Raw genomic sequence first — 1,144,960 nt, 5'->3', positions numbered from 1 at the left:
TTCCCTGGTGAGGAACTAGAGTTAGACATCATTCAATAGTGGCCCTTGTGGATAAGTATGGTTAGAGTTGCTAGAGGAAGTTGTTGTTAGGAATTTTTATTTATTTTTTTATTTAGAATAGGTAATATTACATTCACATGGTATGAAATACAAGAGGCACAAAAGAGTATACAGTGAATAGTCATTTTTCTTCTAACCCTGTCCCTTGGCCAACTATTTCTCCTGCCCAGAGACAGCCACTGTTTTGGTGTCTGGGTTTCCCTACTCTTCTGTAAACAGCACTCTCTCCCTCTCTCTCTCTCTCTCCCTCCCTCTCTCTCTCTCTCTCTCTCTTTCTCTCTCTCTCTCCCTCCCTCCCTCCTCCTTCCTTCCTTTTCATAAATAGTAGCCAATTTTACATACTTTTCCATGCTCTATTTTTTCATTTACAACATAAATTCAAGAATTCCAATATACAGAGAAGAGTTTCATTTGTTTTTTAAAATTGTGGACTGTAACACAAAAAAACTAAAGTACATAAAACACAAGTGTACAGTACAATAACTTACTGTAAAGCAAGCACCCATGTATTCACCACTCAGGCTACAAAAAATCATTGCCAAAAGTCTACATGTGTTCCCTGCCGATCACCACCCCCTTCACAGAGGTAACCACCATTTATACAAGCATCCTTAAAATACTTTAGTTTTGCCCTTTTGCCTCTTTTTAAACTTTACTGTAAATGAATTTATGTCGGTTTTTTTTCTTTGAAATTTGCTTTTTTTCTCAATATTATGCTTCTTAAGATCCATCTGTGTTATTCCACGGAGTTCTAGTTCACTCATTTTCACTTATCCATTCTACTGCTGATGGATATTTGGGTGTTTCCAATTTTTTAATATTTTGAATAATGCTGCTGCTTGACCATCCTTGTATATATGCTGTAGTGCACATACATATGAGTATGTATAGGAATTACATACTGGTTATGCATATTTTTAACTTTCCAAAATAAACCACAGTTATATTCCAAAGTATTATACTAACTTTTACTTGACACAGTGTATAGAAGTTTCTCTTCTGCTACATCCTCATTATCATGTACTTCGCTAGTACATCTAGTTTTTGCTGGTCTGGTGGGTGTGTACTGTATCTCACTGTCATTTTAATTTGCATTCTTTGATTATTAATGAAGTTGGGCACCTTTTCTCCTGTTCATTCACATTTGCTTTTCTTCCTCTGTATGGTGTTCATTTTTTCTTTTGTGTAGCCTTTTTTTTTTTTAACTCACACTGGATATGAGTTTTATTCTTTTTATATATTGCAAATAACTTCTTCTACTCTGTGGCTTGCCTTTTTGCTTTCTTAATGATGTGTTTTGATGAAAAGATATTCTGAATTTTAACATATCAAATGTTATCAACCTTTTCCCTTATGGGTTTTTTTTTTTTCTTTTCCTGCGGTACGTGGGCCTCTCACTGTTGTGGCCTCTCCCGTTGCGGAGCACAGTCTCCGGACGCGCAGCCTCAGCGGCCATGGCTCACGGGCCCAGCCGCTCCGCGGCATGTGGGATCTTCCCAGACCGGGGCACGAACCCGTGTCCCCTGCATCGGCAGGTGGACTCTCAACCACTGTGCCACCAGGGAAGCCCCTATGGGTTTGTTTTGATGGTTATTTATTTGGGGGGAGTAGGTAATCATGTTATCTAATTTCCATACAAGCATTTTAAACTGAGTGCTCAAAATTCTTTTTGAAAATTTAAAAAAAAAAAAAAACCGCAGGAGGGAGATAGATAGAAGGATGTGGAACTCACCTCCTCCCACAAATACATCAGAAATACATCTATATGTGGAACAATTCTCACAGAATACCTACTGAATGTTGACAGAAGATCTCATACAAACAAAACTTCAAGACAGATTACCATGTAATAAAGTAGGATGAAAGGGGGAAAAAAAAGGAATTGGTAGGGGACCCACATCCCTGGGAGGGAGCTGTGAAAGAGGAAAATATCCCAGGAACACCCTTCAACAGCTGAGATAACAGCCAGGATACATAGGGAGCTTCAGAGGCTCAGAGGAGAGTGCAACAGCAGGATTGTGGCAGGCAGAACAGAGCAAGACCAGCACAGAGAGTCCTGGCCACCTCCCAGCACTCCCCAGACCAAAATGCATGTCTGCTGGTGTGTGTGAGCTGGCTACTGAAATTTGGGCTTCAGGGGACAGACTTGGGGAGGGGATTGGGGTTGGCTCCATGAAGACAGCCTGAGGGGGCTGGAGTGTGGTCTGAGCAGCAACCACAGGTGTACACAGGACTGGCCCTGGTCCACCATAGAAGCCCCATTGTTAACACAAGCATGAAGGGAGGGACACTGCCCTGCCATAGCAGCCTCATTCTCAGCATGCTCACAGTGGGCATGGCTCCACCTCTACAAACTCTAGGAGTGTGCAAGCAACAGTGGGTTGTCCACATGCAGAGGCAGAGCTGAAATCTGAGCCAATCTCCAGGGGCTGCATGACTTAGAAAGAAGGGCTGAAATCTGAGCCATGTATCAGCAACTGTGTGATCCACAGATTTATGCCACCAGTGGCAGCTTTGTGAACTCAGTGCCTGCTGGACATCCAAGTGGATTACTGGTGCTCCCATAACTGGGGTGGGTCCAGGGATAGCAGTTGCAGTCTTTGTGGGTGGGCACATGCAGAGGCAGAGCTGGGGACCGGACTGATTCTATAGCTTCCATGACAGGTATAAGTGCACAGCTGTGGTGGTCCCGATGCCTAACTTCTGCAAATCTGCACTGATGAATCTGCACTGGTGGCTTTGTGAGCACAGTGCCTGAAGAACATCCAGGCCAATCACCTGCATTGCCATGGTTGATGTGGGGCTGAGGGCAGTGTCAAAAACCATGTACTTTGTGAGCCCGCACAATGGGTGACAGACACCACAGAGCGCACAGAGTGCACTTCCTAGTGGACAGTTCCTAAGGAGGAACACTCAGTGGCGTCTCTCCAGGCAAAAGTGCTCCAGTACCACCTACCTCACACTGCAGCTGAGAAACAGATATGGGATCGTCTGCTCCAACAACTGGGGAGCAGACCCTACCCCTAACAAGGCTGTGACAACCACAGACAAAGAGGAGGCCCCACTCAACATCCAGTGCAGTCTCTGTTCACCACAACACCAATCACACAACCTATCAAAGGGATAAAGAGCAGCACACACTGAGGAAAGATATGGCAGGAATTCATACTAAAAATAACTCTCACACCAAAAATATTAGACTCATGCTTGCTACACAGGGATGCTCCCACATAAAAACAGCCTTTCAAGAACACAGTAGATAACTGTTTCTCCTAAATTCATAGAGAAACATAAGTAAAATGAAGAAGTAGAGGAACCACTATCAGTTAAACAATCAAGAGAATTCCCCTGAAAGAACAAACAATGAAACAGAACTCTCCAGTCTATTAGATCCTGAGTTCAAAAAAGAGGTAATAGAAATACTGAAGGAATTAAGAAAGGCTATCAATAGAAATGCAGATCACTGTAAAAAAGAACTAGAAACTATAAAGAGAAGACAATTAAAATTAGACAATTCATTTGCCAAAATGAAAGCTGCACTAAAGGCAATAAATACAAAACTAAATAATGCAGAAGAATGAATAAATGATCTGCAAGATAAAAAAATAGAAAATATGCAATAAGAACAGAAGACACAAAAACATATAAAAAAAAATGAAAGCACTATACGAGACCCATGGGATAATATAAAGTGTCCCAATCTACACATAATAGGGATCCCAGAAGGAGAAGAAAGAGAAGGGATTAAAACTGCATTTGAATAACTTATGGCTGAAAACTTCCCAAACTTAAAGAAGGAAACAGATATCCAGATACAGAAAGCACACAGGGTCCCAAACAAGATGAACCCAAACAGACCTACACCAAGATACATTGTAATTAAAATGGCAAAAGTCAAAGATAAAGAGAGGATTCTAAAGGCAGCAAGAGAAAAACAAAGAGTTAATTACAAGAGAAGCTTCATAAGGCTATCAGCTGATTTCTCTACAGAAAGTTTGCAGGCCAGAAAGGAATAGCAAGATATATTCAAAACACTGAAAGGGAAACACTTGCAACATAGGATACTCTAACCAGCAAGATTATCATTTAGAATAGAAGAGATAAAAATTTCCAAATAAGCAAAAACTAAAAGAATACAGCAATACTAAACCTATCCTAAAAGAAATATTGAAAGTTCTTCTCTAAATAGAAAAGAAGCAAGAAACTACAGGAAAGAGAAAATCACAATTGGAATGTAAATCACTCAAATAAGCCAGTACACAGATTAAAAAAAAAAAAAAAAAGCAAAAAATTTCTTATGAAAGAGTGGATAACTAGAATGAACAGCAAAAGGATAAACATGAAGATGTCAAAGGGGACATCAAAATCATCAAATATGGGGGATGGGGGGCTAAGAAAATGTAGATTTTTTTTTTTTTAATTTTTTGTGGTACGCGGGCCACTCACTGTTGTGGCCTCTCCCATTGTGGAGCACAGGCTCTGGATGCACAGGCTCAGCAGCCATGGCTCACGGGCCTAGCCTCTCCGCAGCACGTGGGATCTTCCCAGACTGGGGCACAAACCCACATCACCTGCATCGGCAGGTGGACTCTCAACCACTTCATCACAAGCAAAGCCCAGATTTATTTTTTAGAATGTGTTTGAGGCTATATGACTACCAGTCTAAAGCAAGTAGATATAGTAATGGGTTACCATACTTGAAAAACAGGATAACTACAAATCAAAAGCATACAATAGATTTACAGAAACCAAAAAGCAGAGAACACAGTCATAATGCAAAAGAAATCCATCAAACCACAAAAGGAAAAAGAAAAATAAAGGAAGAAATAAAAAATACAAAATCAACTGGAAAATAAGGTTTAAAAAGGGAAGAAATACATATCTAATCAAATTTACCTTAAATGTTAAAGGATTAAATGCTCCAATCAAAAAACAGAATGGCAGATTGGATAATAAAACAACAGCCTAAAACTTGCTGTCCTTATGGCGAATGACACACAGGTTGAAAGTGAGGGGATGGAAAAAGATATTTCATGAAATGGAAATGACAAGAAAGTGGGGGTAGCAAAAGTCATGTCAGACAAAATAGACTTTAAAACAAAGGACATAAAGAAAGATAAAGAATGACACTACATAATGATAAAGGGATCAATAAGAGGCTATTACACTCATTAGCATATATGCAGCCAACATAGGAACACCTAAGTATGTAAAACAAATACTAAGAGACATAAAGGGAGAAATTGAATGGAATATTATCATATTAGGAGATTTTACACCCCACTAACATCAGTGGACAGATCTTCATGACAAAATCAGTAAGGCAACAGAGATCCTAAATGACACAATAGAACAGTTAGACTCGATATTTTCAGGACATTACATGCAAAAGAGCCCAGAGACTCCATTTTGTGAGAGCACCAAAATCACAACTAACTGCTGAACAATCAACAACAGGAAGATACTGGAACTTACCAAAAAAGACACCCACATCCAAAGACAAAGGAGAAGCTGCAATGAGACAGTAGGAGGGGTGCAACCACAATAAAATCAAATCCCATAACCACTGGGTGGGTGACTCACAAACTGGAGAACAATTGTACCACAGAAGTCCACCCACTGGAGTGAAGGTTCTGAGCCCCACATCAGGCTTCCCAACCTGGGGGTCCAGCAACAGGAGGAGGAATTCCCAGAAAATTGGACTTTGAAGGCTAGCGGGATTTGATTGCAGGACTTCGACAGGACTGGGGAAAACAGAGACTCCATGCTTGGAGGGCACACACAAGGCAGTGTGTGCATGAGGCCCCAAGGGAAAGGAGCAGTGACCCCATAGGAGACTGAACGACACCTACCTGCTAGTGTTGGAGGGTCTCCTGCAGAGGTGGGGGTTGGCTGTGGCTCACTGAAAGGACAAGGACAGTGGCAGCAGAAATTCTGGGAAATACTCCTTGGCATGAACCCTTCTGGAGTCCACTATTAGCCACACCAAAGAGCCTGTAGCCTCCAGTGTTGGGTCAACTCAGGCCAAACAACCAACAGGGAGGGAACCTAGACCCACCCATCAGCAGGCAAGTGGATTAAAGATTTACTGAGCTCTGCCCACCAGAGCAACAGCCAGCTATACCCACCACCAGGCCCTCCCATCAGGAAGCTTGCACAAGCCTCTTAGATAGCCTCATCCACCAGAGGGCAAACAGCAGAAGCAAGAAGAACTATAATTCTGCAGCCTGTGGAATGAAAATCACATTCACAGAAAGATAGACAAAATGAAAAGGCAGAGGACTATGTACCAGATGAAGCAATAAGATAAAACCCCAGAAAAACAGCTAAATAAAGTGGAGATAGGCAACTTTCCAGAAAAAGAATTCAGAATAATGATAATGAAGATGATCCAGTAACTTGGAAAAAGAATGGAGGCAAATATTGAGAAGATGCAACAAATGTTTAACAAATACTTAGAAGAATTAAACAACAAATAAACAGAGATGAACAACACAGTAACTGAAATGAAAAATACACTAGAAGGAATCAATAGCAGAACAACTGAGGCAGAAGAATGGATAAGTGACCTGGAAAAGAGAATGGAGGGAAATCAATGCCATGGAACAGAATAAAGAAAAAAGAATGAAAAGAAATAAAGACAGCCTAAGAAACCTCTGATATAACATTAAATGCAGCAACATTCACATCATAGGGGTCCCAAAAGGAGAAGACAGACAAAAAGGACCCAAGAAAATATTGGAAGAGATTATAGTTGAAAATGTCCCTAACATGGGAAAGGAAATATCCACCAAAGTCCAGAAAGTGCAGAGAGTTCCAGGCAGGAAAAACCCAAGGAGAAACATGCCAAGACACATAGCAATCAAATTGACAAACATTAAGACAAAGAAAAATTATTAAAAGCAACAAGGGAAAAACAACAAATAACATACAAGGGAACTCGCATAAGGTTAACAGCTGATTTCTCAGCAGAAACTCTACAAACCAGAAGGGAGTGGCATGATATATTTAAAATGATGAAAAGGAAGAATCTACAACCAAGATTACTGCACCCAACAAGGATCTCATTCAGATTCGATAGAGAAATCAAAAGCTTTACAGACAAGCAAAAGCTAAGAGAATTCAGCACCACCAAATCAGCTTTACAACAAATGCTAAAGGAACTTCTCTAAGTGGGGAACACAAGAGTAGAAAATGACCTACAAAAACAAACTCAAAACAATTAAGGAAAAGGTAATATGAACATACATATCAATAATTACCTTAAACATGAATGGATTAAGTGCTCCAACCAAAAGACACAGGCTGGCTGAATGGATACAAAAACAACACCCATATATATGCTGCCTACAATAGACCCACTTCAGATCTACGGACACATTCAGACTGAAACTGAGGGGATGGAAAAAGATATTCCATGCAAATGCAAGTCAAAAGAAAGCTGGAGTAGCAATAGTCATATCAGATAAGATAGACTTTAAAATAAAGAATGTTACAAGACAAAGGAAGGACCCTACATAATGATCAAGGGATAAATCCAAGAAGAAGATATAACAATTGTAAATATCTATGCACCCAAAATGGGAGCACCTCAGTACATAAGGCAAATACTAACAGCCATAAAAGGGGAAATAGACAGTAGCACATTCATAGTAGGGGACTTTAACACCCCACTTTCACCAATGGACAGATCATCCGAAATGAAAATAAATAAGGAAACACAAGCTTTAAATGATACATTAAACAAGATGGACTTAATTGATATTTATAGGACAGTCCATCCAAAAACAACAGAATACACATTATTCTCAAGTACTCATGGAACATTCTCCAGGATAGATCATATCTTGGGTCACAAATCAAGCCTTGGTAAATTTAAGAAAATTGAAATTGTATCAAGTATCTTTTCTGAACAAAATGCTATGAGACTATATATCAATTACAGGAAAAGATCTGTGAAAAATACAAACACATGGAGGCTAAACAATACACTACTCAATAACGAAGTGGTCACTGAAGAAATCAAAGAGGAAATCAAAAAATACCTAGAAACAAATGACAATGGAGACACGACAACCCAAAACCTATGGGATGCAGCAAAAGCAGTTCTAAGAGTGAAGTTTATAGCAATACAATCCTAACCTAAGAAACAGGAAACATCTCGAATAAACAACCTAACCTTGCACATAAAGCAATTAGAGAAAGAAGAACAAAAAACCCCCAAAGTTAGCAGAAGGAAAGAAATCATAAAGATCAGATCAGAAATAAATGAAAAAGAAATGATAGCAAAGATCAATAAAACTAAAAGGTGGTTCTTTGAGAAGATAAACAAAATTGATAAACCATTAGCCAGACTCATCAAGAAAAAAAGGGAGGAGACTCAAATCAATAGAATTAGAAATGAAAAAGGAGAAGTAACAACTGACACTGCAGAAATACAAAAGATCATGAGAGATTACTACAAGCAACTCTATGCCAAAAAAATGGACAACCTGGAAGAAATGGACAAATTCTTAGAAATGCACAACCTGCTAAGACTGAATCAGGAGGAAATAGAAAATATGAACAGACCAATCACAAGCACTGAAATTGAAACTGTGATTAAAAATCTTCCAACAAACAAAAGCCCAGGACCAGATGGCTTCACAGGTGAATTCTACCAAATATTTAGAGAAGAGCTAACACCTATCCTTCTCAAACTCTTCCAAAACATAGCAGAGGGAGGAACACTCCCACACTCATTCTACGAGGCCACCATCACCTTGATACCAAAAGCAGACAAGGCTGTCACAAACAAAGAAAACTACAGGCCAATATCACTGATGAACATAGGTGCAAAAATCCTCAACAAAATACTAGCAAACAGATTCCAACAGCACATTAAAAGGATCATACACCATGATCAAGTGGGGTTTATTCCAGGAATGCAAGGATTCGTCAATATATGCAAATCAATCAACGTGATACACCATATTAACAAATTGAAGGAGAAAAACCATATGATCATCTCAATAGATGCAGAGAAAGCATTCGACAAAATTCAACACCCATTTATGATAAAAACCCTCCAGAAAGTAGGCATAGGGGGAACTCTCCTCAACATAATAAAGGCCATATATGACAAACCCACAGCCAACATCGTCCTCAATGGTGAAAAACTGAAAGCATTTCCACTAAGATCAGGAACAAGACAAGGTTGTCCACTCTCACCACTCTTATTCAACATAGTTTTGGAAGTTTTAGCCACAGCAATCAGAGAAGAAAAGGAGATAAAAGGAATCCAAATCGGAAAAGAAGAAGTAAAGCTGTCACTGTTTGCAGATGACATGATGCTATACATAGAGAATCCTAAAGATGCTACCAGAAAACTACTAGAGCTAATCAATGAATTTGGTAAAGTAGCAGGATACAACATTAATGCACAGAAATCTCTGACATTCCTATACACTAATGATGAAAAATCTGAAAGTGAAATTAAGCAAACACTCCCAATTACCACTGCAACAAAAAGAATAAAATATCTAAGAATAAACCTACCTAAGGAGACAAAAGACCTGTATGCAGAAAATTATAAGACACTGATGAAAGAAATTAAAAATGATACAAATAGATGGAGAGATATACCATGTTCTTGGATTGGAAGAATCAACATTGTGAAAATGACTCTACTACCCAAAGCAATCTACAAATTCAATGCAATCCCTATCAAACTACCACTGGCATTTTTCACAGAACTAGAACTAAAAATTTCACAATATGTGGGAAACACAAAAGACCCCGAATAGCCACAGCAATCTTGAGAACGAAAAATGGAGCTGGAGGAATCAGGCTCCCTGACTTCAGACTATACTGCAAAGCTACAGTAATCAAGACAGTATGGTACTGGCACAAAAACAGAAAGATAGATCAATGGAACAGGATAGAAAGCCCAGAGATAAACCCATGCACATATGGTCACCTTACCTTTGATAAAGGAGGCAGGAATGTACAGTGGAGAAAGGACAGCCTCTTCAATAAGTGGTGCTGGGAAAACTGGACAGGGACATGTAAAAGTATGAGATTAGATCACTCCCTAACACCATAATAAATAATAATAAATAATAATAATAAATAATAATCTCAAAATGGATTAAAGACCTAAATGTAAGGCCAGAAACTATCAAACTCTTAGAGGAAAACATAGGCAGAACACTGTATAAATCACAGCAACATCCTTTTTGACCCACCTCCTAGAGAAATGGAAATAAAGACAAAAATAAACACATGGGACCTAATGAAACCTCAAAGCTTTTGCACAGCAAAGGAAACCATAAACAAGACCAAAAGACATCCCTCAGAATGGGAGAAAATATTTGCAAATGAAGCAACTGACAAAGGATTAATCTCCAAAGTTTATAAGCAGCTCATGCAGCTCAATAACAAAAAAACAAACAACCCAATCCAAAAATGGGCAGAAGACCTAAATAGACATTTCTCCACAGAAGATATACAGACTGCCAACAAACACATGAAAGAATGCTCAACATTATTAATCATTAGAGAAATGCAAATCAAAACTACAATGAGATATCATCGCACACCAGTCAAAATGGCCATCATCAAAAAATCTAGAAACAATAAATGCTGGAGAGGGTGTGGAGAAAAGGGAGCACTCTTGCACTGTTGGTGGGAATGTGAATTGGTACAGCCACTATGGAGAACAGTATGGAGGTTCCTTAAAAAAGTACAAATTGAACTACCATATGACCCAGCAATCCCACTACTGGGCATATACCCTGAGAAAACCATAATTCAAAAAGAGTCATGTACCAAAATGTTCATTGCAGCTCTATTTACAATAGCCAGGAGATGGAAACAACCTAAGTGTCCACCATCGGATGAATGGATAAAGAAGATGTGGCACATATATATCATGGAATATTACTCAGCCATAAAAAGAAACGAAATTGAGGTATTTGTAATGATGTGGATAGACCTAGAGTCTGTCATACAGAGTGAAGTAAGTCAGAAAGAGAAAGACAAATACCATATGCTAACACATATATATGGAATTTAAGGGAAAAAAATATCATGAAGAACCTAGGGGTAAGACAGGAATAAAGACACAGACCTACTAGAGAATGGACTTGAGGATATGGGGAGGGGGAAGGGTAAGCTGTGAGAAAGTGAGAGAGAGGCATGGGCATGTATATACTACCAAACGTAAAATAGATAGCTAGTGGGAAGCAGCTGCATAGCACAGGGAGATCAGCTCGGTGCTTTGTGACCACCTAGAGGGGTGGGAGGGAGACGAAAGAGGGAAAAGATGTGGGAACATATGTATATGTATAACTGATTCACTTTGTTATAAAGCAGAAACTAACACACCATTGTAAACAATTATACTCCAATAAAGATGTAAAAAAAAAGAATGGCTATCATTAAAAATTTACAAATAATAAATTCTGGAGATGGTATGGAGAAAATGGAACTCTCCTACACTGTTGGTGGGAATGTAAATTGCTGCAGCCACTATGGAAGACAGTATGGAGGTTCCTCAAAAAACTACAGTTGTCATATGATCCAGCAATCCCACTCCTGGGTATATATCCAGAGAAAACCATAGTTCAAAAAGATACATGCACCCTGATGTTTATAGCAGCACTATTTACAATATCCAAGACATGGAAGCAACCTAAATGTCCATCAACAGATGAATGGATATATATATATATATATATATATATATATATATATATATATATATATATATAGTATTCCGCCATAAAAAAAATGAACAATGCCATTTGCAGCAACATGAATGGACCTGAGATTATCATATTAAGTGAAGTAAGTCAGAAAGAGAAAGACAAATACCATATGATATCACTTATATGTGAGATCTAAAATATGATACAAATGAACTTACTTATAAAACAGAAACAGACTCAGAGACATAGAAAACAAACTTATGGTTACCAAAGGGGAAAGGGGGTGGGGGAGGGATAAATTAGGAGTTTGGGATTAGCAGGTACGAACTACTATACAACAAGTTGCTACTGTATAGCACAGGGAACTATATTCAATATCCTGTAATAAACAGTAAAGGAAAAGAATATGAACAATAATATATATGTATAACTGAATCACTTTGCTGTACAACAGAAATTAACACTATGTTGTAAATGAATTATACTTCAATAAAAAAAGAAATGATGACTTAAAAAAAGAAAAAGAGCTGCAGTAGTTCGGAGCTTCAGATATCAGTATATTGCCTTAGAGAGTATTTCTGCTTCTGCCTAGTGCCCGTGGGTGATTTCCCACTCATTCGGTGTGTAGAATTAGCGAGGTCTGTCTGTTTCTGAAATAGTTGTTCCTTTGATGTCTCTATGTCCCTTACGAGACTAAACTAGTTATCTTCAACTATTTGCTCTCTTTCAGCCTAGGAGTTTTTTTCCACAACACATGATGTGCCCATTTTGAACGTTATTCATCTGAAAGACAAATTCTTATGGAAGTACTCATTGGCAGATCAGTCACAAATAAGATAGCCTGAAGTTTACATATAATTCTCTGCTTGTAACTGTAAAATTTACCTTCTACTCAAAAAGCACATCTGATAGTACATTATTACCTGAGTAACATTCTGACTGCTTTAATTATTTTAAAAAATCATTTAAAAATTTTCAAAACCTAACTCTTATGTATGACATATTGTTGACCCACTTCACAAATGATCTAGTTAAAACAATGTTTTATAACATTGAGATTAACTATGAGGATGCTGATAACTGTTATTCCATGATGTTTCTAGATAATTAATGAGGTGGATCAAACAACTTTCCAGGTCTGAGCCAAAGAAACACGCATCAAGCAAGTAGATAAGAGATTAATAATGAATCATGTGGTTCTATGCAGCCTATAAACAACATGCTACTGGACTGCTAGGCAATGATCATTATAACTTTGGTAGCAAGTCCCAGCTCTTGTCTCAGTTCACTCTCAGTAGAACAAGTAAAATTACTTTGTATTATTGTCTCCCAGGAATTTCCCCAGTCCCTGTAACAGGGAGAGTCAGTATTACTTGACTGTTTCTCCAGTTAGGTGACAATTTTCATGTCTCATCTTAGCTTTTCCTTTTTTTCTCTTTTTGACAATACAAAACTAAATGAAATTTGAATTGTAAAGTAGCTACATTTCATAACACCTGAATAATGTGGATTTGATGTTCTTTGGGTTGGAGGAGGACGAAAGAGATAACTTTTTGCTTGAGGTTGGGCAGGAGAAAACAGATCTGAGTAGAGTAACATAGTCAATAACTTTATAAATTGAAGGATGGCATGAGGGCCTTGGGTGTCTGATAAGAGAAAGGGCATCAAAACCTTGAACAAAGTTTAACTATTACAAAGCTACAATTTCGACCACAGCTACTTGTCTTTCTATTCTTCCTAAATGTCAGGTAGAAAGAGTTGCCTCAGAGGGGCTTCAGGAAACTTAAAGATGACCACACCCTTTTTCTATGGAAGGTTTTCTTGAGGGAAAGAAGGAATTAATGAATTTGTTTTCCTCCTCCTCTGAGCCTGAAGAATGTGAGGCTGTGGGACAAGTTAGGGATTTATGAGGTAACTGTTGTGTCAGGAGCAGCAGCATTTCATCCTCCTTGGGATTTGATTATTTGTTAATCCCTAAATCAGGTCCTTCTCCAACAGAATGACTCCAAGTGGAGCATACTTTACAGTATGCTTTACTTTACAGAAGACACTGAATGTTTCCACTTTTCTCTACATATATTTATGTTTAAAAAATCTGCATTGTTGGGAACAATAAAAGTTTATAAAATATTAAAATTTAGAAGAGATTAATTAATACAATATTTGTTCTGTTGTTTTCATCATTGTTATACTGTTGAAGCTGAGATGAACTCAGCTTGCTCAATAATTATTTATTCATTTCACCAGGTCTTTGGCACTTACAGCTCTGTGTCTTCTGTCTTTGCAGGGCTGGCTCTGCGTGTTTAGGTCTGAAAAGAAAAAATGTGTAGTGGATAAATAGGAAAGGAAATAAATATTAAAATAAATTAAGAATGGACCTTATACTCTATAATGTGCCATAAAGTTAGGAGTGTGGTTAACTTAACCCTCTCTACTTGAGGTCAACTAAAAAAATTTTTTTTAACAGAAGAAAAAGGAAAGATCATCTAAGACTGAGCCCTGAGACACTTCCTCATCTTCAAGTGCGGAGCTAGAAAAGAATAGCATGAAGGACTAGCTAATTAGATAAGGGAAGAGGGAGACATTCAATACTGCAAAGATCAGGAAAGAGATATTCCCAAATGGAAGGAGTGTCAATTGCATCACTGCTGCTGAAAATATCAGACACTGTCCATTGGATTTGCAACTTGACGGTCATTGGTGAACTTGACAAAAGCAGTATCAGTGGAGTGATGTGAACTGAAGGCAGTCTCTAGTAAACTGAAGAGAGAATGAGAGGTGAAGTGTAGATGGTGAGCAAATATGCCCTAGAAATGGAGAGGTAGTTGAAGTGGGATGCAAGTTGAGGCAGTTTTGTTTGGTTTTGCTTTTAAACATAGGAGATAATACAGCAAGTTTGCAGTATTAGTTTATGGCAGTGGTCCAATAAAGATAAATAAACTGATGATGTAGGAAGAAGAGTGGAAAATTAAAGGTGCAACGTCCTTGATGGGGTGTGGAATCCAGCACATTAGTAGATTTTTTTTTATTCTTTATTTTTCTTAGGGAATGGAGAGAGAGTTGCTTATTTATTTATTTATTTATTTATTTATTTTTGGTTGTTAATTTTAGTGTTTTTCAAAGTTACTGTACATCCACATAGTTTTAAAAATCAAAAAATTCTACAAGATAGCCAACATAAACGGTCATCATCCCCTTTATCTCTCTGCCATTTGTCCCTGCACAGAACCATCACTCCCAACTCCAGGGTATATATATCCATATCTCTAAATAACATGTAATATTATGACTTCTTGGTTGTTTTAGTTTCTGGTTTTAGGTATTAGATCATGACTTCCTATCATTGAAGGTGAGGATTAATGTTTTTCACCAACTTTTCTTTTCTCCCAGCACCTATACTCTTTCCATTTCTCTATTTCTCTATTAGTATTGTTACATCAAAAGTTTGGTTAGACTGATATTTAACATTTAATTTATTATAACTATGGCTTGTCAAATTTAATAATGATTATGTTTACTTTCCTGAAAATAGAACTATTTTTATTTCTCAATTTAAAAATGGTATTTTCTTTCTTTGCTGAATTTTCAAGGACATTATAAATTTAATCTCCAAAATCTCCCCCAGTTATCTAAATCTCTTATGAATACATTCAAGGGTTTTAGATAGTTTATATTCTTGAAGAAATAGCTCCTGGATGCTCTAATTTGCTTCAATCTGGGATGGTTGCTCTCTGTGTTAAGTGCAAGCTGTCATATCCTCATCTAGGGATTTTAAATATCTATCAGATGTGTTGGAGACTCTACTTCTTGAAGCCCATGCCTTCCCCCTTCTTGGTTTACTCCCTACTTTTGGTGAAGCCCTTTCTGCAAGGATTTTCTGAAAAAGAGTAAATGGTAAGTAAGTTTTTTGAGACCTTGTCTGTGTGAAAATATTTTTATTCCATCCTCACATTTGATTTGGCTAGGTATAGAATATTAAGTTGGAAATGATTTTCCTTCAACAATTTGAAGACATCAGTCAGCTATTCTCTAATTTCCAATGTTGCTGTTGAGAAGTCATGAAGATTCCTAATCCTTCAATTGTGACTTATTTTTCTCTCCAGAAGCTCTTCTCTCTGCTCCCAGTATTGTTACATTTATTGATGACATGACGGATTCTGGCCTGTGTTCCCCATTGTTCTGGCACTAGTGGACTTTGTTAAACTAATTAAACAAGGCGACCATTAGACCTAAGTTGCTCTAATGCTTTTGTGGCCTATATAAGCAAACCAAAACCTAAGCCTAAGAAAGTAAAACCTAAGAATAACCAATCACAAACAGCCAACTGGCTTTAAGCTATAGCTAATCAGGTAATTTCCTTTGCTTCTGCACTTTCTCTATGTAAGTCTTTGTCCTGGCTTCTACCGGCAGATTGCTCCTAACCACTTCTGGTTTGATGCTGCCCTGTTACAATCGAGTTTTTCTCAAATAAACAAAATTTTTAACCTGCCTCCACTTCTAACAGCTTACTCTGAAAACTCATTTCTGCTAGTTCTAAAATATTTTCTTGAATTTGTTTAATAGTTTCTTCCCCTTTGTTTTCCAACATTATTCAGATGTTGGACATACTGAACTGTTCCTCTAATTAACTTCTCTCTCACATTTTCCTTCTCTTTGAATATTTGCTCTAATTTCTGTAGACTTTTACAGCCATATATTCCAACCTTTCTACTAAATTTTTTCTAAGAAATACCCTAGTAATCTCCCAGGTTGGGAGGTATCTTAAATTAGAATCTTGAGAGTTTTTATTTATTATACATTATTACATATAGTCCTCTATTATTATTATAGGATAATGAGAATATTTTAACTGATAAGCATAGAAACTTACTATAAATTTTGTCAACAAGGTGTTTAGATTTAGAACAAAGGAAAGAGAAAACCACTGCATTGTTCATTTGGCCTTCATGGCAGGACATCAAGTTCCATAACTTGAACAGAAAGCAAAGTCAAAGAGAAACACAAACAAACCATGCAAATATCAACAAGAATAAAGCAGGTCAATATTGTCATCAGACAAAGTTCAAGGTAAAAAAAGAAAAAAAGAATTAAAAAACCATGCACACAAATCTCTAAGCAAAATTAAAACATAGTTTGCATAGATAAAAGCTTGCATCCTAAAATGAAGATGTATAGTGTCAACTATTAATTTAAAGGCACTTACATTACATTTTCATTATTAAGTAACAAAAATAAATTAACTAAGTCAATGTTTCCCAAATTTCAGTCATTTGTATAGCACCTTAACAATATACTTAAAGTTTTGTTTCAACTTATGTACATTTTATTTATATAAAAATGTAACATTATACTGCTGCTGGAGAGGGGAAATCAGGTTCATTGATAAATAGAAGGGAAACATACAAATAAATTCTAAATTGTAGCTGAATTCTTCACCTTTGGATGAACTTTAGCCAAAGGCTTTCGCTCCCTTTTTACAAGATATATTAGCAAGTGTTGGAGAAGTGTAAAATAAACATTTGCTCATACACCTAAAAGACTCTTTCTTACTAAATAGAGATCGAAAATGGGATAATGGCCAATGTTACTTAATGTTGCATTCCTGGGCCATGTACAGGTAGCAATATTGGTTTATATCACACCCTTGCAGAAACTCTGAACTAGACTTAAGTCAGGAAGTTGTGGCAAAAAAAAAAAAGGAAATACAAAATAAACCAAAAGAAAATAGGAAGAAATTAATAATCAAAAAAGCACTTTCAAAATAACAGGGAAAAAAAGGAGTTGATATATATTGAGCCATTATTTGATCTCTAGAAAACACAAATTGTCATGGGAAATGGGAAATGAAGTGGGCCCCTTCCCTGACAAACTCCTTGAAATGGCTACCTTTTCTCTACTTTGAGAAGTAGGCTCACCAGAAGTCACAGGAAATTAATAAGGTGAGAAAGATGGGTCCAAGAGGGCTAGAGCAACTAGTTGCAACTTTTAAAAATTAATTTTGTAAGTTCTATAAAGCCAGTGTGCAATATCCCCAGAAATTAAGAGGAACAGCAAACAAGGTAGAGCTGGTTCATTGGGCTTAGTGACACAGTGTGCCAACCCAGTAAAAGGCAACCAAATACCCCTGGGATAAATTGTAAACAGGGTTCCAGTGAGCAGGGAGCTACACATATGACTCCTTATGTAAATAATAAATGTAAATTGGTCTTGCTCTTCCTGAAGTAGGCAGAGACTTTGAATGGAAATGAAAATGAAGAATAAATGTAAAGTACTCCTCTCTTAGTAACACAGTACAACTATAACCACATTAGCAACCTTAAGTCTAGTCTGAATTTAAACCTAAGCAAATCCCTTGAGAGTGGCAGTCAAAGTCAGCTGAAATTCTGAAAATGGGGCATAATGCTATGAATGTTGAATAAGAGATTTAATTTATAATCTAAGTTTTATACCATTTAATATTTCTGTTGCAGAAAGCTAAGAAAGAATACTGAAGAAAAGAACAAGAGCTAAAATATATGGGAAGAGAAGGTTGCTAAAGTCTTCTGGGAAAGTTCTTTCTCATTTTTGGGGGATTGTTTCTGGAGAGACCCTCTTTCACTGAAAGTTATTACATGCAGATTCAAGGTTTGGAATTGCTGTAGCCATCTTGTCAAAATCTGAAGATGAAGCCTACACAAAGAAAAGGGCAGAATGAAGATAACATAAGAGAGATAAAACTACAACAGTGAGATCATCTAGTCTGGAAACTGTTCTATCTGTGGATTTGTAACCAAGCAAGACCCTATGTGACCTTCCTGGGACAGAAGCGCTACCAATGTCCTCCACCTGCCTCTTGTTTTAGAAAAGCTTTAGTGTCCCAGGCTCCCCTGAGTTGCAAAAGTCTGGCTCAAGAATTAATGATTGAAAGAATGTGAACATGTAGTAACAAAAAATAGCAGTTGAGACAGGAGAACTGGTAACAATTTGAACAATAAGTCAGGCATATAGAAGAATCTTTAGTTCTTCTCTGAAGGATATAGATAGCAGTATCTGATGCACATTCCTGAGTTGTTTTACAGATACTAAAACCACCACCAGATGGAAGAAGCTAATGGCATGATGACCATGAGCATGTAGCTCCCAGACATGCTGGAGCCTGAGGATTGATAATGTTAATCCCTGTGACACCACCCTGTTACCTCACCATCAATCAATCAGGGAATTGTGCATGAGCTGATCATGGACAATTCTCTGTGACTCCTCTCCCTCATCTCCCCTTTAAAACGCCTTCCCTGAAACCCATCAGGGAGTTCGGGGGTTTTGAGCATTAGCTGCCCATATTCCTTGCTTGCTTGGTGCCTGCAATAAATGCTGCACTTCCCTTCACCACAACCCGTTGTCAGTAGATTGGCTTTACTGTGCACAGGCAAGCAGACCCAAGTCCAGTTGGGTAACAGTTTTAGTTATGTGAGTCCATCTGGGCTGGATATGCAAGACGGCTCACTCACATGGCTGAGAATTGATGCTGGGTGCCAGCTGTGAGCTCAGCTAAGCTGTTGACTAGAATGCCTGCCTGTGGCCTCTCCAGCACAACTATCTTAGGGAAGTCAAACTTTTTACATGGTGGCTGACTTAGCACAGGGTAAATGTCTCAAAAGACTCACGGGGAAGTAGCACAGCCTTTTCTGACCTATTTTCAGCAGCACTCAGATTCTATTTGTTATCAGTGAGTCATAAGACCAGCCTAAATTAAAGGGGAAGATACTATTTAGACTCAACTGTGAAAAAGTCACACTGTAGAAAAGCAGATGGGATGAGAGATATTGCTGTTGGAAAATAAATTTTGCCACACCCAGTTATTTATTTTTTTTAATTATTTTTAATCATTCTGCAGTGCCAAGCTCCATTTCCTGAGAAATATTAATAATGATACAAAAAACAAATCCCACTATGTGGCTGCAAAATAGTTAAGATTGTGGGTTAGTTGGATGATACTGGGCATCAATTTTCTCTTCTATAAATAGGAATAATGATAGGACCTACCTATAGGGTTGTTCTCAGTGTTAAAAGAATTAATACATATAAGTGCTAGAAAATTTTCTAGATCATAACACGTATCAATAGGTGATAATTAAAAGGGATTAAAACAGCCCACTTATAAAACATCTGTCAGTTAACATTTTAAGTTAAAATGTATGGTGGAAACAGAAGATACATTCAAAATAAAATGAAACAGAATTATCTAAAATAAAATGAGAAACATACATCAGGCAAATAATAGCCACTATAAAACTGGCATAGCAAACAATATTTAAAAGAATTTAAAATAACAAGTAACAGAAATAAAGAGTGATGTTCCCAATGAAGAGAGACTACCTATAAAAAAAATCATTGGAGCATTGTATATAATAGCAAAAAATTACTCTTCATTAAAAACTGTATAAATAAAAAGTTTTACATTCATTCAATGAAATACTGTTAAGTTAAAAGATTATTAAGAAAATGTCATAAATAAAATGTGCTAAATTCATGTGATGGAATACTATTAAGTAAAAAAATCATGGCTAGATGTTAAAAACAGAATCCAGTTATAGAACAGTAAGACTGTAAATTTTTAAAAACCGTTGTTTGCATACCAGTATGCAAACCAAAAAATACACTGAATATTATAGTAAAATAATGACAGTTTCTGGGAAGATGGGGAAGAAAATGCCACTCCATTATTAGTAATTTATTTTATTTTACAAAGGGTATGAAGCAAATATATCAAAATGCTAGCTTTTCCTAGGAAATGAGAGTAATTATTAGTAAGTGCTTGTTTCTGTAGTTTTCTGTCAAACTGATGACAACGCTAACAATACTACCTTCACACTAAACTTTGGTGTGCTGTCTTCTTATTTAGTGTTGTCTGTCTTTTAATGGTGGAAAGCATAACCATATGGGATGGACGGTTCATTGTTTTCTAAAACCATTCCACTGTCTTTTACTCTCAATTTCTTTTATTCTGACCTTCTAACTTCTAAATAAATCTTGGTTTGTTTGACAGAGGGAGGAGATACTGAGATACAAAGAGGTGAGGGGGTGGTTCTGGAATGTTTAGATGGTAGTTCAACTATTATGCTCCTTCATTTAAATTTTCAAATTTTAAATATATACGAGTCAAGTTCATAAGCCACAAAATAACAAACAGTGTTACCAAGACGTTTTACAGAGACTAACTCTAAGAAGCTTGGCTGTGCAGGTTCTGGACTTTTGACTTCTGGACATCATCCAATGGTTCTCTTTCTTGATTAACTGTCATCTGGTTTCAAGCAGTTCAAAGAAGAAACGAGAGAAAAAATTGTGGTTTCTATGCAATTTTATATCTGTTCCTGCTTTCCTATCATCATCTATAAAAACAACATGCCTTTAATCTGAAAACATATGTTATCAATGCAAAAGACTTGGAGAACCTGTATGCAAAAAATTAAAATTCCGAAATCACCTATGATTATGGACATCTTCCCCATCACCTTTAAAAATAGAGTTCTTAGAGTACCTACTGAGAAAGGAAACTGTACAGACCTCAAAACAACAAGTTAAACGAACTGAGTAATTAGTGTTGGCTTTTTATGGATAATTATGATTTCATTCTCTATACTTTGTTTTCTAAAATTTCTGTACGTAAGAGGTAATCTGGAACAGATGAAAAAAGAGCAAATAGAACTTGTAATGTTTACATGGTAGATAAATGAATAAGTAGATTCTCCTCTCTAGGCTACGCCACCAACCAAATACTGACTCGTTAGCTAATACCTCTCTGTTAGGCACAGTAACACAGTAAAACCAAACCAAACCAAATAAACACTGGTTCAAGGACACCACGAACCCCCTTTCCCATCATTCGTTTCCCAGGAATCCCAGGGTTCTACAGTGAGGAAGTTAAGCCCGCCCCTCACACTTCACTGGCCATTGGCCACTGGTCCCGCCCCACAAGCTCGGCTTTAAAGCCGTTGATTGGATATGAGTGAGGAGCGTGGAGGGGACGGGCTCTGACAGCCGGTGCGGAGGCGTGGCCATAGCCCCCGGAAGTTCTACCGGGGCCGCCGCGCTATGGATCGCGCGCTACGGCTTCTCGCGCGTTCGCGTTTCCTCTCGCGCGCTCCAGCTTCCGACCCCCGCCCTGGCCCCGGCCCGGCTGGCACGGCAGTCCTACTGCTTCGGCCCCCGAACGTCGTTCGAATGGTGAGGTCGTGCCGCCCAACCGCTGTGGCCGCCCCGCGGTGACCTTCAGGCCTCCCGCCTGTCGGCCCTAAGGTCCCGATACTGGGCTGCGTGTTGGAACTTCGCTGCCGGCCGGGGGCGCCTCCTCCGCCGGGGGAGCGCCCGGGAGGGGCGGCAGCTGTTGGCGAGAACCTCCCCGACCCCGCCCCAGCCGCGCTCACTGCTTCGCCCCTGCCCGCGGCGGCTGCCCTCGGAACGGTGCTGGGGTGGACGGTGTGAAGAGGGGGCGGCGCCGGGATGGGACGGTGTCCGGAGGGGGCTGCTCCGCCCCTGCCTCTGGTGGGCCCAGCTGGATCCAGCCCCTGTGAGCTAGGTTCTGGGGTCACAGCTCTGCAGGGAACTGTTCTTAGGCCTCCAGGCGGGGTTGAAAGTTCTTGTGAACCTAAGAGATTTTACTTTTCATGAAATTGGCCGTTTAGTTTGTTAGGCTGGTTTTCCCCCGCTTAACTATTGTATAAACCCTGAAATGTGAAACAGGGGCAGAGTGTCCTGAAGTACGTTGGAGGAAATTGCATGGACCATAACATAACTACAGCTGAATCAGCACTTTTTATTGAGAAAGACCTGCAAGGAACTTAAAGGTCCAATTTCAGGTTATGATACCCTGACTTACATGAGCCCTTTTGCTCTTTCGAGTGTCACCTTCGGTAATTTGGGCTTCAACAGGCATTAAATACGTATGCTCACATGTGTATTATCAGGAAAAGTTTGAGAAATAAATACTAGTTTAGGAAGACTTACATTCTGCACTGTTCACTGCTGTGTAATATGAGCTTTCATTCAGCGAGATGTGATTTCAGACCCTAGTCTGCTACTCAGAGTTGGGATCTGGAGCAGGTAATATTTGTCCTCAGCGTCTGCCGGTAAAACGAAAATAATTACAGATACTCAACAAGATTGCCCCTGTGAAAGTACTTTGAGTTTGGGATATGGTGAGTGCTTATTAAATGAATGCTTCCATCTAAGGTATTTCAAAGGCCCAAGACATTTTTCTGGGCTATAAACTGTAAGATAATTTGATGACATCACTGTACTTGAAACTGCGAAATCAGGGATGCTTTATATTTCTGCAACTCCCTGCTTGAATAATTTTAGTGCACTTTAGAGCCTTTTAAAAATTTGTTTTTCACTTAATTAGTGTTTTGTAAAAGGGAATAGAAGGCTGGAGAACTGACTCTATCCCAATGTCAATGTCAAAAAAATAGCCTTGCGTTGCTTTTAATGTTGTAATGTTAGCTAACATCAGATGAGGATAGCTTTTTTTATATAATCCTAAATCTTTTGCCCTCTAATCTTCTCAGCTCCAAAATCTCTCAGTTGATTTTATTAAAAGTTTTTCTTGTTGCTAGTGTTAAGAAATAAACTATATTCAATAGCCTGTGACAAACCATAATGTAGAAGAATATGAAAAAGAATATATATGTATAACTGAGTCACTTTGCTGTATAGAAGAAGTTAACACAATATTATAAATCAACTATACTTCAATAAAATTTTTTTAACAAAACAAAGAAATTCACATAACCGTAAATGCCCGAAGTTACCTTTTATCTCAATTAAGAACACAAAGAAGTTCATCCAACAGGAAGATTACATTGAATGCTCCCTGTGTGTAAAACAGTCACTATGGGCACAGAGTTTAGAGACTACTGAGGCATATTAAATAAGCAAAGAAGTCATGCACAGTTAATAACACTGTGATGCCGAGGAGAAAAAGTACAGTGAGAGTGAGAATATATAATGGAGACCTGCTGTGATACTGCCTTGGTAGCATGGTGGACAAGGAAGTCCTACATTTTTTAAAGTTACTTTATTTTATGATCTTCAGGATGGCTATAAAGTCTGGAAACATAGATAATATTCTGTGTTACAATGCAATATCAATAAATCATTTATTACATATTTGTCAATATTTCAAGACTTGGTGGTCACCCTGTATTTTAAGAACAGAAAGACTTTTTTTTTTTTTTTTTTTTTTTTGCGGTACGCGGGCCTCTCACTGTTGTGACCCCTTCCACCGCGGAGCACAGGCTCCGGACGCCCAGGTCCAACGGCCACGGTTCACGGGCCCAGCCGCTCCGCGGCACGTGGGGATCCCCCCGGACCGGGGCACGAACCTGCGTCCCCTGCACTGGCAGGCAGACGCCCAACCACTGCGCCACCAGGGAAGCCCCAGAAAGACTTTTTATAAAGTCTATTTAAAGAAACTGAAAGCCCAAACACAATGAAGTCAAATTTTGGATTTTTATCTCTTGAGATAGTCTTTTTGCCTAGGAAGTGATTTGGATTTTCTTGAACACTGAAATATTCTTTTAAACCACCTTAGGATAAGAATCTGAAAGGCATTTTGTATTTTCTTTAGGAGATACCATGGTTTAGTTAATGGTTATCTTACACATGCGTGGGGATATACTATAGGCCTGAGGCCTATATTTTTTTGGCTGGCCTTTCTGATTTAGACTGGCATGCAAATTTGGAGACCACCTCATCAATTCTTGAGGTTACGAGAGTTAGTGGTTGGTAATAGCACTTGGTATTTCTAGGGCTAAATAGCAATCATACTGCAGTGAACACTGGACACATTATTCGTTCATGCTTCTCCTGGAGGGGAAGTGATTGTGAATAAACATGCATCTCCCAGGACATCAGGAAATTGCACATTTGTGCCTGCCCCATGCCTAGCTGGTTAAACTCTTTAAACTTCTCCCAGAAATTCTGCTCTCCGAATTACGGGTTATAAAGACATGGTTTTCAAAAAAAACTAGTTTTTTATAACAATGGATTATATTATATGAATTAAAAACATATTTAATAGATACCATCATGACCTCATTTTTCATCAAAAGCACTGATAATTTTCTCATTAATTTAGGTGAGCAGCCCTCCTCTTCTTGCCCAAGCCACTGGGAAGAGGTGACATACATTATAATGTGGGAAGGTTTTGAAAATCATACATATGTTTTTAAGACTTCAGGTGGACTCATTAGTGGGTGGAGAAAACAATGTAGTGGGAAGTTAACAGCATTGGTTTTTTTGGTTTTTGGTTTCTTGACAGAATAGCATAGAATAGAAAATAGGAGTACAGGACAGATTTTTTCACGGAATTTTTGTTTCAGGTTTGTGTGCATATACATGTGTGTTTATGTACAATATAAAGGTTTTTTCTTCTGTAGGTCATTGGGAAGAACGTTTGAAGAGATTTGGCAGTTACCTGTTTCATTGTGCCTCTATCTGTGTATATATGCTTGTCTAACAGACACCCAACCATAGGCATTGCCTCCACTGACAGAGCCTGGAGCCTTTCAGAGTATTTTACAGCATTGCTTCAGTTTCTGATCTGCAGATTTGTGCAACCTATATATTTCCTGGGTTAAATAAAGGGAGAACTTTCTGGTTTTTTGGAATACTTTATTAGCTAGCTAAGCTGCTACAATGTTTGTTGTTGGAAATTTGGGATGTTTATTTTTATTACTGTAAGGACAAGAAGTATATTTTTTGAAGTGTTTACTGAGATTGTGATTTCAGCCACAATTGACATCTGCCATTTTTTAATGGTCAGTGTCAAGATCTAGAATTTGATGTAGGCTGTTGTTTCTTGAGTTAGAATTTAAATTTTTCTAAAGTTTAATCTGAAGAACATAGGTAAAATTTATTCATTTAAATCTTTCCAAAATACTTTGGATATGAGTTTTATCATAGCAACCTGTTATTTAAGTGACAACATTATTCCTGTTTTATGATGAAAATTTAATAATTTTGAACACAAAAAATGATGCTGTAAATTTAAGGAATCGAACTTGATTTCACAAATGACTGATGGAAACCAATCTCCTTTCTTTGGAGCCAGTAACTATTTGCTGTCTTATAACAAGGTGATGGAGAGGAAGAAGAACCTAGCTCATGTGTCCAGTGCCACCGTTGTCATTGCTAATGTTATTGCACCAAAGTATATTTTAACATACAAGGATATTTACTTAGGATATTTAAAACAAAGATCATTATGCAAAAATTTTTTGTGTGTATTTGAGATATAAAACCCCAGCTGTAAGTTGGCATACAGTGGTGTCAGTGTAAGCACACTCTATTAGAGAAAAATCTAACTGTACATCTTCAGATCCTACAGGGTAGTGGTTGTTGTGGGCCAGTCTGGAGTTACTTCCTCCATTTCTTGGTTTATGGAAGTGATAAAAAAGGGAATCCAAACAGCTTTTAGAATACGAAAGTCCAGGGTTTGAGTGTCTCAGGCCCTCCCTCTTGCTATCTGGGTGATCTGCTGAGATTATTTAATCTTGTGTAGCCTCAGTGTCTCCTTCTTTAACATGGGGATGATGATAGTAAAATCTCCTAGGGTGGTTGTGAAATTCAAATAAGGTGATACCTAAAAAGTGTTTGCTACATAGCACAGTAAATGATTATTTTTATTGGCTTCTCCTTATTGGCTTAGACCAGTCCTTTGCAGACTTTTTTTTTCCATTTTTATTGAAATGTAATTGACATACAGCACTGTATAAGCTTAAGGTGTACAGCATAATGATTTGACTCACGTACATCATGAAGTGATTGACACAATAAGTTTAGTAAACATGCATGATATCATATAGAAAATTAAAGAAATAGAAAAAATTTTTCTTTGTGATGAGAACTAGGATTTACTCTTTTAACAACTTTCATATATAACATACAGCAGTGTTAATTATATTTATAATGTTGTACATTACATCCCTAGATCTTATTTATCTTGTAACTGGGAGTTTGTAACTCTTGACTGCCTTCATCCAATTCCACCTACCCCCACCCTCTGCTTCTGGTAACCACAAATCTGATCTCTTTTTCTATGAGTTTGTTTGCTTGCTTGTTTGTTTTTGAAGTATAATTGACCTACAACACTATGTTAATTCCTGTTAAACAACATAGTGATTTTTAAAAGTTTTTTTTTTTTTTTTTTTTTTGCTGTACGCGGGCCTCTCACTGCCGCGGCCTCTCCCGTTGCGGAGCACAGGCTCCGGACACACAGGCTCCGCGGCCATGGCTCGCGGGCCCAGCCGCCGCGCGGCATGTGGGATCTTCCGGGATAGGGGCACGAACCCGTGTCCCCTGCATCGGCAGGCGGACTCTCAACCACTGCGCCACCAGGGAAGCCCTATTTATTTATTGAAGTATAGTTGGTGTACAATATTATATAAATTACAGGTGTACAGTATAGTGACTCACAATTTTTTAAAGTTATGCTCTGTTTGTAGTTATTATAAAATATTGGCTATGTTCCCTGTTTTGTAAAATATAGCCTTGTACCTTATTTTACACATAATCGTTTGTACCTCTTAATTCCCTACCCCGTATTGCCCCTTCCCTCTGCCCACTGGTAACTACTAGTTTGTTCTCTGTATCTGTGAGTCTCTTTCTTTTCTTTCTTTTATATTTACTCATTTGTTGTATTTTTTAGATTCCACATATAAGTGATATTTGTCTTTCTCTGTCTGATTTATTTCATTTAGCATAATACCCTCCAAGTCCATCCATGGTATTGTAAATGGCAAAATTTCATTCTTTTTTACAGCTGAATAGTTTTCCATTGTGTATATAACCATATCTTTATCCATTCATCTGTTGATGGACACTAAGGTTGCTTCTGTATCTTGGCAATTGTAAATAATACTGCTATGAACATTGGTGTGCATGTATCTTTTTGAATTAGTGTTTTTGTTTTTTTCAGGTTTATACCCAGGAGTGGTATTGCTGGGTAATATGGTAGTTCTATTTTTAGTTATTTGAGAAACCTCTTTTCTACAATGGCTGCACCAATTTACATTCCCACCAACAGTACATGAGGGTTCCCTTTTCTCCTCATCTTTACCAAAACTTGTTATTTGTTGTCTTTTTGATAGTAGCCATTCTCACAGGTGTGAGATGATAGCTCTTTGTGGTTTGGATTTGCATTTCTCTGTTGATTAGTGATGTTGAGATCTTTTCATGTGCCTATTGGCCATCTGTATGTCTCCCTGGAAAAATGTCTATCTGGGTCCTCTACCCATTTTTTTAATTGGGTTGTTTGTTCTTTTGATGTTGAGTTATATGAGTTCTTTCTATATTTTGGATATTAACCCCTTATCAGATATATTGTTTGCAAATATATTCTTCCATTCAGTAGATGGTCTTTTTGTTTTGTTGATAGTTTCCTTCACTGTGCAAAAGCTTTTTACTTTGATGCAGATGTAGTCCCGTTTATATTTGCTTTTGTGTCTTGTTTCCCTTGCCCAAGGAGTCATATACTAAAAAATTTTACCAAGACCCATGTCAAAGAACTTATTGCCTATGTTTTCTTCTGGAAGTTTTACGTAAGTTTTGGGTATTACATTTAAGTCTTTAATCCATTTTTTAATTTATTTTTGTGCATGGTGTGAGAGAGTAGTCCAGTTGGATTTTTTGCATGTAGCTGTCCAGTTTTTCCAGCACCATTTATTGAAGAGGCTGTCTTTTCCCCATTGTATATTTTGCCTCCTTTGTCATGGATTAATTGCCCATATAAGTGTGGGTTCATTTCTGATCTCTATTCTGTTTCATTGACCTATATGTCTGTTTTTGTGCCAGTACCATACTGTTTTGATTACTATAGCTTTGTAGTATAGTCTGAAATCAGGGAACATTATACCCCCAGCTTTGATCTTCTTTCTCAAGATTGTTTCAGCTGTTCAGGGTCTATTATGTTTCCATATGAATTTTAAAATTATTTTTCTAGTTCTGTGGAAAATGCCATTGGTATTTTGATGGGGATTGCATTGAATCTGTAGATTGCCTTGGGTAGTATCAGCATTTTAAAATTATTAATTCTTCCAATCCATGTCTGTGTCATCTTCAGTTTCTTTCATCAGCGTCTTATAGTTTTTTGAGTACAGATCTTTTACCTCCTTAGTTAGATTTATTCCTAGGTATTTTATTCTTTCTTTATGAGATTGTACATGGGATTGTTTCCTTTTTCTCTTTCTAGTAGTTCATTGTTAGTGTATAGAAATGCAACAGATTTCTGTATATTAATTTTGTACCCTGCAACTTTACCAAATTCATTGATGAGCTCTAATAGTATTTTGGTGGTGTCCTTAGATTTTTTATGTATAGTATCACGTCCTCTGCAAACAGTGACAGTTTTACTTCTTCCTTTCCCACTTGGATTCCTTTTGTTTTTCTTGTCTGATTGCTGTGGCTAGGACTTCCAATACTATCTTGATTAAATGTGATGACAGTGGGCATCCTTGTCTTGTTCCTGATCTTAGAGGGAATGCTTTCAGCTTTTCACTGTTGAGTATAATGTTAGCTGTGGGTTTGTGATATACTGCCTTTATTGTGTTGAGGTATGTTCACCCTATACCCACTTTGTTGAGAATTTTTATCATAAATGGGTATTGAGTTTTGTCAGAAGCTTTTTCTGTATCTGTCGAGATGACTCTATGATTTTTATTTTTCAGTTTGTTAATGTGGTATATCACATTGACTGATGTGTGGATATTGAACCATCCTTGTATCCCTGCAATAAATCCTACTTGATCATGGTGTATGGTCCTTTTAATGTGTTATTGAATTTGGTTTGCTATGATTTTGTCAAGGATTTTTGCATCTGTGTTCATGAGAGAGATTGGCCTGTAATTTTCTTTTTTTGTGCTTTGTCTGGTTTTGGTGTCTGGGTGATGCTGGCCTTGTAGAACGAGTTCAAAAGCGTTCCTCTGCAGTTTTTTTGTAAAGGTTTGAGAAGGATAGTTGCTACTCTTCTCTAAATGTTTGGTAGAATTTTTCCTGTGAAGCCTGGATTTTCATTTGTTGTTGTTGTTGTTAATTATTGATTTAATTTCATTACAGGTAATTGGTCTGTTCATATTTTCTATTTTTTCCTGGTTCAGTCTTGGGAGATAGTACATTTTAAGGAATTTGTCCATTTCTTAATGGCCATTTTATTGGTATATAATTGTTGGTAGTAATCTCTCATGTTTCTTTGTATTTCTGTGGTGTGAGTTGTAACTTCCTTTTCATTTCTGATTTTATTGATTTGAGCCCTCTCTCTTTTTCCTTTGAGTCTGGCTAAAGGTTTATCAATTTTGTTTACCTTGCAAAGCACCAGTTCTTAGTTTCATTTATCTTTCATAATTTTTTGTCTCTATTTTATTTACTTCTGCTCTGATCTTTATGATTTCTTTCCATCTATTGACTTTTGGGTTTTGTTCTTTTTCAGGTTCCTTTAGGTGTAAGGTTAGGTTGATTTTTTATTTTTCTTGTTTCCTGAGGTAGGTGTGTATTGCTATAAACTTCCCTCTTAGAACTGCTTTTCCTCTGTCCCATAAATTTGGCATCATTGTGTTTTCATTTCCATTTGTCTCTAGGTATTCTTTTATTTCATTAATGATCCATTGGTTATTCAACTGCATATTGTTTATCCTTCATGTGTTTGTGTTTTTTGCAATTTTTTTCTTGTCATTGATTTCTAGACTCATGGCATTGTGGTCAGAAAAGATGCTTGATATGATACCAGTTTTCTTATATTTACTAAGACTTGTTTTGTGGCCTAGCTTGTGATCTGCCCTGGAGAATGTTCCATGTGCACTTGTAAAGAATGTGTATTCTGCTGCTTTTGGATGGAATGTTCTATATAGAGCTATTAAGTCCATTTGGTCTAATGTGTCATTTAAGGCCAGTGTTTCCCTGTTAATTTTTTGTCTGGATGATCTGTCCCTTGATGTAAGTAGAGTGTTAAAATCCCCTACTATTATTGTGTTACTGTCATTTTCTCCCTTTGTGTTTGTTAATATTTGCTTTATATTTGTAGGTGATTCTGTGTTGGGTACATACATATTTACAATTGTTATATCTGCTTAGATTTATCCCATGATCATTATGTAATAGGCTTCTTTGTTTGTTGTTACAGTCTTCATTATAAAATCTATTTGTCTAATGTAAGTATTACTACCATGGCTTTCTTTTCATTTCCATTTGCATAGAGTACCTTTTTTCATCCTGTCACTTTTAGTCTGTGTGTGTCTCAGGGTCTGAAGTGAGTCTCTTGTAGGCAGTATATATATGAGTCTTGTTTTCATAACCATTCAGCCACTCTATATCTTTTGATTGGGGCATTTAGGCCATTTACATTTAAAGTAATTCTTGATAGATATGCACTTATTGCCATTTTGTCCTTTGTTTGGGGGTTGTTTTTATAGTTCTTTTTTGTTCCTTTTTTCTTACTTTGCTCTCTTCTCTTGTTATTTGATGAGTGTCTTTAATATTACATTTGGATTCCTTTCTCTTTTTTGTGTATCGATTATTGATTTTGGTTTGTGGTTACCATGTGGCTTATATATTGCAGTGTGTGTGTGTGTATGTGTGTGTGTGTATGTATGTATAATTATTTTCAGCTCCTGATCTTTTAAGTGCAAAAGCACTTTAAGAACCCTGCATTTTTATTCCCCCCCCACAGTTCTTCTGTTTCTGACATTGTATTTTACATCTTTTTGTCTTGTGTGCCCCTTAACTTCTTATTGTGGATATAGACAACTTTACTGGTTTTGTGTTTCAGCCTTCCTACTAGCTTTGTACATGACTGATTTACTACCTTTACTATATTTAGCCTTACCAATGAGACTTTTTTTCATAATTTTCATACATCTAGTTGTGGCCTTTTTCTCTTAGAGAAACCCATTTAAAGGTGGTTTGGTAGTGCTGAACTCTTAGCTTTTTCTTGTCTGTAAAACTTTTGATCAGTCAATTTAAATTGTAATGAAAGCCTTGGTTGTTGGAGTCTTCTGATTTAGGTTTCTCCCTTTCACCACTTTAAATATATCATGCACTCCTTTCAGGCCTGCAGAGTTTCTGCTGAAAACTCTGCTGAAATCCTTATGTTAAGTACAATTACCTTGTACTTAACTTGTTGCTTTTCCCTTGCTGCTTTTAGTATTCTCTCTTTATCTTTAATTTTTGCCATTAATTGAAGTGTGTCTTGGTGTGGTCCTCTTTGGGTTGATCATGTTTGGAACTCTCTGTGCTTCCCAGACCTGGATGTCTGTTCCTTTTCCCAGGTTAGGGACATTTTCAGCTATTATGTCGTCAGATATGTTCTCTGCCCCTTTCTCTCTGTCTTCTCCTTCTATGGCTCCTATAATGTGAATGCCAGTACACTTGATGTTGTCTCTGAGGTCTCTTAAACTGTCCATGTTTCTTTTCATCCTTTTTTCTTTTTTCTGTTCAATTTCAGTAATTTCCACTATTCTTTCAGCCCACTGAACTGTTCCTCTCTATGATCTAATCTACTGTTGATTCCTTCTAGTATACTTTTATTTCAGTTGTTGTATTCTTTAGCTCTCTTTGGTTGTTGGCTCAGGAGGTCTTAAGGCAACTGGCCTGCTGGTGGGTGGAGCTGTGTCCCTGCGCTAATAAGCTGAATTCCAAACTGGTGCTTTCAAGAACTAATGTCCTTGTGGTAGAACAAGCTCCCATTAGTGGCTGCCCCCAGTGTGTAGGTTCCCAGTGTGAGCTCCAGTTGCCTCCTACCTCTCCGGGAGGCTCTCCAAGATCAGCAGGTATTCTGACCCAGGTTCCTTTCAAATTACTGCTTCTTCCCTGGGTCCCAGAGTGTGTGAAATTTTGTGTGCACCCTTTAAGAGTGGAGTTTCTATTTCCCACAGCCCTCTGGCCAAAAATGAGCCCTGCTAGCCTCCAAAGCCAAACTTTCAAGGGGCTCTTCTTCGCCATGCTGGGGAGCCTGACATGGGGCCTGGACCCCTCGCTTCTTGGGGAGAACCTCAGCAATTGTAATAATCCTCCAGTTTGTGGGTCACCACTCCTCGGGGGTGGGGGGCGGTGGTAATAGGTTTTGACTTTATTGTGTCTTCCTCCCTCCTACCTATTTTGCCATGGTTCCTTTATATCTTTAGTTGTAGAAGGTCTTTTCTGCTAATTTTCCAGCCTTACTCATCAGTCATTGCTCTGTAAATGATTGTAGTGTTGGTGTGCCCATGAGAGGAGATGAGCTCAGAGTCTTCCTACTCTGCCATCTTGGCCACTCCCCTCCTCTGCAGACTTTTAGGCATAGAAAAAAAATGTACCTCATTGGTTATACGCCTATATTTCTAACTAGGTACAAGGATATTTTTCTTTTCATGCAATCTAAAAGGCTTTGTAATATATAAAGGGTTTTTTAAAAATCTTTCTAGTCCCAGGGGATAACTACAAAATTAATTTTTTCTTATTCAGAGGACTGTTTACTAAAGTAAGGTTACTTGGCTGGGTGTTTTTAAATCTTTTGAATCATCTGACCATGTTTATTTTATAATTAATGCAAGATGAACATTAATTAAAGTTCTGAGTATCTCTCTGATACTCTTAATCTCTTTAATGTAAAGTATCATATGTAAACTCCAGATGTGTATTTCTTTTTTAATTAGTGTAAGTTGATGTACTTAGTAGAGTCCTAGGTTCTCCATAAAAGAGATTTGGGGTCATGGGTTCTTATCCTGGGAAGTGGATTGGTTTCAAGATATAAACTCCTTAAAATCATATGTAAGATTTTACATATATGTATTTATGTTCATTCTTCTAGAGAGAAGATCCATAGTTTTCCTCATATTCTCAAAAGGTTCCAACACCCTGAAAAGGTTAAGAACCGATCTAGCCCATGTCCCTTTGTCTGTACATTTACTGTAACTTATAGATGAGAAAAGCTGACTTGCTGAAGATGACACAGCTGCCAGATGGTGGGCTGTCTCACTGCAAAGCCTGGACTGTTTTGTATGGCACTAAGCTATCTCTCATGCATAATATTTGTAGACCACAGTTAAGCTTTGTTTAGATATGTAATTATAATATATATATATATATATATATATATATATATATATATATATATATATATATATATATATATATATATATATATATAATGTATAATACTTTCAAGTTTTAAAGTATCATTCTTAGGTTATTTTCAAAAGTTCCCAGTAAAGTAAGCATTAACCTAAGTACATCAAAGCTTGACCAATAATAGGCATACTCCAGAATTGGAAAAGATTATTTTTTTTATTTATCATTGGCACAGTGTATGAATTCTACAATCTGTCTTTAACACGTATATTAATAAATTTGTGTGACAAAAATTTCTCAAGAAAAAAGCTGGAAGCAGGGGGAGTAGAATGAGAATCAAAATGGAATTTTTTTGTCTTTTTGGTACTTATTAAGGTTTCTTTACCTGTACATGATGTATCGTTTATGAGATGTTATTGTTCTTGATACTTGGTTTCTTTTCAAGCTATAACAGTGTCTTGTCTTTATCTTTAGGCAAGCCAAAATTCTTTTCGGATAGAATATGATACCTTTGGTGAACTCAAGGTCCCAAATGATAAGTATTATGGCGCCCAGACTGTGAGATCAACAATGAACTTTAAGATTGGAGGGGTGACAGAACGCATGCCAGTAAGTGGCTTTTGTGGAAATGTTGACTTATTTTGGATGAACTAGGCATTATTCAGTGAGTCACCTTACCTTATAAATAAGTATTTTACAGAGTTAAAATGTAGTTATTAGAGAACTGGCTTTGTAAATAATAAGATGTTTCTCTCTCAGTAAAGTGTCAAAGAACTTTTTGAAGTTTAGTATACTACTATCTTGACCTATGACTGAGTATTTTGGATTTTTGATAGAACTAAGTGATTTGTTTTTCATTCTTGTTTGGACTGTTCGTATTTTTACTAGAATTTTGCAGTTTGTAAGCATTTTTAATTTTGATACTTAATTTTTAGCTGATTTTTTAAAATGATTTAAAAGAAAACCAATTTTTCTTTAATATTATACTTTATCTATCTTGGCTTCAGTTTGTAGAAAAGTATACACAAATTCATAAAAATACTATTTGTCATGATGTCTGGCATATAATAGGTAATATATAAGTATTTGTTCATTGCTACATGAATGATTTAATGATAAGAAAACTTTTCCCATATTTTATTAAATCCTTAGATTAGAACTGATCCTTAGTTAGAACTGATGTGTACTACTAGTCTGCCAATTAAAGTTGTGACATGTCACTGATTGTAAGATGCATCTTGATTTCAGGGATGTTAAAGTGTGAAAAGAATTGATGGAATATATTACATATCCTACTGGAGCCCAACTAGGGTAAGAAAAATAGTCAGTGTAGGAATTCAGGATAGGCTAGCAAGCCTAGCAGTAGCCAGGCTTCATCTGGTGAGATACTGTTTAACATTTATCTTCTAAATATACTTTTTATCTTACAATAGTTTTAACTTCTGGATTTTAGCTAATTACTAAGGCTTCAAGACTGAATCTTGACAGGTTCATACAATTTCCCAAGAGGCAGCTGAATCTTCTTAGAAGAATCTCTCTGTTATTGCCACCCACATCCAGTTTAATGGTGAGGTAAACATAGGGTCAGACTACATGGCTGGGAGACAGAGGGTAGCAGATCCTAAAGTATTCTCATATAGTTCAACTCCTGGGATTAAAGAGATCAGTCTTAACCAGTATTGACTGGAATAAGCATGGCTCATGTTTTGAATTTCCTGCTTCAACCAGCAAGGTGTGTGGTTCTGGGAGTGTCTGATTGCTGCCGCTGCTGCTGTCCCAGAGATAGAGAAGTTGTTTGGATTTGGACAGGTGTCTGTGAAACATGGATACGTGGGTTATCGATTTTTTTCACATTTGGCTTCATCTGGATTAATTTCCTGAACTATGTTAAATATAAAGCAGACTATGTGCCTTGAACTAAGTAGTATGATTAAACCCAACCCTTTGTACCTCAGGTCCATAGGAAAATAAAACCAAAAAAAGAATATGAACTGCTATGTGAGTAAATGAAGGATAGTGAGACCCTTCTTTCATCTCCAATGATACATTTACTATTTTGTTTTAATAGGGTCCAGCGAAACTCTCTGCTGTGACCTTTGTTCATTTTCATGAGTCCACAAGCACTGTGGGGTCAGTCACTCCATTCTAGTAGTCTGAGTTGATTGGCATTTGGTTGTGACTTTGGCTTGGTTGTGACTTTGGCAGTGGTTTAACCCACTGCAGTGTTCCTGTAGAAAATTAAATTCCCATTTGTTTTCATGTGTAAAGTTTTAAAGCTTCTAATCTTTTGTGCTGTATATCTCCATTTCATTTGGGTAAAACATTTGTAATGTTTTAATTTTAATTTCTTAAAATTCAAAGTAAAAATGTTTTGTTTTTATTTCCTTTTGTTTGCCCTTCATTTTATCCTCTGTGTGACCCAGGTTCAGTGTGTCTTACTCATTACTTTTTGTTGTTTTTCCACTTTTATTTTCCTCTAAGGACTATAGCTTCTCTTTTACAAATTTATCACTCTTCCTCACCCTTCCTTTCTTCCTTCTTTCTCATTCAAACCTGGTATGGTATCTAAATCACAGTCTATATTACTAACTTTGACAAGAACACATAATTTATTTATCTTGTGGAAACCAGGTATTTCATTGAAACCTCATCAGAATTTACTCAATTTATCCTTTTAAATTTTATTAAGTGCTTTGGAGTAGAAAGTGAAAAGATCTGCAAACTAAAAGGGTTTGATATGTGGTTATATATATCAGAAGCTATCACCTTTAAGTCTATAGAACTCTGGGTTTTTTTGTTTTTTGTTTTTTTTGCGGTATGCGGGCCTCCCACTGTTTTGGCCCCTCCTGTTGCGGAGCACAGGCTCCAGACGCGCAGGCTCAGCGGCCATGGCTCACAGGCCCAGCCGCTCTGCAGCATGTGGGATATTCCCAGACCGGGGCACGAACCTGTGTCCCCTGCATCGGCAGGTGGACTCTCAACCATTGTGCCACCAGGGAAGCCCGAACTCTGGGTTTTTAAAAAAATTATTCTGCGAGAAATGTCCAGTGACTTATTGAGTGTCAAGGCTTCACTGACTAGCAAAAATATCATGTTTTTTGGCTTTGGGATGAAATGATACCCATTCAGTAACTGGGTATTTCATACTAATTAGCAGTTAAATATATTATTTCTTTTTATTATTTATTTGTTTATTTAGTTGAGGTATAATTTACATATAAAATTAGTTTCAGGTATACAGCATAATGATTCGATATTTGAATACATTGCAGAATGATCACCACGGTAAGTCTAGTTACTAGTTACATGTCTAGTAACATCCATCACTATACGTAGTTACAAGAAAATGTTTTTTCTTGTGATGAGGACTTTTAAAATCTCTTTGCAACTTTCAAATTGCAATACAGTATTATTAACTATAGTTACCATGCAATACATTACATCCCCATGATTTATTTATTTTATAACTGGAAATTTGTACCTCTTGACCTCCTTTATACATTTTGTCCACCCCCTGCCCACCACCAGTTTGTTCTGTCTATGAGCTTGGTTTTCTGATTGTTGTTTGTTTTGTTTTTTAAATTCTACATATAAGTGGGATCATGTGGTATTTGTGTTTACCTGTTTGGCTTATTTCACTTGGCGTAATGCCCTCAAGGTCCATCCATGTTGTCACAAATGACAAGATTTCATTCTTTTTTATGGCCAATTAATATTCCATTGTATTTTTTACCACATCTTCTTTATCCATTCATTCATTGATGGATACAGGTTATTTCCATATCATGGCTATTGTAAATAATGCTGCTATGAACATGGGGATGCATATATCTTTTCGAATTAGTGTTTTCATTTTCAAGTAAATACCCAGTAGTGGAATTGCTGGATCAGACAGTAGACGTACTTCCATGTTTTGAGGAACCTCCATACTGTTTTCCAAAGTGGCTGCACCAATTTACATTCCTCCCAACAACGTACAAGATTTCCCTTTTCTCCACATCCTCGCAAACACTTATTTGTTGTCTTCTTTTTTTTTTTTTAATTTTGGGGATAGGAGTTTATTAATTAATTTATTTATTTTTGCTGTGTTGGGTCTTCGTTTCTGTGTGAGGGCTTTCTCTAGCTGTGGCAAGCAGGGGCCGCTCTTCATCGCGGTGCACAGGCCTCTCACTATTGCGGCCTCTCGTGTTGCGGAGCACAGGCTCCAGACTCGCAGGCTCAGTAGTTGTGGCTCACGGGCCTAGTTGCTCAGCGGCATGTGGGATCCTCCCAGACCAGGGCTCGAACCCGTGTCCCCTGCATCGGCAGGCGGACTCCCAACGACTGCGCCACCAGGGAAGCCCCTGTTGTCTTTTTGATAATAGCCATTCTAACAGGTGTAAGGTGGTATCTCGTGGTTTTGATTTGCATTTTTCTGGTGATTATTGATGTTGAGCATCATTTCATGTATCTGTCGGCCATCTGTATATCTTCTTTGGAAAAATGTCTGTTCTCATCATCTGCCCATTTTTTAATCAGTTTGGTTTTTGCTACTGGGTAGTATGAGTTCTTTATATATTTTGAATGTTAACCCCTTATCAGATATATGATTTGCAAATATTTTCATTTAGTAGGTTGCATTTTCTTTTCTTTTTTTTTTTTTTTTAAGGCAGCAGACTCTTTATTTGATGTGGTTTTAAAATACATTAAAATCAAGTCCCTGGCTGTTCTGTATACCAAAACGAGACCAAAAAGTTGTCAGCACACCTTCAAACAAATCTGGGCGGCCAGTTTGGGCCATAAGGGAAGGAGTTACAGGGACAGCACCCCTCCCTCAGGCAGGTGCCTGGCTGTCCCTGGGGTGACCTCCTCTGTGCTGTGCAAGGTGAGAGGGCTAGAGCACCAACTCAGCAGGCCTCACCCTCCCCCATAGACACTAGGGCAGCTCCACTGGCCTTCTGGTCAGCCTTCTACAGGCTTCTACACCCACCATGATGGGGGTGGAGGAGGGGAAATAACCATCTTTACAGACATAACATTCTCTTACAGAAAGTGCCTGAGCTCAGCGCATGGTCCAAAAACCTCACCGAAAACAAATTTTTAAAAGTACTGCTGACACCTTGTAGAATCTGGTGTACACAAAGCTCTCAGCTGGACAAGACCCTGAACGCAAATTGTCAGCAGAGCCTCACCTGCTTTGGTCTCCTGCAGGAAAAGCTAGCAATCTAAGAAACCAATACACAACTCTTGGTCCTAAAACTGGGGTATAAGACCTGCTCCAGTGAGGAAGGAACTGACCTTCACTCATGGATAGGCCACCTCTCATCTGGCCCAGGACCCTGGCTGGTGTGGGCAGCACCCAGGAACCTGGGCTGAATTTGGAAAGCAGAGCAGCTGTAGTGGTTAATAAGATTTGGTCAGTGGAGAGGAAGAAGAAGGGGATCCCCATCCATAGCCTGGCCTGGATGCCTAGAGACAGATGGCTGGAGGTGAGAGCAGAGGTTGTACCCTGCACAGCTGGGGCCACCTTGCTCACTGTAGCTCCACAGCAGCTAGACTTGGTTTCTGAGCATTGCTGTCCTGTGCGGCTGTGATTTCCCACACCACACTGGACTCCAACAGTCCCCTCCCTGCCAACATTAGGACTTTAAGAGATAACTGAAGTGGGGCAGGCAATCATGTTGGCTACTGCAAGCCTTCCTGCTGGGGACAGGCAGAAACTTATGCCTCTTCCCCGTGCTTCGTTAGCCCAGCAAACCCTGTATGGGATTGGCAGCTCTTATGTTCCTCAGCAGAGTAGAGTAGTATTCCCTCAGCCAGGGATGGCAAATGGGTCTCAGCACTTATACAGGCTGCTGGGGGAATCTTGAGAAATGAGAATATATACCAGGGATTTAGCAGGAAATACTCTGAAGCAGATTAGTGGTACCTACCATGGGGGAAGAGGGGAAGTGATGTGCCATTCATTTGCCATCTCTGGTCTAAGTCCTAACATAATTCAGGAGTACTCTTCATGAACTTAATTATCTGAAGGATTTAAGTTAAAGGCTGAAAGAGTAGGCTATTTGTGTAAGATAATGAATCGACTTCAAGGAAATACAGGAAGAAGGAAAAACTCAAGCATCCGATTCATCTTGGTCTGTGGCTCCCTCAGCTACACTGAAGCTGAGCCCCAGATGGAGATGGAGTTACAGTACCCCAAGCCCAGTGTAGCCCTGCTTCCTGACCCAAGACTCATTATGCTGTTCCAGAACATTGTTCTTTACAAAGATTGGCTAATACTCTGGCAAGTTTGCAGTTAGCAGGACTTTCACAGTATAGGGTATCATGTATAAGGGGTGGGAGTGGGGGTAGAGAAGGAATAGACATAACTGTCTGCAGCCATTTTTGTGGATTTCTGGGGCTTAGTCAATGGCTGAGTCTCATTCTTATCCATAAGCTGTCAGACAAGAGCTGGGGGCTCCCACATAAGAAGAAGTAACATGTCAAGGAGGACATAGCTCTTATTACTTGGGCAACAGGATCAGAGCAAATCTCAAAAGATTGTACACTGCAGGTATGGGTGTAGGAAGCAGAAACAAACTCATAAAGCCAAGGGGACAGTTGGGCCCAGGGCCCAGCAACTGCTGCATGGAGATAGTGGTGATGACATCAGCAGTGGCCTCCCAAGGTTAAAATCACAGGTAAGCTTGTGGCAAAGCCATCAGAAGCCCTTTCCTTTTTCTTACTCCAAACAATCTGATTTCATCAAGCAGGAAACCTCAGCACCAACATGGCAAAGGTACCAGGTGAGGTGCTGAAGGGGGTGGAGCACTAGAGGCCAGGAACCCAGGCACCACCCCTAAAACACCCCTTCTTTCTCAGAAGGTCCTCAAGACAAACACTGTCACGTGCAAAACAAAAACAAAGGAAACAAAACAAAACCCAAAAACCTTTAGAAAGAATCCTTTGGGTGATCTCTTGTCAATCATTTGTGCAGGCTAGAGAGGCAGCTGTGAACGATAGGGCTACTGCGAAACGTCATTGGCATGGTCCTGGCACTGCCAGAGGGCAGAGGAAGTGGTGCCTGAGGGGCTCCCTAACAGCACATCATCCCACACAGAACATTCTGCAGGTCCCTTGTCCTAGGCAGGGAAGCAGTTTCATCGCTGTCTTTGAGCGCCCAATCAGCACTGCCTGGCAACCCCTTTTCTAGGTCAAGAGAAGCAAAGGAGCTTCCAGGGGAGCTAGGAGAGCCAGAGCTGCCCAAGTCCTGCTAACAGGAGAAACACAGTCAAGGCCTGGGTGTGTCACCTGTCGTGAGCCCTGAAGGGCAGGGAGGGAGGGACTGAGCCTCAAATCAGGCAGCAAAACGCTCAAGTCGCTTGTCCTGCCAGCATACTGTGACAGCAGCCACAGATGACAGCTCCACTTTAAGACTCTTCAGCTCACAGAAGAGCCACTGACTTCATGTGTACACACCCCCACCTCCAAGGCAAGCCCATTTTACACTTACAGATATAAGTGTATGAGGCCTTGCCCATATGCCATATGTAAGTAAAATTGACCCACAAAATCCAAAACTGCAGAATCAGACGCCAGCCAGGTCAGAGCACGCTGGGCCTCAGCGGTGAGAGCCTTGCACAGGCCAGGCCTGGCTGGGCTGCTCACTCCCTTCCCAGCATGCCCCTGGTGCAGGCTCCCTCAGCAGTGGAGGAGGTAGGCTCCTGAAGCCCCGTTTGGCCTGATCCTTTCGTGCTCGGTGCTTCAGGGCAGCAAGGAGCTTCTGTGGCCCTTGGGGAGCTAGGTGCTTGGAACCTGGGCCCCTCAGCATCCTGCTCCTTGGAGGAATTGGCAGCCTCTGGCCTTCATGCAGGGCTGCTGTCAGTGAGGGGGCCCTGGCATCCAGCACTCAGGTCCTGCACCCTCCAGCTTCTGCATTTTCATTTTTTTGACGTTTGCTTTGCTGTGAAGAGGCTTTCTAGTTTGATGTAGTCCCATTTGATTATTTTTGCTTTTGTTGCTTTTTCTTTTGGAGTCCTCCAGAAAATCATTGCCAAGACTGATGTCAAGGAGCTTACTGCCTATGTTTTCTTCTAGGAGTTTTATGGTTTCAGATCTTAATGTTCAAGTCTTTAATCCATTTTGAGTTCATTTTTATGTATGGTGTAAGTTAGTGGTCCAGTTTCATTCTTTTGCATGTGGCCAGTTTTCCCAGCACCATTTTGCTACCTTTATTTTATTTGCTACTTTTACTTTTTCCTAAAGAGAAGGAAAAATTATAATGTAGCACGGGATCCAGTGAGGGGAAATAATGGTGTAGGCTGGTGAAATGATTATCATTTGTTTTTAAATATATGAAATAAAAACATATACATTATAATGTCTTATAATAAATAGGACGAATGGTATATTATATATGTGTGAATGTGTGTATATGTGTGTGTGAGGCATACGTTATATCTATGAAAAGTCATTGTATTTGCTTTTGTTTGGTTCCCTAAACAAATAGATAAATGATGATTCTTGGTTTTTATATATCTATTTTTAATCTTTCTCTATATCCTAAACATTTTAGGGTCATAATGTTACTTAAGTTATTGTTTTATGTACCTGCATAAGATAGTAATCTTAAACTTTTATGCTTTTTTTTTGTACCTGCATTTTTTTTGTACCTGCATAAGATAGTAATCTTAAATTTTTGTACCTGTATAAGATAGTAATCTTAAACTTTCATGCTTAACTACAATTGCAAATTTGAGATATTTTTCTGATTAACTCTAGATCCCAGTTATTAAAGCATTTGGCATCTTGAAGCGAGCAGCTGCTGAAGTAAACCAGGATTATGGTCTTGATCCAAAGATTGCTAATGCAATAATGAAGGCAGCAGACGAGGTAAGAGGTGATAAGTGTGTTTACTTAATGGCATCAGACCCATATTAACTGCTGGATAATGATAAGTGCCGGCATGAGGAAAGGGGCACTGTGAATTCTTGAGTTAATGAGTTTCAACATAGGATGATAGCATTATTATTTGGTGAGGATATTAATATGGTGCTTAAAATATTGTGGCAAATTTTCTGGATGATTTTATACCTTTTATTTTTAATTTACTTTTCCTTTTAATTTATATAGTTTAAAGAAAACTTTTTGAAGAGATACTCTTTGAACTTATATATTTGATTTCTTGTTTTATGTATAGATGATTCCTTTTAAAGCTAGTTGGTTATTTGATAATATGTGTGGAGAATGTAATTTCACTATTTCACTAATAACATAATTAATTGCTTATGCAATTAAAGATAAGCAGTCAGAGATAACAGTTTAAAAGCTCTGAGGGCTTCCCTGGTGGCGCAGTGGTTGAGAGTCCGCCTGCCGATGCAGGGGACACGGGTTTGTGCCCTGGTCTGGGAAGATCCCACATGCCGCGGAGCGGCTGGGCCCGTGAGCCATGGCCGTTGAGCCTGCGTGTCCGGAGCCTGTGCTCTGCAACGGGAGAGTCCACAACAGTGAGAGGCCCATGTAACGCAAAAAATAAAAATAAAAAAAATAATAAAAAAAAATAAAAGCTCTGAATATAATGTTGTTCATTGCAGTACTATTTATTATAACAGCTGCTTATGTAAGTTATATTGTGAAGCCATAGAAATTTAGTTTTTTAAAGAATGTCATAGAACAAAGCCTACCATATAAGAATTGGGGAGGAAAGATTGTAAAATGCATGTATTTTATGATCCTAATTTTGTTTTGAAAAAATGAACAGAAAAACATGTTTTTCTACATCTACATATATACTCCCATTGCTGGAAGTAGAGACGAAGGAGATGCCAAAATGCTAATCATCTTTATTTCTGAGGGTAGAACTATGATGACTATTATACTTTTCTTAGTTCTCAGAATTTTTTACACTGATCACCTGTTATTTTTATACAACTAGGAAAAAAGTTTTACTTTAAAGTGAATCAGTTGTTTAAGGTAATAGATTTCTAAAGTGCATGCTGATTTTTTTTAAGCTAAAATCATTCCAGAAGGTGAAGTTAAGCACCCACTCTCTTAGAAAGCTTATAATCCAAAAACTAACAAATTAACTAAAAGTACAAAAATATGACAAAAATAAGGACAAATCTGGACCATTTTTATGTCTCTGCTTGGAGGTTGCTACTCATAGGACATGTGTGGGATACAGTAGCTATTAGTGAACTCACACTGTTAAGTCACTCGTTCATTATCATGCTGACCCTGGCTGTAACATCTTGGATATTCCTGCTGAGTACCAACAGTAAATTTATCTAGAGGCTTAACACATTTGCCAGCCTTAATGGGTGGGTGGGTCTGTCTGTATATTATTAGAGGGCAGTTGAGAAATAGGAGAAAGATATCTTTGATTCAGTTTTCATTTGGAATCAGTGAAATTGTTATACCATTCACAATAGATAATCTTTCACCTTTTAAAGTAACAGTGGTTAGACTGCAGGAGCTTCAATTTGCTGGACAACCACAAACTATTTGGCACCATCAATAGCATATGAAAAAAATGAATACCTTTAAAATAGTACTATAAATAGTACCAACTTAATCATATTTGATTTAAATAGATAAATGAATATTTCTTATTTTTTAAAATTCATTTTGTAACATTTTGCTCTGCAGGTAGCTGAAGGTAAATTAAATGATCATTTTCCTCTCGTGGTATGGCAGACTGGATCAGGAACCCAGACAAATATGAATGTAAATGAAGTCATTAGCAATAGAGCAATTGAAATGCTAGGAGGTGAACTTGGCAGCAAGAAACCCGTGCATCCCAACGATCATGTTAATAAAAGCCAGGTCGGTATACGATCTCTTCTTTTCTTTGTTATAAATTGAAAAGAATCCTGAGATTTTCCTTGTAAAACAGGCATTAACTTTTTTTTTTAAATGAGTTTCTTTTTTCTTTTTAAATTTATTTATTTATTTATTTTTGGCTGCATTGGGTCTTCGTTACTGTGCTTGGGCTTCTCATTGCAGTGGCTTCTCTTGTTGCAGAGCACGGCTCTAGCGCGTGAAGGCTTCAGTAGTTGTGGCTTGCGGGCTCTAGAGCGCAGTCTCAGTAGTTGTGGCGCACGGGCTTAGTTGCTCTGCGGCATGTGGGATCTTCCCAGACCAGGACTCGAACCTGTGTCCCCTGCATTGGCTGGAGGATTCTTAACCGCTGCACCACCAGGGAAGCCCCAGGCATTAACTTTTGACAGGGAATGTTCATTCTGCTTATATTCTTTAATGGAAAGGACTTCTTTTATGTTCTCCTTATTTCTTTTAGGAATCTTGAGTCTATGTCTTAAATTTTCATAAAAAGCACCTTTAGGGAAAAAAATCACTTTTAGGACACCTGAATTTAGTATATATGCATATTTTCGCTGTTTGATTTATTTTTTAAAAACTCTTTCTTTTGAAATATAAAATTATGTATAAGAATTGCAAAAATATTTCAGAGTTCCTGTATACCCTTCACCCACCTACCCTTAATATTAAATATTTTACATAACCCTGGTACATTTATCACACTAAGAAATTAACATTGGTACAATACTCTTAATTAAACAGGCTTTATTAGGATTTCCCTAGTTTTCTATTCATCTCCTTTTTCTCTTAACCAGGATCCAGTCCACGCTCCACATTGTATTTAGTCATCATATCCCCTTAGCCTCCTCTAATCTGTGAGAGCTTGTCTTTTGTCTTTGTGGCTTTTGAAAGCAGTGGCCAGGTATTTTATAGAATGTCCCTCAATATGGGTTTGTCTGTTGTTTTCTCATGATTAGACTGAGACTGGATTTTTGGAAAGACTGTTATAGAAATGAAGGGCTCTTCTTGCATCGTATCAGGGGTACATGATAGCAACATGACTTGGTACTGGTGATGTTAACTTGAATCACTTGGTTAAGATGGTGTCTCCCTGGTTTCTCCATCTTCTATTCTCTATTTGGTAGAAGTAAGCCACTGTGTCCAGCCTGTACTCCAGCTACTACACTTAAGCTCCACTTCCTAAAGGGATGAGTATCAAGAAATTTTTGGACATGTGTTAAGATCACCACAGAATTAATAGAGAACTTTGAGGCTATGCAAATAGCCTCTTTCTCCTTAAACTTTTGCCTATTAATTTTAACATTCATCAGTGGATCTTGCCAATAACAACTACATTAGTGTTTCAGTAGTGATTTTCTGTTTCCCTCATTCTTTCCACATTTATTAATTGAAATTTTTCTGTAAGGAATACTGTCTTCTCTCTCCCCTGACATTTATTTATTTAATCATTTATGTATATCAGTATGAATTCATTAATATTTTTTTCTTAAGGTTATAATCCAATATTTTTGATATTTATATTGCTACTCATATTGTTGCCACAGAGCCATAGCTTGTTGGCTCCTGTGTCCTTAGGACATGCCACCATCCTTTTTTTTTTTTAAGGCACTGATTAATTTTTTGCACTATAAGATGCTCCAGGCTTCTCATCTTGTATTTTTCCTGCCCCAGCCCTCATAAGCGCTCATTTTTCCAAAGAGCTCTTGGAGGATCTTATCACTTATTGGGAAGTGATATTTAGAAACCACGATCTGGGTTCTGAGTATAATTTAATATATTTTTAAGTAGTGAGGAAGTTTTTTCACATAAATCCATTGTATGAAGGATTTTGCAAACCCAAGGCTTGCCTTTAAATATGAGTTGACATATCTTTTACATATACTGAAGTCTGAAATCTACTTTAGAATAATCTAGTGCGTATGGTCAGATGGAGGAGTGAGATGGAGTTATAGATGAAACAAGATTGGCTATATGCTAATTGTTTGAATTCAGGTGGTAGATACATGAGTGTTCATTATACCATTCATCCTACTTTTGTAAGTAGTTCGATAATGTCCATAATACAAAGTTTAACAAATGAGTAATGAATATATTTTTTAAAATAGCATCGTAGGGCTTCCCTGGTGGTGCAGTGGTTGAGCGTCCACCTGCCAATGCAGGGGACAAGGGTTCGTGCCCCGGTCTGGGAAGATCCCACATGCCACGGAGTGGCTGGGCCCGTGAGCCATGGCCGCTGAGCCTGCGCGTCCGGAGCCTGTGCTCCGCAACGGGAGAGGCCACAACAGTGAGAGGCCTGCGTACCACAAAAAAAAAAAAAAAAAAAAAAATAGCATCGTAATTTAAAAGTATGGGTTTACAGTTGAGGAAAGAGCATGGAGTTTAGACTACCTGGTCAGGTCCCAGTTCTGCCAACCGTAAATATTTTGGCAAGTCACATAATTTCTTTGAAAGTTCAGCTTTTATATTTTTAAAGTGGTGAACTACCTCACAGAATTTTCCTCAAGTTTAGTAAAGGAAGAAGTGTTTTTGAAAGACTGTATGTGCTATTTAACTGTAAGATATTTTATTATTGCTATGCTTACATACATTTGCTAGTTGTACTTCTCTGTGTCTTGCTGTCATTTCTTAGCAGGCAGATATAGTAACATATAATACATTCATTGTAGGTGGTATATGTAATACAGTCCTAAATACCTTCCACAAAGGAAATCAGCTTGCTTCTTATTTGATCCTAAGTGACTTGCCACAGGTAAATGTAATTGAGTACTAAATATGCCAAGTTTTGAGTAGTCATTTAGTGAGATTTTTAATTGAGGCATTCAAGTTTGGTTTATTTTTGCCTCTGATTTAACATTTTATATTTCTTTTGAAAATTTTCCAACAGAGCTCAAATGATACTTTTCCCACAGCAATGCATATTGCTGCTGCAATAGAAGTTCATGAAGTACTGCTACCAGGACTACAGAAGCTACATGATGCCCTTGATGCAAAATCCAAAGAATTTGCCCAGATCATCAAAATTGGGCGTACTCATACACAGGATGCTGTTCCACTTACTCTTGGGCAGGTATATTGCGTGCGATTAGTTTTGGTTCAATTGCGGGCTTGGTACAAATGGCCAGCATATTACCCTCTAAATCACACTGGTTTAAAAGGCCTAATTTATAACAATTCAGTTCAGTGACAGATGATTCTGCATTAACCAGTCAGTAGTTTTTATTGGTATCCACTCAGAAGAGCAGAGCATACTGGCTATGAGCCAGACTCCACATCAGTCTACTTGAGTTCAAATCTTAGCTTTGCTATGTGCAAACTATTGGACCTTAGGAAAATTATTTAGCCTTTCTGTGCATCAGTTTTCTGAGCTGTAGAATGAGGAAGATATCTCTTTCATAGGATAGTTATGAGTTTCAAATAAGCTGATTCATATAGAGTGCTTAGAACCATCCCTGACACATTATAAGCACATGTTGGTGTTAGCTGTCATTATCATCTTCATCAGTATCATTATCATAATTTCTTCCTTTGTCTCTCTTACTCAAAATTAGTAAGTTCTTTAAAATTTAATTTTAAAATGATTAAATGGGGCATATCTTACTCTTTACAATTGTTTTGGCCACATGTAAAAGAGGTATTTCTTTTCCAAAAATCCAGAAAGTATTTTTATGTTTCTTTATTGATACTTTAAAGAATGCCTAATAGTATACATTGCAAAGGAAAAACAAGGAACAGTTTTTGTCTCAGTAAGTTCACTCCAGTTTGGGAGGTAGGACATATGCAAATTCTATATCAAGTATCAAAGGATAGGTATCCAATAACAGTATTTTTGTAGAAATTCAGATGAGGGAGAGAGTTTGGCTGCTGGTTATTTGGAAAGATTTCATTTGTAGTTTTGTTCGGATGACAGCAAACACTGAAAAAAAAACTTGATCATTTACCTTAACTTTATCATGGAAGGAATGAGGAAAACTGGAAGTGATTAATTGACATACAGATGATATGACTAAATTGAGCTTGCTAAATTAAGTTGTTTCTTAGGATGTATCTTATTTCTCTTTACATCATTGGCTCTTAGTACCATGCATAATTTCTAAGGAGATACAGTATATGTTTTTGAAACTTTTGAGTATCCCTCTGGATACTCCTTTTTTGTGTGTGTTACATGTAGGAAAACCATTATATGCTGAAGTCTGGTTGGGCCATTTACTCAACCTCCTATGTGAAATCATCATTCTTCGTATTATGACAAAGTTTTTTTTTTCTCTTTGATTTTATCTTATCAGAAGCTTTTATACTTGCTTTTATTGTTATTGTCTTTTGAGATTTTTGACAAAGTGCAGTTTTTTTCCTCAATAAAAATACATTCCTGAAGTGAATCCAGCTGGTGTATATGTAAGTGGTGTTAGATCAGATGGATCAGGTCTACCTGAAAGGAGTTGTATCTTCTAAAACATTTTCTTTAGAGCAGTGTGAAATCCTAGTACTAATCAAAAGTATTCATGATTTTTCAGTGTTTTTAGGCAGGGAAAAAAAGATTTAGGGTAACCCTATATCCCGGCTTGCTCAGTTGAGTTCCAGCTTATACCTTCTGTCCCTGCATAATTCTTGATAAGGCCCTTGCTATGTTCTAAACATGATGAATTCTGTGGTTACTTTACTTAAAGGATGTTATACTTTGGGAACCAGTGTGACATTAATAGCAGAATTAAAATGCATCTTGAAGTTACAGTCTTAACTCTAACCTGTTACCTTCTTGTGCTGTTCAGTGAGTCACATAGCTTCTTAAGTCCCTGTAAAACATCCTCAACTTCCATGTCAGGTTTTTTAGCTGAAATTGTATGGAGGATATTTCTATGTTTGCATTTTTCTTGAGGGGATTCAGTTTTTTGCTTTCTCAGAGTTGTTTGAAATACACCAAAAAATAAATAATTTACAAATAAACCAGTAATTTAATCTAGTAAAGTTTTTTTTTTAATTTCCTGTGTTGTTTTTCTTTGCTTTCTATGGAAAGACTAGTTTATAAATAGGCCACATGTTATCAGTGGCATTGTCTACCTGATAGGTTTATAAATTCTCTTTCTCTCCTATACTTTGTTTATCATATGAATTAAATAATACAGTTACCACTTGAGTAGCTTCTAATTTTGTACCTGAAATGTGTTTTTTAAAAACTTGAATTTAATGTAGTTAGAGTAACTTGTATGCCATTAGAAAATTATATATTCTCACCTTAATTTCTTTTGCATTTCAGGAATTTAGTGGTTATGTTCAACAAGTGAAATATGCAACAACAAGAATAAAAGGTGCCATGCCAAGAATCTACGAGCTCGCAGCTGGGGGCACTGCTGTCGGTACTGGTTTAAATACTAGAATTGGCTTTGCAGAAAAGGTTGCCGCAAAAGTGGCTGCACTCACAGGTAAGTGATAACACGGTTTATTACTCATTTCCATTATACTAGTCTGTATTTTTCTGGGTGTTTCTGCTTTGAATTCTTACAAAATTAAAGTTAGAAATAATATTTTCCCATCAAACATGTACTTTGTATCTATCTTAGAAGTTGTAATGTTAACCTTTTGCTTTTTTAAAGTTTTCCATCTGTAAGTTCATACAGCATGTAATTATTAAAATCTGTCAGTGCTAATTTGCTTACTATCTGGTAGTATTCAATTATTTTCCATTTAAAGCTGTTTTGAATACTCATTTTCAAAGCAGGAGGAATCAACTGATGGTTGAGAAATTCATTTGAATGACAAATATGTTAGAGATTGACAGGCTTAATTTCTTTTTTTCCTATGGCATGATGTGACATTTCTTTGAATTAATGACCTTTTTGAATTCTCTTTCCTTTAGTAGAGTACTGTGCTCTTGATAATGATAACTGTTATTAGAGCTATTATCTCCAGAAAACTCTTATTAAGATGCAGATATTACCAGAGAGTTAGGGTACAGATAATTATACAATGCTCATTATTGCTTACTAGCAGAGATTTTTTTAAATCAAATTTTAATCAAGAAGAACTGTATTATGGTGTTTAGAATATGTAGATTTTTTAAATTTTGAACATGGGAGAGATTGAGAATGTCTAACTCATTCTGGCTCCCTAATCTCTCAGAGGACCTTGTGGGTCCTGGCTAGAGAAGAGAATAGAACACCTAAAATGGGGGAAAAATTGTACTAGGAAAGGAGTGTGGAATAAAGCAGAGTGAATTTTACCTACTTTTCCTCTTTACTCAAGCGTAGTCAGGCATCATACACAGGTGTTTGCAGTAGGATAATATTTTTTATTTCAATATTTTATATTTCTTTCAACATTTATTGTACTTGTTCTTTTTATCTTTTAAGTGTGCTAGTATCATCAGATTTTCTACCCCTTTAGGACTTCTTGAAGAAATGTAGACAAAGCTTGAGTCTTAAGCATTTTTTTCTGAAGTAAAATTTTTATTCTGTTCTTTTTTTGCTTTTCATATGCTGGCACTTTCTGTTTAACTTGCTCACATTAGAAAAATGTATAATTTTACCTGTTAGCTCATACAGGTTATTATTTTTTCTTCAGGCTTGCCTTTCGTCACAGCTCCAAATAAATTTGAAGCTTTGGCTGCTCATGATGCTTTGGTTGAACTCAGTGGAGCCATGAACACTGCCGCTTGCAGTCTGATGAAGATTGCAAATGATATTCGTTTTCTGGGTTCTGGTCCTCGCTCAGGTCTGGGAGAACTGATTTTGCCTGAAAATGAACCAGGAAGCAGTATCATGCCAGGTAATCACATAGTTGGTAAATGTTAGAACTGGAACTTGACTAGAACCCAGGCATTCTCATCTACAAAGCATATCTGCTTTTGTTTAACGTGATCTCAAAGTGGATAGGGACATGTGTGGTGCACTTGTTTCACAATGTCTTTGTGGGCTACTTTTGATCAGGACTTCTGGGGACATCCCCCAACAATATAGGAGAAAAGAATTTTAGTTAGCAGCATGTATTTTGATTTCCACCTTAGAAAATATGTAATAGTTTTCTATCTTTCACAATCCAAAGCAAGTAGAATTCTAGAACAGGCTGTTAAAGTGATCTGCATGGGATGAATAAAGATGAATTATATCAAATGCCTCTTATTTCATTTTTTGCTTTAGGTTTTGGCCAGTTAGGTAAGGGAGGCTCCACAGATATGTCTTACTTTATTTAATGAAGTTTGATTTCCTTCTTTTCTTGATGTCTGGATTCCAGTAAGTCATTTGGTGGACTCACTTGATATTCATGGAATCCAGTGGAGAAGTGTGGGCAGTACTGTTAGATGAATGTAGCTGGGTGAACAGTGACATTTAAGGAGTGCCTAATGAGTTGACTTCAGACTGGAGGGATATCTTGGCAGCAAGCTGAAGGGCTGTGCCCTTTCACCACTTTACTGGTGACTGAGGGTGAAGGTAGAGAATATGTGTTGATCATATTAGCAGATAAAGTTGAAATAGCAGTACATCAAATGACAGTCTAGATTCATAAAGGACTCTGTAGTTGGACTAAAACTGACAAGAGTGAAAAAGAAAGACCTGACTATAGATTCTTTTAGATCTAGGCATGTGTAGAATGAGAAAAGATCTGATTTTAAAGTATGTCATGTTGAAAAATGACATGAGTTCAGTTGATTGCAAATTCAAGGTGATTACCTAAAAAAGAGAAATGCAGAGTTACAGATAAGGAACTAATCTTCCCACTGCGCTGCTTTTTACTTGTCAGAGGAATCAGGGATGTTTGGTTCAAACTTGAGCTTGTCAGAGGAGTGTTACAGGGTGGTAGGGTTCTGGAAGCTCAAATAGGAAAATTCCAGCTTAACATCAGTTTCCTCTGGGAAGCCTCCCAGATGTTGGTGAGGTGCTTCTTTTATAAGTATTCCCATAGCAGTCTGCATTTCTCTGTATTGACCCCTTATCTATTATAACTGCCAGTTCTCTCTCCCTCACCTCTGAGTTCTATGAGGGCAGGGGCTGCATCCTTCTTCCTCACTGTTGTATATTCAGTGCCTGGCTCCATAAATATTTCTAGAGTGCATGTAAGCCATGAAGGTGAAAAGAGCTATATTTACTGTGTAGTTGTAGGTACTCTACTTATTAGCCATTGCATGATTCAGAGTTTCTGGCTACATGGTTTGTTTCATTAAACAGCACTGATGGTTGGGACATTGCTTTATTATATGTCTTTATTTAATGAAGTTAGTTTTCCTTCTTCTCTTGGTTATTTGATATAAAACCTAATCTTAAACTCATATTTGAAGCCACAAGTGTGTTTGATGTGATATCTCTCTTTGGTGGTTTTCTTGAAGGCAAGGTGAACCCCACCCAGTGTGAGGCAGTGACCATGGTTGCAGCCCAGGTCATGGGCAATCATGTCGCCATTACCATTGGAGGCAGCAATGGACATTTTGAGTTGAATGTTTTCAAGCCCTTGATGGTAAGCTTTAAATTTGATTTTTAATGTCTTTAACCAAAAGCTAGTTGTCTTGGTTTCTGTCTTTCATTAAGGTTTCTTACAGTTCTTTAGGTACTTGGATAATATACCTAGCATTTGGAAGTTAAACATATGTTAATGTTAGAGGACTAATCCTGTATATTTAATTAGGTAACTTTTAGCTTAAGTAATTGGTGGTTTGCTTTTTATAATAGGAAGAAAAATTCTGGAAGTAGGGTATAGGTTTCTTTCTTTTCCCTCGCCACTGGGGATGCCAATTGCTAGAAATAAGTTCCAGTCTCCTCAGTTAAAAAAAAGAAACTCTCCTTCCAGCCTGTCTCCTTCTCATGCTGCTGCTTTCTTCCTCTCTCTGAATTCAGCCTTTTTAAAGAAATACCCACTCTCACTCTCATTTGCACTGAAGTCTGGCTTCCACCCCTGCACTTATGTTTGAATTGTTCTTGTAACACTTGTGACCTCTTGAGTCCAACAGACATGCCACGGCTCTTAACTAACATCTGACCTTGACTTGTTGCTCTTTGAAACACTCTTTGTCCTTGGTTTCTTCAGCACTTTCTCTCCAGTTCTCTTCCCTTGCTCAAGACTTTCTTCCATTGGTTTTACTCTTCCACATACCTTGAAAACATTGTGTCCACTCAATCTATTCTTTTTCCTTCATCTTTATGAAGACAGAACAAAATGGCATCATCTTTTATCCACTTTCCCCAACTTCAGATAATGGAAGTATTATCATTTACAATCCTTTATTTGTGTGAAGTGTTATATCTAAGTATATATTAGAGGCTTATTTCCAGTTTGTGTCTGGTGTAAAGTCTGATTTTAATTTGATAAGAATATGCAAATAACAAATATTAAGTGTATTGTTTCGGTGTATTCATCAAATATTTATTGAGTACTAGTCTGTGTCAGGCACTGTACTCGTTGCTAGTGATAGAACAATGAACAAGACAGATTTTTTTTTTCTTGCCCTTATGGAGTGTACATTGTGGTGGAAAATAGAAAGAAGACAGAGCAAAGCGCAACTCAGACCGATAAGCTTTTTTTTTTTAATTAATTAATTTATTTATTTTTGGCTGCATTGGGTCTTCATTGCTGTGCATGGGCTTTCGCTAGTTGTGGCGAGCGGGGGCTGCTCTTCATTGTGGAGTGCAGGCTCTAGGTGTGCGGGCTTCAGTAATTGTGGCACGTAGGCTTAGTAGTTGTGGCTTGCAGGCTCAGTAGTTGTGGTGCACGGGCTTAATTGCTCCACGGCATGTGGGATCTTCCCGGGCCAGGGCTTGAACCCATGTTCCCTGCGTTGGCAGGCGGATTCTTAACCACTACTCCACCAGGGAAGCCCCAGACCCATAGGCTTTTGCTATCAGGTCAAATTCCAAACAGTTAATACCAGCTGCCTGGCAAATATATGTGCATAACAATAAGTGTCTTGCCAATTTTTTTTAAACAAAGGTCTGTTTTGTTTTTAATAGAAAATAAGTCAGGATGATCAACATTTGCCATATAATAAAGTGATTAGTATCAAATTAAACCTTGAAGTTCTGTGTCTTCTACTAGAGTCCATTGTTGGGAGTCTGGTTTTCAATTCCTGGGATTTTAGACCAGAGAGATTAGGATGTGGATATATATCTTAATATATATTGGAAATGTTACCAAAAAGAAAAAAACTGCTAAAACAAACTAATTGACTTTATACTGTTTTAAAATACTGTGTGAAAGGTTATTTTCAAGGGATTATGGAATATTTGTTTTGTTAAGCATAAAAAACGTGATGATCATTAAGAACTGAGAAGCCCTGATTGCACTGATTGCCTCAGGCTCACGCTGAACTTTTTTTTTTTAATTTAATTTTATTTATTTTTTTCTACAGCAGGTTCTTGTTAGTCATCCATTTTATACACATCAGTGTATACATGTCAATCCCAATCTCCCAATTCATCACACCACCACCAGCCCCTGCTGCTTTGCCCCCTTGATGTCCATACGTTTGGTCTCTACATCTGTGTCTCTATTTCTGCTCTGCAAACCGGTTCATCTGTACCATTTTTCTAGATTCCTCATATATGCGTTAATACATGATATTTGTTTTTCCCTTTCTGACTTACTTCACTCTGTAAGACATCTCTAGATTCATCCACATCTCTACAAATGACCCAATTTCAGTCCTTTTTATGGCTGAGTAATATTCCATTGTATATATATACCACCTCTTCTTTATCCATTTGTCTGTCGATGGGCATTTAGGTTGCTTCCATGACCTGGCTATTGTAAATAGTGCTGCAATGAATATTGTGGTGCATATGTCTTTTTGAATTATGGTTTTCTCAGGGTATATGCCCAGTAGTGGGATTACTGGGTCATATGGTAATTCTATTTTTAGTTTTTTAAGGACCCTCCATACTGTTCTCCATAGTGGCTGTATCAATTTACATTCCCACCAACAGTGCAAGAAGGTTCCCTTTGCTCGACACCGTCTCCAGGATTTGTTGTTTGTAGATTTTCTGATGATGCCCATTCTGACTGGTGTGAGGTGATACCTCATTGTAGTTTGACTTGCATTTCTCTAATAATTAGTGATGTTGAGCAGCTTTTCATGTGCTTCTTGGCCATCTGTATGTATTCTTTGGAGAAATGTCTATTTAGGTCTTCTGCCCATTTTTTGATTGGGTTGTTTTTTTAATATTGAGCTGCATGAGCTGTTTATATATTTGGGAGATTAATCCTTTGTCTGTTGATTCGTTTGCAAATATTTTTTCCCATTCTGAGGGTTGTCTTTTCGTCTTGTTTATGGTTTCCTTTGCTGTGCAAAAGCTGTTAAGTTTCATTAGGTCCCATTTGTTTATTTTTGTTTTTATTTCCATTACTCTAGGAGGTGGATCAAAAAAGATCTTGCTGTGATTTATGTCAAAGAGTGTTCTTCCTATGTTTTCCTCTAAGAGTTTTATAGTGTCCGGTCTTACATTTAGGTCTCTAATCCATATTGAGTTTATTTTTGTGTATGGTGTTAGGGAGTGTTCTAATTTCATTCTTTTACATGTAGCTGTCCAGTTTTCCCAGCACCACTTATTGAAGAGACTGTCTTTTCTCCATTGTATATCCTTGCCTCCTTTTTCATAGATTAGTTGACCATAGGTGCGTGGGTTTATCTCTGGGCTTTCTATCCTGTTCCATTGATCTGTATTTCTGTTTTTGTGCCACTACCATATTGTCTTTATTACTGTAGCTTTGTCATATAGCCTGAAGTCAGGGAGTCTGATTCCTCCAGCTCCTTTTTATTCCCTCAAGACTGCTTTGGCTATTCGGGGTCTTTTGTGTCTCCATACAAATTTTTAAGATTTTTTGTTCTAGTTCTGTAAAAAATGCCATTGGTAATTTGATAGGGATTGCATTGAATCTGTAGATTGCTTTGGGTAGTATACTCATTTTCACAATATTGATTCTTCCAATCCAAGAACATGGTATATCTCTCCATCTGTTGGTATCATCTTTAATTTCTTTCAACAGTGTCTTACAGTTTTCTGCATACAGGTCTTTTGTGTCCCTAGGTCGGTTTATTCCTACATATTTTACTCTTTTTGTTGCAATGGTAAATGGGAGTGTTTCCTTAATTTCTGTTTCAGGTTTTTCATCATTAGTGTATAGGAATGCAAGAGATTTCCATGCATTAATTTTGTATCCTGCAACTTTACCAAATTCATTGATTAGCTCTAGTAGTTTTCTGGTGGCATCTTTAGGATTCTCTATGTGTAGTATCATGTGAACTTCAAACAGTGACAGTTTTACTTCTTCTTTTCCAATTTGTATTACTTTTATTTCTTTTTCTTCTCTGATTGCTGTGGCTAGGACTTCCAAAACTGTGCTGAATAATAGTGGCGAGAGTGGACATCCTTGTCTTGCTCCTGATCTTAGAGGAAATGCTTTCAGTTTTTTACCATTGAGAATGATGTTTGCTGTGGGTTTGTCATATATGGCCTTTATTATGTTAAGGTAGGTTCCCTCTATGCCCACATTCTGTAGAGTTTTTATCATAAATGGGTGTTGAATTTTGTCAAAAGCTTTTTCTGCATCTATTGAGATGATCATATGGTTTTTCTCCTTCAATTTGTTAATATGGTGTATCACATTGATTGATTTGCATATATTGAAGAATCCTTGCATCCCTGGGATAAATCCCACTTGATCATGGTGTATGATCCTTTTAATGTGTTGTTGGATTCTGTTTGCTAGTATTTTGTTGAGGATTTTTGCATCTATATTCATCAGTGATATTGGTCTGTAATTTTCTTATTTTGTAGTATCTTTGTCTGGTTCTGGTATCAGGGTGATGGTGGCCTCATAGAATGAGTTTGGGAGTTTTCCTTCCTCTACAATTTTTTGGAAGAGTTTGAGAAAGATGGGTGTTAGCTCTTCTCTGAATGTTTAATAGAATTCACCTGTGAAGCCATGTGGTCCTGGACTTTTGTTTGTTGGAAGATTTTTAATCACAGTTTCAATTTCATTACTTGTGATTGGTCTGTTCATATTTTCTATTTCTTCCTGGTTCAGTCTTGGAAGGTTATACCTTTCTAACGGTTTGTCCATTTCTTCCAGGTTGTCCATTATATTGGCATATAGTTGTTTGTAGTAATCTCTTATAATCCTTTGTATTTCTGCAGTATCAGTTGTGATTTCTCCTTTTTCATTTCTGATTTTATTGATTTGAGTCCTCTCCCTCTTGATGAGTCTTGCTAATGGTTTATCAATTTTGTTTATCTTCTCAAAGAAGCAGCTTTTAGTTTTATTGATCCTTGCTATTATTTTCTTTGTTTCTATTTCATTTATTTCTGATCTGATCTTTCTGATTTCTTCCTTCTGCTAATTTTGGGTTTGATTGTTCTTTCTCTAGTTCCTTTAAGTGTAACGTTAGATTGTTTGAGATTTTTCTTGTTTCTTGAGGTAGGCTTGTATAGCTATAAACTTCCCTCTTAGAACTGCTTTTGCTGCATCCCATACATTTTGGATCGTCATGTTTTCATTGTCATTTGTCTCTAGGTATTTTTTATTTCCTCTTTGATTTCTTCAGTGATCTCTTGGTTATTTAGTAACGTATTGTTGAGCCTCCATGTGTTTGTGCTTTTTATGTTTTTTTCCCTGTAATTGATTTCTAATCTCATAGCATTGGGGCCAGAAAAGATGCTTGATATGATTTCAATTTTCTTAACTTTACTGAGGCTGGATTTGTGACCCAAGATGTGATCTATCCTGGAGAATGTTCTGTGCACACTTGAGAAGAAATTGTAATCTGCTGTTTTTGGATGGAATGTCCTATAAATTTGAATTAAATCTATCTGGTCTATTGTGTCATTTAAAGGTTCTGTTTCCTTATTAATTTTCTGTTTGGATGATCTGTCCGTTGGTGTAAGTGAGGTGTTAAAGTCCTCCACTATTATTGTGTTACTGTTGATTTCCTCTTTTATAGCTGTTAGCATTTGCCTTATGTATTGAGGTGCTCCTACATTGGGTGCATACATATTTATAATTGTTATATCTTTTTGGATTGATCCCTTTATTATTATGTAGGGTCCTTCCTTGTCTCTTGTAACATTCTTTATTTTAAAGTCTATTTTATCTGATATGAGTATTGCTACTCTAGCTTTCTTTTGATTTCCATTTGCATGGAATATCTTTTTCCATCCCCTCACTTTCAGTCTGAATGTGTCCCTAGGTCTGAAGTGGGTCTCTTGTAGACAGCATATATATGGGTCTTGTTTTTTGTATCCATTCACCAAGCCTGTGTCTTTTGGTTGGAGCATTTAATCCATTCATGTTTAAGGTAATTATCAATATGTATGTTCCTATGACCATTTTCTTAATTGTTTTGGGTTTGTTTTGTAGGTCCTTTTCTTCTCTTGTGTTTCCCACTTAGAGAAGTTCCTTTAGCATTTGTTGTAGAGCTGGCTTGGTGGTGCTGAATTCTCAGCTTTTGCTTGTCTGTAAAGCTTTTTTTTTTTTTTTTTGGCGGTATGTGGGCCTCTCACTGTTGTGGCCTCTCCCGTTGCGGAGCACAGGCTCCGGACGCGCAGGTCCAGCGGCCATGGCTCACGGGCCCAGCCGCTCCACGGCACGTGGGATCCTCCCGGACCAGGGCACGAACCCGCATCCCCCGCATCAGCAGGTGGACTCCCAACCACTGCGCCACCAGGGAAGCCCCTGTAAAGCTTTTGATTTCTCTATCGAATCTGAATGAGATCCTTTCTGGGTAGAGTAATTTTGGTTGTAGGTTTTTCCCTTTCATCACTTTAAGTATATCATGAAACTCCCTTCTGGCTTGTAAAGTTTTTGCTGAGAAATCAGCTGTTAACTTTATGGGATTTCCCTTTTATGTTACTTGTCATTTTTCCCTTGTTGCTCTCAATAATTTTTCTTGGTCTTTAATTTTTGCCAGTTTGATTACTATGTGTCTCAGTGTGTTTCTCCTTGGGTTTATCCTGTATGGGACTCTCTGCACTTCCTGGACTTGGGTGGCTATTTCCTTTCCCATGTTAGGGAAGCTTTCGACTATAATCTCTTCAAATATTTTCTCTGGTCCTTTCTCTCTTCTCCTTCTGGGACTTCTATGATGCGAATATTGTTGCGTTTAATGTTTTCCCAGAGGTCTCTTAGTCTGTCTTCATTTATTTTCATTCGTTTTTCTTTATTCTGTTCTGCAGCAATGAATTCCACCATTCTGTCTTCCAGGTCACTTATCCATTCTTCTCCCTCAGTTATTCTGCTATTGATTCCTTCTAGTATACTTTTCATTTCAGTTATTGTGTTGTTCATCTCTGTTTGTTTGTTCTTTAACTTTTCTAGATCCTTGTTAAACATTTCTTTCATCTTCTCGATCTTTGCCTCCATTCTTTTTCCAAGTTCCTGGATCATCTTCACTAACATTATTCTGAATTCTTTTTCTGGAAAGTTGTGCATCTCCACTTCATTTAGTTGTTTTTCTGGGGTTTTATCTTGTTCCTTCATCTGGTACATAGCCCTCTGCCTTTTCATCTTGTCTATCTTTCTGTGAATGTGGTATTTGTTCCACAGGCTGCAGGATTGTAGTTCTTCTTGCTTATGTTGTTTGCCCTCTGTTGGATGAGGGTAACTAAGAGGCTTGTGCAAGTTTCCTGATGGGAGGGACTGGTGGTGGATAGAGCTGGCTGTTGCTTTGGTGGGGAGAGCTCAGTAAAACTTTATTCCACTTGCCTGCTGATGGTTGGGGCTGGGTTCCCTCCTTGTTGGTTGTTTGGCCTGAGGTGACCCAACACTTGAGCCTACCCAGGCTCTTTGGTGGGGCTAATGTTAGACTTTGGGAGGGCTCACTCCAAGGAGTACTTCCCAGACTTTCTGCTGCCAGTGTCCTTGTCCTCACGGTGACACACAGCCACCCCCCGCCTCTGAAGGGGTCCCTCCAGCACTAGCAGGTAGGTCTGGTTCAGTCTCCTATGGGGTCACTGCTCCTTCCCCTGGGTCCCGATGAGCACACTACTTTGTGTGTGCTCTCCAAGAGTAGAGTCTCTGTTTCCACCAGTCCTGTCGAAGTCCTGCAATCAAATCCCACTAGCCTTCAAAGTCTGATTCTCTAGGAATTCCTTCTCCTGTTGCCAGACCCCAAGATTGGGAAGCCTGATGTGGGGCTCAGAACCTTCACTTCAGTGGGTGGACTTCTGTGGTGTAAGTGTTCTCTGGTTTGCGAGTCACCCACTCAGCAGTTATGGGATTTGATTTTATTGTGATTGCACCCCTCCTCCTGTCTCACTGTGGCTTCTCCTTTGTCTTTGGATGTGGGGTATCTTTTTTGGTGAGTTCCAGTGTCTTCCTGTCAATGACTATTCGGCAGTTAGTTGTGATTCTGGTGTTCTTGCAAGAGGGATTGAGAGCACGTCCTTCTACTCCACCATCTTGAACCAATCTCCTCACGCTGAACTTTCTAACCTCTGCATCTTTGTTACTCTTCCTTCTACATAGAAGATTATTTTTCCATCTCTGGCTATTTAAGTGCTTTCCATCAAATAAAACTTTATCAACTCTTACAACTGGAATTTATTTCTCTCTCTATGCTCTTTAACATTTCATACCTGTATTTTATAACACCACAGACTATCTTGTGTTTTATTTATTTGTATTTATGCCTTTTTACCTCTTAAAAGGGCACTTCGGTTCCCTCAGATGTTTATAATTTCTTTCATATTTGTTTTCTTGGGTATGATGCCTTACAGGTTGTAGGAGTGCTATATGTTAATTATATTACATACTCATTTATAAATTGCAAATAATGTGTTATTGGACAAAGAAACAAGTTAGGCTTAATAAATTTGTCTCTCTCTCCTAGATTAAAAATGTATTACACTCAGCCAGACTGTTGGGGGATGCATCAGTTTCCTTCACAGAACACTGTGTGGTGGGAATCCAGGCCAACACAGAAAGGATCAACAAGCTAATGAATGAGTCTCTAATGTTGGTGACAGCTCTTAATCCTCATATAGGTATGTGTTTAAAGAATAATAGTGTCATTTTGAATACAATTAAAAGCTGAAAAATTTTTAAGAGACTACTGGATCAATGTTTGTGAACAACAGATGTCTTTTGGACAATCTCTTAAGACATTTCAAATTGTGTTGAAAGATGCTATATATATTTATAACCTTTATGGTATCATATTTCTTTCAAAATCTTGATTGATTATGCTTCATTTTATTTGAAATGTGCTAAGTTCAGAAGCAGAACTTTAAACTTATTTTAATCTTAATGGAATTCAGATACTGTGGGACACTAAATTCAGATACTAAGTGTCCTCTCAGTTTTTAATGTCACTAGGTGGCACTGGCTGATTAACAACACTGAATGAATTCATTTTTCTACCTTCTCTAGATGCTATACTATACTTTGTTTTTGTTGTTTTATTCAACTCAGAAATGGAGTAAATTAAAAGAAAAAGGGTTACGTATGCATTGCTTATAGGGAAAGGGGGAAATACAAATACTTTGTCTAAAACCATGGCTTTTGTGTTGCAAGCCTTTTCCAGATTTATAAATATTTCATTATGTAGATTAAAAAATGTTAGCTTGGATTGTAGATTGACTAGTGATCCCCATTAAATACACTGTTTTAAGTCATGGATTTTGAGGCGTTCATTGCATTGTTATAATGTGTTAAAAGCCTTTTCCCACCTTCTCCTTACTGCTGAGCTGAGGTTATTAACATATTCTTTGATTTTCTACATTAGAACAAGTTATGATGCAGTTATTTGGTGTGATATGATTACTGTTTTAAAACAGTCTTACTTCAATAATCCTGAACTTTCAAGGCTGATTTTATATTCTTGGCTTCATGTCAAGCTGTAATTTCAGTCTTATAAAGTTAAATCTCATATAACTGCTTCAGGTAGCTTGAGCCCAATATGCTATCTGCTCTTTGAAATAGTATTAAGATTGACAGTAATACTGGGTTCTTTTGAAATAATTGTACATCAGCATTCAACTGGAGAGATATACAGAGGAACCCAAAGGCTCATGTGAGAAATGTTTCATCACATATATACTTCAGAATTTGTTACAAAAACATTTAGAGATACTCCTAAAGCAGAATGATTGATGTCTTTCTTAGAGTCAATTTAATGTGAGGTAAAGGCCGTACAAGGATAAGTGGGCAAACCACACCTTACTGGTTGACAGAGCATGAGCCTTACAGCTCCACATCATGGGTTCTGTTTGTGCTCATGTGTAACAGACTGATTGGTAATCATGTTTTGTGGGGCTTGAAGAAGAGAACTGAAAGGGTTAGCATAACGCATAGACTTTAATGTCATTATTAACATAAAAGTACAGAATATCTAATATTAACCCCAAAGGTTTGACATGAGAATTCTTTCTCTCAAAGTTAGTCTGACCAGTAAATGCCCTTTTCAACATGCTTAACATTCACAAATTAATTTCATTATTAACTATGTCCATAATATGTTTATAGGTAGATTAATTGCATACTACACATAACATCTTGTAGGTGGTTGATAATTGCACATGACACATAACATGTTGCTTGGTCAATAATCATATTGCCTCAGCAGGCTTCTTTCTTCTCTCTGGTCATAGTCCTCTAATCCTGGGTTGTTTTTGTTTTTTTGTTTTTTTCTCTTTCACTGGTTTCATTTTTGTTTTTTCCCTTCTTTCTGGTTTTTGCCTTCTTTTTCTGTTGTTGTTACATTAAATCGAGATAACTTGCAGAATTACCCTGCCCCTATCTTTATTAATTTTAAAAGCAAGTAACTTTGAAGTAAACAGTAGACCTGTGATCTCTTGCACAAGTATATATTTATACTAAAACTTCCCAACTTGTACCCTTGTAATGTCTGGAAAGAGGCCAGGGCATGGAGTGCTGAACCAGAGAGAGATGTTAGAAGCAGCCCTGAAGGCTCATGTCTCAGAGCCCTGCCAGCTCTTCCCTCATTGTGAGAGGACTCTCCTCTCTTTTCCCTCTTAGAGCCCTTTACCATAGTTCCTGGTTGTGCAGTCCTGTATGTTCTGTAGTGCTGCAGCATTGAGCTTGTTAATGCTTTGTTAGAAAGATAATTTTTCTGGTGAAGCATGCTATTGAAACAGCACATTTTTACTAGTCAGATGTATACTTTTATCTCTTGGTGCCATGTATGTGTGTGTGTGTGTGGTTGTGTGTGCGTGTTTGTGTATGTGTATACATATATATCAAGAGAGAGAGATGCGTCTATGTGTATATATTTTCCCCCTTACGAAAATATCTGGGTTAGTGGGCAATTTTAATTTAGGGACAAATCTTGTAGAAAGGGAAGTATGTATTACTTCAGAAAAGTAAAGGTTTTAGTCCATATAAGAAATGACAACTATCAAGGTAATCCACTGCTAAATATTTTTAAGATTAAAAAATGTTTACTTAAGAAATCAGTAGCATTAAGTAAATAATAACGATTACCTTTTGCTTTAGAAAACCAAGTTTCACTATTAACTCCTACATCGCCTTTTAATTTTTTCTTTAGGGTATGACAAAGCAGCCAAGATTGCTAAGACCGCACACAAAAATGGATCGACCTTAAAGGCAACTGCTATAGAACTTGGCTATCTCACAGCAGAGCAGTTTGATGAGTGGGTGAAACCTAAGGACATGCTGGGTCCAAAGTGATTTAAATAAATTCATAATAAAAATGATTGTCATATAAAATAAAAAGTGAAACAGACTCCTTATATTTCTTAAACAAAAATGGATAAATGTGAAAGGAAACTGCTATTGAACTTGACTGTCTCTAGCAGAGCAGTTTGGTCAGTGTATAAAACGCCTGGACATGCTAGGTCCAAAATGAATTTTAAAAGTGTAAAATAAAATAATTAAATTGTATAAAATCAAAAGGAAAACAGACTTATTTTTCTTTTATGTTAATTGACTTGTATTATATAGTTGAATCTGTGATTTTTGTGTATGGGTGTTTACCATTTCAAATGTTTTATAAGAGCCATATCAGCTTTTAAAGAGTTGTAATTTTGGGGGGTGGTTTTTGTTTTTAAAAAATCCCCCTATAGTAAAAAAGTACTTGTTAGCTCATTCCCAAGTTAGGTCTTCAGACATCTTTTATTTTCCTGTGATTTGGGAGCATAAGCTGACCAAGCATTTGCCCTCCTAAGTGGGGTTGTGAGTGTTTGTATGTGTGTACGTGTCATGCACACATGCATGCATATATATGGAATATATATATGTACACATATATAAGGAAATAGGATAGATTAACAAAATTAAGACATATATATCTTATGTGCTGATTACAGAGACACACACACCTCCTGACCTTATTTAAATTATCCTAGGAAGACTGGAAAGACTGAGTTAAGAATTATAGGACATGGATTAAAAAGGATAAGGGGGGCAAGCCGGAAGCTTGGAAAGAAAGAGAGGGTGTCATGGGAGTGAGTCTTGCCCATCATCTCTCTGTGCACCAGTGCCAGGATTTTTCAGCAGGAGTTCATTTGAAACAACCTCAGGGAATTAGCAGTTCTAGGGAGATCCAGCTTAAGTTGATTTAAACCTGGAACTGAAGGCTTTGTTTAAAATAGACCCAACCTCAATTATGTAGGGAGTTGGAACAATTTGGTTTGTTCTTTTTTCCCCTCCCACATGTATAATAAATAACAGGATTATGAAGAGAGTGATTCCCACTAGCTAAAGCATCTCATCTGTAAGTAGTGCTCTATCAAGTATGTTTAAAAAAAAAAAAAAAGAATACTTACTCCTGATATTTATTCTTGGAAAATTAGGCTCATTAACACCAACTCTGCTGTGGTATTTAGAAAATAGCATATATAACATTTAAAAAAATAATTAAAATTCTAATATAATGTTCTATGTCAATTGTACCTCAATTTTTAAAAGTTGTAGAAGTATTGTGATGAAAAATGAAATTATATTCTTACAACTAATCTCTTAAGCCTGAGTGGGTATTCTTTTTTTATTGTACAAGGGATTTCAAACCTTTTAATGGAGCCCATAGGATCTACTTTTAGCCCATGCAGTATTGTTTTTGGCAGTGTTTTTCACATGGTGATGATGTGATGCTTGTGCAGTTTGATTTACTGTAGCCCATTTTGTTTAAAAAAATTTTTTTTTTGGAAAAAGTCATAAAACAAAATCAGATTGTGCCTGGAACTCAACAACCAAACTGGCAACTGTTCTATAGTTGTGGAATTGAATGATGTTTTTGCCTTAGCAGGCATCCTTAATCTAAACAAGCTGTCATTGGAGGGCTCAACTAGAAACATAACCACTTACGTAATAAAGATAATAGCAGATCAGGTTTGTAGCCTCAAACAGTCTTTGCACAGCTCTCTGCTATATCCTAGCATATTATGAGCCATCATTGAATCCTTCGAGCTGACAATCATCTTTGTGTGATGTTCGTGAAGTAAAACACTGGGCTTTATGGTGAAATCCTACATAAGGGTTTTAGGATTCCCTGTGAGAGGGTTGTACTGAAAATCAACTTCAGTTTTTGTACACTGAGGACACTGTTGTCTCATGGGACATTTGGCAATGTCCAGAGACAGTTTTGGTAGCACTGAGGAAGGAGTGCTACTGGCATCTAGTGGGTGAAAGAGATGTTACTGAACATCCTGTAATGCACAGGACAACCCCCAACAACAAAGGATTGTCCACCCCCACATATCAATAGTGGTGAGACAGAAACTTAAACCCCAAAGCTATTATCTCTGGAAATGCTCACTGTTTAGTTAGGCTTCACTGCTTGCTTGTGTGTATTTATATCCTGGCATTGCAGAGACTTTATTAATTGAAACCATGAGGTATCTTAGATGTGAGCATGAACAGAAAAGTGTTAATGAAATATTAAGTGATCCCAGTGCTCATGCCTTGGAATGACCTACTCCCAGCAGGGTATCCAAGGATTTGTGCTGGATAAACATAATGGGGGTGAGGGGCGGTCAAGTACTTGCAAAAACGCCAAGAAAAATATGTTTTAAGATGGAGACAAAGACAATCCATTGATCCTTATTAGCAAACATGTAGAATGCCAAGGGGCTTACTTGAGCAAACACATTTCAGAGGAGGAAAGTCATGGGACTTACGAACAGATCAGTCTGGAACTACACCAAACTTGACACACAGACGCAGCAGGGAAGTTCATAGCCACGGGCTAAATTTACTCATGTAACTGTTTCATTTGGTTGACAGAAAAAGTATATATTCACAAAAATTTATGAGAATATTTCATACTCAAGTATATTTTAAAGATCATATGCTTGAATATTGCTGTTATATCTCTTCAACTGTCCTATCGGTCTATAACTACAGCAGCAAGAAATCTTGGAGAGACAAATTTAATGTTTTTTTAAAAAGATATTTAAAAGACAAGATTAAAACTGGTAAGCTAAAATGAATTAGTTTTTTTTTAAGCAAATTCACTAAATTGGCCATTTAGCAACTAGCTTTTGAGCAACTAACCTAGAGCTGCTTCCATCTGCAAGCTGGGTGAGATGAAAGAAGCTGCTGATCATTGTCTGCCATCTGTGATGTCAAGAAGCAGAGCATCAAGATCACAGAACAACTGTGTGAAGCCAGGCAGATGAGGACATTGTCATGGTATCTTCAGATTACCCTGGAGATACCTGCTGACACTTTACCCTGCTCTTCAGGGCTTTCCACAAAAGACGTAACTATGGCTACCCAGCCACAGGCCAGGATGCTGAGTACCAAAGGAGCTCATTAAAATCTATTGGCTGTATTAGCATCAAACATATTCATTCATAAGCCTATGGAATCTGGGATTGAGAAGACCTCTGTCCCTAGGATTAAGGGGTGGGAGATAATGAAATATGTTTCCTATATAAAACACCATACTCTAATAGACAATACTCCTCTCTAGGAACTTGTGGTCTGGGACTTCCCTGGCAGTCCAATGGTTAAGAATTCACCTTCCAACGCAGGGGGTGCGAGTTTGATACCTGGTCAGGGAGCAAAGATTCCACAGGGCTCGCAGCCAAAAAGCAAAACAGAAGCAATATTGTAACAAATTCAATAAAGACTTTAAAAATGGTCCACATTTTAAAAAATCTTTAAAAAACAAAACTTGTGGTCAAGTGTGCATAATTTTGCCTCAATCAGGTGAGAAAGGGGTTTAGAATGAAGAGTTTTTGATGAAAGCTACACATTGTCATCAGTAACTTGGGGCTAATTGTCATATCAAGACATTTAAACAAAGGTGAAATTTGAAGCTGTAAAAGAGAATGGCCAAGGAAAAGGCAAAAGGAAAATGAGAGGCAACCACTGAACGAGATAGATGTGGTCATGGAGGTTAAATTGGAGTGGTTCAGTCTAGATGCTAAGGCAGGAGAAGGGGGAAGCTGGTAAATCCAGTGGAGTTCAATTTCACCTCAGCTGCTTACTAGTCATGTTCCTGGCCACCACTTTATGTCTATAAACCCATTTCCTTGTCCCTAAAATGGAGTTATTGATAACATATTTCATACTTACAAAGTACCAAGCACAGTCCCTGCCTCAATTAGCTTTCTCGGTTTCCTTCCCTGAAGAGAATGGACAAAATTCCTAAATGTTAAAACAGATTTTAAAAGGTAAAATTGGATTAGCCATTTTTTCCTTCAAGAAGACTGTTCAGCCATATAATTTATCATCCAAACTGGAACACTTTGTGTTCCAGGACAAAAGGAGATGCTAAACTAATTTAAATTGTATAATTTTTAAAAAATTTATTGACCAAAAAATTGTTTTTATCATATTGGTAGACCTATAAATAGTGCTACTCAAAAGTTAATTTTAAAAACATTTTTCTCCAAAATACTAAAAACACATGTATGAGTATGTGTGTACATTAAAAGGCAAAAATTTTAAACGATTATCTGAACATTAAAAATTAGAGAAGCAGGGCTTCCCTGGTGGCGCAGTGGTTGGGAGTCCGCCTGCCGATGCAGGGGACACAGGTTCGTGCCCCGGTCCGGGAAGATCCCACATGCCGCGGAGCGGCTGGGCCCGTGAGCCATGGCTGCTGAGCCTGCGCGTCCGGAGCCTGTGCTCCGCAACAGGAGAGGCCACGGCAATGAGAGGCCCGCGTACCGCAAAAAAAAAAAAAAAAAAATTAGAGAAGCAGAGTGACATCAACATCATGACTGGGTGAGACACTCTCTTTATCTCTCCCCTTCAATCTACAACCAGTAAAACATTAACAGCTCAACAAATGTTCCTCTGCCCAACACAATGGGCCACAGGAGAATTCCACATATCTGTACATCTAAAGGTGGCTAAACTGGAACACATAGAGGAGGTGGAACTGGAGGAATAGCAGAGGTGGTGCCTGCAATTGGGGCCCTCTGATTGCAGCAGCTGAGCTTACAGCCCCAGAAAACCTGGTAGCAGCAGGGGAGGCTGCACACACAACTGTGGCCTCCCAGCCACAGCAGTGCCCACAGTCACAGATAACTTGGCAGCAGTGGAAGCAAAACCTGTGCTCCCATCCCTCCAACCGAGAGGCACCCGAGAATCTGGTACCCCGCTCCCTGACCACACCAGTGCAGCCCATGAACCTGACAACACTGGACATGGCAGAAGTGCCCACAACCCAGGCACCCCCTAACCTTCGACTCCTCCCTGTGGTGGTGGAGCCTGTGACTCAGGAAATCCCAGATGCGACATAAGTGCCCACCATCCTGGTACCCCAGGCAGAGATGCCAGAGACAACAGCAGCAGCAAGGCACAAGTGACCCTGGAGCACAAGCAAGGACAATGAGGGCACTGAGCATCAACTGGCAAAGGCAGTGCGTGGAAACTGCTGGTTCTCAAATATAACTAGAAGTAGTTCAAGCAAGAGAAACCAAAAACTTGTGCTATAGCACCACCTTCTGGAAAACAAAAGAAAGGCCTCTAATTTCTAACCTGTTGAATCCTTAGACTCAAGTTTTAAAAAGCTTTGTGTGAAGAGGGTGTTCACTACTTCAAATGTGCCAGAGCGGGGCGGGGAGGGGGGCCAAGATGGCGGAGGAGTAGGAGGACATGGAGCTCATCTCTCCCCACAGATGCATCCTGGTGGCGCAGTGGTTGAGAGTCCGCCTGCCGATGCAGGGGACGCGGGTTCGTGCCCCGGTCCGGGAAGATCCCACATGCCGCGGAGCGGCTAGGCCCGTGAGCCATGGCCGCTGAGCCTGCGCGTCCGGAGCCTGTGCTCTGCAACGGGAGAGGCCACAACAGTGAGAGGCCCGCGTACCGCAAAAAAAAAAAAAGTGGAACAGTTCTCACACAGCACTGGATGAACACTAGCAGAGGACCTCAGACACCTAAAAGGACAAGAAATATCCCCGCATAACTGGGTAGGATGAGAGAAAGAGGGAGAAAGAGGAGAGGAAGTGGGACGGGAACCGCAGCCCTTTGGGGGGCAGCAAAAGGAAAGGAGAGGTTCCTGCATCCGGGGAGACCCCTCACCGGCGGGGAGATCAGATGGGACAGAAGGGGAGCTTTGGGGGGCTCTTGCAAGACAGTGCACCACCAGGTCTGTGGCCGGACAGAATGAAACCTACACAGACAGTCCGTGCCCCAGCCTGAGATGTGTGTCCCCAGTGCAGACGGGGGCTGGGTGCTGGAACGAGGGGTTTGGGGAGCAAGCCCAGGGAGAGGACTGCTCTTGGTTGCGAGGAGACAGCCTGAGGGGATAGGAGTGAGGAAATCCGCAACCAGATAGTGTGGAAGAAACCCGACTGCCATGGAAGTAAAGCGCCATCGTTAAGTGACACGCCAGGGGCAGAGTTGCCATTACAGCCTTTCTCCCCATGCACTGGCCCCTGCCTCCTTGGCCACTAGAAGGGGCCCCCACGAGGGCGGCTCTCTCGCGCCTGTGACCTGGCACTAGGAAGGGCCCCTGCTGGGGCCTCTCTCTCACACCCACAACTGGGTGCTAGGAAGGGCTCCTGCTGAGGACAACTCTCTCATGCCAGTGGCCACTGGCTCCACCACACACCTGTCACCACCAGGGCTCCAGCGACCCCAGCCGCCATGGTGCCTCTGCACCCCCTCCTCACCGGGGTGGACTCCTGTGCTCCAGGGCAGCCTCAGGAGCAAACCCCTGTGGGTGACCCACACGTGGAGGTGGGACTGAAAATACAGCTGAGCCCCAGGGACCATGCAACTAAGGAAGAAAGCTTGAAATCTCTCCTCACAGCTGCACAAACTGCAAATTAGCACCTGTTCCACCGGCCTTGTAAACTCAGCACCTACAGAACACCTAAACAGACAACAAGTGCTCTTGCAGCCAAGACAGGCTTAGCTTTAGCAGCTATAGACTTTGTGAGCACATACATATGGAAGTTGGGCCAGGCTAGAGTTGAAGCTTCCCCATAGCATGCACAGCAGGTCCAGATCCATGATTACTGCAATCCTGGGACCTGACTTAGGTGGATCTATGCTGGTGGACTGGTGAAAACATCTGAGAGACACCAGGGTCAATTGCTGGCATACCCATAGTTAAGGTGAGGCCTAGAGCAGTGCCAACAACAGTGTAATCTGAGAGCTCACACAACGGGTGAAAGGTGACGCAACAGAGCACAGCCACAGGTGAACAGGTCCAGAGAAGGAATACTCAGTGGCTTCCCTCCCAGTGGGGGTGCTCCAATCCCACCTACCTCACACTGCAGATCAGATACACAGCTAAGAAACAGATCTGGGGGCATCTACTCCAACAAATAAGGAACAGAAGGAACAGATCCTACCTCTGACAGGGCAGTAACAACCACAGAGCAAAGGGGAGGCCCTGCTCAATATCCAGTGCAGGCTCTGGTCACCACATCAGTCACACCTCCTATAAAGGAGATAATGGCCAGCATACACTGAGGAAAGAGGTGGCAGACGACTATGGTAAAAACAACCCTCACACCAAAAACGATTAAACCCAAACAGGCTACACAGGGAAGTTTCAACATAAAATAGCCCTCCAAGACAGTCTGAGGGTCTGCCATTGGGCAGAAGAGCCCCCAGAGCATTTAGCCTTGAAGGCCATCAGGGCTTGAGTACATGAGCTCCACAGGGCAGGAGAAACAGAGACTCCACTCTTGGAGGGCACACACAAGGTCTCACGTGCACTGGGATCTGGCACAAAGCAATAGTGCCATAGGAACCTGGGCTACACTTACCTAGGGGTCTTAAAGTGTCTCCTGGGAATGCAAAGGTCGACTATTGCTCACTGTGAGCGCAAGGACATTGGTAGCAGAAGTCCCAAGGAATATTGATCAGAGTAAGATCTCCCAGAGGCCCACACTTCTCCACCAAGACCTGGCCCCACCCAACAAACTGCAGGCTCCAGAGCTGGAATGCCTCAGTCCAGACAACCACGAAGATAGGAACACAGGCCCACCCATCAGATGACAGGCTGCCTAAAGTGATACTGAGCTCACAGCCACCTCAAAACACACCCTTTGACATGGCCCTGCCCAACAGAGGGACAAGACCCAGCTCCACCCAAGAGAGGGCAGGCACCAGTCCCTCCCACTGGGAGCCTGCACAAGCCCTGGACCAACCTCACCTACCAGGGGACAGACACCAGAAGCAAGAGGAATTATGATCCTGCAACCTGTGGAAAGGAGACCACAAACACAGAAAGTTAGACAAAATGAGATGACAGAGAAATATGTTGTAAATGAAGAAACAAGATAAAAACCCACAAGAACAACTAAATGAAGAAGAGATAGACAATCTACCTGAAAAAGAATTCAGAGTAATGATAGTAAAGATGATCCAAAATCTCAGAAAAAGAGTGGAGGCACAGATGGAGAAGATACAACAAATGTTTAACAAGGACCTAGAAGATTTAAAGAACAAACAAATAGAGATGAACAACACAATAACTGAAATCCCTACACTAGAAGGGATCAATAGCAGAATAACTGAGGCAGAAAAAGGAATAAGTGAGCTGGAAGACAGAGTGGTGCAAATCACTGCCACAACAGAATAAAGAAAAGGAAATGAAAAGAAATGAGGAGAGTCTCAGAGAATTTGGGACAATATTAAATGCACCAACATTTGCATTATAGGGGTCCCCAAAGGAGAAGAGAAAGAGAAAGGGCCTGAGAAAATATTTGAAGATATTATAGCCAAAACCTTTCCCAACATGAGAAAAGAAACATTCACTCAAGTCCAGAAAGTGCAGAGAATCCAATGCAGGATGAACCCAAGGAGGAACACACCGAGACTCATATTAATCAAACTGACAAAAATTAAAAACAAAGGACAAAATAGTAAAAGCAACAAGGGAAAAGCAACAAATAGCATACAAGGGAATCCCCATAAGGTTATAAGCTGATTTTTCAGCAGGACAGAAGGGAGTGGCACAATATATTTCAAGTGATGAAATGGAAAAATGTACAACCAAGAATACTCTACCCAGCAAGTCTCTCATTCAGATTCGAAGGAGAAACTGAAAGATTTACAGAGAAGCAAAAGCTAAAAGAATGCGACACCACCAAACCAGATTTACAACAAATGTTAAAAGAACTTCTCTAGGTGGGAAAGAGACCAGCAATGTAAAACAACATTGTACATATATAGACTGCTAAATCAAAACCTCATGGGAAATGCAAACCCAAAAACTACAATAGATACACACAAAGAAAGAAAAAGCAACCCAAACACACAACTCAAGATGGTCATTAAACCACAAGAGAAGAGAACAAAAGAGGAAGGGAAGAAAAAAGACCTACAAAAACAAACACAAAACAATTAAGGAAATGGCAGTAAGAACACGCATATTGATAATTACCTTAAATGTAAATGGTTTGCTCCAACCAAAAGACACGGACTGGCTGAATGGATACAAAAACAAGACCCGTATATATGCTGCCTACAAGACACCCACTTCAGACCTAGGGACACATACAGACTGAAAGTGAGAGGATGGAAAAATATATTCTATGCAAATGAAAATCAAAAGAAAGCTGGAGTAACAATTCTCATATCAGACAAAATAGACTTTAAAATAAAGACTGTTACAAGAGACAAGGAAGGACACTACATAATGATCAAGGGATCAATCCAAGAAGAAGATATAACAATTGAAAATATATATGCACCCAGCATAGGAGCAGCTCAATATATGAGGCAAATGCTAACAGCCATAAAAGGGGAAATTGACAGCAACACAATAATAGTGGGGGACTTTAATACACCACTTACACCAATGGACAGATCATCCAGACAGAAAGTTAATAAGGAAACAAATCCTTAAATGACACATTAGACCAGATAGACTAAACTGATATCTATAAGACATTCCATCCAAAAGCAGCAGAATACACTTTCTTCTCAAGTGCACACAGAATATTCTCCAGGATAGATCACATCATGGCCCACAAATCAAGCCTCTGTAAACTTAAGAAAATTGAAATCATATCAAGCATCTTTTCCAAGCACAAAGCTATGAGATTAGAAATAAATTGCAGCATTATTTACAATAGCTAAGCTATGGAAACAACTTATGTGTCCATCAACAAATGAATGGATATAAAAGGAGTAATACATAAATATACAATTAAATATTACTCAGCATAAACAAAGATGAAATCTTGCCATTTACATCAACATGGATGGACCTTGAAGGTTAATACTCAGTGAATGCTTCACTAATGCTAAGTGAAATAAGTCAGAGAGAGAAAGACAAATACTGTGTGATTTCCATCATCTGTTGAATATTAAAAAATAATAATAAATAAAATAAATGAGCAAACCAAACCAAACTAAAACAAACATGTAGATACAGAGAACACATTAGAGGTAGCCAGAGAGGAAGGGTCAGGGGAAGGGTGAAATGGTGATGGATGGAAACTAAATTTTTGGTGAACATGCTGTACAGTATACAGAAGTAGAATTATAAAGTTGCATACATGAAACATATAATATTATAAACCAATGTTACTTCAATAACAAATTTTTAAAATAACAGAAGCAGAACTATTATTGGTGGTACATATTAAAGTAATTTGATCAGTGTATTATTATGTCTCTAATAAAGCATCACTTGTGTTTTCTAAAGAATGTATGTTTTTCCAATAAGGTCTTATTATTTTGAATTATTTCACAAAATTGGCTATAATCTTTTTTTTTTTTTTTTTAGCAGTACGCGGGCCTCTCACTGTTGTGGCCTCTCCCATTGCAGAGCACAGGCTCCGGACGCGCAGGCTCAGTGGCCATGGCTCACGGGCCCAGCCACTCTGCGGCATGTGGGATCTTCCTGGACTGGGGCACGAACCTGTGTCCCCTGCATCGGCAGACGGACTCTCAACCACTGCGCCACCAGGGAAGCCTGGCTATAATCTTTAAAGCTCCATTTGTGGTGAATGATTATAAATCTTTTACATTTTCAACTGACTCTTTGTAGACTACAATATTTTTAATTGAGCAACTAGTCACTCTACAGCTGCTGATGTACCTGATAAGCTCAGAGCAAATTCTAAATGAAAGATACTTTAAGTACTATTTTTTGTTTGTTTTGTTTTTCTTTTTTTTAACATCTTTAATGGAGTATAATTGTTTTACAATGGTGTGTTAGTTTCTGCTTTATAACAAAGTGAATCAGTTATGCATATACATATATGCCCATATCTCTTCCCTCTTGCGTCTCCCTCACTCCCACCCTCCCTATCCCACCCATCTAGGTGGTCACAAAGCACCGAGCTGATCTCCCTGTGCTATGCAGCTGCTTCCCACTAGCTATCTATTTTACGTTTGGTACTGTATATATGTCCATGCCACTCTCTCACTTTGTCCCAGCTTACCCTTCCCCCTCCCCATATCCTCAAGTCCATTCTCTAGTAAGTCTGCGTCTTTATTCCCATCTTGCCCCTAGGTTCTTCATGACCATTTCTTTTTTGTTTTTTAGATTCCATATATATGTGTTAACATACGGTATTTGTTTTTCTCTTTCTGACTTACTTCACTCTGTATGACAGACTCTAGGTCCATCCACCTCAATACAAATAACTCAATTTCATTTCTTTTTATAGCTGAGTAATATTCCATTGTATATATGTGCTACATCTTCTTTATCCATTCATCTGTTGAGGGACACTTAGGTTGTTTCCTAGTCCTGGCTATTGTAAATAGAGCTGCAGTGAACATTGTGGTACATGACTCTTTTTGAATTATGGTTTTCTCAGGGTATATGCCCAGTAGTGAGATTGCTGGGTCGTGTGGTAGTTCTATTTTTAGTTTTTTAAGGAACCTCCCTACTCTTCTCCATAGTGGCTGTATCAGTATACATTCCCACCAACAGTGCAAGAGGGTTCCCTTTTCTCCACACTCTCTCCAGCATTTATTGTTTGTAGATTTTTTGATGATGACCATTCTGAGCGGTGTGAGATGATATCTCATTGTAGTTTGGATTTGCATTTCTTTAATGATTAATGATGTTGAACATTCTTTCATGTGTTTGTTGGCAATCTGTATATCTTCTTTGGAGAAATGCCTATTTAGGTCTTCTGCCCATTTTTGGATTGGGTTGTTTATCTTCTCAAAGTACCAGCTTTTAGTTTTATTGATCTTTGCTATCATTTCCTTCATTTCTTTTTCATTTATATCTAATCTGATCCTTATGATATCTTTCCTTCTGCTACCTTTGGCGTTTTTTTCTTCTTTCTCTAATTGCTTCAGGTGTAAGGTTAGGTTGTTTATTTGAGATGTTTCTTGTTTCTAAAGGTAGGATTGGATTGCTATAAACTTCCCCCTTAGAACTGCTTTTGCTGCATCCCATAGGTTTTGGGTCGTCGTGATTTCATTGTCATTTGTTTCTAGGAATTTTTTGATTTCCTCTTTGATTTCTTCAGTGATCTCTTGGTTATTAAGTAGTGTGTTGTTTAGCATCCATGTGCTAGTATTTTTTAAAGATTTTTTTCCTGTAATTGATATCTAATCTCATAGTGTTGTGGTTGGAAAAGATACTTGATATGATTTCAACTTTCTTAAATTTACCAAGGCTTGATTTGTGACCCAAGATATGATCTATCCTGGAGAATGTTCCATGAGCACTTGAGAAGAAAGTGTATTCTGCTGTTTTTAGATGGAATGTCATATAAATATCAATTAAGTCCATCTTGTTTAATGTATCATTTACAGCTTGTATTTCCTTATTTATTTTCATTTTGGATATCTGTCCATTGGTGAAAGTGGGGTGTTAAAGTCCTCTACCATGATTGTATTACTGTTGATTTCCCCTTTTATGGCTGTTAGTATTTGCCTTATGTTTTGAGGTACTCCTATGTTGGGTGCATAAATATTTACAATTGTTATATCTTCTTCTTGGATTGATCCCTTGATCATTAGGTAGTGTCCTTCTTTATCTCTTGTAATAGTCTTTGTTTTAAAGTCTATTTTGTCTGATATGAGAATTGCTACTCCAGCTTTCTTTTGATTTCCTTTTGCATGGAATATCTTTTTCCATCCTCTCACTTTCAGTCTGTATGTGTCCCTAGGTCTGAAGTGGGTCTCTTGTAGACAGGATATATACAGGTCTTGTTTTTGTATCCATTCAGCCAGCCGATGTCTTTTTGTTGGAGCATTTAATTCATTTACATTTAAGGTAATTATCAATATGTATATTCCTATTACCATTTTCTTAATTTTTTTGTGTTTCTTATTATAGATCTTTTCCTTCTCTTGTGTTTCCTGCCTAGAGAAGTTCCTTTAGCATTTGTTGTAAAGCTGGTTTGGTGGTGCTGAAGTCTCTTAGCTTTTTCTTGTCTGTAAAGTTTTTGATTTCTCCATCAAATCTGAATGAGATCCTTGCTGGGTAGAGTAATCTTGGTTGTAGGTTTTCCCCCTTCATCACTTTAAATATGTCCTGCCACTCCCTTCTGGCTTTCACAGGTTTCTGCTAAAAGATCACCTGTTAGTCTTATGGGGATTCCCTTGTATCTTATTTCTTGTTTTTCCCTTGCTCCTTTTATTACTTTTTCTTTGTATTTAATTTTTGATAGTTTGATTAACATGTGTCTTTGCATGTTTCTCCTTGAATTTATCCTGTATGGGACTCTCTGTGCTTCCTGGACTTGATTAACTATTTCCTTTCCCATATTAAGGAAGTTTTCAGCTATAATCTCTTTAAATATTTTCTCAGTCCCTTTCTTTTTCTCTTTTTCTTCTGGGACTCCTATAATTCAAATGTTGGTGTGTTTAATGTTGTCCCAGAGGTCTCTGAGACTGTCCTCAATTCTTTTTTCTTTATTCTGCTCTGAGGTAGTTATTTCCACTATTTTATCTTCCAGGTCACTTATGCGTCCTTCTGCCTCAGTTATTCTGCTATTGATCCATTCTAGAGAATTTTTAATTTCATTTATGGTGTTGTTCATCACTTTATTTGCTCTTTAGTTTTTCTTGGCCCTTGTTAAATGTTTCTTGTATTTTCTCCATTCTATTTCCAACATTGTGGATCATGTTTACTCTCATTATTCTGAATTATTTTTCAGGTAGACTGCCTATTTCCTCTTCATTGGTTTGGCCTGGTGGGTTTTTACATTGCTCCTTCATCTGCTGTGTGTTTCTCGCTCTTCTCATTTTGCTTAACTTACTGTGTTTGTGGTCTCCTTTTTGCAGGCTGCAGGTTTGTAGTTCCCATTGTTTTTGGTGTCTGCCCCCAGTGGCTAAGGTTGGTTCAATGGATTGTGTAGGCTTCTTGGTGGAGGGGACTAGTGCCTGTGTTCTGATGGATGAGGCTGGATCTTGTCTTTCTCTTAGCAGGTCCACATCTGGTGGTGTGTTTTGGGGTGTCTGTGGACTTATTATGATTTTAGGCAACCTCTGTGCTAATGGATGGGGTTTTGTTCCTGTCTTGCTAGTTGTTTGGCATAGGGTGTCCAGCACTATAGCTTGCTGCTCATTGAGTGGAACTGGGTCTTGACATTGAGATGGAGATCTCTGGGAGATTTTTGCCATTTGATATTACGTGGAGCTGGGAGTTTTCTTGTGCACCAGTGTCCTGAAGTTGGCTCTCCCACCTCAGAGGCACAGCACTGACTCTTGGCTGCAGCAGCAAGAGCCTTTCATCCACATGGCTCAGAATAAAAGGGAGAAAAGAAAGAGAAAGAAAGAAAGAAAGAAAGAAAAGAAAAGAAAGTTATAAAAATAAAGAATAATTATTTTTAAAATATTTTAAGTAATAAAAAAAAGAAAGAAAGAAGAGAGCAACCAAACCAAAAAAACAAATCCACCAATGATAACAAGTGTTAAAAACTATACTAAAAAAAAAAAAAAAAAAAAACGGAGACAGGACCCTAGAACAAATGGTAAAAGCAAAGCTATACAGACAAAAGCACACACAGAAGCATACACACACACACTCACAAAAAGAGAAAAAGGGGGGAAAAAAATATATATATATATATCGTTGCTCCCAATGTCCACCTCCTTAATTTGGGATGATTCGTTGTCTGTTCAAGTATTCCACAGATGCAGGGTACATCAAATTGATTGTGGAGATTTAATCCACTGCCCCTGATGCTTCTGGGAGAGATTTCCCTTTGTCTTCTTTGTTAGCACAGCTCCCGGGGTTCAGCTTTGGATTGGCCCCGCCTCTGCATGTAGGTCTCCTGAGGGCAGCTGTTCTTCGCTCAGACAGGATGGGGTTAAAGGAGCAGCTGATTCGGGGGCTCTGGCTCACTCAGGCCAGGGGGCGGAGGGGTGCAGATGCGGGGTGAGCCTGCAGCTGCAGAGGCTGGCGTGACGTTGCACCAGCCTGAGGCGCACTGTGCGTTCTCCTGTGGAAGTTGTCCCTGGATCAGGGGACCCTGGCAGTGGTGGGCTGCACAGTCTCCCAGGAGGGAAGGTGTGGACAGTGACCTGTGCTTGCACACAGGCTTCTTGTGCAGCAGCAGCTTTAGTGTCTCATGCCCGTCTCTGGGATCCATGCTGATAACCACAGCTCATGCCTGTCTCTGGAGCTCCTTTAAGCTGTGCTCTTAATCCCCTCTCCTAGCGCACCAGGAAACAAAGAGGTAAGAAAAAGTCTCTTGCCTCTTTGGCAGCTCCAGACCTTTTCCCGGACTCCCTCCCGGCTAGCTGTGGTGCACTAGCCCCCTTCAGGCTGTGTTCACGCCACCAACCCCACTCCTCTCCCTGGGATCCGACGTCCGAAACCCGAGCCTCAGCTCCCAGACCCTGCCCGCCCCAGTGGGTGAGCAGACAATCCTCTCGGGCTGGTGAGTGCTGGTTGGCAGCGATCCTCCATGCAGGAATCTCTCCGCTTTGCCCTCTGCACCCCTGTTGCTGCGCTCTTCTCCGTGGCTCTGAAGCTTCCCCCCTTCACCACCTACAGTCTCCGCCTGCAAAGGGCCTTCCTAGTGTGTGGAAACCTTTCCTCCTTCACGGCTCCCTCCCACTGGTGCAGGTCCCGTCCCTATTCTTTTGTCTCTGTTTATTCTTTTTTCTTTTGCCCTACCCAGGTACGTGGGGGAGTTTCTTGCCTTTTGGGGGATCTGAGGTCTTCTGCCTGCATTCAGTATGTGTTCTGTAGGAGTTGTTCCACATGTACATGTATTTCTGATATATTTGTGGGGAGGAAGGTGATCTCCACGTCTTACTCTTCCCCCATCTTGAAGCTCCTTCTGCGCCACCCTAGTCTCAAAGCCTTTCAGTACTAGTGTGTGTGTGTGTGTGTGTGTGTGTGTGTTGACATGTGTGAATATTTTAACCCAGTATTGTCTTTTTGCCTTTACTCAGACTAACTTCATTTCACAAATATTTTTTAAAAACAAAACTTGTCAGATAAGTTGTTTTCGTTTATGATTTGTTTGCCATATTTAGATGCCATAAAATTAAAGGATTTCTCATTCATTCTATTCCAATATAGAATATAAATTTGCATAATTAAAAAGAGGAATTTCATCAAAAGTTGAGATATTCCAAGTTAAATCATGCATGATTTGAACTTCATTATTTAATTTGTTTAGTTCTCTTGTTTTTGTTGGGATAAATTTCAGTGTGTTTCTGTTTGCAAGTTTTGTTTTCAAGCTTTGTATTTCAAATTTAATAACTAAAAACCTGAAATTGTTGTCTCCATCAAATACATTGATCCAAGGTTTCCAACTCTATTAGTTTCCTGTGACCACTATAAAAAATTACTGCACATTTGGTGGCCTAAAACACAAATTTATTCTCACAGTTCTGGAAACCAAAAGTCTGAAATCTGTTTCACTGGGCCAAAATCAAAGTGCCAGCAGGACTATGTCCCCTCTAGAGACTCTAGGGGAGAACCTCCCTTGCCTCTTTCAGCTTCTGATGGCCGCCAGTAGTCCTTGGCCTATGGCTTCATCATTCCACTCTCCAATCCCACGGTCACATTGCCTCCTCCTCTGCTGTCTGTGTCAAATTTCCCTCTGTCTCTCTTATAAGAAAAAAAGTACATATGACTGTATATAGGGTCCCCCTGGATAATCCAGGGCAAGCTGACCATCTCAAGATCCTCAACTTAATCATAAAGTCCTTTTTTGCCATATAAAGTAACATTCACAAGTTCTAGGTATTAGAACCTAGATATCATTGGCAGTCATAATTTAGCCTATTCTACCAAATAATACTGAACAGAATGCCATCAGAATTATAAGATGCATTCACAAAATACTCAGTTCTACTGTAGGACACACAGGGTGATTTATGAACTAATTCTTTAAAAGCTGGAGGAAAAGTGTGTACCACCAACTAAAATTATTTTGTTTTTAATGTCAGCTTCATCACAAAATTTTTTGACTCAGTTACTCTGAAGCTGTATATAAAATATTTATAATTTTTGACAAGGACATCTTCTATTTCAATTGGGAAAATATCACAGCTTGCTTGAATTGGGTTTGGACCACAACCAGTTCCAAGTATACTTTTGCTCCTCACACTTCTGAACAAAAACATTGTTTTTACCACAACACTGTGCTCAACCAAAATAAGTATCCATATTCCTGCAAAATCAAATAACTTTCTTCAATGTTGAAATTTTTAGTAGCATTTACAATAATATTCATGGTACTATTTCACCTCCAACACCGCAGCAAAAAGAACTTCCAATCATTATTGGAAAGAACTAACTTTCTGTTTGAAACAACTGATAACTGATATAAAGATGGTATCATTTACATTAATGAACCCAACATTGTGGATTCACTATTTTTTTATTTTTTTTGTAGAACAGTTTTAGGTTCACAGCAAAATTGAGAGGAAGGTACAGAGATTCTCCATGAACTACCTTCATACATGCACAGCCTCCCTCACTATCAACATCCCCTACCAGATGCTGTGTTTGTTACTATTGATGAATCTACACTGACACATTACACAGTCAAAGCTCCTGGTTTACATCATAGTCTTGGTGTTATACATTCTATGGGTTTGGGCAAATGCGTAGTGACAGATATTGTGCCTTCACATTTTGTATGTACTCAAGAAAACTTACAAGCAGAAACAAATGAAATTCATTTAGTAGAATAGTCATTGGACCTAAATGAAAAAGACATGCTTCACAGAGTGATATGTAAATGCATATTCTGCAGCTGCCTTTTTTTTTTTTTTTTTGCAGTACGTGGGTCTCTCACTGTTGTGGCCTCTCCCACTGTGGAGCACAGGCTCTGGACGCATAGGTTCAGTGGCCATGTCTCATGGGCCCAGCGGCTCCATGGCATATGAGATCTTCCCAGACAGGGGCACGAACCCGTGTCCCCTGTATCAGCAGGTGGACTCTCAACCACTGCACCACCAGGGAAGCCCAGCAGCTACATATTTTAAATTGTCACCTTTGAGCACTGTCTCTTAAAGTAACTATTAAGTTTTGAAATAGATGCTAAAGTCTCTTCAGCAGATTTGCACCTTCTGGTTTTCACATGGATGAAACGTGGATGTTAAATGTGGACAAAAATTTGTGGCAAGTTTCATGTTCATCCTTAATTTTCCTTGGTAAATGAAAGTCAGTACTTAAATTTTTTTATTAAAATGCACTTTTTGAGTTTATTACTTCTGAAGAGGCTTACTAACAATCAAAAGTATTACCAAATAATAAAACAAATAAATAATTGTAGGTTTGTGCTGTACAATAAATATCAAAACCATTGTGACAAGAAACTCTCAACCCCTATTTTCTATACATGTTTCAAATAGACCATATTAGTTTCCTACTGCTGCTGTAACAAATTACCACAAACTTAGTGGCTTAAAACCACACAAATTTATTCCTCTATAATTTTGAATCTCAGAAGTCCAAAATCAGTCTCACATTTCTGCAGGACTGGTTCCTTCTGGGGGGCCCTAAGGAAGCACCTGTTGCCTTGCCTTTTCCAGCTTCAGAGGCTGCCTTGCATTTCTTGGCTCACTGGCTCTTCCTCCCAATGCTCCATGTCTTGCTTCTGTCCTCACATTTTCTACTACTCATTCTGGCAGGAATGACTACACCAAACACACCTTCCCTCCACCACTGAGTATTTTAAATTATTATTACAACACTGTCGTGAACTACTGCATACTCTAAATTTTGGCCACTCTTTTACTTTTTTTCTTAGATAAAGCAGTGGGGGAGAATTTGGAGGCAAAAGGGCATGAACTTTTAGATATATACAGTTGATTTTTATTATTTGTGGCAGTTATGTTCTACAAAAGTCACAGCAAAGACTGATTTAGTGAATACTAAAGCACCGCTCCCATGAGAAATAGAAAGTTTGGATCTCACAAGCCTCTGGGCAACATATTTTCATCAACTAATCAATATATAACCTTGTTTTATGTGTGTTTCTGTTTTAAAATCTCTTATTTAATGTATATAAGTTTGATTCATATATATATGAATATATGTATATATACATATGAATATATATGTGTATCTATGGTTGATTCATTAACATTGAACTCATGCCAACAGCACTGTAACTCATGCCTGAACCAAGCTTATCTCATGTACATGCTTTCTCAGGAAGCCAACTCACAGCCTTCTTGTGCTTGGGAATACTGGACAGCACTGCATTTGCGGGCCATTTTAAACAGCAAAGTGACCAACAAAAAACACAAAAATGAGAAAAACATAGCACTAACTAGACCAACAAAAGGACACTTGTTTACAGAATGAGAGCTAAAACAAGAAGGCCAAGCTTACCTTGTTTGAACTCAGCTAGGACCAAGTGTGTCAAACAACCCAAATTTTTCACCACTCTGCATATGTTCACAAATGGACCACAAAAGCACTATCAGTATTAATTTGGGGTTACAAATAAATTTTAGTGAGTAGGTGAACTAGCAATTATGGAATCTGTAAATAATTAAGATTGACTGTATTACAAAACACTTTTCTAGAAAAGTTGTACAAACTTTTACAACTAGTAATAATTGTATGGGGATACTCTTTCAGCAAACAATGAGGGTTTTGATTTCAAAAAATTGCTCAACTAACAGTTTCTTTTTTTGAAGATACCTCATAGTTTAGTTTAAATTTCTTCTGTTACTACTGTAGTCAATTTTTTAACCCATTTATTAATTTGGTTTTTGTTCCTGAACTTTGTTAATTTTTCTAATGGGTTTTAGTGTTTTTGTATCAATTTGAATGAGATTTGTATGTATCTAGTTTATCAAGCCTTGATATAATGATATAAATATTTTTTCCAGTTTTTCTGTTTGCCTTATAGCTGAATTTGTAGTATATTTTGACATGCAGGGATTTTGCATTTTTTATGGAACACTCAAATCTGTCAACTTTTCCCTTTGGCTATTTCAAGATATTTGGAAGCAAAAGAAAGAGACAGGGGTATAATTTGAGGGACAAGGAGAATCCAGGGAAGTTTTATTCCAGTGTCTTTCTCTTCTTCTTTCTCTCCTTCTCTCTTGCCCTCCCTCCCTCCTTTTCTCCCTCCCTCTCTCCCTCCATTCCTTCCTTTCTTCCTTCCTTCCCTCCTTCCTTTCTTTCTTTTTTTTTAAATGCTGAAACTTAAACTTTTTTTGGACATAGAATTAGATTTGAAAAGACACCAAAGATACAAGAGAAAAAGTGTTGGATGGAGTAAAGTCCCAGAAGAAACAAAAATGAATGTCATGGATAGTTTAGATTTGGCAAGGAATAGGACAGAGTTTATATTTTAAACTGGGGATATGGAAGTGAGAATCAATTAAGGAGACCCAAGGAAAGGGATTTTATTCTTTTCTGGAGTCTCTATTCTTCAGAGGGCCTGGCACATGGTTGGTGGGTGCTCAACAAATCCTTCAGGGGTTGAAGGTTTAATGTGTAGCCGGGTTATAATCAAGGACTCTCTCCTAAACCACATTTATAAAAAGATTGCAGCTTTATTGGGGTATAACACATTTTTTCTGTACTACAATGAGTCTTTTGTTTCTTTGAATACCATGCCTGCCAAGTAAATATTTGAAAGAGTATTTTATTGACTGAAGCAATACAATAGATGGGTGCATCCTTAGCTCATTGAGATGAAAAGTCTCAATCATTATCCCATAAAATTTTCTTTAGAAACCAAGAAGGAAAGGAAAAGACTGCTCAATAGCAGATGGATAACTGCCTTTCCAGTCAAAAAACTTCACTTACAGGACTTTACTACTGTACTGAAGACTGAATTGCTGAGAAAACCATCACCCAGAATTCTGTGGATCAAGCCAGATTGATATATCACATCAACCAGGTCCTGTACAGTGTGCAAGGAGGATGGCAAAGGCTAGTTTAAATAAAACGTGTATGTCCTTGCAATTGTCAAACCAACCAGAAAAGATGATGAAAATAGTCACTTCCTCACAACAGTAGCAAAAGATGTGTTAATTTTCATTTTAATTTAAGCTATTCCTAATGTATTTCACAGTTTTTACAAGGTGAGAAGTGCTTTGCACTTTGTCTTTTTTTTAAATCATTAATCATGAAAATTATCAGTATAACTTATGAATTTTGATTTTGGATTATGTATCTATATATGGTTCTATTTGATGTATGAATAAACACACAAAACAGAACTACGGATTTAGATTTATACTCTGTAGTTATTTTTTTGGGGGGGATGGACTTTAAACTGACCACTTTTTTTTTTAATTGAAATATATTTGATTTACTATATTGTGTTAGTTTCAGGTGTAAGAAAGGTGATTCATTTATATATATATTTTTCAGATTATTTTGCATTATAGGTTATGATAAGATATTGAATATAGTTCCCTTTGCTATACAGCAAATCCTTGTTGCTTATCTATTTTTATGTGTAATAGTTTATATCTGTTAATCCCATACTCCTAATTTATCTGCTCCTCTCCCTTTCCCCTTTGTTAACCATAAGTTTGTTTTCTATGTCTGGGGGTCTGTTTCTGTTTTGTATTATTTTTAGATTCCACATATAAATGACATCATATAATATTTGTCTTTCTCTGTCTTACTTCACTTAGTATAATATTCTTTAGGTCCATCTCTGTTGCTACAATGGCAATATTTCATTCTTTATGGCTAATATTCCATTATATGTATTTATATGCCATATTATATATATATGCCACGTCTTCTTAAACCAGTCATCTGTTGATGGGCATTTGGGTTGTTTCCATGTCTTGGCTATTGTAAATAGTGCTGCTGTGAACATTGGGGTGCATGTGTCTTTTCAAATTAGAATTTTCATCTTTTCTGGACATATACACAGGAGTGGGATTGCTGGGTCATATGGTAGTTTTATTTTTAGTTTTTTTAAGCAACATACCTACTGTTTTCCACAGTGACTGCACCAATTTACTTTCCCACCAACAGTGTAGGAGAGTTCCCTTTTCTCCACACCCTCTCTAACATTTATTATTTATAGACATTTTGCTGATAGCCTCTCTGACCCATGTGAGGTGATACTTCATTGTGGTTTTGATTTGCATTTCTCTAATTAGTGATGTTGAATATCTTTTCATGTGCCTATTGACAATCTGTTATGTCTTCTTTGGAGAAGTGTCTATTTAGGTCTGCCCATTTTTTGATTGGGTTGTTTTTTCGATATTGAATTGTATGTGTCGTTTGTATATTTTGGATACTAATTCCTTGTCAGTCACACTTTTGCAAATATTTTATCCCATTCAGTAGATCTTGTTTTTGTTTTTGTTGATGGTTTCCTTTGCTGTGCAAAAGGTTTTAAGTCCCATTTGTTTATTTTTGCGTTTACTTCTTTTGCCTTGGGAGACTGATCTAAGAAAATATTGCTGTGATTTACATCAGAGAATGTTATACTTATGTTCACTTCTAGGAGTTTTATGGTGTCATGTCTTATATCTAGGTCTTTAAGCCATTTTGAGTTTATTTGTGAATATGATGTGAGGGAGTGTTCTAACTTCATTGATTTACATGCAGCTGTCCAGCTTTCCCAACACCACTTGTTAAAGAGACGGTCTTTTCTCCATTGTATATTCTTGCCTCCTTTGTCACAGATTGATTGCCCATATAAGTGTGGGTTTATTTCTGGGCTCTCTATTCTGTTCCATTGATCTATATGTCTGTTTTTGTGCCAATACCACACTCTTTCGATTACTGTATCTTTGTAGTATTGTCTGAAGTCTGGGAGGATTATGTCTCCAGCTTTGTTCTTTTTCCTCAGGATTGCTTTGGCAATTCTGGGTCTTTTCTGTTTCCATATAAATTTTAGAATTATTTGTTCTAGTTCTGTGAAAAATGTCATGGGTATTTTGATAGGGATTTCATTAAATCTATAAATTGCTGTTGGTAGTATGGCCATTACAATCCAAAAGCATGGGTTATCTTTCCATTTCTTTGAACTATCTTCAGTTTCCTTTATCAAAGTTTTATAGTTCTCAGCATATAGGTTTTTCACTTCATTGGTTAAGTTTATTTCTAGGTATTTTATTTTTTGACTCAATTTTAAACAGGAGTTTTTTTTACATTCTCTTTCTGATATTTCATTATTAGTGTAAAGAAATGGATTTCTGTATGTTAATCTTGTATTCTGCTACATTGCTGAATTCATTTATTAGTTTTAATAGTTTCTTTGTGGAGATTTTAGGGGTCTCTATATAGAGTATCATTAAACTAACCACATTTTTTATACCAAAATAATCTTAAATGAAATAGGATGAATTTCCATTCTACTGGGATGAGATGATAATAAACTAAACTCTGATTTTAATTATCTTTTGGTCATGTTTATACTTATATTTATTTAGATTCAATTTGTTTAGCATATTTCTGCCTCATTTTCTATTACACTGTTTCTAGGAATAAATTATGGTATATTTGCAAAAATGTAATTTTTGACTATAGTATTTATCTTGTATATCAAATTACAGATGTATTTGAGCAAAAAGCAACTGTAAGTGATTCTCACCCCAGTTGGTAGTGGGAGGTAGGGGGGTGGCACATTAGAATCTTCGGGGAAGTTTAAAAAATAAATCAATGTCTTACTCCATCCTCATGAATTAAATCAGTTTCTGAGGGAGGGTCCCAGGCATTGCCATTTGTATAGAAAGCTTCCCAGGTGATTTTTATGTCTAGCCAGGATTGATAACCACCAACCTATATAACACAATGGTATATTTTTCCATATATAAATAATCAATTCACTACATCCCAGATAAAATATAGTCATTTTTAGTTTGTCTAATGAATGTACATTGTGCAGTTCTTGTTATGACGGTGTTTAAATCATCCGGGTAGGATTTCACATTATCAATTACTTATGTTATTTTAAATTCTCTAGTTATTTCTCCTTTATTTCCTTGAAGTCTTAAAGGGCCTTAATTATATGGGAGAAATTTTTCATTGCCATTTTATTTTAATAATCAAGCATTTTTCAAAAGTAATTTTTTCTGTATTACTAACAGCATTTTGGAGAGAATAGTAAAGTCACAGTTTCTTGGAATATTGTGATACTTTCCCAAAATAAAAATTCCCCCTGCCCACCACCCCCCCACACACGTAGCACATATTGTCTACTGCTATTCTTATTTTAATATAAGCAATATGTGACTTTATATTTTCATAATTGTTAGATGTAATTTTATTGAGATTCCTCACTGCCCATTTCAATACTCCCCAATCATAAATGAACATGTATTCCAAAAAATCATCGTAACTTTATGAATACAATAAGTATATCACATAACATTTTCTCATTCTATATAACTCTACTTGTCATAGGATAGTAATAGTCAAACCTGAGCTGAAGACCAAGGTATTTGTGTCTAGTTTGAGGTGCTTAAGTCATGGAATTTCTCTATTTCTCAATTATTTAAACTGAAAAAATTGGATCAAAATCTTCACATCATCTAATTTTTCCAGCTGTTTGAATGGCATCCTAGTGTCTTCCTCACTGACTACCCACTATTTTTATTTTACCTTATTTTATTGAGCTATTCATTTAGAACTATTTTAGACTTACAAAAAAGTTGAAAAAATAATACAAAAAGTTCCTTTAGGGCTCTCATCCTCCTTCCCCTAATATTATCATCTTACATAGTAGTACAATGATCAAGAAGAGAAAATAAGCATTCATACGGTATTATTAACTAAACTATAACTTTCCTCTCAAATTTCAGCAATTTTTCCACTATTATCCCTTCTCTGTTCCAGGATTCTATCTGATGTCCCAAACTACACTTAGTTGTTACTTCCCTTTAGTTGTTTCCAGTCTTTAACAGTTTCTCAGTCTTTCCTTATCTTTTATGACCTTGACGCTTTTAAAGTGTATTGACTAGTTAAATAATAGAGTATTCCTCTATTTGTATTCCTCTGATATTTTCTGATTTGGGGGATGAAATTATACAATTTTAACAAGAGTAATAAAGAATGATATGGTGTTCTTCTCAGTAACATCATATCAAGAGTTTCATGGTGTCTTTACTTATTTTTTTAACATCTTTATTGGAGTATAATTACTTTACAATGATGTGTTTGTTTCTGCTTTATAACAAAGTGAATTAACTATATATATACATATACCCCCATATCTCCTCCCTCTTGCATCTCCCTCCCACCCTCCCTATCCCACCCATCTAGGTGGTCACAAAGCACTGAGCTGATCTCCCTGTACTATGCAGATGCTTCCCACTAGCTACCTATTTTATATTTCGTAGCATATATATGTCAGTGCCAGCCTACCTTTACTTCATCCCAGCTTACCTTTCCCCTCCCCATGTCCTCAAGTCCATTCGCTATGTCTGCGTCTTTATTCCTGTCCTGCTCCTAGGTTCCCCAGAAGGTTTTTTTTTTTTTAGATGCCATATATATGTGTTAGCATACGGTATTTGTTTTTCTCTTTCTGACTTACTTCACTCTATATGACAGACTCTATGTCTATCTGCCTCACTACAAATAACTCAATTTCGTTTCTGTTTATGGCTGAGTAATATTACATTCTATATATGTGTCAATTCTTCTTTATCTATTCATTTGTCAATGGACACTTAGATTGCTTCCAGGTCCTGGCTATTTATTGTAAATAGAGCTGCAATGAACATTGTGGTACATGACTCTTTTTGAATGATGGTTCTCGCAGGGTATATGCCCAGTAGTGGATTGCTGGGTCGTATGGTAATTCTATTTTTACTTTTTAAAGAACGTCCATACTGTTCTCCACAGTGGCTGAATCAATATACATTCCCGCCAACAGTGCCACAAGGTACCCTTTTCTCCACACCCTCTCCAGCATTTATTGTTTGCAGATTTTTTTTTTTTTTTTTTTTTTTTTTTTTTTTTTTTTTGCTGTACGCGGGCCTCTCACTGCTGTGGCCTCTCCCGTTGCGGAGCACAGGCTCCGGACACACAGGCTCCGCGGCCATGGCTCGCGGGCCCAGCCGCTGCGCGGCATGTGGGATCTTCCGGGATAGGGGCACGAACCCGTGTCCCCTGCATCGGCAGGCGGACTCTCAACCACTGCGCCACCAGGGAAGCCCGTTTGCAGATTTTTTGATGATGGTCATTCTGAATGGTGTGAGGTGATACCTCATTGTGGTTTTGATTTGCATTTCTCTAATGATTAGTAATGTTGAGCATCTTTTCATGTGTTTGCTGGCACTCTGTATATCTTCTTTGGAGAAATGTCTATTTAGGTCTTCTTCCTATTTTTGGATTGAGTTGTTTGTTTTTATGATATTGAGCTGCATGAGTTGTTTGTAAATTTTGGAGATTAATCCTTTGTCAGTTGCTTCATTTGCAAATATTTTCATCACTCTGAGGGTTGTCTATTCATCTTGTTTATGGTTTCCTTCACTGTGCAAAAGCTTTTAAGTTTCACTAGGTCCCATTTGTTTATTTTTGTTCTTATTTCCATATCTCTAGGAGGTGGGTCTAAAATGGTCTTGCTGTGATTTATGTCATAGAGTGCTCTGCCTATGTTTTCCCCTAAGAATTTTATAGTGTCTAGTCTTACATTTAGGTATTTAATGATTTTTGAGTTTATTTTTGTGTATGGTGTTAGGGAGTGTTCTAATTTCATTCTTTTACATGGAGCTGTCCAGTTTTCCAAGCACCACTTATTGAAGAGGCTGTCTTTCCTCCACTGTATATCCTTACCTCTTTATCAAAAACAAGGTGACCATATGGGTGTGGGTTTATCTCTGGGCTTTCTATCTTGTTCCATTCATCTATATTTCTGCTTTTGTGCCAGTATCATACTGTCTTGATGACTGTAGCATTGTAGTATAGTCTGAAGTCAGGGAGTCTGATTCCTCCAGCTCCTTTTTATTCCCTCAAGACTGCTTTGGCTATTCGGGGTCTTTTGTGTCTCCATACAAATTTTTAAGATTTTTTGTTCTAGTTCTGTAAAAAATGCCAGTGGTAGTTTGATAGGGATTGCACTGAATCTGTAGATTGCTTTGGGTAGTAGAGTCATTTTCACAATGTTGATTCTTCCAATCCAAGAACATGGTATTGCCTTTAATTTCTTTCATCGGTGTCTTATAATTTTCTGCATACAGGTCTTTTTTCTCCTTAGGTAGGTTTATTCCTAGATATATTATTCTTTTTGTTGCAATGGTAAATGGGAGTGTTTTCTTAATTTCACTTTCAGATTTTTCATCATTAATGTATAGGAATGCAAGAGATTTCCGTGCATTAATTTTGTATCCTGCTACATTACCAAATTCATTGATTAGCTCTAGTCATTTTCTGTTGGCATCTTTAGGATTCTCTATGTATAGTATCATGTCATCTGCAAACAGTGACAGATATACTTCTTTTCCGATTTGGATTCCTTTTATTTCTTTTTCTTCTCTGATTGCTGTGGCTGAAACTTCCAAAACTATGTTGGATAATAATGGTGAGAGTGGGCTACCTTGTCTTGTTCCTGATCTTAGTGGAAATCATTTCAGTTTTTCACCATCGAGGACAATGTTGGCTGTGGGTTTGTTATATATGGCCTTTATTAGGTTGAGGTAAGTTTCCTCTATGCCTACTTTCTGGAGGGTTTTTATCATAAATGGGTGTTGAATTTTGTCAAAAACTTTCTCTGCATCTATTGAGATGATCATATGGTTTTTCTCCTTCAATTTGTTAATATGGTGTATCACACTGATTGACTTGCCTATATTGAAGGATCCTTACATTCCTGGAGTAAACCCCACTTGATCAAGGTGTATGATCTTTTTAATGTACTTTTGGATTCTGTTTGCTAATATTTTGTAGAGGATTTTTGCATCTATGTTCATCAGTGCTATAGGCCTGTGGTTTTCTTTCTTGTGTCATCTTTGTCTGGTTTTGGTACCAGGGTGATGGTGGACTCATAGAATGAATTTGGGAGTTTTCCTCCCTCTGCTATATTTTGGAAGAGTTTGAGAAGAATAAGTGTTAGCTCTTCTCTAAATGTTTGAGAGAATTCACCTGTGAAGCCATGTGGTCCTGCACTTTTGTTTGTTGGAAGGTTTTTAATCACAGTCTCAATTTAAGTGCTTGTGATTAGTGTGTTTATATTTTCTATTTCTTCCTGGTTCAGTCCCGGAAGGTTGTGCTTTTGTTAGAATTTGTCCATGTCTTCCATGTTGTCCATTCTATTGGCATATATTTGTTTGCTGTAATCTCTCATGATCCTTTGTATTTCTGCAGTGTCAATTGTTACTTCTCCTTTTTCATTTCTAATTCTATTGATTTGAGTCTCCTCCCTTTTTTTCTTGATTAGTCTGGCTAATGGTTTATCAATTTTGTTTATCTTCTCAAAGAAACAGTTTTTTTGTTTGTTTGCTTTTTGGGGTTTAAATTTTTTTTAATTTATTTATTTTTGGCTGTGTTGAGTCTTTGTTTCTGTGTGAGGGCTTTCTCTAGTTGCGGCGAGTGGGGGCCACTCTTCATCGCGGTGTGCGGGCCTCTCACTATCACAGCCTCTCTTGTTGTGGAGCACAAGCTCCAGACACGCAGGCTCAGTAGTTGTGGCTCATGGACCTAGTTGCTACATGGCATGTGGGATCTTCCCAGACCAAGGGTCAAACCTGTATCCCCTGCATTGGCCGGCAGATTCTCAACCACTGCACCACCAGGGAAGCCCAAGAACCAGTTTTTAGTTTTATTCATATTTGTTATTGTTTCCTTCATCTCCTTTTCATTTATTTCTGATCTGATCTTTATGATTTCTTTCTTTCTCCTAACTTTGGAGGGTTTTTGTTCTTTCTCTAATTGCTTTAGGTGTAAGATTTGGTTGTTTATTTGAGATGTTTCTTGTTTCTTGAGGTAGGATTGTATTGCTATAAACTTCCCTCTTAGAACTGTTTTTGCTCCATCCCATAGGTTTTGGGTCATCATGTTTTCATTGTCATATGTTTCTAGGTATTTTTTGATTTCCACTTTGATTTCTTCAGTGATCTCTTGGTTATTTAGTAGTGTATTGTTTAGCCTTCGTGTGTTTGTAATTTTTACAGATTGTTTCCTGTAAGTGATATCTAGTCTTATAGCATTGTGGTCAGAAAAGATACCTGATGCAATTTCAATTTTCTTAAATTTACCAAGGCTTGATTGGTGGCCCACAATATGATGTATCCTGGAGAATGTTCCATGAGCACTTGAGAAGAAAGGGTATTTTGTTGTTTTGGGATGGAATGTCCTACAAATATCAATGAAGTCCATCTTGTTTAATGTATCATTTAAAGCTTGTGTTTCCTTTTTATTTTCATTTTGGATGATCTGTCCATTAGTAAAGTGTGGTGTTAAACTCCTTTACTATGATTGTGTTACTGTCGATTTCCCCTTTTATGGCTGTTAGCATTTGCCTTATGCATTGAGATGCCCCTATGTTGGGTGCATAAATATTTACAATTGTTATATCTTCTTCTTGAATTGATTTCTTGATCATATTTAGTGTCCTTCTTTGCCTCTTGCAATAGTCTTTATTTTAAAGTCTATTTTGTCTGATATGAGAATTGCTACCCCAGCCTTTTTTTGATTTCTGTTTGCATGGAGTATCTTTTTCCTTCCCCTCACTTTCATTCTGTATGTTTCCCTAGGTCTGAAGTGGGTTTTTTGTAGACAGCATATATATGGGTCTTGTTTTTGTATCCATTCAGCCAGTCTATGTATTTTGTTGAGAGCCTTTAATCCATTTACATTTAAGGTAATTATTAATATGTATGTTCCTATTACCATGTTCTTAATTGTTTTGAGTTTTTATTGTAGGTCTTTTCCTTCTCTTGTGTTTCCTGCCTAGAGAAGTTCCTTTAGCTTTTGTTGTGAAGCTGCTTTGGTGGTGCTGAATTCTCTTAGCTTTTGCTTGTCTGTAAATGTTTTAATTTCTCCATTGAATCTGAATGAGATCCTTGCTCGGTAGAGTAATCTTGGCTGTATGTTTTTCCCTTTCATAGCTTTAAATATGTCGTGCCACTCCTTTCTGGCTTGCAGAATTTCTGCTGAAAGATCAGCTGTTAACCTTATGGGGATTTCCTTGTATGTTATTTGTTGCTTTTTCCTTGCTGCTTTTAATATTTTGTGTGTGTGTTTAATTTTTGATAGTTTTATTCATATGTGTCTTGGCATGTTTCTCCTTGGATTTATCCTGTATGGGACTCTCTACACTTCCTGGACTTGATTGACTATTTCCTTTCCCATATCAGGGAATTTTTCAACTATAATCTCTTCAAATATTTTCTCAGTCTCTTTCTTTTTCTCTTCTTCCTCTGGGACTCCTAAAATTTGAATGTTGGCACATTTAATATTGTCCCAGAGGTCTCTGAGACTCTCCTCAATTATTTTCATTCTTTTTTCTTTATTCTGCACTGCTGTAGTTATTACCACTATTTTATCTTCCAGGTCACTTATCCATTCTTCTGCCTCAGTTATTCTGCTATTGATTATTTTTAAAGGATTTTAAATTTCATTTATTTTGTTGTTCATCATTGTTTCTTTACTCTTTAGTTCTTCTAGGTCCTTGTTACACGTTTCTTGTATTTTCTCCATTCTACTTCCTAGATTTTGGAACATCTTTACTATCATTACTCTGAATTCTTTCCCAGGTCTACTGCTTATTTCCTCTTCATGTGTTTCTTCTGGTGGTTTTTTTATCTTGTTCCGTTATCTGCTGTGTATTTCTCTGTCTGCTCATTTTGCTTAACTTACTGTGTTTGTGGTCTCCTTTTTGCAGGCTGCATGTTCGTAGTTCCCATTGTTTTTGGTGTCTGTCTCCCGTGGCTAACGTTGGTTCAGTGAGTTGTGTGGGCTTCCTGGTGGAGGGGACTGGTGCTTAATATCTGCTTGATAAGGCTCGATCTTGTCCTTCTGGTGGGCAGGACTACATCTGTTGGTGTGCTTTGGGGTGTCTGTGACCTTATTATGATTTTAGGCAGCCTCCCTGCTAATAGGTGGGGTTGTGTTCCCGTCTTGCTAGTTGTGTGGCATAGGGTGTCCAGCACTGTAGCTTGCTGGTCTTTGAGTGTAGCTAGGCCTTAGCATTGAGATGGAGATCTCTGGGACAGCTTTTGCCATTTGGTATTATGTGGAGCCAGGAGGTCTTTGGTGAATCAATGTCCTAAACTTGGCTCTCCCACCTCAGAGACCTGACACCCAACCAGAGCACCAACACCCTGTCAGCCACACAGCTCAGAAGAAAAAGGAGAAAAACAGAAAGAAAGAAAGAAAGAAAGAAAGAAAAAAAGAAAATAAAGTTATTAAAATAAAAAAAATTATTAAAAGTAAAAAAATTGAAAAGTAACAAAAAAGAAAGAAAGAAGAGAGCAACTTAACAAAAAGCAAACCCACCAAAACAACCAGTGCTAAAAACTATAATTAAAAAAAAATCAGGCAGCCAGAACACTAGTGCTAATTGTAAAAGCAAATCTATACAGACAAAATGACAAAGAAGCATACACATACACACTCACAAAAAGAGAAAAACTATATATATATATATATATATATATATATATATATATATATATATATATATATATATATATATATAAATAAAGAAAGATAGCAACCAAATCAATAAACAAATCTACTACTGGTAATAAACTCTAACTACTAAACTAAGATAAACATAAAACCAAAAACAAATTAGATGCAGAAAGCAAACCCCAAGTCTACAGTTGCTCCTAAAGTCCACTGCCTCAATTTTGGGATGATTCATTGTCTATTCAGGTATTCCAGAGATGCTTGGTACATCAAGTTGATTGTAGAGATTTAATCCACTGCTCCTGAGGCTGCTGGGAGAAATTTCCCTTTCTCTTCTTGGTCCACACAGCTCCTGGGGTTCAGCTTTGGATTTGGCCCTGCCTCTGTGTGTATGTTGCAGGAAGGCATCTGTTCTTCACTCAGACAGGACAGGGTTAAAGTAGCAGCTGATTAGGGGTCTCTGGCTCACTCAGGCCTGGGGGAGGGAGTGGTACGGAATGCACGGGGAGCCTGAGGCGGCAGAGGCCGCTTTGATGTTGCAACAGCCTGAGGTATGCTGTGTGTTCTCCCAGAGAAGTTGTCCCTGGAACACGGTATCCTGGCAGTGGTGGGTTGCACAGGGTCCTGGGAGGTGAGGTGTGGATAATGACCTGTGCTTGCACACAGGCTTCTTGGTGGCTGCAGCAGCAGCCTTAGCATTTCATGCCCGACTCTGGTGTCTGCGTTGATAGCCGCAGCTTGTGCCGGTCTCTGGAGCTCGGTTAGGCAGTGCTCTGAATCCCCTCTCCTCGGGAATCCTGAAACAATGGTCTCTTGCCTCTTAGGCAGTTCTAGACTTTTTCCCGGACTCCCTCCCGGCTAGCTGTGGTGCACTAGTCCCCTTCAGGCTGTGTTCAAGCATCCAACCCCAGTCCTCTCCCTGGGATCTGACCTCTAAAGCAGGAACTTCAGCTCCAGTTCCTGACTTCCCCGGTGGGTGAGCAGACAAGCCTCTTGGGCTGGTGACTGCTGGTCGGCACCAACCTTCTGTGCAGGAATCTCTCTGCTTTGCCCTTTGCACCCCTATTGCTGCGCTCTCCTCCATGGCTCTGAAGCTTCTCCTCCAACCGCCATCCGCCGTCTTTGCCAGTGAAGGGACTTCCTAATGTGTGGCAACTTTTCCTCCCTCACAGCTCCCTCCCTGCATTTCAGGTCCTGTCCCTATTCTTTTGTCTCTGTTTTTTCCTTTTTCTTCTGCCCTACCCACATACATGGGGAGTTTCTTGCCTTTTGGGAAGTCTGAGGTCTTCTGCCAGCATTCAGTAGGTGTTCTGTAGGAGTTGTTCCACATGTACATGTATTTCTGAAGTATTTGTCGGGAGGAAGGTGGTCTCCACGTCTTACTCCTCTACCATCTTGAAGGTCTCTGTGTTTACCTTATTACCAATGTTGTTTACCTTGATGTCTTGGTTAAGCTTTTGCCTTCCATGTTTCTCTAATGTAAAGTTACTATCTCTCCCTTTGTAGTTAATAAATATCTCAAGGAAGTATGTTGAAAGTATGCAAGTCCTGTTTCTCTCACGAATTTTTGCATCCGTGGGTAGATCTTTCCTGCATCAATTATTATTGTGGTATTTGCTTAATAGTGGTGATTCTCTTTTTTCTTTTCTTTCCTTAAAGAAGAGCTGTTCTTTTCATCATTTATTACTTATTTTATTATTTATTTATATCAGTATGAAACTATGGAAAATTATTTTTATCCTCTATGTTAAAACCAGTACAAACATTATTAATTTTGTGACTCAATTTGCTCTAAATTTGGCTATTCAGGTTAGGCTGCCCCTTATGTTCTTTTGACAAGCCCTCTTATTTCAAGTGCATTTTAACTTTCCTGGTAATAAAAGATTTTCATCATTTGTAACTACATGATCTCCAAACATTTCTATGATGATCTTACATGTGCAAAGTGTTCACTTTGAAGTAGAAAACTGATGAGTTAATGTGACTGGTAATTATCTTCTCCATTAATTATTTCATTTTTATGTTATAACCAACATAATTGTAAAATTGAGAATTGCCTGCACCTCAGTGATACCAATGTCACATAATGTGGGTAGACGAGTATTACCAAATACCACACATAAATGAAAAATAATAAACTGAAATCACATCTAACTTAAAAAATTGTTTGTTGATGTTCATACCTCCAAATGAACCTAAGTATACTTCAGATTATTGTAGGGGTTTCAATGGATTTGGGGGTTGGTCAAGGTAAGGCATGACCATAAGATGGAAGTAGTACACCCAAACTTTATTGGGTGACACTTTGATAGATGTGAATGAGGGCAAAATCTCTCATAGTATTTGACCTCCTCAAGTCTAAAGATTAGGGGGTCATCACTCAGAAGGGTAGGAAGGCAAGGGAACTCTTAGGGTAGAGGGGCATCAGAGATGGGATTTATGTGGACACAAGAGTGAAGTCACCCAGCAGCATGGTGGGAGACTTTCAGTGAGAGAGTGCCAAAAGGAAGCAGCAGCTTGGGGTCTTTATGGCCTGGATCTTGTCCTATCTATAGTTAGCATATGTTGGGTGCAGTTTTTCATGAGGTACACAAAACAGGCAAGCTCTAATGATTAAAAATCTGCTTTTTTGGACCATGTTTAAAATAGCTGGATGTGTAAAAATTTGTTTGTCTCTGGTAGGCTTTTGAGCTAAGAGGTCTTTGAAGCAGTGAAGAAATAAATAAGCTAGGGTCCATTACAAAGAAGACATCTTTGGCTCATTTATAAAATAAACATAAAGTTGTACCACACTTTTCTCATGCCGCATCAACTCTCAGTGCCATGAATATAATGAATGATTATTGAGGGTGAGCTGGAGGGCTAAGCCATTGTCAATCAGCTGACAGAAGAGGAGGGTGAGCAATGGATAACAGTTTGTGCCTAGAGATAAAATATTCAATACCAGACAGAAAAAGACCAATTGGACTCAACGTCTAATACCATACTAACACTTTGGGGGAAGACATAGGAATAAAGTGAGTTCATACATATAAAAATTAATGAAGTAAAGGACAAAGAGGGTGCTAGCTGGATGACTCTTGTCAGCATACTTTATGCAGCAAGAACGTTATTAGCATGGGACTGTTGAAATATCAATAGCAATAGTTTAAAACCTGCATTATAGCTCTGTCTCTCTGGTGGGAGAAAATGGTATGCATTCAATGAGAAGCTGAAGATGGCTTGCGATTCCTGATTATCTACTTACCACATATCCAAGGGGCCCTTGGGAAGAATTTGAAGTGACTTCTGTGGTAGAGTGGACAATTCTGGACTTAGATGCCAAAGTCCTCTCCAGATCTTGACATTGCTACTTGCTTGTCCTGATACCCTAAGTAGAGGACTTAGCTTTGTAAAACCAACTTTCTTTGCAAAACAGGAGTAGAACTTTCTAACTCACATGGTTGTTGTTTTTGCTGCCATAAGTCCCAGAATGTAACTACTATCAAGGATGACCTTCTAAACCTTGTCTGGCCTGTGGTGACAGAGTACGTGGTTGCCATAACAGACATTATTCAAATGGTCTGGAAACAGTCCCTCTCAATGCTGGCTTGAAGACCCACTACATTATAGGGCTCCATGAATATAGTGACCATGTGTATTTTGTCTACCTCTGAATATCCAACATCTTACACAGTACTTGACACATAGTAAGTACTTCATAAATATTTGTTGATCAAATAAAGACATTATTCAAACTCCTTCTTTGAGAAAACCTTGACTCTAGGCAAAAATTCCTGATAAACCAAACGTTATTAAATCATTAACATTGGCTTAATCAATCAAATTAACTTCAGCCATGTAGTAATATCCTTGGGGAATGGAACATAGTTTTGATAAATGAGGTCTAGACCGTGGGATATTATTGAGTAAGGAAGGTAAAACTATGGTGTTGGGGCAGGTGGTTGCTGAGCAGTAGGGAGCTAGAGGAAGTTAAATGCATTGAAAGAGGAACACTCAAAATTAAGAAAAGGTTTCCAAAAACAGACACTTAAAGCAATTGTGAAAAACTTCCTGGGAATAAGTTCTGAGCCTATACAAATTTAAATGAGTTTGAGTCTCTATCTTACTGGGGATAAGACATTATGGAATTAATCATATCTTGAATATGGTTAGTATTTCCTAGAAGAAATCAGAAAGGGATAGACACCCATTTTTGCTGGTCCCACAACCCAGTTATCTCTGAAGTATAGATCTCATAAGGCCAATATGCACAGAGAGAACCACAGGAAAATGAGGACAGAGGAGAGGGAGTAGGAGAAGAGAAGTGACAGGAGTATGGATTGAGTGAAGGAAGGAAGAAGCAGGGAAAAATAAGGGCTAGAAAGGAAAAAATGAGACGCTAACAGTCTGAGAGCTGCCTGCCATTAGTTACCTGAGCTGTGTTTCAGAGTTCCTGCTCTACTCAACCATTTCTTGGCATAGGCCAGAGCCCTCAGATAACTTTTTTCTTTTTTCTATCATTCTCACCCACAATCTCAACTACAATTGCTTTTGAAAGGTATTCATCTGCTTCTCAAATTTTGTTCCTACAGAAAGAAGTCTTTAGACTCTGAGTACTATTGTGTATCTCAGCCACCAAAAAGAACATTCATGGAGAGTAATTGGGCAAGTTGAGGGTATAAACCCCAGAAGAAACAATGTGTTTTGACCAGAAAAATTGGTTGGCAAATGTTAAGGTTTTTATGAGTAATCATGATGATTTTTAAAGTAATTATAATTTATTCTGTACTTTGTCACAGTTGTTTTGATTTGTGGCTTTTATCAGTGTATAAATTTGTTTTGTTGTCCTTATTTTTAGGAAGATATTCACAGCATTGAAATATTTCAAATGCCAATGATGTTAGATTTCTTGAATATTTTCCCTTTCTAGTGCCTGATGAGTCATTGGACTATCATTCTGTCCCAAGAACATTATGGTGACACCAGTCTTAGTCATAAATCTATTACCATTGTGGAGGTGGGGTGGTAGGATATGGGAAGAAATCTACACAATGAGAAGAATCTGTTTTAATCTTAAAGTTGGAGTTATTACCCACATTTTAAAAGCACATTTATTTTAAAGTAGATTTCCAAGCCTACAATTGCTCAGCTAGCTGCCCTATTATCATGCTATCACCAGCTGCATGAAGCCTTGGGTTTCAGAGGTATACCGTTTGGATGCTATAGTTCATAATTCAATTTTCTTTTCACCAGCATGATGAATGGGGTTTGGGCAGATAATCCTACAGAAAGACTACATTCAATTACTAAATAGAATGTAAGCCATGATGTGTGCTGTTATATCACCTAAGCATAAAGCTGGAACACACCTACAGATTATCTGCTTCAGTTCCTTATTAAGTATGAAACTCATAGTAACAAAGCTCTGATAAACTTTCATACAGAGGAGATGAACACCAAATGTTGGTTGATTAGCAAAACATGGCATACTGTTGAAAAATCTAAACAGAAGAGCTGTTTTCAAACATGATAGATAGATCAAATAGTTCTGTAAGAATTAAAACTGACAGCTTCCCTAGTTATAACACATCAAAATACAGCACACTATTGAGCCTTTCAGGTTTTGAGGGGGAAATGAATGCCTTTAGTTTCATTTTATAACCAAGAAATATGTGTAAAACTAAACTTTACCTCATCCCTGACCTCCATCCACATCTACAGGTATGACAGCAGGAGGGAGAAGATATATGTTCTATACGGGTTCAGTTTTCTCCATAAAATAGAAGGTTGACCTTCCCAACTTCATATCTCCAGATTGGTTAGGTCAGATCTCTGGGGAAACATTAATTCTGAAATAATCTTATTTTGGATACTATTTTGTTGTAACATTTTAGGAAGTGGATTAAGAAGTATGGTCTCTGTTCTTCAGGAATTGATTTACTTTGGTTTTTCTATTTCATCATAATTAACTAACACTTTAAATAGCTAAAGAGTTTTAGAAACAAAATAAGTTCCCATAGAAGCTCCATTAAAAATACTGTTAATCTTATTTTACATAAATTGCATACAAAGAGATTGAAAAAGATGCCCAAACACGGGATATCTAGAAAGAATGGACCCTTTGATCCAGTTAAACAATTTGTTCTGACAATCAGAACTAATGTTTAATTGTTTTTCAAGAAATTGACCAAACCTGCAAATTGTTTTGGCCTTTTGTAAATACAATGATGATATATAAAATGAGACTTTCTAACTGCTTATCTGTATGTACTTCTGTAATTCCTTCCTTTGTGTAAATTGATTGTTGAATGAGTGAAAATTATTTTACTTGGTTCTGACTATTAACCAATAGTCAAACTTTCACTATTCATCAAAGTTGGAAGGAGGAAAATTATTTATCTGACTTTAGCGACTTAACATTATAAGAAGTTTTTTGGTGCTTAAAAAATCTTATCAAAACCAACATATTTTATGTGGATAGAACTGAAATGTATTGTCTTACTTAGAGGTTATTTTTATTTTTATTGCTAATGGAAATTTCTGATTCTGATGAAAATTACTTACACTTTTTTATTTGTAAATTATTTAAATCCTTTTACTTGAGAATTATGTAAAATGTTTCATTTTGAAAAATTTTTAAAGTAAAATATACAAAGAACTCTTAAAATTTAACAATAAACAAAACAACCCAATTAAAAAGTGGGCAAAGGATCTGAGCAGACACCTTAACAAAGAGGATATACAAATGGAAAATGAGTATATGAAAAGATGCTTAACATCATACATCATTGTCATTAGGTAATTGCAATTACAACAATGATGCCATACCATTACCACCTATTAGAATGGTGAAAATCCCAAACGCTGACAACACCAAATACAATTGAGGATGTGGAGTACCAGGAACTCTCATTCATTGCTGGTGGGAATGCAAAATGGTACAGCCACTTTGGAAGGCAATTTGACAGTTTCTTACAAATCTAAACATACACTTACCATAAAACCAGCAATTGCTCTGTTTGATGTTTATACAAATGAGTTGAAAACTTATGTCCACACAAAAACATGCACTACTTTACTCATAGTTTCCAAAAATTAGAAACAAAATTTCTCTCAGTGAGTGAATGAACAAACTCTGGTATATCCATACAGTGGAATACTATTCGGTGATAAAAAGAAGTGACATATCAAGCCATGACAAGACATGGAAGAAACTTAAATCCATTTTTAGTGAAAGGTGATAAATGAAAGTGAAAGAAGCTAGTCTAAAAAGACTACATACCTTATGAATTCAACTATATGACATTCTGGAAAAGATAAAACTATGGAGGAAGTAAAAAAAATTAGTGGTTACAAGCGGTAACAAGCATTTTTAGAGCAGTGAAACTACTCTGTGTGAAAATGTAATGATATATACATGACATTATGCATTTGTCAAAACCTGCAGAACTATACAACACAATTAATAAACCCTAATGCAAAATATGGATTTCAGTTTACAATAATGCATCAATATTGGTTTATCAATTGTAACAAGTATACTTTCTGCTCAATTAATTAAAAATATGCAAAAGTGTACAGAATATAAATGGATTTTTACAAAACAAATACTATAGAATCACCAACTATAGAATAAGCTTACCATAGAGGACTTACAATAGACTAAGCAACTAACTAAACTAGTCGAAGCTATTGAGTGTGGCACTATGCTTGGTTTTCATCTGAGAAGTAAGAGTAGAATATACTACCTTGATGAGCTTCCAGTTTGGAGGAAACACCAGGGATTTATATTACCATATTTTAATAATTCTAAGATGCTTAAAAAAAGTTTTAGAGATGTATCTCTAAAACTGGATGCATTTTACAATTGTTGGCATTTTATAATTGGTTAACTTTTTTTTCTTAGTGATACATAAAATTTATGAGATCTTGTAATTCAATAAAATATGGTAGCTGCTCCTTTGTAGTCTCTTAACTTACTTTCTCTCTAAATTTAAAGAAAGCTAATTCAAAGTTCTAAGAGAGCAGGTTCTAGTATGTCCATTAATTTTTCTGATCCCTGGTTTCATCATCTATAAAATGGTAGAAGTTAAAAGATCCTTAAGTTTCCTGCTAGCTCAACATTTGAATCTAGGTCACTTTGTAGTAAGGCAGGAGATACATGGGCTCCAGGCTAGACATTTACAACTGCTTCCTGTTTATATTTCTTGAGGCAGGAAATAGAGGGACTCCAGGTTAGACATTTACAGCCAGGCCTCTCTTTACACTTCCAGATAAAAATAACAATAGGAACAAAGTAAATAGCTGGCCTTTGTCTCCAGTGGACATGCTAAGGTAACGGTAATGGCAGGGGCAGAAAGGGACTAAACCCTGCTTGGGTAAAAGATCAAGAGGTCACATATTTCAATCCTTGGGGTCAGGGAGACCTTGACTGCACATGCACAGAAAGACTCCTCAGAGGTCAAAAAGGAAGCGTCCTGAGTCAAAGAACAAAGCAAGACAATTGATGAGAGGAAAAGAAAGATTCAGAAGACTACCCCCTTATAAATGACTTAAACTTCCCAGAGGCATGACTTTTGTCTGAGTTCACTGTGTGTCTGTCAGCATGTACTCTGCTTTTGAAATAAATACCTTAGACTTTCTACCTTCTATCTCCTTGTCAAAAAAATTTTTTTTCAAGGCAGACAAGAACTGAGGCCCAGACTTTAGCCACTGACTCTCGTGGTCTAGTGGCTAGGATTTGGCATTCTCACTGCTGCAACCAGGGTTTAACCCCAGTCTTGCTTCCAGTGGCTGCTCACTGCTGTCATTCCGAAACCAGTAGAAGAGGACAGTCAAATTGCAAGGTAATACAAATGAAATTGAATTGTTCTTCTCTCCCTGTGAAGCACCTGGGTTGTTTCCAAATAGAAAATGCAGCTTAGTAATAGTTGTGAACAAGAAATATCTTAGCCAAGCTTAGTGAGGAAATAGCAGCAGAATCACAGGACTTGGAGTATGTGATCACACATTTTATATATTTGGCACCACCTTGGACTTTCATATGAATAAAAATGAAGAAGATTTTAGTTTTTGAAAATAAAATGTTTCAGATTTGATTTGCCTCTGAATTATACTTAGAAGTAAGGGGAAATTAGCTAAATCTATAAGACACCCTCCAACTCTCCATCTGTCTGCTCACCCCATGCATTCCCAACATCTTTCTGTACTCCTAGCCCACCACCAGTGCCACCGAGTATTGTTCCCGTGACCACTTCTCCAGGCATCTCCCAAGGCTCTACTTTCTGCATATAAGCCTATACTCTGCAATGTACCTTCACTACATAAGGCCACTCTAGATTGTGGACTCTATCCTTCCAAACATTTCCCAGCAAGTCTGTGAATAATACTCCAAATATCTTAGCTAATATCAAAAGCTAGGGAGCCTCTTTTAGGTTGATTATGAAACTGTGGATTTTATGTATATTATAGTTGTGATTTGTAAGCAAATTAACAAACCCAGAAAAGCTGCTAATATCTGCTACTTGCCTGCATGAACATGGTGTTAATAACATAATTATATGTTAATGATAATGTTTTATTATGGTAATGAACTATTGTTCTTTCAACTTAACCCCACAGTGACATTAGTTTAGCCTTTAGTCTTGCTTAAATCTATTAATTAAATGGTCAGAGGTATCTGTGCAAATCTACCACTTCACTCACCACTGAAACCTGACAGCTGTTTATGTGACACAGAACTGCTGATCACTTCCTTGAGAATCTGTCTCCTGACAGTTCTGGTAAGAAAGTAAGATGAGTAATGTAATGAATAGACATCAGAAGGGAAAGTTTAAGGCAATTAACATTAAATCATTTCCGTTTTGCTGAATTGCCCACATAAAATGTGATAGAAAAATTAATACATGATTTTAAATACAGGAGACATGAAATCCTACTATTTGCTTTTTAATCAGAACTTGAGATTAGATATACAAATTTGTCTTCTTCTTCAGCTTATTGATATTTATTATTTTCATACATCTCATATTTATTGGTATCTTGGTTTTTGGAGGATAATAAATATTGAGAAAAGCCATTATTTCTCTTTTCACATTTCCCAACCTCCCTTCACAGTTTAAGTGGAATAAAAAAATGATCTCTCACTTCTCCCTAATTTTCCTTCTTTCTTCTTCATCACCTAGTTTATATCAATAATTACTTCCTAGATTTGGATAATTATAAAGATTGTGATATTTGTGAGTTCACACAATCAAAATTGATTTGATAACAGCATTCAATAAAGAAGCTGACCAGTAGAGGGAGTCAACATGGCAGTGTGGGAAGACATGGAGTTAGCATCTCCTCACAACTAGGGCACCTGCCAGCCACTGATGGGGAACTCTGACACCCAAGGAGATGGAAGGAACCCCAAAGTGAATTGGTGGCTTGTGGGATCTTGGTTCATGAGCCCAGGGTCAGCCTGAAGCTCCTGCGGTGAGAGCTCTGAGTTCAAACCACTGGAATAACAGAGAACCTCAGACCCTAGGGAATATTCATCAGAGTGAGGTCTCACGGAATTCCTCATCTCAGCACCAAGACCCAGCTCTACCCAATAGCCTACAAAGCCCAGTGTTGGAAGCCTGAGGCCAAAAAACCAGTGAGACAGGAACACAATCCCAATCATAAAAAAAAAGAGAGATGGCAAAAAAAAGTCACAGATGAAGGAACAAGGTAAAAACCTACAAGACCAAATAAATGAAGAGGAAATAGGCAGTCTACCTAAAAAAGAATTCAGAGTAATGATATTAAAGATGATCCAGAATCTCAGAAATAGAATGGAGGCACTGATTGGGAAAATACAAGAAATGTTTAACAAAGATCTAGAAGAACAAAAGAACAAACAAACAGAAATGGAAAACAAAATAACTGAAATGAAAAATACACTAGAAGTTATCAATAACAGAATAATGGAAGCAGAAGAACGAATAAGTGAGCTGGAAGACAAAATGGTGGAAATAACTGCTGAGGAGCAGAATAAAGAAAAAAGAATGAAAAGAATTGAAGACAATCTCAGAGATCCCTGGGACAAGACTAAACACACCAACATTCGAATTATAGGGGTCCCAGAGGAAGAGAAAAAGAAAGGGTCTGAGAAAACATTTGAAGAGATAGGAGGAAGGAGAAGAAGAATACTCAAATCCAGGAAATGCAGAGAGTCCCATACAGTATACACCCTATGAAAAACACACCAAGACACATATTAAACCAACTAACAAAAATTAAATTCTAAGAAAAATATTAAAAGCAGCAACAGAAAAACAAAAAATAACATACAAAAGCATCCTCATAAGGTTATCAGCTGATTTTCAGTGGAAACTCTGCAGGCCAGAACGGAGTGGCAGGATATACTTAAATTGATGAAAGAGAAAAACCTATAACCAAGACTACTCTACCCAACAAGGATCTCATTCAGATTCGATGGAAAAGTCAAAAGTTTTTCAGACAAGCAAAAGCTAAGAGAATTCACCACCACCAAACCACCTTTACAACAAATGTTAAGAAACTTCTTAAGGTGGGAAACACAAGAGAACAAAAAGACTCACAAAAACAAACCCAAAACAATTAAGAAAATGGTAATAGGAACACACATATTGATAATACCTTGAATATAAATGGATTAAATGCCCCAACCAAAAGACACAGGCAGGCTGAATGGATGCAAAAAGAAGACCCATATATATGTTGTCTACAAGAGACCCATTTCAGACCTAGGGACACATACAGACTGAAAGTAAGGGGATGGAAAAAGATATTCCATGCAAATGGAAATCAAAAGAAAGCTAGAGTAGCAGTACTCGTATCAGATAAAATAGACTTTAAAATAAAGACTGTTACATGATAAAAGGAGGGAGACTACATAATGATCAAAGGATCAATCCAAGAAGAAGATATAACAATTATAAATGCATATGCACCCAACATAGGAACACCTCAATACGTAAGTCAAATGGTAACAGATGGTAACCATGAAAGGAAAAATCGACAGTAACACAATAATACTAGGGGACTTTAACACCCCACTTACACCAATAGACAGATCATCCAAACAGAAAATAAATAAGGAAACACAAGCTTTAAATGACACAATAGACCAGATAGATCTAATTGATATTTATAGAACATTCCACCCAAAAGTGGCAGAATACACTTCCTTCTCAAGTGCACATGGAACATTCTCCAGGATAGATTACATTTTGGGTCACAAATCACGCCTCAGAAAATTTAAGAAAATTGAAATCATATCAAGCATCTTTTCTGAACATGATGCTATGAGATTGGAAATCAATTACAGGAAAAAAAACTGTAAAATACACAAATACATAGAGGCTAAACAGTGCACTGCTAAATAACCAAGAGATCATTGAAGAAATCAAAGAAGAAATTTAAAGAATACATAGAAACAAATGACAATGAAAACACAATGACCCAAAACCTATGGAATGCAGCAAAAACAGTTCTAAGAGGGAATTTTATAGCAATACAATCTCACCTCAAGAAACAAGAAAAATCTCAAATAAACAATCTAACCCTACACTTAAAACAAGTAGAGAAAGAAGGACAAAGAAAACCCAAATTCAGTAGAAGGAAAGAAATCATAAAGATCAGAGAAGAAATAAATGAAATAGAAACAAAGAAAACAACAGCAAAGATCAATAAAGCTAAAAGCTGGTTCTTTGAGAAGATAGACAAAACTGATAAACTCTTAGCCAGACTCACCAAGAAAAAAAGGGAGAAGACTCAAATCAGAATTCGAAATGAAAAAGAAGAAATCACAACAGACAGTGCAGAAATACAAAGGATTATAAGAGACTCCTACAAATAATGATATGCCAATAAAATGGACAACCACGAAGAAATGGACAAATTCTTGGAAAGGTACAATTTTCTAAAACTGAACTAGGAAGTATTAGAAAATATAAACAGACCTATCACAGGTAATGAAATTGAAACCGTAATTAAAAATCTTCCAATAAACAAAAGTCCAGGACCAGATGGCTTCACAGGTGAATTCTATCAGACATTTAGAGAAGAGCCAACACCCATCCTTCTCAAAGTCTTCCAAAAAATCGCAGAGGGAGAAACACTCCCAAATTCATTCTATGAAGCCACCATCATCCTGATACCAAAACCAGAAAAACATATCACAAGAAAAGAAAATTATAGACCAATATCACAGATGAACATAGATGCAAAAATCCTGAACAAAATACTAGTAAACAGAATCCAACAGCGCATTAAGAGGATCATACAGCATGATCAAGTGGGATTTATCCCAGGGATGCAAGGATTCTTCAATATATGCAAATCAATCAATATGATACACCACATGAACAATTTAAGGAATAAAAACCATATGATCATCTCAGTAGATGCAGAAAAAGCTTTTGACAAAATTCAACACCATTTATGATAAAAACTCTCCAGAAAGTGGGCATAGAGAGAATCCACCTCAACATAATAAAGGCCATATATGACAAACCCACAGCAAGCATCATACTCAATGGTGAAAGAAATGAAAGCATTTACTCTAAGATAAGGAACAAGACAAAGATGTCCACTCTCACCACTCTTATTCAACATAGTTTTGGAAGCCCTAGCCATGGCAATCAGAGAAGAAAAAGAAATAAAATAATACAAATTGGAAAAGAATTAAAACTGTCACTGTTTGCCAATGACATGATACTATACACAGAAAATCCTAAGGATGCCACCAGAAAACTAATCAATGAATTTGGTAAGGTTGCAGGATATAAAATTAATGCACAGAAATCTCTGGCATTCCTATACACCAACAACAAAAAATCAGAAAGAGAAATTAAGGAAACACTCCTATTTACCACTGCAACAAAAAGGATAAAATACCTAGGAATAAACCTGCCTAAGGAGGCAAAAGACATGTACTCAGAAAACTATAAAATACTGATGAAAGAAATCAAAGATGACATAAACAGATGAAATATACCATGTTCTTGGATCAGAAGAATCAATATTGTGAAAATGACTATACTACCCAAAGCAATCTGCAGATTCAGTGCAATCCCTATCAAACTACCAATGGCATTCTTCACAGAAATAGAACAAAAAAATTTACAATTCATATGGAAACACAAAATACCCTAAATAGCCAATGCAATTTTGAGAAAGCAAAATGGAGTTGGAGAAATAAGGCTCCCAGACTTCAAACTATACAACAAAGTTCCAGTAATCAAGACAGTATGTTACTGGCACAAAAACAGAAATATAGATCAGTGGTACAGGATAGAATGCCCAGAGGTAAACCCACGCACATCTGGGCACTTAATTTATGACAAAAGAGGCAAGAACATACACATGGAGAAAAAACAACCTCTTCAATAAGTGGTGCTGGCAAGACTGGACAGCCACATGTAAAAGAATGAAATTAGAACACTACCTAACACCATACACAAAAATAAACTCAAAATGAATTAAAGACTTGAGTGTAAGACCAGACACTATAAAACTCTTAGAGAAAAACTTAGGAAAAACACTCTTTGACATAAACCACAGCAAGATCTTTTTTGACCCACCCCCTAAAGTAATGGAAATAAAAATAAAAATAAACAAATGAGACTTAATTAAACTTAAAAGCTTTTGCACACCTAAGGAAACCATAAGACAAAAAGACAACCCTCAGAATGGGAGAAAATATTTGCAAATGAAACAACAGGTAAAGGATTAATCTCCAAAATAATACAAACAGCTCATGGAGCTTAATATCAAAAAACAAACAATCCAGTTAAAAAGTGGGTAGAAGAACTAAATAGATGTTTCACCAAGAAGACATACAGATGGCCAAGAGGCACATGAAAAGATGCTCAACATCACTAATTATTAGAGAAATGAAAATCAATACTACAATGAGATATCACCTCAGGCCAGTCAGAATGGCCTTTATCAAAAAATATAGAAACAATAAATGCTGGAAAGGGTGTGGTGAAAAGGGAACCCTCTTGCACTTTTGAGGGGAATGTAAATTGATAAAACCACTATGGAAAACTGTATGGAGGTTCCTTAAAAAACTAAAAATAGAACTACCATATGACCCAGCTATCCCACTACTGGGCATATACCCTGAGAAAAGCATAATTCAAAAAGAGACTTGTACAATGTTCATTGCAGCACTATTTACAATAACCAGGACATGGAACCAACCTAAAGGTCCACTGACAGGTGAATGGATAAAGAAGATGTGACACATATATACAATGGAATATTACTCAGCCATGAAAAGGAACGAAATTGAGTTATTTGTAGTGAAGTAGATGGACCTAGAGTCTGTCATACAGAGTGAAGTAAGTCAGAAAGAGAAAAACAAATACCATATACTAATGCATATATATGGAATCTAAAAAAATAAATGGTACTGATGAACCTAGTTGCAGGGCAGGAATAAATAGGTAGACATAGAAAATGGACTTGAGGACATGGGGTGGGAGGGCAAAGCTGGACAAAGTGAGAGTAGCACTGACATATATACACTACTGAATGTAAAATAGTTCACTGGTGGGAAGCAGCAACATAGCACAGGGAGATCAGCTCGGTTCTTTGTGATGACCTATAGGGTCATGGGAGGGAAGCTCAAGAGGTAGGGGACATGGGGACATGTGTATGCATATGGCTGATTCACTTTGTTGTGCAACAGAAACTAACACAGTGTTGTGAAGCAATTGTACTCCAATAAAATTTTATTTAAAAAAATATATGAATAAATAAATAAGCTGACCATCTAGTAAGCTGGCTACAAGAACTGTTTCTCAGGCTTTTCCTAGCATGCTTGTTACTAAGTAAAGTACAAAGAAAATGCTTTTGAGCAAGATGGTGGCATGAGAAAAAGGCATTTTTATTCTTGCTCCCAAATTCCTATTTAAATGAACAGTACAATATACAAATATATTTTTAAATAACTAAAAACTAGACATGAATATTATCCATACATTAGAGGAAGTGAATACAAAACCCTAGAAGAGCTCTTCTGACAAGCTATAAATTTCAAGAACTGAAGCAAAAATAGACCCTGGAGCTATAACTCCCACCTGCCTTTCCCACCAATAGGATTTGTATTCCACTAGTAAACTCATAGGTCCCTGTGTTCATTCTTGTTTCAGTCTAGAAAATAGAGAACTAGAGTTCAGCTAAGGTTTGCTCTTTACTCTTGTGAGACTGAGGAGAAAAGTGGCTGGAGACTTCTCTCTAGTGAACTGACAGTATTGGTGGCATAGATGAATATACATCAAGTGAAAATCTATGATTTATGTTCTATCTCCATGCCCCAGACTTATAGATCATGACAGTGGTTTATAACGGTAAACTTTTCTTTAAAATGTGTGGACTGAGATCAAAGTTATTCAACCTATTTCTTGCTTGCCTCAAAAGTTCACCATGAGAGGACTTCCCTGGTAACAAGTGGTTAAGAATCCATCCACCTGCCAATGCAGGGAACATGGGTTTGATCACTGGTCTGGGAAGATCCCACATGCCACAGAGCAACTAAGCCCATGCACCACAACTACTGAGCCTGCAATCTAGAGCCTGTGAGCCACAACTACTGAGCCTACGTACCACAGTTACTGAAACCTGCATGCCCTAGAGCCCATGTGCCACAACTACTGAGCCTGCATGCTGCAACTACTGGAGCCCACATGCCTAGAGCCCATGCTCTGCAACAAGAGAGGCCACCAGAATGAGAAGCCAGCACACCCCAATGAAGAGTAGCCCTCACTCACTGCAACTAGAGAAAGCCCCACACAGCAACAAAGACCCAACACAGCCAAAAGAAAGAAAGAAAGAAAGAAAGAAAGGAGAAATCTCTGTTAAAAAAAAAAAGTTCACTATGAGATGAGTTAACTGAAATATTGTAGGATGTATGAAAATATACTGCAGTACACATAAAATGGATCACTCAAAAACAATTACTTCTATTGCCTTCTTCAGAAATGGATTTTCTGCCTGATTGAGAAGGAAATTCTAACTTCTAGAAAAATCATTAGTCCATTGTATACATATGATTTTATAATAGGTATTTGTGAAGTGAAGACAATTTTAGGACAGAAAGATTATATAGAGATGAAAAATATATTTTTTGAAAACAAAAAGATGGTTAGGTGAGGACATAGGGAAAGTAAAAGTTACTAATTAATAATTATAAATGAAAGGATGGTTGGGAGAAATCAAAAGTTAGTCTTTTACTCCCTGATGTAAGAATTAGAGAAAACTATAGAACATTTGAGAGGAAGGTAATTTTCCAAACACAGTCCGTACAGCAGAATAGGAAAAAGCAAGAAGAGAATGGATATAGAAAGAAGGAAAGAAAGAAAGAAAGAAAGAAAGAAATTTGATGTGAGTTAAACATATCAATATGTCTGACAATGTAAATGGATTAAATTCCCTTATTAAAGTGAAAAACTTTCAGATTGGTTTAAAACAAAAACAAAACAACACCAAATCCCATAATATATTGTTGGGGCCCAGAGTAGGCCACACCAAAATGTGACTCAATGTCATATTGAGTATTCTGAATTAAACTTACTTAAGAAGTGGCCAATGCAATGGGGACACTCTGAGTCTCCTTTCTGTTTCCCTGTAAAGCATGAAATAAATTTCCCAAGTGAAAGATGCACTCCTTGCATCTGGAGGTAGAAGGGAATGTTTATCACTAAAGATATGAAGTTCACACTCAGAAGACTGTATAAACAAAACTTGTTACTTCGTTAAGTTACTACCCCAAGTCCAAACTCTGCTTAGATTCTTCACTAACTGAGCACCCAGAACCTAAGTTTCTTTGTCCTATCAATTCCTCACAAATTTATTGTTTCTTTATCTAAAAAGTATAAAAGCTGCCTGCTTTGGCCACTTCTGAGGTCCTATTTCTATGGGACCTCCAGGTACATGTATTAAAATTTATTTCTGGAGTCAAGATGGCAGAATAGGAGGATGTGGAGTTCACTTCTCCTCACAAGTAGATCAAGAATACATCTATAAATGAAACAAATCTCACAGAGCACCTACAGAACATTAGCGGAGGACCTTAAACACCTAAAAGTACAAGAAAAATCTCCATGCAACTGGGTAAGACTAAAGAAAGAAAAAAAGAAAAGAGGAAATGGGAAGGGACCAGCACCCCTGGCAGGGAGCTGAAAGAGAGGAGAGTTTCCCACACTCAGAGAAGCCCCCTCACAGCAGGGGACTCAGCTAGGACAGAGAGGGAACTTCAAGGTATCAAAGAGCAATGCAACAACTGGTCAGTGGAAGGCAGGACAGAGTAAGATCTGTGTGCATGGTCCACGCTGCAGCCCTGCACACCCCAGCCTGAGTTGTGTGTGTCCTGGTGTGGAGGGGATCTGGGTGCTGGAAAGTGGGGTTTGGAGACTGGACCCAGGGAGTGGGCAGCTGTTGGCTGTAAAGAGACAGCCTGAAGGGTCGGGAGTAAGGAATTCCATGACCAGGAAAGTCTGTGGAAGAAGCCTGGGCCACCATAGAAGCAAGGCACCATTGTTGAGTAGTGTGCAAGGGGTGGGGCTGCCATTGCACCCCCCTTCTCTACCTGCTGTCCCCTGCCTCTGCGGGCACTGGGAGGAGTGCCCATCTGAGCAGGCTCACCCACCCCTCAAGCCAAGGACTCCCCGACCAGCACAGGCTCCGGGGACCCACACACCACACCTGCCAAAGCCTCCTTGGGAGTCAGCTCTGGGCACCCCAGCCTAAGACGGGTGTCCACCAATGCTGGTGGGAGCTGTGTGTTAAAGTATGGGGTTAGGAGAGCAGACTTGGGGAGAGGACTGCTGTTGGCTCTGCAGAGATGACCTGAATGGATGGGAGTGAGGAGCTCCGCTACCAGGAATGCTCCTGGACTAAGCAGGTTCTGCCTTGGAAATGAGGCACCATAGTTGAATGGCATGCAAAGGGCAGGGCCACCACAATGGACTCTCTCCACACATTCCAGTCCCTGCCTCCGCAGGCAGTGGGAGGAACTCCCACCAGAGTGAGCATGCCCTAATCCATCACAGTTTCCTGCCAGCCCCTACCTCCGCAGGCTCTAGAGGGGGATCTCATCAGAGCGAGCATGTGAGCCCCAGTCATGGCCACCTTATCCCTCTCCTGCCTGAGTAAGAAATCTTGCCATCTCCCCCTCTTGCCTCAGTGAGGAACAGATGACTGAGGGTGGCCCACACACAGAGGTGGAGCCAAAACCAAAGTTGAGCCCCCGGGACTGTGGGACTAAGGAAGAGGAACTGAAATCTCTCTGTGGAGCTGCACAAGCCACAGATCAAACCCCTATGACAGGCTTGGAAACCCTGCATCTGTGGAATATCTGAATGGACAAAAAGTGCTCCCACAACTGAGACCAGTCTAGCTTTACCAGCTGTGGAATTTGGGGGCAAGAACATGTGGGAACTGGGCCAGGTCAGAGTCTGAGCTGCCCCCGCAGTGCCCAGAGTGGGTACAAGAGACCTACCCAGAGGTCTTGGAGGGCCTCCTGGGGAAGTGGGGGTTGGCTGTGGCTCACAGTAGCTGCAAGCACACTGATAGTGGAGACCCCAGGAAAATTTTGTTTTGTTTTGTTTTGTGGTCATTTTATTTTTTTATTTTTCAAATTTTTAAAACTTTTAATTTTTTTTGAAACTTTTAAATATATTTTTTATTTTTCTACTTTTATTTTACTTTTTTGATTGTCCATTTATTTTGTTTGTTTGTTTTTGTTTCTTTTTGGTTTTTTGATTTTGTTTTTTTAATTTTTTTCTGATTTTATCTTTTTTTGGTCATTTTTGTGTATTTGTTTTTTGTTTTCTTTGCTTTTTTTACTTTGCTTTCTGTTTTTGCTTTGTTTTTTTATTTGTTGTCTTTTTCTTCTTTGTTTTGGTTTTTGGGTTCTTTTGTTTGGTTGGTTTCTTGTTTCTTCTCATAGTGTTTGTTTCTTTAGTTGGTTTTTTGCTTGTTTTTGTTTTTGTTTGGTTTTGTTTTTATTACTTGTCTTGGGTTTTGTTTGTTTTCTTTTCTTTTTTGTTGTTTCTTGTTAGCTTTTCTTTTTGTTATTTGTCTTGGATTTTGGTTGACTGTTTATTTTCTTTTCCTTTTGTTTCTGTTTGGTTTTGTTTGTTTGGTTTTGTTTTTATTACTTGTCTTGGGTTTTGTTTGACTGTGTCTTTTCATTTTCTTTTGTTTTGTTGTTTTTATTTTTGTTATTTTTCTTCGTTTTTTTTTCACTGTTTTCCTGTCTTTTTTTTTTTTTTTTGGCTGCACCACGTGGCTTGCAGGGTCTTGGTCCACCGGCCAGGGGTCAGGCCTGTGCCCACAGTGGGGGGAAGCACTGAATTCAGTATGCTGGACCACCAGAGAATTCCTGGCTTGAAGGAATATTAATCAGTGTAATCTCACCTGGAGGTTCCCATCTCAGCACCAAGACCCAGCTCCACCCAACTGCCTGCAAGTTTCTGTGCTGGATGCCTCAGGCCAAACAACCAGCAAGACAGGAACACATCCCCAACCATCAACAGAAAGGCTGCTTAAAGTTGTACTAAGCTCACAGACACCCCAAAACACACCACCTGACACAGCCCTGCCCATCAGAGGGACAAGACTCAGCTCCACCCACCAGAGCACAAGCACCAGTCCCTCCAAACAGGAAGCCTACACAAGTGCTTGGACCAACATCACCCAATAGGAGCAGAAGCAAGAGGAACTACGACCCTACACCCTCTGGAAAGGAGACCATAAACACAGTAAGTTAGACAAAATGAGATGACAGAGATATATGTTGCAGATGAAAGAGGAAGATAAAAACTCACAAGACCAAATACATGAAGAGGAAATAGGCAATCTACCTGAAAAAGAATTCAGATATGATCCAAGATCTCAGAAATAGAATGGAGGCACCGATTGAGAAGATACAAGAAATATTTAACAAGGACCTAGAAGAACTAAAGAACAAATAAACAGTGATGAACAACACAATAACTGAAATGAAAAATACACTAGAAGGAATCAATAGCAGAATAACTGAGGCAGAAGAACGAATAAGTGGGCCAGAAGATAGAATGGTGGAAATAACTGCCATGGAGACAAATAAAGAAAAGAGAATGGAAAGAATGAGGACAGTTTCAGAGACTTCTGGGACAATGTTAAATGCACCAACATTCGAATTATAGGGGTCTCAGAAGAAGAAGAGACAGAGAAAGGGACTGAGAAAATACTTGCAGAGACTATAGTTGAAAATTTCCATAACATGGGAAAGGAAATAGTCACCCAAGCCCAGGAAGCACAGAGAGTCCCATACTGGATAAACACAAGGAGAAATATGCTGAAACACATATTAATCCAACTAACAAAAATTAAAGACAAAGAAAAAATAGTAAAAGCAGCAAGAGAAAAACAACAAATAACATACAGGGGAATCCCCATAAGGTTATCAGCTGGTTTTTCAACAGAAACTCTGCAGACCAGAAGGTAGTGGCAGGATATATTTAAAGTTATGAAAGGGAAAAACCTACAACAAAGATTACTCTACCCAGCAAGGATCTCATTCAGATTCGATGGAGAAATTAAAACCTTTACAGAGAAGCAAAAGTTAAGAGAATTCAGCACCACCAAACCAGCTTTACAACAAATGCTAAAGGAATTTCTCTAGGTGGGAAACACAAGAGAAGAAAAAGACTTACAAAAACAAACCCAAAACAATTAAGAAAATGGCAATAGGAATATACATATTGATAATTACCTTAAATGTAAATGGATTAAATGCTCCAACCAAAAGACACAGACTGGATGAATGGATACAAAAACAAAAGCCATATATACACTGTCTACAAGAGACCCACTTCAGACCTAGGGACACAAACAAATGGAAAGTGAGAGGATGGGAAAAGATATTCTATGAAAATGGAAATCAAAAGAAAACTGGAGTAGCAATTCTCATATCAGATAAATGGACTCTAAAATAAAGACTGTTACAAGAGACAAGGAAGGCCACTACATAATGATCAAGGGATCAGTCCAAGAAGAAAACATAACAATTGTAAATATATATGCATCCAACATAAGATCACCTCAAATATAAGGAAAATGCTAACAGCCATAAAATGGGAAATTGACAATAACACAAGAGTAGTGGGGAATTTTAACACCCCACTTATACCAATGGAGAGATCATCCAGACAGAAAATTAATAAGGAAACACAAGCCTTAAATAGCACATTAGACCAATAGACTTAATTGATATTTATTGGAAATACAACCCAAAGGCAGCAGAATACATTTTCTTCTCAAGTGCAGACAGAACATTCTCCAGGACAGATCACATCTTGGGTCAAAAATCCAGCCTTGGTAAATTTAAGAAAATTGATATCATAACAAGCATCTTTTCCAACCACAATGCTATGAGATTAGAAAACAATTACAGGGGGAAAAAAACCTGTAAAAACACAAACACATGGAGGCTAAACAATGCATTACTAAATTATCAAGGATAACTGAAGAAATCAAAGAGGAAATCAGAAAATTCCTAGAGATAAATGACAATGAAAACACAACAGTCCAAAATGTATGGGACACAGCAAAAGCAGTTCTGAGAGGGAAGTTTATAGCAATAAAATCCTAAAATCAAGAAACAAGAAAAATCTCAAATAAACAACCTATTCTTATACCTAAAGCAACTAGGGAAAGAAAAACAAACAAAACCCAAAGTTAGTGGAAGGAAAGAAATCATAAACATCAGAGCAGAAATAAATGAAATAGAGACAAAAAAATAGCAAAGATCAATGAAACTAAATCCTGATTCTCTGAGAAAAACAAAATTGTTAAACATTTAGCCAGATTCATCAAGTAAAAAAGGGAGAGGACTCAAATCAATAAAATTAGAAATGAAAAAGGAGAAATACAAAGGACTATAAGAGATTACTATAAGCAACTATAAGCCAATAAATTGGATGACCTAGAAGAAATGGACAAATTCTTATAAAGATAAAACCTTCCGAGACTGAACCAGGAAGAAATAGAAAATATGAACTGACAAATCACAAGTACTGAAATTAAAACTGTGATTAAAAATCTTCCAACAAACAAAAGTCCAGGACCAGATGGCTTCACAGGTGAATTCTATCAAAAATTTAGAGAAGAGTTAATACCTATCCTTCTCAAACTCTTCCAAAAAATTTCAGAGGAAGGAACACTCCCAAGCTCATTCTATGAGGCCTCCATCACCCTGATACCAAAACCAGACAAAGATATCACAAAAAAAGAAAATTACAGGCCAATATCACTGATGGACATAGACAGAAAAATCCTCAACAAAATACTCACAAACCAAATCAACAACACATTAAAAGGATCATACACCTTGACCAAGTGGGATTTATCCCAGGGATGCAAGGATTCTTCAATATGTGCAAATCAATCAATGTGATACACCACATTAACAAACTGAAGAATAAAAACCGTCTGATCATCTCAATAGATGCAGAAAAAGCTTTTGACAAAGTTCAACACCGATTTATGATAAAAACTCTCTAGAAAGTAGGCTTAGAGCATACCTACCTCAACATAATAAAGGCCATATATGACAAACCTACAACTAACACCATACTCAATGGTGAAAACCTGAAAGGATTTCCTCTAAGATCAGGACAAAACAAGGATGTCCACTCTCTCCACTTTTATTAAACATAGTTTTGGAAGTCCTAGCCATGGCAGTCAGAGAAGAAAAAGAAATAAAAGGAATACAAATTGGAAAAGAAGAAGTAAAACTGTCACTGTTTGCAAATGACATGATACTATACCTAAAAAATCCTAAACATGCTACCGGAAGACTAGTAGAACTCATCAGTGAATTTGGTAAAGTTGCAGGAGACAAAATTAATACACAGAAATCCCTTGCATGCCTATACACTAACAATGAAAGACTGGAAAGAGAGATTAAGGAAACAATCCCATTTACCATCACATCAAAAAGAATAAAATACCTAGGAATAAACTTACCTAAGGAGGCAAAAGACCTGTACTCAGAAAACTATAAGATACTGATGAAAGAAATCAAAAATGACACAAACAGATAGAGAGATATACCATGTTCTTGGATTGGAAGAATCAATATTGTGAAAATAACTATACTACTCAAAGCAATCTACAGATTCAATGCAATCCCTATCAAATTACCAAGAGCATTTTCACAGAACTAGAACAAAAAAATTTTACAATTCATATGGAAACAAAAAAGACCCTGGATAATTAAAGCAATCTTGAGAAAGAAGAACAGAGCGGGAGGAATCAGACTCCCTGACTTCAGACTATACTACAAAGCTACAGCAATGAAAACAGGATGTTACTGGCAGAAAAACAAGAATATAGATCAATGGAACAAGATAGGAAGTTCAGAGAGAAACCCTTGCACATATGGTCACCTAATCTATGACAAAGGAGGCAAGAATATACAATGGAGAGAAAACTGGACAGCTACATGTAAAAGAATGAAATCAGAACACTCCTTAACACCATATATAAAAATAAACTCAAAATGGATTAAAGGCCTAAATGTAAGGCTGGATACTATAAAACTCTTACAGGAAAACACAGGCAGAACACATTGACATAAATCACAGCAAAATCTTTTTCAGCCCACCACCTACATTAATGAAAATAAAAACAAAAATAAACAAATGGGACCTAATTAAACTTAAAAGCCTTTGCACAGCAAAGGAAACCATAAACAAAACAAAATGACAACCCTCGGAAGGGGAGAAAATATTTGCAAATGAAGCAACTGACAAAGGATTAATCTCCAAAATATACAAACAGCTCATGCAGCTCAATATCAAAATAACAAACAACCTCATCAAAAAATGGGAAGACTTAAATAGACATTTCTCCAAAGAAGACATACAGATGACCAACAAACACATGAAAAGATGTTCAACATCACTAATTATTAGAGAAATGCAAATCAAAACTACAATGAGGTATCACTTCACACCAGTCAAAATGGCCATCATCAAAAAATCTACAAACAATAAATGCTAGAGAGGGTGTGGAGAAAAGGGAACCCTTTTTTGCTCTTGGTGGGAATGTAAATTGGTACAGCCATTATGGAGAACAGTATGGAGGTTCCTTAAAAAACTAAAAATAGAGCTACCATATGACCCAGCAATCCCACTCCGAGGCATATATCTGGAGAAAACCATAATTCGAAAGGATCTATGCACCCCGATGTTCACTGCAGCACTATTTACAATAGCCAGGACATGGAAGCATCCTAAATGTCCATCAACAGAGGAATGGATAAAGAAGATGTGGTACATATATACAGTGGATTATTACTCAGCCATAAAGAGGAAGGAAATATTGCCATTTGCAGAGATGTGGATGGACCTAGAGATTGTCATACAGAGTGAAGTAAGTCAGAAAGAGAAAAACAAATGTTGTATATCATTTATGTGTGGAATCCAGAAAAATGGTAGAGGTGAACTTATTTGCAAAGCAGAAATAGAGTCACAGATGTAGAGAACAAACTTATGGTTACCAAGGGGGGAAAAGGGAAATGGGGAGATTGGGACTGACATATATATATACTACTATGTATAAAATAGATAACTAATGAGAACCTACTGTATAGCACAGAGAACTCTACTCCATGCTCTGTGGTGACTAAATGGGAAGGAAATCTAACAAAGAGTGGATATATGTATATGTATGACTGACTCACTCTGCTGTACAGCAAGAAACTAATGCAACATTGTAAAGCAACTATACTCCAATAAAAATTAATTTAAAAAATAAAATAAAATAAATTATTTCTTTTTCTCCTGTTAATCTGTCTTGTGTCAATTGTATGGTTAGTTCAGCCACAAGAACTCAAGAGGGGTAGAGGGGGAAACTTCCCCCTCCCCAACAGTATAATTTACAAGGAATATACCTAAAATAAGGAAAATGAACTGTTAAAAATAAAGAGGTGCAAAGATTTATTAGATAAACACAAAATATAGGAAAGCAAGTGCATTGATATTAATAAGCATGTGTTCAATTCATTATATTCTTATTCACTCATTTTCCTTTTTACGTACCTTGTATGTGCCAGCTAGGCAATTTCCTAGGCACTGAGCATATAACTGAGTAAAACAAAGTTCATGTCATACTTGAGCTTGCTTTGTAGGGGGGACAAAAACTAAACAAATAATTACATAATATAAAGTCAAATAATGGTAAATGCTATACAGGAACTAAAGCAAGGTAAAAGGAGACAGTGAGGGAAGCAGCATTTTAGAAGGGAAGGCTTCTCTGAGGAAATGACATTTGTTCCAGGACCTGAATGAAATGAAGAAGAGCCATGTAGTAGTTATTTGGGGATACTTCAGTGATCTAGAACAGCATGGTCCATGAAATGTTTGTTTCCGGTTGACAGTAAGATAAGGAGAATACCCCAGAATGTAAACCAACTACATCATGGAACACTGTTCAGTCCTGCTATTTTTCTTTCATATTGCAAGACATTTTTGATGAAGAAAGCAGTTTGTCAATTTGCACTCTGGCTCATTATCTCTGGCTTTTTATCTTCTTGCACTTTGAGTAACCCTGCTAGACAGAGGGAACAAAGGACAAAGGCCCGAGGCAAAAAGATAATTAGCACATTAGGCCAAGTAGACAGATTGAGTAGACACAGCTAAATAAGTATATTTAGCATAAATACACTAAATAGTTAAATAATTATTTGACTTAAATGGTTGTCTTAATTATTATTATTATTATTATTTTTGCGTTACGCGGGCCTCTCACTGTTGTGGCCTCTCCCGCTGCGGAGCACAGGCTCCGGATGTGCATGCTCAGCGGCCATGGCTCAAGGGCCCAGCCGCTCCGCGGCATGTGGGATCTTCCCGGACCGGAGCACGAACCCGTGTCCCCTGCATCGGCAGGTGGACTCTCAACCACTGCGCCACCAGGGAAGCCCTGTCTTAATTATTTAAATTAATAATATTCCTTTCATAGATATCAACATCCAAGATCTGTAAAGATCTCTCTCTTGAACTCACAATTTGTATCAACATATAAAATTTTCAACTAGGACTATCCATTTTATGTGTAATAAGCATTAAAACACAGCATGCTCCAAACTCAAGTCCCGATTCCAGTCCCTCTTATCTTGCCTTCTCAAACCATAGTCATCACCACCTTGGTTCAATCCACCATCTTCTAATGTAGATATATTTGCAATAGATTTCTAGATGCCCTCTATGCTTCTATCATTGCCCTCTCTCCAGCCTATTCTCCACTTAGAATCCAGAGTAGTTCTTTTAAAATATTAGTGAAATCATCTCAGGGTCTTTGCTTGTTAGCCCTTTTTGTCATTTCTCTTAGGTCTATTTGTATCTATGAAATTTTATCTGACTACCATAGATACAATTTCAAGTCATCCCCAAGCCAGGACATCCTCTCACTTACCTAGCTTTATCTCCAAAACACTGCATATCAGTTGATGTTTGTTTTTTCTTATCTGTCTCTCAACCACTCCCCCAACAGCTTTATGACACAAGAGAAGTTTGTTGCCTTTATTTTATCTGTAACACCAGAATGAGCTATATATGTAAATATATATATATATATATATATATTTGTTTACTAGATGAATACAAGAAAAGACATATTTAAAAGAAAAGACTAGGGGTAGAACAGAAAGTGTAGCTTTCTCCTGTCAAATAAAAAATAGATCTGGAAAAACTATTTATAAGGATCATTGCAATAGGGGTAGAGAGACAATTGCAATGGAGCTGGGGGACAACAGTGGGAGGATGTCTGTTGCATTAGGGAGAAAACATAACATCTACAAGTGTCTCAAAGGTCAGGAAGAAAAGGTTTTTTCTCTTATAGGGAGGAGTAATGAAGTTTAGAGAGAATTGGGTATGCAGGAATGGGATAAGTAAGTGATGTGAACAGACACTTTGAGCAGGAAAGGGCCTTTAAGGGGAAGATAGTCTGCATTTTAGTGCTTGCTTAAGCTTACTTAAGCTTATGGGGGAGCCAAGGTTCAGCCACGTGGGGGAAGGAAAGAAACCTGATAAAGTTTAAATGAGTTAAGTTAGTGAACAATTTTCCAGATTGGTCAGTGGGGACCAACCATTCAGCTAAGCATTCATGAGACAGAGAATCAGAACATGGAGGACTTTTGTCTGCCTCGTCTGAGTCAATGGGGACAGGGGGCCCTCCACAGCCAACCATCTCCTGAAACACAAAAGGTGGAGGATTTCTTGCACGTCACTGTTTTCCAGGAGCACTGAGCTCAGGTAAAGTTCCATATCGTTAACCCATAGGTGTTTGGTGCACTAACTTCATGACTGTAGAATGGCAGCTGTGGTGCCATCACTCAGCCACCCCTCTTCTACCACAATGTGGTGCAGGACTTAGGGAGGTGATTGGTCTCCATCTGCCATCCAGCTCACTGACTCTTGAATCTCACTTTGCCACTTTTCCTTTGGATAATTGAAAGAAATTAAAAGGTGATTCAATGGGGAAAGTCAGAATATATATCTTATTTTATTCATTGCTCTGCCAACCAACGTGATATGGTATTACTAGAGCTAAAACAGCAATGATTTCAGTTATAAACTGTTAACTATCCCCCCAAAAAAGTTGGAATTAAGTTGCTTATGTTTCCTTCCTTTTAAACAGCTTGCTCATGGAGCCAGCCCTGTTTCCTAGACCTATTTTGGCACTGACTCCCAGGATTCTGTAGATCTTATTAAATACACAAATTTGTGTTTTCTAAAGCACTGTTTTATATGAACAAAGCACCTCAAGTTCTTACCCTTAGTTTTAAAGGATAAGAACTTTGAGGAATACTAGGGCCTTATTGGTCTTAGCTGGAAAATGCTAACACTTGAAGGATGGACATAGCAGAATGGCTTTAGAGAGGCCACACCCTGTCACCTAATTAATGCCCAAATTCTCTGTTTATAGAGAAAAATCTCATGGTACGAGTCCTATGAGCAACTTCTCCCAGGCTTCCCTGTGATAATTCCAAGATATGAAGAAAAGTCAGATGTCCCATAAAAGAACGATTAAATTGATATGGTCTCAGACTCCAGCACTTGAAAAGAACTGTTTTTCAACAAGCAGTAAAAAATAGTACCTTACACTTGTCTGGAATTTATACTTTACAAAGTGCCTTTAAATATACCATACCATTAAATTTCACAACAATTTGGCAAGAAAGAAATTATCTCCATTTTGTTGATGAGTAATAAGAGCTATTATCTATTTCACATTCATTTCTTGCCAGGCACCATGCTAAGTGCTCATTTAATCCTCACAACAATCTTATGACATGAGTGCTATTATTATCCTCATAATACACAGATTGAAAGTTAGGCTCAGAAAAATTAAGGAAATTGGCTACGGTCAGGCAACTAATAAGTGGCAGAATGGAGATTTTCCCTTTTTGAAACTCCATATTTGAAAACTCCCCTTTTGAACTCCCATGTTTTCCTGACTCACTGTACTCTAAACCAGTGGCCTTCATGCTATTTTGGCCACATAACTTTAAAAGTAGGTACTAATGTACTACAATGTGCATTAAAAACACACCCAAAATAGCCATTTAAAAAGAGACTGTGGGGGGCTTCCCTGGTGGCACAGTGGTTGAGAGTCCACCTGCCAATGCAGGGGACACGGGTTCGTGCCCCGGTCCGGGAAGATCCCACATGCCGTGGAGCGGCTGGGCCCTTGAGACATGGCCGCTGAACCTGCGCGTCCGGAGCCTGTGCTCCGCAACGGGAGAGGCCACAACAGTGAGAGGCCCACGTACCGCAAAAAAAAAAAAAAAAAAAAAAAAAGAGACTGTGGGGCTTCCCTGGTGGCGCAGTGGTTGAGAGTCCGCCTGCTGATGCAGGAGACATGGGTTCGTGCCCCGGTCCGAGAAGATCCCACATGCCGTGGAGCGGCTGGGCCCCTGCGCCATGGCCACTGAGCCTGCGCGTCCGGAGCCTGTGCTCCGCAACACGAGAGGCCACAACAGTGAGAGGCCCGCGTATCAAAAAAAAAAAAAGAGAGACTGTGATAAAAATACATGCAAATAGAAGTTCTAATAGTTTCTCCTCACACCCTCATAGAATATCTTGTACACCTCATGAGCCAAATCTTGATTAGTCCACTCTTCCAGATAATTACTCTATATGGACTGTGTGGATGAGGTAACTAAGGCCCATTGTGTCTTGGTAAGTTGCCCATCACACAATCAGTAAAAGATTTATTAGAGTCTCAACTCCGATCTTCAAACTCCACATCCTCTCCCAGCCATCCACTGCCTCTTCATCTGCCTCTGACCATGGTATTCTGTGCTGTGTGCTCAGGTGGAAGCCTACGGTTGCCCCCCACCCCCACAGACACAAAGACCTACCTGTCTGAGAGGGACATCCTGCTTAGACTCTACGAAGAATGAGAGACATTAATACTCTAACTATTGTAGTTGCTTGAATGAATCAGGCCCAAGTCCACTTCAAGCCCAGCTTCTCTTGATGGAGAACATCTGCTTTCACTGAATAATTGCTAACCTCTCCCCACTACTTAGATGCCATGGAGGGCTACCTGTTTAGCATGCTTCAACAGAGATTTATTTGGGGGGGCAGGTGATGGGGAGTAGCGCTTGTATTTGACTGACTGTACTCTTATTTGGAGGCTGACCACTCCCCAGTTTAGTATTCATCACTTTACTTGAGTGCTTTTTGCTAACTTCCAATGATTCTGTGAGTTCATTTTAATATGAACAATACACACTGTTGCTCTAGACATTTACACATCCAAAACAATGTAACTGTGCTAACTTTGCAGGGGTCCTCAGTACACAAGATTTGTTTTGTCAGAGCCCTCAGTGCCAGATGCCCAGAGTGGATCAGTCCCTGGATGTGGGATGAGATGGAGTGAAAAGCCTGGGGTCATTTCTTTCCCAGAGGGCATATGAGCCTAAATAAGCTATGCCTTGTCAACAAGTATCCTGGACAAGAGTCTCCAGGGACCACTGCGCAAACACAGGAGCAGGACTGTGAATTCTGAAGGTCAGGACTCTGGAAAGCCACTGAGGAGTGCAATTGCTTTATCAAGCTTCTCATTCCAAGGACTCCAATCCTTTACCTCTAAGAGTCACTTAAGAACTTCCCAGCTCTAGCCGTTTGTTTTTTAAAGACAGTCCACTCTCACCAAATTATAGCACAAGGCAGATGTAACAGAAATATCAGAGTGATAATAAAATGTCCCCCCAACCACCTATCTAAAATAGTACCCATCCTCTGTGCTTTATTTGTCCTTCAACTGTGCCCCCGATATTATATCTTCTTATGCTTCTGTGCTCTGTGGTCCCCAACAGGAATGCAACAGCCTTGACACAGTGCCCTGGTCTGGCCATCTGCTATTGTGTCCCCAGTTCACAGAACCCTTCTTGGACCATTAACTGTTAGTTGATTTAATGAATAAACAGAAGAATGAACAAACAGGTGTATATATTGCTCTGTAAATATCTTGTGCAGAGGCTAATTCTATTAGATTCTTACCAAGGAAGAGCTGTTATATTTAAGGAAACCAAAGATTGCCTTTCACAAGCCAGAGCTCCTGTATTTGTGATCCTCCATTCACTTGAGGATGTTAATTTGCATATCCACAAAGCCATGTGGACCCTTTGCTAGAGTTGTCTGATCGAATTCATAGAATGACCTTCACATGTTTCAGATGTCAAGGCTTCCTAAGGGGAGTGAATTTTATCCAGATGATAGGGTGTTCTGCACCCTAGAGTCCCACGTTTCCCTAACAGTCCCTCAGGAAAATGTCTTTCCATCATGTTTTTTTAAAAATTTTTATTGGGGTATAGTTGATTTACAATGTTGTGTTAGTTTCAGGTATACAGCAAAGTGAATCAGTTATTCATATACATATATCCACTCTTTTTGAGATTCTTTTCCCATATAGGCCATTACAGAGTATTGAGTAGCGTTCCCTGGGCTATACGGTAGGTGCTTATTAGTTATCTAATTTAAACAAACATTTTAAAGCCAAGAAATAAAGAGTTTCTTTGTTTAAGAAACAAAAGTGTTTTCTTTTGCTACCACTTTGTGAAGCTTTCTGGGTTGGGAGAAGATTCTGTTTTTACTTATATTTCCCCAACAACTTTTGCTTTTATCTCCTATGGCTACTTCACTGATTTTCCTTTTCCTTACTCAAATTCTTTGAAGAATGACTATTATTTGTCAGGTCTCCTTTTGGAGCACGGTGGTCAACCTATGAACTGGCTGCCAATGAGTAAAGTGCCTACCCCTAGTCCAATCTGTAAGGCCAGGGGTGAAGCTGAATCCTCTGTCCTATGTATGTGCTGAGGTCTGCTCCATGGTAGAGGTTGTGCTTGGGGGTATCTTCTCTTAGTGGCTATGTGCCAGCAAATATTTTTGACATGTACACTGCTTACTGTCTTATCACCTGAAACTTTCAAATTGGCAATTGGAAGTTAAACCTCAGACAGTTACCCAGTTTCTCACACAGAAAAAAGTCCAATTCAGCTCTAGAACACCAGAGTCTACTCATAACCTTGGGAAGTCATCTTGTAACTTAAGGCACTGGAGGCAGAAAGAGACTGTGGGGAATGGGGGGCTGAACATAAGCCTATTTGGAAAAGTTATTCAGCAAGCATATTGTTCTGGTGGTGAGAGTAACAATTTCCACAGGAAAGAGGAACGTTGAGTATAATATTCACAAGGAAAGAAAAGAAGTGGATTAAGGTAGAGAAAAGAATAGAAAGTGGGAGGAGACACCACGTACAATATGGAGACAAAACATGAAGACCTGAGCTCAGATGAGAAATGGAGCAAGAGCAGAAGAGAGGTTCCTACACTTTCCACAGTGCAGTGGGAGGAAGGAGCTTTTGCCAAAGTCAGATCACCTGCAGTGATTTTAAGTACTATGGATGCCGATAAGACTTTAAATAGGATCATGTTTCTTTAGCAGAAAATCCTGCTATTCTTTCCTTTGATGACACAAATTCGGGGTTGTTTGTCTCCATTGCACAGCTATGACCACTGGCCTCTGTGAAATCTCCCTTTCCCTCTGGAAAACATCATGCAGTTTCATAAAATTACTTTTGTCTTCAGGATGGAGATTTAGTAGTTCTCCACACAGTTGGGAAAGTATCCCTTTTGGAGTATGGAAAGTCTTGATTACCCCTTCCAAATTAGATTTTTTCCTCCTCTGTGGAACTTTTAATCAGTACAGGTTTGCCAGGAGTAAGGCAGTATATCCAGAAAGTGAAACAACTCCAGGCTTTGCAGACTGCAGTTTCCCAGGGCATAGCATTTCTTACTTCATCCTTATGAAGAAAAATGGTGGAGGAAGAAAACACATATTGAGACTATGTTCCTTGCTCTATGTGAGGTGCATCATATGATATGACTTCGTTGTGTACCAGTAACACTCTTATGATATAGATAACGTTTCAGAAAGGTTACGTGACTCTCAAAGAGACTGAGTAATTTGCCCAAGGACTACTGTACATGAAGTGCTGGGACATGGATTTTAGTCCAGCTCTGACTCCAAATGTTTGCTCTTTGTAGTATAGCTACATCATTAGCTCCGATTAGGCCTGGGCTAAAAACAAGGCTGAAATGATGCTAAATTCGGGAGATTAATGCAATTGAACCACCCCTTTGCCATGTACACGGACTGATACAAATCTTACAAAGCTCTTCCCCTTACCTAGTACAAGACCCTCAGCTCTAATTTTGCTCCTCTATTGGAGACACTACTTTTTTAAATTCCCCTGGATGTGTTTCGTCTCTCAATTTTCCTTCCTTCTTTATTTTTTCCCTCCCTCCTCTTTCTTTTTTCTTTCTTTCTTTCCTTCTTTCTTTTCTTTCTTTCTTTCCTCCATCTCCTCTTCCTTTCTTCTTTCCTTCCTTCTTTTTCTCTTCTTCTTTTTCTTCCCTTTCTTTCTTCCTTCCTTCCTCCCTCCCTCCCTCTCTTTCTATTTTCTCCTTTCTTTCCTTCTTTCTTTTTTCTTTCTTTCTTTTTCTTTCTTTCTTTCTCTTTCTTTCTTTCTTTCTTTCTTTCTTTCTTTCTTTCTTTCTTTCTTTCTTTCTTTCTTCTTTCTTTCTTTCTATCTTTCTTTCTTTCTTCTCCCCTCTGTAGCCTTTTCCATTACTAAAGCAAATGAGTGAGATTTATTGCCCTAGTGAAAGGCAACACATATAGCCCAAGTCCATAATGTAGGAAAGAGGAAGGTAGTGACTGGGGTGTTCTTCCCAGACAGGAAAAAGTAGAAGCTCTTCCTGGGTTATAGGGCAGGAGAAAAGGGGATTCAGAGGAAATGATTCAAGGGTTATGATCCCTCAGTAACCCAGAACCTCCAGTCCTCAGGAATTATACCCCAAACTGATGATGGTAGGAGCCAGAAAAAAGGAATGGGGCCATTTTGACAAAGCTGAGGGTTTTCCATAAAATCCTATGTGCGCTTATGCCTGTGGGAAAATACTGGGAAAGCAAGATGTTTTGGAGGAAAGAGGCATCATGGATAAGAAATTGAAATAGTTGTTAGACAAGAAATAGTTTTTACCATAAAATAATAGTTATCCTGTTCTGGCAAGTTCCAGGTTTTTCTCATTATCTGCCATCAGTTGGGACAGAGCCTCCAGATTTGGATGAGAAAAATTACAGAAAGTAGAAAAGTCTGCATTGGTAGTACATCCCTTGTTTGTAATTGTATTAATTCTGGACAATGCTATGCTTCCAAAACCCATTCCTTGGATTGTTAGTGGCTCCTCTCAAAATACAAAGGGACTGTCTAGGAGACATTTCATGTCCAGCCATGCTAACCTTCCACACCTTGGTATGAATTCGGTTATTGTGGCTCATCTCAATGACCTGAAGAGACCTACAAGGACCCAGAGAAACTGATATCATGGGACCATGTTCCACAAGTAAGTGTCTGATGAAAGGGCAGACCAAGGAAAGACACTATTGTGTGGAAACTTAATTCAAAAGCTAAAAAATGAACAGCTGGGCCTAAGGTATTTGGGTAAGGCTGGACAGTGGAGATGAAAAGGCAGGCCAGGGGCGCTGGCAAGACAATCTTCTCCTTAGCTCAGGATGTGTAGTGAAAGTGTGGCCTTAGGGCTCAGACAGATCTGACATTGGGTCCTCCCTGGTCACTTACTCCCCAGTGCCTTTGGGCAAACTCATCTGTATAAGGGGTGAGTATAAATTTAGGGGATTTAAGGTGCTGTGAGAATTAAAGAAGAATGTTTGTCAGATGCCCAACATTGTGCCTGTCATGTGGTTGGTACCTGTCAATTTTAAAGTCTAAACGCAAGGACCAATCTGATTTGCTCTGGAGGTTTCCCTGAGAAGATGGCTACTAAGAAGTGACTGGAAATGAAAAATATGCTCTGGACATGGTGGCTCAGAATCATGTGGAAGCATGTGTGGTAGTTTATGCATCTCTTCATGAGGGTCTGAGTACTCTGGATGAGAGCCCTGTTTAAGCACCTCCTGTTAACTGACTTGGTGGTCTGGAAAACCAAACAGAAACAACACCTGTCCCCTAAAAACCCCCAAACCTCATTTTCTTTTGGAGTAGTTTTCTTTGTACCTTTCTGTGAGGATGACTTGATTTGTGGCTTTCCTAACCAACTTACCTATGGCTTTGCCAGACTGTCCTACCTATTAAGTTAGAACGAAGAGCTTTACAGATGTCAGCCCAGGGAATCTGGTTTTGGGGTTCTGCAGGTGCTGGCAACACTAATGGGGAGAAAAGAGGGCTGGCACTCCTTTTGTGAGAATGTATGTTACTCCCTTATCAGGATCCTGTGTGCTACCACTTCTTATTTCCTGTTTAAAGTGAAAGATATTGGGAAGCATATAAATCAGAATGGGGGTGTAGACCTCTGAGTCTATGAGAAATGGTGATTTGAGGATTCCTCCTGTGTGTATATAACCCGAATATGCCCGGCTCTCCTTGCATTTATACTTGCCCTTGTCCTTTCCAGTACCTGACTTACATGAAGTTTTAACAGTTGTCCCATCTTGACTGCCCACCTCTCAAGCCCACTCCCTAATTCTCAATGTGGTCAAGGTATTGGACATGCTTTATTGAAGTTTGATGGAGGAACATGAAGAAGGATACTGAACAAAATATTTCACTTCTGGCTTTACCTAAAGTTGCTCTCCATATGGCAGTGGCCACATCTCTCTCTTTTGATCACTCCCTTGTCTTACTATTAACTTCCCACTTAGTCACTATAGACCATAAACTCCACACAATTTTTCCTCTCCTCTACTTCAAGTTCCCCAAATGATGTATCGGTCTACAAAAGAAGACCTCTAGCCTGTCTTAGCTTATCCAATCAAGTGTATTTTCTATTTTGTATTTATAATATTTATGTAAACTTTTTTGGTAATTAATCATAATTAAATTTAAAAGGAGAAAATAGGCAGCTATGAAAAAAATCCAAACCAGTATAAAAGTCTGGAAAAGTCTATTGTTTACTTTAGAAAAATTCTTGGAAAAATCAAAGCTCTTCTGAGTGACAAAAGCAGTTCTATAAAGGGACCATTTCTCAGTGAAGGATCAGAGCTGAAGATTTCTAGGACTGGGTCTTGGGATGAAACTATCCAAGTGAGGAGAAGCCTAAACCTAAGGCTAAAGCATGCATACCTTTTTAACTTCCAAGACTGTCTTAGTCAGCTGGGGCTCCTCTAACAAAGTACCACAGACTGGGTGGCTTATAAACAACAGAAATTTACTTCTTACAGCTCTGGAGGCTGGAAGTCTGAGATCAGGGTGATAACATGGTCTGGTTCTGGAGAGAGCACTCTTCCAGGCTGCAGACTGCCAGCTTCTCTCTGTGACCTCACAGGGAGGACAGCAGAGAGGAGAAGCAAGCTCTTTGGAGATAATTGTAAGGGCACTAATAGCATTGATTAGAGTGGAGTCCCCATTACTTCTTCTAATCCTAATCACTTTCCAAAGGCCCCACCTCCTCATACCATCACGTTGGAGGTAGGGTTTCACAGATGAGTTTTGGAGGGACACAAACATTTAGTCCATAACAAAGACTGAGATGCAAAAGTGTCACATTTGTTATTTCTCCAGAGCATTTTCTTCAACATGGGAGACGTGCCAAGCCTGGAGATGGCAGCCTTACCTGGAGATACCTAAAAGCTTATGCCCCACCCCCACCTAGGGAAAGCCTGCAGTCACTGACTGAGACAGAGATGTTGGGGAATAGAAGATTGGCACTGCTGCTTCAAGTCAGGACACCACTGCTGCCATTCATGCTCCTGAGCTCCATGAGGGACCAGATGAAGCTGTGTCTTTGCTTAGCTTCTTCCTCTGCCCACTCCAGTGTCTCTAACTTATTTTTAAACATCCTTATTGGAGTATAATTGCTTTACAATGTTGTGTTATTTTCTGGTGTGTAACAAAGTGAATCAGCTATATGTATACGTATATCCCAATATCCCTGCCCACTTGCGTCTCCCTCCAACCCTCCCTATCCCACCCCTCTAGATGGTCACAAAGCACTGAGCTTATCTCCCTGTGCTATGCAGCTGCTTCCCACTAGTTATCTATTTTACATTAGGTAGTGTATATATGTCAATGCTACTCCTTCACTTCGTTGCAATTTACCCTTCCCCCTCCTGGTGTCCTCAAGTCCATGCTCTACGTCTGTGTCTTTATTCCTGTCCTGCCCCTAGGTTTTTAAGAACCATTTCTCTCTCTCTTTTTTTTTTTTAGATTCCATATATATGTGTTAGCATACAGTATTTGTTTTTTCTTTCTCAATTACTTCACTCTGTATGACAGACTCTATGTCCATCCACATCACTAAAAATAACTCAATTTCATTTCTTTTAATGGCTGAATAATATTCCATTGTGTATATGTGCCACATCTTCTTTATCCATTCATCTGTTGATGGACACTTAGGTTGCTTCCAAGTCCTGGCTATTGTAAATAGTGCTGCCATGAACATTGTGGTACATGACTCTATTTGAATTATGGTTTTCTCAGGGTATATGCCCAGTAGTGGGATTGCTGGGTCATATGGTAGTTCTATTTTTAGTTTTTTAAGGAACCTCCATATTGTTCTCCATAGTGGTTGTATCAGTTTACATTCCCAACAACAGTGTAGGAGGGTTCTGTTTTCTCCACACCCTCTCCAGCATTTATTGTTTATAGATGTTTTAGTGATGGCCATTCTGACTGGTGTGAGGTGATACCTCATTGCAGTTTTGATTTTCATTTCTCTAATGATTAGTGATGTTGAGCATCCTTTCATGTGTTTGTTGGCAATCTGTATAACTTCTTTGGAGAAATGTCTTTTTAGGTCATCCACCCATTTTTGGGTAGGTTGTTTGTTGTTTTGATATTGAGCTGCATGAGCTGCTTGTATATTTTGAAGATTAATCCTTTGTAAGTTGCTTCGTTTGAAAATATTTTCTCCCATTCTGAGTTGTCTTTTCATCTTGTTTATGGTTTCCTTTGCTGCACAAAAGGTCTTAAGTTTAATTAGGTCTCATTTGTTTCTTTCCTTTTTATTTCCATTTCTCTAGGAGGTGGGTCAAAAAGGATCTTGCTGTGATTTATGTCATAGAGTGTTCTGTCTATGTTTTCCTCTGAGAGTTTTATAGTGTCTGGCCTTACATTCAGGTCTTTAATGCATTTTGAGTTTATTTTTGTGTATGGTGTTAGGGAATGTTCTAATTTCATTCTTTTACATGGAGCTGTCCAGTTTTCCCAGCACCACTTATTGAAGAGGCTGTCTTTTCTCCATTGTATAGTCTTGCCTTCTTTATCAAAAATAAGGTGAACGTATGTGCGTGGGTTTATCTCTGTGCTTTCTATCCTGTTCCATTGACCTATATTCTGTTTTTGTGCCAGTACCATACTGTCTTGATGACTGTAGCTTTGTAGTATAGTCTGAAGTCAGGGAGCCTTAGTCCTCCAACTCCGTTTTTCTTTCTTAAGATTGCTTTGGCTATTCAGGGTCTTTTGTGTTTCCATACAAATTGTGAAATTTTTGTTCTATTTCTGTGAAAAATGCCATTGGTAGTTTGATAGGGATTGCATTGAATCTGTAGATTGCTTTGCATAGTATAGTCATTTTCACAATGTTGATTCTTCCAATCCAAGATCATAGTGTATCTCAACATCTGTTTGTATCACCTTTAATTTTTTCATCACCATCTTATAATTTTCTGCATACAGGTCTTTTGTCTCCTTAGGTAGGTTTATTCCTAGGTGTTTTATTCTTTTTGTTACAATGGTAAATGGGAGTGTTTCCTTAATTTCTCTTTCAGATTTTTCATCAGTAGTGTATAGGAATGCAAGAGATTTTGGTGTATTAATTTTGTATCCTGCTAGTTTACCAAATTCATTAATTAGCTCTAGTAGTTTTCTGGTAGCATCTTTAGCATTCTCTGTGCATAGTGTCTTGTCACCTGCAAACAGCGACAGTTTTTGTTCTTCTTTTCCAGTTTGGATTCCTTTTATTTCTTTTTCTTCTCTGATTGCTCTGGCTAAAACTTCCAAAACTATGCTGAATAATAGTGGTGAGATTCGGCAACCTTGTCTTGTTCCTGATCTTAGAGGAAATGGTTTCAATATTTCACCATTGAGAATGATGTTCACTGTGGGTTTGTCATATATGACCCTTATTAGGTTGAGGTAGGTTCCCTCTATGTCTACTTTCTGGAGAGTTTTTATCATAAATGAATATATGAATTTTGTCAAAAGTTATTTTCTGCATCTATTGAGATTATCGTATGGTTTTTCTCCTCAATTTGTTAATATGGTGTATCACATTGATTAGTTTGCATATATTGAAGAATCCTTGCATTCCTGGGATGAACCTGATTTGATCATGGTGTACAATCCTTTTAATGTGTCGTTGTATTCTGTTTGCTAGTATTTTGTTGAGCATTTTTGAATCCATGTTCATCAGTGATACTGGTCTGTAGTTGGTTTTTTGATTTTTATTTTCCCTGAAATCTTTCTCTGGTTTTGGTATTAGGGTGATGGTGGTCTTGTAGAATGAGTTTGGGAGTGTTCCTCCCTCTGCTATATTTTGGAAGAGTTTGAGAAGAATAAGTGTTACCTCTTCTCTAAATGTTTGATAGAATTCTCCTGCCAGTCCAATTGCTCTTGGGCTTTTGTTTGTTTGAAGATTTTTAATCACAGTCTCAATTTCAGTGATTGTGATTGGTCTGTTTATATTTTCTATTTCTTCCTGGTTCAGTCTTGGAAGGTTGTGCTTTTCTAAGAATTTGTCCATTTCTTCGTGGTTGTCCATTTTACTGGCATATAGTTGTGTGTAGTTATCTCTCATGATCCTTTGTATTTCTGCAGTGTCAGTTGTTACTTCTCCTGTTTCATTTCTAATTCTATTGATTTGAGTCTTCTCCCTTTTTTTCTTGATGAGTCTGGCTAATGGTTTATCAATTTTGTTTATCTTCTCAAAGAAACAGCTTTTAGTTTTATTGATCTTTGCTATTGTTTCCTTCATTTCTTTTTCATTGTTTCTGATCTGATCTTCATGATTTCTTTCCTTCTGTTAACTTAAGGGATTTTTTTGTTCTTCTTTCTGTAATTGTTTTAGGTGTAAGGTTAGTTTGTTTATTTGAGATGTTTCTTGTTTCTTGAGTTAGGATTGTATTGCTATAAACTTCCCTCTTAGAACTCCTTTTGCTTCATTCCATAGGTTTTGGGTCATCATGTTTTCACTGTCATTTGTTTTTAGGTATTTTTTTATTTCCTCTGATTTCTTCAGTGTTATCTTGTTTATTTAGTAACGTATTTTTTAGCCTCCATATGTTTGTGTTTTTTACAATTTTTTCCGGTAATTGATATCTAGTCTCATAACGTTGTGGTCTGATAAGATACTTGATATGACTTGAATTTTCTTAAATTTACCAAGGCTTGATTTCTGACCCAAGATATGGTCTATCCAGGAGAATTTCTCATGAGCACTTGAGAAACAAGTGTATTTTGTTGTTTTTGGATGGAATGTCCTATAAATATCAATTAAGTCCATCTTGTCTAATATATCATTTAAAGCTTGTTTTTCCTTATTTATTTTCATTCTGGATGAACTGTCCATTGGTGAAAATGAGGTGTTAAAATCCCCTACTATTATTGTATTACTGTCGATTTCCCCTTTTATGGCTGTTAGCATTTGCCTTATGTATTGAGTTGCTCCTATGTTGGATGCATATATATTTACAATTGTAATATCTTCTGGATTAATCCCTTGATCATTAGGTATTGTCCTTCTTTGTCTCTTATAATAGTCTTTATTTTAAAGTCTATTTTTCTGATGTGAGTATTGTTACTCCAGCTTTCTTTTGATTTCCATTTACATGGAATATCTTCTTCCATTCCTTTACTTTCAGTCTGTATGTGTCACTGAGTCTGAACTGGGTGTCTTGTAGACAACATGTATATATGTCTTCTTTTTGTATCCATTCAGCCAGTCTGTGTCTTTTGGTTGGAGCATTTACATTTAAGGTAATTATCGATATGTATGTTCCTATTACCATCTTCTTAATTGTTTTGGGTTTGTTTTTGTAGGTCTTTTCCTTCTCTTGTGTTTCCTGCCTAGAGAAGTCCTTTAGCATTTGTTGTAAAGCTAATTTGGTGGTGAATTCTCTTAACTTTTGCTTGTCTGTAGAGGTTTTAATTTCTCCATAGAATCTGAATGAGATCCTTGCTGAATAGAGTAATCTTGGCTGTAGGTTTTTCCCTTTCATGACTTTAAATACGTTCTGCCACCCACTTCTGGCTTGCAGAGTTTCTGCTGAAAGATCAGCTGTTAACCTTATGGGGATTCCTTTGTATGTTATTCGTTGCTTTTCCCTTGCTGCTTTTAATATTTTTTCTTTGTATTTATTTTTTGATAGTTTGATTAATATGTATCTTGTCATGTTTCTCCTTGGATTTATCCATTATGGAACTCTCTGCACTTCCTGGATTTGATTGACTATTTCCTTTCCTATATTAAGGAAATTTTCAACTATAATTTCTTCAAGTATTTTCTCAGTCCCTGTCTTTTTCTCCTCTTCTGAGACCTCTATAATTCAAATATTGGTGCATTTAATGTTGTCCCAGAAACCTCTGAGACTGTCCCCAATTCTTTTCATTCTTTTTCCTTTATTCTGTTCTGCAGTAGTTTTTCCACTGTTTTATCGTCCAGGTCACTTATCCATTCTTCTGCCTCAGTTTTTCTGCTATTGATTGCTTCTAGAGAATTTTTAATTTCATTTATTGTGTTGTTCATTGTTGTTTGTTTGCTCTTTAGTTCTTCTAGTTCCTCGTTAAACGTTTCTTTTATTTTTTCTATTCTATTTCCAAGATTTTGGATCATCTTTACTCTCATTACTCTGAATTCTTTTTCAGGTAGACTGCCTATTTCCTCTTCATTTGTTTGGTTTAGTGGGTTTTTACATTGCTCCTTCATCTGCTGCATATTTTTCTGTCTTATTTTGTTAAATTACTGTGTTTGGGGTCTCCTTTTCCCAGGCTGCAGGTTCGTATTTCCCATTGTTTTTGGTGTCTGCCCCAAATGGGTAAGCTTGGTTCAGTGGGTTTTGTAGGCTTCCTTGTGGAGGGGACTGGTGCCTGTGTTCTGGAGGATGAGGCTGGATCTTGTCTTTCTGGTGGAAGGACCATGTCCATTGATGGTTTTGAGGTGTCTGTGACCTTATTATGATTTTAGGCAGCCTCTCTGCTAATGGGTGGGGTTGTGTTCCTGTCTTGCTAGTTGTTTGGGATGGGGTGTCCAGCACTGGAGCTTGCTGGATGTTGAGTGGAGCTGGGTCTTAGCATTAAGACAGAGATCTCTGAGAGAGCTCTCGCTGACTGATATTACATGGGGCTGGGAGGTCTCTGGTAGTTCAATGTCCTGAACTCGGCTCTCCCACTTTGGAGGTCAGGCCTGACACCAGGCCAAAGCACCAAGACCCTGTCAGTCTCATGGCTCTGAAGAAAAGAGAAAAAGGAAAGAAAAAGTTAATTAATTAATTTTTAAAAATCATTATTAAAATATAAAAATAAATAAAATAAGAGAGCAACCAAACCAATAAACAAATCCACTAATGGTAACTAGCGCTAAAAACTCAACTAGACAAATATAAAAATCAGAAACAAATCGGTCACAGACAAACAAACCCCAAGTCTACCATTGCTCCCAAAGTCCACTGCCTCAATTTTCGGATGCTTCATTGTCTATTCAGGTATTCCACAGGTGCAGGTTACCTCACTTTGGTTGTGGGGATTTAATCCACTGCTCCTGTGGCTGCACAGAGAAATTTCCCTTTCTCTTCTTAGTTCACACACCTCCTGGGTTCAGCTTTGGTTTTGGTCCCACCTCTGTGTGTAGGTCGCCCTCAGGCATCTGTTCCTGCTCAGACAGGAGAGGGTTAAAGCAGCGGCTGATTAGGGTGCTTTGGCTCACTCAGGCAGGGGGGAGGGAGGGGTACCATTGTCATAATTGGAATGTGAGGGAAGCTTGCAGTGGCAGAGGCCGCTGTGACATTGCAACAGCCTTAGGAGTGCCGTGTCTTCTCCCAGGGAAGTTGTCCCTAGATCACAGGACCATTGTAGTGGTGGGATGAACAGGCTCCCGGGGGGGTGGGGGGTTGGATAGTGATCTGTGCTTGCACACAGGATTCTTGGTGGCAGCAGCAGCGTTAGAATTTCATGCCCATCTCTGGGGTCTGAGCTGATAGCCACAGCTCATGCCCATCTCTGGAGCTTGCTTAGGCAGTGTTCTGCCTTCTGTGGGCACATGGGGAAGAAATCCCCTCTCCCTGCACACCCCAAAACAATGGTCCCTTGCCTCTCCTGCAGGTTCAGACTTTTTCCTGGACTCCTTCCTGGCTAGCTGTGGTGCACTAGCCCCCTCAGCTTGTCTTCACACTGCCAACCCCAGTCCTCTCCCTGTGGTCTGACCTCCGAAGCCCAAACCTCAACTCCCAGGCCCCACCCGCCCTGGCAGGTGAGCAGACAAGCCTCTCAGGCTGGTGAGTGCCGGTGGGCACTGATCGTCTGTGCGGGAAACTGTCCACTTTGCCCTCTGCACCCCTGTTGCTGTGCTGTCCTGTGTGGCTCTGAAGATTTACCCCCACCCACCCCCATCTCTGCCACTTAAGGGGCTTCCTAGTGTGTGGAAACTTTTCCTCCTTCACAGCTCCCTCCCAGAAGTGCAGGTCTTGTCCCTGTTCTTTTGTCTCTGTTTTTTCTTTTTTGTTTTGCCCTACTCAGGAACGTGGGGATTTTCTTGCCTTTTGGGCAGTCTGACGTTTTCTGCCAGCGTTCAGTAGGTGTTCTGTAGGAGTTGTTCCACATGTAGATGTATTTTTGATGTATTTGTGGGGAGGAAGGTGATCTCCATGTCTTACTCCTCTGCTATCTTGAAGATTCCCCCCCCCTTCATTTTTTTTTAACAGGCTCTTTCTTTCTTTCTTTCTTTTTACAGGCTCCTTTTGAGAGCACTCCCACAAAAAATCACTGTGCAAGACTCACCTTCTGAGACTTCTGGGAGACCCAAATAAGACATTTGCCATGGTGTAAGTAGGGTGATGGAGTGGTCTGCTGGGCAGTTCATGGCTGGTCAGTGATATCACAACATCCAAGCCTCTGTGTAGCTGTGGTTTCATCATCATCTTAATGGCTATATGTGATAGATTACAAAAATGACCACCACTTTCCCCTCTCACTTCAAGCAGTGAAATCTCTTTGCCTAATCCTTGAATCTGTTTGGCCATGTGGTTTGTTTTGGTTAACAGGATATTAGCAAACCTGATGCAAAGACTAGAAAAGTATATGCACATTAGGCTTGTTAGTTTGCTGTCCTTGGATCCCTGGACTACTATGTGAGTGAGCCCAGACTAACCTGCTTGGTGATGAAATGCCTGTGTCTCAGTTACCCACATTTTCCCAGAAGCAAAGCTGCCTACCTAACCAGAATTGTACCTTACATACATGAGTGAGCCCAGCTGAGATCAGCAGTAGAACGACACAACCCAAATTGCTGACCCACAGAATCATAAACTAAATAAATGCTTATTATTTTAAACCACTAAAGTTTGTTTATTTTATAGCAAATACTAACTGATACAGTGTCATAAACTATGATGGCTCATATTTATTTATACATTTTTGCTGTTTTAGGCTCAAATCGCAGCCCTACAAATGCATATGGCATGATATATGCATATAAAAATATAAAGACACAAATATATATGTTGCAAAAATATCTTTTTAAATTAATGACTTTCTTGAAATTCAGACAGGTAAATGTTGTAGTTATCAGTAATTTACATTTTGGGTAGGGAATTTATACAGTATTATGAAGGAAAAGATTCTTAACATTTATTGAGTGCCTTCCATGTGTTGGGAGCTTTCATATTTTATATCTCATTAATCCTCACAATTACATGGTTAATGCACTGTATTTATTTTTACAAGAGAAAAAAACCCCTAATGCTCAGAGAGGGAAAGTAACTTGCCCATGGTGAGTTGGTTAGCAGATGGATTTGAAGATTAGTTTTCCTGACTTCAAAGATGCTATAATCAGGGAATTCCCTGAGGGTCCAGTGGTTAGGACTTCACACTTTCTCTGCCGAGAGCCCAGATTTGATCCCTGGCCAGGCAGCTAAGATCTCGCAAGCCATGTGGTTCAGCCAAAAAAAAAAAAAAAGATGCTATAATCAGGTACCTCCTGCAAGCCTGGGAATTTTCTTTAAGTGGTTATTTGGAATTGGAAATGCAGGGCTTCTCATTGCAATATGTATCTTTCATAACAGTGTAGGTATAACTGGGTGAATCTGTGGACCCTATTTACCACCCTTTCAATGTTGGCCTCCATGGCTTATATATAGCTCAGATTTGCAAGAAATTTTCAAGCAATTGTTATTTCCATGTTTCAGTTTAGAACAGAATTTCCCAATTTTCAGAGTAGGAGATACACCTCTAAACTTAAAAATAAACCCTTCCAGTCATCTGTCATCTAAAACATCTCCTCAGGCATAATATATATTTTATATTCAATACAAATGTTTATTATGCACTTTTATGTGTCAGTCTTTGCCCTAGGCTCTGGAGAGGCAAGAAAGAGTAAAACATAATCCATTCTCTCAAGAAGCTCAAATTCTAGTGAAGGCAAAAAATACACACATAATTACAAAACAATCTAGTAAATGAAATGCAGGAGTGCTACATTGCACACATAAGTGAGTCTGGGGGCTGGAGAGGTGGAGTGGTCAGGGTGAATTTCTTTTTTTTTTTTTTTTTTTTTTTTTGCTGTACGCGGGCCTCTCACTGCTGTGGCCTCTCCCGCTGCGGAGCACAGGCTCCGGACACACAGGCTCCGCGGCCATGGCTCGCGGGCCCAGCCTCTGCGCGGCATGCGGGATCCTCCAGGACAGGGGCACGAACCCGTGTCCCCTGCATCGGCAGGCGGACTCCCAACCACTGCGCCACCAGGGAAGCCCCAGGGTGAATTTCTTAAAGGTGAATTTCTTTATCTAAGTCTCAGAGGAGTCCACATGGCTAGGAGTGGGAGTGGGTAGGTACATTATTAGTTAAGGGGATAGTAACTGCTGGAATGAATAAACCCCCAAATTTCAGTAGCCTAATACAATAAAGGTTAGTTTCTTATTCATGTTTCGGTCTAATGCAGATGTTCCTGTTGGGGGTGGGTGTGGGTGTGGATGTGGATGGGGCTCAGTCCCTAAAGTCATTCAGGGATCGAGGTTGAGAAGCTCTGACATTTTCAACACACAACCTCTGATATCTCATTGGCATCCAGAAGAGAGAAAAGACAGAGTGTAGAAGGCACTTTTGCATCTTATCCACTTCAATATACTTCAGTTCTATAAATACTACATTGGTCTACATTCATGGACTAGTCACATGGCCCAGCCAAAAGGACCAGTACTTTGTTTTGTTAACTGCTGTGTTCCCTGCACTGGGAGCAGTCCCTAACACATATTAAGGGCGCAACAATAATTCTTGGATTTTTTTGTGATTGAATGAATCTTTCTTTATAGCATCCAGCGCACAGTGCCATTTCATGTATATTTGTAGAAATAAAATGCAGTTTCCCATCCTCCTGTTTTCCCTAAATTAAACATAGTCAAAATGTAGTGAAAAACCTAAGACATCAGAGTATGTGGACTTCTTAGTAATGAACCTAAGTGCTGTGACAAGTTGGCAAAATTCTAGGAAATATTTGTTCGTTGGGCATCAAAGAGGTACCATATCTCTCTAGTCAGACTCTCTCTTAGCTGGAGATTTTTTTCCTTCTTCCCTCCTTCTCTCCCTTTCTTCCATTTCCACAGGCATGAGCATATTCCACAGTGCTGCTGTCCCATATGCTTGGGGGAATACAGAGATTTATTAGACATACTTTTGCTTTGCAAAAGAAGCCCAGACACATCACCAAGAACAAGAATACAAGGAAAATAGTGACAAGCACCACATTAGAACCATTTATAGAACTGCTCCCTTCCCTGTTCTCTGAGGCCAGGGAGGGGCTGGTTCAGAATACCTCCTATCATCTAGATGGTTCTAGGATATCAGCTTTACCTTTTCCCTATCTGGAGACTCCGGTACACCTAACATTCAGATGCCATCTCCCACTTCCTAGTTCTAGTGAGAGGAAAGTGGAGAAAAGATGACTGGGTGAAAACCTTCTACTGTCAAAGCCATAATTTTCATGTTAAACATCTGATGTCTCCCAAGAGAACGTTCTTGTCATACATATGTGCCTGAAAGTGATTCTTCCCATGAAGAATCTTCTGGTTGCCAGGCCCAAGGATTAGAATTACACATGTCAGAAGGACAGTTTTTACCCTCTTTAAGAAGTAAGTTAACTAAAATGCATATAAATAGCTATTCCCACAGATGCAGCTGAGTTTGGAGGACACCCTAACCAGCAGAAGTTAGTGATTTTTTTATGCAATCAGGAGAATTAGCTTTAAAAAACACTGCTTCCCAGTGAGACATTTATCAGCCAGTACATCAAGTCAAGCTCCAAGTTCTCAAACACCTTATATTAAATGGATCATGAGGTTCCTCAGTAGCTTGAGGAATATGATGACTTTGTAGCCCCAGGGATTCATACTCTGTTACAAATGTTACATGGCCCACTGATAATTCCCAAGGGCAGCAGGCTTAATGCCAAGTTAATGTCATTAGAGGAAGAATCAAAGATCCTCACCACATTTCTTCTTCATGAAGAAAATTTCAGTAATGAGGCAATAAGGACATAAAATACTGTGTCTTGTTGGGATATCAGCTAAATGGTTGTTTATGTTTTCAATTTCAAAAAAAATGTCAAGAAGAATATGGAACATTCTCAGTTCTGGTCCTATCACCAACATCTACATTGTGTGCATTTTACCAGATTTTCTAATTTCCAGCTGATGACCTCACCAACTCCAGCCCTTTCTTACTCTTCCAACTGGTTGTTTGACTTCTATTTTTATGATTTTGTTTTATTAACTACATAAGCCAAATTATTGGTGTCAATCATGAAAAGTCATCTAAATGAAATTTATTTCCTTTAATATTTACAAGGAAGAAAACCAGTACCCTGTGTAGACAGAAATGGATCTAGTTCCCTGAAAACTGATACCTAAGAACCTAAAATGGTCAGTCTGGAGATCATGGGAAAACAGCAATTGCTCTGTCAAGAAAGCCAACCTGCCTTCTGCAGACCTATTAGGCAAAAGCAATAAGATCTATTAATATCTTTAATCTTTGGCTTTACGTTACTCTTAGATCATTCTTCCTTGAACTTGTTTTTAGGTCATAATCAAATCCAGGATTCTGTTGAGGTGGCCCTGAAAGGTCCTTAATGAATAGTCTATAAAGTATATATTTCATTAGGATTAGAAAGTAAAGCTATATTTTAAGAACAAGTATAAGTAATGGCAAACATCCAGAATCATTCATTTATTAAAATAACACTTCATTTCAAAGTTATGTGATGATTCAGAGGCCTGAATCTGAATTACCATTCTGCCACTTACTAGCTATCTGACATCGGACATCTCTCTTAACCATTTTGAACTTCATTCAGTTGCTGATGTTTAAAGTGAAGATAATAATGTTTTATCATCTGACATCAAAGTTTTTTTATGATAAAAATTTTTGAAAATGCCACTTGAGCTATAAAAGTTATAAACAATTATTAAAATAATCCAACAAGTAGGCCTCACATATTGTTGCTTATGGGTAAGTACTTTCTGCTTTGCATTTAAAAAAATACCTAAAGCCAGATAAAATGAACCAGAAGACCTTTTTTTTCCTATTATTTTTAGCTCGGGAGGTGAATTGAGATGGAGGAAAACTACCTTAGAGCTTTTAGATTAGTGAACAACTGCATACTGTGTGAAATGGGTTTGGGCTAAACTTAAATTAATACTACTACTAGACGTAGGGGTTTTTTTAGATTCCACATGTAAGTATTTGCCTTTCTTTATCTGACTACTTTCACTTAGAATAATGCTCTCTAGATTTATCCATGTTATTGTAGATGGCAGAACTTCCTTTGGTTTTTTATGGCTGAACAATATTCTATTGTTTATTTATATAATATTCCATTGTTTATATAAATATTCCATTGTTTAAAATCTATCCACCCATGGAAGGACATTTAGGTTTTTTCCATATCTTGGTTATTATGAAAAATGTTGTAATGAACATGTGTATGCAGATATCTCTTTGAGATACTGATTTCAATTTCTTTGGATATATACCCAGAAGTAGGATTGCTGGATCATAAGGTAGTTCAATTTTTAAATTTTTGAGGAACCCCTATACAGTTTTCCATAATGGTGATGTAAGCCAAAGGCACAAATTTCTAGTTATGAGAATAAGTAGTGAGGATCTAATGTACAACACGATAACTATAGTTAATAATATGGTGTTGTATAACAAAGTTGTTGAGAACAGATCTTGAACAATCTCAGCACAAGAAGAAAAAGACTTAAGTATGTGAGGTGATAGATGTGCTAATTATTTTGATCTTGGTAAACATTCTACAATGTATATGTATATTACAAGTTGTGCACTTTAAATATATACAATTATATTTGACAATCATTCCTCAATAAAGTTATTTTGAAAATAATACTAGACAGAATAAGTGATTTGAAGAAAATATCCTGCCTCTTTATTAAAAGCTCGGACAAGAATTTTCATAGACTCATAGTGTCAGGGAATACAGATCCTTGGTTCTACTATCTTTAAAGTTATGAGGGCAAATCACTGTCATTCACTAAGTTGAAGGATCTTAAAGTTAATTTCTAAATCCCTACAGGAGACCAATACAACTGATTTTCTAAAAAATAAGAAGAGTAGACTTTGGTATATAATAATCTAAATGATGAATTTCACTAACTTTTAGTCACTGAGGTGACTAGTTTTGGGCTACCAGATATCTGACTTCAGTAAGAATATGAATTTGGTTGATCATAGATCAGGCTCTTGATAAAATAGAATAAACAGAAGATACAAGCCCTTTAAAAGAAAATGTTTAATCCCAAATACCAATTCTACAACTGTACATTTCCTCTGCTGTAAAGGTGAGAGTTGAGGGACTATAGAAACAAATGCTAACATGGGAAGAATCTTTGATGTATTTTAAGTTTGGGTTAGTGCTGAGTCGTATTTTGACACTTGGAGGAGAATGTGATAGTGAACACTTCCTATGGCTTCTCTCATTTTGGAGCCAAGAACTTCATCAGCAACTTCTAATGTATGAATGACAATTGATGATTAGTTTTCTATGTGGCAGACATATCTTGATTGATCCCGGAAGAAAATATCCTCTTAACATTTTGGGAATTTGTTGAAGCATTGTATTTCATTTTAACCCATGTCAAATCATAAAAAAATAGATATTTTCATGGCAGCTCCTTTCTTTTAAATGCAACAAAAACTTTTATTAGAACATTGAAATTATTTCATTTAATCCTTGCAAAAACTCTGTGATGTTTCACATTTATTAGCTCCCAACTCTCATTGAAAGATGTGAAAACTGAGGCTCAGAAATTACAAGAGAACAGTCAAAGCATTTATTGTTATATATTTGTAAGAGGAAGTTAACAAGTACCCAAGTACATGCAAGTAGTGAGCTGGCCCTGTCTGGATATATGTACAAGTGTAAGCTTCAAAAACATATATGCAAATAACAATAGAATTCAAAAATCCATGAAGCAAAAATTTTAAAGATTAAAAGGAGAAGTATACAATTTAACAATAATAGTTGGAGACTTGAATATTCCACTCTCAATAATTGAAAGAGTGCAGAAAAACAGCAGAGTCACTAAACTTGAACAAAACTGTCAACCAACTTGTACTAATCAATATTTATAGAATACTTCAAATGATAGCAGAATATACAGGTTTTTCAGAAGCACATGCAACATTATTCAGAATAGATCATATGCCAGGTCATAAAACAAACTTCAATAGATTTTAAAGGATTAGGATCATGTAAAGTATGTAAATTAGAAATTAACAGTAGGATGAAATTTGGGAAATCCTCAAATATTTGGATATTAAAAAAACACACTTTTAAATAACCCATTGGTTGAAGAAAAATTCACAAGGGTAGTTATGAAATATTTAAACTGAAGGTAAACATTTATGACCATGAGTGGCCATAAAATGGTACAACTACTTTGGAAAACAGTTTGGTCATTTCTTAAAAAGTTAAATGTAATCTTACCATATGACCAAGCAATTCACTCTAGGTGTTTAGAAGAGAAATAAAAGCATATGCCCATAAAAAGACTTATACATGAATTTTTATACAGCCACTATTCATAATAGTTCCAAAATGGAAACAAATCAAATGTACATAATAGATGAACCTCAAAAATATTATGCTAAGTGAGAAAAGCCAGATGTCACATACTACATATTATATGATTCCATCAATATAAAATGTCTAGAAAAGGCAAATCTACAAAGAAGAAACCAGATCAGTGTTTGCTTAGGTCTGAGTTGGAAGGGAGATTGACTCCAAATGAACACAAGGGAACTTTTGGGAGGTGAGAGAAATGTTCTCAAACTAGTTTTGTGTAACAGTGCACAACTTTATAAATTTACTAAAAATCATTGTAGTGCGCAGTATGATGGGTGAATTTATGCTATGTAAATTATATCTCAATGAAGCTGTGAAAAATCATAAGCAGCAAGGAGTAATTGTTGGACAAGTAGAGATGAAAGAAGATTGGCAATGTGTTTACAATTGATGAAGTTAGTTGATTCATAATGGGGGCTCATTATACTATTTCTTCTACTTTTATATATGCCTGTATATTTTTAAATAAAAAGTATTTTGAAAGTTAATATTAAATCAAAATTAACAAAACAAACACTTGGTTTCCCACTCCTCTGTTGCCTAAAGTATATCTGTCTCTTTTAAACAGTATCAATCCGGGACTTCCCTGGTGGTCCAGTGGTAAAGAATCCACCTTCCAATGCAGGGGACACAGGTTTGATCCCTGGTCAGGGAACTAAGATCCCACATGCCACAGAGCAACTAAGCCCATGTGCCACAACTACTGAGCTAGCATGCCTCAAGGAGAGAGCCAGTGTGCTGCAACTACAGAGCCCATGCACTCTGGAGTCCATGCGCCACAACTAGAGAGAGAAAATCCGCATGCACAACTAGAGAGAAACCCATGCACCACAATGAAGAGCCTGCAACACAATGAAAGATCCCATATGCTGCAACTAAGACCCAATGCAGCCAAATAAATAAATAAATAAATAAATAAATAAATAAATATATATATATATATATATATATATATATATATATATAAAGAACAGTGTCAATCTTCAAGTGTCTCACCAGAGAATTAAACCACAAATTAACTTAAGCCAATTCAATTTAACAAATTTTGATTGTACATCAGTTATATGCAGGATTTCGTGTTGATGCTTATGGCATTATTTTTTTTTCTCCCCGCCAGTTCCTGATTGATTGAAGCAGATAGTCATGTCATTGTTTTTAAATTTGGTATTTTCTGTTCCTTTTCACTGAATTTTTATTATTGTCAAGAGTATGAACTTAGAAACATTCTGTTCTATATCTCTTCCTAGATCGCCTTCCTTTCCCATATTTTATCTATAGATAATAGAGGTTTCTTATAGATAATGGAGTTTTTACCCTCATAATTCAAAACATGTAATCATTGAAGCAAAACACTTTGCAATGTGGTAAGATAATTAGGTTTTGGAAAAAGTAATTTACCCCCTCAGATGACGTCCAGCAGAGACAGTAATTCAATGCCATGCTCCGAGTGACAACAAGGTCTCACTTTGTAAAACTGATTTACTTCATATAGAGATGAAATAGGTGAATTCCTCCCATCAAAGGGTAATGTACTCAACTGAAGTAGCCAGTCCATAATTCTACCTTTACCTATTTGAAAAATAGGTATATATATTTATTGAAAAATCTTGGAAGGAAGAAAGAGAATGAAGAACAGTTTTAGAATGTTTTTCATTCCCTGCTTCCCCTTAAAACAGAATCACCTATAATGGGACATTTGAGATATTGCATTCACAGACCTTATTAAGATATTTATTTGGGGGCAATTGTTAGAGCCAAAGGAAGATTGATGTCCCTAGGTATGATCAGGCCCTGAACTGTCTTAACTTCTAGAATTTGGGTACAATGTCAGGAAAGTCAACACAAATTAAACAGACTAACTCTGCATAGAGGTAACTTTGTGTAGCAAACATAAGAGATAAGATTATGGAAGGTTTCAAAAGCTCATCAAAGACATGGAAGAATGTCTAAAATATTTATCAAAAAAAATCTCAGGTTTTCTGAAATCTCCACACCTGTTATTGGGCCTGTAAAAAGCAGGAGCTCAGTAAAAAAGAACTGAACTGAATGTTATTTATCAGCACTGACAATGACTAATGTAAGATAAATTGTAAAACTATTAATGATGTTATGCCTCAAGTGGTAACAATATATATGTATTGTGGTATATATACTCAAGGACAAAGAAAATTAAAAATATATGTATACTCTATAACATTATATATATAATCATATATAAAGTATGAACACATATATATATACTCTTTTAATTTTAATTTTTTTAATGTGTATATATTGTGACTAAGAAAAAAAGACACCATCTCTGAGAGATACAAGAATTTCTGTCACTACAAAAGGTGACTACAAAATAAAATAGGAAAAAATGTTCAGATTACACCACAATCTAAAGGAAATGTTTTTACTGTTTCAGCCATCTGATTATTTACTCTGTCTGGAAACACTTTCCAACTTGAAAGGCATCAGGCAGCAAATACAAGTATCTTGGCCCTTGAAAAAATAGCTTCCAGTGGAAACTGGAATTTTGTTTTGTAAATCAGTGTTTAGTCTTAATGTAGCTAGTATTAATTGTGTGACCTTCAGAAAATCAATTTACTTTTCTGGGTTTCAGTTTCTTCACTTATACAATATAACATGAGATTAGGTGAGCATTTCCCCAATTGTCTCCCTCAGAATGGAACTCCTAGAAAAGTGCTCAATCTGCTAAAACAACTGGACATCCTCATTTATTGACTTGCCATTTATTGTTCATTGAGTCGATGAGCATTGGTTAAAATGTATTCTATTTTTTTAAACATATTTTCACTTTAATTTTCCTTCTGACTTCAGAGTATGAAGTACTACTCCCTCCGACCTGAGGAAGGGGAATGGTATTCCCCAGTACTGCCTCTTTCTCCAATTTCCTGAAGGTGAAAGCCTTCTTTAGAAATGTCAGATGAGTATCAGTGAAGACAGATCCCCAGACTGTCAAAAAACATTGCTGTCCATTCTGTGCAGGACTTTCTAAAGAATTTGTGGCATCACACATCCTTATACATCCAGGTCTCTCAATCTAGCTGCAGGACATGGCCATTTGCAATGACTTCACTGAGTCCATATTCCCTATAGACATTTTCAACCTTCTTATTTATTTTTTTTAATTGAAGTATAGTTGATTTGACATGTTGTGTTTAATTTCTGCTGTACAGCAAAGTGACTCAGTTACACATATATATACTCTTTTTCATATTCTTCTCCATTATGATCTATCACAGGACATTGAATATAGTTCCCTGTGCTATACAGTAGGACCTTGTTGTTTATCCATCCTGTTAACATATATAATAGTTTGCATCTGCTAATCCCAAATTTGCACTCCTTCCCTCACCCACCCCCCACCCTTGGCAACCACAAGTCTGTTCTCTATCTCTGTAAGTCTGTTTTTGTCTCTAGATATGTTTATTTGTGTCATATTTTAGATTCCACATATATGTGATATCATATTGTATTTGTCTTTCTCTTTCTGACTTACTTCACTTAGTATGATAATCTCTAAGCTTATCCATGTTGCTGCAAACAGCATTATCTTATTCTTTTTAATGGTTGAGTAGTATTCTGATGTATACATGTACCACATCTTCTCTATCCATTCATCTGTCGATGGACATTTAGATTGCTTCCATGTCTTGGCTATTGTGAATAGTGCTGTATAGCAGTTTTGAATTATAGTTTTTGAAATATACTTGAATTATAGTTTTGAATTTTTTGAATTATAGTTTTTCTGAATTATAGTTTTGTCTGGGTATATGCCTAGGAGTGCGATTGCTGGATCCTATGACAACTCTATTTTTACTTTTTTGAGGAACCTCCATAATGTTTTCCATACTGGCTGCACCAACTTACATTCCCATCAACAGTGTAGGAGGGTTCCGTTTTCTCCACACCATCTCCAGCATTTGTTATTTGTAAACATTTTAATGATGACTGGTGTGAGGTGATACCTCATTGTAGTTTTGATTTGCATTTCCCTAACAATTAGCAATTATGAGAATCTTTTCATGGGCCTATTGGCTATCTGTATGTCTTTTTTGGAGAAACGTCTATTCAACTTTCGTATTCTTGACCTCTTTACCTCTCTCATCCCTTGGCTTAGCACATGGTCTGTGACTGTTTTGCTTTGCTGTGACAGGTTTTTTGGCTCTGCATGGCCAGCACTTTCAACTACAATTTTGTCCACATTTGGTCTCCAGTTCCTTCCACCGCAGTCACGGGTAAGATGTGATCTTGTCTATCTTCATTCTCAGTATCCCCATTGTCCAGGCCCTCCATTAAAGAAGGACTAGAAAAGATCTGAAAGCTGACTTTTCACCATTCTCCCAATCTCCTGCACAATTGCTTATGATGGGAGGTTTGGGGACACACTGTATCTCTGCAAATGCCTTAGATTTTTCTTTTTGCCCCCTACCATGTGGGTTCTCCTCTGAAGTTAGAGGGAGAAAAATGGAGAAACTCACATTTACCATGTGCCTCCTGCACCAGGAACTGTGCTAGTTGTTCACTTAATATGTACATCACTGCCATTTCACAAAGGGGATAACTAAAGTTCACAGAAATTTACTTAACTTTTCCATAGCTGGTAAAGGGCAGAATTATGATTTGGTCCCTATGCCTTTTTCTTTCCTCTCCATATCAGTGCCTCACTTGAACATCTATTTATGGACATATAGCCCAATTTCTAAAGAATCAGATATAATGAAATTTGAGTTTCACATTATTTTTCCAATATCACTTAATAAATGGAGGAATATTGAACATATTCCTCCATTTATTCAAACAACATTTATTGAATAAGTTCCATATCAGGCACTGTTTTAAGCATTTGGGATACATCAATGAAATAAAATGACAAAAATTCTTGCTTCTTGTACAATTCACATTCTAGAGGGTCAGGGATAGAAAATAAGCAATAAGCACAATAATAAATAAGTAAATTATGTAGTATATTCAAAAGTGTAAATAAACAGGAGAAAAGAAATAGAACAAGATAAGGGGAATCACACAGTATGTGGTTTAGAGGGAGGTTTACATTTTGAAATGGAGTGGTGATTGAGAAGATGACATTTGAGCTAAGACTTGAAGGAGTCAAGAGAGCAACTGGGTGGTAGAAGACTTTCCAAAGGCTCTGATGTGACTGAAGCAGAGTGAGCAGTATTGGGAGTCAGGGAAAGGGGAAGGAAGGAGAGGAATACAGAGACTCTTGCACACAAAGGATTTTGGAAGGTCTTTTCTTTTAACTTTTTTGAAATAGGGACCCATTAAGGGTGTTTGAGTAAAAAACTGATTGATTAAGTTTAAAAGAGTGCTGTGTTGAGAATAGACTGAGATAGCTTAAATGTCTAATTTATCATTGTGCATTTACTACGTCTCATGTAGGTTAAGACTGGACCTTAACAAGATCAAAATCATGGCAAATGTTCATTTCACTAGACTAAGATAAGCAGCTGAGAAGATGTGGCTGTAGTCAAGCCTAGAATGTTAACTGCAATGGAGTATAGGAAACATGGGGGCAAGTAATAACCAGAAAAGGAAAGTGTGGTCTCTGATTTAAGAATCTCGATTTATAACCCCAGGCTTACTTCCAGGTTGGATCGCTTTGATGTTCATCTTTCTTTCCTCCATTTTGTGAAAAGATTTCAGTTTCATAAATTGAATTTTCCCTGAAAGATCCTATTTTCAGTTATACATAAAACTTTAAATTTCAATGTATGTGACAAAGAAAACACAAGACTTTGGGCATAATTCTTTTTTTTTCTTGTATTTTTTGAGCATATGCCAGTAGCTACATGAAATTCTTTTAATAACTGTTAATTGATTCTTTTATATTCTCTGTTTTTCCTCCTTTTTTACCTACATAGTTCCCATAAAGAATCCAAGACAAGGGACTTCCTTGGTGGCACAGGGATTAAGAATACACCTGCCAATGCAGGGGACACGGGTTTGAGCCCTGGTGTGGGAATATCCCACATGCCGCGGAGAAACTAAGCCCGTGTGCCACAACTACTGAGCCTGCTCTAGAGCCCACGAGCCACAACTACTGAGCCTGCATGCCACAACTACTGAAGCCTGCATGCCTAGAGCCTGTGCTGTTCAACAAGAGAAGCCACCACAATGAGAATCCTTCACACCACACTGAAGAATAGCCCCCGCTTGCCTCACCTACAGAAAAACCTGCACGCAGCAATGAAGACCCAACACAGCCAAAAATTAATTAATTAATTAATTAATTAATTAAAAAAGAATCCAAGACAAGATGAATAGAAGAGCTTTCCAAATAAATGTGAGAATCTTCTCTCTCATCCTCTTTTGTTTTTATGAGTTCTTTCTTCCCCAACTTAGAATTTAGAATGTGAAACAAATGTTTCTACTCTCAAATGGCAATTTGTATTTCTTTGATACTCTTTTCCCTCTCGTCTGAAACATGAATCATATTTATATGTATTAAATATAAGTTAAAAAACATTTACCAAGCACCATTTAAATTCAAAGCACCAGTAAACCTCCAAGACTTCAGAAAATACTACAAAGCTATAGTAATCAAAACAGCATGGTTCTGGCACAAAAACAAACATATGGATCAAGCAAAGAATAGAGATTCTAGAAATAAACTCATGCAACTATGGTCAATTATTCTTCGACAAAGGAGGCAAGAATATACAATGGGAGAAAGACAGTCTCTTCAGCAAGTGGTATTGGGAAAGTTGGACAGCTGCATATAAATCAATGAAGTTGGAACACACCCTCACACTATAGACAAAAATAAACTCAAAATGGCTTAAAGACTTAAATATAAGACATGACAACATAAAATTCCTAGAAGATAACATAGGCAAAACATTCTCAGACATAAATGGTACCAGTGTTTTCTTAGGTCAGTCTCCAAAGGCAATAGAAATAAAATTTAAAAATAAATGGGACCTAATCAAACTTACAGCCTTTTACACAGCAAAGGAAACCTTAAGCAAAATGAAAAGACAACCTACAGAATGAGAGAAAATATTTGCCAATGATGCAACCAACAAGGGCTTAATTTCCAAAATATACAAACAGCTCATACAACTCAACAACAAAAAACAAACAACCCAATCAAAACATGGTCAGAAGGCCTAAATAGACATTTCTCCAAAGAAAACATACAGATGGAAAATAGGCACATGAAAAGATGCTCAACATCACTAATTATTAGAGAAATACAAATCAAAACTACAATGAGGTACCACTTCACACCAGTCAGAATGGCCATCATTAAAGTCTACAAGTAACAAATGCTGGAGAAGGTGTGGAGAAACGGAACCCTCCTACGCTGTTGATGGGAATGTAAATTGGTGCAGCCAGTATGGAAAACAGTATGGAGGTTCCTTAGAAAACTAAAAATCAAATTATGATATGATCCAGCAATTCACTCCTGGGCATATATCCAGACAAAACTATAATTCAAAAAGATACATGCACACCTATGTTCATAGCAGCACTATTCACAATAGCCAAGACATGGAAGCAACCTAACTGTCCATTAACAGACAGATGGATAAAGAAGATGTGGTGCATATATATAATGGAATACTACTCAGCCATAAAAAAGAACGAAATAATGACATTTGCAGCAACATGGAGGCAACTAGAGATTATACTAAGTGAAGTAAGTCAGAAAGAGAAAAAGACAAATACCATATGACATCACTTATATATGGAATCTAAAATATGACACAAATGAACCTATCTATGATGCAGAAACAGACTCACAGACATAGAGAACAGACTTGTGGTTGCCAAGGGGGAGGGAGGGTCAGGGAGAGATGGATTGAGAGTTTGGAGTTAATAGGTGCAAACTATTACATATAGAATGGATGGACAACAAGGTCCTACTCTATAGCACAGGGAACTATATTCAATGTCCTGGGGTAAACCATAATGGAAAGGTATACAAAAAAGAAGAAAAATTCAAAGTACCAGGCTGGAAATTGAAATATGAACATGGACAGGCAAACACTCTGAGCTGAAGGAGCTCAAAAGCTAGTGGCTTTCATTCCAGTGGGAACTTTGTTATGGGACCATTATTAAAAGCATCATCTAATATTTCTGCATGGCTATGCAGAATTAAATGATTGTGACTGAGGCCAAGAACAACACTCCTGCCTGCACTATTATTAAGGAATGGGTCACATGAGATGTTAGAAATTCTTGCTAGCCACATTATAGCCCAGTCAACTTACACTCTTGGTGACTTTCTCTGCTCATTCTGGTCTTGTAAAATCACTATTGGGATTCAGAGTTGCAGGAGTACCTTATATATTTGAAAGATTTGTAAATAAATCCAGTATGCACAGATCTAGATTTAAACAATAGGTCTATTACTGATTATTCATTTTACCAAAAGATTCATAACTAATTCCTTTAAGAGGCAAGCTCCTCTTATGTATTTAAAACTTTGATAAAATCCATTAAATATTCACAGTTGACATATTACTCTTTAGGGGTACAAGTATTAAATATATAGAGAGGTATAGTTGTACCTTGGCAGCAGTAATAACTCCTATTAATTCTGTGAAGTGAAAAGATAACAGTATGGGAACTGGAGATTCCCTGAAGACAAAAATCTGTATCACAGAAACTTAAGGCAGTTACTTACACCAAAGGGAGAAAGGGAAGGAAGGAGGGAGGGAGGAATTCATTTGTTATTTCCTCAAGGACAGACCAAGTAGAAGAAAAAGGAGATGTACTTTTCCGGTTCCCTACTAAAAAAGGGAAAGCTTTTAGATGATATTTTATTTTTTAAATGGCTTTTATATTTTCTGTTTGTGTTCATGTTGTGTATGTATATTTTAAAAACTCATAGTTTGGGTAAATATCACTATGTAATATATATTGTACTACTATATTCTATCTATCACATTTACCAGATCTATCTATCATCTATCTATCTCTATCATCTACCTACCTATCTATCACCTATTTATATAGCCATCTATCCTTCTACTCATCCAGCATAAAAATCTCTGTTCAAGATAACTACATTTTACAAGAAAATCTTTCCATTTCTAATTCTAGCCCACTCTGGAATCTAGAGTGATAAAAAATAGTTTCAAGAGGGAAAGATTATTGTGAGACTTTTCCTCTCTTTAATATATCACATTTCAGGGCATTCAACAAATCAAATGACAAAGTAGTCATTGCTACCTTAGAAGCTATGGAGAATAACCACACACATGCACACACATACCCCTGTCTTCTTAGAGTTTACCAACTACTAAAGAGACAGAAACCCAAAATGTGATCCAACCACTGAAAATCAGCTTCTGCTACCAGCAACAGAGCACCCAGGGCAGGCAGGGGAGTTTGTGCCTAGAAGATTCTGCATCCCTTACATGCAAGCTGAGGAGCACCCCCCAAAATCATTTATTCAGTAGAGTCAAGATGTGAACATTCCTCACTCTTTTTCATGTTTTTACTTCATTTTGCGGAAAACAGCCCTGCCTAGTTCTCTTTTGAAAGAGCTGTGGGCAGACCCAGTTTACAGGGGACTTGTGCCCTTCACAGTCTGTCTCTTTAGCACACTTGGCTCCAGGCCACTGGTAACCAGTATAGCTCATGACCAAATGTCCTTCCCATTGCCAGGTTGTGGGAGGCCATGAAATGCTCACAGTATGTCAATGGAATTTATCCAATGTGTGCTATACACTACCTTTTTAAAAAAATTGAAGTACAGTTGATTTACAATGTTCTGTTAATTTCTGCTGTACAGCAAAGTGATTCAGTTAAACATATATATACACTTTTTTAAAATATTCTTTTCCATTATGGTTTATCACAGGATATTGAATATAATTCCCCGTGCTGTACAGTAGGACCTTGTTTTTTATCCATCTTATGTATAATAGTTTGCATCTACTAACCCCAAACTCTCAATCCATCTCTCTCCCACCCTCCCTCCCCCTTGGCAACCACAAGTCTGTTCTCTATGTCTGTGAGTCTGTTTCTGAATCATAGATAGGTTCATTTGTGTCATATTTTAGATTTCACATATAAGTGATACAGTGTTTGTCTTACTCTTTCTGACTTACTTCACTTAGTACTATAATCTCTAGTTGCATCTATGTTGTTACAAATGGCATTATTTCATTATTTTTTATGGCTGAGTAGTATTCCATTGTATATGTGCTTCCTGTACCTGGATTTCGGTTTCTTTCTTTAGGTTTGGGAAGTTTTCAGCCATAATTTCTTCAGATACATTTTTGATCCCCTTTTCTCTTTCTTCCCCTTCTGGGATCGCTATTATGCATAGATTGGCATGTTTTATATTATCCCATAGGTCTCTTATATTGCTTTTATTTTTTTTTCATTTGACTTTTTGTCACTGTCCTGATTGGGTGATTTCTGTTATTCTATCTTCCAGATCGCTTATGCATTGTTCTGCATTATTCATTCTGCAATTCATTGCCTTTAGCTCAGCTTTCTCTCTGCAAATGTGTTTTCTAATTTTTCTTGGCTCTTCTTTATAGTTTCTAGATCCTTTTTACAATAGCTTTGCATTTCGGTCAATAGCCTTTCTTAATTCCCTCAGTATTTTTATTACCTCCTTTTTGAACTCGGGATCTAATAGACTGGAGAGGTTTGTTTCATTGTTTGTTCTTTAAGGGGAATTCTCTTGGTCTTTTAACTGGGCGTGGTTCCTCTGCTTCTTCATTTTATTTATATTTCTCTTACTCTGTGAGTTTAGGAGAAACAATTATTGACTGTGGTCTTAGGGGGCTATTTAGAGGTGGGACTGTCCCAGTGTAGCTTGTGTGGGTTTAATATTTTTGGTGTAAGGGCTGTTTTTAGTATGGATGCCTGCTGCCTCTTTCCTCAGCATTCACTGGCCATTATCCCCTTGGTAGGGGCTATGTAGATGCAGCTGCTGGTTCTTGGCAGCAATGGCAGGTTTTGAGCTCCTCTGTAGCCCTTGAGTGCGGCTCACAACTGCTCCTGGAGGCCGGGAAGGAAGGGGCTGCCATACACTACCCTTTGATCAAAGGGAGCTGTAGGAGAGAAGCAGTAACAACAATTCAAACCAAGAAAATATATCCCATTTCCCAAGGAAGAAAGAGTCACAGCTTGAGAGGACTCTTTCTTTCATGTCCCCACAGAAAGCATTGCCGGATGGCCCCCAAAGGTGGTGGGGAAAGTGAACAAACACACAGGGTCTACTCCTGGAGACTGCCTCAGGCAAGCGTGTGATTCATGTGCCTGAGTACTGTACTCTGAAGCTGAGGTCTTATCTTGGTGATTTAGTGGCCTGAAGGAGTTTTGGCAGTGATTACATACACTTGGCTCAGGAATGAAGCGTATGCTTGGCAGAGCATGACTCATTATTTTCTGATAATGTTTACATCCTGATCAGTGTCCTCAGATTAAAAATACTATCCATTGAGCGGTGATGTCCGTGTGTGACTACAGCTCAGCACAAGAGTGCAGGCACTGTTCTGAGCTTTCACAAAGTACCTGCTGAGCTACAGCCTCATGCGGCTACAGGCACACTGACTTGCACTGTAGTTCTCCTCTTCTTCTGTGATGCATTTTTACCATAAACACAGATTCAGTGATTAAAATGATCAAATGATAAGAAGCACCAGATTTTTCATCACTCAAATCTGGATTCAAATCCTCTTTCCACTAGTTAGCAAATGGGTGAAACTGAGTAAGTCATCTAGGCTCTGAGGCTCAATTTACTCATCAGTGAAATGGGGATATTAGCATACCACTCACTGCCTTACTTTGAGGAATAAATTAGATGATGTATTTAAGCTGCTCTTCAAGGAAATTGGCATGACTAGAGTGTAAGAAACACTATTTATTACTATCGGCAAATCTGTCTCCAAAGCTGCTTCTGTGAACTGGGTGGTAGGCGACCATTTTCCTACTGATTTATTCAGTAGCTGCAGCTGAATTCAGTCCACCTGAAATAGAATTTTCTGTCTGGAAGGGGATGCTGCAAGTAAGATTCTAAAATCTGGAATTAGCTGAGTGAAAAAGGTGGGACTTTGGACAGTTAGGACTCAGATATTTCAGGCTACAAATCTGGTGACCCTTATTATGTGATGGAAAAACATTTGGTCAGATTGCCACCTGCTGTTCTTTGGAATACAGACCATGTGCCATGGCAGCTTTGTTATTAGCATAAGTAGTAGGAAAAATCCAGAACCCTGGCATGAGGTTATAGATTTTTTTTTTTCTGAAGGAGAGCTCTGTACTCAGCCTAGAGTTTGCTAATCTGTAAGCAGGGATGGGAGAGGTATTCTTTACCTGTGGCCTGCATTCTAAATTCACTGTGAAGCCTATATTTTGCATACATGCAGAATTTTAAAAATAAATGTATTCTTACCAAACTCAGTACCTGAGGACTTTTCTTATACACAGTCTCCTAAATGTTCTTTAGACAAATACCAATTAACTAAGATCATATTATGCTTGATATCTCCCCACTAATGCCTATTATATTTTAAACCACCTCAAAACATGGCCATTAAGCTATGGAATAGAGGACTTGGAAGGGCACAGAGATCAGCTGGGCTGAACCTTCAAGCTAAATATCATGTCTAGATGAAATATTTGTCTGTGGTTATTCACACATGGAATTAACTGACCAAGAGCAAAAAGATTGGAAATCTAAATTTTTGATGGAACTATATTGCCAAAAGCCATAATTACTAAACCTCTAAGTCCATTCCTGTATCCCAAATTCAAACCAAAAGAAGTGGGCCCCCAAAATCTGTGGCCCCCTAAGGGAAGTTATCCTCTACAAAGCCTGCTTCATATGTAGTCTTGGATGACAATGGTCAAGAGATGCTCTCCCAGGGAGTAGAATGTGAGGCTGTTGGATTGAGTAAACCCAGGAATGTATCCTAGTGATAGAGCACAGAAGTTCTGAGCTTTCCTGCCTGGCAATGTTTGGTATTTACTCTGGTAATATCTCTGCTGTGTGCTTTCCATGGTTCTCTTTCCCAAATAGGAGTTAATATTGCCCTTAACCTGTTCCTTTTTTTAACCATTAAATATTGAGTGTTCTGGGGAAACATAGCTTGTCTTTCAGTTTACCAGTCATTAGACTATGTGAAGTCCCATATAGATGTGATGGAAAGGTTGCACCCAGAGACTTTGAAGAGCTAAATGAAGCAAATAAATTAGGCTTTGAGGCTGATGCCTTTGAGGAGCAATGCTAACATATTCTGCCTTGGAAGGAAGGGTGTGTGTGAATGTTGGGTAGTCGAAGGAGGTGACTATGACAGATATAGCTAATTGTCTCAATAGCCATTCTCCCCTTACTTACTAAAGAAACTCTAATTTTATTTGAAGTGGCAAACAAACAATCCCACTTACCAATCACCTTCCACTTACCTATAACCTCCCCAGACTTCCTTGAATAGTCATCTGACCCACTTGGAGTAATGAGATACAAGCAGAAATCTATTGGCTAGGCCTCCAGAGCTTTTATTTTCCTGATTAAAAAAGAATAAAGCTGTTTAGCATTTACTATTTGCCCCTCATCTTCCTCTCTTCTTTTACTTTTGGCTGGAATTAAGACTCAGAGCCTGAAGGTGGAGGAGTCACCTTGAGACCATTAAGACAGAAGTTGCATGCTGAGAATGGTGGAGCAGGTAGCTAACCGAAAGCTAGCTCCTGGTGACTTCCTTGAGCAGTTGCACCAGCTATGGATTGACTGTCAATTTCTAGATTCCTTCTTATGTTAAAAAGTCCCTTACTTGTTTAAATCCCGGCAGTTGAGTTTTTGTGTAAATACATGTATACAGCCACATTTTAATAAACTGTGGCTTGGTTGCCAAGAGAAATAAGAGGTCATGGAAAAGAGAGGAAGGTCAAACATTCTTAGTTTTGGGAAGTTCATAGAAGCAATACCTGAAATGATGTAAATGGCAATGGGGTTGTGAAGGAGGCAACTGTGAGATTTATATAGTGAGGGTGATGGTACCTAAGGAAGTTGAAGAGGCAGAAGAGTGTGACTGTGCCAGAGGCCAAAAGGAGAGGTGAGGCCAAGAGGGGGCAGCAGTACTCTCTTAGGTAAAAGACCTTGGGACAAATGAAGGCCTGTGTCAAACAGAGTTACCCTGCCTGGGCCCAGGTACATAGTAGCAAGCTTCGCTAGTACATGTTGGGACTCAGAGGTGGAAGAATCAGCAAAATGATCTCCCCATCTTCTGGACATTCTATGAAGAGTCACGTTTGGGTTGTAACATGGGTCTTCTGCTCTTCTGTCATTTTCTTCTGAATGAGGACAGTCATTCAGGGGACTAAAAAGGCTGGGTTTAGGTTTTGTGCTGGATGTTCAGGGGAGTTGTCTGGGTATGCCACTTTCTAGCATCTGATATGTCTGAGGGAAGCTGGGGCTAGATAGGCAAGGCGAGCTATCATTTAGGCCTTCAAATCACCCTCAGTTAATCCTGTTTGACTCGTAATAGCCTGGGAAGACATTTATTTGCCTTTAACATATTTTTTACCTACTAATTCCATGAGATGTGATATTAAGCATAGAGTCTCCTTGTCTAATGAATATATAACAGAATTCTAGACAAGAAAAGTAATTACATCTTAGTTACCTGTATAATAAACATCTGAATAATTTCATTGGTCTCTCTGATCTTTCCTGACTTCTCTTCCTGTATTTTAAGAAAATACAAAGGAAAAGGCCCTCTAAGATACGGCAGTCTTCCAAGCTTCAAGCAGACCTCAACTTGGAAGGCCTGAAATTGAAAGCACTGGTAATGGATTTGCTCAAATCAAGCAGAATAAAGTCCTCCCTCCTGGCATGAATAAAAACAATCATAATCTTCAAGTAGCATGTACTACATAGATGTCGTGATTATGCCTCTCCTTTTAACATACTGATAAAGAAAACAAGAAATGGAATGAAACAATGAGGAAATCTGTCCATCCCTGCTTTTGCTTCCATTATTAGTTTTAACAGAGATTATAAGGTCATAGTGGTTTGCCCGCCAGACCTGGCTCATAGGCCAGCTATATTTGGCCCAGTGTTTTAAGAGATTTTCTAAGTACTTGTTTTTAAGCCAATGGATCAGAGACTATTAAGAACACATATGTAGTTAAGGACATTAGGTTTCTTTATATTGTTGCTACAAGGGTGATCTCACTCTGGGGAAGTTTCTGGTAAAGGGTTGTTGAAAGGGTCTTCTTTTAGAGGTTGGGCTTGTGTTCAATTTTGAGGAGGAATTGGGAAGCAGATACCAGTTCTGGATTTCAGACTACCAAGAAACTAGGAAAATTCAGACATTGAGTATCTTAATAATTTGTACCTACAAGGTGGGAGCATTATATGAGTCTAGATATACGATCGTTAAAGAAGCAGTATCCACTCAGAAATAAGAGATGTTAGCCAGAAGAGGAGTTTTAGCCATTTTTGTGTTATGGGGTGACCTCATCTATGTCTTGTTCTGAACATGGTCATGGAGTGACCTTATTTGTCTTGCTTTGAGTATTATAATTTGGGGGTAACATTGTGGTCTGGTTGTCAATAGGGCCATTTGTTTACTTTCTCATTATCAACATTTTAAAAATCAAGAGATTTTCACCTAATCTGAATTTGTCTCTTTGGGGAAAAAAATGGAAATATTGGACAATGCTGGGCTTTTATTTCCAGATGACACTAATTGGCTATTTTATCTCCAGTTTGCCACAGTCTCCACCCACTTATTGTTTGATAACAGGCATACTTTATTCTTTCATGTTATTTTCCTGACCTTTATAGACATGTGCATTTTAAACCTCTGGTCTAGATAATTAGCTAACCTCTGTTTTACAATGTCCTAGGTCTTTTCAGTTATTGAAAATGTTTAATTCTCAAACTTTCTTCACAGTTATTAAAATGAAAGTATTTACCACCATTTAACTAAATCTCTATGCATTAAATTTTGGTTTATATTATTTTAGGAAAATAAAATGAAATCCTCAAAGCATATATCACATTTCAACACACGTTGAAGGCTAGGAAAGAAAGGAAGGGCAGGAGGTTATGCAGGCTGTGACTTTTCTATTTTGTCAGAAAAGCAAAATCTCCCTCAGGGACTTCTGCTCCCTGGCAGAGAATGCTAGCTGCTTATCCAACATTTGTCCTCCCATAGTCCTCAATAACAGAACCCAATTTTATTTTGGGTGTCACTGTGCTCAGCTAAAAGACTATATGTCCCAGCTTTCCTTGCAGCTAGGGCTAGTCAATAAGACAACAGGGGGGCTTCCCTGGTGGTGCAGTGGTTGAGAGTCCGCCTGCCGATGCAGGGGACACGGGTTCGTGCCCCAGTCCAGGAAGATCCCACATGCCACCGAGCGGCTGGGCCCGTGAGCCATGGCCACTGAGCCTGCGCGTCCGGAGCCTGTGCTCTGCAGCGGGAGAGGCCGCAACAGTGAGAGGCCCGCGTACCGCAAAAAAAAAATAAAAAATAAGACAACAGGGAAGTTGTGGGGTTTTAGGAATGTTCCTTAGGAGGTAGCTGGCACATGCCTTTCTTGTCCCCTCTTTTCTACCCTCTCCAGCCCCCAAGGGCCTGCCTGTAATGTAGTGTCATGGCTGGAACCCCAACGCAATTCCTCATTTAATCATAGGCAGTGGTGAACTGCCAGAGCGTTCCCTTTCGCTTTCTGGTGGAACACACAGAAGAAGGAATGGTTCCTGCTGGTGGCCACATCCCAAGTTGTCCAAAAGTTCACTCTTCTGTCTTACATCTATCAAATTTGGAAAGAAACATATTTTCACCTTTGAGAATGGTTAAGCCGGGTAGATATTTTCTGAGAACTTCATTCTCAGTTGTGTCAAAGACCAAGGGGAAAAACTCAGTGGTTTTTAGGGGAAGGAAGGTATACGGAAGAAGTAATTTTGGATTTAGCCTCGTCAACTGAAAAACATGCACAATGTGAGAGTTGTGAGTTAAGTTTATTTGGGGCCTAATGAGGACTATAGTCTGGGAGATAGCCTCTCAGATGGCTCTGAGGAAAATGCTCTGAAAAGGTAGCAGGGGGGCTTCCCTGGTGGCACAGTGGTTGAGAGTCCACCTGCCGATGCAGGGGACATGGGTTCGTGCCCCGGTCCGGGAAGATCCCACATGCCGCGGAGCGGCTGGGCCCGTGAGCCATGGCCACTGAGCCTGCGCGTCCGGAACCTGTGCTCCGCAACGGGAGAGGCCACAACAGTGAGAGGTCCGCGTACCGCAAAAAAAAAAAAAAAAAGGTAGCAGGGAGGTCAGTATATATGTGATTTTGGTGAAGGGGGTTAAGTGTAATCAAGCACCCATTTTGGCAGAAGGTTGCTGCTAGTCATGAGGAGCAGACGTCACCATTAATGATTTTAGTGCTTTTCTAGATGTGAGGAGATGTAAGAAACTGGGGTCATAAAATTGTCTTCTGAAAATACCTATCTGAAGGCCTATTCAGCTGGTTTTCCCAGAGCACAGAGTGTCTCATTCCTGATCTCAGCCTTGAACTACTTTCAGGGTGTGTTGAAGATCAGCGACTGCAGTGGCTAGTGACTTCTTTCTTCCATAACCAAATGGCAAGCAACAATTTTTAGCTGGCAGGCTTTTTTATACGTATCAATTTATTAGACAAATTACCTACCAAGTGGTTAATTTGGGCACAATGCATATACTCTGGTGGGATTGTGGCAAGAAGTCCCTCATGAATGCCATGTTTTTCTCTCAGAGAGAGTAGCATTTGAGGGCATTGCTACATTTATGCAAAGTTGAGCAGTTTGTCAGGGTGACTGCCAAGTGACAGATCTTATCTGAGTTGCTTTTAACTATTCAGCATACTCCATATGTCTTCATTTTAATTTAATCTTGGAAGTCCTTGGTTCTGGACAGAATGCTAACCTGAGGGTGGGCTCTGCCCAGTGGCCTCCATTGTCACTTTGGGGTGTCTTTTCATCATGTCACATGGCTACTGCCACTCCTCTTTCTATGGAACTATTTAAGCCTGTGAAACCCACCTCCTGTGGAACAGCTTTTTCTCTTCCCCACTTTTGTCTCAGCTGAGAGTCACTCAGCAGCTTCTGTGGATGTTTTTGAAGCTTTGGAGCCCAGTGAAGACTGAATTTTTCTCATGTTGCCTCAATCTTTTAGACTCTAAGCACAATTCCTTCTGCTTCACCTTTTCTGCAGGTGTGGGATACAGCTCTGCCATTACACTTTTCTTTTTAGAACTTCTAAGTTGTGTTTAATTTGCTGATTTTATTCATTCCTTTATTTCTCTAAAACTGCAGGACCCCCCAGGCACAGGCTGAGATACCCACATGTCCCTGAAGTTCATTCAGCTACTCTTCAAGTGTTTAAAAACACTCAGCCTGGGCTTCCCTGGTGGCGCAGTGGTTGAGAGTCCGCCTGCAGATGCAGGGGACACGGGTTCGTGCCCCGGTCCAGGAAGGTCCCACATGCCAAAATTCAGCCTTTGGATAAGCTATCTCTATTCAAGGCTATCCATTCACAGTTTGCTCCTTCACCTTGAGAAGAGAATGGAATTTGGGCAGTGACTCTAGCACTTCCCACCTAAGCTTTAAATTAATAATTTAAAGGTAAATTCTCCCTAGTGTCAACATTCCAATACCTGGAATGTTGTTCGTTGCCTTGAAATTTAAAAGCAAAAATTTCTGCTCAACAATGTCTAAAAGGCCTGTATATGGAGAAATTCTCTTTGTCTTAAAGTTGAATCCTTACCTCAGCTACAAGTACTTAGAGAAATTATGCCTTCTAGTCCAAGGTCAGGCTGTGGAGATACTGCATGCTGATACTTTGCACTGTTTTCCAGAACGCTGGTACCTACAGCTTTGTCTCCATAGAAACAGCAGTTTACTGTGGCAAAGTTGCCATAAACTTATGTGAACCACTAAGGTGAAAAATCCAACATGGCTGAGCCTCACACCCAAAGCTGCGTACCTTGGTGATGACAGTTAAAAACTAAATAAAGGCGCAGTTGTTAAGACACAGCCACTTGGCTCTGAATGGCCTCTCTAGGTTGTCAGGGTCCAAGTTGTGTACTTACTGAAGCCCACACCTAAATTCCCATGCCTTGGCCTCAGCTAAAGACTCACCATGTCTTATTTTGGTCTGGTTCTCAGATTTCTGGCCCAATCCAATAGATGTTGTACACATCTATTTTTCCCCCTGCCCAAGTATTGAACCACTTGAAAAAAAGAAAAAATCAATAAGTTATAGACTGGATGTCTGTGTCCCCCTGAAACCTAATGCCTGAAGGGATGGTCCTAGGATGTGGGACCTTTGGGAGGTAATTAGGTCATGACAGTGGAGCCCTCATGAATGGGATTAGTACCTTCATATGAAAGAGAGTCCAGAGAGCTCATAGGATTATCACAGTAGCACAACAATGAACTCTATTGTGTGGGGTTTTTGGTAAATTTACATTGCATTTCTCTTGGGTAAACACTTGGAAAATGAAATCTTGGCTAATAGGGTAGGCACACGTTCAGTTTTAGAATGTATGACCAGTTTTCTGAAGGGATTTATAATTTATTTTAGTTACAATTTATCCAAAGGAATTTGCCAATTTATATTCCCATCACCAGTGTAGGAGAGCTCCAGTTGCTTTACATCCACATGAACATGTTTTTTTCATTCTTTTTAATTTTGGCCATTCTGGTGGTTCTGTAGTCATATCTCTTTGTGTTTTTGATTTCCATTTTCATGATGACTAAAGATTATAAATGTGTTTTCATATTCTTACCAGCCCTTAACTATCCTCTTTTGTGAAGTACATGCTCAGGCATCTCCTCCAATTTTCTGGGCTAGTTTGATGTTTCTGGGTTGTTTGATGTTTACTCATTCATTTGTAGGAGTTCTCTATACATTTTGTATTCGCATCCAGACCCAGGACATCTCTCTCAGTACCACAATGAGTCCATACATAAGCATCCTGGATGTACAGGGAGTATACCACCTTTTAGGGTAAAAATTTGACCAGCAGGGGAAGAGTTGATGGGTTAATGTGTTCACTTTTTATCTTACTTGGACAAACGTCCTGAAAGCATGATGTATATAGTCTTAGTCAGTCCCATGGAATTGAGACACCAGTTGTCTGCATCAGAGGCCAAGTCAATAATTTACCCTTAAACTCCAATATCAAAAGCATTCTTCCAAGACTTTTTTAAGAGCTGCCTCCCCTCAGACAATTTATCACTTTGTTGAATTTCTTTAAATATCACATAGTATTTTTTTAATGAACAGTTCAAATTTATTCACCCTTAAATTCCACACAGCAATAGATATGTTTGAAAATGCATTTGCTATATTTACAGCACTGTGCTCAGCCCTTTATATGTATATCAGCAAATTCTGACACACACACAAAATAATTACTGTTATCAGCTCTATTTTACAGATAAGAACTTTGTACGTAGCAGTCTAGTAACTTACTCAAGGTTGTGTAGCTAGTATGAACTGAAACAGGAAACCAAACTCAGATTTTTTTTCAAAAATCCTGTTTGAGGGACTTCTCTGGTAGTCCAGTGGTTGACAGCCCACCTTCCAATGCAGGGGATGCAGTTTCGATCCCTGGTCGGGGAACTAGGATCCCACATGCCACAAGGCAGCCTGAGTGCTACAACTGGAGAGAGGCCTGTGGGCTGCAACAAAAAATTTTGCATGCTGTGTCTGGGACCCGATGTACCCAAATAAACAAATAAGTAAATATTTTTAAAAAATAAAGCTTTTGAAAAAAAATCCTGTTTGATTAATTACAATGTTCTGCTGCTTTACTTTGATTGTAGTTCTAAATCCAAACACGATAAATTTGCTGCTGATATCACATAATTTTAAGTGTGTTCCCTAAGGCTTCTTCTCATTATTTTCATATGTTAATGAGGAGAAAAAGGAGGATAAAGATGAGGATGATGACAATGAATCACTTAGTCTGATATCCCTTATAAAAGAAAAAGTAGGGAAATCTCTGGGGGAAAATGTCATTCACCTCAGGAGGAACAGATGGCTCAAGATTACAAGGAGCTACGCAAACACAACTAGGAAACTGGAGCCTTTTCTAAGCATACAGTGGGCTAATAAAGAAAACAAACATTTACTAACCAGTGTTGAATGAGATAACAAGAAAAAGAACTGCAGCCATAATCACAGGGCTTTGGGCAAGCCAGGGAGAGCATAAAGGTAATCTTATTCGTATAGCAACATGGTTAGTTTCCCATTTGTCCATCCTGCAAATGTTTAATCTCTATTTTACTACTGTTGGCTCACTGAAGACAGAGGTTGGAGTGAAAGGACCAAAGACTTTGGGGCTGCACATACTTGGGTTTAATACCAGGACTTGGCCACTTCCAGCTGTATGTCTTTGCGGAAGCTGCTTGATGTCTCTATGGCTCAATTTTCTCATCTGAAAAATGAAACTAATAAAAGCTTGGCCTTTCTGGGATTTTGCGGAGGTAGGTGTCTGGAATTGTTTCTTTGGCAAACATAATGAAATGATAATTTGCATGCAAGAGTTTTATTGGGCTGTTTTCAGGTGTTCCCCCACCTGTGGGGGAACAAGGGAAGCAAGTTTGGGCTGAGCAAGAAGCTGATGGCCTGGGCATTTGCAACAGAAACCTCAGCTGATCCTGTAGGAGCTCTAGAGCTGAGATGATCCTTAAGAGTTGTCCTGCCTGAGGCAAAGGGCCAGGTTTTTATACCCCACCTCTCCCTGTGGACCAGACGACTGGATGTGGGTTGTGTCCAGTGGGGAGTTTCTGACTTTGGGCTAGGCGGCTCTCTTTAGCTTAAGCAGATTACCCAAGAGCTGACACTCTCAAGGGATGGCAGAATGAGTGCTTCTGTTGTGAAGGGGGGCCTAAGTAGTGGCCCACAGTATCCACTAGAGTAGGTAAAGCCCCAATCCCATGACTCAGTAGATGCCTCTTCACCCTAACTCTCCTTCTCAGAGTCTCACTGTGTTTTTCCTTAAGACACTATAATTGAAATTTGAGCTGCCACCATTGGCGTCTACCCTAGGGATGGTCTGTCTTCCTGGCCCCATTCCCAGCTTCCTTTCCTGAGGTGACAGAATGACTTTCAGGCAAGACCCAGTCACTCAATTCAGAGACTATCTTTGAGAAGTTCCTTAGAGCTACCACCTTTTAAAGCCTACATCCTGGAGCTGTTTATCTTGAGAGTCTTTGCACATTTCTGCTCATCTCTTCTTTACTTCAGATACTAGAGTTCAATTTCCAAACATGAACCCGGCACAAGTCAGACAGCACAAAAAAACTGCCAATAGCCAGACACTAGCCAGAAAATCAGGTAAAAATCAACAAAACAAGCCCCACTGAATATATTTGCACGGAGGTCAGGCCATTTCCCATAATAGAGTCAGAAGAATAAGTGACCTGGTTGGGAACAGCTAGCTAGCTGACAGATGGCACACTTCTCACATGGCCCCAGGGCTGAATGAGTCTTATTTTGTATATTATGTGAACCCTTCCAAAGTATCAGTGCTGGTTTGATTAGTGACAGCTAATATTTATCAAGCCCTTCCCATGGGTCATGTGGGTTATCTCATTTTCTCCTCACTGTAACTGGGTGGGGTTCCTGTGAGGAGGGGAGTACTAGTTTCTCCATTTTGTACCTGAGGAAATTGAGGCTTAGAATGAATTTACTTTTCTAGGGTCAATGAGATTTGAATCTAGGTAGTCTGGCTCTTAACATGTATGTGGGAATTATGGCCTAAAACAATAGGAGAGATGCAGAGTCCAGTACCTGCTCCCTTAGATCCAGGAATGATCTCTTTGTGTCAAGGAGGAACACATGGTATATAGTGGGTTGAATAGTGTCCCCACCAAAATTCAAGTCTAGCTAAAACTTCAGAATGTAATCTTATTTGGAAACAGGGTTAAAATTAGCTAAGGATCTAAGATAAAATAATCCTGGATTTAAGGTGGGTCCCAAATCCAATGACTAGTTTAATTAGAAGATGAGCAGAGGACACAGAGAGACACACAGAAGGAAAGTCCATGTGAAAACAGAGGCAGAGATTGAATTGATGTGATCACAAGCCAAGGAATGCTCGGGGCCACCAGAAACCAGAAGAGGCAAGGAAGGATTCTTCCCTAAAGTCTCCAGAGAAAACATGGCTCTGCTGATACTTTGATTTCAGATGTCTGTGCTCCAGAACTGTGCAAGAATAAATTACTGTGGTCTTCAACCAGCAAATTTATGTAATTTGTTATGCCAGCCCTAGGAAACTGATACGTGGTATAATAGAAACAGACCTAAACTTGAAACCATTCTTGTTCTTCTGTAAAATGAGGAGTTTGGTTTAAATGACCTGTGAAATCCCCCTCATCTTTGTCAGTTTATGATCCTAAATCATGCCCTTCCCCAAAACAATCTTTGCACCAGCCATTTAATATCACAGTTACTCAGATCCTTCAATACACCTTTTTTTTTTTTTTTTTTTTTCAGTATGCGGGCCTCTCACTGTTGTGGCCTCTCCCATTGTGGAGCACAGGCTCCGGACGTGCAGGCTCAGTGGCCATGGCTCACCGGCCCAGCTGCTCCATGGCATGTGGGATCTTCCCAGACTGGGGCAAGAACCCGTGTCCCCTGCATCGGCAGGCGGACTCTCAACCACTGCGCCACCAGGGAAGCCCGCAATACACCTTTTAAAATGACGTTTCTTCTACAAATCTCTTAAGTAAAATGTAATCTAAAATGACTTCAGTTTTGAAAATACTCTTCATTTGTTCTTGCCGTCTCTTCACTTCCTAATACAGGCACTTAGAGCACAGATGACAGCATCAAAACTTAATGCAAGCATTTGAATTTGTCTGAGTTTGTGGCTTTTCAATGGGCTATGTCAGTATTGATTAGATTCTAGAGAGAAATTGACTCTCAGAAGTAGATAATCACACCAATAACCTACAAAAGGCTGAAGGCTATGAAATGCAGGACTTTTCACAGTACAGATAATGCCCACCCATGTAAATGTTCTTCCTTACTTAAACTTCTGCAAGATAAGACTGTGACCAATACCTCCTCATTATGGGGGCAGCAAAACTAAAACAATGCAAAAGTAGATTTCTACCCCTAAAACACTTTGTTTCTCAGTGGCCTCACAGCTAAATCTAGATATGGATCATACTCCTTCACTTTAGAGATCCTGTTTACATGCCACTGGCTGAATGCTAAACGCAACAGGGAGCTGAAGAAAAGTTAATTAACTTGTCTAAGGTCACCCAGTCAATAAGTAAAGGAACCAGATTCAAAGTTAAGACAGTCTGACTCCAGAGTGTGTGCTCTTAATCCCTACTGTACTTCCACAACATCCCCATACTATGATTTGGAGAATGGATTTGATGGAATCAAGAATGAAGAAAATGAGACCAGTTAAGAGACTGATGTAATTTTCCAGGCAAGAAGTGATACACACTTGAATTAAAATAGAAGTAATACTGTAGAGGGAGTAGATTGCAACATTAAGGAGGTAGAAGTTAGATAGACTGATTTGCAGGAGAGAGAGGGTTGAGATATATGACATCCTGGTTTGCCTCTTGGTAAGTGAATAAATGGTGGTGTTATTCACTTAGGTAGGGAGCACAAGAGGAGAAGAGATAAGCTTGAGTACAGATAATGTGTTCAGTCTTGGACACACCAATTGTATCCCCATTCCTGTGGAGATGTTCAGTAGATGTCTAAATGGTATATACCTTACTCTCAATTTTTACATGTCTCTAGATTTTCTTGGCTTCTCCTGCTTCCCAAGCACTTGGCCACTTGCTCAGTGGAGAACCTGAACTCTTGCCACCTTGTCTCTCAACACTGCTGGCAGTTCCAGTCACTGTTAGGGAAGGCCAGGCTCTGGCAGTCTACATTGTCCCCAGAACAGTGGGAGCCACTGCAGCTCTGGCCTCCAAACCTGGCCTGAGTGCATCTGGAGGTGTTGGTTTCTCTACCACTCTGGACTTAGATGAAGTACTACCCTGAGAGATTGGCTTCTACAACAGCTTCCCATAACCTGGAAGTATAGGAAGTAAATGGTCCAGGTGGTGAAATTTGACTAATAAAAGACAAAAAATGGAGAGAGCCAGCAGGTACCTTATTCTTCCTGCTTTCCCATGACAACTGTTTCATGGCACAATGGTTCCAACATCTTATCTGGAGACATCCCCTGGAGAACAAGCAAAAGAACAGTGCTTTTTTTGGAGGCTGTACCAACCTGGCAATGTTACAAATTGTATTTGTTTTCCCTTTTTTTCTTTTCCCCTCATTCTTGATTTCCTGGATTGTACCTCTTCCCTGAATAAAGTATTAGCTTGTAAGCTTTGTCTCTGTTTTCCAGGGAGCTTTGGTTATAACAATTGGTACAAGAAGTGGCTCTGGAAAGCAGACACTTAGCATGAGGTTTTGACAATGTTCTTCCCACCTCTATAAAGTCAGTAAGAAGTTACTGCTGGAGTAAGTGTGATGGCAGAACTCCTCTGTCATGTAGAACATAACAAATACTAAAGCTTTCACATGTATTTAATTGGGACAAGATGCAGGTGGAAGGGAAGGAGAAAAGAGATCAAGTACATGCAACGCTAGGTTGGTATAAGGGCAAGAATAATTACAAGTTGTGCTGTGAAGTAAGTACTTTTTTTCCCCCAACTTCCAGAGCTTTATTTTATGTATTTTTTTGAATTTTATTTTAACATCTTAATTGGAGTATAATTGCTTTATAATGGTGTGTTAGTTTCTGCTGTATAACAAAGTGAATCAGCTATACATATACATATATCCCCATATCTCCTCCCTCTCACATCTCCCTCCCACCTTCCCTATCCCACCCGTCTAGGTGGTCACAAAGCACCGAGCTGATCTCCCTGTGCTATGTGGCTTCTTCCCACTAGCTATCTATTTTACATTTGGTAGTATATATAAGTCCATGCCACTCTCTCACTTCATCCCAGCTTACCCTTCCCCCTCTCCGTGTCCTCAAGTCCATTCTCTATGTCTGCATCTTTATTCCTGTCCTGTCCCTAAGTTTCTCAGAACCTTTTTTTTTAATGCCATATTTATGTGTTAGCATACAGTACTTGTTTTTCTCTTTCTGACTTTGAAGTAAGTACTTCTGAGAGCACTGAAGATCTTGCAAAAAATATAAACAATAAGTCCAGAGTAGTTAATTGCCATCTTAAGGAATACTGTGAATGTTAGGGTACATTTGTGGCAATTTTAAAGGGGATTCCTGTCAACTGAAGCCTCAGGGCATGCTCTGCTGAAATATCAAGTCTAGGATCAAATTATAAGTTTGACTGTGTTACAAACAAGGCTTAATGCATAGATTGACAGGTTTTCTATGTCAAAGTCAAGGCCCTCACAGGGAAACAGTAGACCTTGAGACCTGGGATGAAGACATTTGGGTTGGACTAATCTGAGCATCTTATACTTGTAAATTCCCCAAGATCCTTCTAGCAAGGAATACAGCCTTCCTTTCCTTGCCAGAGAAAAATAAATTTTACTTGTCTGGAAACTGTAGAAAACACCATCTGAATGAGGTTACCTGTAATATAATATTAGCTTCCAAGTTTCACCTCTCCACTCCTCTTTGGCTTCAGGCCAATAAACAGGGCCATATGTCAGCACAGCCTGAGCAGGGAAACATAGCCTCTGTTTCAGGAAAGATAGCCAAAACATGTCAAAAATAATCAAGTGGCATGACTACTATGCACCAGTAGGAAAGGGGAGAATATTTCTGAAAGGAGATATTTAGGGTATTATATTGTGGTATGGAGAAAGCTGGAGCAGGATGAATAGAAAAGAATTTATTGACATGGGGAGAATTCTCTCATGACTTGGGATTTAATATTCTTTCCTGGAAAGACATATGTGTGCCAAGTGTGCCAATTTCATGGGGCTGACATATTGGTGAAGTTTTCAAGCAAAGACATTTGCTTAAAGCTGGTTCTTATATTTTGTTGGGATGACTCCTTGAAGCTAGGCATGACAATGACCTTCAGTAGATGAAATAGAGATGACAGAATCTCCTTGGACCAAGATTGAGGAAGGAGTCAGAACACTCAGGGGTATAGAGTATGAGTATGGGTTTGCATGTAAAACTCCAAATCCATCACTTGACAGTGTTGCCACAGGAGTAGTCAGAAAATGGTTACTTCACCAAGGCAATCAAGAAGGACCAGAATCATAGGACTTCCCTGGTGGTCCAGTGGTTAAGACTCCACACTCCCAATACAGGGGGCCTGGGTTCGATCCCTGGTCAGGGAACTAGATCCTGCATACCACAACAAAGAGGGTGCAGGCTGCAACTAAAAGATCCAGGATGCCACAACTAAAAAAGATCCCACATGCTGCAATGAAGACCCCACATAGCCAAATAACAACTAACTAACTTAATTAATTAATTAATTAATTAATATTTTTTTAAAAAATGAAGGAAGGACCAGAATCTTTAAAAGGCTTGGTAGCATTCTCTTCTCTTAGTGAGGGTTGACAAAAGGGTAATTCTGCCATGGAACTGGACTTCCTTTTAACAATGAGTATGATGGGTTTCTGGAAAGTCAGAGGCCAGAAGTAATATTAAATCTCAGAAGGCAAGTAGACATATGTGTTATTTATATATTGCTAAGTGCATTTATTAATTCTAACAGTTTATCTTCACATTCTATATATAAAATATTCTTTTCTGTATAAAATGAGAGTCATATTACTTCCTTTCCAGTCCTCATTATCTTTTATTTCCTTTTGTTGCCCTATTGCTTAGGCTTGAAACTTTACCTTTCTTACAATGCTAACACCTTTATCTCATCCTTGAGCATAGGGGAAAATATTTCAATGTTTCACAATTAAATGTGATGTTTGCTATTGATTTTTTGTAGATATCTATGTCTAGGTTAAGAAAGTTCCCTTGTCTCCCAAGTTTGCTAAGAATTTTTCTTCTTATTATTAACATTATTATTAATCAATGTTAAATTTTAAATCTTTTTTCTGAATTTATCAAAATGATTTTTCACCTTCTGTTAATGTGGTGAATTACCTTCATTGTTCTTAAATGTTAAAATATCTTTACATTCTTGGGTTAAATTCAGTATTTTTGTGATGTATTTCTGTTTTGTATCTCTGGGTTTTATTTGCTTTTTTAGTTTAAGATTTGACATCTTTCCATGAGAAACACTGACCTTAACTTTCCTTTCTAGTACTGTCTTTGTCACAGTTTGGTATTGTGTTAATACTGGCCTCTAAACAAATTGGGTGGAAGAATCAATATTGTTAAAATGACCATACTACCCAAGGCAATCTACAGATTCAATGCAATCCCTATCAAATTACCAATGGCATTTTTCACAGAACTGGAACAAAAAAAAATTTTAATTTGTATAGAAACACAAAAGACCCCAAGTAGCCAAAACAGTCTTCAGAAAGAAGAACGGAGCTGGAGGAATCGTGCTCCTTGACTCCAGACTATACTACAAAGCTACAGCCATCAAACCAGTATGGTTCTGGCACAAAAACAGACATGTAGATTAATGGAATAGGATAGAAGGCCCAGAAATAAAACTACATTCTTACAGTCAACAAAAGAAGCAAAAATATACAATGGAGAAAACACAGACTCTTCAAAAAGTGGTGAGGGAAAAAGTGGTGCTGGGAATACTGGACAGCTACCTGTAAAATAATGAAATTAGAACATTCTCTAACACCATATACAAAAATAAACTCAAAATAGATTAAAGACCTAAATGTAAGACAAGGTACTAGAAAAATTCCAGAGGAAAATATAAGCAGAACACTCTTTGAAAAAAATCACAGCAACTTTTTTTTTTTAATCCATCTCCTAGAGTGATGGAAGCAAAAGCAAAAAAAAAAAAAAAAAGGAGACCTAATTAAACTTAAAAGTTTTGCACAGCAAAGGAAACCATCAACAAAATGAAAAGACAACCTATGGAATGGGAGAAAATATCTGCAAATGATACAACCAAGAGATTAATTTCCAAAATATATGAACAGCTTATACAGCTCAATTAAAAAAAAACAATTGAATCAGAAAATGAACAGAAGACCTAAATAGACATTTATCCAAAGAAAACACACACATGGCCAATAGACACATGAAAAGATGCTCAACATTGCTAACTTTCAGAGAAATGCAAATCAAACCTACAATGAGGTATCACCTCACACTGCTCAGAATGGCCATCATTAAAACGTCTATAAATAATAAATGCTGGAGAGGGTGTAGAGAAAAAGGAACCTGCCTATGCTATTAATGGGATTGTAAATTGGTGCAGACACTATGGAGAACAGTGTGAAGGTTCCTTAATAAACTAAAAATAGAGTTGCCATATGATTCAGCAATCCCACTCTAGGGCATATATCTGGAAAAGAAAAAAACTCTAATTTGAAAAGATACAGGCACCCCAATGTTCACAGCAGCACTATTTACAGTAGCCAAGACATGGAAGAAAACTAAATGTTCATCGACAGATGAATGGATAAAGAAGATGTGGTATATATATGCAATGAACTATTTCTCAGCCATAGAAAGAATGAAATAATGCCTTTTGCAGCAACATGGATGGACCTAGAGATTATCATACTAAGTGAAGTGAGTCAGACAGAGAAAGACATTATTTTAGACTCCACATATATTACTTATATGTAATATAAGTAATTTATTACTTGTAAGATAAGTAATATATTACATATAAGTAATATAATATATTACATGTGGAGTCTAAAATAATGATGCAAATGAACTTATTTATAAAACAGAAAAGACTCACAGACATAGAAAACAAACTTAAGGTTTCCAAAGGGGAAAAGGGGGAGGGATAAATTAGGGATTTGAGATTAACAGATATACACTACTATATATAAAATAGATAAACAACAAGGTTCACTGTATAGCACAGAGAACTATATACAATATCCTGTAATAAACCATAATGGAAAAATATGCATAAGAATATATATTCTTTTACATATATTCTCTCTATATATATATGTATATGTGTAACTGAATCACTTTGCTGTACAGCTGAAACATTGTGTTGTATGCCTAAATCAACTATACTTCAATTTAAAAAATAATCAATGGCAAAAAAAAAAAAACCACCAAAAAGAAGCAAACTCTTTCCCTTTCTAATCTCTGAAAAAGTTTGTGTGACATTGGTATTACTTCCTCTTTAAATATTTGGAACAATTCATCAATGAGACCATCTAGATCTGGATATTTCTTCATGACAAAAACTCTAATAGTGGGTTCAGTTTTGATCATTGTTTTATGACTGTGGCTAGGTCTTTTTCAATGGATATTTCCAATTCATAGTGAAATGTTTTAGCATTAAGTTCTTGATAATATATTATTATTTTCTATTGTCTGTGGGGACTGTAGTGATTTCTCCCTTTTATTCCTGAAATTGGTAGTTTATGCATTCTCTTTTTTTTCTTGATCAGTCTTGTTCAAGTCTGTTTAATTGCATTATTCATTTTGTAGACCCTGATTTTGGATTTTTTCTGTTGAACATTTTATTTCACTTAATTGATTTTGATGTATATTTATTATTTATTTTTCTTTGATTTGATATTATCTTTCTATTTATTTTGATGAAATGTTGGCTCATTTATTTTCTGCCTTTTTTCTTCACTAATATATGTATTTACATCTATAAATTCTTCATTTCTAAACACTGTTTCTGCTTTATGCCATATTTTGGCCTGATATATTTTCATTGAAATTAAATTAAAAATACTTTCAAATATTTATTTCAATTCCTCTTTTGAATTATTTGTTATTTAAAAGCTTACTGATTAATATTCCTAATGTTTGTAAATTTTCTGGTTGTATTTTTGTTGATGAATTTAAGCTTAATTGCACTACAATTTAAGAATGCACTCTCAGTTATTTTAATTCTTGGATATGTATTGAGGCTTGCTTTCTAATGCAACATATGAAGAGTTTTGGCAAATGCTCTTATGCATTCTGTAATTCTTGACCATAGTGTTACTTTTAGGCAAAGTATGTAATGTTTACATTTTATATATTGTTACTATTATGCTATCTCTTTGTTCTAGCACATTTTGTAAGATATGTGTTAAAATCCCCCAAATTGGTTAAGATCTATGTATTTATTTTATTCTTCCTTTCTCATAATCTCTTTGTCTGGTTTTGATATTAGGATAATGCTAGTCTCATAGAATGAGCTATGAAGTGTTCCCTCTGTTTTTATTTTTGGAAGAGATTGTATAAAATTGGTATAATGTCTTCCTTAAATGTTAGGTAGAATTCACTAGTGGAACCATGTGTGCCTGTTACTTTCTATTTTGGAAGATTATTAATTGTAGATTCAATTTTGTTAATAAACATCAGCCAATTCGAATTATCTATTTCTTCTTGTGTGAGTTTGGTAGATTGTATCTTTCAAGGAATTGGTTCTTCTTTTAAGTTATTAAATTTGTGGATATAAGATTTCGTATATTTGAAGACGTTCATAATATTTGTTTATTATTCTTTTCCCTTTCAATGTCTATGGCATCAGTAGTGATGACCCCTTTCATTTCAAATATTAATATTGTCTACTTTAAAATAAAACATCCAGTTATCTTACCAGCAAAGTTAGTTTATTCAGGAACAGCCAGAGAAATTGCAGTTTGTGAAGCACTAGCTATGGCAAGCCATGGGCAAATACAGAGAAAAAAGGAGGGGAGCTTGCTTTTATAGGGAAAAGAAGGAGATGGGAATGGCTGTTCAAAATGAAAGTTCATTAGAGGAATGTAAGAATTCAGGGTGGCAATGGCTTCCCATTAGCTGAGCTGTGTCATTTTTCATTGGCTGAACTTGTTGCTGGGCAAGATGAAAATCTTCCTTCCTCTTCCTAGAGAAGTAAAGTAGAAGCACCTTCATGTTAGAGGTGCAAGGTGCGTCTCTTCCTGTTTGAGGAAATTAACACCAAACAAAAGAGGTAGAACATGAGAACTCCTTCAACAGACTTTCCTGACCAACTCTAATTGAGGTTTCATTTATTAATTTTCACAGTCCTTTGTGTCTCCTTTGTTATCTTGATTATAGTGGCTAGAGATATAACAATTTTATTGATCTTTTCAAAGAATTAGCTTTTGGATTTGTTGATTTTCTCTATTAATATCTTCGTTTTGATTGCATTTATTTCTGCTCTGATTTTCACAATTTATTTTCTTCTTTCTACTTTGAATTTATTTATTTATTTATATTGAAGTATGGTTGATTTACAATGTTGTGTTAGTTTCCGATTTACAGCATAGTGATTCAGTTTATATATATATATATTTTTTTTCTTATGGATATTTTTTCCATTATGGTTTATTACAGAATATTGAATATAGTTCCCTGTGCTATACAGTAGAATCTTGTTATATGTATCTAATTTATACATATTAGTGTGTATCTGTTAATCTCAAATCACTAATTTATCCTTTCTCCCACACCCTTTCCCCTTTGGGAAACAACCAACCATACTGTTCTCCATAGTGGTTGCACCAATTTACAATCCCATTAATACTATAGGCAGGTCCCCTTTACTCTACACCCTCTCCAGCATTTATTATTTATAGACGTTTTAATGATGGCCATTCTGAGCAGTGTGAGGTGATATCTCATTGTAGGTTTGATTTGCATTTCTCCGAAAGTTAACAATGTTCAGCATTTTTCATGTGCCTATTGGCCATATGTATGTTTTCTTTGGATAAATGTCTATTTAAGTTTTCTGTCCATTTTTTGATTGGATTGTTTTGTTGTTGTTGTTTTTGTTGTTATTGAGTTGTATGAGCTGTTTGTGTATTTTGGATTTTAAGCCCTTGTCAGTTGCATCATTTGAAAATACTTTTCTCATATTCCATAGGTTGTCTTTTCATTTTGTTGATGATTTCCCTTGCTGTGCAGTCTTTTAAGTTTGATTTGGTCCTGTTTGTCTATTTTTGCTTTTATTTCTGTTGCCTTAGGACAGCAACCAAAAAAAAAATTGCTACAATGTGTGTCAGAGAATGTTTTGCCTATATTCTCTTCTAGGAGTTTTATGGGTATGGTGTGAGGTAGTGTTCTAACTTCATTGATTTACATGCAGCTCCCCAGGTTTCCCAGTACCACTTGTTAAAGTCATGGTCTTTTCTCCATTGTATATTCTTGCCTCCTCTGTCATAGATTAATTGACTGTAGATGTGTGGGTTTATTTGGGGGCTCTCTATTCTGTTGCATTGGCCTATATGTCTGTTTTTGTGCCACTACGATGCTGTTTTGTTTACTGTAGCTTTGTAGTATTGTCTGAAGTCTCAGAGGGTTATTCTTCCAGCTTTGTTCTTTTTCTTCAGGATTTCTTTGGCAATTCTGGGCCTTTTATGGTTCCATATAAAATTTAGGATTATTTGTTCTAGTTCTGTGAAAAATGTCATGGGTAATTTGATTGGGGTCCATTAAACCTGTAGATTGCTTTGGATAGTATGACCATTTTAACAATATTAGTTCTTGCAATCCAAGACCATGGGATATATTTAAATTACTTTGAATCATCTTCAGTTTTCTTTATCAATGTTTTATAGTTATCAGTATATAAGTCTTTCAACTCCTTGATCAGGTTTACTCCTAAGTATTTTTTATGTGATTTTTAAATCTTTATTTATATATAAGTCTTTCAACTCCTTGATCAGGTTTACTCCTAAGTATTTTTTATGTGATTTTTAAATCTTTATTTATTTATGTATTTATTTTTGGCCATTCTGCATGGCTTGTGGGATCTTAGTTCCCTGACCAGGGATTTAATCCAGGCCCTGGGAGTGAAATCGCTGTGTCCTAAGCACTGGACCACCAGGGAATTTCCTCAATTCTTTTTTTGGCTACGTCTTCGTTGCTGCATGTGGGCTTTCTCTAGATGTGGTGAGCTGGGGCTACTCTTCATTGCAGTACACAGGCTTCTCATTATGGTGGCTTCTCTTGTTGCAGCACGTGGGCCCTAGAGTGTGTGGGCTTCAGTACTTTACAAGTGGTGCGCAGGCTCAGTAGTTGTGGCTTATGGGCTCTAGAGCACAGGTTCAGTATTTGTGGCACTTGGGCTTAGTCACTTCATGGCATGTCGGATCTTCCTGGAGCAGGGATCAAACCCATGTCCCCTGCATTGGCAGGTGGATTCTTAACCACTGCACCACCAGGGAAGTCTCCCTTGATGTGATTTTAAAAGGTTTTCTTTTTTTACCTTCTCTTTCTGATGTTTCATTGTTAGTATAAAGAAATGCAATGGATATCTGTATGTTAATTTTGTACCTTGCTACTCTTACTTAATAATTTTGTCAGTTCTAGTAGTTTTTATGTGGAGTCTTTAAGATTTTCTATATATAGTATCATGTCATCTGCATATAATGACAGTTTTATCTCTTCCCTTCCAATTTGGATACACTTTCTTTCTTTTTCTTGTCTGATTGCTGTGTCTAAGACTTCCAAAACAATGTTGAGTAGAAGTGGTGAGAGTGAGCATTCTTGTCTTGTTCCAGATTTTAGTGGGAAGGCTTTCAGCTTTTCCCTGTTGAGTATTTGTTGGCTGTGGGTTTGTCATAAATAGATTTTATTATGTTGAGATATTTTCCCTCTAATCCCACTTTGGCAAGAGTTTTTAATCATTAATGGATGTTGAATTTTATTAAATGCTTTTCCTGCATCTATTAAGACATCATGTGCTTTTTGTCTTTTCTTTTGTTGATGTGGTATATCATGTTGATTGATTTGCATATTCATCCTTGTGACCCTAGGATGAACCCAACTTGATCATGGTGTATGATCTTTTTCATGTGTTGTTGGATTCAGTTTGCTAATATTTTGTTGAGGACTTTTGTACCTATATTCATCAAAGTTATTGGCCTGTAATTTTCTTTTTTGGTAGTGTCTTGTCTGGTTTTAGTACCAGGGTGATGATGACTTCATAGAATGACTTTGGGAGTGTTTCCTCCTCTTCAGTCTTTGGGAAGAGTTTGAGAAGAATTGGTTTAAGTTCTTCTTTGTATGTTTGGTAGAATTCTCCAGTGAAACTGTATGGTCCTGGACTTTTGTTTGCAGGGAGTTTTTTAAATTACATATTCTATTTCACTTGTAGTGATCAGTCTGTTCAAATTATCTGTTTCCTCTTGATTCAGTTTTGGTGGGCTGTATGTTTCTAGAAACTTGTTCATTTCTTCTAGGTTGTAAAATTTGTTGGCATATAATTGTTCATAGTATTCACTTTTTTTTGGATTTCTGTGGTATCAGTTGTTATTTCTCCTCTTTCATTTCTTATTTTGTTTAGTTGGGTCATCTCTTTTCTTCTTGTTGAGCCTGGCCAGAGGTTGTCTACTTCATTTACCCTTTCAAGGAACCAGCTCTTGGATTTATTGTTTTTTTCTATTGATTTTTATCTCTATTTTATTTATGTCCTCTCTGATTTTGATTATTTCCTTCCTTCTGCTGAATTTAGGTTTTTGTTTCTTCTCTTTATAATTCATTTAGGTGGTAGGTTGGGTTGTTTATTTGAGATTTTTCTTGTTTTTTGAAGAAAGCCTGTATCACTATAATCTTCCCTCTAAGGACTTCTTTTGGTACATCCAATAGATTTTGTATGGTTGTGTTTTCATTGTCACTTGTCTCAAGGTATTTTTAAATTTCCTCTTTGATTTTATCATTGAACCATTGGTTTTTTAGTAACATGTTGTTTAGTCTCCATGTAATTGTTTTTTATTTCTTTTTTTTCCTCATTTCTCTTTCTGTGGTTGATTTCTAGTTTCTTGTTGTGGTCAGAAATGGTGCTTGAAATAATTTCTATCCTCTTAAATTTGTTGAGGCTTATTTTATGCCCTAATATGTGGTCTATCCTAGAGAATGTGCACTTGAAAAGCATGTGTATTCTGTTTTTTTGGATATAGCGTCCTGAAAATATCAAAAGTCTAACTGCTCTGTTTTATCATTTAGGATTTCTGTTGCCTTACTGATTTTTTCCCAGAAAGATCTGTCCATTGTTATCAGTGAGGTGTTAAAGTCTCCTATTATTATTGTATTTCCATCAATTTCTCTTTTTCTGTCTGTTAGGATTTGTTTTATGTATTTAGGTGCTCCTATATTGGATTTACACATGTTAACAGGTGAAATAAACTCTTCTTGTATTGATCCTTTTATCATTATATATTGTCCTTTTTATGGGTAGTTTTTTTAAAATTTATTTATCAAAGTATAGTTGACTTACACTGTTGTGTTAATTTCTGCTGTACAGCAAAGTGATTCAGTTATACATATATATATTCTTTTTCATATGCATTTCCCTTATGGTTTATCATGGGATATTGAATTAAAGTGTTGTTCTTTATCTTTCTTTATGGCCTTTGTTTTAAAGTATACTTTTTCTGATATGAGTATTGCTACCTCCTCTTTCTTGTCATTTACTTTCACATGAAATATCTTTTTCCATCCCCTCCATTTTAATCGTTGTGTGTCATTCATCCTAAATTGGGTCTCTTGTAGGCAGTGTATTGTAGGTTCTTTATTATCCAATACGCCACTCTATGTCTTTTGATTGGCACATTTAGTCCAGTGACAATTTAAGGTAATTATTGATATGTATTTATAGCCATTTTAAATCTTGTTTTCTATTTGATTTTGTATTTTTTCATTTTCCTTTCTTTTTCCTTTTGTTTTCCTTTTGCGATTTGATGGTTTTCTTTGTATTATTCTTGTGTTCTCTTCTTTTTGGTGTTTGTAAATCTACTGTATGTTTTTCATTTGTGGTTACCCTGCTTTTCACGTATTTTATCCCATTACTATACCTACTTGCTTTAGACTGGTAGTCATATAAGTGCAAACACATTCTAAAAAAAAAAAACCCTACATTTTCTTACTCCGCTCCCCCACATTTTATGATTTTGATGTCCTCTTTTACATCTTCATGCTTATCCTTTTGCTGTTCATTCTAGGTATCATTGCTTTCACAAGATTTTTTTTTTTTTTGCTTTTGTTGTTGTTTTTAATCTGTGTACTGGAGTAAGTGATTTACTTCCCAATTGTGGTGTTCTCTTTCCTATAGTTTCTTGCTACATTTCTATTTGGAGAAGACCTTTCATTATTTCTTTGAGGATATGTTTAGTATTGCTGTATTCTTTGAGTTTTTGCTTTTCTGTGAAATTCTTTATCTCTCCTTCTATTCTAAATGATAATCTTGCTGCATAGAGAATTCTAGTTTGCAGTTTTTTCCCTTGCAGGACTTTGAATATATCTTGTTACTCCCCTGTGGCCTGCAACCTTTCTGTAGAGAAGTAAGCTGGTAGCTGTAGGGGGGGGGGTCCCTTGTAATCAACTTTTTGTTTTTCTCTTGCTACCTTTAGAATCCTCTCTTTACCTTTAACTTTTGTCATTTTATTTATAATATGTCTTGGTGTATGTCAGTTTGGGTTCATCTTCTTTGGGATTCTCTGTGCTTCGTGTACCTGGATGTCTTGTTCCTTCTCTAAGTTTGGGAAATTTTCAGCCATAATTTATTCAAATGCATTTTCAATGCCCTTTTCTCTTTCTTCTCCTTCTGGGATCCCTATTATGTGTAGATATGGATGATGTATATTATCCCATAGGTCTCATATATTGCTTTCATTTTTTTGCTTTTGTTTTTCTGTCTGCTATTCGGATTGGGTGATTTCCATTATTCTATCTTGCAGATCACTTATTCATCCTTCTGCAATATTCAGTTTGCTATTTATTGCCTTTAGCTCACCTTTTGTCTAGGCAAATGAGTATGCTCTATCATTGTCACAGTCCCGTCAGGTCAGGAGTCTTCCCCAGTTGTTGTAGTAGAAGCCCCCAGATCCATTTCTGAGCTGTGGTGTGAGGTGGGTGGGACTGGAGCGCTTCTTCTGGGAGAGGAGCCACTAAGTATTCCTCCATAGGAGGTGTCCATTGGGAATTGTGCTCTGTGGTGTTGCTTTTCACCTATTGTGCAGGTTCCCAAAGTACACTGTTGATGGCATGCCCTTGGCCCCAGCTCAAGTGTGGGGATTCAGGCAATTGGCCTGGGTGTCCCAGGCTCTGTGCTCACAAAGCCTTCAGCACAGGTCTCTTGGTGCAGATCTGCTGAAGTCTGGCACTGGGACCACAGTAGCCATGCACCTGGGTCCACCAAGGGAGGTTTGGAATCAGCACAGAACCTGGCCTGCCTCCAGGTGTGTTCACCAGCAAAACCCACAGCCACTAACACTGGACCCTCCCCAGCAGTGAGAGCACCAGTAATCTACTCATATGTCCAGCTGGTGCTGCTCATGGAGTAAATCCATGGATCAACAGCCCTGTAACACTGCTCAGATTTCAGCCCTTGTTATGAAGTCACATGGCACCCTGGGGATCAGTGCAGATTTCAGCCCAGCCTCTTTGTGTGGGCAACCTGCTCATGCTTGCATACTCCCAGAGTTCATAGAGGTGGAGCTGGACCTGCTGTGAGCATACCAACAATGAAGCTGCTATGGCTGCATCTTGCCCCTCCCTTTGTTTACAATGGGCCTTCTATGGCGGACATGGGCTCCATCCTCTGCACACACCCAGTTGCACCTCAGACCACACTCCAGCCCCTTCAGACTGTCTCCCTGCAGCCAACCCCAGTCCCCTCACCAGGTCTGTCTACTGAAGCCCGAGTTTCTGCTCTCAGCCCTTGTAAGCACCAACAGTTGTGTGTCTTGGTCTGGGAAGTGCAGGGAGGTGGCCAGGACTGTCTGTACTGGTTTCTTTCTGTTCTGCCTGACAGAATCCAGCTGCTGCATGCTCCTCTGAGCCTCTGAAGCTCCCTTTGTGTCCTGGTTGATCTCCCATCAGTAAAAAGCTTTCCCAGGCTGAGAGTCCCATTCCTCTTTCACAGCTCCATCCCATGGGCACCAATCCCAACCAGATTCCTCTTTTTTTTGTTTTTTTTCTTTTGTCCTACCTGGTTATCTAGTGATCTTTCTTGCAACTTTGGTTATATGAGGTATTTTGCCAGTGTTCTGTAGGTATTCTGTAAGAATTTTTCCACCTGTAGATGTATTTTTGATGTATTTGTGGGAGGAGGTGAGCTCTATGTCCTTCTAGTCCACCATCTTCATCTCCTCTTCTTTACTTTGGATTTAATTTTCTCCTTTGTTTTCTTGTTTCTTAGAATGGAAGTTTAGATAATTTATTTTAGATCTTCTTTTCTAATGTATGCATTTAATATTATAAATTAATACTTATAGCATGTTTTTACTGCATTCTACATATTTTGATAAGTTGTATTTTCATTTTCATTTAGTCCAAAATATTTTTAGCTTCTCTTGAGACTTATTATTTGACCACATGTTATTTAGAATTGTGTTGTTTAGTCTTCAAATATTTTTGTATTTTCTAGCTCTCTTTCTGTCATTGATTTCCAATTTGATTCTATTGTAGTCTGAAAGCATACTTGTATGATTTCTACTTTTAAAAATTTGCTGAGGTGTGTTTTCTGCCCCAGGATGCAGTCAATCTTGGTAAATGTTCCACATGGGCATGAGAAGTATGTGTATTTTATTATTGTTGGATGAAATATTCTATAAATGTCAGTCAGATCCAGTTGATTGATGGTGTTGTTTGATTCAACTATATCCTTATTGATTCTTTTTGCCTGCTGGACCTATTAAGTACTGATAGAGGGGTGCTGAGGTCTCCAACTATAATAGGGGAATTTTCTATTTCTCCTTGCAATTCTGCCAAATTTTCTTTCATGTGTCTTGATGATGTCTTGCTAGGTTTATGCATGTTAAGAATTGTTATAACTTCTTGGAGACATGACCTCTTTAATATTACACAATATCCTCTTAATCACAGATAATTTTCCTTGCTCTCGATTCTACTGGTCTGCAATTAATACAGCCATTCTCTTTTCTTTTTGCGTGTGTTGGTATAGTATATCTTTCACCATCCCTTTCTTTTCTTTTATTTATTTTATTGGAGTAAAATTGCTTTACAAAGTTGTGTTAGTTTCTGCTGTACAATGAAGTGAATCAGTTATATGTATACTTATATCCCCTTCCTCCTGGAGCTCCCTCCCACCCCCACCCCCCATCCAACCCATCTAGGTCATCACACAGCACCGAGCTGAGCTCCCTGTGTTCTATAGCATGTTCCCACTACCTATCTATTTTACACATGGTAGTGTATTTATGTCAAACCTAATCTCCCAGTTCATCCCACCCTCCCCATCCCCCACACCCTGGGGTCCACATGTCCATTCTCTACGTCTACATGTCTATTCCTGCCCTACAAATAGGTTAATCTGTACCATTTTTCTAGAGTCCACATATATGCGATAATATACAGTATTTGTTTTTCTCATTCTGGCTTACTTCACTCTGTATGACAGACTCTGTGTCCATCCACATCTCTACAAATGACCCAATTTTGTTCCTTTTTATGGCAGAGTAATATTCCATTGTATATATGTACCACATCTTCTTAATCCATGCCTCTGTTGATGGACATTTAGGGTGTTTCCATATCCTGGCTATTGTAAATAGTGCTAAAATGAACATTGGAGTGCATGTGTCCTTTTGAATGATGGTTTTCTCAGGGTATATGCCCAGTAGTGGGATTGCTGGGTCTTATGGTAGTTCTATTTTTCCTTTTTTCAGGAACCTCCATACTGTTCTCCACAGTGGCTGTATCAATTTACATTCCCACCAACAGTGCAAGAGGGCCCCCTTTTCTCCACACTCTCTCCAGCATTTATTGTTTGTAGATTTTTTTTTATACTTACTGCTAATTTCTTTTTTTTTTAAATTTTATTTATTTATTTATGGCTGTGTTGGCTCTTCGTTTCTGTGCGAGGGCTTTCTCTACTTGCGGCAAGCGGGGACCACTCCTCATCGCAGTGCGCAGGCCTCTGACTATCATGGCCTTTCTTGTTGCGGAGCACAGGCTCCAGACGCGCAGGCTCAGTAATTGTGGCTCATGGGGCTAGTTGCTCCGCGGCATGTGGGATCTTCCCAGACCAGGGCTCGAACCCGTGTCCCCTGCATTGGCAGGCAGATTCTCAACCACTGTGCCACCAGGGAAGCCCCTGTTTGTAGATTTTTTGATGGTGGCCATTCTGACCAGTGTGAGGTGATACCTCATTGTCCTTTTGATTTGCATTTCTCTAATAATTAGTGTTGTTGAGCATCTTTCATGTGCCTCTTGGCCACCTGTAAGTCTTCTTTGGTGAAATGTTTATTTAGGTGTTCCAACCATTTTTTAATTTGTTTGTTTGTTTTTTTGACATTGAGCTCCATGTGCTGTTTGTATATTTTGGAGATTAACCCTTTGTCCGTTGCTTCATTTGAAAATAATTTCTCCCATTCTGAGGGTTCTGTTTTTGTCTTGTTTATGGTTTCCTTTGCTGTGCAAAACCTTTGAAGTTTCATTAGGTACCATTTATTTTTGTTTTTATTTTCATTACTCTAGGAGGTGGGTCAAAAAGGCTCTTGCTGTGGTTTATGTCAAAGAGTGTTTTCCTCTAAGAGTTTTATAGTGTCTGGTCTTACATTTAGGTCTTCAATCCATTTTGAGTTTATTTTTGTGTATGGTGTTAGGCAGTGTTCTAAATTCTTTCTTTTACATGTATCTGTCCAGTTTTCCTAGGACCACTTATGGAAGAGATTATCTTTTCTCCATTGTATGTTCTTGCCTCCCTTGTCATAAATTGGTGACCATATGTGAATGGGTTTATCTCTGCTTTTTTTTAAAAATATTTATTTATTTATTTACTTTTGGCTGTGTTGGGTCTTTGTTTCTGTGCGGGGGCTTTCTCTAGTTGTGGCAAGCGGGGGGCACTCTTCATTGCAGTGCGCAGGCCTCTCACTATTGCGGCCTCTTTTGTTGTGGAACACAGGCTCCAGACACGCAGGCTCAGTAGTTATGGCTCATGGGCCTAGTTGCTCTGTGGCATGTGGGATCTTCCCAGACCAGGGCTCGAACCTGTGTCCCCTGAATTGGCAGGCAGATTCTCAACCACTGCACCACCAGGGAAGCCCTATCTCTGCTTTTCTATCCTTTACCATTGATCTATATTTCTGTTTTTCTGCCAATACCATACTGGCTTGAATATTATAGCTTTGCAGTATAGTTTGAAGTCAGGTAAGCTTATTCCTCTGGTTCCATTTTACTTTTTCAAAATTGCTTTGGCTCTTGGGAGTCTTGTGTGTTTCCACACAAATAATAAAATATTTTGTTCTAGTTCTGTGAAAAATGCCATCGGTAGTTTGATAGGGATTGCACTGAACCTGTAGATTGCTTTGTGTAGTACAGTCATCTTCACAGTGTTTATTCTTCCAATCAAAGAACATGGTGTATCTCTCCATCTGTTTGTATCATCTTTGATTTCTTTGATCAGTGTCTTATAGCTTTCTGCATACATGACCTTTGTCTCCTTAGGTAGGTTTATTCCTAGGTATTTTATTATTTTTGTTGCAATGGTAAATAGGAGTGTTTCCTTAATTTCTCTTTCAGAATTTTCATCATTAGTGTATAGGAATGCAAGAGGTTTCTGTGCATTAATTTTGTATCCTGTTACTTTGCCAAATTCATTGATTAACTCTAGTAGTTTTCTGGTAGCATCTTTAGGATTCTTTATGTATAATAGCATGTTATCTGTAAATAGTGACAGTTTTACTTCTTCTTTTCCAATTTGGATTCCTTTTATTTGTTTTTCTTCTCTGATTGCCAGTGCTAAATCTTCCAAAACTATGTTGAATAATAGTGGTGAGAGTGGGCAACCTTGTCTTGCTCCTGATCTTAGAGGAAATGGTTTCAGTTTTTCACCATTGAGAATGATGTTGGCTGTGGATTTGTCATATATGGCCTTTATTAGGATGAGGTAGGATCACTCTTTGCCCACTTTCTGGAGAATTTTTATCATAAATGGGTGTTGAATTTTGTCAAAAGCTTTTTCTGCATCTACTGAGATGATCATATGGTTTTCATCCTTCAGTTTCTTAATATGGTTTATCACATTGATTGATTTGCATATATTGAAGAATCCTTGCATTCCTGGGAGAAACCCCACTTGATCATGGTGTATGATCCTTTTCATGTGCTGTTGGATTCTGCTTACTAGTATTTTGTTGAAGGTTTTTGCATCTATTTTCATCAGTGATATTGGCCTGTAGTTTTCTTTTTTTGTGACATCTTTTTCTGGTGTTGGTATCAAGGTGATGGTGGTCTCGTAGAATGAGTTTGGGAGTGTTCCTCCCTCTGCTATATTTTGGAAGAGTTTGAGAAGGATATGTGTTAGCTCTTCTCTAAATGTTTGATAGAATTTGTCTGTGAGACCATCTGGTCCTGGGCTTTTGTTTGTTGGAAGATTTTTAATCACAGTTTCGATTTCAGTGCTCGTATGTGGTCTGTTCCTATTTTCTATTTTTTCCTGGTTCAGTCTTAGAAGGTTGTACTTTTCTAACACTTTGTGCATTTCTTCCAGGTTGTCCATTTTATTGGCATAGAGTTGCTTGTAGTAGTCTCTTATGTTGCTTTGTATTTCTGCAGTGTCAGTTGTTACTTCCTTTTCATTTCTAATTCTGTTGATTTGAGTCTTCTCCCTTTTTTTCTTGATGAGTCTGGTTAATGGTTTATCAATTTCGTTTATCTTCTCAAAGAACCACCTTTTAGTTTTATTGACCTTTGCTATTATTTCCTTCATTTCTTTTTCATTTATTTCTGATCTGATCTTTTGGATTTCTTTCCTTCTGCTAACTTTGGTGGGTTTTGTTCTCCTTTCTCTAATTGCTTTAGGTGTAAGTTTAGGTTGTTTATTTGAGATGTTTCTTGTTCCTGAGGTAGGATTTTATTGCTATAAGCTGCCCTCTTGGAACTGTTTTTGCAGCATCCTGTAGGCTTTGGGTCATCGTGTTTTCATTGTCATTTATTTCTAGGTTTTGTGATTTGCTCTTTGATTTCTTCAGTGATATCTTGATTACTTAGTAGTGTATTGTTTAGCCTCCTTGTTTTTGTATTTTTTACAGTTTTTTTCCTGTAATTGATATGTAGTCTCACAGCGTTGTTGTCGGAAAAGATACTTGATTCAATTTCAATTTTCTTAAATTTACCAAGGCTTGATTTGTGACCAAAGATGTGATCTATCCTGGAGAATGTTCCACGTGCACTTGAGAAGAAAGTGTATTCTGCCACTTTCAGATGGAATGCCCTATAATTATCAATTAAATCTATCTATCTATCTACCTATTATGTCATTTAAAGTTTGTGTTTCCTTATTTATTTTCTGTTTGGATGGTCTGTCCATTGATGTAAGTAGGGTGTTGAAGTCCCCTGCTATTATTGTATTGCTGTCAATTTCCCCTTTTATGGCTATTGGCATTTGCCTGATGTATTGAGGTACTCCTATGTTGGGTTCATAAATATTTATCCCTGTTATATCTTCTTCTTGGAGGGATCCCTTGATCATTACATAGTCTCCTTCCTTATCTCTTGTAAAAGTCTTTATTTTAAAGTCTATTTTGTCTGATATGAGTATTGTTACTCCAGATTTCCTTTGATTTCCATTTGCATGGAGTATCTTTTTTCATCCCTTTACTTTCAGTCTTATGTGTCCCTAGGTCTGAAGTGGGTCTCTTGTAGAGAACATATATATGGGTCTTTTTTTTGTATCCATTCAGCCAGTCTGTATCTTTTGGTTGGAGCATTTAATCCATTTAAATTCAAGGTTATTATCAATATGTATGTTCCTATTACCATTTTCTTAATTGTTTTGGGTTTGTTTTTGTGGGTCTTTTTCTTCTTTTGTGTTTCCCACGTAGAGAAGTTCCTTTAGCATAAAGGTAAAACTGGTTTGGTGGTACTGAATTCTCTTAGCTTTTGCTTGTCTGTAAAGCTTTTGATTTCTCTATTGAATCTGAATGAGATCCTTGCTGGGTAGAGCAGTCTTGGTTGTAGGTTTTTCTCTTTTATCACTTTAAGTATATCCTGCCACTTCCTTCTGTCTTGCAGAGTTTCTGCTGAAAAATCAGCTGATAACCTTATGGGGATTCCTTTGTATGTTATTTTTTGCTTTTCCCTTGCTGCTTTTAATATTTTTTCTTTGAATTAAAGTTTTGTTAGTTCAATTAATATGTGTCTTGGTGTGTTTCTCCTAGTGTTTATCCTGTATGTGACTCTCAGTTCTTCTTGGACTTGCATGACTCTCCTTTCCCATGTTTGGGAAGTTTTCCACTATAATCTCTTTGGATATTTTCTCAGAAACTTTCTTTTTCTCTTCTTCTTCTGGGACCCCTGTAATTCAAATGTTGGTACACTTAGTGTTGTCCCAGAGGTCTCTGAGATTGTCTTCAATTCTTTTCATTCTTTTTTCTTTATTCTGCTCCTCGGCAGTTATTTCCACCATTCTGTCTTTCACCTCATTTATTCGTTCTTCTGCTTCAGTTATTCTGTTATTGATTCCTTCTAGTGTATTTTTCATTTCAGTTATTGTGTTGTTCACCTCTGTTTGTTCTTCAGTTCTTCTAGATCTTTGTCAAACATTTCTTGTATTTTCTCAATCCATGCCTCCATTCTATTTCTGAGATTCTGGATCATCTTTACTATCATTACCCTTAATACTTTTTCAGGTAAAATGCCTATTTACTCTCTATTTATTTGGTCTTGTAGGTTTTTACTTTGCTCCTTCATCTGTGACATATTTTTTTGTTGTCTCTTTTTTTCTTTCTTTCTTTCTTTTTTTTTTTTTTTTTTGGTGTGTGAGATTGTGTTCCTGTCTTACTGGTTGTTTGGCCTGAGGATTCCAGCACTGGAGTTTGTAGACTGTTGGGTAGAGCTGGGTCTTTCTGCTGAGATGACAACCTCTGGGAGACCTCACTCCAATGAATATTCCCTGGGGTTTGAGGTTCTCTGTTTGTCCAGTGGTTCAGAGTCAGAGGCCTCATCGCAGGAGCTCTGGCCCAACTCCCAGCTCATGAACCAAGATCCTGTAAGCAGCATGGGGTGGCAAAAAGAAGAAAAGAAAAAAAAGAGGGACTTCCCCATTGGCACAGTGGTTAAGAATCAGCCTGCCAATGCCAGGGACATGGGTTCGAGCCATGGTCCAGGAAGATCCCACATGCCACAGAACAACTAAGCCCATGCACCACAATGACTGACCTTGCTCTCTAGAGCCTGCGAAGCCACAACTGCTGAGCCTGTGTGCTACAACTACTGAAGCCCACATGCTTAGAGCCCGTGTTCTGCAACAAGAGAAACCATTGCAATGAGAAGCCCATGCAGTGCAACAAAGAGTAGCGTCCACTTGCTGCAACTAGAGAAAGTCCACACACAGCAACAAAGACCCAATGGAGCCAAAAAAAAAAATAAAAATAAAACAAAAAAAAGGAGCAGAACAATAAGAAAGGTAAAAAATAAAATTAGACTAGAAAACTAAAAGATATGTTAGAAAGAATAAAAAAAAATAAAAATATAGATGAAACAACAACCAGAAGGTAAAACAGAACCACAATAGTAAAAAAGAGAAGAAAAGGAAAACAAAAAAAGCTGGAAAAGTTCTTGGTTGTGGGGGATGGCACTTAGGCTGGGGTGGGGTTTAGGTGGTGGGCAGGGTCTATGTTTAGGCCCCAGAGGGCCAGTAAAGGCCCTCGGGGGCTGGGGGGGTGGCTTAGGCTCAACGCAGCAGGAGGGGCCCAGGCATGCCTCTGGCCTTGGAGGGTGGAGGACCAGGTCCAGGACCCCAACAGGCTCACTGGGTCCAAATGGGCAGGGGAAATGTTAGGCATGCTCCCCCCTGATCTTCCAATCCCAGAGAGCCCCTCCCCATGGTCTCTCTTTTTCTTCTGCCCCCTCCCTCCTATGACCCTCAGACCCATGCAGCCAGCGGGGTCCCTGGAAGGCAAGGGACAAGACCCAGAAACCCAACAGGCTCCCCAGGGCCTAGAGCAAGTGGGAAACACTTGCAGTGCCTCCTCTGATCCCCCAGCCCTGGATATTCCTCCCATCTGCCTCTCCTCCTCTTCCCACCTCCTCCCTCCCTCCTACTTCCCTAGGACCCCTGCAGCCAGAGGAGCCTCAGAGGGCAGAGGACCAGGACCAGGAGTCCAGCAGGCTTCCCAGGGCCTGAATGGGTGGGGGAAACGCCTGCTGAGCCTCCCCTCATCCTCCGGTCCTGGAGGGCCCCTCTTTCCCACCTCTCCTCTTCTCTCCCCATCTCCCTCCTATGCCCCTGGGACTAAAGCAGCCTGGAAGGGACCTCAGAGGGTAGAGGACCTGGCCCAGGTGCCCTGCAGGCTTCCTTGGCCCCAACTGGGCAGGGGAGATGCTAAGCACACTCCTCCCGATCCTCCAAGCCCCCGAGGGTCCCTCCTGGCATGCAAAACCCTCCCCCTTCCCAGATACCCCCTAGGGGTGCTGGTCCTGTCCGGCCTCCACTACTCTTCCCGCCTCACTCCCCCCTCATCCTACCTGGTTGCTCGGGGGTTCCTCCTGTCTCCTTGGGCATCGAAGTTCCCCACCAGCATCCAGCAGGCACCCTCGTGGTGGGAAGACATGAACTCTGTGTCCTCCCCCGCCACCATCTTAACATGCAGTATTCCTTTACTTTTAATCTATTTGTGTTTTTATATTTAAAATGGGTTTCCTATAGAAAACGTAATGTTGGGTCTTGTTGTTGGTGGTGGGTTTTTTCAACCCATTCTGATAGTCTTTTAATTGTTGTATTTAGACCATTCTAATTTAAAGCAATTGTTTATATTGCTGGATTAGTATCCACCACCTCTGTAACTGGGTCCTATTCATTGCCCTTGTCTTTTTCCCTTTTATTTGTCTTCCACACCTTTTTCTGCCTTTTGTTTTTAAATGAACATTTTATAGGATTCCATTTCCTCTTCTCTCTTAGCATATCAATTATAATTCTTTAAAAATATGTTTAAGTGGCAGACCTAGATTTTTCCACTATCTCAGTCCACTTTCAAATAATACTATACTGCTTTATGGGTAGTGCAGGTAACATAACAGAGTATTACCAATTTCTCCCTCCCCTACTTTATAACATTACTGTCATATATTTCACTTATCTGTAAGCTATACTCATCATTGTTACTATTTTTTTAGCAAATCGCTATTTGTTAGATCAGTTAAAAAGAAGAAAAGTAAAAGATGTTATTTTAAGTTCATTTGTTCTTTCTCTAATATTCCTTTATTCATATAAATCTGATTTTCTGACCTATATCATTTTCCTTCTCTCTGAAGCACTTCCTTTTAGCATTTCTTGCTAGCCAGATTTATTGGTGAGCAATTCCTTCATTGTTGTTTACCTGAGAAAGTCTTTGTTTCTCTTTCACATTTGAAGAATAATTTTGCTGGGTACGGAATTCTACATTGATTGGTTTGTTTGTTTTTGTTCTTTCAACACTTTAAATATTTCACTCCATTCTCTTTTTCCTTGCATGGCTTCTAAAAGAAGTCTAACATAATTATTTTATTTAGTTAATTTTTATATTATTAATATTTATTATGAAATGTACATCTTTATCTCTAGAACTGCCTTTTGCTTAAAGTGTACATTTTTGGAGTTAATATAGATATTCCACCTTTTTTGGGGGGGAGGGTTACTGGGATATACTTTTCTTCCCCTTTATTTTCAACCTTTGTGTGTTTATATTTAAAGTGTGTCTCTAATAAATAACATGTAGTTATATTTTCTTTTTAACTCATCCATAGTCTTAGTATTTAGCACATCTATGTTTTTGTTATTACTGATGTATATAGACGTATTTATATCTTTATATTATATTTTTACTATTCAGCACTTCTCTTTGTTTTTATCCCTTTCTGGTGTCTTTTATTAATTATAAATAAATTAATACCATTAATATCTTAGTGAAATATTTTTCTTTTTCCATTACACTCTCTATTTATTTGACATATATTTATTCTTTTACTATTCTTTTAATGGTTACCCCAGAGATTACAATATGTACCCTTGACTTATTATAGTTCAATGATAACTATTATTTTTATTACTTCCCAATAATGTTAGAAGTTAGGGATATTTTAGTTCCCTTTCAATATTTGTTACTCTTGCCATGAATTTTACTTATATTGTGTTTTTATTAAAGTCAATATTTATTTATTTTTACACACATATTTGCCCTTTCTAGTGCACTTTATTTCTTCATTCATTTCTATCTTTCCTGGCAACAAATTTCTTAGTTTTTTTTTTTCTTTCTTTCTGGAAATGACTTCTGTGATTTTTTTTTTTTTGGTATGGATATTTTCACTGGTTAAAGAATTCTAAGTTGGCAGTTATTTTCTTTTAACACCTTAAAAGTATCATTCTGTTATCTCTTGGCCTCCATCATTTTTGTTGAGAATTCAGTTGTCATTTTAAAGTCATGTGTCATTTTTCTCTTTTATTTATTTTAAAGTTTTTCATTATATTGGTGATGAAAGGCTTTACTATTATTTGCTTACATCTTACTTGACTTATTTAGCTTGTGGTTTGCAGTGCTTCTTCTATATCATTTTGCTTCTCTCTAAAGAATTTATTTCAACATTTCTTGCAAGTCAGGTCTATTGGTGAGAAATTTCCCCAATTATCATTTATCTCAAAATATATTTCTCCTTCAGTTTTGTAGGATAATTTTGGTGGATCAGAATTCTAGGTTGGTGGTTGATCTGTGGGTTGATGGCTTTGATTAGTTTTGAAAATTTCTCATATAGTTTTTCTCCAAATATTGTTTTTACTCTTTTCTTTCTTTCATCTATACATTACAACTCTTCATTTTACCCCACAATATCTTCCACTTTTTTTCTGTATATCCTATTCTTAATGGTTCTGTTTTTTAATCTCAGTGCTGCTGTTTGATTATTTTCTGTTAACATTTCTTCCAGTTCACTAATCCTGTCTTCAGCTGTGTCAAAACTGCTGCCAAAGACCTGTTTGATTCTTAATTTTGGTTACTATATTTTTATGTTATAGAATTTAAATATTAAATGAATTACAACACTTTGGTGAAGGTCTTTATCTTTTCATCTATTTTCTCCATCTTGGCCTCTATGTTCTTGAACATGCCAATCATAGTTACTCTGAAATTCTTAATTTTCAACTATTTATCTTGATTACCTTTGAGTTTGTTTCTTGTCTTCTTCCCTCTTGGCTTACAATCATATGTTCCTGTGTCTTGGCATGATTAGTAATTTTTAATTGAAAGGTAGATATTGAATAGAAAAAAAATTATAGAGCCTCCAGTTTATATTTCTCCATAGAGATTTTACCTTTTCCTCTGCTGGGCATATAGAGAAAGGCTTATAACTTTATTTCAGTCAGAGACTGTTGAGTCAAGACTATATTTTGTTTTTGGAAAGGCTTTGTCTAGTTCTGGTTAATTTAAATCCTAGGTTGTAAATTTTCAGTGCCTTTTTGTGTTGACCTAAACAAGTAGACTGCCAAATAGTCCTCCAGCAAAGATGGGTTTATTCAGGACCTGCTGAGAATTGAAATTTGGGGTCTGCAACCATGGTGAGTCCCAGACAACTTCCCATGTGGCAAGGGAAGGAGAGGAAAAGGAAGTAGGGAGGGTTACATTAGAGAGTCCATGGCTTTTCATTTGTTGAGTCCTTGCCAGAAAAGAAAAGGAGTCTTCCTTTTTCCTGTTGGACTGTTATCATTACAGGGTGTGAGAACTCCCCATTCTGGTCTCCCACTCTATTTAATTGAGGTTTCTGTTAATTAATTTTTTTTACATTTCCCCCTTTTGATCAAGACCATTCTCTGAAAGCATCTCTGATCAAGTATCAGGTTTTCTAGTTTCAGCAGCTTTTTGTCCCTCAACATTAGGAAGGACCTTTCCTGGGTGTCATGTGTCTTATCAATGGGAAAGTTCACAGATTGAAAACCTATTAAAGTCACAGTGAAGTAACAAGTTAAGGGTAGGAGGGAGAACTGTCAGGCACTTTTTATCTAAAGTCCGTATGTTATCAAGTTCATAGACATTGGAGATCATGTGAAACTTTACATCATCAAAGGTTTGGCAATAAACTTCCAATAGACCTGGTCCAGATATCTTAGGAAAGCTGTATCATCAGATGTCATCTGCTTCAATTCTGGGAAATCTTTACTTTCAAGTCACCAGATGAAGTGTATGTTCAGTCAGGGTTCAGTGTTTTCTTTAGGTGTATAACATGAATCCAAAAGTCTATTCCTTAGAGTTTGGTGCACAAGGGTTTGTTAGCCGTACTTGATAGGGGCTTTTCCAGCAAGGTTGAAGAGAGTTCTTGTGGTGGTGTCTTTTCCAATAGATAAAATTTCCAGGTTGCAAAATGTGATGCTTAAGGTCTTCATCTCTAGAGAGTACACTGTGAAAAGGTGGCTCTACCAAAACATGGTTATTTTAATAGAAGCAATTAGGCCTTTGCAATATTAGAGTATCTCTCCTTCTATCAGTTGTGGATCAAAAGAAGAAGGTGCCAATTGTATTGAATGTCCTGTGACCATTTCAAAGGGTGAGAGTTTATGAGCTCCACGGGGTGTGGGTCTGAGATTTAGAAGGACCAACAGCAATGCTTTTGACCAAGGTATTTGGAGGGCCTCTACAAATTTTGTCAATTGAGTGTTAATAATGCTGTTAGTGCATTAGAAGATTGAGCACAGTGAAAGTGTTGTAAAACCAGACACACAGCACAGACTTGTTAAAACACCTGGCCAAAAAAACAGGTTCCTTGGTCACTATGAAGTTTGAATAATCTTTCCCAAAAGGACTTTAGCCACAAAACAGGTAGTAGACTGTCTGCAAGGGAAGGCTTCAGTCCAGTCTGAAAATGTACGGATCATGACTAAACATATTTATGTTCATTAGACAAAGGAAGTTGTATGAAATCCATTTGCTAGTTTTTAAAAATTATCATTTGGGAAAACATCTCTTTGGACCATGACAAAGGTTTAGTTGATGTTGTTCCCCTTAAAGGCACCATTCTTTGAAGGATTATCAGCAAGGTGATTTCCCCTAACTTCCAGAGAGTCAAGTTTAAAAAGCCCTGGAATCTTAATAATAGCTAAAGTGACAGGTAAAAATATTGCATCAAATAATTCTTAAATATAGCGACCATTTAAATTTTTATTTCCACTGGAAGTAAGGAAACCAACATTCCTTCCACAACATTCCAGAATCATGAACTACCAAAAGCATATCTACTATCAGTATAAATATTGGCAGTTTTGTCCTTGGCTAAAGTTCAAGCCTGTGTAACAGCATATTATTCAGTCTGTTGGGCCAAAGTAGCCATGGGTAAAAATGCTGCCTCGACATCAAAAGTAGTTATAATGCATACTCAGCACAATATTTGCCATTGTCACCTTTAAAATAAGAACCATCAGTGAACCATGAGAAGTAAATATTATCCGATGGGATTTTCTGTAGATCATCATGAGTAGTCAAGAGGTGGTCCATCAGTGTTAAGCAGGCATGAGGGACTGTGTCAGTGATGGAGGGAAGAAGAGTAGCTGGGTTAAGTTTATTGCAATATAAAGAGTTATGTGCATGGCAGTTAACAAAAGGACTTCATAGGAGGTGAGGCAGCTGGCTGAGAAATACTGAGTGTGATGACAATTCAGGAGAGCTTCTACTGCATGAAGTACAAAAATAGTTAAAGGGGATTCCACAATAATTTTCTCTTTGGCCTTAGCCAAAAGGGCAGTGGCCATAATGGCACTAAGACCAGAGTGGTATCCCCATGCCACAAGGTCCAGTTGCTGACTATAATTCCCCATAGGTCCATGGTAGTCCCTGTGTTTTTGGGTGAGTATTCCAAGGGCATTCTCTTTTCATATATATAAGGGGGGCGATATGATAATTAGGGAGCCCAAGGGGAGATGAATTCATCAAATTCTCCTTTAAGTCTTTTAAGGCTACATTGTCCCATAAAATTGGACTGGGGTTGTTAATGTTGAGTAAAACCTATAGTGGTTTGGGCATAAGAGAAATTTGAAATTCAATTTCAGCAATAACCAAGTAGCCCAAGAAAACCTCACAGTTGGTGCTTAGTTTGGGGTTTTGGAAAACATAGGACACCATGAAGTCTATCTGGATCTAGATGTAACCCTTGTTCTAATATCAGAAGCTCTAAATACCAAATCTGGATTTGGGAAAACAGTAATTTTTCTTTGACGACCTTGTGTCCCTTTAAGGCTAAAAGTTTTTAGATGCTGTCTTCCCATGAGGAGGTTTCAGAAGTAGAGCAAAGAAGCAAATGATCCACATATTCCAGCAAAGTAGAACCTCTAGGGAACTTTATGACATCCAGACCAGCCTTTAGGATTTGAGAGAAATAAGAAGGACTCTTACTATTACCCTGAGACATTGCTGTCCAGGTGAATTATTCTTCCCAAGTGAAGGCAAAAAGGTTAAGGCAAAAAGCTTCATTAAATGGAATACTAAAAAATGCACTGCATAAATCAATTACAGCAAAGAATTTACTTCCAATGGGAATGGATGTTAGTAGTGTATGGGAGTTAGAAACAACAGGCGTTGAAGGATAACAATGCTGTTTATTGCTCAGAGGTCCAGGACAAACCTCCACCCTTAGCCTTTAGGTTTTCTCACCAATAAAATGGGAGTGTTACAGGGGTTAGTACAAGGAATAATGACACCTTGAGCGTTGTAATCTTCTATTATGGGCTTTATCTTTGGAGGGCTTTTATAGGGTATTGATTAATTCTGAGAAGACGTTTTGAGAGGTCTAGTTGCTTCTTGATACGAGTTGTGCTGTGAATTTTGCCAACATCAGTTGGAGATTTTGCCCATAAGGAAAGTGGTAGCTGATTCAACAGGGATGAAGTATTAGTGTTTCCAGAATCATCTCTAGTACCATCAGAGATGGAACAAATAAAAGGTGTCAAGGGTCATTTAATTCACTTGGTGGGTTCCTTTGATTACTACTGTTAATTTTTAGAATCATTTCTGTCTTTGGGAAGAAAGACATACTGGCATGATACTTCTCTAAGAAGAAATCTCAACCTAATAAATAGACAGGGGTGGAGGAACTAAGGAGAAAAGTGTCAGTATCTCTCAAAGAGCCTAAACAAAAGAGAGTAAGTTTAGAGAGAGGAACCTCTTGAGGTTTATTAGAGATGTCCACTATTTGAACTGTTTTAGTACTCCGAGGTAGGGGCTGCTTTACAGTAATGGGGTTGAGCACCAAGAGTGTGGCTCTGGTGTCAATTAAGATTGGAAGCAAGTCATCCCCAGCCTGGAGAAATGTTTCTGAAAGCCAATTGAAAGGGAAGAGTGGGAAGAGCCCCTGCAGTTCCTTGGAGCCCCATCATTGAGAATTGGGAGAAAGTTGGAAAGGCTGGTTAGAGGGCTGTAGGCACCTAAAGCACTTCAATTTATAATGATCTCTTTTCCAATGTCCTGGCTCTTTGCAATAACAGCAGAAATCAGGAAGGTTTTGTTTTTGTTTAGGAACCTTCATTTGATGGAGTTGAAGACTAAGAGCTGATTGCCAGATTAATGAAATCAGGAGTGGACATAGTTTCCATTCCATCCTGGTCTTTCTTACTAGAAGGAAAAGGTCCCAGTTCAGCAAATTAATAAACATAGAATTAAAAGCTACCCAGGTGGAATCAATATCTGAAGACTAGAATTTTCTTTAAAAACAATCTGAAGTCGGTTGTAATAATCATGAACAGGTTGTTCAGAGTTTTGTGCGCAAGACTGAATTTTGTTTCAATCAACAGTCTTCAGAAAAGTCCTAGGAACTCAGGTTGATAAGTCTGAACGACTTTATTAAATTCCTTAGCAAATCTGAGGAATTCAGTTACTTTGGGAAACTTTTTGACTATGCCTTGCAGTTCAGCTTTAGTTCAGGTAGTATAAGAAATTAAGGGTTTAACCTCTGGATCCTCAGATGGCTTAATTTTAAAGGGACAGGTTCTGGTGAGTTCAGAGGAAAAGAGAGTGAAAAGATTTTCAGAGAAAGGGAGAAGTTTGGCGAGAGGCTTGTGGGAACTGAGGCTGTAGTGGAGGCATAGGCAGCACAGAAGGCAAGGAGGAAAAGTCTGACCACAAGGAGTTGAGGGAGAAAAGACAAGGCTCTGCTGAAGGCAGAGCCAGAGACAGAGAAGCCAAGAAAGAAGAGCCTGAGGTGCCGGGAGCCATTTTATCTCTCTTTGGTAATTTGTTTGCCTCAGTTAATCTTAAAATCTTATGCTTTAGTGAGGCAATTTTAGATTCCTAACAGCATTGGGAAGCTTCAAAATACCAATCGGAATAAGCATTCCACACAGTTCTGAAAAATTCTGAGCTATTGTAGTCCAATTCTGTTTTAAGGGAATTAAGTTTGGGGATTCCAAAATTCCCCATAAAGGCCATTGTCTTCTAAATTGCCTTTGGTCAGGTCAGTCTCTTTAATTAGAAACTCACAGGAGGAAGGACTGTGTTTTTTTGCTGTGCTGCCCAGCTTGCGGGATCTTATTTCCTTCACCAAGGATTGAACCTGGGCCACGGCAGTGTAAGCACCACATCTTAATCACTGGACTGCCAAGGAATTCCCAGGTTATGATTTTTAAACATAAAATCAGCTGGAGTTCCTGTAAGGGGGGCACCCTCAAAATACTTAGATAACTGGGATCCCATTTCCTACAGGTTTTTTATCCTCTAGGATAAAGAACAATTTTCAAACAGCTTACAGAACAAATGGCTCAATTCGAACAGCTTGCAAGCTAATCCCAGCCAATACTAAAAAGATAACTTTGTCTGGGAGGAGCCAGGTCTCCAGAAGACAGCTCTTCTAAAGGAATGGGCTACGGGCTGAAAAACCAGCACAGTTTCATTTATTTTTTCTTAATCATCTTTACTGGAGTATAATTGCTTTAAAATGGTGTGTTCGTTTCTGCTGTATAACAAAGTGAATCAGCTATACATATACATAAATAACCATATGTTCTCCCTCTTGCATATCCCTCCCACTCTACCTATTCCACCTTTCTAGGTGGTCACAAAGCACGGAGCTGACTTCCCTGTGCTATGCTTTTGCTTCCCACTAGCTATCGGTTTTACATTTGGTAGTGTATATATGTACATGCCACTCTCTCACTTCATCCCAGCTTACCCTTCCCCCTCCCCGTGTCCGCAAGTCTATTCTTTACATCTGCGTCTTTATTCCTGTCCTGCCCCTAGGTTTTTCAGAATCTTTTTTTTTTGATTACATATATATGTGTTAGCATACGGTATTTGTTTTTCTCTCTCTGACTTACTTCACTCTGTATGACAGTCTCTACATCCATCCACCTCACAACAAATAACTCAATTTCATTTCTTTTTATTGCTGAGTAATATTCCATTGTATATATGTGCCATGTCTTTTTTATGTCCAGTAGTGGGATTGCTGGGTTGTACAGTAGTTATATTTTTAGTTTTTTAAGGAAGCTCCATACTGTTCTCCATAGTAGCTGTATCAATTTACATTCCTACCAACAGTGCAAGAGGGTTTCCTTTTTTCCACACCCTCTCCAGCATTTACTGTTTGTAGATTTTTTGATGATGGACATTCTGACTGGTGTAAGGTGATACCTCATTGTAGTTTTGATTTGCATTTCTCTAGTGATTAGTGATGAGCATTCTTTCACATTTTTTCTTGGCAATCTGTATATCTGCTTTGGAGAAATGTCTATTTATGTGTTCTGACCATTTTTGGATTGGGTTGTTTGTTTTCTTGATATTGAACTACATGAGCTGCTGGTAAATTTTGGAGATTAATCCTTGGTCAGTTGCTTCATTTGCAAATAGTTCCCCCCATTCTGAGGGTTGTCTTTTCGTCTTATTTATGTTTTCCTTTGCTGTGTAAAAGCTTTTAAGTTTCATTAGGTCCCATTTGTTTATTTTTGTTTTTATTTCCATTTCTCTAGGAGGTGCATCAAAAAGGATCTTGCTGTGATTTATGTCATAGAGTGTTCTGCCTATGTTTTCCTCTAAGAGTTTTATACTGTCTAGCCTTACATTTAGGTCTTTAACCCATTTTGAGCTTATTTTGTGTATGGGGTTAGGGAGTGTTCTAATTTCATTCTTTTACATGTAGCTGTCCAGTTTTCTCAGCACCACTTATTGAGGAGACTGTCTTTTCTCCATTGTATATTCTTGCCTCCTTTATCAAGGATAAGGTGACCATATGTGTGTGGGTTTATCTCTGTGCTTTCTACCCTGTTCTATTGATCTATATTTCTGTTTTTGTGCCAGTACCGTACTGTCTTGATGACTGTAGCTTTGTAGTATAGTCTGAAGTCCAGGAGCCTGATTCCTCCAGCTCTGTTTTTCTTTCTCAAGATTGCTTTGGCTATTCGGGGTCTTTTGTGTTTCCATACAAATTGTGAAATTTTTTGTTCTAGTTCTGTGAAAAATGCCAGTGGTAGTTTGATAAGGATTGCATTGAATCTGTAGATTGCTTTGGGTAGTAGAGTCATTTGCACAGTGTTGATTCTTCCAATCCAAGAACATGGTATATCTCTCCACCTCTTTGTATCATCTTTAATTTCTTTCATCAGTGCCTTATAGTTTTCTGCATACAGGTCTTTTGTCTCCTTAGGTAGGTTTATTCCTAGGTATTTTATTTGTTTTTGTTGCAATGGTAAATGAGAGTGTTTCCTTAATTTCTCTTTCAGATTTTTCATCATTAGTGTATAGGAATGTAAGAGATTTCTGTGCATTAATCTTGTATCCTGCTGCTTTACCAACTTCATTGATTAGTTCTAGTAGTTTTCTGGTAGCATATTTAGGATTCTCTATGTCTAGTATCATATCATCTGCAAACAGTGACACCTTAATTCTTCTTTTCCAATTTGGATACCTTTTATTTCATTTTCTTCCCTGATTGCTGTGGCTAAAACTTCCAAAACTATGTTGAATAATAATGGTGAGAGTGGGCAACCTTGTCTTGTTCCTGATCTTAGTGGAAATGGTTTCAGTTTTTCACCACTGAGAAGAATGTTGGTTGTGGGTTTGTCATATATGGCCTTTATTATGTTGAGGTAAGTTCCCTCTATGCCTCCATTAAGAAGGAAGTTTGTAGCAATACAATCCTCTATCAAGAAACAAGAAAAGTCTCAAATCAACAACTCAGTATTACATCTAAAGCAATTAGAGAAAGAAGAACAAAAAACCCCCAAAGTTAGCGGAAGGAAAGAAATCACTAAGATCAGATCAGAAATAAATGAAAAAGAAATGAAGGGAAATATAGCAAAGATCAGTAAAACTAAAAGCTGGTTCTTTGAGAAGATAAACATAATTGATAAAGCACTAACCAAACTCATCAACAAATAAAGGGAGAAGACTCAAATCAATAGAATTAGAAATGAAAAAGGAGAAGTAACTCCTGACACTGCAGAAATACAAAGGATCATGAGAGATTACTACAAGCAACTATATGCCAATAAAATGGACAACCTGGAAGAAATAGACACACTCTTAGAAAAGAACAACCTTCCGAGAGTGAACCAGGAAGAAATAGAAAATATAAACAGACCAATCACAAGCACTGAAATTGAAACTGTGATTAAAAATCTTCCAACAAACAAAAGCCCAGGACCAGTTGGTCTCACAGACGAATTCTATCAAACATTTAGAGAAGAGCTAACACATATCCTTCTCAAACTCTTCCAAAATATAGCAGAGGGAGGAACACTCCCAAACTCATTCTACGAGACCACCATCACCCTGATACCAAAACCAGAAAAAGATGTCACAAAAATAGAAAATTACAGGGCCATATCACTGATGAATATAGATGCAAAAATCCTCAACAAAATACTAGCAACCAGAATCCAACAACACATTAAAAGGATCATATACCATGATAAAGTGCGGTTTACCCCAGAAATGCAAGGATTCTTCAATATATGCAAATCAATCAATGTGATACACCATATTAACAAATTTAAGGATGAAACCATATGATCATCTCAATAGATACAAAAAAAGCTTTTGACAAATTTCAACACCCATTTATGATAAAAACCTTACAGTTTCATTTAAAGCAGCCTCTCCCCAATAGAATTGGGCTGAAGGCATTCTTAGCCAGCTTCAGTTGAAACAGTCTGATCGCAAGATCAGATCAAAGTGCCAAACAAGTACTTCATACAGAACATGGCCTTAACCACGAGGATGAAACCTTTATGTAGATCCCCGGTAAAAACTAGAGAGCTTCAGATGCAAAGAGGGTGTGAACCTGGATCCAGGAGAAAGATGTACCTTCAAAGGCCAGGGTCAGGCAGAAAAGCATTGAGTGACAATGGCCTCCACTGTGTATGTCACACCTATTTGCTCACCAGCCACAGAGCTGCGGGGGTCTTCTCTGGTCCCCATACATACCACCAAAATATTGATCTGAAACAATAGACTGCTAGATATTTCTCCAGCCAAGGTGGGTTTATTCAGGATCAGCAAAGAATTGCAATTTGGGATCTGCAACAATGGCAAACCGTGTGCAAGTCCCCACGTGGCAAGGGAATGAGAATACTTTTATGGAGACAATAAAGAAGTTGGAAGGGCTACAGTAAGCAAAGAGTACATGGCTTTTCATTGGCTTAGCCCTTGCCAGGGAAGAAGAAGAATATTTTCCTGTTGAGCTCTGCCTTTGTCCCAGGACATGGGAGCTCCCCTTTCTGGTCTCTGAGCTCTATTAATTTTTCACATTTCTGATAGCCTGATATGTTCACTGGGAGCCCTTCCCCTAGCAAATCCTGAACTCTAATTTTTATGTCAATATCACAGTGAGACTGCAAAAAGCACTGCTCTGAATTTCAGGAGATTTCGGCTCAGGTTTATATCTTCCAAAGACATTCAGCTATAGAAATAGGCAAATTCCTAGAGGGCAAAATCGTTCCCCACCAGATTCAGTTTCACTCTTCTCTACTCACTGGAATGTTGCCTCCTCACTTCCAATGTTGTCTCTCTAGCCTTGTGATGTTTACATAGTCTCTTCTGGTTTCTGTCCTCCAGCTACGGCCCCCTGCCTGGGAAAAGCCCAAATTATCAGCCTCTTGCCTTGGAACTGGAATTGATAATTGCCTTCAGTAACAAAGTAGCTACCATTGTGGTTTCAAGTTACATTTTCCTGATGACTAATGATGTTGAGCATTTTTCATGTGCTTATCAGTCATAGATATATCTTCTCTGGCAAAAATCTTTTGTCCACTTTTAAACTGGGTTTTTGTCTTTTTATTATTGAATTTTAAGGGTTGTTTATAAATTCTGGATACAAGCTCCTTATCAGATATATGATATTAAAATACTTTCTTCCCTTCTATAGGTTATCTTTTCACTTTCTTGATGGTTTCCTTTGAAGCACAAAGGTTTTTAACTTTAATGAAGTCTATTATATCATTTTTTCCTTTTGTTTTTTGTACTTTTGCTGTCATACCTGAAATTGTTCCCTAAGCTGAGGACATGAAGATATACTCATAAGTTTTTCTTAAAGTTTTAGAGTTCTGACATTTAGGTCTATGATCCATTTTGAGTTATTTTGGGTAAGTGGTGTGAGTAGAGATCCACTTTCATTCTTTGGTGTGTGGGTGCTAGTTGTCCCAGCACATTTGTGGAGAAGTTATACTTTCCCTGTTGAATGACCTTGGCACCCTTAACAAAGATCAATTGGCCATAGATATATGGATTTTATTTTGGACTCATAATTATACTTCTTTGATCTATGTGTCTATCTTTATGCCAGTGCCAAACTGTCTTGATTTCCATAGCTTTGTAGTAAGTTTGGAAGCAGGGAAGTGTGATTCTCCAATTTTATTCTCCTTTTTCAAGATTGTTTTGGATATTCTGGATATCTTGAATTTTTATATGATTTTTAAGATCAGCTTATACATTTCTCAAAAAAAGGCAGATATTTCAATAGGGTTTGCATTGAATGCACTGTCAGTATAGTTTAAAATTACATTTATCTTATGAATCAGAAGAACATATTTTTCGTATTTTAAAGCCTGTTTGCGTTTCTTTTTCTGAAGTAAGAAATCATATCTTTGACTCTTTTCTTGTTTGGGTATCCGTTCCAGTTCTATTCTTATAACACTCAAATTATGTTTGAGAACAAGACTAGAAGGATGGACATGTTTCATAGTTACACTAGAATATAGACTCATATATACTCTTCATGCTCCACTTGTATTGTGGTACAGGATATTTCTGATTAAAATAACCAGACCCACATTTAAATTCAACAAGGGAAAAACCTGTTCTTTTTTCCTCTTTCCTCAGAAGACAAAGTATATTTATTATTACGTCCATGGATTGAAAATTCCAAAATGACTTTCATCAAAATAGCCAGACAACTCATACTTGGAAGAAAGTTGTTTCACAATACACATCAATTTATTATTAATTTGTTAAATCAGTTTCTTTTTCTTCACATTTTTTTTCTTTGTTCTCCATGGGGAGAATTTATAGAATTCCTGCCCTATTTCTGTTTTGAAGGAATTTCCCCTTAGTTATGTTACTTCTCTCTTATCCTTCCCTTACCTGGTATGGACTAACAATTATTTATGCTTCTCTTGTATTTTTCAGTTTTCTAACTACAATTTATAGGTCTTAAATTTAGCCCAGCCATGCTCCTTGGAAGAAAAAGGCTTAGGTATACAGCTACGTCTTGGTCAGTGAGAAAAATAACTCCCAGATGTGTCAAGGCCAGATAACCAGAGTCACCATGAGGTGCACAATGACAGAGGAATAGGGAGCATCAACCTCCATACTGATCAAGGGTCTGTGATGGGTAGTTTTGCTGTTCTCTCCACTATGCTAAGAATTAACTTATAAGTACAGGTGTTTGACAGCTTTTGTTTCAAATATGAAAACTTCTTATTCTATTCCCCTGGAGTACTGAAAGTGTGCATTTTCATTCACTCCAAACAGACTGTCAGTGCCAATGGGTATTAATCAATTCTAGATCACTAAAGGGCTGTGTGAATACCTAAATGGTTCTGCCTGTTCTTGATAACACATTAGAGAAACAAATAAGGTAGTGAAATTATAACATATTTAATTTCAAATCATGAGCAAAGTAAGATGACCATGCATTTTAAGCAAGTTTTCTCTAAGGGCTCAGTGCTGTATCTTTTCAAATTTCTTTCTGGGAGCAGCTAATGTTCTCTATCTGTCCAGTCTCTCTCACTTCTTTATTTTAAATTGTCCTGTATGCTATTTCATCATTCTTCTTGGTGACAGACACAGATTTTTGAAATATTGACTTGGGTACATAGCATAGAAAGAAAAAGAATATGTTATGGAGTTTGAATGTGGTTAAGTGTGGCATTTCCACTGAAGAATGATATGAACAGAATTTTGCTTGTATTTATTTAACATCTTTCTCCTAAGGAGGTCAAAGAACTTTATAAATGTGACTGTGAATCATCTTTGCATTACTTGCAAGTGGTGCCAAATTCACAGGATTTTTCATGGCACTAGTATTAACAGAAAACACTGATATTTGCCAGTTTCAGTTAACCATGTTCTCTAGGTTTTTTCACTTTAGTTGTTTCAGAGGACAAGATTTTCTTCAGGTATGGCTAAAGCTATTTTATCAAGAAATTGTTGAAAGAAAGGAACTAACTTCTATGTAGGTCTTCATGTGCCAGAGGCCAAAGACCAAAGGTGTTATCACATTTGATCCTATGGCAGGCTTATGAGGTAGCTTTTATTATCTCCACCTATTTCAGATAAGGAAACTGAGGGTTCTCACACTGCAGAAGAGAGCTCTGAATCCTAGTCTAACTCCAAAGCCTGAACTTCCTCTTCCATATTCACTATCCCACCCCAAGGAGATTGCATGAGAGTCCTGTGCTCAGGATGCAAAAGAAGTAGACTTGGGTTTCCCTGGCCTACAATTACATTTCCGTTAAATTCCAAAGTGTATGTTTTTTCCTATACAGTTTTAGAAAATGTTTTCAAGTCCTTGATTTTTTTCTAGGATAAGGTGTATAACTCACGCTTCCAGCCAATTTCACTGAAAATGGGACTTTTGTCAGAAGAAGCTAAGCATGACAGAAGCTTATTGCAAGTCAGTTTTATCAAGGATCATTTATGAATGAAATTTTTGGGTCACGTCACTCTTTACAAATGAATTCAAAATCAGAATGCTCATTTATGGAAGCAACAAGTATGTACTGTATAGTACACAGAAATATAACCATTATTTTGTAATAACTCTAAATGTAGTATAACCTATAAAAATATTGAATGACTATGTTATACACCTGAAACTAATATAATATTGTAAATCAACTATACTTCAATTAAAAAAAAAGAAGAAGGTTCACTTGTGGAGAAGCTGTGCTTTCTGCTGCTATGTACGTGTGGACAGAAAATGGGAAGAAAAGGAATATGGAAGTAGATTAGATCAAAATAGAAAAAATAAATAAACTGTGTGCCTGGAAATACATGGCCATATCATGTCAGCTCCACTGTTGGTGCTAAGGCTGATCTCTCAGAGGTGTCAGAGCTGTAAGAAAGCTCAAAGATCATAAAGTCTAATTGGCCCATTTTTTTCAGATGAAAACATTGAGACACATGTGGCAGTGGCAGGGGAAGATGGATTCCACAACTGCAGCAGCAGGTTCATGACAAGAATCATGGCTTGCAGGCTGCCCTGGGTGGCCTCATCTTCCTGCAGCTTGTAGACCCTCAGGATTAGTGGAGCTCCTGCAGAGGCAGTGGTCAACCAGAGCAGCAAGAGTACCACCACCAAGCTCCTTCCCCTGGAACTAAACTTAGCATTGCAGCATCAAGATGCTATATGTCTGGTCTTGGTGCTCTGGCTGGGTGTCAGGCCTGAGCCTCTAGGGTGATACAGCCAAGTTCAGGACATTGGTCCACCACAGACCGCCTGGCCCCTCATAATATCAATTGGTGAGAGCTCGCCCAGAGATCTCCATTTCAATGCTAAGACCCAGCTCCACTCAACGACCAGAGCTGGACACCCCATGCCAAACAACTAACAAGACAGGAACACAACCCCACCCATAAGCAGAGAGGCTACCTATAATCATAAGGTCACAGACACCTCAAAATACACCACCGTATGTGGTTCTGCCCACCAGAAAACAAGATGCAGCCTGCAGAAGACAGGTACCAGTCCCCTCCACTGGGAAGCCTACACAGCCCACTGAAGCAACCTTACCCAGTGGGGGCACACACCAAAAACAACAGAACTACGAACCTGCAGCCTGTGAAAAGGAAACCCCAAACACAGTAAGTTAAGCAAAATTAGAAGACAGAGAAATGCACAGCAGATGAAGGAGCAAAGTAAAAACCCACCAGAACAGACAAATGAGGAAGAAATAAGGAGTTTACTGGAAAAAGAATTCAGAGTAACGATAGTAAAGATGATCCAAAATTGTGGAAATAGATGGAGAAAATACAAGAAACGTTTAACAAGGGCCTAGATGAATGAAAGAGCAAACAAAAAATGATGAGCAACACAATCATGAAATTAAAAATTCTCCAGAAGGAATCAATAGTGGAATAACTGAGGCAGAAGAACGGATAAGTGACCTGGAAGATAAAATACTGGAAATAACTACCACAGAGCAGAATAAAGAAGAGAAGAATGAAAAGAAATGAGGACAGTCTCAGAGACTGGGACAACATTAAATGCACCAACATGTGAATAATAGGGGTCCCAGAAGAAGAAGAGAAAAAGAAAGGGACTGAGAAAATATTTCAAGAGATTATAGTAGAAAACCTCCCTAATATGGGAAAGGAAAGAGTCATTCAAGTCCAGGAAGCACAGAGAGTCCCATACAGGATAAATCCAAGGAGAAACATGCCAAGATATCTATTAATCAAACTATCAAAAATTAAATACAAAGAAAAAATATTAAAAGCAACAAGGGAAAAACAACAAATAACATACAAGGGAATCCCCATAAGGTTAACAGCTGATCTCTCAGCAGAAACTCTGAAAGCCAGAAGGGTGTGGTAGGACATAGTTAAAGTGATGAAAGGGAAAAACCTAAAACCAAGATTACTCTACAAAGCAAGGATCTCATTCAGATTCGATGGAGAAATTAAAACCTTTACAGATAAGCAAAACCTAAGAGAATTTAGCATCACCAAAATAGCTTTACAACAAATGCTAAAGGAACTTCTCTAGGCAGGAATCACAACAGAAGGAAAAGATCTACAATAACAAACCCAAAACAATTAAGAAAATGGTAATAGGAACATACATATCGACAGTTACCTTAAATGTAAATGGATTAATGCTCCAACCAAAAGATATGGACTGGATGAATGGATACAAAAACAAGACCTGTATATATGCTGCCTACAAGAGACCCACTTCAGACCTAGGGACACATACAGACTGAAAGTGAGGGGTTGGAAAAAGATATTCCATGCAAACGGAAATCAAAAGAAAGCTGGAGCAGCAATTCTCATATCAGACAAAATAGACTTTAAAATAAAGACTATTACAAGAGACAAAGAAGGACACTACATAATGCTCAGGGATCAATCCAAGAAGAAGATATAACAATTGTAAATATTTATGCACCCAACATAGGAGCATCTAAATACATAAGGCAAATGCTAACAGCCATAATAGGGGAAATTGACAGTAACACAATCATAGTAGGGGACTTAAACACCCCACTTTCAACAATGGACATATCATGCAAAATGAAAATAAATAAGGAAACACCAGTTTTAAATGACACACGTTAAGCACATTAAAGAAGTTGGATTTGATTGACATTTGTATGATATTCCATCCAAGAAAACAGAATACACTTTCTTCCCAACTGCTCATGGAACATTCTCCAGGATAGATCACATCTTGGGTCACAAATCAAGCCTTGCTAAATTGCCCAGAAAATTGAAATCATATCAAGTATCTTTTCCGACCACAATGCTATAATATCAATTACTGGAAAAAAAACTGTAACAAATGCAAATACATGAAAGCTAAACAATACACTACTAAATAACCAAGAGATCACTGAAGGAATCAAAGAGGATATCAAAAAATACTTAGAAACAAATGACAATGAAAACATGACTACCCAAAACTATGTGATGCAAAAAAAGTAGTTTTAACAGGGAAGTTTATAGAAATAAAACCCTACCCCAAGAAACAAGAAACATCTCAAATAAACAACCTAACCTTACACCTAAAGCAATTAGAGAAAGAAGAGAAAAAAAAAAAAACCAAAGTTAGCAGAAGGAAAGAAATCATAAGGATCAGATCAGAGATAAATGAAAAAGAAATGAAGGAAAATATAGCAAAGATCAGTAAAACTAAAAGCTGGTTCTTTGAGAAGATAAACATAATTGATAAAGCATTAGCCAGACTCATCAAGAAAAAAAAGGAAAAGACTCAAATAGATAGAATTAGAAATGAAAACGGAGAAGGAACAACTGACACTGCAGAAATACAAAGGATCATGAGAGATTACAACAAGCAACTATATGCCAATAAAATGGACAACCTGGAAGAAATGGACACATTCTTAGAAAAGCACAACCTTCTGAGACTGAACCAGGAAGAAATGGAAAATAAAAACAGACCAATCACAAGCACTGACATTGAAACTGTGATTAAAAATCTTCCAACAAAAAAATGCCCAGTTCCAGATGGCTTCACAGGCGAATACTATCAAACATTTAGGGAAGCACTAACACCTAACCTTCTCAAACTCTTACAAAACATAGCAGAGGGAGGAACACTCCCAAATTCATTCTACGAGGCCACCATCACCCTGATACCAAAACCAGACAAAGGTGTCACAGAAAAAGAAAACTACAGGCCAATATCACTGATGAACATAGATGTAAAAATCCTGAACAAAATACTAGCAAACAGAATCCAACAGCACATCAAAAGCATCATACACCATGATCAAGTGGGGTTTATCCCAGGAATCCAAAGATTCTTCAATATTCGCAAATCACTCAATGTGATAAACCATATTAACAAATTGAAGGAGAAAAACCATACGGTCATCTCAATACATGCAGAGAAAGCTTTTGACAAAATTCAACAGCCATTTATGATTAAAAAATACCCTCCAGAAAGTAGGCATAGAGGGTACTTACCTCAACATAATAACGGCCATATATGACAAACCCACAGCCAACATCATTCTCCATAGTGAAAAACTGAAACCATTTCCTGTAAGATCAGGAACACGACAAAGTTGTCCACTCTCACCACTGTTATTCAACATAGTTTTGGAAGTTTTAGCCACAGCAATCAGAGAAGAAAAACAAATAAAAGGAATCCAAATTGGAAAAGAAGAAGTAAAGCTGTCACTGTTTGCAGATGACATGATACTATACCTAGATAATCCTAAAGATGCTACCAGAAAACTACCAGAGCTGATCAATGAATTTGATATGGTAGTAGGATACAAAATTAATGCACAGAAATCTCTGGCATTCCTATACACTAATGATGAAAATTCTGAAAGAGAAATTAAGGAAACACTCCCATTTACCATTGGAACAAAAAGAATAAAATACCTAGGAATAAACTTACCTAAGGAGTCAAAAGACCTGTATGCAGAAAACTAAAAGACACTGATGAAAGAAATTAAAGATGATACAAAGAGATGGAGAGATATACCATGTTCTTGGATTGGAAGAATCAACACTGTGCAAATGACTATACTACCTAAAACAATCTACAGACTCAATGCAATCCCTATCAAACTACCACTGGCATTTTTCACAGAACTAGAACAAAAAATTTCACAATTTGTATGGAAACACAAAAGACCCCAAATAGCCAAAGCAATCTTGAGGTAGAAAAACGGAGTGGGAGTAATCAGGCTACCAGACTTCATACTATACTACAAAGCTACAGTAATCAAGACAATATGGTGCTGTCACAGAAACAGAAATATAGATCAATGGAACAGGATAGAAAGCACAGAGATAAACCAATGCACATAGGGTCACTTTAGTTTTGGTAAAGGAGGCAAGAATATACAATGGAGAAAAGACAGCCTCTTTAATAAGTGGTGCTGGGAAAACTGGACAGTTACATGTAAAAGAATGAAATTAGAACACTCCTTAACACCATACACAAAAATAAACTCAAAATGGATTAAAGACCTAAATGTAAGATCAGATACAATAAATCTCTTAGAGGAAAATATAGGCAGAACACTCTGACATAAATCACAGCAAGATCCTTTTTGACCCACCTCCTAGAGAAATGGAAAAAAACAAAAATAAACAAATGGGACCTAATGAAACTTAAAAGCTTTTGCACAGCAAAGGAAACCATGAACAAGACGAAAAGACAACCCTCAGAATGGGAGGAAATATTTGCAAATGAAGCAACTGACAAAGGATTAATCTCCAAAATTTACAAGCAGCTCATGCAGGTCAGTATCAAAAAAACAAACAACGCAATGCAAAAATGGGCAGAAAACTTAAATAGACATTTCTCCAAAGAAGATATACAGATTGTCAACAAACACATGAATGAATGCTCAACATCATTAATCATTAGAGAAATGCAAATCAAAACTACAATGAAGTATCACCTCACACCAGTCTGAATGGCCATCATCGAAAAATCTACAAACAATAAATGCTGTAGAGAGTGTGGCAAAAAGGGAAGCCTCTTGTACTGTTGGTGGGAATGTAAATTGATAGAGCCACTATGGAGAACAGTGTGGAGGTTCCTTAAAAAACTAAAAATAGAATTACCATATGACTCAGCAATCCCACTACTGGGCATATACCCTGAGAAAACCATAATTCAAAAAGAGTCATTTACCATAATATTCATTGCAGCTCTATTTACAATAGGCAGGACATGGAAGCAACCTAAGTGTCCAATGACAGATGAATGGATAAAGAAGATGTGGTACATATATACAATGGAATATTACTCAGCCATAAAAAGAAATGAAATTGAGTTATTTGTAGTGAGGTGGGTGAACCTAGAGTCTGTCATACAGGGTGAAGTAAGTCAGAAAGAGAAAAACAAATACCGTATGCTAACACATATATATGGAATCTAAAAAAAAAAAAGGTTCTGAAGAACCTATGGACAAGAGAAGAATAAAGGCACAGACGTAGAGAATGAACTTGAGGATACAGGGAGTGGGAAGGGTAAGCTGGGAGCAAGTGAGAGAGAAACATGGACATATATATACTACCAAATGTAAAGTATATATTGGGAAGCAGCCACATAGCACAGGGAGATTAGCTCGGTGCTTTGTGACCACCTAGAGGGATAGGGAGGGTGGGAGGGAGACACAAGAGGGAGGGGATATGGGGATATATGTACACATATAGCTGGTTCACTTTGTTATACAGCAGAAACTAACACACCATTGTAAAGCAATTATAATCCAATAAATATGTTTAAAAAAATATTGAGCCACATGGATATTAAATGACTTGCCCAACGTTAAACTTTTCCAGTCTCAACATCTAGTCCAATACCCATCCCATGACACCACAATTACTTGAAAGCCGTGAAATAATACATGGCTTATAATTTTTCTATAGCTAATCTGATATTTATGTTTTATATAGAGTACATTTAATTTACTAAGCTGGACTTTTCTTGAGAAAGAAATAACCCCCTCTTATTTTAAGCCATAGAGATTTTGGGGCTTGTCTGTTACCACAGCATAGCCTGCCTGTCCTGAATAATATATTCCTGTATTGAGTTGATCATACTTTTTTCCCCCTTAATATATTTATTGAAATGTTACATTAAAAGATTTTTTGATGTTGACTTATCCTTGAATTCTTGAGGTAATTCCTAGATTATGATATAGTATGTTGACATGGCCTATTTGATATATACTACATTTAATAAAATTATTTTATTTATTTCTTGGCTCTAGGATCACAAGTGAGATGGGTCTATCATGTGTTCTTACCCTATCCTTGTCCAGTTTTGACATTAGGTTTCACTAGATTCATACATTGGCTGACTTTTCCTCTTTTTCTATTCCCTGAAATAGCTTGTGTAAGATAAAGATGATCATCTCTTGAGTTTTGAGCAAGAGGGAATGTAGCATCAGATGAACTTGGAGAGGTGATAAGGGGTCAGATGATTTAAGATTTTGTAGGCCACAAAATCTTTGTAAGAAGCTTGAATTTTATTCTAAGGGAATTGGGAAGCTATTGAAGGATTTAAGCTCTCAAATATCATCATGATCTATCACGTATTTTAAATATATTACTCTGGCTTTATTTGGAGAATATATTAATGTGGCTAAGCATGGAAGCAGAAAGTAGTAGGAGGCTACTTAAGTAGTCTGTGTAAGACATAATGATGGCTTAGTCTAGGAGGATGCAGATGAAGTGGGAGAATTATCTTGATGTGATATTTATTTTGATATATATTGACAAGACATTAATGGATTGTATAAAGGAATGAGGAAAAGGGAAGGATTATGGCTTCTTTGAATGATTCTTAGATTCTTGTTTGTGTAATTGGGAAAAGAGTGTTCTACATACTCACATTCTGGGAATTCTGGGAAAGGAATAACTTGGGATGTAGGTTGGGAAAATATAATTTCTGTCTTGGATCTCTTTAAATAGAAAAGCCTATTATGTATCCCAGTGAAGATGTAAACAGTTGGAAATGTGAGTTTGGAGTTCTGGGTGATGGGGTAGAAATCAGAATAGGGGATGTAAATTAGGATATCATCAGCATAATGATGGCATTTAAAGCCACTGAGCTGGTTGAGGTCACCAGAAGAGAGTATTTGGGGGAAGGCAAAGAAGGTGGGCCAGGAAGAGACATCCTCCAGGGTACTTTAGTAGCTCTCTTGTATTTCTAATTTGGGTCTGGATGATTCTCCATCTACTTGGGCTGCGATATTCATTTAGAAACTTGTCAGCCACTGTGTAGGTGCTTAATGAATAAAGATTTAATGATTCAGAAAAGATAGTTATTTGTGGGCGAGATGCTTGGGAATCCACAGGAGTTCTTGCAGTGGCTTCCCGGGCCTCCCTCCACCTGTAGTGTCTTGATAGAGAACTTCAGGTTCTCCCTCAAAGATCTTCTAGCATAAATGTTCTGCTTTCAGTCAGCATAGAATTGTGTCAACCAGAGAGTTGAATTGAATCTGGCACATTTCACCAATGGGTCTCAGAAGGGAGGGAGAGCTTTAAGCCAGGATCACTCCTGAAGGCCTGGAATGTCACACCCTTGGCCCAAGGCAGGATTTTTAATCAGTCATGGCATTCTTTCTCCTGATCCCACGAATGATGACCTCTTTCTCAACATGCAGAGCTCAAGGCATCTAAACAAAAATGAAAGCAAAAGCTTCATTGCCGGTCCAGAAATAGACAGATGCTCGATTTAAGAGCTATAGTATTTGGAGAGCCCAAGAACATGTGTTTAGTAGCTCAAGAGGACCAAAAGAGATGGCTTCAGGGCCTTAATCTGCTGTTCAGGGAGAGTTTCTCTCCCAGGTGGCCATACGCTACACTGGGAAACTTGGAGAAACCTTGTTTTCCAAATATGGGCTCTATTAGTCAAGGGCAAATAACATTGATTTTCGTACCTTGAAAAATTATTCCTGGAGTAACCAATGGTAAGAAAGAACAGTAATTCTTTCTAGGGGTCTAATATTTAAGAAGAATTGGAAAATACCACCCTGTGTCAAGTAGATTGAAAGCTGCAGATTCGATGGTTTAAGTACCATAAGAGAAAAAGTTACACAGCATAGGGAGAATCTTAATCCTGGTGCTAAGCTCTTTGCTGTAGACTGCTTTGCCATCTTTCAATTACAGCATTATTCTTTGTATAGTATTTGAAGCTGGTAAACATAAACTAATTTAGGGTCTACTTTCTAAATGTTTTTCTATAAATTACAAAAGTGTATTAAGTAATTTAAGTAAGTCTTCAGTTCACTCTTTTTTGGTTTCCTTTTGCTGTTTCTTCTTAAAAACAAGTTAGGTTTGTAGAAATTCAGTAGTGCTAATGCTTGGCTAGATGGAAGAACTAGGAAATATTTATAAGTAGACATAATGGAGAATCAAAGAAAAGGATAATAAGAGAATTACAAGTGAGGTTCTGACTTGGGGTGAGCAGTTACCCTTTGCCCTGAACATGATAAAATTAGCAACTTCTGAGAAAATACAAGCTGCTGGCAGGAAGACACATATAAGACAACCGTGTGGTGAAGACCAACTTCATGATATCAGATAGCAAATGTTTCTAGGTGTGCAGCTTCTCTCACAGTCACACTTCAGCAGCAACCAGCCCACCCCTTCTGTATGCAATGTTTAAAACTAAGTCCCCTCTCCTGCATGAGGTCTTCCCTGACACCAAGAAAGCCCTAAATGAAATCAAACTGATATTTTATTATTGGTATCCTTCATCTGTCATTTTTAATATTTCAGGTCAATCGTCTCAATTTAGATGAAAATTATTTTAAGTCTTCATAGGAAAATGGTATTCAGTTTTCAGTGTCCAGTTTCAAATCATTTCCTCCTATGCCATCTCACTTTGTAGTTAGACAATATGGATTAGAAGTAACCATTGTAGTCACCTAGTCCAGCATCCTCAATGTAACAATAATCCCTAATGACCATTCATCATGCCCTCGGACACCTCCAGGGTCATGCAACTCACCTCCTCAGTAAGGCCATTCTGAACAGCCCTAATTGTTAGAAATTACTTCCTTGCATTGAACTGAAATCCATCTGCCTGAAACTTCTACCTTTTAAACTTAAATTTGTCCTCTGGGGCTTGAAAGATTATGTTTGATCCTTTTTCCTCAAGAGAATCCTTTAATATTTTAAGATAATCATCACAAATCACCCAAGTCTTTTCTTTTACTGACAAAGTGTCTCTATTTCTTCCTATCATCAGAGTGACTTTGAGCACCTTCACATCCTTATTGCTTTCCTCCAGATTCATTTCATCACTCCTTCAACCTGTTGTGCCCTGCTTGTTCCTGGCACTGTTGTAGGCACTGGGTGTACAATAGGGTGCAATAAGTAGTGAAAACAGAACAAAATCTCTGTGCTCATGGATCTTTAATAGCAGAGGTAGAGGCAGAGTTTTAACAAACGATGAATGTGGAGGTCTATGTCTTTGGTATGTGGAATCCAGAACATTCTAGATGTGTCTGCACAGAGCAGTGCTATGCCAGGCCCAGTTTCTAATAACTCCATTCATTTGGTCTATACTTCTCCATCACTGTATTTCTAGCAATGCAGTCTGAGATTACATTATTTTTTTGGGGGGGCAGACGTGCACTCTTTTTGAACAATATTGAGTTTGCTTTCAATTACAAACAAAACAAACAAAACCCAAGTATTTTTTTCATTTGAACTGATGTTCAGTCATATTTTGTCCATCCTGTACTTAGTGTTAATCTAACTCTCTCCCATCTAGGTATAAGGTGTAATATTAATCCTTCCTAAATTTCATCTTATTTGGTTACAAGTTCATCTTTCCAGCCTGCCTTGATCTCCCTGGTTTCTGCCACCATTAACTGGTGCATTAGCTATTCTTCATAGCTTTGTGGCATTCATAAATTTGATAAGTGGACTACTTACACCCTTACTTGAGCTGTTGCACAAGCCCAGTTAGAACAGGGAAATTCTAAGGTCAGAACTCTGAATCCTCCCCATGAAGTCCTCTTTTCTGGTGTGTCCTGGTCAATTAAGCAGCTCTTTTTTCTGACTTTATTCAGTCTGCTATGAATCCAATGAACCGTTCTTCAAGCCCTCACTTTATCTTCATGTTTACAAAGCTCTCACAAAAGAAACTATCAAATGCCTTGTTGAATAGTACATATCGCCTTCATATAGTCCTCATTTGCCAGTCTAGAGACCATACCTACAGAGGAAATGCGGCTGGTCTGCACAATGTTGTGGTAGGTGCATCCTCATTTGGCTTATTGTGATCCCCATTCTTCTCTTCAAATGTTCAAAGCCCATCCACTTTCTGGTTGCTTAAATCCCAGACTTCCCAGCATGGGCTGTAGGTTCTTTGCAATCTGGCCCCGATTTATATACTATCTTCATCTCCATCAAAGTCATTCCTTCTCTTTGAAACCATCCACATCAAACTTCTTGCTGTTCATTAAATATTTGTCTCTTATTTATGTTTCTGTAATTCAGCATATGTTATTCCACCCACCTGAGATGCTGCTGTGCTCTTCTTCCCCTTTGTCCATCTGGAAGATTCCTATCAATTTTAGAGTCTGATAAAATGTCCTTGACTTTCATTTCTGTGCTTTCCTAACACTTTGTCCACACATGCACTGAATACATCACACCATAGTGATTTACCCATCTTTCTACTGAACTCTGTCTTGGGAAAGGTCTATTCATCATCAGAGACTAGCATAATGTCTGGTATGTTGTAAAGGACTTAATAGACCTGTGTTGAATTCTATTGTAGAACTTTCCTATGGGCAGGCTCTAGGTACCAATCCAGTATGTGCATCTTCTCCCTTATTTCCGGCAAACTGGCTGAATTTTCCTATCACCTTTTCTCTACCATGCTTTAAAAGTTCCCGAGAATTTCATTTCCAAATTCTCTCATTGTCAATGACTGGAAGTTCTCTGACTTTGGAGATAAATTCATTAAGACGATTCAGTGCATTTTTTTTTGGCTGTGCCATGCGGCATGCAGGATCTTAGTTCCCTGACCAGGGATCGAACCCACAACCCCCCTGCATTGGAAGCACGGCGTCTTAACCACTGGACCACCAGGGAAGTCCCTGAGTGCCCCTTTTTTTTTTTGTTCTCTTATCCTGAGCCTCAGTTGCCTCTTAGAGGTGTTATCACATAATGTAAGAATCATTAGATTTGGAATCTTAAGACTGGGGTTTAAGTCCTGACTCTAATTCTGCCAACTTGTGTGACCTTGAGAAAGTAAGTTCACTTTATTGAAGCCCAGTTTCTTTATTTGTTATTTGCAGGTTATTGCTTCCATTTTTATTATTTTAATATTCTAATCATGTCTTCTATCATTTCTAATTTGAAGACTGTTCTTGGCTAAGAATTTGGAAACTAAATAGGAAATGAGTTCCTCTGTGTTTTCCTATCTTCTGGGGTCATGACCCCACTTACCCCTGTCCAGCTGCTGGACTCTGCACCCATGCATCCCAATACGAGCCCCGCTGAATACTCCAAACATGGCCTGTTCTTGCCATGCTTAGCCCTACTGCAGGGGCTCTACCTTCTAGCTCTCATTATACCATTCTGATGCCGTCACCTGGTTTTCACTACATTTTAGACACCATACACTGCCTGTTGGATGGACTGTTTTCAATTACTGTAGCTACAGTTGCCCCTGGTGTCTGACCAACAGAAATGATGGTCTATTTCTAGGCCACTGCTTCTGATCTAATCAATATGACTGCTATCAGACTACCTTTCTAAATACTTTACTTGCCTTGCAATAAAAAGATTTTCACACAGAACAAAGCAGATAATATGAGTTTTGTTTTATTGTTAAGGACACTGAAGCTTAGAATGGTCAAGTCACTTGCCCACTGTGACCTAGATTTTAAGCAGTGAAGTCAGCTAAAACTCAGATGTTCTGATGCCCTCTCTAGTCCTACTCCAACATGCCCAAAGGGCAGGAACAAGGTGGCAACACTTTCTGTATTCCTTCCCAAACATTATACAGCATCTCACTCATAATATGTGTTCAACTAATTTGCCAACTAATTGAAAAGTGTATATAATATTTAAAAATTGTGTCATTTTGGAAGTAATCTATATCAGAAGTTAAACATTTTAACAGGAAGGAGTGTTATGATGTGACTTCTTTTGTGTTATGATATCTAGTCATCTAGTGTGAAAGTTATAGGATTTATGTTATGTTAATCTATGCTAAGTAGTTCAAATGGGGTCACAGTGGTCAATGTGAACTTTCATATTAGTTGTTTTGAAACGTCTGCTGTAGGATTGCAAGTGTCTTTGAGTAAAAAACTAAGAGTGGTAATTTCGATTAGGGATTTATTAGGCAAATTAGGATTTATGTGACTAGAACTGAAGGAGTAACTGATAGAGACAAGATCCCCTGAGGTATAACTGTTGCTCCTACTGACAGACAGACTTCTTAAAATGAGACCACTGAGCTGCATGACTGGAAGGATCTTTGCTGGAGGAGCCAACTCTGAGCTGCTGAGAGCTATTCCAGGAAACTGCTGGGGGCTCCCTCAGAACAACAGATGTCTTCCCACACATACTTGTCGCTTGTCATGAGCCCTGCTGCTGGACCTGAGATGCCTCCTTCCCATGCTTTTCCTTGGAGCGTCTTGTTACCCCCTTGTTATTTCCCCACTTTGACTAATTCATGTTGTGTGCTAATTGTGTGCAATGTACCTAGTGATTTGTGAATTGAATTGGCTGCATTTTATAAGTCTATAATTCTGTGATTCTTTTCTTTTTTTTTTAAACTTTATTGGAGTATAATTTCTTTACTATGTTGTGTTAGTTTCTGCTTTATAACAAAGTAAATCAGCTATACATATACATATATACCCATATCTGCTCCCTCTTGCATCTCCCTCCTGCCCTCCCCATCCCTCCCCTCCAGGTGGTCACAAAGCATGGAGCATATCTCCCTGTGCTATGTAGCTGCTTCTCACTAGCTCTCTATTTTACACTTGGTAGTGTATATATGTCCATGACACTCTCTCACTTCGTCCCAGGTTACCCTTCCCCTTCCTCATGTCCTCAAGTCCATTCTCTACGTCTGCATCATTATTCCTGTCCTGTGCCTAGGTTTTTCAGAACCTTTTTTGTTTGTTTGTTTTAGATTCCATATATATGCATTAGCATATAGTATTTGTTTTTCTCTTTCTGACTTACTTCATGCTGTATGACAGTCTCTATGTCCATCCACCTCACTACAAATAACTCAATTTCATTTCTTTTTATGGCTGAGTAATATTCCATTGTATATATGTGCCACATATTCTTTATCCATTCATCTGTCGATGAACACTTAGGTTGCTTCCATGTCCTAGTTATTGTAAATAGAGCTGCAATGAACGTTGTGGAAATGACTCTTTTTGAATTATGGTTTTCTCAAGGTATATGCCCAGTAGTGGGATTGCTGGGTTGTACGGTAGTTATATTTTTAGTTTTTTAAGGAACCTCCATACTGGCTGTATCAACTTACATTCCCAACAAGAGTGCAAGAGGGTTCCCTTTTCTCCACAGCCTCTCCAGCATTTATTGTTTGCAGATTTTTTCATGATGGCCATTCTGACAGGTGTGAAGTGATACCTCATTGTAGTTTTGATTTGCATTTGATTAGTGATGTTGAGCATTCTTTTATGTGTTTTCTTGGCCATCTGTATATCCTCTATGGAGAAATGTCTATTTAGGTTTTCCACCCATTTTTGGATTGGGTTTTTGTTGTTTTGATATTGAACTGCATGAGCTGCTTGTAAATTTTGGAGATTAATCCTTTGTCAGTTGCTTCATTTGCAAATATTTCCTCCCATTCTGAGGGTTGTCTTTTCGTCTTGTTTATGGTTTCCTTTGCTGTGCAAAAGCTTTTGAGTTGCATTAGGTCCCATTTGTTTATTTTTGTTTTTATTTCCATTTCTCTAGGAGGTGGGTCAAAAAGGATCTTGCTGTGATTTATGTCATAGAGTGTTCTGCTTAGGTTTTCCTCTGAGAGTTTTATAGTGTCTGGCCTTACATTTAGGTCTTTAATCAATTTTGAGTTTATTTTTGTGTATTAGGTGTTAGGGAGTGTTCTAATTTCATTCTTTTACATGTAGCTGTCCAGTTTTCCCAGCACCACTTACTGAAGAGTCTGTCTTTTCTCCATTGTATATTCTTGCCTCCTTTATCAAAGATAAGGTGACCATAGGTGTGTGGGCTTATCTCTTGCTTTCTATCCTGTTCCATTGATCTATATTTCTGTTTTTGTGCCAGTACCACACTATCTTGATTACTGTAGCTTTGTAGTATAGTCTGAAGTATGGGAGCCTGATTACTCCCACTCCATTTTTCTTTCTCAAGATTGCTTTGGCTATTCGGGGTCTTTTGTGTTTCCATACAAATTGTGAAATTTTTTGTTCTAGTTCTGTGAAAAATGCCAGTGGTAGTTTGACAGGGATTGCATTGAATCTGTAGATTGCTTTAGGTAGTATAGTCATTTGCACAGTGTTGATTCTTCCAATCCAAGAACATGGCATATCTATCCATCTCTTTGTATCATCTTTAATTTCTTTCATCAGTGTCTTTTAGTTTTCTGCATACAGGTCTTTTGTCTCCTTAGGTAGGTTTATTCCTAGGTATTTTATTCTTTTTGTTGCAATGGCAAATGAGAGTGTTTCCTTAATTTCTCTTTCAGATTTTTCATGATTAGTGTACAGGAATACAAGAGATTTCTGTGCATTAATTTTGTATCCAGCTACTTGACCAAATTCATTGATCAGCTCTGGTAGTTTTCTGGTAGCATCTTTAGGATTATCTAGGTATACTATCATGTCATTTGCAAACAGTGACAGCTTTACTTCTTCTTTTCTGATTTGATTCCATTTGTTTCTTTTTCTTCTCTGATTGCTGTGGCTAAAACTTCCAAAACTCTGTTGAATAATAGTGGTGAGAGTGGACAACCTTTTCTTGTTCCTGATCTTACAGGAAATGGTTTCAGTTTTTCACCATGGAGCATGACCTTGGCTGTGGGTTTGTCATACATGGTCTTTTTTATGTTGCGGTAAGTTCCTTCTATGCCTACATTCTGGAGGGTTTTTTTTATCATAAATGGGTGTTGAATTTTATCAAAAGCTTTTTCTGCACGTATTGAGATGACCACACGGTTTTTCTCCTTCAGTTTGTTAATATGGTTTATCACATCGATTGATTTGCATACACTGAAGAATCCTTGCATTCCTGGGATAAACCTTACTTGATCATGCTGTATGGTCCATTTAATGTGCTGTTTGAGTCTGTTTGCTAGTATTTTGTTGAGGAGTTTTGCATCTCTGTTCAGCAGTGATATTGGCCTATAGTTTTCTTTTTTTGTGACATCTTTGTCTAGTTTTGGTATCAGGGTGATGGTGGCCTCGTAGAATGCATTTGGGAATGTTCCTCCCTCTTCTATATTTTGGAAGAGTTTGAGAAGGATCGGTGTTAGCTCTTCTCTAAATGTTTGACAGATTTCGTCTGTGAAGCCATCTGGTCCTGGGCTTTTTTTGTTGGAAGACTTTTAATCACAATTTCAATTTCAGTGCTTGTGATTGGTCTGTTTATATTTTCCATTTCTTCCTGGTTCAGTCTTGGAAGTTTGTGCTTTTCTAAGAATGTGTCCATTTCTTCCAGGTTGTCCATTTTATTGGCATATAGTTGCTTGTAGTAATCTCTCATAATCCTTTGTATTTCTGCAGTGTCAGTTGTTCCTTCTCCGTTTTCATTTCTAATTCTATTGATTTGTCTTCTCCCTTTTTTTCTTGATGAGTGTGGCTAATGGTTTATCAGTTTTGTTTATCTTCTCAAGGAACCAGTTTTCAGTTTTATTCATCTTTGCTATTGTTTCCTTCATTTCTTTTTCACTTATTTCTAATCTGATCTTTATGATTTGTTTCCTTCTGCTAACTTTGGCGTTTTTCTGTTCTTCTTTCTCTTATTGCTTTAGGTGTAAGGTTAGGTTGTTTACGAGATGTTTCTTGTTTCTTGAGGTAGGATTGTATTTCTATAAACTTCCCTCTTAGAACTGCTCTTGCTGCATCCCATAGGTTTCGGGTAGTCGTGTTTTCATTGACATTTGTTTCTAGGTATTTTTTGATTTCCCCTTTGATTTCTTCAGTTATCTGTTGGTTATTTAACATTTTATTGCTTAACCTCAATGTGTTTGTATTTTTTATAGTTTTTTTTCCTGTAATTGATATCTAGTCTTATAGTATTGTGGTCAGAAAAGATACTTGATACAATTTCAATTTTCTTAAATTTACGAAGTCTTGATTTGTGACCTAAGATATGATCTATCTGGGAGAATGTTCCATGAACACTTGAGAAGGAAGTGTATTCTGTTGTTTTTAGATGGAATGTCATATAAATATCAATTAAGTCCATCTTGTTTAATGTATCATTTAAGGCTTCTGTTTCCTCATGTATTTTCATTTTGGATGATATATCCATTGGTGAAAGTGGGTGGTTAAAGTCCCCTATTATGATCTTGTTCCTGTTGATTTCCCCTTTTATGGCTGTTAGCATTTGCCTTATGTATTGAGGTGCTCTTATGTAGGGTGCATAAAGATTTACAATTGTTATATCTTCTTCTTGGATTTATCCCTTGATAATTATATAGTGTCCTTCTTTGTCTCTTGTAATAGTCTTTATTTTAAAGTCTATTTTGTTTGATATGAGAATTGCTACTCCGGCTTTCTTTTGATTTCCGTTTGCATGGAATATCTTTTTCTGTCCCCTTACTTTCAGTCTGTATGTGTCCCTAGGTCTGAAGTGGGTCTCTTGTGGACAGGATATATATACAGGTCTTGTTTTTGTATCCATTCAACCAGTCTGTATCTCTTGGTTGGAATATTTAATCCATTTACATTTAAGGTAGTTATCGATATGTGTGTTCCTATGACCATTTTCTTAATTGTTTTGGGTTTGTTATTGTATGTCTTTTCCTTCCCTTGTGTTTCCTGCCTAGAGAAGTTCCTTTAGCATTTGTTGTAAAGCTATTTTGGTGGTGCTAAATTCTCTTAGGTTTTGCTTGTCTGTAAAGGTTTTAATTTCTCCATCGAATCTGAATGAGATCCTTGCTTGGTAGAGTAATCTTGGTTTTAGGTTTTTCCCTTTCATCACTTTAACTATGTCCTACCACACCCTTCTGGCTTTCAGAGTTTCTGCTGAGAGATCAGCTGTTTACCTTATGGGGATTCCCTTGTATGTTCTTTGTTGTTTTTCACTTCCTGCTTTTAATTTTTTTCTTTGTATTCAATTTTATATAGTGTGATTAATATGTGTCTTTGCATGTTTCTCCTTGGATTTGTCCTGTATGGGAGTCTCTGCACTTGCTGGACTTGATTGCGTATTTCCTTTCCCATATTAGTGTAGTTTTCAACTATAATCTCTTGAAATATTTTCTCAGTCCCTTTCTTTTTCTCCTCTTCTTCTGGGACCCCTATAATTCGAATGTTGGTTTGTTTAGTGTTGTCCCAGAGGTCTTTGAGACTGTCCTCAATTCTTTCTTTCTTTTTTCTTTATTCTGCACTGTGGTAGTTTTTTCCACTATTTTATCTTCCACATCACTTATCCACTCTTCTCCCCCAGTTAATCTGCTATTGATTCCCTCTAAAATTTTTTAATTTCATTTATTGCATTGTTCATCATTGTTTGTTTGCTCTTTAGTTCTTCTTCGTCCTTTTTAAACGTTTCTTGTATTTTCTCCATTCTATATCCAAGATTTTGGACCATCTTTACTATCATTACTCTGAATTTTTTTTCAGGGAGAAAAGAATTCAGAGTAATGATATTTCCTCTTCATGTGTATTTCCTTTTCATTTGTTTGGTCTGTTGGGTTTTTACCTTGCTCCTTCATCTGCTGTGTGTTTCTCTGTCTTCTCATTTTACTTAACTCACTGTGTTTGGGATTTCCTTTTTGCAGGCTGCAGGTTCATAATTCCCATTGTTTTCACTGTCTGTCCCCAGTGGCTAAGGTTCGTTCAATGGATTTTGTAGGCTTCCTGTATGAGGGGACTGGTGTCTGTGTTCTGGTTGATGAGGCTGGATCTTATCTTTCTGATGGGAAGGACTGTATCCGTTGGTGTGTTTTGGGGTGTCTCTGACCTTATTATGATTTTAGGCAGCCTCTCTGTTAATGCGTGGGGCTGTGTTTCTGTCTTGCTAGTTGTTTGGCACAGGGTGTCCAGCACTGTAGCTTGCTGGTCGTTTAGTGGAGCTGTGTCTTAGCATTGAGATGGAGATCTCTGGGAGACCTTTTGCCATTTGATATTACTTGGAGCTGGGAGGTCTCTGGTGGACCAATGTCCTGAACTCAGTTCTCCCATCTCAGAGGCACAGGCCTGATACCTGGCTGGAGCATGAAGACCCTCTCAGCCACACAGCTCAGAGAAAAAGGAGAAAAAAAGAAAGAATGAAAAACTAAATAAAATAAAGTTATTAAAATTAAAATAATAAAAATTATTAAAAATAAAAAAATTTAAAAGTAATAAGAAAGAAAGAAAGAAAGAAAGAAGAGAGCAACCTAGCAAAACAGCAAATCCACTAGTGATAACCAGCACTAAAAATTATACTAAAACAAAACAAAAAACCAGACAGCCAGAATGCTAGGACAAATGGTAAAAGCAAAGCTATGCAGACAAAATCACACAAAGCATACACATACACACTCACAAAAAGAGAAAAAGAAAAAAATGTATATCTCTATGTAAAATAAAAGAAAGAGTGCATCCAAATCAATAAACAAATTTACCAATGATAATAAACTCTAAATTCTAAACTATGATGAACATAAAACCAAAAACAAATTAGATGCAGAAAGCAAACCCCAAGTCTACAGTTGCTCCCAAAGTCCACTGCCTCAATTTTGGGATGATATGTTGTCTATTCAGGTATTCCAGAGATGCAGGGTACATCACGTTGATTGTGGGGATTTAATCCGCTGCTCCTGAGGCTGCTGGGAGAAATTTCCATTTCTCTTTGTTCGCACAGCTCCCGGGGTTCAGCTTTGGATTTGGCCCCTCCTCTGCATGTAGGTCACCTGAAGGTGTCTGTTCTTCCCTCAGACAGGACGGGGTTAAAGTAGCAGCTGATTAGGGGGCTCTGGCTCACTCAGACTTGGGGGAGGGAAGGGTACGGAATACAGGGCGAGACTGCAGAGGCAGAGGCCGGCATGACATTGCAACAGCCTGAGGCACGCTGTGTGTTCTACTGAGGAAGTTGTCCCTTGATCACAGGACCCTGGCAGTGGCGGGCTGCACAGGCTCCAGGGAGGGGAGGTGTGGATAATGACCTGTGCTTGCACACAGGCTTTTTGGTGGCTGCAGCAGCAGCCTTAGTGTTTCATGCCCATCTCTGGTGTCCGCACTGGTAGCTGCGGCTCGCGCCTGTCTCTGGAGCTCGTTTAGGTGGTGCTCTGAATCCCCTCTCCTTGCGCACCCAGAAATAATGGTCTCTTGCCTTTTAGGTAGTTCCAGACGTTTTCCTGGACTCCCTCCCGGCTAGCTGTGGCACACTAGCCCCTTTCAGGCTGTGTTCACACAGCCAACCCCAGTCCTTTCCCTGGGATCTGACTCTGAAGCCCGAGCCTCAGTTCCCAGCCCCCACCCATCCCAGCGGGTGAGCAGACAAGCCTCTCAGGCTGGTGAGTGCTGGTCGGCACCGATCCTCTGTGCGGGAACCTCTCCGCTTTGCCCTCCGCACCCCTGTTGCTGTGCTCTCCTCTGTGGCTCTGAAGCTTCTCCCCCGCCACACCCATCTCTGCCAGTGAAGGGACTTCCTAGTGTGTGGAAACTTCCTCCTTCACAGCTCCCTCCCAGAGATGCAGGTAGGTCCTGTCCCTATTCTTTTTTCTTTTGCCCTACCCAGGTATGTGGGGAGTTTCTTGCCTTTTGGGATATCTGAGGTCTTCTGCCAGTGTTCAGCAGGTGTTCTGTAGGAGTTGTTCCACATGTGGGTGTGTTTCTGATGTATTTGTTGGGGGGGAAGGTGATCTGTATGTCTTACTCCTCTGCCATCTTGAAGGTCTCTCTAATTCTGTGATTTTTAACCTGGCCTCACCGCTGGGTCCTGACAAACAAGGAGAGAGGAATAAACTCCTGATAAGGACAAAGTTTAGTTTTTATTTTTATTTGTTTCCTTTTTGCCAGCCCCCTGACATTGGTATGGGAATTCTAATTAGCAAGAAAATGGCCATAAAATAGACAAAAGTATGGTAAAAGTGGAGAATAATTCATTAATGTGAGTATTGTGCCATAAATAATTGAGAGTTGACTACAAAGAAGGAAGTATTTCTTAAACGTCTGTCATTTGGGATAAGATTTCTTAAACCATTTTGCTTTTTTCACACTGCCTATATCAATCTCAAATCAATTATCCCATAAAATGCCAATGTAATATTGTGACCAACATTATCCATTTAACATGTCCTCATCTTTGTACTTGCCCCTGTGTCACTTGCAGTTCTTTCACACAATAAAAGCCTCAAATTAGTAAAGTGCTTTCTTCTAGAAATTCAAAATTCTTTCTCCATGTTAATGTTTAATTAATTCTCAAAGCATTTCTCTGTGGAGTGGGCATGTAGTAGGAAAAGGAATTATTCTTTCCCTTTATGACACATAGGAAACAGGTTTGAAGAGCATATCATTTCCATCTATTGTGGAATGTGATGTTAATTCAGTTTTGTTCAAAGTCATAGACCATGTTCTTTTCAAACAGAATCATGTTCATGGATTTATTCACTCAATAAATCAGCAAATAATTACTGGGTGCTCTCTATATGTCAGGTCCTGTTCTAGACCCTGGGGATATAGCAGTGAAGAGGAGAGGAAAAATGCTTGACCTCGCAGAACTTAAATTCTTTCAGAGGGAGACAGACAACAAACATAGTCAATAAGTAAAGTGTATTGTATGTTTGAAGGTGATAAATGCTCTGAAAAAGAAAACAAATCAGTGTAAAAAGGAAGGGGAGTGACAGGAGGGGGCATAACTTTAAATAAGTTATTTAGAGTAGGCTTCACTGAGAGGGTGCCTCAGCAATATCTGAGGGAAGAGCTGTCAGGGCAGGGGGATCAGCTGCTACAAACGTCCTATGGTGGCAGCACTCCTGGAATGTTTCAGGAATCAAGGAGGGCAGTGTGGTTGGAAGAGAGTGAATAAGGGGAGTAGCACAAATTGAGGCCAGAAGAGGTAACATGGTGTCAGCTCGAATGGTGTCAGAATGAGGTCACTAGGGTGGGCCCAAATCCAGTATGACTGGTGTCCTTATACACAGGGGGAAATTTGGACACAGAGAAAAACACAGAATATGATGTGAAGAGACACAGAAAGCCATCTACAAGCCAAGGAGAGAGACCTCAGACAGATCCTTCCTTCAGAGCCTTTCAGAAGAAACCAACCCTGGCCGACACCCTGATTTTGGACATAGAACCTCCAGAGTTGTGAAAGAATACATTTCTGTGTTTAAGCCACTCAGTTTGTGATGCTTTGTTACAACAGTTAGCAAACTAATAAACTATTTCCAATATTTCAAAAATATTAATCAAATTCTATTTTTTTCCAAGGTAAGACTGAAGCTAAAGACAAAGACAACAACAACAAAAACCTTAAATGTCATTGTTTGAGGTAGAATTACATTTATTGGGTGAAGTAACAGGACTTTTACCTGATGGTCAGGAGTTCTATATAGCATGAAAAAATGGATGCATTATTACATTTTACAATTTAATTTGTTTGACAAAAATATCTCAAAATATAGGGTCCATGAGGAAAATGATACGTGATTTTGAGCGACGATATCTGAGAATCACATATTTACATGGTTTTGGAAAGAAACAGAAAAACATCCCAGAATATCCATCTTGTTTTGCTGTTTGCAACATGAAAAGTCATTACATAGGCCAAAAATACAAAAAAGAACATATTAAAGCTTTATGCTCTAAGATCCAGACAGGCTTTGAGAGGTGATCTAGTCTAATTTCCACAGTTTATATATGAAAAATGTGAGTCCTAGAAATGTTAACGTGATGGACATAATTTTGTTTCCAATATACTGTAACACAAATTATGAATTGTTTAATGAGGCTTAATAATGACAATAGAAGAAATGGTGAAATGTGCTATTCCTTGAATCTTCCTCCTTGATATTTGCCTTGCAAGGGTAAGTAGTCAGAAGCATTCTTGAGTCGTAAGTGCACAGAGAGAAAGGTGTAAGTTAGGTATGTGGAGGGATGACAGTGGGATGAGAGGTGAGACAGACAATAGAATGAGAGGCATCTTGGTGGGAGACCCCTGGATTTTTTTAAACTCATGCTGTTGCTAGAGGCACTTTTGCACATTTTTTTTCATAGGGCTTTGGAGACACACAGAGGCATGTTTGAATCCAGGCTCTGACAGTTAGAAGGTATATGACCATGGTCAAGTTTCCTAACTTGAACCTCAGTTACTTTACATAGGTTTTGGGGTAAATTTTGTCAGAAATTGTGAGAATTAAAAAAAATGTATAGGACGAATATAGATATAAATTATGTCTATATATAAATATATATATGGTAGGAATCCTGTAAATGGTGGTCTTATTAATTTCCTAATGCGTTTCAGAATTTCTTGCCTTTGTGTCTTACTGAAAACCCTTTTGGTCATCATCTCTACATGGAGATATCCTATCAGTCCTTGAAGAGTCCAGTTTGAATGTCAACCCCTTCCCTTCAGTCAGTTCACATACTTTCTAGCATTCAGTTTTGCATTTTCATGTAGTTATTGGTTTCAAGGTTTTAGCTCCCTAACTTGGATTTCTTGTAGAATAGTGAAAAGCACCAGGAAGACTTGGGTATGAACTCTGCCAGCCACTCAGTCAGGGAAGTAGAACCACTATGAGTATAATGGAATAAGAGGTGTATTTTAGGAACAAGAGTTTACACAATTGAAATATCTGAGAAAAGTCACTACCAGACACTCTGAGGCCTTTGTGTCAGTGGGCAAGTTGAAGCTTACAGGGATATCTCGGAAGCCAGACACAGTCGGGTGCTGGAGGGGACCATTACAGGAAGCTGGTAGAAAGTCAATGGAAAGCTACGGTCTTTGCATGGCTACTGCTCCTTTAGGTCCACATTCAGACTCTTGGTATCTGTGTGGGGCGACTGTTGCTCATAAGGGTTGGGAATTAGGAATGTCTGAATGTGAAGTGAGGGAGAGCAAGGACACGCTAGAATGCTCTGGGACTCTGTGTGTGTCACGGTGTCAAACTACAAAATCCTTCAGAGAGGAATAGGTGCTATCTCACTTTGTTTTCCTTATTTTGCATAAATTCCTCCTTTGGCAAACTCTGCTCACATGCGCACAGGGAAGGGGATCTTGGGAAATGTAGTTTTGGCTAACCAAGTTGACACAGTAACAACCAGCACAGCCACTTATTGGTTATGTGGGCTGTATCTGGAAAGTTTATGTAAGCTTTCTAATCTTCCCCTTTCCCACTGGTGTATCAGTGTAAAAGACATGACAATTATAACTACCTCTGCAGGGTTTTAGTGAGGATTAAATGAGATAATAATGTAAAGAGTGTATTACTAAATATAAAAATTACTTATCATATTATTATTATTAGATACATCTATTCATTTAGCTAATGTGCATCTACTGTGTGCCAGAAACTGTACTATGCCTGAGATGTTATATAGCAGTGAGATAAACAGACATTATCCCTGTTATCATGAAGCTGATCAAACACCAATTAGATATTCAAATAGAGGTGTTAAGCAAGCAGATGAAAGACTGGATTTCAGAGCATGGGTCTACATTAAAGGTATATATTTGGGAGTTATTAGTATTTAGGAAGCATTTGAAGGTCTGAGTCTGACTTAGCTCACCTAGGGAGTGCTCGTAAATTGAGAGAGGTAGAAGCCCAATGACTGAGATATGAGGCATACCAAAATTTAGAAGTGAAAAAGATAAAGAGGAACAAGCAATGAGGCTGAGAAACAGCAGCCAGAAATGTAGAAAAGAAATAAAAGAGGTGAGGGGATGAGAGAAATAGGTGAGGGAGATTAAGAGGTACATACTTACAGATACAAAATATATGAGTCACAGGTATGAAATGTACAGTGTGGGGCATATAGTCAATAATTATGGACTATCTTCGTATAGTGACACATAGTAACTAGACTGACTGTGGTGATCATTTTGAAATGTATAGAAATATTGAATCACTATGCTGCGCAACAGGAACTAACATAGCCTCATAGGTCAATTAAACCTCAAAAACAAACAAACAAAGAAACTCAAAGAAAAACTGATCAGATTTGCGGTTACCAGAAGTAGGGGTGGGGGGAGGAGGTAGAATTGGATGAAGGTAGCCAAAAGGTACAAACTTCCAGTCACAAGATAAATAAGATAAATAAGTACTAGGGAATGTACTGTACAACATGATAAGTATAATTAAATATAATTAACACTGTGGTATGTTACATATGAAAGTTGTTAAGAGGAAATCCTAAGAGTTCTCATCACAAGGAAAAAACACATGCTTTTCTTTTCTTTTGTATCTATATGAGATGGTGGATCTTCATTCACTAAATTTATTGTGGTAATCATTTTATGATATATGTAAGTCAAATCATTATGGTGTACACCCTTAACTTATATAGTGCTGTATGTCAATTATGTCTCAATAAAACTAGAAGAAAAAAAAAGAAATAACAGCGGTGTCCTGATAACCAAATGTAGAAAGTTTTTGGGAGGGATCAACTTTAACTTCTGCTGAAAAGTTGATTCACATGATAATTGAGAACTGACCATTGATTTAGTAACAAGGAGGTCATTGTCAGAATAGAATGGGTTCAAGACAGAATTAGGGTGAGGAAGTTTTTGGTGTAAAAGGAAGCAGAAAAATAGGACAGGAGTAAGTGGGAAGTGTGTCAAGGGAGATTTTACACGTTATCTATAACTGTACCTACATATAGATATGTTACGTACATATCTTACCTAAGATAATCTACACATAGATATAGATATCATATCTATATGATGGGTGGATAGATGGTTGGGCTATGTTTTACACCTCATTCATAAAATATGAAATGTTAGCTCTATTCTGTTAGTTTGTTGATTGATGGGAATGTTCCATCAGTGCTGAGCTTGGGTGAGACCCCCCTATAGGGACAGAACCTCTACCTTGAGATGTGAAGGGGAAAGACTGCTTGTTTCAGGCAGTTCCTCCTTAAGAGAAAAATGTTCATACTGAGTGAATATGCCCAGTTATTCTTTCCAAACTTATTAATCCAGTTCATGACAACTTCCCGGAGTTGACTGAGTGAAGGGGAAGAGAAAGGGGCCGAAGGGGAAGAGGTAGTTTTTGGCTATGGTAAGAAGGTTAAGCACATATATAGAGAATTTGAAAAAATGGCAATTTTGCTTTAAAAGATCACAATTTCCAGAGCACACCATGGAAGGAGTTTGGGAATTGGGGAAGAGTGGGAGATGGGTCAGACTAGGGTGTGTGTAAATGTACTTTGGGCTAGTAATCTTTGCCCTGTAGTATTTAGAACAGAGGATAGGTTGAATAAATATTAGTTCCCTGAGTGAAACCTGACAGGACCTGGGTGGGACTGGGGAAATGCACTGGTGCACATGGCCCCTGGGTTTGCTTTGAACAGTTGTCCTGACCAGGGGTAAGTTCTATTCTTACCTAGGATGTTAGGAGGGGCTGGCTTGATTATTTTCTGTCTCTCCACCACACCTGGCCCAGCTGTGGAAGGAAAACTTCAGATATTTATAACTTCACAACCCTGCCCCTGAAAGTCAGACACACAAGTTTCTTTACTATAACTGGGACACAAGTGATTTTTCTTCTTAATGTGGCTCTAATCCTTACAGAAGAATTAGTGACAGCAACTTGAAGAATAATTATGCAGGATCAGCACCCCACACCTTCTTTGAAAACTGCTGGAGGTTGAGAGTAAGTGGGTGAAAGTTCCTCTGAGCACCATCTGTCAGAGAGAGAAACCAGATATTGGGGATGTGCCTTCATTTTAACAGGTGGCAAGATGTTCACCTAGAGTTGGCAGCCTCCAGATCATTTCCCGTTTCTCTAACTTAGGAGGAAGCTGTGAAAGTCGCAGGCAAACGGGCTGAATGACTCATTTGATCCTGGACATTTCCTTCACTCCTAGGATGTCTCAATATCTCCCTACTCTCGTTATTTAAGCATAACGATGAACAATCATCTGCTTCGCTCGCACAGTCAGCGAAGTCATCAGGCGCGTGACGAAACTGCCGGCTGCAAGGGGCTCCATCCATTCCTGCATGCCTCCATCCATCCACCCACCTACCCATCGCCCTTCCTGTTCTCCGGCTTACACTCCCATCGCCAGGCCTTCAGCGGCGCGCACACCGCCGGGCCGGGTGTGCAAGGGCCCGGGCTGAGCGCGCTGGGGGCAGGGCGGCAGCTTCCCACCGCGGAGACTGTGGGGCGGCGGGGCCGGAGGGGCCGCGAGGCCGCGCGGAGCCGAGCCCCGCCCCCTAGCCAGCACCTACGGACGCCGGGTCCCACGTGACAATCCCCTCCTCCCTCCCCAGTCGCGCGCACGGGCCGGGCGTCTCGGTCCCGCGCGCGCTCGTGGTCCGAGAGCCCGGGAGCAAAGCGAAGCGAAGGAGGGAGCGGGGGAGCGCGGGCCGTCAGAGCCCTGTGCCCGCGCGGAGGTGATGAAGCTGGCCGCGCGCTGACACCGCCGCACCCAGCCGCCGGGAAGAAGGCGCCTCGGGCCACGACCTTCAGGAGAAGGTACGTGGCTGGGGGTGGGGGTTGGGGGGAGGCGGCGCCCCTGAGCCCCGCGACCCGGTCTTAGGGGCTGACACTGCCGCTGGCCCGGCTCCCGCGCGCGGCTCGGGCTCGCCTGCCATTTGCTGCCGCCGTGAGAGCCAAGCAGGCGAGCTGGGCTTGCTTGTTTTCCCCTCAGTGCCTGGTCACTCTGAGGCTTCCGCAGTTAGGTGCTGCTCACGGTGACCCAGGTAATTGCCTAAAGGGCCGACCTCCCGCCTGGTCGTGTTTCCGGGACACCTTCTGATGCCTTCTTGCAAAGGTTGGGCAGGGTTACGCCGTGACTTCCGAAGCCGAGTGGGCCGAGGGGAGAGGAACCAGTGGCCGGCAGTGCAGGCAGGTGAAAGTCGGAGAAGCTGCCCTGACTCTGTGCGGGAGACCTAGGGGAATGAAGACGAAACACATGACTGGAGAATGGCTCGGGGAATGGGCCTCTCTGATGCGCCTGCATGCGGGAAACTAGACAGACACCTGGGAGAAAGTGTGCTGCCACAGGGTGTTGCCTTTCTGCCCATTCGGGGAAAACACCGAAGATACTGTGGAGATGCAGTATTGGGAGAGAAGAGAACTCATAGGATGGAAATGGTAACCGTGGTTTTTTGTTTTTTGTTTTTTTTTTCAGTGAGCCTTAAACACTTTAAAAAATGAGTACCCAGAAAATCAAGTCAATTAAAACCATAGTCAAATGACTATTTTAACTAAAAGATTGTCATTTCTTACTTATAATTCCCTGGGAGTATTGTAGGTGTAAATTCGTTTTTTTTAAAATCTATTTCTGTGCTATTTCTTGCAAGCCAGCCCCAGCATTTAAGCATGCTCCATTGTGGGATGGGTGCTGTGGATGGGGAAGATGAATCAAGAGTCAACCTTCTTAAGGGCTTCCCTGGTGGCGCAGTGTTTGAGAGTCCGCCTGCCGATACAGGGGACACGGGTTCGTGCTCCGGTCCGGGAAGATCCCAGATGCCGCGGAGCGGCTGGGTCCGTGAGCCATGGCCGCTGAGCCTGCGCGTCCGGAGTCTTGTGCTCCGCAACGTATCGCAAAAAAAAAAAAAAAAAAAAAAGAGTCAACCTTCTTAAGTACTACCATTAGGATCTCACTGATGTCTCTCTGACTCTTGCAGGGAGGACTGATAATTCTTGTATCTAAGAGTGGACCACGTGTGTGGTGACATGGCCCAGGGGAATAATTATGGGCAGACCAGCAATGGGGTGGCAGATGAATCACCCAACATGCTGGTGTACAGAAAGGTAAGGATTTCTTCACTTTCGTGGAAAAAGGGAAACTTCTGGCTTCCTTGAATTTTTTTTCCTTCAGATCAGAGTATATATCAATTTTGTGGCCTTATGGATTCTCCAAATCCCCAGTGACTGCACATTATACTTGAGGATGATCTGACATTCTCAAGTAATGCAGATGTGTAGAGACACAGTGAAGTAAATGAGGCTACTCATACTGTGTTCTCACACTTTCCCTGGTGATCTTAATCTGCAGTCAGCAATAGCAGCAAGTTTGGACATCCCACATATTTTGTTTGTTACATACATGATTTTATAGCATCTGTAATAGATTTTAGAAGCTTTTTCTTATACTCCTTCTAAGCATTTAGGTTATAATGATTATATAAATGTATAACATTTTAGAAATGAAAATAGACTACAATTCTGGGGCAAGAGTGAATGTGGCTGTGAATGTATGGGTGGTTTAATAATTTTACTTTTTAACTAAACAATTCCAGTTTTTTTTTTTTGGTTAAATCTTAGCTTTAAAGCCACCATAATAAAGGTGTATTTGAATATTGTATGTGCTTCAGAGTAGTTGCTTAGGTAAGTTCATTCTGGTTATAGTCAACAATCTTCCTAAAATTAAGGAAGCAGTATTTTTTATTTAACTTCTTAACCATTTGTTTCTATTGCTTTTTATGCTGGGATTATTTTTCTTTAGCATATTATCTGTAGTGCTTATGGGGCAAGATTTCTTTAGTTAACACTAGCAATGGTAAAAAGGAAATCAGACCTCGAAATGAAGGAAATTGTTAAAGATTTTGATTAGTGTGAGCCCATTGAAGAGTCTAGGATGAGTTTGCTAGAGGATCAGAACTGGTTATGAATAAAGATGAAAAGCTTTCCACCTTGACCTATACTAAATGAAAACTCTCCTTCTATGTGGGCCAGGATGATTAAGGGGTGGTGATGATATGTGTTTGAGGAAATCTTGTTATTGCTTTGATGTGAATATGCATGGGCATCCTGTCAATGCTAGCCTTGTAGACCATAGTGTATTGTGTACCTGTGAATGCACTTTTGTGGGTCTGGGATAGCACAGTAAAACTTTTTTCCCACAGGGGAAAAAAATTGCCTATTTTAGTCTTAAAGCATCCCAACTGGATAAATCAAGAAAATAATCCACTTGAGCCTAAGTTATTACTATTATTTTCCTACATTGATTGAAATTACTGGATATTTGCCCATTCTGTATAGATTTGATTCTGAGAAGAACTATTTGGGGGCAGTTATGTGTTTTTTAAAGAAGTTATAGTATTCTTTATTGTTTTGTCTGACTGAATATTGTAATATGCAAGATGTGAGAATTGTAAATTCTATCTTATAGGTTTGTGCAATGTTGAGAGTTGGACTTCTGTAAAATTATCAGTATTTTTGTTAGGTCAAACACTATATTCTCTGTGTCCCTATTAAAAGATCAGGGGCTGAATTGATTGGATACCTAACAGTTAATCTTGATTAGAAATAAACTTAATATGACATCAGTCTGTGTCTCATTTAGTCAGTTATCATGAGAATATGTGAAAAATGAGGCTAGGAGTTTTATAGATAGTTATTGGATTATTTAGTGTACCGAAGCTTCATATTGCTAATTTTGAAACACTCTATAAATTGTTGTTTAGCATCAAATTGCCATTAGGGCTACTTATAAATTAACAGGTTATGATAACTTCAGGGAGAGAATGTAATGCCTCATTTCTTGTAAGCATTGTTATTCTGTTGGGTAAGGTTGGAACTGCTTGTGCTACTTCTTTGCCCTCCTTTTCCTAGCTTTTTGTTTAGGGTAATGACACATACAATTTATTTCTAGAAAAGATTTCCCTGATAAATCATTGTTGGGAAAAAGTTAACACCAGTAAATTTTACTCATAATGCTTACTTATGCATTGCCTGTCTATCCTTTTATTCTCTGAACATATATCTTTTTGTTTGTGATATAAATAATAATATATAAAGAAATACCAGATAATTTGTATAAAGAAACACAGTTGTTCTTGGTTAGCATTTGCTGGTTACCAAGTCAAATGGTCCATGTCTGTAGGCAGACATACAACATGATGTCATGTGACCATTTTACCTCTGTTTTTTGTATCTTATGTGGGCTTTGACATTTAATATCTTCTCACTAGAGGCCAGATTTTAATGTGAAGAACAGCAGAATAGTTGGAGAGGGGTAAAAAGGAAAGGAGTAGGTTGACTCCATATGTCAACTGCTCAACCTGCATGAAAGAATAAGCGACTTGTTACAAATGCTTATTAATCATGAAGTCAGTCAAAGGTTAGGAAAGAGCTTCAGCCTCATGGTGCATTGCTTAGTATCAGTGAAGAGAATAGTTAGAGAAATTGCTGTTTTATCGATTCATGCCAGTTTTCCACTTCTAGGTCACTGTTGAAACACAGTTCTTAAAGTGGGTTCTGTGTTCTCACCACTTCCCCTCCCTGCAAGCCACCTCTTGTTTACTGCCCGGGATTCTGATGGTTTATACCTACTAAAGATATGCATGTGCTGTTTCCATTTTTTCTCGGTAGGTTATGAATGAGGTTTAGGAATATTCTTGTGCGGGATAGAAAACAGTGAATGGCTGTCAAAGTGTAATGCACAGAAAAGAGCTGGGATTTGTGAATTTCTTGTGTTCGTCTGATGTCTCTCCATTATGATTATCCTCATATGGATTATTGGAATTCCTCCAAATAATGGGAAAGTTCCAGGGATCTTTTTTCCATGGAGAATTCCTTAGCGATGTTCAGGAAAAATGTATTTTCAGTGGGTAGAACTATGATCCTCCAGGCAGAGTGAGTGCTGCCATAGTGAGGGCTACAGGCGTTAGTAACACTGTTACCGACCAGGGTTCTTGGACTCCTTAATCAATAGAAATCGATAAGAGGCCAGATGAGAAATTCAGGCAGGGGTTTATTGGGATGCCCACTGCAGCACAGGGGGGTGAAAACAAGGAACAGTTCCCCTTGCTTGCTGCCTGAGTGGAGGGTGAGCTGGTCCCTTAAATGGGGTGAGGGTAGGGGCGGGTCCATGGGGCTGGACTGGAGGTATGGCTTGGGTTGTCTGCCCACTCCCTTGGTGGTGCTGGGTGCAGGGATCATGCACAGCACCCTGCTTTTGCTCTGAATGCCTCATAAGTGGCAGTTGGGTTTTTGGTCTTTTTGTATCTTGTTCATAATTTGCCCCAGCTGCACATGCACACAGTTATTTTTAGTCCCTTATAGTTTCTTTGTATTCTGTTGCTCCAGGAGACGTTCATCCAGGTGCAAGCACTGCAGCAAAGGGTCCCAGGTCCCAGCCTGTCTCACCACTGCCTCACAATCAGGGTTGGTACCTGCAAATCAGTCTCGAATATTTGCCAGTACCTTTTTGGCTTAATGTGAGGACTCTCTGTAGGCTTCATTTGATATCAGAGGTACATTAAAAAAATCCATATGGACAAAATATTTTCCTTACCAATTTTACAATTTATAATGCTGCTTTTTTTTATAAGCAAGTGATTAAGTTAGAGTGGTTATGTCATTTTATGTATTTGAAAACATTCAAAAGTTTATAAAATGTGAAGCTTAACCACTTTTATTTCTGGGGCTTCCTATGCTCCCTTCAGATAGACCTTAACTAGAATGGAATAGAAATAATCAACTTCTTTAAGAAGAGACCCACCTAGCTCCAACTCACCTTGGGTTCAGACTAGCTTCTTGAAATGTATGTAGAGGTGAAAACTCAGAACTCAAACACTACTCTCACTCTTGATCTGCTTTGGGTAAAACTCTCATTCCTGGGGGTGGTACTGGCTGTAAAGGATCGCTGAGCTAGAACCCAGGGTTGCAAGGAGACACATTCTAAATTTGGTGTCTGGCCAGCATGCTGCCCACTAGACAGTATACATCACTTTTTGTCCAGAAGCTGACATTCCTGCATTTGAAAAACAAAATTTCTAGGGCACCTTGGGGCCAATATTTCATATTGGCTGGAATGCTGGCTTCTTACTAGCAAGAATGCTCAAAATGACCAATAATTTCTGTTATTATTACAGCAACAGTTTATCCTCCGGTTGTCAGAAAAGAAAATGAAAATATTTTCCTCATTCACTGTTTTAGTGGAATGAACACATATTTTGGAAATAGCAAACCTATAAAGTTCACTGTGCCTCTCCCCTCCCCCCACCTTTTTCCCTTAACGATTCTCTCTTCCCCTCCTCTCTCTTCATTTTCCATCTAGTCACTCTCATTCTGTTTGCTTCTTCCTTTTCACTTTTCAAAAACGACTTAAGCTGGGACTTCCCTGGTGGCCCAGCGGTTAAGACTCTGCACTCCCAATGCAGAGGGCCCAGGTTTGATCCCTGGTCAGAGAACTAGGTACCGCATGCCCCAACTAATGATCCCGTGTGCCGCAACTGAGACCCCATGCAGCCAAATAAATAAATAAATATTTTAAAAAAAGACCTAGGGTGAAGATGTAATCTCCCTGAGATGCTGCTCATTTTAGTTGTGAAAGAGAAAATGATGTCTTTTGGAGATGAGAGCAGGTACCAGCTTGTTTGAGTACCTGTTATACACAGACATTCAGGTGCTTTTAAACTCGGTATTATATTGTGGCAGTGGCAAAAGGTTAGTCTTGAAAGATTAAGACTGCTCTATTTTTTGCAGAGTAAGATGGGACCACTGGCCTTTCTTACATAAAGGTGTAATGGGAGCTATCAACCCAGTAGGAAGATGACCTCTGCTGATTGGCTTGACCTAGACATTGCCTTTGAAAGCTTTTTCTGAAGTCAGTCTGTTCTGTGAAAACAGATATATCTGCAAGAGAGGGGAGTGACTAGTTTTCTCTTTTGGAAAAGATTTAGTCACAGACATCACTAGTTCCTTAGGGGTGAGTTAGCTGACATTTTTGACACTAACTCAGTGCATTTGTCACTTCAGGATTGTCCAGTCTGGTCAACCTTGAAGGTGTTACATTCCTCCCTCCTCAAACTCCATTATGAAAAATAGCCTTTGACATTTTTGAACCTTAGTTATCTTGATCTGTCTGGGTATAGGGTGCAGCTACATGTTAGTACAGTAAAGAATATTTCTAAGTGATAACCAGAGAAAGGCCTGTTAGAAAAGGAAGGAATGTTTGCAAGTGGATAATCACAAAAGGCATTTTAGGCCCCTCAGATTTCTAAATTAGGGGCTCAGATGGGAGGCGGGCATCAGAAAGATTCCATTTCTAAAAAATTCCAAAATGGAGTGTCTTCTATATGCATTATTTGAAAGCACCTTCCTAGACTAAAGGATGTTGTCTACTATAAATATGAATTTAATCTGTTTGTATCAAATGCAGACCTGTTTTTCCCTCAGTGACACAAATGTGTCCTGAGATAGGATAGGACCACTATCTATGATACTTCTGAGAAGTAGATAGAGACATTTTATGAGTAATAATTTAATGTTGAATTTTGGGTAATAATTAACTTGAGTTCGGAGCAAGAAAGCCTTTCACGGTGCAGCTTTTTCCTCACCAGTTATTGCTTATCAGTACTATTTGTGGGATTAAGATAAGAATTTGTGGCCTGAATTTTATTTCCGTTTTTCACCTCCAACTCCCCAAATCTAATCCATCAGAGGAAAGTGCAGATGTAGAAAGGAGAAGCTATGAAGGGATTTTATTGCCTTATAATAGCCTTTGTGGCTCTGTTGAGTGATGGAAAGCAGGGTATATTTCTGTAGTATGGTTGATGGAATGTGATCACTGCAGAGAATATGAAAATATTTTAGATTTGGATAGTTTAGAGACTTAATAAATATTAAGTCTCCTTGAAAATGATATTGTGGAAAACAAGCAACACAAGTAATTGGCCCTTGCTCCCCCTTTCATAGCTGTGAAAAGGAGGCATTTGAATGTCAGAGTTACAGAGGCTTCTATCTTACAAAATATCAATCTAATTATAAAATAATTGTAAACGTGAGTGTGGGTATGCGGTTCCTTACGGAAAAAAAACCCCACTTCTCTGCCATTTGCCCAAGGCAATATGAAAATTTAACTTTCCCTCTTTTTAATTCCCTTTGTCTTGTGTCTAATTCAATTAACAAAGGTCTCAGGACATTGGAACTCTAATAGACAATCATGAAGGTTATTTCAGCTCCATTAAAATTGCCACCTGGCCTAGGCTAGAAAAAATTTTGACTGAGGGGCCTATCCACGGAGATAAGTTGTTCTGTCTTCCGGAAAAATATGTAGGAAAATGGCAGCTTTGTTCTAGCTGGGTTCTTAAGAATAGTCTAGAAGGCTTCTTATGTTAGGTCCTTTCTGGTGATTAGCAAGTAAAATTTTCTTAAGGAGTCACTGTGCTGAAGTGGAAGCATGTGCATTGCAGTTGGGCGGTTTTGGTTTTAAATCATGGCTCTGCCATTGTTCAGCTCTGCAGTTGCGGTTTAGCAACCTAACTCCTTTGATTTCAGTTTCCTTATGTATAAAATGACAAAAAATAAGGAAATATTTCCTTTATAGAGCTGTTTGATGATAAAATGAGGTAGCCTACGTTAGACCCTCAATGAATGTCTCAAAAATGCTATAATAATAATATAATTATACAAATATAATTATAACATAATTTATAATATATAATAGTTACATTATATATTGTAATTCTAATAACTATTCTTTTCTTATTACTATTTATTTAATGAAACACCTTGTATGTTCCATGGGGTCCAATATGTTGCTATACTTTTTGATAAAGGTGAAAATGTGAACATTTTAACCACTTCCATTCATGTCTTTCTGGTAGTTAAAAAGGCAGATTCTGTAAGATGCTTTGGTAATACCATTTTTATGACACAATGAGTGTCCTGTCTTATGTTATTAGTTCAATATAGCTAGCTTCTTCTATTTTTAATAAGCCCTTTGAATTATTATCTAATATATCTTTGAAGTTACTTAGATATTATGTAAACTCAATAGTTTACTTAGATATTATGTACACTCAGTAAAGCCTTTGCATTCTGGAATTTCAGAGGTAAAAGGAAACTAAGAATTTATCTACTTTTTAATTTTGCAGATTATGAAATTTAAGATCAGAGAAGTAACATGATTTGTCTAAGGTCACACAGGTTGAATTCAGGTCTTTGTCTTTCTGTGGTGTGTGTGTGTCTCTCTTAAAATAAATGCAGTAAGTCTTGTGTTTGTAGTTCAGTTTCAGTAAGAAATCAGCATCTTGGTTACTCTGTGGCATCTATGGATTATTTCAGTATATTTAATCACCCATTATAAATAGATTACTAGATTCCCTTTTCCCTTCAACTATAGTTTAGCATTTGGAGCCCCAGGAATGATAAGATTGGGAACTAGACTGACTGACCTACGCTGGTAGTAGTTCTGTTCTTGATTTGATCCTGACTGGAAGTTCTAGGCTGATGAAAACCCAGAATTTGATGCTCTGTGGCAACACTGTCCAATAGAGCTTTCTATCATGATGGAAGTATTCTGTGTACTGTCCAGTATAGTAGCTACTAGCCACAGAGGGTAGTTGAACGCTTGAAATGTGGCTAATGTGACCAAGGACTTGAATTATAAATTATATTTAATTTTAATTAATTATAATTTAAATTTAAATAGCCCCCTGTGGCTAGTGGCTATTATATTTGATAGCATAGTGATTATGGAATAAAGACCTTTGGAAAAACAGCATCAAACGCAAGAGAAGAGATAAAAGAAAATGCTATACTTAGCTTGAGACTTGGCATGCAGTGCTTGCAACAAAGTAGGGCCCAACAAACAATTTTTTAAAATAATAATACAGATGTAAGGTTTTAAAGGAGGACCATGGTCTGCTAAGGAGATATTAGGAGATATTATAATAAATGACACCAAGGGTTGATGTTTTGTTATTTTTCATCCTGTGGAGACTTTAACTTGTCTGCAGAGGCTGGCCCTCCAGAGGTCAGATGATAGGGGCTGTCTTTCAGTAAGACTAAAGTCTGCATATGCCATGAATATTCCAGGAAGTGCACTCGCAGCATCTCAGATGATTTGCTGATGTTGAAAGTATTCCAATTAATTTCTATATTATGGTGTCTCAGACATGCATCATAGCCATTCCAATTCCTAATAAGACTGAGGGAAAACCAGAAGCCCTGGGTAAAAGGGATTTAAAGTGTTTGGAATCCTTGTTCAGAATTTAAAATTGGGTTATAAAGAAATCCATTGTTTTTAAGCTCACTTCTCTTTCATATGTCTCAGAATGTTGAAAGGAAGGCAGTAGTCTAGGGAAAGTAGTAATTCATGACGGAGTGACAGAGTCTCCAAGTCAGAAGGGCTAGATGTGAATTCCTGCTCTGCCCCCGACTGGCTGTGTAAGTTTGGGCAAGTGTGTTAACTTCTTCTAGAGACTACTTTACAGAATCATTGAAAAGATGAAGTATAAGTGAGAATGTGTGACTGAGAGTGATTGACAGGTAATACAGACTATTTTTGGGAATTGTGGAAGTTACTGAGGTTCCTTGCAAGAAAAAACTTTGCAAAACTCTCCTTGACAAGTCTTCCCTGCTTGCTGAGTGTCCTCCTGTCTGTAGGTCATTTAGAAGTCCAGCTAACATGCTTTCCCCCATTTGATCATTGCTGGAGGATGTCAAGACCAATATAAATCTACATAACAATCTTTGGCCACACAGAAGCTTTTGAACGTTAGGCAAACTGGTTCAGTAGAAAGTTTTTCTCTAGTACAGAAATCTAGGGAAATTTTTCACCTTTAATATTTAAAATGATGTATACCAAAGCATTTTGAAGAAAATTAAGTACACATAGAACATATTATTAATAATATTTCTCTTGCTGAACTTTTTTTAGTTGCATTTCCTCTGGAAATTAATGCCATTTGTCACTTGCTCTGTTTTATATTTAGTATTTTGGGTTTTAACTTTTGGTTTATTGTTAATTAGAATAGTTATTATTTATTGAATGTCAAGGCTTTTATCTGTATTACCTGATTTCCTTAAAATATGTTGCACGTTGATTATTAGCATCCTGTTTTTCTAATAAGAAAGCTGGGGCTTCCCTGGTGGCACAGTGGTTGAGAGTCCACCTGCCGATGCAGGGGACACGGGTTCGTGCCCCGGTCTGGGAAGATCCCACATGCCGCGGAGTGGCTGGGCCCGTGAGCCATGGCCGCTGAGCCTGCACGTCCGGAGCCTGTGCTCCACAGTGGGAGAGGCTGCAGCGGTGAGAGGCCCACGTACAGCCAAAAAAAAAAAGAAAGCTGAAACTGACTTATGCAGACTAAGTGACTGCCCAAGATTGCTCAGGAATAAGTAACGGAGCTGGTGAGCTCCACGAGGGTGGAGACTCCTATTTTTAAGTGTTGTGTTCCCAGCACCTAGAAAAATGGCACATAATAGTTGTTTCTGAATATTGAGTGCCTAAGCACATGAATCAGTGAGTGAATAACTGAATGAATGCTTGATCCAAAGACCATATTCTTGCCTCTTCACTGTGTTGCTTCCATTTAAGTTAGTGAATGGACAGCGCACTCAAAATTCAGTTCTGTACACCATACATACATTGAGCCCCAGCTCTGATTGAGCCTTGTGTGGGCATTGGGGATAGAGTTGTGGTCTAGATAGATAGGGTTTGAGCCCTCACTGAGCTTATTTTACAGTGGTGAGGACAGATGTCAGACAACTTATCATAGAGTGATTACTGCTGTGAAAAGGGAAGAACTGGGTGTTAGGAAAATTTATTTATATTGGGTCATCTGGTTTCTGAAATAAATATTATGTTGATATGTATCTTCTGTTTGCAGTTCTGAGTGCTTAGCACAGTGCCCAAAGTGCCCAGCTTCTGAAACTTAGTAAGTGCTCAATAAATGAACTAAACTGAGCTAAGCTAATGTTGAAAGTCTTCAGAGATTTATGGAGACAGAGGAGGCAAGAGTGTTGATCTTATCTCTTAGAAAACCAAATGTCTCCTTCCATAGACTTAAAATTTACTTAATACTTGTGAACTTGAATGAAATTACTTGGCCTCTTTGAGTCCTAGTTTCCTCCTCTGAAAAACGGAGATAGTAAAAATAATAATGATAAGTTATTATAAATAGTGCATGTAAAGCTTCGATAAGTAGGAAACATTTAATATATGTTAACTATTACTTATAAATGCTGCCCCAAAAGGATTTCTCTATAAGTGGAAGTGATGACATATAAGGAGGATTTCCCTTTAAAATTTGTCTTTCTTATACATATTTTAGAATTTAGAATTTGCTGCTCTTCATTGGCTCTTGGTGATTTTGTTTAAAGCTGTTTCATATGGTAAATGTACAATAAATATTAAAAATTTTTCATCATACACAATTCAAACAAATACAAAAGTAGAGAAAAATAATATAAAGAATCTTCATGTACCCATCACATCGTGTCAACGATTCTTAACTGCTGGTAGATCTTGTTTCATTTATGCTTCCTCACTTCGGATTTCTCCCAGTTGGTTATTTTGAAGCAAATCTCAGAAAATGTATCATTTAAGATATAAATTCTTTAGTGTGTATAAGTACTTTTAAGGAAGATAAAGGTAAATAAAGGTAAATAAAATGATAATTTGTCCTAGATCCTTAAAATAATGGCATATTTTACTCCATGAGCTTTATCATTTTTTTCATATTGCTCAAATGGGTCTATCATTCTTTCTTTTTCTTTTTTCTTTGTGGTAAAATACATCTAACATAAAATTTACCATTTTAAATATTTTTACATGTATAGTTCAGTGGCATAAAGTACATTCACAATGTTCTGCAACTATCACCACCATCCATCTCCAGAACTTTTTTCATCTTCCCAAGCTGAAACTCTGTACCCATTAAACAGCAGTTCCCCATTCTCCTTTCCCTCAACCCCTGACAATCACCCTTCTACTCTCTGTCTCTATGAATTTCACTACTCTTTGTACCTCATGTAAGTGGAATTATACAGTATTTGTTCTTTTGTGACTGGCTTATTTCACGTAGTATAATTTCCTCAAGGTGCATCCATGTTATAGCATGTGTCAGAATTTTCTTCCTTCTTAAGGCTGAAAAATATTCCATTGTATGTATATACCACATTTTGTTTATCCTTTCATACATGGATGGGCATTTGTGTTACTGCCACCTTTGACTATTGTGCTAATGCTGCAATGAACATTGGTGTATAAATAGCTGTTCGAGTCCATGCTTTTAATTCCCAGAATCGGAGTTGCTGGATCATATGGTTATCGTATTTCTAATTTTTTGAGGAACCACCATATTGTTTTTCATAGTGGCTACACTATTATTTTACATTCGTACCAGCAGTGCACAAAGGTTACAGCTTCTTCACATTCTCACCAACACTTGTTATTTTTGATAGTAGTTATACTAGTGGGTATGAAGTGCCATCTCTTTGTGGTTTTGATTTGATTTCCCAAATGATTGAGCATCTTTTGCTTATTGGCTATTTTCATATCTTTGGAGAGTTTGTGAACTTTTAAAGAGATTTGATTGTCTGCAGTTAGGAATGGTTTGACCTATGAACTACATGACCACTTAGATTTATGTCTAACCAAAATTCTTTTATTTTTGTTTGTATTTCTGAGCTACCTTTTTAATAATGGGGAGGTCTTTAAAGTCCTTTCTATCCTTAGCTTCCAAGTTTACAGTTAAAGCGAAACCTCCATAATTGACTCTTTTGGGTGATGGTAGTGATGAAGCTTAATGAATAAAAAATTTAAAAATAATAGCACATTTAAAAATGAATTCAGTTTTATTTGTTTTGAATCTATGAAGTAACTGCTTTTGGGGCTATTGGGATGGGACAGGCAGTCCACATCTCTTACAGAATCGTGTAAATGTTTTAAAGAATATTCCAGACTCTCTCAAATTAGAATATTTATTGTCTTTCTTTGACTTTTATTTAGTCTTTCCATCCTTTTATTTTTAGTACATTTATGTTTGGAAAATGTTAGTGAATATAGAGCACTCACCCTATTCTTAAGGTAAGAATAGAGATATAATTGACTTTAACCAGAAAAGTTACTATTCATTTAGATTAGTATAGAAAGATAATTTCAAATGATATTCTCTTTTCATCTTAAATCTTGTTTTTATGCAGTTGTATATTCTTTTCATAACATTTAACTGATTAAGTGATTTGAAAATGTCTTAGTATAGGTCATTTGGGATGAGACTTTCGGTGGCTTCAATCAAAAGGACTTTATCTGTTGGAAATGTGTTCTAGCATTCCCCATTGCTGTCTTACTCTGAAAGTTTACTAGAAACTAATTAATTTACTTGTACACTATGATTTGTTTGACTTGTACCCTACTGATTTGTTTGACTCAAAGCTCATTATCACTTTATAAAACTGTGGTAAACCCCTCTGTCCTTGATATTTCTTTCCTCTTCTTCTGTAGTAATAGCACATGGCCACATGGCCACTAGAATAAAGATTGCATTTCTCAGGCTCCCAGGCAGCTAGGCATGACCATTTGATATATTCTGGCCAATGAGATGTAAACAGAAGAGGTGTATATAGTATCTGGGAAGTGCCCTTAAATAAAGGGTGTATACCGTTCTTTTTTCCTTTTCTTACTCTTCCTGGCTAGAATGCAGTCATCTTGGCCAGGAGGTAGAAGCTGAGAGTTATGGATGGCAGAACAACAAAAGGGAATGAACCTGGGTCCCTGATGATTATAGAGTCAGCATACAAACCTGACCTGCCTACATAATTCTATGTTAGAGAAAAATTAAAAATTAAGAATTCTTCTTCTATGTCTTTAAAAGATTTTTTTAGAGCAGTTTTAGGTTTTAGGTTTACAACAAAATTGAGAGGAAGGTACAGAGATTTCCCATATAATCCCTACCCTACTTAACCAACCTTATTATCAGCATTACTCAGCAGCGTGGTAGATTTTTACCAACCTATACTGATGCATCATAATCACCCAAAGTTCATAGGTTACATTAGGGTTCACTATTGACGTTGTACCTTCTGTGGTTTGAACAAATATATAATGACATGTATCCATCATTATAATATCATACAGAGTAGTTTTATTGCCATCTTTATGTCTTCTTTAAGATACCATGATTTGGATTTTCTGTTACTTGCGACCAAATCAAATTCTAACCAACTCAACAACTACATCCAAAACCTTTTATTTTTAATCTGTAAGACAGTAATAGAGAAAAAGTTTTTTTTTGTTGTTGAAATATACGTTTCTTGTTTTATTTTAAAAGCAGCCTATTTGCTTTCTAGGAATAAATCTAGTTTCTTTTAAATAATATAATTGAGAAATTCTGCCGCATTAATTATGTAAATAGTTCAATTTAATTTAGTAAATATTTATTGAACAATTGTTTTGTGCTAGGTAATTTTGCTAGAAGTGTCAGGGGGGTAAAGAATCAGTGATGACAATCATATATTCTTTATCAGAGCACTTTACAATCCCAAGATTGGAGGATCAACAGTTTTACAGTTAATTTCTTGTATATATATGTGTATGTGTGAAACCTCGTATAATTGATGGTGCACTTATTAAAGTATTTATTATTTATTTATTATTTTTAAAGATTTGTTTATTATTTATTTATTTATTTAATTTATTTTGGGTCGCGTTGGATCTTAGTTGGGGCACATGGGATCTTCATTGAGGCATGCAGAATCTTTCGTTGTGGTGGACGAGCTTCTCCTTAGTTGTGGTGTGCAGGTTTTTCTCTTCTCTAGTTGTGGCGTGTGGGTTTTCTCCTCCCTAGTTGTGGCATGCAGGCTCCAGGGCACATGGGCTCCGTAGTTGTGGCGCGCAGGTTCCAGAGCGTGTGGGCTCTGTAGCTTGCAGCACTCAGGCTCTCTAGCTCAGTAGTTGTGGTGTGCAGGCTTAGTTGCCCTGTGGCATGTGGGATCTTAGTTCCCTGACCAGGGATCGAACCCGCATCCCCTGCATTGTAAGGTGGATTCTTTACCACCGGATCACCAAGGAGGTCCCTTACTCAATTTTTTTAAAAAAAATTCTTGTTTTCCTATGAGGAAACCAAGGCCTGGAAAGGTTATTTTCCCATGTCAAAAAATAAATGCACATTAAAACCATATGTTTGGGCTCCCCTGGTGGTGCAGTGGTTAAGAATTTGCCTGCCAATGCAGGGGACACGGGTTCGATCCCTGGTCCGGGAAGATCCCACATGCTGCGGAACAACAAGCCCGCGAGCCGCAACTACTGAAGCCTGCGCGCCTAGAACCTGTGCTCCGCAACAAGAGAAGCCACCACAGTGAGAAGCCCCTGCACCGCAATGAAGAGCAGTCCCCGCTCGCAGCAACTAGAGAAAGCCCACGCGCAGCAACGAAGACCCAACGCAGCCAAAAATAAGTAAATAAAATAAAATTAAAAAAAAAACAAACAAAAACCATGTTTCATTTTATTGCCAATTAAATATGCTAGGTATAAAAGGAAACACTTAAAAATTTTGAATTTATTTCTTTACCTTAGAAATTACTCATATGACAGATTTTATAGCTGAAGATGCTCTTCTTGCAATGTCTTTTTAGCTGATTTGAAAATGGAATCATTTTACATGCTAAAGCACAAGCTACTTAAAGTTGTGGAGCTAGGCCAGTACTGCCTAAATTTATTTGAACACTATATATGAGCCTTATTTTATGCTTATAAAACATTTTGTAAGCATTTTGTTGAGCATATTTATGAAAAAGAATTACCCTTCTTGGTAGCGTCTTCGTGGGAAATTGTGCATTCTTAACCATGCAGATGAGGTGCTGAGTTGAATTTTAACAAAGAGAGTCAAGTAAGTGCAATGAAAACAATTTATTTACACCATCTATTCCATCAATCTGTGGTGCCCGAGTATATCAGAAATACCCACACAACAAAGCAAAATATAGACATTTCTGCTGTGGCATAATAAGTTCCACTAAAAAAGCCCCACACTGCAAAATCACACACTAAAAATAACTGGCATTTTGAAGGAAATAGAATAGATCACTCAAAATGTTTTAACCACCAAAACATTTAATGTTATAATTAAGCAATAACCAAAACAATCTTATTAAAAGTTCTAGCATGTCTATAAAAACATGCTAACTTCCCTATAAGTAAAGAAATAACACAGTAATACGAGCCTTTACCTTTAGAAAATGCAGGAGAGGGTGGCTTGGTGGATGAGTATATAAGGAAGTATTGCTTGCTGAATTATGAAAACAAGGACAGAGGGACATTAGCAGCAGACTATGCAGGTAGAGGAGCAGTGACAGGCTTACCATGAAATGGTTCTGGCTCCTTTTCTAGTGTTTGCTTGTTTGTTTTATACAAATATATGAGAGAAATGTGCAATAAACCCTTTTGAAACCTAGAATTTAGCCAGACTGAGCCAAGAGGAAGAATGGGTCATGTGAGCAGTGCTACATTCCTCCAGTGCTTGCTGCACCCACTATGTGTATACTTTGTGTTTGGCTGTTGTATTGTGGTGGCACAAAACGTAGTGTGCTAAGAAATATTGTGCATGAACTTATGGGGCTTCTATGTTGGTCTGACATAATTCCCTGGTTTACCAATGGGCTAATTCTTGCTATGGAAATACACTCTGTGTGAAACACACTACATCAAATGATTGTTAAACTCCTCACTGTTGAGCAAGGGAGACCTGCCCAGTCCAGGCAAGAAAAAAAGCAAGTGTGTTTGAACTAAGGGTGGCGCAAGGAAAGGAGGCAGAGGAGGTGAACAATGGGTAGATAAAGGCAGACAAGGGAAGGTGAATACTTTGAGAACACACTGTTTCCCATGTGTGATTTTATTTGATTTTCGTAACAGTCTTATGAGGGGATACTGTTCCCTCGTTCTGCATATTAGGGGAATGAGCCCCAGAGAGGGTAAAGACTTGGCCCAAGATCGCACAGATAGAAAATGGTGGTGTCAGGATTTGAAGTCAAGCCTGTGTAACCCCAAATCCTGTGTTTTACAAACTATAGCAGGTGACTTCCCTACTGGGTTGGAATATGGGCCCTGTAGCCTGTGTCTTGAAGGCAGTGGGTCACACTTCTGTGGCTTTGTGAACTTAGGGAATCTTTTTCCTCACATATGGAGGTGCTAGGAATAGCCACTGCGGAGGATTATTGTGACAGTTATATATGATTACACACGTAGAAGTGTTTTGCAAATGTGTAAACATTATGCAAGCAATAAAGCATCTTATTTTCTCTCCACGAAACTTCCAGCTCTTTACATTACAAATGTTTATAAATGTTTTTTTAAGATTACAGGCTTAGTAGTTTATATAGTCACAAGTTAAAAAGCAGAAAGCGGAAAGTCCCTGGGAAGTTTGGTTCCAAAGCAAAACGCTTCTATATGTTAAGTAAACTGAAGGAGGGAACCATTGATTCCAGCTGCAGATACTGCTTGCATGTGTGCTTATTTTTTTTTAATCTTTGGCTCTTTAAGAAGAGGATCTGGTTCTGGTTTCCCTTGTGTCCCTAGAGAAACTAATGTATCACCTGGCAGATTTAGTGGATATTTAATAACTGTCTGACAGATTTAGGACTGTGTGAAGGAAGAAAGAGAATTGTGGTTAAAATTTTTACAACAGATTCAAAATATTTGTTTCTACTATTTTATTAAAAAGTAGTTCCACAAACTAAGACAAAAATGGCACTTTCTCAGTTTGCTTTGTAAGTTGTTAATAGCAGTGGCATTTGCTGCAATCTCAAGAGTGTTTAAATAGCCACTTAAGCCCTTACAGAGTAAAAAGTACATTGGACTAATCCGAAGTCCCCGGTTCCGACTTTGCTTATCATTACTAGCTGGTTGGTTTGGACAATCTGTCTGGGTCTTAATTCTTTGCTTTGTGAAACGTGTGTGTGTTTGTGCATGTGGGAAGGGCATAGCTGATGTAAAGATGCTTTCCAAGCAGTGCTAAGGTTTCAAGGTATGATTCAAGGTGCTGGAATAACTTCCCATACTCTCCCAGTAATCTGAGAGATATAATCCATCTCTCAAGGTTATAGACCACCCCATTACAAGTGGGCTCAGCCTTTAGTTTCTTGCTGTGCTGTTTCATTTTATTTGGTTTAACCCTTCTTATTAGTGTGCAGATTGGAATAATCAATGTGCAGGAAATAAATTGTCTCGTGGATATTATTTTTGATTGTTTGGAACATTTGACTGGCAAAACCCAGTACCCCTTCCTGCTAATTGTTAATGACTCCTAATATGTCGTAATTTAATAATGCTTGTGGAAATAAATGTTTGCTTTCTTTTGTATTTGCATATATCAGAGCCTTTGCATAAATCAACTGATGATTCTAGAAGTGATTTTATAGCTAGAACTACTGATACGGATTTTTGCCAAGACGTGGCCTTTTTCATTGCAGTTGCCTCTTTTTATAAAAATACAAAATGGTCATAGTATTCAAAGGAAACTGAAAAATCCATGGACTTTCTTAATGCTACTTTTTAAAAACTACATTAGAGAAGGAAACTTTTATCAGTTGAGTGGCTATTGCTGTTTGGGAGGAATGCTCTGTTTGCCCCTCCTCACTGTATTGCCCTATGATATACAAAAGAACTTTCTAGCAGCCATTCAACTGTAGAATGAGTCCCTTCAGGATAGGAAGTTTCTTTTTTAAGAGGTGCATCAGTTCAGTGAGACTGAGTGTCATTGAGCTTATTAAAGCATTCCATGGCCTAGAATGATCTTAATGATCTATATGACCCATACAACCTCTGACTGAGAACGGATTCTGCTATTTCAACCATTGCCCTTGTTTTTAGTGGGAACCTTAATTATTCTTTAAAGGGAAAAAGAGTTTAAACCACCAATTAACCACCATCTTCATAATGTCAGTCTAGAAGCTGAGAATTCTGAAAAGCTTTTACTTTTCTCATCCATCATCTGCTTATTCTAGATGATTTTATTTCTGGTTTACCTTTTTTTTTTAGAAGGGAATAAAACACTTTTTGATATATATTACATTGACTTATTCTACTAATAGATTTCTGAGCAAGTTCCTTTGTGGTTATGGTTTTGTTTTACTTAAACATTATAGAACCAAACAGTGTTCATGAAACTATATTATTATACTTGCTATTTATGTAGAACTTTCACAGAAACTTATTAAAACAGAGAAATACAAAGGACTATTTTTTCTACGAAAAAGATGAGAAAACTAAGATGCAAAATAAATAGAACATTTTTGTATTAATAAAGAGAGCAAATAAAACTCAAAATGGCCTTTTGATCTTGCTAATAGATCATAATGCCTATACAAATAGTTTTGATATTCTTATAAAAAATAAGAAAATACAGTGTATTCCTTTAAATCATTGTTAAATTATTGAGATTTATGGGGTCAAATCATGACTGTCAGGCTCAGTAAAGGACTGCCATAGCCTAACATTTAAGCAGTATTTTGACCTTTACAGAGTGCTTTTAGAGATGCTATTTCTTTTCAGCCCTCATAATTATCCTGTGGGAGTTATTATCCTTATTGAGTATGGCAGATGAGAAACCTCAGTCGTTGACTTAGCCAAGATTATAGATCTGAGGACACGAACCCAGGTTTTCTAACTCACAAAGTAGTTCTCATTCTTCCAACCTAAGTCTTTCCTTAGTCGTCTAGGTACCATTTTGAATACATCTGTTATAATGGCCTCCAAGTAAAGACTGGAATGATCCAGTTGAGATATATCCAGTCACTACTAGATTACTCATGGCAAATTCTCACATGTGACTAAACAAACTTTGTGAAGTTGCTGTCACCTCAGTAACCTCATCTCACCAACTGAGTGTTTTTCTGTCAATATCAGTAGTCCAGCACGCCTTGAGAAGTAAGTGGTGGAGAAAGCTAGGCGAGGCAAATGACAATATTGTAGTGGTTGATGCCTTTAAGAAGTGCCTAGGTCTGCCTCTCTGTTGGTCTGTTTGGAGATTTTTTCTAAACTCCACCTACTGAATTTCCTCTCTGTGGCAGACTCTTCAAAACAAAATAAAACCTTGTATTTGTTATCCTTCTCCCCCCCAGGAGACAGTGAATTGAGACCAACTCAGTTATGACTATTCACCATTTTGGAAAAAAACTCTCCATCCCTTGCAGGAGGCAGTGAAACCAAAGGCTGGTGGGGAAATAGGACTGTCTATTGCATTCCTATAATGTCAGAACCCGTATTATATGGTTCAGAAGTTGAAATTTTAATTTTTTTCTTCCTCCTGTTCGTGTCAATTTGTGGGGAGGATTCAGAGGCTTCATTTTATCAGTATTCCAACTAAATTCTCCAGGGAAGGTCAAGCTGCCAATAAGTTTCTGTTTCTCATTTGTTTACAGGTATGTAACTAGGAGATACACCACGGTCAAGTTTTCAAAACAGTTTGCACAATTAATTAGGCTTTATCTAAAAGGGAAGTGTTTCGTTGTTTTTGATATTTCATTGGCAGTGTATGAAGTAAAAAATTACTTTTTAAAACTGAATGGTAGGGCTTCCCTGGTGGCGCAATGGTTGAGAGTCCGCCTGCCGATGCAGGGGACACGGGTTCGTGCCCCGGTCTGGGAAGATCCCACATGCCGGGGAATGGCTGGGCCCGTGAGCCATGGCCGCTGAGCCTGCGCATCCGGAGCCTGTTCTCTGCAACGGGAGAGGCCACAACAGTGAGAGGCCCGCGTACCGCAAAAAAAAAAAATAAAAAAAATTGAATGGTACTCTTTGGAATAAATGTTTAAATGAAAGGACTGGAGTGGAGGCTGAGGGTACAGTGGGTGAGAGGGAGATTCAGTGTGAAAGTATCCCAAGAACAATTTTGGAAACTAGACTGTGCTCTCAGTCTATTACAATTTTAAACTTCCTGGACCAACAAAATTCCTCCTCTGTCTGCCGAACTCTCCCAACATTTGATTGATGTTTCTTTTATGATATGAATCACTTTTCATCTCTGCCTTACCATATGTCTTTGTATTGTGTGTGTATGAATGAATAATTACCTTGTGACCCTCTGACTGGGAATATCTGAATATAAGCTGTATTTCTCATTTCGTATTTCTATAAAATATTCCTGGGCAAACTACTAGCTGGCTAGTAAAATTGCCCAGAGTTCTACCCATGAGTAGATTTAAATCTCTGCTGTTTTAGAGAGTCAATGGATTGAGTGAAACTAGTAAGTAAGTGCAGAAATAAAATAGCAAAAATGATTGCTACATTCCAGGTCTAAAACAGTCTCATAGTATGTAAAAGTGAATAAGTAATAGTAATATTGGTGACTCTAATAAGAATATCAAAAACAACAGTATAATAGTTAAAATATATTATTTCTTTACTGTATGTGAGGCATTGTGCTAAGCACTTTACATATGCTATATAATTTAATCCTTAAACTAGTTACAGATTTGAAGAACTTAAGGAAGATGCCAAGGCTAAGCTGCATTGACAGAGCCAGGATTCAAACCCAGATTTTTTTTTAAAGCTTGTTCTCTCCACCATTATATTTATAATGCAATAGATTCTCAATCGGGTTTCATTAACAGTTTTTCACCCTCAAAGTGAAGCTAAGAGGTTTTGCACTCTTAGTGGTGACTTTCAGTTCAATAAACAACAGCACAATGGGTAAGTGATAATACCCTCTTTCTAAAATTAGACTGTTTCTCTCATTTTTGATAGACAGGATTAGGAGTTGGCAGTACAATAGTATGTATATTTTAAATGTCTCTTTAGTTGGTTTTTGACATCTGCTAGAGCAAACAGTTTAAAAAAATAGAAGGAAAAATCCACTGAAGAATAATGCATTTAATATAGGAATTATGAAAAAGCTGTACTAAATAGAGATGAAATGATGCCTGATGAAAACATTTGTTGCATCCAAATAGAAACAGGGTTTTATTTTGCTTTGTAGTGTGGAAGATTATGCCTTTAGGTTCTAGGGTGTATAAATAGTTTCCATAAGAAAATTCAACCACAGAGTGTCTTGGTTAGTATAGTGGAACTTCTACCACCTATTTTCTGGACATTATAATTCTGTTTTTGCATAAATGGTTTCAATAGCTTTTTTTTTTTTTTTTTTTTTTGCGGTACGCGGGCCTCTCACTGTTGTGGCCTCTCCCGTTGTAGAGCACAGGCTCCAGACGCGCAGGCTCAGCGGCCATGGCTCACGGGCTCAGCCGCTCCACGGCAATGTAGGATCTTCCCAGACCGGGGCACGAACCCGTGTTCCCTGCATCGGCAGGCGGACTCTCAACCACTGCACCCTCAGGGAAGCCCTCAATAGCTTTTTGTTTTATCACCCCTCTTACACTTCAGATCACATTGAGCTTGCAATCAAAGGAAGTATTTTTCAGAGAAGCTACTGTATAGCAAGGCCCTCTTCAAGTTCTGTTGATACTTTCGTGATTGATTATTTAAACCTAAACACTGGCTTTATGTTGAAATCTTTCTAATTACATTTTATTAAATTTCATTCAGTTTTTCATCATGTTGGTTTTTTTTGTCGGACAGATTACACGTTCTAATCCATTTCACTCTCAGATGTGTGATATGGGCCACTTAAAGCTGATCGCATCAGGAGAGAGAGCCATGAGGTCTCACTTTAGTTAAAAACTTGCCACCAAATTTTCATTGACTTATTAACCAGTATTTTCTGTAAAATATAATTTGAAAACATCATTTTCAATTCTAATTTCTAATCATTGAAATTTAATGTATCTTTATAATTGACCTTAAATATATTTTAAAAATAGGTATGACATAAATAATAATATAGATAAACTTCAAATACATTTTTTAAAGAAGAAGATGAAGTACAAACAATAAACATATGCAAAATTTGGTAAGAGCTGTTGCGGGCAGGCCTATTGATACGGTGGGTTCAAAACCTCAGGTGCTTCCTGGGTGAAACCTGAAACCTGCTCCATACATGGAAGGCAAGGGGAGATGGAAGAGGCAGACACTCCAGATTGGTAGGTGGCAGGTGGAATAAGCAGGAAACTCATGTATGAGACTTGCCTTGGACAGCTAAAATAGGTCTCCACATCTGCCCGCCAGAAACTTAAAAGGTTATCCAGTTACATCAACTATACGTCAATGAAAAATAGTAATAGTGCTAAGGTTGAGAAACCCTGGGAAAAAAAAAGTTTATCTAGCGGCCTTTAACCGGGTTCAGTCACATATTCAGTTCAGACGATCTCAACACCACGTTGCTCTCGGAAATCTGCGTTCTTCAGAACAGCTTCTGCTGGGAGAACCTTGCCTGAAATGTGTATTCCAAGGACTGGAGAGGGGTGAGGAGCCTCTGACTGCCCAGGTGCAGCTCAAGGGTTAACCTGCGGTCACATCCTTTCCATGCCCTCTTCCAACATATACGTAGCGAAATACTCTCATAGGGAAGTGAAGAAGGGGAGGTCATAGCAGAAGGATTCTCTACGTTTAATAAGCGAAGGTGCAAGTGAGGAGGCCAGATATGCCCAGCAGACAGTCTATGGAGATAAGCCTTACTTCCTGGAGTGTCCTGAGAGAAAGACAGACTAAGAGTGGTGCTTTTTTGCCCCTCACTCAGGAGTTGATGTAATAACACGGCTGGGGTCCCATAAGTTGGATGTTGAGGGATTGCTTCTTTCCCTCAGTCTTTTCCCATTAGAGGTGACTGGAGATGAAGCTCCTGGAGGTACCTCTGTCTGCATAGGAATCCTAGGGAGGAAAACCGAAGTTACCGGTGGTGCTTGAACAGCTTATGACTTTCCTAAGGAAGCTAATAGCCCTGGGGAAGCTGACCTTTGCTGGGGGATTTGGCAAAGGGATTACACTGTTTCATGGGTAGATCCTGTTACCATGTACTTAAGTTTATTTAACAGTGTAGTCTCTAGAGTAGAGGCTACTTGTGACATAGTAAAAAAAAGAATAAAAAACTAATGGTTGTTCGAAGTCATCCTGTTTACCTGGAAAAGTGAGAAAAATTACATTTTCCTTTAATCAGCTTACAGATAGTCTCTCTTTCTCTCTCTCTCTGTCCCCCCACCTTTCTCCCTCTTTCTTTCCCTCCCTCTCCCTCTCTGTGTCTCAATACTTGATTTGGATTTAAGAAAAAAATGTTAATAACTTCTGAGCATAATGTTATCCTACACACAACAGACACGTGCACAGCAGATATCAGATCTAAAAATCTGTGCTTGATGCCTTGGAGTTTGAAAAATGGTCTCTACATAAAGGTTGGAGTGACCCAAATGGATCACCATTTCTCTTGTCAATAGGCATATCCTGTTACTTTCCTATAGTAATGAAGTAAATGTCAAAAAAGATTTATTTGGGAGGCAAGTAAGTATGTGCACCTGTGTCTGACAGTGGGTTATGCATACATGAAACATGCCTTGAAGCTGTTCAGATCCTTTAATTTTCTCCTACTTCCAACACTCATGTTAACAACATAAATACCCGTTTTACTGTTGTGTGGTCATTTTGCAATTTTGTATTTACAGCTTTGTGTGAGTAACTGGAGAGTGACAAGAATGGTAGTACTTATTGTATGACTTTTTCCCCTTTTATTTTTTCCAGTTTTATTGAGCTATAATTGACATATTATATTGTTTCAAGTATACAACATAGTGATTTGGTATTTCTATATATTGTGAGATGATCACCACAGTAAGTCGAGTTAACATGCATAACATCACATAGTTACACATTTTTTTCCTTTTGATGAGAAGTTTTAAGATGTACTTTTTGGCAACTCTCAAATATCCAATATTGTTAACTTTAATTATCATGCTGTATATTATATACCCAGAACTTACTTATCTTATAACTAGAAGTTTGTACGTTTTGAACACCTTCACCTACTCCATCCCCCTCTCTAGCCCCTGGAAACTGTAAATGTGATTTCTGTTTCTATGAGTTTTTTTCTTTTAGATTCCACATATAAGTGAGATCATACAGTATTTGTCTTTCTCTGTCTGACCCGCTTCACCTAGCACAATGCCCTCATGGTCCACCAACATCATTGCAAATGGCAGGACCTTCCTCCCTTTATTTGTTTGTTTTTTTTTGTTTGTTTTTTTGCGGTACGCGGGCCTCTCACTGCTGTGGCCTCTCCCATTGTGGAGCACAGGCTCCGGACGCGCAGGCTCAGCGGCCATGGCTCACGGGCCCAGCCACTCCGCGGCATGTGGGATCTTCCCAGACCGGGGCACGAACCCGTGTCCCCTGCATTGGCAGGCGGACTCTCAACCACTGTGCCACCAGGGAAGCCCCTTCCTCCCTTTATGACTAAACAGTATTCCACCACATACACACACCACATCCTCTCCATCCATCCATCTGCTGATGGATACCCAGGCTGCCTCTATGTCCTTGGCACCATAGACAACACACACCACAATGAACGTGGAGGTGCTGACATCCTCTGGGGATAGTGATGCTGTTTCCTTCAGACACATCCAGAAGTGGAACCGCTTGACCTAATGGCAGATCCATTCCTAGTTTTTTGAGGAACCTCTGTTCTGTTCTCCTCAGTGGCTGCATCAGTCCATACTCTTACCAACAGTGAATGAGGCCCACCGTCATCCCTGCCAGCACTAGCCATCCCCCATCCCCCTGATAACAGCCATTCCAACAGTTGTGAGGTGACACCTCACCATAGCCCTGCTCTGACCTTCTTAATGATTCCATACACTTGCTGGACACCTGAATATCTTCTTTGGAAAAAGATCCATTCAGTATTATATGGCTTCTGTGTAACTAGTAGGTACAAGGATCCCCTGCTAGTTTGGATCACAGTGATCACTCACTAAGAATTGATTGAAAAGGGCTGCATAGGTCCCTTGCATCTAGTTTCACATTGTTGTGCTTAACAGCACCAGGAAGGCCTGCCACTGTAGTCAGTAAAAAGTTTGTCACATTGAAATAGAGAAAATCTTTGTTGTGTAAATAATTGTTTTTCTTAGTTACTAGAATCCTTTAAATCTCCTTAGAGTCAGGTTGTTGATGGGGATGAGTGGACATTGAAATATATATGATGTTGACTAGTTTCAGATGTGTTTACCAATATTTTTCTCATATCAAGATTACCTTGTTTATGAACTTTACATTCACTTTTTTCATTCCTCTTCATTTAAAATGTAGCTATGACTATAAAGTCATAACTTTATAGTAGAATGTGAAGTGTTATAGATTACTCTGACCACAGAAAATTTTTAATTCTGAATATAAGTATTAAATATATATATTAAAGAAAGAGCAATGAGCTGAGCCTTATGAAATAGGTCACATTTTGACTTAAACATATAAGTTAGAAGAGGCGTCTAGCTGGGGAAAAATAGCCAGAGAAAATTAATAGATACGAGAATAAGCTATAGAAAGTTGGTGGGCAACAGTAGGGAATGATGCCAAGAAGTGAGATCAGATTCTGAAAGGTTGTGATGATCATGATAAAAGAATTTAGCCTTTATTCAGCAGACAGTGGTGCTCTATAGAAGAGTATTTAATTGGGGATGACTATGAATTAGGAGGTCTTCTGAAGCAATACAAAGATTGCACATGTGAGAAGGCAGAAGGCTCAATGATAAGGCCCTCATAAAATCCCCAGGAGGTAGTGAGGGCGTAAGTTATACTATTTGCAGAGAAAATGGAAAAAAGGGCATTGGTTATATGTGAGACTAGCATCACTAGGTGGAAACAGAAAAGCAACCATCATCTGTGTCATAAGGCAAAAAATGTTCTGGGTTTCTGCTTCCATATCTATTCTTTTCCATTACAAATTGTCTCCAGGGCAATGCATCCTATGTTTAAAATATTCACTATAATAGTCTAACTGTTTTAAGTGAACAAGCTAGTGATAAGTAGCTAGAGAGTTAGTTTAAATTTAAAGCTCATTTATTCCTTCCTCTATTGAGTAGAAAAGAAAATCATCATCATTATTATCATCATGATCAGGACCATCATCTAACAACACTGAAGGCTATCTGTGCTAACTGCTATTGTTCATAATCTCACTTACTGCTCATAATAGCCCCTTGAGGCCCTCTTACTATACCCATCTTACACATGAGATAGGTGAGGCTTAGAGAGATTAAATAGCTTGCCTAGGGCCACATAGGTAGTAAATGGCAGAGCTGGGCTTTGGGATCAGGCAGCCTGGGCTTTAAAAAATGACACTGTTTGCCTATGCCGCTTTGCTACAGCAGTATATCAAGAAAAGATTAAATTCTTTTACTTTGAACTTCCAGAATTTATCCTATTTATTTGGGTATATTACAAATCTGTCATATTGGGGTTTGGGGTACATTTCAGAATAGCTGTAACCCAGGGGGTTGACTGGAATCAGATTCTCAGGGTGTCAGGACCTCAGACAGCTCTCAGGCTTGTTCTCTAATGGGAACTGCTTCTGTCTGGCATTTTCATTTGTCCTTTTTTCTACTAGTTAGCCTTCATCCTATACTTCACCTTTTGTCCTCCCTCATAACATTAAATTATGTTGGCTCACTCTTCTGATTTCTAATTACAAAATTTTGAGATTAGAATCTGATTGCCTGGTTTATCTTCTGATACTTGGGCATAGGTTTGCCACTGCCTAGTGTGTGCATTGGCTGTCCTTCAATGAGAACCCAGTTTCTCTTCTTAAAACTGGATTTGGGGGAAGGAGAAGACTGTACTCCCCTAGGCCTGCCCCTTCAGCGAGAGTGGTGGGTGACACAGGCTCCAACAGGTACCTCTTCGGTTTAGAAGAAGTAGATGGTATGTGTTACAAATGCATCGCTATTGAAGTAAAATAAATTGTCACATCAATTGGTATTGGTAAACACTGCGTATCAGCCAGAACTTGGTGTGTTCATTGGCACTTAATATAGCCACAGAAGCATATTATCAGGAAATTTTATATTATCACAGAATCAAACACTTCACTTTTTATTTTGTTTTAATTTCCAAATAAAAATATCACACTAGTTTGTAGTGTATGAGAATAACTATGATATTTAAATGATTAAATCAGGTAATCAAACTCCCTTGGTTTTTGTTTTCTACTCTGATAAAATTTACATGTTTGTTTCTTACTGTCAGAAGAATTTAGAAATCATTTTATTTCCCAGCTCTATCAAATTGATTTCTGTCCTTTGGAGTATTCTAAGACTGCAGCGTAAAATTCAAGATCTGGGCAATATTTGTGTGATTCTGTTTTCATTTGTTCCTCATGTGGGAATTCATGAATTATGATATCTTTATCTTACATCTCATAGACTATTTGCTAGGAAAAGGTAGGGCCATTGACACTGTGACTGTATGGAACTGATACTTGCTACTCTACAGCCTAATAGGATTTCTGAAACTAGCACCTTCAGTAGTAATCATGTTGGTATTTATTATTTAATGCCATAAAGGCCTTCGGGTTTTCTGAGGTTGGAACTTAAAGAACACCTGAGGGGCTGCCTAGCATCAAGGCTTAGTTCACCCTTAAAGGGCAATTCATGCAGCTGATAATTCAATTCAGGGTAAACCGTTTTTTAACTTGAATTTTTTACATGTAGGTTATTCAACCATCAGATTTTTTTCATTAACTTTCTTTATATGAGAAATAAACAGGTGACAGATAAGCTGCTATATATATTTTTGTTAAAACAACTTCTGATGTCAGTTATAGGGTGAACATAGAGTCATTAATATCTTACAACACCTGATCCTATTAAATAATGGTAGCGGATATGTGTGGATTATGTGGAGAAATAAAATAATCCTGGAATGTCTTCTGAATAATTATTTTAAAAGATCCAGTCATTCACTTATAGTTCTGCAGTTGTATACCTACTATGTCCTCACTGCTGTGGGAGGCTATGAAAATGAATAAGATGTGTTAGAGGTGGCAAGAGAGATGTAAACCAGAAGACTGAGAGTGTCGAGGACAGAGATGTTACCCTCATATGGCATAATTTGGGTAGATTAATAGAGGAGGGGTTTGGATGAGTTGGGTTTGAATACGTGGAATGGGAGGTATGTTAGTCCAGTTGAAAAAGAGAGGAGAGAGCACACATGGAGCGGGGGTGAGTTCTCTGAATGCTAGGAGAATAGCACAAGGTCTTTTGGAGATGACGTATAGATTTTACAAAGGATATGTGGCTTACCAGTGAAGGAGGCAGGTTGGAGCCAGCGTGTGAAGAGCTTGAATTCCAGACCAGAGGTTTGTACTTTATTCTACAAATAACAAGGAAGAATTATACAGTTTAAATCAGGACACATACACATACACATATACACATTTTTGAGCTGTGTTTTAAGAAGTCTAATCTGTCTACTATGTGTGGGATATACTAGAGAAGATTATTTAGGATTATGGTTATTAGTTCTAGGTATATTTTATTCTTTAAGTTGGGCAGTAAATATCTGATATATGTGGTAATTCTGATAGAACTGAAGCAACCACCCGTCTTATCTTCATGTTGTTAGGTATAAATGACAATATTCTTTGGTTTGAAGTAATAATTTTAGGAAGAAGTTTGGAAGAGTCTGACATTGAAGTAGTTAAAAATCTGACTTGTGATTCTGAATCAAGTGGAATATTTTTCACTGTGCTTTTGGAAAGTGAATCTGATGTGTCCACCCAACTTCATATTTGGAATGTCATGGAAGCATGTTGGCTGAGCTGAAGGGCAGATAGGGTTCACATCCAGCTGGAGACTCTGAATTGCTTAGAAGCAGAAAGCTTTGGAGAGAAAAAGACTACTCATGCTTACTACGTTTTTAATATAGAAACTGCTTCATTTCTTTGGGAGATAGGGCAATAATGCTCAAAGATGAGATGGCCAAAAGTGACTCTGTTATTCTGCAACAATTTGATCTGAAAGAATTTCTCCCTGTGGTGGTACAGTTTAAGGGGAAATTTATTACCTCCTCCCCACCACGCTGTCCAAGTTTGGACCTAGGAATTGGATTTGGGAAAGAATAAATTGACACCAGGTTTAAATATTTATAAAATCTTTATGAAACTTCCTTTTTCAGATCTAGACTTCCTGTACTGAGTGGCAGTCTGCATGTCTTGCAGTCATTCACTGTGGGCCAGTGCTTATAACAGTGGGTTTTGCTGTTTCCTCTGTCCATTCAAGTTATATATATAACATTGAGTGTTTACACTGATATATTAGGTAATTGTCCAGTCCAATTTCTATTTTGCTTTGTATTGTAGACGCAGCTGCATTTTAATTTTATATGTTATTGGAACAGAGAAGGCTTGTGCCCACATCCCAACCACCCCTTTTTTGCTACTGCTACAGAAAGTGCTTGCCTCACTACAACACTCAGCACCCTCTACCATAACTGTAGATTTACCTTGTATCTCCACTAGTCTCTGTGTGTTGAGAGAAGAGGCAGTGTCTCTCCTTTCTATGTTCCAGTGCCTAACACAGTGCCATCAATTAATGTTTAGTCAATAAATGCTAATTAATTAAATTAATGGATTGTTTACATAAATAATTGTAACTTTTTCTAAGGCATCAAATCACCTAGTTTGGTTTAACTACTCCAGTCAAAGGGCCAATCGCTTAAGTGAGAGAAAGAACAAAGGTCAACCACTTGTTTAACTTATGGAAATGTCAAAGTTATCAATTCACTCATCTCTTTATTCAGTAGGTGCTGTGCTATGTCATTTGGGAATAACACGCTTTCTGCAGTTATTTCAGTGTGATAAGTGCTTACTGTTGATGAATGCATGGAGGGTTCTGTCCAAAGGATAAACATTTATATTGCACTAGAGAGCCTGAAAAGGCTTCCTGGAGAAGGTGATGCTGAGTTTTGAAGGAAAACCAGGAGTTAATTACTTTAAGAACACAGGGAACGGTACTTATGATATCAGGAAGAGCATCTATAAGGGCGCAGACTTGGAGTCAGCATGATGCTTCAGTGAACTACAAGTACTTCAGCATGGCTGGGAAAAAGCCTGGGAGAGTAGTTAGCTTCTTTTGGACATTTTAAAACTTTAAAACAGAAATTATAAAATATTTTCTTAAAGATATTTAATAAGTGGAATGAGATGATAATGTTCTCTTTCTTTTCATTTATCCTTATTAAAAGTAAAACTTTCGGGGCTTCCCTGGTGGCGCAGTGGTTGAGAGTACGCCTGCTGATGCAGGGGACATGGGTTCGTGCCCTGGTCCGGGAAGATCCCACATGCCACGGAGCGGCTGGGCCCGTGAGCCATGGCCGCTGAGCCTGCGCGTCCGGAGCCTGTGCTCCGCAACGGGAGAGGCCACAGCAGTGAGAGGCCCGCGTACCGCAAAATAAATAAATAAATAAATAAATAAATAAATAAAACTTTCTTCATCCCAATAGTAATACATGATTATATGGTAAATTGGACTACATGGAAAAGGTAGAATAAAATACAACTCCTCCTTTAATCCCTCCATTCAGAGATACTACTGCCATTAATATTTTGGTGTATTTTCTTACTGATTTTTAAAATATCAACATTTAACAGATACCATTAACAGTAATAATTGATGTGTTTTTGTAGGTTTTTTCTTTTATATCAGTATTCCATATCTGATTCCATAGATGTAGAACATGGGAAAAATGAAAGTCAAGCAATAGATCATTAAATGGCCTTTATTTTAGAAAGGGAGAAGAAAGTTAACATTTATAGGCAAAATGTTAGGTTTTTCATATTAAATATTATCAGTCAACCAAGTTAACGTTGCCAGAGGAATTCAGACTCTAATCTCTAGAAGATAAGACGTGCCTATGGGATGATACCATGTCTACATGGATTTCCTGCTACAGTTCTGGTTGTTCACTTAATCATTTAAACAGTCTGATGTATCACTTGAAAAATCACAGGTAACCCAAATGTCTTACTTGAGGAGTAATTTATGGATCAGTGCCCTTCATTTGATCATCTCTTTCTACCCTCTGTTTTTTAAAAAAAGTTAAATGCCATGCATATTTAAAGGGTTAAGTCTATGCAGCCTTTTCTAAATGAAGCAGAGAATTGAATTATTTTATTCAATAATAAAAATTGAATAATTTTTTATTGCTTTATAATGATTAAAAATAGCATGAATGTTGACTATTTTTACTTGTAAAACAACACTCCGATGTTGAAAGTCCTCACAGTAGAAGCACTTAAATGCTGGCAATTGCATACATGTACCTAAGAATACTTTAAAATACTATCACATATAAGAACTGACTTTTAAAAGTGGTGAGCTCTTTGAGACCACCTACTTGCTACATTTCAGCCAAGTCTTACTTTATAGTTAATGTGAAATATTGTAGATGTGTACAATTTTACTGTTATTTTATTATTAAAACTGAGATACTTCCATTAGTGTTTGATGTTTGGATTCCCATATTGACTTAATAACTTTAAATTACTGTCCATATATATGCATTTATTATTTTCCCTTTTCTATCAGAATGTTTACTCTTTGGTTATAAACTCCTGAGTAGCAGGTGATATGTCTGTAATACATAGACAAATGTATTAAACAAGGGATAAATATTATGCTCAAACTCTCCATTGAGAAGGTGAAGTGGGTCAGGAGCATCAATATGGCAGGAGATGGCTTTCATATGGAATACACAAGAAAGGATTTAGTTTATGTAAGGAAGCCAAGGCCTTGAAAAGGAATCTCAGAATAACTTGTATGGCATATGAATCACTGTTTACTGCCCAGTGTTATCTTCTGCTTTGGCAAAGGAGATGATGATATTATTGTCCTTGGAAGATATATTCAGAACCCAAAATATATCCAACAACAGCAGCTGAGGAGTGTCTTCGAAGCAGATGTATGAAATCTCGATAATCCAAAGAGATACATCTATAATGAAAACAATTGAGATGTTTATTCCATGATGTTTTGTAAAGGGCACATACTTTGGTATGTGGGGACCACATTGGTCTCTCCTCTCAAAACTCGTCATCAGAATCCTGGGTGGCTGGGCGTGTGGTCCTTAGTATAGTGGGTTCTTGGGTGAGGTCTAAAAAAGCCTGGCTCGAGGTTCAGGGTTTGATTCAGCTGAAGGGTTGATAGCAGCTTCTCTCAGGCACATTGAGAGACCCATGAAAAGATAAATGCAGAAAGCAAGACAAAGGTCTTTTCCCCATATTTGGCTCCAGGTCATCTTAACAGCTTGCTTACTGGAGACCAAGCTGAAGTTCTAGAGCTGACTTGTGTTGTTTCACAAAATAAACATACAGATGACCAATAGGCACATGAAAAGATGCTGAACATTGCTAATTATTAGAGAAACGAAAATCAAAACTACAGTGAGGTACCACCTCACACAGATCAGAATGGCCGTCATCAAAAAGTCTACAACTAACAAATGCTGGATGGAGAGGGTATGGAGAAAAGGGAACCTGCCTACACTGTTGGTGCGAATGTAAATTGGTGCAACCACTATGGAAAACAGTATGGAGGCTCTTCACAAAACTAAAAATAGAATTGCCATCCAGCAGTCTCACTCCTGAGCATATATCCAGACAAAACTCTAAGTTGAAAAGATACATGCACCCCTATGTTGATAGCAGCACTATTTACAATAACCAAGACATGGAAGCAACCTAAATGTCCATTGACAGATGAAGGGATAAAGAAGATATGTTATATATTCCCAGTGGAATATTACTCAGCCATAAAAAAGGATGAAATAATGCCTTTTGTAGTAACATGGATGGACCTAGAGATTACCATACTAAGTGAAGTAAGTCAGAAGACAAAGACAAATGCCATATGATATCACATATATGTGGAATCTAAAATATGACACAAATGAACTTATCTACAAAATAGAAACAGACTCACAGACATAGAGAACAGACTTGTGGTTGCCAAGGGGGAGGGGGTGGGGGAGGGATGGATTGGGAGTTTGGGATTAGCAGATGTAAACTATTATATATAGAATGGATAAAGAACAAGGTTCTACTGTATAGCACAGGGAACGGTATTCAATATCCTGTAATAAACCGTAATGGAAAAGAATATGAAAAATAATTTGTGTAGGTATAACTGAATCACTTTGCTGTACAGCAGAAATTAACACAGTATTGTAAATCAACTATACTTCAATAAAATAAGTTATAAAAAGGAGTCAATTGTTAAATTCTAGCAAGTCTCTGTGTTGGTTTTTAAACACAGCCATTATTTAGTATTAAGTAACATAAACTTACAATTCAGTAAATTATATTAAAAGGAGGTAATAAATACTCAAAACTCATCACTTCCTAATTATTTTTTCCAAATTTTATTATTTTCTGTGCTTTTAAAACTGTTTACATCTTGTAAATAAACTGCTTATCTCTTCCCAACTCTAGGTTCCATATCATACATTGGAAGCTTGAAATCAGCCACATTGGGATAGTTACACCACAGAAATCAGCTAGCAGTACAAATGAATTGCTTACTTGATTGTTTTATTGAATTCTAGATCTGAGAAAGTGATGGCAAAAACATTGACAATGCAGATATAAACTTAAAATACATTGTGTTTAGAGCTGTTACATTGTGAACAGCCAAGAAAAAAAAAAAGAGGAAATGTTCTCCTGATATTTGAAAACTGTTATCTGAATCAACAAAGTTGCTCACATCATCGATAAACAAGAAAAGTTTTGACATTCATCTTCACTGTTTTACTCGTTAAAATAAAAATATCAACCAGCATTCATGCCACATATAAAATTATAACAAAAACTATTTGGAAAGGAGTTATGGATTGAGTTGCAACTCCATTTGTCAAATCATGGTTGAATTGCAACCACAGTTGGCTATGGATACAACAGTTGGGTAGAAACCAATGAAAGCATCCTGTGAGAATCAATTGGCTGTGTAGAATTTACAATAAGAAGTATGTATATTCTTGGTAAACTGTGTGGTACTCATTCTATCAGTATAATTTATAATAAACTTATGTTTATACTTACATTTTTGGAGGGCCAGGTGCTGTCATTCATTAGCATAGTGCTGCCAAACTAGAAGCTGACAGCAATACCACCTACCCCTTAACCTTAAAAGTTTGGGCCTGTTTATAGGGCTATGATTATGAGGCTGTGGAAAAGCCCTTTCTCCTCCTTCCTTTGATGAGTAGAAATTTATTTCATAGACTCAAGGCTTCCTGTTTGTTTAAAATGTTAACATTCTTGGGAGAAGTGGCACATTATTCTTTATTAATCATTTGCATTATAATATGCTTGAAATTGTTATATTGATTCATTGATTAGAGAGCCAGGGATATTGTGGAAGTGAAAAAGCTCAGAATGGAGAGTCAGAAATCAAAGAGGAATTTTACACACTTCGTTATTTTGTTCAGTGGCAGCAAGGAATTTAGAATTAGAATTATTTATGAATATTGGTCACAGGAGAGTTTAACATCCGTTGTGGGGTTTAAATAGTTTGCTTCTTTTATCAGGGTCTTTTCTGGTCAGCTGGTGCTATGTGACATTCCACAGCTCAGGGGCAGGAAAGTTAATAAGGGAGAATTGTTGGTATTGTTCAAAACTTAATTTAGTCGAAATTATCAAAAAGAAATCATATTAGAGAATGCATTCAAATCTTTGTTACAACCAGAAAGTGACTCAGTTATTGATACATTTTTTTAAGCCATTAAATTCCTGAAATTTATTTTCTCTTAGTCTGAAATTTTAAGGCAATAAGGCATAGCAATTTTCAGAATAGAGAGTTAACAGGGTAACTATGCTGGAGGAAATACAGGACTCAGGAGAAACACTTTAAGTTAATTATTTATTATTATTTTTTTAATTTTTTTTTTGCGGTACATGGGCCTCCCACTGCCGTGGCCTCCCCCGTTGCGGAGCACAGGCTCTGGATGCTCAGGCCCAGCGTCCATGGCTCACGGGCCCAGCCACTCCGCGGCATGTGGGATCTTCCCAGACCGGGGCACGAACCCACGTCCCTTGCATCGGCAGGCGGACTCTCAACCACTGTGCCACCAGGGAAGCCCTTAAGTTAATTATTAAAAAAATATGAAGTCAAAACATTAAAATACCCCTGGTAAACAAAATGAAGTGGTTGATTGTGAGATTGATCACTATTCAATTTTAAATAATTCTGTATGAGGCTCCTCTTTTTCTTAGGTTGAACTCGCTACTGTTAAGTAGATCTTCATTTCTGGCACTCCTCCACTCCCCGGGACCAAACTTATTTCTGCCATCATCTGCACCTCAAAAAATGGTACTACCATTCATTCCATTATTTAAGTAAAGAAATTTAGAAGCTATTCTTGATTCTGTCCTTTTTCTCACGTTGTATTCTATCCATCAACAAGTTTCCTTGGCTCTACCTTTAAAACACATCATGACTTCATCCACCTTAAATCATTTCATAGTTACCACTATCATCTCTTATATAGACTACTGCTATTGTTTTCTCCACAGTACAGACAAAATGGTCTATTAAACATTTCAATTAGCTTATGCCACAGCATACTCAAAACTCAGTGCACTGTAGATCCTTGCCTTAGTCTACAAATCCCTGTGGGGCTTGGGCCTGGCCATTGCTCTGACTGCTTCTCTCACCAAATCTCCCGCAAGGGTCTGTCTCTGGCCCTTTGCTACAACTGCTTTGGTCTCTGGATGGGTTCTGAAGGCACCAAGCTCATCCTACCTCAAGCAGTTTACAGCTGCTCTTCTTCTGTCTGAAATTCTCCTTCCTCAGATATTCACGAGTCATGATTTCTCTTAGCTCATACATCAACTTTCTTGAGCTCCCTGCATTACTCTCTTTGTTTTCACCCTGCTTTATTCTTCTTAACATTAATCATTACATGCTATTATATTACATATGATTTTTAGTGTTTATTGTCTGCTTTTCAATGAGGACTTCCTTGACCACATAATTTAATAATGCTCAGTCTGTTTCCCTGATATTCCTAATTCCCTTTACCCTCTGCTATACTTATACATTGCATTTATCACTTTCTAACATTGTATGTAATATTATGCTATTGTTCCTAGTGTATTTCCCTCACTAGAATGTAGGCTCCATGAGAGTAGGTACCTTTGTAGGTTTTGTTCACTGGTGCATCCCCAGTGCCTAGAATAGTAGGTGCTCAATAGATAGTAACTGAATGAATAAAGATGAGGAATGAAAAATTTGTTGAGTGATTGGAAAAAGTAAGGAAAAGCTCCCTATGGTTTGTAACCTAGTGATATTAATTCCCTAATCAAATGTCCTTTGGGAGGCTCAAAGTTAGTAATATGCTAAGAAAATCCCAGTTGTGGTGAAGTTCACTTTTGAAAGCTTTAATTTTTCAAAGTATCAAATGTTCATCTATTTGCTGATGAAAAAAGAGGCTCAGAGCAATGCCCTGTTGCTCTTGCTGTGTATGTACTCACCTCTTAAGTATCAGGGGCAGAGAGAATCAGCTTAAATTATTTTGGGGCTTTATTTTCCATTTGGGGAACGCATTCCACGACACAGTCAGTTCTGCTATAACACTCATTTGAAATCACAAATTTGTTCCAACACAATTGATATATTAGGGAGCAATTTGCATATAATGCAAATTCACTTGTGAGTGAATGAAGAAAACTGCACCCAGCTGAATTGAGCCATATACAATAGAAATACACAAAACGCACATTTCTCAAACATCTACCAACTACCTCACAGTTCAGACCTCTGCTATGAGCCACACCCACCTTCATATGGTGTTACCACTTTGCAATTTCAGACAACCCTTTTTCTATCAGTTCACAGTAACACAAATTGTAACCCTTGCCATGCCCACACCTGTTAGCCAGCATCAGGTCTTTTCAAGATGGAGATTATGTATTATCTTGAAAATACTTAAATACTGTAGAAGTTGTGTATTTATTAACCAATTAACATGTGAAAAACTGCTGCCCTTTTTAATAGGTTTGCGTCTTTTTTTCATGTGTCAGAGATGAAGTTTTTTTTAAAAATTAATTTTTATTGGAGTATAGTTGCTTTACAATGTTGTGTTAGTTTCTGCTGTACAGCAAAGTAAATCAGCTATATGTATAAATATATCCCCTCTTTTTTGGATTTCCTTCCCATTTAGGTCATCACAGAGCACTGAGTAGAGTTCCCTGTGCTATACAGTAGGTTCTCATTAGTTATCTATTTTATACATAGTAGTGTATATATGTCAATCCCAATCTCCCAGTTCATCCCACCCCCCTTCACCCCCGGTATCTATAAATCCATTCTCTTCATCTGTGTCTCTGTTTCTGCTTTGCAGATAAGTTCATTTGTATCATTTTTCTAGATTCCACATATAAGTGATACTATACTATATTTGTTTTACTCTTTCTGACTTCACTCTGTATGACAGACTCTTGGTCCATCCACGTCTCTGAAAATTGCACAATTTCATTCCTTTTTATGGCTGAGCATTATTCCATTGTATATATGTACCACATCTTCCTTATCCATTCTTCTGCTGATGGACATTTAGGTTGTTTCCATGTCCTGGCTATTGTAAATAGTGCTGCAGTGAACATTGGGAGGCATGTATCTTTTTGAATTATGGTTTTCTCTGGGTATATGCCCAGTAGTGGGATTGCTGGGTCATATGGTAGTTCTCTTTTTAGTTTTTTACAGAACCTCCATACTTTTCTCCATAGTGGCTATATCAATTTACATTCCCACAGATGAAGTTTTGAGTGTTGTGCCTCTAACTACATTTTCCCCTCATAAGCTCTGTGATTTATTATTTATTTATTTATTTTAATTTAATTTTTAAATTAATTTTATTTTTGGCTGCGTTGGGTCTTCGTTGCTGCGCGTGGGCTTTCTTTAGTTGCAGTGAGTGGGGGCTACTCTTCGCTGCGGTGCTCAGGCTTCTCTTGTTGCGGAGCATGGGCTGTAGGCATGTGGGCTTCAGCAGTTGCAGCTCGTGGGCTCTAGAGCGCAGGCTCAGTAGTTGTGGCGCATGGGCTTAGTTGGTCCATGGCATGTGGGATCTTCCCAGACCAGGGCTTGAACCCGTATCCCCTGCATTGGCAGGTGGATTCTTAACCACTGCACCACCAGGGAAGTCCCTATTGCCCAAGTTTTTGTAGTGCATAATTTTTAGGAACACCTATGTTGTGTTATAGCTGAACTAGCTGTGTTTTCAAAAGGGACTAGCAAAATGTCTAGTAATAATAATACCTTACAATTGTGTTACACTTTGCAATCTATAGGTTCCATTTTTGTTATCCAATTTTTTTATTTTAATAATGATTCTTTGAGTAAGATACTTTATAAATGAAGAATCAAAACATGAGAGAGGGTTGAGAACATTGTCAGGGGTCAAAAATCAATGTCAGAACTCTAGTCAAATCCAAGCCTCTGTCTATAAGTGCAGTTCTCTGCCTCAGCAACTACAAGGACCAAAATGAGAGGATACTGGCTCATTTCTTTGATCACTGTCTTGGAGATATGTATTCCATATCCCTCTGTGGGAAAAATATTTCTGATAGTCAAATGAATACCTTTGATTGAGCAGTGAATTTTAAAAAGCAATACAAGAATATTAAGTTAAGAATTTTAAAATTTCACATAACAGCAGAATAGGAAAGAGAGCAATTCTGAATTGAGTGAGGGAGGCATTTAAAGGCTAAGGGAGGATGATTCACCCATCATTTGCTCCTATAAGCTCCTTTTCATGGATAGTCATTAGCTCCCTGGGAATTTTATGATGCCATGATTTTGTCCTGGGTTTTCTTGACTGTAGGGGATGGTATATTGGTAAAAAGAACATATTCCTGTCTTCCTGTGTTGACTGTCTCTTTGTCTTTCAACACACACACACATACACACACACACACGGCTTCTTCATCCAGGTCTTAATTTACACTGTTTCTTAAGATAGATATACTTAATGGAAAATGGTTGACTTGACTAAATTAGAAGATGTATTTGCTGCCACGAGTCAATTTCTCAAGTTCTTGACTTTTTTTCATAAAAGAATGACTGCAAGTATTGGTTTCTTGTTCCCTTAAGATGAAAGTTCTTTGAAAAAATCCACCTTCAGGAAGAAGCAAACATGTTGTGTGCCTTGGAAATATGACTTATTAACTTGTAATGGAATTACAAGACAGCATTAATGGCATTTTTGGGCTGATGCATCTCTTATCTTGCTCTGGAATGCTAGCATATTTTTGTGAGTAGAAGAGACTGGCATTAAAACCCCTCTCACTAGGGTTCTCAAGGATACTTGTGCCAGTGTGACTAATGGATTATTTTATACACTACCAAACGTAAAATAGATAGCTAGTGGGAAGCAGCCGCATTGCACAGGGAGATCAGCTCAGTGGTTTGTGACCACCTAGAGGGGTGGGATGGGGAGGGTGGGAGGGAGGGAGACGCAAGAGGGAAGAGATATGGGAACATATGTATATGTATAACTGATTCACTTTGTTATAAAGCAGAAACTAACACACCATTGTAAAGCAATTATACTCCAATAAAGATGTTTAAAATAAAAAATAAATAAATAAATTAATAAGAATCTGAGCACTGTATGGTGAGGTGTCAGACTGATGCAATCATGGAGACTCATGAATCATGTGCTATTTTAATTATCACATTAAGCACAATATTGTAATTTGAGATTGATTCTAACATTTGCATTTTGCCTTGCCTCCTGTGCCAGAGAATCAAATGTCACAATCTGTATTGTTTTCCTAAGTTTTCAGTGAATCAGGAATCTTCTATAGGAAAAGACACTGTAATGTATAACATTGTAACACAGTGTTCCTCAGATCTTTGGTATTATACTGACCTTGTCACTTTTGCATTCTAGTAATGCTTCTAAGTATGAGTTTATTGCTGAAATCTTCTGTTCCCAGTTGCAAATGTCAGATGTCTATAATTTTAATGCCAGATGCCATGACTTTTGAATAATTTCTTTTGATAATGAACTTTCTTTTTTTTTTTTTTTTTTTTGCGGTACGCGGGCTTCTCACAGTTGTGGCCTCTCCTGTTGCGGAGCACAGGCTCCGGACGCGCAGGCTCAGCGGCCATGGCTCACGAACCCGTGTCCCCTGCATCGGCAGGTGGACTCTCAACCACTGCGCCACCAGGGAAGCCCAATAATATACTTTGTTTACAACAGCCTGCAATATGACCAAGATGATTGGGTGGTTCCTGTTCCTTATGGACTCCTTGGGTTGTTTATTCTTGTCATTTTCATTTCGGTGCTTGCATGCCTTGAATTTTATAGGAGAGATTATTGAAAGATAAGCAAGTGAAATAAAATGAACAGTTTTGAGCCCATTGTTTGTCCGTGTACTCACTCATTAATGCCACTCTGACATAGGTGATGGCTGTCCTCAGCTTAGAGAGGATGATGGAGAGTAAAACAAAGGAGACCTGATGTTATAAGAACCAGTACATAAGTAATTCCAAACGTTTTTAGTTTAAAAATCTGCATTAGCTAGCTTTCTTTTAATAAATCCTGCTTTCTTTCTTTTGCTGACTATATCCTTGTGCATTAAGCTCGGAGGACACCCACACAGTGTGCTCATTGTAAGTATCCGTGGTGTGAACCAATGTATAAGTCTGGAGAGCATGCTGTAAAAAGCAGCCAAGAGTCATGGTCAAATCTACTAGATTACGGATACTTATATCCAGGATATGTTAGAAACTTTAAAAATACTTAGCAACTGTCTAGCCCAAGCCCTTAGAAGTACTTACACAGATGATCACAATCCTTTCTAGGTCTCTCAGGAAATAGACCAGCTGATAAAAATAATTTGCTCTGACCGCCTAACAGGCTTGTTGCTGTCATCTTACAGGGCAAATGTTTAAAGTGTGATACTTTATCCAGTTGCTTGATCCACATCAGTGTAAAAATATAAAGTTGATTTGTTTTTGGTTAAACAGAACTGGGATATTAGAATATAGCTACGTTTTAAGCTGTTATTTTGATGGTCCTATATTAAATACCAAAATGGGATCACAGCTCCTTCTATATTCAATAGACTGTAAGGGATTTGATTGGGAGGCTGGACTGGAATTGTTTTTCCATTCTGGTCAGTGTGCCCTGGGCTGCAGGCTAAAGAAAGCACTCAGTGCCTCCCCACCTCATTATTCTCATCTCCCTAGCAACTGCAATAGCATCAGTGCCTGAAACAGACCTTGAAAAAGAATAAAGATCATTGTGTCCAAAGTTATTCCTAATTTTGCAGAGGTAAGGATGTGTGTTCATCCATCTGCACATTTTAAGCGTAAAATCACAAGAGTGAAAATTACTGGATTGAGGTGAAAAGCTGAGTATCAACATACAGCTGGAATTCTCATTGAACACATATTCTTATTGCCATCTGTATCTGTACCCTGAGGTCAAGGGAAGATAAAGAGTTTCATCAAGGACACCCGCTGAATGCTCTGGAGCTTTGGGTCAGCAACTTCTTTGGTAAGACATCGCATTCATTCAGTCATTCATTCAAGAATATTAACTGAGCATCTGTGTGTGTCAGACACTGCAGATGCTGGGAGACACAACAGAAACACAAAACAAGTAAGACTCCTGCTCTTAGGGAATTTCTATTCCAGTGTACATTCATTCATGTCTTGATATGATTTATGAAAAGGTCCTGGAAAAAGGCCTGCCATATTATGAGTAATCAATGACCAGCATCCTCTTCTTATCTTCTCCTTACCTGAATTTTACTTTTCTAAAGGAAACCTATTTCTTTCATTTGGTTTGAATGAACGACTAAATCTCTTAGCAGTTTGTTGAGATCTATTGGTGAGTTAATAGAAATGTATTTGAAAGCCCTGATCACTGCCTTTGCTCAGTGGGAAGTACCAAGATAATTGATGCACTCAAAAGTCTGTTGTTTATTTTTATATAATGTGCGTTTGTTATTTATCTCTTTTGGCAGTTGGTTACGCCAGTTTCCATTAGAATCTTTCTCAGTGTGGCCTTATTAGCAGGTCAGTGAATTTAGTAAGTTTTCTTTTAACCACTTTTAAATTCATTAGGATGGAGTGGAGAGTATGCACTTCCAGGGTCCACTCATAGTGTTTAGGATGTTCTCAAAATGTTCCTATAAGTCACTCATCCAATAGATTGCATATAGAGATTGGACAGGAAGAAGAGCATTTTTTTATGGTCACATTTATAGTAAAGATGAAAAAATAATACCTAAACCACAAGAAACACAGTAGAATCTTTCAATAAAAATCTGTTTTAGCAAAAAACACTCAACAGGTGACCAAATACTGATTTGCCTGCCAAGGGCTTTGATTTCATTTTTAAAGCCTTTCTCCCTTACAAGCCATCTCATTACCTTCTTACCTTGTTGTTAGTGTGCTATGAAAGGAAACACTGGATAATCAGTCATATGACACTATTTTGCCAGTTAGCCTCTTCTGTTCCAAAGTAGGCTTCTAGAGGTAGGTGTGTGTGTGTGTGTGTGTGTGTGTGTGTGTGTGTGAGAGAGAGAGAGAGAGAGAGAGAGAGAGAGAGAGAGAGAGAGAATGAGTAGGAGGTCTTCTTGTAGTTACTTAGAAAATATATTAATATATCTTTTCTTTATTCTGATCTGAATTCCATGCTCCAAGACCATAAACTATTCCAACTTCATTTCTACTGGTTAGTTATAGGTTAGTTAGACCTTGGAGGAAGTTACTTCACCTCTTTACATCTTTTTCCTTCTATAAAGAAGAGAGTGGGGAGACTGAAGTTTTTGAGAAGGCCTTTGAAGTCCATCCAGTTATAAGATTATTCTGTTCTTATTTATTTATTTATTTATTTATTTTTGCTGTATGTGGGCCTCTCACTGTTGTGGCCTCTCCCGTTGCGGAGCACAGGCTCCGGACGCGCAGGCTCAGTGGCCATGGCTCATGGGCCCAGCCGCTCTGCGGCATGTGGGATCTTCCCGGACTGGGGCACGAACCCACGTCCCCTGCATCGGCAGGCGGACTCTCAACCACTGCGCCACCAGGGAAGCCCTATTCTATTCTTTTAATAAATGTCTCTGAGGACAGTGACCACTCTGGGTTCTTTGAACACATCCTCTAATATCCTGACACACTCATTAGCAAGAATGACCGTTATCTGAGCCTGTAAGAGCATGGCAATCACTTTGGTGGAACTCGATCTAGAAAAACTGAGATTGAAAATGATGTGGGATTGAGCATCAGCTTCATATTAATGCCTGTTTCTCTAGTTATTTATTTATTTATGTATTTATTTTTGAATAAGAGAAAGCTAGCCACTGGGGTAGAAATGCTGGGAAAAAAAATGTTTGTAAATTACTTCATTAAAACTTGGAAAAGGATATGAGCCAGCGAAAATAGTTTAAAATTCCTAAAAAGAATCTACCGGAGAAAACACAGAATACCTTTAGAGAAATTAGGCAGTTGTACCACTCATAAACAGAAGATCTGAAAAATTTAAACCTTTAAATAATATAGTAGATCAGGTTTATTTTAAAGTTTGGTTGTTAGATATTGGGAAAACTTTTTTTTGACAGATCAAGAGGGTTACAACTACAATTACAATTACTACAATTAGTCACTGTGTTTTAATTCATGACATAGCTAAATACAGGTAATAATAAAAGATACCAATAACAGTGTGAAGTTAAATAAATCTTTGACACTACATTCCCAGGACCTTCTCAGACCTCACACATGGCAGATACATGATTTCTTACTTTATTTTCAAGCCAGCACCGTAACTATCTTTGATTGTCCCCTACCATCTTTCAAAAGTAAATAACTATATTTTTAAAACTGCTTATTTAGCAGTATGTATACAACCCAAACTTTGTTAATATAGGAAAACTGAATGGCCAGTTCTCTTCTCCATGTGCACTTCTCCCAATCCCCTGTCAGCCCCTTGCTGAGTCATTTGCTTTTCTATCCAGCTTGTAGCACCTAGAACTCAAATTCCTGCCTCAGCCACATTACAAACTTTTAATCATCAGGCACCTCCTGGGCCACTTGCAAATAGCAAAAACAACAACTCCAATCCATTGAGAACTTTTGTTGGATGTACTTCAAGACAGATCTAGGATCTGATGCTTTTCATCACTTCCAGGGTTACACCCTGGCCTTAACCATGACTGTGGCTCTTCTGGCTGGGTGAAACACCTAACTCATATCTCTGCTTCCACACTTGCCTCTATGGTCTTTTCTCTGCACAGCAATCAGAGTGACCTTGTTAAAATGTAAATTCACCAAATGGTTGACAAATCGAAATTTCTCTTATAGATATATTCAAATAGTAAATGAAGGATAAGTGACAGAATGCAAACTGTTTTGAAAGGATTATCAATAGGCTGTTAGCACCACAAAATAAAATTTAACCTGCATTACTGTTCCTCCTGATGAAAGTATTCTTCCTTCACCTATGAAGGAGTTTTGTACAAAAAATAGAACCTGAGTCTGAACAAGCCACTTGATCTTACTGCCAATTTATAGGAGACAGAGGAACATGTTACATGAAGCCATAGGCCTGAAATCAACAAAATCCAGACTGTGGCAAATTCTGCAGAATAAACAACCCAGGTTTTTCAATAACAGCAAAAATAAATGCAAGAAAAGAAAGAGATGTTGGAGACCCTATAGATTAAAAGAGACAAGAGATAGCAACAATTACAAAGTGTGGATCTTATTTTGATTCTTATTCAAACACACAAACTGAAAAAAATTGTAAGTTTACCAAGGAACTATGACCACTCACTGGACATCTGATGATATTAATAAAGCATTGTTAATTTTTCAAGTTTGAATCAGAGGTGTGATGGTAAATATTTAACAATTGGATCTCCAGAAATAAAAAAGCCCTGATTTTCATGTTTGTTGATTTCCGTGAAGTATATACTCCCCCTGTGGCCAATTGCAAGTTACCTACTTGAGGTCAGAGATCCCTGAATGAGAAGAGATGCACACACGGGTGCTTTCAGGCTAAGCCAATATGAACTGCTCCAGCCCACACTGGGGGTGATAATTATATTGCAGTGGTGTTATTAAAAAAAAAAAAAGGTGCCTATATTTTGGAGGTGCCTACTAAAATACGTATAGTTGAAATGACATGATGTTTGAGGTTTTCCTCAAAATGATCTGGGGTGGGGGTGAGTAGGGAGTATAAATGAAAAAGTACTTTAGTCATAAATATACTGAGGTTTCTTATACATTTTCTCTACTTTACATATGACTTACATTTTCTAAAATAGAAAGATTTTAAAAAGTAAGTCATATCTTCTACTGAAAATCCTCCAAGGACTACCTTTCTGAGTAGATGCCAAAGTCCTGACTATAACTTGAGAGGCCTACACTTGACCTTCTCCTTTCACTCTGCTCCACTGGTGTTGGCCTCCCTGCTGGCCTTTCAGTATGCTAAGCCTGCTTTCTCCTTTGGGCCTTTGTACTGGCTGCTGTCTCTGCCCAGAAAACTTTCCCCCAGATGACCACAGAACTCACACCTTCACTTTCTTCAAGCCTTTGCTTAGATGCCATCTTCCTAATAAGGGCCCCATTGAATGCTCCATTCTGCCCACAGCCCCAGCCTAGTACTTGAGATGCCTAATACTTATCATCTTCTAACACATAATATTATTTACATATTTAAATCAATATAAACTACTTATTTAAGTAGTTAGAATAATGCCTGGAATGTAGTGGTTACTCAAAATAATTTTTTATTGAACAAAACGAGTGGATGCAGGTGACATCTGTGAATGTCACAGAATTTTTCTTCTCTTGTTTTACACTTCTGATTATATTACCTGCACTGACTACAACATTTAAATTATATTTTTGGAAGATGGTGCTGCTGGAAACACTTTTTAATATTGATAAAAATAGTACAAATTATCTTAGATTCTCTTCAAAAGGTCAATATAAATTTGTTTCTACACCAGAAATGCAGAGGTAGAAACCTTTTAAGAGACTATAATAAGTATCTTAAAAACAGAATCAGTAAGCTTCCAGAGGAAAAAGAATGACAGTTTGATTAGTTTACTTCCAAAATGTCTTGGCCATTGTTTTAGGGAGTTTACAATTTTTAGTTAGGAGCTGAAACAATTTTTAGTTAGAAGCTTTTAGATTCTAGAATATTTGCTTGAATCAGAATTCTCCCACCTCCACTATTCCCCCATTATCTTACAGCATATACTGAGATATATGCTTTTTTCAGTACTTGTTCATCTAGGTAGATTAACTTTGACACTCCTTAACCATCATCCCCAAATATTCAGGGGAACATCTTGTAAGAACTTCAAGGAAGAACAAATCTCCCCACTTTTTGGTCTTTCAAGCAAACACTGTTAATTCTAGATGAACTTCCTAATGCCATGGCCCAAACAGAGAGCTCAAAAACTTGTCTGATGTTTTTTTCGTACATGTAGTTAAGGTACATGGACCTAAATACTACATTGAATTGTGTAGTCCTTTTATTACTCTTCATTTCTGTACCGATTTCTTTGCTCTAGCAAACAAAAGTAGCTATTTCAGTGACCCAGGAATAGGAACACTCCAGTATAGAATGTAAGAACCATGGTTGGTTTTTTGCTTAAATCACAGCCAACTAATGACTAAAGGGCTTGGTTTTCATTCTGTTGCACAGCATTCAGTGGGACACTCAGGTCTTGAGTAAAAGGAGAAAGGCTTAGAAAATAAGCATATGAAAAGATGGGGAAATGCAAATTAAAACCACAATGAGATACTACTACACGCCTATCAGAATGATTGAAATCCAGAACACTGACAACACCAAGTGGTGGTGGGGATGTGGAGTAATAGGAACTCTCATTCATTGCTGGTGGGAATGCAAAATGGTGTGGTCACTTTGGAAGACAGTTTGGCAGTTTCTCAAGAAATTAAACATACTCTTTCCTACAATCCAGCAATCACTTTCTTTGTTATTAATCCAAACACATTGGAACTGTGTCCACACAAAAACTTATGCATGGATATTTATAGCAACTTTATTCAAAATTGTCAAAAGTTGGAGGCAACCACAGTGTCCTCCAGTAGGCGAATAGATAACTAAACTGTGGTATAACCAGACAGTGCAGTATTATTCAGCACTAAAAAGAAATGAGATGTCAAACCATCAAAAGACATGGAAGAACCTTAAAAGCATGTTATTAAGTGAAGGAAGTGAATCTGCAAAGGCTACGTACTGTATGATTTCAACTATATGACATTCTGGGAAAAGCAAAACTATGGAAACAGTAAAAAGACAAGTGGTTGGCGGGGATTAGCAGCGAGGAAGGGATAAATAGGTGGAGCACAGTGGATACTTAGGGCAGTGAAATTACTCTATATGATCCTATAATGGTATTTACATGTCACTATACATTTGTCAGGACTCATAGAATATACAATACCAAAAGTGTACCCCTAATGTAAACTGTGGACTTTGGGTGATTATGATGTGTCCGTGTAGTTTATTGGATTGTAACAAATGTACCACTCTGATGGGGGATTGATAATAGGGGAGGCTCTGTGTGTGTTGCGGGGGCAGCAGGATATGAGAAGTCTATATTTGCAGCTCAGTTTTTCTGTAAAAAATAAGGTCTGTTTAAAAAAAAGATAGGCAGGCCTAATAAAACTGAGAGGAGAGTACATAAGTGATGCCTTAATGTGACTAGGTAAGGAATAAAATGAAGGGCTGCTCCATAATGAACTAGGTTGTTATTTATTGATTTGCAAATATGAGCATAGATATATTTTAGGAATGAAAATCAAAGCTGTGTTTCGAAATTAGAGTGGATTAGATCTCATAGTCTTTTCTGCTTCCTGCAAAAGATGTTGTATGTGTAGTGATGCTGGTTTCAGATCATTTCCTAAATATTCCAGTTGCCATAGCAGCCAGAGCTGATGATGGAATTTATATAAAAAACCCTCAGAAAAGAGATTTGCCAAAAAAGTCTTTGGAGTTGCTCAAGATAGTTGGCTTTTTCATATCTCATCTTCAAAACATTTCTTTGCTTATAAGTTTTCAGCATTTATTCTAGCAACTTAAGATAGTATTTTTTTTGAGCTAAAAATATGTACCTATCATCTAATAAGTGACATACATGAAATGGTCAGTGTAGTAACTAGACAGGATAATTGAAACACTGACTTTCCTGGAAAATATGGAGACTATTAACAAGACTAGGAGTGTCAGAGGTTAGAAATGGAAGCTCCAAGAGCCTTCAGAACTGTATTAGCTCAGGTTAGTTAGCCCTTCTTTCTCTTTAAACATATTATCATTTCTTGGGGACTAATCCTAGATTTAAGGTTGTACATACTAGGGACTTCCCTGGTGGTGCAGTGGTTAAGAATCCACCTGCCAATGCAGGGGACACTGGTTCGAGCCCTGGTCTGGGAAGATCCCACATGCCGTGGAGCAGCTAAGCCCGTGTGCCACAGCTACTGAGCCTGCGCTCTAGAGCCCGCGAGCCACATTACTGAGCCCCTGTGCTACAACTACTGAAGCCTGGGCTCCTAGAGCCTGGGCTCCACAACAGGAGTAGCCACTGCAATGAGAAGCCCGCACACCACAAGGAAGAGGAGCCCCCGCTCGCCACAACTAGAGAAAGCGCGCACACAGCAACGAAGACCCAATGCAGCCAAAAAAAAAAAAAAAAAGGTTGTACACACTAGAATTAAAATTAAAGGGTGAGAAGTACTTGTCATGTCTGCAGAGATCACTGAACCAGCTCTGGACTCCCCTGGAGATGCAATTTTGTAGCCTCTTGTTCTTTATCTGCTGATTTTTGTGATGGTAAACATGCCCCAGCCTTAGGCACAGCTCAACTGACCTTATTACATTTGTTTATCTTTTCTAGAAAGTTATCGTAAGGTCACCAGAATGTTGTGAACGGAATCAAAACAATGGACACTAAATTCTTCCTCCATGGCTATGGGATCTCCTAGGAAGATTAGATGATGGGAGTCCTGGAGACTTTGAGAGAACTGACCTTTACCAGTATTGCTACTACCAATTAACATGGTTTCCCTGTTGACTGGTGCTACCAAGTATTTGCTTAGTGTTTAACATACATAGAAGAGAACAAGCCTTATTTGGGGAAAACTATTTGTGAGATACTTCTTCTGGTCTACCAGAATTTTCTCTAAAGTTGGGTCTTGGTTTCCACTTAGCCTAAGCATAATAATACACAAGGGTGTAGATGACTGTGCTGAGTGCTATGAAGAAACAATAGAAGGTGCCATTAGGGAATATGGAAAAACCTGATATAGTCGGAGGGGTGAGATGAGCCAAGATCTTCCTGAAGTGGTAAACATTTAAGCTGGGACCAAAAGAACGAGTTGGTGTCAGTAAGGCGAACAACTCTACTTGGATTAACTGACCTTATTTCAACTTTTCAGACATAATGCAAGCTCCCTGATCAGGGTATTCACACAGGCTACTTAACATTGGCTTGAAATGCTGGTCCTCTCCTGGTTTGTGATTATTTTTGTAATTATCCATTTAATATTAGTCTTCCCTAGTAATCCGCAGTCAGGAGTTATATTTCTTTCTTTATCACCTGGATTTGAGTAATATTGAATTACTTTGTGATTCCTCTTCTTTGTCCCATTAGTCACTGTCCACCCAACATCTCCTTTGAAGGGAGTGAGTTAATGTACTGGTAGCAGATCCAATGGCAAATGAATGAGATTTGGCTTGAATATTTTTCTGTGCTGCCCAAGTTCCCTTTAATAAAATAATTTTGGTGGTTTTCTGGTTGACTATCTTTAATATATTGCTTTACCATTTATAGTAATAGCACACTTGTGTTTCAGTGTTTGATATAGGTCTTGTAGTACTTAAACTTTGCAACATATTACAGTTGTTCCTTCACCATTTCATTGGACACCTTCAGACTGAGTAGATGCTACTTTGAGTCACTTTGATTTTACTTTCTCTGATGCTGTTCATTAGAAGAGGATTCTTGGGGACTTCCCTGGTGGTCCAGTGGTAAAGAACCCGCCTTCCAATGCAGGGAATGTGGGTTAGATCCCTGGTCAGGGAACTAAGATCCCACGTGCCGCAGGGCAACTAAGCCTGCACGCCACAACTACTGAGCTTGCGTGCCTCAACTAGAGATCCCACGTGCCACAGACAACAGAGCCCGCGCACCTCAACTGGAGAGCCTGCATGCCACAAACTACAGAGAGTGCTCTGGAGCCTGCGTGCAACAACTATAGAGCCCATGTGCCCTGGATCCTGCGCCACAACTGGAGAGAAGCCCACGTGCCACAATGAAAAGATCCCGCATGCTGCAACGAACATCCTGCGTGCCGCAACTAAGACCCGATGCAGCCAATAAATTAAAAAAAAAAATTATAAAAAAAGAAAAGGATTCTCTTTACCTTGTACACTTATATCTCAGGATTAGGACACTGAAAATCTGCAACTCCTTAAATCAACCCATTATTGAAGTCCAGATTAATGGCGTATTTAAGGATTTATGAGGTCAAAAGCTGTCTGTGGCTTAGTCCTGTAATTATTTACATGTCAAGAATTCAGCCATGCCTTTTATAGACTTCACAGCAGCTCAAGCTTTACCATGTAGTTCTTCCTAGTATTGGCCAATTATACTGTTGAATTTTCACCTGGTGGTGATGCCCCTGGTGACAGGATCATTCTTACTTGCTAATGAATTCCTAAATTTCTGAAATGAGGTTTTTAGGATCACAGAGTTTGTTACTGACTTTTCTCCTAGTAGAGCTGAATAATCAAAGCCACATTCAAACCAGACATGAAGAAAGCTGACTATCTATTCCTATACCTCATTACAAAAATTCATATCTTCTCCTTATATTGGTAAGGCATTCTTGTTGTATTCTTTCTGAATTTAATCCACTCATCTTAATCTGGTTCTAAAATGGTGCTGCTATCCTTCTAAGGATTGATTCTCATAATTTATCTATCCTTTCAATCCTTCCCTTTACAAATTCATTCCATAAATATTCATTGAACACATTCTATGGGCCAGACAGTTTTCTAGGTTCTGGGGCTACTGCAGTCAAAGACACAAAAATCACATTCTTAATGGAGTTCACATTCTAAAGGCATGAGACTATGAGTAAGAGAAATAAGTAAAATATAGCATTTTAGTTGGTGATGAGTGCTGTAGAAGAAATAAGGGAGAGAGATAGAGTGTTGGTGGGCAAATTGAAAATTTAAATCAGGTGGCCAGGGGAAAACCTAGCCGAGAAGCTAACCTTTGAGAACAGATGTAAAGGAAATGAGATGGCTCTGTTGGGGAAAGAATGTCCAAATAGGAAGAGCAGCAAGAGGGAAGATTCTAGAGAGAAAAGATGCCTGGAATGGTCAGGGAACGATGAGTAGACCAGAGGGGTAGGACCAATAGGGAGAGGAAAGAAGATAAGGTCAAATATGTGGCAGGGATCAGGCCATGTGGGGCTGTGTGGGCTACCTCAAGGACATTGTGGCTTAGCTACTGTGAGGGAGATGGAAAGCCCCTGGAGTTTTGAGGAGAGGAATGACATGATCTGATTTACACATAAGCAGATTTACTCTGGCTGTTGTGTAATAAATAGGCTGAAAGGGATACAGTTGGAAGCAGGGAGACCAGTTAGGAGGTTGTTGCAATAATCCATGCAGGAGGTAAAGGTGGTTTGGATCATAGTGGTGGCTGTGGAGGTGGTGAGAAGGAGAAGGATTCTGGCTATATTTGTAAGGTAGATCTAAGAGAGTTTGTTGATAGATGGGCATGTGAAGGAAAGCAACAAGTCAAGACTCAGAGTTTTTTGGCCCAAGCAACTGGAGGTGTGTATTTGCTATTAAGAGAGATGGGGGGCTTCCCTGGTGGCGCAGTGGTTGAGAGTCCGCCTGCTGATGCAGGGGACACGTGTTTGTGCCCCGGTCCGGGAAGATCCCACATGCCGCGGAGTGGCTGGGCCCATGAGCCATGGCCGCTGAGTCTGTGCGTCCGGAGCCTGTGCTCCGCAACAGGAGAGGCCACAACAGTGAGAGGCCCGCGTACCGCAAAAAAAAAAAAAATAAATAAATAAAAATAAAAAGATGGGGAAGACTGGAGGAGCATAGGTTTGGTAGAAGATGGGAAGTTTGAGACAAGGCCTCCTCGTTCCTCCCTTTCTCAAGACCCATGGCTATTCTCAGGCCTTCCTCAGTCCTGACACATACACACTCACTCATTCCCCACTGAAGGTGGTTGACAGGTTCTTGGGAGCTCGAGTCTCATTTAGTGCTGAACAAAGGGGCTGAGGGAGGGGAGAGGATATGTGTAGAGACAGAGTTGCCTTTTTAACATCTGAATTTTGGATGGAGTCCTGGAGGGCCAGGGACTTGAAGAAAAATACAAATTATACTAGAATTCATGTTTCATTTTAAAGTAACATAATCTCACAAGGAGTGAAATAAAGAACTTTGGTTGTAGCTGTTCTGATATGCTGGTATGTATTTTCCTCTTTCATGTCAGAGTTGAGACCTCAAGCTAGAAGCCATTCCTCTGGGATTCACATTTTTTGATTCCCTCATGCCATCCTTCACCTCCTGAGCCCCTCCTGCCTGGTTTTAGGTCTTACTCCCAGCCTGTTGGGTAGGGCCCATATTTGTTTCTTCACAGCTGAATTTGTTGAATGAATGGCGTTCAGCTCTATGATGTGACTTGTGCCTTAAAAAGCTCTCTGGTTATAACAGATCATCCTATTATTTGTAATTGGTTTTCCTTTACATAAGTGTTTCACATTGAGATTGGGCTTCATTGGGAAGGGGTTCATTGAGATATGGGTACATAAGCTATTTGAATGATAGCAAAGAAATAATGTGCTACAAAATTTTAAAGCTGAAAATGGAATAAATCTTTGAGATTCAAAATTCTCAGAGGTATTAGCATGTCAGTTTTTTGGTAAACTATTTTATTTGGTAGTGTTTACATGTTTATACTATAAGGCCAATTGTGTTATTACTTTGAAAGAGGGTCACCTAAAAAGTGTTGATTTAAGGAAAACTTAAGTAATAGTACAAGAGGGTCATAGTTGTAGCAAAAATTGTGAAGGTTGGGATGTAAATATAAGCTTGGGAAACACAGGTCTAATCTAAACAACCTGTTCATACTTGGAAGTATTCTTCCATAGCTCTGCTCAGTGGTCATTCAGCCTATCATTGTGTATGTTGAAGACTGGAGACTTTGCATGCCTTAGGTCATATTCAGACAATTGGGATTTATGGGAATTCTCCACTGCATTAATGGTACTTTTCTTCTGATTCCGTCTAATAATTGTAAGAAATATAGTACATGGATCTTCAACTCTCAGTTACCCTGGGCTGCTTCTCAAGCATGTTTTTTTTTTGTTATTTTAGTACTATTATTAACAATAATTAGATAGGTAACATAGATTCAAATAATTTTAAGTATTATCTACTTTGGCTCATAGAAATGAATAAAAGAAGAATCAATTTATGTGAAAAAGAGAATAGACTGAACAGCTGATTCTTGTCCTTTTCCCAAGCTGGCCCTTGGGGGCAAGGAGAGACATAAGCAAGCCCCAGCTTTTGGTTTGCTTTTGCAGGGATGTATTAGGTGTAAAAAATTTCCTCTTTAATATTAAGGAAAAGTGTCAGTTTGATTAAGGAACTGCTAAAACTGTGTCTTAAAAAACAACTAATTAAAATAAATCCAATTTGAATTGATAAATATATATATATTTTAGTCTACAAATCTAGGAGTTAATTTCTCTCTCCTGGCTGCTACCAAACTGCATGGCAGATTTTATCATTACAGTTATTAAAGAAAATATCCTAAGTCAGGCAGTGTTCACAGACACCTGCAACCAGGCTAAGTCCCATGCAACAGTGTCTGAAAGAACAACTTCATTTCTATGCATTTCAAAAGCTGGTATGTAGTTAGTGACGGGCAGAGTTAAAAAACAACCGTTATTCTGTTGGTTGCTCTGGTGATGGCCTCAAGCTAGTAGCACTTCAGAGATGAACGTCTCCAGCTCATTTGGATGAGGCAGAAATGACGTGATGCTTAGGGTATGGCACTCCAGGTGTGTTTTTAACATGACAGTTACTGCGGAGAAATGTCTATTCTGAGACAAGTTGACTTTAATTTTTCACTTGAAAACATTTTTATGTCACTTGACCCCCTAATCACCATTTCCAGCAGCCGTTTCTCAGAGCTCAGTCTGATGGAACTTTGTACAGCGCTTACCATTGAGGGTGACTCAGCATTCTCAGCTCCTTTTCCGTGGTACTGAAATAAGGGATCACCTTTCTGTTTGTTTTTCCTGGCTCTGTCAGTGCCTCCTTTTCCTCTTAGTTTCCGAAGTGTGATCCCCGACGTTGTTGCCTATCTCCTCTGTCTGACTCTTTCTGTGTCCCTTCTCCCTTCTCCTCTCTCTCCTCCTGCTCTTCATCTCCCTGTCTCCTCCTCTATTATCCGGCCACCTCTCATGTCTATACAGATGATTCCTGAACCCTCATTACCAGCCCAGGATTCTGTCTCCAGTTGCAAATTCACATTTCTAACTCCCAGTTAGAATCTTCTCAAGATACTCTGTGGATACTTTAAACTCAACTTGTTCAAAATAAACTCATACTCTTACCTCAATTTTTGTGAATAATATGGATCTCTAACTAACCACCCAGAATTGAGTCTTTGAGGCTATCTTCAATCCTCCCCTCTCCCAGGCCATTTGTATCCAAGCATTGGTTGAGTAGTCTTATAACCCGACACTTGGATCTACCTCATCCTCACCTTTGTCACTGAGGCCACAGCTGTCACTGCCTGACACTTGGACTCCTAGCATGGTTTTTGACCTCTGATTGATTCAGGATGTTACTTGCTGGAGCTCCACAAACACAGCTCCAAGTTAGCCTTTCCTGATATTCAAAATATGCCCTGTGGACAGAAGAAAATCTCTATTCGTAAGTGTGGTGGTCTGACCCTATTCCCTGTTTTCTGCCTCAACACGGCTGTTTGCACTCACACACCACTGCTCTGGCCGCGTAGGAAATGGGTTATGTTTCCTTACTGACTTGTCCTTGCTGACATTTCCCCTTCGCTTTGAAGACTCTTTCCCTCAACGTTTGTTACCTTTACATTTGTAAATGTAACTATTTTTCTTATTATATAACAAATTTTAAATCATGAAAGTAACCTCACAGAAATTTTGGAAGACAATAGGAAAATATTAGAAAGGAATTAAAATTCTTGCATAGTCACATCACTCAGATGTAAGAACTATTATATTAGTTAACTTTATTTTCATTGATACATATTTACCACACATTTAGTTTAGTGATATTGATAAACACTGTATGTACAGGTTTTACATCAGCTCTTTTTACTTCGAATTACATTGTAAGCATTTTCTGGTGCATTAAATGTTATTTGAGAACGTGTAACGTCTGCAAAATATTTTATCATATGGATGTACTGTAACATTCAAAATCTACTGGTTTGTGTAGTAAATAATTTTAAAGAGGTATAGTTTTCTGTTGAATTTTTAAGATGATTATCCCTATACTGTTTCTTTAGGACACATGGTTTATTTCCTTCTGCCCTCCCTTTCTTCTCTCTGTTGCCCTTTATTTTTCCTGGGGTGAGCAGTGTTCAGTGTAGATTAAGCATTTGGCTGAAAGCAGGGGCGATGGCTTGTACATAGTCCACCCACTCTTGGCTTGAGTGCTTATAGTGTCTTCTCAGACCCATAACCTGGACTGGTTGTGCTATGAGCAGTTTCTAAGTCCTGTACTGTTCCATTGGATTAATGGGATCCTCTTCTATCCTCACTATTTGTCTCTCTGATGGACTAATAAATGGACAAAGTACATGAAAATCCACAGCCCTGATGTCCCTTTGCTACTAGGGCTCTTCAAACTTCACTATACAAGTAACATTTTACCAGGATGGTGAAGTAGCACTTCACCATCCTGTAGCATTTTACTTTTTGGGGTCATACACGCTTCCAGGGAGTGCTTTATTTCTTAAATGATCCCTTTTACACCCTCTTTTCTTGTTTTAAGGAATTAGTTTCTATAGAAAGCTGTGGAAAAAATAGTATGGATTAAAGTAGAGGCCAAGACATAATTTCTCTCACTGATTGCACTATAGAAGGAGTGCTCCTAGTGCTTTGGTTGGGACACTGAGTATTCTCTGGGCTGGAATTAGAAGAATAAGGAATGTCTGATCTCCCCTTAGGCTGGTAGTACTGTCCCATTTTAGGTGGTAAACCGTTTTCTGGCCAGTAGCAATCCTCAGGTCAGCTCTACAAGTTAGTGACCAGTGGAAATTCCTCAGGGTTCTTTATCAGACAACCATCTGCTTTAGCTTCTTTTTCTGTGTTAACATGTTATTTCAGTTGCTAGATTTACGAACTATATAAGCCACACATCAAAAGCACCCACAATTCTATGAGTCCCATCTAAAATGGCCTTTACATGAACTGATCCTGATGTCCAGGGGAACTTGGCTCACCGTCTTCCTCTCTTGTGTTCTCATAATACTTGGATTATTCTGCTCTCAAAGTGTATATCTCATTTGGCATAATCTGTACATTTTATCCCCTTTACCAGTCTAAATTTGTTAAGGACAGAGAGGCGCTTTATTTACTTTGCCATGTTCTCAATAGAAATCTGGGAAGGAGGTGGGGTGAGTGGAAACAAAACATGAGTGCTTGTGGCACACTAAGTCAGGCGCATGATACTTTACCTGTGCCATTTTATACTTCCATTATACTGATTAATTGCATGCATACATGCAGATATCCTTTAAGTGCCAATGTCACATTAGAAAGTAGTGTTCACATATACATGTGTTTGTAAATAAGTTTATAATCCATCTAGTCAATCCATGAAATGTCTACACTCATTCTCCACTGACAGTTGAGAAAACCGAGCTTTGGAGAATTTATATAATTTATCCAGACTCACACAACTATAAAGCGGCAAAACTGGTATCCAAATCCAGATCAAATCAATTGTAAAGCCTCGTTGTCACCCTTCCACACCCCCTACTTTTTATAAACGTATGCTGAGGTGTTTAGTTAATGTGCAATTGAGTACAGAGTTCATTCTGTCTTTTTTTTTATCAATCAATTAACCTAACTTGAAATGAGAATAGGCCAAAATTTCCTTTCTACTTTGCATAAATAAAAAAATGAAACAAAGGGTTTTTATTTTGCACCCTGAGATAGTGGATGGTTAGAGAGATATTTGGATATTTGGAGTTCACATAACCATGCTAATTTTCTAAGTCAGTGCTACCTTTTAGTAAGCTTTTGTTAGAGAAGTTATTCATGTATCTTAAAAATTTAATCTGTTGGCTAGTGGATTGTGTCTGAGGGAAATTTGCACACGTTCTTTGGAATGCCACTTTATTTTCAAATCATGTAAATTGCACATTTGGCATCAGCTAGTGCTATTTTCCTTTTGATGATCATCTTGCCTATAGCATCTCTGGGTGAGACATTATTACATACGCACTCCCTAAAATACATACTTCTCATTTACAAACACTTGTACATGTGAACCCTACTTTCTACTGTGGCATTTGATTTTAAAGGGAGATTTTCACATATGTATGCAACTAACTAGAGCATAAAAATACTGAGATGGAAAATGCAGGGCTGCTTTAACTTTTGCATATATTCTAATGATATCTCCCTTGGTGAGATAAGAAATTTCTCAACAAAGGATTCCTGCTGAGCTTGAATAAGTGATAGCACCACCTACTTTCAATGTGAGTGCACTGGGCAGAGCCGTGGAGAGCGCCCCTGTGCTTTACCTTGCCTCCATTGCTCCTCTTCTCACTTCAGTAGCAGCAGGCACAGTCATGACCCAACTCCGTCCTCCTCCCCCGCACCATTCCCCATCTCCCCCCAGGCAGATTGTTTGAGAGTCTGTTTGATCTCTGATGTACCTGAGACAGTGAAGTGTGATGAAAGCTTCCTTAATTTAGAATAAGTGCTCAGGAACCCAGGTGCTTTCTAAATATGCTTTGTGGTTACTCCATAAATATTTGTTCAGTCAATGAGTGAGATAAGTGCACCTTTTACTAGGCACTTAACAACTACTGTATCATGGAATCTGGAACTGTAAAATTGAATGAGAAAAATTGAATGAGTTGTTGCATAGAATCTGATTTTTGAGGAGGGTTACTAGATGTTACTATACAACATGGTGAGTATTATGATGGAAGCCTGGAAAGGCTATTAAGGGAATATAGAGGACAAATAAATCAAGCTTGTAAATCAGGGAGTATTTCCTGACAACTGGACAATGGGACTAAATTTTGAAGTATGAGTGGGCATTTACTAGATGGAGAAGATCCACAGGGCAGAAAGAGGAAAAAAATTATGCAAAGAAAAGTGCAGAGTTAAGGAAAGGATGATGTATTTAGGGACCTGCAATTAGTTTAGATTGACTGGAGAAGGAGACTTAGATGCTGAGGCTGATAGAGGGGCAGGAGCCAGACCATCAAGGGCTTATGTGCTTAGTATCTCATGGAAAGTTTGACTTGCATTGTCTTGGGTATGGGGAGACTCTGAGACCAGCACCCCTTACTGAAGGAAGAATTGGTGTCATTACTTGCCTTGCATATTAAGCCTTATACAACAAGAACAACAACAAAGAATGGTCTGGGCATTTGCAGAAGTTGAGTGGATTTATACAGTTACTAAGCAGGCAGGTTGCTTTGATTTTGGCTGGCATCTAATGTCAGAACAATGCAGTCACTGGAAGGCATCCTCGTGGTAGTGGTAATTGTGCTCCAGAAAGGTGTATTTCCTGCTGAGTAGCTAGAGGTTAGGATGGAGAGGCTACAGGGGCCAGAACCACCAATCAGATGTGGAACCTGAGTTCCAGAGGTTGGGGAGGACTCCTATTAGGTCCTCGATTTCTTGCGAGAGGCTTTGGGCAGGGTGCCATGAGGAGAATTTTCAGGACTTTCCAGAAATGGATTTATTCCTTTACAGGTTGTTGCAGTTGTTAGGAGCCCTCAGTTTGAAAATGGAAGTAGGTCCTTTTACTTATCTTACTCCTCTTGATGGCAGATAACCTTGATGTCTGCAGCAATGCAGTTTCCCATCTGAGGAGTCTACAGATCAGAGAGAAGGTTCCCTTCCTTTACATTTCTGCCCCACAGGCACTTCAGCACATTCATAACAGATTCAGATGGAGTTGGAAGGAGGATCCACTGTACACTTCATAAGGCTTCCTGAGAAGCCTTCTCAGAGGACAAGTAACTGGCATGCTGGTCTCCTTACCTGCTCAGAGATGAAGCCTGAACTAGATACATGAAAAAGAACAGGAGCTTTGGAGAAGAACAAACCTGGACTCAAATCCTGAATCTTCTCATCTCTAGCCATGTGATCTCAAGCATGTTGCTTTACCTCTCTTAGCTCGGTTTTCACATGTGTGAAAACTTCACGGATAATAAAATATCAGGTGCTTGGTCACATAAACTATATGATTTGTTGATGTTCGTTTTTTCTCATTGCCAAAACTTCACAATTTCTGTGCTGTGGAATTTTTCATTATTTCTCATAAGTTTCTACATCAAGTAAAATGTTAATTGATCTGCAATGAGGTGCCCCTAGTTTTCTAGAAGAGTTTGACTTTCAAATGACTTGTCCTATGTCATGTATCTTGATTTTTTTTTCAATCAGAAAATCTGGCCACCACAGATGTCCAAGCCTGACTGTTACTTCCTTTAGAACAGGGCAGAAACCTGATTTCTGGCAGTGCATGTGATGTTTATACGGGAGAAGTTCATCTGTCATATGTATAGTAGATATTTATAGGTATCTATAGAAATGAGGAGAACCGGAAGGATCTTCCTTTGCCTAAGATCATTATATGATGCAGAACATTTCTGTATAACAGAAAAATAGAACTGGAAAAACTAGAGCCAGCGACTTACAGGTCATACACTGTACTAGTGACCTCATTGCCATGTATCCTTTGTACCCAGAGAGAAAGTGTTCTATCTTCACTGTAATCTTTATGTTAATGGGCGGAAACCACTCCTTTTGTGCAAAGACCCTGGACACATCATGACTTCTCTTAGCATTGATCAGAATAATTTTGTTTAGAATAACTTAGTTATGTCTACATGTGTCACCGTCCAGTGGCTTTTAAAAAATACTGTAGTCAGATGTATTTCGAGCTTTAAGGTCAGGTTATTTTATCATGACATACAGGAATCTATATTTTGAAGTCTCTCCAATGATTGGAGTCTTTGCGGGGATTAAGCACTGAAATCTAGATGCCATTTGTCAATTGTGGGTGGTGTATAGGTTACCAAACAGAAGAAGAGGGCTGCAAGTGGCATGTTTATGGGACTGTGAAGTCACTTTAATGATATTACTCTTCCTTGAACAATGTGGCATAACTAGAGACTTCTGGAAGATAGCAATAGTCAGTCTGGTAGCAGCAAGCCGCAGGGGGCTGGCTTTTATTCAGGAAGCTGAAAAGACCTGATAGAAGGATCTCTGTTTGGACTAGATGGAGAGAAGGAGAAGAAACTCAGAGGTTGAATCAGACTGATATACTCTCTATGCAATTGAACCAGCAGATAGTCTGTATATAGGATAATACCATCATCTGTTCATCCCCCCCTTTAAAATTACAGTGGGAATTCTTCCTGATGGTGTTTCAGAATTAGGTTTGGATGGAAGGAAGGGAAGCGTCTCATATATAAAATAATAAGAAACAATTTCATTCTCCTTTATTAGAGCTGATGAAGGGAGTCAGTGTAAAACAAACTGGACTGAATGGAGAATCTGTATTCTGATCTTAGTTTTACCACTAAGAAGTAGCATAAAATTGTCCAAGCCACTTCATTGCCTTATCACCTATGAAAAGACCCCTAAGGCTCTTTCTATCTCAGCACTGCCATGACCTTAGGTATGGGAGAAGGTAATAGAATTGTTGAGGTTTTCTGGGATAGAATGGGTATGACTGGAGATGAAGTAGAGAGAATGGAAGTGACCTCAAAAAGGGACTTGGAAAGAATGATTTCCTTGAAGATAATGCAGCAAAAAGTTGGTAGAAACAAAAAGTTTTGAATTCAAAAGGATATGATCAATGAACAAAAGGATTATGATTACATTTACAATTATCATTTTCAGGTTATTATTAACTCTTATGATAGAGTTTCAAAAATAAGGAATATGATTGATAATCTTATATTCTAAGAGGCTTGAACCTTTTAGATTTGGTGTATGTTTGTGGGTGAGGGCTGGGGAAAGGTTGGGGCATGTAACCTTGAGGACCGCATTCCACAGAGGGCACTCCTAGCTACTGTGAAATAGTCAGGAGTCCAGCCCCGCAGGAAGAGGTCAACCAAGACCAATAAGGAGCTTCCTTATTGGTAAGAACATTTATTACCTGAAAGGAGTTTTAGTACACTGTTTGAAAGCACTGACTCTGGAGACACACTTCTTGGGTTTGAAACCAGGCTCTGCCCTGCCACTTTTAGCTGTGTGACCTTAGACAGGCTACTTAATATCTTTTTGAATCAGTTTCTTTGTGTGTAAAATGGAGATGATAATTACTTTAGAGGGTATTAAGAAGATTAGATATAAAATACCTAGGACAGACTTCTGTCTCCAAGAAGGTGAAGTAGACATACTTTTCCCTACTGGATCCTCTAAGTACAATGAAAAGCCCTGGACACTATATACAAACAAATGTAAGAAGACTATGAAAGGAGGAGATAAGAAGTTAGACTAGCTAGGGACTTTGGAACATGAGGAATGATACCGCTAATGAGTTCTCTGGGTAATCTTTTTGCTTCATATCCCAGACTTGGGGTAGAGGAAGGCAGCAACCCAGAAATTCCAATGGGCACAGACCAGAATAAAATGCCACAAAAACCTGATCTCTCTAGTTGAGGGACCAGGAAAAGGGCAACTCAGAAAGACTGATACTTTTAGATAATAACAGCTCCACTCTAGCCAAACATCATGGAAAAAACTGTGGCCCCACCACCACCCATACCAGCAAAGGCTCTGTGGGGAGACTAGACATTTTCTCTCACAAAGCTGTAATGAGGTACCCAACACCTTCATCACGGTGGTGCCAGAGAAGACCAAGTAGGGGTCGGGACTTTCATTCCTTGTTGTTAGTATCAAGACTCTCTCCCCCATCCCACACCATGGTCAGTGGAAACAATATGGGTAGCCTGGACAGTAACGAGGTAAACCCTTTCTTTTCCTCTGAGGTGGTGTCAGAGAAGGCTTAATGGAGAGTCAGGACATTCACCATTGCCCAGGGGTAATGAGAATATTCCCATTGTGGTGTCAGAGCTGGAAATACCACCCATGACAAAGAGTGACAGGGAGCGCCGTCCACTCCCAGTTGTCAGTGGAATCCAAGTGGAAAAACTGAACTTCATCTGGCAATAATGAGGTAGCACCCTCCCCAGTATCCTGCCAGAGCAGTGTCAGAAAACATAAGATCCAGAGTCTCCTAACGTGACAAAAATGCCTGTGTTTCAGTTGAAAATCACGAATCATACTGAGGACCAGGAAGATCCCAAATTAAGTGAAAAAAAAAATCAATAGCTACCATCATCAAGATGACAGAAATGTTAGAATTATCTGACAAAGATTTTAAAGTAGACATAAGAATGATAAGAATACTTCTGTGAGCAATATGAGCACACTTGAAACAAAAGAAAAAATGAAAAGCCTCAGTGAGAAATAGAAGATATTAAAGAAAAAAAGCTAACTGAAAAATTTAGAATTGAAAAATGTAATAACTAAAACAGAAAGCTCAGTGAATGGGCTCAACAGCAGAATGCAGGTGACAGATGAAAGAGTCAATGAACTGGAAGATAGAACAACAGAAACGGCACAATCTGAAAAACAGAAAATAGACTAAAACAAAATGAACAGACTCCGGACCTGTAGGATTATAACAAAAGATTTAATATTTGGGTCATCAAAGTCCTGAAAGGAGAGGAGAACGAGGGTGGGCTGAAAAGGTGATCAAAGAAATACTAGATGAAAACTTCCCAAATTTGGCAAAAGATATACACCTATAGATTCAAGAAACTGAATGTATTCCACCCAGAATAAACCCAAAGAAATTCATGCAGGGACACACCATAATTAAACTTCTGAAAATTAAACTAAAAGAAAAAAATCTTAAAAGCTGCCAGTAAAAATGTCATTTTAATCTATAGGGCAAAAAAAAAAATTTAAAATTTTCATCAGAAACATTGGAAGCTAGAAGGAAGTGACATATTATTTTTTCAAGTGCTGAAAGAAAATAATTGTCAACCCAGAACCCTCTATCCAGCAAAAATATCCTTCAGGAATGAAGGGGAAGTCAAGTCATTCTCAGATGAAGGAAAACAGATAGAATTTATTGCCAGCAGACCTACCCTAAAAGAATTGCTAAAGGAAGATCTCTAAACAGAAAATAAATTATAAAAGAAGGAACCTTGGAACATCAGGAAGGACCAAAGAACATGGTAAATGAAAGTATGGGTAAATATGTAGTTTTTTCTTCTCCTTTTGAACTTTCTATGTTATGTTTGACAGTTGAAGTGAAAACTACAACACTGTCTGATGTGACTTTAAATGTAAGTGAATGAAGTATTTAAGGCAATTATAAAGAAAAGAGGGTAAAGGTACATAAAGGGAGTTAAGTTTTCTATATATCACTCAATTGGTAAAATAATGACACCCAAGTGTCAACAACCACCCAAGTAGGTTTTGATAATTTATGTATCTATAACATAAAACCTTAAAGCAACAAATAAAAAAGTTATACATGGAAATTCACTTAAAAAGATATCAAAATGAAATTCTATAAAATGTTCAAATAATCCACAGGAAGGCAGGAAAAAGAAAACATATGAAAAACAGAGGGAATAGAAAAAATTACAAAGGCAGACTTAAGACCTAACATATCAATCATTACATTAAAAATAAATGGCATAGTACACCAATAAAATTAGAGAGCTTGGCAGAGTGGATTTAAAAACATGTATGCTGTCTATAAGGAACTGACTTCAAACATAATAATTAACAGAAAGTGAAAGATAGAAAAATAAATTTATACAAATATTAGTTAAAGGAAACAATGAGTGACTATATTAATACCACATATATTAGGCTTCAAGGTCAAAAAAATTACTAGAAACAAAGAGGGACATTATATAATGCTAAAAATGTCAATCCAGCAAAAAGACATAGAAGTCTGAAATGTGTATACATCAAAAAATAGTTGTAAAATATTTGAAGCACAGCTCATGGAATTGAAAGAAGTAGACAAATCGACAGTTTAGCTGGAGACTTCAGCACTCCTCTCTCAAAAATGGATTAGAACAACTGGACAGAAAGACAGCAAGGATATAGAAGAACTCAGCAACATCTTCAACCACCAGGATCTAATCAATATTTAAAGAACACTCTAGAAGTAATATATATATATATATATTTCCCCCCCCAAAATGGTTATGGAACACATGCCAGATAGACCACATCCTGGGGCATAAAACTCACCTCAGTAAACTTAAAAGAATCGAACCCATAAATACGTTTTTTGACCACAGTGGAAACAAATTAGAAATTAATAACAGAAAGGTAACAGGAAAATCTCCAAACACTTGGCCACTAAACAACACATTTCCAAATAAATCGTGAGTCAAAGGGGAAGACAAGCAGGAAATAGTTTAAAAATATTGAACTGAATGAAAATTAAAATAGAATATATCAAAATTTGTGGGGTGTAATTAAGTAGAACTGAGAAATTTAGAAGATTAAAAACATATATTAGAAAATAAGAAAAGCATCAAATCAATAAGAGGAGCAAAGCAGGAAGAAATAAGGAAATAATAAAGATAAGAACATATAGAAATGAAATTGAAAATAAAAAAATAGAGAAAGCAATGAAGCAACAGGCTGGTTCTTTGAAAAGATCGAATAAAGTAGCAAACCTCTGGCAAGACCAACAAACAAAGAAAGAAGACATATATTACCAATCTCAAGAATGTAGCAGGAGCTATCACTATAGACTGAAGATAATAAGGATAATAAGGAAATACTCTACACACATAAATTCGATAACTTAGATGAAAGGACCACTTTCTCAAAAAACACAAATTACTACAATCTACTCAATATAAAGTTGATAATTTGAATAGCCCTATAACAAACGTTTAAAGAGTTGACACCAATTCTACACAATTCCTTCCAGAAAATAGAGTAGGAGACAACACTTTCCCAATCATTTTTGGAGCCTCATATTACCCTTATACCATAACCAAAGACTGTACAAAAAGAGAAAAGCTCACATCAGTATCTCACTAATAGAGTGCAAAAATTCTTAACAAAACAATCACAAGTAGAATTTAGTAGGATAAAAAGAATTATACACTATGCCTACCTGGAGTTGATTTCAGTGATCCAAGGCTGATATAGTAGTTGAAAATCAATCATAAATCACCATATTAGAAGGCTAAAGGAGAGAATTCTCATGATCATATCAATCAGTGCAGAAAAACCATTTGACAAAACACCCTTTTATGGTAAAAACTCTTGGGAACCTAGGAATAGAAGAGAACTTCTTCAACTTAATAAAGAACATCTACAAAAAACCTACAGCCAGTGTTATTCTTAATGGTGAAAAACAGTGCTTTCTCCCTAAAACTGTGAATAATGCGGGGGTATTTACCCTCGTCACTCTCATTCAACACAGTGCTTAAAGTTTTAGCCAGTACAGTAACTCATGAAAAGAAAAGGACATTCAGATTAGAAAGGAAGAGGTCTCTCTTTGCAGATGACATGGCTGACTATGTAGAAAATTCCAAGGAATCTATGAAAAAACTCCTAGAACTATTAAGTGAGTTCAGTAAGATCATAGGATACATGGTACACATCTTAAAATCAATTGTATTTCTATATCATAGCAATGAAAATTTTGGCACCAAAATTAAAAATATAATACCATTTACAATTGCTAAAGATAAAATTGAAATATTATGTGTAAACCTTATGAAACAAGACATATGCTGAAAACTGTGCAATGCTGATCTAATAAATCAAAAGATTTAAATAAATGGAGAGACATACCATGTTCATGGATTAGAAAACTCAAAATATTAATGATGTCAATTCTCCCCAAATTGATATATAGGTCTAACACAATTCCTATCAAAATTCCAGCAAGATTTTTTTGTAAATATAGGCAAGAATACTCTAAAATTTATAATGAAAAGCAGAAGAACTAGATTAGGTAAAACAATCTCGGAAAAGAAGAATAAAGTTGGAAGAATCAGTCTTCTCAATTTTCAAGACTTATTATGTAGCTACAGTAATCAAGACTGTGTGGTATTGGTAAGAGGGACATATACATAGATTAAAGGAACAGAATAGAGTAACCAGAAACAGATCCACACAAATATGACCAACTGATTTTTGTCGAAGTTGCACAGTTTGAAGGAGGAAAGGTAGCATTTTCAACAAAAGGTAATGGGGTAATTGGACACTCATGGGGAAAAATGAACCTCAACCTCTTATGTTTCACATTTTATACTAAAATTAACTGAAACTAGATTATGGACTTAAATATAAAGTCAAACTGATAAAGCTTTGATGAAAAACATAGGAGAAAACCTTTGAAATGAAGAGTTAGGGAAAGAGTTTGAATATATGATATTAAAAGCATAATCCATAAAAGGAAAAAAATCAATAAAATGGACATCATCAAAATTAAAAACTTTTGCTCTCTGAAATACCCTGTTAAGAGAATGAAAAGACAAGCTATAGACTGGGAAAGAATATTTGAAAACCATGTATTTGACAAAGGGCTAGTATTGAGAGTGTATAAAGAGCTCTCATGACCCATCTGTAAAAAACCAAACAATCCAATTAAAAAATGGCAAAAGAAATGAAGAGACATTTCACAAAAGAGGACAGATGACAAGTATGTAAAAATATGTTCAACATCATTACCCATAAGGGAAATGAAATTTAAAACCAACAATAAGAAATAACTACACAGCTATCAGAATGGCTAAAATAAGAAAATAGTGACCACAGCAAAAACTGGGGAAAATGCAAAGAAACTGGATCACTCATGCATTGCTGGTAGGAATGTAAAGTGCAATAGGCACTCTGGAAAATAATTTGTCAGTTCTTAAAAAAGTAAACCTGCAACTACTATTCTATTTTCCCAGAGTTTGCAATCCTGGACATTTTTATCCCAGATAATTGAAGATTTATATTCACACAAAAACCTGTATATGAATGATTGCAGCAGTTTTATTGATAGTAGCCCTGACTTCATTTGCTAGGGCTGTCATAACAAAGCACTGAAACTTTGGTGGCTTAAGCAACAGATAATTGTTGTCTCACATTTCTGGAGACTAGACATCTGAGATCAAGGTATAGTCAGGGTTGGGTCTTTCTAAGGGCTCTGAGGGAGAATCTGTTCTAAGCCTCTCTCCTATCTTCTGGTGGTTTTCTGGCAGTCACTGGTGTTCCTTGGTCTGATCTCTGCCTTCATGTTCACACAGAATTCTCCCTGTGTTTATGCCTGGGTATAAATTTCCTCTTTTAATGCTGACATAAGTCACATGGATTAGGGGCCCACCCTACTCCAGTATGACATCATCTTATTATTTATCTGCAAGAACGCTGTTTCCAAATAAGATCATATTCTGAGATACTGGGGGTTAGGGCCTCAACATATGAATCCACAAGCCCCAAACTGGAAACAACCTAGAAATCTTTCAACAGGTGAATGGGTCAACTGTAACATATACTGTAGAATACTACCCAGCAATAAAAGAGGGACAAACTATTGATACACGCAATAACCTGGATGAATCTCTAGAAAATTATAATGAGTGAAGAAAGCCAATCCCCAAAGTTTACATGTGGTATAATTCCATTTATATAATATTCCTGAAATGACAAAGTATAGAAATAAATAACTAGTGGTTGCCAGGAGTAATGGAGGGAGTGGAGTAGAGGGATGTGGGTGTGACAGGCAGTATGAGAGATTCCTGTGGTAATGGACAGGGTCTGTGTTTTGTACTGATATCAATATCCTGGTTATGATACTGTACTATATTTTTGCAAGATGTTACCATTGGCAGATATTGACTAAAGGTTTCAAGTGGTCTCTCTATATTATTTCCTGCAACTGCATGTCAATCTGCAGTTATCTCAAAATGAATTTGTAATACCAAAAATAGCTAAGATGTAAGTGTGTGGTACATAGCTAATTGTTCAGTAAATGAGCATTTGACTCAGTAAATGAATAAATTAACACTAAATGCTGTTATTATTATCTTTGATAAAAGACCATTTTCTTCATATAACTTTGGCACTGAGTGTGTCTACACATAATACATTTGGCTTTTACCTTCCCTCAAAGAACAAATGTAGAAATAATAAGAAAATCAGTAGGTACCAACACCCATTCTTCACAGTAACTGGACTCTGTCCTTCCTCTTGAGTCCTAAATGGAGCTCTCTGAGCTTTCTTGGGTACTGAGTCCTGAAGGAAGTAACATCTTTGTCCTAATTATCTTCCATGTACTCCAGTGTATTTCTTTGTTCAGCTATATCATAAAGAAGTTCTGAGATATTGCTGCCTTCCACATTGCCCATGATTTCTTGTGGTCTTCATTGGGGAAGAAGCCAACCAGAACATGTACTGATTGTGTCCCACTATGGGGAAGATGTGTATGTTGATGGAGGCCCCCATGTGAATAGCTGTTCATATGTGTTCCTTTTGTGGTGGAATGAAGAGAGTGCTTCTCCCACTTTCTCTTAGAAAATGAGAATGGAGAATGGAAACAGGAAACATACAATCCATTTTCAATGGATTTAGAAGGCATCTGCTACCCTAAACCACAATGTATGAGGAAGGGTGGACAAATACACTAAAGGTCAAGGAGAAGTGTGCAGAGACATTGAGTCAGCATGCTCAAAATGACAGTTTATAGACAAAGCCAACAGAATACAGGTCTTCAAAGTGGGTGGAACAACCTGAGGGGCAAGACAACCATCCACTGTTGGGAACAGTGATAACGAGGTGCATGGGCTGGTAAGGGAAGGATGAGTAGTTGTGGGTGAATGAGAAATGACACTGGCATGCTATAGTTGTGAGCTGCGGGCAGCAATGGAGGGTCTTCACTGGGCAGCCTACAGCTACTGAAGAACCTTCACCCACCCTGTGTCAGAGAGAACCTCTCCAACAACCTGTACATACCTGCTCCAGGAAGAGCTCACATTGTTCAAAAACAAGTGATAAATTATAAGGGGGGTGGGTAAGGAGGAGAGCCAAGAACAAGTTTTGTACAAAAGTAATGTAGAAAAGATTAGAAAAAACAAATACAAATGGCAGATGGAGAATGTGCACTCCAACAATGTTCTCTGAACAGAATGATATTTGTGTTTTTAAAAAATTAAAGAAAGCAATAAGTTCCATAGAATAAACATTTCAACCATGCATATGAGGTCATGGAAGATGTGGTGAGGCAATAGAAGAATGTGAAACATGAGCTGCCTTAGCTCAAGAAATAACATGAAAGAAAAAAAAATCATCAGATATGAAGTCCTGCTTGGAAGCAACACAAAGAAAATTAGAGATTATTGAAAATAAGGCAGGCGAAATGGGGAGGTATTAGGCAAAGGATGCAAATTCTCATTATACAAGATGAATAAGTCCTGGAGATCCACTGTACAGCATAGTATCTATAGTTAACAATACTCTATTGTATACTTCAAATTTTATTAAGAGGGTAGATTTTAAGTATTTTTATCATAAAAAATAATAAATAGAGAAGGCAGTAAAAGACTTTTGGAGGTGATGAATGGCATAGATTGTGGTGATGGTTTATGGCATAGATTGTGGTGATGGTTCCATGAGTGTATACTTATCTCCAAACTCACGAGTTGAATACTTAAATGTGTACAACTTTTGTATGTCAATCATACATCAATAATGTCATTTGAAAACTATGGTTACAAATATGAGTGTGACAGCATTGAGGAAAGCAAGCAAAATGATTACATGAGCAAAGGGTAAAATGTTTTTAAAAAATGATAAATATGGAAGAGAAAGTGAATCAACATATATTTACTATTCCTGAAGAAAAGAATCAATTAATGAAATGGAAAAAGAACCTAGAGATGCAATTTAAGAAAACTTTTCATAACCAAAGAAGCCTGGAGGCCAGGATTCAAGGGCCAAGAAATTTTGACACATAATATTCAAAATAGATATATATCCTAGTAACTTTACTAGACTTCAGAATTGTAAAAATAATTTGGGTATAATAAGTTGAAAAAACTGAGCCCAGCTTTAGACCTTTCCACAAAATTATCTAGAGCAGAAATAGAGGAAATTGGAGCAATGCCCTGCACTGTTCTGTACACCCCCCACAAATTGAAACAGTGTTTTTAACAGCAAAAGAATCAAAGCAATCTGTAAATATCAATCATTAGAGAACTATTTAAATGAATTATAATATTAAATTATAGTATATGCATGCAATGGAAGATTATATAGCTATTAAAAGAATATAGCATCTCTAACAATAATATTTGGAATGATTTCCAAGGTATATTTTAAGCAGAAAACCCAGTGACATGCTACTCAATATTATTTTAAGATATATTTTTAAAAACTGATGATAGAGATTGTCATTGAGCAGAGGTAAGAGAATACCTTTCTCTGTCCCTTTTTTCTTCCTCTGTGCACATGCTATTAAGATAAAGAGCTGAAACAAAAAGAAATGGACTTGTTTATTCAAAATATCTTCTCTACTAGAGCCTGAAAATTCACCATTAGAGTCACCTTTCAGTTTTATTCATTGATTTCCATTTTAAGTTGCAGATATTCATAGGTCAGATAGCACATTGTGATTCCCTTGGGAGAAATGGACCATTACAATTCCTTTGTTTTTCTTCCGAACACTTTTATCAGAGAAGATGCTCAACAAACACTGATCGTCTGGACATTCACTAAGCTAAAATGAAGCAAGAAAATAGGATCCTTAAGATGATTCATATTGTTGCTTGAGTATGAAAGTATTACCAGATTGTCAGCATTGCTCCTTAAACTCATTTAGCCAAATGAAACATGGAATTGAGAATTAGAAATAAAATTAGCACTTTGAAGCCATTTTTTACTCTGTTTTAAGAACTGTATTTTTCCTTTTTGACCTGTCAGTAGAATCATATTACCTTTCAGGCTTTATCAAGAGCTAAATGTACTAACGGCAAGAGTTGCCCCAAGTTAATTGTGTTTAGTCTAAACTGTTTATAGAATATTTTTGAAGTCCCTAGAGTATTCTGTGCTCTGATCCATTCTGAGCTGATCTTAAAGTCACCTACTTCATTTCCAAGTTCTGTAGGACAAACCTCACTGTAACCCCTGTGGTTCCCACTACTGACACAAGAGTTATGACAGACAAAGGCTTTAAATGGGGGAAGGTGAAAAAATAATTGGATTATCTCCGTATCTCACATACAACCACATCAATATTTCTCAGCCATTAGCATGGCTCATTTTGATCATGATTTAACCCACACAAGCCTGTATAAGGCACCTATCTAGATTCATTAAAAGCTTCAAATGATTAAGTCTCCATTTGAGTTGTTGCTACCCCTACTAAACAAATAGGTTTTTCTTTTACTGATTTGATTTTGTTTCCTACTGTAACTTTTTGCAAAATGTATATTCAACTGACAGAACTGAGTGAAAAGAGCTGAGTGAAAAGTAACTGAGTGAAAAGTAGCTGAAATGCTATCTGGAATGGCAGTGCTTGGGCCCTGGCTGGTTTAAAGCATACAAGCTTGATTCTTTCCCTTTTGTCCTCAAGTAGGGCTCTATGAGATCCCTGGGAGAAGGAAGTCCCTGGAAAGCTTTTATAGATGAATACCCTGCCTACTCTTTTTTTTTTTTTGGTACGTGGGCCTCTCACTGTTGTGGCCTCTCCCGTTGCGGAGCACAGGCTCCGGACGCACAGGCTCAGTGGCCATGGCTCACGGGCACAGCTGCTCCGCGGCATGTGGGATCTTCCTGGACCGGGGCACGAACCCGTGTCCCCTGCATCGGCAGGCGGACTCTCAACCACTGCGCCACCAGGGAAGCCCTACCCTGCCTACTCTTAACTCTGTTTTTCCATCTGGGCCATTAATAAAAATATACCAGCTGATCTTAACTGCTACAAGGGAGAGAAAGATGCTCTCAATGGTGGCTAACATTTCCTACCACAGAGGGTTTTAAAGAATCAAGACAATGCCTTAAGCTACCATAAGATGCAAATAGGGAAACACAAAACTCAAGATGGTGGAATAGGAAGTGCACTCCATCTTATGAGAACAACAAAATCACAACTAACTGCTGAACAACCACTGACAAAGAAAACACTGGAACCAAAAAAGATACCCTGTATCCAAAGACAAAGAAGAAGCCACAACAAGACGGCAGGAGGGGCGCAATCATGATAAAATCAAATCCCATACCTACCAGGTAGGCAACCTATAAACTGGAAAACAATTATACCACAGAAGTTCTCCCACTGGAATGAAAGTTTTGAGACCCATGTCAGGCTTCCCAACCTGGGGGTCTGGCAATGGGAGGAGGAGCCACCAAAGAATCTGGCTTTGAATGCCAGTGGGGTTTGATCACAGGAATTACACAGGACTGGGGGAAACAGCAACTCCACCCTTGGAGGCCACGCACAAGGACCCATGTGCACCAAGACCCAGGGAAAAAAAGCAGTGACCCTGTAAGAGACTGGTCCAAACCTACCTGCTGGTATTGAAGGGTCTCCTGCAGAGGTGGGGGTGGCTGTGACTCATGCAGGAACAAAGACGCTGGCAGCAGAATTCTGGGAATACTCATTAGCATGAGCCCTCCTGGAGGCCGCCATTAGCCCCACCCAACAGCCTATAGGCTCCAGTGCTGGAAAGCCTCAGGCCAAACAACCAACAGGGTGGGAACACAGCCCCACTGGTCAGCAGAAAAGCACAACCTTCCTGAACATGGCCCTGCCCACCAGAGGAACAAGACCCAGCTCCACCCACCACCAATCCCACCCATCAGGAAGCCAGCATAAGCCTCTTAGATAGCCTTCATCCACCAGAGGGAAGACAGCAAAAGCAAGAGGAACCACAATCCTTCAGCCTGTGGAATGGAAACCACAATCACAGAAAGTTGGACAAAATGAAATGGCAGAATATGTCCCAGAAGAAGGAACAAGATAAAAGCCCAGAACAACTACGTGAAGTGGAGATAGGCAACCTTCTGGAAAAAGAATTCAGAATAATGATAGTGAAGATGATCCAGGATGTTGGAAAAAGAATGGAGGTAATAATGATCAAGAAGGTGCAAGAAATGTTTAAAAAAGACCTAGAAGAACTAAAGAATAAACAAACAAAGATGAACAGTACAATATCTAAAGTGAAAAATACACTAGAAGGAATCAATAGTAGAATAACTGAGGCAGAAGAATGGATAAGTTATATGGAAGACAGAATGATGGTAATCACTGCGGCAGAACAGAATAAAGGAAAAAGAATGAAGAGAAATGAAGACAGTCTAAGAGACCTCTGGGACAACATTAAATGCACCAACATTTGTATTATAAGGGTCCCAGAAGGAGAAAAGAGAGAGAAAGGTCCTGAGAAAATACATGAAGAGATAATAGCTGAAAACTTCCCTAACATTAGAAAGGAACCAGTCACCCAAGCCCAGGAAGCACAGAGAGTTCCAGGCAGGATAAACCCAAGGAAGAAAATGCTGAGACACATAGTAATCAAATTGACAAAAATTAAAAACAAAGAAATAATATTAAAAAGAAGGGAAAAGCAACAATAGCATATAAGAGAACCCCCATAAGGTTATCAGCTGATTTCTCAGCAGAAACTCTGCAGGCCTGAAGGGAGTGGCACAGTATATTTAAAGTGATGAAAGGGAAGAATCTACATCCAAGAATACTCTACCCAGCAAGGCTCTAATTCAGATTTGACACAGAAATCAAACGCTTTACAAGCAAGCAAAAGCTAAGAGAATTCGGCACTACCAGACCATCTTTGAGCAAATGCTAAAGGAACTTCTCTAAGTGGAAAAGAAAAGGCCACAGCTAGAAACAAGATCACCGGTAAAGGTAAACACACAGTAAAGGTATGAAATCATCCACACACAAATATGATATCAAAACCAGCAATTGTGAGAAGGGGAGAACACAAGGCAGGATATTGGAAATGCATTTTTAATTAAAACACCGGCAACTTAAAACAATCTTGTTTGTATATAGACTGCTATATCAAAACCTCATGGTAACTGCAAACTGAAAATCTACAATGGGTACACACACAAAAAAGAAAAAGGAATCAAAACACAACACTAGAGTTAGTCATCAAATCATAAGAGAAGAGAACAAAAGACAAAGGGAAGAAAAAAGACCTACAAAAACAAATCCAAAACAATTAACAAAATGGTAATAAGAACATACTATATCGATAATTACCTTAAACGTAAATGGATTAAATGATCCAACCAAAAGACACAGACTGGCTCAATGGATACAAAAACAAAACCTGAATATACACTGTCTACAAGAGACCAAACTTCAGACCTAGGGACACATGTAGACTGAAAGTGAGGGGATGGAAAAAGGTATTCCATGCAAATGGAAATCAGAAGAAAGCTGGAGTAGCAATACTCAAATCAGGCAAGATATGCTTTAAAATAAAGACTTACAAGACACAAAGAAGGACACTACGTAATAACCAAGGGGTCAATCAAAGAAGATATAACATTGTAAATATATATGGACCCAAAATAGGAGCACCTCAATATATAAGGCAAATACTAACAGTCATAAAGGGAGAAACCGACATAGTGGGGGACTTTAACACCCCACTTGCATCAATGGACAGATCATCCAGACAGAAAATCAATAAGGAAACTTAGGCCTTAAATGTCACATTAGACCAGATGGACTTAACTGATATTTATAGAGCATTCCATCCAAAAGCATCAGAATACACATTCTCCTCAAGTGCACATGGAACATTCTCCAGGATTCGTGCTGGGCCACAAATCAAGCCTCAGTAAATTTAAGAAAATTAAAATCATATCAAGCATCTTTTTGGACCACAATGCTGTGAGATTAGAAATAAATTACAGGGAAAAAAACTGTAAAAAACCACAAACATGTGGAGGCTAAACAATATGCTACTAAATAACCAATGGATCACTGAAGAAATGAAAGAGGAAATCAAGAAATACCTAGAGACAAATGAAAATGAGAGCACAACGATCCAAAACTTATGGGATGCAGCAAAAGCAGTTCTAAGAAGGACTTTTATAGCAATACAATCTTACCTCAGGAAACAAACAAACAAAAAATCACAAATAAATGAGCTAACTTTACGCCTAAAGCAACTAGAGAAAGAATAACAAACAAAACCCAAAATTAGCAGAAAGAAAGGAATCATAAAGATCAGAGCAGAAATAAATGAAATAGAAACAAAGAAAACAATAGAAAAGATCAAGGAAACTAAAAGCTGGTTCTTTGAAAAAATAAACAAAATTCACAAACCTTTAACCAGACTCGTCAAGAAAAAAAGGGAGAGGGCTCAAATGAGTAAAATTAGAAATGAAAAAGAAGTTACAGTGGACACCACAGAAATACAAAGAATCATAAGAGACTACTACAATGAACTATATGCCAATAAAATGGACAACCTAGAAGAAACGGACAAATTCTTACAAAGGTACAATCTCCCAAGACTCAACCAGGAAGAAATGGAAAATATGAACAGACCAATCACAAGTACTGAAATCGAAAGTGTGTTTGAAAAGCTTCCAACAAACAAAAGTCCAGGACCAGGTGGCTTCACAGGCAAATTCTATCAAACATTTAGAGAAGGGTTAACACCTATCCTTCTGAAACTATTCCAAAAAATTGCACAGGAATACTCCCAAACTCATTCTATGAGGCCACCATTACCCTGATACCAAAACCAGACAAAGATACCACAAAAGAGAAAATTACGGGCCAATATCACTGATGAACATAGATGTAAAAATTCTCAACAAAATACTAGCAAACCATACCCAACAATACATTGAAAGGATCTTACACAGTGATCAAGGGGGCTTTATTCCAGGGATGCAAGGATTTTTCAGTATCCGCAAATCAATCACTGTGATACACCCCATCAACAAACTGAAGAATAAAAACCATATGATCATCTCAATAGATGCAGAAAAAGCTTTTGACAAAATTCAACACCATTTATGATAAAAACTCTCCAGAAAGTGGGCATAGAGGGAACCTACATCAACATAATAAAGGCCGTATATGACAAACCTACAGCTAACATCATTCTTAACAGTGAAAAGCGGAAAGCATTTCCTCTAAGGTCAGGAACAAGACAAGGATGTCTACTCTCACCACTTTTATTCAACATAGTTTTAGAAGTCCTAGCCATGGCAATCAGAGAAGAAAAAGAAATAAAAAGAGTCCAAATTGGAAAGGAAGAAGTAAAACTGTCACTGTTTGTAGACAACATGATACTATACATAGAAAATCCTGAAGATGCTACCGGAAAACTGTTAGAGCTCACCAGTGAATTCGGTAAATTGGTGGGATACAAAATTAATCTACAGAAATCTGTTTCATTGCTATACACTAACAACAAAAGATTAGAAAGAGAAATTAAAGAAACAACCTCATTTACTGCTGCATCAAAAAGAATAAAATACCTAGGAATAAACCTACCTAAGAATACAAAAGACCTGTACTCTGAATACTATAAGATGCTGATGAAAGAAATCACAGACGACACAAAAAGATGGAAAGATATACCATGTTCTTGGGTTGGCAGAATCAGTATTGTCAAATTGACTGTACTACCCAAGACAATCTACAGATTCAATGCGATCCCTATCAAATCACCAATGGCATTTTTCATAGAACTAGAACCAAAAAATCTTATAATTTGTATGGAGACACAAAAGACCCCGAGTAGCCAAAGGAACCTTTTTAAAAATTTTTTTTTAGATTTTTTGATATGGACCATTTTTAAAGTCTTTATTGAATTTCTTACAGTATTGCTTCTGTTTTGTGTTTTGGTTTTGGGCCATGAGGCATGTGGGATATTAACTCCCTGACCAGGGATCAAACCCACACCCCCTGCATTGGAAGTTGAAGTCTTAACCACTGTATTGCCAGGGAAGTCCCAAGGCAATCTTGAGAAAGAAAATTGGAGCTGGAGGAATCAGGCTCCCTGACTTCAGAATATACTTCAAAGCAACAGTAATCAAAACAATACAGTACTGGCACAAAAACAGTAATATAGATCAGTGAAACAGGATAGAAAGCCCAGAAATGAACCCACTCACCTATGGTCAATTTATCTACAACAAAGGAGGCAAGACTATACAATGGAGAAAAGACAGTCTCTTCAACAAATGGTTCTGGGAAAACTGGACAGCTACATGTCAAAAAGTGAAATTAGAACCCTCTTCAATACCACAGACAAAAATAAACTCAAAATGGACTAAAGACCTAAATGTAAGATCAGATACTATAAAAGTCTTAGAGGAAAACATAGGCAGAACACTGACATAAATCACAGCAATATCTTTTTTGATGAGTCAGAGTAATGGAAATAAAAACAAAAGTAAACAAATGAGACCTAATTAAACTCAAAAGCTTTTGCACAGTAAAGGAAACCATAAACAAAATGAAAAGACAACCCAGAGAATAGGAGAAAACATTTGCAAATGATGTGAGTGACAAAGGAGTAGTCTCCAAAATTTACAAACAGCTCATGTGACTCAATACCTTAAAAACAAACAACCCAATCAAAAAATGGGCAGAAGAACTAAACTGACATTTCTCCAAAGAAGACATACAGATGGGCAAGAGGCACATGAAAAGATGTTCAACATTGCTAATTATTAGAGAAATGCAAAGCAAAGCTACAATGAGATATCACCTCACACCAGGCAGGATGACCATGGTCAAAAAATCTATAAACAAATGCTGGAGAGGATGTGGAGAAAGGGAACTCTCCTACACGGTTGGTGGCAATGCAAGTTGGTAACAGCCACTGTGGAGAATGGTAATGGAGGTTCCTTAAAAAACTAAAAATAGAGCTACCATATGATACAGCAGTCCCAGTCCTGGGCATATATCCAGAGAAAAACTTGCTTTGAAAGTATACTTTCACCCCAGGGTTTATTGAAGCACTGTTTACGATAGTTGAGACGTGGAAGCAACCTAAATGTTCATTGACAGATGAATGGGTAAAGAAGATGTGGTACACATACAATGGAATATTACTTAGCCTTTAAAAGAATGAAGTAATACCATTTGCAGCAACATGGATGTACCTGGATATTAGCATACTAAGTGAAGTAAGTCAGACAGAGAAAGGCAAATATATGATATCGCCTATATGCAGAATCTAAAAAAATGATATAAATGAACTTATATACAAAACAGAAACAGACTCACAGACCTAGAGAATGAACTTCTGGTTACCAGGGTGTAAGGGTGGCAGGGAGGGATAGATTGGGTATTTGGGATTGACATGTGTGCACTGCTGTATTTAAAATAGAAAACCAACAAGGGCCTATTGTATAGCACAGGGAACTCTGCTCAATATTCTGTAATAGCCTACATTGGGAAAAGAATTTGAAAAATAATAGATACATGTAATGTATAACTGAATCACTTTGCTGTCCACCTGAGACTAACACAACATTGTTAATCAACTATACTCCAATGTAAAATAAAAATTAAAAAAAAATTATCCTCAAAAAATTAAGTTGCAAATAGGAAGCTAGCATACTCGCAAGGTGACCAAGCCTAAGAATGTATAAACAAGTATCCTGTTAGGGTTTGTTATAACGTGTTTTTAAGGAAGCAAATAACTAATTGCATAAACTCTTCCTACTGAATAGCACCTTTCCTCAAATTGAAAAAATAGACAACTTCCTTGGGTCTTCATATGAATTAGTAGGTACTGAGCAAAATTTTGTCTGCCCTGGGTCAAAGCACAGTCCAGGACTGTGGCTTTAATTTATGACTGTGGCCACTTCTGAAGTGTCTTTCTAATAATCCATTCTGTTTCTTCAACCAGAGCTGAATTTTCAGCTATACTCAGTCTTTATGGTGAGGGAGGTCTATAAAACTGTTATGCTGAGCCAGCCCTGCCTTGCCTATTGTAATCATGTACCATAAGTACACTCATAGTACACTGTTCTTACCCTTACTTCTCACTTCTGTCAGTAAAATGAAGTGGCTATCCAGATAAAATAGGAGCACATCTACTTTGCCAGAGTTAACTTGAATAATCAATCCATCCTGTATAAGGTAAGGTCTTCTCAGTGCTCTGGTTGTGATATGATCTGAAAGAACATATTTAGAAGGTCAATGATACAGATAATTTAGTATAATTTCTCAGCTTAATATAAACCAGGGGAAACCTAGGCTTGCAATTTTCCATTGTCAGTCATGAGATTGGGAGGAAATACTGAATGTAACCACAGGGCATTTCCATGGGCAGTAATGAGGTTTTATTAGTAATATAATTGTGTTCATTTTAAACCTGGAAAAGTCAATGAGTAATAAGTTCAAACCATCCATTAAAAAATTTCTAACTTAATTTCTATATTTTCCACTTAAATACATTAGAGTTTCTTGAGCCGTCTCAGTTAATGTCATAATCATATCTGCATAGATTACACTGATATTTCTTTTTTTTTTTTTTTTTTTTTTTTCTTTTTGCGGTATGCGGGCCTCCCACTGCTGCGGCCTCTCCCGTTGCGGAGCACAGGCTCCGGACGCGCAGGCCCAGCGGCCATGGCTCACGGGCCCAGCCGCTCCGCGGCATATGGGATCCTCCCAGACCGGGGCACGAACCCGTATCCCCTGCATCGGCAGGCGGACTCCCAACCACTGCGCCACCAGGGAGGCCCCTACACTGATATTTCTTCATGTGTAAAATTTCTTCAGATATCCATGTTACAAAATCATAATAAGTAATATTAGTTCTGGGTACAAAGTTGCCTTAGAATGGCATCATTACTAAAAATTATTTAAATAGTTCTGTTATTTGTGTAGTCTTTGCCTCTTCAAAAAAATTCAGGGGAAGTTTAGTTTAATTAATCTTTGTCCACTTAGGTGTCTGGTTAATACAACCAGTTTGGTGTCTAATACCACTCTCCTCATTTTACACATTCAATAAAAGTTTGAGCGGCTACCAAGTATCAGCACCAGTCCAGATGCTGAAAATATAAAGATGAAGGAGATTTCTGGATGCATGTAGGAAGTTACAAGAGACTATCACTTCCACACTAACTTTGACATTATCACTCCCACACTAACTTTGACATCAAGTCAAAGTTCATACTCTATAGTATTATAGCCTTCCAAATTCATCAGAGCTGAGTATGAAGAGAAAGCCAAATTAACTAAATTTCAGAAAGTGACAAGCTGTTTCTGTGAGAGGGGAGACCCATAGTTGCTTTCATTCTTGGTTGATTAGTAGGAGAGGAAAAATCTACCATAGACACAAGGATAAAGAGAAGCCAGCTTAACTTTTGACAGTTGCATGTGAGTTGGCATGAAGGATTAGAATTCCAAAGAGCTCCAGACACAGCATATCTGCTGCCATCTGCCAACTCTTTTCCAGGGACCTTCACCAAATGTGCAGAGGTACAGTGCCAAATAGTGGCATCAGAACAAGTTTGCTGAACTGATTCATCCCTGAGATATGAGAGGTCTTTCTTAAATACAAGGTGGAAGACTATTGAAGGCTAGGGATAGGGCAGGAGATAAGACAAATTTCTCTCAGGCATTTTAGACCATTGTCAAGTATACTATAGTAGCTCCCTAAAGGCTGGGAGTGGGGCAGGAAAGCTGAGATCATCTCACTAGAGTAATTAGGGACTTCACAGAATGTACTGTAAAAGCCTTATGAAAGCTAGGGGTCAGGTATTAGTGCTAAGAGGGATGTCTTGAGGTACAGAAAGCTATAAGTGGGACTGGAGAAGAAAGATAACTCCCTAGAGACCAAAAAAAAAAAAAAAAAGAAGATGTACTGAAAAGTAGGTAGGGATTTCTCAGAGCTTGAAAATTTGGTGGCTGAGTGCCAAAGCAGAACAGTATTTCTTGAGACTTGCCAATGGCCCAGTCTTGCTGAAGGGAAAGTCCTGATCATGTCTTAGAACTTTTGAAGCCGGTGCATAACTAAATCTGACTAAAGCAAAACTTTAGCCCAGACACATCTCAACTACAGATTATCCTAACTAAGCACTGACAGAAGAAGGAGTGTATCCTTTCTTAGGAAGTACTATTATTTACTTTAGTCTCTAATATTACTTTACTTACAATGTCTCAACTACAATAAAAATACATGAAGTAAGCAAAGATGTAAGGAATATGGCTCGAAGTCAAGAGAGGATATAGTCAATAAAAGTGGACTAAGGGTTGGACTGGATGATGGAATTATCAGGCAGAATTTAAAAAGCCCATGATATGTATGTTAAAGGATCAGTGGAAAAGTGGACAAAATATGTAAACATACAGGAAATTTCAGCAGAGAGATAGAAACTATAAAAAAAAGAGTCAAAGAATATGCTAGAAATGAAAACTACAAAAATAAAAAATAAAAAAAAATACTTGATGAACTTAATAGAGGAAAGGATCAGTAAACGTGAACACGTGAAAAGTGAACAAATGATCCAAACTGTAAAATAAAGAGAAAAAAAGAGGAAAAAAAATGAAACAAGCTACTTGGACCATGGGGAAATTTTCAAAGTGGTCTAATCATAGGTAATTAGAACCTATGGAAAAAGAGGAGAAGAGCAGAGAGAAAAGAAATATCTGAAGAGAGAGTAGCTGAGAATTTTTCAAAATTGATTAAAGGCCTCAACCTTGACGAAAGATCTGGAGAAAGACTGGTTATATGGATGGGGTTAGGAACTTCTTTTCAGATTGGGTATTCAAGGAATGCTTATATGAGATTAGCATAATTTGAGCAGAAATCGTTAGCCATGGTAAAATATAGTTGAGAGCATTCTAGGGTGAAAAAACAAACAAAAGCCCTAAATTGGTAGTAATCCTCGTGTGTTTGAGGGTGGCAGGAAGCCAGTGAGGGGAAAGCTGTGGGAAATAATGTGTAGAGGTCAGCAGGAGTGAGATCACATGACCTTGAGTAGGCCATTGCAAGAGGTGATGGGCCAATTCTGCTATGGGAAGATATTGGCAAGTCTTAATGCATTTGATGGGAAGTGTTTGGACTATGGGAATACCCGAACAGATTTCCACATCTGATTTCCTTTTTTTTTTTTTTTTTTTAACATTTTGAGATACAAAAATGTTAATTCAGGGAAGATTCTTTACTTGTCTCTTTAATCAAGCTCATCAGGAAGCTCTGAGGTCATCTTTGGGTAAGGATCAAAATAATTTTAAAGGTTATAAAATCTGTTTACAATTTTGGACTTCTAAATTTACATTTTAAAAGAAACGTTTTAGCCAGGTTAGTTTCCACCAGCAGAAAAGATACAGGTTAATTTTCCACATAGGTCAGAAGTGAAATGATGAATGTTTCAGCCACTGTGGTGATATTTAAAATAGGAGCCATGCAGAATTCACAAGGGACGTTAAATGTCTGAACAGGGAGTTTTATTTCTATGAATGTTACTTCATAGTCATCCTGAATGTCAGGTCTTCTGTACTTCTCATGACCTAGGATAGTAACCTACCTGACGAGTGAAAAGCAGATTCACTAGAGCTTCAATTGGAGTTTTCTTTAAACTACGTTAAAGTTTCTTTAAACTACGTTAAATCTTGAAAATTTTCTTTACTCAGACAGGTACTTGATCTTCGAGCTATCAGTACACTTTCCAAGGCCACCAGATTGGAAAAAATTGCTTTAGTTTTCATGTAAGCCATGGGAATATGGCTTAAATTTTGTCTGTTAAAATAAAGAAGTTTAAGTAGATTTAGGATTAAGTTTTATCCTTGTAAGACTTGCAATACAAAAAACAAACGACCCCAAGATCATTAAAAGAGGAATATTTCTGTACTCTGAGATAGATGGAAGGAATGCACTTCTGTTGTTCCATGTGTCCAGTTTTAAATATGGTGCTAGTTAGGCCAAGGGCACGGATTTGCTTGTGTCATAGGAGCGTTCTTAGCCTTATTCTACTTTGCCCACCGAAATGGAGAATTTCAATGGGAATTGGCCCTGTGGGAGAGGGACTGCCATTTTAAAGCTAGGACCCTTGAGAGTACTCAAGGAGTCAGGGGCAGGCATTCGTCAGTGGAGTCAGGCAGGGCTGGCACAGTAGGCCTCCCAGAGAGGGTGAGGCTTAAACTAGTTCTGAAGGAATTGAGATGAATTAACTAAGATTTCTTAATATTCAAGGTCTTCGAGTTTATTTAAAAAAAAAATCTATTCCTATGTGCTATCCAAGTCATTTAGCTTGCTGATAAATGCACTGCTGAAAGTAACGGTGTTCAGAAAGAGTGAGCTGTTTTTAATCCAGCTTCATAACGACCTAAGTTTGCCAACTACTTTTGAGTCCATAGCCCTAAATGGCTAGAATGATGTACAATGCAGGATTTGTTCTTGTATTGTTCAGACTGTAGTGTAAATTTCTACTGGAAAATCCATAGATTAAGTGTTGAAAACGTGACAGGTCTCATTTGGGATACCTATGATGCATTTAGATAGAGGAAATGTACTTATGGTTCAAAGAATAGTAGATCTCCCCTTTGTTGTCAGAATCACTTTTCGTTCTTTTTAAATTTCTTTCCCTTTTATTTTTCTTTCTTTTTCAATTACTCTCACTCAGTCTTTTCTTTTCCCTTTTCCTTGCTTTCTAAATCTGACCAGAGGCATATAAACAGACAAGCTGAATACATATTTCTGGCAATTATTCTTGGAAAAAACTTTGGAAAATTATGTGACTGTTGTATTACCATTCCCACCTAGTAGAATCTATCAAGATAAAAATACATGAATCGGCCGGAGCCCTTGCTTGAGGACCCCTGGGAATGAAATGTGTGGTTGAACCCAGTCTTCTTTCAGGTTTATTTTTACTTGCTGGCATCCTCAGTCATTGTGTTTGTCCACTAGGAGGTGTCTACCCATGTTTCCACAAAAAGCATCACTGGACTAGAGTGTCACCTCCATAATTCTCCTACCATGTTCAGCTGAGGCTTTTAGGCTGGTTACAAAAGAGAATTTTTTTAAAAAAGGCCCGAGATTCTGTCAACTCTTCCATTTTCCTTAAAGTATTAAAGCTAATCTCCTGGAAACATGAGATAGTTGATTTGAGTTAGAAAAAAAATGGCAGAAATGATAAGTATCACTCTATATAATTAGTCTATATAATCTCTAGAATAACTACTGAAGAAATTTCTTATATATTTATCTAAACAAAGAATTAAAGTTTTAAAATAATAGTACAGGTTTCTAGTTGAGCATGGAACTTTGAACACCTGTTTTACCTCAGCTCCCTTTTAAAAGTCCACTTAAATGCTAGTGTAAGGCATAAAAATCAAGTTCAACAGTGAAGAGGAAGGAGAGAAATCAGGAGTGGGCTAGAGGTGTCCACACATTTTTGGAATATGTAAAGAAGTTGGAGGAGTGGAGACTGATTTAGCAGTGAGATAAAACTGTAACTTATGCCTGTAGATGTCATCGAGCAACACCACAGATTCCCAGAAAGGCAACATGATTGGAGACTTCAGGTACCACAGACAGCAAGGATAAAGTACAAGGCAAGACTATAGGAAAATCAATCCACACATAGCATTTAAATCTCCACTTTCCCTCCCATACCCCATAGTGCCAGGCAACCACCCCTACCTACCCTTGCTTCTATAGGAGTCTAGAAGTCTACAGCTGGAAAAACAGACTGGAGAAACTGTTACCTCAGGGAGCTCAGGCACATTGCAGGCCTGTGTTCTGAAGCAGGGACTGTTTTGCTCCCCACCCTCTGGGGGATGTTTGTCAATATCAAGAGACATTTTTAGTTGTCACAACTTGGGGAGGCTTCTGGCATCTAGTGGTTAGAGGCTAAACAGTCTAGCAATGCACAGCACGGCCTCCCATAGCAAAGGATTGTCTAGCCTCAGATGTCCTCAGTGCTGAGGTTGAGAAACCCTGCTCTGGGGTAAGGAGAGGCACAGGGCTTGATGGGAATTAAGCCAGAGTCTGCACATTGAACATTGGGAACCCCAGCTCCTTTCCTTACTCTGGTCTTGGAATGCCAAATGGCAGGCAGGAACTCTGATGAGTCTCTTCTGCAAGAGAGAAGAAAAGGCCACCAGGCAGTGACTTTTGGGGAGGGGAGGTGCCAATAAAAATGGCTCTCACTGCCAGATTGTCCAACCACCAACTGACAAGACCACCAATACACAATCAACGTGTTAACATTTTATCTTTAAATATGAATGACAGGAAATAATCTTAGAAATATTTCAGACTCAGAAAAAAAAGCACAGACTTAAACTGAAATTAAAATTATAAAAAGTGTAAACAGAGAAAACCAAAAAAAAAAAAGTGTAGAAAAAGAACACTGCAAAAAAAATCTCATAATATCCTCAGAGAGATAATAGAAGTTACAATGTATTCTATACTAAAAAGAGAAATCAGAGAGCAGGAAAGAGCTTTTTGAAATTAAAAATATGTGGGGCTAAAAAAATAGAAGAGTTAAATGAAAGTTGAACTTTGCTAGGAAGTAAAATAAGAAGCAAATTGACAATTGGAGAGAAAAGATATGAAAGCTGAGGCTTTGACATGTGTCTACTGGAAGTTCTATATAGAGAGAATAATAGGCAAAGAAATGTGAGAATAATTCCCCAAACCAAGGAATATGAGTCTCCAGAGGGGAAGAACTGCCAAGCAGCCAGCACCAGAAATTGAAAGAAAAATCAAGGCAAATCATTGTGAATTTGTAGAACATCAAAGAGAAAAAATAGGTCCAAACAAAGGACTGGGAATAGGAATTGGATCAGTCTTCTTAGCAGCAACCTGATCCGCTAGAAGTTAATGGAATGATCCCTTCAGAGTTATGAAGAACAATGGTGTGACCTGGTCACAGTCATCTAACTAGAATTCTAAACCCAGTCACACCCTCTGTGAAAGGTGAGGAAGGAATAAAGGCATTTTCAGACAGGCAAGAGGCCCCAAATCTACCTTTTATGCATCCTTTTTTGAGGAAGATACTGGAAACGGGGGGAAGGTACAAGGGGTGAACCTGGGATTCTGGAAGCAAGGTCCCAACCTCAGAGAGTGTCTGAAGACAGGTGCAGAACAGCTGTGCAGGTGGTCTGGTGAGCACCCAGTCTAGCCTGGAGACAGGCAGAAGCTCTTGGGCAGAGTCTCCAGGTAAAGAAAAATGAAACAATGATTTCCTGTTTTGTTGGACTAGTGGAGCACAGACTTGACTTAATCATGGCACATACAGAGAGCAGAGGTCTGAATTATTGTGCTGTTCTCATAAATACAATGCTGTATCGGAGATCTGAGGAGGTTTGAGGAAAAGGAAGAAAGAATTTGTCTGATTTTGTTGTCACATTTTATTGGATTGGCCAAAAAGTTTGCTCGGGTTTTTCTATAAGATGGTACCAAAAACCCGAATAAACTTTTTAGCCAACCCAATATATCCAAAAGGCTTGCTTACACTCCTTAAAATAAAACTCTATTTTTCACTATGTCCCTGAAGTTTCTATCCAATGTTTAAAAAATATTAGGTGTTCCACAAATAAATATTAGTTGAATGAATGTTTCAGATATGGACCTTGGTTCCACAAATTGTGGAAGAGTACAGAAGACTGCACAGAAGTTCTCAATTCTGTCTTGAGGGAAGGTAACATTCAGGTGAAAGAGGCCTGACTCCAAATGAGAAGGCTCGAGAAATGGGGTATTCATCAGTGACTAAGAACTGGAGAGAGTTTTTAAATAAAGGAAAAGGAATGGAGAGATTTCACCAATTATGGAGCCAAGATAATCCTGATAAAAACCACTCTCAAAAATCAGATAATGGAGTCAGTGTGTGATCTTGACAACATGCAATTCCCCAGTCCTTGGGGTTTAGCTAACAAATTTAATGAGGCACTTCCAATTGTTCTGAAATCATGGAGACGTGGCATGAAACCAGGTCTTTGCATAGAAGCTGCATAATAGTTTCTAAAATAGGTGAATAACAGTTTTAAAAATTTGGTGTTAATCCTCAGAACAACAGTCTTAAAAATTTGGTGTTAATCCTCAGAACAACAATGATTTAAATGAGATAAAGGCAGAAGAATGGCAAGCGGCTCTGAGGCTCTGGAATCCTAGGTAGAGAATTCTGAATTTTGTGGTTCACAAAACCTTGAGCTCTCCACAGACACCCTCTACAGATAACCTCTATTCCAGCCCCTGGAAACCAGGCTGTCTTGTACATTGAAAGGCAGGGAGGATCAAGAGGGAGGTGAATGTAAATTGCTCTTGTCTAGTACTCAGATGACTCAGGATTTGTATGACCTGGATGCTAATGTCACACATTAATTGAATGTTGAATCATTTTACCCCATGATTCAATCTGAGTAGTCACAGTTCTGTTTTTTTTTCCTGAGACTAAATGTCCATCTCATGTGTGCTGTTGACTCTTATATATTTGTTACCCTATGCTTCGGTCCTTGTAACTCATCCAAATCCTTCCTTTCTTTCGCTTGTCCAACCCATTCAGGCTCATCTTGGAGCCCTGCCCCCTACCCCACCCTCTTGCCCTGACTCTGCATCCTGAGGATAGATATGGACCTTGTAGGACTGCCTCTGGGAACACCACCCATGGCTGTTCTCCACTTGCCTATGGAAAATTTCTCTGCATCTTCTTGGCCTCTGCTGGCTTCCTGGATACCCTCTAGAAAACCACCTTCTGGGTACTCAGAATCAACTGTATGCTTTAACTTTGCCCATGGGTCTGTTTTGATTATCTTCTCTTCACCTATTGGTGAGGGAGGGATTACCATCCTAAGATTATGGGATGGCCGAACACATGGCACCTGAAACTGGACAGATGAGATCAAAAGCAGTTTATTAAGCATATACACTCACAGCCTGGCAGAGGAGAACAGACTACCACACAGAACATGTGAAGGCTGCACTTTGGAACAGAGTGAACAAGAAGGCAATGTGGTTGGTAGCCTTTGTAGTAATAAGAGGTTGAGGTGATCTCTGGTTCCTATGGGAGGATGTGATTGGCTTGTTTGAATAATTCCAGGGGCTGGCAAGGAACTGAAGCACACTATTCATGGATAAGCAGGTACTGTGTCTGCTCTCCTTGATAAGGAGGGCTGTTTGTTTAGCTAGGGGACGTTACCTGTGGGAACTTGCAGTTGGGCCATTCCAGGCCCCTCCTGGTTTGCTGCAGACTGTCAAGACACGTATAATATTAGGCCTTGATAACCTTAGGGTCTTTCCTTTATCTCCTGCCCTATTTGTGTGTTTATGTCTACTTAATCCTTTCCTGCCCCAAACATTGCATTTACCTTTCCATCTCCTGCGACATCATGGGAGAAAGTCATTCCACACCCACTGCATTGATCTACTTAGTATTATGAGATAAAATAGCTTGGTGGAAACCTCAAGATTGTCTGTCTGGATAACTTCATTTCTTAGCTGAGGGAATGGAGGCTATGGCATGCCTTGATCATAATCCCACAGTTAGTATTGCTGCCAGGCCATGAAGTTATTAAGATAAAATATTCGTTTATTTGATTGACAGTGAGATACTTTGGAGTTTCCATCCAGGAGCCATAGAATGCCTGGGTCCTCATCAGCTGAACAGGGACCTTAAATATTTTAAGAATTATAGCAATGGGTCATTAGCCATAGACACACACATCTCTCCTGTGGCCTCTACGGTACTTGGGATCCATCCAGGGAGGCTTCCTTCTCTTTTTCTTCCCTAGCATAGTGTGAATGACCAAGGCATTGCAAGGGGGAATGATGAATGGAGTAGGGAAGTGGGCTGTAACCCTGTATATGAAGGGCTGAAATTCAGACTTTGAGGATATATAAATGTGCCCTAGTGTTGCTAAATAATTCTATCTCACTTGAAAATTCCTTTTTCCACTTGTCTTTTGAAAATAACTGTTATTTTCCCTGGCCCATCCACATAGTATATATGCAATATGTATTATTTTTATTTCAATCTGAAAATTACCTTCATTTTTTAAACATTTTTTTCTTTTTTCGTGTGCAAACACACTGTAAAAATCAGGGAAAATAGCATTTTTTGTTTCCTGCTTTCTTAACCATCATACTTTTCTATAGGTCTAGTATTACTAAATGGTTATTTTTCTCTCCTTGGTTACAATTAACATCATGACTGCTGGTCCTTATTTAGCAGCTGTCTTCCCAGTATAAAGGGTAGAATAGAATTCTAGAGCTGGAAAGGATTTTTGTGACCACCTCAATTGTTGCCCTTATTTTCTTATTTTTTTCCCCAACATCTTTACTGGAGTATAATTGCTCTACAATGGTGTGTTAGCTTCTGGTATATAACAAAGTGAATCAGCCATATGTATACACATATCCCCATATCCCCTCCCTCTTGCGGCTCCCTTCCACCCTCCCTATCCAACCTCTCTAGGTGGTCACAAAACACCAAGCTGATCTCCCTGTGCTATGCAGCTGCTTCCCACTAACCATCCATTCTATATTTGGTAGTGTATATATGTCCATGCCACTCTCTCACCTCGTCCCAGCCCACCCCTTCCCCTCCCCGTATCCTCAAGTCCACTCTCCACGTCTGCATCTTTATTCCTGTCCTGCCCCTAGGTACTTCAGAACCCTTTTTTTTTTTTAGATTCCATATATATGTGTTAGCATATGGTATTTATTTTTATCTTTCTGACTTCACTCTGTATGACAGACTCTAGGTCCATTCACCTCACTACAAATAACTCAACTTTGTTTCTTTTTATGGCTGAGTAATATTCCATTGTATATATGTGCCAAATCTTTTTTATCCATTCATCTGTTGATGGACACTTAGGTTGCTTCCATGTCCTCGCTATTGTAAATAGAACTGCAGTGAACATTGTGGTACCTGACTTTTTTTGAATTAGGTTTTTTTCAGGGTATATGCCCGGTAGTGGGATTGCTGAGTCATATGGTAGTTCTCTTTTTAGCTTTTTAAGGAACCTCCATACTGTTCTCCATAGTGGCTGTATCAATTTACATTCCCACCAACAGTGTAGAAGTGTTCCCTTTTCTCCACACCCTCTCCAGCATTTACTGTTTGTAGATTTTTTGATGAGGCCATGCTGACCGGTGTGAGGTGATACCTCATTGTAGTTTTAATTTGCATTTCTCTAATGATTAGTGGTGGTGAGCATCCTTTCACATGTTTGTTGGCAATCTGTATATCTTCTATGGAGAAATGTCTATTTAGGTCTTCTGCCCATTTTTGGATTGGGTTGTTTGTTTTTTTGATATTGAGTTGCATGAACTGCTTGTATATTTTGGAGATTAATCCTTTGTCAGTTGCTTTGTTTGCAAATATTTTCTCCCATTCTGAGAGTTGTCTCTTCGTCTTGTTTACGGTTTCCTTTGCTGTGCAAAAGCTTTTAAGTTTCATTAGGTCCCATTTGTTTATTTTTGTTTTTATTTCCATTTCTCTAGGAGGTGGTTCAAAAAGGATCTTGCTGTGATTTATGTCAGAGTGTTCTGCCTATGTTTTCCTCTAAGAGTTTTATAGTGTCTGGCCTTACATTTAGGTCTTTAATCCATTTTGAGTTTATTTTTGTGTATGGTGTTAGGAAGTTGTCTAATTTCATTCTTTTACATGTAGCTGTCTAGTTTTCCCACCACCACTTATTGAAGAGGCTGTCTTTTCTCCATTGTATATTCTTGCCTCCTTTATCAAAGATAAGGTGACCAATAGTGCATGGGTTTACCTCTGGGCTTTCTATCCTGTTCTGTTGATCTATATTTCTGTTTTTGTCCCAGTACCATACTGTCTTGATGACTGTAGCTTTGTAGTATAGTATGAAGTCCAGGAGCCTGATTCCTCCAGCTCCATTTTTCTTTCTCAAGATTGCTTTGGCTATTCGGGGTATTTTGTGTTTCCATACAAATTGTGAAATTTTTTGTTCTAGTTCTGTGAAAGAAGCCATTGGTAGCTTGATAGGGGTTGCATTGAATCTATAGATTACCTTGGGTAGTATAGTGATTTTCACAATGTTGATTCTTTCAGTCCAAGAACATGGTATATCTCTCCATCTGTTTATATCATCTTTAGTTTCTTTCATCAGTGTCTTATAGTTTTCTGCATACAGGTCTTCTGTCTCCTTACATAGATTTATTCCTAGGTATTCAATTTTTTTGTTGCAGTGGTAAATGGGAGTGTTTCCTTAATTTCTCTTTCAGATTTTTCATCATTAGTGTATAAGAATGCAAGAGATTTCTGTGCACTAATTTTGTATCCTGCTACTTTACCACATTCATTGCTTAGCTCTAGTAGTTTTCTGGTAGCGTATTTAGGAATCTCTATGTATAGTATCATGTCATCTGCAAACAGTGACAGTTTTACTTCTTCTTTTCCAATTTGGATTCCTTTTATTTATTTTTCTTTTCTGATTGCTGTGGCTAAAACTTCCAAAACTATGTTGAATAATAGTGGTGGGAGTGGGCCACATTGTCTTATTCCTGATCTTAGTGGAAATGGTTTCAGTTTTTCACCATTGAGAACAATGTTGGCTGTGGGTTTGTCATATATGGCCTTTATTATGTTGAGGGAAGTTCCCTCTATGCCTACTTTCTGGAGGGTTTTTATCGTAAATGGGTGTTGAATTTTTTCGAAAGTTTTTTCTGCGTCTATTGAGATGATCATATTGTTTTTCTCCTTCAGTTTGTTAATATGGCTTATCACATTGATTTGCATATACTGAAGAATCCTTGCATTCCTAGGATAAACCCCACTTGATCAGCGTGTATGATCCTTTTAACCTGCTCTTGGATTCTGTTTGCTAGCATTTTGTTGAGGGTTTTTGCTTCTATGTTCATCATTGATATTGGCCTGTAGTTTTAATTTTTTGTTACATCTTTGTCTGGTTTTGGTATCAGGGTGATGGTGGCCTTGTAGAATGAGCTTGGGAGTCTTCCTCCCTCTGCTATATTTTGGAAGAGTTTGAGAAGGATAGGTGTTAGCTCTTCTGTAAATGTTAGATAGAATTCGTCTGTGAAGTCATCTGGTCCTCCGCTTTTGTTTTTTGGAAGATTTTTAATCACAGTCTCAATGTCAGTACTTGTGATTGGTCTGTTTATGTTTTCAGTTTCTTCCTGCTTCATTCTCGGGAGGTTGTGCTTTTCTAAGAATTTGTCCATTTCTTCCAGGTAGTCCATTTTATTGGCATGTAGTTGCTTGTAGTAATCTCTAATGATCCTTGGTATGTTTGTAGTGTCAGTTGTTACTTTTCTTTTTTATTTCTAATTCTATTGATTTGAGTCTTCTCCCTGTTTTTCTTGGTGAGTCTGGCTAATCGTTTATCAAATTTGTTTATCTTCTCAAAGAACTAGCTTTTAGTTTTATTGATCTTTGCTCTTGTTTCCTTCATTTCTTTTTCATTTATTTCTGATCTGATCTTCATAATTTCTTTCCTTATGCTAACTTCGGGTTTCCTTTGTTCGTCTTTCTCTGATTGCTTTAGGTTTAAGGTTAGGTTGTTTATTTGAGATTTTTCCTGTTTCTTGAGGTAGGATTGTTTTGCTCTAAACTTCCCTCCTAGAATTGCTTTTGCTGCATCCCATAGGTTTTGGGTAGTTGTGTTTTCATTGTCATTTGTTTCTAGGTATTTTTTGATTTCCCCTTTGATTTCTTTAGTGATCTCTTCATCATTTAGTAACATATTGTTTAGCCTCTGTGTGTTTGTATTCTTTACAGTTTTTTCCCTGTAATTGATATCTAGTCTTATAGCGTTGGTTTCGGAAAAGATCCTTGATACGGTTACAATTTTCTTAAATTTACCAAGGCTTGATTTGTGACCCAAGATATGATCTCTCTGGGAGAATATTCCATGAGCACTTAAGAAGGAAGTGTATTTTGTTGTTTTTGGATGGAATGTCCTATAAACATCAGTCAAGTCCATCTTGTTTAATGTGTCATTTAAAGCTTGTGTTTCCTTATTTATTTTCATTTTGGATGATCTGTCCATTGGTGAAAGTGGGGTGTTAAATTCCCCTACTATGATTGTGTTACTTTTGATTTCCCCTTTTATGGCTGTTAGCATTTGCCTTATATTTTGAGGTGCTCCTATGTTGGGTGCATAAATATTTACAATTGTTATATCTTCTTCTTGGATTGATCCCTTGATCATCAGGTAGTGTCCTTCTTTGTCTCTTGTAATAGTCTTTATTTTAAAGTCTATATTGTCTGATATGAAAATTGCTACTCCAGCTTTCTTTTGATATCCATTTGCAGGGAATATCTTTTTCTATCCCCTCACTTTCAGTCTGTATGTGTTCCTAGGTCTGAAGTGGGTCTTTTGTAGGCAGCATATGTACGGGTCTTGTTTTCGTATCCATTCAGTCAGTCTACGTCTTTTGGTTGTAGTATTTAATCCATTTGCCTGTAAGGTAATTATCGATATGTATGCTCCTATTACCATTTTCTCTATTGTTTTGGGTTTGGTTTTGTAGGTCTTTTCCTTCTCTTGTGTTTCCTGCCTAGAGAAGTTTCTTTAGCATTTGTTGTAAAGCTGGTTTTGTGGTGCTGAATTCTCTTAACTTTTGCTTGTCTGTAAAGGTTTTAATTTCTCCGTTGAATCTGAATGAGATCCTTGCTGGGTAAAATAATCTTTGTTTTAGGTTTTTCCCTTTCATCACTTTAAATATGTCCTGCCACACCCTTCTAGCTTGTAGAGTTTCTGCTGAAAGATCAGCTGTTAACCTTATGGGGATTCCCTTGTATGTTATTTGTTGTTTTTCCCTTGCTGCTTTTAATATTTTTTCTTTGTATTTAATTTTTGATAGTTTGATTAATATGTGTCTTGGCATGTTTCTCCTTGGATTTATCCTGTATGGGACTCTCTGTGCCTCCTGAACTTGATTGACCATTTCCTTTCCCATATTAGGGAAGTTTTCAACTATAATCTCTTGAAATATTTTCTCAGTCCGTTTCTTTTTCTCTTCTTCTTCTGAGACCCCTATAATTTGAATGTTGCTGCGTTTAATTTTGTCCCAGATGTCTCTGAGTCTGTCCTCAATTCTTTTTATTCTTTTTTCTATATTCTGGTCTGCGGTAGTTACTTCCACTGTTTTATCTTCCAGGTCACTTACCCGTTCTTGTGTTATTCCACTATTGATTCTTTCTAGAGAAATTTTAATATAGTTTATTGTGTTGTTCATCATTGTTTGTTTGCTCTTGTTCTTGTAGGTCCTTGTTAACCGTTTCTTATATTTTCTCCATTCTGTTTCCAAGGTTTTGGATCATCTTTACTATCATTACTCTGAATTCATTTTCAGGTAGACTACCTATTTCCTCTTCCTTTGTTTCGTCTGGTTGGTTTTTACCTTGCTCCTTCATCTGCTGTGTATTTCTCTGTCTTCTCATTTTGCTTAACTTACTGTGTTTGCGGTCTCCTTGTCTCAGGCTGCAGGTTCGTAGTTCCCATTGTTTTTGGTGTCTTCCCCCAGTGGGTAAGGTTGGTTTAGTGGGTTGTGTAGGTTTCCTGGTAGAGGGGACTAGTGCCTTTGTTCTGGTTGATGAGGCTGGATCTTGTCTTTCTTGTGGGCAAGACTGTGTCCGGTGGTGTGTTTTGGGCTGTCTGTGACCTTAGTATGATTTTAGGCAGCCTCTCTGCTAATGCGTGGGGTTGTGTTCCTGTCTTGCTAGTTGTTTGGCATGGGGTGTTCATCCCTGGATCTTGCTGGTCGTTGAGGGGAGCTGGGTCTTTGCATTGAGATGGCTATCTCTGGGAGAGCTCTCACTGATTGATATTAGGTGGGGCCGAGAGGTCTCTGGTGTACCAAAGTCCTTAATTTGGCCCTTCCACCTCAGAAGCTCAGGACTGAGAGCCGGCTGGAGCACCAAGACCCTGTCAGCCCCACGGCTGGAGAAGATCGGCTATGAGTTGTGTGTCAGCTACTGCCCTGTTGTAGCTCTGTCTCAGCTGTCTCCAAAGGTCACCCAGACACATTAGGTTATTCCACCATTCCTCAGAACTTGCACATGGCAGTTTAAGATTTTTAGATGTCCTCCTAATACTCTTCACTGAAATACCTTTTATTCATGATAGTGAGAGATATGCTAATAGTGTTGGTTCTCTTTTGTTCAGAGACTGGAACAGTCTGAGCCTTCATGTGGCCAAGTCAGGAGCAGCTGGCCAATGGTCCCAAAGTGAAAGCATGTCAGATTCCAAGAACACTTTCTCCAGCACCTGAGCCGTAGTCCCAAGCAGCCGCTCTGCTCAGCTGCAACACTCTTACTGGGGAACTTGGTGGGACCCTCAAATGAGGATTTCTGCCGCCCCTAGTGCCTGACTTGCCCACCCAGGCAAGGAGCTGAGGAGAGCGTCTCCTAGCCCCGTCTCACCAGAGGAGTGGACACCTGCTGTTGCCCTCATTTTTGAGATGAGTAACTTGAAACCCAGGTAGAGCTGGAACTGGAGTATAGTGCATGAGAAACCAGACAGTTTGAGGCTGCTGCTTGTGTGGCATGGCTTGAGGAGTGCCAGCAGGGCTCCCATGCTAAACGCCTGCTCTACTGTCTGTCATCCAAGAGGACACTGGAGCCATTGAGGCTTGAAGAAGTTTTACATTAGAAGTCCTCTGTTGAAACCAGATGTCTCAGGGAAGAGTCCCACGTTAAGCCCATGTTAGCCAAACCTTTGGATATTTGCTGGAACACTACAAGGAATTAGCAGAGTGAGACACAGCATTGATCTGGAGTTAGGGGACAGGGAACAGTGGGATATGGAGGGAAAGGGCATTCCAATGCTTTGTTACTGAATTTCATGACAATATTGTCTACATATAAGGTAGATAATATTATCCCCATATTAGAGATGAGGAGCCCAAGATTCAGAGACGTTAAGTGTTTTAGGTCTACCTATGGAACAAAAACAAATCCTCCCAAAATAAATGATATAACACTTTATTCTTTTGCGTTATCTAAACCCAAGTTGAATGTCTTTTGACTTCAGAAGCATGAATGCTTGGATTGGTTACCCTGTGAAAAATCAGGTGTTACTTTGAAGTCTGGCTTTTTCAGGCAATATAGGTAATTGATATACTCAACATAGGTGGACAGAAACAATTAGGTTACATTTAATGATGATCAACCTCTGAACAGGTATTTAGAGCTGCTTTATCTGTGCTCAGTAGAAGACAGGAACAGAAGAGCAGTACCAAGTAACCAGTGCCTACCCTCCAGTCATCTGTAGCGTGCTTGTAAGAGTTTCCTAGGAGAAACTGTTGAATGTCTGTTAGGACAGCTGTGTGACTTAGCCTGCTAGAGTTGTAGGTGCTCAAAGAAGACTGAGGCTAGTAGAGCCACGGTGGTTAGAGGAGCTCCACAGTGAAGGTGGAGCTTTTAGTGGACAAGCAGTGAGAATTTGGGCGGATATAGGACAAATCTTATATGAATAGGAGGCAGTATGGTGCAGCTGAGCAAACATAGGGAGTCAGATGACTTTGCATTCATTTTGGTCTTTGCTATTCAACAAATTGATTATGGGATTATGATTATGATTTTAATCTCTAGACTAAGTCTTAAAATGAGGGAATAAGACTACATGATCTCTAAGTTCCCTTCTAGTGCTAATATTTTATAATTTTAAATGGTGCACATTAAATAGAGTGGTATTAGTTGAGGTTTGAGTACTATGTCATGAGGCCCAATGATGCCTACAAGTGGGGATGGCAAAAGTGTCCTGCCTGCTTTGTCCTAGACCCTTTCATTCTTGGGCCTCATAAACAATTGTTGTTGCTATTAGATTAGTATTTTAGTGGTATATAATTTGTTCCTGACTTCATTCTTTGTGGTTTCTTTTTAGTCTTTATACTTATAATACCTTTATATGTCATCCCAGTGAGTATATTGTGATAAGCTCCTTGAAAACGGCCATACCTAATTTTTTTTTTTTTTTTTTTTTGGCTGCGTTGGGTCTTCGTTGCTGTGCATGGGCTTTCTCTAGTTGTGGCGAGCGGGGGCTACTCTTCGTTGTGGTGTGCAGCCTTCTCATTGTGGTGGCTTCTCTTGTGGAGCACAGGCTCTAGGTGCGCAGGCTTCAGTAGTTGCAGCACATGGGCCTAGTAGTTGCGGCACACAGATCCTAGAGTGTGCAGGCTTCAGTAGTTGCTGCACGTGGGCTTAGTAGTTGCGGCATGTGGCCTCTAGGGCATGTGGGCTCAGTAGTTGTGGCTCACAGGTTCTAGAGCACAGCATGCCTAATTAATACTTGCCTAGTACAATGTATGCCACATATTTGCTGCTAAATACTTGCCAGATAGAGTTAAATAGAACATTTAAAGTGCTTTTCAACTTTTTGTAACATGAGAGAAGTTTCAGTGGTCCTTAGAATTGTGCTAGAAACTGAGATGAGGGAGAGTGCAAAAAGAAGGGAGAAACAGCCTTGGTTATGTGGGCCCAAAAAAATGGAATTGGGGCTAATATCTCTATCTTTGTATAATCTCCTGCTGTGGAGCCTGGTCCCCTGATGCAATTGACATTGCCTATATTATTGGAGAATTATCATTTCTAGTTAGATGTAGAAATAAAAGAATGATGGTTTAGATTTAGACTAATTGTTTTCTTTGAGGTACTGTAGGATAGTAGTATGGAAATGTGAATTATCATGTTGCTAGGCAAAGTTAATTGGTGTAGAAAATTTTCTGTGTATCTTGCCTCTCATAGATCATTTGAGTAATCCTCTCCTTACTTCCCCTCTGAATTTTTGCTTGTTAAAATTCAGACTTTGGTGATGTTCACAGAATTTCTAGCCTAAATCAGTTCAATTAGAGCCTCCCTAGGGTTGGCTGTTCCTTGTTAAGACTATAAGTTGTTTGACTTGCATGACCTTGACCTTTCCTAATGTAGGCATGGACTGAGAAGAACCTGTGGTTGCTGGGGAAAATAAAAACATGGCGTTTTATGATTTCCTCATTTCGTCTACTTAATTCTGTTCCTTAAAAGACATGGCATGCATGAATGAGTGCTGAAAGGCTGCTGTAGCTCTCACTAAATATTTAAGTAAATTAATTGCCTTGGAAAAGGTCATCAAAATCTTTAGATGTTATAAAATATGTGATTCAATGAAACTAAATTCTGCCACTCAAATTCTTCTATTACTTCTTGTGTCTGAAACATCTAAGACTTTTAGTCTAGAATAGTTTTCTCATTTCTTTCCCACCCACATTCCCTGTCAATTTGTTTTCTCTACTTTGAGTTCAGGCTTTTCTCCTTCTTGCAGGGGAAATGGGGTTCACTGTGATTATTGAAGTGCTACAGTTAATTCCTTTTCTGGAAGAAAGGGGAAGTCTTTTTCCCTTCCATAAATCAAAATGAATAGGATGAAATGAAAAAAAGGATTAAACCTCTTGCCAACCCAGTATATGAGATCTCATTAGATTAATTGTATCCAACGATTCCAGATCTAAGTTTTTAAGAGGCCATGATATATGTCTTTAATTCACTGTTTAAGTCCTCTTACCTGCGTATAGGTTGTTATAGATTGTTAATTTTCAATGATGAAAATAATTTAATTAATTTTCTCTCTACTTATTTAATGATTGGTCTAATAGAGTAAAAGCTGATTCTAATTCTAGCAAACACTTTCTGCGTGAAATTTGGCAAGCCATTTCAATTCTCTGCATCTCTGGTTCCTTATCTGTGAGGCAAGGCACATAATTTTTCTTTTCTTTCCTTTGTGTGTGCCTGCAAGGGGAGTTAGAGAATGAGAGGTGGGGAGAAAGCAAGTGGGGAAAGTCTCGTTACTGTTGTCCTACTGAATTAAAAAGGATGTTTTCCTCACACTTTAGACAGAATTTTAATTCCCAGAGGGAAATGTATTGTTTTCTCTTAAATTAGAATATAAGCATTTTGAAGACAGGAACTTGTGCCTTCTCCATATAAATTTAGACTGTACAAGGCAGACCCAAATATTGCAGATTTTTATTTCATAGGTTTGTGCCTTTAGGCACAATCTTGGTTGTTTTAACTTTTTTTTTTTGCAAAGCCTTCCGAAGTTTTCAGTACAGTAATGTATACATATATTATTCTAATGGCAGTTTAAAAATAATCAGCATCTTGGCCTGTGGGAGAAGTTTGAGAAAGTCCTTGCTGTGGACTGAATGCTTCTATTCCCCAAAGTCACATGTTGAAATCTTAACCCCCAAAGTGATGGTATTTGATGGTGGGGCTTTGGGAGGTCTTATATTAGGTCATCAGTTTATAGTTCATGATTGAGATTGTAAGGAGAGACGAGAGAGCTTGCTCTACCACTCTGCTCTCTGCCATATGAAGATACAACAAGAAGATGTTCATCTACAAACCAAGAAGCAGGCTTTCATCAGACACTGAATATGCCAGAACCTTGATCTTGGACTTCCAGCCTCTGTAACTGTGAAAAGTAAATTTCTGTTGTATAAGCCACCCAGTCTATGGTATTTTTGTTATAGCAGCCTGAGCTAAGATAGTCCTTTGAGGAAATAGTGCAAAATGTAAATAAGTGACAGCAAGACTACCTCACAATTACAATGGATCCTCATCCTCAACTGTTGACCATTATGTGTTTCAGCAGATACCAGTTGTTTGATACTTCTCTGTGCCGGAAGACTTTTTGAAATTATGTCAGGTGTTGGACAGACATTTTGTTTAGAGCATAAAGTCATTTTTAATAATTTCTGTCTCTGGAGAATGAATCTAAATTTTTCCAAACACCTAGAGCCATTCTAGAGATGTATAACTTTTAAGATCTTGACACCCTAATTTCCTAAATCATCTTACACAAACCACATGGAGTGATGGTTCAGGCTTGCAGCAGTAAATTTTTTGGGGGTGGGCTATAGGATTGCAGAACAGGGGTTACCAACTGGTGAAGATCTTTAAAGATCTTTAAACTTTACCTGGGACTTCTCTGGTGGTGCAGTGGTTAAGAACCCACCTGCCAATGCAGGGGACACGGGTTTGATCCCTAGTCCAGGAAGATCCCACATGCCGCAGAGCAACTAAACCCGTGTGCCACAACTACTGAGCCTGCACTCTAGAGCCTGCGAGCCACAACTACTGAGCCTATGTGCCACAACTACTGAAGCCCGTGTGCCTAAAGCCTGTGCTCCACAACAAGAGAAGCCACTACAATGAGAAGCCCATGCACCGCAACAAAGAGTAGCCCCCGCTCGACACAACTAGAAAAAGCCCGCGTGCAGCAATGAAGACCCAATGCAGCCAAAAATAAATTTAAAAAAAAAAAACTTTACCTGATCCATGTCTACCTGTATTCAATAATGTTGTTTCCAGCTTCTCCTCTTTTAGTTTCTGTTGTTGTTCAGGGACTTCTCAGTCTATTTCTTTTTCCACCTCTGGTATCTCAAAATTTCAAGAAATATAAAGTAGATTATTTTCATAAAAATATTTTTGAATTCCAGCCATAACTTCTGTTTTCTCTCATTAATGGAATTTCCCACATTCTGTTTTTCAGTGAGTGTTTATGTCATTAAGCACCCACTTGAGAGTTTTAGTGAAGGGCATAAAGCTAGGGAATGCCTTCCTTCCAGTCAAACCCAAATTCAGAACCCTTTCTGCTCCATATCTATCTGAAGAAAGAAGCACATTGCAAATCCTCCAGGAATTGAGCCCTGTCTACTTACGTTTGGACAGTAGGCCCCCTAAATGCTGTTGGCAGTTACTCTTCACCTCCCTCATCCAGTTTAAACACAGGGAATATTTTTGTTGTTGTTCCCTCAGATTCAGTGTCTGCTCATTTTTCTGTCTGTTCTTAGAGTGCTTTTTGTGTTAGTGTTTCCTGTCATAGGCAGTTAGTTCCTGGAATTTCTTTGATTCAGGTTGAATGACACTCTGTTCAAGTTATGGGCATTACTAACTGCATCTGTCAATGACATGGTGGAAAGAAGGTTTTTAGGTGGTGATTAATGCCAGTCTCTCTACAAAACCTGGCTTCAGGAGTAAAATAATAGAGTTATTTCTCATTCCCAGTAGAAGCTTAGAATACCTTTATTTATGCCTCATAAAATTGGACATGACTGATTCAGAACTAGTGATCTCTGCTTGCTGTGTTTCATGTTTATCACCCAAATAAATTGAAAATCAGTAGTTGCTAACTAATAATTACATAAACAGGATCAGTGTAAGGTATTGTTCACTTATTTAGAAGAATTGTGAGAACTTTAGCAAACTAGTTCCTAAGATTATATATCCTCAGGGTTAGAAAAGATCTCAACAGTCACCTTCAGTCCTCTGTGTGGCCTAGTTTCTTCATCTTCAAAAGGAATGAAGACAGAGTAATTAGACAAGATGATCTACCAGCTGTGAAATTCTGTGATGCTATGTTGTGGGTATTTCAGCACTTGAGTTGGTGAATCAGGATCAGTCTCAGGAATAAACTGAACATTTTGGGGGGAATATCAGAAATGTTGGTTGCTAGTACTCTCCAGGTGTTAAAGTGCCAGGCAATATAATTCTTAGTATATATTATTGCTTTGCAATTTATTCAGTTATTTTTCTGAGAACATTCTGAGATTAGTCAATATTATTTTGAGAATAGTCAGCATCTTACAACTAATTTATAAACAAAATTTATATACAACTAAATCCTCAAAACCCAGCATCCTATGGACTAAATGTTTGTGTTCCCCAGATACCTATGTTGAAGTCCTTAATTTGTAATGTGATGGTATCTGGAGGTGAAGATTTGGGGAAGTAATTGGGTTTGGTTGACGGTGGAGGGTTCAAGATGGAATTGATACCCTTATGAGAGGATGAACAGGCTGGAGTTATTCTCTCTCTACCATGTGAGGGCACAGTAAAAAGGCTCTCTGTAAAGCAGGAAGAAGAAGAGGGCCCTCACCAGAACCCAGTCATGCTGGCACCCTGATTTCAGCCTTCCCAGCCTTCAGAACTGTGAGAAATAAATTTTTGTTGTTTAAACTACCTACGCTATGGAATTCTGTTAATAGCAGCTTGAACAGACTAAGACACGTCTCAAAAAAAAAAAAAAATCAAAGCTCCCTCTCTTTGGATTTCATTTCCTACAAACATGATTTTATTACCTCCTTGAATGACTCCCGTGTCCTTCTTACCCCTTTACAGCACAACTTTAGCATTCATTTCTTAACAGTATCCACTAACCATTCATGGCCTCATGGCCTCTGCTTAGTTCGCTTCTTAACCACATGGTACGTTGTCATCCTTGATGCTGAAATTGTGATTCTTAGGTCTATCTCTGATTGCTTCTTTTCTGTCTCTTCCCTCCTCTACTTCTAGTCTCTAATTTATTTGCTTTTTTTTTTTTTTTTTTTTACTGGGGAAGAAGGAGGACCACAGAATCAGAGACCCTGGGGAACTTTTCAACATCCACATGCCCCACATTGTTCTTAACCTCATGCATCTTTGAGTCAGAATTGTGGAGGGAGAGAGAAGTGTACTTTAGCCCTTTTTTTACAGCCCAAACAAGAGTTGGCATAAAGCAATCAAGTAGTAATTCTATTGCCAGGTGCTATTGCTGGAGCATCACAGGGAGTGGTATTTCATCTTTGCCTCTTGCACAATTAGGGATCCGCTTTCATTTCTATTCCAAGCAGAAGGTGATTCTTCTTGTCAAATGGGGTTTAAAGCCTCCCTCCTATCACAAGAATGCCCAACGGATGTTCATGTCATAGAAATCTGCAGCCACCAGGAAGCCCTCAAGAATGAAGAAGTGAACATGTCACATTAAACTATACAGAATAAAACCTCAGAACATGGAGATCCAAGCCAGACCAAAACCACTCTTCTAACTTTCACGCTTGCATTTCTTAACTTGTCTCATAGTGAGAAGAAATTTGAAGAGAATAACACCAGAATCTACTGTTTATTTCTTACTAATAGTGTGTTACATGTAGATATACCTAGCAAATGATAATAGTTCTCATCCAGAGTTTTTATCTACAATATTGTTTGTCTTCATAAATTTGGGAGTTAAATTGAGTTACCATAGAGATGAGAATAGGTCAAAAACCAACTCAGATTAGGAAGAAAATAAGTAACCACTATAGAATTCTGTGTGAAGGCTTATTTCTGACTTAGGTTACTACACATGACATAGGTTTTCCTCAAGTTTCTGTGAAACTCTGGAATTTCAGAGAATGAATACTGCTTATTTCTCACAAAGACAGTGAATCCTGAGGAACAAAAGACAGTGTGCTTAGGGCAAGGCATAGTGGACTTGATGTTCTGCCTCAAGGACCATGCAGAATAACCTTTATCTTCCTTGAGAATGCACCATGTTGGTGTAGAGGTAGGAGAAAAGAAGTAGCGGCAGATGGGCTCTTGTTAGTCTGGAGACTGTGTTGTGGAGATAGCTATGTGCAGGAAATGATAGGCACACTCTAGAGGCCGAGGACCTTGCTCCTACAACCACAAGAAATAAATTTTGTCAACAAACGGTGAGGTTGGAAGAAGACCCTGAGCCTCAAACAGGATGCAGATTTAGCCAGCGCCTTGACTGCAGCCTTGTTAGACCCTGAACAGAGGGCTGATGTAAGTTGTGCCCAGATTCATGACCTATGGAAACTGTGAGGTATTAAATATATGTTGTTCTAAGATGCTAAAAAAAAAAGAAAAAAGGAATGCACAATGTCAAACATCTGCTAGAGAAGGTGAAAATGCTGTTAACATCTACCCTTGAAGGATTTAAAATTTATTTGTAGAACTAATAATTTGTAGAACTAAGTGGATGTGTGTGGGTGGGGGGAGTTGTGAGTCTTAGCAGAACTCAGGTGAGAGACGACCAAGTATGGTCTCAAGGCCTCCTGTCCCTCTAAATTCTTTGATCCTCACGGAAAAGGGGCATCATATTACAGAATTTCTCTATAAGATCTCTTGGGAAATAGCTACTAAATGAACTGAGAAAACACTGAACTGTGTGTAACATGTTCCTCAAGTATTGAGACTTGACTTTGTGATGTTTCCCAAAGAAAGAAAACCACAGTGCATTGTTCAGGGTGGGTGTCTGCTTGGGGATATGATGAGAACTTGGTCTTCACCTCCTGGTAATAAGCTCACCTTTCAGTTCCATTTGCTTTCAGAGTCATCAAGAAAGAAGGACAAGAGCTAACCTTTTCTTGACCTATGCTTATGAAGGACTACATCACGCCTGCAGTGCCATTCTCTGCAGCCTTGTCATGTAAATCTGGGTGTGGCTGGTGAGGGTTCTTTTGCTCTTAACAGAGCTCCCAAATAATTTGCTTCTTCAGGTGGCAAAAGGATTGCCTTACTATGATTTAAATGTTTAGCTTAGTATTTGGAACCTGAACATACATTCTTGAAAAATTCAGGGCCTCCTGTGAATTGGAGAGCCTTTTGACTGGAAAGACCTTCATTCCAGTCAAACTTCATGTGCTTTATTCCTTAGACTATTTACTTTCTTTTCTTTCTTCCTCACAGTCATATACTCTCTACAGTGAGAGAATAATAGTAAAACATTTCAGCAGAGGTTCTTGTCTTGCTAAGCTACAATGATAAAGGTAAGATATCTGAGTAATAATTAGTGTCTTTGAAGCCCAAGGTGGTTGTTGAAGGCTTCAGGTACTTTTTTATTAGCACCAAACACAAAAATTAATTAAAAGCAGCCAGGGATTAATTTTAAATCTGTGTCACTGGTAGTATCTTCTCAGTATCAAATAGTTACTTGAATAAAGTCTCCAAAATGTTGTAAAAGTGTGTTTAAATTTTCAGAGGATTCAGTATTTGGTGCAGAAACCAAGATTTGAAAATATACAATGAAAGAGGCTTTAGCATGTTATTATTTTAAAGAGTGATCAATAAGCAAATGTTAGAGTATCAATCAAGGACACTTATTGAAAGCCAATACTAAGTATAAGGGATTCAAAGATGAGCAAGGCTGAGCCCTGCTTTTGAGCTGAGCAGAGGAGGCAGACATGAAAATAACAAATACAGCAGAACAACTCATTATTCAAAGGGCCTTTCAGAAATCCACTGGGCTCAGCCTCCTTGTTTATTGAACTTCCTGATGCTACCAATATTTCTTGGTTTGAATGAGTTATTATTTCCTCTTGAATTATAGAGTTTTATATTTGTTACTTGACAAATGACAGACATCATCTGACAAATGTCCAAACACTCCTGTAACAGCCATTTATCAAAGTGACTAGTGCTTTAAAGGCACAGTGCTTACCCCTAAGTACAGACGGTTTGTGCACTAGAGGGATCTGAAAGACAACAGAGAGGCAGAGAGAAAGGCATTGCCTGCTTTATCTTCTGTGGTGTTTGGTGTTTTTATCCAAACATTAATTCTCGCATTTTAAAGTGCTTTAAGTTACTTTGTAGGAGGTGAATGTCAAAAACCACAGCACTAAAATGTTTACAATGGTGACTCCAGATATTATTTAGAGCATCATTTTGTAGTTCATAGGTCAAAAGTAGAAAGGTAGGGATAATCAATTAACACAATTTTAAAAGAAAAATAACCATAAGTGCTTGTTATGGACTGAATGTTTGTGTACCCACCAAATTTATATGTTGAAATCCTAACCCTCAATGTGATAGTATTTGGAGGCTAGAACTTTGGGAGGTGATTAGGTCATAAAGCTAGAGCTCTCATGAATGGTATTAGTACCCTTGTAAAAGAGATCCCAGAGAGTTCCCTCCCCCCTTTTGTCATGTGAGGATGCAGTGTGACATCAGTGTACTAGGAAGTGGGCTCATATGAATATCCCAGTGCCTTGATCTTGGACTCCCATCTTCCAGAACTATGAGAAATAAGTTTCCATTGTTTATAAGTCCACCAGTGTATGGTAATCTGTTATAGCAGCCTGAACAAACTAAGATGGTGCTTTTGACCTGTTTCACTAACTTAAGATTTAATTTACCCTTATTCCCTCCTCCAACAAAATTGTTTGCTCTTTCTTTTAAAAAATGAATTTTTATTAAATATGAAATATAAAAAGGTAGTGTAAAATATAATGTATGCCATAGAGAATAACACTTAAGTGTGTAATGTACTCATCATTTTCCTTCCATGAAAAAATTACCCTTATCCTGATTCTTCTATTTATCATTCTCTAATTCTTTACAGTTTTCCCGTATATGTTTGCATTCTGAAACAACATCTCTGGCTTTTCATATTCTTAATGTAATATTAATAGAATCATATTGTATATATTCTTTAAAAATTTAACCATTATGAGTCAATTCATTGTTAACTGCCATATAATATCGCATAATTTATTTATGTACAAATACACTACCATTTATTTATCCTTTAAACTGCTGAAGGAAATTTTCAGTATCTTTCTGTGTTACAAGCAGTGGTACTAGAGGCATCCTTGCATATGTCTCCTGGCAAATTGTCTAAGAGTTTCTAAGATGTATACCTAGGAAGAGATTGCTGGGTCATAAGGTCTGCATATGTTCAGAAGACACAATGTTATTAGTATGTCAGTTCTCTCACAAAAAATTTATAGATTTAATGCAATGTCAGTCAAAATCCCAGCAAGCGTTTTAGGTAGAAACTGACAAGTTGATTCCAAATTTATATGGAAATGCCAAAAGCCTAGAACTGCCAAAACAATTGGGAAAAGGAGGTCAAAACTGAAAATTTTACACTACTGATTTCAGGACTTACTATAGGAAAGTAAGCAAAATAATCATCCTATTTGTGTAAAGATAGACAATTAGAACAACAGAACAGAATAGTAGTCTAGAAATAGACCACACGCATATGGTCGAAGAGTTTTGATAAAAATGCTAGGACAATTCTATGGGTAAAATAATCTCTGCAACAAACTGTGCAATAACAATTATGTAGTCATATGAGAAAAAAAATGAACCTTGACTTTTACCTTGTACCGTGTGCAAAAGTTGACTCGAAATGAATCATATACTAAAATATAAAAACCTAAAACTTCTAGAAGAAAATCTTAGTGTCCTTAAATTTGACAGAGTTTTCTTATGTGCGATACAGAACTATAAAAGGAAAGTCAGTAAGTTAGACTTAATGAAAGTTAAAAACAGGGATGAATAGACAAGCTACAGACAAAGCACATGTTCAGTAAAGCACTTGTACCTAGGCTATATTAAGAACTCTTACAACTCAGTATAGTCCAACTAAAAACAGGGAGAAATGTTAATATATCCAATGTTAATATCCCTAAAAGAAGGAGTGCTTATAATAAGAAAATGCTTTTCAATAAGAAAAAGTATACCGTGATAGAAAAATGTGGATGGTATGTGAATAGACAGTAAACAAAACAACAAAAAATACTAATTTAACCCCATTAATAATTAAATATGCAAATAAAAGTAACTCAATATTTTTCATTTACCAAGATTTCAGAAATTTAAAAAAATCTAAGCAAATCAGGTGTAAAGCAAAACAGGCAATTTCAAGTACTTCTGATGGTGTATATTCACAGAAATTTGGTGGAGGGCATTGTGCTAAATGTGTCTGAGTATCCCAACTTCATTCTTGTGGACTGGGCAATTGCACACTTAGAAAATAATTGTATATCTTTAAATATATATTTACTGTAGCACTATTTATATTAGTAAAATTATAGAAACAACCTAAATGCTTATTAGCAGAGGAGTAGTTACATAAATTATAATATATGCATAGTATGCAATATGTAGTTATAAAAAGTGATGATTGGCCAGTTTTTCCCATTTCCATCCATCCTTTTATCCATCCACATATTTATCTCTTCGTGTGTGTGTGTGTGTGCATATGTGTGTATGTAACTAGGTGAAGTTACTCCTAAATTAAATGTTCCATGTTCTGAGGCAGAAAATGAGAGTTTTTCAGTCGGAGATAAAAGTGCTTCCCCTGCTTGAGGTGGTAGGGGGTTTAGGAGAGAGGGATGGGTCTAGGAAAAGCTGAGAAAATACATATGGACAAGTGAAAATAATGAGATGCTGGCTCTAAAACATGATAGAATATTTTGCATGGCTCAAGAAGACTATACTCCTTGTGGTAATGTCTACATTTGCCCCATGGACTGAATGAGCCTCCCTCCAATGATGTTATTATCCCCAGGGAAAGGACTTAGGGAGAGAAGAAAGCTTTTTGTGCAGGATGAGATTCAGATTCAGAGTTAATACCTAACTTGAATATTAAAAGAAATGTAATATCATTTAATTCCCTAACTGCTGAAGCAAAACACACCTATTATTGTACATCAGTGTATGCTTATAAGAAGAGATGTCTTGAATACAGTCACTTAGAAGCTTATGGTGCTCATCTTTGGGTAGTGAGATTTCTACTGACTATAACTTTCTTCTCTTAACTTTTTTATGTTGTTTGATCTTTTCCCAAACAACCAAGTATTATTTTTACAAAATCCAAAAGATTATTTTAATAAAAGGCCATTAAATTTTGCATGTGATCATTTCATTAGGGAAATGAAGCTGACTGATTTTAAATATGTTTAATTAGTTTTTGAACTTTGAAAATGTTTTCATCTACCTACAGATACTCCTGTACAAACTTCCTGTCAAAATTAAAACATTGAACTCTGTAAAGAAAATTCTTCTTTCTATGACTTAGGAATGTTATAATTTTGAAGATAACCTGTATATTTTCAAGAGTCCCTCTTTTGTTCTTATGCCTTTTCTATTTAATTTTCACCTCTCTAAGAGACTGTCATAAGTAAGTTCAGCAGAGTTACCAGGATTTCTGAAGGTGGTGTGTGTTTTATAAAAATTCCTCTTATGAGCTCAGAGATTAGAGCAGATATGGCCAAACAGTAGTTTTTAATCTACTTAAAAATTATCTTGAAATAACTTTTGTAGTAGAGTCCATATAATAACGCACACTCTGGCAAACAATTTAAAGTACTTCTCATAATATATACATATGTATATATTGGGCTGGCCAAAAGATTCATTCATTTTTTTCCATAAGATGGTCTAGTAAACTTAGTTGTTTTTAGCTTCATTCTAAACAATTTTAATAGGTTGTATGTGACAGCTGTCATATCAGCATGCATTTAAAAAAATACTTATCAAAATTGGTGAATTTTGGGGACTTTCCTGGTGGTTCAGTGGTTAAGAATCCGCCTGCCAATGCAGGGGACATGGGTTCGATCCCTGGTCCAGGAAAATACCACATCGTGGAGCAACTAAGCCTGTGAAGCACAACTACTGAGCCCATGAGCCACAACTACTGAAGCCCGTATGTCTAGAGCCCATGCTCCACAAGAGAAGCCACTGCAATGAGAAGCCCATGCACAACAAAGACCCAACGTGGCAAAAATAAATAAATAAAATGGTTAACTTAAAAAAAAAGGCTGAATTTTTGTGTATTTTAATATTGAAGATGGAAGAAAAAAACAACATTTTCGGCATATTCTTGATTATTTCAAGAAAGGTAACACAACTGAAATGCAAAAAAAAAAAAAAGATTTGTGCAGTGTATGAAGAAGGTGCTGTGACTGATTAAATGTTTCAAAAGTAATTTGTGAAGTTTCATGCTGGAGATTTCTCACTGGACAATGCTCCACGGTCGGGTAGACCAGTTGAAGTTGATAGCGGTCAAATTGAGACATTATTTGAGAACAATCAATGTTATACCACGTGGGAGATAGCCAACATACTCAAAATATCCAAATCAAGCATTGAAAATCGTTTGCACCAGCTTGGTTATGTGAATCGCTTTGATGTTTGGGTTCCATATAAGTTAAGTGAAAAAAACCTTCTTGACCGTATTTCCACATGTGATTCTCTACTTAAACGTAATGAAAACGTTCCATTTTTAAAACAAATTGTGATGGACAATGAAAAGTGGATAATGTACAACAACATGGAACAGAAGAGGTCGTGGGGCAAGCAAAATGAACCACCACCAACCACACCGAAGGCCGGTCTTCATCCAAAGAAGGTGATGTGTATATGGTGGGATTGGAAGGGAGCCCTGTATTTTATGAGCTCCTTCCGGAAGACCAAATGATAAATTCCAAGTGCTGCTCCCAGTTAGACCAACTGAAAGCAGCCCTCGGTGAAAAGTGTCTGGAATTAGTCAACAGAAAACACATACTCTTCCATCAGGATAACGTTAGACCTCATGTTTCTTTGATGACCAGGCAAAAACTGTTATGGCTTGGCTGGGAAGTTCTGATTCATCCACCGTATTCACCAGACATTGCACCTTCCATTTCCATTGATTTTGGTCTTTACAAAATTCTCTTAATGGAAAAAGTTTCAATTTCCTGGAAGACTGCAAAAAGCACCTGGAACAGTTCTTTGCTCAAAAAGATGAAAAGTTTTAGGATGGTGGAATTATGAAGTTGCCTGAAAAATGGCAGAAGGTAGTGGAACAAAAGGGTGAATACATTGTTCAATAAAGTTCTTGGTGAAAATGAAAAATGTGTCTTTCATTTCTACTTAAAAACTGAAGGCACTTTTTGGCCAACCCAATATATTACATATATAATTATATCTCAGATATAGTATAGTTTGAAAACACTGCCTTAATAAATTATACTCCTGGTCTGACATCCAGTAAGGGGGCTCCTTGTTATAAGTAGAGGAAAGTCAAAGAAGAATAAGATCAACTTCCTGGCCTCAGAGAGCTTAGGCTATGACTGTGTGGGCCTCTGTTTTGGGGAACATAATCTTCCCATTAAGTTGACTTAAGTTTTTGTAATACTGTGATTAGTTATTGTGAAAAGTCTTTGTAAGTATTTGTTATCTAACACAAAATAAATCAGAATAGGTTTCTCTGATGCTACAGTCTTAAACTCATCAGAATATAATACTCCTAAGATGAGGTATGTTTTCTAGAGCTCAATTTTTAATTTTCTAAAACTCACCATGTATTCTTAAACCAGTCATTTAAATTTTCCTATTTCCATTTGGTCATCTGTAAAATATAAATAAAACTGACATTATTGACTTCTTTGGTAAGTATTCTAAAATTGTAGACAGCATTAGAATAAGATTTACTTATCCTGAACTCACAGGGAATTAGTAGTCATTAATTGCTGGGGATTTAAAGTAGGTAGGGATGGATTAGATGCTAGCACTCCAATTGTTTCAGATTAAAAATTGAATAAGATATGGTGTATGACACCTGGTTAGATTTGCACTTCAGCGTTACCCTATAATATTAGAGCAACTAGGTAATCCACACACACCCTGGGCCTTGAGGTTTTCATTTATTAAATGGATGTAAGAGTAGGACTTGCTGTATTTAATAAGATTAGTATGAGAGTCACATGAAATAATATATGAAAAAATTTTATGCATTAGAGTGGCCTATGAGTATAGATGACTAATGTATCAGATTCTTCCTTAATATAAATAGAATACACTGGATTATCATCTAGGTTTTTATTTTCTATGTATATTATATACACATAATTTAAGGAAGTCATTGTGGATATTCTTGCATTTCCTATGCCAAAATACAGCTGTAAATATAAATGCAGTTGTGGTACATAAAAATGTTTACTACTCTACACAACAGATGCACATATCCCACATACCCCACCCTACCCACATCCTGTGATGGACTTTAGAGGTTGTAACCCTTGTAGCATCAAACACTGAGGCGCAAAGTACTACTGGATTGCTGGTAGCTTTTGGCCAGAGTTTCCTGCAGAAATTGTTACCTATCTCACAACAAATATATATAGCAATTTTTTTCTACTTTATTTTCTTCAGACACTGCAATACTGAAGTTCAGGTTGATTTTTAGCCCCCACATATCTCTTCCCCTCAGAGCTTCAGAAGTATTTTTTTCTTGTTATTTTTTCTTTATATTTTATTTTTTTTCTTCTACCATTTTTGCATGTACTATTTGGCCTATTACAGGCATTTTTGGCCAATCAGAAACTTTGTTTCTTCCAGGCCAATTAATTACTCTGTGATCTAGGCCAATCAGAGTGTCTTAGCTAAATTCACTTTTTACTAGCAGCCCAGGTCCATCATTTTGGCTGTGAAAGTGAGTGTATTTATGATTAAAAACAAGCCAAAGATTCAGGAATCTGAGAAAATCCCAAGCCAGATTAATAATGAAGAAAAGAAAAGCACACCTATGAACATCATTATAAAACTTCTGGAAAACAAAAGTAAAGAAAAACAGAAATCTAAACACAGAGACCAAAAAGAGACTCATTAAGTAAATGGGAATGTTGATAAGAATGGCAGCTAACTACTCCCTAATAACAACCATAGACAAAAAAAAAAAAAGGAACAGCATTTTTTAGTGCTAAAGGAAAAAACCCTGTCAACCTAGAATTCTATATTCAGCGAAGCCTTTGTGGAAGTCCAAATGTCCAGCAAAGAAATTTTAGCACACTGTTGGATACACTGGAGAGGGTAAGAAGAATATTTTGACTTTTTCCCCTGTCACCCTTCCCTCAGCTCAGTGCCAAGAGGACACATCTTGGGCCATAATTTCTGCTGTGGAGGAAAGAGAAACTATGTTAGTGAGCACTTCCCTAGCTATGCTGGACACTGTCAAAGAGGCCCATTTCTCTCTTTTGCCATCTAGAGTACTGATTGTGAGAGGCATGATTTGGCGGGGTTGGTGGTGGTGGCAGTGAGTGGCTTGGAGAAGAGCAGCCAGAGCTCAGAATGGAATGTATCAGAACATGGATTCTACTAACCATGTCATGGACTCTACTGGGAGGCCTGCCCATGAGCTGCTGGGGATGCCTTGCCTGCAGATAACTCCAGTTGGCCCATGGGCACCCCTAGTGTTCCATGGGCCTCACTCACATATCCCCCACTCCATGCCTGGTTTATCGGTATGCTCCTGATGGCAGCGAGAGCAAGCTATTGTAGATGGTGAGTGAGTACATGCAGAAAGCCAACCAGGATCTGCAGGCCTGGGAGAGACCACAAACTTGAGCATTTAGCACTGTCCTTGTGAAAGCAAAAGGGAAGCTGTCAGCATCCAGCCTGGCTTGGCAGGATGGAGAGAAGGCATACAGGCTTAAGAATTCTGCCATGAGAGAGCAAGAAATGTGGAGCAGGCAAATCTGTAGAAAGTCTGAGTGAGCCTTAGGATCCCTAGTAGGGCTAACAGAAGGCATTTCTCTCCTGAAATCAGTCACTAAAAGATAGTGGAGGTGACTACTACTTCAGATGTGAAGACAGCAGTGCAAGACATGAAGGAACATGAAAAATCAAGGAAACATAACATCAACGAAGAAATAAAATATTTTTTTCAGTAACAGATCCCTAATACATGGAGGTCTACAATTTACCTGTTAAAAATTCAAAATGGTTGCTTCAAGGAAGCCTAATGAGCTACAAGAAAACACAGAAAGACAATTGCATGAAACTAGGAAAACCATACATGAGTAAAATGAAAAGTTAACAAAGAGGTAAAATCATTACAAAGAACCAAACAGAAATTCTAGAGTTAAAGAATAGAGTTAATGAAATGAAAAATGCAATAAAGAGCATCAATAGTAGAACAGATCGGGCTTCCCTGGTGGCGCAGTGGTTGAGAGTCCCCCTGCCGATGCAGGGGACACGGGTTCGTGCCCTGGTCCGGGAAGATCCCACATGCCGCAGAGCGGCTGGGCCCGTGAGCCATGGCCGCTGAGCCTGCACGACCGGAGCCTGTGCTCTGCAACGGGAGAGGCCCGAACAGTGAGAGGCCCGTGTACCGCAAAAAAAAAAAAAAAAGGTGTCCAAGGACTACAAGAAGAAAAAAAGATGTATAGAGACCCAGGTGTGGCAGAGAAACAGAGAAGGAATCTCAGGCCCCTAATCAAATCTCAGATTCCAAAATTCCTAGAAACTGCCCCATCGATCCCTATCCCACCACCCCTTTCCCTATAAAAAAAAAAATAGTAGAACAGATCAAGCAAAAGAAAGAATTTGTGAAGTAGAAGACAGGACTTTTGTAATTGTCCAGTCAGAGAAGAATGAAAATAAAAGTGAAGAGAGCCTGTGTTAACTATGGGATATCATGAAGAGAAACAATCTTCAAATTATTGGATTCCAGAAGAAGAGAGGGAGAAGGGGACAGAAAGCTTATTTAAAGAAATAATAACTAAAACTTCCCTAATCTGGGGAGAAACTTGGACATCCAAATTCATGAAGCATATAGTTCCTGAAACAAATTTAATCAAAAGAGATCTTCTGCAAGACACATTATAATAAAACTGTCAAAAATCTAAAACAGAGAATCTAAAAAGAAACGAGAGAAAAAACGTTTGTACTTGCAAGGGAATCCCCATAAGGTTATCAGTAGATTTTTCAGCAGAAACCTTACAGGCCAGGAGAGCGTGGGATGATATATTCATAGTGCTATATGAGAAAAACTGAATACTTTATCCAATAAAATTTTCCTTCAGAAATGAAGTGGATAAAAAACTTTCACAAACAAACCTGAGGTTGTTCATCACCACTAGACTTGCCTTACAAGGAATTCTGAAAGGAGTTCTTCATGCTGAAATGAAAGGGCACTAATTAGTAACCCAGAAACATGAAAGTATACAATACACTGGTAAAGATAAGTATGTAGTTAAGTTAACAATACTCTAATACTGTAGTATAGTGGCATATAAACTTAACTCTAAAGGTTAAAGGAAAAAATATTAAAAATAACTATAGCTACAATAATTTGGTAATGAATACACAATATAAAAAGTGGTAAACTGACATCAGAACCATAAAAGAGGGAGAGTAAAAGGGTAGAGTTTTTGTGTGCTACCAAATTAAGTTGTTACCTTTGTAAAATACACTTGTTTCTATAAGAAATATTGTGTAAGTTTAAGTAGTACAGTCTGGTGATTTGATACACATATATAATTGCAAAATGATTATCACAATAGGGTTAGTTAATTTTATCTTAATAAAGCTGGAAAAGGTAATACAGGAGATAGAAATACATTAAAAATTTTTCAATTTATATGGGGTATAGTTGATTTACAATGTTGTGTTAATTTCAGGTGTACAGCAAAGTGATTGTTACATGTATACATACATCTAATCTTTTTCAGATTCTTTTCCCATTTAGGTTACTACAGAATATTGAAGAGTCCCCTGTGCTATACAGTAGGACCTTGTTGATTATCTATTTAAAAAAATTTTTTTTAAATTTATTTTTTGGCCACATTGGGTCTTCATTGCTGTGTGCGGGCTTTCTCTAGTTGTGGCAGGCAGGGATTACTCTGTTGTGGTGAATAGGCTTCTCATTGCAGTGGCTTCTCTTGTTGTGGAGCACGGGTTGTAGGCATGTGGGTTTCAGTAGTTGCAGCATGTGGGCCCTAGAGCATGCGGGCTTCAGTAGTTGTGGTGCGTGGGCTCAGTAGTTGTGGCTTGCGGGCTCTAGAACGCAGGCTCAGTAGTTGTGGTGCATGGGCTTAGTTACTATGCAGTGTGTAGGATCTTCCCAGACCAGGGATTGAATCCATGTCCCCTGCAGTGGTAGGTGGATTCTTAACCATTGTGCCACCAGGGAAGTCCAATTATCTGTTTTACATATAGTCGTGTGTATATGTTAATCCCAAACACCTCATTTATCCCTCCCCCCCTCACATTTCCCCTTTGGTAATCCTAAGTTTGTTTTCTAAGTCTGCGAGTCTGTTTCTGTTTTGTAATTAAGTTCATTTGTATCATTTTTTTAGATTCCACATATAAGTGATATCATATGATATTTCTCTGTCTGACTTTCTTCACTTAGTATGATAATCTCTAGGTACATCCATGTTGCTGCAAATGGCATTATTTCATTCTTTTTATGGCTGAGTAATATTCCCTTGTATATATTTACCACATCTTTATCCATTCCTCTTTTAATGGACATTTAGGTTGCTTGCATGTCTTGGCTATTGTAAATAGTTCTGTAGCAAAACTTGGGGTGCATGTATCTTTTTGAATTATGGTACATCTGCGGATGTATGCCCAGGAGTGGGATTACTGGATTATACGGTAGCTCTATTTTTAGGTGTTTAAGGAACCTCCAAACTGTTCTCCACAGTAGCCGTACCAATTTAGATTCCCACCAACAGTGTGGAAGGGTTCCCTTGTCTCCACACTCTCTCCAGCATTTATTGTTTGTAGACTTTTTGATGATGGCCATTCTGACTGGTGAGAAGTGATACCTCATTATAGTTTTGATTTTTATTTCTTAAATAATTAGCAATGTTGAGCATGTTTTCATGTGCTTTTTGGCTGTCTGTGTGTCTTCTTTGGAGAAATGTCTGTTTAGATCTTCTGCCCATTTTTTGATTGGCATGTTTATTTTTTTCAAATTGAGCTGCATGTGATGTTTGTATATTTTGGAGATTAATCTCTCGTTGGTTGCATCATTTGTAAATATTTTCTCCCATTCTGTTGGTTGTCCTTTCATTTTGTTTATAGTTTCCTTTGCTGTGCAAAGGATTTAAGTTTAATTAGGTTCCATTTGTTAATTTTTGTGTTTATTTTCATTACTCTCAGAGGTGTATCCAAAAAGACATTGCTGCAGTTTATGTCAAAGAATGTTCTCCCTGTGTTTTCCTCTAAGAGTTTTATAGTATCCGATATTACGTTTAGGTTTATTTTTGTGTATGGTGCTAGAAAATGTTATAATTACATTCTTTTACATGTAGCTATCCAGTTTTCCCAGCCCCACTTATTGTAGAGACCGTTTTCTGCATTGTATATTCTTGCTTCCTTTTTCATAGATTAATTGACTGTAGATGCATGGGTTTATTTCTGGCTTTCTATCCTGTTCCATTGGTCTATATTTCTGTTTTTGTGCCCAAACCATACTGTTTTGATTACTGTTGCTTTGTAGTATAGTCTGAAGTTGTGGAGCCTTATTCCACCAGTGCCGTTATTCTTTCTCAAGATTCCTTTGGCTATTCAGGGTCTTTTGTGTTTCCATACAAATTGAAAATTTTTTTGTTTGAGTTCTGTGAAAAATGCATTGGTAATTTGATAGGGATTGCATTGAATCTGTAGATTGCCTTGCGTAGTATAGTCATTTTGACAATATTGTTTCTGCCAATCCAAGAACATGGTATATCTTTCCATCTGTTTGTGTCAATTTTGATTTCTTTCAACAGCATCTGACAGTTTTTGGAATACAGTTCTTTCACCTCCTTAGGTAGGTTTATTCCTAGGTATTTTATTTTTTTGATGTGATGGTAAATGGGATTGTTTCCTTAATTTCTCTTTTTGATCTTCCATTGTTAGTGTATAGAAACACAACAGATTTCTGTGTGTTAATTTTGTATTCTGCAGCTTTACCGAATTCATTGATGAGCTCTAGTAGTTTTTTGGTGGCATCTTTAGGATTTTCTATGTATAGTATCATGCCATCTGCAAACAATGACAATTTTACTTCTTTTCCAATTTGGATTCCTTTTATTACTTTTTCTTCTCTGATTTCTATGGCTAGGTCTTCCAAAACTATGTTGAATAAAAGTGGCAGGAGTGGACATTCTTGTCTTATTCCTGTTCTTAGAGGAAATGCTTTCAGCTTTTCACCATTGAATGTGATGTTAACTGTGGGTTTGTCACATATGGACTTTAGTATGTTGAGGTATGTTTCCTCTATGCCTACTTTCTGGAGAGTTTTAATCATAAATGGGTGGTGAATTTTGTCAAAAGCACTCTCTGCATCCAATGAGATAATCATATGGTTTTTATTCTTCAATTTGTTAATGTGGTATATCACACTGATTAATTTGCAGATATTGAAAAATCCTTGCATTCCTGGGATAAGTCCCACTTCATCATGGTGTTTGATCCTTTTAATGTTTTGTTGGATTTGTTTTGCTTGTATTTTTGTGTCTGTGTTCATCAGTGATATTGGGCTGTAGTTTTCTTTTTTTGTGGTATGTTCTCTGGTTTTGGTATCAGAGTGATTGTGGCCTTATAGAATGAGTTTGGGAGTGTTCCTTCCTCTGCAATTTTTTGGAATAGTTTCAGAAGGGTAGGTGTCGACTCTTCTCTAAGTGGTTGATAGAATTCGCCTGTGAAGCCACCTGGTTCTGAACTTTGTTGGGAGCTTTTCTTTAATCACAGTTTCAATTTCAGTATTTGTGAGTGATCTTTTCATATTTTTTTTATTTCTTCCTGGTTCAGTCTTGGGAGATTGTACCTTTCTGTGAATTTGTTCATTTTTTCTAGGTTGTCCTCTTTATTGGCATATAGTTGCTTGTAGTAATCTCTTATGATTATTTGTAGTTGTGTGGTATCAACTATAACTTCTTTTTCATTTCTAATTTAATTGATTTGAACCCTCTCCCTTTTTTTCTTGATGAGTCTGGCAAAAGGTTTATCAATTTTGTTTATGTTTTCAAAGATTCAGCTTTCAGTTTCATTGATCTTTTCTATTGTTTTCTTCGTCTCTATATCAGTTATTTCTCCTCCAATCTTTATGATTTGTCTCCTTTTACTAACTTTGGGTTTTGTTTGTTCTTGTTTCTCTAGTTCCTTTAGGTGTAAGGTTAGGTTGTTTATTTGAGATGTTTCACATATTTTGAGGGAAGCTTGTATTGCTATAAACTTCCCTCTTAGAACTTCTTTTGCTGCATCCCATAGGCTTTGGATTTTTATGTTTCATTTTATTTTTCTCTAGATATTTTTTGATTTCTTCTTTGATTTCTTCAGTGGTCCATTGGTTGTGTAGTAGCATATCGTTTAGCCTCCTCATATTTGTGATTTTTACAGTTTTTTTTGTTGTTGTTGATTTATAATCTCATAGTATTTTGGTCAGCAAAGATACTTGATATGATTTCAGTTTTCTTAAATTTACTGAGGCTTGATTTGTGACCCAAGGTGTGATCTATCCTGAAGAATGTTCCATGTGCTCTTGAAATGTGTCATTTAAGGCCTGTGTTTCCTTATTGATTTTCTGTGTGGATGATCTGTCCTTTAATGTAAGTGGGGTGTTATTGTCTCCCACTATCATGGTGTTACTGTCAATATCTCCTTTTATGGCTGTTAATATTTGCCTTATATATTCCAGTGTACCTATTTTGGGTGAATATATATTTACAATGTTATATCTTCTTCTTGAATAGATCCCTTGATCATAATGTAGAGTCCTTCTTTATCTGTTATAACAGTCTTTATTTTAAAGTCTATTTTGTCTGATATGAGTACTGCTACTCCAGCTTTCTTTTCATTTCCATTAGCATGGAATACTTTTTTCTGTACCCTCACTTTCAGTCTGTATGTGTCCCTAGATCTGAAGTGGGTCTCTTGTAGACAGCATATATACGGGTCTTGTTTTTGTATCCATTCAGTGAGTCTGTGCCTTTTGATTGGACTATTTAATCTGTTTACATTTAATGTAATTTTTGATGGGTATGTTTTTATTGCCATTTTGTTTATTGTTTTGGATTAGTTTTTGTAGGGTTTTTTCTTTCCTTCCTCTTTTGTTTTCTTCTCTTGTTATTTGATAACTAACTTTAGTGTTGTGTTTGGATTTCTTTTCTTTGTGTGTGTCTATTGTTGATTTTCAGTTTGTGGTTCCTGTAAGGTTTTGATCGAGCAGTTTATATATATACAAGATTGTTTTAAGTTGCTGGTTTCTTAATTTAAAATTCATTTCAAATATCCTGCATTCATACTGTCCTCCTCTCAAGGTTACTGGTTTTGATATTATATTTGTGTTTGTATGTGTTTCTACCTTTACTGTATGTTTGCCTTTACCAGTGAACTTTCACATTTTATAATTTTCTTGTTTCTGGTGGAGGCCTTTTCTTTTCTGCCTAGAAAATTTTCTTAAGCTTATCTTGTAAAGCTGGTTTGGTGGTATTGAACTCTGTTAGCTTCTGCTTGTCTGTAAAGCTTTAGATTTCTCCATCAAATCTGGATGAGAGCCTTGATGGGTAGAGAACAGTAAGTCCCCTACATACGAACCTTCAAGTTGTGCACATTCATAGATGCGAACGTTTGTTCTGTCAACGTCAGGCGTGAGTGAAATTGCAGCTTTCCCTTTGTCTTCTGTTGCTGAGGATCCTTCAGCTTTATCATCTCCCACCTCCTCTTCCTTCTCCAGTCAGTAACTATTCTTGCCTGTTCACTCGATGCTAGCCCCTGTATGACAGCTGTTGTACTGTACTGCTGTACTTTTCAAGGTACTGTATTGTAAGATTTAAAATGTTTTTTTAATTTTTGTGTGTTTGTTTTTTATGTATTATTTGTGTGAAAAGTATTATAAACCTATTACAGTACAGTACTATATAGCCTATTTTGTTCGTTGGATACCTAGACTAGGTATCCAACTTTGTTGGACATACAGACAAATTGGACTTACACACCCACTCTTGGGATGGAACTTGTTCATACTTCGGGGACTTACTGTATTCTTGGTTGTAGGTTTTTCCCTTTCATCACTTTAAATATATCATGCCACTCCCTTTTGGCCTGCAAAGTTTCTGCTGAAAAATCAGCTGATAATCTTATGGGGATTCCCTTGTATGTTATTTGTTGCTTTTCTCTTGTTACTTTCAGTATTTCCCCTTTGTCTTTAATTTTTGTCAATTTGATTAACATGTGTCTTGGTGTGTTTATCCTTGGGTTTATCCTGTGTGGGACTCTGCCCTTTGTGGACTTGGGTGACTTGTTCCTTTCTAATGTTAAGAAAGTTTTCAGCTATTATCTCTTCATGTATTTTCTCAGGCCCTTTCTCTCTCTCTTCTCCTTCTTGGACCCCTATAATGTGAATGGTGGTGCATTTAATATTGTCCTATAGGTCTCTAAGACTGTCCTCATTTCTTTTCATTCTTTTATCTTTATTCTGTTCTGCAGCAGTGATTTCCACCATTCTCTCTTCCTGCTCACTTATTTGTTCTTCTGCCTGATTTATTCTGTTCTTGATTCCTTCCAATGTATTTTTCATCTGTATTTCTCATCTCTGTTTGTTCTTTATATCTTCTAGCTTTTTGTTAAACCTTTTTTGTAACTTCTCAGTCTGTGCCTCCATTCCTTTTCCTATATCTTGTATCATCTATGCTGTTGTTCCTCTGAATTCTTTTTCAAGTACATTGCTTAATCTCTACTTCACGTAGTTGTTCTTCTGGGGTTTTATCTTGTTCCTTCCTCTGGAACATATTCCTCTGCTGTCTCATTTTGCCTAACTTTCTGTGTTATGGTTTCCATTCTGTAGGCTGCAGGATTATAGTTTGTTTTGCTACTGATATCTGCCCCCTGGTAGGTGACGCTGGTCTAGATACTTGTGTAGGCTTTCTGGTGGGAAGGACTGGTGCCTGCTCACTGTTGGGTGGATCTGGGCCTTTTCCCTCTGGTGGGCAGGACCATGTCAAGGGGTGTGTTTAGAGGTGGCTCTGGGCTCAGGAAGATTTTAGGCAGCCTATTTCCTAATGGTTGGTGCTGTGTTCCTGCCCTGTTGGTTGTTTGGTCTGAGACATTACAGCACTGGAGCCTACATGCTGTTGGGTGGGGCCAGGTCTTAGTGTCTAAAGGGCAGTCTCCAGGAGAGCTTAAGCCAGTGATTACTGTCTGGTACCTCCACCACCAGTGTTCTTGTCCCTGCCGTGAGGCACATTTCCCCTGCATCCCCAGAAGACCTCTCAAACTAGCAGATATGTCTGGCCCAGGCTCCTGTGAACTCACTGCTTTTTTCCTGGTTCCTGGTGTGCAGGAGAACTTGTGTGCAACCTCCAAGAGTGGAGTTTCTGGTTCTCCCAGTCGTGTGGAGTTCCTGCAATCAAGCCCTGGCCAAATGCTCTGGGGCTCCTCCTCCTGATGTAAGACCCGTGGACTGAGGAGCCTGACATGGGGCTCAGAACTCTCACTCCTGTGGGGGAACGTCTGTGATACAATTTTCCTTTTTGTGGGTTACCCACCCAGTGGGTATAGGGTTTGATTTTATCACGAATGTGCCTCTCCTACCATCTCATTGTTTCTTCTTTGTCATCGGATGTAGAATATCTTTTTTAGTAGCTTCTGGTTTTTTTTGTCAATGGTTGTTCAGCAGTTAGTCATGATTTTGGTGTTTTCATGAGAGGAGGTGAGCTCAAGTCCTCCTAAGCCACCACGTTGTCTCCAGCTCTAGGAACACATTTCAAAAAATAGCACTTACCCCAAAAGAATACATGGAATGTGCAGGAAATGAGGGACAAAGCAACAAACCCAGTAAGTTGGGAGACTGAAACACAACCATGTCATTATTTACATTAAATTTAGATGGGATAAACTCTTTATCTAAAAGACAGATTTTTTGAATATTGAAAAAAAACCAGGACCTAAGTATATGATGTCTACCTGTATATACTTTAAATAGAAAGACACACATCAATTGAAAGTAGATGGATAGAAAAACATATACCATTGCAAACATATTATAAGACTTGGTTGGTTTTATTACTATCAAAGTAAATTTCAAGGTAAGGAATAATACCATAGATAAGGTAAAATAAGGATTAAAAGGTCAATTCATAAAACATTCATACCAATTCTAAATGTTCATGTACCTAAAAATATAACTTCAATAAATATAAAGCAAAAACTGTCAGAAATAAAGAGAGAAATATATTTAGACATTTTAACATTCCTCTCTCTTTAATTGACAGAAAAAGGAGTTGGAAAATCAGTGAGGATACAGAAGATTTGATCAACACTATCCATCAACTTGACCATATTGAAAGTTACACCATAATAATCCAGTTAATGTAGGCTACACATTCATTACAAGTATACATGTAATATTTATGAAGAAATTGTATTTTGGGTCATAAAACAAATGTATTGATACAAGACATTAATTCTGTCTCTATTTCTTCCAAAAGACAAATATTTTAAAATTATTTTATTAATCTAACATCACGATCCCTATTTTTTTCAGTTGGGAAAAGGAAGCTCATTTACTCCCAGCTTACTCTAATTAAATCCATTTTGATTCTTGCTCTTGGTGGCCACACAAACCAATTACATGATTGTATTATTTAAGAAAGCTATCACAAAGCCTTGCCCTCTGGGCCTCCTAGGCTGGCTGTCCCTGGCACTATTGGTAAAGAACTATAGCATGTGGATTTTTCTTTCAACTAAATGATTTATGCACATAGATTCTCTTTCTTCCTATATTGCAATTTCAGGTTCATGCAAAAGTACTTACCTTGTAATATTAATAACAATGGAATTCATGATAACTAAATTCAAGAAATACGACTTGGTGGTACTTTAAAATAAACTGAACTATTTGAATTAAAAGATTTAATTCAAGTATAGCTTTATTCTTTCATTCAGAAATAATTATTGAATCTTTCTTACAAGATGGGCCTTGTTTTGAGAGAGCTTACAACTTAGAAAAGGATACAGTGAAGTGTTCCAAGTGTGTCTCATTTTGTAGACAAAATGAGGATATATTCTCTTTTAAAGACCAGATGTATGATTACTTCAGCCTCCCTCCTGCTTTAGTGCAGTAATTCTAGTCTTTTGCCATGTCTCTTTTCATGTATTTCTGGGAGTCCCAAGGGGATGGTTACTAATAAATGAATTCTGGTTGTTGCTGTGTTTTCACCAGTCAGCCAGTCATGTCAGTTCTGCCCTAGGGCCACTGCTGGTTTCCTTCTGTGCCCCTACTTCCTGGAAATGGCTCCATTTGGGCCACTGCTGCTCTCCTTTGTATTGCTTCATCCAAGCATGGGTGCTTAATTTTATGAGATTTACAATATGTTCAGGAATAACAGAAGAAAATAACAACAAAGAGAACAATTAAGAATGGCTACTAGAAAGGCCATTTTAAAGTTCACAGGCCCAGACCCCTCAGATTCTAGCCTAGTACGATGTTGCAGAAGCCAATTTACCTACCCGTAAAGGACTGCTCAAAACCCAGAGCCATGCATCCTTCAAGTCTGAGCAAGAGGGAGATTTGTTCTCCTCATATCCATTCCTTTCAGTTTAAGACATGCCTTCCTAAACCTTGTATTGGTACTGGAATTAATCTCTGCATTGGAACATGGACAGTGAAAATATCTACTTCCTTCAAAAGAAGTTTCACCTTCTACTTCTGTAGGGACATAGTCTGTTCCTAGAGTTAAAAGCACACTGTCATGATAGACCACAATAGTGAAGAATCAGTATATTTCCCTAAGTTTGAATTATTGTCTAGAAATATACAAGTTGAAAAATATAGTCAAATTTAAGTGAGCCAGGTTCCATTCCTTTTTATAGTCATGTCTCACTTTCAAGCAGACCCTGTGGCCTGCATATCATTCCTGCTAATTTTGGGGGTATTCATTTCTGATCTCTGAGATAGCCACCCAAGTCTTAATCCATACCCAATCACCAAAGACATTCAAACATTTTTAAAGAAAATAATAATGTACAATTGCATAGATCAGTCTTAATCCATACTTGGGAAAGGAATTTGCTCTAAAGGAAATAATCTGGAGACATTCAACTCTGCCTACCACAAAGGGGCACTTTTACATCATTATGCTGTATTATTTTTGGCTTCTAACACTCTGTATCCAGAAAAATCTCTGCTGTACATTTGTATATCTCATGGTCCTTCTGAAAAAAAATGTTCTCTGAATGATGAGATCACTGCCTCCAAAACAAAGTCAACTGTTTACCTCTTGTCATAGAAAATGTCTTTGCTGGATGCTCCAATAGCATGGTGTTTTCAGGTTTTTGCCTTTCCAATGAAACAGGTGACTTTCTTCATTTCTCTTTGCATGTTTAATAGGCACCTGGAACATGATGTAGTGAAAACAGAACTCTTGATTTCTTCCGCCCCCAAATTTCTCCTATCCCTCTGTACCCCATTTCATAAAGGCCAACTCCAGCAATTTGGTTGCTGAAGTAAAAACCTACATTTTTTTTTTTGGATTCATCCCTTTTCCTCATCTTCCCCATTCTCTCTTTCTTCCAAGCTGTTAACTATAGTCTTGTTGGCACCGCATAAAATATATTCCAAATTCATCTATTTCTCTCGCCTCTAGTCAAGTGACCCTGTGATCATTGTAGTAACAACTGGTCTTTCTTCTTCTATTCTTATATATTCTAGGAGCTAGTGATTTCCTTGAAGTGAAAACCTAGTGGGAGAGAAAATATTTGCAAATGATATGACTGATGAGATTAATTTCTAAGATATATAAATAGCTCATACAAATATCAAAAAATCAAACAACCCAGTCAAAAAATTGGCAAAAGACCTGAATAGACATTTTTCTAAAGAAGACATAGAAATTGCTGATAGACACATGAAAAGATGCTCAACATCGCTAATTACTAGCAAAATGCAAATTAAAACCTCAATGAGATACCACCTTGTGTCTGTCAGAGTGGCTATCATCAAAAAGAACACAAATAGCAAATGTTGGCAAGGATGTGGAGAAAAGGGAACCCTTGTACACAGTTTGTGGGAAAGTAAATTGGTGCAGACATTATGAGAAACAGTATGGAAATTCCTCACATACTAAGAATAGAACTACCATAGGATTTGACCACTCCATTCCTGGGTATATATCTGAAAAGAAATGAAAACACTAATTTGAAAAGATACAAGCACCTCCATATTCATAGCAGCATTAGTTGCAGGAACCAAGATATGGAAGTAACCTAAATGTCCATCAACAGATGAATGGATAAAGAAGATGTGGTATAAAACAATAAATGCTGGAGAGGGTGTGGAGAAAAGGGAACCCTCTTGCACTGCTGGTGGGAATGTAAATTGATACAGCCACTATGGAGAACAGTATGGAGGTTACTTAAAAAACTAAATATGGAACTACCATATGACCCAGCAATCCCACTACTGGGCATATACCCTGAGAAAACCATAATTTAAAAAGAGTCATGTACCACAATGTTCATTGCAGCTCTATTTACAATAGCCAGGACATGGAAGCAACCTAAGTGTCCATCGACAGATGAATGGATAAAGAAGATGTGGCACATATATACAATGGAATATTACTCAGCCATAAAAAGAAATGAAATTGAGTTTTTTTGTAGCGAGGTGGATGGACCTAGAGACTGTCATATAGAGTGAAGTAAGTTAGAAAGAGAAAAATAAATACCGTATGCTAACACATATATATGGAATCTAAAAAAAAAAAAAGAGTTCTGAAGAACCTAGGGGCAGGACAGGAATAAAAATGCAGATGTAGAGAATGGGCTTGAGGAAATGGGAAAGGGGAAGTGTAAGCTGGGAAGAAGTGAAAGAGTGACATGGACATATATACACTACCAAATGTAAAATGGATAGCTAGTGGAAAGCAGCCACATAGCACAGGGAGATCAGCTTGGTGCTTTGTGTCCACCTAGAAGGGTGGGATATGGAGGGTGGGAGGGAGATGCAAGAGGGAGGAGATAATGGGGATATTTGTTTATGTATAGCTGATTCACTTTGTTATACAGCAGGAACTAACATACCATTGTAAAGCAATTATACTCCAATAAAGATGTTAAAAAAAAAAGTTGTGGTATATATACAGTGGAATATTACTCAGCCATAAAAACAGAATGAAACTCTATTATTTGAAACAACGTGGATGGACCTAGAAGGTATTATGCTTAGTGAAATAAATGAGACAAAGACAAATACTCCATGTTATCACTTATATGTGGAATCTGAAAAATAAAGTGAATGAATGTATGTAGCAAAACAGAAACAGGCTCACAGATATAGGAAACAAACTAGTGGTTACCAGCGGGGAGAGGGAAGGGGGAAGGGACAAGATGGGGTAAAGGATTAAGAGATACAAATTACTCTTTATAAAATACATAAGAAACGGATTTTTTTTTACAACACAGAATATAGCCATTATTTTGTAATAACTTTAAATGGAGTATAACCTATAAAAATATTAAATCACTATGCTGTATACCTGAAACTAATATAATACTGTAAATCAACTATACTTCAATTAAAAAAATAAAGAATATAATTTTGCAACCTCAAAAAAAATAAAGTGAAAACCAAATGCTACTTTCCTGCTAAAAGACTCAACTATTTTCCTACTGCACTTAAAATAATATTCAGATTTCTTTCCATGACTTATGAAATCCTATGTGATGAAGTAAGAATCCTTGATTCTTGGTGGCTTATTGGCTATGTAGGCAGTGGGAGTGATATCAGCTTTGCTTCTTCAGTGCAAATGCTTGGCATAGGTTTCTGATTAAATCACCTTCTCTAGGATAAAGAGAGAAAACAGGATTGGGTTGGAGAATGGGAATGGGAGACACAGAAGACACGAAGGAGAATGAAAGTGACAAAAGATATTACAAATGTTTAAAAAATAAATTTCAAAAAGCAAACATGTTGTTTGTTACCTGTGAAAAAGGAAAATAGCTTCACTCTAGGTTGCTGCTTCTCAGGTGATAAACGTGAAAGAATAGGCTTCTGAGAAACATGGACAGTAGGGGTCTGTTTAGGTTCACAGACGTGTTTGCGTTTGCTCTGGAATCTGAGTCATTGTTAGCAGAGTAGGGGCTGTAGGGGTCTTACGTATCTCATGCACCCTGAAAGGTGAAGAGGGTTCTTTAAGCTCACCAGGCTCTCAAAGGTCTTTTTCTAAGTGTTGCATTATTTTGGCTGCTTTTCCATGAAGTTGCCAATCACTTCTAAGAGGCAGAGGGGTGAAGGTCAAAGTAGCCCCCTTTAGAAGCAAGCAGTTCCACAGACATGTGCTCCCCCTTCTCTGTGGCCTTTAAGCCCATGGAATATTGAGATGAAAATAGAAAACAGCTCTGGAAAATTTATGCCTCAAGAAATATTGAGCCAAATTTATTTGCTAAGGCATTGCTAATCGGTTTTATAGAAAAGTAAAATGACTCAGAAGCAGATGTGGGGCAAGGTGTCAGAGGACTGTTTCCTTTACTTGAATTGTCAAGTGGAAGGCGTTTCCTCTGTGAGTCCAATAAGGCTGTCTTGAGGTCCCAAGTCTCCTACTTTCTCTCTCACTGGAGAGAAGCAGAGGGCTCTTCCTGGAGAGGACCAAGAGGGAAGCAAACAGACTGTTGCAGCTGATTAGGAATGCTGGAAGGTGAGCTGAGGTTATCCTTCTAATTATTGCTGACCTCCTCAGGAGGGCAGATGGACTACATGTGATGAAGATGAAGAAGTGATGGCATCTGATGGAAGGAACTTAAAGGCATTTGGATGGCATGTTTTCCTGAAGCCCAGTAGGCCAGCATGAGTTGTCAGAAGAGTGCTTAATATGAACAGAAGTGGCTCAGGGAGCAGGGCAGTGATTTGTTTACCTTAATCTATGTCCCCCAATAATATAGTATTTATCTGTGTTTTTCATGTTATAATTTAAAATTATGTTATTAAATATATATAATTTAATGCTTTAATGTTATAATTAACATCATAATTTCATATTTTGAATAATTGTATTCCTAATTATATATATATATATATATAATTCCTAACCATTAATATATAAAATTCTTAACTATATATAATAGGAATATAATGTGTATGTGAAGCTATATATAAAACTATATATATAACTTAACTATATCTAAAATATATGGTTACAGACTTATTTATGGTTATATTTATATATTTCTCATATATGTATATTATATATTTATACTTATTATTTATATGTATTTATTTATATAAACACACGTTTAGCAGACCCATGTTTCAATGAGATCTACTCTTTTGTATGGTTACTACCTTAAAAGTGGCAACCCAGTTTGAATTTAATATGTTTTGTTTTCTTACAAGCAATGTTTACACACACACGTGTGTAGTATTTGTGACCATGTTTAAAGAGCAAATTCTCTAGCTCCATCAGGCTTATTCCTTGAGTTTGATATTAGTCAGAATCATGTAAGCCTGATGGGGCATCACTTCTGTGGTGGCAGGTGTCTAAACTGCAGAATCAGTGCACTGAATCATTAAGAGTAGCACATGTCACTCTTCTCGTTCTGCCGGGGTGTTCACTCAGGCATTTGCCTGTGTCAGTGGCAATTAGATGACTCAACTGTTTTGCCATGCAGCCTTTTCCCCCTGCAACACTTTCACTTCAGTGTTGAAAGTGTTGCAGGAGGAAAGTCTGAAAATCTGAAGTATAGAAAGTCTCTGTTTCTATAATGTTTATCTGACTCCTCAAGCCATGGGGCCCTGGATCATTATTCATTTACTTTACTTGAGCCACTTCTGTTTTAGCTTCAATAAGCGGCCTTGGTGGGCTTCACTCCTGCCATATGTGTGCTAAATTGCAGACAGTGTAATAATTGATGACATGCTGGTTGCTTGTGTATTTTCTGTCTTCTCTGATAAAAGCACAACAGATGCAGGTGTAAGATATACTGTACTTATTTACAGATTTCTGGCCCCATTCCCAGAATTTCTTTTTTTTTTCCCCACTTACCATGAAAGTGGATTTTCCTTTAATTACTCTTTTTTAAAACCAAGGTATAATTTATATACAACAAATGCACAGATTTTCAATGTACAGTTCAATAAATTTTAACAAATGAATATACCCACGTAACTGTGCACCAAACTGTCAAACATTTCCATCACCCTGGAAGGTTCACTTGTACACCTTTGCAATCAGTCCCTTTCCATGAAACAATCTCTTTTCTTACTTCTTTCATCATAGGTCATATCTACCTGCTCTAGAACTTTCTATATGGCATCATGCAGTAGGTACTGTTTTTGTTCCTGACTTGCTTAAAATGTCTTTGAGATTCATGAAGAAATTTATTCCTTTCAAGTACCAAGTAGTGTTCCACTATATGAAGATACTACTGTTTATATATTTACTCGTTGATGCTCAGTTGTTTCCATTTTGGGATTATTGGGTTGTCTATTTATTATTGATTCATAGAAGTTTTATATATTCTAGATAAAAAGTTCTTTGCCAGAAGTTGGTTTTGCAGATATCTCTCCCAGTCTGTGTTTTATCTTTTCATCTTCTTAATGGTGTAATTTGATGAGCAGAAATTTAAAATTTTGATTATGTTCATTTTATGATTTTTTTTTATGCCTAGTGCTTTTTGTATCCTGTCAAAGAACTCTTTGCCAACCACAAGATCATTCTCCTGTGTTGAAGCTTTCTAATTTCAGATTTTGCATGAAGGCTTCCTATCTAAATCTAATTCTTGTGTATTGTATGAGGTAGGGGTCGAGGTTCTTTTTTTTTCAATATGGATATACAATTGATCTAGCATCATTTGTTGCGAAAACTTTCCTTTCCCTATTGGTTCTGTGTGTGTGTGTGTGTGTGTGTGTATTTCAGGACTCTATTCTGTTTCACTGACTTGTTTGTCTACCTTTATGCAAGTGTCTTAATGATTGTGGTATTATGGTAAGTCTTAAAAGCAGGTAGTATAAGTCTTCCAAAATTGTTCCTCTTTTTAAGGTTATTTTTACTATTATTCATCTTTTGCATTTTCATACACATATACAATCAGCTTGTTAATTTCTACTACAAGCCTCATGGAATTTTGATTGGGTTGCACTAAATTTATAGATCAATTGGGGGAGAACTGACACTTTAGCAATATTAATGTTTCCCATTCCTAAGCATGTTATATGGTTTAACTTTTTATTTAATAACTTTCTACAATATGTAATAGTTTTCAGAATACAAGTCTTACCTATCTTAAATTCATTTTTGAGTATTTTATGTTTTTCCTACAATTGTAAATGAATTGCTTTTTAGTTTCATTATCTAATAGTTCACTGATAAAATATTGAAATATAATTAAATTTTGCATATTGATCTTAATTCCTGTGACTTTGCTAAATTCACTTTTCAGTTCCAGTAGTTTTGGGGGGGTAGATTCCTTAGAATGTTTTGTATGTACAATCATGTCAACCTCAAAAAAGACTGTTTTGCTTCTTTCTTTTTAATTTTTATGCCTTTATTTTTTTCTTACACTGTTGTATTACATAGAACTTCCAGTATATTTTTGAATAGATGTGGAGACAGTGGAAATCATGTTCCTGAACTAAGAAGCGTTCAATATTCACCATTAAGTATGACATTAACTGTTTGTTTCTTCATATATGCCCACTATCAGGTTGATGAAATTCCTTTCTTTTCCTAGCGTTTTGAGAGTTTTTTTTTTTTTTTTCATGAACGGGTGTGACATTTGTCAAAAATGTTTTTGAATCAATTGAAATTTTTATGTCTCTTTGATTCTGTTAATGTGATGAATTACCACCATTGATTTCATAATGTAAAACCAACCTTTAATTCTGGCATAAGCTCCATGTATTAATGAAATTTATCCTTTTTGTATAGTGCTGAATTTGATTTGTTAATATTTTATTGAGGACTTTGTGTATTCATGTAGGATATTGGTCTATAATTTTCTTTTTTTATAATGTCTTTGTGAGGTTTTGGTAACAGGGTTATGCTGGCCTCATTAAACTACTTGAAAAGTATTTCCTTCTATTTTCTCAAAGAGTTTGTATAACACTGGTATTCGTTTTGTCCTTAAACCTTTGATAGAATTTATGAGCAAAGATATATGGGTCTTGGGTTTTCTTTGTTAAAAAGTTTTAAATTATGAATTCAATTTTGAAAATGGATATAAAGCTCTTTGAATTTTTCTGTTTCTTCTTGTGCTAATTTTGGTAAGATGTGCTTTTCAAGGAATTCTTCCACTTGCTCTATGCTGTTGAAGTTATAGGCATAAAATCGTTAATGTTTTTGTCTTCTTGGAGAATTGAATCCCTTTTCATAATGTAAAAAGCCTGTCTATCACTAGTAATATTTCTTGTCTGAAGCCTACTTTGAGATTAATAAAACTACTTTAGCTTTCTTTTGAGTAGTATCTGAATGGAATATCTTTTTTCAATCTTTTACTTTTAATCCATTTATCCCTTTATATTTAAAGTGGTATTCTTATAGGCAGTATATAGTGGGGTCTTGCTTTTTATCTAATCTAACAGTCTATATTTGAATTAGTGTGGCTTACATTTAATGTGATTATTGACATGGTTGAATTAAAATCTACCATCTAACCAGTTGTTTTCTTTTGTAAATTTATTATAAATTTTTAATTTTATTTTTTAAATTTTATTGGAGTATAGTTGATTTACAATGTTGTGTTAATTTCAGGTGTACAGCAAAGTGATCAGTTATATATATATACATATATTCATTCTTTTTTAGATTCTTTTCTTATATAGGTTATCACAGAATATTGAGTGGAGTTCCCTGTAGTATACAGTAGGTCTTTGTTGATTCTCTATCTCATATATAGTGATGTGTGTGTGTTCATTCCAAGCTTCATCCCTCCCCCCACATTTCCCCTTTGGTAACCATAAGTTTGTTTTCGATATCTGTGAGTCTCTTTCTGTTTTGTAAATAAGTTCATTTGTTTCCATTTTTAATTAAATTCCACATATGAGTGATATCATATATTTGTGTTTCTTTGTCTGATTTAATTCACTTAGTATCATAATCTCTAGGTCCATCCATGTTGCTGTAAATGGCATTATTTATTCTTTTTTATGGCTAATATTCAATTGTATATATCGATATGTACCGCATCTTCTTTATTCATTCCTCTGTTGATGGACATTAAGATTGCTTGCATGTCTTGACTGTTTTGCTCTGTGGTGACTTGGCTACTGTAAATAGTGCTGCAATGAATATTGGGGTGCATGTATCCTTTAGGATTATGGTTTTCTCTGGATATATGCCCAGGAGTGGGATTGCTGGATCATATGGCAGCTCTACTTTTAGTTTTTAATTAAAAAATTTTTTTAACATCTTTATTGGAGTCTAATTGCTTTACAATGGTGTGTTAATTTCTGCTTTATAACAAAGTGAATCAGCTATACAAATAGATATATCCCCATATCTCCTCCCTCTTGCGTCTCCCTCCCATCCTCCCTATCCCACCCCTCTAGGTGGTCACAAAGCACCGAGCTGATCTCCCTGTGCTATGCAGCTGCTTTCCACTAGCTAGCTATTTTACATTTGGTTGTATATATAAGTCCATGGCACTCTCTCACTTCATCCCAGCTTATCCTTCCCCTGTGCCGTGTCCTCAAGTCCATTCTCTACGTCTGCGTCTTTATTCCTGTCCTGCCCCTCGGTTCTTCAGAACCATTTTTTCTTTTTTTAGATTCTATATATATGTGTCAGCATACGGTATTTATTTTTCTCTTTCTGACTTACTTCACTCTGTATGACAGTCTTTAGGTCCATCCACCTCACTACAAATAACTCAATTTTGTTTCTTATGGCTGAGTAATATTCCATTGTATATATGTGCCACATCTTCTTTATCCATTCATCTGTCGATGGACACTTAGGTTGCTTCCATGTCCTGGCTATTCTCCATACTGTTCTCCATAGTGCTTTTACCAATTTACATTCCTATATTCTGATTCAGAAAGTCTGTATGAAGCCTGATATTTTGCATTTCTTACAAGTTCCCCTTGTTGATACTGCTGATAACCCTTGAGAATCAATGATCTAGACTAGGAACAGGGGCAGTTCATCCTTGGCAAGAGGAGTGGCCAGTAAAAGGGGATAGAGTGACACAAGATCTCAGTATGTTTGGGGTATTGAAGATAGTTTATTTGTCTGGAGCATAAGTCATGGATGAGCAAGTAACAAGAAGAGTCAACAGTGTTATGGAGGGCCTTAAAAATAGACTAAAACATTTGGACTTTATCCTGAAAGGTGAGAAGATACCACCTTCTACCACTTTTAATATATGTAGACATTATACATATATTCACTTAATAAAAATTGCAATTTTCTTTTCTCATATTGTTTCTGCCTGGAATGTTCAATAGATTTAGTGGAATGGGTTATAGTGAGGGTTAGTAAAGTTCCATAAGGGAAAATAGTGTTTATTAAAGTTCTTAGGGCAACTGTATGTGTAATAAAGCTGGTGAAATCTGTTTTGATGGTACAAAGTCACGGGCCCCAATGCAGCGAATCCTAAATGGTGTGTTGTAGGCAAAGCCATGTGATATCCACAAAAACCTACCTGTACAACATTGTAGTATCTTCAGGCAGAAGTTGTAGCCACTATTGCTTACTTTTCTTCCTGCCCTCTCCAGACATCTAAATGCGTGCACACATGTGGGCACACAACACACACACAGTATAAACCATCCAGGTGGGCCAGCCCCTGGTTGCTCCCTCTCCTGGCTTCCATGGCACCCTGCACCACATTTCTGTCCCAGCACTTTTTTTTTTTTTAACATCTTTATTGGAGTATAATTGCTTTACAATGGTGTGCTAGTTTCTGCTTTATAACAAAGCGAGTCAGCTATACATGTACATATATCCCCATATCTCTCCCCTCTTGCGTCTCCCTCCCTCCCACCCTCCCTATCCCACCCCTCTAGGTGGTCACAAAGCATGGAGCTGATCTCCCTGTGCTATGCGGCTGCTTCCCACTAGCTATTGATTTTACATTTGGTAGTGTATATATGTCCATGTCACTCTCACTTTGTCTCAGCTTACCCTTCCCCCTCCCTGTATCCTCAAGTCCATTCTCTAGTAGGTCTGCATCTTTATTCCCATCCTGCCCCTAGGTTCCTCATCACCATTCGTTTTTTTTTTCTTAGATTCCATATATATGTGTTAGCATACGGTATTTGTTCTTCTCTTTCTCACTTGCTTCACTCTGTATGACAGACTATAGGTCCATCCACCTCACTACAAATAGCTCAATTTTGTTTCTTTTTATGGCTGAGTAATATTCCATTATATATATGTGCCACATATTCCTTATCCATTCATCTGTCGATGGACACTTAGGTTGCTTCCATGTCCTGGCTGTTGTAAATAGAGCTGCAATGAACATTGTGGTACATGACTATTTTTGAATGATGGTTTTCTCAGGGTATATGCCCAGCAGAGGGATTGGTGGGTCGTATGGTAGTTCTATTTTTAGTTTTTCAAAGAACCTCCATACTGTTCTCCATAGTGGCTGTATCAATTTACATTCCCACCAACAGGGCAAGAGGGTTCGCTTTTCTCCACATCCACTCCAGCATTTATTGTTTGTAGATTTTTTGATGATGGCCATTCTGACTGGTATGAGGTGATACCTCATTGTCATTTTTTTTTTTTTTTTCGGTACATGGGCCTCTCACTGTTGTGGCTTCTCTCATTGCAGAGCACAGGCTCCGGATGTGCAGGCTCAGTGGCCATGGCTTACGGGCTTAGCCGCTCTGCGGCATGTGGGATCTTTCCGGACCGTGTCATGAACCCATGTCCCCTGCGTCGGCAGGCAGACTCTCAACCACTGCGCCACCAGGGAAGCCCCTCATTGTAGTTTTGATTTGAATTTCTCTAATGATTAATGATGTTGAGCATTGTTTTATGTGTTTGTTGGCAATCTGTGTATCTTCTTTGGAGAAATGTCTATTTAGGTCTTCTGCCCTTTTTTGGATTGGGTTGTTTGTGTTTCTGATATTGAGCTGCATGAGCTGCTTGTAAATTTTGGAGATTAATCCTTTGTCAGTTGCTTCATTTGCAAATATTTTCTCCCATTCTGAGGGCTGTCTTTTCGTCTTTTTTATGGTTTCCCTTGCTGTGAAAAAGCTTATGAGTTTCGTTAGGTCCCAGTTGTTTATTTTTGTTTTTATTTCCATTTGTCTAGAAGGTGGGTCAAAAGGATCTTGCTGTGATTTATGTCATAGAGTGTTCTGCCTATGTTTTCCTCTAAGAGATTTATAGTTTCTGGCCTTACGTTTAGGTCTTTAATTCATTCTGAGTTTATTTTTGTGTATGATGTTAGGGAATGTTCTAATTTCATTCTTTTACATGTAGCTGTCCAGTTTTCCCAGCACCACTTATTGAAATGCCTGTCTTTTCTCCATTGTATATTCTTTCCTCCTTTATCAGAAATAAGCTGACCATATGTTCGTGGGTTTATCTCTGGTCTATCTATCCTGTTCCGTTGATCTATATTTCTGTTTTTGTGCCAGTACCATACTGTCTTGATTACTGTAGCTTTGTAGTAGAGTCTGAAATCAGGGAGCCTGATTCCTCCAGCTCCGTTTTTCTTTCTCAATATTTCTTTGGCTATTCGGGGTCTTTTGTGTTTCCATGCAAATTGTGAAATTTTTTGTTCTAGTTCTGTGAAAAATGGCAGTGATAGTTTGATAGGGATTGCGTTGAATCTATAGATTGCTTTGGGTAGTATAGTGATTTTCACAATGTTGATTCTTTCAGTCCAAGAACATGGTATATTTCTCCATTTGTTTGTATCATCTTTAATTTCTTTCATCAGTGTCTTATAGTTTTCTGCATACAGGTCTTTTGTCTCTCAAGGTAGGTTTATTCCTAGATATTTAATTCTTTTTGTTGCAGTGGTAAATGCGAGTGCTTCCTTAATTTCTCTTTCAGATTTTTCATCATTAGTGTATAAGAATGCAAGAGATTTCTGTGCATTAATTTTGTATCCTGCAACTTTACCAAATTCATTGATTAGCTCTAGTAGTTTTCTGGTGGCATCTTTAGGATTCTCTATGTATATTATCATGTCATCTACAAACAGTGACAGATTTACTTCTTCTTTTCTGATTTGTATTCCTTTTATTTCTTTTTCTTCTCTGATTGCTGTGGCTAAAACTTCCAAAACTATGTTGAATAATAGTGATGAGAGTGGGCAACCTTGTCTTGTTCCTGATCTTAGTGGAAATGGTTTCAGCTTTTTACCATTGAGGATGATGTTGGTTGTGGGTTTGACATATATGGCCTTTATTATGTTAAGGGAAGTTAACTCTATGCCTACTTTCTGGAGGGTTTTTATCATAAATGGGTGTTGAATTTTGTCAAAAGCTTTTTCTGCATGTATTGAGATGATCATATGGTTTTTATTCTTCAATTTGTTAGTATGGTAGATCACATTGATTGATTTGTGTATACTGAAGAATCCTTGCATTCCTGGGATTACCCCCACTTGATCATGGTGTATGATCCTTTTAATGTGCTGTTGGATTCTGTTTGCTAGTATTTTGTTGAGAAGTTTTGCATATATGTTCATCAGTGATATTGGCCTGTAGTTTTCTTTCTTTGTGACATCTTTGTCAGGTTTTGGTATGATGGTGGTGGTGGCCTTGTAGAATGAGTTTGGAAGTGTTCCTCTCTCTGCTATGTTTTGGAAGACTTTGAGAAGGATAGGTGTTAGCTCTTCTGTAATGTTTCATAGAATTCGCCCGTGAAGCCATCTGGTCCTGGGCTTTTGTTTGTTGGAAGATTTTTAATCACAGGCTCAATTTCAGTGCTTGTGATTGGTCTGTTTATATTTTCTGTTTCTTCCTGGTTCAGTCTCGGAAGGTTGTGCTTTTCTAAGAATGTGTCCATTTCTTCCAGGTTTTCCATTTTATTGGTATATAGTTGCTTGTAGTAATCTCTCATGATCATTTGTATTTCTGTAGTGTCAGTTGTTACTTCTTTTTCATTTATAATTCTGTTGATTTGAATCTTCTCCCTTTTTTTCTTGATGAGTCTGGCTAATGGTTTATCAATTTCGATTATCTTCTCAAAGAAACAGCTTTTAGTTTTATTGATCTTTGCTATTATTTCCTTCATTTCTTTTTCATTTATTTCTCATCTGATCTGTATGATTTCTTTCCTTCTGCTAACTTTGGGGATTTTTTGTTCTTCTTTCTGTAATTGCTTTAGGTGTAAGGTTAGGTTGTTTATTTGAGATATTTCTTGTTTCTTAAAGTAGGATTGTATTGCTATAAACTTCCCTCTTAGAACTGCTTTTGCTGCATCCCATAGGTTTTGGGTCGTCGTGTTTTCATTGTCATTTTTTTCTAGGTATTTTTTGATTTCCTCTTTGATTTCTTCAGTGATGTCTTGGTTATTAAGTAGTGTATTTTTTAGCCTCCATGTGTTTGTATTGTTTACAGATTTTTTCCTGTAATTGATACCTAGTTTCACAGCCTTGTGCTTGTAAAAGATACTTGATACAATTTAAGTTTTCTTAAGTTTACTAAGGCTTGAATTGTGACCAAAGATATGATCTATCCTGGAGAATGTTCCATGAGCACTTGAGAAGAAAGTGTATTCTGTTGTTTTTGGATAGAATGTTCTATAAATATCAATTAAGTCCATCTTATTTAATGTATTATTTAAAGCTTATGTTTCCTTATTTACTTCCATTGTGGATGATCTGTCCATTGGTGAAAGTAGGGTGTTAACGTCCCCTGCTATTATTGTTTTACTCTTGATTTCCCCTTTTATGGCTGTTAGGATTTGCCTTATGTATTGAGGTGCTCCTATGTTGGGTGCATAAATATTTACAGTTGTTGTATCTTCTTGGATTGACCCCTTGATCATTATGTAGTGTCCTTGTCTTTTGTTATAGTCTTCATTTTAAAGTGTATTTTGTCTCATATGAGAATTGCTACTCCAGCTTTCTTTTGATTTCCATTTGCATGGAGTATCTTTTTCCATCCCCTCACTTTCAGTCTGTCTGTGTCTGTAGGTCTGAAGTGGGTCTCTTGTAGACTGCGTATATACGGGGCTTGTTTTTGTATCCATTCAGCCAGTGTATGTCTTTTGGTTGGAGCTTTTAATCCACTTACATTTAAGGTGATTATCAATATGTAAGTTCCTATTACCATATTCTTAATTGTTTTGTGTTTGTTATTGTAGGTCTTTTCCTTCTCTTGTGTTTCCTGCCTAGAGAAGTTCCTTTAGCATTTGTTGTAAGGCTGGCTTTGTGGTTGCTGAATTCTGTTAGCTTTTGCTTATCTGTAAAGGTTTTTATTTCTTTGTTGATTCTGAATGAGATCCTTGCTGTGCAGAGTAATCTCAGTTGTAGGTTTTTCCCTTTCTTGGCTTTAAATATGTCCTGCTGGGGCTTCTCTGGCGGCGCAGTGGTTGGGAATCTGCCTGCCGATGCAGGGGATGCGGGTTCGTGCCCCGGTCCAGGAGGATCCCGTGTGCCGTGGAGTGGCTGGGCCTGTGAGTCATGGCCGCTGGGCCTGTGCCTCCGGAGCCTGTGCTCCGCAATGGGAGAGGCCACAGCAGGGAGAGGCCCACCTAGCACACAAAAAAAAAAAACAACCCAAAAACAAAAACAAAAACCTGTCCTGCCACTCCCTTCTGGCTTGCAGAGTTTCTGCTGAAAGATGAGCTGTTAACTTTATGGGGATTCCCTTGTATGTTATTTATTGTTTTTCCCATGTTGCTTTTAATATTTTTTCTTTGTATTTAATTTTGTATAGTTTGATTAATATGTGTCTTGGCATGTTTCTCCTTGGATTTATCCTGTAGTGGTCTCTCTGTGCTTCCTGTACTTAACAAACTATTTCCTTTCCCATATTAAGGAGGTTTTCAACCATAATCTCTTCAAATATATTCTCTGTCTCTTTCTTTTTCTCTTCTTCTTCTGGGACCCCTATAATTCGAATGTTGGTTTGTTTAATGTCCCAGAAGTCTCTGAGGCTCTCCTCAATTCTTTTCATTCCTTTTTTCTTCTCTGCAGTAGTTATTTCCACTATTTTATATTCCAGGTCACTTATTTGTACTTCTGCCTCAGTTGTCCTGCTATTGATTCCTTCTAGAGAATTTGGAAGTTCATTTATTGTGTTATTCATCGTTGTTTGCTATTTAGTTCTTCTAGGTCCTCGTTAAACGTTTCTTGTATGTTCTTCATTCTGTTTCCAATATTTTCGATCATCTTTGCTATCATTACTCTCAATTCTTTTTCAGGTAAACTGCCTATTTCCTCTTCATTTGTTTGGTCTCGTGGGTTTTTACCTTGCTCCTCCATGTGTTGTGTGTTTCTCTGTGTTCTCATTTTGCTTAACTCACTGTGTTTGGGGTCTCCTTTTTGCAGGCTGCAAGTTCGTAGTTTCCATTGTTTTTGGTGTCTGCCCCCACTGGCTAAGGTTGGTTCAGTGGGTTGTTTAGGCTTCCTGGTGGAGGAGACTAGTGCCTGTGTTCTGGTGGATGAGCCTGGATCTTGTCTTTGTGGTGAGTAAGTCCACATCTGGTGGTGTGTTTTCGGGTGTCTGTGACCTTATTATGATTTTAGGCAGCCTTTCTGCTAGCCGGTGGAGTTGTGTTCCTGTCTTGCTAGTTGTTTGGCATAGGGTGTCCAGCACCGTAGCTTGCTGGTCATTGAGTGGAGCTGGGTCTTGGCGTTGAGATGGAGATCTCTTGGAGGTTTTCGCCATTTGATATTACGTGGAGCCGGTTGGTCTCTGGTGAACCAATGCTCTGAAGTCGGCTCTCCCACCTCAGAGGCACAGGCGTGACACCCCACTGGTGCACCAAGACCTTGTCATCCACATGGCTCTAAATAAAAGGGAGAAAAAAAAGAAAGAAAGGGAAAAATAAATAAGTAAAAAAGAGTTATTAAAATAAAAATTTAAATATAACTATTAAAAATCAAAAAATTAAAAAGTAATTAAGGAATGAAGAGAGCAATCAAATTAAAAAACAAATCCCCTGATAACAAGCACTAAAAAGTATATTAAAAAAAAATAAACACCCCGACAGTCAGAACCGTAGGGCAAATGGTAAAAGCAAAGCTATACAGACAAAATCACATACAGAAGCATGCACATACACACTCACAAAAAGAGAAAAAGGAAAAAGTTGTATATATTGTTGTTCCCAAAGTCCACTGCCTTAATTTGGGATGATTCGTTGTCTATCCAGGTATTCCACAGATGGAGGGTACATCAACTTGATTGTGGAGATTTAATCTGCTGCTCCTGAGTCTGCTGGGAGAGATTTCCCTTTCTCTTCTTTGTTCGCACAGCTCCTGGCATTTAGCTTTGGACTGGCCCCGCTTTTGCATATAGGTCACCTGAGGGTGTCTGGTCTTCGCTCAGACAAGACGGGGTTAAAGGAGCAGCTGATTAGAGGGCTCTGGCTCACTCAGGCCTGGCATAGGGAGGCGTACAGAATGTGGGGCGAGGCTGGGGCGGCAGAGGCTGGCGTGACGTTGCACCAGCCTGAGGCGCGCCGTGCGTTCTCCCGGGAAAGTTGTCCCTGGATCACGGGACCCCGGCAGTGGCGGGCTGCACAGGCTCCCAGGAGGGGAGGTGTGGATAGTGACCTGTACTTGCATACAGGCTTCTTGGTGGCTGCAGCAGCAGCCTTAGCATCTCATGCCAGTCTCTGGGGTCCGCATTGATAGCTGTGGCTCACACCCATCTCTGGAGCTCGTTTAGGCGGTGCTCTGAATCCCCTCTTTTGCGCACCATGAAACAAAGTGGCAAGAAAAAATCTCTTGCCTCTTTGGCAGTTCCAGACTTTTTCCTGGACACGCTCCTGGCTAGCTGTGGCACACTAACCCCCTTCTGGCTGCGTTCATACAGCCAACCCCAGTCCTCTCCCTGGGAACTGACCTGTGAAACCCGAGCCTCAGCTCCCAGCCCCCACCTGCCCCGGTGGTTGAGTAGAGAAGCCTCTTGGGCTGGTGAGTGCTGGTCAGCACCGATCCTCTGTTCGGGAATCCCTCCACTTTGCTCTCTGCACCCCTGTTGCTTCGCTCTCCTCTGTGGCTCCGAAGCTTCCCCCCACCCGGCCACCCGCAGTCTCCACCCCCGAAGGGGCTTCCTACTCTGTGGAAACCTTTCCTCCTTCACAGCTTCCGCCCACTGGTCCAGGTCCCGTCCCTATTCTTTTGTCTCTGTTTTTTCTTTTTTCTTTTGCCCTACCCAGGTACGTGTGGAGTTTCTTGCCTTTTGGGAGGTCTGAGGTCTTCTGCCAGCGTTCAGTAAGTGTTTTGTAGGAGTTGTTCCACATGTAGATGTATTTCTGATGTATTTGTTAGGAGGAAGGTGATCTCCGTGTCTCACTCTTCCACCATCTTGAAGGTCCTGCTCTCAGCACTTTCTATACTCCACTTTTGTTTCCTCCTTGCACATGGGAGAACCTTGAGGGAATGAGATGTTATGAGAGAGGAGCAGAGTTAGTGATTTATCCCTCAGCTTTTACCAGGCTTAGTCTCAGGGACTAAGTTGGTGGATGGGAGTTTAGGCTCAGTCAGAGAGGCTGTTTTTTTTTTTTTTTTTTTAAGGTATCTGCAAAGCCCTTGTTACATCTGATCTTCTCCAAGCTGGTCAGAATTCTCAGACGAGCCCAGAAAACCTTTCTTTCCTACGTTCTAGAACAGAGTAGAAACCTGAACTGCCATCTTTTGTGGTCTAAATTATACTTGAGCACTGATATTTGGGGGCTTTGTTTCGTACTATCCTTTCGTGAGACAAAATATTTAGAAACAATATGTAAAGCAGACATAAGTGGAGCTGCTCTGATTAGGTGGTCATGCTCCCCTTGCCTTTCCTGATGCAACCTCCATCCATTGTGGAAGAGAGCATTTCTTAACATTAAAGAAAAATATTTTAAGTCTGTGAATAAAGCTTTCTTAATGTATATTCTGTATATTCAGTCCTGAAAAGAAGGCTTGGTGGAATCTCATTCTGTGGTTTATAAGTATATAAAATATGCTTCTGATGATAGATATTCTGAAATAGAGATTCTGGTGGCGCTTCCTAAGGAAACACAATCTCTGTGGGTGGAATTTGAAACGTACTGATACATGGTCATGTGCACAAGCCCCTCAAACAGGCAAAATTGTGTAGTGTTTGTCTGATTAGTGTAACTTTCAGTATAATTTCATTATAATCTGGACAAGGGTGGGGGTGAGTTGAGACCCTAAACTTTATTTTTTTTCTAAATTATATTCTCTGAATATAAATTAGTTTTAAATTAAATATTCTGACGTGAGATTAAGAATTCTATGGTACAGAAGTAATGCTAATTCTTTTTAAAAAATTTTGTTGAAGTGTAGTTGATTAAGATGTTTGTTAGCTTCAGTTATACAGTAAAGTTTTTCAAATATATATATATATATATATATATATATATATATATATATATATATATATATATATATATATTAACATTCTTCTCCATTATAGGTTATTACAAAATATTGAGTAGAATTCCCTGTGCTATGCAGTAGGTCCTTGTTGCTTATTTTATGTATAATAGTGTGTATATTTTAATCCCAACTCCTAATTTATCCCTCCCATCCTTTCCCCTTTGGTAACCATGAGTTTGTTTGCTATGTCTGTGAGTCTGTTTGTGTTTTGCAAAAAGGTTCATTTGTATCATTTTATTTAGATTCCACATATAAGTGATATCATATGATATTTATCTTTCTCTGTCTTACTTCACTTAGTATGATAATCTCTAGGTCCATCCATGTTGCTTCAAATGGCATTATTTCATTCTTTTTTATGGCTGAGTAGTATTCCATTGTTTATATGTACCACATCTTCTTTATCCATTCCTCTGTCGCTGGACATTTAGTTTGCTTGCATGTCTTGGACTTTGTAAATAATGCTGCAATGAACATTGGTGTGCATGTGTGTTTTCAAATTAGGGTTTTTTTTCTTTTCTGGATGTATGCTGAGGAGTGGGATTACTGGATCACATGGTAAGTCTATTTTTAGTTTTTTTAAGGAACCTCCATACTGTTTTCCATAGTGGCTGCACCAGTTCACATTGCCACCAACAGTGTAGGGGTGTTCCTTTTTCTCCACACCCTCTCCAACATTTATTATTTGTGGACTTTTTGATGATGGACATTCTGACTGATGTGAAGTAATACCTCATTGTAGTTTTGATTTGTACTTCTCTAATAATTAGCGATGTTGAGCATCTTTTCATGTGCTTGCTGGCCATCTATATGTCTTCTTTGGAGAAATATCTGTTTAGATATTCTGCCCATTTTTTAATTGGTTTTTTTGTTAGTAATGCTAATTCTTGAATATTTTAGGAATGTGGTAAAAATCTGTTGTACTCAGTTTTGTTGTATTTATAGTTGGGTTATTGCTTATTGTTGTACTTATAGTTGGGTTATTGCTTATTGCTTTTTTCCATTTTTTTTCTTTCCTTCTGGTTTATACAATCAGATTTGACCCAGCCCTTTTCTGTGTACTTAAATCGCTTTCTCAAAAGACCAAAAACAAGTGCTTGATGTGCATTTACCTTGGCTTGGTCTCCATGGGAAATGCTGCATAATGAACTAAAGTGGGCAAAGCAGAGGTTTTGGGAAGGCAGAAAAGATTTATTCTTTGTAGCATTTAATAGAGCATAGGTTTTGCCCCTGAAATTTATGTACATTGAAGATAAGATAGATTTTATGAGTTACGTTGAGCCCTTGATCTATGGAAAATTTTGTTCCTGTAGGTTTTTTGCTCAGCTCTGTGTTCAATTTTTAACCTATGTCAACTTCAAATTCAGACCAAAATCATATTGCTCCTTTAGTGAATGTAACGTGGGCATGATAATAATGCTGGGACCTTCCACTTGAATTTTCTTTGTCCTATATTGTTCATATTCTGTCAAATCTAAACAAGCTCAGCCTAAGTCTGACTGAGGTTGTGGCTTAGTGGCAGATAATGTGCACAGTTTAATAACATAGGTCTTCCTTATCTGTAAATAATGTGTTAACTAGAAGCATAATATCAAAAAATTAACACCATTTTCTATATGTGATGGATGTTCAGAAGTCCTTATTTTGGGTCAAATGACAAGGTGTTAACAAGAGAAATTAGCATCTGTGGGAGGTTTAACTGGGTCATTTGGTGTCTGTAAATTTGCTTCATGACTAACTGTATACACTGAGGAAAAATAAAAACCTTGAACTCCAAAATTGCATGTTACACAATATAATATCCTGAATACATTTCACTTTTTATTAGTTTCCAGATTAAAAAAACAGGTGAGTGGTTCCTTTCTAAGTGCTTAAATATGTACATTCATGCACTAGACAGTTTGCTTTGTGCTAGTCATGCATTCAGTTATGGTTTTAAAATGCTAGCGATATAGAATATATATATGTTAGGGACATTTGTCACCTTGGGTGTTCTGCCTACTCTTCCTCTTTCCGACAGTATCTCGGTGGGAAGCAAATCAAGGTGCTTGGCTTCATACCAATAAAACTGGAGGGTCCCAGAGGTTCCTTCCACTGGATTGTCCTCTCACTGCTGCATTTCCACTCAGAGGCAGACACAAAATCCAAAGTTGACAAGTCAGACCCTTTGTCCATATACTTAAAATCCCGAGTGACAGATGAGTTGGAATGCTTTGTGGCTGAAAGCATGAGATGAGCCAGCTTACTGTGGCTTAAGCAATAAATGTATGATCTCATATAGCAAGAGATCTGGAGGGAAACATTTGGTAGCACGAGAGTTCATCAGCTCAGAAACAGCATAGAAGACTCAACAGCTTCCCTTTCCTCAGAGGGCTGGTTTTTCAGTCTCACGTCTGTCATATCATGGTCCCAAACTACAGATGTTATATATTCACACAGGCACACAGGAGCAAATGAAAACAGACCTGAGGGGTAGTCAGGAAGCCAGAAAACACACACACTCTCTTTCTCTCAGAAAACGAACACTTCCCAGGTCATCTTCAAGAGACTTCCTCTTATGTTTCATTTCCCTATGCCTAGTTAAGGGAAACAGGGAAAATGGATACCTGGGAAGCAGGTTTCAGTCAGCAGGGAAGAAAGGAAGGGAGGAATGGGCACAAAAACAAAACAAACAAAAAAACTCCCACAGTCAGGATGAAAAACCAAACAGTAAGTATTGCTGGAGTTTATAAATTCATTCCATTGGCCACATCAGCATGAGCCGTGGAGCTAATATTGCGATGGAAATCTTATAGAGCTGCCTGATTTCTGTTTGTTCCAAGTTTTGATCTTATACATCCCCAGATTTAAAAAATATTTCCCTTTTTGCTTATGTTGCCAGTTTGCTCTTTACCAAAGGAACCCTAACTTTTTCAGAGACTAAGTTAGAAGCCAGATTAATCTGGGTTCTGACATCAGCTCCGCCATTCAATGTTTGTGTGACCTTCTTAAATTAATCATGCTACCTCTCTGAACTTCAGTTTCTCATCTATGGAATTGAATTGTTTAATGGCTTTGCATGTTATTGCCACTAACATCTATGATTTTGTAAGATCTATTATTATATTCAATTACAGGCCTTCTCTCTCTTGAATATTCCCAGAATGGTTGAATAAATTTGCTTTTTTTCTGCTACATCAAAAAAACAAAGAGCTTATTAGTATCATGATGAATACATTAAAATAAAAATTAGATTTAAAAATCTGAGAGGCTTCTGAAGGCCAAATTGTATACCTAAAATATTAGGAATTTAGTACCCTGGAAATATCATGGAATTCAAAGTTGATATTACATGAAGTTTTTTTTTTTCTACTTTTGCTACTCCTTTGCAGGAAACTAGCTGATATCAACTAAGCACCTACAATGTGTTGACAGTACTCCAGTTACTGAGGATGCAGTAAAGTGTGGTATATATGTTTGGATTAAGTTTGACAATAGGGAACAGAGACCTAGAGACACAACAGCTTAAATCAGGGAGCACTGTATTTCTTTCTCATGGAAAGCCCAGAAGTAGGTGACCAGAGTGGTATATGGAGATGCAGGCTCTTCTCATACTGTTGCTTTGCTATGTGTGATCCCCCATTCCTAAGATCACCTCATGGTCAGGATGGCTGCTCCTGACCTGCTGGTCAGGTCAGATTCTAGCTATCGAGAAGGAGAAAAAATTATATTTAAAGACTAAATATAAATATATATAAATATAAAGAAGGAAAAGATATACACTGGCTGTTTTGGGGGGAAGATTTCTGGAAGCTGCCTCATGAACTCCTGCTCACTGACCACAACATACTCATGCTGCTACATCTAACTGGTGGGAGGCTGGGAGATATAGTCTTTAATTTTTTGCTGTGCTTACTGAAAACTTAGGGGCTCTATTACTTTGGAGGGAGAAGATGAATATTGATGAACAACTAGCAGACTTTCTTATACATGGTGATTCAGTTTTTCGAGATGAGTATATAAGTATTTAGTTAAAATGCAGTATAGAAAAAACAATGATAGACCTCCAATTTTAGCAATTTGGAAGCACGTAAGAGGAGCTCCATGTGTATGTGTGTATGTGTGTGTGTGCACTGTGTACGTGCATTTCACAGTGGAAGATAAGGCAGGTGGAGAGAAATCAAGAGAGGTTCCTAGGATAGGGTAATGTATAAACTAGACATGAGATATAAATTAAAATTTAAGCAAGAAACATCATAGTATTGCAGGTTGCTACCAAAAGTTCAGTGCTAATGAAACAAACACTCTGAGTTATGGATGATGGGAAATGATGTTAAGTAGCAGGCAGAGACTGTGTCATGGCAATCTTCTCATACCATCATATGAATTCTGTCAAAAGATTATAAGATTTTATTTTATAAAAACCAGTGGTCTACAAAACTAATTTTATGTATACTGGTAGTGACCAACTTAACAATGAAAATAAAAGCACAATTTCATTCATAATAGCATCAAAAAGGCCAAAGCACTTAGGATTACATGTAACAAAAGAAGTGCAAGGCATGGACATTGAAAATTACAAAACATGGGTGAGAGAAATTACATGTTCATGGATTGGAAGACTTAATATAGTCTAGATGGTAATTCTCTAGTTGATCTGTATATTCAACACAATTGCTAAGTCCCCATAGGCTTTTGTTTTATCTAGAAACTGATGAGATAGTTCTAAAATTTAAATGGAAATGTAAAAGACTCAGAATATCCAAAGCAATTGAAAGAAGATATTAGACCACTAATTAGACCACTCAATTCAAAACTTATTTGAATTACGTAAGTTAGACAGTGTGGTATTGGTTTAAGAATACACATATAGATCAGTGGAACAGAATTATGAGATCCAAACATAAATCCTGTATTTATGGTCAACTAATTTTCAACAAGGGTGTCAAGATGATTAAAGGGGATAAGGACAGTTTTTTTTTACAGTAGTAGTGGGACAGTTAGATATCCACAGGTAAAGTGGTGAATTTAGATCCTTACCTTCTATCACACACAAAATCAACCTAAGATATATCATAGACCTAAATATGAGCTAAAATTATAAAACTTCTAAAAGAAAAAACATAGTAGAAAATCTTTGTGATCATGAGTTAGTCAACATGTTTTTAGATATGACACCAACTACAATCATGAAAGAAAAATTAATAAATTGGATTTTGTCAAAATTAAAACCTTTTGTTCTTCAAAAGACACCATTAAGAAACTGAAAAGACAAGCCTTAGCCTGAGAGAAAATATTTGCAAATAATTTATTTGATAAAGATATGTGCTATAGAATATATAGAGAAATCTTACAAATCAGTAATAAGACAATTCATTTAAAAATGGGAAAAAAGCTGAATAGCTATTTCGTCAAAGAAGATATATCATATTAATAGCCCTTAAGCACATGAAAAGATGCTCAACAGCTTTTGTCATTAAGGAATTACAAATTAAAACCACAATGGAGTACCACTTCTCACCCAGTAGAAAATGTCTATTATCTAAAAGGCAATTACCAGTGTTGGTGAGGATGTGGAGAAAATGAAACTCTCATGCATTACTAGTGGGAATGTCAAGTAATTCAACCACTTTGGAAAACAGTTTGCCATTTTTTTGAAAAGTTAAATATGAACTTACAATACAACTCAACAATTTTACACTTTGCTATTTACCCAAGGGAATTGAAAATATATGTCCACACAATAATATGTACCCACATGTTCATAGCAGAACTAGTCATAGTAGCCAAAGATGCACACAATCCAAATATACATCAAATGGTGAATGACTAAAAAATTCACCATTGAAAATTGAGTATATGTATATGCATATAGTAGAATATTTATAGCAATTAAAAGGAATGAACTATTGATACAAGATGTAACATGTAGGAACCTCCAAAACATTATGCCAAGTGAAAGAACCCAGACTTAACAGATTACATTTATGTGAAATGGGCAGTACAGGCAAATCTATAGATACAAAAAGCAGATAGTGGTTTCCTTGGGGCTGGGTTGGAAGCAGGCTTTGCTGCACATGGACAAAAAATCTTTTAGGGGTTATAGAAATGTTCAAAAACTGACTTGTGGTTAGGGTTGCCAAACTTAGTAAATTTACTAAAAATCATTGAATTATACACTTAAAAATGGGTGAATTTTGTAGTATGTAAGTTATACCTCGATAACACTCTCAAAACAAAACAATGTTCTGAATTAGAGTGGTCTATGTTCTGAATTAGAGACATATGGCAGAAATCCTGAGAAGACTTATCAGTATATACATATTCAGAGTCCCCCCACCCTCCCGCCCCAAGGCTGTTCTGATCCTCTAGGTTTGGAGTGGGCTTAGGCATTTATTTTATGGAAGTGATCCCAGGTGGTTTTGATGTGTACCTTTAGATGATACTGTAAGAGGGAGACACTCAAAGGCTTGTAATCAGGAGAGGCCTAGGGTTACATTTATCCATTAGATATAGAACAATGACAGTTTAGAGGAGGGTGGGTTTGAAGATAATTTGACTGTAAGGCAGAGATATGTTAGGAGCTTATTGTACTTGTTCAGGGAAAAAATGATAAGGACCCAAATTGAGGTAAGCTAAAGCACCTGTTTCCTTATCTATAAAATGGGGATAATAGACTCATTTTATTAGACCTTACTTCATAGAGTTGTTGTGAGGATTAAATGAGTTTATATGTGTAATGTGCTTAGAACAGCTCCTGGCACGGAGCATTATATGAATATTTGCAATTACTGTTATGATTATTATCACTAGCAGCAGCTTGGGACATGTCGAAGAATCAGGAATGTAGATTTGGATGATCAGGTGAACATGGTAATACGGACTCTATAAGAGAAGGAAAATTCAACAGGACAAGGAATCAAGACGACACAGGAGAGAAGTGGGCAAGCAGGGGGTGGGACTGGGTAGACCTCACCCTCTGTGACAGGGGGAACACGAGTATGGATGTGATGGTAGGGGCACTTGCAAGTGGGGAGGAGATGGGGAGCTGAGCTTGGAAACAGGCACTTTAGTTCTCCCTACATTGGGGCTGACACCTCACTGTGCTCTTGGAAGAAGAAAGCAAGTTTGTCGGCTGAGAGGGCCATAGTTGTGGACCTGGAGAAGCAACATAGTGCCCAATACATTCTTGTTTCCTCATTTTATCAAATTTTACCTCTGAGCATTAATACTTTTACTAGCTCTTAGTACCCTCTCCTGTTTCCCTCAGTAAACCTTCTAGGAGTCTCTGCTCCTTAAGTTCGCTACACTGTTGTCTTTATCCTTAGGTCAAAACTTTCTCATGTTGGCTTTGATGAAACTAGGTCTGAAATGGCTTCTGTTTTATTGCTTTGTTCATAAAATAAATGTATGGGCAGGAGGGTGACATAAATGCCCTTTGAGGCCAGACAGGGAAGATTCTGCCAATATTTTTGCATTTTACAAAGCCAAAGAGCATCTATTTATTTATCCCTTTTGAAGATGTAAAACATAACAGGCTATTTGATGAAAATTAATAGTACCCTCTTTAATTCTAATAAAAATTCCTTTGTTACCATAATATCGTATAGCTATGCAATGTCTTCCTCTTAATGATTTCCTAGCACTCCAGTGGTAGAATCACATTTTGCTTCATACTAACTCTGGGAGAGAGTTGGGGATGAGAACAAAGCAGCCTGATCAAGTGACTGTTTGTAGTACAGATCAAGAACTATGGCTTCTAGGAGTTATTTGACATCTTATGGAGATAATAAGATGTGATCTAATTTCATAAATAGTGAAGTAATTGAAGAAGGAAGATTGAAGAAGGAAGAAAGAGAAGTAATTTCTCCCTGAATATAAAGAAGTGAAAATGAGCAGGAATAGATAATGTTTGTATAGAGCTACTTTACTTTATCTAGTCTGGTTGGAGAACAGTGCATAATAATGAAACAAAACATATTTGACCCTATGGCTTTATTAAGCATAACTTAACTTTATTTAATGATTCAGAAAATGCTCTCAGGCATTGTACAGGCTTTGGGGTCAATATTATTGCTCACTAAGTGAGTACCAGACTGTAAGAATCAAAGATGGCCCATAGTTTGTCTCTGTGACATGCTCCGCAATTCTTCCTAGAAAAATGAGTCTGTGTGCCCCCAAATTAAATGTGTTTTCTTACTCCATTGACACACATCGAGTAGGAATTTCCAAGAATGATAAGGCAAGGACTTCAGGTAGAAAGTCAGCCTGATGTTAGAGAGACAGTATAGTACAGTAAAAAGAACCTTGAATATGGATGGTGGAGGTTATTGGTTTTAGGAACTGGTGAAGATTTATCATCCTGTAGCCAAAATTCTGAATGTTGGGCAGTAGCCCTTTTTAGCTGAACTATAGAGGTTATCTGTTTTCTGTTATAGATCTACAACCATATGTTTTAGAACAATCAATTCCTTTGGTTTTGAGATAGGAGGCCAAGCCCATTGCTATTCTGTTTGGTATCTTTATGTTCATTGATAAATTTTATGAATGTTCCCAGGATTTGTAGATCAGTGTTGGCAAAATTATTTTTAAAGGATTCTGATAATTTCCTCCAAATGTATCTTTCACTCTCCCCTTTATCGTTTGGCAGGGTTCCCAGGCCAGTCAAGTTCAATTCTGAATGTAAACTGATAAAGTGAATGTTTTCTTGAGGAGGAGGAAAGAAGGAAGTGGCCTACTACACCATTTGTAAAAAGCTCTTTAAATATTTTACTCAGCCTTCTTTGGTGCAACCGCATTTCTGTCTCTTCATATATTTAGAGCAGCTCAGTTAGCTTTGGAAGGCAGTTTCAGAGAGCTTTCAGCTAGCTCTTGGCCACAGACAGATGGCTTCAAATGACTAGTGCGGAGGATGTCTCACCTGTAAATGAGGGCAAGTAGAAGTGGAAGCTGCAGGCATGAGGACTCTTGGCTAGAACAGAGTGTGTGGCTGCCAAGAATTCAAAGACCAGAGAAAAGGTTTAAAGATTTCACTACTGTGGGAAGTTTCCTATCATCTACTTCCTAAGTTAATTTTCTCAAAAATGCTTTGGCTGCAATGTGCTTGAGTATAGCTACAGTATATTAGGATACTGCCTCGGAAAGCAAGGCCTGAACTGCGAGTCAGTAGACCATCTGTTCTTGCTTTATTAGCAAGTTGTGATGGGGGTAGCAAACGGAAATTGAATACTTTCTAATTACCAAGAATGGCATTTTTCTCTGAGTGTATGCCCAGTAAGTGGGATTGCTGGGTCATATGGTAATTCTATTTTTAGTTTTTTAAGGATCCTCCAGACTGTTCTCCATAGTGACTGTATCAATTTACATTCCCACCAACAGTGCAAGAGGGTTCCCTTTTCTCCACACCCTCTCCAGCATTTATTCTAGATATCACCCCTTAATAGAGAAATGACAAGGTCATATTGGAGAAGAACACGTGGGCTGAGAGATATTGTGGGGAACATCTTTGGAAAACACAGTATGCCACTGCATTAAATAAAGTAATGATAATAAAGAGTTCTATGCTAAGTAGAAGTACCCTCAGGGTACCTAGTTAATCAAATCACTATTGCTTGTTAAAGCTCTGAGTATCTTTAATTTGACAAATGTCTTTTATTGACCCTGAAATCTGGCCTTTTGCATACTGAAACCAAATAAAACTCTGTCCTGAGCTTTCAGGCTCCATACCAGTTACCTGCTACCTGATACACCTTACCTTTTCCCTCTATGAACAATTTTTGCCACAGAGTTTATTTTGCCCTCAGTTGGATTTCATCACAGTCAAATGCATCCTCAGCCATTGTCACTTGCTGGCTGGGCAACCTGAGCAGTTTCTTTCATCTCTGTGAGCCCCTAATTTGAAGTGTGAGGAGTTCAGGATATATGGTTCCTACGTTCCCCTACAGCTTTCATATTCTCTCATTGCATGTGTGCACATGGATGTAGCCTTATACATGGGTTTTATTTTGCTGAAGTAGATCCCACCTTAAAAAACTTTTCCCTAGCTGACATAAGTGAATTTTAACGACCTTGGAATTCCTCACCATGGCTGACCTTTGTACTGGCAGTTCACAGTCTTTACTGCATCAGATCCCAGCTTGCCTTCTGAAAGCAAAAGTGACACACGTTCTTATACATTTGAATGTTTTACCTAAGAAGATCATGACCATTTTTCATGAAGTCATCTGGGAAAGTAAAACCTATTTTGTATTACAGTGTATACACCGTATACAAACTTTTGAAATTTCAGAATTTAAAAAAGCAAAGAAAACAAAACAAAAACTAAATGCAGAATAAATTGTTAATATATTGACTTTTGAAAAATAATTATTTGCTATTCTTATCAAGTGTGATGGTGGCTTTCTCTGATCAATTCCTGCTTATCCTTCAGTGTTCAGCTGAAATGTCATCCGGAAGTAATCGGTCAATTTTCCCTATTATATAAATGCCTAATATCTTATTTATCTCCTTCATAACACTTGTCACAAGTGTTATGTAATTGAATAATTATTATGCAATGAATAATATATTGTTTTTCCCCATTGTCTTTATTCTTTTTTATATTTTAGATTGGAGTATAGTTGATTTACAATGTGTTAGTTTCCGGTGTACAGCAAAGTGATTCAGTTATACATATACATATATCTATTGTTTTTCAGATTCTTTTCCTATATAGGTTATTACAGACTATTGAGTAGAGTTCCCTGTGCTGTACAGTAGGTCCTTGTTGGTTATCTACTTTATACATAGCAGTGTGTATATGTTAATCCCAAACTCCCAATTTATTCCTCCCCTTACCTTTCCCCTTTGTTTTCAAGGTCTGTGATTCTGTTTCTGTTTTGTAAATAAGTTGATTTGTGTCAGTTCTTTAGACTGTGTTTACATTTAGAATCTGTTATTTTTTGCCTCCACTTTTGTATAAACTCCATGGTGGCCTAACTCATTATTTCCCCCACTACTTGGTCATTAATAGGTGCTCAGCAGAGTTTCACTGTATGCAGGAATGAAGAATAGGATATACTCTCAATCCTGTATATTGAAAGAGATCATCTAATCATCTTAACCAGCAGACTCTGTGCGACTTGCCTTATCCTGAACATGACTGGAGCAAGTGGTCACAGAAATGGATGCTAGCCTTCCTCCAGCCCCCTCTCAAGGGTACTTGCATACTGTGATGGTAACCAGCTTGTTGTTCCTTACATTTTGTAGGAGCATTTAATATTTAATAAAACATTTTTTTTCCTCACCTAGAGGGTAAAATAGATTTTCTCATTCTCTCTTCTTTACTCAGGGAGCATCTTTATTTGGCTAATGCCATTGTCTTCTTTAACGGATGAGTGTGTTAGGGAATTTTAAGGGACTTGGGGTGCTCTCACCTCCGGCACTCTTGGTTTGAGATGTAGCTGCTGAACTGCCCTTGTGGATGAAACAGTACCCTCTTGATCAGATGAATTTCTCCTGGCTTCTAGCCCAAGGTTCGAGTGGTGTTGCAAACGTCAGCACCCTTGAAGAGGTTTCAAATATTTAGTCCAATAAATCAATTTTTCCTCACTCCTACCACTGCTAAATGGCATTCTTTTCTCAGTGGCAGCAAAAAGAAAGGCGACTTAACATGAAAACTGCAATTGGGAAGTTGGCATACAGCTCCTGTTTATGTCTCGCTCAGGCTGGACTGTTATCACTGTTGATTTCTGCACCTAACAAGTCAGAAATAACTGAGCTCAAGAAAGTATTCATGCTTTCACCCTCTCCGTCAACATGAACTTTAAGATGCTAAATAAGTCATATGCTCAAAGAGAAGCTTGGTGGAAATATCACAGTCACTCAAAGGCCTTGTAATATCTCTCTAAAAGGCACATTAAACATTTCACATCCAAAGCCTGCTCGTTCATTCATTCAGCCAATATTTGTGGAGCAGACACTATGTGCCAGGTGCTGGGGATACAGCAGTGAATGTGAGAAGAATCCTTCCTGCCTTCAGGTGTCCTACCCCATTTTATAAGAGAGGAAGCTGAGCATAGAATTTGAAGATTTATTGCAGTTCTTATGGTATCAGCAATGAAGTCAGGTATATTATACCTTAAGACAGTATATTTACTATATATGTCTTTCTTGGAGAACTGCATGAATTATTTAGGTAATTTAAGCCCAATTCTTTTACTTTTCCTTGAATTATAGGGACCTGTCTAAAATGCATATTTCCTAAATAGCACATTTTCCTCAGTTCTCCACTGTGCTCTGAGTGCAGCACCACAAACAACGTTTTTTTTTTTTTTTTTTTTTTTGGTCTAGGTCATTTCCAAATCAAACTTTTGTTGAAAACATTCTATGCTGCAATCACTCTGCTATACACTGTTGGGGAACCAAAATTGTAGTGGGCCTGTTTAGAAAAGCTTGCTGTGGAGAAGATGAGACAAGGCACAGGCTCAAGAAACTAAATGGAATGATTGCCCATGGTTGTTGCTAAAGAGGAGAAACCTGGGCCTCCATTCTTTCTCAGGAAGTATTTTATCCACTGATGTATTTGGCAGTGTTTATATTTAAATACAGTGAACATTTCACAGTTAGCCTCCTATTAAGTCTTCATCAAGCTAAGTCTGACCAAATTATTGTCATGAATTTTTGTCTCATTTTAGTGATGGGAAGAAAGAGACTGCGTATTCTAATAAATGAATTTGCAATCGATATACTATATAAATATAGAGTGTGTATTTTGTTTACCGGTCATTAGACAAGGCATTTCACAAAACATCTTTTCTTGGAAACCCACGATATGTAAAGGTAGAGTCTTAGGACTATCATGGGCCCTGTCTTGTTCCCTTCTAGTGCAGAGTGACAATTTTAGTATCAACTTGAACATTTCAATGGATGGGACCTCACAATGTGATAATGGAAACAAAAATATCCAGTGTTTTATATGCTTTTACAAAACTTATTTTCTTATTAAATTCTCCTAGCAACCTTGCTTGTTATTTTTAGAACAGCACTAATTTTTGGAAAGTCTTCTTTATATCAACCAGAACTTTCTTTTTTGCAAAATCTAACTTATGATCCTGATTTAACTTTCTAGAGTTAAGTAGAACATGCTTATTTTATCTGGGTGAACATAATAACCTCTTTTAAATGACAACTTTAACAATATTTGAAGGTACTACCAATGTTCTCTTTTTCCAATCATCTTTTCTCTCCACTCATCAACTTAATTTTGCCTTTTTTTGGGTCAAACTCTTCCATATTATTTTAACCTATTCCTTGTGGAAATTGCTTGCAGACTCTCCAACAAACTGGTCACCCCTCTCTGGACACAAAGTTACTATCATCTTTAAACTGGGGTGCTGGGGATAGAATGTAGATACCTGACTGTGTGTGGCACAGTGAGATTCTTACTTATCTTGATCAAGGCATTTTCTTCAGGTGAATGGGAGGTGTCATAGCGTAGAGTTCAGAGTGTGGACTTGGAGTCAGCAAGACCACTGGCTAAATTGTGGCTGTCTGCCTGTGGCTGTAAGACCTTGAACAGTTTACCTAGCCTCTCAGTTTGAGCTTTGGTTTCCTCAGCTAAAACATGCAAAGCGTAGTATTTACAAAGCAGTTTTGTTGTAAGATATGTGTGTAATCTTCTTGTTACTATTAATAACAATAATAATATAGCTCAAAACTTGGATGTGAGGCAAGTGCATCACCCTGTTCATCTATATTAAGCTTTTCACCAACAGACTCTTGGTTTCTCTTACACATTACTTTTAAAATCTGGTTTCTGTCATCCTGTAGACCTGTGGTTCTCCAACTTATCACCTGGAGAGCATTTAGAAATTCCAGTGCCCAGGCTGTACTTCAGAAACCAATTAAATAATACTTTCTGGGAGTAAAGAGTAAACAGTATTTTTTAAAGTCTTACAATTTTGCATACGCAGCTAACTTTGAGAACCCCTGCTGTAGAATGCTGAGAATAAAGATAGCTTAAATACTATCTAATTCAACATTTACCATGTTATTCAGATTAAGTAGTGCTAACAGGTATAATAAATCCACAAATCTTGGTAGCTGAGCACCATGAAAGTTCATTTCTCACTTACACTATGTCCAATATGGATGATCCTAGTCATCCATATGGACTTCTGATGCAGAAACCTGAACTCCTTCCATTTTGTCTCTGATCTCCTCTAATTCTTAGAGTTTTTCCTAAAAAGTCATTGTCTTGATCAGGGCTCTCCAGAGAAACAGAACCAATAGGATATGTACACACACATGCATACACACATACACATATATATGTACATATTCATGTATATACATGAATATAACTATATCTATATTTCTTTAAAAATTTGTTTTAAGGAATTTTCTTACACAATAATGAAGGGTGTCAAGTCTAAAATCTGCAGGTTGGGTTAGTAGGCTGACCCTGAGAGGATCTGATGCAGTAGTGCAAATCCAAAGGCCCTCTACTGCAGAATTCTCTCCTGCTCAGGCGACATCACCCTTTGTTCTAGTCAGACTTTCAACTGATTGGATGAGACCCACCACATTATGGAGGGCAATCTGCTTTACGCAGAGTGCACTAAATGTGAATTTATTCCCAAAACATCCTCATAGAAACGTCCAGAATAATGTTTGACCATCTATCTGGGCACCCCATGGTCCAGCCAAGTTAACACATAAAATTAGCCATCACAGTTAAGCCTGAACAGTTTTCATTAACCAGGTCTGGATGTGGCATTTATTACATCTGTTCATGTTTCACTGGTTAGAACTCAGTCACATCACTACAACCAAGGACAAGAGAAGCTGGAAAATATAGTTTAGATGTGCACTCAAGAAGAGAGGAAATGGGTGAACATCTAGCCAGTATATGCCACATATGCATTTAAAAAGCAGATAAATAAATATTAGCTCTTATCAACTAATAGAGGGTTTTGTTCTTGTTTCTTCTTATTTAACCGAAGTGAAGAACCTATTTTTAAGCTTTGCTTCATTCCTTCTTTTTATTTCAGTAGAATCTAAATCCTTAATATACTTGTAGAGTATTAACAATATTAATAATATTAACACTTACACTGTCACTACAGGAAGAGTCTTCCTGCCCTAAGATTAGAATGATCTTTGTGAGGACCCAATAGGGTTCATGAAAAACTATAACCACCCCACATAATTTGAACACCTGTCTCCTAATGCTTTCTCTCCCTTATTTGAGAGGAATTTGCCCCCTTTCCTACTTTTAAAAAAAGGGGGGGAGGAGAAGGGAGTATGAGAGGAAAGAAAAATAATTTTCTCTCAGGAATAGACTCTATTTTCAAAGGTTCTTAACCCTGGCTACACATTAGAAATACCTGGAGAGTTTCAAGTATATTCTGTGTTGGACCCTGTCTCCAGACATTTTAAATTAATTGGTCTGCAGTATGGCACAGGCATTGATATTTCTAAGGAGATTCCTTGGTGAATATGACCAGGGGTAAGAATTACTTCCAAAATTACTTTTACTGGCAGTGTTAAAATCTAGAATTTCAAAATTAGATATTTATTTAAATACTAATTAATATAAAGTTATATATATATATATATATGTATGTATGTGTGTGTATATATGCATGTATACAGTTTTATGAATAAAACTTTTTCAAGCAGGCAACATAACAGAATGAAGCAGACCATAATAGCAATCATATTAAATATATATGACATCAAATATATGACAGAAGAGCCAAAAGTAGAAATTTACTTCTTATTTATAAATCAGATTAGAGATTAGCAAGTATTCTTGGTATGGAATTTAAAGACTGCCTTTATGTGGAAGTTTTGTGATATCACATACAACAGATTAAAAAAATGTGCATTGTCATATGAATGGCAATTTAGAATCCAGATGATTTTTATGAGGAAGCCCAAAGCAAACCACCTCTTCTTCTGTTGGCATGATCATTCCAACTCTAGGTTTTGAGATTCAGTTAAACCAAGGATGAAAAAATGAGGAAATTTTGGACATAATTTAGTTTTTATTTTTATTCACCTTTTAACATAGGAGTATAATATGAATTAAGATATGTATGTAGTGTGCAAAGAGTGAACAAAATAATCCTTTCCTCTTTGGCTTTCACTTACCTTCCTAGTTCTGTTTTCCTGTAACCATATAAAGATGGCTTGGGTCAACTTCGTTACGAGGCTGCATTGTGAAATTGACCCTTGATTGGTACTGTACCTGGACTGGGAGACCTATAAATGCCTGATAGGAAGCCATAATTTTGGTCCCAGACTGTGACTTGAATAATCAACATGTCCCTTTTGGGGTTCCTGAAAGGTATGTCTATGGAGTTATTCAAAAAAGATGTGAGACATGTGTTTTCTAAACCAAGATACCCCTCATACCTGCCAGATGTGAATCTGGTAGCTCCTGACAACTGGGTAAGCTACTACAAGGACTCCTCCAGAAAGAGGAACACTTGGTGCTTTCCTGCTGGCATGGTGTATCTACTGTCCTATAGCATCTTATTAGTGGTTCTCAAAGGGTGGTTCTTCAGTCCAGCATCATCATTATCTCCAGGAAGCTTCTTGAAAGTTCAGATTCTGGGGCCTCATCTCAGGACCACTGAATCAGAAACCCAGGTGGAAGGGGAGGGTTGGGGAGCAGCATTCTGTCTTAACAGTCCCTTGAGGCGATTCTGACACATACTCAAGATTGAGAACCATTGCTCTGAGTGATCTTGATGCCAAGTGTGGCCTATGGTAGTCTTGTGTGTCTGAGTGTTTAATTGAACCTATGACAGTGATCTTCTCTGGTGTGCATTGTGCATTAACTATGTTCAAAAATGTGTCAGGGAGGGCTTCCCTGGTGGCACAGTGCTTGAGAGTCCGCCTGCCGATGCAGGGGACACGGGTTCGTGCCCCGGTCTGGGAGGATCCCACATGCCGTGGAGAGGCTGGGCCCGTGAGTCGTGGCCGCTGAGCCTGCGCATCCGGAGCCTGTGCTCCACAACGGGAGAGGCCACAGCAGTGAGAGGCCCACGTACCGCAAAAAAAAAAAAAAAAAAAAAAAGTGTCAGGGAAATGCACGTGTTTCCCCAATGGGTTAGAATTGGTTTTAGCATTTAATGAGGATAGTTTGACATATATTTTGTGGATCATAACATAAGATAAAATTCCTATTTGTGGTGAAACTCACCAAGAGTCAGTTTCACCTATTAAATTCCATTTCCCCTAAAGCAAAAGTTCTCACCTGAACAAGGGATAGGGAGGGAAGGTGAAAAGATATTTGAGTCTTTTGCAAGAAACACGTTTGTGCCCTTCCTCATTAGAGTTAACAGGGAGGGAAATTTGTGTGTCTGTGTGTACATGTGTGTGGGTGTGTGTATGTGTCCTTGAATGACATGTTTCTTTGCCCTCATTCCTAAATCAATTACATTGATCAGGAGGCCAATTGGTCAGACCTGGGTTATGTGTCCAGATCAAGGATTGGGGCAGACATGTCCAAAAATATGGATCAGGAATAAAGGAGGAGAAGTTACACAAAGGAAGCTATAAATGCTGTTGATGAAAGGAGAACCCATTCTTGGCAGGCAGAAGTAACATAGGCACCATACTTCCTAAGCAGAGTGGACCTTCCTTCAGAAAACTGCATTTATCTTCCTACAAATTTGGCTGATATTGATAGGATCCTGTCTTAGTTGGTATATATTTTTTCTAAGAGTGAGCTGGATTTAGAGTGACTTCATGAACACCATTTGAAGGTTTAAGTGTAAAAAGTCATAATCTAACCAGGTATATTTTAAATATATAGAATTAAGCTGGCCATGCTTTTTTTCTTTCTTCTTTTTTTTGATGTGGACCATTTTTAAAGTCTTTATTGAATTTGTTACAGTATTGCTTGTTGTTTTTTATATTTTGGTTTTTTGGCCCCAAGGCATGTGTGATCTTAGCTCCCTGACCAGGGATTGAACCCACACCCCCTGCAGTGGAAGGTGAAGTCTTAACCACTGGACGCCAGGGAAGTCCTTTCTTTCTCCTTTTTAAAAGCTCAGTGAAGTTCCTGCTCTTCAAATGACATGGGTCACGGCTACTTTTAATTAGTATAATTTTCTAATATTCTATTCAAAATTTCTATGTGTATATGATGTATAAACAGCAGTGTTTTTCCTATCGAGTAATTTTAGATAGAAGTGAAGTTCAATTATTTTATGAATTTTATTTTCCTTGTATTATCTTCACTTAATTTATAAATTATATAGTGATTTATCCTTGCAGGTAGATGAGCTGAAAGATGAGGTATTTAATAATGCCAATTTTTGGAATGTACTTTTTTCTGTTGGGGATTTTAAAGACATTATCTTCCTCACTCATATGAGTTATAAAAGGCTTAGGCATTGGATGTTTGCCAGCTGATATGAAAGGCATAACTGTGGTTATGACTGTACTATGTATGCTGGTGAATAAAAGACATAAGTAAGGTATCCCCATGAAGGAGTTTACAGTCCAATCTGGGAGACAGTCCACTCACAGAAATGCAAAGCCATCTAAATTTTCTGGAAAAAAAGGGGAGGCTAGTGCTGAAATCATGAAGCCTGAAGTAATTCCATTAATTATTAGCTCTGTGAACTTACACAAGTTACCTAAAATTTCTGGGCCTTAGTTTTCCCATTTGTAAACTAAATGTAATAGACTCTATCTCACAGGGCTGTTAGGAGAATTTAAAAAGTTAATATATGTTAAACATTTATAAAAGAAACTGGGTAGAGAGTAAGTACAGGTACATGGCCTGTTTTTATCTGTTTATTTAAAAATAATGTTGAACATACTATAACACATAGTTGGAAATTCAACTGAGGGAGACACTCTGGTCTTGGTAGTATCAGAATAAGTTGTGTAAAACTAACCCTTCTGCTTATAAGAATGATAAATTTTGGGGAAAAAGATTTTAAAATTCTCAAGTCATTGGAAAGCAATCAAAAGCAGACAGAAGTTAGAGGGCATCCAGCCCTCCAACAAGAAAACTACACTGGTTAAGATTCACATTTGTAAGTCTTTTCCCCCAAGAACACCTCCTAAATCACATCTTATGGGGAGCTAGAACTGAGGCAGAAAGTTGAAGTCCTATCAGCCTGAGGAGTCATAAAAAGAAAGAGTTTGGAATAGCCAGAGTAGCTGGAAATTGAGGGAAGTAATACCAGAAAAGAGAGAGAGATAGAAGGAGCTGCAAAATATAATGTAAACTCTCCTCAAATCCTTGCTTGACCCATGAACTGCACATGTGTTACACATGTGCTTGGAAAATCTCCAAAGGATCTAAGGAGAAAAATAGCAGCTGGAGGCTTGAAAGAGCTTAGCAGGGATGTCAGCCACTACCTATTACTAAGAGATAGAGTTTGAAATTTGAGTCCGGTCAAGTTAAGAGATTGCTGGTAAACATGTTGTTGGACTTTTCATTGAAAACCTAGAAGGGTCACTGTTTAGGAATAAATACTATGTATCCAGACTGAGATATCTGCTCGGAGACTAAAAGCATAGCCAATATAGGGCATAACCTCATGAAACATGACATTAAATCTCAACTTGGTCAAGGCGATTCACCAGTGATTTAACTGCCTGCTAGTACAAATGTCAATACTCTTCAAAGGAAGACAACAGATTCTAAAATTTTACAATGAAATATCCACAATATCACTATACAATAAAAAATCACTAGACCCACTGGAAAAAATAATGTTATAGAAATAGACCCACGAAGAATACTTATATAGAATTAGCAGACAAGTACTTTATCATAAATATATAGTCTACAGGAAAAATAGGTATATTTAAAAAGGCATGAGGGGCTTCCCTGGTGGCGCAGTGGTTGAGAGTCCGCCTGCCGATGCAGGGGACACGGGTTCGTGCCCCGGTCTGGGAAGATCCCACATGCCGCGGAGCGGTTGGGCCCGTGAGCCATGGCCGTTGAGCCTGCGCGTCCGGAGCCTGTGCTCCGCAACGGGAGAGGCCACAACAGTGAGAGGCCCACGTACAGCAAAAAAAAAAAAAAAAAAAAAAAAAAAAAAAAAAAAGGCATGAGGAATTTGAGGAAAAATAAGAAAAATGTAAAACAAAACAAACTGAATAGAAATGCAAGAACTGAAAAATATGAAAGTTGAAATGAGATGAGATTAATAGCAGACTAGACACAACAGAAGAAGCAATATATTTGGTGATAAATCAATAGAAGTCATCTAAAAGGAGGCACAAAATGAAAAGATTTTAAAAATGAACAAACTCACAATGATCTGAGGGACAGTATCAAATGGTACAATACGCTTTTAATTGTAGTCCTTGGCAGAGGGAAGAGAGAAAATGAAGAAGGAAAAATAGTTGAAGAGACTTTGGCTAAAAAAATTTCTAAATTTGGTCTAAAACAGTAATTCACAGATCCAAGCATCTCAGTCAATGAATATAAAGAAAACTGTACCTAGGCACATCTGCTGAGGTCTTAAGATTAAAAAAAAAAAAATCTTAAGGTCAACCAGAGAAAAAAGAAACATTATATATTGGATAAAAATGCTAAGAATTTTTAAAGATAGCTGACATGTCATTGGAAATAATTGAGGCCAGACAAAAATGGAATGATATCTTTTAAGTTCTGGGAAAAAAACTTGTTAACCTAGAATTCTGTATTAAAACAAAATCATATATTTTTAAATGAAGGCACAATAAAGACATTTTCAGGTAAATAACACCTGAGAGAAATTGTTGCTGGCAGGTCTGCAGTCCTAGATATGCTAAAATAGAGTTCTTCAGGCTGAAGGAAAATGATCCAAGAAGGAAACTTAGAAATACAGGGAAAAAAAGCAAAGGACATTATTGATATGTAGATAAATATAATGAATATTTTAGTTTCTTTCTAAAGTTATTTAAAGTCAACTGAATGTTTACACCTAAACTAATGATGGTGCATTTATTGAGTTTATAACATGGGTAAGGGTACTTTAAACAACAGCAAAAGGATTGGGAGGTCTGTAATGGATTTATACTTATATTATGTATCAAGTGGTATAATATTAATACTATATTAATATTATTAATATTCAAGGTAAACTGTGCTAAGTTCAGAATACGTGTCCTAATCATGATGGTAGCAACTAAAAGACTACTACAAAGAGGAGTACCGAAAAATTCAGTAATGATGTTGAGTGTGACCATGAGGAGGGAGGTGGATGTTGACTAGTCTTTTTTATTTTTTAATACTCTTCTGTAATGTGATATTTATTTATTTATTTATTTATGGCTGTGTTGGGTCTTCCTTTCTGTGTGAGGGCTTTCTCCAGTTGCGGCAAGCGGGGGCCACTCTTCATCGCGGTGCATGGGCCTCTCACTATCGCAGCCTCTCATTTTGCAGAGCACAGGCTCCAGAAGTGCAGGCTCAGTAGTTGTGGCTCACGGGCCTAGTTGCTCTGCGGCATGTGGGATCTTCCCAGATGAGGGCTCGAACCCGTGTCCCCTGCATTAGCAGGCAGATTCTCAACCACTGTGCCACCAGGGAAGCCCTTGACTAGTCTTTTTTTTTTTTTTTTTTGCTGTACGCGGGCCTCTCACTGCTGTGGCCTCTCCCGTTGCGGAGCACAGGCTCCGGACACACAGGCTCCGCGGCCATGGCTCGCGGGCCCAGCCGCTGCGCGGCATGTGGGATCTTCCGGGATAGGGGCACGAACCCGTGTCCCCTGCATCGGCAGGCGGACTCTCAACCACTGCGCCACCAGGGAAGCCCCCTTGACTAGTCTTTATACAGACTTAAAGTAAGTTTTCCTGTTTCCATTACTATGGCTAACTTTCATCTCCTGTCATATATGGTCCATTTTCACATGAGTTGTGACAGCCTCAGTCAGATAACTTGATTTGCATTCAGGATTCATTCTGATTTGTATGCGATGAACATAAAGTAATGATTGGACAAAGATATTTCAATGCTTTGCCACTGCAAGTGAGATTTATGGTCGGTAATGAAAGTGCAGTGTCTGATACCCAAGGACATGCTTACAAAGAAGACATTATCTATCAGTGAGTCCTCATCCTTCAGAAGCAGTTTAATTAAAAGGTATATAACCCAGAATCCCGAAAGCGTTCCAAGTCAGCAGCATCAAAGCAGAGCCCACAGTATGTGGCTGAAGGTCATCCTCAGGTATATTTCACCAGGAGGCTGACAACAGTTGAGGGTAAATAGGAAAAAGAAAAAAAAACCACTTGGATTAATATAAGGATTGGCCCATTTTCTCAGGAACTGATTTCAGGAGCTTTGGGAAAATGTGAGAGAGTTACCAAATAAATGGAGCTCTGACCAAGGAGCAGTAGGAGAGGTGTTGATTATGGAAGTGACATCTGTGACCTGGGACACAAAGCTGGTCCTCCAACATCTGTTTATGTTCCTGGGCAAGTCATTCATTAGACAGAATGCAGAGAGCATACCACTGATGAACTGGGGACCTTGGGAAAGTCACCAAAATTCTGGAGGCCTCAATTTTTTCAACTGAAATGAGAGGGTGGGACTAAATGATATCTCAGGTCCCTAAGATTCTGATTCAGTGCTGCAGTCAGATACAACTGAGGCCCCTTCCTGCACAACCAAGAGCATCCTCCACTAAGCCCTCCTTCTCCTACTCCCCCAACCCTGGTACCTTCAGATTCATCTTTTATCCTCACTGGAAGGACCAGCTACATAATTTGTGAGGTCTAGTGCAAAATGAAAATGCAAGGCACCTTGTTCAGATACTAATTAGAATTCAGGATGGAGAGAGCAGAGCATGTCTTAGAAGCACAGGGCCTTCTAAATGTGGTACCCTGTGTGACTGCCCCGGTCACATGTCTGTGAAGCCACCTCTGCTCCCTGGACTTTGAATATGGAAACTTAGTAGTGACACAGATTATCCCAAATGAAAAATATGCAAATATTACATATTGATGGTGGAATATTTATAAACCGTAATTGTATAAACCTGCCTCCTCATAGTACAAATTTGATATCTGACATGGTAGAGAAATGGTGATAATGGTTAACCATAATTTTACTGAGTTAATTTAATTACTAGTAATGATATTGATTTTCTAATAGACCTTATTTTTTAGAGCTGTTTTAGATTCGTAGTGAAACTGAGTGGAAAGTACAGATATATATATATATATGGTATATGTATTATATGTATCCTATATACCAGTCACCCACCACCACACACATGCATAGCCTCCTCTATTATCAACATCACTTACCAGAGTGGTACATTTGTTACAACTGATGAGCCTACATTAACATATCATTGTCACCCAAAGTCCACAGTGTACATTAGGGTTCACTCTTGGTGTCGTATATTTTATGGGTTTAGACAAATTTAATGACATGTATCATATAGAGTAGTTTCATTGACCTAAAAATTCTTCGTGCTTCCACGTATTTGTCATTCCCTTCCCCTTAACCCCTGGCAACTACTGATCTTTCTATTGTCTCATAGTTTTGCCTTTTCCAGAATGTCATATAGTTAGAATCATACAATATGCAACCTTTTCAGATTGGCTTCTTTCATTTAGTAATATGCATTTAATTTTCTCCAGGTCTTTTTATGACTTGATAGCTCATTTCTTTTTAGTGCTGAATAATACTCCATTGTCTGGATGCACCAGTTTATTTATCCATTCACCTACTGAAGGGCATCATGGTTGCTTCCAAGTTTTGGCAATTATGAATAAAGCTGCTGTATACATCAGTGTGTAAGTTTTGTATGAACATGGTTTTAAATTCTTTTGTATAAATTCCCAGGTGTACAGTTGCTGGCTTGTATAGTAAGAGTATGTTTAATTTTGTAAGAAACTGCCAAACTGTCTTCCAAAGTGGCTGTACCATTTTTTATTCTCACTAGCAATGAATGAGAGTTCCTGCTCCACATCCTCACCAACATTAGGAGCTGTCAGTTTTCTGAACTTCGGTCATTTTAAAAGGGGTGTAGTGGTACTTCATTGTTTTAATTTTCATTTTCCTGGTTAAGTATCATCATATGGAACATCTTTTCAAATGCTTATTTGCTATTTGCCTATATTCTTTGATGAGGTGTTTGTTCAACTCTTTGGCCCATTTAAAAAATCAGGTTATTTTCTTATTGTTGAGTTTTAAGAGTTATTTGTATATTTTGGGTAACAATCCTTTATGAGATTTTTGTTTTCCAAATATTTTCTCCCAGTCTGTGGCTTGTCTTCTAATTCTCTTGAGTTGTTTCTTGCAGAGCAGAAAATTTTAATTTTAATGAAGTTCAGCTTATCAATTCTTTTGTTCATGGATTGTGCCTTTGGTCTTGTGTCTAAAAAGTGTCATTGACAGACTGAAGGTCACCTAGATTTTCTCCTGTTTTTTCTTCTAGGAGTTTTATAGTGATACTGGCTTTTTTTTTAACCTGTGTAACTTGCCACCATACACACAGTGCTTCTCACCTAACACAATTTTATTGGATTCTTAGAATCCAATGAAAAATACAGTTATTTTCCAGGTTAAGAAAATGAGGCACGCTGAGACAGAACAATGATTCAAAGCCATCTCTTTTTACTCTTGGTCCAGTTTTCTTTCTTTGAGACCATGATACCCCACTACATCACCTCCCTGAAATAAAACTTGATGGAACACAAAGACACTTTTATTTAGAAAGTTCAAACTGCTCTAGGTGCAATTCCTTATGGAAGATTGATTTGGCTGTTTTGTATAAATAGAACTGGTACAGCAGACACCATTCAAAAGAACCTTTATGAATACCAACCATATGCTAGAATAGCCTTGGCTGCAAGGTCTTTTGTGATTTTTTTTTTTCTTTTGTTGAGTACAGAGGACACTTACCTCTGCTGCGAATGGCTTTTATCCCCACACTTTGCATTTCTTGCTATTGAACTAGAGTAATGGGGTCTTTAGTTATGAAAGACAGGGGTTTCTAAACCTTACAATAAAGTTGCTGTTTCAAGAATAAGATGCATTGTTCCCAAATAATATTGAAACTGTTATCTGCTTGATACTATACTCTGCCTGTCTCTCATTTTATGTTGGGGGTTGGGGTAGGTAGAGGAGGATAGACTGATGAATTAATACACGGGGTTGGGAGTTCAAATTCTAGCTCCCTACTTACTAACTGTGTGATCTTTGGCAACTTACGTAATCATCCTGTGTCACTAAAATACTGGAAAATATTTGTACCAACAAAAAAGGATTATTGTGTGAGTAAAAGAAACATAAACCACATAGTTTGCTCCATAAAAATTAGATAACGATTTATTATTTTAGGAAGTAAAATGAAGAGTTGATAGAACAGTGTTTTATGAGTGATTTTATTAGCAACTTGGTGACACACTCCAGGAACAGTATGGAAAATGGGGATATAGTGAGATGGCAAAAATGGAATGAAAATGACAAAAACAGAATTTAGGGGAAAATGTTAATAGTAAGGGAACTAACAAGAAACAACAAGCACACAAAAACAAAAAGCTCAGTCAAAACAAAAAATATCTGAACTAAGCTTCAGAAAAGTAAAATTAGCCAAATCAGATTATATAAGAAAATAAAAAATACAACCTTTAATTCAATTACTTTATTTACACAGAATATGCATTATACTGAAAGGCAGATTAAAACTAATGTAAAATGGGTTTAGGAACTGTTGAAAACAATTAAGGTTAAGGTAATTTGTAGCCAAGTTCAAATTTATATGGTTACAGTTTTGCTTTATGTCAGTGCACTCTTAAAATATCTATTTGTAGCATGTTGCAAAAGAGTAGATGACAATTCTCTTAAAATAGTTGTTTAGTTCAGGAGAAAGTAAGCTATAAGCTTATGAATAAGGTATGATCCCTGCCTCTGGGTAATCAGGCATATAAAAGTCAATAAATATTTATTGAATTTAATTGAAACATGTAGAGGTACAGGTAGAGGCCTTCTCAGAGGACTTTTGGTTTGGTGACCATAATATACTGTTAACCTTGAATTTACTTATGTTGCTATGTTACCAAAATAGTGTCTATAATTTATTACTTTTAGAATCACAGGGTAAAGATCCTTGGCAATCACTTGGTTCTGTGTCATCTCATGTCCAAAGCTTGTTCATCCTCCGCAAGGTTTGATTCCCACTAGAAATCTATTTATTGAGTCCATGCTTACTCTCCTTCACATCTAATCCTTGTTGTTTGTGATTTGGGAAACTTAAACACTGTGGAATGTGCCTGCTATGATTTCCATGACTACCCTCTGCAGCAGTGCAGACAGCAGGCGGACAGAGAGGCTTGAGGACCCCTGCAAGCTGTCATGTTCTTCTCCTCTTTCTGTTATTTAGGTGTAAATTCACCAATCTTTTCCATTCTTCTTTTTTTAAGGTGGTTGCATAGCCTCTCTCTTCAAGGCCCCATTTTTCCTAGAACAGAATACAGTATTTTCAGTGCAGTCTGATATGGACAAACTATAGAAGCATTATTAATTCTCTCATTCTGGGCACTATTCTTTAACAGCACCTAAGATCACATTAATATTTTTGACAAACACATTACATTATTGATTTATTTTGTTACTGTATATCTTTGTGCTTCAGTTTCTTCACCTGTAGAATAGGAATGCCAATAAATTTACTTTAGGGGTTTTGTCCAGAGTGAATGAGTTAATGCTTTTAAATGATTAGACACTTTAAATGATTAGAGCAGTGCCCAGTACATGATAAACCCTTCATATATGTTAGCTGCTATTATTTTATGATTTTTATTATTATTCTTATTAATGGTCAGTTAAAATTCCTAAGTCTTAATCATATTGATGTTCAGTCACATTCTTCTCATCCATTCTAATGGGGTTTTTGTTTTTATCTTTAAGGGAAAGATTTGGATTTACTAAATATAATCTTGTTAAAAATCCGTTATGCCATGTTATCTAAATCAGGATGCTCTTATCCAATTCATGCTGTGTTCTTCTAGGCTGTGCATTATTTCACATGTGATAAGTGCATCATCTGTGTGTCCCAGGCTGTTAAATCATTGTTAAAAGTGTCAGATTGGTCCCTGCAGTGGACCACTAGAGACACTGCTCCAGGTCGACACTGATTTAATAATTAGTTTTCTTTGCAGATAGATGCCCAATCAGTAAAAAGCTGACTGGAATTTATACTATTCAGCCTGTATTCCATGCACAATATATCCTTCATCCAGGGACATGGTGTTGATGAAGGCAGAGCCCCTGCCTTCAGAGGAGCTCTGCTTCTGCCTGAGTGCTCACAGATTTTCAACTGTGGCTCTGTGAGCTCTTTGGCAAGTTCTTTCAGTACCTGATAATGTAGTTAGAACAACAAAGATCCTCTTACCTCACCTGAATATTTCTCTGTTAATTGTGTTTTTAAATCTCTCAGGGTTTCTTCCCCTGTTTCCCAGACCACATAGGCAGATTGGAAAGAACAAAACTATTGCTTGAACACACAGCTTCTGCAGTGTTGTGAGCATGTTTGGGATCTTGTTTCTCATTGTGGTGTAGGGCTGCGGTGGGACAGATGGGTGAAATAGGGAAACTATAGCATACTTTTCGCCTGGGATGTTCCTCTTTGCTATGGCAGAGGAAATTGCATAGGGGCAGGGCTAACTGGGAAGGGCTAAGGATTGAAATTAGATCAGTTCATTGAGGTCCTCATTATCACTGCCTTTCCTCCATCTTCCAAAAAGAGAATGCTGGTGTGGTTCTGGAAATGCCTCCTGGTCTGTGGACATCACTAAGCCTGTCACATTAACCCCATTCCTGTGATCAGTGATTGGCTCAGACATGAGTATGAGATGCATAATGTGGGACAAAGACCAAGTGAGAAGAATTGTGTCCTAAACAAATGTAAGAATTAGTACTATTTTTATTTTGGAGAAAAAACAGATGGCAAAGATATCAGTGTTTCTACTCAAAATCCTACAACAAGTAAAGCAGAAAGAATCAGTCTACTCTTTAATCTTGAGTATTGAGCCATTATTTTCTTTTCCAGTGGCAGCAATTCAGTGAACCTTCCATTTGAGTGTAGTTTTTTTGGAAAATTAACTGCTTCTGTTAATTGATCTAGGGGAAAGAAATATAAAAAATTTGCAAAACATTTTTACTTGAACACTTCACTTGATTTTTTTGGTGGGTTTGGTTAATGAACCCTTTTGAACAAGCCCATTGTAATTCTCTTTGCTAGTACCTTTTATTTCATCCCCAGCAGTTATCACACCCTGAAATTTTCTTGCTTGTTTGTTCTCTGTCTCCTCCAGCTAAATGTGGGCTGCATGAAGACAATGGTATTGTCTGTCTCATATTCCAATGCCTGGAATAGGTAGTTGCTTAATAAATATTCACTGAATGAACAATCAGATTTTCTAGCCATCTCTATTACATCAACATGTAAACTATGCAAACACATTTTTTAAGTGCATTCTCTATTCCTGGCATAGTGGTAAACAAAATAGTCCTATGTGATTCTCAATTTTTAGAAAAAAGCAGAAAAGGAAGGAAGGAAAGGGAACGAAGGAAGGAAGAGAGAGAGATGGAAAGATGGAAAGACGGAGGGAGGGAGGAAGGATGAAGGAAAAAAAGGGAAAGGAGAGGGAAAAAAAGAAAGAAAATAAGAAGGAAGGGCTTCCCTGGTGGCGCAGTGGTTGAGAGTCCGTCTGCCGATGCAGGGGACACGGGTTCGTGCCCCAGTCCGGGAAGATCCCACATGCCGCGGAGCGGCTGGGCCCGTGAGCCATGGCCGCTGAGCCTGTGCGTCCGGAGCCTGTGCTCCGCAATGGGAGAGGCCACGACAGTGAGAGGCCAGCGTACCGGAAAAAAAAAAAAAAAAAAAGAAAATAAGAAGGAAGAAGGAGGGAAGGAAGGAAGAAAGGAATGACTGTGACAGTTCTGGAGGCTTGGAAGTGCAAGATCAAGATGCCAGCCAATTTGTTTCCTGGTGAGATCTTTCTTCCTGGCTTGCAAATGGCTTCCTTCTCCGAGTTCTTACATTGCCTTTTCTTGCAGTGTGTACATGGGGATCTCTGTCTGTCTCTCTCACTCTTCCTTTTCTTATAAACACACTAATCCCATCATAGGGACAGCACCCTTTTGACCTTATATAACCTTAATTACCTCTCAAAAGTCTTATTTCCAAGTACCATCATATTAGGGGTTTGGGCTGCAACATATAAATTGGGGGTGGGGGACGCGTTCAGCTCACAAAGGAAGGAAGGAAGGAAAGAAAGAAAGGAAGGGGAGAGAGAATATGAAGGAAGGGAGGAAAGAGGTAATTTGAGAAAGCATTAAGTGCTATGGAGAAAAATAAGACTGAGCCATGTAATGTGACTGGAGAATTATGTTAAATTGGGTGGTCACATGGCCTCTTTAAAGAGGTGACATTTATTTAAGATTGATATGTAAAGGTGAGCAAGAAGAGAATTCCAAGCAGAGTGGTAGGTAGTCCAATGGTTCCGAGGAAGAAATGGCTCACGGTGTTTGAAGAACTGAATACCAGTGGGGTGAGCATGGTAGGTGACAAGATGGTGACGAGGAATAAGGCTAGTCACATTGATGGGAGCTCCATAAAACAAAGATTTGTAAGTCATGGTTAAGAAGTTCTAATTTATGCTGAGAGTATGGGAAGCCAATGAGAAATTTTTAGAAGAGGAGTGAAACAATCTGATTAGGTATTTTAAAGTTCACTCTTTTGGTCATGAGGCAAATGGATTGTAACTTGGTAAGAGTGGCATCAGGAGACCAGTTTAGAAGCTATTGTATTAGTTCATAACTAATAATGATGTGTGGGACCAAGGTGGTTGTAATGAGGATGGGGAGAAATAGATGTATAACAGATGCCTTTTGAAGGGTGAGTCAACTGAATTTGCTAATAGACATGGGGCTTAAATGCAAAAAAGGGACATTACTGCGTAGATTTTTGGCTTGAGCAAAGAGCTTCAAAGCTGTGAGAAAAGTCAGGTGTCTTGATAAATTCCTTTGCAGTTCTATTCATCCAGGCTATGAATTACCAAGACCCATTACCTCTTGCAATCATTACTGGTACCTTATAATGCTTTTTTAAGGAGTTTCTTCTAAGTTAGGGTCAGGAAATATTCAAGATAGGAGATTCTATGAATACTAATTGATTTTTTTCTCCATTAGTTAATTATTTCATGAATTAGCAAAAAAGTTCAAAAACAGTGATTAACATAAATTTAGTGGCCTATCTGTGGATTCTGTTATTGATTCTTGAATTTCATGACCATGGATAAAAAGAGATAAATCTATTAATAAATAATTTTACTTTTGTGTATCTATATGTATACATACTGTTTACATATATATGTATGTGAATATTATTTTATACTCAACAGTTCTGAGAGCAAGATGTTCAAATATGAATTTTTAGTATAAGGCACTTAAAAGCCCTCAAATGGAGTATTTCATTATTGATACAATTTAACTGTATTATCTATATTATAGCTTATGTATTGTCACTCTGTGAAAAGCCAGTTTAAAACATTAATGAAAACTCCAGAGTTTTCCACCATTAACATTTCTTTTAATATACTCATTCTTTTTTTGTTTGTTTTTTGTAGGGGTAGGAAGAAGAACAAAAACAAAACAAAAAGGTAGTTGAGACAATAGTCTTTTCTCTTTTGTTGATAAATCTAGCTGACTTTTTTTTTTTTTTTTTTTTTTTTTTGCGGTACACGGGCCTCTCACTGTTGTGGGCTCTCCCGTTGTAGAGCACAGGCTCCAGACATGCAGGCTCAGCGGCCATGGCTCACGGGCCCAGCCGCTCCGTGGCATGTGGGATCTTCCCGAACTGGGGCATGAACCTGTGTCCCCTGCCTCGGCAGGCGGACTCTCAACCACTGCGCCACCAGGGAAGCCCAATCTAGCTGACTTTTAAAGTGAGTGCTCTAAATTGGATTCTTTCATTTTTAAATATTTCTATGCTAAATTGGAAGACACCACGATTATTAGCTTTTTACAGAGAAAGAAAAAGAGTGCTATAACTACCTTAATTTTATTTTTTTTGCCAAATGAATTTCTACTTTATTCACTAAGAAAATTGTACAGCACCCACCTCAAATTTATTATGTGTGCTATGTGTTTTAAGACCTTGCACATCACACCTCACCCATCCCGACCCCTCCCCATGTCCTACAGGATAGAGAACAACTCTGGAGCTTGGCAGGCAGTCACAATGCTTGACCTTTTGTTCTTCCACTTTCTGTTCCTCTGGGATCCTTTTCATTTCAACCAATTATCCTCTTTGTTGTGTGTTGACTGATTCTTGAGCTCCTTTTTTTGTGTGGTTTCTAAGAGTATTTCACCACATATGGTTCTGTCCCTCCCCCTTCACACATATCTAAGTTCTTTTCATCATTTTAGGCTCATTCTTTCTAAAGTTTTCCTTGAACTTTGGTCAACTGAACTTTCCCCCTTAATTTACTTTTGGTAAATTTATACTCCCTTCACCCATTATTCCCACTCCCCCACTTATTAAAAAAATAAAATAAATCATAGCAAGCATCAGTAAGTAAAGAGCTAGTAGCTTAGTGGCAAAGAGGCATTTTTTTTCCCCAAAACTACAAATTTGGTAATATTTGACATTTAGTCTATGTATCTAGATTGTTGGCCATTTGAAAGGGCAGTAGAGTTCCTATTAGGTTTGACCCTCAGATGATGGCTTCAGGAAGATAAATTCTGTTTTCAAATAATGTCATCATCTGGACTGCATGTGTCATATCTTCTGGTTGCCAACAGCAAAAATATCAAAGGAATTGTAAATTTCCTGAAGGTTAGTACTATTTTTACCCTGCCACTACTGTACCTTAATTGTTTAGAAATGTACCTGCCATGAATGAATGAAAAATAAAAACAAAGGGAATTTACTATATTTTAACAGAAAAAAATAGCATTGGAGGGGTTAGTGTACTTGTTTTGTGATTGCCCTCTATGTGTCAATCAAGAGATTGGGATTATATCAGGCCAGATTGTTGCTTTCAAGTCATAGAACCTTCCTTTGACTGGTTTAAGCAGAAAGAAATTTGGTGAAAGGATATTGTTTGGGGTATTCAGTGCTCACAGAGTCAATGAGAAACTGGAGGACCCAGCTTGAAAAGGAGCAGGGACCAAGATACCTCTAGGTGGCCATGGCAGCCAGAAATGCAGATGCCTTCTAAAGACAGGAAAGTAAAGCAGAATGGATACATGGCCTGGGTTTGAATGAGAAAAGTCACAGCTGAAAGGTACAGAATCTGCCCAGGATCTGCCTAGCAACAAGATTACATGCTAAATGTTGAGGACAAAGCTTCAGGATGTATCCCTCTCTTTGCTAGATTCCTTCCAGTTTTGGTGCTGTGGCCCAAATTAATTGTCCTTATTATTCTTATAAAGAGGCCTATTTTCTTATTACAGGAAAAGGAAAATATTAAAAGTATGTTTGCCTCATAGGTGAGCTACTTCTAGACTAATAAACTATGCCAGCTGATGATATTTTATTGTTGTTTACTATGTTTGTAAGTTCCACAGGCATGGGGAAACAGATAACATGAATATCTATCATAAGAACTGAGTAGATATTTATGAATGAATCTTGATAATGTAGGATGTGAATTTTGGGGTTTTAACACCTATCCCTTTGGGGTTTCCTATTCTGATGCCAAAAGAGACAAGTTCTGTCATTTTGGGAGCCTCACTAGCTGGGATGATGTAATCCGAAAATCTCTATAGCCATGGCCAGACTTCTCCTGCCCTCACCTATAGGATGAGTGTCCATAATGGTGGAAGAGAACCGTGTAAAGACATAGAAACATAAAAAGGGGAGAGAGAGAGCTACTATGAAAGTTATAATTATGGGATTACCTAAAATTTTAATGTTTTTTAAATGTTTCTTTATGTTAGTTTGGTTAGCTTTTTGTTTTTTAGGAATTTGTGCATTTTATCTAAATTTTTAAATGCACTGGCACACAGTTGTTCAAAGTAGCCTCCTCTTAATCTGTTTTATTTTTTTAATTTAAAATTTTTATCCACTCTTTTTTAGATTCTAGTCCCACATAGGTCATTACAGAGTGTTGAATAGAGTTCCCTGTGCTATTCAGTAGGTTCTTATTAGTTACCTATTCTATATATAGTAGTGTGTATGTGTCAATCCTCATCTTCCAGTTTAACCCCCCCTCCCCATTACCCCCTGGTAACTACAACTTTGTTTTCTACATCTGTGACTCAACTTCTGTTTTGTAAATAAGTTCATTTGTACCATTTCTTTAGATTCCACATATAAGCAGTATCATATGATATTTGTCTTTCTGTCTGACTTACTTCACTCAGTATGACAGTCTCTAGGTCCATCCATGTTGCTGCAGATGGCATTATTTCATTCTTTTTTTATGGCTGAGTATTGTTCCATTGTATATATGTACCACATCTTCTTTATCTTTTCCTCCATTGATGGACATTTAGGTTGCTTCCGGTCCTGGCTATTGTAAATAATGCTGCAATGTACATTGGGGTGCATGTATCCTTTTGAATTATGGTTTTCTCCAGATATACACCCAGCAGTAGGATTGCTGCATCATATGGTAGCTCAATTTTTAGTTTTTTTAAGGAATCTCCATACTGTTCTCCATAGTGCCTATACAACAGGAACCTCCATACTGTTCTCCATAGTGGCTGTATCAATTTACATTCCCATCAACAGTGTAGAAGGTTTCCCTTTTCTCCACACCCTCTCCAGCATTTATTGTTTGTAGATTTGGTTGATGATGGCCATTCTAACTGGTGTGAAGTGATACCTCATTGTAGTTTTGATTTGATTTTCTCTAATAATTAGTGATGTTGAGCATCTTTTCATTTGCCTCTTGGCCATCTGTATGTCTTCTTTGGAGAAATATCTATTTAGATCTTCCACCCATCTTTTGATTGGATTGTTTGTTTTTTGATATTGAGCAGCATGAGCTGTTTATATATTTTGGAAATTAAGCCCTTGTTGGTCGCTTCATTTGCAAATATTTTCTCCCATTCTGTGGGTTTTCTTTTAGTTTTGTTGATGGTTTCCTTTGCTGTGCAAAAGCTTTTAATTTTAATTATGTCCCATTTGTTTACTTTTGTTTTTATTTTCATTACTCTCAGAGGTGGATCAGAAAAGATCTTGCTGCGATTTATGTCATAGAGTTTTCTGCCTATGTTTTCCTCTAAGATTTATAGTATCCGGTCTTACATTTAGATCTTTAATCCATTTTGAGTTTATTTTTGTGTATGATGTCAGAGAATGTTCTAATTTCATTCTTTTACATGTAGCTGTCCAGTTTCCCCAGCACCACATATTGAAGAGACTATCTTTTCTCCATTATATATTTTTGCTTCCTTTGTCGTAGATTGACCATAGGTGCATGGATTTATTTCTGGGCTTTCTATCCTGTTCCATTGATCTATATTTCTGATTTTGTGCCAGTACCATATTGTTTTGATTACTGTAGCTTTATAGTATAGTCTGAAGTCAGGGAACCTGATTCCTCCAGCTACATTTTTCTTGCTCAAGATTGCTTTAGCTATTCACAGTCTTTTGTGTTTCCATACAAATTTTAAGATTTTTTTTTTTTGTTCTAGATCTGTAAAAAATGCCATTGGTAATTTGATAGGGATTGCATTGAATCTGTAGATTGCCTTGGGTAGTATAGTCATTTTGACAATATTGATTCTTCCAATCCAGGAACATGGCGTATCTTCCCATCTTTTTGTGTCATCTTCTGTTTCTTTCATCAGCTTCTTATAGTCTTTGGAGTACAGATCTTTTGGCTCCTGTGGTAGGTTTATTCCTAGATATTTCATTCTTTTTGATGTGATGATAAATGGGATTGTGTCCTTAATTTCTCTTTCTGATCTTTCATTATTACTATTTATGAATGGAAGAGACTTCTATGTATCAATTTTGTATATACTGCAACTTTACCAAATTCATTGATGAGCTCTAGTAGTTTTCTGGGAGTATCTTTAGGAATTTCTATGTATCGTATCATGTCATCTGCAAACAGTGACAGTTTTACTTCTTCTTTTCCAGTTTGGATTCCTTTTCTTTTTCTTGTCTGATTGCTGTGGTTAGGACTTCAACAGTACGTTGAATAAAAGTGGCTATAGGGGACATCCTTGTTTTGTTCCTGATCTTAGAGGAAATGCTCTCAGCTTTTCACCATTGAATATGGTGTTAGATGTGGGTTTGTCATAGATGGCCTTTATTATGTTGACGTATGTTCCCTCATTACACAATTTCTGGAGAGTTTTTATAATAAATGGATGTTGAATTTTGTCAAAAGCTTTTCTGCATCTATTGAAATGATCATATGTTTTTTCTTCTTCAGTTTGTTAATGTGGAATATCACACTGATTGATCTGCAGATGTTGAAAAATCGTTGCATCCCTGGGATAATTCCCATTTGATCATGGTTTATTATCTTTGTAATGTATTTTGAAATTCAGTTTGCTAGCATTTGTTGAGGACTTTTGCAGTGATGTTGGCCTGTAGTTTTCTTTTTTGTAGTAACTTGTCTGGTTTTGGTATTGGGGTGATGGTGGCCTCATAGAATAATTTTGGGAGTATTTCTTCCTCTGCAATTTTTTGGAATAGTTTTAGAAAGATAGGTGTCAACTCTTCTCTAAATGTTTGATAGAATTTGCCTGTGAAGCCATTTGTTCCTGGACTTTTGTTTGTTGGGAGTTTTTTACCCACAGTTTCAATTTCAGTACATGTGATTGGTCTGTTCATATTTTTCATCTCTTCCTGGTTCAGTCTTGGGAGATTGTACCTTCTAAGAATTTGTCCATTCCTTCTAGGTTATCCATTTTATTGGCATATGGTTTCTTGTAGTAGTCTCTTATGATCCCTTGTATTACTGTAATGTCAGTTGTAACTTCTCCTTTTTAATTTCTAATTTAATTGATTTCAACCCTCTCCCTTTTTTTCTTGATGAGTCTGGCTAAAGGTTTATCAATTTTGTTTATAGAACCAGCTTTTAGTTTCATAGATCTTTTCTATTGTTTTCTTTGTCTCTATCTCATTTATGTCTGCTCTGATATTTATGACTTCTTTCCTTTTACTAAATTTGGTTTTGTTTTTCTTCTTTCTCTATTTCCTTTAGGTGTAAGTTTAGGTTGTTTATTTGAGATGGTTTTGTGGTGTTTCCTGAGGTAAGCTTGTGTTGCTATAAACTTCCTTCTTAGAACTGCTTTTGCTGCATCCCGTAGGCTTCGGATCGTCGTGTTTCCATTGTCATTTGTCTCTAGGTATTTTTGGATTTTTTCTTTGATTTCATCAGTGAGCCATTGGTTATTTAGCAGCATATTGCTTAACCTACACGTGTCTGTACTTTTCACAGTTTTTTTTACTTGTAGTTGATTTCTAATCTCATAACATTGTGCTCGGAGAAGATGCTTGATATGATTTCAATTTTCTTTAATTTACCAAGGCTTGCTTTGTGGCCCCGCATGTGATCTATCCTGGAGAATGTCCCACGTGCACTTGAAGAAACTGTATATTTTACTGCTTTTGGATGGAATGTTCTGTAACTATCAATTAAGTCCCTTTGTTCTAATGTTTTATTTAAGGCCTGTGTTTCTGTGTTGATTTTCTTTCTGGATGATCTGTCCATTGATGTAAGTGGGGTGTTAAAGTCCCCCAGTATTATTTTGTTACTGTTGATTTCCCCTTTTATGGCTGTTAGCATTTGCCATATATATAGAGGTGCTCCTCTGTTGCGTGCATATATATTTACAATTGTTATGTCTTCTTCTTGGATTGATCCCTTGATCATTATGTAGTATCCTTCTTTGTCTCTTGTAACAGTCTTCATTTTAAAGTCTATTTTGTCTGATATGAGTATTGGTAATCCAGTGTTCTTTTGATTTCATTTGCATGGGATACTTCTTTCCATCCCTTCACTTTCATTTTGTATGTGTCCCTAGATCCTAAGTAGGTCTCTTGTAGACAGCATATATATGAGTCTTGTTTTTGTATCCATTCAGCCACTCTATGCCTTTTGGTTGGAGCATTTAATCCATTTACATTTAAGGTAATTGTCTGTATGTATGTTCTTATTGCCATTTTGTTAATTGTTTTGGATTTATTTTTGTAGGTGTTTTCTCTTCCCTTCCTGTTTTGTTCTCTTCGCTTGCTATGTGATGACTGTCTTTAGTGCTGTGTTTGGATTCCTTTTCCTTTTTTGTGTGTATGTGTATTGTAGATTTTCCCATTAGGTTTTGATATAGCAGTCTATATATGTACAAGATTGTTTTAAGTTGCTGTTCTCATAATTTAAAATTCACGTCAAATATCTTGCATTTGTACTCTCTTCCTCTCAAGATTACCGGTTTTGATATTATATTTGTGTGTGCATGAGTTCCTACCTTTCCTGTATGTTTGCCTTTACTGGTGAGCTTTCCCGTTTTGTAATTTTTTTGTTTCTGGTGGTGGCTTTTTCTTTTATGCCTAGAGAAGTTCCTTTAGCTTTTGTTGTAAAGCTGGTTTGGTGGTGCTGAATTCCCTTAGCCTTTGCTTGTCTGTAAAGCTTTTTATTTCTCTGTCAAATTTGAATGAGAGCCTTGCTGGGTGGAGTATTCTTGGTTGTAGGTTTTAACCTTTCATCACTTTAAATATATCATGCCACTCCCTTCTGGCCTGCAGAGTTTCGGCTGAAAAATCATCCAGTAATCTCAGGGGCATTCTCTTTTATGTTATTTGTTGCTTTTCCCTTGTTGCTTTTAATATTTTCTGTATGTCTTCAATTTTTTTCAATTCAATTTATATGTTTATCATATACACATATAAATGTGAATGCTGGTGCATTTAATATTGTCCCATAGGTCTCTTAAACTGTCCTCATTTGTTTACATTCTTTTTTCTTTATTCTAATCCACAGAAGTGATTTCCCCTATTCTGTCTTCCTTCTCACTTAACTGTTCTTACACCTCATGTATTCTGCCATTGATTTCTTCTAGTATGTTTTTCATTTCAGTTATTGTATTCTTCAACTCTGGTTGTTCTTTATATTTTCTAATTCTTTGTTAAAATTTTGTTTTAACTTCTTGCACTGTGCATTCATTCTCTTTCTGAAATCTTGGATCATCTTTATGATCATTACTCTGAAGTCTTTCTCTGTTAGATTGCCAATCTCCACTTCACATAGTTGTTCTTTTGGGGTTTTATCTTTTTTCTTAGTCTGGAACATATTCCTCTGATGTCTTATTTTATTTAAATTTCTGTGTTTTCCCAGTTGGTTCCACAGGCTGCTGGATCATACATAGTTTTCTTGCTTCTGTTGTCTGCCCCCTAGTAGGTGAAGCTGGTCTAGAGGCTTGTGCAGTCTTCTTGATGCGAGGGGTCGGTTCCTGCCCACTGCTGAGTGGAGCTTGGTCTTGGCCCTCTGGTGGGCAGTGCCATGTCAAGGGTTGTGTGTGGAGGTAGTTGTGGGCTCAGGAGCCCTTCAGGCTGCCTGTCTGTTGATCAGTGGGGTTGTGCTTATGCCCTGTTTGTTCTTTGGCCTGAGGCGTCTCAGTACTAAAGCCTACAGGCTGTTGGGTGGGGCCCTATTTTGGTGCTGATGACCCAAGCAAGATGTCTGCCTCCTCAAGGGTTCATGTGTCTGAACAGTACCCGAAATTTCCACCACCAGTGTCTACGTTTCCAGGGAGAACCACAGCCATACCTCACCTCCCCACGAACCCCTCCAAGACCAGTGGGTAGTTTTGGCCTAGGCTCCTGTGAAGACACTGCCTTTGACCTGGGCTCTGGTACGTGTGAGACCTTGTGTGTCTCCTCAAAGAGTGAAGTCTCTGTTTCTCCCAGTCCTGTGAGCTCCTGCAATCAAGCCCTGCTGACTTTCAAAACTAAATGCTTTGGGATCTCCTCCCCCTGGTGCCAGATACTTAGGCTGGGGAGCCTGATGTGGGGCTCAGAACTGTCATGCCTGTGGGAGAACTTCTGCAGTATAATTATTCTCCAGTTTATAGATGGCCCACCCGTGGGGTGTGGTATTTGATTATATTGCTAGTGCACCCCTCCTACTGTCTTGCCGTGGTTTCTTCTTTATATTCTTGGATATAGAATATCTTTTTTTGCAGGTTCCAGTCTTTTTTTATTAATGGCTGTTCAGCAGTTGGTTGTGTTTTTGGTGTATTCGTGGGAGGAGGTGAGCCCATGGTGCTTCTATTCTGCCATCTTTTTTTCCTCCAGAGATTTATGTGAACTTTACCAAACAGTAGCTTCTGGGGCTTAGGGTGACAGCCAGGAGGACACTCAGCAAATGGTTGGTACAAATGGAAAGGCCCCTCATTAACCACACAGCTGCTAGTTTGCATTACCGCCAGCAACTGGAAACTACAGCCAAGTAGTTGGCTGACTTAACATGGAGGCTGAGAAGCTTTTTCTTGCAGTACTGAGGAAGAGATTATTAAAAAGGACATGGCCCTTGTCTTCTTCTCATAAGTTTGTTTAAGATTTTCTCTCCTTCAGGGTCAGAGCCTGTCCCCAGGCCTGCTACTGCTCTGTCTCTAAGTTTTCCCCTCAATCAACGGCTGGTCCCAGTTGGTGTGTGTGCTTTCAGGTCATTCACTCTTGATTACTTGACATTAGATGATCTTGGACAAGTTATTAATTCTCTGTGAGCCTCAGTATTCTCTTCATCAAACAGGGATAATGACAGTAAACACTGCATTTGGTTTCTTCTTTATGGATCCTCAAAGTTCATCAAAAAATTTAAAAATCCTCTAGCTTATCTTGCACTACTCTATTTTCTCTTCTTCTATTTTTAAAGTCACACAGGAGAAAAATAATCAGTTTTCAAAGTTCCATTGATCTGATCTCCCTGCACCAGCAAAAATGTGTCCAAGTGATTCTGCCATAAAGTAAGCCAAAAACTCATCAAAGGTAAAACGAAGAAGTGAGGAGTGGAGAAGGAAGGGGACGGTGAAAGCTGGGAGTCTTTGGACTGGGAGCCCAAGTAGCCAGAGAATATTTTCATGCTGTTGAAATCTACAGTGCTATATACCCGCTTTGGTTGTCATACAAAGAAACACACTTGTGGACACACACTTTCTCTTTCTCGCAAAAGCAGGCACACATTCACACTCACACAAACCCGTGTGAAGAATCTATCAATAGTAACCTCTAATAGCTGTTGCATGCTGCAAATGGTTCAGCTCACTTTATCTTTTGATTGGTGTAGGGTCAAAAGAATATCCAAAATCAAGGGGGGCCCCCACAACCATGTAGATTCCAGATCCCTCTCCCCGAGGCAGATTCATGATTTTACTACTTTTATCTTTTAATTTCTCTACTACCTTTGTGTGGGAATGATAGCCTACATTTACTCTTTGTTTGCCTTTAGCAGTGAGTTTTTACTTTGTAATTTCTTGTTTCTAGTTACCGCCTTTTTGTGTTGTGTTTCTTTTTCTAAGTTCCTTTTACATTTGTTGTAAAACTGGTTTGGTGATACTGAATTCTTTTAGATTCTGCTTGTCTGTAAAGCTTTTGCTTTCTCCATCAAATCTGAATGACAGCCTTGATGGGTAGAGTATTCTAGGTTGTAGGTTTTTCCCATTCGTCACTTTATATCATGCCACTCCCTTCTGGCCTGCAGAGTTTCTGCTGAAAAATCAGCTGATATCCTTATGGGAGTTCCCTTTTATTTTATTTGTTGCTTTTCCCTTGCTGCTTTTAATATTTTATCTTTATATTTAATTTTTGTGATTTTGATTACAATCTGTATTGATGTGTTCCTCTTTGGGTTAATCCTGTGTTGGACTCTCTATGCTTCCTGGACCTGGGTGACTGTTTTCTTTCCCAGTTTAGGGAAGTTTTCTGCTATTATATCTTCAAATTTTTTCTCAGGCCCTTTCTCTCTCTCTCTCTCTTCTCTTTTTGGGACCACTCTAATGTGAATATTAGTGTGCATGATGTTGTTTCAGAGGTCTCTTAGATTATCCTCATTTCTTTTTCATTCTTTTTTCTGTCTAGTGGCAGTGATTTCCACTACTCTGTCTTCCAGCTTAGTGATTCGCTCTTCTGTATCACTGAGCCTACTATTGATTCCTTCTAGTATATTTTTCATTTCAGTTGTTGTGTTCTTTATCTCTGTTTGGTTGTTCTTTAAATTTTCTAACTGTGTTAAAAACTTCTAACTTCTCACTCTGTGCATCCATTCTCCTCCTGAGTTCTTTGAACATCTTTAGGATCATTACTCTGAACACTTTCTCAGGTAGCTTGCCAATCTCCACTTCAGTTAGTTCTACTTGTGGGGTTTTATCTTTTTTCCTTCATCTGGAACATATTCCTCTGCCTCCTCAGTTTGTCTAAGTTGCTATTTGTATTTTTATGTATGTGGTAAGTTAGTCGTGTTTCTTGAGCTTGGAGAAGTGGCCTTCTATAGAAGACATCCTATGTGTTCCAGTAGTGCACTCCCTTCTCATCACCCAAGCTTTATGCTTTAGGGTTTCCCCTTAAGATGGCTGTATGGGTCCTTCTGTTGTAGAAGCCTGATTATGTGGGTGGTCTGGTAGGCTTGATTGGCCCTAGTCCTGTTGGTTGCCAGACCCTGCCTTGTATGGATGCTGCTAGCTGCTGTTTAGCAGGGCCTGGTCACAAGGCCTAGTTGCAGAACCCTAGGGGGCCCCAGGAGTAGTGCTGGCTCACTAGTGGGTGGAGTCAGGGTCCCAAAACTCTGGGGCTGTTGCCCACCACTGGCATGTGAAGCCAGATCCTGGGGTTAGTTCCAGACTACTGAAAGGCACAGCTGTTTCCTAGAGTCTGGCTGCAGGACCTGGGGTTCCCAGAGGTTGTTTCAGATCATGGAGGGGGTACTTGTTCCTGACACAGTTGAATATGGGGTCCAGGGTGTCCTGAAGGTTGTGTTGGCCTGCAAGTGGACAGGACTAGGGCCCAGTTGTTCCTAGGGTATGTTCTGGCATCCTGTTCATGAATTTGGTCTGCTGGTTAGGGATCATAGTTTTCCTCCTTCTGATGGCTGCCCCTGGTGGGTTAGGCTAGTCTAGAGGCTTCCTGTTGGGAAGAGCTGGTGACCACTCACTGGTGGGTGGAGCTGGTTCTTGGCCCTTCTGCAGTCCTATGGGGCACTTGTAAGTATGTCCCACTGGCCTTCAAAGCCAACTGTCTAGGGGCTTGTCTTCCTGGTACTGGACCCCCAGGCTGGAGTGCCTGATGTGGGGCTCAGCACTCTCACTTCTGTGGGAGAACCTCTGCAATATAAATATTCTCCATTTAGTGGGTCACCTACCCAGGGGAGTACAGGGTTTGATTGTATCAAGAGTCTGCCCCTACTATCAGTCTCATGGTTCCTTCTTTATGCCTTTATTTGTAGAAGGTCTTTCCTGGTAGGTTCTAGTCTTCTTCATTGATGGTTGTTCTGCAGATAGTTGTGAGTTTGGTGTGCTAGTGAGAGGAGGTGAGTTCAGTCTCATTCTACTTCACCATCTTGGCTGCTCTCTTCATGGTCTTTTCTTAATTTTCTATCATTATTTTCTTATTCTTCTGGCCTTAATTTTTTCTTCTGGCTCATCTTCCAATTCACTGATTTCTTTTCTTTGGTTCTCTATAGCCTACTGTTCCATCTATCCACAAAGTTTTAAATTTCAGTTCTAGAATTTAAATTTTCTTTGTTTTCAGAGTTTTTGGCTCTTTGCTAAGTTTTTTCGCCTTATTTTATTCTTTAACTGCAGTTATTTTGAAGTTCCTATCAGATGAATAAAATAACTGGATTTCTCATGGGTCTTTGAGTACTGTTTTTTTTTTCCCTTGCTATTTGGCCACATCTTTTTTCTTTTAATTTATTTAATTTATTTATTTTTGGCTGCATTGAGTCTTCCTTACTGTGTGCATGCTTTCTCCAGTTGTGGTGAGCAGGGGCTACTCTTCGTTGCGGTGTGTGGGCTTCTCATTGTGGTGGTTTCTCTTGTTGTGGAGCACGGGCTCTAGGCGCGCAGGCTTCAGTAGTTGGGGCACGAGGACTCAGTAGTTGTGGCTTTTGGGCTCTAGAGCGCAGACTAAGTAGTTGTGGTGCACGGGCTTCATTGCTCCGTGGTGTGTGGGAACTTCCCGGACCAGGGCTTGAACCCGTGTCCCTTGCATTGGCAGGTGGATTCTTAACCACTGCGCCACCAGGGAAGCTCTAGCCACATCTTTTAATATGGTTATTTTTAATTGAATCTCATATGTTGTAGATGAACACTTGTAAGATATTTTGAAGCTTGAATGAATCTTCTTTTTCCAGGTAGGAGTTAGATTTCTTTCTTTCTTTTTTAGATTTATTTCTTGAAAGCAGCTTGGTGAAATGGCAATCCCCTTAACCCTTTAAGGGGTTGAGCTGAACTGAAACTTTTCTTAAGTTTTTATGAGGGCTGATCTGTTTTCTCTTTACACTTAATTTCAGTCTGAAGCCCTCTGTGGTCCCTAATGGCATCTTATATCTTCACCCAAGGCTATTCATCCCTTAAGGTTGTGAAGTCAAATTTTTTTTTTTTTTTGCCCTTCCTTGTGGAACTTTTAAATACTTCATTCAGTCTCTAAGCCTTTCAGCACCTGCTTTGGAGGTATACTGTCTTGTGGCTTCCCTTATCTCAGAATCTTGGCTTTGAAAATCCTCTTTATCTTCATGACTGTCTGATGAGTTCAAACATAAAGGTTTTATAAAATTTTTTCAGCTTTTATATTATTTTCTGAAGGAAATTGGTGAGAAACAAAATGACTTCCATTGCCAGAGCAGAAGTCCACTTCATTTTTGAAGAACAAAAACCTTGTCTTTGAAGTTTTATTAGACTACCCACTTTCTGAAACTCACCAGCTAGAGAGACATGATGGTTAGAAATCACATTAGTTAATTTTCAGGGTCCAGGATGTTAGGAGTTATCATCGTAGGAGACCTGACTAAAGACGGCAGGAGCCAAGCCCTTCTTCCAGTATAGGAGGGTGGTAGAGAGTGTCTGAGACTCAGATCCACAGGGCTACCCAGGACCATCCTCTGGGGCAGCAAGGGATGAAGGAGGTTCTGAGGGAAGTGGCTAGCATTATTGGATTAGCTATCTGATTTGGGGCTTAAAATGGATCAATTATTTCTCATTTGGTATACTTCCAGCCTCAGTCAGAATTGGCTTAAGAACTGACTTAAGTCTGATTTTGTAAGTGATAGATTTGGCTCTAAGGAATGCGAAATACATAGAAAAAGAAAGACTTGTGGTTCCCAATACAAACATTTGTGTCTCTACAATTAAAAACAAGGCAAGGATGGCTGCTCTCAATACCTTCATTTAACATCATGCTTGAAGTCCTTACAGATGCAGTATGTCAAGAAAAAGGATATAAAAAATATACAGACAAAGAAGAAAGAAATAAAACTGGCACTATTATCAGATGGAATGACTGTCTACATAGAAAATCCTAACGCATCTACAAAAAAATTCCTAGAACTAATTAGTGAGTTCAGCAAAGTCACAAGATCTAAGATAAACATACAAAAACCTATTGTATTTCTCTATCAGAGTAGTGAACACATGGATATCAAAACTAAAAAATATTACCATTTATAATCATTCAAAATAAAAAGTAAGTACAGGACAAAATGTACAGGACTTCTTATGCTAAAAACTACACAATGCTGATCAAAGAAAATCTAAAGAAATGGGGAGAAATATCTTTTTTATTACTCAAAGCAATAGAACTTTATTCTCACGCTGTTTCAGAGGCTTGAATCTGAGATCAACATGTCAACACTGTTGATTCCTTTTTGTTGGTTCTGAGGGAGAATCTATTCCTTTTCCTCTTCCTAGCTTCTGATCCTTACCGGCAATCCTTGGAATGTTTGGCTTGTAGACTTAGTACTCCAGTCTATGCTTCTCTTGTCACATGGCATTCTACTTGTGTTTCTCTATCTTCACATGGCATTCCTGTATCCAAATTTTCTTTATTTTGTAAAGACACCAGACCAGTCACTGGGTTAGGACCCACTCTTCCTAATCCACTATGACCTCATTTTAACTTGATTATTTATATCTGCAAAGACCCTATTTCCAAATAAGTCACATTCACAGGTCCCAGGGTTGGGCTTCAATATATATTTTCTGAGGGACACAATTCACCCTATAGCAATATGCCTTATTTTAAATTATATTTTTGTGGATTGGAAGACTCAATGTAGTAAAGATGTCAATTCCCTTCAAAACCGACTTACTGATTCAACACAATTTCTAGCAAAATTCCAGCAAGATTTTTGTAGATATAGAGAAGATTATTCTAAAATTCACATAGAATTCAGAGGAACTAGAGGAGCTAAAACAATTTGAAAAAGAAGAATAAAGTGGGAAGAATCAGTCTACCTGATTTTGCTATCAAGACTGTGGAATTAACAGTGGAATAAATGCATAGATCAATGGAGCAGAATAGAAAATTGGAAATATACCTGCACAAATATCACCAATTGCGTTTTGATAAAGCTTCAAAAGCAAGTCAGTGGAGAATAGATAGACTTTAGCCTTTTCAATAAATGGTGTTGATACAGTAGGATGTCCAGAGGGCAAAAAACTGAACCTCAATCAGTCTCACAGCTTATACAAAACTACCACATATATTAACACAGAATGGATCACAGACTTAAATATAAAATGTAAAAGCATATAAGTTAAGAGATAAGAGAAGAAACTTTGCAGTATCTATGCCAGGGCAAATAGCTCTAAGACTTGATACCAAAAGCATGATTTATAAAACAAAAAATTGATAAATTCGACTTTATCAAAGTTAAAAACTTTTGTTCTGTGAAAGACCTTGTTAAGAGGATAAAAAGACAAGCTATAGACTGGGAGAAAATAATTGCAAATCCTATATCTGACAAAGGCCTCGTATCTAGAAGGAATTTTCAAAATTCAACAGTGAAACAAGCAAACAATACAATTAGAACATGGGCAAAGATAGGTCAGCAAGTCGTAGTCTCAATCGAGGTATTCGTGTGTTTAATTTTTTTCCTCCTATGACTATTAAATTTTCATAAGAATTTTTATTTTGAAATAATTATAGAATCATATGCAGCTGTAAGAAATGATACAGAAAGATCCCATGTGCCCTTTACTCAGTTTCCCCCAATGGTAACATCTTGCAAAACTATACTATAATCTCATAACCAGAATATTGACATTGATATCTCATAACCATATATTGATATTGATATTCATAACCAGAATATTGACATTGATATCTCATAACCAGAATATTGACATTGACATCTTCATCACCACAAGGATCCCACATGCTGTCCTTTTACAGCCAAACTTACTTCCCCTTCCACCACATGCCCTCCTTAACTTCTGGCAACCATTGATTTGTTCTCCAACTGTATAATTTTGTCATTTTAAGAATGTTATGTAAATGCAGTCATATAGTATATAACCTTTTGGAATTGGCTTTCTTCACATAATTTTCTGGAGAGTCATACATGTTGTTGCATGTATCAATCATTTGTTTCATTTTACTGCTGAGTAGTGTTCCATGGTATGGATATACCATACCATGTAATATTACTTACGTTTGCTTAACCAGTCACCCATTGAAGAACATCTGAACTGTTCCCATTTGGGGCTATTACGAATAAAGCTTCTAAATATTTGTATATAGGTTTTTATGTGAACATAAGTTATCATTTCTCTGCGATAAATGCCCAGGAGTGCAAGTACTGTGTAGTATGGTAGTTGCATGTTTAGTTTTTAAGAAACTGCCAAACTGCTTTCTGAAATGGCTAAATCATTTTAAATAACCACAAGCAATATACGAACATTTCAGTTCCTCCACATTCTCACCAGCAATTAGTGTTGGCACTATTTTTTATTTTACCATTCTGATAGATGTGTTTAATTGTGGTTTTAACCTAATGGATAATAACATACATATTTTCATGTGCTTATTTGCCATCTGTATATCTTTGGTAAAAATTCTTATTAAAATGTAATAATCATAGGAGGAAAAAAATTAAACCCACGAATACCTTGACTGAGACTACCACTTGCTGACCTAATTCCTTGATTTTATCTGATTCCTGTTTCATTATCACAGACCATTTCTTTTTCTTTACGTGTGTTGTTTTAGCCTCCTCAGGTAGACTGTGGGCCACTTGGGCACAGAGAGATGTCTTTCATATGCCCTTTTTCCACATGCTCCACAATTCCTGCACCAATACTGAGCATGTGGAAGTGAACCTCACTTAATGTGTTTGGCAGTTGGGTAAATAACTGAGATAAGTGGTGTTATCACAGAACCCTGTTACTTCTCATTGAGTTGGAAATGTAAAATGAAGAAAAATACGGTATTTTTGTTTTGTTTCTTTACCCTCAAGAAGACATATGAAATAGATAAGCATAAGATTTGTATAGCAGGTACATTTTGTATTTTTTGTTTGATAGTTTGAATTTCTGATGAATTGCTAAACATTAGAAGTATTTTTGTATTTCCTCATATACTTTTAAAACATTTCTTTGAGGTAGTGATAGGAAGGGTTTCTTAGTACTTCTCTTTCTAAATAAGTAAGCAAATTTATGGAGGGGTTAATTTACTACCCAAGATCACAAAATAATGTCACAGAAACATAGAAGGCAGTCAATATTAGTCCTAAGGCTTTTCCTTGGTTTTCCAAGGTGATTCTTACTATTTCTGTTACTGATTTGTAATTTTAAGTATGGTTTCTTTGTAAAACTTGTGAGGAGGATTAAGAGCCTATAATCATAAAATTCCTCAAATAAAATTTCCATGGATTGAAAGATGAAGACCATATTTTTTGTTACCACATTATAACAGTTTGCTATAAAGAAAAATATCTTATAATTGAGGTTCTCTTTTGATTCTTATACGTATTTCATATTTATTATAAAGTTCTTTTTTTTCTGAAGACCTACTCAACTATTTAAAAAGTAGATTGGTTATATAAGTAATTAACATATTCACTTGTGAAAAACTTTCTGCATGATTGCTCAAGGCCTGCCTGTGCTTTTGGGAGAGTGGAATGAAAGGACTATAATGGAAGCTAGAGAAGAGTCTAATTCCCCTTTTACCTTTAGATAATGTTGCAATGCAGTCAGTGTAGTGGATGTTTGTTAGTTCATATCATTTGATCGAACACCAAATTGAATAATGGAATTGAAATAAGCAATCCCCTTGCTAGATGAAGAGAAACAAACAGATACTTAAAGGTGAAGATGGCTATAGGGAATAACTTATAGTTTGCTTTTTTTTAGAAATGAAGTAAGATAAATGGCAGTATGCAGTAGGTTAATGTTAATTTCTTTATAAAAAGATTCTCAGTCCTTGAAGTGGGGCAAACGTATGAGCCTAAAATTTGATCTTTGGCATTCCAGTTTTATTGAGCTGTATGACATAGAGAACTGATGATGAAAAGAGCCTTCAGGTAGTATTCCAAACAATAGAATTACCTTCTCTAAAAATCTTTTCTCCCTGAAATAATAATTTCATACTGGTATTTAATGATTTTTTCCTCCTGAAAGTGACAGTTGAAATAAATCTCGAATTTGAGTTCAAATCTTAGCTACTTCACTTACTAACAGTATAGCCTTGGACAATTCATTTATCACTCCAAACTTAGTTCTCTTCATCTATGCATAGGGAACTGTTATCTACCTCACAGGATTGTCAGGAGGATGAAATGAGGTGACAGTACTGTGACTGCTGTCCAGTAGGATCTTAGTAGATGCTGAACCTAAATTGAGATCTTATGTAATACTATAAACTCCCCTGTTTATTCTTTATTTTTCCATCACTCCTTCACATCTACCTTTTCTTTTTTTCTTTATTAAAAAATAATCACAGAGGTTTGTATTGGGTCCTTTCCCCACTGCTATAACCTTTCCATACTTGAAAAACAAGTTTGTCACACTTTTCTCATCTACAATAGGCAGTCTCTTCTCCTTCAGCATGCTGGAGAAGTCTGTGGGGTTCAGTATTAAAGGAACTTAAGTTTATATGAGGATAATATGCCTGTATCATTCTTGGCAAATGAGTTGACACAAAAGACTACAGGGTTCTTCACCTGTCTACATTTCTTTTTCATTCAGTGTGGAGTTCCTTGTCATAGAGATATGCTAATGTTAGATAAGAAGCATGATCAGGAAATGGAATTTCAGGGAAAAGAGGTTTGAGAAGAGCTGTAAGAGTCACATAAAAATCCTAGGGAAAACCATCTTAAATGAGGGATCTTGTGATCTTTTGCATCAGTTGATAAATTAGACATAATCAAAGTTGAAACCTTTTCCATTTCAAAAGAAATTGTTAAGAAAATTAAAAGTCAAGCTGAAGATTGGGAGAAAATGCATACAAAACATATATATCTGATAAATGACTTGTATCTAGAATATTTTAAAAATTCTTACAACTTAATAAATGAAAGAAAAACAGCCCCATAAAATGTACAAAAGCTTTGAGTAGACATTTTCACAGGGAAGATATACAAATGGCAAATAAGCTCCTGAAAGGATGTTTAAAGGGATTAGTCATTAGAGAGATTGAATTAAAAGTATAGTGAGATACCACTGTACACGCACTAGAATTTTTGCATATTTTTGGCTATAACGAAAAATGACAATAGTAAATGTTGATGAGAATGCGGAGAAGCTGTAACTTTCATTCTTTTCTGGGTGGAAATGTAAAATATATAGACACTGTGGAGAACAGTTTGGCACTTTAAAAGTTCACAATAACTAGCCATGTGGTGCAGTAATTCTCCTCCTAAGTATTTACTCAATAGAAGAGAAATGAAGAAACTATACCTACACAAAGATTATATGTGAATATTCACAGCAGCATTATTCATGAGAGAGTCAAAATTTGGAAACCATTTGAATGTCCATCAGTTGGTAATGGATAAACAAAATGTGGTATATTGATGCAAAAGCATGCTATTTGAAAAAAAAAAAGAAAAGAAAAAGGAAACAGTCTACTGATATTTGTTACAACATGGGTAAACCTCAGAAAAGTTATGCAAAATGGAAGAAATCAGACATAGCAGATCATATAATGTATGATTTCATTTGTATGAAACATCTATAAAAGGCAAATTTTATAGACACAGAAGGCACATCAGCAGTGGCCAGGGAATGTGTGAGGAGCAGTGATTGATTGCAAATAAGCACAAGGCAATCTTTTGGGGTGATGGAAATGCTCTAAAAGTAGATTGTGGTGACGGTTACTAACACACTATATATTTTCTTAAAATAATTGAATTGTACATTTTTATGAGATGAATTTTAAATTACATTTCAACACTAAAATGTTTTAAAATATGCTGCCAACTTTTTAAAATTTAACAGTTTTTAATGTCTGTCTGAAATGCATGCAATTATTTCTGTTGATCATCTTCCCTTTCCCTTACATCGTAGAATTGCCTAACACCTGCATTGAACTTATGACTGACTTTGGAACCTGACCTTTGCTACGATGCAACTCCATCATTTTATTTAATCTCAAAGCAGAGACAAATCATAAAACATACATTAAGGTCATAGAAATTGTTTTATTCTTTTAAAAAATAAACAGTAATATTCACTTTTTTTTGCATTACAATCCTATGAGTTTTGTCTAACATTTACAGTCATATTACCACCAATCAAGAACTGTTCCATCACTACCCTTCCCTCCCCCAGATTCCCTCATGCTATCATGTTATAGTCAATACTTTTCCCTGCTTCCAATCCCTGGAGACCTTTTACTGTTTTCTGTCCCTATATTTTTACCTTTTCCATAATGTTTTATACATAGAATAATATAGTAGGAAGCCTTTTGAATCTGGCTTATTACACTTAATATAACATTTGAAATTCAGCTGTGGTGTTGCCAGGTATCAGTATTCTGTCCATTTCTATTGCCAAGTCATATTCTATTTCATGGATGCATCATTGTTTATCTATTCACCAGATGAAGGGTATTTGGGTTGAAATTATTAATAACTCCTCTATGAACTTTATGAACAGGTTTTTGTGTGAGCGTAAAAATTTGGGGGGTAGGTAGGAGTGGTTTAATATCTGGTTTGTAACAGTTTTTATTATCTTTTCAATATTTGTAAGGTTAATAATGATGTTGCTTTTTTATCCCTGATACTGGTAATCTTCTCTCTTTTTCTCTTAATCAAACTGGCTAAGGTTTATCAATTTTTTAGATTTTTTTTCATGAACAGCCTTTGATTTTGTCTATGTTTTTCTGCTTTCAATTCCATTGATTTCTTTTCATAACTGCTGTTTTCTTCCTCTGTTTATTTTGGGTTTAGTTTGCTCTTCTTTCCCTAATTTTTTAAGATGGAAACTTAGTTATTCTGTTTAAATTTTAGTGTTTAATGCTATGAATTTTCCTCTAAGCAGTCTTGAATGCATCCCACCATGTTTGATACGTTGTGTTTTCATTTTCATTCAATTCAAAATATTTTCTAATTTTCCTTGTGACTTCTTTTTTTGGTTCATGGTTATTTAGAGGCATGTTTTTAAATTTCAAAACATTTAGGGATTTTCCAGTTATCTTTTTGTTTGTTGTTAATCTCTAGTTTAATTCTTTTATGATCAGAGAATTTATATGATTTTAATTTTTTTGATTTCTTAAGGTTTATTTTATGGCTCAGATTATGGTTCATCTTGGTGGATGTCCCAAATGCACTTTAAAAGAATGTGTATTCCGCTGTTGGGTGGAATATCCTATAAATGTCAGTTGGTAAAGTTGGTTGGTACCATTCTCAGGTCTTCTGTATCTTTACCTATTTTCTATTTTTTCTATTGATTACAAAGAGAAAAGTACTGAAATATTCAGCTATAATTGTGAATTTTTCTTTGTTCAGTTCTATCAGTTTTTGCTTCATGGATTTTGAAGCTCTGTTTTTATTTTATTTATTTTTTGTGTGATTAATCCATATTTTATTGTATTTTATTTTTTTAACATCTTTATTAGAGTATAACTGCTTTACAATGGTGTGTTTGTTTCTGGTGTATAACAAAGTGAATCAGCTATATGTATACATATATCCCCATATCTCCTCCCTCTTGCATTTCCCTCCCGCCCTCCCTACCCCACCTAGAGGAGGACAAAAAGCACGCAGCTGATCTCCTTGTGCTATGTGGCTGCTTCCCACTAGCTATCTACCTTACATTTGATAGTGTATATATGTCCATGCCACTCTCTCACTTTCTCCCAGCTTACCCCTCCCCCTCCCTGTGTCCTCAAATCCATTCTCTACGTCTGCGTCTTTATCCCTGTCCTGCCCCTAAATTCTCCAGAACCATTTATTTTTTTAGATTCAATATATATGTGTTAGTTACAGTATGTTTTTCTCTTTCTGACTTACTTCACTCTGTACGACAGTCTTTAGGTCCATCCACCTCACTACAAATAACTCAATTTCGTTTCTTTTTATGGCTGAGTAATATTCCATTGTATCTATATGCCACATCTTCTTTATCCATTCATCTGTCGATGGACATTTAGGTTGCTTCCGTGTCCTGGCTATTGTAAATAGAGCTGCAATGAACATTCTAGTACATGACTCTTTTTGAATTATGGTTTTCTCAGGGTATATGCCCAGTAGTGGGATTGCTGGGTCGTATGGTAGTTCTATTTGTATTTTTTCAAAGAACCTCCATACTGTTCTCCATAGTGGCTGTATCAATTTACATTTCCACTAACAGTACAAGAAGGTTCACTTTTCTCCACACCCTTTCCAGCATTTATTGGTTGTAAATTTTTTGACTATGGCCATTCTGACCGGTGTGAGGTGATACCTCATTGTAGTTTTGATTTGCATTTCTCTAATGATTAGTGATGTTGTGAAGGTCTGTTTTTAAGTGATCATAGGGAATTTCATATTAAAATAAGATAGACAAGTAGAAACAATAGAATTCTGTATTTCTCTTTAAGAAGTTAATTTAAAAGGAGAATCATCTTCATGCATAGACCATGTAGGCACAGTTTCTTTTGTTCTGTCCCTTAGACTACTTAGTGGTTCTCAGACTTTAAAGTTAAAAATCCTACATGATTGTAGACCAAAACCCATGTGTACTTCATGGATAATTTCAGGAATGTACAGGGATAAATTTAACTTTATCTGATTTTTCCTAATGTACTTACTTTAGAGCACAACTTCCTATAAAAATGCACCTCCACAATATTTTTTCTCCTTTATTCTACTTGAGAATGTTCAAATCAAAGGTTACTGTCTCAGCTAAATTCTATGAACTACTTTTTTCCTTAGTAGATTAATTTGAGCTTCCATATCTCTTCAATTATGTCTGTATCATGGCAGTTGAAATTCCATTATATTTGATATATCTATGAGCTGCCTTCCAAGAATAACTTAGCCATCTGTTTATCCAGTGCTTATCATAGCAACCTGACATATGGTTAGGTCATTAGGGGTTATTTTAAAATAAATAGGTATAGGGCTTCCCTGGTGGCGCGGTGGTTGGGAGTCCGCCTGCCGATGCAGGGGACACGGGTTCGTGCCCTGGTCTGGGAAGATCCCACATGCCGCAGAGCGGCTGGGCCCGTGAGCCATGGCCACTGAGCCTGCGCGTCTGGAGCCCGTGCTCCGCAACGGGAGAGGCCACAGCAGTGAGAGGCCCGCGTACCGCAAAAAAAAAAAATAATAAATAAATAAATAAATAGGTATAAAAATGAGTGTAAATTTTCTGTCATCTTCAACAAAGTAGCTAGGTAATTTATGTTTTTCTTGGCTCCTGACCTCACTTAATAATTGTGGACTCATGATCCTTAGTAGACTACTTCACTCAATACATTTTTTTTTTTTACTCAATGCATTTTTTTTTATTAACTAACCAGAGCTGTTTATGATCATGGAGTGCACAAATAATCTAGTTAGCTAATAAGTGACTTTGCTTTTTCTAATGTAACCCTCTTTGTCTGTTGATTGATGCAAAGTTGCATGGAGGTGCCTCATCCTTACTTGTAATACCCAGAGGTGAGCTGCTGTCAATTTGTAGCTCTCTATTCCCACCCTCTTCTGCTCTGTCCATCTTGCTTCTACCAGGTAACATTATCACTTCTTTTAGCTACTGCTTTTTCCTGACAATGATGTCACAGATGTGTTTTGGTCTGAAGATGCCTAAGGGATGTCAGGTTCTCTGATATCCTTCTTGTGCCAAGGCAATATAGAAGTAGGGAGAATGCTCCTCTCTCATTACTGTTCCATTTTTTCCACATGGTTCCCATGTGGTTCGCAAATGTTTTTCTATATATAAAACCTCTCTTTCCCAATCCCTTACTAGAATTCAGACAGGAATATATGGGAAGACTGGGCTGGAGGACAGATTGGAACTTGTAGAATTCTTCTTCTTCTTTACAAATTATCTTTGCACTTGACCCAGCTTGACTTCTTCCTGAGAGTGAATTTTTTCCCCAGGAAACTTTTCAGTACCTTAGGTAGATAGACTGCCTACAAGCCTGACCCACCTATCTACCACACATACCTACATTGCTTAATTCCAGGTGTCATCACAGTTGTGATAAATGAAGGATGATTTATTGTGCTTTGAGTATCTACAGGGCCTATTTAGCTATTTACAACAGGATGGGCCAGACTAGAAAGGTCCTACACCTGTCTGGTGAGATGGAGCAGATAGCTGTTGGCTGAGCTGAGCCTTTTTGCATGTCCTAATAGTAGAAATCAAGTACCACAGATAGGCACACACACAAATCGTACTGTAATCATTGTTGCAGAGAAACAATTAGCAATAGAGGTTTCCAGAAAAGGTAGTGTAATAGGCACATGTATGAAGTCCAAGGACTGAGAAGCTGAGACATGGTCTACTTCTATGTCCAAGCAGGAAGGCAAGTGGTATTTGCGTGATCACTAATAGGGAGAAGGGCCCAGCCATCAGACTCAGTTCTGAGTCTAGGCTTCAGGTTTTAGATAAGGGATTAGTGAGTACATGGCAGGGACCCAGTGCCAAGAGAGGGTTATCAAAATGAAGCAAATAAATGGGGATCAGAGCATCTATGAATGCATTTATTCATTCCTTCTTTTAAAAGACATTTATGGAAACCTAAATGTGCCTGGTGCTATGTTAGAAAGAAGCTTGTTCATAAGACCTAGAGAAACTAAAGCTCAGGAATGGGATGCAAACTCAATTTTCAGAACAGAGATACAATACAAAGGTCAGAAGAGCAGCAAATGTTGCTCTGTGCTGACACCTGAAAGTATGAGCTATCATTTAGAAAGCATTCATAGCCATACTAACATTGATGTAGCACCTATTATATGCTGAGAGTTGTGTGTGCTAAATGCTTTATTTGCATAATTTCATTCAGTTCTCTCAACTACCTTGTAAGGTACACATTATCTCCATTTTTAGAGGTGAAGAAATTGATCATTAATCACAGCTGTGACAAATGGAGTATGATTTATTGTTCTTTGGGTTTCTGTGGGGCCTGCTTAGTTATTGACAACATGATGGCCCAGGCCAGTAAGGTCCTAATCCTGTCTGCTGAGATGGAGCAGACAGTAGCTGAGCTGAATCTGTTGCAGGTGCTGATGGTAGAGACCCAATTCAGGAAAATGAAATGACTTAGGCAAGGTACCAAAATTATGGGACTGAAGGAGAGTCAGAATTTCCAACCCTGCTTTTCTTGCATCACAGTGCCATCGATTGTAATACTGTAATATACTAATCTTTCTGGCCTGTTAAGATACAGAACATTATTTGTTCCCCCACTGTATGGTCTCAGAACAAAACTCTTTCAGAATTCTTATGCTTCCTTCCTATTTTTCTTCTGTATTCCCCTATACATCTTGCCACCATCAGTAGGGCTTCTTCTCACAGTTCTGGCTTTTCATTCCAATCAGCAGCTTTTGATCTTTTGTAGGCTAAGAAACAAATAAGACCTGGAGAAACTAAGGATCAGGAATGGGAAACTCAAATTTCAGAACAGAGACACAGTACCAAGGTCCCAAATAATAGCAGATGTAGCTCTTTGTTGACACCTGAAAGTGTGAGCTATCACTTAGAAAGCATTCACAACCGTACTAATATTGATGTAGCACCTATTATATGCTGGGAGTTGTGTAAATACCTGCCATTTATTGAACCTTGGCTGTCTGACAGGTTCTGTGCTAAGTCCTTTACAAGTTTTATCTCATTTAATTCTTACTACTGTACGATAGAAATACTATGCTTTGTTTTAAATAGACTAGTTTTAGAGCAGTTGTAAATGCCACAGCCAAATTTAGAGGAAGTACAGAGATTTCTCATATATTCCCTGCCCCTACACATGCATAGCCTCCCCGACTATCGACATCCCCCACTAGAATGGTACATCTGTTATAGCTGATAAACCTACACTCACATATCATTATCACCCAAAGTCCATAGTTTACAGTAGAGTTCACTCTTGGTGCTCTACATTCCATGAGTTTGGACAAATGTATGATGACATGTATCTACCATTATAGCATCATATAGAATAATTTCATTGCCCTGAAACATCCTCTGTGCTCTGCTTATTCTTCCCTCTCCCCTCTAACCTCTGGAAACCACTGATCATTTTCCTCTTTCCATAGTTTTCCCTTTTCCAGAATGTCATAGAGTTGGAATCATACTGTATGTATCCTTTTCAGATTGGCTTCTTTCATTTAGTAACAAGCATTTAAGGTTCCAGAGGTACTAGTCTTCCCAATATATAGATGAGAAAAATACAGTCTGTGGAAGCTGAATGACTTTCCTAGGATCACACTAAGAGTGAATGGCAGGGCTTCCCTGGTGACACAGTGGTTGAGAGTCCGCCTGCCAATGCAGGGGACACGGGTTTGTGCCCCGGTCCAGGAGGATCCCACATGCCGCAGAGCGGCTGGGCCCGTGAGCCATGGCCGCTGAGCCTGCGCATCCGGAGCCTGTGCTCCGCAACGGGAGGGGCCACAACAGTGAGAGGCCCGCGTACCGCAAAAAAAAAAAAGAAAAGAAAAAAAAGAAAGAGTGAGTGGCAGATGTGTCTGACTTCAGAGCTGGAGAGAGCTCCAGACTCCGCTCGTCCCGCTGACCTTTGTTGGTAGCAGAGTCAGGAACCTTCAAGCCCCTTCACTCCTGATCTGTTGCTCTTTCTACAATGCCATTTTGCTGCTCAAATAAGGTGCTGCTATAATAGAAGAGAAATTATGGGATGAAAATCTTATTCTCTGCTTGGAAACATTGTCCCACATGTAAGCCATGTCCTAGAGATCTGTTTCTCAGCATTACACTTCCTTATGGTTGTTGGTTGCCATGCAACAAGAAATATGTGTCAAGGTGTGTTTCTTATATATGATGCTCTAGACTGATAATTTTTATCTTAAGGGAGAACAACACACACACACACACACACACCCCTTATATTACTGTGTCCCTCTGTTTACCAAAAATTCCACTAAAGATTCTTGTCCACCTTATATCTGAATCATACCGATGGATGGATGACTGTTAATTATATAGGACATCACAACATTTAAAAATTTTTTCTATTATTGCAATATTAGATTTTAATTTAACATTTCATAAAGGGAAAGGCATCTACCCAACTAGATTGTAGGACCCCTAAAGGGCAGGAAGTATATTCTGTATTCCTTTGTGTCCCTCATAGTGCCTATCAGAGTGCCTCATATAAGTATGATTCAATATTGATTTGCCAATTAACCTGTCACTAAAACCAAACTCTGGTAATCACACCATATTAACAGAAACTCTTGGTGAATTTTTTCTTGGGTGTCCACAGACTGTGATGTTATATTCTTCTGGAATTTGGTGCAGAATTGGACTAACATGCTTTTTAGAACAACTGTAAATCATTAGACTTTCTTTCTGTAATTATTGTGCTGAGGGAAACTGTGGGTCACATGTTGTCCATCTGAATCTGTGTGGCAATGAATTGTGCTTGTGGAGATTTATTATGCACCAATGTTATGAATAATGAAAGGCCTTTAGAGCTAGATTGGGATTTACCTGCCTACAGGACTTTGCTTAGTTGTGGCTTCCTCGTTCCAGTATGTCAAATGGGAGTGCTAACTGTCTTTTAGTTGCTCTGATTTGGTGCTGCAGTGACTCAGAATGATAATTGATTGATGATTAACATACCCCATCAACCAGAGTTTTTGAGAATCTACCAAATATTAGACACTTGTTAAATTCTAGGACTTCAGCTGTCAACATATCAGGCCTGTTCCCACCCTCAACAGAGCTTATGGTTCAGTAGAAATGTAGCCAGTGATGTACCATGATGGAAGGTAATTATCATGTGTCTTTAGGCTGAGCTACAACGTCATAGGCATCTTTAGAATTCTACACAGTGAGCACTAAAGATATATAGCACAGTTTGGTATATATCTTGGTATATAGCACAGATTGATATATATAAATCTTACAGTAGAATCTAAAACTACTGTACAAGAGATAGATGGAAATGATAATGAATAAAAAGTTTATTTCTTTATTCCAAACATCTGATATGAATAAATGGATTAAATTTTAACTGGATTCTGGTATCATATCAGTAAAACCTAGGATGTAGTACTTAGAAACTATATCCACAAGGAAAATAATATGTTTGGAGGGGTTTGAATCTTACGTAACATATCAACCTCATTATACACTGTTGACCACATCCTCCTTGGAACACTCTTCTCTGTTGGCTTCTTTTGGTTTTTCTCTCTCTTGGTTTTCCTCCTATTGAAGTGGCCCTTGATGGCTATTCACCTTCTACCAACCTCCAAATGGTCAACTCCCAGAGTTTGATCTGGGGCACTCTTCTTGTCTCTATGCTTAGTCTCTCCCTGAGTGATCACAGCTAGTCGTATGGCTTTAAATCCATCCAAATGCTGATGATTTCCAAATTTATATCTCTTACTCTCAATATCCTAGACTCTTGACTTACAAATACAACTACCTTTTTCACATCTCCATCTTATTACCAGTAGGTATCTCAAGCATACTGCAACTAAATTGAACCTCTGGGTTTCCCCCACCCTTCCCTTCCTCCCCAGTTTTCCCAGTCTCAGTAAATGACACATCTATCCAGTCAGTTGCTTAGGCTCTTAAGAATAAGACCTAGGAATTGGCTTTGATTACTCTCTTTTTCTCTCCATTCCTACCCCATTCCCACAGGAAGTCCTGTTGCCTCTATCTCCAAAATATATCTTAACTCTGTTCATTCCTCTACCTCCCCACTGCCATCCTCTGTCCAAGCTATTATTAATTTTCACCTGAACTTCTGCAGTAACCTCTTAACTATTCTGTCTCAAAGTTTGCTTTCCTGCAGTCCATTCTACACTCAGCATTCAGAGTGCATAAAGTCCTGTTTAAACCTTTTCAGTGGCTTCCTGTATTTACAATAAAACTCAAATTCATAAATATGGCCAGTATGAACCTCTCTTACCCCATTTTCCAGTGTGTTCCCCATCCCTTTCTGTGCTGTAGGATTACTGGCATTCTTTGCTTTGAACATGCCAAATGTGTTCCTGTCTGAAGACCATCATATCTGCTATTCCCTCTGCGTTGGATGCCCTTGTCTGGCCCCTGACTTCTTACCACTCTGGTGTCTGCTTCTTCAGACAGGTCTTCCTTGGCCAGCTCTATGAAGTAGCTTTTCACTCACTTTGTGACATGATCTGATTTTATTTCTTTCACAGCCTGTTTCATTATCTCTTTATTGACTGTTACAGGCATCTTTATCCCTACACAAGAATGTAAGCTCCTTGAAGGCATGTGCTTTTCCATATTGTTCATTGTTCTCTCCTAGTCAGCCAAACAGGGTACCTATCAGGCACTCAGGAAATACTGCTTGCATAAATCACTTAGCTCTGTGCATAGCCTCGAAATCCTTTTCAGTTTGGTGAGACGGTACCGTGTCAACTTTACACATCGCCATTTTAGAACTTGAAAGGCCGAGTTGCATAGAATCCTATTGCTGGAGAGTGCCTCATACCTAATTCAGCATTTCTCAGAGGAGGGAATTAGCACAGTAGACTACCAGAGGATCCTGCCATGGGACTTCACTCTCTTGGGTTTCCCTCAAGTACTAAGTCTTCAGAGTAGAGTCTGTTTTTCCTCATAAGGTTAATATTATTGTTAGTCATATCCAAAGCTCACAATGCCCTTTAATAGGGAGACTGCAGAGTGTGTGACTCTTGATTACCCAAAATGCAGCTGCTTTGTGCCTTTATCTAAAATATAAGCCCCAGTCCCTTGTTTTCTGTCCCATTGGTTGAGTATAAATCTCAGACCCTCATTTACTACTCCTGGGTTTAGCCAATTAGAAAAGTTCATCTGACTTCTAGGTAACTGATGTTCTCCTGGAGGTGGTAGAGGGTAAAATGAGCACTTGAAAGATACCGACTCAGAGATAGCTAAGCACTTTTTCCTCTGTGCTTCGGATGAGTGTGCAAACAAGTAAACAAACTAATAACCCAGATTTTAAAACAGTATCCCGGGCAGCTTTGGTCTTTCCAAAGCTCAACTCTGAACTAACCCTGATAAAAATCTTTCAAAGCTTTCTATTGCTTACATATCCTATTTTAGGATAATGCTCAGGGGCTCCTGATTTCAGCCTATGACTCCCCTTCACAACCTTATCTCTCATGTCTTTACTTCAAAGGATGGCAGAATAACAAAGGGGAGCTGGGGTAAGGCTGCCTGGATTTCTGCTTTGCCTCAGCTCTTGTTACTTTTTAGTGATTAGGCCTCTGATCTTTCCTTGTTTAAATTTATTGACAGCTCAATCCTCTTTTCCTCCTCTGGCATGGATTCCTCCCACCATACAGCCTGACCCACTTCTCTCTTTGAATTCTCATATTTCTCAACTGCCCTCTTGCGGTATTATACGTACCACATTCTGGCTAGTGTTCTGGCATTGATGCAGACATCCACATCCTTTCCTAGTCTACAGGCACCTTGCAGTCTTGCAGGTCTGTGAAAACTTGTAAACCTTGGACCAAAGCCTGGTCTTCCCTCTGGAGAAGACTTCTTCCACACATGTGGCATCCTGGGGGTTATTCATGGAGCAGTGAGTGAGAAAGTGACACTCAGAGAGCTAGAGGAGTCCCCACCAAACTGGTGATGACTGAAGTGACTGCTGTGACAACTAATCTCCCACTCCTCTCTTCTCTCTCCTGCTTGTAGTGATGCTATAAAAGAATCTTACATGCCCCTCATGTGTAACAGGAGACAAGGATGCCTTCTTTTTCTCATGTATCTTCTGATATTTTCTGTGAATTGGAGTCTAGAAACACATGGCAGACATTTTCCCTTTCAAATACACTAAAAAATAACTCCATTATTTGCTTTTCAGTGTTCACAGAACTACCACAGACAGGAGTGCTCTTCCTACTAACCACAAAGTATGGAGGAGAAGGAGGGAGTTGTCCCAGTATAACCACTTTTTCACTTAATTTTTGAAAATAGCTCAAGATTGTAATGTGTTCTGGCTTTGGGTCCACCACTAACTAGCTGTTTCCTGATGTGTAAAATGGGAATTAGTAATAGCCTCACCCATTACTGGACTGAATGTCAATATTATGACACAGTATGGGTGTGTTTCGTGTTTGGTAATTGCCATCATTGTTGCTTTTGTTGTGGTCATCCATTTACAATGCTTGGTGTCAGTCTATTTATCTCTTGTAAAAATAAAATACCGTGTGTGTGTGTGTGTGTGTGTGTGTGTGTGTGTGAAGAAAAAAAAAGAGGGAGGAGATATGGGGATATATGTATAAAAAAAAAAGAGCCTCACCCAATAGAGTTTTAAGGATTAATTAAAATACTTCATATAAAGCTCTCAGCCCAGTGCCTGGTGAAGAGGATGATTGGGATCTTAAAAATAAAAGTTTCCCTTGGGTGTGCCATGCAATACATTGTATTTTCATTAGCATTAATGGCTCACTCTAATTCTGTGGATCTGAACAAATACATTTCTTATCTGGTATTGGGAACAGAAGAATTAACCTCTTACAAATTTGTCGGGCAAAGTAAAGATTTAGATTTCTAAAGTTGCTTCGTCCTTTCTGACTCTGGTTTTAACACATAGAAACTGCTTTTGTGGACTATAATTAAAGTGGTGGAATGCTTCCATGTCAGATTTTCAATTTTCTCAACATGGTACTTCAAGCAATGCCCCAAGTTAACCATTTTATTTAAAAATTGGGTCGTGTCGTATTAATTTCTTAGGATCACTAAAATTGTTCGGATCCTAAAATCCTCAGGATTAATGAAAAAGTGTTGTGAGCTCCAATTTTTTTTTTTTTTTTTTTGCTTTCCCTTCAGCAGACCTCAGGGTGGGTAGCAAGTGAACATATGAAGTCAGTGCACTTGGAAATAATTTGTATCTTTAAACGGTTAAACTCTCTGTGTACCGTGGTGTTAGGGTAAACTGATTCAGAAACATGAACAATATTTCCTCACTTGTCCTTCCTCCAGGGTAAGTATGAATAAGTGTGTTCTGAGTAACCTGGAAGGATGGGACTGTGGACCCCTGTTTCTCAGTACTGCCTCAAGCTGCATGGCTTACTGTAAAACTGCGGTATCATCTGGCTTGACCAGTAGGAGAGCAGTGATGGTGGTTGGGTGGATGCGGGGTTGGGAGGCAAAAACTGGTAATTATCAGATTACCATAAAGTAGCTAACCTAAAGCCAGATAACCACTTTTCTCTCAGACTAATCAACCATACTTTCTATATGCTTTGAAATAAAAACTTCTGGCTATTAAATTCCTAAAATATGTTTATATACATTATGATATTTGATATTCATAACAACCCTGTGACCTAGGTAACTCAGGCATCTTTATTTATCTATACAAAAAAGGAAAAGAAGAGTCAGGCAGTCAAAGTATAAAAATCCACTGGAAGAAGTAAGCTAGAATAGAGGCCCAATTGTGGAGGCCAGAGGCTGTGGTTCAAATCCTAGACCTGCCCCATATAATGGTGACTTTGCCAAGGGATTTAAAACCTCTGAGCCTCAGCTTATGAATCTGAAAAATGAAGATTGTAATAGTTATTATGTAGGATTTATTACACGGGACATAATTTTGAAGCTGTATGTAAGATATGAAGATGGTCTAATAATCTCTAAGGAAAATTTTTGCAATGGCCTATTTATGCTTCTCTTTCTAGGACCAAAAAGTTATGCCAAGAAAATTCCTTGGCTCCTTTTTACTGCAAAAATTTGACAGAAAGAAGGCCCGATTGACATGTATACTTAAAGTTGCTTGCCTTTTGCTCTTTAAAAGAACATTGCGAATTCTTGAAAAAAAAGTAATGCAGTTACGGGTAAATAATCTTCACTGTTTATTGCATTCTTTCTGAACTTTGAAAATAAAATTTCCTTCCCTGCTCATTTTGTTCATTTCCACTTGACAGAAACAGATGACTCATTTCTCAAGGTTTGAAGATGGCAACGGTGTAAAGTTTTCAAAGTCACCAGCAAATTAACTGACTTCAGGCTGAGTTTAGACACAAAACCAAATTTTTTTTTTTTAAGATGTTGTGGGTAGGATTTTATTAATTAATTTATTTATTTTTGCTGTGTTGGGTCTTCGTTTCTGTGCGAAGGCTTTCTCTAGTTGTGGCAAGCGGGGGCTACTCTTCATCGTGGTGCGCGGGCCTCTCACTATTGCGGCCTCCCCCGCTGTGGAGCACAGGCTCCAGATGCGCAGGCTCAGTAGTTGTGGCTCACAGGCCCAATCGCTCCGGGGCATATGGGATCCTCCCAGACCAGGGCTCGAACCCGTGTCCCCTGCATTAGCAGGCAGACTCTCAACCACTGCGCCACCAGGGAAGCCCAAAACCAGATTTATTTTGTCCTTGGGTTGTTAGTTCAAATTCTGGTGAATTCTGTCTAATGTGAGTCCAACTTGCTGACCACAAAGCATTAAACTATGGATAGTACCTTAATTTTAGTCAGTGATTTATAAACGTACAAAGTCCAGCAACCATGTCCTATTCTTTGCCCTATTCTTCTGATTAAGTATTGGATTTTAAGATACTGCTTTTTTTAAATTAATTAATTTATTTTATTTATTTTTGGCTGCATTGGGTCTTCGTTGCTGTGCGCGGGCTTTCTCTAGTTGTGGTGAGTGGGGGCTACTCTTCATTGCAGTGCGCAGGCTTCTCATTGCGGTGGCTTCTCTTGTTGCAGAGCACGGGCTCTAGGGCGCGCAGGTTTCAGTAGTTGTGGCACATGGGCTTAGTTGCTCCGCAGCATGTGGGACCTTCCTGGACCAGGGCTCAAACCCATGCCTTCTGCATTGGCAGGTGGATTCTTAACCACTGCACCATCAGGGAAGCCCTGCTTTTTTTTTTTTTTTTCCTGTGAGTGAATGTAATTATTTCAAATCCTGGATGTAATACCTGTTTTATTTTACCACTTTAACTTTACATTTTGCAGTTTCCGTATCAAAGTCAGTGTGCTCATTCACCCAAAATCATAGCCAGTGATGCCAGGAAAGACCTTGGTATCCAGATTGCCACATAAGCTGTGCTTCTTAAAAAATAACTTAGCGGAATCAGAAAGCAGAAGACATAACCAACAAGTATCTTGGCAGCACAGAGTGATTGTATAAACAATAGGATCAGTGGAAAAGCAGTTTTTAGAACACGCTGAGTCCCGGTAGAGAAATCCTAGTTTGCTAAAGGTTGATCTGAGCATAATGAGTTCAGTTAAACTTTCTATCTCACAATTTTCCACTTGTTAAATTGTGAAGATAATGCAGTTTTTTCTGGGTTGATAAATGGGATATTTCAAGAGTAGCACAAACACTAAATTTACACAATATCAAAAGAAATCAACTGAAAAAAAAACCATCTAGTCAATCCATTTGCTACAGATGTACTAACTTTGATTTTTTTTTCAATCTACTGAACTGAATGATTAAAAAAACATTACAAAGTTGTTTAAATTAACAAATTATCTGATGAATGTAGAGAAAGCTGGAATCCTTTCCATTTAATGTACCTATGTTACTCATGGATTAGGTACAGAAATAATCCGTTTCTCAAAATACCTAAGATATTCCCATGTGTTAACTCAATTACAGGTACTATAAAGTGATTTAAAAACCTCTAGAAGTCACTTATGATTATAAAATTGAACTTCAGAAGATTTTTGTATAATACAATACTATGTAAGAGTAGAGTTAAATTTATGTTTAAATTTCTGACATTTTATTTCATGGAACTGTGGGTCATATAAATGATCTATAAGTATGTGTTAGATGAATGAATAAATGGATAAGTGAAAGAACATTATAGGAGTTAAAAGAACTGAGTTGTTGACTAAGATTGTGTGTCTATGTCTCAGCTGAATCATCAGCACAATGGGACTGCTGTCTGATTTATGGGATTATAGTGAGAAATGAAAAAAAGAAAACTTTGGAAACCACTAATAACTATTTAAATGTAATATGATGCTTTATTTAGTATGGTAACATTTAATTTTTCCAACATTATGAGAAAATGACATGTTTGATGAATGAAATTTCTAGGCATTCACCAATTTAGGTAGTATTAAAATAACCAGTTTGACAGAAATTTTCTAAAATATGGTATATATTTCTTTCCTTTATTAAACAGAACATAATGAACATAATTTAACCTTGCTCTAATGACTCATACTCATTGTTACAAAGTGGGCTGCAAAGTAATAATTTTTTCTTGATTATTAAGTTTGTAGGACTGATGTCTCCTACATCAAATGGCCCCTGACTGCTTTGCTTGTCTAAGCTTATTCCTATCACCTGTCACTTCTGACTATCCTAAGAAGATGACTTTATTGCTTCTAGTCTTTAGTTCTCTGTAGGCCTGGATAAGGTAGGATTGACAGGAGAAAATGGGGATCTAATGCAAAGCAAGTAATTTTCACCCTGGAACTGGATTCTCTTTCTGTGCTACAGTAGCAGAGTGAAATCTTCCCTGTTGCACAGGCAAAGTCACTTTCTGCTCTCTGCTCTGATTTCCATCTACCCTTTGCACATTGACCCATATTTGTAATTGCAAATTACTCTGCCAGCCTGCCGCTTCCTTGACAGCATGGTAAACTTGGGCAGAAATCATCAATTGTATACCTCCTATCATTATACCTGACATACATAGTAAGTTTATAATAAATATTTGTAGAAATAAACGCATAAGAGATTTACCAGCTCTCTTTGGCTCTCTGTCTCTCCAAATAGTGCTGTTGTGTGTCTTTTCAGGCTGCTTGCAAAGAATCAAAATAATCAAAACATATTAAAGGATAATTGTTTCTGATTATAATATCCAGGGATAATTCATTGTTTTCACTTCTTTTTAAAATTTTTTTAATTTTAATTTTTTTAATTGGAGTATAGTTGCTTTACAATATTCTGTTAGTTTATACTGTATAGCAAAGTGAATGAGCTATACTTATATATATATCCCCTCTTTTTTGGATTTCCTTTTCATTTAGGTCACCACAGAGCATTGAGTACAGGTCCCTGTGCTATACAGTAGGTTCTCATTAGTTATCTATTTTATACATAGTATCAATAGTGTATATATGGCAATCCCAATCTCCTAATTCATCCCACCACTCCCCCCTTCTCCCTTGGTATCCTTACGTTTGTTCTCTATGTTTGTGTCTCTATTTCTGCTTTGTAAATAAGATCGTCTATACCAATTTTTTTCAGATTCCACATATATACGTTAATATACAATATTTGTTTTTCTCTTTCTTCATCTTCAGACTTACTTCATCTGTATGACAGTCTCTAGGTCCATCCATGTCTCTACAAATGACCCAATTTTGTTCCCTTTTATGGCTGAGTAATATTCCATTGTATATATGTACAAACATCTTCTTTATCCATTCATCTGTTGATGGACATTTAGGTTGCTTCCATGTCCTGGCTATTGTAAATAGTGCTGCAGTGAACATTGGGGTACATGTGTTTTTTTTGAATTATGGTTTTCTCTGGGTATATTCCCAGTAGTGGGATTGCTGGGTCATACGGTAGTTCTATTTTTAGTTTTTTAAGGAATATCCATACTGTTCTCCATAGTGGCAGTATCAGTTTACATTCCCACCAACAATGCATGTGGGTTCCCCTTTCTCCACACCCTCTCCAAGCATTTTTTGTTTGTAGATTTTTTGATGATGGCCATTCTGACCAGTGTGAGGTGATACCTCATTGTAGTTTTGATTTGCATTTCTCTAATTATTAGTTATGTTGAGCATCCTTTCATGTGTTTGTTGGCAATCTGTATATCTTCTTTGGAGAAATGTCTATTTAGGTCTTCTGCCCATTTTTGGATTGGGTTTTTTGTTTTTTTGATATTGAGCTGCATGAACTGCTTGTAAATTTTGGAGATTAATCATTTGTCAGTTGCTTCATTTGCAAATATTTTATCCCATTCTGAGGGTTGTCTTTTCGTCTTGTTTATGGTTTCCTTTGCCATGCAAAAGCTTTTAGGTTTCATTAGGTCCCATTTGTTTATTTTTATTTCCATTTGTCTAGGAGGTGGGTCAAAAAGGATCTTTCTGTGATTTATGTCATAGAGTGTTCTGCCTATATTTTCCTCTAAGAGTTTTATAGTGTCTGGCCTTACATTTAGGTCTTTAATCCATTCTGAGTTTATTTTTGTGTATGGTGTTAGGGAGTGTTCTAATTTCATTCTTTTACATGTAGCTGTCCAATTTTCCAAGCACCACTTTTGAAGAGGTTATCTTTGCTCCATGGTATATTCTGCTACTTTTGGATGGAATGTCCTATAAATATCAATTAAGTTTATCTAGTCTAATGTGTCATTTAAGGCTTCTGTTTCCTTATTAATTTTCTGTCTGGATGATCTATCCATTGGTGTAAGTGGAATGTTAAAGTCCACCACTCTTACTGTGTTACTGTTGATTTCCCCTTTTATGGCTGTTAGCATTTGCCTTATGTATTGAAGTGCTCTTATGTTGGGTGCATAAATGTTTACATTGTTATAGCTTCTTCTTGGATTGATCCCTTGATCATTATGTAGTGTCCTTCCTTGTCTCTTGTGACAGTCTTATGTTAAAGTCTATTTTGTCTGTTATGAGTATTGCTACTCCCTCTTTCTTTTGGTTTCCATTTGCATGGGATATCTTTTTCCTTACCCTCACTTTTAGTCCGTATATGTCCCTGGGTCTGAAGTGGGTCTCTTGTAGACAACATATATATTGGTCTTGTTTTTGTATCCATTCAGCCAGTCTCTGTCTTTTGGTTGGAGCATTTAATCCATTTACATTTAAGGTAATTATCAATATGTATCTTTCTATTACCATTTTTTTAATTGTGTTGGGTTTGTTTTTATAGGTCTTTTTCTTCTCTTGTGCTTCCTGCCTAGAGAAGGTCTTTTAGAATTTGTTGTAAATCTGGTCTGGTGGTGCTGAATTCTCTTAGCTTTTGCTTGTCTGTAAAGCTTTTGACTTCTCTGTTGAATCTGAATGAGATCCTTGCTGGGTAGAGTATTCTTGGTTGTAGGTTCTTCCCTTTCATCACTTTAAATATATTATGCCACTCCCTTCTGGCCTGCAGATTTTCTGCTGAAAGATTGGCTGATAACCTTATGGGGATTCCTTGTATATTATTTGTTACTTTTCCCTTGCTGCTTTTAATATATTTTCTTTGTATTTAATTTTTGTTAGTATGATTAATACATGTCTTGGTATGTTTATCCTTTATGGGAATCTCAGCACTTCCTGGACTTGATTGACTATTTCCTTTCCCATGTTAGGGAAGTTTACACCTATATTCTTTTCAAATATTTTTTCAGACCCTTTCTCTTTCTCTTCTTCTCCTGGTACCCCTATAATTCAAATGTTGGAGTGTTTAATGTTGTCCCAGAGGTCTCTGAGAACGTCCTCAATTCTTTTCATTCTTTTTTCTTTATTCTGGTCCACGGCAGTTATTTCCACCATTCTGTCTTCCAGCTCACTTATTTATTCTTCTGCCTCAGTTATTCTGCTATTGATTCTTTCTACTGTATTTTTAATTTCAGTTATTGTGTTGTTCATCATTGTTTGTTTACTCTTCAGTTCTTCTACGTCCTTATTAAACGTTTCTTGTATTTTGTCCATTGTATTTCCGAGATTTTGGATGTCTTTACTATCATTACTCTGAATTCTTTTTCAGGTAGATTGCCTATTTCCTCTTTATTTACTTGGTTTTATGGATTTTTATCTTTCTCCTTTGTCTGCAACATATTTCTTGGTCTTCTCATTTTGTCTAACTTTCTGTGTTTGAGGTCTCCTTCCTGCAGGCTGGCTGAAGGGTTGTAGTTTCTCTTGTTTCTGGTGTCTGCCCCCCGTGGGCGAGGTTGGTCCAGTGGCTTATGTATGCTTCCTGATGGGAGGGACTGGTGCCTGCATTCTGGGGTTTGGAGCTGGATTTAGTCCCTCTGATGGGTTGTGCTGCATCAGGTGGTGTGTTTTGGGGTGTCTGTGGGCTTAGTATGATTTTAGGCAGCCTGTCTGCTGATGTATGGTTTTGTGTTCCTGTCTTGCTTGCTGTTTGGTGTGGGACATTCAGCACTGGAGCATGTGGTCAGTTGGGTACAGCCAGGTCTTTGAATTGAGATGGAGACCTCCGTGAGAGCTCTTGCTGTTTAATATTCCCAGGGAGCGGGAATTCTCTGGCGTTCCAGCATCCTGGGCTTTGCACTCGCACTCCAGAGGCTCAGGCCCGACCCCAGCTTGGGAACCAAGACCCTGCAAGCCACACAGCTTGGCAATAAAAGGAAAAAGGAAAGAAAAAAAAAAAAAGCAGGTAGAAAACAGATGAAAACAAAGAGGCAAAAAGACCCAAGACAGATAACAAAGACAAAAACAAGCAAACAGCAACAACAACAATTAAGAACAAACAAACAAACAAATGAACAGACAGACAAAACCCTAGGTGGGTGGTTAAAGCAGAACCAAACAAAAACAAAACAAAACAAAACAAAAAACTAAGAACATACACACGTACAGAAAGAGGAGAAAAAGAAAAACGGGGAAAATAAAAAGAGAACAACCAGACAAAGAAAAGAACCCCAAAACGTTATCAAACAATTAAAACAAAATTGACAAAAACAAAAAATAAAAAACAAAATAAAAGCAGAATGCAAACTGAATGAAAAAACAAATAGAACAAAACAAACACACAAAAATGATTTTAAAAAGATAAAAAAGATAACAAAGAACAAAGGAAAAAAATGTAAACAAAATAGAACAAAGGAAAGAAAAAAGAAAAACAAGAAAAAAACAGAAAAAAAGAGTAATGTAGAAATAGGAATATAAAACAATAAAAATATGTATAAAAAGCTAAAGTATAATAAAAATAAAGCAAGTAAAAAGTCAACAACAGAAAAAACAAAACTTAAAAAAATAGTAAAAATTGTATTTTCCTGGGGTCTCATCTCTCAGTGTCCTTGCCCCCACTGTGAGTCACAGCCAACCTCTGCCTCCTCAGGAGGCCCTCCAAAACCTCTAGGTAGGTCTTTGGTCCCCCTGTGGGCACTGTGGCGGCAGCTTAGACTCTGACTTGGCCAAACTCCTGTGTGTACTAGTCCCCAATGTCCACAACTTCTAGAGCTAGAGCAGTTTCATTTGTGGGAACACTTGTTGTCCATTCAGATATTCCATAGATGTGGGGTTTACCTAGCTGATTGCAGTGATTTATGTCTATAGCATTTAAAAATTTTTTAAATGACATTTTAAAAAACATATTATCAGGCTTCCCTGGTGGCGCAGTGGTTGAGAGTCCGCCTGCCGGTGCAGGGGACACAGGTTCGTGCCCTGGTCCGGGAGCATCCCACATGCTGCATAGCAGCTGGGTCTGTGAGCGGTGGCCGCCGAGCCTGTGCATCCGGAGCTTGTGCTCCACAGTGGGAGAGGCCACAGCAGCGAGAGGCCCGCGTACTGCAAAAAATAAATAAATAAACAAACAAACAAATAAATAAATAAATAAATAAAAATTAAAAAGATTTTATCCACTTGATAAATAAAAGTGAGGGAGGTGTGAAGGAAAGAATATAAATGAAAATTATGTTTATTCATTATTTCAAATCTTTGGAGATTAATTGAAAGCAAAAACCTGTATGGTTACTGGAATGCCTTGCGTAGAAAATCTAAATGGTGCCCCAACACACTTTGTGATAAACAATTGGCATGTCAAGGAAATTCCAGCACACTTGTATATGAGAATACTACTATTATCTGCATGACTCAGCTGCCATAGTGGTTACCCACCATGCTGATAGTAACTGAAAGGAGAGCCACATGGTAACTGTGTAACAGAGGCATTTTAGGATTCCATTAGGGATATCACTAGGAGATCAGTTGAGATTTGGATATGTTCTTTATTGTTGCAACTACCTATTCTCAGCTGAGTTAATGTGGGAAATAGGCTGGTTGAGAACCATCCTAACCATTGAGGATATCAATTGTAAACACACTAACACACATGCATATGAACATATATAAGAAAAAAACCAAACCAATTTCTTATAAACTACATATAAGAATTTCACTCAAATTTGCTTCTGTTTAATATGTAAATTCCTCATTTACTAACTAAAAAGTGATCAAGTCATCTTGCATTAGCCATCAGTAAAGTGTATATACTGGACTCAAGTTAACAATATGTTGTTTTCAACTAACGGCTAAAGAAGCTCACATACATATATGCATACACACATTGTCACAGTCACATACACATTTGGATGAAGACGACTCTTGATTTTCTTTCTTTTTTTTTTTTTTTGCACTACGCGGGCCTCTCACTGCTGTGGCCTCTCCCATCGTGGAGCACAGGCTCCGGACGCGCAGGCCCAGCAGCCATGGCTCACGGGCCCAGCCGCTCCGTGGCATGTGGGATCCTCCCGGACCGGGGCACGAACCTGTGTCCCCTGCATCGGCAGGCAGACTCCCAACCACTGCGCCACCAGGGAAGCCCTTGATTTTCTTAAGGACCATAAACTTGAGCATATTCATATATATACATATATATCTATATATATGCTTTTCTATATCTATTTATATATGACCATACAGAACATATATATGTGCGTATATATTTATAGTTTCTTATAGCTGCAGAAAAAATACCATAAACTTCCTAGTGACTTAAAACAGCACCCATTTATGAATGCAGAGTTTCTGTGGATCAAAGGCCAGGAGTCTGGAGACAGCCTAACTGGGTCCTCTATTCAGGGGCTCAAAAGACTGAAATCAAGATGTCAACGAGGCTACATTCTTATCCGAGGGTTCAACTAGGGAGGAATCCACTTCTATGTTTCCTCAGGTTATTTGCACAATTCATTTCCTTTTGGCTGTAGAATTCATGGTGGGTTTCTTCTTCCAAGTTAACAATGGAGAAATGGAGAGAGAGCATTTGCTGCTGTCACACAGCATTTTCATTTATGTCATATTGGATAGAATCCAGTTATATGGTCTTATTACCAAGGTTGGTGTCTTTATTACATTGAAAGACAGGGAGAACAGATACTGGAGGAAATCTTACCATCTTTGCTTTAGTGTGCCTCTAGCCACCCAACTATTTGTGTGTGTTCTTTACTCCACACCTCTGACACAGTTCCTCCTTCCCAAAGGAGGCAAGCCCAATGTTCTAACCACTTACTGTATCTGAACCAAAGTCCAAGATATCTGCTTCAGTCTCCTGCTTTCTCCCATGTATGGGTAGTATTTTTCTTATTTTGGTGACTTATAAACTAAATGACATGTTATTTGCCCCTCCCAGCTTATCCCATTTCAGTGGACCAATGGCATAAGAAACACTAATAGAAACTCTCACTCAGACAAGAGGAGAATGGGGGACATAGGCACTGTTCCATAGCATTGGGTTGGCCAAAAAGTTCCTTTGGTTTTTCAGTAAAAAGAAACATTTTTCATTTTCATCAAGAACTTTATTGAACAATATAACAACACAACAACATAATCATCGTTTTGTTCCACTACCTTCTGCCATTTTCCAGGCAACTTCATAGTTCCATATTCCCAAAACTTTAAATCTTTTTGAGCAAAGAACTGTTCCAGGTGCATTTTACAGTCTTCTAGGGAAATGAAATTTTTTCCATTAAGAGAATTTTGTAAAGACCGAAATAAATGGAAATCCAAGGGTGCAATGTCTGGTGAATACAGCGGATGAATCAGAGCTTCCCAGCCAAGCCGTAACAATTTTTGCCTGGTCATCAAAAACCATGCGGTTTTGCATTATCCTGATGGAAGATTATGCATTTTCTATTGACTAATTCTGGACACTTTTCGTTGAGTGCTGCTTTCTGTTGGTCTAATTGGGAGCAGTGCTTTGTTCGAATTAATCATTTGGTTTTCTGGAGGAGCTCATAATAGAGGACTCCCTTCCAGTCCCACCATATACACAACATCACCTTCTTTGGATGAAGACCGGCCTTTGGTGTGGTTGGTGGTGGTTCATTTTGCTTGCCCCACGATCTCTTCCATTCCACATTATTGTATAGTATCCACTTTTCATTTCCCATCACAATTTGTTTTAAAAATGGAACGTTTTCATTATGTTAAGTAGAGAATCACATGCGGAAATATGATCAAGAAGTTTTTTTTCACTTAACTTATGTAGAACCCAAACATCAAAGCGATTCACATACCCAAGCTGGTGCAAATGATTTTCAGTGTTTGATTTGGATATTTTGAGTATGTCAGCTATCTCTCGCATGGTATAATGTTGCTTTTCTCAGTTAATGTCTTGACTTGATCACTATCAACCTCAACTGGTCTACCCGACCACGGAGCATACTCCAGTGAGAAATCTCCAGCACGAACCTTCACAAACCACTCTTGACGTTTGATCACTTACAGCACCTTCTGCATACACCGCACAAATCTTTTTGCTTTTCAGTTACATTTTTACCTTTCTTGAAATAATAAAGCATAATATGCTGAAAATGTTGCTTCTTTTCTTCCATCTTCAATATTAAAATGGCTACAGAAAAATTCACCTATTTTGTTGTTTTTTTTTTTTAATGCATGCTGATATGGCAGCTGTCACAATACAATCTAACAAAATTGTTTCAAATGAAGTTGAAGACAACTAAGCCATACTAGAGCCATCTTATGGAAAAAAGCTGAACGAACTTTTTGGCCAACCCAATAATTACCAATCTGACTGGTTAGGAATAGCAAAGATTTCCTTCCCTGGTAGTAGAGCATTCTTCTTACTGAATTTGTCCTGCAGGCCCTGGTTCTGCCCTCCATTGTTCACTGTCTTTGTGCCCTCTGGCTCAGCCTTCCAAAAGATTGTTCTTAGTGCATTATCATACATGACCTTTCTATGGGAGGGTATTGGGGAGCATGCCGTGCTTGAGGTTGCTCAGTTGCTGTTAGTTTTGGGGCCAGGGTTCTCATGGAGTCTGAACATTGATGGGCTTTTTCAGGCTGGGAGTGTGGATTATTTGGCAATAGTCTTTCAAAAACTTAAAAGGCTTCTGACCTATTTATTTATAATAGTCTCATCTGCAAATAACTATAGCCAAAGGCACTGTCTAGGAAATTTTTCAATGCAAAATCTCTGGCTCTACTCATCGCAGCCTATGTCAACTACAGGGTGACTTCCTTGCGATCTTCTAAAAAGCTTAAGCTTTTCCCTGTCCTCAGTTTCAGGGCTTTTGTAAGACAGGATTATCATTTCATTCCTGTTGTGGCTGCACCTTGGAGCTATTCTAGACTAGCTGATTTAATCTCATTTTATATTCTATGTCTTCCCATTCGTTAGGCTCCAACTACAGTGTCTTCTTTCAGTTCTTCAGATAGCTGAACTTTTTTTCCTGCTCAGGGCGATTGCCATTGCTGCTTCTCCTTGAAATGTTTTTCCCCTCATAGCCTCTTGTTCTTCCTCCTATCCTTCAGTGACTAACTCCATCGCATGCCCAGTTCCCGAGTTCAAATGTCACCTATTAAGAGAGACTTTTCTGACCACTATATGTACATAAATTCCCCCATTTTTATTCTCTATTTTGGTTTCATGTTTCCTTCATGATGTTTACCCAATGGATGATTTTAAAATTTGCTTTCTGTAATGGGTTGAGTAGTGTTACCCCCCCCCCCAATTAATGTCCACCTAGAATCTCATAATATGACCTTGTTTGGAAATTGAATCTTTGCAGATATATCAGTTAAGGATCTTGAGATAGAATTATCCTGGATTTAGGGTGGGCCCCAGACCCAATGACTGGTGTCTTTGCAAGAAGAGGAGAGGACACAGAAAGACACATGGGGAAGAATGCCATGTGAAGAAGGAGACAGAAATGGGAGTGATATTGTCACAAGCCAAGGAATGTGAGAGGCCACCAGGAGTGGAATAGGCAAAGAATTGTCCTCTTGAGCCTTTGGAGGGAGCATGGCCCTGTTAATACCTTGATTTCAGACTTCTGGACTCTGGAAATGAGAGAGAATAATTTTTTTTTTGTTCTGTTTTATGCTATGCAGTTTGTGATAATTTGTTATGACAACCCTAGGAAACTAATATACTTTTATTTTTATTTGATTTTTTCCTGACTGTTCTGTAGAATGCTGCTTCTCAGATATGAATCTGCATCAGAGTCACCATGAAGGATTCTTAAAACAGACTTGCTGGGCTCCAGCCCCAACATTTCAGATTCAGTAGGTCTGAGGTTCTAAGATGAGGCCTAAGAATTTACATTCCTAACAGTTTTTCAGCTCATGATGATGCTTCTGGACTGTGGGGTCAAACCTTGAGGACCACTGCTCTCAGGCATAAACTTCTGAGGTTTGGGACCAGATTTGCCATTTTCAACATTGTACACTAGAGCCCTGGCATGGAGTCTGACACATGGTGTGCGATCATTACATATTTGTTAAGTGAATTATTAAGTTGGTAGGTTAAGAAACTCATATTTGTATAGGTTACTCATTCAACATATTCTAGTCCTAGCATGAATGCTGGTTACAAATATAAACTGCTGTGCCCCAAAATAAAGTTGTATACAAACTTAGTACCTACCTCCTTCTGTGGTGTTAATAGCTAAGTATCCTGGCTGTTCACCAAAATAAGTCCATCAAATAGTGAGACTTCATATACAGAAGGAGTGAACCCTTTACACAGAGGCAGCTGAGGATTTGAATACAATGGAATGGAAATTTGACCTATATGATTTCATGTGAATATTACTGTTCAGTACTGTGGTTATGGTTATAGACATTTGAGTTAAATTTTTTCCAGTGATGTTCAGATTATATAAAACCTTATTGGCAACCCTGAGAATAGTTCCTTGCATTCAGACTACTGAGGAAAAACGTTTCCTCAATATTGGGATTTATTGATCCCAAGTACATATTAGCATATGTCGGTTGCAAACTGGTGGTCCATGGGCAAAATCTGCCTAGTTGATGTGTTTTGTTTGGTTTGCACAGTATTTTTTAAATGTGGGAAACTTCACATACATATTTAGATATCTACCTTCTTGATAAAAGCCCTTAAAGCAACAGTCTGCCAGATCTAATTAGAAGCAACCACGTTTAGATGGGTCAGGGGCTCCTCAGAGAGACAGTACTCCACTGCTTATCTTACACCTGACTTTCATTCCGTTACTTCCTTGACCTTCCTGTAGACACATGAGTTTTCAACCTGTCGTGTTATATAACAAACATTAGTGAACATGTGCTGTGTATCAGGAACTGAAATTGGATGTGAAGAGATGATTAAGACAGCCCTCGGCCTCCAAGCACACATGGTCTATTGGGAGAGATAGGCACTGAAGCAAATAATTATAATGGTTAAAATCGTATCTAGAATGGAGGTTTGCATAAAGTATTAGAGGAATTACTACTAATTATTGCAAAGAAGCGAGAGAAAGGAAAAAAAAGATCCAAAAGTTTTTTGTTCTTTCTCAGATGAAATGCCATAGATGTGGGGAAGATTTTTTTTAAATGCAGGATGATTCTTGGCAAAATGCATGATTTCTACTGGGCTTATCCTTTGCTTTTTTCCCTTTTTATATGTAACTATTTTGTTTATTGAAGACATTTAGTTTGTGCTCCTCTTATCTTTGCCACTGAAGATAGCGATATGGTAACAAGTTTATTGATTTTGTCTTTTTCTTTCTTCATGCTGTCATGCACATGATAAAATATTTCATTTCAGATTACTGCGTTTTCAGTGTCACCAGAAACAAATGATAATAAAAATAATTAAGTAAACAAAGTACTACCAACCACCGCCACTAATATATTTTGTATTTGGCCAATAGTGTTTTGGTTTTAGCTAACTCTGGTGTATAAGACACTTTTCATCAATGACTTGTTTTACTTTTCATCAGAATCATCATTTTTAACCTGGATGTATGAAGCATGATAATTGCCTGGGTAATTATGACAGAAGTATAGGGTTGGACAAAAAATTTGTTCCAGTTTTTCTGTACAATGTTGCAGAAAAACCCGAATGAACTTTTTGGCCAACCCAATATGATTTCATGTAGGATTTAGCATAGGAACACTTGGAGAAATTCCTCCTTATAATCTGTAATGGCATCATGCTTGTTTCTGCTCGTGACCTCTGCCTAAAAGAATTTTTATTACTCCCAGGAATATGCACCTGATTATCTGTGTTAATTACTGGTGTTAATTACTGGTGGAAAAGGAATGAAGCACCAGGATCACCTAGAGAAAAGAGGTTCTCAGGCTTAAAGTCTAAAGATTTTTGTACGTGAGATTATCTTGAACAATATAATAAGGTCTACCAACAAAGAATTTTTGCCAAAATGAAAGTGAGATATTAAGTGTAATACTAGATCCATTAAGAATTTCAAAGTGTTCTTAATGTGACAGTCAGTGCAAATCATTTGACTTTCTATGAGTCTTATTTTTTTATTACATGTGTTCCATCCCCCCTATACTAATGCCTCTCTTCTACTCTCTCTTTCCCTACAGTCCTACTTAGTACTTCTACTTTCTTCCAGTGTATTGTCTTGGCCAAGGATGTTAAGTTATCTTTGCTTTATGTCTCTTCTTTTTAATATAAAAATAAATATTTTTGTCTCTTATGTTAAAATGTAGTAAGAATTAACCTGATAAAATCTAGGAAAGAATTAAATATATATTGTTATCAGGTTGTTGCAACCAAATAAAAATCATCCTTAAAGTTTCACTGAAGTATGGCAAGTATTTCTTGAGAGTCTAGCTCCTGAAACATGAAGAGTACTGAGCATTGTTTTGTGCTTAACATGTTTAGAACAGTGTGAATTCATATGGTGTGAAAGATTTCTTTTAAAGTTAGTGTCATCTGGTGTCTGGCTGCACTGAGAACTTGGAGTTGTGTCAGTCTGATTAGGATATCCTACTGAGTGTGTTGTTAAAAACCCTGCTGTGCTTTTCATTTTTTTACCTTTCCTTGGTCCTTTCTTGAGGGTCAGCACATTGTTATGACTAGAATTGACCACCATGTTTAAATTTCCAACTGAGCCAGTTTTCTCTGATTTTCTGCTGGCCAGTCCTTGTGTTACTTGTTCCTGACCAAACTGACATTTTATTTAGAGAGTGGAAAGCCTCAGGCAAACTCTAGAAAGATAATAGAAAGTAGTTAGTGAAAATCATTGACCCTCAAGGTAACTATTCTAGTGTGTTGGAATAAAGGTTACAATTTGATTTGATTTGGCTTTAGGAGTTGTGAATAGGAGGCAAGAGGGAAGCCTTTGGTGTTGCCCAGGCCTTCCTTTGTCCTGTTCCCAAGAAGTCCCTGAGCATGGTTTTGATAAGGTCAACCCACTGTGATCCAGAGGTTGGCTTGGACCTACAGACTCAGAGATCTGACTGGCTAACACAATTGAAGTCAACCTGTCCCTCAGCATGCAGTTACATATCATCCCTGTTCATATAGTTGGACATAAAGCAGAGCAGAATTTATTAATTTCCAGTAAAATTGGCAAGAGTGCTGAAATCTTGTGTCCTCTAGTCAACCCAAATGCTCTCTACAGTCAAAATACCTAAGAAGCCAAATTAAAAATGGAAAGCTAGTTGTGAACATTTATTTGAAAAGAGGGGTGTTACACCGTTATCTCCGCAAAGCCACATTTAACCCTAGTACTGAACGAGTTGAGCTAAATCACCCTGTTTTCACTGAAAGGAGTGGAAGGTCACTACAGTTGCTTGCTTCAGGCACCTTCTTTTCCTGGATTCTGATTAAGCCCCTATTCATCCCATTGGCTGAGTTCAGCCAGAAGTGATCATGCTTTCCTACCCATGGAGCTAGTCTTTCTTTAAGGAGATGTTGTATATAACTATTCCTATCATATAGTTTTCAAAGCCAGGGCAACTTAACTTACATCTTTTATGTTCCAATTTCTTGGAACATAATGCTGTCATTTCCAATATACTAACTATAGGTCTACATTCTACACTTTAAAAAAATTATTTATTTGGCTGTGTTGGGTCTTCCTTGTGGCATGTGGGGTCTTCATTGTGGCGCTCGTTGCGGGCACATGGACTCCTCTATGGTTGTGGCATGCGGGCTTTCAGAGCACTTGGGCTCTGTAGTTGTGACACGTGGGCTCTCTAGTTGAGGCACGCAAGCTCAGTAGTTGTGGTGCGCGGCTTACTTGCCCATGGCATGCGGGACCTTAGTTCCACTGACCAGGGCTTGAACCCGTGTCCCCTGCATTGGAAGGTGGATTCTTTACCATGGATCACCAGGGAAATACCTAGGTCTACATTCTAAAGGTATAACAGGCTTAATGAAGGCAACGATTTTCAAAGGACTGGAAACTATGGTTTAAAAACAGTTGCAGACTGCCTTAATTCTAATAAGCACTCTGCTATTTACTGGCTATGTAGACTTGGCAAAGAAACTTACAACTTTAAGTCTCAGTTTTCCCATCTGTAAGATGGGAATAATAATATTGCCTGCTTCATAGAATAGTTAGGATTAAACGACATGATATATACATAAGGTTAAGCAAGTTTCCAGGCATTTATTGAAGTAAGCATTAAGTTGAATGTTAGTTATTACTATTTATAGTATTATAATACATGCTCTTTTTAATCATGCCTTAAAACCACCAGTCAGGTGAAGTGGGCTGATCAGGTTTGAATGGAGATTTTGATTCTCTTGGTGCAATGAGTTCTCTGTGTCAATGGCAAAACTTCCAAGATCCTTCTAACTGCTACTTTTGGATACACTGAAAGCTATAGTCACTTCTCATGACTAAATCCCATCAAAAATTATATTTCAGTTATTCCAGTACCTCTGCATATGCAGATACAACCTGGGAATGATGTAGTTTCTATTTTGGAACTTCTCAAAGAGGTTGTTTTATGAAGATTTCTTAGTCATTTCTACAGATTATTTGGATATCTAACCAAATTCACAATGCATTGGCTACCATATTCCTTCTGATTTCAAACCAGCAAAATGTGGTAGACAAAATGAATACACTTTGAAAAGCCCTGCTATAGATAACATGGCCTGGGTGGTTTGATGGTCAGGAAAAGAGAAATCAAATTTCAATTAAAATATTTAATAAGCTGGAATGGTGCAACAAAATATGCAACTCCTCCATAATTCCAGGACAGTTTGAATATCAAATTGACTCATCACCATTTTAATTCTGAGTTGATTTGTTATTATTATGAAACAGCTCTTATTTTGCAGGTATAATTGATAATACAAATAAAGAGCCAATACATAAAACTCACATTGAATTTTGTGAGCATGAAAGCTATAACAATGCTCTATTTTAAATTCAAATATACATTCCACATCCCAGTTCTTCATTGCTACTTATCTCACCTCTCCACATATCATTCAGGTGATGAGTCACTCAGTCTTTCTTACTTGGAAGAGGAACAAAGTAATACCTTTCATTTTAACGTCTGTCTTGAATTTTATAAAGAGGATGAGATCTTACCCAGAACTCTTTGCACTGTACAGAAGAAAGGAATACCCTCTCTTGATCTTGAGGGCTGAGTCATTGTCTGTATCATAAGATAAGAAGTCCAGGATGATGGAACATTGCTTTTTCAAATTCCCTTCCATGATAATGACTAGCCCCCAATTTTTCCACATTGAAATCATACATCTGACATGTTGTAAAAGGAAGAGCTAACATAAGAATCTCAGGTCCATATTACTTAATGGTAATAAGAAGTTCTAAGTGTTCTATCAAAAATATGACAAAATGGCCCTAGGAAAAGGTTTTCTTCCTGCCATATTGACTTAACCTTTTCAGCGGTGCTCCAGTTTCTCATCACCTGCTTTGCCTTTGGCCCAGAACCTGCCCTTCCCACCCTTCATCCATCTGGCTTCATGCTGCTTGTCCTGCATGGACTTAACTCAACATCACCTCCTCTTAAAGATGCTGTCTACACTGGCCTCCTTCCACTCTGACTTAGGTGTTGTTCTTCTGTATTCTTCTTTGATACCATAGCATTCTGCTCATACCTCAATGCTCTTATTAACTAAGTAGAAATAACTCATTTTCTTGTCCATTTTTTTAGCATATAGTAGACACCCTATACGTTTGTTTAATAAGGAATAAATGAAGGGATGAATGGAAGAAATGTCTATTTTTGCCTGGGGCAGTTGGAAAGTTCCTACATTTGGATTGTCTAGAAGGATGGGTAGGTGTTTGTCAATAAAGGAACAAAAAAGGGGATTCTAGGTAGAAAGAACTGTGCATGACAAGGACAAGAAATGAAAACACTTGGCGAGTAGAGGGAGGAGTTAATGTTTTGCTGTATAGTGAGACAAGTGGATGAGATAAAGTGGAATCAGGTGGGTAATAGAACAGTGTTGGACAGGTCAGGTGAGATTAAATTATGAAAGGCTTTTGAAGCTGGTGTAAGCAGAAAAGAAAGCATTGTTACTTCTTAGGCAAGCAACAGATGTAATTGAAATGGACTATGTGTTTACAAACAATAGAAAAGATAAACACATGTATCATTTCTTTGTGAACTCTGGCTCCATAAAGCTCAGTATACTTTGAAAAGTAAGAATAGACATAAGCTCTTGGGTACTCTTTTGAGAAATATTGCATGAATAAATTGATGGATGGAGAGAAAGATAGAAGGCTCATGGGTAGATTTGTAACAAAATTGTTATGATTTGCATGTGCATATGGGAACCCCAGACATGTTAGTATTTAATTGGCCATTAATGTGCCTTGTGGGATTAAAATTTTTATTTCTAATCTTCTGATATATTTGACAATAAAGTTTCAGGCATCTGGAGACTAAGTGCTATTGTATCAAAGCCACTGACTCCCAGGGATAAATTGAAATTCTGGAACTTTTAGGAATAGTCCAGGGAAACCATTTTCTACCTTAGTTTGGGAGGCAGATCATAAATGTTCTTTACACTTAAACAGGTATCATCATTGCTAGTACATTTCCCTATTGCTTACATGTTTGAAGATGTATCCATTCATTTATCTAGGCAACATTAAAATGGCTCCCATTTATTTGACAAATACTATTTTTCCAGCTCCATATTTAATGCAGATATTTTGACCTAAAATTATGTGAAGAAGGGATTGAGTCTGAATTGGGGTCTATAAGTCATTATGCATTTCTGTGTAAGGTGTTTAGTGTTTTGTGAGAGGCGACATAATTATAGACAGTTGTATATGTAGCAAGTCTATCTATGTGAATACCCAAATTGGAGTATTCATCAATAATCAAATGTATGATATTTTGCCTGTCGAACCATAAATCTTATAGCTCAAGAGTTGGCAATTTTTCTAAAAAGGGCCAGATGGTGTACATATTGGGCTTTGTGGACTATACGATACCTGTTACAACTTCTCACTTCTGTCATTCCAGGGTAAGCAGCCATGTACAACATGTAAATGAATAAGCATGGCTGTGTTCTAATAAAGCTTTATTTATGGATACTGAAATTTGAACTTTGTATGATTTTCACATATCATGAGATATTATGCTTTTTATTCTTTTCAACCATTAATAAAAGACCTAAAAAACATTATCAGCTCATGAGCCATACAAAAACAGGTGGCAAGCCAGATTTGGCCCATGAGCCAATGTTTGCTGATTCCAGACAATGATGATCATTTTTGCATCTAGAATCATTTTCTGGATCTGCCTGATGGATCTGCTTCCAAGTTGCCTGGATGAGAAGCATCCCTTCCTTGGAAACCAGTTTTTACTTAAGTATTGATGAGAATGATCCTCACACCAACTACTAATTACCTTTTACAGCAGGTGGTTTTCCATGTGGTGCAAACCAAGGAATGCATTGTGAATCACGGAGGGAAGGTGGTGTGGGAAATCCCATTCCTTATTTTCAAAGCCTTCCTAGCCTCAACTCCTTCCCTTCCCTCTTCACTAACTCATGTTAGCGCATCAGACTTTTCAGGAGCTGATGCCAGCCAGGGCTCCTGGAAGTAGGTAGAAGCAATGGAAAGTAACATTTAGCAGGAACAGGGTGATCCTTGTTTCCAGGTTATATCTTGGAATAGATGTTTTCCTTTTTTTCCCAAGAACTGCCAGTAAGCTAGGAATGCAAGTTGCACTGATGGAAATGCCAGTCCTAGCAGCTGAGTGACCAACAGCATGCTTACCTTTGGTAGAGATTTTAAAAATATATATGTACATTCACACATAAGTATGTATACATGTACTCATGTACAGGAGGCAGGCTGTAGTCGGAGTCTGGGATATAAAATGATAATTAAGCAGTATCCTTGGAACCAGTATCTGGAAGGGAGGAAAAAGAAGCAATAGGGAGTAGAGGGAGAAGTTGAGCTGCTGTGCAGGCCCAAAGACAAAGACCCTGTGGGGAGCTCTGTAATTAGAATTGTCCATCAGAGTTGTCCCAGGTTGGGCCAGGATAGGCACATCTTTATGCTCTCACACTAATTATGTCATTAGATTGAGAGCCACCCAGGAAGGGGTATGACCTTATGTGAGGCCATTCTCTGCAGTTGGCTGACAGCTGAAGGCTCTCTACTGACTGCACTCACAGACTAGGCTACAAGTCCTTTAATGAAGAATTCTGTTTCTCTATCCCTTAACTCTCTGTCCATCTGTCCATCAATCCATCCATTCATTTATCTATGTATCAGTCAGTCTACTGTGTGCGTGTGTGTGTGTACAGATGTGTGTAAATTTAGGAATTCTAAAATTATAGATCCTAGCATAGTGCCTAGCTCTTGAAATAATTTGCTGGAAGAATTAACTATAATTAATGTCTGGCGAGGCATCATAGCTGGTTATAAGTATTTGTTTTGTTTTTATTACTTAGCATGAAATTTATCTTTTGGCAGTTTATCTTGAGATTAGTGAGTTTGTGATAAAGTTCTTTTTCATTGCCTTTATTGATTTTCTTTTTCATATCTGGACTGCACTCTTTTTCTGAAAAGAACATGGCTGTTTTGACAATTTTTTTTGTTTGTTTACAAGTTACTGTCATTGTTGACTACATCTTCGCTTGGAGTGATCATTTATTAGATGCCCTCATGTCCCATCTCTGCTATCACTGACAATGAAATCAGGTAGCTGACCCTAAATTGTCTATTTTTTCTCTCTCCTCTTTGCCCTTGTCATCCAATATGTCTCCAGGCTCTGCCAACTTCACCTTAGTATGGGTTTTCAGATTTTGGCATCTGCAATATCTGCCTAAGGCTAGCTTCTACTTATCTTACACTTAAAATATTTTAATGGCCTCTGGCTTGTTTTCTTGGCATTTGTGGAGACACCTTACATCCAATAACAGATTTATTTTCAAGAGGTTCTAATAGCTTTACTTTCTCTGGATGCTGCCCTGGCTCTCACTGGCCTTTTCTTAAGGTCCCCCTCCTGTCACTGCTGCCTGTTATTCTTATGTCCTGGGCTCACCCCTTCTCTTCAGCTAGAGCCACACTGGCCTCCTAGGAAGACACTGGTTTTCCCTTGAGTTCTGTACAGTTGCTGTTCCCTCAGTTTGAGATTCTGCTCTCCCTGTATCTCCACGGGGCTCTTTCCCTCCCTGCACTTAGGACTCTGATAAAATTCCATTTTCACAGACCAGAGAAGCCAGACCCATTCTTTTTTTTTTTAATTTATTTATTTTATTTATTTTTGGCTGTGTTGGGTCTTCGTTTCTGTGCGAGGGCTCTCTCTAGTTGCGGTGAGCGGGGTCCACTCTTCATCGTGGTGTGCGGGCCTCTCTCTGTCGTGGCCTCTCTTGTTGCAGAGCACAGGCTCCAGACACGCAGGCTCAGTAGTTGTGGGGCACGGGCTTAGTTGCTCCGTGCCATGTGGGATCTTCCCAGACGAGGGCTCGAACCCATGTCCCCTGCATTGGCAGGCAGATTCTCAACCACTGCGCCATCAGGGAAGCCCAGACCCATTTTTCTCTATCCTCTTACCCTTCCTTATTTTTCTCCGTGGTACTTATTAGTATCTAAAAATATTTTATATACTTATCACTTGGTTTTTTTCATCTTCCCCCATTACAGTGTCACCCACAAAAACAGGACCTTTGTCTATCTCCTTCGCTGTTTATCCTGTGTCCTTGCACTGACAAAGGTCAAAGATCAAAGGGACAAAGATCCTTACACTGACCATCTAGGAAATTATACATTTTGATAAAATTATATATTAAAAAATCTTTTTTATTAAAGTATATTTGATTTACAGTGTTAGTTTCTGGTGTACAGCAAAATGATTTGGTTTTATATATGTATATATATTCTTTTTCATATTCTTTTGCCTTATGGTTTATTACAAGATATTGAATATAGTTCCTTGTGCTATACAGTAGGACCTTGTTGTCTTTTTATGTATAGTAAGATTGTATCTGCTAATCACAGACCCCTAACTTATCCCTCCCCCAGCTCCTTCCCCTTTGGTAATCATGTTTGTTTTCTATGTCTGTGAGTCTGTTCTGTTTTGTAAATAAGTTCATTTGTGTCATACTTTAGATTCCACATATAAGTGATATCATACGGTATTTGTCTTTCTCTCTGTGACTTACTTCACTTAGTGTGATAATGTCTAGGTCCATCCATGTTGCTGCAAATGGCATTATTTCATTCTTTTTTATGGCTGAATAATATTCCATTGTATATATGTACCACATCTTCTTTACCCATTCCTGTGATGATGGACATTTGGGTTGCTTCCATGTTTGGCTATTGTGTAAATAGTGTTGCTATGAACATTGGGGTGCATGTATCTTTTATAATTATAGTTTTCTCTGGGTATATGCCCAGGAGTGGGATTGCCGGATCATATGGCAACTCTGTTTTCAGTTTTTTAGGAACCCCGTACTATTTTTCATAGTGGCTGCAGCAATTTACATTCCCACCAACAGTGTAAGAGGGTTCCCTTTTCTCCACATCCTCTCCAGCATTTGTTATTTGCAGACTTTTTAATATTGGCCATTCTGACCAGTGTGAGGTGTTACCCCACTGTAGTTTTGATTTGCATAAAGTTAAACATTTTAATCATGTATGTCAAAGCACTTTAGAGCATTTAAAGTATACCCAAATAAGAATATTAGTCCTTGATTTTGTGCAGTAGTACTGTACCCTGGAATACTTCTCACCCTCCTCACTTCCAAGCCATATATCTTCCTTCCTTCCAAGCTCAGCCTAAGGCTAGGCTGTTCTCCATTAGATCTTTCTGTTGCTGTATTTGAGGAGCCCAATAAATAGTGCCTGCTTCCCTGCCCATATTCTGGGCAGGTAGAGACACAAAACATAGCAGTCAGACTGCTGAGACCACATTACCACCATTATTACTGGTGAAGGCTATGCTGGAAGATGGGGTTTAGCTCTGCAGGCAAATGTGCTACCCAGTGCGGAGCACTCAAAGTAGACACACTCACCTGCGTGGCCATAGGCAGCACTTGATTGGGCCAGACCCCTCCTCTGTTGTGAACAGCTTACCTTGGCGGCACAGTGGAGAATATTTCCCTTAACATATTTTTCCATATAAGCCCATATTTTTACTTTTAAAGTGGATTGAGCTGAATTGCATACGGCTTGAAGGCAATGGTTGGGTCTCACGGTACCTGCAGGAATGCTATGCTGTCATTGAAGTTGTCAGCAGTTCTGATACTATTCTTTACAATACTACCGCTCTGTTATCAGCCTGACAAATGTATCTCATTTTTGTCTTACAAAATGAACAGAATCCGTTTGTGGGTTTATGTGTAAATCCACAGTGACTACTTATTATCAGTTGATATTTATTCTGAGTGAGACAAATGGGGAATGTATTATCTAAATTACTCTGAGTTCCAATTATACAACTCATAGGTGTTTATAAATAAAAATATGCACTGATTTGCAGTCCAGACATATTTAGTAAGTGATCTGATTAGCAAATATCAGTAAAGAGATAGGCAATAAGACATTTGTTTCAGTCAGAATCAGTTAGGGTATGGAAACTAATAACCTCCAAATCTCAGTGGCTTAAAACAAAGTTTTCTTTCTCACTTTTGTCCTCACCCACTGAAACACTGCTGGCTCCTGTGATAGGAGGAAGAAAGTGATCTCCTAGCAGCAAACGTGCAAAATGCTTGTCATATCTCCCACTCACAGCACAGTGCCAGAGGTAGCCACATAGCTCCACTCAACACAGGGGTCCAACTCGCATCCTCCTAACATGTCCCCAGGTAGTGGACACCCAGAAATACTTGGTAAAGGGCATTAGGGACTACATCAGCATTGTAGCATATGTAGCATGTGAAGCATATGGCTACATTGAGTCAGAGACTAAAGCAGACTATATTGTGGCTAAAAGCGTCTGGAGCGTTCACCAAGCTTAATGAAAGAGTTTCATTCAGTGACAAAAAAAATAGCAATTGCTATTGGGTAAAGTTCTCAATATGTCTGAATAACTTAAAAGAGCTTTTACTAGGGAACCACTGCTCTATCTTCAATGAATAATAATATTTTCAATAATGAAGCAAAAAAACACTACCTGGGACCTGTATTTACCTATTTTTAAGTAACATACATTCTGCAATTAGGGCATATTTTATTGATATATATATATATATATATATATATTTTTTTTTTTTTTTTTTTTTTTTTTTTTTTGCGGTACGCGGGCCTCTCACTTCTGTGGCCTCTCCCGTTGCGGAGCACAGGCTCCGGACGCGCAGACTCAGTGGCCATGGCTCATGGGCCCAGCCGCTCCACGGCATGTGGGATCTTCCCGGACCGGGGCATGAACCCGCGTCCCCTGCATCGGCAGGCGGACTCTCAACCACTGCACCAACAGGGAAGCCCTATTGATATTTTTAAACTGGGAGGTTTTTTGTTCCACAGTTAGAGTTAAATTGTCAAGAAAACTATCAAAACATATATGGCACTGATATCCAGCTCTACATTTTCCATTCTCCTTAGGACTCCTTAGGACTTAAGCGTGTCCTAAAATTCCATTTTCTTTAATCTCAGTGAGACAGAGTCATCTTTCTTCCTCATTTTCCATTAAGTCACTCATTAAATTTCTCATTTGAATCAATAAGAATGCTACTTACAGGGACAAACGTTAGGTTATGAAGGCAAATAAGAAGTAAGTGGAATATTCTAGACTAGCTTTGTTGATAAAGTGAATGTAGATGCATCACTTCACAGCCCAAGGTAGAGTAAATGTTTTTATAGACAACCACATGGCAACAAGAGTTGGTATCACATTCACAATACCTAAAGATGCTAACATGAAAATGTGTCTCTCCCTCTGAGATAAAGTTCTTTAATATATTTTAAGAGAAATTCTACTTGATATTTTTCTGGTTCTTCTAACAAACATGTTATGTTATAGTGCATTTTCTTACCATAATAGCAAGCCAGTGGAAATGGAGTCATCTTATTAGATGTAACCCAAGTGTTTTTTCAGCCTGGAGTCCAGACCTAAAAGAGTTCCTAGTCCACTATTCCCTCTATTCACTTGATAGCTCCCATCTGTACTGCCTGTGACAGAACTGGGTGTTTCTCCTCTGGTCATTGTTTACAATCCCTTCCTCAATCCCACATGCGAAGTGAATGCTTCAGTTTCCTTCTGCTGGAGTCTCTACACATATCTGGGCTGCCTTCATGGACATGGTCTAAGGAGCTCAGGCTTTCTTTGCTCTGACACTTTGGAGGCACAAGTTGTATTACCTGCTCTTCAGGGCACAGGCACAAATGCTTGCCAGCACCATCTCTCTTCCTACAGATTTTCAGGCATGACATCAAGGGCCAAGCTCCAGGGGATATAGATCAGGCTTCTAAATCCTTTTTCTAGGATGGAGGTGAGGGGCAAACTCTTCAGCATTCCCTATGGAGTGGGGCATATGGCACAGTTTATCCAAAAACCCCTTTGTTAATCTCCAAACCTACCATTTTGAACCTCAGTATGGGAATCAATTTTATATCTTCAGTATGACTGAGGGACCAAGTCATCATTTTTCCCCATGGTCTTGTTTTCTTATCCTGGAAGGTAAGGAATTAAGGCCTCAGGCAAAACTGAGACTGAAATAATTACATTTTGATATCTTTACTGTGCTTACATTTATTCTCAAATCTGTCTACAAGTGAACATAGAGTGAAAACATGCATCTCTATAAATGGGTTACATATTGCACTAAGTGTAATTTTATTGGTTACTACAGTTGCTCATATTCCCAAACAAGTTGCAATCATGTTACCACCTGTCTTCATTTTATGATCCACATAATTTTTTTTTTGCTCATCCATACTGATATATATGTAATTCAGTGACAAGGGATGGCAGCCTCCCTTTAACACATGAGCATTGTACCCTTGGTCTGTACATTCCCCATGTGCAGGGAAGACGAGTAGAGTGGTTTAGAAGAAATGTCCATCATTCCCTCCCCCACTGTCAATCTCTATTGGACATGCAGCAGATGTCCACACTGGTCTTTTTGTTCATCCCCCAACACATTTATTGCTATTATACTATGGTATGGATATAGGTATGGGTATGGTTAACTGAGAGTTAACAACTACTGCTGGTTAATAAGATAAGGCCTAGCCAGTCTGTTTGTTTATAGAACTTATTCTGGAGAACAGGGCCATGTGAGTATAGTACCAGTAGGATGATACAACAAAACAGCAAGTCATGTCAGTAGTTTTGTAAAAAAGAAAATGCTCACATTAGCTACTTATGAAGTTAATTGGTTACATTTTCCACTTTTCACTTGGTTGTTTGCTATTTGTTTGCTGTGTGTATAGCCAAAGTAAGCACCTGAGGAATATTTTCTGCTTTTTGTTCAGTTAGAACCACAGATATTTGTGCTAGACTGTACACTAAAGTTCATCAATCCAGTGATGCCCTGTTGAAACATGAAGACCTTTTAAAATGTCAACATACTTGCTACTGTATTTTTTGTATGTGCAACAAAATAAAAAATAAACAATTAGGATTGCATCAAACTAAAAAGCTACTGCACAGCAAAGGAAACAATCAACAGATTGAAAAGGTAACCTACAGAATGGGAGAAAATATTTGCAAACCATATATCTGATAAAGAGTTAATATCCAAAATATATAAGGAACTCCTACAAATAAATAACAAAAACCAAATAAACTGATTTAAAAATGGGCAAAGAAGCTGAATAAACATTTCTCCAAAGAATGGCTCCAAGGGATGGCTATTTAACAACAAATAAGATCAATGTTGGTGAGGATGTGGAGAAAAGAGCACCCTAGTGCAATCTAGATGGGAATGTAAATGGTACAGTCACTATGGGAAACAGTATGGAGGTTTCTCAAAAAAACTAAAAATAGAGATACCATATGATCCAGCAATCCCACTTTTGAGTATATATCCAAAAAATTGAAATCAAGATCTTGCAGAGATATCTGAACTCCCATGTTCACTGCATCATTATTCACAATAGCCAAGACATGGAGACAATCTAAATGTCCATCAACAGATGAATAGATAAAGAAAATGTAGTGTGTGTGTATATATATATATATATATATATATATATATACACACACACACACATATATATACATACACACATATATGTATACAAAGAAATATTAATCAGCCTTAAAAAAGAAGGAATTTCTGCCATTTGTGACAACAAGGATGAAGATGGAAGGATATTATGCTAAACGAAATAAGCCAGACACAGAAGATCATGGTACCTGGCCATGGTCAAATACTACATGGTACCACTTACACGAGGGATCTAAAATAGTCAAGCTCACAGAAGCAGAGAGTAGAATGATGGTTGTGAGGGACTGTGGGAACGGGGAAAGGGGAAGGTATTAGTCAGAGGGCACAAGGTTTTATTTTATTATTTTATTTATTTATTTACTTTTATATGTCATACTTGAATTTTATTTATTTTTAAAAATTTTTTATTGGAGTTGATTTACAATGTAAATAGTTGATTTACAGTGTTGTGTTAGTTTCAGGTGTACAACAAAGTGAATCAGTTATACATATATCCACTCTTTCTTTTTTTCTTTTTTTTAGATTCTTTCCCAGAGGGCACAAAGTTTTAGTTATACAAGATGTGTAAGTCCTAGAGAAATCTGTTGAACAGTGTAGAGCCCATAATTAACAAAACTTTATTGTATACTTAAGTTGCTGAGGTTGTATTCCTATCACACAAAAAGAATCATTTAAAAAAATTTTTTTAAACTAGGACAACCTTAAGAAAGGTATAAAGATAAAATTAAAAGTCTTTTTTTTTTTTTTTTAATATTTACGGGGCTTCCCTGGTGGCACAGTGGTTGAGAGTCCGCCTGCTGATGCAGGGGACACGGGTTCGTGCCCCGGTCCGGGAAGATCCCACATGCCACGGAGCGGCTAGGCCCGTGAGCCGTGGCCGCTGAGCCTGTATGCCTGGAGCCTGTGCTCCTCAACGGGAGAGGCCACAACAGTGAGAGGCCCGCATACCGCAAAAAAAAAAAAAAAAAAAAAAAATTACGGATCAAAGCTACTATAATTTCAGTAATACTTTTGAATGATACTGGTTTTCTTAGGCATAAAAACTACATATATGTGAAACTGTTATTTTGTTATTGTGTGTGTATGCATGTGTGTTCAGTCTTTATGTAGCCTTAGACTATATGTGGGTTTTCAGATCGTTATAGTAACTCCCGACTTGACCCAACTGGTTGGGAACCACCTATCTGTATCTATCTGTATTATTTTTTGGGTGAGGAAAACATCAGGTGAAGTGACCTGCTTTAGGCCACACATAGTGGAAGGAGTGTTGTCATTTAGTATTATGATTATTATATTTTAACTGACACTCATAGTTGTACTGGGCTAAGTGCTGGGAATAAAGTATTGAGACATAGTCCATGAGAAGTTAAGACATACATAGAAAACAAAAGGGTTTCTAACTTATACTGACCAATATTACCAGCAGACCCTATTCATTACCATCTGGCTAAATGAAGTGAAGTGAATAGAACATTTGAAACTACCACATAGTACCAGTAAAGTTGTCTTGTCACTGGGCATATAGATGCAGTTCCAGCCTCTGAGGCTTAACTTACTTCCTGGAAAATAGTAGTCATTCAATGAATATTTGTTGAACAAACAAATGAATGAGAAGAAAGTAAAGAAATAAGAAAAGAGCATATTTTTTGAGTCCCTTTATGGTATTGTGTTGATTCCTTACATATGTAATACTTAATCTAGATGGAATATTTAATCTGTCAAAAAAATTTTAAAAATAAAAATTTAATTACTTTGTGGACTGATTCTCGAAATGCTTTAAAGATGCCTTTTACTGGTACTCTGCATAGAAATTACATGTTAAAACTATGTGATTTACTGGTAGTATTGGGATTATTGTCTGAGTCATTTATGCCTGTCATTACTGAATCTTTTTTTTTGTTTTTTCCTTAATCATAAAATATGGAGAAGTAAAATTCATTATATTTTATATTTTACAGACAGTAGAAGACCAAGACAGGTAATGTGGCTTACCCAAGGTCATATAGCAAGTAAATTCATCCAAAACTGAGGAAAGAATCCTACTTCTAGGTTAAGGCTCTAGGTTAAGTTTTGCTAACCAGAGCAAACAGTAATGGTGGTGTAACCTTACAACAGACTGAAATTAACTTAGATTTTGCACTTTTGGCATATAGGGAATGATCATATTGGGTGCAAATGAGTGGGGAAGGAAAAGAACCCGGGACATTGAATTTCTTTGCATTAGTCAGTGTGTCTCCCTATTTTTTATAATAATCTCTGCACCTTTCTCTGACTAGCCAGAGAGTAATTTCTTTCTGGAGGTTGACTTTGCTGGAAAATGGAATCTTGTGTGCATGTGTTATTAGTTCCATGAGGCAGACTGGATAGAGGTGGTGATTGTCAACCCAAGGGATGCTTCAAGTATGAAATAGTTGTGCAAGTAGAGTCACAAAACTTAGCTATCAATGAAGCAAAACAAACAAACAAACAAGAAAAACAGCCTTCTTGGGAAAGGCAATGAGTGACCTCTGGGGAGAAAGAAGAGAATATCTTATTTTCTTGCTTTGGTATATAGTTTAGGTTGGGAATCTTGTCGCTAAATTATTTATGTTCAGAGCTCAGCTATTGTGATAAGATCAGGTTTTCCAGTTGTTTCTTCTGATGCTGACATTTTACTGAGTAAGGATAAGGGAGCAATTGTGTGACTCTTTTGCTGCATCAGTGGCTTCTGGAAGTGCTTCAGCCCAGAGCATACTTGTCTTCCCTTCCTCAACCTTCTTTATCTGCCAACCGCACCCACAACAGAGCAGAGCTGTGGTTACCTCTTTGTCCTCAGCCAACAGACAAAAACACCTTACCCTTTCCAAACTGTGACTTTTCCCTTTAAAGGTAAACTTAAGTGATAAAAATCGTATAACTTGCATCTTCCGCAAAACAGTGAGAAATATCAGGAAATTTGCAAGGTTGAAAAACACTCAAAGAAAATGCAAATTTCACTCTAATTATCATCACTAGAACTGCTAATTAAACTGGGGATAAGACCGTGGAATATAGAATTTAAAAATAGCAGAGGACCTTGAAGTCTAATTCAACCTTGAATCCAAAGTACAAATCTCTTGTCAAAAATCCTGCTTTAATACTTCCAGTGGTAGTAGGGATGCTTTCTCTCAGGACAACATACTCCCTTTTTATAGAGCTCTAATTGGTGTGATTCCGCCTGGAGCAAGCAGGCACCTAAAACATTTTATAAATGACACCAAAGCCTGAGGTGGGGAAGCAGGAGCAGAAAGGAAGAAAGGGCCAACTCCTCCCGACTCACTAAGCTGGCCCTTCTTGGGAGGGTGAGATTTTAAGGAAGAAGAAGAGGCAGGTGAGCTAACAGAAGAGGAAAAATGATAGTGCTTCTCATGCTGTCCTGCAACATTGGCTAGTTCAAGGGTTTCCTGCCCCACTGGCAGCTCTGGGGTTGACTGGCTGGATGTCAACCCTGTGCTGCAGGCTTGTTGCTGCTATGGGGGATGGAAGATTCCAAATACCAGGTTTAGCATCCCTCCGCTTCTGTCTTGCAAATGCAGCCAGATACACAGCACTTATCTAGGCAGGCCCAGGACAGCACAATGACAGAGATGATTAGGTTTCTGGTGAGGAGTGCCAGTACTTTGAAAGCACTTGCCTGGCGGGTTAATATTCTGCCTCAGTGCAGATCAGTGAAAGATTACATTTATGGCTTCCCAAGGGAGGTGGGGTATTTTGAAGGTTTACAAAGCTGCTTCTGTGATTAATCCTCTGTGCCTCAGTCAATGATAATAGTGTCTAGAAGTTCTTACTGATAAGACCTTTTGCCAAACATCCTGTGAGACCCACAGAGGGTATTGGGCCATACTTACCTTGTGTGTATCTGTGTGCACACGTGCGCAAGTGCGTGTGGTAGATACATTTACAAGAAAGGTTTGGTATAAAGACCAGTAAAATAAATAGCATATGCCCCGGCACATGGGTATCAGTTTGAATGAGAATTTGGTCTATCTTCCTGAAGCAGTCTATCTGAAACATGCTTTTATTTTTCTATGTATTACTGGAACAAATTTGGAAAGTCAGTAAAATCTGTACATTATTATTTCAGCTAAGTAAGTGGTTTAATTCTTTGGAAAATACATCCCTCCCTTGCTTGCCTTAAATATTCCATTCAGAACTGCCTGCGTATAGCAGTGGTTCTTACCTCTAGAGGGAATAGCCATCTCCCTGAGGGCTGTCAAGAATGCAGATTTCCAGTCCTGCCCACAGAGAGTCCGGCTCAGTGTATCTGGGAGGCCAGGGACCGGCATTTGAGGCACTGGGGATTCTCAGCCCCTTGACCAGGCCTCATAGCTGCTCCTTCCTGGGCTGCTCCTGCTGGGGGCTTTGGCTGGGGCTTTGCTCTTCTCTTGTCCTCACTCCCCATCAGTAGAGAAGTTCAATAGTCAGCAATCCATATCTCCAATTTGGGTAGAGAACATCTATTATAAAAGCACACTGGCTCTTAGAGTAATTACCTACCTTTGGGTTGGAGAAAGCTGCTCTGGTAACTTTAGGGAAACTGAAGAAGTATGCCTTTCCTATTTTTATGCTGAGTAGGGTGGAGGTGGTGGGAATGTCTTCTACTGTGAGTGGCTACAAAGCAATATAGGGAGGTGACAGTGCTCACAAGAAACCCAAATGCTGTGAAATCAGAGGGGAATGGACACTAATGGGTAAATTGTGTCAAAATATGTCTGAATCAATGACTTCAAGATAACTATTAGTATTATACTTTTGTTTTATGCATATAAATATTGGTCTTGATTTTAAATGAGGAGTTTTGCTTATTCTCTGTGTCAGTCAGCCAATGGGAAGGAGGGTAAACACTTGAAAGGAGCTATTTGAAGAGAGTGAAAGATACTCTTTCTAGAGGGTGGGCAAGGTTAAGGAAACCATCAGAGAATGGAGAAAAATAAGGGACCAGTCATGGCCAGGAGCCCTTCACACCTCTGGGCTGATGGTACAAGGGGAGGGGGGGTCTTGGTGGGAGTTGTCAAGAGTATCCAGCCACAGGAAAGGGCCTGCCTGGCAGGACTATTCAATAGGAAAGGAAAGGCATTATCCACTGCCAAACTGCAGCCCGCAGGGAGAGGGCAGGGGAAGAATGTTCTCCAATCCTGCTCTCCTCCTGCCTGTGTCCCAGTCATAAGCCAGACACAAGCAGCTTGGTGTGGAGGACAGCCTGCAGGGCAGAGAGTAGAGGAGGGAAAAGAGCAGGGCAGATGTGGAGAACCAACAAGAATATCCAGCAGGGTCTTTCTCTGCAGGGTAGTTCATGTAAGGAGCAGTACTCAGACACAGGATGGTTATTGGGTATGGTTCTCTAAAAGAATCTACGTGGGCTAGAAGTAAATTACAGTCGTAATCTTGGTGTAGAATCAAGATTATGACTGTAAATATTAGTTGAGGCAAAGCTTTTAAGGAGAGTTACTTCTAAATTGGGGAATTATAATGACAAGAAAAAAATTAGTTGAGAATAGTCAAATGAAAGTATTTTGAAATGAACACTTTATAAGAAAGCATGGCACAAGCACATGAAAAGATGCTGAACATGAATAGTCATTAGGGAAATGTAAATTAAGAGCACTGTGAGGTACAACTACACACCCAGTACAGTGGCTGTCATCAAAAAAGACAGACAATAATATGCTGGTTACGATGTGGAGAAATGGGAGCCTTCAGACTTGTTGGTGGGAATGCAAAATGGTGCAGCCACTTTGGGAAACAGTTTGACATTCCCTTAAAAAGCTTAAACATAAGCTTATCATCTAACCCAGCAATTCCCCTCCTAAGTGTCCATTACCTACCCAAGGGAAAGAAAAATGTATTTTCATCCAAAGATAGTACATTAACGTTAATTTCAGCATTATTCATAATAGACCCAAAGTGGAAGCAACCCAAACGGTCATCACAACTGGTGAATGGATAAACAAAATGTAGTACACTCATACAGTGGAATGCTATCTGGAAAAAAAAAAAAGGAAGAAAGGAGGGTAAGAAGGAAAGAAGGAAGGACACTATCTACTAATAAATGAAGCATCATGGATGAACCTAGAAAAATATTTCGCTGGACTTCCCTGGTGGCGCAGTGGTTGAGAGTCCGCCTGCCGATGCAGGGCACACGGGTTCGTGCCCCGGTCTGGGACGATCCTACATGCTGCGGGGCGGCTGGGCCCGTGAGCCATGGCTGCTGAGCCTGCGCGTCCGGAGCCTGTGCTCCGCAACGGGAGAGGCAACAACAGTGAGAGGCCCGCCTACCGCGATAACAAACAAACAAAAAAACATTTTGCTAAATAAGTCAGACATATTTTGTATGATTCCATTTATATGAAGTATCCAGCAAAGATGAATCTGTGGAGACAAGAGTTTTGGAGCATTTTTAATCTTTGCTGATATTTTACTTCTCTTCATTCCTGGAGCTGAGTGTTATTGATTGATGATTTTGTATAAAATATTACAAAAAGGCCTAGAGTTGGTACTTAGCTTAATGTCAGGTGCATTCGTTCAGCCCTAATCTGGATTATGAAGATATGTTATTTTTTTTAAAAGCATATTATGGGGGGAAAACCTCAACTAAGATGTTTAAGAGAAATGGAAATAATCCTCAAAGCCTTTGAAGAAATATAAAAGAAATATTTATGCAGAGAACTTCAAGTAGTAAGTGGAAAGGATGGAGATGAGTTTTTCTGGACATGATCTTTTAAAATGTTGGATATGGATAAGTGAAGTAAGTGAAATAAAGAGGAGGCAGAGGGTATGAAATTATATTAATTATCAAATTCTAAGCATCTATGACTATCACTGGATCAAGACAGTAGATGAGATACTTTTTTTGTGTGTGTGGTGTGCGGGCCTCTCACTGTTGTGGCCTCTCCCGTTGCGGAGCATAGGCTCTGGACGCGCAGGCTCAGTGGCCATGGCTCACGGGCCCAGCTGCTCCGTGGCATGTGGGATCTTCCCGGATCGGGGCATGAACCTGTGTCCCCTACGTGCCACCAGGGAAGCCCAGATGAGATACTTTTAACAACCAAATTCTGCAGAAGCCAGGTGTGCCTGATGGGGGCCGTCCCTCACAGCGGCATGCTGTGCTTCTTGTTGGCCTATTCACATGTGGGGTATTTAGCTCCAGTTGCACAATTGTGCTCAGCCTGTTCAGTATCCTTAAATCTCTCCTCTTTCTACTCTCTCCTCCTCTCTCTCCACTTGTTCTCTAATGCCTCTCTCTTAATTTTGGTTCACTATGATACCTCCCTTTTTGGTTGCCCATAGCATTTGTTACTAGTGTTACAAATTTTGGCTCTTGATTAAATTAAATTTAGGAATTGTTTATATATTTTATTTTGTTATTCTCTAATAGCTTTGTATTGATTCATATCATCTTCTCAAATGATAGCATTCAAGTTCCTCTTAGGTTAGCATATAAATACACTTTGTTATTCCATAAAAATAGTGATACACTGGTAAACCAGCTCTCTGGGAAAAAAAAGGCCCTGATTTGTAACATTTGCTAAATTCTGTGGTTTAAACATTCTTGCCATGGCCAATTTCAAGCTAGCTATTTTTTAACAATCTCTCACACAATTCCTGAAAATTTAACCACTGGGTCCTGCAAACAGGTGTGTGAAAATTCCAGCCCACACTGCAACTAGTGTAGAGACTAATGATGTCCAGCAGCCTGCTTGGACAGTCTCAACTGGCTCACAATGGAAGTTGAATTTTTAGGATCTTATAATGAATATTAAATTTGGGAGCTCAAAGTCATAAAAGACCCCTTTGTAAGCCCTTGTATATTCATACTACCTAAAACAACAAGAAAGAAAAAAACAGTAAAAACAGATACCAATAACATACATATATTAAAAAGGCTCAGTGTTTTTAATTCAGATATAATTCATTAAAGTTACTTATTTGACATAGACTCTGTGCCACTCTCTGACTTAAGCCCCAGATACGTGAAGACCAAAGGAACATAACTACTCCCCTCAAGGAGTTCACAGTAGGAAAGGGGGAAAAGTAAAAAGAGATGCATATAAAATATAGTTTTTGCTGGTGGAAGTCAAGGAACATCTATACCAGACTTGAAGGGAGGAGTGTCTAGGATTAGGAAAAACTTCCTAAAGGAATGATGTCTGAACAGAGCCCTCAGGGACGATATACCCCTGAGAAACTATCTTCCTCAACTATACTGGCAAGCAATTAAATATGATAAACATTGTTTTAATAATGAAGTTTATAATATAATTTTACATTTGCTTAAATGTACATCAAGATGATCTAGGCAACTAACAGATTAACAGAAGGCACATCTTCATGGCTTCTTTGGGCCCCTCCTAACTCTAATATATGAAAATTACACATTTTTAATACAAAGGAAGAGAAAATAGATGACAAATCATTGTGAAAACAAAATAAGAATAGTATAATTCCCGTTTGTAATTTTTAAACTGATGAATTTACAAATGCACTTGAGCTGAGACCATGAGCAGTCCCCAAACCAATTGAAAATGAAAACAAGGTAAAACAAATTAGCTATTTTTGGGTGCTCTTTAAAAATAAAGAGTATAAACATTTTCAGATAGTCAGGTAGTTTTGTTGCTTCTTCATCCCAACTTTCCCAGTTGCTGCCTAGGGGCTTTGTGCCTGGAGCTCCTTACCAGATGCCCAATGCTCCGCATGGCCACTCACTGTGTGATTTCATGGCAGCTGTGTGAGCAGGAGAGAACTCTGGGGTGACACACACCTTTATACTGTGGATGTCTCCACTCACCTCTAAACCACTAGGAAAGGTTTCACAAGGTGCTATCCAAGAAAAATCTCCATCATGACTACCTGTGGAGACAGTGGAAACTTGTGTTTACTTTTTGTTTTTTTTAATTTTTCTACTCATTCTTTTTTTTTATTGAAATATAGTTGATTTACAATGTTTTGTTAGTTTCCCATGTAGAGCAAAGTGATTCACATATATATATATATATATATATATATATATATATATATATATATACACATATACATATATATATGTATATATATACACGTATATACATGTGTATATTATTTTCCATATTCTTTTCCATTATACGTTATTACAAGATACTCAATATAGTTTCCTGTGCTATACAGTAGTACCTTGTCTATCTATTTTTTTTCTGATTTCTTTTCTTTGTTAACATCTTTATTGGAGTATAATTGCTTTACAATGGTGCATTAGTTTCTGCTTTACAACAAAGTGAGTCAGCTATATGTATACATATATCCCCATATCTCTTCCCTCTTGCGTCTCCCTCCCTCCCACCCTCTATCCCACCCCTCTAGGTGGTCACCAAGCACCGGGCTGATCTCCCTGTGCTATGTGGCTGCTTCCCACTAGCTATCTATTTTACATTTGATACTCTATATATGTCCATGCCACTCTCAGTTCGTCGCAGCTTACCCTTCCCCATCCCCGTGTCCACAAGTCCATTCTCTACGTCTGTGTCTTTATTCTTGTCCTGGCCCTAGGATTTTCAGAACCATTTTTCTTTCTTTTTTTTTTTTAGATTCCATATATATGTGTTAGCATATGGTATTTGTTTTTCTCTTTCTGACTTCACTCTGTATGACAGATTCTAGGTCCATCCACCTCATTACAAGTAACTCAGTTTCATTTCTTTTTATGGCTGAGTAATATACCATTATATATATGTGCGACATCATCTTTATTCATTCATCTATCAATGGACACTTTGGTTGCTTCCATGTCCTAGCTATAGTAAATAGAGCTGCAATGAACATTGTGGTACATGACCTTTTTTGAATGATGGTTTTCTCAGTGTATATGCCCAGCAGTGGGATTGCTGGGTCGTATGGTAGTTCTCTTTTTAGTTTTTTAAAGAACCTCCATACGGTTCTCCATAGTGGCTGTATCAGTTTACATTCCCACCAATAGTGCAAGAGGGTTCACTTTTCGCCACAGCCTCTCCAGCATTTATTCTTTGTAGATTTTTTGATGATGGCCATTCTGACTGGTGTGAGGTAATAACCTCATTGTAGTTTTGATTTGCATTTCTCTAATGATTAGTGGTGTTGAACATCCTTTCATGTGTTTGTTGGCAATCTGTATATCTTCTTTACAGAAATGTCTATTTAGGTCTTCTGCCCATTTTTGGATTGAGTTCTTTGTTTTTTGATATTGAGCCATATGAGCTGCTTGTCAATTTTGCAGATTAATCGTTTGTCAGTTGCTTCATTTACAAATATTTTCTCCCATTCTGAGGGCTGTCTTTTCGTCTTTTTTATGGTTTCCTTTGCTGTGCAAAAGCTATAAGTTTCATTAGGTCCCATTTGCTTATTTTTGGTTTTATTTCCATTAGTCTAGGAGGTGGGTCAAAAAGGATCTTGCTGTGATTTATGTCATAGAGAGTTCTGCCTATGTTTTCCTCTGAGAATTTTATAGTGTCTGGCCTTACATTTAGGTCTTTAATCCATTTTGAGTTTATTTTTCTGTATGGTGTTAGGGAGTGCTCTAATTTCATTCTTTTACATGTAGCTGTCCAGTTTTCCCGGCACCACTGTTGAAGAGGCTGTCTTTCCTCCATTGTATATTCTTGCCTCCTTTATCAAAGATAACGTGACCATATGTTGGTGGGTTTATCTCTGGGCCTTCTATCCTGTTCCATTGATCTGTATGTCTGTTTTTGTGCCAGTACCTTACTGTCTTGATTACTGTAGCTTTGTAGTATACTCTGAAGTCAGGGAGCCTGATTCTTCCAGTTCCATTTTTCTTTCTCTAGATTGCTTTGGCTATTCGGGGTCTTTTGTGTTTCCATACAAATTGTGAAATTTTTTGTTCTAGTTCTGTGAAAAATGCCACTGGTAGTTTGATAGGGATTGCATTGAGCCTGTAGTTGGCTTTTGGTAATATAGTCATTTTCACAGTGTTGATTCTTCCAATCCGAGAACATGAAATATCTCTCCATCTGTTTGTATCATCTTTAACTTCTTTCATCATGTCTTATATTTTTCTGCATACAGGACTTTGTCACCATAGGTAGGTTTATTCCTAGTTATTTTATTCTTTTTGTTGCAATGGTAAATGGGAGTGTTTCCTTAATTTTCATATTTTTCATCATCAGTGTATAAGAATGCAAGAGATTTCTGTGCATTAATTTTGCATCCTGCTACTTTACCAAATTACTTGATTAGTTCTAATAGTTTTCTAGTAGCATCTTTAAGATTCTCTATGTATAGTATCATGTCATCTACAAACAGTGACAGCTTTACTTCTTCTTTTCTGATTAGGATTCCTTTTATTTCTTTTTCTTCTCTGATTACTGTGGCTAAAACTTCCAAAAGTATGTTGAATAATAGTGGTGAGAGTGGACAACCTTCTCTTGTTCCTAGTCTTAGAGGAAATGGGTTCAGTTTTTCACCATTGTGAACGATGTTGGCTGTGGGTTTGTCATATATGGCCTTTATTATGTTGAGGTAAGTTCCCTCAATGCCTACATTCTAGAGGGTTTTTATTATAATTGGTGTTGAATTTTGTTGAAAGCTTTTTCTGCATCTATTGAGATGATCATATGGTTTTTCTCCAGTTTGTCAATATGGTTTATCACACTGAATGATTTGCATGTATTGAAGAATCTTTGCACTCCTGGGATAACCCCGACTTGATCATGGTGTATGATCCTTTTAATGTGTTGTTGGATTATGTTTGCTAGTATTTGGTTGAGGATTTTTGCATGTATGTTCATCAGTGATATTGGCTTGTAGTTTTCTTTCTTTGTGAGATCTTTGTCTGGTTTTGTTATCATGGTGATGATGGCCTCATAGAATGAGTTTGGGAGTGTTCCTTCCCCTGCTATATTTTGGAAGAGTTTCAGAAGGATAGGTGTTCTCTAAATGTCTGATAGAATTCACCTGTGAAGCCATCTGGTCCTGGGCTTTTGTTTGTTGGAAGATTTTTAATCACAGTTTCAATTTTAGTGCTTGTGAGTGGTCTTTTTATATTTCCTATTTCTTCCTGGTTCAGTCTCGGAAGGTTGTGCTTCTCTAAGAATTTGTTCATTTCTTCCAGGTTGTCCATTTTATTGGCATATAGTTGCTTGTAGTAATCTCTCATGATCCTTTGTATTTCTGCAGTGTCAGTTGTTACTTCTCCTTTTTCTTTTCTAATATTATTGATTTGCATCTTCTCCCTTTTTATCTTGATGAGTCTGGCTAATGGCTTATCAATTTTGTTTGTCTTCTCAAAGAACCAGCTTTTACTTTTATTGATCTTTGCTATTGTTTCCTTCATTTCTTTTTCATTTATTTCTGATCTGATCTTTATGATTTCTTTCCTTCTGCTAACTTGGGGTTTTTTTGTTTTTCCATCTCTAATTGCTTTAGGTGTAAGGTTAAGTTGTTTACTTGAGATGTTTCATGTTTCTTGAGTTATGATTGTATTGCTATAAACGTCCCTCTTAGAACTGCTTTTGCTGCATCCCATAGGTTGTGGGTCATCTTGTTTACATTGTAATTTGTTTCTACGTATTTTTTGATTTCCTCTTTGAGTTCCTCAGTCATCTCTTGGTTATTTAGTCGTGTATTGCTTAGCCTCAATGTGTTAGTATTTTTTACAGGTTTTTTCCTGTAATTGATATCTAGTCTCATAGTGTTGTGGTCGGAAAAGATATTTGATACGATTTCAATTTCCTAAACTTACCAAGGCTTGATTTTTGAGCCAAGATATGCTCTATCCTGTCGAATGATCCATGAGCACTTGAGAAGAAAGTGTATTCTGTTGTTTTTGGATTTAAGGTCCCATAAATATCAATTAATTCCATCTTGTTTAATGTATCATTTAAAGCTTGTGTTTCCTTATTTATTTTCATTTTGGGTGATCTGTTCATTGGTGAAAGTGAGGTGTTAAAGTCCCCTACTTTGATTATGTTCCTGTTGATCTCCCCTTTTATGGCTGTTAGTATTTGCCTTATGTATTGAGGTGCTCCTATGTTGGGTGCATAAATATTTACAATTGTTATATCTTCTTCTTGGATTGATCCCTTGATCATTATGAAGTGTCTTTCTTTGTCTCTTGTAGTAGTCTTTATTTTAAAGTCTATATTGTCTGATATGAAAATTGCTACTCCAGCTTTCTTTTGTTTTCCATTTGCATGGAATACCTTTTTCTGTCCCCTCACTTGCAGTGTTTACATGTCCCTAGGTCTGAAGTGGGTGTCTTGTAGACAGCATATATATGGGTCTTGTTTTGTATCCATTCATCCAGTCTCTGTCTTTTGGTTGGAGTATTGAATCCATTTACATTTAAGGTAGTTATCAATATTTATATTCCTATTACCCTTTTCTTAATTGTTTTGGGTTTGTTATTGTAGGTCTTTTCCTTCTCTTGTGTTTCCTGCCTAGAGAATTTCCTTTAGCATTTGTTGTAAAGCTGGTTTGGTGGTGCTGAATTCTCTTTGCTTTTGCTTGTCTATAAAGGTTTTAATTTCTCCATCAAATCTGAATGAAATCCTTCCTGGGTAGAGCAATCTTGATTGTACATTTTTCCCTTGCATCACTTTCAGTATGTCCTGGTACACCCTTCTGGCTTGCAGAGTTTCTGCTGAAAGATCAGCTGTTAACCTTATGGGGATTCCCTTGTATGTTATTTGTTGTTTTTCCCTTGCTGCTTATAATATTTTTTCTGTTTATTTAATTTTTGATTGTTTGATTAATATGTGTCTTGGCGTGATTCTCCTTTGATTTATCCTGTATGGGTCTCTGCTCTTCCTGGACTGGATTTACTATTTCCTTTCCCATATTAAGGAAGTTTTCAACTATAATCTCTTCAAATATTTTCTTAGTCTCTTTCTTTTTCTCTTCTTCTGGGACCCCTATAATTTGAATGTTGGTGTATTTAATGTTTTCCAGAGGTCTCTGAGACTGTCCTCGATTCTTTTCATTCTTTTTTCTTTATTCTGCTCTGCAGTAGTTATTTCTACTGTTTTATTTTCCAAGTCACTTATCCGTTCTTCTGCCTCAGTTATTCTGCTATTTATTCCTTCTAGAGAATTTTTAATTTAATTTATTGTGTTGTTCATCATTGTTTGTTTGCTGTTTAGTTCTTCTAGGTACTTGTTAAACGTTTCTTGTATTTTTTCCATTCCATTTTGAAGAATTTGGATCATCTTTGTTATCATTACTGTGAATTTTTTTTCAGGCAGACTGCCAATTTCCTCTTCATTTGTTTAGTCTGGTTGGTTTTTACCTTGCTCCTTCTTCTTCTGTGTGTTTCTTTATCTTCTCATTTTGCTTAGCTTAGTGTGTTTGGCATCTCCTTTTCGCAGGCTGCAAGTTCATAGTTCCCTTGTTTTTGGTGTGTGACCCCAGTGACTATAGTTGGTCCAGTGGGTTTTGTAGGCTTCCTGGTGGAAGGGACTGGTGTCTGTTTTCTGGTGACTGAGGCTGGATCTTGTGTTTCTGGTGGGCAGGACCACGTCTGGTGGTGTGTTTTGGGGTCTCTGTGACCTCATTATGATTTTAGGCAGCCTCTGTGCTAATGGATGAGGTTGTCTTCCTGTCTTGCTAGTCGTTTGGCATAGGGTGTCAAGCACTGTAGCTTGCTGGTCGTTTAGTGGAGGTGGGTCTTAGCATTGAGATGAAGGTCTCTGGGAGAGCTTTTGCTGTTTGATATTACATGAAACCAGGAGGTCTCTGGTGGACCAATCTTCTGAACTTGGCTCTCCCACCTCACAGGCACAGGCCTCACACCCAGCTGGAGTACCAAGACCCTGTCAGCCACATGGCTCAGAAGGAAAGGGAGAAAAAAAGAAAGAAAGAAATTAAAAAATAAAAGAAAATAAAGTTATTAAAATGAAAAAAATTAAAAAGTAATTAAAAAAAGAAAAAGGAAAGAAAGAAGAGAGCAACCAAATGAACAGACTAACCCACCGATGATAACCAGTGCTAAAAACTATACTAAAAAAAAAAAGAAAGAAAAGATAAACGGACAGACAGAACCCTAGGATATATGGTAAAAACAAAGCTATACAGACAAAATCGCACAGAGAAGCAGGCACATAGACACTCACAAAAAGAGAAAAATATCTATATTTCTATATATCTATATCTATATTAGAAAAGGAGGTGAGCAAGAAAATCAATAAACAAATCTACCTACGATAATAAACTCTAAATACTAAACTAAATAAACCTAAAATCAAAAGCAAATTAGAAGCAGAAAGCAATCCCCAAGTCTATCGTTGCTCCCAAAGTCCACCGCCTCAATTTTGGGATGATTTGTTGTCTATTCAGGTATTCCAGAGATGCAGGGCGCATCAAGTTGGTTGTGGCGATTTAATCCACTGCTCCTGAGGCTTCTGGGAGAAATTTCCCTTTCTCTTCTTTGTTCACACAGCTCCTGGGGGTCAGCTTTAGATTTGGCCCAGCCTCTGTGTATAGGTCACCTGAGCACATCTGTTCTTTGGTCAGACAGGAGGGGGTTAAAGGGGCGGCTGCTTAGGGTGCTCTGGCTCATTGAGGCTGGGTGATGGGAGGGGTACAGAATGCGGGGCAATCCTGGGGCAGCAGAGGCCAATGTGATGTTGCAACAGCCTGAGGCGCGCCGTGTGTTCTCCTGGGGAAGTTGTCCCTGGATCACGGGACCCTGGCAGTGGTGGGCTGCACAGGCTCCTTGGGAATGGAGGTAATGGATAGTGACCTGTACTTGCACACAGGCTTCTTGGTGGCTGCAGTAGCAGCCTTAGCATTTTATGCCCATCTCTGGTGTCTGCGCTGATAGCTGCAGCTCACACCCATCTCTGGAGCTCGTTTAGGTGGTGTTCTGAATCCCTTCTCCTCGTGCACCCTGAAACAGTGGTCTCTGGCCTCTTCAGCAGTTCCAGACTTTTTCCCGGACTCCCTCCCAGCTAGCTGTGGTGCACTAGCCCCCTTCAGGCTGTGTTCATTCAGCTAACCCTAGTCATCTCTCTGGGATCTGACCTCCAAAGCCAGAGCCTCAGCTCCCAGCCCCCACCCACCCCAGCGGGTGAGCAGACAAGCCTCTCAGGCTGGTGAGTGCTGGTCGGCACTGATCCTCTGTGTGGAAGTCTCTCCTCTTTGCCCTCTGCCACCCCTATTACCGCACTCTCCTCTGTGGCTCTGAAGCTTCCCCCCCACCACACCCATCTCCTCCAGTGGAGGGGTTTCCTTCACAGCTTCCTCCCAGAGGTGCAGGTCCTGTCCCTATTGTTTTGTCTCTTTTTTTTCTTTTTTCTTTTGCCCTACCCAGGTACGTGGGGAATTTCTTGCCGTTTGGGAAGCCTGAGGTCTTCTGCTATCATTCAGTAGATGTTCTGTAGGAGTTGTTCCACATGTAGATGTATTTCTGATGTATTTGTGGGGAGGAAGGTGATCTCCACGTCTTACTCCTCCACCATCTTGAAAGTTTGTCCTGTTTATCTATTTTCTATATAGTAGCTTGTATCCACTAATCCCTAACTCCTAATTTATCCCTCCCCACCCTTTTCCCCTTTGGTAACCATAAGTTTGTTTGCTGTGTCTGTGAGTTTGTTTCTGTTTTGTAAATAAGTTCATTTGTATCATATTTTAGATTCCATATGTAAGTGATATCATATGATGTTTGTCTTTCTCCCTCTGACGTACTTCACTTAGTATGATAATCTCTAGGTCCATCCACACTGCTGCAAATGGCATTCTTTCATTCTCTTTATGGCTAATTAGCATTCCATTGTATGTATGTATGTATGTATATATATATGTATATATATATATATATATATATATATATATATATACATATATATATATATATATATATATATACCACATATTTTTTATGCATTCATCTGACGATGGACATAGTGGTTGATTTCATGTCTCAGTTATTGTAAATAGTGCTGCAATGAATATTAGGGTGCATGTATCTTTTTGAACTATGGGTTTCTCTGGATATATACCCAGGAGTGCGATTGCTGGATCATATGGCAACTCTACTTTTAGTTTTTTGCAGAATGTCCATACTGTTTTCCATAGTGGCTGCAGTAACTTACATTCCCACCAGTAGTGTAGGAGTGTTCCCTTTTCTCCACACCCTCTCAAACATTAACTATTTGTACACTTTTTATGATGGCCTTTCTGACCAGTGTGCGGTGGTACCTCACTGTAGTTTTGATTTACATTTCTCTAATAGTTGGTGATGTTGTGCAGCTTTTCATGTTCCTATTGTTCATCTGTATGTTCTTTGGAGAAATGTCTATTTAGGGCTTCTGTTCATTTTTTGATTGGCTTGTTTGTGTTTTGTATTATTGAGTTGTATGAGCTGTTTGTGTATTTTGGAAATTAAGCCCTGTTGGTTGCATCATTTGCAAATATTTCCTCCCATTCTGTTCATTGTCTTTTCATTTTTTTTATGGTTTCCTTTACCATACAAAAGCTTTTAAGTTTGATTAGGTCCCATTTGTTTATTTTTGCTTTTATTTCTTTTGCCTTTGGAGACTGACCTAAGAAAACATTGCTATGATTTATGTCAGAGAATGTCCTCTTCTAGAAGTTTTATGGTGTCCATTTTATATTTAAGTCTTTAACCCATTTTGAGTTTACAGTAGTTTTGGATATGGTGTGAGGGAGTGTTCTAACTTTATTGATTTACATGCAACTGTCCAGCTTTCCCAACACCACTTGCCAAAGATACTGTCTTTTCTCCATTGTATATTCTTACCTTCTTTGTCATCAATTAATTGAACATATGTGTGTGGCTTTGTTTTGGGGCTCTCTATTCTGTTCCATTGATCCATATATCTGTGTTTCTGCCAATACCATGCTGTTTTGGTTACTGTAGCTTTGTAGTATTGTCTGAAGTGTGGGAGAGTTATGATTCCAGCTTTGTCCTTTTCTCTCAGGATTTCTGTGGCAATTCTGGGTCATTTATTGTTCCATGTACATTTTAGGATTATTTGTCCTGTTTCTGTGAAAAATGTCATGGGTAATTTGATGGGGATCACATTAAATCTGTAGATTGCTTTGGGTAGTATGGCCATTTTAACAATATTAATTCTTCCTATCTAAGAGCATGGGATATATTTTCATATCTTTAAATCATCTTTAGTTTCCTTTATCAGTGTTTTATAGTTCTCAACGTGTATATCTTTCACTTCCTTGGTCAGGTTTATTCTTAAGTGTTTTATTCTTTATGATATGATTTTAAATGGGATTTTTTTTTTACTTTCCCTTTCTGAGATTTTATTGCTACTGTAAAGAAATGAAACTATTTTCTCTATGTTAATCTTGGATCCTGCTACCTTGCTGAATTCTTTTATCAGTTCTAGTAATTTTTGTGTAGAGTCTTTACAATTTTCTGTATAGTATCATGTCATCTTCATATAATGACAGTTTTACCTCTTCCCTTCCAATTTGGATACCTTTTATTTCTTTTTCCTGTCTGATTGCTGTGGCTAGCACTTCCAATACTATGTTGAATAGTAGTGGTGAGAGTGGGCATCCTTGTCTTATTCCAGACTTTAGCAGGAAGGCTTTCAGATTTTTATCATTGAGTATTATGTTGGCTGTAGGTTTGTAATAAATAGCTTTTATTATGTAGAGATGTTTTCCCTTTATACCCACTTTGGTAAGAGTTTTTATCATGAATGGATATTGAATTTCATTAAATGCTTTTTCTGCATCTATTGAGATGATCATGTGTTTTTTGTCTTTTCTTTTGTTGATGTGCTGTATCACATTGATTGATTTGTGTATGTTGAACCATCCTTGTGAACTTGGGATGAACCCCACTTGGTCATGGTGTATGATCTTTTTTATGTGTTGTTGGATTTGGTTTGCTAATATTTTGTTGAGACATTTTGCATCCATATTCATCAAAGATATTGGCCTGTAATTTTCTTTTCTGGTGGTGTCTTTGTCTGGTTTTGGTATCAGGTTGATGAAGGCTTCATAGAATGTCTTGGGAGTGTTCCCTCCTCTTCAGTTTTTTTGGAAGAGTTTGAGAAGGATCAGTATAATTCTTTATACGTTAGGTACAATTCGCCTGTGAAGCCATCTGGTCCTGGACTTTTGTTTGTAGGGAGTTTTTAAATTACAGATTCCATTTCACTTCTAGTGATAAGTCTGTCCAAATTATCTGTTTCTTCTTGATTCAGTTTTGACAGGCTGTATGTTTTGAGAAACTTGTCCATTTCTTGTAGGTTGTCGAATTTGTTAGCATAGAATTGTTCATGGTTTTCTTTTATGTTTTTCTTTGTATTTCTGTGGTACTGGTTGTTATTTTTCCTCTTTCCTTTCTTGTTTTGTTTATTTGGATCCTCTCTCTTTTCTTCTTGGTGAAGAAAAGATGGCCAATAGGCACATGAAAAGATGTTCTACTTCTACTTTTCTTTTATATTTGTATCTCTTCTCCCTTAAAGTAAACATCATGGTTCCTAATATCATCAATACATCTACTTATTTTCTTTATTGTACAATAAAATGCACCAAACAGTCTCAAAACTAGAATACCAACACTACTACAAACAGTAAATATAGTAAAATATAGAATATGTTTTCAGACTTTTTTTTTTTTGCTCTTAAACTCATATATCACTAAAACTGGACAGCCAATTACAAAAGTTATCTGAAATAATTTTATTCTGTGTGGTTATCAATTTGAAATACACTTAATCTTATTTATTTATCTTTCTATTTAGTTTTATATAAAAAGGGGTTTTCTTTTTTTTCTTTTATAATTACTTTCATAACTGTATTTCTTCACTTTACCAATGTAAATAAACAGTATTTCCATTTGTATTACCATTGTTTTATTGAAGTATAACTGACTTACAATATTATATTAGTTTCAGGTGTACAGCATAGTAATTTGATAATTTTATACATTACAAAATGATGACCATGGTAAGTGTAGTTACCATCTGCCACCATGCTGTTATTATAATATTATTGACTATATTCCATATGCTGTATATTACATCCTGTGACTTATTTATTTTATAACTGAAAGTTTATGCCTCTTAATCTCCCTTACCCATGTCACTCATTCCCTGACTTACCTCCCTTATAACAACCATTATTTTGTTATGTGTGTCTATAAGTCTGTTTCCCTTTTGTTATATCAATATTTGTTCATTTTTTTTAGATTCCCCATATAGGTGAAATCATACAGTATTTGTCTTTCTTTGTCAGACTTATTTCACTTAACATAATACCCTCTAGGTCCACCCATTTTGTCACAAAGGCAAGATTTCATTCTTTTTCATGGCTGAGTATATATATATATATATATCTTAGAACAAGTGCTTTCAGAGTTTCCCTGTTGAATATGATGCTAGCTGTAGGTTTGTCATATATGGTTTTCATATGTTAAGGTAAGTTCCCTCTGTAACCACTTTGTTTTGATAGCTATTTTTTTTTGAATTTTTGAATTTTATTTTATTTATTATTTTATTTATTTTTTTATACAGCAGGTTCTTATTATTTATCAATTTAATACACATCAGTTTATATGTGTCAATCCCAATCACCCAATTCAGCACACCACCATCCCCCCAACCACGGCTTTCCCCCTTTGGTGTCCATACGTTAGCTCTCTACATCTGTGTCTCTATTTCTGCCCTGAAAACTGGTTCATCTGTACCATTTTTCTAGGTTCCACATACAAGCGTTAATATACTATATTTGTTTTTCTCTTTCTGACTTACTTCACTCCATATGACAGTCTCTAGATCCATCCACGTCTCAACAAATGACTCAATTTTATTCCTTTTTATGGCTGAGTAATATTCCATTGTATATATGTACCATATCTTCTTTATCCATTTGTCTGTCAATGGGCATTTAGGTTGCTTCCATGACCTGGCTATTGTAAATAGTGCTGCAATGCACATTGGGGTACATGTGTCTTTTTGAATTATGGTTTTCTCTGGGTATATGCCCAATAGTAGGATTGCTGGATCATATGATAATTCTATATTTAGTTTTTAAAGGAACCTCCATACTGTTCTCCATAGTGTCTGTATCAATTTATATTCCCACCAACAGTACAAGAGGGTTCCCTTTTCTCCACACCCTCTCCAGCATTTGTTGTCTGTAGATTTTCTGATGATGCCCATTCTAACTGGTGTGAGCGGATACTGCATTGTAGTTTTGATTTGCATTTCTCTAATAATTAGTGATGTTGAGCAGCTTTTCGTGTGCTTCCTGGCCATCTGTATGTCTTCTTTGGAAAAATGTCTATTTAGGTCTTCTGCCCATTTTTGGATTGGGTTGTTTGTTTCTTTAATATTGAGCTGCATGAACTGTTTATATATTTTGGAGATTAATCCTTTGTCTGTTGATTTGTTTCCAAATATTTTCTCCCATTCTAAGGATTGCTTTTTAATCTTGTTTAGGGTTTCCTTTGCTGTGCAAAAGCTTTTAAGTTTCATTAGGTCACATTTGTTTATTTTTGTTTTTATTTCCATTACTCTAGGAGGTGGATCAAAAAAGACCTTGCTGTGATTTATGTCAAAGAGTGTTCTTCCTATGTTTTCCTCTAAGAGTTTTATAGTGTCCGGTCTTGCATTTAGGTCTTGAATCCATTTTGAGTTTATTTTTGTGTATGGTGTTAGAGAGTGTTCTAATTTCATTCTTTTACATGTAGCTGTCCAGTTTTTTCAGCACCACTTATTGAAGAGACTGTCTTTTCTCCATTGTATATCCTTGCCTCCTTTGTCATAGATTAGTTGACCATAGGTGTGTGGGTTTATCTCTGGGCTTTCTATCTTGTTCCATTGATCTGTGGTTCTGTTTTTGTGCCAGTACCATATTGCCTTGATGACTGTAGCTTTGTAGTATAGTCTGAAGTCAGAGAGTCTGATTCCTCCAGCTCCATTTTTTTACCTCAAGACTGCTTTGGCTCTTCAGGGTCTTTTTTATCTCCATACAAATTTTAAGATTGTTTGTTCTAGTTCCATAAAAAATGTCATTGGTAATTTGATAGGGATTGCATTGAATCTGTAGATTGCTTTGGGTAGTATAGTCATTTTCACAATATTGATTCGTCCAATCCAAGAACATGGTATATCTCTCCATCTGTTGGTATCATCTTGAATTTCTTTCATCAGTGTCTTATAGTTTTCTGCATACAGGTCTTTGTTTCCCTAGGTAGGTTTATTCCTAGATATTTTATTCTTTTTGTTGCTATGGTAAGTGGGAGTGTTTCCTTAATTTCTCTTTCAGATTTTTCATCATTAGCATATAGGAATGCAAGAGATTTCTGTGCATTAATTTTGTTTCCTGCAACTGTACCAAATTCATTGATTAGGTCTTGTAGTTTTCTGGTGGCATTTTTAGGATTCTCTATGTATATTATCATGTCATCTGCAAACAGTGACAGTGATAGATTTTTCTTTATCATAAATGGATGTGGAATTTTGTCAAAGACTTTTTCTGTATTGAGATGATCATATGAGTTTTATTATTCAATTTGTTAATATGGTGTGTCACAGTAATTGATTGAAGGGTATTTAACCATGCTTGTATCCCCAGGTTAAATCCACTTGATCATGACGCATAATCCTTTTAATGTATTGTTGAGTTCAGTTTATTAAAATTTTGGTGAGGATTTTGCAGCTATGTTCATTAGTGATATTGGCCTATAATTTTCTTGTTTGTGATATCTTTGTCTGGTGTTGTTATCAGGACAATGGCTAGCCTCATGAAATGAGTTTGGAAGTGTTCCCTCCTCTGCAATTTTTTGGAATTCCTTGAGAAGGAAAAGTGTTAACTTTTCTTTAAATATTTAGTTGAGTTTACCTATGAAGCCATATGGTCCAGGACGTTTGTTTTCTGGGATTTTTTTAAATGACTGATTAACTTTCATTATTTGTTGTAGATCTGTTCAAATATTCTGTTTCTTCCTGGTTCAATGTTGGGAGATTGTACGTTTCTAGGAAATAATTCATTTTTTTCTAGGTTGTCCATTTTATGTACATGTCATTGTTCATAGTAATCATTTATGATTCAGTGTATTTGTGTGATGTCAGTTGTTGTGTCCTCTTTCACTTCTGGTTTTATCTGGACACTATCTTTTTTTTGATAAATCTAGCTAAATATTAATCAATTTTGTTTATCTTTTCAATGAAGCAATTCTTATTTTAATTGTTCTTTTTTATTATTTTTTAGACTATTTTACTTATTTCTCCTGTGACAATTACTATTCCTTTTCTTCTACTGACTTTGAGTTTTGGTTGTTCTTTTACTAGTTCCTTTAGGTACAAGTTAGATGGTTTATTTGAGATTTTTCTTATTTCGTGTGGTAGACTTGTATCAGTATCAACTTCACTCCTAGAACTGCTTTTGGTGCATCCCATAGATTTTGGATCATCATGTTTTCATTTTCACTGTCTTCAGGTATTTTTGATTTCCTCTTTGACATCTCCAATGACCCATGTTTTGTTTAGTAGTATATTATTGCTTTTCACATTTTTATCTTGTAGTTGATTTTTGCTCTCACAGCATTGTGTTCAGAAAAGGTGCTTGATATGATTTCAACCTTCTTAAATTTTTTTTTTTTTCGGTACGTGGGCCTCTCACTGTTGTGGCCTCTCCCGTTGTGGAGCACAGGCTCCGGACGCACAGGCCCAGCAGCCATGGCTCACAGGCCCAGCCGCTCCGTGACATGTGGGATCTTCCCGGACCAGGGCACGAACCCATGTCCCCTGCATCGGCAGGCGGACTCTCAACCACTGCGCCACCAGGGAAGCCCTCAACCTTCTTAAATTTATTGAGAATTGTTTTGTGGCCTAACATGTGATCTATCCTGAAGAATGTTCCATATGTACTTGAAAAGAATGTGTATTCTACTGCTTTTGGATGAAATATTCTTTATTTTTCTATTAACTCTATCTCATCTAAGGTGTCATTTAAGGCCATTATATCCTTATTGATTTTTCTGTCTGGGTAAACTGTCCATTGATGTAAGCGGGGGGTGTTAAGATCCTCTACTATTATTTTATTACTGTAAATTTCTCCCTTTTTGCCTGTTAATATTTGCTTTATGTATTTAGGTGCTTCTGTGGTAGGTGCATATATATTTACAATTTTATGTCTTCTTGGATTGATCCCTTTATCATTATGTAATGTCCTTCTTTGTCTATTGTTACAGTCTTTGTTTTAATGTTTGTTTTCTCTGATATATGTTTTACTAGCCCAGCTTTCTTTTTTTTCCCATTTGCATGGAATACCTTTTTCTGTCCCTTCACTTTTTGTCTGTGTGTGTCATTAGATGTGAAATGTAGGCAGCATATCTATGGGTCTTGTTTTTAATCCAGTCAGCCACCCTGTCTCTTTTCTATTGGAGCATTTAGTCCATTTACATTTAAATAATTACCAATAGGTTTGCACTTATTACCATTTTCTTAATTGTTTTTGTAGTTCTTTTTTGTTCTTCTCTTCTTCTTTTGCTCTCTTCCATTTTGATTTGATGACTTTATCTTTAGTGTAATGTTTTGATATCTTTCTTTTTTTTTTTAAGCCAAGCCATGCGGCATATGGGGTCTTAGTTTCCCCAACCATGGGTCTAACCCACAGCCCCTGCAGTGGAAGTGTGGGGTCTTAACTACTGAACCACCAGGGAAGTCTGTTCTTTCTCTTTTTTGGGCTGTATCTATTATACATATTTTTTGAATTTATGACAGGAGTATATTAAAAAACATACATTTTTACATTGCTTATCACTTAAGTTCAAATGCATTCTAACAACCCTGTACTTCCCCCCATCACACCACTGCCATTCAGTGGTTTTGACATCATCTTTTACATGTCTTTTTTTCATGTATCCCTTAGCAACTTATTGTTGATATAGATGATTTTAGTACTTTTGTCTTTTAACCTTTCTACAAGCTTTATAAATGGTACATCTCCTACCTTTACTGAATGTTTGCCTTTACCAATGAGATCTTTCCTTTCATAATTTTCACATTTCTAGTTGTTGTCTTTTCTTTTCCTCTTAGAAAACTCCCTTTAAGATTTCTTGTAGAACCAGTTTAGTAGTCCTTTTACTCTTGTAGCTTTTGCTTGCCTGTAAAAGTCTTTATCTCTCCTTCAAATCTGAATAGTAGCCTTCCAAGTAAAGTATTCTTGGTTGTAGGTTTTTTCTTTCTTCCCCTTTAATATATTGTGCCACTCCCTTCTTGGCCTGCAAAGTTTCTGCTGAAAAGTCAGCTGATGGTCTTATGGGAGTTCCTGTGTATGTAACTAGTTGCTTTTCTCTTGCTGCTTTTAAAATTCTGTCTTTATCCTTTATTTCTTACATTTTAATTATAATGTATCTTGAAGTGGAATTCTTTGTGTTGTTCCAGACCCTGTGCTTCCTGTATCTGGATGCCTATTTCCTTTCCCAGGTTAGGGAAGTTTTCAGCTCTTATTTCTTCAAATAAGTTCCCTGCCCCTTGCTCTCTTTCTTCTCCTTATGGGACACTTATAGTGCAAATGTAGTACACTTCATGTTGTTCCAGAGGCTTCTTAAACTATCCTAATTTTTTAATATTATTTTTACTTTTATTCCCTTCAGTTTGGGCTATTTCCACTACTCTGTTTTTCAGTTCACTGATTCATTCCTCTGTATCATCTAATCTACTGTTCATTCCTTATAATGGCTTTTTTATTTCACTTATTTTATTCTTCAGCTCCTTTTTTCTTCTTTGTATTTTCTAGCTGTTCGTTAAACTTCACTGTTTTCATGCATTCTTCTCTGAAGTTCGTTGAGCATCTTTATGATCATCATTTGAACTCTTTATTGGGTAGATTCCTTATCTCCACTTTGTTTAGTTTTTCCTCTGAGGTTTTGTCTTCTTTATTTGGAATGTATTCCCCTGTCTCCTCATTTTGCCTAATTCTCTGTGATTGTTTCTACATATTATATAGAGTGGTTACATTTCCTGTACTTGGAGAAGTGGCCTTACATAGGAAGCCTCCTATAGGGCTCAGCAGCACACTGTCCTCTGGTCACCAGAGCTATATGCTCTAGGGTTGCCCAATATGTGAGTGTGTGAGCCCTTCTGTTGTGGCATGGTGAACTACTTTGTGCACACTCGTGGGTGGTGCTTGCCCCCAGCCTGGTTGGCTGCCAGCCCCTGCCTCTAGTGGTGGCTGTTAGCCTGCTAGTGGGTGGGGTTGGATCCTGGGTTGGCTGGCTGTGGTGCATGCAGGGGCCCAGGGCTGCTTTTGACCTGCTGGTGGGCAGGTGCAGGTCCCAGGGCAGTTGGATGCAGAGACTGGGGGCCAGGTCTGTTGCTGGCCTGCTAGTGGAGGAGGCTGGTCCTGGGGCATCTGGCTGCATGGCCTGAGGGATCGTGGAGCTTATGCTGGCCCACTGGTGGGTGGGTAACCCCCCCTGGCACTAATAGATTAGTGGGAGGACCCCTAATGGTGCTTGCCAGCACCAGTGTCCTCGTGGTAGAAGGAGCTCCCCAAAATGGCTGCTACCAGCACCTATATCCTCAGGGGGATTCCCAGTTGCCTCCTGCCTCTCAAGGAGGCCCTCTAAGAGCCTCACATGGGTCTGACAGAGGCTCCTTTTAATTTACTGCCTCTGTGCTGGGATTCAATGTATCTGTGATTTTTGTGTGCATCCTTTTAGAGCAATCTGTTTCCTGTAACCCTCCCATTCTCCTGTATGCAAGCCCCACTGGCCTTCAGAGCTGGGTATTCTGGTGGCTTGTCTTCTTGGTGCAGGACCCCAGGCTGTAGAGCCTGACATGGGACTTGGACTCCTCACTCCTTGGGGAGAACCTCTGCAATTGTGATTATCCTCCTGTTTGTGGGTTGCCTGTTCAGGGTGTATGAGTCTTGACTATACTGCATCTTCACCTCTCCTACCTATCCTATTGTGGTTCCTTCATTGCACCTTTAGTTGTGGAAATTCTGTTCTGTTAATCTTCATGTTGTGCTTATCAATAGTTGCTGTGTAAGTAGTTGCAATTTTGGTGGGCCTGTGGGAGGAGGTGAGCTCAGGGTCTCCCTACTCCACCATCTTGACCACTCCTCCTTTGTATTGCAATTTTTACAATCTATTACATTTCTGCAGTGTATTACAATGCATTTACAGTGTTTCACTTACATTTTTCAGAGCCCCCTTTTTAATAAAAGATCCATTCTTATAAGTTGAGTTATTGAAAAATTTTAACAATAAATCTGATTTTTAACTTTGAGATTGCTTGTATTCTGTAAAATTTTGAGCTAATGTACCCCCCCTCAAGAAATGCAAGTATCTCATATAAATTTGTGTCAATGGATCCCATAGTCCTATACTCATGACAGTTATACTTATTATTTAGTTGCTTGATTATTTTTTACTTTGATTAAAAATAACACTGCTTGGGCTTCCTTTGTGGTGCAGTGGTTGAGAGTCCGCCTGCCGATGCAGGGGACGCGAGTTCGTGCCCCTGTCCGGGAAGATCCCGCATACCGCAGAGCGGCTGGGCCCGTGAGCCATGGCTGCTGAACCTGCGCGTCTGGAGCCTGTGCTCCGCAACGGGAGAGGCCACAACAGTGAGAGGCCCGCGTACCGCAAAAAAAAAAAAAAAAAAAACACTGCTTGAGACTTTTCTCTTTGCTAGGTGTTATATTTTTCTTCATAGCTGATAGGCTGTCAAAGTTAATGAAGACAGGGATCTTTTTCCCTACCCAAGGCACAGGCTTGACCCTGTGTTTTCCATAAATGACTATTGAACAGATACATAATGAACATGTCTCTGGGCTTCACTCTACATGTGGAGATGCGGGAACCATTCAACGAAGTCCTTGTGTTATTGTAACAAAGTATTTATGGATTTCTGTCTGAAAAATATTAGTCCCCCCAAATTATCCTACTTTTTAATTATTTTTGTGTATGACACATAACAAGTAGAATATTTTCCATTGTCTTCAGTCTTTCAAAAAGGTTTACATTGTATTCATGGGAGTTTCTTATTAGTGAAAAAAGGAGCAGAATCCCTAGCTTGTGAAGACTGACAGTACTTCAAGAGGTCCATCACTAATAGACTGCCACTTCTTTCTTTCCTTTTATTAAACCTAATACATCATATTTTCCAGTTAGGATGGATGATGCTGCTGCATTTAGTTTGCTGTATTTTAAAGCATCATCTATTAACAGGGTATGTAATGTGATTCAAGCTGGTATAATGAGCCAGACAAGTAAAAACAAATGTCCTTCATTCTCTGCTTGGTTAATAAATATTTATTCCACATTTTATTATGGGATAGCTAGCAAAGAAGCCAAAGTTTTTTGTTTCTTTAAAAGAAAAAACATCAGTGAAGTAGCATTGGATGTTGGGTGTAATCAGCTCCAGCTTGTATATTTGTACTGCTTAGATTTGGAATCATAAGTAAGATACAGAAAAATGAGGTCTGTGATGTTATGAGAGAAATTCTGGTAGATCCTTAACAGTTTAGGTGTCTTCTTTTCTTTTAAAATATATTCCTATTCTTTGCCCAATTCCCACACATACGTCTAGAGAGACAGTCTCTTCCTCACTCTCACCAACTTTAACCCATCTTCTAGAACAGTAATTCCGAACAGTGGTCCCGATATCATCAACACCAGCCAGCTTATCCAGGAAAAATGTTTAAAATGCAAATGTTCATGCCCTACTGCAGATCTACTGACTAATAAACTCCAGGGGTGGGACCCAGAAATCTCTGTAAGCCTTCACTTTGATTCTGATGCAGGCTCAAGTCTGAGAACTTCTATTCTAGAAAGAGTGAAATAATGTCTTTATTTTGGTGATTAGATTCTTGCGAATGAGCAGAGATCTAAATTCTTTTACTTTTCCAAATAAGCATTTGGTTTCTTTCCCTGTGTGCTGAGTGTTTAGTTTAATTCAAGAATGAGTATGATTCATGCGTGACTCTGGAAAGGTGTTTTTATTTTTAAGGTACAGAGAGTAAAGTCTAAAGGAGAAAAACATATATTGCTCAACTATTTTTAAAAAGTGAATCATGTCATCGGCATAAACACATCATTCTTCAGACTGACATTAATTCAGTTAATATTACTTCCTAAATTGCTGCCATCAATATCATGTTACAACCACCTCTCCTTTCAGAGCAGAATTATCCTGGCCTCTTGTTTTCTTTCACTTTGTAATTAAATCTTTTTTCCTATTAATTTGCATTTAATTGCTATTAACACCTATCTCCAAAGATGAATGGGACAGAGTAAGGAGTTGTCACATTTAGCTTACATCTGAAAGGAATATTAAAAAGCAAAAACACTCAATCCAAACCCTTAACGGTTCAGGAAAGGAAATGGTGTTCAAGAAAGTTAAGTGGCTTGCAAATTTAGGATCTCTGTTGCTTTAGCAGAGAATGTTTATCACTGTTTGTTGTTAGCAATTCAGCATAGTTAGGACGAAGATTTTAGACTTACTAAGAAATATGTATTTTTTGGCATGAAGTCATTACTGATTTCATCTTTGCCTTTTTCTTATTGTCTCCCTTCTTATTAATAGACATGAATACTTGAAAGATTCCTGCAGGATTTATAGAAGTAATTACTTGCTCAAATGTTGCCAAGCAAACAGGAGATTCATTCCAGGACTATTTTTGTGTGTCAAAATGATTCTAGTTTTTAAAAATGAGAATGAACAATGGTCCATAGTACAATTAAAAGCATAAATACAGAGCTTAGTTCTTTTTATTTTCTTTGTTGTTGTTAATCACTTAAAATGGGCAATTAATTCTCAAATTAATCCCTGGAAAATTAAAGGAACATCTGGTGAATTGCATTATTTTGGATTATTTTACAAAGAAGTGGTTACGAAGTGAGTGCTTGCTGGGCTAGAAAAATTGTAACCTTAACCTGTTTTTATTCTCCTTTTGAAAGTCAGCCAAACAATGCTCATTCTCAATAGAAGTAATAGCTCCATCTATAGTCTGTAGTAACACTGACGATTCGAAGACTGTTTGCTGAGCAGTGACAGCAACTTTCTGACTTATATTCTTGCCCTAGATTCAAAGAGATGGATCAGCGATTATACTAATAAAAAGCTTGCAATTCTAAAACACCCGGAAGAAATTCAGTTATATCATTAATTTGATATAAAAGTAATTACTTGAAAAACAGTTTTAATAATATAAGAGATCTGAGATGAACTTAGGTTGATTGTGTAAAAGTCATTCCCCCTACCCTTGGCATACCTCCAGTTTTTTTGTTTTTTTTTTGTTGTTGTTGTTGTTTTGCGGTACGCGTGCCTCTCACTGTTGTGGCCTCTCCCGTTGCGGAGCACAGGCTCCGGACGCGCAGGCTCAGCGGCCATGGCTCACGGGCCCAGCCGCTCCGCGGCATGTGGGATCTTCCCGGATCGGGGCACGAACCCATGTCCCCTGCATCGGCAGGCGGACTCCCAACCACTGCACCACCAAGGAAGCCCACACCCCCAATTTTATATAGGCATTCATACTTCCACATGCTTTAGACCAATGCTTAGAAGGACTAGCATCACCTGGGAGCTTGTTGGAAATGCAAACTCATGGGCCCTACCTTAGAACTACTGACGTTTATGTGGATCCCAGAAATCTGTATTTTAATAAGCTCTCCAGAAAACTCCAGTGCACACTCAAGTTTGAAAACCACCGCTTTTTTGAGGGTTGATTATATGTATCCCATTCTCTTTGCCAGTGATTGGCTTATCAAGCACACTTAACCAAATTCTGGCTGACTTGACCTAAAGAGATTTCTTCTATGGGGCTGCCAGGAACACTTTTTTTGCTATTTGAAGGAAGCAAAAGTAAGTGGTAGACCCATTATGTTTGTATTTAAACATTGGTATGTGAAATGTGTTGCCTGGGACTGTTGCAGCCATCTTATGATTATGAATGTCACAAAGATGTAACCAAATCTTAAGTCACTCTACCTCAGGACTTCTCATTTTGTGAGATTTTAAAACAAATAAAAAGCCTATTACTGCTTAAAGCATTTTAGTTCAGTTTTTTGTTTCTTTATTTGCTTGTTTGTTTCTGGTGGCCAATAGCCAAGTACACTTGAGCACACAGGCCATTTATGGCATTTTGCAAATAAATCTTATCATTGATTTGAGTGTTAAGACTGAGGGTGAAAAACTCACCTCTTTTTATATCACTTCTGCTTTGAAAATCCTTTTTCAAAATGTTAGAAAAGTATAATTTTGAGAAATTTTTTAAAGTTATGTTTCCCCCTTCTCTACAATGCTAATTGGTGTATAAATAGAAGCTGTCCTTCTGTCAATATTTCTGGGTAGGAACATCAATTATAATTATTTAGCTGTTTAACTGTTATTTAATTTGCCTTCTTTCTGGGCTTAAGACAGGATATAGCATAGAGGAGGAAAATGTGAACTGTATCCAAGGCTGAAAAATCTTAAAAGAGTTCTCACCCCTTTCCATAAGATTCCCTACCTACTCCTCTCATGAGCTGCTTTTTTTGCTTATTATTCTGTATGTTCAAATAGCATTTAAGTGACCAGTTTCTCAGCAATTCCTTCGCAAAATTTTTTTTTTTTTTTTTTTGCGGTACGGGGGCCTCTCACTTCTGTGGCCTCTCCCGTTGCGGAGCACAGGCTCCGGACGCACAGGCTCAGCGGCCATGGCTCACGGGCCCAGCCACTCCACGGCATGTGGTATCTTCCCGGACCAGGGCACGGACCCGTGTCCCCTGCATCGGTAGGCAGACTCTCAACCACTGCACCACCAGGGAAGCCCTGCAAAATAATTTTGAAATAGTTCGTAGAGTTGTCGATCATTCATGTATACTTACATATATACATGTATTCTATAGTTTAAACTTTTTGATATTGTGAAATATTTTCTGAACTTTTATGTAACATATCTCTCTATATTTCCCCTTTAACTCTATTTAGCTACATTTTTGAAAGTTCAGTTTTGTTATTTTCAGTTAAAATTTGTTTATCCTTATATATTTATGAAATATGTTAAACTTTTTGCAGAGAACAATCTCTAAAACTATGTTTTTACATCTAAGTATATACACCTAGATACATGTTAGTACCACTGTTTGTAGTCTACCCTGTATAAATATTTACCTCTATTTTAATTTTAATTGATAAAATAGTATGGAAATGTATTATTTTTTTCTAGCTTAATAGAATTGTGCACTCTGTATGATTCAGTCCTTGAAATATGTTGAGACATACTTTATGATCTAGTATATGGTCATTTTTTTATAACTGTCACATGTAAGTTTAAAAAACTATTAAGTATTTTGAAAATATGTTTCCCCAATATTACAAATATTATTTATTTCATAAATCCCTAATTATCCTTCAAAGATTCCAATATAGTGTCACCTCCTCTGGGAGGCTCTTCTGATTGCTTCAGGCAGAACCTTCATCTGGTTTCCCCCAATAATATTACTTTGACATTGAAATTTGTACATTTATGTGCATATCCACCGTAGACCATAAGATCCTAGGTGAAAAGAAACTTCTAACTGATCTTTACTACTGTACCTAATTTAATACTGTACCATAGTACACATAGTAGGCACTCAGGAAATATTTCTGGAGGGAAGGAAGAAAGGAAGGAAGGAAGGAAATAAAGAAGGAAGGAAGGGAGGAAAGAAAGAAAGGAGGGAAGTGAACAATAGAATGGTAATATGTTGAACTTAATAATATGCTTAGGATTCTGCAAGGTTGGTTTCTGTATTTAGATAATGCTGTCACCAAGACAAAAAAAAAATATCAACTCAGGGTTGCTAAATAAAGAATGAGCAATTTGAAGAGAAGACGTAATTATAGGCAACACTTACGTGGTGTTTTTCTCTACCAGACACTTTCCTAAGCTCTGCAGTAGGTGTGTGGGGGCTGGGGGTAGGAGGGTGTAAACTCATTTAATCCTCACAACAGCTCTGTGAGGTGGATACTATTACTTATCAATTCTATTTTTCAGATGCTGAGATTGAGGCACTAAAATGTTGACTAACTTTCCCAAGATCAGAAGATGGAGAATAGCAGAACTGTGATTTTTATCCAAGCATTATTGCTCTAGAGCCTGTGGTTTGAACCTCATGCTATACATACTACCTTAATAAGTACAAATGGGAAGAACCTCAGATTTTAGCAATTTTGAGAGAAGAAGGAGCAAAATTTGAAAACTTTTTTTGTGGGGGTCCTCTTGAATGGAGTTGTCTTCTGACCCTTGAATGGGCTTTCCAAACTCCAGGTCCCAGCTGTGGTTCTGCTCTCTGCTGCCTGAGGGTCAGTTCTAGAGTCATTTAAACCGCTTACATCTCCCTCTGTTCCCTCTGCACATTGGAAATAAGAGCATTTTTCCTTTGTAAGAGGGCAGCTGTGAGATAATGTCTGAAATGCACATTCCGAAGAGGGAGTAAGATCTATGTAGTAAAGGGGAGTTAATATATGCCATAAATTAGATGGGGAATGTAAAACTCTCCATCAGCTCAGGCTATTTCCATGCCAGGTCACAGTGAAAAGGACCTCCCTACTCAGAGCAATAAATATGTATGTACTTATTACATTCTAAACCCACCTACTATGTGTCTAAATTAATTCTGAAAAGTAGGAAGATTGCTTTATCCTTTTAACAGCTGGCATGAGAACTTTTCTTAAATAGAGAACTGGCTTTGTTGGGAAAGCATACTTGGAATAGAAGCTGAAGGCTGAGTGTGGGTGAGGAAGCTGATGTGCAGGAGAGCAGAGGAGGAACCCGTGGCTTTTCTGCAGAGGAAGGGGAGGCTGAAGTCAGTGTATGTGTGTGCACATCGGCAGTATCTGGATGAGGGAGAAGGGAGGACAGAGACCTAGAGAAATTCGAACATTGCAGTGGGATGTAGCCCTCTCCTTGTTATCCCCTCAAATATTGAGTGAATTCTAGAAAACCTTGAATTGAAGTGAGTAGCATTCTTGTGGAGAGCTATGTAAGAGCTGAGTTTAAGCAGGCCTGATACAACAGGACAGGCCATGGGGGTAAGTCATAACAGAGGCTTGACTGAGACCACCATTTTATGTCCTCTAAGGTTCATGGGCACTCCTGAGAGTAGCTCACACTGAGTTCCACAGGCCTCCATGATCACACAAAGGCAAGAACTTTCCTTTCTTTATTCACTCACTTAAAAATCATTTATTGAGGGCTCGCCTGGTGGCGCAGTGGTTGAGAGTCCGCCTGCCGATGCAGAGGACGCAGGTTCGTGCCCCGGTCCGGGAGGATCCCACATGCCGCGGAGCAGCTGGGCCCGTGAGCCATGGCCGCTGAGCCTGCGTGTCCGGAGCCTGTGCTCCGCAACGGGAGAGGCCACAACAGTGAGAGGCCTGCGTACTGCAAAAAAAAAAAAAAAAAAGAAACACCAAAGTATCTTCAACAAGAGAGCAAAATAATTAGATTGACTCACAACACACTACTCTGACCACAGGGTGGAGGGTAGCCTTTAGAGATCAGGACTACATACAGAGTGCAATGGTTGTCTGCAGGATAAGTCCTGTGCGATCCTCTGAGTTGCAAGCAGAGCTAGTCTTCCTTTTCATGGAACACCATTGTTAGTTGAAAGAATGACTAAACTGTTGTTTCAGACATGGGTGTTTGGCAGACTTATTTATTTGTTTGAACAAAATGATCCTGTCACTTCAAGGAAAAAAAAAACTGACAGTATTAATTGCCAATAACAAAGTTCTGTCTTTGGAGTAAAAGTTAGAATTTTGGAAAACTTGTAATTGTCATAGTGGACCTGGCAGCTTCCTAATAGTTAAAGACGCTTATCATTAGATTGGTGGTGATATTAACAAATGTCATGTTTGCTCTTATATAATGAAATGTGTCAGGATTTGAGAGATCTACATAACTCAGTGACTCAGTTTTCAGATGACCAATGCACAATATCCCTGGGTAGAAGATTCATTCAAAGTGCAAAAGAGGGCTTCCCTGGTGGCACAGTGGTTGAGAGTCTGCCTGCTGATGCAGGGGACACGAGTTCGTGCCCCGGTCTGGGAAGATCCCACATGCCGTGGAGCGGCTGGGCCCGTGAGCCATGGCCACTGAGCCTGCGCGTCCGGAGCCTGTGCTCCGCAACGGGAGAGGCCACAACAGTGAGAGGCCCATGTACCGCAAAAAAAAAAAAAAAAAAGTGCAAAAGAGACCAATAGATTTGAATGTAACAGAAGATGAAAAGTTCATTGATAAGGTGTCAGATTCTACAGCTCAACTAACCATTGATAACCTATAGTGTTTTAGTGTAGTATCAAAGAGGAATATCCTCAGCTGTCTGAAATAGCTATTAAAATACCTCTTCCTTTTCAACCAAAGAACATACTGCAACAGATTGAATGCACAATAGATATAAGAATCCAGCTGTCTTCTCCTAAGCCAAACATTGAAGAGATTTGCAAAAATGTACAATAATGACACTTCTTACTAAGTATGACTTGGGAAATATAGTTATTTTGTGATAAAAATTGTTAACATGTAATGGATTTATTATAATTTTAATGAAATGTGTATATGTGTATTTATATTGCTTAGTTTTGATTTCAAAAATGGTAAATATTAATAGGTATAACCCATTTGATCAGAAACTCTTTAGGATTCCCAATAACTTTTAACAATGTGAAGGGGTTCTGAGATCAAAAAATTTGAGGAGCTGGGTTAGATGTCTCTTTCTAGAGACCAGAGCTTTGGCTTTAAATGAAATGAGGTGGTTTTTTGTTTTGTTTTTTTTGTTGTTTGTTTAATTGTTTGGGTGGATCTTAAGTATGGGAACTACTTGCTTACATTTATTTCCTCATGGAATGCACCCAATAGAGTAGTATTTTACAAACTCTAGTTAATTATGTTCTATTAGGTTATGGAAGCAATTGAGAAGGTTGTAACTAGTGTTTTTTATTATAATATAATGGGAATATAATGGAAAATGCCAGACTTCACTACCCAGACTAAGTGCAACTATTGTTTCATAAAACTATTTTTTTCAATTATATCTATATATGTATATAGGAGTATGCATGTTTGAACTGGGTCATAATGGAAAATGTTTATGTCACTGTACATTGATATAAAAAGTCTGAAAGCCTTTGCAAGAGAGATCTTACAACGCTCTTACAAGTGGTTGTATTAACCCAGCCTCTGCTTTGGTTGACCTCATGCTGTTTTTTTTTAACATCTTTATTGGAATATAATTGCTTTACAATGGTGTGTTAGTTTCTGCTGTATAACAAAATGAATCAGCTATACATATACATATATCCCCATATCCCCTCCCTCTTGCATCTCCCTCCCACCCTCCCAATCCCACCCCTCTAGGTGGATACAAAGCACCCAGCTGGTGGGAAGCAGCCACACAGCAGAGGGAGATCAGCTTGGCGCTCATGCTGTTTTGATTCTTTGCAGTACTGGCTCTGGTTCCCAAAGCCATTCCTTGATTTCTTACCCAAGGTCCTTTTTGTCTTTGTTGGCTTCCCCATAACAACCTTAGGATTGAATTATATTGCAGCTTTTCTTTTTCCTCCGATTATTTCCTCTTTGTTGCCCCTGTCCTATTTCTACTCAGGCCTGTGCATAACAACTCTTTCACTTTCTCTTACAAATACCTGCTCCACAAACTATCTGTTCTAGTCAGATTAATCCAAAGCTTTCTTACTGCCTTGGTTTTGCTTACATCCCTCCACTCAGTTTATCTGATTTGTACTCAGTGTTCAAAGCACAGCCCAAAAGATCTCTCCTCTGGGAAGTCATTCCTCTCCTCCTTTCCTGTCACAAACCCCAGACTACAGTGTAGGCATTTGACATTTCTACATTATAGATTTCACAGTAACTATAATACTAGCAACTTTACTGAAGCATTTAGAGAGAATTATTAAACAGTTGGTTCAACCACTGACATATGGACTGAATGACATAGTTTCTGTATAGTTTCAAAAATTCTATAAATCTTAGCAGCTATTCCCAGGGAATGCATGAAGACAAGCAGAACTTGAAGTGAGAGTATTTCAAAGTCTTGGTTGAAATTCAAAGGATTGTTAGTACTGTATGCAATCAAATGGAAAATTTTCAAGGTGGTATAAGTCTTTTCCTCAAATTTCCCCTAATAGGAGACTAGTCTGTGTTCCAGGGACATTTATATTGTATTTTAAGAGGAAAATTGATGTTCTTTTTTTTATGGCAGTATGTTTTTTTTTAATATTATTCTCCATTGCCATGCTCTGCAAGTGGACTCACTAGAGTGTTCACGTCTTACCAACTGTGTAACCTTGAATCTATCACTTTAATTTTCAGACCCTTAGTTCTGTCATCTGTAAAAAAATGTTAATAGTAATAACATTATCTATATTACATGGTTATTAGGATCAAATTAAAAAACGTATATAAAAGTACAGTGCAAATTTTTAGTATATGAACTATTTTGCTCATTAAAAAAGGTCAGATCTAGTGCCAAAAGTATCCATAGTGGCAGGAGGCTAGCACCCAAAGCCTACTAGATGAGCCCAGTCACTTTTTATGTGAGAAATTCACACTAATTGAAAAATAAATATATGTTTTCTTAAAATAATACCTTTTGTAGAGGGAATTTATATTCCTTTTAAAAAGTAAGTTGGCATAATAACTTGATTTTTATAGCTGAGTGATGAGTACATAGGGGCCCAATGTATTCTGTTTATCTGTGTCTATTTAAATTTTTCTACAATAAAAGTTTAAAAATTACACATATAATGCAAATTTTAGAGAGGTCTAATTATAGATCACATAAGATTTGGTTTCACATCACTCCCCCTTTCTAGAGCACAGATTTCCTAGGCTGGATATATTCATTGTCTTCCATGTCAGTCAATACCTAGCACCAATGGAAGGACACAGCATGGCCCTTTAGAAAGCAGGGTAAAGAACGTTTATACTCCCCAAAAGGAAACTAATCCAAATGACGAGGGCTGGCAAGAAGAAAGGAGAAGCCAGCCTGCCACATTTCACAAATGCACTGAGGAAAGATGGTTCCCCACTAGGGCCTGAATCCAATGATTCTCCATTTGAGAATTCTTAGTATGCATGACCCTCAAGGGTACATAAGCAGAATTTTGAAAAAGTTAATTGATAAGTATTTAATAGAAGAATAAATGTCTCCTGGAAGAAACCATTTAGGTTTATACCCATGGCTCTTAACTGAGCAGTACAGCATTGCTGGGGTTGGAGTGGTTGGGATTTACTTTGGTCTTTTAGAACTTTTAATGTATAAACATTTAAACCAACAACTGTCCAAAGATTCAGAGCAAATCATTCTTTCACATAGGAATAATCTATTTCTGATCAGTTGCTCAACTACCTACTAAATCAGTGTTTTATTTGACCTCAACACCTCTCTATTAGTCATAGAATGTTAGAACTGGAGAGGGATTTTGGTTCTATAAAAGACATTGTTTGGACAAGGATTTACTCCAAATTCTTCTCTGGAATTCTACTACATATAATTGTATATGTTTAAAAGTGTTGAAATATAGACCACCCAAGTGAGAACAAAAGATATTCAGAGCTTGAATAGCTACAGAGTCAGCCACCATCACTAGCATTTGGCAGATATTCAAAAGCAGGCAAGGGAGTGGGAAAGCTTTATACTGAAAAAGAGAAGGCTTCAGATCGGCCCTGATTGCATGTTGTTGGCATGGGGAAGTTGGAGGTGGATATCTTATTGGCTTGGGGACCATATTTAGCTTTCTCTGGTTGGTCCTGAGTTGGAAGCAGGGGCAAAAATTAGGGAAGCTACTATTCATTGCCCAGGTCCTGACTGATCTAGGCTCATTGCTGCAGAGCTTGTGATTTGGCTTCTTGGGCTGGTTGCAGAGTTTGTGGGTCAGAGTTCTCTTGTCATTTGTGGTCTGGCTGTTGTCTCTTTGTGTATTCAGCCTCTCAAAGGGTACTGTTCAGGATATACATACAGGTGTAATTAAACCAGTATTTATTCTCAAGAAACTTGCAGTAAAAGAGGGCAGAAAAAATATTGTACATAGATGATTATAGTAATACAGAGTGTGTCATTAAGAAGGGAATAAAGAAAGCCATAATAGTCACTCTGAAAATAGGACAGTTTCACTTCATAGTAGTGCACTTTTGGAAATACTGTCATCCCAGGGTCTGGGAAGGAGAACAAATGTTGACAAGCACATGTTCCATCAAAGAAGTAGCATTCTCGTTTTATAGAGAAAAAGACTAAGCTTCAGAGATGTTAAATTACTTTCCTAAAATCATTCAGCAAATGACAGAGCTGAGATTTCCACCTGGTTCTCTTGAACAAGAAAGGTCATTTACTTCTCACTTCTAGTTCCCAAAAGTGCACACTTATGAGGGTATCAAAATGTTAAGGGAGCAGATGCAGTTATAAAAATATATTTAATATTTTAATTTTTTCTTTAAGACCATAAAAAACAAAGCTATTGTTTTCATTATTCGAGCTACAGAAAATAAATCTCCACAAGTTTCTCTTGACTGGTGGAGACCTGCAGAAATTGATGACTGTCAATGGAGGTGTTTCAAATTGTCTAGGAGTCTGTGGATTGCACTTGTCAAAGGGGAAATAGTTTTAGTGATTAAACATCACTGCACTTTAGTGTAATTATGTAGAACTAAATTTGAATTTTTTTTTTACTTATCACATTTTTTTGTTGAAGTATAGTTGATTTACAGTGTTGTGTCAGTCTCTGCTGTACAGCAAAGTGACTCAGTTATACACATACATTCTTTTTTATATTCTTTTCCATTATGGTTTATCACAGGATATTGAATATAGTTCCCTGTGCTATACATTAGGACCTTGTTGTTTATCCATTCTAAATGTAATAGTTTGCATCTACTAACCCCAAACTCCCAATCCTTCCCTCCCTTCCCCCCATCCCCCTTGGCAACCACAAGTCTGTTCGCTGTGTCTATGAATCTGTTTCTTATTTGTAGGTTCATTTGTGCCATATTTTAGATTCCACATATAAATGATATCATATGGTATTTGTCTTCCTCTTTTTGACTTACTTCACTTAGTATGATAATCTCTAGTTACATCCATGTTGCTGCAAATGTCATTATTTTGTTCTTTTTTATGGCTGAGTAGTATTTCATTGTATAAATGTACAACATCTTCTTTATCCATTCATCTGTCAATGGACATTTAGGTTGTTTCCATATTTCAGCTACTGTGAACAGCACTGCTATGAACATAGGGGTGCATGTATCTTTTTGAATTATAGTTTTGTCCGGGTATATTCCCAGGAATGGGATTGCTGGATCATATGGTAATTCTATTTTTAGTTTTCTGAGGAACCTCCATAATGTTTTCCACAGTGGCTGTACCAACTTACATTCCCACCAACAGTGTAGGAGGTTCCCTTTTCTTCACACCCTCTCCATTTGTTATTTGTAGACTTTCGAATGATGGCCATTCTGACTGGTGTGAGGTGATACCTCAGTGTAGTTTTGATTTGCATTTCTCTAATAATTATTGATGTTGAGCATCTTTTCAAGTGCCTCCTGGCTATCTGTATGTCTTCTTTGGAGAAATGTCTATTTAGGTCTTCTGCCCATTTTTCGATTGGGTTTTTTGTTTGTTTTGTCATTGTTGAGTTGTATGAGCTGTTTGTATATTTTGGAGATTAAGCCCTTGTCTGTTGCATCATTTGCAAATGTTTTCTCCCATTCCGTAGGTTGTCTTTTCATTTTTTTTTTTATGGTTTCCTTTGCAGTGCAAAAGCTTGTAAGTTTGATTAGGTCCCATTTGTTTATTTTTGTTTTTATTTCTATTGCCTTGGAAGACTGACCTAAGAAAACATTCAGAGAATGTTTTGCCTATGCTCTCTTCTAGGAGTTTTGTGGTGACGTGTCTTATGTTTAAGTCTTTAGGCCATTTTGAGTTTATTTTTGTGCATGGTGTGAAGGTGTGTGCTAACTTGCTTGATTTACATGCAGCTGTCCAACTTTCCCAGCACCACTTGCTGAAGAGACTGTCTTTTTCCCATTTTATATTCTTGCCTCCTTTGTCGAAGATTAATTGACCATAGGTGTGTGGGTTTACCTCTGGGCTCTCTATTCTGTTCCATTGATCAATGTCTGTTTTTGTTCCAATACCACATTGTTTTGATTACTGTAGGTTTGTAGTATTATCTGAAGGCTGGGAGAGTTATGCCTCCTGCTTTGTTTTTTGTTTTTGTTTTTTTTTTCCTCAAGATTGCTCTGGCAATTCTGGGTCTTTTGTGGTTCCATATAAAGTTTTGGATTATTTGTTCTAGTTCTGTGAAAAATGTCATGGGTAATTTGATAGGGATTGCATTAAATCTAGCTTTGGGTAGTATTGCCATTTTAGCAGTATTAATTCTTCCAATCCAAGAGCATGGAATATCTCTCCATTTTTTTAATCCTCTTTTATTTCCTTTATTAATGTTTTGTAGTTCTCAGTGTATAAGTCTTTCACCTCCTTGGTTGGGTTTATTCCTAGGTGTTTTTCGTTTGTTTGTTTTTTGGGTTTTTTTGGTATGATTTTAAAAGGTATCATCTTTTTACATTCCCTTTCTGATATTTCATTGTTAGTGTAAAGGAATCCAACCGATTTCTGAATGTTAATCTTGTATCCTGCTACTTTGCTGAATTCACTTATTAGATCTAGTAGCTTATGTGTGGAGTCCTTAGGGTTTTCTATATTTTGTATCATGTCATCTGCATATAGTGACAGTTTCACCTCTTCCCTTCCAGTTTGGATACCTTGTATTTCTTTTTCTTGTCTGATTGCTGTGGCTAGGACTTCCAATACTATGTTTCTAGAAAGTTGTCCATTTCTTCTAGGTTGTCAAATTTGTTGGCATATAATTGTTCTAGTATTCTCTTATGGTTTTTTGTAATTCTGCTGTGTCAGTTGAAATTTCCCCTTTTTCATTTCTTTCTCTCTTTTTTTTTTTTTGTTTTGTTTTGTTTTCTTTTCTTCTTGGTGAGCCTGGCCAGAGGTTTGTCAATTTTGTTTACCCTTTCAAAGAACCAGCTCTTGGTTTTGTTGGTTTTTTTCTATGTTTTTAGTCTCTATTTTTTTTATTTCCTTCCTTCTGCTGACTTCAGGTTTTGTTTTTTCTTCTTTTTCTAATTCTTTTAGGTGATAGGTTAGGTTGTTTACTTGAGATATTCTTATTTTTTGATGAAAGCCTGTATCGCTATGAACTTCCCTCTAAGAACTGCATTTGATGCATCCCATAGATTTTGTATGGTTGTGTTTTTAATTGTTGTTTGTCTCAAGGTGTTTTTTAATTTCATTTTTGATTTCTGTGTTGACCCATTGGTTTCTTAGTAGCATGTTATTTAGTCTCCATGTAATCGGTTTTTTCTCATTTCTTTTCCTGTTGCTGGTTTCTAATTTCATGCCATTGTGGTCAGTGAAGATGCTTGAAATAATTTCTATACTCTTAAATTTGTTGAGGTTAATTTTTTGCCCTAGGGTGTGGTCAGTCCTTGAGAATGTTTTGTGTGAGCTTAAAAAGAATGTATATTCTGGTGTTTTTTGGACGTAGTATCCTGAAAATATCAACTGAGTCCACCTGTTCTGTTGTACCATTTAGGACCTCTGTTGCCTTATTGATTCTCTGTGTGGAAGATCTGTCTATTTATGTGAGTGGGGTGTTAAAGTCTCCGACTATTATTATATTCCTATCAATTTCTCCCTTTATGTCTGTTAGTATTTGTTTTATGTATTTGGATGCTCCTGTATTAGGTGCATATATGTTGATGAGTGTAAAATCCTCTTCTTGTATTGATCCTTTTATCATTATATAGTGTCCTTCTTTATCTTTCTTTATAGACTTTGCTTTAAATTCTATTTTCTTGATATGAGTACTACAACTCCCACTCTTTCTTGTCATTTCTGTTTGCATGAAATATCTTTTTCCATCCCCTCACTTTTAATCTATGTGTGTCCTTTGCCCTAAGGTGGGTCTCTTGTAGGCAGCATATTGTAGACTCTTGTTTTTTATATCCAGTCTGCCACTCTGTGTCTTTTGATTGGAGCATTTAGTCCATTGACATTTAAGGTAATTATTGAAAAATATGTATTTATTGCCATTTCAAACCTTGTTTTCCAGTTGGTTCTTTGTTCTTTGTTCCTTTCTTTTTCTTTCTTTTTTTTGTGATTTGATGATTTCCTCTTATTTTATCCTTGTGTTCTCTTCTTTTAGGTTTTTGTGAATCTACTGTATGTTTTTGATTTGTTGTTGCCCTGTTTTTCAGTTACGTTAACCCCTTTCTATATCTTCTTGCTTTAGACTGATCGTCATATAGCCTCAAACACATGCTTAAAAAAAGAAAAAGAATCTGCATTTTCTTACTCACCTTCCCCACATTTTATGATTTTGATGTCCCTTTTTACATCTTCATCTTTATCATTTTGCTGTTCCTTATGTTTATCATTGCTTTCAGAAATAGGTTTTTATTTTCTTTTTGATTTGTATACTGGCTAATTTAAGTGATTTATTTTCCAATAGTGATTTCCTCCTTCCTGTTTCGTCTTGCTTTTTTTCTTTAGAGATGACCTTTCAATATTTCTTTTAGGATAGGATTCATATTGCTGTATTCTCTTAATTTTTGCTGGTCTGAGAAATTATTTCTGCTCTTATTCTAAATGATAATCTTGCTGGGTAGAGTATTCTAGGTTGCAGATTTTTCTCTTTCAAGACTTTGAGTATATTTTGCCACTCCCTTCTGACCTGCAGTGTTTCTGTAGAGAAATCAGCTGATACTCTTATGGGGGTTCCCTTGTAAAGAAATCTTTGTTTTCTCTTGCTGCCTTTAGAATCCTCTCTTTATCTTTGACTTTTGCCATTTTTATTATAATATGTCTTGGTGTAGGTCTGTTTGGGTTCATCTTGTTTGGGACCCTCTGTGCTTTCTGTATCTGAATATCTGTTTCCTTCTTTAGGTTTGGGAAGTTTTCAGCCATAATTTCTTAAAATACATTTTCATTCCCCTTTTCTCTTTCTTCTCCTTCTGGGATACTATTATGCATAGATTGTCTCACTGTATATTATTCCATAGGTCTCATATTGCTTTCATTATTTTTTTATTTGGCTTTCTCTCTTCTTTTTTTTAAAATTTATTTATTATTTATTTTTGGTTGCATTGGGTCAGTTGCTGTGCATGGGCTTTCTCCAGCTGCGGCGAGCATGGGCTACTCTTCTTTGTGGTGTGTGGGCTTCTCATTGTGGTGGCCTCTCCCATTGCGGAGCACGGGTTCCAGGCACACAGGCTTCAGTAGTTGTGGCTCACAGGCTCTAGAGCGCAGGCTCAGTAGTTGTGGCTCATGGGCTTAGTTGCTCCATGGCATGTGGGATCCTCCTGGACCAGGGCTCGAACCCGTGTCCCCTGCATTGGCAGGCGGATTCCCAACCACTGCGCCACCAGGGAAGCCCTCTATTCTGTTTTGATTGGGTAATTTTCATTAGTCTATCTTCCAGGTCACTTATTCTTTCTTCTGCATTATTCATTCTGCTATTCATTGCCTTGAGCTCAGCTTTCATCTCAGCAAATGAATTTTCTAATTTTTCTTGGCTCATCCTTATAGTTTCTAGTTCCTTTAACAGTAATCTGCATTTCTGCCAATAGCCTTTCTTAATTCCCTCAGTATTCTCATGACCTCCTTTTTGCACTTGGTGTCTGTTAGACAGAAGAGGTCTGTTTCATTGATTGTTCTTTCAGGGGAATTTTGTTGGTTTTTTAAACTGAGAGTGGTTCCTATGCTTCTCCATTTTACTTATATTTCTCTTGGTCTGTGAGTTTAGGAGAACTAATTATCTACTGTAGACTTGGAGGGCTATTTATAAGTGGGATTGTCCCTGTGTGGCTTGTGTGGGTTTAATATTTTTTTGGCGTGAGAGCAGTTTTTGGTTTGGATGCTTTCCATCTCTTTTCTCAGCGTGTGCTGGCTATTATCCCCTTGATACGGGGTGTGCAGGTGTGCAGGTGCATGGCTTGCACAGGCTCCCAGGATGGCATGGGCAGAGGTTGGCTCCTGGTTGCAGGTCCCTCTGCAACAGAGCTGGCAGGTCACGTGTCCCTAGGGAAGTTGGCCCCAGATCGTGGGACCCTAGGTGGCAGTGAGTTGTGTACCCCCATGAGGTGGGGGCAGTGGTTGGCACCAGGTCACAGGACCCTCAGCAGAGGTGGGCCTCACGTGCTCCCGGGGAAGTTTGCCCCGGATCATGGGGCCCTCAGCAGTGGCCGGGGTGGGTTGTGCACACTGGGGGTGGTGGGGAATCTGGTCGGCACCAGGTTGCAGGGTCCTCGGCAGTGGTGGCAGGCCACACATGCCCCCGGGAAGTGGGCCCCAGATCGCAGGACCCTCAGCAGTGGCAGGCCATGCAGGCTCCTGGGAAGGTGGGGGCAATGACCTGCACCCGCTGACAGGACCCGCAGCAGTGGCGGCAGCACTCCACGCCTACCTCTGGAGTCCAAGATGTTAGCCGAGGTTTGCACCTGCCCCTGGAGCTCTTGGAGGTGGTGCCTTGTTACCTGCGAGTGCACAGAGAAAGAAACTCCTATGGCAGGCCCACCTCTTCCTCTCACGCCCCCCCAACAGTGGTCCATTGCCTCTGCAGGCCCAGGCTTCTTCCTGGACTCCCTCCGTTGTGGCGCACTACACCCTAGCCCCCTCAGGCTGTCTTCACACAGCCAACCCCAGTCCTCTCCCCGGCGTCTGACTTCTGAAGCCCGAGCCTCAGTACCCAGCCCCCACCTCCCCCAGCAGGCGAGTGAACAAGCTTCTCAGGCTAGGGAGTGCCAGTTGGCACCAACCCTCTGTGCAGGTCTCTCTCTTATTTGCCCTCTGCACACCTGTTGCTGTGCTCTCCTCTGAGGCTATGAAGCTCCCCCTCTGTCCCTGCCAGTAAGAGGACTTCCCAGTGTGCGGAAGCCTTTCCTCTTTCACAGCTCCCTCACAGAGGTGCAGGTCCCATCCACATTCATTCCTCTCTCTCTGTGCAAATTTAGAGATCAGATCAAGAAGACAGAAGAGTAGGACGTGGAGCTCACCTTCTCTCCACAGATACATCAAAAACAAATCTACCTGTGGAATGACTCTCACAAAACATCTACCGAACACTGGCAGTAGAACTCAGACTCCCAGAAGGGCAGGAAAATCTCCAAGTAACTGTGTAGGACAAAAGAAAAAAGAAAAAAGAAAATTTAAAAAATGAGAGAGAGGAAGGAACGTGGATGGGACCTGCACCTCTGTGAGGGAGCTGTGAAAGAGGAAAGGCTTCCACATACTGGGAAGTCCTCTCACTGGCAGGGACAGAGGGGGAGCTTCAGAGCCTCAGAGGAGAGCACAGCAACAGGTGTGCAGAGGGCAAAGCAGAGAGAGACCTGCACAGAGGGTTGGTGCCAACTGGCACTCCCTAGCCTGAGACACTTGCTCACTCGCCCGCTGGGGGAGGTGGGGGCTGGGTATTGAGGCTCGGGCTTCAGAGGTCAGACGCCGAGGAGACGACTGGGATTGGCTGTGTGAAGACAGCCTGAGGGGGCTAGGGTGTAGTGCGCCACAACTTCCTGGAGGGAGTCCAGGAAGAAGCCTGGGCCTGCCAGAGAGGCAAGGGACCACTTGGTGGGGCATGAGGGGAGGAGGTGGGCCTGCCATAGGAGCTTCTTTCTCTGTGCACTCGCAGTTGACAAGGCACCACCTCCATGAGCTCCAGGGGCAGGTGCAAGCCTCGGCTAACATCTTGGACTCCAGAGGTAGGCGTGGAGTGCTGCCGCCACTGCTGCGGGTCCTGTCAGCGGGTGCAGGTCATTGCCCCCACCTTCCCAGGAGCCTGCATGGCCTGCCACTGCTGAGGGTCCTGCGATCTGGGACCCACTTCCCGGGGGCACGTGTGGCCTGCCACCACTGCCGAGGACTCTGCAATCTGGTGCTGACCAGTTCCCCCACCACCCCCAGTGCGCACAACCCACCACGGCCACTGCTAAGGGCCCTGCTATCTGGGGCAAACTTCCCCGGGAGCACGTGAGGTCTGCCTCTGCTGAGGGTCCTGTGACCTGGTGCCAACCACTGCCCCCACCTCATGGGGGTACATGACCCACTGCCACCTAGGGTCCCACGATCTGGGGCCAACTTCCCTAGGGGCACGTGACCTGCCAGCTCTGTTGTGGAGGGACCTGCAACCAGGAGCCAACCTCTGCCCATGCCATCCTGGGAGCCTGTGCAAGCCATGCACCTGCACACCTGCACACCCCGTATCAAGGGGATAATAGCCAGCACACGCTGAGAAAAGAGATGGAAAGCATCCAAACCAAAAACTGCTCTCACGCCAAAAAAATATTAAACCCACACAAGCCACACAGGGACAATCCCACTTATAAATAGCCCTCCAAGTCTACAATAGATAATTATTTCTCCTATACTCACAGACTAAGAGAATTTGACTATTTCCTAGAACAGGGAAACACTTATGTTTACTGGCTTACTTTTATGATAAATTATATTATGTGGTAAAGGCTACAGATGGACATCCGGATGAAGAAATACATAGAATGAGGCCTGGGAGGGTACTAAGAGCAGGAGCTTCTGTCCCCATGAAGTTGGGATGTGTCAGACTCCCTGCATGTTGATCTGTTCACCAATCTAGAAGCTCCCTGAACCCCATATTATTGAGATTTTTTAATGGAGGCTTCATCAACTATGAAAGATTGAAAATTAACTCCATTTCTAGCTCCTCTCCCCTTTCTGGTAAATTGGGGTCGGGGTGGGGGCGCTGACAATCCCAAGCTTCTAAACATGGCTTGGTTTTTCTGGTGACCAGCCCCCATCAAGGAGCCTATTAAGAGTTACCTCATTAGAACAAAAGACACTCATCACCCAAGAAATTCCAAGGGATTTAGAAACTCTGTCAGGAACCAGTATCAAAGATCAAATATTAGAATGAAAGATGGTCCTGGTACCCTTATCACTTAGGAAATTACAAGGATTTTAAGAGTTCTATACCAGGAATCAGGAGCAGAGACCAATATATATACATTTTCTATTATTTTGCACTTATGCTTTACAAACGTACTGCATATTCCATTAATCCCTCCCCCTGCAGAGGGATTCATACAAATTCCTATATATATAAAATGTGGAGTAAGATCTTTCTCTCCAGCATAACTGTATTTCCCAGTTCATCCTAGCTACCTCTCTCTATGCTTAATGACACCTTCACTATGATTCTCTTCACCTGGATTCTTTTTTCCATTCAGCCACTGTGTGTTAGATAAGTTATGCTGTGTTATATTTTACCTTCCTTCTTTGTAATACTAGATAATTGTCTGTGGTTAATCTCTATTTTTAATGCTTGGTGTATATCTCTGTTGTTGCCTTGATAACATATGTATTATATAGCATGTGATACTATACTTTGTAATAAGGAAATTTAGCCTACAGGAGAAAAGTGCTGTTTAATGGAAGATGTATCCTGGCAAGGGTTTAAACATGCATAAATGATGCTGAGATCTATCCCAGCCTTTTAGGTGAATCGATGCTTTTAGCATTTATGTCTGTTTCCTCAGTATTTTCTATCTACACTTTAGCACACTCACTGGAAGAAATGGAGTACATTTAGAAATTGAATAAGTTAGTAGACATGAATGGAAAAAAAGAATGATTTAATTACAAATTATATATTCAATAAATCATGTTACATTCAATCAATCATGTTTCCCTAGGGATACAATTTAGGTTTTTGCATCACACAGTGTTACATTACATATTTGCATAACATTCAAGGAAGCACTTTATAGATTATAGAATACAGACAATTTTTGCTTTTGAGACACTATTATAATGTGATTCCTTTTTGCACATAAGTGCACATATGGCAGGTCCAGTTAGACCTCTGAGACCTAATAGTTGTAAAACTCATGACTCTTATAGAACCTGGAGGGGAAATATAGTTGATGTAAGGACTATTCCTTCAAACCAGTATTAAAAAGTGATTACATCTCATAATTATGTTAGATGCACACACACAGACACATAAATATAACATAATAATATATTGTTATAACATTACTATATTTGCACTATTTCTAGGGCAGTGCCTGAGCTTTGTGCAATAGCAGAACAAAATTAGGATTTCAGATTACTATTTCTAGCTAGGGCAGTGGCTAGCCCAAGCCAATGTTGATTATGGTGCTGAGTCTCCCATGACCTTCTCATGTCCATGGTTTTATTTTTTTCTTCCAGTTTTATTGAGATATAATTGGCATACTTCTAATACTGTGTTAACTAGAAATGGCAAAAATGGACATCCTTGTCTATTCCTGATTTTAGAGGAAAGGCTTTAAGTTTTTCACAGTTGTGTATGATGTTAACTATGGGTTTGTCATAAATGGCATTTATTACGTTGAGATATGTTCTCTCTATACCAGCTGTGATAAGAGTTTTTATCATGACTGGATGTTGAATTTTGTCAAGGGTTTTTTCTATGTCTACTGAGATGATCATGTAATTTTTATTTTTCCTTTTGTTAATGTGGTGTATCACATTGATTGATTTGCAAATATTGAAATATTCTTGTGATCCTGGAATAAATCCAACTTGATCCTGGTGTATGATCCTTTTTTATATACTGTTGGATTCACTTTGCTAATATTTTGTTGTGGATTTTTGCATCTATTTTCATCAAAGATATGGGCCTGCAATTTTCTTTTTTTGTAGTCTTTGTCTGGTTTTGGTATTAGGGTAATGGGGGCCTCAAAGAATGAGTTTGGTAGTGTTCCATCCTCTTTAATTCTTTGGAATAGTTTGAGAAGGATAGGTATTATCTCTTCTTTATATGTTTGGTAGAATTCCCCTGTGAAGCCATCAGTCCCGGACTTTTGTTTGCTGGTAGTTTTTTAAAATTACAGATTCAGTTTCACTACTAGTGATTGGTCTGCTCAAATTGTGTTTCCTTCTGATTCAGTCTTGGAAGTTTCTATGTTTCTAAAACTCTCTCCCTTTCTTTTAGGGTGTCCAATTTGTTGGTATATAACTTTTTTAAAATTTTATTTATTTATTTATTTATATTTGGCTGCATTGGCTCTTCATTGCTGCATGCGGGCTTTAGTTGTGGTACGCAGGCTTTCTCTAGTTGCGGTGAGCGGGGGCTACTCTTCATTGCGGTGTATAGGCTTCTCATTGTGGTGGCTTCTCGTTGCAGAGCACGGGCTCTAGGTGTGCGGGCTTCAGTAGTTGTGGCACATGGGCTCAGGAATTGTGGCTCACAGGCTCTAGAGTGCAGGATCAGTAGTTGTGGCACATGGGCTTAGTTTTTCTGCGGCATGTGGGATTTTCCCAGACCAGGGCTCGGGCCCATGTCCCCTGCATTGGCAGGTGGATTCTTAACCACTGTGCCACCAGGGATGTCCCAGTTGGTATATAATTGTTTGTAGTATTCTCCTGTGATTTTTTTTGTGTCTCTGTGATATTCGTTGTTATTTCTCCTCTTTCATTTCCTATTTGGTTTATTTGGGTCCTTTTTTTTTTTTTCCTGATAAACCTGGCTAAAGGCTTATAAGTTTCATTTATCTATTCAAAAAACCAACTCTTGGTTTCACTGATCTTTTCTAGTGCTTTTTTCGTCTTTATTGTATTTATTTCCTGTCTTATCTCGGTTATTTCCTTTCTTCTGCTGACTTTGGGCTTTGTTTATCCTTATTCTAATTCCTTGAGGTGATAGTTTAGGTTGTTTATATGAGATTTTTCTTGTTTCTTGAGTAAGGCCTGTGTTGCTACAGACTTCCCTCTTAGAACTGCTTTTGCTGCGTCTCATAGATTTTGGTGTGTTGTGTTTCTATTTTAGTTAGTCTCAAGGTGTTTTCTGATTTCCTCTTTGATTTCTCCATTGGCCCATTGGGTTTTAGTAGCATGTTGTTTAGTCTCCATGTGTTTGTGTTTTCCCCATTTTTCTTCCTGTGATTGATTTCTAGTTTCATACTATTGTGGTTGGAAAAAAATGCTTGATGTAATTTCTAATCTCTTAAATTTGTTGATGCCTGTTTTGTGGCCTAGCATGTGATTTATCTTGCAGAATTTTTACATGTGCACTCTAAAATAATGTGTAGTATGCTGTTTTTTGGATCAGGGTCGTATAGATAGCTGTTAAGTCCAACTGTTATATTGTGTCATTTAAGATCACAGTTGACTTGTGATTTTCTGTCCATTGATGTAAGTGGGGTGTTAAAGTCCCCTACTATTATTGTACTACTGTCTGTTAATATTTGTTTTTAATATATTTGGGTACTCCTGTATGAGGTGCTTATATGTTAATGAGCATAATATCCGCTTTTTGTATTGATCCTTTTATCATTATGTATAATGCCCCTCTTTGTCTTTTGTTTATAGCCTTTGTTTTAAAGTCAAGTCTAATATGAGAATGCTACCTCTGCTTGTTTGTTTTTTATGTTTGCATGCAATACCTTTTTCCATCCCCTTACTTTCAGTTTGTGTCTCTAGCTCTGAAGTGAGTCTTCTGTATGCAGTATATAGGTGGATCTTGTTTTATTATCCAGTCAGCTACCTTATGTCTTTTGATTGCAACCTTTCATTCATTGACGTTTTAAGTAATTATTGATAAGTATGTACTTATTGCCATTTTCTTACTTGATTTCTGTTTGTTTTTATAGTTCTGTTCTGTTCTTTTTCTTTTTGTTTCTTCCCTTTGATTTGATGATTTTTCTCTAATAGTATTTTTGTGTATTTTCTTTTTAGTTTTTGTGTATCTATTGTAGGTTTTTGGTTTGTGATTACCATGAGGTTCATATGTGTTGACTTACACCTAAATCTACTAGTTTTAAACCGATAGTCTTTTAAGTTCAGACACATTCTAAAAGATCTACATTTCCCCCCCAACATTTTGTGTTTTTAATGTCATATTTTACATCTTCATGTTTATCTATCCCTTAACTATTTATTGTAGTTATAGTTGCTTTTACAATTTTTTTCTGTTAGTCTTCCTACTGGCTTATTTAAGTGGTTGGTCCTTAGCCCTTGCTATATATTTGTCTTTCATAGTTGGATTTTCCCTTTCCTATAACTTCTATCTTTTCCACTTAGAGAAGACCTTTTAACATTTATTTTAGGGTAGGCTTAGTATTGATGAACATGTTTAGGTATATATGTATATATATATATAATGCCACTCCCTTCTTGTCTGCAAGAAGTTTTTGTGAGAAATCAGCTGATAGCCTTATAAGGATTCCCTTGTATGTGATTCTTTGTTTTTCTCTTGCTCCTTTTAGATTCTGTCTTTAACTTCTGCCTTTTAAATTATGGTATGTTTTGGTGTGGGTCTGTTTGAGTTCATCTTGTTGGTACCCTTTGTACTTCCTGTGGTTGGGTATCTGGTTCCTTCTTCACATTTGGGAAGTTTTCAGCCATAATTTTCTCAAGTATAAGTTCTATCCCATTCTCTCTCTCTTCTCCTTCTCAGAGCCCTATAAAATGAATGTTGGTATGCTTAATGTTATCTTGGAGATCTCTTAAACTGTTTTGATTTTTTAAAATTTGCTTTTCTCTTTGCTATTCTGTTTGGATGATTTCCATAATTCTATCTTCCAGATCACTTATGTGTTCTTTTATGTCACTTAGTCTGCTGTTCATTCCTTCTAGTGTTTTGGTTTATTTGTTTGTTTGTTTTATTTCAGCTATTGAATTCTTCATTTCTGATGGGTCTGTTTTATATTTTCTCCTTCCTTGTTAATGTTATCACCGTGTAGATCTATTATTTTACCTAATTCAGTTAACATTTTTATAACCAATGCTTTGAATTGTTTATCTGGTAAATTGCTTATTTCTATTTCATTATTTTTTCAGTGGTTTTCTCTTTCTCTTGAGAAGAGAGCAGTTGAGAGCACTTCCTCTGCTTTTACATTTTGCTTAACTGTCTCTGCTTCTATGAATTTAGGTAAAACAGTTGCCTATTGCAGTTTTGGAGGGGTGTTCTTATGTGGGCGCATTCCTATATAGACTGTTTGTAACCATTGTCTTTGTGGGAGAGCTGGATTTGATGTGGACACAAGTTATGTCTTTCCTCAGGGTGTACTGGCAACTATCACTTTGGTAGGAGGTGGGGCTAGAGATGGGAGGGATAGAGCTGGAGTCATTTGTGAGGTGGAAATTGTCCTCTGCTCAGTGGCTGTCACTGCTATATCCAGTGTGGGGTCTGATCCCAAGTTGCTGGAGCAGGAGTCCTGAGGATTGGGACTGAGCTGGCTTTGTTCCCTTTAAGTGTATTTTCCCCTCTTCCTGCACTGGGACCCTTGCCCCAGAGAGGGTAGTACCAAAGCAAGATGGGCCATGCAGGCTCTCAGCTTGTGGTTGGCTGTAGACAGAGATTTGAGCTGTTTCCAATGCTCTGCCTGTGCAGGCATCCATATTTGTATCCCTCACTCCACTCAGATGCAGCCTTGGGTGCAACTCTCCTTTATCCCTCACAACTGATCACTGCTCCCCCAGCCTCTGCCTCTCCCAGCTTGTTGTGGGGTCACACCACAGAGCTGGCGGGGTCAGTGTGGACTTTTGGCGTGCATCGGGATGTGAGCTGTGGTTGAGCAGTGCTGTCAGAGATCTGGGCTGCTTCTGATGTGCTGCTTGAGTAAGCGCCCCAAATGGGTGCCACAGCCCTGCCCAGTCTCTGCTCCTGGACTGGGTTGTTTGTGCATCCTGGGGTTGAGTCTTCTCATCTCCAGATTCAGGGCCACGTTGTAAGATACAGTAAGTAAGGCAGGAGTGTTTAATTGCCTGGGGCTGAGCTGCAAACCAAGGCAGTGGTAGGATACTTTGGCAGTTGCTAAAGCAGACCCTGAAAAATATTGCATGCTCTTTATGAGCAGAGTCCAGGTTTCCTAATGCCCCATTGTCCCAGCAGTCCTCCATAGTCCTCCATACAGCCAGTGGGGCTCATCTCCCCCATATAGGACCCCAGGACTAGGGTGTCTAATCTGTAGCTCTCACTGCTCACTCCCCAAGGTGAATGTCTGTCTGTGTATTCTCCCTTTTCTCTGAGCCCCCTCCCAGGGGCACAGGTCCCAACCTGATCACTTTTCTTCCCTTTCTGCCTGATTATGTATCTTTCTTACAGCCTTGGTTGTAGTGGAGTCCTTCTGCTACTTTTCTGGTTAGTGAGAATTTTTCCACATGTAGGTGTATTTTTGATATATTTTTGGGGAGAAAGCTCCATGTCCTCTTACTCGGCCATCTTGGTTGATCTCCTACAACATCATTTTTTTGACATATATACATATGAAACGATTGTCACAATCAGTTTAGTAAACATCTATCATCTCATATAGATATAAAATTAAAGACAAAAAATTTTCTTCTTGATGAAAGCTCTTAGGATTTACTCACTTAACAACTTCATTACAGGAGTTTTAATTATATTTATTGTGTTGTACATCACATTCGTAGCTCTTATTTTTCTTATAACTGGAAGGAAGTTTGTGCCTTTTGACTGCCTCCATTCAGTACCCCCTCTCCCTACCCTGCTTTGGTAACCACAAATCTGATCTCTGTTTCTATGAGTTTTTCTGTTTGTTTTTGAAATAAAATTGCCCTAGAACACTTTTAATTCCTGTTACACAACATAATGATTCAATATTACTATACATTTCAAAATGATCACCATGGTAAGCCTAGTTATGATATGTCACTGTGCAAAAATATTATATAGTTATTGACTATATGTCCCACACTGTACATTTCATACCTGTGACTCATTTGTTTTGCAACTGGAAGTTTTTAAGTCTTTATCCCCTCACCTATTTCTTTTTTCCCTCTACCTCCCTCCACTCTAGCAACCACCTACTTGTTCTCTGTATCTACAATTCTATTTCTGTTTTGTTATGCTTGTTGATTTGTTTTGTTTTTTAAATTCCACATATAAGTGAAATTATACCTGACATCCATGTTTTAACTGTAAAATAATAGATATAGGCGTTCTAGCAGTAAGTAAGGCAAACTCCTTATTTGACTTTATTTTTTCTCATAAAATTATTGAGTATTGTTGTCAAGAAGAAGGCAGCCAAGGGTTCTGATTTCCTTGGCATGAAAATTTTGTTTTCATGAGGAAAAAAATATTGTGGGGAAGATAAAAGGCACAGTTATTGGATGAGACGTTATACATTTGTATGTCTAGGTTTGGACATACTTTGCTTAGGGATTTTGTATAAACTCAGTCATTATGCATCCTAATTTATCGTTGTTTTTTTTTTTTTGCGGTACGCGGGCCTCTCACTGTTGTGGCCTCTCCCGTTGCGGAGCACAGGCTCTGGACGCGCAGGCTCAGCGGCCATGGCTCACGGGCCCAGCTGCTCCGTGGCATGTGGGATCTTCCCAGACCGGGGCATGAACCCGTGTCCCCTGCATCGGCAGGCGGACTCTCAACCACTGTGCCACCAGGGAAGCCCCTAACTTATCTTTTAAGAGTAGAGTAGAATGAGTGAATAGTTGCACTAAACTTGGTGCAGAGAACTTTTTTGTAGACAGATCAGTAAGAGGGAGCTGATTTTTGCCAAATCCCCATCTCCAGCCTTCTACATGTAAAGGGTGAATCAGAAAAGTCACGCTGAATTTTTCCTTATTTAGAGCTAACTGTTCAGTAGGTTGGAAAGATCAATATGGCTGTTCAAATTCTTCTGAAAAAATAAAATAGATATTAGCTTTGTAGTGCCTTGAATTTTCAGCACCAGGAAAGGTAGAGTTAAAGGAGGAGTTTTTTTTTTTCCCTTTTGCCTTCTACAATTTATTCATTGATCTCAAAAGAATTCTAAGAAATTGAAATTTAAAAATCAAGCTGTGGGGCTTCCCTGGTGGCGCAGTGGTTGGGAGTCTGCCTGCTGATGCAGGGGACACGGGTTCATGCCCTGGTCTGGGAAGATCCCACATGCCACGGAGCAGCTGGGCCCGTGAGCCATGGCCGCTGAGCCTGCACATCCAGAGCCTGTGCTCCGCAACGTAAGAGGCCACAACAGTGAGAGGCCCATGTACCGCAAAAAAAAAAAAAAAAAAAAATCAAGCTGTGAAATAAGGAAACCAAGGAATTTCCCATAGAGAAAAAAGTCAGGATCAGCAGCAGCAAAAACCAATTTATAACTCTGAAAAACATGAAACATAAGGCAGATAGCCAAGTCGTCGTATCTTTATTTTTAGTGTGTGTATCTGAAGTAGGTAAACCTTCATCATTGGCATGATTATACTTTTGTCCTTTTAAAGTGCTTTTGCCTTGTCTTCAGGTTATAATCCTTTAAAAAATTGTTTTGAATGGGAGCCAGAGACAGGGTATTACTTCTTACACTAAGCAGGCTGGATTAACTTAGGCTAAGCAGTAATCATATATACGGTGGTAATGACCACAGGTCATTATTTTGATTACACTTGTTAAAACAATATTGAAATCACTCCAGAGATATCTCTGAGCATCCATTTTACTGAAGAAATTGTCATAAAGTAAATTACTTAAGAAATATATATTGATATCACATCATTAAAATAGGTGTTTTTAGCCCTTCTGCCCACACTTAATCCAAAGCCCTCATGTTTCCTCTCAGTGGAAGCAGAATACAGCTATTGCTTGTGGCCCCCAAAATAACCCTCCATGCACTGACAATTAGGTCCTGTCTGGACCAGCACTCTCAACCAGGATTTTCTGGGAATATTAAACCCTAATTGCCTGAGGGTTTCATTTTATGTGATAAATTAACTTCAGAATACCACTAGTCCACTACCAACTTTGAGAGAATTGAGAGATAATCACTAACATCATATTCTGAAGGGCTTAATTCTCTTATGGAATCCCTTATGGGAAAGGAGGCTGGGCAGGGTATTACTTCATTTGGCGTTGCCCTTTGCATTTTTATGAAAGAATAGTCCAAACTAGGGGAACCTATACATCAATGAAACCACTGGACAAACCTCTTTTTCTAGTCCTTGGAAAGGATCTCACACCTCTGACTCCTGGGCCCTGGCAAGAATGTTCAAATTCTAGGTCTTCAAGCATACAGATCGGCAAAGAGCTGCCTGGTGCTTCCAGGTTGGGAAACAGTGCAACACAGGGTGAACCCAGATCTTTTCTTGTCTCCCTAACTCAGAAAGTTTTTCTACCTTGATCAATGCTGCAAGGACACTTGTCTCTTAAATTTCTTACTCAGTGCACCTTCCCATCTGGTCTTAAATCTCTTGACTGTTTTCTGTATCTGAAGCCTTCCTGATAGTGATGGGACTCAGAGAACTTAACCTTATATTTATAGCTCTAGCCAGGCTAAGGGGACAGAAAGAACCAAGAAAGTTAGTGTGAGATTGATCAAAAGGACCAGCTCTTGTTAGCTTAACTACTTGTTACTTTACCACATAATGCTTAATATTCTGAAATCAGGATTCAACTTCACTTAAGAAGACCCTGGGAAGTATGACTTAAGGGCAATATTCATAATAGTACTTCACAGTTTTAGAAACATTGTTTTACATATGTATCTCATTGAATATGAGAGGTAAGTAACATTATCTCCATTTAATGAATAAGGACACAAAGGCTTAAAAATAGGTGACTTGCTCAGGATTATTTACCTAATATGCCACCTAGCTGAGTATTAAACTTAGCCCCATTTTGTTATTTCACACTTGATCCAGACTGAATAGCATCTTCTCTTACCTCTAGACACTTTGCTAATTCTGGATCTTTATATGTTCAAATTAATTGTGATAGTGTTGCCTGACTTTTTGCCTCCTTTGTTCAGTTCCACTATTCGTGACATTGTTTCCACATTATGCCAGACGTTGTTATGGAAATTTTGTAATGATGAGACCTTTTAAGAACTTTTAGGACATTCTTTAAGAATCTCTGTAAGTTCTTAAAGTAGAAATAATGAATGCATGATGATATCTTTCATTAAATGATAAAACATGGCATCAGTTTTCCTGTGTTTACTTTTATTAGGTGGATTTCTGTACTGCTACCCACCTTAATCCCTAGTCAAAGGTATGACTTATCTATGCTTGATGATATAAGAAAATTTTAATTAGGTTGAAAGGAAGAAAGGAAAGAGTAAAATAAATTCAGGATTTTATTGTCTTTTTTAATTATTTAAGCATGAATGTTAAACTTCAGTACAATATATTAATGACATTCTTGGTCACAAACACAGCTGTTTATGAGATGTGGATGGATAGACTTAAGTGCATTTTATAGTTTGTAAGTAAATTTGTGGTGAAAGTAAATTATAACTTAAATAACATTTATGTTTTAACATGCACTCCAAAATGAATCTGATGTCTCCTGAATTATAGTCCATCTTCCCTCTGTAGCTATTTTTATCTCTGTCATTCATAAATTCATCCAGATCTTTTTTTAATGGAAGTGTAGTTCATTTACATCATATTAGTTTCAGGTGCACAACATGGCACTTCAGAATTTTTATAGATTTTACTCTATTTAAATTCACCACAAAATAATGGTTATATTTCCTTGTACACTATCCATTTTAAACATAGTAGTTTTTACTTCCTGGTCCCCTACCCCAACCTGCCTCTTCCCTCCTACCTGTCCCAAATAGTAACCAACAGTCTTTTTTCTATACCAGTGAGCCTGTTTCTGTTTTAGTATATTCATTCATTTGTTTTAATATGTAGATTCCACATGTAAGTGATAATATAACAGTATTTGTCCCTGTCTCTCTGAATCATTTCACTAAGCATAAGACCTTCCAGGTCTATCCATGTTGTTGCAAATGGCGGAATTTCATTCTTTTTTATTCCTGAGTAGTATTCTATTGTGTTGATTTTTTTTTTTTTGGTGTGTGTATCTCTCATCTTCTTTTATTATTCATTTTTTCATGGACTCTTAGGTTGCTTCAGTTTCTTGGTTTTATAAATAAGGCTGCTATGTATATTGCAGTGCATGTATCTTTTTAAATTAGTGTTTTTGTGTTTTTTGGATATACACCCAGGAGTGGATATGCTGTATCATATGGTAGCTCTATTTTTAGTGTTTTGAAGTACCTCCAGACTTTTATACATAGTGACTGCCTCATTTACAATCCCACCAACAGTGTACAAGGATTCCCTTTTCTTTACATCCTGGCCAACATTTGTTATTTGTGGTCTTTTTGATGATATCCATTCTAAAAGTGTGAGGTGATATTATCATCATGGTTTTAATTTGCATTTCTCTGATGATTAACAATGTTGAGCATCTTTTCATATGCCATCTGTATGTCTGCTTTGGAAAAATGTCTATTCAGGTTCTCTACCCATTTTTTTAAATGGATTGTTTATTTTATTTTTATTAATTAATTAATTAATTAATTAGCACGAGGTCTTAGTTGCAGCAGGCAGCCTCTTTAATTGCAGTTTACAGGCTCAGTTGCGACTCTCCAGCTCCTTAGTTACAGCATATGGGCTCCTTAGTTGCGGCTCCAGGGCTCCTTAGTTGCAGCTTGCCAGCTCCTTAGTTGTGGCACTTGGGCTCCTTAGTTGTGGGACATGAACTTTTAGTTGCACCATGCATGTGGGACCCAGTTCCCTGACCAGGGATCCAGGACCCCTGCCTTGGCAGCACAGAGTCTTATCCACTGTGCTGCCAGGGAAATCCAAAGTGGGTTGTTTATTTTTTTGATGTTGAACTATATGAGTTCTTTTTATATTTTTTATATTAACTCCTTATCAGATATATCACTTCAAATGTATTCTCCCATTAAGTAGGTGGACTTTTTGTTTTGTTACTAATTTCTTTGCTCTGCAAAAGCTGTATACTTTGATGTAGTCCCAATTGTTTATTTTTGCTTTTGTTTTCCTTGCCAGATAAGACATATTTAATAAAAATATAACTAAGACTGATGGCAAAGAGCTTATTGCCTGTGTTTTCCTCTAGAAATACTATGGTTTTAGGTGTTTCATTTAAATTTTTAATCCATTTTGAATTTATTTTTGTGCTTCATGTGAGAGAGTAATCCAGTTTGATTCTTTTGCATTTAACTGTCCGGTTTTCCCAACACCATTTGTTAAAGAGGCTGTCTTTTCCCCACTGTATATTCTTGGATTCTTTTCCGTAGATTAATTGCCCATATAAGTGAGGGTTCATTTCTATGCTCTCTATTCTGTTCTAGTGATCTATGTGACAGGTTTTGTGCCAGCACTGTACTGTTTCGATGCCTGTAATTATGTAGTATAGTTTGAAATCAGGAAATGTGCTACCTTCAGCTTTGTTCTCCTTTCTAAAGCTTGTTTTGGCTTTTGGGGATCTTTTGTGTTGCCATACAAATGTTAGAATTATTTGTTCTAGTTCTGTGAAAAATGCAATCTGTCCACCAGAGGGCAGACAGCAAAAGCAAGAAGAACTACAGTCCTGCAGCCTGTGGAACAGAAACCACATTCACAGAAGGATACACAAGATGAAAAGGCAGAGGGCAATGTACCAGATGCAGGAACAGTATAAAACCCCAGAAAAACAACTAAATGAAGTGGAGATACACAAACTTCCAGAAAAAGAATTCAGAATAATGATAGTGAAGATGATCCAGGACCTCAGAAAAAGAATGGAGGCAAAGATCGAGAAGATGCAAGAAATGTTTAACAAAGACCTAGTAGAATTAAAGAACAAACAAACAGAGATGAACAATACAATAACCGAAATGAAAATTACACTAGAAGGAATCAATAGCAGAATAACTGAGTCAGAAGAACAGATAATTGACCTGGAAGATAGAATGGTGGAATTCACTCTTGTGGAACAGAATAAAGAAAAAAGAATGAAAAGAAATGAAGACAGCCTAAGAGAACTCTGGGACAACATTAAACACAACATTCACATTATAGGGGTCCCAGAAGGAGAGGAGAGAGAGAAAAGACTCAAGAAAATATTTGAGGAGATAATAGTGGAAAAATTCCCTAACTTGGGAAAGGAAATGGCCACCCAAGTCCAGGAAGTGCAGAGAGTCCCATACAGGATAAACCCAAGGAGAAACATGCCGAGACACATAGTAATCATATCGGCAAAAATTAAAGACAGAGAAAAATTACTGAAAGCAGCAAGGGAAAAAACAACAAGTAACATACAAGGGAACTCCATAAGGTTAACAGCTGATGTCTCAGCAGAAACTCCACAAGCCAGAAGGGAGTGTCATGATATACTTAAAGCGATGAAAGGGAAGAAGCTACAACCAAGATTACTCAACCCAGCAAAGATCTCATTCAGATTCCATGGAGAAATCAAAAGCTTTACAGACAAGCAAAAGCTAAGAGAATTCAGCACCACCAAACCAGCTGTACAACAAATGCTAAAGGAACTTCTCTAAGTGGGAAACACAAGAGAAGAAAATGACCTACAAAAACAAACCCAAAACAATTAAGAAAATGGTAATAGGAATATACATATTGATAATTACCTTAAATGTGAATGGATTAAATCCTCCAACCAAAAGACACAGACTTCCTGAATGAATACAAAAATAAGACCCATATATATGCTGCTTAAAGGAGACCCACTTCAGACCTAGGGACACATACAGACTGAAAGTGAGGGGATGGAAAAATGGAAATCAAAAGAAAGGTGGAGTAGCAATACTCATATCAGGTAAAATAGACTTTAAAGAATGTTAGAAGAGATGAGGAAGGACACTACATAATGATCAAGGGATCAATCCAAGAAGAAGATATAACAATTATAAATGTATATACACCCAACATAGGAGCACCTCAATACATATTCAACTGCTAACAGCTCTAAAACAGGAAATCGACAGTAACACAATAATAGTGGGGGACTTTAACACCTCACTTACACCAATGGACAGATCATCCAAACAGAAAATTAATAAGGAAACACAAGCTTTAAATGACACAATAGACCAGTTAGATTTAATTGATACACTTTCTTCTCAAGTGTGCATGGAACATTCTCCAGGTTAGATCACATCTTGGGTCACAAATCAAAGCTTAGTAAATTTAAGAAAATTGAAATCATATCATTGACCACAATGCTGTGAGATTAGAAATGAATTACAGGGAAATAAATGTAAAAAACAAAAACACATGGAGGCTAAACAATACGTTACTAAATAACCAAGAGATCACTGAAGAAATCAAAGAGGAAATCAAAAAATACCTAGAGACAAATGACAATGAAAACACGATGATCCAAAACCTACGGGATGCAGCAAAAGCAGTTCTAAGAGGGAAGTTTATAGCTATACAAGCCTGCCTCAAGAAACAAGAAAAATCCCGAGTAAACAATCTAACCTTACACCTAAAGGAACTAGAGAAAGAAGAACAAACAAAACCCAAAGTTAGTAGAAGGAAAGAAATCAGAAAGATCAGAGCAGCAATAAATGAACTAGAAACAAAGGAAACAATAGCAAAGATCAATAATACTAAAAGCTGGTTCTTTGAGAAGATAAACAGAACTGATAAACCATTAGCCAGATTCATCAAGAAAAAGAGGGAGAGGACTCAAATCAATAGAATTAGAAATGAAAAAGGAGAAGTTAAACAGACACTGCAGAAATACAAAGCATCCTAAGAAACTACTACAAACAACTCTATGCCAATAAAATGGACAACCTGGAAGAAACAGACAAATTCTTAGAAAGGTATAACTGTCCAAGACTGAACCAGGAAGAAATAAAAAACATGACCAGACCAATCACAGGTAATGAAATTGAAACTGATTAAAAATCTTCCAACAAACAAAAGTCCAGGACCAGATGATTTCACAGGTGAATTCTATCAAACATTTAGAGAAGACCTGACACCCATCTTTCTCAAACACTTCCAAAAAATTGTGGAGGAAGGAACACTCCCAAACTCATTCTATGAGGCCACCTTCACCCTGATACCAAAACCAGACAAAGATACTACAAAAAAAGAAAATTACTCTCTGATGAATGTAGATGCAAAAATCCTCAACAAAATACTAGCAAACAGAATTCAACAACACATTAAATGGATCATACACCATGATCAAGTGGGATTTATCCCAAGGATGCAAGGATTCTTCAATATATGCAAATCAATAAATGTGATACACCATATTAAGAAATTGAAGAATAAAAACCATATGATCATCTCAATAGATGCAGAAAAAGCCTTTGACAAAAATTCAACACCCATTTATGATAAAAACTCTCCAGAAAGTGGGGATAGAGTGAACCTACCTCAACATAATAAAGGCCATATACGACAATCCCACAGCAAACATCATTCTCAATGGTGAAAACCTGAAAACATTTCCTCTAACATCAGGAACAAGACAAGGATATCCACTGTCACCACTATTATTCAACATAGTTTTGGAAGTCCTAGCCATGGCAATCAGAGAAGAAAAAGAAATAAAAGAAATACAAATTGGAAAAGAAGTAAAACTGTCATTATTTGCAGATGACATGATACTATACTTACAGAATCCTAAAGATGCCACCAGAAAACTACTAGAGGTAATCAATGAATTTGGTAAAGTTGCAGGATACAAAATTAATGGAGAGAAATCTCTTGCATTCCTATATACTAATGGTGAAAAATCTGAGAGAGAAATTAAGGAAACACTCCCATTTACCATGGCAAATTAATGGAGAATAAAATACCTAGGAATAAACCTGCCTAGGGAGACAAAAGATCTGTATGCAGAAAACTATAAGACACTGATGAAAGAAATTAAAGATGATACCAACAGATGGAGAGATATACCATGGTCTTGGATTGGACGAATCAATACTGTGAAAATGACTATACTACCCAAAGCAATCTACAGATTCTATGCAATGCCTATCAAATTACCAATGGCATTTTTTACAGAACTAGAACAAAAAAATCTTAACATTTGTATGGAGACACAAAAGACCCCAAATAGCCAAAGCAGTCTGGAGGGAAAAAAGCGGAGCTGGAGGAATCAGCCTCGGTGACTTCAGACTATGCTACAAAGCTACAGTCATCAAGACAATATGGTACTGGCACAAAAACAGAAATACAGATCAATGGAACAAGATAGAAAGTCCGGAGATAAACCCACACACCCATGGTCAACTAATCTATGACAAAGGAGGCAGGGTTATACAATGGAGAAAAGACAGTCTCTTCAGTAAGTGGTGCTGGGAAAACTGGACAGCTACATGTAAAAGAATGAAATTAGAACACTCCCTAACACCATACACAAAAATAAACTCAAAATGGATTAAAGACCTAAATGTAGGACCGGACACTATAAAACTATTAGAGGAAAACATAGGCAGAACACTCTTTGACATAAATTACAGCAAGATCTTTTTTGATCCACCTCCTAGAGTAATGGAAATAAAAACAAAAATAAACAAATGGGGCCTAATGAAACTTAAAAGCTTTTGCACAGCAAAGGAAACCATAAACAAGATGAAAAGACATCACTCAGAATGGGAGAAAATATTTACAAACGAGTCAACGGACAAAGGATTAATCTCCAAAGTATATAAACAGCTCATGCTGCTCAATATTAAAAAAACAAACAATCCAATCCAAAAATGGGCAGAAGACCTAAATAGACGTTTCTCCAAAGAAGACATACAAATGGCCAAGAAGCATATGAAAAGCTGCTCAACATCACTAATTATTAGAGAAATGCAAATCAAAACTACAATGAGATATCACCTCACACCCATTAGGGTGGCCATCATCAGAAAATCTATAAACATCAAATGCTGGAGAGGGTGTGGAGAAAAGGGAACCCTCTTGCACTGTTGGTGGCAATGTAAATTGATACAGCCACTATGGAGAACCATGTGGAAGATCCTTAAAAAACTAAAAATAGTATTTCCATATGACCCAGCAATCCCACTACTGGGCATATACCCAGAGAAAACCATAATTCAAAAAGACACGTGCACCCCAGTGTTCATTGCAGCACTATTTACAATAGCCAGGTCATGGAAACAACCTAAATGCCCATCGACAGACGAATGGATAAAGAAGATGTGGTACATATATACAATGGAATATTACTCAGCCATAAATAGGAACGAAATTGGGTCTTTTGCTGAGACAAGTGGATGGATCGAGAGACTGTCATACAGAGTGAAGTAAGTCAGAAAGAGAAAAACAAATATCGTGTATTAACGCATATATGTGGAACCTAGAAAAATGGTAGAGATGAACCAGTTTTCAGGGCAGAAATTGATTCACAGATGTAGAGAACAAACTTATGGACACCAAGGGGTGAAAGTGGCAGGGATGGGTGTGGGTGTGGGATGAATTGGGAGTTTGGGATTGACATGTATACACTGATGTGTATAAAATCGATGCAAAAAAAAAAAAAAAGAAAAGCAGATGAAAACATTCAGACCACTGGGCAGAGATAGCATCAGAACAAAGATCTTGGGGAAAAATGCAATATGTATTTTGATAAGGGTTGCATTGAAGCTGTAGATTGATTTGTATAGTATAGTCATTTTAGCAATATTAGTTCTTCCAATCTAAGATTATGGTATATCTTTCCATCTGTTTGTGTTTTATTTTCTGTCATCAGCATCTTACAGTTTTACGATTACAGGTCTTATACCTTCTTAGATTTATTCCGAGGTATTTTTTTATTCTGCTGCAATTGTAAATGGGATAGTTTTCTTAATTTCTCTCTCTGATAGTTTGTTGTAAATTTATAGAAATACAATAGATTTCTATATTTTATTTTAAATTCTGTAATTTTACTAAATTCATTGATGAGTTCTAATTGTTTTTTGGTGGCATCCTTAGGATTTTCTATACATAGTATCCTGTTCTCTGAAAACAATAATAGTTTTACTTCTTTTCCAATTAGAATTCCTCTTTTTTCTTGTCTGACTGCTGTGGCTAGGACTTCCAATACTATGGTGAATAAAATTGGTGAGAGTTCGCATTCTTTTCTTTTTTGTGATCTTACAGGAAAGAAGTTCATGTTTTCACCCTTGAGTATGATGTTAACTGTGGGTTTGTCATATATGGTTTTTATTATGTTGAGGTTTGTTCCCTCTATACCCACTTTGTTGAGTGTTTTTTTTTTATCATAAAGGAATATTGAATTTTGTCAAAAGCTTTTTCTGCATCTGTTGAGACAATCATATAATTTTTATTCTTTAATTTGTTAATGTGGTATATCACATTGATTAATTTGCAGATTTTGTACCATTCTTGATACTGTGGGATGTATTTCACTTGATCATGATTTATGATGTTGTTAATGTATTATTGAATTGAATTCTGTTTCTTAATATATTGTGGATTTTTGCATCTGTGTTTTATCAGTGATATTGGCCTGTAATTTTATTTTTTGTGGTATCTTTTTCTGGTTTTGTTATCAGAGCGATGCTGGTCTCAGAGAATGATTTTTGAAGCATTTCTTCCTATGCAGTTTTTTGGAGTAGTTGGAGAAGGATAGGTGTTAACTCTTCTTTAAATGTTTGGTAGAATTCACTTTTGAAGCCGTCTTGTCCTGAATCTTTTGTTTTTTGGGATATTTTAGATTACTGATTCAATTTCATTACTAGTATTTGGTCAGCTTATATTTTCTATTTATTCCAGACTCGGTCTTGTGAGATTGCACACTTCTAGGAATTTGTCCATTCCTTCTAGGTTGTCCATTTATTGGCATATAATTTTTCATAGTTTTCTCTTATGATCATTTTATTTCCCTGTGGTGTCAGTTATAATAACTTCTTTTTCATTTATGATTTTATTTATTTGGGCCCTCTTTTCTTTTCTCATGAGTCTGGCTAAAGTTTTATTGATTTTGTTTCTCTTTTCAAAGGACCAGTGCTTAGTTTCATCAATCTTTTCTCTACCTTTTATTTTCTTAGTCTCTATTTCATTTATTTCCACTCTGAATTTTATTATTTCTTTTCTTTTCTTAACTTTGGGTTTTGTTTTCTTCTTTTTCCAGTTCCTTTAGGTATAAGGTTATGTTGTTTATTTCAGATTTTTCTTGTTTCCTGAGGTAAGCTTTTATTACTATAAATTTCCCTCTTAGAACTTCTTTCTCCAAACCATAGATTTTGGATCATTGTGTTTTTATTTTTATTTTATTTTTTTGTCTCCAGGTATTTTTTAAATTTCCCCTTTGATTTCTTAAGTGACTCATTGGTTGTTCAGTAGCATATTGTTTAGCCTCTATGTATTCATTTTTTTTGCAGTCTTAACTTTTTTATTTGATTGGTTTTTTGTAGTTGATATCTAGTATCATAATGGTGTAGTCAAAAAAAATGCTTGATATGATTTTAATATTCTTAAACTTACTGAGACTTATTCTGTGGCCCAGCATGTGATCTGTCCTGGAGAATGTTTCATATACACTTGCAAAATTGTGCATTATGCTGCCTCTGGATGGAATTTTCTGTATTTATCTATTAACTCTATTTTGTCTAAGGTACCATTTAAGGCCAGTGTTTCCTTCTTGATTTTCTGTCTGGATAAACTGTCCATTGATGTAAGTGAGGTTTAAAGTCCCCTAATATTATTGTGTTACTGTGAATTTTTTCCTTTATGTCTGTTACTATTTGTTTTATTTATTTAGGAGGTCCTATGTTGGGAACATACACATTTACAGTTGTTATATCTTCTTGGATTGATGCCTTTATCATTAAGCAGTGTCCTTCTTTGTCTCTTGTTACAGTGTTTGCTTTAAAGTCTATTTTGTCTAATATAAGCACCGATACCCCAACTTTCTTTACCTTTCAGTTTTCGTGGAATACCTTTTTCCATCCTCCCACTTTCACTCTGTCTATGTCTTTAGATCTGATGTGAGTTTCTTATAGGCAGTGTATATGTACCTATGTATATGGGTCTTGTTTTGTATCCATTCAGCCACTCTATTTCTTTTGAATGGAGTATTTAGTTCATTTACATTTAAAGTAATTATTTTTAGGTGTGTACTTATTGGCATTTTGTCAATTATTATTGGGTTGTTTTTGTAGTCTTTTTTTCCCTTTCTTCTTTTGCTGTCTTTCCTTCTGATTTAATTACTATGTTTAGTGTTATGTTTGGATTCCTTTCTCTTATTGTACGTGTGTATCTATTATAGGTTTTTGGTTTGTCTTTACCAGATCATTTGTATATAGCAATCTGTTCATATATGTGATTGAGTTGATGATCTCTTAAGGTCAAACACATTTTACCAACCTTAAGTTTTTACATATTTAATGATTTTTGACATCCTATTTTACATTATTTTTGTTTTATGTATCCTTTAACTACTTATTGTGGGCATAGATGATCTTACTGCTTTTGTCTTTTCACCTTCCTGCTGGCTTTATAATGGTTGATCTACCATCTTTATTGAATATTTGCTTTTACCAATGAGATTTTTCTTTTCATAATTTTCATGCTTTTAGTTATAGTCTTTTATTTCCTGCTTAGATGTATTCCGTTAACATTTCTTTTAGAGTCGGTTTAGTGGGGCTAAACTCATTTAGCTTATGCTTGTCTGTAAAACTCTTTATTTCACCTTAAAATCAGAATGATAGCCTTTCTGGGTAGATGATTCTGTTATAGGTCTTTTCCTTTCGTCACTTTAATTATATCATGCCATCATTTCTGGCCTGCAGAGTTTCCACTACAAAGTCAGCTGATTGTCTTATGGCAGTTCCCTTGTATGTAACTGGTTGTTTTTTCCTTGCTGTTTTTAATATTCTCTCTTTATTTTAAATTTTTGCTCTTTTAATTACTTTGTGTCTTGGTATGGTCCTCTTTGGGTTGATTTTGTTTTGGACTCTGTGTTTCCTGGTAATAGATTTCTGTTTTCTTTCCCAGGTTAGTGAATTTTCAGCTATCATGTCTTCAAATATGTTCTCTGCTGCTTTCTCTCTTTTCTCCTTCTGTGATCCCTATAATGCTAATATCAGTATGCTTGATTTTTGCCAGTGGTTTCTTAAGCTGTCCTATTTTTTTTTTTTTTTCCTTTCAGCTTAGGTGATTTGCACTACTCTCTTCCAGTTCACTGACCCATTCCTCTGTGTCATCTGGTCTACTTTTGATTCCTTCTAGTGTATTTTTTACTTTAGTTATTGTATTCTTTAGCTTTGTTTTGTTCTTCTTTATATTTTCTAAATCTTTGTTAAACTTTTCACTGTGTTTACCCATTTTTCTCCCAAGTTCTCTGAGCATCTTTATGATTATTATCATGAACTGTTTATTGGGTAGATTACTTATCTCCACTTTGCTTAACTCTTTCTGGGCTTTATGTTGTTTTTTTGTTTCAAAAATATTCTTCTGTCATTTCATTTTGCCTGACCCCCAGTTTTTATTTCTGTGTATTAGGAAGGTCAGTTACATTTCTCAATCTTGGAAATGTGGCCTTATGCTTGAGATGTCATATGGGGTCCAGCAGCACACTCTACTTTGTTCACCAGAACTGTATGCTCTAGAAGTGCCTTGTATGTGGGCTTCATGGGCCCTTCTGTTGTGGCAGGGCCAACTAGTGTGGGCATACTTGTAAGCGTGACTGGCTCCAGGCTAGTTGGTTGCCAGGCCCTGCATAGCCCAGAGACTGTCAACTGCTCCTGGGTGGGGCCAGGTTATGAGGTGTCTGACTTTGTGGTCCTGGGAGTCAGAGGTTGCTGTTGGCCCCTGGGGTTGGGGCCAGATCCCTGGACTGCTGGCTGCATGGCCCATTGTGTCTTGGAGTTGGTGTTCACTTGGGGCTGGGCTGGGGCCCAGGGTGTCTAGAGACTGGTGCTGTCTCACTGGTGGGTAAGGTCAGCTCCTGGGGCTAGTGCCCAGTCTACTGGTGGGCAGGGCCAAGTATTGAGCCTCCTCAGGAGTGAGGCCAGTTCCTGGGTCTGCAGGGGTTGTTCATGGGGGCCTATGGCTGCTGCCTGCCTTCTGGTGGGTGATGCTGTGTCCCCTGCTGGGCTGGGGCAGTCCCAGGACTAGTGCCGACCAGCTGGCTGGAGGGTCTGGTCCTGGTGCTAATAAGCTAGAGGGAGGACTCCACAAAATGGCACTTGCCAGCTCCAGTGTCCTTGTGGTAGAACAAGTTCCCCAAAATATCTGCCGCTGGTATCTGTTTCCACAGGATGAGTCCTACTTTCCTCCTGCCTCTCTGGGAGGCTCTCTAAGATCAGCAAGTTGGTCTGACCCAGGCTACTTTCAAATTACTGCTTCTGCTCTGAGTCTCAGAGCATGTGAGATTTTGTGTGTGACCTTTAAGAGTGGAGTCTGTATTTCCCACAGCCCTTTGGCTCTCCTGAAAATAAGCCCCAGTGGCCTTCAAAGATGAATTCTGGGATCTCATCTTCCTGGTGCAGGACCCCCGGCCAGGGAGCCTGATGTGGGGCTTGGACCCCTAGCTTCTTGAGGAGAACCTGTGCAATTTTAAGTATCCTCTCATTTGAGGTTCTCTTCCTTGGGAGTTTTTGTTGCTTACCTGAGAGTATGGGTCTTTACTATACTACATCTCCGCCTCTCCTACCATTCTCACTGTGATTCCTTCTTTATATCTATAGTTGTGGAAGATCTTTTCTGCTAGTCTTCAGATTGTTCTCATCAATAGCTGCTCTGTAAATAGTTGTAATTTTGGTGTGCCCATTGGAAGAGGTGGGCTCAGGGTCTTCCTACTCCTCCATCTTGGCCACACTTTTTAGGCAGTCAGTACTGACTTTTGATTGAGTAACTAGTTCTCCTATGTATTGCCTGCCATCCTATAGTATTCATGGCTGGCTTGTGAAATGGTGATTTGTAGACCTCCAAACTGTAAATCTCTAAAAAATAAGAAATGGATGTTTAAGCATTAGCAAGCCTCCATGGTGTCTCATGGCAGCATTATGATAAATGTTTAAGTAGTATTGTTTCATTAATCTTCACCCCTGATAATATGTATACTATTATCTTTTTTTCCATTAAAAAATGAGAAAACTAAGTCTTAGAGTAACAATGTAACTTACCTGTTCATACAGCTTGCAGGTAGCACAGCCAGGATCAAACTTAGATCTGACAGTCCTAAGTGCATGTTCATAATCACTCTGCTGTTTGGATTGAAACTGAAATGTGTTGACAGCTGGAAGCAAATGCATTTGTAAAAGGTCTGGTCAATTTAATCAGCTCATCGGTTTTTGATTGAGATTTGACTCTTTGACTTAAGTAAGAAAACTTACCCAGTTCCGAACACTGATGATTATTTCCAGACTTAAGTAATTTTGTAGCTAGAAGAAATCTTACAAATCACCTGCTTCTAACTTTTTATTTTAAGGGTTAATTAAATAAGACTGAGAGAGAACCTCCGTGACCAAAGACATGCCCCGTTTTACTACCCATAGTCCACTGTTATGTTATCCCACGCTCAAATCTCCTCACCTTCAGAAACACGCTCATGAGTGTGAAAACACATTCTGACCCTGTATAACTCAATATCATCCTTATGAAGATAGATAGATAGATAGATAGATAGGTAATCTTCTTTTGGGATGCTTGTGATATCTGAGTCTTTTGGCCTTAAATTAAATCGTCCTAAAGAGTTTTAATATTTATTAGAGTTACTTTTTTAGTATCTTGCTGTGTAGCTTGCTTTTTAGTTTGTCTGCTTTTAGCATTCTCCTCATCCATTTTCTATTGCTTATAGTCAGAAAGCAGATGATCACTCATGTTAAAACCTGCTTATTATAAAAATAGTCTCTGAGTGAATGCTTAAATGAGCTTAGAATAATGTGTTTTTTATATGTGGCCTTTGTGACTGATTTTAGCTTTTAAAAACTAGATTGTATTGGGTCTTTGTTTTTGTTTTGTTTTGTTGTTTTGTTTGTTTGCTTATTCTATGTCATGATAAGGTTCATGTGTAAATCATATCTGAATTAAGATAAAAACAGCTGAATACATTTTGATGATCACATTTTCAATCTAGAACACAAATCCTATTTTTACATGGAGTTTAAAATTTTTTTCTTCTGTGGAACTTAAGGCTCAGAAACATTGAAGATTTTAAAATACAACCACAGAGGTCACTTTTAATTCCCAGATTCCTAACCTTGCTACTTTGGGATCCAGCGAACTGAGAGATGGACCTTAATTCAGCACCCAACCAGAAGTGATGATTGTCACATCCAGGGAGCTTAGGTGATTAAAGTGGGAGTCAGAGAGGTTTCCATGTCCATCTAAGCTGGCCTAGTTTAAACCATTAAGCTGATGATAAAAGGGTTTACAGGCTGATACTAGGCAAGGCAAAGCAGCTTATTCCTCATTTCTCAGCATTGTATCAGGTAAATGAAGGACAAACAACAACAAAATAAAGCCATAAAAGTGTATATTTTTTCATGTTTCTATAATTGGATGAAATATTTTATTACATGTAAAGAACTGAATATTGTTGCAGTCTTTGGGGGGTCTGATTAAAAAAAACAGACTTCCTTTCCTAGCTGAATTCTGAACCCACTGAATATCACAACCAAAGAGTAAAGCAGTTAGAGGTCATGGTATCACCTTGATCACTGACAAAGCTATTATATTGAAGAGTGTTTGTGAACACAGGAGACTTAATCCTAAAACCCAGTCCTTAACAGACTACTCACCCACTGGGGATAGGCCTCTCCACATCAGCAGATTTGGATATGGGCTTCCCTACAGGAAAGGGATGGGCTCTGTAGGCCAATTTCTCATTCCCAACTCTTTTACCTGATAAGTCAGCCCAGCTCCCCAGAGTGGAGTGAGTTAGGGAACAGAGAGAGGCAGGAGAATTAGGCTAATGGTGCTCCCTCCACATGAAAAAGGAACATGAGGAGTGGAGAATATGCAGCTCAAAGTATCCGGGGTGTAGTGTGTGTAGACATCTGAAGCCCAATATTTATTGTCTGTGTGTGGTGTTTTATATATGCTGTATTATTTAATAAAATACTGTACTCCTCCCACCCCAACCCTACCCTAAAAAGGTTGTGAAATAGTTGTTATAAATATTATTATATACATTTTACACTTGAGGAAACGAAACCTTAGAGAAGTTGCTTAGCTTGCTCAAAGTGTCATGAATGATAATGAGAAGATCTGAAACCCATTTTCCCACATCTTAGTTTCTCATGTTAATAAATCTGAAAATACTTATCCAGGCAAATAAGATCTCTTCATTGAAAACTGTTCTGAAGCTGTGTTGATTGATGATTACTTTATGCAACATTTAGACTGTGATTTTTTTTAACTTTTTATTTTGAAATAATTTCAGATTTACAGAAAAGATACAATAATCGTACAGAGAAGTGTCTGTATGCCCTTTATTCAGCTTCCTCTAATTTCATCATCTTATATAATGATAACATAATTTTCAAAAATGGGAAATTGATATTGGTACCACACTATTAACTAAACTACAAACCTTACTCAAATTTCACTACTCACCCATTGTTTTCAATATTGACTGAATTTTTGAAGGCAGCAAGTGTATTATATTCATATTCACATCCATAGTGCCCTCTGTAAGTCTGGTCTAGAATCAGTCATAAGTAACTGCTTGTGAGATGAGTAAATGATAGACTTTGAGTTTCATACTATCAATACAACTTTGTGTGTATATATGTGCCACAGGCTTAGAAGCACAACAAAAGTCTGAAGCTGTGATTTGAATGAATATTATTCAAAGCTAAGTTCCACATTAGACTTGGTAAAGCAAAGCCATTTAAAACTGAAAAATTTTCAAAAACAAAAGAGAATGTACTAATCAGATTGAAAGAAAGATACATACATTGGAAGATACTAAATTAGCAAAAGGCTATGGTGTGACATTCATTTTATTACTTTTGTACATGTGTGTGCATGCATGTAGATTTCATATGTCAGTTTAGTAAATGCCTGAGCAAGAGAAGAAGAAGTTGCTGGCAGCCAGTCCTGTATTTCTTGTCAGGTTGTGGAAGTTTATGTTAAACCAAATCATATAAACTCTCTTGTTTGAAGAGGAAATCCAAACTGATGCTTTTAAGTCTTCTATTTTCTTTTGCACTGACTTCAGTAGAGATAGCATTAATGAAATGCGGATCGTGTTATCACAATGTTTTCTGATCATTTATAACCAAAGAATGTGAAACCAGGAGAGAGGCAATATTCCAAGCACAAAATTCTTCTTAAGCTTAATGAACTCTGAAATAGCCACCTTTCTTTTTGTTTTCTCAATCATCTTTTAACCAAACTGAAAATATTAATGTGACAAAGTATAGAAAGACAAGAATATGGCATTATTCTTAGTTATGAAAAACAGGTATACAAAATTCTTATGAGGACCGATTTTTCTCAAAAAGTTCAACTTTTAAAACGTTTTAATTATTTTATTATTGTTATTTAGATGGAAGACGTCATAGCACGCATGCAAGATGAAAAAAATGGAATTCCTATTCGTACCGTCAAAAGCTTTCTTTCCAAGATACCTAGTGTCTTCTCTGGTAAGTTTGCATTCAGTGTAACACTATTTTCTCCAGCACTTTTCATATAACTATTTAAAATCTATTCTAGCCATTTACTATTGACGCTCTCTCTAACTCATTATTCAATAATTACTTATAAAAATTCATGTCATGTTCAACATCATGTTGGATACTTGACTTGATAGTAAAACAAATCAAAACAGCAAAAAAAAGAAAAAATCATGACCTTACCCAAAAGTAGTTGCAAAGACATAATGAACAAACGTGAAATAACAGAAAAAAAAGAAAATATTAAAATATAGATGTATGAAACAGTGTGCTGTAGATTATATACAAAAGTTAGGAAAGTGACAAAAATCAATGAAGAGGCAAGAAAGGGTTCCTGAAGAGCAATGATAAGCAGAGTTTGAAAAATGAGGAATTATATCAGCCTCAAGACCACTACCTCAACCAATTCTGCATGCAAAACTGGGAGTGACCAAACTGCTGAGAACAGGGTGGATAGACGGGAACGAATAGAGTTGGGTCAAATAATGAGGGTCTAGGGTCTTTGAAAGCCAACCAAAAAATCTAATTCTGATATAACAAAATATGGAGACACCTACAGTTTTTGCAGAGAATGTTATTATGAAAGTGCTTGGCGTGAATTGGTATTCAGTAAGGGTCCTTGTCACTGTGATAGGTATAAGGCTCTTGTAGGAATAGTTTGAATGCTAAGGATCTGATAGCCAGGGAGTGGAGGAATAAAGAGGGAAAAGCATGAGGATTTGGTGAATAACTAGGTATATAGGATATAAGGTGACATGACCCAATGGTTTTTGTTTTTTAATTGGGTGATTGTGAGATATAGGAATTATTATTAGAAATAGGGAAACCCCACAGATTTGGTTGAAAGTAACTAGAGAAGCCCTAGAGAAAATGGATAATAATAAGTTAGAAATAGGTGCTCTGGCTCCATGAGACAGTGAATGGCCAAGCTCTGGGGACTCGGGTGTGCTCTGTCCTTGGATGGCATGGCTTAGAGAAGAGACAGAATCAGAAAGACCAAAGCCTTCGCAGCCAGTAAGGAGAGTAAGGAGGCTGGTGCTGAGCATGTGGAGGGGAGGGTGCTTGATGGAATTCATGAACAAGAGTTGTGTGATGCTTTCTTGTGAACAAGGATCAAAAGAAGACCAATGATCAGGAATCCTTCAGCCTTGGTACAATGGTAATAATTAGGACCAGAACACAAATAAGTAGGCCCAGATATTGATGTTTAATAGCTGGATTGTTCTCAGATGAAAGAGAGAAAGCAATGGAGCAGATAAGAGCTGCAGTAGCATGACATTTTACTCTAATAAAACGTATTCTCTTTTTCCTTTTATTGCCTTTCAGTCCCACTTTGTTCCAGTTTCTTGTTCTTCCTTGATGATTCCCTATATTTTCCCATATCTGGGACTTTATCTCTTCCTTCCTCACTATTCTACTTCCAGACTTCGAGGTCATTCTGACCATTAAATTCTGTCCATTCGTCAGCAGCTAGCTCAGAGAGCTCTTTGGAGAAAACTATCCTGTGTTTTGTTCTATGTTCTCTCAAAAGACTTGTTGTTATTGTTGTTTTGCCTCCCTGTTAGTAGTTATTATGCCCCACCTTGCCTTATAGTTATTTTTTTATATGTCCTATATCCTTGAGTAAGTATTAAGTTCCTTGCCATCAATAACTCAGAGAGTTAACTTTACCTTTAAACACAAGTATGAAAACTACTTGTATTTTGTCAACCAATGAAAAAGAGAACTTATCTCTTTAAAATACTTCAATACTGGGGTTGTAAACTGAAATGCATTCACAATCCAGGCAAATAAATTCACTAAGTTGCCCATCTGAACTGGGAGCTGTGGTCAATTAAATAGTGCATAGCCCATCCAGAGGCATTTTAATTCAGTAATTTAATGGCTGAACGCAAAAGGATTGCCCATCAGTTTAAGCTGAGCTTCAAGTTAGAGTTACCTGCTCTAATGGTAAATCTAAAATTTTGGTTGAGTTCTTCAAGTAATAACACCTCCAATACAATTCCAATATAGCATTGTATTGGAAGAACTCTTGATTGACAATATTAAGGTCTTAATTAAAAAGTAAGAATGAGATTGAACCATGAAGTGCCTGTTATTTTAATGTTCATTAACATAAACCAACAATGTTAGCTGTGAAATAAAGAGAATATCAATGGCAATTTTCATATTACTGTAGTTTCTAATTATCATTCAGTATTTCCTAGAAACTTTTAGGAGCTCTCTGCCTCACAGGTTCAATTAGATGCTTTGCTGTAGATTTAATTTGTATGTCTAGTATTATGTCTAGTATTTTACCAACCTCTTTGTATTAATATCCCCAAATTATAATGGTCTGAATCTCCATCTACTTTACTAGCAGTTTTTGGTCGTTTTTAGTAATTTTCTTCTCCTGCTATTTCTTATGGTGATTTGGGATTAATCCCTGTGTTCTTTTGTGGCCTGACTTGCTACCCACTGCTTACTTTCCTGCCTCTTTCTGCTTCTTTCTCTTTTTCATGTTCTACTTCAGAGCTGATAATGAAACAAGGGATCTACTAACTTTAGGCCCTTACTTCAATCAGAAACCAACTGTGATGAGTGATGTAATATGTGAGAGGAAGGTAGTGTGATTGTTGGGGAAAGGAGTCTATTTTGTTATGGAACATTCCACAAGGGAAAAACTGTCTCAAATACTGTTGATCTAGCTCATTCAGGTTACACATTTATGCTCCCTAAAGCCTTGACGAACAAAGCATGGTCCATGAACCAATAATATCGGCATCACCTGGGAATTTATTAGAAATACAGCATCTGGGCCCACTCTAGACCTACTAAATCTGAATCACAATTTTAACTCTAAAGTTTAAGAGGTACTGCCTTAAGTAGGGCAGCAGGGCCAGACTGGGTTCCAGGCCAGCACTCATTTTCTACTGGATGCAGTGGCCAACGTGTTTGTGCAGAGCTTTCTGTTTCCCTTCAAAGGCCCTGATTATTTTTTCTGCAATCTGGCCTCAATCAAGCCCACCCCAGTTTGTCTAATGTTTTTTTCTTGTTTTGGTTTTGTTTTGATTTGTTTGTTTTACTTGTGGGAGGGAGAAGGGATTATAAAGAAGAATCTAGTTCCTTCTAGTTCCTTTACTCCAAGCCAAGAGCCTCTTCAACCTCTAAGATTGAGGGATGTTAACAGTTACGTGGAGGGATGGAAACTCTCCAGCTCTACCAGGCAGCACCCGTATATAATACACATGTCATGGTGGCCAAGTAATGTTCACATCTACCTCAGGGGAAAACAGCTGTATTGAGAACATGATGATGCAAGTCCATCCTCTCACAACATCTGAGATCCAAACCCAGAATCATGGCTATTACATAGATAATATAACTAACAGTGGTTTGGGCTTTGGAGATTTTTTGTTTGTTTATTTTTCCCCACCTCCTGATAAATGCTTTCTTCCAGCTAAACATCCAAGACTTCTCTAATTATTTTGGTTTTGGAATTGTTAATTTCAGCCTCCTGGTTTCCATGGTCCCAACGTCAGATGAAAAATCTTTGGATGAACACTCCATGTTGATCTCTTGAACTATGGGATAGGAGATGTCCTTGGGTAGGACAATGTCCAATCACAACATTGTTTTTCCCCAGAATTGCCTTCTCAACTTGTGAGATAGCTTAGGCAGTTCCATTGGTGTTATATGACTGGACCTCCTCAAGTTCAAGAAATGAAATCAGTGGTGGGCATTTGAATGTTTTCATATTCTGGACATTCAGTATTTCACTTATTCTAGATCATGGTGAAATAAGCCTTTACCCATTGTATGAGTTTAATTTTCTTCAGTGGATTGACTGGGAAGTTACTGTGTTTCCAGATAAGCCACCGCAGGAAATAAAACTGAACGCTCTTCTCAGTTCTTTATATATGGTGTAGATTTTCATTAAAATGGTCAGAAATAAATTGGGAGTTGTAAGTCAGCCATTCCTGCATTTCATATATTTCTGTCTTTTGTCTTAATAGCTTGAGGACATTCTCCATCACAAGCACATCGATACTTAAGGAGTTGCATCTTTTTGTTACTGTTCTTTTGCAACTTATTTCCATTCTTCATCTGAATTGATCACTTTTAACATGCTCTCATAAAAATGGCTTGCCACCAATTGGCAAGAGCAAAATTTATAGTCAGTAGAGTTATTTAAGGGTCCTTATGATGTGTGGGTTTGGCTAGCCTCAAGTCTTTTTTTCTAACTACTTTATTGAGGTACAATTAAAATAAAAACCTATTTACATTTAATGTATTCAACCTGACGAGTTTGGAGATTAGTATGAACAGGTGAAACCATCACCACTATCCATGCCATAAGCATATCCATCATCCCATAAAATTTGCTTCTGCCTTAATTAATTAATTTTGGGTAAGAACATTTAACATAAGAGCTACCATTTTAGCAGATTTTAAAGTATACAATACAGTTTGTTAACTATAGGCACTATGCTGTACAGGAGATCTCTATAACTTTTACATCTTGTGTAACTGAAAGTTGTACCCTTTGACTAATATATCCCCACTTCCCCATCTCCCAGCCCTTGGCAACCACTATTCTACTCTCTGCTTATATGACTTTGACTGTTTTATATTCCTCATATATGTGGTGTCATGCAGTATTTGTCCTTCTGTGTCTGGCCTATTTTAGTTGGCATAATGTCCTCCAGATTCACCCATGTTGTCACAAAAGGCAGGATTTCCTTCTTTTTTAGGGCTAAATAGTACTCTATTGAGACTTTAGCCTCAAGTCTTAGGCTCAAGAAAGCACCTTTAATTCTCTAGAATCCACTCAGGCCATTTTTTCCCTCTGTGTTCTATTCTTACTCTCAGCAAGTTTAATAACAAAGGAAGCCCTAACCAGTAACATGCTGAGCTACTCCAATTGCATGGAAATAGGAATTATTATATTTCATATTACTGGATAAGGAATCATTATTCATATTTTATTATTATTTTGGTCCTCTAACAGGGTATACAGTTCTCTGTGATGCCTTGTTCTTTTCAGGCATGTATATGAAACTGAGTAGTATGTATGAGCTTAAAAATTAAGTTGCTTTTAAATGAAATAATTTGAATATGTCATGCCTCTTATCTTTTATTCTTCCAAAGGTTGTATGAATGTTTATTAGTGTCATGGAGAAATGATCTGTATAGGCTTAAACTTATCTTGTGGGTAGCTGCACCAGTAAGAAAGAAAAGGAGAAAGCTTGGTGATATGGACTGGCTGAATGCAAGTTTAATAAGTACATATTTTGCATCTAAAAGTTTTTGAGAACAGCTTTCAGGGTGCCTTATGACTTAAACCTGATTACATCTGGAGTTAAATTAAGGACAATAAAAATAGAAATAAATATTATGGAATATTTTTCTCTGGAGACTGTAAGACTGTTTCAGAAATTCTAAGATATTTCTAAGAGTCTAAGATGCTCTTTTCTGAAACTGACATCTTACTGTGAAATATTTTTCATCTGTCATTGGAATGGCTAGCATGGGTTCTACAGAAATTCAGAGAGAAATAGATTGCTTTTAAAACAATTGTAAAATATTTTAGCATGAATCATGCTTGTAATATTTTGCTTTTAGAATATCCCATTGGTAATTCAAGAATCCAAAGAGGAAATTTATAAGCAATAGAGAAGAAAGAAAAAATATCTAAAAATATTGGAAGTTCTTAAAGTTCAATTCTGAAAAAATAAATTCTTGGAGAAAACAAAAAATGTTAACTAGATTTGCAAGAAACATAAACATTTGCAAAAAGCCAGTCCTTTCTTTTTCATCTTCTTGACATACCTCTCTGACAAAGTCACAAAACAACTGGCACATGGTAACTACACAATCAGCCAAACTGAGGAACAGAGGGGAAGCTGAACTGTCAAATAATCAAACAGGTATTCAAATTATCTTTGCTGTGAAAGATTCTTCACCCCATCTTGGTTGTCACTCTTATTGTAAAATAGCACCATGAAGTGATTAGAAATAGTAAAGAATTCTAATCTCAGCTACTTGGACTCTCTGACATTTGTTCTAGATAATTCTTTTTCTATAGCTAAATACTACTGGGAAAATTATAAGGTTAGCTATGTATTGGGCTTTCACTGTATTTGTAGATAAATGACTTATTTTAAAATGTGGCTGAATCAATTTGATTTGACCAAGATAAAAAGCAAGCTCTTGTTTTCACCAGAATATTAGAAGAAATGGTAAAAATTCAGGAATACCTTAATGCTTTGATTTCACCTTTAGTTTTCTTTGTAGCCACACAAATTAGACCCAGGAACTATTTTTCTCTTTCAGGGTAACTGTAGATGGTGGTGCTGTTTCTCTGGAGTGCTTTTTGGACATCTGAATTTGCTATTTTGTATTTTAAGTGAATATTATTGGGATTGGATTGGATTTTGTCCTCCAAATAACTTCATTCCAGAGAGGGAAAGTCTGTTCAAATACATAAATATGTCTGTCAAAATTCTACAGATAAGAGTCCTCTCTGACTACCAACTGTGTTGGTTTTCTGGAGTAGTTCTTTTACCTTATCTTTTACTCAGAACATGGCTTCTCCCTATATGTGCTTGCTAGAGCAAAAACTCTTTCCAACACAGCTGAATCATTTTATTGTTGTATGAACAACAGCTGTAAATAAATCTCTGGAGATGGACCTTTTTACTTAAGATTATGAACACAGCTCAAGAGTAAATCATTATCAGTAGCCAAAATATGTAATTTACTTGACAAAAATCATTGTGCCTACAGAATAGCAGATTTCTATCCTTAAGGAGCTCTCTGGAAAAGACTCTAAGAACTATGATGAACTTCTAGTTCTCTCGTTCCTACCTGGGAATCTGACAGGGTTCATAGATAAACACAGGGTGAATGCACAAACATGTAGCCAAGGTTCTATAGAGAAATACTGAGGCTCACTAATATTGTAGCTTATTTTTTGGACTTGGGGAAAAGGGGCAATTGATGTACTTTTTTTAGAATTTCCAAAAACCACTACTACATTTTTACAAAGAAGAACTGTACATGGCAGTGTTGATGGCATTGTTAAGGAACAATATATTGATAAAAGGCAGAAAACAGAGTGCAGTCATAAACAAACAACTGTCTGTAAGTCTGGGGAATCCCATCTGGTGTTGAATTTTATCTTAGAATTTAAATATTATCTTTAGGCGTCTGGACTCTTCAGATTTACAGATGATGCCAAATTGTTCCAAAAAGTAAAAACCCAAACCATAAAAGAAAAAAAAAAATCAAAGATGAGAACACCAGGATATGTGAAGAGCTTTCTGGAAAGTTATCAAGAGAGAGAAAAATTAGCCAAATAGAAAATAATACATTTATAAAAAATAATGCAAAGACAAGTCTGGGGCAGGTTCAGCACTAATATTTAAGACCCATGAAAGGAACTAGAGGGTCACCAATAGCCTAGTCCCTAAAGTTGCTGCTCCGTTGTGCTCCTGTGATCAAGACCCCACTGAGGTCTTGAATAAGGTGTTGAGTATAACATAGGAGGAAGTTGGACAGAAATAGGAAACTATCCTACCCATATTTAGAACCGTATGAATATGAGTTCCTCAGAATTAGAGATATTTCATGCCATTTTTAAATCTAACTTCAAGGCAGATTTAACAGTTTGAAAAAATTTGATTGAAAATTTGATTGATTGAAAAGGAAGCCTAGGTAATGAAAGGTAGAAGTTGTTACTGGTCATGTGTTAAAAATGTAAACAGTTCGAAAGGGTTAGATAAATATAGATAATGCATGCACAAGAGATGAACAAGAAAAAATGGGATACTTAGGGTTTATTCTTATTTTTTGATGTTGATGTTACTGGTAAATTCAATATATCTGTGTGTGGCACACAGGAAATTAGCAATAAATGGAAAAATTACTGTAGTTAATACCAATAATATTATTACTTTTATTACCACCTTCAGAGGACTGGATTAGGCCCCGGTTTATACGTTCTCTTTCCTCCTATATAGTTAATCTGTTGCAAGACCAGGAGTAATTACCTGTGCTGGAGGCTCTGTAGCATCTGGCACAAGGTTTTTTTAGTATCTCCTTAAAAGGTATTTGTTAAATACCTATTACATTCATTAATTGATGATCATTTCCCACATTCTCAAGGTGCCTTATAGATTTTAACACTCTTTAATGTGTCCTATCTTTCATTCCTCACAAGTAACTAAACATATGAAATTGAAATCTTCTAGGGTGATGAATGCATGTTAATTGCTCTTTTCATATAATATCATTGGAACTTAAGATCATTACACATTGATATTGTTTTTTTTCCTTAAATAAATCACATTTTGACTTTCTTTACTAACTTCTTTATTATCATAATGTCAATACCCAGCAAATTGTGTCATCTGGACTCTTAGTGAATGAATAAAATAGTGATAGAGGCAATCTTGCAAATTTTCTTGGGAGACTTAAATGATGCAGACATATTAACTTTTCATTTTTTAGTTACCTACTCTGAAAATTTTCACAAATATTGACTTTTCTTTAAAGCAACAGACCTGAAAAGCTTAATTTTGTTCATTGGTGAGTTTTTTTCTAAAATCATAGAAATGATAGGTTGCTAAAGAAAAGCCTATCAAAGTGGAGCTTTACTTCTTTAAATTAATGCATTAGCATTGCTTTCTTTTGGGAGGAGATCAAAATTGACTGTAGAGATAGACGTTTATTTAGGATGATACTAAAGCCTTCATTATCTCCAAGAATGAATAAATCTTGATGACTGAATTGCTGGTCTGTATGTGTTTTGTGAAATTATGAATCTGCACAATGTTCGAGGTATACCATTTTGCTCTGCCTTTTTATCCTGATGATACCATCTGGGTTTTTCTTCATTTCCCTCTCTCTCTGAACATATTTTGAAGGGCTTCCATTTTTCATCTCCTAGAAATTCTAAGATAGAGAACTGTCCTGTCCTTACCCTCATCCTACCCTATGGGCATCCCCAAGCCAGCCTGTACTAATCATTCCTTTCTTTGGGTTTTTCTAGCACTATGTTCGTCTTCATGGAGTTTATTTTACCTGACATTTTGTCCTCAGTGAGCATGTGCTATGATTCTTACTAGTGGCTGTAAGCACCTGGAGAACAATAATTTCTTATTTCAATTTGAATCCTCTGTAGATTCAGTGTCTGGCAGATAGTAGATACTCAGCAAATATAATGACTTATCATAGGACAGCTGATGTCCCAGGCATTCAGGTACATCCACAACAAATTCCACTTTTCGATTCATTGGCAGTGGAAAGAACACTCAGTGTAATTATTTGCTCTGTTGGCATCTAGCACTGTATGATACTTCTATCTCAGCAGGGAGCACTAGAAAGATGGCATCTCTGCTTTGCTGTCATTTACTAGCTTAGATGGGTTTCAGGATGGAAACCCAGCATGGATTCCAGAGTCCAAAACACTCTCAATTTAAATTTTATTTGGTTTAAAGTGAATGTTTACAACATCAGACATTCCCATATTTACATGTAAATATTCTTCAACCCTGTCTAGAATAGTGCAAAAAGTATATATATTCTGGTAGTAAAGATACCTGGATTTTAGTCCTATATCTCATGTTGCAAAGGAGAACATTATGTGTTAAGTGACAGCTCCAGTTCCAATGCTTATAAGAATATCAATGTTTTGGTCATAACCACTATCAAAGGAACTACCGGCATTTATTGAGTGCTTACAATATACTTGATATTCAGTAAATATTTACATTTTAGGTGTATTCTTTTATATATTATTGTCCTTACAAAGATAAGTAAAGTTCAGAAAAGTTAAATAACTTGGCTAAGGAGAGACTGTTAGAAAGGTTCTAGGTATTTTCATCATAAACACCTTTGCCACAAGTAGTTTCACAGCACAACTAACTGGTTTAAAGCCATTTTGCTATAAAAGAAAAAAATAACTGGTTGATTGACAGTTTTGTTTTGATTACAGTAGAAAATAATAAAATACCAGTTTCTGCAAATCCTTTGGTGAACAGTCATCCCTCCCACCTGTCAGAATCAGAAGTTTTCCGAGTTAAGCAAATATAAGAGGCGGCTAGTGATTCCCAACAGCTTTTGAAGGCATTAATGATCGATTCTTTAGCTAATTTAGTTACAACGGCTTGTTCTCTCTTGCTGTGTTTTCCAAATTTATGACATAATACTAGAAGTTGGAGGCAAAAGGAGAATCAAGCTCCTCTTATCCTCCTGGCCCCCAAATGGTTACATGATTCCTGATGAGTATAAGTTTCTTGAAAACGTTGAAAATTTTAACAGAATATGGCTTAGGTTAGCTCACCAAAGGATTTGCAAAAACTGATATGTTATCATTTTCTTTCTGATGTCAACCATATATTCTATCTTTTACAGCAAAATGGCCTCACGGCCAGTTAGTTGTAGGTGAAACTGCTTGCAGGGAAAGTATTTATAGGAACACAGTGGACACATGTTAGGTAAGCTGTAGAACTGACATTTAAATCTAGGATAATCTAGTGTGTGTGTGTGTGTGTGTGTGCATGTGTGTACATATAACAAATTATAATACATTATCATATAGTGTAAATATTATAATATATATATATATATATCATAATCTGATCCCATTAAATAATTTGAATCCTTCCTGTTTCATTCTGCATTCAGCTTGGAAATGTCCTTTTCTCTTTTACAAAGAAATCAGTCAAGTAAGAGACTTCTCAGGGTAAGCTGACATGCGTAGTAATCAAGGGGCTTTTCTTTTGAGACTTGATTACTTTACAAGCATCAGTCCATTCACCATAGTACTTGGGTATCTTATCCAGTGAAAAAGTGCCATGTTTATTTAGGAGATATACACAATCAATGAAGAAGAAGAAAACAACATGCTGAGAATGTGTAGTGGAAAGAAACAGAACAAAGCAGAGCAAAAACAAACAGAACAATAGCTGGAGGGCTAAACAAGGGACCATGCTTATGTAAACTTCCCTGGGGACTCATCACTGCACCAAACACACTGGACCCTTTTCCCTTCCTTCCTTTCCACTGACTGAGCAGCAGACACAGGAACAAACCATGAATATTGCCAGAACTGGGGCACATCCAGAATTCCACAGCACTATGTCCATCACTTTTATCCAAATACCAGGACTGTCACATTACATAATTTTCACATTTGTTCTTATTTTTGATGACCACAGACAGACTTGTGTCCCAGTTAGCCATTTTGTCCCTTTCATTTAATCTTTGGGTCAGATGTCTACTAACTCATGTCATCTGCATAACTGCTCAGATCTGTTTCCAGGGAAACGGTTTTACTTTCCGTGTAAATATATTTGTCCTAACTCCCCTCTGTCACATTTTGTTACAAAGAAACATTTTGGGTAGTTGTTTATTCTTAAATTTCTCTTTGAAACAATTTCTTGTGGAAATCATGTACAAAATTACTTATCCCTTTTGCTATATGAAGGACTCTATTGAGAAAGGAGAAGGTTGATTTAAGAGGGTTTGTTTGGAGCAGGGAGAGTCAGAAAAGTTGTGAGATTAGACTTTTAGGTTTGTCTCTAGCCTGTGATGTGGAATTAATTTATAGTGTGATTTCTGTCATTAGCTGGAGATTTGGGGAATTATTTACACACGGTCAAATTTCACATGTGAACAAAATGACAATTTTGGAAACTACACCCTTTCTTTTGCAGCATTGGAGTTCTTCACTGAGTAAAATTTCCCCCATTTTTTTACTGCTGTGTGCTGAGTGTTCCATGTCTGTGGGGGTTCCTGGTGGAAGGAAGCCATCAGGAGGTCTGGGGGTTGGTCAGGGAAAGCTCATCAGTTAAAGGGAGAGGGATATGGAGGCAAATGAAGAACATTGTAGAAGAGGCTCAGTCTGAGAAACATGGCACTCGAATCAAATAGCGTCATCTTTTCCACACATCGTGGCAGATATGGATCACCCTCTGTGGGGTCCTCCAGGTGGGCTGCTCAGTGTAACCTTAGGATGGCTTTGAGTGTTAAGCCATTGCAAGTTGATACCTGAAAACTGCCAATTTCAAATGATTTTGGAGCAGAGTTTGATGATGGATGCATCATTCCAAGAGTCAATCTAGAAGATACAATCAACGGAGTTGCACTGATGATTTAAAATGTTTGGAAAGCAAAGCCTGATGTAAACTTCATGTGAAAAATCATTGGTCACTTGGTCATTCTCACCCCACAAATAGTGGTATCTTAAGTTGACAAACTAATTTGGTAGTTCTCTTCAGAAGGACAGTTTTTGGGACCCATACATCTTCATGAGATCATGTGCTTTTTAGTGATCTTTCTTCCTCAGAACAAATTTCAGGTTAGAAATCTTCCAGGGCCCATCTGTGGAAGATACTGAGAATATAGAGGACTGGATTGCCTGGGAAGACCTGCTTTCTCTCTTTCTCTCCCTTATCAAAGACATGTTAATAAAGGGTTAATGAGTTCTACGTATAAAATCTTTGGTTTTTAAAGCGTTTTGCTACCTGACCTCTTTGTTAGACTAAGCCTTAGAGAACACAAAAAGGAAGTTCAAACTAGAACTAACATTTTCTTTAAAAATTTAAGGATCTTCCTCTTTCGGATGAGAGCAAGGAGGTTTCTTTTAATATTTGACTTTTTCCCCCTTCTCTTTTTTGGCAGCCTTCACATATACAAATCTCACTGAAGTCATTCCAGGCTGAAAGCATTTATGATCAAATACCAGAAAGCTAAAAATAAGTATTCTACCCTTTCTCTAGAGGTTACTGAATATTTCTCTTAACCTTTCTGGTCAGGTGCCAAGAGATGGATTTTAATGGTTGCTGGGGGCAAATGTGGTGGAAGATCAGTAAATAATTCAAGATAACTGCACTCAAGGGCTTCCCTGGTGGCACAGTGGCTGAGAGTTTGCTTGCCGATGCAGGGGAAACGGGTTCGTGCCCCGGTCCGGGAAGATCCCATGTGCCGCGGAGTGGCTGGGCCCGTGAGCCATGGCCGCTGAGCCTGCGCGTCTGGAGCCTGTGCTCCGCAACGGGAGAGGCCATGACAGTGAGAGGCCCATGTACCTCAAAAAAAAAAAAAAAAAGATAACTGCACTCAAAACCACCCTTCAGTGCCAAGCAGTCTGGCTTGTTTCACAACTTAAATAGTTTTGGAAAATGGTGATACAGCCAAAACTCCAAGGCCAGTATTAAATTACACCAATTTGTAGCTATTGTATTTGATGGCTTCAAAGCCATCCTCCCTTTTCCTGGCACTATCTCCTTTGATTTCCTTTGGGTAACGATCTCATCCCACTCTCAGTCCAAGTGGTTTGAGTGGGGCCACCCAATCTCTGGATCAAGGCTAGGGGAAGGAATGTGACTCAGCCTTGGCAAATCAGATAATCATGGCCAGTACTTTTGCTGGAACAGTTGAGGAAAGACCCTTTCTTTCTGCATGTTGTTAAGCTAGTAGGTGTAAACCTAAGGTAAAATTTGTCTGAAAGTAAAACTAGTACAGAGGAGAGCAGAGCCATAGATTAGAATGAAATTTGGTCTTGAGAACAACTTTTGAGCACCTGTATCTGGCTATACTTGAAGCTTTTCAGCTACTGAGCCAATAAATTTCCATTTTACTTAAGTTAGCTTAACCTTGTCTTCTGGTAATGAGTTCTGAATTATACATTCCTCTTAATTATCTTCAATCCTCATTTTTTTCCCAAGGGATTCTTTGCATCTGACACCAAACTTAGCTATTTTGATTTTTTTTTTGGGGGGGTGGGTAATTTTAAAGTTGCCTATTTTTATTGCTTTGAGTTGCAAAACTAAAATAATGCATCATTTTTCCTGCTTAAAGACAGAGCAGTCTAAGACCAAAGACAGTTAATTTTTGTCTGCTTTTATCACTGAGGTCTGTGGCCTAGACTTGATGTGCCATAGTTACAGAGATTCAAAGAAAGAAGATGGCATTTATAAATGATGTTAAAGGATGAATTAATTTTACCAGGTATTGCCCATTAACTTCTTAATTATATTACTATAATCAAGTTTCTGTGGCTTCTTCTTCCTCCTAGATGCTTAACACTAGAAAGAAGCCTGGTAATGCATACTCTTGTTCCCACTGCAATTTTTCAGACTCACCCCTTTCTGAGGGAGTTTTACCACAATATGGACCACAAGAAGTAAAAGCTGTGTTTTATTTACTCTCAGATCATGTGTCAATGGTCCTGGTATGGAATACATGATCAGAAAATATTTGCTCAACCAACTAGTTTATCTACCTTTGTAGTCCAAGTGTATATTAATTCTACATAGTCACCTCTTCAGTAATGTTTTCTCATTGAGTATCTTCTACAGTCAGATTTTGTGAAATACATTGATGATACAAAAATGGGAAGGCATAGTCTACCCAATTCCACTGGGGTTTTTTCATCAACATGGAAGATCTTGACCAACAGAGTTTATCATCTCCTATTCTTCCCCAAACCCACAGAAGTGACAATAAAGGACTGTTTGAAAGGTATTAACCCCAGGGACAATGAGAGAATGAAGCAACGGATGAAAGATGCAATTTTTTTTTATTTTTAATAAGGAAAGTGATGAAGGAGAAGTAAGTGTTCACACTTAGCAGAATGGACAGAACTATATAACCCAACTTCCAACCCAGTGAGAAATGAGCCAGTTTGCCCCACAGAACTCAGTTCTGTGAAAGACTTAGTTGAGAAACAAGGCTGGAAAGAGATTTATTGAAACTAGATCTAGAGCAGCTAGATCCTCAGGACCCTCCCCCACTCCATGCAACCTTCCAGAAAAGTCACAGAGTTTTATTTTCTGGAAATATTGTGTAGCTCCTAATTTGAGAATCCCAAATGCAGTAGGGAGAGCTGGGGTGGAAAAGGTAAATAAGTGAAAATCTGAATTACTGACTTTGTTCTTCTTTCCCCAGTCTGCCTGCAGGGTACCAACATACTGCTTAGCTGGGAGCTTAGGGAATTCCCCTCTGGAGGACGTCACTGGCCCCAGAGAATGGCCATCATGTACTGACATTTGTTTCCATCCTAAATTTCTTTTGAAGTATAAAGTAATGACATTATACAGGAAGACAGGTGCAAACATACACACACCTGGAGAAAGGCGTTGATTCAGCTTCAGTAATTCGGCAAATATTTCTTCAAGTTCACAACAGCCAAGGCCCTGTGCAATCAAGGGTATCAGTAGGTAAGAGAGTTTCCAAGACTGGCTAGTGAGAGGGGTATACTCTTTCTGAATTTAGAGAGCAAATGATGGAACTTAAAATCTGTTTACCTGTGTATTCCCAGTAATTTTAAACTTAAAATTTTTATTCTGGGCTTTTAATTTATAGGCACTAAAGTTTTCATTGAAAGAAAAGGTTCTGTGTTAACATAATTCAAAGGTAACTTAAGATTTGTATACTTTTTCCTGTCTCTAAAATGTTTTTTATGCATTATATTTTTCTTAATAGTTTTGGAAATCATGGTCAGTTTCTTACATTAATGATCCTCTTCTCTAAGTTTTTTTTTTTTTTTTTTTTAGTCTGGTGCCTCATTTCTATTTCATTAGTTTTGGTCCGTAAGTTCCTTGAGGTCAGGACTCTGTCTCACCCACTTCTATATCCCCACACACAGAGATGCTAAATAAATGCTTGTTATCTTTTTTGTGTGTCTATTGTTGAGTAGTACAGCAGTCCTTAAGCAACAGCGCAGTGTCATCTCCTTGAACAATGTATCAGTCATAATTTTATTTTATATATTTTCTGACACTTTGACATCTTGGGTCCTTGCTAACCCATGAGATACTGCCACTTCCAGAGCCTGCCAATTTCTAGAGAAAGTAAAGGATTGGCATGCAAGTGTGCCTTTCATATGCAAACCAAAAAATCCAAAGCCCACATCCCCACCACCTCCTCTCTCTGGCTGTCACAGGATTCTTATGCTTCTGGACCACTGCTCCCATCTTACTCACTCCATGGCTAGGTACCAGACAACTCAGGACAGCCCCTATTCCTCAGAGCCCTCTGAAATTATTCAAACTAGGCAATCCTAATTCTGCTTACCCTGTCTTACATTGCCTTTCCCATGAAAGTGACAATGAGGCTCTTGCCCATGCTTTTCCCCATCTCTGTCTGCCTCCTGACTGACCCTGGTGCTTCCCCATGTGACCCCACATGTCATGCCATTCCTTCTGCTATACAGAACTGTGAATAAAACTTCTTCCTTCATGACTATCATTTCGGTGTCTGCATGTCTTACCATACCTGATTAAGAAAAATCCCAGATACATTTTAAAACAGTTGACTTATTCATAGACTTGGCTGGTAAGGAAACATTGCTGTACCCAAATGTATTCAGTGTTTTCACTTACACAGAGAACAAAAGCAACATCAGCATGGTGTTAGTTCACCATGTCCCTGTTCGCACAAGACACCACCAAACCAAAAGGGACCAGATGACACATGACACAAGTGGTGGGTCATTCTGTACCTGAGAAGTCAATTCCACACTGCAGTTAAGTGGCATTATCGTCTGCAGCTATGCCCAAAGAAGGACAAAGTGGAAAATTCCATGCTTCACTGGAACCAGGGAGGTGGATGGGAAACAGCCTCATGGCAGCCTTTTGCAAAACGGAGAGCCTCCTGCAAGACAGTCTGTGCAACAGCTCCTCACAGAACATCTGTCTTGCCATGCTCCAGGAAGGATGGCAGAGAACATTCTGCACAGACATGGTCAGACTGCAGTTGAGCCTTGCCTGCATGGTCTATGTGGGCATATGCAAGGTCACAGGGCACTCTGGCAGAACTGTCCCCTACATTTGTCACTTCTCAAAGTCTTCTGGTATTTCTAGCACTGTGATAGTTTAATGAAAGCTTTAAAGTCTACCCAGCTTAACTTATCAGATGTGCTGTATGTTTATCAGATGTCTTTCAAAATATCTTTACCACTTAGATTATTAGATTGTGGATCTATTCTGAGAGATGTCAGAAATATTCCCATCTAGTTCTATCCATTTCTTTAATTATTTCAACTTCTACACTTTTTGTGTAATTTGAAAGTGGTAAAACATCTTTCAGTAAAAGGAAAAGACTAAGTGTCACGTAGCACTTCATGTTTAAAGTGAAGATCCTCTTTTCTTTCCCTTTTCTTTCTCCTTTCTATTCTTCCCTCCCTCTTTCATCTTTGCCTTAATTGGGGTAGGTAGTGTAGTCCCATGTTCATCTATGGATGGAGGTGATAAGAAATATGATTTAATTAATATTAGAGAGTGAGTGAAAGTCAGGATGTAGACCTGAACATTCATCCAGATTTCTTGATTGGACCTTTGATTGTTAATTGTTCTTTGTATTTGTCTAGTGAGATTACTCATATAACTAAATTAAGGAATGTATAAAACTTTAGCACAGCATACTTTCATATATAATATTCTTAGTAAAAATTTACCTTAAAAGCAATTTAACATCTAAGGATTAGCAAAGCTTTTACAGGACATTTTATTTGAGCCTCTCAGTACCCTGTGAGGTAAGCACAACTGCTTTTTCACCATTTATAGCAAAGTAACTGAAGATCAGAGAGCAAAAATGTCTTGACCAGAATCACTGCTAATAAATATGGAACTAAGATTTGAACCCAGGCCTGGCATACTTTTACATAGTTATAACTGTCTTTAATCTCATGCACGTTCTCTAAGGCACTGTTATGTCCTGAATTTTGTCCCCTCCAAATTCATATGTTAAAGCCCTAACCCTTTGTACTTCAGAGTGTGACTGTTTTGAGGTATAGGGCCTTTAAAGCAGTAGTTAAGTTAAAATGAGGCCCTTGGGGTGGGTCCCAATCTAATCTGACTGGTATCCTTATAAAAAGAGGAGATTAGGGCACACAGAGAGCCACCATGGATGGGTGTATACAGAGAAAAAGCCACATGAGGACACAGTGAGAAAGGCGGCCATCTGTAAGCTAAAGACAGAGGCCTCAGGAAAAAACAAACCTGCTGACACCTTGATCTTGTCCTTCCAGCCTCCAGAGCTGTGAGAAAAGCAACATCTGTTGTTTAAGCCATCCAGTCTATAGTATTTTGTTATGGCAGCCCTAGCAAACTAGCATAGGGACAAAATAGAAACTGAGGAATTCATTAATTAAACCACATTCTTAAACCAAACCAGCCTTCTGTTCAGGAGCAGTTCTTAGCAGAAACCATGGAATGTCTACTAAACTAGTGCTGTGAAAGGTGAATGGATATCTTTTTATTTGGTGATGTTTAAAATATCTGGCAAGGCATGCTGGCTCTGGGAAATACCCTATTACCTAAGATTTAATCAGTCCAGTCCAAAACCTCCTACCTAGAAAGTGAGTTAGAAAACTAAAATTGCAGAGTATGCTCCTCCAGCTATAAACTAAAGTGAAATACCTACAGAAATAGGAAAAAATTAAAGTAGTCATGAAATACAAAGTTTTTATAGAAAATGTCACATGCCACCAAGATAACTAGAGAATACATGTTTAGTAAATATCAGAAAAAGGAAGACAATCAACCTTTTTTGATTCAGTTTTTACAAAATGTGCACATAATAGAAACCCAATGTTCTTGTCCAGCTTTTTGAGGAGAAATGGGCATTTTTTTTATCCCCATCATTCATCCCTCTGAGTTATGTGAATATAATGAATTTTGTCTCATTTTCTCTTCTAAATAGGGAACATCCCACATTGTACCCGATAGCTAGTTACACAAACATGGTCTCCTGTTGGTTTGTTCTCACAATATTTTCTTGTAATGGCTTGCTAAATTCCATGCCTAAGAAAATTATTACCCATTCCAGGCATGCCTGCACATCCTCTGGGTTTGTCCTTGTGCCTGCTTCGCAGTGGGGCAGCTCTGCTCACCGTGTGGCCATCCTCCTATGGAGGCCTGCTTTGTCCCTAATCAAGCCCTGAAGAGGCATCTCCTTATGGCACTCACAGATGGCTGTGTGGAAAACATTTTCTCATCTTGGTAAAGCTTTTTATAAGGTCATCTTTCGGTCAAGGTGAACTTTAAAAATAGTTTTACAAAGAGGCTAGAAAACAGTTGCTTGACTAACACTGGAAAACCTCTAATTCCCCAGCTTATAAAAGTGACAGATCATAAATAAATTGATTTTCTTTAGCCTACCCTAATGACTTCTTGGCTGGAGGCTTCTTTACTTTCTACCAAGCTGTGGAGAATCCCACAAGTTTATTTGGATTACTGAGCTGTATAGAATAGAATGGCAAATTATCAATGAACTGATCAACTTATGTGTCATAAAAGTGACCAGTTCAGCTGCTCCTTTCTTCCCCTGCTTACCTTTCCAGATGTTACATTTACAGTTCCTCTTCATGTGTCCTTTCCACACCTGTTCACTTGCTCCCTCACCTTGGGTCAGGGAGCAGATGTGCATATAGTCTTCTTGTTAGGAGAAAGAATGCTGCCTTTCTTTGGATGGCCCTGTATTATCATAGACAGAGGCTTTGTCATCTGATCCTCTTTGAACCTGCCTAACTTCTATGTACCACTGGGCAAAGTACTTAGTGTAGTGTATTTGAGACTCCATTTTCTCAGTAAAATGAGTAAAACCATGCCTACCTTCTTCTTAAGAGTGTTGGAACATTAAATGTAATTTATATGCATATATATCTCATATCTATACATGCATATATGCACACACCCAGTAAATATAAGGCATTTATGATATATGAATTCCTCCTAGAACAGGTTCTGTTTATTTTTTCCTTCTGTCATTTAATTTTGTTTCAATGTAATTTTTTCCAATAGCATGTTGCTATCAAGGGCACTTTTGATTATTACATTAGTACATTTTCATATGGGTCAGAAATAAGTCAGCAATAAAGTAAACTGTGTTTCTTTTACATTTTCATGAATCTCTCACCATTTCAGTAGTACAAAAAGCCATATATGAAAACTAAAGGCGAAAGGTGTTATACTATCCCTTCCTCCCCAAAGCAGTCTGATATCATTGCATAATTTCTTCTCCTCATTAGGATTGTCATTCACGCAATGTTTAAATTTTTCTCTTACTGACTTATGTAGAAATTGTGTTAGCAAATTTGTACCTTTTATTCTTTATTGCTCTGAGGTAGTGGAATTTTACTACTAGGTGCTGAAGCTTTTAAATTAGGCATAGTCAAATTTCTCTGGAGAAACGGAATATGGAGGAATCAGAGTTATCATTGTATTAACTATACAAAAGTACACTACTAATTTTAAAATATCTATATCTGGTAATATAAAGATTGTGATATTGAACAAAGTTGAAAAAATATCTACTCCTATTGTGCTTCTTGTGTTTTAAACATCTTTCTCCCTGATGTCACAACTATACTGCTTTCCTGCACCTTCCATTTACAACATCCTCAGAGGAGAGGCACTGTGAGGTAAATGATTATGAATGACCCAGAAGCCACACTCCCCAGTTAAAACCAGCCCTTCCATTCATGAACTTTGTGACCTTAGACTCTATTGTGCTTCTGTTTCTTCATCTGTGGAAAAAGAGTGATAGGGGTTGTTGTGAAAATTAAATGAGTTAATATATGTAATATATTACTATAGTAGTTGGGTGCTGGTAAATGCTCAGGAAGTTTTTAGCTATGGTTGTTAGCTGTCATAGAGCAGAATAAGGAAGAAAAGCTAAAGGAAATCCAGAGTGTCCATATACCTTTAGCTTTGGTTACAGTATGCGCCTTTACAAAATTAGATTTACCAGTAGTATTTTAGATAGATGGATAGAAAGAAAGAAATGAAGGGAGGGAGGGAGGAAGGAAGGAAAGAAGGGAGGGAGGAAGGAGGGAGGGAGGAAGGAAGGAAGGAAAGGAAAGAAGGGAGGGAGAGAGGAAGAAAGAAAGAAAGAAGGAGGGAGGAAGGAAGGAAAGAAGGGAGGGAGGAAGGAGGGAGGGAGGAAGGAAGGAAGGAAAGGAAAGAAGGGAGGGAGAGAGGAAGAAAGAAAGAAAGAAGGAGGGAGAGAAGGGGAGGAGGGAGGAAGGAAGGTAAAGAGCCCAAAAGCTGAAAGTAAACTTTATTTTCTCTGGTCTAAATACCTACCCATTGAATTAATGCAATGCATTCTGTATAGCTTCTTTATTAGCTTCATCCCACTGTTGGCTGGTGGGGAAGCTTATGGTCAACAACAACAAATCTCATAAGTTGCTGTCAATTCTGCTCCATTCTATATTGCTGCTTTTTTAAAAACCTCAATGTATGGATTTACTTTATATTCCATTTTGGACTCAGCCCATCAACTCTACTCTCTGTCCAGATCATTTAGATGGGAGCAGTTACCTATGCATCTTAACTATTAGGTAAGAAACCAACCATAGGAAACATAATAATTTATTGTTCTGATTATAATGATTTCTGTAATTATTAATATATTTGCAGATCTTGTACTTAGAAAAAGTTCTAATTTCTGAGTAGGTTTCTGGTTTTTCATGAATGTTTACTAACTGTATGTATAGGTATCCAAAGTCCTGGAAAGATAGTTCTCAGTGGTCCTCACCCAGTCCCTGCTTACTTAACATTGATAAGTATCTGCTAAGTATCACCTAGTATCATGGAATACAGAGTTAAATCAGGGACAATCCTTATACTTAAGGAGTTTCCAGCCTAGTGGGAGAGGAAGATAGATACACAATGATCTTCATAACACCATGTTGTAAATATTATAATAGAACAGAGGGCACAGCTAAGTCAAGCTACAACAGGTAATAGAGATCATTACTTTAGCTTCATTTAACTGTTGTGGTATTTCACCAGAATGGGTACATTAAGGCTTAACAGCATTCATCTGGCAACTTCACAAGCTAATTAGCAGTTAAGCCCTTTGGGAAATTCAAACCTCCTGATGCTAAACGATGTAAAGTAGGACACACTATTTTAGTGCAGGAAGGAAACATTTCTGGTCTTTCCACCAAATCAACACATTAGTTGATTATTTGTGCCAATGATCTCAGAAGCTCCATAACAACCAAGTTTGCCTGAAGATTCTTTCTTATTTCTTCCTACAGCAAGGTAAAGGGCAAGCAGTTCAGTTTCACCTTAACACCAAGAAGTCTTACAATAATGGTCCACATAATGCCTCTGATAGATTTCAATTTCGCTGTTCTTGTTCCTAAGTCAATCAAGTACCTTAATTTAAAAGCTTCAGTGAGTGTCTCTGAGTGAGTCTTAGAAGTGATGGTAATTATTATTTGAGGAGCTAGAGATGAGAGGTAGACAATTGGGCTCATCTAAAGAGATGAGACTCTTAGGAAATAAAGAAAGAAGGCTGTAAGAACTATGTGTTGAGGTCACAGTGTTGCCCACTGTAAATATTTAAACAAGATCTCACAGTTTTATTTTTAATAGTAATGAACTTGGTGCATGGGTAGAGAGAAGGAATGAGAAGTGCTTTGTTCAACTCGCAGGAGTCCTGCGAGTGTAGTTTCTTCATTTGCAGTGTTTATACTTAAGGAGAGCAGAGCAAAGCAGAGCTGAAGGTATCTTTTATTGTCAGCATGATTGTTTGAGTGGACCACCCTAGAAGGGACTAGGTGCTTCAATGTTATACTGCTCTTCATAACATGGATCAATGGAACTTGGATCAATGCATGTACATTTCTGATTGCTCATCCATTCACTCATATAGATAATCTTGAGGGTAAATAAGGAATGCCTTTATGGGTAATAGGTTAGAGTTAGGAGTGAAATAAAGATCAAAATTTCATAAAGGTAGTAGTTGCTTTTTCTTGCATGAGATAAATGAGAATATCATTTACTACATTATTAATTTATAATGTATGCTTTGTATACACTTACATGCTGTTTTTACCATGTATTGTCAGTAACTACTCTCTGTGTGGTAAATAATACAAAATAGCATCATTAGAGTACATACCAAATGCCAGATATTGTTCTAAGAGCTACATACAATTTATCTTATTTAACTCCCACAATAATTCTATGAAAGAAGTACTAGCCTAGTTTAACACCTGGGAAGTTTGAGGCTAAGAAATAGTTCATCTAACATCACTCAGCTAATTAGTAAATAAAGTTTATTTATACCCAGGTAGTCAGATCTTCCACTTGACAGTATATGCTCCCAATAAATCAATTGGATGGATAAGAAAAATTGGTGAATAATAAGAAAGAGATACTTTAAAAAATAAACATAAGCAATATATAGAGAGTAATAAATGTTTTCTGTTATTGAACATTAATAACATTCCCAGTAACTTAAACTAAACTATGGTGGTGTGTATAATTCCCATTGATATTAAATAGAAACAATATTTAACCCAAAAACAGTGTGAACTTGATCCTGGTGCCACATTCTAAAGGGAATTTAACATCTGACATCTTGTACAACAGAAAGGTTAATGTCTTCAGGAACAGCATTTCAGCAAAGAGTTTTTGTATGGCTACTCTATAAAAACTGACAAAATTGGGGAGTGGTGAGGATGTTTAAAACTTGGAGAGCACCCATCTGAGCCAACTCTTTTGCCAGGTGTTTTATCTGTGAATCTTTCAATCTGAACAACTACCTTGTCATTATTCCTTGCTATTGTCCCAGTTTTATAGAAGAAAAAAGCAAGACTCACACAGATTAATTAGCTTGTCAAGCTTATGCAACTAGAAGTGGTGAAGGTTTATCTTTCTAATTCCAAAATCCATGCTTTCTTCACTACACCATGTTTAAAATATAATGATGGTTCAAGCTAGAGTCTCATATATATGACTTTATAGTGAAGTTACACTTAAAAGAAGTGATTTTCAAAGAAACTCTAGCACTGGAATCCATTTTTTTTTTCTGGATACACCACACAGGGATCCCAGTAAATTAAAAACTTAAAAGTGAAGACATTCCTGTCAAAGGGACTGTGTGCAGAGCTCCTTTCTACTCCCTCTTCCATAAGATTCCTATGGCACTTTAGGTGCACAAGGAATACCTGGAACACTGGTTTAAAAATGCAGATTCCTGGGCCATGGCCCCAGATAATCTGATTTGAGGCTATGAATCTGCATTTTAAATAAGCACTTCAAGTGTTTCCAATGCAGATGTCTTAGAAAAACATTGACCTGCAAAATGCACAACCTGCCCTTTATCTGATTTCTCTAAAGTATCACATGCCTAGGTTTTTGGACAAGATCTCTAAGATTCTTAAATTTGGTAAATTTACTTGGATTGTAAAAGTAAATGCTGATTTCATTTATTATAATAATACCATCATTTGTAAATGTAATAAAAAAAGATCAGTGCCTGATACACAATGGGCTGTCAATAATATTTGCCAAATTAATAAATAGATGAATGAATGAATAATGTAATTTCAAGAATTGCTCCAAGTTGAGAAGTAGGAAGAGACACAGTATATCGGTCCAGTGCAAAAAGATAATTGAGTTGAGTAAAATAATTGTTATGAAAAATAATGGTGTCATGGATCAACATCTGAGTTTTTATGCCAATGATTTCTTCTTAGTGATTGTTTTTCTATTTTGAATAATTTGCATTAATTTACAGAAAAATTAACAAGCTTTACAGAAACCCAGTAAGGCACTAAATTTGAATCCTATTAATTCTCTACACATTTGTTACTTCAGAGCATCTTCTGGTAATAGAGGATGGCATCTAAAGAAAGAAAGGCAGGTGACAGCAGAAAGTTTTAAATGACTATCAATTAAATAAATCCCATACTTTTAAAGAGAACAGGTCCTCTGTTTAAAATGTCTGTTTGGGGGCCTAAATTACTTGCTTTCTGAGATTTCCATGGTGAGAAGCTGTAATTCTGCTCTGAATCTCTGTGTGAGAGCCTGCAGTTCTTTGGCAGTTGATCAGGCCCTAATCCAAGCCAGAAACAAAACTCTTACTGCCTTTTTTAAGAGGAGAATATGGAGTGATCCCCATATGAAATACTCGAATTCTTCAAAACTATTAACGTCCACCAAAAGATTTAGTAATCTGTAGCTTTCCTACATCACTCACTCTGATCAGATTTTCACCAATAATCTAATGTTAGTGAGGAATTGTGAAGGAATAAGGCTAAATAAAAACTAGGTGAGGTAGGGGAAACCTTCAAGATGGCAGAGGAGTAAGACTTGGAGATCACCTTCCTCTCCACAAATACATCAAAAATACATCTACATGTGGAACAACTCCTACAGAACACCTACTGAACGCTGGCAGAAGACCTCAGACCTCCCAAAAGGCAAGAAACTCCCCACATACCTGGGTAGGGCAAAAGAGAAAAGGAAAAACAGAGACAAAAGAATAGGGATGGGACCTGCATCTCTGGGAGGGAGCTGTGAAGGAGGAAAAGTTTCCACACACTAGGAAGCCCCTTCACTGGAGGAGTTTGGGGGTGGGCAGAGGGGAAGTTTTGGAGCCACAGAGGAGAGCACGGCAACAGGGGTGCAGAGGGCAAAGCGGAGAGATTCCCGCAAAGAGGATCGCTGCCAACCAGCACTCACCAGCCTGAGAGGCTTGTCTACTCACCCACCGGGGCAGGTGGGGGCTGAGAGCTAAGGCTCAGGCTTCGGAGGTCAGACCTCAGGGAGAGGACTGGGGTTGGCTGTGTGAACACAGCCTGAAGGGGGCTAGTGCACCACAGCAAGCCAGGAGGGAGTACGGGAAAAATTCTGGACCTGCAGAAGAGGCAAGAGACCATTGTTTTGGGGTGCACGAAGAGAGGGGATTCCTTCCCTGTCTGCCCACAGAAGGCAGAGGACCACCAAAACAAGCTCCAGAGATGGGTGCGAACCATAGCTATCAGCTCGGACCCCAGAGATGGGCATGAAATGCTAACACTGCTGCTGCAGCCACCAAGAATCCTGTGTGCAAGCACAGGTCACTATCCACACACCATCCCCCTGGGAGCCTGTGCAGCCCGCCACTGCCAGGTTCCTGTGATCCAGGGACAAGTTCCCCAGGAGAACACATGGTGCGCCTCAGGCTATTGCAAGTCACACTGGCCTCTGCCGCCACAGGCTTGTCCAGCATTCCAAATATAACTAACGTACCCCTTCCTCCCTCTGGCATGAGTGAGCCATAGCCCCCTAATCAGCAGCTGCTTTAACCTCCCTCCTGTCTGGGTGGGAACAGATGCCTGAGGGCGACCTACACACAGAGGTGGGGCCAAAACCAAAGCTGAACCCCAGGAGCTGTGCGAACAAAGAAGAGAAAGGGAAATTTCTCTGTGCAGCCTCAGGAGCAACAGATTAAATCCTCACAGTCAACTTGATGAACCCTGCATCTGTGGAATGCCTGAATAGACAATGAATCATCCCAAAATTCAGGCGGTGGACTTTGGGAGCAGGTCTAGACTTGGCGTCTGCTGTCTGGAACTGATTTGTTTCTGGTTTTCAAGTTTATCTTAGTATAGTTGTTAGTGCGTGTTATCATTGGTGCATTTGTTTATTGGTATGGTTGCTCTCTTCTTCATTTATTATTATTATTATTTTATTTTAATAATTTTTTTTCTTTCTTTTTTTCTCCCTTTTCTTCTGAGCCATGTGGCTGACAGGGTTTTGGGGCTCCGGCCCAGTGTCAGGCCTGAGCCTCTGAGGTGGGAGAGCCGAGTTCAGGACATTGGACCACCAGAGACCTCCCGGCCCCATGTAATATCAATCGGCAAGAGCTCTCCCAGAAATCTCTATCTCAACACTAAGACCCAGCTCCACCCAATGGCCAGCAACCACCAGTGCTGGACGCCCCATGCCAAACAGCTAGCAAGACAGGAACACACCCTCACCCATTAGCAGAGATGCTGCCTAAAATCATACTAAGTTCACAAACACCCCAAAACACATCACTGGATATGGCCCTGCCCACCAGAAAGCCAAGACCCAGCCCCACCCACCAGCACACAGGCACCAGTCCCCTCTATCAGGAAGCCTACACAAGCCACCAAACCAACCTTAGCAACTGGTGGCAGATACCAAAAACAAAGGGAACTACAAACCTGCAGCCTGTGAAAAGGAGAACTCAAACACAGTAAGTTAAACAAAATGGGAAGACAGAGAAATATGCAGCAGATAAAGTAGCAAGGTAAAATCCCACCAGACCAAACAAATGAAGAGGAGATAGGCAAGCTACATGAAAAATAATTCAGAGTAATTATAGTAAAGATATCCAAAATCTAGGACATAGAATGAAGAAAATACAAGAAACGTTTAACAAGGACCTAGAAGAACTAAAAAGCAAACAAACAGTGATGAGCAACACAATAAATGAAACTAAAATTTCTCTAGAAGGAATCAGTACCAGAATAACTGAGGCAGAAGAGTGGATAAGTGACCTGGAAGATAAAATAGTGGAAATAACTAACACAGAGCAGAAAAAAGAAAAAAGAATTGAGGACAGTCTCAGAGACCTCTGGGACAACATTAAATGCACAAACATTCGAATTATACGGGTCCCAGAAGAAGAAGAGAAAAAGAAAGGGTCTGAGAAAATATTTGAAAAGATCATAGTTGAAAACTTCCTTAACATGGGAAAAGAAATAGACAATCAAGTCCAGGAAGTGCAAAGTCCCAAACAGGATAAATCCAAGGAGAAACAAGCCAAGACACCTATTAATCAAACTATCAAAAGTAAAATACAAAGAAAAGATATTAAAAACAGAAAAGGAAAAGCAACAAATAACATACAAGGGAATCCCCATAAGGTTAACAGCTTATCTTTCAGCAGAAACTCTGTAAGCCAGAAGGGAGTGGCATGACATATTTAAAGTGATGAAAGGGGAAAACCTACAACCAAGAATACTCTACCCAGCAAGGATCTCATTCAGATTTGACAGAGAAATTAAAAACTTTACAGGCAAGCAAAAGTTAAGAGAATTCAGCACCACCACACCAGCTTTACAACAAATGCTAAAGGAACTTCTCTAGGCAGGAAACACAAGAGAAGGAAAGACCTACAATAACAAACCCAAAACAGTTAAGAAAATGGTAATAAGGACATGCATATCGATAAGTACCTTAAATGTAAATGGATTAAATGCTCCAACCAAAAGACATAGACTGGCTGAATTGATTTAAAAAAAAATAAGACCCATATATATGCTGTATACAAGAGACCCACTTCAGACCTAAGGACACATACAGACTGAGAGTGAGGGGATGGAAAAAGATATTCCATGCAAATGGAACTCAAAAGAAAGCTGGCATAGCAATTCTCATATCAGACAAAATTGACCTTAAAATAAAGACTGTTACAAGAGAGAAGAAGGACACTACATAATGATTGAAGGATCAATTCAAGAAGAAGATATAACAATTGTAAGTATTTATGCACCCAACATAGGAGCACCTCAATACATAAGTCAAATGCTAACAGCCATAAAAGGGGAAATTGACAGTAACACAATCATAGTAGAGGAATTTAACACCCCACATTCACCAATGGACAGATCATCTAAAATAAAAATAAATAAGGAAACACAAGCTTTAAATGATACATTAAACAAGATGGACTTAATTGATACTTATAGGACATTTCATCCAAAAAGAACAGGGTACATTTTCTTCTCTAGTGCTCATGGAACATTCTCCAGGATAGATCTTATGTTGGGTCACAAATCAAGTCTTGGTAAATTTAAGAAAATTGAAACCGTATCAAGTATCTTTTCCACAATGCTATGAGACTAGATATCAATTACAAGGAAAAAACTGTAAACAATACAAACACATAGAGGCTAAACTGTATGCTACTAAATAACCAAGAGATCACTGAAGAAGTCAAAGAGGAAATCAAAAAATTCCTAGAAACAAATGACAATGAAAACACGATGGGATGCAGCAAAAGCAGTTCTAAGAGGGAAATTTATAGTGATACAATCCTATCTCAAGAAACAAGAAACATCTCAAATAAACAACCAACCTTACACCTAAAGCAATTAGAGAAAGAAGACCAAAAAAAAAAAAAAAAACCCCAAAGGTAGCAAAAGGAAAGAAATCATAAGGATCAGATCAGAAATAAATAAAAAAGAAATGAAGGAAATAACAAACATCAATAAAACTAAAAGCTGGTTCTTTAAGAAGGTAAACAAAATTGATAAACCATTAACCAGACTCCTCAAGGAAAGCAGGAAAAGACTCAAATCAACAGAATAAGAAAAAGAAGTAACAACTGCCACTGCAGAAATACAAAAGATCATGATAGATTACTACAAGCAACTAGATGCCAATAAAATGGACAACCTGGAAGAAATCGACAAATTCTTAGAAAAGCACAACCTTCTGCGACTGAACCAGGAAGAAATAGAAAATGTAAATAGACCAATCACAAGCACTGAAATTGAAACTGCGATTAAAAATCTTCCAACAGGGCTTCCCTGGTGGTGCAATGGTTGAGAGTCTGCCTGCCAATGCAGGGGACACAGGTTCATGCCCTGGTCTGGAAAGATCCCACATGCCATGGAGTGGCTGGGCCCGTGAGCCATGGCCGCTTAGCCTACCTGTCCAGAGCCTGTGCTCTGCAACGGGAGAGGCCACAACAGTGAGAGGCCCACGTACCACAAAAAAAAAAAAAAAAAAATCTTCCAACAAACAAAAGCCCAGGACCAGATGGCTTCACAGGCGAATTTTATCAAACATTTAGAGAAGAGCTAACACCTATCCTTCTCAAACTCTTCCAAAATATAGCAGAGGGAGGAACACTCCCAAACTCATTCTACGAGGCCATCATCACCCTGATTCCAAAACCAGAAAAAGGTGTCACAGAAAAAGAAAACTACAGGCCAACATCACTGATGAACATAGAGGCAAATATCCTCAGCAAAATACTAGCAAACAGAATCCAACAGCACATTAAAAGCATCATACACCATGATTAAGTGGGGTTAATCCCAGGAATGCAAGGATTCTACAATATACACAAATGAGTCAATGTGAAACACCATATTAACAAATTGAGGGATAAAATCCATTTGATAATCTGAATAGATACAGAAAAAGCTTTCAACAAAATCCAACACCCATTTATGAAGAAAACTCTTGAGAAAGTAGGCATAGAGAGAACCTACCTCAACATAATAAAGGCCATACATGGCAAACCCACAGTCAACAACGTTCTCAATGGTGAAAAGCTGAAACCTTTTCCTCTAATATCAAGAACAAGACAAGGTTGACAACTTTCACCACTATTCAACATAGTTTTGGAAGTTCTAGGCACAACAATCAGAGAAGAAATCTTGAAATAAAAGGAAACCAAATTGGAAAAGAAGAATTAAGCTATCACTGTTTGCAGATAACATGATACCATACATAGAGAATCACAAAGATGCTACCAGAAACCTACTAGAGCTAATCAATGAATTTGGTAAAGTAGCAGGATGCAAAATTAATGCACAGAAATCTCTTGCATTCCTATATACTAATGAAAAATCAGAAAGAGAAATTAAGGAAACACTCCCATTTACCATTGCAACAAAAAGAATAAAATACCTAGGAATAAATCTACCTAAGGAGACAAAAGACCTGTATGTAGAAAAGCATAAGACACTAATGAAAGAAATTATAGACAATAGAGACAGATGGAGAGATATGCCATGTTCTTGGATTGGAAGAATCAACATCGTGAAAATGACTATACTACCCAAAGCAATCTACAGATTCATTGCAATCCCTATCAAACTACCAATGGCATTTTTCACAGAACTAGAACAAAAAATTTCAAAATTTGTATGGAAACATAAAAGACCCCAAATAGCCAAAGCGATCTTGAGAAACAAAAACAGAGCTGGAGGAATCAGGCTCCCTGACTTCAGACTATACTACAAAGCTACAGTAATCAAGAAAGTATGGTACTGGCTCAGAAATAGAAATATTGATCAGTGGAACAGGATAGAAATCCCCTAGATAAACCCACGCACACATGTTCACCTTATCTTTGATAAAGGAGGCAAGAATATACAATGGAGAAAAGACAGCCTCTTCAATAAGTGGTTCTGGGAAAACTGGACAGCTACATGTAAAAGAATGAAATTAGAATACTCCCTAACTCTGTATACAAAAATAAGCTCAAAATGGATTAAAGACCTAAATGTAAGGCAGATACTATCAAACTGTTAGAGGAAAACATAGGGAGAACACTCTATGACATAAATCACAGCAAGATCCTTTTTGACCCACCTCCTAGAGTAATGGAAATAAAAACCAGAGTAAACAAATGGGACCTAATGAAACTTAAAAGCTTTTGCACAGCAAATGAAACCATAAACAAGATGAAAAGACAACCCTCAGAATGGGAGAAAATATTTTCAAACGAAGCAACTGACAAAGGATCAATCTCCAAAATATACAAGCAGGTCATACAGCTCAATATCAAAAAAACAACCCAATCCAAAAATGGGCAGAAGACCTAAATAGACGTTTCTCCACAGAAGATATACAGACTGCCAACAAACACATGAAAGGATGCTCAACATCACTAATCATTAGAGAAATGCAAATCAAAACTACAATGAGGTATCAACTCACACCCGTTAGAATGGCCATCATCAAAAAATCTACAAACAATAAATGCTGGAGAGGGTGTGGAGAAAAGGGAACCCTCTTGCACTGTTGTTGGGAATGTAAATTGATATAGCCACTATGGAGAACAGTATGGAGGTTCCTTAAAAAACTATGAATAGAGCTACCATATGACCCAATAATCCCACTGCTGGGTATATACCCTGAGAAAACCAGAATTCAAAAGGACACATGTACCACAATATCCATTGCTGCACTATTTACAATAGCCAGGACATGGAAGCAACATAAGTGTTCATTCATCAACAGATGAATGGATAAAGAAGATGTGGCACATATATACAATGGAATACTACTCAGCCATAAAAAGAAACAAAATTGAATTATTTGTACTGAGGTGGATGGACCTAGAGTCTGTCCTACAGAGTGAAGTAAGTTAGAAAGAGAAAAGCAAATACTGTATGCTAATGCATATATATGGAATCTAGAAAAAAAATGGTTCTAATGAACCTAGGGGCAGGGCAGGAATAAAGACGAAAATGTATAGAATGGACTTGAGGACACGGGTAAGGGGAAGGGTAAGCTGGGACAAAGTGTGAGAGTGGCATGGACATATATACACTACCAAATGTAAAATAGATAGCTAGTGGGAAACAGCCACATAGCACAGGGAGATCAGCTCAGTGCTTTGTGACCACCTAGAGGGGTGGGATAGGGAGGGTGGGAGGGAGACACCAGAGGGAGGGGATATTGGGATATAGGTATACATATAGCTGATTCACTTTGTTAGAAAGCAAAAACTAACACAACATTGTAAATCAATTATTCTCCAATAAAGATGCTTAAAAAAAAAAAGAAAAAAAAATCTAGGTGAGGATTCAGTGAACCGTTGTGACTCTACAGTGTTGGTGTTGTTCCACTAGGCATTTGAGATGATGACAGGACAATGTGAAGCAAGGAGAGATTGGATACATTCAGCTGAAAAACTTACAGTCTTGGCCAAATGTTATTAGTTATGCTTAGCCATACAGATTTCTGTACTTTGGATATATATGTATAAATACTGAATTCTAAACAATTGGTCACTTTTAATTAGAAGGTAGCCCTTTATATGCATACTTCTCTATTCACTGTGAAAGACTTCCTATAAAAGATAATTTCTAATAAGGCTTTGAAGGGTAGTGATTATACTAACTGACATTTTTTTAATGATTAAGAAGTGCAGGTGATCACTGAAGGAAAAACAAAAATAGAAACTGTGAGCAAACTAGCCTTACTGGGATGGAATAAATGATCTATGATTCTTGACTGTTGAGATGCAGCCAAGCATGGGTCTTGAAGCTAGATATACCTTTTAGGTGGTAGATAGCGAAGATTCAGTGTGGCAGATTTAATAGGTTACAGAGAGAAACAGATGATGATCTAGGCCCGCAGGAAATACTGAAAGCTGTAACTCAGGGTGATGAAAGAATCCCACCAAAGGGATTGTATGTTTCACCTTGCTTCCCAAGCCTTCACCTGGTCAGTTTGTCTCTCAATACCTAGTTCAAGCAGCACTTCTTCTAAAGTCCTGTCTGCTACCCTCCCCTTTCTTAATTGATTTAACTGTCTTCCTGTATGCTCCCATAACATCCTGTTTATGTCTCTATCTTAGCACTGATTAGGAATGGATTAAGAATTTTAGAGACCCTTGTACTGAGAAGACAAAACTATTGTGTAACCCAACAATGTAATAAAAATTAAGGTAATATTAAATGATAATGTAAGGTGAATGAAGTCCACAAAGCTCTGAATTTGTCCACTGGTGCTTGTTCTGTTTCTTTTTTATACCAACTATATCAAACTCCTCTAAATTTTTTCTCAACATCCTTTGTTCCCTGTTATGCTAGTATCCTAAGGATGAGTTAATCTTTCTGTTGGATAATTTTTTTAATTGACCCATTTTTGTGTTTATTTTCACCAATATACAGTGAGCTCTTAAAGGGAAAGAAAGTGTGATTCATTTATTATTGTATTATAAGAGTTTGTCAATAAATATTTGTTGAACTGGACCTAACTGAACCTTGGTAGACAATAGAGAATTTGGTTGTACTAAGTCCAGGATATCAGTCAACATGCGTTAATGAAACTTCTCAGTCCTAGGTTTGGGGCATACTCCAGTCCCTAAGAACCAAACCTGGAGGATGGAAGTGAAGAGGGAAGGGAGGAAAGGGAATCACTCCCTTTCCTAAAGAGACAAGAGAATGAGAGAGTAAGATGTGAATGTGGGATTCAATATCAGGGCTAGAAAAGCAGCAAGAGTGACTTAATTTTAGTGCGCTTAAAGTCTTAGATTACTATTTCTTAAATCCACACTACTTCCCACCCTCAGTGTAGGTTAATAATTGGTTCTAGAAACCAAGATGCTGGAAACCATGTTGAAACTATTGCCTTATTTGATTTATTGAAGTATCTCTTCATTGATATTTTTTTCATTTGTTCAGCAACAGGCTACTGTATGTCAAGTGAGGTGCTAAGGATACCAGGGTTAACACTGACATACCTAATCTACAGCATAACAGAGTTTGCAGACTAGCAGGGGTTATAACTGCATGAATAACCTAGCTTGTCCAAAATGGTGTTTATAATAGTTTCTCATTGTAAATAGCTTGGTATTTGCTCTGACTGGTTGTTGCATATACTATTAACAGTTATATATTTTGAATATCACCCTTTTTTTACAGTAAGTAGCTACAATGTAATTAGAATATAGATTTCCATTTTATAAGAGTTACTTTAGCTGATGGGTAGAGAATAAAGTAGAAGGGTCAAGACTAGAGACAGAAAAACAGTGAGAAAGTCATCATAGTGACCTAGGAAAGGTGGGAGGGTGCTGGCAGCCTAGATTTTGGATGTGCCAGTGGAGATGGAGAGAAACTGATGGATTTGAAAATTATTTAGGTGATAGAGTTAAGGGAGCTTGGTAACTGATTGAATGTGGGAAACAGTCAGCTTATAGGGTCGAGTCAGTTAGATGACAACAGAGTTCTTTGTAAACTGAGAAGGTACAGATCCATCAAGGCTAGTCTCCCTTAGTGATGCTTCAAAGGAATGGTCTGCTCGGCTTACTGGATCTTGACCCCTTCTTTGTATACATCACTCATTTCACAAATAAAAATTTATTTCTAACACTATTATTTAATTAAATCCTCTGGGAGACACTGTGATAACATTATATGAAGCAGTTTTGAAGCCACCTCTGGAGTGTAGATCCCTGATCAGCTCCAAATGTTAGCTGTCCATCCCTGGAGTGTGGATTCCTTATTTGGCTGCTTCAAATGCTAACTAACCTATTCCACACATACATAACGCTATTCATATTGAAATATTTTTAAAATGAATTATGACTTTTGACCATTTTACCAGATCTGAAGCTCGTGAGAGAGATAGGGGCTAGAGGTATGGATTTAAAAATCATCAGCATGTAGATGGTAGAGCAAAGCCAAGGGAGCAAATGTGATATTCAGAGGATAGTGTGTAAAATGATAAGAGAAGAGTCTCTGCCAGCTTTGTGAGATACCAACATTGTAGGTATAGGCCAAGCATGCAGATCCTGAAATAAAGATAGCACCCTGAGAGTTGGGAGAGAAGTGAGGATAATGATTTGTCACTCAATTCAAGGGAGGTGAGGAAGTAGCAACAGTATCAGATGTTCTCAGATGTCTTTTGAAGTTTGCTGCTGACTTTGGCAAGAGCAGTTTCAATGGCATGATGGGGTGAAAACCAGATTGCAGTAGGTTGAGGAATGAGTCAGATGTGAATTCATGCAGACACAGCCAAGTCCTTCAAGAAGAATGTTTAATACCTGAATCATAGACTCTAGAGTGGACCTTAGATTTCATCTTGTTTATCAAAGAACTGTCACATGAATCCATCTTGACTCCCACCCATTTTAAAAGTAAATATTGAATAACTACTACATGCAAGACACTATGCTAATTGTCCTAAGTAGTTTACAATCTGCTAGAAGAATGAGACTAAGTATACAGATAAGCTAACATAAGATCCAAGGATTCAAAACTTGTAAATTTAATTCTTAGAGAGGGACAAGAACACAGATCCTATAGTAAGATAGGTGAATAAGTGTGTGAATTTTGAAGTCAGTCTAACTAAATTCAAACCATCTACACCATTTAACTGTCTTTTTTTCTCTCTCTCTCTCTCTGCCTCCTCCTCATATGTAAAAATGGGATAAATAATATAACTATTTCATAAGGTTTTTGTGAGGATTAACTGATGATTAATTTAAAATATGGCTTTAATATAATATAATAAATCCCAATAAATAGTGGGGATTTTTACCTAAACTAGCCCTCTTATTGTACAAATGAGAATACTGAGGCTCAAGGAATTTAAATGACTGATCTAAATATATCAGCTAGTTAAGGTTAGAGCTGGAACCAAGACACCAAATAACTGAAGTCTCGTCTAGGTTTCTATGTTGTTAATAAACCCTGTTCCATCTACTTTCAATGAAAATTCAGAGAAAACAATTCTTACAGAGTACATATTATACAAGATTATCAATTTGGTTAAATCTCCACAATTATTTAAAAATTACGTAGTGTCTAAAATAATATTAACTAAATCAGTAATGCCAGCGAAATTCACTGTCTTGAAAGTGAATTTCTATAAATAGATTAAAGTTACTTTGATCATAGCAATGGTGCGCATGTTTGCGTGGGCTAGGAAATCAATTGGGAGGAAGAGCAAAAAAGGACTCTTCTTATTCCAAAAAGCAGTACACATGTTAGTGAATAGAAGATAAATGGAAACTATTAAGTCAGTCTGTCTTAATTTTAAATAAATGTCTTTATGTATGTGTTTGTACAATTGTAATAATGATTGCCCTGAAAGAAATCTCAACCTGTTAAATGACTAATAATAACTATTTATCCTGTACACATAAAGAAAGGAGAAGCCAGACCCCACAATTAACAGTAATATGCTGAAATGAATATTAAATGGTTCTTGGACTGAATACAAAACCAAAGGGAGGAGTTTTGAATACTAATCTCACTGCATCATCTTCTCTAAATGGAGCCCTGAGGAGCCCAAGAGAGACCACAGATCTCCCCAGCTATGCCTCCACAGGATAATTGTCTTCGCGTTCCTTTATTTGTTCAACAAGTATGTATTGAAAAACTATTATGTGATAAACGGTATTCTTTGCATTGTTAAAGTAGTAAATCAGACAGATGTGATCCCTGAACTCATAGAGGTTTACATTCTAAAAAAGAGATGCAGAAAATAAAGACAAACGGGCTTCCCTAGTGGCACAGTGGTTGAGAGTCCGCCTGCTGATGCAGGGGACATGGGTTCATGCCCCAGTCCAGGAAGATCCCACATGCCATGGAGCAGCTGGGCCCGTGAGCCATGGCTGCTGAACCTGCACGTCTGGAGCCTGTGCTCTGCCATGGGAAAGGCCACAACAGTGAGAGGCCCGTGTACCACAAAAAAAAATAATAAAAATAAAAAAATAAAGACAAACAAGTAAATGAATGAGATGAGATGGCTACAGTGTTAAGAGGAAGGTTAAATAGGGTGATGGGATAGCCATAGGAGGCAACACAGGAAGGAAGATACTGCTTTACATACAATGCCTGTTAGGACGTGACACTTGAATTGAGATCAGTAATAAGAAAGAATCAGCCACTTAAAAATCTAAAGATAAATCATTCCAAGCAGAGGTAATATTGAATACTATGTGCAAAGATCCTGAAGCAGGGATGGCTTGCCTGATTGAGAGCTAGAATAAAGGTCAGTAAGGCTGCAGCACAGTAAACAAGGTAGAGTATGGTGTGAGAAAAGATTGGAGAGGTGACCTACACGATCTGTAGAACAGGGGTTTGCAAACATTTTTTAAAAGCATAACTTGTATTAAGACATATGTTTTGCATTGCAAACAAATACACAGCCTATATAGATAAAACTGAAAAACAAAGAAGACCCCACTACATCTGATTCACTATGGTATTTATTCCGCTGTATTTTTTTTAAGGTAGGTCATAATCTGCCAAACTGATATGATTAATGGTTCATGATTTACTGGCGTGGGATCTTGTAAAGCATAGTAAGAAAAGTTGTAATGAAATTACTAATTTCATTAGTAATTGAAAACCATTGGAGTGTTTTAAGTAGAGTACTGATTAGGAATTAAAAAACAACTCTACTTGTTGAACAGTAGACATGCAAAAGTGGAGACCAGTTAAACGAAAGATTGGACGATGGCTTGGATGAAGGGATGGTGAAGAGGGTGAGAGTGTTGGATGAATTTGATATGGGTGCTAATGAATCTGCTGATGAACTGGATATGGGCAGTAAAGAAAAGAGAACAATCAAGGATGATTTCTAGGTTTTGGTCCAAGTAACTGGCAGGATGTTGGGATTCTGAATGAATTTTTGGGCTATTGGAGAAGTAGCAGGTCAGGAAGTGTAATTTAAAAGTTCTGTTTTAAACACATTGTACATTTGGACTGCCTATTAGACATGGAAGTGGAGCTGTCAAGTAGATGGTTGGATCTTCAAATCAGGTGTTCAAAGGGGAGGTTGGTGTCAGAGATATTGAGTGGGACTCACTGGTATGTGCTCCATGGAATTGGATGTTTTCATCTAGGGAAACAACACAGATGGAGGTGAAAAGAAGGATAAAGACTAAACCCAGAGAAACACCAGTATTTAAAGGAAGGAGTTGCCCAGGAGTTTGGCAGCTTTGTGCATTTTAAACAAACTTATTCCTGTGTGTAGCTCTCACTGATTCTTCTGCTGTGCACTGGTCTCCCGTTGCTCGACTACATCATCAAATCACAGTTTAGCACTTAGTTGCATTTGATATTGTTCTGGACTATTTATTTATTAATCTTTAGTTTTATATGTTCTCTTCCTAACTTTATTGTAGGTCTAATAAGATCAAGGACTCTCTTATACCTCTTTTATGTCTGTCAAATCCATTAATTCAATGCATATTTATTGAGCATGACAGCCATAGGTCATAGAACATTTCTGAGCACAGAAGAGTAGATGCTTTTTGCATGCAAAAAAAACTCATGATGACAATAGTGAGTGAGCATCGAGAATCTTATTGTTAGAGAGAATCCCCAAATGCAGAATTATTTAAATGTATTCACAGTCAATCTAGAAATAATAGGTGACCAAAGAGTACATTGGAATATCATTGGAATTTGCTGTATTCTTTGTTGACAAATAGTGATGGAAATTTTGTTTTTAAATTCCCAAAATTAACTATAACTTTTCTACTTCCCAGGGGAAACCCTAGGAAAAGTCTCCAACTTTTAGGGTCAGTGTGGGCAATATTCAGTAAAGCAAATTAAGCAGAGATCTACAAAGCCATGATGGGAAGTGTCCTGCAGGTCACTGAGCAGGAGTCTGCCTGTTCTGTGGGGTGTGCATAGTGTGGATTTCTTTTTTTTTGATAGAACACTGATTTCTGAAAATAAGTAGAAAGCATCTATACAGCTGAGCTTAAACGTAGCCTAATCATGTCACTAGTCTGCCAGAACAAGATAATTTTTTCACCCAAATTCTCACTAATTAGGGTGAAAATCTAATCTCTTGAAAGATACCTGCATATATTTGACTAAATTCCAGGTGTCTCCAAAACATATACTCTTTCTTCCTAAAGGCATGTTTATTTGGAAGAGAAATTCATTATCATAAAGCAATAACACTGAAAATACCTCTTGAAAAATACTTATACTCTCAAGAATAAAATGAAGATTGATGTCATACAATGAGGTGGTTCACCAGAACTCAGTGAAAATTGGGGCTAAGTAAACTTTCCAACTAAAAAAGAGTATCCTCTCCTTCCTGTTCTACACATAGTAGTTGCATTTTTTTCTTCTCTCCCACTCAAGTGTGGCTGATTTGTCAATACCAGCCTTTTTTTTTAGTAGAGGGGCCACATTTCCTAATGAATAATAATAATTTTAAAATCCTAGTTTTTTAGGACTAACAGCTTTATTTGAAAATATGTTAGCTAGATTAATTCCAAAACCTCTTTGGCAAAACATTTCCAAGTTTCTGGTAATAGACAAAAAAGGAGATTCAATATATGAATATATTTCTTAGGTTTACTGTATTTTCCCCAATGTTTCAAAATCTAACAGTGCCTTCTAGACTCTAAAAATACTTTTTGAAATTTTCTTTCTTTTTTGTATGTTCCATTAATGTCACATTTGTACAAATGTTAGTGAATGTTGGCTGGGGGTATTTAAATTACCTCAACATGAAAGGGCATCACTCTATCTAGATGAATTTGGATCTTATAACATTTAATCTCTCAGTCTTAATCTGTCACTAGTACAAAAAAAGCATCATCAAAATAAAAATAGGAAAAAGAGAATAAAGGGATTCAATGCAAGCAAACAGATAAGAAAAACCAAGTTTTGTCTTTCTTAAAATGCCTGTTTTCTTCATGATCCCAACCAATTCAAATTCAAAGCAAAGGCTCCAGTAAAAAAGTAGGTATCTAAAGCACACACTGCCCTTAGGGGGTGCAGCTGCTCTGGGACAGAGGCATCTATGGAAGTCCTTGTCTCATGGCAGCTTGAGAGGCATGGTGGGGTGGGGATGTCTCTGGATGGTCCTGTCAGGACTTCCCTCAAGAGTCAGAACACTGTCAGTGAAAAGGGAATAGTTGGAGCTCTGTGGCAGTGCGACTGGTTTGTGTGAATTGTGTGGTTAAGATAAATGGAAGTGACAATCATTTTTCCAAAGTAATTTAATAAAACTTATTATGAAAGGGACACTAGATATGTGAATACTATTAACAGCAGCTGTTTTCTAATATAAACAATGACTAGGAGTACCGTGAAGTTGAGGAGACAATGTGAACGCAACGAGGAGAAAGAATCCCATGTAATTCTCCCCAAAGTCAGAACAATGTCAATGGAAAGGGTAATAGGATTCTCCTACACATTTCAGAGGGAGCTTGGCCCTTCTGACATTTTGATTTCAAACTTTTAGTCTCTGAACTGTGAGACAATACATTTCTCTTGTTGGAAGCCACCAGGTTTGTGGTCCTTTGTTATGGCAGCCCTATAAAGCAGACACAGTGCCTAAGAATTGGGTGAAAAGACCAGAGAAACAGCATTTGGTACATGCAAGTCTCTTACAGGCATAAGACATTATATCAGAGGGAGAGTAGCAATAATTTCCCCAGACTTCTTGATTGATTTGTGAGGACACTGTAACCCCAAGAGAGTAGGTGGCTCATCCAGGTGATGAGCTCAATGTATCAGAGAGAATGCTGGAATTCAGGTGTCCTGACCCACAACTGCTGTGTACTCTTACACTTGGACAGGTGGCCTCCCCACTTGATGTTATTAAATAATCCTGAGTGACAAGTATGGAGTTATGCAGGTGCAGAGATTTGACAAATGTTATTTGACATGGATGTGATTTTTTTCCCAATGAAATTAGGCATATATTTAGTAGCAAACTTTCTATCTGCATCCAAGATGTTATGCACAATGTATCATTATTTGGCAAATTTAGAAAATAAAATTTCAGCACATTTATTTAATATCTTCCAAAGAGTTGAAATCGAAAAAGGTACCACGTGGTATTAATAATAATACTGTCACAGTGACACCATGAACTGTGAGTGAGACGCTGGGAGGCCATGCCCTACTGGTGGGCTTCTCTCCTCGGATTTATGCAGGCATCAACTGGAGGTAAAGGGGAGAGTGTGAGGAAAGCAGATTCATCTGTTCCTCAAGAAGATTCTCTAAAAGTTTTTTAAAAGGCTTAATAATTTTTATGAGAGTATAATTGTTGATGCTGAACTTTATGTTTTGTTTTAAGGAGGCTAAGCCAGGTTTCCAGATTACTGACCCTGTCCCAGGGTTATGAACAGAGATGGATCTAAAGCAGAGACATGGTAATACCATGGGAACACTTTGTCCTGAGACAAGGGAATGCCCTTAGACTCTTTCTCCTCACATTTGGTAGTGACTCCCCCACATGCACACACATATACCATGATGGTTTACAGAGGCCATTAGCAGGCCATTGAGAATTGTGGACAGTTATTTCACTGAGAAGATTTGAATGGTGTGTATTTCTAATTTGCCTGAATATTCAAGTGTAATGAGTTAATTTGCTCGTTTGAAAGTGTTTCTTGTCTTCTAAGTGGTAAGTACTGATAGTGATGTTTGAGTATAGAGTTCCCTGTTTGAAGTACATTAAAAAGTGTAATAAAGGAAATAATTTAGGGCTTCCCTGGTGGTGCAGTGGTTAAGAATCCACCTTCCAACGCAGGGAACATGGGTTCGAGCCCTGGTCCAGGAAGATCCCACATGCTGAGGAGCAACTAAGCCCATGAGCCACAACTACTGAGCCCACGCACCACAACTACTGAAGCCTGCACGCCTAGAGCCCGTGCTCCACAACAAGAGAAGCCACTGCAATGAGAAGCCTGTGCACTGCAACGAAGAGTAGCCTCCGCTCAGTGCAACTAGAGAAAGACCACGCACAGCAACGAAGATGCAACGCAGCCAAAAATTAATTAATTTTTAAAAGGAAATAATTTAAACATTTGACCGATTTGAATTCTATTGTTGTAAAAATATGTTTGCCAGAGGAAGGAAGAGAAGAAAGAAAGAGAAGGGAAGAGAGAGGTGGAGGGAGGAAGGAAGGAAAGGGAAGGGAAGGGAAGGAGGGAAAGGAAGGGAAGGAAGGGAAGGAATGGAAAGAAAGTAAAAGGATGGGCGAGAGAAAGAAGGTTGACTGAAAGTGTCTTAGTCTCCAGTCTAGTTCTAGGAAAAGTTCAGCAATGCCATTTGGAAGTTCTCAAGCTAAAATCACAAGCGCTGTCCTGTGTCCCTCAGGAATGGGCCATTTTAGTAAACTTATTGTGCTCAATCATTGATTGGTAGCAACCTGGGAGAGGTGTGGCCTTGGTGCAAACCTCAAAGTGACTTGTTCTCTCTATAACATTTCTCTTTGCCCTGACCTAAAGGTAATCAAGACCATAAATACGGCTTTAAGTTCCTTCAGTCCTCTGCAACTTGGCAGATCTGAGACTGACCCTCAGACGTGGGCCCATTGGCTGCTCAGAAAATTACTGCTGCTGGAACAAGCCATTGGAGGAACACTAGCATTTCCTTTCATCCTGTTCCTTCTGAGCATGTGTGGGGATCTGGGGGCAGTAAAATTTAAACTTGTGTGAGTTTCAATCACACTGCTGGCTACTGCTCATCTATTTTATAGGTAATTGCTAGATTGAGGAGGATAAAGAGGAAGTGACAAGGCTAGTGGCTAAGGAGAAGCATGAAAACCTTCTGTCTACAGATTTGGGGAAGAGCTCATTCGAGTTACTCAGCAAGGGAGAATTAATCTTCACACATAGCACCTGGAAAATCAGTAGAGTGTGGTCCTATCATGAGTAAGAGTTACAGTTTAGTGACAGACAGACATATGTTCAGATAATTTCAAATAATTAGTGAGTGCTGAGACAAATTATGCTGAGGATGCTATGGGTGCCTGAAGGCTCAGGAAAAGTTTCTTATAGGAAATGACCTCTTAGCTAAGTCTTCAAGGAGCTTAGTATTTTATATTTTTACTCAGTATTTTAGTACTGCTACTGCTGCTGCTGCTGCTGCTGCTACTACTACTACTACTACTACTACTACTACTACTTTTTCTTCTTCCTCCTCCTGCTCTCCTCCTCCTTCTTCTTCTTATTTACTCAGTAATTACTGTTTCTGGAAAATATTTGTACATCTTTCCCTTTTTAAAGCCCAAAGCTCCTTAAACATCTTCCTGCAGTGAATTTTAAATATTCACTAAAATATGTTACAAGTCTATTTTGGAGATTGGAAACCACTACATGGCCCTTACATGACCTGACCTTTCCTGTGATGGTAAAATTATTATTAAATTAATAAACTGAGAATGGTGAGATGAGTACTTTAAAAGATAGCCGCTGCTCTTTAGAGAAACAAATTTCCTGCAAAGTATGTGTGGATAATAAAACAAGATGTTGTCTCCATCCATAAGGCCTGCAATTTGTAAGAGATAAAAGAACATAAAGAAAACGAGCATAATACACAAAAGTGTCCAATTGTGAATATATTTTATTTCAAAAGGATTTTTAAAATCAGTCTTTTGGATATAATGCATTTTCCTATAATGACAGTGTTATTAACAAAATTTTATTTTTTAAGCCAGTCCACAAAGTGACATAAGGTAGCTTAAATGTGGCACTAAGCACCCTGATTAGTCATTATTCCACAATCATAAGGCTCTAACTGTGACCCTGTGGATATTGGTGCTTGTCAGGGTGTGGTGAACTTAGGGTCTGAAAGAAAGAATTTGCCAGAGGAAGTGCTGTGGCTTGTAGGCTACTCGCTTTAAGAATGATACCAAGTTTACGAAAAGGCCTATCAGCATGGACAGTTGAAGTCTGATGAGACAGTTCAGGAGAGGAAGGGTAGTAAGTCCATAAATAGACTTACTGGGGGTTGGGGATAGAATATGCTAGAAGTAGTTCAACTTCTTACAACTCGGAGAACCACTCTTGAAAACTTTAGGCTTCAATGAAGCTTATCCTTATCTGATATACCTAACTGTCTCCCTCTCATTTGTAAAACTTTCTGAGTATTAAGGAACCTAAGAAAAGCTTCCAGAAAAAAATTATGATTTTATACCTGACCTCATGTTGTCCCTCTCTTAATATGACATGAGAAAGGATAGAAAAAAGTGATGCAATACATTTTTTAAAATGCACATTCCTCCTAAAGAAAGTTCTCAATAACATATCACATGCTTTCATTATCCTAAGCTATAGAACACTTTGTATCAAACTAAAAGAAAGGCCTGAGCATTTGAGAGGTAGTTTCCATTGTGAGAGATCACTGCAGTGAGATCTTTCAGGAAAGAATTCTAAAAATAGTGTCATGGGTAGTCTCAGATTTTGACAGATCAAGAATATGGGTGTAGGCAGTTCACGGAAGACATGAAGTAATTTACTTGAAGTTCTTTCTCTCCATTAAAGATACATGGTTTTTCAAGGTTTTCATTTGAATGACACCACAAAACTGATGATTCCTTCCTTTGGCCAGTTAAGGAAAGAGACAAATATTTAAGGATCAAATGGCTCTGCCCAAAATAACAACAGAAAATGAAATGTTGAGGGAAACTGAAAAATTCTAAACTCATAAACCACAAGGATCTCATAAAAAGTTTGCCTGCCCTTCCCCAAGTAATGAAACAAGTTAAAATCCCAAAGATACTTTTACACACCAGAGCACATTTTCAATTTTGTAGAGCTGGCCCAGGTTGCTGGGTATTCAGATGAATTGTTGGAGGAGATAGGAAATACAGAATCCCTTGACTCCCAAGGGTCCCTTTTTCTTCTTTGACTATCTCCCTCTTGAAAGACTTTTTAAAAAGTAGAAACATGGATTCTAGCCTTCTTGGTCATGTTCCAAAGATATTTTTCGAACAATAAACAGGAAAACAAGGATGAGTTTCAAGGGGAAGGCATCCATTTCTAGTTTTGGGCAAAGCAGGCCTGCATGGAATACCCTTATTATTCAAACCTACCTAGAATAACATAACTTACCTGTTCTAAATGTATTCAAAATGTGGCCAAAAAGTAAAAGAAAGGAATCTACCATGCAAAATATTGATTTAAGAACACATTTGAGAAGAAAGCACACTCAAGGAAGTAGAAGAAAATTTAGACAAGTATTTTACAACATGAAGGAATTTAATAAAATTTAAAACATATCATCTAATGTTCTGAATAAAAAAAATCAAAGATGAGATGAACACACAAGAGAATTTCATGTAAAGGGAACTAGCCACGTTAAGGAAAGAAACTAAAGAGAAAGTAATTGCCATTGCAGAAATTAAAAACTCATTAAAACTCAAAGAATCAACACTTCAAAGCTGAGTCAGTGATAAAGCTACCTGAATTTAGAGAAAAAGGAGAGGTTAAAACAATTAATTATATTAATAATTAATATTTTGAGCATTTACTCTGTGAAAGAAACTGCTCTAAATTCTTTACTTGTGTTAACTTATTTAGAGAGAGGATTATAGATATGGAGGCAAGAAATGAATATCAAATACCAAATGAATACCAAACCCATGAATTTTTGGAATCCCTGAAGATTATATAAGAACTGAAAAAATCATTTTTTAATTGAAGTAGAGTTGATTTATAATAGTTTCAGATGTACATCATAGTACCATATTTTTATAGATTATCATTTTTTAATTGAAGTAGAGTTGATTTATATTAGTTTCAGGTGTAAATCATAGTAATTCCATATTTTTATAGATTATACTCAATTTAAATTGTTAAAAAATAATGGCTATATTTCCCTGTGCTGTACAATATATCATTGCTGCTTATTTATTTTATACATAGTAGTTTGTATCTCTTAATCCCCTACTCCTATCTAGTCCCTCCTCCCTTTCTCCACACCAATGGTAAGCACTAGTTTGTTCTCTATATCTGTGAGTCTGTTTCTGTTTTGTTGTATTCATTCATTTTTGTTTTTATTTTTTAGATTCCAAATGTAACATAGAGTATTTGTCTTTTTCTGACTTATTTCACTAAGCATAATTCTCTCTAGGTCTATCCATGTTGTTGCAAATGGCAGAATTTTGTTTTTGATGGCTGAGTAATATTCCATTTTGTGTATGGAGATATATATGTATATCACATCTTCTTTATCCATTTATGTGTTGATGGACACAGGTTGCTTCCATATATTGGCTATTGTAAATAATGAACATTGAGGTGCATGTATCTTTTTAATGAATTAGTGTTTTCATTTTCTTTTGATATATACCCAGGAGTGGAATTGCTGGACCATATGGTAGTTCTATTTTTAGTATTTTGCAGAACCTCCATACAGTTTTCCATAGTGGTTGTACCAATTTACATTTCTACCAACAGTGTACTAGGGTTCCCTTTTCTCCACACTTTCACCAACATTTTTTTTTGTAGACTTTTTGATGATAACCATTTTGACAGGTGTGAGGAAATATCTCATTATGGTTTTGATTTTCATTTCTCTGATTGTTAGTGATGGTGAACATCTTTTCATGTGCCTGTTAGCTATCTATATACCTTCTTTGGAAAAAATGTCTATTCAGGTCTTCTGCCTACTTTTTAATTGGGTTGTTTGGTTTTTGTCTTTTTGTTTTGATATTGCATTCCATGAGCTGTCTAAATACATTGGATATTAACTCCTGATCTGTAATATCATTTGGAAATATTTTCTTCCATTTAATAGGTTGTCTTTTTCTTTTGTCAATGGTTTCCTTTGCCTTGCAAAAGCTTTTAAGTTCAAATAGGTCCCATTTGTTTATTTTTGCTTTTGTTTCTTTTGTCTTAGGAGAGAGATCCATAAAAAATATTGCTGTGGTTTATGTCAAAGTGTGTTCTGCCTATGTTTTCTTCTGGGAGTATAGTTTCAGCTCTTACATTTAGGTCTTTAATCCATTTTGAGCTTACTTTTGTATATGGTGTGAGAAAATGTTCTAATTTCATTATTTTACATGTAGCTATCCAGTTTTTCCAGCACCACTTATTGAAGAGACTTTTTCACCATGTACAGTCTTGCTTCCTTTGTCATAAATTAATGACCATAAGTGCATGGGTTAATTTCTGGGCTCTCTATTTCGTTCCACTTTTTTGTGTGTTTGTTGGTTTTTTTGGTTTTGTTTTTGTTTTTGTGCCTGTACCATGCCTTTATGATTACAGTAGCTTTGTTATGTAGTCCGAAGTCAGGGAGTGTGATATCTCCAGCTTCATTCTTTTTTCTCAAGATTGCTTTGACAATTGGAATTTTGTAGATCTGTAGAAATTTTGGGATTATTTGTTCTAGTTCTGTGAAAATGTCAAGGGTATTTTGATAGGGATTGCATTAAATCTGTAGATTGCTTTTGTTAGTATAGACATATTAACAAAATTAATTCTTCTAATCCATGAACGCAGGATACCATTCCATTTCTTTGTATCATCTTTAATTTCCTTCATCTATGTATTACAGTTTTCAGAAAATAGGTCTTTCACCTTCTCAATTAAGTTTATTCCTAGGTATTTTATTCTTTTTGATGCGATTTTAAAAGGGACTATTTTCTTGCTTTCTCTTTCTGATAGTTCATTAAGAATGTACAGAAAAGCAGCAGATTTCTAGATATTAATCTTGTATCCTACAACTTTATGAATTCATTTATTAGTTCTCATAGTTTTTTGATGGAGACTTTAGGATTTTCTATATATGGTTTCATGTCATCTACAAATACTGAGAATTTTACTTCTTCCTTTCCAGTGTGGATGCCTTTTATTTATTTTTCTTGTCTGAGTGCCATGGCTACGCCTTCCAATACTATGTTAAATAGAACTGCTGAGAATGGCCAATGTTTTCTTGTTCCTAATTTTAGAGGAAGAGTTTTTCACTGTTGAATGTGATGTTAGCTGTGGGTTTGTCATAAGTAGTCTTTATTATGTTGATATATGTTCCCTCTATACAAACTTTGAAAAGAGTTTTTATCATGAATGGATGTTGAATTTTGTCTAATGCACTTTCTGCATTTATTGAGATGATCATGTGATTTTTACTCTTCCTTTAATGTGGTATATCACATTGATTGATTTGTGGATATTGAAACTTCCTTGGATTCCTGGAGTAAATCCAACTTGATCATGGTGTATGATCCTTTTTATATATCGTTGAATTCAGTTTGCTAATCTTTTCTTGAGGATTTTTGCATCTACTGCAATATATTCATGAGATATATTGCCCTGTAATTGTCTTTCTTCTTCTTCTGTTTTTTTTTTTTTTTTTAGTAGGGTGTTTCTCTCATTTTGGTATCAGGGTAATTGTGGCCTTGTAGAATGAATTTGGGAGCATTTCTTCCTCTTCATTTTTTTGGAATAGTTTCAGTAGGATTAGTATTAGCTCTTCTTTATATGTTTGGTAGATTTCCCCTGTGAAGCTGTCTGGTCCTGGCCTTTAGTTTGCTGGGAGTTTTAAAATTACAAATTCTATTGCACTATTAGTGATCAGTTTGTTCAGATGGTCTGTTTCTTCCTTGATTCAGTCTTGGAAGGTCATATGTTTCTAAAACTTTGTCCATTCCTTCTAAGTTGTCCAATTTGATGGCCTATAACTATTTGTAGTATTTTTGTGTGTGTGTATCTATGATATTGGTTGTTGTTTCTCCTGTTTCATTTCTTATTTGGTTTATTTGGGTCCTGTCTCTTTTTTTCTTAATGAACCTGGCTTATCAATTTTGTTTATCTTTTCAAAAAACAGTTTTTGGTTTCACTTATGTTTTTTATTAATTTTTTGAGGGAGAATGTCTATTTTATTGATGTCCTTTCCATTCTTTATTATTAACTTCCTTCTGCTGACTTTGGGTTTTGTTTGTTCTTCTGTTTCTAATTCCTTTAGATTATAGTTTAGGGTGCTTATTGGAGATTTTTCTTGTTTCCGAGGTAGGTGTGTATACCTCTAACTTCCCACTTAGAACTGCTTTTGCTGCATTCCATAGATTTTGTAAAGTTGTGTTTCCATTTTCATTTGCCTTGAGGTATTTTCTGATTTCCTCTTGGATTTCTTCACTGACCCACTGGTTTTTTAGTAGCATGTTGTTTAGTCTCTGCATGTTTGTGATTTTTCCCATTTTTCTTCCTATAATTGAGTTCTAGTTTCACATCATTCTGGTTGGAAAAAATGCTTCAGATAATTTCTATCATATTATCTATCATATCTATCATATCTATCATATTATCATATTGTTGACACTTGTTTGGTAGCCTAGCATGTGATCTATCCTGGAGAATACTTCAAGTGCACTAGGAAAGAATGTTTATTCTGCTGTTTTTTGATGGAATATCCTGTATATATCTATTAAGATCAGTAGGTCTAATGTTTCATTTAAGACCACAGTTTCCTTATTGATTTTCTGTTTGCATGATCTGTCCATTGGTGTAAGTGGGTATTAAAATGGCCTACTATAATTGCATCATTGTCAATTTCTCATTTTATGTCTGTTAATATTTAATTTATATATTTATGTGCTCCTACATTAGGTGCATATATGTTAATGAGTGTTATATGCCCTTCTTGTATTGACCATTTTATCATTATTTCTTACCTTTCTTTGTCTTTTGTTATAGACTTTGTTTTAAAGACTGTGTTGTCTGACATGATTATTGCTACACTGGCTTTCTTTTCATTTCCATTTGCAGTGAATATCTTTTTCTCTACCCTCACTTTCAGTCTGTGTGTGTCTTTTGCTCTGAAGTGAGTCTCTCATAAGCAGCATATAGATGGGTCTTGTTTTTTAACCAATGAGCCACACTTTGTCTTTTGATTGGAGCATTTAGTCCATTGACCTTTAAAGTGATTACTGATAGGTATGTACTTACTCTCATTTTGCTACTTATTTTCATATCATTTTTGTAGTTCTTCTCTGTTCTTTTCTTCTTCTTTTAGTTTCTTCCTTTGTGGTTTTCTGTAGTGGTATGCTTGTTTTCCTTTCTCTCTAGTTTTTGTGTATCTTGTTTTCTCTCTAGTTTTCATGTAAGTTTTCGATTTGTGGTTTCCATGGGGCTCATATGTGTTGACTTATAACTATATCTATTTCTTTGAAACTAGTAATCATTTAAATTCAAACGCATTCTAAAATATCTACATTTTAACACCCCTCCCCATATTTTATGTTTTTGATGTCATATTTTATATCTCCATGTTTATCCCTTCACTGTTTATTGTAGTTACATTTGACCTTACAATTTTTGTCTTTTAGTCTTCATACTAGCTTATTTAAGTGGTGGATCCTCAGGCTTTATCTATATGTTTGTCTTTCTAGTGGGACTTTTCTTTTCCTATAGATACTTCTTGTTGTAGCTTTTTTTTTTTCCGCATAGAGAAGACCCTTTAAAAGTTCTTTTAATGTAGGTTTAGTATTGATGAACACTTAGTTGTTGCTTGTCTGAACAGTTCTTTATCTCTCCTTCAATTCAGAATGATAATCTTACTGGGTAGAGTATCCTAGGCTGCACATATTTCCCTTTGAGCACTTTCAATATATAATGCCACTCCCTTCTGGCCTGCAAATTTTCTGTAGAAAAATCAGTTGATAGCCTTATGGGGGTTACCTTGAATATCACTCTTTGTTTGTTTGCTTTTTGCTTCCTTTAGAATTCTCTCTTTATCTTTAATTTTTGCCATTTTAATTATGATGTGTCTTGGTTTTGGTCTGTTTCAGTTCATCTCTCTGCTTCCTGTACCTGGATATCTGTTTCCTTCTTAACGTTGTGGAATTTTTTGGCCATAAGTTCATCACATCCATTATCGACACTTTTGTCTCTCTCTTCTAATTCTGAGACCCCTATAATGTGAATGTTGATATGCTTTATGTTGTCCCAGAGGACCTTAAATTGTTCATATTTTTAAAAAATATGTTTTCCTGTTTGCTGTTCTGATTGGGTGATTCCCATTATTCTTCCTTCCATTTCACTTATTTGTTTTTTTTGCACCACCTAGTCTGCTGTTCATTCCCTTTAGTATGTTTTCCATTTCAGTTACTGTATTCTTTATTTCCAACTGGGTCTCTTTTATATTTTCTAGTTCCTTGTGAAAATTCTCACTGTGTTCCTCTATTCTTTTCCGTAATTCAGTTAGCATCCTTATTACTAATGCTTTGAACTCTTTATCTGGTAGATTATTTATTTCTGTTTCAGTAGTTGGTTTCTCTTGTTTTTTCAACTGAAACAAATTCATCTGTCTTCTCATTTTGATTATCTTTCTCTGTCTCTTTGAAATTAGGTGAAACCATTACCTATTCCAATCTTGAAGTGGTGTTCTTTTGTGGGAGCATCCCTATACAGTCTGTGTGTGCCCAGTGTCTTTTGTAGGAGAGCTTGATCTGACATGAGCATGGGTCACATCTTCCCCCTGGGTGTGCTTTCAGCTATCACCTAGTGGGTGTTGAGGCTGGATATGGAAGTCCTTGAGCCAGAGCCAGGTGTGAGCCAGACTTCTTCCATGCTGAGTGGCCAATATTACCCTATTGGCATTAGGGTTCAAACTCAAATTGCTGAAGTAGAAGCCTTGAGATTTGGGTGCAAGCTGGCTCCTTTCTGTCTAAGTATGCTCTGTCCACTCTAGCACCTTTGCCCCCTGTTGGAGCAGTGCTGGAGCAGACACTCGGCATGAGTCTAGGTACAGGTTGTGGTGATGATCCCAGCCCCAGTTAGCATCCCACACCACTTCTGATTCATTGGCTCCATAAGCACCAGTAACGGCATCCCCACCCCATTCAGATACCCTTCTGGGCTGGGCTTGCTCTGTCCCTCACACATGAGAACCCCTTTGGCCATGGAAGCAATAGGGTGCTATTGTGGAGCTACAGGCATGAGGCATACCCAGCCACAGCTGGCACATATCTCAGGTTGGGATGTATGTAAGAGTGGTGGCAGGAAACTGGCCAGAGTCTCATGCAGTTTTTTTCTGCTTTCTCCACCTTGTTTCAAGAGAGTGGAGTCTGGGTTTCTTATAGCCCTTCTTTTAGTCCCACTGGTTTTCTAACTAGCTAAGGGGAGTCATCTTCTCAGTGTCCAACTCCAGGGTGTGGTGCCCAATATGTGGCTCAAACCACTCACTCTACAGTTAGGCTGTTTGCCTGTGTAATTCTCCTTCTTTTTTATGTCCTCTCCCAGGGACACAGGTCCCAATTTGAGCGCCTCACTTCCCTTCCTACCTGAGTATGTGTGGATCTTTCTTAAAGCCTTGGTTGTACAAGAGGCTTTCTGCCAGTCTCCAGTTAGTTTTCAGTGGTAATTGCACCACATATAGATGTGTTTTTCTCCCTTTTATTTATTTATTTTTTAAAAAATTTATTTTATATTGGAGTGTAGTTGATTAAGAATGTGTTAGTCTCAGATTACAGCAAAATGATTCAGTATATATATATATATACATGTATCTATAAATGAACTTATTTACGAAAGAGAAACAGACTCACAGACTTAGGGAATGAACTTATGGTTACCAGGGGGGAAGTGTGGAGGGGGAGATAGATTAGGAGTTTGGGATTGACATGTACACACTGCTATATTTAAAATAGATAAGCAACAATGACCTACTGTATAGCACAGGGAACTCTGCTCAATATTCTGTAATAACCTAAATGGGAAAAAGAATTTGAAAAAGAATAGATACCTGTAGATGTGTTTTTGATATGTTCTTTGGGGATATTCACACCTTCCTACTTCCACCATCTTAATCTGAATCTCAACAAAAATCTCTTTTAAAACCTTTTATTTAGGTATAGTTGATTTACAATATTATGTTAGTTTCTGCTGTACAACAAAGTGATTCAGTTATATATATTCTTTTCCATGTTCTTTTCCATTTTGGTTTATTACAGGATATTGAATATAATTCCCTGTGCTATACAGTAGGACCTCGTTGTATCTGCTAATCCCAAACTCCTAATTTATCCCTCCCCCACCCTCTTTACCTTTGCCATGAATTTGTTTTCTGTGTCTGTCTGTTTTGTAAACAAGTTCATTTGTATCATATTTTAGATTCTGTATATGGGATATCATATCATAAGAGATATGATATCATATCATATTAGATTCTCTTTCTCACTTAGTTCACTTAGTATGATAATCTCTAGGTCCATCTATGTTGCTGCAAATGGTATTATTTCATACTTTTTTATGGCTGAGTGGTATTCCATTGTGTGTGTGTGTTTGTGTGTATACACACACAGCACATCTTCTTTACCCATTCATCTGTCAATAGACATTTATGTTGCTTCCATGTCTTGGCTATTGTAAATAGTGCTGCTATGAACATCAGGGTGCGTGTATCTTTTTGAATTAGAGCTTTCTCCTGATATATGCCTAGGAGTGGGATTGCTGGATCATATGGTAAGGCTATTTTTAGTTTTTTAAGGAACATCCCTACTGTTTTCCATAGTGACTGAACCAATTTACATTCCCACCAAGTGTAGGAGGGGCCTCTTTTCTCCAAACCGTCTACAGCATTTGTTAGTTTTATACTGTTTAATGATGGCCATTCTTAGTGTTGTGAGGTGATACCTCATTGTAGTTTTGATTTGCATTTCTCTTAACAATAAGCGAAGTTGATTATATTTTCATGTGCCTAATGGCCATCTGTATGTCTTCTTTGGAGAAATGTCTATTTAGGTCTTCTGCCCATTTTTTGATTGAGTTGTATGTTTTTGTGTTATTGAGTTGTATGAGCTGTTTGTATATTTTGGAAATTAAGCCCTTTTTGGTCACTTCAATTACAAATATTTTCTCCCAGTCCAGATCACTTATTTATTCATTCTTCTGCATTATTCAGTTTGCTGTTTATTACCTTTAGCTCAGCTTTTGTCTCAGTAAATAAGTTTTCTAATTTTATTTTGCTCCTTTTTACAGTTTCTAGTTCTTTTTTATAGTAATCTGCATTTTTATTGATAGGCTTTCTTAATTCCTTCAGGATTTTTATTACCTCCTTTTTGAACTCAGGGTCTAGTAGTTTGGAGGGGTCTGTTTCATTGTTTACTCTTTCAGGGCAATTCTCTTCATCTTTTAATTGGGAGTGGTTGCTCTACTTCTTCACTTTACTTATATTTCTCTGAGTCTTTGAGTTTAAGATAAAGTTATCTACTGTGTGCTTGAAGGGCTATTTTTATGTGGGAGTGTCCCTGTGTAGCCTGTGTGACTCTGATATTTTTGGTGCAAGGGCTGTTTTTAGTGTGTGGGTGCCTGCCATATCTTTCCTTAGTGTGTGCTGGCTGTTAACCTCTTGATAAGAGGTGTGATTGGTGTTGTGGTTAACAGAGCCTACCCTGGATGTTGAGCAGGGCCTCCCTCTTTGCTCTGCAGTTGTCACAGCCCTGTCAGAGGCAGGGTTTGTTCCCCAGTTGTTGGAGTAGAAACCCCCAGATCCGTTTCCAAGCTGCAGTGTGAGGTAGGTGAGTGTGGAGCGCTTCCACTGGGAGAGGAGCCACTGAGTATTCTTCCATGGGAGCTGTCCACTGGAAAGTGCACTCTATGGTGTCGCCTGTCACCCATTGTGTGTCTCACAAAGTATACTGTTGACATTGCCCTCTGCACCACCATACTTGTGGAAATGCGGGCAATTGGCCTGGGTGTCCCTCAGGCACTGTGCTCAGAAAGCCACCAGCACAGATCCTTTGGTGCAGATCTGCTGAAGTCAGGCACCAGCACTGCCATAGTTGCACACCTGGACCTGCTGTAGGAGCTACAGTAGCAGCTCAGACCACAGGGACTCCTCCATGTGCGCACGCTGGCAAAGTCTACAGCCATTAACGCTGGAGGTGCTGAGCCATGAGTAATCTGCTCGGATGTCCTGCAGGCACTGAGCTTACAAAGCTTCTGGTGGTGGCATAAATCTGTGGATCACACAGCCACTGGGACACTGCTCAGATTTCAGGCCCACCCCCTCATGATCACCATGCCTGTCAGTGGCTTGAAACAGGAAAATGTCTGGAGATTCATACATGGAAGGTTTTTATGGGCCAGACCTGGAAATTTCTGCTCACCTTACACATGGCCAGAACTACAAGAGAAGCTGGGCATGTGTGCTGTGTGTCCGGGATGATTTGGTTAGCTAGTCTCTACTACAATGTACTTGGGTGCAAATTATTTGATCCTGTTCCCAAATATTCATATTTTTTTAAATGGAAGCAGTAAATAACTTACCAAGTAACTTAACAACCTTCTTAGGGAAACTCTGTTGATTGCTCACATTGCACTGAGCAAAGGCATTTTTGGAATGAAAGTGTACTAACTTTGTAACTATGGGTTTTAGAGTAAGACAGATTTTCGATGTAATAAATGTTGCTAAATGCAACAACCACCACACAGCAACCACCAAACAACTACAGCAAAACTATCTTCTATATGACATTTTTCTGCCCTTTACACCTTCAATGGCATAACTTATGTATAAAAAATTGTTGCAAATCAAGAATATATCATATAAATATCCAATAGCACAATTATCCTGTGTTTCTTTCGATGTTCTATGTACCTATACTCACTTCTCCATACTTGTGTTTCATTCAGTGTACCAATAATCAGCTCATACTTTGGTATTACCATTAAATTAAACTTTGTATGTAACTTGTCCTTTATTTTCTGGGAATTTTAGAGACATACAGTTTGATATAGATGCATGAAGGTAATTAATTGACCTCTTACATCTATATTACAATGCAGAATAATATTCTTTTCCAGTAAATAACTGAGTTTACAGAGGAAGAGAAAAGGGTCATACTCAGGGGGAAATGGCATTTCTGCTGAAATTTTGAAGAAAGATTACATTTAAAGAATTAATTTATGTTAAAGGTTTAGAATAATGATAAGTACACAGTAAGTAGTCTATAAATATAGCTATAATGATGGTGATGGTGGTGGTAATATGGTGAAAATGCTGATGGTTATATTGATGCTGGTGCTGATAGTGCTGGCGGTGGTGGTGGTGGTGATGTTGCTATATGTGGTTGTATGAGTTAATTTGGTTATAGCTTTTGGTAAAAAAAAAAGTGTTACTAATCCTTAGAACTTTCAGTCACTGATACATGTCATTGAGAAAGCAGACTAAAAAATTATTTTGAGTGTATATTGAACTGTGTCCCAGTTCTGAAGTTTTTCCTAATCATTTCTACCAGAAATGAGGTAACTAAATGTACCTAAATGATGTACTCTAAATTTCTTTGGATGCTTCTTTGAAATGATCTTACAGTTTTGTTTTTAAATATCCTCTATATGATTTCTGTAGAAATATTTCAAAGGACTGTCTGGCTTGGAAATTCTAGGGGTGAAGTTAGACATTTCCTTTCCATCACCTCACTTGATTTGAGAGCAAGTACTGAGCTGCACATTACCTGATAACTGTGTGCTGTGACCTAGTCTTGATGTTCTAGCTCCCTGCCACCAATCACTATGCCCCAAAGAAATGATGCCTTTCCTCCTTTTATCTTCAGATCTTCAGCAACTCTAGCATCCTTAGTCCACTGCATATCCCCCAATTCCTCTGAAAAGAGGGTCCATTCTACCCTGAGTATCTATTAATATTAAGCATGAGAAGAACTAGAGGGCTAGAAGAAGGAAATAGGATGGATATCCCTAACCTCCTAAAAGTGTATTGTACCATACTCTAAAATATTTTCTATTGATAGTATTAATGTCTATTAACTGATCCATCATTGTGCTGGTTTTAGTTCTTTGCCCCTTGTTCAATATATTTAACATTAGTTTATTGGCTCCCTCTCCATATAGCCTCAATAAATTCTATCTGAATGAATAAATAAGAATCCCTTTTACCAACCCTTGCATGACACAGAATAAGACATCTATAAACAAATGTTAATTATAAAACTGCTTGCTTTCTGTTATGCAACCAGCATAATTTTATAGCAAGAAGCATAATGTTACTTGGTATTTTAAAAAGTATCTATTGTTTCCTTTTGGAGAGGAACTGTGTGACTTTATCATGACTTTCTGTCACCAGTTGGACCTTGTTAGCACTAATATACAGGTACATGAGCAATAGCTTTGTAACATCCAGTTTCATCATGTTTCAAAGCCTCTTGCTTTATTCAGTGTTTGATACCTGAAGAGATATTTTTCTGTCATCCCATGCCTGGTGGTATTTGATAGTTATTCTGGCAACAGTAATACAACTTTAGTAAAGGTCTAAAGATGCATTTCAAGTCATACAATGGCTTGACATTTCATTTTGGAAAGTCATTTGGGAAAGTATAAGTATGTGAATTGGGATTATTTTTCATAGACGTGCTGACCAAGCTAAAAGAAAAATATTTTTAAAATAATGAGATTGGGGCTTCCCTGGTGGTGCAGTGGTTGAGAGTCCACCTGCCGATGCAGGGGACACGGGTTCGTGCCCCGGTCCAGGAAGATCCCACATGCCACAGAGTGGCTGGGCCTGTGGGCCATGGCTGCTGAGCCTGCGCATCTGGAGCCTGTGCTGTGCAACGGGAGAGGCCACTACAGTGAGAGGCCCGCATACCGCAAAAATAAATAAATAAATAAAGTTTAAAAATAAATAAATAAAGAGATTGTAGTCAAGAATGACATGACACAATGTTTGAATTTACATCTTCAGTTCCTTGGTTTCCTCTTTCTGTGAAAAGTGTAATGATGCATTTATATTTACCAGCCAACATCACATATATGGTGAAGTGTTTCATGAGTTACTAGACTAGCAGTTCCCAGGATAAGTCTCTCAAGATGATTCTTTATGAGAGAAGTACTTGATCAAATAATTGTGAGATGTGCTATATACTATAACTTCTTTGTAGAGCTATGCAATGTTCATTAACATTTTTAAGGTTCTGAAATATAATAAGGATACTTTTTTGTTTGTTTGTTTGTTGTTTTTTTGTGGTACGTGGGCCTCTCACTGTTGTGGCCTCTCCTGCTACAGAGCACAGGCTCCAGACGCGCAGGCTCAGCGGCCATGGCTCACAGGCCCAGCCGCTCCGCAGCATGTGGGATCCTCCCAGACCGGGGCATGAACCCGCGTCCCCTGCATTGGTAGGCGGACTCTCAACCACTGCGCCACCAGGGAAGCCCCAATAAGGATACTTTTTAAAAAATATTTCTTAACCCAGCACTTCTGAGCATATTTGACAGTAAAGTTCCTCCATCTTTTTTTTTTTTTTTTGCAGGCAACTTCAATTTCAGTTTAGAATGTACTTTGGAAATGTATGCTCTAAATTAAACATTCCTAAAGGTTTAGGGGGCTGTCATAGAGTTGCTAGCCTTATTTTGCCAAGTAAAGACATAAAAAGAAAAAATGTAATTTGTTATCACTATAATTTATTAAAAGGAAGGGTATTTTATCACCCCAAAATTTAGAAAGTGCAGTAAAAAGTAAACTTTTAAAAATTAAATACATTTAGCTTCATAAAAATTTCAATATATCATTTTTATTTTTCTCATTTCATTTTTTTCTCTCATTCCATTTTGAACCAATGAGAATTTCACCATAAGTATGTAATACAATTTAATTGTTTTTGTCTATGGAGCATTCCTTCCCCCTTTTTTTAATTATTAGAACCTCCACTTTTCAATAACGAAGATTTCACTCAGTGTGGTTCGTTTGGGGGTGGTGTGAGTGGACCCAGTGTGTTCCCTGTCAAAGGTGCAGGTGTGACTTGGGCTGGCCCAACTGAGCCCTCCCCATGCCCTGATCACAACCTTGGACTGTCAGCTTCCATCTTTGGTACTATGTGGAGAGGATTTTCTAAAGAGGAGCATGTTTTGAATATTACTCTGGCTGTTATGTGGAAACTGGCTTTAGGAGGAGGAATGGAAACTAGGAGACCCAATAAAAATCCCGTAGCATAGTCCAGGGAAAAGATGATGGTTGCTTACACTAGGGTAGTGACAGTGGAGATGAGAAAGAGTCAGGTTTTGAAATTCTTTTGCTGACAGAGCCGATAGGATTTGCTGATGATGGGGGCTGAGGAAAAGAAAGATCAGGGAGACTCTAGGTTTGGATTTGCACAGCTGGATGGGAGGTGGAGCCATCTACTGAGGGGTGTGTGTGTGTGTGTGTGTGTGTGTATGTTTATATTTTTTTAGAAAATTACATAAATTGTGGTAAAAACAGACCAACTTAAATTTATTCCAATGCTCTGGGGGAGAAAATAAACTCAAATCTTTCAGTCAGTATCAAATGCACCTGTTGTCTCAACAGATCATGGCTGATGTAAAAGAAAAAAGGAAACCACCTTTAAGCCTCCCAGTCAATCCAGTTTTGTCATTGCCTGGATGGAGTAGGAGGGAAACTACACCTGGCTATTCTTTCAAATAAATTGCCAAACATTAGTGAGAAAGTGGCAATCTAAGAAGAGTAATTTTTATGCTAAGTGTAAGAGCTTAATCAAAGGCTCTTGGACAAACATGGAAGCTGTATGTTGTGATGTGCATCATTCAAGGAAGCCATCAGAAGAAAGCTGTAGAACCATCATCAGTAGAATGGAGGTGTCTGATATTTGTGCCTCTTCATTTCACAGATTGCCACAACCAACTATATTTAAGAAGGTGAGGGCTTCCCTGGTTGTGCAGTGGTTGAGAGTCCGCCTGCCGATGCAGGGGACACGGGTTCATGCCCCAGTCCGGGGAGATCCCACATGCTGCGGAGCAGCTGGGCCCGTGAGCCATGGCCACTGAGCATGCGCGTCTGGAGCCTGTGCTCCGCAACGGGAGAGGCCACAACAGTGAGAGGCCCGCGTACTGCAAAAAAAAAAAAAAAAAAAGAACGTGAACACCAACAAAGAGAAATGAAATACGTTTAGGCTAATACAGTATTTTGGGCAGCTGCTGTCTACATCATAATTAATGCACACAGGCAACCATATCTGTATAATACAATTGTCTATCAATACTGTGAAATCAAACAATTTAGAGACAAGCTGTCAGTAAGAGTATGTTATCCCCTTTAGGGGGAATTATTCTATTCAGCAGTAAATAGATCAGTATGCTGGAAAACTGATGTCAAATAAGACCCTCGGATGCAAGGTAATTGAATAATCATGAAGTTTATTCTTGTTCAGATATTGTAACATTCATCTTAAAGGCTTAAAATATTAAATTTCTTAATTTTCACATGCCACTACACTTGGAATATTCTGGTCAAGTGGCAACAACAGGCTCTATAGCAGATGGGCAGAAGCTCATTTACAAAATATTTGACTTGACATTCAAATCATTTTAAACCACAATTCCAAGCACCATGTCAGCCTTTTTTAAAAAAAAATTTATTAAAAAGGTAGATTTGGGGAGGGGTTATGTTTAGAATGGATGAACATAATTACATGCATTTTTTAATTTCATAAAAAAGCACTTTAAGTATTCATGTCTGTGCCTGAAGCTAAAAAAAAAATTGGGTGCTGTCTATTTTACTGGAGTGTTACTCTTTTTTTCTTAGTAATTTTGTCAGTGGAAACAATTGTTGGATTTGTGCCACCTGATAGAACATCTTCCTCTAATTTCCATTTTTTTTTCACTTCAAAAACCTCACCCTACAGGCTTCCCTGGTGGCGCAGTTGTTGAGAGTCCGCCTGCCAATGCAGGGGACATGGGTTTGTGCCCCAGTCCGGGAAGACCCCACATGCCGTGGAGCAGCTGGGCCCATGACCCACGGCCGCTGACCCTGTGTGTCCGGAGCCTGTGCTCTGCAACGGGAGAGGCCACAACAGTGAGAGGCCTGTGTACCACAAAAAAAAAAACAAACAAACACACACACACACAAAAAAAAAAAACACAAAAAACAACAAAACCCAAAAAACCTCACCCTACAACCCTACTTAGCCATCTCCAAAACTCTTCTTATCCTCTTGACTTCTACCTCTTCAATTTTACCCTCCATTATCCTGAGGATAATGTTGCAGCCCGACAGAGCAACTGATTTCTCCTACCTACTGACATTGGTCAAACCTGTGCCTAGAACGTCCTTTCTCCCTCTCTCCATGCCTCTAATTCCTAGTTTCTTTAAAATATAGATCAAGTCTTGTATCCTTCGAAGCTTGTTATGAATTTGTCCTCACTACCCAGATGGTAAGCCCCTCAAAGATAAAATTGTTGAATATTGTTTTTGACTTCTTCATGTCTGATTTCTGTCTCTTTACTTGTTCTCTCCCTTTTTACCTATCCAAATGTATCTATACCCTCAACAGAACTAACAATGCCTCTGTACGTTCTCACTGGTCTCCACCTTCTTTGCTTTCATCTTACTTGACTCTTAAGCAGCATCTCTTAGCTGGAACACTTCCTTTAGTTGGCTTTTGCGGTGCTATGCTCTCTGGGCTCTCCTCCGTCTCATCCTCAGTCTCTATTCCTGGCTCAAAAATCTAATACAGAAGTGAGTCCAATGGCACGGTCTGTGTACCATGCTAGCTTTTTCTATTCTCTAACTGCACATCATCTGTAGCTGTATAACAAGTATAATATTAAAACATTAAAGCTTTGGATATGCACACACTATAATTGTACTTATTTCTACAAACTGAGTATGAGTTCCAAACTCTCTCCTAGAAGACAACTTAATGTAGACACTTTCAATTCAATAAGGTGTTTTCTTGGTCAAAGGGAAGATTGTTAACGTGTCCCTGTCATTTAGTAGTGCCTCTCATTCACATGATCTTTTTTATTTTCTTCACAGTGCTTTGTATCTGAAATAATTTCATTTATGCCATACTACAATTGTCTGTCTCCTTCACTACAATGTAAGTATAGCCAGCCCGTGACCTTGCCTATCTGATTCACTGTTAGGAAGGTGGCTACTGCCCATCCAGAGCTTAACATCCAGGTGGTGGAAGCAGATACTAACCAAATGATTGCTCATTTAATTATGTTTACCAATTTTTATGTACTACAAAGAAGTTTAAAGATATATTAAAGAGACAACTTGACAGTATCTATCCAGTACTGCTACATTTAGAATATATGCCTACATCGCCATATGCCATTTATACTATGTACTGAATAAAGAGCATAAAGAATTTAGACTGTGTTTCACCTGAGGAATTTATCATCCCATTGTGATTCAGTTTTCATGCTAGCATGCCCTCACTTCTAGAAGGTAGTGTGCTATTGATTATAGTATTGATTTTGTTAATTATCTAGTAGACATCTGGGCATTTGGGTTCTGTATTTTTTTTTTTTTTTTTTTTTTTTTTTTTGCTGTACGCGGGCCTCTCACTGTTGTGGCCTCTCCCACTGTGGAGCACAGGCTCCGGACGCGCAGGCTCAGCGGCCATGGCTCACGGGCCCAGTCACTCCGTGGCATGTGGGATCTTCCCAGACCGGGGCACGAACCCGTGTCCCCTGCATCAGCAGGCGGACTCCCAACCACTGCACCACCAGGGAAGCCCCGGGTTCTGTATTTTAGTAGCTCCATCAGGTAACTGAATTCATTGAAAATGATCCCTGTGATAGTTGTGTTCTTATTATGAAGTGTAGTAGCCTCCATTCAAAGAAAAGCTTTTTTATTATAATTTCCCTTTTTTATACATGCTTCATCTCTCTGGTTCTCCAGGCACAGATAAAGGAAAAAGACAATACTCCCTCGCAGAAGTTTGGTTTTAGTGATTTTCAGCAATGCAGAATATGAAAATCTCCCTGCCACAGCCTCAAGAGCCCTGGGCACTCTAAATGGTTAAGAGCATGAACCTGGTATTGGACTGAGGGTTTGAACCTCAGCTTACTAGCTGTGTAACCTTGGGAAAATATCTGAACTTCTGTGTTTTACTTTTATTAGCTGTGAACCTGGATAAGGATAGCATCTAAAGGGTTGTTTTGAGGATTAAAATGCCTAATACATAGAAGGACTTTGAATCAGTCATAGGTACTTTGTAAGTGTTCAATAAAGCATAGATAGCACTACTACCTATTAACCACTGACCTGTTTTCTTCAAATATTGTGTGTTTTAACTTTCCTTGAAAGCCCATATCCTCAACTATTTGTGTGCATTTGCGAGTACATCACTTGCCTTCAAATACTTTGCATTTCATGGGTTGAAATATTTTTTCTCTCATACCAAGAGATGGCATTCACTCTTCCCAAGAATACTTTAGACTTCCTCACAATAGAGCCTGAAACAAGTTGCCCCCTGAGGCTGATTCCTGGGCACTCAATAGAATGAAAGCTATTGCAGCCCTTCAAATTTTCTAAAATCATCAGTAGCTCTCAATAGGAATTTATCAAAAAGTAACATGGGTAGAAAGTAACATTTTAATTTGCAATCAGCAGTTGCTTTGACCTACTCTATTCTTGATATAGGGATGACAGCATCTCATTTCCTTTTTTAATATGAGCACAATAGAAAGCTGGCCTAAATTACCCACCTAATTAACACATGATCTTTTCAAATTAGTGAACTGCAAGGGTTTGTTTTAATTGCAATTTTATTTTATATTGGAGTATAGTTGAGTTACAATTTTGTATTACTTGCAGGTATACAACAAAGTGATTCAGTCATACATATACATATATCCATTCTTTTTCATATTCTTCTCCCATATAGGATATTACAGAATACTGAGTAGAGTTCCCTGTGATATAGAGTAGGGCCTTGTTGAATATCTATTTTATATATAATAGTGTGTATAGGTTAATCCCAAAGTCCTAATATATCCCCGCATCACTGTTTGAGATTCCACATATAAGTGATGTTCACTTCTCTTCTCATGATTGCTGGTTTTGATATATTTCTGTGTGAATGATTTCCTACCTTTACTGTATGTTTGCCTTTACTGGTGAGCATTCCCATCCATAATTTTCATGTTTCTAATTGTGTCCTTTTCTTTTCCACCCAGAGAAGTTCCTTTAGGATTTGTTATAAGCTGATTTGGTGGTGATGAATTCCCTTAGCTTTTGCTTTTCTGTAAATCTTTCGATTTCGCTGTAGAAGTTAAATGGGAGCCTCACTAAGTATTCTCTTTTTTTGTAGGATTTTCCCTTTAATCACTTTATTTTCTTTTAATTTAAAAAAAATTTTATTGGAATATAGTTGATTTATAATGTTGTGTTAGTTTCAGCTGTAGAATAAAGTGAATCATTTATACATATACAAATATCCACTCGTTTTTTCCCATAGAGGCAATTACAGAGTATTGAGTAGAGTTCCATGTGCTATAAAATAGGTCCTTATTATTTATCTATTTTATATATAGTAGTGTGTATATGTCAATCCCAATCTCCCAATTTATCCCCACTCCACTTTGCCCCCTGTAACCATAAGTTTGTTTGCTACATCTGTGACTCTATTTCTGTTTTGTAAATAAGTTTACTTATACCGTTTTTTAGATTCCACATATAAGTGATGTCATATTTGTCTTTTGGTGTCTGACTTACTTCACTCAATGTGACAATCTCTACGTCCATCCATGTTGCTGCAAATGGCATTATTTCATTCTTTTTTTCTGGCTAATATTCCATTGCATATATGTACCACATCTTCTTTATCCATTCCTCTGCTGATAGACATTTAGGTTGCTTCCATGTTGAGGCTATTGTAAATACTGCTGCAATGAACGTTGGGGTGCACGTATCTTTTAGATGTATGGTTTTCTCCAGATATATGACAAGGATTGGGAATGCTGGATCATATTGTAACTTTATTCTTAGTTTTTTTTAAAGAACCTCCATACTGTTCTCCATAGTGGCTGTACTTATTTACATTCCCATCAACAGTGTGGGAGGGTTCCATTTTCTCCACACCCGCACCAGGATTTATTGTTTCTAGATTTTTTGATGATGGCCATTCTGACTGGTGTGAGGTGATACCTCATTGTAGTTTTGATTTAAATTTCTCTAATAAATAGTGATGTTGATCATCTTTTCATGTGCCTGTTGGCCATCTGTATGTCTTCATTGGAGAAATGTCTATTTAGATCTTCTGCCCATTTTTTGATTGGGTTGTTCGTTTTTTGATAGTGAGCCGCATGAGCTATTTGTATATTTTGGAGATTAATCCCTTGTTGGTTGTTTCATTTGCAAATATTTTCTCCTATTCTGAGGGTTGTCTTTTTGTTTTGTTTTTTGTTTCCTTTGCTGTGCAAAAGCTTTTAAGTTTAATTGGATCCATTTGTTTATTTTTGTTTTTATTTTCATTACTCTGGGAGGTGGATCAAAAAAGATCTTGCTGTGATTTATGTAAAAGAGTGTCCAGCCTATGTTTTCCTCCAAGAGTTTTATAGTGGGCAGTCTTACATTTAGGTCTTTAATCCATTATGAATTTATTTTTTTGTATGGTGTTAGAGAGTGATCTAATTCAATTTTTTTTACATGTAACTATCCAGTTTTCCGAGCACCACTTACTGAAGAGACTGTGTTTTCTCCATTGTATATTCTTTCCTCCTTTGTCATAGATTAGGTGACCACAGGTGTGTGGGATTACCTCTGGACTTTCTATCCTGTTCCATTGATCTATATTTCTGTTTTTGTGCCAGTACCATAGTGTTTTGATGACTGTAGTTTTGTAGTATAGTCTGAAGTCAGGGAGCCTTATTCCTCCAGCTCTGTTTTTCTTTCTCAAGATTGCTTTGACTATTCAGGGTCCTTGGTGTTTCCATACAAATTGTAAAATATTTTGTTCTAATTCTGTGAAAAATGGCACTGGTAATTTAATAGGAATTGCATTCAATTTGTAGATTGCTTTGGGTAGTATTGTCAATTTGAAAATACTAACTCTTCCAACCCAAGAACATGTGATATCTCTCCATCTGTTTGTGTCATCTTTGATTTGTTTCATCAGTATCTTATAGTTTTCTGGCTTCAGGTCTTTTGCTTCCTTGGGTAGGTTTATTACTAGGTATTTTATTCATTTTGATGTGATGATAAATGGGATTGTTTCCTTAATTTTTCTTTCTGATGTTCCATTGTTAGTGAATAGGAACTCAAGAGATTTCTGGGTGTTATTTTTGTATGCTGCAACTTTACCAAATTCATTGATGAGCTCTAGTAGTTTCTGGTAGCATTTTCTATGTATAGTATCATGTCATCTGCAAACAGTGACAGCTTTATTTCTTCTTTACCAGTTTGGATTCCGTTTATTTCTTTTTCTTCTCTGATTGCCATGGCTAGGACTTCCAAAACTTTGTTCAATAAAAGTGGTGAGAGTGAACATCCTTGTCTTGTTCCTGATCTTAGAGGAAATGCTTTCAGTTTTTCACCTTTGAGAATGATGTTAGCTGTGGGTTTGTCGTATATGGCCTTTATTATATTGAAGTATGTTCCCTCTATGGCCACTTTCTGGAGAGTTTTTATCATAAATGGCTGCTGAATTTTGTCAAAAGCTTTTTCTGCATCTATTGAGGTAATCATATGGTTTTCATTCTTTGGTTTGTTGATGTGGTGTATCACACTGATTGATTTGCGGATATTGAAAAATCCTTGCAGCCCTGGGATAAATCCCACTTGATCATGGTGTATGATCCTTTTAATGTGTTGTTGGATTCAGTTTGCTAGTATTTTGTTGAGGATTTTTGTGTCTAGTTCATCAGTGATATTGGCCTATAATTTTCTTTTTCTGTGATATCTTTGTCTGGTTTTGGTATCAGGGTGATGGTGGCCTCATAGAACACTTTTGGGAGTGTTCCTCCTTCTGCAGTTGTTTGGGAGAGTTTGAGAAGGATATGTGCTAGCTGTTCTAAATGTTTGATAGAAATCGCCTGTGCAGCCATCTAGTCCTGGACTTCTGTTTATTGGAAGATTTTTCATCACAGTTTCAATTTCAGTACTTGTAATTGGTCTGTTCATATTTTCTATTTCTTCCTGGTTCAGTCTTGGAAGGTTGTACCTCTCTAAAAATTTGTCCACTTCTTCTAGGTTGTCCATTTTATTGACATATAGTTGCTTGTAGTAGTCTCTTATGATCCCCTGAATTTCTATGTTTTGAATTGTAACTTCTTTTTCATTTCTAATTTTATTGATTTGAGTCCTCTCCCTTTTTTTCTTGATGAGTCTGGCTAAGGGTTTATGAATTTTGTTTATCTTCTCAAAGAACAAACTTTAGTTTTATTGATTGTTGCTATTGTTTTCTTCATTTCTGTTTCATTTATTTCTGCTCTGATCCTTATGATTTTCATTTTACTAACTTTTACTAACTTTTTTACTAACTTTATTTTTTCATTGTTTTAGGTGTAAGGTTAGATTTTTTGAGATTTTTCTTGTTTCTTGAGGTGAGATCAAATTGCTATAAACTTCCCTCTTGGAACTGCTATTGCTGCATCTCACAGATTTTGGGTCATCATGTTTTCATTGTCATTTGTTTCTATGTATTATTTTATTTCCCCTTTGATTTCTTTAGTGATCTCTTGGTTATTTAGCAGCACACTGTTTAGCCTCCATATGTCTGTGGTTTTTACATTCTTTTTCCTGTAATTGATTTCTAATTTCATAGCATTGTGGTTGGAACAGATGCTTGATACAATTTCAATTTTCTCAAATTTTCTGAGGCTTGATTTGTGACCCCAGATGTGATCTATCCTAGAGAATGTTCCATGTGCACTTGAGAAGAAAGTGTATACTGCTGCTTTTGGATGGAATGTCCTATAAATATCAATAAAGTCTATCTGGTCTAACGTGTCATTTAAGGCTTGTTTTTCCTTATTAATTTTCTGTCTGGATGATCTGTCCATTGGTGTAAGTAGGGTATTAAAGTCCCCCACTATTATTGTGTTACTGTTGATTTCCCCTTTTATGGCTGATATCGTTTGCCTTATATATTGAGGTGCTCCTGTGTTGGGTGCATATATATTTACATATGTTATATCTTCTTGGATTGATCCCTTGATCATTATGTAGTGTCCTTCCATGTCTTTTGTGACAGTCTTTATTTTAAAGTCTATTTTGCCTGATATGAGTATTACTACTCCTTCTTTCTTTTGACTTTCATTTCCATATAGTATCTTTTTCCATCCCCTCACTTTCAGTCTATATGTGTCCCTAGGTCTGAAGTTGGTCCTTGTAGGCAGCATATATATGGGTCTTATTTTTGTATCCATTCAGACAGTCTTAGTCTTTTAGTTGAAGCATTTAATTCATTTATGTTTAATATAATTACCATATGTGTGTTCCTATTGTCATTTTCTTAATTATTTTGGGTTTGTTTTTGTAGGTCTTTTTTCTTTCCTTCCTCTTTTGTTCTCTTCTCTTGTGGTTTGATGACCATCTTTAGTGTTCTGTCTAGGAAGCTTTTTCTTTTTTGTGTACATCTGTTGTAGTTTTTTGGTTTGCATTTCCCATGAAGTTTTGATATAGCAGTGTGTGTGTGTGTGTGTGTGTCTGTGTGTGTGTATATATATAATGTTTTTTTTAAGTTGCTGGTCTCTTAATTTCAAATGCAATTCCCATTTCCTGCATTTGTACTCTTTTCTTCTCATGGTTGCTGGTTTTGATATCATATTTGTGTATTGATGAGTTCCTGATTGTACTGTCTGCCTTTACCACCAAGCTTTTCCATTTGTGATTTTCTTGTTTCTCGTGGTGACCTCCTTTTTTCCCCTGCCTAGATAAGTTTCTTTAGTATTTGTTGTAAAGCTGGTTTGTTGGTGCTGAATTGTCTTAGCTTTTGTTTGTCTGTAAAGCGTTTTATTTCTCCATTGAATCTGATGAGAGCCTTGCCAGGTAGAGTATTCTTGGTTGTAATTTTTTCCTTTCATCACTTTAAATGTATCATGCCACTCCCTTCTGGCCTTCAGAGTTTCTGCCGAAAAAATCAGCTGATAACCTTATGGGGATTCCTTTGTATGTTATTTGTTGCTTTTTCCTTGTTGCTTTTATTATTTTTTTGTATTTAATTTTTTTAGTTTGATTAATATGTATCTCAGTGTTTTCCTCCTTGGGTTTATCCTGTATGAGATTCTTCACTTCTTGAACTTGGGTGACTATTTCCTTTCCCATGTTAAGGAAGTTTTCAATTATGATCTCTTCAAATATTTTCTCAGGCCCTTTCTCTTCCTCTTCTTTTTCTGGGACCCCTATAATTCAAATGTTCGTGCATTTAATGTTGTCCCAGAGGTCTTTAAGATTGTCCTCATTTCTTTTAATTCTTTGTTGTTTATTCTGTTCCATTGCAGTGATTTCCACCATTCTGTCTTCCAGCTCACTTATCCATTCTCCTGCCTCAGTTATTCTGATATTGCTTCCTTCTAGTGTATTTTTCATTTTAGTTATTATATTGTTCATCTGTTTGTTTGTCCTTTAGTTCTTCTAGGTCTTTGTTAAACATTTCTTGTATCTTCTTGATCCACGCCTCCATTCTTTTTCTGGGATCTTGGATCATCTTTCCTGTGATTGCTCTGAATTCTTTTTCAGGTAGATTGCCTATCTCCTCTTCATTTACTTGATCTCGTAGGCTTTTATCTTTCTCCTTTGTCTGCAACATATTTCTTTGTCATCTCATTTGTCTACCTTACTGTGTTTGTGTTTTCCTTTCTGTAGTCTGCAGGATCATAGATTCTATTGCTTCTTGTGTCTGCCCCTTTTGTTTTGTGCATGAGAGACATTGTGTGCTACCTCCAAGAGTGGAGTCTCTGTTTCCCCCAGCCTTGTGGAGCTCCTGCATTTAAGCTCCACTTGCCTTCAAGGCTAAGTGCTCTGGTGTTCTTCCTCTCAACGTCAGACCTTCAGAATTTCTTGGAGGGCTTTTTTTTATGTGAGAACATCCCTTTGTAGCCTGAGTGGTTTTAATTTTTTTTTTTTTTTTTTGGTGCAAGGACTGTTTATACTATGAATGACTGCCACCTCTTTCTTCAGTGTATGCTGGCTGTTTTCCCCTTGATAATGGGTTTGACTGGTGTTGTGGTGACCAGAGCCTGCCCTGGATATTGAGTGGGGCCTCCCCTTTGATCTGTGCTTGTCACTTCCCTATCAGAGGTGGGATCTGCTCCATAGTTGTTGGAGTAGAGGCCCCAGATCTGTTTCTTAGCTGTGTTTCTGATCTGAGTTGTGAGGGAGGCAGTACTGGAGCACTTCTACTGGGAGAAACCACTGTTCCTCCCCTCTAGCTGTTCACCTGTGAATGTGCTCTGTTGTATCCCCTTTCGCCCATTGTGCTGGATCACAAACTACACTGTTGGTTGCACTGATCTCAGTCCCACCTTAATCATGGGTATGCTGGCAGTTAGCCCTGGTGTCCCTCAGGCATTGTTTTCACCAGGCCACTGGTGCAGATCCACTGAGTTCAGGTCCCAGGACTGCAGTAATCGTGTACTTGGACCTGCTGTGAGAGTTATGGAGGCAGCTCAGACTCTGACCTGGCCCAACCCCCACATGTATGTGCCCAGAAAGCCCACAGCTCCTAAAGCCAGACCTGTCTCAGCTGCAGGAGCACTTATTGTCCGTTTGGATGTTCTGCAGGTGCTGAACTTAGGAAACCATCAACAGAGGTGTAACTCCACTGTTCATGAAGCCACGAGGAGAGATTTCAGCTCTTCTTCCTTAGTCACATGGCCCCTGGGGCTCAGCTGTAGTTTCAGCCCCACCTCTACATGTGTTCCTCTCACATGCAACGCCCCACCTCTACATGTCTGCTCCTGAGGCTGCTGGAGCACACGAGCCCATGAGGTGGGCGGGAGCCAAGGTGACGATCAGGGAAAGCAGGTGGCCCAGGCTGGAGGGTGCTGAGGAAACAATTGATCAGGGCGAGCATACCACCCAGACAGGGAGGGGGTGGAGGAAGCGATTGCCATGGGTGCATGAACCAGCTCTGGCAGAAGCTCTCCCTAGTGCCCATGGAGGCAGGGAATGGTAGGTGAGGAGAGATGCTGCAATGGCAGCCCTGCCATTTGCTTGTCACTCAAAATGGCACTTTGCTTCTGTGGTGGTCTGGGCTTCCTCCACAAGCATTCCTGGTTGTGGACCTCCTCACTCCTGTCCCCTCAGGCTGTCTCCTCTCAGCCAACAGTAGTGTCCTCCCTGGGTCTGCTCTCCAAGTTCCATGTTCCAGCACCCAGTCCCTGTGTGCACTGTGTCTCAGGATGGTGCATACAGGGCCATGGCACAAACCATATTTGGAGTTCTCACTCTGTCCTGCATGCCACAGACTGGTTGCTGCACTCTCCTCTGAGCCTCTGAATCTCCCCTTCTGTCCCACCTGATCTCGCTGTGGTGAGGTGTTTCCCCAGATGCAGGAACCTCTTCTCACCTTCAGCTCGCCGCCTAGGGTCACGGGTCCCATCTTGCTTCCTCTCCTCTTTCTTTTCCCTTTCTTTGTTTCATCCTACCCAGTTATGTGGGGATCTTTTTGTCCTTTTAGGTGTTCGGGGTCCTCTGATAGTTCAGCAGGTGCTCTGTGAGAATTGTTCCATTTTTAAGGGTATTCTTTTTTTTTCTTTTTTTTTTGCGGTATGCGGGCCTCTCACTGTTGTGGCCACTCCTGTTGTGGAGCACAGGCTCCAGACGTGCAGGCTCAGCAGCCATGGCTCACGGGCCCCCAGCCACTCTGCAGCATGTGGGATCTTCCTGGACCGGGGCATGAACCTGTGTCCCCTGCATCGGCAGGCGGACTCTCAACCGCTGCACCACCAGGGAAGCCCTTTAAGGGTATTCTTGATGTGTTTTTAGAGAGATATAACTCCACATCCTCCTATTCCTCTGCTATCTTGTGAGACACCTTTCATCACTTTAAATATATCATGCCACTCCCTTCTGGCCTGCAGAGTTTGTGTTGAAAAATCAGCTGGCATCCTTATAGAGATTCACTTGTATGTTATTTGTTGCTTTTCCTTTGTTGCTTTTAATATTTTCTCTTTTTCCCTTTAATTTTTGTCAGTTTGATTAATATGTGTCTCAGCGTATTCCTCCTTGTGTTTGTCCTATATAGCATTCTCTTTGCTTCCTGGACTTGAGTGAGTGTTTCCTTTCCCATTAGGGATGTTTTTGACTATAATCTCTTCAAATATTTTCTCAGTCCCTTTCTCTCTCTCTTCTCCTTCTGGGACCCGTATAATGAGAATTTTGATGCATTTGATGTTCTCCCAGAAGTCTCTGAGACCATCCTTATTTCCTTCATGCTTTTTTCTTTATCTGTTTCACAACAGTGATTTACATCACTCTGTCTTCCTGCTCACTTATTCGTTCTTCTGCCTCATTCTGCTATTGATTTCTTCTCTTGCAGTTATTGTTTTGTTCATCTCTGTTCTTTAGTTCTTCTAGCTCCTTGTTAAACTTTTTGTGTGTCTTCTGGATCTGTGCCTCCATCCTTTTCCCAAGATCTTGGATCATCTTTACTATCATTATTCTGAATTCTTTTCCAGGAAGATTGCCTATCTCCACTCCACTTAGTTGTTTTTCTGGGTTTTTATCTTGTTTGTTCGTCTTGAACATATTTCTTCACCATCTTATTTGTCTTGTTTGTGGTCTACTTTCTGCAGGCTGCTGGGTCATAGTTCCTTTTGCTTCTGGTGTCTTGCCCCTGGTGGGTGAGGTTGGTACGGGGACTTATGTAGGCTTCCTTGTGGGAGAGACTGGTGCCTGCCCACTTGTGGATGGAGCTAGGTCTTTTCCCTCTGGTGGACAGGGCTGTGTCAAGGGGTGTGTTTAGTGGTGGCTGTGAGCTCAGTACAACTTTAGGCAGCCTGTTTGCGCATGGGTGGAGCTGTGTTCCCACCTTGCCTGTTGTTTGGTCTGAGGCGTCCCAGCACTAGAGCCTGCAGGCTGTTGGGTCTGGCCACATCTCAATGCCAAGGGCAACCTCAAGGAGAGCTCACACTGGTCAATATTTCCTGGAGCCTCTGCCACCAGTGCCCTTGCCCCCACAGTGAGCCACCGCTGAGCCCCATCTCCCTAGGAGACCCTCCAAACCCACCAGTAGGCCTAGCACAGGCTCCTATGGAGTCACTGCTTTGTGTTTGGTTCCAGTGAATGTGAAACCTTGTTTGTGCTCTCCAAGAGTGAAGTCTCTGTTTCTCCCAGTCCTCTGGAGTTCCTGCACTCTAGCCCAGCTGGTCTTCATAGCCAAATGCTCTGTTGGCTTCTCTTCTTGATGCCAGACCCTCAGGATGGGGAGACTAACATGGAGCTCAGAACTCTCACTCCTGTGGGAGAACCTCTGTGACATAATTATTTTTAAGTTTGCATGTATTGGAATTCATTATATCGCAAAAACGCCCCTCCTCCCATTTTGTTGTGGCTTCTTCTTTGTCTTTGGATGTAGAATATCTTTTCTGGTGGGTTCCAGTCTTCTTCATTGATGATCGTTCTGCAGATAATTGTGATTTTGGTGTTTTCACGACAGGAGAAGAGCTCAAGTCCTTCTACTCTGCCATCTTGTCTGGAATTGAGGGGATGTTTTTAGTTTGGATGTTTCCAGCCTCTTTTCTTAGTGTGTGTTGCCTGTTATCTCCTTGATATGGAGTGTGCAGGTGCGGCAGCCTGTGTGCACTCCCGGGACAGTGAGAGCAGCAATCAGTGCCCACTCGTGCATCTCACAGTGGCAATGGTGGCTCGCATATCCCCAGGACAGCGGAGGCAGTGATTGGCACCTGCTCCTGGGTCTCGTACTGACAGCAGCAGCCTGCACAGTCCCAGGATAGCAGGGGCAGTTATTGGCACTTGCTCATGATCTGTTAATGGTGGCAGTGGCCCATGTCCACCTCTGGAGCCCAGTATGGTGACAACGGCTCACACCCACCCCCAGAACTCATGTAGGTGGTGCCCTATTGCCTGTGAGCATGCACAGGTAAAAAACCTTTAATGGCGACTCCACTCCTCTCCTCGTGCACCCCGCCCCCACCAATGATGGCACCTTGCCCGTCTGGCAGGCCCAGGCTTCTTCCAAGTATACCCTCAGTTGCTATACTCCAGCCTCTTCAGGCTGTCTCCACACAGCCAACCCTGGTCCTTTCCCTTGGTCTGACCTCCAAAGCTGGCATCCAGCTGCTGCCCACACCAGTGGATAAATGTCTCAGGCTAGGGAGCACATGGCGTCAGTACTGACTGTCTGTTCACATCACCTTCCACTTGCCTACTGCAAACCAGGTTCTGCACTCTGCTCCGAGGCTCCAATGCTCCCCCTCTGTCCAGGCTGATTGCCCTGCTGGTGCAGGAATATTTCCTCATTCACAGCTCCCTCCCTGGGGCACAAGTCCCATCCTGATTCTTTTCTCTCTCTCTCTCTCTCTTTTTTTTTTTCATTTTTCTTTTGTCCTACCCAGCTACGTGGAGGTTTTCTTGCCCTTTCAGAAATCTGAGGTCTTCTGCCAGCATTTAGTAGATGTTCTTTATGAATCATTCTACTTGTAGATGTATTTTTGATGTATTTGTGGGAGGAGGTGGGCTCCACGTCCTACTCCTCCACCATCTTGATTGCTCCCTGCCCTCTTTGAGAATAATAAATACACATCTCTCTCCACAATTTATTTTGTTCTCTGTGTACATGTGTTAGTTTCTTGACCAAATTTGACCTTGCACTTCATAATTTAGGCTTCCATGTGGCATTGTTCATTCTATCAAATGACATTGAGATTTGATTAGATTGACACTGAGATTTGATTAGATTGTCTTTAAAATGGTCAATTTGCATTTCTTTCTTGACCTTAGTAGTAATATAGTGAGATATCACTGAAAAATGTCACAGACACCCTAGCCCATCATTCCTCAGTGGTGTTTGTGCTTCCCACTGGATGGTCAAGAGTGGCAGTAAAACCAGTTTAAGCAATGAGAGCACCGTGGTATTCAGCCATAAGGCATCAGAATAAGCACAAAACTCTGAAACTATTACTGTGCTCACCCAAGTCTGCAAGGTTGCTAAGAGGTACTTCCTGCATCCGAACCAGATTTGCTTGACTTGAGCCATATTTTCCTTCTTCCCCTCTATAAGCACAGCTTTCAGCTTTTGAGCATCTATTATGTACAGGCGCCGGTGTTCACAAACTTCCCCATAGCCCTGTGAATATTCTATTTCCCTTTGTAGTATAATGATTCAGACATGGCCTCTAAAACGAGAAACCCAGGGTTCTAGTCCTGTCCACCAGTAGTGTAACCTTGGGTAAATCACTTCATGTTTGTACATTAGTATCCTTATATTTAAAATGGAGAAAGAAAGCATTGTCAAAGCAAAAATTGCACTGGACAAACTCAAACAGGCAAGGAAGACATTTTTCAAGTCTATTGCAGTAGGGGAGAGAAACCAGAAAGCAATCTGAACTCAACTTCACTGAAACAAAGGGTGGGAGAATTTTTTTGAGACGTGAGTGGGGGAGATCATAGGCCATCTGTGTTTTCCAGTTGGGCTTACTCAAAGAGAAAGTAATCTTTCCCGTATCTTTGTGACAGGAGGTAATTTTACAACTTGTAGCAAGGTACCCACTGAGGTTAGGCTCCTCTCTTCCTATAGATACTGGGATTTAGGGGTGCTATCCTTCATGATGATTTCATTTCAAGGGGATGGCTCCCAGCTCCTTGAAAAAGAGTCCTGGGTTGTAAAACAGGCAAGAGGTGTTTTAAAAATGCACCCCAGAGGAGCAGAAAAGGAATTTCAATTACAAATTTTCTAAAGTAAATGCTTTAAGAAAAGGGAGGTCAGGGGCCAAGTGTCGGGAAAAAGCCTGTCTACAGTTTATTCAAGCTGAGGAGAATGTTATGGCCATCTTGGTCATCACCTACATCCTTTTATGTTGTTACAATCATTAACTAAGGAAAACCATATGAGTAAAATGTAAAGTAGTAAAAACAATGCCATAAATGCTCAAAGAGTATTAGTTATTATTCACGATAGGTAGAACATCCATGGTTTAGAGAATAGGATTTGGAGTCAAACAGACCTACCCATAAATTCCTACTTAATGAGGGCATGGGCAAGTTACTTAACCTTTTAAACCTCACTTTTACCATATATTGTATGAGGTTGAAAACATGTATCTAATAGGGCTATTGTGAGGATTAATGAGGTTGAGTATTACAAGCCTTGCATATAGTCAGTTCTCAATAAATGATAGCTAATATAGTTCTCTTAGGTCCCTGTTCTGAATCAAAAACTGCTGTCTTAAACAGCACAGTGTAACACGCAGTGTTCAGAGAGAACCCAAGAGGTAACTGGCCACATTTATCATCACTGACTGTGACCCGTCCCTACCTTAGGAATGTCAGGTGTGCAGTTGCTTATCCTTTCCCACTATTTTTCTCAGGTTGAACAGAGCATATGCTTGTGTATCGAAAAATAAACTAGGGTGATGGAGGTGGGACACCAAGCGGTTAATGATTATTTGATAATGGAAACTAATTAGGTTTTTCTAAGACACAAAACTGAAATATTATCATATCCATTAGGAATGTTTCCACATAGATTTTTAACAGTAAAGAAAAAGACATTCAATCCCAGTTAATAATCTACCTTCCATCTCCTTTTTTCTCTGTATAATTTTAAAATTTACAGATAGAGAATCTAAAACTGTCCACACATCACTGAGTCAGCTAATACCTATTTCTTATTTTGAAACTGGGTAAGTGGTCTTGAAATCCATCCTGCCAGTAAACTGTGCAATTTCGCATTGCTCTGCACCAGTCAGAGGTATGATTGCTGTCCAAATGATATGTATATGCTCAGAAGTGAGGCTAAAGCATTATATCCAAGAGTATATTTAAACATTTTGAAAACAAATTGCAGACCTTGAAAATTAAGATAGTACGCTGTATTTTGAAATAACCTTTTTTGTTTATTTAGAAATTGAATGTTATTGTGTCTTTGCTCTCCTATTTACTCAGCTCTGTGCCTCACCCCTGGCATGTGCACTGAACCAATGAGAAATAAAATAGCAAACCTGCTTATCACAGTAGAATGAGGACTTCCAAGCAGCTGCTGTAGTGTTACAGAGGAGGATAGATAAGTGTAAATTGTTTATTGCTACTGATGCATGCAAAATAGAACTTCTTTGGTTCTGGAGCTCAGATTGAAATTTGAGAAAGAAAATAAGATGAGGCAAGGCAGCTATTTCACAGTACTAATAAGGAGGTCTACCAACACTGCAAGTCTTTCTGTCAGCATTTCTAATTAAACTGTAAACATTAACTGAATTACCCTTCTGTCTAAATTTCCCATTTACAACATAAGAACCATATTATTTGCTTCTTCTCTATTCAAAGGAATGATCCAAAATTGCTTTTGAAGATAAAATATTGTGATCCGCTTTGGGGAAAAAAATATAATTTGATATGGTTGATCATGTTTCCTTGAGTATTTAGCCCTGATGACTGTATCGTGGAATCTATTATATTGGACAAGGAAATAAAAATATTCCACTATGTTTTTCTAGGGAAATATAGAAATTTACACAAAAATTTAAGATTGATCCTTTGACCAATCTGATGGATTGTTTCAGTGCAATGGCCAGTTTAGCTAATGCATTTTAGTGGGTTGAATGGTGACCCCTCAAAAATATGTCCACACCCTAACTTCCAGAACCTGTGAATGTCGACTTATTTGGAAAAAAGAAAGGCCTTTACAGATGTGCTGAACTTAAAGATCTTGAGATTAGGTCACCCTGGTTTATCTAGGTGGGCCATAAATCCAATGATGAGTGTCCTCATAAGAGACAAGAAAGGAGAAGAAATAGAGGAGAAGGCCAAGTGAAGATGGAGGCAGAGACTGGAGTGATGCCACTACAAGGAATGCCTGGAGCCACCAGAAGCAGTAAGAAGCAAAGAAAGATTTTTCCCAAGGCCCTTCAGAGGGAGCATGGCCATACCAACACCCTGGTTTTGTGCTTATGGCTTCCAGAACTATAAGAATAAATTCCTGTTTGCTTAAGCCACCAGGATTGTGGTAATTTCGATGGCAGCTCTAGGAAAGTATACAAGCATATTTTCTTTTTTTTTTTTTTTTTTTTTGTTTTTTTTACTTTTTATTTTATATTGGAGTATAGCCGATTAACAATGTTGTGATAGTTTCAGATGCACAGCAAAGGGACTCGGCTATACATATGCATGTACCCATTCTCCCCCAAACTCCCCTCCCATCCAGGCTGCCACATAACATTGAGCAGAGTCCCCTGTGCTATATAGTAGGTCCACTGGTTATCCATTTTTTTTTTAAAGTTTATTTATTTATTTTTTTAATTAGTTTCTGCTTTATAACAAAGTGAATCAGTCATACATATACATCTGTTCCCACATCCCTTCCCTCATGCATCTCCCTCCCTCCCACCCTCCCCATCCCACCCCTCCAGGCGGTCACAAAGCACCGAGCTGATCTCCCTGTGCTCTGCGGCTGCTTCCCACTATCTATCTACCTTACGTTTGGTAGTGTATACACGTCCATGCCTCTCTTTCGCCTTGTCACAGCCCACCCTTCCCCCTCCCCATATCCTCAAGTCCATTCTCAAGTAGGTCTGCGTCTTCATTCCCGTTTTGCCCCTAGGTTCTTCATGACATTTTTTTTTTAAATTCCGTATATATGTGTTAGCATACGGTATTTGTCTTTCTCTTTCTGACTAACTTCACTCTGTATGACAGACTCTAGGTCTATCTACCTCATTACAAATAGCTCAGTTTCGTTTCTTTTTATGGCTGAGTAATATTCCATTGTATATATGTGCCACATCTTCTTTATCCATTCATCCGATGATGGACACTTAAGTTGTTTCCAGCTCCGGGCTATTGTGAATAGAGCTGCAATGAACATTTTGGTACATGTCTCTTTTTGAATTATGGTTTTCTCAGGGTATATGCCCAGTAGTGGGATTGCTGGGTCATATGGTAGTTCTATTTGTAGTTTTTTAAGGAACCTCCATACCGTTCTCCATAGTGGCTGTACCAATTCACATTCCCACCAGCAGTGCAAGAGTGTTCCCTTTTCTCCACACCCTCTCCAGCATTTATTGTTTCTAGATTTCTTGATGATGGCCATTCTGACTGGTGTGAGATGATATCTCATTGTAGTTTTGATTTGCATTTCTCTAATGATTAATGATGTTGAGCATTCTTTCATGTGTTTGTTGGCAGTCTGTATATCTTCTTTGAAGAAATGCCTATTTAAGTCTTCTGCCCATTTTTGGATTGGGTTGTCTGTTTTTTTGCTATTGAGCTGCATGAGCTGTTTATAAATTTTGGAGATTAATCCTTTGTCAGTTGCTTCATTTGCAAATATTTTCTCCCATTCTGAGGGTTGTCTTTTGGTCTTCTTTATGGTTTCCTTTGCTGTGCAAAAGCTTTGAAGTTTCATTAGGTCCCATTTGTTTATCTTTGTTTTTATTTCCATTTCTCTAGGAGGTGGGTCCAAAAGGATCTTGCTGTGATTTATGTCATAGAGTGTTCTACCTATGTTTTCCTCTAAGAGTTTGATAGTTTCTGGCCTTACATTTAAGTCTTTAATCCATTTTGAGCTTATTTTTGTGTATGGTGCTAGGGAATGATCTAATCTCAAACTTTTACATGTCCCTGTCCAGTTTTCCCAGCACCACTTATTGAAGAGGCTGTCCTTTCTCCACTGTACATTCCTGCCTCCTTTATCAAAGATAAGTTGGCCATATGTGCGTGGGTTTATCTCTGGGCTTTCTATCCTGATCCACTGATCTATCTTTCTGTTTTTATGCCAGTACCAGACTGTCTTAATTACTGTAGCTTTGTAGTATAGTCTGAAGTCAGGGAGCCTGATTCCTCCAGCTCCGTTTTTCGTTCTCAAGATTGCTTTAGCTATTCGGGGCCTTTTGTTTTTCCAAACAAATTTTGAAATTTTTTGTTCTAGTTCTGTGAAAAATGCCATTGGTAGTTTGATAGGGATTGCATTGAATCTGTAGATTGCTTTCGGTAGTAGAGTCATTTTCACAATATTGATTCTTCCAATCCAGGAGCATGGTATATCTCTCCATCTATTTGTATCATCTTTAATTTCTTTCATCAGTGTCTTATAGTTTTCTGCATACAGGTCTTTTGTCTCCTTAGGTAGGTTTATTCCTAGATATTTTATTCTTTTTGTTGCGATGGTAAATGGGAGTGTTTTCTTGATTTCATTTTCAGATTTTTCATCATTAGTGTACAGGAATGCCAGAGATTTCTGTACATTAATTTTATATCCTGCTACTTTACCAAATTCATTGATTAGCTCTAGTAGTTTTTCGGTAGCATCTTTAGGATTCTCTATGTATAGTATCATGTCATCTGCAAACAGTGACAGGTTTACTTCTTCTTTTCCAATTTGGATTCCTTTTATTTCCTTTTCTTCTCTGATTGCTGTGGCTAAAACTTCCAAAACTATGTTGAATAAGAGTGGTGAGAGTGGGCAGCCTTGTCTTGTTCCTGATCTTAGTGGAAATGGTTTCAGTTTTTCACCATTGAGGACAATGTTGGCTGTGGGTTTGTCATATATGGCCTTTATTATGTTGAGGAAAGATCCCTCTATACCTACTTTCTGCAGGGTTTTTATCATAAATGGGTGTTGAATTTTGTCGAAAGCTTTCTCTGCATCTATTGAGATGATCATATGGTTTTTCTCCTTCAACTTGTTAATATGGTGTATTACATTGATTGATTTGCGTATATTGAAGAATCCTTGCATTCCTGGGATAAACCCCACTTGATCATGGTGTATGATCCTTTTAATGTGCTCTTGGATTCTGTTTGCTAGTATTTTGTTGAGGATTTTTGCATCTATGTTCATCAGTGATATTGGCCTGTAGTTTTCTTTCTTTGTGACATCCTTGCCTGGTTTTGGTATCAAGGTGATGTCGGCCTCATAGAATGAGTTTGGGAGTGTTCCTCCCTCTGCTATATTTTGGAAGAGTTTGAGAAGGATAGGTGTTAGCTCTTCTCTAAATGTTTGATAGAATTCACCTGTGAAGCCATCTGGTCCTGGGCTTTTGTTTGATGGAAGATTTTTAATCACAGTTTCAATTTCAGTGCTTGTGATTGGTCTATTCATATTTTCTATTTCTTCCTGAGTCAGTCTTGGCAGGTTGTGCATTTCTAAGAATGTGTCCATTTCTTCCAGGTTGTCCATTTTATTGGAATAGAGTTGCTTATAGTAATCTCTCATAATCTTTTGTATTTCTGCAGTGTCAGTTGTTACTTCTCCTTTTTCATTTCTAATTCTATAGATTTGAGTCTTCTCCCTTTTTTTCTTGATGAGTCTGGCTAATGGTTTGTCAATTTTGTTTATCTTCTCAAAGAACCAGCTTTTAGTTTGGTTGATCTTTGCTATCGTTTCCTTCATTTCTTTTTCATTTATTTCTGATCTGATCTTTATGATTTCTTTCCTTCTGCTAGCTTTGGGGTATTTTTGTTCTTCTTTCTCTAATTGCTTTAGGTGCAGGGTCAGGTTGTTTACTCGAAATGCTTCCTGTTTCTTAAGGTGGGATTGTATTGCTATAAACTTCCCCCTTAGAACTGCTTTTGCTGCGTCCCATAGGTTTTGGGTCGTCGTGTCTCCATTGTCATTTGTTTCTAGGTATTTTTTAATTTCCTCTTTGATTTCTTCAGTGATCACTTCGTTATTGAGTAGTGTATTGTTTAGCCTCCATGTGTTTGTATTTTTTACACATCTTTTCCTGTAATTGATGTCTAGTCTCATAGCATTGTGGTCGGAGAAGATACTTGATACAATTTCAATTTTCTTAAAATTACCGAGGCTTGATTTGTGACCCAAGATATGATCTATCCTGGAGAATGTTCCATGAGCACTTGAGAAAAATGTGTATTCTGTTGTTTTTGGATGGAATGTCCTATAAATATCAACTAAGTCCATCTCGTTTAATGTATCATTTAAAGCTTGTGTTTCCTTATTTATTTTCATTTTGGATGATCTGTCCATTGGTGAAAGTGGGGTGTTAAAGTCCCCTACTATGATTGTGTTACTGTCGATTTCCCCTTTTATGGCTGTTAGTATTTGCCTTATGTATTGAGGTACTCCTATGTTGGGTGCATAAATATTTACAATTGTTATATCTTCTTCTTGGATCGATCCCTTTATCGTTATGTAGTGTCCTTCCTTGTCTCTTCTAATAGTCTTTATTTTAAAGTCTATTTTGTCTGATATAAGAATTGCTACTCCAGCTTTCTTTTGATTTCCATTTGCATGGAATATCTTTTTCCATCCCTTTACTTTCAATCTGTATGTGTCTCTAGGTCTGAAGTGGGTCTCTTGTAGACAGCATATATATGGGTCTTGTTTTTGTATCCATTCAGCCACTCTGTGTCTTTTGGTGGGAGCATTTAGTCCATTTACATTTAAGGTAATTATTGATATGTATGTTCCTATTCCCATTTCCTTAATTGCTTTGGGTTCGTTATTGTAGGTATATTCCTTCTGTTGTGTTTCTTGCCTAGAGAAGTTCCTTTAGCATTTGTTGTAAAGCTGGTTTGGTGGTGCTGAACTCTCTCAGCTTTTGCTTGTCTGTAAAGGTTTTAATTTCTCCATCAAATCTGAATGAGATCCTTGCTGGGTAGAGTAATCTAGGTTGCAGGTTTCTCTCCTTCATCACTTTAATTATGTCCTGCCACTCCCTTCTGGCTTGTAGGGTTTCTGCTGAGAGATCAGCTGTTAACCTTATGGGGATTCCCTTGTGTGTTATTTGTTGTTTTTGCCTTGCTGCTTTTAATATGATTTCTTTGTGTTTAATTTTTGACAGTTTGATTAATATGTGTCTTGGTGTATTTCTCCTTGGATTTATTCTGTATGGGACTCTCTGTGCCTCCTGGACTTGATTAACTATTTCCTTTCCCATATTGGGGAAGTTTTCAACTATAATCTCTTCAAATATTTTCTCAGTCCCTTTCTTTTTCTCTTCTTCTTCTGGAACCCCTATAATTCGAATGTTGGTGCGTTTAATGTTGTCCCAGAGATCTCTGAGACTCTCCTCTGTTCTTTTCATTCTTTTTTCTTTATTTTGCTCTGCATCAGTTATTTCCACTATTTTATCTTCCACCTCACTTATCCGTTCTTCTGCCTCAGTTATTCTGCTATTGATCCCATCTAGAGTATTTTTCATTTCATTTATTGTGTTTTTAATCGATGCTTGATTCATCTTTAGTTCTTCTAGGTCCTTGTTAACTGTTTCTTGCATGTTGTCTATTCTATTTCCAAGATTATGGATCATGGAAATAGAATCTTGGATCAGCTTTACTATCATTATTCTGAATTCTTTTTCAGGTAGACTGCCTATTACCTCTTCATTTGTTAGGTCTGGTAGGTGTTTATCTTGCTCCTTCACCTGCTGTGTGTTTTTCTGCCTTCTCATTTTGCTTATGTTACTGTGTTTGGGGTCTCCTTTTTGCCGGCTGCAGATTCGTAGTTCCCGTTGTTTTTGGTGTCTGACCCCAGTGGCTAAGGTTGTTTCAGTAGGTTGTGTAGGCTTCCTGGTGGGGGGGACTAATTCCTGTGCTCTGGTGGTTGAGGCTCGATCTTGTCTTTCTGGTGGACAGGTCCACGTCTGGTGGTGTGTTTTGGGGTGCCTATGGCCTTATTATGTTTTTAGGTAGCCTCTCTGCTAATGGGTGGGGTTGTGTTCCTGCCTTGCTAGTTGCTTGGCATAGGGTGACCCGCACTGTAGCTTGCTGGTCGTTGACTGAAGCTGGGTGCTGGTGTTGGGATGGAGATCTCTGGGAGATTTTCGCTGCTTGATATTATGTGGAGCTGGGAGGTCTCTTGTGGACCCGTGTCCTGAAGTTGGCTCTCCCACTTCAGAGGCACAGCACTGGCTCCTGGCTGCAGCACCAAGAGCCTTTCATCCACCCGGCTCAGAGTAACAGGGAGAAAAAGTAGAAAGAAAGAATTAGTAGAAGAAAGAAAGAGAGAGGGAAAGAAAGGAAGAAGGGAAGAAAGGAAGGAAGGAAGGAAGGAAGGAAGAAAGGAGGGAGGGAGGGAGGAAGGATGGAAAGAAAGAAGGAAAGAAAGGAGGGAGGGAGGGAGGAAGGAAAGGAAGAAAGACAGGAGGGAGGGAGGAAGGAAAGAAAAAGAAAGTGGAAAGAAGAAGGGTGGGAGGGAGGAAAGAAAAAGAAAGAAGGAAAGGAGGAGCGGAGGGAGGGAGGGAGGAAGGGAGAGTAGGAAAAAAAGAAAGAGCAGGTAAAGTAAAATAGAATAAAGTATGAAATATAGTAGCGTTATTAAAATTAGAAAGTAATTATTGAAAAAAAAAAAAAAAAACCGGACCGATAGAACCCTGAGACATATGGTGGAAGCAAAGCTATACAGAGAGAATCTTACACAGAAGATTACACATACACATTCACAAAAAGAGAGCAGGGGGAAAAATCAAAAATCTTGCTCTCCAAGTCCACCTCCTCAATTTGGGATAATTCGTTGTAAAAAGATGAAAAGGGCGAGAAGTCTGAAATCTTGCTCTCTAAGTCCACCTCCTTAATTTGGAATAATTCGTTGTAAAAAGAGGAAAAGGGGGGAAAGTCTTAAATCTTGTCCTCAAAGTCCACTTCCTCAATTTGGGATGATTCGCTGTCCATTCATGCACTCCACAGACGCAGGGCACATCAAATGGACCGTGGAGCTTTAATCCGCTGCCTCCGAGGCTGCACAGAGAGATTTCCCTGCCTCTGCTCTCACAGCTCCCGGGTCTCAGCCTTGGACCTGGCCCCGCCTCTGCGCGTAGGTCGCCGGAGGGCGTCCGTTCTTCGCTGAGACAGGACGGGTTTAAAGGAGCCGCTGATTCGGGGGCTCTGGCTCACTTAGGCAGAGGGGAGGGAGGGGCGCGCAGTGTGGGGCGGGCCTGCGGCGGCAGAGGCCGGCGTGACGTTGCAGCAGCCCGTGGCGCTCCGTGCGCTTTCCCGGGAAAGCCGTCCCCGGGTCTCGGGGACCCCGGCAGTGGCGGGGTGCACAGGCCCCCCGGAAGGCGGGGCGGACAGTGACCCGCGCTCGCACACAGGCCCCGCGGCGGCGGCAGCAGCGGCGGCGGCGGGCCGCGGCGGGCGGCGGCGGGCGGCGGCGGCCGCGGCGGCGGCGGGCCGCAGCGGCGGGCGGCGGCGGCCCACGCCCGTCTCCGAGGTCCGTGCCTTACCCGCGGCTCGTGCCTGTCTCCGGCGCTTCCCCAAGCAGCCCTCTTGATGCCCTCTCCTCGCGCACCAGGAAACAAAAGGGAAAAAAGTCTCTTGCCTCTTCAGCAGCTCCAGACCCTTTCCCCGGACTCCCTCCGGGCTAGCCGTGGTGCACTAACCCCTTCAGGCTCTCTTCCTGCCGCCAGCCCCAGTCCTCTCCCTGCGCTCCGACTGAAAGCCGATACCCGAGCCTCAGCTCCCAGCCCCGCCCGCCACGGCGGCCGAGCAGACAAGCCTCTCGGGCTGGTGTGTGCCTGAGGGCACCGGTCCTCTGTGCCAGAATCTCTCCGCTTTGCCCTCCGCACCCCTGTTGCTGTGCTCTCCTCCGCTACTCCGAAGCTTTCCCCCTCCGCCACCTACAGTCTCCGCCCGCGAAGGGGCTTGTAGTGTGTAGAAACCTTCCCCCCTTCACGGCTCCCTCCCACTGGTGCAGGTCCCGTCCCTATCCTATTGTCTCTGTTTATTCTTTTTTTCTTTTGCCCTACCCAGGTATGTGGGGAGCTTCTTGCCTTTTGGGGGGTCTGAGGTCTTCTGTCAGCGTTCAGTAGGTGTTCTGTAGGAGTTGTTCCACGTGTAGATGAATTTCTGATGTATCTGTGGGGAGGAAGGTGATCTCCGCGTCTTACTCTTCCGCCATCTTCCTCCGGGGTCCTGAAGCATGTCCTTGCCTCCTATCACACTGGAATCCCATCAAGCCTTCAGGCTTCCTACCAGCTTACAGGATGGAATCTGCTGGCGTCTCCCCGCTTTTCCCCTCCATTAATGGCAGGGTCCCAATGTGTACTTGCGACCCATGCTTTTCTCAAACCAGTGCTTCTCCCGTTTAGCGCCAAGCATATTTTCTTGACTAGAGAGGCCACATCCATGGAATGAGCAATTCACTGGATTATTTTGTTTTGTTTAGATACAGCTTGTGAGACAACTAGTAGATGAACTATTATAAAATAAAACCCACCTAACTATAAAAATATGCCATGTTTATATAACTCTATATCAAGCGAACAAATCAAGTATTCATTCCCTTTAATTGAGTCAGACTTGTCCCTTGGCATATGAGAGATGGAATCAGCATTGACAGAGCACCAGATTAAAAAATCCTCAAAAATAGATTTAGTAATTTAGTAAGATTCTTACAGATAATAAGAAATGTGACTTCCACTTTCACCTCCAATATACAAAGAGCTTGTGATTCATCACTCCCATCCTTACAATAAGAAAAGCCTGGACAAACTGAAAATCAATGACCTTTCTTAGACCCGTCAGAGAACTGAGGTGATAGGTCTACCTGCCACTCTGAAACCTATAGAGATAGATTCATCCAGGGACATACCACATGAGAGCAGGAAGGGGTGGGCAGAATTGCTTATGGAGAACAGAAGATGCTAGCTATTGTCAATTAGTAGGAACTCTTAAATAGTAACAATGATGAATTACTGGAGACTGAGGGCAGAGTAGCATGAGAGTGAGAGACTCGTAGTCATAGTAAGGCCCTCATACACTGTGGGCTTTCCCTTCAGAAAGCACACCAGGTTCTCAGGGTTAGGTTCTGAGAAAGATCTCCTTAGAGCCTTGGCAGGGGGAATGGAAGGGTAACTGTCCCAGTCTCTTTTCTGCAACAAAGGTGTTCTCTCCAGGGAAAAGGAATTTTTCAGAGGCAATTCTGGAACTTTATCATAGCTAGGATAAGGGAATTCTGCCCCACTCCAGCACTATCTACCCTGAGGAAAAAAGAAAAACCATGGTCATCAGGGGGCAGCCCTACAAGGAAATAGAAACACCCAGAGAAGGGAGCACAGAAAGTGGGAAAAAACCCACAAATCTATACCCCTTGAGGAGGGTGGGACAGAAACACACATGAAGGCCACAGCCCCACTAAATGACTGAGAAGTAATCAGAAAATTATAGAATGTTCCTATCTGCTATTCCCTACCACCACACCAATAAGCCTCCAGTATAATAACACTGTATTACAGTTTGAAGATCAGTAAGGCACAGATCTTCTTGAAACTAGTACCAAGAGTAACCCTCAAATCAAGAGAGAAGACAAGAAACAAAAGCAAAAACAAACAAACAAAATGAACCCTAGAGGAATTGGAAGCCTCTGATCCTATAGCTGCAACTAACATTAAACACAGCTGGACTCCTAGATATATTAATAAAAATTCTCACATTAAAGCCTAACTTACCTTAGTCTCTATTACCTGATACATTTCTAGCTTTCAACAAAAAATTTCAACAAAAATTACAATGCATACAAAAAGGCAAGAAAAAAATGCAGTAATCATCAGGACAGACAAAATAATCATCAGAACCAGACTAAGACATAACACAGATACTGGAATCATCAGACAGAGAATTTAGCATAGCAGTAATTAAAATGTAAAGGACCCTAATAGGAAACTATAGAAAATATAAAAGAAGGTGAAGTAGGATTTTTTTAAAGGAAAATGAACAAAACCTAACATATTATACTCAAACTGTAGAAAACTAAAGACAAAGAGAAAATCTTGACAGAAGACAGACAAGGATAAAAATCATCTGTAGGAAAATGCACAAGGATCAGAGCATACTTCTCATCGGAAACTATGCAATCAGGAAGAGAAAGGAGTGAACTCCTTGTAATATTGAAAGAAAATCTGCCTTCCTAGAATTCTGTGTTAACTAACTTGTTCTTGAAAGTGACATAGAAATAAAGCCTTTCTCAGACAAATAAAAACTGAAAGAGCTCACCACCAGCAGACTTTCCCTGCAAGAAATTCTTCAGGCAGAAGTAGAATGATATGAGTCAGAAACTTTCATGTAGACAATGAAAGAGGGAGCATCAGAGAAGAAATAAATGAAGGTAAAACAAAATCTTTTATTTTCTTATTCTTAACTGATCTAAAATACAACTTTTTAAAGCAATAATAATAACATTAGGGAATTAGAGCACATGGATAAATGATCTAAATGATAGCAATGTCATCAGGGATGAGAGGAATTAGGAATTCTCTGTTATAAGGTACCTGCACTTCTGATGAAGTAGCGTAGTGTTATTTGAAAGTGGGTTTAATTTATTTTAAGATATATAGTGTTTATCCCAGGACAACTTTTAAATAGTTTTTAGATTATTTAAATAGAAATGTTTTAATTTAAAAATAAGCATAAAAAAGGGAGATAAAATAGAATGATATAAAATACTCAGTAAGAGAAAGCAGTAAAAGAGGTGAAAAGAAAAAAGAACACATGCAGTGGGTAGAAAACAGGTACAAAAATGGTAGATTTTAATCCAAATATATAAATAATCACTTTAAATGTGAATAGTATAAAAGTACCAGGTAAAGACAGAGATCGTCAGATTGGATTAAAAAAAAAATACCCAACAGTATGCTGTGTATAAAAAGCCTACTTTGAATATAAAGACTCAGATAAATGCTACATAGACGGAAAAAGGAGATTCTAGTCCCAATCCTCTCCCTAAATTGATATGTATTACAAAGTCACTTAAACTTTCTGGACCTCATTTCCTTATCTGTATTTGTTTTCATGTTGTTATGAGTTTTCATGTAAAATTTTTGCTAAGGAGTTTAAACCTTTGGTATGATATAGGCTCCAACTTTTCATCATTTTCTATGCACCATGTTATCCTGTCCTGCCTTGTACCCTGTAAGTGATTTCTGCTATAGTCTTATGAGGTAGGTCTGCCAAATTCCAGGTTAATCATTTTTAGATGAACATTTTTCTAGTGACCTTCTAAATTAAAGAATAAATTCAGACCCAGTTATGGACTGAACAAACAGCTTGACAAAATTACATACTGGGTTTTAAAATTTTGTGAATTTGTTTATATGGAAATTAGTATAGTACAAGCCACAGAACTCGGTTATTTTTTAACTTGAAGAGACAAGTAAAACATGGAGAACCAGGACACGTCAATGTCTTATTCTGATCTGACTTGATACTTAAAACAGATTGGAAAGAAAGAAAATGCTTGTTTTTAAAAGGATGAAAGATCTAAGTGAAATTATCCCAAATATGTAATTGCCATTTATTTAATTAAATTAATTGAAATAAATTCAGTTGATGGTGATGGTAATCTACCAAAAATTTGAGGACACTAACATAAAAAGAATAGAGGTTGACTTTACTTAGTACTGTCAATCAGTATAAGATTAATCAATTAATCTATAATTTACAAGGCCATAATACCTTCTGGGAAGCGCATTCATCTCAAAGCATGTGCTTTGGTTTGAAATATCTCTATGAAATCAAGCCATAATGGTCAATTTGTTAAAGTCTTGTACATTGGAGTTTTTTAATTGTTCGAGTTAACATTAAGCTAATCGAATATAGTTTACTTCATTAGCAACCAAGAAAAAGTGGTGAAAATCCTAACTCTGAAAATGAGAAGTTTTATTGGATGGTTTTTGCATCATATTTTGTCTTCTAAGCTGTAGCAGAACAATGAGCCTAGAAAGTATGGGGCAGATGAACATAATGAAACTTAAAATTTTAGATAAAATGAAAATGTAACATTAAAAGTCATGACTTTTCCTCAGTTCCCAAGAGATTGATTTAGAAGATCTTGCACTTTCTCTGAGAGCCTGGAGATGAAAAATGCAAAGCTTTTTGAAACTGTGGTTCTTTAAATTTAGAGGTATCTTAATCATGAATTATGAACATCAGAGAATTTTTCAATTCATGCTTCAGTGCTCATAAGCATGCAGAAGACTGAAGGGGTCTTCTGAAATCTGGCGACTCTTTTAGTTATATCTTACTGTATTTACCTATGTCCCATCTGAACTAGACTGCAATGTTGTTTCCATTAAAATTCCTGCTTTTTGTATAAGCTGTGGAGCTTGTTTATCTCCACGTGAGGATCTCATCTTTCAGTCTGGTGAAGACTTCCCCGCTCTTCATTGTATTCTTCAACGTGCCGGCTGAAATGCCTTTTCTACTCACTAGAGCCTGGAATGACTTATTTCTTTCCAAGATTTTCAGTTATTTCTATCACTCATATGGAAACTTCCATACTGTAGTTATTTGTGGGAATGTTTTGCTTCCTTCATATGATTTTAGGCATCATAGTATCATGGTGCTTCCTGGAATATGATAAATATTCAAAGAATATTAATGAATAAACAAATGAGTTGAGCAGTCTCCATGTTTAGGAAATGATGATACAGTTACATGGTTGGCCCAGTAATTTCTGCTATCTTAACAGTCCTATGATATCCTTTGGGCTATAGCCAAAAACAACTGGAGAGAGCCTGTAAAAGTTTAATTCTGAAGATACCTGTAGACAAGTAATATAGAGTGCATCTGTCCAGTGGATTTAAAATTAAAGTGCTGTGTGACCCATTAATGTTTAAAAATTTATCTTTATGTAAGATTGCATAAAAGGCTAATATCATAAATATATATAAATACTATCTAGACAATGCTATCTGATTATTGGATAGATTCAAATTTTATACTGAGGGGTGGATGTAAATAGAGGGTATGCACAGAGTGAAATAATTTTGATTTTCTATGTTAGGTACTGTCATGCCATCTAGTTTTTGCATTTTGAAACAAAAATCTCAATAAATGTAGAAAATGGAAGATTGTGGGGAAAAAAGAGATCTCATTTCACAAAAAAAGGAAGCAAGGAGATGTAGGCTTGGTGATGTGAATCTCATATTTGACAGCTAAGACCTTTTTAGAAATAGTGTTTTTAAGTCTTTCATCTAGAATAGACCATCGCCATCATTTCTCAAATTACCGTCCTAATGCTAGTGATGTTCCCTGAGAAGGGCGTTATCTTTGTAGCTCTCATTCCCTGGAATTTTACTGAGAGTAGGATTTAACAAGGTTCATTTACATTATTAGGCTGAAAGTTCCCATTAATATGCTGACTCTCAAGAGTGGCATCACCTCTCTTTGTCCTCTCCTGCGCTATGTCTTTCACTAATATGATATGGTAGAGACACTTTAATTATGCACTGTAGCACCAGGTAACATCTCTATTTTCCATTTTAAGGTATAGTTCTTAAAGCCATTGACTAGGTTCATTTCCTTTTGCTCTGCATGAGTGGAAAGATGCACATTTATTGAGCTGGATTTCTCACCATCAGGGAGAAAGCAATAGTCAAGCCTTCTGAGCTATGAAATGGAAAGGAATTTCCCTTTCAAACCCCTAGTTCAGCTTTTTAAAATTAACCACCACAACACGACATCAATAGGCACATACATATACATACATATATATACATCTTTTTATTTCTCAATAACTGACCTGAACTTCCTCATGAGCCCTATTTCTATTCATTCATTTCCAATTTCTTGAAATATGGCTTAATTTTTCCTATTACATATAACCGAATCACTTTCTGTTTATCCTGTCACTTCCCAATGACTTCCTGTCATTTAGGTAAAGTTTCTTCCCAAGTCCCCTTACCTTCTCCTTTCCTTTTCTTGGACAGCATTCCAGTGCAGAGGGGTAGGTTAATATGACCTCGTGTTTTGCAAGAGGAGCCTTGAACCACTTGCTGGCTTCAGGTCCTTATTTGCTCCTTGGGCTCTCACTGACCTTCACTAAGGTGTCTTGCTGTACTAATGTCTTTGAGTCCTGCCCTCTGGCCTGGCTGTATCCAATGTTCAATTTTCCAGCATTGGTGCAGCCCATGGTCTGTTCTTGTCAATGTTAGAGACTCCCTTCCCCACCACCACCATCATCACTGTTGTCTATAACTGGCTACCCTTATCTACAGGTCCCTCATTCCACACTGTAGAGAACCTCAGTAGGCAACATATTTCTTAATTCTCATCTGGCTTCCATGCCCAGCACTCAAGGGCCTCAGGAATTTTTGGATCTCTTCTACCTCTCACAGGTCCTTCTTGAGCAAACAGGGCCATATTCCACTGTTTCTCTCCTGAGTCTTCTCCACTTGGCTGTCAGCCTTTCAATGAGGCTGGCCCCTCCATGGGGCTAGGAAGGAAGTGGCACATGTATCATTCTGCCTTTGGATCACCAAACCTATCTGGATTATTATAGACTGATAGGTTTTGTCCTTCTATGGCAGTCAACCAGTACTTTCTGCTGAATGTTGCATTAAAAGAACTCAAAACATATAAATGAAAAAACAAAATCTTTGTATATTTCTTAGACTAATGCAAAAGGATTAGCACTCCCAGGGAGCATACTCCCCCAGACCTCTTTTATAGGCTTTTCTCTGCTTGAGACAAAATGAAATTTCCTTTTATATCACCAGAGTTATATATTTAGTTTTAGTTAAAATAAAATACATATAGTTCTTGTTACATACCAAAACAGTCTGTGTACAGCATTTCTGATGAGAGGATCAAACATCTGATGGAGTTCATCACCTCTTGCACAGGAGCCAGTCAGCATATTCTCCCCATTATGCCATCCTAGATGCTGATATTCTCAGATGAGACCCGTTGATAGGATCTGCAAGAAATTGGAACATTGGCCATGAAAGATGTTAACTTGAAAGTCACAGAACCACAAAATTAGTTATGAATGTTAAGTAATGTGTAAATGCATTTCTAGAAGAGAAGTTAAGCTTTCGATCTATGAGTTTTAATTTAATTTCTTCCTCTTGGCCTTCTCTGCTAGGTTGGAGAGCAGAATAAAATATCCAAAAATGCAGTTTCATTCTTGCATATTACAAATGATCAGCAGTTGTTCCTTTCTGGGTGTTGAACCTGCCAGTGAGAGATCATTACAGAGCACGATTCTTAATCCTTTTGGGACTTTCTCCTGATGTGTTTGGTTAGGAACAGGAAAGCACATGTTGCCAAATGTTTCACCTTAAGTGTTTACATCTATGTATATTCTGTTTCTAATGTTAATCCATAGAGGGATCCAATTTCTTTGGCTTTACAACAAGCACCCAGACTTTGAGCTATTAACATCATTAGATATTCATTCACAGCACCAACAGGGTAATCACTTTAGAGAAAAGTGCCCTTCAGATACTCAAACCCAGATAGTCATACCAAGTCTCTTATCTTTTTATTCTAGGCACTACCCAAATGCCATCTCATTTAATCTACTACTTGGCTAGGGCTGCCATAACAAAGTATCACAGACTGACTGGTTTAAACAATAGAAATTTATTGCCTCACTGTTCTGGAGATGTGCGTCTGAGATCAAGGTAACAGCAAGGTTGGTTTCAGGTGAGGCCTCTCTCCTTAGCTTATAGATAGCCGTCTTCTCCATATCTTCATATGGTCTTCCCTCTGTGTATCTATGTCCTAGTTTTCTCTTCTTATAAGTACACCTGTCATATTGGATTAGGGCCCAGTCTAATTTAACCTTATTTAACCTTAATTACATTTTAAAATACTCTGTGTCCAAATATAGTCACATTCTAGGATACTGGGAGTTGGGAATTCAAGATAGGAATTTGGGGGACACAACTCAGCCTATAACATTCACTTAACTCTACAGTGTTACACTTTCACCTGACTTAATCCTTCTGCTTTACAGTTTGTACCTCATTGCTGGCTCTCCTTTCAACAGTTTACAGTATGCTTTCCAACATCGCTATTCAATGATAAAGGTGACAGAGGTATTCACTTCCATTTCTGGATATACCGTTAGATGTCAGTCTGTCCCCAGGATGCCAAATGATGCTGCCAGTTCTCAACTCAATGACTGGGGAAATATGTGAATGGCACCTCCTATTGGAACTATAACCTCCAAAGCTATTGAGTAGTCTTGGAATTCAGATCAGTGTAGACTTCTTCACCATAGAGACCCAAGGGTCCTTCTGTGTTTCTTTTGCTCTTTCTCTGAGGTCTGGCAACTTCTTTTCCTATATTCTCCAACACTAAGTCACTCAGAATTGATTTACACTCCCCAGGGCCGGCAGCAGCAACATCACCTGGGAGCTTGTTAGAAATGGAGACTATCAGGCCCCAATCCAGTTTTACTGAATCACAGTCTGCATTTTAACAAGATTTAAACAATGTGATTCATATGCATATTAATATTTGAGAAATGCTGGTCTTTCTGGCATCTCTGTCATTCAAGAGGAGAAAAACTAAAGAGTTTTCTTTCAGTTACTAAGTCTTACTTACATATAGAAACTCCCTTATAGGTCTGTTTTTAGAGATTATTTTAGACTCCTGACCTTAATAGAAACTTGGTCTTTCCTGAAAGACACTGCTTTCTTTGCAGCCATGAATAGCAGTGGTTGAACATGCACCACATATCCATGTGTTTGATGTGGGGCAGGAGAAAAGATAGGTTTTTAAACTTTATTGTCACTTTAAGACTCTTGAATATTTTCTAACTCTTTCAATAATTTTTCTAACCCCCCTAGATCATTGAATGTCCTCCAGGGCCTATCCTTGTGCTAGACACACCTTGAAAACCCCCTGCTTCCTCTGTGAGCTTGTACCTGTACAGCTGAGTGCTGCTGGTGGAAGCCTCTCTGCCCAGAACACCATGCTTCCCAACCTCACCTGGACCCTTAGGGCCTCTTGTCAAACCTTTGTCAGCAGCCTCTCCCACTTCTCATAGCAGCACTTACAATTCCTCACTCCTTCCTTCAAATTCTTAAATAATAACCACAAATGACTCAAAAGATTGCCATGCTCCTGATTCATAGGAAAATTTGAGATATAAACATACCAGTTTCCATACTTTGAGAGTACTTTCAATTTCTAGTCCCATCTTTCTTTCCATCTCAGAAAAAGGGTTTTGATTCATATCCTGCATGTACTTTGTCCTGTACTTTGATTTTAATTCTATCTTATCTCTTCTAGGACCTTCCTTTTCTATAATTCTCTCTCATACATAGGTTCAATCTTTTCCATCCAAGTGTTTAGAGAAAGCTCTCAAGCTTCCAAACTAAACCAGGATCGTTTGTTTTAATCTTTCATTGTTCCCTTTAGTTTCGGTCACAATATTTGCCACTCTAGTTATATATTTAATTTGGGATTATATGTACAGTATTTTCTCACTTGCTAGAGTCTGAGTGCCATACTGTTGTCTATGAAGCTTCATTTTTTTCCTTAATATTAAAAAAAAACTTGAGGGTAAAGTACAGTTAAGCCCTTGAGGAGATGGAATAAAATGAGATAAAAAGGGATTTGCTCTGGACAGGAAAATAGAACCCTCTTCTTCAGAAACTGGGGAAAATAAGGAGGAGATATAAAGACAAACAAATTTATACATGTGGATGTAGTAAGTTGATGGAGTTAATCTTTGTTAACCTCCATTTTTAAATTGAAGTGAGAGGCAAGGGGGTTCATTTGAATATTAGGTTGAGATTTATTGACCCACTGATACCACTGTTTTTTTTTTTATCCCCACCTTCTAACTTTTAAGGTTCAGAAATACTACATTCTGTTTGTCAAAAGCAGGTGGAAAGTATTTACATAAAAAAATGAAAACATAAGTCCATAATAAGAAATGACAGGAATATTCATAGCAGCTTTATTTATAATGACCATAAACTAGAAACAACCCAAAGGTCTATAAACAAACTGTAGTATATTCATACAATGAAAAGAACTCAACAGTTAGAAGGAACACTGATACATGCAATAATATGAATGATTATCAAAACAGTATGTTGAGCAAAAGAAGCCAGGCACGAGTAAGTGCATATTGTAAAATTTTGTTTTATAAAGTTCTGGGACAGGCAAAACTAAAACATCATGATAGAAATGAGAATCCTAGTTTTCTCTGGGGAAGGGGTTATCTTGTCCAAAAGTGATCGTGAGGGCATTTCAATTACTATGATGATGAAAATGTTCTGTATCTTAATTGAAGTAGTACAGACATCTGTCAGGGCTTAGCAAATTTTATACTTGAAATATGTGCATTTTGGTGTATATAAATTGTACCTCAGTAAAGTAGGGCCATAAGTTTTAGTTAACTTAAGCTTCTCTGTTTTACATTCATTTCAGCAACCTCATAGCAGTTGAGAAATTTGAGCCAGTAGTGGAAGATTGGAACAGTCACTGTAAAGAACAGGAGAGGAAGCTAACTATGAATGCCAGTTCCTGATGTCCCGTCTCCTTCCTTCTCTCACTCTATGTTAGGGACCCTGTGTACTTGCTCCCATAGTGGACTGTTCTTAGGTCTGTCCTAGCACTTACCACATCTGCTTCCTTGCTTCAGCTGCCATTCAGTGAGTTCTTTGAGAAAGAGCATTGTACTCTTTTTACCTTTCCTCTCCAGTGTGCCAATGTCCCCATAATTACACAACATGTATTCATGACTGTGGTGTGAATGGGTGGGAAATAAATTACTGAGTACCAGTGAGAAAGGCTGAGGTAGGAGACTAAGTTCCTAATGGATGTCTGTGGGTTGTGCAGATTCTTCAGGATTTTCAGTCTTGGTATTGGAGTAAGGGCACAGGGTCAGAAGGGTCCAACTTTTTCCTCTTTATGCGACTACCTTCCCTGACTAGGCAGTAAGTTCCTCTAGGTAGAAGTCATGCTTCCCTTGTGTTTTCTTTCAGTTCCCAAGAGAGTGCTAAGTGAATTTGGCTTAATGACCAGGTGTGTGGATTCTTGTGATGCTTTGATGGAGACAGGTGCAGGACTAGGAGGGAGAACACCTTCATGAATTAGAATTGGGTTTTTGTAGTGATTATGTTTTGATGCAAACTCAGAATCCCTTGTTAAAACACTTTATGGGATTCTGTTATCCTTGTCACTAAAGTTCTTTTTTAAGAGTGAGGTTGACACTCAGGAAAGTGGACTCGCTCAAAACACCAGAATATCAGGTTGTAGAGACACTTTATTTGGGGGGGTGGGGGTAATTGAAAACAATGCTGAAATGAGTATATTTGTGAGTGAACATCTTTATGTGTATTTATATCTTTATGCCCTTGTATAGTAATAGGGCACATTTTTTAAATAGCAGATTTTCTGAGCTATTAAGGTGATAGCTATAATTTAGTAAATTTTACAAAATTATCCTGCAGAGGGACTGAACTCTAACTAGTGTATAAAACTTCTGGTTCCCTATCCTTTCCTCAAAATGGTGTATTATGAAACATTTTTTTTCATTTTGCCAATGTATTGAGTATAAATTTTATGTATATATTGTTTTATTATTTAATATGGCCTATTTCCATTTAATATTTAATGAATGTCTTATTCATATATCTGCCTGCTTTGCTGTTGCGTTACTGGTTTCTAATTGTTGTCAACCATTTATTGAATTCTTATCATATACCCAAACCACTTGAGGCACTGAAGATACAGTCATGAACATGGCAGATCACATGCTTGTCTTCATGGGGGATGAAAACAAATACCCATAAAATCTAGTGTTAGTAAATATAAAATGTAACATCAAGATGATGAGTGCTGAGAAGAAATGGAAGAAATACTTCCTTTTCCAAATTCATTACAAAAACTTCACAACAGTTCTCTTTTTTAAACTTTGTTTATATGCCTTTCCTTTCTTTGTATAGAATTTTTTAATTTTAAAACTCCATGTCAGTCATTTATTAATTTTTTTAGCTTCTTTCTTTTGTATCTTGTTTAGAAAGCTTTTATCCTTACTCATCTACCTTTAAAATTATCTAATTTTCTTCTTCTGCTCTAAGCTAATTTGAACTTCTGTCTCTTGTTTTCAGTTTGGAGCACTTTTTTAAAATTCCCTTGATTTTCTTCTTACTCTTACTTCATGGAAATGTTCCTTCCAACTTGAGTGGAAGAGATACTAACACATTTCTGTTGTTGCTGTATGTCTATATTGTGTTAGGTCCTGTGCTATTTACTTTCACATGTTACTTTCATTTTGAAAAAGTAAAGATTAGCCTGTGAAAACACATACATATTCAGAAAATTGTTCTTGTAATACTGTAGTATGTGGACAAGTGCTGTCCATTAGACTTTTCTGCAATGATGTAAATGTTCTGTATCTTCAGTTCCAATACAGTAGCCACTAGCCAAATGAGGGTATTAATCACTTGAAGTGTGGCTAGTGTGACTGGGAGGAACTGAATTTTTTTAAAATTTTTATTGGAATATAGTTGATTTACAATGTTGTGTTAGTTTCAGGTATAGAGTAAAGTGAATCAGTTATACATATACACATAGCCACTCTTTTTTTAGATTATTTTCCCATATAGGCCATTACAGAATATTGAGTAGATCTCCCTGTGTTATCAAATAGGTCTGTATTAGTTATCTATTTCATATATGGTAGTGTGTATATGGCAATCCCAATCTCCCAATTTATCTCTCCCCCGTTTTTCCCCATGGTAATCATTTGTTTGTTTGCTACATCTGTGACTCTATTTCTGTTTTGTAAATAAGCTCATTTGTACCAGTTTTTTTTAGATTCCATATATAAGGGATAACATGATATTTGTCTTTCTCTGACTTACTTTCCTCAGTATTACAATCTCTAGGTCTATCCAAGTTGCTGCAAATGGCATTATTTCATTCTTTTTTATGGTTGAGTAATATTCCACTGTATATATCTACCACATCTTCTTTATCCACTCCTCTGTTGATGCACATTTAGCTTGCTTACATGTTTTGGCTATTGGAAATACTGCTACAATGAATATTGGAGTGCATGTACCTTTTTGAATTATGGTTTTGTCCAAATATATGCTCAGGAGTGGGATTGCTGGATTATATGGTAGTTCTATTTTTAGTTTTTTAAGGAACCTCCATACTGTTCTCCATAAGTGTTCTCCCAATTTACATTCCCACCAACAGTGTAGGAGGGTTCCCTTTTCTCCACACCCTCTCCAGGATTTACTGTTTGTCAACTTTTTGATGATGGCCATTCTGACTGATATATGAAGTGATAACTCACTGTAGTTTTGATTTGCATCTCTGTAATAATTAGCATTGTGGAGCCTCTTTCAAGTGCTTTTTTTTAACATCTTTATTGGAGTATAATTGCTTTACAGTGGTGTGTCAGTTTCTGCTTTATAACAAAGTGAATCAGTTATACATATACATATATCCCCATGTATCTTCCCTCTTGCATCTCTCTCCCTCCCACCCTCCCTATCCCACCCCTCTAGGTGGTCACAAAGCACCAAGCTGATCTCCCTCTGCTATGTGGCTGCTTCCCACTAGCTATGTATTTTAGATTTGGTAGTGTATATGTGTCCATGCCACTCTCTTACTTTGTCCCAGCCTCCCCTCCCCTCTCCCCATGTCCTCAAGTCCATTCTGTAGTAGGTCTGTGTCTTTATTCCCATCATGCCCCTATGTTCTTCATAACCATTTTTATTTTTTTTAGATTCCATATATATGTGTTAGCATACAGTATTTGTTTTTCTCTTTCTCACTTACTTCACTCTGTATGACAGACTCTGGGTCCATCCACCTCACTACAAATAACTCAATTTTGTTTCCTTTTATGGCTGAGTAATATTCCATTGTATATATGTGCCACATCTTCTTTATCCATTCATCTGTTAATGGAAACTTAGGTTGTTTCCAGGTCCTGGCTATTGTAAATAGAGCTGCAGTCAACATTGTGGTACATGACTATTTTTGAATTATGGTTTTCTCAGGGTGTATGTCCAGTAGTGGGATGGCTGGGTCGTATGGTAGTTCTATTTTTAGTTTTTTAAGGAACCTCCATACTGTTCTCCATAGTAGCTGTATCAATCTCCGTTCCCACTAACAGTGCAAGAGTGTTCCCTTTTCTCTACACCCTCTCCAGCATTTATTGTTTGTAGATTTTTTGATGATGGCCGTTCCGAGTGGTGTGAGATGGTATCTCATTGTAGTTTTGATTTGCATTTCTCTCATGATTAGTGATGTTGAGCATCCTTTCATGTGTCTGTTGGCAATCTGTATATCTTCTTTGGAGGAATGTCTATTTAGGTCTTCTGCCCATTTTTAGATTGGGTTTTTTTGGTTTTTTTATATTGAGCTGCATGAGCTGCTTGTACATTTTGGAGATTAATCCTATATCAGTTGCTTCATTTGCAAATATTTTCTCCCATTCTGAGGGTTGTCTTGTTGTCTTGTTTATGGTTTCCTTTGTTGTGTAAAAGCTTTTAACCTTCATTAGGTCCCATTTGTCTAGGAGGTGGGTCAAAAAGGATCTTGCTGTGATTTATGTCAAAGAGTGTTCTTCCTATATTTTACTCTAAGGGTTTTTACAGTGCCTGGTCTTACATTTAGGTCTCTAATCCATTTTGAGTTTACTTTTGTGTATGGTGTTAGGGAGTGTTCTAATTTCATTCTTTTGCATGTAGCTGTCCAGTTTTCCCAGCACTAATTATTTAAGAGGCTGTCTTTTCTCCATTGTATAGTCTTGCCTCCTTTATCAAAAATAAGGTGACCATATGTGCATGGGTTTATCTCTGGGCTTTCTATCCTGTTCCATTGATCTATATTTCTGATTTTGTGCCAGTACCATACTGTCTTGATTACTGTAGCTTTGTAGTAGAGTCTGAATTCAGGGAGCCTGATTCCTCCAGCCCTGTTTTCTTTCTCAAGATTGCTTTGGCTCTTCAGGGTCTTTTGTGTCTCCATTCAAATTGTGAAATTTTTTGTTCTAGTTCTGTGAAAAATGCCAGTGGTAGTTTGATAGGGATTGCACTGAATCTGTAGATTGCTTTGGGTAATATAGTCATTTTCACAATGTTGATTCTTCCAATCCAAGAACATGTTATTTCTCTCCATCTCTTTGTATCATCTTTAATTTCTTTCATCAGTGTCTTATAATTTTCTGCATACAGGTCTTTTGACTCCTTAGGTAGGTTTATTCCCAGGTATTTAATTCTCTTTTGTTGCAATGATAAATGGGAGTGTTTCCTTAATTTCTCTTTCACATTTTTCATCATTAGTGTATACGGACACAAGAGGTTTCTGTGCATTAATTTTGTATCCTGCAACTTTACCAACTTCATTGATTAGCTCTAGTAGTTTTCTGGTAGCATCTTTAGGATTCTCTATGTATAGTGTCATGTCATCTGCAAACAGTGACAGCTTTATTTCTTCTTATCTGATTTGGATTCCTTTTATTTTTTTTTTCTTCTCTGATTGCTGTGGCTAAAACTTTGAATACAATGTAGAATAATAGTGATGAGAGTGAGCAACCTTGTCTTGTTCTTGATCTTAGTGGAAATGATTTCAGCTTTTCATCACTGAAAACAATGTTGGCTGTGGGTTTGTCATATATGGCCTTTATTATGTTGAGGAAAGTTCCCTCTATGCCACTTTCAGGAGGGTTTTTATCATAAATGGGTGTTAAATTTTGTCAAAAGATTTTTCTGTATCTATTGGATGATCATATGATTTTTATTCTTCAGTTGTTAATATGGTTTATCACATTGATTGATTTCCATATATTGAAGAATCCTTGTATTCCTGGGAGAAACCCCACTTGATCATGTTGTATGATGCTTTTAATGTGCTGTTGGATTCTGTTTGCTAGTATTTTGTTGAGGCTTTTTGCATCTTTGTTCATCAGTGATATTGACCTGTAGTTTTCTTTCTTTGTTACATCTTTGTCTGGTTTTGGTATCAGGGTGATGGTGGCCTTGTAGAATGAGTTTGGGAGTGTTCCTCCCTCTGGTATATTTTGGAAGAGTTTGAGAAGGATAGGTGTTCTTCTCTAAATTTTTGATACAATTCACCTGTGAAGCCATCTGGTCCTGGGCTTTTGTTTGTTGGAAGATTTTTAATCACAGTTTCAATTTCAGTGCTTGTGATTGGTCTGTTTATATTTTCTACTTCTTTCTGGTTCAGTCACTGAAGGTTGTGCTTTTCTAAGAATTTGTCCATTTCTTCCAGGTTATCCATTTTATTGGCATATAATTTCTTGTAGTAATCTCTCATGAGCCTTTGTATTTCTGCAGTGTCAGTTGTTATTTCTCTCTTTTCATTTCTAATTCTATTGATTTGAGTCCTCTCTCTCTTTTTCTTGATGAGTCTGGCCAATGGTTTATCAATTTTATCTTCTCAAAGAACCAGCTTTTAGATTTATTGATCTTTGGTATTGTTTCCTTCATTTCTTCTTCATTTATTTCTGATCTGATCTTTCTGATTTCTTTCCTTCTGCTAACTTTGGCGTATTTTTGTCCTTCTTTATGCAGTTGCTTTAGGTGTACGGTTAGGTTGTTTATTTGAGTTGTTTCTTATTTCTTAATGTAGGATTGTATTGCTATAAACTTCCCTCTTAGAACTGGTTTTGCTGCATCCTATAGGTTTTCTATCATCATGTTTTCATTGTCATTTGATTCTAGGTATTTTTTGATTTCCTTTTTGATTTCTTCAGTGATTGCCTGGTTATGAAGTAGTGTATTGTTTATCCTCCATGTGTTTGTATTTTTTACACATTTTTCCTGTAATTGATATCTAGTCTCATAGCATTGTTGTCAGAAAAGATACTTGATACAGTTACAATTTTCTGAAATTTACCAAGGCTTGTTTTGTGACCCATGATATTATCTATCATGGAGACTGTTCCATGAGCACTTGAGAAGAAAGTGTATTCTTTTGTTTTTCAATGGATTGTGCTATAAATATCTATTTAGTCCATCTTGTTTAATGTATCATTTAAAGCTTGTGTTTCCTTATTTATTTTCATTTTGGATGGATGATCTGTCCATTGGTGAAAGTGGGGTGCTAAAGTCCCCTACTATGATTGTGTTACTGTCCATTTCCCCTTTTATGGCTGTTAGCATTTGTCTTATGTATTGAGGTACTCCTCTGTTGTCTGCATAAATATTTACCATTTTTATATATTCTTCTTGGATTGATCCCTTAATTATTATGTGGTGTCCTTCTTTGTCTCTTGTAATAGTCTTTATTTTAAAAACTATTTTGTCTGATATGAGAATTGCTACTCCAGCTTTCTTTTTAGTTGTATTTGCATGGAATATTTTTTTCCATCCCCTCACTTTCAGTCTGTATGTGTCCCTAGGTCTGAAGTGGGTCTCTTGTAGACAACGTATGTATGGGTCTTGTTTTTGTATCCATTCAGCCAGTCTGTGTCTTCTGGTTGGAGCATTTAATCCATTTACATTTAAGGTAATTATTGATATGTATGTTCCTATTACCATTTTCTTAATTGTTTGGGGTTTATTTTTGTAGGTGTTTTCCATCTCTTGTGTTTCCTGCCTAGAGAAGTTCCTTTAGCATTTGTTGTAAAGCTGGTTTGGTGGTGTCAAATTCTCTTAGGTTTTGTTTTTTTGTAAAGGTTTTAATTTCGCCATCAAATCTGAATGAGATCCTTGCTGGGTAGAGTAATCTTGGTTGTAGGTTTTTCCCTTTCATCACTTTAAATATGTCCTGCCACACCCTTCTGGCTTACAGAGTTTCTGCTGAAAGGTCAGCTGCTAACCTTATGGGGATTCCCTTGTATATTATTTGTTGTTTTTCCCTTGCTCCTTTTAATATTGTTTCTTTGTATTTAATTTTTGATAGTTTGATTAATATGTGTCTTGGCGTGTTTCTCCTTGGGTTTCTCCTGTATGGGACTCTCTGTGCTTCCTGGACTTGATTAACTATTTCCTTTCCCATATTAGGGAAGTTTTCAACTATAATCTCTTCAAATATTTTCTCAGTCCCTTTCTCTTTCTCTTTTTCTGGGACTCATATAATTCAAATATTGGTGTGTTTAATGTTGTCCAAGTGGTCTCTGAGACTGTCCTCAATTCTTTTCATTATTTTTTCTTTATTCTGCTCTGTGGTAGTTATTTCCACTACTTTATCTTCCAGGTCACTTATCCATTCTTCTGCCTCAGTTATTCTGCTATTGATTCCTTGTAGAGAATTTTTAATTTCATTAATTGTGTTCTTCATCACTGTTTGTTTGCTCTTTAGTTCTTCTAGGTCCTTGTTAAACGTTTCTTGTATGTTCTCCATTCTATTTCCAATATTTTATATCATCTTTACTATCATTACTCTGAATTCTTTTTCAGGTAGACTGCCTATTTCCTTTTCATTTGTTTCATCTAGTGGGTTTTTACCTTGCTCCTTCATCTGCTGTGTGTTTCTCTCTCTTCTCATTTTGCTTAACTTACTGTGTTTGGGGTCTCCTTTTTTGCAGACTGCATGTTCATAGTTCCCATTGTTTTTGGTGTCTGCACTTAGTGTCTAATGTTTGTTCAGTGAGTTGTTTAGGTTTCCTAATGGAGGGGACTAGTGCCTGTGTTCTGGTGGATGAGGCTGTATCTTGTCTTGCTGGTGGGCAGGTCCACATCCAGTGGTGTCTTTTGGGGTATCTGTGATCTTATTATGATTTTAGGCAGCCTTTCCTCTAGTGGGTAAGGTTGTGTTCCTGTCTTGCTAGTTGTTTGGCATAGGGTGTCTAGCACTGGATTTTGCTGGTCGTTGAGTGGAGCTGGGTCCAGTTGTTGAGTTGGAGATCTCTGGGAGATTTTTGCCATTTGATATTACGCAGAGCTGGGAGGTCTCTGGTGTACCAATGTCCTGAACTCGGCTCTCCCACCTCAGAGGCACAGGCCTGACACCTGGCCAAATCACCAAGATCCTGTTATCCACATGGCTCAGAATTAAAGGGAGAAAAAAAAGAAGAAAGAAAGAAAAATAATAATAATAAAATAAAATAGGTATTAAAATAAAAAATAAGAAATAATTATTACAAGTAAAAAAAAAATTGAAAAGTAATTTAAAAAAGAAACAAAGAAAGAAAGAAGAGAGCAACCAAACCAAAAAACAAATCCACCAATGATAAGTGCTAAAAACTATACTAAAATAAAAACAAAGAAACAAACAAAAAAAAAAACGAGGAGACAGAACCGTAGGGCAAATGGTAAAAGCAAAGCTATTCAGGCAAAAATACTCACAGAAGCATACACATACACACTCACAAAAAGAGGAAAAGGAAAAAAATATATATACTGTTGCTCCCAAAGTCCACTGCCTCAATTTTGGATGATTCGTTTTCTATTCAGGTATTCCACAGATGCAGAGTACATCAAGTTAATTGTGGAGATTTAATCCCCTGCTCCTGATGTTGCTGGGAGAGATTTCTCTTTCTCTTCTTTGTTCGCACAGCTCCTGGGGTTCAGCTTTGAATTTGGCCCCGCCTTTGCATGTATGTCGCCTGAGGACATATATTTTTCACTCAGACAGGACGGGGTTAAAGGAGCAGCTGATTAGGTGGCTCTGGCTCACTCAGGCTGGGGGGAGGTTGAGGTATGGAATATGGGGCAAGCCTGCGGCAGCAGAGGACAGCATAACATTGCAACACCCTGAGGCGCGCTGTGTGTTCTCCCGGGGAAGTTGTTCCTGGATCTTGGGACCCTGGCAGTGGCAGGCTGCACAGGCTCCTGGGAAGAGAGGTGTGGAGAGTGACCTGTGCTTGCACACAGGCTTCTTGTTGGCGGCGGCAGCAGCCTTAGCGTCTCATGCCCATCTCTCGGGTCCACACAGATAGCTGCAACTGACACCTGTCTCTGGAGCTCGTTTAGGTGGTGCTCTTAATCCTCTCTCCTCATGCACTGCGAAACAAAGAGGCAAGAAAAAGTCTCTTGTCTCTTCCGCAGTTCCATACTTTTTCCTGGACTCCCTCCTGGCTAGCTGTGGCACACTAGCCCCCTTCAGGCCGCGTTCACTCAGCTAACCCCCATCCTCTCCCTGGGATCTGAGCCTCAGCTCCCATCCCCCACCCACCCCGGAGGGTGAGCAGACAAATCTCTCGGGCTGGTGAGTGCTGGTTGGCACCTATCCTCTGTGCGGGAATCTCTCCACTTTGTCCTCTGCACACGTTGCTGCTCTCTCCTCCATGGCTCCAAAGCTTCCCCAACACCACCACCACCACCCCTGTCTCTGCCAGTGAAGGGGCTTCCTAGTGTGTGGAAACTTTTCCTCCTTCACAGCTCCCTCCCCCTGGTGCAGGTCCTGTCCCTATTCTTTTGTCTCTTTTTTCTTTTTTCTTTTGTCCTACCCAGGTACGTGGGGAGTTTCTTGCCTTTTGGGAGGTCTGAGGTCTTCTGCTAGCATTTAGTATGTGTTCTGTAGGAGTTGTTCCACATGTAGATGTATTTTTGATGTATCTGTGGGGAGGAAGGTGATCTCCACGTCTTACTCTTCCGGCATCTTGAAGGTCTCCCTCTTTCATGTGCTTTTTGGCCATCTGTATGTCTTATTTGGAGAAATGTCTATTTAGATCTTCAGCCCATTTTTGAATGGTTGTTTGTTTCTTTTTGATATTGAATTTCATGAGCTGTTTATATATTTTAGAGATTAATCCCTTGTCAGTCGCATCTTTTACAAATATTTTCTCCCATTCTGAGGGTTGTCTTTTCATTTTGTATATGGTTTCCTTTGCTGTGCAAAAGCTTTTAAGTTTAATTAGGTCCCATTTGTTTATTTTTATTTTTATTTTCATTACTCTAGGAGGTGGATCAAATAACATCTTGCTGTGATTTCTGTCAGAGTATTTAGCCTATGTATTCCTCTAAGGGCTTTATAGTCTTACATTTAGGTTTTTAATCCAGTTTTGAGCTTATTTTTGTGTATGGTGTTAAAAGAATGTTCTTATTTCATTCATTTACATGAAGCTGTCCAGTTTTCCCAGCATCAGTTATTGAAGGGCCTGTGTTTTCTCCACTGTATATTTTTGCCTCCTTTGTCATAGATTAGGTGAGCATAGGTGTGTGGGTTTATCTCTGGGCTTTCTCTCCTGTTCCATTGATCTATATTTCTGTTTTTGTTCCAGTACTAAACTGTTTTGATTACTGTAGCTTCGTCACTTAGTATGAAGTTGGGGACGCTGAATTTTCCAGCTCCATATTTCTTTCTCTAGATTGCTTTGGCTATTCAGGGTCCTTTGTGTTTCCATACAAATTGTAAAAATTTTTTTTCTAGTTCTGTGAAAAATGCCATTGGTAATTTGATTGTTATTGCATTGAATTTGTAGATTGCTTTGGGTAGTGTAGTCATTTTGACAGTATTGATTCTTCCATTCCAAGAACATGGGGTATCTCTCCATCTGTTTGTGTCATCTTTGATTTCTTTCATCAGCCCCTTATGTAGTTTTCTGAGTACAGGTCTTTTGTCTCCTTAGGTAGATTTATGCCTAGGTGTTTTATTCTTTTTGAATGTTCATAAATGTTATTGTTTCCTTTATTTCTCTTTCTAACCTTTCATTGTTAGTGAATAGGGATGCAAGAGATTTCTGTGTATTAATTTTGTATCCTGTAACCTTGCCAAATTCATTGATAAACTCTAGTAGTTTTCTGGTAGCATCTTTAGGATTTTCTATGTATATTATCATGTCATCTCCAAACAATGATAGTTTTACTTCTTCTTTTCCAACTTGGATTTCCTTTATTTCTTCTTCTTCTCTGATTGCCATGGCTAGGACTTCCAAAACTATTTTGAATAAAAGTGGTGAGATTGGACATCTTTTTCTTTTACCTGATCTTAGAGGAAGTGTTTTTCACCATTGAGAAAATTGTTAGCTGTGGGTTAATCGTATATAGCCTTTATTATGTTGAGGTAGGTTCTCTTTATGCCCACTTTCTGGAGAGCTTTTATCATTAATGAGTGTTGAATTTTGTCAGAAGCTTTTTCTGCATCTGTTGAGAGAATCATATGGTTTTTATTCTTCAGTTTGTTAATGTGGTGAATCACATTGATTGATTTGCATATATTGAAGAATCCTTGCATTCCAGGGATAAACCCCACTTGATCATGGTGTATGATCCTTTTAATGTGTTGTTTGCTGAATTTTTAATTTAATTTAATTTTAATAACTACATGTGGCTAGGGGATAACATACTGGACAGCAGAGTTCTGGACCATTTGATGGTAAAAAAAAGAAAATATTTTCATCTTACCACTTGAATCACATTAAAGACATGAGTAGGGCCGTTTAAAATTTCTCCCTCCCTTCCCTCCTTTTCTTCCTCCCTCCCTCCCTCTCCTTCCTTCCTTCCCTCCCTCCTTCCTTCTTTCCTTTCTTCCTTCCTTCCTTGCCCCTTTCTTTCTCTTCTTTCTTTCTCTTTCTTTCTTTTCTTTCTTTCTTTCTTCCTTTCTTTCTTTCCAGTTTTATTGAGCTTTATATGTGTTGAGATATAATTATAGTAACCTGGATAGTTTTAGAGTATAAAATTTGATGAAATCTGACATATGAATACCTTCCTAAAACCATCACCACAATCAAGATAGTAAACATTTCCATCACCCCCAAAAGTTTCCTTGTTCCCCTTTGAAATCCACCCTCCTTATCTCCCCAACCCTACCTACCCCAGACCCAGTCACCACTGCTCTGGTTTTTGTCAATCTAGAGTAATTTGCATTTCATATAATTTTATGTAAATAGAATCATACAATATGAACTCTTATTTTCTTTTTTCATTCAGTATAATTATTTTATAAATAAAATGTCTGCCTTCTAACATATTAAAATATAAAATATAATTGAAATTAAAATTTCAATAATTTTTCTTTTTTTCCATTACAAAACAAAATAAATTTTCTAAAAGTGATTTTAACAACATGTGGACATAATTAGTGAAACAGTTCCCAAAAAGAGAAAGAGCAAAGTAGGAGCCTGAATTATGATCACTTGAGTTATTTGATGGAAAACACTACCATTTTTTATTGAAATATCTAGATGAGTTTTTTGAGGTAAGGCTGTCTTTGTCTCCTTATTAGTAAAAATAAAAGCTTCTATGAGGCCATTTAATCAAAGTTAGCAAATATGTTTGTGTTAGAACATTCATTTTCAAACTTGATAACACATTAAATTCACTTGGGAAGTGTTTTCACAATGCCTATGCACAGACCTTCTCCTGACATATTGAATCAGATTTGTTGTGGGTTGCGCCTAGGCATTCATAGTTTAAAATTATCCCAAAGTGATTATAAAGAGGAATGAGGGTTAAGAATCATTGGGATTAGACCATTCAACAGAGACAATTCCACATTCTGCATTTTATCTTTACTATTATAATCAGTGAGCCAGTAACCTGTTTCTTAAAGCACACCTGCTAATTGAAAGTATTAACATATAGAAAAAGAAAATGCAAGTGAGAGATAAAGAGAGCCTTAATAAAAAGAGCAAGGACACTTTCAGTAGAGTTTCTTCATTTTGAAAGGGAAGAAACTGGGTTTGAGGTGTAGAGCTAGGACTTCATATCCAGTAGCAGATAATTGCATAACTCAACCTCCAATACCCAAACATTTGAATGATCAATATACCATACATAAAAGTAAATTAGAATACTCTTAATTGTGTAGGTCTTTGCTTAGGAGAAGCATTCTGTTAATCATTCATTTAAGAAATACTTATCAAATATCAATATTTATGTGATGGCAACTTCTAGTGCTGGTTTCAAGGAAGCATTTTATATCAGGTTCCAAATCTGTGAATCATATACCACCATCTGCTGCAGAAGCAGGTCTCCTTGGGGTACTTATGGCAAGGAAGGGGAACACTTTATTACTCCCTAGGATTTGGCATCTATCACTACACAATCTGTTATGGTGGTCAACTGGTCTGACTTCTTTTTATTCTCTAGCTGAAAGCTCTTCATTTCCCAGGCCACGTACTATCACCTGCTTTGCTCTCTCAAGGACAAAGAGATCATGCTCTTCACACAGAGGACCTGGGCCTGGGTCCCCACCTCAGGCATGGTTCACACAGGTAAAGCCATGTAAAGAGGAAAAGTACCACTGTCAACAGAAGACAGAGATTTACACTTTTATTCCTTCCCTTAGAACTCTACTTCCTATACTCCATCTCCTAGTGATTTTGAGCACCCTAAATTCACACCAAAGGTTAGCTTGTATCATTAACATTTTTCTTCAATTCGTTTTCTGCTGTAAACACAATGGGCTTAATAAGAAAGCTTATGATCAACCAGAGAGGAGAGTAGTTTGGGGAAAAAAAGAGGAGTCAGGGGAGAAGTGATCTAAAGAGCTAGAAATTCCAATTTTTTTCTAAAAAGTCTATTTCATCATCATATTATTATTATTTTATATTTTATACCACCCGTGGCACCTATAGTCTACCTTTGACACAGTCAGATTGAGTATGCAAATACTGCCTCTTCTCAACTCATTCAGAGTAAATTCCAAAGTCCTTAAATGGCTTTCAACCCTCTAGGTGATCTGCACCCATGCACTCTTTTTTTTTTGGGGGGGGGGTGTCTAGAGATTTGATTTTATTTTATTTTTTATTGAAGTATAGTGATTTATAATATATTAGTTTCAGGTGTACAATAGTGACTCAATAGTTTTACAGATTATACTCCATTTAAAACTATTATAAAATGTTGGCTATGTTCCCCGTACTGTACAATATATCCTTGCAGCTTATTTATTCTATACCTAGTAAGTTGTACCTCTTAATCCTCTATGCCTATCTTGCCCCTCCCCACTGGTAACCACTAGTTTGTTTTCTATATCTGTAAGTCTGTTTCTGTTTTGTTATGTTCATTTACTTCTTTCAGTTTTTTAGATTCAATATGTGAAAACATAGAGTACTTGTCTTTGTCTGACTTATTTCACTAAGCATAATACCCTCCAGGTCCATCCATGTTGATGCAAATGGCAAGACTTTATTCTTTTTATGGCTGAGTAGTATTCCATTGTATATGTATGTATATACCATATCTTATTTGTCCACTCCTCTGTTGATGGACATTTATGTTGCTTCCATATCTTTCTTGGTTATTATAAATAATGCTGCTATGACCATTGGGGTGCATGTATCTTTTTGAATTAGGGTTTTTGTTTTCGTCAGATGTATACCAAGGAGTGGAATCACTGGATCATATTTGTAGTTCTATTTTTAGTTTTCGGGGAAACTCCGTACCATTTTCCAAAGTGGCTGCACCAATATACATTCCCATCTACAGCATACTAGGGCTCCCTTTTCTCCACATCCTGTCCAACATTTATTTGTGCTCTTTTTGATGATAGCCATTCTATCAGGTGTGAGGGGATATCTCACTGTGGTTTTGATTTTCATTTCTCTGATGATTAGTGATGTTGCATCTTTTCATGTGCCTGTTGGCCATCTGTATATCTTCTTTGGAAAAAAATCTCATCAGGTCTTCTGCCAATTTTTAAATCAGGTTGTTTGCTTTTTTGAGTTCTATGAGCTTTCTATGTATTTTGGATATTAACCCCTTATTGGACATATCATTTGGAAATATTTTCTCCCATTTAATAAGTTGTCTTTTTGTTTTGTTGACGGTTTCCTTTGCTGTGAAAAAACCTTTTAAGTTCAAACAGGTCCCATTTGTTTATTTTTGCTTTTGTTTCTTTTGCCTTAGAAGACAGATCCATAAAAAAATATTGCTGCAATTTATGTCAAAGAGAGTTCTGTCTATATTTTCTTCTAGGAGTTTTATGGTTTCAGCCCTTATATTTAGGTATTTAATTCATTTTGAGCTTATTTGTGTATATGGTATGAGAAGAATATTCTAACTCATTCTTTCACCTATTATGTTCAGTTTTTCTAGCACCATTTATTGAAGAAACTGTTTTTTACCCATTGTAATTTCTTGCCTCCTTTGCTGTAGATTGACTGACTATAAGTGTGTTGCTGGGTTTGTTTCTGGGCTCTATTCTGTTCCAGTGCTCTACGTGTCTGTTTTTGTGCCAGTTTCGATTACTGTAGCTTTGTAGTACTGTGCCATGTTATCTCCATTTTGTTCATTTTTCTCAAGATTGCTTTAGCTATTCAGGACCTTATTTAGTTTCATATAAATTTTAGGATTATTTGTTCTAGTTCTGTGAAAAGTGTCATGGGTATTTTGATAAGTATTGCATTAAATCTGTACTTTGCTTTGGTAATATGGACATTTTAACAATATTAATTCTCCAACCCATGAACACAGAGTATGTTTCCATTTCTTTGTGCCATTTTCAATTTCCTTTATCTATGTATTATAGTTTTCAGTGTATTGGTCTTTAACCTCCTTGGTTAAGTTTATTCCTAGGTATTTAACTCTTTTTGATGTGATTTTAAATCGGACTGTTTTCTTGCTTTCTCTTTCTGATAGTTCATTATTAGTGTACAGAAAAGCAAGATTTCAGTATATTAATTTTGTATCCTGCAACTTTACTGAATTCATTTATTAGTTCTAATAGTCTTTTGGTGGAGACTTTAGGGTTTTCTATGTATAGTATCATTTCATCTGCAAATACTGACAGTTTTATTTCTTCCTTTCCAATATGGATGCCTTTTATTTCCTTTTCTTGTCTGAGTGTTGTGACTAAGACTTCCAAAACTATGTTAAATAGAAGTGGTGAGAGCAGACATCCTTGTCCTGTTCCTGATTTTAGAGGAAAAGCTTTCAGCTTTTCACTGTTGAGTATATTACTTGTGGGTTTGTCATAAATGGCCTTTATTATGTTGAGATATGTTCCCTCTATACCAATTTTGATGAGAGTTTTTATTATGAATGGATGTTAAATTTTGTCAAATGATCTTTCTATGTTTATTGAGATTATTATGTGATTTTTACCCTTCTTTTGTTAATGTGTTATATCACATGGATTGATTAGTGGATATTAGACTATCCTTACATCCCTGGAAAAAAACCACTTGATCATGGTGTATGATCCTTTTTCTATATTGTTGTATTTGATATGTTAATATTTTGTTGAGGATTTTTGCATGTATATTCATCAGATATGTTGGCCTGAAATTTTCTTTTTGTGTAGGGTCTTTGTCTGGTTTTGGTATCAGGGTAATGGTGGCCTTGTAGAGTGCATTTGGGAGTAGTCCCTCCTCTTCAATTTTCTGGAATAGCTTGAGAAGGATGGGTATTAACACTTCTTTATATGTTTGGTAGAATTCCCAAGTCCCGGACTTTTGTTTGCTGGGATTTTTTTGATTACTAATTAAATTTTACTACTACTGATTAGTCTGTTCAGATTGTTTATTTCTCTGTCATTCAGTCTTAGAAGATTTAATGTTTCTAGAAATTAACCCATGACCTCTTTGTCTTCATATCCTCTTGCTTTTAACTTTACTGACTCTGTTCAGCTCTACTTACCTCCTTGCTTCTTCTCTTATATGCCAAGCAAGATTCTACCTTTGGGCCTTGGAATTAGTTTTCTCTGCCTGGAATATTTTGCCCCAGATATCTACATAATTTATCCCATTAGTTCCTTCAAATCTATGCTAAAACCTTACTTTACCAGAGATGTCTTCACTGACCACTCTATAAAAGATAGTAACATGCCACCCAACCCCAACTCCAGGCTTCTTGCCTCATTACTCTTATTTTTTTCCACTGCAGTTATCACCACCTGACATATTTACATGTTTATTTGCTTATTTTCTGTCTATCCTCTTCAGAGTATAAGAGCCAGGAATGTTGTTCACTGCTATTTTCCCTATTCCTAGAACAGGACCTAGCTCACTGTAGGCACTACAGTCTTTCAGAAACTACCATTTATGGAGTGGCCATCATGGCTGGACTGTGCAAGATGCTTAAAATGCATTTTCTCTTTACATCATTCTGAGACTTTGAGAGAGAACTATTATTTTTTAACAGAAATAAGCAATTGGACTGTAGACATGTTACATATAAATTAAGTAGCAGTATTTGAATAATATGCAGCCAAATTTTAAACTGCAAGAGAAGAGATGAATGGACCTATTTAGAAAGGTGAAAGACAGTCTTCTAAAGGAATGAATCATGAGTAAATCTATTAAATGAATTGTAGAAAATTTGTTATGACAAAGTTGGTAAAGTGAGTATCAGTGAAAAGCTGAAATAGGAAGAGTAGACAAGGATACATTTGCCAATTAGGTATCACTTCCCTTTCCTTTGTTTTGCTTCATAATATGATTTTATATCAAGAAAATGAAGCAGAAAACCAATAACACTCTGACCATCTGAGGGCTCATAATAGAAATTCTAAGTTAAAAAGGATCTTCAAGATGAGTATAATTAATATATCTATGAACAGATTTTTCATTGAAATACATGAACTTGCCAAAAAATTAAGTTATATTATTATATGTCTTTAAAAAAAATTTATATCTAGCCTGTATCACAACTTACTAGCCTACATCACAAGTTGTGAAATGAGAAAGTGAACTATAATAAAACAGGAGATAGGTTGAGGAGTGCTTATTTTCCCATAATTCAAATACAAAATATTATGTTCAAAAATAAGGATAATGAAAAATTCTTATTTTTATAACTATTTCATGGGATAAAGTGCTTTAATATTATTGCTTAAATTTAGATGAACACTATAATAAAGAATGCTATATAGTAAAACTATGGTGAGCTAAGGTTTGGCAGTTGGTTTTTTTCCTCAAGAGAATGCTTTGGTGAGAATGGTAAAATTAAAAGTGCCTGCATTTTAGGAAAGTTCCATTCATAATGTAACCATTCAACACATGTATCTATTAAAAATAGATGTTGAAGTGTTTACTTTCAGGAAGATGGACTACATTTATTTCTACTTATTCTTCCTGGTAAATACAACTTAAAACTCTTGTCACTATATATGAAAAAAATGTAGGACTCTGAAAGGTAGATAGAACAAGTGAAGCTACAAGACCTGGGAAACCAAAGAATGGCATAGTTATGAGTTCCCTGACAGTTATATATTTGCTTCATATATCCCAGACTTGAAGCAAAAAAGGCCAACAACCCAGAAATGTTAATGGGTGTAGACAAAAAAAAAGAACAATCCCAATTAAGCTCATGCTCTCAAACCAAAGGATTAGGAAAAGACAGCCTAGCAAGTAGATAACTTTTATATAATAATTGCTGCACTCCAGCCAAACACCACAGAAAAAGCTATAGCCCCCATCCCAACCACACCATCAAAGGCCAGGTGGGAAGCCTAGATTTCTATCCATGTATAATGAAGTAATCTCATACTGACACTGGAGTGGTATCAGAGAAGACCAAGCAGGGAACCAGGAATTTCATCCCCACTGGCCAGTAAAGAGGTCCCTTCTTCCAGCCCTGATGTCACTGGTTAGCCACACCCACCTGGTAGTAACAAGGCATCTTACATCTCCCCACTGGAGTGGTATCAGAAGAAACCTAGTGGAGGGCCAGGACTTTGACCATCACCCAGTGGCAACAAGGCCACCCCCATTACAGTGTCATATTTCTACCTCCACCTGGCAGTAATGAAACAACACCTCTTCCCTTGAAGAAGCAGTGTCAGAGAAAGCCAACAGAAGGTTTAAATAAAATCCAGAGTCTCATAACATAGTATAAAAAGGTTCAGATTTCAATTAAAAATCACTTATTATACCTAGAGCCAGAAATATCTCAAGCTTAATGAAAAACAATCAGTAATGCCAACACTGAGATGACAGAGATGTTAGATTATCTTACAAAGATTTTGAAACAGCTATGATAAAAATTTTTCAATGAATAATCTTGAACATTTTTAAAACAAAACACTGGAAAGACTCAGAAAACAAATAGAAATTATCACCAAAGAAGTGTAAGATATGAAGAACCACCAAATAGAAATTTTAAAACTGAAAAATACAATAACCAAATGAAAAAGCTCAGTGGATGGGCTTGACTAAAGAATGGATGAAACAGAGGAAAGAATCAGTAAAATGGAAGGTAGAACAATAGAAATTACCTAATCTGGACAGCAGATAGACAGTAGACTGACAAAAATGAACACAGCCTCTGGGACTTGTGAGGCTATAACAAAAGATCTAACATTTATGTCATCAGAGTCCTGAAAGAAGAGGAAAAAGGGTGAGGATTAAAAAAGCACTCAAAGAAATAGGCTGAAAATTTCCCAAACATAGGACAAGACACAAACTTAGTCTAAAATAAGATACATAAAAATCAATGAAATCCACACTAAGACATATCATAATTAAACTACAGACAGCAAAAAGAATTTTTGAAAGCTGTCAAGGAAAAAATGACACTTTAACTATAATAGAAAAATAATTCAAATGAGAACAGATTTCTCATCAGAAAACAGACCAAAAAAATGGCATGACATTTTTCAAATGCTGTAAGAAAAGAATTGTCAACACAGAATCCTATACCCAGCAAGCATTTCCTTGAGGAATAAAGTGAAAATAAAACATTCTCAGATGAATGAAAACTAAGAGAATTTGTCACTAGCTGACCTACTCTAACAGAATGGCTAAAGGAAATTTTCTAAACTAAAAGGAAACAATAAAGGAAGGAAACTTGAAACAACAGAAAAAAAAAGAAAAACATGGTAAACCAGTAAGTAGGTAAATGCAATAGGTTTTCATTCTACTCTTTAATTTCCTAAATTGTTTCATTGTTGAAGAAAAAACATAACAAAGTCTGATATGCTTCTAAATGTAGATAGAATAATTACTTAATAAATATAACAAACTGGAGATTAAAGGGACGTAAAGGAAAATAAGGTTTCTATCCTTTACTCAAACTGGTAAAATGGTAACACCAGTAAGTTGTGATGTTACATATATATACACTGTAATTTTGGCATCAACTATGAAATGATATACAAAGTGATACCCTCAAAAACACTTAGATAACTCAAAATGAAATTCTTTTTTTTTTTTCACTAACTGGTCTCTCTGCTTTTCAATTTAAGTGAGTCTCTGCAATTTACCCCTTACTCAGAATGACCTTAAAGCTCCAATATGATCATGTCATTACCTCACTTAATATCTTTCAAAGGCTTCTTGTCAACTAAGAATAAGGGGTACACAGCTTTTGGCTTACATAGCTTTTTGTGTCTGTTCAACTCACCAGGCTCAATCCCACCACTTTCCTTCCCCACCCCCCCAACTCAGATCCAGCTGCACTAGTGATCCTAAGACTTTGGAAAGAACAGAGACTTTAGTGATGCTTTGGACTTAGTTTCAAACTAGGCTCTGACATGTCAGACATTTTGTAGGTTACTCAAAACTTTCCTGAGCTCCATCTTGTCTTCTCTAAGATGAATGTAATATCACCTACTTCATTAGATTGTTATGAGAACCATATAAGTTCTGTTAATTTAATAGTTATATACTTTTGCATTAAATATCTAACACATAATAAATGCTGTAAATGATAGCTGTTATTTTGATTACTCACCTTGTGTCTAAAATATTCTTTCTCCAGTGTTCACCTCTTCATAAAACAGGCTTAATTCTTTCTTTAGAATTCATCACTGACATAACTTTCTCTGAAATTCAATACTTTGGTTAAACTTACAAGAACTAAATTCGAGTTTGTTAGAAATGGGTTCAATCTTAGTTCCATTATATTCTATTTGTATAATTTCCATCAATTAACAATTTCTCAGATCTTAAGTTTTCTCATTTGTTCAATGAGGATGAAAATCCCTATCTATGGGTTTCTGTGAGTATTAAATCATTTTTGGAAAGGACAAATAAATCTATGCCTTCTTTCCCAACACACAAAAGTTCTCTCACTTCCACTTTTTCTCTCTATCTCTCAAAATGAAATTATTAAAAAATGTTAGTACCATGCATAGGATGGCAGAAAAAAAGAACATGGAGACAAGAAAAACATGTAGAAAAACCAGAAAACAAAAAATAAATGGCATGCTTAAGCCTTAACATATCAATAGTTACATTAAATGTAAACTTGATAACACACCAATTAAAAGACAAAAGTTGTCACAGTGGACAAAAAAGCATGACCCAACTACGTACTCTCTACCAGAAACTAACTTGAAACATACTGATATAGGCAGGTATATAGTAAAAGGGTAGAAAAAGATACATTATGCAAACTTTAATCAATGGAAAGCTGGAGTAGGTATATAAATTTCACACAAAACAGACTTCCTTACAAGGAAACACATAAGAAATAAAGAAAGATAGTAAATAGAGAGTTTAATTCTCTAAGAAGACATAACAAACTTAAATGCATATATACCTAAAAAGAGAGCATCAAAATGCACAAACCAAAAATGGACAGAACTGAAAATAGAAATAGATAACTCCATTATTATGATTGGAGATTTTGAAACTCTTCTAACTGATAAATCAAGCAGCATTTCCCACACTTGCTCTCACTGTCCCAAACAAGAGACACGATGGTTTTCTCAGAACACGATTTTGAAAAAGCTGCTCTGATTGGTCAGTAATCATCTTGAGCTCTGGGAGAGGGTAAGAAACAATCCTTAGGGTCATCTCAATTTCCTTTTATCCCTTCATTATAGTCATTTTTACTGCCTTCTTGTTTTTGCAGCCTATCTTTAAAGATTCTTAGACTTTGAAAAGACACAAAATCCTTGCTTTGTGTCTAAAGAGATCTTTTTATGGTTTATGGAATTTACACAGCAAACTTTAAAAATCCATAAAAATTCCCATGGTCTTCATTAAATATCTGCTTAAAAAACAACTAGGGAGCTCTACCCCATAAATCTAACTTATTTTCACTGTGCTTCACTAGAAGGTATGGAAATATATTTTTACTCTATCTTCAGTGCACATTAGTAGTAATTGCTATGAATATTTGGGCTTTTCTCTCTTTATTTTTTCTTTTTTTTGTTTGTTTACATTTAGGTAATTTATTTTAGTGTAGAAGGTGAGGTAGGATGTCACCTTTATTTTTACATTTTAATATACATTTTGAATGATTATATTGTCATAATACACTTCATATATGGTAGTATTACCTCTCATTTCTCTACTCTTTCAAAAATATCCTGGGATTTTCGGCCTCGGCGCATGACTCAGCTCAGTCCACTTCAAGATGCTGACAAACAGGTCTAACCACAGAGCCTGCTGAGCTCTACCCCACATGACCATGGGCACTGGCAGCTGTGTTGGGCCATCTTGCCTGTAGGATGAAGCAGTGCCTTCAGATGCCTGCCTCCTTGTACTTCCAGGAGATTAGCCCAAGATGGTGGAGTAGAAGGACATGCTCTCACTTCCTCTTTCAAGAACACCAGAATCACAACTAAATGCTGAACAATCATCAACAGGAAGACACTGGAGCTCACCAAAAAAGATACCCCACATGTAAAAACAAAGGAGAAGCCGCAATGAGAAAGTAGGAGGGGTGCTATCACAATAAAATCAAATACCATAACTGCTAGGTGGGTGACTCACAAACTGGAGAACACTTATACCACAGAAGTCCACCCACTGGAGTGAAAGTTCTGAGCCCCACGTCAGGCTTCCCAAACTGGGGGTCTGGCAACAGGAGGAGGAATTCCTAGAGAATCAAACTTTGAAAGCTAGCAGGATTTGATTGCAGGACTTCAGCAGGACTGGGGGAAACAGAGACTTCACTCATGGAGGGCACACACAAAGTAGTGTGCACATTGGGACCCAGGGGAAGGAGCAGTGACCCCATAGGAGACTGAACTAGACCTACCTGCTAGTGTTGGAGGCTCTCCTGCAGAGGCGGGGGCAGCTGTGGCTCACCAAGGGACAAGGACACTGGCAGCAGAAGTTCTGGGAAGTACTCCTTGGCGTGAGCCATCCCAGAGTCCACCATTAGCCCCACCAAAGAGCCCGGGGTGGCTCCAGTGTTGGGTCGCCTCTGGCCAAACAACCAACAGGGAGGGAGCCCAACCCCACCCATCAACAGACAAGTGGATTAAAGTTTTACAGAGCTCTGCACAACAGAGCACCAGCCAGCTCTACCCACCACCATTCCCTCCCATCAGGTAACTTACAAAAGCCTCTTAGATAGCCTCATCCACCAGAGGGCAGACAGCAGAAGCAAGAATGACTACAATCCTGCAGCCTGTGGAAGAAAACCCACATTCACAGAAAGATAGACAAGACGAAAAGGCAGAGGGCTGTGTACCAGATGAAGGAACAAGATAAAAACCCAGAAAAACAACTAAATGAAGTGGAGATAGGCAATCTTCCAGAAAAAGAATTCAGAATAATCATAGTGAAGATGATCCAGGACCTCAGAAAAGGAATGGAGGCAAAGATCAAGAAGATGCAAGAAATGTTTAACAAAGATCTAGAAGAATTAAAGAACAAACAAACAGACATAAACAAGACAATAACTGAAATGAAAACTACACTAGAAGGAAATAATAGCAGAATAACCGAGGCAGAAGTACAGATAAGTGACTTGGAAGACAGAATGGTGGAATTCACTGCTGTGGAACAGAATAAAGAAAAAAGAATGAAAAGAAATGAAGACAGCCTAAGAAACCTCTAGGACAACATTAAATGCAACAACATTTGCATTATAGGGGTCCCAGAAGGAGAAGAGAGAGAGAAAGGACCAGAGAAAACATTTGAAGAGATATAGTCAAAAACTTCCCTAACATTGGAAAGGAAATGGCCACCCAGGTCCAGGAAGCACAGAGAGTCCCATACAGGATAAACTCAAGGAGAAGCAGGCCGAGACACATAGTAATCAAATTAACAAAAATTAAAGACAAAGAAAAATTATTGAAAGCAGCAAGGATAAAACAACAAATAATATACAAGGGAACTCCCATAATGTTAACAGCTGATTTCTCAGCGTCAGCAGAAATTCTACAAACCAGAAGGGAGTGGCATGATATACTTAAAGTGATGAAAGGGAAGAACATACAACCAAGATTACTCTACCCTGCAAGGATCTCATTCAGATTCCATGGAGAAATCAAAAGCTTTAGACAACCAAAAGCTAAGAGACTTCAGCACCACCAAACCAGCTCTACAATAAATGCTAAAGGACCTTCTCTAAGTGGAAAACACAAGAGAAGAAAAGGACTTACAAAAAAAACTCAAAACAATTAAGAAAATGGTAATAGGAACATACATATCGATAATTACCTTAAACGTGAATGTATTAAATGCTCCAACCAAAAGACACAGGCTTGCTGAATGAATACAAAAAAAAAAAAAAAAGACCCATATATATGCTGTCTACAAGAAATCCACTTCAGACAGAGGGACACATACAGACTGAAAGTGAGGGGATGGAAAAAGATATTCCATGCAAATGGAAATCAAAAGAAAGCTGGAGTAACAATACTCATATCAGGTAAAATAGACTTTAAAATAAAGAATGTTACAAGAGACAAGGAAGGACACTACATAATGATCAAGGGATCAATCCAAGAAGGAAATATAACAATTATAAATATATATGCAGCCAACACAGGAGCGCCTCAATACATAAGGCAACAGCTAACAGCTCTAAAACAGGAAATTGACAGTAGCACAGTAATAGTGGGGGACTTTAACACCTCACTTACACAAATGCACAGATTATCCAAAGAGAAACTTAATAAGAAAACACAAGCTTTAAATGACACAATACACCAGATAGATTTAATTGATATTTATAGGATGTTCCATCCAAAAACAGCAGATTACACTTTCTTCTCAAGTGCGCACGGAACATTCTGCAGGATAGATCACATCTTGGGTCACAAATCAAGCCTGAGTAAATTTAAGAAAATTGAAATCATATCAAGCACCTTTTCTAACCACAACGCTATGAGATTAGAAATGAATTACAGGGAAAAACACGTAAAAAACCCAAACACACGGAGGATAAACAATACGTTACTAAATAACCAAGAGATCACTGAAGAAATCAAAGAGGAAATCAAAAACTACCTAGAGACAAATGACAATGAAAACATGACAATTCAAAACCTATGGGATTCAGCAAAAGCAGTTACAAGAGGGAAGTTTATAGCTATACAGGCCTACCTCAAGAAACAAGAAAAATCTCTAACAAACAATCTAACCTTACACCTAAAGGAACTAGAGAAAGAAGAACAAACAAAACCCAAAGTTAGCAGAAGGAAAGAAGCCATAAAGATCAGAGCAGAAATAAATGAAATAGAAACAAAGAAAACAATAGCAAAGATCAATAAAACTAAAAGCTGGTTCTTTGAGAAGATTAAAAAAATTGATAAACCATTAGCCAGACTCATCAAGAAAAAGAGTGAGAGGACTCCAATTAAGAAAATTAGAGGGCTTCCCTGGTGGTGCAGTGGTTGAGAGTCCGCCTACCAATGCAGGGGACACAGGTTCGTGTCCCGGTCCGGGAGGATCCCACATGCTGTGGAGCGACTGGGCCCGTGAGCCATGGCTGCTGAGCCTGTGCATCCAGAGCCTATGCTCCTCAACGGGAGAGGCCACAGCAGTGAGAGGCCCACATAAAAGAAAAGAAAAGAAAAGAAAATTAAAAATGAAAAAGAGAAGTTACAATAGACACCGCAGAAATACAAAGCATCCTAAGAGACGACTACAAGCAACTCTATGCCAATAAAATGGACAACCTGGAAGAAATGGACAAATTCTTAGAAAGGCATAACCTTCCAAGACTGAACCAGGAAGAAGTAGAAAATAGGAACAAACCAATCACAAGTAATGAAATTGAAACTGTGATTAAAAACCTTCCAACAAACAAAAGTCCAGGAACCGATAGCTTCACAGGTGAATTCTATCAAGCATTTAGAAAACCAGTCCTTCTCAAACTCTTTGAAAAAATTGCAGACGAAGGAAAACTCCCAAACTCATTCTATGAGTCCACAATCACCCTGATGCCAAAACCAGACAAGGATACTACAAAAAAAGAAAATTACAGACCAAATCACTGATGAATAAAGATGCAAAACTCCTCAACAAAATACTAGCAAACAGAACCCAGCAACACATTAAAAGGATCATTCACCATGATCAAGAGGGATTTATCCCAGAGATGCAATGATCCTTCAATATACACAAATCAGTCAATGTGATACACCATGTTAACAACTTGAAGAATAAAAACCATATGTTCATCTCAATAGATGCAGAAAAAGCTTTTGACAAAATTCAACACCGATTTATGATAAAAAGTCTCCAGAAAGTCGGCATAGAGGGAACCTACTTCAACATAATAAAGGCCATATTCGACAAACCCACAGCAAACATCATTCTCAGTGGTGAAAAACTGAAAGCATTTTCTCTAAGACCAGGAACAAGACAAGGATATCTACTGTCACCACTATTATTCAACATAGTTTTGGAAGTCCCAGCCATGGCAGTCACAGAAGAAAAAGAAATAAAAGGAATCCAAACTGGAAAAGAAAAAGTAAAGCTGTCACTGTTTGCAGATGACATGATATTATACATAGAGAATCCTAAAGATGCCGCCAGAAAACTACTAGAACTAATCAATGAATTTGGTAAAGTTGCAGGGTACAAAATTAATGCACGGAAATCTCTTGCCTTCCTATACACTAATGATCAAAAATCTGAAACAGAAATTAAGGAAACACTCCCATTTACCATTGCAACAAAAAGAATAAAATACCTAAGAATAAACCTACCTAGGGAGACAAAGACCTGCGTGCAGAAAACTATAACACACCGATGAAAGAGATTAAAGATGATACCAACAGATGGAGAGATATACCATGTTCTTCGATTCAAAAAATCAATATTGTGAAAATGACAATACTACCCAAAGCAATCTACAGATTCAATGCAATCCCTATCAAATTACCAATGGCATTTTTTACAGAACTAGAAAAAAATATCTTAAAATTTGTATGGAGACACAAAAGACTCCGAATAGCCAAATCAGTCTTGAGGGAAAAAAAAACGGGAGCTGGAGGAATCAGACTCCCTAACTTCAGAATATAGTATAAAGCTACTGTAATCAAGACAATATGGTACTGACACAAAAACAGAAATATAGACCAATGGAACAAGATAGAAAGCCCAGAGATAAACCCACGCACCTATGATCAACTAATCTATGACAAAGGAGGCAAGGATAAAAATGGATGAAAGGCAGTCTCTTCAGTAAGTGGTTGTGAGAAACCTGGACAGCTACATGTAAAAGAATGAAATTAGAACACTCCCTAACACCATACACAAAAATAAACTCAAAATGGATTAGAGACCTAAATATAAGACCAGACACTATAAAACTCTTAGAGGAAAACATAGGAAGAACACTCTTTGACATAAATCACAGCAAGGTATTTTTTGATCCACCTCCTAGAGTAATGGAAATAAAAACAAAAATAAACAAATGGGACCTAATGAAACTTAAAAGCTTTTGCACAACAAAGGAAACCATAAACAAGACGAAAAGACAACCCTCAGAATGGGAGAAAATATTTGCAAACGAATCAACGGACAAAGGATTAATATCCAAAATATATAAACAGCTCATGCAGCTCAATATTAAAGAAACAAACAACCCAATCCAAAAATGGGCAGAAGACCTAAATAGACATTTTTCCAAAGAAGATATGCAGATGGCCAAGAAGCCATACAGATGGCCAAGAAGTACATGAAAGCTGCTCAGTATCGCTAATTATTAGGGAAATGCAAATCAAAACTACAGTGAGGTATCACCTCACAGCAGTTAGAATGGGCATCATCAGAAAATCTACAAACCACAAATGCTGGAGAGGGTGAGGAGAAAAGGTAACCCTCTTGCACTGTTGGTGGGAATGTAAATTGATACAGCCACTATTGAGAACAGTATGAAGGTTCCTTAAAAACCTAAAAATAGAATGACCATATGACCCAGCAATCCCACTCCTGGGCATATACCCAGAGAAATCCATAATTCGGAAGACATATGCACCCCAATGTTCATTGCAGCACTATTTACAATAGCCAGGTCATGGAAGCAACCTAAATGCCCATTGACAGTCAAATGGGTAAAGAAGATGTGGTACATATATATACAATGGAATATTACTCAGCCATAAAAAAGAACGAAACTGGGTCATTTGTAGAGACGTAGATGCATCTAGAGACTGTATTACAGAATGAAGTTAGAAATAGAAAAAGAAATATCGTATATTAACGCATATATGTGGAACCTAGAAAATGGTACAGATGAACTGGTTTTCAGAGCAGGAATTGAGACACAGAAGTAGAGAAAAAACGTATGGACACCAAGGGGGAGGCAGTGGCAGGGGGTGGGTTTTGTGGTGGTGGGATGAATTGGGAGATTGTGATTGACATGTATATACTGATGTGTATAAAATGGATTACTAATAAGAAAAGTAAAAAATAAAAAATAAACATACAAAAAAAGATAAGACACAAATCGCTGAAAATGAAACCAGAAAAACAATAAACAACAACAAAAAATGCATCTACAATCATTTGTATTATTTTTTAGAATCCACAGATAATAGAAAATAAAACTTGTGGTTACCAAAGGGGAGAAGGAAGTTGGAAGGGACAAATTAGGGTTATGGGATTAACAGATACAAGTTGCTATATATAAAATACCTAAGCAACAAGGATATACTGTATAGCACAGGAAATTATACCCATTATCTTATAATAATCTAGAGTGGAATAAAATATACAAAAATACTGAGTCACTATGCTATACACCTGGACCTAACACAATAGCATAAATCAACTATACTTCAATAAAAAAGAATGTACAATCTCAGTTTTATATTGATTACAAGTTAAATGATAATATTTTCGAAATATATTATTAAAATTAAAAAAATATTCTGGGCATTTTGCATGTCTAATTTTCCATGTGAACATTATAAACAGCTACTATAGGTATAAAACCAATTTTCCATTCATATTATTAAGTTCTATATTATTGGAATTTATATAGATTGACTTTTTATAATAGTCCCCTTGAAAAATTGACATTCTTTGAAGTCTTATTTGAGTTGTTGGATACTTTTCTTTCTTTCTTTCTTTCTTTCTTTCTTTCTTTCTTTCTTTCTTTCTTTCTTTCTTTCTTTCTTAACATCTTTATTGGAGTATAATTGATTTACACTCATGTGTTAGTTTCTGCTTTATAACAAAATTAATCAGCTATATATATATACATATATACCCATATCTCCTCCCTCTTGTGTCACCCTCTGACCCTCCCTACCCCACCCCGCTAGGTTGTCACAAAGCACCAAGCTGACCTCCCTGTGCTATGTGGCTGCTTCCCACTAGCTATCAATTTTACATTTAGTAGTGTATATACGTCCATGCCACTCTCTCACTTCATCCTAGTTTACCCTTCCCCTCCCCATGTCCTCAAGTCCATTCTCCATGTCTGTATCTTTATTGTTGTCCTGCCCCTAGGTTCTTCAGAAGCTTTTTTTTTTTTTGTAGATATCATATATATGTGTTAGCATATGGTATTTGTTTTTCTCTTTCTGACTTACTTCACTCTATATGACAGTATCTATGTCCATCCACCTCACTACAAATAACTCAATTTTGTTTCTTTTTATGGCCGAGCAATATTCAGTTGTATATATGTGCCACATCTTCTTTATCCATTAATCTGTTGATGGACACTTAGGTTGCTTCCATATCCTGGCTATTGTGAATAGAGCTGCAATGAACAATGTGGTACATGACTCTTTTTGCATTATGGTTTTCTCAGGGTATATGCCCAGTAGTGGAATTCGTGGGTCATATGATAGTTCTATTTTTAGTTTTTTAAAGAACCTCCATACTGTTCTCCATAGTGCCTGTATCAATTTATATTCCCACCAACACTGCAAGAGGGTTCCCTTATCTCCACACCCTCTCCAACATTTTTTGTTTGTAGATTTTTTGATGATAGCCAGCCTGACCAGTGGGAGGTGATACCTCATTGTAGTTTTGATTTGCAGTTCTCTAATGATTAGTGATGTTGAGCATCCTTTCATGTGTTTGTTGGCAATCTGTATATCTTCTTTGGAGAAATGTCTATTTAGGTCTTCTGCCCATTTTTGGATTGGGTTGTTTGTTTTTTTGATATTGAGCTGCATGAGTTGCTTGTATATTTTGGAGATTAATCCTATATCAGTTGCTTCTTTTGCAAATATATTCTCCCATTCTGAGGGTTATCTCTTCATCTTGTTTATGGTTTCCTTTGCTGTGCAAAAGCTTTTAAGTTTCATTAGGTCCCATTTGTTTATTTTTGTTTTTACTTCCATTTCTCTAAGAGGTGAGTCAAAAAGGATCTTGCTGTGATTTATGTCATAGAGTGTTCTGCCTATGTTTTCCTTTAAGAGTTTTATCGTGTCTGGCCTTACATTTAGGTCTTTAATCCAGTTTGAGTTTATTTTTGTGTATGGTGTTAGGAAGTGTTCTAATTTCATTCTTTTACATGTAGCTGTCCAGTTTTCCCGGCATCACTGTGGAAGAGACTGTCTTTTCTCCATTATATATTCTTGCCTCCTTTATCAAAGAAAATGTGACCATATGTTTGTGGGTTTACCTCTGGGCTTTCTATCCTGTCCATTGATCTGTATTTCTGTTTTTGTGCCAGTACCATCCTGTCTTTTTTACTGTAGTTTGTAGTATACTCTGAAGTCAGGGAGCCTGATTCTTCAAGCTCCATTTTTCTTTCTCAAGATTGCTTTTGCTATTTGGGGTGTCTTGCGTTTCCATACAAATTGTGAAATTTTTTGTTCTAGTTCTGTGGAAAATGCCAGTGGTAGTTTGATAGGGATTGTCTTGAATATGTAGATTGCTTTGGGTAATACAGTCATTTTCACTATGTTGATTCTTCCAATCCAAGAACATGGTGTATCTCCCCATCTGTTTGTATCACCTTTAATTCCCTCCATCAGTGTCTTATAGTTTTCTGCACATAGGTCTTTTGTCTCCCTAGGTAGGTTTATTCCTAGGTATTTTATTCTTTTTTTGTAGTAGTAAATGGGAGTGTTTCTTTAATTTCTCTTTCAGGTTTTTCATCATTAGTGTATAGGAATGCAAGAGATTTCTGGGCATTAATTTTGTATCCTGCTACTGTATCAAATTCATTGATTACCTCTAGTAGTTTTGTGGTAGCATCTTAGGATTCTCTATGTATACTATCATGTCATCTGCAAACAGTGACAGTTTTACTTATTCTTTCTGATTTGGATTCCTTTTATTTCTTTTTCCTCTCTGATTGCTGTGGCTAAAACTTCAAAAACTAAGTTGAATAATAGTGGTGAGAGTGAGCAACCTTGTCTTGTTCCTGATCTTAGTGGAAATGGTTTCATGTTTTCACCTTTGAGAACAATGTTGGCTATGGGTTTGTCATATATAGCCTTTATTATGTTAAGCTCCCTTTATGCCTCTTTCTGGAGGGTTTTTATCATAAATGGGTGTTTAACTTTTGTCAAAAGCGTTTTCTGCATCTATTTAGATGATCATATGGTTTTTCTCCTTCCATTTGTTAATATGGTTTATCACATTGATTGATTTGCATATATTGAAGAAACCTTGCATTCCTGGGATAAACCCCACTTGATCATGTTGTATGATCCTTTTAATGTGCTGTTGGATTCTCTTTGCTAGTATGTTGTTGAGGATTTTTGCATTATGTTCATCAGTGATATTGGCCTGTAGATTTCTTTCTTAGTGACATATTTTTCTGGTCGAATCTGAATGAGATCCTTGCTGGTTATAAGCTTGGTTGTAGGTTTTTCTCTTTCATCACTTTAAATATGTCCTGCCCCTCCCTTCTGGCTTGCAGTGTTTCTGCTGAAAGTTCAGCTGTTAACCTTATGAGGATTCCCTTGTATGTTATTTGTTGCTTTTCCCTTGCTGCTTTTAATATTGTTTGTTTGTATTTAATTTTTATAGTTTGATTAATATGTGTCTTGGCATGTTTCTCCTTGGGTTTATCCTGTATGGGAATCTCTGTGCTTCCTGGACTTGATTAACTATTTCCTTTCCCATATCAGGGAAGTTTTCAACTATAATCTCTTCAAATATTTTCTCAGCCTCTTTCTTTTTCTCTTCTTCTTCTGGGACCCATATAATTCAAATGTTGGTACGTTTAATGTTGTCCAAGAGGTCTCTGAGACTGTCCTCAATTCTTTTCATTATTTTTTTCTTTATTCTGCTCTGTGGTAGTTATTTCCACTATTTTATCTTCCATGTCAATCATCGTTTCTTCTGCCTCAGTTATTCTGCTATTGATTCCTTCTGGAGAATTTTTAATTTCATTTATTGTGTTGTTCATCATTGTTTGTTTGCTCTTTAGTTCTTCTAGGTCCTTGTTAAATGTTTCTTGTATCTTCCTCATTCTATTTCCATGATTTTGTATCATCTTTACTATCATTACTCTGAATTCTTTTTCAGGCATACTGCCTATTTCCTCTTCATTTCTTTGGTCTGGTGGGTTTTACCTTGCTCCTTCATCTGCTGTGTATCTCTCTGTCTTCCCATTTTGCTTAACTTACTGTATTTGGGGTCTCCTTTTCACTGGCTGCAGGTCTGTAGTTCCCATTGCTTTTGGTATTTGCCCCCAGGGGGTAAGGTTGGTTCAGTGGGTTGTGGAGGCTTCCTTGTGGAGGGGAGTGGTGCCTGTGTTCTGGTGGATGAGGCTCGATCTTGTCTTTTTGGTGGGCAGGACCATGTCCGGTGGTGTGTTTGGGGGTGTCTGTGAACTTTCTATGATTTTAGGCAGTCTCTCTGCTTATGGGTGCGGTTGTGTTCCTGTTTTGCCAGTTGTTTGGCATAGGGTGTCCAGCAGTGTAGCTTGCTGGTTGTTGAGTGGAGCTGTGTCTTTGCGTTGAGATGGAGATCTCTGAGAGAGCTTTTGCTATTTGATATTATGTTGAGCCAGGAGGTCTCTGGTGGACCAGTGTCCTGAACTTGGCTCTTCCACCTTAGAAGCTTAGGCCTGACACCCGGTTGTACCACCAAGACCCTGTCAGCTACACTGCTCAGAAGAAAAGGGAGGGCAAAAAAAAGAAAGAAAAAAGAAAAATTAATTAATTAATTAAATTTATTAAACTAAAAAACTTTTTTAAATTATTAAAATATGAAAGTAATAAAAACAAAAAGCAAGCAAGAAGGAAGAGAGCAACCAAACCATAAAACAAATCCACCAGTGATAACAAGGGCTAAAAACTATACTAAAAAGAAAAAAAAAGGACACACAGAACCCTAGGACAAATGGTAAAAACAAATCTATGCAGAGAAAATCACCAAAGAAGCATACACATACACACTCACAAAAAGAGAAAAAGGAAAAAGTATATATATATATATAAGAAAAAAAAAGGAAGAGAGCCACCAAATCAATAAACAAATCTACCAATGATCATAAGCTCTAAATACTAAACTAAGGTAAAAATAAAACCAGAAACAAATTAGATGCAGAAAGCAAACTCCAAGTCTACAGTTGGTTCCAGCCTCCACTGCCTCAATTTCAGGATGATTCGTTGTCTATTCAGGTATTCCACAGATGCAGGGTACATCAAGTTGATTGTGGAGCTTTAATCCACTGCTCCTGAGGCTGCTGGGAGAAATTTCCCTTTCTCTTCTTTGTTCACACAGCTCCTGGGGTTCAGCTTTGGATTTGTCCCCGCCTCTGCATGTAGGTCACCAGAGGCCATCTGTTCCCTGCCCAGACAGGACAGGGTTAAAGTATCAGCTGATTAGGGGTCTCTGGCTCACTCAGGCCAGGGGGAGGGAGGGGTACAGAATGTAGGTCGAGCCTGCAGCGGCAGAGGCTGGCATGATGTTGCAACAGCTGAGGCGTGCTGTGTGTTCTCCTGTGGAAGTTGTCCCTGGATCACAGGACCCTGACAGTGGTGGGCCGCACAGGCTCCCGGGTGGGGAGGTGCAGATGGTGACCTGTGCTTGCACACAGGCTTCTTGGTGGCTGCAACAGCAGCCTTAGCATTTCATGCCCATCTCTGGAGTCCACAGTGTTAGCCACGGCTTGCACCCATCTCTGGAGCTCGTTTAGGTGGTGCTCTGAATCCCCTCTCCTCGTGCACCCCAAAACAATAGTCTCTTACATCTTAGGCAGGTCCAGACCATTTCCCGGACTCCCTCCTGGCTAGCTGTGGCTCATTAGCCCCCTTCAGGCTGTGTTCACGCAGCCAACCCCAGTCCTCTCCCTGGAATCTGACCTCTGAAGCCCAAGTCTCAGCTCCCAGCACCCACACAGCCCAGCGGGTGAGCAGACAAGCCTCTCAGGCTGGTGAGTGCTGGTCGGCAGCCATCCTCTGTGTGGGAATCTCTCCACTTTGCCCTCTGCACCCCTGGTGCTGCGCTCTCCTCCATGGCTCTGACGCTTCCCCCACGCCCAACCCCAGTCTCCACCAGGTAAGGGGCTTCCTAGTGTGTGGAAACTTTTCCTCCTTCACAGCTCCCTCCCAGAGGTGCAGGTCCTGTCCTATTCTTTTATTTCTGTTTTTTTCTTTTTTCTTTTGTCCTACCCAGGTATGTGGGGAGTTTCTTGCCTTTTTGGTCTTCCACCAGCTTTCAGTAGGTGTTCTGTAGGAGTTGTTCCACATGTAGGTGTATTTTTGATGTATTTGTGGGGAAGAAGGTGATTTCCACGTCTTAGTCCTCTGCCATCTTGAAGGTCCCTCCTGTCTCTTTAATTTGCAGATTCAGGTTATGTTTACAAAGGCCAGTATTTTCTGTGATTCTACTTTTGGTTCAGGGCCATAGCACTCTGAGTAAGAACCTGGAAAGAAAATGTAATCAATCACATAATTTGCTTTTGCCATCACATCTACAAATGCATTTAAATGTCCTCTTTTCTTTAAAGTGTTGTAGACCAAGACTTAAAATGTGTTTCAGGTTTAGCAAAAGGAATAATATCTGTTTTAATTATCACTCTGGATTTCAGGGATGTTATTAGCTATGGAAGATTGTAAGACATGCTTTTACATTATAACTTTGACCCAGTTTCAATCTGTGGCCAGAACTTTAATTTTATGAAAACTGGATAACCTTTTCTAAATAAAGCTGATATATAAAAATCCGGGCATAATAATACTCAATTGGATGTTATTCATTTTAGAAAATAAATTCTTTCCTTAAAAAGATACACACTCATATAAAAACACCCAATTGCATATACACCATGAGGTTCTTTTGCATAGCTCTTTTACTACACATGAAGTGTGGCTTTATTCACACACACAAAAATGTATTCACAGTCTTTCAGGAATATAATAATTTCACAGAACAAAACATTTATATTTATAACAAAGCAGAATAGCACGCTCATTTCATTCACAATTTGACATGCTTTTGAGCTCCACCTCCTCTCTCTTTTCTGCTTTTTTTCCTGAGAGAAATATAAAAGCTAAAGAACTCAAGGAAGCTGTGGTTTAACCTGTTGGTTTGTCTGCCAAGTAATCATTCTTTCTGGAAACTCTTTCCATCTATGCCTCCCACCAGTACAGCTGTGTTTATGATCCCACGCTTCTTGCCACAGTTGACTGATATAGGAATGAGTACCTTCCCCAAACTAAGGCCCTCCATCAGAAATTAGGAATTGTGACTACAAAATTTTAGCCTCAAACTACCTGCTGCCTTCAGTGAAGGAGATGTAAACCCAGGAAGTATGAGCTCTTATGACCCACTTTGTGGAGGAGAAACAGCAGAGACTGCTTTTTAGAGAGAAATACGTCCAGAGAGGAACCACAAGGAACTCTCATGTCATCAGAGTCCTGTTTCCATTTTTTCCTTGAGGCCCAAATGTATCTTTTCCCTTTGGTCCAGGATACCTTTTAGCAAATTCCTTAATTTATTTGTTTATTTTTTATACTTCCCTCAAAGATTGTTCTTTGTAATCATAAGTGTCCTAATGAAAGAACTCAAATTTTATTGTTATTGATATATTAATCTTAGATATTAGCAAGAAAGTGTCAATGGAGACTCTTCAAAAAACTGAGAATAGAAGTACCATATGATCCAGCGATTCCACTTATGGGTATTTATCTGAAGGAAACAAAAACACTTACTTGAAAAGATATCTGCACCCTCAAGTTCACTGCAGCATTATTTAAAATAGCCAAGGTATGGAAACAACCTAAGTGTCCATAGATGGATGAATGGATAGAGAAAATGTGGTATGAGATATTATCCAACCATAAAAATGAAGGAAATCTTCCCATTTGCAACAACATGGATGGACCTTGAGGGTATTCTGCTAAGGGAAATAAGTCAGACAGAAAAAGACAAACGCCAGATAATGTCACTTACAAGTGGAATCTAAAACAACAGCAACGAAAACCTGAACTCATAGATTCAGAGAAAAAATTGGTGGTTGCCAGAGGCGGGGTTTGGGAGGGTGGGAGAAATGGTGTGAAGGGGGTGAAAGGTACAGACTTCAGTTATAAAAGAACTCAGTCCAGGGGATGTACTGTACAATATATTGAATATAGTTAATAATACTGTATTGTATAATTAAATGTTGCTAAGAGAATAGATTGTAAAGGTCCTTGCCACAGGAAAAAAAAAAAAAACAACAACTTTGCAGCTATATGAGGTGATGGTTGTTAATTGGACTTATTGTGGTGATCGTTTCATGGTATATACAAATACTGAATCATTATGTTGTACACCTGAAACTAATATAATGTTATATGTCAATTTAAAAAAAAGAATCAATGCCCTCCAGCCAAAGACCACCAGGAACACACCTATGACTGAACAAGTTGAATGTATTACTCTTTTTTTTTTTTTTTTGGCAGTATGCAGGCCTCTCACTGTTGTGGCCTCTTCCATTGCGGAGCACAGGCTCTGGATGCGCAGGCTCAGTGGCCATGGTTCATGGGCCCAGCTGCTTCGCGGCATGTGGGATCTTCCCGGACCGGGGCACAAACCCGTGTCCCCTGCATCGGCAGGCGGACTCCCAACCACTGCGCCACCAGGGAAACCCCTGAATTTATTACTCTTAAGCGAGAGAGAACACACACCCTAGGGAAGCCAAAGGGTGTCTCAGTAACAAAGTGTTAGAAATAATCTATTACAGGATTTAGACTTTGGATGCCCTATTGGATCCTCAGACCTGACGATGGTTGTGCAGTTGCATTTAAGATGGGACAGTATACGTCAGCAAACAGGAACACAAGTAATCATCAGAAACAAAATGTTGTTTTTAGATATTAGCAATTACTTATTCTAAAGATTAAGGAAAGATTCAGTTCATTCTTTCAGCTTTACAAATGGCTAATATGTCAGCTTACAAAAAAAAACTTTATTTTTTTTAAATCTTAAAGAAATACTGCAGTAAAAATTAAACTGAATTAAAATTTTTTTTGCACCAAGAATTTTAAAAATTATGACAGCGATACACAGGGGTGTCATTAAATATTGGATGGGAATGACTGTTAGGGCTGATTTTTCAGGGTTTGGGGTCCTTTATGCATAAAGTACATGTCTATAAACATTGAAGCTATACCTACAGTAAATGTTTAACAGTGATCTGTGTTAGTGCACTTTGAAGAGAATGAGGGAAATGTGATTAGTAAGACATCATTTCTTCCCTCAAGGGACTCATAGAAGAGTAAATCTGCTTCACTCCACATTCTTTCCTATTTGTCCCTAAAACTATAGGTCTACAGCAAGATTTTCATAGAAACTCAATGAATGTGCATTATATACTACTTAATGATTATGATGATAAACACTTATTGTTCCTATTTCAAGGAACCAAGAATAATGTTGGAAAAATATTTTCCAGATATACAGGATGTTATATTTAGTGAGAGATCTTGGGAATACTTAAGCCATAAAAAACATGGACTATTTATGGTATTCATTAAATAAAATACATTCATATGGCCAGGACCATGTCTATATGGTTCTGAGGGTTCAGCAAAGTATTTAGGCAGTGCAAAGAACCTACTACTCATTTTCCTGGAAGAGAACTATTACAAAGGTCAATGTCTTTGCCTCAGAAATATTTGGAACCCTTCCATTGTGATTAAGAGCTAAAGGTCTTCATTAAAAGCTCTAACAGAAATTACAAAAAGGTTTTTTGTTAAAGATACAAATCAAAATCATAACATTTTGGTTGCTTACGAAGTCCTTATATATCATATTTGCAAAAATTTCACAATATTTTTCTTTTGGTGAACCTCAGTTTCAGGTTCAGAGTGTGGACAGCTATAGTTGTCACTTGTAGGTGAGGATGTGCTCTAACTTGTAGAGGGTATATGGCCTTCAAGGAAGTATAGTAGGCTCTGCACAGAGCATAGTCCAAGCCTTGTCACTCGGCATCAGAGCAGACTTGGGGAAGCCCCTTTACTACTCAGGTCCATGGCATGGGTGAGGAAATAATATTGATGTCTAAATGTCTTTGATTCCTTTGCTTTAATTATGGATGGAGTGGTGAATTGATAGCCTTGAAAAGGGAAAATTATCACTGTGAAGGGTGATTACGGTAGCTGAAAATTACAGGCCAGTCAAATGTTCTTTGTATGACCAATGCCGTCGTTTTGTAAATTCTCTTAGAGTAGCATATGAGGAGGGGAATCTTGCTGTTTGTTCATCTAGTCTTTTAACATTTACTCATCACCTTCTATATGCCAGGCACTGGTCTGGGTGCTTGAGATCCAAAGATGAATAACACACACCCTTACCTCCAAGGAACTCATGATGCAATGGGAAAGACAGACAAAAATTAACAGAAGATGATAAAACCATTGACAAGTGTAATGAATGATGAGGATATTAATAGGTCTTAGCAGAGAAAGACTTTACCTGGCAAGGTGAGATAAGGATGAGCAGAGTAGGCTTCCTGGAGTAGTTAATATATGAACTGAACTTTATGAGGTCAGTTGAGATTAACCAAAGGAAAAAGAGGCAGAGACAGAATAGCGTGAGCAGAGTCATGGAAATAAGAAGCAATATGGCATGTGGAGAACCATGAGCAGTACGTAAGGAACATTTTTGCTTGTTTGTCTTGCTTGTTTTCATTGCAAATCATAGATTATGGGATTATACAATAATGAAGCTTCCACTGCTCCTGCTAAGTAGAGAGAACACATAATTTTGTAACTCTAAAAGTGTTAGATGCCTCTAAGATTTCAGGACAAGGGTATGGGCACTGATCAGGGCTAAACTTTCCAGAAGATGCAATCACAGAGACAAATTTCCCTCTTAGGGCTGTGGTCCCCAACCTTTCTGGCACCAGGGACCGGTTTCAGGGAAGACAATTTTTCCATGGACCAGGGTGCGGGGGGGATGGTTTCGGGATGATTCAAGAGCATTACATTTATTGTGCACTTTATTTCTATTATTATTACATTGTAACATATAATGAAATAATTATACAACTCACCATAATGCAGAATCAGTGGGAGCCCTGTGCTTGTTTTCCTGCAACTAGATAGTCCCACCTGGGGGTGATGGGAGACAGTGACAGCCAAAGTGTGTTGCTTATGTTCAGTCTACTCCCCAATCTCTTTTTGGTCGCTGTCGCTGCAGAAAACCCTGCTTCACAGAGATAGGGTGTTGGGAATGGAAGCAGGCTTTTCAGTGCTTTTGTGGCAATTTCAGGATATTCTGCCTTGACTTTAATCCAGAACATATGGAGATTTGAAGTTGTCTCAAAGATACTTTTAAGGCCACCGTCATTTGTGATCTCAAGCAGTTGATCCTCTTCTAGCACAGACAAAGTTGATTCACTTGGTTTATTCACAAATGGGTTGTGGATCCATTCCTTCCCAGTTCGGGGGTCTTTTGTGGTTAGGAAGTAATGCTCAAACTCTTCTGAGAGCTGAGATAGATGATCATGCACCAGCTGGGAGAAAGAAGGCCCTGGCTCAGTCTCTTTCAAAATATTTGTTAATATTTGAAACGCATCAAAAATCCCAAAATTCACTTGTCACCCCCATAATTCCAGTTTGGATTGAATGCAGCCACTTTATCTGTTGACTTGAACACAGTTGTTGTTCTCCCCTGAAGTGACATATTGAGTTTGTTGAGCAGGTTGAATATGTCACACAAGTAAGCGAGTTTTGTGACCCATTCTGTGTCACTGAAATGTGCTGCCAGTGGTGACTGTTTTTCTAAAGAAATCTCTGGAGTAGCTCTTGTAACTCAAAAACTCTGGCCAGTGATCTTCCTTTAAAAAGCCGTCTCACTTCTGTGTGTAAGAGAAGATGTGTTGCTCTGCGTCTATCTCCTCACAGAGCTGCACAAACAGGCGTGAGTTAAGGGCATGTACCTTAATGTGGTTGATAATTTTAATCACATCCTGCGAAATGTTGGTAAATTCAGGTGACATTTTTTGACTAGCCAGCATTTCTCTATGGATGACACAGTGCATAGACTCACATTCAGAAACAACCTCTTTGACACGAGTAGTGAAACCAAAAAGCCATTCAGTCATGGCAGCCGCTCCGTGTGTGCATATACCGACACAAAATGACCAATTCAGTTTTCCTGATATGTAACCATTCAAAGACTTGAATAGTTCTACACCTGTGGTGTTAGTTGGCAACAAAAGTGCATATAACATCCTCATGCACATCCTCCTGAAAAATATATCACACAAAAGCAAGCATTGTTGCCTTGTTGTCAACATTGGTAGACTCGTCAACTTAGATTGCATACCATGGTGACTCATTAATCCTCTCTAACAATTGTGCCTCAATATTCTCTGCTGTTTCATCAATTCAGTTATGGTGCTAGCTGAAAGAGGAACATGTGCCACCTTTTGAACTGCAACCTCTCCTAAAAGTTCATGACAAATGTCCTTAGCAGCAGGCAGGATCAACTCTTCACCAATAGTAAAGGGCTTCTTAGCTTTAGCAATGCGGTTAGCCACTAAGAATGATGCTCTCAGTGCAGACACATTAGATGAAGTGGTGGCCTTCAGTAGTTACTTCTGTTCTTCCTGTTCACGTTTTTTTCTTTTGGAAAATTCCAAAGCCTTGTCTTTTAATGCAGGGTGCTTGTCTCCATGTGGCGAAGCTGTTTTCAAGGTTTCATGGCTTTGTTGGATAGCCAGTTGCCACATATTAAACAAAGTGGGCTTGGAGAATGTGAATCACCTGTTGCAATGAACCTGTAATTTAACTAGGACTCTTGGTATTTTCTTTTAAATGCAGCTTTCTTTTTGTTGGCAGTTTTAGAGTCTTCTACTCTTTCACCATTGGGTCTTTCCCCTTTCCAAAGAAGCTCTCTAACGACGTTTGTTTTTTACTCTTTTTGGCTAGGGTTAGCTTGTGGGCTTACCAAAACTGTGACTGAGACAAGTGCACAGTGAGGGAAAGAGAGGCAAAGAGAAGTGGTAAATAAAATAATGGGAGGGCCACACACAGACTAAAGTAAGTGTCGGATTCTGACTTATACCCTGCCACCATATGCAGCTGTACAATTGACAAGTCACTTGCCACTATAATGCCTGCCACCAGATGCAGCTTAATTGTCACTTGCCACTCACTGATAGGGTTTTTGTTGTTGTTGTTGTTGTTGTTGTTGTTTTGGCTTTGTTGGGTCTTCGTTGCTGTGTGCAGGCTTTCTCTAGTTGCGGTGAGCAGGGGCTACTCTTCATTGTGGTGCACGGGCTTCTCATTGTGGAGGCTTATCTTGTTGTGGAGCATGGGCTGTAGGCGTGCAGGCTTCAGTAGTTGTGGCTCATGGACTCTAGAGTGCAGGTCAGTAGTTGCGGTGCATGGGCTTATTTGCTCCGCGGCATGTGGGATCTTCCCAGACCAGGGTTCAAACACGTGTCCCCTGCATTGGCAGGCAGATTCTTAACCACTGCACCACCGGGGAAGTCCCACAGATAGGGTTTTGACATGAGTCTGCAAGCAACTGATTTATTATGGTCTCTGTGCAGTCAAACCTCTCTGCTAATGATAATCTGTATTTGCAGCCACTCGCCAGTGCTAGCACCACCGCTTCAGGTCTACCTCAGATCATCAGGCATTAGATTCTCATAAGGAGAGCACAACCTAGATCCCTGGCATGCAGTTCACAGTAGGGTTCACGCTCCTATGAGAATCTAATGCCACCACTGATCTGACAGGAGGCGGAGCTCAAGCAGTAACACGAGTGATGGGAAGCAGCTGTAAATAAAGATGAAGCTTTGCTCGCCTGCTGCTCACTTCCTGCTGTGTGGCCCAGGTCCTAACAGGCCATGGACCGGTATCGGTCTGTGGCCCAGGGGTTGGGGATCCCTGTCTTAGGGTATAAGATACTGTTGCATCTCTTAACTAGTTTCACATTTTTTTAAAGAAAAAACCAAAGCCAAACAAAATATCCTGCTTGTTACTCTGACGTCCTCAGTATAAAGATAAATGAAATTAGAACACACCCTAACACCATACACAAAAATAAACTCAAAATTGCTTAAAGACTTAAATGTAAAGCCAGACACTGTTAAACTCTTAGAGGAAAACATAAGCAGAAAACTACATGACATAAATCACAGCAAGTTCCTTTTTGACCCACCTCCTAGAGAAATGGAAATAAAAACAAAAATAAGCAAATGGGACCTACTGAAACTTAAAAGCTTTTGCACAGTAAAGGAAACCATAAACAAGACGAAAAGAAAGCCCTCAGAATGGGAAAAAATATTTGCAAATGAAGCAACTGACAAAGGATTAATCTCCAAAATTTACAAGCAGCTCATGCAGCTAAATATCAAAAAAACAAAACAACCCAATCCAAAAATGGGCAGAAGACCTAAATAGACATTTCTCCAAAGAAGATATACAGATTGCCAACAAACACATGAAAGAATTCTCAACATCATAATCATTAGAGAAATGCAAATCAAAACTACAATGAGATATCATATCACACCAGTCAGAATGGCCATCATCAAAAAATCTAGAAACAAGAAATGCTGGAGAGGGTGTGGAGAAAAGGGAACCCTCTTGCACTGTTGGTGGGAATGTAAATTGATACAGCCACTATGGAGAACAGTATGGAGATTCCTTAAAATACTAAAAATAGAACTACCACATGACCCAGCAATCCCACTACTGGGCATATACCCTGAGTAAACCATAATTCAAAGAGTCATGTACCACATTGTTCATTGCAGCTCTATTTACAATAGCCAGGACATGGAAGCAACCTAAGTGACCATCAACAGATGAATGGATAAAGAAGATGTGGCGCATATATACAATGGAATATTACTCAGCCATAAAAAGAAATGAAATTGAGTTATTTGTAGTGAGGTGGATGGACCTAGAATCTGTCATACAGAGTGAAGTAAGTCAGAAAGAGAAAAACAAATACCATATGCTAACACATATATATGGAATCTAAGAAAAAATAATGGTCATGAAGAACCTAGGGGCAAGATGGGAATAAAGACACAGACTTACTAGAGAATGGACTTGAGGATATGGAAAGGGGGAAGGGTAAGCTGGGACAAAATGAGAGAGTGGCATGAACATATATATACTACCAAATGTAAAATAGATAGCTAGTGGGAAGCAGCCACATAGCACAAGGAGATCAGCTCGGTGCTTTGTGACCACCTAGAGGGGTGGGATAGGGAGGGTGGGAGGGAGGGAGATGCAAGAGAGAAGAGATATGGGGATATATGTATATGTATAACTGTTTCACTTTGTTATAAAGCAGAAACTATCTACCATTGTAAAGCAATTATACCCCAATAAAGATGTTAAAAAAAAGATAAATGGAACTCTGAAGTGTTCTGGATATATACATTTGTACACGAAAATTTTAGCAGATCTGCCCACTTATTTATTAAACATAAAGCTGAGCAATTGGGAGAAAGGGGCAATTCCTTCCTACACCCCTCCTGGCCATAAAGTCATTTGAATCAATTCTCAACATGACTATGATAACATTTCTCTTTCAATCTTTTGGTTCCATGAGATGGTGGAATTTTTTTTCTCCCTTTCTCTGTCTCTGCCTCTCTCAACTGGGAGTTAAGGTCTTGCTGTCATAGATGCATAATAGATGAGTATGGTGAACTGGATGTACATTTGACAATAAAGTAATAATTCATAATGTGTTAAAACCATACATATATTGGGTGATCACGCAAAAATAAAACCACTATAATGATACTGACAAGCAATCACATTGGCTCTTTTACAGTGAACTGAGACCACGACTGTGACAGAAATATCAAAAACTAGGCCAGGAAAATAAGTTTCTTTTTTCCTGAATTAAATGTAATTTCAAATTAGACTGCTTTGTATTTCTTTCTGTTCGGGAAAGCCTGGGGGGAGAGGGAGAAAGAGAGAGGGAGAGAGAAGAAAATTTAAAAAAAAACACTTTTCTGAAGGTATTTTAAAATCACTTTTCACATTAAGAAAAAATTATAGTCCTGGAACCAATATTTGCCTCTCTTCAAAAGAGTGGAAATTTTCCAGTGGCTGCTCATATGTTTTCCCCAAATAGATGCTCAAATGTGAAAAACGAGCAGGGTGCCTGGAGATAGCTAATAAGATTTAGGTACCTGGAATTCTACATTGGTCAAGTAACACTACATACACATTTGAAAAACTGAGTTCCCCTTTTATAAAAGGGAAGACCATGCCTCAAGATAACTTAGGCTGTAAGTAATAAGTTAAGCACAACATTCTCCAACATCTGTGTTCTTATGAATGGTGTCCCCTCCTTCCTTCCCTCAAGAGCTTCCTTTAGGATCTAGGTGAATCCATCCTCTCAAATGCATTTAAATCAACGGCAGTTGTAAAGGAACAGTTATAAAAGAATACAAGTTAGATTCAATACTTGAAGTTAATATTTTTAAAATGCATGCATATTGAAATTGATGTTGGGTGTAACTTTTCATAAGTTTTAGGACATTATTGTCAAGCTTGATGATCAAGTTTATTTTGAAATTAATTTTGAACTATTCTGCTTTAAGCAACTAGAATTATTTGGCCATTGTTAATATCACTCGTTTGCCAGGTCTCAGGTGGGTAGGCTACAACTGTACCCAGTCTCCAAGAGAGGTAGGAATGGAATCTCAGTTCATACAAAATTTCATTCATGCAGCCCTGATACAGCTTACTAAGTATATGTAACTATTTACATTTGCAGTTTTATGTAGAAATGAATTACGCTGAAAGCCAAATTAAACAGAAATGAACATCTCAGGTAAATCAGCTCCTCTTCCTGAATCTCCCATTTCTGCTCATATTTTCACCATTCCATTCATTCCTAATGCTCCTGGACTGTAAACTTTGAGTCCTCTTTATTTTTCCACTTGCCAACCCCAGACCTAGTCACAAGGTCCTAGAACAAGTCTAATTTTGTTCTAATTCACTTGTACACTGAACTAGCTCAGGGCCTTATCCTTTCAATCTTGGATCACAACCCAGTAGAAATGTTGGCTGCCCTGCTTTCCTTTTGACCAGCCTATGGCTCACCACACACATTGCCAAAGGTGATGGTCAAGGGAAGTTCTGTTGTGTAAATGAATCTTGAGTGTCTTGAAAATAGTGGAAAGACCTTTCAGTCAAAGAAAATAGTATTATAAAGACACAGTACTATAATAACACAAATTTGTTGCCAAAAACTGACAACCAATTTGGGTTGGCTTGAGAGTAGTTACAGGGACTGGATGGGGAAAACCAGAAATGAGACAGGTATCATCTTATAAAGTATTGGTTATGCCATGCTAAGAATTGTGTTGGAAACATAGTGGGCACTCAATAAACATTCATTAAATGAATAAATCAACGAATCACTTTATCCACTACTAGTATATTAAATCATTATGTTTAAACATTTCATATTTAATAATTAACAAGTTTGCACCTTGGCTCACTGAAGAAAAACAATGTATTCACGCTCTGTTTTCAATACTTCATATGTGGCTGATCTTTAATCTGTTATTAAAACAATTAGAAACATTCCTACTCTTATGAGTGCTAAATGTTGAGTTCTTAAGGTTAACATATATAAATAGATGTTCGTATATATATATATGTGTTTTTCTTTTTCTCTTTTTTCAGGGTCAGACATTGTTCAATGGTTAATAAAGAACTTAACCATAGAAGATCCAGGTAAATAAATAATTTTCCCATCGATAAAAGTATTTTCTTTGTGGTTTTAAGAAATATGTTTTCTCATGACAAGCGAGCAAACCTGAAAAATTATAATTACATTTCAACTATGTTTTTCCCATTTATACAGATTTTACGGTAGTCAATGTATATTTAACTAAATTTTATTTAGTTTACTTTAAAATTTTTTCAATATATAATATCCTATTTTATAACATTTGATTCAGGTGATTAGTGACTGCTAGAATGGATGAGCAGTACACATGTCCATAAATAATTATACATATAATTTATAGCAAGTGATTATGAAATAATGAAATTTCTCTTCTGAAAACACATAGAACTAAATCTCATTAATTTATAATTTTTCCTTAACTCCATTTTTGCGTGAGGTTTGAAAACAATGTTATTTGTAATTCCAATTTTTTATCATGCCTACGTTATGTTTTTAATTACCCTTATTGCAGCCATGGACTCATTTACTGTGGTGGACATTTTGTGTATTCTGCAATGCAAAACCAATGTCCACAATTTGAGAACAGTTTCTACCAGCGCACTTCTTCATTGCCTAGAACATACTCTGAATTGTGAGGAATTTAATTAATGACTTAAAAAAAATATCGTGTAAGAGCCTTCATGTGTGGTAAATATTTCACATCACTGAAATAAAAATGAGATTATTTTGTTTAGAGAAGATGCTGAAAAAAACAAAAGTAAATAACATAAAAATTGGGATTACAGTGACAGAATGACATAATAGAGAAAGATGGCAATACACTAAGAGACACTATTCCTTCAATTTAAAAAAATTGATTAAAAAAAAATTTACTCCTGCTTCTGGTGATTACCACCTTAGAATGGTTTAGAAATAATAGTGCATGGAGATGCAAAGTTTTTATTTTTACTCATTTTGAGCTAACTTTATAAGGCCGTGCCACCAGAAAATATACTTCTAATTCTGTACAAAATGTCTATGTACATCCCCTGATCACTTGGTATATGATCTTTTAAAATACTTATTCTATCAAGTTAAACAGGAATAAAACAAGTAAGTAAAGATGAAGCAGCTACTGCCAGCATCAAATTATTACTAGGTGAAAAAAGGAGATAATTATTGGGAAAGGAAGCCACGGTCTTGACAGTTTTACCTTTCAGCCTCAGCTCAGTGCCATTCCTGACTTTATAAACTGTAGCACCAGACAAAAGACTCCAGTGCTAAGAAAACACTGGCACAGTCACAGAAAACCAGGGAACTACTGATTTTCAAAGAATATCATTTCTCAAAAGGTGAAGTAGATACAAAAGAGTAGTTCTTTTGCAAATTAAGACTGAAAGTGTACTTCAGTAATAGTCTGAGAAGCAGGGAAAATATACAGGTATAATATGCTGGTAAGAAACATTCATTGTTTATAATTTATACAAGAAATATCATTTTAGCTATAATGTATATGAAAAACTGATTTTATTTGCTTGTTCAACAGTTTAAGGAAGTTGTAAAGCTTCATTAGAAGGTATATAAAAAGATAAAATCAATTATATCTGGGAAAGAACATTCATGTTTTTTAGTCATATTTACGACAGGCTGAAAAATTAGTTTTTGGTTGGTTGGTATGGAGTGAAAAATTCTGTGCTGGATTTTAAGAAGCACTGATGATTGTTCTGAAGATATAACAGATTTTGCACACAGAAAATGAATCAATCTGGGAGATGATTCTAGTTAAATCTGATCAGGAATGTAGCTGACATCTACTTTGGTGGTTGCATGATTAATTTAATCATACCATTTTAGAACTGCTCATGAAGAGATATGTAGTTATTATAAAGCTAGGTCTAATTTAACTTCATAAATTATCTGAAGATATTTAAAAATAAAAGAGAAACCCATGCCAGTCTTCTATGTTGTGCTTATTTGGTGGTCAAGTGGTTGTTTGAAGAACTCTAGGGATTATTTGAAGTTCTAGATCAATAATTTGTTGAAAGAGAATTTTGTGGCAAGTAGGAAGAAAAGGCTAATGCTTTGGTGTGGGAGCAGGTTCTGGTGGTCCATTTAGAGATGGGGAGAGGGTTGCATGATCTTCAGGGACTTCTGAGGGAAGGGGGTTGCATAATCCAACACCAGTATATATTTACATATACATACCAAATTTTCCTTTTACATTCATTCAACAATGGACAGTTAGGTTGCTTCCATATCCTGGCTATTGTAAATGATGCTGCAATGAACATTGGGGTGCAAATATCTTTCTGAGTTAGTGTTTTTGTTTCCTTTTGATAAATTCCCACAAGGGGAATTGCTGAATCATATGGTAGTTCTATTTTTAATTTTTTGAGGAACTTCCATAATGTTTTTCATAGTGTCTGCATCAGTTAACACCAACAGTATACAATGGTTTCCTTTTCTCCACAACCTTGCCAACATTTGTTGTTTATTATCTTTTTGCTAATAGCCATTCTGACCGGTGTGAGGTGATATCTCATTGTGTTTTTGATTTACATTTCCCTGATGATTGGTGATGTTGAGCATCTTTTTCAAGTACCTGTTGTGGACATCTGTATGTCTTCTTGGAAAAATGACTATTCAGATCATCTGCCCATTTTTAATCAGATTTTTTTATTGAATTCTTTATATATTTTGAATATTAACACTTACCAGATATATGATTTGCAAATATCTTCTCCCATTTAGTAGGTTGCCTTTTCATTTTGATGATGGTTTCCTTCACTGTGCAAAAGATTTTTAGTTTGATCTAGTCCCATTTGTTTATTTTTGCTTTTGTGTCCCTTGCCTTTGGGGTCAGATCCACCAAAACATCACTGAGATCTATGTCATTGAGTTCACTACCTATGTTTTCTTCTAGGAATTTTATGATTTCTGGTCTTACACTCAAGTCTTTAATCCATTTTGAATTAGTTTTTATGTATGGTATAAGATAGTGATCTAGTTTTGCTCTTTCACATGTGGCTGTCTAGTTTCTCCAACACCGTTTATGACATTTCATGACACTAAGATAATGTCATTTCTTTCTTTTATGTTTTTGGCTCCTTGGTAGTAAATTAATTGACCATATATTTGTGGGTTTATTTATGGACTGTCAATTCTGTTCCATTGATCTGTGTGTCTGTTTTTGTGTCAATACCATACTGTTTTTGTTTTTGGTTTTGGTTTTTTTTTGCGGTACACGGGCCTCTCACTGTTGCGGCCTCTCCTGCCATGGAGCACAGGCTCCAGACGCGCAGGCTCAGCGGCCATGGCTCACGGGCCCAGCCGCTCCACGGCATGTGGGATCTTCCCAGACCGGGACACGAACCCGTGTCCCCTGCATCGGCAGGCGGACTCTCAACCACTGTGCCACCAGGGAAGCCCCTGTTTTGATTAATATAGCTTTGTAGTATAGTTTGAAATCAGGACGCTTGATACCTCAGGTTTTGTTCATTGTTCTCAAGCTTGTTTTTACTATTTGGGATCATTTGTGGTTCCATACAAATTTTAGAATTATTTGTTCTAGTTCTACAAAATATGTCTTTGGAATTTTGATAGGGATTTCATTGAATCTGTAGATTGCTTTTGCTATTAGGGGCATTTTAACAATATTAATTCTTCCAATTCATGAGCATGGAATATCTTTCCATTTATTTGTGTCTTCAGTTTCTTTCCTCAGTGTCTTATGGTTCTCAGTGTACAGGTATTTCACTTCCTTGGTTAAATTTATTCCTATGTATTTTAATCTTTTTCATGCAATTGAAAATGGGATTGTTTTCTTCATTTATCTTTCTGATAGTTTGTTAGTAGTGTATAGAAACACAACAGATTTCTGTATATTAATTCTTTATCCTGAAACTTTACAGAATTCATTTATTAGTTCTAATAGTTTTTTGGTGTAGTCTTAGGATTTTCTATATATAGTATCATGTAAACTGAAAACAGTGAGAGTTTTACTTCTTCCTATCCAATTTGGATGCCTTTTATTTATTTTTCTTGCCTAACTGCTGTGGCTAGGACTTCAATACAATGTTGAATAAAAGTGGCAAGAGTAGACATCCTTGTCTTGTTCCTGATCTCAGAGGGAAAGTTTTCAGCTTTTCTCTGTTCAGTGTGATGTTAATTGTGGGTTTGTCATATATGACCTTTATTATGTTGAGGTACATTCCCTGAATACCCCCTTACTTGAGCATTTTTGCATAAATTGATGTTGAATTTTGTCAAATGCTTTTCTGCAACTATCAGGATGATCAATCATATGATTTTCTATTTTCACCAAGGATTTTGGATTGTAACTTTCTTTCTTGTAATGCCCTTGTCTGATTTTGGTATCAGGGTAATGCCAGCTTTATGAAATGTGTTTGGAGGGTTTCCTTTCTCTTCAGTTCTTTGGAAGAATTTAAGAAGGATCAATATTAAATTTTTGAATGTTTTGTAGAATTCACCAGTAAAATCTACTGGTCGTGGGCTTTTGTTTGTTGGGAGATTTTTAAATTACTGTTTTGATTTCCCTACTAGTAATCAGTCTATTAAGATTTTCTATTTCTTCCTGATTCAGTCTTAGAAGATTGTATATTTCTAAAAATTTATCCATTTCTTCTAGACTGTCCAATTTGTTTGCAAATACTTGTTTGTAGCAGTCCTTCTGATTCTTTATTTTTCTGTGGTATCAGTTTTAAATTCTCCTTTTTAATCTCTGATTTTACTTGTTTGAGTCCTCTCTCTTTCTTTCTTGGTTAGTCTAGCTACTTTGTTGATTTTATCTTTTAAAAAAAACAGCTCCTTGTTTCATTGGTATTTTCTATGTTTTTTTAATCTCTACTTCATTTATTTCCACTCTGATCTTTATTATTTCATGTATTCTACTAATTTTACCTTTGTTCTTTTTATAGTTCCTTTAGGTGTAAAGTCAGATTGTTTATTTGAGATATTATTGTTATGAGGTAGGAGTGTATTGCTATGAAATTCTCTCTTTGAACTGATCTTCTGCATCCCATAGACTTTGCTATATCATAGTTATGTTCTCATTTACCTTTAGGTATTTTTTTCTTCTTTTGATTTCTTTGATTATCCATTGATACTTTGGTATCAATTTTATTTAATTATAGATTTTATTTAATCTCCATTTTTTGAGTTTTTTCTCTTTATTTCCTTGTGATTGTTTTCTAGTTTCATACAATTATGGTAAAAGAAAATACTTGACATAATTTCAGTCTTCTTGCATTACTTGAGACTTGCTTTGCAAGCTAACATGTGATCTATCCTGGATATTGTTCCATATGCACTTGAGAAGAATATGTATTCTGCTGCTTTGAGATGAAACATATGTATCCGAGTGTATATATCTCTTAAGTATATGATGTAAATGTGTCATTTACGTCCACTGTTTCCTTATTTTGTCTAGATGATCTATGCATTGATTTAAGTAGTGTGTTAAAGTCCCCTACTATTGTTGTATTGCTTTCAATTTTTCAACTTAAGTCCATTAATATTTGCTTTATATATCTTGGTGCTCCTCTGTTGGGTTCATATACGTTTATAAAGGTTATATCTTCTTGCTGAATTGACCTCTTTATCCTTATGTAATGTTCTTCTTTGTCTTTTATTATAGTCTTTGTTTAAAGTCTATTTTGTCTGATATGAGTATAGCTACTCTTGCTTTCTTTTCATTTCCATATGCATGGAATATCTTTTACCATCCCTTCACTGTAAGTCTATGTGTGTCCTTTCTTCTGAAGGAGTCTCTTGTAGGCAACAAGATGGGTCTTGCATTTTAATCCATTCAGCTAGTCTGTGTCTTTTGATTATTGAATTTAGTCCATTTACATGTAAAGTAAGTAGTGATAATCATGTATTTTGCCATTTTGTTTATTGTTTACTGGCTGTTCTTATAGTTACTCTCAGTTCTTCCCTTTTCCTCTTTATCTCTTCCCTTGTGTTTTGTTGATTTTCTTTAGTATTATATTGAGATTCTTTTTCTCATTTTCTTTTGTATTTACTACAAGTCTTTTTCTTATGGTTATTATGAGGTTCACACATGACAGCCTGTTTAAATGGTAGACTGTTTTAAGTTGGTAGCAACTTAAATGTGAACACATTCCAAACGTTTATCTTTTTACTCCTCCACCCCCCTACCCTGGGCAAACGTTTTACTCATGATAACACATTTTACATTATTTATTTTATGCATCCTTTAATTAATTATTATAATTTTAGTTATTTTTACTCGTCTTTTAATCACTATGCTTGCTTTATAATGTTTGATCAACTTCCTGTAGTATATATTTATCTTTACTGGTGAAATTTTTACTTTCATATGTTTCTTATTATTAATTAGTGCCTTTTCTTTTCACCTTAAATACGTCTTTATAATATTTCTTGTAGGGATGGTTTAGTGGTGATGAACTCCTTCTGCTTTAGTCTATCTGGGAAAATCTTGACCTCTCTTTCAATTCTGCATGATATTCTTGGTTGGAAGTATTTTCCCTGAAGCACTCTGAATATGTCATCTACCCCCTTCTGGCCTGTAGTTTCTGCTGAAAAATCTGTGATAGCCTTATGTGGTTTCTTTTCATATGTAACAAGTTGTTATTCTCTTGCTGCTTTTAGGATACCCTTTTTATCCTTAAATTTTACAATTTTAATTATAATGTGTCTTGATGTGTGTCTCTTTGAGTTCATCTTATTTGGAACTCTCTGGGCTTCCTGGACCTGGATGTCTGTTACTTTTCCCAGATTAAGGAAGTTTTCAGCTACTGTTTCTTCAAATAATTTTGCTGGCTCTTTCTCTCTTCTCATTCTAGGACCTCTATAATGCATTTCATTTGATGTTGTTCCAAAGTTCTATTAAGATTTCTTCACTTTTTAAAATTCTTTTTTCATTTTTCTACTCTTGTCTGTGTTAGTTCCATTGTTTTGTCTTTCAGCTCACCAAATCGTTCTTCTACATCATGCAGTCTGCTGTTGAAACCATCTAGTGTATTTTTAGTTATGTCATAACTTCTATTTGGTACTTTTTAATATTTTCTGTCTCTGTTGATCTTCTCACTGTGTTTATTCATTCTGCTCCCAAGTTCATTGAGCATCTTTATGACCATTATTTTCAGGTCTTTATCAGGTAGATTGCTTATCTCCATTTCATTTAATTCTTTTTCTGAAGTTTTATCTTGCTCTTTCTATTGGGACATACTCCTCTATCTCCTTATTTTGCCTAGTTCTCCTTGATTGTTTCTATTAATAGGTATATCAGCTATCTCTCCCAGTCTTGAAGAAATGGCCTTATTTAGGTGATGTTTCCTGGGACTCAGAAGCACAATTCTGCCTGGCCACTAGATCCAGGAGTTCAAGGGGTCTCCCCTATGTGTGCTGCATGCACCCTACTGTTGTGGTGGAATCCTGGCTGCTGTGTGGCACTGGTGGATGAGTCTGGATCCCAGGTTAGCTGCTGGGAGCAGCTGCCAAAGGGCACTAGTAGATGGGGCTATTGCTAATCCAGCAGGGCTTTTAGTGAGGCATGCGCACTGGTGCTAACAGATGGACAATTCCAAAATGGCACCCTCTAGTGCCAGTGTTAGCAAGGTAACCTGCTATCACATAAATGGCTCAAATCAGTGATTCATTTCCAAGGGGGGTATTCCACCTGGTTCCTGTCTCTCTGGCAGATGCTTCAAGGTTAGGAAGTGGGTATGATCCATGTGACCTATAATCCATGTACTTTTTTTTTTAATTGAAGTATAGTTGATTTACAGTGTTGAGTTATTTTCAGGTATACAGCAAAGTGATTCAGTTATATATATATACATATACATATATTCTTCTGCAGATTCATTTTCATTACACATTATTACAAGATATCAAATATAGTTCCCTGTGCTATACAGTAGGTCCTTGTTGTTTATCAATTTTATATATAGTAGTGTGCATCTGTTAATCTCAAACACCTAATTTATCCCTTCCTCCCCCTGCCTTTCCCCTTTGGTAACCATAAGTTTATTTTCTATGTCTGTGAGTCTTTTTCTGTTTTGTAAATAAGTTCATTTGTATCATTTTTTTAGATTCCATGTATAAGTGATATCCTATGATATTTGTCTTTCTCTGTCTGACTTATTGGGATAATCTCTAGTTCCATCCATGTTACTGCAAATGACATTATTTTCTTCATTTTTATGACTAATATTCCATTGTATAAATACCACCTCTTCTTTATCCATTTATTTATCTGTCAATGGACACTTAGGTTGCTCCATGTCTTGGCTGTTGTAAATAGTACTTCTATGAACATTAGAGTGCTTGTATCTTTTTTTTTTTTTTTTTTTTTTTTTTGCGGTACGCGGGCCTCTCACTGTTGTGGTCTCTCCCATTGCTTGTATCTTTTCAAATTAGAGTTTTCATCTTTTCCGGATATATCCCCAGTAGTTGGATTGCTGGATCATATGGTAACTCTATTTTTAGTTATTTTAAGGAACATCCATACTGTTCTCCATAGTGGATGCACCAGTTTACATTCCCCCAAAGACTGTAGGAGGATTCCCTTATCTCCAACCCCCCTCTAGCATTTGTTTGTAGATTTTTGATGTTGGCCATTGTGACTGATGTGAGGTAGTTTTGATCATTGTAGTTTGATCATCATTGTAGTTTTCATTTGCATTTCTCTAATAACTAGAGATGTTGAGCATCTTTACATGTGCCTGCTGGCCATCTGTATGTCTTCTTTGGAGAAATATCTATTTAGTTCTTCTGCCCATTTTTTGATTGGATTGTTCTATTTTTTAATATTGAGCTATATGAGCTATTTGTATATTTTGGAAATTAATCCCTTGCCAGTTGCATCATTTACAGATATTTTCTCCCATTCCATAGGTTGTCTTTTCATTTTGTGTATGGTTTCTTTGCTGTGCAAAAGCTTTTAAGTTTAATTAGATTCCTTTTGTTTATTTTTGCTTTTATTTCCATTACTCGAGGAGATGGATCAAAAAATATTGCTGCTTTATGTCAAAGAGTGTTCTGTGTTTTCTTCCAGGAATTTTATAGTATCCAAACTTACATTTAGGTCTTTAATCCATTTTTAGTTTATTTTTGTATATGGTGTTAGATAATGTTCTAATTTCATTCTTTTACATCTAGCTTCCCAGTTTTCCCAGCACCACTTATTCAAGAGACTTTTTTCCATTGTTTGTTCTTGCCTCATTTTTCATAGATTAATTGACCATAGCTGCATGGGTTTATTTCTGGGCTTTCTATCCTGTTCCATTGATCTGTGTGTCTGTTTTTGTGTCAGTACCATACTATCGCTTTATAGTAGATTCTGAAGTCAGGGAACGTGATTCCTCCATTTCCATTCTGCTTTCTCAAGATTTTTGGCTATCTGGAGTCTTTTGTGTTTCCATACAAATTTTAAAATTATTTTTCTAGTTCTGTGAAAAATCCCATTGGTAACTTGATAAGGATTGTCTTGAATTTGTAGATTGCCTTGGGTAGTATGGTCATTTTAACAATATCGATTCTCCCACTCCAAGAATACCACCATATATCATTCCACCTGTTTGTGTTGTCTTCAGTTTCTTTCATCAGCATCTTCTAGTTTTCAGAGTACAAGTCTTTTTCCTGCTTAGGTAGGTTTATTCATTTATTCCTATGTATTTTATTCTTTTGGATGTGATGATAAATGGGATTGTTTCCCTAATTTCTCTTTCTCATATTTCATTGTTGGTGTATAGAAATGGAGGAGATTTCTGTATATTGATTTTGTATCCTGCAACTTTATTGAATTCATTGATGAGCTCTAGTAGTTTTGGTGGCATCTTTAGTCTTTTCAATGTATAGTATCATGTCATCTGCAAACAGTGACAATTTAACTTCTTCCTTTCAAATTTGGATTCCTTTTATTTCTTTTTCTTGTCTGCTTGCTGTGGCTAGGACTTCCAAAATTATGTTGAGTAAAAGTGGTGGAAGCAGGCATCCTTGTCTTGTACCTGATCTTAGAAGAAATGCTTTCAGATTTTCACCACTGAGTATGATGTTAGGTGTGGGTTGTCATATGCGGCCTTTATTATGTTGAGATGCATTCCTTCTATGCCCACTTTCTGGAGAGTTTTTATCATAGATGCTGTTGAATTTTGTCAGAAGGTTTTCCTGTAGCTATAGAGATGATCATACTGTTTTTATTCTTCAATTTGTTAATGTGATATATCTCATTGACTGATTTGCAGATATTGAAAAATCCTTACATCTTTGGTATAAATCCCACTTGATCATGTTGTATGACCATTTTAATGTATTGTTGGATTGAGTTTGCTAGTATTTTGTTGAGGATTTTTGTATCTATGTTCGTCAGTGATATTGGCCTGTAATTTTCCTTTTTTTGCAATATCTTTGTCTGGTTTTGCTATCAAGTTTATGGTGGCTTCATAGAATGAGTTTGGAAGTGTTCTCTCCTCTGCAATTTTTTGGAATACTTTCATAAGGATAGGTGTTAACTCTTCTTTAAATGTTTTGTAGAATTCACCTGTGAAGCCATCTGGTCCTGGACTTTTGTTTCTTGACAATTTTTAAATTACTGATTCAATTTTAGTACTTGTAATTCATCAGTTAATATTTTCTATTTCTTCCTGGTTCAGTCTTGAGAGATTGTTCCTTTTTAAGAATTTGTGCATTTCTTCTTGGTTGTCCATTTTATTGGCGTATAGTTGCTCATGGTAGTCTCATGATCCTTTGTATTTCTGTGGTGTCACTTGTAACTTCTTTTTTATTTCCGATTTTATTGATGTGCGCCCTGTTCTATTTTTTCTTGTGAGTCTGGCTAAAGGATTATCAATTTTGTTTATCTTGTTAAAGAACCAGCTTTTAGTTTCATTGATCTTTTCTATTGTTTTCTTCATCTCTATTTCATTTATTTCTGCTCTGATCTTTATTTCTTTCTTTCCTTCTACTAACTTTGGGTTTTGTTTGTTCTCCTTTCTCTGCTTGCTTTATGTGTAAGGTTAAGTTGTTTGAGATTTTTCTTGTTACCTGATGTAAGACTGTATTGATCTAAAATTCCCTCTTGGAACTGCCTTTGCTGTGTCCCATAGGTTTTGGATCATCGTGTTTTCATTTCCATTTGTCTCTAGGTATTTTTTGATTTCCTCTTTGATTTTTCCAGTGGTTCCTTGGTTGGTTAGTAGCACATTGTTTAGCCTCCACACTTTTGTGTTTTCTGCCTTTTTTCCTTGTGGTTGATTTTTAGTCTCATAGCATTTTGATCAGAAAGTATGATTGATATAATTTCAATTTTCTTAGATTTTCCAAGGCTTGTTTTGTGGCCTAGCATTTAATCTACTCTAGAGAATGTTCCATGTGCACTTGAAAATAATGTGTATTCTCTGCTTTTGGGTGGAAATCTCTCTATATATCAATTAAGTTCATTTGGTCTAATGTGTCATTTACAGCCTGTATTTCCTTATTGATTTTCCACCTGGATTTCCAGTCCATTGCTGTAAGTGGGGTGTTAAAGTCCCCTAAAACAATAAGCTTTATCATTGATTTATCCTTTTGTGTCTGTTAATTTTTGCCTTCTGTATTGAGATGCTTCCATGTTGGGTGCATATATATTTACAATTTTTATATCTCCTTCTTGCATTGATCACTTGATCATTATATAGTGTCCTTCTTTGTCTCTTGTAACAGTCTTTATTTTAAAGTCTATTTTATTCAAAATAAGTATTGCTACTCTGGTTTTCTTTTCATTTCCATTTGCGTGGAATACCTTTTTCCATATCCTCACTTTCAGTCTGTATGTATCTCTAGTTCTGAAGTAAGTCTCTTGGAGGCAGCATATATATGCATCTTTTTTTATTCATTCAACCACTCTATGTCTTTTGGTTGGAACATTTATTTCATTTATGTTTATGGTAATTATTGGTATTCCCGCCCCCTTTTTTCTTCTCTTTTGATGTGATGATTATCTTAGTGTTATGTTTGGATTCATTCTTTTTTGTGTATATATCTGTTATAGATTTTTTGGTTTGCAGTTCCTGTGAGGTTTTTGTATAACAGTCTCCCTCCCTCTCTCTCTCTCTCTCTCTCTCTCTCTCTCACTCTCTTTCTCTCTCTCTCTCTCTCTCTCTCTATATATATATATATGTGTGTGTGCGTGTGTATAAATATACATATATTATATTATATATATATGAATTATTGTTTTAAGTTGCTGATCTCTTAATTTCAAATGCATTTTTTAAAGCCTGCATTTGTACTCTCTTCCCCGCACGATTTCTGTTTTTGATATCATATTTTACCTCTAACTGTTTTCTGTATCCCTTAACTGCTTATTGTGGTTACAGATGATTTTACTACTTTCATCTGTTAACTTTCCTACTAGTTTTGTTTGTGGATGATTTATTACTTTTCCTGTATGTTTGCCTTTGTCAGTGAGCTCTTTCATTTCGTAATTTTATTGTTTCTAGTTGTGGCCTTTTCTTTTTCACCTAGAGAAGTTTCTTTAACATTTGTTGTAATGCCAGTTTGGTGGTGCTGAATTCTTTTAGCTTCTGCTTGTTTGTAATGCTTTGATTTCTCTTTCAAATCTGAATGAGAGCCTTGCTTGGTAGAGTATTCTTGGTTATAGGTTTTTTCCTTTCACCACGTTAAATATATCATGCCATTCCCTCCTGGCCTGCAGAGTTTCTGTTGAAAACTCAGCACATAGCTTTATGTGAGTTCCCTATTATGTTATTTGTTGCTTTTCTCTTGTTACCTTTAATATTCTCTCTTTATCTTTAATTTTGTCATTTTGATTACAATGTGTCTGTGTGTTCCTTTTTTGGATGAATTCTGTATAGGACTCTCTTCACTTCCTGTACTTGGGTGACTGTTTCCTTTCCCATGTTGGGCAGGTTTTCAGCTATTATCTCTTCAAATGTTTTCTAGTGCCCTTTCTCACTTCTCCCTCTGAGACCCCTATAAGGTGAATATAAGTGTGCTTGATGTTGTCCCAGAGGTCTCTTAAACTGTCCTTGTTTTCATTCTTACTTCTTTTTTTCTGTTCGATGGCAGTGATTTCAACTACTCTGTCTTCCAGGTTACTGATCTGTGCTTTTTTATCATTTAGTCTACTATTGATTCCTTCTAGCATATTTTTCATTTCAGTTATTGTATTCTTCATCTCTGTTTGGCTATTCTTTAAATTTTATAACTCTTTGTTAAAAATTCTGACTCCTTGCTCTGTGCATCCATTCTCCTCCCTAGTTTTTTGCTCATCTTTACAATCATGACTCTCAACTCTTTCTCAGATAGATTGCCTATCTTCACTTCACTTAGTTCTTCTCGGGTTTTATCTTGTTCCTTTGTCTGGAACATATTCCTCTGCTGCCTCATTTTGTCTAAGTCCCTATTTGTATTTTTATGTATTTTAGGTTATTTCTGTTTCTCAACCTTGGAGAAGTGGCCTTCTCTAGGAGATGTCCTATGTGTCCCAGCAGTGCACTTCCCTCTTGTCACCCCAGCTGTATGCTCTAGGGCTTCCCCCAAAGAGTGCTTCATGGGTTCTTCTGTTGTGGTGGGCTGACTTATATGGGTGGTCTGGTAGGCTTTACTGGCCCCTAGTCCAGTTGGTTGGAAGGTCCTGCCTTGTGTGGATGTTGCTGGCTGCTGTTTAATGAGGTCTTGTCATGAAGCGGCTGGTTGCAGAACCCTAAGGCACCCCAGGGCTAGTGCTGGCTCACTGGTGGGTGGAGTCTAAGTCATGCAGGGGCTGTTGCCCACACACTGGCATGTGAAGCCAGATCCTGGGGTTAGTGCAGGACTACTGGCAGGCAAAGTTGTTTCTTGGAGCCTGGCTGCATGGCCCATGGATCCCAGAGCTCATTTTAGATTGTTGGTGAAGGAAGGCTAGTTCCTGACACAGTTATGTATGTGGTTCAAGGTGTCCTGAAAATTGTGTTGGCCTAATAGTGGGCAGGGCCAGGGCCCAGCTGACCAAAGTGTAGGGTCTGGCTTGCTGTTGGCAGTCTTATTCCACAGGCTGTGGGATCATGGTTTTCCTGGTTCTGGCATCTGCCTCCTAGTGAGTGAGGCTGGTCTAGAGGCTAGTGCAAGCTTCCTGGAGGGCAGGGCTGGTGCCTACTCACTGTTGTGTGGAGGTGGGTCTTGGCCCTCTGGTGGGCAGGGCTGTGTCTAGGCGCATGTCTAGAGGTGACTCTGGGCTCAGGAAGTCTTTAGGCAGCCTGTCTGCTGATGGGTCCGTACCAGGTTAGTTGTTTGGCCTGAGGCATCCCAGCATTGGAGCCTACAGGGTTTGGGTGGGGCCAGGTCTTGGTGCTAATGATCCAACAGTGTTCACATACTTGGATGTTTCTCAATATGCCTGCCACTAGTGTCTTTGTTCCCAAGATTCCCCACCTCTCCAAGAGACTCTCCGAGTCCAGAAGGTAAGTCTGGCCCAGGCTCCTACCAAATTATTGCTTTTGCCCTTGGTCCCAGTGTGGGTAGGATTTTGTGTGCTCCCTTTTCAGAGTGAAGACTCTATTTCCCCTAGTCATGTGGGGCTCTGTAATTAAGCCCTGCTGGCCTTCAGAGCCAAATACTGTGTGGTCTCTTCTTCTTGGCTCTGGAACCCCAGGCTAGGGAGTCTCATGTGAGGTTTAGTACTCTCACTCCTGTGGGAGAGCCTCAGCAATATAATTATTCTACAGTTTGTGGGTCTCCCCCCTCCCTGGGGAATATGGGATTTAATTATATCATGAGTCTACCCCTCCTACCTATATCACTGTGGTTCCTTCTTTATGTCTTAGTTGTAGAAGATCTTTTCTGGTAGGTTCCAGTGTTCTTCATTGATGATTGTTCTGCAGATAGTTGTGATTTTGTTGTGCTCATGAGAGGAGTGAGCTCAGGGTCTTTCTAGTCTGCTGTCTTGGCCAGTCTCCCTGTGTCCTTTTTGTTCTGTTCTTTTTGTGCTGGTTTTGGGTTGAATGAGTCTGTACATAAGATGTTTAAGAACAGGTTTTATGCCCTCTGCAGTTACGTAGTTTTCCTGGGCATATTCCCCATTGGTTTTCAAAGCTAAGCATTTGGGGGGTGTGTCTCTTCTGTTCAGGATCAAAGGGTTAGAGTGCCTGATGTGTAATTTGAATCCCTTTCTCCTCAGGGAGAAATTCTATACCTTTGTGATCCCTCCTAATTGTGGATTGCTGTGGCTGAGGTGTGGGTTTTTCCTTGACAAGCCAGTATCTCTGCCTTTTCTTCCTGTCTTGAAGCTCTCCTTTTCCCTTTGTTGAGGAGGTGCTGTTCATTCAGTTTTCAGGTCCTTTTCCAAAAGAATTATTTCATATGTAGTTGTAGCTTTGTTGTGTCCATGGGAGGATGTGAGTTCAGTGTCTTCAATACTGCCATCTTGAACCCACATTTCTCTGAATGTTTCTTATTAGGCATATTCCTAGTTATTTTATTTTGTGTAACTATTATATGTGGGTTCTCTCTTCCATTATATTTACTAACTGATTATTGTTTGTACATATGAAAATTATTAATTTATATATGCTAATTGTATATATCACTACATTACTAAATTTTACTTTTATTAATATTTTTGTATTTGTAATTTATTTTAAAACTAGAATACTTCTTCCAGCAGTTTTTCAGGATTATATGTGGTTGTGGTTGAGTACCTGAGCCCTTGCATATGTGTCAGTAACTTTTGTTGCCTGTGTGTATGCTGACAACATGGCTAGATATAGAGTACATGAGATAAACTTTCATTTTTAAAACACTGTAGATATTAATTCATTGCTGTTATGCATTCAATATGCTGTTTTTCCCCTGCCAGTATCCTTACCATAATGTCTTACCTCTCTTTGAAATTCAAAACATAGGTACACAGTTCCTAGTTGTTTATACTTTTTTTTTTTGGTGTATTTATATTATGTGCTGAATCATTTAAGTTGATTTAGGTTTTCTAAAGATGAAGAAAATTGTTTTTTCCTTTTCTGTTATTAAACTTCATATTTTTATTTTTAAAATGTGACTATTTTGTGCTTTTCTGAGAATTGAAATATATACATATAAATAAATTAAGCAGTTAATACTGCATCTCGTTGCTCAGAACATGTTAACAATTATAGTTAGTTTTATATTCATTGTTACTGTTATATCTAATTATTTTCCTGTTTATTTGTTCTGGTTTATTCTTTTGAAACATTTACTGGTATATTTCACTCCATTCTATACTGCAATTTTTTTCATTATTTTCCTAGCTTTTCACCTTTCTTCTCCATCTAGATTAACTTATTTTGTACATTACACGATTTCTTTTAATTTTCTTCACTGGCAATTCAGCTGTTATTGTTGCTAATAGAAAATAAATATATTATGGTACTTCAAATTTTTATTATTTTTCTTATTTTCTCCAGTTCTTTATTTATTTTTACCTGCCCTTTTGCAAGTTCCCTTCTAATCACAGTGTGCTGTCTTATTAGTTATCTTTTATCTCTTCTTATATTACATCAGTGCCATTCACTTTTTACATTATAATTGCACATAGAAAATACTGTCATAATTTTACTTCTTGTCATTTTATGTCTTAGAAATGTTTGTGGGTTTGTTTTTTGAATTGTTTTCCCATTTATTCTCCTCAAATATAAAATATTCTACATAGGACTGACAGTTATTGATAGGGTGGATGGATTGTCCTTAAAAAACTCAGTGCCATAGTTTCCCTTTTTTTCAGCTGGAGCTTCAGTGCTGGTAATATTTATTTGCCTTAATAGATTAGCTTTCTTTTGATAGACTGAGTCATGTGGTTAAGTTCCACAGCTGGAACTGTGGGAACCCTTATATCAGGACTTCATCATGATATTATAACTGTCTCTGAGTGTGATGAACCCATTTCACTGGGTTACATTCTCTCCCTATATTCTGCTTTGTCAATTGCCCAGCTGCCTGCAAGCTGTGGCCTTTCCAGATTTCTGTGGTATTTGTTCTCCACTGTGGTAGAGAAAAGCAGTCCAAAAATTTTACCGTTGTTATAGCCCCACTTCGGCTGCTTTTGGGTGCTGTTGATCTACTTGAATGAACAGGATCCAAAATAGTGTGCTCTGTTCTCCTGTGTTCTGCCCTTCCCATGCAGATTTTGGGGTTTTATTAGTGATCTTCCAAAGTCTTCTCAGTGCTGTGGTGCTTTCTTAGGAGGTGTTGCAATCTGATGCAGTATATATTATATTCTTAGACTTTGGGGGTGTATGTTTTGCCACCCTTCCCTAATTTTTAATGCTAATGCAGGTTTCTATTTGTGTAATTTTTTCTGCTGAGTTGATAGTTATAAACTTTGCTTATGTTGCCATGGTGCTGGAAGTTAATGATTTTATTAATACTTTTCAACTCTATTTCTTAGAACATAGAATATATATGCAAATGCAAAGCACAGAATAAATTGCATTAGCCTTAGAGTTAGAGCTTAGCTGATAGACTAAATGAAATGGTACTTTGATTTCATAGAAAGAGAAATTGATAGGGTAGGAGTGTGAGAGGAAGAATGTAGCCCTTGGTGAACATCTTTTCTCTCTGGCATCCATTGGAAAGCATATTGTACACTACCAATGTCTTCAGTTGGTGATTCACTCAGTTGCTTGCATGTTGTTTCTTATTCTCATTGACAAGGTCTCTTCCTTTCTTTGACAATATTTGCTTTACCAGGCTTAGTTCGGGATATCACAAGGAGTGATCCTGCCTCAAACTGGGAAAGTGTGTTGTGCTTCCTAAGGCCCTGTGGCATATTTCTGTTTTACTGCCAGCTGCATGAGAATAATTCTGCTGCTCTCTTACTATTCTGAAGTATGGGGTTCTTTGAGTTGTCTGAGGTCCTCTCTGCCTGGACAAACCATACAGTCCTTGCAGTATGATCCTTCTGGGTCACCAGGTCTCTATTTAGGAAAAGAAACAGGTGGTCTCTGCTCTTGCATAAAGGTATTAACCTTGTGCTTGTTCTTTTCCACATTGTTTGAAATAGTATTCTATCATATCAATTAGCTTTTGCTGTGTATCAAACTACCCCAAAATTTAGTGACTTAGAACAAACAGCTATTTTATTTAGCTCATGATCCTGTGGATTGGCTGGGCCAGAGTTTACTTGGTTGATTCCTGCTGGACTTTCTGATGGACTGTAGCTACCTGGTAGATGGATGATCTAGGATTTTTGGCATATTTGGTACTTGATAGGCTGTCAGCCAGGTGCATCTCATTCTCTCATCCTTCAACCTGCTAGCACTGGCTTTTTAACATGGTGTTTTCTGGGTTCCAGATGCAACAGGCTTCTGCTACTGTCACATTTTCTATTGCTTCATTCGCCAAGCAAGTGCCATGGCCAAGAACAGAGCCAGTGTAGGAAGGTACATTCAAAAACATGGATGCAGAAGCGTGCAAGCAAATTGGGGCAATTACTACAAAAATCATCCACATCTGTATTTCTTCTGCTTTTCAGGTCTGCCCTCCTATGTTATGTCCTACTAGCTTTTGACTTGGAGTTGCAAAATTCATCCTCCAGAACCTGTTCATTTTTTCTTAGTAAATATGCTTTATGTCCAATATCATATCATACTAATTATAGATGTGATTTGAGTGAATTTATCAAAGACAAAGCTTTGGTGAAGTTTGCATCCTTCACAAAATGATTGACAGACATCAATAACTTCTTGATATCACCCTGCTCATTTGTGATCCTTGCTGCCTCTCCCTAGAAGGGTCACTCTTACCAAACTCTTGAAGTGATAGTGACCAAGGTGAGTAGTACCTCAGACTAATGAGTAGCTAGGATTTGACATGAATCTCACTCTGACCTGTGGATATCAAAGAACATTAAATATTTCTGTGTTCCCTGAGTGGCAACCTGCTTGCTCTACCTTTCTCCTTCTCTTTGTCAGCCCATGCTTCTTGAGATCCCAGTATTCCTTGAAAGGCATCCTGGAAATGAAGATGGGTAATGGGCTTTGCAGACATGCTTGAGCTTGAATCTGTTATCTGTACTTACTGTCTATGGAGCATTGGGCAAGTTACTTAATTTCTCTCTTTTTTTTTTCTTTTCTTCTTCTTCAGTAAGATGCTTTTATTACAATATTTTGTGAAGCTCAAATAAGTCAACATGCAAGTGTGCCAAAATCCTGATTTTATTTTTAAAAAGGCCAGATTCTTTTAAACTCTGAACATTTGCAAGCACATTTAACTAAATTGAATTCTTTAAAAACGTATGCAATTTTTATACTAGGCTTCAAATGCAACCTATTCCTTCTCATCATCATTCAGCTCCCATTGGCTTTCCTTTACAATGAATATTTTCTGAGCATATTTACATTTGAGAGCACTCAATTTGTTGCTTAATTTTATTAGCTTTTATTTTTTATTTTACATGTTGGTCTTGTCGCTTCATTCAAATCTAGAGAACATAATGGCAGAGAACATATAACCCCTCCAGTCATTGACTGAAGTGCCAAGATCAATCAGTTCCCAATTATCACTTGAATTTTTTTTACTAATGGGAATCCACTGAAGTGATATCAAGTTTATGGTAACTACTGATTTAGTTTGTGATCTCCTAAATAGATGAGAAGTGAGGAGGAAGAAATTTCAAATGAACTTTTCTTCATCTAAACCAAACCCAATATAAAAGAAATGGTTTAAAATGCAGACAGAAGAATAAGATTAAGGATAAATATAGATTTATCCAGGATAAAAACTTAATTTTGAATAGTTGCAAAATTTCTTCCTTTAGAAGTATCATCTGTTGTAAAAAAAAAAAAAAACCTGTGAAAATTGAGATTCAGACAAAATTGAGATTCAACCAGATGTTTTGCTTACATATTATCAAACTGGATTGAATATCTTGTCACTGAATTAATTGAATCAACCTATTATGTTCACCATTATACAGAGTCTGTCATCTGCCTCTAAATCCTGCCACAAGTTCTCTAGAGAAAGTGATATAAATTCTGTTAAATATAATAAAACTCTGTTACAAATGGCCTTAGTATTCTATGGATTTGGTTAGCTTGCCAGTGAAATCAGAATGTATCAGAATTGAGAAAGTATATAGTATCTCTGTTATCCTTGATAATGTTTACTTGCAAAGCATTCCGTGCTTTTTCCATATAGTTTTTAAATAGATCATTTCATTTGAATACCACAAAAATATCAAGAAGTAGCCATGCAGACATAGTTATTTTACAATTGGAGAATCAACTGAGAGGGAATTATGACAAAAACCTGTTTAAATACATAGAAACGTGTCTCCCAATCTCTACCCTGTGTGTATGCTCCTTTTTGAACAATTATTTCAGACCTAGATTCTACTTTTCCTTAAATTGTTGGCAACCATGAGACGTGCCTAGATCCACCTGACCAGATGTTTCATTATATAATGTTTGTTGGAATAAAGAAATTGATTTTCTCGGATTTGGTGTTGTACTTACCTATTGCATCCTGGCCCTACCCTTTGTTAGAGCTATTTCCTATATATTTCAACTCATATGTATTATAGGAAAACTAAAAAGATTTTTTTCTGCATGCTCTTGTTTCAAACAATAGTCTTACTTCGGTAGTGGGAAGAAAGAAGCATTTAAAACACTCTGAACCTATAAAAATACATATTTTAGGGCTTCCCTGGTGGCGCAGTGGTTGAGAGTCTGCCTGCCGACACAGGGGACGCGGGTTCGTGCCCCGGTCCGGGAAGATCCCACATGCCGCGGAGTGGCTGGGCCCGTGAGCCATGGCCGCTGAGCCTGTGCGTCCAGAGCCTGTGCTCTGCAACGGGAGAGGCCACAACAGTGAGAGGCCCACGTACCGCAAAAAAAAAAAAAAATACATATTTTATTGTCCAGTCTACAAGTTATCATGTCAATGTGAAATAGATAAAAGTGACCCCTTTATTATTTATTGTTTCAATGCTAATGAACCATTATAGGAAAATATTCTTTCTTTCTATGGCATAATTTTAAATTCTGATGATAATATGCAAGAAATCATAGACTGGAGCCATCACACACACCTCTAACAAGATTGATTACTTTGACCTTGTTCAGAATGATAGATATTACCCAAGCATACATCTTGCAAATGTGCATTTTCTGTTTTAAATAATGCTTAAAGAAAACATTAATAAATTCCTCATATCTTTGAGTACCTGCTCCCAACCCATGTCCCTGCTACTGCAGCCAGAGCTTCATAGTTATTCATATTTACATAGGGAATACTATATGTTGTTCTAATTATTTTCATGTGAGATGAGCAAGAGCCATAGTTTCCTTTATGTATTAATTTTGGTGACTCATTAGCTTCTCCTGAGAAGAGAGCAGTAATTCCTTTTTGCACATATTCTATTGGTACCCCAGTTCTTTAAAATACAAATCACGGTATCTTTATATGGAATATAATCAGGAGCCTGTCTTTTGGTGGCCTTTGCCCCTTGGGAATATTCTAGCAAGGCAGAAAGTAAAAAAGTCTGCAAATGTTTACTCTATGATATCTTCCAATCAAAGTAATCCATACCAACAAGTAAAGCCCAGTCATATCTAGCCTATTGGGATCAACTCTTTCATTTAACTTATATCCTAGCCACACTTCCTTCACCTCCTCTCCTCCATTTTTCTATTTATTTATTTATATTTTGCATTTGCATTTAAATACCGTATTTCATAATGGAAAAAGTGAGTGCTATTGTCATTTTATTAATATAATAATGCAGTTGCCGTATGTAATTAAAACTCAAAACCCAGAATGTACTGAAAAATCTTCATAAAGTCCATAAATCAAAGTTTTGATTGCCAGAATGGAGGCTATTACTCCCAGCTTGTCTGCCATGGTTTTAGCCACAGGCAGGCCATTTTTCCTGCTGATAGATGCTTTTTCTGGTTTGGGTTTCTGGCTGTCTTCATCTCCCACCTTGGTTACTATATTGCAATAACAGTAGAAAAAAATTATAATACATTAGCATTAATGAATTGGGTGTCCCCCAGGTACCATACTGTATGTTTTCTTCCTATTTAAATCATTATAAATAAAAAGGAGACAAAAAAGTTCACATGTATTGAACACCAACTATATGCCAAGCACCTGTTGAAAACTTGGTATAGAGTTGACCGTTGAAAAACACAGGTTTGAACTGCACAGGTCCACTTATTTGCAGATTTTTTTCAATTGTAAATACTACAGTGCTACACAATCTGAAGTTTTTGAATCTGAAGATGCAGAACCCTGGATATGGAAGGGACTGACTGTAGAATTATACTCAGATTTTCAACTGTGTAGAGGGTTGGAATTGTTCAAGGGTCAACTGTATGTTATTCAATCTTAAAGAATAAAGAGAGAAAAACTTCATAAAGTAGGTGGTAGACCAGAAAACGAAGTCTCAGATCGTGAAACTACTAAGAGAGAACCAGTATTCAAATCCAGATACATTTGATATCAAAAAATGAACTCTTTCAGGTCCAGACAAGGAATATCAATTTCACTTTACAGATGAGGTTCCTAAGACTCAGAACAGACCTGAGATGTGGAGCTGGGATTCACACCTGCTATGTCAGACATGATGTCAAAACAATGCATTTGTTAGAGATTCAGCAGGTACCCTCTGGCTATGCTAGTTCCCTCTTTTGATTTGTACTGGCTAGCACACGCATCTATAAATGTCAGTCCTAGAGTTTTGTAACCTCTCTCAAGTTTACCTGAGTGGATGATTTTCTGTATTTTATTTATAGTTGCCAACTATTTATTAAGGAATATACTAAAAGTATCTGGGAATGTAATTAGAATTGCAGTCTTTTTGTTTGTAAAACTTGAACAGGCATAATGATAGCATCATTCGGTGTACTTTTAACTAGGTTATTAATTCCACTTAGGAACGTTTTCTACCTCAGCAGAGCTTGATATCTCTATCTTATCCACTAGAAAAACCAAAAATAAAGATTACACCACAGACCAAATTGTCCTGTGGTGTTGTCTAAATTCTTCTAGGAGCCGGTTGGCCTATTTGCTGTCTTCTTCTTTTTAGGTCTTCACTTTCTTTATTATTAACCTTTTTATGTACACATGTTCCTTTTATAAGCCAAGTTGAATATTTTTGTTTTGAAGAAGAAATAGGGCATGTACAACCATTTTAAAAAAAAAAAGGAAAGGAAGGAATGTAGGAAAAATTAAGGAAAAATAGAAAAAAAATAGAAAGAAGGAAAGAAAAGTAGAAAGGATCGGTAAAGCTAATAAGGCCTAGAGCATAAGATGTTGAAAATATATCTATTCATCAAGATAGGCTACTCAGAAAAATAAGGGAAATGTAAGTGATTATATCTGTTATCCAGAAGGAGCCATAGACAGTTGTGTAAAAGCTATCTAAAAAGTCAGGCCCCTTTATCTTTTATTAAATATAACAGTATTTTTTATCTCCTAGCTGAAGAATGAGTTAGGTTTTTTTCCCCCTCTGTATTTTGAGTTGAGGGCAATACTACTTGCTCTATTCCTATGTCATAATTGTGAAGATTTTCCTTTTATTACAACTAAGAATGCTAGGAAATGCTAGCTACAGTAGTACAGAAAACATGATGAGTGCTGATAGAAGCTTTGTAACCTAAATACGATCCTACTATGGCATAAATATACCGGTCTGTTCACTATCACTTGGTCACAAACCATACATAAAGATTACTGCTTTCACAGTAAAAAGATTATGCTTTTTAAAATAATGAGTCTGAGAAATTCAATATAACATATAATATAATTTTTAAATTTTGAAAATTCCCATGTAAATGAGAAAGTCGTGGGTCTAATAAAACTAAAATGCTTTCTTAATTTTTGCAGTTAATATTAAAATTTAAGTGATTGGACCTCTTGAATTATCCAGAATTCCTCCTTCCTAATACCTGGGCACAGAGGCCCATTAGAGTACATACTATAGAATTCTGGTTAACTACATTTCACCTGAGACACACACTCAGAATATGGTTTGTGTCATTTTTCTATAAATAATGGCTCTTTTGATTTAATCTAAATTTTTGGAAGGGGATCTTCCAGGTCTCACTAGCACTTTGATCCTTTTGAATGGCCAAAAGGGAGTGTCAGATTTTCAGACTCTGGAGGGTTACTTGTCTGTTTCAGCAAACCTGACATTTGGTTCTTCCTTTGCTGAGTTTCATCCATTAAAATATCTGTGGTTTGGGTAATTGGGAGCTGCTGTGTAAGCAATGATAAACATACCACTTCTTTAATCTTCTTCTGACTGTTTCACCAGTGAAGCCTTGGCCTTCATTTAATGATCTGCCAGGTTTTCCTTGGGTATTTCCTCAAGTGCGCCTCCTGCTTGATAGGTGGTTCAACATATCTTTTGGGGGGATAGATGTCAGATGTCACACGTAGTACCTTATAATGCGCACATTTTTCTTAAAACATTTTGGATTATTAAAAAGCAATATAGGGCTTCCCTGGTGGCGCAGTGGTTGAGAGACCGCCTGCCGATACAGGGGACACGGGTTCGTGCCCCGGTCCGGGAGGATTCCACGTGCTGCGGAGGGGCTGGGTCCGTGAGCCATGGCCGCTGAGCCTGCGCGTCCAGAGCCTGTGCTCCGCGATGGGAGAGGCCATAGCAGTGAAAGGCCCGCCTACTGCAAAAAAAAAAAAAAAAAAAAGCAATATAAGTCCACCATATGTAATTTGGGAAATGTGGAAATATATAAAGAGGAGAATAAAACGTTCTCATAAAAAGCAGTCAGCCACTAAAATTCTGGCACATATTTTTAGTCTTCTTTGAAGGACTGAGCTTTTTTATTGGAATTTGTCTCACTCACTGTCTTTCCCTCCCCACATCTGGGAGTTTTCCTGGGTCACTCAGGAACCAGTATCTCATGTCCCTTTGCCCTCATCTGTTTGTGATGCCCACATCCTTGCCACAGCTTCAATTGCCCATATAAGTTTGCTGTGTCCCAGCACGATGACCCCCTGCCACCATCGCTTGACCCCAGCTACAGGCACCATTCCTTCCTGGAAGCTATGAAGCCTGTGCTTCTTCCCAGACTTCTACTTTCATCTCCCAGACTCTGACTCTACACATATTTGTTTGAGCCTTATGGAGAGTAGAAGGAAAATACATCAGGAAGCGTAACTATTACCCCTTCACAGTCCAGATCTGTCTTTGAGTCCTTTAGAAGGGGATTCCCTCTTGCCCTCCTCATGTCTAGTGACAGTGGCCAACATCCCCAACACTGACAATCTTCCAGGCATATTCAGGCCCAGCATCTGGGCTAAATTAACTCCTAGCCAATGAGAAAAGATGAAATTTGCCTTCATCCTACTCTTAGCCACAGTTTCTAAATTCTCATAGATGACTCTAGGATTGGACTTTTCTGAGGACATCTGAGGACTGACCTTTTCTAAGGATATGTTTTTGGATTGACTTCTTCCAAGGGCTTGTTGACATAACACCACCCCTGTTCGCAGGCCTGGGTTGTCCTTCCGTTGTCACATGATGGTCTGATTTCAGGACATTTTCCAAAGTCTGGGGCAGATATTCACTTGACTGGGAGCTTTGTAAGTAGAAGGACTTTGTTTTGTTCTTTGCTTCATATCTAGCATCTTTACTATGCCTGACACACCTATTGGGCATTTAAATATTATTTAATTGAATATTTTTAACAGGGAGAATATTAACATAAAAAATAGACTTTTTTATCTTTCATATTTCACTTAACGTTATATAGAGGGCATTTTCATATTTATGGCTCAAGCTCTAGATAGAGTTTTATCTCAAAGTGAAAAGCCCTAGGTTCCCATTACCCTACATCACACAGAAAGGGTTTAGTTATAGAACAGAAAATGAAACATCCTGGGGTTATCAATCCATAGGTTTCATATAATCTATTTTTCTCTAAGTAAAGGCAAGGATAAATGTTATCCAACTGCAGGAAAGTATTCTAGGTTTTCTGAAACAGCCTAAGGAAGTTGTTTTTATTGCATGGAAAATGAGTTTTATGAGCAAATAATAGCTCCTGTTAGAAATAAAACATGATTTACGTGTTGAAATATTGCAGCACTCTGAAAACCCAAGCAAAGGCATAGCCATGACATAATGAGAGTCTCATAAAAATCATTAAAAGGCAACATAGTTTGGAAGTTTATCTTTAGGCCTCAAATAATATCGTATTAAGTGAAATAGCTGCTTTAGGTTATACTTTGATTATTTTTCTGAGAATTTTTCAAAAAATATAAAGCTATGAGAAAGTATCCTGAAACCCAGCAGGAATTCTTTTTTAAACATGATTCAAGGTCTCTCCACTTGCTTCCAGCTTAGAAAAGTAGCAGTTGTAGACATTTCTTTTCATACAGTTCAGGAGAGTGAATCAGTAGAACAGCGTTTCTGGAATGACACATTTATACCAACAAATATCAGGAGATAAGATGATATTGCGGGTTGGATCACACGACTACTGAACTTCTTACTCTTCTGGGACCTTTCTACTCAATCTGGTGTGTAGTTAACAGCTATTAAGGAAGGAGAGCATCTTGTCCCTGTACAATAGGCAAATTCCCATCACCTCACTTTTTTACAAACATGCACCCTTAGTTTTATTAATGCCTTCTAGCTCCCAACTGGCCTCCTAAATTTAATAAATATGCCTAATTTACCCACAGAGGTTTAGATTATTTGGTATTTATTCTTTTTGGTGTTCTCTGAGCTTCCTGGGTTTAGATCTGGTGTCTGCCATTAATTTTGCGAAGTTCCTTGCCTTTATTATTTCAATATTTCTTCTGCTGAATTCTTTTCTCCTGGTATTCTATATAGACATACTAAACACATATACACATACTAAACATACATATACACATACTAAACCTTTTTATATTGTCTCACAATTCTTGGATACTCTGTTTTGTTCTTTTTTATTATTATTTTTTCTCTGAATTTCAGTTTGGTGGATTTCTATCTCCGAGCTCACTGATTCTTTCCTCAGTCTTGTGAAGTCTACTAATGAGTCCAGTAAGACATTTTTCATTTCTGTTACAATGTTTTTGATTTCTAGCATTTCCTTTTGACTCTTTCTTAGAATCTCTCTGCTTACATTACCCATCTATTTTTGCATGTTTTCCACTTTTTCCATTAAGAGCCCTTACCAGAATAATCATAGTTATTTTTAATTTCCTCTCTGATAATTTCAACTTCTATGTCATATCTGATTTGGTTCTGATGATTGTTTTGTTTCTTTACACTGTATTTGTCTTGTGTTTTGCACGCCTTGTAATTTCATTGAAAGCTGGGCATCCTCTTCCTTGTAATAGGAACTAAGGCCTTTAATGTTCTGATTTTTAGTAATCTGGCAAGTAGTTGGGCTGTGTTTAATGTTTGCTATAGTGATCAATGACAGAGGCTTCAAATTCCTCTAATGCTTTCATTTTTGTCCCTGTGCTTGACTTTGGGCTTCTCTAAGCGCTCCACTTCAGAGAACGTCTGTTTATTACAGCTTTGAGGTGTAATGTCCTGATATTATACTGGATCCTTCAGGTATTACGGTTAGGTATTGAGGAGTGGGGGAATTCTATAATATCCAACTAAATCCCAGTGTGTTAATATGCCTGTGTCTTGGAGCTGTGACCTTCACAAATATTCTCCAGTTATATACATCTTTCATCTCTTTACAACTACCTTTATTCCCTGGCTGTAGCTTTCCTAAACTATTTTCTTGAAATACTTTCCTATCAGCTGTTTTCTTTCCTCTTGCCTAGGTGAGATAGGAAGTCTAGGGAGGCCTGGCATGGAAGAAATGCCCTTTCTCCAGTGAGAATAGATCTGGAAAAGTCTTTTCCCCTGCAGTATAGTTCTGTGTTGTGGAGAAAGCTCTGAGCATATTTCACAATGACTATTCTTTCTCTCCTCCTTTGAAAGCCATGAGGGGTCTTTCTTGGGTCTTCATTATGGGGATCTAGTGGGATCCTAGAATTATAGCCCATGAAAGTGTGGTGCCTCCCCAGGATAAGTCCCTGCTGTTTCTCACTCTTCTGCTAGTCCATACTTAGCCCCAAGGTCTTTGTCAGAATTGTTATTTTAGTGTTTTACTAGCTAATGGATCTAACAACTCTCCTCAAAGTAAGTAAATCTTGGCTGTGTCCCTGGATGAGTCTGTCTCTGCAGACTTTGGGGTGGAGGTTTGTCCTTCAACTTCAGTTCGTTGATTGGTCCAAAAAAATTAGTTGATTTTCAGCTTGTCCAGCTTTTCCTTGTTGTAAGGATGAGAGTAACAACTTCTAAGTGCTTTGCTTGTCTCAGCTGAAACTAGAAGTCATTGTTTGAATTTTTAAGCACAGCGTATTCCACTGCATTGTGAGTCTCTTGAGGATGGACCTAGAGACAACATCATATTGACTTTTGTATCCATGGGATGAAACTAAGCATACAGTGAATAATTGTATGGATAACAGGATGGATATATGGACGTATAGATGGGCGAAGAAATGAAGACTCATAAATTGCTAAAACCTGGTATGAATCAATAATGGAGAAAAAGTTTAAAGGAAATAAGAAGGAGATATAATTTTATTAATTAATTATATAAGATAAGCCTAGGAAACAAATGCAGAATGAATAGTGAAAAGAATTAGAAGGGAGAGCACATTTAGGCAAATTGGAGATAAATTAAAGGACCTTTCTCTTCACCATGAGTCTAATATCCTTCAATGCCTAGTCTACACCAGGCTTTCTCAAAGCTTTCATTGGAAACTGGTGGATGTCAATTTTTTTTTAACTCATGCTCTATATAATAAGACTATTCATTTTATCTAAAATTCAGTATAATGCAGCACAACTCAAATTAATGCAAATTAAAGCAAGACACCTTTTATTCCATCAAATGAAGAATGAGGAAATAAATAGTAATGCCAAGTGGTTCACAAGTTTGCAGGGATACCAACACATTTACAACCTCCTGGTGAGAATTTAAATTGTATGCATTTCTGGAAATTAATTTTGTAGTATACAGAAACACTTTAAAAATATGTGTAACTTTTGACTTCATTACTTATTTCTAAGAATTTGTTCTATGAAATAATGTAGGATTCATTTATCTGTTTTTGCTAGTATACCTTTTAGTTGTTTGTGATATTCTGGAAAGTTAAGGCACTAATAAGAGAGCAGGCCAAAAAAATAAACAAACCAAAAAAAAAAAGTTCCAACTCACATAGAACTTAAATGTTTATTGGAAAAGATTAATACTAAATAACAAATAGATAAACATGTAAAATTGTAAGTGGTAATGAGTGATATGCATATAATTAAATCAAAGTAAAATGGTATGTAGTGAGTAAATCCTATGTTATTCTGTGTAGTCAGGTTATAGTACCCTGATGTGGTGGATTTCACCAGACATCAACTGGGGGAAGAAAGGAGGATGTTCAGCTCTCTGGAGGAAGAGTGCTGAGCATCTCAGGCAGAGAGAGCAGCAATTGCAAAGCCTCAAGGCATGAATATGCGTGGTAAGTTTGAGGAAGAGTGAGGAGCTCTGTGTGCTAGAGCAGGATATGTGAAAGGGAGGAAGACAGAGAAGTAACTAGTGGCTAGATCATGCAGGATTTTTTTAAGGCCAAAGCAAGCACTTTGAACTCTATCCTGAGAAATATGAAAAATTATTGGAGGATTTTAGGAAGAGTGACATGACCTGATTTACATTTATAAATAATCGCTGTGGAAAAGAGCAGGGCATGAATGGAAACTCACTGAAATGTTGTTTCAGTGATTCAGCCAAAAGATGATACCAGATTGGACTGAAGTGGTGATGGCAGAAGTGGGTATTAAATAGGTAGATTCTGAGCTCATCAGGTAGAATCATCAGAATGTTCTCATGGGCTGGATGTGATGAATGGGAGAAAGACAGGTATCAAATACTGAAAATTACTGGCCAATATCATTGATGAACACAGATGGAAAAATCTCCCTCACCTATTTCTCTCCTCCTCTGCCCTCTGGCAATCACCTGTTTGTTCTCTGTATCTGTAACTCTGTTTATGTTTTGTTAAGATTGTTCTTTTATTCCATTGTGATGTCTTTGTCTGGTTTTGGTATCAGGATTATGCTTGCCTTGTAGGATGAGTTTTGAAGCATTCCTGCCTCTGAAATTTTTGGAAATAGTTTGAAAAGGATAGGGGTTAACTCTTTACATGTTTGGTAGAGTTCACCTGTAAAGCTGTCTGGTCCAGAACTTTTGTTTTGGGGAAGTTTTTATTTGTTCGTTTTGTTTTGTTTTGTTTTCCTGATTTAATTTCATTACTGGTAATTAGTCTGTTCATATGTTCTGTTTCTTCCTGATAAGTCTTGGGAGATTTTACATTTTGAGGATGTTTTGTATTTTTGTGGTGTTGAGTGTAACTTCTTTTTCACCATTTCTGACTTTATTGATTCGAGCCCTCTTTTTTTCTTGATGAGTCTGCTAAAGGTTTATCAATTTTGTTTATCTTTCAAAGAATCATTCATCTTTTCTATTGTTGTAGTCTCTATTTCATTTATTTCTTCTCTGATCTTTATGATTTATTTCCTTCTACTAATGTAGGGGGTTTTTTGTTTGTTTTTTTTCTAGTTCTTTAGGTGTAAGGTTAGGTTGTTTGAGATTTTTCTTGTTTCATGAGGTAGGCTTGTATTACTATACACTTCCCTCTTTTTTTTTTTTTTTTTTTTTTTTTTTTGCAGTACACGAGCCTCTCACTGTTGTGGCCTCTCCCGTTGCAGAGCACAGGCTCTGGACACACAGTCTCAGTGGCCATGGCTCATGGGCCTAGCCACTCCGTGTCATGTGGGATCTTCCCGGACCGGGGCATGAACCCGTGTCCCCTGCATCGGCAGGCAGACTCTCAACCACTGCGCCACCAGGGAAGCCCCACACTTCCCTCTTATAACTGCTTTTGCTGTGTTCCATAGATTTTGGATCATTGTGTTTTTTATTTCATTTATCTCCAGGTATTTTTCTTATTTCTTCTTTGATTTCTTCAGTGATCCATTGGTTGTTAAATAGTATATTTTTTAGCATCCATGTTTGTGTTTTTTGCAGTTTTTTCTCTTATAGCTGACTTCTACTCTCATAGTGTTATGGTCGCAAAAGATGCTTGATATGATTTCAATTTTCTTAAATTTACTGAGACTTGTTTGATGGCCTAGCATGTTATCTATCTTGGAGAATGTTCCATGTGCACTTGAAAAGAGTGTGTATTCTGCTGCTTTTGGATGGAATGTTCTATATAGATCTATTAAGTCCTTTTATTCTAATGTGTCATTTTAGACCTTATTGATTTTCTGTCTGGATTATCTGTCCATTGATGTGCATGGGATGTTAAAGTCCCCTAATTTTACTGTGTTCCTGTTAATTTCTCCTTTTGTGTCTGTTAATATTTGTTTTATGTACTTAGGTTCTCCTATGTTGGGTACATATATATTTCCAATTGTTACATCTTCTTCTTGGATCACTCCCTTGATCATTATGTAACATCCTTCTTTGTTTTAAAGACTATTTTGTCTGAAATAAGTATTGCTACCCTAGCTTTCTTTTGATATGCATTTGCATGGGGTAACTTTTTCCATCCCTTCACTTTCTGACTGTGTGTATCTGAAGTGAGTTTAGATCTGAAGTGAGTTTGCTTGTAGGTAGCATATATATGCACATGTACTCATTCAGCCACTCTATGTCTTTTGATTGCAGCATTTAGTCCACTTACATTTAAAGTAATTATTGATATGTATGTTTTTATTGCCATTATGTTCATTGTTTTGATGTTGGGGGTGCCATTCCCTTCTGGCCTGCAAAATTTTTGCTAAAAATTCAGCTGATAGCCTTGCAGGAGTTCCCCTTGTGGGAGTTCCCTTGTATGTAACTTGTTGCTTTTCCCTTGCTACTTAATTATTCTCTCTTTATCTTTAATTTTTGCCATTTTAATTACAATGTGCCTTAGTGTGGTCCTCTTTGGCTTGATCCTGTTTGGGAGTCTCTGTGCTTCTGGACATGGATGTCTGTTTCCTTTTACAGGTTAGGGAAGTTTTCAGCTATTATGACTTTAAATCTGTTCTCTGCTCCTTTCTCTCTCTCTTCTCCCCCTTGAGAGCCCTATAATGAGAATGTCAGTATGCTGGATGTTGTCTCAGAGGTCTTTTAAACTGACCTCATTTCTACTTTTTTTTCTTTTTTCTGTTCAGCTTGAATATCTGTCTTCCAGCTTGCTGATCTGTTCCTCTCTGTTATCTATCTACTGTTGATTCCTTCTAGTGTATTTTGCATTGCAGTTATTGTATTCTTCATCTCTGGTTCTTCTTCATATTTTCTAACTCTGTTAAAAAATTTTGACTTCTCACTCTATTCATTTAATCTTTTCTCAAGTTCTTTGAAAGTCTTTACAATCACTACCTTGAACTTTTTATCTGGTAGATTGCCTATTTCCACTTCACTTAGTTCTTCTGGGGTTTTATCTTGTTCCTTCATTTGGAACATATTCCTCTGTCACCTCATTTTGCCTAATTTATTGTTTTTGTGTATTTGGTAGGTTGGTTACATTTCCCAACCTCAGAGAAGTCACATTTTGTAGGACACATCCTGTGCATCCCAGCAATGCACTCCTCTCTTATCACCAGCTCTATATGCTCTAAGGGTGCCTCCTATTTGGGCTGCATGGGTCCTTCTGTTGTAATGGGCTGACTACTGCGGGCTGTCTGGTGAGCATGGCTGGCACTGGTCTAGTTGGTTGCCAGGGCCTGCCTTGTGCACAGGCTGCCAGCCACTGGTTGGAGGGGCCAGGTCACAAGGCTGCTGGCTCTGGGGCCCCAGTTTTGTACCAGGGCTAGTGTTGGCCAACTGGTAGGTGGAACCAGGTTCTAGAGTTGATAGTTGCATGGCTGGGGGTCCTGGATCTAGTGCTGATCTGCTTGAGGGTGGGGCCAGTTCCTGATACAGCTGGCTGTGGGGTTCAGTGTGTCCCAAAGCTGGTGTTGGCCCATTGGTAAGAAGGTCTGGATCCCAATATGGCTGGGGTTCCAAGATGTCTTGGAACTGGTCTTGGCCTGCTTTTGAGCACAGCCAGGACCCAAGGATTCTCAAGGCTGATGCCCTCCCACTGGTAGGTAAAATCAGGTCCTTGGGATAGTGCTAGCCCACTAATGGGTGAAGCTGGGTCCTGGGGTCTTGGACTGTAGGACGCTGAGGTCCTGGAGTTTTTTGGCCCACTGGTTGGTGGGGCTGCACCCCAGGGGTCCTGGGTCTGGTGGGTGATCACTGTGGGTGATGGTGGTCCTAGGACTAGTGCCTGCCCACTGGTGGACAGAGCCAGGTCCCAAGGTCTCTGGCTGCAGGGCCCTGGGGGTCCTGGGGCTAGTGCTAGTGCATTGGTGTGAGGGGCCTGGTCCTGGGACCTCTGGTCAACGTTGCTGGGTCTCAGGGCAGTTGTGGACTTAGGAGGTCTTAAGGAAGCAAGCCTTCTTGTTTGGTGGGGCTGTGTCACTGCCTAGCTAGTTGCTTGGACTGAGTTGTCCCAGTTCTGGTGCAGACAAGCTGGTGGGAGGGGTTGGGGCTGGTACTAATTAGCTAGAGGGAAGATTCTAAAATGGGGCTTACCAGCACCAGTGTCCATGTGATAGAACAAGTTCCCCACAATGGCTGCCACCATTGTCTGTGTCCCCAGGGTGAGCTCTAGTTGCCTCCTTCCTCTCCGGGAGGCTCTCCAAGATCAGCAGGTGGGTCCACCCCAGGCTCCTGTCAAATTACTGCTTCTGCCCTGGGTCTAGAGCATGTGAGATTTTGTGTGCACCCTTTAAGAGTGATTCCCTATTTCCCACAGTCCTCTGGCTCTCCCAAAAGTAAGCCCCACTGGCCTTCACAGCCAAAGGCTCTAGGGGCTTGTCTTCCCGGTGCAGAACCCCTGCACTGGGGAGCCCAATGTGGGACTCAGACCACTAGCTCCTTGGGGAGAACCTCTGCAACTGTAATTATCATGCCATTTGTGAGTAGCCCACCCAGGGGTGTGGGTCTTGACTATACTGGGTCTCACCCTCCTACCCATCTGTTGTTGTTCCTTCTTTATATCTTTAGTTGTAGAAGATGTTTACTGCTAGCCTTCCCGTTTTTTCTCATCAATAGTTTGTCTGTAAATAGTTGTAACTTGGGTGTGTCCATGGGAGGACGTGAGCCTCAGGGTCCTCCTACTCCTACCATCTTGGCCACTCTTCTAGAATTTCTTGATTTGAATTCTGTCAATAGAGTCTTCTACTCTATATATTTTATTAGAAGAATCTTATGAAACCATATACTTTTTAGAGGCTGATTGATTTCAATCCTTTTAAAATATCTGGTGTTTATAAATTCTGGCTTATTGTGCAAAAATAGAAAATAATTTTATGGAGCGGTGTTAATCCTTTTACTAGCTCATCCATATTTCTTCTTTATGTTTCTGAACCTGCCTTATTGTTAGTGTTATGCAATAATCATAGTTTCAATATTTAAAATGAAAATTGTTGATGGAAGTTTGTGCTGATTTTAAAACATCAAAAAGAAAAATTATTTTAATACATCTCATTTTAATAAATTTACTTCCTCTAGGCTCCAAACTTTTTCTTTGCAAAAGAGTATCTCTATTGATTAGATCCATGGGATATATTGTGTATTAGAATTCTAGACGTCACTTGTTTGCAGGTTAACTTGTTTCCAACACACACATAAACCAGTATATAAACACAGAGAGAAGAAAAGAAAACTGATAAATACATGTACTTACACAAACTGGAATTTTTTTGCTTTGAATGTTGTAATGATTATTTAAACAGTTGCTGACATCAGTCCTGATATCCCACACTACACCCCCAGTTGAAGCAATGATTTCTGCAAAATAGAGACAAAAGGAAATTTGATCTTGTTTTGCTTAGAAATTTCATAATAACTGACTATTTCCATGATCCAAGGGTATAGCTTTGAAATTAGCTTTATACTTCATTATGGTTTAAATATCATTAAGGAATAGTGATTTTTTAAAAAAGTAGTACCATGAGAGGGTAATATCAGAAGACTATGTGGCTTATTCTTTTTGTGTGTGTGTGTTAGTTTCTGCTTGATAACAAAGTGAATTGGCTATACATATACATATATCCCCATATCTCCTCCCTCTTGCATCTCCCTCCCACCCTCCCTATCCCACCCCTTTAGGTGGATACAAAGCACCAAGCTGATCTCCCTGTGCTATGCAGCTGCTTCCCACTAGCTACCTATTTTACATTTGGTAGTATATGTATGTTCATTCCACTCTCTCACTTTGTCCCAGCTTCCCCTTCCCCCTCCCCGTGTCCTCAAGTCCATTCTCTGCGTCTGCATCTTTATTCCTTTCCTGCCCTTAGGTTCTTCAGACCTTTTTTTTTTTTAAGATTCCATATAGATATGTTAGCATACAGTATTTGTCTTTCTCTTTCTGACTTACTTCACTCTGTATGACAGACTCGAGGTCCATCCACCGCATTACAAATAACTCAATTTCGTTTCTTTTTATGGCTGAGTAATATTCCATTGTATATATGTGCCACATCTTCTTTATCCATTCATCTGTTGGTGGACACTTAGGTTGCTTCTGTGTGCTGGCTATTGTAAATAGAGCTGCAACGAACATTGTGGTACATGAATCTTTTTGAATTATGGTTTTCTCAGGGTTGGTGGGAATGTAAATTGATATAGCCACTATGGAGAACAGTATGGAGGTTCCTTAAAAAACTAAAAATAGCACTACCATACGACCTAGCAATCCCACTATGTGGCTTATTCTTTAGGAGTGACATTTGATTTTCAAACCAAATGCATTTAGGACATTTTGTCACATGGCATGAATTACTGGGTATTTGTGTGCATTTTTACAACTAACTTTTGAAAATATATAGATAGAACATACATCAATCGAGTTTTTATCTATTTGGAATAAGTGTTACATTTGCTCTGTGCACACATCACTCTTAATTTACCATAGGATTGAATTTTTAGCAACTGAAATTCAAATCTGCTATTGTATTTCATATTGTACATTTAAATTTATTGTTTGTATTATTGGTGCAGGCACAATGGCAAGAGTATCTGAAGGAGAAAGAAATATATCTATTTCCATTTGATACAAAGAGGCAAAATAAATGTGGCAGCATCTTTGCCACAACTTCCAGCATGAGTGTTGATTGCACACCATGTCATAGAATCAGAGTTGGAAACAGTTTAGTGATCCACCCCTGCGTTTCCAGATGCCTACTTTAAGGTCCAGAGAAATGAGATAACTTAAGATACGCAGTCACAGAAACTAGACTATGATTGGAATTCAAATCCCATGACTTACAGTTGAGCATGTTTTTCCATGATATGCATGCATTCTTGTTAAGTAGCATGTGCTGTCTTTGATTTGAAGCAACATAAGCTACAGAAGCTCCCTGTCTTTAAAAAATTGAACTATAGTGGATTTACAATGTTTTATTAGTTTCAGGTGTACATCAAGGTGATTCCATTTTATATATATACTTTTTCAGATTCTTTTCCCTTATAGGTTATCACAAAGTATTGAGTATAGTTTTCTGTGCTATACAGTAGGTCCTTTCTGGTTATTTTTTTTATATATATAGTAGTCCCTGTCTATTAAAGTTAGCTCAGTGTCTTACTTTCCTTCCAACTCATTCAGCCAGACTAACTGGTGGAAACTTTGCAGAATATATACTGAATTTTAGAGGGAATGTTGCTTTCCACTGTCATTTATTATTGCCTTGGCTCTTGTGATTGTTGTAGATTGCTTACACTATTCTTGAATAAACTCATTGTGAGTTTTCTCTCATCTGAATACTATTCTAGCACCTAATCACACATATAAATAAAATAGAATCTTGTTGAAGTGCAGCTCATTTTACACAATGATGGAACTACCAGTTATACAGAAGGATATACTATATCAGTGAAATGAACATGCTGATATCCTATAGTTACCAGATAACATAGATCTTAAACCAATTCTCCACACCAATATCACATAGGTCTTTCTCTTTTTAAAAATTTCAGCATTATTCTTCATATTGAAATAATCACTTAAGGTGTCATACTTACTGATACTAGGCAACTAGACTTTTCTACCCTATGTGAGTGATAAGGGCCATTGATGTTTGATCCTGTTACTTTCAATACCAATTTTTTAATGAGTTAATTTTTTTGAGTCCTGGGAAAATATTATGCTTCCTTAAGAAATCCTCTCCATTCTGACTGTTGTTCCTGTGCTTCCTCTGTCACTGTTGTTTTTCAGCATTGCCATTCTTGGTGTGTCCTCATATCATTCCTCCCTGCCCCCAGCTCCTGAATTGTGGGAGTTCTCACTGATCTGTTGCATTTTCATCTTTCAGATTGTAAACCTGGTTTGCAGAATATGTTACCTTTGGAAATCTTTTCCTATAACTATGATACCAAATCTTTGGGATTTGGGTAGTGTTCTTTGCTGCCTAGGAATAAGTGTAAGTGTATTCCAGAGCAGATTCATCATCTATACACTAAAGATCCCAGTTTGATCACCTGGAAGACTTTAAATAGTGTTCAGTTAGAAGTGTTTAACGTGATCTGGAAGCCTGGATCAATACCAGCTACTAGTTTCCCCACTGGCTTTTGCACTAGACTAAGTGCTACTGAACGTGTCCTTTCATAATATCAACTAACTGATAATAACTCACATTTTTGGAGCACTTCTATGTGGCTGGCCTTATTTTAAGTGCATTGCACATTTATCTCAATTGTTCCTCACAACAGACTTTTAACATCAGCATTTTATTATCTTTGTTTTACAGATGAGGACACTGAGGCCCAGAGAATGTGAGCCTTCTGCCCCATTCATACAGCTAGCACATGAGGGAGTCAGAGTTTGAACCCAAGTGGCTGGCTTGTACATCCTAGCTGCTTCACCCCACACTGTGCTCCTTTGTTTGGAAATATTATTTGCTTGCATTAATTACCTAGTGTAAGCTTCAAAGTTGGTATAAATTATGCTTCTGTTTTTATTTCTCCCAAATAGAATCTATTTTATCTTATCTAATCTATTTTACCATATTGTACACTTCTAAATCCTGATTTTTGATTGCTAAAAAGCAAGTGGCACTTCATTTTTCTATGTGGAAGTGATTTTTAAAAAGTTGGGGGGAAGCCCCAATACTTAATTCTTTCACTAACTCTTACTATTGAGAAGATAGACCTACCTCAGAAATCCCTAACTGTAGTAATAGGTCACTTTTATTTGGCCTTGTTGGAAAAAAAAATCTTCTGTGTATGTGATTTTTCTACATGATTAATCTTACCTTGCAAATGCCTATTCTAAAAAAAAGTATAATATTTTGAAATATTTCTCTAATGACCACTTCCCTGTCTTCTTAGAGAATAACAAGTTTAACAAAATCTTTCCTTTATGACTCAGAATCATCATGATAAATGTCTGTTATTTTACTATTTAATAACTTACCTCTGTCTACTTTTTAGTTTTTCTTTCCTTGATATCATATCATCCGCTGTCATTTTTTTTTCTATTTTGAGTGGATTTCCTTCTAACATACTTCTCCCCATAGCACTAATCATATTTACTACATCACATATGCTGTGTTGATAATGAAACAATCACATTTGCTAATATATACACATAAAATAAAAGTAAAAATGCATGACAGGAATAAAAATATAAGATTTAGTGAAATTTTTTATTATTATTTCTTCACTCAGAGGCATTGTTCCATCACTGTGAAATTATAGGGTATATTTAGGAGGTGCTGAGATTACCCGCTGTGGGATCCCTGGATAAAGAAGATATTACTGAGTTCTGAAAATATGTTATAAATACAGAACTGAATATAGAAATATATATTTCTACATATGGAAATATAGAACTGAACACACAAGTCTCTTTTATAGTATGCTTTTTATCCTATTAACTTTCTGAAGTAGTTGTGATTCAAAAGCAAATTACGCCATGCAGAATTCCTTTTACTTTTAAAGGATTTTGATAATTCTGTTGTTTAAGGGTTTGAGGTGGAGTAATGTGATCAGTACATCAGGCTTAACAAAGCTACACTACGCTGTTCACATAGTAACAATTATTTAGAGATGCATTTTTACTTCTCGGTTTGTTCATGGCTTGAACATCCAAATGAAAAATAAACTGGAATCTTAATGGTAAGTTTATTGTTGAACTTTATCCAGTTGTGTGGGTGACATGGATAACACATGTGCAAGACGATTCATTCGTAATTATTTTGCTAAGAAGCATAATGTTGTGGGGCTATCTGGTGTACCATTATTGGGAGGGTGATCTTGATAGACTACCCATTAGATTCTTTCAACACTTGGTTCCAAGACTGCCAGTGGTCCTCCAGCTTCTTATTAGATTAAGGCTATGCTGAGATTCAGGGGCAGCTGGATCATGGGGAAATGTAGCTCCGTGCTTATTACTCACAATAAACAATTCAACCTTGAGGAAACTATCCCAAGCCCACCCTAAAATCTCTTAGTGGCGTTTATGCCATTTATATCACTATTATCTTTTCCCATATAAAACACTTAGAACAGTCCCACCTCAAAACCTTTAAAAGTATTTTGAAAAGATATTATGAACATCTAAATTATCTTGGCAGATCTTAAGCTGCTCATCATCACAACACAAGATAACTAGTTTTTTTGTGCAGTATATGTTTTTCATATTCCATATGTAATTTATTCATAAATTTACTTATTCACTCATTCAGGAAATACTGATTCAATAGCTACTTTTGCTACTGCTATGCTACATGTCAAGTTTATAGCCTTAAATGAGACAGAAAATTCATCCCGATGCCCTGATTTTCATCTAACCATTCATCCTGTCTTGATCATGTTCTCTGGAGGTCCTGTGATAGAGCATGTAACTTGTCTAATCTCAATCTCTCTAGGTTACTGTTTGACCAATGACCTTGAAATCATTTTATAAGGTTTGTTAGAAATTGAGTCCTCTTATATATTAAGTTAAATAGTTTGATTTGACCTCTACATAGAACTATATGTGGGCCATGCAGAAACTAAATTTTGATCTTATTGATACCGCCACAAATGTACATCTATTGAATTCAAGCCATTTAAAAAACATATCAAAACCAATTTTCCTTATTAATAAAATTATGGAGCATGAGAATCTCTTGGAGGGTTGCAAAATGAGAATATATATCATTAAAGCAAACAAAAACGGAGTATTGTACCTCAAAAAAAGAGGTCGAGATTACTTGCTAATTCACTATTATTCTCTTCAGCAAGCATTTATGCAGACCTAATTATGGTAGTGTTATGTGAAGAAAACCTGCAGACATTCATCTTGCCCTCTAGAAATGTATGATTTATCATATAATTAGTATCTATTGAATACAGAAAAGTAAGAACTTGCTTATGTTCATTTGCTTCTGATTTTCTTTTCTGCAGCTTCCCTATATTTACTTACACTATGTTTTTCTAATCCTCATCAACACATTAGCACCTGTTTTTTGATGTTTCTTTGTTTTATTTTAGTCACACTCTTCCCTGTGCTTAGAGTTTAGAAACTCTTTACTATTAATCTTTCTGGGCATCTGTTCTCCTTTCTTGTATCTATACACCGAAAATTTCCTCATGTGCCATAATTCAATTTACCTTTCTGGAAAGTAGTGCTAATAATATTTTCCTAGGCCACAGACTTCTGGAATAAAATGAATAAAGATGGTTGTAACAAGCTAGGTGGGCCACCTGACTTTGAAATCCCCAAACAGATGTAATACATTGCTCTGCCCAGTGCTACCAGACAGGAACACCCAGGGATTCTGAACATGACCAAGGCTGTAAGCACCTGCTCATTATTATAGGCCAGCATTCTTCACAGATCCTCTTGCCATTTTAATTTTATAAATAATCCACATAAAGAAGACATAACTGGCTGATGCTATTTAGGACTGCCAGCTCCCCCACTCAGCCTAGTTGAAGGCAAATTTATGGAAGTGGATTTCCTGAAAATACTTTAAAGAAAAGTAAAAATCATTCAGTGTGTAAATGAAGAAGCACAATAGCTACCATCTGTTGAGTATCTACTATGCACAGGGTACTATTCCGTCTTCTTCTTTACATATCTTCTTATTTGATTTTCATACCAGCTCTGCAAGGTGGGTTTATTACCTTTATTAATGGATAGGAGAGTTACAGAGAATTTAAGTAACGAAAGCTAGTGAGTATCTCCAAAGGTTTTGTTCTTCCCACAATATCACACTACCTCCTGAGCTTTAATAAGAATCACAGAATATGTGGGTATATACTTATAAGCAGCTTAGACTTTAAGGAGATCTTGACTTTGAACTAAAAGGATGCGTAAGTGATGAAAAAAAAATCCTCCTTTGCAGAAAAAGAACATTCTATGCAGGGAGAGACTTGATTGGGAGTGTGAACAAGATGACTGGGACGCTTAATAACAGTCTCTGGACACATGACAAAGAGGATGATTAGCAGTTGTTCTTTATTATTGACAAGACCAGTGGAGTGGAGGCCGGAGGTAGAAGAAGTTACCAATTAAAATATTTGCAAGATGCTAGATAATAATTTAAAAGGACACTGTAGTACCCCATCACAGGTAAAATTTAACAATTATCTTATTATCAGCCAATATAGGCATGGGAGTGTGGAGAGTAATTCACTGCATAAATTACAGTATTATGTTCCAACTATTTCCCAGACTACTGGGAAAATATAATGTTTTCATTGTCATATAAACCTCTACATAGTCCATATATAGAATACTGTATACAGAGTAGTAAAAGCTAGAACAGTCTGGCCAACCACAGACTGCAGGCTCACTTAGAGCAGCATAAATTTTTCTAGATGCCTTAACATTGCCTGTTAACATTGCCTCTAGTAATGATCCATATCATTAGAAAAATTGCTGATAATATTGGATATTCATATTACAGGGCAGGGGGTGATGCAAGCAAGAACACTTTTTAAAGTTTAAAGTGCTATATAAATGCCAAATAGAATTGTTTGTTGAAGATTATTAACATATAGCAAAATATGTCCCATCTATAAAATGAAGGAACCAGATTCTGTGATTTCAGAAAAACCTTCAGTTTCAATGTTCCATAACTTTATGTTCTCATGGGCTGGTCGCCATGCACTGTTGGTCATTGCACAGTCACTATCAAGAGGCAGAGCCATCTTAGTACCTTATGTGAAAGAGCTGAAAGAAGAAGTACAAAAACAGGTTTTTCAGGATGCTGAGAATTCCAATGCAAGAATGTGTTCAAATGGAACAAGATAAAATTCTACATGGCTATAAGTCAACAGTTTTAAAGAGAGCTTTTATATGTGTTTTTTTGTTTGTTTATTTTCATGAAACAGTGGAGGCACTCCATTTGGGAACACTAATGGCTGCCCATGGCTACTTCTTTCCAATCTCGGATCATGTCCTCACACTCAAGGATGATGGCACCTTTTACCGGTTCCAAGTAAGTTTAATAAAAATATTCTTTAACAGTAAAAACAAGCCTGCATTTTCATTGTTTTTACAAAAATTTTGAAAATTATGACTTATTTTACTTTGACTTAAGCTAGTTAGAATCTAATGATTTGTGAAAGCTAAATTGTGTGATGATCTAAATTATATTTTATATAAAATGTTTGAGAAAAATTCAGAGTGACAATGGAATTCAGGAAGATGAGAGAGTTCATCTGTAAGTAACATTTATTTGCTAGGAAGGAAGTTGAGAGATTAACTAACTTTGTTACACTCTGGACCCTGCATGATCCAGAGCCATCTACAGTCCAAGCAAATAGTCATGGGAACGCTTGAAACTCCAGGATAGAATTTAGCTAATAAATACATATCCTCTGCATGTCTGAGACCTACAAGTCTATGAAGACTGACATGCATGATGCTTTGCGTGCATATACTCATCTGAGACAGGAAGCCACCTTAGATAACTTATAAACTGACAAGAGTCATTCTAGGTCATTTTCAAATGAGATACCTATAAAGAATAATCTTTCAGGAAATGATTGTGGACTCTAATTTCAGTTATTGAGCATTCAGTTGACACTTGAGTTTACAGTGGTTTACCTGAAGTGTATTCTACATTTCATTAGACATTATGGTTCATTAATAACTGACTGGAAGATTCCAGCCCAAAAAATTAAGGCACATAAAATGCCAGAGTTCAAACTCTAGCTCTAGGTATTTTCAGAGGATTCTCCCCATCGTCCAACTTTTAGACATTGGAGCATTCTTCTCACTAGCTCTGAATGATTAGCTGTTCTATATCTAAATAAAGTGACTTAGATGCCTAAGGACTTGCTTGGACTTTGCAATTGAAAACAGAGGGAATATGTTTTAAAAAAATTGTTCTCAAAGATCATTGTCCTCCTAGAAAACTCTCACTGCCACTTCCTTAGGGCACATCTATCGAAGGCAAATAATCATAGGACTTTCTGCACTGAATAGCTAGTAAATAAAGCAATCTCCTGAAACTGTGATACTGACCTAAGTATTCAAGCAATTTAAATTAGTTGAATCACTTAATTTTAAAAGGCTTTAAAATAATGAAGCTTTATCCTTTATAGAGTTAAATTTAAAGTAATGGTAGCTTAAAACAGCTTATTATTAAGTTAGAGTAACTTGTGGTCCTAAAGTTAGCATTTTAATAAATAGATATTATTAGTGATTAGGAAACAAATTATGTATGTGTTACTAACACTTTTTGATTCTTTAAAAGGAGTTACTTTGCTATTGCAGTATTACATTTTCCGTAAAATTTTATTTTCTTATACAAGTTTTTCATATGCAGACTCTAAGTAAATGTTAGGCCTAAAAAATTCTTACAAATTCTAAATGAAATGTATTTTTTTAACAAAAATACCAACTTTTATCCATCTTCGCTATCAATATTACAAGTAAAATCATCTGTGTATAAAATAATATATTTATAAGGGAAGCACTGAATATAGTCTATCTGTTGACAATTATCTAATTCAAAAATTTCCCTCAAAACAAACTAGCTGAGACATGGCCTAAAATTAGTGGTGATGTCTTGAATTAGTATAATTTACAACCTTTAACTCTGCTTTTGTCATTCCCAGACTGAAGTTAGTAGGCAGACAAGGTTTTATTGTCATGCTCATGGATCAAAGATGAGCAAAGCTGGGAATGGATCACCCTGCATTCTGCAGAAAAGGAGAGACTGTTTTTAAAGAACTTTACAACAAAGCAAGGGAATGAGTGCAAATGATAAACTAATTACATCACTACTAGGTATAGGCAGAAGATTATCAAGTTCAATATCCCTAAATGGATGATAGATGATAGATAATCTTTTAAATTACATGAATTAATGTTAAATATTAAATGTTAAATATTTTAATGACACATCCACATTCAAAATAGGATAGAAACATGACATATTTATAAATCTAATAACCATACAATCTAAAACCCAAGGTTTTAAAAACAAACAAAAGAAACCCCAGAAAATTCAGGGATAATTTAATTCCTGCTACAGTGTCTACCAAGGCATTAATTAGTTTATATTTGAACAGCTCTAATAACAGAAAATACATTATTGTTCAAGGTGTTTACTTCCATTTTTGTGTTGGTTCCAAGCAGCATTAAGTTCTTTATTACATTGAATTGAAATTCAACTCCATGGAAGGATTTTAAAAATCATGGGTTAAAATAGGAAACTTGCAATATTGTGTTTACAATTGCTCCACTGAATGATTGAGATTCTAACCATCATTAGGAATATGAAGAAGCTTTGGGGCATGAGTTTGAGGCAAACAGAACTCTTACTTTAATTTCACTGGTATGCTGCAGTAAATGTGTCTCAATTTTTCAATCATATGATTTTTGTATTTACTGTAAACTTGCAATTGTCTAATTTATCCTCCTTAGCTAACTGAAATTGAGTTCTGACATGATTATCCAGGTCACTTTCATGACTTTCATCACATTAGTATAGGTGCCAAAGATTACCGAGCGATGGCTAGACAGTTTTGGATCTGTTTTATCACGGCTAAAGAAGCAAACTCTGAAAAGCAGAGAAACTCATACATTAGAATGTCCTAAAGCCTAGTTTGACTGTGGAAGTAAATTTTTAAATTCCAACTATAAGGGTTTGTGTTTTAAATTTTCTTTTACTATAAGTCAAAATATTTTTCCTAGAAAAAAATCTTGCAATATTAGTGAACAGTGTTGGTTTTGTACATTTTCCACATAATATCACAGGATAAAATAGCTTCATTCATTTATTTTTACAGTCAGGAAATTTTCACTAAAGTAAATGATAGAAAAATAAAGAAAAATTATAAGAATGCTATTGAAAACATTCCTTGTGGTTTTGAGAAAAAATGTATGTGTCTGACCAGTCTGTCTAGAGTATATATTTTTAGAGTTAGATAAATAGATATGCATACACATGTGTGCACGTACACACACACACACACACACACACACATCCCTCCCAAAATAAAGAAGCAACCCAAAGGGAATAATGCATTCTATGAGAAATCTCAAAAGCTAGCAGCCCACATGAAAGGAATTTTTAACTACTTTGTTTCTCTATGGTTCTGCTAGAGTAGTGACCCAGTTTTATTCTCAGACTAGGTTAAGTGGATTCATTTGCCAAGGAGGGGGTGCTGTATAAAGCCTTGATATCCCCCTTTATCTAGTGCTTCAACTTTTTTACCCTCTAAATGTATTCTGTCACTTTGTTCATATATATACAAAATTAATATTAGTAGCCTTCTTTATGATACTGGAGCAATTCCCAAGAAAGCATAGAGGGTAAATCAAATCCCCTGGGAGTCCTAAACAGTTTGGAAGGGCTCTTTCCCAGAGATTCAAACAGTTCTCCCAATTACCATTTTCCCCTCCTTGAGAATCCCTCTCTAGAAGGCAGAATTATCAAACAGGTAATCAGAGATTACCCTAAATATGCTTGTTACACACAGATTGTTAATATAATTAACTAATAAATATAATTAAGCCCACAAGGCTGATGTCTGTAGTCACTGTTCCATTGAATCCCAGAGCCATCATCATCCAAGGAAACAGTTTGAAAGAGTAGACTGGTGGTGATGGAGTATCCTCGGGGTCTAGAGCCAAGCATGTCCAGCCATCAGGGCTAGAAAAGCCCTATCAGAAAATATAACATGCTGATGATAATAATTGGGTTTTCTTGATCAGACATTTTCTTTGTAGTTTCATCAGTCAGTTTCCAGAATTTCACAGAATCATGTATCTGTCTGTTGTTAAGCAATCAACTAAGATATTAGTTTAAAAAAAAATCATCTCTGACTCGTGCAGTTTAAAAATTTAGAGTAATAAGGGTCTCTATCAAGAAATATTTTTTAAAGTGAGGGGGAAAAGTTGTTTTAATCTAGCTAGATAATGTTGAGAGCTGCATTTTATAATTAATAGAACCAAGCAAATGATTGCCAAATCTTAAGGAAAGATTTTGACGGTTGAGCTTTTGGATCTACTGAGGGCAATGATGAAATACATAAATCATAGAAAACAATTTGCTAAATTTAAACATATCTCATCATGAGTCTTCCTGAATATAATACTTTGCTTTCAGTCTTTGTGTATTAACACTTTTTATTTGAATAATGCAATCAGTCCTTTTACCTTTTTGTCAGATGACATACAATTGTAGCAAATGTACACTGTTTTAAATATCTGCTGGTGCTGCACCTATTTGGAAGCTGAACAATTGCTTAGCAAAATAAATGTAAAAGAAAAACCTTACAATACCTCTCTGAGTACTTTTTCTGGATAATAAAACATACATTGTTAGCAAATTATTCTAGGTAATTGCTGAAGATAAACACAGCTCATAAACAAGGAACCCCACTAATTCTTTATGTGTCTAACCTAAGTTCCACTTCTTTTCATTCCACAGACACCCTATTTTTGGCCATCAAATTGTTGGGAGCCAGAAAACACAGACTATGGTCAGTGCAATATCTCCTCATTTTATTATTGACAACTAGTGTGTATGGATGAACCCATGCTTGCATTTTATTATTTGTCACTGAGAAAAGAAAACCACAGTTTTCAGTATGGGACTAATATTTCTAACGTTGAATTTATGAATGGCCTTCTTTTGAAAGTCACCAAACCTGGTGGCAGCTTATTCCATGTTATAGTGCCCCCTGTGACTATTAAAAAATTACTTTCTTCTGAATAGATGAAAGACCTATAAACAAGCTTAAAATGGTTATTATTACTATTTTTCTGTACCACCTTAGTCTACTAGAAAGACTAACAAAGGGTCTCAGAGAGCCAGAGTTTTAGTTCACCTCTCCTATTTAGCTATGATTTGTGGTAAATCCCTTGCCTTTCCCAGACTCCATTTTTCTCACTATTATTTGAGGCATCCTATGATTCTATAAGCAGAAGGTTTTGTTAAACATGAAAGACCAAATGCAAGCAAAAGAAAAGATACAATAGGAAATTTACTCATAGTGAATCAACTTCAGTCAACTTAGAATGAACTCAGTTCAACAACCATGATTTTAGTTAAGCTCTTCAAGGAAATAGGCCCCTTATAAGTGCTTGTCTTCTTACATCTTCCTGAAGGCTACAGTTTTCAAAAATAATATTGTATGTATGGTTTTTAAATGTCATTTCTACAAGTATTCATTGAGGATTTGTTCCAATGCAAAGTGTTATAGTAGGTGCTCGGATAACAAGGAGACTCTGACTTTATCTACACTGTTGAGTAACTCATAGGCTAGACGAGAAAAGGGAATTATACAGAAGGAGTTGCTATGAAGTGCTGAGTGAATATAATAGTGGTATGTGTAAAATATATGGAAGTTTAAAAGAATAAGAAAGTGACTTTGAGGGTTTCCAGAGTGATTTCACAAAAGAACTGAGGGCATCTTAGTTGGATTTTAAAGGAGGGGAGACTTTTCAGGAAACAAGGCAGAGAAGGCATTTGAGGCAGAGTGCCAGCATGTTCAAAGACAGAAACTTCACAGCAATCTGGCTTTTGTCGGCTCCTGGAGAGACATTTTGTAAGAAAACCATAGGAAAGCCCATGGAGTCATCCCTCATTTTTGTCATTTCAGAAAGTTGAATTTCATAGTTCATCCAAGGGTGGTCAGGTGCCAACCAAAGATTCAAACTAACATAATTTATGGAAGACAATCTGAAAACCAGAATACTGAACCATTAATAGAGAGAATAGATGATTCCTTTCCAGTAGTGGGAATGTTGATTTTTTTTCATCCAGGGTACACGCTTTTCAAAACTGATGCACTTGGAGAAAGAAGTTAATTAAAAAAAAAAAAAAAAACCCTGCCGATTTGTGGATCTGAGTTGGAGAACTTTGTGATGTATTTTGTCCAACCTGGGATGATACCTGGGAATTATTTCACCAAAGAGTATGAAGTTCTAGTGGAGAAAATACCTGGACACCTGAGAAGGAGCTCATGGAGAAAAACCCAGGTGTTGGAGGCAGACAGACCTGACCACAGATACTGCCACAATGATGTACCACATGCTAACTGTGTGACTTTGGGCAAGCATGTAACATCTCTGAGCCTCAGTCTGCTCACTTTTCAAGCAGAAATAATAATATTGACTTTCTAAAATTGTTGAAATAACCCAAATTAATACGCCTAAAAAAAACTGGATTCGCTTTTCAGATTAGCTTGCTCCTCTCATACTTAATAAATCAAAATTGTTTTCGGTCATCGTCATTATTGCCTGACAGATAAACTGCCTCTGTTCCTTACAGAAAAGCAAATTCTTATTCTTAATGTTCTCTCAGTCCATATTTTGTGTTTTACATAAATATGTTAGTGTTCCCAATTGCAGTTCATATTTCAACACTTCACAGTAGATTAATGTTTCTGTGGTAAGGCCAAGAAAATGGCATGGCCTACACAGAAAATCATTTACAGAACATCCCTCAAAGTCAGTCATCTCAAAATTATTAATGTCATTCAGTTTAACATTAGCTCTTATTGGTGTCCATTTCAAAGGGAATCATCTTCTAAACTTTCTTCTGAAACCTGGAGAGCCTGCAATTTTTAACTAAAAATAAGCATAGTCTTTACTATTCTATTTGTTTCCCCCCCCCGAATAAACATATACCTGTTTATGTCTCATTTGCTTGGATTATATACAAGTGAAGAATAAATATATTCAATAAAAAGTTATAGAAAAAATGAAAGGAAGTGAAATGATAATGATCTCAGACACTGTTCCACTCCTACAGGCAATGATGCTTTGTCTTCTATGATTTTTCTTTTTAGGTACAAGTATAGAAGCAATTCAAATTATCCAACTTCGAATTTTCTACCACCATTTACATAAAGAACATTTATAAAGTGTGAACACTTGCTTATAAAGAGGATGTTGATACTGTGATGTAGTTGGATGTGAGGCCCAATAGAAATAATAGTGATTACTTAGGCTGTTTATTCTGAGACAGCTTGGGGCAGACAGGAGTTTATTGTTTAAAGCAGGTTTAAAGAATGGTTTCTTATATTCTGTTAGTATCTAATGTCTATTTCCATCACCAATTCAAACTTACTAGGAAGCCTCTGCAGAACATAAACCTCTTAGGTCAGTTTATGTGGAGAAACACTTTTCCATGGTTACCTTGGTTTTGTAGAAAAATAGAATATGTTGATCATGTTTAATGACTAAGACAAGGCAATATGGACTAAAGGGCTATGAAAAAACACAGTACTTTGAAAATAAAGTTGTGTGAGATTTCTGGTATTTTTTCACCCAAGTACAAAAAAATATTCCAATCCAAGCCAATTAAAATGGAGTCGGGAATGGACTTCTCAGGTGTATTTGCATAAGAATCATCTAGTATAAAAGGATTGCAATGAGGGCTGGAGGCCAAGACATAAGGAAGTTTAAGAGAACTGTGATAAGAAGTAGAGACAGTAGTGGTGGTAGCAAACTAAAACAGAAGCGAGAGACAGGAAGTTCACTGATATCTCTAAGCACATACATTGAAGTTCCTACAGATGATCACACATTGACCAATGTCTTTCGTCTGGCTCCTTTTGAGGGTTAAATCTCCAATGTTCATATAAAACTTGAACCCCAAGAAATCAAAATTTCCAATAAAGACAGGAGCTGACCCTATACTTGTATGACTTACGTCACTCACTTCACCCAAATCCTAGCCCTGTTGGAGCATATCTTTATTGAATACTTTTATATTTTGTTCATTGTAGATTTTTTTGCGGTTTTATTTTTTCATATATTACATTAAAGTATTATTTTTCTTGATTAGTGAGTTTTTTGGCACTCCCTTGACTTTCGCCCCCTAGGCAAGTGCCATACTCATCTCATCCTAGGGCCAACTGAGACCAACATATGACAATTGCAGAAAGTCAGAGGTGTTCTCAACATAAGGACCTTTTAACAATGCAAATTGTCCAGAACTTGCATTATCTTGTAGGATGATGGTTGTGCCTCAGAAAACATTCAACCAAAGGCCTGTATTTTCTCCAGGATGTTGTGAGGTCTTTCAGGCCTAGGGAGAGAGACTCCACTTACTGACCCTAAGAACTAGACATCACTAAGTTCCACCTGTGAAAACCATGCTGAAATAATATTAGAGTTCTGGTTGGCCAATCATAGCAATTGTATGCTGACATAAAATAATCACAGCAGCTTTGAGATAAATAGTAATTTTTTCCTTCAGGGACAGATTTTAAGTTGGTTAGTTAACATTGGTATAAAGATTGCTATAACCAAATACTGCATTTTGGGGATGGATGACAAGGAATTTATGATTAATTAGAGAGATTGAATACACAATAAATCAGTGAACTTTAAAATAACTGCATGAGCAAAATCAAATTAATAGCATATATAACTTCATGTCTGTGTCTTAAATCTTAGTTGACAAAATACCAATGCCTTAAATCTTTGTATATTAATAATTCCATAATATATAATATTGAAAAACTAAGAATTCAAGATTTGGGGGAAAATAGAAGAACTTCACTTTTCTAAAAATTAGTTTGTTTCTTGACCTAAGACACTGAAATGCTTTCCAAAATATTCATCCCGTTAATAAAATTGTGTGGTGTAGTATGGTTCCTACTTCATTCTCTTTGGCACTTAAGTTTTACGTTGTTTGTTTCATAAGACCTTTAATAGAGCCTCTACATTTCTATGTAATAGTCCTACATAGAACACCTAAAACTTTTGCTGTTCACTTTTGATGACTCTGTCCCTGTTATGTCTATTTTTGAAGTAGGTGTTAGTGGCTCCTAAAACCATGTTTTAGAGAAGAATTTTCTAAATTTCTATTTTTGGAACAGATTTAAGTATACAAAAAATTGAACAGAAAGTAGGAGAATTCCCCTAAACCACCTCAATACCACCCACACTCTTTCCTATTATTAATATGTCACATTAGTGTAGTAAATTTGCTACAATTGATGATCCAATGTTGAAACATTATTATTAACTAAAGTCCATAGTTTACATGAGAGTTCACTCTTTGTATTGTGCATTCTGTGGGTTTTGACAAATGTATAATGACATGTATCTACCATTGCCCTAAAATTTCCCAGCGTTCTACCTGTTCATCTCTCCCTCTCTCCTCCTGAACCCCTGTCAACCACTGCTATTTTTACTATCTCCTTAGCTTTCCCTTTTTCAGAATGTTATTAGTTGGAATCACACAGAATGGAGCCTTTTCAGATTAGATTTATTCACTTTAGTTCCTTCTGAGTCTTTGAATGAAGTTGAAGAGCATCTTGTATGTCCATTTGTTCCAGCACCATTTGTTGAAAGCACTATCCTTTCTGCATTGAATTGCCTTTGATCCTTTGTCAAATATTGGTTGACTATATTTATGTGGGGCTACTGCTATTCTGTTCCATTGATCTATTTCCATTGATCTATTCTTTCTCTAATACAGCACTTTCCTGATTACTATAGATTTATAGTGTGTCTTGCAATTGGATAATGTCAGTCCTCTAAATTTGTACTTCTCCTTCAATATTATGTTATATATTCTAGGTATTTTGCTTTCCAAAAACTGTAGGATCAGTTTTTCAATACCCGCAAAATAACCTGCTGGAATTTGGGATTGCAGATCAAATTAGAAATAACTGATATCTTGACAATATTGAGTCTTCCTATCCATGTACATGGATTATCTTTCCATTTATTTCTTCTTTGATATTTTTCATCAGAATTTGGACTTTTAATAAAGATCTAGTACTCATTTTGTTAAATTTATACCCAAGTACTTTTTCTTTTTATTTAGTACACTATTTACAGTTGTGTGCTAATGTAAATGGCATCATATTTTTAATTTCAAATTCCAATTACTCATTACTGATTTATAGAAAAGCAAATTTTATAACATTAACATTCTATAATCACTTTTTAGTTCTAAGAGTTTTTTAGTTGTTTCTTTGGATTTTCTATACAGACAGATATCTGTCATCTGTGAGCAAAGACAGTTTTCTATTTTCCTTTCCAAACTATATACCTTTAATTCCTTTTTTCTTGTCTTATGGCATTAGCTAGAATGTCTTGTAAGATGTTGAATAGGAGTGGTGCAAGGGGACATCCTTGCTTTGTTCCTCACCTTAACAGTAATGCATCTAGTTTCTAACCATTTATTATCATGTTAGCTCTAGGTTTTTTGTAGATGTTCTTTATCAAGTTGAGGGAGTTTCCTCTCCAATCCTAGTTTTTTGAGTTTTATTTACTTATTTGTTTTTGTTTGTTTATAATCAGTACTATATTTCATCAAATACTTTCTTTGCATTTATTGACATGATCATATGGTTTTTCTTCTTTATTCTGTTGATATGATGGGTTACCTTAATTGACTTTTAGTCAGCCAGTCTTTCATAACAAGAATAAATCTCACTTGGCTATGGTGTATAATTCTTTTTATACATTGTTGGATGTGATTTGCTAATATTTTATTGGGGATCTTTTTAAAATTGAAGTATAGATGATTTACAGTGTTTTCATGTGTACAGCAAAGTGATTCAATTACATACACATGTATATATATATATATATATACACATATATTCTTTTTCAGATTCTTTTCCATATTATGTTTTTACAAGATATTGAATGTGGTTCCCAGTACTATACAGTAACACTTGTTGTTTATCTGTTTTATATATAGTAGTGTGCACCTGTTAATCCTCAATCCCTAATTTATCCCTCTCCCCCCCCCCATTGGAGATCTTTGCATTTATGTTCATGAGAACATTGATATGTGGTTTTCCATTCTTGTAATGCCTTTTTAGGTTTTGGTATTAGGATAATACTGGCCGCATAGAGTAAGTTAGGAAGTATTCCTTCTTCTATTTTCTGGGAGCAATTGTGGAGAATTGGTATTATTTCTTCCATTTTAATGTTTGGTAGAATTCACCAGTGAAACCACATTAGCTTTGTGCTTTCTGTTTTGGTAGGTTATCAATTACTGATTAAATTTCTTTAATTGATGTAAGCCTATTCATATTATCTTTTTCTCCTTGTGTCAGTATTGGTAGATTGTGTCTTTCAAAAAATTGGCCTGTTTTATCTAGGTTTATCTGTTTATCAAACCTGTGAGCTAGAGTTGTTTATAATATCCCTTTATTATCTTTTTTAAATCAATGGAATCAGTAGTGAGAGCCCTTCTTTTATTTCTTATGTCAGTAATTTGTGTTTTCTCTTGTTTCTTTTAGTTTGGCTAGAGGTTTATTAATATTGATCTCTTCAAAGAACCAGCTTTTGGTTTTGTTGAATTACTTTATTGGTTTCCTGTTTTCAAGTTCATGACTTCTTTTTTTTTTTTTTTAGTTCATTGATTTCTGCTCTAAAATTTTAGTATTTCTTTTCTTCAGCTTACCTTGGATTTAATATTTTCTTTTTCTTTTTTTGTTTTCTATGCTGGAAGCTTAGGTAATTGATTTTAGATCTTTATTCTTTTCTAATATATGTATTCAATGCTATAAGTTTCCCTCTAAGCACAGCTTTCACTGCATCACAGATTTTGGTTAAGTTGTATTTTTATTGCCATTTAGTCAAAATTATTTTTCAATTTCTCTTGGGATTTCTTTGACTATATGTTATTTACACGTGTGCTGTTTAATAACAGGCATTTGAGGGCTTTCTAACTGTGTTTCTGTTATTAATTTCTGGCTTAATTCCATTGATGTCTGAGAGTATGCTTTGTATGATTTCTATTTTTAATAATTTGTTAAAGTGTGTTTTATGGCCTAGAATGTGGTCCACTTTGGTGCATTACCTGGGAACTTGAGAAGGTTGTATATTCAGCTTTTGTTGGATGAAGTATTTTATAAATGTCAACTAGATCCAGTTGATTGATGGTGCTATTCTGTTCAACTATGTCTTCACCGATTTTTCTGCCCAGTGGATCTGTCAATTACAGATAGATGTATGTTGAATTCTTCAATTATAATAGTTATTTGTCTATTTTTCCTTAAGTCTCTCACTTTTTGCCTCCAGTATTTTGATGCTCTGTTGTTAAGAGCATAAACATTAAGGATTTTTATGTCTTCATGAGAATTAACTCCTTTATCATGTAATGCCCCTATTTATTCCTAATAATTTTTTTCTGCAGTCTACTTTGTCTGAAATTAATTTAGCTACTCTTGTTTTCTCTTTATTAGTGTTAACATGACATGTCTTTCCTCCCCTTTATTTATAATCTGTGTCTTTATATTTAAAGTGGGTTTCTTATAGACAGCACATAATTAGATCCAGTCTTTAGTACACTCTGACAGTCTTTGTCTTTTAATTATTATATTTAGACCATTCCCACAAGAAGTGATTATTATTATTGTTGGATTAATATATATCATATTTGTAACTGTTTTCTATTCATTTCCCTTTTTCTTTATCTTCCTTTATTTTTATCTTTTTTCTTCCACCCTTTTTCTGCCTTCCCTGATTTTAATTGAGCATTTTATGATTCAATTTTCTCTCATGTCTAAGTATATCAATTATACTTCTTTTTACATTTTTAAGATTGCTCTAGAGTTTTAAATGAAAATTTGATGTAATTCTTAGCCTTTCTCCTCTATATGTAAGGTGTTCCCTCCTACTCCCACCCCAGCTTTGTCCAAGGTTTTCTCTTTGTCTTTGGTTTTCTGCATTTAGAATATGATATATATAGGTATAGTGTTTTTGGTATTAATCATGCTTGGTGTTATATGAGTTTCCTGGATCTGTGGTTTTAATGTCTATTGGTTTCCTGGGGCTACCATAACAAAATGCCACTGACTACGTGGCTTAAACAACAACAAAATTTTTTTTTTCTCACAGTTCTGGAAGAATTGTTGGGTTTTATTTTGTTCAGCAGTAACAATTTCCAAGCTACTTATAGGATGGACCAACAGTCAGAGAGCATATTTTTATAGGGGGAAAAATGAACAGATCATGACCAAGCTTGTTGTTTTTGTTTACTTTGTATCTGCTTTTCTTTCATTTTTTTTTCTTCAGTATTTAATCCTGGGATGGTCTCTGAGCCAACATCTAAGAGAAATGGAAAACATAAAGTTGCTTCTTTCTGCTCTATGTGTTCTCCCTTCCCACTGGGCTTTGGAGAGTATCTGAAAAGCAACCATTAGTGTCTTTTGAGGTTGTTGTTTTCCTCTTGATTTCCCTGTAGGCAGCTTTGGAGCTGCCCTAGAATGGAAAGGGAGAGAAACCTGGCACTCTCGATTGGAAAATGATATAAGGGCAGAGAAACAAGATAAAAGTGTGTTTGAGCAGAATTCTAGTAAGCCTTTCATGTTCTTAAGTTTTATATATGTTCTACTATAAACCTGTAAAGAACAAAATTTACATGTTATGTTCCAACATTTTTTCCCAAAAGCTATCATGATCAGTGGTCATTTCTAATTTGATGTGCCCTGAATCAAAATCAGAGGTGGATTCAGAAAGAAAAATAAAAAGTCACATCTTACCAGAAATGTCCCATCATGATCCAAAATTACAGATTATCTGGAATAATTAAAAGTTTAAACCACAAAATGAACAAAATGAAAATCTTTACTGATCCAGCCACTTTGCAGTAATCGAATTTGTGGAAATGATGGACTCCCATACATCTCTTTTAATAAAAATGAAAATCTATATTTAATATTTTATTACTGTAGTTATAAAAGGTAGTATTGGTAATATAATCTATTTTATAAACTAAATATTCACCATGAACTAGTTTTAGCAAAAACAACAACAAATTATGTCTTAAAAACAAAATGCATTTACTCAATAAACAGAACTAATTTATTTTCTAAGACTATTCATTTTTAATTTTACAGCTAAAGCATTTATGACATCTTAAAAATACAAATATTGGCACAAATTGTTCTCCTTTATAAAATGTCCCAAGCTTTTGTCATTTCAAGACACAAAACGTACTGATAAAAATGTTATTGAATGAATTGGGTCCTGCTGCTCACTGCTTACAAAATCAATTACACACTCACAAATGTCAGTAGAAAGGAAAGGTGCCTTTAATGAGAGTGCCAGCAATCTGGGGAGATGTTGGACTCAGCACTCCCCAAAAACCACCTCCAAAAATTCTGCTCAGCCATAAACACTCTTAAAGGCAAACAGAGAAGTAATCTCAGGTAATTATTGAGATGGGGGTCAGAATCATTTCAGTCCCTCACTGTGTGCAGGCTTGTGGACTCCTCATGATCTTCCTCTAGATGTTATCTTTTCACACAGTTTGGTCACAGAGTTAGATCAGGAGATTACTGAAAGGGAAGCAAGGAAGAGATATGGTCATCTGTTAATTATGTATTCTTCACTTCGACTTCTTTGATCTACGGAACCGACAAGTTAGGCAAGGTATTTTGTGATTAAAGTTGCAGGATACAAAATTAATACACAGAAATATGTTTCACTTCTATACACTAACAACAAAAGATCAGAAAGAGGAATTAAAGAAACAATCACATTTACCATCACATCAAATTAATTAATTAATTAATTAATTAATTAATTAATTACCTAGGAATAAACCTAACTAAGGAAGCAAAAGACCTATAGTCAGAAAACTATAATGTACTGATGAAAGAAATCAAAAATGACATAAACAGATGGAGAGATATACCATGTTCTTTGGGGGAATCAATATTGTCAAAATGACTATACTACCCAAAGTAATATACAGATTCAGTGCAATCTCTATTGAATTACCAATAGCATTTTTCACAGAATTAGAATGAAAGAATTTACAACTTGTATGGAAACACAGAAGACACCAAATAGCCAAGGCAATCTTGAAAAAGAAAAAAGGACTTGGAGGAGTCAGGATCCCTGACTTCCATCTATACCACAAAGCTACAGTCATAAAAACAGTATGGTACTGGCACAAAACAGACATATAGATCAATGGAACAAGATAGAAAATGCAGAGATAAACCCACACACTTATGGTCACCTAATCTATGACAAAGGAGGCAAGAATGTACAATGGAGAAAACACAGTCTCTTCAATAAGTAGTGCTGGGGAAACTGGACAGCTACATGTAAAAGACTGAAATTAGAACACTCCCTAACCCCATAAACAAAAATAAACTCAAAATGGATTAAAGACCTAAATGTAACATCGGATGCTATAAAACTCTTAGAGGAAAAAATAGGCTCTCTGACAGAGATCACATCAAGAACCTTTTTGATCCACCTCTGAAATAAAAAAATAAATAAACAAATGGGACCTAATTAATCTTAAAAATTTTTGCACAGCAAAGGAAACCAGCAACCAAATGAAAAGAAAACCCACAGAATGGGAGAAAATATTTGCAAACAAAGCAACCAACAAGGGATTAATCTCCAAAATATACACATAGCTCATGCAGCTCAATATAAAAAAAAAAAAAAACCACAAACAACCCAGTCAAAAAATGGGCAGAAGATCTAAATAGACATTCTCCAAAGAAGACATACAGATGACCAAGAGGCACATGAAAAGATGCTCAACATCACTAATTAATAGAGAAATCACCTCACACTGCTCAGAATGGCCATCATCAAAAAATCTACAAGCAATAAATGCTGGAGAGGGCATGGAGAAAAGGGAACTCTCCTATACTGTTGGTGGGAATGTAAATTGGTACAGCCACTATGAAGAACAGTATGGAGATTCCTTAAAAAACTAAAAATAGAGCTGCCATATGACCCTGCAATCCCACTTCTGGGCATATATCTGGAGAAAAACATATTTGAAAGGATACATGCACCCCAATGTTCATTGCAGTACTATTTCCAACAGCCAGGACAAGGAAGCAACCTAAATGGCCATCAAAAGAGGAATGGATAAAGAATATGTGATACATATATACAATGGAATATTATTCAGCCATTAAAATGAAGGAAATAATATCATTCACAGCAACATGGATGGATGGACCTAGAGATGATCATACTAAGTGAAGTAAGTCAGACAGAAAAAGACAAATGTCATATGGTATCACTTGTATGTGGAATCTAAAGAAATGGTACAAATGAACCTATTTATAAAACAGAAATTTAGTCACAGATGTAGGAAAGAAAGTTGTTACCAGGGGGAAAGGGGAGGGAGGGATAAATTGGGAGATTGTTGTTAATATATACACACTACTATATATAGAATAGATAACTAATAAGTACCTACTGAGTAGCACAGGGAACTATGTTCAGTACTCTGTAATGACCTATATGGGAATAGAATCTAAAAAAAGAGTTGATATATGTGTATGTATAACTGACTCACTTTGCCATACAGCAGAAACTAACACACTGTTAATCAACTATATTCCAATTTAAAAAAAAAAAAGATTTGAAAGGTGTGCTTGTGCCAGAGATGAGTAGAGCATGGGGGTGCCTGGTTTAAAAGTTAATTACAATATAACTTTCCTAAAGTGACAAGAAAAGAGGCTTCCTCCTGGGGGCAGTTTTCTGCAAGAGCTGCTTACAAAAGGAATAAACCATTAAATGGTTTGGGTTTTACCTGACTTATGCAAAGATTAAGACACCTTATTTACTCTTTTTCCCAAATATTATATGCTTTTACATATGTATATGAATATTGCACACAAATTTATTTAATTATTTAAGATAAATAGATCATCTCTAATAGTTAAATAGTTCCAGTATCCATAGTTATGTGTGACTGATTGAAGCAGTCCTTTCTTCAAATGCCATTTGTAAATACATATTAATAATGCCCTTTGGTTTGAGAGTTTGCTAACATCATTCCATGGACTTTACACATAAACTTAGAATTTTTAGTTAAGGATGATACAAATTTTAGTGAGTTAGAAAATAAAATATTACAGTGATTTAGTTATGACTTGTTACATCCCTCTCTAAATTTGAACTTTTTTTTTAACATCTTCATTGGAGTATAATTGCTTTACAATGTTGCGTTAGTTTCTGCTGTATAGCAAAGTGAATCAGCTATATTATACATATATCCCCATATCCCCTCCCTCTTGCGTTGCCCTCCCACTCTCCCTATCCCACCCCTCTAGGTGGTCACAAAGCACAGAGCTGATCTCCCCATGCGATACAGCTGCTTCCCACTAGCTATCTATTTTACATGTGGGTGTGTATACATGTCAATGCTACTCTCTCACTTCGTCGCAGCTTACCCTTCCCCCTCCTGGTGTCCTCAAGTCCATTCTCTATGCCTGCATCTTTATTCCTGTCCTGCCCCTGGGTTCATCAGAACGATTTTTTTTTTTTTTTTTTAGGTTTTGGGTCGTATGGTAGTTCTATTTTTAGTTTTTTAAGGAACCTCCTTACTGTTCTCCATAGTGGCTGTATCAATTTACACTCCCACTAACAGTGCAAGAGGGTTCTGTTTTCTCCACACCCTCTCCAGCATTTATTGTTTGTAGATTTTTTGATGATCGCCATTCTGACAGGTATGAGGGATAATATAAGAAAATTTTTAAAAATTTAATTAAGGAAACTTGAATAAAACTTGAGTAAAACTCAAAACTACAAAACTCATTGTAGTTTTGACTTGCATTTCTCTAATGATTAGTGATGTTGAGCATCCTTTCATGTGTTTGCTGGCAATCTGTATATCTTCTTTGGAGAAATGTCTATTTAGATCTTCTGCTAATTTTTGGATTGGGTTGTTTGTTTTTTGATATTGAGCTGCATGAGCTGCTTGTATATTTTGGAGATTAATCCTTTATCAGTTGCTTCTTTTGCAAATATTTTCTCCCATTCTGAAGGTTGTTTTTTTGTATTGTTTATTGTTTCCTTTTCTGTGCAAAAGCTTTGAAGTTTCATTAGGTCCCATTTGTTTGTTTTTATTTCCATATCTCTAGGAGGTGGATCAAAAAGGATCTTGCTGTGTTTTATGTCAGAGTGTTCTTCCTATGTTTTCCTCTAAGAGTTTTATAGTGTCTGGTCTTACATTTAGGTCTTTAATCCATTTTGAGTTTATTTTTGTGTATGGTGTTAGGAAGTGTTCTAATTTCATTCTTTTACATGTAGCTGTCCAGTTTTCCCAGCACCACTGGGAAAGAGGCTGTCTTTTCTCCATTGTATATTCTTGCCTCCTTTATCAAATATAAGGTGACTATATGTTCATGGGTTTATCTCTGGGCTTTCTATCCTGCACAAACATTTAAATGTATTGTGTGTGTCGACTGAAATAAAAAACACACAATGTAAGAGCAATGAGTTTCAGTTTTATCCATGGACCTTACTGAGGACTAGAGCCCAGGAGACAGCCTCTCAGATAGCTCTGAGAAACTACTCTGAGGTAGGGGAGGAGCCAATATATATATGAATTTCTGGCTGGGAAATGCATGTAGTCAAGCATAAAATGATTACTGCTAATCCCAAAAAGCAGATATCTCAAGTTAATTATTTTAGTGCTTTTCTATGTATAGGAAGATGCAAGAATCTGGGGTCATTGAAATTCTTCCTTAGACATGCATCTTAACCATCTAGGAGCCTGTATGTTCAAAGCACAGAATGCTTCATCCTATTTTTCCATCTTGAATTACCTTCAGGGCACACTGTCTGTGGGCAACTGCAGTGGGTTGCCACTTAACCCTTTGTGTAAGGGGATAATGAATGACACTCTTTGTTCTTTTTGCTTACAAATGTATACTTGCATCATGCCTACATAAAATACACATATAGTTATCCAGATGGAAAATTAAAATAAGTCCTAAACATAGAATCTACAAAATAAAATAAAGGCTATATTAATATTTTTGAAATACCAGCCTAGTTTATAAGCTCAATCTCTAGAAATGCTGTCTGTTGTACTGAAAATAACTGCAGTTAACCAAGCCACCAGCTTGGAAGTATCATGTCGCTTATCTCTCCAAGTGGTGAAACAAGCCTATTGAGAAGATTCATACCTCATGAGTTGTGCTACTTATTGGTTTCTGGTTTGGCTCCATCCTTACATTTCCTTATGAGTCTTTTCTTCCTGTCAGCTACCAATAATGATATGAAAAAAGAGAAACATATTTGATATTTTATAGCAAAATGTATTCAATTCTTAACTGCCTAATGTCAGCATTGTTATTTTGTATCTTTACATTATTATTTATTCATATATTAAGCAGGGAAAATCTTCCATTAACTGTGCTATGTATGATATACATATGTAAATATATTGTGTTCATGTTTGTGTATGTGTATTGCAGGTGGATGAGGGATGATTTTTTTTGTATGGAAAGACCAATTTTGGAAGGATTGAAATACATTACAATTTTAAATAAGCAAAATCAGCAACATAATTCCCAACAAGGAACTAATTCTGTGTCTTTGCAAGTCACGAGAATGGAATTTTTAGGACCTGCTATCTCTCAAGTGCTTTATATTTCACTGTTTCTTTTTTCTTTTCTTTTTTTTTTTTTTTTTGCGGTATGTGGGCCTCTCACTCTTGTAGCCTCTCCCGTGGCAGAGCACAGGCTCCAGACGCGCAGGCTCAGCGACCATGGCTCACAGGCCTAGCTGCTCCACGGCATGTGGTATCTTTCCGGACCGGGGCACGAACCCTTGTCCCCTGCATCGGCAGGTGGACTCTCAACCACTGCGCCACCAGGGAAGCCCTCACTGTTTCTTGAAGTGTGGCCCTGATTTGTCTGCATCAGCTGTGATGATTTTAAAATGCAGATTCCTGGTCTCTTTCATGACCAATTGAATCTGAGACTTCAACCTGAGAATTAGCATTATTAATTAGCTCTTCCAGATGTACACTATAGTTTGAAAAATGGGCAACCATTATTTATTTAGTTTACCAAGTCTGATTAACTTGATATTTGTATTTCTGGTGTCTCTACATTTTCTCTCATTTTGAATGATCATTCCTGTTTGTTCAACTACATTTTTTTTTTCGTGAGCTGCATTTATTGTAGTGCACTGGTACCTGTCAGGGACCCCAGGGCACTGTCCAGCCTGTGTCTGGGAGCTACAATGCTGGGTGCATACCCCACACCCTCCCCTCCTGGCAGCAGCTCCCAGCACCCCTGAATGGCACAGCAGTCAGGACCCCAATGGGTGATTATCCCAGAGGGAACTGTTGTTCAACTACATTTTAAATAATGGTATATCAGAAATTTGAATAACACTTAACAGCTTATATCATAACTTTACATACATTATTTGCTTTAATCCCTCTCAGGAAGTCTTCAGAGTATTATTAGCCATACTCTACAGATGAAAAAAACAAAACAAAACAAACAAAAATACAAAACCAAGAAAAAACAAAGAACTAGAGAGGTAAAGAATCTACCCTGCTGCTAAAAACGACAGAGCCAGGATTGGAACTCAGGACTTCTGACTGAGTTTTATGCTATTCCCATTCTACTGTACTTGCCTTTCTTTCATGATCCACTGGGCATGGGTGTTTCTCAGTTACGCCATACCATGGTGGCATTTATAAGACTTATAGCTAGCTGGGTGTTTAGCTACATGTGGCCAATATGCAGCTGCCTATGCAATGATATGATAGTTAAAGACATTGTTATGCACAAGATAATTCAGGAAGGACCTGCACAGTGAGTCAAATAGAGGACCCAGGTTGAAACCTAGATTATATCAACATTTACAGACAAATTACCAGAAGAGGAACCAGCAAAAGAGAATGAGTAAGAGATGTGGAGATCAGATTTGTGAAGGGATGGGAAGTTAGGAAACAAAGGCAGTAATAAGCTGATAAGCTCCGACTGTTTTCCCAAATATTTGGCAATGAAGTGAGAAGATAGGAAAGGATGGATGGGTGGATGGATGAATGAATGAATGAGACAGAAAAAAACGGAAAAAGCAAGCTTGCTCAGTAGATGGAAATGATGATGCAGGGTTAGTGGTATGTCATTCAATATGGAAAAAGATGGATTTATTTGGAAAATAAAGGGATGTTTTAATGAAGGGATAGAGATTAGAAAAAGTAGGGTGAACAATGCATCTTCTACAGATGTTTGCCCAGGATACGGTAAGAAAGAGCAGAGGATTCCTAATTCAGCCCAGAATCTAGCACTTCTTCCTCTCTCTAGTGTGCTGATTCTTAACAGGCAATACCCTTTGGAATAATAATTTCCCATCCATCCGTGCTATCATTTAGAACTGAATTTCAAACTGATTATGGCACATTTTAGTAGGGTAAAAGACTCTATGGCTCCATTATCTTACCCTAAGTAAGTTTTAGGAGGGAAAAAAACCCTCAGTAACAATAAAGTGGCACTGTATAGGAAAAACTGCGGAATAGATATGTTTGTTTCAGACAAAGGAATATGGATAACTCATATGTGAACTGTAATGTATGCATGTTTTTGTGAAATTATTGGAAACCTATTGTCTTGGAATGCCATTGATGTAAATATACATCATGACACACCGTGGGATTAACTAAGTAATTTATAACAATCTAAATAGTGGTGATAATATAAAATAAACATTAATTTTCAATTTAAAGTCACTGAAAATCATGACCAACTCAGAACAACACTGCAGATGCTATAATATCCTCTTCAAAAATGACTGGAATCCCAATGATCCATGGATACATGTGTTCAAAACTTTGTGACATTGCCAAGTGTCATGTGACAGTAAGACTTCCCAGGAAAATCTGAATTAGAGACCACAGTAAATTCTATTAACGGGCTAATTTTAGTTTATGAATTTCAAATTTTAGTGTAACCTTTTTGCTTGTCATATCCTGATGCAGACTGAAGGAAACACTTACAACATTGGGTCATTTCACAGCCCTTCAGAAAGAGCCTTAGAGCAGTGGGCTGTGGGCCTAGTTTTGAGAATCATGGATTTGGGGATTTGTTTGGATTAACAAGCTCTCCCAGTACCAGTTCCTTGGATATACCACGTACGCCTTCTAGCTTTGTTGTGAATTAATTGAATCACTTAATCAGGTGCCTTTCTTCAAGTGACAATACAGTGGAAGTACTTAGAAAATTGTAGTTGTTGTTATTAACTGGTTATTTGGTTATTGTAATTACAATTTTGTAATTACAATTTTGTAATTACAATTTCATGTATTAAAAATTGTAACTGTGGTTATTTGGGACCTGGATCAGGATAGAAATATTCTGGCTTAGGTGGAGTTTTTACCTGGTGGGGTTGGAATAAAAAGGGGGTAACTGGCTTTGACAGTATCAGTGTACAAGCAAAACTTCCCATTTTGCTTAGGCTTAATAATTACAGGAAGCACATTATTTCATTTAAAGTTTTACTAAAGAAAAATAGTTAATCATGGTAACCATGAGAAAAAAAAACAACAAATTCACACTCCTTGTGGAGACTTTTTTGAAGATCAAAGAATGGAAGGGAAAATTTAAAAATAACAAAGATCATTGGTGAGATCATTTATAATTTAAGTAAATACTAATAGGCAATGCATTTTACAAATTAACAATACTATTTCATGAAGACTCAGTTATCTCAAGTCTAGCAATTAAAGCTGAAAAAAAGTCTTAGTGAATACACATATCAACAAAAGAGGCATTATTTTTTCATTGTTTTAATATAGAGTGGCTGGGGGCATGCAGACTACTGTTCACTCAGTTTTTGGTCCTTGAAATTTTCTCAGCCTAGGAAGTTAGAGATAGAACCTTCACACCCTGAATGGTAAATATTCTATATCCTATGACTCTCCGGTTAGGTAACAGAAATTTTTGTGGCATAAAGCTGAAATAAGACTACTTCTAAGTCCAAGTGATTTTCCCCCCAAAATTTGTTTTCTTTAATTAAAACCTGCTTAAAGGGAAATTTGCATATCTGATTTCATATTTTCCTTGAGCAAGGAGAGGGTAGGGGGACTTAATATTTTGTTTCTACATTCTCTTAATAGAAGGGAGATTTAGGTTGTTTTAAATCACACTAGAAATAGGTCCTCATGGGAACCATGGAGAAAGTGAAGCAAGAGAGTAAACTTGAGCACCTGGCTAGGTTCTGAATTTTCTGTTGGCATAGCAATTGCATGCGCTACAACTCTTCCTTGCCTCAGAATGTCAATGTCAGGGTTAAACCATGACTTTCCCCAGTAATGGAATTTCAGAGCTGCAGGGAACCTGAGATCATCCAATTCAACCATCTCAGCTAAAGAGGAGGCATCTGAGTTCCAGAGAGTGACAGGATTTGCCAAGCCAATGTCACAAGTTATTGGCCAAGTTTAGAACACACTAAAAGTTAGATGAGTAGAAGACTGCTGAATTCTTACTTAACAGAGCATTCAATAAAGACTTTCAATAACTTATTGAATAGTTGCTACTTTTCTCAGGCTATTAAGGACATATACCAAATGTGCTATGCCTTTGCATTTCTATCATTGTTATGGAACAAATTTTGGCAAGATAAGTTTTCTGTGACTGACCTGGGCTATGCTTTCATGCTAAGTTTGAGGTGTCAGGTTCTTGTTAAGTTTCTCTGCAAGCCTAGAAATATTATCCTAAGGCTGCCCAGTCTCCTACTGTTGCTTCCTGGTTTCTTTGTAAAGTGTTGGCCAGCTCCCAGCTATTATAATAAAAGTAACAGTGATAACACACTGTACTCCCAGATTACCGTGCTATTTGTCAAGTTCTTGTACTATTCATCAGGCTGATTTCCTGGAGGGAGAGGCAAAGGGCAAGAACTGCAAAGCCATCTTAAACATATTTCTGTTTTAGCTATAGTTTACCAGCTGGGGAAAAACAATATCTCCGCTTAATTTATAGGAAGGAACTAGAATTCTTCTGACTGACTATTCAATTCAAACCACCAAATGAAATGCCCTGGAGTTAAAATGTGTCAAGAGTGACTTCACAAAATGGAATCACTGGGACATGACTTAGCAATTGCTGAGTGCTTTTTGAAGGTTAAATCCTGCCCAAAGGCGGTACAGTACCCTGAGAGGACTTTTAATGATATACCTGGCAGCCTGTCTAGGGCACAGTTACATGAGAAGTTATCAAAGTGAATAGTTCCACAGCCTCTTTCCAAAGTGACTGGCACAGCCTTGGGTGAACTTTATAGAAATTTGCTTAGAGATCCTGGTCTCCATCTAGCATTTCTATGCCTTAGGCCACTGTAGTTAACATAGACATAGACGACTTCCCTACTGAAATCTGTGTCACAATATGAGTAACCAGAGCATATTGTCTGGTTACTAAGTGTCAGATGGCCCAAGAACACTCTGACTCACCTACTTATAATTTTTATGGCCCTGGGAGTGGACTTAGGCTCTTTGGGTTTCACTATTACCATCAGTACCTCCTTTCTGAGACAGTTGATTTAAGGGTCTGGATAAGATAATACATGTAAATGCCATGGAAGCATGATTAGATGACATTTCCTTTTCCTTAAGGAGGAGACAGAAGTCCACAGCTTTAATTATTTTCATATTTATAGTTCTTGGCTTTTATTCCAGAGATGTCCTAAAGGAATTCTGTCTCCTTAAAACTAGACCTTCAAGGTAAGTATTTGAAGATTTTAAAAGTTCAATTGTTCAATTACCATAGCAGATCTCCCTATTTTAAATAGAAGTATAGTTGATTTACAGTGTTTCATGTGTATGGCAAAGTGATTCAAATATATATAGATATATATTCTTTTTCACATTCTTTTCCATTATAGGTTATTACAAGATATTGAATATAGTTACATGTGCTATACAATAGGTCCTTGTTGTTTACCTATTTTACATATGGTAGTGTGTATCTTTTAATCTCAAATCCCTAATTTATCTACCCTCTCCTTTCCCCTTTGGTAACCATAAGTTATTATCTATGTTGGTGAGTCTGTTTCTGTTCTGTAAATAAGTTCATTTGCATCATTGTTTTAGATTCCACATATAAGTGATACCATATGATATTTGTCTTTCTCTGTCTGACTTACTTCACTTAGTATGGTAATCTCTAATCCATGCTGATATTGATATTATTGACATTATTTCATTCTTTTAATGGCTAACATTCCATTGTGTGTGTGTGTGTGTGTATATATATATATATATATATATATATATATATATATATATATATATATACCACATCTTTTTTATACACTCACCTGACAATGGACATTTAGGTTGCTTCCACGTCCTAGCTACTGTAAATAGTGCTACAAAGAACATTGGGCTGCATGTGTCCTTTCGAATTATGGTTTTCTCCAGATAAAAGCCCAGGAGTGGGACTGCAGGATCATATGGTAACTCTATTTTCATTTTTTTTGAGGAACCTCCATATTGTTCTCCACAGTGGCCGTACCAGTTTACATTCCCACGAACAGTGTAGGAGGTTTCCCTTTTCCTCACACCCTCTCCAGCATTTATTGCTTGTGGACTTTTTGATGATGGCCATTCTGACTGGTGAGAGGTGATATCTCATTGTAGTTTTGATTGGCATTTCTCTAATAATGAGTGATGTTGAGCTTCTTTTCATGTGCCTCTTGGCCATCTGTATGTCTTCTTTGGAGAAATGTCTGTTTAGGGCTTCCACCCATTTTTTAATTGGGTTGTTTGTGTTTTTGATATTGAGCTGCATGAGCTGTTTGTATACTTTGGAGATTAATCCCTTGTCAGTCGCTTCGTCTGCAAATGTTTTCTCCCATTCTGTGGGTTTTCTTTTAGTTTTGTTGATGGTTCCTTTGCTATGCAAAAGTTTTTAAGTTTAATTAGGTCCCATTCATTCATTTTTATTTCTATTATTCTAGGAGATGGATCCAAAAAGATATTGCAATTTACGTCAAAGAGTGTCCTGCCTATGTTTTCCTCTAGGGTTTTTATAGTATCCGGTCTTCCATTTAGGTCTTTGATCCATTTTGAGTTTACTTTTGTGTGTGATATTAGAGAATGTTCTAATTTCATTCTTTTACATGGGGCTTTCCAGTTTTCCCAGCAGCACTTATTGAAGAAACTATTTGCCATTGTATATTCTTGCCTCCTTTGTCATAGATAAATTGACCATAGGTGCGTGGGTTTATTTCTGGGTTTTCTATCATGTTCCATTCATCTATATTTCTGTTTTTGTGCCAGTACAATACTGTTTTGATGACTGTAGCTTTTTAGTTTAGTGTGAAGGCAGGGAGGGTTATGCCTCCAGCTTTGTTCTTTTTCCTCAGGATTGCTTTGGCAATTCTGGGTCTTTCATGGTTCCATTTAAATTTTTGGATTATTTGTTTAGTTCTGTGAAAAATGTCATGGGTAATTTAATAGGGATTGCATTGATTCTGTAGCTTGCCTTGGGTAGTATAGTCATTTTTTCAATATTGATTCTTCTAATCCAAGAACATGGTATATCTTTCAATCAGTTTATGTCATCTTCAATTTCTTTCATCAGATCTTAAAGTTTTCCGAGTACAGATATTTTGCCTCCTTAGGTAGGTTTAACCTTGGTATTTTATTCTTTTTTATGCAATGGTAAATGGGATTGTTTCCCTAATTTCTCTTTCTGATATGTTAGTGTATAGAAATGCAACAGATTTCTGCATATTAATCTTGTACCCTGAAACTTTGCCAAATTCATTGATGAGCTCTAGTATTTTTTGGTGACATCTTTAGGATTTTCTCTGTATAGTATCATGTAATCTGCGAACAGTGACAGTCTTAGTTCTTCCTATCCAATTTGGATTCCTTTTATTTCTTTTTCTTGTCTGATTGCTGTGGCTAACACCTCCAAAACTATGTTGAATAAAAGTGGCAAGAGTGGGCCTCCTTGTCTTCTTCCTGATCTTAGAGGAAATGCTTTCAGCTTTTCACCATTGAGTATGATGTTAGCTGTAGGTTTGTCATATATAGCCTTTATTATGTTGATGTAGGTTTCCTCTAAGCCCACAGTTTGGAGAGTTTTATCATAAATATGTGTTGAATTTTTTCAAAAGATTTATGCATCTGTTAAGATGATCATATGGTTTTTATTTTTCGATTGGTAATGTGGTGTATCACACTGGTTGATTTGTAGATATTGAAAAATCTTTGTATCCCTGGGACAGATCCCACTTGATCATGGTGTATGATCCTTTTAATATATTGTTGGTTATTATGTTAAAGATTTTTGTGTCTATGTTCATCAGTGACATTGGCTTAATAGAATGTATTTGGGAGTGTTGCCTCCTATTCAATTTTTTGGAAGAGCTTGAGAAGGATCAGTATAAGTTCTTCTTTATATGTTTTGCCTGTGAAGCCATGTGGTCCTAGACTTTTGTTCGTAGGGAGTTTTTACATTACAGATTCTATTTCACTTTTAGTGATCAGTTTGTTCAAATTATCTATTTCTTCTTGATTCATTTTGGTGGGCTGTGTGTTTCTAAAAACTTGTCCATTCCTTCAAGGTTGTTGAACTTGTTGGCATATAATTTTTCATAGTATTCCCTTGTTTATTTATTTATTTTTTTGGGTTTTTTTTTTTGGATTTCTGTGGTATCAGTTGTTACAACTCCTTTTTCATTTCTTATTTCATTTATTTGGGTTCTCTCTCTTTTCTTTTTGGTAAGCCTAACCAGAGGTTTGTCAATCTTCTTTACCCTTTCAAAGAACAAGCTCTTGGTTTTATTGATCTTTTCTATTGTTTTTAAATTTCTCTTTTATTAATTCCTCTCTGATCTTTATTATTTCCTTGCTTCTGCTGACTTTAAGTTTTGCTTATTCTTCTTTCCCTAATTCTTTTTGGTGGTAGGTTAGGTTGTTTATTTAAGGTTTTTCTTGTTTTTTTGAGGAAATCTGTATTGCTATGAACTTCCCTCTGAGAACAGCTTTCACTGTATCCCACAGATTTTGTATAATTGTGTTTTTATTGTCATTTGTCTTAAGGTATTTTTAAATTTCCTCTTTGATTTCATTGTTGACCCATTTGGTTTTTTAGTAGAATGTTGTTTAGTGTCCACATCTTTCTGCTTTTCCCATTTTTTTCCTGTAATTAATTTCTAGTTTCATACTGTTGTGATTGGATAAAAATGCTTGATATAATGCCTATCTCTTAAATGTGTTGAGACTTGTTTTGTGACCTAACACGTGATCTATCCTGGAGAATCTTCCTTGTTCATTTGAAAATAATGTGTATTTTGCTGTTTTTGGATGGAGTGTCCTTTAGATATCTATTAAGTCCAACTGGTCTACTGTATCATTTAAAATCACTGTTGCCTTATTGATTTTCTATTTGTATGATCTGTCCATTGTTGTGAGTGGGGTGTTAAAGTCTCCTACTATTATTGTTTTTCTGTCAATTTCTCCCTTTATGTCTGTTAGTATTTGTTTTATGTATTTGGGTGTTGTATATTAGGTGCTTATATGTTGATGAGTGTGAAACCCTCTTCTTGTATTGATACTTTTACCATCGTATAGTGTCCTTTATCTTTCTTTACAGCCTTTGTTCTAAAGTCTGTTTTGCCTGATAGGAGTATTTCAACCCCTGTTTTCCTATCATTTCCATTTGTATGAAACATCTTTTTCCATCCCCTCACTTCTAATCTATGTGTGTCCTTTGCCCTAAAGTAGGTCTCTTGTAGGCAGCATATTGTAGGCTCTTGTTTTTCTATCCAATCTACCACTCTGTCTTTTGACTGGTGCATTTAGTCCATTGACATTTAAGGTAATTATTGATAGGTATGTATTTATTGCCATTTTAAACCTTGTTTTCCTCTTGATTTTATATTCCTTCTTTGTCCCTTTCTTTTTCTTTCTGTTTTTCCTTCTGTGGTTTGAAGATTTTCTTTTGTATTATCCTTATGTTCTCTTTTTTTTATTTTTGGTGAAACTATTGCATATTTTTGATCTGTAGTTACCCTGTTTTACAAGTATGTTAACCCCTTCCTATATCTACTTGCCTTAGACTGGTAGTCATATAAGCTCAAACACATTCTAGGAAATGAAAAAAAAATCTACATTTTCTTACTCTGGTTCCCCACATTTTATGATTTTTATGTCCTCTTTTACACCTTCATGTTCATCCTTTTGCTCTTCATTGTGGTTATCACAAAAAAAAATTTTAATGTGCATACTGGCTTATTTAGGTGACTTCCTTTCCAATTGTGATTTTCTCTTTTCTATAGATTCTTACCTCTTTTCTATTTAGAGAAGACCTTTCAATATTTCCTTTAGGATAGGTTTAGTATTGCTGTATTCTTTTAGTTTTTGCTTGTCTGAGGTATTCTTTACCTCTCCCTCTATTCTAAATGATGATCTTGCTGGGTAGAATATCCTAGGTTGCAGATTTTTCCCTTTCAGGACTTTGAATATATCTCACCACCCCTTCTGGCTGGAACATTTCTGTAGAGAAACTAGATGATAGCCTTATGGGGGTTCCCTTATTATTTACTCTTTGTTTATCTCTTGCTGCCTTTAGAATCCTCTCTTTACCTTTAACTTTTGCCATTTTTATTATAATATGTCTTGGTATAGGTCTGTTGGGTTTATCTTGTTTGGGACTCTCTGTGCTTCCTGTACCTGGATATCTTTTTACTTCTTTAGGTTTGGGAAATTTTCAGCCATAATTTCTTCAAATACGTTTTTGATCCCCTTTTCTCTTTCTTCCCCTTCTCGACTCCCTGTTATGCATAGATTGGCATGCTTTATATTATCCCACAGTCTCTTATATTGCTTTCAATTTTTCATTTGGCTTTCTGTCTGCTGTCCTGATTGGGTGATTTCCATTATTCTATCTTCCAGATCACTTATTCACTCTTCTGCATTATTCATTCTGCTATTCATTGCTCAGCTTTCATCTCAGCAAATGAGTTTTCTAATTTTTCTTGGTTCCTCTTTATAGTTTCTAATTCAGTTTTATATTACTCTGCATTTCTGTCAATGGCCTTTCTTAATTCCTTCAGTATTTTCATTGTCTCCTTTTTGAAATTGGTGTCTATTAGATTGAAGAGGTCTATTTCATTGTTTGTCCTTTCAGGATAATTCTCTTGGTCTTTTAATTGGGAGTGGTTCCTCTGCTTCTTCATTTTACTTATATTTCTCTTATTCTGTGAGTTTAGGAGAAACAATTATCTACTGTTGTCTTGGAGGGCTATTTAGATGTGGGAGCATCCCTGTGTGGCTTGGTGAGGGTTTAATATTTTTGGTGCAAGGGATGTTTTTAGAATGGATGCCTGTCACCTCTTTCCTCACTGTATGCTGGCCATTATCCCCTTGTTAGGGGTTGTGCAAATGGAGTGGCTGAAGCCCAGTCCTGGGATTCTCAGCAGTGGTGGCAGCTCATGTGCACCCCTGGAGCACACGATGGGAGCAGAGGTGGCTCACTACCATTCCCGGAGCCCTAAAGGGCAGTGGTGATGGCTTCTGACTGATCCTGAAGCCCAGGGGTGTGGTGGGGGGTGGGGCTTGTGACTGTTCCTTAAGCCCCGGGCGGGGGGTGATGGGGTGGTGGTGGGAGCTCGCAACTGCTCCTGGATTCCATAAGGGTGGCAGTGCTGGCTTGCAACCACTGCTGTAGCCTGAGGGGGTGTTTCAGCAGTGGCTAGTGATCACTCCTGTACCTTGTGTAGGTGGTGTCCTGCCACCTGAGAGTGCATGCAAGGGAAAAGCCTGCAATGGCGGGTCTCCCCAGTGCCCTCATGCACCCCCCAAACAATGGCACCTGGTCTCTAAGGTGGGCTGGGCTTCCCCTGCATACACCCTCAGTGGCAGTTGCACCAGACTCCAGCCCCTTCAGTCTGTTTCCACTAATCCCATACCAGTCTTCTCCCTGGGTTTGACCTCCAAAGCCCAGCTTCAGCACCCAGCCCATGCCCACACCAGCAGACACTCATCTCAGTCTGTGGAGTGCAGGGCAGTGGCACTGACCATCTGTTCAGGTCTCTCTCTATTCTACCTGCTGCAAACCGGTTACTGCAATCTCCTCCAAGGCTATGAAGCCCCCCCTTCTGTCCTGACTGATTTCCCTGCTAGTGAGGGGACTTCCCAGGTTGCTTCCTCCCAGGGGCACAGGTCCTGTCCAGATTCCTTTCTCACTTTCTTTTTTTTTCTTTTTTCTTTTGTCCTACCCAGTTACATGGAGATTTTCTTGCCTTTTCAGAAGTCTGAGTTCTTCCGCCAGAGTTCATATACTATGTGAGAATCGTTCCACCTGTGGATGCATTTTTGATGTATTTGTGGGAGGAAGTGAACTTCACGTCCTACTCTTCCACCACCTTGATTGCTTCTCCCCCACAATTAGTTTTTGTTTGTTTGTTTGTTTGTTTTTGCGGTATGTGGGCCTCTCACTGTTGTGGCCTTTCCCATTGTGGAGCACAGGCTCCAGACGCGCAGGCTCAGTGGCCATGGCTCACGGGCCTAGCCACTCCATGGCATGTGGGATCCTTCTGGACTGGGGCACGAACCCGTGTCCCCTGCATTGGCAGGTGGACTCTCAACCACTGCACCACCAGGGAAGCCCCCCACAATTAGTTTTTGATAGCATATTTTATATTTAATTGTTTTGTGTACCCCTTAACTGCTTATTGCTGAGGTGGATGATTTCATTACTTTTGTCTTTTAACCTCCCTACTAGCTTTGTTTGTGGATGATTTCATTCCTTTAATCTATGTTTGCCTTTACCAGTGAGCTTTTTCATGCCATATTTTTTTTGTTTGTTTCTAGTCCTGGCCTTTTATTTTTTGCCTAGAGAAGTTCCTTTAAGATTGCTGTAAAGCTGGTTTTGCTGAATTATTTTAGCTTCTGCTTGTTTGTAAAGCTTTTGATTTTTCCATCAAATCTGAATGAGAACCATGTTGAGTAGAGTATTTTGGTTGTAAGTTTTTCCCTTTAATCACTTTAAATATATCATGCCACTCCCTTCTGGCCTACAGAGTTTCTGCTGAAAATCACCTGACGGCCTTATGGGAGTTACTTTTTATGTTATTTGCTGCTTTCCCCTTGCTGCTTTTAATATTCTCTATCTTTAATTTTTGTCATTTTGATTACAGTGTCTTTTGGTGTGTTCCTCTTTGGGTAATCCTGCATGGGACTCTCTGGGCTTCCTGGACTTGGGTGACTGTCTCATTTCCCAAGTTAGGGAGGTTTTCAGCTATTATTCTTCAAATATTTTCTAGGTCCCTTTCTGTCTCTCATCTCCTTCTAGGACCCCTATAATGTGAGTATTAGTGCAACTGATGTTGTCCCAGAGATCTCTTAAACTGTCCTCATTTCTTTTAATTATTTTTTCTTTTTTCTGTAGCAGCGGTGATTTCCATTACCCTGTCTTCCAGCTCACTGATCCCTTCTTCTGAATCATTTAGTCTACTATTGATTCCTTCTAGTGTATTTTTCATCTCTGTTTGGTTGTTCTTTAAATTTTCTAACTCTTTGTTAAAAACTTCTAACTTCTCGCTCTGTGCATACATTATTTTCCTGAGTTTTTTTTATCATGTTTACGATCATTATTCTGAACTCTTTCTCAAGTAGACTGCCTATCTTCACTTCGCTTAGTTTTTCTTCTGGGTTTTTATCTTGATAAATCTTCTCTAATAAAGGCATTTGATCCCATACAGTAACGAATTCATACTTCTATCTTATAATAACATAGTCTTCATTATTAACATAGTCAGAAAAATTAAATAATTTAAAAATAATTTGTATAATATATTCTCCTAGTTAGTTTTCTTTTAAGATTTAATTTATCTTGCTGTTAATGTTTGAGTTGCTGTAGAGTCATAAATTTAAAAAAATAAAATTACCTTAATTGCTGTTATTTCTTACCTTTTCATTCCTCTAAGTGCATTCCTAATGACTAAATAGTAAAATGATTCTTAGATTTTATAGTACTGTATTAACATCAAATTTAAAGTACTTCCAAGGAATTATTTTGGAAATTATGTTTTTAAAGAAGATAATTATCTCTTTTTTCAGAGTGAAATTAAGATTAATTTCAGTTTGTTTTTTAAAGGTCCAAAAATTATTGAGGTTTTAAATATATGTCCATTCAGCACAGATATAATTACAAAATATATTTGTAACTTTGGGTAGGTGTAAGAAGAACTAACTGACACAGCATACTTCCCAGAAATTTTCCCATATTGCTCCCCCTCACCCCTGAATGGAATAAAAAACAAAGATAGCAAATCTAGACTAGAATGTATCATTAGAACAGTGAAAATTAGAGAATGATGCCACACATCACTCACTTGAAAGATGTATCTCTTTTCTGGAATCAATAGAATTTAGTCAAGACAGGAAGATGGTGATATCATTTCTTTTCTCAAGAACTTAGGGCAGCTTTACAGAATGAAATTGGATGAAATTCTGACCAACCCATTAATGATTTCCAGTATCTATACATGAGAGCTAGGGGTGTAAGTCTTGGATGGCAGAGAAAGACTTGCTCCATCTTGGATCAAGGTTTCTTAGGCTTAAACACAGCATTGGAAAAGACAGTATTGCCTGATGTTTTGTCCCTGACCTAGATTTCATAAAGCATCTCAGGTTCTCTCAGACATTTGGGAAGCAAGCTAAAGAGTAGAGGGGAGAGACTGAGAGAAGAACAATGAAGTACCTTGAAGGGTAGTTGCTGCTGGCCAACAGCTACCACAGAGAACCCAGGATTATCAACATCTTTTCCAGCTCACCTTCATCAGTGGCTTCACTCCAAAATGAGTGAGCAAACACCAAAAGAAACCAGAAATAAGAAGGGTCACCATAACGGGTGATATCTCTCCTTTCCTGGGTAAATACACATCCCATCAAATTTAGATTTTTAAAAAGTTGTGCAAAAACAAAACTTCCTTTCTTCAATTATCCAAGACAATAGCTTTCTCTTCCTGGCCTCCAGGATTCAATAACTGTGATTAAAAATAGTTTACAAATGGAATGTGAATACTGTAAGTAATTTTTAAAAACTATAACAGAGCATATGATAAATTCTGGTCACTAAAAGAATTAGGAATATAGGAGGAAGTGAAGATAGGTTAATTTATTTATCATTTATGAAGGTAAGCATTAGACAGTGTTTAATTTCTGAGGTTAACTTTCAAGAAATATGTATTTAAGCATTTATTTAAATATATGAGTGCCACTAAAGGAACAGTAACAAGTTTTATTACTTCTAAATTATTAAAGTAGGAGTTAGAGAACACTCCATGTAACAAAAGGCAGAAAACAGAATTTCAGTCAGAGAGAGAGAGAGGGAGATGATGACATAAGAAAAGGAATAACACACATTAACTTACACAAATGAATATAAATATTTGTCTATTAAAAGAACAAGTATCTTTATGTTAGGTCATGAATAAAATCCAACAATATCTTTCTACAAGGAACACAAGTGAAACAAACTGACACTTTCAGTTAGCATGAATGGTGAAAATAACAGTGTAAAATGCAATTAGGGGTTGCAATATACACGAAATGAAAAATAGTTTAAGGTACAAAGTATTAAATGGAGCCAAATCAGTGAAGAAAACAATCCATAAAAATTTTTATATTAAAATCTATGATATGAAAGCTGTTGGACATATAAGAAAACACATAGAGAAACATGATGAAAGTGTTGCACTTAACATACCTCTTTCAAGCCAGGATGGCAAAAATTCAAGTCTGGCATTTAGGAGAGGATATTAGCATATTGCTGAAAAGATATAATGAGTAGAAATTTGGCAGTGTCTTATAAAATTCAAAATGTGCCCGTCCCTCAAACCCCTGTTACCAATTCCAGAAGTATATGCTATAATAATTCACTGGATAATTATTTATAATAGCTTTATTTTTTTTAAGATTTTTTTATGACGTGGACCAATTTTAAAGTCTGTGTTGAATTTGTTACTATAATGCTTCTGTTTTATGTTTTGGTTTTTTGGCCGTGAGGCATGTAGGATCTTAGATCCCCAACCAGGGAATTGAACCCTCACCTGCTGCATTGGAAGGCAAAGTCTTAACCACTGGACCACCAGGGAAGTCCCCTGTAATAGCTTTAGAAAAAAGAAAGAAAGAAAAAAACTAGAAAACATCTAAATATTTAAATATACGGATATGGCTAAATAATATGTGCTACAGTCATAGGATAGACTACAGCAGTCAAGAGAAACAAGCTATATCTATAGAAAACAGCCTGAGTAGATCTCAATGATGTTATGCTGAGTTAAAAAAAAAAAAGCAGGTTTCTGAACGTGTACTACAGATGCCATATGTCTGTATCATTATTAAACTTCTCTCCAAAAGAAGTTTTTATTGAAGTTTTTATTATAGTTTTTATTAAACTTCTCTCCAAAAGCCTGGGGCAGGGGGGAATATATATATTATATATATATATACATATATATATATATATATATATATATATATATATATATATATAATATATATATAGGTCATAGGTCTAATAAATAAACATTCAAATCCTCCAATAGAAAAACTAGTAAAGTCATGAATAGCTAACTCACAAAAAGAAAAAGTACTCAAATAGTCAGTAAACATTCATTGATGTTTTCACTCAACAAATCTGTTTTGAACATCTACTATTTGCCAAGTACTATTGTAGGCAGGGGGATACTTGGGAAAACAAAACAAGCAAAAATCTCTGTCCTCTTGGAGCTGACATTCTAGTGAGGTCAGTAGGGGGGAAAATTAAGCGAATAAGCTAATAGGCAAACTACATAAATGAATACATAAGTTGTATATTAGGAGGTAAAATGTTGAGCAGAGGAAGGCAATGGGAAAGGGGCTAGTAAGTGGTGGGGAGGGGAGATGTTGCTGAGAGAATACCAGTTCAGCCCTGAGGGCAGAGCCCAAGCTTTCCAGAAATAGGGAAAGGAGCAAAGGTCAGAAGCGGAACGTCTGTTATGCAGCTCAAGCACAGCTAGAGAGCAGCAGGAAAGGAGGTCAGAGGACAACTTAATAGAGAAGCAAGGACTTTGGCTTTTAGAGTGAGATGAGATGGGAAGCAGTTGGAAAAATGGAGAGTTTCAACACAGTGGCAGTCTGATTTATTTTAACAGAATAATTCTGATTGCTTTGCTGAAAATAGACTCTCCAGAGTTAGAGAGGGTATGAGTCACACTCATGTCTAAACTTTACAGAATTTGTTTTTAAGGATCAAAATGCTTGAAAGGTGCATAGTCCCTAATCAGCAATAACACTTTCAGGAAATAAACAATTTCTAAAAAGTAAAACACATGCATGTATACATACATGCAGAAATATTAGTATATAATAGCAAAACTATGGATATAACCCAAGTGCCCAGCAATAAGGGATCATTTAAATAAATTACAGTACATCTTGGGACTTCCCTGGTGGTCCAGTGGTTAAGACTTCGCCTTTCAATGCAGGGGGTGCAGGTTCGATCCCTGGTTGGGGAGCTAAGATCCCACATGCCTCAAGGCCAAAAAACCAAAACATAAAACAGAAGCATTATTGTAACAAATTCAATAAAGACTTTAAAAATGGTCCACATCAAAAAAATCTTTAAAAAAAATTATAGTACATCTCAACACAGGACTGTCGTGAAATAATTTTTTTAATATAAAGAGCAACACTTATTGATATGAAAATTTAGCCACAATATAATATTAAAGAAAAAAGTTCCTAAGACAGCATTTGTAGTACAGTTTGAGTACATTGTAAATAAATATATGCAGATAGATTTTTATATAAATATACATATTCATGTGTATATTAGTGGATGTATATAGAAGAAAACCCAGAATATACACCAAAATAGTGGCAGTGAGATTATATTTGACAATGATTTTTTACTTTAATATTTATATTTTTTCTACATTTTCTGAACTTTTACAATGAGGGATTAAGGATTTTAAATTTTAAACTACTTCAACTTTGAGGTAAAACAATTTGCACACACCTTGAAAGGCAATATAATATCTCATGGAACAAATAATGTGTGCTTTCTTTGCCTATTCCCCATTGTCGTTTCTGTATCCACAGCGTGGATGCTTAAGTCTCTGTGCCTCTTGTGTTATTTCCTTGGGTTATAGTCTCAGAAGAGCAAGTACTGGAACAATGGCCATGAATGTTTTAAGGCTTTATTACTCATTGTCAAAACCCTTTCCAAGGGCTTCCCTGGTGGCGCAGTGGTTGAGAGTCTGCTTGCCGATGCAGAGGACACGGGTTTGTGCTCCACTCCGGGAAGATCTCACATGCCGCGGAGCGGCTAGGCCCGTGAACCATGGCCGCTGAGCCTGCGCGTCCGGAGCCTGTGCTCCGCAACGGGAGAGGCCGCAACAGTGAGAGGCCCGCATACCGCAAAAAAAAAAAAAAAAAAAAACCTTTCCAAGCAGATTTTCCCTGTTTACATGCTGACCAACAGTGCTATTTCACTCTTCTGTTGCCAGAATAGTTTATTCTCACTCTGTATCTGTCTTTGTTTCGATGTGTAGAGTGATTTTTGTAACAGGATGTTAAAAGGGAAATCCAGCTTAAGTGTGAAGTAGATCAAGAACAGACGTGAACGCACCATGCAACACTGACACACAGAGTACCACAGTAGTTGCCATCAACTCACACTGAGTTTATTTAAGGCTAAGACATTGGCTCGAGGCTCATTTCGTGGCTGTTAGGTGCTGGGAGTCATTGCCCCCACCAGCCCAAGTGGGAGGAGTGGGTGGGGAGTGCCTCCACTTCAGGCCCAGTGACAGAGAGTTCAATGGGCTTCTGAGAGTGCTTGACAGCAGTCACCTACCCCGGGAGACACACTGGACCATGAACTTCCAGGCCTCAGAATTACAAAGGGCAAGAGACAGGCCATCTAGCTATGGATGGGGCATTGAAAAGGAGGTGGCTATGTTCTGTGGCCTACTTTCAGGGCAAAGAGTGCATGAATGTTTCTAAGCCATGTGTGAGAGGTAGTCCTGTCTTAGAAGGCAGGCTGGAGGGGCAAACAGCATTGCAAAGAGAAGCTAAAGGCACAAATCAAGGGCTATGGCATTTGCCAGCCCCAGCAAAAGTGTGCTGCAGGTGAGAGATCCCCACAGGAGATCTCACAGGGGAGAGGTCCTCCAAAGCATCCACAAAAGTACCTGAGAAATACAGTAAACTTTAAACCTCTGCCAAGTCCAGAGAATGGCAACACTAGATCATCACAGTGGTACCAGTAGGGTAAGAATGTCAGCACTCTCCTTTCCGCTCTGAGGCAGACACAGAATAACAAGGTGGAGAAAGAAGGCACTCACACTTATTTCACAGAAACTGGGGGAAAGGGGAAGCCTTCAAGACCTTAAACCAAGCTTGGAGTTTCGACTATTACTTGGATGCACATTCTTATTAATAAACTGAGACTTTTTGAATTACCCAAGAGTGACAAACAAGACTGTGAAACTTGCCTGAATTTTTATTATTATACCACAAAGTAGACTTTAAAAGATAAAAAAGAGTTGCATTATGACACAATGTGTTACATTTTTATCACTTTGGTTGAAAGTTGGATATTTTTCCAATATTTACTTGGCAATTGTATTTCTAGTCTTTATGAATTATATTTATGTCCTGTCCATATTTAGATATTAGGATCTCAGTGATTTTCTCATTGACCTCTGTGATACAATTCTGTACCCTTTTGTCATGAGTATCAGTGTTTGCTCAACAGGCTACTCTACATTTAGAGCTTTATGAAATTAAATGGAAAAACTAATGCCAGATTTTACTTTCTATTCAATTAGACATGTGATCCAGAAACTTCGACTTTTCCATCTAAATTCTAAGTTGTATTTAAGCCAAATTCTATGCCTTTACTACACAACTATTTTAGCCAGAGTAACACTTCTCAAACTTTCTTCCACTTAGTGGCAGAGCTTCCTATTAAACTACTTGTTTGTTGACCCTTTAAATCCTCAAAATTATCTCATTATAGTCTCCCAGAAAACTACTGCAAAGAGATATATTTGCATTTTAAATTGAAGTTAAACCCTTGATAATGGGAAACATCTTAAATAGAACTGCAGAAATGGGTTTTTTCATTGTATTTTCAATAATTTGGCAGTACAGAGAAAAATTCAAGCATTATATTAAAAAGTATTCATATGTTGTACCAGGGCCTAGGTCCGTACATAACATTATAGGGCACTTTTAGTGCCTAAATAATTAGAGGTCAGTACAAAAAGAATTGAACTGAGCCATAGTTTTGACTATGCCCAAGTACTCCCATTTTTTCAATCTTTGATAAATTGAATTAATTTGAAACTCTTTTTCATCTGCTTGATCCTCCTTCCTCATCCATATCAGCCCAATGCTGATACTCTCTGCTGATAAAGAATAAAAGTATCATCTGTTCCTGTCAACATGCTGTACTGTGTCTAGACTAGATTGGTATGGTTTGGGCCATTCCAGTCACAACCATATTTGGTCTATTTTCAACAGAATTTCAGAGTGTTCCCTACTCTACTAATACAGCCTTCATCTTTTCTCTTCTTTCTCTTTACCAAAGAGTCTAGTAGAAATTACTTGAATTAATTCAACTTCTCAATAGCTCCTTCTGAAAATATCCTGTACATTCATTTATTCATTCATTCACTCATTCAACAAATACATATGAAACATCTACTCTATAACTGGCAGTGCCTGTCCATACCTTCATTTTGTTTCCTAAACAATTAAAGAAAATTGCATTTACCTATAATAAAGGATGTGTAAATTCTTAGTGAACATTCATCTTAAAAATATCTCTCTGCTCCTGCTTTATTCGTTAGTTTACCTAATGAGGTTAGAAATATGTTTTCCAACAGGAGTCATATTTTGAAAAGAACAAAGTTTAGATGACCACAATCAATAAAACAAGTAGAGGCTGATTCAGCCTTCTGCATATATAGAGAGGAGAGCTGACTGATGGGGCTTGAAATTTGATTAAAAGTGATTCCATAGGAAATCTGAAATTATTTAATTAAGTATTTAAGAAAATTCAATCTTTCTCTCATGAAGAGATACCCTCAGGAATGTTGTACATACATTACAATCTCTTTCACCAACTGCTGAAAACATTTTAGATATTTTGTTAAAATCACAATGGCCTGTACATTAAGAGTTTCTTCAGGAGAGAGTGTAAATTATATCCAATTAGGAAATTATATCATATCAATTTTGTTTTTCAATTTTGTACATTTTGAAAATTAATAATTTTAAAAATCAGTAATTTTGTAAATCTACATATGAAAATTAGTAATATTAATAGACAAATAAAATTACCATAGTAGATTATAGAAAGATGTGCTCTAAAACCTATCCTAGGTTTTTAGTGTTTGTAGTAATATTAGCATCATCCCAAGGTTGGTCTCTCCTTTGCCATGACTTTCATACAGGAAATCTTAGAGGCCAGAAATTCAATAAATAGCATCAGTGTTTTCAGTGGCCTCAGATTTTTTGCATAAGTTATTTCCTCACTGATATAGCTGGATTTCATTATCAAAAACTGAAGGTGGCACAGATTAGTGCAAAAGTTGTATTTATAAGAGATCCCCCAGGGCTAGCCTTACAAAAAGTGATATTTGACACTCTTTATCCAATGGATTTATTTGGCATCTAGAATTGATAGAGTTTATCTTGAATTTTATGAGGCTCAAATACCATATGTTATGGAAAATTACAAAAATATTATGGAAATGAGATTTTCCAGAGGGCCCTGAATAACTTTTTTGTTTTTGGTTGGTCATATTTTGTTTATTTTAATTTAACTTTTATTGTATATTGGAGTACAGTTGCTTTACAATATTGCCTTAGTTTCAGGTGTAGAGCAAAGTGATTCAGTTATACACATACAAATATCCATTCTTTTTCAGATTCTTTTCCCATATAGGTTATTACAGAATATTGAGTAGAGTTCCCTGGCTATACAGTAGGCCCTTGTTGATTATCTATTTTATATATAGTAGTGTGTATATGTTAATCCCAAACTCCTAATTTATCCCTCCCCACCACCTTTCCCCCTGGTAACCATAAGTTTGTTTTCAAAGTCTGTTTGTTTTGTAAATAAGTTCATTTGTATCATTTTTTTTGATTCCACATATAAGTGGTATCGTGATATTTGTCTTCCTCTGTATGACTTATTTCACTTAGTATGATAATCTCTTTTTTTTTACATCTTTATTGGAGTATAATTGCTTTACAATGGTGTGTTAGTTTCTGCTTTGTAACAAAGTGAATCAGTTATACATATACATATGTTTCCATAGCTCTTCCCTCTTGCGTCTCCCTCCCTCCCACCCTCCCTATCCCACCCCTCTAGGTGGTCACAAAGCACCTAACTGATCTCCCTGTGCTATGCGGCTGCATCCCACTAGCTATCGATTTTACATTTGGTAGTGTATATATGTTCATGCCTCACTCTTGCTTTGTCACAGCTTACCCTTCCCCCTCCCCATATCCTCAAGTCCATTCTTTAGTAGGTCTGTGTCTTTATTCCTGTTTTACCCCTAGGTTCTTCATGACATTTTTTTTTCTTAAATTCCATATATATGTGTTAGCATATGGTATTTGTCTTTCTCTTTCTGACTTACTTCACTCTGTATGACAGATTCTAGGTCTATCCACCTCATTACAAATAGCTCAATTTCATTTCTTTTTATGGCTGAGTAATATTCCATTGTATATGTGTGCCACATCTTCTTTATCCATTCATCCGATGATGGACACTTAGGTTGTTTCCATCTCCGGGCTATTGTAAATAGAGCTGCAATGAACAATGTGGTACATGACTCTTTTTGAATTATGGTTTTCTCAGGGTGTATGCCCAGTAGTGGGATTGCTGGATCATATGGTAGTTCTATTTTTAGTTTTTTTAAGGAACCTCCACACTGTTCTACATAGTGGCTGTATCAATTTACATTCCCACCAACAGTGCAAGAGGGCTCCCTTTACTCTACACCATCTCCAGCATTTACTGTTTGTAGATTTTTTGATGATGGCTATTCTGAATAGTGTGAGGTGATACCTTGTTATAGTTTTGATTTGCACTTCTCTAATAATTAGTGATGTTGAGCATTTTTTCATGTGTTTTTTGGCCATCTATATGTCTTCTTTGGAGAAATGTCTGTTTAGATCTTCTGCCCATTTTTTGATTGTGTTCTTTGTTTTTTTGATATGAGTTGCATGAGCTGTTTGTATATTTTGGAGATTAACCCATTGTCCATCACTTCATTTGCAAATATTGTTTCCCATCCTCTGGGTTGTCTTTTTGTTTTGTTTATGGTTTCCTTTGCTGTGCAAAAGCTTGTAAGATTATTAGGTCCCCTTTGTTTATTTTTGTTTTCATTTTCATTACTCTAAGAGGTGGATCCAAAAAGATATTGCTGCGATTTATGTCAAAAGTTGTCCTACCTATTACTTCCTCTAGGAGTTTTATAGTATTCAGTATTCCATTTAGATCTCTAATGGATTGGTGTCTTGGATTCCTCTTATTTCTTTTTCTTCTCTTATTGCTGTGGCTCAGACCTCCAAAACTATGTTGAATAAAAGTGTGGAAATCTTTGTCTTGTTCCTGATCTTAGAGGAAATGCTTTCAGTTTTTCACCATTGAGTATGACGTTACCTGTCGGTTTGTCATATATGGCCTTTATTTTGTTGAGGCACGTTCCCTCTATGCCCACTTTCTTGAGAGTTTTTATCATAAATGGGTGTTGAATTTTGTCAAAATAATTTTCTGCATCTATTGAGATGATCATTTGTTTATTTTTGGTTTTATTGCCATTACTCTAGGAGATGGCTCGAAAAAGATATTTCTGTGATTTATGTCAGAGTGTTCTACCTATGTTTTCCTCTAATAGTTTTATAGTATTCAGTCTTACATTTAGGTCTTTAATCCATTTTGAGTTTGTTTTTTGAATGGTGTTAAAGAAATTTCTAATCTCTTTTTACATGTAGCTGTCTAGTTTTCCCAGCACCACTTATTGAAGAGACTGTCTTTTCTCCATTGTATGTTCTTTCCTCCTTTGTCATAGATTAATTGACCATAGGTGCATGGGTTTATTTCTGGGCTTGCTATCCTGTTTCATTGATCTATATTTCTGTTTTAGTGCGAGTACCATACTGTTTTGATTGCTCTAGCTTTGCAGTATAGTCAGAAGTCAAGGAGCTTGATTCCTCCAGCTCCGTTTTTCTTTCTCAAGATTGCTTTGGCTATTCAGGGTCTTTTGTGTTGCCATACAAATTTTATGATTTTTTTGTTCTAGTTCTGTGGAAAATGCCGTTGGTAATTTGACAGGGATTGATTGAATCTGTAAATTACCTTGTGTAGTACAGTCATTTTGATAATACTGATTCTTCCAATTCAAGAACATGGTATATCTTTACATCTGTTTGTGTCATCTTCAGTTTCTTTCATCAGCATCTCATAGTTTGGGGAGTACAGGTATTTTGTCTTCTTAGGTAAGTTTATTCCTAAGTATTTGATTATTTTTCATGAAATGGTAAATGCGATTGTTTCTTTAATTTCTCTTTCTGATCTTTTGTTGTTGTTGTATAAAAGTGGAACAGATTTCTGTGTATTAATTTTGTATCCTTCAACTTTACTGAATTCATTGATTATCTCTAGCAGTTTTCTGGTAGCATCTTTAGAATTTTCTATGTATAGTATCATGTCACCTGCAAACAGTGACAATTTTCCTTATTCTTTTCCAACTTGGATTCCTTTCATTTCTTTTTCTTCTCTGATTGCCATGGCTAAGACTTCCAAAACTATGTTGACTAAAAGTGGTGAGAGAGGAAATCCTTGTCTTGTTCCTGATCTTAGAGGAAATGCTTTCAGCTTTTCACCATTGAATATGATGTTACCTGTAAGTTTGTCATATATTGCCTTTATTATGCTGAGGTATGTTCCCTCTGTGCCCACTTTCTGGAGAGTTTTTATCATAAATGGGTGTTGAATTTTGTCAAAAGCTTTTTCTGCATCTATTGAGATGATCATATGATGTTTGTTCTTCAAATTATTAATGTGCTGTATCACACTGATTGATTTGTGGATATTAAAATATCCTTGCACATCTGAAATAAATCCTATTTGATCATGGTTTATGGTCCTTATAAGGTATTGTTGGATTCAGATGGCTAGTATTTTGTTGAGGATTTTTGTGTATATGTTCATCAGTGATATTGGCCTGTAGTTTTCTTTTTTTTGTGATATCTTTGTCTGGTGTTGGTATCAGGGTGATGGTGGCCTCATAGAATGAGTTTGGGTGTTTTCCTTCCTCTGAAATTTTTTGGAATAGTTTCAGAAGGATAGATGTTAACCCTTCTCTAAATGTTTGATAAAATTTGCCTGTGAAGACATTTGTTCCTGGCCTTTTGTTTGTTGTGATTCACAGTTTCAATTTCAGTGCTTGTGATTGGTCTATTCATATTTTCCATTTCTTCCTGATTCAGTCTCGGGAGATTGTACCTTCTACAAAATTGTCCTTTTCTTTTAGGTTGTCCATTTTATTGGTGTATAGTTGCTTGTAGTAGTGTCTTATGGTCCTTTGTATTTCTGTGGTGTCTGTTGTAACTTCACCTTTTTCATTTCTAATGTTATTGATTTCAGTCCTCTCCCTTTTTTTCTTGATGAGTCTGGCTAAAGGTTTATCAGTTTTATTTATCTTTTCAAAGAACCATCTTTTAGTTTCATAGATGTTTTCTATTGTTTTCTTAGTCTGTATTTAATTTATTTCTGCTCCCATCTTTATGTTTTCTTTCTTCTACTAACTTTGGGTTTTGTTTGTTCTTCTTTCTCTAGTTGATTTAGGTGTAGGTTTAAGTTGTTTATTTAAGATTTCCCTTGTTTCCTGAGGTAAGACTGTATTGCTATAAACTTCCCTTTTAGAACTGCTTTTGCTGCACCCCATAGGTTTTGGATTGTCATGTTTTCCTTGTCATTTGTCTTTAAGTATTTTTTAATTTTCTCTTTGATTTCTTCAGTGATCCATTGATTGTTTAGTGACATAATATTTCACCTCCACGTGTTTGTGTTTTTTTTCTTGTGGTTGATTTCTAATGTCATAGCAATGTGGTCAGAAAAGATATTTGATATGATTTCAATTTTCTTAAATTTATAAAGGCTTGCTTTGTGGTCCAGCATGTGTTCTATCTTAGAGAATGTTCCATGTGTACTTGAGAAGAATGTGTATTCTGCTGCTTTGGGATGGAATGTTTTATAAATATCAATTAAGGCCATCTAGTCTAATGTGTCATTTAAGGCCTTATTGTGTTTCCTTATTGATTTTCTGTCTGAGTGTTCTCTCCATTGATGTAAGTGAGGTGTTAAAGTCCCCCACTATTATTCTTTTATTGTTGATTTTTCCTTTAATACTGTTAGCATTTGCCTTATATATTGAGATCCTCCTATGTTGGGTGAACATAAATTTGCAATTGTTTTGTCATCTTCTTGGATTCATCCCTTGATCATTATGTAGTGTCCTTCTTTGCCTCTTGTAACAGTCTTTATTTTTACATCTATTTTGTCTGATATGAGTATTACTACTCCAGCTTTGTTTTTTTAATTCCATTTGCATAGAATATCTTTTTCCACCCCTTCACTTTCAGTCTATATGTGTCCCTAGATCTGAAATGGGTCACTTTTACACAGCATATATGCAGGTCTTGTTTTTGTATCCATTCATCCAGTCTATGCCTTTCTTTGTAGTAGTATTTTATCCATTTACATTTAAGGTAATTATCAATATGTATGTTCTTATTGGTATTTTGTTAATTGTTTTTGATTTCTTTAGGTAGGTCTTTTTTCTTCCCTTCCTATTTTATTCTCTTCTCTTGTGATTTGATGAGTATCTTTACTGTTGTGTTTTATTATGTTTTTTCTTTTGTGTGTGTGTATCTATTGTAGATTTTTGAGTGAGGTTCCCATGTGGTTTTTATTTAGCTATATATATATATATTCATATATATACACATATATATGTATATATGTGTATATATATATATATGATTTTTTCAAATTGCTGGTCTCTTCAAATGCATATCCAACATCCTGGATTTGTGTTCTCCTCATGATTGCTGGTTTTAATATCATATTTGCATGTGGATGATTTCCAACCTTTACTGTATGTTTGCCTTTACTGGTGAACTTTCCCATTTGTAATTTTGTTTGTTTCTTTCTTTCTAGCTGTTGCCTCTTCTTTTCTGCCTAGAGAAATTCCTTTAGCATTTGTTGTAAAGCTGGTTTGGTGGTGCTGAATTCTCTTAACTTTTGCTTGTCAGTAAAACTTTACATTTCTCCTCAAGTCTGAATGAGAGCCTTGCTGGCTAGAGTATTCTTAGTTATAGTTTTTTTCCTTTCATCATTTAAATATATCATGTCACTCCCTTCTGGCCTGCAGAGTTTCTGCTGAAAAATCAGCTGATAGCCTTATTGGGATTCCCTTGCATGTTATTTGTTGCTTTTCCCTTGTTGCTTTTAGTATTTTCTCTTTGCCTTTAATTTTTGTTAGTTTGGTTAATATGTGTCTCTGCATATTCCTCCTTGGTTTTATCCTGTATGGGACTCTCTGTGCTTCCTGGACTTGAGTGAGTGTTTCCTTTTCCATGTTAAGGAAGTTTTCTCCTAATATCTGTTCAAATATTTCCCCAGGTCCTTTACTCTCTCTCTTCTCCTTCTGAGACCCCTATAATGCGAATGTTGGTACATTTAATGTTGTCCCAGAGCTCTCTGTGACAGTCTTCATTCATTTTCAATCTTTTTTCTTTATTCTGTTCCATGGCAGTGATTTCCCCCAATCTGTCTTCCAGCTCACATGTCTGTTCTTGTGCCTCATTTATTCTGCTAATTATTCCTTCTAGTATATTTTTCATTTCAGTTATTTTATTGTTCTTCTCTGTTTTTTGTTCTTTGAATTATCTACCTCTTTTTTAAACATTTGTTTTATCTTCCTGGTCTGTGCCTTCATTCTTTTTCTGAGATCTTGGGTCATCTTTATGATCATTACTCCAAATTCTTTTTCAGGTAGATTGCCTATCTACACTTCACCTAGTTGTTCTTCTGGGGTTTTATCTTGTTCCTTCATCTGGAACATATTTCTCTGCCATCTCATTTTGCCTAACTTTCTGTTTGTGGTCTCTCTTCTGCAGGCTGCAGGATTGTACTTCCTCTTGCTCCTGGTGTTTGCCCCCTGGTGGTTAGGTTCTTCCAGGGACTTGTGCAGGCTTCCTGGTAGGAGAGACTGGGGCCTGCCCACTGGTGGGGGGAGCTGGGTGTTGTCCCTCTTGTGGGCAGGGCCATGTCAACAGGTGTGTTAAGAGGAGGCTGTGAGCTCAGGACGACTTTTGGCAGCCTGTCTGCTGATGGATGGGGCTGTGTTCTCACCTTGTTGGTTGTTTGGCCTGAGGCATCCCAGTACTGGAGTCAGCAGGCTGTTGGGTGGGGTTGGGTCTCAGTGCCAAAATGGCAGCCTCCTTGAGAGCTCACACTGATGAATATTCCCTGGCCCTCTGCTACCAGTGTCCTTGTCCTCACCATGTGCCACAGCCCACCCATGCCTCCCCAGGAGACCCTCTAAGACTCGCAGGTAGATCTGGCCCAGGCTCCTGTGGAGTCACTGCTTTGTCCTGGATGCCAGGGTACATGAAACCTTGTGTGCACCCTTCAAGAGTGGCGTGTCTGTTTCCCCCAGTCCTGTGGAGCTCCTGCACTCAAGTCCCCTGGCCTTCAAAGCCCAATTCTCTGGTGGTTCCTCCTCCTGATGCCAGACCCTCAGACTGGAGAGCCTGATGTCTGGCTCAGAAGTCTCACTACTGTGGGAGAACTTCTGAGATATAATTGTTTTCCAGTTTGTGGGTTGCCCACCTGGTGGGTATGAGATTTGATTATATTGTGAAAACGCCCCTTCTCATCATGGCTTCCTGTTTGTCTTTGGATGTAGAATATCTTCTTTTGTAGGTTACAGTCTTTATTGTCAGTGGTTGTTCTGCAGATAGTTGTGATTTTGGTATTTTGTGAGAGAGCTCCAGTCCTTCTACTTCGACATCTTATCTCCTCCCTTCTGAGTGTCTTGATATTAACATGAGAGTCACTAATATTCCTGAAATCACTGAAGAAATTTGACTGTTTGATGGCAAAGCTGCTGTCAACGTCCTCTTTCTGTCTGTCATTTTTCCTGTAAATCTTCTTCCCAGATGGACTTTGCCTGGTAATGGAGAAAACAGAGTCCTCAAGGAAAATTGAATTAAAAGGTTATTGGATTATAGTTAGGTCAGATGTTATACTCTCCTATCTCCTAGTGACAAAATGACTGATTGATGATTGATCCTTGTGGAATGCAGCAAAGAAGATGCTAAGAAGCCTTCAGTTTACATTAATAAATTATTTCAGTTGACAGTAGAATACGGAAATAATTTAATATGCAAATAGTGATTCCCTCTTCATGCAATTCTTTTTTAAAAAATCGTGTTATTTGTATATCCAGATTTTAACATTCATTTGATCTTTTATTGAAAAGGCTTTATTTTTTCCCCTTATATTTTGAGGAAACTAAAATTGTGACAACTATTTAATGAAATAAAGGAAATGGTTACCAAGTTTCTAAACATATCTATTTTCTTATAACACCTGTTTATATTACCGCTATGTTTGAATTTCAGTAATGATGTTACAGATTATTTATTTTGTCCAAAAAAAAGATAAAAAGAGAAAATTACAACTTGGGGAAAAATGACAAAGACCAACATGTCTTGGTTTATATGCTCTATTTTTATTTTTAGTGTCTCAATGTAAATAAGCAGGTGAGAGATGATTGATTTTTTTTTCCCTTACAGCGGTTTACCTCTGCAAAAGAACAATGCAAAACAAAGCAAGGCTGGAGCTAGCCGACTATGAAGCTGTAAGTACCAAGGACTTCCTGACAAAGAAATGTATAAAATGAGCAAGAATAAGGCCTACAGTCGTTTCTGGGCACTCTTAACTTTCTACATTCATGGATCTTAGGGATCAGATTTCCAGGGAAGGGCAGCATAATGATTTAACATATCCCTTACTTGCTTACTTCCTCTCATCATTCACACTGAGCATGGTGAAATTCTAAATACACAAACTCAGAGAAGAAGGAGGAAGCATATCTTATTTGCTAAAATTGACTTAAATGTAAAAACTTATATATATATATATATATATATATATATATATATATATATATATATATATATGCTGTATATAATGAAGATATCCAAACTTAGAGAATTATAGAGCATTTACACTGGGAAAATGGTTTTTGCAAAACCTTTATGTTGGTCACCATCAGCAGATTAAATTAATCTCATGTAGTTTGTTCAGATGTTTGCTATGTTCTGATTTACTAAATTTGAAGCACTGTCTACAATTGGGTAGTAGGGGGCTGAGGGTTTACACTTTTCTCAGGAACTGGATAGACTGATTGAATCAGTAGTAGAGAGTATTGCTTTACTGATCCTTAGTAAACTGAGCACAGGAAAATCCAATGGATTAGTCTTGAGCACTTTTTTATATAAGGTGAGTTTAGTATTTTTTATTTTTAGTTATGTTCTCCAATATTAATATTCGTAATAGGTTTTCCTGTGTCCTCTGTGACTGTTAATATGAGTATTAGCTGCATTCAGTGAGCATGACTTATCATTCCAAGTACACTTACTCCTTTAGAAATTCTAATTTGTTTTTTTGGTAAGTACATATAGATAAAATAGAAGGGAGTAGTAAAGCTGAGCACCAGAATGTCTTCACCATGGTATATTTTTCAGGAGAGCTTGGCCAGGCTGCAGAGGGCATTTGCTCGGAAGTGGGAGTTCATTTTTATGCAAGCAGAAGCACAAGCAAAGTGAGTCCTTGTGAGTCTTTTGGAAGATTTGTCCAAGTTGTGGCCTTCTGTCCAGAGAGGCACTACAATTAACACTACTTATTATTCATTGTTATGATATTAACAGAGTGGACAAGAAGAGAGACAAGATTGAAAGAAAGATCCTTGATAGTCAGGAGAGAGCATTCTGGGACGTACACAGACCCGTGGTAAGCAAGTGCACCAACGTTGTCTAACTTCATAATCTCAGCCTTTGGAAAGTAAAGGAAGAATGCAGAACGCAGTAACTCCATCACTTGTCCCAAAGACTTGCTGAATTATTTAAGAATTTTTGTGTAAGATGACTAAAGTTCAATAGTATAATATTTTTTAAAACTATACATTTTTCTAACATGACATTACTTGCTTGCTCATTCTTTGCTTTTGAGGTGCTTGATACTTTCATACACTTGAAAGAAAGAAGACTGCAACAAAGCAGTTTTGCATGGCTTATGATCTACATTATGCATTGTGAGGCCACATGCATAAGTATTGCAAGGATATGAAGTAGGATTTTTCCTTGCTTGTTTGTTTGTTTTAAGCCATCTCTAGAAACTGGTTAATACATTATGTTCTCATGTTTCTCCACTTTATGCCCCTGGACATCTGGTGGTCCATCTCTAGCCTAGTTTAACTTTGATGGCCTATATCCTCCTGGCAACCCAAGAGGACTCACTCCATGCTGGCTCCCCTAGAATGGATGATCCATTCTACAGCAAAAACTCATGTTCTCCCAGCATGTCGATTGATCTCACCTCAACACACTTCCCTGCTCCATCCCCCCAGAATTACCCAGCCAGTCCCTTGCCTTCTATGTGCCCTGTTGGAAGCAGAACATGTTCACAGTTGTTTTTTGCTCTAACCAGTGTAAGTCAGGCTCCAGACCTCTGTGTCTCCACAGAGCAAGGAGCACATATGAGTGCTCTCCAAGGGGTCCCCTGCTGTACCCCTCATTAAGCTTTCAATTAGAAAGTCATCCCAAGGAGCACCTGGAGGCAGAAACCACCCTGAAGCCATTAGTTCCATGTCCCTTATTCAATTTGTGGATGCTTATGAGGGGCTTTATATCACTTAAAATGAACATGTTATGCAATACTTGGTTATTGTTTATTTTCTAGAGGGAAAAAAATAGAGCTTTGGGTTATCTGTATGCCTCTGAGAATGGAATGCACCTAATCCAACCCTACCTTCAACTATTTATTTTTTACATTACAACTCTGTATCCCATTTAAAAGGAAAAAAAATTTTTTGCAGTGGTCCCAGGTGCATGTGAAGTGATGACACTTGTCTGGAGGCCATGTCAGACACACAGGTCCTGCCTCATATCTGGTTTTTAGAGTTCTAGGTCCTTAGTGAGAGTTAATACAGAGATGATGCTGGCAGGGACATTAGCAGCAAGACGCTATAAGAGCTTTTAATGGCTATTTCCCCAGCAAAATGCATAAGCTATATCTCTATTCATTGGCTGTAGTGTTAACTAAGCGATGATAAGAAGAGCTTTCTAAGATAACCATACCTCCAAAAAGTGTCCTTATTTTTATTTTGGCTTTGAAAAACTCTTATTATGAAAATATGAACACACTACTACAAGTTTTTAAAGTGTAGAAATTAATATTCTCATTAGAATAAAAATCTCTACTCAGATTTAATAGATTCTTAACACAATTTATATTTTCCTGGACTGCTTTAGCTTTATTACTATATAAAGTATCTTTATTTTCAAAAAACAGAAATGAAGTTATCCTATCAGTACTATTTGTTGAATTTTTTTTCATTTTATTTCTTCTTGCATAACCCTACTGTTAAACCTTTCCAAAAAATGTAGCAGAGAGCAATTAATCCTTATAAAGCTTTTACTAGTTCAAGTAAAGGTGATGTGCTACATTGCATTTTGTTTGGTTTGCTTTGATTTGATCTGTGGCTTGATGCTGCCATTTATTTAGTTAAAATAGGTTGGAAACTATTAGCCAGAAGTGTAGTAGGGAAGGGGAAATCTCAAAAACAAGCTCAGAATCTTTAAAGTATACTTAAATTTAATGTAAAATATTATATTACATGAACTTAGAGATGTAGAAAATATATGCAGTGTGATTTAGTTTTTTTAAATGACGTCACTTAACACAGTATACTCATTTTATTGCATTTAATACCTTTATGAAATAAATTTAGCTTCTTTAAGCATGTCCGTGTTTACTCCAGAAAAAAAAAATTAAGGTCATAACACTGAAAAGGACTCTTCAGTTATCAAGGACTCAAGACAGAATTGCCACACACTAACTACTCAAGATGATAGTAGGGGAAATACCCCAAATTGTAGCAAATGTCAAAGATAATTTGGGATTCGGGTTAACTTGTGTATTTAGTGTTTTGATACTTTTATGAAGACTCTTCAAGGGCTAATGGATTCTTAGTCTATATTAATTGAATTTGAGCAACTAGTTAAATTGAAGTAAAAATTCTGTTTGTCACACTGCTGAAGGGTTTCATTGATACTAACTTCCTAGTACTTGTTTTAATAATATCAGATCATGGTCTTTTGAAGAGCAGGAGTTTGTCTGAAATTTTAAATACATTTCTGTAAATCTTTTTTCTTTGAATAAATTAGTTTGGAGCAGTCTGGTGAAGTGTGTGTGTGTGTGTTGTGTGTGTGTGCACACGCACACAAAAATACATTAAAATTTGGAGTTTAAAAGTGTCTGAAGAAGAGGTTATAGATTTGCATAAGAAGTTTAAGGAGTTCCATAAGATTCAAAGTTTTTGTAACCTATTGAGTTATATCAGAGTGATTCTGAAGCCCAATAATAGAAAGGAGCAATGAGATCCTTAAAATACAATCATCATGGAGCAAAAAAAAGAAGACCAGTGAACTGGCCTTTCAAAATAGAATGGTGCTGATGCTCTGGGTCCGAGGGGTGAAAAGCAACCAAACTTGTTCCACACAGCCCTACTATGGAGCCAGTTTATATCCTTTGCACAGACTTTGTTTTTGTTTTGTTTGTCTGTTACATTTTTTTTAGCTTTATTGAGGTGTAATTGACAAACTAAATTGTAAGATATTTAAATTGTACAATATGGTGATTTTTTATACGTATTCATTGTGAAAGGTTTCCCACCATTGAGTTAACACTGACTGAGAGTTGATCTAAAGAGATGTAGTGTAGGGAATTTAGGCCAATTTAATTCTGGGCACATTCAGATGTGTGCACTGCAAGGTGGAGTCAATATAGAATGAATCACCTTTCCTCTCACCTTGGAAATCCACAGTGACCTGGTGGGATCACTGAGACAGTACTTTGAGACAGTACTGTGGGGGTACATTATTTATACCACAAACTATAAAGCACAAGACCACAATTATAAATATTCTTGCAGATACACTATGACAGGCACCACCTTGACACATTTTTATTGGGGGTTGGAGGGAACCTGGTATTTGGTCAAGGTACAGATCTTTTTAAAATTTTTATTGAGGTATAACATACATACTAGAAATGCAAACCAAAATCACAATGAAATAGCACCTCACACCGGTTATAATGGCTGTTCTAAAAAGAGAAGAAGTAACAACTGTTGGTGAGGATGTGAAGCAAAAGTAATTCTTGTGCACTGGGAATTCTTGGTGGGAATGTAAATTGGTACAACCACTATGGAAACAGTATGGAGGTTTCTCAAAAAATTAAAAATAGAATTCCACTTCTGGGTATTTATCCAAAGTAAATAAAAACACGAACTTCAAAAGATATATGCACCCTCATGTTCAATGCAGCATTATTTACAATAGCCAAGACATAGATGTGACCTAAGTGTCCATTGATGGATGAGTGAATTAAAAAAACGTGGGACACAGGCATACCTCAGCAATATTGTAGGTTCAGTTCCTGAACACCTACAAAATTTTGGTGGTATATATAAAAGTTGTGTTTACATGATACTGTAGTCTATTAAGTGTTCAGTAGCATTACATCTAAAAAACAATGCCTTAATTTTAAAATACTTTGTTGCTAAAAAATGCTAACCATCATCAGAACCTTCAGCAAGTCATAGTAATAACATCAAAGATCACAGATCACCATAACAAATATAATAATAATGAAAAAGTTTGAAATATTGTGAGAATTACCAAACTGTGACTCAGAGACACAGAGGGAGCAAATGCTGCTGGAAGAATGGAGCTGACTGACTTACTTGGGTTGCCACAAATCCCTTCAATTTGTAAAATGATGCAGTATCTGCAAAGCACAATAAAGAAAAGTGGATAAAATGAGGTGTGCCTGTATGTATGTATGTTTGTGTTTGTGTATATATTTGTACATACATATACACATATATAATGGAATATTATTCAGCTATAAAACGAATGAAATATTGCCATCTGTGACAACGTAGGTGGAACTTGAGGACATAATGCTAAGTGAAATAAGTTAGACAGAGTACGACAAATACCATATGAGTTCACTTATATGTAGAATCTGAAAAACAAACTCATAGATACAGAAACAAACAAACTCATACAAAGTGATTTGTGGTTGCCAGAGCCAGGGGGTTGGGAGGGTGGGAGAAATAGTGTGAAGGGGGTGAAAAGGTACAGACTTCCAGTTATAAAAGAAGTAAGTCCTGGGGATGTAATGTACAGAATGTTGACTATAGTTAATAATACCGAAGTGTATATTGGAAAGTTGCTAAGACAGTCAATTTAAAAAATATGCATCACAAGAAAAAAAATTTATAACTGTGTCGTGATGGATGTTATCTAGACTTATTGTGGTGATCATTTTACAATATATACAAGTATTGAATCATTATATTGTACATCTGAAATGAAAATAATGTTATATGTCAATTATATCTCAAAAATAATTTTTTTTAATTTTTAGATTTTATTTTGGGTCTTTTTTGCTGTGCACGGGCTTTTTCTCTCTAGTTGTGGTGAGCGGGGACTACTCTTCATTGTAGTGCATGGGCTTTTCATTTCAGTGGCTTCTGTTGTTGCGGAGCACAGACTCTAGGCACGTGGGCTTCAACAGTTGCAGCACACGGGCTTCAGTAGTTGTGGCACACAGGCTTCAGTAGTTGTGGCACATGGGCTTAGTTACTCAGCAGTATATGGGATCTTCCTGGACCAGGGATCACACCCGTGTCCCCTGCATTGGCAGGTGAATTCTTAACCACTGCACCACCAGGGAAGTCCTGCTCAACAATAATTTTTTAAAGTATAACATACATACAGAAAACTACACAAAGCATAAGTGCACAATGAATTTTCATGAAATGAACACAGCCAAATCACCAGGATTTGATCACTAGTGACCATTCCAGTCACTACTCCCTAGGTCAATGGTAACTTCTCATACCATAGATAAATTTGCCTACTTTTAATCTGTATATAAATGGAATTATTAATATCACTCTTTTTATATTCAACCTCTTCTTTTGAGATTCTTTCATATTATTGCATGTAGTTGTAGTTTGTTTATTCTCATTACTGTATTAGTATTCTATTATGTGAGAGTAGAGGATTTCATTATATACTGATGTTAAATTAACGTCCACAGTGTTACTACTCCATTATTTTATCCATAATTTTGATATTCAATTTATTATTTTCACTAACTTGTTATGTTCATGATTCAACTTAAGTTACTCCAGACTTTTGTTTATCACACAAAACCATCAACTCAATCTCTTTAATTTAGGTTCAAAAGCAAAGCAGACCTCAAAATAAAATAGAAAAACAAGGTGAATGATAGTGTATCATATGGTATTATATATAATAAAAGAGTAATATTTTGTTATATATAGAACTCATACATCAATGAGAAAATGTCAAAGAAGTAAAAAATGTAATGGAAAACATTTATATTTTTACCTATTAAGTTTGCAAAGAATTTTTAAAAGGTAATATCATAACCATGTATTTGCATACAATCTTACCATCTTAGGTCCAAAGGCCCATTTTAATTCTTTGTTTGTTGAGAGAGACATAAGTAAGTAGATAGGTAGGTAACTGGATAGATAGATAGATGATAGATGGGTAGATAGATAGATGACAGATAGATAGATAGATGAAAGATAGATAGATAGATGATAGATAGATAGATGATAGAAAGATAGAGGGACAGGCAGACATGTGTAGAAAAAAGACTGAAAAGATATATACACAAATATCAACAATAGTTATCTATGAGTGTTGAAATTCTGTTGATTTTCTTTTGCTAATCTGTTTTAAAATTAAAATTTAATGAATGTTTAGATATACAGCAAGAAAAATCAATAATAGTTTTAAAAAGTGAATCAGGACTTCCAGTCTAGCATATAAAGAACTTGGAAGTTGTCACTCCTGTTCTCACAATAAGAAAAAAAGCTGAATAAAGTGAAAATCAACAATTTTTCTTAGATTCATCTCAGAATGAGGTCACTGGGCAAAATACTGTTAGTCCCCAAAACTGGAGAGACAGACAGGCAAATACAACTTACCAGAACAGAAGCCCAAGAGCAGAAACCTCTGAGGAACCAATGCTGGGGTAAGAAATCCTAAACTGTAAGCGACAAATTGCTGGAAGTTCAGACTAGACAGACTTGAGCTGAGTCTTAAGGGGACAACACACATTTTTGTGAGTTTTACCTCCAGGAACTCTACCAGATTCTCACAATGAAGTTTGAAGAAAAATCCCTTTGTACATCTCTCAGGGGAAGGGGAAGAGAAACTATTTTGAAATACACTCAGGATATTCTCTTCTTCTTAACAAGACCTGCCTTTAAGAGAAACTGATCAGGGTTGTACCAGAGCCACAACATGAGGGAGGGGAAATACCCAACTTCAATCCTGGTCTTACCAAAATGAGGGGGAAAAAATCTGAGAGGAATTTGTAAAGGTCATAGCCCTGGGGCACAGGCTCACTAAAAGATTGAGACCTAATCACAGGACTATAGGATGCTTCCCCTCCCCCTACACCTTACCACAACATTAACAGAGCCTAAATAACAGCAGGGAATTGCAAAGGAAAGAACTGCACATCTCAGGCCTTATTTAAGAAGCCTCAGGGAAACCCAAAGACAACTGGGAAGACAAAAACAAGGAAACCAGATGAAAGTTTAGCCTCTGATACAGCAAAAGAAAACAATAATTACAGCTTACCCCTAGCCAGATATACATAAAACCACACAATAAACATCTATTTATCTCAGTTTCTTTTACCCAGTAGGTCATGTCTTGATTTCAATTAAAAAATTGCACATACAGTAAAAGAAAATAAAAACAGCTCAGAGACACATTAAACATCAGAATCAGACTCAGATATGGCAGAAATGCTGAAATTATCAAACCAAGAACTTGAAGCAAGTAAGTATGATAAATGTGCTAATGGAGGAAGTGAAAAGCATAAAAGAATAAAGAATAGAGGTACACTATAAGCATAAGCACAGAAACTCTAAGAATCAAAAGGAAATGTTAGAATAAAAAAATACCATAACATTAATGAAGAATGCCTTTGATGCGCTCATCAATAGACTGGACAAGGACAAACAGATGATCAGTGAGCTTGAAGAAACGTCAATAGAAATTTCCAGAACTCAAGTGCAAGGAGGAAAAAGACAGTGAAAAAGATAGAATATCCAAGAGTTGTAAAATAATTACTAAAGGTGTAACATACATGTAATAGGAATACCAGAAAGAGAAAGGAAGAGAAGAAATATCTGAAGCAGTGATGACCAATAGTTTCCAAAAATTAATACCAAACTGAGAACTGGAAGCTCAGAGAGTACCAACCAGAGTAAATATCAAAAAATCTAAACCTAAGCATATCACATTCAAACTGCAGAAAATGAAGACAAAGTGAAAATCTTGAAAGAAGCCAGAGGAGCAAGATTAACAATTGCATCAGACTTCTCTAGAAATTATGCAAGCAAGAGAGAAGAGTGAAATATTTTGTGTTGAAAGAAAAAAAAAAAACTTAGAATTCTATATCCAGCAAAATTATCCTCTATAAGTGCAGGAGAAATGAAGGCTTTCTCAGACAAACAAAAAATGAGGGAATTTGTCATCAGGAGACTTATCTTGTAAGAAATGCAGAAAGAATGTCTTCAGAAAGAAAGAAATAAGTCAGAAACTCAGATCTATTTTTTATTCTTAATTAAAAATGGTTCAAATGATAATAGCAACAGTGTATTCTATGATTATAGATTAAGGGTAAGTGGAATGAATGACAGCAGTGTTATAAGGTACAGAAGGGAGAAGGAATTGGGAATAATCTATTATAAGGTACTTGAATGAAGTAGTATTGTGTGATTTGAAAGAGTAGTTGGATTAGATGTAAATGTATATTGCAAACCCAAGGGCAACTACTTAGAAAAGTTTAAAATGAAGTAGAATTGATATGTTAAGAGAGGAGGAAAAAAATGGAATTGTAAAAATTCTCAATCAAAAACATAGAGGGCAGAAAATTAAAGAAAAGAAAAAGAAACTGAGCAATGGTGACAAATATCAATAGAAAACAATAAAAAATATGGTAGATATTAATCCAGCTATAAAAACTATCACTTTAAACAGCAGTGGCCTAAATATACCAGTTAAAAGGCAGAGATTGTCAGAGTGAATAAAAAAGACCTAATTATATATTAAGAGACTCACCTTAAATATAAAGACAGAAGTACAGACTAAAAGTAAAGTAAAGCAATGGAGAAAGTAAAGGGATACTAACACTAGTCAAAAGATAGGTGGAGTAGCTATATTAATTTCAGATGAAGCCAGCTCTAGAGTGAGGAGAATTATCAGAGATGAGGAGCAACATTATGTAATGATAAAGAGATCAATCATTCGTGAAGACATAATGTGTCAAATTATGATGTAATGTGTGTGCACAACAGAACATCAAAATATGAGACAAAAACTGATAAGAACTACAAGGAGACATTGATGAATACACCATTACAGTTGTAGTCTTCAACACACCTCTGTCAGCAGTTGACCAATCTAGCAGGCAGAAAATCAGTAAGGACATAATTGAACTGAAGAGCACCATCAATCAACTAGATTTAATTGATATCATAAAATACTTCATCCAATAACAGCAGAATACACCTTCTCCTCAAATTCCCATGGAACACACTAAGAGAGACCACATTCTGGGCCACAAAACACACCTTACTAAATTTAAAAGGTTTTTAATAGAAATTATATGAAGTATTCCCAGACCACAGTGGAATTAAACTAGATATCAATAACAGAAACATAGATGGAAAACCACAAAATACTTAGAGTTAAGCAACACACTTCTAAATAACATATGGGTCAAAAAGAAGTTTCAAGAATAATTTTAAAATATTTCAAACTAAATAAAAATACATGTTATCTAAATTTGTGGATGCAGTGAAAGCTGTGCTTGGAAACTTATACATATATGCATTGATGCATATGTTAGAAAAATCTAAAATCAATCATCTAAACTTTTACGTTAGAAAACTAGATAAACAACAGCAAATTAAATCCAATTAAGCAGAAGAAAAGAAATAAGAATTAGAGCAGAAATTAATGAAATTGAAAACAGAAAACTGATAGAGAAATACAATCTGATAGAGAGCTGGTTGTTGGAAAAATTCAGTAAAGTTGATGAGCCTCTAGTCAGAGAGCAGATACAAATTACTAATATCAGAAATAAAAGAGGGACCATTACTACTGATCCCATGGACATTAAAATAAGAAAGGAGTATTGTAAACAACTCTATGCCCACAAATATGAAAACATACATGAAATGGACAAACTTTTTGAAAGGCACAATCTACCAAAACTCACCAAGAAAACAGTTAATATAAATATGCCTACATGTATAAATGAATAAGCCTGTATCTATTATTAAAAATAAGTCTATTCAACTAAAGAAATTGAATCTATAAGAAATAACCTTCCAAAATAGAAAGCAACAGCCCAGATTAGTTCACTGATGAACTCTAGCAAACATTTACAGTAGAAATTATACCAATTCTTTACAATTTTTCCTGAAAATAGCAGAGGGGCTACTTCCTAACTCAATCTAGGAATTCAGCATTACCTTAATACTCAAACCTAACAAAGTCATTGCAAGAAAGGCAAACAATTTCTCTCATGAACATAGGTGCAAAAATTTTAAGTGAAGTATGAGTATATCACATCCAACAATGTATGAAAAGAAGTATATGCCACAACCAAGTGAGATTTATTCCAGGTATACAAGGCTAGTTCAACATTCTATAGGCAACAGGCTAAAAATCATATGCTCATATCAATTTGACATAATCCAACACCCATTCAAAGATAAAAATTTTCAGCAAACTAGGAATAGAGGGGAACTTCCTCAACTTGATAAAACACATTTACCAAAACCCTACAGCTAACATCATACTTAATGGTGAAATACTAGATGATTTCCCTCTGAGTTCAGGAGCAAGGCAAGATGTTCCCTCTCACCACTCCTATTCAACATCTTACTGAAGGTCCTAGCTAATATAATGACAAGAAAAGGAAACTGAACATACATAGATTGGGAAGGAAGAAATAAAACTGTCTTTGTTCACAGATGACATGATGGTCTATGTAGAAAATCCCAAGGAATCAACAACCACAGCAACAAAACTCCTAGAATTAATAAGTAATAATAATAAAGTTGCAGGATATAAGGTTAATACACAAAAGTCAACTGATTTCTTATATATTAGCAATGAACAATTGGAATTGGAATTTAAAAACACGATACCATTTCATTAACATTTAACAAAATGTTAAATGCTGTCAGATATAGATATAAGTCTAACAAAATATGCACAAGATTTATATGGGGGAAAATACTGAAAGAATTTCAATATTTGCTGAAAGAAATTTAAAAAATCAAAATAAATGGAGGGATATTCCATGAATAGAGATAGGAAGACTTAATATTGTCAAGATGTTAGTTCTTCAATATTAGATCTATAGATTTAACACAATCCAAATCAAAATCCCAGCAAATTATTTTATGGATATTGACAAACTAATTCTAAAGTTTATGGAAAGGACAAATGCTCAGAATAACACAATACTGAAGAGAACAACAAAGTAAGAGGACTAATACTATCTGACTTCAAGACTTACTATAAAAGCTACTGTAATCAAAACAGTATAGTACTGTTAAGAAAATAGGCAAATACATCAGTTGAATAGAGAGCCCAGAAATAGACCCACACAAATATAGTCAACTTATATTTGACAAAGGAGCAAAACAACTCAATGGAGAAAGGATAGTCTTCCCAACAAATAGTGCTGGAACAACTGAAGATCCACATTCAAAAAAATGGGAAGAAAATGAACCTAGACACAGACCTTACACCTTTTAAAAATATTACCTCAAAATGGATCATTCACCTAAATGTAAAATGTTAAACTCAAAATTCTTAGAAAATAACATAGGAGAAAATCTAGATGACCTTTGGTTTGGTGATATGTTTTTAGATTCAACACCAAAGGCATGAAAGAAAAAAAGTGATGTCAGTTTATTAAAATTAAAACTTTTGGCTCTGTGAAAGACACTGTTAGGAAAATGAGAAGGCAAATCACAGACTGGGAGCATAATATCAAAACAAACACATAACTGAAAATGGACTAGTATCCAGAATACACAGGGAATTCTTAAAGCTCAACAATGAGAAACAACCAATTAAGAATGGACAAAAGGTGCTTCCCTGGTGGCACAGTGGTTGAGAGTCCGCCTGCCAATGCAGGGGACGCGGGTTCGTGCCCCAGTCCGGGAAGATCCCACGTGCCGCGGAGCGACTAGGCCCGTGAGCCATGGCTGCTAAGCCTGTGCATCTGGAGCCTGTGCTCCGCAACGGGAGAGGCCACAACAGTGAGAGGCCCGCGTACCACAAAAAAAAAAAAAAAAAAAAAAAGAATGGACAAAAGATCTGAATAGACATCTCACCAAAGAAGATATACAGATGACAAATAAGTATATGAAAAGATGTTCAACATCATATATCATTAGGACATTTCAAAGTAAAACAATGAAGATACCACAGCCCGCCTATTAGAACAGTCAAAATCCAAAACACAAACAATACCAAATGCTTGTGAGAATGTGGAGCAAAAGGAACTCTCGGGCTTCCCTCGTGGTACAGTGGTTGAGAGTCCGCCTGCCGATGCAGGGGACGTGGGTTCGTGCCCCAGTCCGGGAAGATCCCACATGCTGCAGAGCGGCTGGGCCCATGAGCCATGGCCGCTGAGCCTGTGCGTCCGGAGCCTGTGCTCCACAACGGAAAAGGCCACAACAGTGAGAGGCCCACGTACCGTAAAAAAAAAAAAAAAAATTAGGAACTCTCATTCATTGCTGGTGGGAATGCAAACTGGTATAGCCACTTCGGAAGACAGTTCAGCAGTTTCCTACAAAACTAAACATACCCTTACCATGTGATACAGCATTCATACACCATGGTATTTACCCAAATGAGTTGAAAACTATTGTCTATACACAAACCTGCACATTTTGCTTATAGAAGCTTCATTCATAATTGTCAAGACTTAGAAGCAACCAAGATGTTCTTCAATAGGAAACTGTGCTACATTTATACAGTTAAATATTTTTCAGCAATAAAAAGAAATGAGCTATCAAGCCACAAAAAGACATGGAAGAACCTTAAATTCATAGTGCAAAGCTAAAGAAGCCAATCTGAAAAGGCTATACAATTCCAATCTATGACATCCTAGAAAAGGCAAAATTATAGAGACAGGAAAAATATCAGTGGTTTTTAGATTTTGAGAGAGAGGCAAGGTAGAGCATAGGACATTTTAGGGGCAGTGAAACTATTCTATAGGATACTGTAATGGTAGATACATATCACTATACATATGTCAAAGCTCATAGAATTTACAACACAAAAGTGAACCCTAATGTTAACTATGTACTTTAGTTAATAATAATGTATCAATATTGGCTCATCAATTATAACAACTGTGCTACACTGATGTAAGATGTTACTAATAGGGGAAACTAGAGGTGGGACAATTCTCTGTACTTCCTGTCCAATTTTTCTGTAAACTTAAAACTGCTCAAAGAAGTCTATTTTTTTTAAAAGCTTAGATTTTTTAAAAAGTGAAACAGAGAGCATATCACAGGAAGAGTAATGAGCCCAACAAAATCTCTGACCACAAGGACACACCAGTGTCATATGGTATCAGCAGATAAAAATAAATTGTATTTGCATAATATCAACCAGGTCCATCCTTGCAGAAAATTTGCAGGTCCTTTCATTGTGTGTCTTTGTACACTCTATAGTCATGACCTTGAAATAGAATATAATGAAGTCTACTTATTGGTCTTCTGTTTTATTCAGTGTGCTTGTTTTTGTTTTCCTTTTTGTGGTAGATACATTATTGACACAGAATGGTAAAAAGCAGAGTCCCCAAAAATGGCTTGCAGACATTTTTTTTTAAATCTCTTTGAAGGACCAAGCTAATGCTGCATATGAGACATATTTTTCTCCCAATACTATTGTGTTGGGAAGTTCTGCCAATGGTTTCTCCTGGATGGGAATAAATACATTCAAAATACTATTTCAGAGACTGAGAAAAATTCAAAATTCTGTTTCTCAAGGATTAAATGTACTACTGTAATAGGTACACCTCACATGTTATTTTGAGACATGACCATACATTAAGTGTGCACCTTAAACAAACAAGTACACCATAACATTTCATTGCCCCTGTGGAACACATTTTTCTAAATATACTAGTAATAGGAGAGTAGTTTAGCAAGAAAAAATGTAATAAAATAAAAACATTAAACTTCTTTGATTTTCATTGAAAAAATATGTTTCTTTATTGACTCATTAATTTAGTATATCTTTTAATTAACATTTATAGAAGTGTGCTGCACTAAAAGCTAAAAACACAACGATGAATAAAACACTGTCACTTTGATTGAGGAACTCTAGCCTGGGGATGAATGAATGGAGACTTAGATGGACAATTATCATGTAGATACTATGATGAGATTTATAATAGAGCTATGAATACAGTGGCCTGGAAAGTACTGGAGTACAGGAATAACTGGAGTAATTAGTTATGATTATCCCTAGAAAAAAAGACTTAAGGGAACAGGAATCTTTTTCTTATATATGAAAGGCTGTCAAATATAGGGGGCAGGGGTGACCTAAATATGCTGAATGAAAACGGTATGGTATATGCCAGTGATTATAAAGTAACTTTATTTTAGGCTCCCATTTTCTGCTTTAAATTCACTCTATGATGCTAGTTCTTCCCACAGACCTGGTCACAAACCTCTATAGGCCCATGATTTCTTTGGTCACTCTCTTGTGAAGCACTCTATAAGTACAGTATACCCCCAAACATAGTATTGATTAAATATGCAGTTGCAAGGCATAATCAAACTGCATACCTAATTTAAGAGTGAGGCTTCTTTTTTCCAAGGTTCCACACATGGAAAAGTGAGCAGTTGTTGGTTTCTTCTGTCTTTTCCCATCTAGCATATTTATTCCTTGTTCCCATCTCACTAACCATGGTTTCTGATATGTCCAGAGAATGGAAGGGGCTGGAGAAGTTGGGACCAGCAGTCTTCTTCCCTGCTATGATAATTGAGCTTTGGTGCTCCCTGGGTTGGGCAGAAGCACGAAGCCACCATTCTCTTGTGGGTGCTTTTGTAGGCCCTTGGCTGACCACATCCCTATCTCTGGGAATTTCTCCCTTGAAGCTGTCTTTGATTAGGGAGAATGGATCTCTGGTTTGGCTAGTTACATAATTTTTCCTCATCCCCTAGGGATCCAGTAATATCTATTGCTTTTCTTTGCTGTCGCTTCACCCCTCCAGGAAGCCCTCTTGGAAAGGAACCTGAGAAGGCCCATGCCAGCTAACTCTCATCTGGATTACAACTGGCCCTCTAGAAGCCTATATTCGTTGTCCCAGCGAGTCCTAGGAGTAATTCACTTCCCAAACTTTGCTCTCTATTTTGCTGCTACAGGCTCATTCATCAGCCACTTGCGTTCCTTGTCTTGATATGGTGCCATCACCAATTAACTGTGTCCCTCACAGTGAAGGAGACACATCATTAAAAGCCCTTCTCTCCTGGCTTGGACAGAGAGGAAGCAAAGCTTACAGAAGACTTCTCTCCTATAGTTCCCTCCTCATCTCTGACTCCTGATTCTGCCCACTCAACCCCAGAGTCAGCAAGGGATTTAAGAAGCATCTATTGCACTACTTAGTACCTCCAGTCCAATGTTGATAGAACTGGTGAGAACAGACAAGCTTGCCTTATTCTTATTCTCAGGAGTAAAGGGTTTATTTACTGTTCTACCACCAACTATGATGCTGGCAGAAGGATTTTCACAGATCAGTGAGAGGGTTAAGGATTGTCTGCTTCTTGGCCTTCTATTTGAATTTTCTATCACTTGCATAAAATGTGACTTAGCTGAAACTTCCGCTTTCAAAATCCTACTACATTTGGAAGTTACTGAGAGCATATCTATCTATTTAAATCAAGTTAAAATTTTGCTTTCATTAATTCTGCAAATTAAAAAAGTAAACTAGGGCTTCCCTGGTGGCACAGTGGTTGAGAGTCTGCCTGCCGATGCAGGGGACACAGGTTCATGGCCCGGTCCGGGAAGATCCCACATGCCGCGGAGTGGCTAGGCCCGTGAGCCATGGCTGCTGAGACTGTGCTCCGCAATGGGAGAGGCCACAACAGTGATAGGCCCACGTACCACAAAAAAAAAAAAAGTAAACTATAGCTATATTCTATAAATACACAAAAACGTATATCATGTGTATTATCCAGGCAGGAAAAAAAAGCTTAGCTACATGCAATCAAAATTTAGTCTATGCCACAAGACAATGAAACAGCATTTATATAATTTAAGGGAGTAGAGACTGTACTTAGGCAACTTGTCTTCCATGTACAGTGGAAATATAGAAACTCTCAGGTATAAATTAAACTATTACCCAAATCACTTTATTAGGGAAAAAAAGAATCTTACTTGAGAACTTCCTCCAGCTGACGAAAGGTAAATCCGATAAATAAGTAAAATATGTAAAAGTCATGATCCAAAAGACTGGTGGTAAACAATGGAAATCATTTACAGTTTTATTAAGTATGCAATAAATAAAACCTCATGATAGTGGTAGAATAGATAGCTCTGAAATGAATAGAGATATATTTATGTTCTTGGTATATAATAAAAGCTTTTGGTAGAAAACATCACACATTAGTGAGGATGAGATAGATTAGTCAACAAATGCTCTCAAAAGAAGTTATTCTGAGGAAAAAACAATTTCTTGCCCTATTCTCCACATTAAAACACATTGAAAATTGATTTAAAAGCAATTCTTTTTTAGAAAGGGCAAAGAAGAAAAGTAAGAAATCTATAGAAAAAAAGGAAATATCCTATTCAAAAATAGAGGTTTAGGGACTTCCTTGGTGGCACAGTGGTTGAGAATCTGCCTGCCACTGCAGGAGATGCCGGTACGATCCCTGGTCCAGGAAGATCCCACATACCGCTGTGCACCTAAGCCCATGTGCCACAACTACTGAGCCTGTGCTCTAGAGCCCACGTGCCACAACTACTAAGCCCTTGTGCTGCAACTACTGAAGCCCACATGCCTAGAGCCCATGCTCCACCACAAGAGAAGCCACCGCAATGAGAAGCCCATGCACCACAATGAAGAGTAGCCCCTGCTCACCGCAACTAGGGAGAAAGCCCGTGTGCAGCAATGAAGACCCAACACAACCAAGAAAAAACAAAACAAAAAAACAAAACACAAACAAAAGAAAGAGCAAAAATAGAGGTTTACATTTAGCTAATGTTAGGATAGGGGAAGTTTTTCATGCCTAAAGACAGCAGAAGAAATCATGAAGATAAGTGTCAAATACATTTCAGTTAAAAATTAGTTTTTATGTTTAAAAATATAATTAAAAGGAAAATAGACAATCTTTGAAAACTATCAGTATTAGCCATGTATAAAATAACTATACAATTCAGGCTTAACCCGACAATTTACAATAAAAAATATATAACTGGCCATTAAAATTTTTTTTTTAAGTTTAACATTTCTAGTCATAAAAATGCAAATTAAAACAAAGAGGTGCCACTTGTCTTCAATCCATTTCATTTAAAAATTTCAAAATAAATCATATGTAATCCTGGCAAAAGTAGTAGGGAGATAAGTGCTCCTAAAGTTGTGGTAGATGGGTGCATTGGTGGTACCTTCTGAAAATAATTCTACAATATGAATACAAAGTTAAAATATTTTGCACAAGTAAGTTATCTGAAGTCATGCAGAGAAAGTGGAGTGGTTAAACATACAAGGATAGATAAAAATCTAAACTATAAATATTACACTTATGTTATAATAAATATTTAACAAGAAGGGATGGTTAAATAAGATGTGCCCACAAGGTAAGATATATAACTGTTCACAATGAGAGTTTCAAAGAGTTTTAAAGATGTGGAAAAAGCCTATGCTGAAATATGAAATGAAATTCTCTGTATATAAAATTATATGTAATATGATCCCAATTTTGTTAAAAAATAGACACCTAGAGAAACAGGTAGAGAAAGAATATTCCAAATATTGATTGTAGTTATTCTGGGATATTTGATATCTTAGGTAATTTTAATTTCTACAGGGAGTGTGTCACATTTATACTCTGAAAAATTATAAAAGATAAAATATTCTTAGACCCTGTTAACTGACCCTTATCATCCAGGTGAAAGGAAGGCATGTTTCTGCCATGCTCTGAAATGGCCAAAACACACCTGGAGTATGGTATTCCGTCCCAGACACTGCATTCTCAAGCATAATGTGTAGAAATGCTGGCTATCTTTTGAGCAGGGTGAGCAGAAAAATGAGGGTAAGGGATAAGGCGCGGTGATAAGATGTATGAGAATAAGTGAGAGGATCTGAGAACTTTAGCTTAGGACAGAGAAGCTAGATGCTATTACTCATCTGTTTTCAAGTGTTTGAGCAGCTGTTGTCAGAAAAAGGTGTGGCATTGTCTTACTGTGATTTGGATAAAGGAGGAAGATTTTGTCAGAATGAAGAACGTTCCCATCTGTTTAATTGTCCCATGATGACATCACAGAGCAGAGAGGTCTCTGTCTTTTGAATAGTCCAGGGTTGTGGCATAATGGTCACCCCTCCTGGGTCACTGCTTGGGCCTCCATGCCTAAGATTCAGTGCTCCTCATTAGGAGAAGGTGCAATGGGAGAGTTATTGATGAAAGGACTTCAGACTGAAATTGGAAAGCGTCACATTCCAACAAACATAATGAAAAGAGACAGAATATAATGTTCTTTCATCAATTCAGATTTTAAATTTGACATATATCAGATTATATATGATAGTAAGCTCACTAAGAATAAAGGAGCAAGAGAGGGGAAAAGAGCTTGAGGTTTAAATTCTTGTTGTTGTATTATCAACAGTGATTGATCATTGATTGCACATTTCGCCCATGACCAAAGTCTGTTATTTTGCATGTGAAATTAGTATCTGATATTCTTTTAGCCAATGATTTGGAATTTAGTTAAGACCAGGGTGTGATTTTCACCCATGTGAAAGCAGTCATCTAAACTGTCTCTATTCTGTTTAACCTCAAAGACGGAGATGTGATGTTTCTCTGAAGTAACTCCAGAAAGAAGGTTAGATGCATTCCCACAGAGAATATGATTGAATTTTTTAATATGCTCCATAATGAACATGGATTGTCACATATTTTCCATTTCTAAAATAGATAAAATGCTTTGAAATTTGATGTACATTAAGAGACTGCTCCCTTTTCCTATCAGTTTAAAAATGGAATTGATTTTTGTAAACATACTGTTTTTCTGGCTGTGAGGAATGGTGTTAAATTTTCAAATAATTCCCATCATTGGCTGCATTAACTTAGATAGTGGGGATGTTGATAATTTTAGTATAATGTGGACCAAGAAGTTGCATCTTGTATTTGAGAGAGTGTTTTCATCATAAAAATAATACAGTTTTTGTTATAATTATTTCATGTTTGGCTATCTTGAGGAAAACAATCCTCTAAAAATGTCTCTATTCCACCATGGTAATTTCTGATGAGACTATTTTTTATTTGCTACATTAAGAGAAGTGATGGCAAATTGGATACAGATACATTCTCCAAGGCAGACAATATTTTCTCCAGAGAAAATATATTTAGTATCATTTTTCTGAGAAATCCTGGTCTAGAACCTCTTAAAACATACAAGTTGTTATATTATCTTATTTATTCATATGATGTCTTACATTTTATCTCTTCTTTTTAAAATACCTAAAATCATGCTAAAAAAATTTATGTGATTGTGAGGTTACTCTCAGCAAACTTCACTAATGTTTGATATTTAACCACACTTACAAGGGTAACTACTTATAATCTAGGTAACCTAAAATTGGTCTTTTTTCCTTCATCAAATCTCAAGTTCCTGAAAAGTGCCACTGAAAGCAACAAAAGCCCCCAGAGATCCCTAAGACCGAATGATTTTTTGTGTGCCTTAGAGACAGGAGAAGGTGATGTTTACATTGATGATACCCTTTTTTTGTCCTGGTTGGTTCTTTAGCTTCCTTTGACTGTGAGGAAGGAGAGTGAGGTCCTGCATACTTAGGCAGTGCCCCCGTCACCCACACACACACGCACAGGCAGCACTGGGAAAACCAATACCTCAGTCTTCCCAATGTTGGGAAAGAAGATGGCTATAGATAATAACAGCACCCAGAGAGCATTCACTGGGTGTCAGGCACTGTTCTCAGTACTTGATATAAATTTGTTCACCCAGCCTTCACAACAACCACAGGAAGCATTGTTATTTTCTCTTTGCCAATGAGGACTCTCAGGCACAAAACACTTAAGTTGCACAAAGTCCCACAAGTGGTAAGTGGGGAGCCAGTATTGAACAGGTGATCTTGCTCCAGGGCTCATGCTCTTCATCACTACACCTGACAAAGGGCCCCTCTACAGAGCTAGTATTGGCATGTAATACGATTGCTTATAAATTTTCTTTTTAATCCTTATATTACTCTTGTAGGGGAGGAAGAATAATTTTCTCTCTACTCTCTGAGTTTGTAGCTGAACCCTCTATTAAAAGACAGATTAACAAGAAGAAAAAAACAAACAGAAATCTATTAACATGTGTACCTCATATATACATGGAAGATACCCAGGGAAAATGTGAGCTCCCATGAGTTACATAGAGGTGGCTTAGAATTCAGGATTAAATACCATCTTAATAGGGAAAGGGGAGAGGGATGTAGGCCTGTGAAAGAAGAATCAATGGTTTTTAGGAAAGATGACTGGTCCCTTAGAAGAACAGATGGGGGAGGTATGACAGAGTTTGTCTGGGTGTGGTGTTGACTTCTAGTCTCTTCTCTCATAAGAATCAATCTTCCTCAGTTGAATCCCAGGGAGAGGATTAATGGCAATTGAATTTCTTTTGGAGGATCTGTCTTTAGACAAATAAGGCGAGTTGAGAGAAAGCTGCTTTAAATGCTATAGCTCAAAATAATCAATATGCCAAAGCAACATATTTTGGGGTGGCCTGTCCTACTATCCTTCACTCCTTTAGGTTGGCATTAATTTTTAGCCCCATTTCATAGATAAGGCAACTGAAGTTCAGATACTGAGTTTTCTTTTGTTTTCCCCTGGGACATGTTCTCCTTCAGGAGGAGCCAGGAATGAACCTTGGTCTTCTGAATTACATTCCAGTGCTTCTTCCCCTAACTCGGCTGCCTCTCAAAGCCAGGCCCTGGGCTTCCCTGATGGCGCAGTGGTTGGGAGTCCGCCTGCCGATGTGGGGGACATGGGTTCGTGTCCCGGTCCGGGAAGATCCCACATGCCACAGAGCAGCTAGGCCTCTGAGCCATGTCCTCCGCAACAGGAGAGACCACAACGGTGAGAGGCCCGCATACCGCAAAAAAAAAAAAAAAAAAAAAAAAAAACACGAGCTCAAAGCCAGGCCCTGAGGCTAACATGACAGTTCCTGAAGGAAAGCAATTAGGGTGAGTTAGGGCTTATAATAAACCAAGGAAAAGGAAAGGTATAACTTTTTCAATGAAACAATCTTTATTAAAGGCAAAGTAGATTAAATCTTTTAAAGAGACATGCCTGTCTAGAAACCTCACACCACCGAGTACAATTATACTGACAAAATCTAGAGTGAAGGAGAAGAGAGAAAATAAGGAGTATTATCTTTGGATACTAGAGAGTCCCAGCACAGCAAGGAAATGGATGATGAGATAACACAGATTTTAAAAATGGGGCAAAGGCATCATCCAGGTTGGAGATCTCACCTTCTACACCAGGATGTTTTGATTTTAGTATGTTTTAATATCTAGTAAGTCTCATCTCCCCTACCCCGATTGTGCTTCTCAGTCAGTGCTCTTCATTTTAGGTTTTTCCTAGTTATTTTTCCATTTGAATTTTGGAACCAATTGTCTAACATCAGAAAAACAAAAAACTTCTTGACGTTTTAATTGGATTTGCTAAATTTATGTAAAACTTGGGAGAACTGACTTCTTTATGAAGTTAAGTTATCCTATCCATTTGACATATTTACTTTTGTGTCTTTCAGGAACATCTTTAATTTTCCTCATGCGGCCTTTTACACATTTCTTGTTAGGTTTCTTTCTTTTTATTTTGTTTTTAATTTTAAATGTTTTATTGATGTAACATTATATAAGTTTCATGTGTACAACATTATATTTCAACATTTTGCCCTCCCCCGCCCCTTCCCCTCTAATACCTGCTATTCTGCTCACTGTAGCTACATGTTTGTTTTTAATTGGTTTGGTTTGTTCATTTATTTTGTTTTGTTGTTGTTGTTGTTTTGTGTTTTAGATGCTACATGAGTGAAGTCGTACGGTATTTGTCTTTCTCTGTTGGACTTATTTCACTTAGCATAATACTTTCAAGATCAATCCATGTTGTCTCTAACGGCAAGAGTTTTAATCTTTTCTATGGCTTCTTCATTCATTCATTCATGGGTACTTGGCTTCTTTCCATATCTTAGCTATTTTAAATAATGCTGCAATAAGCACTGGGGGGCAAATTTCTTTTCGAATTACTGTTTTCATATTCTTTGGATAAATACACAGAGGTAGAATAGCTAGACCATATGGCAGTTCTATTCTGAATTTTTTGAGGAATCTCCATGATGGTTTCCATAGTGGCTGCACCAGTTTACATTCCCACCAATAATGTATGAGGGTTTTATTTTCTCCACATGCTCTTCAACACTTGTTATTTTTTGCCTTCTCTATAATAAATATTCTAATGGGTGTGAGGTGATATCCTATTGTGGTTTTGATTTGCATTTCCCTAATAATGAGTGATGTTGAATATCCTTTCATGAACCTGTTGTCCATCTGTATGTCTTCTTTGGAAAAAATGTCTATTCAAATCCTCTGTCCATTTTTTAATCAAGTTGTTAGGTTTTTTGGGGTTTTTTGATGTTGAATTGTATGAGCTCTTTGTATATTTTGAATATTAACTTCTTATTGGATATATAATTTGCAAATATCATCTCCCACTTGGTAGGTTGTCTTCTTGTTTGGTTGATGGTTTACTTTGCTGTACAGAAACTTTTTAATTTGATGTAGTTTCATTTTTTATTTTTGCTATTGTTTACCTTGCCTGAGGGGACATATGTAGAAAAGTTTCTAAGTCAAATGTTTTCTTCCAGGAGTTTTATACTTTCATGTCCTACTTTCAAGTATTTCATCAATTTTCAATTGATTTTTGTGCATAGTGTAAGAGAATAGTCTACTTTCATTCTCTTGCCTGTGGCTGTCCAGTTTTCCCAACACCATTATTAAAGAGACTGGCCTTTCTCCATTGTATGTTCTTTGCTCCTTTGTTGTGAATTAACTGTTCATATATGTGTGGGTTTATTTCTGTGTTCTTGATTCTGTCTCATTGATTTGTGTGTCCATTTTTCTGCCAGTACCATGCTGTTTTGATTACTATGGCTTTGTAATATAATTTGAAATCAAGGTGTGTGATACCTGTAGCTTTACTCAGGATTGCTCTGGCTATTGGGAAGTTTTTGTAATTCCATGTAAATTTTAAGAATTTTTTGGTTCTTTTTCTGTGAAGAATTGTCATTGGGATTTTGATAGCATTTACATTGAATCTGTAGACTGCTTTAGGTAATATGGGCATTTTAACAATGCTAATTCTTCTAACCCATAAGCATGGAATATTTTTCCATTTCTTTGTGTCTTAAATTTCTTTCAGCAATGGTCTTTTAGTTTTCAGTGTAGAGGTCTCCTTGATTAAATTTATTCCTAGGTATTTTGTTCTTTTTGCTGCTACTGTGAATAAGATTGTTTTCTTAATTTCTCTTTCTGCTTGTTAGTTGTTAGTGTATAGAAGTGCAGCAGACTTTGTATATTGATTTTGTACCCAGAAATACTTGTTTATTGTTTCTATTAGGTTTGTGGTAGATTCTCTAGGGTTTTCTGTATCTAAAGTCATGTCATCCACAAATAGTGAAAGTTTACTTCTTCCTTTCCAATTTGGATGCTATCTATCTATCTATCTATCTATCTATCTATCATCTATTTATTTATTTATTTTTGTGCCTAAGTGCTCTGGCTAGGACTTCTATTACTGTGTTGAATAAGAGTGGTAAGAGTGGGCATCCTTGTCTTGTTCCTGATCTTAGAGGGATAGTTTTCAGTTTTTCACCACTGAGTATAAAGTTAGCTATGGGTTCATCATATATGGTCTTTATTATGTTTAGGAAAGTTCCTTCTACCCCCATTTTATTCAGAGTTTTTTATCATAAATGGTTGTCAAATGCTTTTTCTACATCTATTGAGATGATCAAATGATTTTTATCTTTCTTTTGTTAACGTGGTATTTAACATTGATTGATTTGCAGATATTGGTTCATTCTTTCATTGCTGGGATGAATCCCACTTGATCATGGTGTGTGATCCTTTTAATTTACTGTTGTGTTTCTTTGCTAATATATTGAGGACTTTTGCAACTGTGTTCATCAGACATATTGTCCTGTAATTTTCTTTCTTTTTGTTGTCCTTTGCCTGGGTTTGGTATCAGGGTAATGTTGGCCTTGTAAAATGTTATGAAGTATTCCTTCCTCTTCCGTTTTTCTGGAGGAATTTTAGAAGGATAAGTATTAAATCTTTGAATATTTGCTAGAATTCACCTGTGAAGCCATCTGGTCCTGGGCTTTTGTTTCTTGGAATATCTTTGATTACTGATTCAATCTCCTTACTAGTGATCAGTTTACTCAGATTTTCTCTTTCCTCATGATTCAGTCTTGGAAGGTTGTATGAGGCTAAAAGTTTCTATTTCTTCTAGGTTGTCTAATTTATTGGCATATAGCTGTCCATAGTATTGTGTTGGCCAAAAAGTTCATTTGGGTTTTTTTGTAACATCTTACCTGAACGAACTTTTTGGCCAATCTAATATTTTCTTATAATCCTGTGTATTTATTTGGTATCTATTAATTCTCCTCTTTCATTTCTTTTATTTATTTATTTTGGGGGGGGCTGTGTTGGGTCTTCATTGCTGTGTGTGGGCTTTCTCAAGTTGTGGCAAGTGGGAGCTACTCTTCATTGTGGTACGCGGGCTTCTTGTTGCAGAGCACGGGCTCCAGGTGCGTGGTCTTCAGTAGTTGTGTCATGTGGGCTCAGTAGTTGTGGTGCATGGCTCTAGAATGCAGGCTCAGCAACTGTGGCATGCAGGCTTATTAGTAGATCCATGGTATCTTCCCGGACCAGGGATCAAACCCATGTCCCCTGCGTTGGCAGGTGGATTCTTAACCACTGTGCACCAGGGAAGTCCCTCCTCTTTCATTTCTGATTTTATTCATCTGAACTTTCTCTCTCTCTTTTTTTTATTTTTTAGTGGGTCTAACTAAAAGTTGGTCAGTTTATTATTTCAAAGAACCAGCTTAGTTTAATTTATCTTTTTCTATTGTCTTTGTAATCTCTTTTTAATTTATTTCCACTCCAATTCTTTTTTTTATTTCCTTCATCCTACTGAGGCTTCATTTGGACTTCATTTATTCTTCTTTTTATAGCTTCTTTAGATATAAAATAAGATTGTTTATTTGAGATTTTTCTTTTTTCTTGAGGTTGGCATGTATTGCTATACACTTCCCTCTTAGTATTGCTTTTGCTGCATCACATACATATTGCTATGTTGTATTTTCATTTTCATTTGTCTTCACATATTTTTTTATTTTCTTTTTTGATTTCTTCTTTGACCCAAATAGTTATTCAGTAGTATATTGTTTTGTCTCCACATATTTGTGACTTTCCCAGCTTTCTTCTTTTGGTTGATTTCTAGTTTCATACCACTGTGGTCAGAAAAGAGGCTAGATAGGATTTCAGTCTTCTTAAATTTATCGAGATGTGTTTTATGTCACAACATATGGTCTATCCTTGAGAATATCCATGTGCACTTGAGAAGAATGTGTATTCTGCTGCACTTGGATGGAATCCTCTGTATAAATCTTTTGATCTAATGTTCCATTTAAAGCTGCTGTTTCTTTGTTGACTTTCTGTCTGGATGACCTATCCACTGGTGTAAGTGAGGTTTTAAAGTCCCCTAATATTATTGTGTTGATGTCAGTTTCCCCCTTGCGGTCTGTTAATAATTGCTTTATATATTTTGGTGCTCTTTTGATAGGTTCATATATATTAATAACTATTATGTCTTCTTGATTAATTGTCTCCTTTATTATTATATACCATTCAGTTTTGTCTCTTGTTACCTTTTCTGACTTGAAGCCTATTTTGTCTGATATGAGTATGGCTACACCCACTTTCTTTTGGCTGCCATTTGCTTGTCTTATTGTCCATCCTTCACTTTGAGCCTATATTTGCCTTTACAGCTGAGATGAGTCTCCTGGAGGCAGCATATAGTTGAGTCTTATTTTTTAATCCTTCCAGCCACTCTATTTTTTGATTGGTAAATTCAATCTGTTTACATTTTGGGTGATTATTGATATAGGAGGATTTAGTACTGCTATTTTAGCTTTTGTTTTATGGTTGCTCTATATCTCCATTATTTCTTTTTCCTTGTGTTTCTATCTGTCATTTTGTTTGGTAGTTTTCTATGATATTTTTTTCAGTTTCCTCTTTTTTTATGTGTCATGTTTCTGCTCTGGATTTATGTTTTGTGGTTGTCATGATGTTTGTATAAAGCATCTCATAAATAAAATAGCCCTTTCTCTGCTGATAACATCTTATCTTCATTTGCCTATATGGGTTCCATTCTTTTCATCTTCCTCTTTTATGTTTTTGTTGTCTCAAAATATCCCTTTTTATGTTGTAAGTTCATTACCAAATTGAAGTAGCTATAGTTATTTTTACTGCTTTTTTCCCCTTTAACATTTATGCTTTAATTAAGTGTTTAACAGCCTATTCCTGTATAGAGTTGCAATTTTCTGATTTTATTTTTCACCTTACTCAATGTTTTGTGTACTTTTACCTTTCATTTCAGGTAGACTGCAGTTGTTTTCAGCATTTCTTGTAAGCCAAGTCTAGTGGTAGTGAACTACCTCAGCTTTTGTTTATCTGGGAAAGCCTTTAGTTTTACTTCATATCTGAAGGGTAAATTTGCCAGATTTTTGGCTGACAGCTTTTAATCTTTCAATTTTCTTTTCTTTTTTCTTTTTTTTTTTGCTGTATGCGGACCTCTCACTGTTGTGACCTCTCCCGTTGTGGAGCACAGGCTCCGGAAGCGCAGGCTCAGCGGCCATGGCTTACGGGCCCAGCCACTCCACGGCATGTGGGATCTTCCCAGACCAGGGCACAAACCCGTGTCCCCTGCATCGGCAGGTGGACTCTCAACCACTGCGCCACCAGGGGAGCCCTAATCTTTCAATATTTTGAGTATGTTATTTCACTGTCTCCTGGCCTGTAGAATTTCTGCTGATAAATCTGCAGAAACCTAATAACCTAATCAGGGTTCCTTTGTAGGTTACTGTCCTTTTTCCCTGGTTGCCTTTAAAATTCTTTTTTGTCATTGACTTGGCAATTTAGTATTGGAGAAAGTCTTTCTGTGGTGAGGTAGTTAGGTATTCTCTTAGGTATTCTCTTAGCTTTATGGATTAGTATATCCAGTTCCTTTCCCACATTTGGGAAGTTCTCAGCTATTATTTCTTTAAATAAACTCTCCATTCCCTACTCCTCCCTTCTCCTTCTGAGGTACCCATTATCCTTATGTTGCCCTTCCTAATGGAATCTGATAGCTCTCATAGAATTTCTTCATTTTTTTTTTAGATCGTAGCTCTCTCTTCTTTTCTACCTGTATCTTTTGTAGATTTCTTTCTTAGACCTTACTAATTCTCTCTTACATATGGTTTGTTCTGTTTCCAATGCTTTCTAATGCATCTTTATCTCATTTATTTAGTTCTTCAGCTACAGAATTTCTGTTTGGTTCTTTTTTAGGGTTTCAATCTCTTTGGTAAAGTGTTGCTTCAGTTCATTAATTTTATTCATGACCACATTGCAGTGCCTTTCTGAGTGTTCTTGTAGCTCACTGAGTTTCTTCATGACAGCTATTTTTTTTGGCCACACTGTGCAGCTTGTAGGATCTTAGTTCCCGACCAGGGACTGAACCTGGGCTCTCGGCAGTGAGAGCACGGAGCATGACAGCTAGTTGAATTCTCTATCAGTTACTTTAAGTTTGGTTTCTGGAGAATTGTCATTTTCTTTTTATGATATTGTGTTACCATGGTTCTTCATGGTGTTCAATGAGTTGTTCCTCTGTTAGCATATTTGAGCTAGTGAAACCTTTCTTCTTTAGGTAAACCTTTTTTTTTTTTTTAACTTGATTTTAACTTAACAGATCAGTAATTGGAGGCCTTTCTTTGGTTTTTCAGTAGGTGGCACTATAGCACAAGGTTTAAGTTTCTGTTGCCTGAACTGCCTCTGGTTATGGAGTAGGCACTTTCCACCCTATACAGTCTCTGCCAGACATGTTCTCTGGTGGCCTTGTTGTCACTGCTTGTGCCTTCAGGGTCACTGGCACCTTGCTGCTGCTGTTGTTGCTACTGTCACTGGCATTGCTTCCTGGGACTCTCAAATGGCAGGCACCTCCACTATGCCCAGTGTCGCCTGGGTTGTCAGCTCTGCTGCTGCAGGGAGGGTGGGGGTCAGAGTCACAGGCACCTCCACTGCTAGAGGGATGGGGTCTCAGGCCCTCCTGCTGCTGCTTCTTGATTACCTGTACAGCTGTGGCTAGGTTGTACAGGAAGCTGTGCACCACCTCCCCTGCTACTATTAGGTTCTCTGGAGTTGCAGGTCAGCCTCTGTGGTCAGGGGTCCTGCATCAGCACCTCTTCTGCTGTTCCTCATGTTCTGCCTCCTCTATGTGTTCCAGTCTACCCACCTTTTGATGTACAGATGTATGAGCTCTCTGGTGTCTTGATATGTTGGGAAGAGGAACATTTGTTGCTCTATGCATGTTTTGCTGGTGGTAGATTTAAGGGGAGAGACAAAGGGAACATTTCATGCCACCATGATGCTGATATCACCAAAACGTTCTTTTTATTTTTTTAAATCTTTTTGTTGTTGTTATAAATGAGGTTTTCTTTTCTATTGTTTTTTTTTTTAAAAAAACTATGTATATAATTAAGAAAGTGTGCATTAACTGGTATCGTATATAGGTGAGATTTTCAAACATTTTTGTCTTATTACTCCTTTTCACTCCTAAAAACTATTGTGTATCCCAAAGAGATTTGTTTATATGATTTTTATCTATTGGTATTTACTACATTAAAAATTAAAACTGAGGAATTTTTAAAATATGTATTTGTTGACTCATTTAAAAAACAAGAAGCCAATTGCATAATAAATTATTAGCACAATTTTAATGAAAATAATGGCATATTTTAAATACCAAAGGAAAATTAGTGAGAAGAGTGGCACTACTTTAAACTTTTGCAAATCATTTTCATCTTTAGCTAAATAGAAGACAGCTGTATTCTCATGTCTGCTTCTTCAGTCAATCCATTGCTATGTCACATGTCATATAATCTCTGGGACACTCTACTGTACACTCTTGAGAGAATGACAGTGAGAAAGACACATAATGTCATAGTATTTTTATGATAATAATTTTGACCTTGCAACACCCTTGAAAGAAGACTGCTGGTGTAGAGTGTTGTTGTTTTTGTTTTTTTATAAATTTATTTATTTTTTAAAATTTTTGGCTGTGTTGGGTCTTCATTGCTGAGCGTCAGCTTTTCTCTATTTGTGGTGAGTGGGGTCTACTCTTTGTTGCGGTGCGTGGGCTTCTCATTGCAGTGGCTTCTTTTGCTGCAGAGCACAGGCTCTAGGCATGTGGGCTTCAGTAGTTGTGGCACATGGGCTCAGTAGCTGTGGCTGCTGGGTTCTAGGGCGCTGGATCAGTAGTTGTGGTGCATGGGCTTAAGTGCTCTGTGGCATGTGGGATCTTCCCAGGCCAGGGCTCAAACCCGTGTCCCCTGCATTGGCCGGCAGATTCTTTTTTCTCCTTATATCTATTAATAACATGTGAATTTTCTTAATGTGATACTGAATTTTTTTGGTTTTATCTATTTAGGACTTTTTCATGGACATTCAAAAGTAAAATTGGCTAGTATTAGTTTTAGTTTTTATTTCTGTAATGAAATATTTACTGTAAAGTATCACAATGGTATTAATTTTGGCATTAATATTTCCATGTTTCAGGAAAGCCTAATACAGAATTATGTAATTTCTCTAATGTAGATATCTATGATGCGAGGTAGGGTAAAGCAGCATTTTATCATGAGCCCAAATGATGGATTACACAAAGCTTGACAGAAAGAAACATTTTGCTCACTTCTTTTTCCAATCCTCCAACCATGCATAAGCTCTACACACTGTAGCTTCTCTTCATTTATATTTTCCCCTCTCTCAAATGCTAAGGACTAGGGGGAAGCTAATGCAGCCACAAAGTTCGATGTAGTGCATCAAAAGAGTAACAGCAGCTAAAAAAGACGTAGCTCAAATACCAGCTTACTGCCTAAGTGTGTGATTTTACTAAATGTCTTCAAGTCTCAGGCTCCTCGTTTGTTAAATGTGGATAATAATACCTACCTCATAGGTCCAGTGAGAACACACTGAAATAATGTGTGTAAATTACTTTTATGTACCTGGCACATAGTCATTGTTTAATAATTGGTGGTTGAAGTTTTTTTAGCAACCATGCTTTTAAAGGGAGACAAAAAAAATGCAGGAGTAAATGAGTGTAGAATAGTTGGCATTATACCTTTGACCTGGTATAATCAGGGAAGACTTTTGGGGATCAGGAAAGCTGGAATTAAGGTTTGAAGCTTGAGTAAATGTATTAGTATCTATTGTCACATAAAAGATTTCCCCCAAACTTCACAGCATAAAATAACAAATTGTTTGGTTTTTTTGTTTGTTCTGAGGGTCAGGAATCTGGGAGTTGTTTTCCTGGGTAGTTCTGGCTTAAGGTCTCTCATGAGATTGCAGTCAAGTTGTTGGCCTGGGCTTCAGTCATCTGAAGGGACTGGAGAATCTGCTTCACTCAAATGGTGGGTGGGAGGAGATGCTTCAGTTCCTGATAACATAGACCTCTACATAAGGATACAAGGATACTCAAGACATGGCTTCCCCATGACACCCCAAGATAGAAAGAGCCCAAAGTCAGAAACTTCATCTGAACTAATCTCAGAAGTATCATACCATCACTTGCAAAATGGTCTATTTGTTCACACAGACTAACTCTGGTACAACATGGGGACTATACAGGGTGTAGATACCAGGAGGAGGAGGTCATTAGGAACCATCTTGGAGGGTGAGTATCACAGTAGAATTTGGGCAACAGAAAGGAACAAAACTGAGAGGAAAATAGAAAACTAGGTCAGACCCTAACATGCACAACATCCCTGTCCTTGACATGAGTGACCCATGCAGATGCTGATGGAGCTATCTTACAGTAACCTCTAAGCAAGAGGTGGAGACAACAGAGCCCTGGATCAATGGAGAAGGGCTAACCCTACACACTTCTCCCAGTTGAACAAAGTGATTTCCTTGCCAAACCGCCAGAGGAAGAACATGAAAGAGTAATTCCTAAACTAAAGAATGCCTCTTGCTACCCATATTAACCTTTAGGCAAGGTATGTATATGTTCTCAACTTTAATTTCCACATTTTCTAAGCAGAGCTATAATCTCTCTCACAATATTGAGCAAAGCAAGCTTTGAAAGTCGAGTGACAGGCATGAGGTGGTAATCATCCCCTATAAGAAGATAGAGTCCTAACACATATAGTCTGCTTGCCCCTAACTATATTCAGCCACTGCCAGGCATATAGCAACCTAATGTTATATCATAGATATATTTTGGATTCACCAGTGAATTAATAATACCTGCTCTCTCTCTTCCCTGCACACATCTTTTGAATGACACTCACTGGCATAGTTTAAAAGGCACACAGGTTTTTTTCTGTCACAGGGCTCTATTTGAGCCAATCAAGGCATCGATGGTCAGGTCCAAGTCAACAGAACTTTGTCAGCTATCACAAACCTCAATGATTTCTGGCATTGGCCATGCACTAAAGGTACTTAGCTCTTCAAGCTGTGCCTCTGTTCAGATGTACGTTTTTCAACTGAAACACATGTTTAATGTGTACCACATGGACATAAGAGTATAATAATACATGTGGATTTCTGTTGATGATGATAAGAATATTGATTAGTACCTTTATGGAAGCATCTGGTTACAAAAGCTTTTTGCATTCATTATGTCACTCATACTTTACAGGGACCTTGTAGGGTGGGTAATTATTGTCCTTAATTTACAAACAAGGGAAGCAAAACTCTGAGGAGTTTTGTTGACGATCATACAGCTAAGTCTCAATCTTTACTTATGACTAAAAGATGGGCATTTGCTCCAAAACTCCATGTAATCACTATTAAATAGTATGTAATCTTTCTTTGTCAATTCATAGTGTATATCAGGATATTTTATTGCATGGGGGTCATCTTTGTGCACATTAACTAGTTTTTATTTTATATTAAGGAAATGATTAATTGAGCTTTTCATTTGTTTGGTGGTCTAATGTGTCTTGCATGTCTGCTTGCTCTCTGAGGAAGGCATAGGGTAGTATATGTCCATTGTCACAGCATCTCTGAGAGGAAGCTAAATATTATCAGCCATACTAGGCTGCTGGGGAAAAAGCCACAACATGTAATGTGCCTTATAAGTGCAACAGGTATAAAACCTAGAAACCCCCAGGTCTGATTCTGGGCTGGAACCAGCAGGTGTAGTATTCTATAGATTGTAAGGGAGATGACTTTTAATTTTGTACCACATATAATTTACATGCATAATTTAATGTGTTCATTTGATACTTAAACAGTAGCAGAACTTTAATATATTTCCTAATATCTCCCTTGAAAGGTCTCAGTGATAATCCTATTGCAACTTCTGGCATTGTCAGTTTTGTGGTGTCCATGAGAAGCAAATTATGTCAAAGTCATTAAGAATGATGCAATTTTCTGTCCTTAATCCTCAAATCAGCCCATGTTCCTGATGCTGCCTTCTCTATCAATAGTCTGTGATCGTGTTACTGATTCTTTTAACTGTTTTAGAAAATCCAAATTTAACTCTTTCCTTTGTGCTATGAAAAAAATAATAGTGTTTCTCTCTCTTACCCTAACCTGTATCTTTGGATTGAAAAATATTTTGACAATGTGGCTATCATGAGCCTCTATGAATGAAATTATTCTTTTTTGCTCCCTGGTTATATCTTTTATCCTCTGTTTGCTCTTTCCATCCTTAAATAGACTTGGAGATACAGTGTCCTATCATTATGTAATGTCTGATGCTTTTTACATGAGCCAAGTGTAGAATAAAAACTGCTTTCCCTATTATTAAGTCAGTCCTTCTATAGCCAGTGGGTTGACAACTTTTCAAAATATTGTGCCTAGATTTCTGACCTATGTCCTCTGAAATGGTGAGAATGTGGATAATTGTTGGAGTGATGCTTAGAGCAAAGCCCTGAGGACCAACAGCCAACTCTCAAAGAGGTGGGAAGAGTATAGTATTGATCTCAAGTACTGATAGTATGTATCCTTGTCAAGTGTCAGGAGGGAAGGACAACCTCTAGCTCCAATGAGCTACTGGGAAGCCAGCCTCTTGGACTATTCCTACTATAGCTGAAATAAAATTCAGTTTGCCAGTGGGAAAGGGTCAATACGTAATCTTGTAAGTATATAGAGAGAAAGAGAATAAATCAGGCAAAATGTTAACAACTGAAGAATATAAAAAAAGAGTCGATATAGTCCTTTGAACCATTCTTGAAGTTCTTTCAGTAGGTTTAAAATCATATGAAAGTTAAAATGTGCATACAGACACACACACATACACACACACAAGTGTACAGAGTCTGTAAGGGGATGACTGGGCAAACAAATGGGCTCAATCTGCCAATGTCCTGACAGCGCCACTATGAGTTCTGATGTCAGAGAGAGAACTTATTATTTAGGCTCTGTTTTGTTCTTTTCATTTACTTTTCCCCAGATACACAAATTGTACTGAAAAAAAAGAAAAGAAAGGCTGTGTTCTCCTAAACTGACAGCAAGTATCTGTTTCAAATGAACTTTTTCTTGAGAAAAATAATTAAATTAAAATTTTAAACAATCTAAATTCATAAGAAAAAGAGTAAATCCTCTTTAACACCCAGAAAGTCCTAGAAAATTTCTCCCCTACTCTGCTGTTTTCCCTTTTTACAATTGTATATGTTTCCTCACAGTCAAAAACTGGATTTTCAAAACGAATTAAATTTCATTATCAGAAACTCCAACATAAAGATATTTATCATTGCATATTTTCAAATGTAGCAGTTAGCCCTTGAGAAATGAAAAATTGAAACTACCATTAAGGAAATGAAATTCAAAGGTATTAATCTGGTGCCTGACTTGATGTATCTGAAGAATTTTGAACTGAACGTAGTTCTACACCCTTGTCTCCATCCCCACCATATAATAAGTCCCCCAATAGTACTTACTCATCTATTTATTAAATATGATATCTGGCCTTTAACTTGCTAAAGTTTGTTTGTTGCTTTTCAGTAGAGTTCAACTGGTTTGTTTTTAATTAGCAGTTTTCTCAGATCCTAATAAACTCTCTGAAAGCATGGGAGAAAGACTCAATCCTTTGCTATATGATTGTTTTCTTTATGTCAAGATATACTGCTAATAATAATAACAGCTAATGTGCTTCCTGAGCTCTGTGTCAGGAGCCATGATGAACCCATTCCACACTATTTCATGCAGCATTGAATTTGGTGCTGTTACTATTGCCGTCTCTGTGTAGGTGGAGACTCCAAGACTTGGAGAGGTTGCTTAACTCTTTTGAGACTATATACCCCATGATCTTAACTCTTTTGTAGTTGTGTTGTTTTGTTCTTTTTACATATTAGTATCATTTTTAAAAGTGGCATAACCCTTTAAATAAGTGACTTATTCAAAGATTTTCTACATTCTACAATGAATGATTCTTTTCATTGGGGGTCTTAATGTTTAATTTCTTAATAAAGAGCAATGGGGAACAATGATACCACAATGAGTCTTTTGGAAATTTAGCTCTTTTACTCTAGGTCTACAACTCACATTTTATGTATTTTTTATTGTAGTAAAAAAACCTTAACCTGAGATCTAGCCTCATAAAAAATTTTAAGTGTACAATACATTATTGTTGACCACAGGTATAATGTTGTACAGCAGCTTTCTAGAGCTTATTCATCTTCCTTAACTCAAGTGTTATGTTCATTGATTAGCAACTCCCTATTTCTCCTTCCCCCCAGCTCCTGGAAACAACCTTTTGATTCTGTGAATTGGACAATTTTTAGATACCTCATAAAAGTGGAATCATGTAGTATTTGTCTTCCTGTGACAGGTTTACTTCACATAGCATAGTGTTCTCAGGGTTCATCTGTGTTGTCACATGTTGCAGGATTCTCTTCTTTTTTAAAGCTGAATAATATCCCATTGTATGAGTATACCATGCTTTATTTATCTCTTCTTCTGTCAATGGACACAACAATTTATTTATGTATTCTTTTGCCAATGGATACTTAGGTTGTTTCCACACTTTGGCAATTATGAACATTGCTACAGTGAACATAGGATTGTTGATATCTCTTTGAGTTTCTGATTTCAATTATTTTGGGGGTTTTATGTTTTTCTTTATTTTTTTGATTTAATTTTTATTTTATATTGGAGTATAGTTCATTTACAATGTTGTTAGCTTCAGGTGTACAGCAAAGTGATTCAGTTATATATATATAACTGAATATATATATATATGTGTGTGTGTGTGTGTGTGTGTGTATATATATATATATATATATATATATATATATATATATATATATATATATATATATATATCCATTCTTTTTCAGATTCTTTTCCCATATAGGTTATTACAGTAGAGTTCCCTGTGCTATACAGTAGGTCCTTGTTGATTAGCTATTTTATATATAGTAGTGTGTATATGTTAATCCCAAACTGCCAATTTATCCCTCCCCACCTTTTCCCTTTGGAAACCATAAGTTTGTTTTCTATGTCTGTGAGTTTCTTTCTGCTTTGTAAATAAGTTCATTGGTATCACTTTTTTTAGATTCCACATGTAAGTGCTATCATATGATATTTGTCTTTCTCTCTCTGACTTACTTCACTTACTATGATAATCCCTAGGTCCATCCATGTTGCTGCAAATGACATTATTTCATTCTTTTTTATGGCTGAGTAATATTCCACTGGATATATGTATCACATATTCTTTATCCATTCCTCTTTTGATGGGCATTTAGGTTGCTTCCATGTCCTGGCTATTGTAAATAATGCTGCAATGAACACTGGGATGCATGTATCCTTTCAAATTATGGTTTTCTCCAGATATATGCCCAGGAGTGGGAATATATATTTTCCCATATAGGTCATTACAGAGTATTGAATACAGTTCCCTGTGCTATTCAATAGGTTCTTATTAGTTATCTATTTTATATATAGTAATGTGTATGTGTCAATCCCAATCTCCCAATTTATCCTGCCCTGCCTTTTCCCCTTAGTAGTATGGTTATGTTCCTTTCTTTCTAGTTTTTTTGTAGATTTGATTTGTGGTTAACACAGGTTTCATATTTGTTGACCTATAACTATATGTATCGATACTTGTTTTAAACTGGTAGTCATTTAAGTTCAAACTTATTCTAAAAGATCTACCTTTTTACCCCCCCCATACTTTGTGTTTTTGATATCATATTTTACATTTTCATGTTTATCCCTTCCCTTTTTATTGCAGTTATATTTGACCAGACAATTTTTTGTCTTATTATCTTCATAATGGCTTATTTAGCTGGTTGAATCTCAGCCCTTACTATTTATTCCTAGTAGGGTTTTTCCTTTCCTATATATACTTCCCTATTAAAGCCTTTTCTTTTTTTTTTAATAAAGAGTGAGCAATTCATAACTATATTAATAGGGTCAGAAACAATGTTGAGAACAAAGTGCAACAGAATAGCATACAAGATATGATGCAAACAAAGAATATCATAATAAACATGACAGAATATTAATACTGCTTTTTATACAACAGTAACTTCTGAGTCCTTAGTATAGCCTTTTCTTCTTCACCTAGAGAAGATCTTTTAAAAGTTATTTTAAGGTAGGTTTAGTATTGATGAACTCTTTCAGTTTTTACTTGTCTGAGAAGTTATTTATCTCTCCTTTGATTCTAAACCTTGCTGGGTAGAGTATCCTAGATCACAGGTTTCTCCCTTTCAGCACTTTGAATATCATGCCACTCCCTTCTAGCCCACAAAGTTTCTGCTGAAAAATCAGCTGATAGCCTTATGGCTTTCAGCTTTCAGCTTTCAGAATTGGGATCTCAGTTCAGTTCCTTTTTAAATGACTCTTTGTTTTTCTCTTGCTTCTTTTAGAATTCTCTGTTTAACGTTTACCATTTTAATTATATATCTTGGCGTGGGTCTATTTGTGTTCATCTTGCTTGGGACCCTCTTTGCTTCCTGTTATTGAATATCTGTTTCCTTCTTCAGGTCTGGGAAGTTTTCAGCCATGATTTCATCAAATACATTTTGACCCTTTTCTCTCTTTTCTCCTTCTGTGACCCCTATAATGCAAATGTTGGTACTATTGATGTTACCGCAGAGCTTTCTTAAACTGTCCTCATTGTTTTTTATTTGTCATTTTGCTGTTCTGATTGTGTGATTTCCATTATTCTGTCTTCCAGATCACTTGTGCATTCTTCTGTATCACCCAGTCTGCTATTCATTCCTTCTAGCGTGTTTTAATTTCAGTTATTGAACTCTTCATTTCTGATTGGGTGTTTTTTTATATTTTATAGTTCCTTATTAAAAATCCTCACTGTGTCCATCTATGCTTTTCCCTAATTCAGTTAGCATTCTTATGACTAATACTTTGAATTCTTTATCTGACAACTTGTTTGTTTCTGTTTCATTATTTTTTTCAGGACTTTTCCCTTGCTCTTTCAATTGAGATCAGTTCCTCTGTCTTTTCATTTTGTTTAACTTCTCTGTCTCTATAAATTTAGGAGAAACCATTACCTATTATGGTCTTGAAGTGGTGTCCTTATGTGGGAGCATCCCTCTACAGTCTGCAGGTGCCTACTGCCTTTGGTGCAAGAGCTGGATTTGATATAAACAGAAGTCACCTCTTTCTCAGGGCGTACTTGTTACCAAGTCCAAGCTCATACCACTCATTGTGTGACAGGCCAATAAATTGAGAGATGAGTTGTTGGGGCAAGGAATAGTGACTTTATTTGGAAAGCCAGCAGACTGAAAAGATGGCAGACTAGTCTCCCAAAGAACCATCTTACTGGAGTTAGAATTCAGGCTTCTTTTATACTAAAAGAGGAGGGAGTTTGGCTGGTTGTTGCAGACTTCTTGGTGACAACCAGACTCCAAAGGGGATGAGATAATCTTTTGTTCTTGCAGCTGTCCACGTAGGCCTGGTCATAATGCCCCTGTAAACCTCCAATAAGACAAATGTTATTTTCTAGTTTGCAAAGTTTTAATCTCTATATGAATGAAAAGTGTTCTGGCTTTAATGGTCAAGCCTGGGAAGCAGAGCTTTTGTGTATATTTCAGGCTATATGCAACATCCTTTTACCGAATGACAAGAGAAAGGTGAAGAGGCAGAATGAATAAGCACAAGCAACAGAGCACAAAGGTTAGAGCTAAAGGAATAGATCTAATATGGAGTCAGGTTTGTTCTTCTCTGCTACGTGCTGGCAGCTATCACCTTGGTAGGAGGTGCGCCTGGAGATGAAGGGGGTAGGGCCTGAGCTAGGTGTGAGGCAGAGCTTCTCCTTTTCTCAGTGGCCATCACTGCCCTATCAGGGTCAGGGTCAGTTCCCAAGCTGATGGAGCAGAAGTCCTGGGTGTCAGGTCCAAACTAGCTGTATTCCCTTTAAGTGTGTGCTCTCTCTTCTCCCAGCACCTGCAACCTTGCCCCAGAGTAGAGCAGTTCTGGATCACAAGGGGCCCCTATGGGCTTTCAGCTCAGGATGAGGCACAGGTTTCAGTAGTTTGCTCACAGAAAGAGGTTTAATATGCCATCTGTGCAATTGGCAGTGATGGCAGCCTTTGCTATTTCTAAGTCTCCTTTGTCTTTCACATCTGGCCACTACCCCAGCCTCCGCCAGCCCTGCCCTATTGTGGTGCTGCACTACAGCGTAGGTGGGACCTTTGTGGGTACGTGTTTCAGGGTGTAGGCTGTGGCAGTCCTGCTGCCATCAGAGACTGGGGCTGCTCCTGATGACCTGCCTAAGTAAGCACCATGAATGGCCACCCCTACCACACTCAGGCGCCACTCCAGGTCCGAGTAGTCTCTGCATTCCAAGATTGAGCTCTGTCCCTGGGCATGGTTGCTCTCATTCCAGAGTGGAGCTGCTTGGTGAATTAAGCTGGGCTGAGTGTTCGCTCGGTTCAGGCTGGAGAACAGGCCAGTGTAGTGGTGGGAAACTGGGCAGCCGCTGGAGCAGTCCTTAATCTACCCTTGTAAGCAAGCAAGCAAGTGCTACTCACGAGCAGAGTCCAGGCTTCCCGCAACCCTCTTGTTAGTCCCAGTGGCCCTCCAACCAGCCAAGGGGGCTCATCTTCCTTATGTCAGACCCCAGGACTGGGATGCCCAATATGTGACTCAAAATGCTCACTCCCCAGGGTGGATCTCCACCCTTGTATTCTTCCTTTTCCTCTGAGTCCCCTCCTGGGGCACAGGTCCCTACTTGATAATTTCTCTTCCCTTCCTACCCAATTGCATGTGGATCTTTCTTACAGCCTTGGTTGTATAGTAGTCTTTCTGCCAGTTTCACGTTCGTTTTCAGTAAGAATTGTTCCACATGTAGACATAATTTTGATGTGTTTGTGGTGGGAGGTGAGTTCCATATCCTCCTACTAGCCATATTGATCCGAAGTCTAGATACCAGTGTTCTTAAGTGCATACACACACACTCATTCACACGCACCAAAGAACATTAAATAAAACCCATTTTGTACTTTTAACATGAGTAGTGCTCAGAAGGCACTATTATATAAAATCTATTATTTCTTTCTTTCATTCATTTACTCATTCACTAAACATTCATTGAACACCTACCAGTTATTAGGAAATTTCAGTCTCTAATGACAGATATTAAGACAGGCAAAGTCCCTATATTTGAGGAGCTTACTTTTCCATGGAGAAAGACAGAGTTAACAAACAAATGTAATATACAAGAGTGTTCCAGGTGGAGGTAAGTATTATGATAAAAATTTTAAAAGGTGACACGATTGGAAGGGATTGGAGGGGGGACTTTAATTCAAGTAGTCAAGTAAGGCCTCTCTGAGACCCAAATGGCAAGGGGAGGGAGCATCTAGTACAGAGGAAAGAACCTGGTAAATATGAAGAACAGAAAGAAGGGCAGTGAGATTGGAGTGAAGTTAGCAAAGACAAAGAGGTACCAAGTGGGGTTGGAAAGGTAAACTGAGGCTGTTTATATAGCACCTCAAGGAACATGGCACAGAATTTACCATGGATCCTAAGTATGATGATAAGAGCTTAGAAGAGGAGAGTGATGATATGGCATTAGTTTCAAAAGGTCACTCTGGCTACTGTACAGAGAATAGCTTGAGGACAGAGTGAAGAAAGTTGGAAGGGAATGATGAAGACAAATCAGAAGGCTTCTGCAATAGTCCAGATGGGAGATAATGGCATCTTGGACCAGGGTGAGAACAGTGAAGATGGAGAGAAGCAGATAGATTCAAGATGTGTTTGGAGGTAAAGTTCACAATTTGATGAATCACCTGTGGGAAGTAAGGAAAAGAGAGGAGTCAGTGATGACTCCTAGGTCATGGCTTGAATATCCTGATGCATCAATGGTGGTGGCATCTACTAAAAGGAGAACTAAAAAGGAGTAGGCTGGAGGTCAGAGAAATTAAGAGTTCTGGTTTGGACATTGTTTTCCCTTTTCGGGAAACTTAACTAAGGTTAGTACTGTGTCTGGAAAGCTTTTCCCACAAAAGGCTGGGTGTAGAACAGAGTGCCTTATTATCCACTTTCAGGATTTGGCGGAGCTGCTTCCTTAAAATGCTGGCCAGTCACCCACTTCAGTTTGTTTTTCTTCCCACCTCTCAGAGCACAGAATGAATTTCCAGCTCCTGTTCTTCCTGTCATCCCCTGTCTTAGAACTCCAAGCAAATGTTTGATGTCATCTACTCTAATCCACTTAATCAGTGTGTATCATATTTATGTCCTAAGTTTTCCAAGAGGTATCATGAGAATTCATCAACATTTCATTTGCCACAGTTGTTATGCTTGCTACCTCACATATCCAAAAATCAAACTCTATCCAAAACACAGCCAAAAATTAAACTCTAAAAGTCTTAACTTTTTTAAAGACTTGTTAAAACTCCCACACTTTAACTCATGTGCTTTGATAGGTTCATTTGCTAAAATGTGAGGCATTATGTTAAAGTAGTATTTGTCGGATTTCCTGACCCCTGTCAGACCCCAAGTAACAAATTAAGTGATGGGGTGTTGCTGGAGGCAAGGATACTGAGAGCAGCAAAAGTGATGACTGACAGGGAGAAGGCAGAGGCACTCTGAAATGGCATAAAATGACATAAAATCTCAAAAGACATTGAGAATTAGGGCCACCTCACCTCATAGGCATTGTTGTCTTAAGGACAGCAAAATAAGTCTTGTTCACACTAATGACCTTGAATCAACAAGAAATTTTGCATTGCTTTGAATGCAATTATGTAAGAATTCAGGGGACGTATGGGAATTATTTTTAAAAAATTTGTCCTAAAGGTGAAAATAAAATAAAGTTTTGGTATTTAGTGATAAGTATGTAATCTGGAAAATAACTTTATTTGAAACCCTCTTTTCTGACAAAACCAAATAAAGTACTTATCTTTTTCTACTTTTGGAAATCAAGTTTAATGCAATAAAATGTGTTTCTGAAATCTATCTTCCTTTCTACAGAGGTCTTGCTAACTGAGATTTCTGTTACATGCAGCCTTTCTCTGTGTGCCTTGCCTGTAAAGGGAGGTACACCTCTCCATGTGGAACATATGACTTAGGAGACTCATATCCTTTGGGATTCAAGGCTATTGAATTCAAGGCCACTTTTGTAATTCAAGGCACTATTACATTCAATGTATGTAATTCATCTTATATTCCAGTATATGATGATTTCTATGAACTTACTTGTCATTTTCTAGTTGTCTCATTGTTATCTATTGTAACAATTATTGTAAGCCTTTTGAACTTACTGTGTGTTATTTATACTAACAAAATTTTGTTTGGTTCTTCTTCACCCCCTACATAACACCATTACATCACCAGTACTAGCAATAGTAATATTTACAAAATTAAAAATTGTTTTCACCAATTCAGTAGTTGATTCATTTCCCTCCTTTTGGGCTCTTAATTTTTATGGTGTAGAAATTTGTTGTTGCCATCAGAGAGCTAGCCTAGGTTTCATTTCTTCATTCTTACATTCAATAAGCACCTTAAGAGTTAAAGTCAAACTTTTTAACTCATTTGATGATATTAAGCCTAAGGACCAGGGATTCTAAAATTCTGTGTTGCTGCTCACCCTTCTTGAATGAGATCCCAGAGAAACAACAACATAAGGTGAACCAAAATACCACTTCACTGATGGTTACAGAAGTGCCCTAGAAGCCGATCCAGAACTCCTCAGTTTATGGCAAGTTGGAGCTTGTGTTTTAAATCCAAGAGGGGTCTTTTTAGTCTCCCATTTGAAGATCTTTGCATGTCCCCAAATTGCAAGTAGATTTTTGTAAGGAAAAAATCATAGAAAGTGCTGGAGATCTGTCACTTGTGTACATGGCAGGCCAAGTGCAACAGAACAGAAGGGTCCATGCACGTCTGCCTCAGGCCTTTGTCTCTTCAAGGAGCTCATATTTTATTCAAGGTAAGTATAACAACTCAGCCTCTACTCTGTGATATTTTTTTTTATTCCTAAATGATTCTAGCTGGGAATATTTTCAGTATTTTAAAACTGAACCTGAAACATGAGTCATGCCAGTGATCACAAAAGCAAACTTACTTGTCAGACTCCTCTTGGTAGCTTATTGAGAACTGTGACAGTCTGTGCCTACACCACAACAGCTAGTGTATAAAAAAGAAATATCACTGAAGGATGAACAGACAGTTCACAGATGTTAAATGGAAGTGGTCTGATTTCAACCAAAGCAGATTAGGAGAATGTCAAGAATAATTTAGGGAAGTACAGCAGAGGCTCTGAGTAATAGGAGGCTGCTCTACCACCCTCTTGGTAATTGACCAGTAGATAATAACCTTGCACATTCAATGATGTGCTCATATTGCCAATGATGATGCAAAAAGGCAAAGACCCAAAAGGGTGGACCAGAGACAGATTATTGTACTAACATTTATGCTGGAAATGATCTGAGTCATGAATCTTGATTGGGACTGCACAAAGAGCTGCATTCCAATTGGAGAATTCAGTAAATATTAAAATTGTCTGTAAATACAATCCCGGAGTCATGCTTGATTCTTGTTTTCACTTACATTTATTTCTCTCCCAGGCTTCCTCATCTCTCCCAGGCTTTCTCTTCCCAGTTGCCAAAATCTAGGAGTCATCACTGACTATTCTCTTCCCCTTAGATTCCTGACCCAACCCATCAGCAAGTTTTAACGCAGATGTGCAGATGCCATCACCATGATCTCTTACCTAAATTATTGCAATAACCCTGTAACTGCTTGCTTCCACTTTTGCCCTGACCTCATCCCAATAAACCATTCCCAAAGTAATCACGACTCCTGAGTGAGTTTTTTTTTAAAATAAACTTTATTTCTTAGAGCAGTTCTAGGTCCACAGCAAAATTGAGCAGAAAGTATAGATAGTTCCCATATCCCCCCCTGCTCCCCCAACACACAGCCACCCCCATTATCAACATCACCAGAGTGGTACTTTTGTTATAACTGATGAACCTACATTGAAATATCATTGTCACCCAGAATCCATAGTTTACACTAGGGTTCACTCTTGGTATTGTACATTTTATGGGTTTGAATAAATGTATAATGACATGTATCCACCATTATAGTATGATACAGAGTAGTTTCACTCCTCCCCAAAATCCTCTGTGCTCCACCAATTCTTCCCTCCCTCTCCCCAACCCCTGGCAACCACTGATTTTTTTACTCTCTCCTTAGTTATGCCTTTTCCAGAATGTCACATAGTTGGAATCATACGATATGTAGACTTTTCAGATTGGCTTCTTTCACTAAGTAAGATGCATATCAGTTTCTTCATGTCTTTTTATGTTTAATAGCTCATTTCTTTTTAGTGCTAAAAAATATTCCATTGCATACCTGTACCACATTCAGCTACTGAAGGACATCTTGTTTTTAAAATTTTTATTGGAGTATAGTTGCTTTACAATATTGTGTTAGTTTCTACTGTACAACAAAGTGAATCAGATATACATATACATATATACCCTATTTTTTGGATTTCCTTCCCATTTAGGTCACCAGAGAGCACTGAGTAGAGTTCCCTGTGCTATACAGTAGCTTCTCATTAGTTATCTATTTTATACATAGTATCAATAGTGTATATATATCAGTCCCAATCTCCCAATTCATGCCACCCCCCTCCTTGGTATCCACATGTTTGTTCTCTACATCTGTGTCTCTATTTCTGCTTTGTAACTAAGGTCGTCTATACCAATTTTTTTCAGATTCCACATATATACATTAATATATGATACTTGTTTTTCTCTTTCTGACTTACTTCACTCTGTATGACAGTCTCTAGGTCCATCCACGTCTCTACAAATAACCCAATTTCGTTCCCTTTTATGGCTGACTAATATTCCATTGTATATATGTACCACATCTTTATCCATTCCTCTGATGATGGACATTTAGGTTGTTTCCATGTCCTGGCTATTGTAAATATTGCTGCAATGAACACTGGCGTGCATGTGTATTTTTGAATTATGCTTTTCTCTAGGTAGTGGGATTTCTGGGTCACATGGTAGTTCTACTTTTAGTTCTTTAAGGAACCTCCATACTGTTCTCCATAGTGGCTGTATCAATCTAAGTTCTCACCAACAGTGCAAGAGGGTTCCCTTTTCTCCACACCCTCTCCAGCATTTATTATTTGTACATTTTGTGATGATGGCCATTCCGAGTGGTGTGAGATGGTATCTCATTGTAGTTTTGATTTGTATTTCTCTAATAATTAGTGATGTTGAGCATCTTTTCATGTGTTTGGGGGCCATCTGTATGTCTTCTTTGGAGAAATGTCTATTTAAGTCTTCTGCCCATTTTTTTGATTGAGTTGTTTGTTTTTTTGATATTGAGCTGCATGAGCTGTTTGTATATTTTGGAGATTAATCCTTTCTCCGTTGATTCATTTGCATATATTTTCTCCCATTCTGAGGGTTGTCTTTTCATCTTGTTTATGGTTTCTTTTGCTGTGCAAAAGCTTTTAAGTTTAATTAGGTCCCATTTGATTATTTTTGTTTTTATTCTCATTACTCTAGGAAGTGGGTCAAGAAAGATCTTGCTGTGGTTTATGGCAAAGGGCATTCTGCCTGTTTTCCTCTAAGAGTTTTATAATGTCTGGCCTTACATTTATGTCTTTAATCCATTTTCAGTTTATTTTTGTGTATGGTGTTAGGAAGTGTTCCAATTTCATTCTTTTACATGTAGCTGTCCAGTTCTTCCAGTACCATTTGTTGAAGAGGCTGTCTTTTCTCCATTAGGTAGGTTTATTCCTACGTCTTTTTGTTGTTATTGTTGCAATAGGAAATGGGACTGTTTCCTTAATTTCTGTTTCTGATCTTTTGTTGTTAGTGAATGGGAATGCAAGAGATTTCTCTGCATTAATTTTGTATCCTGCAACTTTCCAAATTCATTGATTAGCACTAGTATTTTTCTGGTGGCATCTTTAGTATTTTCTATGTATAGTATCATGTCATCTGCAAATAGTGACAGTTTTACTTCTTCTTTTCCAATTTGGATTCCTTTTATTTCTGTTTCTTCTCTGATTGCTATGACTAGCACTTCCAAAACTACGTTGCATAAGAGTGGTGAGAGTGGACATCCTTGTCTTGTTCCTGATCTTAGAGGAAATGCTTTCAGTTTTTCACCATTGAGAATGATTTTTGCTGTGGGTTTGTCCTTTACAGACTTTATGATGTTGAGGTAGGTTCCCTCTATGCCCACTTTCTGGAGAGTTATTCTCATAAATTGGTGTTGAATTTTGTCAAAAGCTTTTTCTGCATCTATTTAGATGATCATATGGTTTTTATTCTTTAGTTTGTTAATATGATGTATCACATTGATTGATTTGCATATATTGAAGAATCCTTGCATTCCTGGGACAAAATCCCACTTGACATGTTGTATAGTCCTTTTAATGTGTTGTTGGATTCAGTTTGCTAGTATTTTGTTGAGGATATTTGCTTCTATGTTCATCAGGGATATTGGTCTGTAATTTTTGTGTGTGATATCTTTGGTTTTCATATCAGGGTGATGGTGGCCTCATAGAATGAATTTGGGAGTATTCCTCCTTCTGCAAGTTTTTGGAAGAGTTTGAGAAGTATAGGTATTAGCTCTTCTCTAAATATTTGATAGAATTCACCTGGGAAGCCATCTGGTCCTGGAGTTTTGTTTGTTGGAAGATTTTTAATTACAGTTTCAAGTTCATTACTTATAATTGATCTGTTTATATTTCTAATTCTCCTGGTTCAGTCTTGGAATGTTGTACCTTTCCAAGAATTTGTCCATTTCTACCAGGTTGTCCATTTTATTGGCATATAGTTGTTGTAGTAATCTCTTTTGATCCTTTGTATTTCTGTGAAGTCAGTTGTAATTTCTCATTTTTCATTTCTAATTTTATTGATTTGAGTCCTCTCCCTTTTTTTTCTTGATGAGTCTGGCTAAAGGTTTATCAATTTTGTTTTTCTTCTCAACGAACCAACTTTTAGTTTTATTGGTCTTTGCTATTGTTTTCCTCGTTTCTATCTCATTTATTTCTGCTTTGATCTTTATTGTTTCTTTCGTTTTACTAACTTTGTGTTTTCTTTCTTCTTTCTCTAGTTGCTTTACATGTAAGGTTAGATTGTTTATTTGAGATTTTTCTTGTTTCTTGAAGTGATATTGTATTGCTGTTAACTTCCCTCTTAGACCTGCTCTTGCTGCATCCCATAGGTTTTGGGTCACAATATTTTTATTATCATTTGTTTCTATGTATTTTTTAATTTCCTCTTTGATTTCTTCAGTGATCTCTTGGTTATTTACCAGTGCACTGTTTAACCTCCATGTGTTTGAGTTTTTTACAATTTTTTTCCTGTAATTGATTTCTAATTCCATAGCATGTGGTCAGAAAAAATGCTTGATATAATTTCAAATTTCTTAAATTTTCTGAGGCTTGATTTGTGCCCCAAGATGTGATCTGTCCTGGAGAATGTTCTGTATGCATGTGAGAAGAAAGTGTATTCTTCCTCCTTCTAGTGATATGTCCTATGACTATCAATTAAATCTGTCTGGTTTATTGCATCATTTATTTGCTTTAATAAACTTAATTATTTATTTTTTTATTTTTTGGCTGCATTGCTGCGTGCGGGCTTTCTCTAGTTGCGGCAAGTTGGGGCTACTCTTCGTTGCGGTACACAGGCTCTAGGTGCCTTCTCTTGTTGCAGAGCACGGGCTCTAGGCACACATACTTCAGTAGTTGTGGCACATGGTCTCAGTAGTTGTGGCTCACGAGCCCTAGAGCAGAGGCTCAGTAGTTGTGGTGCACAAGCTTAGTTGCTCCGTGGCATGTGGGATTTTCCCAGACCAGGGCTCAAACCAGTGGATTCTTAACCACTGTGCCACGAGGGAAGTCCCTATTGTGTCATTTAAAGCTTGTGTTTCCTTATTTATTTACCATCTAGATGATCTGTCCATTGGTGTAATTGTGGTATTAAAGTCCCCCACTATTATTGTGTTACTGTTGATTTCCCCTTTTATGGTTGTTAGCATTTGCCTTATGTATTGAGGTGCTCCTATTTTGGGTGCATAAACATTTACAACTGTTATAACTTCTTCTGGGATTGATTCCTTGATGATTACATAGTGCCCTTCCTTATCTCTTGTAACAGATTTGATTTTAAAGTGTACTTTCTCTGATATGAGTATTGCTACTCCAGCTTTCTTTTGATTTCCATTTTCATGAAATATCTTTTTCCATCCCTTTGCTTTCACTCTTATGTGTCCCTAGGTCTGAAGTGGGTCTCTTGTAGACAGCATATATATGGGCCTTGTTTTTGTATCCATTCAGCTAGTCTGTGTCTTTTGGTTGGAGCATTTACTCCATTTACATTCAGGGTAATTATCAATATGTATGTTCCTATTACCATTTTCTTAATTGTTTGGGGTTTGTTATTGTAGGTCTTTTCCTTCTCTAGTGTTTCCTGCCTAGAGAAGTTCCTTTAGCATTTGTTGTAAAGTTGGTTTCTTGGTGCTGAATTCTCTTAGCTTTTGTTTCTCTGTGAAGCTTTTGATCTTTCTGTTGTATATGAATGAGATCCATGCTGGACAGAGTAATTTTTGTTGTAGGTTTTTCCCTTTCAACACTTTAAATATACCCTGCCACTCCCTTCTGGCCTGCAGAGTTTCTGCTGAAAGATCGGCTGATAACCTTATGGGGATTTCCCTTGTTTGTTATTTGTTGCTTTTCCCTTGCTGCTTTTAATATTTTTTTCTTTGAATTTAATTTTTGTTAGTTTGATTACTATGTGTCTTGGTGTGGTTCTCCTTGGGTTTGTCCTGTATGGGACTCTCTGCACTTCTTGGACTTGGGTGGCTATTTCCTTTCCCAAGTTAGGGAATTTTTCAACTATGACCTCTTCAAATATTTTTTCATGCCCTTTCTCTTTCTCTTCTTCTTCTGGGACCCCTATAATTTGAATGTTGATGTTTAATGTTGTCCCACATGTCTCTGAGACTGTCCTCAATTCTTTTCCTTCTTTTTTCTTTATTCTGTTCCTCAGCAGTTATTTCACCAATGTATCTTCTGGCTCACTTATTCGTTTTTCTGCCTCAGTTATTCTAATATTGATTCCTTCTAGTGTACTTTTCATCTCAGTTATTGTGTTGTTCATCTCTGTTTGTTTGTTATTTAGTTCTTCTAGATCTTTGTCAACATTTCTTATATTTTCTCGATCTGTGCCTTCATTCTATTTCCGAGATTTTGGATCATCTTTACTATCATTACTCTGAATTCTTTTTCAGGTAGCTTGTCTATTTCCTCTTCATTTATTTGGTCTTTTGGGTTTTTACCTTGCTCTTTCACCTGTAACATATGTTTTTGTCATTTCATTTTCTTTGATGGGCGGGGCTGTGTTCCTGTCTTATTGGTTGTTTGGCCTGAGGCTTCCAGCACTGGAGTTTACTGGCAGTTGGGTAGAGACTGGTCTTGGTGCTGAGATGATGATTTCCAAGTGACCTCACTTTGATCAATATTCCCTGGGGTCTGAGGTTCTTTGTTAGTCCAGTGGTTTGGACTTGTTGCTCCCACCACAGGAGCTCCGGCTCGACCCCCAGCTTGTGAACCATGATCCCACAAGCCACGTGGCACAGCCAAAAAAAAAGGGAGTATAACAGTAACAAAGAATAAAAAAATAAAATTAATAAAGTAAAAAATATATTAGAAAAAAAAATATAAATGAAACAACAACAAGGTAAAACAGAGCCACAATAGAAAAAAAGAAGCCAGAAAAGGCCTTGGCTGTGGGGGGTGGGGCTTAGGCAGGGGAGAGGCCTAGGCTCAGGACACTCACAGTTGGAAAGTACCCTGGGGGTGGGGATGGGGCAGGGAGGGGCTTAGTCTGGGGGGCGGCAGGCCTAGGCTCAGGACCCCAAAAATGCCCTGGGGGTGTTGGGTGGTAGATTTTAGGCTCGCTCGGCCAGGGGGGCCTCAGAGTGTGGAGGATCAGGCCCAGTACCCAAGCAGGCTCCATGGGGCACAATTGGGCAGGGGAAACACTGGCCACATTCCCTTCCAATCCTCTGATCCCCCAAGGTTTTCTCTCCATCCCTGTTGATTCCCTCATGGTGAGTGGGCCGCTCTGAGTGTGGGAACGCCTCCCCTTCCCCAGCCACCCCTCAGGGTACCAGTCCCATTCCACCTCCACTTCTCCTTCCCCCTTGCTCTCCCTCATGTCCTACCTGGTCACTTGGGGGTTCCTCTTGTCCCCTTAGGTGTCCAAGGTCCCCAACCAGTACCTGGTATGTGCCCTAGTTGTGAGGAGATGCAAACTCCACATACTCCTACTCTGCCATCTTAACTGCACCCCCAGAAATTTTTAATTTTATTGAAGTTCAATTGATCTATTATTTCTTTCATGGATTGTGCCTTTGCTGTTATATTTATAAAGTCATCACCAAACCAAACATAACCTAGATTTTCTTCTATGTTATCTTCTAGGAGTTTTATAGTTTAGCATTTTACATTTAGGTCCATTTTTTTGAAAGACATAAAGCTTGAGTGAGCTTTTAAAAATCTAAAGCATACCAAGGCACTTTCATGTTTAAGACCCTCCAATGACTTCCACTTGTGTTTAGAACTGAACCAAAGATTTTATCATGGTCTATAATTTCTACCTAACTTAACCACTTTCCACGACTCCAAAGTGTCATGGTACATTTCCCTCCCCTCTGCTACAGCAGACTCCCTCATGCCTCTTGACATGTGGAATTCATTCATAAAATACGTTGAATTAGGATTACTTAATTAAGAATCTATAGCCAACAAATAAGATTGAGTAGGAATCAAATGAGTAAATATTATAGAGGAACATGAATGGAAGGAATTCCAGGGTAATTGCCACAAACAACTTCTTTCAGTTTGTGTTTAGCATTTAGTAAATGGGTGGGTCAGCAAGGCTGAAAGAATCAGAGGCTAAATCAATTGGCAAGTGCCCAAAACAGAAAAAAAAAAGCTTGAATTAGCTCTTTAAAAAATATCCTGAGGTTGAACACTTCAAAAATCTAGAATTATATTGTATGAGAGTAAGGGATAATTTTAATTGAGGTACAATACATTGCAAATTGAATTTTTAAAACTGGTACAGTGTTACAGAAGGACAAATCATTTTCAATAATTTAATTGTATATGAACCAATAATTAAATATATTCAAAATTTTAATTTTCCCAGAGTCATGTCTGATTTTTAAATTTCCAGGAATATGTGTATCCCTTACTGTCAGCTCTATATGCCACCTCATTCTTAAATCTCCACTTAGGACGCTGTTTTGCCCAGTTACACATCAGCTACAGTTGATTGAATTTAAAGACAGTTGTTCTCCATTACTATTAATAGTGCTGGTCTTCACCAAGGATCCTTAAGATATCCTAAGTTATCCTGAAAACAAGTGTGCCTTCCACTACAACTAATAAAAATGCATTATGTCGAGAGAAAATAAACGATTTTTAGATGCCTTTAAATAAAATATCAATAATGAAAGCAAGAATCCCAGCTTCTGTTTTGCAACTCATTAAGACACTTAAATGAATGCTATGGCAGTAATATTTCTCAATATTATGATCATTTTGCCCCTTCAGGATTGGATTCCAAGACATTAAATTCTACTTTTAATAAATAGTATTATAGTAATGTTACAACACAGCTTAGTTCTGTTTAAAATAAATTCATCCTTGAATTACTAGAAATAATGTATGCTTCTTTTCTAGGCCAATGTAAATACAACTTTATTATTCCTTAAATCCAACAATACTGTGTACTTAATATTATATATGTAAAATAGTACATATTTGAACATTTTTACTGAGTGCCTACTCAATAATGGTAACGTTATTTATATCTTATTGGGAAGATATGTTTTGTAGTTCAGAAAAACAATTTATGCATAACATTTCAAGTGGATCTGCTGGCAGCTAGTGGTATATATTATGTATGCTTCAAAAAGATAACTGCCTTTTTAAAATACCAAGGCCAACAAGGTCTTATTGGGATTAAAATTGCTTAAAAGCAAAATTTTAAAAAATATTTATCTGCCATATTGGTGAGGACAAACAGAATATACATAAGAATAGACGTCTGAAATGTTCTGTTGTTGTGTAATGCCCTCTGCCAACTTCTGTCCAGTCCTTATGCTCCTACATTGCAATGATACATCTGTCTGGCATTCTTATTATATTAACAGAATATTGAGGTATGGTCATACCTTCATTTTTATTTATTTATTTATTTATTCATTTATTTATTTTTTGCGGTACGCGGGCCTCTCACTGTTGTGGCCTCTCCTGTTGCAGAGCACAGGCTCCGGACGCGCAGGCTCAGCGGCCATGGCTCACGGGCCCAGCCGCTCCACGGCATGTGGGATCCTCCTGGACCAGGGCACAAACCCGTGTCCCCTGCATCGGCAGGTGGACTCCCAACCACTGAACCACCAGGGAAGCCACATACCTTCATTTTTATATCTTACCATTTATCACGAGATCTGACAATTAGATACAGAAATAAATTTTCTTAAAATTATTTTAAAATTTCCCCCAAAAATGTATTGCTGTATTTCATTCGCCACAGTGCCTGATTTCTGAAAGCAGTTATTTTGCAAGTATCAACACTAGGTCATGACCTTAATTATTCAGAAATACACTAGACGACTGTGGGCACCTAAGTTTTTTTAATATTCAAGGATCCCCTATTTAACTTAGGTACCAGAGATCTGTCTAAGCATTAGCTGTCCTAAGAGGCTCTTTAGAAATGAAAGGAAGCTGGAAGGTCACTGAGGCATGCATCTCAGGTCCAGTTTATTATTTTAACCATTTTGCCAGTAGCAAAAAATTTTGAACTGGCATATTTCTTTTTCTTTCTTTCCTTTTTTTTTTTTTTTTTTGTGCTACACGGGTCTCTCACTGTTGTGGCCTCTCCCGTTGCGGAGCACAGGCTCCGGACACGCAGGCTCAGCGACCATGGCCCACGGGCCCAGACGCTCCACAGCATGTGGGATCTTCCCAGACCGGGGCACGAACCTGTGTCCCCTGCATCGGCAGGCGGACTCTCAACCACTGCGCCACCAGGGAAGCCCTGAACTGGCATATTTCATTAGCCTGGAATGGGAGCAGAGTTATGGGACATTACCTCAGGGTTCAGTCTTCTAATAAGGTTTACTTTTAGGATCAATGCCTTCTTATTAATTTGCTGATTAATGGTGTTAAGAATTGGTTCAAATAGAATTTTAGATGTCTGCTAATGGCTCATTAACTAAATTTTTTTTTTTTACATCTCCACTGGAGTATAACTGCTCCACAACAGTGTGTTAGCCTCTGCTCCATAACAAAGTGAATCAGTTATACATATACACATGTTCCCATATCTCTTCCCTCCTGCATCTCCCTCCCTCCCACCCTCCCCATCCCACCCCTCCAGGTGGTCACAAAGCACCGAGCTGATCTCCCTGTGCCACGCGGCCACCCCCTACCAGCCATCCACCTTACGCTTGGTATCATTGACTAAATTTGAAAGGCCGTACTCTTTTAACTCTGAAAATGAAAATTCTAATTCTTTTTGAGACTGCAGTCAGATACATTCTTATGCAAGGGAAAAATATCTTTCTTTTTCGTGCCTTCAGTAGTTGACACAATTTCTGGGGCCATTTGTCAATACCCATTTGTTATGACTTGGTATATAGTATGATTGATTTAGAATTCTAGCTTATAACAGAAGGAGTTTTCAAGTTCTATTAGTTCAGACTCCTCATGTGCATAAAGAAAATATATTTTCTGTATTTTTTATAATTGGCCAATTTTTCTCAGAAACCCATTTGAAAGATAGTTTTCAACGTGTGTGCTCTGCATGATACAATCATTTAAATCATCTGCTAGGAAACTTTTGGATAAGTGATCACACTTTTAATTTTTTTTCCACCTCTCCCTGCTGCTATGCAAGGTTATTTTTGATAGCAGTTTGGGGTACAAATGTTTTATTTTTATATGATCTTCTGGCTTCTTTCTGATATCTGCTTTAGCCAGGTCAGTGGAGTCTATTCCTAGGACTGCTATCATGGGGGTACCATCTCATTTCTGGGCACTCACTGCTGGAGTTTGTGTTCCAGACATTTGCTCCCAGTGTAAAACCCCTGCACACCTCGGCCTTGGTCTCAACCTTAGGCTCCCATCCATCTGTTAATCTTGTCAGAACATCTGCCTCCTTTAGTACTGAGGCATGCAACAAACTCTGGGTCTCTTGCCTGCTGTATGCAAGCCTCAGGAAACACTATTTCAGGCTCATCTCTCTTGCCAACTCCAATTGTAAAGATTCATGTTGGCTGTGATGACATGTGGTGATTCTTCTAGGTATATAAATGGGACTAGCTATACCACCCACACATTACAGGCTCCCTCATAATTGTCTGACGATTTCTATCACTCTTTTCTTTCCCCCTGGGGTTTCTTCTCTAGAGGAGGAAAACGAGGACACCTGTTGAGTGCTGCCTCTTCCCTTTATTTCTCTTTTTCCCCTGGTCACAGAGGGACATGCCTTCCTTCTCCTGTATATCATATCCTCATTTATCCCACTCCTTAATGTATAGAAGAAAATCTCTATGATCTATCTTGCCATGCTTGGCTCTTGATATATCGATGAGATCTTAAAGAATTTCACTGCCCACACTTCCCTAATGAGCTTAGGGGTGGAAGGCTGCAAGGAAATGGAAATTGAATAGGAAATGAACACACATTGTTCATGTTTTAAAACATTATCTTTGTTACTTCTAGATCAATGGTTATGACTCCTGACTGCATATTAAAATCACCGGGTGGGGAGCAGTTGGTGGGGAGGCTAAAACATACTTATGCCTAGACCAGACACAGAAAATTAAATCAGAATATCATATATTGATCAGCCTCATCCTGATAAAGTTTAAGTGAATTTCTCAGTGTCGGTTAGTAATAAGTCTCACCCAGGAGGGTGCTCTTCCTTCCTCCTACACTTCCAAGCAGACCACGGTGCTAAACCAGCTATTTCTAGTTTTAAATAGATATGCAAACCAAATTTATAGTTTATTTAATGTTTATAGGGCAGTGTATTATAGTCTATATATTTCACATATAACCTACAAAGAAAAAAATGATTTCTTCATTTACTTCTTTATCCCTTACACATTATGGTGGAGTTTTGTCACAATAGTTGTACTATCAGGGGAGAGTTCTTTAAGGAAAATGTCCTATGTCCTTATTATACAAAGAGCTAATCCCTATTGCTTACCAGTGCTTGTGGAGAACTTATTTCCCTAATCACATCAGTGCTGCCTTTTGCCTTTCCCTCCACCCCATCCCAACTCTTCAAAAGGATTTTTTCCACGTTCATATTTCTCTGGAGTCACTTTCAAGGATAACTGATGTTTTAATGATCTTTCAATCTGTGGGGGAAAAAATAGAGAAATTGAGCAGAGATGTGCAATGTAATAAATTTTACTAGTACCGGAGATCCCTACATCCAGTATCTAAACTTGAAAGTAAAGGAAACACAATCATGTAACTGCTAACTTCCAATCACTTCTAAAGGATAAGTGATATCTGAGGACCTTTCTATATTTAAGATCCCAAGTATTTTTAAGTCTCCTTACTTCTGTTTCTTGATTCATACTTTCTCTCCCCTACCTCCTCTCTCTTTCTATTCCTCTTCCTTTCTCCTCCTCCCTCTTCCTTTTTCTCTCTCTTTCTCTTTTCTTCCTCCCTCCCTCTTCCTCTCTTCTTCTCCAAATAAAAAAGAAGCTTTACAGCTCTTTGTTTCTTTGCAACAGAATGATAAATCTGGCAAAGTGACACTTCTGTGATTGTCAAAAAAACAAGGAGCAGGCTGTCCACCCTTTTCCTCCAATCCACCCTGTTTTAAAGGGGTTCACCTACCTGTGGGAAACAAAAAAGAAAGTCAGGAATTCCTGAGAAGCATGGTATATTGATTCCCAGTTGCTTTCTTCATCTTCCTCATTTTAACCATTAACTCCATTGCACATTCTGTCTATAGAAAACAAATATTCCAAGTCACTGGATTTCATGAATCACTGTAGAAAAATTACTCTGGGATATGAGCTGGTTCAACTGAATGCCATTGGATTTCTAACTTAGGAGAAGCAAGCAACCGTCAGTGTCTTCGTCATCAGAGAGGGTACACTCTCAGTGAAGTTGAATGCAGGTATCAGCTGGGGGTATCACCCCATTTAGTCTCTGGACACCCTTGCTTTAAATCTGTTAGGTTAGCAGCTACTAATAATACTAACACCCACTTTCACATGCAAATCTCTTGTATTTCTTTTTCCTGTTTCTCTGGGAGTTATTCTAGAATGGTATCTGAAGGCTTTTAAACTTGAGGAGTAAAAGAGTGCAAAGCATTTCATCACTGGCTACTGCTGAGAGAAGTGGCTGTGGCCATTTGAAAAGGGCGGCCAGGGACTTGTGTCATCACAGCATTTGCTCAGGTTCTGGAGAGTGAGTGCACTGATCAAAAACTTTACACCCAAAGATTCCTTTGTCTTTCTGTTTTCCATTTCTAGCCTGGATGTGTAAATACCACTGAAGTGGACATTAAGAAGTCATCCAGAATGAGAAATCCACACAAAACACGAAAGGTAAAATTGACGTTTGTTGTGCTGATCTTGGTAATGTGTTGGACTGTTTAGAGGATGTCAAACACAAACAAAAAATTTTTATTCCATTTCATGAGTAACTTCTAGTATCTTCCCTGCTCTTCCTTGTTGCTTGACTGGAAGAAAATCTGGAAGTTCAAGCCCTGTACTTCTGTCAGTTCCTCTGTCCCCAGGAAATAGCCTCCATCCTGATTCTCAAGTGTACCAAGGTCCCAAAGTGGGGGGGGGGTGGCTGTGAAAGGAAAAGGATGCTGAGAGAAGAGCCATTAACAGAAAAATGTATCTCTTTCAGAGCCCAGGAAATGAGCAAAAGTAGGTAGAGATTATCTGAGAAAAAGTGGTACTCATGAGAGAAGGGCCTTGTTAAAGAAAAATATAAAGAAAAAAAGACATCATCATAAAGATGTTTAATTATAGATATCGTATGAGGACCATGTTTTAACATCAGAATTTAATTTATAGTGACACAACTATAGAGTTGCAGTTATAGGTTCAGGATCTCTTATGTGAGGAAGTATATAACAAAAACAAAGTGCTATTCTGAATTCAATGACATTTAATATAACTGCTTGAAAACACATAGAAGAAGTATCTACATTTTTTTAAGTAACATATACATGTAGAAGACATTTTTATTTATTCCATAAAAAATGGTTGATGCACGTAAGGATGTCTGGCCTATAGCAATCACTCCGAAGGTCAGTGCCACTAGATCAAAGCATCCCACAATTTCAAGACCTTCTCTTCCATAGCTTTTTACTTAAGCAGCAGTTTCCAGGATATGTGTCCCAGCAGCAGGTACTAAACATTTTTTTTGTAGTTTTATTTCTTAATGTCTTCTTCTTCCATCCCTAGAAACATACCATTATGTTCAAAGGCCCCAATACGGTCCAAGTACCTTTTCTTTCTTGTAAGACAGTTTACCTTGATGTTAGGATAAAGAAGCCACAGGAAAAGTGCCATAAAATCCATTCAGATGAGGTGCTCAAAAGCTTTTGCCCCTAGCATATCTCTGAGAAAAAGAGGCAAAGCCAGACCAAAACAAGCCTATTGACCCCTCTCTCTTATGATCAGCCCTACTCAGTTCCTCTCATCCTCTGCTCACAGCATGGCCTGAGTGTACCGGGGCGAGCTTTGTGGAACCAAATTCAAAAATCTATCAGCTCTCCCAAAGTACATTAAGCCACTTCTCTCCACTTTCTGAATTTTGAAGAGTTCAGAGTACATTACTTTGTGTCAAGTTTCCTCCAACAGACACCAAGTGAGCAGCTATGCTCTGATTCAGAAGAAAAAGTATATGGATTGATGAGATAGAACTTAAAGATTAATAAAGTAATTGTTTACACTCTCCCTTTAGCACTATACTCAGTGATGATATCTTACCAGTGCAACACATTGCATCATTCTTTTTGAAAATTTGGGAAGCATTAGTTTGCAGTGTTTATAGCTGTTTGTACATGAAAATATTGGTATTTCTTTACTTCCATATGCAAAATGTGGAAATTTAAATTTTAATGTGTTATAAAATGGGCTAAATTATTCATATCTTAGAGCAGCACAAAAGTGTTTTAAGTAAGAAGTACAATAAACTTGCAGGCAAGAGAAACTCTGCTCAAAATAGATAAAGGAGTGGAATAGTCTAAAACCTTGGGATTAGACCAGGGCAGAGTTAGCCCTGGATATTACTGGACACAGGGACTCAGACACAGGCAGAGCTCTCTCTCATTCTTCTCTAGTCTCCTTTCTCTGCCCTCCATCTGCACTGGCTTCCTCCACATGGCATCAGACATGGTCACAATCATTCTCCAGTTGAGCTGAGAATCCAAAGGAAAGAGAAGTATTCCCTCCCTCATCATCAGTTAGAAAAATCCCAGAAATTCCACTCCACATAGAAAGGCATAAAAGCTTCCTGCACTCTTTAATTCTTATTTTAAAGTCCCCTCCCCTTGACCAAAAAAAAAAAAAAAAAGTAGGAGAGAATTTTCTTAGATCTCTTCTGAAATGTAAAGTAAAATCACATATGAACAGATTTAAGTAGAAAGTCAAATCTGTTTCCTTTAATGAATAACGTATTCAGTATTCATTTGGATGATACTACATATGGAAAGTGCTGATCCAGGCACCCTGGGGAAAAAAAGATGTGTTAATCAAGTCAAAGCATCTTGGTTTAGTAATTATCTTTGCTATTAAAATTCAAACTGGATCCCAATTAGTTAATTTGATTTTCCCCCATCTGCAAATATTAAGACACTGAGAAAATTTTATTTATCTTTCTCTCTAGCCTTACCCACCCTGTGCCAAGATTTCTAATACATTTCATTTTTCTAAAAAATGCAAATCCTTTTACATTGCAAATGATCCTCATAACTTGTCAGCCAAAATAGGATCAATATTTACCCATAAATTAAGCCCTGAACAAAAAATTGCATTATTCGTGGCTATTTTCACTCTAGCCAAGAATCAAAGTTAAAAGCTATCACTGGTCCCCAGAAAATGAAGCTATCTGGGTCCAGCTATCACTGGTCGCTGAATCATGAAAGGGAGAATTCATGATGTTTACTTACATGTAATACTAAAAAGGAAACTTCCCAGTAACCTCAGAGCCAGTGGCCAGGCTGCTGGTAGACTACTTGAAACAACACTGCCCAATGACTTGGGTCTTATATAGAACTTCATGAAGACGATATGAAATGCATGCATATTGAAATAATCATAGAAATGTAGAACTAGAAGATAATTTAAGGATCATTTTACTTCTATGACACCATAAATTGTGGGTTTTTTTCTAGAAAATTTTCTAGAAATTTTCTAGAAATCTTTTAAATTATTTTAAATCTTAACCAAAAAACTTTCTGTTAGAACTGTCAGCTATCTTGTCTTAAAAGCATTTTTTTACATGAACTAGAGATTCTTATCAAAGAACTTTAAGTAATTAAAACAATGTAAACAAGAATGGAAAGTTCGCACCTTAGAATCTTTTTTATTTTCTTTATCAAAAATTAGCGGGAGACAACTGAAAAAATAGCAGACATTGGAAAGTACGATTGTTTCATTATTAGTGATCTTTCACTTGCCTAATTTTTTTTGTTTGTTTGTTTTTTTGTGGTACGCGGGCCTCTCACTGCTGTGGCCTCTCCCGTTGCGGAGCACAGGCTCTGGACGCACAGGCCCAGCGGCCATGGCTCACGGGCCCAGCCGCTCTGAGGCATGTGGGATCTTCCCGGACCGGAGCACGAACCCGCATCCCCTGCATTGGCAGGTGGACTCTCAACCACTGCGCCACCAGGGAAGCCCCACTTGCCTAATTTTTAAATAGCCACCTCAGCCATTATTTCAGAGTTCAGAGGGTTATGTTATTTAATCAGTCTCAAAAGCAAGTAGTAGTAGTTCATGCAGGGCTTTTCTGTTTCTTCAGTGGAAATTAAGTCTCCTTTTGTTCTAGACACTATGCTTTTGTCATTCTTTTCTTTCATGATACTTATCACAGTTTTAATCATGTTTATTTGTGTGATTCTTGTGTAACCTTTAGGTTGTGAGTTCCAATGAAAGAGGAAGCATACCTATTTTTGTTTATGTCTATATCCCTAATGCTTAGCATTATATCCAGCATATAGTAGGTGTTCAATAAACGTTGAATAAATGCCAAAAGGAAAGAAAAAGAAACAGTCCAATCCATTTAGTTCAGTCCTGTTAATAATTAATTCACAGCATATGTGCTACTCCTTGGGTTGAAATGTATGCCCAGTAACAAGAATTGAGTTTCAAGAGACTGGGGCTATGGCAAAAGAGGGAAGATTGAAGGATCTACCAAAGATAGTCTGAAAACCAAGTCAAATATGTTAAAGATGGGCTAAGAGCAAAATAACAGGGAGTCACAAGGAAAAAGGGCCCAGGTATAGAGCCAAAAGGTTAACATTAAGAAGAGGTGGAGGGCTTCCCTGGTGGCGCAGTGGTTGAGAGTCCACCTGCCGATGCAGGGGACACGGGTTCGTGCCCCGGTCTGGGAAGATCCCACATGCCGCGGAGCGGCTGGGCCCGTGAGCCATGGCCGCTGAGCCTGCGCGTCCGGAACCTGTGCTCCGCAACGGGAGAGGACACAATAGTGAGAGGCCCGCGTACCGCAAAAAAAAAAAATAAATAAAACAAAGAAGAGGTGGAGTCCAAGTGAAAACAGGTCAGTTAACAAAGCACATTTGAATTTAGAGTTACTGGTAAGGTTGGTGATGGGCCTGAAAATTGGCTTGGTTAAGCATCTACCCTCTGCTGATTTCAATAGTTTCTTTCCACTGTTTGGTAACGTTAATTCTGTGGGGCTCATGAAACTTTATCATGTCCTCATCCTTCATCCTCATGTCCAAAGAAAAAGTGCTCAGTAGCTACATTAAGTTCTTTATTTTAATGTAATAATACTTTGAATTTAAACAAAAATTAATTTGGCCTCTTCCTTGAGTTGACATGTGAGATGTCTCACCTTCATTTGGGAATGAATTTTTGTCCCTTTAAGTCCCCAGATCTTTATTTATATATACTATGGGTCTTTCTCAAAATAGAGCATTCCTAAATAGCAGGTTTGACCTTTTGACAAAATAGTAAAGAAGCACTGGGACATTAAGAATTTCAAAGATGTGCAAAACCTTAGGGGTCATTGATGTTTGAAAATGGCACCCAATGGAACCAAATGACAAGGCCAGTATTGTAGGGTAAATAACCCAATTCTGAGATGGGAAAGTAGGAGCACTCTGGAGTGTCTTTATCATACCATCAGAGACCAAATCAGCAATGGAATTCTTAACTTAGTTTCTCTCCTTAGTACTCCATTCCTTTCCTATGTAAAACAACTCAGATTATTTTTATGCTTTTTTGGCTTATTACATTTTTATTCTATTCTATATCCACCTCTATTTTATTCTGAAATCAATATGTATTAGATGTTGTGTTATGTTGTCATTCCCCAACTTAGTACTCTCAGCCCACTCCCACACTTTATCACACTAAGCTAGTTTTTTTCATATAATCAATTATTCTGTCAGTTAATCTAACTACGTATTTTTTTCAAAAAGCTGTGCTTCTATTTTACATCCATATTTGTGAGAGCATTTATGATAGCAGTGCCTTTTGAATTTTGATAAGAAGCTTAATCCAATATGCAGCAAAGCTTTGAGTTACCTTACAGGATATATAACACAAAACTACCTTTTAGAAAGTCTGTGACTATAAATGGTATTTTGTCCTAACATATTTTGTTTTTATTTTGATATAGTCTGTCTATGGTCTTCAAAATGATATTAGAAGTCACAGTCCTACCCACACACCCACACCAGAAACTAAACCTCCAACAGAAGATGAGTTACAACAACAGGTGAGTCAACCTATAATAATGGTTTACAGGGTACATGGGTTACAGAGTAGCAGGCATGAAGACCAGATGTTGATGTTAATAGTAGGTATTTTAAAAACTGATTTTTAGGATTGACTGTTTCATATAGATTTGTAGTGAAAAGGTGATTTTAAGATATGTAGTCACTTGAAAATGTATCAGTATATGGAGATAGTTTTCAAAACTCTTCACTCTTTAATTCCCCAAATCCTTTTTCCTCTAACCAATTTTTTTAAATTACACACAATGATTTATAGGTGTCTCCATTATTAAGAGTTATTTTATACTCTAGAACTCTGTCTTAAAGAATGAGAAGACAAGAGGTTGGTGACATTAGGTCATGTGTTTTCCACCCCCAGTCATGTGACATGATCTTCACAAAAGAGTGCTTAATCTTGTTTCTGCAGTACTGATATCTATAAGCCTCTTGAAGTTTTCCCTCATTAGCCCTGACAAACAGTCATGGTATGTATTGTTTCTTGTTTCATACATTGATCAATAGCGTTGGCTCCAAGTAATATTTAAAAGCGAACACCAAGGGTCTCATATCAAATCATACTTAAATCCCTGGGTTAGTTAAGTCATGGGACTTTTTCTCCTTTTGCTTATTTTCCCCTAATATTTTATTGTAACATGGTTTATCAATTGTGTAATACATACTTTTTCTACTATGTTTATAGTCACCATGAAGGAAAAGTAATTCAGAGAGTTTTAAATTTTCCACGTGTTATTATGTCCATGTGAGAATTTGTCCTGAAATGTTGATAAAATTATTCTTAAAACAAATATCACTGATGCTTTTGTTGGGTTAGTATTAGGAAGTAGGGTTTATTTTGAAATTATAGTAATGAATAACAAAGACATTTATTTTCTGAATTTAATGTTTGAGGGAGAAATGATTCTGATTTGGATAAATGCTAAAATTTCTACAACATTTTAAAAATAAAGTTACATTTTGTTAAAGCAGGCAGAATGTTCAAATTTTCTGCTGTTCTAAAGCAATACTGGTTATGTTTACATTCAAACAGAGTTTAATTTTTTTTAACTCTTTTAAAGCCCTCATGTTTGATTTTTTTCTACAGACCTTGAAATTTTACTGGTTGAGAACATATTCTTGTTTAGAATTGCTCAGTCTATCAGAATTCAGAGTTGAAAATTGTGAGAATGTAGCTACTTCTTTATCTCTTTTTTTCAGATAAAGTATTGGCAAATACAGTTAGATAGACATCGGTTAAAAATGTCAAAAGTTGCTGATAGGTAAGTATTGCAAGACACCCATATAAATAAAAAAAATTTCATATGACAATTAAGTGTGCTCAATATGGTAAGAGAACTGGTGGGAGGAGAATTGTTATAAATAATTGGAACCCTGTAAGAAATATTATTTTCCTTTTCCTTTTTGAACATGGAAAACTCTCAAAGAGCTCTTTTGTTGTACTTCAAATGACAGAATAATCATTATTATCTTAGGTCTCTAGAGGTCCAGTCTTTGTGCAACCAGAATCAAATACAGAAGATAATTCCAAGGAGTTAAATCTTTTCACTCCTGCTAGGAGAAATGAAACTTTCAATTTATTAAGTTACCTTTTGGCAACTTAGAAGCTCTCTGTAAATTCATCTTAACATTCACACTACTCAGTTATTTTATGACTTCAGAATTTGAATTAAACTCAGATTTTATATATTTTCCTATTTTTCATTTAAATCTGTTTTTAAGGCATTCATGTTCTTCACTTTGGGGCATTGCCAAACCTTACCTCTCCAACTTTTTTCCTCTCCTTTTTCCCTTTAGTTTTTTTTTAGATACAGATTTTTTTTTTCAAAAACTTGTAGTCAGTGATTCCCCCTTTACCTAATTCCTGTAAATACTTTTGACAAAAAATTTCTGTTTAACCCCTTCTCCAAGTTGAGCTAAACTTCTCTGTTGTGCTGTGGGTGGGCTAGTTGACCAAGGATTGGAACTGACCTTTAGCACTTCCTTTTACACAGTGACCTCTTCCATTTTGTCTCATTTTAATGGTGGGATATTAATTCATATTGCTTAGGCATGGGGAGAGATGGAATCCTTAGCCATATTTGTCTTCCAAGAAGCACAATGAGTTGATGCATTAAAGTTATTGAAACATGAAAACTGCTATTGGATTTCATTCTATAAGCAAGCAAGGATTCCTTGGCCGGATGTTTTTATATTGTGTCCCTTACAAAGATCAGATAAAACCTCAGCCAGAAAACTAAGGAAAATGAAAATGTTTCTTTCTCTCGAGTCTGCTAAGTTACACGGAACAGTATGTAGAATATGACCCATTTCTTGTGCCACCTGACCCTTCTAACCCATGGTTGTCTGATGATACTACCTTCTGGGAACTTGAAGCAAGGTAATTGACATTTTCTCTTCCTTCCAAATATTTCACTTCTTTCAGGGTTTGAGTGAAATAGGAAGAATCTTATGGCTGACTAATTGTAAAAGTAATTTTACTCTGTGTCTACATTAGCCATGATATAAAGCTCTTGTTCAAGGTAATGGTTTTTGAACGTTAGATATTTGCATTTATATTAGATTTGCATTTCCAGAAAGAATGGCACAAAAAATTAGAGGTGCAAGCGTTTCAAGGAAAACTAGTCAGAGTTAGGGTCTTTAGTTCTTAAAATTTAGCTCATTGTTTTTAGCTTCCTTGAAAATCTGCATAGCCACAAAAGCCCATCTATTCAAGTAAAATGAACGCTACACCCAAAGTTACTTAAGCCCAATACAAGTATGCCTTTATAAATTCAATTTTAAAACAAAATGAATTTACCATAAACACTCTAAGAGAAACTGACAAGAGACTGACTTCTTAAGAAAACCAAAGCACAGTTTAAGACTCCCTGGTTTCTTTCATCAGCTATATAAGGGAAGAATTATATCATCAATCTTGATGGAGTCATAAAAAGATCATTGCATACCCCTTCACAGAGTGAGGATTTAGTATTCTGCAGCACTCCTCTAGATTGCATTTATGGACCTTCTCTTCCATCCAGTGGTTCTTAAATGCTTGACAAGTACAGATCTCTTCATCCGTTAAGTTCTAGATTTTATACATGTGAAAGTTGGAACCCCCAAATGTTGTGACTCAACCAGGACTAGCTCACACATTTAATCAACAGCAGAGTCATAAACCAGGATTTAAGTCTTTTGAGTCTCAATGTATTTTCCTCCAATACAACTTGCCACCATGAGACTTCATTGTGTAGTGGTTAAGAAATTGAGCTCTGGGGTCAGAATGTGTGGAATATTACCTGTTCAACATTGGCAAGTTATAACCCTCCTTCTGCCTTGATTTCTTCATTTCTAAAATAAGAATTATAATAGGATCTGTCTCATAAAGTTGCTGAAAAAAATCTAAGAGAGAGAATCCATCTCTTTGCATCTAATGCTTAATAAATGTTAGATTTTATTATTAATGCCTAACTTTCACCTCATGATAATTTCATGCAGATCCATGAATCAGAGATTTTTTTTTCTGAAAAAATATGTTAAAGATGGGAAATTAAAATCATATATGATTTTGAGGGGAAATATAATAGCAGAATATAGAATTTGTAATGAAAGGAATATATTTGGATTTGTTTTATCTTCTATAGCAAAGAACCAAGCCAGCAGAGGGTAAAACGATGGGGTTTTGGCATGGATGAAGCACTGAAAGATCCAGTTGGGAGAGAACAGTTCCTTAAATTTCTAGAGTCAGAATTCAGCTCAGAAAACTTAAGGTAAACCATGTTGTTTGAATCTTATACTATATGCAAGAGAATCTTACCTGTGATGAGTCTGGTTATTTTGCACTTGATAGACCAGTTACTATCCCACCAACATCATGATGATATTATGGGCCCATTGACTTTCTGCCTCCTAATGGAAGAAGAAAAGGTAATGAAGGCAAAGCACTTTGTCCAACATTATCACTTCCTCATAAAGGTTTATTTTACACTGTCTCCTGATCTTTTAACTATGTAAATCTGATGCATTTGAAAGGGCCTGCATAAAGAAGTGTAACACTTAGACTAGTATTTGGCAAAGTGTGGGATCATTGATAATATTTATGCAGTTTAATTAAAATATCACCTATTTATCAATATTGGTCTTCTTTGTATATTGCATCTCAAGTAAGATCTAGAAAAAGAGATTGAGTGCTTCTATAAAACTTGAAACAAAACTATGGAGTACATTTACTTTGTACACTTAAATACAGCCTCAGGGCAGTTGAGAGCAGCACCTCACTGAGCCCTGCTGGAGGGGTACGCATCCTTCCCATCTGTTGTAAGCAGCATCCTTACATATTTTTGAAACTTTTCTGACTTGAGGCACCTGGAAATTGAATTTTTAAATGTGAGACATTGGAATAGATATTAATGGCTCTAAGATCACTGAAGTGAGTGATAACTTCCCACTACATAAAGTGGTTTTTCTACAAGCTCTTTCATTCATTATTCTTTTGAAACTTAACACCCTAATTTACTTTCCCATGACTTATGCAGTCCTGTGAAATTCATTTACAGAAAGACATCAGCATTCATTTATTTTCACTGAAACTAAGCAGCTCCAGAAATGTCACATTCTTTTCAGGAGATTTAACAGATACCAATACCAAACCATTTAGAAATACATAATATTTTGACAGATGTCCCATGGATTAAGCAAGTTGACCACATACAGAGTCTGGAGGAATTTAATTATATGTGCATGCCTGTCATGGATTGTTGGGATGCAGCTGCCTATTCTCTTTCAAGTTTATGAGAACACTTGTTGACAGGGCTTTCACAAGGTCTGCAGTTGCTAAGGATTTTTATTGGACCTAATAATTAACATTTTCTATCCTGAGGTCACATTATGAATTATTGAGTACAAGAATGCATAAAAATAAAGCAGAGATAAAGTCTATTTTTAGCCTTTTAGTGGATGGGGAGGTGGAGTTTCCTCTAATTCTCTAAGTTTTTGAAAAAATGCTGACATCATGGGTTTCATGATGAAATAAATAAGCAGTGCCCCACCAGTATCACCTAATCAAATAAACATCCTTCCTGCTCTTATTAAAAGTACAGCTTAGTGGTGAATACAGAGAAGAAAACAGATCACAACACAAAATCATGGGTATTAGATCTGAGAAATACAGAGGAATGGCAAACCCAGAGGTGGAGATCAGTAAAGGCATCCTAAGGGAAACAGCTTCTAGGCTTGGATGACAAGGAGATAACCAAGCAAAAAAGGAAGAGGGAAGAAGTTTGGAGCAAAAGGAATAGTGTGTGCAAACTCTGTTTCATGAATGAAATTGAATCACTGCTGTTTTCTTAATCTGTGCTTTAACTATTTCTTATCTCAGTAATTCTATGCCACACTAGATTGCCTGATAAGTAATTACATATAAGAAATATTACATATTTCATTGTGTGAAAATGTATAAATATCATCCAAAAGGCTTTCTGTCCTATATTTTAAAAATACAGAATAGTTAATTTGAAGTAGTCCCGGCCCTAGTTCTATAGGGCTTGGATATTTAATATTTTTATGGAAGAAACGTTTAGTTCTGGAAAAGGTAAATGCTTGCATATATTTTTGCAGTCTAGGATCTCCCTTACTCCATTTCTTCCTTTAATTTAAATGGTCACATGTATATATCTTTTCCTGCTGTGTTAGGAAAAGAGGGGCTGGATATCCCAAGAATCAGAGGTTATATAAAAATATTGCAAATAGACAGCAGACATAAATATCTACCAAATGTTATCTTAAATGAGCCTTTTTCTTTGTAAGCATTGTAAATGCTAATAAATCCTGTTAATTTTTTTTTACTGCATGTTATGTTGAAATAAAAACAAAGTAAAATTAAAAATGAAATATTATATATTTCATATAGAGTCACATATATATTTCTTGAGTATATACAATAAGCTTGTTATATGTTTCCATACTAAGGATTGATAAATATAGATATAATTCTTGAATACCTTCTATATGCCATAATATGCTTTATATTCACTACTTTTATAAGTATGCCATGCTGTATTTTGTATTTATTATTTCTGATTACCATTCATCTAATCATAACTTCAAAAATGAAATGTAAATATTCTTGCCCCATTCTACAGGCAAGCAAAATATGACTGGAAGAAGTTAGGCATCTTTCAGAATCAGATTACTAATAATTGGCATCCTAGGCTTTCTATAATCCAAAACCAAGCTACTGTCCACTGCGCCCCCAACCTGAACCCCCTGCTTCTGCCTAGGTATCTGGCGTCACAGACCGAGGGAGACAAAACAGTCAAATTAGCCAGCAGGGCTAATTACACCTAAATAAGTCTCAATGCATCTTATTTAGCATCTGCTATTTAGGAAAGTGTGGCACTCATATGAGCATTTTCTTCTAGTACTGAGACAGAAACAATAGTCAAGAAAAACTGCTTATTGATAAGTACTTATTCCTCAAATATAACTTCTGCTCTCCCTTGGTGTATTTATGCTCATTCCTTTTTCAGGTAAAGCAGAGTAAGTACTAAGTAAATGTAATAATATGAATGTTATATGAGTGCCCAAAAATATGTCAAGCACTTCAAAAGTGCCCTTTACATAATTTATCTCATTTAATCTAATGGAAACCCAGTGAGATAGGCATTAACATTCCATTTTACTGATGACAAAATCAAGGCTCAAAGACATTAAGATAATTCCTCATAGTCCAGCTACCATATAATAAGGGGCTATAATAAATAGCCAGTGCCCTTTACATTCTACTAAATTATTACAATGACTATGCTGAGGATAAGAACAGCAGTGATACTTTTAAGGAGGCATTCAAGAGAGTGGTTTTGAGCATGTCATCTGCTGCAGGTCTGGGGGCAAACCATAGCTGTGGCACTCACAGTGGGTAACTTAAATAAGTGACTTATCCTTCATATCTTCAGTTTTCTCTAAAGTGGGGGAAATATTAACACATACTCTATAAAGTTGTAGGGATTGCATGAATTAATATAGCTAAATCACTTAGAATAGTGCCTGCACTTACTTATCCGTGTAGATGCTGTTAGTAATACCTCCTCAACACTTTGATATTTCATCCGTAATTTCAAGTCTATTTAAGATGTCACTGCATCTGTACAGCCTTCCTAGAACTCCCTTTTCCAACCCAGTACTTGCCCCAGCAGAGGGGCTCCTTCCTGCTCTGCATTCCTAGACTGTCTGGTTTGTGCTATTTCTTGAGAATCTCTCATGTGCTTCCTTGTATTATGGCCATTTGAATGGTGTATCTTTGATAGTTCAAGGACAAAGACATTCTTTTTATCTATGTGTTCAGAGTGCTGACATGAACCTGAATGAGCATGAATTATAATACTTATGCTCCCTCAGATTACACCTAGCATTTCTATTAGATTGCACAGTTTCAGAATCTGTATTTTTTTTACATCTTTATTGGAGAATAATTGCTTTACAACGGTGTGTTAGTTTCTGCTTTATAACAAAGTGAACCAGTTATACATATACATATGCTCCCATATCTCTTCCCTCTTGCATCTCCCTTCCTCCCATCCTCCCTATCCCACCCCTCTATGTGGTCACAAAGCACCGAGCTGATCTCCCTGTGCTTTGCGGCTGCTTCCCACTAGCTATCTATTTTACATTTGGTAGTGTATATATGTCCATGCCACTCTCTCACTTTGTCACAGCTTACCCTTCCCCCTCCCCATATCCTCAAGTCCATTCTCAAATAGGTCTGTGTCTTTATTCCTGTCTTACCCTTAGGTTCTTCATGACATTTTTTTTTTCTTAGATTCCATATATATGTGTTAGCATACGGTATTTGTCTTTCTCTTTCCAACTTACTTCACTCTGTATGACAGATTCTAGGTCCATCCACCTCACTACAAACAACTCAATTTCATTTCTTTTTACGGCTGAGTAATATTCCATTGTATATATGTGCCACATCTTCTTTATCCATTCATCCAATGATGGACACTTAGGTTGTTTCCATCTCCTGGCTATTGTAAATAGAGCTGCAATGAACATTTTGGTACATGACTCTTTTTGAATTATGGTTTTCTCAGGGTATATGCCCAGTAGTGGGATTGCTAGGTCATATGGTATTTCTATTTGTAGCTTTTTTAAGGAATCTCCATACTGTTCTCCATAGTGGCTGTACCAATTCACATTCCCACCAGCAGTGCAAGAGGGTTCCCTTTTCTCCACAGCCTCTCCAGCATTTATTGTTTCTAGATTTTTTAATAATGGCCATTCTGACTGGTGTGAGATGATATCTCATTGTAGTTTTGATTTACATTTCTCTAATGATTAATGATGTTGAGTATTCTTTCATGTGTTTGTCAGCAATCTGTATATCTTCTTTGGAGAAATGTCCATTTAGGTCTTCTGCCCATTTTTGGATTGGGTTGTTTGTTTTTTTGTTATTGAGCTGCATGAGCTGCTTGTAAATTTTGGAGATTAATCCTTTGTCAGTTGCTTCATTCCATGTTCTTGGATTGGAAGAATCAACATTGTGAAAATGACTCTACTACCCAAAGCAATCTACAGATTCAATGCAATCCCTATCAAACTACCACTGGCATTTTTCACAGAACTAGAATAAAAAATTTCACAATTTGTATGGAAACACAAAAGACCCCAAATAGCCAGAACAATCTTGAGAACGAAAAATGGAGCTGGAGGAATCAGGTTCCCTGACCTCAGACTATACTACAAAGCTACATTAATCAAGACAGTATGGTACTGGCACAAAAACAGAAAGATAGGTCAATGGAACAGGATAGAAAGCCTAGAGTTAAACACCCGCACATATGGTCACCTTATCTTTGATAAAGGAGGCAGGAAAGTACAGTGGAGAAAGGACAGCTTCTTCAATAAGTGGTGCTGGGAAAACTGGACAGGTACATGTAAAAGTATGAGATTAGAACACTCCCTAACACCATACACAAAAATAAGCTCAAAATGGATTAAAGACCTAAATGTAAGGCCAGAAACTATCAAACTCTTAGAGGAAAACATAGGCAGAACACTCTATGACATAAATCACAGCAAGATCCTTTTTGACCAACCTCCTAGAGAAATGGAAATAAAAACAAAAATAAACAAATGGGACCTAATGAAACTTAAAAGGTTTTGGACAGCAAAGGAAACCATAAACAAGATGAAAAGAAAAACCTCAGAATGACAGAATCTGTATTTTAAAAGGAAATGGTCTTGACCTTTCCCTTCTGAAAGCAACCCATGGTAGTTTCATGTTTAAAGCATTGTTCATGTTGGATTATCTACTGTTATCTATCTACAGGAAAATAGTATCTAGAAACTGGAAAATTACTAGGTTGAGTAATATTTGATATTCTAATTGTAGCTCAACTACTTTATTACTTATTTTTGAACTTTCATTAATCCACAAGTTAAAACGTAATAGTTATGAAGGTACTGCTTATCCCCTTCTACATTTCTTAAGACTATGTAGCCTGTAGTGACCTTCACCTCTGTGGTCATCTTTTCCATTTCATGATCACATCTGGCCCCTGTTGAGGATAACATAGATCTAGTACTTCCTTTTTCAAGTATCTTTTTTTAATTTAAAAACACTATATGATGTGTTATATACATATTCATTTTGTCATCATTTCTAGGTCTAACCAAAAAGACATAATATAGAGCAAAATTTTAAACAATGAAACCCATTAATAGAATGTGACTTCTTATTAGACTTTGTTATTTGCTTTTATCAAGCAAAACATGTTCTGCTGTTCTTCCCTTTCAGAATATACTATATTCTATACAGAAGCATTTAAAATATATTTTTATATTTAGCAGTGAGTCAGTATTATTTTTTCCAGAACTTCTGAATTGTTATAATGCCTCTGCAAATTTAAGCCTTTTGAACAATTACATGTGAAAGCTTGATGCTTCTGTCATTTCATAACTCCCTGAATTAAATCACCTAAAATTAGTTACTTGCCCTGATTTCTCCAGCTAGGGCATTTTCTAATCTGTGTCCAGGCCTCTTTTAATTCCAGTAAAACTTCACTGTAATTCCCTTACCTGGTAAAGCCGAAAATCCTCTCCATACTAACCCTCATTGCTCAAATGGACAAAAGATCCAAAAGATAGAGTATGTGGCATACTTTATCCCCCCACAATCAGATGATCTGCGTCACTCACCTTAATGCCCTTCAAACTCCTGTTCCTTTCTAATAAATGGTTCTTTAGCAGTGCTCCTTTGTTTCAGTAAAATTTAAGGTTGTATAGAATCAGGACCCTGGCAGATCTGTTTTTAACAGAGAACATCTAAAAGAGATAGTTTTCAAGATTTCCCTTCCCCAAATGTTATATCTTTGAATACAACTAATTAAAAAAAAATCAGTAAAGGCCTGTTTCTGGAAAACCTCAGAGAAAATGAGTTCATTATTATGCTTCATTGTGAATTGTATGATAGGTCAATATTTTAAGAATTTTCAGATTATGAGGCATTGGAGTAAATGCTTGGTGTCACATTTTGCACAGATTCTGGCTAGCAGTGGAGGACTTGAAGAAAAGGCCTATTAGAGAAGTTCCCTCTCGAGTTCAGGAAATATGGCAAGAATTTCTGGCTCCAGGAGCCCCCAGTGCTATTAACTTGGATTCTAAGAGCTATGACAAAACCACACAGAATGTGAAGGAGCCCGGGCGATACACATTCGAAGATGCTCAGGTTGGTACATGGATGGGCCTCACATTGCGTCACAAATGTTCTCCTGAGAAGTTGAAAGTTGGGATACTTTTGTTTTATTTTCATTGTAATTGGTGGCTATATCTAATATTTTCAATTTAGGTAACTGTATGTAAAATAACCAATTGATCTATAAGAGAATAGAGATGCTTTAAAATGAGTTTTTAAAGCCTGGAAATTTTTGTAAATTTGGATGTTTTTACATGAAAATTTCTGGAAGGGAAATATTTTAAGTATTTGAAAACTTACTTTATTTTCTACTTTGTCACCTCAGTAACATGTATTTGAACTCTTTAACTTGTCTTCCAATGAGGAGATTCTAAGATTCTGACATTCCTCAATAATTTATTATTATGGATAGTCAGAACTAAACTAAATTAGCATGAAGTTATGTAAAACTCAAACCACTTTTGTCTCTGATGATAAAATGAAATACTAAATTTAGACATTTATTATTTTTCCAAGTTAATTTTTTAGTCTACAAAAAGAAGAAAAAAGGAAATTGATATTAATATTAACATCCTAAGGCAATTTTTTATGTGTTTTTTCTTTTTTTCTCAAACTGGGTGTAATTGCCTCCTTAGAAGCAGTTTGAATTTCTACTTTTTCTAAAAATATATTGTGCTCAATAGGAAAAATAAACATGAAATGAGAGGATATTATTTCCTAATGATGTGTTGAAATTGGCTTTTAAACCAGAACATGCATGCTTCATAATTTCTTAAAACCTCTTTTAGAGGAGAATGTTAGCTCTAGAAATATCTTGTTTTTAAAATAACTACATTACTAAAACAAAATATAGAAGATGAAGAATAAGGTACACAAATTTCCTTTCTTATTTTTACTCTCGGTAGAAAATATATTTATCCTTGGCTTTGGTTTAAAAGGAAATGAGCCACTGTGCAGAAAACTAACACAAGTTGAAACAGCCAACCAAAAACCCATTCATTCACCCTGGCTCTGCCATGGTCTTCTATGTGGAAATAATTATTTTCTATGGAGACACATGAGAGAGAGCAGGATGAAAATTCTGGCTCTGTTGCTTGTTTCTCTGCTGGTTTTTCTTTCTTGCAGTTCAAGATAAACTTTCAAGCATTTTTCTGGAGCCAACAGCGTGTAAAATATTTGAAATTACCTTCCCCAAATCTTAATATTAAAAAGAACATTTCTTTGTTATCTGTGTCATTGAAGAATATTCTTGCTTATTGGGTCTTCAATAAAAGGAAAAGGCATGATTTTCTATAGAAAACACTACTACCTGACCGTAGGCTTCTTTTTTCAATCAACCTCAGATATTTAATTCCAGTTTTTTGTAGGCTTTTAAACCATATATTCAAAAATATAATAATAGAATTTCCTGCTGCTGTTTAAGAAGAGATGCATTGTAATAAGAAAGCAGATTATGGAGCGAAATTGCCTGGGTTTTAGTCTGAGATTTGCTCTGTGACCTATTGCAAGTAATTCACTTTTCATGCTTCAGTTTCTTCATATTTAAAATAGATATAAAAATGGTTATGAACCTTGTTGAGGTTTTGTGAGGATATAATTAACTAATATAGACAAGCACTTAGAAGTGTACCTGGCATATACTCAAGCATATTTGAGCACTTACTATGCATACCCTTATACTTTGCTAAACATTTATCATTCCTTTAATCCTGACAATAACTCTATTTTATAGATTAGAAAATTTAGACTCAGAGAAATGAATAAGGTGGTCAAAATTTACATTTTGTAAGTGGTAGATCTTGAGCAAGATAACATCTGAATCCCAAAATGATTGACTTCTAAATAAGACATTGCCTCACTTTTCCAACAACAAATTCTGATACAGTTCCAAATGTACCATACTTTTGGAGATGAACCTTAGACTAGATATTGAGACTTAATCCAGAACATCTTTAAGTGGATTCACAGTAACTACGAATTATCGCTGGTGTATTTAAGACAAGGGAAACTGAGTCATTTCTTAAAATATATATTTTCTCCAAACAAGAAGAGACTGGGACTTTCTGGCTATGCTCAAATGGTTCAAAACTCTATGTCTAACAGACTGGAATGAACAAGAAGCATTTATGCTCCCCTAGAGTGCAATAAGTCAAAGCAGAATCTCCCTAGATTGGGCCAACACTGAATTGGACGGATACATTTTTTTCTTCTTTGTCTACCAATATTCATCATCAAAAAAGAACATTGCAGACTGATTAGGATTATCAAATATTTACCAAAACTATCTCTGAATAAGTCAAAACATGCAGACAAATTGAGAGGTTTAGCAATTAAATATCACAAAATTTATTTTTGGACTTGTGCTCTGGCCTAAAGTGGATGTAGATGACAGTTTTCACCAAAGAGATGATTCATTTGGGAAGTCTGCACCCTCCAACTACATATAAATGCCAAACGTTTCTAGAATGATTATTGAATCTTGACTTCACATCATTCTCTTTTGGCCTGGAGTAATCTTAAGAGACAGTAGATTTATTTATATTCTTAAATGATCTATGTAAATCAACAACTTGATTTGAAATTACTTCATGACAATCAGCTAACTAAATTCCATTTTTTTTTAAGGACTGGATATGGTTTACCTCCTCCATAGCTCCCAAACCGGTTTAAACATTGATCCTTGAATAAAATAATAAATTTGAAAGTCTAAATGTTCTATAAGCACATAAGGTATTCTCATCAGCATTATCATTATTATTTTTAGCTGCTTCCAGATTTGTTTTTGAACCAAATATTGTATTCTTATCACAGTACTTGATTTTTCCTGAGAAATAATAAGGAAGCACCTCAACCATTATTTCTTTTTAGGAGCACATTTACAAACTGATGAAAAGTGATTCATACCCACGTTTTATAAGATCCAGTGCCTATCAAGAGCTTCTACAGGCAAAGAAAAAGGTATTGGTTATTTGTGAACTTTTTTGACCTAGTTCTCAGTTGTAGTTATTTGGAGTAGTTACCTCTGCTGGGCCCACAGTTATTGGACAAATGGTAAGTGAATATACTCCAAGACCCTCCCCCAAACCTTTGCATTTTTTAAGGGCCATTTAAGTTTTATGGGTTTCTGTTTGTTGATTGCTTATTTTCTTCTTTGTTTGTTTGTTTCTGCAGATGTTCATGCTTTACAAAGTTGTTTAGACACCGTTTTCATGTTTCATGTTAGTCTTCTGTATGCCAGCTTAAGGAAGTAAAAAATTACAATAAAGAAAGGAAAATAACAATGTCATCAAATCAAAAATTTAAAGAGGGTTTTCCTTGTCCAGTAAGCTAGAATGTATGTTTTGGGCCATACGCTCCATAACTCATTGTTTTCAATGATAGTTGCCAAAATGCAGTAATGTTTGCTTCCACATATTTTCATCTGGCATTTATTCTGAGTCATTTAGTATTCCTACAATGAGGTTTCATACCTAAGATGATAGCCAAGCACATTTTTGAAGAGCTGCAATAGGCTACATTATTCAATTAATGTTTATAATCAAAGTCTCACTGTAAATAACACCTTATATAACCAGTATAACAGGGAATGGAAAATCTGGATGTAAACATCAACATCATTCATTATTTTGTAATGTTAAAATAGTCCATACCTTTTTGAAATTCTGAGATGAAATTATAATTTTGTGTAATTCATGATCATCATTTAAGTTAATGGTATTTTTCAAAGTCCACTGACTTTGCAATGGGAAATAGATACTCTGTAGTTGCACTGTCCAGTACAGCAACCACTAGCCACATGGAGCTGTTTAAATTTAAAATTAAATTAGTTAAGGTTACATAAAATTCTACTCAAATTTCTAGTGCTCAGTGGCCACAGCTAAAGACTTCTGAAATATTAGTTAGTATAGAATGAAATTTCCGTGCTTTCAGAAAGTTCTACTGGACAGCAATGCTCTACAGAATTAATGATGTTATCAACAGAAATTTAATACCAGTAGAAAATTATGAGGAAATTCTGAAGTTAAGCCACTAGATTTTCAAACATTTAGGCTTTGAAAATGTTGGCATAAAACCTTAACATACCGACTTCATTTTAGTGTAATTTGATTTTGCTTGAAATCACACTATTTTGTTTGCACAAGAAGAGTTTTGGTGTTAAAAGTAAAAGCACTAATGCAAACAGAGCCCAGGTCCTGTGACAAGAGACCTTCTGTGGCAACTCTCCTGTCTTCCTGATCCCTATGATTTAGAACATGAATTTGGTGTTGCATCATTTCATCATCCTGTCTTTTTCTGCTGTTTTTCTTTCTGACTTTTCCTTTCTTTCTTTCTTTCTTTCTTTCTTTCTTTTGTTCTTTTCTTTTTTCTTTCTTTCTTTCTTTCTTCCTTCCTTCCTCTATTTCTTTCATTTTTTCTTTTCTTTCTTCCTTTCTCTCTCTCTTACCTTCCTTCCTTCCTTTCTTCCTTTTTCTTCCTTCCTTCCTTCCTCTATTTCTTTCATTCTTTCTTTTCTTTCTTCCTTTCTCTCTCTCTCTTTTCCTTCCTTCCTTCCTTTCTTCCTTTTTCTTCCTTCCTTCCTTCCTCTATTTCTTTCATTCTTTCTTTTCTTTCTTCCTTTCTCTCTCTCTCTTTTCCTTCCTTCCTTCCTTTCTTCCTTTCTTTCTTCCTTCCTTTCTTCCTTCCTTCCTTCCTTTCTTTCTTTCTTTCTTCTCTCTCTTTCTTTGTTCCTTTGCCCCACCCAACCCCACACATGTAAGTCGGAATATTCAATGGATCGCAGAACATCTTTTGAAAACTTTGCACAGAATGTGGTAAGTTTTAATTTTTAAGGAATTACAAATCATTAAGTCCAATTGGGAAACATTCCCAGTTTCAAGCCCCATCTTCCACCTTGCATCCTTTGATGTAAGAGCAAAGGTATTTATTGCCTTTATTCAAATTCAGAATTTCCTGCTTCCTACTTATCTTTCTGTCCCAGCACTTTCTGGAGTAGATAAGATATCACACGTGAAAATCTATATGTATCAAACTAAGGCTTGGAAAGAAATGTGTATTATGATACATAAAATGAAGAAACTGTTCTTTATATTTTAATTTTTATTCTATGTATCTCTTTCTTTATTAAAGATAGTGCATGCATTTCTATACTCTTTCCCTTAGCTCTTCCTAAGGCTTAAAAGATTAAGAACAATGAGGGTTCTGTTCTTTCTACTTTTGCAGGGAGAAAATGACTTATTGAACAGTTTAAAGCCAGACTCAGTATGAATGGGGGTCGGCGACAATATATGCCCCACTAAAGACCCACTAGCATGCCTTTCTTATTCTTTATTTTTCAGGAAGGTATTGAAAACTATTGCATAAATCATCCAGGAAACGAGTAGTTTCCCTACCAGTGTTTTCTTAGCATCTTTCCTTGTGCTTAAGTGATATATTTGTTTGTGGGATTCTTTTTTTTTCTTTTTTTTTGATATTGTGCCAGTGCCTTTGGAACTTTCTAACATTATGTAAGCTCAAACTAAAGCCTTCAACACATTTATTTTTATAGGGCAGAAACATCCCTATTTTCCCATGCCATAAAAACTGTACACCAACACTGAGGGCCAGCACTAACCTGTTATGAAAAGAGGTAGAAAAATCTTGGTTTATACTCAAGTTTGTCTGCATTGTCTGTTGAGTTGTGTGGTCAGCTCCATGCTGCTGCTGCTGTGGGTGTGTGTTGTGGCTTTTGCTGTGATGGCCAGTTAAGTGGAGTTATGTGTGTTGAAATGTAAGCAAATTGGATTCAGCAAAAATATGTTTTTTGTTTTTAGTTTCCTTCAAGGATCCTTTCGGTGGGGAATGTTAATCAGTGCTTTTTATGAATTCCTAGTTGTGGCTGTGTCCAGAGTATTTGAAGATTTTAAAAAGCAGTGTATACTTTGAACACTCAATGTGATTGCACAAATTAAAGGGCTGGAGAATGAAGGACTCCAGGAATTAATCACACTATAAACCTCCCAAAATTTTGGCTGGATCTTTTGGAATCTCTAACCTTTAATATAAAATTTTCTTAAGCATGCCTCATAAGTCACCATGGGAAGATAAAGACAATGCTAAAGAAATGCCTCAAGATTTTGCTGGAGGAAGTTACCACAGGATGTTGCACAGTGTTCTGTGTATTGTTTAAGAATTGTTTCAAATTCATTCTTTTCTAACATATGCTGACAGAATATTGTTTTTGAGATTGGATTGGAAATTTCTGTAATATAATTAAAAACATATAATGCAAATTAAGGAATATGGAAAGGGGAAGCAAAATGGCTGTCTTTCCTCCAACACCATCCCCAAATCTCACCAACTTCCCCAATTCTTAAAGTAGTACCCCATTGTAACTCATTGCAAACTTTAAGAAAGGATCAGTAGGAAATAAAGAAAGAGAGAATTAATCATTTACACCTTCAACCAACATTTATACGCCAAGTGCCAACTATACTGCAGACATTGCTATGTCTTAGGAAAAAGACCTTAACTGCTAAGGTACATAATGATATAGACAAAATGTTATGTTGTACAAGAGAAAGATAAACTATTTCAACTTGTATTAGGGTGGATAGGGAGGATCCATGGGTAATGTGAGAATTCCCAGAAGAAGTTACATTTAACTGGATAAATAGGATTTCATTAGGCCATGAAAGGCAACCATCCTTTTAAGAAGAAGGGGGAAAAAAGGCTGGGATTACTGAAGAAAGAGAAGTTGAGTAACATTCATACCATAACACATATATAGACACAACATACTGATAAATTTCAGATAACCTTCAGACACAATTGTTTAGGGTTAATCCTTTTCCATCCAGGAAAATAAAATAATATTTTTATTGAATATTTTGTTTTGGTAGTACTCTAAAGAAATGGAGTAAGAAAATTAGAAAGACTCTCTGATTTCCTCAATAGATTATGAATGATAACATTTATTTAATTAGTTATGAGAAATAAATTTCTATCCTGAAAATTATTTATATACAAAAATTTAAAATATTATACTGTATATCATTAAGTCTTATGATGGTTAATTTCTATTTAAAGTTCCCTTTAACTTTCTATTTTCATTTATTTTTTTATTTCCCCTTGGTTCAGTGTTCCTCCATAATATGATTACTTTTAGGGTCAGAAGTTGTGTTAGCCATCCTAAGTACTTAACATAATACATTTTATGGAATACCTTTATAGGATCAATAAAATGATTTTAACACAAGATAAAGAATGAGTGACTTTATTATCAGATAGACATAATGGAGGAAAGACACAGTTTAAATAAACATTTTAAAAGAGTTCTATGTGCAGGTTGCTCTGGTAAATACGGGGAGGCTACAACATAGACTATCCAAGGAAGAAATGGATTTGGGGAATTACAGGTAAATAAGTGTGTAGACTGTAAAATGAACTAGGAAAAGTGAGATAATGATAATAACTCACATTCACTGAGTGCCTTCCATGTGCCAGGCTCTGTACTAGGCACTTTATATTATCTAATTTAATTTAATCTGAACCTACAAGTTAGATAATATAATACTCATTATTTTACCCATTTTACAGGTGAGAACGCTGAAAGTTCAGAGGAGTTACTTAATTTTCCCAGAATCATACAGTTAGTTAAGGAGCTAGCGCTAACCCCAAATTTATTTTGTTCCCAAATTCTTTCTTTCTACACTGATCACCTTGCTCTTCCAACGGTAGAAGACAGATAAATCTTTCCACTTGATGATAACCTCCTCTGGAGTCTGAGTCCATTTCCATTAGTGTTTATTTGTAGAAGTTTATTTACATTTCAGCATAACTATTTTTATAACCTGGATTATAAAAATGGCATCACTGTTTTCTTTCACACAAGAGTCAAAAACGTTTTGCTGACAGCTCTTCCTAATACCATTGGAAATCCCATTGTTTACTGAGGTTAATAAATTCTTGCAGGCACTTTAGAGAATAATTATAGTAAACAGCTAACAGCTGCATAGCATTTTACAGTGTTCCAAGGACACTCATTACTTTTTGTTTGTATTTTTGTTGTTGTTCTTTACAAACACCACTATCTTGGGAGGTGGTCAGGTAGGTGTTACCATCATTTCACAGATAAGCAAACTGAGGACTAGTGAGGTGAAGTCATTTCACCAATATTAATCAATTGTTGAGTGTTAGGGCCAGGCCTAGAAGCAATGTTTTCTGACTTTAAATTCATTACTTTACAGATTACTCATTTTCTTCTCATTATACCCAACACTGGAGGGATAAAAATATCTCACATTTGTATAATACCTTCACCTTGGCTTGTTGTCCAAGAAATCTCATTTCTTATCATTTACTTTTTTATTATTTTCCTTGCCATCAGAGAATTTTCTTCAGGTCTTTCAAGGGTTGCTGTGTCCTCTCATGCCTTTAAATGTTATTCTTATTAAGTTGATTTCATTCTCTTTTGACAAAGTTCATGTAACTGTTGTTTTCTTTCCAACCATTAAATTGTCAAAGCATCTGTCTGCTATATAAATCTTAAGGGAGAACAGTTAGGAAGTTTGGGGAGAAACAAAGTAGGAGGATTGATCATCTACACCTTCAATCAAAATTCACAAATCAAGTGCCAAAAGCCAACTGTATTACCTATTACCTCTTCTCCTTAATTTGCCTTTGGGCTACAGAAGTAGAAATGAGAACTAGAGAATGTTAATGTTGAACTTCCAGGAACTCACCTAATCTAACCTCTTTTGGAGAAAAATTTTACCCTATCTCAATGAAGACAATTTACTGCAGAGCCTTAAAAGAATCAACATACAAGATATAATGACCACTCTGCTCTCCCACCCCCTCTCCTCCAGTGCACTGATGCTAGTGCGTTGGGCTTATAAGGTACCCTCTCAAGACTGAAACAAATTACCAGAAGTTTTGGAAACTGTGTGAGAGAATTTTAACAAAAGGACTGAGTTGGCTCTGAAATCAGTTGATTTTTTGCAGTCAAATCTGTATTTAACTCTATAAATCATTAGTATACGTATTGATAAGAACAAATGTAAATATAAATCCTATAACTTGTTTGGAGTGTTAAAAGTGAGAAAGATACAATATGCTTAGTTCTTTTAGAATGTTCTTTTTGTTTAAATCTAGGTAAATTCTATTTCTAAGCCCATCATGGAGTTCCTAGTTAATACACTTTATGCAGATTTTATACAAGCAGCAAAATGTGGTTTAAAAAAAAGCCCAGACCTGGAAGCCTGACGTTAATATTAGGTTTAAAACCCAGTCTTACACTTTTCTTGCTGTATGAATTTTTAGAAATTTGTTAAACTGCTGAACCTTAATTTCTTCATCTACAATTTCTCTAGCCAGAAATAGCTCTAATCAGTACTTGTGCAAAATAAATAAATAAATAAATAAACAAGAAATACTTTAATTATGCTTTTGAAACATGCTTTATTTACTTAAATTACATCAGAAGTATCTTCCAGTTCATTTCATATTCTTCTACACGATTATATTTATTGACTGCTTGAAATTCTTCTGAATGGATATACCTATAATGCATTTTTCCATTCCTCTATTGGTGGACATTTATTTTGTTCCTTATTTATTTATTTCTTTATTTGTTGTCATTATAGCTCAAAGTGTGGTAAACATTCTTCAAGTTAAATATTGATTTTTTTCTCATACTCATAAAAAATTGAGTTGCTTGGTTAAATGGAATGCAAAATTATGAAAGAAGAGATGTCCATTTATTTTTCTCTCTCTTATCTTTACTTTTGTCCTAATGCAAAAGATACACTAGAGGGAAAAATAACTTATCACAGAAGACAGAAATCAGAGGTCATATTCCTGATTTCCAAAACCACTTGTGTTACACATTAATAACGGTCTTCCTTATCAATTAGTCCTCAATCTCTGAAGAATTATAGTGTTTTCTGGGAGCCTTACACTTTTTTTCAAGATGCTGTCAAAAACACTATGGATTATTTCTAGTCCCTGTTCAAATGATTTTTAACTTGGTTTTATTAAATATGAAATCTAGCGTGAAACTTCCCTAACAATCACTGTGATTGTACACCGAGACTGCCCTCTCCACCCAGTATAACCCTATGAATAATACAGATTCCAGGTTTTGGAAATACAGCCTCACACCAGCTATGGAGCAATACTACAAGAGTGCAATGCCATGTCAAATCTACTCATGCAGACCCCTCAACTGTGCAGTTGAGCTGGACATTGGTTCTCCTTAGGATTGAAACATGGCATTCCTGGTTGAGTGCTCTAGACTTTGCTATATGGGCACATTAGTGTAGATAAGCTGTTGGAAAAGGATCCTAGAGCCCCTAAAAATAAAATTTATAAACTTGTCACTGGGTTTGTTCACCATGAATAATACCAATATAGAAAATTGACTGACCTGGTGATCTATGTTCCACTCATATGCTACATTTTTATCATTGTTTTTATATATTATGTCACTAGTTCCTAGATTATTCATTCATTCAACATATATTGAGTTTTGACTATATGACAGGTGTCAGGGAAGAAGAAATTTTCTTCTACCCTTCTAGGTTCGTCTGGCTGGTCTAAGAATTAAATTGACATGAGACAGATTAATAAGAGAAAAATCAAAAGTTTAATAATATGTATACATGGGAGAGACCCAGGAAAACTAACTCATCAAAATGTCTGAAACTTTTAACTTAAATACTATCTTCAGCTAAAGACAAAAGAGGATGTTGGGGGTAGTGGTTTGGCACCTCCAAGGAGAAGAAGGTAACTGACATGGAGATGGGAAAGCAAATGTTTGGTAGGACATGCAGAAACAATGGGACACATAGAGGAATTTTAACAGACTTTCCCAGGTTTCTCCCTATCTCCTTGCCTAGTTCATATTATAGTTATCTATGGTGATTGCTCCCTTCCTGGAACAGGTTCTCTATTTATATTCTTTAGGCAGTCAGGGGGAAGGTCAAAATTTCTTCCTGAGTGTTTTGGGCCTTGGTTATTTTCAGTTTGAAATAATCCACATGCCAAAGAGACATTTTGGGGTGGCAAATCTTGCTCCCCTACACAGGTTATGTGCTACTCCTTTGTGGTTAGAAAGACATCCTGTTCTTATTTTCACTTCCCTTGATATCAATTTCTACCACAATGAAGTCAGAAAGGGCATTCTCTAGATTGTATTTATACTAATGAAGTTGCACTATAGTTAGACCTCCATGGAGTTAATGAGATCCTCGATTCACATAAACATCCCTCATAATGAAGCAGATCATCTGCTTCACATAAACATCCATCATGATATAAAAGCACTTTAGAAACTGTGAGAGGGAAGGGTTTGATTTTATATTTGTGCACCTGTGAATTTACTCAAAGGAGAGCTTTGTGCATATTCTTTTCTGATTGAGTGCTATAGTTATTGCTTGAGGTTATAAGTATATTCATATAGAAAACTATGTTAGAAAACTCCTAGAGCACCCTAAGTAAATATAATTTATAAACTTGGCATTGGGTTTCCCTACCATAGATATTAAACACATAAAGTGAGTCTGGTCAAGAATGAACTACATTCTCCTCTTTCTTCTCTAGTGGACCTGAAACTCATCTCATTTATCATTTTGTAGTTGGCATATATGGCTATCCATCTTCTTTTATTGAAACTGCTTTGTGGTGATAACTTGCCTGAGAAAGCAGTTTTAGGTTCCCTGCAGCATGATGTAAATTGATTGGTGTGAAATGTATCAAACTATGTAAGCTGTTTAGTTTGGCCAATATATCTTTATTTTCCCCTAGTGGCATGATTAGTTCTTAAGTTGCCACTCAAGTTCTACAAACTATAAATTGTATAGTGTTTTTTGGTCAAAGAGCATCCAGTACAACTCTGGAGGTTCCTAAGGAATGTTTTGAGGCTGCTGAGTAGACAACCCCCAGTAGTAAACTTCCCCCTTCGCTGCTATATATGCCAGAGGCAGAAGTTTCAGTAGTATTTCCCAAAGCACTGCTCTGATGTACCAAAGGCCTTGGGTTGAAGTCAGTGATCATGAGGCCCCAGCTACCTGCATAATTGGAGACCACCCTGGGGGCTCTATTTAACAATTTTATAACCTAGTAGTACCCATGTGTCCAAGCATTATTGGATTCTTTTATCCAACAACAACAAAAAATACTTATTGAGCTCCTATTGTGGGTCAGGCTCCTTCTCCCTAGTTAAGAATACATAAATAATAAAAAATAATAGGAAGCTAGTAGGTAATAATAATAAGTTAATAATAGTAGTAATGACAAATATAAGTAATAATAATAGTTAAAAATAAGAAATAATAGTCACTAACATGTATACCTTAGTCGGTTCATTCTTCTCATGAAAGGTAACTGTTCAATGAACAGAACTAGTTTCCTACCAGCTTCCCATTAGCTTATTTCATGTAAATCATGAAAGTTTTCCTTAAAGCAACACAGAGTAGGCAGGAAGAAGAGATAAGCTTAAGCAAGAGATCTGCTTACTAAATAGTTGGGATAAGCAGCCCTGAAGGAGAGAGAGAACAAAGGTAGAACCAGAAAGAGGGTCTAAGGACTTAACAAATTGAGTTGTGTTCTAGGCAAGACTGCCATGGAGATTTCCAGTTAGAGAAATATAGTACAGAATAAGGTAATCAAAAAGATAGCTCATAATCTGGATCCAAACAATGGGCCATTTTATTTTATTTTATTTTATTTTATTTTATTTTATTTTATTTTTGCGGTACATGGGCCTCTCACTGCTGTGGCCTCTCCCGCTGCAGAGCACAGGCTCCGGACGCACAGGCTCAGCGGCCATAGCTCACAGGCCCAGCCGCTCCATGGCATGTGGGATCCTCCTGGACCGGGGCACGAACCCATGTCCCCTGCATCGGCAGGCGGACTCTCAACCACTGTGCCACCAGGGAAGCCCTGGGCCATTTTATATATGCAGAAGATGAAGTTGGAAGGCAAGTTAAGAGAACCTAGAGATAAGAGGACATGATAGGATCAGTAGCTACTATATTAATTCATATTTGATGATAATGCCAAGAACTTGGGCAATGAGACAGAAGAAGTAAAGGCGGAAGAGTACAACTTTTAGCACCAGTATATTTACATATAGGCTACAGTATTTTTGAGCTAAGTTTACTGGAAGAGTTGATAGTAGAAAAATAAACTTCAGACTGTCTCAATTAGGAATTGAAAGAGTTATATAATAGTTAATAAATTATTTTACATTATCACTTCTATTTTATTTGACAGTTTATGAAATGGAAGTTTTACTCAACTATGACAAAAAATTGTAGCTGAGTAAAGCAAGATGATGGGGAATATTTGTGTATGCTTGTGTACATAACAATATTTGTCAAGTACTTGAAGACAGTCAACTATCAGTCTCAGTATTGATCTCAATGACCTCCCTGGGTTAAATAGAATTTAATAGAATTACATACATTTAAATAGAATTTCATCAATAGCCTGAGGACAATACGTTTGCATATTCTTTTTATAAATGTGTTTTACATAGCTAGGAAAAATATAAATGTAACTTAAATTGATAAAGATTGGGATTATGTCTAAATTTAATTTCCACTAAAAATACATTCATATGTTTAATTATATCTAGATATGAAGTCACTTACTAAGCAGCCCCATATCATCATCAAGCCATCTCATTTGCTGTTATCCATTCTAAAGCCACATGTCCCATTGTATGTGTTCATTAGCATTCCTTTATGAAACACTTTTCAGAAAAGAAAGCCATTTTTATATTTATGACCAGCCATGGGTGTGAATTTTACTTTTCCATAATTTATGCTAGTACTTGGAGGCAATAACTCTAAAATGGGTGATTTAAAATAGCTAGACAATAGACATCTTTATCTAAATTGCATACATGTTTATAGACTCAGATATATTTTGTTTATAAACAAACACCCTGCTGTGTTTTCTTAAGTGTTTGGCAGGTACCATAAAGCAAGCCCAGATTGGGCAAAATCCCATATCCTCTGCATTGTGCATCACATTTTGATTGCTGTTTTTGTCACTGTTGTTTTCCAACGTCCAGAAGTTACCATTATTAAAATAAGCTTGTAGTCATTATTGGAAGTTTAAAACACCATTTCTAAATTGCACTGGCTATTATTTCTGGAGAATAAAAGATCAGCCGTCATTTTTTTGGTTCATCAATTCATTCCAATTTACTTATTTTGGTGTTAAAGATTTTTCTTTCTATTTCATAAGCAATAGAAAAATTACTCAATAGACATGGCTGATGTAAACAGGGATAGCAAGCACCCATTATCAAAATTGTTCACTTGAAATATACATATTAATATCTAGGAGGAACATACTTCCAACACCAGAAAGGACTATTGGGAAGTCTTTATCTTTTCTAATTCTAAATGTCTTCAAAGGACTTTTGGGAGACATTGAAAATGATGAATTTTTGGAGTCTCAAAATTGAAAAGGGATTTAGAGGCATCAATTTCCCCAGGTCCAATCCCCAGCCATGCATGAATCTCCTCTGTAGACTCAGAGACAAGTATGCATCCAGCATTTGCTGGCCTATAAGTTCCAGAGATGTGGTACCTTTAGAACGCAGGGGTAGTCAATTCCATTTTTTAGAATTTCATTCCTTGTTTTCAGAATAATCTCCTTTTTTTAACTTCGGAGTATTGATCCTAGTTCTGTCTCCTGGAGCTAGGCAGAATAATACAAACATTCCAGTAGATCTAGACATCTGTTGAATTACTTGAAGGTGTAATTATATCTCCTCTCAAGTTTTGTTTTTATTTCCATTAGTTAAAATCTAGTTCACCATTTTTCTGTATGGTTCAACTATCCATATCCCATATCTCAAAATAACTAGGGGCTTGGAAAATGCAGATTCCTTGACCTTATCCCAGATAAACTGGGTTAGAATCTCTCTCTCTCTCTCACTGTTTACAAACGCTTCAGAATTCAGTTTAAGAACCATGATCTAGGTAGCAGCCGGACTTCTTACCAAAGGTCAGTGGTTCTCACTTCCTCACTTTAGCTGCAGCAGAATCATTTGGAGAACTTCTCATAACACAGATAGCTAGACCTCACCTCTCAGAAAGGCTAATTAAGTAGTTTTCTGGTAAGGTCCAAGAATTTTAATTTTTTAATAATTCTCAAATGATACTGATACTACCAGTTTGGAGACCACACTTTGAAAACTACTGCCCTAGCCTAACAGAGTCCCTCCACTCTCCCCACTGATAGGTGCCAAGGGAACATCTAGTGTCACATCTGAGAGGCTACTCTCCAGTTGTGCTCACACATTTTTGCAAGCAGCATTTGAATTACATGGATGAGTCAATTGTGTTTGTTCCTATAGCTGTTTACCATAATTGAACTTATAGTAATTACATAATTTATTTAAATGTCATATAAGCTGCTGAAATTTGAGTGTGAAAAGAAAAAGATATTTCTATGAAAACTAAGCTGAACACTTAACAAGACTTAATAAACTTGCCTTAAAGTTGCCATCAAATTAAATCTGAGTGAGCCTTGCATTGGGAAAGTGGGCTTCTAATGTTTTCTCATTCAATAATCTCATGTTCTTTCACCACCTTAATTGCTCACCTCCTATATCCACCCCAGTTAATCAGTAGTCCTCCAAAACTGATAACTGAACACAATACTTGAGAAGTAACAGAACCAGCATAGATTGGAAATATCATCTGCCCAACAGGAAAGAAAGAGCATATATAAATTTTACAATCCAGTCCGAGCATTGTATCAGCTTCCCCACCCCAGCTCCCAGTCACAGCAGCCATATCAAATTGTAGGGTCATTTGGGGCTTAAATTTTTTTTTAATCTAGAATTTCTTTTCTTGTGAGCTCAGATTATGTCTCCCCAATCCTCTCCTTTGCTGCTAGATTGGTTTATTGTTTGTTTATTAATTTTCATGTAAGTTTGGTTCTTTATCCTTCTTTCCGTTAAGTTTTATCTTGTAAGTTATAGCCTTACATAATTTTTTGGAGTATCTCTTTGTTACCCTTTTAACTAAGATTAGCAAATTGACATCATACATTCGTTTTAGCAGAATTCCATCAGTTTAATCATGCAAATTATTGATTAAAATGCCATAAAGTACAGGGAGGAAGACAGAGTTCCACTACTCCAAAAATTAGCACACCTTGACGGTAGTTGTTTATTTAGTTATGAACCTCACCTTTTTCTGTGTCATCCACAGAGATACCATGAAAGACTGCTAAATGCCTTACTTAGTCCAAGAACCTTTGTTTAAAGCAACTTCCTGTCCTCAAGTCTGGTAAACTCTTTTTAAAAATGAGTAAATGAGCGTGTACATGAGAAAGATCTAATATGGTTTATCTGGGGAGTTCTTAGCAAAAAAATAATCAGAAGAGCAGTACGTCATTAGAAAAATGAGCAAAGGTCTTGAACAGTTTTAACAGAGGAAATACAAATAGTCAATAAATACATAAGAAATCAAAAAGAAAATCTATATAATAACCAAGTTTAATTCAAAAAGCAAAAAAACACTTTTTCCTTCAAATAGGTTAGTTTTTAAAATAATCATATCTAGGATAAGAAAATTGGTGATTTCATACATTGTTAATAGGAATATGAATTGCTAATCACTTTCTCGAATAGAACTTTACAGAACATGTCAAACCCTTCAAAAATCTTCTCTCGCTTTCAATCAGTAATTCAACTTCTAATAATTTAATTCTAACAAAACTCTGATGTTTACACACAAACAAGAATATTCATTGCATCATGTAATTGCCAAAAATGACACAATCTGTATATACAACAATAGTGAATTCCTTAAATGCATCAAGGTATATCAACCTGATGCAGCTATTAAAAATTAGATTTCAGAGCATTGACTTTCATCTTTTTTGCCACCCACATATGACATAGTAATACATATATGTTTGTGAGTGTTTGTGTGTGTATGTATATATAAACTGTACTTGTGTCCATTTATATGTGTGTAGGACTAAAATAACATTTCAGAAACAATACATTCCCTTATTATGTGCAACACACCCTGATATATTTTTATCTATTCTATGATATGCAATTTTTTTCTTAATGTTGGTAGCATCTTTCTAAATTGATTTCCTTTCCCACTAATGTCATGAATTTCAACAAAACATTGTTTTAGAAGAAATATATGTTACATGGGTAATTGATCAAAATAGGATAATTTTAATAAGCATGTTGCTCATAATAAGCCATAATACTATGCACAGTATAATATCAGTTTTGTAAAAAAATAAAATAACATTTTTGTATAAAAAGTAAAATGATATATTAGCATGTAAATAACTGTATTTTGGGTAAAGTTTATTTCTCTTTATATTTTTCTATGTTTTCCTCATTTTCTCTAATGGATATACACTTTCTATTTCAGGAAAATATTCTTAACTAAGGAAATGAAAGTATTTGGCTTTACTTTTTCTATCTCAAACCACACAGGGAGCTAGTAATAAGTGCTTACATATAAATGTATTCATAAACCATCTCTTTTAAGTACATAATAACAGAATTTTTTCCAGCATTCAACATTAAGTATACCAGCCTCCAAACTAGCTACAGAATCCCCTTCCTTTCTTTCTTCCTCCTTTCCTTCCTTTCTTTTTCTTTCTTTTTTCCTTTCTTTCTTAAATCTCAATAATTGAGCTTTCTTTAATTGTCTAGAAACTCACACTTTTCAGTTTTGCTAAAATTATTCACGGTGATTCAGTAAACTCACCTGCAGATTAACCTAGGAGGCTTGGTTTCATTTAAAGCAGGGAAGGTCTTTCTAAACCCCTAGCCTAGTTCAATTCCTTCTTAACACATTCCCGGTTAGTTTCATTGATATGAACAAGCAGGGCAAAATAAGAGTTGAAAAGACCCAAATTCCATCAGTTAATTATTTAATAGGGTGTGACCAAGTGCTCCCATTTCTCATCCTACCTTGCCTCTCCTCCCCCAAGATAAAAGTTACTTGTCCCAATACATTTGAATCTCATTACCCTGGTTTCTAGAAGCTTATTCTTAAAATGTGATTTCCAGCCAAGGAACTCAGCTCATGCAAAGCAAGCACATATTTGGGGACTTCTATAATATTAATATTGTTTAACAGGTATCAATTGCTTCACCAAGCCAGGTAACTTAGAGAATTGTACAAAATAGCATGTACAAAAAATGTACAAGTACTGGCAAAGAGTCCAGAGAGGGAAACTGCAGAAGAACTTAAGGGGCAATTAGAAGACTTCAGCCAAAACCTGAGTAAGAAGTTCAACTGAAGAGTGAGTAGAACCTGAGCTGAGAGAGTAACAGGTGCAAAAGCCAGCCAAAGAACCATTCTGTGGAGTGACAGTAGGTAGTTTGAAAGGCCAGGGAAACCAGGTTATGAAGGATTTTGAAACCCAGGCAAAGACATTTATATTTTTTAAGTGAAACCAGGGCAATTTTCAGTATGAGAGTAAAAGAGTAAACAGATAACATCCTTTAGTTCAACCTGTTTTAAGAGCATACATGTCCTATCTGTAGTCCAACAGCATCTCATTACCACCAAGGAGTCAGCTCTTTTTATTACACAGCTGTGGGGCTGAGCACAGGTTAGACAACTGGGTCATATACACCAGTAGAAAGTCAATGACAAGATTTTCCCTCTCTTGGTCCCAGACTCTCACTGTGGCCTCTGGAGCCTACATGGCATTATAGAATATACTTCTAAGTCTACAGCAACATATGGGAAAGACTAGGAGGCAATGATAAGAAACACACAAGTAGGAATTATAAGAGTTAAGATGTTAACATTTTTTAATCCAAAAGATGCTGATAATTTCCTATTCTTCTCTTTAAGCTCTTCCATGCCTATCTTCTAAAAATCCATCCCTTCATTTATTGTTGGTTTGTTTAGTGTCCTGTAGACTCAGAAAGACTGCTGTATGTTGGTATGACAGTAATAAAACAAATTGTTGGTCACTCAAGCAAATATAGCTTCTCTCTACTTCCTTTATGGATTAATGTCTAAAGGAAAGGAGTGTGGAAATTTGCCTCCATCTCAAGGTTCTCAGACTGGAGCTAAGAGCCTGACCTTTATGTCCATTACTACTGGCTCACAGCTCTTTGTCAACTTTATGTTATCACTTTAAGACCAAGAAAGATGTTAAAAAATCAGGTGAAATTCATAACTTTTGATAGTTAACTTGAGAAGGCGAAGAACCAGCAATGGGTAGCTTTGTTTGGGGAGTTTTATTTTCCTAATTATAACAAAATCTCTATGCAACATTTAAGATAGGAAGGAATTAGTTTGGTGGAGATGAAATTTTATTGAGACACTAGAAAACCTTCTTTGTTTATGTGGTAGCTGTATTGTAGATTAGCCAGAGGCTCTGTCTTCACTTAAGTGCCAGTTAAAGTCAGGTTAATTTTGTCCTGAAATTGATCATGTGCTTCTTTTGGTAACATACTGTCCATTAACTAGATATTACAAAATCTCAAAGGATCTTGAGTTTTTATTCTGTTTTGTTTTGAGTTTCTGTCTTTGTCTTTCTCTATGGATTTCCATTTACAATATAATCTATTTCCTTTATTTTTTTAATTTTTATTTTATATTGGAGTATAGTTGATTAACAATGTTCTGTTAGTCTCAGGTGTACAGCAAAGTGATTCAGTTATACATTACATGTATCTATTCTTTTTCAAATTCTTTTCCTTTAGAATCTAATAAGAAAGAGTATAAATCATATAACACAAATGTAGTCATTTGGTTAAAAATAATTATTATTCATACGGAATTCAGTTGTAAGCAATTTGGTAAAAACTGTTATTGGTAAGGGATTTTTAGCCCTTTTAGTTTCTAGAATTAAGATTTTAGAACTTAACTATGAAAATTTCCAAAAAAAAACAAACAAACCAGAAAATTTCCCAGATTCTTCAACTTAGAAAAGTTATGAAAAGATAATTAGCAAGATTATCTTTTAAGGTGATTTCATACAGCCTCCAAGGAAACACACTGAAAAGGATTGTTACAAAATATCTGATGTGCAAGTATATTCTTTCCTACCCACAAGAAAGGATTAGTGTTCTTTTTAAGATTTTCCAGTAGAGTGAGCAACTGGTATTTCTTTATGCACTAGAGAGCACCTAGGTATTTTTCTTTCCAGTATGTGAAAAAGGCAAGATTTGCACAGGTCTTACAGATAGATCCAAGTAATCTAGGTCTTCAAATCTAGATGACTCACTTGGGTGTCCATGCTATTTACTTCGACCCCTGAGTGGGGCACTTAAGTTCTTTTTACTATTAGTTACACCCAAATTTGCCTTTTAATTGTCTCAATACACAAAACAAATACCCTTATTACATATTTGGTGAGTCCATATCTCACAAGTGTTTCATTGTGTGGCTATGTTAAGATGTATACATGTGTTCTCCCATTTCTGTTCATCTGTTTTCCTATTGTCACAAACCTGAGGTTTAGGCCTCATTCCATGAATGAGTGTTTTTAAATTATCTCCTGGGACAACAGCTTACCAAGCTAAACTTTTACCTCCCCCCTTTTAATGAAGCCTATACCAGGACAAATACTAATGGCTTCAAGGATATTTGGGGGAAAAAAGTAGAAAGAGAACAATGTTACTATTTGTTACATTTACAAAGATGACACAGTTTCCACCCATCCAAATGAAAAATGACTCTGAGTTGCAAATGGTTTCCTATTTCAATGTAACTATGCTATTCATCTTTCCAATAGTTTGAAACAAATTACATTAATCTGTAGTTTTAAAATAAATAGTTTTATATTAACATCTTTATCCTCCTCCTCAACTGTATAAGAATTCACTCTTATGCTTCAACCAGTATATGGTTCTCTCCATCTCACAAATGGCATTAGAAACAGTAAGTGCTTTTTAAAAATACGTTAGCCTCAGAATGAATATATATGCACACATGTTAATAACATAAAACAGTAGTAAATATATGAAATAATATAGTCTTCAAGTACAGAAAAGTAGTTTTTCTATTCCAACATTATTTGATTAACCTATTGCTCAGGTATGGAGTGTTAAAAGTAGTATAATGTCAGCTTCCAATTCATGAGAAATTTTCTGCTCTTCTCAGAGTCAGAATTGTGACTTTGGGTCTCAGTGTCCTAATGAGAAAGAATAATAATAATAATAATAGTAATAATATAATAAGGTAATAGGTAACAAAAACTGAGTACACAGAATGTTCTGAGAACAGTTTTAAGTAATTTACTTGTATTATTCTTCACAACAAGCTTTAAAAATAGGTACTACTATTATCCCCATTGTATGAATGAGGAAACAGGCACAGAAGTGGTGGCAAGAAGAAACAAAGCATATTTTGTTTATAAGGCCAATGTAAAGTAGGGTATCCTGTGAAAAATCTGTGTTTTCTTTCATATTTTTCTTCCCATAGAGTGATTAGAGCATAGCTAAGTGGGAAAGATCTTTGCTAAACTTTGGATCTTTTACTATCAGTTGCTAAAAACTAAGTTTTGAACCCTTTCTCCAATTAAAAGAGAATGATGCTTCGCTTTCATCACTGCTGTTCAAGTATACAAAAAGGCCTTGTCAATTACTGTACAGTATGTAAAGAAAGTTTGATTTTGGAATTATTAATAATTTCTTAAATATATCATTCTTTTCCCAAAATATGGTCATGAATGATGATTTCTCTCCCCAAACCACACCACCCATTTATCAAACTCTGAGCCACATTAGGTGGTAAATCAAGACTATTGCTATGACTAAGTTATTACTAAGTATTATATTTCTTTAAAAATCTTTTGATTTTCCATTATTATTTTATCCTCTGAGAAGTACAAATTCCATCTATTTTTATACTAGAACATACAATGAGGGATAAAACAGAAATAACCAATTAATGATCTGCTATTCTGATCAGAAATTTAAAATTTCTTACCTCTCTAGAGTATTTGTAATTTACAGGGACAGTTTTGGTTATCAAGGTTTTCAAAAAATGAATATGTATATTAGGTATTAACATAAAATGTAGAATCAGAATATATGGGATTTTTCTGGGATTGGGGTTGGAAGAAATCAAGTGGAAAAGGAAAGTGTCTACAGTTTGAAGTACAGAACAAATAAACTTTTAACTTTAGATGTATAATTGGCACTGGTTGTTTATTTTTCCATTACAATATAGGATAGGGGATAGATTCAATCTTGAGCAATCTCCCCCTCAAAAATCATTTTATTTAATTAAATCATACCCTCTGCATACCTAGATATTTATAAATGCAACACTAATTTCAGCAGTGGAACAAGAATGCATTCACATTGCAGAGAAGCTTCCTAAGGTTTGTTGTAACATGTTTATAACCAGTTGCAAACCTAGGTGTTGCATCATCGCTAAGCCTCAGTGGAACATTTTGGACATGTTTTATGATTTGCTGATTTGTGCTGTGAACCCATCAGTCTGTTTGCAGTGGGGAGGAAGTGGGTGGCAGGGGTGGGAGGATGGAAGAAGGGAGGATCATTTTGTTTGATGTGTTGGTGGAGGGAGGGAGGGAACTTGGTCATGAAGTTTGAACTAAGATGCACCGAAAGGGTTCCATTTTGACCCTTGCACAAAATCAGCTGCAACAAATAGATGCTACTCATAAGCAGGTTTTCAGTGATCATATTGGTTTTTTTTCTTGTTTATATTTTTTTCTCAGGGGAAATCTCTCACGTCAAAGAGGTTAACAAGCCTCGTTCAGTCCTATTAAAAGGATCATCTTGTAGCATGAAAGTGAACTGGAGTCACTGAATATACTTTGTAGTTCTTTGTTGTTACCTGCAGCAGAGGACATTAGACCAAGATGTTGCATGAGCAAAGGACCTGAATTGTTCTTTCTTTGTGTACATTAAGGCACTGCCATCTCCAAGGGACTCTACCATCTCGATGCCTCCATTTCAAAATGTCTGCTAACTTCCTCCTTGTACTAAGCTGGATCTGTGTCTTTTCCTTTTTTAACGATTCAAGTGAAGTAAATCTTCCCCCCCCCTTCTCTCTATCTTAAAGCTTCTTCTAGACACACAGTTCACTAAAAATTCAGTCACAAACTGGAAGAATTGTAAAAGGAAAAGAAGCATATATCAATAAGTATACATACAGCTTCACATTTATTAAATAAATTAGCACAGAAAATTTCATTTCACCAATATATCACAGTCAGAAACAAGCTTATGTCTTTGTCTGTTGTCTGTATATTCTTGGTTAATGTTTCTCGCATTTATTTTTATACCATATTTAAATGAAACACCTTTTACTCCAAATGTATTAAAGTTGATCCCTTCTCTGTAAATTTGTGAATGTTTATATTGTTGTTTTATCTTTCATTAAAAGATGCATAATCTCGTTGCTTTTGTAACTTTTGACTTCTGTGCTAATTGAAAATGAACATGCTGCGAAAGCATCAACAAATGCAGTCACAATGTAAGCTCTCACCCTGGAAGTTTATTTCAGGGTTTCAAGACAAGCTTGGATGGTGCCGCAGCCAGGAGCAGACTGAAAGTGATTCATCTGGGAGCTCACCCAGGATCAGGTAGATGCTTTTACTCCCCTGGAAAACAACACAAATTGGCCTTCCACATTTTCAGAGCTATTTATGAGGTCTTTCTAATTATGAATATGCATCTCTATGTTTTACAAATGCATATTTTATTAGAATTATGTTTTAGTGTGACTTTTCAACTCAGGAACAGATTCTTCTCTTTAAGTATAATTCTAAAATGCCTAGATCGGTGGCTCTTAACTCTGGTGGTTACAAATTCCTTTGAGAACATGATGGTAATTACTAACATTTAGTGAGTGCTTACTAAGTACCTACCACTGTACTATGAGCTTCACATGCCCATAAAATCCTCACATTTAATCCACACAGCAGGCCTATAAGATTATTTCTGCAATTTTGAGAATATTGAAGCAGAGGAAGGTTAAGTAACTTGTTCAGAGTCACACAGCCTAATGATGGGTTGGGAAACAAATCCAGAAGATGGACTCTAGAGCCCACTGTACTACGCTGATCCACTATACTACACAAATTCTTTTGGTAAAAGATAAGTGAAAATCCATACACACTCTCACATAGGAAATATTTGCACTGAATTTTAAGACATTCATAGAATACCCTCTGAATTTCATCCAAGGACCCCAGGTAAGAAACCTGACTGCCTTTAAGGGATGGATCAGTGACACAGAAGGTCACCCAGCCAAGAGACAGGCCTAATCTGTTTGCTTTTGCATCCACCAAAGGATTGCAGAATCTGGTTATTTAAAAAAGAAAAAGAGATCGCATTATTAATGGCTATTAATTACTGTGAGTAAATTTAAATTCCAAAAAAGTTTACCAATGTTGATGCGAAATCAATAGTGGAGTTTGTTGGCTACTTTATAAACTGCTTCAAGATGGAAGAGACTTATATATAGGCTATAATCTGAACACTGTGAATAATTTAAGAAAGATTTAATTATATGCCCATATGGCTTTTTAAGAACAATACATAAAATGCAAATAAACCTATGTTTATAGATGTTCTCCCTTAAAAACACTTAAGTCAGGACAGCTTTGAGCACTGAAGCTAAATTGAAGCCCTATCTAAAGGAAACATTGTTTGAAAGAAAACAATAACCCTTTTAGAAGAACATGATGCATAAACAATAAGCCTTGCACAAATATGATTGGTCATTTTGGAGACTATTTTTCAAAAACCATTCTTACTAATTCCAAATCATGGAATTGGATTTATACAGAAATGAAAGACGTATGAATGACAATAGAGGACAAAGGAGTGAAACCCTCAGGCAAGTATCCCTAAGTCAGGAGCTCCCAGTAAAATTGTGAGTCAATTTCTAGGTTCAAGTACATAAAAGTTTTAAGTGGCCTAGTGACTCATTTCAATATGGTTTAGACAAGACTCAGGATACAAAACAGTGGTATTTCAGGAAAAGCACTTGGAAAAGTTATGGAATTCCTTGCACCTAACTCAAATAAGCATGGGACAACTGTCTCCCACCCCACCTTTGGACAGTTTTATCTATAAGGCATAGAATAAAAATCTCTCTAGTTTCTAATGAATAAAATGTCTCTAAGAAGTCTTTTTCTACCTTAAAGCAATTTAAAAAGTTATTCACCAAAGCAGTGACCCAGAGTTCCTACACTTACACTGCAAAACTATGTAATATAGCCTCTAAATTGCATCGACTTCTTTCCTTTGCCGTGTATGTTACAGTAATGTTTTTGGTGGATCTCCAAAGGAATTTCTACTTGAATCAGAGTAATAGAAAAGTAGTCAGCAACCTTAACTAAGCGGTCTCCTGTCAGATGCCAGGAAAATAAGTGAAGGTAGAAACCTTCCCTCTTCATTATTGCAAGTATGTGAGTTGATCTTGCTACTTAAGAGTAAAGTTCTCACTTCTCTTTGTAGATATACGATGGTTTATTAATAATTTTGGTCTATGGGGAAAGGCAACTCTTGGCTACTAGCATGAATTTAGTCCAGCTACATGCACTGATCATCTCACATATGATTTTTGTGTTCTTAGATACATACTTGAAAGAGCACATTGAAATATTCCATGGTTTTACTATTCCCTGTGACTGTTGCTCCTAGTTGGACAGGAGACCAAAGCCAACTGCTGAATCAGGATACCAGAGACCAAGGGAAAGGTATAGAAAACAGTCAGGTGTGATGGTGGGTTGAGAACCAACCAGATAAAGTCAATGAAGAATTAGGACCAAATGGGTGACCAAAAACTGAAATTGATAAGTCAAGGAGACTATGTCTTAAACAAGTGGATTCTGGAAATTATAGCTCTGCAATATAGAAATGGGACTTTTCAGAGAGCATCAATGACCTCACCTGTGTATAGAAAAGAAACTTTTGCAGGAACCTAGCCAGTATGAGCTAGAGGTGGTTGATGGTTATTATAATGTAGCAGAGATTAAATTACCTATCTTTCCCAGTTCAGGGTATTCAAAGTAATCTTTGGCCCCAAAGTACAAGAATAAAAACTTCTCCCACTCTCACACTCTAAATTTCCAGAGGTCTCCTGGGATAACACAGGGAAGTGGGTATTTAGTAAATAAAATATTCAGTTTTGTTATTATTATTTTATAGAAAATACACATTTAGTTAACTAATTTTTTAATAATTTCTTTGCTTCCCATTAATTCTTCTTTTTTGCATATATTCTTCAAACTTCTTTTTTTTCTCTTGATAGAGACCATTCTCTATCAAGAAGTAAACTTGGAAGTTGAAACGTAGAAGGGAGTAGAAGGAAACAAAATATTTTAACTTTGTCTTATTTTTGAGAAATGAAGTACAGAATAACTTTATATTTCGCTAGAAAAAATACATTTCAAATTTTAACTATGTACTTATACAATATACAATATGAACACTGAAATGAAAAATACCACTTCTAAAATATATGATAGGGAAATGATGAAAAAATAAAACTAGATCTATATAGTTGGAAATATGAAAGGGGAAGGGAAGTAAGAGCATATTAAATGGCAAACACAAAATAACGTGGAAGAAATACATTCAAATGTATTAGTAATTAAAATGCAGGAGATTATTTAAAATCCTCTCTTAGAAATTTTCAGGTTAGACTAAAAGTGCATCTGGACATAGTTTATAAGAGACACCTAAAACAATACTACCCAAAGTTCTAATCCAAGGTGGCAGTGTGGGAAGATTCTGAACTCACCTTTTCGCATGGATGCAACATATCAACATCTGCATGTAAAGAAATTCCTCCTGAAGAAGAACTGACAGCTAATTGAACAGCATCTGTACAACAAAAATGATAGAGACGTTTGTAAGAGGAGGGTACCCATAAAGATGGGTAAGAGAAATGGAGACACAGTATGTTTTGCCAAAAGTTTTACTTTCGTTTTAGGTTCGAAGGATTCGTTAACAAAAAGACACCACTCATCACATAAATGACAATTTCAACTTAATTTTAATAGAAAATCATTAAAAATAAAGAAATGGGAAAGAAAAGTAAAAGCATGTACACCACCAAATTGGGCCAACACCTACACCCAGACTCCAACAGAGCTGGGAAGTCCCAAGAACAGTAATCTGGAGTCCCAGTTGGGAAAAGTCCCAGGCAGTGTGTCCACTCTGCAGGTGAGACTTCAAATTGCAGTTTAGAGGAGTCCCGCTTATAATACCAGGCTGCAAAGTGATATCATCAGTTTGCGTGCAAATGTGCAGCTCTGGGTTTCTCTAGTAATGCTGTTTATCTCATTTTGTGTATTATAAGAAGTTCTAGACCCCCAGGAACTTGCCAGGTCCCCGAGGCTCAAGAAATTCCATGATCCACTCCCATCTTTTTTTTTTTTTTTTTGGCTGCTTTGGGTCTTCATTGCTGTGCAGACTTTCTCTAGTTTTGGAGAGTGAGGGCTACTCTTCATTGCAGAGTGCATGCTTCTCATTGTGGTCGCTTCTCGTTGCAGAGCACGGGCTCTAGGCATGCGGGCTTCAGGAGTTGTGGCACTCAGTAGTTGTGGCACATGGGATCAGTTGCTCTGAGGCATGTGGGATATTCCCAAACCAGGGATTGAACCCGTGTCTCCTGCATTGGCAGGCAGATTCTCAACCACTGTGCCACCAGGGAAGTCCCCCTTCTTTATCTTAAGTGCCTCCAGACTTGCTGGCAGCAGCTCACAAGCAGGCACGTAGTCCAGGCAAGGTCACTAATCAGTTAGAGGCCTAATGTTGCCTCTGAAGCCTGAACAAGTCTACTTCCATTTCAAACCTCCTAACACGGTATTGATAGGAACCCCACCCCCAACACTGTGACATGCAGTAGGGAAGCATATCACCGAAGGGCAGGTGCATAGACTTGCTTGCCCTGGGGCACAATGGAAAAACACTGGTTTAAAGGGCACCTAGACTATATGTGAAGGAAATTCATTTACCAACCCTAGAACTTCTGCCAAACGGGAAGGACACTGCTGAAACTTTCTCCAAGGTCAGAGGTGCAAGACAGCATGATTTTTTGTATTCCCTTTTCACCTTGATATCACAGTTGGGAACATGATCCAGGGCTCTAAGTCAGCCTGTCAAGGACAGCTCAGTGTGCCCCAGACCCCAGTCCACACTATCTCAAGCCATCCCCCCAAGGCAGTGCTGGTGCACTGCATCTCAGGTTCCCCTGACTGTATGCACTCCAGCTCCAGCTGTCCTACCAAAGGGGTCTTGGTGCAGCATGCCCCAGGACACCCCCTGGCTCATGCCTGCTCCAGTTGTCCACAAAGGCAGCTCCTGCATGGCATGCCCCAGTGCCTCCACCTCCCGGCCCATGCCCACTTCAGCTGCAGATGGCCTGCCAAAGCCACTCAGTACATGAAGTCTACACAGGAGATCAGAGGAATATGTTCCAAACAAAAGAACAAGATAAAACCCCAGGGGAAAAAAAAAGAAAAAAACCTAATGAAACAAAATAAGCAATTTACCACATAACGAGTGAAAAGTAATGGTCATGAAGATGCTCACTGAACTCAGGAGAAGAATGGAGAATCACAGTGAGAGTGAGAACGTCAACAAAGAGAAAATATGAGAAAGAACAATCAGAGCTGAAGAACACAAGAACTAAAATGAAAAATATACTAGAGGGAATAAACAGTGGATTAGATGATACAGCAGAAAACCAGTGATCTGGAGGACAGAATAGTGGAAATCATGAAATCAGAACAGCAAAAAGAAAAACAAATTTAAAAATGAAAACAGTTTAAGGAATCTTTAGGACAACATTAAACATACTAACATTTGCATTATAGCAGTCCCAGAAGGAGAAGAGAGATAAAAGGGGGCAGAAAAAAATATTTGAAGAAATAATAGCTGAAAAATTCCCCAATCTGGAAAAGAAAACATATCTAGGTCCAGGAAACACAGAGAGTCCCACACAAGATGAACCCAAAGAGAGCCACAGGAAGACATGTCATAATTAAAATGGAAAAAATGAAAGATAAAGAGAAAATCTTAAAGGAAGCAAGAGAAAAACAGTCACATACAAGGAAGCCTCCATAAGACTATCAGCTAATTTTTCAGCAGAAACTTTTCAGTCCAGAAGAGAGTGGCATGATATATTTAAAGTACGAAAAATAAAAAAACTTACACCCAAGAATACTCTACTCAGTAAGGTTATCACTCAGAATTGAAGGAGAGATAGTTTCTCAGACAAGCAAAAGCTAAAGGACTTCATCACCACTAAACCAGCCTTATAATAAACATTAAAGTGTCTTCTTTAAGGAGAAAAGAAAAGGCCATGACTAGAGATAAGAAAATATAAAAAAGAAAAGTCTCATTGGTAAAGGCAGTCGATAAGCCACTTTAAAGGCTAGTATGAAGGCTAAAAGGCAAAAATAACTATAACTACAAAAAGTAGTTAAGGGATACACAAAATTTTTAAATGTAAAATATGACATCAAAAACATAAAATGTAGACAGTAAGGGATTAAAAATGTAGTGCTTTTAAAATGTGCTGGAACCTAAGCAACTATCAGTTTAAAATAAGCCACTATACATATAGGACAATATATATGAACCTTATGGTAATCACAAACCAAAAACCTACATTAGATACAGGAAAAAAAAAAAGAAAGGACTCAAGCATGGCACTAAAGAAAATCATCAAACCACAAGAGAAGAGATCAAGAAAAGAAGAAAGGAACAGAAAAGAACTACAAAAAAAAAAAAACAGAAAACAAGTAACAAAATTGCAATAAGTACATACTTATTAATATTTGGTCTAAATGTAAATGGACTAAATGCTTCAATAAAAAGACATATCTAAAGACACACAGACTGAAAGTAAAGGGATGGAAGAAAGATATCATATGCAAATGGAAAGAGAAACCAGGGATAGCAATGTGTATATTAGACAAAATAGACTTTAAAATAAAAACTCTAACAAAAGAAAAAGTTGGCCATTACATAATGCAAGAAGAAGACATAACATTCATAAATATGTAGCACCCAACAATAGAAGCACATAAATATATAAAGCAAATATAAACAGATATAAAGGGAGAAATTGACAGCAATATAATAATAAGAGGGGACTAACACCTACTTACATCAAGGGACAGATCATCCAGACAGAAAGTCAATAAGGAAATATTGGCCTTAAACAACATGTTAGATCAGATAGAATTAATAGATATATACAGAAACTATTTGCAAATGGTACAACAAATAATGGGTTAATATCCAAAACATTTAAACAGCTCACACAACTGTCTCGAAAAAAGCAAAAACAAAACAAAAACAAAAAAACCTGATCTTTTAAAAATAGAGAACCTGAATAGACATTTTTCCAAAGAAGACATAGAGATAGCCAACAGGCACATGAAAAGATGCTCAACATCTCTAATTACCAGGGAAATGCAAATTAAAACCACAGTGAGATATCACCTCACATCTGTCAGGCTATATCAAAAAGATAACAAATATCAAGTGTTGACAAGGATGTAGAGAAAAGGGAACCCCAGTGCACTGCTGTGGGAATTGTTACAGCCACTATGAAAAATAGTATGGAGTTTCCTCAAAAAATTAATAATAGAACTACTATATGATCCAGCAGTTCCACTCTGGGTATTTACCTGAAGAAAATAAAAACACTAATTTGAAAAGATATATGCACCCCAATGTTTATTGCAGCATTATTTAAAATAGCCAAGAAATGGAAGCAACCTGTCTATCAATATATGAATGGATAGAGAAGATGTGGTATATATTTATAATGGAATATTACTCAGCCATACAAAGAATTAAATATTGCCATCTGTGACAACATAGATAGATCTAAAGGATATTATACTAAGTGCAGTCAGTCAGAGAAAGACAAATACCATGTGATTTCACTTATATGTGTGAAATCTAAAAAACAAAACAAATGAACAAACAAAACAGAAACAGACCAATAGATACAGAGAACAAACTAGTATTCACCAGAGGGGAGGAGTATGGTCCCCTCCAAGGAGGGATGGTTAAAATAGGTGAAGGGCATTAAGAGTTGCAAACTTCCAATTGTAAAATATATGTCATGGGGATGTAATGTGTAGCATAGGGAATATAGTCAATAATATTTTAATAACTTTGTATGATTACTAGACTTTTTGTGGTGATAACTAATGTATAAAAATATCAAATCACTATGTTGTATATCTGAAACTAATATATTATAAGTCAATTATGTGTCAGTGAAAGAAATACTAACCCCAAAAATGGAACATAAAAATTTTGAGAATATGTATCTATCCAAAAAAACAATTCAATGTGAAAAGCATTAACTGAGATCAAGAGGTACATTCATATGGATAAATAATCAATAATCCATAAAGAATTTAAAACAATCATAAACCTACATTCACCTAATAATACAGCCTCAAAATTTAAACAAAACTGCCAAATTGGACAAATACATAATCATAGTGGGAAACTAAAATACTGCTTGCAAAAACTAAGTGTAACAGTTATTAAAGACATAGAATATTTGAGTAATATAACTAACAAACATTCATTTGCACACACAGACAAACACACACAACAGAGAGGGTACTGACTTTGTTTTCCAACACTCTCAAAACATTTAGAAATACTGACCAGATATTATGTGCAAAATAGGCTCAATAAATTATTGAAATAGGCTCAATAAATTATTTGTATTATTTGCTAAGATACAATAAAAATAGAAATCAACAATAAAATGATAAACAGGTAAACTTTCTTTAATACAAGTAGAATATGAAAAGCAAACTACAATATTCTTGAATTAAAAAGGAAATCTAAATAATACTTGGAAAATAGATCTATCTGATCAAGAAACTAAAACTGTTATTCTAAAAAAACAAATAAAATGATAAGATCTCCAGATTAACCATGAAAATAAAAGATGTAGCAAAATTAATAATATTCAAATTAGCATCTTCTCCCTCTTTTTTTTCCTTTCCTTCTCCAACTATTCAAAGCACACGTCATTAGGTGGGGCTTAGCAAGGTGAGTGGCTATGCAATGTGGGTGCTTGGGGAGAGTCATAGAGGCTCAACATAAAGAGACAGAGACCAAGCAGGGAGATGAGGTGGTCCTCACAGGGAAGGCAACCTAATATGGCCTATGAAAGACTGGGCAGGGTGAAGAGAGCATTCATAAGGAAAGCACACAAAGCAACAGCCCAGGGAAAACCAGGATATCAGAAACCAAGCAAAGTGAGGGGGGCATCCCCACGCCTGAGGGTATAGGTTTTTGGAGATTGAGAAGAGGGAAGAGGACCTCTATATAGGGGGACATCCAGAGTGGGGTCCACAGGACGCCAGAGGGCATTCACCTGTGGGGTAGAGGGTAGTTGGCTCAGCAGCATGGGATGTTAGATCTGCCATATGCTGAGGAAGGAATCCTTGCATAGAGAGGGCAGCAGCAGCAGCCAAGAGCAGGGCATTGGAACCTGAGCAGGGTAAGGAGGATGTTCACAGGAGGCCAGCACAAGATGTCAGAGCCAGAAAAAGTTGAGAATGTGTCTATCTAGAAGGAAGGCTCAGCACAGAATCCAGAGGCTTAAGCATATTATGATCCACATGGTGAGTGGACTGGTACAGCATGTCAGAGCCCAAAAGGATAGAAGAGGGCTACCATGCAGGGAGTGACTCAGCCCAAGGAGGATGAATAGGGCATTCAATTGGAATGGGGAGAGGTAGGTGCAATGTTGGAGCCCAAAAAAGGTAAAGAAGGCATTCTTACACAGTACCAAGTATGGGAGAGGAGGTAAGGAGGAAAAAGGCAATGGCAGTCAAGAGAGGAATAATGGCAGCCAGCTTTATAACTGTTGGAGAAGGGGTTTAGAAATATGAAAAGGGAAACAACTAGAAAGAACCCTAAGATGTTTGATTAGCATTAGAGATGCCACTGTGAACTTGTTTTCATTATATAGCAATGGATACAGATATAATGTGTACATACATACATACACATAGGTCAAATAAATAGATGTAATGTGTACATACATACACATAGGTCAAACAAATTCCCTATGTCCACTGAGAGAGCCTAGGAGCAGCTGCATCTCAATGACTAGAAACAATCCAAGCTCCCAGATCACAGCTTCTAAGTGATGCTTCTGGGCAAAAGGAACCGTAGCTTCTTGGAGAAAACAGAAAATTCAAGGACTGGGGCAGGGATAGCAATATATGAGGATAAAATGTCTGGATAAAACACCCGAAACTAAGGAAGTACACAGAGACTGATGGGGAAATGTCTAAAGGACATAGAAGTCAACTTGAAGGAGCTCTCACTGGCCAGTTTGAGTATCAAAATAAGTAATGAAATTAACAGATTATCTAATAATTAATAATCTAGTGAATAAAATAGTAATCACTGAATCTAAATTATTAATACAAATGAATGAATGAACTGAATATTTGATTAGGATGGGGTATTTACATAGTTTCAGAGTAGCTCCCCATAAATCATATCAATTACAAAAGAGGAATGAGTAACTTTACAAGGGAGAAGCCTGGAAGGCACCACGTTAATCAAATCCCAGTAATGGGACAAATCTAAATTAAGCACCCACTTTCAAGGATGCAATGAGAAGAATAAGCATCATTTCAGTGATATTCCTGCCAAAGATGCACAACTTTAATCATGTGGAAACATCAAACTCAAATTGAGGAAAATTCTGCAAATTACTGACATAATGTTCAAAACTGTCAACATCAAAAAAAAAGTCAAGGTGGGGGCTTCCCTGGTGGCACAGTGGTTGAGAGTCCGCCTGCCAATGCAGGGGACATGGGTTTGTGCCCCGGTCTGGGAAGATCCCACATGCCGTGGAGTGGATGGGCCCATGAGCCATGGCCGCTGAGCCTGCGCGTCCGGAGCCTGTGCTCCACAACGGGAGAGGCCACAACAGTGAGAGGTCCGCGTACAGCAAAAAAAAAAAAAAAAAAAAAAAAAAAACAATAAGTCAAGATGGGACTTAGAAAGTATTCCAAATGGAAGAAGACTAAAGCAACATAGCAACTAAATGCAGTGCATGGCTCTGGACTGGATCCTTTTGCTATAAAGCATTTTTATGGGCAATTGCCAAAGCTTGAACTGGCTTTGTCGAATAGACTGCAGTAATAAGTCAGTGATAATTTCCTAATGTTGATAGTTGGATTGTTGATATATAGAAGAATGTTCTTGTTTGTAGGAAATACACACTAAGGATTTGGGGGGTGTCAAGATGGTGGAGTGGGAGGACACGGAGTTCATGTCTCCCCATGACTAGGGTATCTACCAGATGCTGGTGGGGGACCTCGACACCCAAGGAGACGGGAGGAATCCCCGAGCAACCAGGTAGGACATGGGGGGTAGTGAGCGGGGAAGAGAAGTAGAGGCCAGACAGGACCAGTGCCCCTAAGGGGTGGCTGGGAGAGGGGAGGGGTTTCCACACCTGGAGGGACCCTCAGGGGCTTAGAGGATCAAGGGGGAACACGCCTAGCGTTTCTCCTCCCCACTTGGCCCTGGGGAGCCTGCTGGGGATCCAGGCTGGATCCTCGGCCTTCCAAGGCCCCCTTTGACCAGACTGGTCCTAGGGGCTTAGGAGGGAAGGGGGGCGAGAAGAGGAGAGGTGGATGGGGAAGGGTCCTCCAGGATCAGAGGATCAGAGGGGAACGTGCCTAGTGTTTCCCCTGCCCACTTGGCCATGGAGCATCTGCTGGGCTCCCAGGGCTGGTCCTCTGCCCTCTGAGGGCCCCTATGGCTGCATGGGTCCTAAGGGCATAGGAAGGAGAGAGGAAGAGGAGGAGAGGCGGACAGGGTGACCTTCCAGGACCGGAAGATCAGGGAAAGTGCAGCTGGCATTTCCCCCACCCACTTGAGCCCTGAGAAGCCTGCTGGACTTCCAGACCAGGTCCTCCACCTTCCATGGCCTCCTCTGGTCGTGTGGGTCCTAGGGGCGTAGAAGGGAGGGATGAGGGGGAGAAGAGGAGAAGTGGATGGTGAGGGGCCCTCTGGGATTGGAGGATCAGGGGGAATGTGCCTACCATTTCCCCTGTCCACCTGGGCCACAGGGAGCCTGCTGGGCTCCCAGGCCTGGTCTTCTGCCCTCCAAGGCCCCCTCTGGCTGCATAGATCCTAAGGGCGTAGGAGGGGAGGAGGAGGGGAGAAGAGTAGGAGAGACAGACAGTGGAAGGAGGAGACTCTGGGATCAGTGTATCAGGGGAGATGTGGCTAGTTTCCCACCTGCTCAAGCCCCAGGAAGCCTGCTGGGCTTACAGGCCTTGTCCCCTGCTTTCTGGGGCCCCCTCTGTCCATATGGGTCCTAGGGTCCTGGTGAGGGGGAAGAAGAGGAGAGGTGAACAGGGAAGGACCCTCCAGGATCAGGGGCTCAGGGGGAACACACTTAATATTTCCCCTGACAACTCAGGCCCTGGGGAGCCTTCTGGGGTCCCAGGCCTTGTCCTCCACCCTCTAAGGCCACAGGCACTCCTGGGCCGCACCAGCTGCACTGAGCCTAAGCTCCACCCTGCCCGACCCCCACAGTGGGCCCTTTCCAGCTTCATGGGTCCTAAGCCTAGGTCCTGGACCCCACCTAAACCATGTCCCTTCCTAAGCCCTGCCTCCCATAGCCAAGGCCTTTTCCAGCTTTTTTTTTTTCCCTCTTTTTTGCTATTGTGGTTCTGTTATACCTTACAGTCATAGTTTCACTTATATATTTTATTTTTTCTAATATATCTGTTAGTTTTCTAATCTTATTTTACTTTTTACTCTTTCTTATTGTCCTGCTCCTTTTTTTTTCTTTCTTTCTTTTTTTTTTTTTTTGCCACCCCATGCAGCTTGTGGGATTTTGGTTCGTGAACCAGAGGTCAGGCCTGAGTTCCTTTGATGGGAGATCCAAGACCAAACCACTGGACTAACAGAGAACCTCAGACCCCAGGGAATATTCATCAGCGTGAGGTGTCCCAGAGGTGCTCATCTCGGCACCAAGAACCAGCTCTACCTAATAGCCTACAAACTCCAGTGCTAGAAGCCTCAGGCCAAACAGGAAGATAGGAACACAACCGTATGCTAACACATATGTATGGAATCTAAAAAAATATGGTTCTGATGAAGTAAGGGCAGGACAAGAATAAGACGCAGACGTAGAGAATGGACTTGAGGATACAGGGAGGGGAAAGGGTAAGCTGGGATGAAGTGAGAGAATAACACTGACATATATACACTACTAAATGTAAAATAGATAGCTAGTGGGAAGCAGCTGCATAGCACAGGGAAATCAGCTTGGTGCTTTGTGACCACCTAAAGGGGTATGATAGAGAGTGTGGAAGGGAGGCACAAGAGGGAAGGGATATGGGGTAAAACCCTACAAGACCAAATAAATGAAGAGGAAATAGGCAACCTACCTAAAAAGGAACTCAGAGTAATGATAGTAAAGATGATACAAAATCTTGGAAGTAGAATGGAAACATGGATTTCAAAATTACAAGAAATGTTTAACAAAGATCTAGAAGAAGTAAAGAACAAACAAACAGAGATGAACTACACAATAACTGAAATGAAAAATACACTAGAAGGAGTCAATAACAGAATAACTGAGGCAGAAGAATGAATAAGTGAGCTAGAAGACAGAATGGTGGAAATAGCTGTCAAGGAGCAGAATAAAGAAAGAAGAATGAAAAGAATTGTAGACAATTTCAGAGACCTCTGGGACAACACAAAATGCACCAACATTCGAATTATAGGGGTCCCAGAAGAAGATGAGAAAAAGAAAGGGTATGAGAAAATATTCAAAGAGATTAGAGTCAAAACTTCCCTAACATGGGAAAGGAAACAGCCACCCAAGCCCAGGAAGCACAGAAAGTCCCATACAGGATAAACCCTAGGAGAAACACACCAAGACACATATTAATCAAACTAACAAAAATTAAATTCAGAGAAAAAAAATAAAAGCAGCAGGGAAAAACAAAAAATAGCATACAAGGGAAGCTGATTCCTCTGGCAGGACATACTTAAAGTGACAAAAGGGAAAAAACTACAACCGAGATTACTCCACCCAGCAAGGATCTCATTCATATTCAACAGAGAAATCAAAAGCTTTAAAGACAAGCAAAAGCTAACAGAATTCAGTACCACCAAACCAACTTTACAACAAATGCTAAAGGAATTCTCTAGGCAGGAAACACACAGAAGAAAAAGACACACAAAAACAAACCCAAAACAATTAAGAAAATGGTAATAGGAACATACATATTGATAATTACCTTGAATGTAAATGGATTAAATATTCCAACCAAATGACACAGACTGGCTGAATGGATACAAAAACAAGACCCATATATGTGCTGTCTACAAGAGACCCACTTACAAGAGACCCACTTCAGACCTGAAAGTGAAGGGATGGAAAAAGATATTCCATGCGAATATCAAAAGAAAGCTGAAGTAGCAATACTTGTATCAGATAAAAGAGACTTTAAAATAAAGACTGTTACAAGAGACAAAGAAGGACACTACATAATAATCAAGGGATCAATCCAAGAAGAAGATATAACAATTATAAATATTTATGCATCTAACATAGGTGCACCTCAATACATAAGACAAATGCTAACAACCATAAAAGGGGAAATTGATAGTAACACCATAATAGTGAGGGACTTTAACACCACACTTACACCAATGGACAGATCATCCAAACAGAAAATAAATAAGGAAACACAATCTTTAAATGACACAATAGACCAGATGTATTTAATTGATATTTATAGGACATTCCACCTGAAAGTGGCAGAATACACTTCCTTCTCAAGTGCACATGGAACATTCTCCAGGACAGATCACATCTTGGGTCGCAAATCAAGCCTCAGAAAATTAAATAAAATTGAAATCATATCAAGCATCTTTTCTCACCACAATGTTATGAGATTAGAAACCAATTACAGGAAAAAAACTGTAAAAAACACAAATACATGGAATCTAAACAGTGTGCTACTAAATAAACAAGAGATCACTGAAGATATCAAAGAGGAAAAAGAAATACATAGAAACAAATGACAATGAAAACACAATGACACAAAACCTATGGGATGCAGCAACAGTAGTTCCACGAGGGAAGTTTATAGCAATTCAATCTCACCTCAAGAAACAAGAAAAATCTCAGATAAACAATCTAACCTTACATGTAAAGCAACTAGACAGAGAAGAACAAACAGAACCCAAATTTAGTAGAAGGAAAGAAATCATAAATATCAGAGCAAAAATAAATGAAATAGAAATGAAAACAACAGTAACAAACATCAATACAACTAAAAACTGGTTCTCTGAGAAGATAAACAAAACTGATAAACCTTTGGAGAGTCTCATGAAGAAAAAAAGGCAGAGAATTCAAATCACTAAAATTAGGAATAAAAATGGAGAAATTACAAATGACTCCACAGAAATACATAGGATCATAAGTGACGACTACAAGCAACTATATGCCAACAAAATGGACAACCTGAAAAAAGGGACAAATTCTTGGAAAGTTACAACTTTCCAAGACTGAACCAAGAAGAATTAGAAAAAATAAACAGACCAATTATAAATACTGAAATTGAAACTGTAATTAAAAATCTTCCAACAAACAAAAGTCCAGGACCAGATGGCTTCACAGGTGAATTCTATCAAACCTTTTTTGACCCACTTCCTAGAGTAATAAGAATAAAAACAAAAATAAACAAATGGCACCTAATGGAACTTAAAAGCTTTTACACAGCAAAGGAAACCATAAACAAGATGAAAATACAACCCTCAGAATGGGAGAAAATATTTGCAAAAGAAGCAACAAAGTATTAATCTCCAAAATGTCTATCAAACATTTAGAAAAGAGCTAATAATTATCCTTCTCAAACTCTTCCCAAAAAATTGCAGAGGGAGGAACTCTCCCAAATTCGTTCTACAAGGCCACCATCACCCTGATATGGAAACCAGACAAATATATCACCAGAAAAGAAAATTACAGACCAAATTACAGACTGAAGAACATACAAGCAAAAATCCTCAACAAAATACTAGCAAACAGAATCCAATAACACGTTAAAAGGATCATACGCCATGATGAAGTGAGATTTATGCAAGGATTCTTTATTTTAAGTTTATTTATTTATTTATTTATTTATTTATGGCTGCGTTGGGCCTTTGTTGCTGTGCATGGGCTTTCTCTAGTTGAGGCAAAAGGGAGTTACTCTTCATTGCAGTGCGCAGGCTTCTCACTGCAGTGGCTTCTCTTGTTGTGGAGCATGGGCTCTAGGTGCACAGGCTTCAGTAGTTGTGGCATGCAGGCTCAGTAGTTGTGGCTCACAGGCTCTAGAGTACAGGCTCAGTAGTTGTGGCACATGAGGTAGTTGCTTCACAGCATGTGGGATCTTCCTGAACCAGGGCTTGAACCTGTGTCCTGTGCATTAGCAGGTGGATACTTAACAACTGCACCACTAGGGAAGTCCCAGGATTCTTCAATATACGCAAATCAATCAATGTGATACACCATATTAACAAAAGAATTAAGGAATAAAAACCATATTATCATCTCAATAGATGCAGAAAAAGCTTTTGACAAAATTCAACACCAAGTTATGATAAAAATTCTTCAGAAAGTGAGCATAGAGGAAACATACTTCAACATAATAAAGGCCATATATGACAAACCCACAGCTAACATCATTCTCAGTGGTGAAAAACTGAAAGCATTTCCTCTAAGATCAGGAACAAAACAAGGATGTCCACTCTCACCAGTTTTATTTAACATGGTTTGGAAGTCCTAGCCAAGGCAATCAGCGAAGAAAAGAAATAAATGGAATCCAAATTGGAAAAGAAGTTATAAAACTGTCAGTGTTTGTAGATGACATGATGCTATAAAAAGAAAATCCCAAAGATGTTACCAGAAACTACTAGAGCTCATCAATTAATTTGGAAAAGTTGCAAGATACAAAATAACACACAGAAATCTCTTGCATTCCTATTCATTAACAAAAAAAGATCAGAAAGAGAAATTAAGGAAACAATCCCATTTATCATCCCATCAAAAAGAATAAAATACCTAGAAATAAACCTACACAAGGAGGCAGAAGACCTGAACCCAGAAAACTATAAGATACTGATGAAAGAAATCAAAGGTGACAAAAACAGATGGAAAGATATCCCATGTTCTTGGACTGGAAGAATCAATATTGTGAAAATGACTCTACTACCCAAAGCAATCTACAGATTCAATGCAATCCCTATCAAATTACCAGTGACATTCTTCACAGAATTAGAACAAAAAATTTTACAATTTGTATGGAAACACTAAAGGCCCTGAATAGCCAAAGAAATCGTGAGAAAGAAAAATAGAGCTGGTGGAATCAGGCTCCCTGACTTCAAACTATATTACAAAGCTACAGTAATCAAAACAGTGTGGTACTGGCACAAAAACAGCAATATAGATAAATGGTAGAGGATAGAAAGCCCAGAGATAAACCCATGCACATATGGTCACCTAATTTATGACAAGGAGGCAAGAACACACAGTGGAGCAAAGACAGCCTCTTCAATATGTGGTGCTGGGAAAACTGTACAGCTACATGTAAAAGAATGCAATTAGAACACTCCCTGACACCATAAATAAAAATACAGTCAAAATGGATTAAAGACCTAAATGTAAGGCCATACACTATAAAGCTTTTAGAGAAAAACATGGGCAGAACACTTTTCAACATAAATCACAGCAAGACCTTTTTTGACCCACTTCCTAGAGTAATAAGAATAAAAACAAAAATAAACAAATGGCACGTAATGAAACTTAAAAGCTTTTACACAGCAAAGGAAACCATAAACAAGATGAAAATACAACCCTCAGAATGGGAGAAAATATTTGCAAAAGAAGCAACAAAGTATTAATCTCCAAAATATGCTAACAGCTCATGGAGCTCAATATCAAAAAAAACAAACAACCCAATTAAAAAATGGGCAGAAGACCTAAATAGACATTTCACCAAAGAAGACATACAGATGGTCAAGAGGCCCATGAAAAGACGCTCAACATCACTAATTATTAGAGCAATGCAAATCAAAACTGCAGTGAGCTATCACCTCGCACTGGTTAGAATGGCCATCATCAAAAAATCTGCAAACAATAAATGCTGGCGAGGGTGTGGAGAAAAGGAAACCCTCTTGCACTGTTGGTGGGAATGTAAATTGCTACAGCCACTGTGGAGAACAGTATGGAGGTTCCTTGAAAAACTAAAAATAGAACTACCATATGACTTAGGAATCCCACTGCTGGGCATATACCCTGAGAAAAGCATAATTCAAAAGGACACATGTACCCCCAATGTTCATTGCAGCACTTTTTACAATAGCCAGAACATGGAAACAACCTAAGTGTCCATCATTGGATGAATGGATAAAGAAGATGTGGTACATATATACAATGGAATATTACTCAGTCATAAAAAGAATGAAATTGGGTCATTTGTAGAGATGTGGGTGTGGACCTAGAGTCTGTCACACTGAGTGAAGTAAGCCAGAAAGAGAAAAACAAATATCGTATATTAATGCATATATGTGGAATCTAGAAAAATGATACAGATGAACCTATTTGCAGGGCAGGAATAGAGACATAGATGTAGACAATGGACGTGTGGACACAGTGGGGGAAGGGGAGGGTCAGATGAATTGGAAGATTAAGACTGACATATATACACTACCACTCATAAAACAGATAGCTAGAGGGAACAGGTTATAAAGCACAGGAAGCTCAGCTTGGTGCTCTGTGGTGACCTAGATGCATGGGATGGGGGCGGGGCATGGAAGGGAGGTCCAAGAGGGAGGGGATATAGGTATACATATAGCTGATTCACTTCGTTGTACAGCAGAAACTATTAACTCCAATAAAAAATAAATAAATAAGGATTTGGGGGTGATGGGGCCTTATGTCAGTACCTTACTATCAAATTATTCTTGTGGGGGGAAAATTTTTTGTACTTATTTGCAACAGTTTGAAGTTGCTTCAAAAATAAAAAGAAAAAGTTTAAAGATAATTGTTTCAAATAGAGATAAATGTTTTATTTCACTTTTAGAAAAATATGGGAAAACCCTGAGTAACTTTAACATCTGGATGAAGTGGATAAATTTCTAGAATATAATTTAGAGCATTCAGGTAGGTCATATAATACCAAACTCTCCTATAATGGAGCACCTAAAAATACTGGACAACATTTAAAAAAATTATTTTAAATGCATAACTAAGTTCACAAGAAGGTAGATTATCCTCAGAGGAAAAAGAAAGTAGAAATACAATATAGGGTTAGCATAAGATTGTAAGCATAAGAACATTCAAAAATGTCGATGAACAAATTATCATAATAGATTTCAGCAAGTTTCTCATATGTACGTTAGATACATTGCTGATGGAAGGATCCACATGTGAAACACAGCATATTCTAAATAAGAGTAATGACTAATAAGAAAAAATGAGGTGAAATACTCCATTCAAAATAATTTTTAAATAAAAAGCAGTTAAGAATAATTTTAACAAAGTGGATGAACCTCATAAAGAAAATAATACATTTTGTTGAAGAACATAAAACATCTAAAAAATGGAGAATGAGAATTTTCAATAATATTACACACATATCGATTTTTTCAAATAATTTAGAAATTCAGTGCAGTCTCAATCAAATATAAATAGAACTATTTGTGGAACTTTTTAAATTAATTATACATTTATACAGAAGCATAAATGAGCAAGAATAAATGAGGCAAAAAATAAAATGAACAAGGTAAGGCCACTTAATCTACAACTTAGCAAGAATTCTATAAAGTTATAGTAATTTTAGAATAGTGAAATTGGCCCAGGAATAAATCTATAGATAAATGCAATAGAAAAGAGCCCCCTTAGAAGCATACACAGAATAATTGTATGATGGGGAGGCATCATGAATCAGTGGGGGAGAATCTGGACTATTTAACACATCTTGCTGAAACAATTACATAGCTCTATGTAAATAATAAAATTGTGAAATACAAAATAAAGTCCAGATGGATCAGAAACATAAATATTTTTAAAACTGAACTATTTGAGTCAAAAAGAAGACTAACTTTATGATCTTAGGTTAGAAAGATATTAATTAAATTATCCCAATAACACACATAGAACAGAAAAACACTAACAAATGTGGCTATAATCAGAATTTTAAACTTCTTCTTAATGAGAAATAACATTTACAAGGATAAGACAAACAACATGTAAGTAGAAGAACACATAAAACCAAGAATTATTTTTAAAGCTATGTAACCAAGAGAACTCCAAAATTTAAGAAGACAACATAAAATGTGTGCAAAATGCATCAATAGACAATTTGTGGAATCCAAACAGCCAACAAACATACGAAAAGATGGTAAAAATCACCCATTATTAGGAAAGTGTAAATTAAAATAATGACATTATTTTTCATCTATCAGATAGGCCAAAATTTTAGGATCTAACAGTATTGCATATTGATGACTGTATGAAAAACAAGTTCTCAGACACATCACTGATGGGAGTAAAAATAATTACAACCATTCTGGAAGGCAATTTGATGCATCTATTAAATATGAAAATGTACATACCCAATTTCTCCACAATTCTACTTTCAGGTCTCTGGGTTAAATAAATATATATGGACAAGGAGATAGATACAAAGGTAAGTACTGCACCCACTTAATTATAGAAAAGTAAAAGAAAGTATCCACATGATGCAATAGGGGAATTAAATGAAGTGAAATGAAATATCATGGATTATTATTTAGTTGTTATGAGAATGAATTATATTTGCATTTATCAATATAGATAGCTCTCAAAAATATGGTTGAATAAACAAGTAAGCTCTTAAATAATATGTACAACTATTTAATGTTTTAAAAACTCAGGGGCTTCCCTGGTGGCACAGTGGTTGGGGGTCCGCCTGCCAATGCGGGGGACGCGGGTTCTTGCCCTGGTCCAGGAGGGTCCTGGGTGCCGTGGAGCGCTGGGCCTGTGAGCCATGGCCGCTGAGCCTGCGCGTCCGGAGCCTGTGCTCCGCAACGGGAGAGGCCACAGCAGTGAGAGGCCCGCGTACCGCAAAAAAAAAAAAAAAAAGGTACATCTTAATCTCATCCACTTGAATGTTAAAATACAGCCCATTATGGAATATTGAAAAGTTAGAATATGGAAATTCTTTCTGTCCCTTTTACACTATACTAGTGTTAGAATATCAGGACACATTTTATTAAAATGCTGTAAGGAATTGGTAGTTATATTATTATCATTACTTACCCATGTTAATGATATATCTCTTCATAAGATGATACAGACTTTTGAGAGTTTTACTTTCTAAAATGATGGAGGAAACACAATTTAAATATACTTTGACAATAAAATTTAATTTCTGTTCATTTCAGTAGATAGGAATTTTGGAATATTGGGGAGTATTGGGAGGGAACACCTCCCCCATTATGCTAGCTGAAATCGAGGTTGATATTCAGAGTAATTTTCTGTCTAAAACAGAGAAAACACAGCAATATATATATATATATATATATATATATATATGAATCACTTAGTAATGTGCATGAAATAATATGAACTTACATTTATTGTTATATTTAAACAAGGTCCTAAAATTTCAAGTAACTTAGAACATCAGTTCAGATTCTTCATTTGCAAGCAACAGAAACCCAGTTTAGTTAACTAGCTAAAAAAGGAGATTCTGGAGGCCTGTTGGGACTTACACAAGCTGGTGGGAAGCTGGAGCATCAGGCTTGGAAATGAAGATACCTGGAAGTGGGAACCTTGGCCATGCAGCTTGGGCCCACAGAACAATGAGAGAACTCTAACCATTTTCCAATTCTCTGCCCCTCTGAGTCATGATTATGGTGGAAAATTTCCAGTTGCTTGAGTGGAAGTCACAAGATTTCTGGGTGACAATTTGGGGGCTACTGAGAAGAAATACTTCTTTGGGGTAATAGGCTTGGATTAGCGTTTTTTGGAAACACTAAATCCCTTGGAGTGAGTGGCCCAGTTGAAGCTCTTGTACCAATCAGTCAAGGCTTCCCCAACTCTTCCCCAGCTGGGCCCCCCATACTGCTTCTGGGTCATCTCCTCTGATTGACATAGCTGAATAAGTGTGGGTGGGAGACTTCAAGAAACACCTGATCTGACTATATGACTTTACTAAGAAAAACCTCTTGCTGGCTTTTAGTTGCCTTCTGAATAAAAATCCAAACCTTTTATCTGGCTCTTCATAGTCTCTGGAGTCAGAATGTCTATGGCTCAAATCCAGTTTCCACCAGTACCCATCTCACTTTCTGTACCTCGCTTTCATTGTCTGTGAAATGGACATAAGAGTTGCTGTGTGATTAAAAGAGTTTATACACATAATACAATCAGAGCAGGACCTGGCACAGAGTAAGGGCTTTGTAGGCATGATTATTAATCTTGTCAATATTATCTTTATCATCTTGTCAATTTTTATCTTTATTATTGTCTAGTGAATAAGGTATCCAGCTTATTCTTGTTAATAGAATTGCAGGCACATAAAGTCCCACTGTGAAACACTGTGTATGTAATGTGTATGCATTGTGAGGGAAATAATTCCCAAGGAGGGAGACTGGGATGCTGTTAAGAAGGAAAACTAAATGTTGGATGGTGTATTAGTTCTCCAGAGAAATAGAACCAATAGGAGATCTATCTATCTATCTATCATCTTACATCTTATATGTACATATATATATATATATATATATATGTATGTATATATATATATGTATATATGGGAAGAGAGAGAGAGAGAGATTATAAGGAATTGGTGGAGGGTAGTGGCTAATCCCAAGACCTACAGCATACATCAGCAAGCTGGAGACCCAGAGAGGTGATGGTTTAGTTCCAGTGTAAAGGCCAGCAGGCTCAAGACTCAAGAAGAACTGATGTTTCAGTTCAAGTTTGAAGACAGGGGAAAAATGGTGTGCTGGTGGCTGGTACGCAGTTAGGAAAGAATTCTCTTACTTGGGGAAGGGTCAGACTTTTTGTTCTATTCAGGCCTTCAACAGATTGGTTGAGGCCACATTAGGGAGTGGTCATCTGATTTATTTAGTCTACCAATTAAAATGTTAATCTCATCCAAAAACATCCTTTCAGAAACACCCCAAATAATGTTTAACCAAATATCTGGGCACTCCATGGTCCAATCAAATTGACACCTAAAATTAACCATCACAGATGGCAAATCAATAAATAAACATACAGTAATTTGACTATAGTTACTTTGACAGAATATTGAAATTTATTTATATAACTCAAATTCATAAGCAGCCTATGAGCATTGAAATGTCATTGTTTAAGTAAATGGGTAGGGAATGGAATTAAAAATACTAGCTGTATCAACAACCTAGTATTTGGGTATATCATGGTTAGTGTCTCTTTGAGCTGCAATGTATACCAGTTTAAAGTTTATTTATTAGACAATTAGGGTCAGAAATCATGTAGATCTAAATGTGCATTATTATGAATAGGGCTAATGAAGAGCATATTCCAAACTAAATTAGTAATGATGAAATTAACTAAATTAATAATTATGAAATTAATAAAAGAATAACAAAAAGCCAAAAGTGACTGGGACACTGATAAACCATATCTTTGTCCTGAATATTGCAGGATCTCATAGGAAATGGTGCATAGTGAAGCAGAGGTTTGTAGGATTGCCAAGAGGTAAATATAAACAAAACTCTCAACTCTACCAATATGATTATCTAAATCTAGTGGATTTTCAGTAACAGTGCTTAGTGCACAAAAAAATAAAAATCTGTGTAACTTTATTCCAACAAGAAACAAGGAGAGAACTTGCATTTTGGCATCAGTTTGAAGCTCATCAGAGATGATATTTTTATCCACCAATGGGCAAAACAGATCTTCCACAAGGTTTTTATAGAGATTTGGGGAAGAGGGTATGAGTGGCTGAGTTGAACCCACTTTTTGTTTCAATATATCATTAGGGTAATTAGTTCAAGTAATGGATAATTAGTTTGAGGACTTTTGATCCATTTATACTTTCCCTGGTATTTGCTGTTTTCATTGGTCATTAACAAATCAAACTTCAAAGTGTGGGGGAGGTAGGTATGGGGGGAAAAGAAGGAAAAGAAAAAATTGAAGACTGAAAAGGAAATGAGAAAAGGAAAGGAAAGAGCAGGGGAGGAGAGGGAAAGAGAAGTGGAAAGGGGAGAGGAGGAAAAGGCGGGAAGGGCAGGAGAGCAGAGGGATTTATATAACTGCATTTATATCACTGACATTATGAAGATGCCATGTAGGAATACTAATATTGCTGCTCCCCCAAGGAAGAATCTAAGTAGGACAAGCAAGAATCACCATGGTATCCACATAGGGCATCTCCCAGACCTTCTCCATAGGGAGCCATCTGGCGGGGGCGGGTGGTGGTGGGAAGTGGCCCACAGGTGTTTATGAGGACGCCTCCAGGCTCCCTGAAATCCTCACCCATTTACATCATTTAGTGCAGGCCCAGCTCTGCTGGCTCCATGGAGCCCTTCTTGATTTCCTTCACTGAAATAATCATTTCCTCCTCAGAACACTAAAGCACATTTTTGTTCTTCTACTCTTAGACATATAATGAGTATATTTTTAGAAATAAAACATAATCCAGAAATTTGTCCAGCATATAAATGTGTTTATATGCAAATACATGCTGACTAATACAGTTAATTTTATTTTACTAGTGACTTGTTCCTATAAGCCATTTCAAATCCCTTAGGAAATGAGGTTTGTATAAATAAAAATTAATCTACATACAAAAGAAATCTTACAGAGGTGTAATAATACTTTACATAAAGTTACTCATTTAATACATTTTGTTACCTGAAATGTGAGACTGTCCTTGAAAAAACAGAACGTGATTCCCCAAATTATCTGTGTTGCCACGTTTTATACTGCATGAGTTGTGTTCAGGTCTATTTTTCCCTTTCAGATTCTCAGGAAACTACCTTTAATTCTGACCATTATAATAGGAGGTTAAATGGGCAGTTTTGACCTTAACAATTGATTTGCCTGACACTCAGAGAATTAGCTCAAGGCTAATTGACAAGTCAGGTAGGATTTTAACCCAAGCCCTCTATCCCAAGCCCTGTGTTTATTCCACTAACCTACAAACTTTTGCTTGAGTGACTTTGAGAAGGTATAAAGTTAAGAGCCTCCTTTGTCACCAGTGAAGGAACTAACCTTTGAGTGAGAGTATGGTCTTGGGGAATTAAGTCTGCCAACTGTTTTCAAATTCTGAGGATGTCCCCTTGGCCATTGTGTTTAAGATATATTGTGCTATATCATACCAGGAAAGTCTCCCTCTCCTGCCTGCTTTGCAAAACATTGAAGAATGCTTGTCTTCTCTGATCAAATTGTTCATAAGACATAAAGGGACCCCCAAAATTATCTTGCCCTGACTAGACATAGGATCTTGAGCAGTTAATTACCTACAAGTATGTATTTCTTTCTTCTGAAAATGTAGGTAATTGAAATAGATACTTTTTAAGATTCTTTCATCAGAACACAAGAAAAGTGTTTCCTAGGATTACTTTCTGGAGTTTTGAGAACAAGGGTCAAATATGAAGATAGAATCATCAGAATAATATTGCCTTTTAAGAGACAACGTTGTAGATGCTTTGAAATGTACTATGAGGGGTTTCATAGCAAATGCTTAGCTCTGGACTATTAATTTGGGTATGACTGTCCAAAAATAAAAGTAAAATATATTTTTAATTCACAGATTATAAAACTATGTAGGGGAAAAAATGAAGTAAAATGAATAAATTTCACATCAAATTTATTTTTTTTCTTGCTATGCACTCTTTTAGACCCTAGGAACTTAATTTATAAAAAATAATGTTCTGTGTGCCTTGGTACATTTATTCTTGCCACAGAGGTCTCTCCTCTATAGTTCATTCTCCTTTTTCTCTTTCCTCAGTCTTGTTATAGCTTATGTCTATTGTTATGTTCAGACAACATTTAGATGACTTTTTGAACTAAGCACTAAAGTCGCTAAGCACTTATGTAGGCTATCCTGTGAGCCAGTTCTTTAAACAGCCCCTCCATGACTGCAAACTCACATGCCCACTGCTCTGGTTCATGATCCCAGTGCAACTAAAGAAAAAGAAGAGACATTTTATTCCAAAAGGCTTGATGTCTTTTGATGACTTTTTTTGATGACCTTTCTCTTTCATATCATAATAGATATTTTCTTTTAGATGTAGCTTCTAACTGTCACTGTCATCAGACCGCTCTCTGAGTCTGGTCTTTCATTGCCATTTGATTTATTTAGGGCTTTGCAGTTGTCTTTATTCCTCAGTGTAACTTGGGTCCATGGACAAGTGTGTGTCAGCCACTCCATCACGTGGGGTGCAAAGATAGCAGAATCTGTGCTTAAGTTTTATCTTTGAAGAAAACAAATTATACTGGCATGAAACATAAACTAGCAAACTCAAATAAAATTGATCCTTGATGGAAATGTGACCTTCATGAAACGGTTGTCAAAGTCACTGAAAACTTCGTTAAAAGGTGAAGAAATAAATGTAGTTTCTGAGCAAGTCTGACATCTAGTGGTCAATTGATATTTCTAAGCTAGCTAAAGGAGCCAGCTCTGTTCAAGTGAATTGTGATGGAACTGTTGTACAGATATTGTAAGCCTACAGACTGATGGAGTCAGTGCAATAAAGTTAAAAGGTAAGGAATGGAAAATTATGAAGGTTACTCAATATTTGTTATACCTTTCTATGATCAGACAACTTAAGTGACTATGGACTCAGAGATATGAGTCCAGGCAATCACTTCATAAGGAAAAGAGAGACAGAGAAAGGAAAATGTGCATGGGATAGTATGTGTTTATTGATAAAAATAATATTTTACATGATACCATATGGCAAGTCTTATACAAACTGCTGCAAACATCACCGTCTTCCCAGAAACCTTGAAAAGTAAGTAATATGATACTTATGGCTGATGAAATTGAGAGGTTCAGTGACTTACTGAGTTGCCCAAATTCTTATAATAAAAGTTAGTAGAGATAAATCCTTTGTCTAGGATTTATCTCTAGGATTTCCAGCTAGGCTATAATAGCCCAGCACATCATAACAGTCAGAGAAGATTAAGGGGTAATTATGTGGTAATAATATCATACTATTACTAAATATAAATAATACTGTTAATTAATATTGTTAAAATAAATAATAATAAACTATTATTATTATCCATAAATTGAAGACAAGTAAAAGAAAAAAATAAACCTCTGCCTTAATAGAGTTTTAAATTTTATTTGTTAATCAATTAGCATATGTGTGTGAATTATTTTTAAGATTTGAACCTTTTTCCCCAGTTTTATTTTTTGTGAGATATGAATGACATATAACATTGGATTAGTTTTAGTTGTACAACATGATGCTTTGATGTAAATATACAGCGAAATAATCACCACATGTGTTTTCCTTTAGGGTGTCATAATTTGCAGCTGGAGACTATGTTAGAAGAGAAAAGACAAGCAAAGAAATCCTTACTCACTCCACATCTCCAGTTTTCTGAGCAGAGAGCAACTTTCAACATGACATAATTGCTTGGCCTTTGAGTATCACAAACGCTTCAACCTTTTACAAGCCTTGGGTGGCTTCTTGCCATGCAATACGATTGCCAAATAGGACGGTACTTTAGGTATTTTTCTGACCTAAGCCCAGCACTCAGGAAGCTCAGTGAACCCCGAAGATTTAAATTAAAAAATTACAAGGCCCAGTCAGTAAGTATGGTTGGGCCTTAAATTGCTTTGCAGGCTGATTTTTTAGTCATTCTAAAAGACTTATGACATTATTCAGTTTGCAGCTCATAATTTCTAGAAGAACTCCTCTGAATCCCCATGACATCTAAGAACCCTAACCATGGCATAGAGCCCTTGTCTGAGTCAGAAAACTCTACTCTGAATGAGCTAGAGTGAGGCTTCTAGGGGCAACGTGATTCAAAAAGACACTGAGCAAATAACTTAGAACATGTTCATAAGTGTGTAACAAGGGAGGGGTAGGTGGTGATGTGCAGAAAGGGGCTGGAGGTGGATGCCCAGACTCATTAAGCTGTGGCACTGCCACTGCTCACAAGTTATTTGTTGTTTAATGGTGGGCTGCTTGCTGTGGAAAGAAACATCAAGGCAGGAAACTGGCAGGCCTGGGATCAGGAGAAGGAGAAATTTTCTCTCATCTCAAACCAGGATGTTTCTTCATGAGAGAGGCTGACTCTGGGCTCTGGTCAACTACCTGACTTGGGGTGGTTCCTTGTGGATGACTGTGAAGCCTGTATGTTCAAAGAGGTGTGTGATCTGAAACCATGGGTGTCAAAGCCAGCCTGTTGCCAACAAACTAGTGAATACAACAAAAATGAAGCAGACTCACAGATACAGAGAAAAAAGTAGTGGTTACAAGTGGGGAGAGGGAAGGGGGAGGGGGAATATAGGGGTAGGGGACGAAAAGAGGTTATTATGGGATTATATGAAATTATCTGTGTGAAACTTTTCTTTTAACATCTTTATTGGAGTATAATTGCTTTACAATGGTGTGTTAGTTTCTGCTTTATAACAAAGTGAATCAGCTATACATAGACATATATCCCCATATCTCCTCTCTCTTGCATCTCCCTCCCACCCTCCATATTCCACCACTCTAGGTGGTCACAAAGCACTGAGCTGATCTCCCTGTGCTATGCAGCTGCTTCCCACTAGCTATCTATTTTACATTTGGTCGTATATATAAGTCCATGCCACTCTTTCACTTTGTCCCAACTTCCCCTTCCCCTTCCCCCTGTCCCTAAGTCCATTCTCTACATCTGCATCTTTATTCCTGTCTTGCCACTCTGTCCCTAGGTTCTTCATAACTTTTTTTTTTTTAAGATTCCATATATATGTGTTGGCATACGGTATTTGTCTTTTTCTGACTTACTTCACTCTGTAGGACAGACTCTAGGTCCATCCACCTCACTACAAATAACTCAGTTTCATTTCTTTTTATGGCTGAGTAATATTTCATTGTATATATATGCCACGTCTTCTTTATTCATTCATCTGTCAATGGATACTTAGGTTGCTTCCATGTCCTGGCTATTGTAAATAGAGCTGCAATGAACATTGTAGTACATAACTCTTTTTGAATTATAGTTTTCTCAAGGTATATGCCCAGTAGTGGAAGTTCTGGGTCATGTGGTAGTTCTATTTTTGGTTTTTTAAGGAATCTCCTTACTGTTCTCCATAGTGGCTGTATCAATTTACATTCCCAACAACAGTATAAGAGTGTTCCCTTTTCTCCACACCCTCTCCAGCATTTATTGTTTGTAGACTTTTTGGTGATGGCCATTCTGACTAGTGTAAGATGATACCTCTGTGTAGTTTTGATTTGCATTTCTCTAATGATTAGTGATGTTGAGCATTCTTCCATGTGTTTGTGGGCAATCTGTATATCTTCTTTGGAGAAATGTCTATTTAGGTCTTCTGCCCATTTTTGGATTACTTTATTTGTTTTTTTGATATTGAGCTGCATAAGCTGCTTATAAATTTTGGAGATTAATCCTTTGTCAGTTGCTTCATTTGCAAATATTTTCTCCTATTCTGAGGGCTGTCTTTTCGTCTTGTTTATGGTTTCCTTTGCTGTGCAAAAGCTTTTAAGTTTCATTAGGTCGCATTTGTTTATTTATGTTTTAATTTCCATTTCTCTAGGAGGTGGGTCAAAAAGGATCTGGCTGTGATTTATGTCATAGAGTGTTCTGCCTATGTTTTCCTCTAAGACTTTTATAGTGTCTGACCTTATATTTAGGTCTTTAATCCATTTTGAGTTTATTTTTGTGTATGGTGTTAAGGAGTGTTCTAATTTCATTCTTTTACATGTAGCTGTCCAGTTTTCCCAGCACCACTTATTGAAGAGGCTGTCTTTTCTCCATTGTATATTCTTGCCTCCTTTATCAAAAATAAGGTGACTATATGTACATGACTTTATCTCTGGGCTTTCTATCCTTTTCCATTGACATATATTTCTGTTTTTGTGCCAGTACCATACTGTCTTGATTACTGTAGCTTTGTAGTATAGTCTGAAGTCCAGGAGTCTGATTCCTCCAGTTCCGTTTTTCTTTCTCAAGATTGCTTTGGCTATTCTGGGTCTTTTGTGTTTCCATACAAATTGGGAAATTTTTTGTTCTAGTTCTGTGAGAAATGCTATTGGTAGTTTGATAGGGATTGCATTGAATCTGTAGATTGCTTTGGGTAGTATAGCCGTTGTCACAGTGTTGATTCTTCCAACCCAAGAACATGGTATATCTCTCCATCTATTTGTATCATTTTTAATTTCTTTCATCAGTGTCTTATAATTTTCTGCATACAGGTCTTTTGTCTCCTTAAGTAGGTTTATCCTAGGTATTTTATTCTTTTTGTTACAATGGTAAATGGGAGTGTTTCCTTAATTTCTCTTTAAGATTTTTCATCTTAGTGTATAGGAATGCAAGAGACTTCTGTGCATTAATTTTGTATCCTGTTACTTTACTAAATTCATTGATTAGCTCTAGTAGTTTTCTGGTAGCATCTTTAGGATTCTCTATGTACAGTATCATGTCATCTGCAAACAGTGACAGTTTTACTTCTTCTTTTCTGATTTGAATTCCATTTATTATTTTTTTCTTCTCTGATTGCTGTGGCTAAAACTTCCAAAACTATGTTGAATAATACTGGTGAGAGGGGGCAACCTTGTCTTGTTCCTGATCTTAGTGGAAATGATTTCAGTTTTTCACCATCGAGAATGATCTTGGCTGTGGGTTTGTCATAAATTGCCTTTATTATGTTGAGGTACATTCCCTCTATGCCTATTTTCTGGAGGGTTTTTATCATAAATGGGTGTTGAATTTTGTTGAAAGCGTTTTCTGCATCTATTGACATTATCATATGATTTTTCTCCTTCAATTTGTTAATATGGTTTATCACATTGGTTAATTTGCATATATTGAAGAATCCTTGAATTTCTGGGATAAACCCCACTTGATCATGTTATATGAACCTTTTAATGTGCTGTTGGATTGTTTGCTAGTATTTTGTTGAGAATAATTGCATCCATGTTCATCAGTGATATTGGCCTGTAGTTTTCTTTTTTTTTATGACATCTTTGTCTGGTTTGGGTATCAGGGTAATGGTGGCCTCATAGAATGAGTTTGGGTGTATTCTTCCCTCTGCTATATTTTGGAAGAGTTTAGAAAGATAGGTGTTAGCTCTTCTCTAAATGTTTGATAGAATTTTCCTGTGAAGCCATCTGGTCCTGGGCTTTTGTTTGTTGGAAGATTTTTAATCAGAGTTTCAATTTCAGTGCCTCTGATTGGTCTGTGTGCATTTTCTATTTCTTCCTTGTTCAGTTGTGGAAGGTTGTGCTTTTCTGGGAATTTGTCCATTTCTTCCAGGTTGTCCATTTTATGGGCATATAGTTGCTTGTAGTAATCTCTCATGATCCTTTGTATTTCTGCAGTGTCAGTTGTTACTTATCCTTTTTCATTTCTAATTCTATTGATTTGAGTGTTCCTTTTTTTTTTTTTTTTGTGATATGGGGGCCTCTCACCACCATGGCCTCTCCCATTGTGGAGCACAGGCTCCAGATGCACAGGCCCAGCAGCCATGGCTCACGGGCCCAGCCACTCCACGGCACGTGGGATCCTCCCAGACTGGGGCATGAACCCGTGTCCCCTGCATCGGCAGGCAGACCCCCAACCACCATGCCACCAGGGAAGCCCGAGTGTTCCTTTTTTTCTTGATGAGTCTGGCTAATGGTTTATCAATTTTGTTTAGTTTCTCAAAGAACCAGACTTTAGTTTTATTGATCTTTGCTATCATTTCCTTCATTTCTTTTTCCTTTATTTCTGATCTGATCTTTATGACTTCTTTCCTTTTGCTAACTTTGGGTTTTTTTTGTTGTTCTTCTTCTTCTTTCTCTAATTGCTTTAGGTGTAAGGTTAGGTTGTTTATTTGAGATGTTTCTTGTTTCTTGAGGTAGGATTCTATTGTTGTAAATTTCCCTCTTAGAATTAATTTTGCTGCATCCCATATGTTTTTGGTTGTCCTGCTTTCATTGTCATTTGTTTCTAGGTATTTTTTGATTTCCTCTTTGATTTCTACAGTGATCTCTTGGTTATTTAGTAGTGTATTATTTAGCCTCCATGTGTTTGTATTTTTAACAGATTTTTTTCCTGTATTTGTTATCTAGTCTCATATAGGTGTGGTCAGAAAAGATACTTGATATGATTTCAATTTTCTTAAATTTACCAAGGCTTGATTTGTGACCTAAGATATGATCTATCCTGAAGAATGTTCCATGAGCACATGATAAGAAACTGTATTCTGTTGTTTTTGCATGGAATGTCCTATAAATATCAATTAAGTCCATGTTGTTTAATGTATCATTTAAAGCTTGTGTTTCCTTTTTTATTTTCATTTTGGATGATCTGCCCATGGTGAAAGTGGGTTCTTAAAGTCCCCTACTATGGTTGTGTTACTGTCGATTTCCCTTTTTATTGCTGTTAGCATTTGCCTTATGTATTGAGGTGCTCCTGTGTTGGGTGCATAAATAGTTATAATTGTTATATCTTCTTCTTGGATTGATCCCTTGATCATTATGTAGTGTCCTTCTTTGTCTCTTGTAATATCTTTGTTTTGAAGTCTATTTTTTCTGATATGAGGATTGCTACTCCAGCTTTCTTTTGATTTCCATTTGCATGGAATATTTTTTTCCATCCCCTCACTTTCAGTCTGTATGTGTCCCTAGGTCTGAAGTGAGTCTCTTGTAGACAGCATATATATGGGTCTTGTTTTTGTATCCATTCAGCCAGTCTATGTCTTTCCATTGGAAAATTTAATCATTTACATTTAAGGTAATTGTCAATATATATGTTCCTATTACCATTTTCTTAATTGTTTTGGCTTTGTTATTGTAGATCTTTTCCTTCCCTTGTGTTTTCTGCCTAGAGAAGTTCCTTTAGCATTTGCTGTAAAGCTGGTTTGGTGGTGCTGAATTCTCTTAACTTTTGCTTCTCTTTAAAGGTTTTAATTTCTCTGTCGAATCTGAATGAGAACCTTGCTGGGTATAGTAATCTTGGTTGTAGGTTTTTCCCTTTCACCACTTTCAATATGTCCTGCCACTCCCTTCTGGCTTGCAGAGCTTCTACTGAAAGATCAGCTGTTAACCTTATGGGGATTCCCCTGTATGTTTTTTGTTGTTTTTCCCTTGCTGCTTTTAATATTTTTTCTTTGTGTTTAATTTTCCCTTGCTGCTTTTAATATTGTTTCTTTGTGTTTAATTTTTGATAGTTTGATTAATATGTGTCTTGGTGTGTTTCTCCTCAGATTTATCCTGTATGGGACTCTCTGTGCTTCCTGGTCTTGATTAATTATTTCCTTTCCAATATTAGGGAAGTTTTTTTTTTTTTTTTTTTTTTTTTTTTTTTGCGGTAGGCGGGCCTCTCACTGCTGTGGCCTCTCCCCTTGCAGAGCACAGGCTCCGGATGCGCAGGCTCAGCAGCCATGGCTCACGGGCCTAGCCGCTCTGCGGCATGTGAGATCTTCCCAGACCGGGGCACGAACCCGTGTCCCCTGCATCGGCAGGCGGACTCTCAACCACTGCGCCACCAGGGAAGCCCTAGGGAAGTTTTTGACTATAATCTCTTCAAATATTTTCTCAGGCTCTTTCTTTTTCTTTTCTTCTTCTGGGAGCCCTATAATTCCAATGTTGGTGCATTTAATGTTGTTCCAGAGGTCTCTGGACTGTCCTCAATTCTTTTCATTCTTTTTTCTTTATTCTGCTCTGCAGTCATTATTTCCACTATTTTACCTTCCAGGTCACTTATCCATTGTTCTACCTCAGTTATTCTGCTATTGATTCCTTCTAGAGAATTTTTAATTTCACTTATTGTGTTCATCATTGTTTGCTTGTTCTTTAGTTCTTCTAGGTCCTTGTTAAACTTTTCCTGTATTTTCTCCATTCTATTTCCAAGATTTATATCATCTTTAGTATCATTACTCTGAATTCTTTTTCAGGTAGACTGCCTATTTCCTCTTCATTTGTTTGGTCTGTTGGGTTTTTACCTTGCTCCTTTATCTGCTGTGTGTTTCTCTGTCTTCTCATTTTGCTTAACTTACTGTGTTTGGGGTCTCCTTTTGGCAGGCTGCAGGTTCATAGTTTCCATTGTTTTTGCTGTCTGCCCCTAGTGGCTAAGTTTGTTTCAGTGGGTTGTGTAGGCTTCCTGGTGGACGGGACTAATGCCTGTGTTCTGTGGATGAGGCTGGATCTTGTCTTTCTGGTGGGCAGGACCACATCCGGTGGTGTGCTTTGGGGTGTCTGTGACTTTATTATGATTTTAGGCAACCTCTCTGCTAATGGGTGGGGTTGTGTTCCTGTCTTGTTAGTTCTTTGGCATAGGGTGTCGTGCACTGTAGCTTGATGGTCGTTGAGTTGAGCTGCGTCTTAACATTGAGATAGAGATCTCTGGGAGAGATTTCACCATTTGATATTATGTGGAGCCAGGAGGTCTTTTGTGGACCAATGTCCTGAACTCGCCTTTCCCACCTCGGAGGCACAGGCCTGACACCCGGCTAGAGCACCAAGAGCCTGTCAGCCACATGGCTCAGAAGGAAAGGGAGAAAAGAAGAAAGAAAGAAAGAAAAAATAAAATAAAATAAAGTTATTAAAATAAAAAATTCAAAAATTATTAAAATTAAAAGGTAATTTTTAAAAAGGTAATTAAATAAAAGAAGAGAGAACCAAACCAAAAAACAAATCCACCAATGATAACAAGCACTAAAATATACTTTAAAAAAAAAAGAACAGGCAGAACCCTAAGACAAATAGTAAAAGGAAAGCTGTACAGACAATATCACACAAAGCAGTATACAGATACATACTCTCAAATCAAGAAAAAGAAAAAATATATATATATATGGTTGCTCCCAAAGTCCACCACTTCAATTTGGGGATGATTCGTTGTCTATTCAGGGATTCCACAGATGCAGGGTACATCAAGTTGATTGTGGAGATTTAATCTGCTGCTCCTGATGCTGCTGGGAGAGATTTCCCTTTCTCTTCTTTGTTAGCACAGCTCCTGGGGTTCAGCTTTGGATTTGACTCCACCTCTGACAGTAGGTTGCCTGAGGGCATCTGTTCTTCACTCTTTTGGGAAGTCTGAGGTCTTCTGCCAGCGGTCAGTAGGTGTTCTGTAGGAGTTGTTCCACATGTAGATGTATTTCTGATGTATGTGTGGGGAGGAAGGAATCGCCATGTCTTACTCTTCTGCCATCTTTAAGGTCTTCTCCTCTATGTGAAGCTTTTCAAAATTCTGAAGCAGTAATAGAATACAAAGAATCTTTCATTCAATAATTTTTTTTTAAATTTTTCAATTAAAAAAAAAACAGGAAGGGGCTTCTTGATCATTTACATGCTGAGAAATTATAGCTGACCCAACAGTGAAGGTCCAGGTCCACTGCTTCCAGCTGTATTCAGTCCTTTGTATCTTTGGGTTGCTAAATTTTGATGGCATTGCAGTTAGGTCACATATAGGCTCACCCAGGGGACAATGACTCCACCAGACTGCCAGAGATGTTTTCAACAGCAAGACTGTGTGACAGCAACAGCTACAACAATAAAAAACACCACCGTTGCTCTGATAAAGTGGGTAATATCTAGGACTGATCTTTCTGGACTGAGAATTATCCATAAGGCTTTTGTTCTGACGATCATGGCAAGGTGGGGCTCTTAAGAGGAAGAAAGGCATTCTCAGGATAACAGGATAGGAGCTTAGATACATTTATTTTGAATATATAATTAGATGCAGCTTAATTTTATCCCTGAAGTAGGTGAAGTAGGATTATAGTTAGAATCCCATTAGGTGCCCATTAAAAATCAATTACTTTGACATATCACCTCTGAAAACTTTATGTATTCATGCTCTCACTCAGAAGAGCTACAACTGAGAAGGTCCTTTCAATTCTTATTACCTTTTAACTTCCTATTATTGGTGTGGCAGGAATTAAAACCCAAAGCCTGAAGATTTTCACTCTAATAACAATTTTTAAAGAGAGGAAGTAGAAATAAAAAATATATATTTCTCTAGGTGTATTGTTTTCCTTGGTGTTTTTTAAAAGTGGCTTTCATTCCTTCAAAGTAGCAGGAATATACTTTTATTCTTGAAGTATGTGCCTCTGTCCATGGTCTGTGCCCTGACTAGATGTTAAAAAGACTTACTTTGAAGAAAATTAAGATAAAGTAAAATATTCCCCTGTGGTGTAGTCAAATTTTTAAAAATTACTATGATAGTACACTATAAATGAAATCATCTGGATCTTTGCTGCCAATATGCTGCTGTTCCTCCCTCTCTTACCTAGTTTTCCCTCTCTTCTACAAAGGGCCTTAACACTTGTTTTTTATTTCATGTTTCATTCTTCATGATTCCTTTTATAAATTCTAAGTTCTTTCAATTTCCTATTTTTGCTATCTAATATTTAAAATATGTAGAATTGAGGTACTTTGAATCTTAATCTAAGAGCTTTATATGCTTTGGTAAGGAAAGTAAATATATCATTGAAAACATGAAAATTAGTGAATAAACTTACACTGAACTTGGACTTAACCTCATCTCTTCTCCTCATTTCATTTCTACATGATCTCCTCAATTTTTCTGCTCTGTTCTCTACTGTATCCTTAAGATACAGACCTAAAACCATGCCTGGCACTTAGTAGGTACTCAACTAATATTTACTGAATGAATGACTGAGCCATGAAAAAATATGAATAAATTCTTCAATGAAACAACTATGTTTATAGAACTTATACTGTAGATGTGTGAAGTTATATCAACCTGTCAAGGCCTTGATTGAATTTTCCCACTTTGTAAAAATATCTCTAAACTTCATTGTTATCACCTTTATATTGATATCTAACTCTAATATTTTATAGGTAAACAAATCTAGACACAAACTATTCTATTTTTAATTTATTCAACAAACATGTAGTGTTTGCCCATTAGGGAGTGAGCATTAACCTGGTCAGTGACATAAGGTGCTGGCATATGCTGAGCACTCAGTGAAATGTAGCTGATATTATAATGGTTTAAGAACAGAGAACAGTAGGTCTGTGTCTTTATTCCCATCTTACCCAAGACCTACTAGAGAATGGACTTAAGGATATGGGGAGGGGGAAGGGTAAGCTGTGACAAAGTGAGAGAGTGGCATGGACATATATACAGTACCAAACGTAAGGTAGATAGATAGTGGGAAGCAGCCGCATAGCACAGGGAGATCAGCTCGGTGCTTTGTGACCCCCTGGAGGGGTGGGATAGGGAGGGTGGGAGGGAGGGAGACGCAAGAGGGAAGGGATGGGGGAACAGATGTATATGTATGACTGATTCACTTTGTTATAAAGCAGAAACTAATAAAAAAAAAAAAAAAGAACAGAGAACAGTAGGTCTGTGTCTTTATTCCCGTCTTACCCCAGACCTACTAGAGAATGGACTTGAGGATATGGGGAGGGGGAAGTGTAAGCTGTGACAAAGTGAGAGAGTGGCATGGACATATATACACTACCAAATATAAAATAGATAGCTAGTGGGAAGCAGCCACATAGCACAGGGAGATCAGCTCGGTGCTTTGTGACCACCTAGAGGGGTGAGATAGGGAGGGTGGGAGGGAGGGAGATGCAAGAGGGAAGAGATATGGGAACATATGTATATGTATAACTGATTCACTTTGTTATAAAGCAGAAACTAACACACCATTGTAAAGCAATTATACTCCAATAAAGATGTTAAAAAAAAAAGATCAGAGAACAAGTGAACTATTCTGAAAAGTGAGAAAAGAACGCCTTGTGTGACCTTTTGAACCATGTTTCCTGGGCTCAGCAGAGACCTGCAGGTGAAAAAGAGAGGAAGGCATTGCAGTTTCAGGATGCCTAGCCACATGGCTTGAAGAGATAAGGTATACAAGAATAGGGAAAATACTGCCCAGGTTTGGAGAAGAGTGAAAGTGGGAGATCAGAAAAATGTTTGAGTGTTTTAAATTTTTTACTGTAATTGCTTTAAGAAGAGTAGAATTTCTGGAGTGCTATAGTTTAAAATTTTCACACTCAAAAAAAACAAAAGGTAGAATTATGTCAATGGAGAATTTATCGTTCACATGACAGAAGTTTTTACTGAGTGAGAAAATATCATCTTCCTTCAATTCCATTTCCCTTGAAAATTGTGGTTTCAATTAAGTGAGGAAAAAATCCTTGAAGAGCTTAAACTTCAGGAAATAGGATTTCTTTTTCAGAAGATAAAAATATACAAAGTGGTTTGATGAAATCAAACCATTACCAGATTCTTTTTATCCCTGAAACAGATTTGATAGTTAATTGAATTGGCTATTAAACATATTATTTTTATAAAACCCATTATGTGACACTTTATTTCAAAGTTTTGGAAGGAAACTATGAATAGTATTTAATATTAAGCAAAATTAAACCAGCATAATTTCATTTGGAAATAAATACTTAGGAAAATTTCAACATTCAAAAAGGTAAAATCTGTTATAGTCTGACAAAATTGTCCATAGCAAAATGGGAGCTTCAGGAAGAAAGACTACCTGTTGTCAAACTGGGAAAATACAATTAAACAATAGATGTCTCCCCGAGAAGAGAAAAACATTAGTTGTGAAGAAGTGAGGGAAAACAAATGATGTCACTTTAACAATAGGAAAGACAGATCACTTTGTCAGAGACATGTTTTATCAAATAGCCTGTTTCTTCCAGTGTAGATTTGCAAAACATGACAATTGAGCTCACCAAATCTCTAATGGTTGCCTTGGGAAAAGAAATGGAAATCATTCTCCCTCTAGCAAACCAGCTGAGCCCTCTTTTGCCTCCTTAACTACCACTTCAAATCCCCATCTGCCACATAGGAGAATAGGCTTATTAAAAACATGTATCAGATGAGGATTTCATATGCCTTCAGACGTCCTGGAATTTGTCCTACTGCTTTGACACATATTGTTAGGTGGCCTCACATATTTCACAACTTCTCTTAAGAATACATTCTAATAGTTTCCAGCTTCTAATATCAGGAATTTTTCTGAAGTATCTACCATGATCTGGGGCTTCAAGTAAATAACTTCTTCCTGCTCCAGCATTGGGAAGATAAAAAAGGAAATGTTAGCAGAGCTTCCTCAAATTCTGTAACTTCATGTATGTTACCTGGCTTTCCTCAACCCCAGTCTCCATAGAGGTACTCATGTCCACATTTCCCTAAATCTTCATCATCATCATTGATCTCCTCCCAAGTCATTGTAATCCACTTTTGAAAAATTATGCACTTTTTATTATATATTGTACTAAAGGAACACAGGGAAGCCTAAGATTGCCTAATATCAGCTCCTTAAAGGAGCTACTCATCCAGAGCCATAATAAACACCTAAAATGATTTATTCCATATATACTCAGCAGAGTTTAAAGTAAATCTTTCTGTAGCCAAAAACACAATTAAATGCCCATGATTTACCAAGACAAAGCCATTTATTTGGATGTGGGTTTAGGGAGAGACAATGACTCGATTCTAAGGAACCAAGGATGTGTGTAGGTACTCTTGTGATCCCACGCTTGTGTGAGTGAATATTTGTGTGCTGCTAAGAGGGCTCCTAAGCCCTACTAAGAACCAAATAACTCCTACAAAACAATATTTTGATGAGTTAAATGTAAATGAATTAGAAACCTACGATTAAATTTCCCTTAATGCACATGGATTTAAAAATTACGGGGGAAATGCTTGGCAAAGTCAATTTTGGCTTTTGCCAACCCCAAAGCTTCAGAAAAAGAGTTGGAGATGTTCAACAATACAACTCAGGAAAATGTGGCCCACTTCCCCTCTCCTTTTCATAAAATCTTTGTTTGTTCACATACGTGGTAACAGAAAGGTCAACGGAGACATTTCTATTGGAGATAATGCCTGGTTCTAAGAAAAGACATTATGGGAAAATCCCTTGTTCATCTGGGGAAGTTGCCATGCATTTGCATTTATGGTGCATAATTAATTTGGGAGTCTTCTGAAGAGGTAGGGCCCTTCCTTAGCCCTCAGGAGAAAAAGAGCAGCATCCACTTATGCCTGTGTTCTACTGTCTGTCTCTACACATTAAATATACTTCCAAAGGATTCTCAATGGAAAATACCTTCTCTTAATTCTCTCCAGATGTTGTTCTTAGTAGGGATGATTTTTCTGACTGAGTATCCCCTAAATCCGGCTGGGTAATTCCGTACATGGTCATGGTTAACACAAGTACGAGACTAATTCCAGATGTAGAAGTAATCAAAGTGACCTACAGATCTAAGGCCATACTCTGGAGAAAAAATGAGGGCTGTTGTGAGGTTATAACAATTAAAGAGGGCCACACTGAAAGGTTTGGGAGTTGTTGGGCAGGGGAGAGAGTGAGCAGGGGGTAAAGGGTTAAGAACGTAAATCCTTCATATTTGAGAGTTACCCCTCCTGAATCAGAGAACCGGGATAGGTAAAGAAGGAGGAATAAAAAACCTTTATAATTTAGTTATTATTATTTGAGTAGATATCCTCTATATGTGTTCTGAGGGCAAAATGACTAATTTTCTGTCTTCTATCCATAAAGTAGTGCTTGGTATAATTGTTTGATTGAAAACCACTTGACAACTGTATAGAGATATATATTATAGAATAGGAGGACATAGAAAGTTGGAAAAATCTTACTTATGCATGAAAGAGAGAAACACAGCAAGAATGTCTAGGTGGTGTGGGGTGGCAGAAAGTGGATTTGGAATGGGAAAACCCTGTATGAAAATGAGACAACTAGAGTACACAATTCATTTTTTTTCACCTGTAAAGTGGTGATAATACCACATATCTCAGATATTTGGATTAATGGAAAAGATGTTCTATTTCTAATGTTTCCTTGGTAAAAAGTGCCAGAATATAACTGATCAGGGGGCAAAAATGAAGTTGTCATGAGTATTTTATTTTTTTTTATTTATTTTTTTTTTTTTTTGTGGTACGCGGGCCTCTCACTGTTGTGGCCTCTCCCATTGCGGAGCAAAGGCTCCGAACGCGCAGGCTCAGCAGCCATGGCTCACGGGCCTAGCCGCTCCGCGGCATGTGGGATCCTCCCAGATTGGGGCACGAACCCATGTCCCCTGCATCGGCAGGTGGACTCTCAACCACTGCGCCACCAGGGAAGCCCCAATGAGTATTTTATATAATTTTATCCTTCTAAAATATATTATACTTATTTATTACATATGTGGTTCAAATATCATATATTCAAATCAAGCAATATAGAAGTATATAGAGTACACCTAAGAGACTCCCCTTTCTTTCTAATTCTTCTCTCTTACTGCTCACAGAAGCAAAACTAGTGGTTTAATATGCACCTTTCCATATGTATGTAAATATATGCATGTATCAGGGTACTGAAAATGAAAATAAGGTCATACTATATATATATATATATATATAATTTTGCAACCTGCTTTTCTTGCATCTAATATAGTAGAAGAAAAAGACATTTTAATTTTATTCCAATTTTAAGAATTATACATTATTTATAAACATAGATGCAAACATCTGAATTAAATACTATAATAAAAGAATAATGCAAGTATAATTTAATAAAGATGCAATGATAGTTCAATATAAATATATTACTAATTTTCATTACATCAATAAGTCAAACAGACAAACCTCATGCTCACTTTGAAGGATGGCAAACATTCTTCGATAAAATTTAATATCATTTTATAATTTAACAATATCTCTTCATAAACCATGAACAGAAGAATATTTTCTTAACAAGATAAGCCTACCTGTATCAAATAATAGGTAATCTCTTATTAAATGTAAAAAAACAATGGAGGTGATCTAAATACATAAGGAAGAATATAATAATTTTTGCTACTATGCTTTAACATTTTTCTGAAAGCAGTCTATAATACAATGAGAAAAAATGAAAATATTCATATATAAAAGGAGATGAAATGTAAGCAAGAGAAATCAGCTGAAATACCACTATAACAAATAATAGAGAGTTTGGAAACCTGACTAATTACAAAAAGTATACAAAAATCTCAGTGTATTTTAAAAAATCTGCTACAATAAGAAAATAGGAAGTATAAGAGAAGGTGATGCAATTCATAATAATAACAAGACATACAAAATTCTTATGAATAAATTTAATAAAAATATATGAAACTTTTAGAAATAACACAAAGCAATACTAAGGGATTGAAAGATGACTTTAATAAATTAAGAGACATGCTATGTACTAGATGGGATGAATTAATATTGGAAATATGTTGGTTCTTCCCTAATCAATCTATAAATTAATACAACTAGTACTATAATATTCTGACTGGCTTTTTAAAGTTAATTTTCCCCAAATCCTAGAACAATAAAATTCCTGAAGATAATGAAGACAACTTAAAAAATGGAAGATTGGTATGTATTTAAAGACATAATAAAGCCATAATTATGAAAACAATATTCAATATTTGATTCAAATATAGGCAGAAATTAAAGGAATGGCACAGTTAGTTCAGAAACAAATCTATGTATATTTAATATTGTGTTAAATGACCAAGGTGACATTTCTAATCAGCAGAAAAATTATGTATTATTCAATAATTAATTGTGTAAATTACTGATGAACTATCAGAGAAGAAGAAAGGAAGGAAGAAAAAAAGGAAAAAAGGAAGAGAGAGAAAGAAAGAAAGAAAGAAAAAAGGAAAGAAAGAAATATTAAGTACACATATTCTATTTAACTATTATTTAACTACAATCTGAAATATATGTATATTTTATGGCAGAAGTCCATCCAAACAATGTGTTTCAAGATGTTGTGATTACTCAGTGTCTTTTTCTTTTATATTTTATCCAAAATCTCTAGAATGAACATGTATTATTTTAAGCAGTAAATATATTAATAAACACTATTTTAAAATAATCTGTTCACATTACATGAGAACATGAGTCCCTGATTACTGGTTTCTCCAAGATACATTATACCTGGACTTAAAGCCAAACCCAATTTTCAGAGGTTAAGAAAAATTCCTCTCAAGAGCCCTTCAAGTAAACACACACACACACACACACACACACATCAGTAATGCCAATGTAATGTATTGGGAGTGTCTCAGAAGCAAAAGAAATTTCCTGTTTTCCTTCAATTTTCTTTTACTGTTTGATTACCTTCTTAAAAATTGAAGTATGGTTGATCTACAATGTTATGTTAGTTTCAAGTATATGACACCGTGATTTGACATTTAAATACATTATAGTATGACCTTCACAATAAGTCTAGTAAATATCTATCACCATATGAAATTGTAACAGTATCATTGACTATATTCCTTATGCTGTAAATTACATCCTGGGTCTTTTTTATTTTATAACTAGAAGTTTGTACTTTTTAATGCCCTTCACCTAGTTTGCCCAACGCCTCACCCTCCTCCCCTCTGGAGACCATTTCTTCTCTGTTTCTGTTTTGTTATATTTATTTGTCTGTTTTGTTTTTTAGATCCCACATATAAGTGATAATATACAGGATTTGTCTTTCTCTCTCTGACCTATTTCACTTAGCATAATACACTCTAGGCTGAACCACACTGTTTCAAATAGTAAGATTTCAATCTTTTTTATGGCTGAGTAATATTCCATTGTGTGTGTGTGTGTAACACATTTTCTTTATCCATTCCTCTATTGATTAATGCTTAGGTTGCTTCCATATCTTGGTTATTGTTGATAATGCTGCAATGTACATTGTGGTTCTTATATCTTTTTGAATTAGTGTTTTCATTTTCTTTGAATAGATAGCCAGTAGTGGAATTGCTAGGTCATATGGCAGTTCTATTTTTAATTTTTTGAGGAACCTCCATTCTATTTTCTACAATGGTTATACCAACTTATATTTCCACCAACAGTGTACAAGGGTTCCCTTTTCTCCACATCCTTGCAGTTATTTACATTTACATTTAAAGTAATTATTGATAGGTATGTACTTAATTGCCATTTTATTGATTGTTTTCTGGTTTTCTTCTGTGTTCCTTTGTCCTTCTCTTGCTCTCTTCCCTTGTTTTCTGGTGACTTTATTATTAAGTTTGTATTCCTTTTTAAAGATTTTTTTGGTTTGTGGGCATGAAATTCCTACATAACAAACTACGTCTATTTTAATTTGATGGTTACTTAAGTTTTTTTGTCTGTTTGTTTCTCTCTTGTAATTCTGATTGGGTGATTTACACTAGCCTTTCTTTCAGATTGTTGATCAGTTCTTCTGCATCATAAACTTAAACTTAAGCAAACTGCCTCCATTTTTATGTTTTTGACATGATATTTTGCATCTTTTTTTTGTGCATTCCTTAATTATTGTAGGTCTAAACAATTTTACTACTTCTTTTAACCTTCATACTAGGTTTGTAGGTGATGATCCACTACCTTTACTGTATGTTTACCTTTACCAGTGAGATTTAATTTCAGGATTTTTGTATTTCTAGTTATGGAAATAACTAGATTATGTAAATATGTATTTCTAGTATTTCTAGTTCTTTTCTTTGAAGAAGTCCCTTTAACATTTCTGGTGGGTTGGTTTAGTGGTGATAAACCCCTTACTTTTCTTGTCTGGGAAACTCTTTGTCTCTCCTTTAATTCTGAATGAAAAATCTTGCTTTCTCCTTTAATTCTAAAAGAATTCTAACCTACTGGTTAGAGTATTCTTGGTTGTAATTTTTTTTCTTTTAACATTTTGAACACATCATGCCACTCTCTTCTGGCCCATAAAATTTCTGCTGAAAGGTCAGCTGACAGTCTTGTGGGAGCTCCTTTATATGTAACTAGTTGCTTTTCTCTTGTTGCTTTTACAATTCTCTCTTTATCTTTAAATTTTGACATTTTAATTATAATGTCTCTTTGTGTTCATCTTCTTTGGGACTTTCTGTGCTTCTGACTTGGATGTCTGTTTCCTTTACCAGGTTAGTTTTCAGCCATTATCTTCAAATAGGTTTTCTGTCTCTTTCTCCTCCTTCTGGGACCTCTATAATGTGAATGTTAGTATACCTGATACTGTCTCAGAAGTCCCTTAAACTATCCTAATTTGTTTGTTTGTTTGCTTCTTTTTTGTTATTCTGATTGGGTGATTTACACTAGCCTTTCTTTCAGATTGTTGATCAGTTCTTCTGCATCATCAAGTCTACTCTTGGTTCCCTCTAGTGTATTTTTCATTTCAGTTATTGTATTCTTTGGCTCTGATTGATTGTCTTTTATATTTTCTATCTCCTTGTTGAAAATGTTACTGTGCTCCTCCATTCTTCTCCTGACTTTGGTGAGTATCTTTATGACCATTAATTTGAACTCTTCATATGGAACCTTGCCTGTCTCCATTTCATTTAGTTCTTTTTCTGAGGTTTTGTCTTGTTCTTTCATTTGGAATGTATTCCTTTGTCTCCCCATTTTGCCTAACTCTCTGTTTCTGTGTATTAAGTAGATCAACTACATCTTCTGGCCTTGAAGGAGTGGCTTTATGTAGAAGGTGTCCTGTGGGGCCCAGTAGCATGGTCCACTCTGGTTGCCAAAGCCAGGTGCTCCAGGAATGTTCCCTATGTGGGCTGTGTGCACCCTCCTATTGTGGCTGGGCTGCAATTGCTGCAGCATTCTGGTGTGGAGGGCTGGCCTCTCTCTTTGGGAGCCATTTGGGAGGAGGGGACAGCAGTCCCAGCAGAGGGAACCTGCCAAATATGGCAAAGATGGGGTGTTTTCTCTCAACAGTTTTTGCTGTATTCCTCCTACACAACTGAAGGGGGAAAAATTTTTTTTTAGGTTTCTGAACTCTTTCTTTACTTATCTATGGAAAGCAAATTGCTACATTTTTGAGGGTTAGTTTGGTAACATAAATCAATAAGCTATTCCATAGAGTTGATGGGAAAGAAGAAAAGAAGACTTTATGTAGTTACCATGGTTGGAACACAGAGTTTAGGGGCCTCATCCACTACAGTCCATAATTAGTTTTGTCTTGGAGCCATGAAGTGGAAACTACCTCACAAGTAGGTGGTGGAAAAGCTAATTCTATCTTCCTTTACCACCTGGATCTCAGGAAGACTGTTTCAGAGTTGGTACTTACCTCCCTCCTGTTATACAGAAAGTAAGAGGTTAAAGAATCTGCCTCATAACTATTAAATATTTATTAAGTAAGCAACGAATTGAGCATCTAAAAATAAGCTCCTTTCTCTCCTGGTGACTGAAGTGCTCTACGCTTTGAAATATTTTAATGTTTTCTACTTGCATAAAAATTTTACATTCCAAAGCAGTCTGCATTTATAAAACTTTTTTTTGAAATGCCAAGTTGAACTTGCCATCAATTTAATAACATGTAGAGAAAGGAAATACTACTACTACTACTAATAATAATAATAATAACAGTAATAATAATAATACATGCCTGGCCACACAGCAGAATGTGAGATTAGGAAAGTTTCTAGATTTTTCTTCCCCTCAGGAAAACGGAGCAAAATTCTCATTAGATTCAGTGAAATTTTATTCATTCAGTGAAAATTTGAAGCTTTCAAATTATTTTCCCCAGTACCTCCATCTACACCTGGCTGGAGAGGAAAATTCCAGGAAATGTGACATCAACTTGAAGAATCTCAGAACATTGGAGCTGAAAAGGATACTAACATGTGGGTTAATTCTATCATTTTAGAAGGGGAAACTGACCCCAGAGAGAAGTCAATTGTACAAACCACCCAATGAGCTGGTGTCCTATTGAGCTCTTGAACACAGATCTCTTCATTTTTCTATTTATTGCGTCTTCTACTGGTCTTTTCTCCACTTTGTTTCACCCCTGAGCTGTTTCACTGCCAGAGCAATCACAGCATCACTACCCTGGCAGCCTTTCTTTCATTTAAATTCTCAACACAGCACTCTGAGTACTGTTATTTCTTCTTTCACAGATGAGCAATCTGAGCCTCAAAGAAGTGTTGGGACTTGTGGACTAAGAATGCTACCTGCTATATCAGTAAAGGATGTTGCTGCCATAAAGCCATCAGCCATTACAACCTCCGCCCCGCCCCACCCCCACCCCCCCACCCCCGCACCCCCGCCGGCCATGGTGAGCCCTCAGTGAACTCAGGATGGAAACAGGATACCGGCCATCAAGCAGTCAGCCACTGCAGCCACCCCAAAAGGTGCATGCTGAGGCGACTCAGGATACTGGCCCTAGATAGCAGAGGTGCATATCAAAGGAATGATTTCAGTGAGCCCAGAATTTTGTACCTTCACATACATAGAAAAGAGCTAAATTCATTAACTTGAGATGTCTGGTTTTCTTTAATTAAATTTCAACTTTTAGGTTGTGCTTTTTTTTTTTTCACTTGACAGTCAAGAAGCCAGTTCTGTTTAATTCCCAAACTGAGGATACTGACTATTCCAGTTGGCTGCAAGCATTTCTATCATGTCTCCTCCCCAACTTGCCTGTTATCTACTGTTAACTGAAAAAAAAAATGCTAAACCTAAAAGTTGAGAATTATATTTTATTTGGCGGACTTTCTGAGGGCATCAAGCACAGGAAGCAGCCTCTCAGAGCCAGGATATATAGGAGTTTTTGCAACGAAGACCAGGTAGTCAGAACATCGAAAGATTACTGTTAATTAAAGAAAACCAGATATCTCAAGTTAATAAATTTAGTGCTTTTCTATGTGTGGGAATATGCAAGAGGTTGGGTTCATTGAAATCATTCTTTCGATATGCACCTTAGCTATCTAGGCCCTGCATCCCGTTCTTTCCCATCCTGAGTCCCCTTGGTGCTGAAACACAACCTCTGTGCACTAGCACCAAACTGAATCTCAGAGACAGAGTTTTGGGTAAATTAAAAAGGATTAGCCTTATTACTTTGCCAGGCAAAGGGAGCCACAGCTGGCTAATGCCGTGAAAACTCTGTGTCCCATCCCTGAAAACTCTGTGTCCCAACCCAGGGGGATTTGTGAGGAGTCTTATAGTCAAGGTTCAGGGTCGCTAATAAGGATCAGGGTGTGTACAGGGCCTGAATTCCTTCAATCCAGAGATCATCTGGCTTCAGGTGGTATGGAACTGTGACCTTCTCTCTAGAAATAAAAATGCTTCATCAAGTAGTTAACACCCTCCATTTGGTGGGGGGTTTAGTTCTGCAGAACTAAAGAGTTCAAGGATATTGTTATGTATATCCCTTGAGGAGGTACCAAGGACCTTGCCCTAAAGCTGCACTATTGTTTCTTGACTGCTCCTCCCTTGTCTCCACATCCCCTCCCTTCCCTGATTAGCAACACTTTGAGCCTGCACTTTGGAACTCAGGGCCTGTCATGGAGGCTGAATGAAGCCTATTTCATACAAACAAGAAATGGGGGGCACAGAAAGGCTTTTAAGGCCAGTAGCCCCACAGGGGCCTGCTTGGTTTCACCCTCAGTATTCCCCCTTGGGGGTGGTTGCATTGGCTGAGGATTTAGCAAGGGACAGCCCATTTGTCTCCATCCTGAGTCCCCTCAGGGCTCACCACTGGGGGCAGCTGTAGTGGCTTGATGGCTGCAACATCCTTTGTTTACTGATATGACAGGCAACATTTTTCATTCACACTACCCACTGGATTATCTGGAATAAGGTTTTTTTTTTTTTAAAGGTTACATATGATCATACAGCCCATGCTTTGGAAAGGAAACTTATTTTTTATCGTTTTATTCCTTTTTCTATGTATATATTTTTTAAGGCATGTGGTAATATTTCCACCCATATCTAGAGAGTGAATAAGCCTAGTTTACACACACACACCCACACACACACGCTTTTCAGACTCTCAAAGCTCTCTTTTACTGAGAGCCTGCTATATAGCATGAAATGTAAATATACTATCTCTAATCTGCACAGCACCCCTTAAAGTTAGAGTTGACATCACTTGCTTCTTTTGTCTTTTCTCCCCCCAAAAGCTAGCTCAGTTACAAGTGCCTAATAGTCTCAGTATCACATAATGGCCTTACTTGAATTGGCACTAGTTTCCTTAGAGACCACAGAGCACCTTCAAATTCCTAATTCCTGGATCTCACCGTTAATCCCTGGCTTTGGTAACTACAGAAGGGAAGAACAAAAGTCCAACCAAAATGTGCAAAGTACCATCTCCAAGCAGCAGAGTGCAGCTCCACCTGGCTCTCTGTTGTTTACCGGGCTGTGGAATCTCATCATCCATCACAGAGGAACCAGCACTGTTTCCTCTCCAGCTCTGAAATATGTCACTTCCCTGCATGCACTGGTATCTACACAGAGGCAGCCTTGCTTCTGACAGCTTCCCCTTGGAAATAGACAGTCTTGGAGACTGCCTGCTGTGTTTGGGGTTGTTTTGACTCCAACCCTAAACCAACTTTAGAAAGAGGAGTGAATAGGGTAGTGGGGGAGGAGGCAGAAGCAAAGGGGAAGAAAACATGTTGAAGGTGGAAAAGCTGTAAATAACTCTGCTTAGAAGGATTTGGGGAGAAACTATTTCTCTGTTAACCTTGAAACACAGAGACAGAGGGCCCTGAGGGTACTGACCCCTGTGGAGTTGAGGCCAATTGCCCTTTTCATTCTCCTTTCAGTCTTTTACTCAAGGCAGTGAGGAGTACAGAAAAATGTGAGGGCTCAGCACTTCTGTCAGCCTTTCTGTGTCACAAGAGAATGATGTGCCTTGAAGACATTCACAGCTTTAAGTGACTTAAAAGAATATTTTCCCCCTCTAGGAAGATGCTTTCTCCTTTCTAGGAGGCATGATATTTCCAAAGAAGATATATCATCTCTTGCTGTGTTTTGGCCGCTGTTGTTGGTAGTTCTGCTTTAATAAAATGTTTCATCATCCCAACCACATCATCCTCTTTCTACTCCACAGGATGATTGAGTACAAATCTATCCATGATTTACTGGATATGGCACAGTGTAAAGAAAAATGAATATAATCCCATTCAGTGGAAACTAAGGTAATAATGCATGGAAGAGCACCTAGCACAGTGCCTGGCACTTAGTTTTCCAAGATATGTTATATCATCTCTTCCAGCTATGGAGATATGGTAACTTAAGACAAGGCACTGATATGGAAACAGATGAGACCACTATGATCTCTATGAACAGATCACCAAGCAAAATAAAAAATCCTACACTTAAATTATATCTAAACAAAAGATTTTATGGAAAGAAAAAAGAAGAAAGGCTAAAACATATTGAGACAGAATGAAATTGTGTCTTGTGTTTTGGCTTCTATAGCAGGATACCACAGACTAGGTAGCTTGTGAACACCAGAAAGTTATTTCTCACAGGTCTGGAGGCAGGAAGTTCAAAGATCAAGGTGCTGGCAGATTCAGTGTCTGGTGAGGATTTGTTCCTTGGTTCACAGGCAGCTGTCTTTTCACTGTGTCCTCACATGGCAGAAGGGGCAAGGGGGTTTTCTGGACTCTATATGGCACAATTCCACTAATGAGGGCTCCTCCCTCATGACTTAATCACTTCCCAAAGGCCCCACTTCCAAATACTTTCATATTGGGGATTGGATTTCAACATTTGAATCTGGGGTGGGGGGGGGGACCCAAACATTCAGTCTGTAATAAATTACATGAGAGCAAGTATTACATATTTTTATTTAGCCTGAAAATTTCCCAGAGGTTTGGATTCAGAAGCTGTTTGGAAGATGAAAGGAAGTGCTAAAGCAAGCTTGGAATAAAAGTTGGTTAAACAGCGGCTTGTACATAGGTCCTATAGTGTAGGTTTTTGGAGGACCAAGGAGAGCATGTGAGAGAAGATTGTTCTCCGAGAAGATGTTCTCTCTTCCTTCAGTTTTCCAGAAGAATTAAGAACCTAGTGGTGAAGGTGGGAAATCATGGTGACTTCAAGATGGTATTTGTACATAAATTAAATAGTATAGACTGCAAATTAATAGGAGAATTGATGTGATTTGAAGAAAGGCAGTGAGATACGCTATTGGATTAAAATATCTCTGTAAACAAGATAATGCTGTGATTCCAGCCAAAGTCAAATTGATGTTGACACAATATTCTGATGTCATCCAAGTTATCCAGAGATAAATTGGAAAATCTAGATCCAGTAAGTTCTCCTTTATCAAAATTATCACAGTTGACTATGAGAGTTGCTTAGCACACTGGTGTTTGGCACCATGGTTGACTTTCTTTCAATCCTACAGTGAGAATAATCCTTCAAATGCCCTTGTGCCTGCTCTCTGTGTGAGGAGGCATTTCTGTAATTCCTTAGAAGCCCTGAGAGATTAGAGAATGCTGGAGGTGGAGTTCCTGAACAAGCAACAGAAGAGTGTCATGTGCAGCAGATGTCTACCGATCAGCAATCATAATATAGGGGTGCAGATGGAAAGCAAATGGAGGAATGAAACAGAGAGAAAAGGTGAAGTGAGGGTGTGTAATTATGGAAACTACCACAGAGCTGTTGGAGGTGGGATTTCTACTTCAAAAGATTACAACATGGAAAGTGTTCTAAAGACTAAGATCTGTTGCTATATCTCTACATTCATGAATTAATTTAACCCAGAATTATCCTGAACATACAGTTCATCTCCTCAATATTTCTATTGTGCATTTTATGTTCTCTTTCCAGCTGAATTGTCTTATTAAAGATGTTTTAGAAAATTATAGGGAAAGAGAGGTTAAAAAATTAGATTAGTCTTATCAACTGAAAACAATATGTACACCCTAGAAGTTGAGAATTATGTTTTATTTGGTGGACTTACTGTGGACTTAAGCCCAGGAGACAGCCTCTAAGATAGCTCTGGGGGACTGTTCTGAAGAGGTCAGGGAGGAGCCAGCACATATAAGAGTTTTTGCAAAAAAAACCCTCTAACTCAGATAGTTGAACATCAAAAGATAACTGCTAATTAAAGAAAAACCAGACATCTCAGGTTAACGCATTTAGCACTTTTCTATATGTAGGAAGATGCAAGAGTCTGGGCTTAATGAAATCACTCCTTTGATATGCACCTTAACTATCTAGGACCAGTATTTTGTTTTTCTCCATCCCAAATCCACTCAGGGTGCACCACTGGGGGTGGCTGCAGTGGTTGATGGCTTGATGGTCACAACATCCTTTGTTTACTGATATGGCAGGTGACTTGTTTTGTCCACAGTCTATTTTTATTTGCTATTGCTCAGAGAAATTTGAGAATAGTGGAAAAATAAGGGCTTTTATAGATCTCAGCTGAATGAGATTCAATCAACAAATTGACATTTAGAGTGTATATTATATACTTAGAACTGGAGAAAAAAAACTATTTTGAAATCAACAGGGCTCTTAAAACCCAACTAGGATGACAAACATGTAAATGACCGGAACAGAGAAAATTACCAGAACACAGAAAAACGTATTGACATTGAGTAAATTATAAGAGAAAAGGATAAATAACAAATGCAAAATAAGTAAGGGAAAGGAGCCATCAGAACCAGATCTGTTTCTTAGAAAAGGCTCTGGGAAGAGACAATGCAGGGCTACACCTTACAGCATTGGTGGTTCAAGGAAAGGCATGAGCAAGAGTGTGCATGTGGGTGTGTCCTGGATATGTGGAAAAACATGGTATAGGGACTGGCAAGAGGAGTGAAGGTGTCCAATAGCATAGGAGTGAGTATAATGCATAGGAGTGCATTTGATTTGATGCAATTCAAAGTAAGAAGCCATTGTTCAGTGTTGATTTATCTGATTAAGAATGAAAGTGAAGAATGGTTTGAGGCAAGGCTCCAGAATGGAATAAAAAGGCAATATTTTAGGCATGAAATGATGAAAGCCTGACCCTACACAGATATGTAATCATAGCTGTAGAGAAAAGATTCAGTTGCTATTTCTTAGGAACAGCTAGTTCACTGGAATTTCTTTACAGAATGGAAATTCTAATAGCATCTAAATATTATTTCTTTTAAGTATAGGATTTGGTCATGGCTGTATTTTAATCATGCAAGACATTTGATTGGTTGGCTAAACTGTAGGACTCTTATTGTTATTTTTGTATCCAGTAATTCATTTTTTTATCAGTAAGTTTCTGTGTTATATTGCTTCTGGTTTAGTGGGAAAAATGTACTATTTAACTTTCTTCAGTAAGAAAGATAAAAAGAGAGACAGAGAGGAGACAGATAGTTGTTTATTTTAGATTCTGAAGTTTAGAAAACCAAGGCTGGTGCCTCCATGATCAATATTTTTAGTAAAAACCTGTATGGAAAAATGGAATGGAAATTTTGCCTTTTAAAGTTATTTTTGGGTTTTGTTTGTTTTATTCAAGACACCATCAAGTGAAGCTTTTCTTGTATGTTTGTCCTAAGGGTAGAAAAACTTCCAAAAAGGAAGAAACACTTTCTCCTAGATACCATCTTTCTTCTGGAAATTGCTTTACTTGTTCACTCAGAGAATTTTCTAATCTTGTGAACCTAATTCATTTTAGCCTTATAAATAGGGGATCTGCTGCTCAGTATATGACAACTAGCAGTCCATGCCTAATGTTAATCTTTCTCAGTCAAGCTTTTGCCAAAACTTTCAACACAGTCACAGCACTGACTCCTGAATCCACTAAGGGGATGGCAATTGGCCAGGGAGCAGCAAGGAGTGTGTGAAGGCATCACTCATCTGTTCTCAGAAGTTGTTATTCATTTCTAAGGAATAATCTAGCATCTTTTAATTTAAACCCAGAGATATGTATGTGCTTGGTGATTCAGTATTACTAGTCATTATCTCCATGTTAGAAAGTTGTAATTAACTTTCCAGGGAATAAGGGCAAGACTTTTTCACTGAAAGTCCACTGGCTTTGGTACTGTTGAGTTACTCAAGAATTTACTAAGAAAGTTCAGAGAGCCAAGAAAGATCCATATTTAAGGTATGTCTTTCCCTGGTGGGTTTAGTCTTTCTCATTTTGTCTGTTTGTTAAGAAGTCTGGAGACTAAGCTAAAATACCTCTTTAGTTGAGCATTCGCTCTGTTGTTACTCCTCTGCTATAAACTTTTTCGTTTTTCTTCAGGGTACTTACTGATTCTTGTCTCATTGCTCTATTGATTATTCCTCTATAATACCTTCTCTTCTCCTTGACAATATGTCACATGTTTTATAAACCAATTAAAAATTTCCCCTATCCAATAGTCCTAGAATTATTATTTTCTCAGCACCTAAATATTCACTGTGCATCTTAAAGAATGAGTAAGAGTTTCTCTAGAATACAGAATTATGAACTGAATTGTGTTGTTCCCTGCCTCCACCCAACCCCGGACCACCAGCCAATTCACATGCTGAAGCCTTAACCTTCAGTGTGACTGTATGAAAAATAGGGTCTTTAGGGAGGTAATTAAGATTAAATGAGATCAAAGGGTAGGAACCTAATTTGAAAGTAAGAGGAAGAGATACTAGAGACCTCTCTTTGCACATGCATAGAGGAAAAACCATGTAAAGACATAGAGGTATAGGTATAGAGAAGATTCCTTCTGCAAGCTGAGAAGAGAGATCTCACTAGAAACCAACCCTGACAGTACCTCGATCTTGGGCTTCTAACCTCCAGAATTGTGAGAAAATAAATGTCTGTTTTAAAGCCACTTGGTCTGTGATATTCTGTATGGAAGACTGAGCAAACTAATAAAAACAGAGTGTCACAAGAAGAAACTTCTAGGAAGAATGAAGAGCTCTTGCAAAGATCCAGAATGGATAAATGAATGTTATGTTGATCTGGCATGATCAGCATCCAGTATACTTTGAAGGGATTGGCTGATTATGAGAATGGTAATGTGGGTTCCAGAGAGACTGGAAAAGATCTGTAAACTGTGCTAAGAATTTTATTACAGGCAGTGAGGGAGCCATTAGATAATTTCTACCAGATACACAGATTTTTATGACTGAAAATTCTAGCATCTGCCAAGATATATAGCCAATAAAATTGGCTGTCTAGTTTGGGTAGTAACAATAGCTCTTATTGATCCCTTCAATGTTTTTTTCTCCATTCTTGTTCAAAGAAACTTCAGTTGATAAATTTGAGTCTCTTACAACTTGGCCCTTTGTATCAATGTGAAAGTTCCTCAGGATTCTTCATGATTTCTGAAAGTTCAGCCTTCTCTTATTTAGTGCACTGCTTGGAAGGTAACATACCAGACCTTACCTCAAACTAAATTTAGAAAGTGATAAATCAATTATGAGAAGCTGATAAGAAATTTGCTTAGAGTGGGAATACATCAAACTAAAAAGCTTCCGCACAGCAAAGAAAAGCATCAACCAAATGAAAAAGCAACCTACTGAATGGAAAAAAAAATATTTGCAAATCATATATCTGAAAAAAAATCATATATCTGATAAGGGGTTAATATCCAAAATATTTAAGGAACTCCCACAGCTCTATAGCAAAAAATCAAATAATCCAATTAAAAAATGGGCAGAGGATTTGAATAGACATTTTTCCAAAGAGGACACACAGATGCCCAATAGCTACATGAAAAAATGCTCAACATCACTAATCATCAGGGAAATGCAAGTCAAAACCACAATGAGATATCACCTCACATCTGTCAGAATGGTCAGCACCAAAAAGAAAAGAAATAACAGGTATTAGCAAGGTTGTGGAGAAAGGGAACTCTTGTGCACTGTTGTTGGAAATATAAATTAGTGTTAACAGAAAAGAGAAGTGACTAGGGCAGCATGGAAGGATTGTATGACTTTGCTGAGTGCCTGTTTCATGTTTGTGGTCTTAAATTTGCAATGGATCCAGCTAACCTGAGTGTGTGACTTTTCTCAGACTGTTTCAGTTGCCCTGAAACAGGAGTAAGTAGAAGTTAGGAAATTCCATGCAAGTGTGACTGTGGGAAAGAGGATGAGCAGAAAAAATGAGGTCTGTGAGGAAGTGGTTTTTGAACTGATCATGGAAGCTAAGCTTGGTAAGGAGGGGAAGAAGGACATGTGCAGAGTGATAAACAGTGGGAAATGGTAGAGTGAATGAACTGAAGGACTCAATGTGGGTGAAGTTTTGTTATAGAATGAGTGGAAAGTGATGTTCACATATGAGATATTTAAAGTGGGGATATTACAAGTGGTAACAATAATAATAATAGTAACTGTTATTGCTTACTAACACTGTGCCAGGCAAAATACTAGGAGGTTTATAGTCATGAACTCATTCAAACTGTACAACAGTTTTCTGAGTTAAGAATCACAGATATGCCCATTTTGCAGAAGAAACTGCAGAACAAAACATTAACTTGTTCAAGTCACGTAGGTAGAAAGTCACAGGGCCACGTTACAAGATGATAACCACATCTAGGGTGTGACAATGTGAGTGGGTGGCTAGGGTGGAGTGAGAGAAAAGACTATTGGAGCAAAGGAGGATATGGACAGAAAAACCAGGGTAAAAGATAAATCTCTTTAGACTTTAAAGACAACAAGAATTATGAGAGAAATAGTAGCAGTGGAAAGAAAGATAGTCACATCTTGAAACTCACAAATACTGAGGGCAAGTAACCAAGAGGTTGACAAATGATAACACTAAGAGGAGTAATGGATGGAAACTTCTGATCACCTGTGTTTCAAAGCATCTGGAGGTTTTGAGGAATGAAGGAGAAATGGTTTAGAAACAGTAATGAGAAGCAAGGAAAGCCTAGTGCACCTCCAGACCCTGAAATATTTGGGAGCGTTGTATTAACTATATTTTCTTATTTTCTGTGTTCTTAATAGGCTAACATCTGGGGCTTTACTGACTGGGGAAAGACTGCCCCTCCCAGGGCTAGCCAATTCTTAGAGATAGAGAATAACTTGCCCAGAGATGTGTCTTTCCTATGCAAACCAACACGTCCAGTGGGGCTGCTCCCCCACCCCTCACTCTGGCTCTTATACTCCAGGCCACTAGTCCCCGGCTCTAATCACGGTAGGGCCAGGTACCAGACATCATGGGACAGTTCTACCCTCTAGAGCCAACTGTTGTCATTCAAACTAGACAATCCTAAGTCTGCTTACCCTGTCTCAGGGGACAATAAGTTTTGGTTAGTACAAGAAAGTGAACGGAAATTTTGTAGAAGAGTTTGAGGATATTGGGGAGTTTCATAAGGCACCAAGGAAAACTTTGGGAGACTAGAAAGTATGAAAGATATGGTCAGATTAGGGAAATTACACATGTGTGTGGACAGGTGGGGCGTCCAAGTAATGATATATGACCTGAGTCTTGGACTTCTGATGGAACAAAGGAGAAGGGATTGGTGGGTGTGATGGGGAAGGACTGAGCCACTTGGATGGAGACAAGGGGACCGATCTTACTCATGGATTGCATCCTGAGCAGTTTGAATCTCAGTTCTACCATGGACCAGGTTGACTTGGGCATGATATTTAAACTCAGTTTTCTCATTCATCAGCTGTTTAATAATACCCATATTTCATTTGTATAGGGAGGATACAAGATAATATAGGTAACCGATACAAATTAGCTGCCTCAAAAGAATTAACTATGATTGTGATGATGTGATTTATGACTTAATACTCTCAAAAATCTTCAATATCCACCTATTTTCTACCACATTTCTTGCTGTCATGGCAACTTCCTGGAACCAAACTAAGATAAGAATTGGAGGTGTGTCAGTCTTAGAAGATATTCCAGGGGGAAAGTACAGTTGATTTAAGTAGTAGAAGAGGAGGAACAGCAAATAAAATTCATGTGCGAAGATAGTATGTCCACTCTAAGGGATAGGGAGCCAAAAAGTATATTGAAGAAAGACCTTAGTCCAGAACTAGAGGGTGCAGTATCTAAAAGATACAAAACGCATGTGCACTAAACACATGACTTCTGCCTCATTATGCCTGAGGCCCCCATCTACAGAGATGTTCAGAAAGAGCAACAAAAGGATGAGTTACACTCAAAGTTACTGTTGTCTTTCTTCTTCATGTTCCCTTTGATGAACAGTGAGGAGATACAGGCATATGTAGGCTTAGAGGGGACCCTCAGCCTTCTGCATGCTTGTTCGTCTCCCACACACACATGCTTTACATTCATAACATCAGTTATAAGTCAAATAAGAATTAATTTTCCTTCAGGAAGTTATTGCTAATATTTATTTAGCATTTTTTAAACTTATATAAAGCTTTTCCTCATATATTACCTGATGCCAATAACAATATAAGGAACAGGAACAGAGGTAAAAAGATACGTGGACATAAAGGCTTTGCCGCTTAAGAGACTGCTGTTCTTGGGAACTTTCTTTAATCCCTCTGTGCTCTAATTCTTGTGAGGGGAATGATTATGTACCTCAGATCCTGTTGTGAGTATTAACAGAGAGAAAGGATAAGAGAAAATCTATAAATTTCCTACTACATAATAGGTGTTTGAAAGTGTTTATTATTTATGCATACATATATAGATGAATAAATACATATAATATTGAAACATAAATTGTTCAATGTGAAAATGACTTGGAAATCACTGGTTACCAAAGCTCAATGCTTTCTAAGTAGGCTCAAATGATGGCAGACTTGGTGTTTTCTCTTCCTGTGGAGCTGCTATCAGTTTATTTGAATATATAAAATAACGCATAGGGCAGAGGTAGAAAATAGGAAAATATTTATATGTGCTCAAAATGTAAAAGCAAACAAACAAGTTAGTATGAAGGAGATACAAAGGGAGACATGAAAACCCAGAAAATAATGAAAGAAGTAAATAGAGAAAAATCAGAATCCTGGGAAAATTCATGAAAAAACCAAAATATTTATGGCAAAAGAAAGGTAGGAAAGAAATGTGTATGGCATAATGAAAGACAACAAAGAAACCTGGCTCTGTGAGAGGAGAACTTATGTCTAAGGGAAATGGAATGAAGCCAGTGAAAATTGGATTCATGAATGAAAAGCTAGTAGGATAGAATAATTGGGTAGGAATATGAAAACCAATGAAAGCCAGTTCAAAACAAGGATTAGAGGTAAAAAAGAATTTTAAACATTGTGTTACTAACATAACAGAGTACCTTAAAGTTTATCCAAAAAGAGGGTTCAGGGTTTCTGAACCCTCTTAGTTAAGTTAGGACCACCTGCTTTATGCTTCCTTAATGCCCTATTTTCTTAGTAATACACACCATTCTTACAATAACTCACTCAGTGTAGAACTTTCCAATCCAATTATAAGATGCCATGACTTGGGGCTTCCCTGGTGGCGCAGTGGTTGAGAGTCTGCCTGCCAATGCAGGGGACACGGGTTCGAGCCCTGGTCTGGGAAGATCCCACATGCCGCGGAGCAACTAGGCCTGTGAGCCACAACTACTGAGCCTGCGCATCTGGAGCCTGTGCTCCGCAACAAGAGAGGCCGCGATAAGTGAGAGGCCCGCGTACCGCGATGAAGAGTGGCCCCTGCTTGCCACAACTAGAGAAAGCCCTCGCACAGAAACAAAGACCCAGCACAGCCATAAATAAATAAATAAATATAAAAAATAATAATAATAATACTCCTTTAAAAAAAAAAAAGATGCCATGACTTGTTCAATGCTAAAATTTCAGCATCTAACACTTCAGCCTGGAAGCTGGTCATCCTTTAGTAAGTATTGCTGTATTTTAAGAATTAGTAAATGAATGAGTAAATAAATGAATAAAATCTGAAGAAAAATTTGATACTGAATCACAATGCAATTTGATATGAACCACAGGAAACATTTTCCATGTTCTTTTAATCACTGGATCTGTCTAGCAATGCTGTGATACTGAAGAGGTAGGCAATATTATGTCAATCTTAAACATAAGGGCATGGTTAAATCATCCCATTTCTATGCGATTATAGACTTCCTACCTTTGTGACAAGAAAAATATTCATCTCACAGAATTCATTAGCTCATTTAGGCATATTATGTCTGTAAAGCTATACATATGCAGTTTTATTTAACTTGCAACCTAAGCAAATTTCTTTCTTTCTTTTTTTTAAAAATGAGGTATAATTGATAAACATTTTATTAGTTTCAGGTATACAATATAATGATTTGATATTTATACATACTGTGAAATGATTACCACAGTATTTATACATACTGTGAAATGATTATCATTCATCACTATACATAGTTACAAATTATTTGTGATAAGAACTTTAAAAATTTACTCTCTCAGCAGTTTTCAAATATGCAATACAATATAATGATAAACTATAGTTGCCATGCTGTATATTTCATAACTTATTTATTTTATACCTGGGAGTTTATACCTTTTGACTCCCTTCACCCATTTGACCTCCATCTCCCCCCTCCTCTGGCAACCACCAATCTGTCTCTAGGAATTGGCTAGCCCTGGGAGGGGCAGTCTTTCCCCAGTCAGTAAGGCCCCAGATGCGAGCCTATTAAGAACACAGAAAACGCAGGAGGAGCGTCTCTGGGGCACGTCCAGCCTCCTGAGGGGGCGGAGGGAGGGAGCGCACAGTCCCAGCCGGCACGGGGCTGCCACGCGGCGCATGCTCAGGCACACGCGCGTGCTCACGGGGTCCTTTCACAGCGCGCACGCTGTTTTGTAACTCCACAGTGGTGACCGGAATGAGACTCTCCTGGGTACTGTCACGTCCTCCCGTGGCTCTAAGACTTGTTCTTACGGGCCGCGCTCGCAGGGTAGCGTATGGGCCTAAACGCAGACGTGAATTTAGCAGCTTGAGAAGACGCACACTGATGACCTCCCGTGGTTTCTGAGGGCAGGGATTCAGAGCAGGCGGGCCAGGGGATTCCGGCCAAGGGTCCCTCAGGAGGCTGCAGTAGGGGCTTCAGCCAGGGCTGCCCCATCCGAAGGCCGGACCGGGCGGGATGCCTGGCTTCCAGGAGGCCCCTCCTGTGGCTCCTCTGCACGTGGGGCCCAAAGGCCTGCTGAGGCTCCACATTGCACGGGGGCCGGCTCCCCTCAGGAGGAGTGTGACGCGGGAGAGCGTTGGTGGAAAGTTCTAGACCCTCCTCCTCATCCTGTGACTACCTCAGCACCTTGTACACTGTGCTGTGTGCGTTTTTCTCTGAGCAGACCCTGCGGGACAGCGTGGCATCTTCTCTGCTTTCAGTGGGTACAGGAGCCCAGGGAATTCAGGGCTGCCAGGACTGTCTGTCTGGACTCACTGAATGTTGTGGACCAGCAACAGAGTCCATCGGCCACGTGAGTGTCTTAGATGCTCAGTGTTTTCCTACTGAGGTGGAGGTGCTTTTAACAATACCTCGCATTTCCTCCTATAGATTTTGTTGTGGTTTTTTTGTTTGTTTTCGCCACACCGTGCAGCTCGTGGGATCTTAGTTCCCCAACCAGGGATTGAACCCGGGCCCTTGGCAGTGAAAGCGCAGAGTCCTGACCACTGGGCCACCAGGGAAGTCCCTCTTGGTCTTGTTGTTGTTGTTGATAGCTGTTTTGAGGTGTAATTCCCACACTTTTCACAACATCCACCTAAAGTGTGCCATTCCGTGCTTTGTATTCATTGAGTGCAGTCGTCACTACTACCAATTTTAGAACATTCCATCATCCCGAGAGGAAACCCCATCCCCATTAGCATCCCTCCCATCCCCCTCCCGAGCCCCTGACAACCAGGAACCCACTCTCTGTCTCTGTGCACTTGCCTGTTCTGGACGTTTCCCATCAATGGAATCACACCCTGTGGGTCCTTCTCCGTCTGGCTTCTCTCACTGAGCACGGTGTTCTCGCGGTCTATCCACGTTGTAGCGAGAGTCAGTGCTTCACTCTTTTTCGTGGATGGATAACATTTCAGTGTGTGGAGGGATGCATTTGTTCATTCGTTCATCTGTTGATGGACATTTGGGTGGTTTCCACCTTTTGGCGGTTATGAATCACGCCTCTGTGAACATTAATGTTTGGGTTTTTGGTGTGGTTTTTTTTTTGGCTGCATTGGGTCTTCGTTGCTACGCGCGGGCTTTCTCTAGTTGTGGTGCGTGGGGTCTAGTCTTTGTTGCAGTGCGCGGGCTTCTCATTGCGGTGGCTTCTCTTGTTGCGGAGCACAGGGTCTAGGCATACGGGCTTCAGTAGTTGCAGCACGCGGCCTCTGTAGTTGTGGCGCACGGGCTTCATTGCTCCGTGGCCTGTGGGATCTTCCCAGACCAGGGCTCGAACCTGTGTCCCCTGCCTTGGTAGGTGGATTCTTAACCACTGCGCCACCAGGGAAGCCCAATGTTCAGGGTTTTGTGTGGACGAATATTCTCATTTCTCTTGGGCAGACACCCAGGAGAGGAATTGCTGGGTCATTTGCTAACTGTTTAAACTTTGAGGAGCTGCCAGACCGTTTTCCAAACCCAGCTGTCCTCACTGTTTTCTGCCGTTTTCCAGGAGGCCTTGGGGCCGATTGTTCCCATCAGTGGTTCTTCCCCAGGGCTTCTGGGTCAGCAGTGGCGCTGATGCTGCGGGTCGGTTCCCCCATGTCGGGAACCACTGGTCTGCAGGGCTGTCCTGTGCTCGACCGCACGTGCTCCATTCCCACCCCCGGCCTTGTCTATGTAATATGAGTTCAATGGCTATTTACTGCTCCGTCCTTGGTAAGTTGGAGGATATTATTAACGATAGAAGATTTTTTTTTCCTTTGCCTTAAAAAATAAGATTCTGGGCAAAAGGTCACATATCGTAATTCTATTTACAAATGTCCAGAACGGGTAAATCCACAGAAACAGAGAGTGTATTAGTGTTGTCAGGGGCTGGGGAGGGGATTGGGGCGCGTCTGCTAATGGGGTGATGGGATGTTCTGGAACTACATAGAGGGGATGGTTGCCCAGCTCTGAATGCATTAAAACCCACTGAACTGTATACTTGAAGCGGGGGCCCATTCTGTGTGAATTATAGCTCAGTAGGGCTGCTGTTGCAAAGATGAGGCTTAGGACACAAAGGGTGTTTCCGGAGTTGTTTGACCTGTTAGGACCGCTGCGCCGTGGGGGGCCCTGTCCTGGGACCTTCCGGGCATCGGTGCCCTGGCCCGTAGGGGCTCTGCCCGCGTTGCCGTCCTCCACTGTGAAGCGTGGAAATGGTGGCCTGGGCTGAGAAGGGCAGTCGCCGTCCCGGGGCAGAGCTGGCAGCTCTGGGCCTGACCATTTCACCTCGGGCTTCAGCCCGTGCTCTTCGCGGCCCCTCCTCTCACTGTGCATCCTCTTCGAGGCCCCTCCTCACCGCGATAGGAACCTTCACCGGCGGGGCGGAGGTGCGGTCTAGAGTTACAGACCGTCCACACGATGCATCGTCCTCACTTGGTTTCTGCGGGGTCTTGGCCGCCAAGACCCCGGCGAAAGGCCAGAGCGACTCCCGACGTGCTCCTTGGGGAAAGCGGCGAGGCCAGCCCGCCGGGCGCAGTGAGGCCAGGAGAGCGCCGCTGTGGCCGGGAGGGAGGACCGCTGCTCTCCCGCTCCGGGTTGCGGGAGTGGTGTTTCCCCATTTTACAGATGGGGACCGAGGCCTGAGGCCGTTCAGGGACTCAGAGGCAGGCCTGTGGCTTCCAGGCTGCCCGAGTGCCCGGGGGAAATCCTGGGGAAGAGGGTCAGGGGCTTTGAGTCCGTCCCGGTCCCTTCCCCGCAGCCCGCTGGGTGGCAGGGCGCTGCAGGAACAGGCGCTCCCGGAGCCAGCGTGTCCCCCGTGGCAGGACATGGCCCCAGCGCTGCGGGTGGAGCTCTCTGGTAGGACCCGCGGGTGGGGAAATGAGGCCGGGAGTCCCGGGAGCTGCAGCACCTGCCTCCTCTGGTCGCCTGCATCACCGGAGCGGGGAGGGACGGCTCTGAACCCTGTCCCGTTGTCTTTCAGAACAAACCCCACGATGCTGCTCACAAAATCATCGAGATCATCCGGTGAGTGTGGCGCCTGCTGGGGCGGGGCCTCGGGGTGGGCCAGTCCTGAGTTCCCAGCAGCCCCCCAGCCATGCGCTCCCCCATTCCTCCGTGCTGATCCGCGTCAGCATCATCAGCATCCAGGAGGCTTGGGAAGCGGGGCTGTGGGGTCACGGGGTCAAGTCCTCTGAGTGTGACCCAGGATGGGTCTTGGTGCTTCGTGAGCTGGCTTCCTGTGGAAGAGGCTGGAAATCCTGAGTGGCCAGCTTCCTGAGGGACCCCTCCCCTCTCCCCTCATCACCTTGCTTTACTCTTCTCCCATGGGGTTTGGTGTGACCTTTGGGTTTGGGCCGCTCTTCCCTCTGTGAGCCTGCCCCGTGCTATGCAGAGGAGGCTGGGTGCCGGGGAGGCTGACCCGGGTGAGATCTGGGAGGAGGGCCGCCTGCTGTGTTTCTAGTGGGCTGTCTCCTCATGTGGGACCTGAGGGTCTGCGACGGCCTCCCGAGTGCATCTAGCAAAAAAGAGCATTTTGAAATATTCTCTAAATTTTTGTATTTTATTTTATAATAATTTGCTTATTTATCTCAATGTAAATATTAAAAATACATGAGAAATATTTTAACATTTGGCATTTGACTATTCCTATCTATTTCCTTAATGTTTCCTTTGCGTCCTATGATGATCTTTTCGGATAGAGAGCACATACCACTCTCATACCCCCCAGACTCTACAGCCCCATACACATGCAAAATAGCTTGTGGGGATGTGTTAACATACACTTGGTTGAGGCAGGAAGGCTGTAGAGTACATAGTTATTACACCTCAACATTTTAAGAGTTTTTGGAAAGTAACCCTAGTTTGAGTGCAAGTTCCATCGATTTATCAAATGCATTTCAGGTATACCTAGGTATGTCCAGTAAAATGGTAAGTCTATATTACTGGGAGACTATTTACATGAACAAGTGAAAAGACATCCATGAAAGAATATATTATAACCAAGAGTCAGATATAATACGTCAATCAAATAGAATGTAGATCCCAGAAGCATATCCACACATATTAGGACAATTGATTTTACAACAGAGCTGCAAAGCCAATTTTGAGGAGAAAGGATAGTCTTCTTGACAAATGGTGCTGGAAGCATATAGCACACGGATATTGTGCATAGATAGACATATGCAAAAGTATGACCTTTGATCCCTACTTCACACCATATAAAGAATTAACTAAATGTAGTTCAAAACATAAATCTCTAAAACTTGGACAAAATCTTTTTGACCTTGGGTTAAGCAAAGATTTCCTAGAGATGACACCACAAACAAGATCCATAAAAGAAAAAAAGTGATAAATTGGGTTTCATCTTTGGAAGCCATTATTAATAAAAGAAAAGCCACAGGTTGAAAGAAAGTATTTACAAATTATATACCTGAAAAGACTTGTGTCTCTAACATGTATAGAACTCTCAAAACTCAGTAATTAGAAAAATTGTTAAAAATTAACAATATGGGTAAAAATATTTAAAAAGAGATCCTGCCAAGGAGGTGTACGGATGCAAATAAGCACAGGAAGTTGCTCAGTGTAATCAATTATTAGCTAAATGAACATGAAAGCCCCAGGAGATACCACTACACACCTATTGAATGGCTAAAATTAGAAAAGTCCAACCACACCACGTATTGGTGAGGCAGTGTAGGAACTGGAAGTCTTTTACACTGCTAGTGGGAAGGAAAATTGCACAGTCACTTCAGTCAACAGTTTGGCTGTTTCTTTATAAGTTGAACATACACCTACCGTATGATCCAGTGTTTCTGCACCTAGATATTTATGCAAGAAAAATGAAAGCATATGTTCGTACAAAGACTTGTACATGGATCATCATAGTATCTTTATTTTTAATAGACAGAATTGTAACAACCTCGAGCACCCATCAACAGGCGAATGAATAAACATACTGTGGTATACTCATACAGTGAAACACTACTCAGCAAAGCAAAGTGATAAACTATTGACACCCACAAAAATATGAATTACTCTCAAAATAATTACATTGTGTGAAAGAAGCCAGATAAAAGAGTCCTCACTGTGTGAATCCCTTTATATAAATTTCTAGAAAAACTCAAACACATCTATAACGTTAGACACCATATCAGTCGTCACTTCGGGATGTGGAGGGGTGGAATGTGAGGGAAAAAAAGGGGCTTTATGAATGAGGCATAAAAACACTTGCAAGTGATGGATATGTTTCTTTTCTTGATTTGTGTTGGCAGTTCCATGGGTATATGCATATTTCAGAACTTAAATTGTGTTCTTTAAGTATGTGCAGTGTACTGTGTGTCTGTTCTATTTAACAGAGCCATTAAAAAAAGGCTAAGAACAGACGTTTGTCTCAACAAATAAATGTAGCAAAGAACAGAAAAGTCAACTACTGTATGATCTGTCAGTTGAATTTTCCTATAGTTTATTTCCCTCAAAAAATATATCCCAGTTCTTAAAAGAGATGGGACTCTTAATAAAAGGTTAAAAAAGAGCAAAGCCATCAGCAGGGTGAGCTCCAGCTACTTTTCAATTGTGAGACACGAGGTTCACGGTGCAGACATGCCAGGATGTTTGTTCTTCCTGCCCAATATTTTAGAGAGGATATTAAACCATCCGTGTTAAATGCCTGCAAGTGACGGCCAGAGTGGAGTTTGAAGAATGATGGCTGTGATCTTTAATATGGTTGTGCCTTGGTAAAGATACTCACTCAGAATTTCCAGGGTAATTTTGGAGTCAACTTGTTTTTGTTTTTTGGATGATATATATGTCTAACTCACCTCAAGAATATATCCACGTAGACTTGAAGTTAGGGACCAGCTGGTGTAAATTTGTGTGGTTATCTCCTGACCTAACCTTTTAGCTTCTTTTTTATTCCTTGATTGTAGTTAAGCTTCATCTTGCCTCAGGGCCTTTGTATTTGCTGTTCCCATGTCTTGGAAATATTATTTACAGAAAAATTGTCCATAAATGATTCCTTTCTATTCTTTGGCACTCATCTCTTAAAGATACTTTTTCCTTGATTGTCCTAGGAGCCTAACTCAGTCCCAATTTATCAGATTACCTTACTTCTTTCACAGAATAATAATAAAAACAAATATTATCTTTAGTGTCTCTTTGTATTTAGATGAACTTCTTTCCAAAGAACACAAGCCCCACAGTGACAGAGGTTGTTACCTTTCTTATCCCTTATTCTGTGTCTTAGAACTGTGTCTGGCATGTAGTAATCACTTGAGGTCTGTTGACTGTGTAAAGAATATGTGAGTAGATGAACAGATTTGGAGTTCTTTGAGGTCGTGCTTAATGATGGCTGGTGTTGGTGATTAAATTAAAACTGTAGGTTTTAGAGTTGGAAGTGATGTTGCTGAGTCTCACAGCTACAGCAAAACTCTCCCTACTGTAGCATCCCTGACAGATGATCAAGTCTGAGCTTGAATAACTGTATATGTAAGACCCTAACCAGGGCAACCTTGTAGCTTTCTTCAAGCAGATCAAAACCTTCCATGGGAGTTTGCTCGCTATTATTCAGCTATAATTAGGAGAAAACGGTTTGATTTACCCACAATCATCTTCTCTGAGTCTCCTTGTTCTAGTTCCTAGAGAATAGACAGGACAGAGTTTCCTCTAAATTACATCCTTTGGATTTGTATTCCTGCTTGTACCAAAATAAACACCATGCTATGGCAAAATTCCCCTTGGTTGTCTGCCACTTATTGCTACATTGCTTGTTGGTGTTTAGAAATAATTTGTCTTAATGTTCCACATTATAATTGATGGAGTACAGAAATAAAAGAGATCTCAGGGTTATGTCAGAAGCAATCAGACAGATATTTTAACTTACCCTTTTAATGTATTTAATGTTGACACTGTGAGGAATTGAGCAGTATAGTCATCGCATTATTGCCATTGCTGAAAAAATGTATTTATTGTGAAATTTATGGTAACTTTGAAAGCATTAGCTGATGGGGGAATTGTCAGTTATATCTTAGAGCTCTGAGCATTTCTCAAAAATTTGTGATACGAAACACCTCTGCCTTTTCTTTTATTTCTGTTATGTTCAACTACTTCACAAAAAGCATTCTTCATATTCCTGAAATAATGATGGGCTTAGTTGAGATTCTTTTGGGCCCTAAGGGACCCATATGTGTGCATAATACTGTCGAGTTACACAGAGCCTGGATGTTTGGCTCCAGACTGAAAGCCCCATGGAGTCGCTTTTTCACATCTGTTCACCAATGTGTATGAATGGGAGAAAACCAAAGTTCTGGTTTGTTTGATCAAGGGGAGCCACACTCCTTTTACTTTTGCTGTGACAAACAAGTAAAGAGGTGTAAAATATATGAAAAGACTATTAGGGTTTGGTAGAATGCTTAAGTGGGATGTAGAGAATATACAACAAGAAGAAAAGCAAGTGAGTACTGCTGGCAAACTTTTTCAAGTACAGCTATCGAAATAATAATAGTAGTAACAACAATAGTAAGGTTGACTTTAAAAGACTTAAGAGTGGCATGGATTCCTAAACACTCTACACGTATTAACTCCATGCCACAGCTCTGTAAAATGGGTGAGGTTATTAACCCCTTGTTTTTCAAAGAGGAAGTGAAACACAAAGAAGAAACACTCCTGAAGTCCCACCACTAATAAGTGGTAAAGCTGGGGAAAAAAAGATCCAGGCAAATCAATTTCAGAGTTATTGCTCTTAAACAGTAGGTTATGTCCCACAGGTAATATTTGCCCATTTTGAAATCACTTTACAAATACTATTTCTACCCCTAAAGTACACAGGGAATACCCAGGGAAATTGGCATTATAATTATTTTTATATCTTTGCCAATAATCTGTTAACTTTTGGCAATTCAATATCCTTCCCCAACTTCTTAAAAATTCAGCCTACAATCCAAAAATATAAGGGCTAGTGAAAATAAATATCTTGTAAATCCAGTTCAAGAGAGCAACTAAAACCTAAGGCCCCCAAGGATGTAAAAGAGAAAGCAAAAGAAAAGAAGAGACAAGAAGCCCAAACCCTATGATTAAGCTCCACGTTGTTAGGTATAGGGGCATTTAATTAATGCTTCTTTAATACCTTGTGCACAGAGGCATGGCTCTACAGAAGCCAAGAAGTCTCCCTTTCATCACTGATTCATGGTATGCACCTGGCAGGGTCGCTTCCTTCTTTGAGCCTCAAAGCTTTTCATCAAGACAGTGAGGGAAATGGAACAAGGTTAGCTCTCACAACCCAGCTTTCATGTTCTCTCATGGTACCTGTGAGTCTAGGTAAGTGCCGAATATCTTTAACATGACAGATTATATTTTTTCTTAACAATTTCTCTTCTGATTTTTACGTGATTTCTAATACATAGTAGAATAGTAGAAAAGAAAAAAATACCACACTGAAAAGTAACTGATACACTAACTTTCCATTCTCATTTCACTGCTAATTCAGCCAAAAGCCTTCTGTAGAATTCTGATGCAGACCATGAAAACACACTGTAAGTGTTCCAAAGTCTTTTCCATATTTGGTAGTCCTGTGATTTCCATTGACAGAACTATCTTGGACTGTCATCTGTAAATCTATCAAAAAGAAATTAAGTAATAGGAATTCATATCAATGGTATTGGAGAAAGAAACCCTTGAACTTATCTTACTGCGTGAACCTTCATCCATGTACAAAATCGACAAGAAAGGTTAAACTTTAAAGGCAACATATTCCCATGAATAGAAGGGAGAACATAACCCAACTAATATACAATGCTAACATTATGTACATACACATATATACAAGAGGTCTTGAAATATATTCCCAGATATTAATTGGATTAAGGTTTGGGGCAATAAAGCATTTTTTCTCATAGAGAACATTATTCTTTAAGGCACATACAGACACACATATCTGCCCTGCTGGTCTCTCACAGTTTCATTTGATTCCAGACATGTCCCCAGTTCATTTCCCCATATATTTATTCTCGGATTAGTGATTTTTGAACAGGTGTTCATCTCTTTAGAAATACCTGTGCCATGACCGCAGAGTACTCAGATTTTTTTTTTGGCATTTGGTGGCACATGATGGGGAAAATGACGAGTTGTATGACAGGAGAGGTACAAGGTGAACCTTAGAGTAAGTAAGACTTTATGCATAGTTCTTAATCCCAAAAGGAAAAAAGAAGGATAGCAGCAAAAATCATTGGAATAAAGGACCTCTCAGATGAATCAGCATTAGGATAATTCATTGGTTACTGACTGTCCAGTCATTTTAGGTTATAAAGTATTCCTGAGTGACTGCATCATTTTATGAAAGGATCTACCGAACTATAGCTTTGTCTTGCTGGAATTAGTTTATATGGCAATAATGTGCTTAGAGAATGGCAATTCTGAATTCATGTCTTCCCCAAATTGAAGACACTCGTTAAGGTACAAGTTTACCCAACACTGAAAATGATTTATCCATACTAATTGAGACTGTGTCTTACCATTCTTGTTTGTTAAAGGAGATAACAAGGCTAAGGTTGAGTAGAGTAAATAGCAGGATACTTAGAAAATGCTTTCAGGTTAAGTTTTGTAAACAAAGTTCAGTGTTCACCCACCAAAAGCAAATCAGCTCATTTAATATTGCAGGCAATGCCTTCATACGTTTTCACTGCCGCTAAAGGAGTTGAAAACACCTGTTGGATATATTCCCTCCTAGAATGCCATTTGTACACTTATTCATAATAGGACCTGTTATTTTAAATGCAAACTCATAAGGCTCAGAATTGATACTCAGTATTTTTAATGATCACATAGTTTAGGTTCTCAGATTTGGGCTCAGACTTGCATTTCAAGCATTGCAATCTGGGCTTGTAAAATGATTTCCTTGCAACCAGGAAAAATTGTTTACCTGAATCTAAAGTCCAATTAAAGAAATGTGATAGTGGTGATAGTGGTTGATGAAGCAGACTAGCATAGCAGCTAGGGCAATTATAGACAAGTTACATTTAACCTCTCTGTGCCTCAGTGTCTTCCTCTGAAACTGAGTTTCTTCATCAATGGTGATAAATACTGGTACCAATCTGACAGAGTTATTGTAAGAAATGAAGGAGTTCACAAGTTTCCTAAAGGCTTAATGTTTAGCTTGTCATTACTAAATGCTGGTAATTATTAGTAAAACAATATCCCTCTATTATATCAAAATAGTAATGATAAGGGCCTGTAATTTTAGTAGTTCTATTTTTTGGTCATATAGTTTAGACTAACATACATTGTTTAAATGTGAAACCAAGAAAAAAACAGTTTTGTTTTGTTTTTTTTAACCTGGTCAAGGAACCCAAATCACCTAATTCAGAAATGTTTCTAACTTGGCATCTGCTTTGAATCTGTCACAGAGAAAGTTTGTTGTCTCAGAAAGTGACAACCCTGTATTTGTGTAGCATAGAAAAGAAGATACAAGCTAGATAAGATACATATACCCCTTATCCTAGTCATGCCACATAGAGTGCAAAACTATTCCTGCTGGGTTCAAACATTGTGATCCAGAGCCTGCCATTGCCTATTATCAGCAGTAGCAAAGGGTAAGAACCGTATGTGTTTGCCCTTAAGTTGGTCTACAACACAGATACTGTCAATCAGCGTCTGATAGTACCCTCCCCATGGACAACCTTCTGTGCTCTCTTGAGCATGCTCAGGTGGAGTCTACCATCAGTGTAGTGGGAGTTCACTTCGCTTCAAGTGTGTCCACATTGAAGGGTGAAATTAACAAATACTCACCAAATTGTGGCTGTCCAAACTAGGAAAGTAGTTAAAGAATCAGGACTGAAAAAATCATGCAAATACTCATTTGCCCTCAACCCAATAAAAAAGCTTCTTGGTTAGAAAAAAGTTGCCAAAGATGAAAGCGCAGAATAGTGCTAATTTAGCCTAACCACAGTGTCAAAGCAAATAACACACATACACACAAACGCAAAAGGAAGCCCTCTTCACACTAATGCCCCCAAATCCTTCATGGGTCTTCAAATTGAGCAGATTAGATAGGTTGTCCTTTACAGACTGAGTCCACCTAACAAGACTGGTTACTAACAGAATATCTCTGTTTTGTCATTTAATAGACATCCCAAACTTAATATACCTTGCAATCAAATACACACATAGTCACTCATGCTTTTCCTGTAGACTTTCCAAAACTGAGAAGCACAGCTCCATTCTTCCTGGTGCTCAGTTACAAAATGTGATTCATCTTTGACGTTTTTCTTTCTCTCTCCTTTCACATCCAACACAGAAGCAAAATGTGTCAGCCCTATCTTTGAGATTGAACAAGAATTTGACAGTTTCTCAATTTTCCCACTATTACGACTCAGGATTAAGATTTCGTTGTCTGTCATCTTAATTATTATCCCTCTGAAAGGTGTCCTTAACACAGTGGCCGGAGAATATTTGAGAATCTAAGTCAGAAGAATTATGTGACTTCAGTGTCTTCCCCTTCATCATAGTTGAAGCTGAAGTTCTTTAAATGTTGGAAAGTTGCTACATGGTTACCCTCCACATTATATATTTAATCTCATCTCCTCCACCTCTACTCCTTGCTCACTCTTTTCCAAACACCTTATACTCTTTAGTCCTTGATGTTCAACAAGTATAGTAAGAAGACATTTTCACTTGCTGTTCCCTTTACCTGAATTGCTGTTGTCTTTATTATCTACAGTACTCATCCACTCACTTTTTTAGGTCTTTTCTCAAATATCACCGTCTCCATTATGAGGCCTTGTTTGGACTCCCTGTAATAACCTGCAGCCCCACTAATACACCCTACCTCCTTAGAAGCCTCCCTTCTGCTGTAGAATCTGTTGAATGAATGGAGTGAGTTATGTCTAATTTCCAAAAAAATAAACATCAACCGTAAATACTTGTTGAGAGATGGGTTCAGGGTATAAAGAATAAAAGAAGTGTAAATTCAGGCCTTACCATTCACCATCCATTCCCTCAGGGTTCTGCTATTGTGTATCTTTGAATAAAAAGCACAATTTGATAAGACTAATTAATAGCTTAAATTCATTAGAATCCCAAACCTTTTATAGTAGAAATGTGATAAAAATTGTGTCAGAGATTCTCAACAAAATGTTAGCAAATTGAAGCCAAAAAAGTAAAAAAACAATTATAGACCATGACCAAACGGGATTTGTGTCAGGTATGTAAGGCTGGTTCAACATTTGAAAATTAATTAATAGAATCCAACCAAGACAAAAAAAGGGGAAAAAAACATATAAATACATGCGGAAGAAGCATTTGACAAAATCCAGCGTGCACTCATGAGAAAAACTCTCAGTAAACTAGGAATAGAGAGGGACTTTCTTAACTTGATAAATATGATCTACAAAAAAAAAATAGCTAACATCATACTTACTTGAGATAAACTCAGTGTTTTCCCACTAAGATTAAGCAGAAGGCAAGGATGTCCTCCTTTATTATCACTTTTCAATATTGTGCTGCAAGTCCTTGCTAATGCAATAAGGCAAGAAAAGGAAATAAAAGGTGTACATATTGAGAAGGGAGACATAAAGCTGTCTTTGTTCACAGATGACATGATCATCTATGTAGAAAATCTTAAAGAGTTGACCCAAAACTCCTGTAACTAATAAGTGATTATAGCAAGGTTGCAGGATCCAAGGTTAATATACAAAAGGCAATTGCTTTCCTATATACCAATAATGAACAAGTGGAATAGGTTAAAAAAAAGCACACACTATTTACATTAGCATTGCCAAAAGTGTAATACTTCAGTATAAATCTAATAAAATATGTACAACATCTATAGGAGGAAAACTACAAAACCATGATGAATGAAGTCAAAGAATAACTAAATAAATGGAGAGATATTGCATGTTCATGAATAGGAAGACTCAGTATTATCAAAATGTCAGTTCTTTCCAACTTAATCTATAGAAATTCGGTGTGATCCCAATCAAAATCTCAGCAAGTTATTTTATGGATATTGGCAAACTGATTCTAAAGTCCATATGAAGAGGCAAGAGACCCAGAATAGTTATCACCTCATTGAAGGACACAGTTGAAGGAATGACACTACCCAGCTTGAAGACTTATTACGAAGGTGCAGTAATCAAGACAGGGTGGTATTGGTGAAAGAAGAAATAGATCAATGTAACAGAATAAAGAGCCCCAAAATAGACCCACATAAATAAAATCAACTGATATTTGGCAAGAGAACAAAGACAATACAATGGAGCAAAGATAGTCTTTTCATCAAATAGTGCTGAAACAACTGATGTCCATAGTAAAAAAAAAAAAAAAAAAAGTAATCTAGACACAGACTTTATATCTTTCATAAAAATCAACTCAAAATGAACCACAGACCTAAATGTAAAACACAAAACTGTAAAACTCCCAGAAGATAACATAGGAGAAAACCTAGATGACCTTGGGTATGGCAATGACTTTTAAAATATAACACCAAAGGCACAATCCATGAAAGAAAGAATTGATAAGCTAGACTTCATTAAAATAGAAAATTTCTGCTCTGTGAAAATCACTATCAAGATAATGAAAAGACAAGCCACAGAGTGGGAGAAAACATTTGTAAAAGACGCATCTTGTTAGGGTAAAGTGGCAACTTGCAAGCTTTTTACATGTGCAAATGGTGTAATTTATTGTGGTATGTAGTGTGAGGTACAGACTTTAGTTTTCAATGGGTGTGTAGTTTTCTAGGCATGAATTTTAAAGATTATAACTTGACTTTATCACAATCAAACTTCCCAGACATACTTAGAAATATTTGTTGATATTCTTTTCTGTTTAATTTGTATACGTGTTCATTCATGTAGTAATGCTACAATGTTTGAATTGTAGTGGCTTTATAGTTAAGTTATATAGCTGCCTGCTAATTAACAGATACTCAATTTCTAATAAAATTTATGACTTGTACCTGAATGCCTCCAGATTATGTTCTTCATTCAGACTCTTAACTATTCACTCAATATAAATTCAGAGCTGATATACACTAAAAACTGAACTAAGGTGGCTAACATGTTTTAGTTTTCATCTATATTCCAAGATTTAAAATACGAGAAAGTAATAGAATGCAACATTTTTAAAAACCTCTAATGACTCACATTTTCTATCTCTTAATTAAAACAGAATACCCTGTGGAATATCTTTGCATCATTTACCCGGTTTCATTAATTCTGGCGGCTGCAGTTAATTTGAATTCACTCTGGTAAAATGAGAGCTCCGTATAAGGTTTTAGCATACTCAGTGAGACTTACAAATAGTCATCTGCTAGGTGGTAAACAGTGAACAGTCTTGTTTATTGCAAATAATCTTAGCCAATAAATGTTATTTATGCTCCATTTAAGAATAAAGATGTTAATCTGAGATCACAGAACGATCTTTTTGTTAAAGCTAAAAGCAATTCTGCTTTGATTAGTTGCAAATGCAAATATTACCCAACTTCTTTCTCCTCCTCTGATAGTTGTATAGAAATAAAACTAAATATAAGAATGTAAGCGAAACCCACTACAAATGAAACTGCTCTACAGGCCCAGTATCTTCAGTGATTTCTAGGTGATTTCTATGCTCAAACCTTCATTCTATCCTCTCTTCCTAAACAGAATTGGATTTTTTTTTTTGGTTTTGAGTAAGTTTTATTATACAAGGGATTCATATTCTTTATAGAGAAATCATGTAATCAAATAATCCAAAAATAGATTAAAAAGCAGCCATAATTTCACCTCTCAGATATATTATCACTGGATCTATTGTATAGTATAGCTTTCTTATATATATTTTTAACATCTTTATTACAGTATAATTGCTTTACAATGTTGTGTTAGTTTCTGCTGTATAACAGTGCATCAACTATATGGATATATACATCCCCATATCCCCTCCTTTTTGTGTCTCCCTCACACCCTCCCTATCCCACCCGTCTAGGTGGTCACAAAGCCCCGAGCTGATCTCCCTGTGCCATTTGGCTGCTTCCCACTAGCTAGCTATTTTACATTTGGTAGTGTATATATGTCTATGCCACTCTCTCACTTCGTCCCAGATTACCCTTCCCCCTCCCTATGTCCTTAAACAGAATTTTAAGAAGGTAGCCAAGATAAAATGAGAAACTGATTTAGACTTAAGTCCCAAATTTACAGCTTCAATGATTTAGCAAAATTCCTTGACAGCTATACTGAGCCTCAGTTTTCACATTTGTAAAAGGGTGAGGATTAAAAAAACTGATACTTCTGGAAATGCCTGTCATTCTGATTGGATATTTTTAAAATGTTAACTGAAATTTAAATGTATAAATTATGAAAAGAAGATGACAAAAATGTCTATTATCATTGTATTACCCAAATAAACCCTGGTGACCCACTGATAGGAGAAGGGGCTTCTCTAAGTAGTTTTCTTCATCCTGATTTCTGGACACTTCCTTCTTTAATCTGCTTTTGGAGGCACGGGGTGACATTTTGGCAAGTTTTATTCAATTTCTTTATGCCCTGATTTTAGGAAAGAAGAATAGTAGCTGTGCTGAGCTCTGCTAGGTCAGATAGAATTTTGGAGTATTCTCTTTCTCTCTCTTGTAGACAGCCACTGTCATTTGGTAAGCCATAAGCCTTCCTTTGCTTTGACTGTGGTTAGTGTGTTTGTTGGATTTCTAAAATGTATTTTTACTTTTTATTGTTTAGTTTGAAAAGATTGGGCTACATTTTTAGAAGTTTATCCCTTCATTTTGGAAGGACTTTTAAGTTGTGTTATTGCATGCAAGAGAGCTAACGGAATTCTGGACTCCATATTTTCGTTTTTACCTTTTTTTTTTTTTTCTCTCAGACTTCGAAACAGCAATGGCTAAGAATGAGAGGAACTCAGACCCGAATATTTTTTCCCTTGTCAAGCACAGAGAATATGGGGAAAAAATGAAATTGGGAAATTGTTTTGCTCCTCTTCCTCCTCCTCTTTGGTCAGTTACCTTAGTCGTCCACCTCACTTTGTATTTCTAGCCTGGCTTCAGAAAGACCTGAATTTGATGAACTACACACTGTTGGAGTAGTAGATTGCTAGAAGGAACCAAGATCCAGACGACCTTAAACAGCGGCTTCATGGAATTATATTCAAGAAGGATGGTCGAGCCAATTTCCCAACTTCCATTGTGAAAGGAGTTCCCTATTCCTAAGAAAATGGACCTATGTCCGACTGACACAGAAGATGGAGATTTATCCCAGTGCCTTTATATATGTATATATATTAAAATTATGTATATATATATATATATATATATATATGTTTATATATATATAATGCCTAATGGAAATATCTCAGATGTTCTATTTTGTGTTTTTTCTTTAATTTTACTTATAAAAATTGTGATCATTTTTTAATGCAAAAGAGGAGAACCTTAAAAATTAATTAAAAACACATTCTCAGTAGTCTAAGGTTCAGAGTGACTTGGCAGAGAAAATTGCTGAATGGTTAGATAACAGTGCCGATAGGTTTGGCTATTGTAACGCTTTACATTTGAATTTCTCTTCCTTGGAATTACAAGAACTATATGACTCAAGAGAAAGATTGATAATTGGAATATTCTGCTTGCTTTTTATATAGCCTATTGAAGAATATTTTGATTAATTATTTGGAGGTCAAAGGAAGGAACCTTCATGATCTAACTTTTGAACAAGTAGTGTGGCAACACAAAGCTATGACAAAATTAAAAAGGAAATTTGAAATGACCTATTTCTTTTGGCATCTCAAGCCAGATATCTGTCAGTAAAATGAGTCACTTTTCAGTCAAATGGGTGGTCAGCAATATAATTTTTTATTGGGAAGCTGAAAGACACAATTGTCAAACAGAGCGTCTGCAGAGTTCACATCTATATTTGAGCATCTTTCGTTTTCCCAAGGGGTGCAGATGAGAAGAAGGAAGGCAGAGAAATGCACTTGAATAAACTTTTCAAGATGGATAGTACAGAGAGCATTCCCAGGGGCAGGTCAAGTTCAACCCAAGAACAACTCTCTCAGTGCTTTCATAACTAGTTAAAATACAAGACCAGTAGTAATTCAGCTCTCAAGTCAGTGCTGAAATCAAGCAGAAGGTTGTTAATTTGATACGGTTAACATACATCAAATAGGATTACTGAATTTTCTGAATCCAAAAGTTCTCCACAGTGTTGATGTTTCCTTACTGAACTCCCAGGATTGTTTGGTTTCAAAGGCTGTTGGGCTCAAGTCGCATTTTGTTTTAAATAATTCTCCATAAAAAGTTCAGCTTTCAGTCTAATATGATTGAAACCCAGCTTGAGTGTGTTTTATAATGCACTGAAGTGGAAAGACTATGGGCATTGAATTATTCAAAACATGGCAGGCGAAGGAGTGATATGTGGGGAGGAGGTGATCAGAGAAATCAGTGAGACTTGCTATGTCTTGTTGTCTCATTTTATTTACCTGTTAGAACTCTTCCAAATATTAGAGGAAAGAAATCAATATCAATTTTCACCTGTCACGTTCCACACTTCAGTGATTAATGAATGTCAAATTTGACCACAGTTTTCTGTACCACCTGCTCTGCAATAATATTTCTGAGCCTTTATTAAAAATGTAAAATTGTCATTGAATTTCCAAATATGATTCTGCAGTGGCTAATCCAGCTTGTTTTATTAATAAGCAAGTTCTGATGAGTAATACTAATTTAATACGCCTGCATGTAAGGTTAAAGTGTAAGTTATTCCCGCCGAAGGTGATGAGATACGACTGCGATGTGGTGGTAGGGCACTCAGCTTCCTGAACGAACCCTGCGAGCACACAGTTCTTGGGAGAAACCAGTACTTCATATAGTAGCAAATCTGATACTATTTTGCACGTCTCCTGTAGCAGTGGAATGCACACACACACACACACACACACATGATCATGGGTGAAAAAACACACATGCGCACCTTAGATGCTTACATTAATTTCTGAATATACTTCTCTGGAAAGAAAAAGCTTTACTGACGATTTGTATTTTTATACTTTATTATTTCATCCATACTAAAACACTTCATGAAATCACTTCCTGTTTTGTTGTCCATGGAATACTTTCAATTTTGAGATGCTAAATATAAATCGAAATAATGATTATAGTCCTTGGCCATGGAAGACTAAGTTACAGAGAACCCGGTGACTGGAGGTCAGAGCTGCCACGGAATTATTCTCTGCTGCAGAGACCATTAGAATATCACTGTGTACCCACTTAAGGATAGAATGATGCTATTGAGAAACTTGCTCTCTTTTATTTCTACTAAAAGGAGAGAACAGTAGGGGACCTAGGCTGCGTGAGTGTATGAGACTTTCTCTGTTCTGTACAATAAGCCAAAAACAACACATGAAATAGCCTCGCGCCTTTTGTCTTTTGTACCCAGCTCTTTCCTGTATTGCTCCTGATCAATTATACTTAAATCAACAAGAGTTGCTTGAACATTTTGACAGTTATGTTCCCGATACCCTGAAGCATTTTTAAAGGGTTACTGAGATAAAGCTATTTCAAAAAATACTCCCTCCAAATTTTTTCAGGGTGGCATCAATGAAAGTAACTTAGAGGAAAAAAACTCCACCTTGAGTTCCTGGCCTACCACTCTAAGGCCAGGCAAGCATAAACCTTCATAGCAAAACCTAAGTTTGCTCCCAGTTGAGAATTTGGTTTCCATGGTCTTATATTAAAAAGTATATGGAGACTTGAATTCCCTATAAGCCCTTTCCAAAGAGTAAATACAGTTCATCGTTTGTAAGAGATGATGAAAATTACAATTTTGTTGAATAGGTGGAATATATATTATATATAATATATATATATATATATTTATTTTAATATATATATATAAAATATATAAAGTTACTATTCAGAGTCCTAAAACATGGATTTTTCTTACTTACCAAGAATGAACAGTAACTTGATCTCTAAACACAATAAAGCACCTGGTCATAGCAGAATCATAACAAATATTTGATATCAGAATGAATTCACTGTTCAGGTGTAAAGAGGGAATACCTTCAGTTTTCCTCTTTCTGGCACCCCATTATCGCATCCTGGACAGAGGGGATTTTCTTGACTTTAATCTAAAGGAGAAATGTTCACTTTTGTTAAGATGGAAATTGACAACCTCAGTAGGCAGAGGCACTGTTTTTGTTTGGCTGAATTCATGTTTCTAGTGATAATTCAAGGTGTAATAGGGTTTTCTCTGCCACTGCAAAATCTGAAAATGATAAGCATCTCACCAGAGTTTCAGGATGGCCCATTACCTATTCTGTGGAAAGGATATTCAAAATACCATGCTCCATCAATGTCTTCTTTGACTTATTAATCAATGGACAACTACTGAGTTATCTTATCCTTGCTTCAAAAAAAAAAAAAAAAGAAAGAAAGAAAAGAAAACCACAAACACAAAAAAACTGTTAACGATGAAGATGTATTATGCCAGGCCTTACTATGGCCTGACTTGGAAATTTAGTTTCAGAGGCTTTTGTGAATAAACCAAGGAAAGAGGACCTAGGTGTATCTTTTTCCCACAGGCCGCCAATAAATATTTGCTTAACGGAGAAAAAATTAATATATAGCGTAGGAGAGAACCTGACAGATGCTTAGCATTATTGAGTGATAGCAATGCCCAAACTTATCTGTGATCAAACACTATGAAGTATCCTCCTAAGGATAAACTTATTACAAATAAGAAGTGAACATTCAATTATGGAGATACTTTGTTTCAGCTCTGATAGGCAAAAAGCTTGGAAGTTGTCACTGTATCTTGTCCTTACAAGATAATGCTGTAGAGAATGAAAATCAATGACTTTTCTCAGACGTGATTAATAAAACATGTAACTACGAAAGAATTTTAAAACTATAATTATGTATGTGTATGTATGTGTCTGAAAAATCTGGGTCAAAGAAAACTGGGGCTATCAGTGTAAACTCATTTACCTCTATCTCTTCTTACCTTTATTTCCTCCCAAACTTACCAGTATCCATCCAACTTGAAGGATACAAGTGATTTTTATGTACTGTGCAAGGTTTTTTTCTTATTCATATGTCCACGTTTCCCCAATTCTCTAAATTATTGTCTACATCTTCAGTATCTCCTTTATCAGTTCCTCCATTTCAACATATAAAATAGAAGTCCTTCTCATTCTAAACAATTCTTTTTTGCCTATTATTTTCTCTTTTCATCCAAACTCCTTCAGAGCAGCCTATTCCCACTGTCTTCACTAGGCCCGCCTGGCCCCCACAGGCAGCCCTATGCCCTCAATTTATTGCAGTCTGGCTTTCTTGTCCACCACTTCACTGAACTGCTTTAAAGTCACTGGGAACCTAACTGCCCAAATCCAATGGACACTCACATTCTCTGAAGTATGACGCTGTCATCTACTTCCTCCTTCTTGAAACTCTATCACCTCTCTCCTTCCCAGAATTCTTTCTCTGCTTATTACTTAAACGTTGTCAGTACTCACAATTCTCTGAAATTTCATCCATTTTCATGATTGTAATGACTGCGAAGTGCTGGTGACATTCAAATTTTTATCTTTCCATGTCTTCACGTGCATGTCGAGTTACCTACCTGTTTGTCTCCTGAATTCTACAGGTGCTTTCAAATTCTACATGTCCAGAACTAAAGTCTTTTCCCCAATTCAGTTATTTATCCCCTACGTCCAAACTCAATGATACCACCACCCAACCTTAGTCACACGGATGGGGGTTCAGCCTCCGCCTCCTACTTCTTCCTTACTTCCCAAGATCAAGTCTTGCTTGTAATTTCCTAAATAAAATTAGAACTTACTTCCTCCCTTCATCTATACCTTATTTCAGACCCCTTCCTATTACCTGGTCTAGAAGTTACCAAATTGCTGTTTGGTGGAACCAGTTGGTAGACACTTCTACTAAAAGAGGACTCTACAGACAAATAGATTTGCGGATGGCTGTGTACCATATGCCTGCTGTGACGATCCAGAATGAACATTAGCCTACAGCAGCCCCGAGAAGCTGTACAGTAAAGAAACCTCCTCAACTTTACTTAAGCCAGGTTCTCCCTTCTGCCGACCTATAAACCTTTCAGTAGGGACAGGAGAGGAGGTGGCAGCGTGAATGTCCCACTCGAAAATAAAAAACACTGCTCCTCAGAAGAGTGGGGCATAATTATCTCCAGGCTTCTTCAGATTCCTCATCCATACTGATGTCAGTGGTCTAAAATGCCACCTGAACTTTTCCTTTCCATTCTTAGCTATTTTCTGAGGAAACCAGCTCCACGCACATGGATGGTTAAGACCCGCTCTCCTCCTCCTCGCTGCCTCCTTTAGGGGCACTTGCCGCTGCCTGGGGACACTGCACTGATCCTCCAGAGCCTGTGCCTGTGGCTCCGTAACACAACCCTCGCACACTCACGGCTCTGGACTTCCGCTGTCCACTCTACCTTGAGTATCCTTGCCTTTCACCGGCTGACTCACCAGTTTCTCACGAGTCCTTTAAGACTTAGCTTAGGGATTGCCTCTTTCGATGACTTTTCTTTGCCTCACAGCTCCCTCTCTTCTTCCACAAACAATGACTAAACACCCTGAATATGCCCGTCATAGCATGTCACGTGCAGGATGAGACATCTGCTGTGCGTCTTCCCCTCTCACTCCACTGCTAAAGGGCCAACACTACATCTTGCTCATTGTTTCACTCCTCCTAACACTCAATCCATGACTAATGAACTAACTAGTACTCTAGTAGTCCTCTTAGTAACAATCAGGCAGGACCTTTTAGAAGAAATCTGACACTCTAGCTTTTCTCTGATCTCACCTTTCAGTCTGACTGAACTAAAGACTTATCTGTGCATATTTTACCAGGGAGACATAATTTAATCCAGAGATGTGTCAGCACATACTCTTACATACTCTGCTGTTTAAAAATTCTGCTCAGATGGGGGAAGGAGACAGGTGTGCTCTCTGACAGCCCCACTGTTTTGCACTTCCAGTGCTCACTGGCTTCTCTCTCAGTGCCTTCCTTAAACCCTTCTTCTCTTAACAACAAGGAAACAGAATAACAAAGTGATTAAGAGCCTGGGTTCTGCCTATCTGTGAAACTGAAACACAATCAAGGAAATAGAGAATAGACTGGTGGTTGCCAAGGGGGAGGGGGTGGGAGAGGGTAGGATTGGGAGTTTAGGATTAGTAGATGCAAAGTGGTATATATACAGGATGGATAAACAAAAAGGTCCCACATGGGACTTCCCTGGTGGTGCAGTGAATAAGAATATGCCTGCCAACGCAGGGGACACGGGTTCGAGCCCTGGTCCAGGAAGATCCCACATGCCGCGGAACAGCTAAGCCCGTGCGCCACAACTACTGAGCCTGCGCTCTACAGCCTGTGAGTCACAACTACTGAAGCCTGTGAGCCACCACTACTGAAGTCCATGCACCTAGAGCCCGTGCTCTGCAACGAGAAGCCACCAATGAGAAGCCTGCACACCACAAATAAGAGTAGCCCCCACTCACCACAACTACAGAAAGCCCGTGTGTAGCAACGAAGACCCAACGCAGCCAAAAATAAAATAAATAAATACATTTATGAAAAAAAAGTGGATGTATTAAAAAAAACACCAAAAGGTCCTACTGTATAGAACAGGGAACTATTTTCAATATCCTGTGATAAACCATAATGGAAAAGAATATGAAAAAGAATGTATATAAATGTATAACTGAGTCACTGTCCTGTGCAGCAGTAATTAACACAACACTGTAATTCTACTATATGTCAATAAAAAATACAATTTAAAAAAAACTGCCATAAAAATCATCACATAAGGGGGACTTCCCTGGTGGTCCAGTGGTTATGACTTCGCCTTCCAATGGAGGGGGTGAGGGTTCGATTCCTGGTCGGGGAGCTAAGATCCCACATGCCTTGCAGCCCAAAATCCAAAACATAAAACAGAAGCAATACTGTAACAAATTCCATAAAGACTTTAAAAGTAGTCGACATCAAAAAAAATCTTTTAAAAAATCACATATACACTACCAAACGTAAGGTAGATAGCTAGTGGGAAGCAGCCGCATAGCACAGGGAGATCAGCTCGGTGCTTTGTGACCGCCTGGAGGGGTGGGATAGGGAGGGTGGGAGGGAGACGCAAAAGGGAGGGGATATGGGAACATATGTATATGTATAACTGATTAAATTTGTTATAAAAAAAAAAAAAAGAGCATGGGTTCTGGTCACATCCCAGCTTCCCACTTGGTTACAGCTGTGTAATTCTGGGCAACTCACATAATGTCTCCTCAGACTCCTCATCTATAAAATTGGGATGGTAACATTTCTCTACCTCATAGTGTTGCTGTAATCCATAAACACGGTTAAGTGCTTTGGTAAATGTTTGATGCTCTCTGGTTATTGTGAATTAAAATATGTCAATGGCTTCTGGTCATACGATTTATAATAGTTTGACAGTTAACCAAATGGTAAAACGATTCCATTTATTATTCCCACCTCTTTTTACCCCTTACCCTGTTTTGTTGTTTACGTATTCTCCCACCACAGAGTGTTAGTTCCAGGAGAGTAAAGGCTTTATTTTGTTCACTGCTGAAAGCAATAGCACCCAGAAAAGTACTGTACATATGAAGCCCTCAGTAAACACTAGCTGAATGAATGGTGCAAACTGTCACAAGGAAAAATACACCAAAACTTTCATTATAATAAAAAACGTATAGATAAATCTTTCTCTAATGGCTTCCAGTCAAGTATTTTAAAACACCATATGCTATAATAAAAACATAAGTAATTTATTAAAATTTGAAGGCAAAAACATAATTTTAAAAGATTTAGACCTATGTTAGGCGTGATGGAATATGGATGCTTTCTGGAAATTCACAATCAGATCCAAGAGTCTCACTTTCAGAATGTTCTAGTAGACTGAGTTTACTTTTAGTTGTCTTTGATGAAACAGTCACTATTGTACAGAAATTTCTTAACAGAAGTGTGTTTTTTCGAAGACTCACTTCTAATTGGTTCAGTAAGCAAAGAATTATTTTGCCCAATTCCTTTGCTTTTCTGCTTTACAGGTGAGTCAGAGCAGGAATGCAGGTCCTTGCCAGGTTGTTTCTTAGCAGAGTCGTTTTTGGTATATTATGCTTTGGTCATTTTCTCTGAAGAAGACCTGTTATTTCTAGGTAATTCCTCTTCTTTTCTTTGACTTCCAGTTGCAGAAATGACGTCTGCTGAAGAAGAACACGTTCTAGCATTGAAATCTTCAAAAGACTCCTGCCGCTGCTCTGGGACTACAACCCCCAGGTTGTCTTTGGAAGTTTCTAAGGCCTCCTGAGTAGAGACTGGGACATGGAAGGAGTCGACAGGCAAAGGAATCCCAGCATCACCTGTAATTTTCTGAAACTGGAAGACAAAAGACAAGACAAAAATTCAGTGATGAACAAAGCCAACCATTAAAAAGTAGAGTTCAAAACTTCAATGTTACTCTGTGATCTTATTATTAACACAGTCAATTGATTATTCAGAAGATTTCAGAGCCAGTTTTTTTCTAATTATATCTTGCCAAGTGATTCTCAGCTTAACCTAGCTATATCCAAGGCTATGTCCGCTACATTTTCAGACTTTGCTGATTGGGGTAGTTATTACCCATTTCCTTTCCCTCACTAAAATGAAACCCTACTCTGTAAGAAAATTAATTTCTTTGCTATCCTCCAGGCACAAGTAAACAGTATATAGTTTGTGACCAGACTGTGTTCTCAAGCTGTCAGTTCACAAGACCAGTCTGAGATTGGCTGGGCTGGGCAAAGGGGGCACCAAGTGAGGCTGGAGGAAAAGCTCACAGGTTTCCCCTCCCATTCCCATGACCAGGTGAGTCAGTATAAGATCTTATATATCAGCAATGTCAAGATTACTTATTTTAAAAATTATATCAGTACGTGTACCTTCATTAGTGTTCCTTCATTGTAAGCTAACTGCATACAAATAGAAACCTAGATAAAATATGAATAGAACAGACAGTTATACAATTTAAAATTTGGAATATTTTCTGTAATGTTTTCTTTCTTCATTAAGGAGAGTTTGCTGTAACTCATACATTTTCTAAAGAACTTCCAGTTTTCTTATGTACAACAATACGGTATCATGAAATGGGCCCACATTTACTAATCTCAGATTTGGAGAGGACTCCAGAGTCTTCTAGCTCGCGAGCATGTGAACTATTAGAGACTGACCATTATTATTTTCTCTGTGACTTGGTCATTTCCTTTTTGCTAATCACTCTTAGAATCATTAAGTGCTGCCCTCTCCACTTACTTGGAGATTTTGCATTGGTCCTGGGGCACTCTGCTTTGATTCTGATTTCTCTTCTTCAGGTGCCTTCTTTTCTTCTTTAGGTGGACTACTAACAGTAGAATTCATCTGGGGACGACCTAGTAAATGAAAATCTGACTGATCTATACCAGCCATTGTAGCCAGCTGCCCAAGCCTGGACCAGAGGAGGAAAGGAGAAAAGACAAAGGTTATTATAATCACAGAAGAGCAATTAAGATTTCCCCAGAGCTACAATCATAAAATACTTCTAAAATCTTAAAAGCCAACATCCTACTCCAGATTACAAGCCTCTCTCTCCCCCAACTTCTCAGCCCTTTCCAGATTCATCCTCTAGGAGACATCCCACTGTCTCACTAGCAGCTTCAACATGTACCATGCATCCCATCCACTGCCTGTCACACCTCCATTCCCACACTTCTTTACCACCTTTCCTCCAGTTTCCAAGAATGTGTTTGTTCCTCCCTTCCCAACACCAGCTCATTCACTAACAAAACACCACTCCATCAATTATCAATCTCCACTTCCCTCTTTCAGCAAAATTGCTCGTGGTTGAGAACCACTGACCTATATCTTCCCTGCAGATTAATAATAATTTTTATGTCTAAGACAAAAATAACTTTAATTCAAACTTATTAAACAAGCAAAATAAATGAAAGAGAGGAAAATTCTTATCCATTCCCGAATATTTTCAATGAAAAACTGCCTTCAATTTAGTCTTTACAAAAAACTGTAGGTACTAATTACTCTGTCTACAGGTTACTCTTTTATAATGGGCTCCCCACTCTACCAAAGCAGGCTCCCCTATTTGCATTTCTTAAAAAATTTAATTCCTCATTTTAAAACGTCAACTATATTACCTATAATTACACTAAATTTGGCTAAATATGGCCACGTAAGTGGTGAAAATTGCTCCAGTTCCTCAGCAAACTACCATTAGAGTCGCAAAGAGAAGAATGCCATGAAGAGAAATGAACTAACCCAGCATCTTTAAGGAAAACCAGGAAAGCATGGAACTTCTGAAAAGAATTCTCAGTGCTGCTCCAAACACCTTCATCATCCAGGATCATGCTTGTCAATGAGTGGGCATGAAGGGCTTCAGACAAAGAGAAAGTTGTATTTCTTAACTGGGCATTTTCACGTTCCAGCTATAAAAGAAGACTGAAAATGTCTGACATGATGATTTTTTCTCATTGTCGTCAAAAGTAGTCTTGTCTAGCTTCAAGGAACAAAGCTAAAACACTCAAAATGTAATTAATCTGTAATTAACCTAACTCTCCACCAGTAAAGACAGAGACCATATCACATAATAACCAAAACCCCCAGGCACCCAACAAAGTTTCCTATATAACGCTTAGGTGGTATATAAATAAACCAAAGTTATCATTTTATTAATGATCTTTCACAAAAGATCACATTTCTAACTGGTTCAATTCATAATGGAGCCTCATTCCACATTAGAAAATTACCTGCTTTAAGTTTCCCTTAAATTAGAAAGTGAATTATAGAATCTGATTGGAACAAAACATATTACAACTCTGCCGAATGTTAACAATTAACTTTAGTGAGCAAAATATCTAATGCTTACGTTAAAAAGTCCTAAATCGGGCTTCCTTGGTAGCGCAGTGCTTGAGAGTCCACCTGCCGATGCAGGGGGACATGGGTCCGTGCCCCGGTCCCGGAGGATCCCACATGCCGCGGAGTGGATGGGCCCGTGAGCCATGGCCGCGGGATCTGCGCGTCTGGAGCCTGTGCTCTGCAACGGGAGAGGCCACAAAAGTGAGAGGCCCGCGTACCACAAAAAAAAAAAAAAAAAAAAGAAATACAAAAGGCCTAAATCATAACCAACCCAATTTATTAAATGTACGATCACCAATATTTTCTTTGGCTCCTTCAAAATATTCACTCCCATGCACTCTTCCCTTCAGCTCATCACCTATGCACTTAAAACCCCCTATAAGCTCAACTCCAGTATTTCTCAGAAAGGCTGTTATGTTCATGATGCCCCTTTTGCCTTATATAAGCAGGTGCTCACCATTTATTGAATGAGTGTCCGCCAATCCAGTGGATGCACTTTGAAAAATTCCTCCCTATGCTCAACCTCTGATAAAGTATATTTAGATAGACCTTTTTAGATTATGCTCTGCTTTCATGCACATTACCTAATGTAATTCTTAGAGTATATATTTTTATCTTTCATTGCATTCTTAGAAGTTTTCCAATATCTTAAATTTATTTAAATGATTCACTTTCCTAATTCATTGCAGGGAGAGTCTCATCGTGTCTTTTATGCTACTGTATATACAGTATATGCACAAAAAGTGCATTCTTGAATCAAAGAATTATGAACAGAAAATAAGCTAATGTCATAAGAAAGCACACACACACACACACACACAAAATGAGATTTTCACATTTTTAAAAACATGCTTTCTGGAATATAGATCATATGATCACTAAATACCAGCAAATGCAAAAGTCCATATGATACAACCAATTTGCAACATATTACAGTTTTAAAGTTTACAAACTATGTGTATATGGCTTAAAATCAAATCGAAATAAAACCAAAACACTCTGGAAAGTATAAGAAATTGTTTACTTCATTGACTCATTTATCAGCTTTAAGTCTTATTACTCTTTCCTGCTTTAACTGCTTTAGGCACTCCTCCAGTTTTTCCTAAACAAACAGAGTAAATGTTATAACTAATTCGTAGTATAATATCCAAAAGCCTTTCCAGCTATAGGCCTCGTCAGGTTTTAGGAGCAGAGCCAGCAGTGAACTCAGATTTTAGTCTGCTACTGGTAATATCATACCATGCTAGTGAAATGTATTATCAAAATCTATCAAATTAGCATAGTAAAGATTTATTTAAATTCCACTTTTTCCAGCATAAATTTGTGGCAGCCCACCATAAAAGGCATATGCGTATAACATAGCAAATCAGAAATAAATAGTTAAGACCAAGAAAGAAAAGTTCTATTTTTATTTGTGGGTCTCTTTATAGTAGGAAGTCCTATTAATGAACATGCTTAACATAGAAAAATTGCATAATTGCAGACACAAAAGTAGTGTTTTAAGAAGTAATCACTTTTTTTTTTTTTTTTTTTGCGGTACGCGGGCCTCTCACTGTTGTGGCCTCTCCCGTTGCGAAGCACAGGCTCCAGACGCGCAGGCTCAGCGGCCATGGCTCACGGGCCCAGCCACTCCGTGGCATGTGGGATCTTCCCCAGACCAGGGCACGAACCCGTGTCCCCTGCATCGGCAGCCAGGAGGACTCTCAACCACTGCGCCACCAGGGAAGCCCCAAAAGTAATCACTTTTAAAGCAATTTACAGTCAAGCACTGTTCCTGGAGTTCCCTGGGCATTAAATAAATCTAATCATCAAAACCCTAAGAGGGGACTTCCCTGTTGGTGCAGTGGTTAAGAATCCGCCTGCCAGTGCAGGGGACACGGGTTCGAGCCTTGGTCCGGAGAGATCCCACGTGCCTCGGAGCAACTAAGCCCGTGCGCCACGACTACTGAGCCTACGCTCTAGAGCCCCCAAGTCACAACTACTGAGCCCGCGTGCCAGAACTACTGAAGCCTGTGCGCCTAGAGCCCGTGCTCCGCAACAAGAGAAACCACCGCAATGAGAAGCCCGCACACCACTACGAAGAGTAGCCCCCGCTCGACGCAAGTAGAGAAAGCCCGTGAGCAGTATCAAACATCCAGTGCAGCCAAAAATAGATAAATAAAATAAATTAAAAAAAAAAATCGTACGAGGAAAGAACAATCACGAACTCCACGTTATTTTACAGATGAGGGAAACAGAGGCAGAGAAGTAGAGTACGTAGTGCAGCACAGCCAAGGTCACACCACTAAGTAGCAGAGCCACGAAGCTGGCTGCCATTCCTGCTCACGGAGGTGGTAGTCTTCCCATCCACCAAGGTCAATAAAATAAAATGAACACTGATAAACTCTCTTAGGAGTTTTAGGAACTAAAACACTTTGGTCCTTGAAGTGGGGACACTGCTTGCAATAGGCAGAATTCTAACAGAGCCCCTAAGACTCCTACTTACTGACGTACACAAACCTTCCACTTATCCAAACTCTAAATCTAGGTGCTGCAGTGAAGGGATTTTGCAGACGGAATTAAGGTTCAAAATCAGTTGATTTTTTTTAAGATAGGGAGATTATTCTAGGTGGATGGGACCTACTCAGGCACCCCATGAAAAGGACCTGAACTCTTCCTGAATTGAAGTACAAAAGGGACAAGAGGGAGACTCTCCATTGCCGGCTCTGAAGAAGTCCAATGCTGTGCCAGGGAAGGCAAGTGAGAGGCCTCTAGGAGGTGAGACTGTCCCCCGACTGACAGCCAGCAAGGAAATGGGGACCTCTGTCCTGCAACTGCAGAATCTGAATTATGCCAACAAGCCGAAGAAGCCTGGAGGCATTCTTTCCCAGACCCTCTGAATGCTAACACAGCCAGACTGACATCTTGATTTCCACTCTGTGACCCACACAAACTATGGTGAACATCCAACGTTTGGGGCTCAATGTCTTACACTTAAATTTCATGTGCTTTAACACTCTCAGGAGGGAACTCACATGTTCCCGTGTGTATCTGAGCAGGAACCCAGTCACGCTGTGCCTGGACTTCTGACCTGCAGAACTGTGAGCTAGTCAAATAGGTATTGTTCTCAGTCAGTAAGAGTGTAGTAAAAGAATCAATATCCTACTCAACCTCCAGGTTTGTGAACAAAATAAATTACTGTGATTGTTTTAGGCCACTGTTTCGGGGTGGTTTCTTATGCAGTGATAAACAATCAGAATTCCTATACTTAAGAAAGCAGTACGGTATATTTATACCTTTTAACTGCTTTGAACAATCACTTAAAGAATGAGGAACTCTATCGTATGCCATCATTGGGAGAGCAACTGGTATCACTTTCTGGAGAGTAGCTCTTGGTACCTAACAACAATCCTACATCAGGAGTTTACCCTAAGAAAATCAAAGATGTGGGCAAAGATGTATGTACCAACATGATGTCATAAGATTGTTTATAACCAAACCCTAGAAGAAAGCTAAGAGCCTCCAAATTGGGACTGGTTTAAATAAAAACAGCTCACCGTCTGAAGGAATGTGCTATGAAGCCACTAAGAAAAGAATGACAAGAGGTCTCAACCAGAGTTAATGAATGGGCTTCAGGAGTTCTACATTCAAAATATATCTGTGCGTTTTTCCTGGGAGATGATGCATAAGCTTAATCAAATTCTCTGATGTAGAAGAGTATTTAGTGACATGGCAAAATATTTCTGATAAATTTTTAAGACAAAAGAGCAGATTAGGTGTGTGTACATGCAGAGGTGGCTTTTATTTCCTTCAAGAACTTGTTCATTGTTTTCAAACATTTGCTCAATGAACATATATTTTTATATTCAGAACATGTTTAAAAAATTGAGAGTCTAAGAACTTCAAATTCTTTAATGTTCCATTACTAAAGCCAGTCAAGTTTTCAATGGGGAAAAAGGGGAAAAAATTGCAAAATTCCTCTACTTTTACTATAATGGTTTCATCAATCTTCTAAAACTGATTTCAAAGAAATTCTAAACAAATAAGCAAACAAAAAACCCTCACCACGGTCAGAGGAAAGTAGACTAAAATTCCTGACTGGTTCTAAATAGCACATCAAAGTGCAATTACATGCAACAGTTTCTCCCTCTAATGGAGGGAATTAGAACACAGTGTTAAATTTTTGTGAAAAAGTGTACCCTCCTCCTACAAAGTATTCAGAATCCATGTCCCTTACATGGAAATATGGAACCAAAAAAGTTAGAAAGTAAAATTGCTTGATAGTCTATTACTTAAACAAGACTAATGATAAGGCTTTGGAATAATTTTCCTTCCTGTCATCTGCTCTCCTTCCTCCCTTCTGTACACCGGCTAGGGTGATTTTTCTGGGACAGAGCTCCCATCATATTGGATATCAAATTTTATGTTCAACTTTTCTCCATTTAACATTGAAATCAATCATTTCTCATATAATCAGGGGATTCATAACCTTGATTTTTTTGTGTGGGCTACAAAATATTCCACTGAGTGGGTTTACTGGTTAACCATTTCACACATTTAAATTCTTTCCAACTTTTCAACATTATCAGACAAAATAACCATTTTTATGCATGAAGGCTTTTTTCCATATTGAGAATAACGTTCTTACAATAAATCCATAAAAATGAGTTTGAGATCAAAGCAAATGAACATTTTTAAGGCTCTGAGGTACCAATCTCCAGACTTCTTTCCAAAAGATTTCTGAGATTTTAAACTGCCATCAGCGATGTATCACTTGGTATATAACCTCTACTATAACTGTTGGTCCTTCCTCACTTAGAGTGCAAGTTATTTGAAGATAGGGGGTGTATTTTATTAAGTGTTTATCCCCAGCACCTGTGCCTAGCACAACGTAGACGGTCAATAAATAATTGCTTAATAAGGAAAATCCCTGCCAATACAAGATGTACGTGTGTGAAAGACAGATTCTGTGTTTTTCTCTAACTGGATAGATGAAAACTTGTCATCTTCTTTAATGTGCAATTTTTTTTGCTTATAATTAGTCATTAAATTTCTCTTTTAGATTATATTGTAAAAATTCAGATTCTCTGAGGCAAATGGGCCTGGCACTACCCACTAGGTATATAACCTTGGACAAGTTCTATAACTCTAGGCCTCAACTTCTTCATCTATAAAATGGAGATAAGATCCCATATCACAGAGCTCTTGTGAGGATTACATGAGCTAAAACACATATAAAATTAGAAGAGTGCTTGGTACATAGAACATGTGCAATTAATGCTGAATGAATGAACATGCGAATGCAAACAGTAGTGAAGGGCTTAAAATGAAATGGTCTCATCCCACTCCCACATCCAGCACTCAAGAAGCGACCGATTCTTTACGCAGGTTTTTAATTGTAAAATATGATATGTGTACTGAGAAGTTCACAGAACAAAACTGTCAATGTGACAAATAAAAAGAGAATACTTACATAACCACTACTTGAAAGTATTGATACTTGTCAGCATCGCAAAAGCCCCCCATATCCTTTTCTCATCACAAGCTCCATCCCTTTTCCTAGTTAAACACCATCCTCACTTCTTGACAATCATTTCCTTTAACCTGTATGCATCCCTAACAAAAGAGTTTTTAGTTGTGTCAACATCTAACTTTATGTAGAGGATCATAGTATATGAAGTCTTTTCTATCTTATTTCTTTCTCTCAACATTGGTTTAAAAAATTCATCCACATTGCTGCCTGTAGCTCTAGTTCATTCAATTTTATTCCTGGACAGTTTTCCCACTGTACAAATACACATAATTTATTTTTGACTCTTAATGGACATTTGGTTTGTTTTCAGTTTGTGCTAATGCAAATCATGGACAGGAATCATGCTGTACCCGTTACTCTGGTGCATTTACACAGGGTGGGGGTGAGGGCTGCTGGCTCACAGGCTATTTATATACCTTCAGTTGATGGAGAGTGCTAAATGCTTTCCAAAGTAGTTGTGTCGATTTACACTCCAGTATAAACAGGGTAGAGGATTCCCATAGTACTTCAGGTCTACAATACCTGATACTACCAGACTTTATTTATGTATTTGTCAATCTGATTGGCATGTAGTTTCCTTGGTTTTGACTCACTTTTCTCTTATTACTTAATGAAGTCGTACACTTTTCTGTGTTTACTGGCTGTTTGGATTTCCTTTCTTATGAGTTTTACATCAACTATTGTTACTTTTTATTATTTTCTTCTTATTATTTATTTATTTTTGGATGTGTTGGGTCTTCGTTGCTGTGTACAGGCTTTCTCTAGTTGCGGCGAGTGGGGGCTACTCTTCATTGCAGTGGCTTCTCTTGTTATGGAGCACAGGATCTAGGCGCACAGGCTTCAGTAGTTGTGGCACGTGGGCTCAGTAGTTGTGGTTCGCAGGCTCTAGAGTGCAGGCTCCATAGTTGTGGCGCACGGGCTTCGCTGCTCTGCGGCATGTGGGATCTTCCCAGACCAGGGCTCGAACCCATGTCCCCTGCCTTGGTAGGCAGTTTCTTAACCACCGCACCACCAGGGAGGTCCAACTATTGTCATTTTGAATTCTTCTCCATTTCCAAGTAATACTCTCACATGACTATTTTCTCACTAAATTGGAGGCATTATCTGTTCACTTTCTGACTTACTAACAAGTAAGGGTTTAGTTCCTCTACACTCTTTCCTATGTCCACACTGCTCAGTAAAGTTATGTCATCATGAGTTATTCCATTGCTCATGATCTCTTTGACTTGTAGTGATATACTTGAAAACCTACATTGTTGATCAACTAGAAACTCTCTCAACGTCATGCTTTGTAAAATGAGGACATTCATACCATCTTCCCTTTTTTCTACCTCCTGTCTACTTTCCAAACCTAGCTCTTATGTTGTCAAATTTGAAATTTATATTCTATTCTATGTGCAGTTAAGTCTTCTGTTATTTGAGAGTCAGTATGGAGTAAGGTTTAAGAGAACAGGCAGAGAGCCTAAACTCAAAGCCTCGATCCAACCTTAAATTAGGTACAGCCTGGGCAAGCTCCTTCCCTGTCTTAGCTTCCTGTTCTCAAAAGTGGGAATGATATTAGCACCAACCTCCTAAGGCTATTCAGAAGATTCAATGAGTTAATATATGCAAAAACATTTAGAGCCTAATATATACTAAGTACATACTAGTACACAATACATTTCAGTACATACCAAGTTAATACTAATACATAGCAAGTATAGTTTACTTATTTGTGATTACATGCAAGTTGACAATAAAAGCTGCAACCCAAGACAGTACTGCATTATTACAATTAAATTAATATTGCCCACTGCAGATGTACTGTGTCTCCGTGTATAGACTACACCTCGTTCCATACTGGGCCAGTGTCACTGCCCTTGTGCAGGGTGACCACATACCCCAAGCCGCCTTGGGCTGTTCCAGTTCATACCTGTTGTCCTGATGTTACAGCATTAGAGCGCCTCCTTACACTATTGAAGTGTAAGGAGTTTGCACAAGTTCTGGTTTGGACAATCATTTAGATAGGTGGTCATTACCCCTGTGTGTCACTGAAAAGGGGGACATCTTGAGTGGTGGCAAGTTAAAGTGGATTCTTCCCTTCCTCACCAATAGTAGGTTAAAAATCAACCATAGTTTAGTTGGCTTCAGGTTTATGTCCGTATAGCCTTTTCTCCTCTGGAGTTCAAGTTCCTTCTCCTCTTCCTCTCCCTCCTCCCTTCCAACCATGCCTGATACCTAGTAAGTACAATACGCCTCAAGGTGTTTCTAAGCTCTCAATCACACAATCAATAGAAGCCTCTCCACTCTAGACTAGCTGCAATCTACGCCGAATCCCCTATTACCTTCCTTCTTGGTTTATTGACTCATTTTGCTGGATTATTTCTATAAATAGCTTAAGGTGTAGCACAGGAGGTCAATTTTTCAAATTTCTTTGTGTACAAAATATCTTCTTCAGCCTCCTCTTATGACTCATAGTTTGGCTGGATACAAACCCCTAGGGTGAAAATTATGTGCCTGAAAAACTTTGGAGGCATCTTTCTAATGCCTTCCAGGATCCATGGTGCTGATGACAAGTATGATAAAGTCAGATTTTAACTTTGTTTTTTTAGGTGACCAGTATTTTTCTCTCTGGAATGGATGTATCCTCTCAGTGTTATATTCTATTTGAATTTATTTTTTCAGTATTTTAAAGTTTCACAATGAAGGGTGCCTAGGTATGAGTCTATTCTTGCTCATCTTGCATAACTATTTTCAATCTGAGGCCTGATGTCTACTTTCAGCTGTGGGGAATTTTGTTGCCCTTTGACAGCTTCCCTCCATTTTTTTTCTGGGTCTGGAGTTTCTAATCGTAACATGTTGGATCTTCCAGGTGAAGCCTCTCTAACATATTTCTATCACATTTTCCATTGTGTCTTTCTTTGTTATATACTGAGAAATTTTTTAAATTCCTACTGAATTTATTTCAGCAACCATATTTTCATTTCCAGGAGAACTCTCTTGCTTTCAGACCATTCTCTTTTTCATTAACACCCTAGTCTTATTTTATAGTTGCTAGCTCTTTTTAAACCTCTCTCAGGATACTAATTAGGGTTTTTTCTTAAATTATTTTGTTCCCTAAATTGTCCCTGGTCCTACTAGGATATGTTTTCACTCTTTTTCCCCCTCTCTCATGTTGTAAGCCTTACTCAACTAACAGGAAAATGAGAGTTATTTTCTATTTAAGAATGAGTGCAGAAAGCTCCCTGAAGTCAACGATTTATTGGTTTCTTATGCAGGATAAAGCAGGGAGTAACTGTAATAGGATCCCCCCAAAACACAATTTTCTAGGGTGTAAAAACTCAAACTAGCTGCCCCAGTTCTTGCCAGTTTCACTGTTTTCAAAATGAAATCATCTCATTTCAGGAGTGTGAGGGCGGGGCTGGGAGTCCACTCCTCCAAACACAACCCTTCAATGAGCTCCCCAATCTCAGTCACACTTTTAACTAACTCCACCCTCTCTCCTACATGCACACCTGAGCATGGGGCTACTTCTGCAGGTGGGGTCAGAATCCACCTCAGTTGCAGGTGGTCCCTGTGCATATTCTAGGTGATGCTTTTCCTCTTTTCTACTGCTTCAGTTTCATACTCTTCCACCTGTCTTCCGTCTTTCAAAACTATGTTGAAGCTCGCCTCTCCTCTCCCGGCCCCAGCCCGGTGGACCGGAGCGAGCAGCGGGCACCATGTTCCGACGCAAGCTGACGGCCCTCGACTACCACAACCCTGCCGGCTTCAACTGTAAAGATGAAACAGAATTTAGAAACTTTATTGTTTGGCTCGAAGACCAGAAAATCAGACACTACAAGATTGAAGACAGAGGTAATTTAAGAAACATCCACAGCAGTGACTGGCCCAAGTTCTTTGAAAAGTATCTCAGAGATGTTAACTGTCCTTTCAAGATTCAAGATCGACCAGAAGCAATCGACTGGCTTTTTGGTTTAGCTGTTAGACTTGAATATGGAGATAATGCTGAAAAATACAAGGACTTGGTACCTGATAAGATAATAAACGCTGACAATGCAGGTAAAAATGCAGAGCCCTTGATCAATTTGGATGTAAATAATCCTGATTTTAAGGTGGTGTAATGGCTTTGGCTAACCTTCTTCAGATTCAGCGTCATGATGATTACCTGGTAATGCTTAAGGCAATTCGCATTTTGGTCCAGGAGCGCGTGACACAGGATGCAGTTGCTAAAGCAAATCAAACGAAAGAGGGCTTGCCTGTTGCTTTAGACAAGCATATTCTTGGTTTTGACACAGGAGTGTTTCTCATGAAACACATGCAGTTCTTAATGAAGCTGCTCAAATTCTGCGACTGCTGCAAATAGAGGAGCTCAGAGAGCTACAGACAAAGATTAATGAAGCCACAGTAGCTGTTCAGGTGATTATTGCCAATCCAAAGACAGACCACAGACTGGGGAAAGTTGGAAGGTGAACATTTTAGGATTTCAGCTTCTCACCTACTTAGTACAGTTGGGAACCATGTACGCTTTGGCATGTGTTTGGAAATGTCATGTCTTCAAGGGAAGAATTCCAGAAAATTGACTATGTTCTAGAGATATTTACCATCACTGCATTTTCTTTAATAAAGTTGGGAAGGTGAAAAAAAAAAAAACTATGTTGAAGTCTCTTGATTGTTGTGGGCTTATATACTTAAACACTTTGATACCATCACTGTAGTGTCTTGTCAAAATGGAGAAGAGCTAAAAGGGATCTCATGCATTCTGAATCTGCTATTCTGTGGTCCCAGTGTTTAAACTTCTTGGTCTTCCCCAGTGTCTATCATTGCTTTTAGAAATACAATCTCCTGGTCTACTCGTGAAGGAAATGAATACACCACATCTAAAATGACAAGGAATGCGGGTTAGATGCTCTAGGGTCTTGTCATACTCTGCCATTTACTGATAAACCACTTACGTGGTACAAATTGTAAGTGCTCATTTATAAAACAAAAGGGGGTAACACTACATGACTTATAGATTTCTCCTACTCTAACATTTCATAAGTTTCTAAGTTCTTTTCTTAAAATTTCTCTATATTATCATTAATTTTCATTAAAAAAATAAAAATCTAACTTTCTCTTTTGAAAAATCAAAGAGTACTTCCCATAGTCCTACAATAATGGGATAATTAGTTCTGAAACCTGTCAAGTTTCATACTTCATATGAAAAGAAAATCATATTAAATAATTTTTAAAAATTAAACATGGACTTTGTAGCACAAAGACAAGGTCCCCCCCAAATGGTGTTCCTTTATTTACTAGAAATGCTCAGCTGTGCATTAAAGTTGAAATAAAATAATTATATTATTTTTGAGGTGCAAAAATTTCTTATGAAAATCAATTTTTCTTTTCTGTCCATACAAACAAAAGTATGGAATGACATTAGAGGTCAGGTTCATTTGGTAATATAATGTAGCTTCTTGATATTTTTGATTTTAGGAAAGGAGAATATCAACATCAAAACTTTTTTCAACTTTACTTTTATTTAAAATGAGGCCATATTTTCCTCTTATAAAAAGAGAGTTCAACTAGAACTGTCAATTTTCTCATCTGTAAAACAAGAGCACTGAATCAGCTGACTATATTCATTCAGAACTCAATTTCCTTATCTTATGACCACTAAGGTTCTCCCTAAATCTAATATACTAAGGTTCTAAGGAAAGGAAAATATATTACTAATGACATGTTTTGATTTTTATTTCTTAGATTTCAAATGTCCACCATTCACCTTGGTCTAAGCTTAAGGAACCATTCAAGGGGATACAATGCAGATGGGAAGAGAAAATAGAACCCTCACACAAGCTGTGCAGTGTTGCAATCAGGCTTCCATTTGAAAAATAATCTTTGCTATAGCTTTAAAGTGATAACTTTGTACCTGGAATGCTTCTTGTTTCAAACGGATTTTCTCTGGCTCTTCCTGAACACTTTCTGAGGAATCATCGACCTCTTCGATTTCTGAGGAGGAAGGACTCTCTACTGTCACAGTCACAGGAAATTCTGATGGACCTGAGTGTCTGAGGAAGAAGATAAGAAATCATAGAGTTGTTACACTAAAGTGCAAAGAAAGAAGACAAGATTGTAAAAAAGATAACACAAGCCAGATCCAAATATCCAAATATTAGAGGACATTTAACAAAAGTGATCTGAGGTATCATTATTTATAAATGTCTCTCACTGCTCCTTAGTCTAAAACAGGCAATGACTAAGTAAAATTACAGGAACTTATTTTTGCTATGTTACTCTACAGACCTCTGTTGTACATGGTTAGGATTAGTAATGGGAATTGCCCATATTATTTTATTGTTTCTTTCACAGAAGCCAAGTGAAGATCCAAGGTAAACATTTTTTCTCAGATCAACTTTATACTGCAAATGAAAAATCTATTCTTCCCCATCACACAAAAACAGTGTGGAAGAAAATGTAGTTTTTCATAGAAAATACATCAGTAAAGGGACTGATGAATAATCAGAATGTCAACATATCTAAGCTGTGAATAATAGACATTAGAATTTTAAAAAATAAATCACATACACATACACAACTAAAACTGACCCATCAAAGCTTTCATCTTCTCACCACCCTTAAGCCAAAACTAGGGTAACAGTAATACAATTCTCCCATCAAGCTTCACTGCCACCGCAATGTTCTTCAATAGGACATTTCCAAACATTTAAAAACTGTCCTGGCCACAACCCCATAAAAGTCTACAGATCATAAAGAACTGTGCTGGGATTATAGAACCACGCAGAAGACAAGTCACTAGGACATCATTTTGACAACAAGCAGCAAATCCTGCAGCATAGGAAAACGCTAACAGGAGAACGAGGTGCACACCCCTCTCTCTGGGGATGCAAGGGCAGGACTGACACCCAAGATGCTCTTCTCTCAACCTCAGCAGTGGTGCCTTTCACAGAGCAACTATGCAGTCTCCCAGAACCACTGGGAAGGAGAATCTGATACTGACAGTATTAGCTTGCCATGAGGCCATAAGCAAGGGAATGTATGTGACCTTGGTGAGAGAGCAGAAGTTTGGGAGATGTTGCTTTATTTTGGCTTTCAGATCGGGAATTTGTACATATAGCCCGCAAACAACGTTCCTTGAAAACATATGAACATTCTTGAGTATGACAGCTCCATGTGAGGGGTCAGAAATGGCAGTCAAGTTCGTTTCACTGGGTAACAGCTGATTTGCGGACTGGAAAACAGGCTTCCTTGTTTACAGACATAACCACAAGGCTGCCCGTTGTGCGCCAAATCCACACAACTACACAGTTGCATTGGGAGAGCGACCAAACATGTTTTACATGGACTTACTTATTTCAGAGAGGGAAATGCTTCTTGTAAGGCTCTGTCCGTTTAAAAAGCAAGAAGAATGACCATCCACCTTACCCAATTCAAGCCCTATATATCATAAATATGATAGCTACACACCAGCAACTGATTACATACATCACGAGCTTTGATGAATGGAAAGCCCCTAAAAAGATATCAACAAAACGAAGTTAGATCTTCATGTAAATACATCACCAGTTAAACCCAGTTAATACAACTATTTAGTATTATGGATAGTATCCATACAGAATTGTGTATAAAAATAAACAAGCTCAAAACCAGGACCTGGAGTGCTCTGCTACGGAGAAAACAGAACAGAATTCAGCCGACTGGCTTGGTAATAACTCTCTGAACTGCTGAGAGGCCCCTTTAGTTCCTATGTTCAGGGCGGTTGAGATTTCAGTCTCACTTCTTTAAATGGTGATATTAATCGTTCTCTAATTTACCACCCTGTGTGACTAGGATGGACCTGCGATTAAGTGTCTCAAGAAGAAGATAGGAAACCACAGAGCTGTTAAACTCAAGTGCAAAGACTGGGGATTCAACACTATAGTTCATGCAACAGCAATTCACATTACCATTTGCAAAAAATTAGTCAGTTGTCCAATGGGGATTATAAACATCCATTTAACATGAGCAACTGAACAGATATTTTACACAGTAACTACTTCAAGTACTATTTAAAATCAATTCTCTTTGTTTTCTTAAGCAATTGTTAATCCCCAATTTTGTGAATGCTACCAAGTAAGTCACCTGAAGATCATCTAGAGCAATCTATTTCACTTAGCAAGCCTAAAGCTATAGTTCACCCATTTTATTTACTGTTCTGTGACAAAAATTACTATGAACACCCATCCCCTGGATAAGAAATCAGGTAAAGCTAGTTTGACTCACTAAATCTGATTTACTGAGTTAATAAGCCAGTTGATTTAGAATAAGTCTAATGCATATTTTTCATCCATTCTGCATTAAACTATTTCCCATGCCTAAAATGGCTTTTTTCCCATTCGTACAAATCCAAATTCCTACTTCTGTGCTGTAGGGCTTCACTCAACTACACCTGCCTTTAATGAAACTTTTCTCACATGCACAATTGGTGATAATTTTAGTCTCCTCAAGACTCCCACGGGGTTACCTCTCCTGTGACACTTGAGAAACAACTTGAAACTCCCAATTACTTTTTATTTTTCTTCCTTAGAGGGCTCATTAGGCAGAAGCCATGTGTGAGTTACCTTTTTTCCTGTATACAAAGCACCAGAGACCACCCACATAAGAGAAGTTCCAAAATAAAGAACTCTAAATGACTGAAAAAGACAGGGAATGCCAACACATTACCTGTTGCCTTTTGCACATTCTGCAGTACGCCAGGGCTGGAAACCAGACACACCAGGTGGTAGAGGTTCAGGACCATAACATTCTTTACCAGCAGAGTGTTTCCTTCCATTACGTACAGATTGCTTTGCGGCCAAGCCTATGTTTGGCAAAACATGAAAAGAAGGAGTCAAGATGCACCAAAGGTCTCCAGAGCAACTGTCACACGTGTACACATTGAAAGGAATCAAACAGGCACTTGACAATGATGCCAAGGCCATTAAAAAGAGGATCGTTTTGTACAAAGGTTTTACATAAGCCAGCATTTTTAAAAAATATAAGTTCTCTACAGTAACAAGTTATTTTAACTAAAACAAAAGTATTGAGATGTGCAGAAATGAAAAAATAATTTTTTTTAAAGTCCCAATGTATGATACATTTTATGTATCATGCAGAAACACTCATGTTTACTGAATCTTTAACACCTTTGGCATTTCTGAATCTCAAGGACACAGAAACACAGATACATCCATGACTTCTGCCAGACAGAATCTTCAGAAGTAGAACAAAATTTAAATTTAAGATGAATGTTTCTATGTAAAACCAATACAAGTTATAAGGCTGCAAGTTGCTGGGGGGTAGGTGAGTCAATGTTACCCTCCTATAAGCCTGTCAACCTTCACTGCTCCTTTGATTTCATATAGAAAACACCCAAAGAGCAAATGAAACCCACTGGATAAAAGAGTGAAATGTGGAGACTTATCCTATATTTCAGTAGTACAGAGGCAAGTATCTTTATATGAAACATTTGGTTTGAAAAACTAGAACTACGTGTTCATATTTTACTTAGAACAAGCCATATATTAAAATTCACATTTAAATATTTAATTTGAATTTACTGAAAACAAACATCATAGGTTAAAATGGTTATATTTATCCTTCAAAGCTACTATATTTTGTTATTTTATTTATTTATTTTAATAGATCTTGATTGGAGTATAATAGCTTCACAATTCTGTGTTAGTTTCTGTTACACAACAAAGCGAATCAGCCATATGCATACACATGTCCCCTTTTCCCCTCCCTCTTGAGCCTCCCTCCCACCCTTCCTATCCCACCCCTCTAGGTCATCGCAAAGCACCAAGTTGATCTCCGTGTGCTATGCTGCTGCTTTCTACTATATTTTAACAGCATTAGGATGCAGGGTAAAATGGAGTGTATACGGTAATATAGGACAAATATTTCATAGAGTGTAGCTTACTGATAATCACCACACGATCCTGTGTGATTTACATGCCTCTTAAAAAAATATAGGAGCTCGGGCTTCTCTGGTGGCGCAGTGGTTGAGAGTCCGCCTGCTGATGCAGGGGACGCGGGTTCGTGCCCCGGTCCGGGAGGATCCCACGTGCCGCGGAGTGGCTGGGCCCGTGAACCATGGCCGCTGAGCCTGTGTGTCCAGAGCCTGTGCTCCGCAACGGGAGAGGCCACAGCAATGAGAGGCCTGTGTACCGCAAAAAAAAAAAAAAAAAAAAAAAAAAAAAAATATATATATATATATATATATATAGGAGCTCAGTTCATTTTGTGCTATTTCATTGTGTTTTCTAACTTAATTACCATCAAAAAAAATGTTTGTATGCATGTGGTTTGTATGTGTATACCCTTCCTTTACTTTCAGAAACTAATGCAAATACATTTGTATTAAAAATTTTTTAAATTACACTTTTCTTGTTAGGAGATAAAAAAAATTTCTAATAAAAGTTCCCATCTCTTTTTAGGCATACATAATTACAATATAAATGTGACACAATTCACACCATTATTTCACCCCTATACTCACCTGGATCTAGGTATATACCCAGATACTGATTTGGCTTACCTCTATGTCCCCAAATAACTGAGGCAAATACAAAAAAAAAGCCCAAGAAATAAAATTACTCTTGAAATAGCTCAATGAGCTTGTATACTTCAGTTACATTTCCATTTTGTTTAATCATGCTAAATAAAAAAAAAATGTTTAACTGTTTTCTTCTCATTCCATGATGCCCTATTATTCTGTACTAATTTTACAGAATTCCTAATATGTTTTACATATACATGTTTTATTTATATATATTTCCATTTCTAATATCATAGCAAAAGTCAACTTAGCTATTTTAAGAATGCTTTACATATGATATAAATTTTTAATAATAGTATCTAATTAGTGTGATATCACAAATCTTAACTTCTTTGTATGTACTATTTGATTATTAAAATACCACTCTCTTGAAATAACAATTGGCAGACAATCATAAGCTTTTTTTGACTTCATAAACACTCTTAACAACTTATTTAATACACTATTGTCCAAGCAAGTTGATTAATAGAGAATCAAAAACATACATTTTTAAGTTAAAAAAAGCTGTATTTATGAAGATGTTTACAATAGTTTATTTTAGGTTATTTCCAATTTTTCACCAATTTAAAAAATTGACCAACTCAATGAAACCTTGTGAATACAATGTTAAAAAGTATAACTAGGAATCATAGAATTTAAATTTAGTGCGAAAAGATAAGAATGGCAAATTATATTGAAGCTATGTGGAATTATGTTTATAGACAGCAGGAAGAGAAAATAAAAATGTAAATATTGCTTGATAGGATAATGGGATTAGAGGTGGTCTTTTACATTTTTCATTTTTATGCTAATACAATACCTTTATAAAACCCCAAAATCTTCAAACAACACATTTTTTAAAAATTGTGGTAAACTACACAAAACAGAAAATTTATCATTTTAACCATTTTAAAGTGGACCGTTCAGTGATATGAAATCAACAAATTTTTAAAACTTTCAGAGGGCACCTGAATAAAAGATCTGTTGTCCATTGGTGATTTTAATGTATCTGGTATATAACTAAACTCACCACAAAACTCTTTCTGAGAAATTGGCAGATCATAAACATAAAAATTTATTTTGCTTTATATTAAACCTTATTGTTTTGCTGTTTCAAAATTCAAATTTACTCACAAGAAACAGTTTCATATTAGATTTGGTTTCACAAATGGTGCTCCTGCTATTCATTCTTATCACCAAAAATAAAAAAAGACTATTTGTGACTAATGATTATATGTTCCAGAAAATAAAAAGTTAAAAGGTTTTCAATCTGCCTATCTGGGAACCTAAATTAAATCATCACACAACATTTTCAAAAACAGAAAAGCCATTTCATTTGACTAAAAACTTAGTTTTAAGATGGCAGAAAGTACCTTGATAATTTTCTTTTAAGAAAGAAAGAAAAACAAGCCATTAAAGAGAAATTCTTCCGAGAGAACTGAAACACGTTATATACCTCTGACTTGGCACTCCTTCCATCTGGAGAACTTTTCTGGTAACTGTTTTCATCACAGAATGATCTAAAGTAAAATGAATTGAAATTAGAGTAATTATTTCCCAATGAGTGGCTATTTCCATTTAAAACCAAAAGCCAACTAATTATTGCTTTTCCCATAAATTTAAATATGAAATCTACATTACGTAATTATACACTTATTTCCCCCTTTGTGTATTCTAATTTCTTCCTCAGAAACCTAAGATGCCATCTTGCAGACTGCCCACAGTGGCTACTATTTTGGCAGCAGCAAAGGTCAACTTTAAACATTTTGCATCTAAAGTGGCTTTGGATACCTTTGGATACAAAGTACAGTCTGAGCACCGTCCAGACACTTAGATACCTAAAGGCATCTAAGATATCAAACCAGGGCATCTAAGATAACAGACCAAAGTCCTGATATTCTCTCAAAAGCTGCTCCTCCCATCAGCCCCCTTTTTCTAAGTGATACCACCCAGTTGCACACATACTCATCAACGACTTGTCTCCTTGTTACTATTTCCTTCATACCTCACATCTAATCTATCTGCAGGTCTTGATAGCTACACCCTCAAAACACAACCTGAATTCAACCACTTTTCACTTGCTGCAAACTTCCAACCTAACCTAGGCCATAAACATCTCTTATTTGGAGCACTGTGATAGTCTCCTAACTGGTCTCCCTGTTCCTCTTCTTTATCCTCCCAAGTCCCTTCTCTATACCAGGTCACCTTATTCAGATATGAATTAGATCATGCCTTTTTCCAGTTCAAACCCTCTACTCATTTAGAATAATCCACATCTTTACTCTGGCCTTCAAGACTTTACAAGAGCAGACCCCTGGCTAGCTCCTTGACCTCATGTCATATCACACTCTTCTTCACTCAGTACTCTGCCCAGACTGGCCTCCTTGCTTTTCCTTAAATACGTCACCCATCTACATGCCCACATACTCATTGCCCCCTTGTCCTGGAATGTGCTTACACCAGCTCTTCTATGGCTTGCCGCTCTCTTCATTCAGGTCTCCGTTCAAATGCCACTTCTCCAGTGAAGCTGTCCCTTAACATATCTGTCCAATGGAGTCCTACCTGCCCCCACTCACTCTCCTTACATTAAGATATTTTTGCACTTCCTACTCTCTAAAATTATATTACTTATCTGTTTACTCATTTCTAGCTGAACTCCTTCACTAGAATGTAAGCTCCATGAGGGCAAGACTTTTGTCTGTCTGGTTCACTGCTTTATCCGTAGTGCCTACATCCACATCTGGCACACAGAAGGTATTAAAAAAATTACTTGTGAAACTGACAAATGAATAAAGTGCTCCTTTCAAGAATTCAGAGGTTGCACAAGAAGGAAATAATGTTCTTGGTGGAAGCAGGCTTAGTATCTAGGTTCACCTCTATTCACAGTAGAGATAAGAAAAATTTGCAGGTATAAATCACTTTAATTAGAAAATTATCTGCTAAAACCATAAGGGAAGTACAACTTTAGAAAAGTACCGTTTTCTAGGATACAAATAATAACAAATTCAAACAATGTGTGAATAGAGAATACATACTAAAAACCTATCATGAAATTATGATGGTCAAGAACTCTCACAGTAAAAGGTCAGACAAAAACCAGAACAAATGATCATGAATTCTAGTAGTTCTGGGGCTGAACAACCTACTCATTTAAACAAAAGGGGTCATCGCAAAAGCACAGGTATTAAAAAATATTACATGAAAGGAAACTATCATGAGTCATTTACTGAAGTGTTGAGTGGACCATCACATTAAAATAACTGGAGTCTTTCAACACCCCATGACATACAGAAATAGCAAGTCAGACGTATGGATCTGACAGGATATGATACAACCCTTACAAACTCTCACTACAGAAGAATGGACACAGGGTATAATTAACCAAATAGCCAAATTAATACAAACAGCCAGTAAACCTCACCAGTAAATCAAACGAATACAAAATAAAACAAAATGTGGTTATTCTCCTATCAGATTAAGCCAAGATTCTGTAAGAAAAGCCTTTAAATCATGTCTATACCCTTTTGATCCAACAACTCTCTTTCTACGAATTTAACCAAAAGAAATAGTCAGAGATATAGGTAAGGATATATATCAGAGTACTATTTGTAACTGAAAAACTGGACATACCTTTTATACAAGATTGGATAAGCTATGTGTACTGTGGCATATTCATATAATGGAACACTGAAGGGTCACCAAAAAAATGATGCAGTAAGGCTTCCCTGGTGGCGCAGTGGTTGAGAGTCCGCCTGCTGATGCAGGGGACACGGGTTCGTGCCCCGGTCCGGGAAGATCCCACGTGCCACAGAGCGGCTGGGCCCGTGAGCCATGGCCGCTGAGCCTGCGCGTCTGAAGCCTGTGCTCTGCAACGGGAGAGGCCACAACAGTGAGACACCCGTGTACCGCAAAAAAAAAGAAAAAAAAAATGATGCAGTAGATGCAAATTTACTGACTTGCTAAGATGGTCATACTGAATTAACTGAAAAAAGTTATAAAATTTGGAGTAATCCCACTTGCATAAAAAAGGGAGAGGTACTCATTTTTGTAGTCTTACAGTTTTTTAAAAGTGCTACCAGCCAGTGTTTGTGAGAGGCAGGCTTCACATCCACTCTTGGGGTGGACTACAAATTGGCATAGCCTTTCTGGGTGGTAATTTGGCAATGTGTATCAAAAGTCTTAAAAATATGTCACACTTAGTCATTCCACTTGTAGTACCTTATTCTACAGAAGTAATCCCGATGGACACAGAGATGTATATACAATGTATTCACATTGTTTGTGACAGGGGAAAGCAAACTGTCTAAATCTAATTACAAATAATTGATTAAACTATGGGACATCAATAGGATGGAATACTACATGATACCTCATTAAGTGAAAAAAGCAGGAATATGAAATAGCAAGTAAACTACAATTCTATTTTTGTAATCCCTAAGTGTACAAATATATTTATAGAAAACAATAAAAAGACTGAGAATATATACACCAAAATGAACAGTGATTATGTCTGGGTATTAAATGTATAGGTAATTGTTCTCTTGTTACTCTGTATTTTCTGTAAAGTATATATGTAACTCTTAGAGAAAGTTTAAAAGCAACATAAAAACGATCAGAAAAATGAGGCCTTAAAAAATCCTATCACAACAGTATCATGCCAAAAGCTAAGCATATATTATATTAAAAATTCAATATTTTCCATTTTAGAATTTACCTCCAAGCCATAAATCCTCACTAAGAGATTCTGCAAAAGCACGAGCACCCAGGTCACCAATGAGCTTGTTGCAGTTCAGAGTGATGTGCCTCAAACCAGCCATACAGTCAAGATCAGGTCTCCTGGAACGAAGACTCTCAGCCCAGGTTGCTTCATGCCTTCTGATAGTCTGATACTGCAAAGATTTAACGGGACAAAATTAGGATGTTTCAATAAGGAAACAGGGTGTGCCTACTGAGTATGGCTTATTATGTCAGAGATTTACACACACACATATCAAGCATATATGCCAGGAGAGCCAAGCTGAGAAATTAAATAGTCAGTTCTGCTTTACGAGTCCAGTGACCCATATTCTAGTCGGTCAGTGATTAGATTCCAGCCACTGGATGACCTGTTTATGAACACTTATGTAAAGTTGGACAACTCAATTACAGTCTAAGAATTATTTCCTTATCTTCTAAGTCAGGGAATTGGTTCTAAATTCTATCATTGCTGAGGCTCTAAATTTCATCTTTCTGTCCTCCAATGGCCTCCAAACACCTGACTGGGCAACCGCTAAAAAAACTTTTTAATACGCATCTTATTTTTTCACAAATTATATACACAAAGTTCTGTACATATAATTTATGTACATTATAAGATACATAGATATTTTTAAATGATACAAAGCTAAATAGGTTCTAATATTTTCTTTTCCTAACTTCTAAGGCATTATTTTATTTATTTTTAAAAATTATTTATTTATTTATTTGTTTGTTTGTTTGGCTGTGCCGGGTCTTTAGTTTTGGCCTGCCTGATCTTTTAGTTATTGCATGTGGGATCTAGTTCCTTGAGCAGGGATCGAACCCAGGCCCCCTGCATTGGGGGCGCAGAGTGTTAACTGCTGGACCGCCAGGGAAGTCCCAGGCATTATTTTTAAAACTATATTTACAAAATGGATCTCACATGCTACCTAGGGTATGCACACAAACTTTAGAGGCCTGGACTATGCACAGCCAGTTTGATGTGCCTTGGGAAGATAATGGTTTGACATTTAACCACAAGTCTTGTCTTAAAGACATTCAATTCTTTATATTCATAAAATCAGTTTTGGTAAGAGGGAACACTGACTTTAAATGAAAAAAGTCTTGTTACATTTTTGAAAACATAAAAGACTCAAAGTGCCTTTGACACTCTAAAAGGAAAATCATTAGTGTCATTTTCCCATTAACAATAGCTTATAAAAGCTCCAAGCAGAAATAACAGCAACCACTTACACAGTGCTTAGTATGTGCCAAGCACTATTTATACAAATGAGTTCATTTAAACCTCACAATGAGGCATAGACATTAAGTGATTTGTCCATGGTCACTAGCTATGAAAAGGGAGAAAGGGAATTTGAACCTAGGCCATTTGGCTTCGGCACCAAAGTTCTTGACTGTTCTCTTCCCCAGGGGTCAATGGACTTGCCCTGTATAGGCTCAAAGAATTTTTCAATTTCCAAAATCTAAATTTAAACATTTCCAGCTCTGTGAGCTATACAGTTTCTGTTGCAACTACTCAATCCCACTGGCGTAGGCTGAAAGTAGCCATAGCTACCATGTAAACAATGGTGCCACTATGTTCCGAAAAAACTTTCTTTACAAAATTAGGCAACGGGCTTGATCTGGCCCACCAGCCATAGTTTATCTATCTCTGGTCTGCACCATCGAACTACTAAAAAGGCTTCATGTCAAATTATTAAATAATTTAGGCCTAAATACAGTAATTATAACCACTGTAAAGTGGTTAAGGCAATAGTTTAAAAACTGTATTTACAAGTTGCCGATGTAGTGATTTTTATTAGTTTACAAACTACAGTAGCTAATAGACACTTGATTCATTTAAATATTGAAGACTATAATGGCAGAGTTTCTTCACAGCATCAAAATCAATGTTTTCAGTAACTAAAAATACATAGAAGTATTATGTATTATATATTAAATCTCTTATTTCTAAAATTAAGTGGACTATCTTTACTAAATGGTAGAATCCCAAACTGAAAACTGGTCTTATTCTTTCAACAAAATGAAAGATGCACTCACACAGATATCAAAAGACAAAAATTAACTGCCATCTGTGTCAATGTATGAATGTGTTTCAATCACATATGTTTTTATGAAAGTTTAAACATAAAATCACCTTTAAGATCTTGGCCATGTAATCTGCTCCCTGCCATGTCAGATTATACCCCGTGAAGTTTACTGTCTTAAGAGTGATAGAGTTCTTTACACCTTGACAAGTAACTAAAAGGAAACAAAAAAAAACACACACACAGTAAGATGAAGAGCCTATACATTTGTCAATCTTGACTTATCTGCTTTTCTTGAGTCAATTGGAGGTTTACAGCCAATTCTTAAAATCATTAACTACAATCTTCCCAAACAGGTGATTGATGAACTGATGCATTCTAAAATTTGTCAGTAACAAAGTGTTATACCAGTTTACAGCAACAGTTTAATTCTATTTAGGTACTAAAACTGAATACACTGAATACTGCAAACTTTATTCCCAACCACTCAGTAAAGTACTACATACTTTTGAGACAAAGGGAAAAAAAAAGAAAAACCTAAAAAGCATAAGACTCTTCCGATTTTCATTTCCAATGATACACGCCAATCTTGATGATCAATCATGATTTAAATGTCAACTGTAAACCCAGTATTTTATTAGCTGCTATGCAGTATACTAGAGCAATAGAACAGAGAGGACCTCAAACCCTCTGTTCCCTCAAATTGAAAGGCAGGCTTCCTTACCCCTTCAGACCACTAATGGACACGGGGAACGCACACTAATGTTTCAGGACCCCAATCAAGAATCACCTGCTTTGTGATTACTTCCATCATACACCCTCACCAACACCACTGAGCTTGCTGCTCCTATGGGACGTTACATATATTTCCTATTTTAACACATACCACAGTGCATTATAATTATGATTGCAGATAGATGTTCTAACAATTTAAGGAGAATGATGACTTTTTTGCTCTTTACATCTTGCTATTTCCCTTCCCATAATATTTCTTGAAGAGAAACCATAAAAATATAAAGAAACACACACACACAAAAAAATAGACAAAACGTGTGGTTTGTGGCTTAACACAAACTTAAGTAAGATTAATTCTGACAGTATCCAGCATGACAAACTTCCATGGTACAAATGAGAATGGACCAAGATTTGAGCAGGTACAGGAGACAATCTATGCATGAACAACACCAAGAAAAGGTAGATAGGAAAAGGTAGACAGACATGGTGTGTAGGAAATCACGAGACCAGTCTGATGGGAAGAGACTTAAACAAGACTGAAACTCACTTTCTAAACCTCCATCTCCAACTGGACAATTCGCAAGACACAGGTGCACCAAAGTGGCCCAATATTCAATCCCTTTAATGGGCAGGAACAGTTTAAAATTCTATTGCTTTAGTTTGTCCCAAAAGCAACTATCAAATGTTGGCAGGACACAATGAAGGCTTACCTTTGTTAACATAGTTACGTCTCTCTCTCTCTCTCTCAGAACTAGCCCACTTAGCTCCAGGTTCCTTAGCACACCTGACACACTTACACAGCATTTAAGAGCTTTACACAACTGTAAGGTCACATCTTTATTTCTTATCGCAGGAACACGACTTCTGTAAACTTCATTTCTGTCACAACCTAAACCAAAATTATTGTAAAATGAGTGATTAAAACCATACATTTGATCATCATTAAAAAGCATCTAAATAAAAACAAAAGCATCTGCTCTGTGCTAAGGATAAGAAACGACTCCTGCCCTTAAAGCCTTCATTAAGGAGGGAGATGTATAAACTCAAAATTTCAATCACATGAGATAAACATAAACTTTATGCACAGAGGTGCCTATGGAGGCAAAGAGTTATATCTAAGTGACGGCTTCATGATAACCCTGAAGTAGAATCTAGAAAGATGAGGCTATGCAGAGTTGGAGGAGGAGGTGCATCAACTGGAGAGGGAGTATCTGTGAAAAGACACTCAAACCTGCCTCCTGCTGGATGGAAGACATAAAGTTCAGTGAAGGAACTCTGAAGAGAATGGGCTCTACAATAAACTTTTCTTACATTCAATGTAAACTATTAGCAAAATTAAGTACCGTGGCCTTTAAGGTCCCTTCCAGCTATAATTCCTTTTGATTTCTAACTTATTACTCTGGTTAAGTAAAGTCCCTTCAGAGGTACAGAACAGTTCCTACAACTGAATGGGATGCAAAGAATAATCTGACTTCTCTTCACCAGGGGATGAGCTGAACTGTCCTTGCACAGGAGATAACAGATGGTGTGAGCCCCAGATCCTAGAAAAGGGCCAGGCACATGGTAAGTTTTCAGCTTTTTGAAAACAAATGAATAATCATTTCCTCTCCTAGATCTTCACACCTTTTCTCTGCTGGCTACTTTCTCACAGCTTACAAACATCCTCAAATATACCCACTTAAAAAACTCTCAGACCTATGATTATTTGTATCGTCCTGTGGGTAACCTAAGTCTCTCCCATGCCTTCACACACCTGTCCTCCCAAAAAGCCCAGATCTGTACCTTGGGCCCAGACCCATCTACCAGGCCCCTCTAAAGCACTGAAGATCAAGTAAGATCCTCTCCCCACCCCCAATCCCTTCCTACTGTGCTCTGTATCTCACAAAAAGATGCAGCTGTAAACTGTCACCCACGCTTGCTGCCCTCCCTTTCCTAATTGTTCACCAGGCCCCACCCATTCTGTCTCTGATCTCCAAAATCCAGTCCAACCTTTTAGAACTTCAGTGGGACCCTTAGATTACGATTCACCCTGCACCCAATCAACTGCCTTCCACATGGAGGTACGAGTGAGCCGCTAAACCAGAAGTCCATCTCATTGTTCTTTAGTGTTTCCCACAGCCTTCAGGATAAACATCCAAACTTCTGACAGGACAAATTAGGCCCCTTTCTGCTGGGCCCCACTCGGTTTCCAGTATCAACTCTCATTTCTTTCCCAAACCCTGAGTTCCAGCCCTGTGCCTTAGTTTTGCTATATTTTCTTATATTTCTCAAACTTCAACACACACTGCTCTCTCCTGCCACCCCAGGAGCTTCTACATATCCTTAGAAAGGATGGCACCTCCTCCAAGAAGCCTACCCTGAACTTTCCCTTCCAAGATTCTGTGCTCTGCAAAGGGGAAAGATCGGGGGGAGGGATACATTAGGAGTTTGGCATTAACATATACACACGACTCTATATAAAACAGATAATCAACAAGGACCTACTGCACAGCACAGGGAACTCTACTCCATATCCTGTAACAAACTGTACGGGAAAAGAACCTGAAAAAGAATGGATACATGAATAACTAAATCACTTTGCTGTACACCCGAAACTAACACAATATTGTACATCAACTAACCTCCAATATGAAATAATAATTAAATTTAAAAAAAGATTCTGTGCTCTGCAGCACCAGAACTCACTTCTTCCAGAGCACTGACTACTGTGCTTGTGTTTACCTGCCGCCCAGTAGAAGGGGAGATTACCTAGGGCAGAAGCATCGTCTCCAGCAGCCCTTGGTTCTGACAACTCATTCAAGTGCCAGGCTACTTTACACACATAACCTGCTTAATTAATTCTAAGAACCCACAGAAAGAGTGGTCATTAATGTCATTTTACAAGTGTGGGAATTATAGTCCAAAAGAAACCTGCCCAGGCCACAGACAGCATAAGCCCTGGAATTCAAACCCTAAGCTGCCTTCACACCGGTGCTCTTTGCACTATATGATACGACTATTGAAAAAAAAATTTTTTTTCCTGAACCCTGTTTTAATGGAAAGGAAATGAAGCTGGGATATATCCATTTCCTAATCGCTTTGGTGTGTACCAGGCAAAGTCATTCAACAGACCAGGCAACATCTGTGCAACAATTAACGATGCTCCAAACTGTGCTAAGTGTTCTACTTTGTAGAGTCTAGAAGCATGAACACAGTGCATCCTTGTAACCACCACAGAGACTGGGACCTGTTAAGCCCACGCTACAGATGAGAACACTGAGACCTAGAAGCCTTAAGGCACTCGGCCGGGGTCACCGAGCCGGCAGGAGTCCTAGGCCGCACGCCCCGTCTAGTGCACGCACACCCGGGCACTGGGCACTGGTTCTAGTGCCCACCCTCCACCTTGCACCATCGAAAACCCCGCTTCTCAGCGCCAACACGAGGGGCCCTGGAAGCGGGAAGTACAAACCTGTCTCGACAAGCCGTGGCTGGAAGAGGCTCTGGATACAGATCAGGGGCAGCGGGTGCTCAGGAGCGGCGCCCAGTGCACCCCGCGGAGGCGGTCGGCCTTAAGTCCAGCGGGGCGTCCCGCAGGGAAGCGCGCACGGAGGGCAGAGGCACCAAGTCCTGTAGCGCGCACAGGTCCTCAGAGCGCGGAAAGAAGTCGGCCGCGCTGTCCCGGCGCAGCTTCACCGAGTGATCATGGCCCGAGCACGGCCTCGGGGACGCTGGCTGCGGACACGATGGCCACACCCGCCTGGGGGCCCCGGCCCCTCGGGCGCCCACCGCCCGGCGGCTGCGGCTGGACCGGCGTCGCAGCCAGAAGACATAGGGCCACGGGCCCCAGCTACGCCAACCCCCCCCATGCCGCGCTCCGGAGACCCCGCGTGTCCTGGTGTTGGCGCAGGCATCTATGCCCTCCACGCCGCGGGGCTGGGGTTTACGTCAGCGGGCGGGACCGTTGGGGCGGGGCTCGAGGACGTCTGCACGCTCGCCGTGCGTCCGCACGCAGCCCTGTCTCCCACGGTGACGCGGCCTGAAGAGTAGGGGCTTGAGCTCTGAGACTCAGGCAGCGCGAAACGTACGAGGTGTGGAGACTTTGGGGTTTCCAAAAAGCGTTTGCTGACTCATCCAAACAAAAGTGAGACCTGGTTGTATCAACGCATTTTAAAAGTAAACTCCCGTAAGTGTCTGTGCTCCCCCCACCCAGGAGAGAGCGTGCACTCCGTGAGGGACACACGAAAGGCTGAGTGAACGTCTGCCTGTGGTCCCTTACCTGGTGCACGGGTGTGTGAATTTATGTGGAGAGCTCTTAATTTCTGGAGTTTCTGCTAACTTGACACGGTAGTTGGCAAATGGTGACGTGTTCCATGCATTCAGGACATGATCGTGGTTACTAATAATCACTTTGTTTGGTACTGACAACTCCACAGAGAATTTACTACTGAATGTCCACTTTCCAGAAGAGAAACTGAGGCGTAGGAAGTGAAGTGACTGAGTAAGAGTAAGGACTCAGACAACTGGTGTTAGTAAATTAACCCTGCAAGGAGGCCGTTAGCCTGCGGTGGCTCTAGTGATGCGGCCGCCTGTGTAAACCAACAAAAATCTAAGCCTGTCAATGCCTCAGGGTGGCGAACACTGCTGAGGACAACGAGTCACAAACCACCAACTATGCTTTAAAGTTATAGCAAGTCAGTCATTTCCTTGCTTTGCTTCTGCCCTTTTAAAATAAACATCTCTGCAGCTCCTGTGGCTGGAGTGCTCCTCACCATTTCCGCTTTGGTGGTGCCTGAATTGAATCTATTTTTGCTCACGTAAAGTCTTATTTTCAATATGCCTCAGTTTGTCTTTTAACATTGGTCGTAGAAGTTGGATTTGTGTCCAGTTTCTAGAACAGTGGTCGTCCTCTGGTCAGGCCTTAGGCGTTATGCATACAACGTTCCTCTTCTACCACCACCTTCTGGATGCCTCCACCCTCTACCAGCTCCCGCGCATCAGATCCCCTAGATGCTCACATTATAACATTGCAGACACTCCTCCGTCCTCCAGCCAGCGTGTGAACTGAAACATTACCATTCCTGTTGAAGAGCCTGCTGTGACCACTTTCCCAAACACAGCCACTCCCCAGCTGACCCTGGGTAACTACTCTTCTGAACTTGGTCTCCATCACTGCATGGATGTCTTTCTATTTAGGCTACATTTTTAAATATTCTTAAACCTCATATAGTATTCTACTATGTTTTCTCTTCTTACTTGCTTTTTTAAGTGTTATCTTTGCTAGGTTCATCCATGCTGACACGTAAGGATCTGTCTAGTTCATGTACTTTCCTCACTATGTAGGATTCCCATGTAGGGAAGTACAATAATTTATATGTGCATTTTCCTGTTGATGGACATTTAAATTGTTGCCAATTTTCAGTATGATTTCTGTTTTAAAACATTTTTATATACTTTCTAAAGGTCACTTTACATTTACTGTTATTACAAAATATTGGCTATATTCCCTGTGTTGTACAATACATCTTTGAGCCTATCGTACACCCAGTAGTTTACATCTCTCACTTCCCCACCCCGTATTGCCCCCTCCTCCCCCTCCGCACTGGCAACCATTAGTTTGTTCTCTATATCTGTGTCTCCCCTTCTTTTTGTTATATTCGGTAGATTGCTGTATTTTTTAGATTCCATATATAGGTGATATCCTACAGTGTTTGTTTTTGTTTGACTTATTTCACTTACCACAATGTCCTCCAAGTCCATCTATGTTGCCGCAAATGGCAAAATTTCTTTCTTTTTTAAGGCTGAGTAGTATGCCATTAGTTATATGTACCGCATCTTCTTTATCCATTCATCAGTTGATGACACTTAGGTTGCTTCCATATCTTGGTAATTGTAAATACTGATGCTGCGAACATTGGGGTGCATGTATCTTTTCAAATACATGTCTTTGAAAACACGTGTTTTTGTTCTTTTTGGATTTATACCCAGGAGTGGAGTTGCGAGGTCATATGGTAGTTCTATTTTAAGTTTTTGAGAGCCCTCCATACTGTTGTCCACAGTGGCTGCACCAGTTTACATTCCGACCAACAGTGTACCAGGGTTCCGTTTTCTCTAAAAATTGTAAACTTTCTTCCTGGGGTAATTGAGATGATAGTTGAATAATAACATAAGATCAGGCGAAGTCTAAAGGAATTTTAGACAAGCTGGATCGAGTAGGAAAACTTCTGTTCGCTGGCGTCTGAGTGTTAGAGAGACACCAAGACATGTGGGCCAAGTTGTGGAGAGAAGGGAAACACAGACGCAAGCTTGACACTTGGTGCAGCTTTTCTCCTTGGGGCATTTGCTGATTCAAACGTTACAGCCTAGGAGCTGAAAAGCCAAAGAGTTCAAAAGACTCTAACGACAGAAGTCAAACGGCAAGAACCGTTTTACATTGATAAACAGCATTTTAACTATGGAGAAGCAGAAAATGAAAAGAAAGAACTTTGCATTACATTTAATAAAAGTTTAGAGAGATCTTTGTGGTATTTTAGTGAACTTATTTGTGGAAATTTAGCCAGGTACATTGTGTTGGAGAGGCACCAAGAGTTCAAGAATTCTCACAATTTGAGTACACAGTTGCCTTAAATGTAGGCATGGTGGCATCCATTTACATAACAATGATTTGGAGGATGTTGTGTTAGTCAGCTCTTGCTGTGATAATGCTTTGGAACAAATCACACCAAAGTCAGTTACATAAACAAGAATTTATTTCTCTTGGACCTATGGGCTAGCTGCAGTGGCTCTCTTTTAGACCTCTAGATGGCTAGTTTTGCTTCGTGTTTTGGGTCAGTTTGAGGTCTGTCACACACCTCTTCGTCTGGAGCCCAACTGTGAGGCCGCAGCTCCCAGGCCCTGTCTTCTCTAAAAGTTCACTGAAACATAAGAGGTGAGCCCAACCGCACAAGCCCATTTAAGGCCTCTTCTGCTCATTTAAGGCCATCATGTCTGCTCATACTTCAGTGGCCAAAACATGTCACAGATCTAAGCTGTATTTAGAATATGTGTATTTGTTTAAAGTTGGGTGCTCTCACAGAAGAATATTGCATTTTGGACAGTGTTAGCTTAGCATTTCCCTTGGCATTTGCAAACGTGATAAACGTCGTGTGCACTTTTTCACCTTTGAGAACTTTTTGAAATTGTGGGACAATTTCTATGGGAAAAGAGGAAGGTACATTTTAGAACTCAACTCTAGTTATAGCAGTGTTGGGAGAAGAATTAATGAGATAGGGTCAATACAAATGAAAGATTTGGGATTCACATATTCATAATTAACATTAGCATTCTTCAGAACATTCCTGGAGAATTGTGATGCTTGCTTTACATGATTTTATCATAAATCATTATAATCTGACCAAGCCACTTCAGTAAAACATACATCATACAGTACATCGCATTTTAGTTTTTCCTACCACTGCACAACTTATCATCAGGCAGGAAAGGCTACATATGATATGGTTCCATTTATGCGAAATGTCCAGCAGTGGCAGATCCATACACACGGCAAATATTATACATTAGTGGTTGCCAGGGGTTTGGAACAGAGGGAAATAGGGAATGGCTCCTTAAAATGGGTGTAGGTTTCCTCGTGGGGTGATGAAAATGTTTTTCAGCTGGACAGCGGTGATAGTTGCACAACATTGGGACAGTACTAAATTCCACTGAATGGTACAGTGAATTGTAAAATGATCAAAATGGTGAATTTTGTGTTCTGTTCATTTTACTACAATAAAAAGGAGAAAGAATTAGGGAAAGACTTAGAGTTTGGGAAAGTAAGGTGAACTGGTCAAGAAAAAGACAGCTCTACTGTTCAGTTTTCTCTCAGCTCTCCCAGTGCATTAATCCTCAGCAAAAAGTAGCCTGAACTTGTAGATGATAGTCATTCAACACAGTGCAGGGAAAAGTAAATAAAATAAAAGCCAACTCTTCTTCTTTAGCACATCTGTGAAAGGTTAACTTCCTGCTCAGCCACATGGACATTCATGAAGACATTTCACTTCAGGTGTCCTCTACTTCAGTACTTTACTCACAGCTCATTCACACATGTAGGCAACAGCGTTCCTTAATTCGATGGAATCTGCAGTGCTGGTTGTGACCAGTCTCATGAAAAGAAAAGGGAAAGAGGAAAAAGCCTCCACATTGACTTGGTGGTCTTGACAAAATGGATGCAGAAGACAGCTTGAGTGTCAAACTGGAAACTTATTTTCCTTTTCCTTTTCTTTTTATCTTTCCTATCAGGTCTTCTGCCCACTTCCCACCCCCTTCTTTCAAACAGGAGAGACACTAATTAGCTGCTTTTTTTTTGTTTGTGCTAAAACAACTATTGTTTTGGGTTTCTTGTTGTTCGGTGAACATTTTTGTTTTTACTGCCAAATGAGCTTCGGTGGTTGGTGTAGGGGGTCTCTTGGGAACTTAACTTTTTCCAGTTTAAGTGGGAAAGCTTTTTTGTTTGAATGGGCTTTTACTGGGTGCTTCAAGGTTTGCTCTTGGCTCTTTGATGGGGGACTGGATAGCACTGTGTTTCCTTTGAGGCTCCGATAAGTAAAGGATCCTATGTCCTCCTGGGCACTTTGTGTTGATTTTGCTGTGTGTCCTCTCTAATAGCCAGATGCAGATTCCAGGAAAATGACATATAAATGAATAGAAGTAATCTAATATTTTTAGAATTTGCTTTGGCCATACTCCTGGTCTTATTCTACTTGTAGCAGATGGCTTTAAAGAGCATTAGCTATGTATATATTAAATATAATATAAATATACCAATATTAAATATTATATTGATATATAAATTTAATATGCTAATATTTATATTAATGTATAACAATTATGTATTATATTAATATATATTTTTGCCTAGCGTATATTATATACAAAATATATGGGTAATGAAATGTATTTATATGGTTAATATGTTCATAATATTAATAAGATATATCCTGTAATATTGATTATAAAACAATTATATCATAATATATAAATTATAAATATATATTTATATATATTATAAATATATAGTTATTATTATCTGATATAATACACTAGAGTTAATATATTCTATATAACACAATACGTAATGTATTAGTATAAGACAATTATATTATGTAATATAAATATAATACATCTATAAAACTATATATATTTTAATTATACATTACACATACAAGTATGTATAGCTATTTATAATTTTATTTACATAGGAATCTGTTCATCCTAACAATTGATGTAAAAATATGCAATATTTTCAATCAAATGGGCCTTAAGCTCACTACCTACACATAACTACTTTTATAATCGTGAGCCCTGTCTAACTCATGCTTCCATATCTCTCAACCTGCTTTTCTACACATGCACATAGACGACACACATTGATACACGATATATATGTATACTACCAGTTTTCAGTTCAATGTATATAACTATATAATATATATAATTATATTCCTGTGTATGTATACAAATATAAATCAAAGGTATGTGTATAGGTATGTATTTCATACGTTTATATAACTATATCATACAAATAATGTATGTGTATATAAATACATGACTATATACATACATACACAGAAATATACTTATTTAAACAAAAGGGACCTAAATAAACATAGTTCTCTAAGAATAAAACTAGTTATGTCTCACTGTTTCAATAAGAGTTTATAGTTTTCTACTGTATGTGCTTCTATAATTGTTATGAACAATTCCCATTTGTTGAATGTTAAGTTGTTTTAATTTTTTGCCATTATTAATGAAGCTCTAAAGAATACGGTGGGCAAGATGACTTGAAAAACTCTCCTGAAGGAAAAGGGTTAGGTATGCTAGGTTAAATGTACACAACTTATTTTTAAGTGCGTGGTTGATTTTTGAAGTATGCAGTAGAAATTTCCAGGACCCATGAAAGAAGGGTGGTACATGTGTGAGAGTTATAGCTATATTAGGAGTGGGTTGAAGATCTTGATAGCTTAGAACAGAAGCTGGAAATCCTGTTTTTATGGAGCCAAGTGGCAAATATTTTAGGCTTTGTAGACCAAAGAGCAAAATTGAGGATATTATTTAGGTACTTAGGTAACCATTTAAAATGTTACCAGTTAAAATGTGAAAATTATTCATAGCTCACAGGCCATAGCAATAGGCTTGTGTCTGGATTTGTAATACAGGCCATAGTTTAGTGACACACCTGACATAGAGACTTGTTTATAAATGGCCATAACCACGTGAGAGGCAGGAGGTAAGACTCCATCCCTACTAGATGGGAAGTTAGAACTAAACCTATCTATCCCTAGTTTCACCTTCAATGAAAGGGTGTGCCAGGAGAAAAAAATATCTGTTGGCAAAGGGAGACTAAGACCAAATTCTCTTGGCCTCTGCTCTGGGTAGGAAACAGGTAGGAAATCTTGAGAATTCTGAACCCCAGATCTGTGTTCCCAGTGTTTGGGTTGCAAATTTATGTGCGGTCTTGCAAACAGAAGCTAAGAAATTAACTTAAAATGCTCCCAAATCGGTGGTATTCCAAACACAAAACTAAACCCTTTCTGGAGAGGTAGACCTTCAACACAGGCCTATAGCATTCCCACAGATAAAGTTTAGCTAAACATGAGCTCATGATCTAAATTTACACAATAATGAAGAAATCAGCTAGAAGTGGAGAGAATCAGCAAAAAACAATCAATACCAGAATTATATTCCCAAGGCCATCCATCAGATGTTGGAATAATCAGGTGCAAGGCAGAAAATATACATAAAACTAGAACTGAAACAAGGAACAAGGATGTTTTAAAAGACTGGGTAGGATCTTTAAAACATTTTTCAAGTACATGTCATTGATAAAGCTAAAAACTCGAAGGTTGTGTAATACAGCAGATTAATCATGGAGAAGTGTGAATTTATGCTGTTTTTAAAAATATGGCAGGTCAGATTTTCTGCCTAATTATATAAGTAGATTTATCTTTAAAAAATACACATTACTTTAAAGACTTATTGGCTGTAAAATAAGTTAAGGTTATGTCAAAGGGCTTCTCTCCAAAGAAAAGTGAGAAGTAGCAAAACACAGAAAGTCGAGGGGAAAACATGTCAATATATACATTGCGGTAGGGTGAACTAAGCCTTAGGCTAGCAACAGTGTGGACGAGCTGACCCTTAGATACTTACAACTAATCTGGAATCTTCAAAAAGTTCAACTATTTATAACTAAAAAGATTTCTTAAAATTAATAACCAAGTGTTTTAATTGACATCAGAAGAGTAAAACAATAAACCTTGAGAACATAGAAAAATAGATAATAAATATATGAGCAGAACTTAATAAAACAGAAAAAAGTATAAAATTGAGGTGATTTAGTAAGTCAAAAGAATATTCTTTGAAAAGATTTAAAAAACACACTTTGATTAAGCAAAACAAAAACATAAGTAAATAATATACAGAAAGAATCAGGACAATGTTAGAGCAGAGAATATATGAAATGCCAGTAAATTTGAACATTTCTGTAAAGTGGACAATTTCCTAGCTCCTAAAGTTTACCAGAACTGACACAAGAGGAAATTTATAGCTGGAGTTCTTTCACCAGTAAAGGAATTATGTCAATAGTTTACAATCTTTCACCAAGAAAATACCAGACCCAGCCAGATCATTTGGGAGGTGAATTCTATGGAACTTCTATTAAACAGATAACATCAATATGAACAAAGAAAAACTTCTAGAGATAGCGAAGGAAGAATTCTCCTTTATTCATCTTATGAAGTCTATAAAATCCTAATACTGAAAATAGATTAGGACTGTAAGGAAAAAGAAATTTACAGGTCAAATTTACTTGTAAATATAAAAGCAAAAATTTTAAACTATGATATTAGCTACCCAAGTTCACTAGAGTAAGAAAAAGCATGAGCAAGTTAGGTAATCCAATGAATGAAAAGGTAGTTTAATGTCAAGGATATATATCAATAGATTGAAAACACCACATTTTATTTCTTTCATCTGTCTCTTTAAAAAATGATAAGTACTTATATTGATCTCTCTTGTACTAGGCACTGTGCTAAGTCACTTACATATTTACTCCTTTAAACTTTCTATCATCCCTGCGGGAAAGTTCTATTTTGCTTCCATTTCTTAGCTAAGACTCTAACCCCCAGGAAAGTGAAGCAACATTTGTAAGTTTTTGTGGATGGTCAGTGATGGGACCAGTACAGGAACATCCAAAGTCTGTGCTTGGAAACAGTGCCCCATGTTGACACTCACATTACAGATGAAAGGAAAGGAACCATGCACTTACCATATAGATTAAGTCTCACATTACAGGTTAAAGGAAAGGAACCATGCACTTACATTATAGATTAATACCCCCATAACAGGTTAAAGGAAAAAGAAACATGTGCTTCCTCAAAAGTTGTAAAGAAAGCATATCCATTTCTTAATATATTTCCCAATTTCTTTTGCTTGTTTTCTGACCTTTGTAGTGCATTTTGCCATGAGGCAAATTTTATTTCTTATATCATTAAATGTATCCTTTTTTCTTTGTATCTGAGAAAGGTATTCCTCATGAATACTTTATTTCATGTCTCCCAGGTTTCTGATACTTTTACAGTTTCATTATTTTTTAACTTTTAACTACTTGCTGTATCTAGAATTTAGTAATGATAGCCATATTTTCCCACTTTTGTTGAATAATTTTTGCTACTGATCCAAAATGTGAATTTTATTTTAAACTCAATTCCCTTATGCTCTTGCATCTAATTTTAAGATGCTTCCTATTCCACTGGTTGTTTTGTCTATCTAAAACAAAATGCTACCTTAGTTATAATGTAATTATAATATAATAAATGTAATTAGTAAACATAATACGACATATAATAAATAGCATATATAAAATAACAAAATATAATTTACCATATAACAAGGTCCAAGGAGAGCAATACTATACAATCACTTGAAATATCCCGCAAAAGATAGTTTATAAAATTCAATATTCATTTGTAATTTAAAAGAAAGAGTAAAATAGGGATTGATGAATGCTTCCAAAATAAGAAGAAATTATATGTCTACAAGAGAAAGAGGTAAATGATAAACTTTAGTAACACTGGCAATAAATGCAGGACAAGATGAGGATGCCTGATATAATGTTAAAGAAAAAGTATTATGTAACATTGTTTTTGCAGCACTGATGAGTTCAGTGAAAAGAGAATCTCATAGAAAAGAGTATCGCGTTCTTCTTAATGTCTGTACACTTGTCCATTGCATGAACATAACAGCTTATTTAGCCAGTATGTTACTGATCTGCATCTGGATTTCTAGGTTTTCATGGAGTATTTTATTATGCACAATTGTTTCAAACACTAGGACTTCCTCTTATGTTTATATCTTTTGAAAGAAACAATATCTCCACAGATGATTTATCTGTGCTGGCTGCTAGCTGACTTTGGGTACTTCTCAGTTCTTCCCTTTACCTTCCTTGTCAATATGAAAACGGAAGGCAAGAAGGTCTCCTGTTTAGAGGCTGTCAAGATAGATCTTGGTGATAAAGTCTTGGTGGTAAAGGCTAAAAGTATCAACCCAGAACAAACGTTTTTCCAGCTGTAACTATGTGTGATTCCCTTGGCTTGATTCCGTAGAGGATGTCAGACCAGACTGTAGAATCTGCCGTCAAAGTGCTTCCAGTAGGATGAGCTAAGTCAAGTATGGTGGCATATGTAATTCAAGATAAAATATAATGTCTCCTTTTCTCTCCTAGCAAAACTTGGTGGAGTGAATGTAGAAGTCACTGTATGCTTTGAATTAAAGGAACACAATAAATCTTGTTTTGGAAGGTAAGTATTCTGGTCTCTTTGTGGAGATGAATTGGAAATTGTCTAGAAGAAGGAAAATGAGGTTAACCAAAGTTAAACTCATAAATAATTGAGCATTAATTAGATATCTGTGGTCTATGTTTGTCTTTGATCATAATTTCTCCCAATTTATAGACCTCTTTGATACTTGATGAATCCTTGTCAAAGATGCACTTAACAATGGTTATCACTTGTGTATTAGGTTTGGCCTGGGCCCTGAAGAAACTATCCTAAATTACCAGCTATGATTGTCACTTGATTTCCTCACAGAGAACAATCAGAACTCCTTGTCTTAAGTGGCTTGGAATGTGAAACTAGTTAGTCTCTTAGATATTGTTAGAGGACCCTACAGAGCCCATTGGTGAAAGTTTGGAAAACATGGGGCTTCTTAAAATTGATTCTTGTAGTGCTATAGGAAAGATCACTGAACCAAAAGGATAACGGTGTTTCTGGTTCTGTTGTTAGCATTCTCCATGGAAACACTGCTGAAGCTTCTGGACTCAATTTCCTTCCCCATATGTGAATGTCACTGAAAATATCCAACTCCATTCTATCCCCATATAACTTCAGGAACTAAGCAAAATGAAGACTCAAAATTCATTTCAAATAATGAAATGAATATATAACGTAGAATGGAACTGGGAAAATACCTGGTTTAAATTCTGGAAAGTACCAACTATACAATTCTGGATAAGTTGCTTACTCTTGCTTAGTCTAATTTAATGCCCATCTCACAGGATGTTATGATGATTAATTTAATATCTTTGTATAACACAGAGTGTTATGTAATTTCTTCTTGTTTTTCTTGAGTAAATACATATCCTTAAGCAACTCACTGTAAACAATAGTTACTTACTTGCTTAAATTACTCTTATCTTCTATTATCACCTGAACTGTGTCCTGCTCAAGTTAATATGTGGAAGTCTTAACCCCCAATACCTCGTAATCTAACTGTATTTGGACATAAGGCCCTTAAATAGGTAACTGAGTTCAAATGAGGTCAAATGGGTGGGCTCTAATTCAATATGACTGGTGTCCTTATAAAAAGAAAATATTAGGACACAGACATGCACAGAGAGAAGACCATGTGAAGACCAAAGGAAAACATGGCATCTACAAACCAAGAAGAGATACCTCAGAAGAAATCAATCCTGTTGACACCTTATCTCAGATTTCTAGCCTCTACACCCGTGAGTGAGTAAATTTCTGTTGTTTAACCTCCTCAGTCTCTGGGACTTTGTCATGGCAGCTCTAGGAAACTAATACAACTTTTTATGGCCTCCTTGTCTCAAGTTGAAAGTTCAATATTTGGCATCATAGCTAAGAAACAAAAATATCATCTACATTCCTTGTTGTAGTCTTTCTTCCCCATTCTCATTGCTAGTAATTTCCATATTTGGGTCTGTTTTCTGTATCTTGTAAACAGAGCATTATGCTCATTTCTTGTCTTACTGCTAATATACAATAAATGTGCAGATACGAAATAGATTTTGGAGGAGTGCAACATATAGTTGGTACATGTGTGATATGTGTGTATTCATATAATTTATACTTTTTCTCTATTTTCTTCCTTTGGTGTGAGCTAAGATTCTCTGCTTTTGTGACTAGCGCTCCTGAATACTAATCCCTGAATTTAATTCACCAAAAATTGTCAAAAATAATAATCATATGGGGAAAGAGAGAGTGATAGAGGGAGAAGAACAAACAATCAGGCAAGGGCAGTACTGTGAATTATTAGGCTCTTATTAATAAGATTATGTTAGTCTAGAGGAAATGACCGTAAGTACCATCAGTGAGCCCAGTTGGTCTTTACTGAGTGCTAGACACATCCCTGAGTTCTGTTCTTAGTCTCCAACTGTATGATGACTACTGTCTGGAAGTATTATCTGAACAACTAAAGTCACTTAATGGAAAAGGAATATGTCTTTAGAGAAGCAACAGTAATTTTTCTATCTGATTAAAAAGCAATGTTGACTGTCTGGAAACCTCAGTCATATTTGTAAGCAGAAAAGCATTGGCTATTCAAAGTGGATGACGTAAAGAGATGAGCAGAAACTTTGGCGATAGGTATACCTGGATTTAATTCTCACTTCTACCACTTGGCAGCTGGATAGCCTTAGGCAAGTTTCATACCTCCCTGAAATTCACTTAATTCAGTCTGTAAAATGGCATAATAACTTATTATAGCATCCTTTTAGGAATTTTAAATCAGTTATTGAAATAAAAGTACACACTATATAGACAAGTATGGATTCCTCAATAGGTGTTTGACCTTTCATTTCTCCAGTATCCCACCCCCATCAAATAAAGAAAAATACTTTTTTAAATTTACGAATATTTCATTATTCTAAAGTTAAAGCCATAAAAATAAAAATAATCAAATGGCCTACGATCATACCATTAGAAGAACAAAAAACTAGGTGTTCATGAGAGTTCCAAATTAGAATACAAGTTTTCATTAGGCACCTGTTTATGTATGCTATTCTGCTCTTTAAAATAAATAATTAAATTTGAAAGACTTATTTCCTCACTTTTAAGACTTTATTAGTTTACAAATTACATATCGACCTATGCTAAATATTATACCAACCCATGCTAATGAATTCAGTACAGAAAACAAAAAACACTGCACTCAAGCAAACTACATATATATGTGTGTGTGTGTGTGTGTATATATATATATATATATATATATATATATATATATATACATATATATATATATATATATATATATATATATATTACTTAAATGCATTTATATCCTAGCGTGTCTCATAAAGCATTGTGGTAACTCACTGGAATACAAACAATCAAATATAATGGCAAAAGCACTTAATATAAACAGGGCCAAGGAAACATAGACAGAAGATGAAGAAAAGATGAGGGAAATGTGAACAGGAGGAAGTGTAGTTAATCGAGTTGTATGTTTTGACCTTAAGATTCTCTGTGCGGGGACTTCCCTGGTGGCACAGTGGTTGGGAATCCACCTGCCAGTGCAGGGAACATGGGTTTGAGCCCTGGTCAGGGAAGATCCCACCTGCCGCAGAGCAAATAAGCCCGTGTGCCACAACTACTGAGCCTGTGCTCTAGGGTCCATGAGCCACAACTACTGAAGCCCATGTGCCACAACTACTGAAGTCCCAGCGCCTAGCCCGTGCTCCACAACAAGAGAAGCCACAGCAATGAGGAGCCCGCACACCACAACGAAGAGTAGCCCCCACTCGCCCCAACTAGAGACAGCCTGTGTGCCACAACAAAGACCCAACACGGCCAAAAATAAATAATAAATAAATTTATTTTAAAAAAAGATTCTCTGTGGATAAAACAACATGTAAATAATTGGTTACAAAGCCACATTATTTGAAGGTGCCAGACTGCATATTAACAGTCTGACACAAAGGGACAGCACAGGAAAACGATTCAAAGATAGAGATTTTTAAATATTTGCAGTTTGAAACCTTTTAGAGCACGTGTAATGAGCTCGACACACATTTCAACACTCAACATGTTAATCACATGTTCAAAGTATGTCTCAAAGTCATTGGAAATAGCTGTTGTCTCTGTCCCTGGTATCCAAAACTGATCTGTGATGTGTAAAACTCACGAGGTATTGATATCCACTTTTTGGCATCTGAACAGGAAACAAAGTTGTTTCGCAGTGATAATAAAGAATGAAGTAAATGCAAAAGGATACAAAAGACAAAGTACTGAGGGAATGTATTAACAGAACGAGTCAAACTAAATTCTGGTGAACTGGGGCCTACGATTGTACACACTCCATGGAAATACCCCAGCCTAAATACTGGCATAGGAGGAAGGGTACTGCGAAGCCCATCACAGTATAATCCTTTAAAATGTCCCTTTCAAGGTTGGCTCCACTCAACACTGAGTATAGGAAATCTTCCCATCAGGCAGAAACACTGGCTGCCCAATGATTGACCAAGAAATTAACACACTAATGAATAAATGATGCTAATTTATTTCTATCCCTGACAATGGGAAACAGCATACACTCTGTGTCAATGGTATGTCCTCCTTCCCACTTTTCTAAGTGGTAAATTATGTTTTTCCCTTCATTGCTTTATATCATGTGTGGCAGGCATGATGGGAAATGGCTATCAATGGTTCTGTTATTGATTTCTACCTTCCTTTCACTGTGGCTAAAGAAGATACTTTGTATGATTTCAATTTCTTAAAAATGTATTGGTACTTGTATTGTGGCCTAACATATGGTCTTTCCCGGAGAGTGTTCCATGTGTACTTGAGAAAAAGGTGTATTCTGCTGTTGTTGAGTGGAGTGATCTATATACAGCTGTTAGGTTTAGTTGGTTAAATGTGTTATTCAGTCCCCCTACCTCTCTACTGATCTTCTGTCTAGATGTGTTTTCCACTATTGAAAGCAAGGTATTGATCTCCAACTATTATTTTAGAACTATTTCTTCCTTCAATTCTGTCAATGTTTGCTTCACATATTTGGGGGTTGTTTGGTACATATATGTTTATAGGTGTTCTATGTTCTTGATAGATTGAACTTGTTATCAACATATAGTGGCCTCCTTTTCCTCTTGTGATAGTTTTTGATTTAAAGTTTATTTTGTGTGATAGTAACATAGCCATCCCAGATCTATCTTCCTTCCTTCCTTCCTTCCTTTCTTTTTCTGTCTCTCTTTCCTTCTTTTTTGTTACTATTTGCATGGGATATTTTATTCTATGCTTTAACTTTCAAGCAACTTGTGTCTTTTGAAATCAAGTGAGATTTTTGCGGACAGCATATACTTGGATTATGGTTGTTTTTAAAGTCCATTCTGCCAATGTTTATCTTTTCATTGGAGAGCTTAATCCACTTACTTTTTCAAAAATTACTGATGAGGAAGAACTTAATTCTGTCTATTTCCTGCTTGTTTTCTGTATGTCTTATGCATTTTTTGCCCCTCATTTACTCCATTACTGACTTCTGTGCTTAGCCGATTTTCTTGTGGTGAACTCTTGATTCCCTTTTCATTTCTTTTTGCATATGGTCTATTGATATTTTCTTTGTGGTTATCAAGAAGATGACATTTACCATTCTAAAGTTAAAACAATATAATTTCAATTGAAACCAACTTCAGTAGCACACAGAAACTCTGTTCCTCTACAGTTCTGTTCCTCCTCTTTACATTATTATTGTCACAAATTACACCTTTTTACTTTGTGAGCCCAATCACATGGATTTATGATTATTTTATACATTTGTTTTTTCAATCATGTAAGAAATAAAAAGTAGAGCTACAAGCCAATAACACAATACTGGCTTTAGTATTTGCCCATGTATTTATCTTTACTGGAGATTTCTATTTCTTTCTACAGCTTCGAGATGCTGTCTAGTGTCCTTTCATTTCAACCTGAAGGTTCAATTTAGCATTTCTCATAGGGCAGTGGTAGGAAGTTGTAAAATAAATGCCCTCAGCCTTTGTTCATCTGGGAATGCGTTAATTTCTCCCTACGTTTTGAACCCAGTTTGGCCAAATATAGAATTCTTGGCGGACAATTTTTTTTCTTTCAGCACTTTAAATATGGCTGGCCTCTTGCTTCCGTGGTTTCATAGAGGAAATTAGCTCTAATCTTTTTGAGGATCCCTGCTTTGTAACAAATTTCTTTTTTCTTTCTCCTTTGGGAGAAAAGATTCTTTCTGTGTCATTTGGCTTCTGAGAGTTTGATTATACTGGTTTTTGCTGTGGGGTTCTTTGAGTTTCTCTTAGTCCTGAAATCAGCCAAAGATTTATAGCAACCAAACACATACTGAACCAGGGAAGAGGCAATTTGAAAATGGCAGGAAAGCTTTGTGGCATTTTTACTTGCCCTTGCCCCATCCACTGTTAGTGTAGTGATGGTCTTAAAGTGGTGGAGTCTTAATGCAGTGATAGTCTTAAAGTAACAGCAGACCATTCCTAGAATGGGACCCTCAATCCTGCTTCAGGAGGGAGCAGAAGAGACTGTACTCTCAGATTATTATGTGTATCTGTTCTAACCTGTCTGGGAGCTACCTGAAGGACTGACACAAGATGCTTATCTCTGTCTTAGCTAACTTGGAACACAGTCTGGAAAAGCAGCGGTCAATGCTCAAAAAAGTGCAAGTTGAACTAACAAAGCACAGATGGCTGGGGCAGAAGACTGTGCATTGAAATACAGTAGACCACAGAAGATGCAGGAGCCAAAGTTGGGGGAGATTCTTTGGGAAATTAGAACCTACAAAAAGTACACATGTGTCCAGAGAAATTAGGAAAGCCACATGCATACTCGAGATAAGATGCATGTTCTGAAAACACCAGAGGAGTCTCTAAGCTTTTACCATGGGCTGAGCCCTGAACTCAATGCAGGTCAGCTAAATGTTGAAGGAGTGATCCAGCAATCTGCACAATGGGCAGAGGTGTGTGGTTTTGGGTGTGCATGTGGATGTGCTTGTGTGTATTTATTTTTGTTTGTTTTAGGTGCAGGAATTCAAGGAAATCTCTGTCAAAACATTAGCTAAACATGAACTAAAGGAACAGAGACTTCGGTGCATACATACGATAAGGAAAACAGTCATTGCAAAAATAGTTTGGAAAGGTCCCTAAACATACAGCCTCCAACAATCAAAAGCCCAGGAAACCCTGGGAAAGTGGGAGAATCTGATTTCCATAGATACCACATTATAATATTTGAAAGACAAATTTTCAACCAAAAAAATCACAAGGTATACAAAGACATGGAAAAGTATGGTCCATTTAAGAAAACAAATTAATTGATGAAACCATCCCTAATGAAGCCCAGACATTTCTCCACTGCATATTCTTGCCTCCTTTGTCATAGATTCATTGACCATAAGTGCATGGGTTTCTTTCTGGGCTCTCTATTCTGTTCCAGTGATCGATGTTTTTGTGCCAGTACCATGCTGTTTTGATTACTGTAGGTTTGTAGCATAGTCTGAAGCCAGGGAGCATGATTCCTCCAGTTGTGTTCTTCTTTCTCAAGACTGTTTTTGCTATTCAGGACCTTTTGTGTTTCCATACAAACTTTAAAATTATTTGTTCTAGGTCTGTGGAAAATTCCCTTGATATGTTGATACAGACTGCATTGAATCCATTGATTTCCTTGGGTATGATGGTCACTTTAACAATATTAATTCTTCCAATCCGTGACCATGGTATATCTTTCCAGCTGTTTGTGTCATCTTTAATTTCTTGTATCAGTGTCATATAGTTCCCTGGGTACAGGTCTTTTACCTCCTTAGGCAGATTTATTCTTCTGTATTTTATTCTTTTTTACGCGATTGTAAATGGGATTGTTTCCTTAATTTCTCTTTCTGATAGTTCACTGTTAGTGTATAGAAATACAGTAGATTTCTAGATATAAATGCTGTATCCTGCAAATTTACCAAGTTCATTTTTGAGCTCTAATAATTTTTGGATGGTGTCTTTCAGATTTTCTATGGATCATGCCATCTGCAAACAGTGACAGTTTTACTTTTTCCTTTCCATTTTGGAGTCCTTTTATTTATTGACTTTTCTTGTCTGATTGCTGTGGCTAGGACTTCCAAAAGTACCTTCAATAAAAGTGGTGAGAGTGGGCATCCTTGTCTTGTTCCTGATCTTAGGGGAAATGCTTTCAGCTTTTCACCATTGAGTATGTTAGCTATGAGCTTGTCGTATATGGCCTTTATTATGTTGAGGTATGTGTTCCCTCTATGCCCACTTTCTGGAGAGTTTTTACCATGAATGGATATTGAATTTTTTTCAAAAGCTTTTTTTTCATCTATTGAGATAATCATATGGTTTTTAGTCTTCAATTTGTTACTGTGATGATAAGAGACCTAAGAGAGCTACAGAGGCTAAGTGACCTATCCTTCCCTGAATGGGTAGGTATCCTTGTTCTGCCTTCTAATTGAGTTAGTATCTGAGTAAAGAACTGCCAGGTGTCATTTAGTTCACAATACACTGTTGTGGCAATATAGAAATGAATTTGTCTAAATCATTTGGCTTTTCTAAATTATAGTAAATGAATATACTGAATGAATACTTCAACTTAAGGAAATGCTCTTAAAGATATATTAATGTAGGCACTTCAGCGGAGAATTGAAAACAAAACAAATAATTCAGGTAAAATTAAAGTACACTCAGTTGTATCCAGTTTCCTCTTGTAAATCTCTCTTTTTCATTTGAGTGGACAGTCACTGGAGAATATCTGACTTGGGGCTAAGGAAATCTAAGCCTTCTTGGCCACACTGTATTCTCTGATGTCATTTAATAAAGACACCAGTTGGGTTGCTGAAAAAATAGTGGGAAAAATCAATGCCTCACATCCAAAGGGCAGCTCTTGAAAATATGTGGATTGTTGTAGTCATTTTGCTCTTCTGGCCTCAGAAGTTCTAATCTTAACCTTAGCCCCTCATGCAGAGAGACTTTTTAAACCAATTCGCACATTACTCATTATGTGACTGTTGAATAAGAGAAACCCAGCTCTTTTCCTGTGCTTTCAAGCAGTTATCTTCTTCAAAACTTTGTTTGGATTGTTATACCTTAATCTTGCCTGGCAAGGGACTTATGGGAAGGTTGTTATTGTTTGAAAGTTTGGTGCCAGTATCTGCAAAGAAAGAAGAAAGTAAAGAAGGAAAGGTGTGTTTATCAAACATCCCAATAGTGAAAGTGTGTGAAAGCAACTTTTGAAAAAGTGAATCTGTCAGAGTTCAGCCGTATTATTACATTTTATTTTATTCATTGAACATAAATAATTATCAGTGAATCCTTTCTAGATTTTCTAGTTTCCCAAAGTTCCCTGTATTCACATTCTAAGATGAAAAATGGTATTTTAAGTCACTGCTCTCCACCTTATATTATTTATAATCACTCCTCATGACCTCTTCCTTCAAAGAAACGTAATCCTAAGAAGTGTCCTTTGTTTGTCTTTGTGGAATAAGTGATGGGGATGCATCCTGGAGACCTGTGAGATGTTTAAATTGTGGCCTAATGAAACTAGGATGGAGAGTTCTGGAAAGATCTGGAAAGATGGCTGGTAGAGTGTGGCCAGATGTGGGAGAAGAGACACGTACCGAGAGAGGGAGAGGAAATTTTCAGAGGGAGACAATTAAACAAATAATTCAAAAAGTTTTGTTGTGTGGTGTGGGATGCAAGCCTTTCTCTCCCCCTTTCCTTCACAATCTCTTTGTTAAAGACTGTGTTTTTCATTAGTTTTACTAAGATAGGATTTGCCGTTTTGTTTGGATACTGAGAATGGACCCATGGAAACAGTTACATTTGGGTTATCTCTGACTATCTTTAATGAAGAACATAAATATTGGCCACACTATCTATGCACATGCTATCACCATGCCTTTTTTGTTCTCTGTTCATATATCTAAGTCCTCTTCTTTGAGGTCAATCTCAAATCTCATCTGAAATGTACATTTATTGATAGATTCAAGCCATAATGAACTGTCCCTTCTTTGTGCTCCTTAGGCTCTGATTATTTATAAAAACTCATTTTTGAACTTAGACACTGTCCAATATGATATATTACTTATTTCATCAGCATATGTTATATCCTCAACACAGTTATAAGCTTTTGTGGGGCTGGGATCATACATTCTGTAATTTTTCTCAGTACTTACACTTACTTTGATAGAAAGCGCATTCATTCATCTAAACATCATTTATTGAGTGTTAATTAAATGTCTCAACTCAGTCAATATTGTTTGAGTGAATGCATGCATGAATGAGGGAGTATGCAATAGGTAGCCTAATGTACCGCCCGATGTGAAAAAACCAAAAGCATAAACACAAAAGCAAGCCGAAAAGTGGCCCAGGACTTTCTGTAAAATATCCTGCTTTTGTTGGATGAGGCCATGAAAATCAAGATGCTCCTGAAAGGTCTTAAGAGCTGACCAAGAATAGTAAACAATTGAAATTCTCTCAGGCTTATTCAACCCTATCACTGGACACATTTATACCTCTCAGGAATGTTATTAAAAGAAGAGATTAATAAAGCTTTTATAGATGAGTTGATAAATCTCTAAACATTTAAATCTTCATTTCCTCCTAGGTTTCTCTAGTTTGGGTTTCCAAAAGATTTCAAGAAACCACAGGATAATTAAAAAATTAGACATTATCTTTCTTACCTTCATGTTTTTTGATGGTAAACACATTTTATTTTCTCCATAGTGCTGCCCAATTTCCACCAGTACAGTTCTTAAGTGAATTTTGCTCTGGATGGTGGGATATATAAGATGTAAATGAATTGTTTGTATATGTTTTAGAATTCTTCTAAAGGGCCTGGCCATGGAAATGCATTGAATCTTACTTAAATAAGTAAAGGAACTTCCTCAGAATTATTATTTTATTCTGGTTAGGATACTCTCTGCCCTGGTTTGTTAAAATTTCCCTCTAGAGTGGTTTTAATTTTGTTTCTGATAGGGTCCTAGGATTTATTGCCACACCCATCCTGCATCTGGTTTTCTTTGAATTCCTCTCCTTGCAGTTTCTGATTCATACAGGGCCTTACAGGTTAGTGACAACCTGGCCATCACAACTCTGGGAAGGACAGGCCTACTTTTCAGAGGTGCTGATGTTTTCTGTACCTGAAGGTTTTCAAGAGATATCAATCTTCCTCACCACCTCCCTTGGCCCTCTTAATGGACTAAGCAGTTCCTCATGAAAGTTCTGTAGGATATCTGTACTAACTTCTCCATATTGTTCCATCCTGAGTCTAAATTCCTGGCCTCAAGGTAATGTTAGATTTCTAGCTCCAGCCCCTATGTACATAAGGCCTATACTAAGGAACAGAACGCATACACATCAGTCTGCTCTTATTTCTCTGGATTTGATTTCTCTGTTACTTTCTGAAACATGCAGGTGCTCCTTTCTTTCTTTTAATCTCAGCTATGTGCTTTTAACATTTTCAAAACTGACCCAGAATTTACATGTGTCTCCAGTAAGAGTACATTAAATTGAGCTTAGTCTGCTCTTCTACTGGCATATTTGAGATCCAAATAATTTGCTACTTAACTGGATTCAGTTACCTGTATATTTCAGGCACCTAAAACTCACCATGTTCCAAATTTCCCCCTTTATAGTTAGTAATTTTCTTGGGAATCTGGATAACATTAGATGGAATAAAGTTAGTGAGTGGCCCAGGATTGCCTGAAATTTTGTTTGTCAGAGTGGCCAGGGAAAGTTAAGCAAAGAAGCAAACCAAATGAAAAACAGAATCACATTATTATGGCTGAGACAAGATTCCATGCAGAACTCTCTGTAGAGCTGGGTTGGGTCATAACTTATGCCAGAGCTCTAGGTGGGGTTGACACCATCTCATGCCAAGCTCTCAGTTCTGGGCTAACGTCATCTCTGGTCCACTCTATGGAGTGGAAACTTTGGAGGAATGGCCAATGTGTTCCACAGTGTAGGAAGAGGGAAATTGTGAACGTTACTTTCTAAATTGTGGAGGAACTAACCACTGTAAATGTGCTTTGAACTATGGTGTTTAATTTGACCAGTCAGATCAATGACTTTCCCCTTGAATGAAATGCTGCTACGTATATGAGCAGAAAAACAAAACTGGTATAAGGAATAGATAGCTAGTGGGAAGCAGCCGCATAGCCCAGGAAGATCAGCTCTGTGCTTTGTGACCACCTAGAGGGGTGACATAGGGCGGGTGGGAGGGAGGGAGTTGCAAGAGGGAAGAGATATGGGGACATATGTATATGTATAACTGATTTACTTTGTTAGAAAGTGGAAACTAACACACCATTGTAAAGCAATTATACTCCAATGAAGATGTTTAAAAAAAAACTAGTGTAAGGAGCTGGAGAGACTGGGAGTCTTATTTTCCCAGCAATTAACTTTTCCTCGACCATGACCTTCCTTTTGAGTCTCCTAGACCTTGGGGATGATAGCAACCCCTTGGGTTGGGTGATGGCAACCCCATCTTCACTAGAACCTCTATAGTTAACTTTGATTTTTCCCACACCGTCTATCCATCCCATGTATGCAGTCAGACATTTGATCTTGGACTTTTACTGACAAAATATCCTTGAATATAACCATTTCTTTTCACTGCCACTGCTACTGCTTTTGTCACTGCCTTAACTAGAGCTTTAACTTTAAGTTCTTTATATAAATATCTAAATATCTATATATAAATAAAATATACAAATAAATAAAATGTAATATTAATTTTGATGATTTAAAAGTCTTTTCTTGATAAAGACTTTTCCTGATAAATATACACAATATCTTATATAAATATTTGTGTATTATCTGTTCTTTTCTTAGAATTTTAGTCATATGATTCTATCTCTTGGTATGTCTAGAACTTTTTGATTGAATGCTGACTATTTTATTTGGCTTTTAAAATTTTTCTCAGTGGAAATGTTGTTTTGCTTCAAAATATTTTACTCTACCTGGAAGTAGCAAATCTTCAAATTACAATTTGTTAAATGCTTTGAAATATCAATACTATAGGTGTCACAAAATCTAGAAAAATGACATTTGAAAATTAACTACTGCCAGATGTGTCTCTATAAAACTTTTTCCCCACTCTTGTAGCTATATATTCTTTAACTGCCTCCTGTTTTAGAAATAAAATTTTAAGAAATAAACTTTGTAGTTTATAGACATAGATTTCTTTTCACATGGTTGATTAGAGTTTGCTTTTAGTTATTAATAGTTTAGAAAAGTTTATTTCAGCATCACAATTTATTATTGATAATGTCGCATTAATGTTCATTGTTAACTTTGAGAAAACCTCTATGGATTACTTCCTCATAAATATTTACTATTATAAATGCATTACTGATTTCAGTACTGCTATAGGTTTGTGCATTACAGGAATTCTGATAAAATACTCATTCACACCATTCCATTACACACATTATTGATGGGGTATATTCTTTTATTTCTTTCTTTATTTATTTTTGACTGTGTTGTGTCTTCGTTGCTGTGCGCAGGCTTTCTCTAGTTGCAGCGACTGGGGGATACTCTTTGTTGCGGTGTGCAGGCTTCTTATTGTGGTGGCTTCTCTTGTTGCAAAGCACAGGCTCTAGGCACACAAGCTTCAGTAGTTGTGGCTCGCAGGCTCAGTAGTTGTGGCTCACGGGCTCTAGAGCGAAGGCTCCATAGTCGTGGCACACGGTCTTAGTTGTTCCGCGGCATGTGGGATCTTCCCGGACCAGGGCTCGAACCCGTGTCCCCTGCATTGGCAGGTGACTTCCTAACCACTGTGCCATCAGGGAAGCCCCTGGAGTATATTGGTTTTTTTTTTTTTTTTTGCGGTATGCTGGCCTCTCACTGTTGTGGCCTCTCCCCGTTGTGGGGCACAGGCTCCGGACATGCAGGCTCAGTGGCCATGGCTCACGGGCCTAGCTGCTACGTGGCATATGGGATCTTCCCGGACTGGGGCACAAACCCGTGTCCCCTGCATCGGCAGGCAGACTCTCAACCACTGCACCACCAGGGAAGCCCTGGGGTATATTCTTGACAGAAGGAAATTTCCGTTTTGACTAAGCATTGAAGAAAACTGAATCTTTGACTTATCCTTCACATGCCTGATGATTGAAATAATTTTCCACAGAATAACTTCTGGTTTTATACTTTTCAGTTATTTTTTTCTTCTTCAAACGCACATGCTTTGAGAGCTGTGAAGTGCAAGACATGGCTATATTGTAAGGTGGTTTTTGTCCTTACGCTTCTGTGTCTTGTGCTAGTTAAGTCAGTAGAGTAGTCAGTAAGAGTACTGGAAGTTATTCCTGTAATGGGATATTATATAGTCAGTTACATATGGTGGTGTCTGAAAATCACATAATAGCCTCACTTAAAACATCTCCTTAGCCAGATTTCAAGAAAGCCTGTGACCAATCCAATATGATCCAACATAGCAGAATATGATAGAAGGAAAATTGACAAAGAAATAGACGCTGGACTTACCTGATGGAAATAAAAATATCTCACTTTTGACAATTTTGCAAAAACCTATAATGACATGAACTAATTTCTAGGGTTCTTCGTAGGACCTAAAAAGGAACCCATAGAGTTGTGGAACAACAATAGAAGCTACTGTGATGAGAAGCCCGGACACCGCAACAAAGAGTAGCCCCCGCTCGCCGCAACTAGAGAAAGCCTGCACGCAGCACTGAAGACCCAACGCAGCCAAGATAAAAATAAATAAATAAATAAATAAAAATTTATCTTTTAAAAAGTAATACTCAGGTTTGAGGCATGAGAAATTTGATGAGGAGAAATTAGCTCATGTTTGCAGAACTTTTAAAATATCAAACTCAGTCTCTAAGATTTTAGCATTCTATACAACATCGGTTACTTATTAGTGGTTTGGGAAGGCCAATTTAAAATTTTCTCATCTTACTGTATTGAAATTCACGGCCCTAATGTTCTCCACGTTGACTATATGAATGATGAAGAAAAGTCAATCATGTATTTCATTTCCAACTGGACAGAAAACAATATTTTGAAAAGTGTTTGGCCTACTGACTTTTGATTTCTTCTAAGGCAAATGGATAGGTAATTTTTATTCCCTGATTAGGAGAAAAATGGGGGAAGAGGGCAGGGTTAAGAATTAAGATTTCAAGAGCATGAGAGGTAGATGGCCAACCATAGTTCCTAAGGTTCGGTGCCTGTAACTGTTGCCGCTGCTTAAGCGTGCCAAAGCAGTGGTATGGCTGCTGCGCTCGTGTTTGCTACCACTAGAAACATTCTTGCCAGTAGTGGCGGCAGCGGGACTCAATTACTCCCTTTTTTCACTCTCTCCAGAAGCTCCAGATGGCGTCTTCCGTGGGCAACGTGGCCGACAGCACAGAACCAACGAAACGTATGCTTTCCTTCCAAGGGTTAGCTGAGCTGGCACATCGAGAATATCAGGCAGGAGATTTTGAGACAGCTGAGAGACACTGCATGCAGCTCTGGAGACAAGAGCCAGGCAATACTGGTGTACTTTTATTACTTTCATCTATACACTTCCAGTGTCGAAGGCTGGACAGATCTGCCCACTTTAGTACTCTGGCAATTAAACAGAACCCTCTTCTGGCAGAAGCCTATTCGAATTTGGGGAATGTGTACAAGGAAAGAGGGCAGTTGCAGGAAGCAACTGAGCATTACCGGCATGCATTGCGTCTCAAACCAGATTTCATCGATGGTTATATTAACCTGGCAGCCGCTTTGGTAGCAGCAGGCGACATGGAAGGAGCAGTACAAGCTTACGTCTCTGCTCTTCAGTACAATCCTTCTTTGTACTGTGTTCGCAGTGACCTGGGGAACCTGCTCAAAGCCCTGGGTGGCTTAGAAGAAGCCAAGGCATGTTATTTGAAAGCAATTGAGATGCAACCGAACTTTGCAGTAGCTTGGAGTAATCTTGGCTGTGTTTTCAATGCACAAGGGGAGATTTGGCTTGCAATTCATCACTTTGAAAAGGCTGTCACCCTTGACCCCAATTTTCTGGATGCTTATATCAATTTAGGAAATGTCTTCAATGAGGCACGGATTTTTGACAGAGCTGTGGCAGCTTACCTTCGTGCCCTAAGCTTGAGTCCAAATCATGCAGTGGTACATGGCAACCTGGCTTGTGTATACTATGAGCAAGGCCTGATGGATCTGGCAATAGACACCTACAGGCGAGCTATTGAATTGCAACCACATTTCCCTGATGCTTACTGCAACTTAGCCAACGCTCTCAAAGAGAAGGGCAGTGTTGCTGAAGCAGAAGATTGTTATCGTACAGCTCTCCGGCTGTGTCCCACCCATGCAGACTCTCTGAATAACCTAGCCAATATCAAAGGAGAACAGGGAAACAGTGAAGACGCGGTTCACTTGTATCGTAAAGCATTAGAGCTCTGCCCAGACTTTGCTGATGCCCATTCAAATTTAGCAAGTGTATTGAAGCAGCAGGGAAAACTGCACGAAGCTCTGATGCATTATAAGGAGGCTATTCGAATCAGTCCTACCTTTGCTGATGCGTACTGTAATATGGGAAACACTCTATGGGAGATGCAGGATGTTCAGGGAGCCTTAGACTGTTATACTCGTGCCGTGCAGATCAACCCTGCATTTGCGGATGCCCACAGCAATCTGGCTTCCATTCACCAGGATTCAGGGAATATTCCAGAAGCAATTGCTTCTTATCGCACTGTTCTGAAGCTTCAACCTGATTTTCCTGACGCTTATTGTAATTTGGCTCATTGCCTGCAGGTTGTCTGTGATTGGACAGACTATGATGAGCGAATGAAGAAGTTGGTCAGCATTGTGGCTGACCAGTTGGAGAAGAATAGGTTGCCTTCTGTGCAGCCTCATCATAGTATGCTCTATCCTCTTCCTCATGGCTTCAGGAAGGCTATTGCTGAGAGGCATGGGAACCTCTGCTTGGCTAATATAAGTGCCCTTCATAAACCACCGTATGAACATATAACAGACTTGAAGCTCAGTGATGGTCGACTGCGTGTAGGATACGTGAGTTCTGACTTTGGGAACCATCCTACTTCTCACCTTATGCAGTCTATTCCAGGCATGCACAGTCCTGATAAATTTGAGATATTCTGTTATGCCCTGAGCCCACATGATGGCACAAACTTCCGAGCGAAGGTGATGGCAGAAGCCAATCATTTCACTGATCTTTCTCAGATTCCATGCAATGGGAAAGCAGCTGATCGCATCCATCAAGATGGTATACACATCCTTGTAAATATGAATGGTTATACCAGGGGTGCTCGAAATGAACTCTTTGCTCTCAGGCCAGCTCCTATTCAGGCAATGTGGCTGGGGTACCCTGGGACTAGTGGCGTGCTTTTCATGGATTATATCATCACTGATCAGGAAACGTCACCTGCTGAAGTTGCTGAGCAGTATTCTGAGAAACTGGCTTATATGCCCCATACGTTCTTTATTGGTGATCATGCTAATATGTTCCCTCACCTGAAGAAAAAAGCCGTCATCGATTTTAAGTCCAATGGGCACATTTATGACAATCGGATTGTGCTGAATGGCATCGACCTCCAAGCATTTCTTGATAGTCTATCAGATGTGCAAATAGTCAAGATGAAATGTCCTGATGGAGAAGACAACGCAGACAGCAGTAATACAGCTCTTAATATGCCTGTCATTCCTATGAATACTGTTGCAGAAGCAGTTATTGAAATGATTAACAGAGGACAAATTCAGATTACAATGAATGGATTCAGTATTAGCAATGGCCTGGCAATTACCCTGATCAACAATAAGGCTGCCACTGGAGAGGAGGTTCCCCGTACCATTATTGTAACCACACGTTCTCAGTACGGGTTACCGGAAGATGCCATTGTGTACTGTAACTTTAATCAGTTATACAAAATTGACCCATCTACTTTGCAGATGTGGGCAAATATTCTGAAGCGTGTTCCCAATAGTGTACTGTGGCTGTTGCGTTTTCCAGCAGCAGGAGAAGCTAATATTCAACAGTACGCACAAAATATGGGCCTTCCCCCAAACCGTATCATTTTTTCACCTGTTGCTCCTAAAGAGGAACATGTTCGGAGAGGCCAGCTGGCTGATGTCTGCTTGGACACTCCACTCTGTAATGGCCACACCACAGGGATGGATGTCCTTTGGGCAGGGACCCCCATGGTGACTATGCCAGGAGAGACTCTTGCTTCCCGAGTTGCAGGTTCCCAGCTCACTTGTTTAGGCTGTCTTGAGCTGATTGCTAAAAATCGGCAAGAATATGAAGAGATAGCTGTGAAACTGGGAACTGATCTCGAATACCTGAAGAAAATTCGTGGCAAAGTCTGGAAGCAGAGAACATCTAGCCCTCTGTTCAACACCAAACAATATACAATGGAACTAGAGCGGCTCTACCTACAGATGTGGGAGCATTATGCAGCTGGCAACAAACCTGATCACATGATTAAGCCGGTTGAAGTCACTGAGTCGGCCTAAATAATGACTGTGTGCCCAGGAGAATTACCCCTGTAGCTGAGCCTCAACCTTCTGGGGGAAAGGGAACTACTTTTTCAATATCATGGTGCAGATGGGTGACAGACAATGATAAGAAATAGCACAGCCAGACTTGCTTCCTGCATGATCACGATAGGGAGAAACCCAAGAGATGCGAAACTGCTGTTCCACAAGGAGTCTCCATCGAATTTTGCAGCAGCCAGGTGTCTGGAAGGTCTGGAAGGTGAGTCTGGAAGGTAAGTCTGGAAGGTCTGATCTCCCTTGGTCTTCCAGGGGATGGATGGTTAATGTGGAAGGGAGATAGAGATTGCCCGGCCGTTTTGTGATTATCACGGATTGATTGAGTCTTCTGAATTAATTTTTTTCTTTATATTTTGGGTATTGGAGCTTTTAAAAATGTTTGGTTTCAGGTATTTTTATTCATGTGAAGTGTATATGATTCTCTTGAGATAAGGTTTTAAGCTAAAATATTCCTTGTTTTAGTTTCTGAACTCTACCGATAAATGGGGACTTTGCTGGTGTAGTCTTTTTATAGGTTTTATAAACCACTTGAGCCTCTATCAGTCACTTTAGTGTCTGACATAACGTTTGGAACTCTCAGTGCTTTGTTGGTCTGTAGATGATGGCTTCAATTCTTTTTCTGGTCCGTTTCCTTCTTCCCTTCCCCCCACTTTAAAAATTCTCCTGTAACTTGGCTAACAAAATACCAAGTGTGATTCAAAACCTCCCAGAATGTTTCTCTTCAACACATCATCTGGTGCCAAATGAAGATTGTTAGGAGTGCTTATTAATTATGAAGGGCACAGTTGTGGTACTGTCACTGACGATAATAATAATGGATTTTTGGCCTAGAGTTTTGACCTATTTCACCAGTGTTTTACCATTGACTGCCCCTCTATGCTGCTTCCAAAAGTGAGAGTGTGTGATAAGATTTTTACTTTCATTTCTAAAGTTTGTTTTTTTTAGGTGAGTCCTGTTCTTCCTTTTTCTTTCAGCAGAAATGAAATCCCAGGTAAGTATAAGTATTCAAATATTTGATCAGTAAGTCACAGTTATCTCCAGTACATTAAATAACTTTCATCAAAAAACATGTTATAGGTGAAAAGCTCTGAAGGACCAGCTATGTATATGATAATTATGTTTCAGGCCTTCTAGGGTATTATATATAATAACTTGTCTTCTGGTCGTGGTCTTGAAGTCTTTATGGATTCAGCCTCAGTAGTAGCGAACTGCACTGCTACTTGGTTTGGAGTACAAATTAGACTTTAGCCCTCCTGGAGGTTGAGTTTTTGGTATTGAAAACCATAGGAATGAAATTATTGTATTTCATCAAAGGATCGAGGGCTTGAGGCTTAAACAAGCCAACATATGTGTGGGAAGCAGTCAGCCTTGAGAGCAGGCTACGGACATGCCAGGCATGCCACCGCTGCTCGAAGGGACTGTCCCTACTTGTTCCCCTCCTTGTTCCATTCCACGGGAGATAAATCACCAGGGCCCAGAAATCAGAAAGAATGTAAAATGAGACAAGCCAATCTGTCTCCACCCTGCACGTGCAGGTTATTTTGGATGATTCTGGGTTTATGGGTTTTCTCCCAGGGAAGTTAACCTTGAGCCGAGACAGTCATTAGATAATGTAAACCACCGTCTGGCAACCTTCCCTTTTCTAGTCTATATAATCTGCAACTGTAGCATAATAAAACTTGCCTTGCAACCGTCAGTTGTCTTGGTCCTTCTGACCCCATTTGTCGGTGCTACTTCAGTTCCTTACCCCGTCCCTTCTGACCCTGGGCGGTGAAATCCTCTTTCTGAGGCTGGTCCGCGGCAAGTGGCGCCTGAACAGGGACCTGAAGCGTGAAGCCAATTAAAAGAAAAAGAAAGTGCAGGTAAGAGAACCCTTATGCAAAATATGTGTGGACACGAGTAAAAGTGAAACTAACAGAGGCATAAGGCAACAGTCAGAAGTAAAATAAGATGGGGCAAAAGGGCTCAAAGGAGCGTGAATTATTTGCTCCGGTTTTACTTTCGATGCTTAAAGCTCGGGGTAATAAAGTTTCTACCTCACAGTTGACTGAATTTTTGCAGCATATCCATGATGTATCTCCCTGGTTTCCTGATGGCGGCTCTGTGACATAGAAATCTGGCAGAAAGTTGGAGAAGATTTTAAAAATTATTATGAGTCTCGAGGGCCTACTCATACTGCCGTTGTTACATTTAGTTTGTGGAATCTGATAAAAATATGTTTAGGTTCTTCTCATGATAGTGTTGATTTGAATGTAAAGTCAGAAAAACATAAGCCTCTGACAGAAGAAACGACTGTATTATCAGCTACTGTGTCGCCACTTCCTAAACCAAAAGAGCTAATAAATTTAAATATTTCAGATGAAGAGGAACATTTTGACTTAACAGATGAGGCTTTTAAACATAAAAGAGAGAAGTATCCTGAAGATGATTTTCTAATGGCTATAATAGATAAGTCAGTGAAAAAGCTGCAAATTAGTAAGGACTGTCTTCCTCAAAATTCTCCATCTGTAAAACTGCTCAGTCCCTTGCAACGTGCTGTACAAGCAGCAATAAAACGAGGAGAAGATCCTATTTTCTGTTGTCCTGTCACGGAAAGACCTGATCCTAATAATCCTCAACAGGCTATTAGGGAGCATCAGGCTCTTCCTTTTAAAGTTTTGAAAGATTTAAAATCTGCTTGTGCTCAATATGGGCCCACTGCTCCTTTTACTACTGCTATGGTTGACACTATTACAGGAGAAGCTCTTCCCCCTGCTGATTGGCAGTCTATTGCACGAGCTTGTTTAAATGGTGGAGATTATTTAATATGGAAGTTTGATTTTTATGAACGGGCTGCTGAACAAGCAGAAAAGAATGCTACCCATGATATTCCAGTTGATTATCATATGCTGATTGGGGAAGGACCATATATTTCTTTACAAGTTCGATTAACTTATCCCTTTGTTGCTTATCCTCAAATAAATCATTTGGCATTACAAGCCTGGAGGAAATTATCTTCTACACACAAAACTGAGGATCTTTCAAAAATTAGACAGGGACCTGATGAACCATATGCTGATTTTGTAGATAGATTGTTACAGCCGGTGGGGAGACTCATTGTGGATGGACTCACTGGTACAATTGTAGTTAAGCAACTTGCTTTTGAAAATGCTAATAATGCATGTCAGGCTGCGATTCGACCTTGGAGAAAACGGGGAACATTGGAGGATTATATTCGCCTTTGTGCAGACATTGGGCCTGCTTATATACAGGGTGCTGCTATGGCTGCAGCATCAACTAAAGTGGGGTTTAAAAACAATCCAAAGAGAACAAAGACTAGTTTTAAATGCGGAAAGGCAGGTCATTTTGCTGGAGAATGTAGATCTTTTCACTGTAACCCTGGTCCTTCCTTCCCTACTCAAAACCCTCCAGATGGTCAGAAAATCCCTGGTTTATGCCCTAAATGCAATAGGGGAAAACGTTGGGCACGCGATTGTTGGTCGCTCAGTGGCCCACAAGGATGGAACACCACTGTCGGGAAACTCCTCCCGGGGCCTTCCCCGGCCCCAACAGATAATAGGGGCAATGTCTGTGTATCCTCCTCAAACTATCAATCAGACATTAACCAAAAACAAAAACATACAATATCTTTGCTCTCCAGAGAAACAGCAGGAAGCGCAGGACTGGACCACAGTACCTCCGCCCGATATGTATTAACTCCTGAAATGGGTCCTCAGGCCTTCTCTACGGGCATCTATGGACCTTTACCCAAGGGTTTGATGGGACTACTATTGGGAAGAAGTAGTGTCACCATGAAGGGTTTAACTATTATGCCAGGAGTCATAGATTGTGACTACGAAGGAGAAATAAAAATCATGGCACAAACTATTAAAAATATAATAATGATTTCTCCTGGGGATAAAATTGCACAATTGCTACTTTTGCCCTTTGTACCTCATGGACAAATTTTACAACATCAAAAGAGAGACACAAAGGCTTTTGGATCATCTAATGCTGCCTACTGGATTCAGAAGATAGGGAAAGAACATCCAGACAGGAAATGAACCATTAATGGAAAGGTTTTTTCAGGTTTGTTAGACACTGGAGCTGATGTCTCTGTTATGACACAGATTCACTGGCATAAACATTGGCCCGTTAGTCCTACTATTACAGAACTTCAAGGAATAGGACAGAGTTCTTCTCCTATGCAAAGTAGTCAGTTATTATGGCAAGATAGTGAGGGCCATTCAGGATACTTCCAGCCTTATGTTTTGCCTAGGCTGCCTTTAAACCTCTGGGGCCGAGATATATTAAAAGAAATGGGAGTATTACTTTATAGTCCAAATTCTCAAGTCTCTAATATGATGTTGGATCAAGGATTTCTTCCCACAAAAGGGCTGGGAACAAATCAACAAGGACCTGTCTATCCTATTGATGTGAAAATAAAATATGATAGACAAGGTTTGTGTTTTTCTTAGGGGCCTTGGATTCTCCTCCACTCACTGCCGATCCAATTACTTGGCTGAGTGATGACCCTGTATGGGTGGACCAATGGCCCCTCACAAAGGAGAAATTAGAAGCTGCAGAACAATTAGTACTGAAACAATTAGGGCATTTAGAAATTTCCAATAGTCCTTGGAATACTCCTATTTTTATTACCAAGAAAAAATCTGGAAAATATAGGTTATTACCGGATCTAAGAGCTGTTAATAAAACTATGCTAATAATGGGAGCTCTTCAAGCAGGCCTACCCTCTCCAACAGCCATACCACACGATTATCATCTTTTAGTTATAGATTTAAAAGATTGTTTTTTTCACTATTCCTTTGTTTCCTGAAGATAGAAAACATTTTGCTTTTAGCTTGCCTTCCTTAAATTTTAAGGAGCCCATGAGGAGCTTTCAATGGAAAGTATTGCCTCAGGGCATGGCAAATAGTCCTACATTATGCCAAAACTATGTGGCTCAGGCCTTAACTCCTGTGAGAAAAAGGTTTCCAACGTTATATCTCATACATTATATGGATGATATACTTTTAGCCACTGATAATATTTCTTTATTAGAGACTGCTTTTCAATTTTTACAACAATCCTTACAATCATTTGGCTTGGTCATTGCCTCAGAAAAAATTCAAAGACAATCTCCATTTTTCTATTTGGGAAAATATATTGATAACACTACCATTAGGCCTCAGAAACTGCAAATTCGAGTTGATAATTTAAAAACATTAAAGGATTTTCAAAAATTACTTGGAGATATTAATTGGCCAAGGCCTTCCTTAAAACTTACTACTGCTCAATTAGAGCCTTTGTTTGATATTCTTAAAGGTGACTCAGCTCCTTCTACTTCACGCTCTATGACTCCAGAAGCACTTCAAGCTTTACAAGTAGTTAATAGAGCTATCAGCTCTGCACAGTTAACTCGAATGCATACTCACCTGCCAATTTCTTTAATTGCTTGTCCAACACCTCATGTGCCTACTGCCATCTTATGGCAAACTGTTGGCATTATTGAATGGATTCATATGAAAACTACATCCTCTAAGGTTATTAACCCTTATTTTGAACTTAGTAGTAAGCTAATAATGCAAGGTAGAACTAGATGCTTACAACTTCTGGGTATAGAACCTTCTCAAATTATTATCCCTTATTCAGTTAGTCAACAAAATTGGCTTTTTCAACATAGTAATGAATGGGGTCTTGCTCTTGCAGGATTTTCAGGTGCCTTGGAATGCCATTACCCTGCTGATAAATTGATCCAATTCGACAAAGTTAACTGTTATATCTTTCCTTCTATAATTAGGCAACAGCCTATTCCTCATGTACCTTTGGTTTTTACAGACGGTTCTTCTTCAGGAGGGGCTACTGTAATCACTGACGACGGAACAAAACTCATTAAACAAACTTCCTTGACTTCAGCTCAACGTGTTGAACTGTATGCTGTCATGATGGCTTTTAAACATTTGCCTTCTATATCTTTTAATTTGTTTTCTGATAGTAAATATCTTATCAGCTTATTATTTCTTCTGGAGACTGCGACCAGAGGACATACTAATGACCCTGAATTATCATCCTCTTTTCGTTTGCTTCAACAGCTTATTCGTTCCCACGATGGCCGTGTTGCAGCTCTGCATATCCGTGCTCATTCTAACTTGCCTGGTCCATTGTCTAAACTTAATGTGACTGCAGATGTTTTAACTCGATCTAAACGTGATCTTTATCCTGTGCGTTTTCCTCCCAAAAATAAAGTTAAAGTTACTCTTCCTCCTCAATCTCTTTTCCCTAAAGCAGGACATATCCCAAATTACCGTCCTCCTCCTTTCCGTTCGTCATGCTGTCAAGAATGGCTAAGGTATTGCATTCATTATCTTCATACTGTTGATACTCATGGTCCATGTCCTGGACACCCTCATATTATGGTAAGTTATGATCAAACTGCTTCACAAGCAGCACAGCAGTCGCATGCTTTACACCATCAGTCGGCGGCTACGTTACGCAAAGAATTTTCCCTTACTCGTGAAGCCACCCGACAAATTGTTAAGCAATGCCCACAGTGCTTACCTCACCTTCCTGTTCCACATTATGGTGTTAATCCTCGTGGATTATTACCTAGTTATTTATGGCAAATGGATGTTACTCATATCCCGTCTTTTGGGAAATTACAATTTGTTCATGTCACTATTGATACTTATTCTGGTTTCCTCTGTGCTACAGCACAGACCCGAGAAGCTACTAAACATGTTATCACTCATTTATTACACTGTTTTGCTTTTGTGAACCTTCATTTTACAGGAACCAACATTACTCTTACAGGCCCGGCTACCAGCCGACGAGAGGATCTTAAGGATACCATCATTTGGTATAAAAATGGGCAAGCTATTAATATTAGAGGTCGAATCTCATATGCCTCGCCACTTTGGGATTCCGCTATTACTATAGCCAAGGTTCCAGGTGAAGATTCAGGAAATTATTTCTGTATGAAGCATTTACTTGGAGGACAAGGGATACTTATAGTTGGACATAAGGTTACTATTCTTAACAGAAAATCAAAACCTCAATTTCCTCCTTTTATGACCATTAACTTTGCTGGATCCAATTTTGAATGTTGCAATGCATCTTGGAATAATAACCAAATATGGTGTACTACAGATCATACCAAGGGGTCAATTCTTCTCTCTTCTATTCCCATCATAGATAGGTTTATCACATTTCAAAAGAACTGGGATATATGGAAACTAGCTCTAACTTATTCCAATACACCTGTTATAACTTGTGTTGCTCCTCCATATACACTTTTGATTGGTTCTATTAACATTGGTAATTCTTCCAAAGGAGGATATAATATTAGCTGTGTTCATTGTATTTTTAGCAGTTGTATGTTCCCTTCTGCAGGAACACAATCTGTGCTTATACTAAGGCAACCCATATATGTTATGGTGCCTGTACATCTGAGAGAACCTTGGTATGAAGATACTGGAGTACAGGCATGGGTGGAACTCTCTAAAGCCTTGCAGAGAAGGAGACGCTTTATTGGGTGGCTAATAGTAAGTTTACTTGCCTTGGCTGCTCTGTCTGCTACCGCGGCTACTGCCCGTCTTGCTCTTTCACAGAGTATTAATCATGCTCACTTTGCTAATCAATTATCTCAAAATACCAGTCTTGCTTAATCTTTACAAAGTCACATAGATTTACAGATTAATAACAAGTTAGATGAATTTAAAAACGCAATTTTGAGGATTGGAGATCAGATGGCAGCATTAAAATTGAGGATGCGTTTAGCTTGTCATGCAAAGTATACGTGGATTTGTGTTATTCCTTACAAGTACAATGACTGTATTTGGGAATGGGAAAAAGTAAAAATGCATCTGCTGAGTGTTTGGTCAGATAATAATATTAGTCTTGATCTTAAGAAATTAAATGCTGAAATTCAGGATATACAACATGCACATCTTGATGATATTTCACCAGAAGATGTAATTCAAACTTTACTGGATCATTTAAAGTGGTTAAACCCTTAGTCGTGGATTACTAGAGGGTTGTCAGGAGTTATTACCCTGGCCATAATTTGCCTATTATTGATAATAATCTTCTCATGTCTGTTTCGTATCCTCATGCTTCAGTATACTACTCTCGGCACTAAGCTTCATGGAATTATTTTGCAGCAAAAATTAAAAAATAAAGAAGGGGGACCTGTGGGAAGCAATCAGCCTTGAGAGCAGGCTACAGACATGCCAGGCATGCCACCGCTGCTCGAAGGGACTGTCCCTACTTGTTCCCCTCCTTGTTCCATTCCACGGGAGATAAATCACCAGGGCCCAGAAATCAGAAAGTATGTAAAATGAGACAAGCCAATCTGTCTCCACCCTGCACGTGCAGGTTATTTTGGATGATTCTGGGTTTATGGGTTTTCTGCCAGGGAAGTTAACCTTGAGCCGAGACAGTCATTAGATAATGTAAACCACCGTCTGGCAACCTTCCCTTTTCTAGTCTATATAATCTGCAACTGTAGCATAATAAAACTTGCCTTGCAACCGTCAGTTGTCTTGGTCCTTCTGACCCCATTCGTCGGTGCTACTTCAGTTCCTTACCCCGTCCCTTCTGACCCTGGGCGGTGAAATCCTCTTTCTGAGGCTGGTCCGTGGCACATATGAATATGTTTTTGTCTTGCTGTACTGCACATATGCTGTCTAGTAACAGATATTTTGTCTGCTATTAGTGTTTTAGATTATGTCTTTCCAAAGCGCTGAGGCAGTGCACCTATTTTGATGTTGCAGCTGATGCCTGAACGTATCCTAGCTGACAAATTATTGATTAATAAAAACATGAATTTCTGAAAGATTTGTACTGTTAACCAAAATCTGAGCAAGGAGTCTCAAATGTAATTCTTAGCCAGAATTACATGTTAATGAACCATTTAACAGTGTAAATCAAGGAACATCAATGTAGGGATTTCTTTTCATTTATTTCTTACCTGCTTGAAATATCAGTTAAAGGTTGCCAGCTTGGTTGCAGATGAACAGACATTTGAAGTTCCCTGAACTACGTAATGTGGAATAGGATAGTAGACTTCCAACGCCCTCAAGGCTGTGACCTTGCAGCCATTTTACATAGCACATCATCCTCCTATAGGGATGAACCTTTCCCTGGCCCAAAAAGTAGCCACTCCGTTGAAGCTTTGCTTATTGTAACAGGCTTTTGTTTCCAGGTTACATGTCTGTGGAAGACTTAATTCTGAATAGAGATATAGATATTACTGGAAACTAATTGTTTTTGCTATTATACTCTGCTTTATCAAAAAAGTAAAACATTTAAATTGTGCTACAAAAATTCAGATGTCTTACAATCTTTAAACAATAAATGAATGAATTGCCCTTAAAAAAAAAGAATTAAGCAGTTAGTTAAGCTGTTGGTCCCACATCAGACAAATTATCCTTATACCTCCTGTCAATATTGTTAACAGAGACTGTTATTTTATTAATCCTTATGATCCCATGATTCTTTCTTTCATGTTTCGGGGCACAGCAGGTGAGAGAGTGGGTTTGTTAAGCTGGGTGGGTTTATCCTTCTTTTATGCGTTCATTCAATTTTCTGTTCATTTACTTATTGTATACATATGGCAATAGAAGCTGCTAAGGCAATCATTGCTATTCTGCAAAACAACAAGGCACAGAAGCAGATGTCTTATTTCCGAGATTTCTCCCCCCAGGATTATTATGATTAAAGATCCTTTCCCCCCACTCCCTGGAGAGGACAAGGGGCTGCTCGCTGGAGGATTTTTAATGACTTGGGGAAAGGCTCAAATATCCCCCCATTATGGTAATCCACCCCAGGGGCAAACCACACAAGAATATTATGAATTTATTTTATTTTTCTATCCTTGCAAAGGTAATACTCAGCTCATTAGAATATGAAAACTATACTGTCAAATTTCAGAATTACATGGATGAAGAAAATCACCAAAGTGGCATCATATCATGTGTGTTATAGCTGTATTTACTATATTGACTATATTAAATATGTTGTGTTATCAATGTATTGTATAACTATATATTGAAAAGGCAAAATGCTGTAACGTATTTCAGAGAAAATAATTATGTTGGCCAACCCCAAATTGTACATTGTAGACGGGTCCTAGGAAAAGAAGATTCAATTCATAGTGAACAAGAGGTTAGCTTCTGTTTTCAGCCATGTGCTATTTCAAGAATTAAACATCATGAATAATACAGGATATAAGAGGAATAGTCTAAAGATGGAAAAGCACATTTTGATTAGGAAAGAGAATTTAAGTCTTTTTTTTTTTAAGGAAAACTGCCTTATTACTATGAGATAAGAAAATTGTTTCCTTCTTTTCTTCCTTGCTTTCTTCTTCTTTTTTTTAACCTTTTTAATTTTGGATATTTGACCTCTAAGCTGAGATGACTGAAAATGCCTCCTCTGGGCATCAACCTTTTTGAAAGACTTTTTCCCCCTCCCTGAGGGCTATTTGTCTCTTGGAGGCTTTGTCTACATTACTCCTCAAGAGGCAAGCATTTGTCCTTGCACTAAATGCTGACATCTCCTGATAAGAGGGAAGCTGCAGAGTAGAAGAATTGAAGGTCAGTATGTTGATATTGGTCTCAAGCGCATTGATGTACATTTGTGTATTGGGGAAGGGGAGTGAAGCTTGAGAGTGGGCCAGTGGGGAGGGGTAAATATTTTGTGATGCTGTCTACCTATGGGCTTATAAAGTTTATGGCTGCATTAGGAGGACAAGCATTACCATTAGCATGAAAAGTAGGGCAGACCTCAGTTGCAAAAGCTTCTAGCCATACACATAGGGCAATACGTAAATGATACACCTTATTGCATTCACCCATTCACCCTCCCCTGTTCACGCTAATTGGAAATTTCCATCCATTTCAGAGAAGTAACACAACTATCAATCATTTTCCCTGGCACGAATCTTCCAGGAGAAAGAAAATGCAATACACCTAGCGACAGAGCTCACGCACTAGTAGTCCATGTGTCTTAGATTTAATATCTGATGACTAGCTGCATTGAAGCCAAGAGGTGGTTCACAAAGTTGCTGCACATTAGAATCACCTGGGGAACTCTGAGACCTTCCCGTGCCCAGGCTCCTCCCTAGACCTACTGAATCAAAATCTCTGGGGCTGGGACCCAGACACCAATGTTTTTCTTCAAAGCTCTTTAGGTAATTCAAACGAGCAGCAAAGCTTGAGAACCAGCCCAATAATGGGAACAAACTTATTTCACACAGATAAAGTGGGGCAATTCATATGTTAAAAGAACGTGAATATATGTATATATTTCTTTTTTTCACTTTATTCTGTTTGTATTTCAAATAGGCTTTTTTTTTTCCTTCTGCAAAAAGCATTATTGTTTCCATTTGGTCCAAGGCTTGGGAGAGGGCTCCAGGGCGGTTACAAAGCTGCCTAGTGGCTGCAGAGCGGGGCTTCAGGCAGAAGCTCTGACGCCAGAGGGTCTCCTCAGACGCGGCTGGACTTCAGAGACTCCTGTTTGGCTCGAGGGTGAGCCTTTCAAAGAGATACTCGCCCAGCACAGCCTGCGGACCAGCCAGCCTGCGGAGGTTGGTCAGGTGGTCTCCCATCTTCTGGATGAGTTTTACCTGCTCCTCCAGGAAGCGGCTCTCCAGGAAATCACAGAACTGGGAGTCTGCACGGGCAGGACCCAGGGCGCACAGATCCGTTAGTGCCTGGTTCAGATTCTTCTCCCTAAGAATGGCGGCTTCCACAGCATCCTGGGTTTTACCCCACTCATCCTGAGAAGGCTTCTGCGCATCCTGGAAGAGGGCGCGGCCGCAGCACTGGTTTTGCATTTTCAAGAGGCGCTGGGCGCCCTCACACTTCTCCTCAGCCAGTTGGCGAAAAATGTGGCCCATACTGTCCAGAGTCCCATTGTTGCTGTCGAAATAGATGCTCAGAGAGAGGTAAGTGTCCACAGATGCATGTTGAACAGGTGGTGGACGGCGGCCTCCACCTCGGTGGAATAATTCTGACGAACCTGTGAACTCGTGGTTGATCAGTGATAAGGAGCTAAGCTCAAAAACTGGTGTTGGCCTGTCCTGGAGGCTGAGGATAGCTGAGTGTCTGATTCCAAAGGTTGCGAAAGGAAGAAAGGTTGGAAGGTGGTCGGGGGCTGGAGCAAGGAGCGTCCCTGGGTCTGTTCATTCCAAACACTGTTGAAGCAAAAGACAGATCTGCAGGACTGCCGAACGCACTGCCTCAAATAGGCTTTGATATAAATGAACAAGAAGTCCAAGCAAGGACAAAACTTACCCTTCCTCCCACCAAAATAGCTGGTGATACTAGAATCTAGATCTGGGAAGGGATTCTTCCATTGCTTTCTTAACATTCCAAGCCACTAGAGCAGTGGTTCTCAAAGTATGGTCACCTTGTAACCAAGCAGTACCCTATGGGGCCTTCCTAGGACAGACCCATCCCCCATATCCTCTATTGTAGTTTCTCTCTGAAGTACTCAGATAATAGTATCTCAGGCATATTTCTTGAGTTTTCAGATGCTAAAAACCACCACCCAATGGAAGAAATGAACTCCTTGATGATCATGAGCACGTAGCCCTCAGACCTCCTGGCACCTAAGGATGGATAATGTTACCTGCCTTGTGGCCTCAACATCAGCCAATCAGAGGATTGTGCACGAGCTGATCACATGCCCTGGGATGTCCCTCCCTCACCTGGCCTTTAAAAATGCTTTGCTGAAATCCTTTGGAGATTTCAGGGGTTTTGGAACACGGACCACCCCTCTCCTTGCTCGATCCTGCAATAAACCTTTCTCTTCTCCAGACTCCAACCTTTAGGTTTGTTTGGCCTCACTGTGCTTCAGACACATGAACCTGCATTCGGTAACAACTTGACCAGCTTTACCAGCGTCCCCTGATAATGTGTCAGATATTCAAGTTTTAGGGCCCTATCCCAGCCCTATGGAATCAGCAACTCTAGTGGGGCTCAGTGATCTCTGTTATAACAGGCCCTCCATATGATTTTTATTCACCTTAAAGTTTGAAAATATCTGCATTGTCAGCTGGCCAAAGTGTCCACCAGCAGGTGAAGGGGAGTGATGCCTGGAAAAGATAGGGAGTAGCCAAGGCAAGTACAGCAGCATTTGCCGTGGTAGTAATGGAGAATGCCTTTTCTCCACTGGTTGGCACAGACTAGTATCTGGGAGCAGTGGCAGGGTTATTTAGGATGCTTTACAATTCAATGTAGTGACCGCTGTCCTGGTTTGCCAGGGACTTCCCCTGTGTGAACACTTAAAACCTCATCCTGGCAAACCCCTTAGCCCTGGATTTGAAAAACTTAGGGAATAACATGAAATTTAGGGGAAACATGATCTAGGATTTGGGCGAGTCACAAGTGCTAATTAAAGCTAAGCAAGTATGGTCAGCATCTAGCCTTCTTTACCCCTTTGTGGGAAGGTAAATCTGATTGGGTGAAAGGACTTATTGTTAAGAAATCTTTGTAGAAACATCCCCTTCTGCTTAGTCTGCTGGTTCTCAGTTCTGGCTAGACACTGGCATCGTCTGAGGAGATTTAAAGTTATTTTATTGGTCTAGGATGACCAACAGTCAGTGTGAGGGTTTTTAAAAAGTGCTTCAGATGATTCTAATATGCAGCCAAATTTAGGTGCCACTGCTTAAGCTTTTGAACCACTGCTACATATTTTCACCTCATCTTCCTATGAGAATATCCAACTGTAGTTGAGGTTTGTTTTTCTTTTTCTTTTTTTAACTCTCTTATTATAAGATTTACTGTTTTAAATAAGATTGAATGTACAGAAAATCCTGCTAGTCCATCTGGTACAGCTAGATACTTAGAATAATATCGTTAAGATATATACCATTTAAGTACTGTGACTGGCCTTTTTAAAATTAACATATGCATTGAATTAGTACAATCTCTTTTGAAGTTGTCATGTTGGGGAGCTATACCTGTAATCTGCTGCCATTGCTAAATATCTGGACAACTCTTATTAGGAATTGTTTTTAAAAATCTTTAGGGATTAAAACCAAGAGTGCTGTATTATTTGTACTGGGACCACAAAAACCTCACAAAGTTTCCCCACTGTACCTTCTACCCCCATCTCTAACCCTTGGCAACTTCTAATCTGTTCTCTATCTCCACAGTTTTGTTATTTTAAGAATAATACGTAAACATAATCATGAATTACTTAATCTTCGGAGATTGGCTTTTAAACATTTTTTCTTCAGCATCATTCCCTTGAAGTTCATTTTAATTTTTGCATATATTAATAATTTGTTCCTTTTCGTTGCTCCGTAGTATTCTATCATAAGATTTTATCACAATTTGTTTCAACATTCATCCATTGAAAGACATTTGGGTAGTTGCCAGTTATTGGCTATGATAAATAAAACTGCTATGAACATTTATGTGTAAGTTTCTGTGGGAACTTAATTAAGTTTTTGTTTCTTTTGGATAAATGCTCAAGAGTACAAGTACTGCGTTGTAGGGTGAATCTACTTTTAGGATTAAAAGAGACTGTCAAGCTGTTTCTCAGAGTGGCTAAACCATTTTATTTTCCCACCAGTGACGTGATATAACTTTTCTACGTACTCGCCAGCATTTGATGTTGTCACTATAATTTTAGTTATTCTCTGATATCTCATTATGGTCTTAATTTGCATTTCCCTAATGCTAATGATGTTGAGCATCTTTTCATGTGCTTCTTTGCCATGTGTATATTCTCTTCCATGAAATGTCTGTTCCTGTCCTCTGCCTATTTTCTAGTTGGATTTTTTTAAGTTGTTTGGAGAGTTCTTTGTATATTATAGATACAAGTCATCTGTCTCATATGGGATTTTCAAATATGTTTTCCCACTGTGTAATCTGAGTTTTCATCCACTTAAAAGGATCTTCTATGAAGCATTTTTAACTCATTTTGATGAGATACAATTTATCAGTTTTTGCTTTTATTGATCATACTTTCGGTGTCAAGTCTAAGAATTATTCACCTAGTTCTAGATGCCAAAGATTTTCTATTTTTTTTTCTAAAAATGTCCTGCTTTTACATTTAAGATTATGATCCACTTTGATTTAATTTTTGTGTAAGGTGTGGAGGTTTAGGTTAAGGTTCATTTTTTGTTTGTTTTTGTCAAGGGATGTCCAACTGTTTCAGTACCATTTTTTGAAATGTCTATTCTTCCTTGATAGCTTTTGCACTGCTGTCAAAAACAGGTTAGATGTATTTATGTCAGTCTATTTCTGGGTTCTCTATTCCATTCCATTGATCTATGTATCTACCCTCCAAAATTACTGCAAAGTCTTGAAATTGGGTGGATTAATTCCTCCCATTTTAATCTTCCTTTACAAATTGTTTTAGCTATTCTTCAGCCTCTTCTTACCATACAAATCTTAGAAAAAGCTTGTCTATATCTGCAAAAACCTTGAGGGCATTTTAAGAGTAATTGTGTTAAGCCTCTTAACTTGGGGAGAATTGACATCTTTATTATGTTGTGTTTTCTAATCCATGAACAAGGTATGTCTCCCTATTTGTTTGGGACTTTAAAATTTTTCTTCATCAGCATTTTGTAATTTTCAGTATAGAGGTCCTATAAATGTCCTATTGGGCTTGTATTTAAGTATTTATTTAGGTCAGTTGTAAATGGCATCACATATTTTAATTTAAGCTTCTACACATTAGTTATTAATATATAATGTGATAAAATTGTGTTGATCTTGTACTCTAAAACATTTACAAACTAATATTATTTCTCAAGCTTTTTGTGGATTCCTTGGTATTTTCTCCATTTAGATTATCATGTCCTCTTCAGACACAGACAGTTTTACTTTTCCTTAGGCAATATAATAGGATATATTACTCTTCAACATTCAGTAGGATATATTCCTTCCTATTCAACATAGTAGGAATAGTCCTTTTATCTTTTAAATGAACTTTTTAAAAATTTAACTTTTAAATGTATGTATTTATTTATTTTTGCTTTATTTTCTTACTAGAACCTCCAGTAATACATTTAATAAAAGTGGTGAGAGCAGATATCTGTGCCTTGTTTCTGATCTTACAGAGAAAGCATTCAGTCTTTCACGGTTAAATATAATCTCGGTATAGGTTGTTTGTAGATCATCTTTATGAGTTTCAGTATGTTCCTTTTCTATTCCTAGTTTGCTTGGAGTTCTTTTTTCTTCTTTTTTTAAAATCATGAATGGGATTGGATTTTGTCAAGTGCTTTCTCTGCATTATTGGATAGGATCACATGACTTTTCCCTTTAATCTATTGGATATGGTGGATAACATTGTTTGATTTTAAAATATTTAACCAACTTTGCATAACTAGAATAAATGCCACTTGGTCATGGTATATTATTCTTTTTATATATTTCTGGATTTAATTTGCTAATATTTGGCAGAGGATTTTTACAGTCAATTTCATAAAAAATATTGGTCTGTAGTTTTCTTCTTTCTATCGTATCCCTGTCCGGTTTTGGTATCAAGGTAATACTGGCTTCATAAATTTAATTAGGAACTGTTCCTTCTACTTCTATTTCTTATCAAATCATGTAAAATTGGTGTTAATTCTTTATGTCTTGGGTAAAAGTGAAACATCTAAGCCTGAATATTCCTTTTGGGAGTTTTTAAATGAAAAAACAGTGTTTCTAATGGTTACAGGAAAACTGAGATTATCTATTTCATCTTGGCTGAGTTTTGGTAGTTTTGAGTGTAGAAGCATTGGCCCATTTCACCTACATTTTTCAATTTATAGTGTAGACTTGCTCATAACAACTTGTTCCTCATTAACCTGCAGGATATGCCATGGTATCCCTGGTTGCATTTCTGATATCTGTGATTTGTGCCATCCATCTTTTTATCTTTATCAGTCTTGCTAGATCTTTATTGATTAGATTGTTTATTTCCAAGAACCAGCCTTTTGTTTCATTGATTTTCCCCCCTATTTTCCTGTTTTCAGTTTCATGGATTTCTATTTCATCTTTATTATTTCCTTCTTTCTGCTTGTTTAGTGTTTTTTCCTCTTCCTTTTTTACTGTTGTAATATAGAAAATTAGATTATTGCTTTGAAACACTTTCTTTCCCAATTTAGTGCTATAGACTTCTCTTTCAGCATTGCTTTCACTTCATTCTGCAAACTTTGATCTGTTATATCTCCATTTCCTTTTATTCTATGCATTAAAAAATATTTCCTTGATGCTGTCTTTTTTACCCATGAGTTATTTGGAATTGTGATGTTTAGTTTTCACGTGATTGAAGATTTTCCTGTTGTCTTTCTGTTATTGATTTCTAGTCTGATTCCATTATGGCTAGAGAACATACTCTATGATTTTAATTCTTTTAAATCTGCTAACTTTTTTATGAATATATAAATGAAAGAAATAAGAAAACCTCTGAGTCTTAGCATCCAACACTTAGGCACATTACAATTTAAATCTGCTAAGGTTCTTTTTATTGCCCAGTATATAGTATATGAGTGAATATTCCATGGACACTTGACTATGTATTCTGCTGTTACTGAGTGTGTTCTTTAAATGTCAGTTATATCCTATTGATTGATGATGTTTTCATTTCTTCCATATTCTTGCTGATTTTTCTCTCTGGTAGTTCTATAAATTGCTGTGCTGAAGTCTCAAATAATAATTGTGGATTTAAAATTTTCTCCCTTTACTACTTTTTTCAGTGTTTGCTTCATGTATTTTGAAGTTCTGTTGTTTGGTGCACACACATTTAGTATCATTAGGTCATCTAGGTGGATTATTCCTGTTATCTTTATGTAATGACCCTGTTTGCCCCTAATAATTTCCTTTGCTCTGAAGTCTACTTTATCTGATATTAATATAGCCATTCCTACTTTTTCTGATTAACGTTCACATGATATATCATTATCTTCCTTTTACTTTGAACTCCCTATATCATGATGTTTAAAGTAAACTTCTTATAGACAGTATATAGTTGGATCATGCTTGTGAATTTTTAATCTACTCTTCCAATCTCTGTCTTTGACTTGGTTATTTAGATCATTTACAGTTAATGTAATTATTGCTATGTTAAAGATTAGGTCTACCATTTTATTTTTTGTTTTGTCTTTTACCTTAGTTTCTCAATCCTGTGTTTCTCTTATTTTGCCTGGTGGGTTACTTAAACATTTTTTAATAAGTCCATTTTAATTTAATTTATTTATAATCATTTGTGTATACTGTTTGTATAGTTTTCTTAGTGGTTACTTTTGGCATCACAGTATACATATGTAACTTACCATAGCCTACTGGAATCAGTGTTTTATTACTTCAAGTGAAGTTTCAAAATTTTACTTCCATTTAGTCTCTTAATATTCCCCAGTTTTAAAGTATGATTTTCTGTAGTATTTCCTTTCTCTACATTGAGAACCACATCAGATGGTGTCATAATATTTGCTTTGACCATCAGATAGTATTTAAGAAACTCATGAGGCTAATGATAGTCTCTTATATTTACCCCATTTGTTTTCACCCATTCCATTGTTCCCCTTTTCTTTCTGAAGTACCCAGTCTTCTGTTATTGTTTTTTTTTTATGTTTTCATAACATTAGGTGATATCTGGGCTTTCCAGTGCCATTGGATATGAGTTTCAGGAAACACTGAGTCTGGCTCACTTAATGCTGCTGAGTTGGAGGGTTTGTATATGTTGGGCCTGTTGGCGCAGCAGGTGCTAGCAGATTAGACTAATGTTGATGGGACTAGTGCCACAGGAGGATGGGTTCCCATTCAGGCTATGCTGCTGCTACAGTAGATCAAGTCCCCCTCTACCCCAAGTGTGGGGCAGTGACCTGCTGCTGTCACTGCTTTGTATTAGGCTGCTTTTGCCTCAGGTGTGTGGTGGGATCCCTTGGAAGCTGCTGCTGCTGTCAATCACAAGGTTAAATTCATTTCAGAAATACTTAAGTATAAATATATAGCCTGGCTCCTGTAGGACCCCTGTAATAGTTTTTTATTGCTTTCATACAAATTACCACAAATATAGTGACTCAAAACAATTTAAATTTATTACCTTACAAGTCTGACATTGGTCTCAATTGAGTAAAGTAAAAGTGTTGGCAGGATCGACAGATGAATGGATAAAGATGTGGCACATATATACAATGGAATATTACTTAGCCATAAAAAGAAATGAAATTGAGTTATTTGTAGTGAGGTGGATTGACCTAGAGACTGTCATACAGAGTGAAGTAAGTCAGAAAGAGAAAAACAAATACCGTATGCTAACACATATATATGGAATCTAAAAAAAAGAAAAAATGGTTATGAAGAACCTAGGGGGCAGGGCAGGAATAAAGACGCAGCCGTAGAGAGTGGACTTGTGGATACAGGAAGGGGGAAGGGTAATCTGGGATGAAGTGAGAGAGTGGCATGGACTTATATACACTACCAAATGTAAAATAGATAGCTAGTGGGAAGCAGCCGCAAAGCACAGGGAGATCAGCTCTGTGCTTTGTGTCCACCTACAAGGGTGCGATCGGGAATGGAGGGTGGTAGGGAGATGCAAGAGGGAGGAGATATGGGGATATATGTATACGTATAGCTGATTCACTTTGTTATGAAGCAGAAACTAACACACCATTGTAAATCAGTTATACTCCAATATAGATGGTTAAAAAAGAAAAAAAAGTGTTGGCAGAGCTACATTCTTTTCTGGAGGCTCTTAGGGGTGTTTCTGTTCCCTGGACTTTATCCGCTTCCAGCGGTCACTTGTAGTCCTTGACTCAGAGTCCCCTTTCTCCACCTACAAAACCCAAAATGTTGAATCTCTCTGATTCTGCTTCTATTAGGACATCTCTCTCTTTCTCTTTCTACAGTTGGGAATGGTTTTCTACTTTTAAGGACTCATGCAATTAGATTTGTTCCATGAGGTAATCCAGGATAATCTTTCTATCTCAAGGTCTGTAACTTCAGTCATATCTGCAAAGTCCTCTTCACCATGTAAGGTAACATATTAATAGGTTCTAGGGATTAGGGTGAGGGCATTTTTAGGAGCCATTATGCTGCCTACCACACCCTTAACAAGTGACCTTGAGAAAATGACTAAGATTTTTAAAGCCTTACTTTCCTCAAACATAAAATGGAAAGAAAGCTAACTAGTTAATATCATGAAAGTGAAACAGTATATATGAAATCAACTAATTCAAAAAATGAGATTTCTTCTTTTTCTTTATGATTTACATGATTCTCAGAGTTCGGTTACTTGAAGAGTTACTTTTTTTTTAAACAGAACTAAGGAATTTCAGGGTTCAGGTGCTGTAAGATTGTCTGAATTATCTGAGTAACAATTAGCTAAGCACAGGTGTAAAGCATTTGATTTACTCCCTGGTTTTCTTTATCTTCTCATCCCAGTAAATGCATATCCCTTTTCTAGCTCCAGCCAGTAGAGTCAGAGCTTGTTTTACTGTTTAACTAAAGTTCAATTTAAATTCTCTCTACATCTCCAGATTCTCAGCCCTGGTTGCATATTATAATCACCTGGGGAGATTTCAAGAACTACCGATGCCAAATTTCTACCTATCATGGATATTTGAGGAGGGACCTGGAATGAAATGCTCTAGCTTATGGTTTTTGGAACCAAATCATAGTCTACACTGAGCCAAATTATTTGTGAGATCACCTCTAAAAAGGAATTTATCTGTGGTGACTAATGCTCTTCCTTTGTCAGTATGCTTGATTTGTCCCTCTTTGGGGGAAAAAAAGAGGGGGAAAAAACCCCCAGCAGTTGTGCTCCCTGAATTATAACCTGATGCTTTGGAATTAGTGTTGGCTTAGAGCGCACATCTTCAGATACCCATTCTCTCTCCTGCTTCCTTGCATGAACTTATATCCTTGGGCAGTGTTTCATCCACCACCCTCTTTTGCTTCTAATCTTAGCAAGTAAAGTCTCCCCTTAATGAAATAGCATTTCATGAGGCTTACTGGGAGCATAGGTCTGTTCCAGACCTATCCTATGTTAGCTAAAGCAGATATAAGTGATGTATTTTTGGCATTCATCCTTGTGGGTTGGAAAGAGAAGACAGAATTTTATCCTTTAGGTGTCATCGGACTGGACAAATGGGCTCTTTCCCTCTGCTGCCTATCATGTAAAAACCTGAGGGTGTTACCTCTAGAAGGTATCTTCTAGTTATCAAAATAGTTCAGATAAGTCAAATTTCTCAGTAAAAGATGACAAAACTATGGCTTAGGTGGTTAATTTTCTATGTCAATTTGTCTGGGCCACCATGCCCAGTTATTTGGTCAGATATTATTCTGGATATTTCTGTGATGGTGTTTTCGTGTTTTTTACAATTTTTATTTATTTATTTATTTATATTTTTGGCTGCGTTGGGTCTTCGTTGTCACACGTGGGCTTTCTCTATTTGCAGCAAGCAAGGGCTACTCTTTGTTGTGATGTGCAGGCTTCTCATTGTGGTGGCTTCTCTTGTTGCAGAGCATGGGCTCTAGGTACACGGGCTCAGTAGCTGTGGTGCACGGGCTTATTTGCTCCACGGCACATGGGATCTTCCCAGACCAGGGCTCAAACCTGTGTCCCCTGCATTTGCAAGCGGATTCTTAACCACTGCGCCACCAGGGTAGTCTCCGTGATGGTGTTTTGGATGAAATTCATATTTAAATTGGTGTTGGACTTTGAGTAAAGCAGATTATCCTCCATAGTATGGGTGCGCCTCATCCAATCAGTTGAAGCTCTTAATAAAACAAAGACTGACCTCCCTGTCGCAAAAAGGAATTCTGCCAGAAGACCTACAGAAATTGAACTGCAACTCTTCCTAGAGTCTCTAGACAGCCTAACCTGCAGATTTTGAATTGACCAAGCCTCTATTATTGTGTGAACCAATTGTTTAAAATCTCTCTCTCTCTTTCTCTATCTTTATATAGATATGGATATAGATCTAGGTATCATTATTGATATCTAGATCTATATCTATCAATATATATGGGCACATTGTATACACATGCTGTTGGTTCTGTTTTTCTGGAGAAGCTTGACTAATATAGTGGCCCATATAAATAAAAGGATGAACCCAAGTTCACCCAGGTAGAAATTAGTACAATGAGAACTGGAACTTAAGGCCTCATGACTCATTCAGCTGTGAACACTGACCCAGAACTGGGGTCCTCAAACTCTGGCCCACTGATCAGATCTCGCTTGACTCCTGGTTTTGTACATAACATTTTGCTTGAACACAGCCACACCCATTCATTAATGTATGGTGCATGGCTGTTTCTGTGCTACAGCAGCAGATAGGCAGTTGCAACGGAGAGGTATGGTACACAAAATCCAAAATATTTACTATCTGACCCTTTACAGAAAAGATCTGCTGACCCTTGCTCTAGGATGCCATCTGATTTCTGATAACACAGAGGAGAATAATTCATGCACATTGGGGTTGATTGTTAATCTTCTGTCCTCCTTAGGTCAAAGATCTCTTAAATGCTCACCCTTGCAATAGCCAGCTTGGGGAGCATTGTCTGAGGATGCAGAAACATTTCTTGCCAGGTCTTTCCAATCCACACTGCTCCCTGACTATGGTTCTTAAAACCTATTTTTAAAAAAATTTTTATTGGAATATAGTTGATTTACAGTGTTGTGTTAATTTCACGTGTACAGCAAAGTGAATCCGTTATACATATACATATACCCACTTTTAGGTTTTTTTAGAGTCATTTCCAAATAGCCCATTACAGAGTATTGAGTGGAGTTCCCTGTGCTAATAAGAAGAGAAGGTTCTTATTAGTTATCTATTTTATGTATAGCAGTGTGTATATTTCAGCCCCAATCTCCCAATTTAGCCTCCCCACCACAATCCCCTGGTAACCCTAAGTTTGTTTTCTACATCCCTGCCTCTACTTCTAAAACCTGTCTATTTTAACCAACTACCACTCATTGCTTACTGTCTCTGGCTTCATGTACTTCATAATAAATCTGCCTCTTGTTCAATCCTGGATGACATGTTCCAAAGACTGAGATAATATCTTATTCTACATAACTTGTGCTTGATATTGTCTAACTTGGGGTCTTTATCTATGTCCCAAAGAAGACAGTCACACTCTGTCTTCTAGTACTACTAATAATACCACATTTTATGTCATGAATTTGACCCAATGCACTGAACTATCCCTTTAGAAACTGTATGCAACCTGTCACTGGGTTTTAGCACCGGGATAGAGCTCAAATTAGTGTTCATATTTAAACAAATCTACTTGACCAGAAACTTTTTGTCTCACCATTTATTTTATTACACAAGTAACTTCTCTCTTTGCATCTATGATGTAAATATTTTTGATTTCCTAAATTATCTGGAAAATTATTTAGAGCTTCCATTTCAGTAGGCATTGGAATTGCTGTGTTATGACTATTTCATTATTTTATTTCCAATGTTAAATTAGGCTTCAAGCTTTGGCCAAGAGTAGACAGGAAAGGGTTTTAAAAGAAATGAAGAATGGGAAAGACTTCTGATGCAACGGAGACTTAATAAAGATTTGCTTTTGAATCAAGAATTTATAATAAAGGTTTGAATTTGAATCAATAAGTTATGTCATTGCAAAATAGCTCCCTGGTAAAATTCCATTCTTTTGTAATCATTAAGTACAGAAATTAACCATCAAAATATGCAGTGATCTTTTTCATTTTCTAAAAACAAACCTATATCTAGATGAGAGGAGAATTCATTTCATAACTCAGGCTCTGGACTTACGACTCCAAGTCCTGTTTTCTTTCAACCATGCCTGCTAAGTTTCTGTCTACCTTCTTGAGCATGAGGTAATGGCTTCAGCTTTCATCTCCTTACTCAGTATATAGCTTGGTGACTAAGAGTAAGGGATCTAAACCTTGAGAACTTGGGTTCCAATCTTGACTCTAAAATTTACTTGTTGAGTACTCTTGAGCATGTTATCTGTTTTTGCCTCAGTTTTCTCATCTATAATATAGAGATAACATTACTTCTCTCAGCGAGTTGCTATGAGGGTTAAAAAAATTCATACAATGCAAGAATTTATCAGTTCTTGGAACACAATAAATACTGAAAAGAAATGTTAGCCATTATCAAGGGCCCCTCATTTTATGGATAATATAGATTAGTTTATATAGGTCTAATATTTACATATACATAACTATTTTGTACCTATATGTGTGTATACGTTCTTCTTAGAAATTGAGCAGTCAACATTCACATCTAAAAGTATGTGCTCTGTGAAATGTAGATCTCCTGTGTACAGACACAGTGCTGTAGTTATCTATTGCTACATAATAAAGAAGTCCAAACTTAGTGGTGAAATAAACAAAAATTGTAATATGTGCCCAGATTCTGTGGGTCAGCGATTCAAACAGTACGCAGAGGAGATGGCTTGTCTCTACTCTGTGACTGATGTCTGAAACCTCAGCTCATGAGGATTCAAATGGCTGGGGCTGCAATCATCTAGATAATTTTAATTCACATGTCTGGCCCTTGAGATGGGATGACTTGAACACTGTGCCCAACAAAGACTGTTGCCTGGAGTGCCTATAGATGGCTGCCCATGTGGCTTGGACTTCTCATAACGTGGTAGTTAGGATTCAAGATAGAGTACCCCAAGAATGAGCGTTCAGGGTTGAAGCATTCCAGGAGAATCATGCAAAAGCTGCATGACCTTTTATGACCTAGTCTTAGATGTTACATAGTATCACTTTATACTATTGCAGGCGTTGGAGACCTTTTTCCATAAAGTGTCAGACGGTCAATATTTTAGGCTTTACACGCCATACAGTCTCTTTTGCAACTACTTAGCTCCGCTGCTGTGATGTGAAAACAGACACAAACAATACATATACTAAGGAACATGGCTGTGTTCCAATAAAGCTTCATTTATAAAAGCCGGTAGAGGCCTAGATTTGGCCCACCAGCCATAATTTACTGACCCCTGCTCTATTGTTTGAAGCCATGGAAAGCCTGCCCAAATTCAAGGGAAAATGCCCACATCTGGATGTGAAGAATGGCAACGAATCTGAGACCCTGTATTAAAACCACTACATATGGGATACTTAGAAGAAGATCTGTCTGCATACCTTGTTTCTCCCATGTATGGTGGATATGAGGTATTGGCACATGTTACATCTCTGTAAGCCTGGGTCAAGGTCAAAGTTGGAATCTGAACTCAATGACCTTGATTTCTGGAAGAATTGGTAACTCTACTTATGATATCCTTACACTCCTTACCCATATAAATACACCACAAAAGATAGATTTCAAGTAAACAGTTGCTTTATGGCAGCTTTTTATTATGTCTCCATTGACTGAATTATTCCATTTTGGTTAGAAACATGAGTTTTGTTTCTTTCCTAAAGAGATCTGCAACTTTTCAGATGCGGCATTTCATTCTAATGAGAGGATGATGTAGGTTTTTATAAACGGAAAAAGCAGGGCAGGCTGAGTTCACTCAGATCATACCAATGCTTACAGGAATAACCGAAGCTGGAACACAGGCTTCCAGGTTTTCCTGTCCTGTGCTCTTTTCAGTAGGTGCCATTGTCTGCTGGGCCTGGCAGTAATAAGTTTTGACCTTTACCTCTCTACGCTATTGTGAAGTGGTTTTGGGCTTTGTTAGCTTTCTTATGAGTTTGTACTAAATTGTGTCCATAAAGTAGGCTGAATTCCTCAGGGAAGGATGATAGCTGTTACTGTGTTATTACTGCAAATGTTGTGTTGGTTACTTTTTTTTCTTTTCTTTTGTCCAGTTGTATCCTGAACTTAAAAGTTATATTATCTGAAATGAACGATGTGCATCTGGTGGAAAACACTAATTTAAGGGATGAAAATTCCTGATGATTGCTTCAGTCAACCCTTAATACACACTGAGCTTCATTAGTAAATAGACAACTCTCAGACCTTTCCCTTGGCAGAGGTCGCATAATCAGGCTTTGTGTTGATTTCGCATTCTGTTCGTTAGAGACAGAACAAAGTAGAATAATTGGCTGGTACAGGGAAAGCAGAAAGAACTTTCTTCTATTTTGGTGATGCATCCCGTAATAAGGGTTGAAAATGAGACTGGAGGTAAAAACGTGAAACTCAGAAGAGCAAAGGAGAGAGGATATTGTTTCTTTGAAAATATTCTTTCAGTGTTGGCCCAGATGAAATATGAAGCTGAGGAAATTTTTTTTTAAATGATGATTTTTGTGTTAACAATGTGAGTGTGGAATTAGTAAGAATCAGAAAGCAAGCATCCTTTTCCACCAAGGACTTGGGAGCAAGTGAAACCATAAATACTCCCGGTTCTTGGAAACCCTTTTGGAGCAGTAATCAGAGAAGGGTAAAGGCAAAGCCTCAGAGCAGAGGTGTTCAGAGCAAAGGGATAGGAGGAGAACAAAAGGAGAGTGGATATTTTTAGAGCTGTCATTTTGAAATTTACCTGCTTCTGATTCAGTGCTGCTTTGCTACTGTGTTGATCCCGTGGAAATCCTCAAAGCAGGAGCAGCCCTATTTTAAAATAATAAGGTTAGAGCAAGTGACTTGAATCCAGGTCTCTTTAGCTCAAGAGCACAGAGGAGAGTGTGAGGAAGGAGTGAGGCCACAAGGAATTGTTCACTGGGTACATTTTCCCCAAACCTCACTAACTGGGAGAAACTGACCACTGGATTATGTGGCTTGAAGGAAAGCAAAAATGTTGAAAGCAAAGAGTGTGGAGCTTGTTTAGAAAGCAAGCTCTATCATTTGGTCACCTGCTGATGATAATAGCATTGGCTGAGTCCTGACCATTTACAATGAAGGCACTTCTGTAGGTCATAAGTTCCAGGAGGGCCAGAACTGAGTATGTCTGTTTCAGCATTTAGCATGGTGTAGCATCTTAGAGCCCGGTACATTATTGGCATATAGTAGACTTAAAAATGAATATTTGTGGATTGTCTGAATGAGTGGATGAATGTGTGTGATTCATATCCTATTTGCAGGTCCTATGCCCTACAGTGGATTTTCAGTGTCAGATTGTGAACGTATTTATGATGGGGATTGGCATTGTTCCCTATCTAATGGATAAAGATTACACATCAAAGGACTTTACATTCACATCCCAAAAACCTCATAGGAATTACTTAACAAAAAAATAAAATTGGATTCTGTATAATTTCTAATTTATAAGCTGGCTAGACCACTGGTATTTCTGCCAGTCCTCTGGTAGTTCCGATGATGTCCCCATGATGACCCAGGCATAATCAGAATGGCTTTAGGATTGGGGAGCCAAAATTTTCCTCAGTATTTACTGCTTTGCTAGTCCATTTAAGAAAATGGACTATTGAAAAAATAGCTTCAGACACAATATGGCATTTTATGATTTAGCATAAAATCTGAGAAATATAGAGGTTATCTGAAGCCTGCAGTGGTAAAGTTCCCTCTGCTATTGAAGTTATTGTCTTTAAATAAAGATTCTACATCAGTAATGCTATATATATATATATTTTTCTGATATTCAGGTTAATTTCCTATTCTCTATAAGGAAGTAATTGGTTGGTTGATATGAGAGATAGTGTGGCTTCCAAAAGTGAAAAGTATTATTTTATTGTAATTTCCAGCTACCTAAGGATGGGAGAGGCCCAGGACACTGCAGTCAGTATATTATGTGGAGCAGGTTATATTGTGGTTTATTTATGACCTTTTACATGTTTATTTTCTATGCAATTTTGTGTGCTCCTTTTTGAGTTTTGGTAGATAAGTGCTTTGTAACTTCGGAATACTTGGAGTTATATAGATATATATATGACATATATATATATATATATATATATATATATATATATATATATATATATATATATATTATCATAGTAGTTAAAGCCGTGGACAGTGTACTAGTCTACCTAGGTTCAAATTCTGGCTTGACCCTATGACTTCCCTGTGGCTTCCTCTGCTCACCTATTTAAAAGGAGTATAATAAGACTGCTGTGGTGAATTATATACTAAGTGCTATTTAAGCATTTGCTATAATGATTATGTATACTCGAAGGCAAGGGACTTGCCCCTTGATTGTCTCTGTATTCCTAGTGCTTAAGAATTCCTAGTGCTTTCCTAGTGCATTGTCTTAGGATAGAGATAGCTCAGTATAGTTCTTCTCACTATAAAGTACTGTTACGTTGAAAGTCTTTGCTTGTGTACGAATAATCTATGACATATCTGCTGAGGACAAGGAAAGGAATAGTTTTAAAACTGCAATGGATAACAAAAGATTGTATGATGTAATGCCTTTATTATGTAATTATAAAACTAACAAATGATCATGGTAGAAAATTTGAAAAACTCCTAGACAAAATAGAGATCAATAAAATTTGGAGTAGCGTTCAGAGTGTAGAGTTGTCCATGAATATTAGTGCTTTCACATTTTCCAGGACTTTAAGTAGACTCTGCTTCTTAAGAGTCTATTCATGATATTTTATTTTAATGATGTTTTCATCATGGGGACACACACACACACACACACACAGAAATCTGTTAAAAAAAAAAAGAAAGACATGTAAATCACTGATGTTTCAGATAGCCACATGAAATAAAGTGAGAAAGGTCAACAAGCTGAAAGAATGTGGAGTAGCATCTCCTTAATTGCTTACATAATTCTGATAATTACCTCTCTGTGGATAATGTAATTAATGGGGAATCTAATTCAAGAAAAATGTATGAACTTCAAGCCTTCTTGAAGCCAAGTATTTCTTTCCACAAAAGTTTAATTTCCACGGCCGTGCTTCCTTATTACCTGACAGGGAAAGTGTATTGTATGGCAAAGGATCTTCCCGAAGGAGGGTGCTTCCCACACTGATCGTCATAAATGACTTCGGAATTACTGTTGCTATATTACCAAAATCTTAAACTAGGGTATTTTTGACAAATGTGGTCCTTAGTTAATTTTTAGAGCTACAAACTGTCAGATGGCTCTGCAATAACAATTGTCTGGCTGTTCTTCAGGGTGATCACAATATGGTAATGACCTTGAGGTACCACTAAAAAGCAGGAAGGTGTGAGTGTTCCTTTGGTTCCAGAGTGAAATGCGAGTTGGAGTTGGAGTTGGAAAAGAGGCCGACAACCAAGTGATAGAGAAGGAAATGTGAGGTCATTAATGAAAAACCAGGTTTAAGTTAAGGTGAAGAGGCATGAGGAAATGGTCAGCTGTTACAGTATTACAAAGATCATGAAGAAGCATATCCATGAATGTGGTTTGTATTGCAATCTGCTGAAAAAGAGACAAATATCCTGGCCTGGCCTTCATGGAGATTATTTTTATTGATTCTGATAATAGATTATTGTTGAAAAGGGCTTCCTATAAATTATAACCATGCAAAGGCAGCAAGATAATTTGTTTTTTCTTTATGTATGTGTTTCTCATTCCTACTCACTTCTCTCTTAGGGGAAGAGAAAATCACAAAACACAAAAATGTCAAATCTCAGCTATTCATTTTCAAAATAATTTTTTTTCCAAATTCCAAAGGAGGCAATAGGTTAACTTTTAAGATTTGTAAGGCTCAAAAAACTAGATTTTTACAAAGTGTAGCCAAATTTTGTTCCATAAATAGTAGCTTTGGAAAGAATATGTGATGATGCAAAGTTGGAAAAAGCTGGTTTTTCTTCCGTAAATGACTTCACCGTGTGGGAGAAGAGGCAGAGAAGAAATCAAAGTAATTAAACATGGGGTGAGTTTTTCTGATAGGGGACTCTAGTGCTTTCAAGTAGACTAGATAATCCTCGGGATAATCTGAGGGTAGAACAGACCAGTGCCTCATTTCCAATCTGGTACCCTGGAAGAAAACAGTGTATTTCCTTTGAGGTCTTGAGAGGTTTTTCTTCTTCTTTGTTTTGTTTTTGGTTCATTTTGTAATCAACTTTATTAAGGTATCATTTACACACAATAAAATGCAGACATGTTTATTCAGCGGTTCAATGACTTTTAATTAATGTACACATTTGTATAACTACCACCCCCATAAGATCGATAACAATTCTAAAACCCTAGAAAGTTTCCTCCTAGGCTTTTGCAAAAGTATCCCCATCTCCCACCCCAAGGCAACCACGGATCTGATTTTTATCTTTAGAGATGAATTTTGCCCAGTTTAGAATTTCATGTAAGTTGAATAATACGGTAGGTGCCCTTTTGATCTGGCTTCACTTGCTCAGCATATGGTTTTTGAGATTCATTCATGTTGGGATGTTTTAAACCAGGACTTTAGCCTGGGTGACTGATGTTGTCTGAAGGCACCTATAGGTACATCTGAGTCTCTGGCATTGTCACTGTCTGTTCTTGGCTCAGTATTTTCAACTTTACTAAGAAGCACAAGGTTGAAGTAAGGAAGATCATTGTCAGTATAATGGAGGTGAAGTGGGGTCTGTTATATAATATTCTCAGCATAAATTGACCTGCTTGGAATCATTGTGTTGATAATCGACAAGGATACTCTTCCTCCAAAAACCTTGATACTATAAAACTTCTAAAGGACGCTGTCCTAGGACTCTTTTAGTTTTCATTTTTGGGGAAACATTTCTGGAAAATTGAAATGCTCACAACCTGAAAGAAGCAATTATTCACCTGAAGGCTAACTCTGCTAAAGTTGAGTTGTCCGACCTTTACCTGCTGATAGAACCCAAATAGCCTTGCAAAACAATGCTCTTATTGGATATAAGCATATAGATTGTTTAAGACGGACGTGTATATGCAGTAAAGTAAACAAAAAAAGAATCTTTGAGTTTTCCTTGCTGGTTTTTTTTTTTTCATTTATGCTTCTATATCATACGCTAATAGTTTAGGGTAACCTCAGGTTAGTTTTAGGTCCACTCTTTATGTAAATGTTGATGTACTCCATACGCAACTTTTTTCTACCTTCCTTCTTTTCTTCCATCTTTCCTTTCTAACTTCTTATAATCCATTATACTTAATCCTGCATTTGTTGAGGTGGCAATTACTGTAGGAAATTGAAAGCAGTGTGAAATTTTGCTGTTCAGAATGCATGTTGACCAAATTCTATATTGAGAAAAGGTCTGAATTTACCCACAGTAACCGTTTCTCAGCGTCTCTGAATAAAGGCCGTAGAAACTGGACTATATATAATATCCTGACAGGTATGTAGAATTCATAGCAATTACCCTCAAAGAGCTTACCTAGCGTAGATGCCTATGAATGCATTTAATGATTGCTTTATTGGCAGCAGTGCCAACACACACAGTCTATTTTGTTTTATATGATTATCATTACCTGCTGTTTACCACTGTATACATTGCTAATGGTGTGGTTTCTATGGCTTGTGAATTTCACGGCCCAATATTATGTAATTTATTGCACACTTTAGTGTAGAAGATGGAGACTCCATAAATTTTCGTGTGCTCTTTGCCCCTTTGGAATGTATTACACTGAGATCAGGCAAAGTAATAAATTTATTTCAAATGTGCGTGATAGCTAAACATCAATTAGGACTTGATGGGAAATATTTCTTCTTCCAGCAACATAACAGTTTTTAAAGACTAAGCCATTGAACGTGGAGTTCCTGAACATGGGACTCAGTTCACTGGGATCCCTTCTTAGAAAAATAAAGGAAAACTTGAATTGGATATGTGTGGCTTATTCAAGTAGTAACTAATCAGCTACATCTTGGTTAACTTAATTTGTCACAATGGTTTGGTATTTTATTAACTCTCTTCCCCTTCTTCCCCTGACTCTCACTAGAATGGATCATGAGTATCTTAAAACATACTAAGTCGTCTTCCATCCCTGTTAATCTAACTACAAAAACACACTTTCCTTATCCAATGTAACATACTGTCTTTTAGAGTAGCTGTGGTTTTAATTCTCTACAAAATTAAAACCAGCAAAGAGAAACATTTTCAAGGAGCCACCACATTGTAGAGCTTTAGAAAGAAGACTTTAGAATTAAGAGCAACTATATCATTTTATAGCTAAAGCACCTGAGACCTAAAGTAGGAAGGTAACCATCGAGGTCAGGGAAAGGGGTTGAAGATCAGGTTTCAAGCTGAGAAAGAGTCTACAGGGACTCAATCTGAGCAGGTCAAAAACTGAAATGAGACCACGAATGTTCTGGGAAGGGTGGCACCTGGCCTCAAGGGTGGGATTCAAACAGGGAGTGGGCCTGGGGGAACTGAGCTTCTGCAGTAGGCAGAGAAGGCCACCTCATCTGTGGAAAGTGCCACTGACATCAGGGAGTTGAGGGGAAAGAGCAGTGAATTCCAGTCCCCCTGAGAAAGCAGGCCAATCTGATTAACTCTGAATTTAGGCTTATTTCAGATACTTCTAATTGTTTTGTTTGTTTGTTTGCGGTACGCAGGCCTCTCACCGTTGTGGTCTCTCCCGTTGCCGAGCACAGGCTCGGACACGCAGGCCCAGCATCCATGGCTCATGGGCCCAGCCACTCCACGGCATGTGGGATCTTCCCGGACCGGGGCACGAACCAGTGTCCCCTGCATCGGCAGGCAGACTCTCAACCACTGCATCACCAGGGAAGCCCAGATGTGTAGTTCTTTAAAAATATTTTTAACATTTTTCCAGCTACATGTAGACTATAACTTAGCATAAAAACAATATGGGTTTTATTTTAAGTAATTTAACATTTTGACATCCTCATAATGAAATTAAATCCAGACTGTTTCTCTCCATGTTCTCTTGAAATAGTCCTTGATCATCCACAGTATTTCCCATCATCACAAAGGTGGTACCAAGGGCAGAGAACTCCAACATTATTAAAGTTTCATAAAGCAAAGTCAATTTTAAGAATATAATGTCCCCTAACTGCTAAAGGTCTTGACAGATAATTTCAAGGGAAGCATAAATTATTTTCTGTTTGTCAGAGGGCAAAATTATTTAGGTTGACTTAATGAATAGTAGAGTTTTTGAGTGGAGAGTGTTCTTAAAATATTATGTAGATCTGTCTAGCATCTGTCAACAGATGCTAGCCACGTGGCATTATTTATGTGGAAACAAATTTTAAAATAAGGTTAAAAATTCAGTTCCTCAGTTGCATTTGCCATATTTCAAAGATGTTTATTAGCTCCATGTAGCTATTGAATACTGCTTTGCATAGTACAGATATAGAATATTTTCATTATCACCAAAAATTCTATTGAGCAATACTAAAATTATACCCAGATATTCACAGAGAAGGCAACCAAGTCTCAAGGAAATAATATAACTTCCCCAAGGTCACACAGCTATGTTTTTAAAGAAAAGCAAAATGACACAAAGGAAATAGTAACAGAGGCATTAAAGAAACCTAGTAAGTTTCTGGAGCAGTCAAAGTAGGGTTTAAAAGTGCACACTTAGCTGTTAGCAGGGTTGAAGCTCTTGATGGTTGGTAAGATCTACCTGCCTGAATTTGGACATTAGCATTTTATGCAATGAATTAAAAGCAAAAAATCATTTCAACGAATGCCTTCCAGCTCCATATTTTTAGCCACTGCCGTGCTTCCAGATTATGTTTATCACTTTCATATACAGGGCACCACTGTGAAATGTGATGGTTTATCTGACCCCAGAGAAATCAGGAAATCTTGTGGGGGTTATGGCTCTATTTGAAAAGGTTGATTTTTAAATGCATCATGCATACTGGCCCTGTTTTAAAAGGGATTCCTGCCATCAAATAATCAAAATGTAAACCTCTTCTCAGCTTGCAAAAGTCAAAGATAGTCCCTGCATCTTTATTATTTCATTGAAATCCAAATATTATTTTTCCTTTCTCTAACTTGTTTTCCTCACAGTGTGATCAACTATTGCCAAGGAAGGAAAGGTTAGATTTATCAATCAAAGTTTGCTAAAGGCCCCCTAGGTAATTGAACCCTCAGGAGAAACAATCCTCATGTATTCTTTTTCTGTTGTTTCAATAGCTTTGTAAAGAGTCATTTCAGTATGTTTGGTTCTGTAGCAGAGGTTCTGTGAAGTGCTTGTCGTCCTCAGAGGTCCAGAAAGTCTGCGAGTCTGTGGGTAAAGATGGGTAAGGAGAGAGAGGGAAGGAGGATAGAGAGAGGCTCAGGGCTGAGATAAGGACAGTGATCTAAAGACTCCTGGGGGTGAGGCTGGGGTGCACAGACACCCACGACTAATCTAGACAGAAACTGAGTAATCAAGGGGATGACCACTGTGAGGTCATGTGGTCACCTCTCCCTCTAGAAATAAACATTGCCCTCAGTAAGTCTCCTCCCACCCCAGAAGAGCATTAGGAAGGTCTGGAGAGGGGGCTTATTGGCAGAAATGGAAAAAGCAGGTTGAAGGGATTAGCCTGGAGCAGAGAGACCAAGAAACCCAAGCCAGTAGGTGGAAGGCAGACTTTTCATGGAAGTCTCCAAGCCCAAGTCAAGTTCTGGGACCACCAAGTACAAGTCAAAGAGTGCTCATTTAACCCCTTTGGGCCCCCATGGGTGTGGAGGAAGACTGGACAGAGAGGGAGAAGGGGCCAATGAAGGTACAGTATTTACTATGGGATTTAACACCTGAAAGGCCTCCCAGTAGCTTCAGGTCTGCTCAAGAATCCTTCATGTCCTGCTGGTTTGCAGTGAGTGGCTCACAGCTTCAAGGCCTCCTCTGCCAGATAGAGAACTATTTCAACCATCCTGCCTCTATTTTGGACTGTAGCAATGCAGACAGGAAACCTGACCCCATTTTCAGGTTCTAAAGAGAAATTCTAAGTACCTGAAAGACTGAGGAACATGGTGGCTTTTATTTAAGATGGGGAGCTAGAGAGCACATACCTGGACTTGGGCCTGCAGCAGCACCAAATTGCACCAAGAGTTCCCTTTATTTTCTCTCGCATCTCTGTTTCTCCTTTTCTCTCTGCTGGATTAGCCACGGGGACTCCAAGTTCTTCATTGTGTGGTCCTGGTACCAAGATTCTCCTGGGAATTATAAAGCTATTCACCTTCTACATCGAGCACTTCTTATTTTTTCCCCAGCAAAGTTAAGTCATCCTTAAGAGGAGTCAGGGTGCTAGCTCTTAAATATATTTTAGTCATCCCTTTGTACATTAAATGCTCTTTCTTGGAGACTGCTCCTGACGTGGCGTTCACCGTGCTCTCAGCTGGCCTCCTGAAGTTCTGCCCTGCCTTCCCCACCAGGTACAGTTCAGGAGCTGCCTACCTCAGGGTGATAGGTTATCTTCTAGTTGCTTTATTCCTTTCCCTTTTACATTTAGAAAATATAATTTGAATACATAAACTTCTCTGTGGCCACAGCTTTATTTGCAACCCACAGGTTTTGTTATGGCATATTTTCATTATCATTCAATTAACAAAATTCTAATTCCCATTGCGACTTTATCTTTGACTTACATAATGATCAGAAGTATGTTTTTAATATCCAACTATTTGGCAAAATATTGGTTATATATTTTTTAATTTCTTGCTTATTCGGAGTCTTGTTTTATAACCGGAATATAGTCAATTTTATAAATGTGCCATGTGCACCTAAAATTTTCTGCATAATATATATATTCCATCATTGTTGTTGCAGTGTTTTATGTAAATGTAGGCCAAAGTTTTTAATGATGGTATTCAGATCTTCTCTAACCTGCTGATTTGTTGTTGTGGTTCTATGTTACTGATCTAGGTAATTTAGATTTTTCTATTTCTACTTAGTTTTTTGGAATTTCCCTTCATCTATTGCATTGAAGTTTAGATTTATAATATATTCCTTGTAAAGTAACAGTGGGTTTTATTATCCTGCCTTATCGCCAGTGATACTTTTTGCTTTCAAATTTATGTTAATATTAAAAAATCTTCTTCAATTTTACTTATTGTTGTTAGGACATAATTTTTGAATCCTTTAATTTTCAATCTGACTCTTGTCTCTTGTAGGTGGCATAGAATTACGTTTTTTGTTTGAATAATCCTTGTCCTTTAATTTGAGTATTTACAGTTAAGGTATTTTCTTGTAGACCGTTTACTCCTCGTTTACTATCTGTCCCACCTTGTTATGTTCCTTTTGCTCTTCTTTCTTCCTTTTAGATTTCTTCAAATTCCATTTTCCCTTGTATTAGCTTGTTATTTGTACATAAGTAGCAGTTACACATGTACCATGACTTATTAGCTCTTTTACTGCTTCTCAAGCAATGCTGAGATCTTAAATATCTTTTACTACTTTTTCTCTTCCATTTTTTTAATGCATTTTAATTTTTGATATATTTTATTATTACTTTTTTGTGCTGTTAGATTTTATTTAGGTTTATCCACTTATTTATTCCTTCTGTTATACATAATTCTTTATAAAGTCCTTATTTTCGTCTATGATAATCTTCCTTCAGCCTGCGGGTCTCCCTTTATAATTTAATTCAGGCAGTTCTGATAAGAACATATTTTCTAAATTTTGTTTGTCTGCAAATTTCCTTATTTCATCTTTCCTTCCAAACAACATTTTCTCTGCCTCTAGAATTCCCAATGGGCAGTTCTTTTCTTTAGCACTTAAAAATATTATTCCATTATTTTCTAGTATCCAGTCAGTTTCGTTGAGAAGAAAGCTGTAATCTTAATCCTATTGTTCCTTTGAAAGTAATCTCTCTCTTTTTCGTCGGGCAGCTTTTAAGATGTTATGCTTTTCATTGCTATTCATGAATTGTACTGTGGTGATCTCATGTGTGGTTTTCTTTGGATTTGTTCTTGTTGCATTTTTTAGTGCTTATTGAATTTATGGCTCCATATATTCTTTTTAGTTTTAGAGAACTCTCAGCTGTTAATATTTCTGAAATATTGTTTTCATCCCAATCTCTCTCTCCTTTTTTCTTTGGACTCCGGTTTACACATATGATAAAAAATATTTACTGTGGCCCATGTGTCTCAAATGCGCTTTTGTCTACATTTTATTCTTTTCGTTTCCCATGCTTTAGTCTTAATATTGTTACTACTCTATCTTCCAGTTCACTTACCTCTCTTTACCTGTGTCCAATCCAGTACCGAGTTTTAAATTTCGTATAGTTTTTAATTCTATCAGTTCAACTTCAATCAGTTTGTAGTTTCTACTCGTCAAGTTAAGTTCTCCACCTTGTCATCTATTTTCTTGAACTTGATAATATTTACCGAAATATGTATGGACTTTAATGTTTAGGTCATCTATGATTCTGATTCTGTTTTGTTTTTTATTCTAATTCTCCTTTTCTTGGTTGTCTTGGTGGCTCTTCAGTGAATACCAGACTTGGGATATGACAAGTTGTATAGAATCTGAATGACATTACAGTTGCCCTTTGAACAACCTGGGTTTGAACTGCACAGATGCACTTATACATGGATTTTTTTTCAATAAGTAATACAGTACTACATGATGTGTGGTTGGTTGAATCCTCAGATTCAGAACCACAGATAAGAAGGGCCGACCATAAAGTTATATGTGGATTTTTGACTGCACAGGGAGTCAGTGTCTCTAACCCCTACATTGTTCAAGGGTCAACTGTATTTTCTTGAGGAGAGAATTTCCTATTCTTAGGTAGGGAGCAGAGGGGAAGATCACCTCAGTCACTGGACCAACTTCATACTCATTTTCCTTCTTTATAAGGTTCAATGTAGATGTTGCCTCAACCTTCCTAACACACACACACACACACACACACAAACACAGACACACACACACACACATATGTAGAGATTTCAATGTCCTAATTCATATCATTAGTTTACCATTGGGCCACAAATCTTTCATAGGTTCTGAACCCCAATTTTGTCTCTTCAGCATTATGAACCAACTAAGTCTTTGTTTTGACTTCAGTTAGCTTTTGTTTGACTTCTTAGCATCTTGCCTTGTCTACCTATTATACATGGAAAATACTGCAAGGGAACACTGTTGCTGAATCCAGCTCTGTTCTCTGAATCTTTACTCTCTCTGTGATTTTGGTCCTTAAAATTCTAGCTGCCTTGTTATTTCTCAATTCCAATTCTGGTTTCCTTAGTCCTATGACATTGTCCTAAGATCTACTGGCTTTTCTACCTCTTAGGAGCCGCATTTGGTTTCTCAGCCTTTTGCTCTTCATCAGTAGTTTCTAAATGTCTGGGCTAGAAAAGCATGTGCAGAATATTGTTCTCACTTCAGTGAGTTTCTTTCTCTATTTTACTTTTCTAGGTCATGGCTACCTCAGTAGCTTTCTAACGCTCACAGTCAAATGTTGCTTATGATTTATCTGGCCTTTCTAGTGTGTTTTCCTAAGGTAAACTGATATAGTTGGAAACAGAAGTTCATACCCACCATTTAAAAAATGCTGTTTTGTCTTTCTATGAATTCTCTTTTCGTCCCATCTTCTGTCGCTTTTTCCCACCAAAAATTCCCATTCTCCCAGATAGATTATTTTAGACTAAAAATTATTATTAAGCTAATATGTTAATTTTGAAAGGAATTAATTTTGCTTTGAACAAGAACACAGATTGGTGAATGGAATATGGAAGATTCCTTAAGACCTTTTTCATCTCTAAGAGTAGTATCCAACCATCGGTACCATAATAAGTTTGTCAACAATGGAAGAAAGCAGTCTTTATAAAATCAGCATTATTCAGTAATCTCAAAAACTGCTTCACTTTCCTGCTCATGCCACCAATTTCCAAATGTTCAATAGGAGCAGAGAATCATGGGATAGGATGTGGAGAAATGGCCTGTCATAGTAACTATAAATATTGGAAAAATGGAATTATAAATAAAGAGGGTTTTCTATGAATATATTTGAAGTGTTTGTTCCTACAGAACTTCTAGAATAAGACTCAAAAGTTTAACATAGAAACACCTCTTAATAAGTATGAAAATCACTAAAATTTATCTCATAATACTTTTTTCTTTTGTGTTATGTGATTGTCAGAGTCACACAAAACTATTTTTATCTGGACTTCACAGATCTTCTTATTTTTACTATGGGATCAGTTACCCTACATTTTTGAAATTTGGCAAAATAGTTAAAGTTGGAACATTTCCCCAAAATCCAGGGCATATGACTTACATTTCTGTAGAAGGCAATATTATATTTCTGTCTAGTTCTGGGGTAAACATTTTCATACCTGCCAATCCAATTTGACGAATGTATCATTTTTCCAGTGCACTAGTGTAAAGTAAATGGTAAATTCAGTCAAACAGTCATTTCATACATCAAAAAGGAAAATCAGTCAACACAACTGTCTGACTGAAATGAATGAAGAAAACAAATCAAGGCAAACAACTGTCCCAGTAGACTTGTATAAATACAGTAGTGGTGTCATGTGCAGGATTAATCTTCCCTCACCCTTAACTGGAGAACACTGGGCCAGCCAATTCAGTCACTCAAATGATACTGAATTATAATATTCCAGTTTCATTTACTCTCAGTTACTGCTGACTGCCCTTCCTTCTCCTTCATCTGTCCATCAGTGGAGAATGTCAGAGCAGGAGAATAGTAATATTGGCATATTGTAATGTACTGTCGTGAATTCTACAGCTTCAAAATTCTTAGGATAACTCAATGATCTTAAAGAGTCTGGTGCAGAAAGGATATGTGAATTAAATCGCAGACCACTGTCTGACCCTACCAGCACTAACACCCCTTATTCCTGGTTCTAATATATCACAGAATACTCAAGAGGAAGGTTTTGAGTGGTCAGCAGAAATATGGCTCCAAAGCAGCCACATGAAAAAGAAATGTTGTCATCTCTGATCCACTTTAAAGTTGACTTGTCTTTTACTCATAAACCAGATTCAGTGTGAATTCTGTTCTGCTAAATGTTAGAGAATCTATTGGAGGAGTGTGGCCAATTCTTTTGAATTTTTTTACTCTCTAACTTTTTGTTTTTTTAACATCTTTATTGGAGTAGAATTGCTTTACAATGCTGTGTTAGTTTCTGCTTTATAACAAAGTGAATCAGCTATACATGTACATATATCCCCATATCTCCTCCCTCTTGTGTCTCCCTCCCACCCTCCCTACCCCACCCCTCTAGGTGGTCACAAAGCACCAAGCTGATCTCCCTGTGCTATGTGGCTGCCTCCCACTAGTTTGTGTTTTACATTTGGGAGTGTATATATGTCCAAGCCACTCTGTCACTTCATCCCACCTTACCCTTCCCCCTCCCCGTGTCCTCAAGTCCATTCTCTACGTCTGCGTCTTTATTCCTGTCCTGCCCCTAGGTTCTTCAGAAGAATTTTTTTTCAGATTCCATATATCTGTGTTAGCATATGGTATTTGTTTTGCTCTTTCTGACTTACTTCATTCTGTATGACAGTCTCTAGGTCCATCCACCTCACTGCAAATAACTCAATTTCATTTATTTTTATGGCTGAGTAATATTCTACTGTATATATGTGCCACATCTTCTTTATCATTCATCTGTCGATGGACACTTAGGTTGTTTCCATGTCCTGGTGATTGTAAATACTGCCACAATGAACATGGTGGTACATGTCTCTTTTCGAATTATGGTTTTATTAGGGTATATGCCCAGTAGTGGGATTGCTGGGTCGTACGGTAGTTCTATTTTTAGTTTTTTAGGGAACCTCCATACTGTACTCAATAGTGGCTGTATCAATGTACATTCCCACCAACAGTGCAAGAGGGTTCCCTTTTCTCCACACCCTCTCCAGCATTTATTGTTTGTAGATTTTTTGATGATGGCCATTCTGACTGGTCACAGAAAGAACTTTGGCATGGTGTTCATCATCTAACTTATCCTAACATGCAGACATTTATGAGAGTAAAGTCATGTCTTTGCCAGAGTGGGTTGGTTATCTGGGCAACTGGGTCAAATCAAGAAGGGCAAATGTAGGCTGCCAGAGTAAATAAGGAGAGGAAAAACAAAAAGAACGAGCCATATCATTCATCAGTGATTTTCCCCCCAATATTCTTAGACTCCACCTATCTCCATCTTACTGGTAACACAGGAACTAGACTGAACAATCAGGTAAAAGGTCTCTACAGAAACTGAGGTAATATAGAAAATTTAAAAAAACATAAAATTGTAAATTTTCTTCCTAGGGCTAATTGAGATGATACTTCAATAATAACATAAGATCAGGTGAAGTCTAAAGAAATTTTAGAAAACCTGGATACAGTAAGAAAACATGTGTTCGCCAGCATCCGAATGTTAGAGAGACACCAAGACATGTGGGCCAAGTTCTGGAGAGAAGGGAAACACAGATGCAAGCTTGACATTTGGTGCAGCTTTTCTCCTTGGGGCATTTGCTGATTCAAATGTTATAGCCTAGGAGCTGAAAAGCCAAGGAGTTCAAAAGACTGTAACCACAGAAGCCAAACGGCAAGAGCTGAGGCTAAAAGCAACAACTAATGGAATGACAAGTTACACGTATCCTTAGTCTCACAGGGCTGGGGGAACCATTACATTTAAAGCCTAACAAATACAAGGGTAGTTGGGAATAGGGAGAATCCAAACTTTCACATGGTAATCCCAAACGGCAACACCCGTAGAGGAAGGACAAGACAGAAATAGAGCACCCTTCACACAGACGGAAAAAAAGGCTTTGAATGAGCTCAAACTGAGAATGGACTAAGGTTTCCAGTCCCTATGGTAACTGTCTGCCATGGGCAAAAGGAAATCTTTTCAAGAGAACGATAACAACATCCAGAATATGGAGGTATCTTTATAGTTTCCTAAAATAAGTTAAGCCCAATTTTAATATAAAAAATAATTGGACATACCAGGAAAAAGACTCAATGATCAAAAGCTCAAAAAAGAAAGAAAGAAAAAAGACAATATAAATAGACACAGGAGGACAAGAGTTAGTAGGCATTGGCTAAAAAACAAAAAACAACTATGATTAAACAAAGAAAATAGACACATGGCAAATAAGCGTATGAAAAGATGCTACACATTCCATGTCATCAGGGAATTTTAAATTAGAATAACGAGATACCACTACACACCTATTCAAATAGCTAAAATCCAAATAATGAAATACCAAAGTTGTTGATGATGCAGAACAACTGAAATTCTCATTTGCTGCTAGCAGGGTACTTGGCAGTTTCTTACAAAACTAAACATACTTTTACCATACAGTGATCTAGTAATCATGCTCTTTGGTATTTACCCATAGGAACTGAAAAGTTATGTCCACATAAAAACCTGCACATGGATGTTTATAACAGTTTCTTTCATAATTGCCAAAACTTGAAATCAACCAAGATGTTTTTCAATAGGTGAATGGATAAACAAACTATGGTATATGTTGGTACAAAGGAACAACATTGAGCAATAAAGAGAAAATGCTATGAAGCCATGAAAAGACATGGAAGAAGCTTAAATGTATATTGCTATGTGAAAAAAAGCCAATCTGCAAAGGCTACATGCATATTATATGATTGCAGCTATATGAAATTTAGGAAAAGGCAAAAGTGTGGAGACAGTCAAAAGATCAGTGGTTGCCAGAGGTTGCGGGGAGGGAGAAAAGGATGGGTGAAGTGCGGAATTTTAAAGGCAAAGAGACTTCCTGTGTATGGTTCTGTAATGGTGGATACAGGTTATTGCACATTTGTCAAAAATCATATAATGTACAAAACAAAGAGTGAAGTCTAATGTAAACCATGGATATTAGTTAGTAATAATGTATCAATATGGGTTCATTAACTATAACAAACATCTTACGCTAATGTAAGATGTTAATAATAGGGGAAACTGGGTAGAGAGCTAAGGAGTTATGAGAACTCTGTCCTTTCTGTTTAATTTTTCTGTAAACCAGAAACTGCTCCGAAATAGTCTGTTAATTTAAAAAACAAATCTAGACCTGCATACATAACTTGCACGTAAATCCAACCACAGCAGCATTATTCATAAGAGCCCCAAAGTGGAAATAACCAAATGACCATTTATTGTGAATGGATAAATGAAACATAGTAATATCCACACCATGGACTATTATTCAGCCATAAAAAGACATCAAGTACTGATGCATGCTACAACATGGATGAACCTTGAAAACATGCTAAGTAATTGTATGATTCCATTTGTATGCAATGTCCAGACTAGACAAATCTGTAAAGACAAAGTATATTAGTGGCTGCCTAGGGTTTGGAGAAATGGGGGAGTGAGTGACCTATAATAGATTCTTTTTCTTTTGGGGGGTGGATGAAAGTTCTAAAATTGATTGTGGTGGTAGATGCATAACACATTAAATTGTACACTTTAAATAATATGGAAAGTAAAATATATCTCAATGAAACTATTATTTAAAATTATGATTAATGTATTAAAAGAAGGGCAACATGTACAATTTAAGCAAAAATTATCTGTGAAATGCAACCAAAAGAAACTTCTAGAATTAAAAAAGTTGAAATTAAGCACTCAGAAGATTGGTTGAACAGTACCTTAGTCAAACAAAAGAAAGGAATACAAATGTCAATTAAAAAATAACTACACAAAAATTTGGAGGGAAAATGATGGAAAACAGAGAAATAAGTACTTAAGACATATAGAGTATATGTGAAACACTGTGTCTAGCCAGCCCCAAGTCACACAGCCTAGGAAGGAGACACACAGCCTACCTGAATCACAAGGACTTCTCCAAAGTAAAAATGAGGTTCTGAGGCCAGAAGTGGAAGGAATGAATTACAAAGGAAAAGAACAATGGTAAACTATAATGTAGATATACATCGGTAAATACATAGGTTCCCTGGGGTTGTGATCTGGTACAAACAATAAAAAGAAAAAAGATAATACTCATAGTAGAGGCTGCTAGATTCTGCTGAGGAAAATGTCCAGGGAGGGAAGAGTTGATTTATTTCATTATTTTTCTAGAGTCCACATATAAGTGACATCATGCACTATTTGTTTTTGTCTTATTTCACTTAGCATCGTGGCCTCCAGTTTTATCCATGTTGACTTAAATGATAGGATTTTCTTCTTTTTTAAGGTTGAATAATATTCTATTCTATATATATACCATATTTCCTTTATCCATTAATCTACTATGGACACTTAGGTGGTTTCCATACCTTGGCTCTTGTGCATAATGCTACAATAAACATGGGAGTACAGATATCTCTTCAAATTATGATGATATTTCCTCTGGATATATACTCAGAAGTGGGCGTGAGGAAGAACTTAGGACACAAATCGACCCTATGTAAAAGATGTTGTAGGAATGAAAAAGTCTGAACACCTAGAAAGAGTGTGGAGTATTTGGAAAGGTCATTGTTCAAGGTCATACATAGTTTAAAGTTATGACATTTCAGTGAGCCTGTGTGCATGAAGGCTTGCTCATATTTTGGGATTTGAATACAGTGCAAAGAAGTGTTGCTAAATTTTCGATCAACATCAAAAAAAGGGTGGAAATGTTTTTTCTTTGATTATGAAACTGCAGGAAAGGCAAGCCTAGAATTCTAGGCCCACTAGAATTTTCCCTGATGATAGTGCTAATTTAGGAGAATAAGAAGGATCCAAGGCTATAGAACAATTTTGAAAGCAAAATAAGACCGCCGAGTCTTCACACAGTGTATGAGATTAAGTTTTAATGGCATATGATGAAGTGGCCATGACACAGCCAGCAGAGCTCATTGAGTTGTGGAAAATGGCTCTTGAAGCTACAGGAAATGGACCGTAGACATAGAAAAAGAACAAGGTAAATCCCAAAGAGTGGAAGGACAAAATTAATCAAGAGAAAAGTCAAAAATAGAGAAGAAAAGCAGTAAACGTGACAAAGAAAACCAAAAGCTTGCTCTTTACAAACACCAATAAAATAAGCAATATTTGGCAAATATGATAGAGATGGGACTACCTATAAAACAGAGAGAATTTTTTTTAATTACAAAAGAATACTATGGTAGCTTTATACCAACACATCTAAAAATCTGGACAAAATGGCTGATTATGATTAGTTATATGCAGCCATTATTTACTCCTGTTTTGAGTAGAGAATACAAGAAGCTTTATGAAAATAGAAAACATAATCAAAGATATACACCTTAGAAAGACATCAGTTATTTTCCAATGTATATAAAAAATTAGAAGAGTCCTAATACGAAAATCAGATACGGGGCTTCCCTGGTGGCGCAGTGGTTGAGAGTCCGCCTGCCGATGCAGGGGACACAGGTTCGTGCTGCGGACCGGGAAGATCCCACATGCCGCAGAGTGGCTGGGCCCGTGAGCCATGGCCGCTGAGCCTGCGCGTCCAGAGCCTCTGCTCCGCAACGGGAGAGGACACAACAGTGAGAGGCCCGCGTACGGCAAAAAAAAAAAAAAAAAGAAAGGGAGTGACAACTTAAATGATATATGGAATATTTTGCTGACTTACAAGAGCATGCAGAATTAAATATGACCCAGTTGAAATGTTAATTTTATTTTAATGTGTATGTTGGGATGGAGTCTTCAAGGTGCCAGAAAACAAGCATTCATCCATGCTGTTTGGAACTGCAGCACACAGACACCTTCAGTTACCAGTTCTGTTCATGCCACAGAATCATCTTCAGAAAACATACTGTTTTTTATGGACCTGGTATATATCTTAATTAGTTTGAGGAATTCCCCAAATACCTGTTAATATGTAGTGCTCCAATTCCAATCTTGCCACGACCTGTACCAGTGACACAGCACATAGGAGTTTTATTTCTCTTTCTTTCTCTGGGTTGTTCAGAACCCAACGAAAGAACAATGGAATGGCATCAAAGAGATCAGCGTTCTTGTCCCAGATTTACCATAAAATAATAGTGTCCTCTTGGGAAAATTATCGTTATTCTAGGCCGCTTTCCTTTTCTTTACTTTGACAGAGCTGCACCAGATGACCCCAAGTAACATTGCACTCTTTGCAGTAGTAGCTTAGATGTTATTGGTTTTCTGAAACAAATGAAGACAATGACACATGAAACTGTGCAACATCTCTGTAACTATGTTTTCTTAGAGTTGCCTCCATTTTACAGATGATAAGATGGCTGAGCACAGAAGTAGATGTCTTGACCAGAGTTTGCAGAGTAGATGGAACGGAACCACAAGTTTCCTTCTTTCCTGAAGCTCACTTAGCCAAAACATAGGCTTCTGAATATTAAGCTGTAAAGCATATTATCAGTATGCTTTAAAAGAAGCGGTTCTTCTAGGATTTCCAATTAATAGCAGGAGGTTTTGAAATTCTTCAAAGATCATCTAATTTTGTGAGATTTACAGCTCAATTTTCCTGTCAAGCAAGTTGTATTAGTGCCAATCATCTGAGCTGCTGGATGCTTCTCTGAACTTCTTGAAGTTTTCTTCTTGCTCTCTGAAATTCATGCCAGATAAGCCTTTTTCTAGAGCGTATATACAGACTTGTGTATTTTTTATACAGAAAAGCAATGCAGTGAGTCAGGACGGGGGTTAAGCCCTCATTCTCAGAGTGGTATTGAGCTCCTGGTGAAATATAATCATCATTTCCTCAGAATCGAAAAGCAATTATCTCTAGTTTTTAATCCCATTAACTATTTATACATTTATGTATGATACATGTATTTATTGTACCTACTAGGTGTGTTCTCTTTGGGATGTACAAAGCTCTTTGAGATATAGGTAGTTCATTTTTTTGTTTTCCCACAAATACTGTGACCTTTTGAGCAGGAAGGTCTATATTTTACTAACATCTAGAACCAGCAGTTAACACGATGTCTAAGATGTAGTCAATAAATATGAAATACATAAATGAACACATTTTTAAGGAAGGGCCAGGAAATGAACAAATAGAAATTTTTCATTTTCAGTCACAAAGCAACCAGAGACATAAAAATGATACAGACAACGAGTGCTACGGTCATTCAAATAAGGCATAGAATAGATACAACAAGGATCTCCTTATTGGCACAGGGAACTCTACTCAATATTTTGTAATAACTTATAAGGGAAAAGAATGTGAAAAAGGAATCACTGTGCTGTACACCTGAAAGTAACACAACATTGTAAATCAACTATACTTAAATTAAAAAACAAACAAACAGACAACAACAACAACAAAAAGAACACAAAAGAGGTCATAGAAGTTTTTATGAGATTCCATAAGAGAAGCCAAATGAGGACGGGAGAGACAGCTTTTGAATCAATTCAGAGGAGAGGTCACAGAGAAACTTGTCTTTGACCTGAACTTGAGTTTCCATTAAGATTGCAACGCAGGGATATTACAGATGAAGGTAATCACATAAACTTACTACACTGAAACTTGCAGAGGTTATGAGTGTTGTTCAAGATCCCAAAGCAAGTGCATTGTGGAATCAGAATTTTAAGTGAGACCTAATGAACTAAAAACAAACAAACAAAAAAACAAACCTTTTCTGTGATACCATGTTGCCCTTGAAGTCGTTATTTTGGTGGGTTGGTAGAAAGTGGTTCCCGTGTTTCTGGCAGCAATGACTAGTTCTGTGCCCCCTGCGGCCCCCCACCCCCGAGTTGATCCTCAAAGTTTCCTTTAGAATGGACTTGCTAAAATGCAGACATGCAAGTATTCATGACGCCTGTGTCCAATCATTTCTCTTGCCATTGCCTACTTCACTTCTTGATTATATGAACAATTCACTGTCTTCATTTATGCTTTTCCCTCCTCCAAGAATTCCTTTCTCCCTATGGGGCACCTGGGAAACCCACTTCATTTTTCAAACCTCAGTTTACATATTATGTCTTTTGTGCAGTCTTCTTTTTAGTGTTGTGATCACATGCTCCTTTTTGCTACCCTTGCACTTCTGCATGCCTGATTGTTGCACTCGCTACACTGTATTGTGATTGTGTTGTTTACATATATCTGTGTTCTCCTGGACAACGTTCCTTGGGGCCAGGGACTACCGTTTTTCATCTATTGGTGTTGCCTTAGCATGTTGCTTGTTGCGAAGTAGTTAGTTATAAAAATGAGATTTGTTTAAATTGAAAATTGTTATGTACATATTAGTTATTATCATTTACAGATATAACAGGAAAAAATATTAATGCTGGTGCTGAAAGTTCACTTCTAGTAAATGATGGTGGTACTTGACTTCACTTATATTATTTTCCCCACTATTTTATATCTTTCTACCTGATATCTCTTCTTTATTTCCATCTCTTTCTTTATTACTAAACCAAGAAAAACAGGGATGAGGGTAGGGCTAGGCCATACTTGGCTGGAATAGTAAAGAAATTGTGTGGGGTTTTGGTGAGAAAATCCTGAAGCATACAGGTCTGCATCTTCCTTTTATTTTTATTTTTTTGCGGTACATGGGCCTCTCACCATTGTGGCCTCTCCCGTTGTGGAGCACAGGCTCTGGAGGTGCAGGCTCAGCGGCCGTGGCTCACGGGCCCAGCCGCTCCACGGCATGTGGGATCTTCCCAGACCAGGTCACGAACCCGTGTCCCCTGCATCGGCAGGTGGACTCTCAACCACTGCGCCACCAGGGAAGCCCCTGTTTGAAGTTTTTTGATAAATTAGATTTGATAACACAGTTTTATAAAAACTTAGTTTGGACATTTCTGAACCTCTTTTTTTGTTTCCTTATGTAAGAAAGCTGCTTGCTTAGGGTTAATACTAATTCAATGGGGGTAAGATTTACACAGGACTAACCCTAACATTCATAGTGTGTGGCACAGGAAACAACTTTGAATGGCCATTTCAAGGAACAATATACTTAAGTGTATACAATGAGTAAAATGGATGAACTACACAAATTTATGAGTTGAAAACCATAGAATCATAGAATTTTCTCACTGTAAAGGCTCTTACTTTTCCAACTGCTTAACTTCAACCTCTGTTAAAGCACTTCAGTAACAGGGAGTTCTTGAGTTTAAAATGCAGTCGGTCCATTTTATAGTTGAAAGGTTCTACTTGTCAAAATATTCATCCTTTTATCAACCTAAACCTGTCTACTTGGTCTAAAATCTTCAGTGTGGGACAGTCTAAACCCTTTTTCATAGGACAACTCCTAAAATAGTTTAGAGCGACCACCTACTTCTCTCCTGGTCTTGCTTCATGTCATCTATTCCCAGTTCCTTCAATTACTTCTTATTTTAGATTCCAGACACTTTACTGAATTCATCACTTTCTTCAGTATAATAACTCATTTGCTGAATGTGATATTTTAAGCCTAAAAGGATTTGTTTACTGTTTTCTGTAAAGAATTAAAACATAGGGCCTCCCTGGTGGCGCAGTGGTTGAGAGTCCGCCTGCCGATGCAGGGGATACGGGTTCGTGCCCCGGTCTGGGAGGATCCCATATGCCGCGGAGCGGCTGGGCCCGTGAGCCATGGCCGCTGGGCCTGCGCGTCCGGAGCCTGTGCTCCGCAACGGGAGAGGCCACAACAGTGAGAGGCCCGCATACCACAAAAAGAAAAAAAAAAAAAAAAAAAAAAAAAAAAGAATTAAAACATAAAATGTCCAATCAACCAATAATTCTTCACCTAACATGATTCATATACACCAATTGATAAGGAAAATTTAAAAACTCAAATTACTTCATTCTTAAAGAGTGATCATAGTATGTCCTTATTTATAATGTACAGGAAATATGAATTTTCTTTCTGTGCATCTATAACAGTGCCCTCTTGCAGGGTACAGAGGATCCTCCATTGATGCTGCCTAATGCTGTGTATGTGATATCCTGATATTTACTAAGAAGTTAGATATTCAGGAGGATTTTTTGTTCCCAGCAGACATACACATATGAATTTTTCTTCTCTATTTTTGTGTGTTTCTAACTTTTATTATTCATCTATTGGCACTTCAGTGCATTCACCAAACTGCACCATAAACATCAAAGTAGATTACTTCACTTTTCCTTTTATGAGATTATTATACTTATCAACCAATATTTGAGCCCTTAATATGGGCAAATCATCCTAGCCTGTTAAGCACAGAGGTAAAGAGCATGGAGTTGAGAGGGCACACACCAAGATTTGAACAAATTACTTAATCTCTCTAAGTCTTCATTTTTGTATGTGAAAAATGAGAATAATTACAATGATTGAACTCATAAGGTGGATCGTAGAAAACATCTAGGTGCTACATGCAAAGAGCTGGTTTGACTACCTGGCAAATATATCCATTCTTTATTAACATGATGGTGATGATGTTGATGGTGATGATGATGATGATGCAGCTACCAGCAGGTGTCCTTATTAGGTTGGTAAGGATGGTGAATAAACCACAAGATCATGTCTGTGAACATTTGCATTCTAAGGCTACACTGCCTTTGCCTTCTCAACTCCGGCTCCACTCCTCATCTGTTTAAACATCTCCCAAGATAGCTCAGGTCTTCTCCTCTATGAAGCTATTCTGAACTACTCCTCTAGAATGAACTTAAAATACATTGCTTGCACTTATATTAATTTATATCAAGTACAAACTTCTGCAGTGGAATCACTCATCCTCCGTCAACCTTATATGGACCTTTACCTCCAACACTGATGCCTAGCAAATCCTTCCACTACATTATAAATTATTAACCATAAGGTTTAGCATGTTCTCTCTTCCAAGGTGTTTAGAACTTTAAAGGAGAAAGAAGCCTGCCCAAGTGGACAAAGCTAACACTTATCAAGCATGAGCTCCCAACATTTGCACCAGACAATTTCACATCATCTCATTATAAACTGACAATAATCTTTGTGAGGTTGGGGTCCTAACCTTCTTTTTACTGTGAATCCCTTTGACAATATGGAGTAGCCCATTTAAATAGTCTTAAAATAACACTTTTAAATTCATAAAATATAATACATAGAATCTCAAAAGAAACTAGTTACTATGTTTTAAATGTAGTCATTAGAATATTTTAAAAACCAAATTTGTGATATAGAAACGAATGGGTATTTAAACTCATCAAATAACAAGATATAACAGAGACTCTATTAACTACTATACTTAAAAATAGTGATGTTGGGGAGATGGGTTCACAACTCTGATACATGTGTACTGAAATTGGAACAATTAAATAAATAGATGGTGGATGGTGGTAGCCACATTTCTCAATATTGAAGTATGAATTTACAGATAAACAAGAGGAGAAGGCTAAACTAATCTCAGCGTTAATGCATTATAGTTGCAGACATCAGTATACACTCAGCTCAATATAGATATAGATAGTTATATATAGAAGTATTTACTGATATGTGTATATACATGGGTTAGTATACATATATATTTCTTTGTTCTCTCAGTTAAGAGAGCCTAATCAAATAATAGCCCATTAGCAACAGCACATCTAGAGCCCAGATCTTGGTTTCTATTACTACTCTCCAATAAAAGGAATCAGGGCTCCTCAGAGAAATGACTGATTCTAGGACTGGGGCAGGAAATACACAAAATGAGCCTGGAGCATCTTGTGGTACCAGAAAGTCAGGAAGTATTAAACACACACACAAACATGCATGCTAAACACAGATACACACAGATACACACACACACTCAAACTCACACTCCCCAAAGGGAGTATGTCAAAGGAGCACAGGTGCCAAAAGCAAAAGCTCCCAATGGCCAAAGCTGGAACAATTCAAACAACAAAATAAAGTAGTATTGGATTATAACCCAAAGGATAAAATAGATATCCATGAGTCTATACTGATATAAATAAATATCAATAATTGAATAAATTAATGTTTAGGGGAAAATAGACAAATCTGTGTGGAAGAATTCCAAATACTTTATGTACATACTCTGTCCTCAAGGAGGTGGATCATAACTCTCCACTTTTTGGGTTTGTGCTTCACATAGTGACTTCCTTCCAACAAGTGTAGTGTGGAAGGGGTGGAGGAGTAACTTTACAGTGGAGAAATCTGAGACACGACCTCAGCCAGGTTATCAAGGTCAACATCAACAGGCAAATCACATTGATAGCATGTACCCTTGATAAGATGTTATTAAAAAGGCACTTTATCTGGTTGTCCTCCCAATAAACCATAATCCCAGTCTTACCGTGAGAAAAGCATTGGACAGTTTACATTAGTGAGGTATGCTACAAAACACTTGATCACTGCTCCTCAAAACCGTCAAGGTTGGGGCTTCCCTGGTGGCGCAGTGGTTGAGAGTCCGCCTGCCAATGCAGGGGACACGGGTTCGAGCCCTGGCCTGGGAAGATCCCACATGCCAGGGAGCAACTAAGCCCGTGAACCACAAATACTGAGTCCATATGCTGCAACTACGGAGGCCCACGCGCCTACAGCCCGTGCTCCACAATGAGAGAGGCCACTGCAATGAGAGGCCGGCGCGCTGCAACGAAGAGTAACCCCCGCTCTCCGCAACTAGAGAAAGCCCGCGCGTAGCAACAAACACCCAACACAGCCAAAAATAAATAAATTAAATAAATACATTTAAAAAAGAAACTGTCAAGGTTATCAAAAACAAGAAAAGCCTGAGAAACTACCACAGCCCAGAGGAGCCTAAGGGGGCTTGATAACTAAATGTAATGTGGTGTCCTGGATGGAAGCCTGAAATGGAATTAAGGACACTAGGCAAAAGCCAAGGAAATCTGAATAAAGTACAGACTCTGGTTAATATTATTGTATTAATATTGGCTCATTAATTGTAAAAAAGGTACCACACTGGTGTACGGTGTCAATAATCGAGGAAATTGGGAATGAGATATATAAGAACTCTGTATTATCCCCTTAATTTTTCTGTATATCTAAAACCATTCTAAAATAGATATAGTCTATTAGATAAAACAAAAAAAGGTAATGATGATTTGATTGTAACATCAGAGTAGTGATACTTTGAGATATCTATAAAAACTGCCTTAGGAAATTGTCTGTGGTATCTGCTGGGGATATAGTCACAGGTACTCCTAATATTATTGTGGTTTGTTGTCTGCATTTAGATTTAAAGGACATGCTAAATACTAAATTGCAGCTAGAGGTTAGTGAAATTAAAGATGTAATATTCCCATCCAGATTCCACATACACTTTGATACATATTAAGAATCCCCTGCTCTTTGGTGAGGTCTAATTTTATGAAAGTGAAACTCAGAGAGATGAATTAGGTTGTTCCAGCTTTTTAAAAGCCCGCATTCTAGGGTCAAGAATTCTTACTGAGCCTTGTTGAAACTGTTTGCTACACTACCTCCTAATTTTGGAACTGCTAAACAGAGAGTTGGGAACTCTTCCTAGATTAAAAGTACTGCCTTGGCCTTGTGCAATTATACTGTTTAGGTTGCTGGACAAATCCAAGGATAAAACTGGCCTGGACCTAGTGATGGGCAATTCCAAAAGCAAGCTGAATGTGAGAAGTTCACTCACAGAGAACCCTAGGGTCAAAAAGCCTCTCTACTTGGGAATGGCTGAACACCGGGAAAATAAGCCCTGGTTCAGCTGTAAAGAGAGCACATCCTTGGCCTTTTTTTCCCCCTTAAGTCCGGAAACTGATGATCTGGTCAGCTTAGGAGAGGGAGGAAGGGAAGGAGGGAGGGAGGAAAATGAGAGAGAGAGAGAAACCTGTTAATAGCTGGTGCCAATTTAAAGAGAGAAGGAAAGGGTTTATTATATACGTATATGCTAATATTATTCCTAAAGCCAATTCTGATAAATCCTTCGGGAAAGAAAGAGATGCAGCCACCTGTTAATGTGGCTTCAGCTTCTTTGTTTCCAAATGTTACAGCGGTCACCAGACCAGCCATTCCACTTGGGGCGGGGCCAGGGGGTTAGAGGGGGAACATCTGTCCACTAAGGACACTACTGAACAGCAACAAAATCTTGGGGCGACCCCTCTCTCTTTCCTCGAGTGCTTTCGCTAGCCGGTCCTACTTCCCCACTCCTTTGGGAGTTTCCTGTTCCATTACGTAGGCAAGAGGGCGAGAGGTCCCAGCTTTCCTAATTGTGAGTGGTTTGGCTGGGTGTGTACGTGCGAGTAACTGTGTGTGTGTGTGTGTATGTGTGTGTGTGTGTGTGTTGAGGGAAAGTGGAGCTTGCTACAGGGGCTTGGAAAAACTAGTCGCCAATTTAAAATATTTTCGGAGTGTTTGAATGATATCTTCAAAGCTAATCCCACTCTCAAATTCAGCGAAATGAACAATACAGATAAGGAAGATGAAGAGGGTGGAAAACCCACACAGCGGAATGGAGCTGTGCATGCCGCGGGAGTGACAGGGGAGCGCTCAGAGGTAAGGCGCTCTGCAGAGAAAGTCACTCTGGCTCTTCTCTCTCGGTCCACCAGCCGGCGACGCTTCTTCTGTAAAAGCATTCCTAGAAAATAACCCTACAACCGGGAAGGGTAGCGATCTTTGAGCGCAGTTTCCAGGAGCCGGTCCCCGCAGCAGGAAGAGGCCCCTCTCCCCCCGCGGCTGGCGCGGAATGTGGCGATCCGGCCCGGCGCGGGGGATGACTTCCTGCGGCCGGAGCTCGGCGGCGGGAGCGGCGGGAGCAGCTGCTGCAGCTGGCAGGTGGGGTGGGGGCCGGCCGAACTGACCAAGCACAGACCCGGCGCGGCGGCACTGCGGCCCCGGGGCAGCCGGCGCGGGGACATGCGCTGATTCGATCCCTCCGGAGAAGGTAAGCAGCCCGGCTATTATTAGCCTCGGCCACACTAATGGGGTTTGTAATACAGAGGGAAGAAGGGGAATATCCCTGCCGCCTTCTGCAATGGGAAAAGGAGCAGCAACTGGAATTGAATTATTAATCAGCCAAGTGCTTGAGATTATTGGAGGAGCGGTGTTAGTGGGCAAACAAAGAAGGCGGTCAGCCTCTGTAATCTTAAGACAATCAACCATTGCTGTGCCACACTCGCTTAGATATTGAAGAGGATTCAGAATGTAAAATAATTTGAGTTGCACTTTTACGTTGCTACCTTCAACCTTCGCTTGGTTATTTTTGGTTTGCGAGCAGCAGGTTCTTGTCAGCAGCCTGGAGAAGTAATCGGAAATCTTCCCTCTTCTTTTGCCTTCCTCAGTCTTCTCCCCTTCCAGTTATTAGAATGGGTCTGCACATTTCAACGTCAAACACCCACTTCAATACTGAACCTTTAGAAAGAATCTCCAATTAGAGGAGAAACTTACCTCCTGGAGTTCAGCTTGGGTTGAGCAGCACTTGTCCCCACTTCTCCCTTCATTTACCATCTTCTCTTGTCAATCATTTCATGGATTCCCCCACCCCCCACCCCGGGGATGCTGTGCTCATTAACAAGCCAGCTCTTGTCAGCTCCTGTCCACCACCTCTGTTCCGTGACTGATTTTTCAAGGACCCAGAAAGGGCATTGCCTTATACCATGTTTGGACTATTATCTGTGTCCTTCCCCAAAATGCATGGCATGAAAAATCCTTTAAACTCAGTACCAACATGGTTTCCGATAACTCCCTTCATTGTAGTCACTGCAGCTACCAGATGGGTTTCGAGGACAGCAGGATCTGTTGGGGTGTGAGAAAGAGGGCTATACCTACATATTTTGCTCCACGTGCATAAGAATAGGTGGAAGTAGAAATGCAAATGTCAGTCTGTCCCGTTTTTCTTGAAGCTTTTTTAGTCCAGCTAGGTTGTGAGACACCTAGCTGGGTAGGGTATGGGGCAAGTCCTCCTGCAAAAGCAAGCAGTGTGTTTGTCCTAGGATTCCCCCAATAACCTCAAAAGAGTTTCCAGAGAGGCTTTTCCCACAGGCAGTCAGAAAGCCAGGGGAGGTGGCCAAGGTAAACCTCAGGTTATTTGGGCATCCTCAAGTTAGTCTCCCCTTTTAGGGGTTCTGACCTAGGATTTCCCCACAAACGCTTTGCTGCTGAGCTCAAGTGCCCATTCTTGTTGCCACCTAGGGATGTACAATTGAATGATGTTCTGTGAAATAGTGAAGATTGCTATGGTGGGGATTACAAATGTGCCACTTCACCAACAGAGAACAGTTGCAATAAGCCAGACTGTGTGGTGTCTGTGTGCCAATATTCCATTTAAAAAGAGATTTGTTATCTTTAAATCTGAAATTAAAGAGACAGTTTGACTCAAAAGGCCATGGATTTTATTTTAACAAATTAAAATAGGAGATCAATGAAAAAGAGGTCCAGGGTTTATAGCTAACCTTCTTTTTTATATATTGCTTTAGAACAAGATACTGGTTCTGAAAAATCATGTTACTTCTATTATATATTGTTATTGTTTTTCTGATTACAAATTCTCTATTTATAAATACACTTTGGAAAGATTTGAGTTGGTTTCTTTGTCTCTATCTTCAGTATATGAGGCAGAAGGAGTGGAGGGGGGTGGGCAAATCCCACTCCAAGTGGCCCACTCAGAGAACTGTTCCCCGGACCATGCAAACCTCTGGACCGATATTGTTTTGGCTGGTTGTTATTATTATCTTTAAATGTGGTTTGGGTTTGAAATATTAAATTTTCAATATTCTAAAATTTTGACTCAGGCACACCAACTAGAAGAGAGAACAAAGAACAAGAATAGCAAAACTATTTTCCACCTTTCTTTTTTTCTTCCCCCAATGTATTTATTTATTTATTTATTTTTATTAGTTTCTGCTTTATAACAAAGTGAATCAGTCATACATATACATCTGTTCCCACATCCCTTCCCTCATGCATCTCCCTCCCTCCCACCCTCCCCTTCCCACCCCTCCAGGCGGTCACAAAGCACCGAGCTGATATCCCTGTGCTCTGCGGCTGCTTCCCTCTATCTATCTACCTTACGTTTGGTAGTGTACATATGTCCATGCCTCTCTTTCGCTTTGTCACAGCTTAGCCTTCCCCCTCCCCATATCCTCAAGTCCATTCTCAAGTAGGTCTGTGTCTTTATTCCCGTTTTACCCCTAGGTTCTTCATGACATTTTTTTTTTAATTCTGTATATATGTGTTAGCATACGGTATTTGTCTTTCTCTTTCTGACTTACTTCACTCTGTATGACAGACTCTAGGTCTATCCACCTCATTACAAATAGCTCAGTTTCGTTTCTTTTTATGGCTGAGTAATATTCCATTGTATATATGTGCCACATCTTCTTTATCCATTCATCCGATGATGGACACTTAGGTTGTTTCCAGCTCCGGGCTATTGTGAATAGAGCTGCAATGAACATTTTGGTACATGTCTCTTTTTGAATTATGGTTTTCTCAGGGTATATGCCTAGTAGTGGGATTGCTGGCTCATATGGTACTTCTATTTTTAGTTTTTTAAGGAACCTCCGTACTGTTCTCCATAGTGGCTGTACCAATTCACATTCCCACCAGCAGTGCAAGAGTGTTCCCTTTTCTCCACACCCTCTCCAGCATTTATTGTTTCTAGATTTCTTGATGATGGCCATTCTGACTGGTGTGAGATGATATCTCACTGTAGTTTTGATTTGCATTTCTCTAATGATTAATGATCTTGAGCATTCTTTCATGTGTTTGTTGGCAGTCTGTATATCTTCTTTGGAGAAAAGCCTATTTAAGTCTTCTGCCCATTTTTGGATTGGGTTGTTTGTTTTTTTGCTATTGAGCTGCATGAGCTCTTTATAAATTTCGGAGATTAATCCTTTGTCAGTTGCTTCATTTGCAAATATTTTCTCCCATTCTGAGGGTTGTCTTTTGGTCTTGTTTATGGTTTCCTTTGCTGTGCAAAAGCTTTGAAGTTCCATTAGGTCCCATTTGTTTATCTTTGTTTTTATTTCCATTTCTCTAGGAGGTGGGTCCAAAAGGATCTTGCTGTGATTGATGTCATAGAGTGTTCTACCTATGTTTTCCTCTAAGAGTTTGATAGTTTCTGGCCTTACATTTAAGTCTTTAATCCATTTTGAGCTTATTTTTGTGTATGGTGTTAGGGAATGATCTAATCTCAAACTTTTACATGTCCCTGTCCAGTTTTCCCAGCACCACTTATTGAAGAGGCTGTCCTTTCTCCACTGTACATTCCTGACTCCTTTATCAAAGATAAGTTGGCCATATGTGCGTGGGTTTATCTCTGGGCTTTCTATCCTGATCCACTGATCTATCTTTCTGTTTTTATGCCAGTACCACACTGTCTTGATTACTGTAGCTTTGTAGTATAGTCTGAAGTCAGGGAGCCTGATTCCTCCAGCTCCGTTTTTCGTTCTCAAGATTGCTTTGGCTATTCGGGGTCTTTTGTTTTTCCAAACAAATTGTGAAATTTTTTGTTCTAGTTCTGTGAAAAATGCCAGTGGGAGTTTGATAGGGATTGCATTGAATCTGTAGATTGCTTTGGGTAGTAGAGTCATTTTCACAATATTGATTCTTCCAATCCAGGAGCATGGTATATCTCTCCATCTATTTGTATCATCTTTAATTTCTTTCATCAGTGTCTTATAATTTTCTGCATACAGGTCTTTTGTCTCCTTAGGTAGGTTTATTCCTAGATATTTTATTCTTTTTGTTGCAGTGGTAAATGGGAGTGTTTTCTTGATTTCATTTTCAGATTTTTCATCATTAGTGTACAGGAATGCCAGAGATTTCTGTACATTAATTTTGTATCCTGCTACTTTACCAAATTCATTGATTAGCTCTAGTAGTTTTTCGGTAGCATCTTTAGGATTCTCTATGTATAGTATCATGTCATCTGCAAACAGTGACAGCTTTACTTCTTCTTTTCCAATTTGGATTCCTTTTAATTCCTTTTCTTCTCTGATTGCTGTGGCTAAAACTTCCAAAACTAAGTTGAATAAGAGTGGTGAGAGTGGGCAGCCTGGTCTTGTTCCTGATCTTAGTGGAAATGGTTTCAGTTTTTCACCATTGAGGACAATGTTGGCTGTGGGTTTGTCATATATGGCCTTTATTATGTTGAGGAAAGTTCCCTCTATGCCTACTTTCTGCAGGGTTTTTATCATAAATGGGTGTTGAATTTTGTCGAAAGCTTTCTCTGCATCTATTGAGATGATCATATGGTTTTTCTCCTTCAACTTGTTAATATGGTGTATCACATTGATTGATTTGCATATATTGAAGAATCCTTGCATTCCTGGAATAAACCCCACTTGATCATGGTGTATGATCATTTTGATGTGCTGTTGGATTCTGTTTGCTAGTATTGTGTTGAGGATTTTTGCATCTATGTTCATCAGTGATATTGGCCTGTAGTTTTCTTTCTTTGTGACATCCTTGCCTGGTTTTGGTATCAAGGTGATGGTGGCCTCGTAGAATGAGTTTGGGAGTGTTCCTTCCTCTGATATTGTTTGGAAGAGTTTGAGAAGGATGGGTGTTAGCTCTTCTCTAAATGTTTGATAGAATTCGCCTGTGAAGCCATCTGGTCCTGGGCTTTTGTTTGATGGAAGATTTTTAATCACAGTTTCAATTTAGGTGCTTGTGATTGGTCTATTCATATTTTCTATTTCTTCCTGAGTCAGTCTTGGCAGGTTGTGCATTTCTAAGAATTTGTCCATTTCTTCCAGGTTGTCCATTTTATTGGCATAGAGTTGCTTGTAGTAATCTCTCATGATCTTTTGTATTTCTGCAGTGTCAGTTGTTACTTCTCCTTCTTCATTTCTAATTCTATTGATTTGAGTCTTCTCCCTTCTTTTCTTGATGAGTCTGGCTAATGGTTTGTCAATTTTGTTTATCTTCTCAAAGAACCAGCTTTTAGTTTGGTTGATCTTTGCTATCGTTTCCTTCATTTCTTTTTCATTTATTTCTGATCTGATCTTTATGATTTCTTTCCTTCTGCTAACTTTGGGGGTTTTTTGTTCTTCTTTCTCTAATTGCTTTAGGTGCAGGGTCAGGTTGTTTACTCGAAATGTTTCCTGTTTCTTAAGGTGGGATTGTATTGCTATAAACTTCCCCCTTAGAACTGCTTTTGCTGCGTCCCACTGGTTTTGGGTCGTCGTGTCTCCATTGTCATTTGTTTCTAGGTAGTTTTTTATTTCCTCTTTGATTTCTTCAGTGATCACTTCGTTATTGAGTAGTGTATTGTTTAGCCTCCATGTGTTTGTATTTTTTACAGATCTTTTCCTGTAATTGATGTCTAGTCTCATAGCATTGTGGTCTGAAAAGATACTTGATACAATTTCAATTTTCTTAAATTTACCGAGGCTTGATTTGTGACCCAAGATATGATCTATCCTGGAGAATGTTCCATGAGCACTTGAGAAAAATGTGTATTCTGTTGTTTTTGGATGGAATGTCCTATAAATATCAACTAAGTCCATCTTGTTTAATGTATCATTTCAAGCTTGTGTTTCCTTATTTATTTTCATTTTGGATGATCTGTCCATTGGTGAAAGTGGGGTGTTAAAGTCCCCTACTATGATTGTGTTACTGTCGATTTCCCCTTTTATGGCTGTTAGTATTTGCCTTATGTATTGAGGTGCTCCTATGTTGGGTGCATAAATATTTACAATTGTTATATCTTCTTCTTGGATCGATCCCTTTATCGTTATGTAGTGTCCTTCTTTGTCTCTTCTAATAGTCTTTATTTTAAAGTCTATTTTGTCTGATATAAGAATTGCTACTCCAGCTTTCTTTTGATTTCCATTTGCATGGAATATCTTTTTCCATCCCCTTACTTTCAATCTGTAAGTGTCTCTAGGTCTGAAGTGGGTCTCTTGTAGACAGCATATATATGGGTCTTGTTTTTGTATCCATTCAGCCACTCTGTGTCTTTTGGTGGGAGCATTTAGTCCATTTACATTTAAGGTAATTATTGATATGTATGTTCCTAATCCCATTTCCTAAATTGCTTTGGGTTCGTTATTGTAGGTATATTCCTTCTGTTGTGTTTCTTGCCTAGAGAAGTTCCTTTAGCATTTGTTGTAAAGCTGGTTTGGTGGTGCTGAACTCTCTCAGCTTTTGCTTGTCTGTAAAGGTTTTAATTTCTCCATCAAATCTGAATGAGATCCTTGCTGGGTAGAGTAATCTTGGTTGCAGGTTTCTCTCCTTCATCACTTTAATTATGTCCTGCCACTCCCTTCTGGCTTGTAGAGTTTCTGCTGAGAGATCAGCTGTACACCTGATGGGGATTCCCTTGTGTGTTATTTGTTGCTTTTCCCTTGCTGCTTTTAATATGATTTCTTTGTGTTTAATTTTTGACTAATATGTGTTTGATTAATATGTGTCTTGGTGTATTTCTCCTTGGATTTATTCTGTATGGGACTCTCTGTGCCTCCTGGACTTGATTAACTATTTCCTTTCCCATATTAGGGAAGTTTTCAACTATAATCTCTTCAAATCTTTTCTCAGTCCCTTTCTTTTTCTCTTCTTCTTCTGGAACCCCTATAATTCGAATGTTGGTGCGTTTAATGTTGTCCCAGAGGTCTCTGAGACTGTCCTCTGTTCTTTTCATTCTTTTTTCTTTATTTTGCTCTGCATCAGTTATTTCCACTATTTTATCTTCCACCTCACTTATCCTTTCTTCTGCCTCAGTTATTCTGCTATTGATCCCATCTAGAGTATTTTTCATTTCATTTATTGTGTTTTTAATCGATGCTTGATTCATCTTTAGTTCTTCTAGGTCCCTGTTAACTGTTTCTTGCATTTTGTCTATTCTATTTCCAAGATTATGGATCTTGGAAATAGAATCTTGGATCAGCTTTACCATCATTATTCTGAATTCTTTTTCAGGTAGACTGCCTATTACCTCTTCATTTGTTAGGTCTGGTAGGTTTTTATCTTGCTCCTTCACCTGCTGTGTGTTTTTCTGTCTTCTCATTTTGCTTATCTTACTGTGTTTGGGGTCTCCTTTTTGCAGGCTGCAGATTCGTAGTTCCCGTTGTTTTTGGTGTCTGTCCCCAGTGGCTAAGGTTGTTTCAGTAGGTTGTGTAGGCTTCCTGGTGGGGGGGACTAATGCCTGTGTTCTGGTGGTTGAGGCTCGATCTTGTCTTTCTGGTGGACAGGTCCACGTCTGGTGGTGTGTTTTGGGGTGCCTGTGGCCTTATTATGTTTTTAGGCAGCCTCTCCTTTAATGGGTGGGGTTGTGTTCCTGCCTTGCTAGTTGCTTGGCATAGGGTGACCAGCACTGTAGCTTGCTCGTCGTTGACTGAAGCTGGGTGCTGGTGTTGAGATGGAGATCTCTGGGAGATTTTTGCTGCTTGATATTATGTGGAGCTGGGAGGTCTCTTGTGGACCCGTGTCCTGAAGTTGGCTCTCCCACTTCAGAGGCACAGCACTGACTCCTGGCTGCAGCACCAAGAGCCTTTCATCCACCCGGCTCAGAATAACAGGGAGAAAAAGTAGAAAGAAAGAATTAGTAGAAGAAAGAAAGAGAGAGGGAAAGAAAGGAAGAAGGGAAGAAAGGAAGGAAGGAAGGAAGAAAGAGAGAAAGGAGGGAGGCAGGAAGGATGGAAAGAAAGAAAGGAGGGAGGGAGGGAGTGAGGAATGAAAGCAAAAGGAAGAGTGAATGGAAGAAGGGAGGGAGGGAGGAAGGAAGGAACGAAAGAAAGAAAGACAGGAGGGAGAGAGGGAGGAAGGAAAGAAAAAGAAAGTGGAAAGAAGAAGGGTGGGAGGGAGGAAAGAAAAAGAAAGAAGGAAAGGAGGAGCCGAGGGAGGGAGGGAGGAAGGGAAGGTAGGAAAAAAAGAGCAGGTAAAGTAAAATAGAATAAAATATGAAATATAGTAGCGTTATTAAAATTAAAAAGTAATTATTGAAAAAAAAAACGGCCCGATAGAACCCTGGGACATATGGTGGAAGCTAAGCTATACAGAGAGAATCTTACACAGAAGATTACACATACACATTCACAAAAAGAGAGCAGGGGGAAAAATCAAAAATCTTGCTCTCCAAGTCCACCTCCTTAATTTGGGATAATTCGTTGTAAAAAGAGGAAAAGGGGGGAAAGTCTTAAATCTTGTCCTCAAAGTCCACTTCCTCAATTTGGGATGATTCGCTGTCCATTCATGCACTCCACAGACGCAGGGCACATCAAATGGACCGTGCAGCTTTAATCCGCTGCCTCCGAGGCTGCACAGAGAGATTTCCCTGTCTCTGCTCTGTTCTCACAGCTCCCGGGTCTCAGCCTTGGACCTGGCCCCGCCTCTGCGCGTAGGTCGCCGGAGGGCGTCCGTTCTTCACTCAGACAGGACGGGTTTAAAGGAGCCACTGATTCGGGGGCTCTGGCTCACTCCGGCAGAGGGGAGGGAGGGGCGCGCAGTGTGGGGCGGGCCTGCGGCGGCAGAGGCCGCCGTGACGTTGCAGCAGCCCGTGGCGCTCCGTGCGCTTTCCCGGGAAAGCCGTCCCCGGATCCTGGGACCCCGGCAGTGGCGGGGTGCACAGGCCCCCCGGAAGGCAGAGCGGACAGTGACCCGCGCTCGCACACAGGCCCGGCGGCGGTGGCGGCGGCGGCGGCGGCGGCGGCGGGCCGCGGCGGCGGCGGCGGCGGCGGCAGTAGCCCCAGCATCTCACGCCCGTCTCCGAGGTCCGCGCCTTACCCGCGGCTCGCACCTGTCTCCGGCGCTTCCCCAAGCAGCCTTCTTAATGCCCTCTCCTCGTGCACCAGGAAACAAAAGGGAAAAAAGTCTCTTGCCTCTTCGGCAGCTCCAGACCCTTTCCCCGGACTCCCTCTGGGCTAGCCGTGGTGCACTAACCCCTTCAGGCTCTCGTCCTTTCGCCAGCCCCAGTCCTCTCCCTGCGCTCCGACTGAAAGCCGATACCCGAGCCTCAGCTCCCAGCCCCGCCCGCCACGGCGGCCAAGCAGACAAGCCTCTCGGGCTGGTGTGTGCCTGAGGGCACCGATCCTCTGTGCCGGAATCTCTCCGCTTTGCCCTCCACAACCCTGTTGCTGTGCTCTCCTCCGCTACTCCTAAGCTTTCCCCCTCCGCCACCTGCAGTCTCCGCCCGCGAAGGGGCTTGCAGTGTGTAGAAACCTTCCCTCCTTCACGGCTCCCTCCCACTGGTGCAGGTCCCGTCCCTATCCTATTGTCTCTGTTTATTCTTTTTTTCTTTTGCCCTACCCAGGTATGTGGGGAGTTTCTTGCCTTTTGGGGGTCTGAGGTCTTCTGTCAGCGTTCAGTAGGTGTTCTGTAGGAGTTGTTCCACGTGTAGATGAATTTCTGATGTATCTGTGGGGAGGAAGGTGATCTCCGCGTCTTACTCTTCCGCCATCTTCCTCCGAAATCGGATTTTCCACCTTTCTTACCTAATTGTAAAATATTTAATTATATGAATAATTATTCTGAATAATAGGTGAAAAACATATTAAAATAATAATTCATTTTTTTGAAAGTAGCCCAAGGTTTATGAAATACAGGTTAGTGCAATTGATCTTAAGTACAGTAAAAATTTCTGTAATTTTGAAAGGTGTTTTTATGTTGAGTATTAGTACATGAAAATATGCTAATGATGGTTAGAAATTGAAATGTCTGTTACTTGGTTTCTGAAGAAACTGAGTTCTTTGGCAAGAAATGGGTCAGGATTAGGCGACTGGAGCCGCCAAAGCCGGCATCATACCTGCCAGTGATTTTATAGGTGAGATGAATGCATTAAGTTATGGATTAGGGTTGGAGAAGCCTTCTGGGGAAGAAAGAAAACAAGATAGAAAATAGAATTTGTTATTTTAGTGCAACTAAGATAATTAAATTTAAGGTATTTCTGAATTTGGACTTCGTTATATTTAAACAATTTCTGAGGAAAGTTTCTAAATTCAAAGCCCTAGGTAGAAATAGTTGTATGATTTCCTAACCGAAACTAATTTATGACTCTATTTCCTTTGTTAAAAATGTTTCCCAGAGAAAGGAAAAATTAATTGCCCCGTGTTAAGGAGGAGTAATACCAAATAGAAGGATGTATTCTATTAGTTGCTAAATGAACTGTAGGAAGTTTTTTGTAGATATGACAAGATAGAATTGAAATCAATCTGTTGCTTTCCAATCACGTAAAAAAAAACATTTAGTCTGGTGGGTGGTCAGTGTTATCAGTAATTTAAGACTTGAGTACCCACTTAGGATTCACAAAGTTGCCCTCTCTTTACAAAAGGCATTTTCTGGTGCTGCTTTACTGCCATTAGCTACAATTGAAGTAGACTTATCCTGAGATTTTGAAAAACAGAAAAAGAAATAGTAGGATTCATAAGGCTTTGCCTCCACTGAGAATAGGTAGAAAAAGTGCTATTTTGAAAGTTATCAATGGCCTCTTAATTGCCAGATTTCTGCGCTGTTTCAACCTGCTCTTTATGTCTTTATTTTTAAGTTCTCTTCTAAGTTCTTTTTTAAAAATTTTACTGCTTAGTGTTTTATTCACTAAAATAGCATTTTTAATTGAAGTATAGTTGATGTGTAATATTATATAAGTTACAGGTGTAAAATATAGTGACTCACAATTCTTAAAGGTTATACTCCATTTATAGTTATAAAATATTGGCTATATTTTCTGTGCTATGCAGTATATCCTTATAGCTCATTTTATAATAATAGTTTGTACCTCCTAGTCTCCTATCCCTATATTGTTCTTTTTTTAATTAAATACTTGTGTTCAAAAGTATTATTAATAAGTAATACATAAAGAGATATCTCTTTATCTAGTTTCTCACTAATCCCCTTAAATTACCTCATGACCAGCCTAGAACAAGTGCTGTTTATTTCTAGTTTGTGCCTCATGATATCACGACTATATGTCTTTATTTGTTCTTTTCACTCACCCTGCTACACGTTGAAACCTTGCTCACAGCATACACTGCCTCTTCCATGAACCCTTCCCCATACCCACCTTCCTTCTCATTTCAGATGTGTTTCTCCCTTGTCTAAACGCCTGTGGCACTTTCTATTTTGGTCTATCCTTTAGTTTGAACATGATTTGCTGTTGTAAAATAACCCTAGGGAGCAGAGTCTTTGACTAACAACTTTTTATTACCTGAAACTCATAATACAGTGCCTAGCTATGTATATGCAAAGTAGATGTTCAGCAATTTGATTTTAGTGAAGAAATTAGCTATTATTTTCCAGGGGTGTATATCCACCTACTCAAATATCCAAGTTAGGCTCTAAATAGTGTGTGCAGGTACATTTTAGTTTAAAATCCCTATATAATAATATAGTGAAAGTACATTCAAACAGTTATATTCAACAAAAGTTATTGTGAGCTTACATGCCCTTAAGTGGATATTGGCTCATCCGTATCAAAAAGCATAGTAAGCATTACAAAAGAAAAGTTTAAAGAAGACATTGTACCAGCTTTCAGTATGCTTTCATTCTACTGAAAACAAGTAAGCAGGGGAAGGTGTCTTGCATAAATAAGTACTAGTCTTAAAGCGCTCTGCTAGGTACTTTCATCTATGGTGTATAATTTCATCCTTCTACTATATGCTAATTTTACACTGAGACTCAGAGATCTTACCTAAATGGCAGAGATTCTTTCCACATTCACATGCTGTTCTTTGAAGTGTTAACGAGTGAAGGAAAACTATAAAAACATAATCAGAGTAGTTTAAAATGGTTTTGTGGTCAGGCTTTCCAGTGCTTTTTAAACTTTTGGGTCTTAACATCCCCTTTAATAATTCACTAAAGGCTATGCGTCCACTCCCCAAGTACATACACAACACACACACATAGAATTTTGCCTGTAATTGCAGGTGTTCGCGGACCTAATAAAGCCCTCCTTTGCAAATGCTTTAAGGACATCTACGCTGGGCTCAGTTTTTCTTTTTGCTTGTTCTATGCTTAATATTTATTTTTGTACCTATTAAAATTAAACAAATTGTTATCTGTTATAGATTGAGATATAAACCTAAGCAGCTTCATACTTTACAACTTTTCTTTTTGCATTTTTGTATTCTGTCCTTCTCTCTCACACAAACACACAAATTTATATAAATGAGATCAAATAATACTTTTCTGTGAAGAGAATGCTTAGAATTTATTCTTAACGATTTTTCTATATATCACACCTCAGTGTTAGCTGTAGTCATCATGTTGTACATTATGTCCATAGTATGTATTTATCTTACAATTGGAAGCTTGTACCTTTGACCATCTTCCTCCAATTTCCCCTCCCCTGACCCTCTGTCTCCTGTAACCACAGGTCTGATCTCCTTTTCTATGACTGTTTTCTTTTTTTTTAGGTTCCACATATAAGTGAGATCATATAGTGTTTGCCTTTCTTTCTCTGACTTATTTAACTTAGCATAAAGCCTTCAAGGTCCATTTCTGTTGTCTCAAATGGTAGCATTTCTTTGTTTTCTTACAGATGAATAATATTTCAGTGTGTGTGTGTGTGTGTATACATATAATACGTATATATCTATAAATATATAAAACAACCTCTTTACCCATTTGTCCATCAATGGGCACTTAGATTGTTTCCATGTCTTGGCTATTATAAATAATGCTGCTATGAACATGGGGGTGCAGATATCTTTTTGAGTTAGTGTTTTCATTTTCTTTGGATATATTCCCAGAAGTGGAGTTGCTAGATATATGTAGTTCTAGTCTTAATTTTTGAGGATCCTCCATACTGTTTTCCATACTGGCTTTACCAATCTACAATCCCACCAACAGCACAAGGCTTCCCTTTTCTCCACATCCTCACGAGCATCTTGACATTTTTGAGGATGACTGTTCTAACAGGTGTGAGGTAATATCTCAATGTGGTTTTAATGTGCATTTCCCTAATGACTAGTGGTATTGAGCATCTTTTCATGTACCTGTTGGCTTTTCGTGTGTCTTCTTTGGAAGAATGTCTATTTGGGTCCTTTGCTCATTTTTTTAATTGGGTAATTCTTTTTTGCTATTGATTTGTATGAATTTTTAATTTATTTTGGATATTAACCCTTATCAGATATATGGTTTACAAATATGTTTTTCGCATTCTATAGGTTGTCTTTTCAATCACTTTGTTGATTTCTTTTTGTTTTTGTTTGCTGTGCAGAAGCTTTTTAGTTTGATGTAGTTCTATTTGTTTATTTTTTATTTTGTCGTTTGTGTTTTCAGTGTCATATCCAAAAAGTCATTACCAAACCCATGTAATGAGCTTTATTCCTATGTTTTCTTCTGGCAGTTGCATAGTTTCAGGTCTTACATTTGAGTCTTTAATCCAATTCAAGTTAGTTTTGTGAGTGGTATAAGATATTGGTCCAATTTCATTCTTTTACATGTGAATATCCAATTATCCCAGGGTTCCCTTGTATGTAACTTCTCTCTTTTCTCTTGCTGGTCTTAAAATTCTTTCTTTGTTTTTGACTTTTGATGATTTAATTGCAATGTGTCTCAGAGTAGCCCTATTTGAGTTCAACCTATTTGGGCTTGTTTGGACTTCATGGATATGGATGTCCATTTCTCATCCTAGGTTTGGGAAAGTTTCATCCATTATTGCTTTAAATATACTTTTTTTCCCTTTCTCTCTCTCTTTTCTTCTTCTGGAATTCCCATACATGAACATTGTTTACTTTATTGTGTCCCATAATTTCCATAGGCTTTCTTCACTCTTTTTATTCTTTTCCTTTTTGTTCCTTTCACTGGGTAATTTCTAAAGTCCTGTCCTCCAGTTTGCTGATTCTTTCTTCTGCATGGTCGAATCTACCTTTGAAACTTTCTATTGAATTCTTCAGTTCAGTTATTGTATTTTTAAAATCTAGTGTTCCTGTTTCTTTGATGTTGCTATTTCCTTGTCAAACTCCTTGTCTTGTTCATGCATTGTTTTCCTAATTTCACTTAGCTGTCTGTGCTTTCTTGTAGTTCACTAAACTTCCTTAGGAGGATTATTCTGAATTCTTTGACAGTTCATAGATATTCTTTTTTTTTTTTTTGCGGTGCGTGGGCCTCTCACTGTTGTGTCCTCTCCCGTTGCGAAGCACAGGCTCCGGACGTGCAGGCTCAGCAGCCATGGCTCATGGGCCCAGCCCGCTCTGCGGCATGTGGGATCCTCCCGGACCGGGGCACGAACCCGCATCCCCTGCATCGGCAAGCAGACTCTCAACCCCTGCGCCACCAGGGAAGCCCAGATCTTCATTTTTTTAAGGTCAGTTATTGGAGTTTTATTACTTTCCTTTGGTGGTGTCCTATTTGCCTAATTTTTGTGATCCTTGATTCCTTACATTGGTATCTGCATATCTGAATAATTGGGCTCTTCCTCCAGACTTAACTGGGTATTATATTCAGTAGTAGTAGTACATGGGGCTATGAATTAGTTTCCTGGCAGAGAATCAGAGCTTGTATAGGACCTGGCTCTGGACAGGACCCAGAGCCTGTATAGTTCATTGTTTGGGAACCCAAATCAGGCCAGAGTGTGCACTTAATTCCCTGGTCAGGTGAGGGCACTGGTTTTGCCCTGCAGAAGGGGGAGGCCACAGGCTGTGCTGTCTGTTCAAGTGCCACTGTATCTAGGGCTGTTTAATGGGCTGTACAGCTTCCCATGTTCTCTGGTTAGGTTCCCCCGTTGGACGTGCTGAAGGCTGTATTCAGTGATGAGTAGGGCTATGAATTAGATTTCCTGCCTGGGTGCAGCAGGAGAAGCAGCTCTAAAGCCAGTAAAGCTCTTTGTTGTCTTAACTCAAGCTGATCCACACTCCACGTTCTGTGGCTGAACAAGGCCACTGGCTTTGCTTTGCAGACTATCAGCTCTGTCTACCCTTCTCTAGGCTTGATCACTGCTGGGCCGCACAGTTTCTAGGAGTTGTCACCAATCCTTCTAGTCAGATGGGCCAGGAAGACACTCTCCCAGCAGATGGGATGGGGCTAGTCCCAGTTCCTTTGCCTGGGTGGGATGAGGAGGGACCACTCCAGGCGACTCTTAATTTCTCAAACAGACTCCCCAGTTGGGAGGAGCTGGGAGCTCCTCTCAGCCTTGGATATGAATTAATCTCCCTGCCTGTGCATGGTACAGGATCCCTCCACACCTGATACTGGCTCTGCTTTGTACCAGAGCCAGTGATGAGCTCTGGCTGCCTGCCTCTTGGCTGGAGCACGACTAGGCCAAATAGCTTCCAGGATTTATTGCCAGCCCTTTTGGTCAGATGGCCAGAAAACACTCTCCACAGTGGGTGGGCTGTGACTCTGCTCTTTCCCTGGGTATGGGCAAACCAGGTTCAAGGGCCAGATGCGTATCAGGTGGATCTGTACCCTGCTGAGTTCCCCGGTTGTAGTGTCCCACCAACCTGGCTCTGTAGATAAGCAAAGGTGCCAGTTGTGATCACTACTTGGGCACTGCAGGTATGAATTCCATCGGTCACAATCCATGTGCTGGCTGTTGCATGCCCCTTCCCCCTTCATCACAGTCCAACTTTTAGTGGTCAAACCCTGCAGATTCCCCTGCAATCCCAGTGGAGCAGATTAGAGCAGTGGCTCCCAAAAAGCAACCCCAATGCTAGTGGTGGTGCTTGCTGTCCCCCAGTTCTCTTCCCCTACTGGAGGAACCAGAGGTTCAGGGGACACCTCACCCATGGTGCTCCACTGGCTTGGGGGAGGGGCAGTGTGGTCAAGCTCCTTTTCTCACCCTTCTAATGCAGTCTGTCTTGGTCTCTGTGGTGCACGGGGGTGCTTCAGCCTCACCTCCATGTTCTAGGATTCTCTCAAATAGTGTCCTGTTTCCAAATAATTGTTAGTTGTTCCTCCTGTGGGGGACGTGGAGCCAGGAATGACCTTGGTGATGTCACCCCACTCTGGGCTTACTTTGACAATATGTGTGTCCTTTATAGCCCAGACATTTCTGGTACTTGAAATGAGGTTCTCCTTTTATTGTTCTCCCTGCTTTAGGACCTAAAGTGGGAGCTCTTCATTAGCACTGGCACAAAGGCTGCTGAGATGACTAGGAAGCAAGTGCCAAGGAGGATAGTGAATCAAAGAACCTTGATTCATGGAAAAGGAATCCCAGAAGGAGCTCTAAACGTTACACATTCCAAAGGATTTATTCAGGGTTTTCCAATCAAAATCATTTTTACAAAAAAGAAACAGTTCTCAGACTTCGAGTAGTATACTGCCAAGTATGTGGAAGAACATTGCCAGCAGTTGAGTGGTGTGGTCTGCTTTGAAATATATTCAGTTTGCTTAGGATGGACATATGTCTACTTCAAAGTTACTATTTCTTTCTAGTAATGCTGTCTACAGTACTATATTTGCTTTTGGCAAGTTAAGAAAACAATGACATCCCTCCCAGGTTCTAAAACAATTACCAGCATAAAAATACATTAAACTTTTTAGCTGATACTTAAGGAAACGAGTACTAGCTAGCATTCCTACTGATGCTAGTATTCAAAGAGAGGCGTGACAAAACCATTAATCTAGAAAACACCAGGTTGGAAAGATGGAGAGAAAGAACTCAAGAGGACTACTTAAGCTGTTGCTTTCTTTACACGTCCCCAAATATGATAATAACCATATAAGCTCCTAAAATAAGTGCAATTTTATGCAAACTTCATAGTATGCCTAGTATGAGGTAAATTTTTACTTTATTTTAGAGTATATTTTTATTTTTTATTTTGGTAAAATGTCCCATAATGTAAAATTTACCATTTTAACCATTTTTAAGTGTATCATTTATTGGTATTAAGTACATTCACAATGTTGATCAACCATTACCATTATCCATTTTAAGACCTTTCTTGTTATCCCAAACAGAAACTGTACTCACTAAACAATAACCCCTTATTTCTCCCCTCCCCTTAGCCTCTGGTTAACTCTATTCTATTTTCTGGGTTTATAATTTGCCTATTCTAACTACCTCATATAAGTGGAATCATATAATAGTTGACCTTTTGTGTCTGGCTTCTTTCACTTAACATAATGTTTTCAAAGTTTATCCATGTTATAGCATGTAGCAGCATTTCATTCCTTTTTAAAGCCATACAATGTATAGTGATTTTTAGTTGCAAAACACTTTTAGTACATTGTGTTTCTATTATATTAATGATATCTAGCATATATCACTACCATATTACCTTTAGTAGATGCCCAGTAATGTGTACTATGAGTGAGCCATAATTTCATTCAGTCAAAACCCATTGATAAACATTTATTAAGTTCCAGACAGTTTTATGATTTCAAGAAATGTGGTAATGGACATAGAGGTTCATGTCTTTATGTCCTGGAGCTTTTACTTTTGATGGAAGAATTCTTGGAGTGGCATGGAATGGTATTGTTGGGTCAGAGATTATGCAGAAACATTTATCATTTGAATACATACATTGACTATAAAAACCATCAACTTCTTCAACAGATAATATTCCTGTATTTTATGTAACCATTTATGACTATCTTAAAAATGAATGCAAGTAATGTAAGGGAATCCACTTAATGTGATTTGAGCAAGGAAACATTCTCACTTTTTTCATTTCTAGTTCATGGAAGAAAATTCCTATACACAAGTATTGAAATATTTCAAGTCTCTGGATCACACATTTCATCATTTCAAAAATATTACAGAGTACATCACGGATGTCAGTCAAGTCTTGTAACAGCAGTGTAGAAAACTAGTAACATTTATAGCTAGTTTGTTTTTAAGCTTCAGCAATGGATCAATTCTATCCAGCCTAATCTGTAATTTTAATGAGATTAATTTTTAAAATAAAAAAGATTAATTTTTAATTTAAAAGTATTTTTAGTTCATATTTATGTACCTGCATTATGGTAAATCTTTTATTTTGTTGTTTTTTTTCTTAGTTTCTCTTCAGAGTATCTTTTAAAATTTATTTTTAAACAGAATAATTAAAGCCCAAAGATGAGAATGTCTCATTTAAGATAAACCAAAGAACGTTGGAATAGCTGAAGTACAAACACAATTGGCACAACTTTTCACCACCCTCCTTAGAAGAAGACTGTTTTGATTTGCATGGTCCAAGAAAGGAGAAACAGATAACTTGCTGGGGATTGCATCCTGCTTTACTTAAGTTAGACATTAACAGGCTAAAAGGGCAAGGATGAAGCAACATGTTTATAACATATTTTTGAAAAGCTACTTAAAGGTGAAGGCTGGCAAGAACACAGACAGACACACCCTAGACATTACACTACAATATTTTAAGGTATGCCTTTTCTTTGGTTGATAGGGATGGAGGGACCTATTAATAAACATTTCTCCTATTTACTTTTGTCTTTATTGCTGTCTAATCAAACCCTCATTAAAAAACAGACATAAAACAAATAAGCATTCTGACTTTTGCCTGAATAAGCAACAACAAGCTCACATCTTAAACAATGGACTGCAGTGGCTATGAGACTGAGGATCCTTGGTCATTGCAACAGTAGCAACAACACAACCTGCTTTGTTCCTTCTGTTGTATACTGCAGAATCTGAGTAAATAGAGAGAAGTCAGTGATACCTTTAGTGCCATTTCTTACACTCCTCTCCATGATCTTTCACACTCAGGTTCTCTGGTCATCTCAATGTAGTGAAAAACCACCAGGATGTTAATACCCTCTATCCATTCACAAAACTTAATGCTTCTGAGACTTGCAGAAATAATGTTGAATCTGAATTGGTGGTACCCAATAGAGTCACTAAGAATAATCCGTCAGACTCACCAAATCCAAATTCAGATTTAAAGGCCATCAAATTTTAAAGATAATGAAGATTTTAAGATTTCCATATTTATTATATATGGTCATATGTAAAAATTTAGAAAAGTAAAATTACATGTATAGGTTTTTAATTATAAGCTATATTCACTGGAGAATTAATGCATTTTTAAAAGGATTCATTCTGAAAAGATTACATTAGCACTTTTTTTAAACGACTACCCTCAAAAATAAATTGTGACAAATCACTGTTCACCCAAGTTTATGTCTCATCTCAAGGAAGTGAGTTGTTCTTGGGGAAATTGCTTTCATCTAATTTGTGCTTTCCTGCAGTGGATCAAGCTGAAATGAAATGGGGCTGACATTCTTAACTATTATTACGTGCCCACATTTACTGGAATTACCTAATGATCAGTACCGAAGAGTTTTATAATAAATAACTATGTATGTACTGAGAGTCTCCACTGATAAAAGTTAGTTGAGACATGGCTGGTGATCCCATAGAAGAGATATCTAGCTTATATTTCTTACATCATCTCCATAGTAGAAAGCAATCCAGGATTGCAAAGCAAGGCATGAGACAGTAGCATTTGGTGTATTTTATAAATGTTTAGATTTCTAGGGAGCTTATTGGTATTACATATTGTGGTAAGCACTCAAATGTAAACTGTTACTTTAAAATAGTAAAATATCAAGACCATAAAAATTCCTGCAACTTAAATGGTCAGTTTGGTATTTGGCTTTATGATAGGCATCTGCAAGATATTTATTAAACAACCAAATGAACCAATACCATTTAATTTTGAAAACTGCCTTCCTAATACAAAAGAATTGGTATTCTACACAAGTTCCTTGTGATTATTTTTGTAGGTGTGGTGGGAATGAATTATGGATGGCACTACCCTTTCTCCTGTTTCTTGTCTGAGGTTTTGGTAGGGTGGAAATTAGAGATGATGGACCTTAAAGTTTGAGCAGTTCAAGACACTCAACCAGTAAGTCAGAAAGAGAAAGACAAATACCGTATGCTAACACATATACATGGAATCTAAGAAAAAAAAAATAGGTCATGAAGAACCTAGGGGTAAGATGGGAATAAAGACACAGACCTACTAGAGAATGGACTTGAGGATATGGGGAGGGGGAAGGGTAAGCTGTGACAAAGTGAGAGAGTGGCATGGACATATATACACTACCAAACGTAAAATAGATAGCTAGTGGGAAGCAGCCACATAGCACAGGGAGATCAGCTCCGTGCTTTGTGACCACCTAGAGGGGTAGGAAAAGGAGGGTGGGAGGGAGGGAGACGCAAGAGGGAAGAGATATGGGAACATATGTATATGTATAACTGATTGACTTTGTTATAAAGCAGAAACTAACACACCATTGTAAAGCAATTGTATTCCAATAAAGATGAAAAAACAAAAAGCAGTGAGTAGAATTCAAATAAGTAATAGTAGATATAAAAATAATAAAAAAGAAATTTTGGCAAAAAAAAAAAAAGACACTCAACCAAGCACAATCCATTTACCCAGGACAAGAAAACATATGACATTACTCTTCTTTTTTCAACCACCATGGATTTGAACTTTTAGAAAATTGAAAATGCAAGATACAGATTTTATTTATTTTCTTAAGTAATTTATTTATTTCTGACAGCGTTGGTTCTTTGTTGCCGTGCCTGGGCTTTGTCTAGTTGCTGGGAGTGGGGACTACTCTTCGTTGTGGCGCACGGGCCTCTCATTGCGGTGGCTTCTCTTGTTGCACAGCACGGGCTCTAGGGCATGCCAGCTTCAGTAGTTGCAGCGCATGGGCTCAGTAGTTGTGGCTCGCGGGCTCTAGAGCGCAGGCTCAGTTGTTGTGGCCCATGGGCTTAGTTGCTTTGCGGCATGTGGGATCTTCCCAGACCAGGGTTCGAACCTGTGTCTCCTGCATTGGCAGGTGGATTCTTAACTGCAACACCACCAGGGAAGCCCAAGATACACATTTTAATAAGAAAATATGAGTCAACAGTTCTCTTATCTCTGTGTCTTTTTCTATCTCATTGATTGTGAAGAATACAATCATAGAGAAAGCAAAATCTACATCAGTTGAAAATTTTTTCCACCTGCATGCATGTTATAGTGGATGTGTAACATCTTCACAGGGTTTGTGAAATCACTATTTCACCACAGAAATTAAATATGACACTAAAGTGATCTGACACTAATTAGTCCATTGAATAAGGGGAGGAGGATCGGCATCTTGGTCATCGTTTAGAAGAAAAAAAAATCATTAACCTGTTAGGCAAAATACTTGTCTTTAAATTATCCCTTAATAAATATAATAGAAAATGAAATAAAATGGCAGTACAGTGTTATGAAAGGAAAGCAATTGGGTGATCTCAAAGTGAGTGAGTATAAAAATATTTTTTGTTTAGTTTGTTAATAATTTTATTCTTAGAGCTCTCAGGCAGCTAGCTTTTGGTCATTTTTAAGATAAATCAAAAAGTTCTAAACATTATTTTTAAGGTATGCAGATCACTAGGCCCTCCTCCCCTCCTTTCTCTCTTTCTTTTAATTTTTTAATTTATTTTGGGGAGTTTTGGCTACCATTTATGTTCTAATCATGTTTTTCAGGAAGTGAATTTGAACTTTGAACCTCACCTAGTTTGAATCCTACCTCTATTGTTTTCTATCTCTATGACTTAGGGTAAGTTACTTAGCCACTGTGAATTGTTTCTGGATATTTAAAACAGGAAAATCACAGGGTTGTTGCGAAGATTAAAGAAGATAACATAAAAGGGAACTTACTGCAGTGTTTGAGACATAGTAAGGGTTAGTAAATATTTCCAGTTTTTATCTTTCTAATTCTCGTGAGCAGTTTACAATGAGATCTCATTACCACAGATTTTCCCTAAAATTATGAACCTTTTCCTACCCCTCTCCATTTTAAAGCAAACCTTGAAATAACTGAACCTCATAGGAAGATGTCTCAATGCAGGGAATCCCAGTAGCAGGAGAGGTTGAAGCTACCACAATGCAAAGTTGTCAGGCTCTGATCTGGCAGTAGCTGTGGGAATTAGTCTTAGCTTCTATTTTTAACTCTGCAAGGAGTTGATTGGATGACCTGGGAAAACTCAGTTGGCATCTTATTTTCTTTCTGAATTTCTTTCTGCATCTTATTTTCTTTCTGAATTGTACCATTTGTCTAATCACTCTTTTCACTGACTCATTATCAGAAATGATATCAAGGTTGTTGAATAAGGGTGTTGATTTCAGAAGTAATGTTATAGAAAATGGGAATTGTTCCCTTTCTTAAAAGCAATAGTTGACAATTTTATTTTATTTTTTTCTGATACAGTATTGAAGTTCCTGGGAGAGGGCAACTTTAATTTATAAAGAGTTGTTAACATTCACTTCCTCTAACAAAAGCCTTTAAAGGTAATACTACTAATTATCTGCCTTGTACCCCAGTCTTTTTTTTAAATATGTAACTGTTGAAATTTTTTAATGTTAATCAATATCATTAAGTTGTCCAAAAAGGAAAATTAATCTGTTACTCCATTGTACATCATATACAAAGGAATCTTCTTGGTATATGATATCTTTCTATTTGACTGAATCTCAATGAATTGAGAGAGTACATGTAAGAATTTTAATATTCAGAGTCTTATTCATAAAAGTGCACTACTGAGTAGATTCAATCACTAGCAACACCTTTAAACTGAAATCAAAAGTAGAGCCTCAATTAATGTGAAAACTTTAGTAGCAGAAACACCTGCCTATAAAAACTGCACTGTTAGTACACAGGCGAGCTTTAGTATGATAACAATTTTGTTGAGCTTGAAAAGCACATAATTTTACATTTTTTTCTTATTTAACTTTTTATCATTATGTGGACCATTTAGGTCTAAGGAAACAAGTACAAAAACTGCCTAAAGCCTTCCATTTAATATGTAAGCCATAGTTGTCCGCAAGAGAGAATTTTGTGGTGATCAACAACTCTAGCCAAATCGGCAATAATTTATTATAGTTGGTAGAGTCTAATCATGTGTACCTAACTATGTTCTTTTAAGTAAAAAGTGTAAAACATTTTTAGTAGTAAGTTTGTCCTGAATTTCCAAGTCAATATTTTTAATCCCTGTTTGAATACTGAATTCATTAGCTATTCACCAAAGGCTTGAGGCATAGATTTTGGGCACAGTCTGCTTCTAAGATGAGATGTAGCAAACAGTCTAAATTCCAGTTTTAAATATACACGTGCAAACACATATACACATATATTATACAAAAATTTATATACAGACATTCCCCGAATTACAATGGTTCGACTTACCGATTTTTCAACTTTACCATGGTGCGAAAGTGATACTCGTTTAGTAGAAACTATAGTTTGAATTTTTTCATTTTTTCAAAGTATACTTTGAATTTAGAGTAGAAACTATACTTTTCCCAGACTCCTGATATGCAGCATGATGCTCTCTTGTGATGCTGGGCAGCAGCAGCAGCAAGCCACTCCTCCCACTCAGCGACTCGATCACAACTGACACACTTACAACCGTTCTGGTTTTCACCTTCAGTACAGTATGCAATAAAACAAATGAGATATTCAACAGATTATTATAAAATAGGCTTTGTGGTAGATGATTTTGCCCAACTTTAGGCTAATGTGAGTGTTCTGAGCACATTTAAGGTAGACTAGGCTAAACTATGACGGTTGGTAGATTGGGTGTAGTATAAGCATTTACAATTTATGATATTTTCAATTGATGATGGGTTTATCAGGATGCAGTGCCATAGTAAGTTAAGGAAGATCTGTATTTTATGTGTATTATACATATTCATTATATTATCCAATTATGTGTATATATGCATATAAATGCATGTATATATGTCTGCTTTCATGAACATTTGCCTTCTATTTCAAATATTTGATTATATTTATTTACTTTTTATTTTTATTTTTTTCTTTGGTTATATTTAAAATAAACAGACAAGTTCTTGGAGAAGCATTTGAAGAATCTTTGTTTCCAGAGTCAAGTTTTGCAAAGAAAACTTATTTTTTCACTAGCTGTTTATTTTTCAATAGTTAAAAAAATATTTTTAAATTTTAAAGTGATTCTTTAATATATGAATATGAATATGTATTTACTTCAGGTGCTATATATGTTATTTATACATATGTGTATTTATATATATTTAAATGTTTTTAAACCTGATCTTACTGGGTTATGTCTACTATCCAATTATGTGAGAATAGTGAGATTGTTGCCTTTCAGCTTGGAACATGCTTCTGTTTCATTTGATTATATTTTATCCATTAAGTGCTCTGGCCTTCCATTAGCTCTTTTGCTTTGAGGAATACATTTTATAGTGCATTAGAAATATTCTTCTATTTTTCATGCCATAATTTTCCAGTGTCTCACAAAATCATAATTTGGAATGTTCTGACTTGAATAGTGTTTCAGAATAGAGACTTGTCCCTTTTGGAATCATCAGATCTGTTGGTTAGGTATAGTATTTCTTATTTTTTCTGTTGGGGAAAGGGAGGAAGGAAACTGCAGTATGGAACGTTCCAGTTTTTTTTTTTTTTCCTTACGCTTATACCAAAAAAATGCACTCTTCTAGTAAAACTAGAAACATGAGAGTGGCAGTTACATAGTTCCAAATTAGGACAACCTAATATACTGTAATTTTTTCAAGTAAAAGAATAACCCAGGTAGTATATACTATTAACGAGATTTTTTAAAACAGCCATTTGTTGCTTAATAATTCTACTTTTTCCATTCTTAGTTTCACAACATTTTTACACAAAGGTTTATATTAACAAATGCCATCAGTTGTATTGTTGTTTTCCTCCTGCTTTCTGATGAGTTCTATAATTTAATAATGCTTAAAGTCCAGACTTCTCAACTAGAATACATAAGCACAGTAAAAGCAGTGTTTTTAAAATTAATTCTGGAATATATTTCTCTTGATGGTAAAGACATATAAGATTACAGATGTGTATGTTTGGATGCTTTATAAATAAAAGTAATATGATTAATCATGTATTAATTTATACTACCAGAAATTCCCTCTAAATCCTTTCTAGGACACAAACATTTATGACATTTCTATATTATTCTCATTTTATTATCTTAATGAAATATTATATAGGTAGTATTTCATAAAAACATTGCATCAATTGTAATACAAGTTTAGGAATCTTAATTTGGTATGTAAATATACTAACTTCTGTTGAAATTGCTATAGCTTAGGGTCAAAATTAATTTGAAGGTTATTAGTGTTATTATTCTGGTTTTTATTAGCTGCTGTCTCAAATTAATTATAAAGACAAAAATATCCCTGGCTTAGAGTTTCTGCGCTATTAATGACATACCGAGATGTCTCTTGGGTATCGGTAAATGATATATTTTAGAGCATAACTTACGAAATGACTTGCCGATTGGCAGACCACCTTTGACAATAAAATACATTTGATAGTCTACCTTTGCAAATTCATTGTACCACACAAATGTGATCTTGGTAATTGACATATGACTATTAAGCTTCAATCATTCTCCATAATATTCCTATTAGCAATTATTAACAGAATAAAGGGGAGATAACAATTCTATAGTATTTATTCAGATTTTTATTTAAAGTCAAGTATAATCTATATATCTATTGTGCTTTTTTTATCTAACACCTCACTTAAGTAGAAGGACGTGTTCTAGAGGTTTGTTATCAGCTTTTAAATGAAGTCATCTTTATCTTTTATTTAAAAATACTAAAAACAAGTTTCATGGTCTTTAATTAAATATAAATAGTGGAATTGTCTATGAAACTTTTGAAATGGTCAATCACATAAAAACATAGGGATATCCTTTAAAGCAGGGGTCCCCAACCCCCTGGCTGTGTGAGGAAATGGGCCGCCCAGCAGGAGGTGGGCGGCCAGCGAGCGAGCGAGCGAGCGAGCGAAGTTTCATCTGCTGCTCCCCATGGCTCGCCATCGCTCGCATTACAGCCTGAACCAACTATCCTCCCCCCACCCACCCTGTTGGTGGAAAAATTGTCTTCCACGAAACCGGTCCCTAGCTCCAAAACAGTTGGGGATCACTGCTTTAAAGCATATGAATTTCTAATATATTTATTTAGGTTATAGATGCTGAACTTTTTTTTACATAATAGCTCATAGGTAACCTTCACTATTAAGTATTTTATGATGCTTAGAAATGGAAACAATACAGAAGTTAACAAATTAAAATTGTTTTTTGTAAAATGTCAAGTGAGAAGAGAAGAATGTTAAATAATAAATACAGCATATTCACAAGTTGGTTTTGAATATCACACACATAGAGAAAAAAGACCCAAAGAAAATGTAAAAATTATTTATCAATGGTTAACTCAAGAAATAAGAGAGTCAGGGTGACCTTTACTTCCTCCCGTTCTCATTCTGTATTTCCAAATTCATTGCACTATGTATGTATTACTTTTAGAACTGTTTAAGAAGAAATGTGCCAGTTTGGATAATTTTTTTTTAACATCTAAACATTGCCGAGTATTGTTAAAATGTTCAGTTTTTATGTAGCTTTCTGGAAGATCTAGGTGGCCATAAAAAGCTGAAGATATTAGCGGAGGGGGAGTTTTCCCTCATCTTGAAATAATAATGATAAATAATATTTTTAAAGCATTAAATAATTTTCAAAGCATTTTTATGTACATTTTCTCCTCAGACCATCCTAACTCTCTAGAGTTGGTAGAAAAAGGATTTTACGCATTTTGCCCAGGGTGGGGGTTGGAGAGTGGGAATTGAAATTCATGAAGTTTAGCAAATTGCCTATTTAAGCCGTACACAGTTATTAAGTGGCAGGGCCAGAATCCTAACCTGGCCATTCATGCCATGGCCAATCTAGTGCTTTCCTCTATGCTGTAGGAACTGGACATATTTAAGAGGTAAGCACAAAAATGGAAATAGGTCTGAATCTTGCTCTAGTTGCAAATTTGCCTATAGACCTCACTGGAGCCTGAACCAGGAAAATCTATATGAATTTCTTTCTTCAACCCAAAGAAATGGCCATGTTAAATAATTCCTAGGTTTAATTTTAAAAAATCGATACTGTCTGTTTTTTCACCATATTCCAGTTTGTGTATCTTGTGTCTCTCAACTTCTCCAAAGAACCATGCTTCCTACCTAAAGGATTGCATTGCTTAAGAAACAAACATTGACAATTCTGATGCTAACCTGAATTAAATAATATACCAATCATTTATGATATCCGCCTTAGTATTTTTACACTCCTGAAATATCATCTCTATAACCTGCTTTTTAAAATAGTCTGACACCTACTGAGTACTCTTTCACTTCCTACAAGAAATAAAGAAAAATAAAGCATTTGTGTTTTTAATTTTAGTGAAGGGTTCTTGATTTAAGAATTAGTCATTTAATGTCATTTGAATTTCAAGTGTGCCTCAAGTACTTGAGGTTCTTTCCGTATAACTTCTCCAGAGTTTTCACATATATATCATCATTAATTTCATCTTTCACTTGGGATTAGTACAAGAAAAGTTTTATTTACTACTATTTCTTAGTTTTCTTCATTTCAAATATTCAGTGCCTTGTCAAAAATAATATTATAGTCTTATACTGTTCATTGATAACAGATAATACCAAGAAATTGTGATTCTGGTTTTCAGTTAAAAAAACAAAATGAGAAACTAAAGAAATAATTACTATAACAATGTTTTTCTCCATTTAGCCAATCAGATATTCACATCAGTGAGTGTTAGATTTTGAGACTATGAATCCCAATACTAAATGTTTTATATATTCAGAGAAGTGAAAAATAATTATTATGCTTCCTCTGTGCTAAATACTATTTTAAAACCAGTTGGAATCCCCCCTCACAACAATCCTAAGAGGTAGGTACTGTTTGCACCTATTTTACAGCCTAATTTTACACCTATTTTAGGCACAGAATGATTAAATTATTCATGGTCACACAGCTAGTAAGGCACAGATACAGTATTTAAAATCAAGTCTGTTTTTGTGAGAGTCCACATTCCCAACCCCTGTAATGAAAGCGTGTGACCCCTACTATTTTCCATGTACCCATTTACTTGCTTTGTGGAAAGAAAGGGAGTGAGGGAAGAGGAGGGAAAGGGAGGGAGGGAAAGAGGAAAAGAAGGCGGAATGGAGGGAGGCAGGAGAATTGTCAAAATTCTGCCAGCTTGTTGCTACTGTGTGTTATTTCTTATAATAAGGTTGAAATTAAGGACTTGTAGAGATTTACATAGAAGAAATAATTTTAAATTTCCTTAAGGGAAGTCTCTGGTAATATTATCAGATGGTGACAGCAAGTGAATTTCTGTTTAATTCTATTCATAATTAAAATGCTATAGCAGGCTCATATTTGGAACAAACACAGTTCTGGTAATTCTCATAGTAATAATTCTACATTTCCTTAAATTTGTTATCATGTTTTTCACCCTCAACACTCTCAGCTTATTTAATTTTAGTACCTACTCTTTTTCAAAAGTCCATAAATTGTAGTTAGGCTTAAATCATAGGAAGCTTGAAGAAAGTTTAGAGCTTGTAACAGAAGGAAACCACCCCCTTCCCACCCCGAGCCCAGCTCTGTCCATTTCTATCAGAGCTACTCCACCAAGAATGGAGGAATTATTCTAATTGGTCAGATTTAGGACACATTCTATTACGTAGGGTGACTGTATTTGTTTAGAGGTACACAGCAACAGTTCCACATTTCTTCTTGTCCGTTGCCTGGTCCTGTGACAGCAGGTAAGTGGAGTGAAGATCCTCAAAACCTCGACCTCAGTCTCTTGTTTCTGTTCCATTCCGTTCCACCAGGGTGAGCTTAATCCAGCAGAAGAGTGAGCTCTTCTGTGTTTCGCTGGGTGGTTCCATGCAGATGAGTCAAGTTCCATTTTGAGCCTGGAAAATCTTGCATGCTGTCTCATCAACTTCTTCCTCTTCCGAGTGTGTCCTCAGAAAATGGTACCATGCCCCCAGTAAGCCTTCACCACAGCTCCGACTCAGGGCTATTAGGAAGGAATTCCAAATCTCAGACATGTTCTGTATTTTAATCAACAGATAATTTGTACGTATAGTTAACATTTACTCTGGATTAGTCACGTGTTCTTATGCAGTTGGAACCTATTTCTGTCTTCATATGCTTAAGGCTAGGATGAGTATGGATTTTAATCAAGATAATTTAGAAATTTTATTAAGTGTTTCTTATGTGGCAGGCACTGTTCTAGGTACTGGTGATAGAGTTTTAAACAGAGTGGTTACAATCCACACTCTAAGAAAGGGTACTTAACATGAAAATTCATATAGGAAAGATGTACAGAAATCATACGCAAAAAACAAGAGTCCGTTTAATATGCATGGTTGGCATCTTGGGGATAGAAGAAATCTAACACAAGGAGTTTTACAAGACTGATGATATTATAGTCACTTCAGTTGAACTTTGTTTTATTTAAAACAAGCAACCTTTTTTCAAACCAAGTAAAAAAATTATTGACAGTAATTGTACAACTTTGTAGCTCCTTATTTAGTAAAGAGAGGGTGCTTTGACTTATGATATGAGGCAATTTCAGTATTTTGATAAACTAACCTTCAGCATTTTAGAAATTAAGCTTTTTCATTGATGGAAATTCTAATATTTGCCCATCAGTTTTATTTCATGCCTCCGAAATTAGATTAAATTTTCCAATTTTAAGTGAAAACCTGGCATATTATCTATTGACACTACAGTTCCAAGTTTTATCATAAGAAAAGGTGGGTGAGAGGAATCCCCAGCTCAAAATCCTATCCAAATTTGAATTCTGAAAGTCTTTTTTTGATTGATTAGTAGATGTTGGTATCACATTATTTGCAATGACAGAGGACATTGTCAAGTTGTTATTAGCATTCATTGCAGCACCGGCTTCTGAGAATTCAGTGGGTTTTTTTAAACCACGTTTTCTCCTCTTGACCCATGACTCCAACTCTCAAAATATCTTGACTCATTCATACATCATACATTCAAGAAATAATTACTGATCGCATATACTATTCCAGATACCAAGCTGGTCACTAGGGAGTCAAAATGACTAAGGCACAGGCTTGGCTGTCCAGGAGACCCCAATGTAGTGAACCTTTGCTTCTTACTCTTCAAGTGGCATTGATCCTGTGTAATCAGAAGTAATAGGGAATTAAGTAGCATTCATATTGTAATTAAATGTAGATTGAGCCAGATGATTTTCCAAAATCAGGTTTAATCAGAGATAGGGTAAGAGTGTTCTTTGGGATTTTTCCTTGATGAGCACTGTTAACTATCCTTGAGATGCAATAATAGAAGTCAGTGAGTGATTTATCAATTTGGTTTCCTATGGGAACCAAGATGAAGGACGTTTCCTCCTTTAGTCATTGACTTTCTACAGAGATAGCAAAGGCGCTTCAACTTTCCCAGAAAAGCAATCACCAGTAAACAGCAGTGATGGTAGATGTGGGTTATTTACTACCATGGGGTTGAGAATATTAGTGAGCTGCATTTTGACCACTTGTCAAACATTTTGACATCTTGGAACAGAAAGTGTTATTTAAATATAAAAAGCATTTCCTGTTGAATTGCTGTTAGTCATCCCCATGAGGAAATGACCTATTAAGTAATAGATCGGGAATAAGATTGATTTCTGCTGAAGAGTCCTTAAAGTAGCTACATGTTTCAATTTGTGGGTGTTTTTCAACCATTTGTAAGTTACCACAGTAAAAACCCCATATAAAAAGCTCTCTGAATTTACTTTCCAGCATTCTTTCCTGGGCTTTCTCTCTCTTTCCCCCACCCCTCGCTCTCTCTCAGATCAGAAGAAGAGCAATGGGTCTCAAGCTTTAGCTAGAATCAGAAGGCTTGTCAAAACAATGATTTCCGGAGCCTCAGCTGGGAATTTGCATTTCTAACAAGTTTCTAGGAGAAGCTTCTGCTGCTGTTACATATTTGATGAACCACTGCTCAAGTAAAAGGAATGGGAATTTAGGAAGTAGAAAGATGGAGAGCTATGAAAAGCTGAAGTCAGCTTCTGATCTTCTTCACCAAGCTGCCCAAGCTATTGGGAAGATAATCACTACTGCCCCAGGGAAGCGTATTGAAAGTCACACCGATTAGAATGGGCATCATCAGAAAATCTACAAGCAACAAATGCTGGAGAGGGTGTGGAGAAAAGGGAACCCTCTTGCACTGTTGGTAGGAATGTAAATTGATACAGCCACTATGGAGAACAGTATGGAGGTTCCTTAGAAAACTAAAAATAGAATTACCATATGACCCAGCAATCCCACTACTGGCGCATACCCAGAGAAAACCATAATTCAAAAAGACACATGCACCCCAATGTTCATTGCAGCACTATTTACAATAGCCAGGTCATGGAAGCAACCTAAATGCCCACTGACAGACAAATGGATAAAAAAGACGTAGTACGTACATAAAATGGAATGAACTTGGGTCATTTGTAGAGACGTGGATGGACCTAGATACTGTCATACAGAGTGAAGTAAGTCAGAAAGAGAAAAACAAATATCGTATATTAACACATATATGTAGAATCTAGAAAAACGGTACAGATGAACCGGTTTGCAAGGCAGAAATAGAGACGTAGATGTAGAGAAGAAACGTATGGACACCACGGGGGGAAAGCGGGGCAAGGGTGGTGGTGGTGGGATGAATTGGGAGATTGGGGTTGACATGTATACACTAATATGTATAAAATAGATAACTAATAAGAACTTGCTGTATAAATTAATAAATTTAATTTAATTTAAAAAGTAATTGGCCCTCCTCTGAGTAAGTGATTGCCCGAGGGCATCATGTTGAACACTCTCGACTGTCCTCTTAAGCCCAGGTTTGCAGTGAATGAGCCATTTAACCTCTCTTTACCCCAGTCTTTCTAGATTACAAACAGTAACGGTAATTTCCCTTCCCTCTTGTTAAAAAACAAGACAAAACAAAAAATACGCAAATCCTGATGGTGCTTTCCCTTTGTGGAAAATTCTTTGGATTTATCCATCTATTACTCTGATGTAGTAAAGAAGAAATTTAGCAAAATTTCTCTCTGTCCATAAAGATTTTAGGCTTTTAAGCTTAACTCTTTAGCAAAAACTATCAAATGCCTATTCTCCACTGCCTGGGGCTAGACAGTTCCTTGATTCTGTCTAAGAGGTGGAGAGCCACAAGGGAACAAGTACTTAAAGAGACTCTAAAAAGCCCTATCTTTTCTGCACCCGCTTCGCCACCACCAGCTCTCCAGTTTATCCACTGCTCTTCTCACTCTTTCCACACCAGGAACACCAGCCTCTTAGTTTGTACTTTCAACACTCAACGTTCTCCCATCCAAAGGCCCTTGCATTTACGATTTCATCTTCTGGAAATGTTCTAGAAAAGTAATCCATACACATATAAATAGAATATGATACTAGAGGTTATGATAATAGATAGGATATGACTACCTTCAAGTCTCTGGTCAAATGTCACCACATCAGTGAGACCTTGATCATCCTATAAAAAACAGCTGTTGTGCATCCCCATGCAGGTGCACACATTAACCTACACATGCTCCATTCCATCTCTGATATAGTTTTCTCCATATGTTTGTTCCCGTCTGCCAAACAATATATCAATATTTTGGTATTGGTTTATTTTCGGTCTCTTCCCTAGGTAGAATGCGAATTCCGTGCAGGTAGAGTCATGATTTTTTCACTGCAGAACCTACAACAATCATTGGCACATAAGAGTCACTCAGTAAATATTTCTAGGGTGAGAAAAAGAAAGGTGATATATCCTTACCTTAGATTATCCACTGCACATTTTGGTATCCTTTGCATTACTTGCTCAAATGATCTTACACTCCAGCCATACGTACCTATTGGCAGTTCTTTAGGCCCACCATTGCTCTGTATGCCCTCGTGTCTTTTTTTTAATTTAATTTTATTTTTTTAACATCTTTATTGGAGTCTAATTGCTTTACAATGGTGTGTTAGTTTCTGCTTTATAACAAAGTGAATCAGCTATACATGTACATATATCCCCATATCTCGTCCCTCTTGCGTCTCCCTCCCACCCTCCCTATCCCACGCCTCTAGGTGGTCACAGGACATATATACACTCACTACCAAATGTGAAATAGATAGCTAGTGGGAAGCAGCCACGTAGCACAGGGAGATCAGCTCTGTGGTTTGTGCCCTCTTGCTTTTTAAATCTTGCTGTAGCCTCTGCCTAGAATGTTCACTTCTGAAACTTTTTTGTTGTCTTTCACACTTCTACATTTCCTTCAAAACACAAATCAGGTGTCCTGTTCTTCAAAAATATTTCATGATGAACTCATTCTTTCTCTGTGTCCTCCTTCCCACCCTGGCACCCTGTCCTGGCACTTATCTACTCATTATGTTATACTATTCTGTCCAGTTGAAACTCCTCCCAGCTTTACCAGAGACCACTTGAAAGCAGGGACTGCTTCTGACGTCAAAAGCACAATGCCCCAATGCCTGGCATATGACAGCTACTCATAAATGATCAATAAATGAACAACAACCCACCTTATTCTTTTTTCTTATCGTAAGAAGCTACTCTTCATTGCTTTAAACTTCTAAAATTGCCCTGAGGGATATAATAGTAATGAGTGTTCCTGAAAATCAAGAGAATGGACACTTATGATAAGTAGCTTGAAGATTAGCCAAGTGAAAACTGGAATAGCTCTCAAGGAAGAGGAGTGAGGCATTCAGGCTCCTTTAGGAGTAGCAAGTAGCAGTGATGCTGGTGTTCACACTGCCATGAAGAAAACCACTGCCATGTGAAGCTCCTAACACAAGTAAATATGTAGTATCTCTGAGGTATGTGATAGTATGTGAGAGTAGATCATGACAGAACTCTTCAGCAACCTTGTTTCTGGATTTTACCTCATCCAGCATCACTTGGTGTATGTTGAGGTAATGCACAAATTTTACTAGGTAATTAGTCTAGGACTTATTCCTCTAGAGTAGAAAGATGCTATCTTACTCCAATCATGTTGCTATAACAAAATACCACCAACTGGGTAGATTATAACAACAGCAATTATTGCTCACAGTTCTGGAGGCTGGGAAGTCCAAGACAGAGGTGCTAGCTTGTTTGCCTTCTGACACCAGGAGGAAAGTGGAAAGTAGTCATGTATGTCCCTGCAGGTATTTGTAGGTTGTCTTCCACCCTGAGATTTCTCTGCTGCCTCCCCTCCCCTAAACAAGTGTCAGAGAGGATTGGAGCTCTATCTTCACAGCGCTTGCTGACTTTTCAAGAGAAACATTGTACAGATAGACCCACAGACATACTGAAATAGATATCCGCAGCTCTGTTGGATGTGTAGTATTTAGCTTCTTCGGTCTGTGTGTGAAACACTCCTAACATGCTTCCCCTCCTCCAGTGCCCACAGGGCCACCGGATTTCAGCCTGTTTTCTCTGTTCTGTTAAACACACCTCTTTTTCTAGCAGCTGAATGGGAAGGAGGATCCCCCTTTCAGTTGTCATCTTCCTCGAAACTGTTCACTCTAAATGAATTCTCACGTTTCCCTTCTGAATCTATCTACCATCTCCCTCGATGTCCAAACTCCTCCTGATAGACAAATTTATTGAGCGCTTAAATGTATACCAGTTACCGTTTGTCAGTGGCATTTAACCCTCACAAATATTATCCACATTACACAGTTAAATATTGAGGCTTAGAGAAAGTAAGCAACTTGCCAAAAGTTGCAAACTTAACAAGTGACATGTCCAGGATTCAGGCACAAAATATTTGAGCCCAGAGGCCATGCTCTTAACCATGAAGTGAAACCCTCTAAACAGGAAGAAGTTAACACCTGTTCAAGGGAAATGGAGGGTCCATGCTAGCTCCCTTATTTATACCAGCTGCCCGAGGGGAAAGTTTAACAGAAAAGTGTTCCCATTTAATTTTTCTGTTTCTTTAACCATTGAATTAAACAATAACACATCCTCCTTAAATGCAATCTCTCTTTGATTCAAGCTTTCTGATTATTTCAGAAACTTCAGTGAATAGTTTATATCTTCATAATTTTTTTCTTTAATTTCAGAACTTTGTGAGAAGGATAATGCTATTTTCTTTTAAGTGATTAGATAATTTTGTAATTTTCTATGCTAAAAAGTATACTTATACTATAGTATATATAAATTCTATGTATTTAGTGTGTACTTTTGTTAAAGCATTGTAAAATAACAACTGAATTGTACTCCAATAAATACATCATTTTCCTCAACATTGACTTAATGTGCACTATAGTTCATATTTTTTTCTGATTAGTTCAGAATTAGAGAATTACCATTTTGAGACTGGTTTTTACTAACTCTAACTTCCATGTTCCTAATTTCCATGTTCCTAATGAATAAACTAAGCTTTATTTATCCTTAATATTTTCTGACCTCTTCACTTCAATTGAAATCTGGATTGTTTCAAATGATTCCCCTACCATCTCCACCACAAATTTAGCTTTCTCTTTCTCTAGTATAAGAAGAGCCAGCCTGCTTCTTACATTTAGGCCACTTTCTGATTATTATTCTATAATCTCTGTATTCCCCTAATTTTAACTTACTGTTAGGAAGTAAAGTTGGCCCTCTCTCTATTCAAACCACTCCTGTATCCTCCAGAACCAGCGCCTACTTCTACTTTCCTGAATGAGGTCAACTACACTTCACCAAGCTTAATGTTTTTTAATTTTAACTAATTAATTTTTTAAAAATTAATTTTATTGAAGTATAGTTGATTTACAGTGTGTTAGTTTTAGGTGTACAGCAAAGTGATTCAGTTATACATATCCATATATCTATTCTTTTTCAGATTCTTTGCTCATATAGGTTCTCATAGACCAAGCTTACCAATTTTATAGTTTCATTGCCTGTCTTCATCTATGCCATGACCTCATTTCTCATTCACATCTCAAAATTAAACTTTCAGAACTCCATTGCAACAACGATCAGTGGTCTAATGAACTTGTATAAGATGACCAGAAGTTGAAGTATTGTAAGCATTAGTAATATAAAAGTCCAACTTCTGTCTGTTCTGCAAATGAATATATGTTTAATCCTAAATATATGTTTAGTACTAAAAGTTTCACCATGGTAGTGTGAGTCTTTCCAAAATTTATTACATTCCTATTATATGCCAAGCACTGACTTACTCTTTGATTTCATTTTCCCCCCAATTTTGTTTTCCAAACACAGAATGACAACTTGGTGAAAAAAAACCCTGCGGTATATACCAAATACCAAGATGTGCATCCTCTGCCCATCCTCATTTCTGTATTCCCACTCATCCCATCGTAATTAGATTCTGCCACTTTTCTCCTGAGCCCTATAATAGTCTCATGTCTACTCACTTCCCATCTCTTCCCCGTCTTTTAATCTCAAATACAGTTCATACATACAGAACGTCACCTGAATGATGTTCATAACTGATGGCTGCTTGCTTTCTTAAGAATGCTTAAAAGATGCAGTGTTGGAAGAGAAAGCTGTCACCACCTGCTGACTTGTGCCCAAAGTCTCAGAGGCTGAAACTTCTGCTTTCATAAATGGGGAGGTCCAGCACAGAAGTGAATTGAAGAAGTGCCACAAAAGAGCTTATGAGCCTTTTAAAGACTTCCCAGGAGATATACACACACACATACATGTACACAAGATGTTCAGTGTGATTTCAGAGAAATTCTCAGAGACCTCATATGTCTCGAACACTGGGTAAGACCTCTGCTTCCAGACATTCTAAAATTTACTCTTGAATAATGCAACCCAGAGAGTGGAGTACTTGGACCAAATTATTTATATCCCTTATAGTATTATTTCTGGCAAATTACCCCATCCGCTTTTGGCTTGCATAACACACAATTACAAGAACTTCTTTTCTATCTATTGGTAGAGGTCCTCTTCCATCACATCCTGTATACAAAGACTATATAAGTGCACATAATGTCTTACATATTATTTCATAGGGTTAACAGATACTTGGTGTCCAATGTAGAATAACATGGACTATGGGCTAACAGTGTTCTATAAAGAATAAAGTAGTTCTTTGTAAACTAGACTGTTGATATATTTCATACACACGCTTTGTTTCCCAGTTATTCTCTCTTATCACTTAATAAATTCTTTTGATGTCTTTTCTATATCATTTGTACTAAAGTGAAACAAAGCAAGATGTTTTTGATTGCTCCATACCTGGACAAAAGTGTTAGAATGGAAGCCTAGAGGCTGCTATGGTGGTAGCAGTCATAATGAAAATGAGAGAACCCCTAAATGGATGTGGTTTTCCTGCTTCAATTACCTGGAGATTGTTTTCCAGTGCTGACACCAGGATGTTCTGCATTTTGCTTTAGTGAAAGGAATGAGTGTTTCCTCTACAGTTTTAATTATAATTTTGTTTCCTCTAAAATGGCTATGTAATTTCATTGACCACTGAGTTAATACAAAGTGAACTCCTTGGCCTGGCCCTCCAGGCACTCCAACTGTTCTAACCTATCCCTGCTGCTCCATCACCTCCCCTTCTCCTACACATGGGCCTGTGCTGCCATCAAACTGCACAAACCTCTCTTCTCTCAAGTGCTGGGGAGTTTTCTAATCTCTGTGTCACTTTTCATTCTGCTGATTATGTCAGGAATCGGATTTTCTTAGATGCGATGCACACTAAATCTACTTTACACGTATAACATGCTTATATAGTTAGTAAATTTGACAAAACATTATTAAATGATACCTAATGATGACTACATTATAAAATCATATATATATGCTTTTTCATATATATTCATGTCTTTCAACACTAACCTCACCCTCTCCACTCTCATAATACTTAAAATATGCTTGCTTTATGTTGTCCAGGCCATTGCACGTGGTGCTCTCTTTGCCTGGACTTCTCTCCTTCCTCCGTTCTTCTACTTGCTACCACTTCCCCATGTAATGACCCGATTTGGAGAAGACTTGTTTCTGCTTCTCTTATGGGTTCCCTTAGTACCCTATTCTAAGTTCTATTAATTCAGACTGCATTGTAACTCCCTGTTCATTGTCTTACTTGCTCATTGTGTCCCCAATGCCTATACAGCACCTAACGTTTGGAAAGTACTCAAATAAATGAAAGTTGGTGACATTGAAATACATGTATAACTGGTTTAGAAGAGTTAAATGATCATTGTTATTGAAAGTCATAAAGATACTTACGCCTTTGACCCAGTAATCCAGGAGTCAAAAATTCAAATGCTTTCAGGGTCAAGCAGGTAATCTAAATGTACAATGTTGGCCTGGGGGAAGGCAATGGGAATACAGGTTACTGTACTTGCCTCACCTAAACACATTCAGATTTACACTTTTATAAATACTGTCGATACAAGCCAAACAAACCATAACCCCTGTCTCATTCAAAGAAACAATTCTGTAGAGGAAAAAAATATTCATAATAATATTATTTGTGAATCTATCTGTAATAAGGAAAAAAATGAAGACAAATAGCTAGTAATAGGAAGCAGATTAAATTAAATATAGATTGTATCCATTAAATATCATGTATTCTTTAACATTAAAATAATCCCCCAATTGTAATATATGAAAAATGCTTTCGTTATTGGAAATGGTGAAGGAATAACACAAAGCTCTGTGTTTGCTGTAATTGCAACCATGTAAAAATATACATCCTTGTTAAAAAAAAAAGGATTATGCAAAATGAAGATAACTATGTTAGGGTGCTCAAAATAGAAATGATTTTTGTAAAGTTCAGCATTTAATAATGCCGTCATTTTTCCAATCCTAGTCTCTGGAGAAAGCTTTGGCAATATCTCTTGGAGTCTTAGAAGATGATACCTAGCAAGCAGAACCAGGTTACTTTGGGTAAAAGCTGAAGAATATGAATTGTGGGCTGAGCTACAAATAACATTGTCATAGCAACCTCCAAAGATTTCATAGAAAAGGCATGACTTGGATTTCTCTTTTTTTTTTTTAAGGAAAATGACTAACAAGATCCCTTTTAAAACAGTTCCGATATAGTGCGGGATAAGATACAATAAGTTTGATAAAGAGTTTTGTTGAGAAATTGGGATAAACTGGCAGAACCTTGAGATCAGAAGTGAGACTCCCTAGTGTAGCCTTAGCACATTATTTTGTGTATTGATTAGTTTTCAGTGACGTAACACTTATGTGATGCCAATCTGCCTTCCCTGCAGATAATATTTATTTAATAATAAAATATTAAGAACAATATAATAATTCTATAATGATAATAATGGTTATTGTTAGTAAAAAAAAGTTCAATTCTCCTTGTTAAGAGACATTTAATATATTTCTCTGATTCTTTATAAAGGCTTGATTATCTGTTCTCAGGGTTCTTCTGTGATACTATATATAACCTCCTGGAAACAGAGGACTGTGGAAATACTGATAGTATCAACGGAAATCCTTGTAACTTCTCTGGAAAGGGCGTATTCCATCAGTCTCATTGCCTCATTTGTTAAGCTGAATCGCCATCCTCAGTGACAGATCTTTTCAGTGTCCAAACTTCCTGCAAGGATTTATGTATTAACCCCATTCTGTTTGAGTTTAGATCAGGAGTGTCCCTTAGGTTATTTTAGGAACCCAGGTTTCCTGTAGTTTGCAAAAGCTGGCCCAGCCCACTGGCAGAAAATCTGCTTCTGATAGCATAGTCCTGTGGTAACAACTTTGGTATCTTGCACAGATAAGCAGCCTTGATATAGGTCCATGTGGTTAAGGAGGAAGACATTGTCAGTAATTCCTTTTACGGGGGAAATTCTAGTTAGCAATTTTTTTCCAGTTCGAAGTAAACATGTAAATCGGGGCTTATCATAAATAGCAATATATCCAAAGTATCATTCTCAGACTACACACAAATTTTTGACTCTAGCTTTCTGTGTAACGTTAGAAAAACAAACAAACAAAAAAGCATAGTCAGATCACCTGTTACCTCAAAATAAGGAGCTGTGTGGCAGCATCGGGAAGCATAATGAGTGAAGCCAGAATTAACAAGCAGCAGGGCTGAGTGTGGAACCCCTGCAGTTCAGGCCTGACCATTGAAACTGGCACCTGATTGCCCTTACAAGTACTACCTGTTCACTCAGTTCTTGAAACAATCAAATGTATACCGTAAATATCATGGTTCTGCTAACACCTTTTGTGTGTTTTCTGAAGCCACTGGTAGAACTAACCTTTTTAACCATCTGCTGAGGACAGAAGTCACGTTATAAGTCAAGTGGAACTTTGAGTTCGATTTCCATTTCTAAACATTTGACCGCAAAATTAAACCTCTTAAAGAAGATTCTTAAAGAAGAATTCAGTCTTCTGGGTAAGTGGGATCTGTCCACTCGTTCATTCAACAGTTACTGAGCTGCTGCTTCATGTAGAATGTACAAGTGGGTTAAAAGATGTTTGAGGAGATTACTGTCTCGTTAGCCATCCAACTAATCATCTCTCATGCTGAAGTTTTGAATCAGAAAAAAAAAGAGTTGAACCAATATTTGTTAAATTTTGCACACAAATAGCCCTAGGGAGCACAGAAGGGAAGATTTTTTCCATTGAAAAAATGTATGACTTTTCTGAATAAATTAATATGTATCTTAATCATCTACGTTTCAAATGAGGAAAAGATTAATTTAACAGAATCATTCTGTAAAACCCCTACTGCTTTGAATCCTATGAGAACTTGTTGCTAATTTGAGGCTTTCAAATTTAAAGTCATAAGATAAGTTGAGCAGTCAATAACCTTGAAATTTAGGAAAGTGACTGACATGGACTAGCCAGAACGTTTTTTGCAGTTATTTGATTTATAACTCTGCCCTAATCACTCTTAAAAATCAGCTAGACAGTAAAAAGTTCTCTACCTTCAAACCTCTTGATGAAGTTTTGCAGATTAATCTGAATGGGTTGAAAATTTGATGAAAGGATGGAGAGCATCTAAATTTAGTTTTTCTGGATAGCCACACGCAAAAGAATGAGACTAGACCACTATCTTATACCATACATAGATATCAACTCAAAATGGATTAGAGACTCCAATGTAAGATCTGAAACAATAAAACTCCTAGAAGAAAACATAGGCAGTATTCGCTTTGACTTTGGTTTTAGCAATATCTTTCTGCATATGCCTCCTCAGGCAAGGAGACAAAAGCGTAACTAAACAAATGGGACTATTATCAAACTAAAAAGCTTCTGTACAACAAAGGAAACATCAACAAAATGAAAACCTACCAAATGGGAGAAGATATTTGCAAATCATGTATCTAATATCCAAAATAGGTAAAGAATTCAAGCAACTCAACAACAAAAAAGCTAACAATCCAATTAAAAAACGAGCAGAGAAACTGAATAGATATTTTTCCAAAGAAGGTATATAGATGGCCAACAAGCATGTGAAAAATGTTCAACATCACTAATTATCAGGGAAATGTAAATCAAAACCACAGGGAGATATCACTTCACACCCATTAGAATGGCTATTATCAAAAAGACAAGAAATAAGTGCTGGAGAGGAAGTGAAGAAAAGGGAACCCTTGTGCACTTTTGGTGGGAATGTAAATTAGTGCAGCCACTATGGTAAATCACATGGAGATTCCTCAAAAAGTTAAGACTAGAACTATCATATGATGTAGCTATTCCACTTGTGGGTGTTTATCCAAGGAATACAAAAACACTAATCTGAAAAGATACATGCACCCCTGTGTTCATCACAGCATTATTTAGAATAGACAAGATGTGGAGACAACCTAAGTGTTCACTGATGGATGAATGGATAAAGAAGATACACACACACTTACAATGGAAGAATAGCCATAAAAAGATGAAATCTTGGCATTTGGGACAACATGGATGGACCTTGTGGGTATTATGTTAAGTGAAATAAACCAGATGGAGAAAGACCAATCCCATATGATTTAACTCATATGTGGCATATAAAAACAAGCAAAACAAAATGAATGAAGAAACCAAACTGAAACAAATAGATACAGAGAACAGAGTAGTGGTTAGCAGAGGAGAAGGGGGTGGAGGGAGGGCAAGATGGGTAAAGGGGGTCAACAATATGATGACAGTTGGCAACTAACCTTTTGGTGGTGAGCACACTGTAGTTTATATAAATGTCAAAATATAATATTATACACATGAACCTTATGTGTTATAAACCCATGAAACTATAAATAAATAAAAATTTAATAAATAAATTTACTTTCATTAACTTATGAAACAGCAACATACTTTGCCCAATTTACTTAGCTTCAGAATTTTCATTTGTACAGTTTGAACCAGAAGAAGTACCTTTTTATTGGTTTATTTTTTTTCTAAAATTCTAAGACTAAATTGTTATTACAATGTCTTCACAAAATTATTAATAGAATGCCTTCATAATTATCTCACGTAAATATTTAGATAAATAGCTATGTAATAGCTGAATTTTCTCAAACTGTTAAAATATTATTTCTAAAGGTATATTTCAGGTTAAGAAGGATTAAGCTGCAGAGATATAATGTTTAATGATATTTCTCAAGTGATAAGAACTTACTGTCAGAAGCATGTAATGTATTAGTACCCTCATTATGGAGTTCAGATTCTCTCTTCAGCAGAAGATGCTCAGGGCATATGTGAGTGATGATAATTTTTTTTTCTATGCCTATATTCCTATAGCATTTCTTATCATGATGTCATTGGGTAACTGCATTTAAAGTGGGCTCTTAGGGACTTCCCTGGTGGCGCAGTGGTTAACAATCCACCTGTCGGGGCTCCCCTGGTGGCACAGTGGTTGAGAGTCCGCCTGCCGATGCAGGGGACACGGGTTCGTGCCCCGGTCCGGGAAGATCCCACATGCCGGGGAGCGGCTGGGCCCGTGAGCCATGGCTGCTGAGCCTGCGCGTCCGGAGCCTGTGCTCCACAACGGGAGAGGCCACAGCAGTGAGAGGCCCGCGTACAGCAAAAAAAAAAGAATCCACCTGTCAATGCGGGGGACACAGGTTCGAGCCCTGGTCCGGGAGGATCCCACATGCCGTGGAGCAACTAAGCCCATGCACCACAACTACTGAGCCCGTGTGCCACAACTACTGAAGCCCACGTGCCTAGAGCCTGTGCTCTGCAACAAGAGAAGGCACCGCAATGAGAAGCCCGCGCGCCACAACGAACAGTAGCCCCCACTCCCCGCAACTAGAGAAAGTCCACGTGCAGCAATGAAGACCCAACACAGCCAAAAATAAATAAATTTTAAAAAAAGATGATTCTTTAATCAATCAATCAATCAATAAATAAAGTGTGCTCTTAAGCATTTGCCAATTAAAGAAACTCAACATAAAGACCCAAAGACCCCATCTGAGTTTGCTAAGTGATGCAGTGTTAATAAAACTGTGGCTCATTGGAATGTAGTGTGTTACAGGATTTTTTGCACACTTAGCTCTTCAACTGATTTGGTTTGGATTCTAGTCAAATTACTTGGTACCTTGGTTAAGTGGGCTTGTGAAAAATACCTGATATATACAACCACTTCCTATGGAGCTAATAGCTATGTGTTTGCTAAGTATTTTGTGAGCAGAAAAGATCAGAGAGCAAAGAAAGCTGGATTTCCTTAAAAGCACTGAACTGTAACATGTACGTAAAGACTGGGTAATTACTGGGCAGAAACAGGCCTGCCAGTAAAAGCCAAATATATGCAGCTCCCTTCTTCTGCTGAAAATCTGTCCTAGTTTCATGTTAAATTATATATTAAAAGAATACTGCATTTTTCTATAATGATGTTTTTATAATATAGAGGGTGTTTCTGACCAAAGACTCTACATCCACAATATATGATAAAAGCAAAGGTATAATGATAAAATATCATACTCAACTCATTTAAGTAGTAAAGTATATTCTAAACCTCATAATGGACAAATACAGTCACTGTGAGGTGGTTCTATAAGTCTCTAATATATTTTAAAAAGGTATATATCATGTTCAAACCAATTTCTACTATATCTTAAATTATAACTATATAAAATGAACCCATTAACTTTAATGACCACTTATTTACACTAATATAAGTCTTTTCCCCAACAAGAAAGATGTACATATGTATATGGGTGTTTGTATGAGTTAGATAACTGGCATCTTTTTAAAAACTGCTCAAGAAAGTTTGAAGTAATGAATTTTCATGTAGCATGAGGAGGTAATCAAAATCATTCTCCCATATTTCCTTAATTCTAAGGTGCCATATGTTGTATATGTCCTTAAGTTAGTGAAACTTTTTTTGGAAAGAAAAAGCAAGTACACCCAATGCGCACATTAGAAGGAGAATTCTGGTTTTATAAATTTTATAATGAAAAAAAGAAAATGGAGTACATATTTTTATTTACCTTAGAATTAAATTTGAATTTAAGCTTAATTTCTACAGTAACCTTTAGAAATTTTTATTATGCAGTCTTTCTTGATGATAATTTGTAATTTGCTATGATTGATTTAGAATTTCCAAATTTCCATCCATTTTTAGAATTCAAAATTTTGGCTAAAACCATCAATTATTGGAAATCCTCTCAATGTAGACTGTGCATGAGGCCAGTACCTGAGCTGATCCTCTAGGGAGCTTCATGGAGAGTATAATAAGGGGAGCCCTTGTTGAGTAATTTATAGTTGATTAACATCATCATGAATTGCTCCCAACTTTATTCATGATTCTGAACACTTGAGATAATTGAAATACCAAAAGAACGAGTATAAAGCTATTAGGACGAGTGGATACTTGAGCCTACTCACAGTCTCTTTGAGGCAGAGGCTCATTTTGTGCATAAGTGTAAAGAAATATATTTTTGGAAAAATAATTCTAGTTCCAGTTAGAAGATGGTGGACTCAGAGATTTCATTGATCACTGCTCAAAGTGTTTAGAGCCATTGAAAACATTTCCCCCTAGACATTGACATGATGGACTTATTTTAATCAGCAATTACAAAAGTTGACCAAGTGCCAGGCATCAGTGAGTAGATTATTGGGCAAAAATCAGTTTTTCCCCCTTGTACAAAACCTGGATGCATCCTGTCCAAGGACAGACTTAAACAGGCAAGGGAAAGTTTATTGAAAACGATTGCAATTGGAGAGAGAGATTGGACTAAACTCTGCTGAAACAAAAGGTGGGACAGTTTATCAATTCTGGAGTGAGCTAGTGGACTGGTACTGGAGGACATTAGGAGGAGACTGGTTAATGTGATTAGGCCATCTGTGTTTGCTAATCAGCACTTATTGAAGTTAGACTCTTGCCCTCCCACAGAGAATGTGGTGCTATCTTTCTTGATGATTACATTTCGAAAAATGGCTCCCATGTCCGTGAGAAAGACATTCCTGGGTTGTAAATCTGGCAAGATTACTAGAAGAAGATTTACGTGTCAAAGGGGTGAAAAAAGAATTTGCATGTTTTTTAGAGTGAATGTTCTAAATAAGGGGAGGTCAAGGGCCTATAAGTCAGGAAGAAACCTGTCTAAAGTTTTATTAAGCTGAAAGGAATGTGAAGGCTGTCTTGGTCCATCTAAACCTTGAACACAGGTAAAGATGTTTGCCAACTCTAGAGAAAAGCCTACAAGTACGGCAAGCTCCTTTACCTTTAATCTCCCATCCTCCCTAATCTGATTTAGATATTTCCCTTGTGTTGTCACAGGCTTACCAATATCACAGAATTTATCAGGTCAAATTGCAATTTTTTGTCTGTTTACTACTCTTGACACTAGACTGTAAGGTACCTGAGAACAGGGATCCTGTTGACATTTGTAACCACAGGACCTACTGTAATTCCCCTTACCTCAATTCATGCCTGCTAAAATAAACTGAATTCTAAAAAATTAACAGAAAAGTAGCTGAGATAGGAAATAAGAATGTGGGAATTACAAAAAAATTAAGAGCCTTTAGTTTAGTAAAATGAAGATGGTAAGGGAATATGATCAGAAGCCATATATTCCTAGAAGGTATGAAATTTTCTAGTAAATCCTAGAAAACTAGAAGTTGGCCACACCCAGTGGAGATAGGAAAGAGGGCTCACATTTAATGTACACTATATGGTAGACACTATGTTAGCATATCAAATTTAATCCTTTATCTGTGAAGAAAGCACTGCAAACCCTATTTTATAAGTAAGAAAACTGATACCTGGAGTGGCCATATACCACCTCCAGAACAGTGAACCAAGATTTAAACACTCACCTTTATGGCCCCAAAGCTGTTAAATTTGGCTGCCTTAAACATAAATTATAATAGTTTAAGTTTAGGAGAGAAAAATGACCAATACTTTTAACTTTGCATATGAGATGATATCCCTAAGAAGGGATCACCCTCAAAATATAAATAGAATCAATAAGTATCAGATGTGTCTTTAAATACTAGAGACAAGCAAGGTTGTAAAGAAAACTGGTGATGTTTGGGGGTACCTTGCAAAACTTTTGAAGGTGGTGTCACCACAAGGAGACTCTGTCTCTTGGTAGCACCATCAGCTCTGCTTCTGGATTGGATGGATTTTGAGATGACATTAGAAGTGCTCTTCTCTTAGAGTTAGGACATTCTCGGATTCTTTAGTAATGAAATACCTTTGATTCTTTGCTTTATCACCAAAAAAGATGGTTTAAAGGAACAACCTTTTTGTTTTTCCAGATACACACTGGGAATGCTATTTACTAACTCTCACTACATGCTAGAGATATGATGGTAGTCCCCTTCTATATCGCAGTATACCGTACAGAAAATATTAAGGCTACTGGCATCAGTCCCATATGGTTAAATAAGCTATTTAAAGGAGGATATTCCTGAACTGGAGAGGGATGTCTGGGACAAGAGCAAGCAGGATGAGGATTTAATCAACAATTTAGTTTTCTCTGGAAGCCTGATAAAATTCAAATACCCATGTCTCGCTTACATGGGACTTATTTTTCAACATAGTATGGCTTGACAATTTTTCTTAAGAATTTGGGATGAGAAGGAAAAACATAATAATTTAATCTAGTCAATAAAAGGAATATTGATGTTCCTCATATTTCTTTGAAGTCCTTTGGTAAATTTCTTGACTTGTCATCTGACTGACTTTTACCCTTTTCTAGAAAAAAAGCATACCGGGAGGAAGTAAGACCTAGTGCTTTTTAGTGTACTCTTGGCATTCTTCCAACTCTTCTGGAAAACATCATTCTATCACTTATATTCCTGTAGAACTGTAAGTTGAAATGAAGAACCCTCTTACCCAGCCTCTTACACAAAAGTATCACGATATTCTTTAAAAGACCCTATCCAAACAGACACATTTTAAATAATTATTAGTTCATTATCATGAGCCAACAAGACTGCAAGGTTGCTTAGCAACAGAATCAGGCACTCTTAACAGGAACATGCATGGGAACAATGGTGAAAAGTGATGGAGATCTTACAAAGGCAAATTCTTTGAATTAAATCTTTGTGAAAAGACATCACAGGGAAGATGAGTTTTTTAACCTAAGAATTGTTTCCTGAGATTGATACATTATTTCATAGCTAAACATCAACCACTTTCCATAGAATAGATAGAACAATGGAAGTTTTAGTCTTTACATAATTTAGGGCACTTACAAAACATTATTTATCAGTGTTAGCTTGAAAATGAATAATATTTCTGTGTTGTCCCATTATCTTTAAAACTGTATAGATATATAAAGAAAGGAAGTTACTTACAAAAATAAATACTGCAAATGTATTTGATTAACGCCGTTCTATTTTTATGTCATACATAATTAGACTATAAAAAATTGTATTCTTTTAAATTTGAACAAGATATAAGTATATATATATATATATATGTATGTATACATACATACACACAAACATGCATTATCTATCTAATTCCCATTTCCAGTGGGAAAAGAAAAGAAAAGAAAACAAAAAGCCTGCAAAGCATTGTCTCTTTGGGACTCCTAGATTGACTAATTTTTGACTAGTTTGACTGAATGGGCTGATTTTATACTACAATACCTGTAAAGGCACTAACTTGCTTCTATTAGTAAATGGAAGAAAATCCAGTACATATGGGTTCTGTTGATGCAATATGTAAACACCCAGCAAGTTCAAAGAGTAAGCTCAACATCCTGGCAGAAGACCTCAACTTTGACCCTAGTCCCATCTCTGGCTTGGACAATTCACTTAACCACCATAGACCTCATATTCCTCATCTATAAAAGGAGGCCTCCAAGATTATTTTCAGCTCTAAAATTCCTAAAGTTCATGTCCATCAACTCTAAGTAGCATCATTCTTTTTTCTCACAGAAGAATTGTTTGTTTTAGTGCATTGGTTATTTGACTACTGTCTTTATGTAAATACTAGAAGTAGCAGGCTTGTTCACCAATACATTCAGGTATCAAGCAGAAAATTTTCAATACTGGGTTTTTGTTTGTTTCTTTCTTCATGGCTGATTGCATGTTGCAGAGCTGATTTTTAGTTTCTGGAAGTTAAAAACATGCAGGTGTAGATATAATATGCTGCAGCCATTTATATCACCAGCCATAATGTTTTAAAACAAGTGGCTTTTTTGCATAGTCTTTAGAAGAGGGTTAGATGAGCACTTCTGTTTTCCTTTTCTTGAGAAGTTTTATAAAAACACCAAAAGGTCATCTTTAAAAGGTCAGACAAGATTAACAACAAAATCTTGGAAGACAGCCAGTCCACCAAGGAAACAAACCCAAAGGACACTTTACAGATGCAAATCTTAAATAAGCAACAGAATCTGAGAGTGGGGTGAGGGCAGGGGAGAGAAATACTTTGTAGCAAAGAAATACATTCAAGAGATGCCTCGTGGCCTTGAACTGTTGGAAAGGAGTAGCAGTAAACAAACCTGGCTCCCAGCAATTGCTAAAGGGCACATTCATTAGGAAGTTGGAAGCAAGAAGTCTAAGATCATGAGTCAGAGAAGCAGAATCATGAGCCACACCCACACTGGGTTCTATATGCTATTGTTAAAACAAAGAGAAGTTGATGTAAATCTTTTAATTGCAAGGCATTGAAAAAGTGGTTATTAATCCCACTAGTTGATGCCAGGCCAGGTTTCTGATTATACAACTGAGGATGTAGCTCTATAGTCCTGACAGCTGGGTAGTAGAGAAGATGCAGTTTTCTTCCCACAAAAATACCACTTCTCCTACTAACAATTCTAAAGGGAGAGAAAGCCTTTAACAGAGAACACATTAAAGGAGAGTCACAGTTATTTAAAACCAGAAACTTAAATATTGATGGAAGAAGCAAGTAGGTTTAGGAAGAGAGCAAGCTACAGAAATTGATAAAAGCTTTGCACTTTTAGTTGAAATTTTTAAAATTATAAACAGAAATGGAGAATTCTCTGCCATTTGTATTTTATCCAGTATTCAACTAAGTGGCCTATTAGTTTAGTAGGATGAAAAGTATCTTGCTGGCAAATGTGGAAACTAATACTGAAACAAAACTATAAGGCTGAGACATATTTTTGTAGCAAAGGATTTCACCAGCTTTGTCAGGGTTGACACAAGTATCATATTATAGTTATACTTAATATAAATGTTAGATTATGTAATACATACATGTATATTCAGTAGAAATAGTCAATAAATTGTACATAATGTACTACAGTAGTAAATGTTAGGTTCTTTTCAATGAATACTTTATAGTGTTTTTGCGATCTTTATAAAGAGCCTGGTTTTTAAATAAATACTATTTCAAATTTGGGGAATGCGAAGTTTAAAATAAGATGAACCAGACTTCTACAATCCATTTTCTGATGCTCAAAGTGGGCAGACTACAAAATGGAGCATGGCTGAGGCCATGTGGTCATCTGTGTGTTCCTTGCACTGTTTGAATTTTATTATACATCCGTAATATGCAGGGGCACAAATCACTCATAGGTTATGGGTTTTAGGCAAACTTTTACACACAAATAACAACTAATTAGAATAGACCTTAGCAAAACCGTGATGTTTGCTTGCTTCATCAAGCTCCACTTTCTGAGTTTCCCCTGTGAGTCTATTTATTGCTCTGTCTTCTCTATTCCCTAATACCCTCTGCAGAACACTTATGCCCTCAAGTTCTCTTCCCTCTTGCACATCATCAAAACTTGCTTTTGGATCATTCAGGCTGAGGTAAAAATGACTACAATCTTAAAGCACAACGAGTATTTGAATTTTAATGGGGAAAAAAATATTTAAGCTAAAGGGATGAGATTCCGAGATAAAAGGATGAGAGTTGAGTGCCAACCATCAGTTAGTAGATGAGAAGACATTTTTAGGCATCAAAACTTTTCCGCATCTCTAGTCATAATACTAATTCTGCAAGCTATATAGTTGGAGAGATGTAATCATATGAAAGGCTCAAGATACCAGAAAATAGAAACCAAAACTATTTCTTCTTAGTTCATAACTAGGGTGTAGGTTTACTAAAGAGGACATTAAAATTGCTCCCTGTTTCCTGAACCCAATCCATCCAGCAAGGGAAAGGAGTTGAATAATGTGGCATTTGAGTTGGTTCATGGCAGGGCGAATTCAGAGTGGAATTACAGATGTAAAATGGATATCAGGATGTTATTGGTGTGTATGTGTCCATTGTGTATGTGTATAGAAGCCACCTCTGTCATCTAGGAAAAGACATTTAAATCTTCCAGAGTTATTAATTCACTGAGAAGAAACGATAAACTTCAGCATCATTTTGTTGCTAACTTGGGTCCTATTTGAGGGATGAATCAATAACAATGATTTCCTTGAAAGGTTTCTCAAGGCTATTGATTTTTTTATGGCCCTGGTATGCAAGGGGTTTGTTCTGAAAGGACACAAACAGGTAATTCTCTCTTTCAAGAATTTTGGTCGTAGGAGTTGAGCAAAAACTACAGTATGATAGAAACCAGTTAGTTTTCCTTGTGTCATATACAGAGTTAAAATTAGAAAGTGAAAAGACCCTACGTTTTATCATTTTATATTTAACACTTATCTACATAAGTGTTAAAACAAATTGATCTTACTACCCATTATGATTATTAAGGTAGCAAAAAAAAATTCACTTTGAAAACGTGTCCTGAATATGGATACATTTTGTATTCAGAATCACCTGGAAAAAGAAGCCTCTTAACTTACATGGGCCAGTGTCCCATAGTTATTGATCATTATTCATGGGAAATAAATTAATTTTCTAACATTCCATCATTTGCTACTTTTTTAACAAAAGAGGGATTTTATTGTTCAGCACAGGGAAATATAGCCATCATTTTATAATAATTAAATGTAGTATAATCTATAACAATATTGAATCACTATGTTGTACACCTGAAACTAATATAATATCGTAAATCATCTATACATCAATAAAAAAGGTATTTTAGTTTTCTTATCAGCTGTTCTGTTCTTTGATTCTAAGGAAGTCAGATCCTTGATTTGCCTGATGATTATGAATATGAAAAAAGTGTTCTTTACAGAACAGTAGCTCTTAATCAAAAAAAGGCCGGCTCTAACATATTCTACAAAGAAGAGTGTGCCAAGATATAGCAATCCTTTTTGATTTTTTTGAAGTTTAAACAAATAGTGTACTCTGCATGAATTTTATCTTTCAACTAAATCATTCTAATGTGGAATTTATGATGCTATAGTACTAGTTTACGAAGAAAGTAGAGTAGGCTTCACAAATCTCCATATCTTATATTGATGGCATTTAAATTCTAATACCAAACTGTTACTGTTTCATAAACTAGGAGAAAATTGCGCTGATAACAAGCAGGAGAAGCTGGCAGAAACAATAGATTTTCTACTCTTTGCTTTCTATTGTTTGTAAGCCTAATTACCCTAGTTGATCAGTTAATGACAACACATGACAAAATTTTCCTGACTGCTAATTAATTAGCTCTAATTTCACCAGCTTTGTTACTGCTAAGGCTTCCACTAATTCTATGTGTGAATGTCTTCTTACCCTACTCATCCTATTTTCCTCTTTGAGCTTCCTCATATGTAGAGAACCCATTTGATTGACTTAAGAGTCAGAAGATACTTATAATCAGAGAAAAAGCAAAAAAGAATGACTATAATGCCAACTAGTATAACTATTAATTAGAAATTATGTTTTGAGGATTTTCAGACAGAAGAGGGGTAGAAATGATAATAGTTTAGTTTTAGGAAAGCTGTAGTACACAAATAGAACCCCAAATCACACCACAGATAATTTTCCAGGAATTTAATATATCTGATATACACTCAATTTGTGCCCATGAATGGTGAGCAACTGGAAGTAAAGGAGAATCACATAGTTACATTTCTGGACAAATCAGGTTATCAGAATGATGCAATAATGACAGTTTACCTCAGTCACTTCTTAGGCTTTCTTATTTACTATGCTAAATGTTAAATGAGATTCCTGAGTAAAAGCATTACAATGACTTCAGCATTGTGGGACACGAAACACAGTGAGAACTCAGAGCAGGGAAGGAAATAAGTCAGGTAAGCAGGAAAAAGAATTGAAAGAGCTGAAAGATGTATTACTTGGCTGTCAGGTGTTAGGAGAGTTTATTTGTGCTTTTTCTTAATCTTCATAACGCTCTTGTCAGAATGGTAGTAACATACCCATTTTTTTAGATGAGCAACCTTTAACTGTAGGTTGCACTTGATTGTCTGCCAGGTTTTCAAGTCTGTGATGGGGACAGTAATGTCAGAAATTTCAATCCCAGTCAAATCAAGAGCTGGTAGAAACACCATTAAGGAAGTGCATAGTTTTGACCCAAATTTAACATTAAAATATTGTTCTTTCTTCTCCAGAATGATAGTCTGTATTTCAAGAAGAATTCTAATTCTTGCCCCATAACAATTTCTCTGAGTTCTTTGTGCCAACTAAAGCCTTTGATTGATTTTCATATTAGCAAAGCCCTGGAATTCTATGCAAAATGCTATGAATAGTTATCTACCTATCTAATTATTTTTAGCAAAAGGATGCAGAGCCGTTATCAGATTCTCAAAACTCAATCAGATTATCTAAGAGTTTACATTAAATGAGGTAATGAATACCCTTTCTGGATCCAAACATTATAATATTTTTAATCCTTACCGTGGTCCCTGAAATGTCTATTATCTCTAATTATCAGTAAGGGAATTGAGGCGTCGTAAAGTCTAAGTAAGTGAGAGGTCTGGAATTCAAATCCAGGTCAGTTTCAGTCTTGAACACTGTAAGGCCAACTGGCCCGAGGCAGGGGAACGCAATCAGATTCACAGGTTGCATCAGACCGAAACTCTCCGGACCACCCAGTTCCAGAAACCGACCTGGAGACACTCCGGACCACCCAGTTCCACGAACTGACCTGGGGGCTTTCCACCCGGCCCAGCCTTCCTGCCTTTCAAGGGGCGGGACTAGCGGTCCCAAGACTGATGTAACCGGCACCAGATATTGCCAGGATACCCGAAGAGACCACCAAATAAGGAATACCCTGCGCCCCCCAGATTCACCACACCCCTTTCCCTTCTTCCCCTATAAAATCTTGCCCAACCCTCGCCCGGGTGCGACTTCTCTGGCCCCTTTCTCTCGGACCGGTGAACCTCGCCCGGGAGCGCCCCCTAATAAAGCTCACTTGAAGCTTTCCTCTGTTCCGTGATGCCCTTTGTTAAGATCCGACCTTACAAACACCACTAAGTCTATAGCCTACACTGCATTCTATACTCTCACTGTAGATAATCAATAAATGTTCATTTATTTCCTTTACCCCAGTTGGGGACAAAGAACATGGGTGTGTGAAAGTACAGATTAGTTTTAATGTAAATGATATAATAATAATGCTAGTCAGCAGTTATGGAATATTCATATTGTGCTAGGAGTTGAGCATTAAGTACTTTACAGGCATTCTTTTATTTAAAATCTCATATATATAATACCTACCTTAGGAACTAGGTAATATAAATGTGCCAAGGTGATTGAAATAACGTGGTCATTTACAGGCAATGAAACTGGGAAAGAGTTTTCTGGGCTGATGGTTGAATTTTGGCCAAGACATTAAGGGGAGAAGGGATGAGCACTGGTGGGGAGACTGAAAACTTATTCATCGTAGGGAGAAAGCACTGGTGGAAGCACTGTACTGCTTGCTTAAGAACTGTTACCCTCATAACCCGAAAACTGAGGTTTTGCTGAAAGCTGAAGGCAGATTTCTTGCAGTGTGAAAAAGAATTTACTGATATCTCTTCATCTCTTCACGTTTGAACATGACTGTTTTGCAGATTTGTTGAAATGACTCAAGTTCTCTTTCAGATCTGGACTAAATGTCTGTATCACAGCATTAGGGCCCATGGAGCAGCATTTGCAAGCCCATACTCACCTCCCCCCTTTTTAGTGTTTTGCACTCTGGAAAAGCAAACAACAGCAACAACAATATCTTATTTCCTTTTATCTATAGTTATTATTAATCTTGTCAAGAAACCCAATTTGATATATTTATGCTAAAATATAAATGAGATTTTTCCAGTTTTATTGAGATTTAATTGATATATAATATTCTATCTGTCCAAGGTGTACAATGTGATGATTGATATATATATATATATAGTGTGAAATGATTACCACAATAACTTTAGTTAACCTTAATTCACATAATTACAAATTTTATTTTTGTGATAAGAACTTTCAAGATCTACTCTCTTAGCAACTTTCAAACATAAAATACGGTATTGTTAACTGCAGTGACCAAGCTGTACATGACATCACCATTACTCACTTATCTTATAACTAGAAGTTTTTATCTTTTGATCATCTTCACTCATTTTCCTCACCTCCAACCCCCAGCTCTGGCAACCATCATTCCATTCTTTCTATCATGAGTTCAGTATTTTAGATTTCACATATGAGATCCTAAAGTATTTATCTTTCTCTGTCTGACATTTCATTTAGCTTAATGCCTCCTAAATCCACCCATGTGGTGACAAATAGCCAGATTTCCTTCTTTATCATGGCTGAATAATAGTAGGTTGTATGCACCCCATTGTCTTCATCCACTTATCCACAAAAAAATACTGAGGTTGTTTCCATGTCTTGGCTACTGTATTGGGTCGGCCAGAAAGTTCATACAGTTAATGAATACACCGTTCAATAAAAGTTGGTGAAAATGAAAATTGTGTCTTTTATTTTTACTTCAAATAAATCTTTGATAAAGCCAGCTAGGCATCCCTTTGATTAATGACTTATATCACACTGAAATATTTTAAACATATGAACAGTAATAGCTTAAATGACAAATGTTACTAATATTGACACAATTGATCAAGGAGAATATGTTAGAATATGTTAAAATGCAGATGGACAGTGAAAGAACAAATATAACTTTTAACTAAATATTGTCTTGATATTTAGACCATTGGTTAAGAACATAACAGATTTCATCCATTTCAAGAAAGCAGAATATTTGCAGATCACTTAACATTTACTAGGTATGTTCTCAGTCTGGAAGGATATATTTCATTTACATGTGTCATTTAATTTAAACCCATCCCTCTGTAATAGATAGTGTTATCCTTATTTGCAGATAGGAAACAGGCTCAGAAAGATAAATAATGTTACCTAATTCTAGTAAGTAGCCAAACCTAAACTGATCTAATTCCAAGGCAAAGCTCTTTCTGACACATCAGTGTGGGTCTTTATCTCTTTGAGAATTGTTGAACATTAAAAGCCTTCTTCCAGGTAAATGCATAAAGAAACAACATGAGCAATGATATAACAATACAAGTCTCACTAAATAATTAGTGTGTTTGGCCTTGCTTTTCCTGATAGATCTTTTGCAAAATCGCTTTTCTCTGAGATAGTGGACTTTAAATATTTTCTTTGAAGACTTTCCTAAATTATACCTATCAGAAAGCTACTTTACTTTAAGGCTAAAGAAAAATGAAAGCTTACTTAACTACACTTAGGTGCCAGGGTCATACTATGGACTCTATACCTGCCAGGATTCACGCTAAGATAGGGTGGCTCCGCAAACTGTCCATAGTACTGTGATTTCTTTCTGATACTTTGAAGTAGAAATAATTTAATAACTATTCACAAAAGAGAGAAACACTGTTTCTTGGTCCTCAGTATCATACTGCTGTAGGCTAATTCTTTCTCTCTTCTGTTGCCCCTTAGTATAGAGAGTGTGTTTTGGGGACCCTCCTTCACGATCTTCTCCATTCCAAGAGCATCTTACATAAATCCAGGACTTCTCAAGCAGCCAGTTTTGCCAGATGGTCTTAGGGTTGGTTGTACCCATATATGGATAATCCTGAACTTCTCAAGTAAGGTCCTTATAGAGCATAATGGTTAAGAGAATTGGTGCTGATACCAGGCCTGAGTCCAAATACTGCCTATGCCCCTAACTAGCTGTGTAACCTTGGAGAAATAACTTAAGCCCCTTAAAGGGATTAGATTTCTCACCCGGAAAATGGTATAATAAATGCATCTACCCCATATGGTTAGTGTGTAAATTAATGTAACTTGAGATAGTGCATGTTAAGCATTAGCACAGTGCCTGTCTCTTATTAGTAATACCTGCTTTTATTATGAATTATTCTCTTTATATTCCCAGTTTCAGCTAGGTGCCTAACATATAATAGTTGTTCAGCAAATATTTACTGGATTGAACGAGCTCTGAAATTTAAGCATTGGGTCAACAGCAAAGTAGTCACCCCACCATCATTTCTCCCACAGAAAGGGAGAATAGATGGAAGCCAGCCATCATACTTTCTTTTCTTATTCTAAACTTCCCATCCAGGTCCAGCAATAAAATAATCTTCCTGAACCCCAACAATTTCGAGAATTTTTCAAATCACAGTATTTGAAAATAGTTGGGTTTCCCTAATCTAATATGTCCCAGGACCCCAAGGTCACCAAGCTTATATTGATGAAGTCTAGTTAAGAGAAATGATTACAGTTAGTAAACCAACTACTTATGAGCTCATTGGGCTTTTTAAAATTTACTATCTGCACTTCATAGAGACACAAGTAGTTTGCTGTTGTAGGACACTCAACAGTCAAAGTAGTCTTTCAAAAAGCACAAATCAGATGCTATTATTGCACTGCTTCTAATCTCTAAAGGCTGTCTATTGTAAAGAGATTAAAATTTCAACTGCTTAGCCAGGCTTACAGGGACCATGTTGTCTGGTCACTTACTACATCTTTCCCTGACCTTCATGGGGTTCGAGGCACAGTTGTCTTTTTCAGTCCCTCAGATGCAACAAGCTCTACTTCTTGCTCTCCCAGCTTTAGATTGGCTAATCCTTCTACCCAGACCAATTTCCCTCTGATCACTAAGGTCTCGGTTCAAACGCCACCACTACTATCTTGACCAAAGAGACCTGCCTCCTCACTGCCTCTCCATCCCATTGTCCAGTCGTATTTCTGTCGCTGTACAAAATTTATTTACATGTTGACTCTGTCTTCCTCCACCACTGGACATTTGCTTAAGAGCAAGGACTTTGTAATTTTTTGCTCACCACTGAATCTTCCAAAGCTTGCAGGAGACACTGGCACATAGAAGGTGTGTAGGAAATGTGCGTCTAATAAATGAATAAATATGTGAATGGAAGAAAACTGTAAAACACTAACACAAGAATATTCTTCTTTCAAAAGTATAATGAAAAATAATTTCTTTCAGTAAGAGCCAATCTTAGTTACTGATACATGACTTAGTAGTTCCCATTCAATTTAAAATGTTCCATTTTTTTTCTGATACTTCACAAGTCATTAATTAAATGTTGCTCGCTTTTAAGGCCAATCTGTGAGACATTATTTAACTTGTCTACTCTAAAGTTCCAGCATTAACTCAGGCGGGGCTTCACCAAGTACTGATCATGTGACCTTGGCCTCTCATTGCCTCAGTTTTCTCATTTGTAACATGGGTATAATAATAGGCTTATTTCATAGGCCTATGAGGAGGAAAACCTCATATATATATGTGTGTATATATATATGTATTTAAACAGTGTCTTAGAATAATGTCTGGCACATGATAAGCATTATAGAGTATTGACTGCTGCTCCTAGTACTGTTATTATGAGAACTAACTGTTGAGAATAATCCTTCATATACTGGTTTATTCCACTGAAGATAAAGGAAACTAATAGAATATTAGAAATCTGATTAAATACAGAAAGCCAGTAAAATATACCAAGACAGAAGATGATGAGAGTGTAAAAGCATAGAAGAAAAAAAACGGTTTTTGTTTTTGTTTTTCTTTTTTAAAGAAGGAAAAAGCCTAGAAATAGGACAAAAACTATTCATTGGCTATACTGACATGGAGATCGCTGGTGACCTTCATAAGTAAAATTTCAGGACAGTGGGCAAAGAGATTACAGTGAGAGAAGTCAGATGGATGTAAATTATAGAGTAAATGGGACGTGAGGACATGGAAACAGTATATGAAGATAACAATTTTGAAAAGTTCAGACAGGAATTGGCTAAAGAAGATATGCAGGGATTAGGGGAGAAGGGAGGCTTTCATGTTACACGTAGAGATTTTAACATTTTAAGTTGGAGTTACTAGTCTAGAATGAGGTTGAATTTTGGCAAGAATCATTCCTAAGGAGTAGATGGGCTGTAGAAAATGCAGTGCTGTGAAGTACTTGAGAAGATGAGAGAAAATGAAATGCTATCTGTAGTGCAACATGGCCTTTTAACTTTCACTCGTGTAGTAAAAGGGAATACAAAGATCAACGCAAATGCTAATGAATTAATGGATTTGGCAGTGGACTATTTACTGACTTCTTTGTTCTTAGTGAGTCATGAAGCACCTCACCAGCTCAGAGTGAAGGAAGTAGAGAGGATGGAGGGACATTTGAGGAGGGCAGGTAAAGCTTCTCAGAAAATAGTCCTTAGGGAGAATTAGAAAGAACATACTGTAAGTCAGAGCAATATTTCCAGTCTTGAAAATCCATTTGAAGTTGGTGATTATTAATTTATTGGAATACCAATTTGCCCTGCCACATGATTTTCTCCAGCTACCTGGATATAAGTTACACAGAGGCAGAAAAGAGTGAGAGATAACAATCGAGGGAAAATACAATTAGTATTTTTTTTACATTTTTCCACTTCCCTGCTCCAAATCTGGGGAGCCTTCATGGACATGGCTGCCCTCCCAGCCTCCAGCAGCACTCTGTTATCAAAGAATTCAAAGAAATGGAACATAAGTTTCCAACTTATTAATTTAGCAAAATCAAAAATTATATATAATGTCTTCTGTTGGCAAAGATTTTTGCAACATAATTTGGTTCCATCTTTTGACAAGTAATTTGGCAATGTCTAGCAAGATAAAAATGTTAATAGCTTTTTACACATTAATTCTAATCCTGGAAGCTTATGCCAATATATAATCCAGAAAATTATTATATAAAGATGGTCATTGTCATGTCATTTGTAATAACAAAAAATTGGAAACACCTTTAATTGTTAACAATAGGAAAATACTTAAGGAAATTATATCCACTTAGTAGAAAGCTACACAGTTACTATATTATAATTACAAGATTATGGAGCAAAATAGAATAATGCTTAATAAAGAAAGAATGAAGAAAGCTGACCTAAAATTGTGTCTTCCTTATGACAGTAATTATGTAAACATATAAATATTTGTTAAAACTTAAAACCAAAATAAGGTTTTAAAAGCTCTGTACCAGTAATGGGGATTTTATGTTTGTTTCAAAATATTTTTTAACATAACTCTTATAATTTTGTTTTTTCTACTCCTTTTCTTAAGAATTTCTTATTATTACCTCATTTTTCATTTCATAGTTTCAAATAAAGTCAGCATTTTTATCATCAGAGGAGATTAGACTTATTTGACAGTTCATAATTCCAAGTATTTTGGTATAAAAAGACCATATACACTTGTAGGTGCTTTCAAAATAAAATTTCGAGAATTTTTTTTTTTTTGCTTAGTCTTTCCTAGTATGGAGATTAAGCAAACTACCTAAAATTGCTAGCCATCCTTTTTTCATTTTTCTCATTTTATTCATTTATCTTGCCCTTCACAGGAATGATAACAAATGAGTCTGCAGTTGCATCTGCCAATTTCTTAAATCCTCTATTATCCACAATATGAAACCATACTAATATGAATGTTTCCAATATTTTCAGAGCTCTTTAGTTATTATACTTTAGCATTCTGTATGAAGTATCTTATGTAAGTGTAAAATTTAGACTCAACTTCTGGAAGCCTTTGATTTCTTAGTTCAAAAGTGAGAGATCCTTAGTTCAGCCATATGATTAACAATTACTTGTATAGTAGGAAGCTCCTAAATTATTGTCTTATGGATACCTGGTAGTTTTCTTTCCATTTCTCAGAAGTTCTCTATTAAACACATTCTCCCTCTCTCTCTCTCTCTCTCTCTCTCTCTCTCACACACACACACACACACACACACACACACACACACATTGTGATTAAAAGCACAGACTTTGGCATTATGAAGTCTAAGGTTCAATTTCCAGTTCTTTGATTTCTGGGCCACCTCACTTTAAGCAAGTAACCTAATGTCTCTGAACCTTGTTATTTTCATCTGTAAAATGGAGATTACAATTATATCAGATAATCCTCAAAACATCCATAATGATTTTAGAGTTTCAGAGTCAGGTACAAGCAGGCACTCAGTAAATGGCTAGTGCTTTTATTACTTTATTATTATTTAGGTTTTGGTTTTCCTTGAGTCTGTGAGTCCCCATAATGAAATGTAATTTCCAGTAGATTGAGTAACACCTGTTTTCACCAAAAATTGTAACTGAGTTCATTACTTTCTGTGCAACCCAGATTAGTTTTCTGCCTTCTTTTCTGTGCCATATGTAGGTGTTCAATAGATTTATTTAATAAATGTATGAATGCATGAGTGCGTAGATGAATTTTTAAATGCTTCTTTTTGAGAAGGTAGAACAAATGTGACACAGTAGAACAGATAAGAAAATAGTGCATGGAAAAAATGGCAAAGTCACGTATGTGCCCAGGGCCAGCCTAAAGAGAATTACTTTTTTTTTTAAGGGGAAATGTGTTGAATAGCTTATTTTAATTATTTTTAAAAGTTAAGTACAGGGACTTCCCTGGCGGTCCAGTGGTTAAGACTTCGCCTTCCAATGCAGTGAGTGTGGGTTCAATCTCTAGTCAGGGAGCTATGGTCCCACATGCCTCACAGCCAAAAAACCAAAACATAAAACAGAAGCACTATTGTAACAAATTCAACAAAGACTTTAAAAAGTGGTCCACATCAAAGAAAAAAAGTTAAGTACAAAAATTTGCTGATGATTTACATATTTAGCACCAATAAGATAATGTGAGATTAGCTGTACTAAAACAGAATGTTGAGCTACATTCACATTAAGTGACATTATATAGTCTAAATTTGTGGAAAACTTCTGAGATGGCTGATAAAAAGTAAGGTGGTGAGTGACCTTTGAGCAGAAAAAGACAGAAAGAGAAATGGCCTTTTCTACATCCTATTGCGCCTCTAAGTAAAATGCTTGGTAATCTAGCTACAAAGCTATATGTTATTTGGCTTTAGGCACCTACTGTGATTTACCTTGTGAAGATCAGATTTTGCCATGGAGAGGATTTGTAAAAGTGTCACACATTCCAGTACCATTGGCAACCACAGCTACCAAAAACTCCAATTTAAATTGATGAACCTAATATCAGATGATAGTATCATTTCCTTGTGGGTGTTTTGGGAAAAGGCGGGTAGGAAATGTATAAAAGTGAATACTTTATCAACTGAAAAAACAATTCATCATTTTGAAAACATCAAATACGTTAAAGTTGTTATAGCATCAGGCATTAATATTTCACTGTACTTTAGTCATTGCCTACACTCAACATTTTCTGCCCTTGGAAACAGAATCATGCTTGTGGTATGCATTAATCATATAAAAGATTAAGCACTGAAAAGAAATTCAGCCTTTAAAGACAATTTGCTTTGATTTATTCAGTGGGTTCTTCCAAAAAGTTAATACCAAGAATTATTGCTTGTTGAATTGGAGTTACAAATTCTTTCAGAGTTACTTAGTATTTTCTGTAATATCAGTATCAAGGAAGGTAAAGCAAATTTACATATTTATTAGGAAATACAGGCACATAATCATAAAACAAGAAAACACCTCGTTTTTATAGACTTTATTTTTTAGAAGTGTTTTAATTTTACAGAAAAATTGAGGAGATAGTATAAAGTGTTTCCATATACACTATACCCATTTCCCTCTATGATGATCCACTTACATTAGTATGTTACATTGTTACAATCAATTAACAAATATTGATACATTATCATTTACTATAGTCCAGTTCCTTAGTTTTTACCTATTGTCCTTTTTCTATTCCAGGATTTCATCCAAAACATCACATTACATTTAGTTGCCGTGTTTCCTTAGGCTCCTCTTGGGTTTGATAGCTTCTCAGATTTTCCTTGGATGACCTTGACAATTTTGAGTCGTTAGGTTTTTGTAGGATGCCCACTACTAGAATTTGTTTGATGCATTTTTCATGATAATATTGGGATTATGTGTTTTGGGGAGGAAGACCACAGAGTGGAAGGGTTATCTTGTCAGATCACATCAAGTGTATAAAGTATCAATATGCATTATGAATGCTGAGGTGGACCTTGATCACCAGGCTGAGGTAGTGTTTTTCAGGTTTCTGCATCGTAAGATTACTGTTTTCCCTTTTTCATACTGTACTTGTTTGGAAGGAAGTCAATATGCTCAGCCCACAACTAAGGAATAGGGAGTTATGCTTAAGATGGAGTACTACATAAACTATTTGGAATTCCTTTGCACTGGAGATTTATCTATTCTCCTGCATTTATGTATCCAATTATTTATTTATATCAGAAGAACTCATGGATTTTTATTTTATACTTTGGGTTATAATCGAATTCTACTTTAGTTACTTTGTTCCTCAAATTGCTCTAGTCCTGACCCTTGTGAACTCTTTTCAGTTGGCTCTTGTCCCACTCTGAGGTATCCCCATCCTATATATTTTTTGGAACTTCCTTAGTTTCTGACACTATAAGATGGTCTTGTATATAAATCTTGTATATTTACTGCCCCAGTCCTAGAATCAGCTATTTCTTCAAGGATAACTAGGTCTTTTTAGTGGAGAACGGTATTAGACAGCAGGATCTGGGTGTGGGGTGTGCTAATTGCTGCTAGGATGTCATTGCTTCTAGATCTTTTCAGCTGACAGAGCAAAGAGATAATATGTGTGTACATTACCCATGTATATGCACATATCTCTAAGTATCTCTCTACATGACCATGTGTATTAAGGTAATATGAAGCAATATTAAGCTAAACATGAATGTATATTGATGTTTCCAACTTTAATCTGTTACCACATAGATCATCTTAGCCTCATCTCTTGCTTATCTTTAAATTTCAACTCCAGCAAAACACTTGGCTTCTAGAAGTATGAAAATCAAATTGTAGCAACTTTGGGAATTCCGCCACATCATCTAGCAGAATAATTCTTAAAGGGCAAGGTGTGTATCATCAAATTTTAATTTACAGTCAGCAGTACTTTTTAACATCAAAAGGCCTCCAGACCTCTGCTTCCAAGAAGATGAAGTAGCCCATTTCTCCCAGGTTCTCCCACTTAAAACTAAAACCCTGAACATAACAACAAACAAACATAGGAAGACGCTGAAAGGTGGAAATGAGAAGGCAGACTTAACTAAGGACTTTGGGACTTGAGGAATGACATGGTGATGAGTCCCCTGTGTTTCCTGTTGCTTCCCATACATCCTGGAGAGGGTATTACAGGACCCCCAATCAATAACCACCAACAGAACAACAGACAAAAAAGCTTCAAAGAAAAACCCTACAAAACCCTGTTCCCCCTAGCCAAAGTATGAGGAAAGGGGTTGCTAAAGACAGAAGACCATTTGGGCAATAATATACACACCACTCGAGCCAAGTGCCAGTGGAATATACACACTACTCGAGCCAAGTGCCAGTGGAATATTGCACCCATCCCCTATGTCCTGTCGTTTCAGTTGGGCCAAGGTAGGATTTGATCTTCCACACCACCCCACTCCTGCCCTCAAGAAGAGCCAGCGCTCTGATTCCCCACCAGGGTTGTTTCAGTGTGGTCCAGTGGTGAGCTGAGCCTCCAACCCTTTCCATGAGCAAACAGACTTTAAAAGGTGGTGCCTGACAGGCTAGTTAACACTGGGCTGCCCTCACACAGTCGTGGGGTCCACTGGTGGGACTTAGCCTCCATCTCTCCCTGACATCAATAAGAATAGGGTGTTACAGATTGGAGGGAGTAGGCACCCCACTAACCCCCAACACATGATGTCAGTGAGACCCACTGGGATGCTGAATCCCCATAACCATCCTGAGGCAGTAAGACAGAATGAGATGGCACAAGCAGGGCTAGTTGGCACTTCTCTTCCTCTTACCCTGGTGTCAGTGGGGCCAGCAGGTACCTGACCCTCTACCCACACCCGGCATCAACAAGAAGGAATGAAGTGGGAGGAAGGACAGCAAACAGTTCACTTCTCCCCTCCCCTGGTGTCAAGAAAACTACTGGGGAGATGAACTTCCACTCCTACTAAAAGGCAACACAATGATATTAATGTTCCCACTTTTGGGGGGAAGGTGTCAGAAGGGCCATAGGCTAGCTGAACTTCTACTTGATCTGTCTGCAGTGAGACAATGTAAGTGCCCACTTTTGCTGGGGTATTGTCAGTAGGGCCCAATGGAAATCTGTACGTCACCCCCCAGTCCTCATACTACGCCTCAAATAGGATGACTTCCTTCTAAAAAGTAATAATAAAATTAAATGGGATACAGAGTCATATAATAACTCCCAATGTTTAGAATACAATGGAAAAATACTCATGACACCAAGAACCAGGAAATCACAGAATAAATGAGAAAAGACAATAAACATACACCAACACTGAGATAAAACATCTATTGATATGATCAGACAAGGATTTTAAATAAGCTGTCACTTAAATGCTTCAATTAGCAATTATGCGTTCCTTGACAGAAATGGGAAAAATAGAAAATGTAAACAAAAAACTAGAAGTTATAACAATAAAAACAAATGAGAACAGTAGAACTGAAAAATAAAACAATGAAAAAACTTTGCTCAAGAGTAGAGTGGAGATTACAAAGCATAGAATCATGAACTTAGAAGAGATCAGTACAATGTACCATATGTACAGAGAAAAATAGACTGAGCGGTAGAGATGGGAGAAAGAACAGGATCTCAAGAATGTGTAAACAGTAACAAAACCACTAACATTTATATCATCAAAGTTCCAGAATGAAAAAAGAGAGCAAGTAGGACTGACAAAGTATTCAAAGAAATCATGACTAAAAAGTTCCCAGTTTTTTAGAAGACATAAACACAAATTCAAGAATCTGAACAAACCCAAAGAGGAAAAACGCAAAGATAGCCTTGCCAAGACGCATCATAATTAAACTTCTGAAAAGTGGAGACAAAAAAATCTCGCAAGTGGACAGGCAGAAACAATGCATCACTTATTGAGAAACACCAATTCCAACGACAGCATATTTCTTGTCTAAAACTCTGGAGTCAGAAGCATTGACATAACATTTTTCAAGTGCTCACAGAAAAGAACGCTCAGCCACAAATTCACACTTTTATCTCCACTTTCCTGTTTGACTTACATTAATGGACTACTAACTCATCTTTCTATATCCGGGACTGCCGTCACCCTTCTCCAAAAATCTAGTCACAGTATTTCCAGAGTGATCGTTCTGAAAATGAAACAAAAGTTTCTTATAAAAATACCTGATTGTGTTATGAAACTTGTCTCTCTTCTAAGTTACCAGTTAAAATCCTTCAGTGGATTCCCATCTTTCTTGGAGTAAAATCTCACATCCAAACTCTCTTTGTCCTTTTGGGCTGCTGTAAGATTATACTGCAGGTTGGGTGGCTCATAAACAACAGGCATTTTTTTCTCACAGTTCTGGAGGCTGCAAGTGCAAGAATAGGGTGCCAGTACGGTCAGATGAGGGCCCTCTTGAGTTCCAGACTTCTCACTGCAACCTCACACGGCAGAAGAGCTTCAGGAGCTCTGTGGGGTCTCCTGTGTAAGAGCACTAATACCGTAATCATTTCCCAAAGGCCCCACCTGCTAATACTATCACCTCCGGAAATTAAGGTTGCAACGTATACATTTGGAGGGGAACACAAAGACTAGACCGTAGCACTTAGTGTACATGCATGGACCATTCATGGTCTGGCTTCTACCACCCTCTCCATTGTCTTCTTTTCTTACACTCCAGTGAGCATTTCTTTTTTTTTTTTTTTGCGGTACGCGGGCCTCTCACTGTTGGGGCCTCTCCCGTTGCGGAGCACAGGCTCCGGACGCGCAGGCTCAGCGGCCGTGGCTCACGGGCCCAGCCGCTCTGTGGCATGTGGGATCTTCCCAGACCGGGGCACGAACCCGTGTCCCCTGCATCGGCAGGCGGACTCTCAACCACTGCGCCACCAGGGAAGCCCCAGTGAGCATTTCTTATACTGATTATGAATGGAACTCCTTTCTGGACTGATCCTTAACCATTCATTTTCTGGCAAACATGAATTTATCTTCTCTTTTCCTCAAAAATTCACCCTTCCTTCATGTTACATATCCATTTCAATTGCCTTCTACAGGAAGCCCTACTGATATCCCCCATATACTACTCTCCACAGAATGCATTAAGGTCTTACCGTGTCTTCCTATAGCATTCTTTAATAATTTTTATGGTAACTATGGATTTTCTTATTTGAGTGTCACAATACATTGACTTCTAGGTGGCACGATAATGATTTTACTAACAATAACACTGGTGCCTACTTTAACCCATGGCATACTTTAGGTGTTCAATAAATGTTTGTTGAATGAGTGAATGAATGAATGAATGGTCAATTTGAAATCTTAATCATGTTACTTTTCAAAAATCTGTTAAAAGATACCCACAGTTTTCCAGAAGATTAGGGACTTAGGATCTTCAACTTGATTTAATAGAAGAATTTTTACTCATACATCATGTTTAAATACCTCAAAGTAAAACCATTATCCCAGGAATTTAAGGTTATCCATTTGGACTTGCAAGCCAATAATTAATATATTCTGCCCCAACTGTATTAGATGGTTTCACTGTTCCACTCATATCTCCCCAGCACTCATCATTCCACTATATGCTGATAGACTCATGCTACCACCTGCAATTATCCACCTTAAGGCAGGCCAGAAATGTACAGGAGTTAATGTATCTGGGTGTAGCTTTCAACCAAGGACAGAGGGGACTGGAAGATAAGTACTTCAAGTTTCTCACCGATTCTTGGGATAACTCTGAGACATGTTCTGTAGAGTTTCGCAGAACTCCCCTGAACTACTGGCAGCAGTTCCCTGCAGGAGTAATTTATTCAGCAATGCACCTCTGTTGTCTTCCTTCCATGCCTCCATTCTCAATTCCCACTCCACTTCTGAGTTTTCTGGAAGCACCACCCAGATGAACAGTTTGCATTCAAATTATTGCCTCAGGTTCTGCTTCTAGGGGAATTCAATTTATAGCCTCCTAACAATCCGGTGCTCCTTACAGAGCCATCACTGGTACAGGTACCAAGGCATGGCACATTATGTATCACTCCTCCTAAATCCTAATATTTTTAAACAGATAGGAAAGAGCATGACCTTGAAGAGAAAAATCGTTTATGAGAATGGCCAATGGATAAAGGGAAGGAGAGACAGTGCCATTTGTTTTCCATTAATGATAGTGTGAAATTTATGGGCAGATGGTCTAACAGGTGTGACTATAATTTGAGGAGCCTGCTCCCTTGGTTACAGAAGACTGCTATTGTTATTATTATGGAGGCACAACCTCATGACTTTATTGCTTCGCTTGATGTAGCCTTTTCCTTTACCCTTAAATCTTTCTACATCACTGAATTGCAGCCAATAGCTTTATTTTCTCCCTATGGCTCCATCACAAAAAAAGACGCACATGTGCGCACACACACACACACACACACACACACAGAGTTTTGTGTATGCCAGTGCTTGAAAAGACAGGCTAATGGTGCATGTATGCAATGGATATTGTACATTACAGGTCTCTGTGAAATAGTCTTCTGCAGGTTCCTATGTTTATTTTATGAATAATTAACTTTAGTAAAGTTAATTTCCTGAAGATCTTGATGAAGACTGAAGAAAGGAAGTAAATTTTAAAGAAAAAGACTTAGAAACTTGCCCTTTTTGCCCTCTCTTTGTATCTTAATGAACAAAGGATAACTGGGCCTTTTTTGAAGTCTTTGCTTGAGTTGAAGACACAAAATGCAACCTGTACTCTTATCATAATATGTACAGTTTATGAGTACACAAACTTATAAACCGTGAATTTCCCTAAAGTTATTATACCATTTAGAAGATGTTTGCTTGGACGTTTACTTAAAACCAAACAATTGAGGTCTATATGTCCAAATAATTTCCTTCTCTCTTGCTGTCTCCATTTCAGTTTCCTGAGTTTCTGGGAAGGCCTGGTTTCCCCAAAGGAACGATTTCTGGTAGAAGTCTGAAGGTCTGACCCAAGAAAAATAATCCAGTATAGCCAATGAACTGAGGACAAGAAGGTTTCCAATCAGGTAGGAACATTTAATCTCTTACATTACAATCACCTTAAGTAAGGTGTGCTGATAGCTGGATATGATTTAACTGCTTGGAAAAAGATGCATATATAACCTACCCCACAAGGAAGCTGGTCTCAATTCCCTTAGTGGTTGTGGTGTTTATCGGAGAGTGCCTTGGGGGAAGATGAATACAATAACAGTATGATGCTTTTTTTTTCATTTTTAGCTCATTGTTGCCAAGTACACATGGTGATCTTGGTGCCTGTGGTTTAATCCCAGGAGGTTAGATATGTGGAACAGCACATTAACCCTTTTTAGTGTTTTCTCCCAAGACAAATCATTTTTATAGGTTGTCTCCATGGTCTTCTAGTTCCTTATCAAAATTAAGCATCAAGTCTTCTAAGTGAGCAATAGCCCCAGTCAGTGTGCGGAAATCAGCTTGGTTCTTACTGGGGCACATCTTCTTGGTCTTGGCACAAAGTGAGTTCACATAGGGAGTTAGAAGGAGGAGAATGGGGCATGCGAAAGGGGAGTTCTCTGTTCTCATTTACCTATGCATGTTGAACCTCCACTAACAGTTTTATTTTCATTAGCAATTTGTGCTAAAAACCTAGGGTAGGGCTTCCCTGGTGGCGCAGTGGTTGAGAGTCCGCCTGCCGATGCAGGGGACACGGGTTCGTGCCCCGGTCTGGGAAGATCCCATATGCCGTGGAGCAGCTGGGCCCGTGAGCCATGGCCGCTGAGCCTGCGTGTCTGGAGCCTGTGCTCCGCAACGGGAGAGGCCATAACTGTGAGAGGCCCGCGTACCGCAAAAAAAAAAAAAAAAAAAACTTAAGGTAAAGGGAATAATGAAGCTGTCCCATTATATGGCAGGACAAAAGATAGTAGTGACATCAAAATCAGGGCCTATCCATCTCATTTGCAGTTATATACTCAGTGTTTAGCATAGCATTTGACCCCTCATCAGTATTCAATAAGAAGATGCGTGTTGAATGACTTAAGGATGAATTAATGAATGAAAAAAGTTAATATGGTAGAAAATGTGTTTTATCCTTGTATTTTCGTGTGTTGACTTCTGTATTTCAAGACCCAGCACTGTAACTGACACATAGAATATAAGCAATAAAATTTGTTGAAAGAATGAATGAGTCCCCACAATTCTAAGAATAATTTTAAGACCAACACAGACCCCATATCTGCCAAGGTCTATGAGAGAAGTATCCAGAGAAGAAAGCCTGATCTCAGCTAGTGGTAGAGCTGACAGAATTTATCTAGTTTTAATAATTTACAGCTCATCCCATTACATTTAGGCATAGTACCTACATGAGCCATACAATTAAATGTTGACTGAAAAAAATGCACAACCTAAAAGTTGAGAATTGTTTTATTTAAAAAAAAAAGAATTATGTTTTATTTGGAGGACATACTGAGGACTTAAGTCAGGAGACAGCCTCTCAGATAGCTCTGAGGGACCGTTCTGAAAAGGTAAGGGAGG

At 37.7% G+C, this 1,144,960-nt stretch overlaps 3 protein-coding genes, 2 long non-coding RNA genes and 2 pseudogenes across 9 annotated transcripts in view; 5 read left to right on the top strand and 2 right to left on the bottom strand.

The window, feature by feature from the left end:
- Positions 1-21,785: 21,785 nt before the first annotated feature.
- Positions 21,786-64,289, top strand: FH (fumarate hydratase). Its single transcript, XM_081219328.1, has 10 exons — positions 21,786-21,953; positions 34,299-34,433; positions 42,567-42,677; positions 44,433-44,609; positions 47,509-47,691; positions 49,876-50,041; positions 51,180-51,383; positions 52,939-53,066; positions 61,426-61,579; positions 64,102-64,289. The coding sequence occupies exons 1-10, from the start codon at positions 21,822-21,824 to the stop codon at positions 64,242-64,244; spliced, it is 1,533 nt and encodes a 510-aa protein (XP_081075454.1). The 5' UTR covers positions 21,786-21,821; the 3' UTR covers positions 64,245-64,289.
- Positions 64,290-238,067: 173,778 nt separating this feature from the next.
- RGS7 (regulator of G protein signaling 7) lies at positions 238,068-877,753 on the top strand (the record flags this gene model as incomplete). Of its 2 annotated transcripts, XM_081256455.1 has the most annotated exons (18): positions 238,068-238,250; positions 239,408-239,534; positions 242,814-242,891; positions 547,597-547,693; positions 690,261-690,311; positions 732,654-732,760; positions 737,210-737,261; positions 781,394-781,458; positions 782,348-782,424; positions 782,531-782,612; positions 838,560-838,634; positions 843,913-844,011; positions 845,225-845,286; positions 846,294-846,404; positions 847,651-847,776; positions 854,549-854,735; positions 857,571-857,660; positions 877,401-877,753. In XM_081256455.1, 17 exons carry the CDS (start codon positions 239,457-239,459, stop codon positions 877,449-877,451), a joined length of 1,488 nt encoding a protein of 495 aa, XP_081112581.1. In that variant the 3' UTR covers positions 877,452-877,753. The 2 variants fall into 2 exon arrangements, with proteins under 2 accessions (XP_081112581.1, XP_081112582.1); XM_081256456.1 differs by lacking the exons at positions 238,068-238,250; positions 239,408-239,534; positions 242,814-242,891; ... (3 more) ...; positions 782,348-782,424; positions 782,531-782,612 and having other exon boundaries at positions 732,717-732,760.
- A 96,851-nt stretch (positions 877,754-974,604) lies between these two features.
- Positions 974,605-975,584, top strand: LOC308611773 (RNA transcription, translation and transport factor protein-like; annotated as a pseudogene). The gene has a single exon. The product of its transcript is annotated as an RNA transcription, translation and transport factor protein-like (transcript).
- Positions 975,585-976,382: 798 nt separating this feature from the next.
- LOC308612071 overlaps positions 976,383-1,144,960 on the bottom strand; it is a 440,886-nt gene continuing 272,308 nt past the window's right edge. The window contains exons 2-3 of the long non-coding RNA XR_014015067.1: positions 976,846-976,984; positions 976,383-976,520 (exon numbers count right to left, since the gene is read on the bottom strand). This is a non-coding gene — a long non-coding RNA (uncharacterized lncRNA). The remainder of the gene's footprint in view (positions 976,521-976,845; positions 976,985-1,144,960) is intronic.
- On the top strand, positions 1,017,428-1,020,965 carry LOC308611866 (UDP-N-acetylglucosamine--peptide N-acetylglucosaminyltransferase 110 kDa subunit-like). Its single transcript, XM_081223989.1, has one exon. It carries the CDS (start codon positions 1,017,601-1,017,603, stop codon positions 1,020,739-1,020,741), a length of 3,141 nt encoding a protein of 1,046 aa, XP_081080115.1. The 5' UTR covers positions 1,017,428-1,017,600; the 3' UTR covers positions 1,020,742-1,020,965.
- On the bottom strand, positions 1,032,094-1,036,894 carry LOC308612492 (ferritin light chain-like; annotated as a pseudogene). Its single transcript has 2 exons — positions 1,036,856-1,036,894; positions 1,032,094-1,032,777 (listed from the first exon to the last, which is right to left on the bottom strand). The product of its transcript is annotated as a ferritin light chain-like (transcript).
- LOC308612068 lies at positions 1,073,983-1,105,169 on the top strand. 2 transcript variants are annotated; one of them, XR_014015064.1, is made up of 3 exons: positions 1,073,983-1,075,117; positions 1,089,257-1,089,418; positions 1,103,737-1,105,169. It is a non-coding gene; the product is annotated as an uncharacterized lncRNA (long non-coding RNA). The 2 variants fall into 2 exon arrangements; XR_014015065.1 differs by lacking the exon at positions 1,103,737-1,105,169 and adding an exon at positions 1,091,152-1,091,824.

The sequence above is a fragment of the Mesoplodon bidens genome (assembly GCF_964165515.1).
Source record: "Mesoplodon bidens genome assembly, chromosome: 2".
In the NCBI taxonomy this organism is placed as follows: domain Eukaryota; kingdom Metazoa; phylum Chordata; class Mammalia; order Artiodactyla; family Ziphiidae; genus Mesoplodon; species Mesoplodon bidens.
This window is presented reverse-complemented; position numbering and strand designations above follow the sequence as displayed.

Bases quoted from the DNA above. Each gene is read 5' to 3' on its own strand.
- FH (XM_081219328.1), top strand. From the start codon at position 21,822: ATGGATCGCGCGCTACGGCTTCTCGCGCGTTCGCGTTTCCTCTCGCGC. The intron at 51,384-52,938 runs GTAATCACATAG...GTTTTCTTGAAG, and splicing joins AGGAAGCAGTATCATGCCAG to GCAAGGTGAACCCCACCCAG. The intron at 53,067-61,425 runs GTAAGCTTTAAA...TCTCTCTCCTAG, and splicing joins ATGTTTTCAAGCCCTTGATG to ATTAAAAATGTATTACACTC.
- LOC308611866 (XM_081223989.1), top strand. From the start codon at position 1,017,601: ATGGCGTCTTCCGTGGGCAACGTGGCCGACAGCACAGAACCAACGAAA.